Source organism: Rissa tridactyla, chromosome 7 (assembly GCF_028500815.1).
Source record: "Rissa tridactyla isolate bRisTri1 chromosome 7, bRisTri1.patW.cur.20221130, whole genome shotgun sequence".
Lineage (NCBI taxonomy): Eukaryota > Metazoa > Chordata > Aves > Charadriiformes > Laridae > Rissa > Rissa tridactyla.
The window spans coordinates 54695169-55674113 of NC_071472.1; the positions used below are offsets into that span (position 1 = coordinate 54695169).

Consider the following 978945-nt stretch of genomic DNA (forward strand, 5'->3'; position numbering starts at 1 on the left):
GCCGGACACGGGTGGGCTTTCCAGCGGGGTGGGCTCCCAAAGGCCCTGGGAGGAGGAGGAGGTGGCACTGGGTGTGTGTCAGCTTTCTGTCCCGGGGTGTTCTGGAAGGTGCTGGGTGCTGCTGCTGGCACGCGGCCACTTGTCCCCGAGGCTCAGCTGTCTCATGCTTCCCTAAATAGAACGGGAGGAGGGTCTGAGCACTGCGACGGGGGGCAGCTGTCCCAGCCGTGGGCTTTTTTGGCATGAAACCCCCCCTGTTCCTGCTCCCCACCCCCTGCGCAGCTCTGCGGGCGGAGGGAAGCTGGGGTTTGTCCCGCTGGGTGGGAGAGGAGCCCCTCTCGCTGCAGAGAGGTGCTGCCCATTGCATGTAGGTGTCCCCCCCCTGCCCTGAGCTGGGCTGGCTGCCGGGGGCCCTGGCTCCCAGCCCTCCCCAGGCACTATATAGCACAGGGAGGGACGAGGAGGGGGACAGGCTGCGGTGACAGGTGACGCTGACAGACAGCAGGAGCTGCCAGGTCCTGCCCAAACTTGGGGGTGGGAGGCGAGCTTTTTTCTGAGCCATACGGACCCTCCATGTTGCTGGCAAACTTCGTTAATTCCTCTTTTTTTGTTGTTGTTTTTCTTTCTTTTATTAATTGACTCCTTTGGATCTACAGCTGTGAGAAAAGCTTCTGAGGAGCCCCAGCCTTGAGGAGCAATTTAGGTCCTAATTTTCCCAACTCTTCAGCCGGGTAAGCTGCTTTTATTAACGTGTGTGTTAATTATGTGTCGGTCAGCTCAGCTTGGTGGGGTAAGCAGGCGACCCCAGTGACACAGGCAGCTGAAAATGCCACACAAATCGATGTTTTTCCTTAAAGCTCTCCAGATGGAGGATCCCATCCAGCTGAAAGAGGAGGGCAATAAATATTTTCAGGCCAGTGACTACGAGAAAGCTGCGCAAAGCTACACTCAAGCCATAAAGCTCAACAAGGACAAGGCGCTGCAGGCGGTGCTGTACAGGAACAGGGCAGCGTGTTTCCTCAAAAAGGTGAGAAAAGCTCCCAGTTTGCCTGGGCAGCGCTCAGGGAAGAGCCAAGGGCTCTCACCAGCTGTGGATTGTGTGGTTTGTCAATTTATCGAACAGGGTTTTTGCAGACCGGTCTGAGATTCTTTGTTCTGGGCTTATCCTGGAGCTGGAAAGCTGCCTCCCTGCTTCAATCCTGCTGGGGCTGAGCACGGTCCCACTCAATCACTTTGAAGCAGAAGGCTTTGGCCACCAGCTTAGCGAGCTCTAGCATTGGGGTGCGGAGGCATTGCTTTTGCTATTCTGTCCCAGCACAAGAGAAGCAGAGGTAGAGATTTAGCAAAAGAAGTTCTTAGTATCTGTACCAAAATTGCCTCGGCTCCCTGCAGTCAGCTCGTAACGACCTGCGGTGGGATTTTAGCGGGTTGCTTGCGCATTCCTGAATTTTCACTCATCCAGGAGAAATGACGCTAAGCACAAAACGCAGATGGGCTGTTGTGAGTATCCTGTCCCGAGCCCCGTGCGCTGTTGCTGCATCAGCAGCAGCGTGTATCGTCTCGCCTGTATCGCAGACCTTTTCCTATCTCCCATCAGCGATGAAAAGGTGCCTCGGCCCCCATTTTTCCTGCTGTAGGCTGCTGCTGGAGTCGCTGGGGGGTCCTGTTAGTGAGAACAGAGAGGTCACGCTGTGCGTTAGCTGTTCCGCTGCTAACAAACCTCTCCCTTCTGGTTTAACAGGAGGAATATGCCAAAGCAGCCTCGGATGCATCTAGAGGTGAGGAGGGGGCCAGTTTGAGAAAGCAGAGCTGCGCTGGTGGGTGTGTTTGCCCCAGCCTGCTCTCACGTCTGCTTTTGGGGCACTGTGGCCTTATTCCTTGATGCCCACTAACACCCAAGTGCTGAGGCCACGAGGGAATTAATGGAGAAGGCACAAAAGAAGGTGCACCGATGCGGTGCATTGGCGCAATTGATGCTGATTGGGCACCAATTCACTCACAAGGTTAACGACTATGTCTCGAGGAGCTGTAGTCACTGTAAAGCAAATCACAGTTTACACAGAGGGCTTCCAAGAAGCAAACGCTGACACCTGGTGTTTTGGATCCCTTTCCCAGCTATTGACATCAATGCTTCGGACATCAAAGCCTTGTACCGGCGCAGCCAAGCTCTGGAAAAACTGGGGAAATTGGACCAAGCATTCAAAGATGCTCAGAAATGTGCCACCATCGAACCCCGCAACAAAAACTTCCAGGAGACCCTGAGGCGACTGGGGGCCAACATCCAGGAGAAGGTAAATGCTGGGGGAGCCGTCCTGGGTTCACAGACCAGGTGTGGGAAGTCCTTGCTCCGGGTTCCACTGATGGATTGTTGGTCGTACTGGAAACTCATAACGATGGAGGGGGATAAATAGGCTCCATTAGCTGGAGGTTCATACTTGGTGCGTGTAAATTTGAGGATCAGATTGAATGGTTAAATTAAAAAGCGCGGCAGCTCACTCCCGAGGCTGGCCCAGTCCTGAATGTCTTCGTGTAAGGTCCTGGCAAGGAACTGGACCAGCTTTGGACTGGGGCTGGCAGTCACCACATTGACTTAGTTACCTTTACATGGGTGCTGTGAAGAAGTCCCTGCATCATTAGGTACCATGAGGTCTCAGATGATGGCTTAGGGCTGGCTCTGCCCATGCCGATGATTCTGAGATGGGTAATTGATGCTGCCTGAGAAGTGACACCTATTTTGTTATTCAGCTTAGATTGTCTGTGGTTTGAGGGTCTGTGGTGTCCTTGAAGTGATAAAGGAAAATTGGTCCTTGATTTTCTCTCTCTGATGCTCCATGCGCTCTGTTGGCACAGCTGCGCATTCAGTTCTCCACGGACATAAGGGTGCAGAAGATGTTTGAAATCCTGCTGGATGAGAACAGTGAGAAAGAAAAGCGAGAAAAGGTGAGAACTGTCCTGGACTTGACAGGACAAACTGCTGTTGTTTAATGTCAGAGGCCACAGCGAGGAGCAGGAGGCTGCGTTCCCTTCCCCACCTCCCCCGGATGGAGGACGAGGTAAGGAGCTGGGAGATGAGCTGGGCTCAGACAGTCGAGAGGGGAAATGCCCCAAAGAGGCATCACCCTTGTGCTGTGGGAAGGTGGACCAAACTCCTAAAATTCCGAAGGTGGGATCAGACTGGACTTCTGCTCAGGCCCGTCTCTGCTGCCTTCCCCATGTTTTCCTCCAAGCAGTGACTTTTCATGGGCAGAGCAAAGCCAATCCCCAGATGCACCTGGAGAAACCGCCTGGTGGGGTCAGAGCTGGTCCACCGCAACCATCAGGAGATGGCCACCCCACAGCTCCCACCGGCACATCCCAGAGCTGCAGAGGGATGTTTTGGGGGCTGCCGGCAGGGCCGTGCCGCTGACCCCCGATTCCGCTGTCTCCCACACAGGCTGCAAACAACCTCATCGTCCTGGGGCGGGAAGAAGCGGGTGCCGAGAGGATTTTCCAGAACAACGGGGTCAGCTTGCTGCTGCAGCTGATAGAAACCAAAAACGCTGAGCTGATCCTGGCAGCTGTGAGGACGCTTTCGGGCATGTGTACGGGACATAAGGCTCGGGTAAGAAATGGGGTTGCTCGAGACCTTCACTGCTATTGCCTCGCACCTGAGGGAGTGGAAAATTGCAATGGGTCATGAGGTTTGTGAGCAGTGGGGGAACATTAAATCCTACAAGTAAAACTTTTAATTCTGGGGGGAAAAAAAATGCAAATGAGCAAGTGAGGTTAACACAAACTATTGAAACCACCCCTGTTACTGTGCTCCTGATCTCTGGGGTCAAAGCTGTGTGTGTTCCCGATGGTGCCTTCGTGGGTGCTGGTGAAGTGAAACTCAGGATGAGTTGTTAGCACATAAGCTGGGGTGAGCATGGCTGGGTCCAATCCACGTCCTTCATTGCAGGTCTCAGAAAAGCAACAAATAACAACTAACTCTGGGAAAGTTTTGTCCAGGGCTTAGATGAAGGAAAGCAGGGAGGACCTACAGGGAAGTTAAGGTTCCTGGGAAGGGTCCCAAGGTCCAGGGGTCTCCGAGCCAGCTAATACCTTACTGTACACCAAGACAGTTGTTACTAGTGTAAAACGGCTCATAAGAACCCCTGTCTTGTTACGTGGCTGGAGGCAGGAGATGGACATGTCCAAAATGAATGCGCACGTCAGTGTAATGGGGCAAAGGGGTGGGAGGGAACTACAACACAACGAAAATAAAATCTACTGGATGAAAATCCAGTGGAGTCCTGTTTTCTTTTTCCTGAAACAGTAACTGTTGTCTTATGCAAAAAGGCTGTTCCGCAAAGCCCGCGAGGTCAGTGTGTCTCTGAACACATCTCCCCTGCGTTCCTGGTGTGCCACCATGCACGGGGACAGGCTGCGTGGTGACACTGGCTTTGCTCACCGCCAGGATGGGGTTTGTGCACCAAACGGGCTCTTTGTTAATAACCTTGCGTGAGGGCATCTTCCAAACCCAGCCACGCTCATCTCATGGCTGAGATGGAAACTAGACCGTTTCCTCATTGGAAATAGTCTGTTGCATTACTGGCAACTGTAGATTTTAGGAGTTACAGAATCACAGAGTGGTGGGGGTTGGAAGGGACCTCTGGAGATCACCCAGTCCAACCCCCTGCCAGAGCAGGGTCACCCAGAGCAGGTGGCACAGGAACGCGTCCAGGCGGGGTTGGAATGTCTCCAGAGACTCCCCCACCTCTCTGGGCAGCCTGTGCCAGGGCTCTGCCACCCTCAGGGTAAAGAAGTTCCTCCTCATGTTGAGATGGAACTTCCCATGGTCAAGTTTGTGCCCGTTACCCCTTGTCCTGTCCCGGGCACCACTGAGAAGAGCCTGGCCCCATCCTCCTGACACCCACCTTTTCGGTGTTTATAAGCGCTGAGTTATCTTATTATAAATGAAAATAAGGACGAAAAGCAAAACTCTACCTTGTACTGACTTGGGATTCACCCAGGAAAATGCTTTCTTTATAGAAGCTGAGCCTGGCCTTTCCAAGTCACGCAGGGAGGAAAGGCTTGTAGCCTTCGCTAACACCTGCCCTGCTCTCTCCTTTCTGGGGCCAGGCCACCGCCATTCTGCATTACCTGGGCATTGACAATATTTGCATGTGGATGTCGGTAGACAATGAAGAAATCTCCCTGGCTGTCTGCAACCTCCTGCAGACCATCACGGACTGCCTGCTGGGCCAGGGGACGGAGGAGCATCGCGGGAAGGAGGAGGCTGTAGTGCTCGGTAAGGGGGCATGACCTGGTGGTCCTTCAGTCTTGCTGGAGGAGAAGCTGGGCGAGCAGGGAGGGCTCTGCTCCTGGGATGTCCACCTTTATCCTTCAGCTGTCCAGAATGACAACCTGCACGCAGCTCTTATCCTGGTGGTGTTGAGTGAAATACCAATGTTCCAGCCACGCAATAGCTTTGAATGGTTTTCACTGGGTTCACCTGCTCTCACAACATCTTGCAACTGGCCACTACTGTCTTGCTTCTGTGTAGATACTAAAAAAGATTTGAGGATGATCACAATGCGTTTGCTGGACATGCTGGTCAGTAAGAAAGTCTCTGGGCAGGGACGAGACCGAGCTCTCAACCTCCTCAACAAGAATATACCGAGGAAGGACCTGAAAGACCATGACAACAGCAGGACCGTCTTTGTCATCGACAACGGTGAGTCCTTCTGCTCCACCCCTGTTCTGGTTCGGGAGCTGTGTATTCTTGCCTGAACACCTCTAGATCTGATCCTTGCTATAAAACCCGTCCTCTCTGGCTTTTTTTGGTGCGTGCAATCGTGGAGCAAAGTTAGACTTATTAGCAGGAAACAGTTTTAAGATTAAGGAGGGGGGGAAAAACCCGCTGTGTATGAGAGCAAGAATTTTTCTGGTTTCTACGGGCCTGACTTAATTTCTCTGGTTAGTTTATTCCAATGTATTTCCTAATGTTAGGAGGATTTGGCTTGGATAAATTGTCTGGCATAGGCAGGATGAGATGAGTTTGCTGGATCCTTAAACTACTGGTCATTTCTAAAACTGGGAGGGGCTGAGGAATTTCGGGGGGGGGTGTTGTTATACTAATTCCAATGCATACGTGTGTTACCGGTCTGGTGGAAGTTATCGAATAACACTTCAGCAAAAGGAGGGTTGAGACACCCGGTATCGCTCAAAAAGTCGCTGACTTTTCCTCAGTCAAAGCCTCCAGCCTTGGAGGTCAGTAGGTTTAATGCTTCCTGACAAAAATAACTGACTCAGCCGGGGACCAAATGCAGAGTTTTGCTTATCTCGCTCTCAGCTGGATAAAAGCCCGATGCTGCAAATCTGTAATCTCGCCACCAGAAGCTCCTCCACAGTAAATATTGGAGTACCTTTTTTTTTTTTGTCTAAGGCTTATGTGATTAGGCTGCAAAGTAATTGAAAACTGTCCAAGCTGGCTATTTCAGTGCAAGGAACCATTAAATCGTACATTGAATTTTGGACAGACCCCTCTAACAGCCCTATCACTCCATTGTTTCCAGGTTTAAAGAAGATACTGAAAGTGGTGGGCCAGATTCCCGAGATGCCTGACTGCCTGCCGCTGACAGAGAACACCCAGCTGACGGCCTCCGTCCTCCTGAATAAACTCTACGATGACCTGCGCTGTGACCCGGAGCGTGACAACTACCGGGTGATCTGCGAGGAGTACATCAAGTGAGCGGGGGCTGGCGTAGCGGGCCTGAGCTGGCCCAGGGGCACAGGAGGCCTTCAAGACGAGATGGGGCACTCGCAATCCACTTAAATGCCAAATTGAGTCCCTGGGAGATAATGACTTGCTTGAGATCCTGCTGGATCCTTCAGCTGGGATCCTCAGATCCTTCTGTTGATCCTTCCTTCTGTGATCCTCCTGGATCACAGCTTTTGTAGGAATTTGGGCTCAGCTGTTTCCCAGACACACGTATATTTCAGCAGTGGAGCTCAGTTCCTGACCTGAGGGAGGACATTCTCTGCCCAAGGGAATGAGAACTGTAAGCAACTGCTGTTCCACATGCTGATTCCTCCTATCCCATGCAGGAGCAAAATCGACCCACAGAACATGGATAAGACGCTCCATGCCATCCAGATGGTGTCTGGTGTTCTGCAAGGGCCCTTTGACTTAGGCAACAAGCTGCTTGGCATGAAGGGAGTCATGGAGATGATGGTTGCCCTGTGTGGGTCTGAGAGGGAGATTGACCAGCTGGTGGCTGTGGAAGCCCTCATCCATGCCTCCACCAAGCTGAGCCGGGCCACCTTCATCATCTCCAATGGGGTGACGCTCTTGAAGGAGATCTACAAGAAGACCAAGAATGAGAAGATCAAAATCCGAGCCCTGGTGGTAAGGATGGCAGCCCCTGCCTCTATCGTCTGCCACGCTCACCACCTTAACCCCAGACTTGGGAGAGGGGGGAGGTCCTGGGAACATGTTGGGTCCACTCAGCTGAGCCAGGGAATGGTCCACGGTGCTTCTCCTTACAAGGAAGGGGGAGATGGCGGACCAGGAGAGCACATGGCTTATTGGTAACTTTGAAGGCAAAGTTTGTTAATGTTCCATTAAAGACATCCGATAAGAGCACAAACCCCGCTTTGCTGTGCTACAAGCTGAACGATCTGCTGGGTATTAGGGTGCTTCCTCTTTGTCAGACCTGACTTCAGGCTTTAGATACGGCATTAGGCCGCTTTGGGGCAGCGATACTAGGGGATGCATGAACCTTTCTCACTGGTGTACCCTCTTCATCCTCCTCAGGGTCTCTGCAAGCTGGGCTCAGCAGGAGGTACAGATTATGGGCTGCGGCAGTTTGCTGAGGGGTCCACTGAGAAGTTAGCCAGGCAGTGCCGAAAGTGAGTGACTTTACCTTTTCCTTCTGTTGTTCCGTACTTCGCAAGATACAATATGTTCCTTTCCCAAGAGATCCTGCCCACACACTGTCGTCTTTTACTGCTGCTGCCGCCTGACAGCTGACAGTGCCCCCAGAGCCGTTGCACTGGGACCAGAGCTCTTCCATGCCTGAAGCAACCACGTGGTCCTCCTGCCTCAATATCCAGATGAGCCTTCTCTGTCTCTCACTTCCCATGGGAGACACCAGACATGGTGCCTCCCTCTCTGCCAGAATGGTACAGCCTCGTCAAGTGCTAGGTAGAATATGCGCAAGTATCTAGATGGACTAGATGACCTTTAAAGGTCCCTTCCAACCCAACACATTCTATGATTCTATTAGCAATAGGATGGGGGGCAATGGTTTAAACTAGAGCAGGGTGGGTTTAGATGAGACATTAGGAAGAAGTTCTGTACACTGAGGGTGGTGAGACACTGGCCCAGGTTGCCCAGAGAGGTGGTGGAGGCCCCATCCCTGGAGACATTCAAGGCCAGGCTGTATGAGGCTCTGAGCAACCTGATCTAGTTGAAGATGTCCCTGCTCACTGCAGGGGGGTTGGACTAGATGGCCTTTAAAGGTCCCTTCCAGCCCAACACATTCTATCATTCTACCTTTGAAGGTGAATTTACCAGGTGGACTAACCACGGAGGTGGGATGAAGTGAGGAAGTGACTGAATGGGTGATCATTGCTGCTGGCACTGGATAGCTGGGCATCATGTGGTTCATGTGATGGTGAAGGCAAAGCAGTGTTGAGTAGCTGTCCTGGTCTGTGTTTCCCTGCAGCATTTAGATCCCTCAAGTTGGGCCATGGGAGGAAGGTCACGTCTTAGGGAAAGCATCCACAGTCTTTAGGAGCTGCAGCAGAACCTGAGTACATGTTAAGCCTGAAACCACCTCAATGTCTGTTTTTACTCACTCTCCTCCCAGAGAAATTAGTCCTGGCTCCTGAGATAGAAATGTGGATGGTTTTCTTTCTTCCAGATGGTTGTGTAACACCAGCATTGATGCCCGCACCAGGAAATGGGCTGTGGAAGGGCTGGCATATCTAACCCTCGATGCAGATGTGAAAGATGACTTTGTTGAAGATGAGCCAGCCCTGCAAGCTATGTTTGAATTAGCCAAGGTCTGTCTCCTTACCTTGTTCCCTTATTCCTCTGGTAGCATCAAGTTCTCCCAGCTCTCCAGCCCAACATTGCCTTCCCAGGCAGGAGGAGCTTTGACCCCAACCCCTCACCTCTAGTTTAGCAAAATGTCTGTTTTTCCTGTGCCACGGGGACACCTCGAGGTGGTTGTCACCCTGCTCTTCTCCCAAGGCTGAGGAAGGTTGCTCTTACCTTTACTGTCAGCAACTGCATGAAAACCAAAGGCATCAAGGTGTTGACAGCATCTGATGATGTCAAACAGCCTGTTTGACCATAAAAACTTCTGGGTTTTCCTGCCCTGGGCTATAAAACTAGGCATAAGCCTAAGAAGAATTCAACTAGTGGAAACATCTCTGAACTAGTTAAAGATGTCCCTGCCTACTGCAGGGGGAGTGGGCTAGATGACCTTTAAAGATCCCTTCCAACCCAACACATTCTATGAAACCACCATGACGGCAGTCCTAAGGACTTGTTTCCTTGCTGTGTCCTCCTCACCCTCACGTGAGCTTTTGTTTTTCTGTGCAGACAAGCGACAAGACCATCTTGTATTCTGTGGCTTCTGCGCTGGTGAACTGTACCAACAGCTATGATACCAAGGAGCTGGTCCCAGAGCTGGTGCAACTGGCAAAATTCTCCAAGCAGCACGTGCCTGAGGAGCATCCGAAGGTAGGTTGTCTACCTGGCTGCGGAGCTGGGAGGGGATGCTAGGGTCTGAAGACTTTCTTTGGTGTATCCATTGTCGCAGACCTCAGGCCTCCTGTCTCCAAGGCTGAAATTGCTTTGCTGTTCAGCCAGGCTTGGCTGTAGTCAGCAGGGTGGCAGCTGCTACGGGGCTAATCCCTTTCCAATGTCCCTCTCAGGACAAGAAGGATTTTGTGGTGAAGCGAGTGAAACGGTTGCTTAAAGCCGGCGTCGTCTCTGCTTTGGCCTGCATGGTGAAGGCGGACAGTGCCATACTGACGGACCAGAGCAAGGAGCTCGTTGCCAGGTGCCTTCATCGCTGTCGTGGGAGCTGGGAACGCTGGCCAGCCCATGTGCCACCGGGATGGGTGCCTGGGCTGGCGCCTTGCTTCGTGGGGTGGTGCGTTCTGTCAAGGGGGGTGAGATAAAAGGGAGGCAGAGAAAAGATTTAAACCCAAAGGTTTTCTTAATGTCATAAAAATCCACGTTCTGACCTTGGAGCTGGCTTACAGGGCTGCCTTGCTAGGACGTATTTTGGATTTCTAGCCCTCTGTACTGGCTTTGGCTGGAACAGAGTTTGTCTTACGGGCCTGGGAACTTCTTACTGTGCCATTTGTTGCTTCCTCCTAGAGTGCCGTGGGCACTGGGTTAAACATCTGGAATTTACCTGGTGGATCTGGCACCCCTGCTAAGCCTTAGCCCCCTCCCATGAGGGATGTGGGTTATTGCCTTCCCGCGCGGCTGTTTCACTAAGCGACGCTGTGCTTCTGCAGGGTGTTTCTTGCCTTGTGTGAAGACCCCAAGGACCGTGGGACCATTGTCGCTCAAGGCGGTGGAAAGGTGATTACTCCTATGTTTGCAGCCCAACCTGCTGTGCAGTTAGTGTCTGTTGGGAGCCTACAACGTGTCTACAGTGAGAGAACGTGGCAGAAGAGCACGAGCTGTTGTGGTGGCCTCTGGGGCCCAGACTGATGCTCCAGTCCTGTCTCTGCAAGCCCCCAGTGAAGCAATCTTCTCGAAACAGCCATGTGTGAGCTACAAGCTCTGGTGTGGTGCCTATTTGGGAACAAAAGCAAGGCGTCACGGGGCGGGGGCTACAGTCCAGACCCACTTCTTCAACAGACACATCTTTAGGATATTTTTAACTTATTTTAGTGTGTTATGGCCATCCCGTAAATCTTCTCAGAGGCATTGAATGCTTTCCTGTGTGTCCCTAGGCCCTGATACCTCTGGCTGTAGAAGGCACAGAAGTTGGCAAGATAAAGGCTTCTCATGCTCTGGCGAAAATTGCTGCTATCTCCAATCCAGACATGGCATTCCCAGGGGAGAGGGTAAGCTTAGGAAAAAAAAAAAAAAAAAATCTTGATAATTCCTATAGCAAATGAAAATTGCCAAGATCTGAGAGCTGGAAAAGCAGTGACGTGCCTTCTCTTCTTAGGTGTACGAGGTGGTAAGGCCCCTCGTCAGCCTGCTGAACACTGAGAGAGATGGCCTCCAGAATTATGAGGCTCTGTTAGGTCTCACTAACTTCTCAGGACGAAGTGATAAACTTAGGTGAGTTTAACTGCTTTTCAACCCTCTTTCTTCCCTGTGAGTGAATCTGAATTTCAGTTCAACACGTTTCTTGTAGGACTATGAAGACTGGTCAGTTTGAGCTACCGTTGACAGAGTTACAAAGGTCTCTGAACTAAAAGGTTAATAAAATAGCCAGGAAGAGGAGAGCGGTGCATTTTGCTCTAGAAAGAGGAAAGACACAAACCTAATCTGCGTTAGCTAGGGAATGAACCACGTGTCATGAGCTCCAGTGCTGCGGACACTGATTTGTTCCAAGGCCTTCCCTGTCTGCAGTTAATATTTTATAAGTTGGTGATTGCTTGTCCTATTATGTTGTTTTATTTGACTGTTCACCACAGGATGAAGATAGTCAAAGAGAAGGCCCTGCCAGATATTGAAAACTATATGTTTGAGAATCATGACCAACTTCGACAGGCAGCCACAGAGTGCATGTGCAACCTGGTGGTCAACAAAGAGGTAACGCACTGGGCATCTCCGACTTGACTGTGGTCTGTGAGCCCCTGGGATGAGGCATTCCTAAATGTGTTGACTCTGCATATCGCGGGGTGGGGTGGTGTTTTTTTTAGGTTCAAGAGCGGTTTGTGGCTGATGGAAATGACCGGCTGAAGTTGGTGGTGTTACTGTGTGGTGAGGATGATGAGAAAGTCCAGGTCGCAGCAGCAGGAGCCCTGGCCATGCTCACAGCAGCACAAAAGAAACTCTGCTCCAAGATGACTGAAGTGGTAAGACCATAAGCGTGACTATTGGCGGTGTAGACATACCCTTGAAGGGGCCCGGCTCAGTCATGAGCCTCTCAAAAGGAAGACGTTAGACCAGTTTGATATTGAGGAGCTTAGTGGTGGAGCTGGGACCTGGGTGTGCATGCTCCTAGTCCATCCCTGTGCAAAGCAAACCAGCCTGCCTTCTACTAGACTTCACCTCAGAGCTGAAACATTTCTACATAGCCATTCCACAAGCTAAGTCCAGGATGTCAAGCAAGGGTAGGAATGCAGAATGTTATTTGGTAGGCCCTTAAAGCTTTTGATAAATAACCTGCTATCCAAACCTTGTTTCAGTCAGAAATGAGAAGAGCTTGGTAGATAACCTACTGAGCTTTCCAGATCCCAAAACCTCTCCATGCCCTGCACAGATCTGCTGGTGCTGAGAACTCAGACCCTGCGTAGCTGAGTGTCTGTGAAGAGCTGTGGTTGAGAACTCGTCAAGCCTGTTGTGTTGCACACACGCTGACGTTGGACACTGGGGCTTGTTGGAATAAAAGTGATGAATCAAGCCAAAGGAGGGACTGAGGAAAATCAGTGGGGGGAGTGGGTGGTCTGCTTCTGGTCACCTCAGCTGTGTCAATACTCTGATCAGATTCTTTGCACGGAGATTATGCAGGAGCCTAAACATGAAACGTGTTTCGTGTGGTGCTAGTGCCATGAAAGCTTCTGACTTTAGGGGAAGAAAAATTGGGTTCAAAAGTTTGGAGTCAGGTTTCCTTAGTTAAAGAACCAAATAACCAGACCTGGCATGAGTATGAAGAGGTGAGTCCTTGTCCTTCCTTCTGCTGAGAAGCACCTGGCCAAACTCAGGGTCTTGGTTGAGGCATCCTTCAGATCAGTACTGATGATTTCTCTCTCTCCCTTGAAGACCACCCAGTGGCTTGAAATCCTGCAGAGGCTCTGCTTGCATGATAACATGGAAGTACAGCACCGAGGACTGGTCATCGCTTTCAACTTAATCAGCGCTGATAAAGACCTAGCGAAGAAGCTGGTGGAGACAGAGCTCCTAGAGATCCTGACCTACATTGGCAAGCAAGAAGATGACCCCAAGAAGCAGCACATCATTAACGTAGCACGTGATTGTCTCACAAGGTGCATGGATTACGGGCTGATCAAACCTCTGTCTCGGGCATGAGGGAATGAAAAGCACCAAGAAAGGCTGAATGTAGGGGCGGGGGGGGAAAGCTAGTGAGAAATGTGGAGGAGAACTATGAGGAAGATCTCGTGCCACTGTGTGAAGGCACAGAATAGTTTGGGGGGATGACTTTGGAGGATCAGAAACTGTATTGAGGAAAAGGGGGATATTTGCCTGGGAAATTTGGGAAGTGTCCATCTGAGTAATTCCCAGATGGTGTAAATCCTTTCTTGGTCCCCATTCAGCTGGTAATGATGAAAGCTTCAAGGCCCAGCAGTAAAAGTCTCGGTTGTGTTAGAAATGTGCCAGGGGGCTGTTGGAAGGAAACTCAACTGTGCTGAAATCTGTTCTGCAACCATCTACAGTTCCTGATACTTCTGGAATTCCTAGCGATGGTGGAACAGGGAGGCTTAAATACCTTCTATCCTGTAGTCAGAAAATAGGCTGGGTTTTACTGTGTGCTTTTTTGTTCATTTATGGTATTTTTAAACAGCCTTCGGTGGTGTGTCAAAGTGTGAGGATGGTGGGATGAACTAATAAATCCACTACTTTTGTTTCATGTGGAATTGCTGTTCTGCTTTTATTAAGCAAACGGAGAATCTAAGGCACCTCCCGCTTGCATCATACCCAGGAAGCTGGAGGAATTGGTAGCACAGGATGAATTTTCACCACTCGCAAACTATCCAGTGCTGCTGAAATGGACGTGCGAAGCCACCATGAAAGGCTGTCCAAGGAGGCAGCAGGAATGGGTTAAGCTGAGGTTCACACCAGGGCACAGTGTTTGATTCAACAGGGAATGTCAAAAATATCTCAATTGTGGAAGAAGCAGAATGAGAAGCAAACACCAGTTTGTCATCACATTAAACTTTATTATATAAATGTTTATATTCTATCATAGATTCCTTACGCAAGCTATGGATGACACAAAAAAAAATCACAGACCCTTGCTTTAGTCCCTGAGGGGAAAGAAAATCTAAGCATAAAGTAAATATAATCTTATTCAGCAATGATTTAAATGCAAATTCAAGTGCATTAAAATATTTCTGATCATACTAAATGTCAGTGATCCTCCCATGATAGGCATGGCATGATTAAGCATTGAGGTTTGGGGTTTGTGAAAGGAACTGTGGGGATAGTCTTTCCTTGTATGTAGATTATGGAAAAAAAATAAAATATGAAGTGCCTCAACCTTCCTCAAGTTAGAAAAGTAAGAATTTTTAAGCCATAAGGCAAACTCACTTGGAGGGTGATTCCAGTGTCGTCTGCCTGTAACTGCATTCAGTTAAAGCACTGGTGCTTTATAATCCCACTAGGAGGGTATCAGACTGTTCTTCCAAAATAAATGAACCACAAGTCATTCTGTGGGGGAAGAACAATATGGGTTGGTTTTTTTTTTTTTTTTTCAACCTGCCTCCAGTTTTAGGAATTTTGGATCTGTCTTTCAAAAGTACTTGGCATCTTAACTCTGTAGAGGGTTTTATCTACCCAGCGTGTCTGAAACCAAGACAAAAGATGCCATTGGTATGTAAGGGGAGTTATGCAAAGTTTTCCCTCTCCCACTAGAGCTCCTCATTGAAGAAACTGCCTTCTAACCCATACTGACTGTTGCTGAAATTGAGTGGGGAAACTACTGTAAAAGCCATTTATTTGTATTTCTTAGCTAGAACGTGGACAGAAGGCCGCCTTTTCACTTTCCTAGATATCTGAATAGAGGCTGTCTTTTAAAAAATGGCTTCTAACACTGGATGCCTATGCTCTTTGTTTCTGAGCAGTACTATGAGTATGGGAGTGAGCTGGTGAAAGCCAGGAAGTCTTCCGCTTTCCTGTCTTGGCATAGTGGTTTTGACTTGGCAACGCACCTGCCGGCAGTCAAAGGCTGAGCATCAGATCTTGCAAGTCCTTGTAAGGAGCCATCAGGGAATTAAGTCATTCTACTGACATCCAAAGTATCTTTTATCTGCATTATTGAAACCTTACATTTGATTTAAAACAGACTGTGGAGGCTTCCCAACAATGTCTGGGCTTTTAGAGAGGACCATTACAAAGGAAATCCTTCTACTTCAGATACAGAGTAAAAAAATTTCAAATATACATTAACCATTCACCTACCAGGGCCTTGTTGGGATCCTGTGTGGCTACCTGTTCTCAGTTATAAAATAACAAATGTAGATTTAAATTGGCTCTGGATGCTACACAGACCAATATATTTTCAAAAATTTTTTCCTGAAATTGAAAGTGTTGAGGAATAATACCAAATACAATGCTTCTTTCTAAGCCAGAGAAACGACGGATGCTGTCAAGAATAGCGTGTTCCTGTAGCCCTTCCTCTGTATTTCTTAATAATATATTTGACTTCCTCATTTCTGACGCTAGTATTCTCCGGTGTGCTTTTACTTCATCATCTCTGTAGCACAGAACAGCAATATCTTTCTTAGAGTAACCCTTTTTAAGATACGTATGACAGTGTTCTGCCACATACTTTGCTATTTCATATATGTTTTGTTTGCTTTGTACTTCCGTAGAGCCTTGCACGGCAGGAGCACATGTGGCTCTGCATAATAACTCTCTCAAACGGTCTTTGGGAATATTTAGGGTAGAGTGCATTACAATCGTTTCCATATTTTTTTTTAGATAGCTATAGATGTTGCTAGCATTACGAACCACTTTGGTTAGTGACTCGATGGGATCATGCCATTCTGCTTCTGGAAGACCAGTTGGGAAGCAGTGACTTGTCTGCAAGTAGTCCAAGAAAATCCAGAAAAAGCCGGGCTTCGGGAGATCTGCTGAGGAAGTTAGAGCCAAGGCTTTCTTATACCAATCACCTCCTCCATCTTGGAAATTCTGTGCTTCATCAATTATTATGTGCTTCACATAATTAAAGCTGTCCTTCAAAAAGGCTACTCTTGTCACAGCTTGGCAAATGTTTTTCTGCCTGCAGAAGAGATACAAGTAGATGAAAACCAATCTCTGCATTGCAAACTACTGGTTATACTTGATCAGAACAAAGTGAATGCCCATGATACTAAAGTCATATTTATTAATAGAGGCTCAGGATGTTGAGAAAAGAATTTGAGCCTTACTAAAAATGCATCCCAACTACATACTTCAAACACTGCCATGATGGTGGACCAAATAGCATACCGAATGTATTAATCAGTACTCTGCTAGTTAAAAATGCTGGTGAAAGAAAAGGATATTGAACTGAATAGCTGGAGGAAATGCTTACCGCACAAAATCTCGCAGAGGCTTGTTCTCACATACATAAAGAACTTCTTCTTGTTTGCACTGCAGCATAGTTCTTATTTTCTCTATGATCTTCAGGGCGACTATAGTTTTTCCTGTTCCTGGTAGTCCATAAACATACAGCTTCTTAGTTTTGTGAAGATTTTCTGACAGCAGCTGGTATTGTTTGATGGTCAAGAGGTTCAAAAACTCAGAACCAACATGGTCACTTAAAAAGGACTTGAAACTCAGCAGAACTACTGTGAGAGCACGTAAGAGGGCCTTCAAGTTGTCACTCCTGATTAGGCTGTAGTTTTGGGGATACATTTCTTGAATATTCAGATCCCATTCTTTTCCACAGTTAATTTCGGGAAGCAAAATCAGTAGCTTTGGTATCACGCACAATTTATGAATATAGCCCCCAGTGTTGACTAACTTCTGCTTCAGCCTCCAGGCTATGCATCTTGAGTATTCCAACAAAGTTGGTGAGATATGATGCTTACAGATTGTATAGAGGATAGGTGGCCGATCCTCAGCTATTAGGAGAATGTCACAAATTATGTCTGGATTTTCTGGCAAGCCGACTTCAACAGCCCAACTTCTGGAAAATATCAGAACTCCCTCAGAAAGCTGCTTCAATTGTTTTTCCATTAGAATATCCAACCCTGGATGCTCTTGGAGGAGATCTTCACTGAGTTTTTCCGGAGTATATATAATTCTGTGGGATTCCACTAACAAAGCAAAGCAGAAGAAATGGCTAGTGTTAGTATAAGACATGGAAATCCAGCCCTCTAAACGATTCTGTGGGAATTAATGTTGCTGAAAGGCTACAAATACAGACTATAGCTGCCTGAAATACCTTTTTTGCGTCTTCAAAATTTTCATTAACTCCTCCACGTGTTTCCAGATTCTTTTGCAAAGACTACTTCCTCAGGGAACTCAATCCTCATCTACCCAGGTCTCAGTCCCTTTGCTAAAAACACCAGCACAGGACCAGCTGTTGCCAACCCTGTTTGGGAGGCCTTGTGAGTAAACAAAGAAAGACTAATGGCTCAAACGCAAAAGCCCCCGGATACCTGGCTGATCTTGCAGTGCCACAGAAATGTTGGACTGTAATCAGTAGCAGACTCTCTGCTCTGGGCCCAGCCCCAGTCACTTCACGTATTTACATTGGGCTGATTCCAAGTGACCTCCTCCTCCCGTCTTTAACATTTTTCCCTGGATTGTGAAAAGACGTTGGCATGGCTGTGACTGGTCCCCAGAGAGGCTCATCTGGCTAAGCTCCATCACTTACACGTATCAGTAGCTGGCAGAAGATCAGTCCTTGGGGAGGGTGGGTCATCAGGCATTTGAATGCAATGTTGCTGTCAGTTCTGCAGACGATTTCCATCTCTTTCACCAGTTTAAACAATGTCTTCAAACTCATCTTTGACCTTGACCCTGCCCTTGAGATTCACATTGTAAACCTACCAGACAGTGAAAGCAATGTGTAGACTTACCTGGAAACAGTTGCTTACAAAGGTCATCAATGTTGTCAAGGCCCTGGTGTGAATAAACTGGCTTGGCAAGAGGTGGCCGCTCTGTCAGACTGAGCTCTAGCCTAAATGTCTCAGAAAACTTTGAAAGATCTGGAAAAAAAGAAATAAAAACGTATGATACAGCATGAGCATTTGCTGTCCCTCAGTGCAAGAGCCACAAGCTGTCCTCATCCTGATTTGAAATCTTTTGCTGTTCTTTAAAATGATAAATGCAATACACAGACAGAAACCTTGCAACTCACGTGGACAGCAGCTGATTAGCAACAGAACAGGCTCAGGTCACGGACCATGGAGCTCCTCTTGGTTTCCTTATCTCATTAGCTGCTGTTGTGACCTCTAACTCTGTTAGTGATACCCTTTTCACTGCCCAAGAATTGGCCAACGAACAATTTATCTGTCCGTAGTGCTCAGCTTATTAGACTGGCGGTAGCAGTGGAGAATGCCCCTAAAAAAGCAGGAGGGAAAGTATAGATTAAGCCTGAAAGCAAATGGCAATTCCCATGGACTACGGCAATTATATAAAAAATCACTTGCACCGTGGGGTCTAACCTCAAAAGTGGTCAACTTGAGGCACGGAGAGCTCATGCTGCAAAAGCAGGCACGAGCATTGGCATTAATAAGCTGTTAGCCACCAGGACCTGCTGTGGCCTGAAGCAAGCATTAAGGAACACAAGCAGCAGAAAGACAGGTATTTAGCAAGGACCTGAAGCAGTCAAGCAGGCTGGTTTGGTCAGGCACTCAAAGAAAACAGAAAAGCAGGTAAGATTATCTAAAGCAATCAACACTGCCAGACCGGGAGCAAGAAAATAAAAGGAAATATCGAAAATGGCAAGGGATTGTCCTGGCTCTTTTGGACCTGGATCAGCAGTCGTCATCCACGTAGCCCACTCGCATGCGCTCAGTCTCTTCACGGTGCTTCCTTCCACTAGCCATGAGTCTGGGTCTTCAGAAAACGCAACACAAGTAAATGGCTGAATCTTCACAGCGCAGACATAGCCACAGTGATCTCCAGCCTCGTGGTATACTTTGAAAATTTTGTGTTCGTAGCTTATGTTGTGTTCACACCCACTCCCGCAGAAATGGAAAAGGGTTAATTTGTCTTTAATGGAATTGATTATGTAACTTAATTTTTTAAGGTCCTCCTCATCACTGCTGAATCCCTGCACTGTGCCTTTATCATCCACACCGATCCACAAATACCCACCACTTGTGTTTGCAAATCCAGCGATATACTGAGGTAATATCTCTTTGACACGAGTCAAGATTTTTTCAGTTGAATAGTGCTTAAATTCCACATTTCCTGACTCACTGAAAGTCAACGTCTCTCCATGTTGCAGTTGGTCCCTATTAAACAACTCGACAACAGCTTTATTTATAATGTCCGTGCCTCCTTCAACAGCCCTTGTCTTCCTGGTTTTAGCAGGTGGTCCTGGGCTAAGCTCTTTCTTGGCTTTATCTTGCTTTCTTTTAAGGAATGAAACAACTTGGATAAGATTCACACGGGAAAGAGAAGTACCACATTTTGTGTGCAACCCAGTAGTCAGGCTACAGAGACGTGGCTTTGCACTTGTAGAGGTTAACGATGTGTTTTCACTACTCCAAGTTTTAATAAAAATCAAAATGTAATTATCTCGCTGTTCAAAGTCCAGGTATTCTCTCCAGTCTGGAAACAAAAGAAGAGACCGAAAAGTCTCTTCTAAATCTAGTCCAATCGTATCTCCCTCTAACTTGTAGTTTTCATTTTCAATCTCTGCTTTTACGACACCTCCTCCAGAGTTCAGCAAGGCACACACTGCACAGACAAGGGTGTATTTTTGATCTTGTTTTGAATTTTTTGGCATCTTTTTTCTTGCCTTTTCACCAAAACATATTTTTCCAACACACAAAACTACTTCAGGATACTCGGTTACTAAATTAACACAGATGTTCGGCTGTTGTTGATGATATTCCAACGCCATTCTGGGCCTGCAACAATTGTAAAAAAATTGCTTACTATTTATGCTGCAACATCAGTCTTCCAAAGACGTCCAAAAACATTAGCTAAACAGTGGCTGTCCTTTGAACAATAAATACACTGAGTCACAGATCTGAGGGCAACAGGGATTTTCCTCCACTTACAAAATAGAGTGCTTGCTGAAAACTCAAGTTTGTGCCAGGTGCCCAGGTGTTTATTTTTCTACCCTTGAGCCTGAGGATATAGGGACCGTGCTGCCATCTGTCCCTTTGAACATAGAAACAGCCTCAAATAGTTTCTCTACAGCCAAGCTCGTTCCCTACACCACCATCCCCTTACATATTCCTGGACTGCATGCCCCCTCCTCTTCCCCCATAACGGCTCAGAAAAGGCTGTGCCAAGCCTCACCTTGATCTTAAGAATCCAATAATCTTACTGATTAATAACCAATAAATAATAACAACTGACCCTTCTACTTTCAGCTCTATTTGGCCACCCTTGTTAGTAAAGCGATTGAATCTCAGCTGATTGCCACTTGGCACTTGGAATGCAGGCAAATTCTTTAAAATGGTGCCAAACTGCATCTGCATCACATTTAAGCCAATTCCTCAAAATGAAATCCAGCCCCCTTGCTACAAAACATAACTGTGGTACAAAAGCACCTGGAAATAAATGAAAGTGTGCCTAGAAGAGATCTTGCCTGTAACAGGAGCACAGCTTATTTCCAGCAGCGCAGATTTGCCTTCTGCATGGCCAAATACCAAGCCAGAGAGCTGCAGGGCACAAAAACTCCAACGAGCATCTCCTCCAGATCTCACACAGGAGACAAGTTTCCTGCCTTGTCTGCCTCTCCTCTGAGTTAACTCTGCTGAGGAAAGGCGCTCTGCTCCTCGTAAGTTTGAGTTATGGTAGAACTAAAGCAGCAAGGACGTTTGTGTGGGCTAATTCCTCTACCAGGTAGAGGAATTTTCCCATCCAGTTCCATGAACTCCCCTCTAGCTTGCTGCAACAGGACAACCTGGCTGACTGCTGAGATCTCACGACTACCCCCATGTGACAGAGAAAAGGACTTGCCCTACCTCTTCTTCTTAGCTCTGGGCTAAAACGTCAACATTTGAAATATCAATTTTAAATCCTTAAATATTTAAGTCCCAGAATGATGAGCAGCAGAAATGGGGTACAAAGCATCCAGAGCGTGTTACCTGTTTTCTCCACTGCCCCCTCCTTCTAATAAAATTTAAGAGAAATTAAACATACTTTGTTGCTGGTTTCACTTCTTCTCTGCCAATTTTGTTCCTTCTCTTCCGTTTCCTGTGATGAAGCACCAGCGTCCACAGACTTCACTGGGTCTTTCTAGCTCTATCTGACGTTCAAAACCAGTTTTTGCTGGGAGCCCAGCCCTCCAGGGCAACTATTTCCCTCCTCTTGGCACCTTTGCAATGGCCAAAGTCTACAAGAGGAAACAGATCGTTAAAAAAATAGAAGAAACCCCCCCCAACTTACAGCACTTACATACGTCATTGCTTGTTTAGACTGAGAAGTTGGTGCTCCATTAAACTTTTACAGCTTCAAAGTCAGAGGTACAGTTCTGGAAGCTGGGAAGCAGGGAAGCAAGCTAGAGGGTCCTGCACAGAAGAAATGGTCTGTACATCTTCATTTGCAACATTTGCAATATGAGGCTTGATTTTTTTTACCTTTTTGTACTGACAAAGCACACTAAAGCTAACAATTTTACACTGAAATCACGCCCATATACAACTTTCAGCTGAAATAATTAAAGTTACCGGTTAAAACTGTCTCATAACTTTTCCCCATGCAAGTGATCCATGCAAGGGGCCACTTTGGAGCATCTTCAGTGTCGCCTCCCTCCTTGGGGCAAAATTCCATCAAAGGCACTGAGACTGGGGCAATGGTGAGGGGACTGAGAACAGGGAAGGATGCACCTCGTGCGGCGGTGGATGAGCATGTCCTGGGTATCTGCTCAACAAAGTTGTGTGGTTTTGAGGGGAGATGAGAGAAAATGAAATAATGTGGAAAAAGAGCAAGCTAGCACTAGACTGCGGAAACTTGCTTGCAGGCAGGACAGAAAAGAAACAGAAACATATTCTGTGGGCAGGATTACAGCCTCATGTACAAAGTAAACATGCCTTTTTGGCTTTTGATTCCATACCGTGTAAAAGAGTCTCCTGCTCAGCCTCCTTGGAAGGAGCCAGTATATTTTTCATTACAAAGCAGTTTTTCCCCATTGAATTTTTCACAGCGCCCACCACAGTTACCGAAGACTTCCCTACCTTCCCCACAGACGTCTCCTCGGGGCCGCGCAGAGTCAGAATGAAACTCAGAAGCAAGTGGGTGGGTTGAAAAGCTTCGATTTCTTGAATTCCGAGACTCCCTACGTACTTCATACGTCACAGGGCTGTCTTTCCCGCTCAGGCTGGATCCTCCTCTTGATCCCGCACAGAAAGGCCCCAGCAGGGGCAGGGACAGGAAAAGCCCTGTGGAATCCATCTCCCGAACAGGCCCGCGTGTAGCGCTGGAATGTCTTACAAACTGGTGGAGGAACCGACTTACTGCTTTAAAACCACAGGATGAATTTACCCATCTGTCCTCAAACAAGTGCTTCATTTTAACTTCTATGTTAAATCATGATTCTTTTCCTTCCAAAACACCTTCTGTTCAAGTGTTGGAATACTTTTATTTCTCTCACTTTTGTTTAGTTTCATTTCTTCCCTTTTTTTTTTCCTTAGTTGTTTTCACGGCGATACTACCCCTTTGTTGCCCAGCCGTCGCTACACAACGTGCAGCCGGCAGAGCCGGGCCCTCAGGACGGGACGGCGTTTAAGGTGGTGATTTCTCACCGCCTTCTGCCTCAGTGAGAGGCGGTGCCTTCTCACTGGCCTTCTTCCGTTTCTCTGGAAGCGGAAGGGAGAAAGCGAAACGAACGGCGGCGGACCCAGGGAAAGGCCAGGCCAGGCCAGCCGGGGCCGGGCCGGGCCGGGCCCTCCGGCCCCTCAGGCCTCCTCAGGGCGGGAAACGCTCGCACCGCCCCGTGTTCCGCTAACGCGTCTTCCTATTGGTTGTCATTGGCCGCGCCGGCAGCTTCGCGCGCTGCCATTGGCTCTTGTCCACCGTGGGGGTGGGAGAAAGGCGGACAGCTCCGCCTCGGCGTGGCTGGGCCTGCGTGAGCAGTGCGGGGAGTACGGTGGCGCGGGCGTAGAGGGGCCTGGACCCTCAGGAATGTGGGCCCTGAGAGGCTGAGGAGGCGCTGGGGCAGGCAGCTTGAGGGTCCGGGGGGACGGGGATAGAGAGGCTGAGGGGCTTACTGAGGGGGATGAACCTGGCCGAGTAGGGCATTTGGGGCTGAAGGGGTGCGGGGGTGATGAGCAGGAGGGTGTGGAATATTTGGGGGATGGGTTATCTGGGGGATGCAGGGGTCTGAGGCGGGCTGAGGTAAGGAATTGGGGGCTGAGGGTGGGTGGGGGTGGACAGGAGCGGAGGAACTGGGTGCTGAGGAGCTGCAAGGCGCCTGGGGGAGGGGGGAGTGCCGGGAAGGAGATGGTAAATAGGGCGCAAATGGGTGGCATGAGGGAAGGGCTAGCTCGAAGTAGGCCTCTGGACCCTTGGAGAGCCACTGACTTCAGCAACATTTATAGGTATGACGGTTTTTTCCCCTCTTGTTTTTGCCTGGTACTGGCTCTCCTTGACCTTGGAATCCCAACTTGTGACCTATCTTCCCTAGCTCCAGCTTGTTCTATCAGACATGTCACCCCCTCCCTTCCCTTGCTCTCCTGCTAAATGTGCTTCATCCCCGTGTTATCTGTAACAGTAGGAGGAGATAAGGGGAAAAAACCAAACCCCTAATTCATGGATGAGCATAAAACTTAAAAACAACTCGTTTTATCTGTTGCGTGCTTGCAGATCAGCCAAAGCTTTAATTGATGCCTGTTTGGAGCCTCTTCTGCTTTGTGGGGTGGCGGTGTGTCTATAGGTGTGTCAGGAGGAAGAAAAGGAGTTTTGCTGGCTTAACTAACGGTGTGGAAGAAGACACGGAAAGTTTTTGCCTGTGTTACTCTAATAACATGGCTTTGTCATGCACACAGCTGAACACAAGAGCTCTGTGTGAAGAGACCCCATCCGTGCTGATGGTGCAAAGTACCGTCTCCTCCGTGCTGCTGTCTGACAGAGGTGGGTACACAAAGTTAGAAACAGCAACCAGGGGCTCACTTTTTCAGGCTCCTAACAGCCGCTCCTGTCTCACCTCCCCTGGGTCAGTGTTAACTAACTGCAAACTGTCCTGTATAAAGCCATGTGATCCTGAAAAGAATTAACCCAGAACCCAAGTTAATCTGTGTTTGTTGGGGGTGGTGAGGAGGTGTGTGTTTGTTTTTTCCTCTAGAAAAAAAAGCTCTTTTCTGTTCTAGTTCCTGACCTGGGAGCGAGCTCCTTACTGAATGGAAATAGATTTGCCCAGAGCAATGATGAGCGAAGTAGACTCTGAACTGGTATTGCTGAGACTCTGTCTCTGCTCTGACCAGGGCATGATCACGTAATCTTCTCTCTGAGCTTATTTAGGCTAAGCTCATCCAGAGTAAACGACTTTGCTTCTTTTTGATGCATCCTAAAAAATATTGAAAAAATATTAGGAATTTTTAGCATTTTTTTAGCAGCAGAAAAACAAACCTTGATTTTAAAAGTGAGTTGTGCAAATACTTGTTTGGGTTTGCGTATCTTGCCGCAATGCTGCGTTTAGTACTGAGCTTGCAGTGAGTTTCTTGTTATTTCACTTGGTGCGACACACGGCATATGAAACTCCGGGTATTTTGTCAATGTATCTTCTCTGTTTGTAAATGTAATGCAGGCTCTGTAAAATGGAGTTTGAGCTGTCTGTCCTGTAGACACCTCATCAGCAGCTGGTTCAGCTGTATTCTCATCTAGTGACTGCCAGCACAGAGGCAGGAGGATTTCTGGAAGTGAGTTGTAGTGTGGGGTCTGGCTCCGGTGCTCTGCTCTGGATGAAGTGCGGCCCTTTCACGGGGGCAGGGAAAGGCTGGGCTAATCAAGCAAGTACAGGAAAAGATACAGAGCTATTCTCTAATCTAGATTTTATTCTCTTCCAGGTCTTGGTGACACCTTTACATTCATTTCTGTCTTCCTGTGGAGAACGAAGCTTCTATGGGGAATCTGTATGTAGGAGTATAGTTATGGTGGTTTTCTCTTAATAGGAGGTCATGTGGCTTCTGTTAAGGAAGTAGAGAAAGCAAATCAATTGCTAATTTTTTCAGAGTGTCTAGATGAGTTGCGAATGTGGCTTACGGTCACTAAACATTTTTTAAAAGATTTGCAAAGTCAAGTTCTGACAGTAACATACCGGGCAACTCCAGTGCTGCTGTTAATGTTGATGTAACTGTTTCAAGCGACAGAACAAAGCATACTGAATGCATGTACGATGCATACTAATTTGTGACTTCTCTACAGTCATGTAAGTCCAAAGGTTGGTTTAATAAAGTTGGTGTGCCTTGAAAAATCTCTTTTGTGTATCTTTAGACCACCATGGCTTTAATAACACTATTACAGTCAAAAAGCAGATAAATGGGAATGTTTATATAACACAAATCCGTTTCGTAACTTTGTTTTAGAGCAACAGACCTGATAAATAGGTATTTATTTGGCTACTAAAGACAGGAGGGCTAGAAGCCATCAAATCCAAGTTGGTATCCTGCAGCCATCTGCAGGAACACTAATGAAATCTGCCAGGTAACTGCTAAGCCTGTCACCATTGTGGGCTTAATGCCTGTTAGTTAGCTAGGCATTAAAGAGCAATTCTACATTCAAGAGTAATTACAGCTGTTCAGAATTGTGGGGCTTAGATGTGGGGGGTTCAGTGCAGGTCTTGGAGCTGCTGTGGAGTTGGCCAAGTCCAAGTTTGGCAGGGACAGGGTGTTGTGCAGCGTGGTGTGGGGAGAGGTGGAGTGGAAGGCAGCCAGGGCCTGACAGGCGGGCCGTTCTGGAGAGAGGAAGAGAGATTAACCCTGGGAGAAGGAGGTGTAGAGGCCCCGGAGCAGCATGTGCACAGGCAACTTGGTTGTGCTGTTCAGCAGTCAGTGAATCCTTCTGGATTAGGGGGGAGGAAGGTGCAGAACTCATCCAAGAGCTCCTGCAGCGCTGGTGGGTGAGTCAGCATTGGTCAGTCTTCTGTCTGAGGTCTGCCCAGCTCTTCACTGAGCAGCAGACGGTTAACCTGGAAAGTATAGGAGGGATCGAAGGAAAACAAACCTATCTTGAAAAAATTATCAGTCAAATCCTTCAGCCCTTATTTAAATGAGCAGTTGCACTGGAGTCAAGGGGACAATCAGGCCCACATCTGTTTATTCAGACAGGTTATTGTAAGACCGTGCAGCAGCAGCGGAGCATCTGGGGTACTGCCTTCTCACAGAGATAATGATCTCCATGTATGAAGCAAAACTGGTGTAGCAAATGATGTGAATTAATATCCAGCCCAAAGCCAGATATGTTAAAAGTGATTTGAAATCTCAGAAAATGTGATTTCTTTTCCAGTAAGATGTGTGTGCTCTTGCTGGCTTTCTAAAGGAAGAGACGTGTCTTTATGGAACCCGTAACTACTGGAAAAAGGAGAAATGAGACAGTTCTTATTATTATTCCATAGTGGCACAGGTAGAAGGGTCTGGAAGAAAGAGATAATAAGACAAGCACTGGGGACAAATCTCATTTGTTACAGTAGGTGTTTTTTTCCAGAGCATTTCTGGGAGGATGCAAATTACTCTATTTTCCCCCATTATTCAATAACCTTGCTATCTCGCGTACAGGTGAGGGAGGATATTAGAGATTTTTATCTTCTGAAGCAGAGCTAAAGTGGGGGGGAAAATAAGATGACCGGTTCAGTGGATTAAATGTTAGAACATATCTCTTAATCTGGAAAGACCTTGTACTTTGTGCAGCAAACTTTGCTCTTCATATTCTATAAACCAAGTCACCATGATGTCTAGAGTAGCTAACTGCTGCTCCCTAGAGCTGAGTCAGGAAAAAAACCTTCCACTGTGAGAAATCAGGTGTCAAGGAAGAACCAGCCACAATGTCACACACGTTTTCTTTTCTCTTCTGTTCGATGAAAGGATGCGTTGTTACGATATGAATGTGCTACATGGTTGGGACTGGAGTAATTGCAATGTAATACTTAGATCAAGCATAGGTGTTAAAATTCCCCGCCTACAAAATACTAGTCTTATATCCATTTTCATCATCTGCAAAGATGAAAGCAACTTTAGTCTAGTCTCTTTTATGTAAACAGAGCCCCTAGAGGAGCAAACTCTCTTTCTTCCAATACTCAACGAATATAAATTAGGTTCTCAATCAAGCAAGAATTTTGCTTTATAAAAGCAGATAATAACAGATTCAAAGACTTTTTTTAACAAAAAACAATTCCCATCATTTGGCATAGCTGCTGCTTTAATCTGGTTTGTTGTTTTTCTCCCTTGTGCAGAAAATGTAATCTCCCTCTTGTATCCTTGCTTGTACACATCACCTTTTGTTCTTTTAAAGAGTCAAAAGTCTTAATTTAGAACTGTTGATGGGAATTAGGGGTGTGATGTTCTCAGTTCAAAGGCGAGTAGCCTGAAAATGCAGGGAGACTCTTAAGAATAGCATGATGAGAGCCTGCCTCTACCTCTCTGCCAAGCTCTAGTGCCAGAGCTCGCCCCGGGCAGCACGAGCGCCTGGGAAGCTGCTAAAGGAGGAATAACTCGCCTAGAGAATTTTCCCTACCTCTTTAATTTGCTGGCTCATACCCTCGAGCAGGACTTTTACCAGTGATGCTCTTTGATCCTCCCATCTGCATTCTTTTTATCCAAATCAATATTTCTTCCCTTTGGTTGGTCTTTGAAGGCATTTCTGCACCAGCTGACAGATTGTGGCTGTCCGATCCCTCTGAAGCTGTCACAGGACATTTGAACAGCTAATAAACAAAGGGGAGAGCCTTACCAGCATTTGCACAGGCAGCAAAACTCTGACATACCACCAAGCTCAAAGGCGCTTTAGAGCTCACTGATGAGCTGTAGTGGTCGAAAGTCTTCTGTGGGATGTAAGGGGTGAATTTAGGCTCACTGCTAGCCAGCCGCTGCCCTCGGAGCTGTACCTCTGAAAGCACGGGGCAGGCCTTTCAGCTCTCAGGAGAGTAGAGTTTGACAAGGTGCTGCAGCTCTGTGGCGTAGCCTGTGATGGGGCAGCGCTGGTGAGTCTTCACGTAATTGTATGCACAGCGGTAGCAAAACACAAAGCCGGAGGTGGACAGGGCCGTGGCATTGACGCGGATTTTGCGGCACAGAGGGCACACGGTCTTCAGTTTGGGTAAGAGAGCTGTGCCGGACCCATAGTCGAGGTGCACGGGAGGTGGAGGAGTTGGGAGCGCTGTCAGAGATTTGATCGTCTCCTGGTTTTCTGAGGAGTACCACCAGTCCAGGAACTGGAGGAAGAACACACTGACCGACAGCCCAGTGGACAGGGAGAAGGCAATGCCACCTAACGCTTTCCTCACTGCTGACTGTACTTGCATTTTAATGCTGTAAAAGAAAGAAAATGTGGAGAAATCACTACTGCACATTTGTCCATCTGCAAACCAAAGTAAAAAGTCCTTGGGGAGTAAGTCATTGCTTTATATAGCTTCTTAATGCTAAGGAAGTTGGTCAACATACCCCATGTTTGCAATGAGGCATCTGCTAGGATGTTTCTCCCAGATTCTGTGTATTTTAAGAAAGTTTCAAGATCTTTTTTGTTCAGGTGTCTAAATTGGAAGAGTCTGGATTGAGGGGACCTGGACCATAGAGCATTTCACTCATGGATCATCATTTTACAGGACATTAAGCGTGGCCATGACTAGCTGCTGCTCAGAAAAATCAAAGAGCTAAGTTTCAGTCCTTTTAGCAATATTGTTGCAGTCTACTTCCCTTGTTAGAAAAGTGCAGGTGAAAACTGAACAGGATAAAGGCTGGAGTGCCAACTTCCCTGCCCCCCAAACGTTGCAATTTTATGATGACAAAATCTTGTGAAGCTAATCCCTGCTACTTGTTTCCTTATTTACGCTAATGATATACCCTTTTGGAGCACATTTTGCCAGAGGTAAACTTAATCTTGAAGAATTTCTGGAGAACAAGACAGTTTTACTTGCAGCATCACCTCCAAATTAACGTACTCACAGAACCTTCTAGAAAGCAGCTGCTGAGCCATGTTCTGACATACCTGTGTGTTTGACCTGAGGCGGCTCCAGCCGATTTCTTCTCCAGGGCCTGGATATCCTCTGCAGTCAGTCTGACCAGGTGAACGCCAGCCAGCCGCAGCAGGGGTGAATGATGCTGAGCTTTCCCAAGGATGTAGCACAGTTGCTGGATAAGAAACCAGCCCTCCCAGGTCATGTTTACAAAGGGGTAGGCAGCTAGAAAGGCTCTGTAAAAGCGCTTCCAGGATGACGATGGAGGGTGGATGGAGTACTCGTCCTCTTCCCTCAGGCTGGACACCAGTTTCTCCAGCTTTCCTTTCAGGTAAGGAACAAGAACCAGCAAGAGGAGAGACTTCCAGTGCTGCCTCTTTGGCAGGCCAGCTGTGGCCAGAGGTTGCTGCCTGCGCTCTCCTGTCGGTACCCTCTTTAAGCTGTAGAAGTTTTCAGAAAAGGAGGCGCTGCACCCCGCCAGATAGTGCTGCTGGAGCAGCAAATCCAGCAGGACGTAGATCTCGTCAAACCAGCGCCAGAGGAAGCCATATCGGCCAGGGTTCGACTCAGCCAGCACCTAGTGAAAGGGACACAAAACGGAACTGAAAGCAGAGCAATGTGCTAAATTACAGTAGCTATAAATGATGCCTCCAGGTCATAAAGCAAGCTGGGTGGGCCAAAACTCACGCTTAGCTGGTGAGCGTGGCCAGAGGCAAGCCCTGGCTCAGCACAGAGCTGTGCAGCCTCCCCGGGGTCCCTTTCCATAGCAGTTTCCTCACAGAATATTCACCCTCAAGACAATTTACCTCAGCGTCCTGCTCCCCTCTGCGCAGCGGCCTGCAAGGAGGACGCCGCCGGCCCCTCCTCTCCTTCCCCTCGCCCTTACCTTGACCAGGTGCTGCAGGGCGGGTTTCAGGGCGCCCATCAGGCTGTCCTGGGCCACCGCCTCGAAGATGGAGGGCCGGTCGTCGCCGGCCGAAGCGGCCGTGAGGTGGGCGCCGAGCTCCGCCATGGCCGCCGGCTGCGCTGCGCCGCGCCCCGCCCCGCCGCCAGGGGGCGCCCCCGCCCCGCCGGGCACCCGCCTGGCGCCGCGGAGCACCGCCGCCCCCCGCCCTCCCCGGGAAGAGCGACGCTCTGTCTCCTCCTCGCCCTTCTCTATGGTGGCGGGGGCGCGGCCGCTCTAGGCGGGGGAGGGGGGTTCAGTCTCGCTCCTCGCGAGTCCTCCCGGCCGCTCCGCTTCCGGTTCCGCCACCGCCCCCGTAGCGGTGTGTCCATCCCGCCGCCGTGAGTGGGGCCGGGGGGGCTGCTGCGGGGCTTGGGGGCGGGGGGGGGCCGGGAGCCGTCACTGGGCCGGAGGGGGGCCGGCACGGGTGGGTACTGGGAGGGGGGACTGGGATAGGGTGGAGAGGGGCGCTGGTGGGGAACTGGGAGGGGCTGGGGTGGTACTGGGAGGGGGTGAGGGGCACTGATGAGGCCCTGGGGGTAAACCGTGAGGGGGGGCCGGAATAGGGTGAGGAAGGTCGCTGGCTGGGCGCTGGGAGGGGCTGGTGGGGTACTGGGAGGGGGAACTGGGGTAGGGAGGGGCACTGGTGGGGGTACTGGGAGGGGGTGGAGAGTCGCTGGGGGGGCTGGGTGGCTGGGTGGGTGCAGAGGTACGGGGAGGGGCACTGGAGGGACGAGGGGTGGGACCTGGGAGTGGGGACTGCACTGTGGGGGCACTGGGCCCTGGGAGAAGGCACTGGTGGGAGGGTGGGATCTGGAGGTGGGGGTGCTGGGGGGTGGGATGGGAGTGAGCAGAGTGATCTACTGGGATGCTGGTGGGACTGGGCAGGGATGGAGGGGGCGCTGGAGCTGGGAAGGCTGTGAGGGGGAGCTGGCATTGGTGGGGGACACTCCTGCAACTGGAGGGTACTGGGGGATGCTGGTGAGGGGGGGAGGCTGGTCAGCAGGGGGTTTGAGGGGTCCGGGGTTGCATGGGGAAGGTTGGGGGGGTGCTGTGGGTGGTCGAGGGGCTGCAAGTCCTGCTGAGGTGAGGGGCTGGCAGGAAAGCTAGGAGGGGGTGTCCCAGGAGTGCGGGGGCCATAGGAACAACAGGACATTTGAGAGTGAGGTGGGGAGAACCACAGGGGTGTTTGCTCCCCGAGATGGAAGCGACTTACCTGCCTCTAGCACATGCTGTTAGGGCTGCGGGTTTCGGAAGCTGAGGTGCTGCTTTCCCTTTGCCATCCATGTTTGATTGCTCTGTTTAGTTTTCTGACGCTCCAGCAGCCCTGAGCCATGCTTGGGTTATCGTGTGGCTACTCACTGGCTTTGCAGGTGACATGGGTGCACATAAGAGGTGGTGGCACCAGCTGGAGTGTAGAGCCAGGTTAAACTGGGGATCACTTTAGAGATGTAAGGGTTCAGCACTGGTTTCTTTCAGTGTTAGGGAGCCTGGATCAATACTGAGGCCTTAAACCTGCCACCTCCCTATTCACACCAATGTGAAATCAGTGTGGGGAGCTGGTCAGGCTGTCATTGGAGTCATGCGCGGGACAAAGCAGTTGTTGGTCAGACGTAGGGTGCAGTTTTCTGTGTAGTTTTTGGGTTGAGGAGGCTTATCTTTCTGGTTATGATGGTTTCTTAGTCTTTTCGTTTCATCATATTTTTGATTCAGTCTACATTTAAATGTCAAGCCAATGCCTGTAGCATGAAGCATTGACAGAGCTTCTGGAGAAATTCCTCTATTTCATCTTTGTGTTTGCTGGGGTTGGAACAGGAGCCTTTTGCCATCAGCTTGACACCTCTTCCGTGTTTCCACCTTAGCAAGAGCTGGACACAGGACGATAGTAAGGAGGGAACAATCTGATGTAGATTTTCTTCTAAAAATACAAGGATGTTCATGGTATTGTCATAATTTATTTTGGCTCTCTTTGATTTAGATTTATGTTCAAGAAGCTGGCATTTTCTTGAGTTATTTAAAACATTGCTATTTGTATATCTGGGCTGGTTTGTTTTTGGCCTTCATCTGGGACTTGCTGTAAACCATGCTGAGTTTGCTTAGTGGATGAGGTAATACTCAGTTCTGATAGCAAGCTGTCTCTGAACAATGTGCAAAGCAAGCTCTGACATACACGAAGCAAAAAATCTGTGTGCTCATGAGAAAAAAGAGCTTTCTCCTGTGTTGCGCTTGGAATACGTTAGTTTGCTTTTTTTTGACCTAAGTCAGATCTTATTTACATCTATTAAAACAGGTTGTAAAGACATACGCTGTGCTTAGCCTTACCTGAGTGTTTCTAGGATTCTTCCATGTTTCCAAGTATGAAATCTGAAGTTAGAAAAACAGTGAAATGTCCTGCTTTGGGGTTTAAAGATCATTTCTGAAATTCAGCAAGGTTTCTCCCTCTGTGTAGCTTTATGCAACCGGGATGATGTGTATGGTATGGTGGCCTGGTTTGTTTTTTTTTTTTTTTGTCCTGGATTTTCTCTATCATCTGCTGTTCTGGCCACTGTAACAACAATATCAGACTAGCTCAGCTGGGAGGTGTGACCCTTGCTGACAAATCCACATATAATGCAAGCAAAGAACAGCAAGGCTATGTTCAATGCCTTTTGCATGGCCTCGTGCCAAGTACTCTCGTAGAGGAAAACATTTAAATCGTCTTCTAAGCTGGGCTGAAATCTGGAGGACTGTGTTAGCAATAACATCGCAGCTGAACAGGGGCTGTGTTTTTAATTACAAAACAAGACCCAGGACGGCTTTTTCTTCTGTGATGCTGTGATTTTGTTGCTGGAAAGATTGCAGTGTTGTGGCTCGTGTGGCTTTCCCAACCCAGCCTCTTGTTTTGGAAGGAGGGCAAACCTCTCCTTCAGGAGGCGGAACGCGCTTCCAGAGTTGTCCTCGGGCATAGTTTGCTCTCCAGCTTGGCAGGAGCAGAAAGGGAGAGAAATCAAACCAAACCCATGCTGCCTAACTGGGATGAGGTGGTAGCTGCACAGGCCAGGCAGGAGCTCTGGGGAACTGGGAGAAGCAACAGGTTGTTTCTCATCTGGCTGCTTGGCAGGATTACAGCTGCTCTGCGTTGCCATGCTGTATCTACAGCACGCTGAGGGGGGTAGAAATGGTGGCATTACCCCATAGCTGCTGCTGACGGGATTTTAACTGTTGAGGTATTAAATTGGTCAAAATGGATGGGGAGGTGGGGAAAGTAGTGGGACTGGGGTTGGTTAGGGGATGAGGAAGGAAAGTGTTAAGAAACAGGGAGCTGGTTGCTCTGCTGGGCAGTGTCTTGGAGTTCAAAGCTAAGCTCGGCCTTTTGCTGCTGAGCCAGCAAGACCTGCGAGGTTTAGAGAACAGCGTTCAGGGAGCAGATGACTTGCTGCTTTGCTGGTAGTGTTTAAGGTCATGGAAGTATGTACAAGAGAAGGGGAACTTGCAGGGGGAGAGGGAAACCAGAAAAACGAGGAAAGAGTTAGGAAACCCCTTTTTTGGGGGTGGTTTTAGGGTCATAGGTTCTTGGTGCTGATGCAGACTGTTTTTGCAAAAACAGTAAAACTGCCGACTCGCATGCTTGTTTTTCATCCAGTACTTAAAAACTGTTTGAGTCACGTTTGTCACAGAGCTGGCAATTGTAAGAATGAAACGATGGATATCCACATATGTTTGGGCAATACCTCTATTCTAAGGTACTAATAATTTGGTTCCACGGAGCGAGAAAAGTGCTGGTGAGACCATTCTCTCGGTTTTGCTAGGCACTTACTGGCCCAGCAGCATTTTTCGGTCCTGTCCATAAAAGTGCAGTGTAACGCTGAAATAATAAGCTTGTGTGTGTGTCGGAGGTGGGATGTCAGATCTTGGCAGAGAAAGATTTCAATTTCAAGCTTGAGAGAACTGAAAAGTAATGGCTTTTCTTTTCACAAAACTGCTTTGCATCTCCCGGGAACAAAAGAAGGGAAAGAAATGACAGGGCCTCGGGGTCGGTGTTGCAAGTTGGGTTAATTGTTGCTTCCATCAAGATGCAACACAGGAAAGTATCGTTAGGGGGAGTTGAGTTTCCTTTGTCTGAAGCATGGACTTCTCGCTTCCAGTGGATATATTAAATGTGCAGTGCTTTTTTTTTTTTTTTTTTTTTTTTTTTTTTTGGAAAACGGAATTGTGTACCCAGGGGAAAGACAGCTGCAGAGCATCTCAAGATTTGCTGATTATAAGGAGTTAAAAGCCGCCTTTTCCCTTCCATGATTGAGAGTTTAAAAAGCTGGGCTGAGCACGACTTGCTTCCCCAGCCTGTCCGCCTCGGGCTGTTGTGTTTTCATTCACATTGTTCTTTCGAGCCCTTTAAATCCCTGGGTTTGCCAAGTAATATCAGCAGCAGGTGCAGAATGAAGATTGTGAAAGTCGTGCCCGTGGATGTAAAGCATTTGCTTCTTCCCTTATGTTACGTGCTCACCAACCGTCCTTTCTCTGAGTTCCTGCCTTGCAAACTGGGTGTTGCCAGCTCCGAATGCTGTTTGACTGCCTGTTCTTTTTTTATTATTATTCTCAGGTGTTTTAAAGAACTGGAACCATGACGGACTCCAAATACTTCACGACCAATAAAAAAGGTTAGTGTTAAGCTGGTGCAGTGGATTGGAGGTGGTGGGTGGCTATTTTTACACAGCTTTTTTAACTGCATGCAGAAGAACTTGTGCTTTTCTCTTAGCTCTGTCCCTGTTTCTCATCTTAATCATCCAGGGAGAAACTTCCAAAGTAGGCCACATGGTGACAAAAGACAAAACTGATGTTTTATACGGTCTTGTGGTGCACAAAATGACCCAAATTGCTGCTTTTTCAAGGATCAGAGAAGAAAACGTTGGGACTTGAGCACAGGTCTGGTCAGAGACAAAGTTTTAGTTATGGACTAATAAGATCAAGACTGAGGATGGTTGTTCCGTTGAGCGTCACAGAATTAGGTTGATTGAGAGACATTTAATATTTAAGGTATAAGTGTATATCTCTACATCAAGGTGTTGCAAAGATGATGGGATTTCCTATTGCCGTTTTCTCCAAAGCTGCAGTGCTCCGTTTGACTTGCCCTTGGCTTTACTGTAGGTGTGGTGGTCACCTCACCTCAGGACAAACTGCTGCCATTAAAAATGGGAAGACGGGAAAGGATCTTCGGGGACGTTTTACCCATTCACCTGTTTCAGTGGATGACTTGTTCTGCTGAAACTGTCCCAGGCAGATGTTTTTTTTCTAACCTGTTCTTAAACAAAACAGTATATCCCGACTCTTGCTGGCTGCAATTTAAGCCTGATGTTGCTCATCTTTCTCCAGTAGATGTAGAAAATGGTTTCCATTAACCTCTCCTTTTCAGAATGGCTGAATGTTTCTGATGAACGCTTGCCAGTGAAAAAACTACAGCATTGATCTATTTATGTTTCATTAAGCTTCCGAATGATCTTGTCAATTAAGCAAATGCAGTTCACGTCTTTCTAAGGAACATCTCTAAGTTCAGTCCTAAGGCATCAGGCAGATTTTTCTGGGGTGGCTGCAAGAGGCCAGCCTGTGCTGTGGAAGCTGTAGTGAGTGTGCTGCTGGCTCAGCTCTGCTCCAGGGCAGCGTCTCCGTGTGAGTAATGCCAGCATCTCTGTCTCAGGCAGGAGCTATGATGAGTGGTCGCTGCACTTGCATTTGTCTGAACAGTAATTTCTCTTCTTCTTTTTGAAGTACCTGTTAGTCTGCCTGTGCCAGGCTCTTCAGTAATTAGTGCTGCTGATCTGACAAAGTGCCATTCGTGTGTAGGAATCGAAGGTTAGGGGCTAGCATGTGTTTTGTCAGAGATATTTTGATATTTGTAACGTGTCCTCAGCCTGTGGCTTCCCGTGGGAATGCTGCTTGTTGTCCTTCCTGGGGAAAGCTATCTGTTAGTTGGGAGCATTATCCTCACACCACTTGCTCTGTCTGGAAAGGCCTGATAAGCTCTCTTTTGCATGTGTTTCTTTATCTTGCAAACTTGCTTCGCCACTTCTGTGATCCAGCCTGAACTGCCTTTCTGTGCAGTAATATCTGGAAGAATTAGCGTTATGGAAAAGGCTGCTTTGGCAACCTCCGAATCCAGGCGAGCTGTGTTACTTGTTGCTTTTGTGAGTAGCAGCTCTGTCTTTCTAGCTCAGAAGGAATTTATTCCACTGGACTAAATTTGTGCTTTCCTGTTTCTGCCACTGTGTATCGCGGCATTTGGGCTACGCTGCAGTCTGCTTGTTTTCTCACGGCATTTGCAGGAAGAAGGCGACAATGAGCAAAAGTTAAGAAGTCTGGGCAAAATTCCTAGCTAAGTTAGGGGTTTTTTTTCGTGCTGGCACTGATCTGGTGTCTCCAAATACCGTTTCGTCCTGGTTATGTAATAGTTGCCTCTGAGAAACAGACAGGGATGTGATTTCATGTTCTAGAAGTGGGAGAGCTGCAACATGCAGCGTGGTTCTTGTTAACTGCTTTTTTGTTAGGTATAGCCCATGTCGTTCCCTGACTGTGGCGGCTTTGCTTCTCAGTGAGCCCCGTTCTCCATAAGGTCTGACAACTTCCACATGCTGCTCTACCGGTTTTATGGGAACAACAGGCTGGGAAAGTAAAAAGTCACCTCTGAGTTATCCCTAAAGCTTGACCCTTTTCTTCTCCCAAGAGGCTCAATCTGTTTTGTCTTCTGCCAGGAGAGATTTTTGAGCTGAAGGCTGAACTCAATAATGAAAAGAAGGAGAAGAGGAAAGAAGCTGTAAAGAAGGTTATTGCAGCCATGACGGTGGGGAAGGATGTCAGGTAAAAGCAACTCTGGTTCTCCTGGGACTCAGTGGGGTGTAGTGGCACGCATCTCCGTGGAACAGCTCTGAGTTAGTCATCTCGGCTGGGTAGCGAGGCTGGCTGTGCCCCTGAGGCTGGCTGTGCCGCACTCACAGGTTTCTCAAGCTCATTCCTGTTACTGAAAGCAAAAGAAACCAGCGTTTTCAGCGTGAGTTTATCTAGGTGCCTATTAGCCCTTTTTATTTAAAAAGCCATCCAGAATTCAACTATTTTATATGTTACTTTAGATGACGCTTTCTCACAGCTTTTACTGCCCTGGGTTGTAGTGTTACAAAGGTAATTCCAAGTGTTTTTCTTAGCCTTACTTGTCATAGCATAGATTTAAGCTACGCTTTGAAATGAGCGGTGGTTTGTAAACAGAACCTTTCCCTCATAGTGACTAAAGGACACGGGCATTTACCTTCGGCACCGTGGACCCCAATACTTTTTTCTGTCTTTGTGGCAACCAGAAAAACTTGCTTGAGTGAATGTTTTCTCCCTTCCAGCTTCTGCTGCTGGAGTCTACCATAAAGGCGCAGTAGTCCTGGATTCATGCTAGTGTGGTCCGTTGCCACGGAAATTAATATAAGGTTGCAAATTTAGCATCATGACTTCATTGGAGAATGAAGGAACAGACAAACTGGAAGGAGGAAAAAAGAATCTTTTTAGCCAACAGCACTTGCCCTTCACCTTTAGATCTCTACAGCTTAAACACCTGAGAGCTGCAGATATCCTGTGTTCTTTACAGATTGCCGCCTGATATTTGTGTTTAAGCTCCTAATTGCTCTACAGTTTACTAGTCTGAAATTTGACAGGTTCTTTGTAATTTCCTGCATTACCAAAACATTTTTAAGCAGTTTTTTTTTTTCTTGTGGGTTCATTTCCAGGCCTGGCGTGGTAGAGTTTTCTTGTTTGGTGAACTCCCCAGTTAAAACGCTTTTAGGAAATTGCATTAGCTTTCACATGTTCCAGAACTGACCGATGTTAAAGCCCTAGAAGAGTTTAAATGATAAAGCTATTATAAAAGCCCTTGCAAACTGTTTTGGGAGGGAAGCTGACCTCTCATTAGACGTCAGGATAGCTAGGGTGGAACATCAGTTTTCCTGGCTTCCTTGATATTGTTACTGTCCCTTTGTATATCATGTAATCTCACTGCTTTTTCTCTGTTCTTGCTTACTGTTGTCTGTCCAGCTCACTCTTTCCTGATGTTGTGAACTGCATGCAGACCGACAACTTGGAGTTGAAGAAGCTAGTCTACCTGTACCTGATGAACTACGCCAAAAGTCAGCCCGATATGGCCATTATGGCTGTCAACAGCTTTGTGAAGGTAATGTGCTCCTGTGGCTCATCAGAAAATGGTTCAGCGCAGTGGCTGTCACCGTGTCTCCTTTGTCTGTCAGCCTTTCTGAGCCATTGTTTATCTCTGCTTTTGTGCTCGAGTCTCTGGGCTGGGAAGCTTATAGAGGAGCAGAAAATAAGGAGTTGGCATGCTGAATCCAACACTTCTCCCTCTCACTCGCTGCTGCTAGTTATTGCAGAGATGACTTAAGCACCCCTGTAAGTGGTTATGAGAGAGCCTGCTCCAAGGAAAGCTGCTTCTGTCATTTTACTTATCATAGAATCATAGAATTGCTCAGGTTGGAAGGGACCTTTCAGATCATTGAGTCCAACCATCAACCTAACTCTGACAAAAACCATCACTAAACTGTATCTCTAAGCACTATGTCTACCCATCTTTTAAATACCTCCAGGGATGGTGGTACTATCATCATTAAAGACCAGCTTCTGGTATTGGATAACAGATTTTATATTGTTCATCATCCAGCCTTTATAGTATCTCTGTCATCTGGATATCTAATTATGGTTTGAAAGTTTCAGCTGTGCTCTGTGTGGAAAACCTTTATCTCTGGTGAAACTGAAAGACGGTTCACTGGAAAAAATAACAGCCTGATCACTGTATTGCCTTTAATTCTGTTGTCAAGTTGCCTCTCCTTATCTAGGAAATGTTTTTTTCAGTCCCACATTATGTAAGTTAAAAGCCAGTGCCTAGAAAAAGTTTGAGACTCCTAGAGCATTGAGACACTGGAGAATCTGATTGTGTTTTAAGTTTCTGTTACGATGCCTGGGGCTGAAAGAGGTGAGAAGACCTAGGCTGAGAGCATGTCTGCTCTGCTGGCCAGAGAAGATGTCCCACCTGCCTCTCCGGAAAGAATATTGTCTCTCATATCTTAAAAGTGTAATTCGGTTAGAATGAGCTAACAAACAAACGTCATATTTTCAATCTTCGTGCTTTTCCATGCAAGGAGGTGTCTGATGTCCCTTTTGGCAAGTTGAGGGACAAGTGTTAGTAAAGAGAAAGCGTTGACGCTAGTCTGCACTAGCTGAGCACTTCACACGCAGTTCGCAGTTCAAGGTGTTGAATGCACTGGTAAGACATGTCACTTCTCTTGGGTGGGTGAAAAGTGATACATTCAGGTGGTTTTTTTCGGCTGTAGGAAATTTAAACCACGAAAGGTAAATGTACCTTATGCTTTTGTGGGTTAGCCTGCATCCATCCTTTTATGGGCTGGTTTTGGAGGAGTATTTGTTGCTCAGAGACGTAGATGGATTGGATGCATGGAAAATCACATAGGCTTGAAGTATAAAGTGTTAGATTCCCTTCTCTTTGCGTTTGTTTTTTTTTCCTTGTCAGAAAAGCACCTCTAGAGTAGCCTTTGCCCAGTGCTTCATATGTTGCAAAGTTAAGGGATGCTTGTGTCTGCAACTGATGGCCTGTGAGAAATAGGCCGTGATGACTTTTGCATTGTGTTTAATTGTTGACTTTTCCCATTATATTCTCTTTCTCCTTTAAGCCAGTAAGGCTGGAAACCAGTATTTTATTCTGCCTGAAAGTTGCCTGTGGCTAGCTTTTGGGTGGCAAGGTCTGCCTTTCTAGCGTTAGCTGTACTTTGGATTTGGCCGCTAGATCATGTTGAAAGAAGCTTTGCCTGGGGAGAACCAAGGCACACCAAGATCACAGTCTTGCTATTTTACAAGCTGTCGTAGCCTGAAAACATCTTGAGATGATGTAGAATGTTTCTGTGAACCAGCGAGTTCCACCTTTTATCCCTGATCTGAAATAATTGCCCTTTTTTTTAGCACATAATCAGAGAAGGTGCTTTTTGTTTGAAATAAGAACAGCCTGAAGATATCAGTGGTTAGCGATGCAGATTTATTTACTGCATGTTCTGTCCCCTTGCAGGACTGTGAAGACCCAAACCCTCTCATCCGTGCTCTGGCCGTGCGTACAATGGGGTGCATCAGGGTGGACAAGATCACAGAGTATTTGTGTGAGCCTCTTCGCAAATGTCTGAAGGATGAAGACCCATATGTACGAAAGACCGCAGCCGTCTGTGTGGCGAAGCTGCATGACATCAATGCCCAGATGGTGGAGGACCAAGGATTTCTGGATTCCCTGCGTGACCTGATTGCGGACTCCAATCCCATGGTAATGTATATGTCCTTCCAGCGCATTGCTTGACTTTGTCATGGGCAGATAATCAGAGATGTAAGGGCTTTTTAATTGCAACCGATGCACCGTGATGAATGCATTGGTTAGAAAACATTTGTTGCCTTGGAAAATAGGGGATGCCTTCTATTCTTAGATGTGTTTGGGCTTTTGCCTGTCGAGCGCTGCAGCAGAAGTCTAACTTCCTGATCAGATGAGTCAGAAGAGCAAGAAATACTTGATGCTGCTACCTTGGTGACAGCTTGTAGCTCTTGCTTTCCTGCAGGCTTCATCTTTTCTTGGAGTGAGATTGGATGAATTCATTCACTAATGCAGATAAATCCACTGGCCTGTAATGAGTGGAGAAAATCAATGCTTACGTTTTTAATAAAGGTAAATGAGTCGTCAGAGCAGGGGTGGAGATCACGACCAAGAATTTCACAGGAGTAAATTACCTACTAAATCAGTGTTTCATAGGGTTGATGAAGGGTACATTTCCACGCCAGGCATCTTCCACTGTTATTTTATAACTAAAAGGTGGTGCATAATGGATTGAAGTGCCCCACTGCATAATCCTTTCATTCAGTATTTTCTCCTATGATTTACCAGAATCCAGTGAGCGTGCCGATACCGTAACTCCTAGCAGGGAAGAAAACTTCTGCAGCTGGGTTTAACTCAGAGTTTAAGGCTGTGACTGCTACTTTTTTAACTCTTCTAGAGCACAGATCTGATTTGACTCTGCTTAAAGACATAATTTCACATTATTAGAGCAGGTCTAACAGCTCTTTCTATGGTGCATGAATCAAACTACATAAAGCAAATTGCTGTTCTGTCCCAGCTGTCTTTGGGCAGGTTTGGGTAAGTCAGGTGCAGATGGTAAGGTACTGTCTCCTTTAGTGGGAGAGCAAAAGCTGTTGATTGCTTTTCTTTCAACTTTCTAGCGGCGGTAAGACTAAAGGCGTCAGACTTTCACAGGCACAAGTCTGTGAGCACTGGTGTTTATCGGAACATACAGGCACCTATTGCCTCTGATACCTGGCTCTTTTACAAGCTATTCTTTTTGTATGCCTCCCTGATTGTTTTTCTTTATGGCAGGTTTCTGCATGAATATTGATGACTACTCAAAGATGCTCTCTCTGTCTGGGCAATTTTGAGGCACGTAGGGGAACGCCTGCTTTTTTTAATTTGATATTAAGATTGTGCCTTGCAGCCTCTGAAAGTACTTGATTGGGCTGCGTTAGTCCCACTTAAATGCTGGCCCCTGGCACTCACTAGCTCCTGGCAGTGATGGAGCATGCTGTGGAAAGGGATGTAACCTATTTTCCTCCTAGCCTTGGTTCCAACTCTTTAATTTTCTTCTGCTGATTACAGAGACATGGATATGTGTTGAGGAGCTCAGGCTGAAAAGATGTGGTACTTCAGGAGAAATTAATAAGGTTTTCCTTGCCCTTTCTGCTCATTGATCTCTGTGGAACTAACTGTTTTGGTAAATGAACCATTGGCTGTTATGAGAGCACCGATATCTATTTCTAAAGCACATTAACTTAATACTGACTTAAATGAATGGAGAGAAGAGGAGAAATACCAAAGGGCAGCGTATGCTCCATTTGCTAAATAAACCACCAAAAGTAGCACAGGGATTCCTAATAAAACACCAGTACAACTAATGAGCTCCTTGGTGATAATGAGGATGGGCTGGGACAGCAAAACCTTTGCAGCTGCTGCAATTGATGGTGGCTCTGCAGCTCCTGAAGCTGCGCGGGATCACAGAACCCGCCTTGTGTCCTACTCGCCTGCTCCTCCTGAAGCTGGGGGTTCACGGCAGGAGAATGCAATTTGGAAGAGAGATAGTGGTGAAGAGGAGAGGCCTATGGCGTGTCTTCAGATCTGCAGCGTTGAGAGGATGACGTGGCTGGTGTTCAGTGTACTGTTTCCTAGGTTTTAACTGTAGACAGGGTGTTATATTCTTGCTTTTTAAGGGTGCATGGGGAGAGATTTTTATCAGGTTTGAGGCTTTTATAGCTGCTGACTTAATACAATATTTAATCCGGTTACAATTTTTAGTAGATACAGACATTCCTTCTAGTTAAGTTTATTGCTTAGGTCCACTTTGAAATTCATGCCTTTCTGGTACAGTTGTTCCCTCAAAAGCACAGGAGCTATCCTCCCCTAATTAAGGTTGATCTTCCTAGTCAAACCATCCAGCTCATTGCCGCCTTCTCCATGTGAAATTCCAGCAGGGGTTCCTGGTGACCAGGAGTCGTGTTTGCCAAATAAATCATATTTATGTGCAAGGTGATATTTATTGATGTATTTCTCTGTGATCAGGTGGAATGCAGCCCTGCCTGGAAGCCCTTTTTAAGTAAAACCCTATGTGTCAGTAACTGGTATCAAAAGAAAGATTACTGAAAAGAATGGTACGGATGGATCTATCCTTATGGCCTATTCCTCTGTAAATGGTGCATCTCAATCACGACAACCTCTTATCATTCATATTTATATTATATGAAACTCATTCATATTTATATTATTATAAATGTTTTTCCTCTTTTGATGACTTGTGGAAATAGGCAACGTTAGACACTTAATGAAGCAGAATTTTTTAGACGGGAAATCCACGCTTGTTCTCTCTTCTGAGAAATGAGGATTTTGAGCAGGAGCTAAAAAAATCCTGTTGAAAAACAGTCTTTAAGAAGGTTTTGTTATGGTTTTGTAATTGGCTGCCTCTAGCAGATGAGCAAGTACTAACCATTCTAGCTGTGTGCTGGGTAGAGTAACAACTCCCATCTGTGGCTTGCTAATTGCCTCGTAATTGTGCAGAGATCAGGGTGCATGTTTCTCTCGGCTCAAATCACCCTCCTCATAAAGATGACTAAGTTGGAGGTGACCTTGTCAGAAATGTTTTGGGTTTTTTTTTTTTTCCCCCTCGTATTTTTGGGCTCATAGTTTATTATCATAGAATCACGTGAACAGAGATTGGGGATGTTCTGCGCGTTGCTTTGAAATCCTGCTGAGGTGCTGTAGGCGTGCAGCCAAGCTGCTTTTCCCCTTTATCTGGGCTTTTTGTTATCAGGATCTGGCCTTGGTTCAAATACAGTAATAGAGTGATCTTTTGAAGAGGTGCAGGATTGCACCCTTCCAGATGAGCTGGCTCCAGGTGTGATTAAAGGACACCTGACTCTGGTAATTCACTAGCTTTTTCTGAAAAATCTCTGGTAGCTTTGCGGTTTCTCCTGGATGAATTAATTAAAACTTCGAATTGCATATGTATTGATATGGAGATACATATATATGTATGTATAGCAAGTTGCCAGATGGGTTGGTGGCTTACTGCGTTTCAGCTGAGTTATCTGAGATGTTTTACCTTGTGCGGGCAATGGGCCAATAACGCATACAAGGGCACAATTCAGTTACTGGGTGGTTACACTGCAGAATTTTGATTGTGGACAAAGTCTTTAATCTCATTTTACAGACGGACCTAAAGTGCTTGTGGCTGCCCTTTGCCACTTGGGATCCTGCCAAAGAGTTTCCCTCCGTAGAAAGAACCTTCATTTCTTCCCAGAGCTGTCTTAAGCCAACCGCTTCTCCTTTTTTGCTCTGCATTTCCCTGTGTAAAGCTCAGCAGAACCAGACCTAGATGAACATGAACCTGGGGCCTGGCTGCGTTGGGCTGTCAATGGTGCTGCTAGATCTATTCATTCCTGAGGGCCTTTCTTGCTGGTAACTTCGGTGTAGTGCAACTCAGAAAGTGTGTCCTCCCATAATCCTCATTTTCTAACAAAATACAGTTTCAGTATAACATCCCAGGATTTTTGTGGATTCCTGCTCATCTGGATTCCTGCTCAATCCTGGACGGCAGATCACTGCAGAGCGCAGCTCGCACCCAGCAACAGCAGTAAATAACAGTGAGGTGAGAGAGGTAGGTCTGTTATACACCTGCTGGTGGCCAGAGCCTCTCTGAAGTCTTGGACAAACTGGTTTTTTTTTCTTTTTCCTGATACTGGCTTGTTCTGTAATTTGTGAATTGGACCTAATGACCGATTGCTCATCGTTAGACTATTGCAAGTGTTGAGACCTGATGATGCAGAGCAAGACCACGAGATGGCAGCAGTTTAAAGCAGAACCAAAGCTGTTGATGTTCAGACACCTTGTTTTGTAACAAGTTGCCTCCTGGCGTTTATCACTGCACTTGGTTTTCTTCAGGAATGTAAATATTAACAGAAAAACATAAGATGAAATCCATCTTAAGCCTTACTGGTCTTTCGGTTTCTGAATGGAACAACCTCTCTCTCTCCAGATATTTTCAATGCTTGACCTTCTCGGGTAACTTTTAACCCATGGAATAGTTTTCTTGTCGGTCTACCTTTTGTCTATACGGCTTAAGTTAGGATGATGTCACCTTCTCCCCGTTCGTTTTGATGTGCTGTTGGGTTTTTAGTTCCTTCTTGTAGCATTTCTTCTTCCTCGTATTCTGCTTGATCACTGTGGTGCGCTGGATCAAAGCTTTCCAAGGTGTGGCTGTGTTTTTGGCCTCTACAGACATAGCACTTATGTACTGTCCAATAATATGTTGGTTTACACCATCTACACATCACAGTTTATCGGGAGAAACACTATTGTGAATCAATATGGAGTAAACTAAGATGGCATAAGAAGCTGGTTAGTAAACATACCAAGTGTGTGGAATAGAATTAAACTCTTTTGTTGTGCCTGGTTGTTTTTTTCCTTTAGCATTCAATAACCTGCCCTAAGAAGGGTATCTATTGAGATCTGACAATGAGAGGTGGCGAGGTCCATCTTGATCTAATCAGAATTCCCTCTAGCAGTATTGAATTTCTATATTTCGGAGACGGGACTAAAAACCTATTGATACAGATCACAGTGCTCTCTTGTCTCTCCTGCTGTGACTGCAAGCCATGTAGGTTCCTTCTCTGCCAGCCACAACTTAAGGGTGCATGTTTGGGCTTCCTGGATGACGTTATGGAGGAAGAAGGTCCTCATCTTGGTTTGTGTTTTTTTCCTACTAGCTGGTAAGCAGTATGTCTTTGAGATAGCGCCCTGAGGTATGAGCCTGTTTAGAAACAGAAGCATACTTTGCAGGAATTTTCTTCCTCTCTGGTTGTGTAATAAAGCTGAGAAATGGGCCCCTTGCTGAGAAACTGTTGGTGGTCCTTTGAGTCCCCAAAGGACTTTGTGGGAGGCAGCTGGGGACTTCTCTTGTACAAGAGGGAGTGGAACATCATCTTTTTCACGGGCACAGGAAAGCACTGGTTTCTCACGGGGAAACTTGGAACTTCTCACAGTTCTGTTTTCCCCCCCCACAGCTGATGTTTTATCTGGTACCAGGAGTGAAGCACCACTCCTGGATGGGTTCATGAGTCCTGCTCATGAAGGTTGGTAAGGCCTTGAAAGCTCACATCCTAGTCTGGAGCTGAATATTGCTGGGAGCTGTGGGCTGCGCCTCTGCAGCGTGTCATCACTGCCTCCGAGATACCCTGGCTGCCTCACTGCCCATAAAACGTTCTTTTTTTCAACCTAGGTGTTGCAGAATGAAGTCCTCCAACCAGGTCTGTATTGGTCCTATGTGTGGTTTGGGGTTTTTTTTAATCTGCTTGTGCTGCAGGTGGAGATAGTATTTCTTTCTGGGAGACACCTGATGGCATTTGTAGGCATCGGTAGGTGGAATTTGTTTACTCTGTGTCGGATATATTACAGTGAATGAGAGTGTTGCGCTGATGAAGAGTAGGGGCTTCACTTTGGGGCTTTCTATAGGGCATTCTTGCTGTTTACATGAGGCTGCCCAGGAGGGAGAGCAACACTTTTTACGAAGTAAGCAGCCAGCTAGCAGTAGCAAGCTGGCAATTAAATAGGTAGAAGTTGTGGAGGAGCCTGTATAAAACTGTGGCTATGCTAATGTTAATGTGTGTGGTGGGATGCGTAAAAGTGGCAATGTGGGAGATTGCCAGGGGAGTTCAGAAGCCGGTCTGTGCTGCAGCGGTGGGGCTGCAAGGATTTAAACTGGGGAGAAGGGATTGTTGCCATCTGTCGTGGATGGCATGGTTTCTGGTTAGCCACTCTGACCCTGCTTGCGCTGCCCGTGGAAACCCATTCTGGGCTTTGGGCTGAGTTCCTGCAACTGCTTCTACAGAGAAAGGCTGGAGCCTGACTTACCGAGTAGGTGGTTTTTTCCCAGGTTGTCATCCTAAACAGGTCTGAGGGAATTTCAAGCCCGTAAGCAGGACCTTATTTCTTTTGGTTTTTTTGTTTTTTTTTTTTCTTGTTTGGAAGGCTTGTGGATGAGGGATGCTGGTCTTGAATGCTTTCCATAGAAGCCACGTTTTCCCCTGCCTTTTGAATACTAGAAGAGATCTGCAATGAGTTTGTAAGATAATGCATGAATTCCCATGACTCCGCAGAGTCTGTGCTCCCAGACCCCTCATTTATAAAGCTTCATTGACAAATTCATCCATCAGAGACCTGTCTCCGTCCAGCTACTGCCACCAGCACGTGTCTAATTTCCAGAGTGTTAGTCTTGCTGAATAGATCATTCCAGGATCTCTAATATCAATCGGGGTGCTGGGGACGTTAGTTGACATGTGTCTAGATGTCACATTTTCAATTGGAACAGACACTTCTAGCTATTGACAAGCACCGTTTGTCACAAAAGGCTGTGGCGATGATGTTTCGTAACTCTGCACCCCCCTTTATAGGGCTACATAAAGTTTTTGTTGATGCTTATCTGGTGACTTTCTTCTAAATAGCTGCTTGGATCAGAGAGACGGCCGTTTACCACTGGATGGTGCCAGTGAGAACGTCTGCAAGGAAAATTGCAGAGGGCCTTACAAAAAAAAACCCCAAAAAATGCAAAAGAAGCCTTCCTGGTGTATGATAGGTGCCTGATCCAGGCTGGGATCAGGCCACGGTGCTTTCTGGAAGAAGCACAGTGGGTTGCAGACCCTTGGTCTCCTGCACTGGGGGGGACTCAGCTGTGCCAAGGAGAAACCCTTCATGTTGGAGCCACCCCTGAACGGCTTCTTGCCCACCTACCATAAGAGTTTCACCCATTGGGGGAAATATGGTTTCCTGTCTTACAACACATTCTGATTTTGCAAGGACATGAGAGCAGGAGCGGTGTTTTAATCTGCCACAAAGTGGCATTTTTTTGCAGTGCACAGTAAATGCAGGGAATTACAAAAACCAGTTAGGGCAAGCACGCTGTGGGAAGCACAACACTTAGACTTCCCTTTCATTGCCACCTCCAGAAAAATTCATCCCACTTGCAAAAAAAACCAAGCAGGGGGTCTTCCCCACTCCAGCAATTTTTGGGACGTGCTCAGGAACCGATCGTGTATCCAGCAGTGCAGTTCCAAACTTTTAGGTGCTAAAGTACAACCTCCTGCAATGGAATTAGCGGAAGATGAATGACTTACCCACAGCCCTGGAAATCCGTCACAATTAAGGCTGAGCAGGTGAGCTGTTACTTTCCAGGACTGTACATAGACTGGAGATGTGTTAGTTTCCCAGAGTTTTAATTTAAAGCAATACACGTTAACGTGCGTTAATGGTGCAAGAGGTTCATGCAGGCTCTCTGACTTGCCAGCTTGGGCCATTTTAATAGTTCATAGACCGTTTCTAGGGAAGGAAAGTAAAGGGGGGGCTTGTGGATGTAAGATATAATTAACGTGAACAGAAGGAGGGGTCGCGTACTCCAGAGAGAGAGCTGGTCTGTGTTGGTGACTTGTTAGGGACCTTTGAGGCACACAGCATCGTCTGTGGCCGTGAAAACAAGCGGCCCTGTGAAATAGGCATCCATGCGGATGCCCCTAATATCCCACCTGGGACTCTGTGCTTAATGACACGAACGTATCATGCAAGCTCAGCGTGCTCTTCGAAAATGTCAGCACCTCTCCATTCTGGAAAACATCACGTGGTGCCTGGCTCTCTTGAGGGTGGGAGCCTCCAGCTATGCGGGGAAGGCTGCCTTTCCTCAGCGTCTTTTCAGAGCCTCTTAATTTTTCCCTCCTTTTCTTCATTTTTCTCCTCATTTTAATGGGATGGAGAGCCAGAGGTTCCTGTTTTAAGCAGCAGAACGTTGTATTTCATTAACTCCATTACACACTTGGTTTAATTTCCAATTAGCCTGGGATGCTAGCAAAATAATCTGATTGCTTTGACCGTTTGGCGCTCTAGATCCGCCTAACTTCCCTCCTGTCCCCCCCACCCCCTGCGAAGCTTTTCCGTGTGGGTTGATAGGCAGACACTCAGGTTTTCGCCCACCCCCTTTCCTCCTTGTTAATGTATTTTATACCATTTGCTCTGAGCTAAAGGTTTGAGCTGCCAGAAGGAATAACTGGCAAATCAGCGTTCCTACCTCTGCAGCTCTCCCTGAGGTCGGATCTGGGCTCTCTGGCTGCAGAGGGGGGTTGTCTGTAGGTGGGTTTAAAAACGTTGGGTTCTTGTTAAATCTGTAATGTAGTTTTAAGTGCAGGGTTTATTTATTTATTTTTTAATAACAGCCTGTAAGATTTGGTTATCCTCCTCCCAATGACACTTCTCCGAGAGTCTTAAATTCCTTGGGAAATTCCAGCCAAAAAGCAGGTTTATTGTCATGCGGCTCAGTTGTGCTCTAAGGGGCTGTTGCTGTGACTGTGTTTGAATCATGTTGAAGGGTACCCAGGGCGAACTGATTGAAGTCAGCGAGCCAGGGGCCTGTTATTATTAAATCTTCAATCCGTGCTGCATTGGTACTTTCTAGGTGTGGTTTGGTTTTTAGGCTGATTCTCATTGGTTGGTAGCTGTTAGCTTAAAGACGGTATTCTTAATTGTGAGTCAGGTGAAGCATTCTGCCATGGAGTTAAACTTACAAGTTTTAAGGTTTTAAAAGCTTTTCCTGCTCATTAATTCTTTGGGCTCACACATCTTTGGCTAGTGGGTTGACCTCAGCTTCTTCAATGATATTTTTGAGAACTAAACGCTATACTAGATGTTAGTTTCTCCTGCTTTTAGTCTCCTTTCAATCTGTGAAATAAGTTATCCTCCTACTGGTTGGTCTCTCATCAAAATGAACTTGTTGCATCTTCTGAAAAGCAGAGAATACTCTTTTTGGTAAAGAAACTTATGGCTTTTTTTCCTTAGCCAAGGTCTGGCATTGGCTGTGATACTTCTCCGGTTTCCGCTCGTAAAGCTTTAGCTTTACTTTTAATGTGTCCCCCAGCAAGTACATGGTCAGCGCTATTTATTGTCAAGGTAAAAAACCCCATCCTGTTGTGTAACTTATTTTATCTCTTTGTACCTTGTACTTGCTGCTCAGTGTAGTTGGACTTCGCTATCGTGTGTTGCTCTGTTAAGGAAGAAGTATCAACCGAGTTGAAGGCTTAAGGTTCAGCTTTGAAGTTGTAGATTTTCTTTGGCCAAAACATCGTTCTAAATATTTCCACTGATGCTCATGTGGCTGCCGAAGCATATACTAGGTTACCAGGTGATGTAAGACATGAATTGATGTTGGCTGGTTCTTAATGGATCTTCTTTCCGTACCTGAGTGGTAACTGTTAGCTTCAGTCTTTGTTTACGTGTTGCCTGCGCCATCCCTCAGTGAGCGCTGTCAGCAAAGTAGGAGTCGTTGCGTACTAGAGTGAAACCGTGCGGTGCCGGCTTGTATTGCTCTGTGTTCCTCTCTCGTAGTGAAGCCAATGGCAGTGCCAATGAGGAGAGGTGAGCGTGCATACTTGAACCAGTGTTTATGTTGGACTGGTTCCTGAAATCTGTTTTCATTTCAACTGTGCTGCGGCTGTGTAAAAAGCCTTGAAGATGCTAATTATTTTTGTTGGCATACCGTAACATATCAATATGTTCAGTGCGAATCGCCAGCAAGGACTTTTTTTTTTTTTTTCAATAAATGTTGCTTAAAGTTTGAAGATATTCCTCATCCCTTCCCTTATCCCTTTTTGCTTCATTTGTTTTCTTGTCACTGAGTTGACAGCAGCACCGTTCTGCTAAGGTAGAAGGTGAGGGCCAGCTCTAACACTGCGGACTATGAGTTTGTATATCCCAGCCCATCTGGCAGAACTGAGCTGCCACCAAATGTTTCACAGTCTTTTTTTTTTTTTTTTTTTTTTTTGCAACGCCCAAGGAGACCACAGCCCTTACTCCTAAGTGCATCTTGCCATCTAACGCTCTTTCTGGTGGATGCTTTTAATGGAAGTCTGACGTCTGTTGGGTTGCCACGTAGTGTCCCATCCTCAGCTTTGATTTGGACGCTTGCATTTATGCTGTCGTGCTCGTTCCTGAAAAGAGCACAGAAAGCTCCTAAAAGCAAGACCTCGTTCACAGTCAGGTCTCTGGGTCGGAGCTACTGTGTGCCAGGCAGCCCCTGGTAACAGCATTTCGGAGCGTCCTTTGCCTGTGGCAAACTTAAAGTGGTAGAATGCACTGACTCTGCAAGGAAAGAAACTCAGGCGCAGCTGGTTTGACTCGTACTTGCCGCAGGGTTCGGTTATCCACGTGGCCCAATTACTGCAACGAAGGTCGTGCCTGGCGGTGTGAGCGCGTTTGCCAAAGCTCAGCCCTGCTCCTTACCACAACTGATGGGTACCTTTCTGCGATGCTTTGGCCCTGTCACTTTTTTTATTGCTTCAGATTTCTTTTCCAAAGTCCTCATTTCATTTTCTAGGTGCCTTTTCATAATGGTTTCGAACTTTTTGGTTGCATTTATGATTTGTCTTCGCTTGTAAACTTGCAAAATATAATGAAATTAAAATTGTATTTTACTTCAATTTTATGCTGTGTCACATTAACCATTCAAGAATTACACAAATTAAATAATGGGAAGAATAAGCAGCACGTCTTAATAAGATACTCATTAAAACAGTACAAGAAGACAGCAGTCCTGATTGCTAATGATTCTGGTGACAGAAGGCTCGTTCAGCTAATGAAATTCGTAAAATCTTGGATCAAAATCCTATCTCTGACCTCTAGGTGTGAAATGCAAAACAATCAACGTTGCTTGTGCAATGACTTTGGAATATATTGGTTTAATGACAAGCAGTGATGGGAACAATGCAGAGAATTTTCTGGTCGTGCTGTTCTTGTTTTCAGTGTACTGCATCAAAAGCATCTTTAGTCATCCCAAGAATCAGATGATTTTAGATAAGACATTTCTGTCTTAATCCCGTAGAAAATAATGCGATAAATCTTCATTTTAGTGGGTAGGAATTGTGAGTTGGGCTGGATATATGTTGTAAAATATCCTGAAAATGCCTTTTATAGGATAAATCAGTTTTGTGTGTGAAACTCAGGCTTAAATCCCTTTTCTGGTTAGTTAGAAAAATAAGACGTTTGTCTCGTCTGCAAGTTTTCTATTTTTGTCTATAAATTCTGCAACTCTTCTATTTTAAAAATCTTCACATGGCATCTGTTAGGTTGAACGGTTGAACTTGAGTATGGAGCTAAGAATTAGAAATTTGTCTTGCACTCCCACTTCTCGCTCTTGTCAGGCTGGACCCTGGACCTCCTCTCTGCTTCCTTCCATCCATGCTTAGGAAAGAGAAGACCTTATATAGTCTGAAATGTAGCAAGAATATTTTCAGCGATGAGTTGTGCTGGAGTGCTTGCTTTAAGGGGACTCCATAAAGCAGACAAGTGGATGCTATGGAGTCCAAGTTCAATTTGGAATTGAAATATGTGTTATTAAAAATTTAGTAGGAGTTGTCCATTTTAGGGAAACCGTGTTTGCTTTCAAACTGGGCGACCTGACAGCCTTGCTACAGAGCTGAAGGCTGCCTGGCACCAGATATCTTCTCTTCTAAGGAGACGGTTCTTCTCATTTCTCAGATCACGTTAAGCGACGTGTCACAGAACTGCCAGGGGGAACTTAGGCAAGGGACATCCGTTCCTGAATGAGTAGGACCATTAGAGGTTTTGAGACTTTGACTATATCGGTTGAGCATCTCCTGAAGCAGGGGTAGATGATGCCTGCTTGAAGCAAGCCAGGGTGGAAGTCTGGAGCGCGAAGGAAGGTGAGATGTCCTTGTTCCATGTGGACACTCTCTGATGCCACCTGAAGTTCCCTCAAGAGTAAAGTCTCTTGTGAGGTCCTGGTCCCAGGTCCCCATTCTGTCCAGAGATGACTTTAACTTTTGTTTATCTTCAACAAAAATACTTTCAAGTTGTGATTTCTCTAGCAAAATGCTCTTTGCAGCCATGCTGGCTTTTCACGTTTCCTGCGTGTGTCAGCAGCCCCCTCCTGCTGTGCTGCTGTCATTTCGCTTCCTCCCCAAGAAACTCTTCAAATTTTGGCAAAGAGCAAGGTTGCAGTCAAGCTTTGGGCTCTCCAGGTTGGTCGTGAGGTTGTACTGGGTCCCCGAAGGCTTGGATGACTGACATGGTGGCTGCTGCTGGGCAGCTGATAGCGCACACCAGGATCTCCGTGTTTGTTTCCCATGCATAACCCCTGCTAAGCCCAAGCTAATCCCTGCCAAGCTGCTGATGGCACGCTAGCAAAGAACGCTTCTCCTTGTCTCTTCTCCCAGGTGGTGGCGAACGCCGTGGCTGCCTTGTCGGAAATCAGTGAATCGCATCCCAACAGCAACCTGCTGGATTTGAACCCTCAGAACATTAACAAGCTGCTGACGGCTTTGAACGAGTGCACGGAGTGGGGCCAGATCTTCATCCTGGACTGTCTGTCCAACTACAACCCCAAGGATGACCGCGAAGCTCAGAGGTATGCTTGTTCCTGGTCTTCGCCCGGCCCACTGAAGGTTATTTGGGAGCAGGCTTCTGGCAGTGTTGCAACCCTGAAAAGGGCTTGTAATGTCAGGGGTCTCTGTTCCGGTCTGTAACAGCACAAATAACACTCAAAGTAAAGGTTGAAAGAGAGACAACTTTGGGTAGTTTGGGCTGATGCTGGAAACCTGCCCCTGCCCGTTGCAGAACCGCTTCCTCTGTTTATCATTAGCTTCCCCCTCCCTCCCTGCATTTTTCCATTTAAAAGGCTAGTTCTTATGGGAACTGGCGCTACTGAGAAGGGATCAGCCCAAGACCAAACCTGTAACAATGGCTGACCCATCTGGAAGCGTTGTTTGGAGGATTTTCTGGTTTAAAGCAGAGCTATCAAATCCGGGTTTGCTTTGAGAGGTTATAGGCTTGTGGGCTTCCAAAGTACTGCAGGTCTGAGACTGGAATATTTTTTCCAACTAAAAACTGTTCTGTGATATGATAGAACTGAAAATAAAGGTAGGAAATTATTTTTCTTATCACACCAAATTCACCTTTGTGATTTTACCTTTAGCTGCCACGACTAAACCTAAATACAAAGACCTTAGGGTTTAGGTAGTGGGGTGTTAATTCGTGCGCTTCAAGCCACCTCCTCATCTGTGTCCAGAATCACAAAAACTCACATTCTATACCCAAGAGAACAAAAAACCAGCAAGGAAAATTACTTGAACAGGGGAATTCTCAGACTTGATGTATTTCATGTAGATGATGTGGAGGGTAGATGGGGAGGAAGGGGCACAAGCCCACGCGCAAAATCCTGGCAGGCCTTTTTGAATTTGGTGGGTTTCTTCGTTGACTGTTTTCTGAGGCACAAGAGATAGTCCACTTTTTTAAAAAGCCTGCCAGTAGTCTTGCTGGTTTGTGGGGTTTTTTTTTTTCCCCCCTACCTCCTTCTCTCCTGTGCTGTGTTTCTGTGCCAGAAACAGCTATTAATGAGTGCTAAAACCTGCAGAGATCTCCAGGGGGTCAGGCCAGTATTACGCTAGCTTTGCCAGAAAGGGACAGCTAGTTTGAACAGCTATGAACATGTCCCAGTTCCTCGTCCGTAATTCCTCTGAAGAGCGGTGTTATAAAACTGGGTGGGCAGTAACTGCTTTTACTCCTTTGTGTGGAGTTTGACTCTGGCAGCCTGCCTTATTTCAGGTAGGAAAATGACAGCGCCTAGTTTTATATAGTGTTCCCCTTTACAGCAAGGCTGGTGTCAGCGTCCCTGTGCATGGAGAAACTGAGGCACGGAGAGATGAAGCAGCTTTGGCGCGCCAGGGGACCTCGGGCAGAGGCAGCTGGGGACTGCCCCCGACTCTGACTTCGACTCCTCTGCTCCTCACTTAGCCGTGTTGCTTCCCTTCCAGGGTGGCTGAACGCAAATCTTTCAGGGAAAGAAACTTCAAGAGGCACAGATGGGAAGAAGATTGTTCTGGGTTAGCAATATGCAGGAGCGGGTGGGAAGAAACTTGACAGATGCTCTAAGAAAGACCATATGAACCCAAACTTCCTTTCTGCTTGGGATGGGTTGTTTAGGATGCTGTTGATTATAGGATCCACTGAGGCAAGTGGTGAAGCTGAGACTTGGGAGGATATTTAGGTCACGCTTTCCCTATATCTTCAGAATAGCACAAATCTTTTTTTTTTTCTTGGCAGAAGCAAATGGTTGACATGGCAGCAACCCCCCCAAGCAAGCCAGAAGCAAATATAACCTTCGAATGATTATATGGGGGCTGAAGTGTTTTTCTGATAGCAGTTTTGTTAAAGTTGTGTTTGTAAGTGACAGACAAGATCACAGAAATAGAGAATACCACCAGGCAAAGGCAGAAAGCTCTAATAACTGAACGTGTGCTGGGACTGCAGTGCTGAGAGCTGGAAGAGTTCCTGAGCCAACTGTGGCAGGAGAGGAACTTGAAGCTGTGAGAGAAGTCGTTCTTGTTTGCTTCCTGCTGTGTCCAGTAAAGCAGGACTTTGCCTGTTCTTTGTGAACAAACCAAATCAAAGTAGTGTCTGAGAAGCTGTCTTCAGACATGTACAGCCTCCTAAATTCAGATCTGAAATATTTGACTGTCTAAAATACATGTGAACCTTTTCTTCCTCCCTTGTCTCTAGTATTTGTGAACGGGTGACCCCTCGGCTGTCTCACGCCAACTCGGCAGTGGTGCTGTCAGCAGTGAAGGTCTTGATGAAGTTCCTGGAACTTCTTCCCAAGGACTCTGACTATTACAACATGCTGCTGAAGAAACTTGCCCCTCCACTGGTGACCCTGCTGTCTGGAGAGCCTGAAGTTCAGTACGTTGCCCTGAGGAACATCAACTTGATTGTGCAGAAAAGGTGAAGCCTCACGGGGGTGTTATTCCTGGGTTGTTGAAGGGCATCAGATATTTCCACGTGCACAGCACTTTGTTTAATCCAGGGTCAGATCCCTTGAGGGACGAATTAAGCGGTCTCATGACTCTAGTAGCCTGAATTAATTTTCTTTACAGCACACTTGTGATGCCGGTATCATATTACCTGCCTCTCTCTTCGTCACCTTCTTAAGAGCATGAAGAACTGCCTCTCATTAGACTATAAATCATATTGCGAATAGGAAGGAGGGGGTGACTCTACAGTGCAGTGTGACCTGTAGAAATTCAATGTGCCCGTGCTGTTCTCTTCAGCACAGAAGAAGCAGACTGGTGACATATTGATGTACAGTGCGTTGGCTTTTTTCACCAGGTTACTCCCACGAGCATGTTTAAATACTTGCTGGAAAGGTGGAATAGGTTGGATAGCACTTTGTGATGGTATTCGGGGCAGAGTTACTGTGCACTGGCATCTTGCAAGTGAAAGCAGAAGATGAGTTTGTAGGTGGATTTTGCATGGAGATAAGGATGTTATTCTTGCACTGAAAACGCTGTCATCCTCGACTGACTGCAGCGGTTGGCTCAGCAGTTCAAACGGAGGAAGTAGAGATGTAGGTGTAGTTAGGGAGATTTGAATTCTGCATTTTCTAGCTAAACAATTTTTTCCCCCAGCCTTCTAACTTTCTTCAAATTGTTGTTCTCATATGTTTGTTCGCATGTCCGGGACACAGAGTGACTCCATTCTGTTTCTCAGTGAACATTTGGGTGGATTTCTAAGCAAAAGATACCTTTGGTTAGGATAGAGCCTGTTGTTTTCACCTGTCTTGAGTGAAACGATGTTATATTCCCTCCAGGCCCGAAATCCTGAAGCAGGAAATCAAGGTGTTCTTTGTGAAGTACAACGACCCCATCTATGTCAAACTGGAGAAACTGGACATCATGATCCGCCTAGCTTCTCAAGCAAACATTGCCCAGGTCAGCTGAGGAACTTCTGATGTGTTCTGGGGGTGGAAAACCCTCTCGTGGTCCTTGTGTGAGGATGTGTGCAACTACTGCTGGCGTTGTCCTGGCTTTTAGGGATCACTGTCCCTGGTATAGTTGCTCTTTGCAGCTGCTTAATGGGAGATGTTGGAGTTTCCTCCAGAATTTAAATGTTAATAGCGTGGTATGTCTTGCGTTGTGACCCGTTAGGTAGAACTTGTTTTACAGCTCCCAATTCTAGGAGGAGAGCTGATGTCTCCTGTCAGATGAGTCACCGCTAGTGCTGAGGTTGGAGTGAGCGCCTTGTTTCCAGCGAGAGGTGTGCCTGTAATGGAGGCATTCAGGAAGGCCAGAGATTACTGAAGTGTGAATTTCAAGTGTATTCGTTAAATTATTAAACCCTTGCACAGGCACTCTTCAGAGCTAAAATAATATTTATTTTGCTTAAGTTGCTTCCAGAGTGGAAACTGTACTAAGCTAAAGCCAAATTGCATTGAGACTGCCTAAAGTGTAGTTTCTCTGTGGATTTGATGTCGTTTTAATCCAAATTCCTTTCTTAAAGGAAGTGTTCTCAAGTGCCATCCTGGCCACAAGACCTAACACTAATGCAGAATGATTAATGCCTCTGGTTAGTGCTATTATTGTCCTATCCTAATTGTCACAAACCAGTTTCATTTAATGTGACATTTTTAAGTGGCTCTCTTCAGCTCTCTCCTCTGATGTTTTTATGGAACAGAGCAAGGTAATTCATACCCCTTTTGTACTAGGGACATGGAAAACATTTTAGAAATTGGTTTCCATGAGAATGTATTCAGAATTTTCTGTTTGCTCTTGGTAGGCTCCATACCAATTTTAATGCATAATGTTTGGATGGTGCAGGTTGTTTGGATGAAAGTCAGTGGTGTCTGGAGGGCAAAGTCTGGGACTGGGATCTGCGGACTAATATAACGAATGAATCTCTTCCTGGCTCTAAAGAGGTGTTCCTAAAACCAACCCAAGCTTCATCAGAAATACTCCCTGAAATGAGACCCAAGGAGAGCAGGTTTCTATCCGCATCCTCCCAGCCCGGCTTGTCGAGACTTCATCTCTGAGCCCGTTCTAGACCGAAGCAGCAGACTAGTTGAATCCGAGGCACTCAGACTTGAGCAGGATTTGCAAAGCATAAGCTACTAAACCAGGGTGCCCTAAGTAGTGTGCAGCATAGATCATCCAAGGAAATAATAAAACTTCAAAACACAGATGTCCTGTCTACTCCTTGCAGATTTATTTGTCTGCAGTCTGGCCCTTCAAGGCCTCTTTATCTTGCCATCGTTCTGAGCAATTGGCATCGGCTAGAGATTTTTCAAACAAGCGTCTCGCTTTATGCTGTTCACCTCTCCCTTGCAATCTATTTGTGACATCACGATGAAATCCCTGATGTCATGTTTGACATGAGAAACTGAAACAAATGAGATTTTGAGGGAATATAAATTGCATAGGGTCTTTTTTTTTCTTTTTAATCACTTTTTTCTAAGCTAAGTGATTTGTTTAAGACAAAGTAGCTTTTTAGCTAGTAGTCTGCAACATCCCGGCAGGTCCTGGTTTAAGCCCTTGTTCAGTGTCCATTAGCAAAAAGACTGAGACAAAATAGTAAATCTTACTCTTAAGAGGGGAAATATCTTCACGCTGTTATTAATCTCTGTATAGGTGTTCCAGGGTGTCCTCAGATCTCCTCTGTATCCTCCTTTTGGATCCAGACGTTCATCTCAGCACAGAAAAGGAGAGATCAAAAATGGTTGTTGCTGAGGGCTTTGCGTACAGCGAACATAGAACAATAAATACAATAAAGAATACATAAAATCTATGCGCATGGATGTGACCCCTATTTCACTGTATTTTCAGCGTAAGAAGGAACAGCAACGTTTTAAGTTTGGCAGGGCTGATTTTGTCCCTGCCTCTTGTTCAGGGGAATTTGAAAATAATCTAGACTGAGCCGTCTTTTGGCTTTGGCCAGCCTAAACCAAGCCAGTGGGTTTCAGAGATGGAGGCAGATTGCAGAGTTTGACTGTGATAGCTTTGAATGTGTGCAGCTAGCTGTGGAAGAATAAATCGTGCTCGTGTTCTGGTATTCAAGTAGCGTCGCTTGTCAGAGTGGGATGTTCTCTCGGCGTGACCCCAGGGACTGACGTTGGTGCGCTTTCTCTGCAGGTCCTGGCAGAGCTCAAGGAATACGCTACTGAGGTGGACGTTGACTTTGTGCGCAAGGCTGTCCGAGCAATTGGGCGCTGTGCCATCAAGGTTGAGGCAAGTATCTGAAACGGGCTTTTCTGTGGCTCTCTGTCCTCAAAAAGAGTGATGAGCTTTGCCGTCTCGTTCCCACACCACACAAATTTTCTTCACTCCCGTGTTGGCAGTCAAGGGACCCGGCTACGTCATGCTCACGGACAAAGCCCCAGCTGAACAGGAGGGCTGGTGAGCTCCAGTTGAGTACATCACAGGAGGGTGGTGTGCTCCCCTCAGACCTCAGCTTGTAGGCAGAGCGAGTCAGCTCCATCCTTGATGGAATATTTCACTGTACTGGCTTCAATGGAACAACGACAACTTACACAGGAAACAATGACAACTCCTTTAATAGCTGCGTCCCAGCCTTTTGAAAGGGGAAGGAGAAGAGATTGTGCGGAGGAGCTCAGTATTATGAAATATTTTGCGTCCCCCCTTTTCAGCTGAAGAGAACGCAAGCGTAGAATTCCAGAGATCTGGGGCACTTATGTGCAATTTGCGCAAACATAGAGTGACCCTATCTGCTTGTCTAGTGTTAGAGGTCCATGTAGCTTGTAGCTTCATTTGGAATGTGCTCTCTTCAGCCTAGATGCTTATGCAAATAAGTTCCCAAGAACCTCTGCAGTTATCCAAAACAGCAGTCTGAAATGTCCTCTGCAGGTTGAACATCCACCAAAACGCTCATAATAGAATATTATTTTTTTTTTAGTGTTAATTTCCCTGTAAATGAATCTGGTAGGCTTGACAGGAGCTCAGAAAGCCTGTGAAGAGAGGGAAGGCTTATGCTGGGGTGTTGGGACTTTTCAGTAAACTGATAACTGAGTGCAAAATGTCACATAAGTGGTCTAATTTCAGCTGAGCTCATTTAGCTTTTGCTAAAGTGTGTTCCCATGAGCATTGCCTGACAGCACATTTAAATAAAAACCTAATCATGCCTGGCTGAGTATCGTGCCAGTGCACAGGTTTCCCTTGTTGCAGCTAAACTACTGTAAGTCTGTTGCAAGAGGGCACAAACTTCTTTCGCGAGTCACCTGCCCATGCAGCCTTCTCTTCCTCCTTCAGCTCTTAAGGGCTTATCACTGCCATGGGCTTTCTTTTAAGCGGGGCCCAATAGAGCGGGTGATCGCTGTCTCTGTGTCATGTCTGCAGTTCAAAATACCATCATGCTCCTTCCGCGTTGGTGCAGGCAGGAGACTCTCTGGCTAGAGCCACAGCAGTGACGGTACAAAATGCTCTGGAGAACATAAGAGGGCTACTGAGAAGTAAAAAGGAGCTGGTGGCAGCCCTTTCTGTAGCAATGCTTGTGCTGGGGAGCGGGAGCTTGCTTTAGTTCTCGGTGGGGACTTTCTCACTGGGACTTGGCCATGTGTCTGTCCTAGTTTCTCATGAAAGGTGGTGTGTTCCTGCAGTATCAGGTTGTTTTTAGTTTTTATCCTTTCTTGCCCTCATCCCTTACATTCTTTCTTCCCATCCTTGATACCATGACAGTCATATTCAATATGCAAAGGACTAATAATAATGTCCCATCAAATTTGCAGTGACCCTCTAACTGTGTGATTGTGCGTCTCTCAGTAAGTAGTGTTAACCTTGATTTTTAGCAACCCTCCTTTGAAGGCGCTGCTGCTAAAGATGAGGTCTGTTTACTCCTCTGATAAGAGCTAGATTTAAAGAGGGTGAGTATAGAACAGCTCATTATGGTGTCCTCATCTCTAGGTTAATCCCTGTCCCCAGTGCATCTGTGCTTACTAGAGGCTGTTTGCACTGAGTTATGACTAATGGAAGAGCGTTCTTACAGCCATCAGTGTCCAAGTTCCCAAGGCTTAGAAATCTGCTTTTTGACATAGGGCACAGCCAGCAGGAGCTGTTGATGAATGAGTATTCATGGGGAACCGCAGCTCTGCCTTCAAGGATCCTACTCTTGTCTAATCGTCTCTCTTAGAAGAGTAAGACAGTAAATAAATTTGCCTGCTGTGACGGCGCCGTGGAGCAAGTGTAGCGTTGCCTTTGCTGCGCACAGTGCATGGTGCTAACAGCAGAGGTAGCGCTCATTTTGGAAATGTAAGCAATACGTATGCTGAATTGCAGGGCTGATGGATTTTGCCCAGGCTTTGCCAGTCGTGCTGGTTTGGGGGGTGTCAGAACGTTGTTTGGTGTGGGTAGACCAGCTGGGCTCAGAGGTGGCTTGGGTGTCTCTACAGCAAACTGTGTGGTGTAGCTAGACTTGGCAGCGTGAGGTGAGTGGGTTGTGCATTGGTTTGCTCCAGTGGCAGCACTAGACGAATCTGATGCTTTTGATTGTAAGGAAATAAAGTACCACTCCTATGGGAAAAGGAAATGAAGTGGATGCAGTAAGAATAGTGATTCCTCTGGAGCAAAGGAGAAACAGAAGGAACTGTATTAGAGGGGGATCTGTCTCAGTTCCAGGAGATTGTGCCAGCAGCCCAGTTCTTAGAAATCATTGAGGCTTATGGCTGCGAGCGTGGCCTGTACCGCTTCAGTCGTCTTGCGGGCTTTCATTTGATTTCTACAGAAAAACAAAGCAAGTCTGCTGTTGGTTGGTTGTCCTTCCTCACTCCAGCTTGAGAGCTGTTCTGGTTGGGGCACTCTTTCATGAGTTTGCAAAGCACTGCAGTCCCCAGGGATGTCCACCTTCAAATAGCAACGTGTTTACAAGGGATGGGGTGTGCTGAGATGTATTTTGCTACAGGGAAATTTTGTTAGAGGGACTGCTGTACTGTGCACGTGCCCACATAACTGCTCACCTTCCAAGGGACTCTTGGGCTGAAAAATCAATACTGCGTATTTCAAAGTGGATGTTTTGCTTTTCCTGGAAAAATCACGCTTTGAAGTGTCTAAAGAAAAATAAACCTTAATTTGCTTTTTCCTTGAATTCTTCAGCTCTTAAAGCTTTGCTAATTGTAGGCTCTGATAAGGCTGGACTGCTTGTCACAAAGAGTGATTGATGCTGTAGGTTCTGTAGAGTGGAGTTGGCTTAGGACAGATTTACCCCCAAATGCCCCTTAAGGCCACTTGTTAAAACATCGAGCCAAAGGTGTTGAGAAACTGATAAGAGATGAAGTTGCAAGCTCTGAAGCATCCGGCTTGCAAGGGCTTTGAGTGGGGTTCCCAGTGTGAGCAATGGCAGCCTGCGTTGAGCCAGGGCCGTGGTCGGTCTCCGTGAAATGCAAGAGTCCTCCAGGTCACAGGCCTCAAATCTCTTCTTGAGCAGGAGAAGTGATCAGAGCAGGACCCTGTCGGATTGCCATTTCACTGCCTCTGTCGTGGCATAGTACCCATAAAGCCGTGCTAAGGAGGGAGAGATATCATAAAAAAATATAAAACCAGTCATATAATTTTATATGATACCTCTCCTTACTCTGATACCAATTGTATTGGATTTTTTTTCTGTTTGGTGTGAATTTCAGGGGAGAGTCTTAGGGCCTTGAGTGCCACTTTGCAAGGACAGAGCAAATGCTGGTTTATAGCGTCCCCTCTCTTGGCTGATCCCCGTGCCCGCATTGCCCCTGTGGGCCGGGTTTGTGAGAGACCGCAGCTAGAGTCACGAGGGCAAGAAACCACCAAGAGGTTTTAGTCTCTGCTTGTCCCAAATTCAGCTCTACAAGTCTTGAGCTTTGTCCTTGACGTTTTTGCCCGTTCTCAAAAAACTGATTCCTGTGACTTAAATGCCACTTCATTCCTCCTCCTCCTCCTGCCCAGCCTTCAAGTGCTCTGAAAGCGAAGGGGACTATTAGCTCACTTGAACTGCAAAATCCACCTACGTTGCTATTGTTTGTGCCCTACGATGTTTGTCTCGATCCTGAATGCTTTATGAATGTTCTGATGGGGCTGCCTAGGCAGTGTCGTGAGCAGTCTGCTCCTCACATTAATCACCAGCTGCGTAATGAGGCTTCATGTGTGCTCTGCTAGTAGCCAAATTGCTGTCCTTATTTGAGACTCCCTGGTGCTGGAGTTGGTTGCTCCTGTGATGTCCTGCCTGACTGTGCTATTTGGGAATAGATCTCCCGGAACTGTTTGCCTCTAACTCCAGTTCTGGTTCCTGGAGTGTGCCAGTTTCCAGTCTTTGTTATCTTACAGTGCCTGTGGCTGGGAATTTTGAACTAATTAACGTGAAACTGCGTTGTCAACAGCTGGATTTCTATTTATAGCCGTATCTTCACATGTTACTAGTGACCTCACCCCCAAAATACTGAGCCTGTTGCTGGTGTGAGCTGCTTTTTGCTGCTGTTCTTGCAGTGTGATTGACAGCGTGTTTTTTTCCTGCCCTCTGGCTTCCCCAGACACCCTTCTGCAGTCCCTGTCAAAACTCTCCCAGCCATGATGGCCACAGCTTGGACAAGTCTGAGAGCTCATTCGGTGGCCTGTTTCAGCTGCTAGCTAGCAAGAGGGTGATGGAAGTAATGATGCAGGCAATGTTCTTAATGTCGCTTGTGTGGTGACCCAGCTCTCTACTGGCACAGTTACTTTTCGCAGGAGCTGGAGTCAGCTGGGATCTCCAGTGTAATACACTTGTCAGCCTGTAGGCTTTTTCTGGACGTACATACTGAGTTGGTAGCTGTCCTTTTGTTTTCCCCCTCTGGGCCTTTTCTCATATGCGTGCCTCCTTCCTCAGCACGTGCTGTGGGCTGGGAAGGAGTGTTTCTTCACCTTGTTTTAATTGAATTGTTCTGTTCTTCTCTCCAGCAATCTGCGGAGCGCTGTGTAAGCACGCTGCTAGACCTCATCCAGACCAAGGTCAACTATGTGGTCCAGGAGGCCATTGTTGTCATCAGGGACATCTTCCGCAAGTACCCCAACAAGTACGTGAAAGTAATATAAGGCTTTTGCAAGCCCTTGTCTCCTAGCATGAGAATAGAGCAACACAAAACTCACTCAACATAGATTACTAGGGCTCTGAAGCAAAGGTGGCCCTTTATTCTGCAAAGCAGTGTCCGTTCTGATTCTAGCTCCGAGTACGGTAGAATTCAGATGTTGGCTCTAGATGAGGTATCAGCCTGACACATTATTAGTTTGAATTGAAACCTTTTCCTTCCCTGCCGCTCCATCTTGAAGCCTTAATCAGAAGGTAGTAAAGCTCTTAGAGAATGCCAGAAGAAAAATTGGACCAAGTTTATCATGTCAGGCTCCTGGTTTTGCTGGTCTCCTCTAGAAGGCTTATATACAAAATTCACAGCTCTCATGGTCCAAGATCCCAGCCAGATTGTGCTGAACAAAACGCTGCTGGCTTTCTCCATCGAGCATTCTCTCTGGCTTGGGCAGTACGCAGCTGCTTTTAAGCTGTTTCTGCAACAAGGTTTTGTCTCTTCTACAGAGCAGCAGCAGTGTCTTTCAGCAGAGACTTCATGATCACCTAAAAAGTAATATGGGACATCTGCAAGCCTCTCTGGCAATTTCTGCTGTCAGTTACAAGATAGATTGCCTGCTTATGACAGGGGTGCCCACGCATGGGAGCAGGGGAAGCTAAATAATTAGCGTAGGGTATTGTCTGTTTTACAGCAAAGCCTTTGGGGAAGTGTAATATCCAGTTTAGAGTTACCAGTCTGAAGCCGCCAGCGGGGCTGCAGGATCTGATACAGACTCATGGTTTGAACTGTTGGATCAAATTTTCCCTTCAGCAAAACATGGAGGGAGGCAGCTTTATCTCGAATTCCACATCTGGGTGGTCTTGCTGATTAACGCAACTGCAAAGCTCTTGAGAGACCCGGTGAGATGTTAGTGCTCAGCTTGGAAAAACAAAAAGGCTAGGAATATCTTCTGTAGTTGAGTGAAAACGCTGCTCGTTGTGTAGAAATACAAGGCATTGTAATTCAGTACAGCATTCTCTGCAGAATGATGTGTGCAGAGATGGAGGAACACAAGTTGAATTCGCCCCAGTAATCCACCTGTGCTCTGACAAATCAGGTATGAAAGCATCATTGCCACTCTCTGCGAGAACCTAGATTCCCTGGATGAGCCGGATGCCAGAGCTGCCATGATCTGGATAGTGGGCGAATACGCAGAAAGAATTGACAATGCAGATGAGCTGTTGGAGAGCTTTTTGGAGGGCTTCCATGATGAAAGCACTCAGGTAAAATTGTGTTCTGCATCTTATCTGTAGCGTTTCATGCAGTGTATGTGTGGGAACGGATGGTAAATATTATTGCAGTGGTCAGAAAATACCTGCCAATGAAAACTCCAATATTTAGCTAAAATAAAGCTCTTGGGAGTCTGTAGACTTGCTCTGTTGTCTGTATCTTCCAAAGTTCTCTTCTTGGAAGGATAAGACAGAACATGAGGGGTTTCTAGATGTTGCATACTTCTTGGGGAATAGGGGCTAGGACGTACAGAAGAATAGTGATGAGATGCATAAAAGTATGACGTAAATCTCAGTGTGCTGGTCAGGGACTTGTCTGCGAAATTGTTTTGCAGCAGGCAAGAGTCTGAGTCTCATTGTACTGGGTTTCACTGGCAAAGAATAGTGCAATGCAGTTAGAAAGCATAGGACTTGAGTTTCGTAGCAGTAAAGGATGTTCAGACTTGGGAGACGCTGCTAAAGCATGGATGAATTTTCTAATCTCTACTGCGTCCCTCCCTTTCTCTTAGGTGCAGCTCACCCTACTGACTGCTATAGTGAAGCTGTTCTTAAAAAAGCCTTCTGAGACGCAGGAGCTGGTTCAGCAGGTCCTCAGCCTGGCCACACAGGTAAGCCAAGGTACCCCCAGACACTGTGCTGGCCTGCCGAGTGGTGTCTCCCATCTTCCAGGCCAGCCAGCTGTGCAGTAGATAGGATTCAAGCACGTTCCTCCTAAAGATGAGGGATTTGACTCCATTTAAGAGCTGCTCTGTGCCTGTTACCATGCCATTTGATATCTGCTTTCTCCTCCTTAGCTCTTGCTTCATCCTAATTCTGTTCTCCCACCAAATGAAACATTAAGAACAGGGTAGAGTTATGAAGAAACCAAAACATTTTCTCCTTGAAGGTGGCTTGCAGTTAAAACATCTGGAGCTATGACACAGGGAAAGGGCCTGGCAAAGGCTTTGTTTTGCGAACAGCAAAGCTTAAGCAGTGCTATGAAAAAGAAAGAACTGAGGTTTGGGTTTTTTTTTTTCCTTTGTACTTGGATACTGTCAACCAATGTCACAGCTTTGCTGGAGGCTGTAACAGTGGGTTAAGATCCCGGATTCATTATGCATGAGATGCTGAGTTATGAGCTCGGATCACTGCAGGCAGGGCTGGGCTTGAGCTGGCAGACAGAAGCGCTGTAGTTTGGGAGGGCAGAAGTGGAGATGTCCTGGTGGCAGGAGTGGGTGAGACCTCAGCTGATCCTCCTACACTCCCTGGCTGTAATGACTGGGTCATCTGTGTGGTGGCGTAGTCCAAAATGTGCAGCTCTTTTCCAGACCTGCTGTGTCAAGTGGTGACAATAGTCCCCCAGCTGTTCTGAATGGGCTGCGATTTGTTTCTGAGCAGAAAACCTGGAGTCAATCATCACCTGGCCTTTTTGGTTCTCTCTGCTGCAGAAAGTCGTGGCTGTGTACTTATTAGTTTTTAAAACTTTTGCTCATCCCTTTGTGGGTGTTGTATTGGTCAGTGGCAACAAATCTGTGGCTTGCTTTTCTTGCTTCAAAACCTGCTGTTAGGCAAGTGCTCAGCTCTTCTTTAGAGAGGGGTGGGCCAAGGGCAAGCTGTATCATTTGTTTAAGCCACCAGAAGAAAGGTACTAAGTGTTAAAACCCACTATGCTGAGTCACATAACGCTTAATGGCACCCTAGGAATATAATAGGCGTCTGTTTTTTTCTGTTTGTCACAAATGTTGATTCAGACTGGCTTCTTGTATTTTATATGAATAATAAGTCAATGTAGGATAACTGGCTGTAAAACACTAAAAAAACTTATACTTCAAGGTCTGATTTCTAGGTAGAGATACTGTTCTTCACTTGAGCGGGAGAGTAATTACACGTGTGTTTTTCTTTGCCCAGCTTAGGTATTGTTGCACTTTGAGTGTCTCTTAGGGTATGTTTGCACAGCAAACTGCAGGTGTGATTGTAGCAGGAGCCACCTTAACCCAGCCAACACTGGTAAAAATAGTAATGAAGCAGCTGGGGATGGGAGGGACACAGATGTGTAGCGGTGATCAAGGTCCCTGGCAAGCCTGTAATCTAATGGATGGCACAGAGCCTCTACATCTCCATTGCTGTTGTCTCTCTGGCCTGGTGGGTATCTAAGCTAGCATGGGTTCATTGGTATGCGCCGCGGGTGTGCGTGCAGACCCTGGAGAACGGAGAATTGGGAGAAATGTGGAAAGGGAAGATCTGAGCCTCTTGTTCCAGTAGATTTGCTAAAGTTTCAAGTCTGTTTATTTGGCTGTGGGAAGCAACAGTCAGTCTCGAATCTGTATGTGCCTGCCAGTAGGAGCATGTGGTCTTTCATGTCTGCCCTTGCAGAAGCCCCGCCTGGTCTCAAACTGTGCTGCAGGCAGGATGCGGAGATTCTTGTAGGAATTGTTAAGGGCGAAGGGTGTAAAGAGTCCGCAACTTCACCATTAAACTGAAAAACAGCACTGCAGAGAAATCTATCAGTTGACCCAGACATTGTATCTAGGTCCTTATGAGCAGAATGAGCGTAGCATGCTCAGGCTCATTACAAATAGGGGCTTTGCTGCATGCCTGAGAATGTCTTGAGACAGAGGGCAGAGAGGCAGGTCAGCAGCAGCGTGAATGAGATCACAGAAGAGGAAAAGAAATGCCAGGGAGGAAGGCTAATGAGGTGTACAATATGTTGCCAGAATTTTACGGGGAGGGGAAAAAACCTCAGAAACATTTACCCTGTTACTCTGCTGACGTGGGGGTTAAAAGTCCTGGCTCTTGTTTCCATGAACAGTTCAAACGTGCTGCACTATAACGTGAAGGCACACCCCCTCCCTATGCCTAGACCGTTAGCTGCAAACTATCAGCAAACTCACTTTGCTGCTCTGGGCAGAACTGTTCGGAAAGGAGAGAAATAATTAGTGCTTCATGCAGAGGCAGAAGTATCTGCAGTAAAACAAGGGTATTACTGACAGCTGGAGAACTGATGAAGTATCCCAACTGCGATCATTAGCATCTTTCCGTACTTCATTAGATAACTAAAAGGCAGGATAAATAAGATCTCTTTTGGTATGAAGAATACAGCTTATTAAGATCCATCCTGGAGCTCTGCAGGGTCTTTTTGTCCTGTAGTGCCCTTGGGTACCTCATATATTTCCAGGAATTTTGGGTCATTCTGTTTCAATATGCAGTATTGCGTGTCTGCTCTTAGTATGTGACAGTCATTTTGACTCACCTTCCTGTCTGCACCCCCTTGAAGTTCTCCTGACACTTACTGCTACGTGAAGTGGCAGGAGAGTTTGGAAAGCAGTTGATAGTTCTGTGGGATGGAGCAATTGTGGGATGTAAATCCTGGGCTTTTTGCTCCCTGACCAGCTGGGCAGGAAGCCAAGCATTAATACTTGGGTTCTTGCTTTTAATTTTGGGATGTTCATCACAACAAGCCGTTCATAACATCATTCTGAAATTGGTGACTGTCGCTACTAGACGGCTGGGTTTTTTAATCCAGCAGAATCGCTCCTAGAAAAATTAAGTGGTTACAGGTGTTAGTTCCCTCCGTCCTGTGACTGATGTGTTGCTTTGTCTCAGGATTCTGACAACCCAGACCTGCGGGATCGTGGCTACATCTACTGGCGCCTTCTTTCCACGGATCCAGTGACTGCCAAAGAAGTGGTCCTCTCGGAAAAGCCACTTATTTCTGAAGAGACCGATCTGATTGAACCGACTCTGCTGGATGAGCTGATCTGCCACATTGGATCTCTGGCTTCTGTGTACCACAAACCACCCAACGCTTTTGTGGAGGGGAGCCATGGGATCCACCGCAAACACTTGCCAATTCACCATGGAAGGTAAGCTGAGGCAACCGTGGTGATAATGGACAGTCCAAAAGAAGATGTAAGGACCTTTTATAACACACTAGTGTTTTTTATTGATTCCGTAGGGGCTCGCAGGTCATTCAAGGAGCCATTTCATTGTAGGATTTAATCCTGGGTATGTAGTTCCTGAGTTCCTGGGTCAGAAGATAAAGGAAGTATCAAAGCTCTTGTGTGAGAAGCTATACTGGTTTTTGGAAAGACACTGCCTATAAGCCTTCTTGACGTGAGAGTTTGAGTAAAAAAGTAGAAGCTTTGGGTAACTGGTGCAAGGGCATGCTTCCAGGATGTGTGATAAAAACAAGCATCTTACAGAAGGATACACTTTGATTTTGCAAGAGCTTTTGCTAGAGCAAGGGCACAGCTTTAAAAGCCTCATTTGTGTAGAATAATACCAGTTTCCTGAGCAGGGAGGTACAGGGATCCTTTGCAGTTGGAATAGGACATGGGGAAGGACTGGTAAAACTGTCTTTTCTCACTTGCAAGGGGAGTGTAAAAGCCATCGAAGCCCCATCACTGAAAACTATTTGGGCTTAAAAGAAGATGGCTGGACTGATGTGGTTCTGTTTGGCCTTTGGGGTGGAGTCGGGGCAAAATGCTTTGGCTTATTGTCTGGAGCTTTAATGCTTCCCCGCGATGGCAGTCCCGGAAGGGGGTCAGACCTGCAGGAGCAGGCAGTACAGTGGTCCTGAGCTGCGGCCGTGTTGCTGTTGAGCCTGTTCCCATGGTTCCTCATTCAGGTAAGCAGTGCTATTTGCACTAACGGTATTAATTACAAATGTAAGCGTGCTTTACAGCAGGAGGCAGAGTATCCAGGCTTACCTCTTAATAATATTCCCAAAGTGACATTTGGAGTGCTAATTTTTTGCTGTTGCACTGATAAATCAGTGTGCAATGCTGCTCCTTTTCTATTTTCTGACACCACTTCTCTGCTATTCTTAGCAACTAAAGCTATTTCTGTAATGACTAGCTTTGGGAAGCCACGTTGTTTTTCTCCCTGCCTGTGAAATTAAGTCTGGCTGCATTGACCCAGGACCAGTGAGCACAAGTCGACCAGTCGGATGAGAAAAGCAGTGGCTGGTTTCTGCAGCTACCTCTCCTAGTCAAAAATTTGCCTCAATAGCAGGAGGAGCTGGGGTAGGGGTAGCTTTGCTCTCCGGTGTTACCAGCCTTCCTGTACACTGTTGGTTTAGGTTACTACAGAAGCTAACGTTTTAGGGGGTTTTAGTCAGCTCAAGGAATTCAGCTTTTGCATGGAGTGGTCTTTTTTACTGTCATCTTGCATATACTGCGTACGTGGCTTGACTCTCGTAGCTAATGCTCAGACAGTCTGCTGTCCGCAGGTCTCTTCGGCCTGTAGCAGTATTGTACCTTGCCCTGGTGGTGTTTACTACTAAATTATCCGTTATTTCAACATAAAACCTTCAGGCCTCAATCAGCAGTGGCAAGCTGAGGAAGCCGGAGCTGGGGGAAGGTCTAAAGGGTGCTCAGCAGAGCATGCTGCCTACTGATGCAGTGCCCACTAGGTAAATCTAAAAAAAAAAAAAAAAAGAGTGATGTTACTTAACGGCACACCGGGATTCTCTGATGTGAGCTCACCTCATAAAGAGGCCCCATTATTGTGCTTTTCTGCTTTACTGTTAGCAAAAGGACAGCAAAACCTTACAAGCCGATGCCAAGGCCTCCTTGGGCCATGTCCCAGCATACCAGATTGCCGCTTTCAGCCATGGGAATTACAGTGAGCAGCTCCCCAGGAGCATGGGTGTGGGGAGCCTGAATTTGTGCATCCAGTATGATTTCACTGATTACGAAGAAATTGGTTTGCCAATGAAAAATTATATGAAAATCTGTCAGTTTAAGGCAAGTTAAAGGGTGTCCAGTGAAAGATAACCTCCTCCCCTCACTATTTGGAGTCGTCTTCATCACTTCTGCCCTCTGGTGATGACCATTCTAGCGGCTGACCCACCTGCTAGAGAGTGAGATAGAGGTGGAAGCATGGAGATGTCCACAATGAATGTGGCTTAAGCAAGTCAAGATAGCGTTGCCTTGAGCAGATGGGCAGAAGTAGCTAGTTGAGTGGTGCTTTTCTGGGTATAAACCTAGGAGGAGTTAGTTATGGTTGTCAGAATACACTCCATTGCATTTTGATTGATTTCATTTTCATTCAGAGCAGCGTAGGACAGGTTCCTTTCATCTGTCGGCTGATGGGGAGACCCATTGAAGAGCTCACAGATGGTGCGATGTTCCTGTCTCTTCAATGAGCCCAAGTGTCAGAGAGTTGCAAATGAATCCGAAAGGTGGGGGAGAAATCTCCTTATTGCTTGGCAGCGTTTCCTCATGTGGTGGCTTCCACCACCCCTGCTCAGCTATGATGCAGCTGGGAAATTTGGGGCGATGTTTACAGGGCTCCTGGGCGAGGAGGAGACTCAGGCAGGAGGCCCCGTTCCCACACAGGTGGCTGCAGGAAATTTTTGTTTCTGGTTCAAGCTGTGCATCCCTTGTGACACCCAACATTTGGGAGCTGCGGGAGGTTGAACTCATGGGAGGGCCACTTCCCCCACTCACGTGGGCAAGCCCAGCTGCTCACCACTGCTCAAGACTATGAGGGAGAAAGCTTATATCATGTCTTTTTGCCCTTTATAACCCATGTATTCTGTATTCATTTTTTTCTTTCAAAGAAAACGCGAAGTTGTTTATACAAATCTCTCTAGAGAGGCCCGTTCTGTACAGGAAATGGAAGGCTTGGTGTTTTGTTTTTCAATACAAACTGACTTAGCTTTGTCCTTTCCTAATTTCTGCTTGGGCTTTGGGGCAACTGCAGTTACACAAGACCTCGAAGGATTGCTTTATCTCCATCAGAAGAAGGATGAGTAAGTGTTGAAGAGGTGTAGTGTTAAAGGGATTATATGCTGGGAAGGAACCAAGTGTGTGCGCTACCGTCTTGTAATGTGTCTCTGCTCATACATGCTGTTCTTCCCCCTTCGCAGGGTGGGGGTGGATCGTGGTAACCACTTGCTCTTCAAAGATGTTTTAGTTAGCTCTTCAGCATACTCAGAAGTCTCCCGGCTGAAGGCAGAAGCAGAAAGGACAACTAATATTAGTGCTATTAGGGGTCTAAAGCTTTTAATGCTAAGAAGCTCTCAGCCCTTTCTGTCGCTGCCTGGTAACTAATTCATTCTGCAGTCCTTATGCTCCATCTTTTCCTCTTGGCACTGAAGTTGGGAGCAGCTTCTACTCTGTTGTTAAAGCTTTCCCCTCTGTAACTGAATAAGGATAAGGCAGAGAGTCGTGGCTACTCAGAATCAGGAGCTGCGATCTTTGCAGAAGAGCCCCAGTGTTAAACACCTCGTCAGGACGCTCGTTCTCATGGCGTTTGTGTGCAATTACCTGTTGGCTGCATCTGCAGTAATATGAGCTGGAGGTAATTTTGTCGGTTACTGCTGGCAACAGGATACAAAATGCATTTTAAGTTATCTAAAATATTAGTGTCTCTGGATTTAAAGAATAAATACATTGTCATGAGATCCCCAGGAGCTACAGTCAGTCTTACTTTCCCCCCCCCTTCTTGTTGTAAAATTCAGCGGCAAGTGGATATAAAAGAGAGGCAGACTGCATATGATGAGAAATTTGGGAGCTGTATAACGAGCATTTCTAGACTAGTAATTAGCGTGCCTGCTAACTCAGAAAAGGAACTTACTGATAGAAGGGAGGAATCAATTTTAGTTTGACGTCTTTAGTTAGAAAAGACCAGTGGAGCTTGGTGCTGGTCAGTGGAAGGCGAACTGTGGGGAATGGTTGAGTTTGCACTGGTTAGAGTGAGGGTTAGGTCTCTGAGGAAATCTGGATTTTTATTTTTTTTTCCCGTGTTTACACGTAGTTCTCTGGAACCAGTGGGCTGAAAATCATCTCTATAGGTTTCTTCTGACCTGGGAAATAATTATTTTCAGTGCTGTAGTCCATGTAGTACTCGTGGCTCACTGTTTTGGAGAGTCTGTGGTTCTCAAGGTGGGCAGATTTCACACCTTGAAGATTCCCTTTTCTGAGCTGAAAACCACGCACGATGCATGGGGGAAGTCTTTGTGCTCAAAGCATGTGTTGAAGAACCACTTGCCGTAACGCAGTGCCTCGTGCGTGGCAGTGGTCAGATCAGCTGCTAGGATCAGCTTTTAACTGGCTCCTGCTCGTGAGCCACCTCTTGCTGTGTTTCCCCATGCTGGGAATCTAAAGCTGGAGACCGCAGGTGACTAATGTTTCTCTCTTCTGCTTCTTGTTCCTCCCACCCGTAGCACTGATGCAGGTGATAGCCCCGTGGGCACAACAGCCACTACAAACCTGGAGCAGCCGCAGGTCATTCCATCGCAGGGTGACCTCCTGGGTGACCTTCTCAACCTGGACCTGGGACCCCCAGTGAATGTTCCCCAAGTGTCCTCCATGCAGATGGGTGCTGTGGACCTCCTGGGAGGAGGGCTGGACAGCTTGGTAAGTGGCATCTCTTTAGCTTCAGCTGATGTGAAATAACTGGAGCTGTGCTTATCTCTGCAAAGCCGTGGTCGTTTGTGCTTGTAATGTTTGGATCACTGAGCTCCCAGTGCTGAGTCCTAAAACTCCAAGAGGATTTAACCAGTGCTATTGTACCAACTTTCAGCAGGTTTTTCCTGCTATAAGACAAATATTGCTGCATGCTGTAGAATCCCCGTGGTCAGCGGATGTATTTGTTCTGTGCTTTTTCTGTGTCTGTAGAAGAAAACCAAAAATTGGCTTTAAGGCTGTACAGTGTCCCACTGCTTTGTAATCAGTTCTGGCTCCCTTTCAAGAAGGCGCTTGTTCCACCCGGTTCCCAGCCTATTGAATTTCAGTGCAAAACTCTCAGGGCTGCAGGCCGTAGCCCCGTGTCACCCTATTTGTATATTCTCCAGAGCGTGTCATGGTTTAATATGGGTGACATTTTAATTGCCGTTAGGTCAAGAGGGAAGCGCTCTGCGTAGTCCTGCCCATGCCGCAGCCGCTCAGGAGGAGGTGTTCTGGTACTGGCAGGGTCAGGCTCCGGAGTGTGAGTAATGACACACGGTATCTGCTCTGGGCTGTGAGCTGGGCACGAGCTGCAATGAGAAAATCACGTAGCAAGGAGACTGCAGAAGTGGTGAGGAGCTTGGGCTGTGGTCTTGTGCTGGTGGCAGCCAGGCATGGAGAAGTGGTGAATGTAATCGTCGGCGTGGGAGATGTTCCCATGGGGTGGAGCATGCAGATCCCTAACACCCTGGTGACTTACCTGCAGGGCTAAGAAGCAGTCTAGGTGTATTTGCACCATGTAACCTAGTAAGACTACTCCAGTGAACATAGTTGGGTGGTTTTCAGACCTCCAGTGGATTTGTCTTGCTTTGGTTTGAGGTTTGGCTTGTGGTGAGCTGGGTCAGGTTTCTGTGTGCCTGGTTTTAGGTGCGCTTTCAGTTCTGAGTCAAGCTCTGAATAATAGAGGTGGGAGGCAACTGGATGAACCCCAATGCAACAAATCCTTATTTGTCAAAGATATTTTTTTTTTTAAACCGTCATAATCTTATTAAAGCAGATGTTAAGCATGTATCCAGCTCCAGCACTGCATGAGCTAATGAACTGGAAACGATCTAACCCGTAATGGCATCGGTGTTCACGAAGGTCAGATGCGCTTTAGTCTCTGTGCCATTTAAACAGCGGTTTGCTTATTTAGCAGGGAGACTGCTATTACACTGGGGAGATGGGGGATTAGGGAAAGGGTTTAAGCTGGAGTTGCTGGGAAAGCAGACAGTGAGCCCAGAGCATCGACCTTTGCAGCCTTTGCCCTGCATTGCAAGGCGTGCCACTGAGAAACTGGGATTTTAATTGCATTAAGGCATCGCAGAAAATGGTGCTGTCTGTGGCGGCTCGGAATGGTTAGGAGTTAAATCCCTCTGTCTCTTCTGCCTTCCAGGCCACTTACAGTAACCCTTTGTTTCTCATTAGTGTCTGAGACAATAAATGGACACAGAGGAGGACTAAAACTTGTTTCTGGAAAAGGCTTGTCTCACAGTTGGCATTAATGGGCTTAATTTAGTGACCTGCTTTGGCAGTAGAGCTGTTAGGTGCTATGGTACTAGGCTTTTACTTAATATTTTTCTCGAGCCTTAAGTAAATTCGTGGGGCCGTGGAGTGTGATCTAACAAAGTGATCGTGTCTGACGGGGAGTGGCTGTCCCTGGGGCTGTGTGGGCCAGCACTGTCTCAGCTGAGTTACTAGATGGGAAGAGCACTAAAAAAATATCTGAATGGTGGTGTCGTCTTTTGTTTTTTTTTCCCCGAAATGCTGTTGCATCAATCGTCCTGTCTTCTCCTGATCCCTCACATGTATAAGTGAATCTATTCCTGGCAAATCTCTGTATTTCTCTGGCTTCTCCTTCCCTAATAAGCCTAATTAGTGTGTGAGTGAATGTGATCTGTGTCTTTGTTTGTTGTTGTGGGCATGTGTTTAACAACTATCAAGCTGAGTTAACCCTAACCTGGTATTAGCTAAATTGCTAGGCAGCGTCTCTTGGCTAGCTGAGGGGATTGGCATTTGGATCTTAGGCTAATATTAAGCCACGTTTGTGCTGTGGCGAAAACACAGTCTCGAACTGCGGGTACGCACACGCCGGACGTCTGTATGTGGTGAGGGGGTGAGATGTGTCCCAGGGTGCCCCTGTGAAGAAGGGCTGAGCCATTCACCCTTCACCAGGGATCAAAGCCAGCCAGGAGCCAGGGATGGCAGGCACTTGGGCTGCTCATGCAGTCAATTAGTGGGGCTGGAGACTGAAATAAAACCTTCTTCCTCTGTCCTTACCAGTGTTCTGCCTGTTGGTGTATCAGCAGGCATCCTGGCTGTTGGTGTAGCAGTCCCTTCCTCTTTCTCCTCCGAATACTTTATCCACACGCTTTTCTTTGTTATAGTGCTGCCTGATTCATTCCGCTTTGAAGTTTCCCTCTCCATTACTCCTAAAGTCTTTTTTTTTTTTTTTTTTTTTTAGTGGATTTTCTTTCCCTGCTTTGTTGGCAAGACTGAGGCCCCCATACCCTTGCATCAAGCATGGAGTGGGGTGAGCGGCCCCTCTCTCCTCCTCAAATCGGGCAGAGTTTACTTCACATTGGACCCTTGTGCTAGTAGAAAGTAACCCCATTTGGTTGTGGATGCCGAGGCAGCTGTCTTCCTCTGCGTGTGCTGCTCTGGTCTTTCTTTTCCCATCCCTCCTGTTGTCTTAGGGGTCTGAATAAGGGTACCGGAACCAAGCACGGCTGGGGGCTGATCTAAGAAAGGTTTATTGCATATACGCTTTCCCAGCAGGAATTTTAGTGTAATTTTTTTAAGGCTCCCGATGATGGAGTTTGTATCACCTCTGGTGCTGATCCCTGTTTTCTGCTCATCGCTAGCAGATCCCTTTCAGGTCTCAGGTGACCTGAGAGGAGACAAGGGATCACAAGATACTGGAACGTGGCATATCTCTGGATCATGCCTCTGGCGTTATCTCTCAGCCTGAGCAGGGACGTAAGTTCCTTTACTGTCAGAGCGGAGCAACCCTAAACCCCACTTCCATTTTCCAGGCAACTGTTTGATATGTAGAAAAGCCTAAAAACGCCTCTTGGTTCCAGTGGAAGAAAATGGTTTGAGTTGATGCATGAAATCATGGTCTGTGGCTGTGATGGCGAGATTGCGTCAGTGTCTCAAAGGCAGCTGAAGGTCTGGAAGAGGCTGCTGGCAGGATCTCAGCTGGTTTGTCACATTCACTCAGTGTCATGTGTTGATCCCCTCGGATACCTGTTGCAGCTCTCGTGTATTTGATAATGCCTCCTTTTCTTTGGAGGGGGTATCTGTCTTCGGAGGGGTGCTCTTGTAGTGAAAGCCCCAACAGGACTAACCCAGAAAGATCAGCAGAAGCATTAACTTCCACGGCAAATGTCATTCTGCATTTCCATTTCTTAAACTGTGGGGTTTTTTCCTCCAGGCATTTAAATAGAGACTGCATGGTGTAAAACGGGATAAACATCAAATTAATCTTGTTCACTTGAATTTTCCTTAGCATTGCTAGATATTTATTCCTATAATCAGTGAGACTCCAGTTGCTTGATTCACACTTTCTTTAGTGAAGAACTCTTATTTTATCTCCATAGTGAGGCCTGTAATTGGTATTAAATGTAACATGCATGTTGTGCATGCACAGATGCTGAGCATGTGTTAACAATTTAAAAAAAAAAAAAAAGGAGAAAAAGAGCCTTTAGAACAAGACATGCTTTGCTTACAACCCCAGCAGACTCGCTGTGTGACTTACGGAGAGCTGTTGTCTAGTGAACAGAGCCAGCACTGAGTCTGCCCCACGTTGTGCCCCCGTTTGCCACCCTGGGCAGATCTTGTTCTTCTCTGCTTTGCTTTCTGGTCTCTAAAATGCTGACCGATCCCACTGCTACAATGCTGTTTGAGATCTCCAGCTCCAAAATGTACAGTAATGACAGCAGACACTAATATGGAAGAAGGAAAACTTGCTTGGGCGGCAGATTGCCGGGTGCAGAGTTGTGCACGCTGAGAGCTGGCGTTTGATGCTTTTATCCCCTTAAAGCCGGCTCTAAGTGACTAAACTTCATGCAGATTATCGGCAGCCCTCCAACTCCTGGTTTACTGTTGATGCAGCACTTTGTAGGATATCTATCCGTGCTGTAACGAGACAGGGTCATTTTGCCTTTAAACTTGTTTGTATGTTTATTTGCCCTGAAAATGCGCGGGGCGTGAGAGCTCCGTGCTGCCCGGCACGCGGTGCGGCTCGCTGCGAGCCCGTGCGTTTAACGGGAGCCGGGCACTGTGGCCAGGAGCCAAGGAGGCTGGCTTTAAACCTGGAGGCAGAGCAGTAAATCTGTAGGAATGGACAGGCTTGGATTGTCTGTGCTGTAAGGATTTTATTTAATACTCTAGCTGCTCATCTACAAGAATATTATTGATTCAAGGCTGGCAGCTGGTCAGGCTGATTTATCTCTTGAATTGTAAAGCTGTTTGATAAACACTGGATATCCACAATTTTCTGTGTTACCTGGACTGGTTTGGGCTCTGCCAGGTGGAGATGTGCCCCCTCTACATAATCGGGTTGGATATGGGGGGGTCTGACCCCAGGGGTCTCTCCTGCATGGTTCAGTGCTGTGTCCCACCACTGCGCTTGCTGTGTGTGATGGGCTGGGAGCTGAGCGCTGGCTCACCCTCTCCCGTGGGCTGTCCTGGGCTCTGGGCACCTGTAGACTTGGCAGCCTGGGAAGAAATGCCTGCTCCGCACTCCTGCGTGCCTGATAAAGGCACTTCATTTACCTTTTGCTGGAACTACGGCGTGAGAGCGGCTATGGTAGGTCAGCCCCAACATCCATTTATGCAGTGGATGCGATGCTTCCCCAGGGTGTTCCTCCAGCCTCCGACGAGGAGCTGAGCATCTCCTTTCATCTAAGCTGTTCTGGTTTTGAGCTACAAAGGACATCTGTTAGGATTTCTGACAAAGAGCATGTGTCCGTTGCTGGAGCAGTGCTGATATGGAAATAGAGCTCTTCTGGTGGGTCACTCATTCGCGTCTGATTTAAGGCTGGTGTTGCTGTAACAGTAATGGGACCACTAGAGCTTTGTACAGCTGCTTTTGTACACTTTAGAAAATGAAAATGGTCAGTACTTAGTTTCATTCGCTGATGGAAATCGTTCAGGAAGGCAAAGCATTAGTAATAAGTGCTACTGAAACTGGTGGCCGTGGTATTGGCAGCATGACCTGTCCTCCACCACCTTGTGACACAGCTGTCCTTGGTTTGGACCGTCACCCTCCTGCTCTGCAAGCCCGGCTTGGCAGCATGAAAACAGACACATAAAATAGGCAGCAAAGGAGGTACTGAAAATGCCTGTGTGTGAGCCACAAGCGGAGTCTGCAAGGAGATATCTGCAGGGGGTCAGAAGATGCAGACCATGCGTGATCCGTCCTGCGGTTAAGATGTCTCTAACAGGATTAGCCCAGATCAAGTGGCCTGATAGCAGCTGTGCTCTCAGCGTTTCAGTCCGCCCCATCGCCTGATTCTTGTTCGGTAAATGCCTCGTGTTCCTTGCTGCTGTGTTACGGAGTGCATGCTCTCAGCTGGCTCCTTGAGCTGTGACCCTTAACTCCTGGTTCACTCCTGGTTTGGGGTGGGAGGGAGGGAGGAGGCAGCAATTATCTCCTGTTAACCCGTGAATTACAGCTCCATGAACTGCAGAGCTGCCATGAAAGCCGTGGCTATGCTATGGACGCGAGGCAAAGCGGCTGCCGAGCAGTGGTTGTTGCAGCTCCTGTCCCTGTCCCCACCCTCCCTGTTATTTTTTCGGAGCTCCAAATGCCTCACGTCATGTTGCAGAAGCGATTGTAACCCCTCTGGATCACATGAACACCTCAGCAGAGTCACTTCATTGCGAGCTGCTGTTAAGATGCAAATAAAGCCTCCTAATGCAGTAACTCCAGCACTGCTGCACTTCGTAAGTCAGCATAACTGCTTACACGGAGCTGAAATTACGGGGCAAATGCTCTTCAACTGCAGAGCAGCTGCAACGCCATCCGAGCCAACTAATACAAAGTAAAGATGCCGATGCAGTTTGAGAAGAGGTGCTAGTGCTGGTTTTGTTGATACAGGGTCAGGCTCAGCCTCTTATTAAACCCATGTGGCTGCTTGAGTGCGGTTATGGCAGGATGGCTTTGGAGGGAATGAAGAGAATTCCCGTTTGAAGAACTTGATGTGTTTGTTGGCCAAAGGCTCCCTGTTCATCCCATTCTCATCTCCTGCAGCTCTTCATACTGCACAGAAGCTTTGTGCTCTTCAGCAAGAGGCAAGCCTGCCAACTTTGGGCTCAGGATCAGAGCTTCGCAGTGCTGCAAGGACCTCTTGGCCATCAAGTGGCAGCCCCCCTCCGCCCCACCTTCATAGCGAGCTTTTTGGCCTGGGTAGGGCTGGCAGCTGTATCCGTGTGGTCCTCTGCTCCACGGGGCTGTTTCCTGCTCTCCTGTAAGGCAGGTTCACGTTGTCCTTCGTACAGGAGGCCCTGCCTGCCCGTGAGATGAATGGAAACAGTTAACTGGAGCTGCCAGCCCTGGGGAATTGGTTCAGCAGCACTTCACGCCTGACTAATATCTGCTTCTTTCCTTCTGCACTCTGCCTGTCACTCCAGATGGGAGAGGACACTCCGTGGGTAATTGGTTCCTGTTCCCTCTGTCTTCCTCCTTCTCTCTTACTCACACGCGTCGCTGTTACCGTCTCTACCATCGCTTTGAGTTCAGGATAAAGTTAGGTCTTGGGCATCTTGCAGGAGGATTGGGTAAACCAGAACTGTAGTTTCTGAATGGGGAAAGCGTTGGTGCTGTGGGAAGGTGACAGGCAAGAAAAATGGAAAAAGGGACTTCTGTGCTGCTGTAATGAGTATTGCACCCCAGATCTGATGTGGAGCTGATTAGTTATTAACTTTCCCCCCTTTAATTTCTGTTGGATGTGTTGTCACTTCTCTTTTCACTAGATAGGTGGAGCCAGCTCTGCCTGTAGGGACCTGGGGAAGCTGCCAGCTCTTTGGAGCTTGCTCTGCGGCTTTGGAGCACACATCTGCAGTGCTTGGTCCCAGGCACAGGAGCCAAGAGAGCGGCAGGCTGCTGTGTGCAGACCCCTCCTGGGAGTAGAGCCGGACTTCAGGAGGAGCAGGTCAGAGCTTCCCGGCATTGGAAAGAGACCTTTTGTACCACAAAGCAGAGATGCTGGGTGAAATCTAGAAATGTAAGCAGGCTCATGGTAAATTCTCTGCCTTGTAGGGGGTGAGAGCTGGAATCTCAACTCAAGACAAGCAATAAATCCAAATTCTACTTCCCCCCCGCCAAGGCCTGACAGCTAGAGAAAATGGAAGACTTGTGGATAGCTTGAAGAACCCCAATATGTCATTCCTTTCCTCCTGCACAGTGAGTGCATGCAGATACCAGTGTAGGGGTTTCTTCCTAGCCTGCAGCTTCTTATGATGAGTGTAGTAGGAAATGGTAGAATAGTTAACATCTGCCTTGATTATGCAGAATTATTCAGTCATTTCCATAATGTCCTTTGTAAAATGCTTGCTGCTTGATAAACTGGTCTTTCTCCTGCTTCAGACAACAGTACCAGAAGTTCTCTGTGCGTACAATAATATCTGGAAACAAACTGGATTCTTTACCTTTTTCTTCTTTTCCTCTGGACTTCAGTGCCTCTCGGTATAAAGCGTGAAGTTCATCTGCGTGCAAGACTATGAATAGGGATGAGGTGTAATAGTTGCATTTATAACTCCTCAGTGAGCCAGTAACAAGATGTAAATGATCTGATATATTAATCTAAAGCATGGCTTGGCTTAAAGAGCGGTCTGTAGAACAAAACTTCGCCAGGCTGTTTCAGCGGGAGAGACCTGACAGTGTAATAAGCCCTATTTTATAAGCTCAATATTAATTGGATTTGCATCCTCTGGCTGGCTTCCTTTGGTCTGTGACTGATCCTTCTTTAACTTTGGAATCGCTCACTCTTAAGCAAGCTAAGAAGACCTGGACTTGCGCAGTGCACTGCCGTGGGCAGCAAGAGGAATGGTTGCCGTATGAAGATGGAGCCATTGCAGAAAATCAGGGATGCCCTATACGTTTCTGCCATGACCTCAAGTAGGGATAAACCGGGTCTCACGCAGGAAAAAAGCTCTTAAGGCTTCTTAACAAAAGGCAAACTGTGTGTGATTTGTACTTCTCTAACACCTACTTATGGTAGCTAATATTGCATCAGGTGGCTCCTCGGGGCACTAGGGGAAGGAGAGATGCCAGGGGACAGGAGGGGGGTCCAGAACAGCACAGGGATTTGTCAAATTTTACTGGTTTTTTGGTGGCTAGTTATCATCTCGTAAGTCACTGCCTTGCAACTCTGCTGCTGTTCTCGAGGCATTTTATCCTTTTTGTCTGTGTTCTGAGGGAGAGAAGGGTGAAGCTTTATGGCGTCTCTTGACCAGTGTAAAACACATTTGCCGTGAGATCCCCTGGGGAGCAGGCTGGCGGGGGCCAGAACAAAGTTGAATTTCCAAGTCTTTTGTGCAGAGGCAAATGGTTGGAGCCTCCTTGGCTCTAAGCACATGCGCTCCTGGGACCTTCTGCTTTAGCTCTATGGGTGCATTTTTTTCAAGATCTTAACACATCAGTGTGTATCTGAGCAACATACCTAAAGGCTTTTTTGACCCAGTTTGTCAAATGCTTTTTTAAAACAAACAAACTCCGGAAACCCTAGTCAAATGGAAGAGCAAAGCCATCTACGAGGCGAGCTGTGTTGTTCTGGCCTCTTAGTCCAGCCTTTTCCCTGGCTCCTACCTCGCCCCTGCGCTTGCCCTGTGCTCTGTGCACGTTGTTGGGGCACGATCCTCGTCTGAGGGTGACCAAAAACCCCACCCTGTACTAGGCAAAAAACTACCACGGTCTTCTGAACAAAAGCCTGGGACACGGATAAGCCTGGGGAGGTCTCTGTAGTGAATAACGGCCGCAGATCTGTGCTTGTTTCCTCCTGGCTGTCAGTCATCTGTCGAGTGCGTTATAAATATTCACAGGAGTGATGTTGTGCTCGCAAACAGCGCTTGTAGCCAGCTTTGGAGTCCGTCCTGATCACTGAATTGTCTCAAGCATGTAGAATGGTGTGTATGTTTAAAATAAAATGGGCTGTATCCCTGAGGAAGTGGTCCGGGTGCTTTGTAAAGGGAGTTCGTGGTAGGACAGCTTCTAGGTGGGCTGCAGGGTGGTTTGGCAGGAGGGCTCCAGGGAGGATTCATTGTTTATGGAGGGTTGTGCGGGTGGTACCCAGTGGCTATTTCAGTCCCTTCAAGCTGTAGCTGTGTAGCTTGGCAGAGATCGTTCCTGAAATATCCTAGTGCACTGTAAGGTCTCTTTACTATTTGAGTGGCCCATTAGATCGTGAAGCTGGTTTTTTTTCCTGTCTAAGGGAGGGAGCATCTTCAAAGGGAAGAGAAAGCCCACCTATCTGAGCTGTTGTAAGAGCCGGCACGCATCCCGTTCTCTTTCTTCCCTGTTATTGAAAAGAGCCGCATGTCAGAGGAACGTAGCCAAGATGCATTGTGTTTTCCCGTAGCTCGTAGCTGTTCCCTAGAAAACTAAAGCTTTCGGGAAGTGAGCTTCCTGTCAGTTTTATTTTTACTCCGTTTCACAGTTACCCCACTGGGTTTTATGGAGCTGCTCAGGGCTGCTGGCAGCCGGCGCGGTGGGTTGAAGGGAAAGCACTGATGCATGAAACGTGAGGAATTGCGCAGGGTTTATGGTGCAGGTGACAGGGGGGGATGAGGTTTTGTTCTTATTAACCTGCGAAACGCTCCTGTCCGCAGTAGGTGCGTGAGGTTGTTCTCCAAATAGCTCTGCTCACACACCAGCAAAAAAACCAAACACCCCACTGAACCCTCTGTTCCCTGTGCTTTCCCATCATTGCGTTTCTATCTGTCCTGTACGCGGCAAGCGAGTGGGCCGTGCTCGCAGCAGTGCGGTCAACTGAGCTCCACTCCGGCCATCTGACACTTGGCTTAAATGAACTCGGTCTTTCTCTCCTCTCTCTCCTTCTCTCTTTCAGCTTGGCAGTGACCTTGGCGGGGGCATTGGAGGAAGCCCGGCAGTAAGTGCCATTCCATTTTTTTCCCCAATTTAAAAAGCTGCTCACAGCTCAGGGTTTTTTTAAATACAATTTCACCCATTATGTGCCGGAAGATGCTTAAATCCCTGAAGAAGTTTGACAATGGACAACTGTAACTGAAACACGCAGGTCCCAACCCATGTTGCTTTGAGTCCAGCTGCCACCTGGGCTTTCCTAAGAGCAGCCAGGGCCAGAGCTTTTGACTCCATCTGCTCAGCTCTTCTTTCTCAGAGCTTTTGGTTTGAGCACCAGTGTTAACGCTGGCAGTACCCCAGGCCTTGTGCAACCGCTTTGGTAGCTGAAAGGCGGAGGATGCTGACCTCTCTACTCGCAAAGCCTGTTCTGTTGTAACTCTAACCCAGCCTCACCCCAGGCTTGTCTGAACTCAGTGCTTTTCTCCTCCCAAACACCACGTAAGATTTTTTTTCCTGGACATCAGGATCAGGTGATTTGAGCTTTCCTGCTACGCGTGGTCAGTGCTGGGCTCTGCCTGCCACCGGCCGCCTTCTCTGTGCCTGTGACTTGTGAGTGTCCCAGTGCCTAGAGTGCTTGCCCAGGATATGGGAGACTTTCAGGCTGCTTCCAAAGCACCCTTGCCTTCAAATGCATACCGGCTTCTTCCAGGAAAGCATGGGGAAAGGATGCAAGATGACTTGGAGACGTGGTGGGCAGGAGGGAGTGTGCCTCCAACCCACAGCCAAAAGCAATCTCCTGGAGGAAGCTCCAGTCCCTCCTCCCAGGACTGCGTAGCCAGTAATTCAGTGAGGAAAGCATACTCAGTTCTGGAGTGAGGGCTTTTCAGAGACCCTTGTTACGGCTGCAGTCATTCTTTCTCCTTCTTTCCCTGTGAATCTTGCATTCCTTTCTAACTTCAGCAGGAGGGCAGAGGAGAGCCGGTGGTACAGGATACCTGTAGCCCCCAGGCAGCACGCACCAGGACACAGGAGATATTTACTCTGTGGAGATCGTACCTACAAAACCAGGTCTCTGCCTTCCTGGGCCAGCGTAAACCCACCAAACAGTTCTGTAAAACCACTGGTGTTCCCTGTCCAAAGGGTCAGTTGAAACACCACATCTCAGGTGCTTTCCTGAACACAGGACAGCACTGAGACTTCAGACCCGGACCAGTCACCAGGATTTCCTATTGCCTGCCTTAGTCGTTCTGCCTCTGAATCCTGTTCCTCGAGCACGTAATTCTTCCTGCTCACAGCAAAGAGAATTTGGGAGCCGAACTTGAGTGTGACTGTCCCACCTGCAGCTGGGCACCTAAAGGTTAATATTCCAGTTTGGTGCCCTCATTTTAAGTCCTGAGACAAAAGGATTGCCCTTTTTGCGGAAAGGTTGTCTTCTGACAGGCAGAGACAACTAGTTCTGCTTCAGATAATGAAGTTTTTGGACCACAGTGCTGAGAATGCAGAGCTCTGGCTTTGGGTGGGAGTACACAATACGGTCATGACTCCCTTGCTATCTCTGGGTATGCAAAATCTTGCAGATTCCTGAAGACTGACGTAGTTGGGGGAAGATTTGAAGCATTTTTTTCTTTTCCCTGGGTTTATGTAGTGTAGATCCACAAAACATATTGTCTTTACAAGGAGGAGAGGTGGAGAAGAAGGATTCCTCTACAGTGGGAATTGATAACTGGAGCTATAAAAATGATGTTAAAGCCACTGCATGGTTGAGGTGACAGCCGAGCGTAGGGATTAGTGCCAAGAGCTTTGGAATTCAAATGCATTATTTAGCACTATTGATAATTCAGCAGGGAAGCTGCAAACGGCTTTAAAATATTTAGGATATTGCCCGAGTTCATGCTTTATTTAATAAGTGGTGTTCTTCATATGCGATGTTAATCAGTGCCTCTTCTTTCTAACCCCTCCAGGTGGGGCAGACCTACATTCCTTCTTCTGTGCCAGCCACCTTTGCCCCTTCACCCACCCCAGCAGTGGTGAGCAGTGGACTCAATGATCTCTTCGAGCTCTCATCTGGTATAGGCATGGCTCCTGGAGGATATGTGGCTCCGAAGTCTGTACGTAAGGAAAAGGAATCATCCTCAGTACCTCGCCTTACCTTAGGCTACAGGAAGTCTGAGGTTGCTCGCTTGCCCCCTTTGCTGTGGGTCTCTGGTGCTATCGAGACACCTTAGTTCAACTCACCCCATTAGGGATGCCCTGGGTTTTTCCCAGGTGAAATAACAGTGTGTTGGAGAACGTGTTAGTTATTAGTTACAGACTTCTGGGTTGGTTTGGTTTTTTTTTTCAGCAGTTCCCTCATTTTGCCTGTAACAATATTACTTTAAAGAATGGCTTATATACAATATGAGAATTTCAGTTTTGTCAGAGCAGCTTTCCTGGAGACCTGCTTCTTAGCAAGTTTCCCCAAGAAACTGAGGGCAGGATACAATTTGCTACAACTTTCATAGAAGATTCATTTATTTGGAGGAATCCAGTGTGACAGTGAAGATAAAATCACATGCTTGGGATGAGCGTGCCGCAGTGTAATGCGGATAAACGCTCTGTTAGTGACAGCGATGGCAGATGCACTGACTGAAGCGTGCTTAGTCTGAAGGGTTCGTGAGATGCAGAACATAGTTCTGGTAACCGGGTGTGGAGCAGCCACAGGGACCTCAGGATTAGCCTTTCGTGCCTGAAAGGGAATAAACAAAAATTAGCATTCTTGTTAAATAGTCAATAGATGAATAAACTAAAGTCATCCTACGAAATCTAGGATCTCCAGGTACTGCAGAGCATGCTCAAAGCTTTTGGTCCTCAGCTGCTTGCAAGCATTACACCACATATAAAGACCCAAGTATGAAAGAACCCAGTCAATTTGCGCTAAGTGCTTCATTTTGCACTACTCAAATTTGAGTCTGAGGTTTTCCCACGAAGATGATTTGGGAATCCAGAACCCAAACAGCTAATCGTATGGGCCCTGTGATTTTATTTGGTTCAGACTTCAGTATTGTCCTGCCTCTAATAGCCCAACAGATCCTTGGAGAAGCCTGTCCATCAGCAGACCTGGTAAGTCTCGCGTTAGTCTGATGGACACAAGCCTTCACTCTTTCTTGTGCGCACTAATGTTGTAGTATATTTGAGTTCTTATGTGAGTGCTGTGAGCACGGATTAGGAGCAGCAAGCTTGTTTCTCAGTGGTGAGCTTGATCCTTTCAACACCCCATGTCGTGTCTTCCCTGTAGTCTTTCTTTAGCATTTGTGGGCTTAATGTGCCAATGTAGCTGGGTTTCCAAGCTCAAGGCTTTTCTGTTGTTTGGAAAACTCTGCTTGCTTGTTATCTTCAGATCAGACTTCTCATGCTGAATGACATCTCTTGTGCTCAAGGTTTGGTTGCCTGCAGTGAAGGCGAAAGGATTGGAGATCTCGGGCACGTTCAGTCACAGGCAGGGACACATCTACATGGAGATGAACTTCACCAATAAGGCTTTGCAGCACATGACCGACTTTGCCATTCAGTTCAATAAGAACAGGTAAGAAATCAACACGCTTTGTCCGCTATGTTAAAAAGTTTGTGTGCTCCTATGAAAGCAGTCTGTGTCTGCACTGCTAGGTATAGGGAGGGCTTTTATGTAGGTACCATAATGCAGTCATGGAGACAGCTGGATGACACAGCCCGAACTCCCCATCGCCCCACAGTTGTGTGAAAGGGCTGAAAGTACAGACTGATAAATCTGGGAGGAAACAGGCAGCCGACAGTCCCGTTTGTTCTCCTAGCTCTGAAACAGCATCTGCCCCATTTAATCTCTGCCGAGTTTTAAAGCAGCCTCATGAGTTGTTAGGCAGGTTAGTGGTTTTATAGCCAGTAAGTGCCCCGAGGAAAACAAGAGCGTAAACAGGCAAGCATTTGAGCTGCACAAGTATCAATCCTTAATGCCTCTACCTCCTGACTTAATTGCTGTGCTGCCCCTCAGACTGTCTGGAAGTATGGGTCTCGTTAATAAAGCTATTTGTCAGTGAAGAAATTGCAAGGCAAGAGCCTATGGCACATGTTTTGCCTGTAATTGGCAGCAGAACAATTTTGTCAGAAGGAGCAGCCACTCGAATGTTTAGAGCATACAGATTGTTCTCAGAAACCCGTCTCAGGCAAAAGGCATGACATGGCAGTACAGCCCCGGCATCTTCCCGCAAATACCTTCCCAGTCAGAGAGCGTATCGGCTGGTTTGCTCTGTGTTACCTTGAGCAAGGACCAGGCTGGTTCTTACCAAGACTGTAAATAATATCTTGTGTCTGAAATGTTCCCCATGTTTCTTAATATCCCTTCACTGGAAAAGGGTTCTCTACACTGAGGATCCAGTGAAACCATCTCTTTAATACCACTGTTAGCCTTGCAAATTTGGGATTTCTTGGGACGAATAATATTTACTTACAAAAGACATTATGCTAAGTAAGTCTCAGTAAATGTTCTCCCTGGACTGCTATATTTTCTGGAGAGTTTTGCTAAGCTGCTATATGCAAATGTTTCATGCAAATTGGCCTGAAAAAAAGCCGTTTTGCTTGTGATTTTTTTTTTCCCCCCCACACATCAGGCTGCGTTCTAGCCACACCTATGTGGTACTTCTGAAGGATGTAAGAAGTTTAAATACTGTACAGTAAAACAGAACATACAAAATTTCTTCTTTTGCAGCGTATGGGTGCATGCTCTGTATGCAATTTACTACTATTTACTCTTCTACAAATACTGTTCTTGTGTCACCTGTGCTTTCCACTGTGGCTGGTGCCTTGGAAAGAGCTGCAGTGGGCTGGCTCTTTGGGTTTAAATAGTAAGGTTTGTGACTGGGAATTTTCTACTGCTTTTCACCCTCTCCTGCCGCTGCTAATGGCATTCACTGCAGTCTTGGGATAAAACATTAAAAAAAAAAAAAAAAAAGATAGCTAAAGCTCTGGTGTGCTGAAATATCACAGCCACTTTGTAGCAAAATACAACTTTCTTTTCCCTCTGAGGCTAAGGGAAAACACTAGGGCTTATGTTCCCCAAGGTGAAATGGCTGCAGAAGGCAAATCACGCGGCTAGGCCCTTGCTGAGAATATTCTTTTTTCAGCTCCCTAGAGCTGAAAACTGAGGAGAACAAAGAACGGGGCATCTTCTGATTTCTGAAAGTGACGTACCCAATGCACATGCAGCTGACTGTGCAGAGACACTGTCGATTTTTTTAGTGCATAAAACAAAAATACACACCTCTGCATCTTTGTTCCTGTAAATGCTCTATCACCTCTGAGTTAACGTGAATTCCGCTAAAGGGAAATGCGGTCGCAAGTGGACACCAAAACTGTCTTGTGCATCTGCGCTTCCATCTGCTTTAGAAGAGAAGCCGGTACATAGTTCAGAAGCGTTATGTTAAATTCTAGCTGCTTTTCCTCTTCGCCACACTAACTAGAGGTGCCTGGGGAATTAAATGCCTCTTGGACTGAAGGAGCAAGTAAACATTCGCTTTGCTATGGTGGTATACGTCCTCAGCTGAAGGAGTCTCAAAGCAAGCAACAGAGGCAGATGCTGTCATTTGGGACCAGACAGCTGGCTGCATTGATTCTGTCACTCTGTGATTTCTTCTACCGTGCTCTCTCACAAACCCCGTACTCCTTCTTGGATATCTGTTTGTTCTGTGTTGGCTCCAGTTCCTTCTTCCGTAGCCCCCGACGACATAACAGCCATGCAGGGTGTGATACGCTCTGCTCGCAGAATTCCCCAGCTCTGTGAGGGCGAGCCGGCAGAGCTGAGTCTGAGTCCAGGTGCTGCTCCCTGCTGGGCCGGCTGCTGCCCAGCACGTAGACCAGTGCCGTGGGGGTAATGGAAGAGATCCCAGATGCTGGTCCCCTGGGCAGGGTGGTGCATGTTGTCAGGGAGACCAGCCTGATTGAGTTTCCTGTGCCTTGTCCTACTTTGAGCGTCTGCTGGTTTGAGCTGTGTTCCTCCTTTGGAGTAACAGCAGAGGCAGCTCAGGAGTAATGGGAAGACGAGCCAGCTCGTGTTTGGCAAGAAGGGAAGAGGTTTTGGGCAATGGAGTGCTGCTCTCATCACCTCTGTTTTTCTCTTGCCCAGCTTCGGTGTCATCCCGAGCACCCCGTTGGCCATTCACACGCCTCTGATGCCAAACCAAAGTATTGATGTCTCCCTGCCCCTCAACACCCTGGGACCAGTCATGAAGATGGAGCCTCTGAACAACCTCCAGGTAGGGATTGTCTCGTTTGGGGCAGGGGGGAGATCAGCAGGTGCTCAGCCCAGTTTGTTTGGCTCAACGCAATGTGGTAAGACTCTAGTAATGAAATACCATATGTATAGGGTAAGCAGACAGACCTCCTGGGTGTGGGCCATGAGTCTGGGCAAAACTTCTTCCTATTCCTTTTTCTAGTCTCCTCTGGGAGGACTGAAGCAGACATTTCTTGAATTTTGTGAGTTTGCCTCCTCAAACACCTCAAACCCACTGCGTGCATCTGTGTAGACTGAGGTCTTTGCGTGCTCCAGTAACACTTCTGTAAACTGGGCACAAGGTTTGGTTGGGCTTAGGAGCTGGTCTGAACGGAGAAAGTACATGCCTGTGGTGGGGCAGGCAGCGAGAGCTGTCGGCAAGAATTGAGGCAATTAAAGGAATTGCAGGAAAGGTGGCAACTGCTGAGTGATTAATATTTCTCTAGTGCTCTTAACTTCCAGGGTGCTTTACAAAGGCATTGGCACATCCCTGCCCCAGATAGCTTAATCCAAGGCAAACAAGATGTGTTCCAGGAAAGGCACAGGAGAAGTGATGTGATCAGATAATGTTTCATTAATGAGGCTGTTGATGCGTGTCGGGGACAGCATTCCCTAGAAGAGGCTTTTTGTCAGATTGGGCTGCCAATCTGATAAAGGCATGACAGATCCAGGGAGTTGGTCCCCTCTGGTTGGACCAGAGACTGTCTCCATCAGTCCTGGCATGCCTTGGGGTGTTGATCTTGAAGAACTCATCAGGAGCAGTTCTCCCTGGAGGAGGCTCTTCCCACTGCTGCCATGTGCAGCTGCCCTGGAGCGGAGCTCAGCGAGTGACTCCTGCCTCTGCTCTGGGTAGCTGGGTCCTACAGGATGATTTTCCCTGTATCCCAAAAGTGCGGTTAACTTGCTCTGTAGCACGTCTCGTTCGCATCAAGTCTCCAGGAGATGGAACTAGGTTGGGTTCCTGTAGCATAGCAGCCCATAGGGGGGAATATTTTGAAACCGCTCATTCTCTTTTTAGATTAAGAGAATGCAATGGAAGTTACTATTTATTCTGCCTGAGCAACTGTTTTTTCCCTTCTTTTGACTTCTATTCTGGGGCTTATGACTTATTGATGAGTCTTTGGGCAAACAGCTTGAAATAGCTTCTTTGGCGCTCAAACGAGCAGTCCTACACTCCGGCTCTGAGCTCAGTCATGCGACTGGGGGAGCATGCGGGCAGGGAGTGAATTACATGTGCTTGTCTTCCACAGAGGGCCCTTCCAGCTTGTGGGAAAGCTGGATTCCCTCTGCGTCCAGCTCTCGAGGATGTGGTTGCAGGCACTGCATTTGGGTCAGCTGTGGTCAGAGCCTTCTGCTGTGAAGCAAATTTGGAAGTCTGTAGGAAGCGACAGTCCGGATCTGCCTCCCTAACGCCGGGGACTCTCTCCACGAGGCATTCTCAAGTTGCTGCCTCCTTTGATCGGGAAGGAGGTGAAGTATTTGGGTTATTGAATCTCTGAAGGAATCAGAACGCGGTTTGTTTCTTGTAGCATCTTCTGCTAGAACAAAGCAAAGAGAAAAGATGCGAGGAAACCTCCAGCTACCTTATACTGAGACAGCGGAGCATTCATTAGTGCCAGACTTAGTTGCTAATTTGCTAGCGCGCTCATTGCCATAGAAGTTGGCTGCCCTTTTACAATTGGGGAAGCTGCCATATGGAGTAATAGTATATTTCTCTGCAAAGAGTTGAATCATGATAGCAGATGCCAAGTTAAAAAGAGCACTCCCCTTACTTTTTTGACAGCAGTGGGTTTGATGGAGATCTGTCATTGCCCTGACAGCCAAGGCTCTGGTTTTGTTTTGTGAGTTCACGTAGGAATTATCTGTCTTGAAACATTCAGAGAGCGTTTTGGTGACCTACTTAGGCAACAACTTATAGCATAATATAGGAGTAGAGAATACAAATGTTCCTGTATTCATTGAAGAACCAAAACACTCATCAAGTTGAATTTGCTTAATGTGTTTTTTCTGAGCTGGGGAACTTTGAAGTAGATGCGGGGCTGGTTCGAACCTGAGGACCTTATGTTCATCTCCTATTTCTGGTGGGGATTTTTTGTTTTAGTAACAAGAAAAATAAGTCCTGAAGTAACCAAACTGGTAGCTTTCAACTTTTTGTCATGTTAATTAGGAACTTCAAAGACTAGTTGTACCTTCCTTAGGCAACTATTTCAGAAGTAATGAATTCCAGTCTTGTTCAGGTTATTTTTACTACCGTCTCTAATCTTTCACCCAATACAGCTGGTTTAGTCTTAACATTTATAATCATGGAAAGAGACTAAAATATTTGACAAGTTAACAAAAAAGCCATTTTTACAAGAAGGTGAGGAAGACTGAAATATTGTCAGAGGCTTACTTGGGTAAAATATAACTATAATTCCCATCTGAAAAGTCTTCCCTGTTTGCCAGTCACCTTGCATCTGGTGATAATGAATAGCAGGCTTCTCCCTCCCGTCCCAAAGCAGCGACGATACCTTGATTGATAATCTGACCTGTTGGCTGGGGTTCAACCCCCGCTGAGACAAGCCGAAGTCAGGCTGGGCACAGCGCTGTAGTGCTGAGCAGACTCCGTCTCTGCTCTCTGCTTCATCTCTTTTACTTCTTGCAGATTAAAAAGCTGTTGTCAGAATGCCTTTGGGATACGCCTCTTGCTAAAGGGAGTCTGACGTAGTCATTTATGTGCTGCTAACTTACAGAATCACAGAATGGTTCGGGTTGGAAGGGACCTTAAAGATTGTCTAGCTCCAACCCCCTGCCCTGGGCAGGGACACCTCCCACCAGCCCAGGCTGCTCCGAGCCCCGTCCAACCTGGCCTTGAACCCCTCCAGGGATGGGGCAGCCACAGCTTCTCTGGGCAACCTGTTCCAGTGTCTCACCACCCTCACAGCAAAGAATTTCTTCCTGATATCCAATCTAAATCTCCCCTCCTTCAGTTTGAAGCCGTTACCCCTTGTCCTATCGCTACACTTCCCGATCAAGAGTCCCTCCCCATCCTTCCTGCAGGTCCCCTTCAGGGACTGGAAGGGGCTTTAAGGTCTCCCCGGAGCCTTCTCTTCTCCAGCCTGAACCCCCCCAACTCTCTCAGCCTGTTGAACTTCTGCTGGGGGACACTCTTGCTGTGCCTTGTCAGCATTTCAGAAGCTTCCTGGCACTTGTGGGTGCTGTGGTCCCCCTGCCCAGAGCTGCCTCTGCAGAGCACAGCACCCGTAAGCGATAACAAGCTCTTGCCCAAAGGTGTGTGAGAGGCTGTGTTGAGCTTCACAAGTATCTGGTAGCTGTGTCTCGTTTGCCAGCCAGGGGGGTGGCTCTGGTAGTTGTACAGGCTTGTTTGGGTCCTGCAGTTGCCTTTTCACAGTCAGAGCGGTGAAAGCCCTCTGATGACATGTACGCTGTCAGGCTGGTGGAAAACATGGGGTTGATGGGTTACCTTTGCCACCACGTGTATGAGACCTTGACCTCCTGAAGAGGACGACAGGTTCTGAAATACGGATTTTGCGTTGATGAGGAATCTTCTCTCCGGATACTTCTTCAGCTTCAAGTCAAATTTGGAGTAAGAGAATGCCTGGGTTGAAAGCCTTTCTATGCTAAAGAGAACCACTGTTCCTAATAAATGGCTGTGAAATGCCGTGAAATCAGAATACCCGATTTGTTCATTTGGGTACACATGAATTGCTCCCCTAACCCTGGAAGTGGGTGAAGTGGAGCCAGCCTGCTGCCAGAGTTTGGAGCTCTGTCCTGGCCTGTCAGGGCATGAATACGGCAATCTCTTCTCTGAGACGCCAACCGCTTGCAGGAGGTGATAAAATCGAAAACAAGCTGCAGGGACTCCCAGAGCAGTAGCGAGTCTGCCTGAGCCCGGAGCGTTGCCGTTCTCTTGGGACCCGCATTCAAAATTGACAATCAATGTGTTGCATTCCCCAGCGTTACCTGCTGTCAACTGCCAGGGCTGTTTGTTGCAGATACTGAGCATGCAACTGAGAGAAGCACGGCTTCAGTTTCCAAAAATGCCCGCAAAAGGACCTGGCGAGTACTGAAAGGGAAGGATCTGCCAGCTGCATTTCTTCCTGAAAAGTGACACTTGGAAACGCAGACCTCTCCCTTGCTGCTGAGCAGTGTGAGGTGCAGAACACTTTTCTTTCTTCCAGTGAGTTTGGCAACACATTTCTATAAAGGCAGATGAAGGTGCAGCTTCTTCATTGAGAAAAGATCGGTGTTGCTAATGCACTAGATCGTATTTGTCCTTCTACGCTCAGTTCTGCTGTAGCTCATCACCTGTGCTCCTCCACTCTCCAGTGTCGTGCAATGCAGAACCGCTGGAGCTCTCCTTCATCAGAAGTGTTAATGTATCCCGGGTCGCAAATGCAGAGCTCTCCGTGCTTGGAAACAGATTTCACACATTCAACTCTCCATAAAAACAAGGCTGAGAATCGGTGTGAGCGGCCAGTCCAGCCGGCACATGTTCTCCCTTCAGAGCCTGCTTGATAAATGGCCCAATATCTGCCTGGGTGGGAGCTCTGTCAAAATTACTGGACCAAGCACCACCGAACAGCCTTGGGTGGCTGGATGTGTAAGGTGCTTTCAAGGTTTGTTGCCTAGGTTATTTTTTTAACAGCCTCTACTAGTGAGAGTCTTATTCCAGCAGAGAAGCCTCCTGGGAGCTCCGGGAATTAAGGACTGGGATCACAGCTTGGCATCTGCGGCCGGTTCCTAGCTCAGCTGCGGAAAGCTGTTGGCTTGCCGATTAAGGGCAGGGCCGCCACATGGTACGGCGCGCCTGATAAAAATGTACGTTTTGAACTTCCAAGCACAGCCAGGCACACATTAGAGCGTAACCCTCCCGGTAACTGCCTGTTCCCTGACGGCTGACGTCGGTGACATGCCCGGAGATGACAGCTGCAGCCAGGGGCACAGACCCGGCCTCGCTGTCTGCACACAACGCCGCTGCCCGGGCTCCAGGCTTGTGCCTGTAGGTAGAGCATCCAAGTGGGATGCTCGTAGGATCCTGAGAACCCTACCTGTCAAACAAAATGAAGTGAAGGAGCTAACACTCCCTGGGGGCATCTGACAGCCAGAGCAGCAGACTGTCACAGAATAAACCATGACCTTGTGCTGGCAGAGGTAAAAAAGACCCTGCAGAGGAGACGACTTCTTGCCTTAACAGTTTGGCGGCTACCAGGCTCTAAAGCAAAACCCAACTTGAAGTAAATCCTTAATTTAGTGTAGGTGCTAATGGGATTCCAAGTGGGTATGTTGTGTACTTGCTGCTGATGGAAAGCATCTGCGTTGCTTTCAGACTTGACTTTGAAAGTCGGTTCTTATGCTCAAGTCTGGGATTTAAAGCATCAGAAACCTACACTGTTGAAGAAAATAACTTAGCGTTGTTCTTATGAGGTGCCTCTTCCCCCAAATACCATGTGTTGGCTATCAGAAGGTTACGCTGCAAGAAAGGACACTGCAAGAAGGGTGCTCGAGCTGCAAGGTGAGCAAAGGGGTTCCAGGGGTTATTTCTAGAGGTGCTGCTTCTCTAGTCAGATCATGAACAAGGTGTAAGTGATTGGGAACCCTGTTCCTATTTTTAGTGGGCTCACACCTTTTCAGCGGTGAAGCATCACATGAAAATCTGGCACCTTTTGACTTGTATCCCTCAGAAGCGTCGTAGTTTGCTTGACTAAATTCAAAAGGTAGTAATTTTATTTTTTTTTCCTCCTTTCAAAAAGAATCGCAGATGGAAAGCCATTTTTACTTAAAATGCTTCTGTTCCAACTTTCAAATGTCTGAAGCTGAAGGTCTTGCTGAAGATTTAATGGTTCATGTCCTGGTTGGCAGGTTCAAGCTGCAAAGCCACAGGCAAAGTTAGTCTGGACTGGAGGATTTATTGAATGCAAGTGGAGGTTCCTTTCAAGAATGCCAAACGTGGAGAGGCTTCACAGCTACTGCTATCGCTTTAGGTGTCATCGGTTGTCTCGGGTCCATGTTTCCACCTAAGGAGCACTGGACTTTCTTGGCAAGTGGCTATTTTTAGCTACTCGGTGTCTCACTCCTCCTGCTGTGGGTCTGCTTTCTGCCTGCATTTGCTTTTGTAGGCTGTCAGATGGCATTGGGTGCTCCTGATGTGGCAGGGCAAAGGTTGACGCATGACCTTGGAAAGCTGTTATCAATGGGTAGGGCCTCTTAGCCTCTTCTTGCTGCGAGTTTCCCCATCTGGGTATCTGCAGGTGCCTTTTCATGGACCAGATCTTGGAGACAGTGCATGCATGGCTGGCTGGGGCAATACGTGGTGTTGAGTGATGGAAGCAAGTCTTGAAGAGCTTACCAGTCTTGTCCCGGTGCTGTAGGTTTAAGGGGACACTGGCTTTTTCCTTTCCTGTTTGCAAAAATTATTTGTGACAGCTGGTTTCTGCATCATTACAGATACTTGCAAGGTGACACGTGATGACATTACCAAAGCCAGTGATGCAGGTTGGGAGGAAGGCTGGCGCGTGGCTTGCTTTCCTTTGCTGGGAAGAAATTACACTTCAGAGCATCTTAATTGGGTAGCTCTCCAGAGTATAGCCAAAGCAGCTTACTCAGTGTGTTTCTGCAGAGTTGAGAAGCAGGTCAGCAGATACCTTTTTATAGCATTCTTATAACTGCAGGGACAGGGTTAGCATATTAATTTGGAGTGTGTCTCTAGAACCGTGACTGGAGAGAAGGCGCTGCTTTCCAGCCCCTCTTGTAAGAAACTGCTGTTGTATGGCAACAACAATTAGCTACAAAAGCTAAGTGATCTCTGTTGTTTTAAGGCAAGGCAATTAATCATTAAATCGGAGTTGGAAGAGATCTTAGGTCATGCAGTGTAGTCCCTGCTATGCTTTGTTTTGCCACAGTTCCTCGTATTGAGAGCATTGTCAAGGCTGATTTTAAATACTCCGGGCGCTGGAGCTTCTCTCTTCCTCAGGAGGATTTTGTGCTGCTTAGTAATTCTCACTGTCAAGTTTTCCCAGCCGTTTAGCCTGGATTTTTCCTCTTCCTGCTCATCTCCATGACTTATATCCAAACATAGCATCCGGAATGGCTACACTGCTGTCCCTTCCCCAGCTCTCTCCTCCCAGATTGAGGTGTGTTTTTGGCTACTCCTCCGGTTGGGTCAGTCACATCTTGCAGAGGTGAATCACTTGGCTCCATCCACTGAACTGCTTTTGCCCCTCCAGCTTTGGTACCTCTAACTCAGACACCAGATGCTCCAACTTGTGAGTGTGACACCAGCAGTCGGAGCACGTGACACCTCCCCATTACAGAAAACCATTTCCTTTTTTCTTTTTTTTTTTTTTTTTCCTAGGTTGCACCATCATTTACATGGTTTTAGAGGGCTTTAAAATAATCCCTTCTTTAAGCTGGTTTGCACTGTGGGAATTAAATATAAGCTGCTACCTTTAGCGATGGCTGAAAGTCGAAAGCCCACAAGCTGTCACATCTACATTTCTGCTGCTCTTTGCGCTTCTGGGACTTTCCCAATTGCTACAAGGCTTCATTCGGGAGCTTCATCTCCTACCGCTTGTCCTCTGGCTTTCACGCATGTCTAATCAGCTGACTGGTGTTTGAATTATCTGCTTTATTCCCCTCCCTTGTCTATCCACAGCTGTTTTAACCGACATTTGGGGGTGTCATTCGAAACCTGCCACCCTGCGACAATAGATTTTCTCAGCAGAACACTAATGTATGTAATTATTAATGTGAATGGAGTTTGTCTTGGCATAAATCTTTGTAGCAGCAAATTAATTTCTTTGGCTCAGCATTTAGCACGGTCTGGTTTGTGTTTCAGCTGGGTGACAAATTGGAGGACTCCTTGGATTTTTCAAAGGAACTAGGCGCTCCAGCGGCTCCTGACGTTCAGGGCTCCCCACACGACCTCGATTTCAGGTCTCTTTCACAGGCTAAGTTCCCTTCGTCGCAAGCAGTGGCAGGTGTCTGCTGAACTGTACTCCCGTGACAGGCTATCTCTGCGCGGGATGATGTGAGGAGAGCGTGAGAGGCATAGAAATGAAGCCCAGAGCTACCTTTTCCTCTGCTATCGTATGACAGTGCACTTTCTCAGACCTCCAGTTTGCTCCTGCTGTACCGTCAGCTCTCAGCCTGGGGAAAACTGAAAGTGAGATGGCTCTCCGTGTTAGCAGAGATTAGTCGGTAATGTGGCAAGCACGTGTGATAAAAGGCAATCCAGTGCATCTCCCTGGCTGGCGGAGTTTAGTGACACTGAGAATTAAGTCTTTTGTCAAGTGATCTTTTTTTACCTGCCCTGATTGCTCTGTAGCAGGGCTTTCTTCTCCCAGGAATCAACACCCGGCACGTGTTCATGAAGGTAAAGGCAGGAGACTTGGGAGATGCTGCAAGGAAGGTGCAGGCTGTGGACCAGCTTCAGGCTTTCTAGAAAGTGTCCGACCTGAGATAACGACTAATCAAGGAGTCTACGTGCTCAGACATGACGGAGAGCTGGGGGTGAAAATAAAGAATACACAGGGCTTTGGAGCTGGGGAATTACAAGGGTGAGATGGCAAAGGCGGGGAGGGGATGGAGAAGCTCGTGTGCAATGTGACAGATGTGACAGTAGCTGTGTGCAGCCAGGGGATGTGAACGTACCTCGGAGGTGGAAGAAGTGAGTGGAGGGAGAGGCTGAACGAGAGCAGAAAAGAGCAAGGACGCTGGCTGTGGCCCCATCAGTGCAGCGTGGTGAAGTGCTCGGAGGAGAAAATGGAGCAGCTTTTAGTGAACATGGAGCGAGCGCAGAGGGGTGGGACTGATCCTTGTCTGAAACCACCCAGAAGCGCAGTAACATCTCTGCAGGTGGTCTCACGTTCAGAGCTGGCCTCTGCCCGGACAGAGCGTGCCAGGGTGCGCGGGCAGGCGATGAGATGGTGCAAAATCTCGGGATCCCTTTGGGCTTCCAGCTGATCGAGACGTTTTAACCCCCGCTGTTTCTTCTGTAACAGGTGGCTGTGAAAAACAACATTGATGTCTTTTACTTCAGCTGCCTAATTCCTCTCAACGTGCTTTTCGTAGAGGATGGCAAAATGGGTGAGTGCTTTTAGGTCTGTGGTCAGCCTCCCTCAGCCAGGCTCTGCTCGCAGCCCCCACCTGGGGGCACTTGTCCCATGGCTGAAGCTCGTGTGGGTTTGGCCACAATCTTCATGCCAGTGCATCTCAGCAGCCTGGATTGATCTGTGGTGGTTTGGTCGCCTGTCCCTGTTGTCCTGCAACCCTAATAGTTACCAGAACCCAAGTCTCTGCTCTGATTCCCTGCCAGACAAGGGATGGATCTGTTTTCTTTGAAGCTGATTTCTTGGGGGTGGGTCGTATTTAGAAGGTTTGGTTCACTCAGATGGGTGTAGGATTTGTCCCTATTCCACTTTCACTGTAATTCATGTATTCATGGTCACCTTCATTAAATTGTTGTTTGAATTGGCTGGGAAGTTGCTTGAAAAGCAGCTTTCACTAACGTGATCCTAAACGTGTGGATCTCCTTCCTTCCTCGTCAAATCCCGCCAGTTCTTGGTTTGTAAACAGCTCATGTGGTAGAAACAGTCTCTGGTTTGGGGGCTCCAGAATCCATCAAAGCTTTGCTGCTTTTACAGTGACACTGAAGTTGTTATCGAGCAAATCCTGGATCTGACCACAGCAGGGCAAAATTCGACCAAAAGATCTTTTCTTGTCTCTACTTTGTATCATTCTGCGGTGAATTAATTAATGCTTCGGTCCTGTGAGGATCCAGAAGTGCTGATTGTCTTTCTCGCTTCTAGAGCGCCAGGTCTTCCTTGCAACATGGAAAGATATTCCAAACGAAAACGAGCTTCAGTTCCAGATTAAAGACTGTCACCTGAATGCCGGTGAGTAGCCTGATTCTACCATGCTGAGAGCACTTTTGATGTGCGGTCACTGGACGTCACCTTGTTAATAGCATTGTCTGTGGCTAACGGGTAGGTGGGTATCGCGCTTACGAACAGAGCAGCCTTGGATCCTAGGGCTTGTTTCAGTAAAAACTTTAGCTGCGTCCCCATAAAAGCACATCTGAAATCCCAGATTTTAGATTTTACCTATGTGCTTCCTCCTTTCATTGTGGACTTTCTATTCTCGTTTCTCTTTTATACTTTGTTTCTCTGCAAAGCTGCTGTTTTAAGTCGAGCTGAGTAGGGTGCTGGGGCTGTTCAGCAATCCTGTTCTGCGACTGCGTGTTTCAGGCGAGGTGTTCCAGCCCCAACTTTAACCCACTGCGTAATCCTGGGCCAGTCGCTTTGCCTTTCAGCATGCTCTTTCTCCTTTGCGTTGTGAAAGAGTAACCCTACGTACCACTATGAAATGTTTTGACATCTGTGGAGGACAGGCCATGTGAGAAGAGTTCTGGTCTGCTGCCGTTAGCTGCTGTATTGATGCACTTTGATCATACCTTGTCCTGTTCAGCTGTCTGGTTGCCTCTGTGAGCATCCTACTTGTACGTATGACCTTACTGCTGCTGAAGGGTGAGGGACTGTTAAAAAAAAAAAAAAAAAAAAAAAAAAAAAGTGGAATGAGGCCAGCGTAGCAGCTTTGCTCCTGTTTAAGAGGTTCTGGACAGGAGCCAAGTGATTCTACCAAAAGCTGCTACGTTTCATAGAGGAAAAAAAGTGTCCCTATTGATTACAAACCCTGTAACCTTTTTATTCTCCCGTGTCTGCTCTTAGACAATGAGCACCCTCTTGCTTCAATTGCAGGCAGAAACCATGGGTCTCTTTGTACTCGTAATTATTACTATTTGGGAATATAAAAGATGGAGCTCACAAGAGGGGGAAAAAATGGCAGCTGTCGGACCTTATGACTTGATTTCACTGTGGGGTTTCAAATGAGAACAATCTCTGCGCCTCCCCCAGCCCTCCCTCTGCTCCCGGCCGAGCTTGGCATTGCCTCTCCCCCTGCACTGCAGGGCTGCCGCCGGTGGTGCCTCTGCCCCGGCTGTGCCCGAACCGCGCTGCCCACAGCTCTTTCCATCTCAAATCAGAAACGGTGGTGGCTTCTCGTGCTGGGGCGTTGTGGTGCCAGCTAGCGGAGGATGGAGTTAGGAGGGAGAGAAGGGGTGTGCGTGGCTGGGAAGATGAGCAGTGGCGATCCTGCAGACTGGCCCGTGCCCGCTACTCCCTCCAAAATAAAATGTTAGAAAATATGGAATGACGGGCTGTGGTCCCCATTCCAGGGAGGGTTTGCCAGCTCAGGACCAGACTGCTTGCCCAGGCCTGCCTGAACTGGTGGTATTCAGTAGAGAACATGTTACAAGCTCGCAGGGAGATCACGGGAACGCCAGGCGATTTCTCTGCAGCGGTACCTGCAGCCATTGCCAGGGCTGAGACGAGAAGAGGCTTCTCTCGGTGCTTTAGCAAGAGCCCTGGACACGGTGCCTCTCCCGAGCACGATCCGTCACTTGGGATGCTCGGGGGTGTGCAGGATCTGCCAGCCTCTTTGGCTTATGTACGGGAGAAAGTGGGTCACGTCTCATAAACAGATTTCAAACACTTCCATCCGCTGAAGCTTCTGTTTTTGTATTTCCGCTGCCGACACCTCCTCCCTCTTGCAACGGTACCGGCCGTTTCCTTCCTTGACCACCTGGGCTTCAGCACGGAGCAGGCCAACAGCTTGCAGGAGGGAAAACTAGGGAAATGTTGTGTGCTTGTCTTATTTTAACTACCAGTGCAACCCTGCCTGAGTCTGCTGCTCACCTTGATTTCATCTAAGCAGCAACCTCCGCTAGTACAGACCATCCTAAGAGCATCAAACCCATCTGTACAAGGATCAGCCGGGCACCAGACCCCACGGATGGCTGGGTTTCCAGCATCCTTGGGGATGGAGACTTCTCGTAGCGTGGCAAGTGGCTGGTGGTGCACGCCGGGGCAGAGGCGAAATAAACTGTGTGAGCTCTGATGACAGCTGAATCCATCTCGCTGCTAGTTTATACCAGAGGGAGGGTGCGTGTCTGGCCACGTGCCGCAGTAGGGCGACAGTCTTTCAAGATTCACAGTCTTGATCATTTAAATCCAGTGAAAAGAGCCTTGTTTTAAGACACCTCCTTTCTTCCAAGAATAGCAACTCTGGGTACAGAATCTTTAGGAACTTGATCCTTGTGGAGGAAAGACTGATTCGCATTCAAAAGCCTCTCTTGTAGGAGATGCCTAAGCAGCATAAAGCTCTCGACCTGGGCTGTCGGCGGTTCTATTGTTCACCCATGAAATACCACCGCGGGCAGCTCTCATATCGCTGCATAAAGTAAGGTAAGCAACGGCTGCCGTGGCAGAGCTGCGCAGAACAAAGTGTGCGGATTTCAACGCCTCCGAACTAAAACTTAGGAGGCGCTGGTTTTTTGCAACCCTTGGGCACAGATGAAAAGCTTCTAAGCGCCGCCGGCTCCGCAGAGGTGTGCAGCCACCCTGTGAATCCCTATCCCTCCTCCTGCAGCCGCTCCGATAAGTAATTCATGCCTCGCGTGAGCCCACCCACTTGGTGGCGAGTTGTCGTTGAGGCTCGGGGACGCATCGCACCATTCATGCTTCGGGTCTAACCGATTCCAGCCCAGTGACGCGGATTTAGCTGCGAACTAAAAATACCTCTGCTCCCAGCCGATGCGCCCTAATCGCGGCACCACCAGCCACTTTAAATCGAGCCGCGCAGCTGCAGCAGGCGCCGGACAGATGGAGCAGAGGCTGTGGAACGGCTGCTGCTGGGCAGAGGGCTGATGAGAAGCGTGGTCCTTGTACCCTTGTTGCCTGGCTTTTTCGTCTTCTAGCTGTAAAGAGCATTTTCTTTCCTCACTGCTCAGATCTGCGCTGTTCCTGCACCGTGTGAGAAGCGGGGCTGAAGTTAGGCGCAGGCGTGCGGGAGGCCCTACCGAGCAGCTAAACAGGGCACGGTGATTTTCTTCGACGGAGAAACTGAAATTTGGATTTCTTTTTCTTTAAACCAAAGGGCTTGGAACAGGGATTTTTAGAGGGCTGGGATTTTATCTGTCAGGAAAGCAGCTTGTGCATTTCTTGTACATCCAGGGCTGGCTGGCTGTTACTGTGCAACAGTCACCTTACAGCACCTCCGGTGTAAACTGCAGGCTTTTCCCCAGGTTATTTCTTTTCTTCCTTCAAAGAAAAGGGAGATAAACACAATCCGTCAGTGGAGATGCTTCTGTGCAAGTCTATGCTCCCAGACCTTTGTGGGGAAGAGATCCATCCTGTGCCCACGGGGCAAGCCAAATAGGGTTGACTCCAGCTTTGATGGTTTGCAACAGTGATGGCAGCAAAAGCTCCCGTTCCTGGCAACTCACCCTGTAACAGGGCGCAGAACAGCCAGAAAATCTTGGCTGCTGCAGGTAGCCCACGGCACCGCCAGCTGAAGCCTCGGGTAAGGTCCCAGGCTGCGGGGTGAGGAGCAGGTACCCTTAAGCGCCACTCTGATCCATGACTCCAGCGTCTTTGTTTCCAAAAAAAAAGCAAGTCCTGGACCCTTGAAGGTATTCCCACAGTTCCAAGTGACTCAGAGAGATGAGTGCTTAATTCTGGATGAGGGATCTGGGGCTCAGGTTCCCAGCGGTGAGAGCTGGCACCGGCCTGAGGCTGTTCTGTAGGGCTGGGGCCGTATGGCCGTGGAGGAGCGAGTCTCTCTGGACTGGGGTGGTGGGGCCAGCGTGTACTTGCGATGCACTGCACAGCTTGAGTTCATTAGTGCTCCCTTTCATGCATCTGCCTCTTAGGAAGAGGTTACGATAGCGCTATGGAGAAAACCATATTCGGAATTACAACTCATAATGAAAACCCAAGGTCATGGTTATATCCCAGTATTCTCATCTCTTATGAATCCAGTGCTAAATTAATTGATTTGGAGCTTTTTAATGAAAACATAAGAATCTAATGCATGAAGATAGATTCATAGACTCTTATGGCTCAAATAACCTGGGTGCTGCTGGTACAGCTATACCAGCCCCGGGTTTCCCTGCAACTGAACACGCGCTAAAGCTCAGTTTGCCTTGTTTACACTGTTTTTTTCAACACGCAAAGTTTGATTAAATTTTAAAGGACTGCTACGTTAGCTAAGATATGCAAATCAGATTAGCTAAGTGGTTTTCTTTTTTAAAATTCTGCTTACCCAAAGCCACGGAGGAGAGAGGACAAGCTGGCTCGCCCAGGGAGGTGGAATGCCATTGCACAGGAGGCAGTTGGTTGCTGTGTTGTTCAGCAGCTCGAGGAACTTTGGGTTTGCTTGCTTATTACTGTTCCACAATTTGGTGTGAAATGACAGCTTTACTGCTTGGAGTTGAATATGGCTTTATTGGTATGCAGTGGCCACTTTGCTGTGTTGGTTTTTTTTTTTCCCCTCAAGTAATTTGCTAATGCTAGAACAAAGAGAAATTGGATTTTCTTATTGGAATAACCTGGGACGCAGTCATGTGCAAGCTTCCCTGGTATGGGTTGTTTTTTTTTTTTCTGTATGTGCAATTCTAGTATCCTGATCATTTAATAAATTACAGAACCCGTACATATTACATATCTTGGAAATGAAGGTACTGTCATAATATTAACTAAAGTGCCTCCCCACTGGATCCCAGTCTGCAGATGCCTCTGGTATTTGAGTGCAGTTCTTGGCTGGATGCTCAGAACCATTCAGGTGTTACTAGAAACGGCTCAGGGATGTTTTCAGCTACTGCAGCACAAAATATAGGGAGTAAATTTTACTTGCCGATATCCAGTGCTCGTTGCAAAATGCCAGGAAGGTCCAAGCTCAAAAAAGGTGCGTTGTCGGTGTTGGTTCTGAGTCGGGCATGTCCTTTGTGAAAACTCCCGTTGTTGCCAGTTGGTTGTCTTGGCTGTTTGAGTTTGGAAGGGAAATTATTCAGCTGTATGGGGACGAGATTTAAGCATGTCCTTTGCTTTTTACCCAGAAGGAAAGTGCTGTTGAAAAGAATTTAATTATTTCAGTGCAAGGGAGGAGACCTTGTCTAGCTGTTCTGCCCTGCGTGCTTGTCTTTCCACGTGTGCTATTTAGTTGTTGGACTGAGGCAGGGTAAAGAATTCTGTTTAAAAAACAGAAGACGAGGGAACAAACCAACAAAATACCCCTGAAGGATGGACCGATGGCAGAAGCTTCCCTGGTGTTGGTGGTGGGGAAATCTTTCTGTATCCTTACATTGTGCTTCAAGAGGGTTTTGAGAATAAGCTCGGAGCCAAAAGAAAAAGCGCTGCAGAAAGTTGCTTTGCAAGGTCAGATGTAGCCTGTGCCATCTCGCAGAAGGACTTTGTGGCTCTGGTTTGCAGAGTCACCAGACCCCCTGTGTGCAGGGAGACGTGTCCCCAGGCGGCACTGCTCAGCCCTCTCCTGCCTGTGCCGGGCACTAACCGGGGCTTCGCTGGGTGCTGCGCTCTCGTTCCCATACCAGCAGCCCTGTCCGGAGCTGGGCTCAGCACGCTGCCCCCACCAAATACCTGCCTTGTGGAATTTTTAGTTTAATTTTTTAAAAAAAAAGGCTGTGCTGTCACATGGCATTAGCCGTCCTGCCTTCAGCCTGGCACTGTTGCTTAGCAACTCTGCCCGATCTCCAAAAATCCCCAAATCCTGACGCTGGGGAGCACAGGAGGGACGGGAGCTGCCACCTGGGGGGAGAGGGGAGTAGGTTCTTCCTAGTCCCCAAATCTGTGCTGAGGGAGGGGGCAGGAGGAGTTGGGCAAGCCGAGCATCACCACTCCAGCCTGCTCCCAATTGCCGCAGGTGTCTGGCTGAGACAGGGTATGTGTTGTAGGGTTCTTTGCACTCTTCAGACGGTAACTGACGTCAAACAGGGAGGCAGAAAACAAGCTTTCCTAGGAGTTTGCCCTGCCTCAGTTTCCCTCCCTGTATCCCCCTACAAGCCCATCCCTGCATGGAAATCTGCCTCCCAGCAGAGGCAGCGGCTGTTTAAATTGCAAGAGGTGCCATCACACGGTTGAAGGCTTTGGCGCAGGAGCAGCTGCTGTGCGGCCCCGTCTCGCCCGCTGTGTCCCCAGCGCGCAGCTCCCCGGGGGGCAGGAGCGCTCCCCTCCTCTGCCGTCACACCGCCTGGTGGGGCACCAGCCCCACAGCTGCCAAAATCACAGCCTCCCGCTTGCAGCCTTGCTTCCGACCCTGCACCCACGCTCCCTGGGGAATGCCTTGGCTCTGACAGCATCCCCCGGCGGAGGGGGAGACTGCTCCCGGCAGGAAGAAAGATTTGCTGGAGAAAGTCTTGGACCTTTGCCAGCAATTCCACTTCCAGGATGCATGTCCAGAGGGGGCTTCAGACCAGCGAGGCTTAACCACAGCCTGTTAAAATTGGGCAAACAAAATCACATTTAATACCCACATCCCTCGCAAACAATGATGCGCTCTCTGAGCCGGCGCTTGTGCTGAACGCTGTGCCTCTGCAGAGCCCCACAGGCTGCTCTCGCGGGCTGGAGGGGCATCGGGGATGGGAGTCTGGGCTTCAGCCCCAGCGGGTGATGTCCCTCCAGTGCGAGTTTCTCCCAACCGCGCTCCCTGCGAGCCGGGGACAGCTCTCCATTGCCCGTTTCCCTGATCTGGATGAGTTTGTTGTGTAGAGGAGGAGTGGAGGTGGGAGGAGGAGACAGAGGGGTTTTAAGCAAAGGATCTCATTAGTTACTTATATCTGCCAGTTTCCATAGTAACTAGGGAAGAGAGGAAAACCTAAATCTGAGTGTGTCTGGGTAGCTGGATGCCTGAACCCTCCTCAACCTGCACGCAGCCGCTCTGGGGAGTTGGGGAGCGAAGGGGTTCAGCCCAGCCGCAGGCGAAGGGTCCAGGCTGCCCGTGGAGCTGCTCCGCAGCCCTGGTTATCAGCGCTGCCCCGGGGAGAGGCAGCGGATCCGGGTCTCTGCGTCGGTGTGTGGATTTGTGGGGCCTTTGCTTTCCCGCTTCTGCCACTCCCTGGTGCATGAACAGCCTCTGCTGTCCCCTCTCTAATCCCTCCATGCGCCTGCTTGTGTCCGTTCTCAGATCCAGCACTGATGCCGGAGGATCTCTGTCTTTGTGGGTGCAGGGATGGATTAGAGCTACACGGTCGCTTTGTGCTGCTTCCCTGCTGCTGTCCTGCTCCTCACACTCCTTGAAATGGATCCCACGTCTCTTGGCTTTCAGTGCAAATTGGTATAAGGCCGCGTCTCTCCCCTGCTTTTTATCAAAAGTGCCCAGCCTGCTGATAATGGCCCAGCATAGACAGGGCATTCCACTCTGTCCTACCAGAGAGCTTGAACGAGTTAAATTGCTCCTGTTGGGCACCAGGAATGGGAATTTGCTAGTGATGGATATCGGGTGTGTGGAGTCCTCCTCCCGAGCCTTCCACCCAAAGGATGAATGTGCCCCTTGTATTGGCATCCAAAGGCTGAGGTTTGCCCAGCTCCGTGCTGGGCTGAGAAACCCCTTGGCATCCGAAGGCCGCTGGTTTGGGTCTGTGTGTCCTGCATATTTGCCTCTGGTCTTGTTTCTTTGTAAGGTCCCTTAGAAATAACGTGTGTCGTGGTTACATCCGTACAGGTCTCCGGGTGAAATCGCACATCTTCTGCGAGTGCTGGGGTCGTACAGTGTGTTAAAACTGTATTGCAGCACTATGATGTCTGTGGGTTTTTACCCTTTCAAGTGATTGCTTTTAAAAAAAAAAAAAAAAAAAAGAGGAAAGGATTTTTACTGCCTTGTAGGACATTGGTTTGGCCAGAAGTGTCTGTGCGAGAGGGGGCGAAGCGGGAGGGAGCTGTCGTGGTTGGGACGGGACCTCAGAACCAGGCACCGGAGCGAGCCTCGGGCAGGGATCTTTGTTCTTCTCCGCCTTCATTATCTGAGTTTTGGCTGGCGCCAGGTTAGCCTGCCTGGGGCTTGCTGGGAGGTACAGATACAGCAGAGACCTCTTCCCCGCTGAGCTGCAGACTTTCGCCTTGATAAAGGCGAGACCCAGAGCAGTGAGCAGTAAGTGAAAGCCCTGCAAGGCAGGCGAATGCTTCACAAGGGATCGTAGCCTGAGAGGAATGAGGTGGGTCCGTGGAAGGAAATTGGAACTTTTTCTCCTTCTGTCACGTCTGCTCCTGTCCCCAGAGAAAACTCTGGGCCAGAAGTCAGCGTTCCCTTGTGCGCGTGCATCCTGGGAATGCTCCTCTGGGCTCTCCCGTCTCTGCAGATGATGAATCTGAATTAACAGATGCGTTTTCCTTCCTTCTCTCTGAAGACACCGTCTCCAGCAAACTGCAGAACAACAACGTCTACACCATCGCCAAGAGGAACGTGGAGGGCCAGGACATGCTCTACCAGTCTCTGAAACTCACCAACGGCATCTGGATCTTGGCCGAGCTTCGCATTCAGCCGGGGAACCCGAACTACACGGTGAGGTGTCGGACTGCGGAGGGCACGTGGCGCGGGCTGGGATCCTTCCAACTCGCCTTGCCCACGGAGCCGTTTCTCCTTGCTTTGCCTAATGTGCTTGTGTTAGGGGAGATCCTGTTAATTTGACTGAGGGGTTAGGAACACCCACTGAACTGGAAAAAAGTGGGGAAACAATAGAATTACACTGTTCTGTCACCAGTGAGCTGGGAGAATGCCCACTCAGCAACGAGCAGTTACTTGCCAAGGTTACCCAGAGATAAAGCCAAGAGACATTAGCGAGAAAGCAGTGCCAGGATGCCCTTCCCCCTCTCATAAACAAGGAGAAATTTATGCCCTGCCGCGTTCCTGCGGCGGAGACCGGCTGTCTGGATGTCGGAGCCTCTTTGGCCTTGTGCTGGCGTCAGCCCGTGGCTGGTGGGAAGGTGCGGTCTGTCCTGCATCGTGCGCCTGTAGAGCTGTTCCCTTTGCTCCCCTTCTGAGGACCTGTGTGCCTGAGCATCCCGATTTATCGGGATTTTATTTAGAGGATTTATCTCCTGTTGGAAGCCGTTCCCGGAGTTTTAAGAGAAGTCCATGGGCTGGGGACCTGCGGGGTGAAAGTGAGCGTTGGGAGGTGACTTAAAATGTTTGCACAAGGATTGATGCCGTGAGGCTGGGCTCAGCCTGATCCTTGCTTTAGAAGGGAGTAACAGCCGAGTTTGTGTCCATCAGGACCGAGCAGCAAATCATTAGAAGCCCCCAGGCTTTGTGCTGTGATTTACAATATGTCCCTGTCTCAGGGTCTGGGGCAACGTCCCCTTCCTTCATGCCTGCAGAGGCACCTACATTTGTTGAGGAATTTGGGAACTCCATGGTGGGAGTTTGCTTTTTTTTTTTTTTTTTTTTAATACCTCCTCCTGCTTGTGGCAAGCTCTGAAAAGGCAGTTCGGTGTTGGTGACAACGAAAGCGCCACCCAGGAGAAGTACTCTGTGTGACTGTCGTCAGCCACATCCACGACCTGTCCAGCCCGTGCTGTAGGTCAGACGCTTCCAGTTGCCTTCGCGGAGATGGGAGAAAGCTCCCGCCTTCCTTGGCACCACCGCTAACCTCTCCTCTCCTCTCCGCAGCTCTCCCTGAAATGCCGAGCTCCCGAAGTGTCCCAGTACATCTACCAGGCCTACGATGCCATCTTGAAAAACTAACGGGAGATCAGCCTGTGCCTCACCCTGCGGAAGGAGGAGGGAGAAAGGGGTCCCCGGATCCTCCTTCGCCACTGGCACGGGGAAAAGCACTCTTAACTGGAAGCAGCTGTATTTCATGTGTAGGATTTCAGTCAAAGGCACTGATTAAACAAGGTAGCAATTAGTATCCACGTGCTAATGATGATAGGGAACAAACCCCTTTGATATTTTTAGCGTCCATGGAGTTTGTAACCACTGCTTCGACTACTCCCCCGTCCCCCTCGCCCCTCACTCGTTGTCCGTTCTTGTGGGCTTCTCCATTTTGTGCCAATGTTCAGTGTTTTCTAAATGGCTTTAGGCGTAGTAACGATTTTGTAAAATACCGCTCATTGGAAAGAAAAAAAAAAAAAAAACCAAAAAAAAAAACAACAAGCAAAAACCACACGTCGGCTCATTAAAACAAGGCAAAAGTGTCGAAAACATAACACTGCACTTTATTTTATATTTTTATACATTTTTTTTGAGTTTTTCTATTGTAATTGGCTTAAAGGGAAGGCGATTCCAAGGAAGTATTGGGAGCCCTGCAGGGACGTCGGGCTCTAGCAGGGTGAGCGCAGCCTCGGGGAACTAGGAACAGAGCCATCAGTTCGGTCCGTGGAGGCGGATGGAGCCCTAAAGAGGGGTTTTTTATTACACTTGTGCTGGCAGACTCAGCTCTGCTTTTGATGGCGTGTTTTCACTCCAACCATCTCCCTGGCTCATTAGCTGCTGATTTGAGAAGCAAGGCTGCTTTTGTGTGGGGAGGAGCTGCAGACCTAGATTGATAATGGGACAACGGTGGATGAAAATGAAGGAAACAAGCCCGCTCTTAGAGCCAAAGGCTCTTCCCAGAGCTCCAGGTATGGTCTCTGCATCCTCACCCACCCGCAGCGCTGCTTCTTCTTGTTCTTTCTGTGCCTGCTACGGCCAAACTGCCTTCTCGGCCATCCCCTGAGCTGTGCCACCTTCACCCAGCGCTGCGCTAACCCCAGCAATCCCCGAGGCTCGCAGTGGTAAATCCCGACGGGACAGTGCCGCTTCCCCGCCGGGGCTGCAGGCATGAGCCCTGCCCCTACGGCGAGGGGCCGCTGCTGGCAGTGTCCCGGGGTGCTGCGGGGAGCGGAGCGTCTCTCCCTGTTCCCATGCTGTCCCCCAAAACCCGGGCTGGGCTGTGATGGGAGATGGTTTGGGCTTGGCGGTGTTTGCACCCTGCCTGCCTGGGGGGGGCTTCGGGTCCCGGCTGGGCTGAGCGCCGAGCAGACTGCGGAAGCGTTTCTGCCATTTGCAGCTTGGCTCTGTGTGCCCAGAGGCACTCGGTAACAAGGGCCAGTCGCGTTCCTGCTCTCGCCCCATGGCCCGGCCCCGCTTTTCCGACCTGTCCTTAGGGCCAGGACTGCTTCCCTTTCCAGTCCACGGCTGTGGACTCGCCACATTGCAACCACTAAGTGCTGCAGCGACAGCAGTGAAAGCAAAGCCTCTTGCATGTCCTTGCTCCATCCATAGCTTGTCCTGCTTCACCCAAGCCGCTAACCAGAGCGGCTTTGCCCTCCCAAGCATGCTTTGACGCCATCTCCTCCCCAGCGAGCAAAGCTCTTACGCCTAGCAACCCCCATGTTGTCCTTTTAGATGCCACATTCAAAGTCAATAAATGTTTTACGGTGGGAGGTGGTTCATCAGGGCTTTGGCGCTGTCTGCAACCCAGAAGCCCGTGCTGGGAAAAGGTCACAATGCCCTGGAAGAGGCTCCAGCAGGGCCTGCCAGGGAGCTGCGGGACCCCGAGGAAGGTGGGGTCCCCTGTGTAGGAACCCCCTTTCCCCTGGCTGGGGAAAAAGGGGGGCAGAGCTGGAGCAATCCAGCCCTTGAGCCCTGCCAATGTGTGCTGGGAGGTGATTTGCTCCAAGCGCTGGGGGGGGCACTGCAAAAATCATTACGAGAGCAATTAAGGAAGCACCAGCGGCGCTGAGTGCAATGCTGTGTCGGGGCAGGGAGGAGGTGGTAGAGGGTCAGGAATAAACATCAGCCCTTCTCTGCTAAACAGCTGGTGTGGCTTCGATGCGAGGCGGCGGGGGGGGGTGGGATGCTGAGCACCCCCTTCTCTTACCAAATTTCTTCCCAGCTCTTTGGGCACGTGGGTGTCTCTGCGCTGCAGGGCAGAGCCTGGCCTCGCTCGCTGGCCTTTCCCCCTCCTCTCCCGCCGCGCCGCTCCTTCGAGTGTTGGCCGCGTAGTTGTGTTGCTCTTCAGGCTTTACCTGCCGTCCGTGTCAATAAATGCATTTCCACCACGCTCTGGCTGCGTGTGGCTCTGTGGGGCTGGGGAGAGGATCCGATTCCCCGGCTTTTAGCCTCGTCCCCCGGGAGCAAGCAAGGCTGAAGGCCTGGATTTGGTGGGAAGGAGGCAGTTTGCTCGCAGGGAGCTTTTTATCCCCTTTTCGCCAGCCACTTTTCTACAGCAGAGACCCTCCCCAAAATAGGGGGCTTGCACAGTGAAGAGGTGGCAAGCATCCTCGGTCCTCTGTCTCCGCCTGCCGCTCCATTCTCATCTCAAAGGGCAGCGGGAAAAGGCCCCTGGCTTGCCCGGGGCACCACCACCTCGGCACGGACAGCTGCTGATGAGTAGCGGGAGGAAGGTGGATGTACCCGTTTAGCCCTTTCTGGGCCCCAGGTGGGCTTTGTGGGACACGACCTGCTTTCCCTGCGAGGAAACGATAAAATGGTGTGAGTCAGTGATGCGTTCACGTTGCCCTGGACCAGTGCTGGGATCTTCCAGAGGGCTTTGCCCTGGCTGGTCCTGTCTTGGGCGGGATGGGCTGGGCTGCAAAACCTCGGTGGCAGGCCAGAGCCGAGCTGGGGCAGCCCCAAACTCAGCCCTCAAAGTGGCCAGAAACGCGACAACACCAGCAGCAGGTTTGGGAGGTGATGATCTCCAGCGGAGCAACTCCTTCCCGTGCCCCTGCCCAGCCTTGGCTTGGTGGCACGTGGAGATTAGGAAACTTCCACCCTCTGAGGACCTGAGGTGGCAGGTCCCACAGCAGCCTGCGGTGCCCTGCGCAGGGATGTTCTTGTGCTAGAAGCTGGGGTGTGTGTCTAGTAGCAGTGGTGACAGGCTGGTTTGGGGTCACTGATGCTGCTGTTTTGTCCCTTCATGCATCCCGGATGGGATGGGATGGGATGGGATGGGATGGTCGTTCCCGTGGTGGGTCTGCTCCTGCCGTGGTGCTGGGGCTGAGCCTGGGGCAGCATTTGTCCCAGCAGGAGCAAAAGCTGCTGCAGGATGCTCAGGGCTCGGCCGTGTCAGACGCTGTCCTTTTCCTATCCCATGGCAAAGGGAAAGGTTTCTCCCTCCCCATTCTGCCAGGGGCTCCTTGGGGAGAAGTTGGTCTTTCCTGCTGCTCTGGATTTGCAGCACACTGGTGCCCCGTAAACGGGGACACGCCAACCCCAGGCCATGCTGTACCTTACAAACTGGGTTTGCTTCATTAGCATCGTTGGCCTCTAGTGCCGGGAGCTCGGGGGACACAGGTGATGCTCCCGGGGGTGGGAGCTGCCACGAGGGTGGATGGTCCCCACAGCCTTCCTCCTTCCCGACACCCACGCTGTGGGCAGGGACCCCCTGGGCTGCTCCTTGCTGCCCTGGCTGGAGATGGGGCAGCCCCGGGGTGCTGGGTGGGCTCCCCAAAATCCCCGCTGCTCCTGCCGGCCTCGCACGCATCCTGCTCCACGCCAGCGTGTGCGCTAAGGGCCAGCAACGGGTGGCAGCGGGTCCCCGAGCCCACGACGCAGCACGGGGAGAGGCAGGGACTCGCCCAAGGATTTTGGAGGCTGTGGTGGAGGTGGGGGCGGACCGCGGCCCCCCGAGCCGTCAGCTCTGCCTGCGCCCCGCTGCCGCCCGCATGCCAGGACACGGGCGCTCTTTGACGGATGATTTTCGGTTCGTGTCAGTCGCCTGTCGCTGAGGCTGGGATAAGCCTCCCAGCCAGTGGGAACGTGCCAGGATCCAGCCCCGCTCCCCTCCCCCCTCCCTCGTATATTAAATTTCACAAATAAAACTGCAAGCGAAGAGCATCTCGGAGGGAAATGCTAAAAATAGCCCCGAGGCTGGAGCCTGAATTGTGCAGGCGAGTTCATGTGCAGCCGCGATCCCTGCCCTCTCCCAGAAAGATTTCAGGGCTCGGGGCTGCTTTATGGCGATGGGGGGAAGGGGAGCAGCGTCTGGGGCTGGTGATAACCCCCGGGGACACCTAAATATTTCCCTAGCTGCGAGCATCAGGCAGCTCTGCGGGAAAATAAGTCCCAAATCTCTGACAGCCTGGGTGTAGCGTGAGATGGAAAAGGGGCTCCGACTCCCTTCGCCAGGTGCTGATCTCAGCCCCAGCCTTGGGGCAGTGGCACAAAGGCTGTCCCGCATTTCGCTCCCCCAGGAGCTGTGGGGCTTGTCTGCCATCCCGTTTTCCCCCCAGGAAGGATATGGCAACGTGTTTCCATTTGTACCCCCCTCCTCACCCCGGAGAGGAGCCGCCGGAGACGCTGCTTTTCCCAGCCAAAGGTGCCGACGAGGCTGCGGGGAGCCCAGCCATGCTGTGGCCAGTGTTTGGGCTCAGCAAAGCCTTTATGATCACCGCCAGCCCCACGGGGACACCTCGGTGCTCGCTGGTGTCACGGTGAGCTGGAGCGGGGTTCGGGGTCTGCTTCGAGGAGCAGAGAGGCACAGGGAGTCCATCAGCAGCGTGTCACGGGGGCCTGGACCACGCTCCCTGGAGGTGCGACCGGTATCTTCCTCGCCATCCAGCACGCAGGTAAATGCTCGGTGTGGGGTGTCCCAAAAACCACAGGTGCTGCAACAGACACGTCCCTTCCTCGGTGGGGCCTGGCACCACCCCGAACTGCGAGCATCCCCCGGTGACAGCGGGCACAGAGAAACCCCCAGCCCTGCCAGCTGGGCCAGGGGCTCACACAGCGAGGGGGTGAAGGGATGTGCCCAAGAGCACACCGAGCAGCAGTGTCGGAGGAGGGAATGTGTCTCTGGGGGGGTCCTACCCTGCTCCCCCAAATGGGTCTGGCCCCAGGGGGCTCCCACAGGGTGGGCATGAGTGTACAGATGCTGCTGGGCGCCGGGGAGGGAAGGGGTGACGGTGTTGCACCCAGCACACTGCAGGGAGGATCTTTTCCCATCAGCACCTCCCCAGAGCCCCGGGAAAAGCCGGGGTCTCTCCTGGCTTCCTGCTACTCGGTCTTGGCATTCCCTGCCTCCTTTCCCAGGCGCTGCTTCTTTCCCTGCCTGGGCACTGCCTGCGTCCTTCCCCAGGCATCCCCTGCATCCCTGCTCGGCCACTGCCTGCATCCTTCCTCGGGCATTCCCTGCATCGCTCCCCGGGCACTGCCTGCATCCCTCCTCGAGCATTCCCTGCATCTCTCCCCGGGCACTGCCTGCATCCCTCCTCGAGCATTCCCTGCATCCCTCCTCGGGCATTCCCTGCACCCCCGCCTGGGCAGAGCCTCCTTCCCTCCCCGGGCACTGCCTGCATCTCTCCCCAGCCATCCCCTGCATCTTTCCCCGGGCACCTCCTGCATCCCCGCCTGGGCAGCGCCTCCTTCCCTCCCCTGGCACTGCCTGCATCATTCCCGGGCATCCCTGCCCGCATCCCTGCCCGAGCAGTGCCTGCCTCCCTCCCCAGGCACTGCCTGCCTCCCCGCCCGGGCATTCCCTGCATCCCTCCCCGGGCGCTGCCTCCATCCTCCCCCTCCCCGGGGCGCTGCCTTCCTCCCCGCCTGAGCACCGCCTGCCTGCCTCCCTCCCCGGCCGCCTCCTGTCCCCCTCCCCGTGCCCCGGCCGGGCTTTGCCACCCAGCGCCGGCCGCCGCCCCCCGCCCGGCGCCCCCCGCCGCCCCCCGGCCCCTCGGTAGCGCCGCGCCGGGCGGGGGCCGGGCCGGGCCGGGCCGGGGCTCTGCAGCGGGGCCGCCCGCCCCGCACCGGGCTCGCCGCATGGCTCCGCCGCCTGCCGGGGCGCCGCCGGCCCGGGCCGCCGCTGCAAGGTAGGGATCCCCCGCCGGGGAGCTGCGGGAGCGGGGGGAAACCGGGGGGGCAAAGTTGCCGCCGGGCAGGGCCGGCGGGGGACCGGGGTAGCGGGGCTGGGGGGGGTCCCCGGCGAAAGTTGAGCGCCGGTGCTCCCCGCTTCCCCCAAGCCGGCCTGAGGGGTGCGTGTGTCCCCCCACCCGGCACCCCCCGACCTCCCCCAGCCCCGGCACCCCCCGCGGGCCGGGGATGCTGCGCTGCCCGCCGCGGCGAGAGCATCCCCCCGGGAGGGTCGGGGCGGGATGCGGGATGCGGGATGCGGGATGCGGGATGGGGGGGTGCGCGATGCTGCCGCGGGGGTCAGGGCTCGCTCCTCCGGCTGCCCGCGGGGTGGCGAGTGCGGGTGGCGGCGGGGTGGCCAAGGTCGCGGCGGGGGCCGGGGCACCCTCCTCCCCGGGAGCGGCCCGTGAGCCTCCGCCCGGCCCTGCGACCCGCCGAGCTCGGCCTTGTGCTGAGCGCCTGACCCCCCCCCCGGGCTGCTCCCCGCTCGCCACCCCACCCTGGGGCCACCCTGGCTGCGACCCCGCTCTGCGCCTCAGTTTCCCACGGTGGCACGCTGGCGTGAGGTGCTCGTGGGGCCGGGAGCCGTCACGTTGGCCTCTGATGCTCTGGGGGGGGGAAGCCCGCTTTGTGGGGCCCGTGAGCCAGCTTTCCCCAGGCGTGGTACCTGCGTGCCAGCTCGGAGGGGGACAGGGTTTTGGGGGTGACACGGCAGGGCCCAGCCCGCTCTGCAGTTCAGGGCAGCCCCGCAGGTGCCGGGTCTCCGGCTGCGTCGCTCCATCCCCGCAGGGGAGCTGGGGTTGCTGCCGTGAGGAGGAAGGGTTTGTGGGGACAGGGTTGTCCCTGCAGCAGCGTGGCCCCTGGGACTCGGGATGACAGTGCTGGCTGCTGGAGGAGAAAGGCCCTGGCAGGGCTGGGTGCGGGGGCTCCTGCACCCCCCCCCGTTTCCCTGCATGTGGCACAGAAATGCTCCTGCTGCCGGGGCTGGAGCGAGCGGGTCCCCAAGGGCAGTCAGCACCCCTGGGGACGCTCCCGTGTCCCCCAGCCCTGGGCACAAACCTGCCCTGCTGCCCTCGGGGATGGATCAGGCCCTGCTGAAGGCCCCCTGCCCCGGTGTGAGGAGGATGAGGATGGTGAGGATGGCGTAAGCCACGGCCCAGGCCGGGAGACCGTGGGAAGCCTGGCCCCCCCCAGCACCCAGCAGCAGGGACCTCCATGGCCGAGCTCTCCTCGGGGCGAATAAACCCCCTTAAAGCAGGCAGGACGGGGTGGTTCGAACCTGCCGCTTCCTGCCAGCTCGGGGAGCGCTGCCCTGTGCTTTGGGGATGATTGTCAGGGAAAACAGGCCAGAGCATCACAAACTGGTAAAAGCATCCACACTTTGGGATAACGCACGAGCCAATTCCCAGCAATGGGATTGAGCAGAAGTGGGACTCTGCCTGTCGCCCTTGGCTGTTTCCATCGCAGCACCCAGGCAGGACCCCAGTGCCAGGGGGTGTTTGGGCTCCTCAGACTCGGCTCCCGTTTCCTCGTGCACGGATTATCACCCCGTGTCCCCTCCACACACACGGCCCTGCCCCGGGGCCCCTCTGGCTTCACCACGTGTGCCAGCGGCTTGTGGGCTCACCCCATCAGCTGGCTCGGAAATTAGCCTCCATCAAGTTAATTGCCAAACCGTTCAAAGCCTGAAATTAAACATTAAAGCTGTCGCTCACAGGCGCAGAGCAATCCCCCCGCCCTCCCCGGAAAAGGCAATTCTGGCTGTCCAAGTGGAGGGAAGATGGATTCCCTGGCTTGGGGCAGCACCGGGATGGAGCAGCCGGTGACAGTCCCTGTGGGTGCTATGGGACAAGTCCCCAGCACAGCCCGGGGCTGGGCAAACCCGGAGCTGCAGACAGTCCCTTTCCCGGAGGTTTCCTTGCTCTGGTACCAAAAGGGCTGAACGTGCCCGTGAGAACCTTCCTGGGATGAAGTTTGCCCAAATCCTTGGCTCTGCAGGGTGGGAGCCTCCGAGGGGGACCCTGGGGTCTCGCAGTGCCGAGGTCCCCACTGGGGACGTCTCCCAGCCCTGGGGGATGCTCCTCCTCCCCGCGGACGAACATAACTTTTTTCCCATGGGCTCCCGCTTGGAAAAATATTGCCTGAAGCGATAGTGGGGTCTGCCAGGGTGTCTCCGGAATCTGACCGGCTTTTCCTCGGCCTTGCAGTGACGGGCTGTCCCGGAGGGGAAATGCATCCTGAATGGGGCTGAGGCCCCCTGCACGGGAATATGCAGCCTCGGCGCCGCGGGGGCAGCAGCAGGGCAGCGGCCGGCGTGCGACGGCATGGTGGCAACGGTCAAGATCGCCGTGCTGGGAGCCCAGGGCGTGGGCAAGAGCGCCATAGTCCGGCAGTTCCTCTACAACGAGTTCAGCGAGGTCTGCGTGCCCACCACGGCCCGCCGCGTCTACCTGCCCGCCGTCGTCATGAACGGCCACGTCCACGACCTGCAGATCATGGACTTTCCCCCCATCACCGCCTTCCCCGTCAACACCCTGCAGGTAGGGGCTCGGTGGGATGGGACCCCCGCGTTTGGGGGGGTCTCCAGTGACGGCAGTTTCGCTGTATAACCCTGCGGGGTCCCAGTTCCTCCTCTTCCCAGGATGCTTCTCATTCCATGTTGGGCTTCGCTTGCTAAAAGCTGGGCGAGGGATCGCATCCTCACGGTACCGGCTGAGCGGGCCCAGGATACAGTATTTTTTAAAGCTTTTTCACCTAAAATGATGCCAAACACGGCAGGGACGGTGTCCCACTCTGAGGACCGCGGCTCCGGTGATGCCGGATCTCCCCCTCCAGCTGGGCGGTGGATCCCGGAGCACTGGGATCTGGTTCCATCGCTGCCAGAGCCGGGGCCAGCGAAGGGCTGGGGGAGCACGGCCAAAGCATTCGGGTGAAAAACAGGGGTTTCTAGAGAGGCAGACCCCGACGCACCCACTGCCCAAGCCAGGCGGAGCGGGGCTGCTCGTCCCCTCCCCGGGTGGCCGTTATTCCCCCGGCGTCACCTGGGTTTGTCCCTGGAGCCCTGAGCCCACCGGCTCCGCACCCCGCAGCACTCTCTGGTGCTTCCAAAACAGCCCCAAAAGGCAGCGTGGGGTTGGAAAGTCTTGCCATCGGTGCCGGCTGCTTCGGGGGGTTTTAATGGGGAAAAAGAGGATTTTAAGCTTGTGCCGTGGCTCCATCCCAGGGGCACAAGTTGTGTCACCCCTGCGGGGAAAGGAGCCGGAGGTGCCCAGCTGTGGCCACAGGAGGAAAATGCCACCAGCGGCATCACCTCCCTCGGGCTGGACTCTCTTACATTTTTAATCAATATAATTATATGACTCCCGTGCCCGACAGGGACAGGGTTACAGGGGCCTTGTAGTGCTCCAGGCGTCCCCTGCGCCGTCGGGCAGGAGGCGAAGTGAGCGCTCCGGGGGTGAGGAAGAGGTTTAAAAATTAATCGGCGTGTGCAGAGAACGAAAGGTCAGTGCGAGAGGCAGCCCGAAATAGCAAAGGGTAATTTATTGACACGGCAGCCGACGCTAACACACTCGATTAGCTCCCCGCCTCGCCGCGCTCAGGAGGAGGCGGCCGGTGGGAACGGATGGAGGTTTCCAGGGAAGAGGGGATGGACAGAGGGATGGCTCCAGGGGGAAAGGAGAGGACCGTGGTGGGGGATACGGCTCCGTCCGCTGGGAAGCATTGCTGGTCTTTGCTCCATGCCCGGGAGCAGCATCCTTGGAGCGATGTCCTGGGGGAGCAGCAGAGGCCGGTGGGTCCCTGATGTCCCGCTCCTGCACAGGACCAGGCATGATGCGCACTGTGACCTTCCTCCAGCCCCGAGCATCCCGGGAAACCTGCACCGTGCAGGGAAAACCGTCCCGACATCATGGCGCCGGAGCAAGCTGCACCCCAGCATGGTGAAATAGCAGCAATTTATTGATCTCCAGGTGTATCAGGACTCAGAGTAACCCGAGACGCTGCTGCTCCATCCGCCTGCAGCTCCGACACGGAGGAGCAGCACACCGTCCCTCCCCTCCGTGGATGGGCGAGGGGCTGTGTCATGCCGCTCGCTCCCAGCTCCTTCCCGCGCCGTGGTCTGCAATGGAGACCAGCCCGCACCCCAAAACTTTCCTTCTCCCAGTTTCCTTGGGTCCTAGGTCTTCCCGTTTTCCCCCATTCCGATGATAAACTCAGGAAGGGGTGGCTGACGGCGCTGAAGAGGTTTGCTCGGGGAGAAGTGGTGCCTTTCCTCCTGGGTGCATCCGTCTCCTCTCCGGTGGCACTCGGGAGGGTTTGGGTGGGCTGCCATTCCCCGGTGTCACTGCGGCCTCCGTAGCCCTGCTGGGCTGGGCTGGGGAAGTGGCTGGAAGCGGGGCAGATTCGCACTCCTATAGCACGGGGGGGAAAAAAACAACCCAACCCTGTCATTCCTGGAAACCCAAAGCTTTCCTAACCGCATGTATTTCTTACAGCTCCAAATTTTGGCTGTGGAGAGGCCACCCCCGACAGGTGAACCCTCCCGATCTCACTCTCGCAGACCCCCCTCCCGAGCAGCCACTGCTCCTCTCCCGTCCCCGTGTCCCCTCCGAAGAGCCCTGCCGTCACCTTCCCCCTCTGACCCGTGGAGCTGCTGGTCCATCACCCCCAGACCCATGGAGCCAGGGCCGGGCTGAGTCCCGCTCAACCCTCAGCATCCTCCTCACCCGCCCTGCCCAAAAACCAGGGCGCGTCACTAATTAACACACCTAATTAGCAGCTCTGGAGGCTGAAGCTTTTACATGCAGGGCAGGGGGTTGCATTCAGCCCCGTTCCCAGCTCTCCCCTGGGCTGCTGTGTATTAGGCAGGCTGTAATCCTCCCTCAAGAGAGAAACTGGGGCTGACAAATCCCGTTATCTCTCCTCTGGATTAACGAGGGGGATAAGGGATCTCCGGAGACAGGAGGGGGATGGCTGAAGGGCTGCAGGGGGCACTCAGAGCCGTCGCAGGGGTGGGTTGGGGCAGAGCAGAGGTGAGCTGGGCGCTGGGCGTCAGGGCTGGAGAGCCTGCAGACCCCTTGCTACCCGCCGGCGTAGCAGCATCCTCGGCGTGCCCGGCCCCGAATCAGCGCGGGGCATCCCCCGGGCACGGCGTCGCGGCTGAGCCGGGATTGATCCCTCTCTGCACCTTGCAGGAGTGGGCGGACGTATGTTGCAGGGGGCTCCGGAGCGTCCATGCCTACATCCTGGTCTATGACATCTGTTGCTTTGACAGCTTCGAGTACATCAAAACCATCCGCCAGCAGATCCTGGAAACGAGGTAGGGACCCCTTTGCTGCATCCCGTGGGGCTCCCAGCGGGGCGGTACAGCTCGCCCCAGTGCTCCCCTGCTCTTGGCATCAGAGCTGAGATATTAGAGATGGGGGGGAAACCCCTTTGCAGGGCTGGGAGCCCGAAAGCAAAAGCAAAACTGGACCCAAGGGCAGGAGAAGGAGCAGGACCCCAGGCAGATATTCCCTGTGGGCGAGGGCAGCCATCCCTGGGGAAGCAACTGGGCTGGCCACAAAGAGGGACAAGGGGACAGGCCAAGAGGAGGCACGTCCCTCTTGGCAAGCCAAAGCCAAGGGCCAGTTTGGGATGGGTTGTGGAGGTCCATCATCGCGCTGTGCCCCGTCCCCTTCTCTCCTCCTTCACCTCCCGTCCTCCCCAGGGTCATCGGCACTTCGGAGACGCCCATCATCATCGTGGGCAACAAGCGGGACCTGCAGCGGGGCCGGGTGATCCCGCGCTGGAACGTCTCCAACCTGGTGAAGAAGACGTGGAAGTGTGGCTACATCGAGTGCTCGGCCAAGTACAACTGGCACATCCTGCTGCTCTTCAGCGAGCTCCTGAAGAGCGTGGGCTGCGCCCGCTGCAAGCACGTCCACACCACCATCCGCTTCCAGGGCGCCCTGCGCAGGAACCGATGCACCATCATGTGAGCCCCCCCCCTGCCCTGATGGATCCCCCCCTGCCACGGCCGTGCCCGTCCTCGGGGACCGCAGCTGCCCATCCCTGGGGACCACGGCTCCCCGGCATCACGGCTCTCTGCGGGGGTGACGCCGCGGCAGGAGCTGTGCCGGAGGCACCTCGGGGTTTGCTCCCCCGCCAGCGCTGGCACCCTGCGGTGACATTTGGGGACGCTGCACCTTGGGCGGTGCTGGGCAGGGTGATGCGACGGCCATCGGTGGGTCGGAGCGGGTGTGCGGCTGCGCTGCCTGCAGGTAGCGAGGGGTGAGGGAGGACCTTGGCTAAACCCCCGAGCCCTCCCTGAGCCTCCGGCGCTCGGGGCCAAAGTCCCGGGGGGGGGTTTGTGTGTCCGCCGTGCCTGAAACGCTGCGTGGCATCGGGGGGTGGAGGAGCCACCTCGGGTGGTGGCCAGAGGTTGGCTGTTGGGTCTGTCCTCGCTGGCTCCTGCCCCGGCATTGCAGGGGCAACGCTTGCTGCTGCCTGCCATCGCCTGCCCCCCGAAAGAAAATTGCCTGGGTGCTGGTGTCCTGATGTGATGGAGGTGGCTCCATTCCCGGGGCACGGGCAGAGCCGGGAGTCCCATTTTCCTGCCGGCGGAGCTGGGGTTTGTCCCCTTGGAGGGCAGAGCAACCTTCGGCAAAGGTTACACGGGCTCCCTTTCGGCTCAGTTGGGTCAGATTTCCAGGCAGAATTTCTGGATGAAAACAAGAAAGGAGAAAAAAAAAATAAAAAAAAATAATCAAGCCCCCATCCTGCCCCTTACATCCCCCCCAGGGTGCTGGGTGCTGCTTCCCCAGGGCTCGGAGTCCCCGTTCAGCCAAGGAAGGCTTGTCCTCCCCCGCCAGCCTGTCGAACACCAAATAAATTCGGAAGCGCTCCTTGCCGGGCAGGTCACCCCTCCGCTACCTCGCGTCCCGGGCTCAGCGGGCGACGGGCTTTGCACAGCTCCCACCCAAGCCCCCGGCGTCCCCCCTGGGTGGGCAGGCGGTGTCCCCTGTGCCATCGCCCCCCGCCAGCGGTGCCACCGGGCGGGTCCGACCCGCGCCAGGCTTTCCCACGCCGTGCTCTCCTCCATGCACGCGGGCGGCGGTGCGAAGGCAGCCTCCGAAGCAATAGGGAGCTGGAGTTGCATTTCCAGTTGCATTGCTTTTTTTTTTTTTTTTTTTCTCTCTTGCACATCCCGAATAGGAGGGTGAGCCCTCCCATCTATTTTTTTTTTTTTTTTTTTTTGATTTTTCAGCTTGTTTTTACACCAGACTTGCAGCTCACCTGCACCTTGTCCTGCGGAGCGGGTGGCAAAGCGCAGCCTGCACTAGCAAAGGGCGTCAGGGCGCTGTGCCGGCGACGGGCGAGCGAGAGGCCGAGGGGGCCGTGGCTGCTCCTTCTTGGCTGTGTGAGACACGGGGAAACGCCACCCTTGCCCCCGCTGAGGCTGGCTCTGAGGCCGGTCCATCCTCTGGCCAAACCATCTCAGTGGTATCTGGTGTAACGAGGGGATGCCGGCGTTCAGCGCCGCGCGGGGCTGTGAAGCGAAGGGGGGCCAGCCCCATCTCTCCCCCCTCGGCCGGGTTTCCATCCGCCGGCAGCACCGTGCTGCTCTGGGTGACAATTTCTATTAAGGCTCGGTCCAGCCGGGCTCCGGCACGCTGCGTTTCACCGCCCCATCCCCGCCGCTGGGGCCGTGCGCTGCCCTGCAGCCCCAACGCCGGGGGCTTGGGGGGGGGTCACCCCACTCCTCCCTTCCCACCCCCAGCAGCCACTTGGGGCCCCAAACCCCATACCCCTAAAAGAAAAAAAAAAAAAAAAAAAAAAAAAAGGAGGAAAAAAGGCGCTGGGGGGACACGGTTCTGTCTCAGGTGGCTGCGAGAGCCCCGGCCGGGGAAGGGCAGTGGCACTTGTCACCATCCCTCGCCTTCACGCCACACGGCACCCCCCCACCCCGACCTCACCTCGTCAGGATTTATTAACACGTGTAAGCCCACGTTATTGGTCTCTGGCTAGCTTTATCCCTCCAAATTGTTTGAGAAGGAAATTCCTTGGTAAATGCTACTAATAAAGCATTTATAAAGTGCTCCGACGTACACATATCAACGACTAAGCCAATACATTGTTTGTTATAACCCTGTAGCCTGCAGTTTATAGCACAATTAGTTACAGGTTTTTATAGCACCTATTTAGTATTTTGAAAAAAAAAAAAAAGAAAAAAAAAGGTTATAAATACAATTGTTATATTCTATTGTACTTTATAGACAGAGAAAGTTATATTAGTAATAATAACTCCCGCCGCTTCGACAGCATTTCCCAGCTCCCGAGAAAACGAGGGCTACAAAGAGCTACTTTCCCCAGAGCCCAGGAGGGGGTAGGCGGTGGCACCAGCAGGGAAAATGGGACAGGGATGTCCGGTGTGTGGCCAGGCTGGCGGGGGCAGAGCAGGCGGGAGCACAGCAGCAGCCGCGGCCTTGCCCGCACCCTTAGTACGAAGCGTTACCGCTCGCCCGCCGCCGCCCTGGTCCTGCTAAAAACAACCTGCTTCCGAGCCTGGGAGAGGCTGAGGATGTCCCCACCGCTGTCCCCAGGGCAGTGCCGGGTTTCCGTCCCCCCCGCTCCGGTGCGTGTGGTGCCGCAGGAGGTGATGCCTGGGTTCGGTCCAGCCCCGGCAAGGATGCTTCCCTCTGCTCCTCCTCCTCCTCCTGCCCCGGTGAGCGTCCTGGTTGCCTGGACTTGGCTTTCCTTTCCCCCCCTGGACTTCTTGTCGGAGATTCCTGAGGTGTCTACACCGCCTGTAACGCCCTGCACCCCCTTCTCTGAAATCCAATTAAAAAAAATCAGGTCTGTCCCTCTTTGTTCCGTACCCGCCTCGCTGCTCTTTGCCCGTGGTGCCGGATCGCTCGCCGCCCCGCCGCCGCTCTCCCAGCCCCTCTGTGGTTCCGAGTGTGCAGGGCCGGGGGGGGGGAATTAGTTTCTCCCCTGCAAAAAGGAATATTTTTGCAAGCAGGTTTTGCATCCACAGGGGTGTGGGTCCGGCTCCATCCTCTCTTGGATGATGGGGCTCTTCTCACCCCCGTGGGGCTCTCGGAGGGACGCTTGCTGTGCACACCTGCAGCAGACCCGCGGCACGAATTCCCTGCCCCAGCCGTGACCCCCCCCGTCAGGATTATCCTCTCCTCCTCCCCACCCACACAGAAACGATGCCGAAACAGCAGAGCTTTGGTACATCTCTATTGCACAACCAACATTGCCGGGTCCGTGGCTGGGAGGGCAGCGGCGGCTGCAACAAGCCTTGGTGACAGCCAGCACCCCGACCATCACCGCCGAGGTGACCACCGACCCCCCCGGGGCTCCCACCTTCACCCATAAGGAAGCCCGTGGGGCTCAGCAAGGGTCACCTCCTGTGACAACCCCCCCCGACCTGAGTGACTCGAATGCTCGTTAAAGCTCTTGGTGCTGTAAGACACGAGCTGTGTTAGTCCCATTTTACAGATGGGGAAGGCTGAGGTACCAGATGGTTTGCACGCTTGGATGCCAGGTGCGGGGTGTCCCCGCTTTAGGGGGACACTGTAGGGGCCGGTTACACTCCTCCTCCCTGCAGAAGGTGCCCCATTCTCTTGATTTTTCTACCCAAACCAGTACAAGAGCAGCTGTTTAGGAGAAGAATTACCAGTCCAAAAAATAAAAACCCTCACTGGGAAGGAGGGGGTGCAGCTCCGAAGAGCAATTGAGGACTCCCAGAGCCCCCTGGGAGGAAATCCGGCACCAAAGCTCCATCTTCAGCATCGCTCCCACCTTCGGATGAGCGAGGGGGTCTGTCCCCTCCAAAACCTGGTCGGGGGGGAGGGATCAGACCCACGACTCCTCGTCATCCTCGGTCAGCCAGGCGCCGCTGTCGGCGGGCGAGGGCTTGGTGCCGGGGTGCGTGCCACCAGGCTGGGGGTGCCGGGAGGGTGCCGGGGGGCGATGCTGGCCCCGGGGAGGGAGTGGGCGCTGCCCCAGTGGGGTGGGGATGCGCGAGGGGCGCTTGCCCGGCCGGTGGTCCCGCCGGGGACGCACCTTGGGCCGCAGCTTCAGCTTGTAGATGGAGGGCACGCGTTCGGGTTTCTTCAGGCACCGCCGGGGCTTGGGGACGTTGCTGGCCCTGGGTCCCTGGCCCCCCACCCCCAGCTCCTCCGCCTCCCCACCAGTGGGGAGGGCGGTGGGCTGTGGGACGGCTTGTGGGGGTGTTCTGGGGACCCAGTTCCCCAACCCCACGGGGCGCAGCGGCTGCCGCCCGCGGGAGAGCTCTTCCACCACCCTGCCATAGCCGGGGGGCTGCGTGTGCCCCCAGCACCCCCGGGGACCCTCTCTCCCCCCGCCACGGCCGCAAGATCCCCCCAGCTCATCTGCTGTCACCCTGGGACCCTCATCACCCCCAGCCTGTGGGCTGGTGGCCGGGTGGCACTGCTGAGTCCCCTGGGGACCCCCCCCAGCAGCACAGCCCTTGCACCCATTTGCAAAATGGGCTGAAGGGGTGGGGGGCCGGCAGACGGCCGGGATGGCTTTGACGGAAGGTTTAATGCTGCCGTCCTGTTTTACAGGCTGGCTGGAGGAATTTCGGGGTGACAGCGGTTGGCCCTGGCCGAGGGCTCCCCGGCTCCCTTCCTGCAGGCTTTTCTGGCTCTGGGAGCCTCCCCGGGCATCCTGGTGTGGGGAGGGTGCACAGACCTTGATGGGGCTGGGGGCACGGGATGCCACTGTGGTGGGGACCCCCCTTTCCTGCGCCCTGGCAGCTGCCGCAGACAATTTGCCTCCTTGCCGGCTGCTTTTTGGAGGTGCAGGTGCCAGCCGGGTGCCGGGTGCCGCGGGCCTGCCCTGTGCCGGTGCCATGGGGGTTTTCCCCGGGATGCTCCCACACAGCACCTTGGGGACCCCCACGCTGTCCCGTGTGCTGGGGTTCAGCCGGGAAGGGGTGGGTGCCCGGCGTGTCGCCCCACCGGCACAGCCAGGGGAGCTGGGTCGAGCAGGTGACCTGGACGGTGGTGGCTGCATCCCTAAAGGGGTGGCTGCTGGCTCCTGTGTCCTGCAAGGAGAGAGAGCGGAGAGGGGACAGGGAGCCACCGCGCCCCCCCCCTCCATCTGGCCTAGCAGCTCCAGAAGGGAGGGAAAAAATTCAGGGATGGGGGAAAAACTGCTCTGAAACCAGGCGGTTTGGGGCACGGAGCATCTCTGCACCACTTACCTGCCCGAAGGGACCCTCTGGGGCTGCGCTGGCTCCTGGCGAGGGCTGGCACCCGGTGGGCGACCCGAGCCCTCTGGCGATGGGCTGGCAGGGGACCGGGGACCTTGGGGGATGCGGGACCCCCAGGCGATGGGGGGCAGGGGGCTCTGCGAGCGGCTGACCAGCAGCGTGGGCTGGGGCTGGCCACGGGGGGCTGCCTTCGAGGCCGGGCACAGCCGGACCTCGTGCTGCACTTGCTGCTGGGGGCTCCTGGTTTTCAAGGCTTGTTTATGAGCTGGGAGGAAAAGTGTGTGTGTGGGGGGGGGGGCTCAGCATCCCCGTCCATTGCACCCACCCCCCCGGTGCAGCCCAGCACGCCGTTGCTCACCATCCAGCCCCCTGGGGATGCTGGAGCAAACCTGCATTCCCTGCAAAGGAGCTTTTGGGGTCCGGCTCCATCCAAAAGGCTGCCGTGACCTCTAGTGGCCACCAAAGCCAAAGAGAGTCCCCAAAACCAGACATTCCCCACCAAGTAAGGAGGCATGGCGGTAACGAGGCCTCCCACTCCTGCAAACGGCCCCAGAAGCAGCAAGACCCAGGATGGACCCCCCACACACACACACCTCACCCCAGCCACGGGGCAGAGCCACGGGGTTTGGGGACGCGGGGACTCACAGAGCGAGGTGCAGCGACACGGGTCGTGCTTGTCCAGGTAGTGCTCCAGCGTGTCCCAGCCGCCCCCGACCCGCACCATGACGTGGTCCCGCAGGATCTGCACGGGATGCCGCACACCGTGAGGTCCAGAGAGGTGCGTGCGACGCATCCATGGAGACACCCCAACCCCCGCCTTTTTAAGCAGCCTGGGGGTGGCACACTCAGCCGGGCTTCATCCTATCCCTGGGCTTGCCCTACGTGCCACCAGGTCTCCCAAAGGACAGCTTCATCCCCAGCTCAGCGCCACCGAGGCAGGGAGGGTCCCAGCTCCTGCTGCGATCCCAACGTGTCTCATCAGCCCAAGGAGGGCAGGGAGCCTTTTGGGAAAAACCCTCTCCACCATCACGTGGTGAGTCCTTTGGGAAGGCCAGGCTTAGGGACGGATGCAGGCAGGGACGGAGCATCCCAGTGTTCCCATTGCTGGGTAAGACCTGGCTCTGGCTTGGCGTGGGACAGCAGGTTTTGTCCTGTGCATATGGATGGTTACATCCATGCAAACGTGTACCTCAGGGCCGAGCTTTCCCTGCTTTGGGCAGGTCAAAAACCTCACATTGGGGAATGGATTATGGAAGGGGTTTTGCGGGAGCACAGCAGGATTCCTGCTGCCTGTGCCCCAAAAGCACGGGGCAAAGCGGACTCACCCGGACAAAGATGAGGGTGTCGGAGTCACCCACACGGTATTTCCCTTCGGATATCTTGATCATGGGGAACTGGACGGGGCAGGTACAGCGGCTGACCAGGTGCTGGACCTGTGGGCAGCAGGGATGGGTCCTCACCAGGGGTCCTGGGAAGGGTCCTGGTGTGGCCATGCTCATCTTCATCCCCCTCCCCATCTTCATCCCCATCCCGCTCCATGCCCATCCGTACCATCTGGTCGAGGTTGTGGAGGTCCCGTGGTTTCCTGGGGGGCCGGGGCAGGGGGGTGTCTGCAGGCGGCAGGTCCAGCTCCTGGCGGAGCTCCTCCTCGATCTCCTCCTCCATCTGCACGAGGGTCGGGGCGCGCATGCCAAAGCGGGCGGCACGGCGCGCCAGCTCCAGCAGGCACAGCACGAAGTTCTTCTCGTTCTTCCTCAGCACCAGGTCCTCCGTCTCGAACATCAGGACGTCTGGGGCAGGGCAAGGGCGGACTGAGCCAGGGCAGGCAGGTGGGGACAGGGGGCATCGGTGGGATCAAAACCCACCCAAAGGGATGTTATTCCCTGGAGCCATCCCGCTAGGAATGTGGCTGGGTCTGACAAAGATTGGGGCAAATTCATGGAGGAAGAGCCTTCCCCTTGGACACCTACAAGGAAAGGCTCTATGGCTGGTCCATGGCATCCCAAATCACCAACCACAGCAGCCGGGTGCGCTGAGGATGTGTCACTCCATGCCCATGCCCTTCCTGGACATCCTCTCATGGTGGGGTCAGGGTGACAGACCCTTTGCTCAGAGCCAGGACCGCTCCTGATGTCCTTGCGGCCAGGATCATGCCGTGCATGGCTGCAGCATATGCCCTTTCCATTTCCACCCCTCGCCAGCGCACATTTGCACCCAAGCAAACATGCCCGCTGCGTGCCAGCTCTCTGCAAAGCTGCTGCCGAGCCCGGAGGAGCTTGTGCAAGAAATCCCAGCTCAGGGATGCATGGTATGGTGCCACCTGATGCCCAATGGCTTGGGGGACACTTGGGAAAACAGCCGGGGTGACGGCAGGAGCAGCTGGAGAGAAATGGCACTTGGGGACACGGGGCAGCAGGAGCCTGGCATCTTACCTTTAATATCCATCTCCTTCCTGCACCACTGGATGAAGTTGGAGACGTTGTCCCTGGCCTGGAAGGTGCCGGGCTGTGCCGCGAGGTTGCAGGCGACGCCGGCGGTGGGCAGGCGGAGGTGGCGGGCCACCCCGGGGCAGGTGCGGGCAAACTCCCCAGCCACGTGGGTGACGTTGTTGGCATGGGAACAGAGCACGGCCCCCGTCTCCAGCACCTCCACGAAGGTGCCCACCCCGATGTCCAGGTCGTACAGCTCCTTCAGCCACTCGGCCAAGTCCTCCTTCATGGCGTAGAGGTACTGCTCGCTGGAGCGGTAGGGACGGATGCTTCGCACCGCAGCGCCCGGCGTCCCCCACATTTTGCCATAAGACTGGGAGGAAACCGAGGGAAAGGTGCGATGGGGACACGGGTGATAGGGACATCAGGAGCTGCCCTGGGCTGTGTCCCCAGCCCGCCTCCCCAGCAGCCACACTCACCCGGTGCCAGTTGCTCTCTGCCACCCGGGACGGTGGCACTGTCCTCCCCGAGCCCTCCTTGAGGTCCGAGGGCTTCGGGGAAAGGAAATCACCCTCCTGGGCAGTGGGTGTTTTGTTTCCTTCCCAAGTGCTGTTCCCTTCTCCTTGGTGACAAGGGACCGGCTGCAAACACTCCCCATTAACCCTTCAGCTCCTGCTCCTCCGCCAGCAGCCCTGCTCCTTCTTCCCCACACCCCCCAGGGGTGGCTTTCCCCCCCGAGATCCCTGGCTCTGGGCCAGGAAGGGGTTAGGGAGCAGCGCTTCAGCATCCCAAGTTGCTCACAACCCCAAAAGAGGGGGGATTTGCCCCCTCCTCACCATCCCTGCGCCCACCTCCACCGCAGGTGGGGTGATCTGGGGGCCCTACAAGGTGCCCTTCGGGGCTCGGTACCCCTGAATTGATAGCCCCAAGGCAGCCACATTTTTGCAGCCACTTTTACAGACTCAGACACTCGGCTGAGATGCCACCGCATGCCATTGCAAGCCCAAACAGGCTGGGAGCCCCCTTCGCTCGAGGGCTCGTTCCACCCCTTACCGGGAGCTGGGAAGCCCTGCGACATGGGATGTGTCGCGGCTCAGCCCGAGTTCCAGGGAAATGCAGGAGCTGCAGCTGCAAATCACAGAGGAAATCCATCAATCCTCTCCCCCAAAGCTCTTTCTGAAAAAAAAAAAAAAAAACAAAATAAAATAAGGATGAGGGGTTTATTTGCATGCCCACCTTTGGGATTTCTCTGCACTGTGCTCCCCTGTAAATGTCTTCCCAAATTGCCCAATTGTCACTGAGGTCTTCGGCAGAAACCAAGCTCTCCCGTGGATGGCGTGACTCCAGGAGCTGGGGCTTTAAGAAAGTAACCAGCCGGGTGAGTGGGCACTGCTGGGAATGCTGGAGACTCTCTCCCTAACCCAGGGCTTGCAGAGCTGCCCCAGCACCCGGCGGCTCCTACAAAAACCAAATCTATCAGGGACGCGCCCACACCACGGGGCCGAAACGGAGCCTCTCCTGGGCCTGGGGGGCTTCCTGCTGCATCGGGAGACCCCCGTCCTCTCCCTGGAGCCAGCTGCCCATGCTCACTGCGAATCGAATCGTGGTCCAGCCAGTGTCATTTTGGGGGAGGAAATGCAAGAATCCCAGCTATTCCCCCGGGGCTGGGGAATGCTGGCCGGAGGAGTCTGCCCCTGGCATGCCCTGCCAGGGAGCCCAGGAGGAGAAAGCGATCCTTGTGACGCAGGAGTTTCAGCCAGGGCACCCAGCGGGGCCCATCGCATGGCTCGGGGTGTGAGTCCACCTCCCCCAGGTCCCCCCACACCTGTGGGGTGCAGGCGACGCAGCACAGTCACCCCCTCTTTGCCAGCAACGCCGTGCTCAGCCCCAGCCCTGGCAGCATCCTTCGTGACCCCAGGGCATCCCGACAGCACACAGCCCCGCAAAACACAGCTGGCAAACAAGGGAGGAAAAGGAAAACCCAAAAACGGGAAAGGATTCGAGGTTGCCCCATCCTCAGCCTCCAGTCCCACGGCAGAAGGGACGCCTGGCTCTCTCCTAAGGGGACACGACAGGCGACATGACCTGCTGCTTCTCTGCAGAGCTGCAGGTGTGGAGTACCCCTGGGGTACAGACGGACCCATAAATCCTCCCGACTCCAAAAAGCACTACACGGATTGTGTATCAGCCACCACACTGCTCTCCTGACCCTTCCCACTGCCCAGGGCAGGCGCCTTGCCACCATGACCGCGTCCAGCGCCAGCCTTTCCCATGGATCTCCCCATCAACGCCCCCCATCACCTCCATCAACCTCCCCATCGCCCCGCAGATCCCAGCCGAGAGGGCAGGAGCGATGCAGCTCCGGGTGGGAGACGTGAGCGGGGATGGAGGCAGGACCAACCCTGCGCCGGCCGGCCGGTCCTTCTCCCGGCATGGCAGAACGCTGCCCGCGCAGGGGGCAGCACCGGTAGGACGCCCCGGCGTGTCGCGGCATGAAGCAAAGCGAACAGGAGCCGCGGGGAAGGCTCCAGGGTGTTCTCCATCCCGCGGGAAGCAAGGACCTGCCTTCACGCACCGTGATGGGAGAAGGACCTGGAGGGGCCCCATCGGTGTGAATCCATCCTTCGTGCTGGAAGAAAAACCTATTAACACATCCCGAGGTGGGGAGACATCCACAGTAATTCGGGATGAAGCAGAAAAGAGAGTTTCCGTGTTTTCTTCATTGTCAGCACCACGTGTTTCATACGGTGATTTTTCAGTGGGATCCATCCCCCCCATCTGATCCAGCAAGCACGAACGCTGAGGCCAAATTCAGCAATACCCACACAACACACACACACAGCCCTTTCAGGAAACAGGAGATTGGCTTTAAAATAATAATAATACAAAAGTGTAACACGAAAACAAGCAGAAATCCCAACGCTGCATATCCAGAGGTTCGTTTTATTTGCCAACAGGTCTCCAAGCCCTTGGGACTCCCTGGAAGCGATGTCGCCTTATTATCATTCCGTTCAAAAATCAAAATGAGGTGGCCCTGTAACTCTTTGGTAACACTGAAAAGCCCCTGAGATTTGAAGCCACGAGCAGATGAAGTTCCCCGTGTCTGCGTGGGCGCAGGAAGGGCTCGTTCACAAATATTATGGAAAACGGACAGACCCGCTCGTGCCGGCTCTCGGCACGGGACCCCGGCACGGCAGGACCGGCCGCAGCCCAGTGCCAAAGCCACCGACCCGAAGCAGTCCTGGGTCTGAGTCCCGGGAGAACCACCAGCGAAGCAGCAGCCCACACGCGTACAGCCCCTCCAGCGTGGTGAAAAAATCCCCCAAATCTCTCAAACGTAAGGACATTTTAAGAAACCCGGGCCCTGTCCTGGTCGTCACCGAGAGCTGGTGTTTGCTGCCGCTGCCTTCAGGCCTCGGAGCCCCGGCGCTGCCCCACGGGCAGCGGGAGACGACGGCCCTTCGCAGACGCGACCGGTGACTCGGTGCACAGGAGCCAGCGGCGTTTCGAGGTGGGGAGCCGGCTTTGGGAAAGGAATGAGGAATATGCAGCCGAGCTGTCCTCGTGAGCCTGCATGCACGGACACGTCCATCTGTCCTGCGCACCCGCTCTTCAACCCCTCCTCCCCCAGTAATTCTTCAACCCAGTTCACCCAAGGGTGGCAGAGGGCCACAGGACTCAAAAATAGGTTGATCCTGCCACAGAGCAGAGGACAGACACTTTCTCTGTACACAAGGAAGCTGCCGGGTGAGCACAACCCTTATTAGACACCGGAGAAGCCACCCAGCCATCCCAAAGCCATCAGAAAGCCAAGCTGCCGTGCTCCTGCTGCCCTCGAGCTGCACAGCACCAACCCACGGCGACACGGTCGGCAGCTCAGCTGTTCTTCCCTCCTCCCTTCACCCCAAAGAGGCTCCTACACCCAAACCCTCTGCTTTCTCCCCCAAAATCCCACGGTGTTGGTGTCTCCAACCGGTGCCTCAGCAGAGAGCCGGGATGCGACCGCAGCCCAGCAAAGCACCCGCAGGGGATGGGCTCCTCCCCGAGGTGCCGACCCGCCATCCCCGGGAGGGGAGGAGGCAGGAGCGGGGGCAAAGCTCAACGCGGACCCCTGGTTTTGTCCAAACGTCTCTTTTTTTGTTTGTTTTAACCAGGAAACATTCTCAGTCTCTACTTTAAAACCACCCCAGCCCCAAACCAAGCCACGGTGCGGCACTTCTCCACCTGACCGTGGGAAAACAGCTAAAAAGTATCAACAAACCCCAGCCCCAGTTTGAAACAAAAAAAAGCGTTAAGGATATCCGGAACATTAACAGAAATGGGTGTGTTTGCAGTCTCCATGGCTTATACCGTTTTTTGTGGTCTTTTTTTTAAAAAAAATATTGTCTCCCAAAGCTTCCAGCCCACCTGGCCGCCGCAGATGGTGCCTGGGCTGATGGTTGCCCCATCCCGCATCCCTGCTGCGCCGGGGCATCGCTCCACCAAGCCACGGCTCCGGTCACCCGCGGGCAGCCCCGACCTGCTGGTCCCTGCTGAACTGTCCCCAGGCAGGAATCCAGAGTCAATTAAAAGTGGATCTGGGCAGCGGTGAGCGAGGTGGGGTTCAGCCCACCCCCATTTCGTCCCAGCCCGCTCTGCTAGAAGAGGACCTGCCCACCGTTTGCATCCCAGCAGCCCATCCAAGGCAGCTGGGTGGCCCATTTGCCGGTGGCCACCACTTGCAGCTTCGCCCGGTCGAATTTCCAGTACTGGTCATCCCGAAAGAAGTAGACGAAGCCGTCGCGGTGGGTGAGGGCGCCCGCCGTGCCGGGGGGCAAACCCTCCCAGTCCCGCAGGCTGCGCGGGTAGTAGGGCTCCACGCTGAGGGTCTCCTCGCTCACCACGAAGTACTTGGGCCCTTTGAAGAGGACCAGGCGCCGCAGCTGCTGGAAGTAGAGCGCGGTGTCGGGGTGCCGCGGGAGGCCGCGGGCGCTGCATTTCTGGGGGAAACCTGCCTCCAAGGTGGAGCCCGTGTAGCGCCAGCAGCGCCCACCTGGGAAGAGACGGGGAGAGGGGTTAGAGACCACCCCAACGGGGTCCATGGCAGGACCAGCGCCAGGAGATGTGGACTCAGCCACGGGGACAGCTTTGCAGCCTGAGACACGCGTGCTGTGACATCCATCCCACTGGTGACGCAACCAGCAGCACCACAGGGCCTGTCTATGGACGGGGCTGGGGGGAAACTGAGGCACAGTAGCTCAGGGGCTTGAAGGCATGGAAAGGGACCACCCGGCACACAGCAAGGCCACCACGCCATCCGCTAGCTCATGCTGCTTCCTTGCCAACCTCTCCCCTGTTCCTGCACGGCGAGAGGGACAGATGGACCCAGACCCCTCCAGGGCTGGGGCAACCGAGACCAGCGCTGCGCCAGCAGGAACTCGGCTGTCCCCGCAGAGCCCTGTCCCCGCGAAGCAGGCAGACAAAAGCCCCTTTCTCCTTGCAAGCCGCGGCCTGACCCAGCCGCGGGGAGGGAGGGAGCGGCCGAGGGCTGGGGAGGGAGAGGGGCTTTTGGCTCTCACCCAGCCGCAGCAACAAAGCCCCCTTTCTCACGAGCCGGCAACTGGTTTCCATTAAAAGCTGGGGCTGACCCTGGCAGCCGGGCTGCCTGGTTTGACCTTCCTCTGCCCATCTGGCCGCGGCGTGTCACCGGGCAGCTTGGGGGATGGCATTTCAGCTCCCTGTGGAAGCTCAACCCCCGGCACGGCGCGGGGAACCACGTGTACCATGAAACCACCGCACTCGTCCCAGCTCCCCCCCGGCCACGCGTCTTCGGGGACTGTTTTCTCCTCAAGACCCCAAAGAGTTTGACGCGTCTAGTTTTATTTTCAAATGCAGGTGAGCCCTGCTCCCCTGAACGGGGAAACTGAGGCACGAGGGGGTGACGGCAGGCTGCCGGGGCGATACGCCATACGGTTAGTCCATGGCAGCCCAGGGCTCCTGCGGGTTTCTGCACACCCGGGACCCAGCAATGCCCCAGCGGGGATGGCACCAGCGGCAGGGGACAGGAGAAGGTGCTCCAGCCGGACCCGGACACAGCCAGACCACAGGCAGGAGCGGCGGCAGCCCCGAGGGCAGCTCTCCTGCCCGTGCCCCACCTACCTTTGAAAAAGTAGAACTTGCCGCTGAGCTGGGACCAGGCGCAGGCGTCGATGCCGGGGGGAAGGCCGGGCCAGCGCGGCTGCAGGGGCTGCGGCTCGCTGGCGTTGCCGCTGGCTGGCACCAGCCAGTAGTGGTTGCCCTTGAAGATGTAGAGGTTGTGATCCGCGTCTGCGGGGCAGAGAGAAGCATGAGGGGGTCCCGGGTGAGAAACCTCATCCCACCTCCCAGCCACGGCTCCCCGGATCCCCTCTCCTCCCCCTGCAGGCCTGCGGTGCTTCGGGGATGCTCAGGTTTTGGACGCTCCCTTCTGCCTTCCAGCCACCCCCTCTGCTTTCATAATTCATTGCCTCCACTCCAGCCTGGAGAGGATAAAAGCTGACCACAGCTCCCTCTCAAGGCTTGTCTTTCATGGTTGAGCTCCTGCAGCGAATAAGCCTTGCCACAGCCCAAGTTTTAGGGTCTTTGCCAGTCTCCCAACACATCAAGCCCTCGCCGCGTCCTCAAGATGCTCCACTCCGCAGCACCGATGTGCGTCAGTGATGCCACCAGCCTCAGCAACAAGCACACATGGGGCTGTGGACCAGCCAAATCCACCTTTCCCACGGCTGAAGGTTATCAGAGCAGAGACAGGCTGCTGCAGCGGTGGGCAAGGGGTCAGGGTATGTGTTTTGGGAGAGGGTTACACCAGAAAACACCCACCAGCGGTTATGGCATCGAAGAAGGAGTGGCAGTAATAGGCGCTGAGGCTCCTCCGCTGCCGGTCCCCACCGTAAAGGTCCACGCTCCAGTCCTGGAAGTGAGTGAAGACCTTTCCTGGGAGTTGGATGGCCAAGCCCTTTGAGGGCTTCCCTGGGATGGAGCAAGGAGTGGTGAGTTGTGGAGAAGGGGCAGGGAAACAGCCTTCCCCAGAGCACTGTGCGAGCACGGGGCTGGGGATGTGTCCCAGGGCTCCAAACACTCCTTGTCCCACTGTCTGGTTCCTGTCCCCCTCTATAAGGTGGTGGCAAAGACCACTTGGCACCCCCAAAGCACATGCACCAGTATTTCCCTGGTTGCAAACAAGCGGGCAACTTTCCCTGCCCTGGAGGACCTGGTACCCAACCCACATGCCCTACTGCATCTTCCCCCCCAGCCACACAGGTATGGGGCCCATCCCCACCACGCCCCTTGCATGTAGCCCTCTCCATTGCAGGGACCTGCTCCCATCCCCGCTCCTCGCTCTCCATCCCAGGGAACAGCCCCGGAGGAACGCAGGGGTGCTCGGGGAAGCCAGGCTCACCGTACAAATTCTGGACGGCCAAGATGTCATCCCAGCTGAGGACGAAATCCTTGCTGAGCTTCTTGTAGTAGGGAGACATCAGGGCGCTCTTGACGGGGGAGTGCTCCAGCCCCAGTGTGTGGCCGACCTCGTGTGCCACCACGACGAAGAGGTTGCGCCCTTTGCCGCTGTGCAGGGACCAGCGCTCGGCGCTGTCGAAGTGGGCTTCTCCGCGCCGGGGGAAGAAGGCGTGAGCCAGGGCACCTCCTGGGGACACGAGAGCCATCATGGACTATGGGGCAGGAGAGGACCTCAGCTGCAAGCCGAGGGGTGAGGTGGGGGGCACACACAGCTCCGGTTTGCTTAAATATGCATCAATTTTAGCTCTTTAGGAGGTCTCCTGAGAAATAACAGCAGCTTCCCACAGCAGATAGGACCCAGACCGGTTCTGTCTTCTGCTCCCAAGCACGAGGGGGATTTATTTGCTCTGTGGTTTATGAGTTCGGTTTCTTGCCCCGGGCTCAAGGTGGGGGCTTGGTCCCACTGCAGTGACCCGTGCTGGGTAAAGGTTTAAGGAGAAGGCCCGAGCGTGTCTGATAGCAGTGTGCAGAAAGGCTCAGCTGGAAGGAAAGAGCTCAGGTTTGGAGGATGCCGTCAGGGTGCGGAGGGCTCCTCGAAGGCCATCAGCAAGATCCTACAACAAGCATCTCGCTGGCAGACCCCAGCTGCAGAATTGGGAGTGGGAAACCACAACCAGAAAGCAAACTGGTGCAAACTGGGAGGTGTCCTCAGTAAGGAGGACTGCTGGGACAGAGCCTCCATCACCCCCAGCCCATCGCCGCCCCAGCCCTCCTCCCTGCCAGGGAAGAGCCCACGTTGTAAAAGAGCAGCTTACGAGGGGGAAGCGACCAGCACCTGGTCCATCGAAGGCGTTGTTGAGTCCATCGTTGTGGTCCCCATGGAAGAAGGTCAGGCGGATGTCGGCCGGGCCATCCCGCGCCTCCCAAAACACCAGCGAGGACACGTTGCTCCAGAGCTGGAAGGCGGCTTTCACAGCCAGGCGCACCTCATGCTGCGGCAGGTAGGAGGGCCAGTTCACCACCCGGTAGGTCAGGTGCCGCTTGTACCACCTCCCGCCTGCAAAAGGGGCAAGCTCAGCATGACGATGGGGACCTGGACATCTTCTTCCACCTGGAGGCCGCTTGGGTGGAGGAAAGCTTCCTGGGGCTGGGAAAAGCCACAGCTTTCCCAAGCTGAAGCTGAAAGCCCACCTGGGTGTCCCATGAACAGCCTCAGCACCCTGCCTTGGCAGCAGGACCTGTGAAATCCCTCTGAAGGTGCCACCACCCGATCCCACCCCAGAGATTCTCAGTGCTGGAGCTGCAGCCAAACCCTAAGAGAGGGGCCAAAACCTGTTTGAGGAGAAGAGAAGCTGGGGCACCCAATTTGAACAACCCCCCCCTTGCCTTGTCATGCTTTCCAGGGCCAAATCCAGCACGGGTCCCTGACCTGCGGGTGTCCTGCCTGATGCCAGCTTCACGCCCAGAAGATGCAGCCTAAGGACTGGCTTTCAGGGAGTGAAAGCAAAGCCACCTCTGAGAACAAGTGGCCCAAAGGCAAAAGGAGTGGGAAGGGCTCTCAACAGCGCCTTGGGGGCATCGACGGGACTGCGGGGCTGGGGGTGTGGGATTGCAAGCTGGATAAGGCGGATTTGCCAAGAGCTGGGCATCAGCCAGAGGGGAAAAAAGAGCCGATCCTCAAGGGGTTTGAAACACATCACCAGGAAGGAATGGCACCGACCACCACGACACTGATCTCCATCACATGCCCAGAGACCCCACGGATGTCCAGGGCTCCATCCAGCTGGCCGGCGAGCACGGGAGGGAGGGGAAAGTGCCTGTTTCTACCAGGGGGAGCTTCAGCAGAGCCCCGCGGTCGGTCCCTGTGGTCGGTCCCTGCGGTCGGTCCCCGCAGTCAGTCCCCGCGGTGCCTCCGCACCCTCTGCACCGAGCCCAGAAGCTGCAGGGACACCGAAACCAGGGGGTGTGTGTGGGGCTGGGGTTCCCCAGCACCCAAAGCTCCCCTGGTGAGACGGGGGTCCTCCCTGCCTCCCCAGAACTCCCTCCCCGAGTCCCAGCCGCCTTTGGGATTTTTAGAGGATCTTTTCTTTTTCCCCCTGTACAGGTAATTTGAACTCGGCAAACACAAGGAAAAGGAGAGCAGCTCCCCAGTGGCCGGGGCTGTATTTTCACCATTTTTAAGGGCATCCTGACCATTTCTACCTGCAGGAGTTCTTGCCTGGAAGCCCAGACGGGGATATCCCAGTGGGGACAAACCACTGCTCACCATTCGTTTTAAAAGCCTCATTTTTCATTCACCACGGATCTTACTGCCCATGGCTTCCTTAAAAGCTCTGTCCTTTTGGGGGGGACACAGCCCCAGTGCCACCGGGGGAGATGGTGACAATGATGAGATCCCCCTAAGCACCCCACAAAGCAAAGATGCATGTTCCTGCATCCCCCGGGCAGCATCACAGCCCCCCCCCCGCCACCTCCTCCAGCGCCCTCGGCAGCTGCGGGGACCCCGGGGCCCGGCGATTACATCTGGATGGGGCAATCAAGACCGGGAGAGAAGCCACGGGGCCACAGTGGGAAGAAGCGGGTGCCAGAGCCGGTGCCGAGGCGTGGGAGCAGCCACAGACCTGCTCCAGATGTGCGGGGAAACAGGGGGAACGGAGCCGGCAGCACGCCGGGGCTCACGGCCATGGGTCTGAGCCAAGTCCCTCAGCAAAGCTGGCAGACATCCCATCCCATCCCATCCCATCCCATCCCACCAGCCATGGGGACAAGCCCCATCAGCTCTGCTTCCTTCCCCCCGGTTTCTGAGCAGCCCACGGCAGGGGAGGCTCTGGGCCAGCTGGGCACCCTCCTGGGGGAAGAACCGTCCCCCCCTGCTCTCAGTGCAACAACAGCCGCCAACTCCAATGGGACACGGCGCTGGTAAGCCCCAGCATCCAGCCCTTCCCTCCATGGAGGCAGAGCATCTCCCATAGAGGACAGATGGCACCAGCGGGCAGAGGGGTCCAGGCAGAGCATCTCCCAGTGGAGAAGGATGGATGGCACCAGCGGGCTGGGGCAGGAGGCTCCGGCCAGAGCATCCCCCACCAGAGGAGGATGGATGGCACCAGCGGGCAGGGCTGGGTGAGGCAAAGGCAACTGGCTTTTGGGAAGAGGAGAGCTGGGTGCCACACGCAGCCGTTGAGCCCAGGACAATTGCAGGCTGGAAGTTTCCTGAGGGGAAATCCAGGATACTGCTGCCCGACACGCTGTCTGGCCAAGGACCTGCTCGTCAGCAGAGCTCCCGGCCAGCTCTGGTGCCTGGTAAAGCCCAGCAAGGCAGCTAGAAAGGCCTCTTCCCGGCACCCTCCACTGCAGACCCTGATTTACAAACCCAGTCCCTTTCCAGAGGCAAATGGGACCTGTCTCCAAACCTTCCCAGAGAGCAGAAAGCCTCGGGTTTCGACTGCCGAGGGGAGGTTTTGTTTGAGGTGCAGAGTGGGGTGGACGCACCGGGCCCCATCCCGCGCAGGGACACAACCTCCACCGCTGGGCTGGGACCGAGCGCGGGAGCAGTGGGACAGACGGACGCCCTCCCCAGCCCCGCGCTGGCCACCGCTGCCGGGCTAACCCGCTCGGGAGCCAAAGCTCGACTGGGGTTGGCTTTTCCCATACACCAGGCTGCAAGCGTTGCCCGAAGCTGGTGGGACGACGGACACGGCGGCTGCCTCTCAAAGATCCTGCTGGGAGAAGGGTGGATAACAAAGCACTTTGCTGGCTCAGCTGCAGCGGCTTCCTGCTCCAAGGAGGACAAACAGCCAACTTAGCACAAAGCCTCCAGCCTTCCTGCCCGGTGCCGCCGGCCATGCGGGCACCCCCTCCCTCCCCTCCCGCCTGCCGGCACCGATACGGCATCGCTCCCATCCCCGCTGGCTGCCACGGGGGATCCGCTGGCACCAGACCACTGGGGCAATAACCATCACAGCACGGAGCCCTTCCCCACCTGGGCTCAAAGCTACTGGGTGTCTCTTGCCACCCACCCCTGGGCCACGGTCCCCAAAAAGGAGCCCCCATGAGCTGCAGGGCACAGGCTGCTTCTGTTCGCCCATCTCCGGCTGCATGCCCTTCCCGGCTCTGCCTCGTGGCCCGGCTGCCCGGGGCACAGCAGACCCTCTGCCCGGGATGGTGCCTGCAGGGACGTTGCTACACGTCAGGGTTTCGGAAGGAAAGCCAGAGGCTGGAGGAGGACGACGGGGCTGTCTCCTGGGGCCATCCATCGCCAGCCCTGCCAGATGCAGAGACAGCCTGACACGGCACAGAGCCCTTTCTTAATCTCCTCTTCATTTTTCCCATGTCCTAAGCGCAGCTGGTCCCAGCCCTCTTGCTCTCTAGGAATCCAGTTACTCATCCCCAAGCCCAGGAGGCAGCTCATGAGAGACGAGAGGCCCAATCCTGGATACACAAGAGCAAGAGAAGCTGCTGGGAGCTGACTTAAACCCTTTAATGTGGGTGAAACAACTCCCTGTGGTCAGGCAGCCCAGCACCAGCAGGTTTTGTGGTTCCTGCTGGGTGACTAACACACGTTAGACCCTCAAAACTCAGCAGAACCTCGCTGCGTGCCAGCCCCTGCCCTCTGGATGGTGCCACCGCGGCTGTGCCCGGGGCCACGGTGACCGGATTGCTCCTGGGGACATGTCCCAGCTCCCTCGACAGCAGTAAAACCACCCCGGAGAGCTGCATTTCCCCAGGAGTGGGAGTTGCATCTCTCTAATCGTTGCTGACATCAAGCCATACAGAACGACTAAAAATAAAGAGGTTTAAAAATAAAGCGATGCAAAGCCAGGGGGGGTCCTGGGATGGGTGCTGTGCCGGTGGGGCTGCACCTCCCATCCACGGCAGCATCTCCAGGAGCCAGGACGGAAGAGTGAGACTCCCAGCACCCCAGAAACCCAAACGTCATCGCTCACCGTGCTGCGTCGTGCGCCTGCGGCGCCGGGCGGCGGATTCCCGGTGTGCTCCGGCAGCGCGGCGCTCCCCGTCCCCCGTGCCGCACCGCGGCAGGGCCATCTGATGGAGCGTGGGGGCATCCAAGACCCCGCTGAGCGGGAGGTGGGTCACCCGCTGGAAATCCCTGGAAAAGGAAGGGAGATGTCAAGCACGCACACGCAGACGACCCCTCGCCGCAGGGATTTCGGTCACGTTTGTGCCGGGTGTTTGACCCGAGCCAGGGTTTTCACCCAGCAAGCATCACGTCCCGCCGTTGGGAATGCATCCCGGCGATAAAGCAAGGATTTACCTCTGCCACCACATCTGACCGGTGAGCCAGCTCCTCGCAGGCCAAAAGTAGACAGGGGAGCCAAAAAAAAAATAAACGCTTTTTCCAGTTTTTAACCCCAGATGTTTGACTTTGCACTTGACTTTGCCCAGGGTCAGGCCAGGGATGCTCCCGGAGCCAATGCGATCTCATCAGGAGAAATCTGAGGGGGGGCTGTCAGCTTGGCCCCCGGACGTCTCCCAGCCCTCCCCAACCTCGGCCTCGCCGCAGATATTATTGTAAGGGGAGCACCGGGCCATAAAAGGCAAATAAAGCAGCGCAGCGCGGCGCTGGGCTGCCAGCAGCCGGCATCCAGCTGCGGGAGCTGGGTACGGACCGGCGTTCCGAAAAGGACCGGTTGTGCTTTATCATCGGACCGTGCGAGAGAGAGAGAGCCCCCGGCTGCAAAAAGACACCCCCCCGCCCCGAGCACCGGCAGCTCCCACGCAGCCGGAGCTGCTGCATTTCTGCCGTGGTTTTAAATCGAAGGCTCGTACCTCACCGCCTCCGTGAACTCGGCGGGGCTGTGCGTGCCGGCCCCCCGCTCGCCGAAGTAGCCATATTTCTCCAGGAATAGCTGCAAGAAGAGACATGGGAGAGGCACAGCTCAGCAGGGGTTTGCGCACATGGTGCTTGGGAGACGGGGGGAAAAAGAAGGAGGTGCAACGGGAAACAGTACTGGAAACCCCGGGGCTGTGCAGAAATGCTCGGTTATTTTTTTCGCGAGATCTCTGCGCCCCAAGCAGCCGCACCTCCCGCGCTCACACGGGTTTGTGTGTGTCTCCTCCCCATCCTTTTTGATGGCTCTTGGGGTTTTGGCCATGACATGATGGAGGAAACGCTGCTATCAACAGATCAAAAAAACCCTGCTGCCAGGTCATCCGCAGCCAGAGGCTACCAAACCCGCAGCTCTAATCACCTCGGCTCCACGCAATGATTAAAATAAAAGCTAAAATGTGGCGGACAGGGGTAGGGAGGGGTGAGCCGGGGTCAGGCTGCAGCCTCTCCCCATCCCCACGCAGGATGTGCTGCCGCAAAGCGGAGACACTCCGGGGGCAATCTGCCCTGCCAAACCATTCTTCTTCTTATCGGCCATTTGCATGGACAGAGATTGTCGCTCTGAACTTGCTCCAATGCACAAAGTGCACGTTAAAGAAAATAAAGGGCTTCCCTCTGCGCAGCCTGCGCCCCGAGCTTTCGGAGAAGTTAATAGCCACGGTGGCAGGAATGCTCCACACCCGCCTTCCCCGCCGCCGGGGATGTCTGCAGGAGACAAACAAGCCGCCCAGCATCCTGTTAGCGCAGGAGACTCGGACTTCAAGTCACGAGGAATAAAAAGTGAAAGCGGCTGCTCCGTTTCCCGCATCCCAAAGGAGAGGTGGGCTGAGCCCCAGGAATGCCATGGACTGCCCCGGGAGAGCTGCCCGCTGGAAAAACTTGGGCTTTTAAAGCCTCTTCCCTCCTCGTTCGTCTCAGGGCAGGGAGAAGAAGGGGGCTGGTGTCAACCTGCACTCGATGCTACTCCTGAGCGTCTGCCTCCAGAGGGTGACTCGGTCGCCCAGCGCGTCCCACGGCAGCACCCAGCCGGCTGCGCTTTGCCGGTCACCTGGTGGGGAGCGGGGATGGTCTTTGGGTATGGCAGCCCCAGGGCGCGCCAGGGCCTCTCCCTCGCCTCCTCCTGCCCAAACCCTCCGCTTGCGGAGAACAGTCATCTTCACGTCATCCCCAAACACGTCACCCTCCGCGTCCGACGCCTCCCGCGGGCAGGGCAGGCACCTTCCCTGTGCTCTCTGCCTGTTGCTGGCCCCTTTGCAAGCCCTCCCTACCCCCTTCCCAGACCTCATCTCCTCCAGCCCCCGAGTGTGATCTCCTCCTTTACACCCCTTTTACCTGCAGCATCCCCCTGCGGCTGCAGCGCAGCAGGGAGGACCGGCACGGTTTCCTGCCGGGACACGCTCTCCACCCAGTCACAGCCAAAAAATTTGGCCGTGTTTCCCACCAAACACATTTACCAGCTGCCTACCTCGGCCGGAGGTAGCAGCGTCTTGTAGCATCATCAGGCTGCAGCCTCCGAGCGTGGCCAGGGTCACCCAGACACCGCACGGCCGGGACCGGTGAGTCAGGATAAATCAGGTGTGAGTAAGAGCCGCGCCGGCAGGAGAGAGCATCGGCTTGTCCTCTGCCCGGGGATGGACCGTAGAGCCTGGACATGCCACCTCCCCAGGCGTACGGGGATAACCCCCCCTTTACAGGGGTCCCAGGAGGCAAAATACAGCGGCGGCTCAGGGTGGTCACACAGGGAAGGAGGATACAGGGATGAAGGAGAGCAGGGAGGTTTGGTAGCCCAGAGAGAGCAGTCTGGAGAGGAGAAGGTGCCCGGCCCTCTTTCTCAGTTGTTTTGTTTTTATAATGTTCTCCTCCATAATCAGAAGATCACCAGCTACACACAGGGACGCGGGGTGATAATCCCCAGCGGTTACATCGCCGCAGATAAATGGCAGCCGCAAAGCACCCAGACACGCAGCCCCGCGTCTCGAAAGCATGGCACAGTCTAAACCTTTTCTACCGCAATTTTGCTCCTGCTTAGCACCAAAACCATAACCACTGTGAGCTGCTTCCTCTCCTGTAACCTAAAACAATCCCATTCTTCCAGCACAAAAATGTTTTTTCCCCCACCGTGACCTCATGAAATGCTTGAAACCCCATCTGGACAAGTCAGGGCGCATGGCAAAAAAGCAACCGTTATCAGGGCAGCTGCCCCGAAACGGCACCAAAACGTACACAGGCCGCTGTCTTTGTTATTCCCGTCCGCAGCTCCTTGAGCTCTGCAAGTCCAACCAAAGTGGCAGTTTCCCTGTAGTTTCTCTGTAGTTTCTGCCCCTCGTTGAGGTCCTTGCAGCTCTCAGGCTGCGAAACCACCAGGAGAAGTTGTATGACATTGTCTAGAAATAGTTATTGTGAGCTCCAGGTGATGCTAGTCCTGGAAACACGGAGCTAGGGGAAAGGGATGCGCTGAGCCTCCACTGTGCAAGGTATTTATCAGACAGTCCCCTGCACCAAGGGCTTTTCAGGGTGACAGGGGAACCCAAGAGCCCCGTGCCATGGTGTCCTGTGCCCAAACCCACGCCCCAGACCCCCCCCGCCCCGTCTCTTCACAACCCCCCGGAGACCAGCCAGGCTCTGGTGGGGCCGGGTGGAAGCTGGCATCAGCCCGTCAAACCTCTCCAGAGGCTGCGATGCAAAGCCTGGCCGTGCTGGGAAACCCCCCCTCCCTCCTGCCCCAGATGGGGAAATGCTCTTTTCCATACAATGGGAAAAGAAAAACAGCAGGAAACCAAGAGCTAAGCATAAAGATGAAATACGCCCGGCTCCCCCTCCGCAGGAGGGAGGGAGAAGAAGAAAGGTCTGGCTGCCAGCAGGGATAACGGCAGGATGGTCTGGGGGAGACCGAGGGGCCCTTCCCGTCTCTGGGCTCCGACGGGGAGCTGGGTACAACCCTGGAAATCATCTCTGCGGAGAGCTAAAGCCAAGGAAACACCTTGCCCTCGACCGCAGGCATCCCAGGTGGAAAACGGCCAACAGCAAGTACAATGAGACCTCCCTCCCTGGAAACCGGGATAACAAGAGCGCGGAGACAGCAGGCTGCCGTCCTGCCCGCCCTCCCCTCCCGGCACTCAGCTTCTGGCACCTTTCCACCGGTGAAGTATCAGAGACGCCTCGCGTCGGGCCTCCATCGACTGTGGTCCCTCCTGCTCCGCCTGGACACAAACCCCCATCCCTGCCCTCCACCCCCCGGCAGCGGAGGGAAGCGATCCCATCCTGCCAGAGGGCGGGCAGACATTCCGTGCTGCGGTTGCAGAGGATGCCAGCCGTGAGCTGCCCCTCCAAAGTCTTTTGCTTTTAAGCAGAAAACAGCAGCAGCCCAGGGAGCCAGCCCAGGCGGGTCCCCAGCCCTGTCCCGGCAGCCCCAGGCTCCATCCTGCATCATTCCCCTGCCGAGATGGACACGGGGAAAGCCACAGCTCTGGCTTTTCGGCCTCAGTTTCCCCCCCCCGGAGCACGTTTTGTTATGGCTGCAGAAGGAGCGGCGGCTCCCCCTGCCCATCGGGACACCTTCGGAAGGTGTCCAGGCCTTTACAAACGTTCATTTCTTTCCGCTCTCCCAAACCGCCTTCCTGCCGGCAGTTACAAACCCTTCGGCAGAGTCCTTGTGTCTCTTTTGTTTAAGTGTGTGTATAAGTATCTGTATAAATATTATATAGAGAGACACACAGAGGCGCACAAGAAGGGAGATGAGCAAGTACAGGGCTGGGTTGTCCTCCCGCTGAAAAGACAGTGAATCGTCAGCTAATTCTGTGTGTTAATGACGGGGGCCGATTAAAACCCCAAGCCCCGTCTCATTGCCGCGACGCTGCCCCGCTGTGCCTAATGCCGTCCTGAAGGAATCTCCTCTCCCACCCACCCCTCCTGAAAATCTGCTTTACCAGCAAATTACCTACTTGCCACTGAAGGTGTGGAGCTGGGGAAATACATCTTTTTAAGCTCCTTTAGTTTTCACACTTGATCTTCCGGAGCTGAGAAGCGGACCAGGACCTCAGCGGGTCTAATTAAAACCCCTCCTTGGTGTCGTAACCCAGATCTCTGGGGCGCTGAACCGGAGCCAGCTCCCTGCCTCCCCGTCTGCCCGGGGCAGGAGGGATGCTCCGGGACCGGAACAATAAATATTGCATCACTTACGGAAACAAACGTCATGAAATGCGCTGGGCTTGGTGTTAACCTGCCTGCGGGGCTGGCGGATCGCTCCGCTGCTGTGTTAAATACAGGAGTATCTCGTCGGCCAGGACGGCAATTCGCTCCTGCCTTTGAAACCAGCTTTGCCCCAGCATCCCAGCGATGGGTAGCGATGGGCTGCACCACCCAGCGGGACCCAAAGCACTGGGGGGAAAATAGGGAAAAACCCCGGGCTTGGCCCAAACCTTCCCCCTGTGGAATACCAGCGCAGCTGACAAACCAGTTTGGTCACACAGACTGGTCGTGCTCTCGTGTCTAGGGAGAGAAAGGAAACAAGACGCTCGGTCTTCGCCCTCTGCCGGGATGGGAGCCGCAGGAAGGCCGACGTGCCCGCTGCCCTGGGCGTTATTCCCGGTAACAAGGGGGGATTGTTCGGGGGGGAGTGCCGGGAAGAAAGCGGGGCCGTTCCCGCCGCGATGACTCATGGGGCTGTTCATCACACCGGGGAGCGCCGGGTGCCCTGGAACCGCCGTCACCTCCCCGCTATCGGCAGCGACGCAGAGCTGGGATCCGGGGGGTTTTACACCGGCACCTGAGCAATCCCTCCTCCTCTCCCCCACTCCTTGTGTTGCCCTGCTGAGGCCGAGCAGCAGGAATTTTTCCCAGGAAGAAGGTTTCCTTCCTGTTGTTTCCATCAGAGGGAAAATGTGGGGGTCCCAGCAGACCCCCAGCCCCACCACGTGCTGGGTGGTACCCAGAGACCCTCGCTCCGGCTGGGCTGGGCTCAGCATCCCGCATCCCAGCTGGCCGCCCGCTCCGTAAAGGAGCTCATCCGGGCGCTGGAGTGTTCCTCAGCACAAATGGAACTCAAAGCCTACGCTAAATGTGAGCCCTTTGGTTTCCAAGGGGGGAAAAGTCAGAGGCCGTGTGCTACTGTAAGAGAGGGAGAAAGGCAGCAGGATAAGAAAAAAAAAAAAAAATTAAAAAAAAAATCCAAAATGAGAATGTCTCGGTCCCTTAGTCTTGCTCTCCAGTTCCATTCCCTGCTTTTCTCACGTTTCTACCCAATTTTTCTTCCCATCGCAACAGACCTGCAACTTCTCACGCCAATCGCTCCAGGGACTTTATTGTCCTTTTCGTCCTTGGCACCGGCAGCACTGGGCCACGCTCTTCGCTCCCAGCACGGGGGGAGGTCTCCTGTGCCACGCGTTTGACACAATTCCCCCGGGATGAGGGAGACTCGGGCACGACCGTGCACCAGCCTGCAGCTGCCCGACTCCGTGCTTCCTACCATCCCACCTTCTCCTACCTGGAGCCTGCGGATAATAGGACAATTTAAGGTACAAACGTTTCGAATTAAATTCCAACCTTTTCTTCTTTTTTTTTTTTACGGAGCAGCGATTGACAGAAATGCAGCGAAAAGAAGGACACAAGCCAGGAAAATAACACAACTGGACGTTTTCTCAGACTTTTGCATCTAAGTTTACACAACCCATTGTTGTTAACTCTGGCTATTTTAAAAGCAATAAAATAAAAGCTTTTGAAGCAAAGCCTGGCAGCGGTCTGAAAGCCACAAGTAACTAGGACTATTTGATGTTGCGTGAGAATTTCGGCTTCCTCTTAAAAGCGGAATTAACTGCCCGGTTTATTTAGAGGAGCTTTCTTACCCCAGTCTCTGCAATTTCCATTGTATCGCCCCAAAGTCCCCGTGGCACAGCGCACTGGGGAAACTGAGGCAGGGCGACAGGAAAGTCCCTTGCCCGGCGCCCCTCGCCTGGGCTCTGCCACCATCCGGGACCTGCTCTGGGGCTTCGAGGGAAAAAGTCCTCAGAAGTCACCAGCGAGAAATAAAAAGCCAGATCGGCCCTTTTAAAGCTCTCGCCCCCAGTGGGGTGGTTTTCTTTCTAAAGCGAAGTTGAGGCTATTGATTTTCTGAGCGTTAAGAATTTTGCAGGTTTATTTTTCTCCAGCTGGCACGAGGGGCCGGGCTGAGGTTTGTGCGCACGGGGACAAGCACGTGTAGAAATCACCTCTTCGAAACAGCGTCTCCCAGCGTAAGAAGCCTCCACGTTAAAACAAGCCTCCGAGCACTTACGTGCACTTTTCATCTTAGAGCACGTGAAAAATCCCAATTAATCCACCAGGACTTGCTGGGGTTTTAAAACCAAGCATCTGTGCAAACGTACACTGGATCAACGCCTAAACAAGAAGAAGAAAAAAAAAAAAAATCCCCAACACGAACCTTTGTTCACCAGCCAAATCTCATACCTTGTCCTCCCAAAACAAACAGGAACGGATGGCAGCGTGGTGTGACAATGATACGGGGACAAACAGAAGAAATCCAAACAGAGGCGATGGGGACAGCCCTGGGGAGAGGCAGGGCAGGGGAAAGGCTGCCTTTTGTCCCATCCCGATTCGCTGGGACATGGGGAGGTTTCCTAGAGCAAGCTCTATTGCTGTCAGAGCTGTATGGAAGGGTGGATTTACAGACGTACATCACCTGTAGGGACACGTCTCCACATACAGCACGTGTAGGCATCCACCTTGGCATTCCAAGCACAAACTTAGCACAGAATCATGGAATGCTTTGAGTCGGAAAAGACCTTAAAGATCATCTCATTCCACCCCCCTGCCCTGGGCAGGGACACCTCCCACCAGCCCAGGTTGCTCCAAGCGCCGTCCAACCTGGCCTTGAACCCCTCCAGGGATGGGGCAGCCACAGCTTCTCCAGTGGGCACGGCCGTGCACGCACACAGCTCCGGCACACAGCACAGGGGCACAAAGCCGCGGCTGGCACGCGCACGCCTGTGGCACACAGGGCTCACCCTCGCTCTCCATCCACGGGCGCACACCCGCGCCACGCACACACCTCGGGCACCCACGGCACACAGCTATAGCGTGAGCGCACGTGTCAGGCACCCACGGGCACGCACCTACGGGGTGAACATACCTCGGGCATGCATGCACATACCTATAGCATGCACGCACCTATGGCATAGGCACACCTATGGCATGGGCATACACCTATGGCATGCACACACCTATGGCATAGACTCCTATAGCACACAGACACCCCCCCAGCATTAGGACCTATGGCACATGCATAGCTATGGCATGGGCACACACACAGCACACACACCTATGGCATACACCCACACCCCTATGACACGGGCACCTATAGCAATTGCATACCTATGGCATAGGCACACCTATGGCACAGACACACCTACAGCATGGGCACCCATATGCACACTTATGGTGCACACACACCTATGGCACAGGCACCCCTCTGGTATGGGCACCCCTATGGCACACACAGACACCCCTATAGCATGGGCACACCTATGGCATGCACACACACACACACACCCCCCCCTATGGCATGGGCACAACTATGGCACGGGCACCCACATGGCACATGCACACCTATGGCACGGGCACCCCTCTGCTATGGGCACCCCTATGGCACACACAGCCACCCCTATGGCATAGGCATCTATAGGACAAGCACACCTATGGCATGGGCGCACCTATGGCACACACACACCTATGGCATAGGTGCACCTATGGCACACACATACCTATGGCATGCGCACCCCTATGGCACACACAGCCACCGCTATGGCATAGGCACCTATATGATGAGCACACCTATGGCATGGGCACACCTATGGCACACACATACCTATGGCACGGGCACCCCTATGGCACATACAGCCACCCCTATGGCACAGGCACCTATATCACGAGCACCCCTATGGCACACACATACCTATGGCACACACAGCCACCCCTATGGCATAGGCACCTATATCACGAGCACACCTATGGCACACACAGCCACCCCTACGGCATAGGCACCTATATGACGAGCACACCTATGGCACGGGCACACCTATGACAAACCCCCCGCCATGGCACACCCACGCCTATGGCAGGGCCCCCCCCGGGGCGCTCACACGCCGCGACAGCCGGCGGCAGGAGGGCGGGTGGCAGCTCCCGGCCCCCCCCCCCCCCCCCCCCCCCGCCCCAGTCCCCCCGCGCCCGGTGCCGGTCCTACCTCCGCCTCCCGGCGCTGCCGAGCGGCCGGTGCGGGATGCGCCGCCGCCAGCAGCCCCAGCGCCAGGGCGGCCCGCAGCGCCCCGCCCGCCCGCGCTCCCATCGCCGGCCCCGCTCCGCACCGGCCGCCGCCGACCCGGCCGGGCTCGGCTCGACTCTCCCCGCCCCGGTCCCGGCCCCGCGGGGGCGGCCCCGGCCCGCCCCAGTCCCGGCCGAGGGCTGGGCTCCGCCGGCGGAGACGAGCGGCGGCGGCGGCGGCTCCCCCCGCGGCTCGCAGGGCCCCGGGGCCTCCCCCCGTGATGATTTTCCACGGGGGAAATCGCCCCCTGTGCCTTCTCCATCCCCCTTGCCCAGCCCCGTGATGATTTTCCACGGGGGAAATCGCCCCCTGTGCCTTCTCCATCCCCCTTGCCCAGCCCCGTGATGATTTTCCACGGGGGAAATCGCCCCCTGTGCCTTCTCCATCCCCCTTCCCCAGCAGGGCCATGCCCCTTCTTCCCTCCACATCCCTCTCCTGCACCCACACACACGGGTTGCGAATGAGGGGAAAGAGCTCAGGGCAATGTTTGTGCCATTGGGACAACTGTGACACTGAGACAAATTCCCCTTGGGATCTTCAGGCCCACCCCCAGCCTTAGGAAAAGGCTGGACAAGCTGCCCCATGGACTCACCCTGCACCCAGCTCACTCCAGCGCACCATGGAGGATGGATCCTTCTTGGTGTTCCCAGGGCTGCCGGCCATTACTAACTCGCCCCGCCTGTCGCAGATGGGGACAGGCATGGTGGCCGTGTCGGGCTGTGTCCCGCTGTGGGTGCCGTCTCTCCGGGCTGGACGGGGAGCAGGGCACGGGCAGGTCAGGCTGCGGGGACAACCCTCCTGCTGGCCATGGCAGCCAGGCTTGGGTTGCGCCCGGTTTGAAGCTGGGGGAAAGAGAAGGAGAAAGCAGGTCCAGTTTTTCCTAAACCTGGGTTCATCCGTGGTCCAGACCACGCGGATGCAGAGCCGATGAGGGCTCGGACTCAGGGCATCCCTCTCTGACAGCGGCCAGCACTAGCCACAGAGCACAGCAATGCAGGAGGCTGGGCAAGCAAAACCAACCCCAGCCATTATAGCAGCCTGCTCTCAAGCTTTACAAAATAACCCCCCACTCAGGTTGCTGTTTTGCACTGTTTATCCTTAAATTTCCCTGCTAGGCCTGGGACTCAGTCCCCCACGGGCCACGAGGGGCTCTTTCCCACCCAAGGCAGCACGACGCACGCGCGTCAGCGCCGCAGCTCTCCTGCAGCTCGCACACAGGCCCCGGTCGGGCGGTTTCCAGTGACAAGTTAACAGCTCTGTTTACTCCCCGCAGTATTTTGTTTGTCTATTTTGTTTTAATTTGACTAAAGCAAAAAGGATGTTTTGATTCTGCTTTGGTTCAGGGGGGGTGGGGGAAAAATAGGATGTGACTTATATCTGCTTTTGTTTTCATGCCAGCTTCAACCACACACCTATTTTAAAGCTCACAGGCCTCTTCCTCTTCTTTTGAATCATGCCAAAAATCTGAAGTTACAGGAGCATCTGTTGAGCGCAGCTTGAAGAGATCCATGGGGATCCTGTAACACATCGCTTTTCAGCTGGACAGGGATGAGCACGGAGGGAGGGCGAGAGCAAAGAACATGGCAAAGTAAGGAAGCCGCTGAGCCACGGGGAGAAAAATAGAGAGGGGAGAAACGAGGAAGGGATGGGAGAGTGTAGGAAGGTGGCGGCTGGGCCAGGGAGCGGTGACTGGGCGAGCACGGTGGGCGGCTGGCATGCCGCGAGGGGAACGCAGAGCGCCAAGGGCCGGCTGCTCCTCGCGCAGGTCAGCCCAACGCTTTTCCTTTCCAAACAAGAGCAGCCCCGTCTGCGAGCGCATCCGTGTTTGGTTCGTATCTAGGAAGCGACTGATCCATCTGCTCTTCCACTTAAGAATAGGGGCGACGAGAAAGTGGCTGGCCGGGTTCCAGCAGGAGCAGGAAACTCCCTCCTCTGCTCATTGTGGTGCGGGGAAGCGTCTGGGAGGGCACCTGCGTCCCCGGAGCAGCCAGCTTTCCGACCGGGCATTAGTCCTTAGTGTTTTCGGCATTCAGACAGAGAATTATTCAGCCCAGGAGATGCTAAATCACGGTTCTCAGCAGACTTCTGGCTCAGGGTACAAAGATGTTTTTCCAGCTGCTGTGATCAGAACGGTATCAGGAAGAGAAAAGCTGTCTGGTGGAAAGGTGAACAGATTTCCAGCTCTTTCAGCTCAGAAGCGGGGCAGAAGAAAGAGTTAGAAACCTTGTAACTTCTACCCCAAAAATGGAACTTGAGAAGTTAAGCCTAGGGCAAATAGCTGACAAATACTTAGTAAAAACATTCCCGGAAGAGCACGATAAATAGATTCATACAAGCTCTGGTTGCCTAAACACCCGTGATTTCTTGGGTTTCTAGGCAAAATCCCACCTCCCTCAAATTTAACGCAAAAGCTCACCATGCAGTCACCTGCCTTGGTTTCAAAACCCTTTCCTAAGATGCCTCCACAGCTGGAATTTGGGGACCCAGAGGGTTCCTAATTAAATACCATATTAACCTGAAAACATCACGGTGAACCAGACGCTATGACAGCCGGGGGGGGGGGTTGGGGACGGACAGGGGAACGGGCGGTGAATCCCCGTGAGCTCCAAGGGGAGTTTGGAAACCGGCGTTACGAAACAGCGCTTCAGCGACGTGAAATTCCTCGGAGCAGCTTTTAGTGTTTACCGCAACTGATAAGCAAATAGCAACACCATTACTCCTCCGGGGCGGGTTTCTAACCCTGGGATGGATGTGATGCACGAGAATCGCCAGTTAAAAGGGGGAAAAAAAAAAAAAAAAAAAAAAAAAAAAAAAGAAAGTCTTCAATGCTTTGCACTAAGAACACGTTCGAGTTGTTCCGTTTCACCCACTCGAGACAGCGCCTCGGGAGAAGAGTCATTCTTCAAATGTTTGCCGCTCAACAGCAGTTGCAGTGGGTGCAGGGGGGGACGGCGGGGCGGCAACACGTCGAGGTGTCGAAAACACCGACGCTGCTGCCCAGAGGCGGCGGCCGGGTCCGGGACCGCTGCAGTTCAGAGGGGCAGAGTCACGGGCCCAGCTCTCCCCCGCGGGCAGCCTGCGAGAGTCGAGTTCTGCACAAAGGCGCGAGGAGCTCACGTCGGCCCTGGCTTTAGCCGTCACAAGGTAAAGGTTTTCTGCTTGAAACCAGTTTTCTTGGGCACTTCATTTGCGAACGGTAAGTTTTAACAAGTCAAAGGAGTTCCCCTGCCTTTAACGCGCTGAACAAGTCTGTCTAGTCCAGTCTCCTGCCTTCAACGGAGCCAGGAACAGAGACTTACCACAAGGGCGTTTAGGAAAAAAAAAAAGAAAATGCAAAAATCCCTACGTGCTTCCCTTGGCTTTACCTTTTGTGTGCAGAGTTCCTGGGAAGTCGGTGAGGTCAAGAGAGGCTGCATCCAGCTTTTGAGCCCTCCTCGAAACGCATCGGCACGTTGTGCTTCGTTTGCTGGAGCAGTTTGACTGAATCTCACGGGTTATTTGCTCAGACGGCTGCTAAAACCGCTCATAACTCTTTTTAGGATCAGAGAGTCACCTGCGTTCCAGCACACAACATCATATTAGTACGTAAAGGGGACTTTTAAGCAACTTTGGGTGCATCCTGACAGCTGGGTTTTATTAAAACAGCTTCACAAGCAGTTTCTACAGCAGCATTAGCAACATCGTTTACTGGGGGCAACGTCACACGAGCTCTTTGTTACCCTGGAAATGGGAATTATCATTTCTAGATTAGGCAAAGCAGCACTGGCTGAACCCTGGCCTCAACCCCCCGAAGACCCGAGCTATTGGCTTCAGTCACAGCTTCCATCTCTCTCCCTAGGACGGCGGTATTTGAGCAACTTATTCAGCTGCGTGACTTCTTAGGGTGAGGTGGGTTTGGCTGCAGAGAGCCAGCACAGAAATTATTTGGCTGTCTCTTAAATCGTTTAGCTATTTTTGTTGCATTTCAGCTCTATAAGGATCACATGCCTCTTCTACATTGGCGTCCCCCTGTTAGGCTTTTCTCCATAAAGTCACTGTTGAGCTTGGCAAGTGCTAGATGTGTTTTTATAAATAAACCACCAGCATTCCATACAGGACCGATTTCCAAAGCTAAAACCTTGCTGCTTAGAAAATGTATTGGAGGATCGAGCATAAAAAGAGACGAAGGAAGCAGAGCACTGCCATTCCCAGCTCAGACAACTTGAACCCGTTCCCTCTGCTGGGATTGAGCCTCTTGGTTTTCCACCTCCCAGTACACCCGCAGTCCTGTCTCTCCTTAGTTTGCAGTTTTAATATATGAAGTCCCAGCAAATTCCGACAGAAGATAAATTCAAAGTAGGACTCATGAGATGCGCTTTTTATTTTTGATTCAGCTGGTTGGTCTGTTAAAAGTAACAGATAACTTGTCGGCAGACACCCTCCTCACCTGTTAGAAAGCAGCAACGCTAGTATCAGCAAAACCCCGTCTTCTTACGAAGAGCGCCAACCACACGTAAAGCATTTTATTTGCACAGCATCACAAATAAATCCCTAGAAACAGGAGCACTAGTCGCAGTGCCAGCCGTGCTGACCGAAATCCACAGCCTGCTCCGTCGGTCTCACTAAAAGCAAGAGTATTCCTAGCACAACCGAGGCCCCGTGTCCAGGAGAGCAGTCCGCCTAACAACGCTGCAAGAAGTTAACGACAAACGTTACCAGGCCAGGAAGAGCTAAAATTCGTTCAACTCTTAATATATTAGCTAACGGTTTTATTCTTTTTTTTCTTTCAAGCCTTTTATTTTTCTTTTAACCTCATTAAAGCTTACCCTTCGGACCTTTAGGCGGCAGCTGAGAAAAACTGCAGTGCTAAAGGACTTAGCAGAAACCATTGGAGGGCAACGGCAGCGAAACCATCATCTGGGCTGACATCTCTTACAAAAAACATCGCTTCCCAGGCCCCTCTAAAATAATTTAACTCTCTCTACACCAAAAAGCAACTGAAAACATGTGCCATCAAACCAGTCCCACCCTTTCCCTGACTTGTGAGTTTTCTGTACGACAAAACAGCTGGTGAAGATGATGTCTTCGCTGTCTTAAAAAACATGTCAGAACACAGGTTGTGTTCTGCCCCGCTGCGGAACAGAACAGAAACAAAAGCAGCGTTCAGCATCGTTGCTGGGCTGGAAAAGCCGTGAAGGTGGTGACAGCTCCAGCCGTTTTGTGGCTTGCTTGAATACTGCTCTACTTAGTTAATCCAGCTGGGTAGCGACTGTTTAAAGACATGAGTGCTCCTAGCCTCAGGGAGAAAGCGGGGTTGGAAGCTGAGGCGGCATTAAAAGGAGTTAGAACGGTTGACTCCCAATATTAAAAGTACCAACTTTTTCAAGCACCATTCCTTTCCCTGGGAGGGCAGCAGTGAGAGCCCCACCTGGGAACGCGCGGGACCAGACAGGCAGCCCCGAGGAAGTCTGTGCAGGGTGACAAGTGCCAGCGCAGCTGTGCTGGGGAAGAACCCTTAGGCAGCCACACACCCCCTTCTGCTCTCAGCTGCTTATCACCGCTTTCCTTTCACCCCATCCAGCAGCCACCACTCCCTCAGGTCTGCCAACGCAGCTTCACGCGAGAGCACCCTCTAGCCTGCTTCGCTCAAATCATCACGCTAGCTTAAAAATGAGAAATACTCAAAGCTTTTCTAGCCCGGCTCATTTTTGACAGCGCTAAGTTAGGAGCATCAGGCCCCAGATCTTAAATCTTAAGCAAAACAACAGATACCGAATTTGCCTACAATTTGCCTATCTAAAACCTCACCTGTACATGGAATTTTATGTCACTAATACACATATACCTCAAACTCCACTGTTTTAAGAGGAACAAGCCGTCCAGAATTTGTGACGAATGCCTTTTCTGACAGAGCAGCAACAGTACCCGTGCTTTCCATGAGAAACCTTAAAAAGGCACAGCACAGTCATGACATTTATAGCCACGGGTAATGGCTGATTGGAACTTATCGTTACCGTGACCATGAATGTACACCAAATCAGGGAGCTGGCTTACAAACATTAACAAAAGCTATTTTTGTTCACTTCGCTGTGAGAGGCCACGGCTATTGTGCAGCTGTGAGCCCAATTATCAGGGTTGTTAACTACAGACCTTGAGAACTTACATTGGCAGTATTTTGCTCACCAGAGTATTGCACGACCAGATGTTCTCTCTTAAAAGCTTGTGACAAAAAGGTGGCACTGGACACAAGCTGATGGCGGCAGTGACAGCTTCTCACAGACTCCCACCACCCCACCTCTGCAGCGTGCAGAGTGACCTAGTCCAAGAAGGGGTGATAATTAACCTCCCTCGTTTCTTCAAACCTTGGCTTCAGTGCTGGATCCCAAATGCTGACAATGCATCCACTGAACCTCGCCTGCTTCTTATCTGGAAGATGAAACAGCTGCATACAACACACGTTTGCAATCACCGCACTTCAAAAGCAGCAATTAAAAGGTACAGCAATACGTAGGAAATTACTTTTTTTTTTTTTTTTTTGAAGCCATCCCACCTTGCTTTTGGGAGTTATCCTGGCCGGGACACAGCATGCTCTCCCTGGCAGCACAAGAACACACTGCCATCTGCCTGCTCCTCACGAAGGCTGCAGGGCATGCCAAAGCACGCAGGAAATGCAGGCAGCGCAGGACTTCAGTCTCAGAGGGAAGTAAGAAAGGAGCAGGGGACAAGACTGCAAGTGTGGGACAGAGGGCACGGATAGCAAGTAGGCTCGCACACCGGCTTAACCACAGATTTTTGCGAACAGCGCTGAGCCAGGATCAAAGCAGCAATGCCATTTCAAACACTACTATTTACTGCTCAGGTCATACCACAGGAAGACAGGGAATACGTAAGGAAACATATGCAACTGAAGTAATTGTGAAACAGTAAGATTTCACAAATAAAACAATCAGCATTTATTGTTGTATTACAAAACACTTCATATTTTGGCAATATTTTACAGTTTATCCTTTTCCTTCTTAGGGCCTGTTGAAAAGGTATGGGGGAGAAGAAAAGAGGAGAATGTTGAAATCAAGATTAAATTTCAATGTCTTGCTTAAAAAAAATTCTCCCAAACCGCCCCAGTCCCTCCCACCAAAATAAAAATCTAGTTTCACTCAATTCCACTATCCAAAGAGGCCATGGGTGAAGCGGCAGGCAAAACTCTGGCAAATTCACTATCAAACGCATCAAGAAGACAAACAAAACATTCACAGTGGTCTTCAGTATGGTCTGTTGCGTTGATCATTTCTGAAATCATTTCTGAAAAGGAAATAAGATGTTATAAGGAATGCCTTAAGCAAATAACAAATAGTCCCTTCAGCCAAACAATCTCTAAGCCAACTTCTGCGTATTCTTCTATGTTTACATAGCCTTATCCAAAAATGCTCACAAAACACACTCAACAGGCAAACTAACTTATTTTCTCCAGAAGCTCCTATCTGCAGTTAAGTGTTTTGATAGCACAGTTATGTATGCACACATAAACAACACTTTTCCCACAGTCCCTATCAATTCCACAGTCCGTATGCTACGCAACGAAGCGAGGGCTTACCTTCCTCCCATTTTACCACCATAGCCGCCTCCTCGATCGCCGCCTCTGCCACCACGACCTCGATATCCTCTTTCTCCTCCATAGCCACCTCTCCCACGAAAATCTGGAGGAAAATGCAAAACGACACATCAGCCAGGTTTTTCAAAAAGCTGCAGATGTCATTAACACTTCTAACACTTCAGAAGAGATGCAGTTGTTTTCACACACCTCCTGATGGACGTGAGTCTTCTGGTCTGGGTTCACCACACTGGTTGCAGGAATTCCTGCGAGCGAAGTTCATATTACCACAGGCCCTAGAAAAGACAAGTATTCCCCAGACTTAGCTGCTAAGAAACTCAGACAGCATACATGAAACAACACTGCCCAATTAAAATGACACTTACGGGTTAGGACAAACCCAATCACCATTTTTGGGTTCCCCACTTCTACCCTGGAAGCCCCCACCTCTTCCATAGCCACCTCGTGAACCTGCAGACAAAATTATAATCAGAATAAAGGAGGGGAAGTGTCTATGACCCACACATGAGAAACATTTATTAAGGACTGTCACTGCCTTCAGAACCCAAGTGACAGACTTTTCAGGTGGAAGAAAGAGTAAGTTTTTAATGCAAATATATCCCCACTAGGCAAGCCCCTGAAACCATATTAGGAACTCTGAAAGAAGCAGGTTGTACCAATGACAAGAAATTGTACCACCACAGAATTCAGCATCTATCAGCTGACTTACTGCTAGCTACAAGATAGCTAGAGGACTTGGGCAAATGACAACAGAAGTTTCAGCCACTACCAAATCTCAACAGCATTCAATGTCCTGAAGTTAATGTATCTGCATAGCTTAAATACACATGTTCGCATGGGCAGGTTTATAACTTAGGCAGATGGGGAAAAATAAGAAGCAAGGATAGCATATGGTGGCCAGAAAAGTCTGCTCCACCACATTTTTTATAAATTCTTTTTCTGCAGTAAAAGGAAATTTGATCCACTTGAATTGCCAATGGGTAAATATAAAACCACTACGTGCATTGATAAAACTTCATAAAGATTTAACAATGTATAATATCACATATGGCCAGACTTAGTCACAGAACAAAAATTTAGGGGAAAAAAAAAATCTGTCTGGATTAGTGCCAAGATGCATCTGACAAAAACACAGGGACAACACAGTTCTTGCTTTCTGCATCAAAAAGATTAAGAACTTTTATACCAATTGAAGTTCTTGAAGAATCATTTTTTACCAGCCTACAAAACCGCCCAATTTCAGAACTAAAATTTGTTGACAGCCACCACACAAAGCATGCTTCCTGCAAAATGGCAATTAATATCCAGTGGACTACTGACAAGACTGTATTACGCAGAGAATCAGGGAGATTGACACCTGTCTAATTAAAGGAGTCAGACATCCAACTGCTGCTCTAAGTCAGTAGGAGCTAAATAATTTACCCTGCTTAATACCATCTGGAAACACCAGAGTATCTCAAGGCTTTGCTGTAATAAGCAAATACTCATTGGGAATTCACACCTATATGTGTGGAACCTGTACAGCCTCAACACCGTTGTTATATTATCTCTTTAAAAGCAACGCTGAGACATGATCTGGAGACTTTCCAGTTCAGAAGATCATAAATTCTGTGCTGTGTAAAAGAGATTACAGATTTCAGTTTTCTTAACTTGGTTCAATCCTTATTACTCCCTTTCATGGCAGAATCCCAAAGGCCCGTATACTTTGATGAATCACTGCTTCAAGTCAATTTCTCTTTCATAAACCATTAATAGCTAAAAAGCATTTAATTATGCAAAAAAAGGATTCTACGGATTTTAGTCCCACCTCGACGTCCACCACCTCCACCTCCTCTCATGAACTCGGGCCGTCTAGTTGCAAAAGAAACTTTGATAACATTGCCATTGAATTCTTTTCCTGTGGAAAGACAGAAAGTGAGAGAAAGATCAATACAGCTCCCAACAACACAGCAGCAAGTTCAGAAGAACAGAAGTGATTTGCAAATACAGACTGAATACGAAGCTTTAAGATGCAGGGAGCCTGGAGTACATCTCTTACTTTTAAACACACCGGTCGAGATGTGAGATGGCAAACACCGAGGTACTCGCTAGGTCCTCCACAAACCCATAGATATTTCTTGTGATTTAAATGTGACCTTAAGTTGCAATTTAACTAGACGCATAAGAACATTTAAAAAATTTTTGGCCACGTTCATGGATAAGTAGTTCAGATGTTTGTTCTTGCCCCAAGTCCAGGCAACAAGGCTTTTGTACAATGCAACAGCCAGCAAAAAAAGATTAAATACTCCCAAGTAAGTGAAAAACATGAACTTTTTAAATATGAAGTCTCACTTCTTCATATATACAAGGTTTATCACAGAACACACTGGACTGGATGTGTGCCTAATAGAGTCATATTTGTTTTACCCTCCTAAACAAAAGTCAATTTGCATTTTATTAGCAAAGTATAAACCATCAAATAGCATGCCATGTCAGATTTTTTAGGCACTGGCATTTCACAACAAGTACAGAGTATGTCCTTTTGTTTCTGCCCCATGTTATTTAAATTCTGTGGACACAGGTCATAGGAGCAGGCATTCCTCCCCCCATGTTTACTACTACAAAAGAGTATCACTGTATTTCCTGCATGAAGTCTGAAAAGTTTTACATCAAGGTATTTCTGGGATCTGCTCTCTTCCTCCACTGAACCCGGAATTTAAAAAAACCTCGTTCTTCACTGTGCATATACAAAGCACTTGGCACAAGATTGCCATAACCATTGCCAAACTCTAAAAATGCTACCACAACACTAATATCAATACTAACACTGTAGGAAATTCCTCCAGCTGCTAACACAGATTACAGCTCTATCGGTCTGAACAAGTTACACTCTCCTGAGTGACACGAACACCGTCTCTCATTCTCTGTGCGTGGATGACTGAGGTACAGCAGCAAACCCTAGCAGTTTCATTACACATTTTTGGTTTTAATCACTAGCTGCTGTCCCACTGAATGAGAGAAAAGCCAGCACACACAAAATACCAATGAAATAGAGGTCTTTGTTAAAAAAAAGAAACCAAACAATAAAAAAACCACCAAAAAAAAAGGACAAACAAGAAGTAACATGGGGTCCCCAATGAGGTTACTGATTTGCTTCTTCCACTGCTTGTTAGATTCATAAATAACTAAAGGAACAGGTACTCTCACCCACCATCAAACCAGTCAATTGCTGCTTTAGCAGAAGGAGGGTCATCAAAAGATACCGTTGCTTCTCCCTTTGGTTTGCCAGTATCCTTATCTGTATAAAGATTTATCATAGGTTTGCCAGTCTTTTTGTTGGTCTGAAAAGAAAGGTTGTACACTTGGCATAAGAGAAATACTGGTAAAAGCCAGTTCATAGCAATAAATTGTAACAGCTAAGTATCATTAGAAAGAAGAGTCTCTTGGAGCTAGCCTGCAGAAACAGATGCTTTTGACTGACAGACACTGACTGGCTGTTCTCCATGAAGTAATGACAGGCCCAGTTTTTACAAAAATTGAGGTCAAGTGCAGGAAGTCCTAATTTAGAATTGCAGAAACAGAAGAAACAGCCACAGAACACAGAAGCGTACTTGCTGCAGTATGAGGGTAGTACAACAGACAGCGTCAGTGTTATGGGTTATGAAGACTAAAGAAGAGATACGAAGCAATCTAAATGACGCTAGAAAAAAAGTTGCTAGTGCTGCCAGCTTACAAATGAGCTGTCATCTGGGAACCCAGATAAAAATATTATCTACAACTGCTGGGGAGTCAGAGCGAGCATTTGCCTTGAACGGTATCAGTACATTTCCAATACACTAGCTCCACAAGTTCTCTTCCTTCTTACCACTGATTTCTCATTTCACATACCTTTATAATACCAATTTGTTTGAAATAGTCTGCCACTTGATCTGTTGAAACATCCTCTCCAAGTCCTTGCACGAAGATAGTGTTGTTATCAGAGTTGTCAGACTCTGAATCTATGAAAAAATAAGCTACATTTACCATGCATTTTTGTGGTAGCAACAGAAGCAACATTTTAAGCTCAGGTCTATACTGCCCAGTAGCAGATCCTTAAATCCCAAAGGCATCTTGTGTGAAATAAAAGATGAGCAGAAGCATAATTTTGAAGTTAACACCATCTACTTCAAAAATGCATGCACAGCACCTCCACATGCTGCAGTACAGCAGAGACTGCACACATTCAACAGCTGACCAGCTGTCTGCCACACACTCACCTCACCCATGCAGTTAGGACATCCAAACCCTAATATCCAAGTAGTATATATTCTAAATAACACAAGTTTAGCAGAAGTGTTATAGCAGTGAAAGCAGCTGCTTGGCTCAAGCAGATTCCAAGTTCATCTGCAAATTCTTACTTGCTGTATGAAAAGACATCCAAAAATTCACATGCAATTTAATAAAATACATTTCTTTCAAGGAAGACAAGCTTTAGCTACATTTCTTTTGAGCCACGGGAACTGCAGCAACATCCATCTTTCTAGACGTACATTTAAAAAGCAATGACTTAAGAGAGCTGTAATCCACTCCCACCCACTGCTTGTTTTCTTACCAGCATCTGATCTTGGTCCATAATCCCTTTGACCTACGAAACAGGTTTTTTTAAAAAAAAAAAAAGAAAAAGACTATTTTTAGCAAAACATTTTCAAGTGACTTTTTTAGAGACAAGAAAATATTTACAGTATGTATGCAATGCATCTAAGATCTAAAACATTAACCAGAGATTTAGAGAGTATTTAGATTAAAACGTTCAACAGAAGGTGTCTGTAGGACGTTAACGTGTTCTTTAACTTGCAGCATGTGGCAGTTGCCACACTGATGCTATGCTGGTGTTATCTTGCCAATGCTGGTTTGTCAGATCACCAAGCAGTTTACCGCTTTATTTTTTTTTAACCTCTAATACCTTTCTAAGAAGCATTTGTAACAAAAATTTTTAAAAGAAAAGAAAAAAATAATCCGGTGAACGTCACTGTCTCCACAAATTCTTTCATGCAATTTGACAATGTAGAAATCCAGTTTACTGCTAAAAGTTTGGCTATTAAAACTCATGAACACACCAGCCTCACCAAAACGCTTTAATGCTTCTACTAGATAGTAACAAGATATTGGTGGCTTTTAGATTTATAAAGAATTTCCACTGAAACATTTTCGGATACTCGGCACTTACCACCGTAATTTTTGAAGCCACCACGGTCACCACCACTGCAGAGGAAAAATTGAAGAAATGATTTCTTCCTTAAGTCTCTATGAGCTGAGCCCAAGGCTCAATCTACAGTTAACTGATCACAAGTTGAGAGTTACTCTCTAGCAGCTAAAGCACCATCTCTATGTTCTCCTCACTACTCATTCACGTTCAAAGATTATATTACATGAAAGTGAATAACCTCACAGGGTGCTGCACTGGAGAAGAGACGCCCTAAAGAGTATTTTAAACTAACCCACACGCATGTCGTTGTTTCAATACTTTCTCCCATCCCATAAGCCAAAATGACTGCTATTAAAAACTGGGTTTTAAAACAGAAACATTATTATCATGAAGGTTAACGGGCTTTTAATTGTAGATGTAATTGCTACTTTGGAATAATTAGTACTTTAGTACTTTCCTAGAAGTAAGAAGAGCTGAAGTTAATTAACCTCCATTGTTATGCATTTATATACGGGCGACAAATTAGCAGTATCAGCCACTCTCTGAGGAAGGGTCTGTGGGGACCTACTGTACTATTAGCACTTGGCACAACAGAGAAGGTGTGTGTATGTGAGCTTCAAAAGCAGAGGCCGTCAAGTTTTATTTCATTCATTCTGAAACCTGTGGCACAAAATGTAGACCAAGTTAAGAGATTAAACATTATCAATTTTCAAAGGTTAGAAGGGGATTTTAAACAGGACGTTACGCCTGCAATTATGTGCATGAAAATAAACCCTCACTCTTTTCAATGGAAATGGTTCGTACTAGCAGGATTTTTCACAACAGCATTTTTAATTGCATCCATGTTATGAACACAGTATAATCAATATTCAAAACCTTCAGGAAAAATACAACCACTGCATTTTTTAGAAAGTCAATAACCAAGAGTCAGAAAGACTATCTCATACTGCCATGTGCAACTGCCTGCTCATCCTACTTTGCACGAGAGACACAGCCACCACCTCAAAATTAGGCAGGTTCACCTAATCCTGATAGTTTTCACTCTCAGGAGCTAAGACAAAGCCAGTGGAAGTTCAACCCCTGATGCAGACAGCTGTCTCCAGGCTCTGGAACTACTGTGCCAGGACGAGCAGCTTCTTCACCAATGCCCTTCACAACTGGAAGTCAGTCCAGATTTTAATTCAATCTATCTGCCAGCACATTGGAGTCCGAAGATGGGACACAAGCATTCCAGCAAAAGGCAATGAAATAAAATTAGGGAGTAACTTCTTTGGCATTCTGTGTATCTGTTTTCTGTTACAGCAAATGCAAAGTCGTGAATGGGAGGTACTGCTTAACATTTCTCAGATAAAATCTGTCCAAAGTGAAGGACAAGAGAAGAACAAGGTTTCAACAGGTATTATCAAAACTGGCTCAATAGAGACATTTTGTGAGAGTACATATAAGGAGTATTAGATGTTTGTCATGACAGACTATCACTTTTACTGGGACTTTTCTTAAAATAAATGTCTGCTGCAGATTTTAAATTGCTTCTCCACAGAAAAAAATCTGAATGCTAAACTGCAGCATCATTTACTCATAAGTAATTCATTCTGCTCATTAAAGAGTAAAATGAATTAATTTTATATGCAGTATCAGAACTGGTCTTTATTCAAGGCTGGCTATTTTCAAGGACTGATGACAAAAACACAATGGTGATCATAAAATTTAAGTATCTTTCTGCCACCTCCAATTCACTTCAGGTAAAAAAAACAAAACAGAAAACACTTCATTATGAGACAACAATTTTCAGTAGGATGCCTGCTCTTCCAGGATTTTAGCTCAGAAATAACAAGAGTGAATACATCAACCATGAAAATGTTATCAAAGTTTTCCAACCCTAGATTATGGTTCCAGTTCATTAGGACAGCATTATCCACAACAAGTACGTTTTCTGATTTGAAAGTATACAGCAACAGAGACAGAAATTCAAAAAACCCAACAACCTAAAAATATACAGAAAATATGTTTATGATTAACACAGCCAGGATTTTACAGGACGCAAAAATTTTGCTAAGATGCTGGGGTAAAATGTGCGTACCATGATTCCAAGAAGCAATAAAGTTGGATATATAAAATGTAAGGGAAGTCATAGTCAAATGCCTAATTTCTAACTTTGTGATACAGTAATTCTGCACCCTGCACTAACAAGTGCAATTCACAATTTTTCATTAGTTTTTTAATTAATGGGTGTAGAAATACGTTTTTGCCCAAATATGCTTCAGCGTGTTATCTTCTGCTTAGTCTCACACGACTAAGCCAACCAAAACCTGCATCAATTCATTGACATATACTTTTGATAATAAACTGATGTCTTCCTTCATTTTTAAGTCCCATTTCCTATGTGACTGATAAAGCAGCAGCGTGTTACCTTCTTGAGATTGCTGGGCAAAGCTACCCAAGACCCCCAGGAGGCATGTGGAAACACTGCAGTAAGTGAAGTCAAACACAGAAACTGGCTGCAAGCAGCTGATGCCAGTCTGAGATTTACCCCTCATTGAGACCTGAACTCTACATGTCTATCTCAGCAACTGAATTAGTTCCCACACTATTATCATAGAACACGTGGAAAATATAATGGCAGTGCTTCACAGTCTATTGCTTTACCAGTCTTGCACGCAGACCAAATAGATGGGTATCCAAATGGACTTTGGGGTTTTAACATCCTATGTTAGAATTGTGAACCGGTAGCTAAAATTCAGCAATGCCACCAAAGATAATAAAATAAAAGAGACTGAACTGCAAGCAGCCAGAATGTGTACGTGGCATCATTCATAGTGACAAAAATGTACTGCTATGAAAGAAACGTCATGAGACGTTCTTTTCTCCCTATGCTCAGTCATACATTTAAACATCACCTACTTGCGTGTAAATGGAATTCATCTGAACATTGCTTACTTCAGCTGGGAGTAACTCCTTAAATTAAAGGCACAGTTACATGGAGAACCGAACATTACAGAAATAAGAAATATACTCTAAAATGTGATCAGATATTGGCAGAGGTAGCACTAAGAACTCAGGAACGAAAATCCAGCCTCCAACATGCATCTATGTCTTGCCAAGGATGTGGGAGTTACACATAAGAACGTATTTTTACAAACGAGAAAGGAATGCTTAGTGTACCAATAAAGTCACCGACAGATGGGGTTTTTTTTTTGCTGCCTATTTATTGCCTCTGTTCATGTTTTTCCAGAGTCTATATAAGGCTAAGCTCAAGCATACACATTACATGTCAAAATATTAATTCTGAACACAAACTGCACCGTTGTAAAAAACATTTGCACTAAGTAGTTTCTTTATATCACAATAAGCTAATTCCCACTCATAATAGCTAATACAATAAACAAGGTGCATAGGTAACTTCTGTTTACAGGAAATCAACATCAAATCTGCACAAGCGGAAAACAACAACAACCTATGCTGAGCAAAGTTAGGATTTCTGTGACAAATCCTAACGCAATGGCAAATCCTTTTCTAAACTGCATCTACATAGTTCCACCAACAAAGACTGCGTGAGCAGATTCAAAGGCAAGGCTGCTCCCATTTATTCCCCAGACTCTAAAGGAAGGGCAGTGTCACAGGTATGGCCTGAATGGCTTTTCCAAGATGAAAGAAAACAAACCAGCTTTGTGTTGCCACCGTACTTCCCACTTACGTGCTTAACCAAAATAACTTGTTCCCACAATCACAACAAGCAATTAATTCCTTACCTTTCGGATGAGGACTCTAACAAAAAGGTGACTTATTCTACAATGAAACTTGGAAGAATAACCTATAATAAAGCTGCATTCTCAAGACCTGGTGCACCTGCTTTCTAACCGAAAGAGCTCAAAGATGAGACTCTTCTACTATGGGTTTGAAAAAAAGAAGATATTTTGCTTCTTAGCCAAACTACAAATCAGTGAGATCATCAATTTTTCAAGCTTCAAAATGAAAGGGTAGAAAAATTCTACTGAAATCCCCAAAGACGTAATTCATTAAAAAAAAATCTGCAAGAATAATTTTGAAACCCAAAGCTACTAAGATTAAAAAGTGAACATCTGATGCATAAGAAAGTGATTGTTCTCTATCATAATAATATCTGCTAGGGAATCTGAACAGTAATTTTTCAAAAGATATTTTCTTCTCAGTGCTGCATGACTTTGCCCAGGGACAAAAGAAAAATGAGGGCTGAAAGCATTTATTACAGTACATATTCAAGTCATTCCACTTTTCAGAATAACGATTCATACCTTAACATTACTGACTATGTTTGGTAACATTACCGACTTTTGTAAAGGTTATTCGAAGAAATGAAAGCTCTCCAAAACTTAAAAATGCCGATTTGATTTTGCCCCAGGTATTCCACTGGCAGACTGCTCTGAGGGGCCCTGCATGCAGGGTAAGGTTCTGCAGGCCAATGCCACCCGCAAGAATCTTGGCGAGAGTGGCTGTTGCAGCCAAAGTCACTGTATCACAAATACAGGACAGCAGCAAGTCAGTGATGGTGCTGATGAACAGGATGCGTTAACAGCCCAGCACTACGTATATATTGGGAAATACATCTCTAAGAACACTGGAGACTGGGTAAAGCTCTCGCTGATGAACAACAAGCTGCAACAAGCTCTCCCTGCATTTAAATGCCAGTCAAGACAAAATTTTTTATTACTAGCTAACACAGGAGAGATTCATTTGCTATGATCTCAAGCTAGCTATTAATTTTTCTGTAATGTCAAGGAAGAATATTTTTTTTCATATTGATGGAACTCATTTACACGTTATTTTCTAACCACCATAAAAATCAAAAATACTGCTGTTATTACAGCAGTACAAGTATCTGCGTAGACAAGATTTTTAGGTAAGATTATTTCCTGATGGCTATGGAATTTCCACAATTTAATGTTAAGCATTAAAATGTGATCGAAGTAAAAAACTGAAAGTGGTAACTAGTTACTGGAGATAAGACTTGACATTCCTACCAAAGCTGCTTTTAGGGAAAAAAAAGCCAAACAAAAAAAACACCACCAAAACACAAAACCACCCAAAGAAACAAACACAAAAAACTATCCTGAAATCCCACATTTTCACAGGACTAAACATGATTTCTTACCTTATTAGAAGTTATTTTCCCCTTGATTATACAGTTTGTTACTTAATTTAACCTTTTACACTTTTCTAATAAGCATGACTGGTAAAATACAGGTGAGAGGCAGAATCCTCCATCATAATTACGCAGAAAGACTGAATAAACATATATGACACTGTAGTTTCAGAAAAATTTCACTGCAAACGGCATTAAAGATTGCATGGCTTAACAGAAGCAGCCAGACTACCTAATAAGTCTTCCCACTTTGCTGCATTTTCCCCCACTTCTCCATTCACTTCCACTTTCTTCCTTCTTTCGGCTTTCAAGTCTACTGAAGTACTACTATCTACATGGATATGTGAACAAAATTTTTCTTACATTTTGGAAAAATATGGGAAGAGGCTTTATTTTCACAGACATCAGTTTGTCTTACTTTATCTTGCAAAGACAGAAATTTGTTTCAAAGTGATAAAATCTACCGAAAATGTGTTTTTTGAAGCTCACATTCATTCCTCTTATTGGAGAGGGCTCAGCTATAGACAGTTTCTTAAAAACTCAAATTTTATCATACAAATATAGAAAACCCTCATTCATGTAGAAAAGCTGATTTTAAAAAATGGTTCCATTTTAACTGAAAATGAACTTAGAAATTACTTTGCTAGTTAAGTTTATATTACATAAAACCCCAGCAAATTATAACATAAAATAACCATTAATACGCTTTTGTAATTGTGCTACCACACCTAATTAGGAGAGGTAAGGTCCACCTACATCAAAACGGCAGGCCATGAAGTACAATTTAGGACCACCTTAGGAGCAGGCAAATTTTAAATATGGTTCAAAAATAAATACTTTTTAAAAAGTCACCAAGTCTTAACGCACTGGTGGATTATTTCATTTAAATTAGATCAGTTCAAACAAATAGCACTGTATAATTAGAGTTCTTCATCTGGAGCTCTAGGAATAACCCAGAATTGTGCAGCCTGTTAAAGGATAAGTGGTGGGGACAAGCAACACTTCAAAGCTCACTGGAAGCTTCAACGTTCTTATTTTGCATCAATGAGCACTCTACACCCCCAACCAGTTCACAGACGTACATAAAGATAATCCAATCATGATAGTTTATGAAGAAATAATAATGTCATCTGGCCTAATTCAATAGGATTTAAAGCAAAGGTCCCCATATCTCAGCCCTATGCATGAAATCATCTGCAAGCACAAAATTAAACATGTGCATAAATTTTCTTGACAGGAACAGGGCCTAAGGCAATGGCAGAAGGGGCAACAGTATTGTCAGTATTTAAAAATCTACCTAAAATAAATGTGTTTAGGCTGACAGCTAAACCAATAACAAAAACTGTATTTTAATGGAAGATTAAAGTTTCAAAATACGGTAAAGAACAAGTAATGTTCTTTACTAAATTACTCCTAAATTATTTAGAAAGCAGAAAGATGATTAGCCAACCTTAGTCTAATGATTTGTCACTGTAAAGTCAAAATAATTCCCTGTAAATTGTTAGCTGCCTTGGCTATGAATTTTATAAAACTTTATCAATCCCTGGCTCTTGGTTTTCTTGTCATCGAAAACATATTTTTACAGGTTTTAAAATATCTCATTTCAAGGGATGGACTCAGTCAGTTTTTGTATTGCAATTCATGTAAATAAAATGCAGCTATTTGTCCTAACAATCAAATGCTTGGTCTCAATCTGTCTGAACCTAGAAGCTTTTCCTAGGCAAAATGCATGTCTGTGCAGCACAGAAAGGTTTAATTTTAGAAATCTTCCATTTTTGGAAATCTAAATCTGAACCACATTAGGAACAGACATGTAGTAAACGAAACTTAAAAACAGCTAAATAATAAGAAACAAAGGTAAGGAACTGCAGGCACTGGAATGAGATCACTTACCCATATCCAGACATATGACCTCTTCCATCCATGTCATATCCCCCTCTACCTCCTCCCTGTGACCCGCCATATCCTCTATTATCTTCTCCATACCTACTCTTTTCACGACGATCATCTGGAGGAACGAGTAAAACAAAACAAAACATGAGGAAATTGTCGTGCAAACTGCAGTGCAGTGAAAATTCCCAACCTACAATTATTTTTCGCCTCAAGTCTACCATTTAAATCTGGAAAGCATCAACTCCTAAATCTCTCTTACATTATTGACGCCACAAGTAGTGGAGCAAGGTTTGATTTTGTTCCAGTTATCTCCCTTGGCTTCCAGGGCCACAAGGTATGTCAGAACGTAAACACTCTGTACTTTAATTACACTCCATTTTCCAATCATTAAACACATATTGTCTAAAATACACTCTTCATTCTACTCCCATGTAGCCTTCCCAGTTTGTAAAAGACATCACTGAAGACAGAACAAGGATAAAAAGCATGGGTTGTGCTGCTTGTGTGACATTACTGGAAAAAAAAAAAGGGTTAATTTTAAACTTCTTATTTCCTTCTATCTCAAAATTCACCTACACAGCATAAAGCTGGAACGTGAAGTGCAAAAGCTCTTCATGACTGATCAAGACATGTCACTCTCACACAGGAAGAAGGTTCAAAATAGCTTAGGAAGAAAATTCCATCTAGAATTTGCAGAACTTGGGGCACGGACTTTGCAAGGCTGCCTCTAACAAATGCAAATGCAACAATTTTGGGGCCCCAACAGTTTTTCATCTCTGCATGATGTTTCAAAAGTCATAACAAATAAAACATTCCAACATTCCCCAAGAACATCACATGGAAAAAGAGCTTTAACTATTCATCAAATCAACTGTCTGTGGAAGGAAATCCAACTATTTCACAGTGTCTCTGCTCAATGTTATTAGCCAATATTGAATTTAACCTGTGAATTTTACCTTGGCTGTTGTGGCTATAGCTTCCCTTCTGAGACTGGTAGGACTGCTGAGAATGGCCATATGAGCTTTGGTGCTGGTTATAGCCTGACTTTTGGTCATATGAGCTCTGGTGGCCATAGCCCGACTGTTGGTCATATGAGCCCTGGTGGCCATAGCCCGACTGCTGGTCATATGAGCTTGACTGCTGGTCATAAGAGTCTTGGTTTTGTCCATAGCTTGACTGCTGGTCATAAGAGCTTTGGTGCTGACCATAGTTTGACTTTTGTTCATAAGAGCCTCTTCCACTTAAAATAAACAGAATTTGTATTAATAGCTAAACGTTCACAGAATAGAGAGCAAAATAATGGCTGAAAATTCATGACATTGATAAAATTTCCTAGTCACAGTCACCTCACAGTCATTACTGGTATATGGATATGAAAATACTCTATGTTTCATCTTTGTTGAAATATATCTTGCTTCCAATAAAAGCAAGGCAGAAAACTGTATGTTATCATGGCTTTCAAGACATCCTCAGTTTCCACTGTACATGTAACTTAAGAGCATCACTCCCCTTACATATCCCAGTACAACGCTTGCTTTCTACCCTCTCCCCAGTAGCATGACAACAGCTGATGGATAGCCCATGACCTGCTAAGCGCCAGATCTTTCCCTACAGAACTGCAGGGAAGACACCTGCTGCTCGTGTTTTATTGTGCAGCTGATACTGCTGCCTATGAAAAAAAGAATCCCCAAATTTTGCTTTCACCGAATTGCAATCTATCTTTTTCTGGGCATTCTACCATTTGGCCAGGAACTTTTCTAACTCTTGTGATATCCTCTAATATACTTGCAGTTCTTCCCACTACAGTGCCATCTACATATACTATTCCACCAACTTTCATCAGAAACATTGACTAATATCACATCTAGGATACTCCAACACAATGTGGCTATACATACTAAGAGGGAGTTGTAACTACCCTCTGACTAACAACTTTATAGCAACCACAAGGATATCTTACCCACACCTTATTTCCCTAGGCTACTTCAGCATCCAACATAGAAACTAAAGTATTTTGAAACTCTAGATATATGAGAGAATTGTTCCACTTGGGTTACCCTTTCACAGCAAAGCATTATATAGATTTATGAGAGAGAAATTGCATCCAGGAAACACTGTCTCTTACTCATACCTTTGTTTTCCCGCGGGTACGTAGTTGCGGCTCAATTGTATTATTTTTTTCAGTAATTGAAATTAATCACTGACCTCTGCCACTCTTCCCTCTCTTCCTCCTCACTGCTTACACCCTTTTTCAAAAGATGAGGCACTACATTTGCCACTCTCCAGTCTCTGGCAATCTAGCCAAAATGTCTCAGAAAAACAAACAAACAAAAAAACCTAAGACCCAACAGAAAGTTTCTACCAGCTTTTCAAAGCACTCTAAGAAGTCGTCCTTTGGATGCAACCAATCTCAAAATAGCCCATCTGTGTAAATACTGTCTAATCTGATCACTCCCAGTTCTAGCCTAGATCTTAGCTTTAACACAACTAATCCCAGTGGCAAAGAAACTGCGAAGATTTTTGTTCACCACTTCAAAAAAAAGTCAGCTCCACTTTAGCCTTTGCACCATCACCAACGAAGGAAGCACCGTTGACAGCATCCTAGACTATTTGCTAGTTTTCCTTCCTTCCCTCCTTAGGATGTGAGAGCTACAATTTTGTGATCATCCTCTTCAAAGTTGCTATCATTTAATTCCTCAGTTTCTCCTTACTTGTTAGAACCATACATTGAAAAGTTTCCCTCCAATGCCTTTTTTATTATTTTCTTGATAAAAAAACAACTTGTTGGAGAATATACACTACCGCATTTTTTTTCCCCACTGGATGTCTACAGAGTTAAAAGCTACATTATTGCCTAGTCTTGTACCTTTGTACAGCTCTAATAAATGCTCGAAAAACAAAGCAAAACAGAATCACATTCCTGCCTGCCTTAGAAATGCAAAAAAGACACTCTGAAGGACAGCACCTACTGCTGACAGATAAGGACCTTGCTTGTTTATATTATGTTTTGTAATAGTAACTACAAAACTAGAAACCAAGTACAGGTTTACTGAAGTCCAGATTGTCTTACCAGCTTGCAAAAAAATATAAAAAAAATATTTGGACCTTGGACACAAGAAGTTTAGTGCATGACTGTATATTTTAAAGAGGTCACATGATTCTCAATAAAGATCTACTGCAAGCAATAACCTTGGGGTGTATGCATGAAACTTGTAAACTAGATAATGAAGTGGCCTTGTGAGCTGTTACGGGAAGTTGGGTTCTATTTTCCAACATACTTTAAAAGTTGCATCATTAATCCTCCTGAAACTGATTTGAGTACAATATTACTTAACAAGTAAAATACACTTGTAATAGCACGAAGTACCGAGTGCGGTATGAAATGCACGTTTAAGTTATTGATAAGGATATAAAACCATGATGTTTTGAGAATTCTACTTAGTTGGAAAAAGAAAAGGTATTTCTTAAATGATATTTCTGAATTCTTTCCTGTTGTTTCACCACAAAAAGGCATTCTAAGGCAGATACGAAGTCTGCAAACCTAAGAAAAGCTAAGAATTTCCTTGATAACAGCCTATTTGAAGTTAATAAAGAGCACTGTGAGCTTATACAAAATAATGTGTCTGGAGAGGTACTCGATCTGTCTTTTTCTTAATCAAAATAGTCTCTACCAAGTCCATTCTTCATTGTAGTCACTATCCAAAGACTTTCTAAAGTGTACCTCCCCGGACAGCTTGACTTCAAAACAACTGCACCCATCCTTCTTACATAAAATATTCTTCCCTTACCTCCTGTTCTTTCAAGCATTAAAAGTGTCCTAAGAATGTGGACTTTCAGATGTTTATCCTTTTTTTTTAGCAATGATAGCAGGAAATCTGTTACAGCTCTAGTTAAGAATGTACAACTACTAGACAGTACTTTAAATAGATGCTGTTAATCTCAGCTTCCTTACCCTCTAGACGACCCTTTCTGCTGCCCCTGACTGCCGTAAGACTGCTGGTTGTACGAGCTCTGATTCTGATTTTCATAACTGGATTCATCATCATATCCCTGGGAATCTTGTCCATAACCTGGAAATTGAGGAAGATATTTTTTAGTAAATATTCACCTTTTAATTACTGCCAATGAATGTAACAAGCTAGCCAAACCTGTTTGATTTTGTCCATAGTTCCCATGATAGCTTCCATAGTTCTGTCCATAGGAGGAATTGTCTCCACTCTGCCCATAACCAGAATATCCCTGTAATTTAAAGAATGTACTCAAATAAGTGTAACTTCCACAGAAGGTAATTACAGTTCTCCTTCACTAGACACGACTGCAAACACCAAGCACAGCTGAGAATGGGCTTCTTCCCGGCCCAGATATGGTCACCCAGGAACAAGTACTTTTACTCAAGGAACATCTGCTTTGAAAGAGAATGTTGTTTTCAACTTACCTGTGTTTGTCCGTAATTTTGACTGCTCTGATTGCCATAGGACGAATAGCTGTAACAGAAAAATGCATTTAGTAAACGCTTACAGTGCCCTCCACATGGGTTGGAAACTAAAGGTATTTTTTGTGTTATTTTCTTTTCATTCCAAAATAGGTGTTTAATCCCTAGGCATATTAGGGATAAACAGGCATATTGGAACCGCATCAATAAACTAATGGTTACTACAGCTGACTGTCAGAAACCAGAAGAGCTTATTTTAATTTCTGCTCTTTTTCAAGTGTAAACTTAAAGTACATGGGCTTACTGTAATTTGGCAGATTCTTCACAATCACAGAAAACTTTATCATATATAAGCAAAGCTTTTTAGTTTATTCAGGACATCCTTACAAAACTAATTTATTTTCATCAATTACAGTCAATTTGGTATTTGTTGGACTATTCAACAATAACATCATGATCAAAAACCACACTAACTTTAGATTATACTTACTCCTTATCCTGCCACTTTAAAACTTCGTGAACTGATAGAAGAACCATGTGCTGAAACTCATATCATACTCACATATAAATTTAAACTCAGGCAGTGCTACATGCATCTTGTGCTTTCATTAGCACAATCAATATTAGCCACAATTTTCACGCTTCCATAAGAACACTTTTGTTTCACTGAGTAAAACAGCCCCCCCAAAACCTGCAGCTATTTTATGAACTGGCTTTTAAATGTCACAAATGCGAACAGTTAGTTAACAAAAAAGTTCCCTCCAATGGGAAAATAAAATGGAAAAATAAAATTTTACATCTATATGGCCCATCATCTTCACACATGTATAGCCTATGACTAAAACCTTAGTGAACAGCTTAAGGCAGTCATATAGAAAAATTCTCGATATTCATAACATTTTAGAAGTTCTTGCTATTAAAAGATGTCATTCCAATTTAAACCTTCTTATTGTCTTCCCTTCAGGAATGTAAATTTTCTTCCTGTTTTTGCAAACATCTTAATAAAGGCCCAGGGCAGCAAGCTTTCTGCACCTGTAACTCCAAAGCCACATCAACACTGTAACATGCACAAAGATTCAAACATCATGCTGGGAATACGAAATGGCCTTTTATTTTGCAGATTTAATTGCTAACAGCAAAAAACCCCACACATACCTCTGCTGGCCCCCAGACTGACTGTAACTTCCAGAATCTAGAAAAATAAATAAGTCATATTGAGAAATTCCAATTAACATTTTATTCCTCAACTTACTATCAGAGGAAGAAATCTGGGGAGAGGGAGAAAGGGTCAAGTACACTGGATAACGTAGCTACTTCCCCTGCAGAATGAGACAGGTTCCTCTTTATTAACAGAACAGAAAATGCTAAGACCAGGAGAAGAGGAGCACAGAAGCACAGGGTGTGGGGAACACGATACAGGTGTTGAACTTTCCTTTTGAAGGATGTGAATTCCATTTTCAAGGCATCTCTTCAAGTATTCCGGACTCTAATGGCTATGATCATTCAACAGAATGCAGCAGCTTAATTACTCAAGCGAAGCTAAGCACATGAGTCCTACTGAACCCCTTTTTAAGATGCCCTAAGAAAGTTCTTTCTAGCAAAGGGCACAGACACAGGCAGAATATGGAGATGTAAAATCAGGGGTGGAGGAACCATGACATTTCCTTTCTTCACCCATATTGCAAAAGGAGAAACATTACCACTAGCTCAAACCACGCAGGAATTAATTCATTTACACACAACACAAGTCATCTAGGCAGGTATTATAAATATTATTTCCAATTAAAGTAAACAAAATGTTGTGACGGAAATTGATTCTTGAAACATATTAGAAGAATGTGAATTTCAAAATATGACCTCAAGTTAAAAAAATATATAAACAAATTCATTGAAATGGTTTGACTTGTATTTAGAGTATCTAATTTGTAAAAGCTATCAACATTACAAAAAACTCTACTACCTGCTAGCTGGAATTCAGTTCTCAAATAAAGTGCTTTGTCTTTACTGATTTAGCTCATCACATTATTTTATCTTGTTAATTGCATGATGATGGATTTCCTTATCTTCTGCAAAACTGCAAATTTTTATGTGCTAAAAGCTCTTACTCTACAGGGGAAAACACACATTCTTACCAATTTAGTTTCCCAATTCAGCTGCATGTAACAGATGCAGATGCACAAAACACACATGCATTGCTCCATCAACCCTTCAGAATTCAGATGGTCCTGAGCAGCCTTCACCTCCTCAGAGACATGCACATGAGCTCAGAGACAAACACAGAGACACCCAAGCTACTCTACACCCTACCAACTTCTTACCCACATGGACTCTCTCGATCTCACTTTCTATGCAGGAGCCTCAATTCCTCTTGACATTTTTGCTTGAAATTCCCACCTTCTTGTCAAAACCCAAACATCATCCTCCTTTCTCTGCCAGTCTCACCAGTGCTGTCACTCTGGATAACAGACCTGCAATTTTCCTGTTCCTTTCAAATCTCTTCAAGAATTTGTACAAATATTGTGGTGCCGCAGTCTAATAAAAACTATCAAGAGCTTCTCTGTTTTCATCCCTAATTTCAGCCTTTCCCCCACTCACTCTCTCCAACCTCTACACCTATAACTGACTAAGAAGCTGAAACCAGAGGCTGAGTTCCAATGCCGTAAGCGTCATAAACGATTATAACCATTTTCCAATCAAAACACACATCAAATTGCTCAAAGTCTGTTCATTATACTTTTCTCATCTGGTTGTAAATCCAACCCTGCCAGTACTTACACATATACTTAAACACGTGCATATATACTTCCAAGATGAGGATTATTACCTAAGCTATTCAGACATGAAGCAGCGTTTTTAATGGTAAAGTACCTCCTCAAGGCAATAAAAAAGCATCAAATTTCACATTCTATAATAGTAACATTTACAAAAAGCTGAGATGAAATAGTTCATTTCACACATCCTATGAAGCAGTTTCACTCAGATGTGAAACATTCTCCTCCTTTTGCTCTGCTACACAATTATTTCCTTGCCTTTTCGTAACAACAAGCATTTAAAAAAAGTGCAACTCAAACATGTTTGTTTTTAATAAGAAGGTAAATTTTTTACATTATTTCAATTTTAATGACCATAAAGATTACTATTAAATAGGCAATGGCATTTTAAAATTATGATTTCACTCTAAAATTTCTATGCCATTAGTGCTGCTAATTAAAACAAAGAATATTAATGGTTGTACCAGAAAGAATTCTTGAGTAAGGATGTAATTAGCTATAAAATAAAGGACTACACTTAATTCTCCTTAGCTTCTCCCTCAAACTTCTGCCAAACCACTAAATTTTGGGAAGAGTTTGAAAGCAACCAGATAAGGAGCCTGTAAAAAATGAATACGTAGAATCTGAGGAATTTCCTTTATTTATATACTTTTCTACATCCTTTGTTGGGCTGCTTAGTCTACAGGCTTCTGATCAATTTATTTTGGTGAGCTCAATAGGGACAAGAGTCTAAATACTTTTGGAAACGACAAATAGTTTATTCTGGAAATTCCTGGATACGCAGAATTTTTTTCTGAATGTTTAAAAAGCTCATGGAAAAGTTTCCTGTGAATGAAGTGGGGCACAGCAGGCTAGACACCTTGCGCTGCTCAGGAAGTGTATTCCTCTTAGGATAGAAACATCTGCTGTGAACATTTGAAAACTGAGGTTCTCATACAAAGTAATTCATGTAAAAAAGCAGCATTGCTTCTATAGTCTTCTCAACTGAAAAAAATTCTCATGTTTGAGCATCACCACAGAGTAAGAACAGAGGAGACACTCTCAGATGCTTGACTGGTAAGTACCTGAGATCTGGGAAGAAAGTGTTTTTAGTTTACTGCACAACTTTACTCATTTAGTAAAAGTCTTCATGGTTTGAACTCATTATACAGTAGCTTCCGACATGTTTTCTTCTCATGACAACTGTCTGTTCTTGCACTAAAGGATTCCTTTAACATATCGTGCTTTGTTTTGTTTTTATTCTCTATTATTCATATATGTAACATGAGACAACACTAAAATGGCTCAACTCTAACAAAACATGGTTCACTCCACAAAGCACTTACAGCCCTGGCATTCCTTCTCCCATTCTGGGATACACTACCTATCCATGGCTTCACAGGGCCATCACTGCTGGTGGGACAGAAACATTTCTGCCTCAAATGGGATGAAGAAACAGCCACACAACATGCTCCAGCCACACAACGTGCTCACAGAAGCCCCAGGAGAAGCTGGGCTGCGTCACGTCATCTGGGGCAGCAGACATACTGTCTCCACACTCAACTAAAGGCCTCCACTGGGAAAAGAATTACAGCCAGAGCATTTTTAAGCCCACACCAGGGGGGCTGTGAAGTTACCCGCTTCGCTATGCTGGCACCCTCGGGGCGGGGGGCGTTGCTGATAGAGCAGAAGCAGAGCAAATGCAGCAGATACTGGGACACAAAGGTGGGTACCATGCTGGGGGGTGAGGAGGGCATGTCCCATGGGTGGGGGGGTGCACTACCAAAGGGAAGAGGTGTTCCCATTCCATGGGGGGTGTTGACCCAAAGGAAGAGCAGATAAACCATGCTGTGGGTAGTGGCACGACTGAAAGGCAGGTCCACATCTCACACTGGGGGGACGGGACATAACCTAAAGTGGGGGCCCACCGTGGGAAAGGACCATGACCCAAAAGGGTGGTGGTGGGGCAGAGGTTTAGACGACCCAACAGAGTGCACACATACACCAAAAGGGGGTCCACACCTCACACTGGGGCGGGTACACAGTGACACGACACAACCCAAAGGGGCAGCCCACAGGGAGTAAGGGCCATGACCTAGAAGGGGTGTCAGGCGGCCTTACATTGCACAGCAGCGGGGGGGTGTGGGTGTGTACAGGACCCAAAAGAGGGGAGGCCTACACCAAAAGGGGGTCCACATCTCACAGCGGTGGGGGGGCGGGGATGAGGGTGGTGGTGACACAACCCAAAGGGGTCCCACAGAGGAAAGGGCCATGACTCAAAAGGGGGTGGCCTACACCAAAAGGGGGTCCACATCTCACACCGGGGAGGCAAAGGGGGGGTGGCACAACCCAAAGCGGGGCAGGGCCAGACCCAGAAAGAGGTGCCTACATCCCAAGCAGCACCCGAGCGGGTGGCCCCGATGGGATCCTGCCCCCATGCCCCGCACTCCATTGTAAAACGGGGTGTGTGTGGGGGGGCATTTGGCCGGACTGCCCACGCCCCCCTGGATAAAGGGGCGGGGCTCCCCGGGAGGGGGGGGCGGCCTCAACGGAAAGGGGGCGTGGTCAGAGGGGGCGTGGCTCCCCTCCCCCTCTCCGTCGGCCGGGAGCGGGCGCTAAACGGGGGTGTGAGGAGGGGAAAGGGCCGCGTCTCCCCCTCTCCACCCGCCCCCCCCCCAACATGGCCGCGGCCTTTTCCACCTGCGCCACATGGCGCTCGCCCACCCTCCCACGCCCACCACACCCGTACGGGAAACAAGAGCCACCGCCGCCACCACCGCCGCCGCCCCCTTCAGCCCGCCGGGCTTGGAAGCACCTACCCGAAGCCATGGCGGCGGCAGCCGTTAACCGGGACTGAGGGAAACGGGGGGGGTAGCGGGGGGGGAAAGAGAGCGCGAACGTGAGGGAGACCAAGCGCCGCGCCGGCCGCGCGCACACTGAAGAACCCGCAGCTCGCGCGGACTGCGGGGCCGGGCAGCCAATCAGAGCGGGCGGCGCCTACCACGTGGCGGGGGGGGAGTAGGGCCGTACCAAGTCACGGCGGGATGGGGGGGTGTGTGGGAAGGGGTGTGGGGGGAATGGGTGCTCGGCGCTGTACGGGTGTCGTTGGGTTGGATGGGGCTGTGCAGGGAGGCCGGGAATCGTTTAAAAGATTAAATTAGTTTAATTAATAAGCACGCAGGGCACGGTCGGGGTGCTGAGAGGGAACTGGGGGGGCTGCTGGTGCGGAACGCCCGGCTTTCCACACCAGCAGCGCCCCCAGTTCCCTCTCAGCACCCTGCTTGTGCATCGCCAGAGAGTGTTTAAAGCTCTCCAAAAGAGAATTTATCACCCCAAACTTCACAGCAGCCAAGGGGGAAAGTCCTCGTCACGCTATGAGCAGGTGGTGCCAGGAAAAGAAGCGAGATGCTAAGATAAAGAAAACATCCCAAATCTGGGTCCGAAAGAGGAAAAAAAAAAAAAAACCAAGGTGCGCCCGGGTGTCTGACACTTAAAAAGCCAAATGTTGGCTCAGAGAATGGCTTTCTAAGAAAAGGGATGGTGATCTTGGGAGCCACTTCTACGAAACAAGAGACATTGCTGCAGAAAGGAAGGTTAATGAGGATGGAACTGAAGCGACGGCAAAAGCAACTTTGATTATTTCACCTGATTGGTTTTTTAGCAGTCGTATTTTGTGTTTCAGATCAAGCTACCTTCTTGCGAGAGCTAGAGAGGGAAAGTTAACAGTTGCACACTTTCTGTCTAGTCACACTCTCCGTGTCCATCAGCAGAGGAAACAGTGAGTGCTGTAAAACCTTGAGCGCTGCAAGGTTTTACCCTTGGTTTTGTTTTTTTGGTTTGTTTTTTGTTTTTTTTTTAAAGGCAGTGAAGAGCGTTCTCTGATTTCAGCTGAATGTATTGAGCAGATTTGCAAACAAGTTGTGCTGTTTCTTTCCCCGCCTCGGGCGGGAGGCAAATCCCCACTGCCACAACCTAAAATAAGTTTCTGCAGAACAAGCAGTGACTAGAATGATTAATTTAAAAAAGGGGTTGAGCTCCCTGCCTGTCTTTCGGTTTCTCCTTGAAAACCTTCATCTCCTCCAGCTGCAACATCTTCTCCCATGCTGTGAGCCTCCCCATGCCTGTGACAACCTGGGACCTCTCACAAAGACTGCCTTCGCCATCGGGATTAGGGCAGATCCCAAACAATGCTCCGTAGCCAGGGCAGGGCAGGGGAAGTGGAGGGATCATAGAGCCTCTCAGTGCCTTTACATTCCTCAAGAGATCGAAGGATTCTCTCAAACGGCATTAATTGAGACAGAGACAAGCTGAAGTGTCTGCCTGCTGACAGATCTGTGCTCTGCTCTCCCGTTGCTCCCAATCAAAACCTTTGAAGCTGGAGTGGGGAAAAGATGTCGGACTCACAACCCTCTGCTCATCTCCCTTGGCTGAAAGAGATCCCAGCTGCCTCAAACGCTTTCTCTGCTTTGCAAAATCCGAGAGGGTGTGGGAAGGTGTGTGTCTTCTGATCCTTCCTGTATAGACGAGACCTCACGAGTCTCTCGTTAGACCTGAGCCAACAGCCTGCGACTGGGGTCTTGACTGGGAGAGGAGCTGGTGGCAGGGGAGCATTTCTGCCACATAACTGCTCATGGCAAGCGTGTGTGGGTCCAAGCACCAGGAACTGTGCAATGGGAGCCACATCCTCCGCTCACTGCTGGGGGCCTCCCACCACCCTTGGAGCAGAGCCTCTATTTCTCCCTGCTTCTCACTTTTTTCCTGCTCATCTCTCTCCTCAGGCAGGGGCTTCTCAGGGTGAGGGGTTCCCGTGCCGGAGCACCCCTCCATCTGCCGCTTCCCTTCAGGCTGTGGAGTGTTTGGCTGGTGCATGCACAACACTGTAGACAATCAGCAAAACTGATGCCGTTCAGCAGGTTTAGCCTGGTTTATAACGCACTGCCGTGGAGGAGGCCTCTCTTTGGGCAGCCCCTCCATTTGCGCCAACGTGGGTGGGCAGATGCGGCTCTGGTGCAGGGAAGCCTCTCCACCTCCATCTGTCACACCTGAAGGGAAATGCGTGGCCCTTCCAAGCAGCCTAACCCTGCCACATGGCAGCGGAAAGCGGCCGGGGGTCGACGGGGCCTTCCCAGCTCGGCGCGGCCAGCCAGGCCTCGCCTGATGTGTCCCATGGGAAGGCCGGCAGTAACCCAGCCTGGGGGGGGCTTCCAGCCATAGCTCACACCTCTCCCGCGGATATTTTTTCCTTCTGGAAAGGTAAATAATAATAATAATAATTAAAAATTTTAAACAGGATGGAGGAAAAAAAACCACGAAACACCGCCCGCCCGTCTCCATGGTAACGGGGGGCGCCGCAGCGCCTCGCGTTGCCACCGCAACGGTCCAGGCCTTCCGGCGGCGGCCGGAAGCGGGGCGGTGCGAGGCGGCAGCATGGCGGCGGAGTGGGAGCGCCAGCCAGCCGCCGCCGTCCTCACGCTGCTGCTGTCGCTCGGTGCTTCCGCCCTCGGGCTGCTGCGGGTAGCCCCCGCCGCCTCCCTGCGGCCCGCCGCCCTGAGTGCGGGGGAAGGTGAGCGGGGGCCGCCGGGGCGGAGCAGCAGTTGGCCCCGTGTCCCCCCTCGCCCTATTCCGGGCCTTCCCCTTTGCTTCCCTCCTCTCCCGGCCTTCCCCATGTCCTGTCCTGAACCCCATGGTCGTGTCCCGTCCCCCTCTCCCCATCTGAGCCCCCGTTTCTGGGTGCTTCTCAAGTCTTTCACCGAGCCTGCTGCTGCCTCCGTGGCCAGCCAGTCTGGGCCTTCCCCATGACCCGCACTGTGCGCCTTGCTCCCCCCTCTCTAGGTGCTTCCCCTGGCCTGCACCGAGCCTGTGGGCCATCCATCTCAGCCCCCCTATATCAAGCTGCTCCCCCCTCGACCGGCATCTGAAAGAGGGTAGATTTAGGTTAGGTATTGGGAAGAAATTCTTTACTCTGAGGGTGGTGAGATACTGGCCCAGGTTGCCCAGAGAAGTTGTGGATGCCCCATCCTTGAACCCTGGAGGTGTTCAAGGACAAGTTGGATGGGACTTTGAGCAACCTGGTGTAGTGGGAGGTGTCCCTGCCCAGTGCAGGGGGGTTGGAACTGGATGGTCTTTAAGGTCCCTTCCAACTGAAACCATTCTATGATCTCTGGCCCTTGACACTATGCAGAGTGGGGGTATGCCGCTAGGCGCTTGGGGGATTTGCTTTCCTCAATCCCTGTGGTGTTCCCAGAATGATTTTTATCACACTTTTAATTCCCATGCTCCTGCTCACCCCCATGCAGTGATTTCTTTTAACAGCACAGTGCTGTGATCTGATGGGTGAATTCCACCATCTCCTCGCATGTCTCCAGGCAGGCAGGCAGGTTGCGCGGTTGTACTCTCTGGCTATTTTGCTGACTATGGGACTGAGGTTGATGGGAGGGAGGTGGAGAACTCTTTGCCTCAGTCCTCACTGAGTGCCCAGGAGAACGGCCAACCAGAGGGCCTGGGAGCACTTCTGAGGGCTGATAACCTCCGGGCATTTTTTTGTGAGAAAAATCAGCCTTCTAGCAATTTAAGAAGTGTTTATCTTTTGAGCAAAATCGTAGTTACCGTAAAAGTCATTTTTAGGTCTCTTGCCTTCTCTTTTAACAAGACTGAAATTTACTACAGATACTGTTGCTTTTTTCCAGGCAGCTTCCCAGGAAGCAGCCAGAGTCAGTCCATATGTCTGCGATACCCAAGATAGCACTTGTTTCAACTCAATTTGGTTATTTACGCCTGGTTTTAAAGGCCTCAAGTTTCTTCTCTTCTACACCAGGATAGAAATGAAAACTATTAATTAATCCTGTAGGCTCACTCTCCTTCTGCTCAAGCATGTTAAGCATGTTGTTGTAGTGGTTTAAAACGAATCTATTGCTGCCTCTGCCTTTCTGACATGCTGGTGTGCTCAGTTCACAGGTTGGTTACCTACATCTTTGTCTACGAAGACCTGATATCCTTGACCTGCGGTGCCATTATCATTTGGTATTTTGCTGGCAGCTTTGAGAAGAACGTTGGCACTGCGAAGTACTGCTTTCTCACCATCACGTTTGCCATCCTCTCTGCCTTCCTGTACCTCTTGCTCAGGCCCGTTGTCTCAAGGGTGTCGGCAGTGGAAGATGCCAAAGGATTCATGCCTGTAGCTTTTGCTACGCTGGGTGTCTCCACCACCCGCTCACAGATGAAGAGTACTCTGTTTTTTGGTGTTAGAGTTCCAGTGGTGCTGGTGCCGTGGTTTATGCTCTGCATAGCATGGGTTATCCCCCACTCTTCTCTCTTGAGTAACCTGTGTGGGCTCCTAGTTGGGGAAGCCTGTATCCTTTCCGGGTGCAAAGCCCTGAACCAGAGTGGGATTGCTGGTTCACGAGGGGGATGGTGTGCGGCGGTTCTCACTGCCAAGACGCACCAACTTTACGGTGTCTCCTGGGCTCTTCCTCTGCATTAAACTCTCAGTGGCTTTGCTGATCCTCATCACATTCAGTTCTCCATTTGTTTTTCACCTCGCGTTTCCGCTTCCCCTGTGGCTTTAGCGCAGGTGGAGGACATGCAGCTGAGAAGGGTGATGGTCTGTGAAGATGGCGCTGGGTAGAACTGGGAGAATTCTCCAGGGAAAGTGGTTTGTGGCCAGCGGGGGATTGTGTGTGGCTGTGTTAGAAATGAGCGAGTTTTGTCCGCATTCCTCCTTAACATGCTGCTGACTTCAGATGGTCTTGGCTACTGTTTCTGCTTGGATTTTCCGGAGTCGGTGGGCTCTAAGCTGGATCGAGTGTTCCCTTTCAGTCTGCTAAAGAGGATACCAGGGCTGAAATATATCCCAGGGTCTTTAGCAGAGAGAAGGGCCTTCGAAAGCAGCAAGTAAGTACAGGAGTTCCTGTGAAAGATCTTATGATACAGGGAAATTTGGAGACATTAAGTTGCCTTTAAAAGCTGTATTTTGCTTGTCATGTTCATATCCTGGGTGTTAAGGGGAACATACTGACCCATTAATGTTACACTGGTGACATTACTGTGACTAATACGTTGTCACACATTAACTCAACCAGGTCTTTCAGTGAAAGCTAAATTGAGGAGGAAGACCTCTCATTTGCTGCAAGGGCAGTGAGTACACACGCGAAGGTATTGCAGCTGGGCTGCCATGAAGGCTAAGTTGTGAAGTTCTCCTGTAACATGAAGACTTCTGGTGTTTGTTCCTGGCTGTATTGCTCCCTGGGGCGTGATCTTTATCTTTCTTTGCCCCACCTTGCCTCCCAGGAATGCTGTGAAGTGAGTCATGGCCTAATCTATGTAGGAGCGAAGCATTATAAATTAAAGATGTCACTTATGAAGTTCAATATAGACCTTTCAGTGCATGATTTCGGTGTCAAGACAAGATTGCTTTACTGAAAAGAAACCTTGGAGCCTGTGGCTGACATTCAGGAATGGTTTTGGGTTTGTGTGTATTACAAGCCATGAGAACTCACTTGTATTCTAAAAAACTTGGAAATGTAAGTCAAATTTTCCCCTGTTCTAAAATGTTGTTTCAGTTTCACAGATGGTTTTCTATTAAGGGTTAAATTCTATGTATTTTTTAAGCCATCAGCTCACTTAAAAGCGTTCTTTGAAGTGGAAGCATTCCCAAGTGTTTGCATCTGCCATCATCCATGGGGAAACCATAAAAGAAACCCTTGCCTGCAGCAGGAGCGTACCCCAGATCTATTAGGGCACTCAAACGTGTAAGGGCTTGCAGGGGAGGCCAGGCAGATCCAGCAGCATTTGTGTTTTTACTCTCTTCCTTCTGTGCAAGTGCTGCTTTTGGGAGGAGGGACTGTCTTGCTGCGTGCTGAGCCTTATGTCTGCATCAGTCTAATGCTTCTGCGAATAACTGTTGTGCACAGCCTCTCAGCTCTGTGTCTAAACCTGCTTTCTTTAGGTGAGATGACATAAATAGACTGTTCTGGCTCAAAGATATTTACATAAACATTTGACTATCAATCTGGGCGTGGGAAGGTGTTTCTAGGATGTTTCCATTTTTGCTGCTAAATTTGCATGTCTCTGTGTCTTGTTCTATATGTGCTCGTGGGACTTAATTTTTATTATTTTGATTCTTATTCCCAAGTAAGAGTTCCTGATGGTTTGGGTTTTTTTTTTTTCAAATTTTCATAAGACTTCAGGCATCCACTTGCCACCAGACAGAAGACATTTCTAGGAGGTCCAGGCTTTGACATCATGTTTGTGTCCACAAATGAAAAAAACCCCCAAAACCAAAACCAAACCCACACCGCACATAAAAAAAAAAAATAAATAAAAAAATCCAAGCCTGAAAATCCCAATATGAGCCTATTATTGCTGGGAATCTGCTGGTCATGGTCTTCATTAATATTGTCTTGATTCTCAGCACTCGTCTTAGCGTTGTGCGTGGGCTGAGCAGTACTCCTGAAGTCCCAGAGGCTTTGGCTTCTAGGCAGATTGCCACTCTCTTGATACGTTTCAGGGGGATGAGTCATGCCTTCTGTTGGCAAAGGCTGTTTCTAGACCTTGCTTCTGAATGATTAATTTTATTTGTAACTCTCTCCTCCTTCCCTTTTTGCTCTATACCCCGGGCTCTTACTCACACCAAAGGCCTTTATGGTTTCTTGATAAATAACACTTGGCAGCTGTGACTTCTCCTGATTAATAACTTAGCAGATGTGTCATTCAGTGGAAGGCAGGGAGGATGCGTATGGAAATCTTAAAGCACATTGCAGTTTGGCTTGCATATTCCTTGCACAAAGAGACTCAGGGCCAAGAGCCACGCTCGTTCAGTGGGTGTGGAACTGGCGTGGGTTGGGAGTGGGAACATCTATCCTGGGAAGCCAGTAAACCTATTTTACTCAACTGCTGCTTATAATGAGAGCTGCTTTTGTTGTAGCGCATCTCTCTGATGGATTGCAGTGACCTTTCTGAGCACTGGTCAGGAGGAAAATACCCCCAGGGCACTTCCAGCACTAATTAGGCAATGCCAGTTCTGAACATAGTGTAACCTTCTGTTTTCTTCCTGCCCAGGATTAACACTGTGCCTGGCGCCTACCCCACCCAAAGCTACTACCGCGCTTCGCCTCCGGCTCTTCCTGCTTTCCAGATGCAGCACCCCAGTGCTCAGAGCCAGGGGTTTCAACACAGCTGCGCTGCGGGATGCGGCCATGGTCTGGGACACGAGGGATGTCAGCACAGCCATGCTGCGGGACACAGCCTCCCTTCTTCCCCCTGCCAAGCCAGAGGTCCCTTCGGAGAGTGTTACGTGCAAGCCCACGCTGGAGCCTCGCCTGGACAGTGCTGCCAGCTGGGCAAGTTCTCTCCCCCGCAGCGCGTCTGCCCGACTGATCCACAGACACCTGCAGACGTGGGCCCCCTGGCTGGGGTTCAGCAAGCATCGGGGTATCCAGCAGCCACAGTGGCTCCTGTTTCAGCTGAATTTTCAAGAATCCAGGTGTACTGATCCTCCAGAAAGCAGCAGAACTCTCATACTGTGGCAGGACCATTGGGTGACGCTCACGCAGCAGTGCATTGCTGGTGTCTTCGCTGTCTCTGGGGTGACGACTAGCAGAATGGGTTGTTAACTCCAGCGTGGGCCGTTTCCCTGCTCCCTGGCACAGGCTACTTGAATTATATTTCCTTTATTATTTTTTTTTTAACTTTTTGATATTGCTGGGGGCAGGGGACTGAATCACATCTGTGCGCTTCACATCCTTTTGGAGTCTTTTTTCGTTGCTGTATTTAGCAGATGCTTTTCCACACTACCCCTGGAGTTACAGTGCATCAGCTCCCTGACTCAAGCTAGGAACCTAATTGTCAAAACACTGGACTAATCTGGGTTTTAATTAAGCTGCAGCAATAAGGACATGTCCCATCTACGCTGAGGCTCTTAGCCTCCTATCGTGTTTAGAGGGGTGATGTAGCTAGGACCCAAAAGAGGTTGAAATCATGGAAGCCTTAGTTTATAACTTAATATTTGAGTGGAAAAGGACAGATGTCTGTTCTATTACTGACTTCTCCACTAAGAGTGCGCCTTGAAGTGGACTTGTTAAACCAGGGCTGGGGCAAGAGGACAGAATACAGAACACCCTTTTCTGCCCCCCAAAACACAGCTCTAAAATGCTGAAGGTCCTTCTTAGCTGTAGTCTGTGTGTGCAGCAACATGTTGCCTTCATTTTCCGATAGCGCTGCACGCGCTTAGCCTGTGTTGCCAGCACTTGTCGATAAGGCAGCCTCAAATGCACGCAAAGGAGTGAAAGACTCTTCAATAAGGGATTTTGGCCATTTGTGGAGCAAATGTATATAAATCCAAGGAGCTGGGAGGGACCATAATGGTGGGTTGGAAGAATTAACTGGAATGTAGCAATTCCATTGGGGGTGTTCACACTGCTCAGCTTTAGATGTCTCACCCACCGATATTAGCACAATCTCTCTCTTTTCTTCAGAGCTGGTGGAAAGGTGTGTGGGAGAGGGGCATTTTCAGCAAGGGCTTTGGAGCAGGATGCAGTGTTTGGTGCCTGTGGCAGTAACGAAGGAGTTTGGTTGAGTTGGAGGGACTCAAGCTTTATTTCCAGCTGTGTAGCTGCTTTAGTGTTCCATGCCCAGGAGGAATCTGCTGTCTCTGTGTCTGTAAATCAGCCAGGATCTCAACTATTGCCCTTGATTCTTTGCTTAGAGTTTTGTTGTGCTCCAAAAAAAAAAAAAAAAAAAAAAAAGTGCTACATGAAGCACGAAGTGCCATCACTGCTCTTGGAAGTGTTCTTGCAGTGCCTAGCGTGTCCCCCAGAAACCGTGATGGCCTCGGGGCCCTTCCATGCTATCAGCGAGCTGGGGTCATAGGCAGCACTGGCAGCCGCATGCTCCAAGGCATGTACGTGCCCCTCTTTTTTCCCCTCTTCAGTGTCTGAAGAAGCCCCGTGTTGCTGTACAGCCGCTTTCTTCTCCTGCAGCCCTTCTGGGATGATGGCCACAGTTAGGTGTGGCCTCGCAGGGGCTTGCTTTGGGGGATCGCCGAAGCCAATGCTGAGGACTTAGACCTCAGATGCACATTAGTAAGAAGCTCTGCTCGCAAAGGTGGGCACCCCTGGGCAGGGGCTTTCTGCAGGAGGATGCAGCAATTTGGGAACCAGCCTGGAGCTGGTGGCCGGCTCTGTCTCATCCCTGATCGTTTCACTCCTCCATGGGATCACAAATGGACTTGACTTCATGGTTCTGTTTTTCCTCCTGACAGCAATTGCATTGTTACATGTTTCGTGGGGAGCAATAATGGGATAAGGTGCTTGTTTGGAACTTGAAAAGCATGCTTTTAATACCAGGAAAGAAATGCTAGAGATAACATTGAAATGTGAATACTCCACTCTCGTTAGTGCCTTGATTTTCGTCCTTGTGAGATCCTCGCCTGTAAACCTAGGAATTTTATAACTATTTTTTCCAGAAATGTGCAGCAGGGTGATGAGGACTGGTAGCAATCGCAGATGTCGTATATCTTCAAATTGTAAGCTTGAAATACAGTCTGAAAGACAAACTACTACGTCTCCAGCTTTGCTTTCAAGTGGGGAGCTGGAGCGTGCCCCTCCAGGCGCTGGCGACTGCTGGGCAGGCTGCGGGTGTCTGATGGGTGCTCGCTGCCTGTCTGCCTGGTGACAAGGGACGCGCACCGGGGATGAGCAGTACTGCACGTTGGAAAGCGCTCTTGGGGCTGGAAACCGGTTATTTCTCCTTTCCAATTCTTATCAGTTGATCTGGTAAGAGATTCACTCTCCCTGCAGAGCTGTCAAAGGAGTGGCGTGTTTCCAGTGAGTAGTTTCACGACTTTATGGTGGTAAAGGAAGCCCTGGCTTGTCAGAGTCACCGTAGCATCACTGCCGGCAGCGAGAAGAGCCCCAAGCCTGGCTGGTGCGGGGAACAGACAACAAAGCTCCTTCCAGGAGGGAAGGTGGGTCCCTTGGTCCTGGCAGCGGGGAGACATGTCCATGTGCGAGGGACCAGGACCAGCCATTAACGTCTCCGTGCTTGGACAAGGCAACTGCCACAGCCTTGCAGGTGAGCCCCGGGGGATGGGATGTGATGGGATGGGCACAAACCCACAGTTTGGGGCTTTTTTCCTTCTGCTCGCAGCTCTGTCGTGAGCTTCCTGGTGAACCTGGCAGATCACTTGTCTCTGTGATCTCTATGGCTCCCACCACGTCCCTGGGGCTGCTCCAAGTCCAGCTGCGCGACTGCCCTGGTGCCTGCCTGTCACTTGAAATGTGTCGTTCTTGTGTTCAGCGGCCTTCAGATGGATGTTTGGAAAGATCAAGATGATTTCTAGCAAGGTCTGTTTCCTGCCTTTCCCGAGGGCAGCCATTTCGCAGTGAAATGCTGTTGTATAAATCAGCCGAGGACTTTCTGCTTCTCCAGCAGCGGGGTCTAAGCAAGTGCCAGTTCCCCAGGGCTGGTGCCAAACTTTGGAAGTCTTCACCTGGGGAAGGGAAATTGCTGGGAGAGAGGAAAGGGGTCGGGGTGAGAGATTTGCAAACGTGTCTAAGGCTGAAAAGAGGAATGAAATTCGTAAGAGAGGGAGGTAAAAATCATCAGCTCATTGGGCTTTGGCATTTGCCTAAGCTCACAGGCACTGATCGCACGTTGCAGTACCAGGTCATCTCCTTGGAGGGGAGACAGAGAATTACAGTTTCTAAAGCAAAAAGGGGAGAAGAAAAAAAAAAATGAAAAAAAAAATAATCAATAAACCCCTAGTTCAGCCTGGGATGGCTGCCCATGGGGAGCCTGCCGTCCCTGAAGGTTTGTTATTTTGTGTTTTTTGGCACATTCCCAGTAAAGCTGCCGCTTCTTTGAAGGTCAGGATTGCTTCTGCTCTGGAGGCAGAGTGGATGCTCAGTGACGCCAGAAAGCCCTTTTTTTTTCCCAGGGGTGGTCACTGCGGAGTGATGAGATTCTGTGGAGAAGCGCTGGGAGCTGAGCTGGCCGTTCCCCTGTGCTCAGGGCAGGGGTCCTGCTGGGACACCCCAGTCCTGCTGCGGGATGGATGCTCCAGGAGCGTCCAGCTCCTTCCCCTCCCCTCTTCCACCGCCACCGTGCTGTGAGATAACAGGAGTCAGGGGTACACGGGGACGCAGAACCAACGCTGAGCTACATCACCACCGCAGCTGGGGACAAGGGGGGGTCTCACGGCATGGGGAGCCCCGGCAGGAGACACTGATGTCGGAAGAAAAATGGGTCTGTATTCACTTTCCTGTTCCTCGTTCGTTTGTGGTAAATCACACGCATACAGACGGTTATCCGGCATTGGGGGCCAGGTTAGCTGGGCCAGGACACTGCAGAAGGCAGCCACCGTGGCTGTCCCACTGTGTCCCGGCGTGTTTGCCAGCACCGTGGAGGCTCCACGGCCAGAAGTTCAGGGGGATGGAGAACTGGAGAGGGGTGAGCTCCTGCCCGTGCTGGGGATGGAGGAGAGCCCGAGAGGGGTGAGCTCCTGCCCGTGCTGGGGATGGAGGAGAGCTGGAGAGGGGTGAGCTCCTGCCCGTGCTGGGGATGGAGGAGAGCTGGAGAGGGGTGAGCTCCTGCCCGTGCTGGGGATGGAGGAGAGCTGGAGAGGGGTGAGCTTGCACACGCCCTGTGGCGAGTGGGAGAAATACGTGTGGAGGCAAATCCCCAACTCAACAGGTCCCTCTGGGCTGGCCAGGCTCGGCTTCCCAGTCCTCTGGGGGCGTTTGGGCTGGGTGTGATGAAAGCCCAGCCCTATCCCTGCCAGGAACAGAATGGGATGGGCTGTGCTGTAGTGCCTGTCCCCGCTCCAGGCACACGAGGGGCCCCGTGACCCCAAACCACGGACCAGCTCTGTCCTGCTGTCCCCTCAGGGCCGGTGCGGGTGCATCCCCAACGCTGCCATCTTTAACCCGCGGCCATTCACCCCGCGGGGGATGGTCACGGACCAGAGTCACCCTGGGGAGCTCCAGCTGGGTCAATCCCGGAGCTGATGCAGGTGGCAGCCATGTCCGGATGGCCCCGCATCCCCGAGCCCTCTGCTGGAATGCCATCATGAGAGGGGGTGTCCCTGCAGCCCCAGGCATCGCTGCCCCAGAGCCGGTGCTTTTTGGGTCCGTGCCCCCTCCTCGCACCCCTCCTGTCCCCGCAGGTGCCGACCAGCTCTGCCAGGGCAGACTTTGCCCCTTCCCCCGGGGTTTTATTGACTCTGGGTGAGCATCGACACAGCGATAGCGGCTGGACCGTGACCTGCCATGTGCCAGCGCCTGGCCAGGGGTGACCCCACACCAGGGGGTGGCTGCGGGCTGCTGTGCGGGGGTCGGGGCAGGCTGTGCTCCGGGCCGGGCTTAGCGGGGGCGGGATGTGGCTCCACCAAATAAAAAGGAGAGGGGAAAGCACCTAAAATAAGAGGCGAGGGGAAAGCATTGATCCCCCTGCCAGTGGGAGTAGGGTCTGGGGGTCCGGCTTGCAAAACCTCTCCTGCTGGGATGGCAGGGGACGGTTCCGGAGCTGCTCGTGCAACTCTCACCTGGGAGAAAGGCCTCCCCAAAACACCCCAAAATCGCCCCATTTTTGGTTAAGTCAGGAGTGTTGGCTTGCTGTGCTGTGAGCCAGCCGGGCGGGGCAGCCCCTCGTTCCCCGGCGGGGTGGCGGTGACCGGCTGCGGGGTGCCAGCCCCCACCCCGCGGTCGCCCCGCGGGCCCTGACCCCCACCGTGACCTTTGACCCCAGCCCCTTCCCAGTGCCGCCTGTCCCTTTAAGACACCGGGCGCGGTGGGGCTGTACCAACTGCGCCGCCGCGGGGGGGGGGGAGGGAGGAGCTCCTCCAGCGGGCGCGCTCGCAGCCCATTGGCGGGCGGCGGGGGCGGAGCGTGCCTGTGTCCTTCCTCTCCCCCGCGCGTGTGCCCGCGTGGTGCGACCCGCTCTACGTGCCGGCCTCGCCGGGGCTGCGGGGCGCCAGCGGCGGACGGGCCCGGGCGGTGGGTGCCGGGACGGCCGCGCCCTCGTGCTGCGGCCTGGGGGGCCGGGGACCGCGGGGGGGTTCCGGGTCCCTGCGTGGGTCCCTTGTGGCTGAGGGGGGTCGGGGGTCCCCTGTGGCTGCGGGGAGGCCGGGCCTGGGTGTCCCCTGTGGCTGAGGAGATGTCGGGCCTGGGTGTCCCCTGTGGCTGAGGAGATGTCGGGCCTGGGGTTCCCCTGTGGCTGAGGGGAGGCCGGGCCTGGAGTTCCCCTGTGGCTGAGGGAGGTCCGGGTGTCCCCTGTGGCTGAGGGGAGGCCGGGCCTGGGGCTCCCTTGTGGCTGAGGGGGGTTGGGGGTCCCGTGGTGTTGAGGGGAGGCCGGGCCTGGGGGTTCTTCGTGGCTGAGAGGGTGGGAGGGGGCTGTGGCTTAGGGGAGGTTGGGCCTGCGGGTCTCCTGGGGCTGAGGTGAGTCCCTGTGGCTGAGGGCAGGCCGGGCCTGGAGTTCCCCTGTGGCTGAGGGGGTCCGGGGGTCTCCTGCGGCAGAGGGCGACTGGGCTCTGACACCCGGGTCCTCTGTGATGGAGAGGGGAGGGCTTTTATCCCCTGATGGGGGCGGTGGAGGGAATGGGATGAGTGGCCCCCGTGTTATGTGGGGGCGACTGCTGTGACTGGGCCACCTGTTATTGGGGGGACTGGGATGACTAGGGTCCCCTGTATAGGGGGGGACTGATATGAGTGGTCCGTTTGTTATTTAGGGGAAGGCTGATGTGACTGGACCCCCTGTTATTTGGCAGGAACTGGGATGACCAGAGCCCCCTGTTATTGGGGTGTGTGATGTGACTGGGCCCCTTGTTATCTGAGTGGTGAGGGGGTGCCCCTACCATGGCTGGCATGGGGGCAGGGGGCTTGCCGGCACCCAGGTGCCGGGATCCCTGCCGTGGGGCTGAGGGAGGGGGCAGGAGCCAGCGTTTGGGGCCTCCTGGCAGGTCCTGGGCTGGCAGCCTGGGAGAGGGGTGCTCGGGGTGATGTCCGCCCTGCCTCGCTTCTGCAGCAGGCTGAAGGGTTGCTGGTGTTTATCTCGTCCCAGGCTGTTGCTGGTTAAAAGCCTTCAACGAACTTCTTTTTCTGACCCTTCTCTGCAGAAAGTTATTCCCAGCATCTCACTGACACCTCTGCTGCCCTCGGGACTGGCTTGCTCTTGTTCTGCCTATTTCTCTTTATAAACTCTTGTATTATTGGAAGACTGTCTTTTCCTGATGGAATTGCTTTGGAGAGTGAAGTTATCCCCTTAGGGAATGTGCTTGTTGAAGGAAATAGTGGAAAACCCCGTGTTTGGGAATATTAAAGCTGGAGGGGATGAAGACACCTAGATCGCAGTATTGGGAGTTAGTCATCAATGTGGAATTGATTCTTAGGAAGTCATCGTATTTACAGGAGTAAGCACAGCTGGTGCAGCTTGGAGTATGATCTGCAAGTGTTAGACCATGGGTTAGCTTGTGTTAGCTTTCAGAGCGTGAAAAGAAATAGTAATGTTTGGTGGAATGCATATAGAGAAGAGGGATCACTGAGGTTTTCTGCCTAATCTCAATGAGTTTGGAAAACTGAAATGGGTTTGTACTTCTACAGCTCTTTTTAAAAAGCAGAAATGTATATCCAATTGAGAAGCTGCAAAAGTACAAGGAAAGATTAGGTCTCAGACTCTAAATTCTGAAAGTGTTGGTGGGGACATCCCTTCTTCCCTAGGGCTTTTTATTTTGTGTGGACCGTAGTGAGGAGCTGAGGGCTTTAATTTTGTGGTGGTGTTGTTATTCAGCAGAGCTGTGCTTAGTGGGGTGCACTGATACACGCATCCTTTTGCTAGGTAGAAGGGAATGTGATTTCTTCCAGGATTTCTGTAGTTCTCCAAGAAATCCTGATGGGCTGTTGTGCACATGCAAAGCAAACTTGCAGATTAATCTGCTGCAGGTGAGGAGATTGGTGTTTTGTTGGGAAAGGGCTGGTGAGCCAGGCCACTCCTGGAGAACCTGATGTTGTCCTGGTACAGCTCTTGGTTTTCTTTCAGATGCACCTTGTGCTGGTTGATTGCTCTGAAACGGGGTGTTGCATGGCACAAAGCATCTGGATTTGGAGAGTCCTTTGTGTTGTATGTGGACGTGATGGTGTACAAGAACTATATTTGCAAAACACTGTCCCATAAAGCAGGGAGGATACCAGTGCCACAGGGGAAAAAACCACCTGACACAACTGAGCATTGTCTCTTAATCTTCTAGTGTAAAAGCCTTGGAGAGTAAGGTGAAGAGTGGGCAGGAAGGAGGCGGTAGTGTCACACAGCTGGCTTAACCGTCTGTTAATTAGTCCTGTTCTAATTGTGACAGAGTAAACCTTTTACTTTGTCATCACTTTGGAGTTGCCTCCTGTTCAGTCAATAATCTCTGGGGTGGTGCCCTCTGGGTAGCCAGGGTTGAGCAAGTAAGTGCATTCTGCAACTTTTATTTTGTTTCTTCCAAAGCAGCTGGAGGAGCTCAACGGGGACATACGACCAAAACCTCTTGTCTTGAGGGAGGCTTTCCCCGCTGCTCGCTGCCCTTCGTGCTGGAGCTCACAGACCCCGTCACCGTTTGCTTGCCGAGCCATTGGTGCAAGGTAATCTCTTTCTTTTAAGCATTGCAGGTTGTGGAGCATCTGTGGGTGCAGCTGGGTTTGGGGAGGGCGACTGGCAGCAAGAGCTGGGAACGATGGTTTCTTTACCCCGTTCATCCACAGCAAAAATGGCATATGGAACCTTGTCCAAACTGAAATCTCATTTGATCTTTACTCTCTCCTTTGGCTGTTGCCATGCATCCAAGATAATGTGTTTACTCAGTCCTGAAGGACTGGGGAAAAGGCTTCCCTGCTCAGGTCTGTGCTCCTGCCATCACCTCCCCATCCCTTTCCTCTGCTATAACAGAAAGCCACCCGACAGTTACCTCTGCTGACACTGAACTTTGTTCTGTTTCCTGACGTGGGCTCTTCTACCTCTAAAAACACAATTCGTAGAACTTGCATAAATTGCTTTCCCAATGTGATCATTTGATCCGAGCGGTGAGACTGCTTTATACACGCTATTGTTGAGAGTGAGTCATGAGCCCTGTAGTGACAGGTGTGCCTCTGCCAAGATTGTTTTTTATGGAGTTTGAAATTTCATATATCAGAACAAATAATTACAGGCTGCTCATAATCTCTTGCTGCTTCTCCCCAAGTAAACATTCAAGTCAGTTGCGTGCTGCTGATGGCTCATGAAATCCATAAAGAGTGAAAGAGGAGAGCTTGTATCTCTGGTGGCTTCTCTAGGTCCACAAGTCCAAACAGTGACTGTTTGACCTATGGTGGCAGATTATTGTAGTATTATTGCTTTTAGTTATCAGCCACTTCTGGGCCTCCAGTTACTCCTTCGCAAGGAGTAAAGTAGAATTATTGGCGAATTTTCCTTTCTGTTCTTGCTGTGTGGAGTAGGAGATGGGGAGGTTCGGAGTTAAAGATGGGGTTGGATTTTTCTCCTTGGAAAATCTGTCTCTGGCAGTGCATGTGGAAGTCTTCTGGGAAGGTTTAGTAACCAGCTTAGGGAGTTGGTAGGTCTTTGTGGCACTGCCAAGTACTCTGGATCTTGCTGCGTGGTTGCTTGTGAAATGCATCTATTGACTTGCTTTCACGGGTCATCGCTAGCATCTCTGGGTTCTAGCTAACTCCAAGCTTTGGAGGAGCAAGCTGATAAAATGCCTGCAAGGATTGTGCAAGCCCTGGTTGTGTAACAGGGCTGTATGCATAACTGCTTGAAGCAAGAGGAGCAGCTTATGTTACAAAGGGAAACAAAAATCCTGTGTCAAGTATCTTCTGTTTGTGTTGCCCATACTGGTGTGGAGTTGGAGAGCTGCAGTTTTTGCAACTCAGGGTCAGCCTTTCTGCCTGCGACCCCACTTACTCCCTGCCTCATTTGTCTGTTGTCCTGTGGCCCTTCTCGGCACGGGGGCATCTGCTTTGGGTACGGAGCTGATATTCTGTGATCTGTGAGTGCGAGTGGTTGTGTGTGATTGCAGAGGACTGGTCTGGATAGCTGCCTGTATTTCACAAGTGTTCAAAAAAAGTGAAATACAGCTCAGATTGCCTTACCCATAGCGGGCAGGGAGGTTCATAGGGTGACTGCACACACTTCTAAAAGGGGAGCCAGATGGGAAGCCTGGGTCTGGGACCTGGAGGACAGTTCTCTTGCTGTGATGTAACGACTCTGCAGTAACACCTCCGTCCCTTACAGCTATGTAGGAGACGGGCAAGTAATGACTGAAATGGTTCCACATCTTCAGAGGAAAACTACCTTATAATACAAAATGTCCCCGTTCCACATAAATAGTGCTTTTTTTAAACAAATAAATCCCCAAAATATACTGTTCTGATCTGAGGTCTTTACCATTTTTAAACCTTTGCATCCCTGTGATGTTCTTCCAGTTGTTAGTTTCAAAGGAAATCTCCCAAACGAGAACAACGTTAGAGGATCTTGCTGTCCAAAATCTTCCTGGTGGAAGAGGTCAAAGTCTGTGGCTACCAACCCTGTTTGTAGTGTTCATCTCCCTGTAATGGCTGCAGGCAAAATCACAGTTTGTCACCCAAACCCTTGACAAACAGGGTGAGCATATGGCCAATTTGGAGGAGGACAATTTTCACTGAACTTTCAGCTGTGGCAGCATTGGGTACAACACTTGCAGAAGAGGCTGCTGAAAAAAAAATAATACCATATTCCCCTCTTGATCTTAAAAAAACATCTTCAGCAGGACCTGAACCATGCAAAATACATGCCTGAATGGGTTGTTCCTGAGATTTTTCAGCATAGCCCTCTGAGCAGTTGGTTTAACTGAGCAGTGCCCATAGTAGTTGGCAAAAGGATGGTCTAAAACTCCTTCAGTCTTGTTCCAACTCCCAAATGTCAGTGGTGTTGAGCCTCCTGTTCTTGTTTCGAACGATGCCTGATGCACGATTTTGTCCCTCGCTGGGAAGGAAGGCTGGGGAACAGTATTAATTAGCAGGGGCTTCAGTTTACCTGCTGTTCTCGGGTTTTGTTTATCCTGTAATCCTCAACAATTGTTTTTCTGAGCTGGCTTGTGTTAATCTGCGTGAAGGAAGGTGTTCAGGTGCCTAAGCCAGTGAGGTGCCCCACATCCTTGTTCAATAGCTGAGAGACGGGCTTTTACCTGGTGAAAGGAAGTGTGTGAATTCAGTTAATTCTGGGTTGCTTTCTTTTAAGGCAGCTTGGCAAGTATGAATTCATTTTTGTGTTGGATAACGTCTTAAGCCCTTTGGTTCATTGTACTGGGCTTATTGCATAGCCCCACCTTGGCCTATCTGTAGGGTAGAGTTGCTTTCTGCTTCAGTAAAACTTCTCTTCTTATTCTCTTCCTTGCTTTTACAGCTGCTCTGCTGTCCTTGAATAAGACCTATTGCCCAGAAAAAAATATCCAAGTGTGACAGTGAAAGCTCAAATATGCAGTATTTCAAGCTCCAGACTGACTGATGCACGCTCCGCATCTGTCTCGTGCCTAAAATAGAAGTTCTGCTGATGCCTGAGCCGGTGTGTCAAGGTCTGGTTAGAAGAGACCTTGCACAGCGAGAGTAATTTGTTCTGTTCTGCAAAAAACACCCAGCTTTTGTGTTTCTTAACCTTGCTCGAAGTGCTGCTGCAGCCAAGTCCTCTGTATAGGTTGGGGTTTCTGAGTTGGTGAAGTGCTGAGAGGACTGTGGAGAGGCGTTTTCCCAGTATTGTGTGTGAGAGACTCTGCTGCTTTCCACCCTTCGTTATGGGGCTGCTGGTGGTTAATGGGAAGTTGTGGGCTATGCTGGGATTATTTTTTTTAAATATGTGGGAAGAAAGTGGTACGGAAGCGCTAGGCATAGCGAGCCTTCGGGTGTAGTGAAAGCCAAACCCCGCTGACGCAGCAGTGAATGTCAGCCCTGGATCACTTCCCACCGTGCCTTCATTCCTCAGCGCTGCCCCCAGGACCGCAGCTGTAGGGTGAGCCCACCCAAAGCAGGGAGCCCACGCAGACCAGACCAAGCACGGCCTCTCATCTGGCCAGACCAAAGGCCTCTCATTCAGGGGAAATGTGATCTCTGCGTGGCAGAGCTATGGAGAAAAGGCTAATTCAAGGGCTGTTGAAGGCAATGTTAAATAATCTGCGTCTGAGCGCCAACTTCAATGGTCTGCTTTTGTTTTGGAAAGGACCACTTTTCTTGCCAGGTCTCCTTTTACTAAAAAGGAAGGGAAAAAGAGCTAATTTGAGACTTGCCTTGGCCAGTAACTGGCACAGGCTGATGTAAACAGAATTGTTTGTTTTTTTTTTTTTTTAGTTCTAATAGGTTGTATTCGTACCTGAAGGGGAATGAGAGAAGATGTGGTTTTGCCCCAAAGGTCTCCTGGCCTAATACCACACACTAGCATGCAGGAAAGGCTTCACTGCGGTGGGATTCAGAGGAGTCTGGGCAGAAATGCCATCTCCACCGCAGCCCTGCTCTTTCTGCTGCTGCTGAGCCTCCTCCTTCCTCATGGGCTCATGTCTGTGGGGCTCCTTGGCCTGACACACGTCAGTAACCCACTAGTCTTGTATCTTTAGTGGGTGAAAGAAGAAAAACCCTTTGTCAGTCACAAGACTGTATTCCTGTTTGTAAGAAAGTCTCTTCCTTCGCCACTGCTGTGTGGAGCTCTCTTTCTGTGCCGCCGTCTGTGCGAGCTCTCGACAAGCTTTGCAGATGCCATGGGAATAGGGACCTGTGAGAGGGCTGCTGTGTGGTTTTTCTTTTTTTCCTCCCAGGTGTTTTAGTTGCTTTTTAGGTTAATTTCTATTTACAGGCTTCCCGTTTTGCCGTTGCTTCTAAACTCGGGCTGCGGGTTGGTGCTGTGTGAAGAGGTGTTTCCATTTGCTTTGGCTGCTTGTTTCCACAGTGTGTCTCCCCTCTGTCCTGAAGCTGTCTTTTGGGACTGTGCTGTGATGTCAGTGGAAGGAACTGATCTCTAATTTAAAACTGTGTGGATTTTTTAAAGCTTCTTCTCAAGGCTGATGATATCCCTGATCCGTGCCGTGCCATGGTCCTGTGCAAGGATGGTCAGCACGAGAGGAGGGGTGATCCCTGGGGCAGGCCAGGCACATGGTGGGGTCTGGTTATGCACACCCACCTGCACCTAGGGAATTCAAGTTGGTCCTTTGCTGGCAGAAAAGTGGCTCTCGCAGATCTTGTGGCAATGCTGACATCCCCAGCCACGCAGAGCTTACAGTGCTAGAAATCGTGACAGCTGTGTTTCCACTTTGTTCGCTAACGCAATGCATGTGCTGAGTCAGTGACACGAGGGTCATCATGTGGCTGCAGGGAGCGAGAGGAGTGCTCTGCCAAGTCATCTCTGCCAGACTGCCCCTTTGTCCCCTTCTCTGGTGCGGCTGTGCGGGGCTTTTCCTGGGAGTCTGGACTGGAGAAAGCTAGTCTGAAAGAACCAGTGGCTTTCTGTGTGTGTGCACTGCTGTTAGAGGTGGTGGTGACTTGCATGAATTCCCCTTTACAAGAAACCAGAGAGCAGTCCTTTGGTAAGTCTCCTTGCTGGATGTGAACAGGGTGGCTAGCATGGAGGAACTGGGCACTCCAGGGCTTGTGTTGGCGGTGTGATGGTATTGCTGTGAGATGTGTGGTGAGCTCGTTCCTGCAGGTGTGGTTTGACTTCAAACTGACTACCTGTTGTCCCCACTAGCAATTAGCTGAGACAGCCTGGACCTTGCTGCGGGCTGCAGAAGGCTTGGCTGCCTGCTGAGCTCCCTGTGAACGGTGCCTGGCACTGGTGCGAGTGTTGGGCAGAGGGTGATTAATGGCATTGCATGCGTTTGTCGCTCAATTCCTCCTTTGACTCAGTCATCACGGATTTTTGTGTGTACATGTTACAAAATAGAACTTCTGCCTGCAGCTCCTGCATTTATCGGCAGGTGTCCAAAGGGTGCTGATGCTGCTCAGTTCCCATTGGGAAAACTCTGGCTGTCTCAATAAGCACAGGGGCATGGGAGATGGGGATGCAGCCTCTGTGCTGCCCTTTGCCAGGGCAGGCAGAGTCCATAGGGCACGTTGCGACTCATGCCTATCGCTCCATGGGTGTGGGGGGATCGGGAGCGTGCTGTGTTGACCTCAACTTGGGAGATTCTTGCTGCTGCAGGCTGCGATCAGATGGAGCCCGGGGATCGGGTTATTGGAGGTGGGAGCAGTGAGCAGCCCGGGGCTGTGCTTGGTCAGCAATCTTCCTTCTCCTTTGCCTCTCACATGAGCAGGGCTGACGCTGCGGGTCGCAGTGTGCTTATGGTGGCACAGGGCAAAGGAGAGTCAAGCACAGAGCCTGGCCACCCATTTTTGGAGCAAGAGTCACAGCCTGCAGCCCTGGTCTGGGACTGGGAAGTCGAATTATCCTGAGATACTTGGAACATCACGGACATTACATTAAAAAAGGCTACTTGAAGCTCACAAAGAGCCAACTTACTGCCCAAGTCACTTTAGAGCCAAGGCATTTTGGTCACTAGATGATACTACAATGTGACTGTAGAAAGGGAGACCTCCCAGCCGGGCTTTGTGACCGTGATGTTGTGCTGCAGCGTGGTTTTTGGGGCATCTGTTGCACCGTTTTCTAATGCTGCTGTCAGCTGTATGCAAGAGAGGGGGGGGAAGAACAGATCTCATCAGGTTGCTGACAGCTTGGTTGTTCAGGCGCTCCCCATACTATTCTATTTAATAATAGTAATACTATTTCTATTTATCTTCTAGTATTGTTAACCCTGTGATGTGATAGCACCTTCGGTCCACATGGAAATAGTGGGGGATTTGAGGATGCCTGTCACTGACAATGCTTCCAGTCCTTTGCTGCAGAGATAGGTGTGAGAATTAGGAATACGTTTTTTTGAACGAGAAGGAAGTGCATCTGTTTGGCAGCATGGAGGTGTGCCGAGAGGGTCCCTGGTGATTGGAGTGATTGCGAGCTGCTGCATATCAAGCAAATTCCCAGGTTGAGGAGCTACGCTTAGATGCTGAAATGCTGTGCTAAAATACAGCATTGCTTGATTGCGATGTTTCAAAATGTTGTGACTTTCCTGTGTGACAGAGATGCCTCACATCTTGTCTGAGACTGATTGCTTTACACCAGATACTGTTGCATAAACAAGGATCCAGGAACTGGAGCCATAATTTAAAGGAAAAAAAAAAAAGAAACGAAAAACCAACATACCAAGACCGACTTCCATTTCCCCTTTTTTCTTTTTTATCTTGATTGAAGGTACAATAAACATTGGGGATAAAATAACTACCCTTGAAACTGGTATCAGGGGAACTTTTACTTCTGATTCATAAATTTACTGCTTTTTTTTTTTTCTCTTGAAAAAAACCCCAATCTGATTCTATTGGGGTCCTTCCAGAGACTGCAGAATTTCCAGGATAGCTCAATTCCAAGTAAGAGTCAGGTTTTCTTTTCACTTAGAGTTAGAAAAGGACATGTATTTGAAAATTAATTGCTGTGAATGCCCAGAAAATAATTGTTAGAACCAACTAGGTAAGACTGCAATAAATTGAGGAGTAATCTTCTTGTGCTAGGTGAAGTGAGTTAAATAAATAGTTCCTAAGTTATGACAACCCTTTAAAAAAGAAGTGTGAGGTCTAATTCCACGTCCTTTGCCTTTCTCTTGATACATCTCAGCAAATCTTTTCCTGAGGGTGGGGAGCAAAAAGGAAAACCTGTAGCTAAGATGTGGGACTTGAATAATTGAATGTCCAGAACCAGATGGAGCCCATCATCAAAATGAAATCAGTTCTAGTGTCTTTGGTTCCATCACTAGAGAATGACTGTGTCTCCTTCTAGGGTTAGAGGTCAGTATATAACCTTTATGCAGCGGAGGCTTGTGAATGAGGAGACCAAATGAAGACTTTGGTCCGTGCACCAGAGCCATAAGCCTCCAGAAATGGTGCTCTTCCTTCTGGCTGTGGGTGTGGGGAGTGAGCGGGTGGTCCAGCTGCAGCTGGAGGGTTCCCCTTTGAAGCGCTGGAGAGCTGCAGTGTAGTGAAGGCCAGGAGATAGTATGTCTTCCTCCCCTGTGTCTGTCCACGCTACATTCCCAGGAGCTTCCCTCCCGAGGATGCCTCCTTCGCTACTTGGGAGATCAGACCACCTCTGGAGGCTTAAAAGAGCAAAACCACTCCTGGGAGCTCTGCTGCTTTGGGCATGGCAATGAATTGCTGCTGGAGGTGTAGCCCTTGCCTTGCTGATTAGCCCAGGAGCTCATTCTCTTGCTCTGTGTAAGGGCAACTGGCAAATATCCACGTCTGAGCTAACTGGAGCTGGGAGGGGAACTGCTGTGGAGTCAGGTGTATGCAGCCTGTGTGCGTTCCACCCTGGGCTGGCTGCTGCTCACCAAAGACGTGTCTAGCTTGAAACTCTCCTCCACGTGCCGTGTGTTACAAGGGATGCTGCTGTCCTCTGTGCAGGGAGCCTTTCCTAGGGCTTGGCTGCTGCGGGTGCTGGATTTGGTTCTCAGAAAGGAAAGGGGTGCAGCCCAAAACCAGCTTAGTGTGGTCCCCATCAGCCTTGGGGTTTTTTTCATGGCTTCCTTTGAGCAAAGGTTTGTCATTGCCTTATGTGCCATGGGAAAGGACTTGTGAAGGCAATAAACCAGCAACATTTTTCTCCCCCGGTGTGTTCCGTCAATGTCAGTTGCTGGACCTGCGCCTCACTGATTTACTGGAACCCAACACGGAGGAGGAGGGGGACCCTGCTGGGAGCTGTGCATTGTTGGCAACTAAGCTCCAGTTGTGGAGGCTTTAATTTAACAGTTTAGTCTACAGTTGTACAGAAATAACACCCAGTTCTTGCTTGGCTCTGAGATGGAAAAGCCTGTCAGCAAGGGAGGGAGGACAGGGTGACCTGTCTGATAGAGAGGAATGGGCAATTTGCTTGTCGGCAGTTGCATCGCCAACATTTTTCTTCCACCCCCCTGCTTAGTGTCATCACTGGGAACCTAATGGCAAGCTTTGCAGTGGTGTTTTAGTGCCCTTTGTAGTACAATCGCTTGCCAAGTTCTCCGCTAAATTAAACTTCTTGTGGGGCTGGGAGCTGGTTGGGCTGCAAAAATACCCGGTTGTCCTCCCATGATTACTGACAGGTGGCTGTGGACTTTTCCCTGCACTCTGCAGGGCTGACTTTTATAGCTGGTGGCCCATGGCAGAGTACTTGGTGTTCTCTGGAGCTTTTCCTTGGTGGAGTAACAGCAAGGGCTTCTTATTTGCTGAAGACCTTACCTGGTCTGCCTTGTTAGTGCTCCCTAAGCATCACCCTTTTTTTTCCCAGCTCCTGAATGCATTAGCGTAATTTTAAACTTTAGTCAGTTTTATTTCTCAGTCCAGGCACAACTTGGAGTTTGCTGCTTCTCTTTCAGCCCCCCCAGGAGAAAGCTGTGTGGGAGCTTTTCTCCAGCAGGCACAGGTTTGCTAAACCCTCCCCTCATGGCCCAGTCAGGGGACATGTCCTTTCTCTCTGGTGGCACCCCCACAGCTCTGAGTCACTCTTCTGTGTGCAAGTTCAAATGTCCATGGTCTCCTGGGTTGGCAGGATGCCCAAGTACAAGAAGAGAGTCACTTTGCCCTTACAAATCAAGTTTTGAGTTAATTATCTGTTTGCTTGGACAGAGCGTGTCCTTGAGTGTTGGGAAGATAATCTTGCGATCGGGACTAGGGTCAGAGGAGTTCAGAGTTTTGGCAGAGCAGCGGGAGGGAGGGAGCGATGGGTGGCTCCCCAGGGGAAGGACAGGGGCCATAGGGTTAGTTGGGGACTTGAGGGCTGGGTGCTTATCCTTGTGCTACTGCGAACTCAGGGTATGGCCGTGGACAAGCCACAAGTCACTTAAACTCTGCCTCGGCAAGTAGAAAAGAGTAATTCAAGGAGATGGAAGTTAAACTGGGGAAGATAGTGGAGGGAACTGGGAAGCCAGAGGCCTAAAAAGAAGTTGATAGTAAATCCAATCCGCATGCAGAGGCGGATAGTAAATCAGAAGTATTCATCAGTTGTGTTGTAATGACCTAATGTGTGGATGCTCACAGAAGTACCATGTCACAGTCCTGCTCTGTGTTTTATAAACACAGCAGTAGGGGCATCGTATCACCTTTGGAAAGGAGGGAGGAAGCCTAAGATCTGTGGGGTGACTGGAAGAGTGCGGTCTTCCCCCACTAACACCCCATGGGCTCCGTGGTGAGTAAGGGCTTTAGTAAAGGTTGGCCATGAGTCCCTCTTGAGTCTTGCTGGGGTGTTAGTAGGAGCCAGGTCAGGCTCCCTGCCTGGAATGTGGGGCTGCTCTGATGGTGCTGGCAGAGGGGAAGCAGAAATCACTTCTGGTAGATCAGCATGGATGCAATGGGAAAGGAAAAGCTTGGGAGGACAGTGAGATACCTTGGGATGCAAAAGGATCTCACAGTATTGTGGTGCAAAGCCTTTCTCCAAAGAGTTGTTGGGCTGCCTTGTGCTCCTAAGAGTAAATGTATAGTGGAAAAGCGTGCTCTGAATGTCCCTTAATGCTCTTCTGTGGCCCTGCGTGACTACTGGTGTTCACTTTTTTTCCTTGCCTACAGTGCCTCTGACCATCATGGGGGATGCCAGCATGGAACTGAATATTTCCCCTCCTGACAACACTTCACAGCAAGACTCCTTCTTCAGCATGACGGACGTGTTTCTCATCTCGCTCATCACCGGCCTTTTTACTTACTGGTTCTTCTTCCGCAAGAAAAAGGAGGAAGTCCCAGACCTCCCCAAAATGCAATCAGTGTAAGTAATAACTCTCAGGCAGCACGGAGTGAGTGTAGCTTTCTGTCTTGCTTGTGGTGGGTCCTTGGAGGCTGTGTGGGAAATTCGGTTGGATTCTGGGAGGTCCTCAGGTGATGCGACTTAGTTCCAAAGTGCATTTCTCTCCCCTCCTGTTTCTTCTGAGCTGTTCACTTTGCAATGCAGAAATCCCTGCGGAAGGGCCAGGCTGCAGTTCTGCTTTGCCCCACCGTGTGGCCCATATCAGTAATTTGCCTTTCCCAAGCAAGGCAAGAAAAGCCAAGCCAGAAAAGCTGTTGGCTGTACTTCAAAACTCGTAAGGATTGCCTTGGCTATTCCCTGTGCTTTCGGATAAAAGTCATATTTAGATAAATGTGGGGAAAGGTGGGCTTGCTCTTAAGCAGGTTTCCTATTGAAAATCTTATCTACCCTCAGCTATGAAGAGAAGAAATAGTCGTGGGGAGCTGTGAGAGAGTTCCTGGGCATGAGTTGCTTGGCAGCTCTTGTGAAACTTGCTTTGATGCCAGGTTACTGCAGCAGCAGGAGACTGGATTTGGAGAAGTCCTTGTTCCACCCTGTCTTCTGCAAAGGGCTTAGAGGCAGGAGTGAGCCACGTTGGTGCGATCTGGGTGCATTGGCTCATTGTCGCAGTCACATACCAAACTTAACATCAATTTTCTGCTGGGCTCTTTAGCTCATTCCTTCCATTTCCTCAGGGAGCATTGGTGAGAGCAGTAAACAAGTTTGAAACCCGCTGCAGCGCTATAGGAGCTGGTGTTGTGGAATACCTTTCCCTTCAGTCTCCTGGGATCTGTTCCCTGCAAGGGTGCAGTTTGCCCCAGAGAGAAGGCCAGCCTCAACCTTAGCCCAGCTCTGCGCTTTCCAGTATTAGGCCTTTGCAGAAGATAGCCACACAACAAAGGTGAATCCTCTGGGTTTGTAAGGCTGGCTGCAAATTCACTGCAGGCCCCCCCAGTCCTGAGTCATTGGTTGTGGGGCCATGCCACGAGGAGGGGAAAAGTGATGGCCGACTGCTTGCAGTAGGTTCAAGATTTAACGCATGCAGTCGCACCAGCGAGGCGTCCTGCATTGAGTGGGTTTCTCCCCATGGCACTTAGTGAGTGCTGCTTTGGTAAGAAATACCTGTCAGTCCTTCATTTCGAAGTGTTACAGCCTGGTGTGGAAAGAAGCTGTGGCAGGACCTGTCTGCAGGCTGCTCAGACCAGGGTGTTTGGTGATAAAAGAAGGCATTTCAGCAGGGGATTGGTGCTCCTGTTACCCTCTTTGTAAAAGCTACATCAAACACGGCAAGCGGTTGTGGGTCTTATCTCAGACCTGTCCATCTACCTTATGCTGTTCTCAGTTTTCAGGGCTCATTGTCCAGTGTTTGTGTTGTAATTCAGGTCATAATTGAAAAGGAGCAGGTTTGGTCGCATTATTTCCGCTTTGTGCAGATCTGGTGGCAGAGGTGGCCCTCTCCTCTGCTTGCAGAGCCCTCTGCTTGAAGGAAAGCCTGGGATGGATACCAGGTCTGTTGTGAATCCCCTGGGTAATGGGAAGAGTAGCGTGCAGCTCAGAGCCAACCCTCAGGTGGGCTGAACGCACTGCTGTTGCAGGTGGATGGAAAGTAAGTTTTCTGTCTGAGAGGGGTTTATAAAGGAGAAATATCCCTGGCTGAGGACCTTTGGCAAAGCTCGTGCATGCAGACAGGTGCCTGCAAGGCTAGTAGCAACCCGTCTCTCTATGCCTGCTTGGCTTTATCTTGGGAATTTGTTTTGTTGGATTGGTCAAATACTTTCTCTCTCGTGCCTGCAAGAGCAGGAGGCTCCAGTGCACTGTGTGTATTGGTGTGTGCGGTTGCCTCTGGAGATCGTAACAAGAACGGCTGTGTTGCGATGAGAACTAAGCTAGCGGGAGAAATGGCACTATCAATCTGAAATTAGATCTTGACACGACGCAGATCAACTCAGAGAGCTCCCGTGCTCACTGTCCTTGTGACTGTTTCCACTTAGCACATGCAGCTCTTCCAGAGGCTGTCGTGACCTTGCAGAGAAGTCACGCTGCAGAGGGGCTCGCGAACCCCCCCGGGTGTGTGTTACCACCTTCTGCCGCTGCGGGACCTCAGCGCGTGGGCTTCTGTCTGAGGCTGGCTGGAGGTTTTGGCTTTGAGCTGACTCACGGTGATTTTGCCTGTGTTTCCTGCGTGGGGTCCGTGCTGCCTTCTCCGTCTGCGTGGGAGGTGGCTGGCAGGGAGCACTGTGCAACTGCTCCTTGGAAGAGCAGCACCTCCCATCACCAATAACCAGTGGGGAGAGGCAAGATTGTTCCAGACCTTGTCTGATACGATTGCATTTTGGAAAAGTGACAGCCAGGCAGGTGAAGAACAAGAGGAAGCTTTGAAGTAGTTTTTCCCCGTACATTAAGGCTCTGCCATTGTCTGCTCCAGCCCTGCTGTGGTCGTTCTAGCAAGGTGGCCTGAGGGCAGCGTGGGACCCCTAGGCCAAGGCTGTGGCTGGTGGCACATCCATCCTCTGGGACGGAGACAGCAACTTCCTGCAGCTTTTGCAGCATTATTTTATGGGACACTTGGAACTGGGTGGGGAATGAGTGAGGAAAACAATCTTATTCGGCCCCGGGTTTCCTTCCCTCCTGTCATCCTTGAGTCTGGGGTGGAGTTTCCTTTCCGGTGAACAAACAAATCTGCAAGATACAGGATCACACTGTCAGCTATTGCCCGTGGGTAGCAAGCTGGTCCATAGGCAGACAGGGAAGCTGTCCCGGACCCATGAAGGCAGAGGGCCCGCAGCAGGGCTGTCTCTGGCTGAAGTGGAGAGCCTTTACCTTAAGAGGTGTTGCTTTTCTTCAGTACGTTCTCTGCAGCTCTGCTTTGGCTCGTCAAACTGTCCTGAACTGCTTTATCTGATGGTATTGGTGATGGTGTCTTGTTCTGTCACTTTGGCCTCACACTTCGTCTTCAGCCTCGGAAGACTGGAGGATGAAAGTGCTGAACAGCAATTCAGATGCATCACGATGGCTGTGGCTTTAATGGGTTTGTTTGCAACCTGGGAGAGTACAAACAGAGTCTCCGACCTGAACATAGCATCCAGCACCTTGGTGCCCTCCTAGGGTTTTTGGGAGCCACCGCTGAGCAGCACGCCTTGATCAAGCCACGTCAGCTCAGCAGGGTCTCCAAAGGCAATGCCACTGCTGCAGCTGCCCTTGATTGTGGAAGAACAGATGCATGGTCAAAATACCCTGTTTTGGATGACGTCTGTGCTGGGTTCGCTCCATGTGGCTCTGCCAGCCTGCATGGCCTGGGAATGGTCACCATCTTGCCCCGACGATGCGTCTCTGGGTTCACCTACTGCTCAGGTGCTTGCTGATTCCTTACCCTCGCAGCCAAGTGCAGCTGTTCTCCTGCCTGAAGCCCCCAGCGGAGGGGCAGAGCCCAGCATATGCAGAGGCTTGCTGCATACAAGAGGTCTTGTACCTGTGTTGTGTACCGCACATGCGTGGGGCAGGCCGGGATACTGCCGACTGAGGATTGCTTGCATTTTGACCGTTTTCAGGCTTAATTGAAACCACCGGAGCAGCCTTCCCCACAGCCTGCTCTGCAGATGTCATTAGGGAGAACAGCTCTCGATCGCCACACAGCCGTGGCCACCATGCTTCCTTATGGTGGCATTGCTGGGAAATGCACTAATTTGTTTTTATTCTTTGGCTGCGCCGCCTCTGCATGTTTCTCAATCACAGATTTCTTTCCTTTCTTGTGTCCCTGCTCCAGAGTTGTGCAGACTGTTGCCCTGGGGAAACGCAGGCAAGACATCGATTGGTACGCTGTGTGTCACCCCCTCCTTTCTCCCCTCTGTCTTTACCATTGTTTGGGGCAGAAACTGGCTTATCTCTATTCTGCAGCTATAGAGAAATCCATTCCCTGGTGCTTGTAGGGCTTCCTGTGGCAGGAATTGCTCCAACTCCTTAGCCTGATTAGCTCTCTTTGCTGCCTGCATGTGTGGGTGGGTGAGAGAGAGACCATCTCTAATTTAATTTAATAGGATCCTGAAGAGAACAAACTCCTTTGAGCTGCCTCTGTAATGGCACTGCCATAGTTACCCGTAGCGCTGCTCACGTAGTGTCTGGAATAGTTTCATTCAGCTACAGCGTCGACTTTTTTTTTTTAAAAAAAGAATATATATAAAAGCAGCTGTGATATAAACAGTTTCCAAGGTAACAAGGCTGGGGGAGGGTTTTGTGTCCCGTCCCCCTGCTCCACGCGGATGGGAGAGGGACGTGTGCTGCGGAGGATCCTGGGAGGCTTCATTCTCCACTCCTAATTCCTTTCTGCCACTGCTGCCAGATGTTGCAGTTTCTCAGGACTGCGCGGATCCACTTGGTAACTTCCAAAGCCCCGCCACGAGGATCTGAGCGGACAGGACCACTCCTGCTATGACCCGTGCCGGGACCTTTTGTGCCGGCTCTCTTCTCCTTAACAAAAGGCTGACGCTTGGCTTTAATGCCCAGGAGGAGCAGAATGGAAAGGCCTGCGTGCGTGTTGCTCCAGAGTTAAGTTAGATCCGTCCCCCCACACCTCCCCTTGCAGACAGACACGGCTGCCCTGCGACTCTTTGTCTGCCTTTTCCCTGCCCCGACCATGGGCTGCATGTACTCGGCCCCGCAAGAAGAGGCGGCTGTGGCAAGGTGAGTTAATCTGCCCGGCAGGATCGCTCTGACTCGGAGCATCGTTCCTGCCACCCCAAGGCTGGGCGGAGTGGGGTGCCTCTCCCTGCTGGGGCAGGAGGAGAAGGAAGGGGAGAGGCTCTGCTGCTCCAGAGGAGACCTTGCTGTCAGCGCTCGGTTTCTGTGAGACATCCAGGCAGCGTTCTTACTTCTGGATGTACGTGTGCTTTTGGGAGGAAAGCCACAGGCATGGGAGCTTTCTGAAGGAGAGGAGTTTGGCTGAGACGGAGACTTTGATATCGTTGCTGAGCTGTCGGTAACTTCCTCCCCCTTCCTTTTTTTCCTCCTGAAATCAAAGTGACAGAGAGCCCTGGGAGTCTCTTGCGCTGTGTGCTCTCACCAAGGGTGGTCAATCTGTACAAGCTAAAGACTTGCTCCAACAATGGAGTTAATCCCCTTTCCCCACCCGTCACTTCTTCTAACTCTCTTAGTCGCTACCCTGAGCTATCTAAGCTGTGAGAGCAGTCGTTGCTGAAAACACGCTTTCTCTTCTAAGTATTCCTGGCTGAGTAGTGAAAATGAGTGTCATGTCTGTCTTCAGTGTCCGTGTTTTTCTGCAGCTCAGATTTTTAAGCCACCCCGATGAACCAGTTTCAGGGACTTGTGTAGCCTTTTTTTCAAAAGCCAGACTCATTATTTCTCCTGTGTCTGAGCCACAGACTGTTCTGAGCCACAGTGCTTCAGTGCAGGGTTGCCTCCTTTGAACATGGACGAGCTCCATGTGCTGCACCCTTTTCTCTTCCAAAGGGAGCTTGCTGAAAGGATCTAAAACTTTTTTTTTCCCCCTCCTTTAGAAGCATTTTGTTTAGCAGTTGACCCAACAACTATTTTAATTGGATCTTATTTGCAGAGGGCAGTAAACCGGAGAGGTTGACCAGGGAGCCAAAAGCTCAGTGAGAGCTGAGTCTGGTGAGCGGGCTGGGGGCAGGTCTCCTGAGCCCCTGTCCCGACGGTAGCACGGGCTGGGTTTTGGGGCTGCTCTCAAAGGGACTTGTGATATCCCTGTCCCCAACAGGGAACAAATGACATCACGGGGAGACGGTGAACTGTGAGAGAGCGAAGCGGGGGGTGTGAAGCAGCTCTCTCCTGGGAGCACAGCTGCCTTGGGTAGCTTTTTGGGGTAGGTTTGCTTGTTTTCCGTGCATGCTGTATGAGACTGCGTCGGTGCACAGCACCGTCAGCCCCAGTTATGGAGCTCCTTGATACCTTTGGGTAGAAAGGGGTGCTTGAAGTTGTGCTTTACTGAATGTCCCCCACCCTGCTGCGCTGTGTGTGTGTGTGCTCTCCGCAAATGTCTCAGCACATCCGCAGAGATCCCTCCCTCTGGGCTGCAGAGCTTAGGAAACTGTTAGTGAGCTCTGCACATTCTCACATGGGCTGGAGCCAAAACCATTTGTTTTTTGCCTGGAGGCTTCTCTCTTCCCACAAGAGACCCAGCCTTGCATTCTTCCATTGTGAAAGAGAAACGGGAATGGGTCCCACGTTCCTCCTTCCTGCTACTGAAGCTCCAGCAGGCAAGACAGCAAGTGAGCTCCTGGCACTTCTCCTCCTGCCTTGAGGAGACCCCAGTGACTCATCTGACTGTAGCTAGAGCCACCTCTGCTTGTGGGACTCCCAGGGTCCCCAGGGCTGGGTTGCTTTCACCCTGTGACACTGAAAACCCATGGGTGTGCTTAGGATGGCAAAGCTCTTCTGGCTCCCCGCCTAGTAGGGTAGCCATAGCCCTGTGAGTCTCTGCCTCAACATTTCTGATGCTGCTGTGGTTTGTCCCTCTTTTGAGACAGACAACTGCCTCCCTGTGATAATTCCAACTCCCTCTGTGCTGGAGATCCGTGCTGGGGATGGAATGAGCACGGGAATGAGCCCTGTGGGACCTCAGGCAGAGGTTGCCTTGCTGGAGGCTCTGTGGGTCTGATCAGCTGCATCTGTCTGCCCTGCGGGGCTCTCCGGTTCTGGGACTCATGTCCGGCATGCTGTTTTGAGGTCGGAACAGCTGGTGTTTAGCCCTGTCTGACTTCGAGATATGGTTTAGTGATGGTTTTTGTCAGAGTTGGGTTGATGCTTGGAGTAGATGATCTGAAAGGTCCCTTCCAACCTAGGCGATTCTATGATTCAAGCTTGGGGAATATGCCCCGGGGGCATGGCTCAGGACCCATTCCCTGCCTGTCCGCTGTGGTGGTGGGGAAGCAGGGAGCTCTCTGTTCCCTTCTCTCCCACTAAAGCTCGGCCCCTGAGATTTAGCTGGAGACCTGCTCTTGCATCGTGGCTCTACGAGATCCTTGTAACCTGCTCAGCTGTGAAACCTCTCAGGGTGGTTGATAAAGGTTTCCTGACACCTAGGGCTGAGTGCCTGGTTTCTGCCTGCGGGGGGATTTACCAGTGGAGGTAAGGCAGGGTGTCAGCTATTCCCCTGTGCTCTGAGAGTCTCTGGTCCGGGGCTGTGTGCAGAGGAGAAGCCCCACAGCAGAGTGACGGGCATCCCTGGGACAGGGTAAGTAAGAGTGGTCGGTGGGGACTTGCACCCCTTTGGACAGCCTTCTGAGATCTGGGACGGTTTGGGGGCTGCTTTTTCCCCACTTGCTTATTCCTGACCTTAAATAATGAACATGCTCATCTGAAAGGCGGTTCCTCCTGTCTTTCAGAGCAGCTCCAGCGAGAGATAGCAGCTTCATTGAGAAGATGAAGAAGACGGTAAGCTGCTTGCTCTGGCTACATGGGGTGCTGGGAAGGTGGGGGAGCTCTTGTCCTTCCTGGTTTCCTCTGGAGACTGCCTAGCTGTCAGCAGGGGGACTGGTTTGGATGGAGACATGTCTGCTGCAAAGAGCATCCAGAGGAAGGCTGTGTGGGCAGGCAGGAATAGCTCTTTCAGTCTGTGCCTGAGAGTCGTTCTTAGAGAAGAAGTTAAAGTGAAAATTTGGTGCAAAAAAATAAGTGTAATGTGAGGTCAAAGTCAGGAGGGAAATGGCAGAAACTTTAAAGTCATTGGCTGGCGGTTGTTTATCTGCGTGGTTTGTTCCCAAACTGTTGCTCTGGAATGGGAATTGTACACAAAGCTAGCAGCTTTTGACTCTGCTGGACTGGACGCAAGAGGAAGCAGAGGAAGAAGCAGGGGCTGGATATATTTTCCGTTTTACTTCCAAGTAGCTGGCTGGCAGCAGAGCAGGAGCTCCAGTGCTTAGGCGCTTTCCCAAAGCTTAAGCAAGTCTGCTTTCTCATCCAGGGAGTTCCCTGTTTCCAGGAGTCCTGCTGCAGCCTTGGGGCTGAGAATAAATCCTGAGGGTTTATTCTTTGCTTTGGGTTTTAGTCTGACCTGAGTCACCTCTCCGAGATTGACAAGTTATGTTCTTATTAACAGTTTAGCCTTGAGTTTTCTGCCGCAAACCCAGCGTGGAGTCCCATACGAGTGCAGGCTCTGAGTTGCCTTTAGGTTGCAGTTCAGCATTTCTGTTCCCAGGCGTTTCCTTTGTCTCTGACAAGATGCGTTTCCTCCATGCATTTGCCAAACGAGTAATCGCCATTTAACAGAGTTTTCTTTTTCTCTCCAGGGGCGAAACATAGTGGTTTTCTATGGTTCCCAGACGGGTACAGCGGAGGAGTTTGCCAATCGCCTTTCCAAAGATGCTCATCGCTATGGCCTCCGGGGCATGGCAGCGGATCCAGAGGAGTATGACTTGGTAATTTAGCTGTGAGCAGTCTCAGGATAGCTAACATCCTTTCAGTGTCCCCTAAAAAACCACAAAGGACCTAGCCAAGGGACAGTTGCCCTATTAGTAGTGTCATTTAGGGGAGAAAAGGAAATTGGATTGCCCTGAGAGATGCAGGTGTTGGGCTTGATCCTTGCCAGTCAATGGATTTGGGGTGAACACTGCAACACGATTGAAAGAGGAAGGTAGCCTGGAGTGTTTGGGATTGGGAGTCATCTGTTGGCAGCATGAAACTTGCTCTGTGTTCCTTGTGTAGTTAGCATTAAACCCATACTGCCGCAGTCTTGCACAGAGGCATCGGCAGGTTGCGCTCCAGAGTGACCAGCAATCCTGGGCCCTTAAGACCTTGTGTTGAAAATCCCATCGCTTTTCTGGTGGGGCAGAAGTATTGACTTGCAGTCCAGTGAGAGTGGTTAGCTCTATTTCCCCTGACATTTTGGGTGGATTTGGCCTTTTTCAACCCCTTTTGTAATCCGCTCTTTGACATTACGTGGTGCTGTCCTGCACAGCAGGGGTAGCTGCATTGTAGGAACAGGCTTGCCCAGTAACCACGTTGTGGGATTCTTGAGGGTTTATTCTTTCCTTTGGTTGTAGTCGGACCTGAGTCGCCTCTCTGAGATCGACAAGTCTTTAGCTGTGTTCTGCATGGCCACTTACGGCGAGGGTGATCCCACGGACAATGCCCAAGACTTCTACGACTGGCTGCAGGAGGCTGACGCTGACTTGTCAGGTCTCCGATATGCAGTAAGTGGCTCAATTCCAGTTTATGTTGCATTTGGTCAGGAAAGTTGGAAGGCCTCCACTGTGCCTGCATGTGGCTTGGGTAAAGGCACAACATGATGTCTGTGCCTTGTACGCCTGTGTTGGATGCGGTCCCCGTTGTCTTCCTCTACAAGCTTTGTGGACACTTGCAAACATAGATCTGGGGGCTTTAAATGCAGATGTCGGAGTACTCTCTCCACTCCCTAAATCACAAGGGTTTGCTGGTGATGTCTTGCCACAAACAGCCCAGCAGGCATTGAATACAAGGTCTGTAAATGAGTTACAGGCTGATGCTGCTGTTCAGAAGCTAATTGAGCAGCCCTGGGCCAGATCTTCTCCCGCAAATTAAATCACTTGGAGGAGCGTGTAGCTCTTTTCCTGTGTTGAGCTGAATAATTGGCTGAGATACAACCACCTCACCTAAACCCCGGCCAAATTCCTTAGGCAGCATAATAATTGCAAATGAGGAGAAAATCCAGTGCTGGAGATGTTAAGCTGCTCTGTATAAAGCAGTGAGCAAAGATTTGCCAAGCAGTTTGTGGGAGGCAAGGGACAGCAATTAGTCTTCAGGCAGTCCAAGCTCTTACTGGTCCCTTGAGGAGATGGTGCAGGCAGCTCTTGTACGTGCGTCCTCTTGACGTGCCGGGGACCTGGCTCCAGGGAGGTGGTGGTGCCTTCTGACCACACTCTCCAGTGGTAGCCTCTTACTCAGAGGGTCCACAAACAGCTGATGGGGAGCTGTGAAAGGTCTTGCTGTCTGGCTTCCATGTTCTTTCTTCAGCATCCTTTGCTGGGTGCTACTACCAGAGGATGCTGGTTGAATTGGAAAAATCCAGCCCCTGCTTCTCCATGCTTAATCAGCGTTCCCTTCCAGGTCTTTGGGCTGGGCAACAAGACTTACGAGCACTTCAATGCCATGGGAAAGTATGTGGACAAGAGACTGGAGGAGCTTGGAGCCCAGCGTATCTTTGAACTTGGGCTAGGAGACGATGATGGCAAGTGAGTAGCGTGGCTTGAGAGGCTGGTCAGAGCTGGCTAAAGCATCGTGGAAGGGACTTTGGCAGGGAGTGAGCTCTACTACTAAGGCAGAAGTAAACTCCAGAGGGCTGTCTGCTCTCTCTCCTACGAGCAGATCCCTGTACACTTAGAACATCCTAGGGGATCCTGCGCCTGGTGAAATCCCACATCAGCTTTAAATGGCCATAGTTGTGTACCTGGGGAGGGTTAGCCGCCTCTGCTTCTGCTGCTAACCCAGCCTGTCTGGATAGGCTCAGTCATCCCTGTGCAGGAGACAAGCTCCATCTTGTGAACTGTTTGTTTCATGGAGGAAGGCAGCAATTTTCCTACTTAGACAATGATGTGATTTTTTGGGGGGAGTTCTTTGGTTTTTGTTGTTTTACCTCTCTGTGCTCACCTGAGCATCCTGCTGGTAGCAGCTTAATCTGGGAAATTACATCAACCAGTGGCTTTGCCTCTAAGGGCTGCAAGGTGTGATGAGATGGATGTGCTGTGTGCGGGAGGCTCTGAGCCCAGAAAAATAAGCATTGCCATGGTAGAATCTGCCTTTTAGGAAGGTGACCTAATGCCAGGAGTGGGCAAGGGGGAGCTGAGTTGGGTAAAGACCAAGCCTGAAAAACAAAGCCTTCCTTGGCAGACCTGGTGAAGGGAGGGGTGGCTGGTATAGCAACAGTTCCCTCCCACCCACTTAATGATCTGAAGATGTTCTCCTGATCTGTGGGAGGTACCAAAACTGCCTGGGTCCAAGCGCAAATGCCTTTTCCCATGGTGTAGGGAGGAAGTCCGTAGGGATCTCAAATGGCTCCTCTGGGAATGCCCCTTTGCTCCCCCTTGGGAAGGTTATCGAATCTTTCTTTTGCCCTGGCTAGCTTGGAAGAAGACTTCATCACCTGGAGAGAGCAGTTCTGGCCAGCGGTGTGTGAGCATTTTGGGGTGGAGGCGACAGGAGAGGAGTCCAGGTGGGTATGGGAGCTGGTTCTTTTGGGTGCCAGAGAACGTGGCCACCTTTGGCTGGTGGCTGTGCTGTCAGCCCTGAGCTGCTGTCCCTTTTCTTGTGCGCTTCCTCCCCTTCCAGACTTCAGAGGGGTATGTGGAGTAGAACAGTGAGTGGGGCTCTCTGTACTGAGCCTGTCCCAGTGTGAATCTGACCCCAGCTCTGGATTTCTGTTCTGGATGGGTGACGAGATGGGTTCGATTCCTTTGTGGTTGGCTTTCCTGGGTGTGATGCTCCCAGCAGAGTTGATGTTTCCTCTTGGTTTGGGCTTTCTGCATGGTCTGCCTGTCCCCTGTTCTCTTGAGAGGGGTGGAAGTTGCACTTGTTTTTGGGCTGCAGTAAATCCAGCAAAGCAGATGATGGTTCCAACTGTACCTTGTGATTTCCGGTTTGACTCTTTTCTCTCCCCCTTCCTCCTCTAGCATCCGCCAGTATGAGCTGGTGGTGCACACAGATGTGAACATGAACAAAGTCTACACTGGTGAGATGGGTCGTCTCAAGAGCTACGAGAACCAGAAGCCGTAAGTGCCAAACCACCCTGGGCAGAGTGTACGTGGGCCAGGCTTTGGCTGATGGATCCTTGATGTTTCTAACAACACCCACTATGCGGGCAGTGTCATTTCTGTAATGCAGCCATATGGCAGGTCTCTGCCCAAGAAAAATGGGCTCAGGTCTCCTCTGGGACTCTCAGGCGTTCCCCAGTTAATGAATCATTAGTGTTTGAGAAGGTGGCAGCGCTCACGTGTGCTGCTTGGCTTGTGCATTTGCAGTATCTATCTTGAGGTCACTCAGAGCCTTTCCTTGCCCAGGGTAGCTAATGCCTGGTGGTTGCTTGTAGTATTGTTAGCTGTGTAATTTAATTCCAGCCTGAAATATTTCTTTGAGATGGGACAGTCCCTCCGATCTGTTTTTGCAGCACGTGTTCTTAATGGTACAAAAGCTGTTGACTGCTGGGCTGTGCTCAGAAGGAAAATTACCTGTTTTCTGTGCCAGTGTGAGTAGCAGCAGGATCATAATTTAGTTTGTGCTGTGGTGTGTTTTGAAACACGAACAGGACAGCCTTGTGCTCCAAGCGTGGGAGCCTGCTCTGTAGGCAGAGGGAACATGCCTGGATACCAGCAGCACTGTGAGCCTGCAGGAGAGTAACCCAGAGGGTCCTTTTCTTTCCTTCCAGACCATTCGATGCCAAGAACCCCTTCCTGGCGCAGGTTACAGAGAACCGCAAGCTGAACAAGGGTGGAGAGCGACACCTTATGCACCTGGAGCTGGATATCTCCAATTCCAAAATCAGGTAGTTCCCCATGGGCAAACTGGTCCTCTGTTTTGGCAGGAGCAGTCTGCTTCAGGAGCAAAGAACAAGGATGTGGCACTGGCCTCATCCAGCACTTCAGAAGGGGACCTTGTTCTCGTAATTACTTAACGCTGCCCCTCGGGGCTTCTATACCGCGTATCAGGTACCCCGTATCAGGACTTTCTCTCAGCTCTTGCACTGCGCCTGGCTGTGGCCCCTGGTGGCCCTGTGCCCCTCCAGAGCTGGCCACACATACCCATCCTACCTGAGCAGTCCCAGCTGCAAGAATTCTCTAGAGTCATTCAAAAAATGAGAGAGTGGATGAGCTGCAAGAGAGGGGCGAGCTGGGGATGGCTCGTGCCAGGGTTTGCCTGGCTTAGGTGTACAAGCACAGGGGAAATAAAGCCCTGTTCTTAAAAACCTTCTTGCTGTCTTAAATTTCTCTTGTGTGTGTTTGTGAGAAAGCTACGAATCCAGGTGGCTTAACGTAAGAAAATACAGCAGAGGTTTTGAGCAGCTTTGCTCCTTGCCTGTCAGGGAGTTGGCCTGTCTTTGCTGGAAGACTGGCCTCGTTGAAGTCTCAGGCAAAACTGGTGATATCTTGGAGGTCCCTTGTAAAGAACCTGGTTCTTAAAACCGTTATTCCACAATGGTCCTTTCTGCTATGACTGCCAGCTCTTAGAGGTCCCTGATTGTGCAGGGATTGTGTAGCAGCTCAGATCTCAGTGTTGTCGTACTGCCCCTTGCACCAGCCCGCTTGTCTTGTAGCTGAGCAGCTCAGGCTTGGGGTGGACGAGAAGCCATGCTGGTGTTTGATCTGCTCTCCTCCTGCTCTCTTGCCAGGTACGAGTCTGGGGACCACGTGGCGGTGTACCCAGCCAACGACTCCTCTCTGGTGAATCAGATTGGTGAGATCCTGGGCACGGATCTGGACACGATCATGTCCCTAAACAATTTGGATGGTGAGTATGGATCCCCCCCTGAGCATCCGCAGTTCTTCAGCTGTGGCGTCTGTCCTTCCCACCAGGGCAGGAGCCAGGTCACCTTCAGGTCCCGTAGGGCACCTCTGGGCAAACAGATATGTCCCGTGGCCACTCTGAATGCAGTGCATTTTTAGCAGCGGTGGCACGGAGCCTGCTTGCTGAGAGCCAGCTGAAGTGGGTCAGTTGTGAAACGTACTTGGTGTGCCCGTTCGACAACGAATTATGTAACGGCACGCTCCTAATTACGGAGCGTCAGCCTGCCAGAGCATCCCTCTGCCGCAGCAGCCCCAGAGCTCAACAGGGGCCTTCGTGTCTCAGATGCTGTTATTCAGTCCTTGGAGGAGGCGCAGGCTTAGGGACTGAACTGCCAGGAGGGAGCACTTGTGCTGATACAAAGAGCGTTTCCTGGGCGGTGTTCCCAGCAGAGCTGGCTTCTGGCAGGAGGGAGACGGCAGCTGCTGCCCATCTCACTCCGGAAGCAGCGCAGCCTGACCTGAGGCATCAGAGCTGCTGGCCCAGAAGCCCAAGAGCTGGCTCCTGGTTTCCAGAGAGCGAGTGGCTTCAAGGCAGTGCTGGAGCCTGTGGCCCGCTGTGCAGTGTCCCAGGCTGTCTGGCCTCACGCTGTCATTCCTGTCCCTTATGTGGCACTTAGTTTGCTAAACTGAACAGCTCCGGCCTCGACTGCTGGTGCTTACCTTTCCCAAGGGGGCTGTGAGCACAAGTGTCCATGTCTGAAGGAGACTAAGAACACTTTTGAAGCCAGATCTGAAAGAGACATAAGTGTGGGAGGCCAAATTAGCCATGCAGAACAGGAGTTGGCCCGGGAGTTTGCTGGGTGCCTCCGTGCGTTGGTGTCTTGGGGCAGGGAGCCCCATTGGGGAGCACAGGGTTTGGGTTTTTTAGCTGATAAGCTGGCAGGCAGCATCTGGGAAACACAAAATGGGCTACTGGGAGACGGAGCTGCCCTGTGCTGGAGCTGCTGCAGCGGGGGATCGTGGCTTTTGCCAACAGACTGATTCAGCCCTAGCGCTGCTCTCTCCTCCCTGATGCCGTTTCCCCTGCTCTGTCCCCAGCTCTCATACGCTGCATTTTGCTGCTGGCATGAAATCTCTAACGTAACAGCATGTGGTTGCTGTTTTTAATTTTTTTTTTTTTCCTCTCCCTCTCCTCTCCTCTAGAGGAATCCAATAAGAAACATCCCTTCCCCTGCCCCACGTCCTACCGCACAGCCCTGACGTACTACCTGGACATCACCAACCCGCCCCGCACCAATGTCCTCTACGAGCTGGCCCAGTACGCCACGGATGCCGGCGAGCAGGAGCGCCTCCGCAAAATGGCATCCTCTGCGGCCGAGGGAAAGGTGGGAGCTGTGGCCTTCTCAGCAAAGCTGCTGGGTTGAACTGGGTGCTGGGGGATCCCCAAAAGGGATCCGGGGCTGGTGGGCACCTCATGCAGAGAGCTGAGGGAGTGTTTGCCAGGCGTGTAGAGAAGTCATCATGCATGTGTCCTCCTTGCCCGCAGGCTCTCTACCTCAGCTGGGTGGTGGAGGCCCGGAGGAACATCCTGGCCATCCTGCAGGACATGCCCTCGCTGCGTCCCCCCATCGACCACTTGTGTGAGCTCCTGCCCCGCCTGCAGGCCCGCTACTACTCCATCGCCTCCTCCTCCAAGGTGAGCGTGCTTCCAGCAGGGACTGAGGCTGCTGAGTGACCGCTTCCGCTGCAGCTCCGCAGTGCCACTGTCCCCCTTCTTGCCTGGGGACAGGGCAATGGGGGATTTGCCCTGGTGACACTTTCTGTGAGGGGGGAGGCTTTAGTTATCCCTGCAGGAGAAGAGGGGGTTATCCCAACTTCCATAGGGTTTGCAGGGGGTCCCACGCTGCAGCTAGCTGTGCCACCCTCCCCGCAGCCCTGCTCCTCTTCGCCCATAGGCCTTGCTTTCAGGGCTTGGGAGCAGAGTGGCATTTTAGGGGTTGGTCAAAATTCACTCTTTATTTTGTGCTCTGAAGCCCTGAGGTTGTTGGCCATATGGAGGGAAGCTCAGCAGTCCTGTGACGAGCTGGGCACAAGACAGAAGCCCCATGTTGGGCCATGCTGGGGGAGGAACAGCTGTCCCAACACTAACGTTAGGTTAAACTTCTTCCCCTCCCTGAGCACAAGGCACTGAGCTGTGGGGTTGCCCAGGACCTCATGTGGGGCTCCCTCTCTGCCTGACACTGACGACCCTTCCCTGCAGGTTCACCCCAACGCCATCCACATCTGTGCTGTGACGGTGGAGTACGAGACCAAGACAGGACGCCTGAACAAAGGGGTGGCCACCAACTGGCTGAAGGACAAGGTGCCCGACGAGAACAGGAGCAACTCCCTGGTGCCCATGTATGTCAGGAAGTCCCAGTTTCGCCTGCCCTTCAAACCTAGCACGCCTGTCATCATGATCGGGCCAGGGACTGGCATAGCCCCCTTCATCGGCTTCATTCAGGAGCGGGCCTGGCTGAAGCAGCAAGGTGGGTGCCCAGAAACTTCCCTGGGGACCAGAGCTCCTGCAGGACGGTGCTCTGCAGGGCTAGTTCATGCCTCCAGGGAGCCTCTTGTGCTGCTCACATCACTGACAGGTCTAGCCGAAAGCAGAGGCGGTGGAGCAGGGTGAACAGCAGCTAAGTGGTTTTTGCCCAGCACAAAGATGCTTTGTCCTCTGCTCTTGGCCACTGAGAAGGTTTGGGAGGGGCAGACAGACACGAGCCAGTTCTCCGACCTCTGCCACCACATCTCCAAATAACCACAGTCGCGTCACTCACTCCTAAAGCATATGGGTACCTCTGGGAATCAGAGTCTCGAGCTTCCTCCTACAAACAGAAGCAGTCACACAGCTCTGCATTGGCAGGACAAGGGGAGGGCAGGGTTGGGGGCTGCGGGGACCCAGCTGACGGTGCTGTGTGACTCTGCAGGCAAAGAGGTGGGCGATACGGTGCTTTACTATGGCTGCCGCCATGAGCGTGAGGACTACCTGTACCGTGAGGAGCTGGCCCGCTTCCATCAGGAGGGAGTCCTCACCCAGCTGAACGTCGCCTTCTCAAGGGACCAGGCTGAGAAGGTACCGCTCTGTTCCCCCAGCCGCCTGCTCGTGCTGCCCGGCATCGCTCCCAGCCACAGCAGCGGGGGAAGAAAAGGCCCTGAGAGCTGGAGATTCCCAGCCTGGGGCCTTGACCCAGCTCCTGCGCTGTGTCGTGGAGCCGCGTGTGTGAGCTCGGCTTCCCCTCCCTGGCCACGGGCTGTGACCCAGCTCAGTGGCGCGGGGGCTCTGCCCCTCTCAGCTCACCTCCACCTTGCTTCTTGCCAGGTTTATGTGCAGCACTTATTGAAGAAGAACAAGGAAAACATCTGGAAGCTGGTTAATGAGGAGAACGCTCATATCTACGTGTGCGGGTAAGTCCAGGCAGGGAAGAGACTTTGTGAAAACATTCCTATATTTGGGAAAACGAGCGTGACTCAGTTTATCCACTCGTCTGTTATGAGCCCTGGGAGGGTTACGCTGTCCTTGTTCTGGAGGAGGGTGAGCGCCCAGGTAGATGGGCTGGGGTGAGTGAACCGTCTGCGTTCGGGCGTTCAGAGGCGACCAGGCTCTGATGTGTTACCTCTTGCTTCCAGCGATGCTCGCAACATGGCTCGGGATGTGCAGAACACCTTCTACGAGATCGTGGCTGAGTTTGGGAACATGAGCCAGCCCCAGGCCGTGGACTATGTAAAGAAACTGATGACGAAGGGCCGGTACTCTCTGGATGTCTGGAGCTAAGAGCAGGGCTGGCGGGGCTGGGGAGAGAACGGGTCCCCAAGTATGGGCCCGCAGCAGGTGGAAAGTGCCTGCTCACCCACTGCTGCTGTGGGTGACAGTGTCGTCCCCAGCCTGCAGCTACCCCAGTGTCACTCCCAACCCCTCTTTGGCTACAGCAGCCCCCTGGGGCAGGCTGTGTACGCTGCGGGGTGGAAAGGGTTGAGAGGGGCAGGGCGGGTAGCTGAGGCTTGTCGTCCAGGAGCCATGGTGCCCCCGGTATCCCGGTGAGGACCTCATGGCACCAGCGTTTGCCTTGAGGTCAGGGACACAACTGATGTGGCACAGGAGGGACAGATGGTGCTGGAGGAGCTCTGGGGTCCTTCCCTGAACACGAGGTGTTGCCTTATCCCCTGGGGCTGGAGACCGCCCTGGCCTGCCGGCGTGTACAGCCTGCCGGCAGCAGAGGGGTGGAGGAGCCGGCAGGCCCCTGCCAGGGCACGGCACAGGGCAGCGAGCTGTCCTTGCTGCCCTCCCACCATCTTTGCCCATCTCTAGGATGTGGGGCTGGCAGCCGGCTCTGGGCACAGAGCTGCCCCACGCCACCAGGACCCTGCAGGCACCCCGCTCCCCTCCCCAGCTGCCCGCCTTCGCTCCAGCTCACAGCGGGGAGGGGACGGTTCCTCTCCCTCCAGAACCGACCTGGTCTTGGGGGGGTGTCTCGGTCCGCAGGGGCCCTGCTCACTCCCTGGGGTCCTGCAGCTGGCAGCTCCCTTGTGCCCAGCCCCTCCCTCATGCTGTGTACGGTCTTTTTTTAAATACTGTTTTTATTTTAACATCTTTGTGATTTAATCATGGGAAAAAAATCCCCAAACTTTCAGGCTTTCCAATGACTGTAAATTATTTAAATACATTTGCCCTTGCAATAAAAATACTGTTTCTGTAGTTTTCTTCCTGCCCTCCCTCTGCTCGGGAAGAGGGAGGCAGGAGGAGTGTGATGGCTGCTAACCAGGAGGAAACTCTGGGTTTAGGCTGAGCTGGAGCTGGGGGCGGGGGCAGCCCCTACCCTGGGGTGCTGAGCCCTGGCAGGGCGGGTGGACGGCTCTGGACTGAAGCGCAGCTGTGCTAGACACGCTCTTGGGTTCCCAACACTTCAGGAGTTCTGGCTTCTCCTCCCCTGGGCTCCAGTGACACGGATGCCCTGCCTCGGGCAGCCAAAGCTCGAAGCTCTGGCCGCGGCCCAGAGCATGGGGCTGTGTGGGCTGGGGGCTGCTGCAGGAGGGAGCTGGAGAGGGTTTTATTTCCCTCCCTGTGACACATTGTCGGGTGCCCACTGCCAGATGAGCTAAACCCGCAGAGCACACAAGCTGTTCCGAGACCACCCCAGCGACCCGAGGCAGCACCTTCCCTTTATTTTCACATGTGCATCCTCCAGAGATGCAAGACCAGGGTGCTGTTCGCACAGCTCCAGCGTGAAGCCTGATTCAGGCTCGTGGTGCTCCCACCCCTCCGCCCCGTGGCTCGAAGGCGCGGGAGGAAGCGGGGTATGACACAGCCTGGAGCCAGGCCTGTGCACGGCCTCCAGCCGTCCCTGAAAGCAAAGGGGGCAGCCAGGGGAGCGACTGCTTGTAGCCGATGAGGTGTGAGGGCCTCCGTACTTCTGCCTTCAACACCCAGGGGCTGCCCTGGCTGCAGGGCTGGGGAGAGATGGAGGAGAGCCTTGTCCCAAGGGAGCTGATGCAAGCCAGGTGCTCCGGGCTGCCCCGTGCCTGCAGCATGGTGGGGAGCGCGCGCAGAGCTGGGCTCAACCCAGGAGAACCATCCCAGTAAGTGTCCTCGGGGCAAGGGGAAGGGGAGCGGCTGTCCCAGGCAGCCAGGAGAGGGGGTTGCAGGGTGCTCGGGCCTCAGGTGAGTGATTCAGATCCAGCACCGCAGCGAATACGCGGTCTATTGGCGAGCAGGTCCCAAGCTCCGTCCCACACCCAGGCTTCCAAGGAACGGGGCGAGACACCAGAGTCTGGACGGCTTCAAGGGGCTGGGGATGGGAGATGGAGCTGGTGGGGAGAAACAGTCCTGGCCCCCACGCTGCTCCCCTTCAATTCTGCTTCGTGTCTTTGTTCTTGTTCTGTAACTTCTGGTGGACAACACGGAGGGTGGTGAAGAAGTTCCCGAGGAAGAGGATGAGGAAGGGGAGGCCGCACATGAGGACCTGTGGGAGCCCGCAGAGGTGTGAATCAGCAGGAGGGACCCGCCTGGGGCATCCCCCTCTCCAGGGCAGCTGCCCGGGAGCCCCCTTACCTGCCACTCCTTGCATTCCGGGTGCTGGATCATACGGAAGAGGGTGATGGCGTTGTAGAGCTGCCAGAACTGCAGGAGAGAGATTTAGGAGAGGTTTCTGCTTTCAGAGGCTTGACCCCATGCTGATGTTTATCCAGCCGCTCCCTCTGGGCACAAACCCCACGCAGACCTCACGTGAGGCCAGTCTGCCCCAGCATCCAGTGAAACCCCATCCAGGCTCAGGGCCAGAGGACCCCAGGTGGGACATCTCCCCCTTTCTTGCCACCTTCTAGAGCCCAACAGCCAAGAGGAAGCCTCAGACCAGCCTATTGCCTTTGGCCAGCGGCCTAAATGATCTGACCAAGGAAGATGGGACCTCCAGCAGCCAGGAATACGGCACCATCTGCTCCCACCTGAGGCTCTGGCCTCTTGCAGGTCCCCACGAGGATCCGTGGATACTCACGTGCCCAAAGAAGAGGAAGGGAAGGAGAAAGGTGAGGCCTCTCCACATCCAGGACTGGAAGCCCTCTGCAAAGGAGGAGGGTTTGCGTGAGAACACGCCGGCTGGGGGACGGGACGGAGCCCAGCTCCTGGGCCGTGGGCAGGGAGGTTTAGTGGCCACCTCGTGCCTGGCTGAGGAGGTCCTGCCAGGCTAACGCAGCCTTGCCCTGGGCGCTTGTGCTCGCAGGGAGGACTGCGGCTGGGATTCCTGGTGCTAATCTAAGGTGGGCCTCTGGAGGAAGCGGCTCTGGTAGAGCTGCCCTCGTCTGTAGCTGCTGTCCCTCAGCCCAAGCATGCGTTGCCGCAGGGGCCGGGGAGGTGGCAGCCTGCAATTGTGTGGGGTGCTGGAGGGACATTTCATGCCCGAAGCAGCTTCCTGGGGGAAGCTCGGATGCCAGGAGCTGCATCCCCTGCTACCTCACATCCCGAGGGAGCCAGCCGTGGGCCGGTGGCCCCAGGAGAGCAGAGGAAGAGGGGCATCCAGCCTACGGGACGCTGCTCTGAGCTTTGCCTTTAGTTGTAGCTTTTACCATTTCTGCCACTGATAAGCCGCCATCAAACTAATCTTGAAACAAAAATAAGCATCACCGTTGCCTTTAACAGAAACCACAGCTCCCAGTTAGCCGAGCACCAGTCTGGTGCTGGGAGGGAGGCTGTTTGCAGCCACGGGCCCTGCAGCAGCGGCAACAGCAGGTCCAGTTGGGCTGGGACAACTAATAAGGGAAGATCCCGGCTTACCCACAGTCAGATCCATGTTGTGCCTCTCGCCCAGCGCTCGGAGCCGGTACAAGCACCCGCTCTGGTAGTAGTACTGGAGGAACTGTACGAAGCCTGCAAGGAGAGCATGGCTGCGGTGAGCAGGCACCGGCTCTGAGCCCCAGCATCAGCCTGGCTCCGAGATGATGCTGCGCACAAAGACTGCCCCGGTGCCAGGGGGATGGAAAGAGGCCCAGGTGAGGTGAGAGCTGTGAGCAGCTACAGCCGGGTCTCCACGTGTCGCAGAGCCAGGCCGGCACGCTCAGACCCGAGGCCAGCCCCAGCCCCATCGCAGCATGGGTGGCAGCACTTACTCTGGTACATGGAGAAGGAGAGGAACTGGTTCCTGAACATCTGGTACATGAGCCCGTCTGGCCTGTGGAGAGACAACGCTGGCTGGGGGACGTGGGGCTGGGAGGGGACGCAGCCAGCCCTGCCAGCCCCGGAGCTGGGGCGATGGCACTCTGCCTCGCCCCGCCTCCCACCAAGGCAGGGGGACACCCCAGCTCAACACCTCCCATTTCCCAGCCCAGGGGCGCTGCCTGCCGCCCAGGGGCGCTGCCGGCTGCTTTCATTTACGGTGCTTGGGACTGAAGAGGAACGCGTGGAGTTGACTGTTAGACCCCAACGCCCACAGAGCAGGACTACGGCTATGGGCTAGGGCAGAGAAGCTTCATCTGAGCCGGCCACAGCCCAAGCAGGCCAGGGTCTCTATAGCAAAGAGATGGGGGGATGCAGACTTACCATGTCAGCATGACACCTGAGAGGAAGGTGGAGACGTAGTGATGGAAAACCCACCAGCCTTTGATTCTGGAAGGCAGACACAGGCAAGGGGCGTCAGGTCTCGAGCGCGAATCAAGACCCAAACACAAACCAGGCGAGCGCAGCCAGCCCAGCGCCAGCCACCTCCAGCTCCCGGGGCAAGGCGAGGAGCAGGGCTGGTTACGAAAGGGCCACGCACGGAGCAGGACCCAGTGCCTCCAGTCCAGGCAGCACCCAGGGGGCTGGGGCCCTTCCAACCGCTGCTCCACCTTCCCGCACCACCTCTGCACGGGGAGTTCCTCCCGCCCCGCTCGCACACCTCATCACCGGGGTTTGCTACACGCCCTGAGTAGGAGGCAGCTGCTCCCTTGGGAAATGCGGAGCTACCGCGACAGCTCCCAACTCCCCAGCCTTGCAGAGAAGGGCCAACCCACTGCGTGCCCCCCTCCCCGAGCCCAGGGGACTCACTTGGATCCGTTGTTGATCAAGATGCTCTCCCGGATGGTGAGGGTGCAGTAGTACCACACCAGGAGGAAGTTAAAGACGGCATCTGTCACCCTGGTGTCAAACAAAGCAGGGTGTAAAGGCAGCAGCAGAGGCACCAAGACAGCCATCGCTGCAGGATGCCCAGCCACCCTGCGGGTAGGGAGACCTGCTTCTCCGCCATCCAACATGGCCACAGAGAGACCAAAGTAGCCCCAAAAGCCACCCTGCCTCCAGGGCAGTGGCCAGATCCTTTGTCAGGATCTCCCTCTTCAGCTCTGGCCCTTTCAGGATGGGAGAGGAGCACACAGGGGCCCTGGGAGGAGATCTCTGCCCAGTATCCAAGCCAGACTCACCTGGAGTTGAGGAGGAACCGACAAGAGAAGGACACGATGAGTAAGATGATGGTGAGGTAGAGCTTGAACTTCTCGTACTCATCTTTATACGCAAACCTGCAGGGAAGCACAAGGACAGGCTTGGAGCAAGGTGGCTGCTGGAAGTCTCTCTCCCTCCATCCCACCTGGCTGGACAAAAGTGATGCTCTGTTGGGAGCCTGTGGGACATGCTTGGGAACAACCTCATCCCCTGGGTATTTCTGAGGAGAGCATGTCAGGCGGTGACACGAAGAACTTCAAGTCACCCCCGACCACGCCAGCCTCAGGGAAGCTGGGCAGGCTGGCGTCTGCTCGGCTCTCCAGGGGGAGGCCTGGGGAACTGGGCGAGGGGGACACGGGCTCCTGGCTGGGCACCTCTGGCATTAGTGGCCCAGCGTGCGGGGGGCTCTCATGGGCCAAACCCAGCCGTTGGTGTTTTCCAAGGGAAGAGGGAGGGGGCTCGCCAGTGGCTGCACAAGTCTGTCTCTCCTGGAAGTCCCTAATAGGGAGGAAACCCAGACACGGCTTTGGCGGAGGGTCCCATTTAGCTTGTCAGAGCTAACGGTCTGTCCCACTCCCACGGCAGGAGCGTGAGGGGGTGTCGAGGACTCAGCTGATTCCTGGAAGGGAAGCAGGGGACAGCCCGGGAAGGGAATCTGCACCAGACGGGCCAAGCCAGCCACGTGTCTGCACGGGCGGCAACTCAGCCGGGGAGAAGTCATCGTTTCCTGGTGACAAGGGGATCCCAAGCCAGGCAAAGCGCACGGCAGCAGTGACGAGAGGGCCGTACTTGGCCTGCTTGCTGAGCAGCGTGACGTTCACGTTCCCGAGCACCAGACTCAGGTACAACCTGGGGAGAGAGCAGAGGCGTTAGGTCAGGCGCCCGCCTGGGAGCTGGCAGCGCTGCCGCAGAGCCGAGGCAGAGCTGTCCCCTCTCGTGCCACCGCTGAGGCCGCGGGGCTGGGAATGAGTCCCCAGCTGTTTTCCACTCGGAGCTGCCAGGCGGCGTGACTGGCACAAACACTCTGGCATCTCCTCCCAAGGGCAGGGGGACAGGCGGCCGAGCACACACCCCACCTCCTACGGGCACCGGCGTGTTCATCGGGGCTACCCCCAACGCACGGCCGCCGTTCAAGGGCAGGTGAAGGCCAGGAGCAGGCAGAGGAGCGAGGGGGGACGAGGGCAGTGCTGCAGAGGCTCAGCCTGGCTCCTGCCCAGGCGTCCTCTGGGGAGCAGCACAGCCGTGACGCTTTCGCGAGCAGGGTGACAGCAGGTTTGCGCCCTGCAGCGTTACAGCCGGAGGGAGGGTGTGGTGTTTCACCCAGAGACGGAGGCGCCTCTTACCCGTTCTTCTTTGGCAGATAGGCCTCCATCTCAAAGAAAACGTTCTGCCTCTCTTTTATCAGGTTCTGGGTCTCTTGGATGGACTCCTCCTGTTCGGGATTCACGTGGGTTTTGCATCTGGGGGGAAAAAGACAGGTGCTGACATCGGGATAGCCTCCGTAACACAAACAGCACGTGCTGGCACTCCATACAGGACTGTCTCAGACAGGGACACCTCAAGGACAGGGAAGATGGACCGGAGGCAAGGCCACGACTCCATCTGCAGGGTGAGCTCCTCTGTGTCAGGCTGGGATGTTGCTCAAGAAAAGGACGCGGGAATGGGAGGGAGGTGAGGCCAGGCGGGTCGTCTCCTCAAGGAAGGATGGAGAGGGGTTTGTGCAGGACAGGGCAGTTCAAGTTACCTGCAAAGCCCTCGCAAGCTCTAAACTGCCTCAAATCAGGGCAGAGGAAAGGGAAGCCGAGGAAGATCTGGAAGGCCTGGGTGAGTCCAGACCCCCACCGCACTGTGCTGTCGGTGAGGCCGCAGCAGCGTTTGTATTGGAGGTGGAGCTGCGAGATAAGTTCAATAGCCTGGTCCTTACTGCTTTCCCCTCCTGTCCCACCCCGCGCCGTCGCAAGACATCAACTTACTTTTTGAGGGACAATGACAGCTCCTTCAGCCGCTTCTTCTGCCGTGCGATGGAGCTGGAGATCCCGTCCTGGAGCTTGGTTAGCTCCTCAAGCTTCTGCTTGTACAGCTTGTGATTATCCTGGGAAGGAGAGACCAGGATGCATTACAGCTGCCTGTCCCAGCCGTCCCTGTCCTTGGGTCCCCTGTGGGGGCATCTGTTGATGCCTCTGTTAAAAATTGTCTCTAACTTCACCTGCACAGCAGGCTGGGTAGGACAAGAGGTGGCTGCAGGCGGCCAGGCGTGTTTGGGGACAGCCTGCAGCCATCCCTGCTTCCGTGGGGGCAGAAGCAGCCGCTGGGGATGTCCATCCCCAATCCCAAGGAAGTCACCTACAGGTGCAGGCACATCCCGACGGCACAGCCTGGTCCTGCCCTCACACATGGCTTGTGTCTGCCCCCTCTCCAGCTGCGGGCTGCAAAAGTCCAGCCGGCAACACAGTCTTGCTCAGGGGACACTCCCATGGTTGGGAAACCATTGACGGTGGCACAGGTAATAGGAAAGACTCGGAGAAAAAACACTGCCGGGGTTTGGGCTGCAACTGAGGGCCGCAGCCACCAAGGAGAGGTGGCTTTGACTGCTGGGACGGGAGGAGCGGCTCGCTCCGCCTGCACCAACTCCTGGCTCTGGGGCTCCATCCCGAGCACCCCCGTGGAAGCTGGAAGGAGCCCATCAATGAGCCAGACAAAGGGGACGGACTTGCAGCAGGGCTGTGGCCGACTGCCCAGCTCCTCGTGCGGCGGTAACCCAACCGCACCTGGGTAAGGCTAGATGCCATTCTTCCGCTATATTTAGAAAGGAAAGGAGAGAGCGCGCTGGATCAATGCTCCTTCTTGTCCAGGTCAGCTGGAAAACAGCCTCACCCCGACCATGGGCAGCCTGAACGCCACCTCCAGCAGCGAATTAAACACTGCTCACAACAACCCTTGGACTAGACCTTGACGTTCATGCATTTTAGCCTCTGTAGTTCTTATCGAGCACTTTATCAGCAGATCTCAAAGCTCTTCCCAAAGGAGAAAGGTGAACCCAAGACGCAGAGGAGGGAAACAACTCGTTCTCCCTTTGGTGACAAGGGGTGGAAGGGTGGGAATAATCCCAGACAGCCCTGGCTCCCTCCGCAGTGATTTATGGCCCCGATCTCTCCGGGGACACTCCCTGCTCCACCACCAGGCTTTCCTGCTCCCGTACGGAGTCACCTTCTCCTCCTGCTTTGGAGTTAACTGACAGCAAGTGGCTGTTGTCACAGCTCCTTCAGCAGCGCCAGCCTGGGTCCCACTGCTCCGTACACCATCTGAGCACCACGCTCGGACACAGTCCGGATCAGGAGCCACCCCAGGAGAAAGTTTCCGAAGGAAAGGGCCAGCGCTGCGTGGTTGCACGCAGGGTTCAAAGTGCGCGACCCAGGCCATCCACGCAAGCCCTATGGAGCAAGAGGAGGTTTCTCAAAGCCTCCCTTGCCCCAGATCTGGGCACAGCTGTGGCGTGTCCGCAACAACATCCGCTTCGCCCCGCTCCTGTGGGGGAAGGAGGGGGAAAGGGAACTGGTGCAGATGCAGCTGATTGATCTGAACCGCAGCAGAAGGCGGTTAGCCAACCTTTTCCTTGGGTGACCCCTGCCTGAGCTGAATCCTGCCCACTCCCTGGGGATTACACAAAGCAGGTGGAAACACCTCCAATACCAGTCACCTTCCTGGCACAGAGCCCTGGGCCAGCCCCAGTGGGTGACGGGGCACCGGAGGGAGGGTGCCCAGGGTCGAGCGAAGTGTTGGGACAAGGCGTCCGGATTCCTGGCTGCCTCCTCTCTGTGGGCCGGCTCTCCTGTGAGGCTGGCTTTGGGCTTGCTGGAGCTGGGCTGAGAGGAGTGATAAGGAGTGCGAAACACCATCTGCACCCTTCATTCCTGGCCATGCCGTGACAAGCAGCGTGGCTCCTAGCCTTGAAAAACCTGGAGATCTCGCGTTTCCACACCACGTCCCTCACAGGCTGGGTAATTACACCGACCAGCCCTGGAAAGCCCCTGCTCTCGCCAAACCCCCTCGTCCAGGCGAGGCTTTAAGCATCTCCTTGGCGGTGGCCCGGCACAGCCTGGCACCCTGCTCCGAAACCCTTTTCCCAGAAGCACAAGGGCTCGTTGACGAGTCGCGACGGAGGGCTGGGGCAGGGACGCAGGGGGAAAAGCGACCGGGATCCCAGCAGGGAGACCCCGGCTGCCCCCGGTACCCGTTGGGGATGCTGCCGGGACACGCGGTGACAGTAACCCGGGCGCGCCCCGGCTCCGCGCCCCATCGCCCAGCCGTTAACCATTGGGGGGTGAAGCGGACCCGTCCCTCCGCGCTCGGCCCCGACGGGCGGCTGAGCGCCCCGAGCCCGGGCCGAGGTCTCCCGGCGGCGGTACCTGGATGCGCTGGTAGCCGTCCTGCAGCTCCTCCCACTCCCGCAGGCACTCGGCGACCGAGGCCATGGCGGCGATGGCGGCGGGCGAGCGGCCCCGGCCCGCGGCGATGGGCGGCCGCCGCCTCCCGCCCCGCTTCCGGACACGCCCCGCGCGGGGGCGTGGTCAGAGGGGGCGTGGCCGGGGAGGGGCGTGGCCGGCTTTATCCTGGTTTCCCTCGTCAATAGCAGCCTGGGATAAAGAGGGACAGGAAAAAAAAAATCACAGCCCTTTCCCGGGCGCTGTTTGAAGCCCAGAGGGCCGGTCCGCTGTCAGCGCGGGCGGGTTTTGGTGTAAATTCATAGAATTATAGAATGGTTCGGGTTGGGAAGGACCTTAAAGATCACAGAATCAATCACAGAATGGTTCGGGTTGGGAAGGACCTTAAAGATCACAGAATCAATCACAGAATGGTTTGGGTTGGGAAGGGCCTTAAAGATCACAGAATCAATCACAGAATGGTTCGGGTTGGAAGGGACCTTAAAGATCATCTAGTTCCAACCCCCTGCCCTGGGCAGGGACACCTCCCACCAGCCCAGGCTGCTCAAAGCCTCAAATTCACCAACATAAGAGTAAAAGCTCCGTCCCTGAACGCGCCTACTTGAATTACAAACCAAAGGGGATGATGTAAAATCAAAATCCCCGCTAAATCCTTAGCACCAAGTGCAAGGAAAGCCCAGGAGCGTTTTCCATAATGTTTTATTTCGCGATATCAATGCAAAGAATTCGCAGTGCGGCGAGAGAGAGGACGGTACCGCGTTTAGGTTTCACGTAAAAGGATCGATGCTTCAAAATTCGCCAAGGGGTTCAGTTGTTGTATTAGAAGGTGGCAAGTGAGAAGCGTGGTCCTGCTCGACAATCCAGCCCGTGCACCTGTGAGAGGCCATGTCCACGTCTGCGGGGAGCTGAGAAGGCACAGAGCGGAGGGACTTGGGGAAATCCTGTCCTCACCTCTCCGGGTTGGACGTGGGCACAGTCAAACTCTAAATTTACTCAGGCTATGGATTGACAAACCTTTTCAGAGATACCCCTAATGACTTCCCCATACCTGGAGTGAGGAACATTCCCAGTAATGTGGTTATAATCCCCTTTGCTTACAAAAAAGACGAGCAGTCCGTAATGGGCCACATCCTGCAGGACTTGCTTTCCCCCAAACTGCCACCTTCTACAGCACAGGTGAGTTCCCCTAAAGGCTCCAAAACTTGACCCAAAATAACATGGAGCTAAAGAGGAAAGCCGTTCCTTTACGTTAAGACCTTTTTTCAAACAGCGTTCATGTAACTTTCTGCCAACACGGTGGCAGGGACAGGGAAGCGCCTTTCCCCGCCAGGGGTTCTCTTTGCTACCTGTCAGTAATTTGGTTCAGAGACGTCTGTGATCGTGGTCCCGTAGATTTTGGTCTCCCAGTCTGAGAGCTGCTTCACAAAGCCCCGGTGTGGTCTCATGTTTGTTTTGCATTTCAGAACGTAGTCCCAAGCTCTCTGCAAACAGAGGGAAAACAAAGAAGTGCTGGGAGTTTCTACTGCAAGTGAATCTTGGGTATGTACACGAAGCAGCTGCGCTTGTAACGACACAGCTTTGTATTTACTCCCTGTGTTGGACAGCAAGAACCTGCAGGTAAGACTTTGGCTACCAAGGCAGGGACAGATTAGATCCAGGTGATAGACTGTCACCTCCATACTCTGGTGTCCTGGATACAGGGACAGCTCAGGCTGCTTTCACTACCTGGCAGGTACCTTGTGTTATTTTACACAGATGGAGCGACGCAGCCCTGGATTTTTACCCTAAGATGGTGTTTCTTCCATGGATGATAAGCAGAGCAGTGAAGTGTCAGCTATTCACAGGTAAGCAGCAAAGGTTATCGTGTTTCTGGATTGGTGTGACCTGATACGGCAAAGCTAGGAAGCTGCGGTTATCTCACTGCATTAATTACAGCCATCTTAATTATTTGTTAGTTCCACGTAATCAGCTAGGAACTCTGCTGCGCACAGGGCCGATCCACCATCGTTACTCCACGTTACTCCAGCTGCATCCTTGGGTTTACCCAGCAGCGCTCATCTTCCCACTTTTAAAATAGATTTTTCCCCCCACACTCGGAGGATTGCTTAAGTGTAATGAGACCAAAGGTTAGAAAATAGTGCTCCATTGGTTTGCTTTTCTAATCTCAGTGATTCTGCAGGCTCCCAGCCTGATCTTTCAATATTTACTCTTCCGGGCCCACAGTGTGGATGTCTCTCGTTCCTCTGAACTCAATAGATCTACTCACATGTCTATTACTAATAGAATCAGGGGCCACACATCCCAAATCTGCCTTTCTTTTGCAATATCCGCGTCTTTCGAAGCTTTCAAAGATCTTTGCCTACATTGGGTGAAGGATCACGTGGGAATCTGTTGCATTGCTTTTGGCTGCAAGAAACAAACTCGTCTGCCAGGATAATCCCCTAGGAAAGCTTTGCCTGGACAACAGTGGGCAAGCACCGCCCAGGCCAGCCGCAACATGGCACTGCCCTGTCAACCTTTTCTTCTTCTTTTTTATTGGCACTGAGCAAAATGCTGAGACCAACCTGTTGATACCGACTGAGAGAAATTGCAAGGATCAGCCTTTGACTTTTGCACGGCCGTCGCAAGCACCTCCAGTAATTCAGCGTGCAAGGGAATGGTTATCAGTGTGCAGGAGCAATCGCGCCCAGCATTACTAGCAGAGACGAAGTAGTGTCTGTAGCCCTGTTGGCACGCTCAACCTGAAATTACCCTTTGGCACACAGCGATGGGAAGAGATTTCCCCGTATGTCGCAAATATTTGCACAAAATCAATTGGATGATTAGATACAGGCCCAGCTTCAGTGAAGCTGGGATCAATCCTTTCAAGCTCCCAAAGGAGGAAACACTTTCCAAACAAGGATGAGACTTTTAAGGAGACGCCTTTCCGATCCCATGGGAACTAGCCTGCTCTGTGCTAAGCAGGCGCCACCGGGAGATGGTGGCTACGGCTGCACGATGCCCGTGCCCTGTATGCAGAGGGAAAAAGGGCCTGGCACCTGGGGAGAGGCCACCGGGCTATTGCACAGCCGGGTCGTTCTCAGCCACCCTTCATTATTTTTTCTTACGTTATTCAGAGCTATGGAACAAAGCGTACTGGCCATTTAACCTGTACACCCCTCCTGGGCTAGTGTTACCCCACTCCAGACTTCTCTACAGTACCGCCTGTGGGAGCGGATTGCGTCTGGAGAAATAAAACAGGATTTTGTAAGAAGCCAGTGCTGCTGAGCCCAGTGGTATATCAGAGCCCTGCAAGCACTGGGTTCTGAATTTCCCTGTAACCCCATGGTATTAAGAGATGGGATTAACTCCAGTAGCTTCCAGATACTCTCTTTCTGAGACCCAGGAGAGCAAAAATGCAAAGATCTGTAACCGCAGCTTTATTATTATAGCCCTGTAGCTAAGGAGGGAAATACAAGAATATCACAGGTGCCAGGGTAAGGACTCACAGATCCAACGTCACACCTAAGCCACCTCCTTAAGAGCGTAAAGAATCTGGAAGCTGATATAATAGAATCTATTACATTATCAGGTGGTTAGTCTGCATGAAAGCACAGATAATATCTTTCTCATTACTACAGTAATGAGGCTTCAGAAACAGAAATAAACTGCAGACCCAGCCAGTATCTGTGGGAAATATGACAGTGATGTACCTTCAGGGAAAACTGGCAGGAATGCATAAGATAGGCGATGGTTACTGTGCTGCTCCGGCTTATCCCCAGGCTGGAGAACACCAGCACCGCTCCGCGATCCAGCTGAGCGTCTGAGTAAAGAAATGCCAATCACAAATTAGTGATCCGGGAAATCAAGCTTCCAATTGTACGGTCAAGCGCGACTTTGGTGACAGCTGACAGGCTGGCAGCCCGAGCGACAGGAGCCCTCATGAACCCTGACAGCCGCAGATGGGCACTGCCAGCTCCCGTTTCTGTAAGCATTTGCCTTTCTTAAAAATGCACTGAGTCAAAATGTGGCTTTGAAGAGCAGAACCAAAGGACAATGACCAGTCAACGCTTCATTACAGATCAGTGTCACCTTTACATCAGATAACTGAAGAAAAGTGGCCCACCGTGACCAATCTGCTGCGGTCAGCATCACATCAGCTACTCAGGCTCCTCCCAGAGAGGTTTAAAGGTATTGAAATTTCTGATGAACACAAGCCTAACTGTTTGCAACTGAAGCGGGAGAAATCTGCTCTCGAACTGGAGGGGACTTAGACTTCAAGTCCCTTACCCCTCTGTGGGGATCACCAGCAGGACGCATGTACGGGCCAGCTGTGGTGCTGATTTTATGATGTTTTTATGATGGATACTTTGCAGTGAAAATTGCTACGATCAGCAAACTCTGATCCGCTTGGCTTTCAGAGGATGCTGTCACTCACTCCTAACCACACCGACTCTGCTATCTGTGCCTGAAAGGTTGCATATTTTATTAATAACGTTTTGAATTCTTTCCCTCCCTCTCCAGAGCAGACAGCATGACATGTTTTTGGAATATCAGCAACTGAACTCTAGAATTCATAGGGCAAACCCTCTTCTTTTATTGTTGTCAAGTGATTGTGGGGGTTTTGCATTTCTTTTTTTCTTCAAGCTCTAAAACAGATTTTACTGACTTATTTCTATCATGAGATACTAGTTCTGTTCTAAGACCTGAGTAGAAATGGTTTCACTCCAACATGCACTTGGCATGAGGACACCCTGAGAGTATGTGGAGAGCTTTAGTCTACTGTTCACCCGTAACCGTTCCAGTTTAAGTAATCTACTCTGGACTATCAAGTAAACAGTATACACTTCCACAAGAGCTACGGCTAATAAACTCTTATAGTCTGTTTTGGAAATTTCCACGAGCTGACGTGAGAAAGACACTTTCTTCTGAAATACTAGTGGGGAAAAAACCTGTGTCAAAATGAAAGGCAAGTAAGTGGATTTTGGGTTTCAGTGCATGCAAATCATGGCCTTCAGTTCAGGACTACAAAATTATATCCTCAAATATTGTTTCCTTGTTTCTTTGTTGGTGTCTAGTTGTCATTTCTTATTTCGTACATAGATCATAAGATCCGTGGGGATGGGGTGGTCTTTTGCTTCTGGGCCTGTACAACACTCAGCTCAGCAGGGCCGCCGTCAGTGGCAGGTGTTATTTCATGAGTGTGGTAACAGCAGCAGGGTTGGACACCATCACAGCATGGAGCTGCAGGAGCTACGTCTGCTGTGCTGCTGCAGGCACTCAGCTGGAGACTATGGTTTTTTCTTGCCTGCTCTGATGTAATCAGCTGAAGGCAGGTTTATGCCGCCCAACCTGAAAGTCTTCCTAGGCCCTACGGTGGGTCTGCACTGCAAATCACAAAGATTAGCAGCGTCTTCTGCTAAGCTCCCCAATGCGTGTCACGCTCTTCTTCAAATAAAGCTCTGGCGGTTGAAGATTTCGGCTGGTAAGAGTCAAAGGGCTTTTAATTTAAGAACGTTTATTTATAAATAAATAAAGTAAATATATAAATCAAGAAAATTAAAGAAAAAAGGAATAGGAGGAAATCCTGTGAAGCCCTAACCGACATCCTACAGCAAAGCCTTCTCAGATCTAGTGGAGAGCTCACTATTATCAGAGTGAGGTATGCTTCAAAGCGAGCAGGAACCTCAGAGTCAGATGCCGTGCAAAATCTCCTCTCTGTCCATCAGGCCGGTTACTAAGGCAGCTCTGGTACCCATTAGGGTGTGGGCTTGCCTGGGAGTACACTGATCCCCAAAGATTACGACCCTCCTGTCTGAGCTTCCTGTTCGAGTGAACTGGAGTCACTCCCATCTAATATCCCAGCGTGAGCAAGGTCTCTGGAATTCCAGATTAGGAAAAACTCACCTATGAAATGACAAATGGTGCCAAAGGTAGAAAAAAGATCTGCTTCAAGCGAATCTGGAACAGGTACATGGAGGTATTTGCTGCCTTCTGCAAACCTGGAAGAAGAGCACACAGCGTGACATAGACCAGAGAAGCAGCTTTGAAAAAAATGTCTTTGTTGGAGGCAAGCTGATAATTTTGTTTGCTGTTACATGTGTGGGTTTTTCATCATCATCGTCACCATCATTAACATTACGATAAGGGATTTGTTATGGTAAGACACTGAGGTGCTTGTAATACAGAACCACTTTAATTACTGATTTTCCATTCCACATGATATCAGCATTGATGTCTTAACCTACAGCTTCCTTCGTCTGAGAGCTAAATGAAAACAGATGGACTGAAAGCAAGAGTGCCTTCACAGCATGCACGGTGGCACTTTAGTGAACACAGCCCCCCAGTTTACTTTGTGTCGTTTTCTGTGACAGCGTCCTCCTTCCACAAGCTCAGCAAACTTAACCTGGAGAACTAATGGAACAAAACGTTGGCGAGGAATTTCTGAAATGTGAAAGCACATCACGCACAGAGGGCATGGGAAGATTACCCACGGTGCAGAGACCTTTGAATATTTTCCTCCAGAGCCAAAGGCATGAGAAATGTCTGCTGCTACACATGCACTGGGGTAGGTGACTGGATTTCTTACTTCCTTTGTTTTGGCCACCACCTTGAGAAATGCCACTGGATTTTTCACTGTGTGAAATGGCATTTCCAGCATGGCCTACAGACTGAGCACAACGGTCATGGACAGCTGCAGGTAAGGAAGGAAGACCAACAATGTGAAACATCAGTGATTTAGCTTTTGCACTGATGCGTTTGTAAGATTTTGCTCTGAAAGCCATTCAGAGATGTAGGTTCTTCCCAAAGGATGATGGTATGCGACAGACTCAAAATGCCAAGGGCCTCCTAGTCCTCCTCTCACCCAGTACACCCATGTCATGGTAGAGGGCTGCAGAACTGCATTGCTGTTGTGCTAACTCTGGAGTGGAGATCAGAAAAATGAGCATGAAATAGCACTTGAATCTGCAGGGTCTTCCTCCAGCCAGGGGTTTATTTGGAAGTCCACTGGCACTGAGTTCTCTGCGAGTGGGTTCTGGTGCTACGCCACCTCACTTTTTTCACAGGCACAGATATTGGTGAGGATACGCCTTGAACTATTTAACTTACAGCGTAGCATGCTGTTCAGAGATGTTGACTTGTGCTTTGATCTTCAGATCTTTCTGAATTTGTGCGTCACAGGCCTGCTTGAAATTGCCCATATATAACTTTGCAGGCAGTATTTCTACAGGGTATGGCTGGAAGTTCTCTAGTTCCTGCCAGAGAAAAAACATAGACTGAGTTTAGAGAGTGTGCTCGCTCCTATTAGCTTGGTAAGTTCTTAAACAGAAGTCATGTGAAGAATTGACCACAGGCTTAGTGAACAGCCCATGACACATTCTAGTGTCATGATTCATTTAATCACCTGGAATTTCCATATATTGAAATCTTTGCTAGATTTAGTGATAATAATTAACAGCAGTGCTGTCATTGTGGTATTACTTGAAACAAATCCTAACTAGACAGGAGGCGGCATATATTTTTTACATTGTCTGGAGGGACTGCAGCATAACAGATTAATTTGATGTTCTCCCCGGTTACTGTTTGCAAGCCTAAATGAAATCATCTGCCACCTGCAGAGATGCAGGTGCCCTGTAGTGGCACAACACAAGTCTGCAGCTGCTTCTGCTGTCTGCAGCGTAAAGGCTGAGAATAAAAATAGACGAGTAGTCGACAGTGCCTCTACCTCCCTAACTGATACTCGGCTAACGCTACAGCAGAACAAAGCAGCAGCCTAACAATTTAAAGCAACAGAGAACAACAGCTTAAACCGAGAGGCAAGCAGGTACTCTGTGTCCAATTGAATCTGATGGGGAAGTTCAGCAGTTTGTTACCCTTCACGAAGCAGCACAAAGTGAATTGATTTTCTCTCCTGCGCTGTAGCATCCCACAGGTTAGCACCGTGTCATGGGCTATTTCATGGGAAGCAGAAGTGAGGAGATACAACGGGAGCTAAAGGTATGTTGCGATGAGATGCTCTCTGCTGTCCAGTACTCTCTAAGTCTGCCCTGCCTCAGGTCCTGTCCTAGATGTGAAAAAAGGGTAATTGTTTCTCATAAGCTAAATAGATCATTGTTTGTAGGTGAAACCAAACAATTAGGATACCAATGTTCCAGTGGATGGCTGTTTTCTTTCCGGGCCTGTTGAAACAATGCAGCAGCACTTGCTTTGTGATCCTTCCCGATGGAAAGCTTTATAGACAGGGAACACAGTGCTTGATAGGAATTGTACTTCTGTCTGAAAACATTCACTGTGTAACATCCTAGATAACCACGTGTCAGAGAGGAACCTGCTTCTTTTCATCATTTGCTACTGTTTGTTTAGTTATCTGTACTCTCCAGTAGGCCAGTTTTGGGGTTATCAGAGAAACCTTCCCAGGTTGTTTTCATGAGCTTTCTTTCACGCAATAGAAAAAGGATAAAAAAGGCAAAGTGTGGCTGTAAAAGAATTAGTGGTGAGATGCAGGGAAAGCACAGTAACTCAAATCACATTTTAATTCCTTTGTTTGAAAATAGTCTGATAGCAGGTTTACACCACCATTTAACTTGAATTCATTGGCCATCATCAGTTGGATATGAATGTTAATGTCTTCTACTTACAAATTAGTCTCATCTCACCTGAGGCATCCACAATATCTTCTGAGTCCTCAGAAAATGATAGCAAGCTGAAAAACACTTGTATCCTCCCCTCAGGACCAGGACGGGATGGCGGGTGAACTGCTCTAAGCTTCTGGCATATCGGACGGCAGTTCCTTCCTCAGCATCTAATGAGATCAAAAAGCTATTTGCCAGGGCAGGTTTAGAGTGTCTCCAGCAGCACTGGGCGTTATATCTGGCCCCTGACACCGACAGCAAACGCCTTGTCATTTCATCTAGTGGTCTGCAGAAAGCTCTACTAAAAGCTAGACGTATTCTTTAACTGTTGCTGCAGATCAATAACAAGGCTCTCACGGTTTTCACCTCTTGTCCTGATCTTTTCTTCATCTCCTGGTTTCTTTTGTAGGTCAAGATGAAGGGTTTTTTTCCTCCCCATTATTCTTTGGGAATAGGGAAGTATTATTAATTTAAACCTAATAATCTTAAGTTTTATGGACGCCCTTTTTTTTAGTCTGCTTTAGGCAAAGGGGGAAAGAAGGAGGTCTCTGGAATAAATTTTTCACAAGTGTTTTAAACACTCCCTTCAGTGAAGCAAATTATGTGAGATGGCTGCTCCCCCTCCTTCTCCCAAGGGACCCATCCCACTTGCCTCTAGCTATGTCTGCTTTAGAAATAGATCAGCACAATAGAAACCCACTTCTGATCCTTCACACTTTCCCTTGCTGCATTCTCACGACTGAGCATTTATGAATGTGCTTGCTTTATTCATTCCCCTTGCACTCACAGATTTTTGTCTTTAAAAAATGATGTAAATCTTTGCTAGAACTATAGGAGCCTTTATAAAGCTCATAGGAGCCCAACAAATGTACAGAAGTGGCTCTGCATATGGCAGAACTCCTTGCCAAAGGATGCGTGAAAGCTAAACATTTCCATGGTTCAAGGAAGACTGAACAATTACATGGAAAAGTTTCCAGCTCTTCACATTTCTTGGTGAACTCCATCGAATCATCACCCCCGTTAAAGCTAAGTCTTTTTAAATATGATAATGTGAAAGCCTTTTGTAACTCAAAGAAGGAAGTACTCACTCTGTGAACATACGGAACTTGAGTCACTGTTTTCAACCTCTGAAGAAGCACTGCTCCCTAAAAGGCAATCATTGAACAAGCCCAATCTCAGTGAAATGTGAAAAAAAAAAAAAAAAAGAACCCATTCCTCACACGCAACAAGGAGCTTCAGAGGACTTATTCCACAGATAGGAAACCAGGCCTGCCAGAATGCTTTGAAATAAAATCTGGATTTTTGAAGCCTAAGAACATAGGCAACACAGGGGAAAAAAACAGAGGCACAGCACAGATGTTTGAGATGTTCATTTGTCAAAGAAAACTGGGCAAATTTGGATCTCTTCCAATAAGCTCATAAAATTAAACGAGAAATGGGAAGAATATCTATCCGGCAGTGAGGTCTTGACTGACATGGGTCACGGGTACCTTTTTCTTTCTCCTCTTCCTCATAGTCACAGCAATCCAAAGAGCTGGTCTCGCAGTCATACACCACACAGTATCTGACGCACCCCAACTCCTCTGAATCCGGTACCAGATACTCCCCCGTAGGACTCTACCAAAATCACAGAAGAATTCTATCAGGAGCACAGCTCCACACTTTTCTCGTGACATCAATGCTACCGACATCTTGCAAGTTATTAATGTATAGCTACCGGATGGGTTTGGGACTACGTCTGTACTTGACGCTGAAAGAGCCGGTTAGAATTCAGAAATGACGCAAACTACACCAGATTGCTTCATCAGCCGCAGCAGTAAAGATGCCAGCGCTAGCCTTTGTGAGACAAGGCTACAACATGTTCGTTCTTGTGCAATATTTTTCCTGATACACAGCTCCTACGTGTCAATCCTTCGGGCTACTGAAGCCACCTTTGCTTTGTGACAGAATACATCCCCCCAGTGGCAGAAATGGAACACGGCTGGAACAGGGAGGGGAGGCTGGGACAATTCCCGTGGGTTTTAAGCCAATTTTAGCTTACTGCTAATTGCTAAATCCAGGGCTTGTTTCCATAAACGGTAATCCCCTCACCTGTTCAATCCTGCGTGCTGTAATAATATGGCTCTCATCATATTCACGCTGAGTACGGACATCTGAAAAAAACAACCAAGGCAGAGCAATTGGCTTATTTGATGCTTTAAAGGTAGAATCCTGTTCGTAATTCAGTCATTGGGAATTCAAGCACTGGCACCAACCAGAGTGAGAGATTTGGGTTTTTTTAGAAACTGAGACTTTCTGATGTGGATATAACAAACACCAATACTGATGTGAGTCTAGGTGTACCACCAAGGGATGCCAGCAGCTTTAGTCCTGACCCAAGTGTGGTACCGCAGCGTCCATGGTGCCAGTCCCGCGCTCAGTTCTGCTCTGCCCCGTGGCATAGCCTGGCTCCACTCGCTGGGATGTTCTGACCCCGCAGCGTCCAGCACCTCTGCCTCTGTGCTGCCTCAGAGACGGGGAAAGGGGCACTGGAGAGACCCCAACCCCACTCCCAAACTGGCTGACTCCTTGTCATGGTTTAACCCCAGCTGGCAGCCAGGACCACACAGCCGCCCATGAAGTTCTGCCCCTTCCCCCTAAAAAGGGCAGGGAGAAGAGGGAGAAAAGGAGGGGAAAGAGAAAAACTCGTGGGTTGAGATGAAGATAGTTTAATAGAACAATAACAGAAACGGAAAATAACAACAACAACAACAATAATAATAATAATAATGATACAAATCACTCTCACCACCTGGTGAATTGGTACTTTCCCGAGCAGCGATCAAGGATTCCACCCCCTGGCCAGCCGCCATTTATATAATGAGCATGACATCTATGGTATGGAATATTCCATTGGCCATTCCGTTGTTCTGTCTACGCTCATTCTCAGCTTCTGTGGGAAGCTGAAGAGTTCTTGAAAAGTATAAACATTGCCTAAGCAACAACTAAACCAACATGCATTATTGGCATTCCTTTCAGAGCGATCACTGGAAAGAACATTAACTCTTTCCCACCTGAAACCAGGATACTCCCTCACCAAAACATTTAGTAATATCATACTATCTTTCCCATCTGAAACCAGGACACTCCCTCAGCAAAACATTAAATAATAGCACAATATCAGGCACCCTATTTTTGGTAGTGCCACTATGCAAGATGCAAAGGCTTATCAGCAAGCTGCCCAATGGTCAAGAAATCGTGTCCGCCTCTGACACTCGGGAAGCAGGTCAGAGGAGGAGGCTGGATGCCAAATGCGAGTGAAAGGACAGCAATAAGCAGAAAACTTCCTGATTCACCCTCTGCTGTCGAGCTAAGTGCCAAGAGAGGCTAATGGCCATTCATATTTAGCACCACTGCTTTTTGCTGAGCGTACAGGATGGAAGATGGAGCGGTACCGGGTCATGGCACCTGAAATGGGATAGGAGAAACGCCCCAACAGCAGGGCCCCAGCAATTATAAGAAGTAACGTGTGCTCTTCCCCGCAGGCCGGAGACCCCAGGCCCCATTTCTCCAGGCCGCCGGCCCCTGCCCGCGGGCTCACCCAGCAGGCACAGGTAGTGGGGCTCCGCCAGCCGGGGACACCGCCGGTGCTGGTTGAGAATGTTGTAGAGGTGTCGGGGCTCGCAGAGCTCCAGCCCCGCCATGCCGCCGCCACGGCCCGCCCGCCTGGTTGCTAGGGAGGGACGCCGGGCGGTCGTCAGGGGGGGGGGAACGTCAGCGCGAGATCTCGCGAGATTTCTCCAGGGCGGGGATGGGGGAACGGGGAGGAGCCAAGTCTCGCGAGAGGCGGTGGTGGTCCCGCGCAGGCGCCGCGCCCTGGAGGTCGTTGGAGTCACCGCCGCCGCCGCGCCATGCTGTCCCGCCTGGCCCGTCCCGCTGCCGCCCTCCGCCGCGGCCTCGCCACCACCGCCCAGGTACGCCACACCGCCGGCACGCTGGGCCCCCGCACACCCCTCCCGCGGCGGGCCGGGGTGCAGCCCGGGCCCTCCGCGGTGAGGGGGCGGACGGGCCCCGCCGGCGGCCTAAGGCGGGGTGTGGGCCGTGAGGGAGATGAGGAGCAGAGCTTGTGAGGGGGTGTCGGGTCTGGAGCGGTGCAGTGTCTCCGCCCGGTGAAACATCCCGGCTGCTGCTGGGCGGCTCTGGGCACAGAGCCCCTCTCCAGGCAGGGGTAACCTGGGTGTCCGTGTTAATTCGCTCTAGATGAACTTCTCTTTCTGGTGGTATGTCGTGGATGATGCGCAGTGTTGGCGTGCTGCTTCCTTCCTCGACTGAAATATGCTCCTCCTTTCAAAATGTATTGAGAACTAAAGGCTGGCGGTTGGGGGGTTTAACAGTAATCCTTAATATGCTGAAATGCCTCCTCTTGGTACCAGGAGAGGACGGCTGCTGCGTGGTGGGTAGATAGAGACCGACCTCTGTCTTCTAACGTAAATAGTTCCCAGTGGCATATGACAGAATGGTTATAGTAGCTATAAAAATAGGCTTTACAAGAGAGGTTTGTGTGATTATTTTTATAGCAATTAAATTTATTAGCAATAAGGTTTTGACCGCATGATATCAGCTCAGTCATATATATATATAGGGCATAGCAGTGACTAATGCTAGCCTTTGCTTCCCCTTGACGGGTCCTGTGCTGAATTACCTTTGTTGCAATAGCAAGACAACTGAGCTGAGGTTAGGCTGATCTAGCTCCTGGATAGTTTGTTTCTTGTCATAGCATAATAATTAAGTTGTTCATGCAGGGACTTGGAGCTATTATGGCTTTATCTGGTAAGACAGTGTGATGGATAACGTCCTTATCAGTGGTAAGTGTATTATTACATGTTACATCTCTGCAGTAGCCTCTGGTTCTCCATCACGTCAGCAGAGTGTTGCATTTTAAGATTGCTCTGGTCTTTTAAAGTAGCTTCGCTCTCATCTAGCGGCACTTTTTCTGCAAACAGGAGCACAGGCTTTTTCAAGAAAAATAACTTTCTTCCAATGAGCACATTAGAGTAAAATAAGTTCACCATGGCAACAAAGGAGAGTTGATTTTACTTACTTCTCAGCCCCACTTGATCAAAGCTGGAAATTATAGTCACTTAATGTTCACAGAGCTCAATCTTGGGGCAGCTGCAGGTACTATTTTGAATTCACTTCAGGCATACACGTTTTCTTTACGTGTATGCGGTGGTTATTATGTTTATTGTAGTCCATTAAATGTATTGATTTTCCAAATGAGAATGCATATATTTTTGATCCTGGCAATGAAAACTAGAAAAACTGTGTAACAGATCTTGCCCTACGTCAGACCTAGGCCCACAGGATAGCAGGTATTACTTTCAGGCAGATATTGCCATCTGAAGAAAGATGATCCTTCTCGTTTCTTTGCCTGTCCTTGCTTCCCTTTTGAGCTTGAGATCGCAAAAGAACGTTTTCCTCTAACTTGTCCTACCAGTGAACTTCAAAGATCTTTGGGAGGCTGTTGTGATGGTTGCTTTCTGTGAGCTGAGGCAATCGCGTTTGGATAGTGCTTGATAAAAAAATTGAGAAATAGAACTAAAAGTAAAGAAAGTGTGGTGAAATCACCAAGGTCACTGCTGCGGTAATTACTAAAACATCTCTAAAATGTGTTTGTCCTCTTTTTTTCCTCAGAACAATGCCAAGGTAGCAGTGCTGGGGGCCTCGGGAGGCATTGGCCAGCCTCTCTCTCTTCTCCTGAAGAACAGCCCGCTGGTGAGCAGGCTCAGCCTTTACGATATCGCTCACACTCCAGGCGTCGCAGCTGACCTCAGCCACATCGAGACAAGAGCAAATGTTAAAGGTACTGTGAGCCGCTGGAAACCATCTGTGCTCCGAAGGAGTCCTCTCTCCGGTGTCTCTGACAAGTGGAGATGCCTGTTGTTGTGCATGTGAAGGGGAATCTTCACATGATTCTGAAGCCTAGTATCAATTTAAGTAGCTTTTTCTCAAGCAGTGCATGAGTGATTAAGGTTTAGCTGATTAAATTTGAAGGTATGGAGATGAGAATGGTTTGTCGTTGCACTATTGAAGGGGAAGTTCGTAATAACTGGCAGGAAACATTGAGTAAAGTCATCTTGGAAAAAAGCTTGATCGTTGAATCTAAAAGTTTGACTACAAATAGACTTAACACTCTCTGAGTGTTTATGTGAATGCTACATGCTTTTCTGAAGGGACAGCTGTCAAGTTCTGATGAAATCAAAGAAAACTTAATCTGCTGATCTTCATTTTGCTTGAATGTGTCTTCATGTGATTTTTTTTTGGGGGGCACTGACTGTAGTGTCAAGCTAGGGTTTTTGGAGAGTAAATACACATAACAGGAGGAACTGAGGATTTTTGAAACAGTTGAATGTGAGGTTTCCGCCACTCTTAAGTTTTGAAACAAGGGAAAAGTATTAAATAGGGTCTGTCCATAATTGTATTTCTTTGCTTTTCAGCATAAGTCTGAATTGAAGGCTAAATTTTAAAAAGGAATTTGGTGCCTCTAGGCATAATTTTGTACTTTGAAGTGTCGAATATTTAATAACTAGCAAAAACATGATGCCTGAATGTCTTCCGTTTCAGGCTTCCTGGGACCTGAGCAGTTGCCAGAATGTCTGAAGGGCTGTGATGTTGTAGTTATTCCTGCGGGAGTTCCTAGAAAACCAGGTATGCTCCTTGTTAAAAAACCCCAGGGCTTCATTGAAGCGTGTTTCTGCAGTACTGTTGTTCAAATAGAGCTGTATCTTGTGCTTTATGGTAGTGTTGGCTTGGGATGTAAGTGTTGTTGATGACACTGACCAGAGCTGCTTGTGGGCACCTCCTTTAGCCTCTGTCTTAGATTGTCCATTGTAAAATGGGCAGAATTGATTTCTGGAGTTCCTGTGTAGGGGGGAGGTGCAAAGACTTTTCGTGCAAGTGATCCCAAATCTCCCATAGTGTTTCTTGCCCAGAGCAATGCTCTACTAAAACAACTGTTTCTTTGTTTCATTTCTCAGCAGAATACAAATAATCCATTTGTTTTGCATTAATTGTATGGTAACTTCTCAGAGAATCTCTGAATGAATGCTGTTAATCCTTCCTGGAATGTCTCTGACCTCCTCCGTTTCTACTGTTTTTCAATATCCTATTGGGAACGTAACAAAATTCTAGACTTTAATGGCTACCTCTTCCCAATTCTTCATTTTTCGTGGTTAAAGTAGTTGCTGCAACAGAAGCGAGGGGTGGCACTTACGCAACGAGTGATATTTTGCACAGAGCAGTTGGCATTCAAACTGTAGCTGGGGAGGAGACTTTGGAGGGGGAGGAGGATTCACTTTAGGAGCCGTTTATGCTGCTCTGAGCGCCACTGGTACACTGGTGTGGGTCAGCATGGTCACACCATACTTCAGGCTGCCTAGGTGAAATACACTCAGGCAGTTGCCAGCTGGGCTGGTCGCCTCTGAAAAGCACTGATCTATCTGAAAGGGCAGTAATCTTTTATTAGCGAGAGGAGTTACCTTTGGAGCTGATTCATTACTGCAGCTGGAGAGTTTTCTCTTGCTATATGAAACCAGAAGTGAAAGTTGACGTATCTCTATCCAGACCAGGATATTGGTTTTTTTGATTGAGTTGCTTGCCCGTTCTGAGTGAGACTATGGCTAATTTAAAATACTGTACTGGATTTGTTTAGGTATGACCCGTGATGACCTGTTCAACACCAATGCTAGCATTGTTGCTACTCTGACGTCTGCCTGTGCAAAGCACTGTCCAGAAGCCATGATCTGTATTATTTCTAACCCGGTAAGCATTTTCTGGAGACCTTGAAAATGTATTCTCAGTCTGCATTTTTTTCCTCTGCTAGAGTAATCTGTTGAGTTGCTGTTAGTTTTGACCAGTATCTTTTAAGGTCTGCAGGGTATTTGCAGAAAAGAACTAAAAGCCTGGTTCTACTAACCCATTTTTCTTGAGCTATATTTAAGTCAGAGGAAACTTGGATATAAAAGTGCTTAATATCTCAATCTCTTGTGTGACTATGGTTATAACACATGCTGGTGTATTAGCTGGAATAGAAGTCTTAGCTTGTTAAGGAAGGAGCCTTTGTAATGTGAATGAACAAATTTGTTGTCTTAATGGTTACTTAAGATGGAAGATTTTTATTCCAGCCTGACTGTAAATTGCTCTTCAATTAAGGAATTAAAGTAATTGGCTACAGTTGGCTTCAAGTTGGAAATATACTTCAGGTTGTTTACTGACCTGTTCAGTTCATGTGTTAGCTTCCTTATTATACTAGCTTTAATGAATGCTTGCCTATTCTTGCTTGTAGGTAAATTCAACCATCCCAATAACTTCAGAAGTCTTCAAGAAGCATGGTGTGTATAATCCCAACAGAATCTTTGGCGTTACAACACTGGACATTGTCAGAGCGAATACTTTTGTGGCTGAACTAAAGGTAGGTCATAGTAACAGATGCTGGGGGAGGGATATGGTGTGCTTTGATCATCAGAACTATCAAAAATGCTTTTAAAATCACTGCACAGAGCCAAAAGAGCTTGGATTTCTTGGAGCTAAAGGCAAAGATTCCCTGTTTCCATTCTCTAGAGGAGCCTGGGTATAGGGTTTCTTGCAAAATGTGGTTCAAGAGACTTTGACCTTTCCTTTTCATAGCTGTCACCTGTGAGTGAGCTACATGTTCCTTTAATTCTGTTGCCATTTCCAGCCCTGCTGTTGCAACCGGAGGAGAGGGTTGAATTGTAGTATGTATTTGCAAGTCAAACTATCTGTACCGCGTGTTACAGGATATTCTGCAAAGTATCAGGAGGTATAACAGGTTACTACTCTTAATAGCCCTGGTGGAGTTTGTGCTTGTGCTTCTATTTATCTGAACTTGCATTACTAATATCCTGTAACTGTCTAAAGTTATCAGAGTAACCTGGAGTTCAACTCTGTAGATCTGACTTTGTCCCTGGAGTGTAACTGCCTCTGAAACTCCTGCCCCGTGTAGCACTTAGGTTATAGATGTGTCCAAAAAACCTGGGCAGAAAATGAAGCGTGGCGTTTTTAAATGTTTTTCTTGTCCATATGCTTCAGAAGCTGGAAAATTTCATGTTTCTCTTAGGGCTTAGATCCAGCTCGAGTAAGTGTTCCGGTTATTGGTGGCCATGCCGGGAAGACTATCATCCCTCTGATCTCTCAGGTAAGTCATAGTAACTGCCATGTGTGGCATCACACTGTATGGTATTCCTCATGGATATGTTAGAGTTGATGTAAAGTGCCTTTGTGATGGCATGGAAGGTGCCATACAGCAGAGACAGTCTTCCCTGCTCTTAGGGCTGCTTTCATTCTGAGATGAGGTACAAGATACTGGAAGGCAATGAGCTAAATCTGAACTCTGGGTGGTTTAAATCGTTCCAGCCTTTCTCCTCTAAAGGACGTTGAGATAAGAACTGAGGTGTGATGTGGGTGTTCAGATGTCTTGCCACTGTTTGTTTTGGGTTTTATTTTTATGACAGGTATTTCATCATGTGAATACCTTGCTTCAGCAGGAAAATGAAATTGATTTTGCTGTGGCGGACTAGAAACACCACTTCAATGCCATTGAAATGAGGAGGCATAGCTCAAGCTGTGTGGGGAGGCCTGCTTCAGTAATGACTGCTAGGCAGGGAGAGGGTCCCTTCATGCATCTGAGCCAGAATGAAATGCAGTTCTAAAGCAGGCTGCAGTTTCATGAGGAGATGGCTAGGATGCGGCCAAGGAGCAGGAGATGGCTAGGATGCGGCCAAGGAGCAGTCTGTGAGAAAGGGGAAAAAGCTTTGCTCTAAGTGGGGAATAAAGGGTCCTTCACTGAAGGATATTTGTAGGGAATAAGAGCAAGGGCTTTGGAGCAGCTGAATGCTGAGAGGGTGCTTTTGTTAGACAGTCAATCGGGACAGCAACAGCTGTGCTTAACATACTTGCGTAGCTGTATCTGAAGGTTCAGTAACTTAGTAAATGCTGCTGGCAGACTGGATCCTTCCTAAAGCTCTTGACTTCCATAATGCCACAGTGACCCAAATACTTACAAGGTGGCCTTTGGAAATTCCTAAGGCCTGTTACATGCTTGGAGGGCATTGGTCTAGTGCAAAGCACTACACAGAAGCAAGTAACCATGGCAAGCCCTGGTTTTGCTGTCAAGTTGTGGTTTATCCTTGAGTAAGCTAGGCGTGGATGGGTTCCTGTTACAGCCCATGTAATACCCAGCTGCCTCGGTGGACGCTTGCAGCTGGTCAGTGTCACACAATCTGTGAGCTGGGGTAACTGATTGTCCCAGTTGAGAACTGTTGGTAACAACTTTAATGTTACAAAAAGCATCATGTGGGTGGCCTCATGCTGAATCTGGAGGGGTCTTGGTATTTGATAGTAACTTCTTTTTTCCAATCTAGTGCACACCAAAAGTGGACTTCCCTCAGGATCAGCTGGAAAAGCTTACAGGGAGAATTCAAGAAGCTGGCACTGAAGTTGTCAAAGCTAAAGCGGGAGCAGGTTGGTTCTTGACTGCAGCTTACAAGTATTTCTTGTTGGCCAGCTAAATGGATGCAGTCCTCTTCAGTTTAATCTTATTGACAACTGCGGTGCAGAATTGTGAAGTGCTGATTACAAATCTAGCTGCTCTGCCATGTCAGCGACTGCCTGAACTGTGGTGCTGGAAGCAGCTCAGTATGTAGGTAAAACTAAACATTAACTGGTCCTATGCCATGTGTACGGCTTTAAAAAGAATCTTCTCTGTCAAATTACGCTGTTCCTTCCTGTAAATCTGGTCAACTAAATAGTGTGTAGGTGGCCAAAAGTGGCTGCTTTATCCAACTGGCTGTGAACTGGAAGCCAGTGATGCTGCAGCTCTGTAAACCTATCAGTGTGGAAGCCTTTGATGCTAAAGAAAGTATCAGATTTCAAAGTGATCTGTTCTAAAAGTGATTTAACTCTTACAGGATCTGCCACCTTGTCTATGGCCTATGCTGGTGCTCGGTTTGTGTTCTCCCTGGTGGATGCAATGAATGGAAAGGAAGGGGTTATTGAATGTGCCTTTGTTCGATCGGAAGAGACGGAGAGCCCATACTTCTCTACACCTCTGCTGCTGGGAGTACGTACTTTAAATGATGGAGCTTATAAACAGCAGCTACTCATCTAGTCTTGTGGTTTTACCGAGTGATTTCAGTTGAGTCTAATGCTAGCTGTCGCTGAAGTTAACAGCTGAGCGTGCCTTTAAGAGTTCTTGAATGTTTGGGTATTGTATTTGGGCATATACCTCATGCTTGACAGGGATGATAGTGCTTTTATCCGCTCTTAGACTGCGGGTCGCTGAGTAACCAGAGATTCAGACGTGTCTTAAGAGGTCACGCTTGCCTCAAGTCAGTGCCTGTTTATGAAGGGCTTTCAGATGATTAACCAGAGTCAGCAATCCTGTCTCCTCGGCTTGATCTGCTACAAGCAAATCCCTCAGAAATTGAGGCACATGGGGAACTGCAGCATGGATGAGGATTAATAGATTGCTTTTGGGACCTCTGCTGAACTCTGAAAGAAGTGTTCCTTTCGTCACCCTTACCGTGTGGGTGGAGTGGAAAACAAGGATGCTGCAGCCTTGTCGTGGCTGCTGGGATGCAAAGGATGGTGTATGCTGTCTGAGGTGCTACTGGTGAGGAAATGGAAGCAGAGGGGTATTAAGGGGGAAGGGTTTGGATGTAGGCACGAGATCTCGAAAGCCTAGAGTGAAACTGGAGCAGTTTCAGACTGCAAACCATTGGCAAGTGAAGGGCGTACACCAAAGGAGAGAAATTCTCATGCCAAACGGTGGGGTTGAAGATAGGAAGAGGCACGAAGGAGCAGGTTGGTATCAGTCTCCTCTTGAAGGAGCCTATGGGCTAGCTTCAAGTTTCACGCGTGTGAACAGTGAATGAGAACTTTGTGAGGGCTGCAGAAGTTGCTACAGATAATAAGAGGCTTCCAAGCTGAGCCAGGAAGCATGGGGCTGGCAGACTAGACATGAGAGGTCCCAGGCCGGGTCTCCATCTCAGCTGGATAATACTCAATCAGAGCTGTTAAGTTACTCTCTAGGTCATTCAATGAATGGTTAATCCTTAAATCCTCTTTCCCTCAGAAAAATGGAATTGAGAAGAACCTAGGTATTGGCAAGATCTCCCCCTTTGAAGAGAAGATGGTTGCTGAGGCCATGTCTGAGCTGAAGGCTTCTATTAAGAAAGGAGAGGATTTTGCGAAGAACTTCAAGTGAAGAGTTGATGACGACAGGCATTAACAACTTCCTTAATTTATTAAGGCATCATGTCACTTTACGACTTCTGATTCAAAGCTCGTGCTTTGATTGAAGTCTGTCTGTACTAGCTTAATGATTGTTGCCAGTGCTGAGTCTAATCATCAATAAAACAGCCTCATTTTTTCAGTGTACCATCTGGAGTTGTCCTGATGTGCTTGTCTTTTGAAGGCGGAAGCTGTAGGTCTCTGAAAGGTTATCGGTCTCGGTAGCGATGAAATAGTCTCTTAAGGTGGATGAACTGATCACTCCAAATTCTGCTGCTTGGGTTTTGGCTTGGGCTGCTTGTTCGGTGCAGCAGCTGGGAAACCGGGCACGGTGAAGTAAGGTCGAGAAGGGGTGAAGAGGCTTGTGAGAGGGATCACTGAGTGAAGTGATCCAAGAAGTGGGTTTTTTTTCGGGAGGTGACGTTACCTCTGTTACCTTGCGTTGCCTTAATCGCTTATGTAATTTGATTTTTAAAAGAGTAAGTAAAAGCGCACGGTGGTTGAAATGTCAGTCCTGCTCTAAGAAAATAATTAAAATGCTGCGAGTGACTTCTTTCTAGTTAGGAACAAAAGCCTTGATTTAGCATCTACATAAATTTCTTTTACATTCATTCTCTTGTGAATATAAAAATAAATGTCTGCAAGAAAATGGTGATGACGAGTTCTGTTGCTGACTTCTTTGAAGGTAAGCTTTAATGAAGGAAGCTATTAATCCGCTCTTCCTCCGTGCTCTGTGGGCTGCTTACCCTATTGCTTTGAATTGCTTTAATCCACGTAGGTTGGATTCTGGGTTGAACAGACTTTATTTTGATTAGATGAAGGAAACGCCAAAGCCCAGCGCCGCTGGAGGAACTGAGGGGAGCGTTGGCTTGAGCGAGAGAACCTGGTGTAGAAGCTTCTCTTAAGGAGGAGATCTAAAGGTAGTAGATGCTGTTTGGGCCCTGGTTGTTTTCTCCCACTGCTTGTGTTCTAGCTGTCTTTTGAGCTATTTTTATTTTAAACTAGTTCATTCTGAATTGGATCAAACAGTTGTGACGCTGAAGATGCCTCGAGAATGAAGTGCTCGGGCTCTTTCCCTGCCCTGTGGAACACGTAGGCAGAGAGGACAGCCAGCGCAGTCCTTGTCACTCCGCTCTGCAGAAATTCAATGTATTACAGCTTGGTTTCTTCACAGAAATAGTAATGAAGCGTCGGCAGTCATTACTCAGCAGGCTTGGAACAAAGTAATTATTAGGTGGTATTAATAGAATTAAAGACTAACGAATTAAAAGATGATGTTGGAGAGAGGCAGGGGAGGATGTCGGAGCTGGAGGATGCCGAGAGGAGGAGTGACTGGCCAGGCCTGGTCAGCGCAGCTGGAAATTGTGTTCAAAACAAGAAATGGGAAGCGTGGGGCAGGCTGCGCTGAGGCAGGTTGCTGGATGCAGGGGTCCTGCCAGTGGTTTGTAGCAGAACTAGGCAGCAGGGGTTATTTAAAACCACAGTGTGTATCCGTCTGCCAGAGCTAGTGGTCTGCAGCCCCGGCGTGTGTGCCCGGCTAGTCCCGGGCAACTACCACAGGAAGCCGCCGAGCTAAGGGCTGCAGGGAAAGCCTCGCCTTGCAGCTGGCAGGGAAATAACGTACGCTTGTTCTAGTCCTGCTATTTTAAATACGGCAGATAGAGCAGATTTCTGAGGGTTGGAGACTTTTAGAACTTGGGGTTCATAGTGTGGCTTGGGTTATTCTATCTTTTTCCTGTGTCAGCAGTCCAAAGCCGGCCAAGTCTGGGGGGATTGCATGGACAAGCAGAAAGCTTTGCTTAGACCAGTAGAGGCTCGGGGACAGGATGGGTAAGTGGAGCTGAGGTGGAAGAGGATTATTTCCCAGCACCTGCTGACTCGTAAATTCTTCAGGGTCTCCTTCAAACCCCCTTAATGATAACAACGTCCCTTCCCGTTCTGCACTGTTTAGTTTTTGGGTTTCTTCCCCCACGCCCTCAATCCCGTGCCTCATGCTTGGAGTGGCAGCCGTTCCCCGTGCCTTGAAATCCGCTCTCATTTTGGGAAGGGAACTGAGACACCCTTCTTGGGGCTTTCTGCAGTGAAGGACCGGGAGGATATTAGATGAAGGTCAGAAATGAACTTGTGTAGGTGTCCTCTGCTTGGCCAAATGTGCTGTGCCCCTGGCCAAGCCCTGCTGTGCTGGGTAACTTAGTCACCATGAAGACTGACGATGGTTTGCCGAGGTAAGCGTGGGACATCCCACCCCTTCCCATCTCTCTGAACAGATTCCCTAGAGGAGGAAAAGCGCCAGGACATACCCTCCTTGTGAGAAGCAGGAATTAGCTGGGTGTACCTAGATAAGCCAAGGCTTTGCCCTGGATATTGTTTCCTGGTGCTGCCTCTCAAACGAGAGACACGACCTTCATCCTCTGTCCTGTGAGCTGCTGCGGCGTGGCCACCTTGCTGACTCACGGCGCAGCCTTTGGTTTCTCCCTCCCGTGGCGGTGAGTAGCCAGGCTGCTGTGACCTGCTCTGAGAAGAGGCGGAAAACCTGCTCGGAGCTCTTGGGTTTCATCCTATTCACTTGCGCAGACTTTTGTCTTGATGGTCTTTAAGCGCCTGACGTCTTCCATGGTAGCATCGTTTATGTGCATGGAGCTGCCTCCTCCTTGGGCAGCTCGGCTCCGCGCAGGAGTCCAGTGTCAAGATAGAGAGATGCGTATTAAGAGTAATAAATAGAGATGCTTCAGATGGCCAGATGTCCGGTCACTTGATCCCACCTGACACTCCTGTGCTGCCGGGCCAGTGCGATAAAGTGCAGGAGAGGGGAAAATGAGGAGGAAAACAAACGGTGAGCGTTACGGCTCGAGCCTTTCATCCTGATCAACCTCGGTGTCCCAGGGGGGCTTCAGGTGGGACAACCGCAGGAGCAGGCTGCAGGCTGGCAGCCGCAGGTCCCTCATTCCTGGGAAAACTCTTTTCCCTTCCTGGCGCTGTTTAAGGGCCAGCCCTTTGGGGTGGGGGTACAGACCTGCCACCCTCACCCCTGTCTTGCCATGGGAGGGGTCTGGGCGGTGGGAACCGGGAGATGGCAGCAGCAGCTTGCCTTTGGGTAGGGCTGGTACCCCCGCAGCCCGGGGACAACGGCTGGCATTTCGGTGATATTTAGGAGGAGAAGCAGAGGAAACAACACCAGGAAGACAGTTGGGTGCAGCCTCTGCCTTCCCGGCTCTGGGAAAGGAATGAAACCAGTGGGGCTGGAGGTACCTCGTGGGGATGCTGGTGTCCCCCTGTCACTGCTGCTCAACCTCGGTTTACTGGGGCTGGCGGTTCACAGCAGGCTTTGTGTGGCTGGTCCTCTTTCGGAGGCTTCATGCTTTGCTCAGCCGGCGTAACGAGCTCCTGGCCGGCTGGCAGAGCTGGATCCCACTCGGCTTCACCGCCGCAGATCCGGCATCCTGCCGTGTGCGGCCAAAAGCCACTCTGGTGTCCTGGGCAGGGTCAGCCGTGGCAGGGGTGTGAAACCCCGCTGCAATGAAGCGAGCTGGGCTCTGTGTTTCACACTGAGCATCCTCTGCCCAGGGGGATGGTGGGTGAATAAAGGAGAGGGGGAGATGCCCTCCGAGGTGGGTCAGGCATGGACAGGTCTCCCTGCAGCCCACTCAGCCTCCCCCTTCCCTCGCAGGGCCATGGCGAGGGGCTTTAATGGGAGCAAGAGGATCAGAAACCATCTGATCTGCGGTTCTGGCTTTGCAGGGGCCTCTCCTCTCCCCCCGGCTCCCCGCTGCTCCCCTGGCCACAGGCTGGGTGAAATCACCACCTTTGCGCTTGCCGCTCTCGGTTCACTCAAACACCCGTGACCTCTCTTCCCTCCCGGGTGCCTCAAAGCAGAGCTGGAGCCCGGCGCCGAGGCGGAGGATTTGTTTGCATTTACAGGGAAACCTGTTAATAAAGGAGACCAAAGGGACTGCTCTTTTCCTGGCTGTGGGAACAGATGGCTGGATAACGCAGTGCAATTAATATGCAGGGACTCCTGCCGGGGCCGGGGGGGGGGATTGCCTGTTAGGAGAGGTTGGTGCGCTCGAGCTGAGCTCTGCCCGGCCCTGGCACCTGCTGCCCGCGGGGGTCCTTGGGGACAGATCGCACGGTGTCACGGAGGAGGCTGTGGGAGCTGGGGAAGGAGGCGGCGGGGGCCTTGTGACCAGCGGCGGGTCTCTGCTTCTCTCCCGCGCTGGGTGATGCTCCTTTGTAAAAGCAAAGGCTGGCTCCGGTGACGAACAACTGCTCAGAGGCTCTTTCAGGCTGGAAGGGGGCTGGTGGCTCATTTCTTGTCCTCCTGTAGTGGTTTCTCCTCCGAGACAGGGAAGCAGCAGGCGCCAGCTCCTGAGTGAGGTGAGGGAGGCGGGTGCTGGGACATGGGGGTCTCCTCCCCGTGGCACAGCTCGGGTGCAAGATATTTCCCAGGGCTTCAAAGAGTGACTGGACAAATCCACAGGGAAGAAAAATCCCTGCCGAGGGCTGGGAGGCTTTGGGAGACCCTGGGACAGCTGGAGAAGACTCGGCAACCCCCCACCCCTGCCGCAGCACCAAGCACAGCCATGTGGCCACGGGGTCAAGCCCAAATCGATGGGAGCCTCCAGCCGCTGGCCCACGATCAAATGGCCCAAGGTCACCCCGGGCGCACACGGGGCTGTTTGGGTGCCCAGTCCCCATCGCATCCCGGGCTCTTACAGCACAGTGGTGTCCCCCAGCCCCTTCCCCTCCGCTCCTTTGCTTTGCTCCTCCATATTTGCTGGCGTTTCCTTCCTCCCCGCTCCCTCGCCGGCTCAGGCGGGGTTTTGCTGAGCATCAGGAAAGTCAGGGCCGGGCTTTGATGGGGGGCTATGGCCTGTGCCGTGCCAACAGCACGTCCCCCCACGGCAGAGCCGCTCCCAGCCGCCCTTTCTTCTGCGTCAGGAGGCGGCTGGCGGAGATGTCGAACCTCGGTACGAATCCTTGCAATTAGGCCTGTTCTGCTGCCTGCCTCGTTTGATCTCCTTTAATTATTTATTGCCTTTTTTTTTTTCTTTTCTTCCCAAATCCTCAGTTTCTTTCAAGTGATGATTATTTTCTTTCTCTTCCCCCCCACGCCGCGGCTGGCTCTGTCTGTTTGCTTGCAATTACCGTCCTTTCTCCCCTCTCCTTCCATCTCTCCCCTTTTGTTCTCCACCGGCTCATCCCTTCCCGCCGCTCTCCCGGCTGCACCCCCCAGCTCTCTGCCTGCCTGCCAGCTTTTTCTTGCTGTTTTTCTCCATTTTCCCTCGCCCGGCTGGCTATTGCCTTTCTCCATCCCGTTCCAGGCGTGGTTCTGGCTGTGTTCACCCCCGGCGCCAGCTCTCGGGCTGGGATCCTGCACCCTGGGCTGTACTAGATCTCCCATTCCCCTTCTCCCAGATTATTGCCCAAAGCCCGACGTAGCCCCGCGGCAAAGCCCTGGCTCCCAGCAGCGCCCAGCCCGAGCCTGGGGAGCCCCGTGGAGCTGCTGCCCCCTCTCATACCAGGGTCTCCCTACACTGCTCTTGCTGCTGGGGTGGGGGGGGGCCGGCTGCATCCCTCCCATCCTCTTTGTTTCCCAGGGCCTGATGCATTATTCAGCGCTGCGGGTGTTGGAAAGATAACGGTGGTGCGAAGGGCATGGGATATGCTGGATTTTCCCCATCACCGGCTGTTTTCCCCCTCCAGCGTTAAACCGGGAGAGGCCCTGACCACGTAAGGAGGCTTCTCCTAGGAGGTGGCATCTGCTCTCAGCCTGGGGGGACATGGCAGGGACAAAGGCAGGAGTCGGGGGGAGACAACAGCAGCCCTGGGGTCAGTCTGGGACCCAGCCCCGCCGCCTGGCCAGGGCTTAATGGAACCAGCCCAACCCACGGCCAAGCCCCTTGTTTATGTAGTTCCTACCATGACAGCCTGGAGAGGCTGTTATTGCCCCTCTCCCACCCCGAACGACCCTCTCCCGGCTCCTGTAGCTGTTTTAGGCAGGGACAGGCCACCCTGGAGCTGGGGGGGAGCAGTGTGGGGGGGGCACGGACATCTCACACCCCGGGGGTTGCTGGCGTTGGCATGGAGCAGCTCTTGGGGAAGTCCCCGTGTCCCCGGGGCTGCTGGTGGGTGTCCCTGCTCACCAGTGGCTTTGAGCGACCTGTGGCTTCCATCTGCGACCCCCCTGGCCACCCCGGGCAGGCTGCTTGGTGCAGGGGCTCTGGGCATTTGTACCCCCACCTTGTCCCCCCAAGGTGTTTGGGGGGGTTTGGCCCAGCCCCTCCTCATGCAGTGGACGGGGAGTTTTAGCCCGGCCTTGTCACGCCGCCGAGTTTAACTATGGAGAGGGTGACGGATAACAAACATGGGGCGTGGGTTTTGTAGAGCAGCCGGTAGGAAACAACCCCAAATGTGTGTTTAATCCTTGCAGAAAGAGTGCTCGCACCCTCCACCCTGGCAGGACCCGTCCCCGTGGCCTGCTGCCACCTCGACCCATGGGGACCCCTGTCCCTGTGCGTGGGGATGAGGAGGAAGGTGATGGATGGCAGCTTTGGATGTGGTGAGTGATTTGGGGCTGGCACCAGTAAGCAGTTGGTCCCTAATCCGGTCCTCCCCAGAGCATCTCTGGGAGCAGAGCATCACCCAGCTGCCACCCGCTGGGGCGACATCCCCACCAGGCCAGGTCTCTCCAGCCTGAGCTGCCCCCCAAAACCCCCCCTTAAACCCCAGCTCTGGCTCCCCACCCCTGTCCCCACTGTAGCTCCCTCCTCAAATCCCCCTCCAAGGCCAAATCCACCCTGGAGCAACACCCGGGTGCCTTTGTTAGGTCTCTGCTTGGGAACGAGCAGCTCAGTTAAGGAGGGAGCTGCAGCCAGTGCAGTGTGGGGGAAACTGAGGCATGGCGTGGGGGGGCACCAGGCGTGGTGTCCCTGGCTGGGGCCCTGGCGGAGCAGCCGGGGTGCTTCCAGGGTAGTTTGGGCAGCCGGGAGCTGGGAGGGGGTGGGCAGGGCTGGGCTGGCACTGGGTGAGGTGGGACACCATGACGAGGAGGTAAGGTGTGGGATGGGATATGGGATGAGATGGGATATAAGGTGGGATACGGGATAGGGTGGGGTGGGATGGGATACAGGGTAGGATACAGGATGAGATGGGATATGGAATGGGATGGGCTATGGGATAAGATGGGATGGGCTATGTGTTAGGATGGGATACGGGGTGGGATACAGGATGGCATACAGGGTGGGATGCAGGGTGGGCTGGGATGCAGGCTGGGATGCAGGATAGGATGTGTTGGGATACAGAGTGGGATACAGGATGGGATGGGACACAGGGAGGGGTGCAGGGTGAGGGTTTTTCTGACAATTGCATCCCCCAGCTGTGAGCGGCTTTGCCGGGACAGGGGCTGGTGTTTGGTGCTGTACCCCAAGGTGGGTGGGCTGCTGGGAGGACTGGGGGGCTTGGGGGTGCAGGGGGATGGTGAGATGTGGGGAGGAAGGGGCGGGGGGGCGCTGGGGAGAGTTAGGAGGTGCTGGGGGATGGGGGGCAGAGGGCTGTGTGAGAAGATGGTGGGGCGTAGGTGGTTACCGCGGGTGCCCCAAGGCGGTGCAGGGGGCTCTGTAGAAGGTGGGGGCTCTGTGGAAGGAAGGTGGACTGCTGGGCAGTGTGGGGGTCTGTTGGGTTATGGGGGGGCTCTGTGAAAGGGAGGGCTCTGTGGAAGGAAAGGGCAGCGCTGGGGCTTGCGGGGCCTGTGGGGTGCAGGGGGGTCTGTGGAAGGGGGGGCTCGGTGGAAGGAAGGGGGTCTCTGAGGGTTGTGGGGGGTTATGTGGGAGGAAGGGCTCTGTGGAAGGAAGGCGGTCTCTGTGTAAGGAAGGGAGGGCTCTGAGGGGTGCGGGGGGCTGCGGGGTGCAGGGGTCTGTGGGAGGAAGGGGGGGTCTCTGTGGGGTGCGGGCGGCTCAGCGGGTGCGGGCGCGCCCTCCGGCCGGCAGGCGGCGCTGTGCGGCGGCAGCGGCGGCGCGCTGTCGCGGCGGGCGGCTCTGTGTCGCGGAGCTGTCCAGCACTTCAGGAGGGGCCGCGCTCGCCGCGCCGGGAGCCGCGCCGGGAGGGGCCGGGCCGGGCCGAGCGGAGCCCAGCGCGGCCGAACCGGGACGAACGGGGCCAAACGGGGCCGACCGGGGCCGGACCCGGCGGGACGGCGCAGGCAGCGGTCGGCGACGGCGGCTCCGGGCCCGGTGGGGCGGCGGGGCGAGGTGAGGCGCGGCGCGGCCGGGCCCGGGCCTGGCTGACGGGCCGGCACCGGGCGCGGGGGGGGAGACGGTGTCTGGGGGGGCAACGGGACCCCGGGTGGCCGGGTCGGGGGGGGTGAGAGGTGCAGGGGACTGGGGACCCCCGGGGGACAGGGGGGGACAGGGGTGTGTGTGTGGGGGTGATGCTCCCTCGGGGAAAGGGGGCTGTGGACCCCAAAGAGATGGGGGTCATGGTGCTCCTCAGGGGGCAGAAATTGGGGTCCCCAAAGGGACGCAGGTGACAGGGCTGAGAGAGGGGTGCAGCGCTTCGTGGGTGCTGGGGGTGGCCGGGGACGGGGCAATGGCTGGCAGGTCATCCCCGGGGTGTGATGCTCCTGGGGGTGCGGATGGGGGAGGTGATATGCTTTTTGGGGCGCAGGGCGTCCCCTTTGGGGACGTGGGTCTGCTGGGTGCTCGCTGAGGATGGCTGGGGGACACGCCACATCCCTCTCCCCTATGCTGTGGGGAGACAGGCCGGGATGGGGGCAGTGAGCCACCCCTTTTGGGCTCCCACCAGCCTGGCAAGGATGGGATGGCGATGAGCCCCCAGCAGATGCCGGCACCTTGTGGGGTGTGGGTGGGAGACGAGGGTGAGGTAACGGCCCCAAAGCCCCTCTTCTGCTGTGCCGACCCCCGGGCCGTGCCGCGGAGCGGGGCTCTGCGGCTCCCGCTTTGTCTGCTGAGATTTCAAACCCTGCGGGTGTTGCGTGGGGGAAGGAGAGGGGCAAGGCTTGGCAGTCGGGCGGGCTGCCTTGTCTTTCGGGAGCGTTTTCTGCTTCTCCTTCCCATCTTTCGGAGGTTTGTCCCCAGGGGTGGCCGGGCTGTTCTGCACAGGGGGCTGGTGGCGAGGGGTTGAACCGTGGCTGATGGGGACCAGGTGGATTTCAGGATTTCAGGGGTCCTGTCATTCATTCACCCCCTCCGGAGCAGAGGAGATTTCAGACTGTGGATGTTTCTTGGCTTGCCTGCGCTCCTGCTGCTGCAGGGGGACACTTGGGGGCTGCCAGAGTTTGAGGGTGTCTCGGGTTGATGGCAAACATCGAGGACCATCTTATGGGGTGGAGACGCTCGTGCCCCAGCTGATCTCCCTGCCCTGGCATGTGGGTTCGTCTCTGGCAGGAGCACTGGGACACCCCAACAGGGGGGATTTTGGGGACCGGAGCGCGTGGTGCTTGTGTCCAAACACACACCATCCTTGCTCTGTCCCCCTCTGCCAGCGTGGCATCAAATGATGCCACCCCTGCATCCCGCCTGCCTCCCCCTGCCCCAGGGACTCATCCTGGAGACATGTGCAGGGAGAGACGGGGGCTTTTGGAGCCAGAAGTTGGGCAGCTTTTAGGGGAGCCATCGGTCCTTGGTTGCCGGTGGCGATGGGGAGTGGGGGCTATGCCAGCCAAGCGGAGGGGTGCAGGGCTCTTGCTTGGTTTTCAGGTGGTGCTTCCCCCCCAGGCAAAGGGTGTCCTGCCCTGGGGTCAGATCCAGCTGTGGGTGGACACATGGCAGTGGGTCCTGGGAGCTGCTGGAGAGGGGGCACGGAGGGCGCCCACCCCACGCCTCTGGGCAAGGGGGTGCCTGTGGGGTGCAGGTCACCCCATGGGTTTAGTCCTGGCTGCTGGGGATCTCCTGGCTGGGGGGGTCCCCGATGCCAAAAGCCCTTCCTCCTCCTCTTCTTCGTCCTCCTCCTCCTCCCCAGATCCCGTTTTCCCGGCCAGGTGGCCCGTGGCTTATATAATGTGCTCAAACCCCGGAATAGCTCCTCCCGTTACACAACCGCCCGGCCAGCCGCCTGGGGGGGGGGGATCCCCGGCTGGACGCTCCCCCTGCGCCGGCCATCACCCCCCCTACCAGCAGCTCTCGGCCCCGGGGGTCATTTGCTGGGGTTGTGTCCCCATGGGGGAAGGTGACCCCATTATGACAGTCATCCCCCCCCACCAGCTCCTCTGTGTGCTCAAAAATTGCTTTTATTGTTATTATTATTAGTATTATTCCATCCCCCCGCCTCAGAAGTTGTGCTGGGCCACAGGGATGCCTGTGCCTCCTCCCGACTCCTTGCCCAGCAAAACAAATGGCCCCAAGGATGCAAAACATTGGGCGGGGAGGGTGGGGGGCTTGCTCTTCCCCTCCCCATCCTTGCCCGTTATTTAAGCGCCTCCGGGTTGGGAAGGTCTGGCAGGGCAGGGAGTGCACAAGCCCTGGCTGCTGGGGCTGCCTGCAGGTCCCTTGGCTGTCAGCGAGCAGCTGCTGGTGGCCACGGTGGCCCTAAGGGGCTGGGGAGAGCATGGCTGGGGTTGCAGAGCTGGGGGGTCCCGTAGGGATACCCATCACCTGGACCCGCTGGCCGTCCTCTCAGCACGGGGGGGGTTTGCTGCCATCACTTGGACCTGTTTGTCCTCCTTTCCCTCATCCCTGGCTTGGGAATGGGATCGCCGCAGAGGTCCCAGGGTCCTCTGGGGATGGTCCCCATCATGGCGTGACCCTCTTCCCGTCAGCTCTCCTCCAGCTGGGACTGGGAATGGGGCTTGCTCGGCCTCCCCCAGCAGCCCAAGGGGGTCGGGCTGGGGGCCTTCGGCCACGGTGTTTTGGGGACAGAAGAAAGCCCATCTCCTCACCCTCCTTCGGGCCCTTTTCTCCGGAGCATCTCCCAGGGGAGCTGGTGGATCCCCACTGCCTGCACCTCTGTGTGGTGCCCGGCCGGCGGGGGAAGGGGAAGGGGGACACGGGTTCCCACCCCTGGCTCCCCCATCCCTACATCCCCAAGCTGGGAAGGAGCCTGGTTGCTTAGCAACTGTTTAGCTTCTCCACCAGCCTCCTCATCTATTTAAAAAAAAAAATAAAATATATATATGCAGAGACGTAGGTACGCACAAGCAGCAGCGAGCCCTCGCCCAGCTCACGACCCACCCCCCGGCCCCCCCCCCCCGCCAGCCAGCATCCATATATTCTTTATTAATCGCTTTAAAGTCTGCAAGGCATCAGATTTTGGTCAGGCAGCGAGAGCAAAGGATGCTCCAGGCTTGGGGTAGGGAAAATATGGATGGAGGGGCTGGGATGGGTGTAACCAAGCCCTTCCTGCTGCCCCTTTCTGCGGGCAGGATCCCTGCCGGCTCGGGCTGGGAGGCAGCACTAATGAGCCCCAGACCAGCTAGGCTTTTAAAGCCAATTTTGCCTTTTTTTTTTTTTTCCCCTCCTTCTCGGAGGTCTGACTCATGGTTTTTGGCACCCGGGGGCTGGTGGAAGGCAGCTCCGGAGAAGGTCGGCCCAATTAACGGCAGCAACCCCGGACTTTTCCTCCTTGTAATTCTGGCCAGGTGTTCAGAGGAGGCCGGCTGCCTCTTGCTGTGATGTTCTGGCGGTTTTTGTGTCAGGGAAAAAAAAAGCCCTTCTCCCAGCTGTCCCCTCGGCACGGGCAGGGAGCAGCCCGGCACGGGGCTGTAAATGCTTCGGGGACAGGGTTATGATTTCCGTAGGTGGTGGTGTGCCCTGATGAGACCCCGATGGGCAGGGGAACCATGGAGGCCACCCCTCTTAACCCTCTCCGGTGGAGCTGGAGGGTCCTCTCCTCGGCTGGGTTGTCCCCTGTTTGTTGGGACTGAGCTCTGGCACGCTCAGTGCACGAGTGGTCCAGAGAGATGCTGTCCCAGGCTCGCCGCCTGCATCCCGTGCCCACATCCCCGGCACACGGATGCTCACCGTTGCCCTGGCTGGTGCAGCTGGATGTGGTGAGAATTAATTGAGCACCGGCCGGAGGCGGCTTTAATTAGCGCTGAGGTGGAGGGGGGGAGGATGCCCAGGCACCACTGCCGCCTTCCTCCGCCGAGGGGGGAGATGCCGGGAGAGCATCCAGGCACCGCCAGCCCCCCGCCGCTGTCCCAGCTCCCACCGGGCAAACGGCTTCATCCGCATTACGGCGCGGCGGGGCCCTGCGGCGGTGGCGGGCAGGAGCGACGGGCAGCTGCCTCCAGCACAGCCCCATGCCCGGGGTGCCGCGGGCACGGCCGGGGAATGAGGATTTGAGCGGAGTCAGCTGGGAAGGGGTTTGTTTCTGGGCTGGAAAATCAAAGGGTAAAAGCGGTTTGGTGAAATAACACTTCTTTTGCTCGTTTTCCTTCTTCTTTCCCATTGGGATGGAGCTCCCGAATGCCTGAGCTTCCCTTCAGTGCCCGGGCTGGGCAGCCCTGGGGCTGGGACGTGGGGATGGCTGCGTCCCAGGGCCACCCCACCAAGTGTCCCGGGGTCCCAGCCCACAGGGAGGGAGCACGGTGCAAAGTTTGGCTGGAAACCAGCAGCCCCAAAGCCCAGCAGGATGGCGATGCTGGTCCTCGCACCCCAAGCTGGTGGGGCCTGTCCTGGCTGTGTGTCAGGGGCACGGCACGGTGTGTCTGTCCTTCTGTCTCTCCTGGCTTCCACCAGGATGGCAAAGGAGGTGCCCGGGTCCTCTCTTCTGCTTGGGGTGAGGTGTGGGATGGGGATGGAGGATGAGGATGGAGGATGTGGATGATGATGGAGGATGGAGATGAAGGATGGGGATGAGGAGGAAGATGGAGAATAAGGATGAGGATGGAGATGGTGGATGGGGGTGAGGATGGAGGATAAAGATGGAGGATGGGGACGAAGATGGAGGTTGGAGATGGAGGATGGGGATGAGGAGGAAGATGGAGAATAAGGATGAGGATGGAGATGAAGGATGGGGGTGATGATGGAGGATAAAGATGGAGGATGGGGACGAAGATGGAGGTTGGAGATGGAGAATGAGGAGGAGGAGGAAAATGGAGAATAAGGATGAGGATGGGGATGACGATGGGGGATGAGGATGGAGATGGAGGATGGGTATATGTATGAAGGATGGATATGGAGGATGAGTGTGAAGATGAAGGATGGGCATGGGGCAGCTCTGAACATTTCCAAAAGCTTTAATCTAGGCAGCAGAAAGCACCTCTGAGCTGAAAAGCTGTTTTGACCTCCCCAAGCCCCAAGGTGGCCTGTGGAGCGTCAGCGGGGAAGATCAGGATCCCAAAACATGGGGTTGAATGGCTCGGCAAAATGGGAAGAGAGGGGTTTGCTTGGGAGTTTCCCCAGCAGCATCAGCCCCTGGTGCCGGGGGGGGGCTGAGCCCTCCTGGGTGGCACTGCGGGGATTTGGGTGGTGGGGACGGATGCCAGCGACTGTCCCCAGGCGCATCCTGCAGCCTTTAGGAGCCTGTGGGGACACGGCGCGGCGCTCGCCCCAAGACGCCTCCTCTCCCTCTCGGCCGGGCAGCGGGCTGCCAGTGCTTGATGATTTCTGGGTAATTACTGCAGATAATGAAATATTTAACCATCGTCTTTATTATCGGGGGTAGCGCTGAGCCAGGCAGGAAGCCGCTGCCGGTCGGGCAGGGCCCTGCTGCCTTCGCCGACGGGTTTGGTGCCGGTTTTGGTGCTGGCACGAGCTGGCAGAGCCGGGCGGTCCCCACATGGTGGCCGATGGACGGAGGTTGTGGGGGTGACGGCCACTCTGCGTCCCCGAGCTGTCCCTTGCGGCTGCAGGGCTGCCTCCGTGCAGGGCGTCACTGGGGGTCTCCTTTGGGGACAGGGAGGGCACAGACCCAGCTGGGCGTCAGTGACTCCGTCTGCCCCCGGTGCCTTGTCCCCGTTGTCACCAGAGATGTAGGACTGGCTCCGTTTTCCACCCAGGGCTTGGCTACTGATAGCCGGAGGTGGGGGGGTTACGGGTGGTTTTTCTCTTCCTTTGTTTTCCTGCCCGAGCCGTGGCTGAGGCAGGGTGGCCGGTGTCAGCTCTCGCCGTGGATATCGCTCACGGCCGAGGGGACACCGGGACACAGTGCCGTGTCCATCCCCGCGTCAGCTCCACCCGCTTGGCCCCGGGTACAAGAGGGATACCTCCAACTGCATCGTTTTGACCGAGACGGGGAGCATTTCCCGGTGGGATCTGCTTGCCTCCCCCACCATGCAGCCCTTACCCGCAGGTACCCATTTATCTCACGCGCTCCTCCGTCTACCCGCCCAGCTCTGTATCCCGCACCCTCTCAAGGTTTCACAGCAAGGAATTTACCCGCTGCCAGGCTCAGGATAAAATTAATTCCCGCTTGGGGAAAAGCAAGCAGAGGCTGCTGTGGAAAGCATCCTCTCCCTCCCCCTCTCCTTTCCCCGGTGGGTGCAGGTTTCCCAGCGGGGAGCTTCCCCCATTCCCTAATTTCCTATCCCAGTTTTTGCCTTCATGCCCTGCTGGGAGAAAGAGGAAGAGGAGCCCCCCCCCACCACCACGACCACGCCAGGTTTTGCTGCAGCATCTCCACCCTGGGACATGGAGGGGGCTGGGGTCAGGGGTCCCCCCCCGGGTAGGGAGGGCTGAGCGGGGCAGATCCTTGCTGCGGGGTGTCCTGGGGCTCAAAATGTGGGTGCTGCCCTGCCTGCTGCAGGCAAGGGGGTGCGGAGGGACCCCTCCGGTCGCTCTAATAGGACCGAGCATCCAGGGGGTGCAGACCCCCGGCCGGCTCCTGCTCCACCGGCAGCGTCTCCTGCTGCCCGACCCCCGTGCCCCTGCGGAAATAAAGGCTGCTGGCTCCTCTCCGCATGGTAATAATTAGGGGGGGAGAAAAAAGGGAAAAAAAAAAAAAAAAAAAAAAAAAAAGCCTTGTAATTAAGCAGTCAGCTGCCGTCCTCCCTGGGCAGGCTCGTCAGGAGATAAATGAGCGCGTGCGGTAGCCAGTGGCAGTGGGAAAGCCGGGAATGTCCCCTGGGGATGCCGCGGGGTGTGAGGTGCCTTCCCGCCGGGCTGGGACCCCCGCCGCCGCGGGGAGGGCTCAAACAGCAGAGAAACGTCCTCGAAGCCCCTCGTGGGTGATCTGCCTTCCCACCCTTGGCTCTGTCCCAACTCGCACGGCCGTGGAAAGCTCTGAACTGCCTGGCGTCCCCCTGGAATGGCACAACGGGAGCGGTGAGCCCTCCCTGGGCTCGAAACGGTGCGGATCAGTCCGTGGTCCGTCTGTCCTGCCTGCACTCCCACGCTGGGCTGAGGGATCCCTCCTTCCCTGCGCCAGCATCCCCTGTCCTTGTCAGCCCCTGTCAGCCACCCCAGGCATCCTGGGCAAGGGTTGGCGGCTTCCAACGTGGGCAACGATGCGCGGGCAACACCCGTCCTTGGAAAAGCCTCTCCGTCAGGGTCCCTGGGATGGGAACACCTCAGGGAAGCGTCTGCTGATAAAAAAGATGTCTCTGAGCCCGAAGGCAGCTTGGAGAGCCTTCGCCCCCATTGTTTCTCTTTGTGTAGGACTTCGCAGGAGAAGCCGGTAAAGCCCAGGCGGTGCCTCCGCAGCCCGGCTGCCGCTGGTAATTAAGGCAGTGGATCTCCAGTGGGAGCATCCTGTGCTGGGGAGAGGGCCGGTGCTTTGGGCAGGGGAGCTGGGGCATCGCAGGACGGGGAGACCGAGGAATGGGTGCTCAGCCATGCGCCGATGGCCCGAGGTCACCGAGACAGCATTGTGTCTGTCTGGGTGATCTGGGAGATTCGGGAGCATCTCTTCCCCCAGGCTTAGGGAGCATCAGCCGGAGCTTCAGCGTGCCAGTGCCGCTCGGGAACACTCGTCCTCTTCCGAGGGGTTATTTTTGGAGCCAAGTGAGGACACGTTGGCTGTGGTGGCGGAGGAAGGAGGCAGGGACACGTGAAGGTGAAAGAGCAGGGAGAAGGCGGGCGGGCAGCACCTCTCCTCCCCTTGCAGCCGGCACCGGGCCGTTGCCGGCGGGTGCCAGAGGGCATCGGCAGGATTTGCTGGCTGGACCAGACATCAGGATGTCCCATCCCACGGCTGCATCCTCACCGGCCGGTGTGGCTGGGGGGGATGCGAGGGGCTATCTGAGGTGTTTGGGTCCATCCCCTCGTTGGATGGGGACAGTGCCCGGGGGTGTCCCCAGACAGCGCTGAGGACGGGTGCCTGTCCCTCCTCCACCAGCGGGGTCCGTGGGGCTCGGGGGGAGCCCTGCCCACTGATCCCGCTGCTACCGTACAGCTCCGGATGCCACGGACCCATATTTTAATGGGCTTTCCCTGGTATAAGGCTGGCTCAGAGCATCCTCCTCTCCTTCCCAGGAGCCAGCCCTGGCGCCATGGTGACGGGGATAGCCCCAGCCTTGCTTTGCAGATGGGGAAACTGAGGCAAGAGGCAGGAAGGGCACTGGCAGAGGACCCAGATCTCTCAGCCGCCGTCCCCATCGACCTGCTGTGCCTGCGTCTCTTTTCGGCCAGCCTTCAGGTCCTCTCGCCGTCGTGGGGTGAGAGGGAAACCGGGGCAGGGACTGACCCCCGACTCTTTCTCTCCCTCCCAGGCGCTGCTGGTGGGGAGGCCGCCCACGCCAGCATGGCTCTCTACAACAACGGGGCCGACGTGCCTTCGCCCCAGGAGGCCTCCAATGGCTTCTCGCAGCCCAGCGCCTCGGGTACGTGGCACAAGGGCGAGGAGGAGGTGCGTCTGGTGGAGCCCAGCCTGGTGAAGAAGGCTCACCGGGAAATCCTGGACCACGAGCGCAAGCGGCGGGTGGAGCTGAAGTGCATGGAGCTGCAGGAGATGATGGAGGAGCAGGGGTGAGCGGTGGGGGATCGGGGCTGGGCTGGAGATGGACCCCATGGCTCAGGATCCTTTTGTCCCGCTTGCACCTTGTTTTTTCCCTTTTTTTCTCTGTAAAAAAAAAAAAGTACCTTGATGCGGCAAAGGTCCCCGGTTGGAGGCAGAGCCACTCTGGGGTGAATTGGGCAGCTTTGAGGTAGACTGGTGGGTTGATTTGTGAAGCTAAGTGCCTCCAAGAAACACAGACCTAGGAGTGCATCCACACACACGTTGGGGGCTCACTCCGGCCCCTCCGCTTGGAAATTGTGGCTCCCAGCTCGTCATGCCGGGAAAGCGGAGGCAGGAAGGAGGCAGCCACCAGCGTGTCCTGCAAGGCTGGGATGGGAGATGGTCCTTCTCTGTCTCTCATGCTGGGGAGATGAAGGAGAGCTGGGGTTTAGTTGCAGGCGAGGCTGTTTCGGTGCTTCAGCTTGTCCTGCCTTCCTTCTCTCCCCCCAGTTTTGGGGTGAGAGGATCCCCTCCGTCTTGCCGTGCCCCTGGCTGTGCACCATGAGCTGCTCCGCAGCCTTTGCTCCGCTCCGGGGAAGCAAAGGGCTGGGGGAAAACCCGAGGGGAGCTGGAGAGCATCCCCACCTGGGTGGGCAGGAGGGGCTGGGGGGCCAGCCAGGAGACCCCCATCCCCACCGGACCCGTGGCTGCCCCACAGCACCAGCCAAACGACCTGATCCCCCCATCCGCCCGACAGCTGGCTAAAACCTGATGGATGGAGCAAATTCTTCGGCACACGCGGGTGGACGGGGACTGGTATCAGCTGGGGAGAAGGAAAATGGATTGAGGGAAGGCTTCGCCAAGGCTTTCATTAAGAGCACAAGCGTGACCTAGAATTAAATTGTCTCACACAGACTGGAATAATGATTGTGCCTAATTTGTCGTTATGGAAATAAATAAGGCTGACCCGGTGCCTTGGGGAGCCCAGAGCCTCCTGTCGGGTTCCCGCACCCTACCAGGGATCTTACTACTGGTAGTATCGTTACTGCGCTGGGTAATAGCAATATTGCAATCGGTATTGTTGTTATGGCTGTAATTGCCTTTGCTATTATTAAGGCTATTAATAACGGTGATGACGGTGATACACCGAAACGATAATATAATTACAGTAATAATCTTGGTCAACCTGGTTAATCCTCCGCCTGCTCTTCCCCTCGGCGCAGGGCTCTCCGGGGAGGGAGGGGGGTGTTGCACGGGAAGAGCTTTGCACCCCCGAGGTTTCCGCCTGGGCCGGGGGCCACATCCCGGCCATGGCCTGGGGGGAGATGTCACCAAGGGCAGGACCCCCCCGGATGATCGGGTGTGACAGCAGAGGAGGTTTTGTGGGGATTTAAACGCTCCCTTGTTTCCTTAAATGCGGATGGCTCCTGCTGCTCGCTCCGGGCTGCCTGGGCCCTTATTCCCTGCCTGCAGGCTGGGTTTCTTCTCGGGAAAAGAAGTGTCAGCATTTTTTAAATTTTTTTTTTTTTTAATTTTTTTTTTTCCTTTCCCCAACCCATTCTATGTGTTAAATGCAAATCCCAAATGCCTCCGAGGGGGTTATAAGCAGCACCGGGGGGTTGCAGGAGGGACGGGGCTGGCGGGGTGCTCCTGCCCCCGTCACAGGATCGCTGGGTGCAGGTTGGGGGGTTCCTCTCCTTAGCCTTGGCCCCCCCGCAGATTTGCCAACAGCCCAGCCGCGGTGGCCCATCTGTCGCCTCGTGTTTGGCCTCGCGTCCCCTCTCCCGCGGCATCGGCCGTAACATGCTGCAGCAAACGCTCGTCTTGCCGGGCGGACACCTTCCTGCTGCCGCTGGCTGGCCCATGTCCATGGGACGGCCGGTGCCGGTGGCTCCATCCTTGTGGGATGGCTGCCCCGCCATCGAGGGGACGGTGCAGAGATGCATTTAGGGGTGCTGCCCTGTTTTCGGGCCCCCCCTGTGCCCAGGCAGGGTGCAAGGAGAGGGGAGGCAGCCGGGATGCCTCCGTGCCCCGTGAACCCCCCTCCTCCTGGGTTGGGAGTCCTGGCCGGCTGGGAATTAATGAGAGCCTTCCAGTGCAAATGAGCTCGTTAATATTAATTCCCCTCTCCTCGCTGGCCCCCTTCATGGGCACTGCAGGGTGATGGGGGTGCTGCCATGTGTCCCTCTGCTCCCAGGGACACCCAGGGACACCCATGGGCTGCGAGGGGTGTCATCGTCCCCAGCGCGGGCTGCGAGAGGTGCCGCAGGGCTCAGCCGGGCTGTGACACCCAGTTTTCTGGGCTCGTTAGTGGCGATGCTGATGGGATGTGATGGTGAGAAAGGGCCGTGAGCAGCCCCTGTAGATGGTGTGGGTGAGGACAGGGACGCACACAGAGCCTGACCCCTCCCCTCCCAGGGTGGCAGCATGGTGGTGACATGGGGTCCCTCTCCCTTTGTCCCCAGGGATGATGCCGAGAGCACCGTGGGTTCTTCCACCGCATCCCTCCGTTTGGATGCTTTCGGTCCAGGGGGATGCTCGGGTGCCCTTGTGCAGCCCTGGGATGCGGCACAGGACCGCCTGCCCAGGGCTGCCACCCGTCCCTCCCTGGGGACACCTCGGGGACGGCTGGAGTGCCGTGGTTTGCCGCGGCCGTTCTCAGATGCCAGGGACAAAGTGATTAGAGTCTCTCGTTAATAACCCTGCAGCGGCCTGAGTCAGCGTTCGGCGTTAGCGCAGAGCTGGCTCGGCTGCCGGCGCCCCGGCGCAGCGCGGGGACGAGCGAGGGAGGCTCGCGATGGGACGGAGGCACCAGGCGCCAACCCCAGCATCACCAGCTGCGATGCTGGCACTGCCAGGGGGTTTGGCAACCCCAAACCTGAGGCGGTGGCAGGGGGGATGGCAACATCATGGTCGTCCTCTTTTACCCCTTCCTGATGTCCGTTCCTCTGCCAAGCGCTGCTGAGAGGGGCAGGCAGGAGAGAGGGGGGCGTGGAGGGTGGTGGCAGGGGACCAAGCGGAGGGACCTGCTCTCCTCCAGGCCGTGATGACTGTCACCACGCCACCCCTCCTTCTGACTGGCCCCTCTGGCTACATGTCGCTCCTGAAGGTACGAAGGTCCCCAGCAGGTCCTGGGGGAGCCCACGCTCCGGCCATGGCAGCCCTGACCCTGTCTTTGCCCATCCAGGTACTCCGAAGAGGAGATTCGGCAGAAAGTGGGGACCTTTCGGCAAATGCTGATGGAGAAGGAAGGCGTGCTCACCAGGGAGGACCAGCATGGGCGCCAAATGTAAGTGAGGCAGCTCCGAGGCGGCCTGTCTGTGTGTCCTGCCCATCTCTCATCCCAGAGAGGCACTTCCCTGATTGCCTCCGAGTATCAATGGGTGGGTGGGTGGATGGGTTCATATGGAGAGGGTATGGATGGTTGGATAGACGGATGGACATAGACAAGGTATATAGGGAGGGAGGGAGGGATGGATGGATGGATGGATGGATGGATGGATGGATGGATGGATGATTGGTTGGTTGGTTGGTTGGTTGGTTGATTGGTTGGTTGGTCGGTTGGAGGCAGGGTTTGTGTCTCTGAGGCAGTATCCTACCTCTGGAGAGGTTGGAGGTTATCTTGTAGTGGTCTTTAGGAGACCTCAGGGTGCTGTACAGAGGGGCCAGCATTGCAATGCTCCTGTCCCAGATGATGAAACCCAAGTGCGGAAGGTGTCAGTGCTCGGCTCACCCCACCAGCTGGTGGCAGAGCCCAAGCTGCAGGTTTGCTGTGCCTCACCTCTGCCTGCTCCTGCCTCTTTGGGTCACCTCTTCTGCTCTCTGGGGGGCTGAAATCGCAGCTTCTGCTGCCAGCCAGGTGAGGGCACGGGTTCCAGTCCTTGTTCTTTATGCCGTAATGCAGAATAGTCCTCCTGTCTCCAGGTGTGAAGCTGGGGTAACTCACCTCGGCTGGTGATGGATCGTTCTGTAATGCTAGAAATATTTGTGTTGGCAATAATAATCATTAATAATAGTAATGATAATTTCTGTTGCAAGGGGCCCAGGCTGGATAGGCAGGGCTCGAACCTGCTTCTCACCCGGGTAGACCCAGAGCCTGTGTCTCCATCGGGCTGGTGTGACACCGAGGAGCCCCATGGAAGAAACTTCTCCAAGGAGCTCCTTCCCCGTGCCTCTGCCTCCTAATCGCTCCTCACGCTGCTTCGTCCCTGGGGGCTGCTCCAGCCCGGGGTGGAGGCTTGGGGCTCAGGTTAGGTGTCCAAAGCAGCCCAGCTCCTGCTGGGAACGTGCCGCTCGCTCCTCCTGCCCCACGCAGGACTGTCCCCAGCCTCGCGAGGGTCCACCCTGGCTCGATGATGATTTATCTGCACGATGCTTAATGGCCCGGGCAGCATGGCTGGCCTGGCGCGCACCATCCGTCAGCCTGGAAACCAGGTCACTGGGGACAGGAATAGCTGCTGCAGGTTCACTGAATATTAATGCTTCATTAGGGTCAGGAAATAGGGCGAGGGGGGAGGCAGGGAAGCCGCGGCGGCGGGGAGAGCCTTCCTCCCACTGCACCATGGGCACGCCGGGCAGGGAGGGACACAGCTCGGCTGTGGCCAGCCCAGGATGGGGCTCATGGCCCTGGGGACCAACAAAGCATCCAGGGTCCTCCTCCAGAAAGGAAAAACCAGGGCATGGGGAAAACCAACCTGCCCAGGTCACCCTGGTGCGGGGCATCGGGCCCAAGTGTTAACAAGTGGCCTTTGCCCGTGGGGGCATGAGTCATCTCCAGGGCATCTTCCCAGGCAGGCTCGTTAGGGCTGGTGCTGTAACGAGCACACAGGGGAGCCGAAGGTGCTTTAAGGTTACCCAGGCAGCCCTAGCTGTCACCTTTGCGGGCTTGGTTTTGAAAAAACGAAGCGTAATCATTAAAGATTAGCCCAGGGGCTATAAATAATAATGCTGAGCTGGAAGGGGCAGTCTCAAAGTGAAGGATTGCTCGGGGGAGAGCAAAGCCGGAGCCGGTTGGAGGAGGCTGGTAGGAGACAGGTCCAAAGGAGGTGGCTCTTCAAGCAGCGGGGACCTGAGCTGCCAAAGTCCCTGCCAGAGGATGTCCTGCGCGTAGAAAGGTCTGCGCTGGTTGAAGGGGCTGGACAAGGGATTTAAATAAACTTTAATTAAAGAGCCACAGCCCTTGCAGTGGCTGGGAGAGCGCCCAGCAAAACATCTCATGGGCTGGTCCTGCTCCAGCACCTCTCTGGATTTTTACAGCTCGGTCTTTGGCTGCCGGGACTATGACCCTGAACCAGCTGGTCTCATTTCAAAGCAGATGCGAAAGCTCAGCATCGTCTGCAAAACTCCCCAGGGGAAACTGAGGCACCGAGCAGAGCCGTGACCACCTGAGTCCCTGGCTTGCTCTCTGCGCTCTTTCAGCTCCCGTCTCTGTGCGTGCACAGCCCGGTCCCCAAGGAGTAACTGCTTGATGGACAGGCTGGTGGGATTGCAGACAAACGCATGCTGGGCGGGGAGGGATAATTGGGGCAGCACAAGCCCGTCTTGAGCCGCTGAGCACAGCTAATGGGTGAGATGCTGGCAGCCGGTGCTGGCATGGAGCACAGAGAGCCCAACAGGGAATTATCCCTGCTCACTCCTCTCTTTTCCTCTTTTCTCCCCCTTCCCACGGTTGGGTGGGTGGTTGAAAGGCTGTTCTTGCCCTTGGGGCACGGCCAAGGCAGGAGTCGCTTGGAGAGGACGCAGAAAGCCATGGCTGCAGCACAGAAGGGAGCCCAAGATCTGCTTGAGTGCTCGTCTGCGGTCAGGAGGAGGATGCCTCGCTTGTAGTTTTGGTCCAAACCATTTTTAATTGGGTTAAACAGCCCAGGGCCTGCCTGTGGCCGGGGATGCCAACACGTGCCGCTCTCGGATCTGCTGTCTGGGGCAGGGAGCATCCCTTTGCTCGGCCGGAGGCGCTGGCAGGGCTGCCAAGGGACCGGTCGCACAGGGGCTGCCCTTCACCAGCATCCCCGGCCACGCACCTCTGGGCTGGGAAGGGTGGAGGAGCCCACATCGGGTGTCTGAGGGCAAATCTCCCTTGGGAAGCAGCGCCCGGCTGGGTTGGTGTGATGCTGGGTGCCCTTCGTTATGGTTCCCTCCAGAACACCTGGATGGCCGCATCCTCCCGGGGTGAGATGTCCTACATCCCCCAAGAACAAACGAGAAGCTCCCGGGGTTGGGGTTGATGCTGCTCCTGGGGCGGATGGCAGAGGAGGTGCGGGGCGGTGGGGGGACAGCAGGGAGAGGCAGGGCAGGGACTCCCGGGCCCCTCCTGCCTGCCCGGTCCAGCTGCCAGGCCTTTGCTCGCAGCCCTGGTAGTCAATGGCAACCTTCAACTGGTTTCCATGGCAGCGGGAAAAATTAATGCTGATGAAGTCACTCAGGAGGGATAGGAGGCACTGATGGCTCCAGGCCCGATGTCCCCCCAGCCCATCTCATCTGGCCCAGGGGGGACATCACCCATCACCTACCTGAAGCTCCGGTGCCGAGCCGGCGGCACGCCGGGGCTGCTGGCTTCAAAGCCCGGATCATCCCAGGTAGCTCCCACCAGCGATCGGATAATCCCCTGAATCCCCCGAGCCTCCTGCCAGCTCCCCTCGCCCTAATCTGGCCCCACCGCCTACCTGGGGTGACCCCAGCCCCCTGCCCAGCCCCGTCACTTAGGCATTGCCAAGAGGGGCTCCGAATGATGCTGAGCCTGGACCCTGTGGGGGCATGGTGGCCTGACCCCCGGGGTGTCCCTGTGCCAGCCTGGCAGGGCTTTACCCCAGGAAGACCCCCACCATGAGGCTTTGCTGCGTGTGGATCTCAAGTGATGTGACCAAGGTCCCCTGGGGTTGCTGTGGCGGAGGAGGATGTTCCCCAGCTCCTGCAGCCACACTGGGGTTACCCCAGGCTTCCCCCCCCGGCTGCTCCCGTGGGAGACGGGGAATGGGGAGCCCCGAATTAATCCTGCGCTTCCTCCTTCGGCAGCGTGATAGAAAACCACCACGAGGCAGATGGGGAGGAGTACGCGGCGGAGTACCCCGACTACGGCGAGGGCTGCCTGCTGCAGTGCGACTGCTCGGCCGAGTGCTACCGTGAGGACAGCGGCCACCGCGAGTATAGGTCTGGCTGGATCCATAGAGGGGATTTTGGGGAGCGGGTGTGCATGGAGGGGAGGTCTCCCCACCTGCCAGTCCCTGTTGGGGGAAACAGAGGCCAGGAGGCCCCCGGGTGGGTGTTCCTTCTCCCCCCAACCCTGTCTGCTTTCTCCTCCCAGGCTGAAAAGACGCTCGAGCAGCTCCACCTCTCCTCCGCCCAAGAAGAAAAAGAAAAAGAAATCAGGTCACCGCCGGAGCCGGTGAGTCCCCGGCTGTCCCTGTGCTGTCCCCTCTCCCGGGAGGGCAGCTCTCCTCCCGACTCAACCCCTTCCCCAGGCTCCGGTGGGGCAAGTCCACCCACTTTGGGGCTCAGCACACCCCAAATCATGCACCTTCAAGAAGTGCAATGCATCTGCGTGCACCGATGGTGCGACACGCACACGTGTGTGCACACACGCACAGCGCCGTGGGACGCACCACCAGCCCCCCCCCAACTGCATGCACTGGTGGGACATCGCCCGGTCCGTGCTGGGAAGGAGCCGGCTGCCGCAGGGCAGGATTTGGCTCCCCAGGGGGTCTGGCTCTGTCTACCTGCTGGTCCCCTCCCTGGTTAGCGCTGGCCACCTGGGCATGATGCTGTCCCTAAAGTCCCTTTCTTCTCTGCCTTCCCCACGGCAGCAAAAAGAGGAAACCCGGCTCGGAGCGCAGGTGAGTGCCCGCTGGGCTGGGTGGGCTTGCGGGGTCCCCGCCGGGCGTGCAGGGCCACCGGGCACACGGGATGGCCTCCACCACCCACTGTCCCCCTCCGAAATCCCAGCGGGAATTGGCCACCCCGTCTCCTGCTGGAGGCTGCGGAGTCCACGAGGTGGCAATGGGACACAGTGGGATTTGGGAGCTCCGGCACTGAAGGCAGCCAGAGCCCTTCTGCCAAAAGCCCCTTTTTGTCCCCCACCCCAAATCCCCCCCCAGGAAATAACTTCCATCCAACGTTCATGCATCCCATGGGTGGTCCAGGGGAAGTGGGGTGCCGGGGGGTGGTGGGATGGGGCTCCCCTGGGCCGTGCGATGGGGCTGGGGGGGTCCCTTGCTCCCCCCTCAAGGGCACCCACTTTCCCCCCCCCCCAAGCTGTGACAGCTCTTCACCCATCCGCAAGGAGAAGAAAAAGAAGACTGGAAAGAAACACAGACGCGACAGGTAGGATGGACACCACGTCGAGTTGGGGACAGCAGGGCTGGTTGGGGACAGTGGGGGCCAGTTGGGGACAGTGGGGGTCGGTTGGGGACAGTGGGGGCCGGTTGGGGACAGTAGGACTGGCTGGGGACAGTGGGGCGGGTTGGGGACAGTGGGGCAGGTTGGCGGCTGCCCAGGCCCTCGGGCTGGGGTGGGATGGAGGCATGGATCGGGATGGATGCCGATGGCTCTTCATGGGGTCGTCAGCTCCTCACAGCAGCTGTCGCCTGCCCCATCCAGCAGCCCGTCTGAGGGCCACCCCCCTGCCCTTGTCCCCGTCCCCGGGGGCTGCCCGCGCAGCATGTCTCCTTCAGCTCTGCCTCCTCTTCATCCCTCAGGTCTGAGTCGGGGTCACGGAAGAAGAGAAGACACAGGTGAGAGTGACGGCTGCTGGGAGCCACCCCACTGCCACCAGCACTGCCAGCTTCCCCCATTGGGGACCCCTTGTCCCCTGCCCTCCCGCTGTCCCCATCCCCTCTGCCCACGGGGGTGGACCCATTGGGTCTGAGCCCCCACCAGGTGCTGCCCCCGCTCCCGTCTCTGCAGCCTGTGGCTCTTCCCGCAGGTCCCGAAGCCCCAAGAACAAACGGAAAGAGAAAAACAAAGAGCGCAAGAGGTGAGGGGCTGGGATGGCGGGGGGAGCGGGGCGGCGTGCCCCCCTGCCTGCCCCCCCGCGGCGGCTCAGCCTGCCCCTCGGCCCCCCCGGCCGCCCTCTCCGCAGGTCCCGCAGCGAGTCCCCGGCCTGGCGCTCGCACCGGCGCAGCTCCTGCAGTTCCCACAGCGTCTCGCTCTCCTCCGACGACAGCGGCTCCAAATCCCCCGGCAGGTAGGAGCAGCCCGGGACCCCCAGCCCCGCCACCACCAGTGGGCCCCCAGCCTCTCTTTTGGGGGACAGGGAGGCAGGTGGCAGAGGTGTGCCCATATGGGGGACACTTATGGGACGGAGGGCAAGGAGGCAGGTGGCAGAGGTGTCACAAGGATGGGGACCCTTGTGGTATGGAAGGTCGAGAGATGGGTGGCAGAGGTGTCCCCATGATGGGGACCCTTATGGGATGCAGGGTTGAGAGATGGGTCCTCATGATGGGGACCTTTGGGGATGGAGGGCTGAGAGATGGGTGGCAGAGATGTCCCCGTGATGGGGACCCTTATGAGATGGAGGGTTAAGAGACGGGTCCTCATGATGGGGACCTTTGGGGATGGAGGGCTGAGAGATGGGTGGCAGAGGTGTCCCCATGATGGGAACCCTTATGGGATGGAGGGCAGGGAGGTGGGTGGCAGAGATGTCCCCATGATGGAGACCCTTGGGGGTGGAGGGCAAGGAGGCAGGTGACAGAGATGTCTGCGGGATGGGGACCCTCGGGGGGATGAAGGGGAGCAGGACGGTACTGTAGCATCTTGGGGGGGAGCTGGGAACATGGCGCCCGGCCAGGCTTTCAATATTCAACCAGAGAAAGCAGAAAATGCCAATTTTCACCCCGTTTCTTGCATCGGCAAAACCTGCCCCGCCATCTCAGCCCGGGTTTGCGGCCGAGAAGGGTGATGCGGTGCCGGGCTCGGGGCAGGGGGGATGCCGGCGTCTCTCACGGTGCGGTGCCCCGCAGGCTAAGCCCCAAGCGCCGGCAGGATGTCCCCAAGGGCAGCAGCGCCCGCTCCAGCCGCAGCCCGTCCTCCCCCTCGCCGCGCCGCTCGGCCTCGCCGCACACCAACGGGCACAAGGGCAGCGCCCAGAACGGCCGCCACAGCCACGGCGCCCCGCTCCCGGAGCCCTCGGATGTACGTAGGCTTTTCTTGGATCACCGTTCGCTTCCCTCTTCTCCTCCCTCCGCAGGATTTCCCCCCCCACGCACCCCAACCCCGGCTCTCCTCTCCCTTCCTTCCCCCCCTCGCTCGGCTCCCCCCCTCGCCCAGCCGGGGCATACTGGGGGAGAAGCGGGGTGCACCCCCCCAGCACCCATCAACTGGGTGCCCGCTCTCCCTGGGGGAGCCAGCCCATCACCTCGGGGCAGGTATCGGGGCAGCCAACAGGTCATCCCCCCCCCAAAAAAGCCACACGTCGCTCTGCAGATGTCACCTCCCACCCCAGGGATGACGGCTTGGCAGGCCAGCGTCACCTGCCAGGGGCACCATCGGGCTCAGCACCTCCCTGGGAGAGGATTGAGCCCAGAGAGTTAAAAAAAAAATGGGTAAAGCTGGAAAATTCTCGTTTCCCCGCCAGCCCCAACCCTCCCCAGCACCAAGATGCCAACACCGGTGCTCAGGACCCCAGCATGTTTGGGGACCGGGGTTTGGCCAGGGTGGGGTTTGGAGGGGGTTTGGTGCTGGGTGCTCAGAATTTAGGAACTCAGGGTCCCCCGTGACGGGTGATGTTGGGACCAAGTGTCCCCAGCCCTTCCTTGGCACCCTGGGGGTCCTGGGGGGCTGCTCCCACACTGAACGGGGCAAAGCCCTAACCCAGCGAGACCATTCCCGGTTTAACCAGTGCCGGGGTGGCGAGGAGCCCACTTCGGCTAGCAGGGGGCTGGAGGCAGGGCTGAGCCGAGGCAACGTGCCGGGGGGACCCCAATAACGGGGGGGCACACATGTCCCCGCTCGCCCTGGGGGGCTTTATTCCCACAGGCGAGGCGCTGCAGGGATGCTCCCGGGCTGGCGGCACCCAACACCGACACCCCAACACCGGCGGGGCTGGGGCCACCCCGGAAAACTGGGCCAGGAGCCCCCCCTCCCCCCCCCCTCCATATTCCCACCCCCTTCTCCCACCCCAGCCCAGCGCCCCCCAGCACCCTGCCCACCTCTCGGGGCACCTCTCTGCTTTCTTCTTTCCTGTGCTCTCAGCTGGGGCACGGTGCGGGGGGGTTTCGGGTGCCGAGGAGCCGCCTGTCACCCACCCAGGCGCCCGGCTCGCCACCCCCCCCCACTTTCCCACCCCCCCCACCCACCCCCCCCAGCATCGCCCAGGCCGCCGAGCCCCCTCGGCTCCCCGGCACCAGCGGGACTTTTCTCCGACAACTTTCTCTCTCTTTTTCTCTCTCTCTCTCTCTCTCTCTTTTCTTTCTCTCTCTGGTTTCTATTTTTTTTTTTTTCTTTTTAATCCCATCTGTGTTTTTCTTTAGCCTCCCATTTGAAAAAAACCCAAACGGTAATATACACTTCCATTTCTTGCTCAGCAGAAGCAGGGACGAGGGGGAGGGAAGGGCAATGAAACGTGCTTTTTTTTTTTTCCCCTACCCCTTGTTTTAGTTTCCTTTCTCATGATTTCTTTTCTTTTCCCTTGTGATGTACAGAAATGCAAAACAATATATATCTCTCATATTTTTCCCCCCCTCCCCGTCGTCGTCGTGTTGTTCTAGAATTTTTTGCTTTTGTGTGTGTTAATGTGGAGAAGGAAAAAAAAAAAAAAAAAGGCAGATGTGTTTCCTAAATATTTACGACCGCTGAACGTTGTATTTCCATATTTTCTATATTTTGAACAAGGAATTTAAAAGGGAAGAGAACCGAGCAGCTCTACACCCCAAAGGTCGCGCGGGCTCGCTTCGCGGGGTGAATGGCCCTTTGCCTCCTTGAATTGGCTACTGCCTCGGCGCCCGGGCTAGCGGCTGCCTCCTGCCGTTGTGGGGGTGCTTTTCCTCCACAGCTGCAGGATGAGGCCCGTGGGTGCTGGGTTACCTGCCCCCCACCTCCTCCCCCCCTCCAAAAGCCGAGCACCCCGTACCCGGGCGAACGCGTCCTGCATCCCGGCAGGATGGATGCTGAGCATCCCTGGTACCCGGCACCCCCCTCCCCAGCCTCCTGCAGACCCCCCCAAAACTCCGGACTCAGCCCATCCCCCGGGTGAGCCGTGACCCCCCCCAGCACCCCCAGAACCACCAGGAGGGCCCCGGGGCGCTGCGTGGTGTTGCCTTCCCTTTTAAATACCCGGTCCCGTCTCCATCCATCCCTGCTGCCTTCCCCAGCCTTCCTCCCGCGTCTCTCCTCCTCCTCCTCGCCCACACGCACCCTCTGGCCCCTCTTTCTCTCCGGTTTTCTTTGGGGTAACGCACCCCGACAGCCCTCACCGTGTCCCACCTCCATCCATCGCCTTCCCTGCATGTTATCCGGGATTTTGCCATGTTATAGAGCGACTTTTTAAGACCGAAAAACGCAGCCGGGTTTTACAGGCACCAGCCAGCAAATTCCCCCCCCCGCCCCGCGGCCACAACTTGGCCGCCGGCCACAACTTTTCCATTAAAAAAAAAGAAAGAAAAATTTAAAAAAAAAAAAAAAAGCTAACGAGACCAATTTTTAAAATAATTTTAAAAAGAAATTAAAAATCTAAGCAAAGCAAACGGGATTAGCCGAGGGGTCTGGATCGCCGTACTAAAGAGTCCTTGTCTTTTTCCCATTCTGCCCTCCAAATGTGGAGATTATTGTTTTCTTTTTTTTATTATCGCATTCCTGTCACTGCCAATTGCGAAGGTAGGTATTTTGTCCACCTCTGCACGTTCACTTCTGCAGATGAGCCTGTTGAAAAGCACCGTAGCTTGACTTAATGTTATTTTCTCTTTCTTTCTGACTTTCTTTCTCTTTCTTTCTCGCTCTTCTTCTCTGTCTCTTTTTCATTTTGTCTCTTTTTGGTGGCTATTTATATATATATATTTTTTTATTTTTTTTTTTTTTTTACTTGTATGGTTTTCCCCAGTTAGCTGCAAAGCCATGCTCTTCTCTTACGTTCTTTATTTCTATTTTTTTTGCCCTGTCCACGTAATATTTTTTTCTTTCTTCCCCCCTTTTCTCTCCCCCGTCTCCTCGTGCCGTCGGTAGAATGCATTTCTGTGTCTTTCCGCCCTCCGACTTTGTGTTCGTTTCCATCCAGGGGCCGAGCACGGCTGCTCCCTTTCAGTCCCCCGTTAGGGGCCGGGTAACGAAGGAGAAGATAATTAGCAAGAAATAGGGGCAGCGGCCAGAGCTCACGGTGGGGGGGAGCAGCAGACCCGAGGCACAGGGAGGGTTTCGGGGTGGATGGATGGGGCAAGGAATGAGAAATTGGGGGAGAAGTGCAGGTTTAGCCCCTCCTCGGGCCACGATGGGAAAAAGAAAGCCCAATCCAGGGAAAATACTGGGGGGCTGCAACGGGGAAAGGTTGAAATCTTCCTGCCTGGGGAGAGGCAGCTCCGGGGCACCATGGTCCCCGAGGGGCAGGGGACGGTGTCCCAGCTCCGGCCGTCCCATCCCCGCAACCCCCCAGGGTGTTTTCCCTTTTGGGCTGGGATGTTGCCCATTTGGATTTATTTGGGATGCTTTTCCTTTTGTTGCCTTCCTGCACGCCTGGGCAGGAGACCCCTCCGCCCCCCCCACCCTGGCCCCAGGGGTTGGGTGGGAATCCCGTATCCCGTATCCCGCATCCCGCATCCCGAGCCCGCGGCGTGGCCAGCCAGCACCAACCTGCCGCCCTGGGAAAGAGGAACCCCCCCTCTCTTTCTCTCTTCTTCTTCCTCTTCTTCATCTTCATCTTCTTTGCTTCTATTTTTCCCTGCCTGGACGTTGGCTCAGCTGAACCCCCCCCTTCCAGGGATTCTGCGTCCCCTTGGAGGGGTCCGTGTCCCCCGGCGCTTGTGCCATGGGCAGAGCTGGCCACTGCCACCAGCCTCCCCCCTCGCTGGAGCCATGGCAACAGCAGCAAATTGTTAAAAAAACCACCCCAAAATCCCCCGGTTGTGGCTCCAGCAGGCCGGCGTGCGGCCGGAGGGGTTGGCTCATCCCTGGGGACAAGGAGGGGACGGGGGACGTGCCACCAGCGGGGTGTGGAGCAGTTTTTGCGCCCCCCCCCCCTCGCCTGGGGACACTTGGGGACACGGTGGCTTTGTGTCCCTTTTGCAGCATCTTCCTGGTGGCCCCCAGGCTCCCACCCCGGCGCCTCTTTTGGGGCAGAAAAGCGGCGTTTAGGAGGTGGTGGGGTGGGCAGGGAGAACTTTGTCCTCCAGGATTAACCGATGGGGCGTGTTTGGGGCAAGGGACCGGTGGGCAATCGGGGTCGCCGGCCCCCAGCTTAGCCCCGGTGCCACCACCCCAACACCCCGGCGTCCCGCCAGATGCCCTCGGCCGGGCTCAGCGCTGCCCCGCGCAGGATTTACCCTTCCAGGGATACTCAGAGACCCCGCACCCGGCTGTGGTCGGGAGAAGGAGACCCCCCAAACCCGCCCCCCCCCGCCCCCCGACAAGCCAGGGTCTGCCGGCTCAGCGGGGGCCGCCGATGCAGGAGCCGTTTCCCCCCATCTCTTTTGGTCTAGTGGTTTTTGCACAGATGGGAGGGGAAAAAAAACCACCCCAACACCCAGGTAGCGGCCGCAGCTCGGAGGAGCTCAAGATATTTGGGATCTGCTGGATGAGCACCCCCGGGGCCAGGCAAAATCCACCCCCCCAGCTCTCAGCAAGAGCCTGGCACGGGGGCTTGGCCGCGGCGGTGGCCCAGGGTTTCATCCCCCCTTCCTTCCCCGTAGGAGAAGTGAGTTGGTTTGTTTTATTTCTCCTCTCTCTGGCTCTCTGTCTCTGTCTCTCCTCCTCCTCTCGCTCTTTTTCTTTCTCTCTTGCATTTTTGTGAATCTAATGATGCACTTATATTGCCCCGCTTTTCCCTTCTCTTCATACCTTACCTACTAAAGGAGGAAATGCCACTTTTTTGGTAAGTGGATGTTAACCAAGAGGGACTTAAAAAAAAAAAAAAAAAAAGCATATAATGGAAAAAAAAAAAAAAAAGGAAGCAGAAAGCAAAGTCTGTGTTGAGTGCTGATGAGGACTTAGCAGTTCCCTGCAGAGTCGCAGCTCAATGCGTGTCCCAGGAAGAGCTCAGAGACATTCGTTTATCTCAGTAACGAGGACATGTGTGAAGTCCTGCTTTTTTTGGTTTTAGTTTGTTTTTTTTTGTTTGGTTTTGGTTTTGGTTTAAATTTGATTTGATTCGGATGGTGTTGGTTTTTTTTTTTCCTTCTTTTTTTTTTTTTTTTTTTTTTGGTTTCTTTATCGCCTTCTCGCCCCTGGCTCCCCCCTCCCCTCCCCTCCCCGGCCTTGCCCTCCGTTGTCGCTCTGTGCCGTCCTCCTCGTTTCTCGATTTGTTTTAAGCCGAAAGCCGTCCTATCTATAAAAACTATGCATAGCTGAACATATATCTCTCTATATATGTGCATGCCTCTGTGTGAGCAGACCCCCCCCATCACCTCCAGCCCTCTTCGGTTTGACCCCTTCCCCTCGGCTCAGTCTGATTTACTCTCCCCCCCCTTCCCTTCCCTTCCCTCCTCTCATCTTTTCTTTTATCCCCCCATTTTTCTCCCTTCGTTTGGGTTTTACCCCCTGCCTTTTCCCTTCCCTTTTCTCGGTTGGGATGGGGGGGCGCCGGGGTTTTGCTTTATCCCCGCTCCAGGTGTTGGTTTTTTTGGTTTTTTTTTTGGGCGGGGGGGGTTGTTTCTCCCTCCCCGATGACTTGGGGGTTTTCTTGGATTCATTTTTTTGGTTTAGTTTGGCTCCTATCCCACCCCTTCCTTTGGGTTTGGTTTTTTTTGGGTTTTTTTTGTTGGTTTTTTTTTTGTCTTTGGTTTTTGTTTAATTTCAAAAATTTTATTCGAATTATATATTTATTTTTTTTTTGGCGTTTTTTTGCATGCGGAGGTTTGCATGACCCACGTTGTGGAGGGCGAGAGGAAGGTGCAGGGTAGCGTCTGTGTAGCCTGCCTTATGCGATGTGCGTTGACGTTGTGAACCGCGCCCCCGGCCCGGTGCCCCCCGTTAAAATCCCCTTTCTCCTTCTTTCTTCTTTTTCCCCCCCCCCACCCCAACCTTTCCCCCCCCTTCTCTCTCTTTCTCTCTCTCCCCCCTTGCCAGAGGCCAGCCTCGGCGTCCCCCTCTCCGTGGGCTCACGGCAGGACGGACCCTCCGTCCCCCCGCACCCGGGGGGGCCGACATGGTGCCCGCAGCCCCCGGTCGCCCACGCCGGAGCGGGGCAAGCACGGCCACCGGCATCGCTCCCGCAGCTCCTCGCTGCCACCTCGTCACCGTGGCCAGAGCAAGGGACGGCCACCGGCCACCCGGGAGCCCCCGCCGCCGCCCCTCAGCCCCCCCGGCTACAGCAGCGACTCGGAGGGCTCGGCAGGCTCCCACCCCTACCACCCACCGCTCGGCCCCGACAGGAACCACGGCGCCCACGCCAAGAAGTAAGGGGGTCCCCGGGACGGGGTCATGCCGTCCCTGCCAGGACGTGGGAGCTGGTCTCTGATATTTGGGGGTCACCAAAATTTGGGGACCCCGATTCCATCCAGGCAAACCTCTGGGGGCCAGGCTGGGGACAGGGATGACGAAGGGATGGGGACAGGGATGGGGAAGGGGTTTGGGACAGCGATAGGGATGGGGTTGGGGATGAGGATGGGGTTGGGGACAGGGATGGGAACGGGGTTGGGGACAAAGATGGGGACAAAGATGATGATGGAGATAGGGACGGGGTTGGGGACAGGGATGGGAATGGGGTTCGAGACAGAGATAGGGGTGGGCTTGGGGACAGGGATGGGGTTGGGGACAGGAATGGGGATGGGGTTGGGGACAGGGATGGGGTTGGGGACAAGGGTAGGGATGAGGTTGGGGACAAAGATGGATGGGGATGGGGAGAAGGAAGAGCCACAGTGGGTCAGTGCCAGCACACTGTAGGAAGGGTCATCCCTGCAAGGGATTATCCCAGCGCGAAGAGCAGTGCCTGCGTGGGATTACGGGATGCAGGATCCCAAGCGGGCACGCACCCCATGCTTTAGAATCAGGGATGCAGTCCAGCCAAAAATTGGAGTCGTGTAGGTGTGTCCGCTGCTCCCCCATGGCAACCTGGGGTCCCCTGGGGACACCCTGCTGGCCTCGGCGGGCGAGATGCGAGGAGGTGCTGGGGTCTGCCTTTGCAGGGTGAAGGAGAGGCACCACCGGGGCCGGCCCAACAGCAGCTCGGAGTCGTCGGCCAAGCACTCCCGGCACGCCTCGGAGCGGAGGAAGAGCCCGTCGCCCAGCCCCGGCCAGCGCAGCAGCTCCTGGAGCTCCAGCGGCTCCCTCTCCAAATCCCGCTCCCGCTCCCGGGAGAAGAGAGCAGGACGCAGCCGCTCCCGCTCGCCCTCGCCGAAAAAACCCGCCAGCAGGTCAGCACCCAGGGGCACTTCGGCATGGGGGGCACCAGCACCAGCAATGGGCTCAGAGAGCATCCATGGCTCAGGGTGGTCCTGGCTCCCCTGGGGCGCGGGGAGGGGGTTGCAGGTCATTGCTGGCCCTGCTGGCACTGGAAGCACCAGCCCCAGGTCGGGGTGTCACCTCCGTGGGGAGCTGCTGTGCATGGCCTGTCCCTGCGTCCCACCCGGGACCCCAGCCCGCACCCCTGACCCTCCTCCTCCTCCTTGGGGTGTAGAGAGAAGGACAATGAGCCCCGAACACGCCATGGTGACCCTGATCCCGCCCGCGCCCGGCGCCGCTCCAGGAGCTACTCCCCCATCAGGAAGAGGAGACGTGACTCCCCCAGCTTCATGGAGCCCAGGAGGATCACGAGGTGGGTCCTGGCACATGGCGAAGCCTCTGCCGTGGCTGCTGGATGAATGGAAGGTTGGATGGATGGGTGGGTGGGTGGGTGGATGGATGGATGGATGGATGGATGGATGGATGGATGCAAGGTTGGATGGATGGGTGGGTGGATGGATGGATGGATGGATGGATGGATGGATGGACGGATGGACGGACAGACAGACGGATGGAAGGTTGGATGGATGGGTGGATGGATGGACGGACAGATGGATGGATGGATGGATGGATGGATGGATGGATGGACGGACGGACAGACAGACGGATGGAAGGTTGGATGGATGGGTGGGTGGATGGGTGGATGGACGGATGGACGGATGGATGGGTGGATGGATGGGTGGATGGATGGGTGGATGGGTGGATGGATGGGTGGATGGGTGGGTGGATGGATGGATGAACAGACGGATGGACGGATGGATGAATGGATGGATGGATGGATGGATGGACAGATGGATGGATGGATGGATGGATGGATGGACGGATGGACGGACGGACAGACAGACCTACAGATGGATGTACGGATGAATGGATGGCCAAATGGATGAGCAGCTCTGTGGACGGATAGATAACCTTGAGGATGACCAGCTGGGCGAATCAGCTGGCCCAGACAGACGGATAACCTGACTGCCTCCAATATTACAACCATCTGATCTCATCCCATTTCGAGGCATGAAAATAGGAATTCATTTTAATCTGTGTGCGCACATTCCAGCAAGACGTACAGCCGCAAGCGTGCCTCTCCCCTGCCCTCCAAAAGCCGGTTGCTCCTCCTTGAGATCCTATTGACTCAGGATCTCGGGCTGTAAGGCAGGCAATATTTAGTGCCAGACGAAACCCTGTGTGCATATATAGTACCTCGTTAGCATGCAGCGCTGGCAGCGGTACCGGTGGCAAGCTGAGATTACCTCGTTCCTGACCTATTTGTCTCTCCTGCTATCAGCCGGGAGATCGGGGCCGTGGGGCGGAGGGGATGGATTTTCAGAAATCAGCTCCAGCTCGCTGTGTGTGCGGGTCTGGAGTTGTAGGGAGGGAGGACAAGAGAAGTACTGCTCAGCCGGGGGGTCGGAGCTCCCTGCAGCCCTCCCCGATGGATGCCCTGGAAAGAATATGGGCTGGGAAAATGGCTCCCAGCCCCGAGGAAGGTTTTCCAGCCTGGGTAGCACTGGCTAATTTCGCATCCCTCCTGCTCCATCCCCGAGCTGGGTTTTGCCAGGATGTCCCCAGGAAGGTGGCAGGGCTCGGCTGGAGGACACAACCCATGGGCCCTGCCGGGGCTGTCCCCCCGATCCCTGTCACCCATCCCTGGGATGGATGGCGACGGCAGACACAGCTCTGCTGGGGGTGCAGGAGGAGCAGAGCCGTTTCTGCCAGGCTTAGAGGACGCTGTGGGGAGGGGGCAGCCAGGGGAACACCCCCAGCCCCCCTCGCCTGCCCCGTAGCCCAGACAGAAGCCCCAGGGCTTTTCCTTGCCCTCCTGCCCTCTCCCCGGTCCCCGTCACCCTCTGCCACCCCTGTATCCGGCACCGCGTGGTCCTGCCTCAGTGATGCCAACTTCTCCTTTTCCATTTCATCCCAAGGTCCCTCTCGGAGAGCATCGCCGCCAGCCTGGCTCCCAGGGTAACCTTCCCCCTTCCTCCTCCTCTTCTTCCTCCCGGACCCCTCTGTGTTGCCTCCGGGCCGTGCCTCTGTCTCTCTTCAGTCCCACTAACACCGGGCCGGCAGAAGGGCGCAAGGGGCCGGCTCCTGCACCGGCTCCAGATGTCCCCCGTGTCCCCCTCCATCCCCACGTCCCCATGCTCCCCACGTCCCTCCTCATCCTCAGGCGCCGGCGGGCCGCAGCTCGCCTCCCGCTAATCCTGAACGTCTCTTTTTCAGCAGCTTTCAATCTTTGGTGTCTGGGAAACACAAAAGCCACATTAACCTGCTCACTTTCTGCCCTCGCCGCTGCCTAATCCAGGACTAACACCCCGGGGGGGGGCGTGGGGGGGGGGGTGGGGGGGTGTGGAGGAGGAAGGGGATGGAGGCGAGGTGGCGGGGGGTGGTGATGCTGAGCGGCTGCATCCTGACACCCTGCAGCCGGTCAGGGATGACACCCCGCATCCCGACGCCCTGCATCCCTACCAGGGTGACACCCCGCATCCCTGCCAGGGATGCTTGGCCGTCTTGGGGAGCCAGTACCGGACCCACCCCCCCCACCCCTCTCCCTGAGCTCCCGCCGGGGGGGGGGGGCCTGACTCAGTTTCCCTTTTCCGTTTGCAGCGCTCGCAAGCGTCCCATCCCCTACTACCGCCCCAGCCCCTCGTCCTCCAGCTCGCTGAGCACCTACTCCTACAGCCGCAGCCGCAGCCGCAGCTACGACAGCTACAGCACCAGCCGCAGCCGCAGCCGGACTCGCAGCCCCCCCAGCCGCTCCCGCAGCCCCAGCCGCAGCCCCAGCTACAACAGCCGCAGCAGCTCGGAGAGCGCCGGCTTCTGATTCCCCCCCCCACCCAGGTGCCACCTGCACCCCCAGGAGGGACGGGGAGGTGGAAAACAGCCGGGACCTGCTAAGGATGGACCTGGCGGCGGGGGAAAGCGGGGGCCAAAAACTCAAATGGGTCCTTGCATCGCCCTAGGAGGGGGTGATTCCGCTCCCCGCCCCCCCCCCCCCACCACCGTTTTGGGGGTCGGGATGGGGTAAGGGGGAGGATTCTTCTTATTTCTGGGAGCAGCAGGGTGGGGTGGGGTGGGGTGGGATGGGGCGGGCGAGCGCGGAGCGAGGGAACAAATTGCTCAGCAGAGACCTTGGGGTGAGCGGGTGGGGGCGGCTGGGGACCCCCCCAGGAGCCTCCCCTGTGCTTTTTTGGGTTGGTTTGACTTTTTTAGCACAAGTGTATCCTTGGGGGGGGGGGGGGGGGTGTGTTTGGGGCAGGAGGGGGCATCTTCAGCCCAGGCCGGGCTGGAAAGTGTGATCCCAGTCAGCCGTGAGCCCCGGCTTTCCCCCGGCAGGGGAGTCACGGCGTCCCCATGGTGTCCTGGGGGACAGGGGCACCGTGAACCATTTTGGTCGTGTCCCCCCCGCCCCGCCAAGGCCCAAGCACAGGCTGAGCCATGGATGAACAAAACCTGGCACCCAGCGGCGCCCCACAAATCTCCTCCTGAGCGGGGATGCCCGGGGCCGGGGCGGGGGGGGACACCTCTGCGGGTTAATGCTGCTCGTCCCAGCTCATCCCTGGCACCCGTCCATCCCACCCAGTTTTGGGGGGGGGGACCAAACCGTCACCCCCAGGAGGAGGAAGCTGCTGGGCTGAGGGATGGGCTGGGGATTTTCCACCCGCCCCGGGGGGCTGCATCCAGCCATCCTCCGGCTTCGGCATGTCCTACCCCCCCCGCCCCCTCCAGCCTTTGGGCTCGCAGCCCCCAGCCACCTCCTGTTCTGGGGCCGAGCGGCAGCTTTTTAAACTTAATTACAGAAAGAGAGAGGAAAGGGGCTCCCAGGCTTTGCCGGCAGCCCCACTTTTGCGGGACTTTGCTGATTTTCCAAAAAAAAAAAAAAAAGCCCCCCCAATGGGTGCCGAGGACAGTCCTGACCCGACCCCCCCCCCCCGGGGCTGTTGGTGTTTAATCCTTGCTGGCCCCGTGTTTTCCGGGCGGCTGGAGCAGGACGATGGGGATGAGTCTCCCTGGGTGGGAGAGCAGCTGCCCGGATTAACCCGCTGCCCCCGGATGAAAAGCCGGGCTTTGGCAGTCCCGCTTGACGCTGGTTTCCAGCCAGCTGGGACTGGTGGTGGGGAGGGGGGGGGACACCCTTTGGTCTCCAGCTTGGCTGGTAATGCGACGGCCTCGTTAGCCAGCGGCCTGATGAACCGGAGGTCCCGGGAGAGCAGAGACGTGAGCGGAGGGACACCCCAGGGTCGTCTCCCAAACCCGGCACGTCGAGGAACCAGGATTCACCAGCCCTTGGAGAAACATCTCCAGGAGCTGGGCCGTGGCGGGTGCCAGCCCCTGGGTATCCCACCCACCCCCCGCTCCGCTGGCAAAGCCGCCGGTCACCCACTGCGGTGCCCGGACAAGCAGAGTCACTAGAAAAGGGGTGAACAGGTAAGGAGGGGACACGCTCGTGGCTCAGCTTGTCCCCATGTGCCAGCCCCGGGCAGGGCGGCAGCTCTGGATGTGACCGTGGCAGGAGGAGGAGACGAAGGGCCCTGCTCCCCCCAAGCCCGGGGAGATGAAGGGCGTGAGTGCCCAGCATCCCTATGAAACCCTGAGCCACGCGCTCCAAAAACCATCCCACCCCTCTCCGGCCGCTGCCGCAGCAGCCCATGGACACCACCCCGCAGCCCCCGTCCCCCCCATCACCCCCCGGGGAAGCTCAGACTGGCCGCGGGAGCCCCAAAACCTTGCTGGGGGAGGGAGGGAGGGCTGTCCCCTGAAAACATCCCAATTCGAGCCACTGGCGGGTGGTTATTTTGCCAGTGGCCGCAGCCCCCAGCCCTGCAGCCCCCCCCGCCGGGGCCACGGCTCCCAAAAGCCCAAGACTCGACTGCAGCGCCGGCGCGGACAAGCCAGCACATCAGGGAAAATTTCCAGTCTTCCTCTTTTACAGTCTCTGTCTCCTGCCGCGGAGGGAGCTAACTGGAACAAATACTCTGTAGAAATATTTCAGTATTTTCCTCTCGCGCGTGCGCTCTCTCTCTCTCTTTCTCTCTCTCTCTCTTTTTTTTTTTTTTTTCTTTTTTTTTCTGGGTTGTGAGTACAGCTGTAGATTCAGTGAGCTGGTTCAATTATAATAAAATATACAGTATATATTGTAAATGACTCGGCCGGGCATGGAGCGGTTTCTTCACAGGGGGGCAGCACGGTGGGGTTAACCTGCTCCCTCCGTGCAGGCTCGGTCTTGTCCAGCTCCCCGCGGATTTATCCTCCTCTCCCCCCCGCCTTGCGTCTCCAGCCACCCATGGATCCCTCTTCCCTGGTTCCTCGGCCTCAGCTGTGTGTCTGATCCCCCCCAGCATCCTGCTCGGGGCGGGGGGAAACCCTCTGAGGAGGCCCTGCTGCTGGGGCAGAGGTCTCCCCTTGCACCCTTCCCGTCTTCCTGCAGCTCTCCCGCCTCCCTGCATCCTTCCCTGCGTCCCTTCTATTTGCCTGCAACCCTCCCATCCATCCCATCTCTCCCTGTATCCTTCCCTGTATCCCTCCCTGCATCCCTCCCATCATCCCTCCCTGCATCCTTCTCCCTCCCATCATCCCTCCCTGCATCCTTCTCTGCGTCCCTCCCCACCTCCCTCCCAGCATCCCTCCCTGCATCCTTCCCATTCCTCCCTGCATCCCTCCCTGCATCCTTCTCTATATCCCTCTCTGCATCCCTCCCTTCCCTCCCACCATCCCTCCCTGCATCCCTCCCATCCCTCCCTGCATCACTGCCTGTATCCCTCCCTGCATTACTACCTGCATCCCTCCCTGCATCCCTCCTGTCCCTCCCACCATCCCTCCCGCCATCCCTCCCATCCCTCCCTGCATCCCTCCCTGCATCCTTCTCTGCATCCCTCCCTGCATCCCTCCCATCCCTCTCTGCATCACTACCTCCCATCCCTCCCTGCATCACTGCCTGCATCCCTCCCTGCATCCTTCTCTGCATCCCTCCCGTCCCTCCCACCATCCCTCCCTGCATCCCTCCCATCCTTCTCTGCATCCCTCCCTGCATCCCTCCCTGCATCCTTCTCTGCATCCCTCCCTGCATCCCTCCCTGCATCCCTCCCTGCATCCTTCTCTGCGTCCCTCCCTGCATCCCTCCCATTCCTCCCTGCATCCTTCTCTGCATTCCTCCCATCCCCCTGCATCCCCGCCTACATCCCTCCCCTCCTCCCCGCATCCATCCCCTCACCTCCGCACTCCCTGCAGCGCCTTGGCCCCTGCCGCGTCTCCCCCAGCCCCCCCAGCAGGATGCAGCCCCGGCCTCCAGCCCCTCACGGCTCAGCTTGCCTTCAGCCCTTTCCCCCCACGCCATTGCAGAGACAACGCTGGGCTCTGTCCCAGACAAAGGGGTTCGGTGGGGGCCGGCCCCCATATCCCCTGTTGCAGCATCCCCCCTGCTCCCTCTGTCCCCTTCTGTGCCCTGTGCCCCGTGGGGAGGGCTCCCCAGGGTCACACATCCCTGCAGTGAGTGGCTCAGGTCTCAGCTCCCCCCCATCTCCTGGCTCCACTCACGCGTTTCCTCAAAGCAAAGCAGCCAGAGCTCAGCCCCGGGGGCACATCCCACCACCGTGCCTCCGTCCCCCCCAAACTGGCCAGTCCCAGTCCCCAGGGCTGGGGGACAGAGGGGGATGGGGCAGAAGTGGTGGGGTCCCGGGGGCTGCCAGGCTCGATGGGCTGGGAAAACAGCCCTTCCCTGGGACCGGGGGCCCTGGAGTCTGGCCCCAGATGGGAATCCATTCCCGGGTACCAGGAGGGCGTCACTGGAGGGACTTGTTTGGCCGTGAGGGCAAAGGACAAAGGGAAGGAGCCACCTCCCCTGCCCCAAGAGGGTGCTGCCCCCTCCGGCCCCCCTGACCCCACCAGCTCCATCAGCCCCCGGGCCCCCATCAGCCTCCATTGCCCCCATCACCCCCTACCTGTCCCCACCAACCCCTACTGGTCCCCTTGGCCCCCATCAGCCCCACGGGCCCCAGGGACACCCACCCCCAGGGGCTGGGGCAGCTTCATCCCAACTTTTTGCTGGGGGTTCCCCACCATGGTGTCGAGCCCGGGGGCCACAGAGGTGCCGGGGGACTGGGGGGCTCCAGAAGCTTCTGGCTGGTAGGTGACGCAGCAGCACGGGGCCACGCACGGGCTCCTCCACTGACTCATCCCCCCCTTCCGCCCCCACCCCCCCGAGGCGCTGGCCCGGCCCCAGCCCCCTCCCCACGCCGTCCCGCATCCCTGGGATGGTTTTACGGGCAAGAAATGCAGGCAGGCGGGGGTGAGGCCGGGAGCAGCTCCAAGGGCCATCCATCACTCCCAACCAGCCCAGCCTCCCGCGGCGAGAGGCAGATGGACATTTCCCTGGCGGCTGGGGGGGGGGAAGAACACGACATGGAGGTGCTGCCAGCCCCATCCCCGTGCCGCCGGCCCCAGTGCGGCTGCGTGCGGCCGCCCCAACCCCGGCAAAGTTTCTCGTCCCTTCCCTGGGCCCTGCCGCAATTTCCATTAATAGCCAGCTGCGCCGCCCGGCTAAAAATAACCACCCGCCCTCTTCATAAGTGGCCGGTGGCCACCCCCCCCGGCAGCCCCGTCCACCATGGCCGAGCGCCGCGTCCCCTTCACCTTCCTGCGCAGCCCCAGCTGGGACCCCTTCCGCGACTGGTACCATGGCAGCCGCCTCTTCGACCAGTCCTTCGGGATGCCCCACATCCCCGAGGACTGGTACAAGTGGCCGAGCGGCAGCACTTGGCCGGGGTATTTCCGCCTGCTGCCCCGGGAGAGCGCGCTGGTGCCGGCCCCCGGCTCGCCCTACGGGCAGGCGCTGAGCCGGCAGCTCAGCAGCGGCATCTCCGAGATCCGCCAGACCGCCGACAGCTGGAAGGTCACCTTGGACGTCAACCACTTCGCGCCCGAGGAGCTGGTGGTCAAGACCAAGGATAACATCGTGGAGATCACCGGTGGGTGACGGGGACGGGGGGTCTGTGCGTGGTGGGCTGGGGCAGCTGCCCCCCGGAGTTTGCTGGGGAGAAAAAAGGGGTGGAAAGGCAAAGGAGAGTGGAATAAGTGATGGGAAGCAAGGGAAGAGCAGAAGGAGATGGAGGGGAGGGAAGGAGAGGAAAGGAGAAGAAGGGAGGAGAGGAGAGGAGGGGAGAGGAGAGGAGAGGAGAGGAGAGGAGAGGAGAGGAGAAGGAGAGGAGAGGAGAGGAGAGGAGAAGGAGAGGAGAGGAGAGGAGAGGAGAAGGAGAGGAGAGGAGAGGAGAAGGAGAGGAGAGGAGAGGAGAAGGAGAGGAGAGGAGAGGAGAAGGAGAGGAGAGGAGAGGAGAGGAGAGGAGAGGAGAGGAGAGGAGAGGAGAGGAGAAGGAGAGGAGAGGAGAAGGAGAGGAGAGGAGAGGAAAAAGGGAAGGGGGAAACCAAGGCAAAGAGGACGGCCCAGCATTACGAGCTCAGTCTCGGGGTACATTCACGCTGCAGGCGTTGCACAGGGCGCAGAGAACCCCCAGCCCCATATATTGACCCCTCGCTGCTCTCCCAGCCCGGACATGGGGAGGGCTGTGAGCCGTCGAGGGACTTTGGGGGTGACAGTGGGGCGTCCTGAGCCCCGCGGCCCCCGCGCTGCCCCGCAGCGCCCTGGGCAGCTCAGCCAGGGACGCCGTGACGAAGCCCAGACCCCGTGGCACAAGGCCCGCGGGTGCTTCGTGCCCGGTGAGGCGGGGGGGGTCCGCACGGGGTGGGGGCAATTCCCAGCCGGCGGGATGCGGGGGGCAGCCTCAGGCTGGCGACCCGAAACAAGGGCTGCGGGTCCCCTTGGCCACCGCCGGCTGCTGGCACCGCACTTTGCTCCCCTGGAATTTGGGGGATGCTCTCGGACGGGCCCCGGGTTCCTCCAGGCTGATATTAAGGCAAAGAAAACCAGGAGAGGCAGGATCAGCCCCTCTCCGGCGCCAGGCAATGATGGGATCGGGTGGGCTGGGACAAGGGAGGGGACACCCCGGGCACAGGGACATTCCCAGTTCACGGCCACTTCCAACCAGCCCGGGCTCTGGGTTTTTTTTTTCCCCTTCCAGGCAAACACGAGGAGAAGCAGGACGAACACGGCTTCATCTCCAGGTGCTTCACCCGAAAATACACGTAAGTACCAGGGAGGTGGGGAGACGGCAGCCCCCCGATGTCTTTCGGGACATCTACCCCCCCCACCCCACCCCTCCAGTGCCCACTGGCCAAACTGGGGATGCCTCTCGCCCAAACTGGGGATGCCTCTCCCCCAAACCGGGAGCAATGTGGGGCTGAGCGTGAGTCACCGGGCACAGCGTGGCACCCGCCGGGGTGCAGGTGGGTGCTGCAGCCCTGACACTCCCCCCTTCTCCCCCCCCACCCCCGCAGCCTCCCCCCCGGCGTCGAGGCCACGGCCGTGCGGTCCTCGCTGTCCCCCGACGGCATGCTCACGGTGGAGGCCCCCCTGCCCAAGCCGGCCATCCAGTCCGCCGAAATCACCATCCCCGTCACCGTCGAGAGCCAAGCCAAGGAGCCGGCCAAGAAGTAGGCGGCAGCGAGGAGGAGGAAGAGGAAGAAGAGAAGCCGCTGACGCCCCCCCCCGACTGCGTCCTCACACCCGCCCCTGCTCACAGCCCCCTTTTTATCGTCTATTTTGTACTCGCCCGGTCACCGTGCCTTGAATAAATGTGAAGGAACCGATAGAATCAGCTGGAATTAAAAGTGGTGAAAAAAACACGTCCCCGTGACCTGTGTCTGTCCCCCCGAGACCCCCCGGCGGCACCGGAGCACCGTGGCTGTGCTGCGCCAGGGGGGCACCGCACCGCGGGCACCGGGTCCCTGCTCAGGCAGGGCTGGACCAGAGCATCAGGATGGGGCTCCCTGGGGCCAGCGTGGCCAGCGGGAGGGCCACCGAGCCCTGCTCAACAGCCCCGGGTCAGCTCCACATCCCAGCTCTTCCCAACCTGGGCTCAGCGTCCCGGGTGTCCGCATCCCGAGTCTGCCTATCCTGGGTATCCCACGTCTCCTGCATCTCAGCTACCCACATCCCAGCCTCCAGCATCTCAGGTCTTTACATCCCAGGTCTCCAGAATCTCTGGTCTCCACATCCCAGGTCTCCAAAATCTCTGGTCTCCACATCCCAGGTGTCCAACATTACAGGCTCAGCATCCCAGTTTTCCACATCCTGGGGCTCTGTCATCCCAGGTCTCCAAATTTCTGGGTCTCAATCTCAATTCTCCACACACCCCAGGTCTCCTACATCCCCTGTGTCCGCCATCCTGATCTCTGACATGCCTGGTCTCCAAAATTCTGTGTCTCCCACATCCCGGGTCTCTGAAGTCCCAGATCGCAGCCCCCTGGGGCTCCCCATCCCCGGGCTCCAACACTCTGGGTCTCAACATTCCAGATCTCAACGTTTTGGGTCTCAACCCCCCCCAGTGTCACCATCCCGGGTCTCTACATCCCTGAAAAACAAGAACACACACACACCCCCCCTGCCCCGGGGTCGCAGGGGAGCCCGAGGGCAAACAGGGGCTTCATGGGCAGAAGCTCCGGCTGGGAACCCCCCCGTCCCCCGCAGTGTGGCCCCTCCAGCCCCAATCCTGTCCATTCCACCCCCCCCACCCCAGCATCCCCCCTTCCCTTCACGCCGTTGCGATGGGCCGGGCAGGTTCAGCTCAGGGGCTGCAGCCATGCTGGGGGGGCTGGACGCAGCGGGGTGGGGGGGGGTCATGGTCCCATTGCTTTTTGGCCCCAGCTGGCCCTGTGCCCGCCCGCGTCCCCGTGCCCCTGGGCAGGACCGGCCGTACATGGCCGAGGCCGGGCCTGTGGCTGCGATGTTCCCGCTCCGACAAATCCCACTAATCCCCCCTGAGTCATCCCAGAGGCAGACGGTGACCTGGGAGGAATCCCGCGGCCGCGAGGCCCCTCTCCGAGCCCGGGGGGGCTCTGTGTGCCCCCGAGTCCCTTCTCCCAGAGCCCCAACCCCTCTGCCCCAGCGGTTTTAGGTGCAATGAGTTTGGCAGGCCTCAGGCACAGCGCCCAGGGTGGGCTCCTGCTGCCGGGGGGGTCACGCGTGGGCCTGGGGACCCCCCCAACTCTGCGTGTGTCATTTTGGGGCTGGGTGGCCATGGCAACCAGAATGATGGAGATGGTTGCCATAGCGAGCAACAGCTAATGGCAGCCCAGCCTCGGGGAGGGGGGGGATTAACACCAACTCCCCCCTCCCTGGCCCTGCAGCACCTGGAGCGGGGGTCAGTGCGATGAGTTGGGCAGGTCTCATGCCTCCCGGGGGCATCCAGCTGTCGGGCTCCAGCACTGGGGCGAGCGGGAGGTCCCTGCAGCCCCCAGCCCCCAGTGCAGGGAGAAGGGCCGGGGGTACTGGGGGGGGGGGGTGTGTCTGTCCCCCCTCCCTCTGCCCATGTCTGTGCTGCACTGCAGCACCCAGCCCCGGGCGCACCTAACACGCCATTTTAAGGCTAAATCCCACCCGGCGAGCAGTGGGGACACCCCTGCCCCTTTCCTTCTCCCTCTGCCCCTCCGGTGCATCTCTGGGGGGGCACCGACACCCCCCCCCACCACCACCACCCCCCACAGGGGCACTGCTGATGGTTTGGCAGCCCAAACGTGTCCCCAAGGGAAACCCCACCCCCACCCCGAGGGGTATCCCTGGCCCCCTCCCCTCTCCCGTGGCCATGCTGGAGCAGGTGGGTGGCCATGGGGGCCACGGGGGGTGGCCCCACCTCCCAAAAAGCCACCCCGGCTTTATCAAGAGGGAGGCTGTCAGCGTGCAGCGATGCTGGGACGGGACGCTGTGTCCCGCCCTTGCATGGAGGGGGCTCGGAGAAACCCCGGCCCCTCTTTGCCATCCCCCGGGGTGTGTGTGTGTGGGGGGGGGCTGTTCCCAGCCCCTTCCCCCCAGGGGTGGGTGTCCCGCACCCCCCCGGGCTCCCTCGCAGGGCGCATGAGTCAAGGCGCATTTTCAGTTTACGGTTTCCAAGGGAGGGGAGTATTTTTACAGCGTGAGTCACTGCGCGCGGCTTCGAGTGGAAAAACCATCAGGGAGAGAGGGAGGGAGAGAAACACCCACCCCCCCCCCCCCCACTCCCACAGGAGCACCCCGCGTCCATCCCGAGGGCTCGCCCAGGCCGGGAGAGGCTGGGAGCCTGGCCAACCACTAACCCACAGGGATGTGGAGCATCCCAGCTTCCCTCTGCGCTGGCGGAAGAAAATAAGGCCGTTGACTCCCGAGCCACGACGGCAAGGAGACCCCCCACCCCCCCATCCCACGGAGCTCCCCCCCCAGAAATTCGACACAGGCGATAACAATTAAGCAGCGCTGACGTCAGATCTGTAAGTTTATTTTGCTCAATGTACGACGGCTACATAATGACTCACATTCATGATATTCCATCACTGAGGAAAAACTGCTAAGAATGGTCCGTGTGTGAAATAATTCCTTACAGAAACACGGAGTTGGAAAAATAATCACTGATTAGACCTTAAAAATAGTTCACTGCATAACATGACAAAAAGCACAAACAAAGGCTCATTCAAAGAACACAGTCATTGTTCTCCTACACTGTAATAGTTATAATTTCACCATGACAAACACCAGACATTAAGATTAAGCTAACACTGGTGTTTTCTTTTGCTTTTTTTTCCTTTTTAAAAACAAAATCATATATAATTGCATGTCACTATAGCAACATCCATAACAGATCAGTTTGTTACGATCACTATTTGGTAGAGCAAACTTTACCCCCGAAAGAAAAAAAAAAAAATAAATTAAAAAACTTTAAAAAATTTTTGAAGACTATTTTGTCATAGGAATACATAACATCTACAGTATAAGTTAATAAATTTCAAGCTACTGTATAGAAATACGACACTAGCATGCACAATATTGTATCAATAGAGTAATGGAGCAGTAATCATTTCACTGGAGAGACAGTATCATAGGCAAGTGCATCTCTTAAAAAACAAAAGAAACCATTCAAGCTGCTTAAAAATCAAGTCCCTGACCCCCACTCCGTTTGTAGCCCTCTTGTGCCATCTCTCCTGCATAAGTTTCCTAAAGCAGCCAGAGCAAAAGCTGAAAAGAAGAAGGAAAAAAAAAAAAAGATAGGTTTTGTAATTCCAGTAAATCACTTCCAAATTATACAGCTGGGACAACACTGCTCACGGGACACGAGGGTCGATCAAAGGAAGGTTAAGAAGCCTAAAGCGATCTTCCAGTCCACGGCACGTACCGGCACGGCGAGCGTCTCGCCGCGGGATGCTGCATGCCGTACACCCGGGGGATGCGCTCACGGGGCTGGGCGAGACTCTGCGGGCGAAGGCATCCCGGTCAGGAAACAAAAAAACCAAAAACCAACCAACCCGAAAGCTTTGCCGGCACAGGTGGCTGTTGGCCACAATGGCTGGTGGCCAAGCGGCGGCCTCAGCCCCACTCGCCCCCCCAGGAGTCGGGGCAGCGGCTTCGTTTGACCGCAGGGAGGGAGCTGGAGCCACGTCTCCCCGTGCAACCCGACAGCAGGAGCGGCTCGTACCGTGTGTGCAACACCACGACACGCTGTTTGCGGACTGACTCTCGAAAGGGACAATGAAAGCCTGTTTCCAAAATAAAATAAAGAAAAGGAAAAATAAGAATGCAGGAGTGCGATGTTTTTTTCCTTACTGCGCAGCTTTAGGTGAAGAGCCACGTGGCACAGCACTCCGCGAGCCAGAGAACAGCAGTGAACTTCCAACAACGATGTAAAAGTAAGAATTAAAAAGAAAGTTACTCAAAATGGGGTAAATATTACCTGCTAAGCAACTCAGATGCCCCGTCTCCCACCCCCAGCCGGATCGGACAGACTCGGAAAAGATTTTGCTAAGAAGAGAACTAAGTTCCTGGGCTCCCGATGGTTGATAGAAATGTCTATGATTGTAGCTCTTCCCTTGAGGATTTCTCTACCAAATTAGTTTCTAGGCTCCTGAAGTTCACTCATTACACCACAAGCTTCCCCAGGAGAAAGGAGAAGGCAGCCGGCTTCCCTGGTGACAAACAAGGGAGCCTGGGTGCCGGAGATCTGCTGACAAACCTCATGGTACAGTGGGAGAAAGTCAGGCAGAGTGAAATGGCAGTGCAATCCCTGAGGAAGCAGCTGTGGCACCTTAAATCAGGATGGTCTTTTGAAATACCAAACACAGTACATGACATACAGACCTGAATGCTCTTTTTTTTTATTTTTTTTTATTATTATTTTTTTTTTTATTATTTAAGTGGCATTTTAAGTTTAAACACTTCCCCCTTGTCTAATTAAGTTCTTAAACCTTTTGCTGTGGACTTAAAATAGTTGAAACAGCCGCTAGCCAAGCACCTGTTAAGCTGTTGACCAAAAAACTAGAGCAGCTTTGATGTTCCTCGGGCGGGCGGTCGGTCGGTCTTCTTGCCTTGGGCGACACAGAATAGCTAAAGCCAGTCCACAGGCGAGGACTGATCAGGAAGGCAAGCCAAAAGAACTAGCAAAAGAAAAAAAAAACAAAACCAAAACAAAACCAACGACAACAACAAAACAAACAGACAATCAAAGGCTTGATGTCATATGGCTGTAATGTAGAAATACTGTAAACTGCAATTTAGTGTTAATACTGTAAGCTACCCTAATAAATATCTTCAACAAACAAAGGGAAAAGATTGGATGGCCTAAATCCTGGGGCTTTGCAAGCCCCGAATTCTTTAGTTTTATTAATTTTCATTTTATTTTATTTTTTTTTTTAAATTCCTTCTCAATTTGGGGATTTTAAGCTACGCCCTGCCGAGCAGAGCGCTGCAGAGAGACGCCCCGCGACGTGGTACGGACACACGGCACTTGGACTGAAGAAACAAACGCACAAAGCCTTACTGGAACCACAGAACTCCTTTTTTTTTTTTTTGCGTTGCTTTCCTTAAAAACGAGGGCCATTCCATCCGCGCGAATTCGTCTTAAAACCCTTTTTATTTCTAGCGATAAAGTTAAATTAAAGACAGCTCCACTTGTATTAATAATCTACAGAACAGTCCATATGCCAGTGAGGCTGCTATTCCATACCAGCACAGCCAGCCTGACTTCCACTAGTGGTGTTTTGGCAAAAATGTCAACGAGGCAATCAAAGACAGGTTGTGGGGGGCCTCCCTGGGAAGGTGTCCCCTCCCTTTCCCTCCCCCACCCCTGACCCCCCCCCCCACTCGTGGGAAAAAAATAAAGACTGCAGTAGTTAGCATCAGCGTGCGGCTGCCAGTCCATCGGGGGGGTCTAGTTGTTGCCTTCTCCACCGTCGTCGTCTTGCTGATCGCTCGTCCAGAGCGTTAGGTTGTCGCGGAGGAGCTGCATGATGAGCGTTGAGTCCTTGTAGGAGTCCTCGTTGAGGGTGTCCAGCTCGGCAATGGCGTCGTCGAAGGCCGTCTTGGCCAGGTGGCAGGCCTGCTCCGGCGCGTTTTGGATCTCGTAGTAGAAAACCGAGTAGTTAAGAGCCAGACCCAGCCGGATGGGATGGGTGGGCTGCATGTGCTCCTTGCTGATCTCATGGGCTTCGCTATAGGCTTTCTCCGAAGACTCCACCACGGTCGCCCTCTTCTCACCGGTGGCCACTTCGGCCAGGTAGCGGTAATAGTCCCCTTTCATCTTCAGGTAGAAGACTTTGCTCTCGTACTGCGTCTCGCTGCAGTTCTTGATCAGGTAGTTGTCCAGCAGGCTCAGCACATCCTGGCACACCGCCTCCAACTCCTTCTCGATCTTCTCGCGGTAGGCCCGCACCATTTCTATCTTCTTCTCATTTCCATCGGCAGAGGTCTTCTGCTCGATGCTGCTAATTACTCGCCAAGAGGAACGCCGCGCCCCCACCACGTTTTTGTAGGCGACGGACAGCAGGTTCCTCTCTTCGTTGGACAGAGGCTCGTTCAGCTCCGTCACCTGCATCGAGAGAGGGAGAGAGAAGAGAGACACTTGGGTTAAGCCCCAGTCACTTGATGTTCCCATCACGCGTTCGGGTGTTCCCGTGCATCTCCAGCGAGACGCAGGAGAAGGCAGACAGCCAGCTCATAAATCATCTGGAATCCGCTCCCATCCCAGAGGGAGCTGGCTGGGAAATCACGCTGCGGTCCGGTACCTCGGCAAAAAGGGCGGGTTGGGTTTTATCTGAGATATTCTCCGTCTTTTAGCAGATCAGTGTTTTCCAGAATGAGAAAAATTCTCCAGGGAAGAGACGCCTTTCACCTGTGGGGTGAGAGTTGGACTTTGTGATGCAGGCGAGAGGGGACGGTCAAAGCAAGAGGGTGGAGATGGTCTAGGGTTACAAGCTAGCCGCATGGATTAACAATACCATAGCTACGGGGTGTCCATCTTTTCTGTTTCCCATAAGCACAGGGCACGCTTCCGAGATGCCTAAAGAATACGTTAGATGTTAAAATTACAGCTGCCTAAGGCATCTGCACAGATAAGCACTTAAAAGCTCACATGGTAAGAGTATGTTCTTCCCACACGGGATTTTCTTCATTGAGGATAACGGCGTTAATGCACAGCACCACTTCCACCTGCCTCTGACGCCGCGGCAACAGAGGGATTAAGGAGACACCGGAGCACAGAGCCGTTTCACCAGCAGGCTGCCAAACGCCACCTTGGCCGGTTTCAGTTACTGGGAAGCGTCACACTTGATATTGCAATAATCTCATTTCCAGCTCCCGCAACCCCGCAGCTGGCTGAAGCCACTCGGACAGCACCTGCGGCAACGGCCAGGCAGCCGGCCAACTGCTGCACCAGCTGCCCTGCCCTGGGGACCGCAGGCCAGCTCGGGAAGGGCTCGCACCCCTCCTTGACTCCATGCTGTGCCCCCTACGCAGGTCTCTGCGCCCTTGGAGCGGGTGCAGCAGCCCAGGACGCTGCGTCAGCCAGGCTGCTCCGCACAGCCGCCCGGCTTGGGGGTTACAGCTGCCAAGCGGCACGTTGAGCCTGGGTATTGCTGTTGTCCCCTCCCCGCAGGGTCTCACTGCCCCACTGCATACACACCCTGGGTTCGGCCGCGTGGCAAGCGGGCCAGCAGAGGAGGAACCTGCCAGCCTCCTCTCGGCAGCCACTTCTCACAAGGATTAGGTAATGATTTGGATGTGAAAGGCTTCTGCAAATACTGAGTCATTTTCACAAGCGTTTGCAAGGACAAGGTTTGGTCTGGGCCTAGATAACCACATTTATGGTGGTGATCAGGTGACCAAGGGCTCATGCTGGAAGGTGGAAGATGGTCCAGCCCAGGATCTCATTTGAGTGGCCTGGAATGACTCACCTTCGCTTATACCATATTGACCTGCTCATTCCAGCAACATCCACTCCTGCCTGCAGATCTCAACCACAGCCCGGCTAATCCTAAAACCAAGCCACAGCTAAGCCTTGGATTCCCACACAGCAAGCGGAGTACTCTGGTCTCTGATCCAGACCTCTGCTCCTTTCCTTGAGGCAGAGGCAGCAAGAAGAGCCTCCGCTCCCACCTCCCAATGTCGTGTAGCCCCACAAGATGCTCTACAGCCCAGCGGGGGAAGCAGCAAACAGCGACCAACCCACCTCCATACAAAAGCAGGTCTCACTGCGCAAACCAGGCACAACTGCCTTCTGTGTCATGGGCAAGAGACAGCTGAGGGACCAGGGAAACGGGTGCCACGCTAAAGAGGGCAGAATCTCCCGTGATTCTACCAGCAGTTGCCACTGATGCAGGACAAGGTGCACGGGGCAGCGTGCCGAGGCAGCTCGCAGCTTTCCTGCCCCAAGGTAAGCAGGGTGCGCGATGCCCGGGCCATCCAGCAGCTCCCAGTTGTCAGACTAACCCACATCCAGTAGCTCCCAGTGCTAGGAGACTAACCCACATCCCCCCGCTCCCAGCCAGGCTAGCGGCGGCTGTTTAACCACACAGCCCTGGGTTTCATGTGATATGCTGCTTCCCGCAGAGGGGCTGGGGCAGAGGCTCAGCCCTGCACGCAGCCCGACTACGATGTGCTAGAATACCCCTGGCAAATCATTTATATGCTGCCTGCGCAGCGCTTTAAGTTCAGGGGTCTCCAGTTGTCTGTATTTTTACAGGACTTAACAACCTTGAGATGACTCCATTCATTCTTCCCTCCGAGTGACACCTGCACACACATAAATTAAAGATACTGCGAGCTAAAAGCCATCTTTGAAAGACCCTGGAGCACAATGAAGGTGTCCCCTTGCCCTGGAGCCTGTGGATTGCCTATTCTTGGAGATACTGGAAACTTGAATAGGTTACTCAGGGGCTTCTCCCATCTAAGTTGCCCTGCTTTGAGTACAGGATTTGGGACTAGAAACATCCAGAAATCCCAACCTGACTTATTTTCTTACCTTCCAGCTGTAAACAGAGTGTCCAGCATCGACAGCTGCGCTACAAGAGACTCGTCGACTCCAACAGTTTTCTGTCCTGACATTGGTTGTGAAGGTTGATAACCACATGAGGTCTTGTTTTTAGCAAGACGCTCTCTGAGCGCAGACACCAGTTTTAAGTGTGGGCCAAGCAGGTGACTTTAAAGCTGCCCCCCAGCCAAGTCTGCAGATATTTGTCGCTGCAGAAAGAAGTAGATTTACCTCCTCTCACCAGAAGAGTCTTGCTGGAGGACAGATTTATTAAAACTACAGGGAGTTTCGTAGGATTAGCTTTGCCATAAACATTTTAAATTCGAAGCTATTAAGGATTACAGAAGAAAGTTGCCTGTCAAAATCCTTCCAACAAACCCGCTGACAGATGGAAGGTACACCTGTGGAGAAAGCAGATTCCTCTGGGGAGCTGGTGGGGAACTTATCAAAGCAGAAAGGGAGCCTCATTAACCATGTAACTCCTTTCTAGCGGTACCCAGGCTCCCAGTAAGGTAGAGCGCCGCAGAGATGCACTGCAGAGAAATGCAGAGGTGTAACACGGCTGGAGACAGACAGGGACCCTCAGCACTAGCGCAGGGAAGGGAAGGGGCTGCAATCCGCAAATATTTCAGTTTGTGACTGAACTGAGAGAAGAGGAAAAGAAAACCACTTGCATTCCCAGCAGGAAGAAAATGCGAGGTGCCCAGGACACTAGGTATTGGACATAGTAAGGTTAGGCTTAGCTGCCTTAATTAGTCTCTGGAAGGGGGAAAATACGTACCCCAGGTTAAGCTGCCTTTGAGAACTGCCATCATCCCTGCCCCTTAGTCTGCCCAGAACCTGCCCCGCTACATCTCAGCGCGACAGCTAAGCCGCTGCTGCCCGCCAGCCTGCCCCACTGCATCGCCGAAGGGGGAGCTTTGTCTCTGCGTGATCTGCCACAGTACATGTGGCACTCCAGCACGGGACTGCACATCACCATCACGCTGCTTTTGCCAGCAGCGCTGTACGGGTGAACGTCTCCAGCAGAAGGCCATCCAGAAACCACTGCTGCAACCTGTCAAGGGGATGCGGGTCTGTGCCTTCGCTGTAAGCCTCGTCTGGCCAACCAAATGCTGCATTGGATTTTTCCTTACACTGCAGGATACCAACACAAAGTGAGCTCAATCAAGCCAGAGGCTAAACAGCAAGCTCTGATATACTTAATTTATAGCATTGTATTGAACACCTCTGATGTAACATCAATATCCTGCATCCGGCATGGATTAGATCGTGGCAGTCACGTTATAAGCCCTTTCAGAGAATTTTTGCTAATGTTTGTTTCCATCATCCAGATTAATATTGTCAGAACCTCCCCCTTCTTAACTCAGACCCTGGAGGGGTCTCACCTCCCTTAAGAAGAGCAGCACCCTCATGTATAGACCAACGCTATGCGCATTAGGTCACCTAACGCCATTCCCAGCACTATCACATGGAATTAGAGACTTCGAATATCCAAAGAAATCTCAGTCTGACCTTGAAAGGGCTTGCCAGGAACACAAAGCCACCACCCTCTGCCTGGAAGTCTACCTACTCTCTGGGAAACTTAGGCATTTTGGGGTTTTACTTCCCTGATTGACAGCAGAGAAAAGCAGAACTTGCACTGCAAATCTCAGTAACTGTCAAGCCTCTCATTTCACCCTTCTGACCCTGCAGATCAGCGGGTGGGGGGTCAGGAGACACACGCAGCCGAAACAGAGTCAAGCCTTGCATGTAGCATAAGAAACCAAGTGCAAAGAGCTAGTCCACATGCTCACATAGCTAGAAACCTGACAGATGCAAGTCTTCTAGCTATTTTAGGGGGAAAAAAAAAAAAAGCGCCTTTTTCACTTTCCTTTCTGCTTCTTCCCCCCAGACAAGCCCAGCCTGCAAGCCCAGCCGCAAGACTGGCTCGCTCTTTATGCGGAGCAGCAGAAGACCTCAGCTGCGGTGCCTCTCATTTCCCAATTAGTCTGCAGGCAATGGTCATACGTGCAAGAGCTTCCCCCATGCCTGTCACAGCACGTGGCACATGGGCCTGGAGCCAGACCCTTCACACACTGCAGGCAGCCCTGTGCTCGGCAGAAGCAGAGGAGAAGACACCTAGCCAGAGAGTGCAGGTCCACACTGGGCTCGGCATGGAGCAGCCTACACCGGCAGGCTTTGGCTTGGAGGCACGCTCCATCACCAAGCTTGAGGACGCTGCCAAGTTCCAGTCTCACCAGTTCCTGCAGCCTTTGAGGGCGCAGCGTCAGCACCACCAAGACTCAAGTACCCTAAAGCCACAGGGATAGTCCAACAGTTCCCGTTGGACAAAAACTACTGGAAGTTTAGGGTTTCTACTGCTTGAGAGTCCAGAGTTCTGTACAAATCAAAGCCCTCTGATTTGCAATGAAGCTCTTTGGAGGCAGCATGATCTCAGAGAAGGTTCTCCCGATTTCTGTCCTACAGCTGTGAGCTCTGACTCAGCGCTCTGCCCAAAACCTGGCCGGCTCCCAGCGTGCCCAAGTATCACATTGCAGCCAGTTCAGCCTCACACAGAGAAGCCAGGCAGCACGCACAACTTTACCTGCCCCTGATGTCAAGGTCCATGCTCTCCAAAAGCCCAAGGGTTGGTCCTACTGCACCTTCTTTCCAGAAGTATCCTAATTATCAGTCTTTTTTGAGACCTACAGGGGCAGCCAGCAGGTTAGTTTGCTTACAGGGCTTACTCCAGGACTCTTATTCTCCACTTCTCACCTTGTATCAGTAGGTCTGAAGTAATCGTTTCTCAGTACATCATGAAATAACAACTTTTGAGGACGCTTCAGCAGCTGCAATGGAGATCCATCACAGGATTTAGTTTTACCTCTTTATCCTTACACACATGGATTTTCACTTCTTTTTGTAACTAAATGCCCACCCGTTTATGACTCCTACCAAGCTTTGATGTCTTATCTTAAAGCATACAGTAGAGGAAGCTGAGCAGACCCCGACATTCTTCCTTGGGGAATACCATCAACATCTGAGAGTTTAATCCATGTTATAAGCCTCAACACTCTTGCTTTTCTGATTGCTTCGAAGAGACCCCAAGTCCCTGAAGACATTACACATCTACAAAGGAGCCAAGCTTTCCTGGAGAGAGAGAGGCAACCATGAGAACCTCAAACTGTCCACTGAGAACAGCTTTTGAACACCACCAGATCTCCTTTTGCACCAGGATACAAAAGAGCCATCTCCTCCTCAGCACTTGTGTTTCCTCTGTTCTATCTACAGCTTCTGCACCGTGTAATTAAGTATGTTATCTCTCAACAGAAACCCTCACAATTGCCTTGTTTTCCTTCACATGCAGCTTGTTAGTCACACTGAGGTCTGGCCTGAAGGTCCCCTTTTCTGTTTCGTTGTTTTAAAAGGCAAATGTGCTTTTGAAACAATGTTCTGGCCAGAAGTCCCACCACTGAAATTCTTACTTGGTCTGAAGCCACCAGCAAGGGGAGCAACCAGCACATAACCACTTCAGGCTCAAGCAGCCGATAAATGTTCAGGACTACCTGCAGCCACGCTACTTTCCCCCTCCATCTCTAGCCACCGTCTCATGGTGGGACCCCATCACGCGTTTTCCAAGCGCCAGAACAGCTTCAGCAGCCCAAGTGCTGTCATTTTGTAAGTGACAGGCCAGACAGACCACCTGGTTTTTCTGTCCCCATCTCACTCTACATCAAGCTTCTGAAGAAATGGCTGCTCTCGAGCACATTAAATTGTCACCATTACCTGTTGGCTTGATTACGGCCATGACTAGATGTTGCACAACCTCGTCAAGAACAGCTTCTCCTTGCGTGCTCCAGAGCAAGCTGTCCTATGACACCATCGGAGCAGGTGGAAAGATGCTTTTCTTAAGCACTGGCCTACTTCAACGCAAAGTAGGCGTGTGTTAAACCAGACCTAAATCTAAAATCTTACCAGATTTCACTGGTTTGGGTGTTTTTCCCCCGTACTTTAGTCTTCTCTCCCATGTCACACTTCCAAAATGGAAGTCCTACCATAACGCTATCTCTCCGTGCCAAGCCCCTCCGCCACCCTCTCTGCTCATGTTTTATCCCTGCGTGGCTAGGGGGATTTTCAGCTGCAGGTCCAGCCCTTCCTCTCCTCTCAGGCAAGACCAGAAAAGCACAGGCAGGCTGCGGGCAGAAGTTAGTTCCCCACCGCTGTCTCCTTTGCCTGTTTCAGTATGAATAATGGTATTCTAGTTCCCATTTTTAAGCTGGAGCGGCTGGCTCTCATCGCAGGACAGCAGCTAAAAGCACATGGGACTGTTCTGCCATTACGTTTCAAATTGCTCCAAGTCCATCAAGGACCAGTGTCTGCAAAGGAAGATTGTTTATGGCTTGTAGCATAACTGGATCTCAGAGGCTACTTAGGCACTCTAGACACCGATTAGGATTTCTGCATGCTCCTACAGCCAGCAGCGGCTTTCATCCCACCATGCAGCCTTCATTATTTAAGGCGACTTTGAACCACCCGAGACAAAGTCTTCAAATTGGAAGGGAGACGTGAAAATCAAGACTTAATTTATTTCATTGGCCTCTGTAGCTTAACAACTACTTAAGCCAAAGTGAATTTCATCACGCTACACACAGGTTTGATCAGTCCTTGGAGCCTGCAGATCTACTCTGGTTTCAGTCTGGCTCTGATGGATTTTAGTTCGAGAAAAAGCAAGTTTCAACTACTTGGGTCATTCCTGCATGTAAAAGGCCATAAGGGAGCCAAAGCATGAAAGCCAGTGGTACAGCAGGGCTCTAAGCTGTTCCTGTTCTGCACTTGGTAGCAGCATTTCATGTACCGCCCCTTATCTGCAGCACTGCAGTCCCAGCATTGGGTCTAACGGCTCAAGTTTTCCCTGCTGCAGAACACCTGAGTGCCACCGATTTGCTTCGCCAGCTTCTTCTGCAGCTTTTGAGATAAGGCCAACACAAGGAAACATCCGCTTGCCTTCCCGGCATGTTATTGGACCTTGCAATCTGCCGTGGCTATGGAGTTAACTGAGGGCAGCCCAGACACATCGCAACAACCAGCATGGACATCGTGAATGCTCTTCGAATGCACCAGCGTAGGTCTACAAAGTGTTTCTGAATTAGATTGCAGAGCCTTGTAGCACAGAGCTGCTCCTATAGCCAGTATCTGCTTTTTGAGCCATTAAGGAATTAAAGGCAAAGTTCTTCTTGTCTTACTTATTAACACCCTGATTCTTGTTAGCCTTACCGAAAGACAGGCTATTAAAGATGAAGAAAACGGGTCATAGGACAACTTGTGTCACTGTCTTGCTGCCATTAGCTGCCTCGTACCTATTAAAAACTCTTGGGAGAAATAATCAACCTCTGTTGGGCTGGTGCCTTCCGGCCACCAGATGGAGAAAGCAGCAAGTCGAACCACATCAGTCCCAGCATTTAAGAGGACTGTCACTCAGGGCTCATCACACCGTCTCTGGCAGATGGGATACCAGCACCTTTTGCCTGCTAACTACAACGCAACAGAAGGGATGTCAAGCTATCTGTTCCCCAAGATATGGCAGGCTGGCAAGCATCATCTGTCCAATTTTGCGTTTCTGCAAGCACCTTAGCAGCAGCCCAGGATCACCACCCTGCTCCATCACCCAACAGCCCAGGGAGCTCTCCTGCCTTGGATTATCCAGTCTGTTCCTTGCCGATATGCCCTTTCTCCAAACTTTTTGCAAAGCATGTGGAAGACCAGTGTCACAGCATGCCACTGCCGTGGGAGCTCAGACGTGCTCCTGGAGCGTGCCAAAAGTTTTAGGAGCTCTGAGTAGATCCTTTTGAAAGAAGAATGACAATTCAGTGATTTCTGTAGGCTCTTCTGGGCTTCATTAAACTTCTCTGGATGCAAGCTGAGAAGCTCTTGAAGAGTAACTGCAGCTCTTTCCTCAACAGCTTTTCTATACAAGTTTAAAAACTTGATTTCCCCCCCCCTCCCATTCAAGCATTAGTATTCTTCAGAAAAGTCCATCCACTCACAGGCTTTTGAGCTGAAGCAGCCATCCATGGGATGACCACTGGTCATTTCCAGAGCCTTGAGACTTGGTCAACGTGGGGGAAGACTGACTTTCCCCCCCTCCCTCCAATTTATGAAAAAACAAAACCAAGCTAGACAGACTTCAGGGACTCCAGCACGTGAGCAGGGATACACTAGAAAATGAATCAAGTTTCATGTGGAGAGGGTGTTTAGTGATGCTGGGAGCGTTAGCTGCTTAAAGACTTACCTCACGGCTTCTAAGAGTACTAATCTGGCTCAGACATTAGTGCTTCCCTGCTCACCTCCAGCCCCACTGCCAGGCACCCTGCCACCAGATCATCAAATCCTCCCTGGAGCTTCAAATGCCAGGCCAACACGAGGTGCTTGTCCTTAATCAGGGGCTCAAAAAATGACAGCATTATGGTGTACCCATGACCTCTATTTGAGTTGAACAAAGCAGAGAGAGGAGAGATCACATGCCATGGGCAGGACACCCTGAGAAAGGTTGACAACAAGTTCTGGCTGCTGAGGGAGCCTGCTCCTGGGTCTGCTGGAACAGGATGAACTGGGCAGCTCTTGGCTGCTTGCATGGCTTCCTCCTGCATGGAAGAACCATCGCTATCTCAGCGGCTGGCCAGCAGGATGAAATAGGAGAAGCTGCAACCATGCAAAGAGACCCTGCAGCTAGCGCAGAAGGTTTTAACCGCTTCATGTCAATACCCCAAAGGCTTTGGGAAAGTCTGCTTGTCACACATCAAGGCATGGTTCTGGAAATATTAAAAAACAAAACAAAAAAAACCCCACAACACCAAGATTTTTGCTCTAGGTCTTTTGGTCTGCAGAACCAGCAGTTCCTTGCAGCATCTGAAACATGTTTTGCCAGATTAAGCAAGAGATTTTCCAGAACACCCAGGTGGACTCCAGCATGCCAGCTCCACCATAGGTTTAATTTCCGCACCAGCGAGTAAGGTGATTATCCCTCCAGGTGTACTTTACCCTCCCACTGCTTCAGGGATTTCAGGCTTGATCTTACACACCTCTAGCAAAGACAATTTTATTTAATTCCTTAAATTAACTTGCAGAAGAGAAATTCAAGTTTTTGCTCTGGCAGCTTTCTGGAGCACTGCAACCAATTTTAAATTACGAGGAGGGTCACTTTACTGTTCTAGCTCTGACTGTGGATTTAAGTACCCTCGCCTGGCTCCAGCTATCTCCTCCCAGTCCTCTTTTAAAGCCCAGGGGACTACTACCACAGATTTGATCTCAGTTCATCACAGGTGACAGAGCCCCTCAGGCGCCGACGTCTTGACACCACCAAATGCAAGAAGCCAAGCTCCCAACGTCAAGGTAATGAAATATTCATCCCACGTTAACAAAGCCCAACCGCATAAACAGGCAAAGCTCCGACGCCTTCCTCAGCTGGGTGTAAATCAAAGGCTGTTAATCTTCCCCCAGTTCTCATTCACTGCTGAATACTAAGCATTAGTCTTTTACAAGTGCAGATCTCCTACAGCAGTTCTCAAGTGTATCTGTTAGCAAGAAGCACAGCAACAGCTTCTCCAACTACTATTAATAAACTTTATGCTGCAGAACACAACTGTCCAAACAACGTGTCCATCAGCAGCCTCGTTAACGCTGAAGCTGAGACTTCTCGCTGGTATTTTTCTAGAGCCTTGCTGAAACCATCTTAGAGAGGAATCAGAAGCACACTGACATGCCAAGTAGCTTTGCCTGGTACGTAAGCAAAGATACATCCCAAGCAAGCCAACGCATCCAGTAAGATCAGAGGGAATTTGCAAACAATTAAGGAATGTTTTGTACTTTGAGTCCCTGCAGACTTGCGTTTGTCCAAGTGCAGCTGCCTCAAACACCCGCAGACTGACTCAATTCTAACATCTCCTTTACAGAAGAAAAACATTAAGTACTCTAATCCCTAATCTGGGGATCACTTTAAGGGAATCTCATGGCCATCATCACTGACGTGTTCTCTGGTAACTCTCCTACTGCTATTAACTAATGCACTGCCCTTGGTGACTAGATTACCAGTTTGAGGCCAAAAATCAGGTTTGTTTAATACCTAACTGAGCATGTGCTGGGTCATTCCAGAGATGTGACTAAATCCGGGTTAGTGCAGAAAAACCGGAGATTGAGGGAAGTTTGTACTTAAATAGGCAGAGACAAAGGCTTTTGTTTCACCAGCTACACGAAGGCATTGCTTTTGCGCGACAGTCTCATCAGTGTTTCCTGCAGCCTGAGGACTGCTGCCTCATCACTTCAGCTCATTTTTCCAGAATTTACCATTTCTGAGCGTTTCCAGATCCCACCAAGCAAACCGGCACTGCAACCAGGGTGAGACTCCTGGGTGAACATCAAGCCCAGCACTCCACCAGCCCCAGCAGCTCCCGCCTACCGGAGGGGCTGGAGAGACACGGCAGCTTGGGCTCGCCATCATTGTGCACTCAGAGAAGCCGGACAAAGCCATCCTGCTGCCAAGCTCCTCCCCAGGGAGGCTCCCCATCCAGACCCACGGGTAGGAATCCAACATCTTGACATCCGGCCTCTGGAGAGAGGAATCAGGCCTCTTACTTAAAAAAATATAATAATATAAAAATGAAGAGCAGAATGACAGTCCTTTTGTCACCATTTTTTCCTTCATTTTCGGATGGGAGGAGGGACTTTGCTCATTAGACCAAGCAGCCAAGGGAATGAGCAAGATCAAGCTGGCTGTGACAGCACTGGCCGTGCCCAGCCGAGCAGATGACACACCACCAAGTTAGACAAACCCCACAGCCAGCTGGTCGCAGGTCCACATCCTTCCCCTTTCCCCACTTGCTCCAGAACAAGCACAAATTTGTGAAATCCCCCACAGCTGCTCAAAGCTTGCTCTGCTTTGGAAGGGGGAAGGTGGGAGGAGGCAGAAGCAGAGACCAGGAGGGACCTCAGCAATGCCACTGCACCCCCTGCATCCTGCACAGGAGAGCACGGCCGTGCTCCCGCGCAGCCTCACTCATCTTGCAGGGTCCTCCACCACCCACGTGGAAACACACAGTGCATTCAGACAGCACCGTGCAAGCCGTGGGCTGGATTCCCACAAAGCCATTTTGTCTCCACAGGGGAAGAAGAGTTTCCCCGTCTGCAAAGACCAAAAAACTGCACAGGCAGAGCCTGGCAGCCAGCAGCCATGGCAGAGCATTTCATCTAACTACCACCAGCATGAAACCGGCCGTGGCTATTTATCTGAACAGCATCCTGAAGTCAAGCCGAAGGTTTCAAAGGTCAAAAGACAAAACCACTGTATCTTCAGCAGTACAGCGACTAATTCACAGCTATCTCCACTTCATTTTAGCAGGTGCTAAAACGGGTTGCCAAGCTATCGCTTTCCAGCGGCGACCATCGCTTGCAGAACCGAATCAAGTAAACACTTGCTACTGTTTTCATTAAATTTTTGCTTTCCAGACATCAGGTTGCCATTCATCCGCAGTCACATGAATCTAATAGGAGGGAGGGAGACTTCAACCAAGGTCAAGTTTGGTTAGTTACCTTTGCAGTAAAGAACAGAAGTTGGTTAAAGCTTTCGGCCTTACAGAAAGGAATAACAAAGGCTTGGACAGCAAAGGAAAGAAGGTCTAAGCTGGCTCCAAACCAGTTAGCACAAAAATACTTGTAACAGCATTAACTTTGGAAAAAGCTATCTTCAGCTGCAGAGCACTGGAGCGTAGAAGAGTGCCTGGAGGTATCAAGGGTGCATCAGCTATCCAGAGACAACCAAAGCCCTGCATCACAGCTTTGCCACAGTGAAGCGGAAGATGATGCCTGTATGCTATCAAGACTGTCAATGGAGAAATGCTTGGGAAGCCAGGCAAATCCTGTTTCACTCTGCTTTGTACCGCAGTCATTCCAGTACGTGTTCACATTTCACTGTCAGTCACAGGTGAAGAGGTAGAACTGGGCAGAAACACAGTAGGCAGCTTCAGATCCACAGAGTCCTAAATGCCCCAGACACCGACCCTACCTCGGGTCAGACCGTTGGCATTTTCCAACCCCCTCTTCCTCTGTACCTGCCTCTGAACAGCCTGGTGTCTGGCTGGGACACAGGGAGCAGCTAGCCCTGGTCTGAACCAGTCTGACAGTCCTTTTTCCCTTCCCTGACAGACTGGTATTGAGCTCCCAAGATGCTACTCACCTGTGCCAAGGGAGAGAAGCAGCACCGAGTCCGGCAGTGCTCTGCATCCAAGAGCATGTCCGAGCTCAGACAAAGCCACCTCCTAAGAAGCAGCTAGTTACTCAAGCTTTGGCAGTTGGACACACAAAAGCTTGGACTGTTTCTTTTTCCTAAATATGTACCCTTGCACATGGTTTACTTGGCATGAAGCTGCTCATAACAGAAGCTGAAGAGTTGTAGAGTTCATGCATTATACCCTGCCAGATACCTCACCGTCCATGGAGGTTTCTCCAGATGCAAAGCCATGGCTACCACTCTCCTCTCCCAGCCCCTGCTCCATCAGCTGCACCCTGAGACATGTTTCTTCTTGTATCCTCAACAGTCACGGCTACTACATCAATTCCTAACTACGGGTATGCATCAATCAAATGGTAAATGTGACAAGCACATCTCTTCTCTGATGCCTCGTGGCATGAAGACCTGCACACTCAGTGCCTCACCCCACCCAAATCTGCAGTTCCACAACACCCAGCCAGGCTGCTCACCCCTCTCAGAGCACTTACTGAACCCAAGGGAGCACAAATTCTTTAGAGATCTAAGACAGAAGACTGTATCCAAGGTTAAGTGACAGCTCACCAGGACAATGATACCAGAGGCCCCTGAGCACGCCAGCTGACAAAGCTCCCACCGTGTGCATTTTGCCCTTGCAGAGTCCTTTCTTTGGCACAGCTTCAGCCCACCCCAAATGGCACAAACCATTCCATCCTGGCATTTCAGCAGGAGGCAGAAGAGCAGCTTGCTGGTACAGCTGGAGTCCTCCATCCGTGCACCATCCTGCACATGCTGACATCTTTCTCCATCTCCATCCTAGCTGTGCTTCTTCCAAGCACGTAACACCCCAGTATGGAGTGGTGCAGTGAAATATCAGCCTCTGAAAATCCTTGTACTTATGATTGCGAAGGGGCTTGGGGGCACCCATCAGCCTGGGAACAAAACCCTGGTCCAGCCCAGGCCTCCTCATGGGCTACTGAGGACCATCAGGTCACTTTTACTCCACCTCCCTGATCTTAAGCTCTGCAAGGCTGAGACTTTTCATTCCTACCCAGAAAGGCAAGCTGACCACGCTCCTGACCAGCTCTAATGCTGTTGGACCAGACACAAGAATGGTAACAGCTTAAAATGAAGCAGTCCAGTAACACCCAGTGAAGAAGAGATGGGGAAGAGGAAAAAAATATAACGGGGATCCTCAGATAATGGAAAATCTTCCTTCTACCAGTAGCAGAAGGCGAGGAAGAAGCACATTCCTCATCTCCCCTCATCACAATCCAGATACCAGAGAACGGCCATGGGTAGTGCCAGCCATAACGAAGCAGAGGAGGCAGAAGGATACAACACAATTATCTGGATTGCCATCACTTCTCTTGCAAGCACCATCCAGCACACTCATGAGAACTGCTAAGAGGATGCCAAACAACATCATCCAGTTCAGAGGAGACAAGCCAAGAACAGAGCGTATATGTTCCAGAGGGGCAGGAGTTTTCAATTCAGAAAACACTTTTGGAGATGAAGTTCTGTGGTTGCCCTCGAAATGCTGCTCCTGCAGCTTCTAGCAAGCACAAGTTCACATCAGCAATGCCCAAAGAGTCTATTTCAGAGAGCAATGTTGGGATCAGATGGTTAACAAAGCTCGGGCAGGTAGGGCTTGTCCATATTATATTATGTATATTATTATTGTATATTATGAAGCTTATTTGGAGTTCCCCCCCCCAAAAAGTCTCCTGTGAGCCAGTCATCTTTAACCAAAAGCAGCAGCGCAAGAAAGAAGAGGGGGGGGGGGGAAATATCAAGACAACTCGACCAACCCTTTTGCTCTTTCAGGGTTAGCCATCATCCAGAAGACCTACTGGCTAAGCCCAAAATATCTAAGGGTTCTTGGAGAGCCCTCGCCCAAGAGCTTCACTGCTTCCATGTACTCCAGAGATCTGCAGAGGATTCAACAGCTATATTCTCCATCACAGCCTCAGTATCACTTTTGTTTAGCTCAAAAAGAGCAATTTTTAATCAAACCCATACCTGGCTGTTAACACTTGGCCAACTGAGAGAAACCCACCATGGTCTCACAAGTCAGGGGCTTTTCCTAAAGCTCATAGATAAAGATTTACCAGGATCTTAAAGGGGAATTTCTAAGAGCTTGAGCTGCTGAAGCCTCACCAGTTAATACAGCTAATGTGTGCAGTGCCCACCGCGCTTCCATACAGGGCATGTTGCTACCTGTCTGTGGCTTGAGTGCGACTCAGCCTACCACTAGAAGGTCCTGAGGCTGATTTATGCAGAGACAACACACGCTGTGAACCGTTACAAGGTCGGGAAGCGCGGCAGGATGGCAGCTCCTGAGAGCAGCCATTCTGCCCTGACCCCGCGAACCTCCGGGAAGGAAGCCCTGCTCATGAGTCACACTGTCTCAGAGCCCCACCACCATCACTCAGGTCTGAGCAAGCCCTCGCTGCTAAAGGGCGAGAGGAATGCTCCTCGATGTGCAAGAGCAGGTTGGGAAGCACACAGCCATGCAGCCCCATGCTGCAGTGGTCCAGGAGGCACCACGAGGCTGAGCAGCATTCAAGACACCTGCAACAAGAGGCAGAGGCAAGAGCATCGATACAGTCATTAGATGCCAACACACCCTCTCTCCACTGGAAATGATTTCTCCAAAGCCTTCCCAGGCCCCCCGGGAAGTGCTACTATAGCAGCTCACCACACTCCTTGCTCCCTTCCTACCATCACAGATGGTTTGCCCAGCACTACTCCTGGAGAAGCCTTTCCACCTCACCCTTTTGTCTCATCTACACTGCAAAGCGGAAAACAGCTAATCATCCTTGCTCCATTCCCCTGGGACTCTCCAGATAGGAGGGATTTGTGTTACTCCCCCTCTTTCCAAAGGCGAGCCTGCTATCTGCATGAAGCCCCGCTATCTGCGCCAACCTGGTCACTGGGTGTGGAGGACGATAGCCTGCCAGGCTGGTGAACAACATGGCAGAAGCCCCATACCCTGTGTGCCAGAGAAGGCCCGCGGTTCCCCACGCTTGCTCTCTTCCTCCACCCACAACGGCCATTTACTGCACCAAGACCCAGTTGTGTCTAAAGCTTGGGCAGCAGCCATCTGCTTTTCAGCATCTCCAGCGTTCACTCCTCCACACCCACCACCATCGCAGCTGATGGTCCTCACATACAGCACAGCCACAGCCCTGCTGAAAAGGCTGGGTCCCCCAAAGTCAAGTAGCCAGGTGTTCCCCTCACAGGGGACCTTCAGGTGGGCTCACGGACTCTGCCATATGATCCCATACCTACATGGTACGTAGGTGCAATATAGTAATCCTTCTCCATCCTTTTTAGGTGACTTATTTCCTATAAACGTTATTGCAATCGTCTCGGTTGTTCACTTGTGTATCGCCCAACCCTAAAGGTCTTTGGGAAGACACACGCTCTGCTCCCCAGGCAGCACCTGCCGGGGGCTTGGCAGGGCTCCACCACTGAAAAGCCTCCAGCAGCATCACCGTTCCCCAGCTAATGGGTATCGATCCACAGCCCTGGCACTGGGTCGGGCAATAAACCCTTTTTGGAGCTGAACCAGACAAAAAGGCAGCTCGCTTCAGCCACAGGCACTGCGGGCAGCAAAAACCCAGCGGGCTGGGAAGGGAACGACTGGTGCTGCTTGGGCACAGGCTCGGTTGGGATAGCAAGCCCAAGGCCAATGCCTGCCTACTGATCAGTGGACACAGCCACTGTCCTAGGGACCAGCAGGGAGCTTTCCTGCTCTCCAACACATTATAGAGCTGACTGTGCCCCCAGACAGCGCTGAGGTGACAAGGGATATGACCAAGGTCATGCAGCCCAGCCCCATCATCCTTCCTGGGTGCAGCATCACCTTCTGCTCCCTCTGGCAGGAGAGGGGACCATCTGCTGTGTTTTAACGAGACTCCCCAGTAAACCTGTCACATTCGTAGACCGAAGAAGCCGTCCTGCTCCTGCTGCAGCAATGTGACTGCACATACCAATTAGGGGCACTGACGGCTGGCAGTTGCAGCAAGGAAGGAGCTAGAACTTCTTATTTATTTTTATATATATATATATATATAAAAATAAGTATTTGGAAGAAACTATTGTGATCCAGTACATCACTGTGGCAAGCAGCACTGGGTGAATCAGCAGACAGCAAGAGCCCTAGTAAGTCATTTCCATTTTAAACTATTAAAATAGCACAGAATCAAAGAATCACACAGAATCACAGAATGGCAGGGGTTGGAAGGGACCTCTGGAGATCATCTAGTCCAACCCCCCTGCCAGAGCAGGGTCACCTACAGCCCTTCAGCACAGGCTGCAGGCAGGGCTGAGGTTTCCTGAACAACATGCCCGGCTGCCATGTCACCACCCATGGGGGGACCACCAGAATGCAACAGTGAGATCACGCTGCAGGAAAATGAAGCCCTTTTATGCACATCATCATCATGCCAGGCTTTAAAGGAAAGCCGTCCAGCATTTCTCAGCAGGGCGTCAAGGAAGCAAAGAGGACAATTAGCTTTAGAGGGCAGGAGAAAAAACGACGACGACCACGGGAATGCTTCTGCATCACCTTCGCTAGACGCAGCCTGCATGCTCTCTGCTACCACCTGGGTGCATTGCAGCTTGGACCATCGCATATGACATCACTAGGCGTTGCTACGGAAATGAGTGCGAGGTCATCAGCCTCCCGCACAACTGGAGCTGGGGGATGGGCGGCACACAGGAGGGTGACAGGGATAACCGAGTGTGACATGCCCATCACCGCCAGACCGACCGCGCCAGAGTTTGGGCAGTGTCGTGCAGAAATGAAGAACAAAGCTCTGCCTTTTGTTTGCTGTCACGGGAGGTGTCAGCACTCCCACTGTGAATCATTTTCTTACGGCCAAACTACACGGCAACTGATAAGCGGCATTAGCCCGGGTTACTGTTTCATCAGGGCCAATAAGGACTAAAAGGGAAAAAAACGTATATATAATCTCTAATAACACCTTTGGTTTAAACACCGACACCGGGTAAGCAGGCTAGGGAAATTCGCCTGACGGGAATACTGCAACACGGCTGTGCGTCCCAGGCATATCCCTGTTGGCTTTGTCATAGCGGCTGTATTATCCGTAGGAAGTGAGCTGTAGGATCTGCTCACACAGCAGGCTTTGCTTTAAAATGAATAGATGCCATTATCAGAAAACGGTATAAAAGCCACAGTGCAGCAGAGGAATAGCCCGGTTGGTTTAATATGATAATATCTTGTTCTGATTATCCGTATTTCATTTCTTGATAAGACATCTCCTCCCTCCCCGTTCTTAGGCTGTGACAGTTTTGTCTGTTTGATAAATGCAAGGTTATTGACAAAATGGTGCAATATGGGCAAACAGAGCTGCACCCACGGCAGACTGCGACATTCCTAGATCAGCATTCACTTTTCATCAGCCAGGGAGGACACCCCAGCTCCTCGCAAAGGTTCAGACCTGACTAAGAAGACAAACATAAAGAACAGTTTTCCCCTTTAAAGCACCCCCTCCCTCCCTCCACCCAGTCTAGCCTCTCTGCAATATGACAAATGCAGAATCTTCTGGAATGACTTGATCCTGCCTCCCACGATTGCTTTGTTTGCAAGATCAGATCAGAGATATGGCTTTTTTCCCCTTCTTATATTGTCAAAATGTCAGTATTGAAGGGGAGCGTTCAGTGTCACAAATCAGATCAGCCTGCTATATGCAGAGTCTTTATTTTAAGAGCATGAAATGAATACAACATGACTCAATTCATAAATCTCCAACCAAGTGCAGTAAAAATAAGAGCTTTGGCAGCGAAGGGGCTCCCGATCTTTGGGGTCACGAGCACACACCAGCCTCACCGACTGCGCGCGGGAAGGGATGCACGGGAGCGATGGCGGGGGGGTATTTCAGCAGCAGGGAGAGGTGTGCACGCCAACCCCCCCCCCCCCCCCCCGCCTTCCCTCCGCAGGGTTCCCTGCAGCCTCGCCCCGCAGTGGGGGGGCAGAGAGATGGGGGCACGGCAGAAAATATGTGGGGCAGGACAGGGGGGCTGGTACGAGGGGAGAGAAGGTGAGGCAGGGAGGTGATGTGTGGGGCAGGGTGAGGGCTCTAGGACAGGGGAGAGTGTGTGTGGGGCAGAGCAGGGGGCAGCAGGACAGAGGAGGCAATGCGTGAGGGCTCTAGGGCAGGGGAGAAGTTGTTGGGGGGCAGAGTAGGGGGCAAGAGGACAGGGGGGAGGGTGCATGGGCAGAGCAGGGGGCAGCAAGGCAGGGGAAAGGATGTGTGGGGGTCTCTAGGGCAAGAGAGAGAACGTGTGGGGCTGGGTGGGGGCTCCAGAACAGTGGAGAGGATGCATAGGGGGTCTCTAGGGCAGGGCAGAGGGCATGTGGGGCAGAGTAGGAGGCAGCAGGACAAGGGAGAGGATGTGTGGGGAGCTCTAGGGCAGCGGAGAGGATGCGTGGGGCAGAGTAGAGGACAGCACGACAGAGGAGAGGATGCGGGGCAGGCTCTAGGGCAGGAGAGAGGATGCGGGGGGCAGAATGGGGGGCAACAGGACAGGGGAGACAATGCGTGGGGGGCTCCGGGGCAGGGGAAAGGGTGCGTGGGGGCTCCAGAATAGGGAAGAAGATGCGGGGGGGGGCTCTAGGTCGGGGAATGGGAGTCAGGAGAGAGCAGGGTGTCCCTGGGCGGGGAAAGGCGAAAGCAGCAGGAGCCGGCGCGGGGGTGCCGAGGGCAGCACAAGGGCCGGAGCCGGACGGAGGGACGGCGAGGGTCCGGGGCCCGCACACCCCCACGCCCCCCCCGCCCCGCGCCCCATCCCAGGCCCACCACCCACCGGGAGCGGGCAGCACGGGAAAGGCGAGGGGAGCGCGGAGCCGGGGTGGGGGGGGCTGTGGGGAGGGGGTGAAAGAGAAAGGCCGACGGCCACGGGCCGAGACTCACGTTCTTCATGGCGGCCGCCATGTCGTCGTATCGCTCGGCTTGCTCGGCCAGCCGGGCCTTCTGCACCAGCTGCTCGCGGTCCACCATCTTCGCGGGGCCGGGGGAAAAGGGTGAAGAGGCTGCGGGCTCCGGGAAGAAGGAGGAGGAGGAGAAGGAAGGAGGAGGATGAGGAGAAAGGGCGGCGACGGGAGGAGGAGGGCGAGCGGGCGGCTCCCGGCGCTGCTGAGGCGACGGCGACGGCTGCACCCGGTGCTGTGCGCGCGCCGCGGGCCACCACAACCCCCCTGCGCCCCGCCCCGCCCCGCCCCGCCCCGCCGCACGACGCTCCTGCGCGGGGCACGACGGGAGATGGAGTCCTCGGGGGGGCGCGGCGGGACCGCCGCGCCCCCCCGAGGACTCCATCTCCCGTCGTGCCCCGCGCCGGAGCGCTCCCCCCACCCACCCCACCCCTCCCACCTCTCGGCTCCGCCCACCCCGCGTCCCGCCGGCGGCCTGTGCTGATTCACCGGGAGCGGCCCCCCGGGTGGGCCCGGCTCGGCACCCCAGTGGGGACACGGGGCCGTCGCGCCACCCACGGGGCGATACCGGCGGGCTGGGCACGGTCGTTGGGGTGGGCAGCGTCGTGGGATGGGCGCACGCGTGGCCTAGGCCTGCTCGGGGCCTGGGCCCACGCACAGACCTGACCCACGTGTGGCCTAGGCCCACTCGTGGCCTGGACCCACTCGTGGCCTGGACCCACTCACAGACCAGAGCCACACACAGCCTGGGCCCACTTGCAGCCTGGACCCACTCAGCCCAGGCCAACCCAGCCCAGAGTCACTCACAAACCAGCCCCACTCATGGCCTAGGCCCACTCACAACCCAGACCCGCTCACAGCCCGGACCCACCCACAATTTGGACCCGCATACAGGCCAGACCCACTCTCAAACCAGGCCCACTCAGGGCCGAGGCCCACTCGAAGCCCAGACCCACTCACAACACGGACCCACTCACAGCTTGGGCCCACTCGCGGCCTGGACCCACTGACAAACAAGACCCACTCACAACCCGCACCTGCTCACAGCCAGGACTCACTCACAATTTGGACCTGCGTACAGCCCAGACCCACTCACAAATCAGGCCCACTCATGGCCTGGGACCACTCACGGCCTGGGCCCACTCACAGCCCGGACCCACACACAGCCTGGGCCCACTCACAAACCAGACCCACACGCAGCCTGGGCCCACTCATGGCCTGGGCCCACTCACAATTTGGACTCGCACACAGCCCAGATCCACTCAGAGCCTGGACCAACACACAACCCACACCCACTCAGCCTAGGCCAGCCCAGCCCAGCCCCACTCACGGCCTAGGCCCACGCACAGCCCAGACCCACTCACAACCCAGACCCACTCACAGCCTGGACCTGGACCCACTCACAACCCAGACCCACACCCAGCTCAGACCCACACGCAAGCCCGGACCCACTCACAACGCAGACCCACTCACAGCCTGGACCCACTCACGGTCTGGACCCACTCATAAACGAGCCCCACTCACAACTCGGACCCACACCCAACCCAGACCCCCTCACAGCCCAGACTCACACAATCCAGGCCCACTCAGCCCAGGCCCACTCACAGCCAGGTCCCACCCCCAGCCCAAGCCCACCCAGGGCCACCATCCACCCTGGCCAACACAGGCCCGCAGCCCCATTGGCGTGGCCTTTGCCACGCTGCCGGGCGGCTGGGGGCTGCCCTGGCGCTGGGGCGCTCCCCCAGGTTACCCTCCACACCCACAGAGGGCCGTGGGGTCTGTGACACCGTGACGGTGCTGGGCCAGCCTGCGGTGACACAGCTCGGGGCAAACAAGTGCCCCTTGTCCCCTTTCCCATGCCGTGGGATGTGGTCCTCCCCGCTGAGCTGCGGAGGAGAGCAGCCCCGCCGAAGAGCCACGCTGGATAATTTATGAGTGGGCAGCTTGGGAGCGCGGTGCGCTCCCTCATCAATAACGCATGAAATAAAAGCGCACGTCCGCTCCGGCCTAGCAGAGCTTCTGCTGTGCATTAGGAACTCCATTAGGAGCCATCAGAGATCCCGTTTTCCTAAAAAGCCGATGGATAAAGTGATGCTGGGAGGACGCTGCAGCACTGGGGGAAAGGAGAGGGGTCTGATGAACGGAGCCATGGCCTCGGCCACGTGGCTGGGGACAAATTGGTTTGGAAATGCTGACAGTGCTTTGTGACGGCAAGTAACACCGTTTTGGCATGAGATCTCCATCTTTATTGTGGTTTTAGCACTGCTTTAAGAATAACCAAGGATTGTATCGAATGGATTTGTTTTACACAAAATACTTCTTTGTTTACAGCTTCTGAGAGCAGGAGGAATCACGCCTTCTGAGAAATAAAACTAGAAATACGCCCAGATCCTCTCTATTTCCTCCCTAAAATAAACCGCTGTCTCCTTGCTCGCCTCCCCGGCCTCACACCCCGCGGCACACGTGGTTCTGGAGAGAGAACAGCCTTTGTGCCCGGCCTTTGTTTACCACCACGGCTATCCCAAGGAGAGCGCCCGTAGACAAGGGCAGTTTATTCCTCTTTCCTGAGAATGGGGCATTCATCCTTCTGAGGAGGCTCGCCATCGTCTCTGGAGAGCTCAGCAGCGGGTTTTTGCGTTGTTTTCTACATGACGCCAGCTTTGGGGAGAGCATTTGAGTAAAAAAATGGAGAATCCAAGAGAATATTAAAGTAGGTCGTGGATCCCAAACTGGTTTTTCAGCTATTGCTGCCATCAATAGTCTGGAGGTATCTAGGAATGCCATGGGGCATCACCCAAGCCGAGCAGGACTATCACATCTCCGGGTACGGACCAGAGCGGAGGTGCCTGCTCATCCTGGACACCTCTTAAGTGATGCTGCCACGTTTGGGTTGGATGTATGGTGCCTCTCCCTTGGAAAAAAATAATATTGGCCCTTGGGTACAATTCCTGGATTCTCACGGACAATATCGAACACAAGCCTGGACCTGAAGAAACACTTGTGCGCCTGGAAGCTCTTCTGGTTTCTCCAAATATATCAACAGGCCTAATAAAAGATATCACCTCTCCGTACAAACCTTTTGACGCTTATCTAGTAATTTACATAAATACGGCAGGTTCTCAGCTCATCCAAACCACCGCAGCTCTGCCGATTTATGGTGCGGCGTGTTTGCCCCAGACCAAACAAATACTGATTTATTCCTGTCGAAGCACCGTAGCAATAAATACATTTCTCAAGGCAGATGATTTCCTTCCCCATCCCAGGTCAGAACATGATATTCATAATGCTGTAAATTCTTCAGAATAGTGCGCTGGCCGTAATATTTATCTGCAGTGTATCCAGCCCCCTTTTTGGGCTCCGATGCATAAATCAGCCTGCCTCGCACCGCTTAATTCTTCTGTTTTACAGACCGGGCAGCGGTGGGATGAAGGTTACACAGTGAATGGCCAGAGTTAGAAGCCGAACTTGGTGCTTCTGGTGGGCAGCCCAGGCAGCCGGAGGTGGCATCTGGCTGCCCGTCACCAAATGTCACTAAACGTCCCCCTCCCACCTCTGCCGGGTACCTACAGACACCCCTCAGCAAGAGCCCAGGCGGCTGCTGGGTTGGGAAATCACAAAGACCCGAAGGATGCGGGTCCGTTCTGCAGATGTCCCAGAAAAACCTAATAACCCCAATTCCGCCTACGGTATTAAAAATACTCCGTCGCGTTCAAGTGTGCCACTTTGTTAATTCCTGCGGCCTGGAAGACGAGTCCTTCTCTTCACATTTCCTTGCCTTCCCCGCTATGTCTTGTCAATGCCTCGTGACACTGCAAGGGAAGAAATTCTCTTTGACTCGGAGGTCTGCTTGGGTTAGCTGCCGAGTGCTCCAAAGATGGATCCAGAAATCCTCACCCCTCGCTTGCTGCGGGAGAGCCATGCTTGTGTGTGTCCCTTCCCTCCGTGTTTGCTTGTTTGGAGAGAGGGGGATGCGTGGCGAGGGGATGCGTGGCGAGGGGATGCGTAGCGAGGGGATGTGTGGCGAGGGGATGTATGGCGAGGGGGATGTATGGTGGAGGTGGGTGTATGGCGAGGGGATGTATGGCGAGGAGGATGCATGGTGGAGGTGCCCCAGCCTGTCCCCATGCCGAGGGCAAGGGCGGTCACCCGTTGGTGACTCAGGCAAACCTGCAACACCTTACTTCAACAGCAAGCAGTGACCCGGTGCCTTCAGTCCGTGGGTGGCAAAGCCGGGCAGAGCAGGGGACACAGGGTGGCATCCCCTGGGGACAGTGCGTGGAGCTGGGCTGGGTCCCGTCCCTGGGATGCTGCCCTGGCCCCTGCACAGCCCCGGGGCTCCCGGACTGGGTGCTCACCCTCCAGCCCTGCTGCCCGGGCGGCTGCTGCTCAGGTTGCCCCGAGGAAGGTGTTGCTTGCCCCAGGGAGGCAGTTTTCTGGGTCTTGCAGTTGGGCTAGTGAAAAACAAGCTGGGGAAACCTCTGGCTTTGGTCTCCCCTTCCCCACAGGCTGCAGGACAACCATGCTTTCCCATGCGGTGCCATGCTGCCTGGCCCCAGCACCCCAGCACCTCGACACCCTGGCACCCTGGCCCCTTTTCCACCTCGTTGCCCTGAGCCCGGCTGTGCAATGTGGCAAGGGAAGAATCCCAGGAGCAGGCCAAGGGCATCCCTTCTCCCACCACACCCACCGTCAGCGCTCCCCGACCTGCCAGGGTGCAGGCTTGGTCCCGGCCCAGCACCCCTCCACCCCGCCAGGCACCAAAGCTGGGGGGTCCCGCCAGCCCCGAGGAAGGACCCTGCACCCAACACCTGAGCGAGCTCGGGGGTGCACCAACCATCCCCAAAACGCCCCAGAGCCAGGGCTGGGGGCAGGAGGCGATGGAGGGGCCGTGGCTGATGGTGCGGCCGGCGACGAGCCCACCAGACCAGCGGAGCTTTGAAGGGGAGCTTCCTTCCCCCCGTCTGCAGAGCCGCAGCGCTTTGTAACTCAGCCCCGGCCTTTCCTCTCAGGGTTTCAAAACACTTTCCAAGCCCAAATTAATTCTGGCAGCAGCTGCCCCCCTGCGCTGTTTAGCATCAGTCCTGCCACAAAGCGGGGCTGCCCCTACCCCTCGGGGTGCACAGCCGGGCTCCCGGGGATGAATTTCCCCTGGGACCACCTCAAGCCACTGAGACGGGATGGGGACGGTGCCTCCCACCCCTCTCCTTATCCCTAACACCTGCACAAGTCCCCCGGCGCTGAGAACTCCAGCGATGCCCATGCCACCACGGCACACTCCGCTCAGAAAATCCCCCCCGCCAGCCTTTCTCCCAGCCCCAGGGAAGATGCTCCCATGCGGGATGCATGGCCGGGGGGTGGCTGGGATGTCAGCCCTCGCCCTGGGTGCGGCCGGGGAGCCGGGGGGAGCCAGGGTGAGGGACCCCACAATGGACCCAGCGGGAGGGTGCGCACCGCCTCCCCGCAGGACATTAATAATTAAGCAGGCGCATCGGGCTCAGATGGCAGGTCTTATTTAAGGAGCCGATATAAATACCGCCCAGACAGCACTCATGGAGCACCTAAAAAAAGCCCTGGCTGTCTCCGTCCCTCCAGAAGCGGCTTGGAGCTCTGCGGGGCCGGTGGGCAGCACAGGGCAGGGTGGTCACCAGCGTCCCATGGGGACGGGGCTGTGCCAGGCTCTGAGCCTCAGAGGTGGCAGCATGCGGGGCCAATCCTCTGGGCACCCCCTGTGCCTCAGTTTCCCTCTGCAGCGGGGACCTGCCTCAGCCCTTTGTCCCATGTGGTGGCAGGGGTGTTGGGGACCCGGCGCAGGGCTGGATGCTCAGCCTCGTGCCCTGGGTTGGTGGCGTGGGGTAGGAGCTGGGGGGGGGGGGGTCTCTGCCAACCAACCCCCTCATCCTCCCGGTGCCAGGGCAAAGCCACCCCATGTTTCAGCAGCTGCCAAGTGCATTTCTGCGTTTGTGCTGTCAGTGAGTGGCCCCTAGACCCTGCTGCCCCCCTGGTCATGGCTACTTGGGGACACCCTTCCGCACTGGGGCTGGGGACACTCATCCTCCAAGGACAGCTCAGTCCTCCCCCTCCCTGCCTGGGGTCCCCGGGACCCCCATCCCAGAGCTGCCCCATCCCTATTGAAGTGGAGGCGTAAGAAGGGCCGGGAGCACCGAGACAGCCGTGACCTGGGGTACAGCCGGGATCCCCCAGCCTGGGCATCACCCCCCCCATCAGCCTCCTGGACCCCCAGGAGCGGGCAAGGAGCCGGAGCGTGCTGCGGGTGGGAGGGACGGGGCTGTCACATTGTCCCCATTGCAGGCGGGCGGCAGCGAGCCGCTTGCTGCAGTCCTGCTCGCCGGCTCTGCAGCGTGACTCAGCACAGCCTCACTCAGCTCCCAGCCCCTTCCTCCAGCCCTGGGGGGGGACACACACGCTCCCCACCTCGCCACTGCCCTCCCATGGTCCCTGTCACCCCCAGAGCCACCAACCAGACCCCTATTCCCACCCAGCACCCTCCATCCCCACCCACGGGCTGCTACTCCAGCCCCAGCGCAGGCAGGGACCCCCCCTCCAGGGCTGAACTGGGGGTCCCAGCGATGGGGAACAGTGGGTGTCATCCTGCCTGCACCCAAACGTCTCTGCCGTGCCCTTGGGCAGGGGATGGGCAGCGTGCCGGATCCGGCCCCGGGGGGCTCCCTGCCCAAAGTGGGGCTCAGGGTTTGGGGAGCAGAGCACCGGCTCCTGCTATGGCACCTCCCAAGGCGCTGGGAGAAAGGATTTGGGTATTTTTCCTGTGGGATGGGACGGAGAGAGGTGCCGGGGTCACATGGGGAAGTCTTGGGCTTTTTGAAGGGATTTTTTGAGCCCCAATTTTGGGGTGTTTGGAGCCTGCTGGGATCAGCTTCTCACAGCATCTCTGTGCACATCCCCGCTGGCCGTGACCTGGAGGTCACCGGGAGGGGGGGAGGGTGGCCAGAGAAAGCAACCGGCACCGGGGGAGGAGGGCTGAGCGCCCCAACTGTCCCCTCTAACTGTCCCCGTGTCCCCAGGCACGAAGCCACTTGCAGGGCAGGACCGCGCTGTCTGCTTGTGCTGTTCCCTCGGGGACGGGCGTCCCTCTGCTGTGACAGCAGCACGTGGCACGTCCCCATCCCTGGGATGGGGCACAACAGGGCTGTGCAGCCGGGAGCACCCATCCTGCACCCCGACAGCTGCATCCGAGAAGATGCTGGATTAAACCAAAGGCATAGCCGGAGGCAGGGAGCCCAGGGACCCCCGCTCCCCCCCCGGGCAGCCCCTCGCCCGCGGCATTGCCATGGGAAGCACGTTGCCGGCATCGCTGCCAGCTAATTGCTTTCCTGCCTCTCCTCTAAATGCAAGCGACGGCAGTGAGGCGGCAGCGAGCTGGCTTTTGCCAGCATCCAGCAGCCCACGTGGGGTGGCTCCTGCCAGGGGAACGAAATAAAATTAAAAAAAAAAAAAAAAATAGGGGAAAAAGAAAAAGAAGGCAGAGAGGAGGAGATGATGGATGGGGAGGATTTGCAGCCGTTTACCCTGGCGGAGGGAGCCCTTGAGCCTGCAGGCGCAAGGAGAGGCGCAGATCTGGTGGTGCCCGTGGGCCGTGGCCACGCAGCCCCCCGGCACGGCACGGCACGGCACGGCATGGCGTGGAGAGCCAGCCATCCCCGCGGTCCCCCCCGCCGCCCCGCTCCCTTTGCCAGCGGACTAATTGCGCCAGTGACTTTGCAGTTCCCAAAATAGCTCCTGGCTCCGGCAGGGTGACGTCAGCGGGAGCCGCGGCGGCAGGCCCGGCAGGAGCCGGGAAGGAGGACGCTGGGCGGCACGGGGGGCGGTGAACGGCTCCTGCGCCCCACGACGGTCCCACTGGGTGACCTTGGCACCCTGAGCCCCGCTCGCGAGGGAGCAGGACGTGCCGTGCCGCAGGGATGCTGCAGGGAGACCTGGTCCTCATCCATCCCATCGGAGGAGGAGGTGGTCCAAGGCTGTCCCTGCCCTGCATCCCTGCCAACGTGGGTGCTCACATCCCTGGGACCCCCCACCGCTAGGGATGGGGCAGGCTGCTCCGGCGGGGGTAAATCTGTCCCGCGGTGCCCCCCGTGGGGAAAGCCGTGCCCCCTGCTCCCAGCTGGTCCCCTGCAGCTCCCCGAGGGTGCCAAGGGGTGACCAGGACCCGCATCCTGTGTGCCTCCGGGGAAACTGAGGCATGCAAGGGGGATGCGGAGGCAGCAGGGAGAGCCGGGGGTGGGGCACAGCGAGCCGGGGAGTGGAGCACAGCCCAAGGTCACCCAGGTGGTGCTGGGCGCAGCGGAGCCAGGGATGCTCTCCGAGCCAGGGCTGCCTCCGGCAGTGACTCACCCCCGCTCCTCCGGTTACAGGCGCAGACAGGATTGCCTTAACGGGGCACGGCGGAGGTGGCCAGCCGGGGAAAGGCACCCCTGGGACCGGCCACCAACCCACGCACCCCTCCAGCCATCCCCGCGCTCTGCAGCCTCCCCCCGCAAGCAGCGCATCCCCCATCCCATGTCCCAGCCGGCAACGCTGCTTGTACTGGTCTCATACTGGTCCCAGAATGGGACTCCCCATCCCTCCCAGCACTGCTCATCCAGCTGGAGGGGATTTAACTGTGAGTGCCCCCTCGCCCGCCCCAACTTCCAGGGAGCAGAGCTCCCGAGCCCCACGCCAGTGCTCGGCTGGAGAGCCGGCTTATTATTCTGGAACACAGCGAAATAATTAAAGCCTCCTCCATTTCCCCTTGCTCATTTGTGCTCCTTCAGCCTGGATTAATGGGTCTCCTCTCCCCAGCACAGACTCATTCCTTATTCCTAATAGCCCATAAATCCCAGCCCCAAAATAACCCCAGCTTTTGCCTGAGCCTGCTGAAATATTTATTCTCTCCCCTCACTGCCGCCCCCAGCACCATCCCCTCTCCAGGGATGGGGAGAGGAACTAATCGATGGCATCGACCAGTGTGGAGCTACAGCTGCTCCAGGCGCGGTGAAACAGCTGACGTCGGCAGGAGGAGAAGAGCCGGGCGGGCACCGCGGCTTCTCCTGGCTCCCACGCAGCCACCGCGGCCTGGCTGCGGTCCCGCAGCAGGGTGCTCTCGCGCCATCGGCAACCCCCCGTGCTGGTTCCCTGCTCCAGGGCCAGAGCATCCCCTGTACTGGTACTCCCGTGCTGGTTCCCTGCTCCAGGGCCAGAGCATCCCCCGTGCTGGTACCCAACTCCAGGGCCAGGGGATTCCCTTGTGCTGGTACCCGGCTCCAGGGCCAGAGCATCCCCCATGCTGGTTCCCGGCTCCAGGGCCAGAGCATCCCCCGTGCTGGTTCCCTGCTCCAGGGCCAGAGCATCCCCCGTGCTGGTACCCGGCTCCAGGGCCAGAGCATCCCCTTGTGCTGGTTCCCGGCTCCAGGGCCAGAGCATCCCCCATGCTGGTTCCCGGCTCCAGGGCCAGAGCATCCCCCGTGCTGGTACCCGACTCCAGGGCCAGAGCATCCCCCGTGCTGGTACCCAACTCCAGGGCCAGGGGATCCCCTTGTGCTGGTTCCCTGCTCCAGGGCCAGAGCATCCCCCGTGCTGGTACCCTGCTCCAGGACCAGAGCATCCCCCACTCTGGCATCCTGCTCCCGCCCTGCCATGTCACTCCCATGGAGACGATGCCCAGTTTGGATATGGGATGTCTGGGGGGGATCCCTGTGGATCCCAGCGCATCCTGAGCCCTGTCTGCGGGAGAAATGGCTGGAAGACAAGGGAGGAGGCTGCTGTCTCTCCTGCCTGGAAACCCTTTCCTTGCCGGACTGCAGGTCGTGGGAGGGAGAAGCCCAGGGCGAGCGGGACCTGCTCTTCCCAGCCCAAAGCGAGGAGGAGCAGGGTGCGGGGTGACACCAAACACCAGCCCAGTTTTGCCGGCTCAGGGCGCAGTCCCCAGGGAAAACAGGGAAAAGCCAGCCCAGCCTTTCTCATCATCTCTCACCCCAGGAGGCAGCAGCCCCCAGAGCAGCCCCTCGCCACCAGCCCCCTTCCCACCTCCCGTAGCCATGGGGAGGGGGAGCCCACAGCACCTTCTGACCCATCCCCAGCTGGCATGGGCTGGGGAGGGGGGCTGCTGGGGACAGCCCTGTACCCCCCTCTGCTCCCAGCAGGACCCAGGATCGCCCAGCTGTCCCGGAGGCAGGAGGCGAGGCGGAGGCGGTGGTGGCAGCAGGGGGGGCGAGGAGGGGGCGAGGAGGGGCAAGGAGGCAGCGGGGTGGGCAGCCGAGCGTGCAGGACCTGGGAACCCGGTAAAAGGGGAGGTTTCATTCATACACCACCTCCCTGCCCTCTCCCAGGGTCCCAGCAAGCCCAAGTCCGACTGTGCTGCCTGGAAGATGCTCCCGTGCCTCAGTTTCCCCACTGATGGAAATCTGAACTGGGAGAAAAGTGCTGGGAAAGCCCTGCCTACGAAAGCGGTGGGAGAGGTGGCAACCATCATCCTGATGCTGGCTGCCGGGGCACAGGGCCAAGGACACCCGAGGGGACCCGCAGCAGGCTGGGAGCTGCTCGGGGACATCAATGTCCACAGCGGTCCGGTGGCTGGGACGTGCCATCTCCCAGCAAGCTGCGGCTCAGGCCACCGCCACTGGCCATTGGGGTGCAGAAAAGCCTTCCCGAACTGGGGAACCCTCTCTCCTGGTCCCCATCCCCACGGTCACAGCCTGTCCCTGCAGGCAGCAGCAGGCAGCAGCAGGCAGCAGCAGGCAGCAGCTCCCAGGACAGTCTCTCTTCCCGTCTGCTCGTTGGCGAACAGCACCGAATTTACCGCTGTCAGCACTGCAGAGCCCGTACAGCCGCACAACGGCAACGCGCCCGCTTCGGCAGCCTCCCCGCAGCCCACGGGGCTGCCAAATCCCACCAGGAACAAACCCCGAGCCGGACACAACCTCACCCCTGCCTCCCGAACTTGGGGTTCAGGGCTGTACCCCTGGAGCCGGGATGGGGAAGGGTCCAAGCTCGGCTCCCAGCTGGGTGGGAATCAAGGGCCAGCAAGGGATTCGCATCGATTTTTGGCAGCCTCTGGGCTCGGGGCATCACGGGTCCCCCAGCTGTTTGCGCCTGTCTGGGCTTGGAGGGGGTGGCAGGGAAGCAAGTCAGGTCTCAGCACACTTTCAAAGGGCTTTTATTTATTCACAAAACAAACCGAGACACGGATAAGACAAACGAAGGGGGCGGGTGGGTGGAGGGAACCCCAGGAATAGGCACAATTAACAAGAGAATTGCACGAATGGAGGAGCGAGTGCGGCGGGGGGAGCGGCCGGGACCCGCTCTGCGCCTTCCCCACCCCGGCGCCCCGTCGAGGAAAACCCAAGGATGGTTGTGCCGGTGTCCCGTCTGGCACCGCAGAGGGCTGACGGCGCGGGCGGCAGGTGCTGCGGGCTGCGTCCTTCCACCCGAGCTGGGAGGGAAACAGCTTTCACCCCGGGGAGGGTTTGGGTTCAGCCCCACCGCGCTCCCCGCGCCCTGGGCAGGGATTTGGGATCTTCCCTAGGGTTTTCCATCTGCTCCTGCACTGTCTGCCAGCTCCCGGCCTGCCCCGGACACCTCGGAGCATCCCGGAGCTCCTGGGAAGGAGCAGCCAGAGCTGGTCTGGACCGCGCAGGACGGAGGAAGGATGGGGAGGGTGCGGGGAGCCCCGTCCTTCCCTGCTCCCCAGGGGATTTTTTGGGCAGGGACTGGCAGTGCCAAAGACCCCCCCAGGGAAAGGAAATCCCAGCTGAGCTCCCCACAAGCCCAGCAGCTTTTGGAAAAGAAACAGGAGGTGAAATGGGCGCCAGGAATAAACACTGGGCAGCCGAGAAGCGGGATGGGGTTGGAGAGGGTGTGAGATCCAATGCCTGCACTCCTGCTGCATGGAAATTGGTATTTCTTCCGCCAAAACGAGAAGAAAAGCCTGATATTCCGATTGCTGGGAGGTTTGCAAAGCAAGTTGCAGAGCCGCAGCGACTCGCTGCAGAGCCACTGGAACATCCTGGTTTGATTTCAGCCCCTTTTTACATTTTTCCGAGTATAACCTAATGTGATTTTCACAGCAGAAAATCCATTTTTCTCTCCTCATCTCTTAAACGAAATGGCCGAAACCAACCAGGTTTCACACCAAAAGCGGGTTTGTTTTTCCAAGGGGCATTTTCGAGGTGTGGGGGGGGAAAGCTTCAGCCAGTATTTTCAGTGCTGAGAAAAATCCATCCTCCACCCAGCTCTTCCCACCCTGAGCCCAAACACCCACGGGGGGGCCCAGCCAGTGTGGGGCGAGTGGGGAAACTGAGGCAGAGAGTGCGTGTCCCCGGCCGGCAGCCGGGGTTCAGCCCCTCTCCGTGGGCATTGCCACCACCTCCCTCCAACCTCCCCGTCCCCCCCCCTCCCCAGTACCTGCGTGGGGGTCCCGGCGGATGGGCGGTCACAGGATGCCGCAGGCGGCACCAGCATCCTCGGAGTGGTCGCAGTTGTGGACGTCCCAGCGGATGTGGGAGCAGCGCAGCAGCGAGGGCTCGTGGCCCTTGCACTTGAGGTTGTCGAGGAAGATGTAGCCGGTGCCCTGGCCGTAGCGTGCCTCCCCCCAGGCCCCCACGGCGTGCCCGCAGCCCAGCTGCCTGCACACCACCTTGGCGTCCCGCAGGTCCCAGGCGTCGTCGCACACCGTCCCCCACTGGGACAGGTAGAACATCTCCACGCGCCCCTCGCACCGGTGGCTGCCGTTCACCAGGCGCAGGGACCCTGGGAAGGGGATGGGGTGAGGTGCCCACCCCAGCACTGCGTCCCCCTCTCCCTGCCTGCCACAACCCTGGGAGAGTGGCACCCACCAGGCTGGCTCCCCGGGGCTGGCAGAAAGGGGGCCAGGCTTCCTGGCCAGGTGGCCCCCAGGCAAGAAGAGCACTGGTCTCTCCAAGGCTGGGCAGATGTTTGCTGCTGCCCACAGCTCCACCACGGCCTCTGTGCAGGCAGGAGCACGAGGGGGTGACCACTTGCCAGCACCAGAGCTGGGGCTGATCCCCAAAGCATCACGGTGGATGTTCAGGTTGAAGGAACAGACGATAATCTCTGTTCCCAGCTCAGCACCGCTGGTCCATCACCTCCTGTCCCCAGCGAGGTCCATCCCCTCTCCCCACTGAGGTCCATCGCCTCCTGTCCCCACCGAGGTCCATCACCTCCTCTCCCCACTGAGGTCCATCACCTCCTGTCCCCACTGAGGTCCATCCCCTCCTCTTCCCACCGAAGTCCATCACCTCCTGTCCCCACTGAGGTCCATCAGCTAATGGTCCATCACCCGAGGTCCATCACCTCCTCTGCCTGGACCAGCCTTGGGGGCACCAGGAGAGGCCATGGCTTAACGGCGCCACCAGCACGGCTTTTCCCCCTCCCGTGGGCTGCTCCACGTTGGTGCGTCAGGCACTGCTGAAGCCTCCATCCCACGCCACCTCCATTTCCACCCTGTGCCAGTGCAGAGCATCCCCAGGGCTGGCACTGTGTCCCCGGTGATACCTCGGTACCTACCATCCTTGGGACGAGTCGGGGCTGACGTGGTGGTTGTAGCGGTGGCTTCTTGGAAATGGTCTCCAGAGTCGTCAGCGCCTGGTGCAGCAGGGAAGGGGTGGGAAAAGTGACTCAGGGGACACCTGTGCCCCCCAGGGCTGGGTCAGAGCCCCCCCCCCCCGAAATGGTGTGGGGCTGGCTGGGGATGGACACAGGGATGTTTGGGGTGGGATGTGCAGCCACTGCGCTTCCAGGAAAGTGCACAAAGAGCGACTGGAGGTGGAACCCATGCTCCAGCCATCACCCAACTGCCACTGCTGTCCCCCCGCAGGCAGGAGGAACCCCAGGGTCTGGGGGCTCACGTTCACCTGCCACCCCATTTCGGGGACCCCATTTCCCGCAGCCAGTCTGAGCGTGGCTGAAATCCTCCCCATGCCTGTTATCTCATCGGATTTCCACGCCACCGAGCCAGATTTCAGCGGAGACCTGGAGAACGCTGGGTGGTCGCATCCATTTCCCTTCTCCCACCCAGCTGGCGAGGGAAGACCCTCAGGTGGGACCAGGTGGCCACCGGGCTCTCTCCCGCTCTCACCTCGGCAAATGACCCCGGCATCCTCGTGGTGGCCGCAGTTGTGCTGCCCCCAGCCCAGGTGGAAGCAGTCGGCCAGCCGAGCCTCGCCGCCGCCACAGCCCACGTTATCCAGCAGGATGGGCCCGCTGCCGTAGCCGAAGGAGCCGAGGACGGTGGCGGCGAGGGCGGTGCCGCAGCCCAGCTGCCGACACACCACCTGGGCGTCGGGGAAGTCCCAGTCATCGTCGCAGACGGTGCCCCAGGTGCCACGGTGCCGCACCTCCACCCGCCCGCGGCAGCTCCCGTTCCCGTTCGCCAGCCGCACGCCGCCACCTGCGTGGGGGGCCCTGGCACAGGTATGCCGCCGGGGGGACCGGGGCTCCGCGGGGAGTCCGATGTCCCCCACTGACCCTCCAGGGGCATGGGGTGAGTGCTCGGGGAGCATGGGGTGAGCCCTGGGGATGTGGGGTGAGACCCTGGGGGCATGGGGTGAGACCCTGGGAACATGGAGTGATCCCTGGGGATGCAGGGTGAGCCCTGGGGACATGGGAGCACCCCCGTGGGGGCATGGGGTGAGACCCTGGGAACATGGGGTGAGCTCTGGGGAATTGGGGTGAGACCCTGGGGCCATGGGAGCACCCCCCTGGGGGCATGGGGTGAGCCCGGGGGACACAGGATGAGGCCTGTGGATGTGGGATGAGCACTGGGGGCATGGGGTGAGACCTGGGGATGTGGGGTAAGACTCTGGGGATATGGGGTGAGCCCTGGGGGTATGGGGTAAAACTCTTGGGAACAAGGGGTGAGCCCTGGGGGCATGGTCTGAGCCCCTGGGGATATACGGGTGAACCCTGAGGATGTGGGGTAAGACTCTGGGGATATGGGGTGAACCCTTGGGAACATGCGCTGAGCCCTGGGGATGTGGGGTGAAGCCCCTGGGGATGTGGGGTGGCCCTGGGGACATGGGATGACTCCCAAGCGGCACAAGCTATGCCTGTGAGCATGGGGTAATCCCTGGAGATGTGGGGTGAACCGCTGGGGGACATGGAGTGAGCCCTGGGGATATGGGGTAACCCCCCAGGGACGTGGGGCCCGGGGGGCCATGCCGGACTCTGTGCGGGACTAACAGTGGCCACTCACTTACTTTCCTGCTCGATGGTAAGGAGAGCGGTGGTGACCACCTCGGTGGCCTGGGAGGGCTGGTCCCTGCCATCTGTCACTGCTGGGACAAGCGTGGGGACACATGGACGTTGGGGGGGCGTCCAGCTCCAGCACTCGCTGCCCCCAATCCAGCTGGTGCCAGCTAGCACCACGGTGGCCCCATGGCAACCTCCTGCCGTGGGCAAGGTCACCCCCCGAGCCTCACCTACATGTGGCAGGAGCCCAGGGTGGCCGTGCTGGGGTCACGGGAGGACACGGAAGACTCGGTCCCCCCCAGTGCGCCCCCAGCCCTGGCTGTGGTGCAAGGGTGAGCTGGGTGGCTGCCGACCTCCTACCTGTGGCCGTGGCAGTGAGCGTCTCTTCGTAGTCCAGGGCCACCGAGGTGGTGAAGGACGTGATGGTGGACCTGTCCAGCCCTGTTGGTGACACAGAGGTGACACGTGGGGAGAAGCTGCAAAGCCGTGAACTTGCTGACTCCGGGAGGCAGACCCAGGGCGGTCTGGGTGCTCCAGGGGAGATGGACCCGTGCCCACCCTACTGCCCACGTGCTGGAGATGGTGATTCTCCACCCCCGGCTCGAGCGCCGAGGTCCCACCTGCAGCGCCGAGGGGTCCCTCGCTTCTCCGCATGCCTGGGAGGTTTATCGGGCAGGCTTCGTTAAGGCTCCGTTCCCCTGGGCAAGGTTCCGGAGGGGACGGGGATGTTTAGGGAGGAAAGGACCGGCCTGAGAAAATTGTCCCTTTTCTCCCGCATCAGCCCCTTTGTTCGCTAATAGCGGGAAAGGGAAAAGCGCTGGCACTTACTGCTCCCGTCATTAGCCGGGATAATGAGGGAATTCAGGGGGATTATTAACATTATAAATGGTAATCAACGGAGAATGGCAGAAATACATCATTTCGGGAGGCGAAAGGCGGGGGGACAGGCTGGGGCTGGCATCGTGCCCGGCCCCTGGCAGCCGCTCGCTCCTCCCGGCCGCGGGCAGCTCGTTTTCCAGCCGGCAGAGCCGGGAAATGGCAGGCGGGCAGGTGCATTTCCCTTGCAAATTGCCGCTCGGGTCGTGTCCCAGGCTCTCGGCGTGGTGTCACAGCCCGCTCCGGAGCGCCGGGATGACGGCAGATAAGGAGAAAGCGTGCGGAGTGCTGTGTCTGGTTCTGGGCTCCCCGGTTCAAGAAGGACGGGGAACTGCTGGAGAGGGGACAGCAAAGGGCTACCGAGATGCTGAGGGGACTGGAACACCTCTCTCATGAGGAAAGGCTGAGGGGTTTGGGTCTCTTCAGTCTGGAAAAAAGACGGCTGAGGGGGGACCTTATCAACACTTATAAATACTGAAAGGGGGGGTGTCAGGAGGATGGGGCCAGGCTCTTCTCAGTGGTGCCCGGGGACAGGACAAGGGGTAACGGGCACAAACTTGACCATGGGAAGTTCCATCTCAACATGAGGAGGAACTTCTTTACCCTGAGGGTGGCAGAGCCCTGGCACAGGCTGCCCAGAGAGATGGGGGAGTCTCCATCTCCGGAGACATTCCAACCCCGCCTGGACGCGTTCCTGTGCCACCTGCTCTGGGTGACCCTGCTCTGGCAGGGCGTTGGACTGGGTGATCTCCAGAGGTCCCTTCCAACCCCCACCATTCCATGGTTCTGTGAAAGGATGCTCCCGCAGCGCACAGCCCGGGTCCCTGCCTGACCTTGGGCACATCCGCGCCTCTCTGAGGCCATTTCTCCTTGGAGACCAGGATGTCCCAGGGTTTTTTCCCCCCAGGGGACAGCCCTGAAGGTGATGTTCTACCCTGGTACCTGTGCAGATGACCCCAGCATCCTCGTGGTGGCCGCAGTTATGGATGCCCCAGCCCAGGCTGTAGCAGGCGGAGAGGAAGGGCTCGCTGCCGTCACAGTTGACGTTGTCCAGGAGGATGCGCCCCGTGCCGTAGCCGAAATAGGCATTGCTCTTGTAATCCAGGGCTTGGCCGCAGCCCACCTGCTTGCACACCACGCTGGCGTCACTCAGGCCCCAGTCATCGTCACAGACGGTGCCCCAGTTCCCCCGGTAGAAGATCTCCACCCGGCCTTGGCAGGTGTCGGTCCCGCTCACCAGACGGATGCTGCCATCACCTGTGGGGTGGCAGCACGTGGTGAGAAGGGCATCACTGTCCCCAGGAGGCCACAGCACACACGGTGTCACCGAGCCTGGATCTGGCAGTGCCCATGAGGGCACAGAAACTGGCTGAGAAACAGCTGGGAAGGGGAGATGCTTTAGGGCAGCCCAGCTGGTGGGAGCCTTGGTGAACCTCTGGGACAGGGTTTGTCCATGGTTGGCGCAACGATGGGGTCCCCAGGGCTCTACCCCTCGGAGCCGGAGAGTCGGACTGCTACACAGAGTCATAGAATCACAGGATGCGTTGGGCTGGAAGGGACCTCTAAAGGCCATCTAGTCCCACCCCCCCGCAGTCAGCAGGGACATCTTTAACCAGATCAGGTTGCTCAGAGCCTCATCCAGCCTGGCCTTGAATGTCTCCAGGGATGGGGCCTCCACCACCTCTCTGGGCAACCTGGGCCAGTGTCTCACCACCCTCAGTGTACAGAACTTCTTCCTAATGTCTCATCTAAACCCACCCTGCTCTAGTTTAAACCATTGCCCCCCGTCCTATGGCTACGTGCCCTCACAAACAGCCCCTCCCCAGCTTTCCTGTAGCCCCTTCAGGGACTGGAAGGGGCTGGAAGGTCTCCCCGGAGCCTTCTCCAGGCTGAACCCCCCCAACTCTCTCAGCCTGTCCTCACAGCAGAGGGGCTCCAGCCCTCGGATCATCTTCGTGGCCTCCTCTGGACCTGCTCCAACAGGTCCATGTCCTTCTTGTGCTGAGGGCTCCAGAGCTGGACACAGGACATGGAGGGGCAGCGGGTGGGTGGGAGGGCAGGGGACCCTGCAAGCGACGGCCGAGCAGCTTACTTTCCCCATCCTGTACCGAGGATGTGAGGGTCCTGCTTGTCGGTCCTTCGCTGGCTTGCGTGGGCGAGAGCTCTGAAAAGGGAAGCAGAGGGATGGCATCTGCTTCTGCCCACAGCCATCCCTCCAAAAGCCGGCCGTGAGCAGTGCCCTGCACGCCGCCCACCCTGCGAGAGGGCTCGCACCCAACCAGCCCTGATGGGGACAGAAAGAGGGGGTTGTACCACCCTGCCCAGGGCGATCTGCCCGGTTGTGGGTGCAGGAAGGCGGATGGAGGTGCAGGAACATGGTGGGAAGTTGTGCCCGGCAGCACGGCGTGAGGACCTGGTGTAAGTCATGACTCTGCGCCAAGCTATCAGGAGTCAGGCTCCCACCTATCATGGGATTTGGATTCAAAGTCATGGCATACATATAGAAAGAACAGTAATATTTTGATCTTCCTGCTGCTTTTACCTACATTTCTTTTGCTAACAACGTTGTTTCAAGCTACCATATTGCCCGTCTTGTCCCAGCTCCTCAGCTGGGCTGGTGAAATTACCTGGGGGTGGTGTGGGGAGCTGGATGGGACCAGAGCCGAGCGGTTCGATAGCCAGCCACACACGTGCCCAAGGGCTGTGGGAAGCATGCCAGGAAACCCAGCCCACCAACATGGTGAAGAGGTGGCCGGCTCCACGCTTTCCTCCATAACCGCAACCGACAGAAAGCTGGCTCTCAAAAGCTTCCACGTGGCACAGGTGGGAGCACCTTCCCTAGGGTTCCAGCTCTCGGGCCAAACTCCTGCATCTCCTCTGAGGGCCACCCCAGAGCATCTCCTGGTCTCCTCCGCCAACCAAGCTACCAACACCTAACGGCTCAAGCCGCTCCTCTGCCGTCAGACCCATCTCCCCCACCTCCTTCACCAGTCCCTCCACCCCTCCTCTCCAGCAGCACCTTGATTCAGGATTCCAGCTCAGTCCGTGACCTCCTTTCTCTGGTTGCTGCTGGTCCAACCCACCAGCCACCCCAGCAACCCTCCCTTTCCAAGCCCCGCTTCTGCGGGACGCAGGGATTCACCCAGCAGTTGCAGATGTGGCCAAGCTCTGGGTCTGCAGATCCTCACATTTACCGGCCATTGACGCTTGGCTGATGAGCAAACCCCACGGAGCTGCGCAGGAGGAACGTGTAGGGTATATAGGGGTCGGCGTGGAGCCGTTCCACTTTCACACGCCAAGTTCAAACGCTTTCCACTGCTTTTCTCACCTTTAGGAACATTTCCTACCCACAAGCTCAGCAGTTTAAAGAAAGGCAAGTCAAAAGGGGAAAGAGCAGTTGGGCAGCGGCTGACTCAGGCAGGAGCGTGGGTGGGCTTGTGCTCTTTCCCCAGGGATTGTGCTGGAGAAGTTGCAAAGTCCCTGAGCTGGGAGTGACGGGGAACATAAAACAGGCCAGTCACTCCATGGAGCACCAGCATGTGGAGCGGGGAGATGACCTGGATTGAGGAAAGGGGTGGAGGAAGGAGGCGGAGGAGGTTTGGCTGATCCAGGCTCAGAGGAGCACGCTCTGAGATACGACTCTTGGGCTCCCCCAAGGTGTCTGCGGACACCAGGACTTGCAGTACCGCGGGCACCCCCCTGCTCTCCTTGTCCCCAAGGAACCCAGCCTTATTACCATTGCATACGACAGCCACGTCCTCGTAGTGGTAGCAGTTGTGGATGCCCCAGCCGTGGCTCCAGCACTCGCTCAAGGCTGCCTCCCGGCCCTTGCAGTCCACGTTGTCCAGGAAGATGGGTCCACTCCCTTGGCCGAAGGTCATGGCAGCCGGGAGGGTGATGGCGTGGCCGCAGCCCAACTGGCGACACACCACGTTGGCATCCACAATGTCCCAGTCGTCATCGCAGACCGTCCCCCAGGAGCCGTTGTAGAGGATCTCCACTCGCCCCTGGCACCGGCTGGGCCCGTTGGCAAGCCGTATCTCTGGAAGGACGGGCAGAGAGAGGTCCCTCAGCAGGCAACGAGCCTGCCCCGGGGCCAGGAGGTGGCAAACACTCGGTGGCTGTCATGGAGAGGCCGGGACCCTTCTCTGCCCCAAATCTCTGCTCCTTAAATAAAACTGTGACCCTTCACTGTAGCACAAGGCAGCTGTTGACTTGGTGCTACCACCACCATGGGCTTCTCTTCGTCTGCTGGAAGCAGCAGACATGAAGACTCGATGCATCTCAATACATTAATGAGATGCACCATCACCCCATCATCTTGCCTACTAATGGCCTGGGCAATGACCCGGCAGGAGAAGAGGAAAGCGGACACGTGACATCATGTAATGCCGTATGACTGGGGTGACAAGTGACGAGATGCAATTAGCAAATTCTTATTAGCCTCAACGAACGCATCTGGAGCTGGTCCCCCGTGGGAGCTGGTGGGCCGGAGAAGATCGCTCAAGCTGCTGGCGACGGGGAGCAGGCGTGGAAGCGCCCTGGCCTGCCACGTCAAGGGAATTATTCGCTCGGGCGTGATGAATGGCACAGGGACAGGGACCCAGCAGGAGGCGGCAAAATTCCCCTCTCGGGATAATAACCATAAAAGGGATAATAAGGAATCTCTATTCCTTTTCTGTAAAAGAAGTTTCACTTTTTGTTGCCGCTTTTTGTCCCAAACTGTTATGCTTCCCTTGGGAAATTCCCCAAACCCCATTTTTAACCAAAAAAAAAAATTGCGTTTTTCAACTACACAACTTCCCGGAGAAAAGCGACTTAAAGAGAAGAATCTCACCTGGGAATGGCATCAGCGCGGGCTCGGAGGTGGTGCCTGCAAGGGAAAAGAGACGGGATCAGAGCTCCCCAGCGCCCTGGCAGCGAGCAGGGGAGGGATGCAGCTCCGAGGATGACGGCAGCAGGGATGCGGGGGGGATGGCGGGGACCGGCAGGTCCCAGCAGCCCCCCCCCGGACCGTTTCCCCCTTTTTGTAGGGGGAAAAAATAAACACAGTAGCCCAGGGCATCATTTCGTCTGCTTCATGGGTGGGGAAACTGAGGCAGCAGCATGTGGCGTGAGCAACTGTGGTGGGACTGTGCTTTAAGCACCGGGTGACACGTGTGTGTGTGTGTCCCTGCCCCTGTTCACCCGGGTTTGTGCAGCTCCCGGAGAAGAAGCGTGGCCGAGAAGTGCCGAGGGCTGCCCTGACCAACTCCCCCAGAGCGAGCTGCTCCCCGGCTCGTCCTTTTCCTTCCCCCTCTCCTTCCTTTCCCTTCCCTCCTCTCGCTGCCAGCAGCAGCCCCCGGTGGGCTGTGCCTTGGGCTGGCTCTCGGGGACCTTCGTGCCTGTCCCTGGTGCCATCGCTGACTTGCTGTGGGTCCCCAGGCAGCTCCCGCACCCTCCTGCCCCTGCCCCATCTCCCCACGGAAAACTCGGGGGGTGGGATGGGAACAAGTAAAACCAATCCTGCCTGGCACGGGAAACCGTCTCCGGATGGAAGGCGCTCCACTGGGCATTCCTATCTGCATTTTAACGGATTTTTTCTTTTTTTTTTTTTTTCCCCCCAATGAAGTCTGCTTTTTGCAAGCTCTGTATTTATGCGCATTTATCCTGTCTCTTCCCATCTGTTTTCCAGCCAGCCTCAGCGATTCCAGGAACCTGGCTGAGGGGCCACATCCACCACCCAAGGGAACGTGGAGGGTGAGAACTTTGGGGACACAGGTGGACCTCTGGTGATTTCTGCCTCGGGGTTCGCCTGCCCGGCCACACAAGACACGGCGCTGCCACAGGGCTTTAATTCCCGTTTAATTCCCAGCGCTCTCCCACCAGCGGGAACAAGCAGCATCCGGAGGGAGCTGAATGCTCGTAGGATGAGTCCCCATCCCGGTCAGCTGGGTTTAAATAAGGGCTCTGAAAGCGCCCTGCCAGCAGCCCCACAGCTGGGAGGAGGATGCTCTGGGGGGACCACAGGCAGAACCAGCGGTCCCCCCAACAACCTGCTCCCCCCACCGGATCAGGCCCCTTTCCCACGGTTTGGGTGCTATTTGGGCGCAAAACCCCCTCTTGGCCCCGGTTCTGAGTGACATGGGGTCCCCCCTGGGATGCTGCCAGCACGGGGCACCAAGGTCGCCGGCTTGTCCAGGGGGTCATGGAGACGTGACCGTGATGCCCCTGCTGGGGCATGGGGACGTGTGGCTGGACCGTGCGGGTGTCCCCATCGCTGCCCCTGCGGGTGCCCCAGGAGCCTGCAAGCCGCCGGCAGATGCTTGTGGCCAGCTCGCGGTGAGGGCAGCACGGATCTCCTCGGCATCCAGGGCTCCTTGGGCTTCAGACTCCCATGGGTGACACCTTCCGAGCAAACAAAATCCCCCCCACGCTAATCGCAGCAGCCAAGGGCTGATCACCGCCCATGGTGGCTCTGTGGTCTCTCCTCCTACCCCTGGTTTGCACCAGCCCTGTCCTGCTTCATGCTCAGCCTACGAGCAATGACGTAAAGGTCAATTCCTGCCATTCCGGAGGCGGATGTCACCGCCGTGAGCCTGGAGGGGGCAGTTGAACGGATGAACCCACCTCCCATTTGTCTTGCTGGGACGTGGCCTGGGAGAGCATTAAGTCAGCCACAAAACAGGGCAGACCTTCTCCTTGAGCCAGGCCAAGGAAAGACCTAGAAGCCCCCCCCCAAAAAAATTACTGTAAAGCATCTGTCTGGCTGTAACTATGGCTTAGCACCCAGGAACAGGGGTCAGGAGCGAGATGTCACCCATAGTTGCGGTGAACAACGGCAGCCGGGGGGCTCCAGCCGTGGTCGGGCACTGCTGCCCTCTCCAGCCATCCCAGCGGGATCCAGCCAGGGGGGAAAGGGATGCTGCGATGCCAGCGAGAGCTGGGGATTAAACAGGCGAGACCAAGGGAAGAGGGAGGCTGGCTCGCCAAAGGAGAGGACGGGGAAGGACACGGCAGGCCCATGGGCTGGGTAACAGGAGAGATGTGATTCACATCCCCCCCGCGCCAAAAATATGGAGATGCAAAGCTTTTTAGGAAGAGCGTTTGTTTGATCCTGGTTTGTATTGATTTTTAACACCTAGGCCACTCCAGCCCCGAAAAAGCAGCGGATAAAAAGGACATTGTTAAATATTCAATATTCATCTCCCTTTAAGTCAAAATCAAAGCTCTGAAATATTCATTTGAGAGCATCCTCCAGCAAAGTCAAGAGAGACCTGAAAAAATACGGCTGGTATGTCTACGTTAATGAGGAACGAGAGGAAACTGGCGTTTTTGGAGACGAGAGAGAGGGCCCCTCACGTTTCTCTGATCTACCTTCAGAAAGCCAGAAAAAAAAAAGGGGGGAACCAGCTGAGAGTAAACACCATCCCTTTCGGGGCACGGGGATAAACAGAACCACTAAATGGGAGGACAAACCTCCCTTCGTTAGCCACCTAGCCATGCCCATTAACGAAGAGAAGCGGGAGAGCCCAGCGGTGCAGGGGACAGCGGCAGAGCCACTGGGGTCCCCCCGGGGGTCCCCACACCCCGGCTGCCACCAGCAGCTCGGGGGGGGGACAGGGACACACCAGCTGAGGGGGTGGGAGCTGTAAAAACTGATTAAACGCAATTACGGTGTCTGACTACACCTTAATTGCCTGCTTGCTGGCTGGCTTTGTCTTGGCGGGGCTTTGTTGAGGCAGGAAGGTGTTACCGACCGCCTGGCTGTAATTACACTGATAAAGTCACACCAGGCTAATTACGCTGCCGCGGCGCTCGTTGGGGACCCTCGGTCGAGAGCAGGAATGGCCTTTTCCAGTTTGATTTCAAGGCTTCCCAGCCTGGCCAGACGGTGCCTGCCGGGAGTGACCCGGGATCGGCATCCTCAGGGGACAGATGCTCATCCCACCCATCGCCTCGGCTGGAGCGCTCCCACAGCTCCCATCCCTTGGCCACCGGCACCCTCCCAGCAGCGCTGCCTGCGCCGGGGCTCGGATCTGCGCCATCCCCATCGCCAGCAGCTCCCTGCCCGGAATTCTTGAGCTTGCCATAGAATGATAGAATGGTTGGGGTTGGAAGGGACACCTTAAAGATCATCTAGTTCCAACCCATCACGCATAGGTCATGGTTTAGGAAGAAACTCTTTGGTGTGAGGGTGGTGAGACACTGGAACAGGTTGCCCGGAGAAGCTGTGGCTGCCCCATCCCTGGAGGGGTTCAAGGCCAGGTTGGACGGGGCTTGGAGCAACCTGGGCTGGTGGGGGGTGTCCCTGCCCAGGGCAGGGGGTTGGAATTAGATGATCCTTAAGGTCCCTTCCAACCCGAACCATTCTGTGATTCTATGGTTCTAACTTCCCTCCATCCCTCTGCGCGCTCAACGCCATTGGGGACATCGGGACATTCCCACTCATGGCTCTCCATGGAGAGAATCTCTTGCCCACAAAGCCAAGGCTGGGAGGGAGATTGTGGGTGCCTAAAATTACCCCCTCCCGCCGCACTACGCGGGAGCTCACCGGTGCGGCCGAGGAGGAGGAGGAGGAGGAGGGTGGCTGGCATCAGGGAGAGAGGCAGCACCCCGATGTCCGGCCTCCCCGTGCCGTGCCGGCTGGATGGATGGGGACCGAGTCTCATTGCTGCACCACGGTCCCCCCGCAGACGGGTGTCCAGAAGAGGGTGTCCCTGAAACATGCAGAGAGCAGCGTTAGCAGTGGTGGCCAGGAGAGCCTTTGCCCCAGCAAGGGCCACGCAGGACCTGCAAACAAGTCCCTCCTCGGCACTTGCTGGAGCAGTGACCAGGAGTCACAAGAAAAATAATTCAGGTTGGATTTATTGAGGACAAGAGATCTTTTTTTGAGTGGCAAGATGAAGCTGCAGGGCCACATCCCACCCACAAGTGGAAGCCCACTCCACCAAAAGTGGAAGTGGTGAGAGCCTCAGGGCTGGGCTCCTGCACAGGCAGAAGGATGGACCTCAGACCCACCAGCACAGCTGGGCGCTGAGCCTCAGAGCCCTCACCCAGGGTCTTCAGCCCCAGGGACGTTCAGGGTACCATCCTGTTTACATCCACATGGAGCTTGTCCTTCTCTTCTACATGAGGTTACAAGCAAACCCCATAGCACATGTGTACCACACACCCCATACCACACGTGGGTAAACTGAGTCACACATTAAATCCAGGCAGAATTGGGAAGGAGCTCCCCATCCACACAAGCCTGAAAGGCACTTCCCAAACCTAGTACTCCACCAAGTCGTGTCACACAACCCTCTTTGGAAAGGAACGGTGCTTCACTTCACCCCCAGCCAGGCTGCCCACCCCATGTCCCCCCTGGCAAGGCTGCTCCAGCTCTGCCAGTGACAAACACTCAGCTAAAGCCCAGCCTGGACACGGCCATGGCCAACCTTCTGCTTTGCCTTGGCTCCTCTCCCTCCGATGCCCTCCTCCACTGGGCTCCTGGAGACCATGCCCGGCTCCTCCTGCGTGAAGAGGGAATCTGCTCCATGGGGGACACAGCCTCCCAGCTCCCAAGAGTCCTTCCTGGTGCCCAGCCTGTGCTGGAGTCCCCATGGGGTCCCACCAGGCAGCACATGGTCATATATGGCACTTGAGCTACCAAAAAGCCCTGCCCAGTGCCTTGCACCCGTTTTTCTTCATCACCCCATGATGAATTAATGCACCCAAGAGCTCTCCTGGGCAGCTCTAACCCCTGGCCACCCATGTCCCCCGAGACCTCCGTACCAACCACCCAACAGGACACCTCCCCACCTCAGCTGGCGCGTTCCCAGGGACTTTACCCAGAGGTCCCCATTGTCCCCACTCTTCGCTACCCTGTGGGAAAAAGCAGGGAAAGGCATTTCTGTGGGAGGACAGAAATTTTTGGGGTCTGATAGGACAACCTCATTCACCTGGGGGCTGGAGATGCAAACTCCACGGGGACAAGACAGCAAGCAAGCAGGGGACTGTCAGGCAGAAAACGAGGAAGAGATTAAATACCGTAAGATGCAGCTTCCCCTTCATTTATTGCTCCCTTCAGAGACTGCTGCCGAAGTGGTGGGTTTCTAGCTCTGTTTCCCTCGCGCCCTGTTGGGGAGCGGGATGGGGGCCTGATCCTGCTCTCGCTGACACCTCTGGGAACCCGGAGGAAGGTCCCAGCGGTCCCAGCAGCCGGCCTGACAGCAGCACTGGGCTGGCAGCGTGCGCTGGGGGAGGAGTGCCATCGTGAGGATGCTTTCACACGCCGGCTGGAAAGCCAGGCTGGAAGTCTCGGCTGAGCAGAGCCCTAAAATTAGTCCCTCCAGCCCACACAAGGCGCAGCATCTCCTGAAGGGATGGGCACCGCCTGCTGCTGCTTTGAGGCATCTACTGATGGTCAGAAACTCGGGGAAGGGTGTTGGAAATCCGCCGTATCGGTGACCAGACACCCTCCCGGTGGAAACCCCTCATCCAGCCTTTCGCTGCTGCTGGTTTTCTGATGCGGAGGCACAGAGTGGGAAAAGCTTCCAGGTGGGACCATGTGCTGGTGCCGTGTCCAGCCAGCCAAGGTCCCTCAAGACCATGGGTTGGGTGGGCTCCCAAGCCTCCAGACCGCACCTTTGCCTTTGTTGCCCGCACCAGCAAGAGGTGATGGTGGACCAAGGTTTTTTTGTGTGCACCAGCGAGAGATGGTGGTAGCACAGCGCCAGAGGTGCAGGATGGAGCCACCACGGATGGGATACGGCCCCACTACACCTCCCTGCTCTCCGCGCTCGGCTCCTGCTGACCAAGCCTTGGGAGGAGACCCGCCAGCAGGCAGACGGCTCCGTGATGGGGGATGAAAATCAATCTACTCTCTAAGGTGGTGGTTTTCAATACTCCATTCATCCCTCCTGCAGCACCGAATAATGTCGCCTTTTGTCCCGCCAGCCCTCCCCGCTCCCCGGTGGGGCAGGGCTGACAGACGGCCCCTCTGCCGCCCTACCCCGGCCAAACCCCTGCATCGTGTCCTGCTCCCAGGGACATTGTCATCGTGGGCCACTTTTGTGCCGGAGCCAGCACGTTCCTGCTCCCTGGCAGGGCGGCAGCGGGCATTAACCACTGCGGTGCTGGGCCACGGCCGACCCCAAATAGGTAAAAACCGACTTTCCTTCTCTCTCTGGGCTTTTCCGCCTGCTTCTCCATCCTCACCCCAGCACTCGGGGTTCGGCTGCAAACCGACCCCCCTTTCCTTGCACCCAGGGGTGTTGGGGCCCTCTAAGGATGCCTATGGATTAAAAACTGCTTTTAAGCCACAATAAGCCGTCGTGGCACTGTAGCGAAGCACAGCATCCCTTTTAAAGAGTTGATCAATTTGTGTGTCTGCAAGTGTCGTCAAATGAAGGTCTTTCCAGCTGTCTTGTAAACCAAACCCCAACCACACACCCGGTGGCGGGAGCAGCGTCCCCCGCATCACCCCCATCCCGCACCAGCGCCGAGCACCGTGTCTGGTGCGTCGCTCTAACGCGGGGCACAGAAAATCCCTGCTTTCACCCCAAAGAACACGCACCACAGCAGACACGCTGCGCCCGACCAGCTCTTTGCCCTCGCTGAAAACTCTCCTCGCCTGGACATGAGACGCCAGGGGTCCTTCGGTCCCTTTGGTCCCCCCCTGACCGCGGCTGGACCGACCCCCCCTGCTCTCTGGCTGTCACTGCTCCCACTTTTCAATTATTCAAACAACTTCCCGAGAAATTACAGCCTTTCAGCCGCCACCGCCCCGTCAGATCATGATTTGCAATTACCACACTGACAAAAAAAAAGAAAAAAAAAAAAAAAGCATCATAAATCCACGTACCTGTTTGGTATTTTCTTCCCAGTATAACGATGGGTATATTTAATCCCAGAAATAAATATTGTCTTTTGAAGGAAAGAGCTGGCTAGTTAGTTAAAAAAAAATTTAAAAATAATTGTTGAGATGAATATTCCCGTGAGAGAGGTGATGGGGATAAGGCAGGAATTTTTTCTTTAGTTGAGATTTTGTTTAGTAAATTAAAAAAAAAATAAATAAAGGAGGAAGGGAAAAAGGATCTCATCCATCAACCGAAGAGCCTGGCATCTCCATGCACCGTTGGGGCCGGGAGGTGGCTGCTGTCAGCTGGGTCACAGCTCTAGCGCAGGACGGCAGCCCTGCATCCCATCCCGGGGCAGATCATCCCGAACGCACAGGGGAAAGAGAGGGAGGAGGAGGGGGAAGAAGAAGAGGAGGAAGAAGAAGGAGAGAAGAGAAGGAAGACCTCTAAGGAGACATGGCGGGGAGGGAATGGCTCGGGTTTCAGGAAGGCAGGCAGGGACGCATCCTTAAATTGGGTGCTGGCAGAGCCGGGGCTACGCCTCAGGGGAAGGGAGAAGCTGTTTCAGAGGATTTGGGCTTTTTGGCTCCTTCCCACCTCCCTCCTTGGCTTTCTGAGCGCCCACCTGGAGAGGAAGCCAGCAATAACCACCTGGCTGGAAATATTTCTCTCCATGCCTGAGCCAGCGCCGGGATGCGGCAGGAGGGGACGGTCCCGAGCCTCCCGCCCTGCCCAGGGGACCTGGGGACAGCTTGCTGGGGTACCAACTCCTCCTGCAAACCATGGTCCTCCCTGCCATGTTCCTGGGCGAGAAATTGCCTTCAGAGGTCCTTTTTTTCAGGATTTTTCCCACCTGGCCATCCAAGGCAGCTCTGCTGAGGACATTAGAGAGACCTCCATCACCTCCTGTGCTGCACATTCGTGTCATCTCCTTCAGCTCCCAGCCGGGGCATCTCTCTTTATTTTAAAAATAAGTGTGTGTTTAACCATTTTTAACCATTTTTAACCATTATAGCCTTTTAACCATTTTAACCATCGTTGCAGGTAAAGGCCTGACAATGCGAGACCCGGGTCTCAGGCAATGCAAAAAAAAACCCCTCTGGGTTTCCCAGCCTTGTGAATTCTCAAGCTCCCCAGCATTTTCAGGAGCCCGGCGTGATTTTGGCATCGAACAAGTCGATCTCACGATCAACAGGATTCTTGCCTTTGCTTTCAGGGAGGCAGCTCTTGCTGCTGGGTCGCTCGTTTGCTCCTCCACAAAGCCCAGACCTTTAAATGCCCTTAAACGCCTGGGCTCCGTGTTTTAACTCAGTACAAAGCAAGCTCTGGCTACGGCTGTGGCTAACTGCACCGCTACCCATCTGCCGTTACTTTCTTGTAGGGATCCAGTAATTAGCAATTAGGCATTTACTTTTTGTTTCCCAGCAAAGTCCTAATTAGCCGGGCTCGCGAATGCAAGTTTCAAAGGTGCCTTTTAAAGCGCGTTTTTGCCTAAACTTTGACAAACTCCCCGCCGTCCTGGCGAGCTGCCCGGGCCCGCGGGCTGGGAAACATCCACTTCAGCATCGCTCCGCACCCCGACTCGGAACACCAGGAGCATGAGCCTCCCTAAACGCCAACGCGCGGGGGTAAGGTCAGCAGCCCGAAGATGCTCTCCATCTTCTCCGGGATTTCTCTGGGGCCGTTTGGGCAGCGTCTCAGCCGTTTTCCGTGCCTACATCGTTCCTGCATGTGCTCTGAGTGGCTTGGCAGTATCAGGCTACGGGAAAGAGAAGACACAGCCAGCCCTTATTCAAGGAACAGCCACAACATAAGAAAGGCTAATTATAAAATTCCACAGGGCAGCACGGCTGTTCTCTTGTTCGCCAGGAAAGGAAAAAAAAAAAAAAAAAAAAGCTCTTTTTATCCTTCGTGATGGTCCTGCTGCCTGGTCACTCAGGGCCATGGGTGATGCTCACGGGAGAGCGGCTTCTGGAGGGGTCGGGGCTGAGCAGGGACGTGCCCATGTCCCCTCGGCATCCGCCAGGTGCCGTCAGCAGCGTCTGCCACAGCTTCGCACGGTGGCAGGGTGGATGGCATGGCACCAGATCAGCTCAGCTTTGGGTGGAAGCTGGGGGAAACAAGCGGCTCACAAATCTGCAGAAAACACAGAGCCTCCAGAAAAAAAAAAAAAAAGAAAAAAAAAAAAAAGGTTTCCCTTTTCAATTAGCTGGGAAAATACAAAGAGGAGAGAGAAACTCATTTGTACGTACTACGCTATTGCCAGGAAATATGTAGGCGATTTAGAAGAAGGGCCTCGTGTGATATAAAAGAGCCATAAGCTAAATCAAAAGGCTTCTTTTTTTTTGCTGGCGGGAGGAAAGGCCAGGGCTGAGCTGTTTCTCAAGACACCAGTTGCTGCCGTGCGCCGTCAGCTGGCTCATCATGAAGGACAGGTTTCCCCGGCTGATTGCTGAGCTAAATCACCGGGTATTTATGGGTTTCCTCCCCACTGCTGCTGGTGCTTTGGGGAGCGCTGGCACGAAGGATGCTGCACGTTCGGTGGGGTGGAGCATCCCCTCCTTCCATGCCTTCCTTGGCTCCTCCTGCTTCCCCAGGGCATGGGCTCCTCCTGCTGCTCCAGTGGATGGGATCCTGCGGTGTGGGGTCCCGGGAGAGGAGCTCTCAGACCTCAAATCAGCCGGTGTCCAGCAGCCTTAGGAGAAAGGAAAGACGTAAGCCCAGTACAAGAGTATTTTGGTTCCCCGGCCTTGGTGCAGCCGGAGCTGTGGCCCTAGCATACCTCTGTGCTATTTGGTAACACAAGCGCTAATTTTAACGTATTTTCTGGCAGTTGGTAGGTGCTGAAGGAAGGGCAGGGCTGGTGAAAGGGCAGCTGCACCTCCTGGAGAGGCTCAGCGTTGCCCTCAGCTCGGGGAGACGTACCCAGCCCCTCGCCAGACAAAATCACCTTTGTTCCTGCCTGTAATCTGCTTCCTGACCAACGTGCCGCAGGAACCACCCCGGCCAGGTGAGAAAGAGCGGCCCAAGGACACGGCGCTGACAGGCGGCTCTGCGCAGGGCAACCGGCCCGTGCCACCAGCTCCACCGGCATCCAGAGCCCGGAGGAGCAGGCACGGACCGTAGGGTGGAAGAGGGGATGGGAAACGGGGAGCTGAGGAGGGGGAAAGGGAGAGCTGGGTCCCCCCAGTCACCCAGGTCGGTCACAGCAAAGGCACTCGCCATGGACCACTAACTTGTGGGTACGCTGATATCTCCCTCCCTTTTCTGTGTCCCCTCTCATGACATTATCTCTCTGGGGTGAAACCTCACCCTACACTGGGATCCCGGGAGCGGGATCCTATGGGTAACAGCCCCTTATATACGACATATCCGCTGGGACTAGCGCTTGGTGGCTTCTCTGCCAGCACCGGGCAGCACAAGCAGCCTGCTTCTGCTGGGGTGTTACTGGTGTTAGACGGGACGGCTGCAGCCACAGCTTAAGTGCTTTTAAATAAAGGCCAGCTAGCTCGAACAGTGCCGAAGAGCGTGATTCACGGGGACGGACAGACTGAGGAGACAGACGGGGTGGACATCGCTGCCTGCGGATGCAGGAACCTGCGTGGGATGGAGATGCTGTGTCCGAGCCTGGCGCTTGGAATGACAGACTCATGGGACAGTTCGGGTTGGAAGGGACCTTTAAAGGTCCGTCTAGCCCAGGCTGATCCAGCAAACCTTCCGCAGGGACGGATGGCATTTCGGGCTGCCACACGGCCGAGTGTGCACTAGGTGGCACACATTTTCAGGAAGAAGCGCTGGGAAAGGGGCTGGGTTTGGGCAGAAGGCAAAGCTCCGCCGGTGCCAGCGCCGGGGACCTGCCCGCTCCGGGCGGGCAAAGCGGGCCTAAGGCAGAGCAGGGAGAGTGCTGTCCCTAATTAGCGCTAATGGCCGGGTGAGGACCGCCAGAGCAGGCTGGGGACACCACCCAGAGGACTCAGCATCCGTAGTTTCTTGGCTGGGTTTATGCAAAGGCAGGGACGGAGAGAGACTTTTCACCAGGATCTGCAGTGACAGGACAAGGGACAGGGATTTTAAGCTGAAATTTAAGTAAATTTAGATTGGGCATAAGGAAAATACGTTTTGCGATGAGGGTGGTGAGGCACGGGAACAGGTTTCCCAGAGAAGCTGTGGATGCCCCATCCCTGGAAGCGTTCAAGGTCAGGTTGGATGGGGCTTGGAGCAACCTGATCTGGTGGGAGATGTCCCTGGCCATGGCAGGGGGTTGGACTAGGTGGCCTTCAAAGGTCGTTTCCAACTCAACCCATTCATGATTCCGTGATTTCCCTGGAGAAGGCAGGCAGTGGGGCGCAGGGAGGTCAACGGAGCTCACAGAGCATCTCCCACCGCCAGCAGGGACCAGGGACATGTTCCCTTCATCAGCCAAATCCCAGGTGTTGGAGAGCAAGGTCACCTGGTAAGAGCGGGACGCCTTTAACGGATCCCGTCTCTGCTTTGTCTAATCGGTCCCTGGCAGGGACCAGCAGCAGCTGCTGCAGAGGAAAATGAAATGAAATTTCACCTATTATCCTCTGCCTGCAGAGGAATTTCTTCCTCATTCCTGTCACTTCGGGTTTGTCTGCGCAGGGAAATTAATGTGAAATCAAGTGGGCTGTGAATTCAGAGTGCCGCAGCAATCTCAGCACGGCTTGGACAGTTTTCTAAGTGGCCGGGCTATTCCCCAGAGCACGAGGCAAACCCCGGCAATTTAACAGCGCCTCAAGCATCAGGTTTTCTATACATTAGCGTAGGACCTTGAGTCAAAAACACAGGAGATGGAGCAGCCACAGGGAAATTAGTTCGACAGCCTTCCAGCCTGGCTGCAAGGAGAAAGAAAAGGAAGAAGGCAAATATTTAGCTAGTTATCCCGGCGTGCGGATGGCTCAGACAGAAGATGATCCCGTGTCGGAGGACTCGTGGCTGTGCATACTGATTTGGGGAGCACGCAGGGGCGGCTGTTTCAGTGTGTGAGTGCGGGAAATAAGGGCGCCGGCTGAAAAAAAAGCGTAAGGGATGCATTAAACTCTCCGGATCGTTAGGGTAAAAATCGTATCAAATATCATATCAAATATTTTTGCAGGCAGGGAGGACTATGAGGTCTGCATCCCCGTAAAGAGGGAACAGGGTCCGTAGGGAGAGCGGGACACTGAGGTTTATCTTTCAAGCCCCGAGAGCATCGAGCACCTTCGCAGCCACCCTCAGACAAACTATTTGAGGGAATTTGTGCAGTGAGGTCTGATGGTCTCGGCTGTTCCTCAGGTCCAGGATCCATGCTGTTCGTGGTGCCTTGGCTCTGCCGACCCCTTCCAGGGCGTTGGACCATCATGGACCACGCAGGTTGGACGAGTTGGGGAGAGGAATGAGAAAAGCGCGTCTGAGGTCCAGCAAAGCGCTCGCGTTGCTGAGATGAGATACCTCAGCCATCTACCGTGCCCTGCAGAGCCTTCCACCTGCCCTGGGTGCCAGACGTCCTACCAGATCAGCTCATGAATCCCTGCTCAAAAATAAATAATAAAATATGATAATAAGAAGCAAATAAATCCAACGCACTTCTAGCTCCTTCCCACAGCTCAGCCACCCCCCGGGGTGGTTTGTCCCCATTGTACAGCCCTCCCCCTCTCCCAGTAACTACGCCCAGTGCAGGTCTGCGCTTCCTCCACCCTGTAGACACCCTGCAGCCCTTATCTGTAACACCCTTCCGACCCTGGAGCATCATCCAAAGCCCTCACCCGTATTCCTTCATCAGCCAGAGCTTCTTCCTCCTCACTTGCAGCATCTCCTCACGTTCCAGCCGTGCTGCGTAGCTCTGCCAGGCTCCATATAATCTGTCCTTCACCACCCTCGATTCTCCCCGAAACCTTTCCCTGGTTAGGATCGGAGGAGGTTTAATGGCTGTCCACCTGGGCAACCACACGGATCAGAACCTGCTCCCAGCACGGCTTTAGAAAGCCTACCTATCTATTTTTCAGGCTTGTGTGTATCGAGGTAGAAAGGAAAAAAAAAAAAAAAAAAATCTGTTTCCTTATTGCGGCCACAGGAGACAGAAATTGTGAGCACCTGAGTTGTAAATGCAAAACGTATTGCTTAAAGAGACACATCGCAAGCAGGCTATCAATCACTTTTGGCAATTATTAGCACTTTGTGAGTATTTTGAACTCAAGTATGTGGCAGTCTCATCCATCCTGGACCAGAGAAATCCACGGGCATCTGCATACGAGGCTGAGCTGCGGGGAGACACAGCTCCGGAGGATTTTTGCCGCAGCTGCGATGGGTATGAGCTCGGCACTATACATTTTCTGTAAGCAGGAAACTGACCTCTGTAAAGATAAATCCCTTGTATTTAACCCAGGGAGCAGAGTTTTATGATGTCCCTCCACGCCTATGGCGTAAGGTGGTTCTATATGATATTTTTGCTACGTTATTGAGTCCAAGCATAATGTATTGTATTTTTATAATCTTTTTAAAGCGCCTCCGGAGAGGGTGTATCCCGGCACGTCGTGGGTGAATCGGTGCTGCCAGGTGTAAAGTCCGGGGTAGTTTAAAGCCATTTGATAAGGGCTGGTGAAGGCTTCCTGATTTTGAAATGTCTCAGGGGCGGTTTTGCCTTCTGGGCAAGGGAAAAACCCAGGTGGGGTCTGACCTACCCCTGAGACAGCACTGAGCTGTAATTCACCTGTCCGCAAGGTGTTGCAGGATTAATGCAATCTCTAAATAAACACCTACTTCTCGCAAAGGGCCTGAAAAAGGCGCAGCAGGCGGCGGGAGGAAGCAGTGCTCTGTCGTTGGAGAAATCTGCGGCGCACACGCGTTATATTTAACGATCCTCCTCCCCATGCTCAAAGAAGGAACGTGGCAGTAATCTCCAGGGGGGTGTTTCTGATTTACAGGAATGTAAATGAGACCGAGAATAACTCTCCTCAAGGCCGTAGCTGAGCAGATGATCAATCCCCGGCTGGATCCGGCGCCGGGTGATCACAGCCCCCGCCAGGATCCCAGGCCACCTTCAAGGGATGAGTCAGTGTCGGGAAAGCAGCTCCCACAGACGATATCCCGAAGCATTATGCTTCATTAGAGGCCGCACCTCTAACGAGACGTGGGTGTCATGGGCTCTGCTGAGCCATAGGGGTGGAGGTAGCGACACCGGGAGCATACGGATGTCGAAGGTTTCTCTAAAAGGAGCGAATTCTGTATCCTAGACCCAAGATATTGCAGAACCAGTGGCAGGAGGAGACCCCCAGTGCCACCTGGTCCCCACTCAACACTCCATCTGCCCCCCGTCGCTCCCCCCTCCCACCCCATATCACCCCCTCAGCCCCCCATCAGCCCCCCATCAGGCCCTTACCCCCCCATCCTACCTCCCTATCACCCCCCATCACACATGCACCCCCCCATCCCACCCTTCCATCGCCCCATCATACCCCTCATCACCTGCCCACCACACACACCCCCATCCCACCCCCCCATAACCCTCCCATCCCACCCTCAACCCCCATCCTACAACCCCCCATCATCCTCCCATCACACACATCCTTATCCCACCCCCCCAATCACACACACACCCCTTCCACCCTCACCCCCATCGCAACCACCATGACCCCCCCATCATCCCCCCCATCCCGCCCCTCATCACCCCCCATCACACACATCCCTATCCCACCCTCACTCCCCATCCCACGTCCCCATCCCACTCCCCCATCCCGCACACCCCCATCACCCCCCCATCACCCCCCCATCACACACACCCCCGTCCCACCCTCACCCCCCATCCCGCACAACCCCATCACCCCTCCATCCCACCCCCTCGTCACCCCCCCATCACACACCCCCATCCCACCCTCACCCCCCATCCCGCACACCCCCATCACCCCTCCATCCCACCCCCTCGTCACCCCCCCATCACACACCCCCATCCCACCCTCACCCCCCATCCCGCACAACCCCATCACCCCTCCATCCCACCCCCTCGTCACCCCCCCATCACACACACCCATCCCGCCCTCACCCCTCATCACACCCATCATGACCCCCCCAACCCTCTCCCACCTCCCCATCGCATCCCCCCCACAACCCACCCCCCGTTACCCCCAATTACCCCCCATCACGCCCCGCCCCTCCCTCACGCCCCGCCCCTCCGGCCCCGCCCCCCGCACTACATCCCCCAGCCGCCCGCGCGGGCGCACGCGCGCTGTCTCCCGCCGCCGCGGGCCGGGAAGCGGCCGCCGCCGGGACTCGGGGTGAGGGGCGCGGGGGGACGGCGGGGGGCAGCGTCGGGGACGGGGTGGGGGGTAGCGCCGACAGCCCCTTCCCGCGGGCGCGGTGGGCCCGGGCCGTCCGTCAGGGGCCTCGCCGGCGCCTTGGCGGCGGCCAGAGACCGGTTGGTACCGACGCGCGGGCCCGCTCGCCCTTTCTCGGGCCGCTTCGGCCCGGCCGGGAGCCGGGCCTTTCCCCTGCGGGCCCGGGGTGTAGGGGCCCGCGCCCCGGGGAGGGCGTTAACCCGCTAGGCCGGGGGGAGCAGGGCGGGGGGCCCCTCGCAGCAGGCCCCGGGCCCTCCTTCGCCCCTGGGGTGGGGACCGGTGCCGGCCGGACAAACCCTTGAGGCCAGGGGCCGGCCCGTGAGAGGGTCCTGCCCCGGGGTAGCCGGGTGTTCGAAGCCGGGGGGGGAGCGGTGGTCCGTGGCTGTGGGGGTCTCAGTGCTTCCAGGGTGGGCTTGAGCTCTGTGAGGGGCCTGGGCCAGGCTGGCCCCCGGGACCAGCTCCCCTGCGCACAACTCGCCCATGCTCTTCCCGGCAGTTGGGCTAGAAGCAGGGGAAGAGCCCTGCCAGTGCCTGTCAGAGCTCTCGGGAAGCTGGAGGAGCCCTACAGGTCTTGCCAGGTTTGTGGCCCCACAAGCAAGGGGTCTCCCCACAAGTAAATACTCTGTTTTAGTGCCCAGAAGGGCCCTAGAGCGAGCGAGCGGGGTGCCAGGGTTGATCCTGCGTTCAGGTGTACCTGCCCTCTTCTCCCCGCCTCGGCTTTCCCAGTCATTCCTGTCTGAAGTAAGCCCCCTGCCCAGCTGGTAGGCAAACGCCTTGTTCGGCTTCAGTTGCGGTCGTTATTTTCCCCTCTGAAGGCAAGTCGTTTTGCATGGAAGGAGTCCGGGTTTGGAGCGGTCGGGTTTTATTTCTTCTGCTCTTTTGGCTGTCAACCCCAGCCGCCTTGTGCCGCGGGGATCGGCAAAGGCTGGGGGAGGGCAGGACTGCCTGGAGGACACATCGATCTGCATGGCTGGAGTTATTGCTGCCACCTCCTCTCTAGTACCTTGCCCTGTGCTTACTGACGGGTTGCTGCTAGCTGCGTGCCAGCCGGTGCTGGGCGCTCGTGAAGGGAAAGAGGTGTTTAGATAGCAGTTACCTGGAAAGAGCTCCAAACCCTCTTTGATCTCTGCGTTCACAGCTCAGGTTGTGCTGGGCCCAGAAGTACAGATCAGATGCGGCGGGGGGGACCCTGCCTGCACGATTTGGGGTCGGGGCACAGGGCACCCGTAACACTGCTCCAGTCATGTGCCCTGCGCAGGGCCACGGGCTGGTTGCAGCCCCGCTGCCTCCCGCTGTGTTATGTGCTTTCCTAATCCCTGTGTAACCTTCTCCTGTGGGCTCCTTGTCCCTTCCAGTCCCATCTCTCGTGTGCTGTCAGTGGCACTTAACAAATCCAGCCTGGGCACCCTTTTTCTGAGCAACCTGCTGAATAGTTTCTGTTTTACCAATCGGGTGATTTTTATTTTTTCAACACAGCCCCGTTCAAGGGCTCCCGAGGCCCTTTCTTTTCCAGGTACAAGCTGGCATATCATTTAAACTTCTATCAGCGCTGGCAATCTCAGTTTGGAAACTTAAAAAGGGACTTGGCATTTTTAGAAATCATCTCAGAGCCGTGAATTTTAAGATGCCGCATTTAAAGCAAAAGAAAATTCTGCTTTATGGAAGTAGAACAGAATTAAACGTGTCTTTCAAATGCTTTAATTCCCACCTGCCCCTCCCCAGCTTTCTCACCACCGTTTGATGGAGCTTGAGGAGCAGGGAGTGAATCTAGTGGGAAACACAACTGAAATGCACCCGATTCTTTTCCCGTCCAAGTCCCTGATTAAAGCCATGTGGGCAGACGTTTCAGGGGTTCTGCTGGGGCATAAAGATCCAACCAAACAAATCCAAGATCTGAGCCCGCGTTACAAATTACCTCCGAAGTAGAGGGCAGTTAGCCGGAATATTTAAGTTTACACTTCGAGTAGTCAGGGTTTTGTTTTCATTTGGGGCAAGGTGGCCCGTAGGATTTCTAATTGGAGCCAGGACTAGCTTTTAGGGGTTGGCATGACTTTTGGCGTTTCAAGGCTTTTTTTAAAGCTCAAGGTGAAGTGTTATAATCCAGGGGATTTTAGCAAAGATGTGTAGCTACTCTCTGGGCTGCCCATCTTCCCAGGACAGAGCGAGTGTGGAGGAGCAGCATCTAAACCGCTGCTGCTAGCGTCCAAAACGCAGTGCTAGTAAAGTGGGATGTGTAACGCGTCCCCAGCCGCAGCCAGCCATCTCTGTGCAGCTCTGTACCCCAAATCCTTTCTGCTTTGGTGTAACACACACGGCAGCCCACGGAGGGTAGGCTGAAAACTGTACGAGCAGCTCTGGTATTGAATTTCTCAGCTTTCAGTATTTGCATGCTGCTGAATTCACAGAGAGGGGAAAGGAACTGCAACTTCAGGCCTTTTCTTTCTCTTGTTTGCCTTGAAATTTTGGCTTACTGAAGCTCTCCCGCATTCCTCGCTTCCCAATCCGTGCAAACAGCTGCTGGCTCAAGCAGTGTTCAGCTGCGAGAACTGGCAGGAGGCTGGAATACGCCTCTTGCTCCTCCTTTGGTCCAGCAGTCCCAGCGCAGGAAATATTTTTCCGTTCTGATGGGGAAGTGAATGTCGGAGCACGCGACGCTCACGTGCAGCTAGTCCGGGTACCTTTGCGTGTGGTCCAGGATTCAAAACATCCCTGCCACCCCAGGGGGTGAGCAATAGGCTTTTGTCACCCAGCTTTTCTCGGCCAGTGTCCCAGCGAGGGCAAGGTGGTGCATGAAGGGGACGGCTTTTCTCCTGGGATGCCCTCTAGTTTTCCATTTCCTGCTGCTGTGTTTCAAAAAGGAAGGAAGATGAACCGCTGACTCCCTCCAAACAGCCTCCCTGTGCTCTCCTGCTCTGCTTGTGGCTGTAGGATGTGCAGATAAATATTTGGTTATGACAGCTTGGTGTGGAAAAAAGGTGTTGGTTCTCTATTTGGGGTTCAGAGCACCTAATGTGGGTGGGCAGGAGAGAAAACCCTGCAGCCCTGCTTTGGTTCACGCTGGTCCAAGCTGAGCATGGACATGCTGGTGGTCCCTGAGGAGATGTGTTGGTGTGAAACCTGCCGTAAAAAGAGTTGACAGGTGTTGGGTTTGATAGCTCAAGTTTTAATTTGCTGTTTTGAGCAGTGAAATAACCATCCTTGGTACATTAGGGGAGAACAAATTACATCAACAAGATCGGTTGCAGAGACCGGGGTCTTCTCTTGGTGATCCAGAGTGGTTTGTCACCGGCACCAGTTGAGCTGGGGGTGGTCTGTAAAAATCTCAGAGCAGCTCATAAACTAATTTACACTGAATTCCTGGAGAAAGTGTTGCTTTCCTCTTATAAATGCAGACACGTGGGCGTGTCTGTTCTTCGCTCGCTTTTTTTCTGTTTCTTTTTTAAGTTAGCAAGCCACATGAGCGTGATGGATGGGACGCTCCATGGAGCGTGGGATCTTCCCCCATCCGGCAGGGATGTCATTCTCCGTGCAGATGGCATCCTCCAGTGGAAGCCACCCACTGCTGCTCTGCCTCTTGGTAGACGTGAACTTTTCCATTTGATGGGAAGGAAGCTCATAGCTCCCCGTTGACTGCTAGGAGTTAAGCGAGCAATTAATTATGCGAGACCTTAGGAGGGAGAAGGTGACTTTATTTTAAAACAATATGAGTTTTGCTCATTCGCAGTCACGCCCACCTGCTCCCGAGCACCAACACGGGGATCTCCAGGTGGTCTGTCTGGCCTTCAGACATCGACACACGTGTGTCCAGATGGTCTGGACAGGATTCCTTGCAATGACACAGCAGACAAGGAATGCCAAATATCAGACCTCTGGTGTCTCTTGGACAGCTTGGTGACCATGTGATGGCTTTGGGTCTGCCTTTTTACATTCCTTAGGGGCTAAGTGTGATGATCTTTTTTTGTTTCTGCATCCTGTCTCTGTGATTTAGGATTTATTCACTGGCCTTTGTATCTTTATCTAGATGTCTTGCGGGTCCTACCCCATTCTTTATTCTTCCCCAAATTGTTACCTAATGGCTTGAGTCTTTCTTGATGCAGATTGTCCCTTGTTTCGAGGTGTTCCTTATTTTCCAACCTGAGAAGCTGCAGCTTGGTGTGCTTCCATCTTGAGGACCTGCTAAATCACTGCCCTCAGCACAGGCTGGTTATTACACCCCGTGTTCTTCCTGGTGCTTCCGTACTCCTCCTCATCAGTTCTTCGTTCAGATCATGCTCAACATATGTATTGCTGTGATTTGCAGGCTGTGCGTAGAGAGTTGTCTCTGGCTTTGTGTTCATGTATAACACTGCGCAGAAGGAATCAAGGGATTGATCCTGGATCAAAACTGAGTGGTCAGAAGCCTGAACGGAGCTGATGTTGTATCCCTGGAGCTCAGATCAGTGAGAAGAGTTTGGGAACCACTTGCGTAACCAAGTCATTCCGGTGCACGAGTGCTTGGGGAACTCCTGCTCACAAGCTGACAGCTCATGTCGGGGTGGTCAGAGCATGACACTGCCAGGAGTGGTGCTGAGCACGGGCGAGGAGGGGTGTGGAGTGGCCGCTTGCCTTGGCACGTTCCTGGCTAGTGAGCATCTGAACTCAGGTCAGGGCTTGCAGATCAACAGTGGCTCTGGGCTGGTTTTGTACAGATCTGCGGTGACTCAGGTGGTGTTTGGTGCCACAAGTCATAGGAAGCAGAGCCTCCCCTAAGAGTTTTTGCTCTAAATTAGCAAGAAAAGTTGCTAGCATTGGCAGGGAGTGGGTGGTGGTACCTCATTTGCCCTTGACCAGAGGGTTTTGAGACCAATCCACTTCTCTGTGGTCTCCTAAATGCATAGCGAGCATCTTCTGTGAAAAGCTGAGCTTGTTTCCCTCTCTCGAATGGCTTGTGTGGTTGCAGGGTGGGGTGGATATGGGGCATCATTCTCAGCTCTGTGTGCTCTCTTTGTTTCTTGCTGCAGGTCCCCCAGAAGAAAATGGTGTAAGGCCAGCCAGTGCAGCTGCCACTTCCAACCGCGGCGTGCCCAGACCTCAGGGAGGAACATGGCAGCAGCTCAGGGAGCAGGAAGCAGTTCAGCCGGGCCATCCGGACTCCCCGGTTCTGCCCCGGGGCACAGCAGCAACTCCACAGCAGTGGCGGTGTGGGAATGGCAGGATGAATTTGGCAGGTGGAGGCCGTACCGAGGGAACGTCTGCAGCTATATTGAACAGGTTTTTCAGGCCTCTCAGCAGAAGGGCCAGCGTTCAGGGTCGGGGCCTGTCAGCAGCATCCCTTTGGGACACGCGGATCCTGTCTTGGCCCCCTATGTCATCGACATCCCAAGCTTGACGCAGTTCCGGCAGGATACAGGTAAGGGAGTTTCCCTGCCTGTGCTGGGGTTTTGATGAGGCTGCTTGTGTGCTTGGAGATAAGTGGGGCCTCGTCCTGTGTAGGAGAGCCCTACAAAGCTCTGCTGCCACTGCTGGGCAGTTCTTTGAGGGGTGGCGTGTCTGCTTCTCTCCTCGTGCTGTCTGCCACCCAGTGTATTAGCACGTGAGAAAATTGATGTTGGCTGGCGTGAACCTGCGGGGCTGGGCACAGGCAGGCGGCGGTGATCTCTTATGGGACCTCTGGAGCTCAGAGCTTGTGAGCCAGAAACCTCAGAGCTGGAAACTTTCTTCCTGCCCCCACCCACATCCATTCAAGACCACTCGCATAAAAAGGGCCTTTTTACAATTCAGACCCTCCCGTTTGAATCCCTTGTTCCCTCTGCAACTGGAGTGCCAGCTGCTTTACCTTGGCATGCGGCCCTGCGCAAGCTGCTTTGCGAAAGCCTGCAGCCCCCGCAGAACGCCGTAATGCTGCAGCAGAATATTCCCCACGCTTGTGCTATGAGACTGGTTTGCTTCCTCCCGGGGAGGAAGGGGCGGGCTGGGCTTAATAGCAGGATTGAGACCTAATTTTTCATTCGCATCTCATCTCTCTTGGGGTCACTGAGGCTAGCAGCTCAGAATCTGCTGAGATGACTCCTACCTTCTTTTGCTCCAGATGTGCTGGGCAGCTGTAGCTTAGAAAGGGAGCAGGGGTGGAATGCATGCTCTTAATCTCTGGAAAATCCAGGGAGATCCCAATTACGTACCCTGTATGAATGGCTGCTTTGGAAAATTCTCTGTGCATCAGTTTCCCCTTTGCCAACATCCCTCCCATCACCCCAGGATGCAGTCAAGCATCACCCCGAGCTTTAGAGATGGGCAGCGCACTGGTTTCTTGCCAACTGAAGCAATAAGTGAGCAATGTCTTGAATCTGCTGCAAAATCGGGCAAGTCCTACAGGAAAGGGAAGCGGTTGGAGCAAATGTGAGTGGTCATCACAGCTGCATCCGTGTTTTTATTCTGACTTGGTGACCTTAGGATTAGTTTTTCTAGCAGTGTCCTGGGTGAGGAGGTTTCTTAGCTGGATGCCTTGGCAGGTCTGCTTAGCATGGCCTGTTTGAGCACCTGGAAGCCCTACTGAGGCTGTGGCTTCAAGCAATACTGCGTAGACCACCAGAGCTGGCACCAGTGGCTGTTTCTTGTTTTCTTCTTGCCTAGCCTGTGAAGGCTTCCAGCCTTTTGCCCTTTCAGCCAGTCCTTCAACACATGGACAACAGTCCTGGGCTGTCAGGAAACGGCCTGGTTTGGTGAGGGTGAGCAAAGTGCCTGTGGAAGATGTGTCCCAGTGTGAGTGGGACATCCTCCTCCACGAGTAGAGCTGTCTCTCCGTGAGGGTCTTGTATCTCTTTAGACCCTTGTGAGAGATCTCAAAACACATGGCGAATATTGTTCATCACGGGATGGTTTGGAGTTGTTCCCAATCTTTGTGGGACAGCCCAGTGCAATTTTGGAAATGATGTTGGCTGACGTGATCTCATCTTCCATTGGAGGAGATCTGTGGCTGAGTCGTTAATAACAAAACGGCTGATTCCACTTTGTGGCTCTCCCGCAGAGTTTCCCACCGATTCGGAGGGATGCTGATCAGAGTGGCCAGATCTGTGAGCCTCCCTCCACAGGTACCTGTGTGCTCTGCAGCGTGACTATTGGAACACTCTCATATCCCCTTTCAGTGGCCCAGTTCTAAGCAAAACTTTTTGTCTCTGTGGGGCTCTGCCTTAAACGTGAACCTTTCTGAGCGAGGAGCCAGCTGACCTTTGTCATGTGCTGGAGAAAAGAATCTCTGCAGGAAACATCCCCATGAAAAAAATCTTTAAACAGAGCAAAAAATAGGCTGTTGTATTCTGCTCATTAGCTATTAGACAGACAAATAGGCTCTTCAAAGGAAGCCAGGGAGAATAACAGGAAGCCGGTGTTAATGGGACCAGCATCCTCACCAACGGGGAATGACAGCTGTGCAGGGGGATCTTGTGGGTAGGATTAGCCGTGGGCTTCAGCTGCTGGTCCAGGCAGATTAGCTGGAAGTGAATGCAAGGGAGCAGCAGGAGTTGTCCTCTCACCACAGCTGTTTGCCCACCCTGGAGAGGAATGCCAGTTTCCCTGCCAGCCTGGGGGAAGGGGGATGTTTTCCAAGTGCGTGGCTTTGGTCTTGCTGTTAACTCCTAAAAGCTCTTCTCCCTGCTGCTCTGTGTTAAAAACACAGGTTGCTTGCAAACTCCTCAAGTCCTCTCTGTGCTGCTTTTAGCTTCTGACCTGCCAATGGAGCAGGGGCAGGCTTGGTAATCTCCCCTGAGATGTGTCCCACTGGGCTTTCTGACACCTTGCTTTACCCGTGGTAATCCCCTTTCTCCTGGGAGCAGCTTCCCTGCACTCCTCTCTAACTGTAGTGCATTTCTCATCATCTCACTTCCAGCCCAGTCTCATCCCCAGCCCTCCTCCTGCTCAGGGGGTCATCCCTGCAGCTGCCCACCTGTTGAGGCCATATTTCTAGAACTTGGCAGGACTTGTTTGCTGGATAGGAGCAGTCATAGCTACAGTTTGCTTTTGGCTGTGTCGTCTGCTTTGCCACGTAAGACATTGATTCCCATCTGGGGAAGGTCGCCTTGGTTCTCCTGACCCCTTCTGCCCTGACTTCTGCCAGGGAAAGGCTTTATCCCACAGGAATCCCTGGGTTTCGTGGTTGAGCTATTTGGATTCAACCCCAGTTCTTAGTGGGGAGCTTGCTATGTTTCATGGGCTGCTAGTAGCTTTTTAGGTGTGCTGATGAGATGTTGTCTGTTGGATGGTGTCACCAGAGTCCTGCTCTGCAATAAGCAGGACGTTTGGTGCTGCTCTGGCTGCTGAAGCAACAGGTTGGAAGTGAGTGCTGGACCTTTTCTGGGTGCGCATGCCATGCATGGGCCGTTCCAGTCCCCAGTGCCTTCAGCTCCCCAGCAGAAACAGGAGTCCTGCCGTTCCTTGGTCTGGCACATTCTGTATTTGAGAGAGCCTCAGCCTTTATGTCAGCTCTGGAGCTCAGATCTGTCTTTCTTGGTACCGTTTCTGCAATGACATGTCGGGCATACCTGGTCTGACCACCACGGAGCTGTGCAGAAACCACCAGCACAATTTACAAAGAAGCCTGGGAGCGTGATAGGAGCAGAGATGTGACTTTCAGGCTGTCGAGCAGAATTTTTAGCAGCGAGGAGGTGCTTAATGCCCTTATGGTTTGAGTCAGGTTCTAGCAATTTCTGCAGTAGCCCAAGAGCATGGAGCAGAAATAACAGCAATGTGAGGCAGAGATACTTGAGCCAGCATTCAGTCAGCCGGAGCCTGAACGCAGGTAGCAATTGGGTTTTGGCGGCGTGGAGTCTTACATGGGCTATCCTCCCTCTTCCTTGGGGTGTGCTTGTGGGGTGTAAAGCTTGCTTGGATTGCCTGCCCCACACCGAGCCACGAGCAACATCCTGGGGCAGTTCTCCGCAGGCTTTAGGTGTGGATACTGCTTTTACCTGTGGCCCTGGAGCTTAGGGTCATAACTCTCATGACCTCTTAGGAGGCTTTATTTTAATTTTTTTTTTCCCTCTTGGTGCTGTTCTCTGAACTCCTCCTGTGTTGTAACGACTCGCTGCACCCCTCTTCACCCCCACTTGCTGCATCCCCAGACTTGCTTGCCCCGCGGCGTTTCCTGCTCCTCGTTCTCCGTGCAGAGCGCTGCTGAGGATTTTCCCAGCAGCAGCAGTTTTGACCCTGCTGCAGTAACCTGTTTTTGCAGAGGTTGCAGAGCTTCTGTCCTGTTGGTGGCTTTACCTTCCTCTCATTAGGCTTTTTCTTTTTTAAAGAAAGGAATAAAGTGACCAGGAGTGAAGTCACCCTGGAGAGCCAGGCTTCCAGGGGGTTTGAGCTCCTGCTGTTGCTGTCGAGCAGCCATGCAAGGGCAGCGTGTCTGCTTTCGTTTCTCACCCTTTGTCTGAACAGCTGCGCTCTCCAGTTTCCAAATGATTTCCCTGGCTTCTCCTCTCTAGTCTTGCTATATTGCCCAGCAGTCAAGAGCCTGGAGAAGCCGACCCTGTTCGTCCACTCTCCAAAGTCCTTGTGGGACTTCACCCACTCCCTCAAGAGCAAAATTGCCCAGACCCTTGTGTCGTGAAGTGGGTGTTCAGCCCCTTAAGTGCGCTCCTGCAAAGCACTTCCTGATGGTGTCATGTCTCTATAGTTACTCTGTTGTCAAGGCTGTGGGAGTTGTTTTTTTTTAAAACAGATCTGTGCCTCAGCCTGATTTGTTTGGTTTTTTTTTTTTTTTTACTTTTTTAAGTCAGGGAGGCATATGTGATCGCTGTGCCTTTGTGCTCGGGCGTGTCTGTCTCTGCATCCTCTCTCCTTCCCTCCTTTCCCACCCCTCCTCCCAGCAGCTTTTGAACCTGTTGCCAGCCTGCAATCAGATTTGGCAGGGGGACAGGGATCTCGGGGGTATTGCATTTCTCTAAGCTTCATGAGCAAACCCAGCCCTGTCGGGAAGGGAAGGTCTGTTAGCTGAGGGAGAGGTGAGGAAGGCCACCCTGATGTAGACGCTGCAGATCTGTGCAGAAATGAGTCCCTGAGCCAAGGTCCCCCTTACTTTTCTGCTCGCAAAATGATTTTGTTTATTTTCCCCCCTCTCCCCATGCAGGGACGATGCGGGCCGTCCGCAGGCACCTCTTCCCCGGGGACTCCGCTGCTGGGCAGGGCATTGTCTGGGAGTGGCAGAATGATGAAGGCGGGTGGTCCCCCTATGAGATGAACGTCTGCGTGTTCCTGGAGGAAGCCCGTGCCACGAACCACCAGCGAGTCGATCTTGGACCCTTGGGCTACAACTATGAAGTTGACTTTGTTGCTCAAGTCCAGACCAACAAGACCACGAGGTTCCGCCGCAGCGTTCAGAGGCGCTTGGACGCCCCGTACCCGGTGACGGCCTCCCCGGCACCTCTTCACACGGGGGTGGCTTGTTCTTGCCAGCAGTGCTGGCTAAACAGCGGGACTGGTCCCATCACCACACGCTACCGCCACTCCATGATAAACTTTCCCAACTCTTCCACTACTCATCAGGTTTCCGGTAGGACAGCATCAGTAAGTTCTTCCAGTGTCGGCTTCGTGCCCTATAACAAACCGACTTTGTCTGGAGCAAGGTCAACACCAAGACTCAATGCACAGAGCACCTGGGCTTTGTCTCAAGCTGGGGGCCCCAGCACAGGACTGTCTGCATCTAACGGAGTCAGGTACAGACCCTAATTCACCTTTAAATACTGTGCGTGTGTCTGAGAGACCTGCTGTGCTCAGGTCTTCGTTATCTAGGAGCCTTTCTATCCCAGAGGACTTTATAAGGGTCTTCTCCCTAGAAGGAGAGAGAGATTTGTGCCTTTGTGTCCAGTACAATGGATGAAAAGGCTTCTCCTCTGCTTTCCCCTTCTTTTCTCCCACTTGAAATGTAGTCCCTGTCTACTAGTCTCCCTGAACCACTGGAGAAAGCAGGCAGGTTGAGATTCTGCAGGTTTGAGAAAATTAATTGTGATTGATAGCAGTTCGGGTTACACTCAGAAACAACTTTGAGAGGGACTGAGTGAAATAAAAAGGGGACCTGCGAACACCCTTATTTAATTCAAAATATGCAGTAAACATAGAGTGGAAAACAGCTTTGTGTTCAAAGCCCTTCTGCTTCAAGGAAGGGCCACAGGACTCGCTGTGCGTGGCTGAGACCTTGTGAATTCTCTGACAAAATCAGGAAGTCCATGTCGGACACTTTTAAGGTGAACAAGCAGAAAAAAACCCCACAACCCTAAGACAGATTTGATCAAAGATTTTTTTTTTTTTAATTCATTGCGAAGATGTTTAGAAAACAAAATCAGTAATTTACTTTCCCCTTTCTTTGATGCCTTGAACTGTATTGATCCCTCTCTATCTGAGATCGATGGGATGACCCTAGCAATTTGAGTGGTGTCTGGGCTAATCGTCAGGCTAAATGCTGATGTAGAGCAGAGATGCCACTGGATAATCACGGCAGAGGTTCATTTTGCACGTGTTGAGGTGCTCTGGTGCTTTCCTGGTACGATGTTGGAGGACTGGAAGCACAAGCAGGACTGTAAGTGATTTAAAATCCATCTAAGCCTCACCTTGTGAGGGTTTTGCCATGTCCTTTCCCTTCGTCAATCTTCAGCAACCCTCTCCTGGCTGGATGCTCAGGGTGTGCTCTGGCTCTCCGGAGGGAGCTGGTTCCTTTGAAGGAAGGACTGGCAGTTGTGGTGCTAACTGAGGTCTAGCTTTCCTTGGTTCTTTGAGCTGTCACCCCTCAAACGCTTCAGCTCGTATGGATGGGTCACCCGTGCTGGGTGCGATCCACTTTCGCCATTTTCCATTTTCTGCTCTGGCAGGGCTGAAACTGGTGTGCATCTCACAGTGCAGAATTTCAGCTCCCATCGCTGAGCAGCGGGAGCCGAAGGAGGGCTGTGTTTGCACCTTACCGGTGTGGGAGGAAGGGCTTCACTTCTCTTCAGGCCTTTTGGCTGTTGCTGGTTAAATGAAAATCAGAGTCTCGTGGTCTGACAGCTCGGCTCCTCTCCATGGTGTGGGCTCCTGGGCCAAGCCGTGGTCAATTATCCCCTGTGGGATGGAGCGGGGATGCAGCACTGGGCTCCAGCGGGGATTTTGGGGCTGGGGGACAGCAGTGTCACCCTTGCAAAGCAGGGAACTTGCCTCTGTGTTCTTGTAGGATGTGAAGCCTGGACGCCCAAACCAAGCCAGATCACCCCTAATCGGCTTTCAGGGTCTTAGCTCTTTCTGTGCGCAAGCCTTTGCTAGCAGAGGTCTTTGTGGCCTGTCTGGGATAGCACTCGTACCGAGTATCTGCCAGCATTAAACTGAGGACCAAGCAAGGGCTATCTGACTGCTCCCTCTGTTTGTAGACAGCTGGAAGCGTACAGAGCAGTTTATGCATTTCACCATAAATAATCCAGGTGCTGAACCACTGCGTGAGCACCCCGGAAACTAAAGGGGAACTTGCCAGGGCTGATTTACCTGTCCATGCTACCCCAAGTGAATACAGAGATAAGACGTCTAGAAGGATGTTGAAAACACATTCTAATCACATGAGGCACAGGGATTTGAGGTTTATTTTGAATCTCGTTTGTATTTTAAGCAAAGTGGTGAACCTTGAGATATTTTCCTTAGTGGTGTAATCAGGACTTTCCCTCTTTGGGGTTATCTGAGTGAAATGACTTCCCGCATCCCGTTCTCTCTCACGGTCCTTTTCTGGTGCTTTACACGCAGTGATTTTTTGTGGCGTCTTAAGCATCCGCAGTACTTCTCTGTTCCAGTTATCTTCGAATAGGACTAAAAATCAGATCTCAGTACTGCCTGCAGGAGCCCCCAGCAAGGCTCTTGCTGTCTCCTGAAGAAGCTGCTAAAACCGCTCTCTCCCAGGAGTCACTGGTCAGTGCGTGGGGCTGCTGGGCTGCCTGGAGCCCCCGTCCTTCACCAGAGCCTCAGCGTGACTTGCAAAGTCATTCTCAGGGTGGGAAGATTAAAAACGAAGAGCCAAATGCTGCAGCAGCTGCCCTGCGAGCCTGTCTGGAGCTAATCAGGGTCTGGGTATGTTGTACGCTATCGATGCGGGGACAGGCTGTCCTGAAGGGAGGGGAGGATGGGAGAGACGGGTGGCATGGGCTCCTCACCATGAACTGGGTCCATGGCCCAGGCGATGTTAACTAGGAGAAGAGGGACAGCCAGGAGGAGACCTGGAGGTGCCCAGCCAGGGTGCTGGGGAGGACATTGTCGTGGCAGCCTGCTTGTCTGGGTCCCAGGAGCTGCTGGGGCAGCTCTCAGAGGCTGGTTAAACCCTCCAACAGGCGAGAGCTGGCAGAGCTTGTGCTGGGTTAATGCAACAGCCCGCCGGGGCTGGCATATGCCCCCACACTCCCCGCTCAGCTGATCCAGCTCGGTCCCTTCTCAAGCACTGCTGAAGATGGCTTTTGTGGCAGGAGCATCTGGTCCCCTCCATGTTGGCCAGCACAGAGCCCTCCTGCGGCACTGGGACTGCTGTGGTACCAGTGGTGGTGTTGGCTGTGGACGAGCAATGCCGTGGCTGGTCGGGGTCTGGCTGTTGCAGCCTGTTTTGCAGCTCAGCTCTTTGTGGTGTGCAAGGGGGCAGGTGGCTGGTGTCTTGGCAATAACCCCTGGCCAAGCCAGCCTTTCTGGGGGATGTGAAGGGATCGTAGAGTTAAATAAAGATTTAGCCTGGGGACAGCAGATGTGGGGATGCCACTGGGCTACAGGACTTCTCAGGGAGGTGGTTTTGCGGGCAGGACGTCAGGAGCTGTCTTTATCTCTACAACTCCCTTTCTGTTCATCAACACCGGTGTTTTCCACTGGACTTATCTGCAGAAGCCATACCCCACCACAGGAGCATGTGTGGATTGCAGATGGAGCCTGTGCCCTGAGCCTGGAGGGAGGCAGCAGCTGGGGGCTCACCCAAGCGGACCCCAGACAAGGGCAGAACAAAGATGTGTGTTGGTGGCTCTTCGTGGATGACGGACGATGTCTGGATCTCCAGCCCTTTGGGATTAGTTTTGCCAGGGGCCTCTCCCTCCTCCCTGCCAGCCAGCCAGATGCAGGCAGGGGGGCAATCTCTGTCTTGCAGTACAGTGCCATATGTGAAAGGGACTTTTTCAGCACCGGGGAACAGCTCGAGATGGCTTTTCCCCTGTCACCCCCGTGCTGGGTTTGAGTCGGAAATGCCGCTGGGTGGGCGTAATTGCTCCTGGCTGGGGTTACAGTCTCAGGCTCGTGAAACGCATGTTCCATCAGAAAATACTCTAATTTCTGTGAATTAGGGGAAACCTGAGTAGCAAACTCTTAACAATGTGTTTCATTTAATTCCTAAGCCCAGAACATTCCTGGGTTATTTTATCCCCTAAGTTCCCTGTCTTCCCCCCCTCGGCTGGACTTGACGTCGTGCTTAGTTCCCCTTCCCTCGCTGCCCCGTCTCCTCCTGCATCACCCAATAGTGCGGCCTTTGTGGCGGTGAAGATGAAGCACTAATTACCCTGTGCTAATTATCCTGCTAAGGGTTTCTGTCTGCATCCAGCATTGCTCATTCCTCTTAGCTGTGATGTGTAATTCCTGTGCTGGTCTGTGCTCAGAGACCGAAGGGAAGGGAGCAGTGGGCTGCAGTGGATTCTTTGGTGTCTAATAAAGGTTGTGTTGTGTTCATCCTGTAGCCTTTGGCTTCAAAGCCGCCCTAGCGGATTACTTGCTTTTACAAAACTACTTATCTTCACAAAGCTTGCAGGGATGACCCAGCTCCTGCCTCTCGGAGCTGAACTGTAACTGGCAGAAGGGCTCAAAAGCTATTAGTGAGAGACTGAAAGACGGTGCAGTTGCGTACACCCGGTTTCTTTAGGAAACACAGCTAAAAATGGCACCACTGAAGCAAACAGCTCTCCTGCAGGGCTGAGAAAGAGGTGTAGCTCATCCTGGAAAGCTGCCGAACTCCCTGTGTGGTTGTGACGGTTATTTCTAATAGGCAGGCAGGAATAGCCCCCAGTACGGGCTGTTAGGAGCATGCCTGGGCTTTTGTGGCATTGGCGGTGATTAAATATATTTCCTGCTTGCTGTGGATGCTGGTGTGGGAGAGGGTGGAGTTCAGGCACTTCAAAATGCAGGTTTAATTTCCCCGTGCTCTCAAGAGGGTGAAAGTCTCTGGAAAACCCAGAGAGGAGTGCCAAGGCTTAAATAGATGCTAATATCCTTGGCTCTGCTGCTAATGTATTAAATACATGTGGGCAAGTTATTTTGCTGCTTGGTGGATTAATTTCCTCCCGTGTATTATACACAGTTAATGAATCGGGCCTCTCACAGACGGCACTGAAGCCTGCAGATGGAGTGTGCCATGGCCAGGGTCCTGTCCTTATATCGGTGCCAGTGACTGGATCTGTGAAGCGGGGGTCGGCTCCCCGGGCTCCCAACCACCTCCTGGCATCATCCTTCCCACCCCGGGTGGCACAGCGTCCATCCCTGGGGCAAGAGCTGCCCCCTTCCCCCACTGTACTGCCTAATTACAGAGAAGGGCACTCCAGGAACACAGCGAGGAGTGCCCTGCTTGTAATATGAGCAAGTGAAGCTGCACGAAGCGATCTTCTGGGGGCTATATTAATTAGCGCCCCAGCCAGGCAAATCCCCACTGGAGCTCCGCTGGCCCCTCTGAGCTTATGCGGCTTTGGGTGCTGGTCTGGGTTGTGTCTACAAATAAGACAGGCAGCTGGGGGCAGGGGAGGATTTTGTTTAAAAGCCTGGGGAACAGAGGTCTTGAGGGCTGGGGAAGGATGTTTACAGTATCGTGGTGTTCCTAAGAAGCGTCTGGTGCTACAGCCCAAAATCTCCCATGGGGAACAACCCGCAGTCGGTGCTTTGAAGGATCAGGAGGTGTAACTGAGGGACCAGAACCTGGGCAGAGCCTTTCCTTTCCTCTCCCTTCCTTCACGTCTTTCAACATTGTCCGTAGGCACATCCATGGGTTCCAAGGGTGGTGAGGGGGGGTTCTGCTTGGTGCTGGGTCCATTGGGCCCATTGTGACTTATCCTGCAGCCCTCACTTAGCAACCGTGGTTCTGCTGCTGGGTGTTCTTCCCGCGTGGGAGCAGGGGAATCTCCTCTGCTTGGTGCCAGGAGCAAAACCACCCATCCACGTGGCTGTGAGCAGCCCACCAAAAGGTCCTCCTTTAGACAGATTCGGTCTGGGTTTTGGTATCTTCTTGATAAGAAAGGTAGGGGAGAAACTGCTGTGTGGTCATTAGGGTCATCATATGCTCGGTTAGCCCCGGGAGGGGATTAGACTCTTGGGTGTTGTGACAGCAGTTGGTGTTAACGTGAGGCAGGGCTGCACGCAGCCCTGATGTGGGAGGAGAAGTGTCGGCTGTTGTCCAGAGGGCCACAAAGATGCTGTGAAACAGGAATTTGTGGCCCACTGGCTGGTGTGCAGGGAGGGAGGAAGGAAGAGAGGGCTGTATTGGGTGAAGAGACAGACTTCCCCACTTCTACTCCCTTAGGATATTGTGTATGTGCGGCTTAGGTGATGTTCAGCTCAAACCTGGCCACCCAGAGTTTGAAATGGCAGCAGCCACGGGCACCACGCTTCCTCTCTGGTCTTGTGCTTAGCTGTCTCACTGGTCTTGCAGTATCTTGAAATTCCGGAGAAGCGAGTGCTTTTGTCATGCTGAAATATCAGTTTGCCTCGTCTGCCCCCTGTAGCAGATTTCCTGGGAACCGGTGATGGGAAATCTTATCAGGATCTTCTTGCTGAATCTTTGAGGACAGCGTCTTCTTTTGCATCCCTTTCTTCACAACCTGGTGACCCCCATTGCACTCAGTCACCTCCAGCATACAGAGCAGGAGCTGTGGGAATGGCAGGACAACAATTGGACCAAGGAGGAGGAATCGATACCAGGAAACGTTCAGAGAATTCAGGCATTGACTTTCATGTGTTGCACGCACAGCCTGAACGTTTCTCTAGGAGTCAAAGGCACTGGCTGGTTAGAAATCTCATCTGTGGGCAGCAGAGGCAGCAGGATTAGGTTTCTGGGTGGATCCCTCTCATCTCTCTGCACTGCAGAGATTGCTCTTGCACTGATGCTCTCCAGATCTCCCTTACCCGAGACCCCCACCAGCCTGCTTGCATCAGCTTTTCTCCTAACTGAGCCTGCCTTGAGTAAATCAGCAGGACCTCACCCCAGCCTGACTCCGGCGCTCTCCCAAGAAGCCAGCGCTGGCGTCACGATACCGGAGCTTGAGCTGACGGACTAAATATGTCTATTCGTGCTGCTTGCAAGCCTGCTCTCTAAGTCGAGGCACAGCCCGTGTTGTACTACAGTAGCAATATCACAGAACCACGGAGTGGTGGGGGTTGGAAGGGACCTCTGGAGATCACCCAGCCCAACCCCCTGCCAGAGCAGGGTCACCCAGAGCAGGTGGCACAGGAACGCGTCCAGGCGGGGTTGGGATGTCTCCAGAGACGGAGACTCCCCCACCTCTCTGGGCAGCCTGTGCCAGGGCTCTGCCACCCTCAGGGTAAAGAAGTTCCTCCTCATGTTGAGATGGAACTTCCCATGGTCAAGTTTGTGCCCGTTACCCCTTGTCCTGTCCCCGGGCACCACTGAGAAGAGCCTGGCCCCATCCTCCTGACACCCCCCCTTTCAGTGTTTATAAGCATTGATAAGATCCCCCCTCAGCCGTCTTTTTTCCAGACTAAAAAGACCCAAGTCCCTCAGCCTTTCTTCATGAGAGATGTTCCAGTCCCCTCAGCATCTTGGTAGCCCTTTGCTGCACCCTCTCCAGCAGTTCCCTGGCCTTCTTCAACCGGGGAGCCCAGAGCTGGATGCGGGACTCCTTCCTTGTTATCTCTTTCCCTTCCTTCTCCAAAAAAAAAACCACTTCAGACCTGGGGTAGGCTCTGAGTAAGCGTTTCTGCACCTTTTTTGGCGTGGCAACACTTCCTCCTACGCACTGCGGCTGCAAATCTACCCAGGCAGCGTGGTGGCAGCGGTACCTCAAAGCCGGGTGGATTTCCCTTGATTTCATCAGCGCTTAGGTCTGGGCTTTCTGCAGCTGTAAAAGAAATCACAGTGCGTGGCAGCCCCACCGGTACGTTCACACGGTGTCGAGCGGATGGGTCAGCACATCCTACAACATTGTTAGCTGAGATGCCACTAACTGAATGTTAGCCCCTGTGAAATAAGAAGTGTTTGGTTTCTCCATCATCACATCAGTTGGCTTAAAGCCTCCAGCAGTCAAAGCTGACACACTTTGCCTTTACACCAGGAGCGCAGCTGATCAGGGACTGTTTCCTGGCTGATGGGTAGTAATTTCTCTGCAGTGCACTCCCAGCTTCCAAAACTTGATTGCTTGCAAATGCATCGATTGATTGCTTATCCATTTCCCTCTGCAAATCTCAAGGGCTCTTCTCACTTCATACGAGCTCTGGCTCCTGGGTGACTTGGACTTGATCCTTGCAATGCAGGAAAGAAGAGCGAAGAATTTCTCTGCTGGTCTTTTCGAAGCGTGGTTACCAGTGCTCTCCTTCCCAGAGCAGCTCTGGGTGTGCTTTCTTCAACCTCAGGTGTAATGACCCTGTCCTCCATCCCTTTGGAAGGATCACCCGCTGCCCATCTGCTCTCCTAGCAGAGCAGAAGGTTCAGCTTTGTGCTCCGTTGTATTTCTACCTTCCACGGGGAAGTGAAAGCACCCAAGGTGGCTGTTGCGCTTCGTGGTGTGACGAAGCACAAGCTCTCCAGTATCAGTCATGTGCCGGGCCACAGGCTGGGGTGGAGGGGTGCCCAGGCACCGTGTTGTCTGCTTGGCTGCTCAGTAGGAGGGAAGGAGGCGGGGTCCAACACCTCTCTGATTTTTGGGAGCAGATCTCTCAAGTTCCTTTTCATTATCTGGTCCTCAAATACCCTCCTGTCTGCAGCTGGGGAGGGAGCAGCCCTGCTACTAGCTGTCATCTGAAGAGGATCACAGGAGCAGAAATGAAGCAAGGGGATGAGACAGAGAAGGAGGAGGGAAATACCTGAGAAAGAGCTGTGATGAAGAGGCTGAATCAGGAACGAAAAAAAAAGAAGTCGTAAAGAGGAGTGACGTGATGGCATCTGATTCAAAGCCCTTTGAAATTGAGGGAAGGATTTCCACTGTATCGCGTTTGAATTGGGCTGTAGCGAGAACAATCTGTTGCATCACTTGAAGACGGTTGCAAAATTCAGGGCAGCAGAGGGGAAAACACAGTCTTTGAAAGAGACAAAAAGGAAAGCTCTGTGGTCTGGAGAGCTTTTTAAGTGTCTGGAAGAGCTGGTCTCGCTTGGCCAGGCTGTCAGCGCCAGCGCCAAGCCCTGGGTCCTGCCTGGGGCTTTCTTCAGGGAGCTCAGCTATTTCTAACTGCGCAGGTAGGAGAGGAGGGAGGTGGGGATGCCTCCCTGTCCTGAGGGTGGAAGACAGCCATGTGTCACTCACAGATCTTCTCAGCTCTGGTCATTGTCATGGAAATGCAGACAAAGATTTTAGCAAAGCTGAAGAGAGGGACCGATGTCTGTGATTCTGTTGTGGGCACAGTGGCAGCTTTTGTGTCCCAGCTGGAGAGAATTACGTTTCTTCCTTAGATAGTGGACGGCATTTGGGCACTTGTCCACCTTTGTCTGCTCTGTGAATTCCTAAGAAGCTGGCCAGGTTTGGTATTATTTTGTGTGTTTTGGGGTGTCCTTCGAGATGGTTGCCCGAATGCACCCTGTATTCTGATCGAGTTAAAGATGTCCCTGCTCACTGCAGGGGGGTTGGACTAGGTGACTTTTAAAGGTCCCTTCCAACCCAACACATTCTATGATTCTAACTGCAGCTGCATTAACTGCACTGTATTAGTGCGTGAGCCTGCCTCTGTCACAGGCACACGTGCCACCTGACGCACAGCCCGTGGGTGACTTCTCTGTGCCAGCATGTTGGATTTCAAATGTTCCTGCGTTGCTTGCGTGGCTCCAGCTTGTTCTCCTCTAGTGACCCCCTCCTCAGCTTTCATGCTGCTGCTCACCCTTTCCTTCCTAACTCCTGCCATCAGCTGAATGCATGACCCTGGCTGGCCCTGTGTCCCAAACTAGCTTGAGGTGCAGCTGCCGGTGCTGGGAAACACTGCCAAAACAGCAGGTTAGGAACCTGAACAGGACGTTTGGTGTCCAAATTCTCTTGATTTCCAAAGGAAGGTGGGTACCAAACTCTTTTAAGTCACTTTCAACCTTTTCTCCCTTGTTCCCACATCCCGCAGTAACCCCATGGATGCACAGGGAGAGTCAAGACTTGATCCTCTTCAACCCAGGGCTGCAGCTGCATGTGCTCAAGTGCTTTTCTTGGCCTTTCTCTGCCTCAGTTTCCCTCTCTGGAAAGCAGTGGGGGGTGATAACACTTGCTTCCTTTGATCTGTACAGCTGCAGCTTCTTATACATCATGAGGGTTCGATGCTTTGGTGAGCAGCGTTTCTCCGGTTGGAGACCAAGTCGCCTGGAAGGTTTAAGATGAACTTTGTCTGCCGCATCCCAGCGGTTCCTGGCTGCGTTCTCATGCCATGGACCTGCTGGGGCAGCAATCTGTCGTAGCGCAGGTCGGCTGCTCACGGGAAGCTCTGTGGTGGAGCAGCAAGAGCAGGGATGCCCCATGGGATCAGAGCAGGGGGTTGGCAACGCAACGGGGCCCACCATCAGACCCCAGCAAGAGAACGGGATGAGTTGGACCCAGCATCCAGCCAGGGGAGACAGCAGCTACCTACAACGTAGGGCTGAGGTCCACCTTGGAGATAAGTAAACCTCCTAGAAAGCTCTGGTAAGGACTTGGCTCCTTAAGTGTATCTGCTGGATCAGTGGGTTCCTGGGTGAGGGTCCCAGATGGGGCTCATCTGAGCAGTTAATCCCAGTTAATGTATTGAGGCCCCTGGTGCTCAGGAGGGAACAGTGCACTGCTGAGTTGTCTCTCTTCTGTTTGTGATTGACCCGTGCCATTGAATTTGTCCCTTTTTCTTTTCTCTCTCCAGTGCCCCAAACCTGCCGGTGAAGATGCCCAAACCCAGCAAGGTGAACCAGGCCCTGGCAGGTAAGGATCGCGCTCTGCTCTACCCGCTCTATCCCTAGCGTTACGTGACAAGAGATTTACCTTTCTGTGGCACTTTGCTGTGTTAATTTTTAGGAAGTATGAAATGTCCCTGGTATTTTGGGCTTTTAGGTCCAAAGACTTTTCAGTAAGGCCAAGAGGACTAATTTGGGGGAGAATGGGGTGGTCAAACCTTAGTAACTCTTTTTCTCATCAGTGCAGGTCCTGAGGCTCTCAAAATGAGCAGGTTTATTTGAGGGTTGGGTATTTGTTTTCTCCTGTAGGTGTGGATGAGCAGGTAGCTGGGGAGAAGCACACAGCTGAAGCTCAGTGCTAGCTGTTACTTGCTCCCTTTTTTTAAAGTCAAGGAGGAAGAGCGGTGTGTGGTTTTTAATGTGATTTTTTTTTTTTTAAATATGGTTTTATTACAAAAGCTCAGGTGGTCTTTAGATTAAAAAAACGATTGTGACGTCTCATCTTGGGGAAAGGAAGGGACAGAAGTTGAATCACATGTTGTCTCCTGCGGCAGCAGAATGCAGGTTTGCTTGTTATCATCCAAACCTGCGAATACGATGCTAAATATACCTGAGGAGTGTGTCTGGGAGGGATGAAAGTGCCACTTTTCAGTGCTCCTTTTCAGAGTAGTTTTGCCAGTTAAACATGAAATGGCGTTGCCTTGAAAACGACAACTCGCGCTTGCAGCTTTCAGGGGAAGCGTTTCCATGCCAAAATCCGTCGGCGCATTTGCTCTGTTTTGACTCAGCCAGCGCCAAACCGCGGGACCTTGGTGTGGCGGTGCCTGGGGACATGGGTGCTCTGCCGAGAGCAGGTGTCTTCTCCATACCGACACCCACTGTGCACTCGAAATCATATTGCAACGTCGTAACCCGGGGTAGATGAGTGGAGAAGATCTGATGTATGGTGTTTTCTGAGGTTTTCTGTACCCATTTCAGACACCACAGAGTATCTATTAACCCTCTCCTTGCTCTAGCTCTTGTCCATGCATGGTCTGTGGAGGTTATTAGTTCCTTGGACACCAAACTTTGCTCCTGAGCAAGTGGAGACAGTTATGTTCTCTCTCTTAGAGAAAGGGTTACCACCTTATTCCAGGAAAGATGATGGTGCTTGGTCTCTTCCCGAGCATCAGGCTTTACCCTGCCTAAAAATGATCCCCAGGATTGAGGTTTCCAGTTGTCTGATGTTAGGACCATCATGAAAACTGTGCCTTGCATGTCTCTCTAGCCAAGCGGGCACTGTGTAACGACTAACGCTGAGCGTGCTCTGACAGCCTGTAGCCCGTCTGCCTCCCCGTTAGCAAATCAGTCTTTGTGGAAATGAGGTGTAAAGTCAAGCTCAGACCTCCTCTACGTGGACGACCTGAGCAGAAGAGCTCCCTTTGCTTATAAAAGCTCTGAATTTCATGCCCTGGCTGTTAGCACTGACTGTGTAATTAGGTACTTAGTCACATAAAGGTAAATACAGCAAAGAACTGAAGAGCCTGGTGAATTTAGGCTGTGTTAATGTTGTTAACTGTGATCTCCTTCTACATGTGCAAGTCATCCACTGTTAATTTGGAAGAGGTGAATACACGTGGTCTGTTTATGCCTTGTAGTGCCACGTTTAGGTATGAAAGGCCGCGGGAGAGCTCAGTAGAATAAGCCATTTACCACCATTTAATAAAATAAAATGAAAAGGTTACGCGTTGTAGTTGATACCTCTGTTGTTGGAGGCTGGGGGTGCAAAATGGGGAATAGTTAATTCATTTTAATAATCTTCAGCTCTTCAGAAGGCAGGCTGAGCTGCAGGGGAGGGCAGAGCTGCATGGGCTGGCCTGAGCGTGGTCAGGGCAGGAGCAACTCCCCGGGACCAGCATCTCCTTCAGATCCAGGTCTTCGTAGGACACAGCTTTGATCAGCCCTGTGCTGCCTTGTGCCAAGTGTAACAGACCTCAGAGGTGCAAGGGAGGAGGAAAAATGTGGATTTGAGTCTGTCTTTAAAATCACATAGAAGCAGAGGAAAGATCTGGACAAGTTAATTAGCAAGCGAAAGGAAAATAAATCTCAGGGAACGTTTCTGGTAAAAAGCAAGCAGCGGAGTTCTGGCAAAAAGGCCAAATTTTATCGAAACGTTAATTGGCTGGGTCTTCAGGGACACCTTCTTCCCCTCTATGCTTCGCTTTCTGTTTCTAGAACCTCTTCTGGGAAGTGGTATTTTGTTCATATTTAAAATCCTGCAGATGGTGTTTGGAGTTACTTATTATTCAGGTTATTCTCTAACGCACGGGCTGAGCCCCGTTTGTTCCTCCGGTCCCTGCTGCTCGACTGCTTCCTTCAGCATCACTGGTGGAAAGGCAGGAGACCCGATGGCTCTGTGGTGAGGTGTGGGGAGAGGGCACTTTCAGATGGGAACTGAAGGTGGCTTTATTCTGGGAAGCGTGTCCAGAAGTCTCGCAACCCTTGGCCTCCATCCCGAGGTGTCTCTCAGCAGGTTTGACTCTGGTTTGAAGCAGGAGGGATAAAACCCCTGAATCTTGCGGGTGATCTCAAGAAATGCTGCAGGTGCATCTCTCGGATGCAGAGGGAACTTCGGGTGGATAAACAGGGGACGGGGGGTTCTGCGGGTCTGAATGAGAAGCTGGGTTTCGTTTGTGTGATGAGCACCTGGGGATTAGAGTGAGGGGATTGGTAACACTCTCAACCCCACATCTTCTAAAAGCACCACTCGGGATCCCAGGAATCAAGAAGCTGACTTTAAAACCATGTTTTGTACAAAAAAAAATGCGTTTATTTTTCCTTGCTTTCTTTTAATACTATTTTAATACTTCAAGGTGCATGTGGAAACTTGTCTTTTAAGCTTTTTCTTTCCCTGTGAGTATTCGGTTAGTACGGTGAAATGCCAGAGCAGGAGTCTAAGCATAAACTGTTGAACCACAGTATTTAAGGATCAGCTGGACTAACATCTCTTGGGAATAGTGGAGTTTAGCTGGTGTGCCTTGGGGCTAGCGGGTGGACTAGGCCGTCGTATGAAGGCCCTTGTAATACCATTTTTAAGATGAAGGCTGGAAACGAGCTTTTTGTTAAATGAAACCAAGTGTTTCTCATTCGCACGATTCCTAGAGCTGGGGCGTTTGGGAAAATACTAGCCATAATAATTTTGCTGGTGGATATAATCATACAAACGAGCAATGGTTTTCTGAGATCTCAGGGTATTTGAAGGTAAGCTCTGCCCTTTCCCCTCTACCTGCTTAAATCCAGGACTGGAACCGAAGATGTACCAGTCTGAGGTCTGTGCAAACACAGAGCCGGTGGCCAGAGGGGCACGTTAGGCTGGGTATGTGAGCAAGAGTGTGGTCAAGGCGTTACATTATTATCTAAGGGTGTTTTTCCCGTGCTCAGCTTCTGCACAGGATATTGCAAAAGTCCCTTATTTACACGGCAGGCTGAGAAAAGCTGGTGGATGTTGTCATAGCTCCAGTGAAAATAATTTTACCCCAAAGAGTCAGTAACGTTGTACTTCTGGCCAAAGAGATGCTTCGAGCAAGAGAAAAGAGGCCGTTCTCTGAGCGTGGTTGTTGATCACATAGGATCGGATCAGATGCCAAAGGATGCTCTGCAAGGCTGTCTCTTCCCTCCTGCAGTCCTTGCAGGGAAGAAACCCAGTGGCCAATGGAAAGTGTGAACATATTAAATAATATTTTCCAAGCTCCTGGGATAGCTAGTGAGCAGCAGGAACTCTTGCAGGAATGCATGGGTGTCCAAAGCAGCCTTGGTCTGGGCAAGCTTATCTTGTTGCAGCTTGGCCCTTGCGTATTCAGGTGAGAATTTGTCCAGGGCCACACTTATTCCTGACATAACTCCAGGGATGCCTACAACAGATTCTGAATTTAAGTTGTTGTGTCCGTAGGTCAGAATTGGAAAATCGATCTGCAGATATGTCGTGTGTCTCTATTTTTTTTTTTTTTGGCACTTTGAATGAACACACACACTCCCACGTAAGGCTTGGATCAGAGGAGATCCCTCACTGGGGACTCTTGTCACCAGACTTGTGGGAGGATTGTTAGATGCTGAGATTTCCAGTATTGTATTAGACCAGTAAAGGAAGCATTGCTGCTGGGTTTTGAGATGAGCCAGAAGAGCAATGTAACACCAGAACATCCCCTTTTTGAATGCTCTCTTGATTTGAATCTGCAGAAGATGATGCACTGTGTGTTTCTCTGAAGGCAGCAGAAGGTAAAAGAGGAAAATTGTCTTCTCTTGGCCAATTTAAGATTGTCCATGGGAGACCATTTGGTTGGGGTAATTCTCCTGGTGTCCCGTGTTTCCCTGTGCTGTATATCTGTGTGGAGTTGTAGATGCATTTGCAGCTCATAAAATGAAAGAAAGTTCCTGGAATAAATGTTTATTTTCTTTGTGATGATTCATGATGCTGGCAGGCGTTTTTGAACGTGTTATTCCAGGTGTGAGAGGGGCTGTGTTAGAGGATAACTGAACTCAGCTGAGGTTCTGTGGCTCGTGCTCTTCACTTAAGTCTGATTTTTGAAGGCAGCATTTTGTCCTCCGCCATTAAGAGTCTGAAGTCGGTTGTTCAGCCTCTGCTTCTGTCGTGTTCTTTTATTATTTTTTTTAAATGAGCTCTGCATGTTCATGTTAACAAGACAGTATTGATCTCTTAAGAAGAAAGCATTAATTTCGCATTTGCCTATCAGTCAGCTGTGCGTAGGCGGTGATAATCCCTGTTAGTCTTTGGACTTGCTTCTCAAATGTCAGACTTTGCAATGAGTGCTATTGCCCTGCTTAAAGCAGGTTTTTTGGAGACAACTTTACCGATCCTGGGGAACTGCATTTTGCCACCTCGGTGGGGTCAGGCCATGGGGAGGTCCAGCATCTTGCCTGTTTCTCAGAACACTGTTCCTCTGGGCTCTCTAATAGCAGGATTTGGTACGGCTTTTCTGGGAATACCTCCTGCTGTCCTTTAACCCGCTGAAAGGGGAACGTACGTGCCTGGTGCCCATGCAGGCGGCAGCTTTGGTGCTGTTGCTGGGCTTCAGGCGTTCAGTTGTACTCACTCATTCAAAAAAATAGTAGCTTTTGCTACGGGAACATTTACGCTCTTCCTTAACGCTCCGTGGGAGTAGTGAAGGACTGCTGGCTTAGACCAGGGTTGAGAGCACGCAATAGTCTTGCGGTCTTTAGTTCAAGACTTAAAGGAAGTTATTCTGATTGTGAAATATCTGGATGTGATGTTCAGTTGGAGACCCACTGTTTGGTAGCGGGGTCAGGGGCTCTCCTTGGCTGTACCTGCCGGGAACAGCCTGGTGCTGTCAGCAGGGTGAGGGCTACTAACTCAACACTTGCATGCTTTGAAGATCTTCCTCTGGCCCTGCAGCTCCTGGGAACTGGGGGGGGCTGCACCTCGGATCTAGATCAACAACGGTGGTACCTAACAAGGGTGATCCACGGCTGCCTGGTTTGGTGTCACCTCTTTCCATTTGGAAGCATGTGGTTTCACCATGCGTTGGGCAGCATGGTCTTCTGGCCAGAGCAGCTCTGCCAAAGGTTCTTGGGTAACCCTGGGGAAATGACTTCATCCATCTGTGCCCCTCTCCCCGTCTTGTGAAACCCTTTCTGTCTGTCTTTGGTCCTTAGATGGGAAAGTTTTAGTAAAAGCATCCAACTTCATGTATCAAGAAAGGACCTGGCACAAAATGTGGTCGTTACTGCGTAGGGGTAGTTCTGCTTGTGGAGCACCAACACAGGCTTTGCGCAGGGGATTTCTCGTCACAAGCAGGTTCTTGACTGGTTGCATATTTGAGGCAGAAAATAGTCTTACCACTTGCCCGCAAAACCAGCTGATGCTTCTCATCATAACTCGATTTTCAGTCATCTGTGGGCAAGGTGCCTCTTTTTTGTCCTGGCGAATGTGCTCTCCTGTCTTCCTTTCCCAACCCAGAGGAGTAGAGGCTTGAAAAAAGAAAAAAAAAACAAACACCAAAACCTTAGAAATCTCAGCTTTGGCTGTGAACTACGGTCCAGGATGCTGGCAAGATTTTCCATAGCATTAGGATGCGGTTTTGCATGGTCTACTCTGAGGCAGCTTTTGGGGAAACACTGCCTTTTAGGTTGTTTGCTGTTGGTTTGTAACCAGAAGCATATATATTTTATTTTATTTTTTTAAGTTCTGGCAGTGGCTGTTGCAGGTGGGAAGTTGCTTCTTGGGAAAGCAAAGGCAGGTGTTTTCTTGAATGGAAGTTTAACAGCGACGTGCTACCTTAGAAATGTTATGACTTGTAACCGGCCCGTATTTCACAGGCAAACATCACATTAGATCAGCAGATCGGTCCTGTCGCTCTCTGGGTGCCAATTTTACCTTCAGGGAATGGCTGTCCTTTTTAATGATTCATTAGCTTTAACAAACTCCATCCCATGAATACAGCTGGCTGGGCTGGGCCGGGGGAGGGCGAGAATTGTACTGCAGCTGGGGGTGCTAGGAAAAAACAGAGTGCCAAGGAGGAGATGAGCCACCGTGGGGCCGCCACCGTGGGGCTTGCCTGGCAGGGGACTCAGTGGGGCAGCTCCAGCCCATGGTCTGCCCCATGGCCCCGTGCCGTGGTGGTTGAAGGTGGTTAAGCTGCCCTCTGGGCATCAGTTTGGTGCGATGCCTTTGAAACACATAGATTTAGGCGGGGAGTAGCCAAGCAGGACCTTTAGGGGTGATGCCCCTTGTCCTTCATGTCCCCAGGTCAGGGCTGCGGTGAGCACCACAGCAGAGTCAATGCCTGAGGAGCCCTATAGCCAAGGGAAGGAGGAAGGTCCCGCTCACACGCCGTCCCAGAGGGTCACAGGGAAGACTTATGCCCATGTTTCCCCGCTTTAATTTGTTTCCCTTGAAAAGCCTCTGGATCCTGTCCCTGTGCTGACTCCAACGCCGTTGCCTCTTGGATGTTTTACATCCTCTGAATGAAGGGCTTGGGTTTTTGTTTTATTTTGTCTTTTTTTAAGATTTCTTTGAAAGGTTAAAGTTTTTGGTTTGTTTTTTTTTTTTTTTTTTAATGAATGTGTTTCCCCGTTGTTTCCTTCCTGCATGTTGATCTCGTACCCGCTGTAGGCATGACGGCTATTCTGATGTCAGCCGCTGGACTCCCTGTGCACCTCACCTGTGTGCCGCAAGCTGCCACCACCCATAAAGCCACTAAAAAACACAGCTCAGTTAAGGAGGGGAGGAAAGTGTCCAAGAAAGGTAGTTCCTGCTCAAACTCTGATATTTGCTTCCATCTCCTTCTCTTTTATCTCTCTGCACTTGTTCTGCCTCCCTCCTTTCCTCTTGTCTCTCCCCTCGCCCTCTTGGCTCTTCTGATTTGACTAATGATGTTTGTCCCACCAAGGGGAGAGAAGCAGGGCACGTCTCCTCTGGCCTGCACCGTCTCTGACAGGCTGTAAAATGAGATGATAAAGTAGACCCTGTCCTGCGGTAGCTCTGCTCGTTTCCATCAGTCATTAAAGCTGGAGCAGCCCAGTTGTTCTCTGAGCATGTCAGAGACTTCTGCAGCCTCCCCCATGATCCTGCTACACCCTATGGGGGAGCCCTGGGCACCCATGTACCAGGACCTTCTCTCACTCATTGGTGGGACAAGTCTGGGAGCTGAGGGACTGTCAAGGAGAGTATTTAATCCATACAAGAGAAGGTCTGCTTGTGAGCCATGCTCCTATGGTTGAGTCATGAGATGAGAAGGATCTTCCAGACACGCAGGCTCCTGAGTCATACAGGGCTTTCAAGGTCGAATTGCAGAGGATTTGTTCTCTCCACCTCTGTCTGGGGTGGAAGGGAGTGGAGCGCTCTCAGGCGGATGTGCCCTGGCAGGAAGGACTGGGTTACCACAGCTCTCCTGCTGAGCTGAGCCACCTCCAAGGCAGCGCCTTCGTTTCTCCTCTTCATATCTCACTGGCATCCCACACCCTTGCCCTTGCAGAGTCTGTGGGCTCCCCGTTTAGAGCCTGGGTCCCATCCATGTGTAGCAGCCCTGGGGCTCTGTGGGGGTAGGTGTGAATCCAGCCCAGTGTAGCTGTGGAGGTTGTTTACCAAGCCTGGCACAGGTATCCTGGGGTGGTCAACCACCACCAAACCTCAGGTGCTTCCCCCTCCAGATAAATGAAAGGGGTTCTAGAGGTGGGGGGTGATTCAACATGGTGATGCTTGTGTTTAAGAAAGAGGGAAGAGCCCTGAGGTGGAGGGGAGGAGGCATCTGGCTGTCTCGGGGCAGGGGTGGGGGGTTGTTGGTGCCAATGTCTCTGTCCTTGGAACCTGTGCATGCAGTCAGGAGGCTTGGTTGGGAAGCGAGGTCCAAGCCTGTCCGAAGGAAGCAGGAAGGAAAATGGAAATTAAATGCAGAGGGAGGTGTCTTGCAGAAGTGCATTATGGAGGGATCTGGGAGGAGGAGATGCAAACGGTGAGAAGGAGGGAGAGAGCAAATGTGGAGTAGGATGTGTGATGGAGGGGGAGGAGAAAGCAGGGGGTGGCAGGAGTAGCAGCGAAGAACAGGAGGAGCAAAGGAAAATGGGTGGTGAAGGAGAGAACCGAGCGGAGGTGGGTGGCAGAGGGGCTGGATGAAGATCTAGCTCCGCAGGGCCACCTGCCAAGGCGGTGGGGTAACACAGCTCCTGGAGCTTCCCTCCCGGCGCAGGCAGCATCCATGCAGCCCTCCGCAGCCAGCAATGAGGGCTGGGTGGTGGGGACACCCTGGGAACAGTGCCGAAGTGGAGCTGTGGAGAGGCCGGATGCTCCTGGAGAGGGAATGCCTTACCCCTGTCACTGGAGGAGCCCAAAAAACAGAGGGCCAGGCCTGCTGTTGGTGTTGGTCGCCTGCTGCTGGTTGATGACGTGAAACTAGCTGTATTTAGAGCAAGGGGTGGCCACAAACACACAGCCTCTGCAGCCCCCCCACCCCGCAGTGTGGCTGGACACTGGCTTCTCTCGGCGGGGTCTGCCGGTGCCAGTGCCGGTGCCGGGCTCTGCACCACTCGCAGCGTCCAGCTCTGCCTGGTGCAGAGGAGATGCAGGCGCAGGCAACCAGGGCGCTTGCAAGAGCGCGATGTGAACAGGAGGGTACGTCTTGAGCGGGGTGGGGAGAGCAGCAACGCAGAGCATGAAATGGGGGGGACGGGAGGTGGGCTGGGGGGCACGTGCTGTGTTTGGTGTGTGCAGAGGGGTGGCTGTAGCCGTGCCGGGTGTCACACACCCTGTCAGCAACACCTCTTCCTCCATGAGATGCTGGTTCCTCAGCGCTTGCTGCAGCACCCGGGAGCACACACGTGTGCTGGGGCAGGGCTGGCTCCAGCCTCAGCCCCTGGGGGGTCCGGGCAAGTGGCTCAGCCCCAGGGCTGTGCCCGTTTGCCATCCCAGAGAGCCAGGCTGACACCTCCCTACCAGCTCACCAATGCCACCTGCAGGGGCCAGGACATCTCGGGAGCAGAGAGGGGATGCCAGCAGGAGAGACAGGACGGCATCCGTGCCAGGGGCACCAAGCGGCTCCTTGTCCTGTCTGGCATGGCAGGATTTAGCCCAGCCATCCTGCTGCAGAGGAGGAACTTGGCCAGTGCTGACCCGTGAGAAGGGGGTGCCTTTCTCTGATTTAGTTTGCTAAAATCTCCCCTTTTGTCTTAGAAAGCGAGATCCCCTTTGCTGGGGCAGGGAGGCTGTTCTTGCAGAGTGCACAACTCCTGGGGTGAAGAAGATGCTCAGTCCCCCCTCCAGGAGCAAGCTGTGTTTGTATAACACGCCTCCTGGCTTAAGAACACTGTTCTGCGGTGAAAACAGTGAGCCTGACTTTGGGTCAAACTGTTCTTTTTCCCTTTACAGACCCTGAAGCTGCCAACAGGCAGAGATGGGCCTGGTTTTTGCCATAAATTTCTGCGTTGTGTGCCCTTTCCCCTCCCACATTCCTCTAGGATTTTCCATTTCGGAGAGCTGTAGCGAGCACCGTGCCTCCAGGAGCGGGTTTGTCGGTGTGCTGACTACAACCAGCTGGTGCCAAAATAGCTGGCGGTGGGTGCAGCGAACCCCTGCCGAGCCCCTTCTTGCTCCCTCCTGCTGCTGCAAACCCCGGCCGCACGCAGGTCGAGGCAGCGTCCGTGGAATTGCAGCCAGCCTGGTGAATAGCTGGGTTATGTTAAACAAAGACGCTAATTAGCCAGGACTCGTTAATGTTGTTGTTCTGGCAGTGATGTCTCTGGCGCAGACGAGTGCTGCGCAGTGGGTGCTGCAGGTCTCCGGGCGGGCACTGCGCTATCGCTGCTGGCACAGAGCCTGCCAGCGTTTGCCATCCCGATGGATCAGCGCTGCCTTCCCGGCGGCTGGCATGGCCCTGCGCTTCCTCAGGTTGCTCCAGTTGGCTGTCCGGGAGGGAGGAGAGCGGCTCATCCGGATCTCCCCGAGCGCTACTGTGCTGCTCGGGCATGGACCCGGCTGCTGCGGAGGGGAACTGAGGGGAGAAGGTGGTGGTTTGGGTCTGGTGTGCCACTTGTTACCCTCTTGGCTGATGGGATCACCCTCCACTTTTCTCCTGGCTTGGAGGTTTCCTGGCATGTCCTCTCTGGGATGGGCAGTCACACTGCAGAGGGAGAGGAGATGAGCTCGTCCTTCCCTGCCGAGCAGGACCATGTCTGGTCCTGCTAATCCCTCCTGACTCTGCTCCCCATATGTCCGTCCATCTGCAGCTGGGACTGTGCCAGTGCCTATGGGATGGGTCGGACTGGAGAGCCCTGCGGATTTGGGGGAGCTTGCTGTTCCCAGAGGAGACCATCTGCTGAAGGAGACGGGCTGAGATAACAGGGATGCTCTGTGTCAGGACAAGAGCAGCCTGCTTGCTTGGTTATCCTGCTGGAACGCTAAATGTGGAGAAAACCTGTTTTAAACACCCAATCTCCTCTCACCTTCCTGATCTCTGGACAAGCACTCTTGGGGCTTGAGGCCAGTAGGTCCAGCCTTTGCACGTCCAGGGCGCAGAGGTGATCTTGGGAGCAGATTGGGCGCCTGTCCATGGCTATAACTAGACACAATCTGTGTCTGGCTTGTGTAGGGTATCAAAAAAAAAAAGGAGACTGATGCTAACCATATGGCTGGTTTAGGGATACAGAAAGAGCCATGTTACTGCCGCAAGCATTTGGTTGCTGAGGAAGGAGTCAAAACACATCTGTTAAATGTTGCCCATGGAAAGCCCTTGCTTCAGCAAGCAACTTATTATCTACAGGGAGGAAGAGGAAGCGTTAAAAAAAAAAATCGTTATTCCTCTCTTTGTAAATGAAAGAATGGTAAACATTCCTTCACATCCCAGATAAATCAATAGCACAGCGTTGGGCCAGCTGGTGATGAACAGCATCGGTCAATTCTGCTATTGCCTTTTCAATCTGCTATTGAATCTTGAAACTGTGGGGACTGAACAGGCTTTGATGATCCCAAGGGATGGCTAGAACAAAGATTTGGAGGCAAACGCTTTTATGGAGCAAATGGTCCCGTAAGGAAGTGATTCATGTGCTGAAGCACACGTGGCTCGTGCTGTGGCAGGTGCTGTGCCTGCTGTCCTGCTGCTGGGATGGGGCCTGCCAGGTGTCTGCCCAAGACAGAACCTTTCTTTGGAGGCAGGAAGGCTGCGTGGGCTTTGCTACCGCTGCTGAAACCAAATTCTCGGCATCAAAAGGCTTCCTTGGGACTGGACATTCAAGCACTTGCAGCTGGGGACAGATTTTCTAAAGCATCTGGGCTCTCCAGCCCTTTCTCTCTCCAGACAGCCTTGGTGGATCTAAATGCACCAGAGCATTATCACAACAAACTTACAGGAAGAGATCAGAGATGCCACAATGCAGATCCATCAGGCATGGATTTCCTAAGGGTGGCTGAGGGCTGCATCACCCCCTTCTGCCTGTCTGATTGCCCCCAGCTCCATCCTAATGCCAGCTGGTGAGGTGGTATAATGCCGTTTGCTTTGCCCAAAATCCCTGCTGTACCCCACAGACTTAGCAAAGAGCTTTCTTGTCCTCATTCTTACCCATCTCTGCACCAGGATTTTTGTCTCCTTTCATTGATTTCATTCAAATGAGCCTGGCCAGTTCTTGGGCAAGACATCTCTTGCCGCCTTCTCCGAGCTACTACAGAGGAAAGAGTCAACAGCAAGAGAAATGCAGAGCAGGGGCTGCAGGGAAAGAGCGTCCTCCACTGTTCAGAACAAGGTGAATTGCTCTGAAGCTGCTCAGATGTGCCGTGCAGGTGGGAGCAGGTGAGCTGGGGCTTCTGCCAAGTACTGGGCAGGCGTTGCTGCTGGTGTAACACACCCTCTCTCCTCGCTTCCCTCGCTGTCTTCACCACCTTGTCTGCGCATCTTTTTGGCATTGCTTGCTCCGGCCTGTAGCCAGAGGAGACAAGAAGGTCACTTGAACAAGAGCCACCTGGAAAACACAGTCCCAGATGGAGAAGGATGTGGTGGTCAGTCTGGTAGGTACACAGAATCCTCAGGAATGAGAACATGGTGGTCATCACAATCGGGTACTTGTGGAGGTGGATGGAGTTAACAGCGGGTAGTAGCTAGCCCTGCTCACATGGTCCTCTCCAAAACCTGCAGAGCAGAAGAAGCTGAAGCTTCTGTCTCCCATGTGACCGTGAAGGTCTGTTGTGGTTGCAGACCAGAGCCTGGTTCCAAGTGCCACACGTGGAAAGTGCCACCCTGTGCTTGCCAGCCTGGAGTGAGGGCTTCAGGCACAGTAAGCGCCAAGCTGAGCTCTGACCCTGAGCTGAGACGGTTCAGGCTGGTTGCATCCCCTGGCGACTCATTCCTGGCTGGCAGCTCTTGATCTGCTGTGTGCGAGCAAGGTCTCAGCAGAGAGGATTCCTGGACCTGTTTCTCTTCTTTTGGAAAAGACAAGACAAGGAGCCGCGTTGCCTGTGAGATCTGGTGATGAGGACTTGAAGCAGCTCCTGGCGCTGCTGAGCTCTTGGCCTGAGAGCTGGAAGGCTGGGGCTTGCCCAGGTTCCTCTGTCTCCTGCTCTTCTTGTGGCGGTTCTTGGAAATGCCAGGGGATTTTGGCATGCCTCTGAAGTGGAAAACAGTTACTTCCATGTTGCTTTTTGGCTTAATGCTTATTTTAGCCTGTTACCACCTTCCTGGCTAAGGCTCTCCAGAGGGTGATCCTCGCAGCCCTGCTCTGCCTGAGGTGTTGGGCATCTCTCTTGCCCGGCACCAGCAGTTGGAGGGAGCATCCCTTCACCTCCTGGGCTCCTTTTCTTTCTCGGTGTGCTCAGTCATACCTTCCTCCCGCAACCGCTGCCAGAAATCACATGTTTTAGGATGGCCAGGAATCCCCTTCTGAAAATAACTCACCTTAATGACTGTGTCTTCGCTTAGGAGAGTCCAACGCCCAGTCCATCAGTCTTCCTTAGCTAAACGATTTTTCCGCCCACGTTAACTCTCTGCCTCGCTCTCTTCTGTTGCCCCGAGCCAGCTTGTCTGCAGCGAGAAGGCGTCTCTTCCCTGGTTGCTGTCTGTGCCACAGGGCGACCTGGTGCTCTCCGTTGAGGTGCCCCCGTAGCACCAGCCGCTTGCAGAGCTGGCGTTCGCGGGAACAAGGGGCTCCTACGTGATACAAGATCTGTGCCATCCGGGTCTTTGCCTGTTTAACGCCACCCATGGCATCTGAGCAGTCCTTCCCTTCTGCTTCACCATGTTTGCCTCTACCGTGAAAAGTGGTTATCCGGAAAATAGCACCCACCCCTTCCTCCTGGTGACAGAATCTGCTTTTTTTGGGTGGCAGAACAGCTCAGTGCCAGCTCCAGTGGCTGTCTCTTGATGCACAGCTTTTTCAACCACAGAGGCAGTGCTTGTGAACCCTCCATCTTCCCTGAAAGCACTGAAGTGGATGGGGAGAGCTGAAGATGGATGTATTGCAGCTACACCCGCAGCTCTGGTGCCCGGCAGTTGCACGTAGTGATGCTCTGCATCCGCCTGGCAGTGTGGAGTTTGGAGTAGCAGTACTCTCTGTGCTAAAATACAGCTGATGTCCTGCTGTGGCTTAGGAATTAACTCAGGAGTGGAGCTCTTTGGGGTAGTGTTGGAGTACGGCTCCCTCATGAGGCCCTGGCATGTCGGGCATGGATGTTTGTAGCCTGTCTGGCTGCTGCTAGCATTTCCCTTGCTCCCCAAACTGCCACGGTGGCTCAGCCAGCCAGGATGGAGGAAAACAGGGAAGGAAGAGCTACGTCTTTGCCAGCCCATTTGTCACAGCGCTGCTTTGCCCCAGTGTCCCTCAGAAGAAGATTTGGGAAGGAAGGGTGAGGTTCCCCCCGAGCCAAGTAGCAGGTCTCTCCTTTGCATCCTGCCAGGTGGAGTCATAATGTCACTTGTGCAAATGTTTCCTTTCCTAGGCTGGTGGAAGAGCCTGGTAGCCTCCGTGACGGGCCTGATGACCGGTAAGGAGCTCATCTCCTCAAACCCGGGGCTGGGCACTGTGTGGAGGTAGCTTAAGCCAAGCCTTGCTAGGCAGCTCCAAAAGGATGGGCTGGGAGTTGAGGTGATGCTGATGCTCTCGGTGATAACTTGCTCCGGGTCTTGTGTGATATTTGTTGCTTAATCCCGTAATGCCTCCAATGGGACCAGGCTGCCGGTGCTGGTGGGCTGCTCAGGTGGCTGGGGAGCAGGGACTATAGGAAAATGCGAAGGTTTCAGTGTCACGTGCTGCAAATAGAGTACCTGTTTTGTTTTATGTACCCTTGTGCTGTGTCTTGCTGGATGTATGTGGAAGTTTGAGAGAAAAGCAGTGATTTCACACTAAGGATGCGAGGCTCGTGCTGCCATACTCAAAACAGGACCTGAGGCTTAGTGTATTGCTGGGTCTCTCCTTCTCAGGTGCCAGCTGCAGGGTGTGAGAAGGTCCCACGTCAGCTGGGGCCATGTGGGAATGCCTTTTCTCCTTTGACACCGCAGAAGATGCAATCCTCTATCCCAGCGAGACCACAGTGTCCTTGGGTTGAGTTTGATCCTAGCTGGCCTCTGGTGTGCACAAAGAAAGTCCAGCTGGGACCTGGCTGGCGTTGTTTGGGGTACGTGGGGAGAACTGGGGCACAGCAGTTACAGGCAGACCCCTGGGGGTACGGCACAGGGCACCAACATCTGCCAGCGCATTCTCCCATCTGCGGCGCTCGCAGTCCCAGTGGTAGCCATTTCTGATAGCAAAGCCTTTGTGGGGTTTGTAGGGATCAGTTAGAGCAGCCTCTTCTCCCCCTCTAACCCTAACCTTTCTCCTTGGCATCCTGGCCAGTGATTTGCTTGTCCCCCTTCTCTCTAGCTCACCCTGCACGTGCCCATCACATCTCACAGCATATCTGATTTCTTCTCTCTTTTTCTCCTCTTGCCTTGTGCAGCGATACCAACCGAGCCAGAAGCAGTGGTGAAGAAGTACCTGGAAGAGGTGAAGGGCTCTCCTGCTGATGAGGTGAGAGGACGGTGGCTTCACTCCAGCGTGCCCAGTGGCCTGTTCACTGGGGTGCTGTAAAAACCACAGCGATGCTTGAGGAGCATCCTCCCTTGGACATCCCGTGTGGTAGATACTGCTGCTTGCAATGGCACTGTTGACACTAGGTGGAGAGGCCTCAGCGCTGCCTGAAGTCCACATGTGGGCTGGTGATTTGTCCTCGTCAGAGGACTGTGATAGAGAAAGCACGGTGCAAGGTTGAGTAGCTAATCCTGGCGATGTCTCCCCATTCTCCTTGGAGCAGGTTGCAGGGCCTGGGGTGAAGGAGGGAGTTTGGCTTTGGTCTCCTCTCAGTGCTCATAGAGGTCAAAACTATGGAGATCCAAACCCTGCACTGGAGCTGCTCTGTAGAGGAGCAGGACATATCCATACTCAGTTCCCACTCTGACTGATGGCAGGTCTCTTCCTGTGCTGTCTAGGAGGTGGTGGGGTGGTGCGATACCAGCCAGACAAGGAAACCTGTCTCAGTGCCCTTAAACCTCAAAGGGAAGGATTAAAGTTGAGGGCAAATCTTCCTGAAGCGTCTCCTTGATCGCTTCCTTGCATCAGTCGTTACGGTCAGCCTGTGCTCGCACTACACAGTGGTTTTCTCCTTTTTGTCCTGGACTGTAGGACTGTATCATCTGCATGGAGAAGCTGTCCTCCCCCTCGGGTTACGGCGACGCATGCGAGGGCGGCACGATCAAGCCAGAGACGGTTGGTCGTCTGACGAACTGCCAGCACTCCTTCCACATGCTCTGCATGCTGGCCATGTACTCCAACGGGAACAAGGTACCGAGCCGGCCCGTCCCCACCAGGTCCCCTGCGCCCAGGTGAGTTGGCTGTGGAGCTCTGACGCCCGCCTCTCTCCCCGCAGGACGGGAGTTTGCAGTGCCCCTCTTGTAAAACCATCTACGGAGAGAAAACCGGTATTCAGCCCAAAGGGAAGATGGAGGTCTCCACTTTCCCCCAGTCCCTCCCTGGCCACAAGGACTGCGGGACAATCCAGATCGTGTATCACATCAGCAGAGGCATCCAGGTCAGTGCACAGCACACTCGCAGGAAGGACTGCTGACGGGTAGCACAAGCTGTGAGAGCCTCCCAGAAGAGTACTGGGATCCAGTACAGTACCTACTGGAAGCCCATCGCTGGGCAGCCTAAGGTGCCTGGAGCCAGCAGCTGCACTGGCTGTTCTTCAATGCATGGGTGACTTGAGTGTCCTCCATGAAAGATATTCTCCCACTTGGAGAGTGACCCCAGGGTCTGTGACAGCCTTTAACCTGCAGTAAAGACTAACGTCTGCATGAAGCAGCGAGGAGACTCGGCCTCTGCTCACAAGGTGGGAGAGATCGCAATATCTGGTTTCACAACCCACGTCTGAGGTTTCAGTGGTTGCAGTGAGCTTGCAAATGTTTGAGCTGGGTGGTCTTTCCAGGGTGTCATCAGACCACATGGAAGGAGCTGTGGTTTGAGGCTGTCTCCCACCAGAATTTAAGTAATCTGAAGAGCTGGCTTTGTATCCCGGCAGGAGGTGGTTCTTGGAGGACCCGTGATACTGCCATGTCCCATAAGAACAAGTCAAATTACCTCATACACGTGATCAGCAACACCTTGCTGCTTTTACGTGGAAGACCTGGTTTGAGATGGGTCTATGTCAAATCCTGCTGCTGAGGGATTGCCTAACTCATATGAAGGTGGACGCGTCCGTGACAAATATGTCTTATCTATTGCAGGGCCCTGAGCACCCCAACCCTGGGATGCCTTACACGGCAAGAGGCTTTCCTCGCTATTGTTATCTACCAGACAATGAGAAGGGCAGAAAGGTAAAGTATCACACCCTGATAACGTGACCCTTCTCAGGTTGTCTCTTGGCCCTGTGTCAGTGGATTGGGTGGCTTTTGGGACCTGTCCCCCTGATGCTAACCAGCTATTCTTGGTAGTTGCCCATGCTCTTTGTTCCTTGGGTGCATTTGTAGCCCCTCTGCCTGTGAAGATCTTTGCTGCTTCTCCACAGCTTTGGCTGTGAAGACTTGTTCTCCTTCATCCCTTTACTAAAAAAAAATCCCATCTGATTTTTTGGGAAGACGCTCCTGGCGTATCTTGAGCTATGCAGTTATAGGGCTTTGCACTGAGAACCTCTGAGCTTGGGAAATCCATCTGCTGGCTCCTCCCATCCCGGTTTCCTGTGGGTGGGGGTGGTGTTTGTCTCAACTTGTGCCAGTATTTTTCAAGTCCTGGAAGACCAGCGCGTACAGGGAATGGTCTCTTCCCATCAGGGTCACCACATAGCTAACTGGGAGGTGAGGGAGATCCCTTCTGATGCTGGTTTGGTTTCCTCCTGCTACGGCGGGGATTTAGGTTGTCGAGTTTCTGACGAGCTGCTTTCATGGCTCAAGTCTCCTAGGTCTTGAAGGCCAGCTTTGTTTTTTCTCCTTCCACCTCTAGGTCCTGGAGCTCCTGAGGGTGGCCTGGAAGAGACGCCTGATTTTCACAGTGGGCACCTCCAGCACCACCGGCGAGAGCAACACGGTGGTGTGGAACGAGATCCACCACAAGACAGAGATGGACACAAACCTGAGCGGCCATGGCTACCCTGACCCCAACTACCTGGACAATGTGCTGGCGGAACTGGCCGCGCAGGGTGTCACCGAGGACTGCCTGAGACAATGAGCTGGGCTGGGGACCCGGCTGTGCCGCGCGCGCGTCGGGGGGCCACCTGGTGCACTTATTCCTGTTGCCTTAAGTTCTTGTGTCCGACCGCCCGTCACACTGAGCAATAACACTGTACCGCCGGAGCCCTGCCTGCTCTCTACAGTCTTTTTTTTTTCGGGAGGGAAGGATATTTTTGTAGAAACTGCGCTTGTGTTCCCTGGGTGGGGTTGATGGCCACATCAGGGACGGGCTGGGAGGGCGGTCCTGAGGTGACAGACCCTCTTGCGAAGGCAGAACCTTGCCCTGGTAATGCCTGGGGACAGGACGGGGAGAGGGGGTTTGTCTTGCTCCCACTAAACCAACTGGAAAGCGAAGGAGGGCGTCCCTCCGGCACACCGCAGCTCCCCGTCTCCGAGGCACCTCTTACAGCGAAGCCTCCTCCCTCCTGCCCCTGTATCCCTGCTTGGTCGTTAATAAACACTTCATTTCCACAGCACGTCGCTGCTGCCTGATGGCTTGGGCCGCTTCCCCGCTCGGTGGCCCGCGCGGGAGGGCCGGCCTGCTCCACCGAGCCGGGGACTCTCGATCCAGCCGGGAAAAAGGAGGGACATAAATCTCTGCGATAGCACGACCCTGGTGCTGGTCCCAGGGCTCGGGGGTTGCAGCCTGGTGGTCTGTGGCCCCCGTGCCAGCAGAGGTGACCTGGCAGTGACCGTCCTGGGGGAAGTCGCAGCCCCCTGCTCTTGCTGTCAGCTGCCATCCCCGCTCCTATCCTCCTGAAACCCTTCTGGTAGGACCTGGCCCTCTTTTTTTTTTTTTTCCCCCCTCTCTCAGGTGAAATGGCAGCACTCTGGGGCCGTTTGTGTTAACCGCTCGCTGCTGCTGCTGCGGGGACCGCTGGTGCCACCAGGCGGTGACAGGCCACCTTCCTCCCCGGCTCCGCAGCGGCTGGGCGGCCGCGGAAGGCACGCTCCGGCACCCTGAGCTCTGCCTGCTGGGCAAGGGATATTGCCCCAGTCCTGGTGGCCTTGCTGCGTGTTGTCCCCAGCCTTGTTGTCACCTGCTAGCTGGTCTTTCTAACAGCTGTTTCTGTCTCTCTCCGTGGCCACCAGCCCCAGCCGCAAGTCCTCAGAGCTCTGCCCACGTTAAATCCCTTTGGCACAAAAGAGCCCCCGCTGCCATCTGCCATCTCACCTCCTTCCCGGGAGCTCCGGGACGTGGCTGTGCTTCATGGTGGCTGCTGGGACCGGGGGCTCCTGGACCAGCAGAGGGACAATATTCTTTCCATCAAGGACATACGAAACGTAAAGGTTTTTAAGAGCTGTCAAGGGCTGGAGCTTTGTCCTCACAGCCTCCTGGTTGCCTTCTGCTGCAGGCTCGAGGGAGAAAACCCTCAAAGACCCAGCGGAGTCAGGATGCTGCAAGAATGGGAGCTCCTTGGGAGCAGCAGGTATGTGTTTGTCTTGCTGAGCCCTGCGGAAACGCGCTGTCTCTGCTCCTCTCCCACCCTGCTGGCAAAAGGGAGAGGTTTCGAGTTTAAACTTCAGCTTTCTATCCCCGGATCATCTTCTCCCAGCAATCAAAACAGTGAATTGAAGCAAAAATTGAGCAGGGTTCACCCAGCCCTGTACAAAGCAAGAATTTCTTGTCCAGCGTCGCCCAAGGCAGCTTCAGCTGATGCTCCTGTGCCTGGATCAGGTGGAGCCTCCCGGCGTCTGGGCAGGGCCAGGGCACCCTGGTGCGAGCTGGCCAGGCTCGTCCCTGGCTGTCACCTCCTCCAGCGTGAGGACACGAGGCGTCTCTTAAAATCCTTGCCACATTGGGGCCGAGCTCTGAGACGGCTTAGCCCCTGTGGCGGGGGGGATGCAGGCGGCAAAGCCGGGGGAAAGCAGCGGAGCCGGGTGCTCGGGTACCACTGCACAGGGAGACGCTTCCAAGCGGGTCCCCTCGGTGCCCTGGGGCAGGGGGAGCAGCCGGCTGGGGGTGTGGGGGAGGCTCCATGGCTGGCATGGGACCAAAGCACGACCGCGACGCGAAGCTGGGAGGGGACGGAGCCCCACATAAGTGCTTCTAACGCCACCCCACAGGTCTGACCGACAGCCGTGTGTCCCCCTGGCCCTGGCTGCAGGCCCGCGGCGGGGGTTTCTCCCTTCCCCCTGCGGTGCCGGCTCGCTCTCAGCAGGGTGGTTATTATTAGCCGAGCCTTGACCCCGCAGGTATGCCGGCCCCGCGTCCCAGAGCGGGTACTGGCAGCTGAAAACTGTGACTCAGTGTCCCCCTGCGTCACCCTCACCCCACCGCTGGCACCCCGCCGGGCAGCGCCCATGAGGGCTCGGGGGTGGCAGAGGGGGGGCCGGTGCGTCCCCGAGGGCACCCGCCGACCCCAGGGCTGGTACTGCCGGGTCGGAGGAGAGGAATAAGGCAGGGATGGGAGGAGGGACGGAGGCTGCAGCTGCGCCTGTTTGTCCCCTCCGCAGCTGGACCGTGTAATCTTTGAATGCCCCATTTCCACTTAATCTGAAGTCACAGTCCCCGGACCTTCGGGAAGGGGGGGGTGCGGAAAATCCCCTCCCACGCAGGAGCGGGCGGCTGCGGCCCTTGGCAAACACCGGAGAAGGAGCGCTCGAACCCCTTTGCGTGGAGAGCAGCTGGGGGGGCTGGCGGTGGGGGCCGGGGCAGCTCCCCTTCCAAGGTCACTGTCATCCCTGGCCGCGTCCCAAGGGCTCGGGGACCCTTTCCCCAGGGAGGGGGGCTCTGATCTGTCCCCGCTGCCAGCGAGGGGGAAGGGTGGATGGGGAAATAGCATGGGTTGGCCCTGGAGCTTGAGTGCGTCCGCACCCCCGGCGCTGGGTGGGACGGTTCGCCTTGAACGGCTGGGGTTTTGGGTGAGTTTTGGGTGTGATGGCTCTGGAGTGCTTCCCCACCCCCGGGGCAAGGCTGGCTGCACCCAAAACCAGCCGGGCACGGGCCCACCCCTTGCCCTGGCTCTAATGCTGGGTGGGCACAGAGCACCCACAGGGGGTCAGGTCCTGGTGGGGTGAACGGGAGTGCGGGACCACTCACCCGGCTGCCCCCCTAGCCCCAAGAAAACCTCCGACTCCTGATGACCCATTCTTGAATGTGCCTCTGGTGCCTCCTCTGTGCCTCAGTTTCCCCTTGCACATGGCTGGCTTGTGCCCTGCATCCTCGCAGCCCACCCTGGCACCTCGGCTCCGGGGTGGCTCCCCGGGGAGCTTGGGACCAGTGGGTGACCCTGGAGGCACAGCCGGCCCCTTTGCCCACGGGGTCCTGCCGGGCCGGCAGAGCCGGTGCAGGAATGCGGGGCTGGGAGGGTCCGGTTCCCCGGGACAGGCGGTCCCCACGGCGGGGGCTCGCGGGGCGGACCGTCCCCTGGGCAGTGGGACGGGGCGAGCGGAGCCAGGCGGCAAGTCCAGCCCCGCTGGGACACCACCATGGAGCTGCCGTGGGTGCTGCTGGCGCTGGCTGGGACGGGCACAGCCGCGGGCCTGGGTGACTCCCCGGGGGGACGGGGCAGAGGGGCACGGGGGCTCGGGGGGGCAGGGAAGAGGTTATGGGGCTGGGCGTAGCTGGGGGAGTCCCCACGCTGGTACCAGCCCCCTGGTGCTGGTGCTGCCGGCGCGCCGTGAGCCCTGGCTGTGCTGGCCCCGGCGCTCGTGGACGCTGGCGCGGGTGCAAGCTGGGGGGTCAGGAGCTCGCCAGGCAGGGGGGGGCACAGGTTCCCCCCGCTCACTGCCCGCCCCCCAGCCCTGCTGCCTTACGTGCCCCGCGTGCCCCCCACGGCGCTGCCGGGGAAGGTGACGGCAACCACCTTCGCGCTGGAGATGCCATGCTGCGTCTTCGATGGACACGCCAACGCCTCCGACGCCGTCTGGCTGGTGGTGGCTTTCGCCAACGGTGAGCGCCCGCTTCTCCGGCACGTGCTCCCTGCCATGGCGGGGAGATGTGGGGGACCCTCGCCACAGCCACTCACCCCCCATCCGTGCCGCGCAGCCTCGGACGCCTTCAGAAACCCCCCGTCCCGCGATGATGTGCCCCCGTACGAGCGGCTGCCCACCGCCCACTCCTATATGACACTGGAGACGGCAGCGGCTGCCTACGCCTGCCCGGCACCGAGCCCGGCCGTCCTGCGTGTCGGGGGTGACACGGCGTGCGGGGGAGAGGGCGGCCGGGACCCCTGCAACGGACCCCTGCCCTCCCCGGGACCCTACAGGTGAGGCCGGTGGGACGGACACCCCCCCCCCCAGGTCCGGGGTGTTCTTGTCCCCCCTGGTGTCACCGCTGCACCCACCCCGCAGGGTGAAGTTCCTGGTGATGGGCTGCGACGGCCCCAAAGCGGAGACGAGGTGGTCGGACCCCATCCTCCTGCGGAGAGGTAGCGGGGACCCCCCCGGGCCCCCCCCTGCCCGGTCAGGGTGCCGGCATGCTGTGTGGCATCAGCCCTGTGCCGTCACCCCAACGTCTGGAGGGGAGAAGCGGCCCCCAATCGCCCCCATCCCTATCCCTCCCCTTTCCATCGCACCACCCCTGAGCCCCCCACGTCCCCCCCCACCGACACCCCTCATCCCGCCTCCCTCCAGCCGCCAGCCCGAGCACCATCGACCCTGCGCCCGTGCGTCGTGACAGCGCCCCGGTCGTCGTCGCCTCCATCCTGGCCAGCCTGGGGGCCGCGCTGGCCGCGGCGGTGCTCGGCGCCGTGGGGTACGGGGGCCACGCTCGGGGCCGGGGGGGCACATCCGTGAGGGAGCCCCGGGAGAACACCCCCTCCTCGGCCCCATCAGCAAAGAGATGGAGCAAAGGAGATGGTTTTAAGATTTAAAAACAAATTTTTTTTATTACACTGGGGGGGTTGGCAAGGAGAAAGGGCCCCTCGGGGGTGGTCGGCGCAGGGGGGGCCGGCAGAGCCCCCCGGACCCCACTTGACGCCTCTGCTCCTCTCTCCCTGCAGCGCCGAGGCGTGGGGGTCCCTGTGCCGCCGGGATCCGGGGAACGGCGCCTTCGCCCACAGGTCCTACAGGACCCACCACATCCCCCCGGCCCTGCCCCAGCCCCTGCCCCCCGGCTGCGGCTGCAGCCCCCCGGGTCTGGGCTGCTTCGACCCCCGGCGCCCCGGTCCCTGTCCTGCCGAGTAAACTCTCACTTTTCATCTGCGAACGCCTCGTCGTTTTGTCCGGCCGCGGGGCGGTGTGTCCCCCCCCCCGTCCGCCTGCCACCCCACTGGCGGCCGCGCAGGGCTGGGGCTGTGGAGGATGGGGACACTGGGACCCCCAAAAACCACCTGGGGCCTCAGCTTGGTGGCGCTTGGTGTCATGGGGGGCGCATGCCAGCACCGGTGGGGGCTGGGGGGGGGTAGCCCTCTCCCCGTGACCCCATGGCCTGGCTGAGGGCTGTTGCCCACCCGTGCCACGAGCGTGGCGGTTCTCAGCACGCCTCGCTGGCGGGCGCTCGGGTGTAGCAAATGCTCCCCCGGGGAAACGAGCCCGACCTGTTTGCCACCGGGGCCGTGGCTGGCGCAGGAATGTGGGCGGTTGGCAGCCGCAGGCGGGTCCCGTGGGGACGCGGAGCCCCGACGCCCGCACTCCTGCCCTCGGCACTCAGGCGCCCGCACGATGCTCCCGCTGCTCCTGCTGCTCCTGGCCACGGCCCACGGGCTGGGTGAGTCCATCAACGCCACCGGGCTGGGCTGGGGGGTCCCGCTGTCCCCAGCTTGCGGGGGTCCCCAGCACATGGCCACTGGGACCCCTCCTTGGAGCCTGGAGGTGCAGGGCAGTTGATGCCGCCCCCCCGTTCTGGGTGCCACCGCCAGCGTCCCTGCTGTCACCTTCCTGGGTCTGCTGGCACGGCGTGGGGTCCTCTGGGGTCTCGCAGGGGTGTCCCCCCCCGGGTGGTGGCATGGGGCATCTTTCCTTCCTCTTTTCATGGAATACGTTGTGTTTGAGCCCAAAGCAGGGGGTGGGAGGGGAGCGGGGAGCCCTGCAGGCAGCATCACAGGGGTCACCTCCCTCCTGTCCCTGTCCCCACGCCGAGCCCCCAGCACCGCTGCAGCCTGTCATAGCCGCTGCTCGGGGGCTACAGCGGGGAAGGTAAGGGGGGGGCAGGGGGGTTCCGCACCCTCCGCTGCACCCCCCTTGGCTTCTCACTGCAGATGGTATCCCGACCCTGGTGGCCCCAGTCCTGGCCAGCTCGTCCCTGGGGGGCCAGAAAACCACCTCCACCTTCGTGCTGGACCAGCCCCGCTGCGTCTTCACCAACGTATCGAAGGACACTGTCATCTGGCTGGTGGTGGCCGATCCCAGCGGTAGGTGGGGTGCTGCGAGGCCCCGGGCAGGGCTGTGTGCGGGGCTCCCACTGCCGCCAACCCCCCCCCCCGGGGTCCCTCCTTACCCCCGTCCCCGTCCCCACAGCCGTCCCCAACTTCAACAACAGCGTGGAGCCGGGGGGTCCTGGGCGGGAGTTCCAGCAGTTCCTCAACAGCACCTTCGCCTACATGACCCTCAACACCACCGTCCTCAACTACCCCTGCCCCAAAAACCCCGGGGACATCACCGTGCTGCGCGTCGGCAGCGAGACCCACTGCGCCAAGGATAAGAAGAGACCCACCTGCAACGGCCCCCTGCCCGGCCCCGGGCCATACCAGTGAGTCTGCCCACGGGGACGTGCCCCCCCCGGGGTCTGCTGGCAGCCCCCCGGCTCGGGAGAGCGTGGCCAACCTCCCTTCCCATCCCAGGGTGAAGTTCCTCGCCCTGAACGGCTCCAAGCCCGTGGCCCAGACAGCCTGGTCGGAACCCATCACCCTGAGAACAGGTACCGCTGCCGGGGTGCTCGTCCTGCGCCACCCCGCAGCCGTCGGGGTCTTGGGGGGGGATTCTGGGTGGTCCCGGGGGGCTACACGCCGAGCACCAGCATCTCGGGGTGCAGCGTCCCTGCGAACAGCCAGGGAAACTGAGGCAGGGTGGTGCTGCGGGTCCTGCTGGGGCGCGACGGCACCGTGTGATGGTGTCACACATTGGCCCGCGACCGCGCCGTGTTCCCCGCGCTGCCCTGAGGTCCACGTCCCACCGCCTCCCCTCCCGCTCTCTCCCCAGCCCAGCCATCCGGCAACATCCCCGTGCCGGGCAGCGGGCACAGCGCCGGCATGATCGCCCTCACCTCCATCCTCTCCATCCTCTTCGCCATCCTGCTGGCCGGCCTGGTGGCCATGCTGCTCTGGGGGTGAGTGCCACCCCCGCGTCCCACCACAGCCGCGATGGGTGCTGGGCACACGGGACCGGCGTCAGGGGGTGACACCGTCACCCCGTGGCCCCCACCCTCGTCGCTCACCCCCCCTTCCCTCCCCAGCTCGGACGCCAGCAGTGGCAGCAGCACCTTCAGCAAGCCGGAGGCGGTGACGGTGCGGCGGTACAACACCCACCATGTCTACGACCAGCCGGCCGCCCGGCTCTGAGCCCCCGCCACAGCCCCCCGCTGCCCCCCCAGCACCTCCCCACCTGCTCCTGCGCCGGCCGCCACCATGCTGCGCACCCGCGGGTGCCCTCGCGGCTGCCCCAGCGGTGTGGGTGGCACGATGGCCACCCCTGCGGGGGCACGGCCAGAGCTGCCCCGCGGGCCAGGGCCCCCGGGAGCTGTGATGGAGCGGGAGACTAAAGCCCTTTCCGCATGCTTTGCGCCCAGACTCTGCCTCCTGTTTGTGACCCCCTGGGAATGGCACCCGCCGGAACGTCGACGGCTCTGGGAAAAGCCCCATGGCCCCCACCCCGTGTCCCACGCAGGGCTCAGAGCCCCCATCCCTGGGGGCAGGGGGCAGCTGGGGGGTGCTCTGGGGTGGGAGAAGCGTTTTCACACCCGGCTCAGGGCGTGTGGCATCGCACGTGCCCAGTTTAGGTGGGGAACAAGGCAGCGGGGCGGGGGGGAACTGGCCCCCCAACAGCCCCGGTGCTGGGGTGAGGGGCACAGAAATGCCCCCGGGGGTGGTTGGGGGGCTATAGGAGGGTGTTTCTCCCCGTTCCCCTTCGCCCCACAGCAATTCACCCCAGAGGAGGGTCTCCCCCACCCAGAGCTGGCCCAATCCTGCCCGGGTGCTGCTGGTGTTGCCCCCCAGTAGCCATGAGGTGGCAGGAGGGGACCGGCAGTGCAGGGCCTGATCCTGAACTGGGGGATGTGGGGGCCTGATCCTGCACTGGGGGCGGTGTGGGGGTGTCTCACACAGCGATTCTGGTCCTGCACTGGGGTGGGGGTCCCTGGTCCTGCAATGGGGGCTGTGGGGGCCCGATCCTGTACCAGGGGCTGTGGGGGGCCTGATCCATCGATCCTGACCCTGTCCTGGGGTCCCTGATGCTGCAGCCTCGGCAGGATGAACCCCCCCGCCCCGGTGCTGAGGACAGGGAGGCTGGAGAACGCTGCAGGGTGGCTGTGCCCCCCCCTTTGAGTGGAGTCGGGGCAGGTACGTATTTATGTATTACATCATATACATATGTTAAAATCCCCATATTGTTTCCGTGCAAAGGGCAGCATCACATTTACACCCGATCCATGGTCACAGTGCCCTTACCGGGGTGTGCTTATGCTGCCCGGGGGGGTTGTTAACAACCTGGCCCCCTGCACGGCCGGAGCCGGCCTCCGTGGAGCCCAGCCAAGGAAAATCAAGCAATTCCAGCAATTAACCCCTGCTGAGATCGGCTTGGACGCAGCGAAGGGCCGGTTTCGTCTGGCAAACACGGGTCGCCGCCATCCTGCCCCCGCCCTGGCCCTGAAACACCCCTTTCACCCACAAAGTGGCGTCGAGCGGCACAGGAGGGGGGGATTTGTCCCCCGTCACACGGGCGCTGCTGGAGGTGGGACACGTGGCCCCGACCACGTGTGGGGCTGGAGCTGGCACACGGCGGGGCGCGAGCGGCGGTGGCAGGGGACTGCGCCCCGTCCCCCCATGCGGGGGAGGCAGAGGGGCAGAGCTGCAGGACGGAGCAGCGTGTCCCCAGCGTGTCCCCAACACGTCCCCGTGGCGGCCGGGTGCAAATGCCAAGGCCTGGCACTGTTTTCCTGCATGGCCCTGAGCCCCAGCTTTGGGTGCCGGGCGAGTCCTGGAGCGGAGGCAGGTGTCGCAGGAGGGGTCCCCTGTTGTGTGTGTGTCCCCCCCCGGTATTTATGGCACCCCCCAGAAATGCCACCCGTCCCTCCGGGCGTGCGGCAGCTGGGGGGTACAGCCCTTAAAAACTCCAAACAAAAGGTGGGGTTTTGGGGCGCAGGGGAGCGGCCGGACCGGGGGCTGCAGCCCCCAGGCTCGGGAGGGAGCAGGAGGTGGGGCGGGGGCTTAATTAGGGCCGGTCCTTAATTGCCAACCCAAGCGGGGCGCCGGGCTGAGCCTCCCCGGCCCCGCCCACACAGGGCTAGCCCCCGCCCACTCCCGCTAAGGCCCCGCCCACGCCCGTCTCAGCCACGCCCCTTGGCCGACAGCCGATATAATCACCCAATCGCCGCCGGGGAATGGCTTCCGGCCCCGCCTCTTTCCCCGCCCCCGTGGGCTGATTGGCAGCTGGCGGCGCCGCCGGCCCGCACATGGGCGCGGGGCCGGGGGAGCGCGGGTTCGAGTCTCGGCTCCGCGTCTCGGCTCCGCTGCCCGCCCGCCATGGCCCGGCGGAGCGCACTCTCCATCCGCATCGTGGAGGGCAGGAACCTGCCCGCCAAGGACATGTGAGTGTCCCCCGGGGGTCGGGACAGGTCTGGGAGGGGCGCCCCGGGAGGGAGCCCCCCTGGCCCAGGAGTGCTGTGGGGTGTCCCCCCCAACAGGTCCCTGTGCTTTAGGGACACTCCCCCAGGGTGGCTTTGGGGTGTCGCCCAGCTTTGGGGGCTCGTCCAGGACGGCTTGGGCTCTCCTCCAGCAGTGCTTGTGCTTTGGGAGTTCCTTCCAAGATGGCTTAGGGGTCCCCTTGCAATGGGGGTTCCCCCCAGGATGGCTTTGGGATTCCCCCCCAGCAGTGCCTGGGGGTGCTTTGGGGGTTCCCTCCAGGGTGGCTTTAGTGTCCCCTTGGCATTGTGAGCTCCTCCCAGGATGGCTTTGGGGTCCCCTTGCATTGGGGATTCCCTCTGGGATGGCTTTTGGATGTGCCCCCAGCAATTTCTGTGCTTTGGAGGTTCCCCCCGGGGTGCCTTTGGGACCCCTCTTGCTTCGAGGGTTCCCACCAGGGTGGCTTTGGGTGCCCCCGCCTGTTCTCAGTGCTCTGGGGGCTCCCTCAGTAGTGCGTTGGTGTCCCTCTGCTTGGGGACACCCCCTGGGATGGCTCCGAGGTTGCCTCCCAGGAGCACCCAGAACTGGGGGCGTCCCCAGCAGTGCTTTAGGGTACCCCACGCAGTGCTCCTGCCTTGTGGGGCTCCTCCTGTGCTGCCGTGGGGCAGGGCTGCCCCCGCCACACACCCCCCACCCCTGCAGCTGGCCCTGGAGCTGGCTCCTTTGGGGGGACCCCTGGACAAGCAGCAGGACACCCGGTACAACCGTCCCCCAAAAGGAGCAGGGAGGAGCCCCCGGTGCTCTGTCCCCTGTCACTGCTCTCTTCCCAGCCCTGGCTGGGATCCGGGGGCTCCGCTGGCAGCCCCTTGGGTCGGGCATTCCCTCCTTGGCAGCCCCCCAAGGGCTGCCCACGCGTCCCGGCGTTATCCTCATCGCTCTGATCCTTATGGGGTGGGATGTGGGTGGGATGTGGGGCGGCCGCCAGCCACCAAAGCAGCGGGAAGCTGTTGAGCAGTGCTCGGCAGCCGGGCAGGGTCAAGGCTGCCGGAAAACCAGCAAAACCCCCTTCAGCCGTCATGGAAAAAGAGGATAAACAAGGAAAGAAACATGACTTTTTTTTTTTTTTTCTTTTTTTAAATCCCGTGTGTCGGAGCCTGATTTTTAAATCCCTCGGCATAACTCCCTGCCGGCGGCTTGAGCCAGCGCAGGCGGGCTCCGGTTTTTCGGAGGCTCTGGTTTTTTAGGAGTGCGTTGCAGAAAGCCGCCGTGCAATAACGCCTGGAGCTGAGCTTTCCAGGCTTTGGGACGCGGCGTTGGGGAGGGAGAGCGGCCGCCCCGGGGCGGGGGGGAACCCGATTCACCCGCCGCTGGCTGACCTTGGCCGTGGCTGGCCGCCGTCCCCCTCCCCTGCCGACGGGGGCTTACGGGATCCAGCTCCTCTGCCCTGTCCTGGCACAGCCTTTGGGATCGCCGCCGATTTCCCCACGGGAAATCCATCTGCGGGGTGTCAGCGGCGTCCCCGGGGCGTATTTGCAGGTCTGACCCTGCTGGCAAGCACCCGTGGGTGATGGGGCGCCCCCGGACCCCCGTGGGGCTCCTGTAGGATCCAGCACAGGCAGCCGCAGGAGCAGGGTTTGGCCGATGTTACCGTGGTTTGTGACCCCCCCCCTCCCTCCCCAGTGCCACCCTGCTCCGAGGAGCTGTGCCACCGGCGACCCCCTCCCCTGCCCCAGCAGCAGCGGGGTGATTTCCCCGGGGTTTAGCCCAAACCGCTGCTGTCCCCGGGTCTCCCCCCTCCTCCTGCTGCAGAAGAGCCTCTGGGTTTTGCCTTCCACGCAAGCACCCGCCCAGCGCGGGGCTGGCACCGTACGGCCACCGAACCATGAAACTGCCCGTAAAGAGGCAGGGAACCATGAAACTGCCCATAAAGGGACAGGGAACCCGCTCCTGCTTTCACCCTCCGGCTCGTCCCTGCCTGACGCCGGGGCCAGGGCAGGCGGGATGAGCCGCAGCAGCTCGGGGTGGGCTCTGCCTCCGTCCCCCCCACCCCCCCCCCCCGCCGGGATACGCTGAGAGCGGGAGCCCCTTCCCAGCTGAGCAAAATCCTCTTCTGCATCTTCATTGCAGGAAAGCAAGGAACATAGTCTGCTTTATTGTTTTTTTGTTTTTTTTTTTATATATATATATTTTATTTTATTGCCCCTCCCTTCCAAGGGCTGGGCAAAAGTGGATGAATTTCTAATTTGTAAAACGCAGTGCCTCAGCCCCCCTCTCCCCCAGCACTGCCTGCCGGGAGGGATGGCTGTGGAGAGCACGTATATTTATTCCCCCTCCCCCTTCCCTGATTTATACTTTAAAGCTTCGTTCTCCGTTTCCTCTTTTGAAAGCCCATCCTTCCCCTTTCCTGGCTCCTTCCCCTGCACAGACAGCCTCCTGCCGCTGCCCGTGCCAGCCTGGGGGGGCCGGGGTGGGTGGCCGAAGCCAGCCGTGCTCTGCGTAGGCGTCAGCAGGATGCCCAGCGCCCGCGGAGAGCCTGCCAGCCTTATCAATCTCCTCCCCTGACATCTCCAGGGACGGCGATGCCGTGCAGACGGTGTCGCCCAGCGCACTGCCGGGTTGCCCACCTGCCTCTGCAGCGGGGATTTGTCCCCCACTGACGCGGATCACAGGCTCCCCGGCAGTCCGGGGGCCTCTGCAGCCTGCGGGGGACGAATTTTGGCTACCCTGTGGTTTAATCCCTGCAGGACGCGATGCCCCGGTACTACAAGGGCGGCTTCATGGCACCCCGGGGACGTGGAGCAGTCCATGTGCTCGAAACGTCCCCGTGTTGGGGACGAGCTTTTCCTGTTGCTGGCATTGAGGCAGCTCCCATCCAAAGCCTGCCCGGCGTTGCTGGGCATGGCTGGGGTGGGCAGATGTTCCCTTTCTGCCTGCCTGCTCCCTGCCCACTCCATGGTTTGCACAAGGCAGGAAATGTCAGCGGCGGGCGCTGGCTAATGGCGCTTCACCCACCGCGCTCATTAAAACCCTCTCAGGAGGGAGACGGCGGTGAGCCGGCAGAAGGCTGCTCTTAGCAACCTGCCTGCACTGCCACCACCACGCATGGCCCGAAGTGACGGGGGTGCCTGGGGAGGCCAGCACGGTGCCGGGATGCACAGCCCGGAGAAAACCCCTCACAGCCGTGATTTGCGCAGCAGGGAGCCCCCCAAACCCTTTTAATTCCCTCAAGCCCTTTAATTCCCCCAGCAGCTGGCTCTCAACCTCCCTGGTTTTAGGTTGGAGAAATCGCTCTGTGCTTGGGATTCCCCAAACCCCGACCTGGGCACTGCCCCCCTTCTTTGGGACACTCGCCGCTGGCTAACGAACGCTGCCAGGACCGGCGTTAATGAGTAACCATGCTCAGAGCAGGCTGCTCCGCTCTGGCTGTGTGCAACACGGGAGCCACAACTTTTCCACCCTCTTGGCCAGCACCCGGGTCCTGCCGGCTCGTCTGCCTCCGGCCAGAGCCCCCGCCCCTGCCTGCAACTGAGTCACCTCATTTCTGATGGGCAATAAGCTGTAAAATGGTGATTATTTTTTTTTAGCAGCGCATAAGCAGGTCGCCCCCGGAGAGGAAGCGGGTTCAGAGCATCATGGTGGCTGTCACCAGCCCGTGGGTGCCTTGGCATGCGCTGCCTGCCCTTCGCACCCTCTGCATCACTGCGGGGGGGTCCCCAGGGATGTCCCCATCCCTGTGACGGTATTGGGGCTGGAGGAGGCTGCCGTGGCCCGGCTCCCAGTGCGTGCAACGGGGCCGCGGGTGCCTGGAGCTGTTTCGGGGAAAGGGTGGGTTTTGTTTGTTCTTCGCCTTCCTATTTGGAAGAGGAAAGCCACGTTCAGCTGCCAGCGGGATACGGTGGCCGGACACAGTCAGGGATGTGTTTCCCCAGGCTGGGAGCGAAGCCAGGGTCAAATCCACCCGCTGATGCCCCTGCTGCCCAGCACCCCATAGCCCTGGGGTGTCCCTACAAGGGGCGCCTGCGAGGTCCCCGCTCTGTGGGGTGTTTTGCCGGGGCTGAAGGCTTTGGTCACCCGTGACCGTGAGAGCCCCGCGGGGTTGGGGCGGGGGGCCAGGGCCACGGCTGCTGGCGCTGACAGAGCTGTGGTGGCGTGTCCTTCTAGCACGGGGAGCAGCGACCCGTACTGCATCGTGAAGATCGACGATGAGACCATCATCAGGTGAGTGGCTCCATGTCCCTGGTTGGTCTCCAAACCTGCTGGCGTGTCCTTCTCCTGGCAGGTTCCTCCATCCACCCTGCTGCAGGCACAATATTATTAATATTACTATTACTATTATGCCCTGCTTTGGGCTGAGCCACCCCTCCAGATGCAGGCTGCGATGTCAAACAGCTCATGGCCACCCCATCACCCTGTAAGCCACCCCCCATGTCTTGCCAGCCCAGAGCCACAAGACAGGACAGGAACTGGGACCCACCCCCTGCCCCATCTGTGTGTTCAACACTGTGGGTGCCGGCCCCAGCCACGTGTCACCAAAAGCTGGGAAGCTCACAGGGCTGGAGAGGTGGGGAGTGCCCCGGCGAGGGAGTCCTGTTCCCCCCGTCACCGTCACCAGTGCTCTCTGCCCCGCAGGACTGCCACGGTGTGGAAGACGCTGTCCCCGTTCTGGGGGGAGGAATACGAGGTGCACCTCCAGCCCACCTTTCACAGCGTCTCCATCTACGTCATGGATGAGGATGCGCTCAGGTACGGGCAGGTCGGCTGTGGGGCGGCGGGTGCTCGGCATGGGGACTTGGACGTTGGTGGCTTTGGCTGCCTGCGTGCTCAACCCCATTGTAGACAGCAGAGAATCCACACCTGGAGTGGGCTTTGGGACACAAACAGGTGAAGTTATTTCCCAAGGTTATTTTGCAGCTGGCAGCAAAGGGTGGCTGACGCGCTCCATGGGGACAGACACACAGTGGTGGCCCCAGCCCAGAACACCTGGGTGCCTTTTCCCCCCCCCAAAACGTGCGGCGGGGGCTGTCCTGCCTGGGGCCAGGCGGAGCAGGCGGGCTCCGATCCCACACCCTGTCCTGCTCCTGGCTTTTGTTTTCCAGCCGCGATGATGTTATCGGGAAGGTCTGCATCACCCGGGACATGCTGGCAGAGCACCCCAAGGGTAGGGGAACGTGTGGCCAGGAGGGTCCCAGCGGGGACCCATCTCCCACCCCTGTGACAAGCCGGTCCCAAGGCTGTTGGGGCAATGACCCCCTCCATGAGGGTGTCCCGTTTTCCCACAGGCTACAGCGGCTGGATGAGCCTCAGCGAGGTGGACCCGGACGAGGAGGTGCAGGGGGAGATCCACCTGCGGGTGGAGGTCCAGGGGAGCCAGGGCGGCCGGCGGCTGCTGTGCTGCACCGTGCTGGAGGCCAGGTGAGGAGGGGACACGGGGGTGGCAGGGGCTGCGCGTGCAGCTGGGACGTGTACGGGGGGGTCCTGGCTGCTCCGTGACTCAGTTTCCCTCAGTAGCAGGGTCTTCTCGGTTGTCCTCCCTTGGGTGCAGAGCATCCTCCCCACCACCCGGCAGCTGACAGGGGTCCTGGGGCAGGGTCCACCTCATGTGCTGGTCTTTGGGGCATGCCTCTCAAGATGCTGGGAACTGAGGAGGGGAGTGGGTGCCATGGGTACCTGTAGGTATTTTGGGAGGATACTGGCAAATTCCCCCTCTTCTCGGCAGGGATTTGGCCAGGAAGGACCGGAACGGCGCCTCCGACCCCTTTGTCCGCTTGCGCTACAACGGGAAGACGCAGGAGAGCACCGTGAGTACGACTTCAGTTTATCACGATCCTCCAACCTGCTGGTGGTACAGGTGAAATCATCCCACTGGGGAGCCCGGATCTCGGCCAGGAGCCAGCCCTGTTCTCCAGCATCCCCAGCCTGGTGTCCCTGGGGGGGTGTCACATCCACCTGGCGTGGGGGGATGAAGCCGTTGCCTTTGCAGGTGGTCAAGAAATCCTGCTACCCCCGCTGGAACGAGACCTTCGAGTTCGAGCTGGCCCAGCCCGCCGGGGAGAAGCTGTGCGTGGAGGTGTGGGACTGGGACCTCGTCGGCAGGAATGACTTCCTGGGCAAGGTGAGTCCCCAAACCCTGTCGCCGCTGCCGGGGGTGGGGGGCCCTCCCGGCTGCCCGCCCGACCCCCTCCTGCCTTCCCCTCCCAGGTGGTGTTCAGCGTCCAGGGGCTGGAGGCGGCCGGGCAGGAGGAGGGCTGGTTCAGGCTGTGGCCGGACAAGTCCAAGCCAAGGGAGGAGGAGTGAGTGTCGGCATGGGGGTGTTGGGGTGTGCTGGGGCGGTCCCGGTGCCCGCAGGGCTGTTGGGGTTATTCCTGGGAAGCATCCTCCCTTTGGAGGGGCAGCTCCTGGAAACGCCCTTGTCGGGGAGAGGGGAAAGTGCCGGGCAGCCCCACCTGCCTGCCCAGGCTTTCCCGGGCTGTTGGGCCACCTCCTGCTTGGTGAAGTGCTTCTACCCCCCTTCCGTCCATCCCTACATCCCTCTCCCCACCCACCCTGTGCCCCCGCAGGCGCCGAGGCAGCCTGGGCTCGCTGCAGCTGCAGGTGAGGCTGCGGGACGAGACGGTGCTGCCGTCCCACTGCTACCAGCCCCTGGTCCAGCTCCTGTGCCAGGAGGTGACGTCAGGGCTCCAGGTGAGGGGTCCTTGCGAAGCCCTGCCAGGGCACCCACCTGCCTCCAGCTCTCTGCCGGGGCATGTGTCTCCCTTGGGCCATCACGTCGTGGTGCCTCTCCCCACCAGGATGGCCAAGTGCACCTGGTCACCCTCCTGGATGAAACCACCACGGCCGAGTGCCGGCAGGAGGTCGCCATCAACTTGGTCAAACTCTTCCTGGGCCAAGGGCTGGTCAAGGAGTTCCTGGACCTGCTCTTCGAGCTGGAGCTGGCCAAGCCCTGTAAGGCTGGAGCGGGGAGCGGAGCTGGAGGCTTCCAACCATCTCCTGGGGCTGCAAAACCTCCAGGACCTTCTGTGGTGATTTTTTTGGGGGGATGACGGTTGAGGTTCAGCCATCAGGCCGTGCTCTGGGTGGGAACCTGTTGGGTTCATCCCGAGCAACGTGGGGGCTGATGCTGGTGGAGGAGCAGGTGGGTTGAGGTTAGGAAATCCCCATAACTCCCATGGAAATGGCTGGGGGTGGAGGGCACAGCCCCTGTAAATGCCCCCTCCCATGATTGAAGCTGTCCGGTGGGTGACCCGTGGCCATCCCCCAGGCCACAGACTCTCTCCTGTTTTGCAGGTGAGCCCAACACTTTGTTCCGGAGCAATTCCCTGGCCTCAAAGTCGATGGAGTCCTTCCTCAAGGTGCCGCACTGCCTGAAACCTCCTCTTCCCATGTCACCCTGGCTCTGGGCTGTCCCCACTGGGGACGGTTCCCAGGGGGAGTACTGGGAGGGCTGGTGGGGCTGTGTCTTTCCCTGGGGCTGGGAGGTTGGAGAAGATCCCCTAGGTGACCCATATCGGGGAGTCTGGGGGTGTCGGGTGGCAAACCTGTGGCCCTGCCCCCATCACCATCCCCTGCATGGTCCCTCGGCAGGTGACGGGGATGCCGTACCTGCACGCCATCCTGGGACCCACCATCACCCGCGTGTTCGAGGAGAAGAAGTACGTGGAGCTGGACCCCGGCAAGGTGGAGGTCAAAGATGTTGGGTAAGAGGTGCAGGGGGTGGCGAGGCCGGGGGGTCCCTGGCCATGGGGCTGACGGTGCCAGTGCCCACAGGTGCTCGGGGCTGCACCGGGTGCAGACGGAGGGCGAGGTGATCGAGCAGGGACGCCAGCACCTCCAGTCCTACCTGAGCGAGCTGCTGGATGCCATCGGCAAGTCAGCCGCAGCATGTCCCCCCGTCATCCGCGCCACTTTCCGGCAGCTCTTCCGGCGTGTCGGGGAGCGCTTCCCCCAGCACCAGGTTGGTCCGCAGCAGGAGATGCACTGGGGGGTCAAACAGGGACATCCCTGGGGGACAGGGCGCACTGGGTGCAGTCCCCCAGCTTTGGTTGATGAGGTCCCTTCTCGGGCATGGGGGCAGCCCCCGGGGATGGAGCGCAGGGGGACAATGGGGCCATGCAGCACCCAAACAGCCACCCTGCTGCTGGCAGCCAGCCCCCGTGTCCCTGGAGCATCGATGTATGTGGTGCCTGGGGCTGTCCTGCGTTGGGACAGACACTCATGCCTCTCCTCTCCCTCGGCGGCTGCAGCACGCCAAGTTCGTGGCCGTCACCAGCTTCCTCTGCCTCCGCTTCTTCTCGCCGGCCATCATGACCCCCAAGCTCTTCCACCTGAGGGACACACATGCCGACGCGCGCACCAGCCGCACACTGCTGCTCCTGGCCAAGGTGGGACGGAGCGGGGACACCAGGGGGTCGGTGGTGTCACCTAGGTGGGGTTTTTGGGGAGCTCAGCTGCTTCCCATTGGGAAGGGCTGGGTCTGGTGCCAGTGACACCACCATCCCTGGGGGTCTCCAGGCTGTCCAGATGGTGGGCAACATGGAGCCGGCGGCCGGGCGGGCCAAGGAGGCCTGGCTGGCCCCGCTGCTGCCCGCCCTGCAGCAGGGCATCGCCCAGATGAAGGACTTCATCGCCCGGCTGGTGGGGATGGAGGAAGAGGAGGAGGAGGAAGGTGAGGGGCGGCCGCCGGGCCCCTCTGCTGCAGTGGTGAAGGAGGGGCCGCTTGTTGTCCACAAGACACGGGGCAAGGGGCCGCTGCTTGCAGCCACCGCTAAGAAACTCCATTTTTGCCTCACCGGGGAGGCCCTCAGCTTCAGCAAGAGCCCTGGCGCCGAGGTAGGGGGGTGCTGGGGTGTGGTGGGGGCTGGCAGCGAGGTGGCACTTGTGTCATGTGTCCCCCACACACACACCATCAGCGTATCGGCGCCATCGCCCTGGCCGACATCCTCGCTGCCGAGAAGGTGGAGGAGAAGAGCTTCGGGAGCTCCCACGTCATGCAGGTGGTCTACATGGATGCGGGCGGGCGGCAGGAGACAGCCTACCTCCAGTGCAAGGTGGGAGGGGGACGGGGGGTGGGACACCCCGAGGGGCGGCGCAGCCTGGGACGCCCCCGCCGCCACTGTGCCGTCCCTCGCAGTGCGTCAACGAGCTGAACCAGTGGCTGTCGGCCCTGCGCAAGGTGTGCGGCAACAACCCCCGCGTGCTCCGCGCCTACCACCCCGGCGTCTTCCGCGGGGACAAGTGGAGCTGCTGCCACCAGAAGGAGAGGACAGGTAGCGGGGAGGGGACCCCCCCCCCACAGGGGTGCTGGTGGGGTACGTGCGTCCCCCATCCGCTCTCTCGAGCCCCGTTCTCCCGCAGGGCCGGGCTGCGACCGGACCCGCCATGGCGTCACCCTGCAGGAGTGGAGCGACCCCCTGGACCCCGCGGCGGAGGCCCAGCGCCTCTTCCACCACCTCCAGGGACTCCGAGGGACGCTCAGGTGAGACCCCTGTCCCGGGATGGGGACACACACCCCCTTGCACCCCCCTGTGCCCCCTGCCAAGGGCCTGTCCCTCTCCCCAGGGAAAAGTACTGGGAGCTGCTGGAGCCGGAGGACGCCCAAAATGGCCCCCGGGGGGAAGGTAGGTGTGGGGGGATGCTGCGGTTGGGACACGGGGGACGGGCTGTGGTGGCTGTGGGAGGGTTCGGGGTCTCACTGTCTGTCCCCCCCCCCGCAGGTTCCCCCCTGCCCGAGGGGCTGAGCCGGCTCTTCGGGGTGCTGGGGGAGCTGGAGGGCTGCCACCGCCTGGCGCAGCCCCCCGACCCCCCGGCCCCCGCCCTGCTGCAGCTGCAGGTGTGAGGGGACCCCCGGGGTGGCCGTCCCCACACCTCGGGGACCGCCGCCGTGGCAATAAAGGCACTTTGTACCCTGCAGCCGGGTCCCGTCTGTCTCTGGTGGGGACGCTGCCGGCCACGGGGATGGGCACTGGTGGCGGCAGCACTGGGTGGGGACTGGCCAAAGCTCTGCTGGTGGCACTGGTGGCGCTACTGACGGTGGCACTGCTTGTGGTGGCATTGGTGACATTGCTGATGACCCTACTGCTGGCAGTGGTGCATCACTGGTGGTTCTGCTGGTGGCCTGGTGAAAGCACTGCTTGGTGGCTCCATTGCTAGTGGCTCCACTGGTGGTGCCACTGCTGGTGGCACTGGTAGCTCTGCTAGTGGCAGCACTGGTGGTGCTACTGGTGTTGGCACTAGCGTCATCGCTGATGACCCCGCCGCTGCCATTTCTTGTGGCCCTACTGGTGGCAGCGGTGGCATTACTGGTGGTTCTGCTGGCGGCCTGGTGAAAGCACTGCTGGTGGCTCCACTGGTGGCGCCACTGATGGTGGCACTGGTGGAAGTGCTGCGGGTGGCACTGGTCGTTTTACTGGTGGCTCCGCTGGTGGTGCCAGTGATGGTGGCACTGGTGACACCCTGGTGGCCGCGGTGGTGGCATCACTGGTGGGTCTGCTGCTGGGGGCATTGCTGATGGTGTCACTGGTGTTGGTGCTCCTTATGGCATCACTGATGACATCAGCAGGGGCCCTGCTAGTGACCTTTCTGGTGGCACCAATAGGGCACTGATGGTGGAACCACCGATGGTTTTGCTGATGATCCCAGCAATGGTGGCACACACGATGGAACTGGTGCCACCACTGCTCGTGGTGGCACTGGTGATGTCACTGACGGTTTTGCTCGTGGCCACGGTGGTGGCATCACTGGTGGTTTTGCTGGTGGCCTGGTGAAAGCACTGGGGGTGCTAGTGATGGTGGCGCTGGGGGGGAAGTACTGGTGGGAGCACTGGTGGGTGGCTCCACGGGTGACGGCACTGGTGGAAGTGCTTCCGGTGGCTCTAGCGGTGGCTCCGCTGGTGGTGGCACTGGCGACACCCTGATGGCCCTCCTGGTGGACTTCTGGTGGCCGCGGTGGTGGCATCACCGGTGGTTCTGCCGGCCCCATCGCTGCTGGTGGTGCCCCCCCCCTTCCCCGTCATCACCGATGACATCGCGGTTGGTGGTCCCCATTTTCGTGCCCACCGACGGTGACATTACCCCGGGGGGGGGGGGCGCCGCGCTGAGGCCTCCCGCCCGCCAGGGGGCGCCGTCACCGCCGGGAGCGGCCGGAAGTGAGGCGGGCTGGGCGGGCGAGCGGCGGCGGCGGGATGAACGCGCCTCCGGCCTTCGAGTCCTTCCTCCTCTTCGAGGGCGAGAAGAAGTGAGCTGCCAGCCGTGGGGGGCGACCTTGTCGGGCCGCAGACACCCTCTTCGAGCCGCGGGGGGCTGGGGGGGGGGGAGGCCCGGGCTCCCCGTACGGGGAGCCCGGGCCTCCCCCCCCCCCAGCCCCCCGCGGCCTATGTGGAGCTTGGCGGGGTGAGGGGGGATCCATTCCTTGAGGCGCTGAGGTAACGGCCTGTATCCACTCAGGATCACCATCAACAAGGACACGAAGGTGCCTAATGCCTGCCTGTTCACCATCAACAAGGAGGACCACACGCTGGGGAACATCATCAAATCGTGAGTTAAGGCGGGGGCGGGAAGGGAGTAAATTAATTTTTTTTGGGGGGGGGGGGGCAGTTAGGGGCTTTTTTACCTCAGGAAGTTGAGATAGGTGTTGTCAGGTCAGGGCAAAGGCTTTAAAAGTGAGGGAACAGCCTCCACAAACATGTTCGTATTTGAACGGGTGTTGGGAAAGCCCACCAGAAATACGGCTTTTTATTTTTTTTTTAATGTAAAAAGCATTTGTATTTGCGCTGTGTGGTTATTCACTGCAGCTTCTCCGTTCCAGGCAGTTACTGAAAGACCCCCAGGTGTTATTTGCAGGGTACAAGGTCCCGCACCCGCTGGAACACAAAATTATCATCCGCGTCCAAACCACCCCCGATTACAGCCCCCAGGAAGCGTTCACCAACGCCATCACGGATCTGATCAGCGAGCTCTCCCTCCTGGAGGAGAGGTTCAGGGTAAGCTTGTTGCTTTTTTCTTTAAAGTATTTCAGCTTCTTGCAATTAAAAATTAAAACAGAGGGGAGGAGTACTGTAGCTTAGAGCTGGTCAGTAAATTAATCAAAGCCAAGCAGCATACCTCAGCTCCTGTCAAGGCATGGTGGAGCTTGTCTGCTCTTAATTAAGGGTTATTGGCATGCCCATCAGGGGTTCAGTGGGTGCTCTGTAATTCCCTAGATGGCCGGCATTTGTTTTCTCACACTCTTATTAGTGTAGAAAACAATCTATCTTCTATTCTAAGTGTTGGTTTGGGTTTTTTTATTTCTCCTGCCAAAACTCTGGGACAGTATTTTTTTTTTTTTTGGACCACTTTTCATAACTTCTGCCCAACTGTGCAACTGTATTTATTTAGCCCCTGATTTTTGAGGCTTAATCTGCCCAAAAGGTTATTCAGAGAAAACCGGGAGGGCTATGAATAGGATGCTGTCTGTAGTGTTCTCTGATATGCTGGTAAAAGGTAACAGTGCACCAATTTTGTAAATATGTTTTGATATTAAGTATTATTTTTCTGGATGGTGTCAATTTCCACTGATGGTTTGTGGTTCTTCTTGTGTTGCACAGAACACTGTTACGAATGTTTAAAGTAACCTCGCCCAGCTCAGTAACACTTCTTGTCTTAGCGTATGTATTTTTCTTTGTGTTTTACAGGTTGCTATCAAAGACAAACAAGAAGGAATCGAGTAAAATCATCCCCTTTAGAGCGGAGTGTACTTGTGAGGCAGACTGATGTGTGTGTTAGTTGGATGTTATATTTAAACCTCCATTCATGGCAAATATTTTCTCCCTTGTCCCACTTACGTTTAATTTTTGACAGTAGCAGCGGTATTTTGTGTCTTTTTTTTTTTTTTTATACTAGACGGGCACTTTGCCAAGAGGATAAATGTCTTGTTTGATTTGATGGATAAGTCATTAAAATGGTTTCTACTTTTCTAATTGGAGCCTTCAGTCAAATATTTGTACTGGGCTGTTGGCGAGTTTATTGTGAGCGTACTCTCAGGATGAGAAACTGCTGTGCGAGAGGGGTAGATGAACCCTCTGCTTTTCCTTTTCAAAAAGTCTAGGCACTGCCAACCGAACTGGTATTTTGTTTTATTAAGTGTCGTTTCTATAAAACAAATGCACAAATTGTGAAAACGTACAGTAAAAGAAACCAGATGTTTACAATGACTTGATGAGTTTAACAAACTCTTACGGTTTGTTTTTTTTTTCCTCTTGCACATAATAGCTGGTCTAGAAAACTTCATGGTTATATGGGTAACAGTCACTAATACTGCACTATTTCAAAGCACGGGAATGAAACTCTGGTATAAGGAACTATGACTTCTTCCAAATTGCCGTTATGTTCACACTAGTTAGAACAACAAGGTAAGTGAAAGTAGGGTCTGATACCACATTGTTTATTAGGACTTCAGTCAGCTGCTCCCCATTGTCTCGAAGCTCTGGCCACTTGAGAATCTACGAGGAGAACAGAGTTGGGGTAGGAAAGGAATGGTGGTATTGTCTCTGAAAGTGGGAGGTTACTAGTGATTGAAAGGCCCGGCTTGATGATTTGGTTTCTGCGGAATCTGCTTCCCTGCTAACCTGGGGAAGCGGAATAAAAAGGTGGTTCTCCCTTCTGAGGGAGATGGTGCAGCTTTATGGTACTCCAAAGGACCAGGGTTTAAGGCAGAGGGACTTGATCAGAAAGAAAAAGGTGAAAGCAGCTGGAATTGACTGTTGACTTGGACAATATGCTTGCAAAAAGTTTATGGAGCATTAGGTCACATCACACCTATAGCTCAAGACCACACTCTGGAGTGAGAGCCTTTGAGTGCATGTGCCTTCATCATGCAAGGGAGCAGTAATTGCCCAAAAGAGGACTATCTCAAGTGAAAAAAAAAAGGTGGCATGAGCATAGGGAAGCAGTGAGCCCTTTCCCATGTGCAGTTCTGCCAGGGAACAGCTGCTCTGGCTTCCCCCTCCTCGCCCTGCCAGGGAAATGGTGTCTGCACGCTTGTATTGTCAGGCTCGCCAGTTTAACTCCTGATTTTTTTTTACCCAGGGCCCTTCTGCTAGGAAAAGTTGCCAAACTGCAGAACGCAGGAGCAGACAGACTTGCTTTACAGCTCTTAATTCCTGTCATAGTTCTGTTTGTGTGAGATTTGAAAGATGGCCTTGGTCACGCTCTGAAGATTGCTTTTAATTGCTTGTGAGGGCTAGGTAGAGGGAACAGTGGGCATGTTCTGGTGTAAGTCTGATAGCTCTGCCAGGGGGGAGATGGAGGGAGGCCCCACTCAGCCCCAAAGCGTAAACGAGACCTACCTGCGTGGGAGGGATCCTTCTGTCGGAGCGCTTTCCCTTTGCAGAGGTCCATGCTGTGGTGTAGTTTGAGAGGTTGTACATCCACACGCTTCCCTTCTCGTCACCACAGAACACGTAGTCTTTTGCTGTAAGACCAAAAGAAGCAGCTGGAAAATGAGCGTGGAACTGGGAGTCCACTCCTCTGTAAACCACAGGTGGAGGATTCCAGGGGAGGACGTCATACTTCAGCAAAATTCTATTTCTAGTACAAGTATATTAATCTATCTTGCTCTGAAAAATTAATTTAAAGATAAATTGGCTATCTGACTGTAGTACAGAAAAGCTAATGATAAGCGTTTTGGCATTTCTTCTGACTTTTTGGTTTTGGAAATTGGTGATCAAATCAGGTTTGTTTATTCCTTGTTAGTCTTAAAAGCCAGCTGCCCGCCCTGCGTGTGGCATTCCTACCCCTTGCTTCAGCAGCAGTAAGCATTTAAATGGCTCTAGAAAAGCTACAGGGGCAAGCCATCAGCTCTGTGTGCTTTGAAGACCTGTAAAGGAAGACTCTGTTGGCACTGTACAGTCGGTGTAACGCTGTAAGCCTGAGCTGTTCCCCCGTTGTAGGTACAGCCTTGCGGCTTGCCCCGGTGAAGGGTGCCGCCTACCTGGGCAGGTGCTGAGCGTCAGGTAGGACAGGTCTGTCGGGGACCACTCGAGCTCGGCTAGAATAACTGCAGATATCGTCCGCTGGCAGCCTTTCCCCTTTGTGTCAAAAGACCGACTCCAGCTCCATAAGTATATGCATCCCGGTTTAGAGCTCTTGGAAACTAGGGAAGAAAGAGAGGAGAGGCTGTGTCAGTTGCCGAGAAGTGAAATGCCTCAAAACAAAGACTGGCCTCTGGTGAAGGTGGTCCATCTAGAAGGTGGCTTTTAACATGTGGGACCTGATAGCAGCAGCAGCAACTGTTTCCACCTCCATTACCTTATTTCAGGATAATTGGAGGCTGCAGAAGGATTTTCAGTCCCATGCAGAACAAGCATCAGCTATTCAGAAAGACCCAGACCATGCTTTTAAGCACCCTCACACGCATGGGAACCCTCAGTTCCCCTGGAAAAAAAAACCAAACCGTTGCCCCCAGCCCTTGAGCAGAAAGGAGCTCTCTTCCCTCCCACTTCAGCACTGCTGAAGAGTCCATTTGGTTTCCAGTCCTGCTCAGACACGGGTTTGCACGTCTAGCCCACATTTTAGGGAAAGATAAGTGACTCTGGGAGACGACTCCATTTTCTGTATCCCCTAAAAACCTAAAGAAAAGGTAGTCACACCCCATTCGGTCCCTCTGCTCATGGTGCTGCCATCAGCCTGCCACACGCTGAGGTGCCTGACCGTTTTTCTGGATTGGGTTATTGTGTTTATACTCACCGATGACATCATCATTCAGAAAAGCCAAACCGTCAACCCTGTGAGATGTTGTCATGCCTCCGTCCTCGTCAGGAAACTGGAATATGGCTTCAAAAGGCCTAGAGTAGGGGGAAGGGTGAAATAAGTCAATGGGCAGCAGCGGAACAGAACCCAGGAGAAGGAAATGTGTGTTAGTGAGTCTCTTGCCAAACTCGGATCAATTCCCACTTGAACTTAGCACTACCGGCCACCTGGGTTTGTTAGTATAGCAGAAGCCTGTTTGCTGAAGAGACTGCTGTTTTACTTCCTCTGTTTTTGTAGCCATCGGGATTAGCCTATGTGAGCAGGGCCTGACTTCACGTGCTTCTTTCTTGCCATTTTTTTTTCTGTGCTCCCACAAGATGCCAGTTTCCCGGGTACCCTCACGTACCAGAAACAGGCCTTGCTGTGAGACTGGCGCTTGCTTCAAGAATTTACGCTCCCTTACACTACTTCAAGATGATACAGTCTTAAGTTTTAGGGTATTGTATTACGCTCCTGTCAGCCTTCCTTCAAAGTAGACTGCAGCATCAGTACAAGCTCACGGCTGCTACCTTTGGACACACCGTTAGCATCATGCTAATATTTTTTCTTGCCACTGTGGGAAGGGGAGTATGGTTTCAGGTTGGTAGGACGTGCTGCTTTTCTTGCTCAGACTTCCTCAGTGAGAAATACAGCCCTTGCTAGGACTACCTCTTCTTATTATTGAAAGCAAATGTATGCCCCTGACTTCTGGTTCTCACCTGCTTTTTTGTTCCTTATCCAGTTTTATATTCCAGGCAAAGCAGCCACCTTCACAGCCCGCCAGCAGGTACTGATCTGGGCAGGTGGGGACCAGGGCAATCCGTAAGGGAATGGAGAGTGCTTCTAGCACCAGCAGCTGGCTAAAAAATAAAAAAAAAAAAAAAAGAAAAGAGAGAACAAGCAGTTAAGTGGTGCTGCGACGTGATAGTTACAGGCTCCTGGACTGGCCACATCTGGTTTTTGAACCTTTACCTTGCTTTGAAATTGTAGTCACAGTCTGGAATCCCAATATCCCAGAGCGCAATTCGCTTGTCATAGGATGCAGCTGTGGGACACAGAAGAGAAGCAGGTAGTGACACCGCTGCTCATCTGGCTCTTCTCGTGCTAGCTGGCAATTCTACCCGTGTTACAGGCTGAAACACTCTAAGCCCGTGGCATCAGAGAGCTCATTAAAGCACGGCAGCAGTCACTGAGGCTCCTGGCTCAACACCGCTTCACAGACACTGTCACACATGCACAGTCAGTAATTTGCGTTCTTATCCTGTGCTCTGAGAGGAGCAGATAAAAGAAAGCTTGTTTCCTGGTGTCCATTACTAAGTTGTGGCTTCATAAGGTCATTAATTAGTGCCCCTTTGAGCTTATGGTTCTGGTCATGGGTTCTAGTGGAATCTATGAGCTCCAACCTCTACTCTCAGGCAGACACCACTTTATTCCACGTATCCATGGCTTACTGTGTTTGCATCCACGGCAGCTCCTATTGGGAAAGTTAGGCACTGACGTAAAGCGTCAAAAGACACTTAACGTCACCAAGCTGATACACTGATAGCAGAAACAACCCTAACAGATTACTCAAGAGTAATCTGGATCCTAACCAGATAGCATCCCTCAAATTCAGAGCAACCAGGTTAGTGCCCAGTCCCCAAACAGGCATGCAAAGACTCTCACTTCATTACTGTAAGTTTTTCTAAGCAACGTATTGAGCCTTGCTGTCCATGCCATTACATGGCTGTACCGTCAACTTCCTTACCCCTCTAGGCTTCTGCTTTTTGCGCTCTTGAGCTGCTTCTTGAAAAGTATCCACTACAGCCACCCATGCGTTAAAAAAATTCCACTTTTAATGGTTCATGTAGCACTGTAACCACTCCAGGATGTGGGTAACTGTAGGCAGGAGGAACAATGTGCTGTGGGGTGCAGGTGTGGTCTGAATGGCTCTGTAACAGCTTACTTTACAGGCCTGACAATGCAGCTGCAATTTGTAATACGATGGTTCATTTCCCACCAGCCTGTTAAGCCTCGGCCTCTGTGGGCCCTACGGTGGCAAAGCGCTCTCCTACACCAGGACCTGAATAAAAATTTCTGACTGGGCAAAGAACTCAAAAAGATTTTAATTTATCCAAAAGCAATTAAGCGCATAGTTTTGCTCATTGGAAAAACTGAAATCCAACAGCCCATTATACGCTGCATTGCCCCTGTTGCCGTGCTGATGAGAGCCCTGCCAGCTGACCGCTCGCTGCCTGGCCCCCAGCAGGCTGCTCTGGCTATCATTCTTCTTACTCATCCCTGCGGAACGGATCCGCTGCTCAGCTTGTTTGTGGCTAATGCCTGTGTGATAGCCACCCTGAGAGCTACCGAGACTGAAACACAAGCTGCTGCACCTCAGCTAAAGAGTCAGGCTCTGCGGCTGAAACGATTTGTACCTTCTGTGGATTACTGCCATATGAGACTAACAATACTCTCTCCGTAACGTCTGTCCGTGCTTTTTGTATGTGTGCATGGTCCCTACCTGAACCTGCTTGCACTGGTGACAATCTCCCTTAAGGAAGCCCAGCCTTTTCTACATTAGGTACTAAAGCTAAAGAGATTCTGAACCAGAGACTTACTGAAGAGGTGAGTTTCTCGAGTTGGGCTGAAGCAGACAGTGGCAATGGGCTTTTTATGAGCCTTTATCTCTCCGTAGCAGAAGTCAGCCGCCACATGAATCAGTTTGACGATCCCTCTCCTCCCAGCAGCCGCCAAGATATTATGAGATTTTTTCCGACTGTCGCTGATTACCATTGTGAGGGTTGTCCATGCAACACTGAAAAACTCCTAGGATAGGAAGAAACCAAAAATAGCATGAAAGAGAACAGCCAGCAGGATGGCTGTTAGCTCAGAGATAAGACAACTATCAGGAGAGCTATTCAGGTGAAATGACACGACTATTCAAGCCACAGCATCGAATCTCCAAACCAGCCTCAGAAGAACACAAACTACCAAACCAGGATGTTTACTCCTCTACGCTGTCGAGCAGCTTTGGCAGCCTGGATACACACACACATGCCTGTGTGAGGAGGAGAGAAGCAGACTGACCTTTTAAACTAGTAAAAAAAATAAAGCCAAACAACGCTAAAAGGACAAGAAAAAAACCTTTACTATCAAGCTTCATCCTTTTAAGACCTGTCCACACTAATGCTTGAAACCCTTTCAGAACTCTTTGTAATATACAGTACGTACACGTGTATATAATTATAAAGGATTATGGTATTTCCATGCAATGCTTACTCTTGCAACCTACCTCCGTAGCCACCTTATACTTTTTCAGCACTGTCCCCGTCTCACAATCAATCAGACAGACAGATTCCCCTCCACATGTTGCCACGGTTCTGGAGGAGCTCATGATGGGATCTGAAAGATGAAAAGAAGAGGTGAGAAGTCCCCAGGCTCACAGATAACACATGAAGACTGCAGCTTATCACTGCCTGGTGCTCTCCCAGTCTCCTGTTTTCAAAGTCAAAGAAATACGTAAGCAAGTCTCTTCCTGACGACGGAGACTACAGCTTGAAGGAGCAGGGGTCTAACGCATGGAGTCCACTGGGATTCCAGAGCCGGGTGGTTCTGGGAATCCTGCAAACCTCTTTAAGAGCTCACCTTTCCTGGCTCCACAGTCTAGCAATGGCTCGAAGACACAGGACCAGAGCTGCGTTTTAAAATCCTCGCGGCTGTTGCCTTTACTGTGACACTGAAGAAAATGCAATGGCTCTGCACTGACATCCTCCTACAATAAACCATCCACATTTAGAAAATTCATTCCCCTGACAGTGGTTTGCCTGTGATTGCCTTGACAGAACCCTCTACTGAACAGAGCAATCTGAGTTAAACTGAAGTATTTTTCAGCCCTTCTGTGTTACAGAGAACAGGAGAGACTGAGGTGCCACCAATGCTCAAGACTCCTAAACCAGCAGGCAACTGTTTAGAAAAGATGTGCCCAGCAGACCCCAGCAGTGAACCCCATTTCCTGCTGTAAAGAAATGTGAAAAACCCTTTAGATCCCCACTGGTCTGAGCTGAGGGGGAAACACCTTTCCCCATGCAGCCATCAATTTGACCTGAGAGCAAGTCATGCCAGTCCCGTTTCTAAGAACAGGCTTTCACAGTGCACCACCTCAGAGCGCTGGTCCATCCATCCCCTGCAGGGGATTCACTGTCTCCAGGGGCGGGCCTTCCCTGACGCCTCTGAGAGATTTAAAACAACAAGAAAAAAAAACAAAACAAAAACCGTAACTCACAATATATCTGGCCAATTATGAGCTCCAAGCTGTGTAGAGCTCTGATGAAATCTGAATGCGGCTCCTCCCACTAAACCAAGAGGCCGAAAGCCAGTCCCAAGGGGGCTGATGGACATACCTTGCCCTTGGAGTTCCTCACTGGGGTCAAGCTAACAACTCCGTTGTCCTGCTCCTGGCTTTTCTGTTCCCCTGACAGCTGTCTGGATCTTCTGTTGTTCTGCCCCTTGGGAAACTGCTCTCCATTCTTCTGTGTCTCTTCAGGTCCCTGCTCAGGGGTTGCCTCTTTGGCTGGCTGGTTCGATGTTCTTGGTTTATCAGGAGCTGAGTCATCCTGCACACGACTGGATTTTCTGGGATTTACTACAGCCTCCTCCTTGGTGTTTGCCTGGGTCTTGGACCTCTTGTTTCCAGAGCCTGGTTTTGAATGATTTCTTTTCCTCTTGCTGGGCGTTACCGTGACCTATAAGGCATGTTGTCAGTTTCTGCAGAAGGTTTCTAGCTTTCCTGAGATGTGCAGATGATTTGTAAGTCGGAGATATTAATTATTCAAATGCAAGTACCCTCCCATGGTTACACACTGGATTCCAAGAATCAGACAGCCCACAGCTGCAGAGTTCCTGGAGGCAGAAGCTAATGAAAATCACGCAGCCAGCCTCATGTTCATCTCCCTCCCTTGTCCCAGTTACTTGCGATTTACATAGGATGTGGAAAAACAAATCTGGCCTACGCACCGAGGGGGTTCAGTCTGCAGCCATTTCAAAGAAGGCAAGTACCCTCAAAGTCTGGCCATGCATCAGCCCAGTTCTCTCATTAAAAATATCCCTTCCTTAAAGGAGAGGTGGAGTCAGTAGGACTACATTCATGAAACCTTTGGGGTTTCATATAAAAATGGAAGCTCCTTCCTCCTGGGGAGCAACTCAACCTTCACATTGCTGGGAAAGCTTCAATCTGGCCATAAAGAACAAGGCTCAGCTCTTGAATACAGGCTGGAGACCAAAGGGTCATAAATGTAAACTGACAAGTGTGACTGAATTCATAAGAAATAAAAAGGACACTGTTAACGTAACTGGAAAAATCACCTACCTGATCCACATCCCCTGCAGCTTCCCTGGGGCTTTCTGTACTTTCTTCCTCATTCTCATCCATCATTTCCTCTGATTCAGGATCTGTGCCTAAGTCCAGACCCAGTGAGCATGCCAGCAACTCTTCTGCAATCATTTTCACCTTAGAAGCAAAAAAAAAAGACAAAAAGCAACAGCAGTCAAACTCTGATGTGTAACAACAAGAACTGCTTTGCTGAGTTTTTAATATCTGTTCCCACTATTCTACATGAATTTCACAAGTGATGGAGGAGTCCCCAGCTGACAACCTGGCAGGACAAGTCCTCTGCTGACATTACACGACCCAAGAACTTCACTTTGTTGTGGGCACCCAGGGTACACATTTGCGAAAACAACAGCACAGCAATGAAACAAGACAAAGGAGAGATGGAACCTCAATTGTACGTACGCATACACAATTAAAACATATGTTACAAACTAAATGGTATCTTTCCCCACTGGCAGTAACTACAGTTCGTCATTATCTTTTCTCCTTTCATACAGCTTCCATCACGACTAAAGGTTACCATTAGAGTTATTTGCAAATAGTTAAGTACTGAGGATACTGCAGTCTTGTTAATTAGTACAAGTATCGTTATTGCTTATGAATTAAAAAATGATGTTTAATGACAGTGATTGCAACTTGGTGCGCATTTAGTCCTAGTGCTTCTGTAATTGCTTAACAAAGCAGTGAAGAAAACCAGAAAAAGTGCTACCATCTGTCTGCAAGAGCCCTGACACCCTGAACCCAAATCCATAGAGCATTTTGATCAAATCCATTCAGAATCAGGCTGCAGAGTCCTTGCCTGAAGAACAGAAGGGTACGTGGAATGTAACCTACCCGCCAGCGGGTGAATTCACTGAGTGAGCTGGGTCCATACACTACATTGGTCTGTACTGACTTCAGGAACTTTTTCTTGATGGATTTCACTTGCTCAGCTGTGTATTTCTCAGGAAGTTGGTCACGGAAGAATTTTTCCCAGTGAGCAGTAACCTAGGCAGAAAGACTGAGTTTGTTCAACAGAATACTAGAGAAAACCAGAGCAGAAAAGCACAAGAGTACTTGTAAAAGCATTTAAGAAGTTGCCATCCTCAAGGCTCCGCTAGCTAAAGGATGGCACTGCTTCCCTTTGTTTTATTAGTGTTCAAACCACGACTTCAGCTAACAAGAAACCCAGTTCCTCTGAACGAAGCCTAAGTGAGTGTGGCTAAGCAGATACTGTCAACATAGACCCAGGGCAATGCCTGATTTCATGCCTCTGGATCCATAGCAAACGGTCTTAAGGAGTCTTAGACTGTGCCCTACTAACAGAGAGTACCTGACAGGCAACTGATTTATTATAACAGGCACAGGATAACGAGGATGCTGGAGTTTTCTTGTAGTTCAAAGTGTCTGCGTGAGCAGGACTGGTGCACATGTCATCCCTATATATATAAAAATACCTCGATTCCCAAAAGGCTTCTGAACTACGGGCACAATCACGCAGATGCTCACCTATCAGCACAGTTTCCCAACTGAGAGTTTCTGGCGGGTAGTGACACATCCATGAGCATTTGGACCCAAGAGACCTTGTACATTTAGACACAGCAGCAAGAACTGGGCAGCCAGGTACAACGCAATACCATCAGGGAAAGGTATCTGGGGCACAGCTACCAGCACAAAACGAACAGCACGGGGGAGCATTTGGTGTCTCATTAAACAGCCAACCAGACCCAGCCGCCTGCAGATGAGAGGCTGCGCAGCTCTCGCCAAGACCCTTTGAGGTACAAGGTATTACACAGATAACAGCACAATAAGCCACCCCAGTCTTCAGTATCTGATCTCTTCCCCACTGTGACACAGAAGGAATTAACAAGATCAGCTAACTAAAATACAAATGGTAAGAGCAGTACTGCACAAAAAAAAACCCAAAAACTTTTCATAGTACAACAATAATTTTGCTCAAGATCACAACATGCTTTGTGGGGACAATCTGCCAGAAGCTAAACTGTGAACACAAATGAGTGAAAATACAGTTCCAAACATGCACAGCTACAGAAGAAAGACCAAATCCTTGTTCCTGGTGTATGCTGGAAAAAGCAAGATTGTCCTGAGCTTGGTTTTGTGCTCCCCATTCCTGGGGACAGGACAGTGATGTAAATTAGATGGGGAGGTGTATGCAGCTGTTACGTCAGCACCAGGCTTCTCCCATTTTTGAATGATGATAGGAGTGACCTGAAAAACCAGAGGGTCAGACACAGACCTTGCTGGCCCGGCTCCTGCGATTTAAACTGAAGGCAGAAGTCGGCTACGTAGAACAGGTAGAGCCAATGCAAGCAGTGACCACAGAAAGCAGCAATAAGACATTTACTAGGTAGCCCATACTGTGGACTGTGCTCAGATCAAACCAGAATTATTGTCAACCACTTGATGTTTGTTTGCGACTCTGTCATTAAACTGAGCACAGTATTTAGTTATTCTCAGGTGTTTAGAGATTAAGAAAATATCACACATCTTACCTTGCTGGTGAGTTTACGACTATTGACACGCCTCACATGATTAGCCAGTTTGGTTATGTCTTTGCCATTGAGTAGCCGCAGATTTTGCAAAAGAAACATTACTTTATAGTCATCGTTGAGCTAGAAAAAGAAGATTGGAGTTACAAAAATTGTACACATGGTACTTGCTTTAGCTTTAGCCCTTTATTAAAATACACCCAAGGATGAGAAGAATGTGTTTAGTCAGGAAAAGTCATTTCATAAAGTCTTCTCAGCATTTTCGACTTGAATATCACCTCTTAGTTATAAATTAACGTTTACAATGTTTAGTTATAAATTAACCCCTGTGAGTTGGGATCGTGAACTGCAGACAAAAGCCCTGCCTCACGCTTGTGCAGTACTAACATCCAACACGAGGTGGTGGCGGTGTAACCGGGCTCATCTGCTCCGGCCCGAGCGCGAAGCAGGGTACTCTGTCCACATCCTTCAGCTCGGAGTGAGCATCTCAGACAGAGGAAGGCCTGCCCTGCTACAGTAAACGAGTACCAGCAGGGTTTCTTTGGTTCAGGTGCGTTTTAGGTCAGACCAGTTCCCCAATCCAGTTTACCATACAGCCACACATCTACTTCTGCCAGCACGAAACAGCAAATAAGCATCTGGGGACAGCAATGGTGGCTGACGCCAGTTTAAAGCACAAGTAAGATTACAGTTTCGGAGGCTTAAACTGTACAGTCAGCAGAGTCCCTTGGGAGAAGTCAGAAAACCTAAACTAGACGAACCACCAAGTTTAACCCCTCATCCGAGGACCAAGGCTGCTCTTCCAGAGCACAAGGGGCACTAAAACTAACATACGAGAAGGATGTGTCTACACAGTCATTACTCTATTTTACACAAGCGTGAGCATAAGATACCTTGCCGGATAAGCTACCTAAGATGGGACTCTGTTCTGGAGAATCAGGAGTTCAAGTTACCCAGATTTTAATCTGAGTGGTTTTGGGCAAGTCACTTCTGCAGACTGGGAAACAGTGGCACAAACTGCTGAAAGGGAACAAGACGACGGGCTGCTTTCTCAGATGCCCTAGCACTTGCTGCATAAGAACAATTTATAAGAACTAGGCATAACTGTTGTTTGTTTCCCCCTCTATTTAATGCTTAGCTTGTAAGGATGGGAGGTAACTCACTGTCAAGTACACATTGTTCTCGTAGGTTAGCTCCTCGAGCAGAGGGAACTGTTTCAGAGCAGTTACATCTTCCAGTTTGTTGTTGTTGCAGTTTAGGACGCGCAGATCAGGCAGGGTTAGACTGTTCGGAAATTTGTCCAGTAAATTATCAGAGAGATCTAGTTTCTGCAGATGCCTCAGACGGGAAAACAAACGTGGGTCTAAGTCTCCAGTCTTCAGTTGCAGCTTGGACAGGCTGAAAACAAAAGAGAACATGAACTGTCTGCAGTTCATCGGGATAAAACACGGGATACAAGGTCCCACCTGGTGGCACCTCAGTCTAGCACAACTCACTGGGTAAATCTGACCAAACCTGCTTTTTCTCGTCTGCAGCATTCTGCACCACAAGCACACATACGTGGCAAAGATGCTGTGTCTGAGTTAATATCAGAGACTGGAGTGTACCAAGGTATTTGCAGTACTACTAACCTGCAATGCAGATATTGGATCAGTTTGCTGACCTGGCTCAAAACTTTTCTCCTCTTCATTAGAAGTTAAGTTCAGGCCACGTGCAGAGCAGGTCCCCAAATAATTTGGCTGTTTTCAAAGGAACTAACTTCACAAAAAAAGTGATTTTTACCTTTCTTTTACAGTGAATTTTGCTGCAAAAACTTCCAACAGCAGATATGGAAATCTATCAAACAAAATCCCAAGGGTGCCACCAAAACAGAAGTATTCTGTCTGGAAAGATAAAGAGGTACAATATTTGAGGGGAAAAAAAAAATACCCCTTCTCTGTAAGAGAGTGAAAACTGCATATTATAAGAAGGGTCATTTAGATTGGACTAGACCATTTAGTTGAGCTCCAAAGGGACCTTCTAGTCCTGACAGTCCTCTTGAGGACACAAGCCTGAGTTCCTTTAACAAACAGAATCTCTATCTCCAATGATTATTAAAAAAAGGCCTTCTAAATAGAAATGAAGCGTGAACAAATGAGGTAAATAAAATTAGGAAGCAAGACCACTTGTCACCTTCACTTGTCACCTTGGAAGCCTAACCAGCCAGTCAAAGCATATAAGGCCGAACAGAATTCAGCTGGCCGTAAAGCTGAGTGTGACCGCTACGTCATTTTGGGGAGAAACTCAACACAGCGTTCCCCAAATAGATTTCTGAAATCTAACCCTTGAAAACCATGGTATGAAGCTGCACGGGAAAAGCCACACTCTAGAAATTCACTACTTCAAACAACTCAACATCACTTTGTTACCCAGATTACTGCAGCCTATACTCTACAGATAAAACTTTTGAGTTTCTCTCTCAAAAAAATTTTTTTAGCACAAGACAAACTAAAAGAAGTAACTTTAAAGAGTACATATGAAACCCAAAACTCTTACATCAGCATCAAAAACAACAAAGGCGCCAGCCAGAAATTGGCTCACTGAGTCACTTGGATTCACCAGTTCTGGAATAGTGAAATTCCACTGTATTAATCATTTGGAAAGACACGTATGTCCCATGACCTCTGTTAAGGATCTGAGCAACAAAACTGTTTTTAGTGGTTTCTAAGCATGTCAGAGTTTAGTCTCCCCTTCTGCAATGTCTGAGCTACTAACATAATTGGATTTAGAGGAGATGGAAAGTGACAGAGGGAGAGGAAAAAACCCTCTAAAATCCAGGCCAGAAGACGTTGTCTTATTCGCATTAAGCAAAGACAGAAGTGTGCTGGGGGTAGGGGAGTATGTCTTAGGGTTAGGAAATCAGGATCCAGCCTTAGGCAGTTTTACAGAATGACGGTGGCAGCATATACACAAAACAAATGGTGAAAAGAAGTGGTAAACTGCTGATAACCTATCTAGCGAATGCAGTTCCAGTAGTGCTCACTGATCCCGCATCAAGAATGCCATCTCCCATTCTCTGCTTTGTAACCACCTCTCTTTTTTCAGTAAAAATGCTTAGGGAAAGAAAGACAAAAAAGGATCACCCAGGCTGAATTCAGCTGGAATTTTCCATGGGCCTGTCTGCACTTACTTCAGCGTCTCGATCTTTCGCAGCCTCGTAGATCTTGGAACCGCTCTTTCCAAAAGAAGTTCTGTAGTAATTTTTGACATTTTTAATCTCCACCCCTCTGCTGGTATCACTACTCAGTCAGCTGCAAGATCTCTTTTTGTGACCTTCCTGGTAAAACAAACAGGAATAAGAGGAAGTCGTTTCAACTGACTCCAAAAGCAGGGGGAAAAAAGAAAAGGTTACAAGGTTAGCTACTGATTTTTCTGCTGTGTTTGAAGTTGCCTTTTTTATACGTTTGAAATGAAAATACCAGAGACTTGTTGTTACACTGGGCACACACTCCCAACACACCGACCCAACCCATCTCCGAAACAACAGCGATACCTCCCTTGGCTATTAAAGCGACAGACCTGCTGTCAATGAAAGCTGTCCGCGTGGTGACAGCACTCGGGACTAGGACAGTCTCGCAGTTACCTCTTTGTACCTCTCCTGAGCAGCAAGGCTCTGCTCCAAGAACTCCAACACGCTTTCAAATAAACAGCAAGAGTAAATACACCTGTTGTGAATGCCTTCCTCCCAAGGAAATGACACGGTGCGCTTACTAGTCTGACCAGATGGATAGACTCTTGGCTGACAACTTCTAAATTCCCTAAAATTTTTGAAAACTGAATTACCAGAAATGTAAAGACCCACCAATCAAGAACATAATTTCCTCACCAAGGGGAAAAAAAAAACAACAGCATTCTGTGTGTTACTGGGAATCGACAAGTGTTTTCATGTATTGTTGTGGATAGGATAGTACGTGCACACACACGGATACGCTGATATTTAGAATACTAACACCGTTAGGGCCAAAGTAGCTTCATGAAATTACTGGTTCGTGGCTTAGTGCTCTGTCTGACACAGATTCCAAGAGATGGAAATAAAAGAGCTCCAAGGCCAGGCTCGCTACTGTCTTTTTGTGTTAGTCTCAGCGCTGCCTAAACGCCACTCCAGCAAATGACGAGGAACATCGAGGCACTAAGCTGTCCTCAGGCTCCACTTCAGCGCCAGAACACGCCTACAGCACCTGGTCCATTGGGTTTGACGGGCAAGGGAGCATTGCTTTGTTAACACTTGTAAGTAAGGACAATCCTTCGTGCAAGGAATATTTTATGCCAGCATAAAGAGCGCTGAGCCTGAAGAACAGTTTGAACCGCAGCTGTTGTGGATTTCATCCTTCAAGCAACAGAGCCATCACTGAAAGCCCAACCAGAGGATCAGGCCCGTACCTGATGAACCTATTAAAACTCCCAAAGCTCCAGTATCTATAAGAAAAATTTGACACCAATGACCACGGACGTTCCCATCACCCTCTTTTGACCACACCGACAGCACGGACACAGCTGTGTCACCCATGACACCCCGGGGAGCCACAGGGAAGACACCCCAAGGCCCCACTGCCACAAGAGGACGGGAGACACTGCAGAAGGCACATGCGATTATTTACCCTGACCAACCCCATCACCAGGCCTAACCAGGAACCGCCACCGACCCCTCCTGCCGGGGCCGCCAGCCCTAGGGCAGGCTGTGGATTCGGGCCAGGCTAGCGCAGCGCAGATAAAAACGAGTTTGATTTCGACTACCCCACACCAGCTGGGCCACCGCCTCGCCTCAGCCCAGGCAGGCCTGGCGCTGCCACCGCCACGCTGGGGACAACCCAGCTGTCAGCCCGGCCTCTCAGCGCCTTCCCGGCGGCCCCTCGGACGGCGCGCCGGCTCGGCGGCGCTGCCTTCGCGCCGAGGCTGCCGGGTGGGGCCGCGGTGTCCTCCTCACGCCGCCCCGAGCGCTCGGACGGCGGTGAGGGCCGGCGCCGGGCCGCGGCCTGAGGCGCCCCCACGCGGGGTCTGCGCGGCTTGGGTGGCGGGACTACAACTCCCAGCAGCCCCCGCGGCGCGGCCGGGCCCCGCACCGCTGCTCAGCGCCGCGGGGGATGCTGGGAGTGCGAGTCCGTGTGCCCCCCCTCCCATCCCCGCTCACCGACCGACCGGCGTGTGCCCAGCCCGGCCGCCCCGCCGCCACCCCGCCGCACCACCCCCTCCGCCCCCCCCCCCCTCACCTGGAAGCGGGCCGGGCGGCGGGAGGGGAGGAGGAAGAGGAGACGGGGAGGAAGGAGGTGTGTGGTGGAGCGTAGGGGGGGGGCCGTTTTCCTCAGCGCAGCCGGCGGGGATGGAGGCGGCGGCGGGTGGCGGCGAAGGGCAGGGCTGCGGCTGCAAGGGGATCCGCTCCTGCCTGCTCTGCGAGGGGCCCGCGCAGGCCGCTCCGCCCCCGCAGGTACCGGGGAGGGGGCGGCGAGGCGGGGCCGGGCCGGCAGCGGGGCGGAGCCGGGGGTGGCGGGGGGTGCCCGCCATGTTCCCCTCAGGGCGGGCCCGGAGGGCCCAGGTGGGGAAGGAGCGGGCTGGCCCGGCGCCGAGGGGGATCGGGGGGACTCCAAGGGGATGGAGGGACCCCCCCGCATGGCTCCCCAGGGGGCTGCGGGGCCCGTCGAGGCCCTGAGCCCCGGGGGAGAGCCCGGGCTGGGGACAAAGCAGCGTTGCCCGGGGCCTCCCCTGGGGTATTTCATGGAATCACAGAATGGTTTGGGTTGGAAAGGACCTTACAGATCATCCAGTGCCACCCCCTGCCCTGGGCAGGGACGCCTCCCACCAGCCCAGGTTGCTCAAAGCCCCGTCCAACCTGGCCTTGAACCCCTCCAGGGATGGGGCAAAGATTTGTGATTTCACAAAGATTTGGGAAAAATCCCAAGTGGCTTCGGCCGAATAATGTTACCGATCACGCAGTGACCTTGAAAGCCAAGACAGACCTTACCTGAGTTTCATACATTAAGAAAAATAACAGCTTAGCCTTTTGGCCTCAGCGGTATCTATCAACTTCCCTCATTCAACATTTATTGATATGAAAAAACGTATCTCTACGGCCAGCCCAAGGAATACCGACCATTAATCTCCTTATACATTTGGCACTGAAGATCATCTCTTCTTCCCCATCTTTGCAGGATAAAGACATTACTAGGAAAGAAAAGCGGCTTCAAGCAAGCGGCACAGTAATGCTGGAGCTGTAAAAAAAAAAAAGCAGGGAAAAGTTGTTCCCCAAAAGCAGCTGTAAAATTTCTCATGTCTACAAGAATCCTGTACAGACAGTTCTCATGCTGCAGGATCAAGGCTGCAAGGGTAAACCATGGAAATGTATTATCTTGAGAAGTCTTCCCCCCACTGCTTTTTTTCTTCTCCATTGTTATTTCCACAGGGAGAAGATAATTTCACTTACTGTCCAGAAACAGGCCTAGCTAAAGGAAATGAGCACTCGGCATTTGCTGGCTGGGCATTTCCATTTCCAGGGGTGTTTCTGAAGGAGGAGTTCATTAGCAAAGATGAAGAATCTGAGATAGTTGAACTGATGGATCGAGATGACTGGAAACCATCACAGTCTGGCCGAAAGAAACAGGTTTGACTTGAGAAGACCATTTGTTCTTAGATCCCTCTGGAAAAGGAAAGCTGTTTTCAGTTAAAACCCCAAATACTTCGATGTTTCATTAAATGTTTTCCCTTGAAAGCTTTTCCTGAAATCAATTGCAAGAATTGCTTGTAATTAAAGTCAACGTCTTGCAAAAATACATGATAGTTACAACGAACAGTATTTGATGGTGCACGTTCAGGCATTAAAGTTCCCACAATCTCCAAGTGAAAGAAGCGGGTGTTTCAGTTTGTTTTTACTTTACTGGTGAGAAATCTAATTCCAGAGAGATTAATGTAGCATCACTGACTCCTTTTGCAACCTGGTGACCAGGTCACTGGCAGAGATGAGAACTCAAAAGTTTTGACCACGAGCCCTGCAGGGATCACAGCCTCTCCAAAAAGACTTGTCCTAGATTTTTCTTTAATACTAGCTTTTTTCCCCCCTCTTTTTTTTCCAACAGGACTATGGACCCAAAGTGAACTTCAAGAAACAAAGGCTGAAAGCTGGCAGCTTTACCGGTTTGCCAAGTTTCAGTAAAAAGATTGTGGCACAAATGAAGGCCTGCCCTGTGCTAGGCGGTTTCTTACCTGTCGAACAATGTAATCTGGACTACATGCCCGAAAGAGGTTCTGCCATCGACCCCCATTTTGATGACTGGTGGCTTTGGGGAGAGCGTCTTGTTAGCTTAAACTTGCTTTCAAAAACCGTGCTATCCATGTCTTGTGATTCAGAGGACAGTATCCAATTATTTCCCTCTTTCAGTAAAGAAAACGGGGAATTAAGTCCCCCTGGATCTTTTACACAGACGTCAGCGTGCAAGAATTCAGGCGAAGAGGGAATCAACTGCGTTTTATCCCCAAGGCTTGTTCCAAGTAAAGAGGTGACTGTTGCCATTCACTTACCCCAGAGGTCTCTGGTGGTGCTGTATGGTGACGCACGGTACAAGTGGAAACACGCGATTTACCGCAAGCATATAGAGCACCGCCGAATCTGTGTCACGTTCAGGGAGCTGTCTGCAGAGTTCAGCGCCGGCGGAAGGCAAGAGAAACTGGGTAAAGAACTGCTAGAAATAGCTCTTTCATTTCGAGGAAGACCAGTGTGATCAGCAAGAGGAAGCCAGAATTGCATTTTGTTAGGAAATTTGAAAAATAAAGCACAGAATTTGTACAACTCAGTTTATTTCTGACGCGTGCGTAAGGAACCGGGTGTGTACGGAGATCAGCTCAAATCAAATGGAAATTTAACAAACAGAAATGAGAGAGTGCAAGGAAGGGGGGGGGGGGAGGGGCTGCTTGTTTGTTTGAAGACTGTCCTGGGCAATGGGAGCTTTTAGGCGAAAGTCAGAGGTGAGCTGTTGTATTCATTAGCTTGTTGTAACAAAATACAAAAAGCAAGTAGCCAGTTCTTAAACACTCAAATTAAACCAAGAAAGAAACTTAGAATCATTGAACTGAGCTGCATATCAAATGGCCCTTGGCATACATTCAGCCCAAGCCCTGCAGCAGATTTTTAACCTTCCCTGGCCCGTTCTCGGTTCCCTCATACCGCTTTTGGCGCTGCACTGTGCCGTAGGGACACAACTACCTTCTCACCCGCTTCAGACAGGTCCTTTAGAGAGCAGCTCTCCAGGGGAGGAGGGTAAGCAAGCATCCCTCCACAGATAATACAACACACTGAGAACTAATTAAAGTAATTATCCTTTGCTGAAGAGTCACGCTCTAACAGTGAGGATTAATCGTAAATGCTGTGTGTGACCTATATCTTCTGGGACCCAAGAGCAGCATTTGCAGAGGGGCGATGCCGGCTCTGGTGCAGAGACAGCTTGGGCAGAGTTCAGCCCAAAGACCTGCACAGACTGTGTTATTTCCTGATCGTTTGTCATCTCTGAACCCCGCTGTCAACTCTCAGTAGCAGGAGGCTGATTTTTGGGAATAAGCCGGGCAACAGACTGCAACACTGGCGGCTCTCATTTTTTTTCTTGGCACCTCCAGCAGTCAGGTTTGAATCATGCCTTGTACCTACGATTCAAGTAGTCATTTGTAGCAGAAGCTGATTTGAGGCCATCTGTCTGCTCCCAACAAACTTCTGTGCTCTTGAAAATGAAGTTGTGCCGTGGAAGAAGTGTGATCCTTTAATAAACACAGTTGTGTCACCAAAACCGTTCAGCGCGGTCACACCTACAGCAGTAAAACAACACTTTACAACGCTGCCGGGTTTTAGTTGGTAAGGAAAGGGGAACATTTATCCATGGGATCTCAGCGTCCCAGCACAGGTGGATTCTGCCATAGTAGTTCTTCCTCGGCACAACGCACAGGTTTTACTGTACGGCGATGCGCTGGTGCCACAGACGCTGCCCTCTGCGGCAGGCACTGCGAGGGAGGGAGCTCGTCACCCAACAAAACACTGAGTAGAAATCAGTTGGGTGAATCAGGATATTTTTTTAGCTGTTTCAGCTAACAGATAAAACTACAGTCCTTTGTAATTGCAATGAACCAGTTTCAGTTTAGCCCAGTATTTAAAGAGTTGTGGAGATCTACGTGCTAATTCCAACAGGGATTCGTGAGAGGGGCTCCCACGGACAGCGCTAAACCCCAAGCCTCCATCCAGACCGGCTGGCGAGCGTCACCGCCGTCCTCCAGCGGCGGTTTGGGCAGTCACGGCATGCCCTCTCTGACTGAAACCCGTCACTGCAAACGCGGCCAGCCAACGTGCAACAGGCCGGCCACGCTTCTCACAGCGAGCTTTATCCCAGGAAATTTCTCATAGTCTGCAACCACTCCAGCTCGCTCCCAAAGTCAGCCTCATACTCTCAAAATAGCGGTTTCTAACCTTTTTTCCGGTAGACTGGTGTGATCAGCACCGCTCCGCCGGTGTCCACGGGGCTCAGCAGCCGTAGGGAGCGTGGTGTCCCCAGGCCAGCGCCTGGAGCTGCCGTCGGAGCAGAGGACCTTTGGCCAAGCAGGAGGAGACGGCTGGCAGCCCACCGGAGCTCAGCACAAAGCCACGCGACGGGAGGAAACCCTTTCCTAGGTAAGGGAAGTGGCTGAGGCACCATCCCTGGAGGTATTTAAAAGATGGGTAGACAGTGCTTAGAGATACGGTCTAGTGATGGTTTTTGTCAGAGTTAGGTTGATGGTGGGACTCAATGATCTGAAAGGTCCCTTCCAGCCTGGGCAATTCTGTGATTCTATAAAGCAAGCCTTGAGCCCATACCCTCATCATCCTCCCAGTGCTGAGCCTCTCCAGCAATCTGCTCTTTGCCCAGCAAACCGCCGCAATCGAGTATTTCCATTAACGTTTGGCCTTTACTTCCAACGCTCCCTTTCAGATTTATATTGTGCTCTCAGCCTGTTAAAATGCTTTCTGTGCGCATACCTGCTGTTCCCTGCTCTCCCCAGTGGAAGCAGATGATGGCTTCTCATGAATCAGTGCCACAACAACAAGATACACAATATTAGTTCATTTTGTGCTCTGCATTCGTTAGCTGAATTTTTCTGCCTCGATCAAACTACACGGGAATATGCTGTTCTTGCCAGAAAATTCCAGCTCTTCCTAGTTGATGTCTTCAATGTGAAAAAATGCAGATAATGAAATACTGGGCCAAAAACTGAGGGCTTTGTCTAGATGGTTTTTTAAGTCCAAAAACATAACCTAGTCACTACACAGTCAGACACAGACTACTATGTCTATCTTTTGACACTTTTCATCTGCAAAACAGCCTCTTGGGCGTCATCTTAGATCAAAATGCAATTACACACCCATCAGTTCTGTATTACTTTCTAAAACTGTATGTACTTCTCTCCTAAAAAGCCAGAATCGCAGAACATTTAACAATTGGTTTGGACTGTCAAGTACCACAGAAATCTGAGAAAAGTATAAAGAGGTCTTAATCTTAAATAATTAGCTCTCAAATGTAATTTCGGCCACTAGACTAGTATTATTAACATAAGACAAACTTCAATGGTCTTCGTGTTAGAGGAATTCCTACCACAGCTGTTTATCTCCTTAACCAAAATTAGCACTTGTAAAACACATGCCAAGAACCAGGCCCTCATTAAAAGGAAGCACATCTAATTGTTATCTACTTGGGTACTTTGAAAGGAGAAGGATAACATCTGAAGGATAATATCAGTACTTTCAAAGCAGAAGGATAATATCTGACCAAGCTTTTTTTAAAAAAGGCAAAACCCGAGTTAACCCATAGAGGATGCTGGAGGACTTGAGCTGCCTTTCAAAAAAGCAGTTTGAAATCAGCAAGAAGCGTAAAACTTAGCAAGTTTATCCAGTTTCTCTCACACAGCTGGACAGTAACTGAGATACATACGTTGTTCTACGTTAAATATTGTTCATGCAGAGATAAAACAGAGATAGGCAAAGCTAAAATACAGAGATTTTTTTTTTTTCCCTCCTAGCACTTAGCACTCATCATAGTTACAGCCCTGGGTGGGAGGCAAGCTCCCAGGCGGGCACGCAGGTATTCAGGGGAATGCTTCCCAAATTCAGCCAGGCAGTAATTACTGAAACCGCTTTGTTTGAAATGGGCACAGAGGAGACAGCCTGCGAGAAGGTAATCAGAAAATAACCACGCTGACCCAGTTGTGCCGGGACCTGAATTTGAGGTTATGGCGCAAAGGGGGTTATTGAGGCAGCTGTCTTAAAAGTAGACGCGACGAGATTTAGAAGATAACGAAGCTACAGCAGAAGGGGAAACTCCAAGTTTTTTGTTTGTTTTAAGGCAGGGAAAGAAGAGAAAGGACATTACGAAATCCCACGGAAAGGCAAGAGGAGAATGTGGAGGGTGAGCGACCAGTCCCGCAGCTCGCCGGGCACCCTGTGCCTCCGTCCCCGAGCCGTCCCCGTGGCAAGCTGGGATGGCCCGTCCCTGAGTCCCGGCGTCAGGGAACCGAAGGATGTTGGCTCCGCGGCTGCACCCACCCCACCAGCTCTCTATAAACACTTCCACATATTTGAGCGCTTACCGCAGAGCACGCTCCACCCCGGGCTCTCGCACAGTATCGCTTTCATCCGTCACGTGGGTCAGGCCCAAATGGTCAAATCCAACATCCCCTCCATCTCCCCCGGTCAGAAAGCCTCCCCGAGAGTCACATATCCACTGAAACAACGGGGCGGCAGCTACCGGAGCCAGGGCTGCCCCAGGGCAATGTTAAAAATAGGGAGCTCGCAGAGTAAGAGCTGCCGCTAACTACAGCAAAGGAGAACCCGATACTGCTCCCTCCGGCTCGCATTCATGCCCGGTCTTGACTCCTGCTAACGAGGGAAGGAGAGAGAAGAGTCACCTCCTAAAACAAGGCAGGTGCCCCGGAACGATACAAAGCAGCCCTTTCCCTGCTTTAGGAAGGGTCTTTCCAGTGCTGGAGCCTGCAGAGGCATTTTTCTGGCCGGCAAAACTCTCCAAAAAAAAACCTGAAAGAGGACTCAAGACTCTGGAGCGAGATTGTGGCTGTCCCCTGCAGCAAGCCAAGGCAAGCCCCGCTGCAGAAACTGGAGAAATGGCCCAAACAAGGCAAGACCTGGTCCAGAGAGTCACAGCCCAAGGGAGCTGAGAACTGGGGCAAGAGCCATCCCAACCTGCGGCACCCAAGGGCCCACGCCTGGGACAGAAAGCTAACGCACATGAGGGGAAGTCCTCAACACACGTCCCAGCCTGAGGGTAGGACCCCTGGGAGAAGGATCCCCGTGCAGGCACCGAGCCACACAAAACTCGGGAGATCCCAGGAACGACAGACACCCCAGGAACGACAGAGAGGTGACAGCACAGGACTGATGTGGCCAGGCAAACCCAGACGTGACACAGCACGCTGCCAGCCCCGCTGGGACACCGGCGACGGTGCGGAAAGGCAGGCATCTCCCCGCTTGACTGATGGGGATTCTGCTGACAGCCACAGCGGCAGCAGCAGAAGCAAGGAGGATTTTCTGGCGTCGTAACACAGAAACACCCATCTGGACAAGTGCAACGTCCCCGCTCCTTTACGGATGAACTACCATGGCCGATACCACAGGCAATCCTTCCGCTGGACTGACAGCGGTGAAAATGCCAACAAGTTGGAGGAAGAGAGGCAGGAGTAAGAAAAGCAAATGCTGTTGTTGGGAAAGAAGGAGGAGAGGAGTCACAGCACGAAGGTGATGGGTAACCTGGAGAGATCCCAGACGCCAGAGTCAAAGAGCAAAAATACTCCCATGGGCTTCTCATGGAAAGGAAAACTCGGTGCCCAGAGAGACGCAAAAAACAAAGCTGAAAGCAAGGATGGGAAAGCACATTATTATTCTGTTTTAAGTGCAGTTGCCCTTGGGACACCATCTCAACCCGTACCTCAGACTACCTGCTAGAGTAAGGTGATCCCACTCCAGTCGCCGATCCGCTGCCTCGAGACTTATCTGGAACCCAATCCCACCAGAGCCTCACCAAGTTATTCTACAAAATCAAAGCACAGTTTCTACAGCATTTCTCCATTTGCTGAAATTTATTGTATTTGCAAAGAATTAAATGAACGATCTGGCTGTTTCCAAACGAGCTGCACTGCTTTCACAGCACTGTACACACACTGTGAAACTTGATTTTTATTTTTAAATTACAAAAATGGCTCAACACTTTCCTCAACCTCTTCAGCTCCACAGCACAGAAAGTCCTATTATTACTGATGTTAAAGGAGACTGCAAAGTACAGAGGCAAGTCATCTTATCTGGCCTGACTCTGGCCTCACAATAGAAATTTTGTTGGTAGAAGAGCCTACGCGTGTAATAATTGGCAGAAAACTCAACTCTGATTTTGTCGTATAAACAGCAAGTTTCATTTTTATTATGGTAAAAGGAGGAGGGCGAGAGGGCAGACTCCTGGGGAGATCGTAGGAATTCCACGACCACCCACTTCCTGGAGGACACTCCTTATTTCTTGCATACGTGCATAAGTACAGACTAGTCTTTTAGCACACAAAGACTATTTTCTTTGCTGCACATCAGCCAATATGGTACATGCCAACTGCGGCAAGAACAACAGATGAAAGCCACAGACACAGTGCTAAGCAACTTGTTCAGCAATGCTCAAACGCGCGTGTAAACAAGAGAGACGAGAGCTGGGTTCCCAAGGCCCTCGCCAGGGAGCAATAGAGGGACAGTCTCACCCTGCTGCGCTGGGATTCGCGTGTACTCCCCACTCTGGGAAGCTGACATGTAATACGCTGCCACTAGATTTCTCAAATCCCAGTGGAATAAGAGACCAGGGTTAAACAGAACATTACAAACATCCGTAATGATTTCAGAGACCCGTAAGGCCTGGGACACCCTGCAACTGCAGCGCTGGAGCGCAGAGCAGGAAATCAGCACAGGATCAGGGCCAAGAAAACGTGCTTATGCTTCTTTCAGCCCTGGGTGGCAGAAAGCCTTACTTTCCCTTAAAAAAGCCGACGATGGCAAAACACTCTTTTCCCTCCACAAAGTTACCATAAATCATAAAAATCCTTTTTTCCAGAAGTTTTCACCCACAAGGATGCTCTGGACTTTACAGGCTTCCCTTGCTATACAGACGGGCAAGTGTCATTTTCTCTGCTGCTGGGGAAAAAAAGAAAGCCAGCTCAAATGAAAGGTGATAGCTCTTTAATGGCGCACAGCTCTCCCGCTGGATCCAGCTCCGTCAGACTCGCCAGTACAGCTCCAGGTTCCACCAGAGGAGTTGCCTGCTTTGGTGGAGGGGGGAGGAAGCGTTCTTTTTTGACAGACAAATGCTACACCTAACAAAAAAACCCAAACAGCTGATGAAATAGGCAGGACTGGGGCTTGTTCTCTCCAGCAAACCAGGCAAAGACATTGCAACGATACATGAACTAAGACAATATAGCGAGAGATTTCTACAATATGCTACACGCCGTCACTCCTTACCTCCTTGAAACTTGCTTTTCTAGTCCTTCAAAGTTTTGTCTCATTAAATTCCCTGTCACTGTTCTGTTTTAAGAATGTCCTTGTTAAAACTGAAACACCTGTAAGCCTTCCCTGGGCACTTTTGCCTCTTATTGGGAAAAAACACATGATCTTGGCATTCACTCAATCTAAAGTGACAGATGCTGCTGAGGAAAGTACGACAGAACTTCCCAGCCTCCTCCAAGTTGAAATTCTACCTCCCTAGCTGTAAAAATATAGTAAGGAATAGCAAGAAAAAACAAACATAAAAGCTAAGGCTGATTTCTTTCTGGTTATGTATTTACGGAACACTTGCTTTGGAACAAAGGTGGTCAACACTCACAGTTTCTATTGTGCGTTCCTGGATGTCCTCAAGTCAGCTGCAGATACCCTCATTAACCAGCTCAGCTCTAGAGACGAGCTGCCAGTTAATTGCTGCTGCACCGACAGCCAGGGAGTTCTGGCACATAAGACAGATCCTACACACACACACGCGGGTGTTTTGGACAGCCGATGCAGCGTTACTTTTGGCAATGGAATATTGCATTTGTAAAAAATACACATTTTTGGCTACCAGTGTTAAGGTAGATAAAGTTTTGACCTTGAACTCCACGGCAGCGTTGACGTAAGTACGCGAGTGTGTAGGACCAGAAACAGGCCAGAGACCCCAGCGTCTGAATCAGCACTAGAACCCACAGCTATATATGGCAGGCAATTAGCATTTATATATTTAAGCCTCAAGACAATCCATCGCTGGTGCATCTCACCAACTAGCAAAACAGGTATTTTGCTCGCAGCCTTAGCTGAGCGGATTTGCTGGAAGCAGCCTCTGCCTCCCCCTCACACTACCTGCATGCCTCTGTCATGCCCGTCTAACTGCACTTTCAGTTTGTGAAGCTCTTCGATCTCTCGGTTGTGGCGCTCCGTTTTGTGCCGCACCAAAGAGCGGTAGAAGTGAATGGTGAAGACGACAAAAATCAGACCCACTGGGACCATGATGATGGTGGAGACCAGCGCCGACTGCCAACCCGCGTGGCCGCTGGGCTTCTCGACGTTGGTGGTCTCATTTTTCAGGATGGAGCCCACAGGCAGAAATTTTATCCAGCACAGAAGCACGACTTCTGCAAGGAAAAGGAGGATCCCCAAGACGGTGGAGAAGCCCCACGCCAGCTCGATGTAGGGGTGCATGCGCTCGTGGGGGGACTCGCTGATGGAGTTCAGGTTGTGGATGTTGCTCACTGCTTCCACGTTAGGCAGGATGCAGGTGCTGATGAGAAGGGCAAAGAGATGGACTGCCACGAGCACCGTTGTGCAGGCACTGAAAGCGATCAGCAGCATCTGGGGGTACTTGTACTGCACCTCCAGCTGCACCTCCACCATGGCAACCTGGGGGGAAAGGAACAAAAAGCTCGTCAACAGCTGCGAGTTGTCCTCTTTTCGAGGCTTTCAGCCAGGAATGCATCTTTATTCAGGAAGCGCACCTAAGGTCAAGTACACACTCAAGTGCTTTTTAGAACGGCAGCCCAGATGGATCATTTCTGTTTCCCATGAAGATGTACCCGAGTCTGCAGCTTGGCCTTTCTGAAGGCTCAGGCGCGCGTTTCTGCGCTGAATTTTCTGAAATAACGTACCTCCTCTCGCAGCCCTGAGCCATACGAACTGCATCAAACCAAACACACAACAGAAGGAACTCATTAGACAGCAAGCGGAGCTGGGAGGCAGCTGACAGCCTGCTAGCCCGCCCGCCCATCACACCTTCTCCTTCCGCTCATCACTTGCGGCTGCCGCGCAGGAAGTTTCGACTTCAGGCGCGTAAAGAAAAGCAAAAGCAAGCAGCTCCCCTGGCCAGCGGCCAGCAAGGTTTCACTACCCACCATGGGAAGCACGCAAGCTACTTCATAGTTCCACAGTTAAAATAGCCGCTTTCTATTCTCAGAACATTCTACGTTTGTTTTTATTACAAATATGCCCAGATACAAGTTATTTATATCCTCAAATTTCTCCCTTGAGAGCTAATAACCTGCTGATACACTCAGCAGAAGCAGACAGCTGTGGGCTTATGGGTGTGCTCAGCAGCTCAGACAGGACTCTGTTTTCTCAAAACAAGAGCTATCATATCGCAAGTCTCTAAAGTGTCTATTTCTTCTTTAGTCAAATAAAACTTAACAAGCAGAATAAGTGCAAGGAAGCAGGGGGCTCTTCTGAGATCAGACCTGGAGCCCTAGTACCGGCCTGTTAACTGGTTTAGCAGAAGAATTTGTAAAATTACTTAACCTACCTGCGAAGTAAAATAGTACTTCCGTGAGGTGGCATCCCTGGAAGGACTGCAGAAACCTTTTGGTAAGAGAAGCCACAAAAACAGTGGAGAAGACCATCAAACATTCCCCTCTAGGAACTCTTCTGATTATGAACGTGTGGCATTTTTACTTTTTTTTTTTTTCCTTTTTTTTTTTAAAGCTTCCTGTTTGCAGTTTACAGTCGTTCTTGTATAGAGGAAAAAATAACAACGCAGGATTGGCTTCAGCATCTATTGCAAGGTCAATTTAGTTAAAACACATTGCGCGTTGCCTTGCATATGTTCTCTTTGCAGTTCCCCTTGTACTGGCTGGAGGAGGAGGAGATCACACTCCATTCTCTGCCGCACTGTTCTGTACAATGAATTTGTACCGTGCGGTGATTGTCGGTCTCACCCCATCAGCCAGGACGAGCTGCAGGTATATTGTTCGCTATCGGGTGCTGTAATACCCAGAGACGTAGTATTCAGCAAGCTGAATAGGAATTGTACCTGCACGTTCAATTTATAGCTGTATATTAAAGCTGAAAGCCTGGCTGATGTCAACATATCAATTTCTACTTGTTATCCTTCGCATGAGCAGCACTTTTCAGCTAATTGGATGTTTCCTCCCAGACTAACCTACTCCCTAGGGCTAGCTTCAGCTGTGCAAAGCGATGAATTTTTAACACTGACTGATGGCTCAGTAAGAGGTATTTCAGGGAAAAACATCAACAATCCAGATAGGGCAGCAAGGCAGAAAACCAGTTCATTTAACCCGAACGAGTACCAGAAAGGTGAGCGAGCTCTTACCGCTTTACCCCGTACAGACTGTCATGTCACTCTCTGACCGGGATAAGAGAAAGAGGACAAGCTGACATAACCCATTTAAAAATCATTAAATACGCTGCTTGGTCTGTAAAACTATTAATATGTCATGTTTGATACAGTTTTACTCTTCTGCGATAGCAGCCCCCTTTATTTTAACCACTTCCCAGAAGCCGAGGTGTCACGGGCTTGACTTTGCAGGGCCCTGAGCGCTCTGCCGAGCCGCCGAGTATTTCAGCGTAGGCTTAATTTTAAGCTTGAGAATCACCCTGTTGAACTCCACCCTCACAGGAGCACATCTTAGAATTAAACTGCAATTAAATTACATGCAATTACGGATTGTTTGGGTTTTGGTTTTTTTTTTTTTAGACCAGTATAGCCCAGACCGTCCACAACAAAGATGATGGATGTGGAAGATTTCTGGAGAAATGTAGATGAAGATAGATAATATCAGGCAAAAGGATGACAAATGGCTCAACATAAACCATGTTACTTTCACACAGATGGTTTGGCAGCCTGTAAAAACAATCACGCCAGTAGATCTGTTAGGGGGTTTGGGTTGTTTGAAAATCAAATACATATCCTGTAGCAACTGGACCAGTATTGAGAAGACTGATTAGCAGTAATAGCTCTTATTTCCACCAGGAAAATTATGAAGGAGGTTTCCTAAGCTCCTTCTAAACCTCCTTTACCTGCAGTCTCCCCGGGGCAAACGCAGCAGCCCTCAGCCCACCTCCAAACAGACCCGGCACTGGGAAGGACCCACAGCCTCCCCATCGGCCCGACTATGCCAGAAATACCGGAGACAGCATGGAGTAACGAGGAAGGTTCGCATTATTCTGCAGCCTGTCCAGAAGGAGCTGGATGAAAGCCACCGCCTGTTGATTAAATATCCATCAGCTCGTAACAATTCTCAGCCAATGTGGAACCGGCTTGAATCAACCACACTGACAGGGAAGTAAATAAAGCCATAGCCAAGCCCCATATGACATTTGTTTACATAGTTAAATGCACACAGGGCTTCACGGAAACTCTTTAACTCTAAATAACTTCTCTGCTTTCATCAATAGCCAACGAGATGCTCTTATTGGAGAGTAAACGTCCACGTACCAAATTCCCGTGTGCCGAAAAAACAGCAGAGAAATAACCCGATAGGAATGGATACCTCAGCTTTCACTGGAAGGTCCAGTACGATCCGCTGGGAAAAAGCTCGCTAATAAAGAGAAATCCTTATTGCAAAAAAGTGTATTTCCGACAATTACTGATTTCAAGTGTACTTATTATGTTAAGCTGGTGATTATAATTAACACTACTTATACCTATGCCTGTATTTGACTTGCATTTTAAGCAGTTTAAAGAGAACAGAAGTCAAATGGTTAATTTTGCGTGTTTGCCACGGGCTTTCAGCAACTTTCTGTCGTTCGAGTCGAGAAGGCACGCTTTGTTTTCAGCTACGTGGCTCGGCCCTGCGGTGTGGGTGGGCTGCAATCCCCCTCCCGGTCCCAGTGATGCCAGCACACCCCAGCACCGGCACCTGCTCCTGTAAGCACGTAACTGAGATAAATCAGTTCACAACAACGAAAAACGTTCATTTAATCATCACGTTAAAGAGAACAGTCACAAGTGCGGAACACAGAACTCAAGGAGCCCAGAGGCACAAAGGGCAAGCACAGGAGTGGCTTTTGAGAGTAAGAAAGCTTCAGAGTGAAAGTCTCCAGGAGAGCACAATGAGGAGGTACTTTCTGCCATTTCCGCACACCAACACCGTTATTCCCACACCAATTTCCGTTACAAACCAACATACGCTGTGTGAAAAGTTGTGAGCATCGCTCGCACGCAGCCGGCGAGCGGAGAGGAATCGCAAAGCGCCCTCTCTCCCCTGCAGCCTGGTCCCACTCCGCTCGCCGCTCGCCTTTCTCCAGCTTCACTTTGGGTCACCAACTTTGTCATCCCAGACCGCTGTACTGTTACAGATGATTCACGTTCTGAGGGATTGGGGGAGGAAAAAGCATCGGAAGAAGCTAAAATAAAGCAAGGAAATCTATCCGGAAAGTTCCCGAGACCTGTCTTCCCCCAGCTTCTGAGCTGCAGGATGCACCATCTCCACACCACGTCCCGCTCGCCCAGGCGCTGCCCTCCGCCTCTCTGCGTTCGGCTGACTGAGCTCAGGAACAACCAGACCTGCCCATTTCCTGAGCAGAAAACCTCCCCTGAACAGGTTTCAATCTCACTCCCGACGAGCCAGATGAAGAGGCTCACACCGACACAGCACGGCCATGCTTTGCTAACACCACGGCTCGGGCAGGTCTGAGCACTGGACCGCTGACTGTCTCTGTCTTGTTTATTTGCTCGCTCCCTGACATGGCTTTGACCTACGCAGATAGCTTCCAGATAACACCCAAGTGCTGCACGGAGAAAAGCAAGTACCAGGGATTATTCCCAATAGGCAGCACTGACAAAAATATACCACGTTTGGCTCCCTTCAAGCTACAGAGTCCGAGGCCGCAGGGCCTCTTCTCACACCTCAGCGTATAACACGATCTCCCCGATCACGCCATGCAAACTTCGCTCTGGCAGACTGTGACCCAACCTCCACCTTATTTTAGACACCGTGACCTGAAAAAACACATACAGAAATTAAGATAATGTTCGGGACCACAGGAACCGCAGGGGCCCCGAGGAGCTCCACGCCCAAGCGCAGCCTCACGCGAAGGCAGCCAGCGAGGAATGGCCTGGGGGCCCAGGCCCTGTATTGTTTAGCAACAATTAAAAAAAGTGCTGGCAGAGCACTTAGGATCGCTGGCAGGTAGGGGACTGGTAATTTTAAAGGGCTGATTTGGGAGTGTGTGGGTTGACTGTTCGGCAGCTCGTGTACCCTCGAGAGAGCCAGCCTCAAACTTTTTGGCAGCAGGCAAGCAGAAGCCCGCAGGCAGATGCCTCCTGCCTCTTCAGAAAACAACAGCGTGTCCTGCTACTTCCCAGGAGGAAAACACTGATTAATAGATGATTTTAGAGAACCAAAACCTTCGTGATTCAGAAAGCGTTGCGACAAAGTACACATACCATTGCAAATCCAGAGAGCAGAGCAGAGGTTCTGCTGGAAGCTTTCAGTTTGGCTCGGCTCAGGTACAGTTTTCTCCACGAAAGGGCTTGAACGGAGTGGTGGTTTGATGTGACCAATTCCAGATAGCTGCGCCGCACCCAGTCCCGATAATCCATGCCTTTGGTGCCAGGTTCAGAGCAGCAAGCAGGAGTGGAAGGATCCACCGGCACGTTTAATTCAGCACTCATGATGAGAGAAACGCTGAGGGAACAAAACAGTCACATTCAAAAGGAGGTAGCAGACAGGACGACCATCAGCTACTGGAAAAGCTACGTTTAAACGAAGTCGCCCTCAGTCAGCAGAAAAATGATGGACCAAATACCATCGCCCTTGCAAGCACAGAACAAAGGACCATCCATAAGTGCTAAAAATGCCCATGAGAACTAGGAAAGATCACACAGGTAAACCCAGGAACTGCTCCAGCAGGAATGCAGGAAGGCTGCACAGCACCTGGCTGTTCATTTCAAAGCATCTCAACTTTCCCCTTTAATTCCTCCTTGCTAGTAACAACTTTGTTTTACATAGGGACACTTTGGAAATAGGGCCGCCATCTCATCATTTTGTTGTAAGCTGACAGTTAATTTCACAGCGCACCACGGGTTGGCTCCAAACGCATCTCCTTCGAGTACCAAAGCAATGCCAGCGAGCATGTTCAGGGAGTCACTTTTTGCTCTTTCTTCGGAAATCTTTTTTTTTTCCAGTTAAACCATTGCTCACCATAGCTCAGTTTAGACAGGCACAGTTCTTCCCTGAGACCCCCCCAGTAGTCACAGAGCCGAACGCTGTGCTGGATTAACAAATAAACTTCCCAGCCTTCTGCAGTGGGAAGTTAAATTTCCTGAACTGCTCACACGCCACTTATCAGCCACATCTGACCAAGGATCCTCTTCCTTTCCTTCCACCAGTGGCTCTTAGCACGGGGAAAGGAAAAGACGATTCCAAGGGAAAAAGTGAGCTGCCTTCCAGGTAGTTCCTGGAATCCAGCACCTTCGGATTCAAGAGATTATACTGAAAGATGTAAGAAAGCAGCAAGACTGTTCCAGGCGGTGACTGCCACTGCTGCGAGCAGAGACCAGTGCGGGATCCAAGCCACCCCCTCCGCACACCACACCATAGCCGGGCTGCTGCCGAACGGCTCCGGTGATCTCCATCCGGAGACGCAGAACAGAACAGAATTCCCTAAATGTTTTGAGCAAAAATTTCTGAAATCACTTACCAGCTCCTAGGAGGAGGAGATGCATGCCCAGAATCACGCACGGTGTGGTACTAATTAGTCCCAGCGCCGCACCTCAAGGCCACAGGCACCTCGCTGTTCGCTTGAGAGGAGCCCCAGCCCTGCCCACGTCCCCCCCCTCGCTCTCCCCATACACGGGCCACATGGTGACAGCTAATAAACCCACATTTGCTGTGAGATTTGAGGAAGTGGCAAAGATAAAAAGGACATCAACTGCCCACAACTCCGAATGCTGTTACTAAAAAGGAACAAAGCTGTTCCAGGCACAGTAAGAAAGATTTTGCAGCAGCAAATAAAGCACCGCAGGCTGTGAGATTTGTCTGTCCCTCCTGAGCACGGTGGGCTTTCAGGTTCCAGCCCCCTCAGACGTAATAAGGATGGCAGCAAGAGCACAAGATTTGTTTTTCTGGGCAGGTTTTGACAAGGCCACTGTTACAGCCCCGGGAGGACGCCAGGATGGCTCCTAACTGCTCAGCAGTTTTGAAGTTATTAAAAAGAAAAACAAACAAACCAAAAATAAAAGAACTTGCACACGACAATGAAAACCAGAACAGAATAAACAGGGACAAACCTCTTTGCTTGCTCTGTTTCCAGAAAAAAGGCAAGAATCACCTATTTTACAGAAGAAGGGGAAAAAAGCCTCCTGGGAGGATCAGAGCAGAGACATTCTGCGAGCAACAAAGCTATGAAGCTGTTTCCTGTGACAACATCCTGTGTGGATTCTGCAACGTATAGCGTGGGGTGAATTTATTAGCTTTGTCTGTAGTTGGGACACTGCTGGCCTCTACCCTGCCATTTATTTTCACAAAACGCATAGGAACTTTGTATGTAGGAAACTTCAACCCCTGGGACAAATTCCATTGAAAAGACAAATGAATTCAGAGGTTACAGAGGGAGAGCAAAAGTACCCAATCACATCTGCTTCTTCCCTTAGAAAAATAAGCTAAAAATACCACAAGGATGAATTTTCACTCTGGAGCAGCTCAAGAGATGTTCCCAAATAAGTAAACAACTTCAGAATAAAATCCATAAACACAAACGTAGCCCAAACGGGCAGTAACAGGACGGCAAACTCACCTTGCTGGCTACGGACATGGAGTGACTGGGTGGAGGGCTCTGAGGGCTGAAACACAAGACCAAAGAAGCATTTTACATGCACTGTATCTTACGCAATTTTACTCCCAAAATACTTTTCAGACAGTTATCCGCATCAGAAGAGAGTTATTCTGGAGACTGCATGGTCCTGCCTTGCAATGTTAAACGTTTAGGACACTTGCTCTTACAGAAATAAGTATCCCTCAGGGTTTTACTGCAAAGGGCTGTCGAGTTTTGGATGGAGAATCAGGATTTCCCTAGGAGACCTCTTCCTCATCCTAACATCCACCCCTGGCCAAGTCCACCCCAGCTGTGTCTTTACTCACTTCCGTTGCACCACTGATGCGTTTGACCCCGCTGCGTTTCATACCGCTGGAGACAGAAATCTCCCTGCGATTGCTACCTCATATCGATTATGTTAATCCGTCCAGCGCTGTCCTTCGGAGCAGCCAGCGTAGCGGGGAAAGCCTTCGCCACGCCTTATGTCTCAGCAAGTTGCAAGCGCACGTGTGGGGATTTCTTCACAGCAGGGGACGAAGCTGATGGGGCTGAGACACACGGACCCCCCTCCCGCTCTGAGCAATTCCCCACAGAATGCTGTCTCTGCGTGGCTTTGGGACACTGACCCCGCCTCGGACCCAGGTTTCTGCCCCACAGCCTGAGACAGATCAGCGTATTTGTACCAGCGCCTTTCTCCCCTCTTCAAGAGCCCGCAAACCGTGGCTAAGCCTAACCTCGCGCCCGCTACCCCCCCTCTGGGCCTCCCAAGCTCAGGCCCCCTTTGCTATGGGGAACCCCTTCCCATGTTCTCTTCAGGCTTGGGACCCCCCAGCAGCACCCCTGGGAAGTCACACTGCCCAGGCGGGGTGTGACCCCCCACAGCTGTGACCCCCCCTTATGGCAGCACACCTCAAGCAGGGGAAACCCCTCTCCCCGAGCAGGATGCAACCCCCTCAACCCACCGCCAGACCTGGGATCCTACTCACAGGGCACCACCTGAGCAGGGGGGCTCTCCTCCTCCTCCTCCCCAGCCACTCTCAGCACACCCCAGGCAGGATGCGACCCCACACAGTGAAGATCCCCCTTCAGACGGCGGATGCTCCAGGCCAAGATGAGACCCCACAAAGCGAGGATCCCCCCTCAGATGGGGGATACCCCAGGCCAGATGAGACCCCTCACAGGGAGGGTCCCCCCTCAGACGGGGGATCCCCCAGGCCGGGATGAGATCCCTCTCGGGGCGGATCCTCCACTGCAAGGCACCCTCAGCCCAGGGATCCTCCCCGGGCAGGACAGGGCCCGCTCCAACCCCACAGCTGGGGTCCCCCTTCCAGCAGCCCTGGCTCTGGGGCTTCCCCGCGGGCAGGCAGGAGGTGTCTCCCCTACAGCACCCCCAGCGAGAGGATCCCTTTGTCACGATAGGATCCCCCGACAGCCGGCCTGCCCTCTGCATCACGAGGGAGCTCCAAAGCACCGCCGGGCAGGACGGGTCCCGCCTCCCATACCCCCCACCACCCCGGGCAGGGGATTCCCTCCGCCTGGGAGGGATGAGGCGCGTCCCCCCCACCCCCGGGCAGGGTAAGCCCCATCCAGGCAGGATAAACCCAACTCTCCTCCCGCTCCCAGCACACCGGGCAGGATGAGCCCCGCTCCTCCCGGTGCAGGCCGGGCAGGGGATGCTCCCCTCCACGCAGGATGTGCCCCCCTCCCCTCCCAGGGGACGAAACTACCCCAGAGCATGGGACCACCCTCCCCGGGGCCGCGGGGGCGGGCCCTGGCTCACCGCACTGGCTGGCCGGGGGCCGGGCCGGGCCGGGCCGGGCGCGGCGCCCCGGGAGCCGCCGCCGCCGCCGAGAGCCGGAGCCGCCTCCGCCGCTGCCAAGGCAACGCCGGGCACCCGCCACGTGACCCGCAGGAAATGGGGGGGCGTGCAGACGCCCCGCCCGCATCACGTGACCAGCGTCTCATTGGACCGTGACGGCGGGGGTGGGAAGAAGGGCGGGGCTAAGAGGGCGATGGCTCCGCCCCCCGCCGCGTCCCGCTGTGCAGCGCCGAGCACCGCGGCGTGGGCTGGTCGCCCGCGGGCTGCGAGGAGCCGAGGCCTCCGCTCCCCGAGAGAGGTTTAGGGTGGTCTGGGGGCTTTATAAACAGAGTGGGGCCACCTCGGGCCATCCCCAGTGCCACCGGGGCCAGGCGGCCCTTCTAGCAGCGGGAGGGGTCCCGGGGGCTACAGCCCCCGGAGCTCCCCGTGCGAAGATGCATCCACAGGGAAAAACAGCTCTAGGGCTCCCTAAATTCACGGTCGGGGATAAAAATGTTACTGGGTCTGGCCCTCGGGTCTCCAGGTCTTTCCACAGAGAAGGTATTGGTGCAACGGGGTGTAAACGTGCTTTTATTACAATTATTAATTATACAAGCAAAAAGTCTCCACTTACATAAGCCAAAAGGCAGCGCCGAGTTCTGCCTGCGCCGAGCTGCAGCATCCTCTGGCTGAAGCAGAGCAGAGGCTCCCCGGGCCCAGGCTGCCATCTCCCTGTGTCCCTCCTCTACCCACTCAGTGGGAAATTCTGCACAAACCCATGGGAAGCGCAAGGGTAGGGACAGGAGTATGGGGAAGAGGAGGGAGTTCCTTCCCTGAAAAGGAGATAAAGAAAAGGAGCAGCACAATGGGTCAGCTTTAGGTAATCCCATCTTCCTGATTCACTGCTGCCCGGGGGAGGGAAAACACAAAGGAAAACAATTCCTAAAAACTTACTAAAGAGACAAATACGTTTGTTCTCCTGAGATTACAAATACCTCTGCTCGGTTACAGCACTAACGCCGCTGTCTCCCAGGGTCCCACGCTTGCAGGAACACGTGAGGAAACGGAACAGCAGCAAACCTTAGCCCCTGGAGATTAGTCTCCACCAGAGAAAGGAGAGGGGCTCCTCTAGAAAAGAATCCAGAGCATGAATTTAACATAAGCAGGTCAAAATCCTTGGCAGTTTAAAGCCTTTATGTTATTACTGCTTTTTTGGTGGCATATTTGGAACAGGAAGCGATTGTAGAATTGTTCCTTGTTTTACTACACATGGGACCACATCCCTTTTTTCTACTCCAGGGATGACGCTTTCTCCGTTCTGAGGTCACAGAGTACTTGCATTTTGTCTTAACAAAGAAACTTCCCTTCAAACGTTTGCTCTGAAGTGCCTTTGTATTTTGGAAGACACAGCACTGACAGGAACAACCACAACACGGCGTAGTATTTTTCCGAATTCATCGCAACACCTACCAAGTACAGCTCCTACTGCTACGTTCAGCCACCCCAGCAAGACAGACTGTAAGGCAGATACCACCTTCAGCGACACATCCCCTTTGCTTTTTATGGATTTCACCTACCAATTTAGCATTCCTAGAAAACATAGCGGATGAATAATTCAGCACGGGTAACGATGGCATCCTAGGGAGGGAGGATGAGGCCGCACAACCGGAAATCCTTTAGTTCACCGAGACCAACTCAAGTCCATCTTCTTCACAACTGAGAAGCGTGTCCTCATGCAGCAACATCTGCTCTACTTAATGCAAAACAGCACTTATTTATTCAGCTCAAAAGCCTGACAAGCTCAGAGGAAGAACAGTCTTTGTGTATTTGTGGGACTCCCACTTCTTCTCCGTCCCCGAAAGCTAAGAACCATCACAATGTTTTGATGGCTCATCCTACGACACAGCCCTATCAACAGGGTTTACCTGCCCCAAGGGGGATTCAAGCGAAGCGATTCTCATAACTCGTCCCTCTCCGCAGGGAAAATGCCAACAACCGCAGAACATCCGTTCTGCATCTTAAGTACTAGAGAATTGAAACACTGTCATGACTTACTCTGAAGCACCTGCCTCTATGGAGACAAGCAGAAAACAATTCCATGCAGACCTCTAGCCCGGGGTGGTGGTGGGGACATGGACCTTGCAGCTCAGAAGTTATCCAGCTTTAAAGTCTTTGTACAAGGGCGCTAAACACAAACATCACTTGCACTTGATCGCATCTGCTCCCTGCCACCACGGTAATACCACTGAGAAGCTGTTACATAAAGCCAGCTCAGGCAAAATGCAGGATTTCTGGCAGCACTGTTCAACAAAGGCTAAATCCGAAAAGGGATTCCCCCTTTTTATTGTTTTTGCGTTAAATAATTTGGCATTAACAAAGGCTTGAGAAGAAGTAGCACCACATTCTGGATGCCGAGGTCCTGGGATGAGCGTGTCTGGAAAGATAGCAGGCACTTCTAATTAAAGATACACTGAAAAGACAACAACCTAAATTACAAATAAAACCACCACTGCATATGCTTTTCATTTAAGCACCAATAAGTAAATATATATATATGGATGTTATGGTTCCCACCAGGGAACCCAAAGTTCAAAGCAGAGAGCTCAAGCAGAGAGAAAGGCAACTGTCATTACATGAAGCTGAACACAAGCAAAACCATTCCATTCCAAGCCTTTCTGCCACAGGATTTGGAAGCTTTACAGACATAATCTTTTGGAAAAGATATTGTTCCAATCCAAAAGCAAAAAGTAAATGAAATGCAGCTAAGACCTTTTTCCATATTTTCACATGCACCACATCTCTGGGTCTTTTTGTCCCTTCCTGCAGCACCTCCAAGCATCTCTTTTCTTTACTGAAATCCTCTTCAAAAAGAAAAAAAAAAAAAAAGACAGAACAATCCAACACATCCCCTTTATTCATTTAAAAAACATGGAAGAAAAGTAATAGGGAAAGTTTTAGCAATAAAAAAGGGATCCTGCTTAAAAATCTATAGAACTTGTCTAGCAACATAAACTGATTTCTTTGGGTTAGTGATGACCCCATACAAAACCCCAAATTCAGAACACTCACAGTGCAGGAGAGTCTGGCTACAGACCACTTTTCTACTTTAGGTTAAACTCTTCCCTTAGACTCATGTATCAGCTTCGACATAAGTAGAATACGTAGCCCTCACAGTAATATTTTCCTTAAATGGTAATGGATATGTTTTAGCTTTCAGACAGAAAAACACTCTGGGCCATGTTTGAAAGAACTCTAGGGTCACAGAGACTTATGGCTGACTCTTTAGAGCAAACTCAGAGCAGACTGCATAGCAGTTATACAAGCAATTAAGAAAAAAATCTCTTATTTGGCATTTCTCTATCAATATCTCTTGGGCCTGTGACGTGAAGGTCATTCACCGTTAAGCAGATAGAACGTACGCCAATGGGTTCTGCTTGGCTGAGATGAGACTTTCATGCTCCTGAATACAAAGCAATGAACAGTGTTTCCAGCTGTCCCTGAAAGGCCTCATCCTCTTCCCATCACAAAACTTGGCTCTTCAGCATCATCTTCCTTCTCTTCCTCCTCCTTGCTATCCTCTTCATCATCCTCGCTGCTGCCTCGCTCTTGAGATTGATCCGGTTCTAAAAACACAAACAGCAGGAATTGATAACATATTCCCATATGTCGCCCTTGTTAAGTATTTCACAACAAAATCGTCTCAGGTGCTAAGCAAACGTGTATTAGGTCACACTAATTAGTACGGACGGGTAACATATTCCCATGTGTCTTCCTTGTTAAGTATCTCACAACAAAGTAGTCCCAGATACTAAGGAAACACGTATCAGGTTATATTAATTCTACCGAGTGATGTGGAGCTCAGAATATCAAATTCTCCCTTGGAGAAGTATTCCCTTACCTCCAACGTTACCACTGTGCCAAGTCTGTCATTAAACAGCTTCACCTTCTGTGGAACATTATTTCAAACAGAGGCAGTCAAACACTAAAGTGAGAGATTATCTCACTCCCAATCTCACCTCTGCACGTCGGCATGAATTTTCAAGTATCTCACAGTACTGTTAAAGAATGCAGGCACTGGGAAGCCACGGGCAAAGCTCAGTGTATTTCTACACTTATCCAAGTTTACAGAAACTCCACAAGTTGCAATGAACAGGCAGCATTTACAGGCTGTTTGGTATACTGCAAGTACAGGAACTCATTAAGATATGCATAAGATTAATGAAGGTCACAGAAAACTTGTGAAGCCTGCTAAAAGACCAGAAAACACTTACTTTAAATTAAAGGATAATGAAAATTAGCTATGGCATAAAGTAGGACCTGAATCTAATAGCCATTCTTCTGCTTCCAGCAGCTCTCGCACTTTTACTGTTTCTCAGGCCAAGTCACACCCATACCCTGACCGGTTACATGTAGGATTTAGGCTTAGTGGTCTGATGCCACCGCGTGGTGAAGTTCTGTACTTTCATTTTTTATTAAGGGTCTGTACAATAATGCAACTTTAACAGCTGACCTTATTTACCGCCAACCTTTATTCTTAATGTTTTTTCCTACAACAAAGGTGAAAGATGACAACTCAGAGGTTTTATTTATTCATTCAAAAAGGAAGATAAATGCTTGCCTGCCACATCCAACAAATACGTTTCAATTAATTTAGGAAAAAACCCTCAGATCTCAACCCAGGGCGCACAAAAATAGAAAAATACAAGCCTGATCTCAGTAGACTAAAGATAGTTATTAGTGGCTTCTATCTCCACTGATTTGACTTTATTTTATTTTTAAAATAGAAAACCACAAACTGTGAAGAGCTAAGGACTGTTCTAAAGACAGGCGAGCTTGGATTCTGGCTTCCAGAAGATGATTTACTTGTGCAAAACAAAACCACTCCAGCCCAACAATCGGTACGTGGCAGTGCCTCAGCACGGTGCCAGTCCCTGATCCAGCTCTCGTCTCTCCCGGCCACTCCCTAAAGGGATGGGGATTCTGTTTTCTTCACTCAAAAGTGAGCGAAAGTATGTTGACTCATACCTAATTTCTCCTCCCAGTCACAATTCATAAACGATAGCTTTAAAAAAGAAACAGAGCCAAACCAAAACACCAAAAAACCCCGCTCTACTACATTCACTTGCTGTCACAAGTAAAATTAACCTAATGATTAATTTGTCCTCCCATGTTTATATGGGAGGCTGGCAATGGCTCAGTTGAAACAGATCCAATTTTGAAAAGCAAAGCAGAAATAAGGTGGAACTGTCAGACAAGTCACTGTTTTGGCAGAATTATCAGGAACTGTTGTAACTTTAAGACTGCAGAGTTAGCGTGCTTATCCACAAAGCTCTGTGCTAAGCTAAAATACACTTAGTGAAAAGAAGGAACAAGTATGCAAGAGTTTGAGCAAACAGTTACGCTGACATTGCTCAACATAAATTTTCAAGACTGCAGGAGAACAGAGGCAGTCAGGTTTTTCACGATTATTTCTATGTGGCATAAAATAGTCGTGTGGAACAGATGGCACCGTGGTGGCTCAATTTCTTACACACAAAATCATAACTCAGTTTCTTGCTGTCCAAGCTGTGCATTTTTTCCACCTGTTTTCCCATACGCATTCAAAATATACTTGGTAAAATAACACCCTTTAACAATATTGCCTTTTTTAGCAGAAGATGTTCTAAATCTGCAGTTTGTCAGAATCACTGGGGCAAAACATCCACAATCAACAAACTCTGATTCCAATGTTTGCTGTCCAAAATTTCCCCCAATTAAAGGCAAAATATTCACAAACAGCCAAGTTATTTGTAAGATTAAATCTCAACATAGATGGCTTTCAAAGAGGACTTTTGAAACATTAGCTAAAATAACAAGCTTAAGGCTCCTATCCATGTATCGAGAATGGTTGCGGTAGCAGGGTGGAACAAACCCTTCCAGGCTTCAATTACAGAAGAGAACTAAGTCTTGAGAAAAGAAAACTAAATCTCACTGACCTTTTTCCTGCTTCTTTTGTTCGAGTTTATTTTTCTTAGCTTGCAGTTTCTTCTCTTTTAACTTCTGGCTATAAAGCAAAGAAGAAAAGACTTATGCAAATCCAACATTGTAACGCTTCTGCACATTCATACACCGATAAAGGACATATTACAGACATCTTGGAAAAACAGACTTCAGCAGAGAAGTTCAATTTGAATTTGGCTTCAGCTGAAAATTCACGAGAGCAAACTTAGACTTATGATCAACAGAAACTTTTCTATGGTGGTTTTAGTCTAATGGACTTTTTTTTTTTTTAAAGTCTTGCATGACGCCATTGCAACCAAAACAATATGATATGCAAGAATCTCCAAGAACACAGAAGGAACAAAATGAAACTGCCCCTACATTTCAGCTACCTAGCCTAATAAACAAAAAGAGAAAATAGTGTCAAAACCCAGACTGCTGGAACTGAACATTGGAAAAAAAAAAAGAAAACTATGTCATCACCAGTAATACGTACTTTAATTGAAAAAAATAATGCAGTATGCTTTGACCTTCACCTTTGGCTGTACTTAATCAATATGTTGGGCCCTAGGAGTGACATTAGGGGTAAGAGGGAATTTGAGTTCGTATGACCCAGTTCGATTTGCCTGTCAAAGGTAACCAGGCAGTCTAATGGCAGACACAGGGCAGAGCAATCTGGGATTCATCTTCCTCTCTCAACACCATAAATGAATTCTCTTGAAACAGAGGGTGAAATACTGTGCCTGTTAGGTCAGGACAGAAAAGAAAGGGTGGTGAGGGATGTTAGAGGGGCTCCTATAGGGCAAAGCTGCTTGGGACCTACACCATTAGACTACAGAAGGGGGACAAGGCGGCGTTGGGAGTGTTTAGGCAGCATTTGCTGTTTGAACAGTTGTTCTTCATCTCAGCCAGGGAGAAGGCAGCTGGCCAGATCTAACTTGCTGGCCATCTGTTGGACCACACTAAATTAAAGTAAGATGGCAGCAGTGTTTGTGTTGTGCACTTTTGTGCTAATATGCCAGTGAGTCACTATGCACAGGCCTTTCAGCAGCGGCTCCCAGCTATAAGACACAAACCCCCATTCTCAAAGAAGCAAGAGAGAGGCTGCTCAGGGCCAGACCCTCCGAAAGAGCCGAGCCGTGATACCCTGCTATTTATGAAAGGTATGGCGGATACAGACCGTGGAATTTAAATTCTTGTATCGCTGCATTACAACGCTCACACTATTTATTGAAAGCATCAAACTTTTAACTGTTTCACTTTGTCTAAAACTTCAGAGAAGGATGGATTTAATATTTTTAAATTTTTCCATCTAACTTACTACACCTGCCAGACATTTCAATGAGGTAGGCAGAAGCGGCTACTGATTTTAACAATACTGCACTCATCAGTGGCCTCTTCAGTATTCACAGACTGAATTTGACTAGTCACACTGACCGTCACACGCAGGACAGCATGAGGCCCCACCACGCTCTGCTAGTCCAAATCCATACGTGCACCCATTAAGCAGTACCCATTTTTGCACTTAAGCTGCTTGGTGTCAGCTGTTCCAGATATTTATTTAAGCCAGATGTAAATAGAAACCTTTCCTGACATTGTTATAACAAATATACAGTAAGACACATTGCACTCAACACCACCATGTCAGCAAAAGCTGCTCAACCAGTCAAAAGTTATCCTGCTAGCGATGGCACGGAAAATAAACCACGCCAGCAAAGCCTGTCAAGTTTACAGCCACCTTTAGAAACCAAACAATGACATTAACAAAATTAATTTCCACAGCCAGACTTCTCAGCTGATAGATGTAGACACAGAACAATAGCATTTATCCAAAGCATGCAGCTACAGATGAGGCACAGGGTATGAGGGTTGCCACGTCAAGCCTCCTGGGAACAATCTGCCCTTACCGCTTCCTTCTGCGTTTTGCTGTTTGTTCTTCTGCAATCATCTTATTCCTCTCCAGTTTCTTCTGGAATTCCTCATCTAGTCTTTGCTGTAATTGATCACACGTCATACTTTGGTCACAATCTAAATTAAAATACTTCTTTTCAAAGTCATGTCCTTTTAGGGAGGAGTCTTTTAGCAAAATACAGAAGGGAGCTTTGCCAGATTTTGTCTGGCTACTTCTTTATACAAAAGCCATATTTCTAGGGATGACTTCTGTACAGACAGCATTTTTAACCTGCAGCCTGAGCCAAACACTGAAGTCTTTAGAGGGAGGAATCCTCACCAAAACAGATGAGGAAGGTTGGACTTCTGCCCTAAAGAATGTTTCAGTAAAGCAAGAGAATAATTTGAGACTCAAACATTAACATATGGATCAAAGGACTCTTCTTGGCCGAGAGACAGTATAACAATAATGCTCTCTGAAAGAGGTGCTATTCTACTCGACCAAGACTTAAAAGAGAGTGATCTGGACTCTGTGCACAGGGACTTGCTTTGATTCTGTCTCTGCAAGACAGTGGTATTAGGGATTTCCAGTTTTTAAAGCATTTTCAGTCCAACCTGAGAACACAAACATTCACGTGCAGTCGTACTGTGTGCTAGGACCTCAGTGAACAGAGAAGATGGAGCATGTCTGACACAAAGCACCAAATGTTTCAATATTGACAAAGACGCCACATATCACATATTCCTACATTTTTCCTCTGATAAGGGGTGATTTGGAACCGAATTATTTGTACATGACTTTAAAAGAAAAAAAGATTTGCAATGAACAACAAATAGTTGGGGGTGGGGGGGAATTACAAAAAGTCCTGCTGACCTTCTCAGCCATGGCATCCATGAAATCTTGCCTCTGGTACTCTCGCCGACGAAGATGCCGGTACACATGAAACTCCCCACTCCCAGCTCCAGCACTGGAACCTACAATAAAGAAGAGTTAGTCTGCTAGAAAATAATATTTACTACATGCTCACAAATGACTACAGCTAGATGCTGAGGGACAGGACATATGAAAGGGCACTGTAAGATGAAAATCTGCTAACAACACACAGTGTGTCACCATTTTATATAAGCTCAAATCACTCACAAGCGAAAGCCAAAGCGAGCTGCAAAACCATGCGCTTACGGTTCACTGGAGTTTCTACCGCTCAGTCACTCCCCTAGAGAGAATCCAGTCTTAGCTGGACATTGAGGCAGTAAAAGAACTAGAGATCAAATGCACACCCCATTCTTTTATAGGCAGAGATGATCTAAAACATCCTACTGAGGCTGCTTCTCACTAATTTTCAGCATGTCATACAAAAAATAAAGGTCAACAGAAAGGCGATAAATCCCATCATATTATACTTTCCCATGCAAGACAGATACCACTGACAGTTTTTGACCGTTTCTTCATAAACGAAATCCCTATAGCGCTCTCTTCCTGGCATCAGTCTGCACGTTGAAGTCTCACAGGAGCTTTCAACACCTCACTCCATTCTCTTCCTCTGTCTCCTGAGCCATTTCTGAACGCAAAGCATGCCTCAAAGATGACACCTAGTAATTAAAACATGGCAGCTGGGACTGCAGCAGGGGTGCTCTTGATACCAACAGAATCCCAGCACGTCAGGTGCTCCCAGAAAAACAAGACAGTTCAACTCAAGCACGCGGCAAAGCCATGACGGAATTACAACAAGCAACACAGTTTCTTCCGAAGGGTATAAAAGCTTTAGTCCAAGATCAATTATTCTGAAATAATAAGTCAGCCTCTAGAAAGGAGGATCATTAATAAGGATGAAGGTCCCAAAGAAAGACAAAACTTCTACATGCAGATAGAATTTATACCACAACTGCTAAATTCAATCCCTGCAGGTAGAAGTGAAGTGTAAGCAGAATACTTGTGTCAGGTTCCTTGCACAGCTGCCAGCTCCCTACCTGACCACGTACAATCAAACCCACTGAACGTGTTTGCTTCTCACTGACTGAGATTCAGACTCAAAACAGTCAGAAGAGGGACTTCATGTTTCTGAGCTTCCAGAGCGCTCTCAGATCCTTAGAAAGGGCAGATTTACTTATCATCATTTACTTGTCATTGCCAGAGCAGCAGCTTATTTCACTGCATGCAGTCCATGTGCTGGAGTGCCACAGGCATTGTTTACTTTGCGTTATGACAACGAGCGGAAAAGTGGAACCCAAGAACCAAATAAAACTTGGAAAAGCAACTCTTGAATCACATTTTATACCTCTTTTCTCCAGCAAAATGAGCAACAACAGAAAATCACCTTGGCCTTTTCTGTTAAACATTTTTCTAAGTTTAATGTAGCTGACCCTACAGTTATCTGAATAATAGTATCTTTACCCATGACATCTCTAACAAACTCCGGGGGAGGTCGTGGTGCCCATTCATTCAGTTTTTCAGGAATTGGTACAGTCTTTTCCTGCAAGAACAAACCAACCAGTCATCAGTATCTTCTAGGAGCAAAGTCTGCAATTTTAACACATTGTTGAAAGGTGGTGTATGTCTGACAACAGCCTCTTCCATCAGCTGACAGATTTCAGGAGCACAGCTTTAGTAATTTCTTCATGCATAGGGATCAGGAGCAGGCAGAAAACAAGAATCAGGAGGCATCCTCTCTTTCCCTCACATTCAGGCCTGCAGGTCAACAAACCCCAGGAGGACTGGGAATGTCTGTGCTTCTTTGCAGTATGGAAACTAGAAGGAAGCAAGCCAGCACCTCCAAGCACTCGCAGAAACTGAGTATACTCCCACTACCAGTGGTCTGGGAAGACATGAAAGGCATTTGTGCACCTTCCATGCCAGGTCTACAGAGGACAGGGAAGAGCAGGGAAGGGAGAACACATGGTGCAAGGTCAGAGGAAGAACGTGGTGCGGCGAAGTCTCAGCCTCCTCCAGCGCACACACACAGAGGGAGGGCAAGAGTCTCCACCTGGCAAACGCCTCCTCCTCAGGACAAGGATCAAAACACCCAGTTAGAGGAATCAGGGTCATTCTTCCGCCCCCCTCAAATTAAAAACAGTGTGCAGAGGAACAACCAGCTGGGAGAGCACTGGGGGGCCAGTCTTCCCCTCCGGATCCCCAGGGATGGGTTTCTCTCCTCAGGGCACCCTGGGGAAGATGGACCCCTCTCCCCTCACGGCACCCGGTTGTGTGTGTGCGGGGGGGGGTGTGTGTGTGTGGGGTTCAGCCCCTCTCCCCTGACAGAGCCCGGGGGTGGTGGGGATCGGTCCCTCCCCCCTCACGGACCCGGGAAGGAGAATAGGGGAATCAGTCCCTCTCCCCTCAGGGACCCGGGGAGGAGGAAGGCGGAAGGGGGTTCGGTCCGTCTCCCCTCACAGAACCGGGGAGGAGGAAGGCGGGGTGTGTGGGGGGTGGGGTGTTTCGGTCCGTCTCCCCTCACAGAACCGCGGAGGAGAAAGGGAGGGTTCGGTCCCTCTCCCCTTACGGACCCGGGAAGGAGGAAGGCGGGGGTCGGTCCCTCTCCCCTCACGGACCCCGGGGAAGTGGCGGTCTCGGTCTCCCTCTCCCCTGACAGACCCGCCGCCCGGGGCCAGGGCCCGGCGGGTGCCCTCACCGGGTTCCTCATGAGCCGCTCGAGGCGGAGGCGCTGCTCCTCGGCGGCGCTCCGCGGGATGACAAGCGGCTGCGGCTCCTTGCGGGGCCGGGGCGGCCGCGGGGCCGAGGGCGCCGCCATGTTGCAGCCGCCTACGCGCCCCGCCCCTACGTCACGGTACGTCACGCCGCGCGACGCGCCCGGCCTGCGTGGCCGCCACCGCCTGTCATGGCGGCGGGTGGGGAGAGTACACGGTGGATAAGGGAACCCCGCGGGGAAACTGGCGTCCGGCCGGCCCGGCGGGCACCTGCGGCATGGCGGGGGCTGGCAGGGGAAAGCAAGCAGCGGCCGAGGGTGGAAGGGCCCAGGCGCGGCCTTGCTGGGGCTGGAGTGGGGCCTTGCCACACCTCGCCCCAGTCCCAGCTCTGGCTGTGGGGGCCGCTTCCCCCGAAAGCTGCGTTCGCTGGAGCCCGGGTATCCCCCGTCCCCTCAAGCACGTTCTCCGGGCTGGAGCATGTGCAGCCTGTCCCCAACAGGACCCCTTAAGGGACCCCTTAGCAAGGGAGTGCTGGTGAGGGATCTGGAGCACAAGTCTTGTGAGGAGCGGCTGGGGGTGTTAAAGGACGCTGAGGGGAGACCTTCTCGCTCTCTACAGCTCCCTGAAAGGAGGGGGTAGCCACGGGGAGTTGGTCTTTTCTCCCAAGGAACGGGCGATAGGACAAGAGGAAATGGCCTCAAGTTGTGCCAGGGGAGGTTTAGATGGGATATTAGGAAAAATTTCTTCACTGAAAGGGTTGTTAAGCATTGGAACAGGCTGCCCAGGGAAGTGGTGGAATCGCTATCCCTGGAGATACTTAAAAGCTGGGCAGACATGGTGCTGGGGGACATGGTTTAGTGGTAGTTTTGGCAGTGTTGGGTTGATGGCTGGACTCGATCTGAAAGGTCCCTTCTGACCTAGACGATTCTATGATCCTATGATCTGCCAGGCTCCAGCCTCAGCCCTGATGGCAGAGCTCCGAGGAGGGTGAAAATTCAGTGCATTTCACACTGACACCCTCAGCCCTGCCAAATCCCTTCCCCGTGACAGTGTAAGCGATACGGGACTTCCTAGTGCCTCCCCGGCAGGCTGCCTGCGCCATCTGTTCGTGTCACTTTGGTAATTAAGCAGCGCTGCCCGCGGGCTTTGTCCGCTGACAGTGATGAACGGCAGCGTGATTCCCCACGGCGCGGCCTTGCCAGGCGCCGGAGGGGCAGGCAGGTAGCGGAGGGGGAAGCTGTGCCGTCTGCATTCATATTCACTCCTGGGTTTTGCAGGAACGGTGCCTGGACCAGCCGAGGGCTTGTATGCCCAGATCCACAGAGGGAGCTGTGAGTGGGGAAGAGGAGCCGGAGCTGGCTGCGATACAGGCTTCCTCTGCAAGCCAAATTTTTTGTCAAGCCACTGTTACCTTACAGAAATGGCATGGCATGTGCTTGGGCAGTGCGTGCGTCAGAGAATTAGCTAGTAAAGGTCATCTGCAATGGAAGAGGGGCATAAGCCTTTGTGTGGTTTATGGAGGTAAGCTGGAGAGGTGAAGCTGGACTCCGGGTTTCAGACAGCTTCGTGCTGTGCATGTGGAGAGAGTGGCAGAAAGGGGGACAGAGAGGCTGGGAATGGCTCCTTCTGAGATTTATGGGTCATTTGTATGACCTGAATTTATTAAGCCCCTATGCTTTTCCCCCTTCTGTGAAGAAAATCGGAGCTGATCCTCAGGTTCAGCCCTGTGTTTACAAAAGACTTTTCAACCTCTGCTGAGGTTGCTATGGAAATGGTGCTAGTTTATGCCTCGTGTTTGTCTTACCAACCTGATTTGTAAAAGAATGGTGTGAATTTAGTGTTGGCTGAGTTCCCAGCTGGCCGCGCTGGCCTTGGAAGGCATCCTTGCAGTTACAGCCCTGGCTGGAGCAATGCAAACAGCTTCCCTCGTGCTGTCTCCCAGCTCAGGAGCTCCTGTGCCCGCAGGTCTCCCAGCCTTGGGTCCTATTCAGCCCACTGGGACAGAAACCAGAGAGCGCCAGCCTGTACTCAGCCCCTGCCGGGGAGGCACTGTCTCTCTTTGCAGCCGCTGGGGCAACTACATGCCCCTGTCCCCTCTCAGTCACTGCAGAACAGGTTTTAGAAGCAGAGTTGCTGCAAACCTGTTGAGTTTCCTCTTCTCTCTGCTCTGCTGAGTCCCGAGCACAGCACAGGCCAGTTTAGCTCACTAGCCCATAAGGTGTCACCTCGTTTCTTCCTCCTTGCTGCCATGGCCACCAAAACACAGCTTCCAAAAGCGGGAACATGAGTGATGAGCTGTCAGGTCTCAGCGCTCTCGTGCCAGTCCCCATGAGAGGAAGGCAGCATGGCAGCCGTGCCCGCAGACATTGCGACAGCTCGAGGTCTGCGGGGAGCAGCTGGTCAGCTCAGTTCTCTTGCCTGAAGCGTGGCTTGTGCCAGCGACAGCTCACAGCCCTGAGGAATAGTGGGCAGTTGCCTGTCGTCCAGCAGAGCCCACGCAAAGAGCGCGGGGAAAGAGACCTGGGAGTATCTCGCTCTCAAACTACACATCTAGGGAATTAGTGCAGACTCTTGCTGTATTATGCACGTGTTACTTTTATGATGTATCTGGGGAGAGGGGACGAGACTGTTACCTGGGTCATAAAAAGATAGGAAGTATTTCATCATGCCATTAAAAAATACAAAGCCCACGGAATGACAGTGCTGGTCTGCCATCTGGATGTTACCAGGCTTATTGGGGACAGGGATTTGCATTAGAACAGCGCAAAACAAACATAAAACTCAGCTCCCTGATCTGTAGCAAAGCAGCTCCTTTGTGTTTCAGAGCAGAGGCATTCTGAGGGGGTTTCCTACCAAAAAGGATCCTTCTGGACACACCGTAAGCCTTTGCTAAGACCGACCCTGCACGTCAGGCAGGCGGGAGCAGCCGTGGCCAGCTCAAACCCCTGCATGAAACGTGGGAGGCTGTGCTGCTGAAATCCCAGCACATTTTTGCCCTCATTATAGTATTATGCAGGTACTATGAAGTACCTGCCAGGGTGCAGCTCAGCGTCCCCGCAGCCCAGTCCCGCTCTGTCCCCAGGCAGAGGACCTCGCTGGCACACAGTCCAGCCCAGCCCATGCGCTGAGGCTCCTTTTCCCTTGTTTCACTACTAGATTTCTGCGTTTGATGCAAAGGGCTTTTGCGTCCTGCCCCTGCCCTCCCAGGAACCCTGTGAAAGGAAGGGAAAGCATGTTTTCCAGCAAGATTAACATTGTAATTAGTCAATTTGCTAATATGCTGAGGTGTGAATGGCTTACGGGGAGGCAGGAGGAGCAGCTGTCCCGCAGGCACAGCCCTCAGAGCCTGCCTTGTGGGCAATGGAGGACTCCATACGGAGGGGCTGTCACCTCCCCAGCTCCTGATGGATGAGCTCTCCAGGAGCGGGGAAGAGGCTCTGGAGGCTTTTTGGAGAGGGAATGTTTTTGTGAATGGATCATGACACAACCACGGCCCGACTGCAGAGCTGAGCAGCTCCCTCCACACCCCCACCTCCCAAAAGCCATGTGTTAGCTGCGTCTGGAAGCCGTGTCTGTCACGCTGCTTAGCTGTGACAGTACTGTCTGGGACAACCTACCAGTTTTCCCGGGGGATCCTCAGCAGAAGAGAGCACACTAGAAAGGCATACAACAGTAGAGCGTGAGGCACTGCCTCCCAGGAGAGACAACGGCATGGGAGGGGGGGAATTACACGCTACGGGGAACTCGGCTGCGAGGAGCTGTTAGCACAGGCCTTTGGCTAGGGAGGTCCATCGTCACTCCCCAGGGCCGCTAATTCACCGTTCTCTGCGCTGCTTCAGGGATGGAGGCGTTCCGACTTGCACCGGTGACAAACCAGACAAAGAAAATAATGGACTGGGAGGAGAGGAAACCCTGCCTTGTGCAGCCTGGACCCGTCCTCCACCTCCCTCTGCTCAACAGGGAGAAAGATACCCCTCTCCTCCATCCCCAGAGCACTCCAGCGGGCAGAGGCAGGCTGAGCCCAGCCCCAGCTGCCTCCAGTTAGCATCGAGCTCTGCACACACGCGACGTGACAGCATCCTCCATCTCTCTCTCGTTTTTTTTTTTAAATGTAGCAAATCCAGCAAGGCCCCAAGCTCATGCTCATGTGCTGTCCTTTTTGCAAGTGATTTTATTTTAAAACTGGAACACAAGTTCTCCCTTTGTTTAACAAGTCCCTTCTTTTTTTTTTTTAAATAAAATTAATTTATTCTACAGAACAGTAAACTCTTCCAGACTCTTCCCTATTTACAAATTAACATTTTTGCTTGCAGATCATTGCTTTCCCCTCCTTTTCCTATCCTGTGACGCAGAAGGTGAAAAATCAGCCAACATTTGAAGGTCTGTAAGGCAGCACTCCCAGCCCCGACCACCTGGCCCGTGTGGGTCACGAACAAGAGTGCCGCAGCCGGAGGTCCCCCCTCATCCACCACGTGCGTGAAGGAAGCAGGTCCACGTTAAACCCATCAACCAAGAGCATCTGTCCTCTCCCTGCTGCGTGAGCTCCTCTGAGATGGGTTTTAGCTGTGCTGAGGAAGGAGAAATAGCCCCACCAAAGCAAACTGCTCCTGCTGCCCTCTGAAGGGCCACGCATTTGGGGAAAATGTGGCATTTGCTGCGGGAATGAGACCCACCAGCCCTTGTCTCACACACCCATGGGGCAGAAAGTCAGCTCCCACATTGCAGGAGGCAGCATGGAGCCCTGGAGACACCTTCCGTGCCTTCTTGAAGTGGGAGAGACAAGCGACTCCAGCGTGACTCCAGCACTGGGGACGTGCTTTGCTAGCTCAGGAAAGAAGGCACCTAAAAAAAAAAATAAATTTGACCCAACCCAAAACTCCAGGCAAATTCAAGAGGTTTTGAGCTAGGTTGTGGCTCGGCTCGTACCTCTCTTTGCACTAAGTGGTAACTTCTAGCTGGGTACAGTGGGGTCTGTTCTACCTGAAGACCTAGCCAGACACTTCAAAGCCACCCCGCTCAGGTCCTGCTAGCACTGTCACCCAGGCCTGGCAGCCACCCGAGGTGCCAGGAGTCCTGGTGATGGGGAAGACAAGCTGTGTGAGGCAAACCAAGAGGGACGTGCAAGCACTTTGTCTGCATGCAAAGCTGCCCTTTCGGAGGGTCTCCCACCCCACAGGAGGCAGACAATCCCAGTAAGCAGCCTGTAAAACCACCCTGCAGGCTTCAGTGACCAGTAGGAAAAGCATCGACAACGTAGCGCGTACCTGCCCACAGCGGGTTTCTGCTCTACGCTCTCTTCCAGGGCTCGCCTCTATCGGGAGACCTTTTTCTGCTATAGATGCATGTGGCTGCACTGGTCTATCAGAAAGCCACCAAGAAGCAGTGACCGCTGCGGTCCCTCGTCCTTCCCGGCAACACTGCTGCTACAGCCATCGCTGGCAGGGTTTTACATCTGCCAGGGAGGGACTTCAAGCCACCGGAGAGGGCAATCCTGCCTGTCACTGCAGCCAGCCTGGCCTGGCCCTGCCGTGTCGGCTGCCTGTTCACCCACCTGGCAGCAGCCCCGTTCCTTTTGCTCTTCCTGGGCATTTCTATTTCTCTAAGAAAAAAAACCAAATGATCAATCTTCAATAGCATCTACTGAGGACGTGTAGTGTTTTCACTCCCGGGAGCCCAGCCGAGCACCTGCAGGGTGAGGCTGTCCCTCACCTCCAGACACAGCCCCCGGCCTCTGTCTGACCCCCCCCGAGACATCCCGAATGACGAACAACTGAGGCAAAGCGGGGGCGTTGTCATATTTTTCAAGGTTTGCCTTAAGCAATGGAAAATATTGCCTAGCCGCAGTAGAGAGAAGGCAGGAGGCTGAGCCGATGCCCTTGCGGAGAATTTCAAAAAAGCAAGGAAGAGAGGGAGCAAGAAAGGGGTTATCCAGGGACTCTCCATCAGTACAGCAAGGAGGGAAAGGACAAAGGAACAGAAATGACAGGACAGCAGGAAAAACCTTCCTTGAATGTGATTCTCTAAGCTTTGGAAAAAACCCTTCTGTCAGAGGGTGGGAAATGCGTGCCCCAGCAGGAGCCTGGAAGCCAGCCTGGATAAACCCTCATGCCTCTCGGGCACATGGATCCGTGTGTGTGAGAAAAGCCTCCGCGTGGGGATCTGCCACTTCCACGGTCATCCTGAAACGCCAGAGCCCCTTGGCAGCTGGTTTGCGGGGCGATGGTGGCAGAATGGATGTTGGCCGCGCTTGGCTCTCACCCCAGAAGGAACGTGCCGAGGTGCTTTGGCTGGAGGAAGGAGCCTGTCACAGCTTCGTGCTGCCATCCCAGGAGGGACATCCCCGGGGAGGAGATGCAGGGAGCCCGGCTCGGCCCCGGGAGAGCTCTTGGTCCGAAGGGAAAGGGAAGAGGCTGCAAGCTCCAAAATGGCACTGATGCTTTCAGCCTCCCAAACCCCCAGCGCTGCCCCAACCTCAGGGCTGGCGCCGGGTCCAGCTGGGACATCGCCTGCTGCTCACACGGCTCCCAAAAGTGGCAGGGAGTGAGAGGGACATCCCGTCTGGGATGCTGGTGGTGGCAGGAGGAGGTGGCGAGGCTGGTGCAGCAGTGAGGGGCATGGGTGCCCCGCATCCCCCAACCATCCCAGCCCCCGGGCATGGGGGGCTCAGTAGAAGGAGTACTGGTTTTCCACCGCCCGGGTCCGGCTCCGGGCACCGTCAGCCTCGTGGTAGTCCTCGGCACTGGTGGCGGGAGGATCTGACCGGCGCTCGACGCTGTCGCTGCGGCTCCGGGGGCCCAGGGCACCCTCCAGGCGGTGGTAGGGTGCGGGGACGGTGACAGCGGGGACCACGGCCACCCCCTCGGTGGGTGGTGGGGCTGGCAGGCCAGTGGGTGCTGTGCTGCAGAAGTAGTGCGGAGGCGGCAGGTCGACCCGGCAGCCCGGTGGCTGTGATGCGAGGGCTGGCGGGGGGCCGGTGTCTGCAAGCGAGACAGGAACTTGACCCCCTCCAATGCTGCCTGGGGGCTCAGCCTCCCCTCTCTCCCTCGCTGGCACCTTCCCACACCCACCCTCTCCCTTGCTTGCCCTCTCCATCCTTCTCCAACCCTCCTTGCCCACCCTCTCCCAGCACAGCAGGACGCCCCAAGCCCCACAGACCCCTCTGCTCCTCTCCTGCCCGAGCCAGGGGACTGACACCCACAGCCGGGGGACACGTGGGTCACCCCAGCGCCGCCCTGCTGCTGCGTGGTCCCCCCGGCCTACCTTCAATGGGATAACGCCCACCTTGGGGCACCTCCAGAGCCACGCACAGCGGCACGGGTGCAGCTTTAGGGAGGGGGGGATCCCAGGGATGGTTCCCTTTAGGTCCACGCAAGATCCCAGCCACCAACCCAACCCTCCGTATGCACCTACCGGGCAGTGGGCTCTGGGCCACCACGTAGCTCCGGAGGGTGATGTCCGCCGCGCCGCCCGACTCGAGAGGGATGGGGTGCGTGTGGAAGTGACGCAGCATGTCGAAGATGGTCTGGAACCAGAGGTGCTGGACGTGGCACTGCCCGCTCTCGTTCAGCGACAGGCGGAGGTGCTGCAGGGGCAGGGGGCCAGTGGGTGAGGTGAGGATCACAGGGGTGAGATTCACCCTCGCAATCAGAAGGAGCCACCATCAGCCACGGGAGATTCGCCCGTAATATAGGACTTATTTTTTCCCTGCTTGGCTGGGAGGGTCTCCTGCTGCAGGGTGTTTCCTGCAAAACTCCACTCGCTGCAGCCCCAGGAGAAGTTTGTCCCCTCTTGGTGATGAACACCATAAAAGCAGCCAGAGAAGGGTGGCTGGGTACAGCCGGGGGGGGCTGCAGCTTCAGTCCTGGTGACACAGATGACCTAGGAAAGCCCCAAGCCCGCCCGCAATACCTCTTGCGGGACAGGTGACAAGGCCAGGCAGTTATAGCTCAACCCCTCGTGGCATGTGTCGTCTGGTAGAAAAGGGACCCAGCAGAAAACTACACATGGGTTGGTACTTTTATAGTGCATCCGCGTACTTCAGGACACGGAGCAGACAAGAAAAAGGCAGGGGATGGTGTGCCAGGCGACACTAGGCTTCCACGGGGTATTTAACCTTATGCCCATGCGGCAGGCACTGATCCAGCTGGGAAGGCGCCGATGTGGCTGGGGAGGGTGCAGAGGGCTCCTGGGGGACAGGGGCAGGTGGTCCCGAGGGATGCCCTGCTGGGGTGCAGCTCCCCGCAGAGCTGCCGTGTTTGGGGTCACCGCATGGCACCCACTTGCTCGCGGAGCCCCCGCAGGGTGGGAAGGAGCCCCGGGTGCTGGTCAGGGCTGGCACTGATAGTTAGGGAGAAGCACAGGACACCCACCTTTGCTTTCCCCTGGAAGTTGAAGGTCAGGACATACTCCCCCGGCCGTGTTTCGCTCTGCCGGATGACGAACAAGCCGTGGCTCCGGGCACCCCCGAAGAGCACCAGCTGAGCTGCCTTGATCCGCGAGAGAGTCCCGTGGAACCAGGGGAAGTCGGAGAGGTTGATCTCCGCCTCCGCCTCGCTGTCCTCCCCTGGCCGAAGGGATAGCAGGGTTTTAGGGAGCACATGGACATCGCCCTTTCCCACCCCTTCTTCCTCTCCCTCCGTGCACCCCCATGAGATGCTGGGGCCACATCCCACATCCTGGTACCTGCGAGATGTCCACCGGCAGTGGGGGAAGACTCCAGCGTCTGCAGGAAGCTCTCCAGCGGGACATGGGTGAGGAGCTCCCCCAGAGAGTCCCTGCCCCGGCCGTGGGGTGTGGGGACAGCAGTGGCTGTGTTGTGAGTGCCGGGCAGGGCACATCTGTCCGGTGGCCTGGGCACATCTGTAAGGGAATTTGCAGAGGGATGGATTCACGGCTTGGCATCCCTGGATAAGGCTGGGGGCTTTCCTGCTCTGAAAGAAGCCCCATTGGAGCACCCCTGGCTCTCGAAGACATCTCAGGGGTAGGTTACGGCTCTAGCCGCAGCTGGGGGGACTCCCTTTCAGCCTGTGTTGGGTGTCCTTCCCTTGGTGCGACCGGGATGGGAAGCACAGACCTGTCCTGGCTGGGCATAGAGATGAGGTGGGGCTGCGCAGGTGGAGGCTGCTCGCCGCGACCCAGAGACCCCAGTGCCCGCAGATGGGGATTTGATCTTCTGCACGTACGAGGACATACGCGAGCAATGTCAACGTCTTCAACAGGGGCAGACCACCGCCCCGGGGTGGGGGCAGGCATGAGGAAGAGGAAGGCAATTGACAGAGGAAGATCCCTCCCCACAGCACCTGCTTCAGGCTCCTTCACTTTATCACTGGCAGGATCTGACCCCCCCAAACCAGAGCTGGCACCCCCGGATGCCCACCCTCCCTGGCGGGTGTTTTTCCCGGCCGTAGGTCCTTACCGTCAGCCAGGAACTCGCAGCTGCAGGAGGACACCCTGCCTGGCAGACAGGCTCCCTGCGCGCAGGACGCCAGCTCGATGTCGTCCCCGCTGTCCCTGGGGGGAGAGCACAGAGCAGACGGTCACACGCCAGCTGCCACGCTGCAGAGACGTGCACGCGTGGCACCTCCGCTCACGGGCACACGATGGGGACTCGGCCAAATTAAAGTCCAGCTGTGATCCAGGAAGACATCCCAATGCTCCTCGCTTCCTCCTGGAGGGGCTGCCACGGACAGAAGCACCCCCAGCACCAAGCGGCAGAGCAGCCGGCAAAACAACGTGGCTTTTTAGGGGTGAGATACCAGTGTGAGGGGATGAAACCCCTGAAAGCCCTCACTACGTGGGTCACACTGGTCGGACCTAGCTGCAGTATTTTGCTGCAGCCTTGTTGGCCTGGATGGAAATTTTTTCCCTTGCCGTTCAGTGCCTGGCTTTGCAAGACATCCACACACGCACGCATACTCCCACCACCAACTTCCACCCAGGGCTGCTCTCGCTTTCACCCTCCGCAAAAGGGAATTACCAACCCACAGGAATTTCGTCCCCAAAAGACACCCAAAAACCGATCCGGGAGGCGCAGAGCGAGACAGCGAGCGGGAGCAGAGCGATGGGGGGGCAGCAGCGGTGCAGCCCCCGCAGAGCATCCCTGCTGCCTGACCCCCGCCCGTGCGCTTCGGCACCCTTCTTGCGCAAGCCCCCCGGCTTGCTCCACAGCCTATTTTTAATCCTGGCCGCCGGCGAGATGCCGGTGCTGCCGGAGCTGCCCACAGCACTCGGCGACTCTTGCTTAACGGCGGCCACGTGGGCACAGGCAGCGAGGAAGCGGCTGCGTTAGCGGTAACGGCTCACGAGGGAGCTGCTGAATTATTTCGCAGCCGGTAAGTGAATCAGCCATTGGGAGTCATTCAGCTGCAGCCCATCAAAAACAAGAAGGGAGGAAGGAAACCAAAACCAACAACGCTCTGCAGAAAAAGCTGTCGCCGGGCGCTCACACAGCGGCTCCGGCATGCAGCCCTTGGCAAAAGCATCGGGAGCTGACTGAAAATTCATTCTTGGCACCAAACGCGTGTGTCGGTGTATTAAACAGCTCATTATTATTTGCTCTGGAGTTCATTATTATTTGCCTTACGGTCACGTCCGGAGGCCAAAGCGGGACCGCGCTGGCTGCTAAGCAAACATAAAAGGCTGGGAGGCTGCCGGCGGCGGAGCGAGGGGCTGGCGCAGGGCTGCCGGCAGCTTCTGCTGCGGCTCGAGGTGAGCGCAGCCACGGCCCTGGATGGAAAACCAGCGCCAAAACGTGCGCTGGAAGGAAAAATAAAAAAAAAAAAAAAAAAAAGACCATGGTTTCCAGGCTTGTCACCAGCCCAGCCTCAGCGTCGCTTCTTGAATTATGTATTTTAAAAAAGGAACAAAAGGAGCACAGATGTGGAGTCCATCAGTGCATCCTCCCTGCGAGACGCAGCCTCGGCCGCGACCCACCTTCGGCAGAAGGGGGCAAAGGCAGCCCGGAGGCAACCGGAGCCTCTCCAAGCCCCTGTTCCAGGTTTGCTCGAGGTTTTCACCTCTGCAAGCTTGGGCACCTTGTTTTTTCCAAACCTGTGCCAAGAAGGGCAGTGCTGGGGTTTCCCCGGAGCCCGGGGAGCGCCTGGGCTGATCCTGTCTGAGCCAGCTGAAGGGCAGCAGCGCCGGGCACGCGAACATCCCAACGGCATCGACCTAAAGCCGATGAGAAGCGTTGGCAGAGTTCTTGTGACTCCAATGCCACCGTGATAGAAATGTAAATTAAATGATTTAGCCAGCAGCAAGTTAAATATACTATGGATGCTGGACTGGGAAAAAGCGTAGAAAATAGCTCAAATATAGTAGAAAAACTTTAGAGGGTGGGTGTTAAGCGCTTCCCGCGTTGAGGGCTGCGTTCCCCGGTAACCTGCCTCTGGCTGGCCGAGGCGATGTGGGGCAGGAAAGGGTGAGCAAGCGGCCAGCCCTCCGCAAGGCTGCACCTCTGACACACACGGGCTGCTAACTTTGCCTCCAGACTTCTGCTGACGTGAGTCAGGGACTTTCTGTAACACCCCGAGTAGCAAAAATTGCATCGGGGGAAACAACCCGTGCTCGGTGGTGAGGGCACGACAGCGAGCCTTACCCGGGGTCGATGCAGTCCTGGATATCCGCCACCCAGGAGTGCTTCTGCAGGGAGTCGATGGTCTCCAGGATGTACTCGGCCCCGTTCTCCACCTGCAGGCAATATGGGACAGTGTCAGGCTGCGACTGGGGTCCCCCAGGATAAAACACACCCTATAACCCAGCTGGACCCCCCCCAATTCACTTGCTGCTGTTGAATAGCACCTCGGTTGAACAGCAGGGGATAAGGGGCCCCCGTCATCCCAGCAAAGGGATGCCCCACAGAGATGCTTTGATGTGCCTGAGCGTGACCCCTGACCAAAGCCAGGGCTTGGAGGAAAATCCCCACCCCACCGTTACCAGCGAACGCGTCACAAGGCTTTTTTTTAGGGCCTCCGTGGCAAAACCCACACCTGGCCGGCAGCATCGGGGGTGCATGGCCCCACGCACTGGCACAGACAGCATCCCTCACTTCTGGGGTGCCTCAGCGTCCTCCCGAAAACCAGCTCTGCACAGGTAGAGCAGGAGCCATGCTGCCCTCTCATCGCCCAAAAGCCTGCCAGACCCTCAAACCCAGGGGTTTAAAGCCTCTCCTCGGTTATCTTTTCTGCCTGCTGGTCCATGAGGCTTCCGATTCCCGATCGCACCAGGGCGGGAGAGAAACTCGCTTTACCAGGAAAAAAATTAAAATGAAAAATCGGGATGCAAAAGAGCCTCCAAAATTGCAAGCCCAAAGGAGCCGGGTCTTTCCGGGGCCAGGGAGGACGCAGAAAAGCCAGCAGTGGGGCAGCGGGACTCAGAAGCCACCCCGTGCGATGCTGCGTGCCTCGGGCGGGTTTCCCCGCGTCCCTCACAGCTGGCGAGGCAGCCCTGACTCCGGGAGGGTATCGCGTTGCCAGCCGAGACGACCTCCCAGCGAATTAAATTCATCACAAACAACTGAATCACCCTCCTGAAAATCAGCAGGGCGCCCAGGGAGCCGTGCCCGGCGCCCGGGCTGGGGCCGAGCAGCGGCGATCGCACGGGTGATCCTGCCCCGAGCAGAGCTGGTGGGGAGCAGCAAAGATTTAACCCACCCCCTTTTTGTTATGTTTAAGCAGAGTAAAGGAGCCTCTCTGCTTTTCCGAGGGCAACGCATGAAGCCGGCGTGGGAGACGGGGCTGCTCTCTCATGCAGAGCATGACAGCAAGAATAAACACGTGCAGGGCTCGGGTATTTTGCAAGCGCCTGCTTGTGCAATGGAAAAAAAAAAAAAATAAAAAAAATATGCATGTGCTTGCTGTCCGACACACTGCCTGCTAACTTTTAGGCAATTTGGGAGAAACCATTCGCGCGTGGCCTCCCTGAACAAGGCAGGGGGTTTTCCACCCATCGTAACCTGCCAGAGCGCGGCATGTTACGTGTGAAGGTTGAGTTTGGGCTCGACATCAGCCCCGTAGGAAGGCAGCGGGGGAAGCCGTGGCACCCAGCTCCTTTGCTTACCCCTCTAAGCCCTACCCCGACATCGAGGGGTGCTTCACCCCCTCTGCCAGTCCAGCCAGCAAAGGGGGAATGCAAAGGAGCGCTGAGAAGATGGTGGAAAAAGATTAGGAAAAATTTCTGCGCGGAAAGGGCTGTCAAGCATTGGAAAGGCTGCCCAGGGCAGTGGTGGAGTCGCCATCCCTGGAGGGATTTAAAAGACGGGAGACATGGTGCTGAGGGACACGGGGTAGCGGTGGTTTTTGTCAGAGTTAGGTTGATGGTTGGACTCGATGATCTGAATGGTCCCTTCCATCCTAGACGATTCTACGATTCGAAGATGTCCCAGCAAGAAGGGCTGGGGCAGCAAATGAGCTCCAAATAATAAAGGATGTTGGAAACAAGGGAAAAGCATCCTGTGCTGAGAGCCGGGAGGGGAGGGCAAGGGCTGGCTGGAGCAGCAGGAGAGGGGCGGCAGATGGACTCCATGCTGCGCTCGCTGCCTCCGCTCGCTCAAAGGATCGATGGCAATCAATTAACCCCGCGGCAGGGCAAGCGCCCCGGCCAGAACGGGGCGGGAGCAGGAGGGTACCTGGTCAATCAGGCATTTTCAGACCGGTGGGGTTTGGAGCGTTCCCCGGGGTAATTAAAGAAATGGCTGAAGCAGTCGCAGGGCCATTAGCAGTGGGAGGGGAGAGTGCGCATCAGGCTCCGGAAGGTGGGAAGAGGGCAAGCCCAGAGTCCTCCGCCAGCAGCCAGAGAAACTAACCCTCCCTGGGCACCCAGGAGGCACCCTGGAGCTGAATCCCCTCATCAGGGATCTGCCATGACCAAACCCTGTCTAACTCATCTGCACTTGCTTGTGGCAGCCCCAGGGACGGGGAGAAGCAGTGCCACAGCCTTGGCATTGGCCACGCTTTGGGCACTGATGGACGCTCCAGCAAAGTGGGTAGCAAGGCATGGTTGAGACGAGACTTGTAGCAGATCTAGAAAACATGATCACAAATAGCTGATGAGCCATATTCCAAGAGCCGTTATCAATGGTTAATGGGTTATCGATGGCTAATGATCAAAGCTGAGGGATATGCTAGAAGCTCCTTCACATCAAGGACTCTCTGTGCATGCTGCTCTTCAGTAACAATTAAGACAAAAGCAAAGAGACAATGCCTAATCAATTCACAGATGACACCACGTTGCAAGTGTGTTGGAGGATGAGACGAGAATTCAAATGATCTCATCGAAGCTGAGAAATGCTCTGTGGAAGAAAAAGCCCAAGCCGGCCCCCAGCTGAAGGGCACGGGCGAGCTCTGGGCTCACGCTAATCGCTGTGGGCGTCTGGGCTGGGGAACCGTGACTCCGGAGCGGTTCTGCAAAAAGCACCGAGGGGTTACACCAGACCACAGGCTGCGTCTGAGTCAACATCGTCATCAGGGTACGAAGAAAGCAACTGGATCAACTTGGGCTGGGTAAAGAGGAAGAAGAAAGGAGAAGCAATCAAAGGAGAAGCAATCCTTCCCATCCACTCCTGGCCACGGCACCACACATACTTTGGGGCACACTCTCTCCAGAGCCCATGAGGAAAGCGGGGAGGACCTTGGGCTGGTCAGTCTGGAGAGAAGACAAGACACGAGGTCGGTCTGTGAGGCACAGAAGACAACAGCCGAATTAGCCTCCATGTCCATGGTGGACACCGACTGCAGCAGAGGTTGAGGCCGAACAGCAAGAAGTCCGTAGGGCAGGGAGGACGCTCTGGAGGAGGCTGCCAGGAGAAGGTGTGGGACCTTTACAAGGAGCCAGGTTTGGTGGAGAGTGATTTCCCACAGGAACGTGTGCTGGGGCCAGATGAGCTACCAGGCGCGGGGGCTTTCATGAAGCCAGGCTCCATTTTTTCCCTCCTCTCCTTCCACAGTTTTCTAAGCTTTTAAGCAGGTTCATTCAGCCAGGAAGTTTGGCCTCTCCACTCTGCCTTTGCTGCCTGCTTTTAGGGAGAAGCATCAGGGAGCGAGGTGGGTTTTTTAGCAGAGGTAGGACACAGAAATCCTCGAAATGCTGGTGTGCTACCTCCCAGCGGGGCATGTCAGGCTGAGAGAGCTGTGGGGGTTCACCCTGGAGAAGAGAAGGCTCTGGGGAGACCTTCCAGCCCCTTCCAGTCCCTGAAGGGGCTACAGGAAAGCTGGGGAGGGGCTGTTTGCGAGGGCACGTAGCCATAGGACGGGGGGCAATGGTTTTAAACTAGAGCAGGGTGGGTTTAGATTGGACATTAGGAAGAAGTTCTGTACACTGAGGGTGGTGAGACACTGGCCCAGGTTGCCCAGAGAGGTGGTGGAAGCCCCATCCCTGGAGACGTTCAAGGCCAGGCTGGATGAGGCTCTGAGCAACCTAATCTGGTTAAAGATGTCCCTACTGACTGCAGGGGGTTGGACTAGATGGCCTTTAGAGGTCCCTTCCAGCCCAACGCATCCTGTGATTCTATGTCCAACAGCTCTGATGGAGAACACGAGTCCATTAGCACGAGCTGGGAGGCACAGCCTCATTAGCTGGAGAGAAACCTCATCTCCAACGACACATCCATCATCACGGCAGCACATCACGCCCCGAGCCAGGACCCTGCGAAATTCAGCCCCACTCTGCCGTGGCAGGCTGCTGCCTTTCGGCAGAGCAGGCGGGAGCATTAAGCTAATTAATTGTACGATATGAGAGAGATTTCTGGAGAGAGAGAGAGGAAGACTTTCATCCTCTGCTCGTGCCCCCAGACTGGCGTGGGGTGGTTGATCCCCAGGGCTTTGGTGGCCCCGCACTGCCATGTCAATGAAACGGCCACCACATGCCACCCATCCAGGGCAGCGGCAGTCACAAAACCACAGGCAGCCGCACCAATTAGTGTCTCTGGACACTAATTTATATCAGTCTCCTGGTGACACGGAGAAGCAAAACCCCACGGTGAAAGCCAGGCAAACAGCTCGATCCCAAAATACCCAGGCATCAGGTGGCGGTTGCATCATTTTGGGGAGGGGGGAGACAACCCAGGGAGGGCAGGCAGGGATCCCATGGGGAGTGTTAGCACTATTGGCTCCGAAAACCAAGCAACGGGGGGCCGGATGGGGGCTGGATGGGGTCCCCATCGGGACCCACACCGCCGCCGCCCTGCTCTCACCTTTAGGACGAAGGTGTTGTCTTTGTCGGGCATCTCCAACGGCATGGTGGTGCGGACCTCGATGATGGCCGAGAGCGGGATGCTCACCTTGGGTTTGGAAGCCTGGGGGGGGGGGGAGTGGAATTAAAAGAAATCAATCAATCAATCAATCAATAAATAAAGTCACTCAATTGAATCAAACTCTCCCAGGGGATGACGCAGCGGGGCTCTCAGAGAGGCAAGATCACAGCACGGTTATTACAGGGAGGGGTGGGGGAAAGAATAGATTTCCCTCATGTGCCTGATAACTCCAAGCTCTTTTAATTAAAGCAAGGGGAGGCCCGGTGGAAGACAGGGAGGTTAGTGCATTTAACTGCCAAACCTCTGCCTTGCTCCAGCGCGGGCTGATACGCCAGCTCTGCCGAGACCACGTATTTCTCTCCTTTTTAAACCCTCTGCCGATGGAGATACGCCACGGGAGCGCTGTGCTGTCCGACGGCGGTGCTTCCCATGCAGAAAGCGGCCCAGGAAGACGTCCCATTTATCCAGCGCGAAAGTTGCATTTCAACCCATAAGCTACAACACAGCAGCCTTAGCCACCCAGGGAATTTTAATTACATTAAAATAAAGAAAAATTAATTTCCCCTGGGGCCCCCGGCACCCATCAGAGCCTCGGGGGCGGGGGGGGGGGCAGGACCCGGTGCCTCCCACTCAAAGTCTCTGCTGAGCAACAAATTCCCCAGGCATTTGTTTTAATTATAACAAATCCCCCCAAAGGAGCCCGCGGAGCTGCTCTCCGGGGCTGGTCCGCTCCAGGGCTCCGGGATTCGGAGCATCATGGCTGTGGGAAGCAGAGATGGGATTTAGTCACCGAAACCCGCACCCGGTGCCTTGGGTGCATGGGATGGGATGAGGCCGGTGATGAACCCCACGCTACAGGTTACCAACAACGCGTTCGGTTCCCATTTTTTGAGGGGGAAAAAAACAGATCCAAGACAGAGAACAGGAACTGCTTTTTCCCCTCCAGGACGTTTTGTTTCCACCGACCCCCGGCCCCAGTGAAGCCTCTGGGGCTGTGCGGGGCTCAGCCCTGCCCAGGGGGATTCTCCCCTCTTGGTCTTTGCATGGGAGAAGGTCAGGAAGGAGGAGGCAGCTGCTTCGAAAGGAAGGAAAATACGGTGTTAATTCACCGGTGAGCCGGAGAAGGGTCTTCTCCAGGAGGGCTCCTCCCTTTAAAGATTTAAAGGCATGACCATAGTTTCTGTAGGGCCTACACAAAAGCAAACCTGTGGGCTGCTGCAGCAGCAAAAAGCAGTTTTCCTCCAGCTGTGCCAGGCTGGTGCCGCTTTTACAGCCAAATCGTTTGCCAGATGGAAAGCAAGATGGGATGAGGGGAGAAAGACGTAAACCGAAGCGGGGTGTGATTGTAACAGGAGGGCAGACAATGTTCATAAAAGTTGCCATAAAATCATTTCAAAATTGATTTTTAGAGGCAAATCAAGATACGCTAAAAAATTCCCTCTCCGAGTACTCCCTTAAATGTTTTAAGAGCAGCAGTTGTTCCATTTTAACCTGAGTTTATTGTCCCTTTGGTGCGGCCGACTCTGCAGCGCTGCTCCGCGCAGCCCGCACCCCCCGGCGTCCCCGGATCCCCCGTCCATCGTGCCATGGAGGCGGTGGTTCCGTCCCAGGGGGGTCCCTGGGCTGAGGAAGCCCCCCCGAGCCAGCTGCCAGCGATGCACGCCATCCCTACCAGCGCCGACCCACTCGCTGGAGAGACGCGCTTGAGTTTAAAATTATATTTTATATTTTATCGGGAGAGATGTGACGGTTAGGCGAGAGGCACGGGCCAACACCAACAGAGCCAAGGTTCATTTTAGCCTCAGAAAAATAGAAAACGCTGTTTAAAATTGTGAACTATCGTGCTGTACCTATGTGTAATGAATGGATCCATCCCTCTACCAAAACCAAGGGCTAACGGGGGTTCGGGGCACACCGAGACCCAGGGAGCCGCAGCCCCGGGTGCAAGACCAGCAAGCCCAGCACGATGGCTCGTCACGGCATCGCTACCAGGGATTGAAATGCAAACAGGAAAGTCCTGGAGAAGATGAAGTAAATGAGATTTTTTTCTCTTCCCTCGGTATTTAAATAACCTGAGATTTCATTACCAACACATCCAGCTAGTAAAGCCCCAGGGAACGGCTTGTTATTTGCCCTGGGCTCTCCGAAGAGATGAACGCACAACACAGGCGAGGGTTTGGCAGCACAAATTATCCCTTTGCTCAGCCCAGGAGCAAAGGCAGTCCCGCGGCAAGGAGGAGACTGAAGGTCTCCTAATCCACATTTCTGGAGCAAAGGGCTCCACCGCCCAGCCTCCCCCCCCAGGAAAACAGGGACAGTGTTTCCCTGCATCGCGTGGAGGGGAAATGGGGGCGAGAGGGGGAGGGAGGACGCACGGAGGACACGCCGCAATGAAAAACGGCTCCTGCTTTTGAAGGTTTCATTGAAATTACAGCAGAACAGACGCAGGCAGGGAAAAGTGATACTGTGGGTAATAATAATAATAATAGTAGTGTTCCTCTGCCCAGGAGGGCACGTAGCTGGGGCTGTCTGGGAGGAGACCTGCAAAACCCATCCATGGTAGTGATGCTCCAGCCCCAGAGGGCATCGCTGTTGTCTTCTGCCACCATCACCAAAAGCTGCATTGGAGGTGGCCTTGCAGACGCAAAATTATTCCAAATGAATTAATATTTTTACATGAAAACAAACCACCTACTTTCAGAAAGTGGGCAAGCGTCCCTCTGAGATCTAAAGCGCAAAGGCCGGGCGCCAATCCCAGCCATACTGCTGCTGCGCGAGCCACCGGTCAACCACGTGTCTCTGCAACACGTTGGGAAGAGAAAAAACCCTCTGGATAGCCTGGACACCTCACATCTTGATGGGGGAATGAGCTTTTCCACCAAGACTGATGATATTTGGGGGCCAAAGGACCAGGCAAAGGCTTCAGCGTCTCTCCCAAGAGCCGTGTGGAAGGAGGGGGCCATGCCCTGGCGAACGGCAGCAATTGGGGTCTGCAGGTTGGATGGGTTCCAATGACACTGTCCCCTCCATTCTCACCTCAGCCACCCACCACCAAATCCCGCTCCAGACCAGAGATGGATCTCATCCCGGCTCAGCAGTGGACATAAGAAAAACCTCAAGCAAAGCTCAACTGCTGCTCGAAACGCTCAGAAAGACAACAGCGGAGAAAAGCCAGGACTTACCTTCGGAGGGACGTAAAACTCGAGGAGGAACCTCTCTCCTTCCACCTTCACCGCTTTCCGGAGCAGGAGGCGGCACTTCTGCCACTGCGAGCTCCCCACACAGTTCGTGTCGTCGGCCACCATGTAGCGCAGCGTCCCCTCCCTCTGGATGTCCACCAGCTCCACCTTGGAGGAGGGCACCTTGGACAGGCGCAGCTTGTGGGTCCATTTTTCCCGTGGGTCACCGGGCTCCTTGCCCCCGCCAGCCGGCCATGGCTCTCTCTCGGCTCTCCGGCCACCCGGGGCAGCCTCGGCACCCGGCTCCGGAGAGGACTTGCGATGCCACATCTCCTTCATACCGTCCACCACGCACAAGCTCATGTTCCTCAAGGAGAAGCCTTTCTTGAACTTGGGCTTGGTGGCAGCGTGGATGGAGACGTCCTCCGAGCTGCGGGACTGGCCGTAGGAGGACACCTTGCGTGCCTGCACCTGCTGCGCCGGGCTCAGGTACCGTCCGGTGGTGCCCAACGGGGTGTCCATGCTGTCCAGGGACTCAGTGGACGTCTCCTCCTTCCTCGGGGCGACCTCGCGTCCGTAGGGGACGTGGCAGTTCTGCAGCCCCACGAAGGGCACGATGTTGTACTTGGTGGGGGAGTCGGACACGAACACCCGGCTGACCTCCAGGCTGAAGATGTCCAAGAAGTTGGCGGCGAAATGGTGGGAGAAGGAGGTCTCTGCCCCGGGGGTGTCGTAGTGGGGGTTCTCCTTCAGGAACTGGCAGAACTTCTGGGCGAAGTCGACGGCGGCCGCCTGGGCGTGCAGCTCGCAGAACTCCCTCCAGTCGGGGAGCGGGGAGGAGGGCTCCTGGCACAGGGCATCACCGTTCATGGCTGCCCCATTCCACCTGCCGGCAGGCTGCGGGGGAACGGGGACAGCGTGAGTGCGGGCACAGACACGGGCAAGGACACAGACAACCCACCCTGTGTGGCCGTGCCCCCCTGCCAACGGGGGTCTCCCCCCACAATAACGTAGGAACGGGTTTGCATCCCCAGTGCAAAGGGAAACACCGTGAGAAAGTGCTTTTGTGCCGTTCCCTCTCCACCTCGTACGTCAGAAAGAATCTTGGCCCAGGCAGAAGCCATAAATTGTACTTATTTTACAATTATAACCATGCAAAAGCATTATTGATTTCTCATAAAACCACTAAGGAGTCCCCGACCGGAGGAGCCCAGGGGGATTCGCCTCCAGGATTTCTCCCGCCTGTGTGTCCTGCCGGGGCACAGCGGCAGCTCTCCCACAGCAGCACCCGCAGGGCAGCACCCTCCCCTCTGCACCCCGCGGCTGGTGCTTCTCCTTCTCCATCCGTATTTCTGCCCTGATCCTTCACCACATCAATTTTTAATTTTTTTTTTTTTTTTTTTTTTTTTTTTTTAAAAAAGAGATGTATTGGAAGAGACATGGATCGTGCTTTGGTTGGCAAGGACTGAGCCCGACGCGCTGCCAGAGTCGCTCCTTCCCAGGCTTTATAGCCCAGACCCTCCTCCGCCAGGTGACATCTCACCTGGGGCAGGCGCTGCCCTCGTGTCCCCCCCACCATGCCCCAGCCCTCCCTGTCCGGTCACATCTCCGTCAGAGCGAGCTGAGCTGCCGGAGCCACGCAGGGGCTCAGTCCCTGTGCTCACCCGCCCCGCTGAGCACCACGCACCGGGGGGTAATGGATAACCCTGGGACAGGTCCTCCACAGAAGCCGATGAGTAGGTAGGGTACAGAGGGAAAAAAAAACAAAACCAAGAAGCCAGACCCAGGAGCCCACAAGAAGTTGCAGGGAGCTGAAGACGAGACCCACACGCCCACGGGAGAAGCACCACTTCACCCGACCTCCACGCTGGTCCCTCTCCCAGCGGCCACAGGACTCGCAGGGGCATGGGTGCACCCCCGCCTTTGTGCTTAGGTTGCACTTCCCAAACCTCTCTGTAGCTTTGGGCGGCTTGAACCACCTCCCTGGGGAAACCCCAGCAGCAATTGCATCTCAAAAATCATCTCCCAGTGCCGAGACATCTTGTGCCTGCTGGTGACGGTGAGCCTTGCCCAGTGAGCCCCCAAACTCATGGTCCGTGTGTCCAGGCAACCCTCATTTTCCCGCTGGAGGGCAGCGTTTTGGCTAACCCACCTCTGCTGGCTCAAAGACAGAGCCCGGGGGTGGCCATGGCTGCCATGCTCCAGGCAGGGACCCTCCCCGGGGGACCAACGCCTGCTTTCTGGAAGGACAGGAGAGTTTCCCTGGATTTTGCTGTTCTCTGTTCACAGAGCAGCTCTTCTGCTGGCGAGGGATTACTCCTGCTAATAAATCGCGTGCAGTGACCCGCCAGCAGCTTACATGGCCAGTAATTAATTACCGCGCGGATGAACTGCACAAGGCACGGGATCGGGGTGAGCGCCGGGGACCGCACTAACCTGCTCCTCATCCTCCAGACCCCAGCCGTGTCGGTCACCAGACCCCAGGTGGGACCGAGCCCCCAGGGCTGTGATCCGGAGCAGTAGCAGCAGCCAGGAGCTGGTTGCCATTTCCCCAGCGCATCCCTACAGAGACGAGACGCTGCCTGACCCAACGGCACGAAACATCCGAGCAATCCGGGAGCATCTCCGTCCCTGGAGGAGACTCTCAAACCCCCTCAAACGGGGAGAAACTCACACAGGCAACAAAAGCATTGCTTCTGAGAGCCAGAACTTGGCTTCTCCGCTGTCTCGTAAGGACCACGCAGCTTTCCCCTCGGCAGCAGCTCTGCCCCACACACGTGGCATCTTCCCGCTTTCGAGACAGGGATGCTGCTCGGCGCCCCAGCTGTGCCAGGGAGGCAGCGAGGACATGGCACACACGTGGCCAACAGGGACCTGTGCTGGCCCCTCATGTCCCACAGCACCATCACTATTCCCAGCAGAGCTCCGGCCCCTGCAGAAATCCCTGGCGAGGATCTCCCCGGCATCGCGGGGCTTTCCCGAGAGCTGAGAAGGTCCCGCTCGCTGGGATCCATGCCAGCTGGGAAAAACCCCATCCCTGCAGTTTAGGAGCCGTGTCTGAATTTCCCCAAGAGACAACAGGAAAGCAGCAGAAAGCGCAAAGCTGTTTGTTACCCGCCCAGCAAATGCAATTCCTACTTATCCATCCATCACCCAGCAGAGAATTTAAAGGCTCGGCTTGTAGTGGCGGCTACTGCCCTTCGGCTTTAAAATTCCCAGCCCCAGCTCCCCGCCACCCCCCCAGGAACTGCCCCAGCACCAAGCCATGAGCATTTGGGCTGGGGGAGAAAAGGGAGATGAAAAGGATTCTCCTGCTGCCAATCCAAGCGTGCACGGCAAGAGCAAGGGAGGGGGAAAGGGTGCAAAGGGAAAAGAGTGGAAAGGGGCTTGGGGGTGGGAGGGAAAGCCCCACGGCGATGGGGTTAATTGCATGTGCTAGAAGGGAGCAGCTTGGCTTTGCCTCGGGTGTCAAGCCCTGGGGCTTTGCCTGTGTCCCCCCACATGGATGGGGGGACAACGCTTCTCCCCATCCATCTCTCCAGGAGGGAGCGGTGCTACAGAGCAGAGCCTGCCTGCCCGAAACCGAGGGATGGCAAGCCACGATGCAACAGACTCTGAGAGATTAAGGGGGGGGGGGACACGGAAAAGAAAAAAGAAAGAAGAAGAAAAACAAACAAACAAAAAAAAGACACTTCAGAAAAGATAAAGCCCCAAACAAAAAGCCTCGCCAGCCAGGCAGCGCAGCCAGGCTCAGGCTCGGAGACACGCACACAGAGGCATCACAGCATCTTCCTTTCATCTGCACGGGGATGACAGACTTTAAAAGGCCAATTTATAAAAATGAAGCCTAGAGGAGAGACATCTGGCAGGTCTGAGGAGGTGGCAGGGGCGGGGGGATTACTAACCCTGCGCTACTTCTCCAGCCCCCCTTGCCCGGAGCGGGTCTGCGAGTCCCCAGCCGGGACCCCCCGGGGGAGGCTGGGGGCAGCCCCCCGGGACGGCAGAGCCATCGCCACCCACCCCAGCACATCCACATTCACCTGATTTCCGTGGGAAGCAGGCTCCCAATTATCCACGTAGATTTACCTTTAATCTGGGTGCCTGCGCTCCCCGCCATACCGACAGCGCTGCCCCACTTCTCGAAATAACTTATCATGCCACAGACAGCATCCCCGGGCAGAGCGGTGGAAGCGAAGACGAAAATAAGCTCAAGATGAAAATAAGCAGCAAATCTGCAATTGCTTTTTTGGAAAGCGAGGGCCATCCGCTCCCAGCCCAGCTTACCGAGGGTTGGAGCCTGCTCCCGGGCACCTTTGGAAGGAGAGGGATCCCTTTGGAGGTGTTATCGGCCGGCTCCAGAACTGGCTCGGGGGGCACAGCCTCGGGTCCCCGGCCTGCGTTACAGGAGAAGACAGACATACCAATGCATAAAATGAGGAGGTTTGTCGTCAAAGGGAAGCCACAGAGTGGCAACCAAGACATCAAGCTGGCGATGGGCTCCTCACCCACCTGCACCGGCCCCCGGCCCCCTCCCAGGGCAGAGCTGTGCACCGCCACCGCTCGGGAGAGCGATTCAGAAGAAAGAGAGGGGGGGAAAGGATTTCTGGGGATCAGCCAAGTGGAAACCCAGGTTGCAATCGCAGGCGAGAGCCAGCCGCTGGCAGCGATGTTATGACAATCTCTCCCGATAAGCTGTGCTGATGCACCCCGCGCCGGGGACGTGTGTCGGACCACGCAAGGGGAAAGCTCTCAAAGTCGGAGTAAGCTACTGACCTCAAGAAGAAACGAAATTTAAACTGTCAGCAGAAGTGCAAGAGACCATAAAAAAAAAAAAAAAAAGTCTCCGGTGAAGCAGGAGTCCGGGAGTGACGACAAAGCTGCCGGGATTTGCTGAACCAGAGACGTGAGGAGGAACCAACATCTAATGAGGTGTTAATAACCCGAACACGCAATGCCGGTCATGGGATAGCCAGGACAGCCAGCCCAGCACTTGCTCCGAGGGCTTTATTTAAGGAAACAACCCTAATAAAGAGATGTTTCCCTTCCGCCCGGCGCAGCCAGGCTGGGCCAAAGCGATCCGAAATTCAACGGGGAAAAAAACTCCCGTCCGATGGAGGTTGTGAGACATGAACCTGTATCCCTCCATCCCTGCCTGCACGGGAGAGCTGCCGGGGCCAAGGGTGGGAGGGCAGGAGAGGGAAAGGTCTGCAGAAAAGCCCTGGCTGATGGGGAAGGAGGTCCCCAGAAGGAGGTCCCCAGCTGCCCTGGTCCAACAAGCCGCTCGGTTTCCAGCAAGATCGATGCCACTCAAAGCCCAGGTTCCTCACGCCGTGGGGATGGCGTGAGGAAACCCAGGCACCTGATCCCCCAGAAAAGCGCCTGACCTCAGCGCGTTGGGCCAGGGGAGATCCCCGAGTCACGAGCAGGTCCCAGAGCAAGGTGACACCTCCCCGGCGGCGAGGTGACACTCCTGGCAGGCAGGCGGCCCCTCTGGCAGCTCGCAAGGGAGCCTGGCGCCTGCCTGCACGGCCCCCAGGCACCGCCCGCCCCCAGCAGACGGGGAAAATAGCTAAAAATGGGCAGTCCCCAGCCCGCGGGGACGGTGGGGCAAAGCGAGCAGCATGTGGGGCTCAGACCTGATGGCAGAAAGGGGGGCAAGATGGCGAGCACATCATCTTCGCTCCTACTGTGCAAGCCCAAAGGGATGGGGGGACACATCAGCCACGGGGCTGACACCCCTCCTTCCACAGCAGACACCCAAAGCCTGCAAGGTGCCTGCAAGACACCTGCAGAGACCAAGTGTCCTCCTCTCGGTGGCTTCCTCTGCCACCCCGAGGAGCTGGCAAGGGTCCCAGCCCTCACAGCCCACCAGAGCTTTAAACAGCTACAGAGGCTGAGCCGAGGAAGAGAAAGCTGTGGGGCAAAAAAAAGCAAAAGTTATCTGCCCGTGTGCCTTACGCGTCCCTCCAGACCCACCTACCGTCCCCACTGCAGCCCCGGGGTGGGAGAAGCTGATTGCTCTCTGCACTCTTCATTGCTCCGTGTACTATTTATACCCTATAGATCTTAAATCAGACCGGCTGTCTGAATCGCAGAGAAATGGAAACAACCTTTGTTCCTCTCATTTACTGTCTACCCCGCTAAAATATTAATTGAACAGCATTTTGGCCTCAAATTTAGCGGTCATATCGCCTTCCTTGAACCAATCCCCCATTAAATGCACGCCTTGACTCCTTGCCCAGACACACTACGGGGTCCTCCTGTCATCTGGAGCCTAGAAAACATTTGTCCGGAGTGAAAAGGCTTCTTGGGTCTTTTTCCGCTGCTCGATGAGGGATTCCTCCAGCTGCAGTGTTAGCTGGAGCGACTGTCCAAACAGATGCCCCCAAAGCACCCAGCACCATGGGATGGACGTTTTCCAGGGCAGGCTGAAGGGAGACGTCTTCGAAACAGAAAATGGGCAAGAAATGACCCTTTTCCCCCCACTTCTCGCACATACAACGGTCTCCCCACAGCTCTGCCTGCAATCCCCGTGTTCCGTGTCCCAATGCCAACCCCGCAGCGCAGCCCGGAGGCGGCTCCAGCCCTGCCACTGATGTACTGAGCAAGTCCCCAGCCCGTGGCACTGCTCACCCCGTCCCGGGGGATCCACTCCCAGATGGGACCCCCAGGTGCCGGAGGGGACACACAGACACCCTTCTCCCCCACATGCAGCCGTTCTGCCAAGAGCAGCCAGGCAGAGCTCAGGCCCACGACAGCCCCCCAGCAAAAAAATGAGACTTTCCTCCATTTCCCGCTATTCTGACCAACTTCGTATCACCGAGTTGTTTCTCTCCATCCCCTCCAAAAATCCCCCCGCGGTGTCAATTTTACCCCCCGCGCTGACAGCTGCTGGATAGCAAAGACAAGTTAATAGACAAGATCCACTGGATCTTGGATAATCTCTTCCCCGAGTAATTCCATCCAGCTTGCAGGGAGCCACACTGCCAGCCCACGCGCGGGGCCGGAGCGTCACCTGGGCCACTTTAGCACGCCACTGATCCATGTACGCCGGCGTGGGACCCGAGAGGCACCAACCTCTCCCTTGGGGAGGGGGCCCCCGGGGTGCCGTGACGCGATGCTGGGCAAAACGTCACTACAGCTGGGAACCACGAACGCAGCCCGGGGCTTGGAGGCAGCGCGGTGTGTCGGGAAATAAAGCAAAGAAACCCCCTCACAGAACCACAGAGTGGTGGGGGTTGGAAGGGCCCTCTGGAGATCACCCAGTCCAACCCCCTGCCAGAGCAGGGTCACCCGGAGCAGGTGGCACAGGAACGCGTCCAGGCGGGTTTGGGATGTCTCCAGAGATGGAGACTCCCCCACCTCTCTGGGCAGCCTGTGCCAGGGCTCTGCCAACCTCAGGGTAAAGAAGTTCCTCCTCACGTTGAGATGGAACTTCCCATGGTCAAGTTTGTGCCCGTTACCCCTTGTCCTGTCCCCGGGCACCACTGAGAAGAGCCTGGCCCCATCCTCCTGACACCCTCCCCTTGAAGTATTTATAAGCATTGATAAGATCCCCCCTCAGCCGTCTTTTTTCCAGACTAAAAAGACCCAAGTCCCTCAGCCTTTCTTCATAAGAGAGATGTTCCAGTGCCCTCAGCATCTCGGTAGCCCTCAACCTCCTCAAAAGAAAAGCTGGTATTTCTTGAAATAATAAAGATAAAAGAAAATATATATAAAATTTAAAAAAAAAATAAAAATAGAGCTTTTGGTAAAGGAGGTCAGAGGCTGTTGTCCCCTCCCTCTCGCTCGGGTGCCACCTCACCTGCCTGTCTCCGTCCAGGGAGCTTCCCGCAGGAAAATGACCAGTCCAAAATCTATTTTTAACCACCACAATAGCAGAGCCTCCCAAGAGGAGCAGCCGAAGCCCTGTCCCCAACCAAGCAATCTCACATTTCCCTCGCTAAGCCTAGATTTCCTTCCGCCCCTCAGCCCACAACAAAACCCTCCTCCTCTTCCTCCTCCTCCTCCTCTCCGCTTCCCATCCTTGTAAAACTATTTGCACATCCACCTCCAGGCCGGACCGTTGTCGGTGTCACACGGCAACGGGGTGCACGGTGTCACGCACACGCGTTACTTATTAACCACTGACCTGGTACCTCGGGGCAGACCCTTCCCGGACTCAGACGTGCCAAATAACGGGTGATTTATCCCCTCGCCCGCCACCCCGGGATGTACCCAGAACTCGGGGGGTTTAAAGAAAAAGCCCCGCAACATAAAATCAACGGCAGTTCCCAAAACAAGTGCAAACTCCTTTAAAAAGAAGAGTCTTACGCGGTAGATTGCTGTGCCATTGAGGGGCTCCTGGGGTGTTTTTGGGGAGGGAGCCATGTGGGTCAGTGATGCGGGATGCCCAGCAGAGCGCATCCCGACGCGATACCCCACAGCCAGCGCCGTGCGCCTCCCTCCCAGCTCGCCGCCGGGGATCCCCCCTTCGTTAGGGCAGAGAAGCTCCCTAGATTGTCTTTCAATTACGGCACATAATAAAACATAGGATAAAGTAACATAGGCCTCTACAACATTTTCTTATTATGTTTGGTTTTTTTTTTTTTTTTTTTATTTTATTTTGCAGATCTAATTCCCCACACGCATCCCCGTCTCATCCCTGCCTGCAAACCGCCTTAAACTGCTGCCTAATGGTATCGGAGCTTGGGAAATTCAATTCTACCCAGCGCCTTCCCCAGGACTGCTACAATCGCTGCTAATTGCTTAAGTGGTATATTAAGCAAAACATCTCATAAAAATTCCAGTGGGCTTTGAAACCTCCTCCCCCCCCCCCCCAAGATGATGCCAAAACACGCTGTTATGGCTGCCATCCCTGGCTGGGGATTCAACCTCAAATATCTCTTTTCCCTTCGCTGCGCAGGGGAGCTCCCAGGCAGGCAGCGCTCCGTGACCAGCGTGGCAGCCATGACCATGCAGGAGGGATTTACGGTTTGTGTCCGACTTCTCCGCCAGCCCTCCTTCCCGGGGATCCCAGCCCCACTGCAGCCCCTTCTCCTGCCCGGGGGTCTTGCATCCAAATGGTGCCGGGACACGGCGTAGCAGGGCATAAACCTGCTCCCATCTTCCCGATGGGGACCCCGCAGTGCGCACACACCGGGTCCCTCTCCCGGCTCCCTCTCCGAAGCACAGCGAGCATCTGTGGGTGCCGATGGATGCAGGGCTCCAGTGGAATCCTGCCCCAAGCCCAGACCCTGAGCCCCACAGCGAGCGGGCGCTCCAAGCCCTTCCGCTTTCCCTTTATCAAAAATCAGGTCTGGGATGGCCTTTTTCCCTTTAGGGATAACCTCCTCTCCGCTGCGATGGAGCCAGCTGGGACTTAAATCTGTAATTCCCGGGATTCAGGGAGCACACCACGTGGTCCCTGCAGGAGCAGGGTCCCCAGTTTCCCTCTGCCAGCCCCTACCCTCTGTTTGCAGGAGGAAGCGGAGCACTGAGCCAGGCACAAGTCTCCAACCTTTACCCTGCCACCTCCCTGGCATCCACGGGCAGGGCAACCGGCCAAGGGCAAGCGAGGGCACCAACAGACGGGTGCGCCGGGGGCGGGGGAGCGCTGCCAGGGGCGGCTCCGCTGGCCTTGGGGCTGGAGAAGCGCAGGATGGCAGCACTGCCCCGGGGCATCCCAGGCAGCCTGATTCAGTAAGAGCAGCAGATGTGCAACCATCATCGGTTTCTCTGCCTGCCTCAGGAAGAAGAGGAAGAGGAAGGGCAGTAGCCAGCAACATCCTCATCTTGAAGAGATGGGTGATTTACCTCCAAGGAGGAAGGAGAAGAGGAGGGTGGACAAGACCACCCCGCCATGAGCATACACAAGATCATAGAATCACAGAATGGTTTGGGTTGACCTTAAAGATCATCTCGTTCCAACTCCCTGCCCTGGGCAGGGACACCTCCCGCCAGCCCAGGTTGCTCCAAGCCCCGTCCAACCTGGCCTTGAACCCCTCCAGGGATGGGGCAGCCACAGCTTCTCTGGGCAACCTGGGCCAGGGGCTCACCACCCTCACAGCAAAGAATTTCTTCCTAATATCTAAACTTCCCCTCGTTCTGTTTAAAACCATCACCCCTCATCCTATCACTCCACTCCCTGGTCAAGAGTCCCTCCCATCTCTCCTGTAGGCCCCCTTTAGGGACTGGAAGGTTGCTACAGGGTCTCCCCGGAGCCTTCTCTTCTCCAGGCTGAACAACAAGAATGCGGCCCCACAAGTCCGGGAGAGGAAGGGACAGACCTGATGGTCAAGAGGAGCAGCCAGAAGAGGTAACCTTGCAGTCTAGCAACCATGACACCCCAAGGGGCTCGTACTCAAGGAAGGTGTCAATTTTAACCCCAAAGCCTTGCCCAGAGAGGACAGGGGAGGCCCCATCCTGCAGCCCCCAGCACTGGCTTGTCCCACACGATGGCACAGGAATATTGGTTGCCTTCCATTAGGAGAGACACCAGGCACCGGCAGGCAAACCTGCATCCTTCTCAAAGGCCTGTCAACAGGCTGGAGCATTTCCACAAGAGTCATGCAACTTTTTTTAGGAAGAAACTATTCAATGGCCACCCTGGGCTGCACTGCAACATTACAGCCACGGAGAGGCAACTGTGAAGCAACACCGAGGAACGCAAGAGGGAGGTCCATGATCCCATCTAAGCACATCTCCTGGCAGCACACGACCACCTGTCTGTGCAAACGCGATGGCCAAGCGCCCCAGGGTAGGAGGGCTGAGTGTTCCAGAGCAGCCTGGGTGGTTTAGGAGCACAATCCCTATTTAGAAGCACGGCCCCAAATGCTCAGCATTACAACCATGGTCCTTTTCCACCCTTCTCCCAACGAACCAAACCAAAAAAATCCCCATGGAGGGGAGGCTTGAATAACCCACCCCAAGAAGCAGTGGCAGGGCCTCCCAGGGATTTTGGGCAGTGTGCTGGGTGGACAGAGCAGTTTTACCTCCTCTCCCGTTCCAGTTCACAGGGTCCCCAAGGTGCCAGCAGGGTGCTTCTTCCAGGTCAAGCGCATAACTTCAACCGATGGATTTCTGCAGTTGAATGAGGGACCAGACCGACTCAGAGGGGCCTGGAAAGCAAAGTTTGCCACAGTGGAGCCCTGGAGTGAGCTCGGTTGTCGCCAGAGCATCTCCCAAAGGCACGCCTCACCCCTCAGCCACAGCTCCCCTGAACCTCACCCTGACCGGCCGCTCCAGCAGAAACCAGAAATAAGCAGAAGGGCCACGGAGAAAGTCCCTCTGCTTCCCAAAAAGGGCTTCGCATGAAGACACCCAGCCCTACCAGAGCTGGGGCGGGGGGGGGGAAGCTCAGGAGCTGCGGCCACCCCACGGGTGTCCCCGGAGCCCCCCGGGGACCGGCGGCACCGGCTGCCCCGGCGGGTCCGGTGCTGCCCTGCCCTTGGCAGGACCGGGCTGGTGGCAGGAGGGGGAAACCCTCACCAACCCCCCCGCCCCCCCCCCCCCCCCCAAAAAAAAAAAACCAGCCTGCCGCCCTCACGGCAAAGCCCGAGCAAACAATAATGATTAAAAAAACAAGAGCATCCACGCGGGGCCATGCGCGCTGCCCGCCCCCCCCGCTGGAGCATCCCCCCCCCCCCACACACACCTCGCCCGCCCCCGGACGCTCCGGACCCACCGACTTTCGCCTCCCCCGGAGCTCTGCCTGCCCCGGGGCGGCCCCAGCACCTCCCCCGCCCAGCCGGGGCTCGGTGCCGGCCGGAGGAACGGCGATGCTCACCGGGAGGGGGGAGGAACCTAGCCGGGAGCGTGGGGGGGGGCGGAAGGCGGGGGTGAGGCGGCGGCAGCCCCCGGCCCGGCCGAGCGGAGCCCCATCCCGACGGCTCGGGGAGGGGGCAGCCCCCCCGCGGCTCCAGGGGGGCGGAGGGGAAGGGAGGGGGGGGGGCTCTGCGCTGCCGCTGCTAAGCAGGGACCCTCCCCCGGGGTTAACGGGGGAGGGGAATAACCGGGAAAACAAGGGAGCTTCCCCCCCCCCCCTTCACCTCACCTCACCCCCCCCCCTCGCCCCCATCCTTCCCCGGCCGCCATCCGGTACCGGGGGATGCGCTCACCCGGCCCCGCCGCTCGCTGCTCCCGGCGCGGCTCCCCGGGGCCGGCGCTGCCCGGCCGCCCCCCGCACCGCCGGCAACGCCGCCTCCCGCCCCTCCCACCGCGTTAAAGGGACCCGCCCGGCCCCGCCGCCCCCCCCCCCACCGGGAACAACCCGGCCCAAAGCGGGAGCAGCGCAGCGGAGCGGGGTCCCCCCGGGGGGTGGCTGCAGCCCCTCGGTGGGGTCATCCATCCCCGCCGGCACCATCGCCTGGGCGGGGGCGGCGTGTCTGCCAGGGGTCCCCAAACCCCCGAAAGGCACCCTATCCCCCGAGGGCACCCCAAATCCCCGCAGGGTACCCCACATCCCCGGGGGGCATCCCACATCCTCAGAGGGCACCCCGAAATCCTTCCCCCCCCCCCAAATCCTGCAAGGGCACCCCCATGCCCGAAGAAGCTTCACCGGCATTTTCTCGCCCCATCTACCAACCCCCAAAGCTCTTTTTTTGCGCTGGGTGTTTGGGGTGATACACCCCCCCCCATCCCCGGGGCTCACGGGGCAGCGCTGGGTGGCCAGAGTGGGCTCCGGGCGGAGGTTTTGTGGGCCAGCCCCAGCGCTTGCCTTCCCTGCCCTGCTGACATATTTACAAGGCCCATCTCCGAGCACCTTCCTCTGCCAAGGGGGTCAGGACAGATTTATAATCCGCATCTTACCGCAGGGGAACTGAAGCCCAGAGAGGTTTAAGTGATTTAGTCAGGGGTCACATTACCCCGGGCCTCCCTGCAGCATGTCCACGGGGCGGATAAGGATGACTCACCAAAAAAAAAAAACCCACACACACACACACACAAAAAAAAAAAAAACCCAAACCAAAAAGAAAAAGGATTTGCAGGAGGAACAAATCCTTTTTACTTGAGCGAAGCACCTGTAGGATTAAGACAATGCTGGTTACGTAAGGGGCGGAGAGGGGGGTGGGTTTTTATTACTATTATTATTTATTTATTATGCTTCCTCGCCATCCTCTTACCCCGCAAAGGAATAATCCAGCGAGATTTTGGGAGAGGCTGCTTTGGGGGCGCTCAGAGGGTGCAGAAACAAGGAGAGAGGTTGGTTGTAGGGCTGTCGCACACTGACGCACCGTTTGCTTTTTCTTCCCTCAAACCCTTAAAGCAGAAGAGCTTCAGCGCAGCTTCTTCCTAAACCTCTTTTTTCTTTTTTGTGTTTTAGGCAGCAGCGTGAAACACAGGGCAAGGGGGATTTGCAAAAGCGCTGTCTAGGAGGCACGACCGGGGCATGGACTCTTGACTGCTCTCCTTGGTTTCATCATCGCTGGTTTTGTGATGATTTTGGGTGGACGCCCACCCTCCTGCTCCTGGCTGGCCACATTTTCCCTTCCCAGGGGTCTTTTGAGGAGGAATTAATGCTCACCGAGAGGCTGGAGCCCACTGCTCAGCGCGGGTTACCCCGGACAAACCACGTTCGCCCATCTCCCGCCGCAGCTGATGGTGTGCTTCCACTCCCCCCGGCTTCCCCGGCCTCTCCTCCGAAAAGCCTCTCTCCCATTCATATACATTTTTAAAGAAAATACACAATCAATAGTCTCTTAGGCTGGAATTTCATTAAGGGTTTCATTGCGCTCGCTATCGATTGCCAGCAGGGCTGGGAGCCGCACGCCGTGGGTCCGGCGGCCGGGGATGCAGGCGATGCCCAGCCCTGCCCGCGCCGTGGGACCACCCGGACCACCCTCCGTGGGAAAGGGCAGCGATGGCAAGGACAACCCTGGCTTTTGTGTTGGCGTCGCCTCAGAGACCTGGCAGAAGTGGGAAGAGTTGGGAAACCCGTGGCTTTTTGAAAGCTGACGCAGAGACGTGAACCTGGGGTGTCTTCTCCTGGCACCTCGCAGCGGGACCCAGGCTCTCCACGTGCTCTCCCAGGGCTGGGATGGGAGCCCACCAGCCCCCGACCTGCTCCGTTACGGGCGCAGCAGTTTCCCCTATTCACCGCCAGTTTTCTTCCAGGACAAACACTTTGCAACTGCAAACGCTTTGGCACGTATCAGGCTCTCGTCTGCCTTCCCTCTGTGGGTTGCTGCTTGTTTCAGGACGTGTAAAACAAGGTTGGAAAGCCTGTCCTTGCTTGCGGTGCAACGCCGGGTAACCTTGGAGGGCTTGCAATTACAAAGGAAAGCAGGGCTCCGAGCGTGGAAGCCCAGTTTGCAAAGCTGCTGGCCAACCACTTGAAAAATCAAGTGAAAAAATCCAAACCTTCAAAAGGGTTTGAGGGCTAATTTTAGGTCTGTGCCTCGACCAAAGAGATTTACAATAATTGCCGGGGTGAAAGTTTAACTTCTCCCGCGACTTTTCTCAGCAATCCCCGAGGAACCGTGTTCCGCTGCACAAAGAGCATCCCCGGTCCATCTCCCCGAATTGTCTTTTTAAGGTTTTATTTTTAAACCGAAGCCACAGGCCGCATTCAACGGTCTGTAAATCCTTCACGAGTCCCACGCCGCAGCCGGCGGGAGCTCCCGTGGACGGGGATGGGCTTCGGCTCGGATCCTCGGCCCCAGTTTCTGCCCAGCTCATCCCTCTCCATCCCCGTCCCCATCCATCACCAAACCCTTCGAACAGGAGCCGCGACGCGAGCAAAGCAGAACACATTGCTTGTAGGAGCACGGCCTCTCTGCCGCGCTAAATGATTTAAAACTGGTGGTGAATAAACCTAATATCTGCTCGCTTCTGCCAATTCTCATTACGCCGGGACTCCCTCGGAGCTATTTAGCTGCCTTAAAAAAAAAAAAAAAAAAAAAAAATCGCTGGAAGGAGTGAAGAGAGCGGGGCAGCCAGCGCCGGGGAGGGCTGCTGGCAGCCGCCCGGCTGGAGCGTGACGTGCCCTTGAAATCCTGTGCCCGGAGGCATCCGGCGGCTGAGCTGTGCCAGCTCCGGCAGCATGCCCTCCGCCACCCGCGCCTGCCGGTGAAGCCCCGGTTATTTTTAATTCCACCACCTCCATCCTCCCGGCGTCCCGGGGCAGGCGCGGGGGGTTATCCAGGGAGCTGGGGTGGGGGGGGACGGACCGTAACGCTCTTGCAGGTTTTCTCGCAAAACCCTCATGCTGTGGGTTTGCAAAGCCACAAAACCACGGTGGGGAGAGAGGAGGGGGCGGAAAGCAGGGGTGGGAGGTGAAGCAGTTTGTCCAGCATCCCAGAAAAACCCTGGAAAGGGTGGCAGGGGACCTTCCTGGCCGTGGCACGGGGCAGGCCAGCCATGAACCTGCTTTCGAAGCCATTTCACGGCGCAGGCATGGCAAAAAGCCGGGTGCGTATGCGAGCTGTCAGCCGGGCAGATGGGCCCCGGGCTTCTCCCGGGTTGTCACAGCTGCAAATTGTCCAGGAACAGTCTCTAATGAGACGTAAGGGAAGGATTTACTGGAGAAAGATGTCACAGGGATGAAAGGGAGAAAGATGTCACAGGGAGAAGAAACCGGGAGAAACAGCAGTTTGGTTTTGTATTTATTTGCACAGGGGAAATTGCTTTAAAATGTCCTTTGGCGCGTTAGGGAAGGCAAACAGCCAGTGACAGCCCGCTGTGGGGGCCTTCCCCGGGGACCGCGCTGATGTGAAGACCTTGACGTGCAAATTCCCTTCTCCTCCTCAAGCCCCAGGGACTCAGGACTTACCTGCGAGAGGGAGAAAAGCCCTTTCCTTTCAGCACAAAGACCGTGCTGAAAATTTCCTCTGCAACCTGAGCTTTTCCTTGCCCCCGCTGCCCAGGGTGCCTGCGCAGCCCTGGTTGAGCAATGCTTTCCCAAGATGACCCTCAAAGACGGACAAGCCCAACCGCAGACCAGCACAAAGCCAGACCAGCTGAAATCCCCCAGGGAGGATATACGAACAGGACCAAACCCCATCCTCATCCTCTCCAGGGGTGACCGATGGAGTCTGGATAGAGTCGGAGACCATCAGCCGAGCTGGAGAGCATCTTGCAGCACCAACAACTCATCCCACATCCTTCTCGTGTGTGCACAGCCTGTCCCCTGCCGTGTCCCGGCTCTTCTGGGCTTCAAACATCTGTTTAGGATCGTGTTCAGCGGCCTCTTGATGTCCGACCCAGCTGGGAAAAGACTAATATTTGGGATTAATGAGTAGGGAAGGAGGGAAATCTCCTGAAAACACTGTCAGGCTGGGAGGGACTTCAGGGCTCGACCCTTCGGCATCCCTGGCAGTGCTGGGTGTGGTACAAGGAGCAAAAAGGGGGTGTCCAGCTCAGTGTCAGCAGACACGATTCAAGATTTCCCATCCTAAAGTGTTTTATTCTGCCTGATCTTGATGCCTCCAAGAAGTTTCTTCTGCTGGGATGGAGCTCACCGGCCCTCTCCAGCCATCCTGGCCCCGCACCAGCGGGATGGGATTTGTGCTCACGCCGTGTTTCCGGGGAGCGTGTTTTGGCGAGAGACGGTCGCCGTCAGGGACACACCATCTCCTCGGAGGACATGTCACTCGCCGGGGAGTCGGGCTTCCGTGGGGGAAGCCACAGGAGCCCAGCGCCGGTGCTGCCGCTGCTTTTCTTCCTCCTGCCCATGCAAATGAAAGGCGATGCTTTTTCTGTGCTAAAACTTCCCCCCTCGGTGCCCGCCGGCGGGGCGGCAGGTGGAGAGCTCGCCAAGCGTGCAAGCGATTGCCAGCAGCCGCAGAGCCCTGCGCTGGGACGAGCACCCAGCCCCTGCTCTCTGTGTCGAGGAAGGGGGACACACGCACACGAGTGTGTCCACACCTGGGGCCGCAGAGCTGAAATTCTAGCAAAAAAAAAAAAAACAACCCCAAAACCCCAGTGTGAATGCTCCTGCCTCCTCTCGCCCGAGGGCTCTGCTCCCCACGGCCGCGGCCGTCCCACTGGGGTGACCGGGACCGTGTCCCTCCTAGGGGGGCAGGCACCTTCTCTTCCAAACTGCCTCCCATTTCTGCTGGCGCAAGGTCAGGGGCGATGAGCTGCTCTTACATTGCCTCTGAAATAGCCCTTTTCGTTGTGCTGTTCTGCTCTGCTGGAGCCGTGCTTGAAAGATGGTGTCAGAGGCTTTGTTCTGCGCGGGCACAGCACCGTGGAGGACCCAGCCGTGGGAGGAACAGGCTTCAAAAAGCCTCCCCCACGCTTCCTCTGGGGCTGTGCTGTCCTGGCCAGGGTCTTTTTTCCAGAAGTAAAGCCCTCCTCACTGCAGCAGCCTTCAGTCACCTCCTGCAGCTGCATCTATTTGGTGGCCTCTGCTCGGGGATGGGTTTGGGACCCCCCAACTTTGCTGGGCCTGACCCACAGCCGTCACCCCGAGGACCGTGCCCCCTCCGGCACGGTCTGTCCCAGCTCAGATCCTTCCCCGCTTGCTCTCCCCGGGCACCACGCAGCCATGGGCTCCCTCGACGCCGCTGCTCCAGGTTCCCATTTATCCCGACGGTCCCCCCTGCTCCGTGCCCGCAGCCTCCAGCCGGCGGGAGCCAAACCCCTGGAGATTTCAGGCACACAGAAGGGGTTTTTGCCTTTCTTGCTCCTGCAGCAACAGCTCCTTGCGCCTGGCGATGGAGGGGAAACCGCGCTGCTCCTGCTGGCAAAGGGCTGATCTTTGCTGTGCGGGAACCTCTCCCCGGCATTTCCCGCTGTGCTGGTCCAAGCAGCTCTTTTCTTGTGGTTTTCCCAGGGTTTTGCCTTTCCTACAGGCTGGAGAACGTCCTTCTGGCAACCTTGGCTTTGGACCAGTCCCACGCTGCCGGGTCAGGCTGGCCCCGGCGTTTCCGCGGCGCAAAGCTCTCCCTGCAGCAGCTCTGAATGCACACTTGCACGTATATTAAAAAGAAAAAAAAAAAGAAGCATTAAATATTAAAGGCAAAACCATCTTTGCCTGAACCCAGAGCAGCTCTTAAAAAAATGATAGCGGCTCCCAAATCCCAACACTCCCTTGGCTTTGAAAGCTTCTTCCATCTTTCTACCACCCCGCGGGGAGGCGTTGCGAGGTGCGTGCGAGCAGCAAGGCTGGCGGGCAAAGCGTCCCCAGAGCGGTTCCCGAAGTGAAGCCACACGGCTCACAGCAGCGGCCGGGAAATTCCTAAACCCTGCAAGCCTGAAGGGACTGGTGTGCGGAGGGGAACTGAGGAAAAACCCTGGAAAATCCCAGTTCCCGGCCAAGGCACTGGTAGGTGGTCAGTGAGGGCAGCCCCCTCCCCACCCCCACCTCTGGGTGTCACCACCCTGAGGGGGGTGACACCACGCTGAGACAGGACGGGTCCTGCCCCCCATGTGCCCGGGAGACACACCGAGTGCTGTGCAGCCCCGGCAGCATCTGCTCGTGGGGGTGGTGTCAGGGTCCCCTCCATCGATGGGGACCCCGGGGGGCTTGGCACAGCCCCAGGTCCTGCTTTTCCTCTGCAGGGACACGGCCATGCCTTACCCGCTCCCGCACCGGCTGTCACCCCCAGCCCATGCACCTCCCCGGCGGTGGGATGCTCGATGGAAATGGGCTGCAGAGGGGACAGCGTTTGCAGGGCAAAGCACGTTGCTTTTACCCAAGCAGCCCTTTCCCGGCTGCGGAGGGGTGCAGCGCTGGCTGCCTGCACCCAGGGAAGGGTGAAGCCTTTTGGGGACATCAGCGGGACCACGTCTATGGGTCTGTGCCAGAGCCCTCCTCTGTGCTAAATATCTTCCCCAGGTCTCTAAAACCACCAAAAGGCTATTAAAAACCCCCGCTCTTCCCTGCGGAGCCCTTTCTTTCCCCGAGAGACCCTCGCGGGGGGACTGCAGTGATCCCTCTGTGGCAGGACCACGTCCCCGGGCATCGCCGTGCAGCATCGCCCTGGGGAAGGCAGCACAGCCAGGCGCAGCCTGGACCGGCACTGTGAGAAGGGGTTTCCATAGCGACGGACACCCGAAAGGCCCCAGATCCTGGATGTTCAGGGCAAGGATTTGGGGCGGGGGCCGGGGTGCCGAGGAGGTACCCCAGAGCTGCAGCCGCTTTGCTGCTGGGACGCAGCCATCCCCCAGCACGGGGGCCCCCATCGTCCCACATCTCATAAAATCACACCCCGAATCGCCTCCCTCCATCATCCTCGATGCGTTTTGCAGGATGCCAGGGGAGGACCTGTCCTGCCGGGGGGGTCCCAGCGGGGTGCTCAGCCCCCACAGGGGTCTCTGCCTCCCTCAGGGAGCGCGGCCAAGCCCCAGTGGGGCGTGCGGCTTCCCCTCCGCCCCCGCTCCCTCCACGGCTATTTTTGGCCACATACCCGGCAGGCCACGTGCTGGTCCCCCCCAGCTGCCGGTGGGGACAGTTATTCTGGGCAGGAGGAGACGTCAGAGGAGCCGTGCCAGGGCTGCGGTGCTGCCTTCGGCCCCGGCACCGCTCCGCTGCAGGCGGGAACGCCGGGCATCGCTGCTGCGGGGGCGCGTTGGGGGGTTTTTTCGCCCGTTTTTGTGTTACAGCGCCAAGCTCACGGGGGCAGCGTCTGTGCAACGGGGGTGAAGCAGCAGCGCAGGGGACAAAGCACTAATGCGGCGGGGACAAAGCACCGTGCGAGGGTGATCAGGCGCTAAAGCAAGAGAGGAAAAGCCCCATGCAATGGTGACGAAGCACTAATGCAATGGGGACAAAGCCCCCTGCAGTGGGGACAAAGCTCCATGCACTGGTGATGAAGCACCAATGCAACAGGGGCAAAGCCCCCCGCAATGGGGACAAAGACCTCTGCAATGGGGACAAAGCCCCCTGCAATGGCGACGAAGCACTAATGTAATGGGGACAAAGCACCGTGCCGTTGGGGACAAAGCCCCCTGCAACGGGGACACAGCCCCATGCACTGGTGATGAATGCAACAGGGGCAAAGCCCCCTGCGATGGGGACGAAGCCCCATGCAATGGTGATGAAGCACTAATACAATGGGGACAAAGCACCGTGCCGTTGGGGACAAAGCCCCCTGCAATGGGGACAAAGCACCGTGCCGTTGGGGACAAAGCCCCCTGCAATGGGGACAAAGCCCCCTGCACTGGTGATGAAGGACTAATGCAACAGGGGCAAAGCCCCCTGCAATGGTTTCTCCACGTCTGTCGATACAGTTCCCCACAGCCGCCTCCTGGAGAAACTGGTGGGTTACGGTCCAGACAGGTGGTCTGTGCATTGTGGGGGGCTGACAGGGGCACCCAGAGGGGGGGTGGTCAATAGCTCCTTTCCAAACTGGCAACCTGTCACGTCTTACCCGATGCCAGGCACGTCTTACCCGTGAGGCCGAAGGGAGACTCGCCACCAGTGAAACCGCATCGGCAGCACGTGTCCCCCCGTCCTTCCCTCCCCTTGTCTTAATTCCAACACCATCTCTCGCCCCTTTGGATCACCGGCCCGTGTTCAATAGCCAGCACAAGCTCCAACTCGCCCGGTGGCTCACCCCCAGCTGGCAGCTAGCCCTCGGCTGCCAGGACTGAGTGCGGGTCGCCGGCTGTCCGGGCTCTTTGATTTCCAGGGGAAACAGCCACCCTGGGAATGGGGAAAAAAAACCCGGCCGCCCTGCAATACGCAGGGCTGCGAGCCGGGGTTTTTCCAATTAAAAGGCCGCGCGCAGCTAACGGCTGAGCTTGCCCACCCGACGCTAATGGCCGGGCAGGAGAGTGCTGGTGGAGCCAGGAGCTGCTGGCTGCGCTGGCCGGGAGCCATCGGTGATCGATGGCTGGGGCATCGTTCGGGGAAACATGGCCAATTTCCATCCTTTTTTTTTTTTTTTCTTTTTTTTTTTTTTCTTTTCCACTGCAACACCAGCGCTGGGGGAGACCCTCACGCCGGGTTGGCAGCTCGTGGGCATCTGTCCTGTGCTTGTCAATGTTAAAAAAAAATAATTAAGGAATAAAAGAGCAACCAGGGCGATTTGGAAGCGCAGCCTTTCCGCGCCCACCCCGGCTTTGCAAACTGTCGCGCTGCCAAAGCAATGCCTGGAGGTGGGCACTGCCCCGGCCCCCCCATCCTGGGGCATCCCCGGGATGCAGCCACGCAGGGAAGGGCTTCGGAAGTCCCCGTGGGATGCGGGCATAACGGGGCGCAGTGGGACACCTAAATGTCCTCCTGCCACCCCCAGCTGGAAAATGAAGGGCTTGGGTCTGGCTGAGCCCCCGGCATGGGCTGGTGTCACCGCAGGGAGCGGGGACCCCCCCCGGGGAGGGTCCCTGCGCACGACCCTTCAGCATCCCCGTCCCCGGTGCTCTCCGCGGCCGCACAGCGATTCCGCCTTATGCGCCTCGTTTACGTTTTCCTGCCTTAATGAGAACAGACTTTTGGGGAGGGGGGAAGCGAGGTAAATATTTTTCCGCTTCCTCTCCGAGCTGGAAAAGCCTGCGAGGCCCATCTCCAGGGAGACTCTGTAAATAAGGCGGAGGGGGAGGACGGTGGGGGGGGGGTGGTGGTGGGGGAGCGCTCCATATGCTGCACCAGCTTTCGGCCCCGGCTTGCCATCAGATGTCTAACACAACAGGAAGCAATAAAACAGTTATTACCAGCCGGCACCTTCCAGCACGGCCGTGCGGAGGAGCCTGCCTTCGCTTTTGCCCCCCCCCAGCTCAAAACCCAGCTTAATAACAGGGCTCCCTATTAACAGGGTTATTGGGGCTCACTTATTATTAGGGCTTGTGGTAGGGATGGTCCACTGCAGGGCATGGTCCCACCCCACCGCTGCGATTTCGGCACAGAGACAACCCCGCTGTGATTCCCACGTGCCCTCCCATCCCTCCGCTGGCGGCTGTCACCTCTCAGGTGGGACCGGGTGTCCCAGCCGGGGACAGCCACACGGGAAGAGCACCACGGCTAAAGGGACCCCGGCCAAGGGAGCTCCCGGCGTTCAAACTGCCGTCGTTTTTAAAACAACCCATCGAAAACCAGCAGCCCCGGCTGCTCCATCTATTAGGAGAGAAATGGGAGGGCTGATGGTTGGTAGATGGTAGAGCCACGACGGCTCGCCATGCGCCCTTGGCCGGTAATTCCTGCCGTGTGGCCGTAACTCCCGGCTGAACCCGAGCATGTCCTGGAGACAGACGTCCAGCCTTGATTTAAAGGCATCGAGCAGTGGATATCCACCACCATTTCCCTGCCTGCTTACAGCAGATAATCAGAGCCACTCTTCCAAAAATGAATATCAATCTATCCCTATGGCCAGGCTGGTCAGGCTCCCGCCTCCAGATATCCAAATCCCTTATACCTTATCCCCTTTTTTTCCCTATGGGCCGTGTCCGTGCACCGACCCGTCGCGATGGCCCCGGTGACCCCCCAGCCCTGTGCGCTGTTTATCTGCCGCGTTTACTGGGTACACCCTGAACTCCAAATAACCTGCAGCACCGGGCGCGTTTCTCCTGGCGCTGGCTCCGCGTCTGTTTGTGTTTGCGAAGCTCCTTTCCGGCTGGCGGGGGAGTCTCGCTCGCATCCTGCACGCCAGGCGCTGGCTCCGCTTCATTCAGCTCTGCTCAAACCCCATCGATCTCCCTTTTCCATTTGCAGAACGGGGGCAAACACGTTTGCTGCCTTGCGCCGTTAGTGGCTCTGGAGACACGTTGCCAGCAGGAACCAGACCGGAGGGACGAGGCGCCTGGCCGGAGACCTTTAGAAAAATAATATATGTATATATTATTTTTTTTTATAGCGTTGCAACAATCGCTGCTGCGGCTTGCCCTGCAAACGGTGCAGCATCGCCCGGCTTGTCCTCAGCACGGACACGCACCGAGTGGGCGCTGGGCATCCCCTGCAGGGTGGCGATGGGGCTGGATCGGGCTCCCCGCCGCTCTCCCCTGCCCGGGGGGGGACAACTGGGTGTGCTGCAGCTGAAAATCAAGACAGATCGGCCGCATCCTGGCAGTGATTTCTGTCCTGTCTCCTCTGCCCCGGGCAAAAACTGAACTTGTGACCCAGATGTGAGCAGCCTGTTATCTCATTAACCATCCCGGCTTCCCCAGGAGCCTTTTATTACCATATGAACCTCCAACCATCCCCCAAAATTCAGCCTGGGTCTCTCAGATGGGACGGAAGATTTGCACGTTAAATGGATATAAAAAGCACAGGTTTTCCTGTAATTATTTCCCTGAATATCTGTCGATACTAATTAAAATTGTTTCCCATAATCAAATTTGAAACAGCGAGGGAGAGCAAGGGGTCGCTGAAATCCTTTCCTTTCCAGTCACTCAGGGATAAAAGGGGGCTTTCAAATCAAATTAGCAAAAAAAAAATCTCCTCCGATCTCCCCTCCCTGCCTCTTAAAAAAAGGCAAGGACCCAGCAAGGGCCAGACTGGGGGGGGTTTTGGGGGCTGCCCTCCCAAACCTGGCCAAAAATGGGGCTCGGGGGGTGCTGGGGCTCAGGGCTGAGCGTACCCCAAACCCCACGGGGACAGCCCCGCTCCCCGCCGGGCGCGGGGGCGTTCGTCCTGCCCGTGGCAAACCCCGCCGGGGTGAGCTGCCATCGCTCTTGCCAGGGGTTGGGGTTTTCTCCTGCCTTTGACTGACCCGCTGCTTTGTTTGTTGGAGGGAAGGGGCTTTGGGCACAGCGACGCCGCGCTGTGTCCTGCCTTGCCAAGCTTGGCCGGAGGGTGCCGGGGGGTCCTGGGGGGGTGGGGTGGGGGTGAAGGAGACATCTCCCAGTGTCCAGCCACCCGAGGGCAACCCCCCCATGCACGAGGCATCTTCCCAAGCACCAAAATTGCCGGTTTTTGTTTCACGAGCATCTCACCGGCTGGGTCCGACGCACGCTGCTCTGCCCGGAGGGACAAGGCTACCCCGCCTTGGAGCCCTGCGACCCCCCCGGCTCTGCCCGAGCCCTTCGCCTCCAGCATGTCTCTAAAAAGCAGCTCCGAAAACTTGGCGGAGGCGCCGGCAGCGCAGGCGGGCGGTGACCCCAGAGCCCTCCCCGGTGCTGGCTTTCCCCGCCGCTGGTCGGAGGGTTTTGGCAGCCAACGCCGGGCCCTGGGGAGCGGCAGTTCTGTGCTCTCCGGGGCACTCGGACATCCCCGGGACATTTGGACACCCCGTAGCTGCTGTAAGGTCGCCGGGGCTGAGATGAGCAAGCGGTGCGTGACCCCCCCCGAGCGCTGCCGGTGCTCGGCACCGTGCCCCGGGTGTGCACAGCCCTTCTCCGGTGGCCGTGGCCGGGGGAAGGCAGGAGATGCGAGTCCTTGTGCCATGCAGCGGCTGTAGGAATTGCTGGAAGACCAGAAACAGCGAGATTAGAAGAGAACACAATACCCTGCAGGGAACCCCTGCCCTCCCAAAGAGGGATTTGGGGGCAAATCGGTGAATTTGTTATTTTTATTTTGCGTGGAAGGAGGTGATGGTTCTGCCCGAGGGATGAAACCCATCAGCCAGGGGTCCAGTAAAACCTGGGAGTCCCAGGGACTGGGGGGGGGCTGCAAAACCTCCGGCCCAGCCCTTTGGCCCTTCGGGGTGGGGGGCACGGCTCTCCCCAGACACCCCCCGCCCCCCCACTCGCTGGGCTCAGCGGAGGGAAGCCGTGGCTAAAAGCCAAGGTGAGAGCCTGCAGAGCTGCCCGGCCCCACCAGGCTGGGGCTGCCGCGGTGCCCTGGGGCTGGGAAAGCAAGAAAAAAGGAGGATGAGGAAGGGGGGGATCATCACCGTACCCCCCCCCCCCCAAATTAGCCAGCCTAATTTACACCATTCAACCTCAGTGCCTTACACCCCCGGCGTGGGGATATACAGAATATCTCTGGTTTTGGAGGCTGTCCAGGCTCAAGCCCCTCTGCTCCCGTGGTCCTTCCCTCGCTGGGAGCCCTTCATCCCCTGGCCCGCGGGACTCCGGTGCTCCCGGCAGCCGGGACGATGGCTCCGGCGCGCGGGGACAGAGGTCCTGCCCTTCCCGGCGCTGCGAGACACCGCTGCCTTTAGCTGCTGTAATGGGTTTCTAAAATTAGCTGCACGCTCTGCCCTTGGACGCGAGCAGGACATTTCTCAGTTGTTTAATATCAAAAGTCAAAAAAAAAAAAAAAGAAAAAAAAAAAGAAAGGGAAGCAAAGGACAAAAGCCACCCAGTCAATGCATGTCTAAGTTTATTTTATCACTTGTCCCGCAGAACTCAACATCTATTTTAAATCATTTATGAAGAGTACAAGTGTGAATAGCTGCAGAAGTTTTGCAATTCCAAGACACCACACATAGCTTCTAAAAAAAGCAAATTTAACCTTCCCAACAAAGCCTCAACAAGCAGCCCACCCTTCCCCGGCTCGCGTTCCCGAGCTATTGATCCCAGGCGGCACAAAGCTCATCTCCTCCGTATCCGAAGTCGATGAGTTTACGAAGAGGTCCCCGCGTTACGGCAGCATCACGCACCGCCCCCCCCACCTCGCCCCTCGCCGGCATCTGGCCCCGCGGTGCCTCCCTCCCAGACGGGCTCGGTTTAGCCGGCACCGAGCGGGGCAGGTGCAGGTTGGTCCCTCGGGGTTCACCCCTCCCTTCAATTTATGAGTATTTTACATTTTGCCGCGGGCCGCGGCTCCTATAAATAAACCTGGGCTGCCTGTGGCAGATGTTGAAGCCGATGGCTGCCTCCACGCTCCGTTAGAGGCCCCGGCTCCCCAGCAGCGTGAATGTGAATAGATCTGAATGTGCAATGAAATATTAATTGGAAGCAACGCTATTCTGTCTTCGGAGGGGAATTTTAATTGAGGACCACGCTAACGAGCTAATATCGTCCTGCACCGTGTGGTCGCGGCCAACAGGGAGGAACAGGGGGTGCTGGGACCTGCTCCCTTAATCAGAGCCTCTCCTATCACCTCTTTCTCCCCAAATCAACCCAAATTAGCAGCCCAGCGTTAATCACCCAGCAAACCCACCACCAGCGATTGCCTGATTTGACTTGTGGTTTCCTAAAAGGATCAGGGGTTGAGCAGATCAACGACAAGGCAAGTCGAGCCCCGTACGAGGGATGTGCCTTGGATTAGGCGAAGCTCTCGCACCCAGAAGGGCAACCAACGCTCAGCAGAAACATCTCGGCAAGGAGAAGCATCCCAGTGAGATCAGTCCTGACCACCAGCACCTCCCTCCGTGCCCATTAAGTCCTAATTAGCCAGGCTGTTTTCAAGCTGAGGGCTCCGGTTCAAGAAAAGCATCTGCTGGTGCTCAGCGGGGTGACACGAGACACTGCAGAAGGTCCCGAGAAGCCCTTCAGATGGAGCACGGAGCTGAGCAACAGCTTCGTTGGGCTTGGGAGGCAGCGAGAAGGCAACAGGCTGAGCAACCTCCTCTTTGGGGGTGGCTAATTGTTATCTGCCGCTGTCTCGCTTGCTCCATCAGAGCCCCGGCAGGACTGCTTGCCTTCTGATAATTCAATAATCCAGAGCAAAATAGGAATTCTCAAATATCACGACACTTGAAAATGCAAGACTGGGAGGTTGGCTTCCCCCCCCACCTCCCCGCGCCCCATTTTCTGGCTAAATTTAGTCCGCCCAGTGTTGTGCTGGACTCGAAACAGGATGGAAAGAGATAGCGCATCTGAGAGGAGTACCTCTTATCTTGCATTTTCCATGTATTTTGGTAAAGACAGAGCTCTCTGGGACATCAGGAGGACACGGGCATCGCTGCAGCCCCCTCCGCGGAGGGAGGGAGGGCTGGAGACGCCGTGTCCTGCAAAACAACTCTCTGTTCACTGAAGGTTTTGGTTTCCAAGGGTGGGAGCCATGGAGGGCGGCGGGGGGGGATCATAGTCTCCATCCTACGAAGCAGAAAGCAAAGCACAGCGAAGCGGCTGGCAGGGCGTGAAGGGCCAGATCCTGCTGCGGGATGACAGGGCTGCCAGCGGGGTCGCATCCATCTGTCACTGCCACATGTCACCCGTGTCCCCATTCTCATGGAACTTGTGGACATGGTCGGCGTACCTGGGGAAAGGGCACGGTCAACGTTAACTCACAGCAAGAATTGCTCACGGGAAGGGTTTGGAAAACACCCAACTGCAGACAAGCGGTTGTCTTCCTCCATGCACCTTTTCTCCCCCCCCACCCCCATCCTCATTGAATTAAGGGTTTAAAACCCAATTAACCACCCTCGTTTCCAGGACAGAGGTGCACCGGGTGGTGCCTAAAAAATCTGCCACAAACAGACCTGGGCATGACCTGGACGGGCTGGAGAGCTGGGTGGAGAGGAACCTTATGAAATTCAACAGGGGCAAGTGTAGGGTGCTGCACCTGGGGAGGAATAACCCCCCACACCAGGACAGGTTGGGGGTGACCTGCTGGAGAGCAGCTCTGTGGAAAGAGACCTGGGAGTCCTGAGGGACAACGGGATGCCCATGAGCCAGCAATGGGACCACGTGGCCAAGAAGGCCAGTGGCATCCTGAGGGGCATCAAGAAGAGTGTGGCCAGCAGGTGGAGGGAGGTCATCCTCCCCCTCTGCTCTGCCCTGGGGAGGCCGCATCTGGAGTGCTGGGTCCAGTTCTGGGATCCCCGGTTCAAGAAGGCCAGGGAACTGCCGGAGAGGGGACAGCAAAGGGCTACCGAGATGCTGAGGGCACTGGAACATCTCTCTCATGAGGAAAGGCTGAGGGATTTGGGTCTCTTCAGTCTGGAAAAAAGACGGCTGAGGGGGGATCTTATCAATGCTTATAAATACTGAAAGGGGGGGTGTCAGGAGGATGGGGCCAGGCTCTTTTCAGTGGTGCCCGGGGACAGGACAAGGGGTAACGGGCACAAACTTGACCATGGGAAGTTCCATCTCAACACGAGGAGGAACTTCTTTACCCTGAGGGTGGCAGAGCCCTGGCACAGGCTGCCCAGAGAGGTGGGGGAGTCTCCGTCTCTGGAGACATTCCAACCCCGCCTGGACGCGTTCCTGTGCCACCTGCTCTGGGTGACCCTGCTCCGGCACTGAGTGATCCCCAGAGGTCCCTTCCAATCCCCACCACTCTGTGGTTCTCTGAAACCACCGTGCCCTGTCCACCAAACCCAGTCCCGAGCCCCGGGGCCGGGCTGTCCCAGCCTGTCCTCACACCCACTTCTTAGCGCAGTAGGCGGCACAGTCCCTGCCCACGCTCTCGCTCCAGGCCGTTTTGTAGAGCACCTGCAAAATAAAAAAAATGCCATCAGCTCTGCTTTCGCCTGCCCACCTCTGCCCGCCCTCGCAGCAGCCTGGGTCACCGCTGTGCCACCCTGCCCCTGACCTCCTGTCCCCGACCTCCTGTCCCCATGGCCACCAGCAAAATCTCTGCCACAGCGTTCTGCAGGCACCCGGGGGGGGCTTTTGTGCATCAGAGGGCTGGAGCCCCTCTGCTGTGGGGACAGGCTGAGAGAGCTGGGGGGGTTCAGCCTGGAGAAGAGAAGGCTCCGGGGAGACCTTCCAGCCCGTTCCAGTCCCTAAAGGGGCTCCAGGAAAGCTGGGGAGGGACTCTGGAGCAGGGAGGGGAGCCATGGGATGAGGGGGAACAATTTTACACTGGAAGAGGGGAGATTGAGATGAGATGTGAGGAAGGAATTCTTGGCTGTGAGGGTGGTGAGCCCCTGGCCCAGGCTGCCCAGAGAAGCTGTGGCTGCCCCATCCCTGGAGGGGTTCAAGGCCAGGTTGGACGGGGCTTGGAGCAACCTGGGCTGGTGGGAGGTGTCCCTGCCCAGGGCAGGGGGTGCCACTGGGTGGGCTTTAAGGTCCCTTCCCACCCAAACCATTCAATGATTCTGTGATTTTCTGAAGCAGAGACTTAAAACGATGCTCTGGATAAACTCGGTTTTGCAGCCTTGCGTTACCAGCGTGGAGAAACCCAGCGTGTGTTGCTGGGGGTTGCCCTCAGGACGGTCGGGATAACCTTCTCCAGCGGGTTACTTTGGCCGGGGCAGCGCTGCCGCGGCTGCGGTGCTTTGGGGCAAGGCTCGAGGCTGCACACAGATGGCGAGGACTTTGAAGATGTGTTTTTGGCACAGGTTTAAGGAAGGTCACTGCTCAGTTTGGCTCCTTTTTCCCTTCATGCCACTAAGTTTCCATCCTAAAGCTGTGGTCCGAGGAGGCGGGGAAGTTGGGGGGAGAGGGAGAAGCTCTCCAGTCCCAGGGGGATTTGTGAGCCATTGTTACCGTGGCACCAGGGAAATACTCTAATTCCACCACCACCCTTCGGTGGGCCTCCAAATTAGGGTTAATTGAAACCCCAACAGGCAGAAGGCAGTGGCTGGGAAGGGGTGAAGGCTGTGTTGTCTCCCGGGATTAGTGGCAAGGACATTGCTCCCACCGCAGGGATGGAGGAGCCGGGGGTTTGTCCGGTCCCCGTCGGGGACACGGTGCGTGCCCAGCCCAGGCAGCGCTTGGTGCTGGATTTCAGGCCTAGATTTTGTGTCTAGAAGAAGTAAGATCGTTCCAGCCATGTAATATTTATGAATTTTACTTTTTTTCTTTTTTTAGGTTAGAGCTTTAAAGTTTAATGATGTTTAACTTTTTCTTTTCTTTGCTCCTTTCCTCACCAAAATAACACAAAGTTGGTTTTTGCTTTGAGAAGAGCGGGATGGAAATATTGTTCTGATGTGTCTTTGATCTTGTTTCATTGTTTAATTATTAATCATTTTGGCCCCCCCCCACCCCGAAATGATAAATAAACTCCCAGAGACTGTGCGAGGATATAGGAGGAGTTTGCACCGCGACTGACTCCCGGGGGATTCGGGCTGGCTCAAGCCTCTATTCCTAAACCAACTCCTCTACTTCCAACCCTAAAGTACAGTTGGGGAAATTTGAAAACTAGAGAAAAACAGAGGCACGGGGCGAGCGGGAAGCGCGGGGAGGGCCAGAGCTCGCACAGCGTAACGCAGAGCCGGAGCTCGTCGCCTGGAGGGGCAGCGAGCGTAACCGAGCTCCTCCGCCCTGCAGGTTAAGGGATGTACCCAGAAACAGGAAGGTGGAATTGTCTAGAAACAGGCGACGTGAGGTCATGGGGCCATCTTTTATTCCTAAAATTTTTTACACTGTTAGCTTCGCAATAATTAACCAAAATTTTGCTGCCTGGCAAGGGGAAGGCTTGCTTGCCCGTGTGCCGGGAGGGCGAACCAGACCTGCAGGCACGTGTGCTAAACCCCCTGTGAACACCCGGCACGGTGGCACCGCGGCTGTTTCCAGGCACAACACGAAGACACAGGCGGCTTCCAGCTCCTGCCCTTGGGCAAGCCCATGCCCACCCTGGGTGGCCATTCCCACCCTGGGAAGCCGAGGGGAATATTTATTGGTGCGTACACGTCTCCGCTGAGCCGTGCTGCCCATGCTCCTGGCCACCGCGTGCCTCCGGAGCCGATGATATACCAGCTGGAACGCACTCACTTGGCATAATATCTTTAAAATGCAAAAATTCCCATGGATGGGATGCTTGCTGCCATTTTAATGTGGTGTCCCGTCCCCACCCCCCGCCATAGTCCCCCACACTTACCAGGAAGACGAGGCAGTGCAGGAACAGGGTGTAGAAGAAGGCAACGGTACGAGCTGTCTTGTTGGACAGGATGAGCCGTCCCTGCGGCAAGAGCAGAACGGAAAATCCCGTTTTAATGGAGGGGGTCAGTGGAAACCAGCCCTCCCCACGCACGGGCTCGGGGAGACCCCGGCCGAGATCGGGGCCCTGTTTGTGCGAGACCCTACGTAAACACGCAGGTGAGCCGGGACGCTTTGCCACCTGTCTCCAAACAGCCGCCCTCCTTCAAGGTGACTGCCGCGAGTGCCTGTGCCCTCAGCCCAAAATTGCCCAAATCAAGGTGCATTCCAGACTGAGAGCCGCGGGGTTTCCCCCGCTGAAAACTCTCTGAGGAGGTTGTTTGGAACCACCTTTATCCCAGCTTTCTCCACCGTCTCTGCCCGCTCCCCCCGCGCCAGCCCTGACTCAGCGCCTGCCTGCGGCTCAGCGCCGCTCCGGAGAGAAACCCCAGCAGTAATTAAGTCTCGCACATTTTTAATTCATGAGCTCAAAGAACTTGTGTGATTTGCAGCATCCCCTCGCCGCCTCCTCGGCAGGGCGGCCGAGCCAACGCCGGGGGGTGTTCCCGAAGGCTGGCCCTGCTGCCCACCCCCCTGCGCCCCACCGCGGGACCCCGGGAATGACGCGGAAGACGATTTTGTAGCCAGACCCATGGTGTCGGCGCAGCCCTCCAAGCACCCCGGCATGTTTCAGGGGTGACCACTCTGCACCCCGGGGCTTGCAGACCCCTGGCATCCTTCCCTGGAAACCACCAGCCAGCTCAGCCTAAAGCAACTGTGGCTCTGGACCCCCTGGCACGCACTTGTACCGGCAGCAAAGAGCCGGGAAAGTGGGATTAAAGGCTTGGTACGGCGCGGAGCCCCCAGCTTTGGCAGCAGCAAGGCCGTGTACACGCTGAGAGCCGCGTACGCCCTCTGCCAGGCTGCAGTGATGGCCGAGCACCCTGGAAAACGTAAGCTCTCCGGGATGCCAGCCGCTGCTGGGCTATTGATTTTAGGGATGCTGCGTGCTGGGCCCCAGCTGCTCTCCCCAGTAACGGCCCTTCTGTGGCACGGGGGAGGTTTGTGGCTGGACTTCATGGTCCGGGCAGGTCCCTGGGGTCCCACAGCTTGCCCCGCTGCCCTTTCTACTCGTCACAGATATCTGTATTTAAGGGAAGGTCTTCCCCTCTTCTCGCTCGCCCGGGAGCCCAGCTCTCAGCCACGTGCTGCCACCTCCCGCTGCCGGTCCCCAGCGCGGCTGGGTACCACTGCAGGAGAGGCCAGAGGTGGAGGAGCATCAGCGGCCCTTGGGAAGGCACCAAGAGCCCTCGGGAAGGCACCAAGAGCCCTCGGGAAGGCACGCAGCGCTGCTCGGGCTAAGGCAAAGCACCCCCAAAGTGGGGACTGACAGATGGACGTTGCCGCTGGGGATTTTGGAGAGCAACCACGAACAAAATTCCTTGGGCGCCTTCGAAACCTCACTAGCACCCTGGTCTGCAGGTTTACCCATTTCTCTGGCTCTGAAAGATTTACCCTCTGCTTTTGCTGGTCCCACGCCAGCCCACAGAGATGGCCGAGCTCGCTGGATACCAGAAACCCTGTGGGGCCGGGCTGTGTCGCGCTCCAACCCCTCATTTGGGAGAGGCCATGGAACAGCAGCCAGACCCTGACGATGCCCGAGCCCGTCTGGCCCAGGACACTGGGGTCCCAACGGGAAAAATCTTTGCGTCCATCCCTTCGAAAGAGCCAAAGTCAGGAGTAACCGCAGCCTAGAAAAGCAGCTTAGAAGCATGGATCCCACCTTCCTACATAGCAACTTTTTATTCCGGCTGTAAAAGCTAGGGATTCATTACGGACATAAGCACATTCCCAAACCACCGTGCGGGCTTTCCAAAGCTGGCATTAAAACCCACGGATCTCCCACCAAACCAATTCTGGGCTGAAATCTTCTTTGCTATTCACGGCCACGGCGGAGGCTGCTGTAACAAACAAGATTATGTTCTTAAATATTCCCAAGGAATAACTCCCCTAAGTCAGTTTTTTTTGTAAATGCCTTTCATTAATTCTCCGTGGTGCTGGCACGCCACCCAATCCATATTCATGTTGGCATTTGCTTGGTTTTTATGCAAATGACAACTTTGCCTTTATTACGAGATATTTCCGTATTCTGTGGCTGTTGCAGACCAGCGCTCCCGCATTAACCCCTGTTGCGCCGGATAGCCGGGGGGGTTAACTCAGCCAAAACCTGCTCCCGAGCCTGCTGCTCACATCACAGATTCAAATATAAGTCAAATCTTCTCAATAAGCACATTTTTAGCTCAGAAAGCAGCATTCATCTCTAAGGGATGGCAGCCAAAGCCCGCGGTGGCAGCATTCTGCGTGCCAAGAGGAATTGCCCCCCGGGCCAGCCCTGAGCCCCCCCATCCATGTCACAAACAGAGGAGAGGTTCTTTGTATCGCATCGCCCAGGGGAGCCGTGGACATGGCCCGGGGGGAGACAGCGGTTCACGGCGATCCTCTGAGACACACGCTGTCCCCGAGCTCCCGGGATGTGCCATGACATGCCCTGGGCTGTGGCATCGCCAGCTGGGTTGGGGATGTGTCACCTGCTCCGGCCAGGGCCCCCTGGGACACTCTGGGATGGAGAGGGGGAAAGGGGATGGAAAGGGGACAGAGGAAGGGGAAGGAAAGGGGAAGGGAGGAAAACAAGTTCTCCTAAACGGAGCCCCAACGTGGCCTGGGCATGGTCTGCACCCCTGTTCGGGGTATCGGGGACGGGGTCTGCCCCCCACCTGTGGCCAAGCCCAGCACCAGGGTGTCAGTGTGGGCACTGGGCTAAAAACCTCTCGCCAGCCGCCGTGTCCCGGCGGGCGCAGCCCACTCACCATGCTCAGCGTGGCTTTATCCCAGGGACTGAGGCTCAGGTACTTCCGCTGGCGTTCCTGCAAGCAGACGGTACAAGAAGCTGGTTTTGAGGCTCAAAGGGCTGATTTAGGGTTTGCAAATCATGGAAGGAGCTCTGTGCCCCGGGATGCTCCCATTTCCCCATGCACGCACATGGTGGGCACAATGATTTTTTTTTTTTTAAATATTTTTTTTTTAAGTGAACAGCATTTGAGTGTGTTTTATGGTTTCAGAGTGCATCCGGGCAATGAAGTGATTTCCCTGAGAGGGCGCAAGCAAACCCAGAATGAAGCAAAACCACCTGCCCATCGACTGCAGCACGTTGCGAAGCCTCTTCCCCTCCCTGCGCCGGGCAGAGCCATGCTCCGCGACGCTGAAATGTCCTACCCCGGCTGCGGGAGGACACAATCCCATGGGCAGAAGGAGGGTCTGATGCGGAGGGAGGGTGCCGGGGGCTTTTCATACCTTCTTGCTGAAGGAGGAGAAGGGGTCCAGGCGCTCTTCGTACTGGGAGGAGTAGCGCTGCTCGGTGTCATCCCTGCTGCCGCCCTGCAGGAGCAAAGGATGGGTGAGAGCCCGCGGGCACCGGTGCCGGCGTAGCTGCCTTTACCCATCCCCGCTGGTGCAAGTGGTGTACGGACACCCAGCACAGGGCCACAGCCCCCCACCCCCCGGCCCCCCTGAGCTGCTCAATTGGAAGAAATGACCCCCGAAGGACGGAGCAGCACAGCCCAGAGCTGACCCGTGGGGCCGACTGGATCCGTCCCCTTCAAAAAGGAGAAGCACAACAGGAGCTCTTTAACAAAACCCTTTCTTCTGTAGGGGCCCGTCCCGTGTCCCCCTGTTTTTTGCCCTTTCCACGAAATAACAGTCATCTGTGTCACCCCCGAGAGCTCACCTGGAACCGCCTGGGCTAGTGCAAATCCCACCCTGGATCCCTTTGCTGCCGGGCCAGGTAGGAGGGAGACAGTGGTTTAGCAGGAGGAAATCATTGTTTAAACATACAGCTGCTATTAGCTGGGCAAGGGGTAAGGAAAATTAAGGAAGGTCCTTGAAAGGAGTGACAGATTTGGGTCGGTTCAGACAGGCTGGGTTTTAAACTCCTCCTGGGCAGAGGCTCACAGGCGGCAGCAGCGAGCCCCGAGGATGCTCCCACAGCCTGCACTTCTGTGCTCCTCCTTCTCCAACGCTACCTCTGCAGGCCATGAGAACTGCAGATTCCACATCGTTCCTACCCAAAACCAGCCTGGAAACGGCACGTGCTGTCACCAGGCACAGTCACGGTCTGGCGTGAGCCCTGGCTCCCAGCTCCAGGGGCTGCACGTCCCTGCTCGAGGCCTCCGGTGCTAATCATAGAATGGTTTGGGTCGGAAGGGACCTTAAAGGCCACCCAGTGGCACCCCCTGGGCAGGGACACCTCCCACCAGCCCAGGTTGCTCCAAGCCCCGTCCAACCTGGCCTTGAACCCCTCCAGGGATGGGGCAGCCACAGCTTCTCTGGCCAACCTGGGCCAGGGGCTCACCACCCTCACAGCAAAGAATTTCTTCCTAATATCTCATCTCAATCTCCCCTCTTCCAGTTTGAAGCCATTACCCCTCATCCTATCGCTACATGCCCTTGTAAAAAGTCCCTCCCCAGCTTTCCTGGAGCCCCTTTAGGGACTGGAAGGGGCTCCAAGCTCTCCTCAGAGACCGTATAGGTCCATCTCCCCCCGGCACCGTGCCTTCTCCGGCTCTGCCCCGCCGATGCTGACATTTATCGAGGTCTTTCTGGACGTGTTACTACGTGCTGCCTGTTGTCCTGCCGGGCCACCCCAGCACGCTGGCCGGCGGCTCACTTTCACCGCGGGTAAACCCCGTTGCCAACAGACCTTTAGCAAATATGCCCTTACGCGCCGCAATACGATCCACAGGTCAGCGCGCAGTCAGAAGCCAGCGATGAGACCAGCTCCCGATTTAGGGGCGATGAATTCACTGCAGCCTGGCCTTATTGAATGATCTGGGATGAGTATTTTTAACGTGTCACATGCCCGATTAGGGGGTGAATTATGCAATCCCCCGTGCTGCCGCGTCGAAGGGGTTTGCTCTTTACAGCATGTGAATGGCATCCAGGGGTTGCCTTGTGGCTGCAGATAAACAGGGATATGATCTTCCGCGGGAGAAACGGGCAAAGATGTCAGAGGGGCTGACCCAGCGTCATCACTGAGACATAAATAAAAGAACCAAATAAGGTCCCTCACGGCTGTCGGAGTTTCCCATCGCCAAACGCTATTAAAACATCCATCAATAAAACGGACGGAGTCCAGCCAGGGCGCAAAAGCAGCAGCTTCGGGGGAGGACGGCAGGGCGAGGAGCTGGCGTTCCAACCGATGTCCCTTCCCCGGTTATTGTCCCTTTTGCAGTTATTAGGAAAGCCCGAGGTCGTGGTAGCCCAGCTGCGACCGAGGAAGGGGTTGCAATTGAAAGCTCCCCAGGCAGCAGCCTGACCTGCTTCCAAAAGCCTCAGGGATTTCCAGGGATGAAACCCCCAAGGGACGCGGCAGGAAGAGAGCAGGTTCCAGCAAGGTCTGAGTCTGCTCCCCAGCCACCTCCTGGCGTTACTGGGATGGGTTTGGGCTGGTTTCTGCTCTTTTGGGAATGGGTCCTGGCTGCCCGGGAGAGCGGGAAGCCGAGCAGCTCTCTCTGCTGGCCACAAGGAATTCAGGGTGGCAGGGAACGAGCACAGGTATGACAGGATGAATTATTTTTCGGTCTGTGACTGCAGGGATTTATGGCAGGAGGCTCTGGTTTAACCGCTTGCTGCCTGGTCGGGCAGGAGCATCCCCGACTTGCCTGCTGGAGCATCGCGCTGCCAGCAGTGAGCGTCAAAAGGCCTTGTAGCAGCTTTTTCAGGGAGGAAATTTGAGCTTCTGGCATCAAAGATACCAGAGAGCCTTCAGCATGGTTAAAAAGTACCTTCCCGGCAGAGGGGCTGGGTACCCGCTCCTCTGAGCAGAGCACCGCACCCTTGTCCACCCCAATTAGCTCCAGTTTTCTAACTTTCATGCAAAGTGCACGTGGGCGATGTGCAGTTCCCTCATTGCTCCTGTACACGCAGGGTAACGGTCTGCGTCTGGGGTCTGTCCGTCCGCGTGAACCCAGCCGGAGGACAGACAGACAGACAGACAGCCACTCACCCGGCCGGGGTAGCTCTGGAGGAACTTGATCTTTTCGTAGAGCTTGATGTTGTCGGCTCTCAGGTTGTCCAGCTCGCTCTGCAGGGCATGCACCGTGTGCTGCATCATGCGGTTCTCCTGCACGGGGGGAGCACGGGGGCCGTTAGCAGCGAGGTCGGGGGGAGGACAGGGTCTAACCGGGTGGGAGGCAGAAGGCGGGGGGGGGAGCTGATCTGGTGCATCCAGCCGGGATTCAGTCCCCTCTTAGGAATTAACATCCAACGTCTTTGAATTAAAATTGCTCCCCAATTAAAACTGCCCCAGTTCCCACCGAATGGGGCCCCCAGTCCATTAAGGAACCTGGTCCCTCCATGGATGAGCATGGGCTGCAGCAGCCTCCGCGCGGGTGGCTTTGGGCTGAGACCTGGCCCCTACGGGAGCTGCACAGCCAAACCTCTGCTTTGAAGAGGTCATTTTGAGCTGTACTTCAGTTTGTAGAGCTGTTGGGTTTTTACCCCAGACCACATTCCCTAAGTGCTTTTTATATGGCGCCCCCGAATGCTGTGCCCGATGGCCGCGCACACCTGGGAGGCGACAGGGGTTTGGACCTGTCCTTGAACTGGAGCAACCCCGACGCGCTGGGGGCGGCTTTGCCTCTCCTAACAGCAGAAGGTATTTTTCTCTTGCTCGCTGTGGCGCTGCCTGCGCTGCGCTGATAATAAATCCCCTGCAGGTCATAAAAGCATCCAGCTCCAGCCCGTGGGTCCCGCAGCCCCCGCCGGCCGCCCTCCCCACCCCACCTACCCCCTCCAGCTCCTGGTTCCTGGCCCGGAAGCGTTCCCTCTGGCTGGAGATGATGGAGAGGAGCGAGTCCACCTGCCCCTCGGGGAACGAGGTGCCAGGGGACGGCGGGTGACCTGCAGACAAGGCTTGGTATGAGAGACGACCCGGCAGATGTCCACCATCCACCCCACAGCATCGGGGCTTGCTCAATGTCCCCCCTCCAACACCGCGGGGCCTCGGGGCACCCAGGCAGACAAACTCCTTTGCATAGCTATTCCAGCATGGACTTGTTTTCATGATTTTTTTTCCATTTTTTGGGACTTATCCTGGGAATGGATAGGTTCACTCCCTAGGGACATTATTTGGGGCAACCCGTGGCCGACCCCAACCCTCCCAGTCCCTGCCAGACTCTGCCCCGTAGTTTCTGCAGCAGCCGTAGCCTTGAGAAAAGACCCAGTGCCACCACCAGCCCCTCCACAGAATCACAGAATGGTTGGAGTTGGAAGAGACCTTAAAGATCATCTAGTCCCACCCTCTGCCCTGGGCAGGGACATCCACATACTCTTCTCTCCCTTCCCCTCCTCGCACAAGGGTCACCCCCATTTTGTACTTTCTCCTCTCTCGGCCACCCCAGCAAAGCAGGGGCTGCTCGCCCACAGCCATCACCTCGCAATGCCCGGAAGACCCATTTTTTGGCTGCCCCACAGGGCTGTCCCCCGCAATCGGGGTCTGCAGGTGGCCAGGGCACTGCGGCCGTCCCTCCCCGCTCTGCCTTCCCGGCAGCGGGAGGCATCCACGGCCAAGGAGAAACACGTCCCCGAGGCCGTGACTCAACCGGCTGCACAGAGCAGCTATTCATAGCGCAGGATGGGTGGCTGCAGGTTGTTTGGTTTGGTGGGACTGTTGCTGTGATATTGTTTATCGCGTGTTTTCAAAACCTTTAGAAACAAAAAACAACAAAAAGAAAAAAAGAAAAAAAAAAAAAAAAGGAAAGGAAGTGGGTTTTCTTCCAGAGGAGCCAAGTGCCGTTATTTGTTTGATTCATTTTCTCCAGCAGACCTCGGCGCAGAAGCCAATGTACAGGAAATATTGAGCTCGTTGGCTCTGGAGGGGATTTGATGCGGAAAGAGCCGGGTGTTTGGTTCGGCCTGGGTTCACCGGCTCGGCACGGAGCCGGGCCTGGCACGTGCCCGCTGTACCGCCTTGGGAGCAGCCAGAGGACCATCAAACCACGCTGAGCACGGAAAACCCATCACTGCCCCAGTGAAGGACATGCAAAGCAGTGATGTCTGCGGCTGCTTAGGAGCATCCTCATGTCACTGTCCCTGGAGGGGTGACCACCCTGCCCATGGCACCAGGATGGCGCCCATCAGCACCTTGGCGTGTGGCCCCAGCTCTGCGCCCGCCTCTCACCGTAAAACAGCGCCGTGGCCTCCTTGATGGGCTCAGGTATCTTCTCCAGGCTGGGCACGGCTGCACCCTGGGCAGCAGAAGCAGAAGGGATTAAGCATCTCCCACCCACCAGAAGGTGCCTGGTCAAAACAAACCCCTCCCGGGTCCTGTGACCGCCCTTGCACCCGCAGCCTCCTGGGAAGCATCACTGCCAAACAGGCACTCTGCAAGGACCAAGGCTGAGACAAGATGGAGAGGCTGGTGTTCAACCCTCAGATCCCATCCTTTCCCTGGGAAGGAGAAGGGCTGGACGGTCCCTGGATGCCACCACCCCCCGCTCCCATGCCAGCACCATCCCATTACACGGGCGTGATTCAACCCTCTGCTAGGTGAGTGGAGAGAAAAAGAGAAGGAGGAGAAAAAATAGAAGACAAAAAGAAAGACGTGATAAAACAGCTCCCATGCCCACAGTTGGCCCCTCCATCAGTGACAGTCAACCCCGGGGACGTTTTGAGTGGTCCCTGCCTGCTGCCTGGTGGTGCCTGCCTGTTACAGCTTGCCTCCTCAAAAGTAATTTTAATGACCCGAGTGGTCAAAAAGTAATTTTAATGAGCCGAGCGCCGCGGGTCGGGGTTACCTCTGCATCCGGGCGATGCACGGTGGACAGGGCCTGGATGGTGCTGAGGTCGTGCTCCAGCTTGGTGATGAGCTCCTTCTGGCCAGCCATCGTGGACACGGCCTCCGTCAGCTGGATCTGCAGCTCCGCACAGCGCACTGGAAAACAGAGCCGGGGCCGTCACCCAGGGGTGGCCCAAAACCCCCCAGATTTTGCCGAGGGGACACCGAAAAGCTGAGAAACCCCCACCCGGAGCATCGAAGCCAACTCACAGGCAGCCGCCCCATTTTCTCCCTATTTTTTGGGGTCAGCAAGAGGGACCCCACCAGCGATCCCTGCTCTGCTCCAGGCAAAGTCGACCAGGGCTCCAGCCCACCTTGGTGGTGCCCCAGGGTGAGCGGACGTCCCCGGGCAGGACCAGTGCCACATCCCAGTGCCAGAGGAAGGCGAGCGGGCAGATCTTGTGCGGGCACAGCTGCTTCAAATGCATCAGCAAGACACTGTTGGTGCCCTGGGGGTACCTGGCAGCCCCCTGGCTGGGCAGGGGGGGGACCCGGAGAGGGATAAGGGGAGCTGAGCCCACGAACCGATCCCGGGTCTGGGCTGCACATGGAGGTGGGCTCCGGGCAGGACGTCCGCGTCTGCTGGGACAGGCACGCACAGGGCGGATGGTGCTTGGGGGGGTTGGAACAGGGTGGGGGACGTCTCCCAGGAGGGGCTCAGGTGGGACCGATCCTGCCCCGAGGCGCTGGGTGAGGCTGCGCAGCCCCCGGCATCCCCGCTCGGCCAATTTTCCACAAACGAGCCCCTCTTTCCACTTGCCCCCCCCGACTCCCCCCAGAGCAAAACCCACGCCCTAAACCACAACAGGCGTTCGCTGGAATGCTCCAGGAGCAAAACAAAAGCCTCTCGTTCCCCTCGTATAACCCCAGACCCAGATGTGAAGCAACCGAGAGGCGCGTCGGGGCCAAAACGCAGCTACAGCGAGGGGCGCAGGACCAGCACCGCGGGGCACGCTCCTCGCTCCGTTCGCAAATCCGTCCTGAAAAACAGAGCGTCAGCAAGTACAAATCTACCGTCCTGCAGCAGAAATCTACCCGGTTCACCTTTCTCCCTTGTTGCCAGCAACGTCTGGGCCTCGGCCTGGCCGAAAAAACCGCTCAGCTCAAGGTTCAGACCCTGCGTTTTGCACCGCCAGCCTCCCCGCAGCAGGGATGCAGGATACATCCCCTCTGAGCCTGGATTTCCAGGTGGGTGAAAGCTCAGGTCCCAGCTGTTCCAGTCCCTCCCTGATAATTCCCATTGTAATTATTTCCCTGAATTCCAGACTGGCTGGAAGGCAAAAAAAAAAAAAAAAAAAAAAATTAAAAAAATTCCTCATTTATCAACAGCCAGGGACCAAGAAAGGCGGAGGCTGCCCGGGAAGCAGCCGCGCCGGAGGAGAAGCGAGGGCAGCCTGCTGTGCCCGCGGGGGCTCCTGCCCTCTCTGAAGGCTTCAGACGAGAGGTGCAAAGCGTGTGCAGCTCAATTCCAGCTCACCCCGTCCTGCCGGGCTGGGAGCCGCTGGAAACCAGCTGCAGGGGGGAAGGGGTCCATGCCCAGGCTCGGTGCCCTGCGGAGCCTGGATGGGAGGGCTGGACTCGGAGCAGTGGCGATGGGGGCTCGAGCAAAGCCATGCCCGAAGCCAATCACAGAATGGTTCGGGTTGGAAAGGACCTTAAAGATCACCTCATTCCACCCCCCTGCCCTGGGCAGGGACACCTCCCACCAGCCCAGGTTGCTCCAAGCCCCGTCCAACCTGGCCTTGAACCCCTCCAGGGATGGGGCAGCCACAGCTTCTCTGGGCAACCTGGGCCAGGGGCTCACCACCCTCAGAGTCAATAATTTCTTCCTCTTTCATTTTAAAACCCTTCCCCCTCGTCCTATGGCTCCCCTCCCTGCTCCAGAGTCCCTCCCCAGCTTTCCTGGAGCCCCTTTAGGGACTGGAAGGGGCTGGAAGGTCTCCCCGGAGCCTTCTCTTCTCCAGGCTGAACCCCCCCAGCTCTCTCAGCCTGTCCCCACAGCAGAGGGGCTCCAGCCCTCCCAGCATCTTTAGTGCTGCGTTCTCACAAAGGAGGGGCTTTGCCGGTGCAAATTTCCCCCCTTTTTGTCCCGAAATGCAATTCCTATGTTACTCGTAAGGGACCAAGCCTGCCTGCAGGGAAAGGAAGGCGACTCACGCTTCAGACCCAGGGCACGGATTTATTTTTTCCCCTGCGTATCTGCATTTTATAGGCCCCAAATCAAAGGCTGAGGAAGGAGCCAGGAGCAGCTGCGGTAGAGGCACAGCCCCACTGGAGGTCAGTGTTTCTCAAGAAACGGCGAATCGCTGCCTGCTCCCGAAACATGGGTGGCCTGATGCAAAAATATTTGCATTAACAAGATTTGGAAAGAAGAAAACCTCTTCCCTACGGTTAATTATTTAATTGGCTGTCTCTTTAAATTGCATTAAAATGTAATTGGGAAGCTATTACTCGGCCAAACGTGGGCTGTGGGGCCCAATTCTGCACCAGGCAGCTCTCGTCACCGTGCAAAGGGCCTGATGCTGCCGCCGGCGCGTCCGGGCTGCGCCGTGCCAGGAGCAGGGCAGGGGGCTGGACACCCTCCCTGCCTCCCACCCCGCCAAAAAAACCCTCTGCAAAACCGAGCTTTGGTGTCCTGCCGAAGGAGATCCAAGCCCTGGATCCCAGCTCTCGCGTTTCTCTCTTATCTCTCTTAAATGATCATTTTTTTTGCTGAGGACTGATTTTTTCAGTTTGCTTAGGAGAAAAAAGGGGTCACCAGAGAAATACACCTCCCGGTTTCAAAGACAGGCGCATCCTTCCTTCCCTTGGGTTTCACTGCCCCAGCGATGGGCAGTCTTCTACAAACTGACCATGAAAATAAAAAAGCCTGGAACCGCGTCTAACGCTGAAAGCAACCCAACTGCATGGAGCTTCTCTCTCATCTCCCCTTCAGTGTCTCTTTTCACAGCTGTTTTTTGGCTTTTTTTTTTTTTTTAATCATAACTTTCTTTCTTCAAAGGGGCAGTGGCCGCCCGCGAGCTCGTCACTTCTCTGCCGGCAACCCTTCACCTGCCGCAGCGGGCGGACGGCCCCCCCAGGACGGCAGGTCAGCTCCAGCATTGAGACCCAGCACAAGAAAATCTGCCTTTGTCTCCTTGAAGCCGCTGTGCTGGAAAGCCCCGGCTCTGACCCCTCAGATGTGCGAATACCTCAAAAGCTGCGGAAGACGGAGAGGTACTGCAGAAGATAATGGGACAGAGAAGGTGAAGCCCTGGGGGACACTGGGATTTTTGAACCGCGTATCTTTAGCCTCAAACTCCGTTATCCCTGACTTCAGAGGCAAAGGAGAAACCAGGCCTGACATTGCCATCGCCTTCTGAAGGAAAGCGATGAACTGCAGCAACCGGGCAACCGAACGCCGGCAGAAGTCGCCCGCCCTGGCTGCTGCCACACCGCAGTGCCACTAAAAAATACCTTCTGCTCTCCTGGGAGTCTTTGGGAAGGTGGCAGAGCAGGTGGGAGCTGGACTGTAGAGTTTCACATGGAACACTTGTGACGTCCTTAGATAGCCGTTGGCTGGGTGAACCCTCCTTCTTGATCAAGGTTTTCTTAATTCAAATTCCCCATGGCACTGATCCTGAATCCCTGAGCGTTCGTCTGGCCTAGATGGCCAATAACACGTTGATCATTAAAACAAGTTTCGGTGAACAGGCTCGCAGGAGCTGGGCAGAAGCCACCTGCAACAAACACGAGCAAGTCCCCGGCACAACCACTGAACTTTGGCTGCCAACGGCTGTACTTGGCTACCACCCTAACACCACAGCCGCACCCTCCTAGGGAATCCTGGGCTCGAAGAGAAGCATCTTTCAGGACCATGATCCGGATTCAGGACAAGCCGCTCTCCACACACCCTATAGGACTGCCCAAATCTTGGAGTCTTTTCTGTATCACTGACCATCCAGCCTGATGAAATGCCCAGCATCGGTGGGGAGGGGGATCTGGCCCTTTGCAAGGAACCAACCACTTTGCAAAAGATTGGTCATCCAGCGGGAAGAATAATATTGGTAAGGCTCTTGAAAAGCATCATATCCTGCCCAAAAATGAATGAGTGACTAGAAAGAGCTTCTGCTCAGAGAGGATGCTGTAAAGCAGATATCTGTTCTGGGAAGTCTAAATGTACCTCCAACCACACCGAGAGGAAACAAAACGGTCCTAAACTCAGAATAAAAAATTTAGATGCATCTCACACTTCTTTCATTGTGGATAGCACCGTCACTCTCGCACTCCTCCAAAGCTGCGAGTTAAAATCCTTGCAGTGAAGATCGAGGAAAAAAGTCCACGGGCACGTGCGCGGGTAGCCCGGAGCCCAGCAGATGTAGGGGCTCATCGGGAGCGCCCGCGAGACAGCCAGCCCCGCGCCGCCACGCAGCAACAGCAACTTTGACTCCTGTAACAAGCCCCAGCAATTGGACTCCCTTGGCAAATCATCCAAAATAAACAGCATCTGTTTTCACAGATGGAGAAAATTAAGACATACTAGCAACTTAGTTTGAAGTTATAAGGCCAGACATAAATAAATGAGAGGCAATCTTTCCATAAGATGGTGGCTTGATTACTGAGGATACAGACAGATGAATAAATCACCTTGGGGTGAGATAGGCTGCAACTTGCTACACAGCCACGAGACTGGAGCAACTGCTCATGTGTATCCTCTGAGCCCGAAGGAAACGAGAGGTAAGTGGTATTGCTGAAGGGATCTGCAGGGCAGGAGCACACACACGGGCAGTTACTGCCAATTAGCTGATGCTCTGCAAGTTCACACCCTGATTTGCCTTATGGTAACTTTTTAATCTCCCTCCATTCCTGTCTGGCCTCCTTGGATTTACATAACCGTAAAAAAAAGAAGAAAACAAGCAGAGAGGTGATGTGGCACGCTAACAGCTTGCTTTGAAAAACTAACCTCTCAGAAGTCAACTGCAGTGCATTGAAACCCACTACTTCAAAGGTTTTAAGACTATTTTATTGACTGGAAGGAAGATGATGGTAAGATAACTAAACCTTGGAGCACCTTGACATGAAGGCTGAGAAACCCAGGCACAAAGCTGGAGACTCTCTCAACACAAACACTGGTGTTGGAGCATGCCAGCAGGAGGAGCGGGAGCCAAAGGAAGAAGCAGGAAAATGGGTCTGCCATGGGCCCTTTGGTTTTTCCACCTCGTTCACCTCTTCCCAGGTTGGGCCACTCCGTTTCACGACTGAGCTGCTGTGGACAGTTACTCAGAAGTTGAAATCGTCCTTCCCCATGCAGAAATAAACGCTACAGCTTTTTGGCATCTCTCTCCCATGAGCCTTTTCAAGCCAACAAAGTCCTGCCTCCGGTTCTGCCCGATGCCAGAGCTCCCAGGTTTATACACAAACTAAGGCGCAATTTCAGGCTCTTGAAATACTTGGCATTTAGCTTTTAAGGAAGTCTGAAAAAGACAGTGCAGTTATTGCCCAAAGTCCTGCTCTCCTTCCAGGAGAATCAAAGGGAGATGACTTGACTCTGCGCTTCGTGGCTGAAGGGATGAGGGGGACACTCTCCACACGCGGCAGACTGAGTCCTGGATGAACCAGGTGATTTTCTCTGTTCTCTTTTTGGTCTATGAAGATGCCAAGGAAGAAAGAACTGGGCCAGAATCCTTCCCGCAACAGGAAGGTTGTCAAAGGGCTTTCAGTGTTGTACACGTCAATGGTTCTAGTTCTGTCTTGACCTTTTCATAGCGTAGGACAGCATTTCTGCACGGTCCAGAGTTGCATGGGAGTCATTCCATCTGTCTTAACATTAGGCGAAGCGTTTTCCTTGGGGCCACCATTGCAGTGAGCTGTCACTAGGCTGAGAAACAGGACAAGAAGGGAGGGAATGACCCAACATTTCTTTTCGACAAGACATCAGAGCCCTGTCTCTCAAATCTAGCAGAGTCCTCTAGAGTTAAAGGCTGAAGAGCAGGTGGCAGCGCAAAGGCCCAGCTGAGCCATCTGCTGAGGCCCACCTCACCTCACGTAAGGCAATGAAAAATCACCATCGCCTGAAGGGTATATATTCTTCCAAGAACCTCCCCAGAGTGAATAAAGATATTGGAGATCAAGTGCTCCAGAGATCCCTCCAACATTACAGGAGTCACACAAGAAGTGGGCTTTTGAGACATTTTAAAGCAACTTCTCTAGAAATCTCCAGGGAAGGAGGAAAGGCTCGAGAGCATTCGATTAGCCAAAATGCCTCATTTATGTTAGTCTGTGAATCATCTTGGCCTGCAACTTTGCTTATGAGCAGCAATCAGGCTGTCCTTGTTCATCACCCCTGTACCTGCCATGAGATTATTCTCTGCTCAGAGCTCCTGCAAGCTTTCTAAAAGGGCGAAAAAAAGAAAGCAGATGATGAAAAGGAATGACGACATCTCTAAAATCCATCTGCAACTCCTAGCACAATCTACCTAGTCTTTAGCCGCAGTTACCAGTCCTGGAAAAGCTTCAAGAATGAAGTGATGAGGTTGCTCTAGAGACAGAGGCTGTAGAAGAAGACATCAAGAGCCTTCAGTGACATCCTTCAGGGATGTATGGAGATGCGCAGTCCTAGACGGCAAGGACTGGGACTGGTAACAGTGAAAACAGCAAGAACAACCCTTCTCTTTTTTACTTGCATGTGCTGTCAAAAAGACAAGAAAAAATAGGGACAGAAGAAACCAGATCACATCCAACGCCCTGAAAACAAAACTTGAGACTTCATCTGCCCAAGTGACAAAGGGTTGGGAGCACAAGGAAAAGACCTCTTCACCCCAGCTGCCACGCTCATTACGATACGTCCTTCTTGGAGTTCCCCGCAGCCCTTTTCATCAGTGCCCTTGGATACCTCTGTGAAAGCGGCCTTGGGGAAGCGCAAACCGAGCCACCAAACGGCAGCGAGATGAGCGCCCGCCCTGCAGCAGCTCACTACCCAGCTCCCCGGGTTTCTCTGCCGGCTGCCAGCAGAGGAGGAGGTGCAGGTTTCTGCTCCCTCCCCTGCTTTTCCCCCTTTCTTTTCACATTGTGAAGGCCTGCCGGGAAGGGAAGGTTTGAAGGATTTCTCCTTCCCTTTCCTCCTGGCCCAGCCACTCCAAAATAAACAGCCCCCAGCAAAGAAACACAGTACTGCTTAATAAATCCACCCTGCAAGGACAGAGATTTCATAGAAGAACGGATTATTTCCAAAGGTTCTAAGATAATTACATGAGTAACTAGGAAGAGTTCAAGAAAACAGTTTGAATTTTCTTATCAGTTTCCCATAGCTTGGAGCAAAAAGAAAATAAAATGCTCTACTGTAATCAAATCATGTTTTCTGAAGCCCTCTGTTGGCAAGTACACAATTTCTTCACCACTTCCATTAAAACAGAAATACTTAGAAGGAAACGACAGCACTTCGGAATGGAAAGAAGTGCGGCCCAAAAGCACCGCGCCAGCTGCTCACAGTGTGTTCCTACCTGGTGGGAACAAGACGCCATGTGAAAAAACACCCCCTTTCCCACTGAAAGACCAACTGCCTCCCGCTGCCTGCGGGGCAGGAGGGGGCCCACGGCCAGTACCTGTGGCACTGAGGTGCTCACCCCGTGCTAACTTATTCCTGCACCTAAGGATACAACAAACAAGACTTTCTCCCATTAACTCAGCAAATGCCCGTAGTATTTCCTATGTAAAACCTCACCCTTGCTACAGCATCTAACTCCAGAAGTAGCCATTTACCAGCAGGGACACTGGGGACACACAGGTACACCCAGTGCTGACCAGTAAGCGTCTATGGGAACACACAGCATACGCTTCTCCTTCTGAAAAGGAGATTTTCAACATCCTTTTGAAGGGCTACCAATAAAGCTATCATGGAAGATCCAGCTGCCTCCATGGAAGACCGTAAGTATCTGCTCCTGACTCCTGAGATGCACCCTTGTGCTTTGGGTTGCCTCCCTAGCTTCCCAAAACTAAGCTTTTGGAGATTTGGCTTGAGAGGACAGCCTGGTTTTATCCTCAATCCATGCTTCCGAGCTACAGTGAACCCTCTCCAGCTCCTTCTGTACCAGGTCTGTGCTTTCACAAGCAGAATGCGCCTTTTGCTCATGAGCATGTGTCTGGTTTGAGTAGTTCAGTGCCAATACCACCGTACCTAAAGAAAAGTGCAGGTTACAAATATACAAATTAAACCAACTCGAGCCAACACTTTAACCAACACTTTAAATGTGTAGATACTCAGTATCAAGCTTAAAATGATTAGGGTCAAATTATACAAGATAATGCCATTCATAGCAAGCAACAGTTTGACCGGTCATTAAATAGTAGGGGGAAAAAAGGTGTTAAACCCAGAACCTTAACACCACGTGGAACAACCTGTCACAGACGTTTCAAAAGCAGAAAACACACACTTATAAAGAAATGAAGGCATTAAATAGCATTTCCGATACATTTTGAAGAGGATCCCACCCACTCCTGGACAACTAATCAGAGCCAAAGATGGCAACGACACACATTGAACACAAGGACAGCAGGGTGCTGGAGCGTGACACCAGTGGGATGGATCCTGGCCCGGGCTGGGAGGGAGGGATCGCGCTGGGAAAGCCCAGCCTGACTCCCCGTTGTCTGGGACAGACCCACAGCAAATTTCCAGCCTGGCTCTCCCAAACCCCTCGTGCCACACTGAACACACCGTGATCGACCAGGAGGTCAGCCTACGAGGAGGCACACAACAGACGAGCTTACAGCCTGGTAGGAAAAAGATGGAAGATGCAGGAGACGATGTAAATAAATGGAGGTCCCTCGAAATAACCTGCAATTCACAGGTCAAAAATCAGACACGAGCACGCCAGGTAAAACAGCAGCGCACAGGCAAGCACACACACACACGCTCTACCTAAAACCAGAGCATTCAACCTAGAGATTTATTCTACTAGTTTTGAAAATACAATTCCACCGATGGATTACAACATCTGCTCCTTACCGAACTTCAAATTCTAGACTCTGTAGATACTGAGCACATTTATAGGAACAACATCTCATAAGGCACTAGAAGAGGAATTCGTGTGAAGTATCTGTAAGAATAAACAGCGCGCCAAATATCTGTGAAAATTCTTTTCCATTTTCATTGTTGAATCTAAAGCATTTCTGACCTCAGGCAATGTCTTTAATGAAATTTTTGAAAATCAGCTAATATATATCGTTATGGTGCTCAGAACAATCCCCCTCGCAGTCTCAGACCCAAAATACATCTTTTGTGCCCATGAAGCCAGGTGTCCACCGCCCATGGACTGCAGCAGGAACCATCACACTTCGGTTCCACTGAAAAAAATGATATAGTTTGGAAATCTGACACTTCGATATTCAAGGTATTGAGAACGCTTCCACCCCTTAGAAACTGATACAGAAAAAGTCAATTTTCTTCCCCTGGACAAGCACAAATCCCCCCCAGCCCCAGCCCCTTCACGCCCCCGGACGTGACCGACTGAACCACAATGTAAATGTTTGCTGCTGGGACTCAGGTCTCACCTTAATAAAGACAGCCCACGCGGAATTGTGTTTGTATAAAAGATATTTACTTCAATTATCACACCTAGGGTGCTAGTGAATAATAATAATAATAATACATCGTGTGAGTTTCATACAGTGATATTGCTTCTCCATATCATATAGGGACCGTTGTACAGTGCTGAGAACAAACATTATATGGCTAACCAAACAAAGACAGAAGAAACAATGCCATTCTGCTGACGGAGGGAGCGCTGCCCTGCTACTGCCAGCCATATAAACTCTTACTTTTATGTTTAAACAAATACCAAGAAATAAAATGTTACAAAAGATGAGTCACAGCAACACAATGTGGGCGTCTCAAAGCTACTTGTACAAAAAAAAATGACACTTTTTTTTTCTTTTTTGGTCAATTGGGTCTTTGTGAGGATCTTTTTTTTTTTTTCTTTTTTTAGATCTGTGATTGTGAATATAACAAACAAGCTCTAAAAACATCTAAGACTTAGTGCGTTACAGAAAAAATATAAAATACTGCTAAAAATGTAAGACACCACAATACACTGGGGTAAAAACTGAGCTTATTATTAAAAAAAAAAAAAAAAAAAAAAAAAGTTCTCAGGAAAAAGTACACCACTTTCTGTTTGAGTTCATCTTGTGCTGTGTTAGTAGTCGGGGCATTTCAAAGGTCTGCCCATTATCATGGCAAGTAGTTATTGCACAAATGCAAAGAGTTAATTTTTTAATAAAAAACAAAATAATGAAAAGGGACATGAGGGAAACAATTTAAAAAAAAAAAAAAAAAAAAAAAAAGAAAAGAACATCCCCCCCCCCCCCCCCCAGCCAGCCTCCATCTGCTCTGGAATTAACGTCCAAATTGGTACATGTGACACTCTCGCAGCATCTCCAGCGAGTGTGGGGCGCACGGTGCCCGCTCTCCGAAACGGAAGGGTAGAAAATGCTTTTCAACACAGAAATGCATAGAGTATTCTGACAGGAACAACCTTTTTGTTTTGCAGAGGTTATCCAATAGTTACCGTAGGGCTTTTTTTTTTGTTGTTTTTTGTTGTTGTTTTTTTTTTTTGTTGTTGTTGTTTTTTGTTTTTTTTTCTTTCAGACCACGCCAGAAGGAAAGAACCTCACGTGGGAAATTCATCTGATGGTTGGGTTTTTTTGATTTTTTTTTTTTTTTTTTTTTTTTTAGTGGGACACCCTCGAAAGGCAAAGTGCAAATTTGCTTCCAAAATCCACAGAAGTGGTGATGTGCCCTGCAACTAAGCTCAGCACCTTTCCATCTCTGCCCGCTGCTGAGGTTTTTCCTAGCGGGGCCGGCGCGGTGAGCGCTGACCGGAGGCCCTCGGCATCCATCCTCCCTCCTGCAGCACGCGCTCCCCTGCGCCGAGCCGGGGGAACTTCCATTTGGCCTACGCAGATTTTCTCTCCCTCGCCCCCACCCCAGGTGCTACCTAGCCAGGGAACGCCTGTCTGAACGTGTTTCCACACTGCAAGAAAACTGAACAACTCCTCCGTGACAAAGATCAATCCACAACGTGTATTTCCAGAGTTCACACCAGGAAAAGTTGCCGCTGCACAAGGTGATTTTTTTTTTTTTCTCATTTCCTTTTTTTTTTTTTCTTTTTTTTTTTTCCTTGACCAACTTTGAACGAGAAGAAAATCAGCTCTGAATTCAGAAATTCAAACATATGCCAACAAAGATGAACATCACAGGAAACCAGTCTCTCGTTTTAAATGAACACTCTTGAGTAAATCACAATGTACTTTGACAAAGGGGCACTGCATCTTCATGAAATTCTCAGTAGAGGCTCTAGGAGGCTAAGGGTATTTTCTCTCTCTGTATATTTTAAGTCTCTTCTCTCACAACTGAGGCTTCTTGTTCTCAGTCCTAAATTATTTTAAAACTATTTAAATAATATTATTTATTAGGCATTTAGATAAAATACTTTAAAAAAAAAAAAAATGATTGCTCTAGAAAACACAACAGGGGCACAATGATATGGACACTAGGACGAGGCGACACCACCCCGCTCCATCGCTAGGATAGCCCAAATGTTCTCCAACGTCCGCTCAGGGGATATGTATACTCCTGTTGTGTTTGTATCAAACAAAAACAAACCTCAAAAAAAGAAACTGTTAAAATTAATCTCATAAATAGGAAACACTAGAATGTTTTCCTAATTACAAACCACCTTTATATATTTCACCTTATGATGCTGTAGAGAGAGCAAGCTTGGAAAATAACACACAAGGGCTGGTAAGGGCTGAGGACGCCGGAGGGTGAAAGCCTGTTCTTTACAAAACCAAATTAAGACTGGAATGACTTTACAGTGCCTCGCCGCCCAGAGACGGTGCGGCTCTGGGCATGGAAATGAAGACAGCGTGTATTACCGATGGCACAAAGGGACACGGTCGCAGACAGCGATGGATGAAGTCCACGAGTGTTTCCTGAATGCTGAGACCTACGAGTACACGGGTGAGAGTGAGCCCTACGAGCACGAACGCCGACGGGTGGTGGTGGACCTTCCAACCCAAGATCCCACCGTGCTGCTGGAGCCAACCCAGGGGGATGTATTTTTTTTTTTTTTTCCCCAGGAACATGAATTCTCTTGAACTAGAGCTCGCGCTTGCCTGCGTTTGGCAGCTGGGACACGAACCTCCGAACGCAGAACGAAATTTCTATTGCACAAAGACTTGGCGCACAGTGTCTGACGTGCTCGTTAGCAAAGGGGCAACTCATGTCGGGCCACTGAAATGCTCCTCTATCGGTGTTTGCTTCCCCCCACCCCAAATGAAAAGCGGCTGCGAATGCTGCAATCTCGATCACTGTGCTTTAGATTATTCTCCATGAAGAGACTAGGAAATAAGGCACATAGCTTTCCAAGTATAGAAAGTTTGTTAAATAGTAAATTCTAGGAAAGTAGCAAAACCTAAAAACTTAACGGGAGATGCAGTAACATGCAGCATTTTGATGGCATGCCTACTGAATGAAAATAAAGCTAAACTAAAATCTTTCCCTCGCAGAAAAAAGGCGCTCCACGATCTCCATCTCTCTAGAGGAGGCGAGAAGGAAACAGAAGCCCTGATGAAGGAAAAGGAAAGTACAATGCAGATGAGACCTTGCTGATTCCCCACACACCTCCTTCACGAACCAGATGCTGCAGTACTCCCCGTACAGCCCGTACTAGCATCCAGAGGTAACTAGGTACTTTGGAAACACTTTTAAAGCTAGTAATAATTTACCCACATATAAACGATACATCAAAATAGCACTAAGGGTCTAGTGTAAGCTAACAAAAGCCAGAGATGTCTAATTGAAAGACTGATTGTAGAAAATATTTTTTGTAGTTGCTTGGAGAGAAGACTGTACTTCAGAGCAAGTCAAGTGCCAAGTTTTATTTCTTCTCTTGAAAACACAGGTGCTCACCTTCGAAGAGGAACTGCATAACAGAATTTCTATTTCATTCCCAAGAATACTTGAACTTTCAGCTTAGGGGGAGCAAGAATGAACTGCTCGCTCTAATTCAATACTTGGCTTAATTTACTGATTATCTGTTTTCGCAAATATTTTAAACATGTCCTTACTGTTCACCTTCCCGCCGTACATAGGTATAGGCGGGTACATTTTACCTGTGCAAATATCTGGCGTACTCACTTCCCGCAGGCTGTACCGAAGGAAAACCTACAGACCAACTGTTACGGGATGTGGCAGGCGAGGTTTGACCCTTCCTTTCAAATTGCTTGGCTTTTGCGCATCTCAGACCCTTCGAACTATTTTTATGTATTCTGAACGTGATCTTCCCCCTCCTCGTTAGCTAAACCCGCGTCTCTCCAACAAGCCCATCTCTCAGATGGCCCATCCCCTCTTTACAACAGGGAACTCATCAGACAAGTGGGAAAATGGCACCCTCCAAGCACTAAAATACATATTGGCTTGAAGCCCTCCCTCACATACGCCCCAAATGATTTCATGAATTTGGCTGTAGCAATTCTACTGCATCATTAAGACCAAGCACGCAAATACTACATATACAGAGGGGCTTTTCCATACTGGAATAATGTACATATACACATTGAACAACTCCTAAAAAACGCATATTAATTACCCGCATAGACAGAAGAGGATAACGCAACTTAACGCCGTTATTCTTGCTATCAATAGAGAGATTGTGCTGTTATGAACATTACCACAGAATTACACAGTAACTATGCAAAAAGCAGGTATGTCACCACAACAGCAGGGAATTCCTGGCACGACTCTCCATTTCCAAGGATCTTTGGATGAAGATTGTACTACGTAGTACGAAAATCTCTAAAATTCAAACAGAAACTCAAAGACACGACGTCATGGGGACCTTTAGGCATCTACTTTTGCTGTACTGTTTCCTGCACTATTTCGTTCTGGTTGAGAATTCAGTCATTCTCCACACTTGGATATTTCAAAATATGAAGGAACTGAAACGATACTATGAAACCAACAGTTTTAATAACAAGAAATCTACAGAACTGTGGCAAAAACCTAACATCGCTGTGAGTAACGCAAGCTTGAAAAATGGCAGCAATTGTCCTTCATAGAAGAGCTGGACAAGGAAAAATACAATAATCTTCTTAATCTTTTAAAAGGAGGCATTTCCTTTCAATGCACTTTAGTGCCAGAACATGTCTGTGAATAGCGATGAAAATCAAGCCCGGGAATCAGAGCAGGTTTTTGCCAGTCACAAAATAGTTGTAGAAACGCAGACTTCATAGACAGCCAAGGACTCTGGGTTTGACACGGAGTGCCCAGGTTTTGGGAAAAGCAGGTGTGATGCCTCCGTCGGTCCTCGGCTGTACCAGAGGACACCGGTGAGGGGGCTCACTAATAAAAGTTCAACTTTCTTCAACCGCAAAATGACCTTACAACTAATAATTTATATTAAATATGCCACAGTACCACTTGGCTGGGGGGGAAATCATCCCTGAGGAGAGAGATGGCACCACTTACACACCTATTTTTAAGGCTTTTTGAAATCTTAAGTGCACAGGCCTAATGCGAGCCTTCTCCAAAAGGATAAATTTCATCTTCAGAGCATAAAAACTTTTTATCCTTGCATATTAACAGGGTAGGGTATAGTACATGACCTGGTCATGTAGGACAAATCAGTCCCTAGGCATAGCATAAAGGGCTTTTCTTACGATAAAGTTCATTATTAACTACATTTTATATATGGCGTAGTCAATACATCCCATAGAAGGCTTGGGGAGGAAAGAACAAATCCATGAAATAATATTTCTACATTTTAGAGTTCAAATATATATGTGAAGGAGACAGAGACCAGTAAGTCACTTTTCAAACTAAGAAGGTTGAGCCAGAAAAGAAATTCAGGTCTTGTGCTTTCCATGCCAGCGGTTCTCCTGGCAATTTAAAGCTGTCTGGCAAAATTTAAACTGCTGGGGAAAAAAAAGATAGCTTTTTGTTTGTGCAGGATTTTAAAATTCCGTCTTTTTTCAAAAAAGAAGTTGATTGTATATGCAACACAAAGGAAGAAAATGTTGATGTTCAAACAGCGGGGCAACAGAAAGTGCAAGGGGAAAGTAGCAGGCTGACGTAGGAGCGAGCTGGATACTGCTTTGCAGCTCTTTTATCCGCGCGAGTTAAATTTAGGAATACGAGGCTATAAGCAGCTTGTCTCATCAGGGCCCAAACTGCCACTCAACTCACGGGAAAGACTGGATTTGATTTTAGTGAACGTTAAATCCCGCCGCCACCTAAGAACCAGCTTTTCTTCTGCTCCTCCTACGTTTCTGATAGTCTTCAAGAAAGGCTCAGCGCTCAGCCACGCGCAGTGGCTTGACGACCGAGAATATCCCAGGATACGTACACTGGGTGAGGAAGAAAGAAGAGAGAATTTAATAAATTCACTTGTTAGAAAGAGACACAACCAGAGCAACACCAGTGCCCTCCCTCTGCACGTCACCACTTTGCTCCCGGTTTGCAACAAATTGCTAGGATTTCTGATCTCTCTGCGACCTTGCTAAAGGCACTAGCCCAGATCACCACGGCATTTCCGTTTAAATAAACTATTTTGGATTCAAGTGCAAAGAAGTGTCCAAAACCAATTACTTTTTTTCATATATTCTCATAATTTATATACGGTCAAAATGTTTTTCTGTTTCTAACATGCCCTGTTTTTGCCAGGAGCATTGTTATTTCATGTAAGTTTTAAGAATGCTTGAAATTAATAATTTTAAGATGGAAAATGACAGACTTCTGATGGCAGCTGTGCTAGTGGGGGCTGCAATCACTGCGCGCATTTTCCATTATTTCATTACATTATTTTGTCTGATTTCCCCCAATCCTCTTCTATGCGAATTTATCGGCTTTGTAGTTTGAATTACCACCAGAACGATGCACTTCTCTAACTTACTCTTTCTCCCATTAAAGGACTGAAAAATAGCAACTTTTAAGTAATTGGATCAGAGAGTATTGCATAGAATTCTGTCGTGCTCATGAACGCCCTTCTCTACACCATTCCATACGAACAAGTTACATAAAAATAATGCAAAAATCTTTCACCTACAGAGAAAGGCACGTACATTTTTTTTCTTTTTAACTGTAAGATAGATCTTTCCTATTACTGCAAGGAGTTTATTACTAAAGCACTCGCTAATTCACGATATGGGCCGAGTGCACCGATACAGGTTCCTTTAAAGAGTGGCTCTATTTATAGGCGTTTTACAGATGAATAAATAAAATGGTCAAATTTTATGGCATCAACAGCAATTGTAATTAAATGCGTTTCTGCCGATAAACACGTGCAATTCTGTTGTCTGAAATCTGTATCCTCAAAAATGGAAGCGTATCAACAATCCCACTGTATGACGTCTCTGCCAAGAGATACTCTGCCCTTGCTTTTAGCAAACAAAGCACTACACTTTTTTCCTTCCCTAACCATCCAGAGAGAAAAATCGACAATTTTAACTGCGGTATAAAAGTATTTCTGTTAAAACAGCCTGGGCACTTCCTCCACAGCTTTAGTAAGAGCACGGAACTGGAAACAAGAGAGAGAAAATAAAAATGCTTTTAAAGAACCTCAGGAAAAAACAGACTCTGGCATTGCAGATTTTTTGAAAACTGCCTGTGCTTTTATCCGTCAGGAAAAGAAATGCCGTCAGCGAGGGCTCTGCCACGCTCCACACTCCACAAAACGGCTGCCCCGTGAGATGAGCCCCATGTCACACGCGCTGAATAACGCCGTCTGCCTTCCCGTGTCATCGGTGACCCAAGAGGGTAAAAAGCCACCGTGCTGCTCTTTGGCATTCCTTCTCCTCCAACTTTTTATCCTTTTCTTTGAATTAAGTAAAAACAAAGTTATTCTGATACACATTTTCCTAAAAGTGTCGCTTCCAAATGCCGCACTTGACCAGAAATCTAGCCAAAATCTTTCAGTGTTGCTCAAGTTCAGTCTCTAAACCGGGGAGAGGTCTCTGCCAGTTTGGAAAGCCAGTAGGTAACTCATCTCCAACAAGAGAATCTCAGCAGTAGTTCAAGCTAATCCGTTTTACTTTCCGCTGAAACAGAAAAGCAGCTGCGACCCTGCCTAAAAACCAGGAACAAACAGCTGGGAACATCACTTAACCTCTACGCGCTCGATCTGAGGGTGCTCGTCTGCCCGTGCCCTCAAATAAGGTGGTCACTAAGGAACCCAAAGGGACTCCCGGCAGGACGGCCCGGGTCACCCCAACAGCATCTCAGCAGGCTAATCCACATTCAACGCAGATCATTAAATATGAAACAACAAAAGGAGCTAAGCCATTAATAAAGTGCCAAAAATATAGGAAATACTGACAGCATTTTATTTGATTAATTTTATAATAGATACCAATGACAACCCTTGGCAGGATGGAGTGACTTCTGACTTACGAATGCTGTCTTTATCCAGCAAAATCACAAGACTCAAACGTAATAATGGAGCTTAGAATTAACAGTTAGTGTTATAAAAGAAAGATTTCCTCTAGGGCAAGCTACAGATATGCTTTTTAAAAATCATTACAGCATTAAAAACTGGGCAGACGCTAAGGAATCCTAAAGAACTGGTGGAAACCTGAAAAGCAAAACAAAAATAAACAGGGGAAAAAAAAAGATATAAGTTTCAAGGCACTTAACGTATTGCTTATTAAGAAGAGAGATTGACCTTAAGTGCTGCATTTGCGTTCGACCTGTGAATACAGTTCTGCTGTCGTATAATGCAGCAAGAGCTCTCAGTAAGCATCATGGAATGCAATCATATAGACACAGGCACAAGAACAGTTTGGGGAATATTAATTACAAAACGAATCGTCAAACAGAAAAAAACCCCTCACTATCGAGAAAGCCGAGAGTAACCACTTGACTGCATCAAGCACCTGGATCTCAAATCAGCAGACAAGGACAGTAGGAACAGACTGGCAAGTGTATTGCCTAGAATTAATTAAAAAAACCCAACCCGAACCAAACAACAACGAAGAAAAAATAAAGAACGTAAGAAAATATCGGCATCTTCTAGTCAGAAGTTTTGCTTCTTGGCTGAAGATGCACCTTGTTATGACTTGTATTAAGGTATGTGTACTTTTACCAGGACGTGCATTTATCGATGGAGCTGTGCTTTGTAAGTCAAACCAGGACACTGTACAGATACAGAGAGGTAACACTTTGCTTCACCACCTTATTTCCCTCGCTGGCCGTTCCCGCGGACTAACTGCACTCCAGATAAGAAGCCGTAACCGCTTCCAGCACGTGCTGTCACATACTGGTGTCTGTTATTACAAATTGTCTCCTCAGCTCGTAACAGAAAGGGGCAGTTGCTCTCTCTGTTTCTCAATTTTAGTTTTGCATCACAAGTCCCCAATTACCCAAGGAGGTATCCTGAAACAGCTAGCAGTAAAAATAGGAAATAAATCCCTGCCTTTCAGCCTCCTAGAGCCTTCTTTTCTTAATCATGAAAAGGATTGATTTTAGTGTACTGATTCTCAATTTGTGAAAACTTGCGCTAAGTGCTGCTGTTGCATGGTAAGAGACTGTAAATGAAATACATAAGTTCTAAAACATCATGCAAGAAATGTGGTTTCACATCTTACAGTCAAAAATCCTACTAATGAATTAATACAAGCACACTGAGGTGTAATATTGGGAACATACCTTTAAAGTCGGAACTCCTCTCCCCATCCCTCCCTCCCCCAAAATCAGAAAAGTAATATTAATTAAACTTAAGAAGTAATGAATGCACCATTAAAGTGTCATCAAAAAGATGCTGACCTAAGACAAAAGTTCAATGATACACAATACGGTCAAAAAGTCTTCAATCAATAATATACAGTATGACAACTACATCTTGTAAATTATACCCAATACTGCCGGCAGTCTATCCCTCTAAAGAATATTTGCCCCCTTTCATCCCTTCCTAACAATCAGATAATAAAATACAGCACCTATAAATAAGCAAAAAAAAATTATATATATATATATTTATATATATATATATATTCCGAAATCATCTATTGTTAGTTTTAAAGATATGGCAATAAAGGAGTCTAAATTAGCAAACTTGTAGAAGCCATAACTGATAAAACAGCTTATTGAAAAAAGGTGGCAGTAATGCACTCTATGTGTGCACAAGTACGTAAGAAAATACACAGACGTATAAAATTGCACGCACACACTCACGCACACACATCCTTCCACACACCTCTATGCTCACGCATATACATATAGACAACAGGAGGAGTTAGAGACAAGTTAGAATTTGATTTGTACTTTGATCAGCCCTAACCTGTGCATAAAATAATGGAAAAAGGCTGTATTTCTGCAGGGCAGAATGGTCTAGACTGGGACTCGAGAGCATGAATGTTTTGGTTTGGAGTTTGGGCTATTTCCGTCCCGGTAAGAGCCCGTCTGGTCATTGCCATGTACTCTTTATCCACGCAAAAATAAGCTTCCCACAACTAAAACGTATTTAAAATCAGTGCTTGCGGTGGGAAGAGAGTCAGTAAATGGCCACCAACAGCAGGAAAAGTTCTTGATCTGAGGCAGCTCCAGTCCCCTCTTAGTGGTGTGTGACAGCAATCGTACACGTGAACTACACTTTCATCGATTCCAGGTAAGCTGAATATTTCGGGTTACAGAGTATGTCCCCAAAGTAGCAGGCTGAAATGTTACTGGCCAACATTTTTTGAGCGATCTGTCTTTACAGAAAGGAAATTCTGTACACTACGAACCAAGTGAAATGATCAAGTACATGCTGTTTCTAAGTTGTCTCCTAAACCTCCTAGATATGAGGTCTGATCAGCGTGCTCTGTGGTTAGAGGTTAAAAAGCAGATTATAAAATACCTAGATTCAGATTTTTTTTTTTTGTCCTGATTTGGCCTAAAATGGAGTGTATTAAACAAATTCTGGTCTGCAAAAGACCAGAATCAGTTAAAGCTATGAAACAATGTGCACTACGTGTCAATATTCTATTTCACTTACAAGAAAACACTAAGTCAGCTACCACAAATTAAGATATTTTCCTGATGTGACTTTTTTTTTGTTTTGTTAAAAAATATGTGGAGTAAATGTGTTTTTTTTTTTTAATTCAAAGTTTCAAACAACAAGATTCTTTTCTTTTCTTGAAAATATGTAGGAATCCAAACTAGTGTGTTTAGAGTCGGTTGACTGTGCAATCTCTTAGTGGCAACTGAACAGCTACAAAAAACTTTCTTTTTTTTTTCTTTTTTTTTTGAAAAATCTCCCCTTTTTTCCTGGTTTAAGAAGATAATAGTGTATTATCGCTCTGTAGCCATTAGATGGCAGATAAAAAGCCCCCTTTTAATATGTGGGTATGATTTTTTTTTTCTTTTTTTTCTGTTTTTCTTTTTTTAAAGCCCACACCAAAGAGGAGGGCACAAGGCAAAGCTGTATGAGTTATTCCAGAAATTGTGGAAATCACTTAGGGCAATAATAAAAACACTTCAGGGTACAAAAAAGCTTGACTACACATTTCAGTTTTCTTCCTCGAAAACACAAACATAAATTGGGCTTAACGCTCCTTTTTGTTTTCTATATGCACCTTGGCCTATGGCGTTTTTGCCCTGTGGCCCGCAGGGCGGTTAAGTGCGCAACACAATAAAACCAGTAGAGGTCCAGTTTCACTTCCCAGCTCTCCAGAGTTGGGCGAGTTTAATCTCAAAACTCCCACTCGACGGCCTCTTCTCGACTCGCAGCCTTCTCCAAGCGGTGGATGATGTTGTTCAAGTTTGCCGCTTTCTTTTTCCTCAAGGAGCTGTCTCGCGTGTTCCTGGAGCTGGCCGCCTCGGAGAAGCCGAACAAGCTCTGAAGAGAGTTGGCTTTCTGCGAGCCTGCGGCTGGCGTCGAGCTCGTACTTGGCACACTGGAGATTTTCTCTGAACTTTCTTTTGACTTGTAGGAGCTCTCCCCTGTAAGGACTGAGGTGGAGGCAGCTGAGGTAGAGGCATCCCCTTCCGTGGCAGAGTTTGGCAGTGTCTCCAGAGCTTCTCCCGGGCGCTGCGATGCCGGCGGAGAGCTCTGGCGCGGTGCTCTGAGCCTGCCCTCGTCGTCGGTGTCCTCCAGGCTCTCCGCCTGGAACGGCTCCGCTTTCTCCGAAGACCTGGCGCCTTGCAGTGCCTCTTCCCCCGCTTCGAAAGCCGACTCCGCTGGCCCTCCCTGAGACTTTGTGGTTGCATTGCTGTACTCATCCGCCTCCGGGCCACTGGGCTTTCCTTCAGGTGGGCCTTCTGCGTCCACGCCATCGCAGCTGTCTCCCTCCGAGCTGTGAGCGGCCCTGCTGCTTCTGGCAGAAGGAGAGTCGCTCGACCCAGCCTGGCTCTGGCTCCCGGCTTGGATCTCCTCAATGAACAGCTCCCGGCGGATGCGAGACCTAGGAGACAAGGGGAGAGGGACGGTGAGTCCGCCGCAGGGTCACTTGGAGCCCCCCGGCCCTACCAGATCCGCCATTCCACACGCCCTTTCGTAAGATGCCATTTTGTCTCGGCTACGGGACAGCTGCACCAAGCTGGGTCAGTGGAAGCGCTCACACCCTCAAACCCAAAGGACTGACTGAAAAGCTGTTTGGAAGAACACAAAATACTGTCAAGATGCTCTTAATTTCACTTTCCCTGGCCACATGCCTGCTATGCTAGAAGGGATGTGGGTTGCAAAGCCCAGGCCGCCCCGGGACTCCTCCATGGCCTGGTGGGGGACAGGCAGTCGCAGACGAGGTTTTGAGCAGATAAACCATTTCTGGTAACTTCTGTGTGCTCAAGGTTGAGACTGACCCCTCTGACTTCAACCAGGATTTTACGTATTTATTGTAAATCTGATGTTGATGACTGCCCCTTCTAGTAACCACAGCAGGTGTTATGGAATAATGCAAAAATATTAACCTTATGCAGATAAACATTGGTGAAAGCCAATGACAGATCATTTTCCCTTCTTTTGCAAGTTTAAGTTAAGTAACATTCATAATTGTATGCTCAATTTTTACAGCACTGGACGTGGTTTAAGGGACAGAGATGAAAGGCTCTGCAGTCTCCCATTCCCACTAGAAGTCTGACATCAGGAAGGTGAAATTTTACAATATACTGGACCAGGAAAGGGATGATTTTAAAAATATGAATACATTTCCAGCAGATCCAGAAGATAAATGGCTTGTAAATAGAAAACAATTCAGGCTTCCACTAGAAATGAGCCACAATTCGCCTAAATGAAAAACAAACAAGGAAAAAATCTGGACAACCCCTTTGGTATTCTCCTGGACACCAAGGAGAAACAAAGATGAAACCAAGTCCATTGCTCTGAAACCACTCTGGGGAAGCACAGCCTTTTGACAGGTTGTCAGTCTGTGAGCCAGTCTGACTTCTGCCTCATTTTTTATTTAAAAAATCGATTTCAGAACAGGAATAGTGAGAAGGCAGGCAGTGCATTTCAAGGGAATTAATGCACCCCATGTGTGGTTAAAATTGCCTGGTGTGCCACCTTGCGCCTCCCAGTACTTGAAGTGTGCAATAACACCCCAAACACACTACCTTTGCCACTTAACTGGTTCCTTCCTCCCTCTTCCTTCTCTATTTAGGAGCTCCTAATATCCTCACAAGTACAGCACAGTAAGAAAAAATCTTAGGGTCTAGGCTAACTCTTTCTCTGCACTGCTCTGCCCGAAGGAGAGGTTGTGACCACTGTTCAGGTCCTAATCTGCAGCCAAGAGAGAGCCTCAATGACCTGTGGTCAGGCACTACAGGCACAGGCAGAGTTTGGCAAAAGTTTGTTTTTCAGAGTGAAGATAACACTTTTGGTTTTAGCCAGGGACAACTGCTAAGGGTCTTGCAAATCACAAGCGAAATGCAGTCCCAATGCTGATGGCTGGATGAATTTTTCATTTTTCCCTAAATGTGCTGTGGAAGACAGCACACAATGGAAAAAAATTTAGGATAAACGCAGAACACCATCTGAATACTGCTTTTGAAGCTAATGATATTATTGACTTACTTGAAATGCAACAGAGTATTTCAGCAGTATTTGCTGACTCTACACTTTTGAAGGATTTAGGGGGTCTGTAATTTTCCCTAGGAGAATATTATTCACCTAACAGAAGACCACAGGTACTAACATTAATTTTCTATTACTATTAATTGCACGCATCCTGCAACATCGATTATCAGGCTCTTTTTATGCCTACGATTTCCCTGCACGGACATTGATCCAGAACATGCTGCTTCTGTAACGTTCCCCAAGTCAGGAGAGGAAAAGGGTAAGAGCTTTGTGCCTGTATGGCATTTAAAATACCTCAGCTCCAGCAAGATGCCAAATGATGACGTGCTCACTGAGTATCTGACCACAACCCTACAGAATACAGGTTTGATGTCTGTGGAAATCCCTGGAATTCACACCCAATATATTGCTCCTGGAATCTAGCCTGGCTCCCTGATTAACATAGTAATTAAATCCCTACGGTAAAGAAGAACTGGTGACAGCAGCTAGGAAATTCCAGAGAGCATTCCTCTCAGTGGAAGGTGTTGGCCTCGACACCAACACATCCTGCTGGCATTCACCACTGCAACTCCAAGCATCAGAGATCTGCTGGGGTACGTGCTGAAGTTCCCTGCACAAGCCTTCACACAACATCTAAACAAGCACGATGCTACAGTTCATTGAAAAATACGCCCAGAGTAAGAGCAATGATATTTAGGATCCAAGAGCGCTCTTGTTGCTTATTTTTATGTTCTGAGAGCTATGGGATTGGTATGGATCTAACGCCATAGACTGGGTGAAGTTTGCAGACATGTCAAAATCCTTTATACCTATTTATATTCTGAAGTGAATTATTTCTTTGCCTGATGAGGATTTTTTTTTAAGTTTCTTTTGCTGCAGAAAATAAATGCCAGTGCTGACTTTACACCCAGTGGATGTAAGATTCTGCTGGAGCAACCACCTTTGGAAAGTGAGGTTTGGGCTGAATCCCAAAGGAGAAGCATCACTGCAACAGGATTCCCAAGAAACAGGAAGACAAATGTGTCCAAATCTGTACCCTGCCTTACCTGAAGTTACTTTAAAGGAAAATTTGTATTAAAGAATAACTACATGGCCTGAGATGTGGAACTGCTTCTTTACGATGACTCTTCAGTTTGGAAAAGAAACGGACAAGGGAGAGTATAAAAGAGATAAATAAAGTTAAGCGTGGCCTGGAGAAGATGAAGAGGGGAAAGACTACCCATTTCTTGTAATACATGAGCTGCAGAACAGTAGACCCTGTTCCCCTAGAACACGTAACTTGTATCTCTTCTGCAATGTTCTGCAAATGACTTAAGAGTACTTCATGCACAAAAGCTAAGAAAATTATTGTACAGAGGAAAAGAACAGGCACGTGTTTTGATTTTTCAGTGGTGGCAACTGCTCTGAGCACCCAGGGCCCCAGACAGGCTTGAAACATCTTTTTAAATTCCTGGAGACTCAGCAGCACATCTGGGAGCAGGTCCAGATCACTCGGTGCTGTGAGGCTTGTGCTACCCACTAGCCTATAGCACCTTGTTTATACATTTTTTATTTTGTATACAACTGTCAGCACCTAGTCTACATTAATGTATAGCTTGGTGTGGCTAAACACACTGATCAATCATGACTTGTCACGCTTTCTCGCAGCACGCCTAAACAGGAGATCTCATGATAATGAGGAAGCTGACACATGCCACCAGTGCTCCCGCGCTCGTCTGCGTAAGTGAGAACAGCACATTTTGCTGTCAGGCCGAAGGGAACATATTTTCATAGGCATTCCTCCAACTTGTGTATAATTGCCTAGAAGTGGGAATTGGAAGAGAGGCCTGCATTTGGAGAACTCTGAGCAGTGAAAGAGGCTGCATCTGTAGCGAATTCAAGTCAATGAAATTCAGTGTAAATATGATTACTTGTTGGTTATAATTTTTAAATTTTATATTCTTTACTATAAACATTAGCTATTGTGCATAATATTTCTGAGATATCTCATTAAACTGTGCTGCTTCTGCTTCAGCAACTTCTCTGTTAAAAGCTGAGAAGGGCCAAAGCAGAAAATACCCTTTAAATGTTAGCAGCTTCTAAAAACAAACAAGTTTAGCAGTCTGGACTAATTAGGAACATTACTGGCTCCGAGTGAAGCAGCAGAATAATACTAAATCTGGTATCTTAACTGTACCTGTTCAATATTCATTAGCACAAATTTCTTGGAGAAAAGTCTGCTGCACTAATTTAGATTCCCAATCCCAAGCACAGCTGATAATACGTTTATTCAAATCCTTGTAATTCCTATATGCCGTTCCAGCACTGTTTCTTTTTATCAGTGTCTCTAGGCCAAACCCTGCTTCAGTGGTTCAAGTGCAGAGGAGGTTCCTTCTAAGAGAGAGGAACCAGAGTTTAGCTCCTCTAGAGTTCCTTCCTAGAGAAAGGAACTGAACAGACCAACATCTTATCTCATTTCAGTGGGACTCGATGATTTAATCATAACAATAAAATAAACCTGCGGCCACATCTGACTTCAGGGTTATCGGTCTCTGTCCTTTATGACTGTCCAAGAGCTTCCCAGAAATACAGCACATGCTGTGCCTATTTTCAGAGCTCGGTGGCTCAAGACCTAAAAGAAAATCCTCTTTTTGCACTTACGTGGGAGAATTACACGATGAAAGCAGTGCAATTCTGATGCCATCCAGCAGAGGACACTTCCAAGCACCCCCCACCAACTGACCCAGGCATAAGACACAAACCGCACACCTCTCTGTGTGTACGGACGTGCGAGGATCCGTCTGTGTGAGCGTGCACATGCAAGTCAGAAAGACCAGCCTTGCTTACTGCAATGGGATTTATAAATATTCAATAGTGGACATCTCTAAATCCACGCCCACCCCAAAAGCGAGACTTTCTGTTTAAAAGCGTTACTTCCATCAATATGTGAATATTGCTGTTCCTCCGGGATGACTTAAAATCAGTCCGAAGCATTAGCATTACTGTTAGTTAGAACCTCCCTGCTGTCGAAACCGTTCATTTTGTACAACCGCTCAACGCTAGCGGAAGCAGACACAGCCTGCTGGAGCAGAGCAGCACCCTGCCAAAGCGAATAAAAGAAATCCTTTACGAGTAGGGCTCCCGGGAGATCTCATACCTGTAATTGTGGAACCAGTTGATCACGGTGCTGGTTTTCAAGTTGAGCTGCGTAGCGAGTTCCTCAATGGTTTTTGGTGATGGGTATGGCTTTTGCTGGTAGGCTCGTTTCAGAGCTTCCTTCTCTTCTGGTGCCAGCACCACCCGGGGCTTCTTCAGCTGGTGCTGCGGCTGCGGGCTGGCTCCCTGGCTGTAGTCGATTCCAGCGGACGAGGACTCACAAGACTGGCTGTCGCTAACAGAGCTGTGTCGCCGTTTCATGTAGGCTGAAAGAGAAGTGCATCAGATCAGCCCCAGCTGAATACAAATGCAAAATCAATGAATACATGAGCTGTGGAATAAATGTGAAGATGACAGGCTGTGGATGCACGGATGGGCTGTTCGGAGAGAACAGAAAGGAAGGGGCATCATCAGAGATCAGAGGAAAGCAAATGTGGGGAGGATGCAAGCGGCAGAAAAGGAAGAAAGAAGGGAAAGAAAAGAGAGTAAATCGACTGGAAACCTGCCAGAGTTTTATGCTTTTTCAATGAACATGGGACATGAATAACAGGGTTCAGTTAACACGACTTATTTCAAATTCACTCTTTCAAGAGTGGCCAACTTCCACGCAAGTACCTGATTAGGACAGTTGCACTTCATTTCAGCATAAATGGTTTTGGTTGTTAAACGTTTAAGGTGTACACTAAGGTCTCTCTAACACTTTAGGTCTCTGAATTAAAAATATGACTGTGGAAGCTGACAGCAGCCGCAGCCACGTCTCCAACACACGATGGCGCCCGGAGCCCAGAGATCCCAGCGATGGGCTGAATAAATCCATCAGGCCTTTGGTGCTTTTTCCTACAGATCTTCACTACAGCGGTGACAGGTTATGAAAGAAAAACAGCCCACAGCATCCTCCTCCCCTACACAAGGCTCTTTCAAAAATGCATATACTTTTAAGAAAGCTCTTGCTGCACTGATGGAGCTGGGCGAGGCTGATGGCAGAAGCCTGTGACACCACTGCTGACTCTCCTCCCCAACAGGGACTGAATTATCCTGGCAAATTCTGCACGGAAAGAGTCCCAGCAAACGCTGTCACTGACTTGATCGATTTACACTGGGCAAAGAGAGGTGGGATTTACTGCACCTGGCAGTACCATGCACAAGCATTGCTAATGAGGGGGCTGAAAACGGCAAATATAAATGAATCTTGTCAATAAAATATTTAATGGCCTGTTAAATACCTTCTAGATATTTCAGGGTTTAGGTATTCGAGAGCTGCAATTTGATAACCTTGGCTATTAAGTTCCAGACTACACCAGCCTGACATCGATCTAGCAGGCGCTAAATCTCCAACAGCCAGGAGCTCCCACCAGAGCCAGCGACCAACGCGGGGCACGTCACAATGGTCAGCAACCAAAGTCTTTGAAAAATAAATTTCTCTCTCCCCACAGCTCTGCCTTTAGGCTGAGAGCGCACAAAGAATAAAAATTCAATGCAATCAAATAAACGGAAATGTTCAAAGCCCTTCTCACAGAAGCCAACTTCTTCTGGCAGAGCTCCCGACAGGACTGGCTAGGTTTTCTGTCTCCAGCGGGTTTCAGCATCCTGTCCTCGACATGGTGGGACGTCCAGTGGGAGCCTTTTTATACTGTGTCTTACTATTGTCGAAGTGAATTTTGAACACACTCTGTAACCTTTGGGGGTACCTGCACGGCCCTCATTTTGTTTTTCCTGAATATGACAGATTACCTGTGGATTGCCTACTGTGTAAGATCACTGATATGGAACAGAACGCGAGTTGCTCATGATCCATCACTCTGCCATGATGCAGTGCTGCACGCGTTTGAAATAACCATACAAAGCAAAGTTGTTGGGTTTTTTTAATAAATAAACTTCATTAAAAAAATCACCTATTTAAGTTGTCGCAATCAGATGCAGAACCGCAAAGCGACCACTGATAAATGCATTATTTCAAGGTGACCCATTGCCCTTATTTTTGCAGCCTTCACGCAACTGTTACAACCTTCAACTACGGAATTAATCATTCTGGCAATATAATCTCACATTTATATAAGGTCTTTAATCTCAAAGACTCCTAGGTGTTATTTCAAACTTGCATTGACACGCAAACTCTATAAGCGGGTCCCTTGTCTCCTTTGATAGCGCAACCAAGAGGGCTGAAAGACAGCATCTATCACTTCAGCAACGTGCAGCAGCTTAAAGCAGGCCATGAGACAAAACAGAACCTCGCACGGAAGACGTAAAAGGTGTTTAGGCTATCTCTAACTGGAGTTTCTGGAATTTGGTGAGGCAACTGAGTTAACATGAGACACCCATGCATCGGGATGCCCTGAATCTCTGCCTTCTCTGCTCTCCAAAGGATGGCATTTCTGGCAGGTCAGAGCTCTCAGCTTCAGACTCCTAAGGACAGCACGGAGCTGTGACAGCTTGGGAAGAATTGCATGCCCTATGCCTACCTCTGCTTTTGTAACCTCACGCTGGGATGACAAAAATTGCAACAGCTTATTTGGGTCTCTTTCCTGTGAATGGAACAAATTACATAAATGCACATATTTCCTTAACAGAAAAATAAAAGGGATGTCCCGCTGTTCTGTCATAACCAATTGTTTTTCTGGAGGATAATATATTACCAGAATAAATTTCCATTGGGCCAACGGCACAATCTTGGCACTTCGCCATGTGCCGAACTAGCACCTAAGCTTTAGGCTTTCATGGTGCTCTCTGGAAACTTTAGATGACGTTTAGAAAAGCTTTTCCTTTATAATTCTTATTTTAAACATATGTGCGGTGTGTAGACAACATAAGGAGATCATTCAGCACATTTGCAGTGACAGAAAAGCTCCAACTGGAATCCAAGTTGCAAACACACTTGATTTTTGGAGAAGTTTGATTTTTGCCTGTGATCAGTCTCCACTTCTCAGGAGACCTATGAAAAAAACCCACCCCAAATGTAATTTGGGCAAAGGTCCAGTTATGGGTCATAAACCGACTTGTCATGGCCTATCTAACTATCCCCTGAGTTTTACTGCCTTTCTTTCCCCCTGCTGCTGCCAACGCAGCATCGCCGTGTCCCTCTGGGAAGACTCCCCAGCATGAGCCCAGCTATAGATGCAGCAGACACCGCTGCAGAACTAGTGGCTGCCCACTGAGGTAAAACAGAGCCCCTTTTAATATAATTTTTATCTTATGCGGTATTGAACAAGATTATTAAAAAGAGAAATAATAGGGAAATAAAGGGAATTAAATTTTCTCCTGACAGCAGGCTTCAGCACTGTTCAGTGAGGAGTGTGACGTTACCAGCGGCAGACACACCGGGAGGTTATAAAAGAGGAATGAACTCTTCCAAGGCAGGAAAGGTGGTGCAGAGTGTCTCAGCCTAGTGAGCGTGAACCCCCGGCTTCCTCCAAAGGGGTTCGTTAATGTACATTGCAAATTTTCAGAACCTCTTAAAATGGACATTTATAGCACAAACTTCAGACTGGCAGAACAGAAGAAAAAGATATATGCAGCTCACCTTTATCATAATTATTAATTTACTCCCTTAATAAAACGTGGCAGAGAAATAATTGATAATAATGTCTCACCGGTAGCAGATACAGTTGCATTGTTCTTTAACTGACATTAGCTGAAGGGAAAGTTAAATTCTTAATGTGGCTCTAGAGCAATTTAAAAGGTTAAATCACAGGATCCTCACCTGCATGAAAGGATTTTGCAGAAAATACAGGGTTGAATTCACTTTAGAGTGCTCTGCTCTGAGGACAGCACTTACGCAGTTCAGGAGCTCAGTACTGAGTCTCCGATGATTTAGAGCCTTATCTCTATTCAGGTGCCATCTATAGAGCATGTGTATTGCACAGTGTTTGATAAGAATCCAGTTTAGAAAACAGTTTTGAAAGGATATTGTCAGTACTACTTTTAAATTATTTCTATTTTATTTTTCTGCATTATGGGCGATATTCTCTTTGAGGCTATAAAAATCCAGCTAGTTGACAATTTTATTTCTGCCATATTTCTAATACAGCAAAAACCATCATGGCTCCCTTTGGTTTACAGTTTTAAGTGGGAAACCCAAGTGGATTTTACTCCCCGTGGAAGATCATACGCAATTTGCGGTAAGATACTGCGCTGCATTATATTATACTGGTTACTATGACAAGAATTGGAATTCCTTCTTAAAAGCATGCAAGACTAGAATTTTCCCAGAAGCTCCCTCACTGCAATTTTTAATATAATCACAAAGTTCTTGATCAAATGTGTTAATGCTTTCAGGACATCAGTCAAGAGCAGCGCTTTCAGTGCACACAATTAATGCCGTCTGTACTAATATCATTAAGGGATAGCTCGAGAGATGTATATATCATTAATTAGTTAACTGCTGATAATGGCAGCCTGTGAGTCTCTCTTGTAAAATCACACAAACACACTAAAAACAGGGCTCTGAATAACCACTGTTTATTAGTAATGAATTTAAAATATAGAGAGTAGGATAAATTGTCAAGATATATTCCCTACTAAGATATCCAGTAACAACTTAGATCTCTCACAGGTACCTACTCATGACCTAGCCATTTGATGCGAGCGTGTGTTAACACATTCACCTTCCCTCATCTCTATAAAAGGCTACAAATGTAATTATTCTCAAATACCCTTTTACAAAGACTGCGTTTTTGTTTCCTCCTAGCGACCATCAGTGCAGGAATGGCAAGAAGCTCTCTCAGGAATCAACGCACAGTTCTTCCAGCCCAACATCTGTGCCCAGCTGCAGCACTATTAACTAATAACCCAAAGCCAGCTCCCAAACTCGCATTTCTCATTTGGTAAGGCAAGTTATCAGTGATACACCAGGGCCTCAGTAATTAATATACAGGAGAACATAGCAAGGATTTCCCGACAGCTGGTGAATATTCAGGGTGTGGGGTAGGTTTTTTGTTTGGCGTTGTTTTGGGGTTTTTTTTTTTGGAGATGTATCTGCTTGAGTTAGCATCAAAAAAAGCTGTCATGAAGTCCTTTTGCATAACCTTCGTAATACTGGATCAATGCTGCCTCTATGCTATTTACGGAGAATTATAAAAGACACGGTTATCTTTGAAATAACGGAAAACATGAGTCAGCAGTCTGCTGCAAGTTACCTTTTTTCTCCATTCGTTTCATATCCATCAGCTTCTCCACGTTGTTGGGATCGTTCAGCCACAGCTGCATGCGGACAAAGGGTTCCCGTCCCTTCAAACTCAGCTTGTGCCAGGGCTTCGGGCGAGCCAGAAGGTCTGAGACAGAGCCTTGTGTTAGCCCTAGGATTGTCTCCCCAAACAAACGCTGACCTAATACGAAATTGAAAATTGCATGAATTCATTCAGCTAAGAGATGAGCCTAACTAAAAAGACACAACACGTCTACGAGATCATTTGTCAATTATTCTTACTTTAGAATTGCTTGAAAACCCAAAAGAAACATTTAGAAGAATAAAAGCTCTCCCCCCTACTAAAACTGGAAATATTGAGCTTTAATTTAATCCTTAGGATCTGACTGTGGCAGAGAGGGGAGCTCAACAACTTTGGGGACCGGGACCTTACAGTGAAACGGTGTGCAAAAAATAAAATTAATGAGATTAAAAATACACTGAGCTTTCAGCTAAGCAGGCACCTAGTGAGAGCAGTGAGGCTCCTTAGCTCTTATGCAGGAGGGCAGCGCGACAGCTTCGTTCTAACGGGGCAGTCCAAACATTTCAAGCAACCAATGAACCAAAATCAATGCAGCCCCCCATTCAGCAACGGTCACCTAAGTGTCCTCAAAGCAGGTGAGCACATCTTCTGTGCTGTCGTATCTGTGGCGTTCTGTGTGTTGCCAATTGCAGATAATCACATTTTACAATGTAATAGCTTTTCCAGTTTTTCTACAGCCTCTACAGTACTTCTAGTTAGGAATGCTTAATCTTAGTTCTCTTTCAAAATGCTATAGTCTAGCGGGGTAAAAACCGCATATGCTTTTCAATGTACAGCATGTTTATGTGTGTGAGTGCCACTAGTTTTACATGGTGAAGACCTAACTTAGCAAGAACTGTGGAAAATGCCTGTGCAGCTCAAACCCAACTATACAGCTGGTTTTCTAAAACCCTTCACTTCCATGTTCCTCCCGAGCTAAACGGCCTTGATATGCACCAGCTTTTGTTACAAGACAGAGCCTGAAGTCCTCTGAGTCACCGCCAGTGATTTCTGATAGCCGCGCAGCTATCATGTATTTTCAAGGTAACCCAAAGATCTTTCCATACCAATCGGGTTCAGGCCTCAGGGTCTTGTGTCTGATCCGTAGCTTTTGAACGCCCTCGCTAACACAAAGCGGAACGCTTTTCCCTCACTTCCCAGCAATGCCAGCAGTCGTAGCCAGTGGCAACAAACAGATCCCCAAGGGACAAGGCAGATGGACGGGGCTTGTGCTTCTACAGCTCTGCAGGACATGCCCGTGCTTGCAAAAGCACCCTCAGCTCTTGCCTTCACAGCCTCACCTGATCCTGTCACTAACAGGTTGTGGTAAATATCTACTCCGTAAGCCCTTCCTTAATTCCATTAATCTCCTCCTCCTCTTTAAAAACACCCCAAAACCTTTGGCCTGGCCCTTTTTTTTCACCTGTATGGGGAGAAGAGGGAAGGTGGAACTGGTTAAAAGCTGCAGAACGTCCCATTGAGATGCATGGGGCAGGTGGGTCTGCAAAGCTTTTGGAGGAAGCAGCCGAGATAATGAAAGGCAGGAAGGGGAAACGAGGACAGGGCTAACATGACACAGTCTGCTAATAAGCTCTAAAACTAACCCTGAAAATGGTTCTTACAGACTGAAGGGAAATTCAGAATTCACTTAAGTTCCTATGTAATAACTGATGTTCAACTACCCTCAATATGAGGAAAATCATACAAAAGAAGTAATTCAGAGCCAATTTTGGATCATGCGTATCGCAGACTTAACCTACTCCCTGTTTGTCTTTGTATTTAAAAACATCAGTAAGGCCTTATCCATTTACCTTTAAACCTGCCAGCTACTTGCAAGATAAGACAGCTACTTTAAAGATCTTTTAATTTGCCTTTGTAAATAACTTTCCTTTAACGTTCCCCACCGTTTCTAACCCCAGGCTGTGCTTGGGCTGCAATGTGATAAGCGGTTCCTCCAGCGGCTGCAAGAGCTCCGGCAGTCGCCGTGCAGGGCCAGTGTGGCCACTGCAACCGCTCGTGGGGCTGCACAGTGCATCCGAGCAGGGAACTGAGCTGAGCCAAACCAACCTACCAAGAATAAAACAGCCACTTTTGACTCAGACCAACCGGTCCAGTTAATTGTGTGGCCACGCGAAAAGGAATACTGGCACAAATCAGTAAAAGTGTCAGAAACAAGCAGCCCTGAGCAGGTACTAGCTACGCTGCTGAAGGAAACAAACTTCCAACAACAGCCTAAAAAATAAAAATGCAAATGTGAAAGGAGGTAACATCATGTTCTCTAGGTGTTAAGGACAAAGCTAAAGATGTTTGTGTCATTTATTTTATCCCAGGACATGGCAGGACAGAATAAAACACCTTAAAGACTCCCAAACTAATGGGGAATGTGTTAGAAATCATTCTCAGGAGGTAGCAGGAGTATCACACTCCATCTTCATCAGAGCGCTATTAATAACTGGGGTATTTTTAAGCACAGGTTTCCTAATACTGCTGCTAATTCTCCCCATCTTTTTCCCTAATATCCTTCATGCCGGTTCCCACCGACGTAGCTCCTCATGGACAAAACTTTCTGTAAATTATGCTGGTTTCATGGTCAGTCCTGGCCCTTTCTGCAAACCACCCCCCCACTGCTATCTTTCAGTAGCTCGCTGCATTTGCTTCCCTCTGTGTTTAAGTTATATGTTGCCCAACAGGGAATCACTGATAATACTATGACATCCGAGACTAGGAATACTAGCAACACCTCAGTGTTAACGCTGCCAGCATCGTTGGCTAAAATGGTGACTGTTGAACAAATGCTAAAAGGCATGGGAGGAGAGACCCGCCAAACACATTTGGAATGGTTTTACACAACCGCGGTCTTTACTGGCTGATGATACTGGAACAACTGAGCCACCACCAGTGGCCTAAGACAGGTTCACAAGGCCCTGTGGCCAAAGACAGAGACCCGTGCACCGAGTCAATCTGGTGCACTAGCACACTGAGGGCGCAAAAGGAGACATTGAAACTGGTTCCACACCTAATGCAGAGTTTGGGGCACATTTCCTGGCTCTTCTGCTGCTTTTTAGGCTTGTCAGCCACACTGTAGGAAAACAAAAATCATGGGAAATAAAAAAGACTAAGTAAAAATGGCATCAAAGCAAATGTAAACAAAAATACTTTTTCAAACCTCTCCGGAACACCAGAGCAGGTACAGCACTCAACAGTATTTTGCCCAAAAACTAGGGGCTTGAACCTGCAAACCCTTACCGCAACTTGTGGCTTTATCTCTACGTTATCTCCACTGAACAAGCAACCACAATCTGCCCATGCCAATGTGCAGGAGCAAGTAATTCTGCTGGGTTCAGTGGGACACAATCTCATGCAGGGTATGTCCACCATCAAGGCCATTTTCTTTCTTTCCCAAACTATGTTAAATAAGAACTTGCAATCTCCCCAATCCCAGCGCTTTCCCCCTTTAAAAAAAAAATAACCTAAGATAGTAACACGTTAGATTCTGTGTCTAGCTGAAAAAAGGCTTCCTTACATAAAATAAAGGGTTTTTTACTTATATGGTCATAATGTTCAGATGATATGGATGGAATTCTTCTCACTTAAGTATCATCAGCAGTCTAAATCTAAACTTATCTTTTCGGTCCCATCTGTAGTGACTGGAGAGAAACTGGTACTTTTGGAGAGTGATTCATCCCAACCACCTCAGACATCTATTTTGAACCTCTAAACGCAGGTAAGATGAATCCCATGCTAAGCCCCAGCAGCACGTGCAGGTAACGCTGGGGCAGCCTTACTGCCTGCCCGCTAGAGACTTCAAAGGACTCCTAAAGGTTCCCCAGCGCCTTGGGAGGGAAGCAAGTGTCAAACACGCATGAAGAACTAGTGATTTAGGGGCACAGTGGCAGTATTGAGCATGGATTTCCCACACTCAGATCAGGTTATTCCCTTTGACTGGTCCAAATATACAGCCATGTCAACGTGACACTTAATTCAACACCCAAAAACTCATCCGTAAGCAAAGGCACCCTTAGCTTTGCACATCTCTAAGTAAAATAACCGAATGGCCCCATACACTTATCTACAGGTTCATCTAAACCTCAGCTGAGTCTGAATTTACCCTCCTAGCTCTACCGGTACACTGTGCTAATGCTTGTGATGCACCTCCCTCTCTGATCCCACCGGACTCCTCTACTTCACCTATGCCTAAAATGCTGGGGCCTTGATGTGTAAACATGGGGAAAAGAGCATTTCTCAAGGAGAGATCTCACTGGCTTTGGGGTTTTGGTCTTCTTGACAGCCTGCTGGACTGTATCTGGGGAGGCGGGAGCAGTATCTGGCTGGTGAGCCAGGAGCAGAGCTTAAGAAGAGCAAGGGTACGATGACATTTTAAGTAGCGTGTGACAATCTGAAAGGATTTTTCTACTGGTTTAAAAAAAAGTGAATCTTTTTTTTAACAGATTAAAGCTTAGGCCAGAATCAAACCCAAGTATTCTTGTAAATGGCTACTGAAATACAGCTCAAAAAGAAAAGTATGAACGCTTTTACTTCAGTCAAGAAATGAGAATAAAGCGATTTACCGAGATTGTTGTCCGTTAGCACTTCTTTGACCCTTTTCGTAATGCCATATGTATCCAGCTCAGGGGACATAGCAACGAGTTCTTGAATGCTGAGTGCCGAGTGGCCTGACAGCGGCAAAGGTGTTGTAGATTGGGATTCAGAAGCAGACGGCTCGCTAGATTCTTGGGATTTGCCATCCTTACTCGTCTCTATAGCGGGACAGGGTTGCTGTACCAATTCAGTCAGGCTTTTCACCGATTCGCTGGAACTCATGGGAGATTCAGGAGCAGGACTGCAACTGGCAGAAGTCTTTGGAGTGCTTTCTGTAATTAAAAAAAGAAAAAAGCCCCCACTTTAGCATAATTGTAATGTTTTGATTGCACGATATTTAACTTTCCTTCTCATTTATATTCTACCTACTTAAAGAAATGCCTAAGTATGCAAAATGCTACTTGTTATGACTTGGTTACTAAAGAGCCTCTTTTTAAAAGCAGAATTATTTTCTAATTTTATCTTGAGTCATCTCTGCTTTTTTATCAAGACAAGACGTACAGATACAAATAAAAATCAGGAAAAAATGAAGCGCCATAGGCTGTAAGTTCGCAAGAAATTTCCTTGGTCAGGAAATCTCATAGTTTTGCTTTCCACAACAATTTTGTATAAGGATGCTTTTAAATCTACCATTTTGGACTGGTTTAAGCCTCCTTCTGTGGCTTGGAGGAAACTCACTCAGCCGCTATTTCGTAGTGGCAATGAGGGATTTTCTACAACTGATACAACTTTATATCTTGAGAGTATTATTGATTTCATTTTGTTTCTTATCACTCACATCACATTTTTGCACTTCTCTTTGCCCAGAAATAACTTAACAAGATTAAAATACAGTTTGTAATTATGTTGTATTAATTAACGCGTTTGAGAATCCAACATAAAGATAGCTAGTGGAGCAGGAGACACCCAAATCTGTTATTGTGACACTGTTTAAAAGAAAGCTTTCTGAATCTGTTAGTTTGCCAACAACGATAGGTTCAGTACAAAATGTTGTTTTCCCCTAATAAATTCACATTTATCTCTAACGGAATGTACCAACCGAGCTTATGCAGAAAATCCAGACATCTAAGGGCACAGTCTAAACATTTTTTAAAGCAACAACACGTAGACCACATGGTTTAGAAGAAAATTCCCTTCAAAAGATAGAGAGCAGGGTTCTTTCTCATTTTTGTGGGACTTGCTGTCTCACATCTCACTACTCGACACGGTTAATCGCATGTGGCTGAGATTCATACATCAGTGGATTCGTCTCGACATCTCTGGAGGAAGCTTACGACGCTCTCAATCGTACAAGGCTGAGGCCAGTCCACATCAAAAACTTAGTCCCTCTACCACAAGTGTCTTCTCCCGAGCGCTGCAACTCTACTACGAGCGTGGCTCACTCTGCAGCATCAAGTCCTGCCACTACCACGGCGACAGCTAATAGCAAATTCCACTATTTTTCAAGTTTGTTTGTTATCCAGAGTACTGTCAAATCATTACACAACAAGCAGCTCGTGTAGCACGGAAACATCCCCCAAAGGGAAATACTACCCAAGTAAAAGCAGGGTTCAGGTGAAGCAGGGGGCAGAGTACAACTGCGTTGTTCGGGGTAACAGAAGCTTTCACGACGCTGCATTTAGGAGAGGTTCCCTGACACACTTCGATAAAGTTGCCCCCTCAAACCAAGCGACTGGACTTTTTCCTTCGTGCTTTATGTGCGACGCAAGAGAGGCAGGTATAGAAGGAAAGGAGGGCGCACAGAAACCTTCAGGGGAACAGGGATCCCACAAATCTTATTTCTTGCCTCTGTTCACCCAGGGTCTTCATACAACTGAAGCTAAAGCCCAGCAAATGTTATTTTTGTATCAGGAGCTGCAGAGGAATTGTACTGTAAATTTGCCCTGATTCACCCATGCGAGGGACCAATTTGGCAGATCATCCATCTTGTTCACTGTACACTGTCAGGGATGGCATGAATTCCCTACATGATAAACAGATTTCTTCCCAGGTCTGTGTCCTTTAACCCACAGCAAGGTCAAAATTACGGCTGCCTAGCTAATAAACTGCACGGCACTCGTTCAAGTTCCCTCTAATTTCGTCCCTTGTGCCAGCTTATACAAATCTTACTGAATAACTAGAGCAGCTGCAAATTTCCTATACAATTCCTCAGCCGCGCACTGCAAACCACATGCACACACGGAGCGCAGAAACAATCCAAAATACCCCCCCCACACACACACACAGGACTAAACAAAAGCATTTACTAATGCTTTTTTCTCCCTCTCCTTTCCCTGCCCAGCCTAATTATGTAAACAACAGAGGTAATCTATATTATCATCTATCACTGAAATGCTCTGTGTTGCTCACATATTAGCTTATTTATTTTTTATATCACATATCACGAGCTTGCTTGAATTTCATTTTTAAGACCAATCTGCTGCTTATTTACTCAAAAAGGTAGGATTATCTGAATCTAATTTTGGAAGGCAGTACAGATGACAAACTGCCTTTTCTCCCCCCAGTGAAAGGCAAGTGTACAGTGATTTCAGATGAGGCATTACGCGCATTTACTACAAATAACTCAAAATATGTTCCCCATTCATTTTTAGCATTTTTCCCTTACAGAAAAACATTTTCAAGATCGCCTAAATATCTGAGGAAAAGATCCATTATTTGGAAAAGTCAGTTCAATAATCAAATAATGCAAACATTTCCTGTTAATCTACTTAAAAAATTAAATAGACATTTGGAGTACAAGTGACTGCTGACAGAACAAAGGGGAAAATTGAATGTATTCACTCTTACAGATTTAACTGTCAATCCACAGCCATTTCGTATGTTTTATGAAATAATTTGGCTGTATTCATTTCTCTCAAGTTCCTCACAGGACAAAGAAACAAATTCAGGACATCTGAAAAATACGTATTAAGATTTCAAAAGCAGCAATTGAACATTTCCAATGAAAATAATACACTGAAAGCTTATTTCCTTAAAATGTGTTTTGCTTTTTTAACCCCAGACTCCACTGAAGCATAGCACTAAATTAAGAGCGATCCAATTTCTTATGAGTGCAAAAGGGATGTTCACCAAATGTTTACGTGTTTTGGTGAGGAAGACGTCCTCTCGTCCATAGGAGCGTAAGACTGCATTACTGTGTGCATCCCACCACGCACAACCCGCAAACCCCACAGCTGCCACTGGTCCATGAAGTTACTTCAATAAATTCCAGGTAAACTTTGCTACACCAAAGGAGCGCTGCAATTTGCTTTCCAGCAGCCTGTCTCCAGTTTAAAACCTGAAGCAAAAACCCCAAAGCTTCAAAAATAAGGTGCTAGAAATACGAGAGATCAAGAGCACCATCAGTGATGAGGTCACTGCAGAACTTGGGAGTTTTTAAGTCTCAGGCAGCCGGAGAAGCGAGCCATGCCCTCTGCTGTGCAGAGGATGGGAGAAAGATCTCCAACCAACAGGATGTCCCCAAAGTAGCCTGGCGGAAAGATGGTGTCCATCAGGTCCGGAGCATGTTGATGAAGACACATCAATTTAACATGACAAATTTAAATGGTCAGGAAACTGTTGACAAACATAATTAAAGATTCAAATACAGCATAAGTGCGTGTAAATGAAATAAGTGATCCAAATCTTCTAAAGCTGCAGTATAACCGAGTCACGGAAGGGCAAAGGCTCTACCGTGCAATTTTATATTTTTCATTCAGAATATACATATTTGGGGCACAGGGAAGCTAGGCACTTCCAACCAATTTTTAAAAGCACATTCACATATGCAGCATCGAAAATAATAATCAAATGCAAATCAAGTACCAGGAAGTGATGTCTGCATAAATGGGCCAGCAATTTGAAATATTTGTCAAGTGCAACTGGCCTCCACTCATAGCTAAAACTACACCTTCCCCATAGCTTCCATCATGACAGTGTTTTGGAAAATGTGAGAAAGTCAGAAAACAGAGGTCCAGTCTCAATACCCATTGGTTACGGCGGTTTTCCTGAACTTAACATTAGATTTTCTTATTCTTCTCCAACTACAACATCTCCCACCCCCATGCTGGGGTCGAGTCCTCAGTACTGGATCCCGGCTCCTGAATTGCTTGAACACCGGCTGTAGAACATTTCGGACTGTGATTATCCCACCGCTGGCCTGCCAATTACCTGAACACACTCCCCCCAACACAGTATCAGCCTGACACATTCCTCTACGAGCTCTGATCAGGTTCTGCCATCGTAACGTGACAAAATGCCTATAGGGCGTAACGAACCACAGGCTGCACCAGGCCCCCCTCCTGCAGACCAGGACCCTCCTGAAGATCACCCGCCCAGCTGCAGGAACCCAGCAGTCAGAGACAGGGCCATTTTTGTGACTGTGGTGTACAGGAACTCTTCTGACCACAGGAAATAATCTAACACAGCCCTCCATCCCTCCCTACACGGGCAGCGGTGTAGCTCAGATCCACAGCACACTTCAGCCGGATGCTCCTTCCGAAGCTCAGGGCACCTCAGATGCAAAGACTTGCAGGCGACACCTCCTCCAACTCCCCAGCAAATCACAGACGTCTACACGACCTGACACCACTCCCGCATGTATCCCCCTCAACAGAGGTACCTCGATGATGGAGCAGTGTTGAGACGTGGATACGGTTCCACCGGTCCCTGAGGCATCACGCTGCTGTCTGCCAGCACGGGCAGATCCCCCCAGTGAAATTCCCTGCCCACAGTTTGAGAGCCGCAGGTTCGCCACTTTTGCTCGGACCCTGTCTCAACTCCTGCAGCAAACTGACTCTATGCCCGCTTGTAAATCTGAAGTTCAGAGCAAAGATTTGAACAAGAACAGCTGAATTTGCAAGCAGAAGACACAAGCTCAACGCTGCGAGCCTCTCCTCCCAGCACTCTCACCCATCCGTAAAGAGCACTCTCTACTTCCACAGCTCAGGAACCGCCGGGAGAGAACAAACTGCCCAACCTTTGCTGCTAACACGAGCTCAGCTAATAAGCTGCAAAGGGACTCGTGGGGAACGAGGTGCAGAGCATGGGGAAGTTGAGGAAGACCACGCAAAACACAGAAGGTATTCTGGGGCCTCTAAAAGGATTACGAAAAATATTATATGCTAAAGACAGCAGGCAGAAAACAGCTGCCTCAACTTTCAGAGCAAAGTGGATTGAAAAAGCAGATCCACTATAATTTTCAGAGACAAATCTCTGTAGTTTATCTGATCCACTATTTAAATTTCAGTACACAGTCCTCTATCTGCAGTAATAATAACCTAAATTCCATTTAGTGTTCATTTGAGCAGTCAGGATAAAGTCATTTCTTATTATCTCCCCACTGTGTAAAAAACAGCTTGAAGGTAGGAAGTCAGCAAGCATTTTCACCAAAAAGTAATTATTGTAAGTGACATTTTTACTGCTGGCATGCCATAAGGCGAACTGCGCATTTGGAAGGACAAGTTGCTAAAACAAAATGACAGGGTACTCTGTGACATTCCGACAAGAACCCAAACATGATTTAACTGGCGCTTGGTTTGACGCACCACTTCTCCTAATGTCCAAAGCTCCGGCTTCAGGTCCATGCCAAACTAGTCAAATTCCAAGTTCCTTATCGAGGAACAGCGAGAACCGCCACATCCTGCACCAAGCGGAACGGGGAGGCAATGGAGCATCCCGTCCTCCCCTCATTTCCGTTACGGCAAAGTAGGAGGGAAGATGAAAGCAGACAAATGTGGTCAGGAGATTTCTCAGCAACCTCTTGGAAGAGCACGTGCTACTTCAGGGCCTGCATCTACCTCTGCGTGCAGATGAGTTAATGGACAACAACCGACGTGGCAGGCTGCCCGAGATCAAAGTGTCTCACACTGGGACCGGGTTAGTTCCCGTTTGCCCCTGATGATTAGGCTGCCCATTCTCGCCAATTTGTAGACCAAAACCCGGGGCGTGCTGTCCTGAGAATCAGAACCTGATCACAGAGCTGATCAACGGCAGCATCCTCGGGAGCACCATGTTGCTCTCTCCCAGGGTCTGAAAATTTCAGGCAGAGATTTTTTTCCTCCAGCCTTCTACCCAACTTTACCTTTGGCGGTGGCTGCCTTTGAGGATCTCCTAAAGCACCACCCCAGCTCTCCTCGCTGACAGCCGTGCAGTGCAAGCCCCAACTACGTAATACAGCCCATCAGCACCGCAATACGCCCTGCTGCCGACTAATTAAAAGAAAATATGCGTGAAAGCTGAACGCTTTCTCTCAGGTAGTGCTTTTGGTGGATTTACTTGAAGTGAGTGAACCTTGCCTATCCACAATTTGCAAATTAATGCGGCTTATGAAAATATGATCCTCCCTACAGTTATAAACTCCCACAGTTATATGGAGGGAGTATACAAACCTCCCTACAGTGTGCATAGCTAATGATGTAAAGTATGTCGGTATGTGCAGTTAAGAGTTGCAAGCGCTTCGTATAGTTACGATTATAGATTTCCATTACCGCCGTTGAGATTTTGTTTGTTTGTTTGCTGCACAAATGTTATAACTTTGGGGAAAATGTTATTTTGGGTCTTGGCTCAGAGGGAAATTTGATGTGGACGGGGGGAGGGATCAAAAGAAAACCCCTTCAGGAAAGCGTGCAGATGTATGCATGGCCGTACTGAAAGGGGAGGAAACCGGCTTTGGCTAACTCTGAAATTACTGGGGCAATACTAAAATTAAAGGTCCCCATTCTGCACACGAGTATATGTTAAGCGACAGGAGCACATAAAACTCTCTGAATGATGAAGGTAAATCTTAGAAGTACTTGAAAAAACCTGCTTCTGAGCATTGTTAAAGGATTACAATATTTTGCTGCAATTTTATCTTGCACTTTCAATAATTATATTAGCTTTGCACTTGTATTAAAAAAGTATGTTTCAGCCATTCTAGAAACCAGAAGGAGCTGGAGAAACCAGATGTTCAGAAAAGAGCAAGTAAGACGGGAGCTGGCGATAGCCTCACAAAGAGAGATTTACAGCTGGACATTTAGAAGTACTTAAGAGAAGTCAGGCAACCAATTCTCCTTTCAATGAACGCGCAACCACAGATCCCTCGGACAGTCTTGGACATCCCACTATTGTGCCCAAACCTACATTAAGACTGCAACCTCTCATAGCCAAGAGCTGGCACCAATATCAGTTTAAAGCATTCCCGTCCTGGCTCCGTCCTTTACCTCCATTTGTGCCTGACACCAAACCACAGCCGTGCCGTCCCAAGCGCTTGGGGGAACCAGATCTGTGAACCAGCTCTGAAGAACAGCTACCCACCACCACACACCCACAACACAGTGCGGCGGAAGGGATTAAGGACAGGAATCTGGATCTCTTTCCTGATCTCACTTGCAGCACAAGCCCATCGGCAAAAGGATGGGCGTTTTTTATGCCAGGAAAGTCCTAGTGCAGCCTTGTGAGTTAAATGTCACTGGCGGAACGCAAATGAAGAACCCCCTGTGCCATCTACCCGACCTGATAACCAAGCAGAGGCATGTCTAGCTCCTCTGTGCCCTGGGCCTGCTCGCTCTGGGTAGTGAGCAATGAGGAACCAGGGCCGGGGGACTGTCCTCTCAGCTCACACGCGTCGATCAGGTCAGACTTTCCTCCCTGTGCCTGCCTCTTCAAGAGCCTTTGCCACATGCAGGACGCCTGTGCCACCGTTTGGGTCTCAGCCCTCTTCCTCTGGCCGCTGCATCACAGAAGGCCTGGGCAGCTTGCAGCTCCTTCCACACATCCCTCGAGCCCACACCTCCCATCAGCAAGTACCTTATTGCTCGCCAAGAGGCATGTTTTGCCGCACTGACGCAAAATGCCTCAAAAGGGGAAAAGTTTGGTTCTGTGCAATAGACACACTATGGTGTGCCTGGATGTGGGGAGGCAAATCCAGGTACTCGTATGGGAGGAACGGCAAAGCAACGTCGCAGAAAGCTGGACAACTGTAAGGCTGCGTAAACTCAAACCATCAGCCGTCTACTGAGCCAGGAGGACTCTGGTGCTTGGCTGCCCGCTGCGGCGTGGATGGGCTCGGATGGGGAGCACAGGTCACTACGAAGGGCAGCCGGAACATCCAGGATGTCCAGAATCTTGTGCAGAAAGATACAACTGGAGTTAATCAATTAAAATGAAAAGTTGCACTGAGATCTATCAGACTTTGGAACGGACACAGCAACCCCTGACACAACCGCGCCACTGGATAAAACTTCCAAACAAGAAGCATTAACGGACGCTTTTGAAATAGCCCACTGAGATTTCTACATAGCCAAGATTTTAAGTGCTATTTTACAACAAATGAAGGAAAAAACCCCAAAACAACTCGATAATTCTTTTAGCTGGATGCAGAGACGCAGTCGGAAACGTGAGAGCAAGGTCCCGGTCTTCCCGGCCAGAAGCGGATGTCCATGGAAGAGGTAAACACCACGGCAAGCACCGAGGGAGGATCTCCACAAACGGCCACCAGCGCACGCGGGGCTTCTTCAGCCAAAAGTAGGGTCTTTGTAGTGAAGAGTGCTGAGGGATCCTTTTTTGTTCTTACGTATCACCTTCAAACAATTAAAAAACCCTTTCTAACAGGAAATCAGACTCTAAATTAGGTGATTAATAGCAAAATCATGGCCGCTTTAAAAGACATTGCTCTACCCTGCTAATCTGTATTTAATATTCAGATTTTTCTGTGTTTCCATAACTTAGTCAGAAGTTAATATTTAGAAATAACTGCTGGAAAATGTTTTCAATAACCTTATTATGAAAACAGCTTGTGTGCAGAAACTTTATTAAGGATTTTCTGAATATTAAACCAAATATGTCAGAAAGCAATCAATCAAGATGCCACAACCCCACATAGTTATATTTTTAGTATAATCAAAATAAACGTATGCACAATACCTTTTGGAAAACAGAGTTAGAGCTTTTAGAGGTTCGGCTGTAGTTTATGGTGCCCTTTGTTGACTTGCTGACCTTGTGATGAGAGACTAACTTTAATGTGCCGCCATGTTTACGACTGTCTGCTGTCCTCCTCTGTCCTAAGCCTGACTGTGATGGTATTTCTACATCCTCCTTCGAGATTTTAACCTCTTCTCTGCTCCAGCCCGGAGCATGAAGCAGAACGTGCATGTGCGCTGCATTTAAACGTATCTCCCCGCTGAACAATGTGGACATTCATTTGCCGTGGGCACGATACACGCGGGATGGATCCAAGGCTAATGACCGCCCGCCTTCCCCAGCGGCGAAGTCCTGCCTACCATCCGCAACGCAGCGGGTTGTTCTTCAGCTTAGAAGAAAGCAGTCGAAGACGAGTGACCCTGAAGGTTGCTACACCCGACGCGCTCCTCTTCGGGAGGAGTACTGGCTAAAGTACTGAAACAAAATGACATTTACATTGTGCGCAACAATATTATAAAAGCTATTAAGGTACATTATTTTACACATCCTCGTAATCTCTCCATACTGCTTTACTTAATTTGTGATAAAATTGTTGAGAAAGGGTACTTAATGTAGGACAGTCAGTAAAAGTAATTTATCATCTTCCCGCTTCGGTGCTCACGTTATCAGCGAACTCATTTTCTGCATTCATCATGCAATCAGCCTATTATTTGCATATTAATCAGGCAGTGGACCATGAAAGAGCCGCATCCCAGCCAAATGCTGCACTATCTCAGGAGGAACACTCAGTAATTATCATACATCAGTGTTATGATGTGGTAATTGATTATAACATCTTTCTGTTGCCCCTGGGGAGTCCCACTGCTAACCCAGCTTCAGGCATTCTGTGCAGATTTTTCTCTGAAAATTAGAGAAACCATTGCTGTCCTTTTATTAGATTTTTTTTTTTTTTTTACCTTTACAATAGACAGCTCTCTGGGCATTTCCAAGTTACTTTTGCTTTTTAGAAAATAAAAAATAGAAAAAAATGAAACCTTCATTAGGAAAAAAACCACCTGCCTCAGATCAGAGAAAGTGAAAAAAAAACCAACCCCCCACCAAACCAAAACCCCCAAACAAAACAGTGGGGCTCGTTCTTGTTCATCCTCCCTCTTTCAAGGTCTGGTGGCTTTTTAGGTGCTGGTATCGCTTACATAATAGCCGTCCCCATCAAACACACCGAAATGTTGCAACTTCAATAGACAGTAATTGCAAAGTTCGCATAAAGGCAGTTAAGCTGCTTTATTTAGGTGCCAAATGAGAGGCTAATTTTGGTCCTCTCGTAAAGGACAAACGAAACATCTGCCAGTTCAAACTTGCACTATTTTTAGGACCCAAGTTCCAGAGGGGTAAAAGAGAGAAACAACGATAAACCACAAGCGCAGTTACGCTGCGGCGGATCTCACACCTCCTTGGTGTCCCCAAAACCGGGCAGGGAGGAGCCGGGGGGGCAGTGTCCCCAGTGTCCCACCCCCGTGTCCCCAACGGGGATGTCTCAGGAGGGGACACCGGAGGGGACCATCTCACGCCGCGTGATGGAGAGGGATGTTCTGGCCGGGCTACCTGCGAGGAGCTGGGGAGAGCTGGCAAGGGCAACGGTATTCTCCAAAGCAGCTTACTGTCCGGGGACGCTCTCATCGGGGACGCTCCAAGCGCTGACAGCCACAGGGGGATACTGTGTCCAGCTCAGGTTTTGCCAATAAATAGTATCAAACGGTCCTTGAGTTATTCTGGGGAACAACCGCTCTTTTCAACTCCACCATACGGCATTACAGCCGAAGAACTGTCTAAGCTGCTATCAGTAATATCTTTGATGAGCATAAATACGGGACAAATACTATCAAGACTATTTTACATTTCTCGCTGTCATTATATTTTCTCCTTTCATTGGGCTTATTAATTGGATACTTTTCTATTTTCATTTTTATTTAATTTTGATCTCAAATCCACTTTGCTTTGTTTTCAATGCAAGTTGTGTTTCTTAGCAGATTTAAAATAGTCACTGGATTTTTTTAATTTGCCGTTTCTCTGGACGGCTGGTGGCGAATTTAAAAACTTTCAATACCCATCAAATTAGATGAGACATTCATCACTTCTTCTCGCACCCTAATGCAAAGGACAGGCTAGAAGGTAGCTTTGAAGAGATTAATTTTCTAGTAATTTTCTGGTTTTTCTTCTTGGGAATGATTTGCTATAAAGTAATTTATCACTCCATAATCAGAAGAGGATTTCGTTGTTAGAGGCTAACAGGCTGTTTATTTCCCTGTTTCAGAGCTACCTGGTGGAGAAGACGGATCCCTCGCAGCTCCATCGCCATTATAAGACGGGAATAACAACCCGCCTCTTTGGTGCTAGCACACCTTTTCTCCAGTATTTTGGGAGGAAAATAGCCCATTATCTGTTCTTTGAATTGAAAGCAAGGTAATTTTCATCCAACGGAGGAACATTTTGCAATTTGCTGAGCAGCAGTCGGGCTGCTGCCCGGGGACGGCCGAGGGCGCGATGGCTATCTCCATCCCACCGCTGGCAGCCACGTGGCCACGGGGGCTGGACCTGCAGCCCCCTCCTTTTCCCACAAGCAACCAGAAGACCAACACGAGCTTCTGCCAGCTGCCAGAGCCTCCTATTACCAACAGAAAAATATCTGCTCCCTTCGGAGAAGAGCCTTTCCGACCTCTTCTGCAGCTGCCAGCCCACGGGGGACAGATCCTGGCCATCACCCTGGCTCCTGACCCCCCCTGCAGCCGCCTGGCCTTCCCGCGCCGCAGCACGACTGTGACGGCCTCGCTTGCCTTTCAGTGCTGCTCCAGTTATTTTTATATTTGGCTTTCTAACGTATCAGCTCATCATTTTCCACCCAGCTCCTCTGCGGTTGGCAGCTGGCAGGAGAATCCCCCCGCGCCTGGAAGCGGGGAGGGGAGGTAGTGGGGGCCCCCTCCCCAAAGGAGGCTGCTCATCTCCAAATGCACAAGCAGAGGGAAAAGAAAACGCTGGTAATTAATGAAATGAAGTAATAAGTAATGAAAACGACGAACAGTGGAATTTACAGAGAACTAATATTCAAGGGCCACGGCTTCTTTTAAACAAGGGCAGAAGAGAGCGCAAGGAAGTTGCACGCTGAGATTGGTGCGGAGGTTACAGTGGAAGCACGTCTGCCCAAACTACATCCACTTGTTATCCACTATTATGCTACCTGGTACTAATCCACCTGAGAAGTACAGCAGCAATAACGGTCTGGAAAGTTGTTTTTTTAAGTATAGTTTATTAACTATAGTCAATTATAGTTGATTAATTAATTCTATTTTTAAAAAATGAAGACTTTGCGAATGAGGCATTAGGGTGCCTGGAGAGACGCTACTGCAGAGCCGCGCGGGAACTCCTTGTGTGGAGATCCTCACACACACCAAAGGAGAGTGAGCGAAAGCACCCACATTCCCAAATTAACCACAGAAATAAAAGATAGCTGCAACCTGACTGGGTAACTTCTCCAAAATGAATGCTACGAACCCATAACCACATTTTACAGCAAATTAAATTTGTCTTCAGAATCCAGCAGGAGTCTCCTCTTTGCCGTATTAATATGAAAAGTGCGTTGGTGCTTTGTCATTATAATACAGCCGCAAGGAATATCTGCCTCGAAAATAGTGTTCGCTCTATGATTATATATTTTACTTTAGCACTTTTGTAACAGTAAAGCTATGACCACAATGAGCATGGAGTCATCTTCTGCACGTTTAATCCCTGGGTGGTTCAATGGACAGAAAAGAATACAACCAGGACAGGAATTGCCCTACAAATACTTATCTGCAAAGCATCGCTGGCGGACAAAGGGCTGTGACCATGCCAGGCAGCCTGGGGAGGACAGAGGCAGGCAAGAGGCAGCAGTGACCAGCTGATGGCTAGCAATGATAGCCAGTGTTGTATTAGGAGCCAACTTGAAACACTGACTTCACACTGCATTCCCAGGTCCCAGTAAGGTGCCTTGACGGCGGTTCTCCCAGCTTTATTGATACCAGAAAGGCTGCCAGGAAGGTTTTCGTGGTCCAAATGTCAGGAAAAAGGCACAGAATATGATCACAGGCATTACAGACAGACTACAACAGCTGCCCTTATGAGGAGCCAACTGATATCCTATGGTTTGAAATCCAGACAGCCACGGCCAACTGCTTCAGAGCCGCCATCCCAAGCCACACAGAAAGGACGGGGAAACTTCACCAGTATGGGCCAGTGTGTCTCAGGGTTAGCACGAAGACAACTGCTTGGCTGACTTAGTTGTTCAGCTCCAAACTTTAAAAATGCCTTTGCACCTAGCACAAAAGGAGACAACCTTCTCAACCAAATGGAAAGACTCAAAAACCAGTCCTCAAACAGAACCCACTTACGCAAGCAACTACCGCAGGCTGACCACCCAGCGACTGACAGCCACCTGGTCTCCCTTCTCTTCCATTTTATAGACCGCTTTAACCAGAACCATTTCATGTCATGTAATTTTATTAACCCGGAATGCCAGCAAATGACTGCAAAACAATTATTCTCTTTTTGATTCAATAATAGCTCAAATTTGGGTCAGCATCACTGGACTGGTCACTTGTGTGATCTCAAGGTACTATGGATTCAGGTCTCCACCGCCTCACCCCCGTTGCGCTCTGCAGCACCATCTCGGGCCCCTCTGCTCGTCCGAAACAGAACAGTACAATGAAGGAAATAATCATGAACTGCAGGGAAATGGGGGGTGGGAGCTTCTCCATTGCCACCATGTGGCCAGCGAGCTCTTCCCGTCTGAGGATGGTGATCCTGAATATGGATCGCAAGGTATGCTCCCTCCCCACTCTGCTTCCCTCGGAGCAGTCAGTGTGACAGCATCCTGCTGTTATCAGGTAAATGGGAAGATCTACCCAGTACGGAGTTAACTACCTGCCTGCTCAGCAGCTTCCACGTTGAAAAATATTACAGGAATACACCTGTAATATTGGATACCTGGGTTTGCCATCATTCCACAATATGGCTCTTAATTTGATAACTACGGTAAACCACAGATTGCATTCTGATTTTTTTTCAGATTTTCTTTCCCAAGGGATGATAAGAAGTAATCTCCCTGTTGTTACAAATGTTTTATTTTGAAAATAAAGCTTTTATGCATATTTCAGTTGATCTAAATACAGTAGATCTTGGGTTTTTAAATCACCAGATAATATGCAATTATCTCAAGCTAGATTCTGATTTTGAAACAAGCTCTAATTAGCTCCCCATTTTATGCTGCTATAATCCTTTCTTCAACTCCCATGAGTGTTACTATTGCTAAGCAGCATGAGGTTAGGAATGATGGATGATACCCAGAAAGGAAGACAAACAAAAGGGAAATTCAAAATCCCCTGAGATCACCCGCAGCTGTATCGGCAAATGAAGATTTCCACATTAGGTCATAGGACGACCCTTACAGCAACACATACCAAAAAGGCACGTCTTTTTCCCACTGAGTATTTGCAAGTCTTTAATGTAGTATATAGAGAGTGTACGTCCTTCACAGAGGATAAATACAAAAGTGAATAAAAATTCAGCTTTCCTGGGAGTAGCTACGGCACCAACAGCACCAAAAAAGAAACTCTGTCTTAACGTCATCTAGACACTCAGTAAAGAAATAAGACCCCCAAATAAAACAAACTAACAAGAGCTTTATACAGTACAAGCGTTTAGAAAAATATCCAAGCACATAAACCTTCCTCTGGCAGGTGGCCACTGGCCAAACCCAACCCAGCTCTGATCATCAGTGAAGCAACTAAATAAGGGCCAGATTCATCATGAAAAAATGCTGATGCAGTTGGGTGACACTAATTCAACTTTCTTCTTTTTTTTCATGTGATTTGGTCCGTGCTTTTGACACATAAATCATTAAAAAGGCAGATGTACCCAAGGGCATTAGAGCATTTAGGTGGAAAGAAATACACAGAAAAAATGTTAGAAAAGGCACGGTGATACTATTTTTGACCACCTCGGGTACAGACACCATTTTTGTATGAAACGTGTTCACTGAAACTTGCACAACATCACCGAAGCCTTGATGAGAGGTCAGAGGCAGAAAATACAGATCTATACGGTTGTAATTTTGGTATAGCCTGTGTTTTTTGAAAATTCACCCATTCAGCTTTCAGAGAAGAAAACCGAGCCTGGCTTCTCTTTGCTATTTCAAAATACATATATATATGTATGTTTATAATGCTTATCCATTCATCCCTACATATAAAAGACTGATGGGTCCATCTGTCCACGTGTGACAACGGAAAACTACTGGACAAAAGAACAGATTTTCATGAATGAGGTGTTAATCAAAACCTTATGATCTAGAAGCGTAACTAACTGGGTCAGAAATCCAGAAAATGTTGCTCGTTTGAGAGAACAGTGCCAAACGGTAATGAAAATACTCACAGCTAATAAAAGCTGGAGACGTTACTATGCATGTTGACACTCTGTACACTGAAGACCTTCTTGGCAAAGCACTCAGGAGCCACTGAATGTATTAGTTTAATTTCACTTCTTTCCCTTCATGCATTCAACAAGTTCCAAGCCAATTATATTACACGGAAAAGGCTCCAGACCTTTTCTCATTTTAAAATTGTTCTGATTAATTTCTGTTTTAAAATTACAAGTATGCAACCTGTTCTGCCTTGATTTTCCTGGGAAATGTCTCAGAAGACCAGAAAATTAGAGCCGGCTTTTTTTTTTTTTTTCTTCCCTGCCCTGGAGTGGAGGATCTTTCATAAATGCATAATTATTATTACCTTTTCCAAACTGTTTGCCGCACTTTTAAATACAGAACAGCTGCTAATAAAAGAAAATTACCAAACTGCCCTTCCTCATTCGAATAACTTGGTTGCGCTCTTTTGTTCTGTGTGGTGTCACAACCTTCCTTATTCCTTTATACAGAGAACGGCACCAAGAAAAGAACATCTAGTACAAAAATTTTATTTTTAATCATCGGAAAGGAGGAAGAAAAGGGCATGAGCCTGTTTTCTTATTTGTAAGTCTGCTTTAAGGGAAGAAGGAGGGCGATCATCAATAACGTGATTTTATTAGCTGACAGGAATGTGTCGCCTCACCAAATATTAGCTGAAGGGCAGGAACTGACAAGCGAGATCGGGAGTGTGGGAGGGAGCAAAATATCACGGCAGCAAAACTGAACTTCCTGAAGGAAATCACTTTTGGCGACCAGCCGTCCTCACGGGAATCCATAAGGTGGTCGGATTTTAATACCATGGGCTTGTCTTTCAATCTTTTATAATTACAGTTAGTCATAAATATGATGATTAGCAATAACAATGCAGCCTTTTCCCAGCTCCTCTGATTTCAAATTCCTCTTAAAATGGCTACAATTAATTACTCATATTTTCCATGCTGTCTTAGGCGTTTAACTGTGACAGTTACTCTTGCGTAGTACTGATGCTACAAAAAAGTAGTCAAAGGCAGGCTTTTAATGAACAGCAGCGTATAAAACGTCGCAGGAAATTTCCATGTTCGCTAAATGCTTGGCTATAAGTAACAATAGCCCTATGATTGCAAATAATTTTTTCCCATTTTGGTTTTGTCTTCATGGCTTGTTTCTACCAGGGGCATTTTTTTTTTGCTTTTATCTATTAATTTTCAACTGTTCTTAAGCAGAACGTGGACTGAATATCATGATGGATTTTCTTCTAGTAAAATCTTTTAGAATGCAGAACAGTTTCCCAGTAGAGAGGAAAAAGTTTGGTTGGGATGTTCAGAATACACCCAGAAAGCTCCAGAAAAGAAGAAAAAAACAAACAAACAAAACAAAAGAGTGTTTCGGTATGGCAGAAAGGTGGAAGAGGAGCACAACCCATCCTTCTCCGTACCCTGAAATGCAATAATTCTCCGACACAGAGCACTGGCTGTAAGTCGGGAGCAGGGCACGAGTATTTCTCTGGAGTACAGAACAGCCTGAGTGGTTTACGTCAGTTACGGACATCGTTGGTAAAAAGCCTGTGTGGGTAGAGTTTGGTATCTAACAGCAGGAACACAGCTGTTCTGTTCCAACTCCTTCCGATACTGTGGCCATCTTATAAAACCTTTGGCAACTCACTTCTCTTTGACACTCATCTTTGCTGCATCTGCTTTTTTTTGCAAACGGAAAGAGGAGGGAGGGGGGGAAAAAAAAAAAAAGTCGGCTTGGAATATTTAACGAAGCTTGAAAAAAGAAAGCCACAACGTGGTCTTTTCCCCCACCTTCAAATTAACAAAGCAGATTTTGTGCAAATGAAAGTGGTGGTGGTGGGGGGAAATGCCAGCGAGTAAGGCAGCTGGAGTATGTAGATCACATTACAAACGAAAGGCTTGTTTTACAGCCATTGTCACATGTCAAGTTGATAAGCTGAACTATGGTAAAAAAAACCCCAGCGAGCCAATGATCTCTAAGATGAGACAGAGTCTCTTTACCTAATATATGCAGCTAAATATGTGTACTCCCTACATCTGCCATAGCAACAGGGAGAGAACCAGGAATTAACTGCGTTAATAAAGAAATTGAAGGGTCTCCTGTATGATACAACAAAACGCGAGAAACCTCTCGGCATCAAAGCAAAAGAAACGTAACAAAAGCACAGAGAATTATTTCAGAGCAAATCATTGAAACCAGCTGATTACCTGAGCTTGCACATCCCTGCTGTAGGGAATCCTGTAATGATGTCACAGAGTGAAGGACTAGATAAGAGAGGAGAGGAAAATCAGGGAACAATAAAAGGAGATGCCAAACCACAAACTAAACATAAGCAGGCTCAACACATAGCAAACCGCCGCTCTCGGCAAGGGCACGCTGCTCGTTTGAGTCAGTGGCATTATAAGGGCACAACCGAGGCCAAACTCTAGTCCGGCCTGTCTGTATCAGCAGGTATTAGGATAAGAGAGAGCCACAATAAAAGCGTAATTGCAACACAGCGTTCCCCCTTTAAAGCTTAGTTCTTCTAGCTCACCTCCTGAGAAAGCAATCGATATTCTCCTAGGAACAATAAAAATCCCCTATGCAACCCTAGGAAACAGCGCACAAGTCTTCCCAGCTCTTTGGCCAAAATTTTTTGAGTTGCGCATCATATTCATGCCTCGATAATATCATCCTAATTAGGAACTTGATAACTGCTGCTTATCAATTACGCACAAACGAGCGCTTCGTTCGTAAACATTCCCAGCGCGTTCCCCTAGGGACCGGCTGGGCTGCGAGGGTGGACGCTGCCACTTCCAGTAACACCTGGACTAGCACTGGGTGCAAGTCTCGCTTACTGCAACTTTAACAAAAAAAAAAAAAAAAATTAAAAAAAAAAACAAACAACAAAAGACTTCCTCCTCCTCAACTCAAACAACATAGTGGAATTTTAATTACCTTGTCCTTGTTGCTGCCCTTGTGCAGGCAGGACACACTGTCCCAGCTCACCATTCAACCAGAGCTGCATACGAATAAATGGTTCTCGGCCTTTTTGGGTCAATTTACTCCATGGCTTTGGCCTGGAGAGCATGTCACTGACACTTCCTTGGGACAGCCCCAATACCTGAAGTGAAGCAACCAACAACGGCACGTTAACACATTTGATGTGGAAGGGGGGGTAATTTAAGTCACTTTGGTTTCCTTTAGTGCTATATCGCTCGAGTCACTTTTATATGGACAATTAGTAGAACTGCAAAATGACATCTGTAGGTAATGGGTGGAAATGCTTTTCTCCTGTCGTGGTTCCCTTCTGGAGCGTGGGTTTTTTCCTGCAGGAACGGAGCGGCAGCACAAACTGCAAAAGGATGGTGCGAGATTTGCATGCTTTTCATATTTTGTGTCAAATAGTTTCATCGGTTCTAACAGGAAAAACACAGAGTCCAGGCACACGCAGGCAGATAAAACAGGAAATGATTGGCACGTATTTTGTTCTCAAACAAAAATAATTGGGACTTTTGAGACTCGGCCTACATTTGGTTGAGGGTTTTTTTTGGTATGAATTATAACGATGTGTGTTTTCACCTGTAGCAGTGGCTGCGCCACGTAGGTAAATATTTAAGAATACAGCCGACTGCAGCAAAGGGGGAATTTCAGACAGGCGTAACGCAATTACTTGCCTGGAATTCAGCACAGGTACAGGGGTTAAAAATCATACTTAATGAAAGCTGCCACGGGATCTTTAATGACCCCAAGAGGTCAGGCTTTTCATTTTACATCTTCATGAAAAGGTAATAGCGCGATGCCAGCTCCTATTATACCATTGTATTGATTCAGTTCTTCATAGGAAGAAGAACCACCAGATGTCCACCACTTCTTACAGCCTGGGAGGTGTGTTCTGGTGGTCGGGGACCCCCCCCCGAAATCCCACGTGTTCAATGCTTAGGGCCCACAACGTGAGAACTCCAGAAAGCCTTATCGTGCATCGCGTATCTGTAATCAAACATTGCTTAAAACATCTCAACGCACACTAAGATACCAAGCACCAGGTGTAAGAAATGACTGAATTCTTGACTTAAGACTAAGGAGAGGTAGGGGATTTTCCATGTGTTTGTTTAAATACCCTTGTGTGCATTTCCAAATATTAAAAAAAAAGGAAAAATGCTCTTGTGTCCATTATCTTCACTTATAACAAATTTAAGACTCTCCAGTCACGACAATGGTATTACTCAAATATTCCATGAATTCATTACATTAAGCATGAAATAGTGAATCTCAATAATGTTTGCTTCAGCTTTCGATGTTTCTAAACTCGGAGGCCCCATTTCTAATTACACGTGGCTGAAGCCAGTCTTTGTATAAAACCTACGCAATTCACAAAACAGAGGGAAACTAATACTTTCCTTTGCGAGCTTATTTTTGAAATACTTAACATAACGAAGCAAAAACATTTTTCCGTAAGACATATGTGGCATATCCCCCTCCATTAAACTGAGCTCCGTGCCAACGCAAGGAGCACAACGCACATTGACAACACTGGTGTAAGAAGAGAGAACCGGTTCTTTACCTTTTCCCCAAAGATCCTTTGGCAGATGCCATTCTTTGCTAGCTTTTCTTTGACCTGCCGCGTTAGCTCTATCGTATCCACCTCCTGGTACATATAAATCTCATACTGCTCGGGTGTCAGTGGAGGAACTGAAGGTTTGGATGGCTTTGACAAAGACACGATAGGGGATGAAGGGAGGGGGCTATTTTGTGGTGTCTCACTGCGACTCGCCCCAGTCATGCTCAATTCAGAACTCTGGGAGTACGGAGATTCAGCGTTTGGCCACTCTTTCCAATACTCTGAAGAAGACGGTCCTTGGAGCTGGCTACGATCTGGCCTAGTCTGATTGCTGACCTTTTCTTTTCCACCACTGGCTTCCTCAACTTTTACATCTTCGGGAAGAGCTGTATTTCTTCTCTCATGCTGCACAGTATTCCACCAATGGTCCTTCCAAACACCACCACGTCCCAACTCATTTTTAACATGCCTCAACATACCCTGGGCAGAATCACTTACTCCGTGAAGCTCTAACACAGGTGCCTCCTGAGGCTCCTTTTTGAGCCCAGAGAGGTTCTGCAATGCAGAGATACTGGAATCAGTGACAGCTGAATGTTTCTTCAGGGATATGGCCAAAGGAGAATAGCTGGAAACCGAAGACATTGCAGGTGTAGATACTAGTTTGGGGGACAGGATAGAAATGTCAGCTTGAGATAAAGGTGGTGTTTTTAAGGCAGGTTCAAGGGCAGCCTGCTGTGCCTCCATTTCTCGTCGGGCTTGTTGCAGAATGGATCGAATAGCATCATCAGAATTGCCACTGCTAGATGCAGAAGGCGGCTGAGCCGGCTCAGCTATGAAAAACAACCAAAAGACTAAATGCAACAGAGGAATATGCTTTATATTCAACACGTGCTACTGCAAATATTTCCCTGTCAGAAAAAGGGCTGCAATACATTTCTGGATGGGAGGGAGGAGTTTTCACTAAGCAAAGGTTCGCACTTTTCAAAATAAAGTAAGATTTCCAAAGTTCTTCACTGGAAAATTTTTAGAGTTGACAAAGTGCCGGACATTTGCACGCACAGACCCAACTGCAGAAGTCTAGCACTACTTGCATGTTTTCCACCATTGTAAAGATTTTCAAATAAATGCCTTTGAAAATCAAGCCTTCACCTCTTCCTCCCCCACCCCAAGTGGTCAATAACATTTTACAGTTCTGTTTACGAAGTTATTTAACCTTTCGCTTCTCTCTGTCTCCACAAACGAATCGTAACACACACTCAATACTGAACACAGCTGCATTCACCTGGACAGACTATTAATACCCTCTTACAATATAAATAAGGTGAGTCCTTTTAACTCCAAAAATAAAACCCACAGATTACAACAAAGCGAAAGTTTAGTAAGAGACTTCATTGTTTCATTTGACAAGCTAAATATGCTCCTGCTTCCCGTTTTCTTGTTCTGTGGTCCCAACCACTGAAATAAACGGCTCTACAAACATGGGGCTGACGCCTGGCCATCACTCTCGGCCTTATCCGAAGCCCCAGAATGGAGCCACGGGCGCTTTCAGAAGAGATAACACCTAAACGCAGTATTTCAGTGGTGAACCAGGACTCGTGTGGCTGAGCTGCAGCAGTCAGGGATGAGCAGCGACTGGAACGTGGGTGCAGCATTATCTCTGCGGGGGTTTTTGCAATGGCGTCTGTTTCCATTTAAGTTAGTCTCCACTGAGGTCCCCAGTGCTTGAAAACCAGTTCCTCTGAAAGCTACGCTACAACGAATGGGGAAAGTGAAGCCCTGGACAGTAACAGGGAACCCCTACACTGCAAGAAGTGGCCTCAAAGTGAAATAAGATTTAAAACATGCTGTATTATTTTAGAAATTTTATGCCTCATCTGAATACATTTCCAAATTTGCCTCCCTACATTCCTTCCTGTCACACACTATAAAATACATGAAAAGCTAAGAAATGGGGAAAAAAGACAGTGGGACCATCTCTTCTGTTTTATCTACTGGTTTCATAGGGAGTTTTGAGGCTGAATTAGTATTTGAAAGGAACTCTGAGATTCTCAGATGACACACGCTACTGAACAACGTGCTTGCAGTTTCCTGCACACAGCCCACATTCTTCTCTATGTAACCATTGCTTGTATAAGCCATGTTAGTTAAATCATATATTAACTAGTCTTTTGTGTTTCGCCATGAGATTAGCTTAGTTTTCATTTAAAAGCAGCTATCCAGAACTGTAAATCAATATTTACTTTAAAAAACGCAACAGAAGTAACGCGCAGTGCTCTCTACTTCAGCATTAGCCCTTGGGCTGTACTGGAAACACTTTCGAAGTGGGAGGGCCATGGAGTAGACAGAAATGTTAACTACACGACAGCACACAATGAGAAATTAAACTTATCTCGGGCTAAGATGTTAAACTCATGATGCTTTGGGGAAAAGAAATGCTTTTTGGACTGGCCAATTCATTCACTGAATACATTCTGTAACCAAGAATAAAGTCATAGGAAGGTTAGAACTGGGTTTGCCTACATTACAGTTTCAGTACGTGATGTCCACAGCACAACAGGCCAGATCCTGACCTTCACCCCGACAAATCCATTCCGTTCCCTCTCCCATGGGGCCTGAGTTAGACAGAGGAGAAGAGAAAGCAGGAGCCGTTCCCTTTCCAAGGAGCAAACCGGTAGAAGAAAGGATGTTGCCGGTTTGTCCTGCGGGGCGACTGCCTGCGGGTCTGGCGTGGTGTAAAGGCGGCAGGGCGCTGCACTTGGGAAAAAGGAGTTTAGAAATCCCACAGCATCGCTCCCCCGGGAGCAGGGCAGAGCAGAGCGGGCAGAGCGCTGAGCAGAGACCCCGCCAAGCCGTGACATGTGTAGCCTTAACTTGGGCTGCCTTATAGATAGAAACAACTCCACTCAATAAATAAATAAATAAATAAATAATAAAAAAAAGCTCTTCAAACCTACATTCGAGGTTTTAAGAATATAATTAACTGACCAGAAAGCTCATGGTAATTGTTTTAATTAAATTCTGAACTAAAAGGAACAAGAGGCAAAATGAGACCGTACCTGTTTTCTGTACTTGCAGCTCCCTTTTGGCTTGTTCGAGAATGGATTTGATGGCTTCATCAGAGCCAGTCTCTGTGGTTCGGATTCTTGTGGTTATATTACCTGAAGGGGAAAACAACACTAATGACAACGGGAAAACTTCGATTTGTTTGGTTGTTTTTTAACACAAAGACAGCCAGTATACCGCGATGCGCCGCCAGCATGACCTGACGGCGGTTTACGTAGGGCCTTTACCAACATTCACAACACCAAGGTACTTAAACATAATAAAGGATAAATACCCTCATTGTGGGAAAGCCTGCCCGCTAGCTGCACTGCAACGACGAGAACACTGACAGCATCAGAGGAAGAACTAGGGGGTCATATATGCCTTTTCCAGGGTAACATATATAGGTCCATTTTTTCCCTTTCCTTTTTTTTGGAGGGGGAGAGGAAACAGGAGGGAAAAGAACCGGAGGGGAAAGGAAGAAAGCTAAAAACGTAAGATCAGGAATCACCTTAAAAATTGCATCAGCTGCTAGGCGAAGTAGGATGAGCATACATTCAGCCCAAAACAGAATTAAAAAGTAACTAGGCAAAAATAATTTTTAACTTTCTAGAGGTTAATACATTAAGAGAAACAGTCATTTAAACGCAGATACCATTTGAAGTACTCTCCAGCTAAGAGCTATGACTTGGTTGTTTGGTTTTGTTTTGGTTCTTTTTAACCACTAAGGGGAAGAAAAGGAGGGAAAACGACAACTGCGAATGCGACTGCACTTAGCTGCGTTCTTCATTACGAGATGATCAGTTGTAAGTGAGCTAGACGATTCCTGACTGGAGTCAAAAGAAGCACAGAGTTTCAGGGCACCTGCTTTTGTTTTTCCTTCTCCCTCTTGTATTGCTAAAGGAAAAATTCTGCAACTAATCTATAATGAAGAAAAACGTTTGTACTTCCTGTTCAGTGGTAATTTATCGATCTGATGTTCGCTTATCTTGTTATCTTTTTCTGACACCACACTGGAGTATCACGCTAATTTAACAGCGTATTAAAGCGTAGTTGTCAACATAAGCCCCATGAGAAGAAAGAAGTAAACCTAGAGCAGAAGCAGTATGCGACTGATGTTGGATTATACGTAATTGTGCAACTTTCTCCCTCCAAAACCACAAAAATAGCAAAGAGAGCATTTCAATAGGTCTGATGATTCAATAAAGCCACTTCTATCACTTCTCTCGTTTTTTCTGCGTAGGCAGTGAGGTTGGGAGTGGAAAAAGTACCCAAACAGCGTTACGTTAGTACAGCAGCAGCAGAATTAGAAAAAGCAAAGTGTTCATCTAACCCATGGTTTGTTTTATACTTACTGTCTGTTTTTCTATCAGATTCCAGGCCAGAATCAAACTGCACAGTTTTAAGGAAACACACAGCTAAAGCACACTCCACTCCCTAGGTATTGACTGCAAAGAAAAACACCTGCCTGTGACGTACCTTCAGACCCATTTCTTCGTTTCGGTACTTCCTGAAATAGTCTGTTCAGGTTCTGGCCTGGATTCTCTGTTGAAAAACAAGTTTGGTAAGAACAAAACAATCAGGGGATGGTTGCTCTGACATCACGGGCTGTGTGACATGAGAAGCCAGCAGCCTGTCTCCGGAGGCGAGGGTTCCAGCGGTCCTCGCCCCCTGGAGCCTTTGCCTGAGCGCTGGAGGAGCTGGCCGCTTGGGAAGAAGCAAGGCTGGCTGATTTGTTAATAAAGATTACAGCTACGTTCGGAAAGGAGATTAGACAGATATAAATAAATGTCTAGAGACACCAAAAATGAAGAGGTTAAAGATGGGCAGATAATCCCCTCAAGTACAACCATCAAAAGGAAGAACAGCTATAAATCTAACAGTGTGCGCTTTCAATTAAACAAAATCTAGGAAAATCCTGCCTGTCCTTTCCAATATTTCTTGACTGTAAACAACTTACTCTTCAGTTTCCCTAAATGTAAATCTCAGTCTTCGCTTAAGATGAATCACAATGAAATGCATGTTACTTCTTAAAATCACTGCCTTAAATATGCAAAGCTGCTTTAAATTAGGATTGTTTTTTAATTACTCATGCATCACCTATGAAGTTTTGTCAAAACACTTTGGAAAAAAAAGTCACACAAGACACAACAAAAGTCTGGCCTCAATAAACACCCCCAAATAAAAATTTTCAAGCATTTCTGAGGGCTGACACCCTCGGTAGCTACTGGCCCCTTTCAGCCGGTAGTCAGCTGTGACACAGAGCTATTGGGAAGCGCGGGGTGGAAGCGTCCCTGCTGCTCGCTCCTGCTGACAAACTCCAGTCAGCGGCTAAAAAAAGCAGAAGCAAAGATACTAACCTGCTCGGGTGCCGAAAAGCAGAGTTAGAAAGCTGCACTTTCTGTACCTGACATCTGATTGAGATGAAAACAGCAGCAACGCACAAGCAGCCCCATACGGGGGAGGCTTCCGATTTTTAACATTCGTCACTAACAGGAAAACAGGGCAAGACCCTCGGCCGGCGAGCGCTTACCTCTTTGTCTACCCTGGATGCTGCGAAGAGCCAAGATGTTCTGCTCGTCCGAGAGGAACTGCTTCATCTTATGAAATGGCTCCTTGCCTCTCACAGTCAGTTTATTCCATGGCTTTGGCCGGGCTAGTATCTCGCTCACAGACCCTTGCGACAGTCCCAACACATAATGTCCAAATATCCGCTGTCCGATATTGTGCTTGATCAACTGCTCTTTCACCTGACGTGCAATTTCGGCCGTGTCTATCTCCTCGCCTTCAGAGATGCTCCCAGCACTTTCTGACTGGCTGGGAGACGGGGCCATGCCATTTACGTCCGGACTTTGTTGTAACGGACTTTGGGAAGATATGGAGTTTGTGCTGTATGGACCTGTTGAAAAAATCATGCTTGTGCTTCCTGCTTCCTGCATTGCCTTGGAGTAGAAGGACTGCATTAGCTGTCGCTGGAGGAGAGAGTTTAGTGCAAATTTTCCTGTGGAGGCCAGGGGTAAGCTGGGGCTCGCCAGGGATGAGCTGAAAAAGTCTTGACTTAAACCCGTTGGTGAGAACTGGTGTGTACCATTAGTATTGGAAGCCTGCTCCCCCGCGTTGCGGAGCAACTGAGAAGGAGGGGAGGCCGGCAAGGTTGCAGGACGCTGACTCTCAGGCTGGTCTTTCCCTTTTCTCCTGGCTGACCCTACAAGGAAGGTCAAACATAATGCATTATGGGGGATCAAAGAGGGAAAAACCAAGATAAAAAAAAATGCAAAGTTTGCCCCGCAAAGGGAAAAAGTGCAGATTTCCAAGGGCCAATGAAGTGGCGGTGGGATTTTTTGTTTTCGTTTTGTTTTTGGTTTTGTTTTCTTTTTTTTTTTCATAATTGAAATTTTAATAAGCCAAACAAGGCCCCCAAAACAAACAACATGCATTTCATGTTTGCACCTTTCTTGTATGTTGCAGCCTGGAGAATCCCCCTTACAAACATTAAAACTAGAACAAATACATGAAGTGCAGTTACACATTTAAAATAAAGGCAGTTACAGACAGCAAGTCTCTTTGTTGTCTCTCATTCAAGACATTACTCATTGGACCTGACTGAACCCAAATGCAGCAAACATTTACATTTTGGAACAAACCAATTTGAATAAAGGAATCACCGTTAGGTGGATGCACCAAGATCACTCAGTTAAAGTCACAAAACGCTTCAGAATTCAGTAATCCCAGGGCCAGTGGCAACTTTTAACTTCCTTGCAGCTGCAAAAACCATAAGCATTCAAGGATCTGGAAATTCCATGACTTGCCATTTAAAAAATGTGCACACAAGATGTAAAAAGCCCACATTAGGAAAGCCAAATGGCACAAACACCTTGCTAAAAAGAAAGTATTTTGTTTTTCCAAGCTGACCTGCTGGTAGTATATCTAAGTGTATCAGACAGGAAGATTATTGTGTTCTACATGCAAACATTTTGCATAACATTGTGTGGGGGGAAAGAGACTTCTGGTGCCACGGATGAATTTGTTCCCAAAACACAAGACAGCCTCAAACGCTACCACTCGGTACATCTCGTAATGCCTCTCTTTCCTAGCCTTTAAAGACTCTCTGAGGTCTCCAAGTTTTCTTTTATTATCCAGCCTATAAAACTGCAGAAATCACACATTATTCGGTGTTCCTGTTGCCTGTTCATCTTTCCGCCATGCATTAGCTCAGCCATTCATCTCTCACTCAGCCCTCCCTCCCTTTACAAGACAGCAAACAAACCAGAAGAGCCGAAAATCGTGTCAACCTACCACTCAGGTCACTATTTGTGATACGCAGCGTGGCGTTCTCGGACTGCAAGGAGCGGTTCTTCTCCAGCAGCAGCACCTCCAGCGGTTTAGAGGCATCCTAAAGAAAATCAAAGTGGGAGGTTTGTTTCTCAAAGCATTGAGAGTCTCACTCAGGCACTAGAAAGGATTTCAGGAGAAGAAAACAAGTGCTCATCCCTGCTCTGAAGGCAGCTAGGGAATTCACCATGCATATATTTGCAGGAATCGCTCAGTGTTCCCGCCTGACCGCGGAAGAGATTCACTGTTTAATTTTCATTGTAAATCATTCAGCAATTCTGCGTTATTTCAAAATGTGTAACGGCACATTCTCTTAATCCTACTTATCTTAAAATGGTACCGGCACACTTCCAATTTAAAAGCTGTAGATTTCTTTTCATCTGATTAAAATACGAGTTAAGATTATATTATTATTTTAGGTCAACTGACCCAAGTTAAGCATTTCATTGAAATGCTGCGTTCCAGCACAAACAGTTTGTTCAAAAATAAAATCAGTCACAGAAACCTGACATTTACCTTCCACTAAGTACCTGACCCTTGATCATTAAAAAACACGTTGAAAATTAATCCCAGTATATTGATATTTAGTTGAGATTTCAGAAGCAGGAATTTAATTCATAACCTTTAAACTTAAGTAAGATTAATTTGCTGGAATAGCAGAGCTTTCTCCTGCTTTCTCAGTACAAAAAGGTTTCTTTTCTTTCACGAACATTATTTTCAAGGCTAACAAAGACTTAAAAATGCTAAAATCCTTGCTCAGCGCACTGCCAGTACGAGAAACATGCAAATCTCAGCGTGGCTGTACACTGACTCTAGTGTCTTTAAAAGACTCAACTTCACAACACTACGGTTATCCACTCCAGCACAGCTGAGACGTCATTCTTTGTCCTTGACCACTTAAAAGAAATTAACAGGCAAAACCTGTTCAGTTCGGCTTTTTACATAAAAAAAAATAATCAGGAAAACAATGATGAACCTCTATGTCGCAACATCAACAGGAAATTCTCCGTGCAACACCAACGAATTGCAAGACAAGATTTTTGCTCGTTAACTGAACTGCTGAAGGAATTAAGAAAACAAAAGTAGGTTCAGTACCTGCGCACCAGAGCTTTCAGATGGTGCAAACTCCATGGATTTCAATATACTGTGGAAGGCAGAAAAAAGATTATTTTCTATTTCTTCTTTTCATAACAACCCCACTAATGAGCATTAACATTATCATTTCCCACTCCGAAGCGACACTATAAGTGGTAACTACTTTCCTTGCAGTAACACAGCCTCATAATGAATATAGAATAACTATTCAAACTGGTTATTGGATAAGAAAATTTTCTCGAGCATCATCTAAATCATTGCGTATGCAATCCCACCAGGCCAGTTTACAGCGTAAATTTAAAGGTTAATAAGGATATAACATTTTAAGCTGTCAGAAGGGATATAAATTTTTCTGCGAAGCTTGAAGGGAATAAAGGTTGTAGCAAAGCAACAAAACGGGGGAATCACCAGCACAGTTCCAGTACTTTCTATAATATACACCAGCTCACATATCAAGGCAAATATGCACAAATAATCTGCCCGACCAAGACACTACAGGCTAAAAGGCAGTTTTTCATTTTAATAACCTCCCAGCTCTATGGCAGAGGGAAGACACAATGGCACAATATTTCTTAAGAAATATGAAAGATCCAAATATTTATAAGTACATGAAGAGAAGAATCTGATAGTCTCATTGTCAATATTTTATATAAATACTGAGCGGTCAAAGGACATCTCCCTTCAAAGTCTTGCAGTTAGAGCTGTATTGTCGGGCAAACGAGATCCTTACAGGAATACGAACTTATTACTGTACTTTGACTTATAATTTTTTTTAAATAGTCTTGCTGCAGGCAGGACGCTAAGTTCCTCAGACTGAAGCAATAAATGATTTCAGCTTCTCATTGCACAAGGATGACATTAATTTGTTGAAGAAAAATACATAAACAGATATAGATAGTGTTTATACAGCATTTTTCACGTATAAAGCACCAGGAACTTTGTGAGGCAAGTAGAATATGTTTAACCATATATATTAAATGTGGAAACTGAGTCAAAAAAGGCAGAAGGCCAGTATTAACACATAGGGACTAGTTCTGGATGCCCCCAGGAGTCAGCCGGGCACCCAGCACCCAGCAACTGCCGCAGACCACGTGGCGTCCAGCTCCTCTATAAATCTGTCCGTGCATTAATCCAGAATTAGATGCCCATTAAGTGGCGCTCTGGAAATCAACGGCCTCGGTGACTCATTCAAGATCACACAAAGTCATAGCAAGTCCAAGAAAAAAAAAATAATAAAAGTCGTTCTGAGGCAGAAACCTCGTGCATTTTCACTGCATACCTCATCGCATACAGTGTTAATTCTGACAGGCACGCCTACAAATATAAAAATAAATAAATTCTGGCCATCAGTTTCATCAGACAGCGTCATTGTATGACACCTCTCGCCAGCAGAAATCGCTGTAGATTACAGCCATCATCCAACACACAAGCACAGAAAGTAATGCTGTTAAGACTCTGTTTTACGTGGGCACAACAGCTCGCCCGCAGGCAAAAGTGCCTCTTTTCTGCCATTAATGGAGTCGTGCCAGTCAAGGAGAGAGGTTGTGCAGCAAGTAATGGTCCACGTTATCGAGATCCTGGCATTACATGGACATCACAGACATGTGTACTCAGGGATTTCTCGGGACACCTCTTCAGAGGCACAGTGTGTCCACCGGGACTGCAAGGTGCTGGGGGGGATAAAGGCACAGAGATCCATCAAGGGAAACCCCAGTCGCTGCTGGGAACTGTTTCCATCCTCCCATGGATTCTGCAGAGGATGGCCTCTGAAAGGATACCAAGTCGTAACGTAGGGCCTCATGATGGTTGAATAAGGAGAGTTATCTGAATTTTAAAAAAACAATTTGTAACAGCAAATGATCACACCGCAAACTTCCCACGGCACATCACAGGTGTTTCTCCCATTTCCGATCCGCAGCGCACTCGTGATGCCGCTCTCCCAGTAATCCCCACTTACCACACTTGGCTTTGCCATGCAGAGTGTTCCTGGAGGATACCAACCGCCTTCCTTCGGGACAGGACTAAACCAGAAGCAGCCGCACGCTCTCGCAGGAGCGGCCGCGACGTGCTCTGGCCGCCACCCGTGCTGCCTACAGAACCTGACTGAAATCCATCGGAAGGGCAAAGTAAGCCTGAAGGTATTTAATGTGTGCATCGGGCTCTCGGCACCAAAAGTCTGGCTTTAGAGCTCTGGTCCTGCTGTGCCCTGGCACTTGCAGAGGCTGCTCTACCAACGCATTTTGGTTCCCAGCAGCCGCTGCCAGCTGGGACCTTCCGAAAGGATCCTGAACCTGCATTTTTCAGCGAGCTCGGAGCAGGCACATGTATTCAAACCCTGCCTGGAAACTTACTGACCTCTGCCTACATCAAAGTGGATTCTATGCTACACGAAACAGCCTTCTGGCAATTTCACAGGCAATTTCCTATATACTTCAAACCCAAAATACACTAAAAACCAGGCTGATGGTATCTTGAATTGCCCTTAGAGGAGTATTCACTAGAGCGGGTTCATTTTTTCAAAAAATGTGAAAGTTAAACATGTCAAAACCGGCCCTCCAAATGTGTCACAGAAGAGACATTTTCCTCAGGAATATGAGGAAGCAAAATGTTTCCCTTTGGATTCCAGGAATATCTTCGCCCATGAGATCTGCCCGACTCAATCTGCTGCTCCAGATCAAGTTCGCTGCTTTTTAAAGGAATGATCTCGTGACTTGAATCTGCACATCTAAGACGACTTGAAAGATCTTACTCTAAAGCAAAGTGTGCATTGGGACAGTCTGACTGCCTGTTCCTATGATCCCAGCTGCAAAGGCAGGAGGGTTAGCACTGTCGTAATACTCGAGAGGGAGCTGAAAGGACACACAGAGCTCTCAGATCTCAAAAATAGGTTTAAAAGCCATTTGGCACAAAAGCCAATGCAGAAAGCAAGGAATTCTCCCATCTCGGATCCCGACGTGGACCCAGTTAAGCTCCTCCAAGGTTAGAAGTTGGCTGATAAAGATCCCCCAGCCTAGAATGCCTCTAACATCCTTGGGAGGATTCCGGAAAACACGCCAGTGCCAAAACAACTGAGAGTTTATACTCTTTCTTCCTTACTGACAAGATATCTCTTTTCTTGGTGCGTATGTGCGCTATGAGCAGCTCATTTCCCTCAGTGTTTCAGGGCACAAAGTAGGCATCGTAGGATTCAGGCTAAGGGCCGCCAGATGTACAGCAATAGACTTTTCGTAGCTTCACTTCCAATCGGACCGTCACTCTCAGGCGATGTACATCTGGATTCTGGCACATCTTTTGGACCAGATGGGAGCAGAGAGGGTGGCGTGAAGGAGCTGCTGAGACGCCGCCGCGCCGCCAACATCGACAGTGCTCTCACAGAGGGTCTTAGCCCCCCGCCCCCTCCAGCAGGACACGGATGAACCCCAGGTCCACCTACAAGCTAGCTGGCTGTCCCTTCAAAGTCACCTGCCCAGATGAAAAACGTCACCCACAAATCAGGGGATATAAAGGCTGTAGCAGCCCCGAGAAAGAGATTTGATTAACTGGCACCCCACAAGGGCCGCTTCCAGGAGATTCTCCCATCTCTTTCACTGCAGGCTCATCTTGTAACAACAGGAACAGGCAGAAGCACCAGATGAACACTCCCGTGTTTTCTCCCGGACCTTTTATCTGCCTTCCCATCCCTGCCCTCATGTTGTAAAAAAGAAAAGGAAAAGAAAAAAGGCACTGCCACCAGGAACACAGGGATCTAAATGAGTTTTGTATCTAAAGTAAAGGCATTAAACCAGGTAGGATTTAAAACTCATTTGCTGTTTTGCCACATTCACATTCTAGTAACTCATGTAGCAAATCGGAAGGTTGCGGCTTAATTCCCATACACTGCTTTGCATACGAGGGTATAAACCAGCTGAAATCTGAAGCTGCTTTTCCTTAATGCAGAACAGAACGTGGACGTACCTACCCGTACCACTAAAACGATGAAGCTTTTTTGAGACCGGTTAATATTCAGGTATAATGACCAAAGAAACGGATAACTCATTTCACTGGACAGAAACTCTATACCCACAGCAGGGTGTGCTGCAGCGAACCAGAACCGCGGCTTGGCTACAAGAGCACCAGGGGCTGGGCTGTCCTCCGGCTCCCCAAACCAAACCTGCTTTCCATATTCTCCGGGGACACGTAAACAAAAGCACATGACTCCCAGCCTCACCTGAAATACCTCATTAAACAAGGTTAACATTTTTTCAGTCTTCTTAAAATACACACCAAAATGCCAGAATGATGAAAGAAGGGATGGAGCTTCTTGCAGTTATTTAAACCGTGACACTAAACATATTTCTAGTCAAAAAACTTCTCCTCTGAACCTGACAGCTTATCTTGTTATAGTTTAAAATGAGGCTCTCTTAAGTCTCTTAAAAAACCCCTTGAAATAGGAAGAGGCTGTTTGTGGCTTCAGTTTAAAACCACAATATATTAGCAAAAATATACAGTGAAACAAGCACAGCATTAAAATGCTAAGTGCTGAACACTTGGGCTGGCAAAAGCAGAGAAAAGGTATTATGGCCAAAGGCTCCACATTAAATTCTTGGTCCGCGTTACATTCAGCTATTGGCCGAGAATTTTTAAAGAGCGGCCCACCTAAACCACCATGGATTTTCAAGCTTTTTACCCTTGGGGGATGACAGTTTTAGAGCCTTTTCTTCAGGGACGCCTGTATTATTTGCCATTGCGATACTCTGCAGCAACAAAAAGGAGAACTCTCAGATACAGCAGTTGCACTGGCTCTGGATGCGATTTCTGCCAATATTCCCGATTTCCCCGTCTTTGTGGTTTTGACTGAATTCTTTATTGTTCCAAGAACACAGATTTGTGGCTTCATTCAACAATTGTTAAACTAGAGTTTGTGAAAAAATTATGTAGGCATTTAACACTTACTTTAATTCTTTCTTAACCTCTTCATAATCAGCCTGTCCTTTCAGTTTTTCTTCCAGTTGCTTTAAAAGAAAGAACATGGATTTAATTACTTAGATTGTTTTTTTCTGCAGGCTTTCAAAATCATCCTTAAATTATTCCATATATACAGCAGCGCACAAGTGAGGGTTAATGACTCATACCTAATTTACATATATTAGAAAACAAACTATAACCAATTCAACGTAAACACAATTATACCTCACTCTCCCTTTGTTTACAGAGTGCCAAGCATTACAGAATTCAGTAGGGCCCAATTCGGCTGTTCGCAATGTCGCTGTCGTGTGTTCAATAAAGGGATCGGGGAAGACGGTATTAAAAGTGGGGCAGCTGAAATTTTTAGGAAACTGATAAATTGAGTAAACAAGCAGGACGCTTTGGCACATCCTGTATTCTTAACAGGACGGTTCTCGATAACCTTATCTACATGAGGAAAGACTGAAGAAGCTGTTGTTGACTGGAACGCCTTAGGCTTGTAAGACTTCTACAATGCCTCATGCCCAGATAAAACAGCTGTACCAAGTCGTTTTACAAGCATTACTTATTGCAGTAACTAACAGGATTACACACCAGAGATGAAGCATTGAGACCGGCTCAGAAGGCCTTTTTGCTCAGGTCTGCCTGACCTGGGGCAGCCTCAGTGGCTTCTCTTCAGTGTGAGGATGGCACAAACGTTGAAACAAACCTCCTAACACAATCCATAATGCAATGCCACACATTTGGACCTTACCCAAGAGCCCCTGCTCCCAACAACAGTGCTCATCACTACAGGATAAATGCTTCAGGAGGCCTAAAACATAGTGATACATAATTGATGCTGTTACGTTGCTTGCGGAAGCCACATTAATTTCCCACTAATCATTTCTTTGCTTAGTACAGGCATGCCTGACCTAAGCAAAGAAAGAACAGAACTTACTGGCTTACAACTCCCATGGATAAGTTCAGGCTAGCTCTGCTTCACTGAATTTTTAGTGTTAAAATTGGCACAGAATCCCAAAGGTCACAAGAAACAGAAATAACACAAGGACGTACCACCCTCAAAGACAAAGCATCCACTTTGAAAAGGAAAGGAATATACGACATGAAAAAGAAAAATAGGGCTTTGTGTCCAGGGGAGGCTGCCTTCAGTGGAGAAGTGAATTCAAGAAGATCCTACACCCAACTCCTGGGCTGCTCGTTGAATGCAGGAGGAAGGCAGGGGAGGGATAATTTTAGCAAACCCGTTTACAATGCAGCCCCATAAAGTTGTGCACCAGCACAATTAGGGGTGCACGAACGGCCGGGCTGGGACAGACGAATAATCAGAAGTGGGAAGAACAATCAGAAGTGGGAAACTCTTAACCATGCTGTCTTCCCCAAGTAAGCCAGTGCGTAGGCATCGCCCATCTCAAAGCTATCCGGTGGGTACAAGCAGCAAACCTGAACACCATGTAATAATACAGCACCCACAGGATCAGTGAGTCCATCATCTGAGCCATCTTCATAATTTAAATGAGGCTTCTTCAGATGTCAACAGCAGCATCATGGGGCTTTGCTGGACTTCCAGCTATTTCGCCATCTTTAAAGGACCAGAGGGCCAGCTACAACATGGCCCAAGTTCAAGCAGCTTTTCAAGCTGCAGCTCAACACTGAGTAAAATGCAGTTACTGGAACGAGGAATCCAGCCAGGCTTTTTAGTGCACCGGACCAGGCTCAGGAAGACTGGAGAGGGATCTTCACATGAAACCAGCGAGCCAGAGAGCCCTCGGTACCGGCGAGGGGGCTCAGCCTCGCGACTGACAGCTCTAAAACTGGATGCAGGCGATGGGAGGACCCTGCGGAACCACCTGGCATCGCTCAGCTCTCCTTGGCCGTGTCACTCTGCGGCTGCCTCTCGCTGCTCTGTGCTGCTCTACAGCTTGAAGCAAAGCTACACCACAGGTCAGCTCTGCCTTAACTCTGCCACTTGGAACAGCTTAGCTTTTCCAGTAGGGATAACTGGCTATTTACATTAGCCCTCAGTATAAAAAGTACTGGAAGCGATTTAAATCAAACTATTATCCTGGATTAATATTTTAGTTACTTACACAAGGATATGCGGAGAAAAAAAGCTTTTTGTAGAAAAAAAAGATCTAAAATGCAGAAAAAAATCCAATTTCCATTTAAAATATATCTATATTAAATCGAATTCTGTAAAGGTATATGCTATACCCTGAAAGTATTTCTGGAAATTCTAGGTACACAGCACAGTTTAAAAAAAAAAGAAAAAAGATGTTGACAGAATGAAGCTCTCTTGGACCCTCAGGTACTTGTGTGCTGTTAGAGCAGTATGGCAACCAGCAATATTTTACTTTGAATTGTATAAAAAACACATCCATCCATCATTCCCAAGTACCTAATACAGAGATTGTTGCCATGGAAAATCTGCACCTAAATGTATACTTTACTAAACAATGTAAACTAACAACTGAGAATGCAACGCCTGTGTATACGCAGACCATTTAGGCACTTGGCATCTTCCCAGTCAACGACTGTTTTGAAATGTATTAGTATGGTAATTGTCTCAAAGAACCCTGAAAAAATGCACAGAACATGGTATAACAAAGGTTCAAGCTGTGAGACAATCTGGAGGAACTAATATCTTGCACTAAATATCAACCTGGTTAATTCAGACAAAATATATTCTAACGTGCTCCAACATACACGAATGCAGGGAGCCAGAGGACAGACAGAATGGACGGGCGGCATTGCTGCACGCTAAATTTGCAGATATTCCATGTTAAGGAATCATCTCGCATCGGTTGTGCGAGTGACCCCATGTTAGAGGACGCACAGGTAAGTTCCCCTCTTACGTTATTTAAAAAGACCAAACCGTCGCTGTATTATTAACTGAAGTGTCTCAGGTAAAACAGCACGGGCTGTATTCTGGGGCTTAAAACCTTTTAAAAACCCCATTAGGCTCATGTCGTGGTTTAGTTTCCAGTGATATACTAAAAGGCCCATATTAATTAGCCTAGGTTATTTGCTGTATCTCTCTGCTAACTAGCACCGCTGCATTTTAACTGGGTAGCTGGGAAGCTCTAACTCCCAGCAACAAAGGGTTAATATCATTACAGTTAGAAAAGTCTTGTTACTAGAGGACATGTTTTGATTATTAGATTAGATGAAGATAAAGAAGTAATAATTTTGAAAGTATTTCTGTATTGTTTCATTAAGTCATAGAGTATTAAAGAATTCCCCCAAGATATGGTCTGAGAACATTGCTTTAATTTGTGAAACTGATTCATTTTTTGTGGAGGCAACCATTACAATAACAGTTATTTTAGAAGCAATTCCTCTATAATCAAACATGAGATCAACACATCACCACTGAGATTTGGGTCTCTGTACGACACGTCTCAGACACAGGGTTTCCCACCACTTTGGGGTAAAAGTATGTATTTTGAAATATTTTTATAGTGCAACAAATAAGGTTAAAGAGGGTTGAAATGACCAAAACTTTATCAGTAGAGTCACTGCATCAGACACGATCAACAGGAACCTAAACACAGAGCATTAGGCGGGCCAGACTATGAGAAAATGGAAGGAGATTACTGCAATGAAAATCAAAGACTTGCTCTGTCATTTCTGTGATCCTACTCCCTTTGAAGTTAATGGCTAACTAATACTGACCTCACCAGGAACATGCTTTATTCCGAGAAAATCTGTCAAGTGCAAGGACTCAAGGTATTTTCTATCAGGCTTTATGAAAAAATAAAAAAACCCTGTGACATGGGTGTAGCCAGCAAAATGCGTCCCTCCGAACCGTCCTCCCTCATTACGACAGGTGCCCCCAGAGACCGATACCATCAATACAGGAACCCAGTAAGTTTCCTTTGCTCTACTCAATTTTCATGAAAATTCTGCCAGGCTCTCTTGAAACATGCAGAAAGCATACTGAATGCAACACTTCAGCTTTCATCCTTAACAGACACTTGTCCACATAAATTTTGCTATGCCAGAGCAAAACTAGTAACCTCTAAAAAATGTCAGAATTAGAACAATTTGTAAGAGTTGCAATTGAGCATTAAATCATTCTGATAGAGGAAAGCCTGCCCACGCCACCGTCAGAGCTAAGTGGGTACCATCAGCCTCCTGCTTTCAAAAACCTCTCAGACTATAAAACCTGCAAAACTATGAAGTTTTTAATGGAATAGATAAATTTATCTTGTTTACACTTTGAAGCTCATAGATGGCAGAACAATGAAAGAGACGGGAGGTACAGGAAACTGATTCATAACACATGTCAGGAAACATTTCTCATGCTTACTGATAGATCAAAACTGTGTGGGCTAGCGCACGAAGAAAGTAAAGCTGCTGAAAAGGTAAAGGTAAAAGGGTCACTCACAAAATTGCTAGGTGTTTCTTCTGGGTTTGGTGCAGTGCTACTGGTGTGCAAACGAGCATAGGACTAGACTGCTAATTATAAATGGGATTACCGTGCAGCAAATATACAGTTTAAAAAAAACCAAAAAAGCTTATTAAGGCCAAAAAGCCTTCTCTTTGTGTCTTGGCTTTCCTTGGTGTTATGCTCTAAATGACACACTTCCCTTTTCCAGTGGAGAGAACTGGAGCGGGTAGCAGGTAAACTCAAAGATAGACCATAGCACGATAAACATTCCTGGCAAAGCTGCAATACCCATCGCTGGAATGGGAATGATAAATTTTAAAACCTAAGAAGGATTTTCTGTGCCTTTTCAGTTCAGCCACTTCACTATATATCCATGGTAAATATGTGTTGGCTTTAATCCTAAAGGTAGCCACGTTCTGCAAAAACAAATTTCAAACCAATGGGAACTAGGTAAATTAAATTTCAACAAAACTGTGCTCACTTTGAAGAAAACACCACAGAAACTGGAATTCAACAGCATCCTGAAGAAGTCAATGGCTTTTCCGGTGCCTCTCAGAACCACAGAAAACTTACATCAGTAAAACCCAACATTGGCACGTCAGTTATAGCCTTGGAAAGCTGCTGAGCACAGAACCGAGCCTTACTTTGAGTGTGCTGTTTTTGGCGGTCAGCTGCTGCTCCAGCTGTGAGATTTGGCTGCTGGAGTTCTCCCGCAGCTTGGTGAGGCTGCCCTGGAGTCTCTGGACATCTTCTACCAGCTGGGCGATTTCCCGCTCCTTCGCAGCCAGTTCTACTTCCAAGCTGGACCGTGTTAGCACCTCGATGGCCTGTTCCTAAGGTGAAAAAGATATTAGAGCACATAAATAAAAAAATGCAGCAAGCTTGAAGTCAGGGCAGTTAGGTAAGGACCAAGCATGGCATGGGGTAGCATGAGAGACAGAAATAATCTCTAAATCCTGTGGTGACTGCGTGAATCTGGAAGATGAACCTTTCTGCTCCCCAGGACAGCTCTTTGGTGAAATAAGGATAATGGAGAGAATAAATGTCCCTATTTCGTAAGTGTTCTGGAAAGAGGCAGCCGTGAAAGTCAAGGGATTCTATTTAGATCTATTTATTATTAATAGTCCAAATGCTTTGACAACTATGAAAATCTGTGCTTACAAAATACTAATCAGATAAAATATTCTGAAGTAATGGAGCAGAATTTCTTAATCAGGAACGGCAGAGTCATGTGCCTTTGGCTCTTCATATGCACGCCATGTTCCAGGCAAAATTGTCAAAAATTGCCCCAAAGTGCTACTTCCAATGAACTTGCTCCTCGCATGAAAATTGTTCACTGTTAACATTACTGCTAGCAACTAAAGCCTGTCCTCCATGGGGATGAAGATAGATGTGACAGCTGTTAAGACAAGGCCGTTCTCCCTACGGTCTCCACTTTCAGAAATTCCCTTTCCTGAACCAGGATCTTTCTTCTTCCAGTTTCCCACAGCTGCAAAATCTGTCCTCAAGCCTGAAACTTCCTCACTAGACTGACATTGCAATAGGACAAGAAATAAGAGAGGACAGAGAAGTTAGGAAGAAGGTAGGATCTATTCAGAAAAGATAATACAGACTAATTGTACCATCTCTTTTGTCTCCTTTTGTGTTAAGAGATCAACAGCTATAATGCTTCGGAAAGCTCTGAACCTCTTTCCATGAAGAACATAAGGAAATCCTTGCGGGGATCTGGGGAGCACAGGGCAACCCAGTGATGAACACACGTTCCATTAAAAAGCCTAAAACGCGTCTTACAAACGTTAATGGCTGTTCCTCAGAAAACACCAGTGAAGTAGGAAAAAATCCATTTACCGAGAGAGACAATGATCGTAAGCACTAATACCAAAGACCCTACAGTGAAAGAGCTGAAAATTCAACCCACCGACGCTGTCACCCAAGCACTTTCCTTACAATTCACGATGACATTGCAGCAGATTGCAGTATACTCCATACCCTCTTCTCTGGAAAATACAGGCACAACAAAATACCTTTTCCGTATCTTCTAAACACTTAGCTTGATTCTCCCTGACTACATGGCATTGCATCTCACAGAATGCTACATGTATGAACAGCAGTTAACAACGCTCTCCTATTACACTGAATTATACTTTTAACTTGAAAAAAACCTCTAATTTGCTTGCATGAAACATCACAAGTTGTATAATCATCTGCTGCTTGTGCCTATTGAGACTAGAACGTAGAGTCTGAAATAAGATAGATAATGATCATTTTCATCCTGCAGTAGTTGTCATATTAAATATAAATGAAGTGCAGAAGTACTATTAAATACAAGAAAGACCTAATGTTAAAATAATGATAAGACTAGGACACGAGATAGGAAGAGGCAGGTAATTCAGAGTTACAAGTGATATTCGGGCTTTTTATTCTTTTTTTATTTTTTGTTTTGCAGCCTGCGTGTCTATCTTTCGATTTCCCTGAGAAAATACTGGGTCGTATTAATAGACGACCAAACAGATCTGGAGGACTTACGGTTTGTTACTCATTCTCTGCAAATGTATTTTAAAGGCAACCATGTGTTTCTCCACTGTCAGTGTCAAGCATGTATATGGCTCGCAAGAAAAAAAGCAATACAAGGAGCATGATTTCTTTTGTTTGTTAAATCTGCTGCTTAGAAGTAGACTAAATTTCACTTAATTGCATATTTACATTTAAGTACTCCTATTTCTCCAAAATCAAAATAATCTGTCTGCTCATTTGCGGTACCTGTTAACCCAGGACCAACTGGAGTCCTGCAATAGCGCCCTGTGCCTGCACGGTCCGACGGCCTCCCCAGCCAGCGGTGTTTGCTTGATTTAGAAACACGCAGAGAAGGCAACAACCAGCCAGACCTTTAGGAGCGCAGGGTATCTCCTCAATTTTCTAAGCTGCTTTTATTGAATTTGTAAGCGTAATTCTCAGCTGAGATATATTCACAGTGAAAACCGGAATGATACCGAATTTGTGTGTGGCTCCTCTGACAGCCCGTACACTAAGAACAACAAGCCGCAGCCACGGGCAGGCAGCAGGTCCCGCTAACGCGACCAGCTCTGGGCAAAGCTGGTGCCCTGGGTCTGAAGCTCCACGTGCCCTCCAGCCAGGCTGACGGCCCACCCCGGCACTCTTTGTCATACCGCATTCCTGCCTTTATTTTCCCTCTGCTGACGCTCCTGCCAACAGGAAATAATTTCCGAGCGTTGCTGCCGTCCGCCCGGACTGGCCGCCGCGGAGATCTATGGATCACCGTACCAGTCACCACGGAGCAGAGTGACCTCTGTCCTTCCTGTGGTCTTCTGCAGACACCAGCCCCCTTAGAAGTTTAACCAAACTGCAATCCCAAAGGAACACCATTCCATTCCAGTTAAAATACTGCTCCAAACAGATATTTTTATAGCTGCGAGCATAAATTGAAAGAGCTGTGCTGCAGGAATGTCAGAAACCTGTAAGAGTCAGTAAATATTTTCTCTCACCACATCAGGTGCCTTCTGGATCTGCGTAGCAAGTTGGAGAGATTTGTTGGCTGACGAGAGCTGCTCCCTTAAGGTCTCTGCTTCTCTCTGAGCCACCTCTGCCCTCTGAAGGAAATGAAAAGGGGCGAAAAGAGAAAGTACATTCAGTTTAACAACTGACAATTATTACAAGAACATTCATCAATTCATGCCTGACTGAATATAATTGATTTTCCTAAACACTCAACCTAATAAATGTTAGAAAAAAACATAGAATGTGATGGATTTTTATTTTAAACAGTACAAGGAAGAAATAATTGAGCGATTATGACAGTAATTTAACGCTAGGAGCAAGGAATCCCCTGCTGATACTAATGCTGCGGCCCACTGAATTTCCCAGACTGAATAAATACAAGTGGAAATGGAGTCTTTTTATTCAATTTCTTTCTATTCTCATAGACCAAGCAGATTTTATTGCGAGGTTCCTCATGGGAATAATTCTCCCGGGTAAATGCTGAATTAAAAGATATTCTGACCATTCTCTCTAACACACATACAATGTTGTGGGCTGTCTTTCTTCAGTAATTATTTCCCAAAACATGAATTGTTAGAGCCCATTCTTTCAGCAGGTCTATTTATTCAACAATATTTAACCCTAAACTGACAATTTTGCACAGATCGGTTACCAACTGCGGAGGATTTACAGAATATCTGATAAGCCTGTGACTTGGCTACCAGACAAAATTCCCATACAAATATTCAATATTAACAGAATGGAGAAAGGCAGAGTTATGAGGGAAGATCGTCTGTACAAGACTTAGGGGAGAGACAGATGGATCACTAACTTCAGGCAATAAATAGCAGCAAAGTCCTTTCCATAACCATGTATAAGCTTCTGTTCAGAAAAGCAGAACAAAACCTGGCTGTTTTTACAGCATAGACTCCTCCTGGTCAGACTTTCTTCTCTCTTTTTCTAAAAAAATGCATTTTATTATTATAAAACTACACTGCTTACCTCCTTGAGTAACCAGTTTTTCACCTGGGCTGCTCCATGCAAATCACACTGCACTTCCAGCAGAAAATAGCTAAAATCATCTCCTATCTCCACTTTCGAGACGTATCACCAACGCTTCCAAATCCATGAACTGCCACCAACCAAGGCCAAAACTTTTCTTGACCAACTTTCACCCTTTACACCAATGGGTCCCTTGCCTTATTGAATAACAAATTCATTTTTAACCAACGAAAGCTGCTGTATTTTTTTGTACCAGATTCTCCACTTTTTCAGCTAATCCTTTTGAAAACCTAAGTCTTCTAAAATAGTGACTATAAAACTTACATCCCCGTGGGCGTGCATGGTCTTTGACTTCCTAGTCAAAGCGGAGACTCTGCCTGCGTGTTTAATCAATCAGTAAACTAACGGCAATCAAATACTAAATGCATCATCTGCGCTATTTGCTCACAACATTCTATTAAATGATTTTGCATAGGTTCTACAGCGGTAATTAAAATGTAATTGTAAAAGTACAGTAACATGGCTCTAATAATCAGAGCAAGGGACACAAGCTATTGTCTGCCTGAAAAAAAGGCAGCAGAATTAAAAAGGCACAAACAGAGAAAGTTTACGTTGTTTGTGCAGCTGGATAGTATTAGGATTAAAAACTGAGCTAACGATACGGATGGAGATACATTATTTTCTCGCACTTTATTAGCTGTAGATGTACCTATATTGATCTAATAGCTGCTAAACAACTCCAGCAAAGCAGGACAAGTCACTACACTGTGGCACTTGCTCTTGCGTCTACTGCTGTATAAGTAATGGGTTTTGCAGCCTTAAGCAATTCTGCTGATGGCTTCCATTCACAGCAGCATTGTTTTGAGAATCTATTCAGCTTGCATGCAAGCAAACCACAGAGGATATTTCTAATAGATGTTACATCTGCATATACAGTAAGCTGTCAGCTGCCCTTTCTGCACAGCCTCCCCAGCCAATTCAGAACACCTGTTGTAATCCTGTGAATAATATCAGACAAGACTTCATACTACGCATTGTTAAAAATACATCAACAGAAACTTTGGGCAATTCCGTTTGGGAAATACTGGTCAATTATTCTTTTTTTTTTTCCCCCAGAATGGAAGCTTTTTAGAGCCAGCTTATAGATGGGTTCAGCGTCTGGAAAGCACTTTTGGGTGCCATTGCAATATAAATTATAAATTACACACAAAAACCTGTTAAAAGAACAGCGGTTTCAAAACTGAGCACTTAAAAGTTTTGAAAGGCCAACCCCACGGCCGCAGGTGTGCTGGGCCACCCCGTGCGCGGGGCTTTGGGAGGCAGGATGGATCCGCGCAGCAACATGCCATTGCTTTTTCCCACCGAGACCCCTACTTTGTTCAGCTCGCGGGATGAATCTTGCTCGGTGAATGAATATTTTGCTTTGTCCTGCTTGGTCTGTGTGCGACCTCTGCGGCTTATTTACTGCAAACTAATCCCACCCTCCTCTGCAGATAGGATTAATCGCTTCCTCATGGGCTGTGATCTGGTTTCCACCACCAGAGGATCCAAGAGCTTCAGAAACGTTAATGAATGCGCTGTCAGAACCCCCGTTTTGAGCTCCCTGGGTTCCCCAAGCTCCCAGCATGTTGCCATTTGGGTGGCTCGGGCTCACCAGCACCCAAGACCTCGCACAGCGGCTGGGGTGCTGCTTCCCTCCAAAGTCCTCTGCCTTTGCCTCTCTGGCTCCTACCCCTCTTTGCTTTGTCCCCTTCCTAATTCATTTTGGCCACTGGAAGCACCCTTTGCACCTTCTCTTGAGCTTCCCGGTGCCTTTAGCTTCAGGCAGGAAAAAGCAAGCTCGTATCTCACACAACTTAACAAATACACACGAACTTCCACGATTGGTCTTACCCCCACGATCTCCTCCTTCCTCTTTTCCTCGTTGCCTCTTCTCCAAAGGTCCTGGTGTCTACCCTGTCCCGCTCCTTCTCCTCCCTCCCTCCCCGCCACCAATTCCCCCTCTCCGCTTCCCGCTCTCTGCGCTCTCACGCCGGCGGTGCCCGTCTCCCCGCCGCAGCCCGGAGAAGCATCTCCCCTCCCGCTGCTCCCCCTCGAAGTGGCGCTGAACCTTATTGCCACCAAGAGAAGAAAAACCTGGCTGGTTAATGTTCACCCAGCTGGGTGACTGCAGCACGACTACAGCGTGCTTGGGACAGGCACGGACATCAAAGCCGACAAATTCAAACCAGATTCTGTTGAATTTGTGTGAACTCATATTTTTTTTCAGACGCTTATAGGCTGGCCAAACTTGGGGCTTTATTTTTTTTAATTTTCCTTTTGCTACTTGAAGCAACAGAAGATACAAGCCTGAGAAAAAGGCAAACCCTCCCTCATCAAGTGCCAAGCCCCTTCTCTTAAATATGGGCACAGCAGGCTCCTCACCAAAACAGCAAGAACAACTCGTAACATGTGGGGAGAAGTGGATTTTTTTTCCTAATCTTGTTCTTAGAAATGGTTGAACAATTTTTCCTGAAATAAGAAAAGAGAGCGCGGCCAGAGACAGACGCCCAGTATGGAAAACGGCTAAAACCTACCAATCTTGCACAACTTGGAGCCACTGGAAAGTTCACGCAACCTTCTCTTTGTGTGAAACTCTCCCACTTTGGCTAAGAAATACGTATTCCATGGTACAGTTGCTTTTCATCAGTCAGAGCTGAAACTCTTGGTTTCTTACTTCCAAATCTACTGTGCACAGCCCAGAAAAACCACGATGACCAGTGACAGTCACACTGCTGGCCTTGCTAGAGACCATGCAAATCCAGCATTGCCTAAAAATGACGTTTTTCTGGATACCTCAGTCATACAATTCCTCTTAATTTCCATATCGCTGTTTTTCTAGCAGAGAGCTACTCCCTAGTAACGAAACACCTCAAAATACTTTCATTCTCCTTAATACAGTGTGTAAATATTGTAGTGTTCACAGTGAAGCCAGTAGGTCATGATGGTGGTGCTGCCGTGTGCTTTCCAATTAGAAAAAAAACAAAAAAGCCTTACACGATATATCCAGTTTAAATTATTCTCATTGTTTCCTGACAAGATAATGAATAGCATTAACTGAGTGCTCTTCTACTTACAGTAAAATGTTAATTTGATCAAAGACCAGTGGTGTGAATAGCAAAATGAGATACTTACAAGCAAAAAAGTATAACCTTTCCCTTAAAGTTCCACCGGCCAAACTATATTTCCTTATTACGTGCTAAATTCGGTGCTATACACGGCAAAATCTTCCTACGGGCTAGGAGTGTATATTACCACAAGTAATTCTGCTGAAGTTAATGAGCCCGGTTATGGCAGTAATCACCATGCTTGGTTTTAAATGCTTGAAGCTGAGATTCTTACTTGCAAGCTGCTGCAAAAAGCTAGGTTTCTCGAAGTACGAGATCAATTAAAGCACTCTGGTTCAATGTGCTTTGATTTTCTAACTTTTGAGATATAAAAATTTATTTTACAACCTTTAAGCGACCCCAGCTTTCACAGAACAACAGCAAGTTGATCAGAAATTCTGTGACATGAAAGACTCTTCAAGGCTCTGGCACCTATTTTTTCCAGCAATGGAGAATTACTTAAAAATAAAAAAAAATAAAACAACTCCAAACAGAAGAGGTTGGGTTGTCTTCATTCTTGTCTTCAGGCTATTGCACTTTCCTTCGTGCACTAAAAGGCTGCCAGATAAATGTATTCCCAACTGAAAGCCAAGCATTTACAGGAAACTCCTGTGTTTGTATGAAAATAATATTAACCATATTTTGCCTTCATACAGCACTTCTCCATGCAAGGAGCTCAATGCACTTTGTAAAGTAAATGTTATTCCCATTTCCCAGATAGTGAAACCACGGGACTGAGCGAATAACCTCATCTGTTACAAAATGGCACGACTCTGCTGAATTCGGCGGGGCCACGGCACACCACGACAGCAGAGGAGCTGCTCCACGGCAAAGGGAGGCGGACTGAAAAGCGGGTATTTGGGAAGGGTCAGAGCAAACCCCTCCCGCCCAGCACCTGCGCTACCTATACTGGGTTGCATTTGTGTTGCTAAGTGAAAGGGGAGAATTTATTCCATCCGCTGCTGAAAACCATACATATTTTATAGCAATCTCTCTTCGTGGGAATTTGTTTTCAAACCATTTTCCAATGTGATTTGTTAGGGCCAGGAAGGCACCATACCCAATGAAATAAAAAAATAATCTCGAGAACAGCATTTCTCCTAAAATGCCCTGGTAAGGTTTTCTTTCTACTTCTATAGCAGGCGCTGTTTTATGTATTTTGGTGGAAGTTCGGTTACAAAAAATGCTTAAACTCCCTAACCCTTCCTCTACAAATCTTAAAATCTAACACTACGTTTCTGTGGAATAAATAGTACTGATCCAGTCCAGATTCTTTAATAAATGGTTATGAAAGAACAGTTGTTTAGGTCCTATAGAAACGGAAGTTTCTATATTTGACTTTCTTTCCCCAGAAAAAAACAAGAAGTAGAAATCTGGGAGCACTATCGGCGCTGTGAAGATGGAAAGAAAACCAATGGAAACGTTTTGCTTTTCCAAAGGCATAAACATGGCACAGACACAGCAGGAAAAAAAATAAATTCATTCTTTTCCTATAGCTTTCACAATGCAATCCACAAAAAAATTGTCCCATGTTCCCTGACTATTCTAACTCCCAAAATCTAAGGATACTTATATCTGATTCTGCTTTTCAAATTGATTTCCTCCTCAGGATTAAAATACAATAACCCAGGATCAAGCAACCCTAACCGAAGTTCTACTTTTTTTCTTTTCAAAGTGAAAAAGCACTTTTTTTCCAAGAAGCCCAAATTACAAAGCCCATTAGACTTTTTTTTCTTTCTCTTAGAACAATGTGAACTGAATGTATAAAGGCAGTAAACAGACTAGATACATGAACGACGTGAAACCACAAACTTTGACTCAATAATAAAACCTTAAACTGAGCCTCCCCTCTCTCTTTTTTAAAAAGAATTAACACTCCGAAGTATTTCTGTTGTCACAACACAGGAATTATTCTTTTCAACAGAAACGCCAGTTTTTCTCACACACAGCTGGGTGATTCCAGGTTGCGAGATGAAGGATAGAAACAGAAGGATAATTCGTTTGAATAAATTTGCCGTCCAAAAGACTCGTGACTTACTGCCATGAACGCTTAAGAGAAAGGGATAAACTTGAAAAGGTACTGAAACGCGCTAACCATAACTATTTGTGTAAAATATACATTCACACAACTGTAACTGTTGCAAATGCAGAAAAGTACACTGGAGCTTCATTAACTTCACTGATTGGAAATTATAATATTCTGGGAATCAAACAATAAAAAATTCAAAGATGCTATATCCCGAACTATGATAAATCATTTATTTTGACAAGTAAGGGTAGTTTAGTTTTAATTATTTATTATTATACTTCGTAGCATATCAGAAAATATGCAGTGATTTATTGTGCAAAATGAAATCTTAATAAAACGAGTCCCTTCCCCAAACTACAGGATTATTAAATCTTCATGGAAATGTGAGGGTGAACTCTTGGCTTACTTTCGTTATCGAGCTGGTGAGTTAGCAAAGTGAAAATAAGCCATTCCTATTGCGTTTAGTTATATTTTGGCTTCAGCGCTTTACACACCCAAGCCATACAAGTCACACCACCCCGGGGACAAGGAGAGGATCCGAGAGCATTTGGGGCCAGACTCTTTTCGGTGGTGCCTGGCGATGGGACAAGTGGCAACAGGCACAAACTTGACCATGGGAAGTTCCATCTCAACGTGAGGAGGAACTTCTTTACCCTGAGGGTGGCAGAGCCCTGGCACAGGCTGCCCAGAGAGGTGGGGGAGTCTCCGTCTCCGGAGACATTCCAACCCCGCCTGGACGCGTTCCTGTGCCACCTGCTCTGGGTGACCCTGCTCTGGCAGGGGGTTGGACTGGGTGATCCCCAGAGGTCCCTTCCAACCCTACTATTTTGTGGTTCTGTGAGGGCAGAGCCCAGCTGCCGACAGCTCCTCTGCCGCCTCCCAGAAGACGCAGTTGCCTCTTTACTGCTAAAGCGAGTGGGGGCTACTGGCTTTGGACCTTACACCCCCCCCCTAAACCTACACGTCATGGAGCTAACGGCTCCTCTTGAGGCAGGCGTAGGTAGACCAGCCGTTTTAATGCACCATTCTTGTCCTTTTTGTACTGGTTTATAGCCCTCAGGACTTTAAAGTGGCCGCCACTGACACCCACCTCCCAAGCAGGCCCCCCCTCACGCAGCAGTGGGTGTAAATTGATGTGATTAAACTACTCTGTGGGAGCTTTGTCAGTGTGAAGGGGACTAGTCCTGCTGCAAAACCCCACTCAAGCTCTTGGATTAACCGCACCGAGTGCCTGGATTAGCAGCTGAGGAATGGCTGGCATCCCAGCAGCCACCACATCGTCACCTCCAGCACCCGCCTCCAAACCCCTCCATCCCACCTCACGCCACTCAAGTGAGGGACTTACTTCTCTTGTTGGTTAGGGTTACGGTTTGTGGGAAAATTCAGTTTATACCTTGTGATAATAATATAATAGAGAGAAACTGAGTTTTGCAGTCACTACCCCTTTTTCTTTCTGAGCAGAAAACTGCAAAGCTCACTGGTATTTAAAGGTAATTATTTCTATGAGCCAGTGAGTTCTTCTGGGGATGATAGCACACAAACGAGCCCAGAAGGCTCCTGCACGAAACAATGTGAGGATCTAAATGAGGAGAAAACAGTGGGAGAAGAGAGGTGACGGAGTCTGCAGACTAGGAAGAATGGTCCATGCTTCACCCAACAGGACACAACGGCGGGAGTGACAACATCAACTCTGTCCCCATGGCTTTCATCACCTGGACCAACGTCAATGAGTGCAGCCACCCCCTCATTACTGCAGAACCGGAGAGGGCAACAGCACTCCCCACCTCTTCAGGTCAGAGAGGCGTCCTCACGTACAGAAGGGAAGTTCGGAAACGCCAGCTCTGGATTTTAAAAGGCCAATGACTAAGGAAGGTGTTTTCAAGAAATATCAGATATTTAAAAATTTACAGCAAATAATATTTTTCACATTTTCAGAGCAAACATTTTGCTGTTCTGTAAATTTCTGCTCCGAATCCCAGTCGTCTGGGTCAGTGTTAATTCCAGAGCAGCAAAACAGCACATCAAAATCAGCAAGGCAGTCTATCCTCAAAGTAGGAGCCATGCTGAGTATTACTCTTTAAAGGTAGCCTTAATAATGGGGAATAAGTACTTACTGAAATGGTAAAAGGAAATGTTAATTTAACTATTAAACACATAATTATGATAAGTACTTGTTTCTGCAATTGTAACACTTCAGCCTGATGCAAACTCACTTTCTGGCCTGTGCAATGGATTTAATTTCTTTCCATTATTTTTTCAACCATAAAGAGGTAAAACACAGGAATTGCTGCTACGAAGATTACTTAGTTATAATTTACAGAAGTGTTTTACAAAGGTGAAGCATCGCACAAGACAAGGACCACGGGCACGTTTCAGCAAATCAGCTGAGCTCCCCCAGCAGCTCGCTGCCCCCCACCCGTGAATCTCCCCAGCCCTGTCTCCTCCGAGGCCACACGCTCCCCTCACATCCCTCATCTCGGCGCTGCCACGTCTCATTGAAAACAAACCTGGCCCCTTCGCCCCAAATTCAGGCTTTTCTGCAGTCCCTGAGCCCAATGGACTCAATAAAGGGTCCCCCCGGCTGCAAAAGCTGCTGCTGGGGAGGGGACGGGACCACAGCAGCCGGGAGGGAGATGGGAAAAGGGGAGGGAGAATCACCTCTTCTGGCTTTACTAGGAAGATGAACTGCAAACTGATGTTTACAGGCAGATTCAGAGTTTGCTGAATCACAACCAAACTAAGGGTTATGCACATAAGCAGTAATAAATTTTGACTAATTAAAAAAAAACCCAATAAAGTAAAAAAAAACCCCAAGTTGCAGGTTTGTTCCAGTTAGGTATGAAAATACCTTTAGCATTTCTGTACAAACAGATATGTTCTGTTTTAGTAGGGCAATGAGGAAATGAGAAATACCTGTTCTTTAACTACAACCACCTACAACCTACTCTGAGAAAAGAAAAAACCTACTGGGTAAATCATTGCTACAACTTTGCAAAATGTACTGCCTTTGCAAAAATCACCAAATAATTCTACCAAAACATCTTTAACACCTACATCATTTCTAAAAAGCCTACAGATTTTCAAATAATTACTAGCACTCTCATAAATATTTAATGCTGTCTACAAAAATTCTTTTGACAGAACTAAAAACCTACTGTGCAAACCCCAATTTTCTTTTACTGACTAAATAATCAACCCAACAACTTACAAATCTGCCTTCTGCTTCGTTAGTATTTTTCCAATTTATAAAGAACTAACGTAAAGTTCATTGCTGTTAAGCCTGGAGAAGAGAAGGCTCCGGGGAGACCTCAGAGCCCCTTCCAGTCCCTAAAGGGGCTCCAGGAAAGCTGGGGAGGGACTCTGGAGCAGGGAGGGGAGCCATGGGACGAGGGGGAACAATTTTACACTGGAAGAGGGGAGATTGAGATGAGATCTGAGGAAGGAATTCTTGGCTGTGAGGGTGGTGAGCCCCTGGCCCAGGCTGCCCAGAGAAGCTGTGGCTGCCCCATCCCTGGAGGGGTTCAAGGCCAGGTTGGACGGGGCTTGGAGCAACCTGGGCTGGTGGGAGGTGTCCCTGCCCAGGGCAGGGGGTGCCACTGGGTGGGCTTTAGGGTCCCTTCCCACCCAAACCATTCTGTGATTCTGTGATAAAGGACAATATATGTGCTCTACTGGTCAGCTGCACCAGCGGACCGTGGGGGCTGAAAGCTGATCTAGCAAAAGGAAAAAGACAAACCAAAGCAGCAGCTGGAGGGGATTAGTTTTCAAGAGGATCAGTGCCCTGGTCGGGCTCACGGTGCAGCTCCACAACTGCTACTGACAGCCCGAGGCGTGCAGCGGGACTGCGGAGGGGAAGGAGGTGCAAGTGCTCTCCCTGGAAGCAAGCTGCTCTTAGGTACGCTTCAACTGGATTATAGAACCATAACCTGAGAGAATTCCGTAATCTCTGATCTTACCTGACAGAGGGATTAATGAAGCTCACTGATAAGCAAATACCTGGTTGAGGTTTCCCTCTGTAAAACCATCACTTGTTGCATTTATCACCTGGGAATCCTGTATGTCCACACGCATCTACTTCATCCCCTCTAACACAGTCACTCAAAGTACAGACTGGACCAGATGGCTCTTTGCCTGGGTGTTGGGTTTGGTTTTTTAGAAACTTTTTAATTTAAAAAGTTCCACAGGATTGTGCCACTTTCTCGGGAGTGTGTGCACTGTAAGGGAACGTGGAGGAGACATCTCACAGCCTACCAAATTAGCATCCACAGGAACAAATTACAATGTCTTTGTTCTCCTGCACGGCACAGTCTGATCCAACCCTTGCTAAAAATTAATAAGGTCAATAAAACATATCAGAAAAGGAAGGAAAAGTCCGAAGAAGCCCACAAAAGCTGGAGCTGCGGCAGAAGGCCTGGCCTCCACAGGTTGGGCTGCTGGCAGCCCTGCCACTGCTGCAGGGCAGAAGCCCTTTAATTTGGGTAAACCAGCAGATAGGGGCCAGCATGATGGATTTAGAAACATAAACCCAAGAATACCTATAGTAGGAACTTAAGTTTAAATTATTAGAAGGTAAATATACGGCAAGCACTACTTTACTGTGCATACAATTCTTACAGAGTATCCCTAAAGAGCTGTATTTTTCTCTAAATTTGCATATTTTCTTACTCTACACAGTTATGACTGCTAAGTGCATATAAAAGAACTGTCATAAAGTCCAAAAGAGAAGGGAAAAAAAAAAAATAAATCAAAGTCAGACTTGAAATTTTATGAGGGACTCATTTAAAATCCTACCTGATTTGCTCTTTCAAGGTCTGTCATGATCATCTCGATTTCATCAGCCCTGGGAGAACAAGAGAGCAGAAGCAGTGTTATCACATGAAGAATGCCCGCTATATGAGTTCATGCACTGTACAATTGCAACATTCATACAAACAATACCAATTTTCGTTATTTTTTTTTAAAAGGACACAGTAAGACTGATCAGCCAGTCTTTTGACTGGTGAAATCCTCTTGGGTTTCCGCTCTGCGGACTGGTTAAAGTCTCCAATTCCTTTGCCTGTTCCCTTTTTGCAACAAAATAAGCGTATCAGTATCTGAGCATATCCACTAGATCTTAGAAGATCTTACTCCCCAACCTTCTGCAGAAGGGCAGTGTCGTCTTTCCTACATGTAAAGGTGCTTCACAGGTGCTAATTATGGGCAAGTCAAAGACTACAGTTCTTCAGTCAACTACTTGTACACACACGCACAAGATTAGCCTGTTCCTCTGCTGTTTCAGTGTGCCCAGAAGTCTGGATCTAAATTTGGCTAAAAAACCCCACATCACGAGGTCAAAGAGACCAAGAAATTTAATTTTACATTATGCAGAGAAGAGTTTTTTGACACAAATTTATGAAACTTTAAGTTTAGCCTTAGGCTCTTAATGTGTTCCACAAAGCTGAACAGGAAAGTCCAAGGGCTGAAAACTCCACAAATACTCGAGGAAAACCAGATCCTTCACATACATGGGTTAGGTGGCAGTTACCAGCCCTGACCCTTTAAAAACTCCAGCATTTCTAAGACTTCGCTCACACAAAGGATCCAATCCTTAAGCAATCTTTTTTTATCATCATGGTGAATCCTGGGCAAATATTTCACACGCACGCTCTCACCTGTGAAAGGCACCAGGAAAAGGGCCTACAGACCTAAAAGTATGTTCTGTGTCAATATAATAAGACATATTACTTCTCCCCAGACATTTTGCCTGTCTTGTATCTCTGGACCATATGGAAGCAATAAACACGATCCTCATCTCCTACGAACGGCAGCTTTAACCAGCAAGTCCTTTTGCAATCTGCCAACACCATAATGTCTGTTTTTGGTTTTTAATCTGTAGCAGATCATTATCCATAAAAGCTGTGAAATACTGGAATTCCCTTCCCCTGCCGATGCGGAAAAGTCAGGGTTTGTTTTCCTGCTGATCCCATAGAAGATCCATTTTTCTATGCAGGTGTTCGCCGGGAAAGATGGTTAATTGAAGTACAGCAGGGTACTGGCACGCTCCACACCGGATCATTACACTGAATATTGACTTACTCTTCAGCAGCATTTTAGGTTTCTGTGTGCACACTTAGGGAAATGCAGTAAAAAATCATAATAAGTAAATGTGTATGTATAGAAATTAATGGAAAATTATTTTTAATTACAGCCTTTAACGTTGTCGGGGCAACATGAATTGCCTTTCGAAAAAATCTTTTGGACAATAATGGAAAACAGATTAACATGTGTTTTCTTGTGCAGCAGAAGCTAATGTGCTCTTACATTGGGAAGAAATCATGCACACGATGTTTTGAATTAATAATAAATAACAGACATTAGTTACTGAATTGAACGATCACTCTTTGGGCAAATAAGGATTCTGGGAGTAGCCAGAAGACTAACCCAGACAGGTTAACAAAAGCCTACAGTAGCACTTCCGATCTCTTTAGACTCTGTAGTTGTGAAAAATCCCTTTTGTTTTAGAGTCCAGACCCCAAATCCATCCTGTTAATCCACAGAGGGAAATTACAGTATTTCACAGGGAAAAGGTGTCCCTGAGACCATGCAAAGTGACCCCATTTTGTGTCTCTAACAGAGATAAGAGGGAAGAGAGCATCCTAATGCACCAAAAAAACCCCACGTTTCCAAGCATTTTACAAATATTTTTAGCCGGAATAGTTTAAGGATCCTCTTTATATAAGCTTATGTATTCAGGTTGAATTTATGTGCGAATGCCTCAGGTTACACGGAGCCAGTACATGATGTCTGGACTATGTCACAAGCCTCCCAGATCAGAGCTGGGAATGTCCCATCCCGACACGTCGGCTACAGCTTAAGCGAATCCAGTTTCCGCTTGCTTCTCTGTAGGGGTTGGAGAACAATAAAATCATGGCCTTTCCTCCCAAACAGGAGGTGCCAGGTATCAGTCAAAGGTCTGAAAAACTGCAGAACCTGAAAAGAGCGAAGGACTCAGAAGCAGAAAACCCTCGGAGCTGGGACAGGAAGAGCTCCCTGCTTTGGGAGCAGAAGGGTTGTTTTTCAGTTCAGCCAAGGGAACGTTTTTTGTTGGAAAAAAGATGACGAGACTGATGCAGAAGAGATAAGCGGGAAGGGGTAGAGGTGTGAGGGGGTCTGGACCCACCAAAGGACCCTCAGCCACCTTTAAAGATCACAGAGACAAGTGAAGGCAGCCAAAGGCAGGGAAAGAGATGAGGACAGAAGAGCAGGAGAAGGCACAGAGGGATGTCCGAGGCCAAAGGACCAAGGGGACATAGGACAGTCAGTGACGCAGAGGAGCACCCCGGGCCAGCGGCACGGTGCCTGGCTGCCAGCAGAACAGGCTGAAACACGGGATGGTGCCTGAAAAACAAGGTGGAAGGACTCAGGACAATCCCGTATTTAAAATGGACAGAAGTATTAATACCGGTATTTGTATGCCATTTCGGCTGGGGTCAGCATTTAAGAGCTCTCTTACAGCGTTGCTATTCGCAGCCAATTACAAAAAAAAAGCGACCGAGGATATAGAACGCCATAAAAATGACATTTCTGCCCTTCAGCATGTACAGATAATTCTGACTGAATCCAGTAGAAGTGTCAAACTGTAGCCAAGGGCAAAACTGTCCCTTTGTCCTTGTACGCAGACACACCAGCTGACTGATCCCGAACTCCCCTTCCCCTCACACATTTTTCTTACCTGGTGTTTCCGCACACAATCTGTCTCCACACACCTAATAAAAGGATGCAACATCTCCGAAAAAATTCAAGCAAAACACCTCCAGCCTAGCAGCCTGCACACCAATGGAGGTTAATGCTGCAACCATAAACGTTATCTTTAAGTAAAGTAATGAATTAAATTACTCTATATTCTTTCCTAGCACAAGTGTCAACAGCAGTCAGAAGAATCTTCAAAAGAAATTCAGTCTTTTCATTTTAAAAGCTCAACTACCACATCAGTAGCTGGCACTCAGCAGTCTAAAATCACTTATTTGAGAAAGTCTCTAATAGCTACATTCACTGTTTGCTCAGCAGAAGTATTTATTATAAAATAAATTACAGTTCTCACACCTTTTATGCACTCACAGAAACAACTTGCATTGATTTATTGTTTACAAAGCACTGTGTCGAATTCAAACCTGCAAGGTACGAGGAAACTCCACTTTGGCTCACGGAGTTAGTCCCACACAGGTAATTTTTGATGCATTCACCATCCGCCACATTTGCTCATTTTCAGCCCTTCCTATTTTAATATTTCTCTTTATTTCAACAGAACTACTGGACAGGCAAAATACCATCCAGCTCAAGGCCGCCAGCATCTTGTCCTGTGGGTTTTCATCGAACCTTGGGAACCTTGAAGGGAACAATGGCCAAGTTTAGCAAATCTGTGGTTTACTGACCCTAAATTTCCGACCAGAGTCAGCCTGCGTGAACTGAACTCACTTATAAGAGACACAGATCTGATGATTTTACTTTTAACTTTCTTTGTTCCTGAAGCAACTTTGTTCACGCGACTCGTCCTCTTGTGAGTGCCTGGATTCCCCCATCACCCCAGGAGCTGAAGGCAAGGAAGGAGAAAAAACCCAAAGTTCCACCTTTCTTCACACTCATCCAGAGAAGGCGGGTAATTAGTAATGAAAAGACCTTTTCCTAAAATACGCTGATATTTTACAGCAGATTTCTGCGTTGCAACCCAACGTTATTCAGGGTTTGTCGAGAGCAATACTTTTTTAATGTTAAAACAGATAATGAGAAAAAGAGTGGTTAAAAGCTTTTTTCAGGAACAAATATTACCTATCCTATATTTTCTCATTCCATAGACAGTATAATCATTTATCTGATCTAATTCCTTATAATCTCCATGTTAGAGGAAAAGTAATGTAAGCAAGAAAGTTCTTCAGTCTGCGTTACAGATAGCTCATTCCAAATTTCAACACTTTCAAGGCTAAGGATTTTAGGAAATCAAATTTTAAGCCCAAGCGTTTGGAGCTACAGAATAAGCATCACCACGTAAAAAGAATCTGAACTGTTGAAACTGGATCGCCATGAAATATTCTATTATTTCTTCTCCCGCTACTGTGTTTGAAGTGAAAAACAAAATGCATTAAAAGCTATAGATTTTACAAGGTGTAAGCTTTTACCACTCATGAAAGAGCCCTCAAAGCTAGCATGCCATCTATAAAAAAACAACTTAAGGAGTTAAAAAAAAACCAAAACCACCCCACTTTTCAATTCAATTGCTTATGGGAAATAAAAACCGCAGAAAGGCTCAATTTTCTTTTTAAGATCAAGATAACCGATTAGGTTTGAACAGCATAACAAGCAAGCAAATTTAAGAATTGGTAACACGGAAGAAGCTCAGTTCTTTTTCTAAATAAAATTAAATCGGATGAAAACCCTGAACACCGTGAAGCTATTCACTTGCAAGCAAGAAGAATTTGGACTTTATGATTAAAATCCAGTTGATCCAACTCCTTCATTTAGATACTAGCTTAAAGAGGCAGAAACAATTCCCTTTTTATTAACATGACAAGCGAATGGTTTGCCAAATCTTGTGGCTACAGCCCCCTAAACATTCAAACTTAGTGAACCTTGAAGGAAACTGCTGTTGGATTCTTTATACATGGAAGAGCTGAAAAATACAGATGACACTTTTGAAATTGCAGTCAGTGGCGTGGCCAAGAAACTTCACTAGCAGGGCAGATTAATATTTTGGTTTGGCAAAAAACAAACAACATTTTTTCCCACACATTTGTTTTCTTTCAAAACATGTATAAGTTTACTGGTCAGAGCAAACGGTATATGGAGCCACTGGGGCTTGTTAAAATGTTCTAATTATTAAAACATTTATGCAGGCAATTTCAAACTAAAAGCATACATTATCAACTAATGCGCATTTATGTTTAATTAAGAAAAAAAGAAAAATCCTATTTGTAACATATATTTATGATCATCACAGAGCAGATTTTGGCCAAATTAGGTAAACATCTTAGCCTCGTAAATGTAGAGGCAGTATAACCTGGTACTTTGCTAGCACAAGACGAAATGTGAAGACTTATTTGGGAGGGGAAGAAAAGAAGGAAAAGGGCCAGAGCATTAAAAAAAGGGGGGGGGGGAGCAGTGCATTAAGTTTTTTCAAGTTTCAATAAAATTTTTATCAGGGAAAGTTCCTGGGTCTAGGAAGTAATTTCGGATCACTAAACAACATCAAAATTGCCTGCAGCCCAATGATGACGGCATTCACTCAGGGCACAAGAGCATTCCAGCATTTGAATATTCAATTTTCTTTTTTCTTTAAGCAAAAAAGAAGGATGACAAATTTCCTACCCAAATTCAAGACTCTTTCTAAGCTCTGCTGGTAGATGCCCTCATCTAATCCCTGCACCTCAGTGGCCATGGCAAGTTGCCCACGGTGCTGGCTTGCTTAATTTTTAAGACCTACATATGAAGAACCAAACACTTGCAAGCTCTTAGAAAGTTTCCAGTAGAAGATAATATAAAAACCCCACTAATTATATTTTTCTTGCACCTTATGAGTATCACTGTACACATAGTTTAGGCATTTTTAGAATTCATAATGATTCTAATCCAACAAACATCCATATTTGATAAACCCACCTTTACTGCTAATACAACCTCCAAAAGCAACAGACATAAGGGTCATACAAAGAAAGAAAGAAAAAAATGTTATTTCAGCATAGCCAGTACAGCACGTCGAAGGGCAAGAACTCACACACTTTTTACTACTAAGTTCTCAAATCTACTTTTCAAATTGCAAGAGCTATAGGTTAATATTTTCTTTCACAGCAACCCTCTAAGGATCTTCAGATCAGATAATCCTTTTTCCAATGTCATATAAATCCAGGCCTCTCGTAAAAGAATTTCTCTGTTCGGGGATTCATAAATCCACCAACTTTGGTAATGAATTGGGTGTTTCCTTCCCTAGGAACTCAATTGAAGAAAAAATCCTCTCTCTGCTAAGCAGTGAAACACTGGAGGCTTTAAATTGAGAGATCAAAGAAAGGCTGGTTTCAGGTGCTCCAGCGATCACACAGTACGTCATCTGGATTAATCTGGGGACTGGCTAAATGTCCGCCGTACATGGTCCAGACCCCTCTTTGCAGTTATCCTGTACTAAATCAAGTTTCTCCCCTAGAAAAAAGGAGAGAGACTCAATGCACGCTTTTTCAGGGTTTTTTTTTGTTTTATTAAAATTAATTCCTGTTCCCTCTCATTGCTAGCCTTCTATCCAGGCAGTGCACCGCACAGAGATTCAAGCTGAAAAAATAAACTCAATCTCACGCAAAGATTTCTCATTAACACACCAGGCTGGTATCGTAAGTACCAGGATCAAGCAGTCGCACCAGCTGCAGGTACGATCTTCAAATAAACGATGTCGTAGGCGCTTGAAAGATGTCAAGTGATCATCAAATATTGATAAAGGTTAAAAAATCTGCTTATAAAGCCCAAGATATCGAGCAATACCTGGATAATACAAGACAAGAATCGTCTCAATCGTTAGAAGGAAAAGACCCTATAGAATAAATTATCTTTCAGCCCACAGAAAAACTGCTTTCCAAGAAAACCTGCACAGCACTTTGTTTTCTCTTTCGTGGCTTAAGTCAGGATTTCAAGGATAACAAAATCATGTTTGCAATTATAAAGTTTTAAACACAATAGAAATCAGCTTTATTATTCCAGTGATACACTAGGGAGCAGAGTTTCTGAAGATCATCAATGTTTTCTTAATCATTTCTACAAAAAGAAATTGATATGAGTGACACTAATTGATGTGCTCAATATAATAGAAAGAGAAAAAACAAGAATTATATATAACAAACAGATAACACCAACTCATAGAACCCCAGAGCTGCAACTCCCAGAGTGTTACACACACACATGACCTCGGCACACTCTGCAGACCAAAGGACGCTTACTGTGAGCAGCTGGGAGAAAGAAAGGGCATATTGGTTGTATTTCAAAGTAGCCCGATATATAAATAGGTGGTACATATTTTTTATTTGATGACAATACTATTTTCTTATGTGGCACATATTTATATATATTGCACCACAGCCAACATGTATCTTAGCTCCCCATCATGCTCAACCTTCCATGTAAACTCTTACTCAACTTTCATTGTTTTTCTCTCCACAAGAACAGGTCTCTTGTGAATTCTGTGTCCAGCCATCAACCTGCCCATTACCGAAAGGAAAAGAAATGCAATAAATCCTTTTTCTCCTGGTCTCATGATCCAACACGTCCTCTTTCACAATGTATTTTTGCTTTACCCTGCAAAGCCCTATGAGTAGTGTTAAAATGAGTAATTAGGAGTGCCCAGGTTTGGATCATTCTGGGTTTCCTCCCACCTCAGACCACTGCTGACAACCCTTTGGGCCACAGAGTTCAAAGGAGGCTGTTGAAACATGAGATAATTTTTGCACCTGAAATTTGCAGAGACAAATAACCTTGTTTAGACGGACCTAAAAATCATTTTCCACTAAGTTCTAAGGGAGCTGGTGAGAAGTCTGCACCCTCACGAGCTGCGGGCTCACGCTCCTGCAAGTTCTAGTACTGGCAGGCAGAGAGGAATCCCCGCAGTTCGGTTCTGGTGTAATTATTTTGACCTGCTTTTGGAGACTACGCAGAAAAGGAGAAAGAACCTGCTGATGTTTAATTTTTGGTGTATTTATGCCTGGATCCCAGGCTATCCTCAGGTAATGTCCCGAGATTGAGATACTGCACCAGTATCGGTACAAACCCTCCAGGTTTGCAGGATCAGCTCCTCAGGGCGAGGAACACAATCTCCAGGTTCAGGTAATGCCGGATATTCATGCTCAGAGGAGACGATTTAGACAAACAAACATTTCCAGCTGCCTTCCTGGCCACTGCCAATCTGCACTGCGCCATGCCCTGGGTAGCAGGAGTCCCTGCCTGATCCAATACTACAGCTCTGAGGATTTTCTAACAATGCAAGATGACACAGACGCGGCAAACTCTCTATTTCCTAGTGCCTCCTGTTACAAATTGAAAGAGCTTGCTGCAATTCCCCTCTCCTGACTCCAGTTGATTCAATAACGCACCAGAATTTAAACACAGACACCCTTCCCTCTCCCTCACTTGCACACAAAGCATATCAAAAGCATGGAATTGCTCCTGACTTGGCCTTGAGCAGCCAACATGATGTCAATTTTACATGTTTTATAAAGCAACAGCATGTAGAAAGCAACTCAAATGCAGGTCATATCAAGCATGTGACCCACAGAGCAATCAAAGACTGCCTGAAACTGTCATTCAAGGTTCAATCATCTTCTTGCAGGAAAAATGAAACATCTGTGGCCCAGAGAATTAAGTTATGTATTGCATAATTCATCTGGTGTCTGCCACAGCAGCCATTTTAATGCTCTAGTGATAAACATGTTTGATTATTTTTGTTTTGTTTCCTGTTGCCTCCATGGTATTTCTATTTATCTACCCGTACTGCAGCGCATAATGGAGATAACAAATATACAAAACAGCGTTACAGTCGTCTGATAAGGCATGGGAAATCAGCAGTCTTATTAATCACATCAAGGCAGCATCATTATTAAACCCTACGTTCCCTGTAATTGCACTCATTTTGGTTCTTTTGGGTACACTCTGTAGTTAGATTTGATGATGAAATCATTGTTTCCCAAGGATCCAAACATGAGCTTTGGACGTCTTTCTATCAGAAAGCTGCTCTCTTCATACACAAAGCGAGTTTCTCACTGTGTCCTAGCTTTTCCATTCCCTCATTTCTTTCTGATCCCGACATAAGCCGGAGGAACGTGCACCTCATACCAGACAACGCAGAGGAACCCCCTCGCGTTCACTGATTCCACCTGCGGGTTTGTGGTCTGCACCGAGAGAAACCCTAATCTAATGTATCTTCTGCAAGTCATTTTGGGAAGTTGTTGTTTCATTAATGGTAGCTTAGTTCATTTTGCTCTTAAACTCATAAACCTTAACATTTTCCACCTGCCATGAACTCCACTGACTTTCAGAACACGTCCCTGCGGAGCAGGTGGGAGCTTTAAAGCTCCAGGACCGTGCCCTGCTGTCTGGGTGTTTATTCCTCTTGCCAGGAGTTGACCGTTTCTGCAGGCGACTCACAGAGCTTTAGATGCCTGATAACTTGTAACACAATTAAACACAGCAGCTATTATTTGTGCAAAATTTAATAGACTTGGTCAAAACTGGCTTGCTCCAACAAGGTGCTTTGTACTGGCCTGACGGAAGAAAACAAGCGACAGCCTCTGAAGTGGTGGAGCTGGGTGTATTGTATCGTATTTTGTATATTGTTATTGTATTTCCAACCCATTTTCATGATTTGGAATCTATCGGATGCCCACAGTGAGCAAAATTCTCACTGTAAAGCAACAAGTCAGGACTATTGCAAAACCTGATTTGGTAGGACCAGAGTTTTACCTAATCCCCTGAAAGCTCGCACGCGGCTTCCTGTGATGCTCTACATGGAGGTGAGTCAGTGGATAAAATAACACGTTCTCCCGTAAGCCCAAATACAAATAAAGCACTGTTTCCTATCGATTGTTCCTATGAAGTTGTTTAGACAGTACCTATTGTAATAATATCAGCTGTCCCATCTGTGCTCTGTAGCAGCCCCCCATTGCTGCTTCCTCCTGCAATATTTCTAGGTCACTCCCTTATCCCCTAAATGTCACCTCTCCCCCTCCCAGCCCACAAATGGAAATACAGATTAGGGATACTTTCCAGCAACACACACACGGCTGACCCACCACCAAGTGGGGAGGCAACTGCTGCTCTCGCAACCTGCGGCCCTGCACTCGAACGGATGATCTGGCCGTCTGTCCTACCCACTCCCCATTCCTACAAGATCCAGCCCAAGAGCTCCTTCAGACAGGGATTTCCAATGCCAGTCATTTCTGATTGAAGTCAATCATCAGCTTCCATGTTAATTTAGGAGGGGAACTGCCCAACTACAAACCAACCCCAGGCTCATGGAAGCTTCACGTCCCTGGGACGCCAGGCTGAAGGCTGTGGTCACGCAGTGCCACCGCTGCATCTGCACGGGCACTGCTCTGCTCCCGCTGCACAAGGGCACAAATTGCCATTTTTGCTTTTCTTGAAAAAAAAAAAAAAAAAAAATGTGTAGCAAGTATAAAATAAGAACTTCCTTAAAGACCAAGCCTTAACTGAGTAACTCTGCCGCTCTACAACTCCCACAAGCTGTTTTATAATTGTTTCTCTAAATAAATAATAATAATAGATAGTTTGGCATTTTGGAGATCCAGCACCTGCAATAATTTTCTGATTTTTTACTGATGGAGTTAAAATAGATCATTTATCCAAAATTAGATACCTTAATTGGAGGCATCTTAGGTGTCGTTCCTTTTTATTGGAACGGCACACTTTAAACTGTGAAGAATCAGCAGGAAGAATTGTCTATGCTTTGATTAAAGATCCTCTAAAAATACACACAAATATTTTAACTTAATAATGTCACTGGAGTTACAAGGTGTAAAATCAGTACATGTATGTTGGCAAGGTCACGGGGGGGTTTTGGTGGTTTTGGTTTTTTGTTTTTTTTTTTTAGAATCACCATATCATGCCTGAAAAATTACTCTAGGTTTTGAGCAGTTACAATCACAAAACGAACAATCTTCCCTCATTCTACAGCAATGTTAAAATCACACATTTGTATATGTTTGTTTTCTTTAAAACAAAAATAACCTCAAAAATTGGAGACTGTTCACAATTTTTACTACAGCAACACATATATTCCAGATTCATCTTTAGGCGTTTCCTGCCAGAGACACTCAGCACCTCTCCTTCTCCTTAACTACAGAAAAAGCTGGGGAGCTCCGTAACTTGGAAAGTCGAGGTATCTATTAGTTTCCCCACGTACTTATTGTGTATCTTTGTCCATCATTGTAAGAACCCATAAAATGCTTTTCTTTAACTTACCTCAGTCTGTGTTGAGTGAAACGGATTTAAGTCAGTTTGAAAATAAAGCAGTACAGTAAGCAATTTTATGTACAGGTGTCACTCCCCAGGAATACATCAAGGGAAAATTACTGTTTACCACCACAGCAATGACAGACCATCAGCTCCTACCTTGTGGAGAACAGTAATTTTCCAGTGGCCTGAACACGTGTTAGGGTAAATATAACAGACTAAAGATGATAAATCCACACCTGTTTCAACCTTAGCTGAATAGCTCAAGTTCTCTAAATTATCTGGTCCCTTCTACCCACTCTGACGTTGGTAACTGGTACTACGGAGTATAAGACAACATCCCACGTGGACTTTTGAAAGATTTACTGGCATGAAACAAGAGAAATATGTCCACCAGGCCAATCATCTCCAACTTACTACTTCTTACCAAGTTGCTTGTGTATCCCTCCAAGCACGTCAACTAACAGACACCCAAATACGATGATACCCTGCGTCCCTACATTGCCAAACGTACCTGTAGCATCTGGTCAGTGCTTTATGATGGATAACAAAAAGGCATTATTTAGTGATAGAATCTGGAAAAAAATGCAACTTATTTTTACCTTTACCTATGTAAAGGACATGCACACTGTGCAAGAGAAAAGCTAAACGTTGACTCCGCAGTAACACAGCATTCAACTGGGAGACGGATTTGGGGAATGCTTTGGATGCTTTCGGTTTTAGAAGCGACTATAGGCGATGTGCCTATTCTCTGCTAGCTACTCAAGCAAGTATTCCCTTCTGGCTATCGAAGAAAATAGCATTACATGGTCTCTGATAAAGGCGACTGATGTCCTTCTATCCAATAAACGGACTGAAAATAACATAAAGCATGATGGGAGATGCGTTTACTGCACATTTTGAGCAGGCTTTACCTTTCCCATGAGCTATGCTGAAGACCAACAACCAGGATGATTGCTATCTTTATAATAATGTATCCAATTACCAATACGGTTTTCTCTCTTCCCAATTTGTTCCAGCTTTGCCCTGAACGGAAACACTACTTCTGTCAAATTGCAACCACGTCACCATTTTGCAGTTTCAGTTTACAGCTATCAATAGCATGAATCTTGCTGACCTGAATGACAAAGCTGCAAAAAAGCTGGCAGAAAGAAACAAAGGAGGGAACGGGAGACCCCAAAATAGAGAAAACAAACCGGAGGAAGGCGAAAAGGCGGGTATTGTCTAAATCTGCACAACAAGCACCGGTTCATTATTCCTTAATGGAGACCAATGCCTGAGACAGAGAACAACCTCCTGGTCTTCAGATGAGAGCGCTGCCTTCCTCTCTTTCCCTTCCCTCCTCTGGATGTGCTCTCACACCAGCGGGGCATCCCGAGCAGCAGACTCAGCCTCCAGTGGCCCTCAGGAGTTTTGCCGGGTGGAGGAGCTGGATGGAGGGTTGGCACCAATTAGACGCTGTGCTGGTGTGAATCAGCCCAACTTCACTCGAGTCGCTCGCACCAGCAGAATATCCAGCATATTTTATTTTTACATCTTTGCTGAATATATAAAGATCCTCAATTCTTTTCTAACTTTAGTCTCCGGTTGTACGGCTCTATGAGAGATGTTCGCTAATATGACTGACAGATTGCCTGTCTACACAGAATCTAAACTAGATATATATTAGACAGCGAAATTACTTTAAATAATCCTTCATGGCAAAACCCAACAACACTAGGTACTACTGCAAGCCCTTGGAGGACAACAGTGCAGTATTTTCTAATTTAACCTTTTACAATTTTATTTGCAGAAACACTTTTCAAATTCTCCGCTTCCCTTTCAACGGTTGTTTAGCCTTTAAAATACTGCTAAAGTAAAACAGCTTCGGGCTTGACTAATATTGTAGTCTGTGGTATGGAACTATTTGATTATTCTGTTTCAACAGTTAATGTAACAGGTTTAGTATTTCTACAGATGGGGAGTTTGAACTGGAAATAATAGTTTTCTGTTGCTAATGACAATTCCTCAACATTTCTGCTATATCCAAAAGATACGCTGATGTCAGAAGCCTCTTCGGTGGATGAAAACCACCCTTCCTAAACATAAAAAACGGCTGTAGCACAGAAAGGAGGTAAGACAATACCAATCTTGCCTTTTGGATCTGCCTATCTTTTAATGCATTTCTAACTCCATTAACCAATTAACAGCCACAAGACCAGCATTTGCTTAATGAGCAAGTTCACACTGTTGTGACCTTCAATGGCCGAACACCCTTCCTTGGTTGTTCCCTGACCGCGGGGGGTGTGAAGGGAAGCCTAGAACCAAACCCAGTGTCACTCCTCCACCCCACTCCCCTCTCCTTCCTGCTGCAGCACCCACATTCCTCCAGGCGTTACATCCTTGGCCCAGCTCTGTCGTCTCCTGGAGAGCGGGGATGAGCCTTATGCTGCCGAGCTGGAGACCCGGGCTGGGAGTGAGCGAGGAGCGGACCTACACAGCGGGCTTTGTGCTTGATGGGCCACCCCAGGAGGGCACACCTTTTCCAAAGATGCAGCTTCTCTGTCCTCAGTTACCGGGTTCTGTTGGCTACTGATCTGGAGCACGAACTTGTACACGAGCACAGAGCAGAGGAGTTTCCCCTTCTTTTACCCTAAGTGGACATTTTGTGCCATCAGTTCCTGCACCGTCTGTGTAAAAGTTTTAAACTTTCCAAATACAGCATATATCTAGCCTTCCTGTATTTTCTCTAGGCTCAGCTCCTTTTACGGCATGAAGTAGTAAATCAGTGATTCAGGGAACCTTGCTTTGCTTCTGAAGTGTTATACAAACAGAGAGGATGGGGCCAGACTTGCTGGCCCCTCGGCGGCACACGGCTCTGCCTCCATCCCCACCACCTCGCCTCCGCCCGCAGGTTGCTGGAGCTGCGTCGTCTCCCCAGGCCGCGGGCTGAAGCTGCAACAAAAGTTTATTTGATGTTGTATCAGCATTAAGACCACCCTGCCATCATACACCAAAAAAAGGAGTTGGGAGGAGAGGGCCTATATGGGCAGGATGCACTAATACATTGTAAAGCTCACAAATTTCATCCAGGGACTTTTTTTTCTTAAGAAGTCTTTTTCTTGTTCCCAGAAATGGTCAATAATTAAGACTTCCACCCTGGCCATGTAGCTTCTTTTAGGGTTGCAACGTCTTCAGTGCAGCTAACTTTATTGAGATATCAATACTATGTACATAGAAAATAAAAGGGAACAGGAATTAACTAGAAAAAAAAGTGTGTGTGGGAAAAACGTTAAATCAAAAATGCAGTTAACACAGATACCAGGCAATATACTCACTGAAAAATAGTAACAAACAGTGTTAGAGAAAGAGCAGGGCTTATCTATCATATATGACACAGAAAGACTGCTAAATCCTGACCCGGGCGGCAACGGGCATGTGCCCGGCATGTCTCACTGCTGCCTGGCTCCGCGCCGGGCAAACCGGGCGCCACAGCATCGCTAACGGCCAGGCGGTGACAAAAATCAATCCAACAGGCAGCAAGACAAATAAGTCATCTGTATCACAGCTAAAATATGTTTTTGATCAATAATAGAAAATTAACTCGTACTCCTTTGCCAAGAAAATAGATTATTTAATCAGAGCACAGACAGATAGAGACGTTACATAATCAAAAATAGCCCGCTCTGCTATATTTAGTGGCCACTGCCTTTCAGTGAAGAGGGCAAAAGTACAGCCGTTATCAGTTACAAGCCCTGCACTGAAATGGTTTGCTGATGAGTTAAGCTGGTCCGACGTACTTAACATCGAGATATCGTATATTTAAAAATACAACAACAACTATGAGAGTATGAAGGCAATGAAGACGGAAAAGACAAGAAAAGTCATTGCTGTCCTACCGACAGTTAGCCAACAGGGTTAGAAGGATCAAGTTCGAATTAAAATTTACACACCAAGGGATCTACAGTAGTGATTTCTAACCTTTCTAACTTTCAGACTACCTGGAGTTTTCCATCGAAGGATGAAACGTTAGCGTAGCACATTCACAGCTTATGACTGGTTGCCTTTCACAGTTATTTCTACGATCTCTTAGCAATAACCAGTGGAATTGCAGGAATTTGCAGAACACACAGAAAATCACTGATCTGGACCATCAACACAGAGCTCGCTTAATAGTACTGCAGCCCGTCTGGCCACAGTGTGCGTAGCTAAGAGCCTTCCACCATTCCGAGATCCACGGTATCTTAATTAGAAGCTCAAAGAAATGTCTGTCCATGGATAGTCCCCAGATGTGAACAACAGTATCATCAATGTGATCGTCCGTCCTTCCCTCCAGCACCCCCCCCAACCAATAAAGACTAGAAAAAAGTGCCATTAATGCTGAAGGCAAGCACCTCTAGCTCTTATGGTTTCAGATATGGAAAATTCAAGTAAAGCATCAGAAAAAACAACAGTTAAACTAAGGGCTGATTTACAGGCCTTCCACGCTTTTCAAGAGAAGTGGCAGAAACCCCCTTGTTCCTAACTGGAACATGGATAAAAAGAATGTTTAGTAGAATAGCCAGTGATTAACATCGGTAACTACCATTTCTCATATTGTTTTAGGTATCAAAAACAACAAGCAACTATATCAACTGCTATTTGCATCAGGTTTCTGGAGCGTGGGTGTCCAGCCACAGCAGCTCCCCGAGACACTGAACGCAAAAGAAGTCATGAAGACGGTGATTCTGCAGGGCCATGCCTTTAAGGTATATTTTTCCCTGGGATGTCCATTTTAGACACTCAAGAGAAACAAAAACTCAATACAGACAAAAAATTCTTAGCAATCGCAGTATTTTAGAAAGGTAAGCAAACAAACAGTATAAACAGAAATCAAAGACCGCTGCTTCAGTGTAACAGATACCTTAAAGAGCCCTCAAATGTTTCAGAAAGCTGGAGAGGAAAGAAAGCACTATGCCCATTAAAAATAATAATAATAAAAGATAATTATAGCTGGCTCCAAATGTTAACAATTGAATAGTTACAGGATCTAAGTACTGTAAATGACTAATGCATGCAGCAAATGTATTGGCAATGGCGTACAAAATAAAGCCCTTAAAAGCAGATAGCTCTGGAAAAAAAAGGATAAACTGTTTTATAACATCAGCTCTGAAGCGCATGACATTGACAAAGTCTCTGTATTATCTTCCTTTTGTGACTGGCAACAAGAACATCTCCTTGATTTGCCAAGATGACAAAAGACCAATAATGCACAATTTGGGAGCTCCAGATACCAGCATGATTAGAGCAACATTGTTGTATCTTTACAATTCTTAAAAGAATGAGACATGACGGATGAATTTTTTCTATCTCCACAAAAAGTTACAACGTGTTTTAAGACAGTCTTCAACACATAAAGCCAAGGAAAGACTGCAGATAAATTTAAGTGACTACAAACTGTAATAACTAATAAAACTCTGCTGTTTATTTACTATGTGCCACTTTGTGTGCATATTTTTTGCCAGTGATATTCAAAAATACAACTTTAATCCCTACCCCCTCGCTGTGACTACAGTTCTAGTTTTAATAAACCATCAGCATTTCCCCCAAATAATTAATGAAACAGGAGCAGAGAAATCAATCCATTCACCCATGTCTTGTAAACAATTACTAAATTGCTGTTTATTTTATTCGACTAAAAGAAGGTTACGTACACATAACTGAGTAGCCACCAGTTATGGGTTCAAGTTGCTTGTTAAAAAAGGAGTTTTCTGCCTCAATCTGTGCACGATACGGTGAAGCCCGGCGTGCAGCAGGGTGGGCCCCGCCGGCAGGACAGCTCAGCGTCCAGCCCCAGACTGGAGCGGGCGAGAACACGGAAACATTTCCTTCTGCAAACAAGCCCACATGGAGACCATCACTTATCTTCCTAAACAAACAGCAGCACAGGTCACTCCTTCCTGCCTCCGGGTAAGCACTTCCCACTGCTCCGGGCTAATGAACAATGTCCTTAAGGCTCTGCAGCAGGGGCTCCGGACACCTATTTATCAAGCAGGGAATGGAAGCAGAAGTCACGGATAGCAGCAGCCTGCTGGCCCTCATTTCCTTCGTGGATGATCTGCTATTGAGCTAAAACCAGCAGCTCTGCTAGCTAAAACTTACAGCATGTTTTGTGTTATCAAAGCCAGAAATTCTGTTGAGTAATGCTTTCATTCAATTTGCTCACAATGTTCTCTGTTGATGAATATATCTGATTTCATGTAAATGTGATTAAATAAATCAGACAACGCTACGCTGTATCAGTCTCAAGAGGTTCTAGTTCAAGATGTGAAATACTTGCCCCAATAAGCACAACCTGAACTAAACCTTGTGCATTCTGGATTTTTATTACCTTCTTAACCTCCAAAAACCTCTGGCTGCCTCCGTATTTCTGTTAACATGGGTGTAATATCAGAATTACAGATTTTGCATAAACTGCCACACTGATTCAAAGGCTTTCATAGTAGCTGAGGACTGAAGAGGAAGAGAAGGGAAACGAGAAGGAAAAAGAAAGAAGATGGCAAAATTCCTGCAAAGTATTTTGACCTATTTGGAGCTCCTGGCTCCTGGCACGCTGAGGGATCAGGTAACAGGGAAACGAGCGCTGTGGCTGACATTTTCAGATAACAGAAATCAAAAGGAACAACTCCGAAATCCAGGCCATTTATAATCAGTTGTCTACACGTGATGTTACAGGCCTAATCTTAAGTAGTCTAAGTGTTAAATCTTCATCTGCTGTGCAGAAGTTCACTTTACAGCACTCTCTTTGAGAAAGAAAGGAACATCAGCCAAAGAATACAGCGATCCCACGCCACGTACTCCTTGTAAAATAAAAAAACTTTTTAAAAAGATATCAGTTGAAAAGCAGCGTGATTACAAAAAGGAACTGTGCCTGCAAGTAGCAATGCCACCTTCCTCTGTCGTTCCCCACCAAACTCTCATTCTGGATCTAGTAAAATGACTCCTGAAGATGACGCTGTTATCACCACCAGCACGACAATGCACCAAAAGCTGGCTTCTAGCTTCCAGGTACTAGGGAACGATGTGCAAAGGACGCAACTGTTTTTCCTGACAGTCACTTACCCTCTACGAAATGAATTTCAGATAGACCGCAAGAAACCCCACTCCTACAACAGATTATCAGTCGCCCTGTCCTCATGGTGGGTGCACCTTCTGACAGGAGGCACGTATTTTCCCCCTTTATCACTAAGCTCCCAGTCCTCGACTCCTGGAGCCCTTGGTAAAGGGGTGAAGGATCTCCCAGCCTGCATGCTTCTGTGATGAAACAAACCTGGAGCTGCAGCCCATGGGTGGAGCTCCTTCTGCCCAAGGAACGACTGCTGCTGCCAAGGCAATGCTGAGTGAGGACTTAACTAATGGATTAAGTCTCATCCATACCCCTAAAGGGGCTTCGCTGCAAACACATTTTGCATACGAAGCAGCAGACAATGCACCAGCTGAATGCAGAAACACAGAAGCTGCTGGTATCTTCAGCAAGTTGGGGACAACACTGAACAACTCAGCTTTAAGTAGAACATTATTTTCTCTGATATCATACACAGAAGCTGCTGTTTAATTAAAACTAAGCTGCTTAAGCCATTAAACTGGCAAATGGCTACACCAAATGAGTCGTCAGTTGTTCGCATTCAAATCGCAGGAGTTGTTTGCTGTCACACTCAGAAGGCAAGCTGCAATGCTAACGCACGTGTCCCTGTTGGCTCCACAAACTCAAACCAACCCAGGACTGTGAAGTTATTAAAAGGGCTACTGTATATTACTGAGGAATACTTTCTTACCACGATCTTCAAAGACACCAATATCATGCACTCTGCTGCAATTTAATTATTTCAACTTCTGCCCTAAAAGCATAAGCCATTCCAGTCATTTACTTGCATTTTCAAAAGTAGAACTTATTAATTCTGGCTTTGAGCCCCACGTCTAAGCAAGTTCAGATACAGCCTCCTGATTGACACCCTGCATATCTCAACATCAAAATCTGTAATTAAAAAGCATAACTTACTACAGTAGCTACTTTCTGATCACATGCAATTAAAAAAAGATTTTAAAAAAATCAACGTTTTATCTTGGGTCAGCAACAGGAAGAAATCATTCCAGCCATGCAGGCAAACTTCAAAGCCACATAAAGTGAGCATCAGCGCAAGCGCCCGAGTTGAGACTCTCTTGAAGAGCCCCTGGTTGTTCGCCATGAGGATCTGGGTCAAGGCAGGGAGCATCGGGCAGAGGCGTCTCTGGAATTCAGGTTGGGAGACTCTGCCCCTCGCTCCTCTGCCATCTTCGTTCCCTTCCCCCAGGCGGGAAGGACTGTGGCGAGGACCTTGAAACAGTTAAAGGACTCAATGTGTTGATCTTTCTGCTTCCTGTGAGTCACGCTCCCCAACTCTACCACTATGCATATAAAAATCTGCTACAACTCATTAAATAAATATTTTCACTTTGGCTCAGTAAAAGCAGAAATCTCCCACATTAAAGCACCACACAGGTAAAACAATGAAAAATGCTAGAATGATTAAAGTTGCCCATTCCGGTGAGTTATAATGCCCATGCTATGGGGCAATCAGTGGTAATACAGCATTATTATTATTCTGACAGAAGCCGTATGCATCTTTTTTCCTTTGGTGTGGTCTCTAGGAAAGAAGAATATTTCCATTCATCACAGCGTGACCTAATGGACGGCACTGTTCAAATGAATGGTCAGCAAATGCATTTTATGGGCTTCTATTTATGTACATTTATTTTTACAGGCTACAATGCAAGCATCAGAACAGCACTTCCACTTTTCTATCCAAGGACTGAAAGACTATCCACATTAATAAAGTCTTGCCTTACCCCATGTGCCCTTTTTACATATGGCAAAACTGAGTCATCAGCCTGGTTTTAGGTAGAGTGCTTGACACAACAAAAATAAGATGTAGAGCTAATTACCAGTGCCGCACATGAAAACAGGAGTGTCCTTTCCATACGACAAGGTCTTAAACTATATTTTCTATCAAAATACTCGTGATTTTTTATAGAAGTAAAGTTAATAGATGCCTAGAACTACTGAATGAAGTGATGGGATCTCTCTGCATCTAGCAACAAGCCTCGAAAACCTTCATCTCATGAGTCAATAATAACAGTGGAGGAAGTAAAGACAATCTTGGGTCTATAATCAATAAGACAAGCTGCTCAAAAGACCTCATCTGAAACAAATGTGTAAATGTCTCACCAAAGCAGAGATGCTGATTTATGATTAAAAAGTGTAAATGTACTTCCGTGGTATCAGTTAAGAACAACTTGTGTGTCTCTTCGCAAGGGCTTAAGGCAAATGGTTTAACATCACCAGTGTACAAACTCCTCGCTAAGTCTGTCTCCCGAATGCCATTAACACCTCTGCATGTTCGGTGTCCTGTCTAATTCTCTCTGGCTTACACCAGTTATATCACAATTTAAATACATCAGACTCCTTCTCCATTATCAAAGTTAAGCCTACAAATGCTGCATTTTTTCTCTTGACAAAATCCCGCCAGGATCCCCGACAAGGCCAGTCCTGGCTGTGACACGCTCTACTGCCAAAAAGGGCCAGCTACGAAAAACCCAAAACCTACACAGACAGACTCTAAAGGATTTCCAGAGCAATATTCCTCCAGATAACACATCAGGACTGGTATTGCTAATAAGTAAAGGGATGATTTAGAAAAGTCAATGAACAGCACAGGGACACTAACTGCAGTAAAGCAGAATTATTATCAAGACTGCAGAAGAGTAAAAAAGTCCAGACACTAAAACAAGGCAGGTGAACAGGCAGCTTTACGACAGTGGAAACACTGACAAACATGTGCTACAGCCCCAAAGAGTAATAATTTGGACTACTTATCTATGCTGCTGGGCTCTACACTCCTCGCTAGGTAAACAAGAAGATGGACTAGTAAGAACATCCACACCTAGTTAAGATCATATTCCAAACAGAGCAAAATCCCCTCAGATAAACTACAGTGATTCACAGCGTAAACAACTAAACGATACGATCTGGAAGAACGTTCCTACGGCAAATTAATCTACAATGATGCATTACAGGGCTAATTTAATTTTTTCCCCTTTTTGGATATCTAGCATACCAGCATGGGTCGTTATTAGAGATCAGACAGTGGGCAAGGCAGTGTTGGCTTATGCAGCACAGAAGGACTGCATCATTGGTAAGCCCTGAAGTAGATAGCTTTAAAAATTCCCATTATTAGGAAAAGAGGGAAAATACACCACAGATAATTTTGTGAGTCAAATTCCAAGTTATTCTGATACTTTCCCAATGCGGGAGGGAGTATCTGGACTCTTTCCCCCCGTGTCTGTATTAATCTACAGGGAAATTAAGCGCTACACACTCAGTAATGTAGGGGTTAATTCCGACTGCTGTCGAATGCCCCAAGTCTGTGCTCTGTTCATCAGAGCATTAAATCTGAAAGCTCAAGAGAGTAGTGCAGCCGTGCTGCAAGGGCTATGTTATAAAGTTCTGCATTAAAAATTCATATCGTAGGCTTGCCACAGTACTCTGCTCTGGCTGAAAGGAGAGCTGGCGGGGAAATATTAGACACCCCACTGTCTTTCTGGCAATTGGAGACATTCCTCAACAAACAGCACCTCAGGAAGGGAATGAAAGGGCAAACAAACCGTGAAACAAATCAATGAGTTCAATTATCTCTCTCTCTCTCTGAGAGGAAACTTTTCATTTTTAAGGCTGTTTCATGAAATCTTTTAATGATGGCCCTGAACGAGGATGCTGGGCACTCTGGCTGCAAAACCGGCTGCTTGGCAGTGCTTTTTATTTGTTTTACACGAGACAGAGATTCCCAAACATAGAGGGCAAAACACAGAGCAGGGTATAGGAATCTCTCCGCAGAACAACTCTACTTACCCTTTACATTACCGTGACCACGTGGGTAACAGGCTGTAGAAATTGTTCCCACTCTCCCCGAAGTGTCTCAGCAAAGAGGGAATTTATATTTATTAAGATGGTTAGTTATTCCATGGTTAAGTTATGCGCTCCTCACTACTGGTTAAGGCTGTGTGCATTTCACAGCAATTTATGGCCACCCAATTGGTAGATGACATGGTTCACAGGGATGGAAATGGGGGTGATATTTTTATGAAAGCCACATGTGCCCCTCAGGTTATCTGTCTGTGTAACCACTGTATACAGGCAGGTTAATAATCCACATACCATAAACGGGGAAGTACACAGGAAATGAAACATCAGTAAATACAACTTCTTGAGGAAACCGTGCAAAGAAAGTTACCCGTTTCACAACCCCCCCTGCAACTCTGCCTAGCACCAACCATACTAGACAGATTCACTTTTCCCCGTGCTGAATTTTTAATCAAAGGAAGGAAAAGGAAGAAAATGCAAGCCATTGGACAAAAGCTGCTGTGGCACTCTCTCTGTATATTTTTTCATACACATATATATGAATATACATGACTGTTAGTGTAGTTGGAAACCAGACTGACTTCAACCCAGCAATTGTGGTTCAACCACAGAAGTTCATCCCGAAGGAGATGCAGGAGGGCAGGCTTATCACCTAGCAGGTGCAGTCCACAGGGAACTGAAGAGATGCATGCCTGGTAGCCAGCACACAAACCAAATCAAGTCCAGACTAGCCTAAAACCCCTCACAAATAAATCAAAAACTGTACTGGGGGGAGGAAAAAAATACACTATTCAGTTGAAAGTTCGTTAGTTTGCGGGAAGGAAGGGAGACACGTTGTACAGTTGGTGATCACAAGTAACCAAAGATCATCTATTACAAGCCACTGAAAAACTGCTACAGAAGACGAGTAACCCTAAGGCAGTGCTTCAGTTAAATTTATCTTTTGTTCAAAACTCGTTACCAACAGGCATTTAAAACTTGCAAGCGAGACTCAATCAGCTAGGGTTTATTCTAGGGCATCAAGAAGCTGTTATCTAAGCAAAATAAGGGAAGAAGTAGTCTTATCTTATATCCAGTCATTTTATTTCTTAGTTTTGATCCTTGCTGCAACACTGATTCCCCTCCGCACCCCCACCAACCTCCCTCTGACTCAGTTTCTCCACGTTACAAAAATGGGGAGGAAAGGCCGTCACCGCTACAAAATCATTGCCTTTGCTACGATCTGCCCTTGCAGAAACACACTAGATAAATGTTAAGGGTTAATAATATCAGGCTTACAGGATTGTAAATGCATTTGTTTATTTAATGCTTTACGTGAATGCTAATGAAGTTATTAACAGGCCTGCAGGTTGTCTGTTGTTTTTCTTGGTTTTAGTGTCTGCACCACCCTGCCTTATCCCTTCTGCTCCGCGGGCTGGCCAACATCCTTCTCTTGCCAATCCCTGAATTAGTGCCCTAGCCTGGTTCCTAACTCCTTAGGTTTGGGATTCTTAATTTCTTATTCAAAGATGTTATTTTTAAAAAACTTATTCATTGAAACATTTTAAAAAAATTTCATCAAGATAATGAGATTCAATTTCATCACCCCCAGTATTTTCTGTGGCATACAAAACTGCAATCCCACATGGCATTACTGCCTTTTAATTGAGATCGGAGGATATGTAAATGAGACGTTATTTCTTAGGTCCCACTAAGCGACGTCTCCAGGATGATTAGAAGGGGCTGAGCCAGACAGGACATGCTCCTCTGACACCTGCACGCAGCACGGCCAACCTGCACGCTGACCCCCTCCAAGCTGCAGCTGCTTCTCAGAGAAGTCTCCAATTTATGGGAAATGCCACCATTTCTGGGACACTTCACCAGATGGTTCCTGTAAGCATCCTGTGCTCTGTAACTGCCCAAACTGCCACAAGTCTGCAGACCCAAATCCCTTTTTCTCCTGCGAGCAGGGCACGGGGCAGATGCAGAGGGGCAGGCGCCGAGGGCGACTCCTGCACTTGATGCCAACACAGAGGCTTCTCCCCCAGCTCTGCTTCCACCACCGGCATCCAGGGTACGGGATACAATGGAAGTCAAACATTAACACCGGGGTGGGCAGGAGAAATATTTGACAGGAGTTTTAAAGCCCTCACCATGACCTCTATAGCAGTGCACTCACAGGGCTTCATTCTGCAGCCTTTACCCCAAGTAACGTGAGCACTCTGATGTCAACAGTACTAACATAGATAATATAAAACAGAAATAATTTTTATTTTTAAAGCAACCGTGAAGAGGATATCGTCCCTGTTTCTGTTGTAAGCTGTGGCGCCATAGTAATAGTTTAATTCAGGGATGGGACTGGACACATTTAGGTATAGATTCAATGAGGCGCTGACAAACCTGTCTAATGAGGAAAGAGCACTGGGATGCTTTCGCCAAGGTTGTGCCAGATAGAGCCACTGCCAGTGACAGCACACGCCTTCCCCTTTTGGAAGGGGCAAACAGAAAATCAAGTGAAAGCACTGGATGAATATGAAAGCTGTCTGTATGAAACAAGGAGGTACATAGGAGAGCAGGTCCGCCAGCTCTCGCAGCAAATGCGTGGCTTTCCAAAGGGAGAGAAATAAAGGCAGAGGAAAGAGACAGTTTTTTCAGGATGCAGAGTTTTGGTGCTTGGGATCTTACAAAGTTTCCTGAGCTTCCACTCTCGTTCAGGACAGCCGTCTCTTTCCATTACATGTGGGAGCACAGCGCACACTACATGACTCATTTTTTTTGCCTGCACTGTCATCACGTGGGAGTGGGAAAGGCAGCTGGAATCCATCTATAGAGCACAAGGAGAGTTTCAGGTGAAGGCCAGTAAAGCATGGCTAGGCAGGGACAACTCCTGCAGTAACTGCCGGCTTAACTTAGAGCCTGATGGAGAGCTTTGCTTTGTGGCTGGCAATAGGTAACCCTGCATACTGTACGGGGCAGGTCCCGATTGAAAACAGATGAACCATTTGTTTCTGATGATTCAAGGATTTATCCTGATTGCCTTCCCCACCATCCCAGCCCAGCAGAAGCTGTGCTGAAGGAGCCGCGGCAGAATCACGTGCCCTCCTTGCTTTCACAGACAGGACCTCACAAGGAAGTGGTACTGTACCAAAATAACTGTGTCTCTTTGCTACTTTGCATTGAAAAAAACCCGAGACTATTCTAATTTATAGACATACATGAAAGAGCTGCATGAAAACCAAGCTCAGCTGACTGGGACTTGGGGGCACACGGACCTTGTCCGTGCTCGGGGGCAGATGTGCCTTTACAAGAAGGGTGCTCCTTCCCCGTAACTCGCTCCTCCTCTTCCTCACAAAGCCCTCCCAGGCGCCTTACAGGTTCGGCTGTCACAGATAAAATGAGCTACCACGGCAAGATGGCTCAAAAAATTGGATTGCCCTTTTGTTGGACTCACAGGGAAGGCCAGTTCCTGCGGGCAGGCTGGGACCGCAGAAATGTGCTCGTGGTCCCTCTGCTCAGCAGACTAAGGCAGCTCGCAACAGCCTGAAGAGGTTTGGCTCCAGCAGGAGTAATCACAGAATCATGGAATGGTTGGAAGGGACCTTAAAGATCATCTAGTGCCAAACCCCCTGCCCTGGGCAGGGACACCTCCCACCAGACCAGGTTGCCCCAAGCCCCGTCCAACCTGGCCTTGAACAAGTGAGAGCAGAGAGGGCCGGGACGCTCCTGCCCCTTGTGATTTCGTACAGACCATGCGCCAAGGATGCTGCAGCCTCTCCCATGCGGTTTCATGCCCAGTAAGGAGCCGCGGTGCAGACAGGGTCAGGGTGACCAAGAGCATGGCTGGCACAGTAGCCTAAGCCCCGCTGATGCAGTACTTTGCATTTATTTAAAGATTTCCATCTAAGGATCTCATGTCAACCCAAGGTTACAGATAACAGGGTGATGACTAGAATATGCTGGAATACCCTAAGGCTATTTTTTTCTACTTTGGGTTGTTAAATAACACCAGCTTTTAGGCTATACTAGAAAAAGGAACTCAACAGTCTCACTTGAGGTTAAAAAACAAACAAAAAAAACTCTGAAAGGACCTAGGGCACTTCTGTGCTGTCAAAAAGTTACATTAACTAATTGCAAGCATTACACATCTAACAAAAGAGACAAGACGGCCCGGTTCCAGCACTAACTCCTACAAACTCTAAATGCTCCGTTTATATGGAGTCCTCAGAAATGCACTCTTAGAAATTAAATACAAAAATAAAAATAAAAATCTTTTTGCCAGTTTATGGTTTACGATTCTTGTGTCTGCTTATTTCCAGACTCCAGCCAAGACCAGACTTGTTGGCTTTGAGCATTATACTCACTCCTCGTGCCTCAGTCTCCCTACCCAAAAGCCAAGGCTAATGACAACATTTCAAAGCACACACTCAGTGTTTCACAAAGGCGAGTGTTTTACGGTAACACCGTAGTTCACTCCCCACAGCATACTGTCTTGCAACTTTTCTGGTTTGACTGTAGGCTGAACCAGAAAATTGACAAAAAAGGCTGGTTTGCACATGGGCTTTCAAGTCCTACTTCACACAAGAGCTTTAGATCAAAATAAGAAGCAGATCTCCCAAGTGTTTTCATTCATCTTCATTTCTAGGTTTTTAAGCAAAATATTAATGTTACATAGTGACTTTCAGCCTGTTGAGTTTTGCATAAGGCACAGTTAAAACTTTTAACAAATATGCCAAATTGTAAAATGCAGTCAGAGATTTCTGTAAGATTTAAGACATTCAAGTTTTCTTCCCCTTTTTTTTTTTTCTTAAAAAAACCCCTAGTTCTCGGTAACATCTTCCCTGATTTCTCATCCCCCCATTACCACTACTCCTGGGGTTTCACTGATGGCAGCATGACTAGGAAAATTTAATAACAGAGAAAACTGTAAGAGACATGGCCTATGAAGTTCTCCATCTCCTGTTTTTAGGGAAATAATTTTAAATACAGCAATAATTCCAGAGACGAGCAGTTAATGACTCATCAGAAGAACAGGAAATAGGAAACTTTAAGACCTTAAAGGCACAGCAAATAGAAGCTATTTCATGTCATGTACAACACAACCACCCTAACTACAGTATTTCATGCTCAATGGGGGGAAGCAGCATTTGGGACCATCTATCACAGTAATTATGTGATGCTGGAGGGAGCACGACTTTATTTTTTATTCAGTTTGACCCTGAGCACCGTCAAAATGGGAGGCTACAAACATTTGAGAAGTGATATATTGGTACCAGCCAGCACTTAAACAAGAAAGATTTGTTAAAAAAAATTAAAGTAAATAATTCATAGGCCAAATTCAATTCTCACCATATATTGGAAATTATTCCCCTGAAGTCCAAGTTAACTGAGATTTGCCCCAACGTAACAGAAGATTTCACATGAATACTTGAACTCCAATTCCATCACATAACTTTAGGCAGAAATAATTCTTCATGAATTCTCTAAAACTCCTGGATCCTCTGTTTTCAAGCCCAGTCCTACACTCCCTTCCATGCAGAAAGCCACATCTTCAGAACTTTACTCTGCACTGATGCCTGAAGAACAGGCCTGTTCAATAATGAGTAGGAAGAGGAGCACCCTTCACTCCAAAAACCGCAGGCATCCCCTTCTGTTACTGTATTTTTAGTGTATAATCCATGAAACCTCTTCCTTTCCCCACAAGCCTGGAGCGCCTGCGTTCAGGTACCAAGAGGAGCCGTTTCCCTCCCCGCATCCCTCCTGCCTGACACCATCGTCGCCTCTGCCCCAGCACTCCCCATCTGTCACCCACCTCTGACTGCGGGCAGATTACTTGAGGATTTATTTTCAAGCAGGATACAGGGATGAAAATAGGCATTACTTTGTCCTCCCACTCTTCAGCTTCTACCTATTTGTTTCATTACCTTCTTTGACGTTGTCATGATACCGTGCTGTAAGCTCGTTAGGGCAGAGACGGCCTTTGGAAGAGTGCACGGAGCCCACCCCGGGTATCCCCAGCCTCCCTGACTGAGGGTCTATGCAAAAAAAGGAGCATTAAACACTGATATTGAAATCCTGTGAGTCAAGTTTTTGGATTCAGGCCCTAAAACAATGAAAAATTCTCCTTTATTGTAAAGGAGGGACTGCCAGCTCACAGATCGCACTTTCATCAACCGCGCTCTGTTCATTTCCAGATTTAGTCTTCATTAAAATGCAGTCCAGGATTAAAATAAGTCAGCTGGATCTATACAGTGGGGTTAATTTGCAATATTGCACCAGTGTACAGTCTTAATGATGCTACACCAATATGCCCTCCTGTGTCATCCTTAGCTGTGTTGCCAAAAAAATAATAATCAGTCTAATCTATGAAAGGACAACAATTCTCTGCCTTGCATACTGGAAGGCAAACTATTTTTCTGAAAGTTGTAGAAAGTAGTTGTTTTAGGGTGAGCTTCAGTAAATATGGAAACCTCCTTCTCCATTGCATTTTCTACGCATACGCTACTTTTAGAAGAACAAAGAGGCTGCATCTTTCAGAAAGTTGCGTAAGCAAGAGAACTGGCAGCAGAGCTGCTTTAACTGACAACCTTAACCTAAACATTTTTTGCTTTGTGTTGTTTATGAAGGCTTTTTATTGCAGAAGGGGGGGCAGTACCTAAAATCCTCACAAGGCTACTTAACATTTACTGGTGAAAACGTAGCATTTCAGTGAAATTCGATATTTTCTTTCATCAAAGGCAGGGAGCCTCAACCCACATGTTAACAGTAATGTAACAAGCCTACTGTATGTGCTACAACCGAAGATCCTTTTCCAATTAGAATTCATTTAGGTTGGGGGAGAGGAGAGGTCGGAGCAAAGAGGTGGCTCTGGAATTGATCTAAAACTGGAATTCAACCGCTCCGGCCGGGAGCATTAACCGCTCAGCTGGGAATCCCAAACACTTGCTCGGACTCTGCAGCAAACCAGAAGTGAAAGAGCAACGTTAGCAGGGAGAACAGTCTGTCCCCAGAAAACGGAGGAAACGCATACAAGAATGTTTCTTTTTGTACAGAGGAGGAAGAAAAAAAAAAAATGTCTGTTGCACTAGGAAAAGAAAAACTCGACATTGTTTAATTTTCCTGAAACTCCAGTCTGAGTTTGCTTTTCAGTTCTAGCTCTGATAGAATCTCCAGATCAAACTCATTAGTGCTGGTTAAATCCAGGTTTGCTGACAGAAACGTGTGGGACAGCAAACAAAATCGGTATCAGGCCTCAAGAGAGAGGATGTGCCTCTTTAATTGAAAAAGGCAGAGTAATCATTCATTTATTTAACCCAGAGATGATTATAATCTGAAAACCTTGAAATCCTCTTACACAACAACTGTTTTGGCAAGCCCCTCTGTGTTCCAACAAATATTAAACTGTGCTTGCCATTTGTCTAAGGAATCTTGTATTAATAAACATGAAGAAGAACACTTTTACCTCCCACACTCAATGACAGAAGAAAACAAAGACCAGCTGTATTCATCAATGGATCCTTGTTCTGCACATAAAGGCTAATTACATTTTACTTCAAGCCTACACATGGAAAACTTTGCTGCTGCCATCTTGTCAAATTCAGCTTCTGATATTCCAGCTGACAGACTGCAATGACTGCACATAATAAACTTCTTTTTTGTCATTAACACCTTCAGTGCCCGGCACGTGGGGTGTCTGCGGGCCGCAGGGGCCGGGGAAGGGCCAGGGCAGCACCTCCGCGCGTTACCTGCTCCCTGGCCGAGGGAACGGTGGATTTTGATAGACTGGGGCCACCCCAGCTGATCTGACTGAAGGTTTTAATTTCAGCCACTGCTCTCATTTGAGGATGCCTTGCTAGCATCACGTTCGGACTGCACCTCTGAACCTCACTTTGCAAGTAGTACTTTGAGCAGGAACCTTTTGAAAAGATAAACAAACAAGCTGACACACTGATTTCCAACTTTAAGATCACAACAACCAGTCGCTAGGACAAAACCCAGACCCTTAATGCTGATACTGGAGACTTCTTACTGTGTATTTCTTTTGCTTTTTTTTGTTGTTGTTTGAAAGATTTTCAAAGTTACAAACAGTTGAAAGACAGCTTTATTCCAAAAATGAAAATCTTAAAAGTACTGTTAGCTTTAAAAAATTGACAATTATCTCTTTTTTCCTGAAGGCACTCCAATTCATCTGCATCAAATAAGCGTCTGTAAAACTAACAATTCTGGCCTAAGATAAAAATCACATGTTTTTAAAACATAAAATTAAAATTGGCAATACAAGTAGCTTTTCAGACTTAGATCAAAAGAGGGTTTCTTTTTAGAAAAGAATCAAACTGTCTTTCACCGTTTTTATTGGTGTTTTTTCAACATTTCTCCCAGCTTTTACAATTAAAATAGATGACTCAATTTCACTGTCTACATTCAGTTCCCTTTTCATGTTTTTCTAGATTTCCATATTGCAAAATTTGGGCTACAAATGCCACAGATGATTGTTGTTATGCAAGAACTATTCCTGCCATAAATATCCAAAACAATGATAAAATATTTCTGCTGTTATTAGGACCTACAAGTTTATTTTCACAGTACATTAGTTTGGGAGATAAAGTACACGCTTAATGTCTGCTCAGGATTCAGCTCTATGATCACTATATTCCAGACCCAGCCTTCGTAATCATTCTGCCACAGAACACAATAAACTTCTTGTTACTGCAGATGCTACTAATTTTATGTAATTCTATATATATTAGCTAAGAATCACATTCGAGATCATATGAAAATATTTCCACACGAATCTCTCTGAAAGAATGAAACCTGTTTGAAAGGCAAACAGTTCAGAGTACATCTTTTGCTCAGTACAAGATAAATTACAGTACTTAGGGAAATATTATTAAAAAAATGAAGCAAACATTCTTCAAATGAAAACATTAAAAAGGTTGAGGGGTTATTAGGTCCAGGGCCTACAACCACTGAGCCCTGATCTCTGACTGTTCCTGCAAAAGCCACTGCAAGACAAAGCAACAGCAACAGAGCTGCCGGCACCAGTTACATGCAGAAAAAAATAAATAAAGGCAATCTGCAGTAATTTAAGGCTCCATCAGAAACATCGTTAGTATGTATCTCTTAGAGAAGGGTGAAATCAATGAGGGAACAAATATACTTTTGATCACCTTATATGGAACTCAAAGGGAACTGGACTTACAGAGCAAACCCAAAATCTACCTAAAAGATTATCTTGAATGATGTAAAAGGTGTTTGAACTCCAAGTGCTGATTCTTAACTACTATGGCCTGAATTTTGTAAGCTCCAAGTTCCCCATGTACTCAGTGGGGAATCGGATCCTCAGCGCTCGTAGAACCGCATGCTAAGAAATTAAAACTTGGTTCCAATCTGACTGGTTTTGAAAAACCTGTATTATCCAGAGTGCTGTGAGCCATACCAGAAAGCACTTACCTACAGACAAAAATAAGACCACGTCATTCCTGCCATTGAGCCTAGGTTATAGTTTCTCTTGCCCCACCATGAAGACTGCCAGCAGCCTTCCCTTACGCTGCAAGGGTAGGCGCAAGGGTTTTCCTCTCTGTTTACCCCATCGCCTGCCTACCTGGAAGAGGAGGGGAAGCTGGGGCTCTGCGGGATGCGGGTGGTGGGCACAGGATGTCTTCCAACCCTTGCCCTTACAGCAGGCCAGGGACACCCATCTGAAATGGCTTCTTCTTTCCCATCCCATTTCCAGACACAGAAACGACTCTTTGGGCTTAATACTGCTGATCATGAGAATTCCTTCTCATTACTAACTTTCCTTAAACATGAAGGGTTCAAAGAAAAACAGCAGAAGTCTGTCTCTCTCTTGTTGTTTCCTGCACTGATTGTTAATAAAACCAGGGGATAATTGAAAACAGTAGCCATTGAGAAGACAAGGATACATATTTTTGAGACTACCTTCATGTTCTACTTGAAAATAAGAAAAATCTGCCAAAAACATTGCTCTCTGTAATTTGGGGCTGGATTTGACAATGACGACTGCTACCCCAAAAGCAGAAAGAACCAGGGTGCCTAACAGTGAGAGAGAAATCCTTTACTAAACTAAATTTTCACCAAGACCGGAAGATCACAGTAAACATCTTATTTCTGAAATTGCCCTATTTCTAAATAAAATATAAGAGACACATAGCGCAAGCAATACATAGTAGATGGCAGCACCTGAGAATGAAACCAGGAATACAGCAGCATGTGTGCCAGGAAAAGTGTTTTGTTGGGTGGAAGAAAATATGAAAACTAATAATCTCTCTATAGGAGGCCAAATTATGACCATGTTTTCCAACAAATTTGGACTCCTGCTCTTCCATCTCGTCTGTCTCCAACAGACAGATGCAAAACAAAAAAGCAGCGATACCCTGAAGGAAGACATAGAAAGAAAACAGTGAAATCTTACTTTGCAGTAGTTTCTTCATCGTATTTTGTTTTCAGATCAAATAGTTCTGTTCTGGTTTTTTCCAAGGCTAAAAGGCATAAACATGAAGCATTACAGCACTGTAACAACAGCGAAAAGCAAAAAAGATTACTCCTTTTTCTTTTATTCAGCCATAAATAAAGCTATACACCTCCTGATGAAAAATTCTTTGCTTTATCTTTCTACCTAGGAAAAGCATGATGACTTAGAAAAAACATAACTTTTGATTTTTCATGATTTCTTATTTCTTTTATATTGCAAAGATTTCCACTTTTTGCCTAATAAAGCTAGACATCATTAATTTCTTATTAAACTGGCTAAACTGCTTATTCATTTGAAATATTTACTGCAGTAATTCAGGGAATAAAATTTCTTGTGTTCTCATAGTGAACGAAACCAAATGTGTCCAGACCTGGAATCTGTAAGTATGCAGAGTTGAAAATTCACGGCAAGCAAGTCACAGCAACAGGCAAGACACACTGGTGGAAACTGGGTTCACGCTGAGCCCAGACCACTGCATGTATTTATCCTAGTTCAGAAACATGTGAAACCAGAGCAAAACGCAACGCGGATGAAAAGTTCTATGGCCTGCTGTAATTGCAGCGATGCTCTGATGCTGTACGTGCTTCACGCTCGGCTTTGCTCACTGTATTTACCAATAGACTGGCTGCAACACCAGCGCTGACACAAGGCGTGAAGCCCAAAAGCAGCTCCGATTCACAAAGCACATCCAAGCTCTGCTGGATCTCTCCGCGCTTGCAAGAGCTGGTTCACACACAGTCCTGATACACGGAATGATCTCTGTCCTCTCACCTCCAGCCCCATCATTGCTATAGGTCAGAATAGCGGTGCCAAACCTGTTTGCAAAGCTTGAACTTTGTGTTCGGCTTCTTCCAGCTTCGAGGCTGTCGACATCTGTGTCTCCTGCAATTTTCTGTAAAGGGAAGAGGTGAGAACAGAGCTTGTGTCACGTTAAACAACTTCTTTGTATTTTGCAAATTTGGAAGATAGAGTGATTAAATGTCTCAACTGTAACCAGACAAGTGACAACACCACACAGACTACAAGGTGCTTCAGTGGGACCCGTAAATCATGTCACATTGCCATACTGTTCATACTTTGCAGTCCCACTTATTAAAATTTTAACAGTGTAGCCACCTCATAACATAAGCTGTGAACATTATACAAGAGTTGACTGCTATATAAATGACAACTTTAGTGGAAGGTTTTCTTGAGCATAATTTGTTTTGGAAATGTCACACGCATTAAGAAAATTGTCACCAAGCACCCTCTGTTGTACAAAGTTAGTACAAGAAGAATGATACATTTCCATTTCACTGTCATAATGAAGAAATTTGTTGCCATAACTGATATACTGAATAGATGCGGCAGCTGTTTCATCATAGCTGTAATGGATGCCAAATGCAGCAATATTATTAGCTACTCTTTACAAAAACACGCGTATTTCAAAACAAATCTCACATTGGTATTTTCCATATAACATGAGCAAACCTTTAACATGCTCACATTTCTCTATGTCTGCAGGCAATATTTTCTTGTTTGTGTCAGTCATACACGTTTTAACATCATCTGGCCATGCAGTCGCTACACTCTTTGCTAAAGGCTACAGGAGTTATAAGACTCATCTTTGAAAGGGAGTTGCTCCAACATCTCCCAGGAGTTGCTGCTTTTTGCGACATTGCTTTTAAGATATTCTGCAGACTTCAGAATTGTGAAACAGCTTATGAAACTACCAGCATCCTACTTGCACCCCATAGGGTGCACTAATTCATTCTCCAACACTGCTGACCAGGTTAATAACTATTTATAGCAAGAAAGACGTGTCAGTTCCCTTCATACCACACTATATACTTTGAGAATTCAAAATCTCTCTTATACACGCTTTTATTTGCATTCCACGACCTGCCATTTTATTTTATTTTTAAGCATATCTAAATTGCACTTGTTAAAGCCACAGCTCACCTGCTACTTATCAAAAAGTAACCACGGATATAGACAAATTAAAAAAAGCTTTGCATTCACCGGTAGATTCCTCCTACTCAGACTTGAATTTAAACAACCAACCCACCAACTAAAAAGCTCATGTAAACTGAAGGGCTTCCACACTAAGCTGAACATATTATAGCTTCAGAGTCACTGCTCCATGGGAGAAATAAATTCTCAAGGCAGGGAAAGAACTCCCTCGGTCTTGTCCTGCCTGATTTGTCTGCCCACTAACCTACAGGATTCAGACATTCCCTGCTCATTCGCAAAAGATTAGAAACGCACCCAAGATGCTTCCAAAAATCAATAATAAATAATTAAATTCTTCTTAACGTTGATACGTGGGAATACGCAAACCTTTCCAGGACAGTTCAGGAACACATCCCCTCTCTCAGACGTTACCACGGGAGCAGGGGTGATGCATCTTTTACCCAGGCTCTCGAGTACAGTGTTTCATCTTAAACAGCTCAGGGTTGTACAGACTGTACAACGGTGCTGTGACACACAAAGCGGACACAGCAGACTGAATTACACTGTCAGCTAATGGAGAAAGATTAGTGTCACAAAGGACAATACAGCTAGTGAAGAATAAAAGCAGGTTTGCACCCTTCTGAACATGACACCTCCCCACACAACACTACCGCGAAGAAACAATCTGTCCTTGTTTTCCTTCCACACTTTCACGATTGTTTTTCTGTGCAAAGTTGAGTATCAAATGATTCCGTGTCAAACACATAAATCACCAGAATCGCTCAATATATGAGCTGTCTCAGCCCACTGCAGAGAGAGTCCTGGCTGGGAAGATTAAACAGAAAAACACATCTCTCCTCCTCTACAATACCTACAGACGCACACACTCACCTCTCCTTCTCCGCAAAATCATTTTGTAACTTTTGTTCTTTTTCAAGGGCTATATTCTCCGCTTGGTTCTTCAGGGTCTGTTCATATTCTCGGATTTTCTCTTTAAGTGCTTTTATTGTAACCTCTACAGAAAAAACAATAGGGGAAGAATGAGTTTACACAGCTCCACGTGGTTCCACAACACAAGGCTTTCTTTACCCTGTAGGCTCAGTGTGTTTTAAACTTTAGCTCTTCAACTCTGACACAAAATCAATGGATATGAGTCCCTTTGGAGACCTTTTACTCCCTAAATGTTAAATTGAACTTTAAGTGTTTAGGTTGAGAAGGATCAATGGAGTTTGCTGGAAAGCAGAGTGAAGAAGGTTCCTCTAACATGACTTTAAAAAGGAAGAAAAAAAAAAAATCAATTGTAAAATATAATATCACCTTGTTGACTAGTCTCAAATTAGCTCGCTGCGGAGTGGAGATTAATAAAGTCCCAGTGTAGGTTTAAGTGTGCATTTACACACAGGACAGATAATTCACGTAACTGTGCTCATGTAAAAAGAGGCAGTTTTACTATGGTTCATGCACAGATGCAATCTAACACTAATTGAACACATATCTGGGATACAGCTACGTTCTGCTTCACAACTGATGAAAAATACGGCAGTTAAGATTTAACTGCTGTATTAACAGTAGATCCGATTCAACAGACGCATATTCCAGTTGCTCTAACTGCCTTGTCATCCACACTGGGTTTTACGCACAAGCATTAACTATTAGAACTTTCTGAGCGCGCTTGTAGCCTTTCCAGGGAATTTGCAGAAATCCTTCTCTCCGATAAAGACGGCATCTTGCATTTACTGTGCCCGGTAATGGACGGGCGAAGATGCATAAACCCACCGAGCGACGGGGCAGCCTCTGACGGACAGCATCTTGCTACGTGTCCTGATCCCTTCCCACGTGAAAGTCCTTTGATCCCACCCCCAGGAAAGGACGGAATCCTTATAGGGCTCCAAAGAGGAAAAGCAGGACATTCACCAGAGTATGCTTTGTAACAATAATGGAATTTGGAAAAAGCGTGAGACTGCCAGAAGTCTCGCAGCTCCTAATACATTTCAACGTACTTACGCAGAGATGCGGTGGTTTAAAGACATAAGCTTATTAACAGATGTCATTAACAGTGCTTTTAGGAAAAAACACCTTTGGACATAAAAAGTTTCTCATTCTGCAGAAACGTTGTAGAAAGACAAACTCTACTATGAAAAGTAAAGCCTATGGATTTGGGGAAAAAATCCCAATAATATCACACAAAATCATGCACAATCCTTTTGAAGTCTAGACTTTCAGACTTCGAGAACTGTAAAGCCAGACAGCCGATAGCTGGTGACAAGCTCTGGGAATTACACCCGAGGCAGCCTGGGTCACTGCGACCACAAAAAAGCGGGGGGAAGAGGGGTAAAAATGACTGCCAGCAAACCAGCTACTTTTGAATGAAGGAGCGGGGTTTTGCTAGCCGTGCAAAAATCAGATGAGGCTCATCACTGAGTAATAGGCTGTGAAAAGGACATGTCACTTTCTTTTTTTCTTTTTTTTTTTTTTCTTTTTAAGCAAAGGAAAATTCTTCTTCCAGGTCCGGGAAGTAATAGAAATTCTGATCTTTTCCTGAATAAGCAAAGGATGCTCCTTCACACAGACAAAAGGATGCTTGTTCATACGTACAAAGGATGTACTCTTTGTACTGGAGACATCTTCTTTGCTCCAGGTATTTTCAGACATAAATCTGCAAAAGTGGTCAGGTATATGGAGAAAAATAATCTCATGGAAATGCATATAGCTGCATCTTGACAAAGTCTGAATGTTTCATTTTCAGAGGAGCCAAAACTACAGAAATGAATGCAAGAAGTGCATAAATATGGGAAAAAATTAGGACTTTGTAACAAAATCTGTTTTTACCTTTAGGCACCTAACAATAGATGTGTTGGACAAGCACACTTTACTCCTCCACATTGCTCGAAGAACTAAGTGCCTGACTGTTCAGGTCAGCTAAAGCTTGTTAGCTACTGCCATTTATACCAGTTTTGGAAGAAGTTCTTACAGGCACCGTGTAGCTCATACACAGCCCTCCAAACAAAGAGATTAACTGATCAAAGCACCCTCAGCTACCAACAGGCTTTTCCCTGGATATCTTATTAATCCTGGTTTGAAATAGAGTGAAAAACTATTGCACTGGAGTGAAAAACAAGGCAAAGACTACAGTGGCAAAACTGAAAGGAAGTTAGCGCACACCGGGGAAAATAAAAAACGCCAATTTATCAATGGTTGCAGCAAAAAAGCCTCTGGAAGTCGAGATCTCCTCCACTCTGGGATGAACCCCTGTATCATGGCTGGATGGACAGGACACACAGCCTCAGGAAAACTCTGCACAGTGAACTGCCATTATTCTACATTTCCAGCAAAAATCGTGTTGGGCACAGAGCACTACAGCTCCCACGTGACACCTTCTGTAGTCCAGCCTGAATCCTTGCACACTGCTACCTGTCCTCTCCATCGGTCACACCCTCTGTGCTAAAACAAAACATACAACTACATATATGCTCCTGCTGAAAATGAGATGTAACAACCAACTTAGTTGCTATTGTAGTTTTCTAATGTTACCCACTTGGGTGCAACAGTTCCATAGTATAAAAAAAAAAAAATAAAGCTCCCAAACACTCAGAAAATTTACCTTTCCACCAACCAGAACTGAGTATTAAACATGGAAATGAGAAGTCCCATGTATAGGCAAGGAGGTGTACAACTGAGGAAATTTTGTTTCCTGGTGCTGGAAACTTTCTTCTGAATCAAAAGAAAATTCAGACAGTCTTAAAGACAACAAGCTTTAAATCTCATTCAGATTTCCATGTATTTTCATGTACTTTGGTCTCATTAAAACTTACTTAAGTAATTAAATAGTATTAGTTTGCATTTACATTGCTCTATGGATAGTCGCTAGAGTAAATATAAAGTACGTATGCTGAACTTAGTCCAGTAACACATTTCAGATTTAGACAAGGGAAAACAGAGTACAGAAAAAGTTCCATTCTGTACAGATTTGTATGTGTGTAAAAAATACTGGATTTGTGTGTATGTCTGTGTAAAACATACATACTACACGCACTCACACATAGATTCAGCTTGATGTCAGCTGTAGCACCGTCTCTCATAAAACGTCTACATATAACTTCAGTCAGGGGGGCAATTTCCAGGTAGCGCTGAAAGCTACAACCGAATATGCAGAATAACAGCTCCAGTCTCTGACTTGGTGCTACAGAAGATGAAACTTTTAAAGAAACGCAAAGAGCCTACCCAAAGTCATGCCTATACATCTAAATACAGAAGTGGCTATAATAGACTATTATACTTTCTTTATTGAATTTCAGTACTACTACCAACCCCACCTGTAAGAAATAAAACAGAATTTAATCCCATTCTTGAAATTTCAGTACGCATTAAAAGCCGATAAACAAATACGTTTGCAACCTACCCTGATTTTTCACCTCAGCGAATTCTTTATTGTATTCCTCTAGAGTTTCCCTAAGTTTCTGGTTCTCTGTTTCAATATCGTGCATACGTTGAACCTTCAGCTGAAGCTGCTGTCCTAAATCCAAGGCTGGAACTGGATCTGAAAAAGAAACAGTGAAATAAAACGTAAGACAACAGGAACACTTCTGCGACTCACACAGTTCAGAGCACAAGTGTCCTTTTTTCTATATTAATACTCATTTGAAGTGCCAGTAGGGCCCTACTTTGAGTTATTATTCCTGTTATGTTCCTCACCTCGTATCCCGCAAACTTCAAAAAATAGAGATAGTTCACTGTATCTATGTCACCCGTTAGGCTGGGGTGTGCCGCCTTCATCCTGGCGTTGTTCCACAGGGCAGTGCCCCTGGCTGCAGTCAGTCACGACAGGAAGGCACGTGAGAGTCTTGAGTTTCAAATTTTTGCTTGTAAATTGAGAATTTGAGGGTAAAAAACAATCAAACTGCACATCTCCCTGACAGCTTGCATCCCTCACATACCTCTGCTTCTGCGGCAGTGAATTTCTGAAGCCAGCTGTGCCCTCCTGCAGAGCTGAGCTCAAAAGGTTACTGGAGATCTGAGCGATACTTTTTCTAATTGACAGATCAATAATAGTCAGAAATACTATGTGGATGTAATTAATTCTATGAACCTTGCTTTTTGTGGCTCTTGTTCCATCTTCTTACACTACTAATCAAATAGAAATGATTTTGAGTGTCCTCTCGGCACTAATTCTCTGACGTTGGTCCCCTTCTGCTAAAGAGAGTCCTCATCACGCACCTGACGCGTGCACGCGTGATTTATTCTGGGACTTCTTCCCAGTCAGAACAGGAAAACACTGGAGTCTGATGGACTTATAAAAGATTATTGAATACATTTCTGTTATGGGCGCCAGCATCTCTTGTGAAACGGCTGCAAAGATTTAGTCTCCTGTTGAGGAATGCTAAACACCAAACTCAGTGGATCAACAACAGTATATATTAGGGAGTTCACTTAATTTTCAACCACCAGAGCCATTAATTTTTCAGACCACCCTCAGTCTCTGGAAACACATAATAAGTCTATTGTACCTCTGTTAACACATTAAGCATGAGCCTGTGTGTTTTTTCAATATGCCAGCGTTGTTTCATAGTTTATAAAAGAATAGTACTGGGTTATGTTGAGCTCAGAGACATCGTAAGTAGCAGCCTGCTGCATTTTGTTACTTCGGTTCTTCAACAGCTTATGGCATTACCCTGTTCATAATACAAAATCTAGGTTGCTTGTCATTTGTTCTCTGCACATACATACTTTATGACTACATAGCTTTTTCATTTATGCTTTTTAGGCCAAATGCTTTTCGTTATTATTATCTGTATTAAAATATTTATAATAAATCAAACTTAAAATGTTATTGTGGCTGAGACAGGGGGTACAGGTAAGGAATTAAATATAAAGTTTAAGTCACAGCAGTAGCACAAGTTAAAGGCCCGGCAATATTTATGTATGGTCCAATTAAGGCACGGGCTGTCACAACATCACCCTTCTCCCATGTAGGTCTGACGACCTTTATGGGGAATGACCGTTTTGTCGCACTTTTGCAGCTCAGCATTTCTCCGAAAGAGGTAGCCCAGGACATTCATCTGCTGAACATAAAGAAAGGCTGGATTGTCTCAATCTATCTGTGTCTTAAATTGTTACAGGAACCGCAAAACGTATCAGGCAGGCATCTTAAGCTCCAGCTATGAGATTTCTATAAAAGTGTTAAAATGCCACAATGAAAGAAACTGAACTTTACAAAATTGTGGGTGCATTTTTAACATGCCCATTGTAAAAAGCCAGGACACCCACAAGAGGTATTTTCCTCCAAATACACAGGGCTTTTTATATTTAAATCAGCAAAGAATTAAAAGACAAAAATAACATGGGCATTACAAAGTGAATAATGACTAAACCTTTAGTCAAATTTGCGATCCCTGAGAAGCTCTATGTACAAAATGAAAATGCTTGCAATCTCATAATTATTCATCAGGACATGTATATTTAATTTAGCTCTATTAAAGGTTAATGTTCAAGTAGCAAAACAGTGGCAGAACAAACAAAATGTATAAACAGTCTCTATGCATTAAACTTCAAACTTCGCTAGAGCCTATTTGAAGGACTCATGGCCTGCAGCCACTAAATACTGCTTAAGGACACGTAAAAATACCCGTGGCTGAAGCACCTCTTGGACTTACATTTTATAAACTGCATTAAAGAAAACTAATCACTGCACGACAGTCAAATGACCAAGATGTTTTCGGCAGAGGGACAAACACTTCATTTCTCATGGCAAGCCCCAACATGTTCTTTAATCCCAAAAACCCTAAAACACTGTGATTTCTGAAGTATTTATGAACACCAATTTATCTGAAACAGGTATAAATTTTATATATATATATATATGACTTTATATAAAGTCAGAACCACTTTTTTCTTACCTGAGTGGAGTGGATTTAAAAATAAACAAAACCAGTCTCCTTTTCCCAACATGTGCATGCATGAAAAAGCATACCTTTTTATATTAACCAGACTTACAAAGTATGTTTCATGTCATTTAACAGGAGGTCACTGAATTTTTAAACAAGCAATGGACCAAAACTTTCGATTCATTACACAAACAACAGGCATACGCATTTCAAAAAAATCAAGTGGCACTAGTTTATGGAGAAAGCAAAGAAGGAAATGCCCTTTCTATAATCTGTAAAAGAGAAAAATCATCTCACTTAACAGTTAAACGTGGAAAACTCATCGCAAATTATTCTCTTGGCTTGAATCACCTCTACCTTCCAAACGTTCAAAATCCCTGCTAGGCACAAGATAAATAAGAAATGAGAAAACTGGTAAAAGGAATCTGATCATCCAGAGCTTGAAAAAGTGTTTCGCAAGATCATTATTGCCAAAGAGTAAACTGAAGTGTCTATTTTTATATTAAATTCAGTATACTTTTTTCTTCCTATTCTCTTCTGCTTTCCTAATCCACTTGTTGCATCCCGTGCCCATAAAGAAGCCCTTTGCATCACGTGTTTGTTCACAGCCCACCACGTCTAGATCCAATCCCTGATAAGGCTTCCTCCACACTCCCATGTGAGAAATAATAACTGCCGTGTTTTAAAATGAGTATCTGCAAAGCCTGCCCCTGCCCTTATTTCCCAATGAATTGCCCTTTTGGTACCGTTTCCCAAGCAGCTCCTTGAGCATGTCCCTGTGCTTGCTGCTGTGACACAACACAGCGGTCCCCTTGCAGACGAGCTTCTGTTTTAATAAAGGAGGTGGATGGACATGTCTCAATGAACACAGACGTGGAAAAAAATTAATGCTACAAACGTAACATAATTTTTATAGCAGCTAATGCTTCACGTCAAACAAGCTGGTGCACCGCAGCCGCAGTAACACCTCTCAGCCTGTCCTCACACCATATACATCCCCTGGTGATAAATCTTTTTTGAATAGCAGCACAAGCGAACCAGGATTTTGTTGTTGTTGCTGCTGCGCATGCACGTAAACTACATATTTTAAGAACAATTTTAAAAGGACCACAAAGATGGATCTCGCCAAAACAGGAAGTTCTGGCTGCCCCATCCCTGGAAGGGTTCAAGGCCAGGTTGGACGGGGCTTGGAGCAACCTGGGCTGGTAGGAGGTGTCCCTGCCCAGGGCAGGGGGTGGAACGAGATGGTCTTTAAGGTCCCTTCCAACCCGAACCATTCTGTGATTCTATGAAAACAGCACATTACGTGACTAGCCAGAGGCAGCACCTCACCACCCGCAACCCCACGCTGCTCACACCGGCCCCAGCCCAGCAGATGTAACCACCAGGACTATCGATGACCAGCTGAATTTCCAAAATTAGTTTCGTTTTTAAAAAAAAAAAAAAACAAAAACAAAAACCAAAAACCCAAACCACAACCCATTCCTCCCTCATGCTGCAAGCTGGAAAAAGACACAGATCTTAATAATTCAATCTAAGTGTTTACACAAAGAGCAGTGTGGGTCCCCTGTCATTAGGCGGGATGAATGCACCCCCTTGTGAGCGCGGCTCCGCCGATGACATCACGCTCCCGCCTGCGTTACTTTTCGCCAGGGCACTCTAGGCTAATGTAATCATACGATTACATAATTAACCCAGCTGTCTCATTAAGAAAATCAACTGGAATTCAGGGCATAATTAGTCATACAGCAATTAGCATGCTGATGAGCAACTGATGAAAAGCTGTCTCGATACAGAGTATGCTGGGACCACCCTCGTTATTTAAGAAGGAGGGGGGGAAAAAGCCCACCTCGGCTCCGGGAGAACGCGCCGGGGCTGGGAAGCGGCTCCGGAGCTGCCCCCCGAAGGGACCGGACCGGCGGACGGGGAATTTCGCATGAAGTGGAAAAACTCTGTCATTGTTTAAATGTAGAGCTTACAGAGCACCGCGGCCAACTGCCCTCTCTCTCCATCTATACATTATTCTTTAAGCACACCACCGCGGAGCCGTTTCTCGCCGCACGCCGGGCCCGGGGGCGAGCGGGGCGCCGGCCGTGGCGAGCGGGCACCGAGAGCGGCAATGCCCGGCCTGGATCGCGGGGGGCGGATCGGGACGCAGCCGCGGGGCTGCCCGGAGCCCGCGGCGGGCACCCAGCGGCCCCGGCTGCGCGGCCGGCGGGTGGGGGGGGGAGAGCGGCAATGCCCGGCCTGGATCGCGCGGGGCGGATCGGGAGGCAGCGGCCGGCGGAGCAGCAGCCGCGGCGGGATGCTGTTGCGGTGCCGGGGAGCTGGGGGATGCTGGTGCTGGGGGGATGCTCGCCCGGTCCAAGGCCATCACAGCCACCAAACCCTTTCCAAGCAGGCTGCGACGCTTCTGAACGCGTCAGGTGCTGCAAAAGCCCCCGGCGCCTGGCTCTTCTTTGCCGCCTTTTGCTTATTTGCAAAAGGGTATCTTAAAATGGAGCTCCTGAAATGACTTTTCCAAAACAAAGGACTTTTCCCAAATCCCCTCCTCCTTCTTCATTACAGGCCTGTAACACTGGAAACGTTAGGAAAGCAAGTTATGAAACAGTGCCAGAACTACAGGGGCAATTAATATTTTATATCGCTGGAAATGTGTTTCCTAAGGTTCGGATCTAAAAATAATTCATCGAAGGCAACGCGTTTCTTTCAACAAGGCTGTATTTCTGTTGCCTAAACCACACTGTAAGCAAAGCTTTCTTAGCGATTGCTCACAAGAAACGCCCACACAAAATGATAAGGGGGGGAAGAAAAAAAAAAAATTCCTCCTTAACACAACTTCATTAATGTGATTTCGCTTTTTAAAAAAGCCAGAAGTTTGGCTCTGCTGTCACAATACTTTCATCACGAAGTAAAAGAAGTTTTTGAGTTTCTAAATGCATCGCTGCTCAGCCCTGCGCCGCTCTTTGCAAGGCAGGTTTCCTTTGGAGAACGGCAGGAAGAGGAGGAAGAAGCTCTATCAGCTTTTGATGCAGTAAAGTGCTTTCTCGGGAGGCTGCGTATCTGAAAATAACCTGAAAATGTGTTTTAGAAAAAATAATAATTACATTGTAGCTTTTGAATATTCAAACACCTCACAGCATACTTAATTAATTCATTAATTATTCCCCAGAAATTTCAGGGGTAAATTGAAATAGCCTAGAGAGACTGAGACAAAGATTTCATGGAATAAATGATAGCTTTCCTCCTTTTCCCCTATGACTCCGGTAGCCCAGGGACAGAAGAGTTATAGCCGTAATTCCGTTTGAAACAAAGCTCATCATCTCTCCAACTCCTCACTTCATAAAAAACATGAAAAGGTTCTTCCTTGAATCAAGAATTATACGTATTTTCTTACTCCCTCATCCCACAGGACTGGGACCTCTCTTTTCCTTCTATTTTTTTCCACTTTTTTACAGCGTTCTCCTCACCCTCCTGCTGTCAGAGCATTTTGTAAGGCTGTACCAGGGAATTCAAAGTGCCCACGAGAGGGTGAGGGATTCTCGTTTTCCTTACCAGGAAAAAAAGCAGAATCCCAAGTTCTGCTGACCTCTGGATGCAGTAAAGCAGCACGGCAATCCTGATGCAACCCCTCGGAACGGGGACGGGGGGAAGTCGCAGCAAAGCGGCGCCTTTCCTCCCCATTAATCACCAGCAAAGTTCGGGGTGGCAGCACTCTCCAACGCTTGCAGGGTTAAGCGAAACGCTGCGAGGTGGTATATTGCCAGTCTGACCGCAGCCACACAGATCCCTTTGTCAGAATGTGTGGTTCTTAGATCTCGTGGGCTATTATTTAAAAACATCCTTTATTTATTTACCAATTCTAGAACGGCTACTGCCGGAAAGATGCTCTGGCCCTGCCCCGGGGTATGAGATGCATCTCTACCCTACTATCCAAAAAAGTCATATAAGGCAGAGGAAATGATGTGACTCCTTAATGAATTGCATTGCAGTTCCCTCCATTTTCAAAGGAGTTACCAAAATAAATCCTCAGCAAAGTTTTTAATAGTAAAGGTGGGGTACGCACAGTACGTGATACAATATTTTATGGCACTATGTCAGCTGAAAAAGGACCTAATGAGTTACAAGAGAAGCTGCTGCAACTGAAAATGCTCCAATTTGAGCGTTAATATTCTAATAATGGCTGAAGACCTTGGAATTTACTGCTCGCACACTGAGCTCGGTGCAAAGGACAGTTACAGAAAATCACTTGTACTCTTAAGTTTCATTTCTCCTACTTTGAGATTATAAAAATAAAAAAGAACCTTCCACTATGTTTGAAAGCATTTCTGCCACAATCATCCCTTCTTTCTCCTAAAAGCTTCTGAATAGACTTAGCACTAAACCCTCCGAAAGCTGGGGTTTATTTTAATTCCAGTTCACATTCCTGCAACTGAGAAAGTGCAATATTCCCCATCTCATCCACGATCCGCCTCTTTTGCTCCGAACACGTAGCTCGGCTCCAGTTCCCGGGGCCAGGGCAGCTCAAACTCCATTCCCTGAAGCTACAGCTTTCAGAGGGTGCTGCAGTTCCAGCCTCCAGGTGAACAAACCAGCGCCCGCAGGGATATCTCCGTTCTTATATGGCACATTCTTCCTGCTTCTGTTCATTGCATCCTTCCCCTTATCTGCACCTCCCCTCTCTTCCTTCCGTGCCTCCAGCCTACCAAGTAAAATAGGGCTTGACAACCACACAATAAATTTTTTAAAGTGCATGCTTTAGGGATATTTCTTCCTTCGAATATTTATTCCGGCTTTTACAAAGGAATTTATCCGATTATTAATTCAACGAGAAAAATGAAAGAAAAAAGTATGTGATCAGACAAGCCCAATTTCAAGCCACATATCCAGGTAGCAGAGCTATTTTTAGTTATTTTGACATCGGTTTCAAAACATAAAGTGAGTGAATACTAAAGATGGGAACTGGCCAGGACTTTGTACTTCATCTGAAAATAACTATGTAATGCCAACAGTATGCCCTACCAGCGTGCATTCATCCAGCACAGACCCAAAACTGTATTTTATGCTGCGTCTCTGAACTCAAACCCCAGAGGGAAGGAGGCTGAAGTGATTATGAGCTACTTCTACACTCCTCAGTGCTGGACTACCCGAAGGCTGGAGCAGCATCCCAGGCGATTCAGACCGGTCTGGAAAATAAAACTGTAGCAGCCGCTGATCCCACCACAACGCTGCTCAAATCCTCCCGTCTGCAGCCTGCGCTTTAAACTGTCCCTCTCACCCCCACCTTGGGCATTTCTCTATGCAGAGGTTTGCAGAACAATTTGGGGAAAATCACCAATGCCTACAGTCCCGAATGTTTTACTGTACTGACTTCTCTTCCAGACCCAGCTTCCAGAACTGGGGCATTTTTCATATGTTTATGCAACTCCGTTTTTTGACCTGGTCAAAACGCGCTGGTGAAGCAGCAAGGATTTTGTCTTCAGATGGGGTACAGTCACAAGCTAAATCGCTGCCTGCAGCCTCAGGGATTTACCGCTTTTCACTCCTTCAAGTATTAACTATGGTCAATTTTCTGCTTAATTTTATCAGATTTTCAAGTGTGTTTAGAAAGATACCCTACTGCTCCATTTGAGGGGGTGCCTGCACTACTTCTGTTGTCCATGAGCAAGTTCATTTTGCTCCCTTTCTTCCTGAGACTACTCACTGTAATATTGTTTTCCCTCTAAGGTTAAGAAAGGGCACGTTATGAACGTTCATTTCCCTTGTAAAGTTAGGGGCAGCAAAAATATAAGCCTTTTCATTTTACCTGTCTATCTTCAATTTTATTTAAATATATTTTATTTGGAAAGCGGCGACCATTTTGGCACATACTATTAACAAACCAGGAACTGCCTAAAATTTTTCACACAGTTTGTAATGACACCAAACTTTTCTCAAAAAATTGTTCTTGCTGATCAGTCTTGGTATACCACAAGCTCAGGGGACACTATAACCCGATCTCGCTCTTTAGACAGACTTTTGCCAAACAATTAACGATTAGCCTGATGAAGAGCGGTCTGAGGATTGACTTTTTCAAATGATGGTTTTAGTATTCTAGTTTGGGATATGCTTAACACAGTCCCTTGGAGTGAACCTCTTTTACCCTCTCCCCTCTTCACATCTCTGCTAAAATCCCCTTCCACCAGCTCTTCTCTACGGGCGCACGGGGCTGGGTGTGCTCCTGTTCCAACCTAAACCCCTCCTGCCCCCGCTGGGTCGTCTGGGTGTGTAAAGTCTGTACAGACCTTCTGCTACCGGGGCTGGCATTAACCTTTATGCGTTCTGCTTGACACGACGCTTTACAAAAAAAAATCCAAACAAGCCACGTAACATATAAATACAACTTCATACACATTTGTCACCTCCAACATAAGCAGCAGATTATTTTTTTGGGGGAAAAAAAATAAAATCAAACCTGTTTTTCTCTTGCATCACCTTTAACCTCAGAACACTGATCAAATACACTTTAAATGGAATTCTTCTCTTAGCCCAAACTGCAATACAAGTCTGCAGAGTCTTGCTAAATTGTAAATAATCACAAGCAAACAGAGCGATAGCAATAAACACTTCATCGCACACTGGCGTTAGCGTGGGCCCTGGGGTGAAGGAATGAAGCTCTCTTTATGGGTGAGAAACAACTTCTCATTTCTGCCTTTAGAAGTAACTCCTTTAGAAGTTTAGTTCAGAAGTTTAAAGTAACTTCTTTAGAAGTTCTTTAGAAATAACACTAACACGTATTTTGTGTTTTACTGATTACTTATTTTAAAAGAAGTTTGTGTTTCCTCAGCTAAATCATCCTTTGGAAAAAGAAAGCCCTATGCAGGGCAGTTTGAATTTGGGAGGCTCAACTGTGATTATACGTAAACAAAAATGCTACATGTAATGCCGGGTGCGTGGAAAACTCTGGGAACTAGCCTGCTTCTCCTTCAAACCCCTTAGTAAGATACAGCCCCCATGGCAGGGCGTGCAATTTATGATGGCAAGGAGTGAGGGAAAAATAAAATTTCCACTCCAGCCATTTTTCATTGTTATTGCTTTTAATTGTTTTGACAGGGCACACTAAAAAAAATTAAAATATTTCTTCTTTTTACCCTCTCTGTTATTTTATACTTTCCGTAGATAGCAGGTCCTCTGAGCTAAAAACCACATCACGCACATTATATAGCCCCAGACTTAGGGCAAATCTGATCACAACAACAGAGACCTGTGAAGAGTCTCCAAAAAACACACACACATACATCCCCCTTTTACGCTGTAAGAGTCATTTCGTTTCTTGACGAGAAAATTCCCATTAAGCAGAAGCGCATACCATTTATGGCTCAACCCTAGAAGGCTGCACAGTCCCCACCAAACCGAGAGCAAATAGTTTGCATTAACCTATCCCGATTCTCAAACACGTATATGCTGAAAAAGCGCAACTCTCTGTCCTATTCTATTTGCGGAGGGTGTAACGGAGATGCAATCCCGTGCCTCGAGCCAGGGCTGGGAGCAGGTTCAGCATGGCCCCGCTGCCGGCGGAGGAGCCGGGTGCCGGAGCACCCCAATGGGACCTCGCAGTAACGGGAGAAGCGGGAAGGAGACAAGCTTTGAGATTCTCTCCTCTTTGGTGGCAGGCTCTCAGCAGCGTTGCAAAAGATACGCAATTAGCTTTTATAGGAAAACACCCTCCGAGCACAAACTCGGTTTAGTTGTTGCCACATCGAGATAGCACGTTTTCTGTTTAAAGGCAGAATTCTTTCTTCTTTGCCTATACAGGGGCTACGCTGATAACAGGAGCAATACTGAAAACTGAGCAAATCCAACTGTGGCATTGTGCAGTAACCGCTCAGTACACAGACACAGCATAAAGGGGAACTCTATTTGACTGGTTTATCCAGATACCGTCATCTGCCATTTACTCTGGGTTCCCACATTTTAACTTTTACTTGAAAATTACAGTGAAGTTTTGTTAAAAAAAAAATCAAATAGTGAACACCATTTCTTCTTAAAATAAAAATATTTATTTTTTAGTATTTTTAATGTTTAATATTTTTCTTTCAAAGCTTTATAAAAACAGTATTATGAATATACTGTTTCTGCAAGGCAACCCTGCTCCTCCAAAGACTTACACAACAGGGCTCCAATTTCACTTGAAGTGTTTGCAAGATTAAGACCCTAAAAGCCAAGGATGCTAACATAATACACGTATTTTAAAAAAATAGAGAGAAAGAAATCCTGTAGAGATGGACGAAAGCTTCCTCGAAACACAGACCCAACCTCCCTTTACTTCAAAATAAATATATTCACATTATTTTTAAAGGTAAGTTGTGACAACCGGGTTGATTAGTGCAATTCACGTGGCAGCGTTCACTTTTCTCTAGCTCTGTACTGCATACTGAAAATAAGGCAATTAAATGAGAAAATTAATTCCATTAATTAAAAATGTTCAGTCTCAAGCAAGACAGAACGATCTGAGTGAGAATTATAGCTGTATAAATGTACATAAACCAAAAGGTTTTCCTTGACACCTACTTTCCTTTAGGAAGGATAAATTTTGCAGCACAAACCGATGACAATGCTATTTTAACAGTATCATGAAGCTGAAGAGAGATATGAAAAGGTCTGTTTTATCTTTTAAAGAGAAACCCCCTGACGTATATAGGAAAATTTACAAGTAAAATACCACCCTTCCCACAAATTCCTTACTGGTGAGCCGGAGTGAAAACTGTGGTCAAGTCAGGAAAGAAAATCATTAAACATAGCCAAATCCATAAAGCACCGTGGCTGGAGTTTCAATACAGATCATTTTATAGTAAAATTAAAATAGAAGCCCTTTTTAATTATATAAAGTGTGCACATTATTACTGAGGAGAGGAATACATGCTTTCCTCAAGAACCATAAAATTGGCTGCCGGGAATTAGACTTCAGCTGCAATTATTATATGGTCCTATAAAGGATATTGAAAGTCTGATAAAATTGCACCCTTGTCATGTAACAGTGATGCTTAATGCTAAATAACCACTCCGCAGCATTCCAGTCATAGCTTTCTCAAAACATCATAGCTCCCTCCTCACACCGAAAAGAAAACATAGCAGGATTTTGGAGCTAAAAGTATACCTAAATATTTGAAATACCAAATGGACAGGTCAAGAGATATGTAAAGCCACACAGAGGTACGCCACCACATGTGATAAATGAATACTGGCTGTCTTTTGTAAAGGAAAGCCCCCCATGGATACACACTCAACGTAAAGTCTACATACGACGAGAAGGAAATAAAACACCCCAATACACCGAAGCAAGCCCCTAACTGCATGGGCCTAACTCAGCCCCACCACGGCCTGACGAATGCCAGTGCCACACATTCCTAATGGCTGTTTTCCTTTTTGTCGCAGTACGTGTTGTAAACGGGGAGTATTTGTTCCGCCTGCACACAGCTACAGGAGACCGGCCGTCCTGCCGCTCCAGGACCTGGAATTTGCTTTTAGCAACACCAGTACGCGCCTCGTGTGCCTCAGGCCCGCAGACATAGCAGGGGACTAAAACCTCCAGATATTTCTAATCCCACAGACTCCATCTCACTCGCAACTCTGCCAGGCCGAAATTTTTACATGTAGTAAGAATATCAAAGAAATATTTCTCTGACATATAACATAAGGCATGCGCAGGGGAAGGCCGGATAAGAGAGAGATTGTGGAGTGTGGAAGAAGCGGTGTAAATTTTGCTCTTGCAAATGAAGAAAAAGAGAAGATTCTTTCTCCTACAAAGAAGCACTGACAAAGTCCCTCACCATTTAGATCCTACCACATGGGTGGGATATATGTCCAACCTTTTCCGTAAGGCTTCAGCCGGACTCTGCTGTTCCAATCCCAGCAACTGCGGTAATGCCAAGGCTTCAGAAAGAAGCCTCCACACAAGAGCATGAAAAGGATCCCACACAGCTTTTGTTTGACACGACTACTCAGTCGTGAAAAGAAACAGACCATGAGAAACCAAACCCACTCGCCTCCCAAATGGTGGCGGGGAAGGGGCACCCTGGGCTGCGTTAGCGTGGAGATGGAGGGGCTACGGCTTCTTCTCCTTAGAATGGCGGCCTTGCAGGCTGCAGGAATGTTGGGTAGCGTTTCACCGAGGGACCTCCCGTCCTGTGCCCAGGTGGCTTGTGACAGCCCAAACCACCCACACCCCGTGGGCAACCATCAGGAGCCTCCCCGCACCATCGGCCCCTTCCCACCGCACCAGCAGGAGCGCAAGGGAAGCCCTGCACCTCTGGAAAGGTACTAAGGCTATGAGCAGGTAACAAACGAAAACTCACAGACCATACTCGATTAACCTAAAAAACTGCATTTCTGAGGCACTTGTGGTCTAGGATGAGCATGGTGAGTCCCTGCGTCTCTACACAGGCTGCACTTAACACAGCAGGAACTGGCCACTGGGCACTACTCGACTATAAATGTGAAAGCATAAAAAAAGGTATATGTTAGCTCTGACTGAGCATCTGAAAAACAATGGCCTTTTAACCAGGTAAGCTGTAAACAAAACATTTAAAAATTAATTTTTATTTGAAGCGTGCATGAAATGTGCTCCTTAGAAGGTAAAGAAAGTAAAGACTACGGTGCACTTTGCAATGAGGCCTTAAAAGCCCTTAGAATTATTAATTGTATCTCAAAACCTCTCTTGAGGTAAGTATTTTGAATATTATACAGAATGTCAGCATTTATAAAAGTATAAAATCATACACATGCATTGTCATATGCCAACAGCTCAGTCAGGCCAAGATTTGGAAGTGGAGACTGGGACTCCTGACTCCCTCGTCTCCGGGTACAGTTGCAAAAAGAAATATCTGTTCAGCCAGTATTTCTCTCCTATTGGGGAAAACAACAAAATCAACTCCCAAAATGTAAAAAGAAATGAACTGGAAACTTCTGATGCCAAACATAAAGGAAAGTTGAAAACACACACATTAAAGGCCTTTGAATAAAATTTATGATCACACTTACACTGAACAGAATTCAAATTTCGTAGTGATTTACTTTTCAGTAAGGCTTTTTTTTTTTTAAGATACGAAATTTAAAAGTACAAACGCTGCTGTTTCTTGCTTCTTGAGGAAGCTTCAAGATCTCTTTTTTGTTACAAATGTCTGCATCCTCTAATAAACAAATTATTGAGAATCACACAATATTGTAATAACATAAAATGATTTATACAAACATTAAAACATAATTGCAATGAACAGTTATAGGAGAAGCCATGAAATGTGCCTCATAGTTCCTTCCACTAGGAGTAATAGTGGAGCATATCAGTTTCAGAATAAAGCCATCGCTCATATTTATCTTATCAAAGGTAGAAAAAATGGCCAGTAGCATTCACGTGAACACAAGCCATCAGTTTTGCAGAGTAAGGAAATAATTTGCTTACCTGGAACATCAATTAATCTCTTATAAACATTCAAGAAGGCTGCCTCTGCTTCTTTGCTTCTTTTGCCCAATGCGTCAATCTAAAAGGGGCGATGAGAAAAGAAGGCTTTTAGACTTGTTCCAATACAGCTCTTACACTCAGAGATATAAAAATAAATTAATATATTCCATATAAAACTAGTTAATACATAAAAAGGGAACTCGAGTCTCCTGTGTACAGCTCCTATGGAAGCAGCCTTGTAAGAATATTTCAGATACATTTGTATCAGAATATCATGAATATAATTTAAAGTCCTGTTTCAGCACAATAGCAAGCATCAATATTTTTACGAACACTAATATGTCTATTGTGATTCTTAACTTGAAGTCTTTATAAAAGGCATGGTATTTGCCAGACAGGTTCTCTCCTCAACAACCATTTTCCTTTGCCACTCGTTAAGATCCAACACAACAAACGGGGACCGCGTGCACTCCACTGTCGCGCTCGGCCCTTGTTGTCGCAAATATATTTTTCTGTTATTTCCACTAAGCCTACGAGAGGATGAAAAGATGTACTCGTTGGGTGCCCTGTGATACTTAACACTGAACAACTGTGAATCTTCTACGTGCAAATAAGTTTTCTGATAAAGCTCAGGCACAGAGCCAGGGAGGCTCTGCCCTCTGACTCCTCAGCACAGGCCAGGCTCCTCTGACCAGCTTCTCTTGGGTTTTGTGATACACCCCATACGAACGTAAGCAGCTGTCTGCCCAGGGGAGGGAAAATACTACCTCACACAACCTGTTCTTTTCCTCTACATCTGTATTTCCATCTAAAACTTCATTTCAGAAATAAATGCAGCGTTACGTCTCTGAGAATAAAATACTTATTCTACAACTTTTTTATTGTAAACATGTATTTTCCTCATGTACTAGGAAACAGATGATTTACAATTACTAAATATTGAAAAAAACCAACCAAGCCAACCCAAGACCAGCTCCATCGAATTAACTACTCCACAGCAGAAAGAGACAGAAAGGGAAAGAAGAAAGCCTGACACGGTTCTGCGGCTGCTTACGGAAATCAGGAAACTAAAAGTATGGAGATTATCGTTCCCATATTTTAATAAAAAGTACGGAAGGATCTGAAGAACTACAAAGACCTGACATAAATTCTTCTGTGTATTTGAAAAGCAGTTAATATTATGAAACCATTTAAAGGTGTGTACGTCAACACATACTAAAAAAGGAAGGTCCCGTCTGAAAAACGTCCTTGAATTCTTTCCCTACATTATTGATTTGGTAGATAAGGCAGAAACAATGGACAGCGTTTACTGCGTCCATATTTCAGGAAAGTATCTGATATTTTATTATAGGGGAGGGAGATTTGCCGGACTCGAAAGCGCGGCAGAAGTGGGGCGGGTGCCGCGCGCCCCGGCAGGGGAAGCGGAGGGTGCCAGGGAAAGGAAGCGGCACAGGGAGGAGGAGAGATAAGCAGGAGGGTCCTGCGGGGTCAGCTGTGGTGCCACTTCTGTTTACTTCGTAGGAAAATGACTTTGCGACGGGAAGGATTTGGGGAGGAAAAAAAAAAAGAAAAGAAAAGCCTACAATGTAGATGATTAAAATAATGGAGGGAGCCAGACGCAAAGTGCACAGAAGCAGAGCACAGGAGCGGCACGTGACGTGTATAGATTAGTCTTATGGCTGATAAGTGCCTTGTAGAGATCATTACGGAGGGGATTAAGGCCAGAAAACCAAAGGACAAGGACAATTGTAGAAATTACACGGAAGCACAATGCACGACGTATAAACTGAGAAAAGACTCGAGGGGAGGGGTCAAGGAGGAAAATAAGGACATCGAAAGCATCTGCACTGCATTTGGCAGCAGCCATGAAATCTTGAGAGATACGGCGAGACGCTGCAAAGAGGCAAGTTATTCTAATACAGCACAAGGCTGCATTTAGAGAAACAAACCAAATTCCTGGTTTGCTTACATACCCCCAAAATCTGGATTAATTTACGTAGGTTGGTGGAAGTGTAGCATAACTGAAACCTGACCTATTTGCAACTTATTCTTATCATTTTAAAAAGAAAAAAAGAGATATTGGAAAGATGATAAATAAGTAAAATGATGGAGGATGTGGAGAGCAGATATAAATTCTCAAGAAATGCTGTCCATACTTGTCTTTTAAAGTTTACCAAGAAAGGCTACGGAAAGGCACTGGAATCTCACAGGGCATGTGACATGCGGGAGAGCGAGGGATTGATGGTCGTGAATAACCCATTTATTAATTTGAATTCAAGCAATCACAGATGGACCGATGCTCATTAGGGAAAGAGAACATAAGTAATTCAGTTAGAACATTTTCACACAAAGAGTATTTGAAATTAGAATATGGAACAAACTGCCAAAGGCAGAGAGGCACCGGGTAGTGTAAATCAATGCTTGGGAGTATCAGCCACCGTTCGTGAACGGGCGCGAAAGGAGGGGGCAGCCATCAGAAAGACTTCTGCAGTTGAGATATTTCATGGGTACATAAAGACAGACTTTGAAGGCCAAAGCGCACCATATGTTAGACTTCTGGACTTTAACGTTCCCACATACAATTTTCTCTCGGTGCTGCTCGGCAGAGTACAGCCAAATTTAAATTACTGTTATTAAATGCAATTAGCATTACAGAACTGATTCTGCACTGTATTTTGAAAAATTCATTTGCCCCTTTTACGAGAACCAAAGCATTTAAAATGCTTGCATTTCTGTGAAATAACAGGATGGATCTGTTTTCCTATTACAGTTTTTTCACATTTTAATAAAGGGCATTTGTACTTATGTTCTCCCGAAGTATTACAAAAGGTATGATTTATTCACTCCTTACCAGTTATATAGTGATTGAAATATAAAACAGAATTGAAACAACGTCTTCCAAGCTGATCAGGGACTTTCTGTCGGAAGCAGTTTGTAAATCACTGGAATTTTCACACCTTACCCCCCCCCCCCAATTCAGCACCAGAATTCCTAACAATCCCACCAGGCAGAAAGATTTTTTTTTTTATGTTTTAGTTGTTAAAAAAACCAATCTGTCTGGTTTAAAGTTCTATTAAAAATAAGAACCACAACTATTTTATATCTTAAAATAAAATTTAGAAAAAGCACTATGACAACTTTAACTGGAATAAAAAAAATAATTAAGTATGCCAGCTTCCAGCTGCATAAGGAAATATGGGATGAAAAAGACATCAAAACCAGCAAAATATAAATGAAGTCCAGGAACAGAGGAAACAGAGCACTGAAATGACACGGAATAAAGTATTTGGAAGCTCACTGAAAATTTTTCAAATTAAAGTATAATTGGTTCGGGAGCCAACAAGGATGAGCTGCAATCAGCTCACTTTAAAACAGTTGAACTTCATTATAAAACTCTTGCTGAACATTTTTATTTGACTCTAAAAACTTCAGGGACCCCGAAAGAAGTCAATTTATAATTACACTAGCGTAGTCTTGACATGAGCTTAGCTCCAAATCTTAATTTATCCAAACCAGGCCCCATTATGTCTTCTCTGACTAGAAAGAAACAACAGTGACCTCTGTATTCCCCACCACCCCCATAAACATATGTTCACTTTTAAGTTTTGGCATACTATTTGTCTTGGTAATACCACTGGCACTATACTGAGATAACAGAAATGAGACACTAGGAATCCTCCCTCCTTAGCACACTCTTCATCTTTCAAATATCACCGGAGCTGTACGGAGGGAGCCGCAGCGAGAGACCGGTGTGAGAGCAGTCCTCCCTTTACCGACCTTACTTTTCCAGGTCAAGTGCTTTCAGGAGTTGTTGCTGAGGGTACCACGTTCAGACCAGAGGCTGAATGACACCCTTCCCCTCCAGAACCATCTCTCTCCAACTTGACGACGAAGACCTCCCTGGTCTGCTCCCATTCCCCATTGCCAGAATGACAGCTGGTTGCCCGATGCTGCCGGCATGGCACTCCCGTAGCACAGACAGCCTATTTTAGGAATGCTTGGTCACAGTCTAATATTGACTACACCTGGTTAAAAGCAAAATATCATCAATGGAATCTGCAGCTTTACCTCCACATTTAGGTAAGCACCATAAATCCGGCCGCCTGTGTCAGGGAGGATCCTGAATGTGGTTTTATCTGAACATCACCTTTTTCCTTCTCACCTATGTCCAGTCAAGTTCAAAAACAGAGAAGTAACGTTTGTGGCTTTATTTTGGAATCTGTCACTCTTGATGCACTAAGAAATTTCAGCGGTAATTAAAGTCTGATGTCTGCTGCCCCACAATCACCTGGATTCTGTATTCAGGCTTGCAGAAGTGGGATGCTTTTCAGTGCTGTACTGTACGTGGTATTGTCTCATCCGCTGCAGACAGACAGAAGGCTGTACAATTGTGTTTGTGAATTTAAAGATGAAATGAAGACGCAGCCCTTTGCAAGGAAGCTGGGACTGCCAGATGCTGGCGCATTCTGCATCGACACTTAAGTTCTCTCTGAACTTACAGATATCAGCACATTAACACATTTGCAGACCATGAGACCGGCACATGGCCGCGATGTGTTGCTCCTGACAGATCAGCTTGGATCATTCAGCACGGCTGTGTTTCTCTTTTGTTTTTAGACAACTCGGCATCCCAAAGACAGCTCCTCAGTGAAGGGATCTCATTGCTTTCTGCGTCTGTATGGCACCACCGAAGTATTGGTGATTTACTTGCAGTACAATTAACCGCATATCCAGTGTCTCAAACACAAGCATTCACACAACTATGCTAAACATGAATTCTGTAGTTCTAACTCTTCTGCTTATCCTCGTTGTTCTTCAGTTGCAATTCTCACTCTCATTAGCCACCTTAACATGAAAGATAGGTCTTTGTCCTGCACCAAATCTGGAACTAACTTAGCAAGTCAAAATAAATAACTTAAAACAGAAGTTCTTTTTCTGTTCTGATTTTTAAAAAATAGATGCCTTAATGAGACACCCAACCCCCTTCATTTGCAAAGCTCCCTTACGCATCTTTTTTGTCGTATTGTTTTGCATCACAAAGTTTTTTCATTTGTCTTCAATTACTTCGAGCTACCATAATGCCATTAAGAATTGTAAGAAACATATTAAACAAAGGGAAAAGCATGGTAACAACTCATTAACACACCATTATTTTAAGCCGTGCTATATTCTTGAATAGCTGCCTCGGAATCAAATGGCTGTTATAGCGAGCATTATTAATGCTGTGCAATGGCATCAGTCTTTCTTTGAAGCCATTACAATAGAGCTTAGCTGCTCTTTCATATAAAACAGCCCATCAGTTGCTAAGGTGGTGCAGCAACACCGCAACGGCTCCACAACACGCTCCGTGCCTGCGGATTAAGAAGCACTCAGGGTACGTGCACAGTTGGCTTGATTTCTCTAATACCAACAGGTATCGATATTAATAAATGAAATAACAAAAATAACATCCTAATTTTACAAACTAATAACAATATATAGTTCATCAGCCCACTTAATTATTTTTTTTTGCAGCTGACAGAAGAAAAACTACTATTTTTTCTGTTTCCTGCAATTAAAAGATTTTTGAAGCAAAATTAAAAAGAAATTAATCCTGTGCAGCTGCTTTAAGCATATGGTGTACATTTTAGCTGTGCTATAAATTCTTTAACAAAAATAAGGACTTGGCAGAGTGGATACAACACCAATCTGTTTAACAAAGCTGCCTGGGTGCAGTGCATAGATACGCTAGCAGGGACGGGCTGGGGAAGCGCACGCCTGCCTCACCAACTTGTTAGTTTAACTTCAAGAAGAGAGCTTTAAGAGGGACTCAAACCCTTCAGCTTTTCAATTCTGCTTCCCTCCACTGCGGAACAGCTGCAACCTTGAACCCTTGAAACCTTCTCTTTCTTTCATGCCCAGATAAATCCTGATTTTCCCAGACAAACAACGCTGCCATCCCCTGAGGAAAGCTCAGCTCCCTCGTTCTCACAGGACAGCTTCTTGTTGCTTTTCCAATCTTTGATCTTCCTTCCCAGTAAAACAGCCCAGCCCAACATGTGCCTCAAGATATTGACAGCAGAATGACAGCTTTGTTTAAATAAGCTTTTACTATTTGCCACCCTGCCTTCAGATCAGCGCGATGGTGGGTCTGGTATCGTTGCTGAACCTCTCCTGGATCCTTTGATAGCCCGCGTCTCTCCCTCCTCACACCTCTCCGCATTTCTGAGCAGCATTTTGCCGCTCCTGCCCCCCTCAGCTCCTAATCCATCCGTCAGGCAGGCACCAAACGGAGCAGCTCCACTCCCTCCTCCTGCCTCAGGCCATGGGCTCCCGCTTCTCTTGCATCAGATCTTGCCATCGCACGGCTGTAGCGTGATTCAGCTCACTGACTCCACGGAAAACTAAGCAACGAAGGAGAGGAAGAATTTATTTTCCATCATGCCGGCAAACTGAACTGACTCATCCTGTGCCTTTGATAGAGCCAGCGCGAGGGAGGAGGTGGGCACCCAGGAATGGGGCAAGGACACTTGCCAGTGTCAGCCCCGTGCTGGCATGGACTGGGTATGGCACGAAACCAGAGAGATAAAATACTGATGGCAAAAGGAGGGTCAAAGTGCCAAATGTTAGGCAAATTCCCTCCCCTAACTATTCTATCAGTCTTCATAGTACGAAAGTGTATTAACTTTGTTAATTAGTTCACATTATACACTGTAATGTAATGAGGTAGCAGATACTTCAGTATTGTTCATGCTGAAGTGAAACAAACTAAAGGTCAGCCTGGCCTCGGAAATAAGGACTTTGCTTCTTGGAAGCTTCGAGCTGTCCATGAAGGATAACGGATACCCCTGGACACCCATGATAATGCCAGCATCCTAGCCCCTCTAACACATTATTTAAACTCTCACAGTGTTTTCTGGTGTCATAGACAGTAACTCTAGCAAGATGGACTCCAGGGATCAATTGACAAGAAGCAAAAATGCTGCAGAAATAGAGTTGATTTGCAAAGTTTTACTCTGATTAGTAATCAGTTGCATGGGTGCTAGTGATTACTCAGATCGTGTGGTACCTGAACGTTTGAAGGGTGTAAAAACCCTGTGTGAAACATCTGGGGTGCCCCCATTTGGCTGGGGCACCTCATGCACATGAATAATTATTTACCCTTGTAATTCTATACTTTGCATCCTAGCCTCTCTCCTCGGTCGGCACGGGCCAGTCGCGAATTTTCTTAACACAAAAAAGGTAAACCATATGACAGGAAGCAAGAAAAACATGACGGGCGACACGCACTTCCCAAAAAATTGAAAGAACATCTCTCTAGGGAATAGATCAGCAAATTATTCGCTATGCCACTAACCAGGGAGATGTCAGAGCTTGCCACTTTTGATCCTCGGGGTTCTGGTAGGACACAAGGCGGGATGGAGAACATCTCCTGCCACGGCCAGCCCAGCCACGCTTGGTGACAGAGATGTGGTGCTCCTGCCAGGGCACAGCCGCCTGTGCTCATCACCTCCAGCTTCCCAGCAGCAGAAGGAGCTACACAGGGAAGCGAGGGGGTGCTTTCACCTGTCCGTCAGCCCCTCCTGCCTCCGTGAGCAGTGACCTAGAACGCACCACTGCTTCTCTCCCTTATGGATGATCCAAACTTTTGAGTATTTTAAAAATTAGGGCAGAGGAATCCTTGCAAGAAGGAGCTCATTAACTACCTTTGTGCAAAACCCACCAGCACATAAATATCCAAAATATAACCTTTCACTAATATTTTGCACTGAGCTTACTCTTTTGCTTCTCTATCACAGCAAACCAAGACCAGACACTGGCTTGTATAGAGCCTCATAGTAATTTTGTAATAAATACAGGAATAATTCTGTATTTGCAGAAACAGGGACTGTATTATAATGACACTCGGCAGAATCCCATGCCCGGCACAGCCCTCCCATCCCCATTCCTTCCAGCACACTTCAAGCTCTCTTTTTTTAAAAGGATGAGAAGATACTCCTGACACTGCGAACTGAAACAGTGCTGCCTGTCTGAATTTTGCATAAATAGTTTCCCACCACTGTTAGCATTTCACCCAAATGCGTGGCAGCGGCATAGCAGGCCTTAATATAGACAGCCCACCAGCTGCCAACAGAAATTTCAGCACTTTGTCAATTATATAAAAATAAGAGGATTTGGGCTGATCCTCCCCAAAGTTGCCCTAGTAGTAGCTGCTGTCTCTGTACGACTTGCCTGCACACTGGATGGGGTGGAGATGAACCTGCAAGAGCTTCAGAAGGGTGCATGGTGCCTACTGCTCGCTTCTGGTGGTATATGTTAGGTTTGGGACCTTGCCTGTTATCCCAATAGCTGAGGTTTGTTCCAGGAAGGTATCAATACGGGGAGGAGAAAGAAGCACATATAGGAGACGCTCCAGGAAGATAGCTGTGACTCTAGAGTGTTTCTACAGTCCTGTCCATCTTTTCTAGAGAAGTGGACCTGCAAGGTAACAGCTGGGACTAGTAACCATCAACACTGGAGAGAGCAGATCAGGGGAGCGATAAGGATCTGACATACCTGCTCTAGTGGGAGGTGTCCCTGCCCATGGCATGGGGGTTGGAACTAGATGATCTTTAAGGTCCCTTCCAACCTGAACCATTCCACGAGTCTATGATTCTCTCGGGGCTATTTTCGACCCAGCACCCCACAGCCCAGTGTCAGCAGCAGACTTCCTACACGCTCATCAGTGAGAGCGCATCTGCCTTTGAGATGCTGAAGCACATTTAAATCACCTTCCTCAGGAAAGATGTTGTTTAAACTGCAATCAAGCCAGCTAAAAATAAATAAATAATCATTTACACACTTGTGTAAACAAAGAAATGAAACGCTGCTGCTCTGCTGTTACCCCAAAAGCAGGCTGTGCGCCTCTCCCCCCTCCCTGCTCGCGTCAGGAAACAGCGCCGAGATGAAGCACAAAACCGTCCCCCTGCTCCTGTTATACAAAGGAAATTACCCACCACCCACGCCCTGTGGAGTGGACACTAAAAGAAAACAATTACCCGCCAAAAAATATTAGATTTTCTCCATTTTGTGACATGGAGTGGTTTAACGGGACTTCCATTGAAAAGCAGGAAAGCTCTGGGCCTAAATCAGCACGACGCAAGCTCTGAATTTTGATGTATGCTGTTGACTTCCCCAACACAGAGCAATTTGTAATAGCTTTGCCACGCTGTTGTTTTCAAAGCTCCTGCTACATCACAAGCATTTATTTCTGACCACAAAATTACATTTATTCAACAGAAAGCAGCTCAGGGTCTTTAAGAGGTTAACTTCTGGAGTGCTTGGCTGCTCTCCAGCCTCTGTACTAGAATCAGTGCTAACGCAACAGCACACAACAGCACCCAGGCTAGCCGTGATTAATAGAGTGCTGAATACGCTGCTTTCCACATACACACACTTTTCATTCCCTTGCTTCCATAGATCATGGACTTATCCTCAAAATATCTGACTGAAATTGAATTTGGCTTCTCTCTCAACCGTTCATTTCCTATGTTATGCAAGGTTATATCCTTTTCTGCATGAGCAGAACCAAACCAGCTGCAGCTTTTGAGAAGAAAATGTGTTTTCAATTATGAAGCTGGCCTGAATATTGAACCACAGTTCTACTGCTACTCTAATTGAGCCATCATGGAGTGAACCTACAGGAAAGAAATTGTATTAATTAGGTTTGTAAATTTAACATAAGGAAATTAAAGGGGGTAAAAAAAAAAAAAAAGAAAAAGATGACTATCAGCTCAGGAATACTCCTTCAAAATGCAGAAGGAAAGTAGGTCTGAAGTTGTTTAGGCACACACATTATTAGAGTACTCCTTCAAAGGCATGATTAGTAGTTCCAGCACACCAAACTGATTTTCAGCTTCTGTTGTCTGCATATGGAAAATTATTAAATTACTCTACTGACCAAATTAATAGTTTAAAGAGCAATTCAGCTAAGTGGGGAGCCAGAGTGGTCTCATCAGTATGGCAATACCCTTAGAAGTACTTGCTTTGTGAGAAGAATACAAGACATAGTTTTCACAGAAATAAAGTCCAGTGAGTTGCTTGAGTTGTTTTGGAGTATGTGCCTTAAAGGGTTCTCCAAATGAGGGATTACTGCATTACTGTTGGACAGTACTGTTATGCCACATGAAAAGAATGCTAATGACCTCAGGAAATCCTTTCCCAGCCTTAAAATATCTATTTGATGACTTCACAAATATGGATTCCAACATTAGATTTCCATACCACAACTTTAGCTCTGTAAATTAGCATAGCCCAAGAACATGGCTTTTTTTTTTTTGTTTTAAGATTTCATATACAAATATCCTTCCACTGATGGAAACACAGTAACGCACAATGACCTACTCGTAACACAGCTTATTGAGGTGGTTGGTTGAAGGAGTGCCTTGCCAACTTGCAAATGGTATATAATTATTTTATGATTGAATGATAAAGCTCTTCAGCCTTTTCTGATTCTGTCCTGTATTTAGCCCAGCATATGGTGAGCAAACCTCTAATAGGTTCCATCCTCAGGTTAATGGTAAGACAAAAAACCAAACCAAACCAAACAAAAAAAAAAGTTTTAAGATAGAAACAACAAGAATTTTACACCTCTTCTGTCTTGCTCACAATGGCCTATTTATACCATCCAGACCTGAAACGTTCCAGGAAAGCCAGAAAAGTTACCCACAAAACTCAAAAGAACATTACCATCAGCTTTGAATCAGACACAACATCCTGTTCATTTCAAAAGAAACTGCCTTCAGATTTCCATTAAAATCCTAAATAAGGAAAAAGTACTATAATAAAATTATACTACAGTGATGAATTAATAGGGTCTCACATTGAACTAGGAACGCATTTTAAAATTTGTGGCATGCTAAATTCCATTTCATAATGCTTTTACTTTAACTGTCATCATAAAAAATCTGGTTACTTAAAGCACTGAGATCTATACAAAAAAGTTATTTCCAACTACTAATGGAAACTGCATATTTGATAACTGGAACAGTTTTCATCTGAATGAACAAGATAAATATCCATGGAATACAGCATGTTCTAGTTTGGGGGGCTTTATCTATAACTTCATGTTATACAAAGGGAAAATACGGGGGGTGCAGGGAGGTAGGTGGGTAGTATCAATATGAAAGGAAAAATTGGCTAAATGACCTGTGGATTTATTTTAAAAAGCAAACTAACCACAGGTTTATAAGCAGATGTCCCGTAAAGCATGCTTGGGAGGATATTTAAATACGTGAGCTTAAGTTAACCTCTCTCCAAGTCACGTCAGGCTCGCCCAGGGTACAGTTCAAGGATAGTTTAAGTCAACCTAAGCTGGCACAGTTGTGCTCCTCCTGCCCTTGGCTTTGCTCTCCTGGCCTCTCCCCTGCCCGGCAGGAGCCTGCACTGAGCTGCTTCATGAGACCCAGCCTGGCAGAAAACTAAGCCAGCAAAAAAGGGGGAAAAAAAGAAAACTTTGTTCTCACCGTGGGATCGCGTTAGCAAAAGTGCTGAGGCAAGGCAGGAAGGTGGGGAGCCAGACCTGAGGTAGGCAGGAACACAGCAAGATCCACGTGAAGCTACTTAAATACTTTGCTCGTTAGGGAGCTGTCTGTCCCCTCTGATCTTCTGGCCCTCCCTAGTGCCCAGAGCCCCATGGAGCACAGTCATCCCACACGGGATTTGCAAAAACCAGCTTCCCTTCTGAGGTAGAATTGTAATTTAAGATGACTTGGACATGCAAAAAGCACCTACTTAGTTCTGTCACTAGAGATCAACAAAAGGATGGGGCAATAGCAGTAGGGGTGGAGACAGAAGTCAGAGGCAAAAATGTGGTGGAGACAGTACACGGAGAAGCAGCATCATTCAAGAATCTTTTTTCCTAGCTTCTGTATGAGAAACTGGTGAGAAGGTGGTGCTCCAAAGTTCAGTAATACCATCCCCAATGCCTGCAGAGGTGTGAAGAGCACTCCTACAGCATTCCCTACCTGCTGCTTGAGGACACTCTCCAGCAGAAGGACTCAAAAATGTTTATCTTCACTACTTCTCTGCTTACCTCTTTTTTATTTACATACTCCTGTTATTGTTTTTTAAATATCCTAGTTCGTTGCTGAAAACAAGTCTTTGTAGTAGAAGCAGGGAACCTCTTATGAGCAGATCACTCCCTTTTCCTCCTTCCTCCTCCCTGTTCATGTCCCAATGCACTTGTACTGTGTGACCAAAAGGTCCCTTCTGCTCTCTCCTCCCAGGACATCAGAGATCACCTAGCAGGTAACACTCACGCTAGTGCAAAGCAATCCTATGGAGCTGGTGGGGTGGGTGTCCTGCCCCAGCTCTGTTGCCTGCTGAGCCATCTCGGGGGCGAGTAAGACGAGGAACTTCCAGTGGATTTGAAATGCAGAAAAGCCTACACCTTTAACAGAGTTTGTCCTTGAGCTACCTGGAGCGTTCATCTCATGGTCATTCATAAAGTCAGTCTTAACAATAAACAGAGACCAAATTTATATATTGAACAAGAAAATATAACTTAACAGACTAGGCTAATACTCTTGGTATTTTGTCTCCAAAACAAGATACAATAATTACACCTATAATCAAATATCACAGTTCACAGTTTAATGTTCTGCATTTATGTAGTCAATCATGATTAGTTCAGGGTTTTTTTAGGTTTCTAAAACCCTGTCTAGATTAGGGAGACTGGAATCACCGGCTAAGAGATTCAGCAGCACAATCTTGTAACGTATTCGTGCTTCATTTACGTAAGAAGGGATTTCTACCAACAAATTTTACTCTTGTAATTTGTGAGGTTGAATTTATACCAACATAAACTCCACTTTTACATTAGTGAAGCAAAACTACAGAAGAGGAGTGTGTGTGAGCCATACCAAGGTAACAGTGAGCTGTCTCCAACAGGCAAGATCTAATGGGAGAATCTGCCTTCACTGTAGCCAAATATGGATTTATGATTCTTACTTGATCCTCAGACATTCCTTTCATTAAAGAACAGTGCTGAAAGCACACATGCACTTTTAAGTCAGTGCACTGCAAGCTTGAAACTAAAGTGAAAAGGTTTTAAGAGCACTGCAATCCACTCAGAGCAATTTTAAAGTGTAAATTTCCATTGGCAAACAGACTCACAAAAGTCATTCTTTGTTCTCACAAACTACTATTAGATATATCAAGGACAAAGTTGTCCTGTTTATTTATTTATTTCTAGCAATGCTTGGGAAATTGGGTTGTAAAATAAAAAATATACAGCTTTTAAGATGATGAATTACGGCACATTTGGGATACATATTTAGCAGGATGTACAAGTAATCACAAATGCAACCCTCATTACAGATAATAGGAGTTGTGTGCTTAACTCCCTATGCAGACTTGTAAAAACACGCTCCTGAATTTCTCTGTGCTCTGATGGGAACTGAAACAATATAAAACCAGCCAACAACTTGTAGACTGAGAAAGTAAATAATGTTGCTGCTTTAACACAGCTAACTTGAAAACCAGAGCTCTACAACGCGTAACAGAATGCGAGCTAAAACCCAAGTCTACCACCCCACGTAGGCACTGATCTTTATAAGGAGAAATATAATTTGCAAACTTCATACGCTACATTTTCCTAGAGGCAGTACAACAGCTCCCATCTGGCCTAAGCACTCACGTGAAGTGAGCGCTTCAGTGCTGTCCACAGCTAAAATGTAAAATTCTGTAATTGGCCCAGATGCCTTTTGCTATAGAAATTCTGCAAAATAACAACAGTTGGCTTTTAAACTTGTGATCGCTCTAATCACGTGTTTCTTAGCAGAGCAGTGTGAAGAGAAATCAAAGTAAGAGCCAGCACCAGAGCTGTTAACACTTTCTGTTGGTTTTCCAACAAAGACCTGCCAACTTTAGGTTTTCCATCAACCCCTCTAGAAAACAATGTTTTACAGCTGAAAAGGTATGCAGTGAAAACTATTTCTAGTATCTTCATATTTTTGTATATGTACATTACATTGCATTCATTAAGTGTTCAAACCATCGAGTCACTGAGGCATAGCGAGTTAGCATGTGCCACCTGAGTCACTGCTACGGTAAGCTTATGCTCAGGTATGCTGAACGCAAAGTGATTTGACCAGTTTAGCTTGTCCAGCACAAACCCAGCGTATCAGACATATAGCCTGCACACAGCAAAACGCAGAAGGGCTGAACCCCTGCAATGTTCTCTGCTCAAGGGCTCTCTACCCACCCGGCCATGCTGAAAGACTGACAGCACACCGGGCTCCTGTGAAGCAATAGCGAAAGCACCACGAGAAGCATTAAGCTCTTACCTCTCCCTGGAAACTCTTCAGTAATGGAGCTACCTGTTTGCGCAGGTCCTAGAAGACACAAGCAAGATATTTCATCAGAAAAATTTGAAAGGACAAGTCATCGTCAAGTTTCTCCTAACTCTATTTTCAGTTCTGAAATACTACTTAATTCCTGACCACATTTTATGGGAGCTTTGATTAAAATAAAAGTATACCTAGAATTTGTTTTGAACAAGTCTGCATTTCCAGTTTGACATATACCTGTATCTGTTGCAAACAGTATTAATTAACAGAACTGTAGTGATGCCGGGTAAGTACTGAATGCCTTCAATCTCATAATTCAGCTGAAACGCTAATGCGATTAGAAGTAAATGCCTCTATCTACCTAAACAGCAGCTACACCTCTGAACTTACGCCAAAGAAATTTTCACAAATGGAAGCTAGGCTTAAAGGGAGACGGCTTTGGACCATCATTTCAACTAAGAGCGTTTCCATTTTGTAAAAGGTCCATTTTATTTATTATTTTCTCAAGAGTGGTCTGACTTTAGCCATCAGAGAACTGGAGATAACCACATGGAAAAAGAATTATCTGTTGGTTTCTGTGTAACTCAAAACTTCTTCAGAATTACAACACACTTCGTGCTACAACTTTCATTAAAACACTGCCCATAGTATCACTCTAAAACTTTATAGCATATTTTTACTTAGCAAACAAGATAATTTAGGACAACAAAGGTATATCTATCTTGCATAGACTTCTCAGTGGCCCCACTTTTAAGCTGGTTTGGATCTAATTCACTTACAAATTCTCAGAATTCTCATTATGTGCATGCCTGAAGAATAAAATCCTGTAACTTTGCAGAGGACATTGTATTACGCATGCACGGCCAAGAAGCAGGACTCCTGTTTTTGCTGTGGTATTCCACTGACGAGGCACAAGCAGCAACTTTATAGTGCCCTGACAGCTAGAAATGAAGCTCTAAGAAGTATAAAGCAATGGCGTGATGCTGCATCATTTAGGAGGGCAGCACTGACTGGGGTTACCCAGGAAGAAGGTCCATTTCCCACCCTTGGAGATTTCCGAGGCACAGTTTACCAGAGCTAGTGTGGGTGCCAAAGACCCATTTTTAGGGCCAGGTGACATGTAGTCAGCCTCTGGACGTACCCTCCAACCAAGAGTCCTGTGAATCTCTGAGCTCACAACTGGGGCAGTCACAAACTGCCTAAGTAACCAGGAAATCTTCCTAGCTTCCCACAGGCCACAGTCCCTCAGCTACCCAGAACCTCATGAAAGAGGTCATAAAGAGGTCTTTGAAGTATTTTCTCTATATAACAAGGGGCCGTTGAAGCCTTGGGCCTTTCAGAAAAGAAGGTGGCTGTAAAAACCTGGGAAATTCTCTTTTCCAGTGCATTTAGTTTTACATCTAAAGTCATGCAACGTATTGGACATTAAACCACTCACCAAAACACCCTCAGCCCTGGATTTAATCTGATTTTCCTGAAGGAAAAGTAGGCTTTTGAGAGAAGTGATTTTTGTCATTTAAATGACAAGTCATGCAGAGAGCTGGAGTATCAGGAGTTCTCCCACTCCCTGAGAAATGGCTTAGGGGGCCAAACGCAAATGAAGCTATCAAAGACAAATGATCAGCCAAATTTCACTTCTTACATGGTTAATGCACTAACATACAGCTAATCCCTATCAAGTTAAGGATAATATTGCAGCTTTATAAGCTCCCTCTTCGGCACCAAACCAAACACCACTTCAGTTCTTAGACCAAGTCACGTAAATGTTTTCTGCTATTTTCTGCTGTCTATTTTAGGACACAAAAAGGGTAGATACTGTCCTTGTATATCGCAAACATCTACAAATTACACCTCTACCAAAGCAAACTGGCAGGTTGAGCAGCATTTCCCCACTTCCTGACTGCTCTGGGAGACCAGAGGGCTTTGCACGTTTTATAACATGTTTTCTTTGTAACCTGATGATGATGACATTGAAGAAAGTAACAATAACCATCCATAGCAAAATAAACGCTCACATTCAGGGCCAAAATCTGGCATGGTAGGTTTTAATGCACAGTGAAATTACAAACAGAGACATTAGATTTACAGTCAGGATACTGGCACCCTTTATAAAATCAGGAAAAAATTATACCATTCAAGCAAAGCAACATTTCTTGAAATAAAAATCTCAGCTGGTAGGAAATCATCGGGTTTAGGCCTTCTGTCCATGGTATTGCCTCTGAATTTACTGACTAGTTTGGCACCAGCCAGCAAACTGATGTCAAAACTGAAAGCAGAAATACAGGCGATCTAATTCCAGATCAGCCCCAAATCTCTTGCTTGCACGGCTCTCAAGAGCAGGGCATTATTCCCACTGCCTGAGCATCAGAAATCACCCCAGGTACATCGGGAGATGACAAAGCCCCGCAATGGCATTCAGCGAAATAAAGGACGGCAGGCTCTGGAGGCAGGAGAAGGTAAGCCCTGCTCCTCCCTGCGTGCGTGGCCAAGAGCCTGCTATTGAACTGCATCGTCTGACACGTACTAACTTTTGAAAGACAGGATTGGCAGCACTTTTTATTTCATGATATAAACTATGTCAGGACTTTGCCTTCATATTAGTCTTTAATAATGAGAGATGTTGTTGGTTGTTTATAGCAGAGAGAAGAGAGAGAGAAGCAAGGGAAAGAAAAGGAATAGAAGGGGCATCCCAAAGCCAAGAAAACAGTTGGTCAAGCTGTCAAAAGGGAGAAAAAAGCTTTCAAGTACAAAATCTGATTCCCACACATCTTTCATTTCACAAATTCAAGATGCTAAACACTCATCCCAGCAATCAAAACGTTACCAAGCAAAATTTGTGCCATAATGGGAAAACGTGTTGTGCTTGATTTAGACGGCAGCTTTTGTTGTTGGTAAAACTGTCTTTAAAACATTTCATGCTAGAGGAGAATGCAGCTCAAAGTGATTCAGTCCCACTGGCAAGCAATCGGTTATACCACAGTAATCAATCCGGGGCAATCCTGGGACACACTGATCATTAGAGCACACAGTTTAACAGGGTAAAATGCTTTGACGACTTGAAATCTTAGCAATAACTTGAAATCTGTTGCAGCTGAACAACAGAGACAGAGCATCCCGCTTCCATTATCTGCACAGAGCAAACAGGCTAAGAAAAGTAACTGCAAGGAATTTGCCCCGGTATTTTAAATGCAACCAAATACGCCACGCAGGTAAGTGGATAAATGGCAGACACCATAACAAAAGGCATAAACACCTTCTTCACACCGTTTTTTGTTTTCGCCCCTCTCTTTCTCTGCCTTGGAAAGAGTTTATAGGCTACTTTTATAATTCCTTCCTTGGCTAAACAGCATCAAAACTTTACACAGCTCACAACAAAAGGGAAGTAAAAATAAACACACAGAAGTCGGGAATACATATGCCTCGAGTCACCCGCTAAAACTCTGCTGGGGAGATTTATTTTTGGCAGTTTGGAAAAATTCCTCATCAGACTTTGTCTCAAAATATTACTCTAACATCAAACAGAATTTTACCTTCTTTGCACTAAACTGAACAGAAAGAAGGACGTTCAGTTGAGACACGGGGGAATCTGTAATGTTGGTTAGCAAGGACACCATATGATTTATTGTCTGTTTAAAGTGTAGTGGCCTTTACTGCCTGGGCTGTGATCAAAACAGGAAAAGCAACCAACTCCAGCACTCCCATACAGCTAGCAAATCATCGCCATCAAGGAGAACAGCTAAAAAGGGTACATGCAATTGAACATTAAAACAAATGATAATTTATCAACACAAATGCATTGAAATATTCGAGTACTCCTATACAATCACATTATTAGCCTACTTTTCCATGCCATCTAAACCTGCATGTTCTCTCTCTCGCTCTCTGGATGATTTATCAGGGCAGAGCAGTTTTCTGAAAAAGGCTCTATCACAGACAAAGTCGGTATCTGAAGTAGAGACTATGAATTAGGATGCTGTATCATTATCTGAATCAAATCTGATAGCTGAAAGCTAATATAGCATTTTCCCTTTACAAGAGTATAAACAACGAGTTTATATTTTGATCAAGTGGCTACACAATGAAATCTGAATCCAAATAATTTAACTCCCTTTCCAGTCTCATTAAAAATAACTCTATGGAAAATGAACCAAGAATAAATCTGCAATAAAAACCTGGGCAAAAAATGCATCTTTCTGACAACTAAACCACATTATTTATCTATCACTATCTTCATACACTGTGTACAGCACAGGGGATGTATCAATGGTCAGGCAACCAACACTCTGTTTGTAATTTACTTGAGGTCTGAAGCTACACAGCACCTTCTGATCTCCTCGCAGACTGCTCCATCTCATTTACCTCCCAAATGCTTATCTCTAAATGTCACAACAAGAGCCCTATGCCCCTGGTTTGATAAAGTGGTCCAGCAAGGCTAAGCTTGACCTACACACCTTTATCATCTACAGAAGTATTGTGCTCTTGTAACATAAAACAAGACAAAAACCTGGGCAAATGTTCTCTCGTATGCCTCCTGTGCCACATTTCCTATGATTTGTTCTATATACCGTCTACTCGAGACACGCATTGGCTGGTGGATGTCACTATGTCTGGCAGAGAAATCATAATGAGAAGCAGCCCACTTGTATCAGCATCGGTGACATCATTAGTTCAGCTGTCACAACCTATTTTTGAGCTGCCTTATCACCGGGGAGATGCTACGGCTTTCCTGCCATCTTACCCTTTTGCGTTTCCTTCCTTGTTAGCCCACACGTAATAAGGAACTAACAACTGGCCCTGCGCTCAAAACCGGCAGGGCTGAATATCGTGAGTCTAGATACTTTCTTATGAGAACTTACAAAAAGAAAAAAAAACCCAACCCAGAAGAAAACCCAATATATATTGACTGTGTGGGAAGGTATTTGTCAGGTCAATCAACATATGAAGAAGAAATAGCATGGCCTCAAGAGGAACTCTCGTGGTGAAAACCTCTTTCAAGAGGCAGGGTGCTGGTATGATGAATATTTGTTTCTTGCGATTGGGAGGATGTTTATCTCTGTACCCTCAGAGGCAGGGCTGCATGTGCTTTGTCCACACAGCTATTATCTCGATAATGCTGTTGAGCTTCTCTTTCATATAAATATAGCCGAAAGGGGGAGAGGTAAAAAGCAGCCAAGCATGAAGGATTTAGGAAGAACACTGGCATCAACTTCCGAGGTGTGTTTGATTATTGTATACTTCAAGGACACAACTTTGTCACTGTGAAACACAGAAATCATCAAGTTAACTATAATTAGTAGTAAGCAGTTCTGCTGGTTAATTAAGAGAGAGCCAGCAAGCGTATATGCTTCACCCTGCTATGAGTAAACTGGTGAACAAGTTGGGATCACTCTAGCAGATGCTCACCTACCAATATACAAATTTTAACTATTATTTCTTTGTACCCACAGCCATGAAAAAATCAAGAACATGCAGTTTTTCCACCAGAGATCCCAGGCACATGTGGTTGGAGGCATACTAAGGGAAACATTTAAGTCTTTATGTTTAATTAGTTCCAGAAAGCTCCACTTTGCTTTCTCTAAAAGATACGAAACTGAAATCCCCAATAGTTGTCTAAACAGGTATTACACAGTAGCTCAGATGACTTATTAATTCCTAAAATATAAGGCAAATTAAATCATATGAGCAAACAATTTATTGCTCAATTTACAGTACAATTTCATGAGACATAAAACCTCTTATTGCTTAAGGCTGCTGAAGTATTTACTTGGAATCCGATCATTAAAGAGTGAATCATGATGTTATCAATTTTCTATGATATTTTTAGTTATTTTAATACACTAACATGCCAGTATTTTCTCTGTACAAAAAAAATCTTTTTAAGTTACATTTATAGATATGTTTCAACCTAGCACAATGATAAATAAAAAATCTTGATTTATGGTAGCAAAATGTACACCACAGTACTTTCTGAAATATTTCAGCTCACAGATCTTGTGCAAATTCCATTAGCTTTAATTATTTATTAGCAGTAGATTTAGATTACTGTTCTTGACCTATTTTTCAGTGTATGGACCCACCCAGCAAGAAGTGAAAAAATATTCCATTTGTGAAAGGCTGATTTAGTGAGAGCAGACTTCAGCTTAAAGTAGAATATTAAGCAAAAACACATGCATTGTAATTCAGGGGGAGAAGCTTGCACTTCTGAAAGGTTACGAAGCGGGGCATAACCAGCCTACAGAATAAACACTAAAAGAGATTCCTTGAAAAGAGACGGAATTTTTGCTGTTCAGCCACCTCAGACCAGTTTTCAAAACTGCAGCCACACGACAATCCCACAAGGAAGTGAGCCTCAAGAGCAGGCAGAGAAGTTTCAAGACTCTCTTTGTGGAAATGCCCTTGTTTCTACCAAGCTCTGTAGACCACGTGGGCCCTAATAAGCCCTGGGGAGACGGGTCTAGGGTGAGGAAGCATTCTGGGGCTGCTCCTGTGGTCCCTTCCAGGGGCGAGGAGGCACATTCCGCGCTTCCCTGGCACGAGGGAAATGGAGCATCTCTGAAGGTGTCTACTTGCCACGTTGCCTTGGGTCTGGGACTTTACTTTCAATGGAGTTACTCACTTACGCGAGTCTTAATGGAATCCTCTTATAGCTTCTTCCAAGTTAAAATAAACAAAAAGCTAACAAGTTTACTCTGTGCCTATGCAGCAACGTATAAACAGACTGGTTACCTTCACAACTGTTTAAAAAAATCAACTGTGCGAAAGAGGAACTGTTGCACCCATATCATGTATGTATATACACACACATACTTATAGACAATAGAAAAAGAAATTTTTTAACTAACTTTACAAATCATTTAGTGAACTATGCTTTTTAGAATCATATTAAAACCTTGCCGTCATTTATAAAACAGATAGTTAACATTAGCTAGAAAAGACACTGAACAGAAACAATTCAGAACTTAAAAAACGAGAGTTGCTAGGAAACAAAAAAAATTAATTCAAACAAAAATGATTCAGGTAGAGCTTTGGAAAGAAGCTAATTCTAATGAAATGAAAGCCTGGTCACTAAAATTCCAGTAGTGGGGGAAAAAAAGGATGACTTATGTAACAGCTCACCAAGACACTCAGAAAAATCAAGCATCATTTTTAACAAACATATTCATTTAAAAGCCTACATACTGCCTAATGGCCCCATGGAGATTTTTTCCTCCCGCTAACAGTTTGTCCTGCTTTCTCGTTAAACCCTGTAGTCCCTGCTGAAGGCTGCAGGCAACACCAAACATGCCATGACAGACCCTTGTCATGGGAAAAACCACATGCCTGTATCATCCCAGGTCAGGAGAACTACTTCTTTATGTAATGAAAAACCATTTGATTAGCCAAATAAATATTTCAGAATCTTTGAAGTGCATTGTTCTTGCCAGTGGGATAACCACGTGCCAGCAAAACCCAGGAATCACCGTTCTTAGGGCTTAGGCCAGTATCTCTGCCTACAGAAAAGATAATTACTTGGTACCGAGCTTTGCTAAGTACCTGCACACTTTATTAGATGAGTACATCTGTCCAATAAAACTGAAAGCAAACTGACTGCTTAGTTGTACATCCCAATAAACAGCCAAACCTCCATTCATCAAGTTTTAACCAGAACCGCCGTGTCCCTCCATAAACTCCTTGCTGTTCCACAAGCTCTCTGCCCCTGCAGTGAGGTTTCCAGTGAAAAAGATCCTTAACCCTCCTCCCAAATCACATCCTGCAGGATCTTTCTCCATCCACTACAGCGCTCTCATTTTCCACTTTGAAAGTCTATAGGAAAAGAGTTCACAACACTTCCCTGATTATTCAGAATTACAGCCTGCAGAACAGTTTTCTCTTCAGTGTGGAACGGGGAACTTCTGAAAAAAGGTAATTATTATGAGTCTTAAAAAATTAACGTCTCTAATGAGAAGCTAATGACATAGGCCATGACTCTGCAGAAAATGCATCTAAGTACTGTGGTCCAATTAACAACACCAGTTCAAACACAGACTAATGCTTCACATGCTGGATTTAAAAAGAAGAATATTTAATGTGAAACCATAATTGCACCTGTAATTTTCCATATTGCCTCCACACAAGCAGAGCTGTGTCTGCATCAGTGTGAACCCTACTTCAGCGCTCAGTCTCGCCTTCTCGGGTGGTGAAATCAGAAACCTGGGTGCAGCACGGCACTCATGAGATTTGAATTTCTCCTCAGTCTCAAGAAAAAGGTGGGTAGGACCATTCAGAAATCATTAATTTCAAGGTGCAGTTTTATTCAGGAAAAGGGAGAGTACTAAAACACATTCATGTTCTAAAATCTGTTATTGATCTAGTGGAAAGATTTCCAAAATACAAGTATCTTGCTTTAAAGTCAGGTTAAGAAGAATAATTCTGTGTTAAATACAATAATAAGGAACCAGGCTTCACGCTCACAGATCCTTACACGCTATACGTAAATTGGGGGGGAGCAGTCCGTGCGTTGCCGAGACATCAGATATTGCAAAATTGTTTTCCCTACTTATCTTTTAACTACACGTTAAAAATATAGCTGTGAACAGACCGTGCATTAATCATACTCTGACATACCTGCATGTAAGAGCACAGGTGTATTTACTGATTTATATCATTATAGCCGGTCTTTTTCTATGAATCCAATGCAAGAAAATCCAGTACTAAGCAATCCTCTAATAATCTTTTTATAAGATTTGCTCGCTTAATCTTGATCGTGACCGTTCAGTTTTATTCAAAAGCCAGTTGCTCCTACAAAAAACAAGTTGTTTCATGAGGGTCAGAGAGAAAAGCCTGCTGTCCTGCAAATCCATGTCCTACATTTGCTAAAACTCTCGCGACCATCTTTCCTTTCTTTATGTTCTTCATGACCTCTTCTACGCAGGGAGTCACTGACTAGTTGCCTGCTGCGACTCACGGGTTACCATGCCTTTAGCAGGCATCGCCCTTTAAATGCAGCTGAAGTGATAACTTCAGATTCTTACAAAGATGAGAAATTCGAAGGAAAAAAAAAATTGACAACCTCAAAAACATCAGTATATAGACCCAAAGGGTTTACCACATCTAATTTAGCATACCTAGTAAAAACACCTCAAAATTAATATAACTGTCATCCTCCTGACCTAAATAAAAAAATACAACACGGATCTTTTCATGTTGCTTCAGTAAGTGAAGTGAAGCAATTCAGAGAAAACGAACTTTTGCTGCCTTTACGCTTCCTGGCAAAATTCCTACCAAAACACGCTCAGGCCTACAATGTATATGCTTTGGTAGCACACAGTAGATACAAATGAATCATCAAGATCAAAGAAAGCAAAATCTCGCTACAGACTTGTTCAATACGTTTACTGTTTGTTAGTGGAACTTAAGAAATAAAAAACCCACATAAAGCACTTTTGAGCAGCAGCATCTTCTCACAACTGTGATATATAGTCTCAGCTGGGACTAATTCCCAAATTCATGTGCTGAACCGTGAACTGTTCCAGTATTTGGGGTGGAGGGGGGGGGAGGAGAGGATAAAAAGACCAGGAAAAGAAACACAGAGGACTGAAGATTAAAAAAGGAGAGAAAGACAGACAGAGCGAGCTCACAGTCTGCTGTTCCTGTGCACTTATTTTTCCATCGTTGAAGGCTGCAAGCCTAGCACTGAATCACAATGAACTCAATAGCAGATTAAAATGAGACATACTTGTATAATAATAAATCAACAGAATTAATACAAGCTTATCTTCTACTAACTTAGAAGGGGGAGGTGACAAATTGCACTTAAGGAAAAATAGTTTTACTGTTGCTAGCATAAGCTGAGCATCTATAGGAAACTGCTAAATTTAGAATGCCAGCTTTTGATGATAGCAACGGAAATTAATTCAAGTTTTTTGTGTGTATGCTCGTTTGTTGGGTTTTTTTTAAAGAGCTCTAGAATGTTACTCATCTTCTTGAAACTCTTACCAAAAGCAGAGACTTCATAATGCACTGTCCTGCCTGCCTACTCCCTCCTACTCTTCCCCCTTAAAAAGGCAGAATTGCTCCTTTGGGCTACAGCAATTTAGGAACTTAATGCAGTTTAACGAATTCCCTATCTCTTGGCTGGAGCCGTTTGGCTCTGACAGATGAATCGGAGAAGTCCATAAACGTCTGGAGGATTTGTGCAGACTTTTTCTTGTATGACTATATATGGCAAGTACAGATCAAGTTATCTACAACCATTTTAACCTAACCTTCAAACTTTTTACCTTATTTCTATCTTTGTGGCAAACTTCCTTGATCTGCAATACCACTAAATTAGACATAAACTGTCAACTACTTTTCTCAAAAGCATTTTCCCCACTCTTTACAAGACGGCAAAAATACCTGAATTTAAGATACACTTAAGTAAAAATTAACTTTTGTTAACAACTTCTGCTCCTCATAAATACATTTCTATATATGAGTGAATCAGAACGAGATGCTGTGAAGCTCACATTTTCATTTACACTATTCTACTGTTATCGAAGACATGCACCTCGCCAGACACCAGATGTTTTCCATTACTGCTTACCTGAAATATCAATTAACACCAAGTGTCATGAGAAGTCTAGCACAAACTGGTAAAAGAAGTGAAATCTGCACTCAAAAAAGGAGGGGAGGTCAAAACTCACTGACTGATGTACACAGGGACTTACAAAGGAATTCCAACAATGCCTGCAACACCCTTTAATCCAGAAAAATAGTCTATTTGAACTTCTTGCAATCACCATTTTTCATACATATGATAATTTTTACATGGTGCTTAAATAAAAAACAATAGCATGTGATACAATATTGAAGGCTTCTTTTAGCTGGATCAAAAAAAAAAAACTCCTCTGTGCCTCTAAAGCAAAGGGTACACTAAGTTCAGGCAACTTCTTTAAGCTAAATATTCCTAACACACCTCAAAATGGACAACAAGTGCCACTGAGAGCTCAAAATGGATAAGATTACAGCTCCTCAAACCCAGGAGTGAAACCTGGGTAAACAAACTTGAAAGACTGAAAGTAAATATTGAGTTTTGTATGCACAGAGCAATAATAGGAGAGTATGACAGACAGAGGAGGCGGTACCATCTAGAAAAGCTGCAGTGAAGAGCCACATGAAGAAACATTTATGTAGAAACATCTTTATTAAACAATTTTCTTTGGAGTCTGTTGTAAAGAAAATACACAGGCACAAAAATATTTTCAGAAAAAAAATTCACCACTAGCCTCCAAAAAAGCAAACCGATAGACAACACCGCCAAAGTGCAACAGCATAGCACTCGGCAAGAAACCGAACAAAGAACCCTGACGGTTTTGGGGACGCGTCCACAAGAGCACAGAGCTGGTATCCACAGCTCTCCGCTCTCCCAGGAGTCGCATAAGGAAATAATATCACAAATGACAACTTAGCTTATAGGCACAGTTGTTATTTACCATACTTGCTTCAATTCATCTCTTTCTCTACATATATATATATATAAAACCATATTTGGTTGCTAAGATTCTACAGCATTTAAAACCCAGGAGGTGTTTCTCAGGGAAAGATACCATCCTGAGCGAGGAGATGGCATCCTCCTCTCTCAGAGATCCAAGATACTATTATTGTTTTATTTTACGATGCCTAGTGATCTATTGAGTCCCTGACCTCCATGTTCAGAGTCACAGGAATGCAACAGTGATGGGAAAAAAAAAATAAATCCAGACAAACTGCAAACTTTGGCGTTTTAGTGGTGTTTGTAGGTCCTCTGACAACACCTGAGTGAAGACTGCTCACAAGGCTTCCACAGAAAAGTTAGAACACTCCTACGGAGCTGTTAGGCTCGGTGATGTTTCTTGCACATTTTCAGTACCTTACAAATTTTGCTGAAAGTTCTGAAATTCTCCTGCTTCACCTCTGGCTGGCTTACAACTGCCTGAAAAATCATTAGTAAGAAATAATCCTGATGCATAGCCCCCTTCTGAAACACAAGGGCTCTCTTTTAAATGTTATTTAAAGCCAAGATCCACAGCCAGCCTCTTCCTGTGCAAGATACACACAACAGTTAATTGCCCTAACGACCCTGAGCTGCTTTGAAACCTCAGCAGATGATGAACAGCCACTGCCCCATCACTAAAAACCGTGGGCCAGATTCACAGAGGATGGAGAGCTGCAGGGGCGAAATGGGAGCACTCCGTCCTTGTGAAATGGTCTTGGGAAATGCGGCGATCACAAAAGTTAAAACTACTATTCAGAGATTATATCTCACCCAGCTGCTTATTGACACTGTGCAGTTAAAACATGTAATTTTAAATTTCTAAAGGAACACTATATTTGGAAATGCAGTATTTGAATAAACACTCTTAAGACCCAAAGCATATCAAGTTTTCCCAACTGATTACAGCCTTATAAACTGACATTTCTGAACCACTGATCTCTTTCTTAGCCAGGGCAGGACAAACACTGAAGACCCTCTTTCGTGGGGGAAGGAAAAAAAAAAAAGGCAAATCAGGCAAGTGACACCATGGACTCTCAGAATCGGTAGTGATTAAACAGCTTATTTGACTTCACAATTTCTACTTACTGGATACTGATCATCTATACTTATAAAAAGATCTACCAGTTCATTTTTCAAATTTATTTCGAATTTTCACCTTACTAAGACTTCAGAAAAACGCAAGTTTTAGTATATTTTCCCTCATTTTAAAAGAAGGCTTCTGATAACCTAACAAAGTTGTGTTTTTGTAGGTTACCTACTCATCCAGAGCAGACTCTTTTCCTACTAGAAAATGAAGACAGATACTGGACAACCTACAGAAGGGGCTGGGGGTGATCAAGCCTTTTGTAAACCACCTGCACAGGAAAAGATGGGAAAATTTAACTGATGCCACACTAGATGTAGCTGAGAGGAATGTAATTTTTCAGAAGATGCCAGGAATGGGAGCGCTGTTGTGGAACTGCCGGGGCTCTCCTTCCCGCCATGCAGGTCCCGGGTCAGGGACCTGTCAGGGAGGCTGCGAGCTCATGGCCTGGCCTTTCCCACCCTGGGCATGGCGACGGCCGCCCAGCTCACTCTGGGAGCTCCTGTTGCCATGCTATCATTGGCCATCTTTCGGGCTCTTCCAAGTTTTACACAAATCAAAATAACCATCTTCGATTTTTCTGTCACGCACGCAGCAGTGGCACGGGATCGCTCTCCAGGCCCAGTGCCATCCTCCGCCATTTTACCTCACCTCAGGTAAGGCTGAAGACAGAGCTGGGAGCGCGCCCTGCTCTGACACGTTCTTCATAACAGATGTGTATAAAACACCTTCACCACATCACATGTAAGTAGATGGCGAGAAACAATCAGCTAACTTTCAAATTAGAGAATGGTGCTATTTTATTCTAATGCTATTAACACAGTGACATTTCATCACTCTGGATGTAACTGCAAGTTAGGATAGTGAGTCCCGTCTGCGAAAAGAAATAAACTTCTTTGCACTATTATAACTTGCATACAGTAAACCAGTAAACAACCAAAAACCCACATCCCCTCCCACCGCTAACCGACGTTTATTTCCACATGACTTTCAAGTGTAAACCAGCCTCAGGCTTTTGCGATTTTCTGAAAGACAGGGTACCACCTCCCCTCCGCAGACCTCTCACCTCTCCTCAGAAACCCCCTCAGCGCCGGCCACCTCGAGAAGCTGTGCTACTTGACAGTGCCGGCGTGAAATTACCACCTGGGTGGCTGGAACGGCTCCTGCAGTGTTTGAACAGCCCATCGGATCTGAGGACTGAGATAATTCACTCATGACATGCATTCACCAGAGCAGACAGGGGTATCTGATGCATTATTTTTGATGCTGCTCTCAAAGTTGTTCTAACAATCAGGAAATGGAAGCACAGACTGTTAGCCCCTGTTGGAAAAGAAAAGGTATCATTCAGTTATCTTCCACATGTTTTTTTAATAGTGCGGAATGTAGGGAAAGGACTGCATGACATAAACTCTTTGTTGGTCAAGTTCTAGATGCACCAGAGGCAAGTGAGACAACTCCACAGACTGGCTCTCTGGATTGCAATCTGCTTTTTCCCAGCCATGTCAGACCTAGATCTAGTTTTTACCTCTCTTCTTCCTTCTCGTCTGCCCAATCCATTCCCGGCTCCGTGCAGTAGGCACCGCTTACTCCCTCCGGCTGGCTCGCCTTCCGACACGCTCCCTGCCAGCCTTCCAGCTGGAGCTGGGATTTCTCAGGCAAGCTTGGCAACTCAGCACAACCTTTCTGTTCCCTATCCCCAAAAATCCTCTTGTGTTAAGCACCCTCCTTTTGACCACAAGTTCACTTTTTGGATAAGTAAGCCATTAGTGTGATCCAAACCAGCCAGGGTTATTCCCCCATAAACAACTTGTCCAGTATTTCCTCAAGGACTTTGCTCTCTCCCATTTTTCTGCTCAGTTTTTTTGACAGTTCTAACTGACACTCTGGAGCGTTACCCATTAAAACCCAGCACACTGAAGTGTGTAATATGTTCGTAAAACATAAATATTTGCCAGATTGTCATACAGAAACAGTTCATTATCTTTTCCATAACTGGGTAAAATACAAAAACTTATGTTGCAACAGCATGAAACGCTCCTGAAAGTGTGAAAATTATTGCTCATTTTCATGTGAACTGGAGTATTACAATATAAATCATACTGTTTACATTAAGTAATCAGGAGAATTTCAGTTTATGCAAGTAGGAAGCTAGAATTATTAACAACTTTTTCTGAACTAGGCTTGTTAACGAATAGCTTTTTTGCCCCTTATCAGCTGCACAAACAACAATGGATTTTAAATCAGCCAAGTGACCTGTGAACTTCTCCTAAATGGGGGGCATATAATTTAAGACAGCCAAGAAAGTTTCACAGGAGTCAACAGGGCTCCTCACAAGGGGCACATGTGGAGAGAGTTAAAGCTTCAAACCACTATTTTTTTTCCCCTACTCAAGTGTCAGCTGTGATAAGCCAAAATTAACAACCCTACACTGTACCACTTCAAATGAAGGGGGAAAAAAAAAATCTCTTCTTGCAATTCTAGGTATTTTAAGTTGCATATGAGCATGGTAGCTAAATATAGACAGCGACAACAAGAGACAGCATTGTCCCTTTGGGCACATTGAATATTATCTCAGAATTCCCATCTTCCTGGGCTGAGCCTTGGTTTTATTTTTTTTATTATTTTTCTTACTTAGCAAAGTGTATATTAACCCCTACTTTGTTTCAGATGGATTAGTTAAACAAAAAGTGTAATTTTTTTTTTTAAAAAAAGGAAATCCTGATTCCACAAGAGCACCAGAAAGATTTCCAGTAATTTTCCCAGCTCTGTGTTATTGTCCAGTGCACAGAGAGCAGACGCCTTCTGCTTTCTCAGTGGATTGTCAAGATGTTTTCAAAATGTGGAGGGCACCAATATGGAGTTTTTACAGCTTAGTAAAACAGAAAGCTAAGTTAATATTTTTAGATGTAAAAAGTGTCTTTTTCTCCAGGAATCACACACTTCACCTTCACATTTCAATCAGAAGTGTAAGAAGTAAGATCAAGAATTACTATTTTCAAAACACTTCCTAGGAGCACAACTACATTATTTGGAATCCACCAGATTCATGAGAGCCTTTAATATTGAACATGACCAGACTTTCAAATGACATGGTTGCTCCTGACTTCTGAAGTATTTAAATACCGTTGAGTGAAGCACACATTTTCACTTAATGTACCTAATGCACTTAGAACATCGACAACACTTCATTCTTAAGCCGGCCTCTATATAAAGTTTAATTTTTAAAGCCATCTATAAATTATCAATGACATCTCTTCTGAAAAATGTCAATTCCTATCCTTAGGTTGGCAGAATCCATCTGTTTTGTGTAACATCCTCTTCATATTCAAGCAATTTTAAAGCCCTACTGACGTACGGTTTTCAAGTGAGATGCTGCTCTTCTAGGATTTCATTATTTAGACAAGTCCCATTCTCGTGTAATGACGACAGTAAGTAAACACAACTGTTTCTGGACTAAATCCCATGGCTCTAACTACAAATGATGAAATGGTTAGATAAGGGATGGGCCCAGATACCCCATAAATATCATTGTATATGGCATTCCTCCCGAGTCATACAAACTGATAGCCTATGATGTCAAGAGTAAGCAGCAGCTGGAGATACCGTCTTGCACAAGCCACTTAATCTTACGATCAATGAAGTATACTGGCACTCATCACCACTAATATTGCAATTCAGATCATCGTTTATTGTGACAATATACAAGCACGGGGTTGTCACCACACACCCATTCCATCAGCCAAAATCTCATTTTGGTTATTCTATTCTGTTCATCTAATTTTACCATACAGTCACAATTTAGCATGTCATTCTTTAACTTCTTCAGCTGTTGTGCAGTAACATTGTGGCTTGTTATAATGCAACTAGGATTGCTTTTTATGCCTTTATGATGTTACAGAATGAAGGATAAAAATAATTTTCAAATGTCCACAGCAATCTTCCAAACCCTGTACAACACACACTATTTTCACTTTTTAAAGACTATACAGATTAAAAACATTTCATCTTTGCTTTCAAGTCATACAGGTCTTCTCTGCCTCTTTTCATTCTCTAACCAGTAAGTTACCGAGCTCCTGTCTGTACAGAGGCATCCTCTAAATTCAAAGCTAGGTTTCAAGAAAGTTTAATCTTGCAGCAACAACTGCAACAAGTTGCTGCAGTTCTATATGAACTGCAGTTGCTCTGGTTCAAGATGAACATATCATAAACTGTCACCAAGCCTTCTGACACAATTTGTCATATAGCAGCAAAACAGACGCTGCCCGCCTCAGATTCTGTAATTGTGGAGCACTGTCTACTGCATGCTGAAATCCTGCTTTCTGGTCATGGCAAACATAAATCAAAGAAAAAAATCTGCTCTATTAAATCTATTTGCTCTGGGAGAACAAGGATTTATCATCCTCTAAAACAAGTGGTCAATAAGATTCAGAAGTGCTTAGCACAGATCTTGATGAATCGGGATGCCACAGGTGACGCTGTAATTGTATTTGAAAGAAATCCACAAACAGAAAGGTGAACGCTCTATTTATTTCAGCGTATAGACCGGCAGTGGATTAAATGCATCACAAACACAGTAGGATTTTCCCTCTGCATCCCCTCAGGGAGGATGCTTAAACAGATTGTCCCAAGAGGCAAAAGCAGTAAAACAGCAGATAGGGCTGTTTTAACAAGTAAACCTAAAATGGATATTTCCTATACAGCCATCACAGAAAGTATGGCTTCTAATAGTTTTTCCACACCGCACAAACCTTGAGCAAGTGAAAAAAATAAGTTGCAGCAGCTGGGAGCAGCAGCAAGAGCGGGTCAAGTCTAGGGGCCCTGCAGGGAACCCACGGAGCCTGAAGACAATCCACTGGCGAGTAGCATTTAATGACTCAGGAATGGCTGGGGCATAATCCTTGCCTCAAAATCACATGATGATTCCCCAACACAAAAGGGAGCTTGGTTTCTCACCCAGGACAAGAATTTGGTCCCGAAGGACAGAAAGGAGAGGCTTAAATAGCACAACCATGTAATTTATAAGGAAATGAATATAGGTATATTGCAATGACAACTTTGAGTTATTAAATTAACCACAAACTAATCCCTTTCTCCCCCGTTTTTGAACGGACAAATCTGATTCTGCTGCTTTACGTGTTTGAATTTTGTTCCAGCAACTTAAACATTGTGGGGAATCAACATCCTTCCATAATGCGATGGCCAGTTTTAGCACAGCACACAAAATACTTCCAAAATGATAAAAACGCCTATCTGCCATGGCTTTTGGCCAGCCAGAATCTGAACTTGGATGGCGAATCTGCATCTGGTTTCACTTTTCAATAACAAAACAAAAATCACAGGCATCATTCATTATCTACAAGGTCCAACACGAAGGCTTTCAAATACACTTTAAGAACTAATTAAATGCTTATTTAAAACTGAACTGAATGTAAATACTAAACTAAAACTGAACTGATTAACTCGCAACATATTGTGCCTGATTATCTTTCTGAAGAATGAGCTTTTGGCACTCTGGACGTTTGCGCTGGAGGATCAATTTCCTGTTCGCATCAAGACTGCTAAGGAAATCTTCCACACATTTGATTCAACTTATGTTTAAAGTGTCTGCTTAGCCTTGGACACAGGACTAGACAAAGATAATGTTTTCGACGGGGTAAGATAATGTTTTGAATTCAGGGGCTAAACTGTATCAGTTTTGCCATTAGACCAGAGGCCAAAATCCAAGGATACTCAAGGCAGTCTGGCCAAGCTGTTTATAATCAGACCTCTCCCTTTCAACCAAGGACTTAGATGCTACAGAAACTCCTCATACGAGTTCCATAACGCCTCATTTTGGTTTAAATTTTCTTAACACAGCAACACACGCTTGTGAGATATACTCATCTTCTGCGTTTGATATAGCTAAGGAGGGAAATGAGATTCATAAGCTACAGCCTTCATTCCGTTCCAAAATATTATCGTAGCAGCTAAAAAAAAAAAAGGACATAATTTGCTCCTACTATTGTTCCTTTTGATGGTTTCTTATTACAGCCAGCCTTTCTTGCCTCTTTGAAGTTAGGAATTTGGGTTTTTAAGTCATATAACAATCTTTATATATTGTTTATTTCTGTGCTTCTTTCACTCTAAGGTATAAAACACATTCCTAAATTTTATACCCTTGTATTACAGTAACACAAACAAAAATTCAGAAAAGACTCGAGCTCCTTCCATGCTGGCCTCTGCCCCAGTGAGGATGCAGCCTTGTATCAGACGGGATGTAAGAGAACAGACGAATGTAGTCTGAGGGAGAGGTATTAAACCAAAGAGCATTCAAAGAGAAAACAGGAGAGTCTGCTGCTTACAAGAGCAAGGAGACATTTTTACGCAGCGTACTTCACTAGGAACACCACAGGATTGAAAAAATGAGTCCGCTGTTTGCACTTCAATATCTATCCAATTTCAGTCTATAACAGAAGAGGCAGCACAACCAAAATTAAAAGCGTTCATAACAGAGACTGTTGCTCTTTTATTGTGATTGTTACAAGTCACATTAGTATAAATTTGTGAAGTGTTTTAACGCATTTTCATTTGAGCTTAATTAATTTTCATAGAAGTCTGAGCTTAATTAATTTTCATACAAGTTTGAGCTTAATTAATTTTCATAGAAGTTTGACAATTTTCTCATTTGTTGTTGAAATCACAACATGAGTTTTCCATATGCAAGGCAAATATAATAGTATCAGCTCACGAAGTCGTTTTTGGACTTGTTTTTGTATTTCACAACCAAAAATACTTCCAATGTAAACTGTTAACTGAAGCTCTGACAAGTTTTATTATAAATATTCCTAGCTTTAAAGAGAAATTTGAATAAATTCACTTAGTGTATGTTCAAGACACAGTTTAGGGCTGACAGCTTCAGATTATGCCTCATTTATATGGAGCAGTGATCAAACTCGTTAATATGTGAAAGAACTAAAGGAGCAGATTATTGTGAATCAAATAGCATGAGCAAAGTTGTCTAGTACCATGAATAGCTTATGAGGATTTACGTAAGGTGATAGTTTTCATGGTCCCTTGTGCCAAGGTTTCTAAAATAGATGAATAAACAGGGAGTCGCTTTGAGCAGCACTTCTTACAAGAGGCTGAGGTTGTGTCATTAGCAGTCACTGCAAAGCCAGCGAGACGTACAGCGCTGATATCGTCACCACGTCTGCAACTCGCTCTATAGGCACAGCGCCACTGCGTTAAGTCAAGGAGGAAGCATTTAATCTGCCCATAATTCATCCCATATGTTAAAAGCGATAGGGCCCTTTTTACTCAGTCAAGGTGAGCGATTTGACAAGACAGGTAAGCTGATGCAAAACTTTTCTCCTTTTGGTTTTTGGGCTGCCAAACGCTTGCCGTGCAAGTGCAATGGCTCAGTAATTTAAGAAGTGTTCTTGCAGAGGAAAATCAAATCTCACTATGAAGCAGAGTCTCCTTAAAATTCATTTAATCTTCTGCTAGCACAAGCCGTGCACACACAATCACGAAAGATGATAATCTGCTATATGTAACACTAAGTCTACTATTATTCCATTTATTGAAAAGTGCTATAATAATGTTTCATGCACACATGTACTAAAAAGACAAGTGGATTAGGAGATAGAAATTCAGGGTACTTCTTTCTTACAACGTATGGCTGCCTAATACCTCCAATTTATTATGTACAAACGTGTGGCTTAGCACGTTTTGTTCAGTCTCCCCTGTACGAGAGCTCTGCCAACAGCAGTTTCTCCAGCAAGAGCTGGAGGCCCCCACACCTCAGACTTTTCAGGGAAGGATAACCCCCAAATCAAAGACATGTTCACTTCTTACTAGTTGTACTTTTTCTTAAGTAAATAAATCATCAACAGATGTAACTATTAGGAGAAAAGGGAGCGCTGATTTATTTGGCATAAACTCTTATGTTTCTGAAATAAAAATAACTGGTTACTGCTGTCCAACACATGCCACACATGACTTCTCAAAGTATCCAAATTTAATCTTTAAGAGATACGGAGTTGTTTTGAACAAAAAGACAGAGGATTAAGAAATCTCTTATCAATATTCTTCATTCAACCAGTTCTTAAGAGCTGACACACCCATCGCTGTTCAAGTCACAAGGAAACACTAACTTAAAATGTTACTGTTCATCCAGAGACCTACAAAGCGATTATATGAATCAACGAAAATAACCATTACTAGGAACATTATATTTCTGTTTGCAATTTTCTGTTCACACGCATTGCTTGGGGCAGCTGCCAGGAGAGAAGCTGGACCTATTGCACACGCGCTGCACGCCCAGTTTGAGCACACGCCATGAGCCTCGCGTGTGAAAGAGCCCATCCCCGGCTCCTCTTCACACTAAAACTACTGCGCAGCTCATACACGGGGCTTCCGTCGGGGACACAACATTTTAGGCTCACGGGGCATGCGCTGTCAAGTTGATCCGCACATGCGCGGCTGGGCTTTGCCTGGGATTTCCTGTTCAGACCAGGGCACCAGACAGTCAGAAATCCTGGGCAGAGCGCCAACCTTCTCAAATTTTGCTTGGACAAAATTTCCAAGCCAAAAGGATCAAGAAAGAAAAAAATAAATTGGGGAAAAAAAAAAGAACACAGAAGAAAAAAAATAGTGGGAGAGTATGGTTGGAGAACATCAAGCTTATTTTAGACCTTCACATTACTGAAAATATCTGTTTAATTTTTCATGTCATTTCACGTCCAATTTCAAGGAACCGAAGCTGTAGTTAAAGACAATACACACACAAGTGCAGATTACTTTTTGTTTGTCTGCAGGTAGAGATCTGATCCTCCCTCTGCCTTCTCTCCCATTTTCCCCCTCATCTGGAAGCTAAACCTAGCTGCATTAGCACAATATTCCTCAGGGCAAGAGGTAGTAAATAAAGTTTAATAATGTCCCTCAGCACCGATTTCAAAATGCTACAGGCTCTTGCTCACTTGCGGGCTGATCCCACTTCTAGGGCTGCTTCTGTAAAAAACTTGACCGAACCATTCTTCTCTACCAGAAGAGTAATGACAACCACGTCTTGTATTTTTTAATCAAGCGATACTTAGAAACTACTGACAAAAAGACCACTTCTAAATTATTCTGACTGTAACTTTCTCGTTACACAAGCTTTATAAAGCTGGTCCCAGCAAGGTCTCTTTTAAATTATAACCCACACTACAGTCACTCGAGAGAGGGTTTCTGTTGAATTTTCCTGCTTAAGCTCCATACTGCAAACTGCTACAAACTGGTTCCAGGTAACTTATTAAACAAAGCTGATATATGTGAAATGGCTTTCCCAACCATCTTAACCTTTTCTGACCTTTGCTGTCCTTGTCAATGGCCGTACTTAGTTCCAGCGCTGGACTCCGGGTGTTCTTAGTGCTTTATCTCTGTTAGCAATAGTGCAGAGCCAGACAAATTGCAGTAATGTGCCATCTCCTGACATTAAGCCAAAAGGGGAAAACAGTAAAGGGCAGGATTCCTGATGCATTTCTTCACTATTTTGAATACAGGCCATTAGCAGAATAACCAGAAAAATGAGGGTAACACTTATTCTGATTATTAACATGGTATTTCACTCCAGCAACTTCATTGCTTTAAAAATTTATGGTTTACTACTGGTTTACAATCAAGGTACGCAATAACCATGTTCGGGGGCCAAATCTTGTAGGATATATAGAAGTCTTAGGACACTGAGATTTAGTAAGTAGTGAGCTCACATGCAGAAAAGGATTTTGAAAGCAGCTTCATCAATTCTTAGAATAAGAGTTCTTTTGAAAATTAGTACTAAAAATTTAATCCTATGAGCTACATAATTCAACTTTGAACAATTAATGTCTCTTACGCAACAGCTGCTGTTTTCGAGTTGAAGCCTGTGTATTTTAAACGCATGTCAATAACATGATTTATCATAGAAGTGTTTGCGAAAGGCAAAATACCCATTTTGCCAGTAGCAGCAGCAGTCCACAGTGGCACTTTGGAGTCCAACAACGGTGTCTCACACACAAGTTGTGGAGGAGCACGGACCTAGCCACGAGCCCTCCCGTTGCTTGTACCCTTCTACCCGGCTATTTTCTTCTTTCTGCCTTTACACGGAGCTTAAAGTGACTCTTAACCCAAACATTACACGTAAATCTTAGTAGAGGACATTTAAAAGTGATAATTACTAACCATTTCCCTAGATAATTAGCTTATAAAAAGTGTATTTTTAATGTGGATTGCCAAACTCTCCACTAATCATCTCGCGCCACTTCCCCACAGTAACAATTATTGAAGAACAGCTTAAAAATGCATAAACAAGAGCATTTAGTGCTCGTTTACTTTAGACCAAATGTCAATAAAACCTCAAGATCCCGTGAACTGGATGCATTCAGAATTCAGTATGAAGCTACCACAAAAAACCTCTGGGCCCGGACTCAAGTTGCCTGTTTAACTTCAAACTTACTTGTTCCTTTCCCCACTGCTACCACTCTTTTTCATTTTCCAAAACTTCCAACAGCATCATAAAAGGAAGCCCAGCCTGCCAGAGCACACTGCAACGCCCGAGACTCAGCGTGCATTTTCGACCCGGTGAATAGCCAAGAACTTTTGTGTTTATACTACTTAGCTGTTCATACCAAGTTTCAATGGAGCCGTTTCAGCGGCAGCTTTCGTATCTCTAGCGCACCTGAAAAAATAGGTCGTGTTTCCTACGGCATTCACTTTGTCTTGTGAAGAATCAGGAAGCCCTTTTGCAGAGGCTCTGCCGCGCTCGCCGCCTTTCGCTTTGGTCTGACGCAGTGACTGCGCGGCGCTGAAGGTGAAAGGATCTGAAAGCCGGCTCTATATACAGTATACACACAGCAATTTGTTACTGTGAAAAACCATCTGTTTCTCGGTATTACAATCCTCAGAGGGGAAATTATAGCTAGCGTTCAACATAAAACATCAATTTAAACCATCAACTATTCATAATTTCAATTCTTTATTGGAAACCAAGGACATAAATGTCAGGGAATAAAGCAATATTTCTTTTATTAACTGTTCCATTCATCTGGCTATTAAATAAAACCAGGACCTTAATAAATAGCATTAGCCTTTGTACTGACAGCCACCCCAACTAGCACCATAATTCTAAATAAAATGCATTATATTTCTAGTATCTTTTGGTTTAAAAATAAAAATCAGAATTAGAAGCATTTAAAAACATATGTATAGAATATTTTTGCAGTGTTGTTGCTCCTGTATAGTTAAATGTTTTAAGAAACAACACGACCAAATAACCCCCCTCTATTGATATGCCAAGTTTGCAGTCAACCAACTACCGCCTGATAATATTCTACCAACGTTAATATTACTGAAGGACAGAAAGGATTCCAGTACTGATGCTGCTTGCCTGTTGCCAAATGGAATTATTCTTTTAATCCCCTGCTCCCAGATACGATGCCTGCTACAAAAAAATAATAACAATAATAATAATATTAAAGGAGTGGGTGGATGGAGAGCGGGAGAAAGAAGAATGGCAGAGATGGGGAATGTGTTCTTTGCACAGCATGTCATCGCCCATTACTAATGGCAAAAGAGTCTGTATTTATGTTGACAGTTATGGAGTACTTCTGCAGTTTGGTATTTAGGAATTACACGCAAAAATACTGAAGTCCAGCTGCCTACGAATGCAGAGATCTGTTTGTAGTTCTTTTGTGTGACAAATCAAGGCAGATCTCCATTTGCTGTTAGCAAGGGCTTGACTGAGAACTGCAAAATTTAACTTTGTATGATTAGGTAAGACTATTTGGGAGTTTCCCCCATCTTCGAGGAAGAGAAAAAGCAGCATTCTCCAAGAGCTGAGAAGTCCTAAGAAGTCCATAGATCCACTATTAATGTTCACATAATTGTCCATTATTCCTCCTTAAGAATAGCTCCCCTGCTCTTAGTACTACCAGCATGGGGTACTCAAGAACACCATTACAGGGGAAAGGAAGCACAACTGTAATCAAAACAATGATTACTATCACATCATTTAAATGCAGAGTGAGAAATGAATACAAAAATATTCACTTGAAAGTGAAAGGTAAGAAATTAACTTTTTCCCCATGGACATCAGAAACCTAACCTCAAAACCAGGAATTACTTGTAAAATTTTTTACATCCCTTTGGAGCACACATTATTTTCTCCTTCTGCATTTAAATGAATGCGATGGTAATCATTGTTTTGATTACAACTGTGTTTCCTTCCACCCAAAATGGTGTTCTTAAGGACCCCATGCTGGCAATTCTAAGAGCAGGAGAGCTGTTCTTAAGAAGTAGTAATGGACAATTATGCAAGTGTTAGGAGTGAATCCACGACTCTACAGGGCTGCTCATCTACTTAATGCAACATTTCCGTACAATTTCGTACAACTCCACATACAATAAAAACCATCATGCCAACATTAAGGAAAAACCAGCATGATTAAAACACAGTTGCTGTTGTGGTTAACGTAAAAACGTCTTTCTCCTTCTTGTAAGTTTATTTATGAAGATGGAACCACGAGCATAAAGTCAAAATTGGAGCACAACAATGAAGGTTAGACACAGTTTCCATGTCTCCCGGTAAATGCTCAAATTCATCTTGGATGCTAACTTCAGCATATATTCTATTGTCCTCAGTCATTTCTACCAACCCTAAATTACCATCTGATCTCATCCTTTTTCTGCCTCCTGGCAAATGGCTACCATCTCCTTCTGCTTTCAGTTTTAACTACCCTCTCCTATAGCTAACTCCCTGGCCTGAAGTCTGTCCCAGTTTACTGTGCCTGGCCACCAGTAAATGGGAGCTAAGCCTTCCTTACATGGGGAAAACTGCCTTCCAAATACCCGCCCCTTGTTTTTCACTGCTCCCAAGCTGACAATAGCAGGGCTGAGCTCTAGCGAGGATGGATTTTCAGCAATACCCTGGTTTGCGGCCGATGGCCAGACCCACTCTTGTAGTCTGCTTTTTCCATCAACCCCGACACCATCTGCCTTCAAACAACTGCGTAGCACCAGTGGCAGCAGATAACCTGTTTGGCTGCTTCCCCGACTACATACAGAAATCGGGATATGGAGGGAAAGTAACAATTATGCTCAGGCTCATTGATCAATGTTAACCATGCGCATCAACCACAGGGTTAAAACAGAGTATTGTAATTCAAGAAATTGCTGCGGTACTGTCACCAGGAGAAATGCGCTGCTTGAGAGCTGGGATTTTCCTCCAGATAACTTATCCTGGCTTTGAGATACTTGATACCATTTATAAAATTTCTTATGAAGGTGCCTCCTATGTACTGTAAGCATTGAGCAGCAAATGATATTTCAGGAATTGTCAGCATGTCTAGTTAACCAAGTTTAATAAGATACTTAATTTCCTTACAGTATCTATTGCTAGCATCCCCCAGAAAGTTATCAATTCTGCCCTCCCACCCCTTGTCTTCATCAATTATGATCAACGAGCTTCTGAATAAATGCATATACATACATACTCCAACTAGGTCTCCGATACGTACAGTCAGTATATATTTACATCAGTGAATTCGGTAAATTCAATCACAGTGTCAGTAGAACCACCACAGACTTGACTCTGCACATTTTTAAGGAGTAAAAATCAGGGCAATCAACTTCTGTCACACCTTGTTACTGCTGCTTTCAGGTTTCACAGCGTGTACTTGAGCATAATGCTGAACGGAGCGCCCTGGGACTCTGCTCGAAGAGGAGGACGCCTTCTGCAAAATGCACAATGAGAGGGACGCAGGGAGAAAGGGGCCAAAGAAAGGGCAGGATTATCTCAAACATCAAGGATTCAATGCATTTATTCCAAGATTGAGATACCTGTAGGAGACAGATTGGCCAAAAAGCCTCTGGTCATGACCAAAAGCAGAAAACAAATTAAGAGCTTTTATGGTGGGAACCTATTCTTAACGCAAATGAGGAAGATTAGGTACAGGAGAGGGGTTTGTGAGACACGCACAATTCAAGACAACACAGTAACAAATTCACATAATTGGTAGATTAACTGAGAGAGGACACAAACCTAAGGGGAAAAGAATTTAAGAAGAGCTTGGCAGAATCTTAAATAATTGCAGTTAAGGGGACAGGTCCAAATCCCTCCCTGAAGAAGAGGAGTGTGAAAAGGGCCCAATGGCTAATGCACAAGCTCTTCACTGACCTCAAATGAAAGAAGAAAGCCCGAGGGATGACAGATTTGGGCGAGACTGCCAAAGACAAGTATAAACGTAGAGCATAAACATTTAGAAATAAAATCAGAAATGTTCCAACACAGAACAAGAGAAAACTAGCAAGAAATCCAATAAGCAGCAAGAAATACATTTTATAAATAAAGGAACAGCGGAATGACAACCAAAGGGAGTGCTGGCTTACCATACGGTGGAAAAAGGCCATCAACAAGAACACAAGGGATGTCTTTTTACATCAGCTTTTACTAGAAGACCTGCCAGCAGATGGCTAACATGAGGAGAAAAGAGGGGAGGTTTTAAAACTTTATCTGAAACAGATTAAAAAGATGTCAATTAAAGAGATTAGGTATTTTCAAACTGGCTTGGCTTCATAAACTTTGTGTTATGTATGCTAAAAAACTAGTAGTTCAAGATGTTAGCCGTTACCTTAACAAGGACCTAAAAAGGCCAGATATACAGCACATTTTTAAAGTGGCAGAAAAATCACAGAATGAAAAAGGAGCAGAAGAAAGGGAGGCTGGACACCTTAACAGCAATCGAGAAAAACACTAAAACAAGTAACTACCTGCTTGTAAGCACCTAGAAGAAAACTGCTAACTAGCTCCCTATCGTCACAAAAAAAACCTTGTTAAAGCAACCTGATGCTTTGAGATGCTAAGGAGCTAAGGACTGAGGAAAAAGCAGGAAATGCCACTATTTGAATTGAGGAAGGCTTCAACAGAATCTCGCTTAGCACACTCTTACGCTAAGGAAACCTGGTCCACCACCTAGGTCAGACATCAGATGGGCTGGGGAGCTCCAACCACAAAGTAGCATCCAGAGAGAAGTTACCAGTAGCTGCTTATTAAACCAAATCACGTTTACAGAGAGGTTCCTCCAGTGTCTGACCTGGATTCGGCTCTACTCAACTGTCACCAATAACCTTGTGACAGATATGAGGATAAATTTAATTTAATCTGCAAGGAAGAGGAACCTGGCATGGACAGAAACAATGGCAGATGACAGGACTGTAATTCAAAGTGAACTTTACAAACTGTAAAAATTAACTAGAAAAAAACCCCAAACCCCAAAATTTAAAAGAAATATGCTTCATGTAAAAGACTACATTTGAGCAGGAACAACTGGGGTCTCATCAGATCTGCAAAAAGTAAACAAACTAGAGATAATACCGGATCACAAGTTGAACATGACTCAACAGCGTCCTTCTGTTTCAAAGAAGGAAGATATCGTACTGAGAAGAGCAAACCCATACATAGAGCCAATAAGATGTGAAATAATTCTTCTGCTCTAGTGAGATTGGACAAAGTATTCCAGCTGAGGCCTTGCTGGCTTTGGGTACTGCATTTCAAAAATGATATCGCTCAATTTGAGAACGTCCAAAACAGTGGGAATGAAAAGCCCAGGAAACATCACCTGTAGGAAGAACAAGACATGAGTGCAGTCGAGCCCGTTCAGGAATCATTTCTCCAATGAAACCAGCGTCCCTGCTAAGGCACAAGCACAAGGCAGGCAAGGAAGAAGGAAGTGGAAAATGAAGCATGGAGCACTTGAAGATAATCTCTGCTTAAAACGAGTAAAAGAATCCCTGGGTTAGGAAAGAGAAGGTGATGGGGAAGACGGTATTTCAAAATGTAAAACACTGCTACAAGGAGGCAGATGGTTATCTGTTCTCTGCGTTGTGGACAGAATATGGAGAAATGAACTCAAAAGTACAGCATCATTACAGAACAGCCCTGATGTTTAGCCTTAATGGAAAAGACCTAAAAGCACCGTAAACAATTGTCTATGACCCTCCATCAACACAGGGAATTAAGAGGAGGTTAAACAAACATCCATCAGGTGCAGCTGAGCTTGACTTGGGGCAGCTGATGGACCACGTAACCAACCTCCTGAGCTTCTGTCCAGCCCAGCTTTTCTTTAAAAACAGAAAGCACTGGGTAAGTCTCCATTTAACACATACGGTTAATTCAGAGTGCCGATTCCCCCTCTGCTCCACAGCAAAGCCACATGTTCTGTATACACTTAGCTTCCCTAAGGAGATCATCTAACACTGAAACAAGCAGCCCAACACTTGTAGAGGAGACACTCATTTTTTTTATACAGTTTGCTAAGAAGCTTTGCAGAAAAGTCCAACAGAAGTATAAATCTAACTTTCCTCTTTCCACAGAAACTGTAATGCTTAAATATCTAGAAGTATGGAGTCATGTCCTGTTTTCTCTACTTGATTATTACTGACTCACTATATTGGTGTTTCCAATTTCCACCGCTAAAATGAAAGTTAATTCCTCAAGTGCAATATGAAGCTCATTTATTTTCTCCCAAAATGCTCCTTTTTAAAGCATATCGCACTGCTTGGAGGAAGGCTCGATACCCTAAAATTCATCACCATGATCACAGGGTTGCAATTTCTCATACCTTGCTCAAACAGGAATGTCTTCTTTCTTTAATTGGAAGAAAAATGCATTTATTTGTTTTGAAAGCATTAACGTTTCGAATCTGGCAGGAAAAACTCCCTGAACTTATTTGCTCTCAGCTAAGCAACAAATAATTTGAACTTGAACCTGCAGTCACATACAGGGAAGATGCAGTGGAAGAACACGCACTTTTGGCAGGAAGCAAGATCATTAAGGAGTGGGAAGCTTCACGCTTCTTTGATACTTTGTACCTTCTACATTTAATAAACCTGAATTAAAGTTGAAACAATTGCTTCAGTCACACCAGAAGAAAATCAAGACTAATAGCATAACTTATAGACAAGCACACTATCTAGAATATTCCATTCAGGGTAAAAAGTTGTTTTTAAAAAGACAAGGTCTATTTTAAAGGTAGCTTGGGGTTTTTTTTGTAAAATAGAAGTAAAAAATCTAATCTTATACACTACATAAAACATGATTTTCTGCTCTGGCATGGGTAATGCATGTCCTTGTAGAGTTTGTGGACATCCTAACAGCAAGAATCTCATTTTCCTTTGCTTCTAACCTAGAACTTTCCAGTAGGCGTTCATATCTCCTGGGACCAGCATTAGGAACAACAACATTTGCACAAAGGTCTCCTTTGGTCACTTTTGTTTTCATTAGCACAATCTGACCTTAAGCTGCATAGTCAGAATTTACCTTGTGTCGCGCTTGGGTGAATCTGGGTGCCAAGCTATAAACTCCTACTGGAGACAATTGTCATCATGTGGACGGAAAATTGAATAATTCTAGAGACAACTGAAGTGAAGCTTTTAGAGAAACAACATGTTTAGTACTAAAATGCATTTCAACATGATTTTATTGCATAACTGAAAGGGCTTTGAAAAACTAACAAGAAGCTGACTCATGCACCTGTATAATAAGAAGCAGAATCTCTTGTTTGATTTCTACATTTTGAGCCAAAGCATACGAAGCCATAAAAACAATGCAGTTCCTTGCAACAGTCTCATAATGAATCTGGGACCGTGTTTCTTTGAAAAGCTGCTTTCACAACGAAGCATTTAGGATTCTGGCACAGAACTTGCTCCAAACTATAAAATTCTGAGCATGATTTAACATGAAAATCTGAGGACATCATGCCTTTTGGAGGCTTCCTAGATGAAGTTTTAATTTCCTACTAGCTTCTTACTTGCAGGAGAACGAAACAAGAGGCTGTGTTATTTATTATCGCTCTAGTTAAGCTGCTCCCCGTGTAGCATCTCTTCTTAAAAAGAGGAATGGCCACATTACTGGTCTGTATATTAATTCTCTCCACTTCCCCTTCCTCTCTCCCCTGCTGCTGGCTATTGTCACGACTGACTAAGATAATACATGATGGCATTTCTAGGAACACAAAAATATTTATAAAATCTGCCCTAATTATGGTCTCCCAGAACTACCTGCTTTTCCTCCTTTCTCTCAAGACCTCTTGCTAATTGGGTTTTCTGCGTTTCCAGGACCCTCCGTAGCACCTCCAGTGGTACTGCTAATGCTGCTGCGGAGAAAACTCATTTACTGGCTTTTTCCTTCTAAAAAAGACATTCAAGATGCTTTTAAATGCCAACATATCAACAACTGCTTTGTGATCTTAAAATGAGCATTAGAGATATACGTAGCTCGTTGCCATTAAGCAGGGAAGAATACAGACCTACAAACTAAAGAGCAGGTTAAAAGCCATGAATTTCCTAACATGCTAGCTTTGATCCTCAAGAACAACAAATATTTTACAAAATATTAATATGTGCATTTTCCCCATGTGTAGAGAAACGCTTTACTTGCCAGTATAACACAACCACCCTTCCACAAAAACATGCTGAACTGCACATAGCAACCCAAACGGTTTTGGACCGTGTAAAATGCAACGTGTGAAACCTCTTTTAGCCAATGAAGTAGTTGCCAAGGAGAGACAGTGAAGACTCATTCGCTTGGAAGATTTAAAGCCAGACTCTAGAAAGCAAAAACTCAAAAAAATAACCCCACAACAAACCACGTGTAATACAGTACCCCTCCAACAGATGGTCTAGATCTAGATCTCAGCCAGCCCTAGCATCGTCTATTCAGCTGCTCTTTGCAGCAAGCACTGAAAACTTGCACGACTATGAGAGATCAGCACTTCTACTGTAGGTCTTTCACATAAAACAAACTCTAATAGCTCCGTAACTACTGCTGACATAATGAGTCTATCCCCAAAATCAGAAAAAAGGGCTTCCTTTGAATCGCACATATTTTTGTGGAGCTCCTTCAAAGCAATTAAACCTACCCTAATTTAGGAACCCCACGTGACGGGAGTGTAAAATGATGTTCCATTTGGTGCTTCAAAAGTAGAATATAGATACAATTTCTAAAAGGAGATAAGCTATTAATGAAATGAGTTGTGACTGCTTTTTAAACTTTCATTCTCTCATTAATCAGTTACAAGAATAAGCTAAATCAGAAGCGTGGTCACTGCTGCAGGGAAGCTCCTGCCCAGAAAGAAAATTATTCCAGTATACGCAGCCCAGAGAAAAACTTCAGCCGACAGCTCCAGGCAAATCCTACGATCCCCTCTGCCTCAGCCAGTCTTTTTATGGAAACAGTATTCCGTTAAAAGAAGAGCATACCTACTACTTCTGAGCCACTCCAAATTTCAAAATGAAAAATAATACACTAATCTCCTCAAACGCACGTGGTAGCACCTGGGAGACACTTAGGAATCTTCCATGAACAAAAGTGCTCTATAAATATAAAATATGTAATTGACATCTCAATGACCCCATCATGAGAAGCTATTGAGCAAAAGTCTGTTCTTCAGCTGCATGCCAGCAGTTCCCCATCACCCTTTCTGGTACAGAGCGGATAAGTTTTCATCATCTTGGAAAATAAAGTACTTTTTAGGTACATCAATTCAGAAGTCTGCTTGACAACCTTTAGATTTTGATTGTAATAGCCTTTTTGTAATTATATATACATTTATATTGGAGTATTTAAAATGCTACTGAAGATGAGATGAACAGCGGTTCAATACGGTTGTCTTACGCAGCTAATCAAACTTAACCTTTTTTCTTCTTTTTTTAACTTTTGGGGGGGTTTTTGTTTGTTTTTAACACTAGCACTAGATAAAGTCTCTGTTCTAAGCTATGTAATGTCACAAAGTGTCCCGAATGGCATATTTCAACATCAGATAACAGAAAAATACTTTCTAAAACAGAACTAAAGAAAAAAAAACAACCATGAAAATAATTAATCTCATTAAAAGACCTTAGAAATGAGAGCCCTTGCAAACTGAAGCCACAGAAGTGACGTTCAAACAGGTTAACTCAATAATAACAAACCAATATTCAAGTAATTAAGATTTTAGTGTTTATTGCTGCACGTCAGTATTTTAAGTACTGCAATTGTAAGTGATATGAAGATCACCGAAAGGACAGGTTTCCACAAGTGAAGCACGTTTTTAAGTGAGCCTCACAATCCCTGCTGGAAACAAATGAGTTGGTACAATGACTGGGATTATACGGGAACAGGAAAACTCCAAATTTTAACTGACAAAGAAACATGATTTTAATAAAAAGGGGATTCGCTTGATAAATTGTCCTTTATCGGTAGTAAAAGTATCTAGTGTGCTAATTTTAAGTTGTTGCTCAATTATTTTAAGATTTTAAACAACAACTGTTTGAAAGTACTCTCCAATAAAAATATAACTGATAATAGAAGGATGTTGTAGCAACTAAAAGGGTATTAAAACTGTGCTTTCGTTAGTTCTGAGTTAAGGAACAATGGCAGGATTAGCAGGAAACTATTACGAAATTAATCTGATTATTAATGCCTTATAAATAATGAAGCTATACTTAAAAGGGTCCACAAGCTCCACCATGTCAGAACATGGATCTAACATATGATGCAAGATTAAAAAGGAGGATATTTTCCCTACTAATTAAATAGCAAAGACCGAATCCTCCCAAAAATCAAGTAAGAACAAACAGGGAAGGGAAAAAAAAACAGTACAACTTACAAAAACACAATAAAATTAACTGCACCGAACTCCACCCTCTTTATAATCGGTTTCAGAGGAAAGAGCAACACTTTATTCCTGTCATGTTGCACACTATCACAATTTCTCCATAAGCAAATACCGCTTCCATATGCTTTTTTTGTTAGCTGGATGCAAAATCCTTCTCAATGGAGCCTTCAACCAGCCACAGCCAAGTGGATAAAAATCTATTTTACTTATTTAAGGCTCATTTCATGTACCATGGTCAAACCCAGTTACCCATCTCTTCCTTGCTGAAGTCAGTCTCCCATCAGTGATTACAGCAATCATTCAAACTCCAGATGAAAGGAGCTGGGATAAAGCTGACAGACCAGTATCTAAAAGCTTAATACCGGTCCCAATATTGAGTGAGTCTCGGTGGTGATATTCTGGCAGTTTGGCTTCGTCTGTGAAATATACGCTTTTGGTCTGCAAAAAAACCCTTTCGTTTTTTAAAAAGTAAAGCAAGATTTGTTGGGACAGTAAAATACACGCCTCCTGCTCACAGTGGGGACAAGCTACATTACATACTACCAAAAATATCTTTTGCAATGTAAACAGTTTTCACGATCCTGAAAAAATAAGACTGATTTTAATGATAGTCGTAATAAATCACAGCGACCCAAACTCGCTTGCTGAATAAACCACAATCAGGGAAGAGAAAACAACTTAAAAGTTCCCACCATCAAAGGGCTTTGTGAGCAGAAGCTGTATTACTAACGCCACTGAAATACCAACTGCAGCTTCTCGCCGTTTCCCACCACCACCCAGCCACGAGCTGACAACTCGCACTCCAGAAACGGCCCCACGGAGCCACCGTCCTCACGGGGACCCGACTGTCACACTCTTCAGTGCTAAAATAAGAAGATTAAATCAAGCCGTCCTCGCATACAGACGCAGCACACCTCCAAAGCAGTGGGTCCATGCATCGGAGTCAATATTAATGCCGTATTTCTAACTTCTGCTTGCTCACAGCTTATGGGCGTTCTGCAAACGCCCCTGGGCTCCGTTTCCCGCTGGCTCACTGGCAGTTTTTACCCTCGCATTACTTTTCTGGAGCTCTTCAGCCTCAGGACTGGTCCGCAGCTGGTGGGTGCTTCAACCAGGGCACGGGACAGAGAAACAAGTCACGTTGTCTAACCCACAAACGCCGTTTTAACAGCTCAAGGAGGAACCACGTCACACCTTGCAATCATCCAGCCCCCACGCAATGTCCCTCACATCTAACTGTGGCTTTTATTGTTTAAAACATCAAGTCAAAAATGGAAGGGAAACCAATTCCTGACCTGAACTGTCACCAAGCTACTGCCATGACCTCAGGCAGATCTTTTAACTTGCACATAAATATATTTTTTCCAACAGGATATAACCATGATGGAGTTCAAAAAGGATCTGGATGGAAGGTAGCGTGAAGTACTGAATACAATCACCAGTGTGCAAAAATTATTCAAGAGGTACCAAAATTGAAGAAAAATTATTCCTGCCCCCACTCAAATGTTATTTAACTACGGCACTGATTAATATATGAGATACCACCGCCTTCTATCTTAAAAGGATCTCTGTATTTTATGTATACTTCCTATTGTTTCTACAGTACGCTGCATTTCTACAAAAAATCCCCGTTCGAATAAAAGCCATCCATTCTCAAACATCATTAAAACGAGGTCAAAAAGAAAACAGTAGAAAGAACCAGCACTTTAGAAGTTATTTCACATTTTCAATCATGACCCTTTCAGCAGCCAGTCAGTATGAAATACTGCTCCTCTGTTTTACGAAGTGTGTGACATTCTTTGCTGTTCTCAGGACACGGCACAGCGGGGGAGCAGCGATACTCCGCCGCAGGAGTTCAATCACCGGTGTTCGAAGCTTTCAAACCAAATAAGCAAATGGCTTCCCCAACGGCAGCTGCCTGGGCAACGTTGAGTTGGGAAAAATCATCTTCTCTCCATAGGTCATCTGAGGACCTCCTACATTCACGAAGCTCAAAAGGCTGAAATATATATATAAAATTACATATATATCCTGGAAGTCTGATAATATTCTCCATATTCCTTGCCTTGAAATGGCAGTTATCAGCGAGACAGATGAATATGGTCAATGAGGACACAATTATGAAGATACTGGTAACTTATATTAGTAGCAAAAGAGACTGTTGGACAAAATACAGTTACTTACTCTATTAAAAAGGACAGAAGAATGTGGAAATACTACTTCAGAATACTTACTGTAGAATAAACTCTCCTGGTCATCTCTACAATACTTTTAATTATGTACTCCAAAAAACCACTTTGCTAACAAGGAAAATGCCAATAGATATACCATTGGCCATGGCCAGTTTGGGCTAACAAGTTACCTTTGTTGAAGCCAATCAGCCCTGGTACTGTAATCTTTTTTAAAAAGCAGATCTCGAAGAGCACTGGTCTCAATTTGCTTGAAAAGAACCGGCGCTTTACAGCAGAAGTTACCCTGAGTCACGCAAGGCAAAAACCCGAACTGCAGAACGCCACGTACTAGAAACACATCCTGGTTGCCACGCCACGCTACTGGCCATTTGGGCACGGGCCAAATGCACAAATGAAGGGGTGTAAAGGGGTTTGGTTTTGTTTGTTTTTAAAAAAAAAATAAATTACCATTTCTTTAGAAAGTATTGCTATTCCGCCAATCATGAAAAGCAAAAATATTCAAATGTGGAAAGTTTTGCCCAGTAACCATTTTGCATTTCCTGCCCACTCAATTCATGAACTCTGGCTAATGACGGAGTGAAAAAACATGGTAGTTAGAGTAGTTATGGTAGTTTCATTAATGGTAGTTAATGAAAGTTATAATCAAAACATAAAATTTATTTTTTGCCGTTGGAAGTAAACCTGAGTATTACTCCTAAGGACGTTACCTAGGAATTCAAAGTAAGCTACAACCGTAAAAAACCATCAGTGAATGTGTTTCAATGAACTACCAACACAACCAATCTTCTTGTCAAAACCACTATCTACTAAGGAACATGAAGCCACTGAATTAAAATACTTCCCACCCAATGATCAGCCCTTAAGCTAATGTTTAGAGAAATACAGAGGAACATATTAATTCAGTTCTCCGTATCAGATTTTAATAGGTGACAAACCAGGAACTCATTATGGGAGTGAAAGAAGCCAACAAAGAGATAATCGCATCTGTTGAATACCGAAGGACAAAAGCTGGATGAGGTCGGCCTGGCAGGATCTTCGAAGCACTGATCACAGCAGTAACTCCTCTGCCAGAGCCACCCTCCCACCCCGGGTGCGTCAGAGCCATCGAACAACCACTGACTCCGTCCTCCAGGTGAGAAAAATGCAGAGGCTGCAGAAGGTGATGCCTCTGCCACCTGCACCGCAAGCACTGAAATCCAAAGGATACTTTGAAATGCATTACTCTGTCATGTGGATTAAGTCAGTAATTTCTTGTCCGAACTCCCTGTAACGTTTCATTCTGGTTACGGAATGTTTGAGAAAAACCATTCGAGAGAAGCAAATGAAAAAAAAGAAATGAAAGATTTAAATAAGAAACTAGGTATCAACAGGACAGCAACTGCAACGCTCTGACAGACAGTATATGCAAAGTGATGAAAATGAAGAAAAAGTCAGGTTTCTGAATGTATTTTCAATTGCAGTACTGATCTAACTCCCCCAACAAGAATCTTAAGTGCAGAGTTTTGATCAATCCTAAATACCATCCTTTTTTTTTTTGCCCCCCTTTGGTCTGTGTTAAACTGTGTAACTCTGGATCTACTCTATTTATATCGTATCACGGCAATTATCCGATGAGAATTTTCTGAGATGATCTGTAACTCTCTTTACAACAGTAATTTAATGCAGTCAAAAGAACAGAATAAGAAGCAGAAAATAGAAGAACAGTGCAAAAATGGTAATTTTGCTATGGGAAGTTGGGACTTGCCATTTCAAATTAGTAGAAACTGTGAAGTGGGCATTACTGACAACGTGAATATAGTAATTGGGGTTGATTTCCTGGCACTTTGCCGAATCCTCTGACTAGCGCCTTGCGAGTTAATTATAGCTCTCTTAACAGAGTGGGGACACTCAGCAGTGACGCAGAGATACGATGAGCGCAGAGGCCTCCAGTGAAGCAACCTTGAAGCGTTATGTGAGAGAGGCAAAAGAACTTTCCTGCTCGGCCCATTAAGGGAAATCCATATGGAAATTCCGATTTAAAAGTGCAATAGAGGGGTCAAGAATAAATAACCTGTCAGGCTTCTACAAGGAAACAAAAAAGAATCCGTTCGACCAAAGGGTCATCGTTTCATCCATTAAAACAAGTATCCAAAATTCAACAAGATTCTTATCACTAACCTTTGATTTTAACTAGTGGTATTTAATTAATTTGGCAGAACTACATAACTCTTTCCTGAGCGATAACTAGCTACCCTCTTGGGTTCCTTCTGTAATCATTTCCTTTGATTAACTTTACTGTATTTACTCAAATTAACACATGTATTTCATACATGTTACAACAAATTAGAACAGAAGAATTAAAAAGCAGCCTGCCAATTTAAAACCTGAGCAAGTGGAACTTTTGAATTAAAGCAGACAGAGTTATTAGCTGATTATTATATGGAGAACGTTCAGAAGAAAGAACATGCCCTTTCCATTTTCATTTTGTATTACTAGTGATTACATGATATATCTTAAATTATAATTTGAGGTAAAACTATGATTAAAAATAATTTAAATATTGCACAAGAAGTTAATTGCTCTGGAATTTCTTCATCTTTGTTCCTGTTCTTTGATTCAAAGATTCTACGTGCAGGGTATCTGCTCCGCGAGTCTCGCCCAAGGTGCGGGGGCCAGGACTTCCTCAAGCACGTCGCTTCGTGGTCTTCACCAGGACAGACGGCGATGGGAAACCACCAGGTACCACTCTGATATATCCCACGTTTGTTGCAAAGCATTACTGCGTGCACTGAGACAGAGATACGTGGCAGTTCTCCCTTCCCACAAAACCCTTCAGTATTGAAAAGGAAAAACAGAACAAAGAAACCCACCAAGCCTCTCCCTGGCCACCCAAAATTGGGTAAAGTACAGGGAAGGAGAGCTGGCAGCTAATATTCAAGTGCCTGCTTTGTCACTGTCACAAACCAAAAGTGACTGCCAAGTCCTTGTGTTTTCAGGATTAGCATGTCCTTCCGAAAAAGTCTTTGCAACATAAATTACAACTCAGGAGAACAAACCGTTCACCTTAAAGCTTATAATCTCTCTTTGCACTGCAAGTAAGACGCTTTCACAATAGAAACTAATTCAGTAGATCAGTGGTAAATCATTCGTGCAGGGCACGGATGACTCGTGTTCAACTCCACTTCATCACGTAAGCAAAGGGATCCTGACCTGAATCCCCCTTGTTAGAGCCAAGCGTTCAGGTTATCAACCCAGCCCTCATCTCACATCATTTCCTTCACCGCTGCATGAGTTGTCTGGGAGCAATCATTCCTAGTTAAAACTTTATCAAAACATCTTCCCATGAAAAGTCTAGTTTGATCAACTGGCACTTCAAGACAATTCTTTTATGAGAAACATTCCCAAATACCTCTACTGGGGGAATATTGCACTTCCAGCTTTGAGGCCAATAACAGGCTTACACATGATAAGATGGAGCTAAACCAGAATAAGGCAGTTGGTGAAATTTAAGAGTCCTGTTTGGACCTGCTCGCTTCAGTCAATCAGAAAAGCAAGAACTTCAGGCAACTTTCTTTAGTTGGGGTCAAATTAGGGGAAGGGAGAAGCTGTGAGGTTGTCTGATTATTTTTTTTTTTTCATGCAACCCAAAGAATCAATCTCCTCCGATGAAAGAAAACTCAATAGAAGACAGCGACTATGCCCTTGCTGTAAGCGGAGAAATGATTACAGCGCTGCTACTCTACTTAATTTCGCTAAATTTTCATAGGGAGTTTTATCCCGCAAGATTCGAGTCTTGAGAAACATGTTACACAAGCACATGCAAATAATCCCACATCAGGATTTCTGATCAGTTTGTGAGTCTTTAAATAAATAACTAATTTTTAAGCACAAGGACAAATAAAATTGGATCAACGTAAAAATTATCCACCAGCAAAGGGATAAGAATACGTGGGCAGAGCAGGATGAGACCATCTCCTTTAGCAGCGCCGCTGTTGGATCTGCTTAAACCTACCCAGAGGTTTGTTTTTCCAGTTTTTCCTCTACTGTGCATTTCTACTTTCCTATTTTACATGGATTTCAGAGAACCAGCCAGAATAAGTACAAGCTGGAGTATATAAACTAACTTCTTGTATAAATAAGCCACCAAAATTACTCAGACTACCAACCTGACAAAAACAATACTAAAACTTTAAACTCTCCATGGAAAGAAAACACCACCATCAATCCTGCCAAGAAAATAAAAGCTTGACCTATTAAATCTCTGGTAAGAATGAAGAGATAACGCTGTAGGAGACTCCTGAAGATACTGGTCTGATCAGTCATAATCAGATACCAAAAGACAGAGGTTGAGGAAAGGGATGGCAAAATGAAGAGAGATGTCGCTGCAGCGCGTGCAGGCCAGGAGGAAGAGCTCCACTTCCCAGAAAACCAGATCATTTGTGACCATTTGGTACTCGGAGCACTCCTCAACCTCGCTCACGATTCCTAAGAGAGAAGGTATTATCTTGTCCTGCGAGCTATGGAAAATGACACATCTTCGTACGTGAAATCTCAGCCTTTTAAAACGTGGCTGTTACATATAGCAATCAACACTGTGACTTGATCGATAACGTACCCAGCTCCATTCTTTTTCAGGTTAAGGGTTAATTACCACTAAGAGATATCCTGATGGTCAGCAAATAAAAATGGAATTTTTATCCTAGAGGCATTTACAGTGTGTATTTTCAGTTGCAGTGCTACTTGTAGACAGGTACTTAGAAAGTTAGGTTTGACACTCGCTGCGACATGTTTTTCAAAGTGCCAGGTGCCAGAACTAAACATGTGAGATTTTAGTTTATAATAATTCTAATATGACAATAAACACAGAAAATACTTCCAAAATAACACGAAATATTTTGCTGCCAATCAATTCTTGTAGCCACACAAGCATCCTGGATGTGAAGGCCTCTGCGCCTCCTTCTCCCTGCTACGCCTCAGCTCCTGGTAAACATTTCTCTTTCACAGCTAAAGGGAAGTTTTTTCTGGGAATTCCTGCAGCCTCTGGCTTCGTTTCCTATATTGGCAGGTCCAACCTAAGGGCCAGAATAAACACATAGTGTTCGCAAAGTGTTAAGTAGTCCCAGGAGAAGAATCTGTCCTGAAAGTCTAAACAAGACTTTCATGATACAGATTCAGTGATTTCTTCCTACAAAAGAAGGTGCCAAAGGATACGGTAGAAAGCATTTTACTAGCATCACTAAGGACTGATGGGAAACAAATCAAGATAAGCACTAAGAATCTAACATCCAGTTTTAATGTAAAAAAATCTAACAGCAAATACAAAGCAAACAACAAACCAGCAGATTTTGTACAACAAAATACACCATTTATACAACTAGGAAGTTTCCTCAAAGTAATTAAGATGTTTTTCACAATCAAAAGGATTTCTACACCTAATGGTTTTTTGGTAAATTCCAAATTCTTTAAGTTTTCAATCCCTAGGATTTTATTTTGAATTAAGTACCTGATTTTGTGTGGAGAACAATCTCTGACTGTAAACGTTCTCACCAACCTACCATGAATTACCTCCTAATTAGCTCATGCACGAGAAATACAATAGAAAGGTGCAATTTTAAAAGCACAAAGATTTACTGATGGCAAGGGCACAGATTTCCAACAATCTCTTCTATCTGAAAAGTGTTTATCTACAAAGCATTTTACAAATGTTAAAGCAATACACACTGCTACTCCCCCTTCACGCAGACGTACTGTGTCACGCATCCACCCACCACTTCGGCAGAATGCGCAACATTCTACAGGAGCCATCAAGAGAAGTCAAGTGACTCATACTGAAAAATGTACGGGTTTGTTACCTGAATATGTCACAAAAATGCAATTTTACATAGTCCAGCAAGAAAAATATTAGAAAAATATACAATTTGCCCTGAAAATTTAAATGAAAGTTTTAGGTCCCACTTTGACCTTCGCAAGTCTTTCCTCACAGGTCAGGATTCTGTGTTATACTGCACCTCATTTAGTTTTCCATTTCTTTCACCTCTCATCTCCCTTTCTGCTCTTAAATACTAAAGAAATACTTAAAAGCATCCTACGGCACATCTACCATCACTGTACGAGCAGAACATACCTACCCCAACTAAAACAACTCCTACACTTAAGAATTCCAGGAAACTATTTAAGGTATTTTTAGAGTATCGATAAGTGAATAATCTTTGGATCACAGAATTCCAATTAAGGAGCAATTGTTTTCCTTTCTGGGAATTTGCTGGTACCAGTCTAGGAACTCCACCCAGCAGCTTTGGGAGTTGTCTTTTCTTACTTAGTCATCCTGCTTTGGAAAGCCTCCAACCAAAGATCCCAACCTGCAAGACCCTGTTTTCAAAAAGATAAGTGTCATTATTTTATCCACTAAGCATCTTTTTTTAATCCACCCACTGATATTAAGGTTAATATTTCCTTTTTATCTAATAAAAGTCACTACAATTCTCAGAAATAGCCCTTTCTCACAGATTTAAATACCTTTCTCTCATTTTGGCTCCACAACGTTAAAGCTTATAAAGTGAATGTACTGAGGACCAAAAACCGAGGTTCTTTTTACTCAATCTTTCATTGAACAAATACCATTCTGCTGCTGGCACCACTTCTGACTGTATATCATTATATAAAATCCATACCACAAACACAGGACTGTGGGACGGGGGGAAGGGGGAGCACCAGCGCAATAGCCACAAACATGATCTACTTGCCATTTGGAAGCCAATCTTTTAGCTTTTAGAAACTGTCAACCTAAGAGAAAAAGTGCAAGTTTTACTAATAGACACTTCAATTCTATTGTGTCCGAGGGTCTTAAGTAATTGAATTGAAGCCTAGTATGTTTCAAGCACAACATATTTGCTAGTTATGCCTTTATTATCTTCTAGAGACAACAAATGTAGCTGTTGAGTGTTCTGGACTTTAATTAACTCCATTAAATTCTGATTCCTGGCACAAATTTTAAAAGATCAGATTGAAGAATATAAAAGCTTGGAACACGGTAGGTTTTATATCATATATAAATTATAATGGATCTGACAACAGAAGAATCTTTCCAGAAGACTGGGTTATTGGAATACTAATTGCCAATCTTCCTACTCCGAGAGCAAGAAAAAGTTAATACATTGGTAAAACTAAATTATTAGTTTCAATAAAAATACTTTATTTCTTAACAGCACAGATTTGGCAATAAGGTTTTATATAACATCATTTACACCTGATTGTGTTTCTCTTCCAGTTTTTTTAATCCTGCAAGGTAAAAAGCAAATACTTACGAAAGGGGCGTACAACTAGTGCCAAAGTTTCAATTATACACTTTCCTATTTGGCAGCAACAAGTCCGGACTTGTGAGCCATTCCCTCCTTCGAATCATCACGCTAGAGGAAGACAGAAACCTAGAGATGCCATTAGCACTTCAGTATCTGTTTATTCTCAAACGCTGCAGATGATGCCGTATCTAAGCATTTTGCATTTCCTTGTACTGACAGGGAAAACCCCGCACTTTTTCACCCTCTTCTACAGAACTGAAAATCGTACAAACGATAACAGAACGATTAATTACCGAGAACAGTCAACTTGTGTTAAAATTTTAGCCTATATTTTTCCAAGTTCCTCTGCGTTGTACAGGGCGACATGTACGCGCGTAAAGTAGTGATGCATTTAAAAAGGCTACATTCTAAAAGGATTGTGCAATTTAAACGAGTAAGTGCAGAAAACAGACAACGATGCCCCTGAACCCCACAAAACAGCAATTTCCTCTCTTAACTATATTCTGAAGCATGCAGGCTTTTTTTTTTTTTTTTTTTTTAAATAAACTGAACATGTCTAAGAACTTAATATGTGATCATCATCATAACAATAAGGACTTCTGGAAAAGTTATGAAAGTTATGAAAGCTTTTCATCCCAGGTCTGTGACACTAGAATCCCTTTTCTAAGGTCACAAAACTGAATGTACGATCAGATAAAAAGACAACAAAACACTCATACTCACCAAAAGCCACTTTTGTTTCTGAACAGCAGTGCAACAACATGCACTTTGCCAACTGATCTATCGGCCAAAATGACTTCTAATATTTCAACAGCTCACACACAAAAACATGTTGCATCTCTTTTGTCTTTTATCAAAAGAAAAAAAAAAAGGAATGCAGAATTTTTCCCCCCTGCTCCAAAATTACACTGATTTGGAAAACAGAACAGCAATATTTAATTTTGGACAAGCAACAGGTTTTAAGAGTCAAATACCCAATTAAAACATACTATCTACACTTACCTATTTGACTCATGTAAAAATTCCGTATCAGATGCTATTTCCTTACTTTACCATGTAGTCACACATCTAAAAATACGCTAACGCTCTTGTCGAGACACAGAATTTACTGGAAAAGCATCTCCACTGGAGAGATACTGCAGTACACTTGCTCTAAGACACCGTTACGGGTTTCATCTATAAGTAGAACTACTTCTATGTGTGCACATATACACAAATATACACACACAAATATACACACACACGCAGAGCACCTGAAGGCTTTTTTGCTAACTCTCAGTTAAAGAATTTCAATGGAAATTTAAGTAAACAACATGAATTCATGGAGTACTTTCTGTAATAAGTAACCTTGAAGGCTGGGGGGTTTTTTGAGCAAACGATCGCTTATAGGAGATCAGCAAGTTGTGTCCTCCACGACAGACAGTGGTGAGCAACTTTGGGGTAGAAGCCTAAAAAAAGAGCTGCAGCTGAGCATCCAAGAGCTCTTAACCTGCACACGCGACTCCCCACACCTCGCTGCTGAGAAAGAACCAGGACCGCCCTAACACTAGCGAGCTGCAACTGGAAGTCTAAAAATGCTCCTTTTTTGGCAAAGACTCTCACTGTTCAGTAGAGCTTGTCTTTATGTGCCACCATCCAGGGGGGAAGGAGCCCTCAAAGCATTAAGCTTGCTAATCTCCTGAGCAGAGGGAATTGCTATTAAAAATGCTATTTAGACAGACAGGCTTCTATGAAAGTCTGCTACACAGGCTCATCAAACTCATTAAAACTAGCTTTAAGTCCCAGGCTCGGGAGTGTAATCCCTTTAAGAAACCTGCAGACTAGGCTAGGAGAATAAATATATGGTGGTTACTGAGCTGAAAGATGTATGAGCCCTGCGCACCCCGCCGTCAGCACGGGTAGAGTGTGCCGCAGTGCCGATCTTCTCGGGGATCGCCATTAACATGCCGTTGCACACCGGCTCCTTCCAACACTGAATTTAAACACGACAGTGGAATGATCTCTTTGGAAACTACAGGCAGACTTTGTGTCTTTGAGTTCAATAGCAGAAAGGATGCTGACCGGCAGCAGCGGCAACCCTTCAGCCTCTACCCGATGTGGAAACACCTCCCCTTGTCGTCTGTCTTAAGTCAAGGTGTAAGTTGTCTTCGAGCTGGCGTAGTATAAAATTAGTGACCATCCTTAATTACTAACAGAAGATGGCTCGAGTGTTCACCCCCCATCAGCGGGGTCAGCGTTCGGATGGGCAAGGCGAGCACTCACACAGTGCCACATTGCACAGCCTCGTATAAAACCTTCCCCAAGAGCTGTAAAATGCCGAGCCACTGCCGTGCATTTGGACAGCCCCAAAAACTGACCTTCAACTTACACGCATGTATGTAAAGCAACTGGTAGAGCTCGTTTCCAGGTTCCTTGCTGCCTGCAAAGCTGTTGTGGCCCACGGGGAGACTGGAAAAAAACCCACCAAGCGCTAAGGCTGCGAGGAGGCAACGGGCAATGTCATTTACAGAGATACAACAACAAAAGCCGTAACTTGAAGAGGCTGGAGGATGCAGGGTTGGAGAAAGAGGTCCTCTGCACAGGATGGTCCTCAGCAGCGCCTGCCCTATTTCAATCACTGACCCCAGTTTCAATCACTCCAGGTCCTGAGCAGGCTCCGGGACTGCGAACGGCTGTGCAAGCTGTCTCCTCTCAGCTGACCATCAACTCCAGGACTGAAGGAAAAACCTACGGCACGAAAATCTGATACCATTTTTTTTAGGTAAATGTAACGGCACATCTCTTCGAGATGCCACCAGGAGGCTGGATATGAAGATTCCCAGTACAGTGACTAGACAAAACGTAAAACCATGAAATTAGAAGGTTCCCTGTGGGGTCAAAGCAGTAAAACCGATTCTGATTAAGTTGTATTACCAGACAGAAGCAGGATCTCAATAATTTACAGCCAGAGACAGCGTAAGTGTCCATTAGCATTAGCATCTATGGATGTATGCTCCCTTCCCCCCCGCCCCCCCCCCCATTTTTAAGGCCTCTGAGACCACGTCTGGGTCTCCGTCTTTCCCTCTTCCTGGCTCTCAAGAACCATTGAAGTAAATCCCCTTCCCTTCACGCGGAAGAGGAGTTTTCCTCCTGGCATCCCCCACCCCCCCAAACAGTAGGAAAGGCAGAAGGCAAGATTATTCGATGTGAACCTGGACACAGTAAATGGTCTCTACTGGTATCTAGTACACAAAACTCTAGGCTAATTTTAAAAAGTTATGAGGTCAGACATGATTCAAATTGCAGATGAAGACATCACAGCGGGATGTTCTTCAGATGTGTCAGTGGCTCTTAAGTTTAGTAACAAAGGAGCTGGGGTTTTATGTTTTTTTTTAAATATAGTTGCCTCTCAGCATGAGCAATCTTGAAAAGGGCAAGCCTGAAGCCAAACAAAAATGTAACATGAAGTACTAACAGAAGGAAAAAAAAATAAGCTAGATCAATCATTACAGAAAACTCATGATATTAATGGCGTCTAAACCTCCACCAATGTGCTCTTGCCCTTTTTTCCTTCAGAAACCACTCCAGAGTGGCTCAACTCATTTGTGCCTCTTCCGCTAATGAGCGCTGCACATCCCACTTCAATACCTCTTTTCTCCCCGAAATGATTACCTTAAGAGTTAGAACTAATCTGACAAACATCTATTCTGCGTGAGCACCCCCAGCTTCTGGAGGTTTAAAGAAAAAACCATTGCAATGCGTTTACTGACAGGTTAGAACGAGCTGCCCATCCAGTCTCCACCAAAAACAGAGGAGTAAGAATATTCGGGTGGAGGCTTGGATTTTTCTTTTTTAAATAACTGCTCTACATTCAAGGCACCTGCATTTTCACATCTATGTTTCTGAAAGGAGTCAGGCAAAGTTACTCCTCTTGCTCCCCTGAACTCCAGAGACTGAGGTATTTTTCAGACTGTGAGTACACTAAACTAAAAAGAACTAATCACAAAAGAAAAGCAGCACTGGGGTTCCAAGACCGTAGTGACGGTTCTTCTTGACCATGTCACCAGTTTTGGGGTGGACAGACCACCCCTGCACTGGTCCCAGCTCCCAGTGCCAGGAGATGAAGGCGCCATCCCCTCGGGATGAACCGGGATCGTCTCCCTGTCTCTTTCTTTTCCCCCCGATGCCTCTTCCTTTGCCCCCGATGCTTTCAAGCGAGCGAGGAAGCCGAGGGTAACACGCTGCCAGCCACTTCTCCGCCTGACTAGCACCAGCCACCCAAGAGGTGGTTGCAAGATTTTGTACATATAAAGCTTGTAAAGCACTTTAGGAAGCTGCGGGATGAAAAGGACTATATAAACGTAAGATATTGTTATTATTAAACCAGTGATCTGACAAGAAGAGACAGCTTTTCAAATCTGTACAACAGCTTGAGCTGAAGAGATCAGGGAGTCCAATTTGAAAAAATAATAATTTGAAACGAATTTGAGGATTAGAAGTGGCAGCTCTTTTGTGGATTCTCCATGGCAGGTAAATTTAGTAGGCTACTTTAATTTTGCATCGTTTTAACTCCTGGCAATGTCCTGTGCATTGAATCTGACAGAGAGACAGAGCGTTTGAAGCTGTCGTGGCTACATTTTAGTCTCCCAATTTTACAATCAGTGTTTGAATCTGCTGCTACAACTCCAGGTACGGAGATCAGAGGCTTATCAAAGAGGCATCCATTTCAAAGACAAGCAGCAGCTTTGACTTCATTCCTTCAATGCTTAAAATTCCTGAAAAAGCAGAGGAGCACACCACAAAACAGGTCTGAAGGAAAACTCTCTATCGGCTGTAAACCTATTTCAGTATTAATTTTTTAAGGATCTATTTTGGTCTCATGTAAAACGAGTGTGTTTAGCAGAGATAATCCTCTCAACAGGTGAGCTTAATATATGCCTTTTCCTGTAACTGAAAGTACATTTTAAACTGGCTTATTGCTTTATCGAGCATTAATTGAAGAACCGCTACAACCAGTTACCTGATTTATTTATTTTTTTGGACTGTCTTCCCTCTCCTAACAAAGCAGCACTTTGTTTCTTTATTGCTGCCCTTATTTTACCTGCAGGGATGAACCAAGAGCGCTGTGGGCAGCGATGTGTGCCGTTCGCAGTGCGATGCCAGGGTTTGAGGCTGTATCAGGGCTGCAGGGGGCTGTTGCCCACATTCAGCTCTCGATTTTAAGCCGAGTTTCAGCATTCACATGATGGACACTGTTAGGGATCTCGGCAGCATCCCCTCCCGTCCAGCTTGGAGGGACCCTGCTCCCACGGGACACCCGCTGCTCCGCACTGGGAACGTCCCCACAGAGGGCACAGCTCGATGAGAGGAGCAGAACAGCGCGGACAGAAACCCTGCCAACACAGAATTCACTTTTACTGCTGTTAGTTCTTCCTTTTAAGCTAGAAATGTGTCTTGTCTGTATTCTCCAACAGCGATTATGGAAGAGAAACGCATTTCAAGAATCTGAGCATTTTTCTTCCTTCCCTTCTCAGTGACGCCGCACAAGAACTGCCCACACGCTGCCCGTCATCGAGACCTTCAGCCACTCACCAGAACCAACTGCTCAGGTGGGTTTTGCTAGAAAGCAAGAGCGGATTGCCGCAGAGTGCCAAAAGGATGTGCAAGCCTGATCCAAGATGCTCCAGCGGACGCTGCCCGGCCCGGGAAGGCTCTGCAAAGCCTGCGCAGGGAGCAACGGAGAGCATTTCAAGATAGCGAAGCGATTTTGGCATTCTGATGGGCACCGTGGTGATGTGGGGTAATCCTGCCCCTGCCAAGGGGTGCAGGTGATCACAGCTCCAAGCCTACCTCTAATTTCTGGTTTTCACCCCAAACCTGCTGCGTCTTATTTGCCCGCTCCAGTGCTCCAGTTGCGGGAGTTTGAGGCAAAGGGGATAATCAACAGGTTAATTTGTCTGATTAAGCCTTCAGAGACCTGGCATTCTGAACTTGGGATACAGCGCGGCGCCCGACGCCGTGCTGAGCCAGGCAGCCTGAATGGAAGCCACGCGCCTCCGAGCCAAGGCAGCAGCCGGGGAGCTCGCGGAGCCGTGCTGGAAAGCCACGGCCAGGCCAGGAAGAGCTGCACCGCGGGTGCAGACATGCCCTGAAGTGCACAGTAAGCACGGGGGAGTTCAGCTCTTCGGCACTCCAATCGCTTCTGACAAACAGGACTGAGAAGTCTTAACACATTCGGGCGTTTTTAAAAAGCACTCCCAGCACTATCTTGCACTAAATGAAAGCTTAGGTTTAAAATGAGCTTTTAAAACTCCAGAACGTTTACGAGCCCCTCTCCTCGCAGAACAGATCATTTATCAGCATTCAGGCTATACACAGGAATTTCTTTTGTGATATCCTGCCCATTAAAAGGTACCCGATGCCCCCCCACGCTCAAACTGATGAACCTGCCATACACTTCATAAGCCTGTAAAGCACTGTTATTTACCCAGTAGGAAACAAAACATAAAGAAAACCACAGCAGAAGTTTTTACAAGACGTGACGATGCTGTATCTACATGAGCAAATTCAACAAACCGGATCGCTTTTATTTATGAACTGCAGCAGGTGATACTTTTCCATCGCCTCCCGTATTTAGGCAGAAGGGCGTGTTCTCATGCTGGTCCTTAACTGCTCTAATCTTGAAGGGTAATAATCAAGGATACAGGACTGTAGCATCTGCTGCAGAAACGGGCACGCGTGCGCTCCTGCGCTGGGTAAGCATCTGAGACCAGCAAAGCACCGACATAAAGCTAATTTCCAACTTGGTGGACCAGTCACCCCATCTTTACTGCCCAGCACTGGCCTAGTGCTGCAGCTTCCGATAAAAACTTTCTTTTTAATAAGTCAATTTAAAAAAAAATAAATACAGAAATATAGGCATAAATAAGCATTAGTGCTTCAAAACCTGTGAAACCACAATTTTATGGTTTTAAACAGAGACAAGGTGGGATCATGAATGGTAGCAATGTATTTCAGATGAAAGCTTTCACGCAGATGAGAAATAGTTACAGCAGCTGGAACCTGAGTAGCTACAGTTGCATTAAATTATTCCATCTGCAAGTCCATTAAAAATTGTTAATGGTTTTGTATGGCTTTTATATTTATTGGGTGGGTTTATTCCTATGTGAGTCATACATATTTATTACCAGGGTCCAGATAATGGTTATTAATAAAACTTCTTTTATTTGCATACTGTCTTGATGCTGGCCTAAATATTTACAACTTGGCTATAAAATAAAAGAATGCTCCAAAATTACAAATGCTACTAGGGATGTATCACAACTTTACTTCTCGTACTTTATTACTTTTTTTTGGCGTTCTGTTTTTTCAAAAATGGAAAAAACCAACCTGGTAAACCTATTTCTTTTTTCAAGTCCGAAGAGCACTAATTCTTTCAAAGCTTTAAAGCACAATTTGTCTTGCGGAAGTAAGAGGAGATCCAAAGCTAAAGCAGGCTAGTTTTTATAATTAAGAAAATGCATGTATTTCTACACATAATTATGAACAGTAACAAAAGCTCAGTATTAAAATAGGTCCACTGAATCCCTGGAATAGTGCCTGCCAACTAAAACACCTACTATGAATTTAGTAATGGGTTATGCAAACATAAATTACGGGGCCAGACATTTTAAAAGGAAAAAAAGTTGATTTATTGTCACACTGGAGACACGGCAGGATAGAAGCACAATTTCATTTTTCCATATATTCATCAACACTGCAGATGTGTTAATGCAAAAAGAATTCTAAAATAAAAACGACTCTCAACTGCTCTAATCCTCATATGTCGTTTACTTTACTTAAAAGTGGTTACCAGGAAGCTTTCTCGTTTCATTTGGTTTGGTTTTGTTTTAAGCAAGCAAAACGTCCTAAACATTTTGGGAAGAAAACAGCTTTTAAGAGAGTTTTATAAACATTTCTCTCCCTAAACATTTACCTAGAGACGTCATCCAAAACTGACCCTAAAAGAGTGGTCCTGCAGAAAGTTGGGGTATTTATTTTGTTTGTTTGTTTTGGGGTTTTTTTTTGAATGGCAAAGCATACAATGACAATCCGTAACCCAGTCACTTTGTTTGTGAGCATTTTCACTCAACATATTAATTGTTTCTGCTCTTGTTTCAAGCAGATCCAACTTTTCACTTATCCACTGTCAGGGCAATGAAAGGAATCTCTCGTAACTGGCAACTATTATTAAAAGGGTTATTCATGACAACATAATAATTTTAATGAGAACAACATGTTCCTTTAATTACACCTGAGTGACTTTGAGGTAGTCCAGCGGATGAACTGAAGAAGGTTTGCAGCGTAATTGTTCACAAAGTAAAAAGGAAAACTACTAACTGAAGATGCTCAATTATTTCTTCTTTTGGTTAATACACTTAGGAAGGAAGGGCTGGTATCTTGCTGGCCCGTTAATTTTATAAGTTGAATCTTGAAAATAAGTCAAACTATTGTTCAAATGGCTCAAAGCAAATCTAGGAAGTGAACTCAGACTTGCTGTGAGAGCACTCAAAGTCTTTTTGCGTGATCTACATAAAAATTCCCAGTTTTACACTTACCTTTATAAGTACGGTAACACGAACGTAGGAATGGCTGCTAACTGTTGGTACCACAGCGAGTACGATCTCAGCTGTTTCAGCTACGAAATGGAAATACCTTCCCTTCAAAACCAGCCAAGGATGCATTCAGTAAGTCACGTTATTAGCCTTAACGCACAATTATTTAAACCACCGCCGTTCTTCAGGAGGAAGGATGACAAACGCCCTGTAAGACCCAGTTTTTCCCTTCCATTTCTGACCTTGAAATCGTTCTCCCTTTTTCGCGCTCCCTCCCCTGCCCCGGCCGCTCGCTCTGGCCACCTTCCAAATGGGTCAACGCTGGAAAGTTCAAGCAAAGGCAAGTACAACTTGAGAAAAACAAACTGTTTGCTTTGCATTGTTTCCTTCTTGGTGACAGGAGAAATTCATAGCAGCATCGAATGTTTAACAAGAGCGATTAATCTGTAAATATTTGCTTACAAGCGCGTCCCTTTTGTAAACCACGGTAATACCAAAAATATCCCCTATTCTCCTTTTCTGCAGTGGAAATGCAGCACCCTTGACATGACTGAAATCTAATCCCTGCAACTGATGTTGCTAGAAGAAAAATGCATTCTTCAACTGTCAAGCACGTTTAACCAGAAAAATGCTTAAACAGAATAAATCTAAATTACTAGGAGCATGTGACTTCCGAGTAATTAATTTCTTCAACTACTGTAACATGTTCTGTTGAATCGCATGTGTCTCCCTCTTGAATATTTTTGGAACTCCTGAATACAGTAATCACCCATATATTTTCAGCTTTATAAAAAGACTTCTGAGGTAAATGTGTTGTAGAAAATTGATTTAAGGATATTCTTAAAGAAAACAAGACAGAGACAGTAACACAAAAGCACCCTAGATTGTGTTGTTTCAGAAAAACGCTTCAAATTGAAGTTCTCTGCATATATAATATATATAATGCACGATCATTACTTCTGCAGGTCAAGGGCATTATTTTCCTAGATTTCAGACCTTTACAAATGCTGTTGTACAGCAACACGGTTGCCCGTGAAATCCTACATACTGATAACCCCCAAAATATGGCCTTGTTTTGTACAAGGACTTCTCAAGTCCCGTTCGCTCCTAATAAATTCTCCAGCCCAGCAGACGGCCGCCCAGCTCCAGCCTTTGCTGCCACCTCTTCCCTGCCGAGAAAAGCAAGAATTCCCTGGTTTTGGAAAACACACCAGAACCGAAGTTTTACTGAATTCGGGATGCCAGTTCAATCAACAAAGCGACCCAGTGCTTAGGGGAGGGGGGTAATATTCACAACTATACCGCACCAAAGGAAAATTGGGCAATTTAGGCCAGATAAAGGCTTACGTGTTGAAAAAGGTTTGTTCCTGGCTTGGATTTGCTGTTCCTCAACGCACGGAGCTCTCGCAAGAACCACTGGGAGCATCAGTAACGCGCGCACAGCAAACAGCAGGGGAGATGCCATCTGCCAGAGGGTCTGGCTTCGGTTTTGGGGGCGATAAAGATAATTCTTTTAAAAAAAATTAATAATGTCTAGTAATTATAGTGGTGAGGATGGCCAACGTGCAGAAAAATGGAGGTCAGTTTTATGAGAATCCTAGAAAAACGCAACTGTGAATTATAATTCTTTTAGCGTTCCCCTAGTTTCAATGAAGTGAAAAGGCAGCGAGAGGCGGTAATATAGAAAAGCATGTCAGAAACACTGATGTTTTTCCTATTAACAATTAGAATATGCTAAAGTCAAATGTGTATTAAATAATGACAATAAAATTATTGAGAACTCATGAATCAGGGACCTCCAGGATACGGTTTGATCTGATTTAACCTAAGCGACTCCAGAAGGCTAGTTTTGAGACTGCATTTTAAGACATGGAGCTAGATTATATTATTTCTCTGCAAAAAGTCACGGAATAATAATATACTACTACATTTAGCTTTTGAAAGAACGAGCCCATGTAGTACAAATTACCATAAACATCATTTACCTTGCAAACAGAACCTCTTCGGAAAACGGTAATATTCAACAAAAACAGTGAAAGGGAGGGCATGGCACCTACGTGTCGTTATCCTAAAGGAAAGGTATCCATCTTCATTTCAAACCTGCAAGGTTTTGTCGTCGTACTTCTCTGGTCTTAAAAATTATTTTTTTATGGAAGGAAATGGTGATGTTTTAGCTCAGTAAAGAGAGCATCCTATGTATTTAGTACTCTGCTAAGGTTTTAAATATATGAAGATTCTTAAAGACACAAAATAATTTTACAATAATATTAAATGAACATTGATAATTGCATTTGAGTTATACACATTAATAGAAAAGATTCTTTTTGAACAAACTGCTTAACTGCAAATTCATTTCTTCTTAACAGAAATATCTTAAAAATCTCCTTCTCAAAGTCACGGGAAGAGAGAAGGAAGGGAGAACTTCAGCAGCATTTCTCTTCCTCATCTTTTTCCTGAAATAACTTTTAAGTCAGGAAATACGTAGAAAGGTGGTATTTTTGTATTCCCTACCGTGCACGGAGACATTTACTAGTTACTAATTGTATCAACTGCATGTAGTTGTATTACGCTAACTAAATTTTACATAAATACATCAGGTATGTTCTTCCAGAGTCAGGACCCAAAATTAACAGGATTCCCACGTGCTCCTGGGAAGGAGAGGAAGGGGAGGAAGGAACAGCCACACACTACGCACCGTCAGGCACGCTGGGAAAATGAATTAAGAAAAAAAATAAATTAAAAAAGGGAGTAGAACAACCCAGCTCTAGATGGCAGCAAATCAATATCCACCCCTATGCACACAGACACCGAGAGCATCAACTATTTTCAAAGAGACTGTATATTTTCAGTAGTTTTTTCTAGGCATGTTATTATTTTCACTTTGTTACGCAGGCCAGACCAAAGTCGACTGTTAGGAACCAACCACAATTCACTACCAACCATTAGAAAAATACTCCTCTCATTTCAAGGACTAATTCAACCAGCAGAATTAATATTCATTTTTTTTAAGCTTGATTTGATTATCTTCTGCTGTAGAGACTGGATAATTCGATAGAATGATCCAGAAACACTGGAGACTAAGAACTTAAGATTTTTAAATTTAAAAAAATTGAGCCCTTGCATAATAACTGTGTTCATTTCCTTTAGTTAGTTATGACTGGCAATTACAGTGTTTTGCAGTTTTTTTGTTGTTTTTTTTTTTTTTTTAAAAAAACACAGATCTTAAAAACGCAGATCAACCTACTATGTGATGTCATGACTAGAACTATTACTTTTTTAAAAAAATTCTACAGACTCCTCTTTCTTTCTGTTTTGCAGCAGCGGCACTGCCGAAACGTACCCGAGCAGGCCTGGGACGATGGCGATAGCTGAGGCATCAAGGGCAGCAATGAAAGACAGTTCTACATCGGTGGGTACCGTCACTCGGTAGGGATCAACACAGCAGCAGAGCATTGCTCATGTAAAGTGATGCAGAGAGTGTAAATACATCGGAAGCGGCTGTTCCGACTCCCGGCAACGCACACACCGGAGCTCACGGGAATACACAGCCCAGCGCGGCGCCGGATGGTCCTCGGTGCCAACATCGCTGTCACACCGCAGAACTTGTATTTATTTATAAAAGTGCTCGGGGTCAGCAGGCAGCCACATCCTTTCAGTCAGCGTTAAGATACGCTTTTCATACCCTCATTTATTTTGTTTTCTGGCACCTTCCAATAATCCATTTTCCAGGACATTTTAGGACTATTGAAATGGAGAACATACTTCTGCTGTCTATGTTTAAAGGCTCTCCCACGTCCTTCCATAACTCTGCCGATCCCATCCAATCTTTAATCCGCTTTACAAAATACAGATGTCAATTTGAGCATTTCTGACTTTCTAAATCTCACCAACAGAGTACATCTGCAACCCAGAAACAGTAAAGGGCAACAACGGCGAGGAATCAGCAGCTCAACTCACCATCAGGAAAAAACCCCAACGGTGACCAAAGCACGAGCTCCCAGGGTGAGCTCCTATATCCAAATATATGTTTTACGCAGGCGCGTCGCATCTGCCTGATTTTTTAGAGCTCATTAGAACATTAGAAAACTAGTATCCCATTTTATTTGCCCAGGGCAGCCGGCCCAGGGCTCTCCGGCTGGGCTTTTGTCTTGTGCTCGGGTAACGACCCGTGTTTCAGGTGAGCCTGGTGCCACCCGACACAGCTCAGCCGTCACCCAGCTTACCTGGCTACATCATCAAGGAAAGCAACGGAGAGTTATCGGTTAAACGGGCTTAAGTATTATTGTCCTCCCTCTCCCTGAGTATTTAACAATTACATATTACGTATTTACAAAGTCTCAGTTATTAGTTTTCTGACAGTTTTCACCATTGCTGTTGACCAGCTTAAAAGTACGCACCGCTGACGGATAAGCTTTTCAATGTTTCAAGGTAAGTGAAAGTAGTTACTCAACTAGGAATCTGGATAGAAACAAAGGCAAAGTTATCAACATTAGCAAGTATCTTCACTTCGTGCCAAAAATTAACCTGTGAAACTTTTAGAGACTAAAAAAAAAAAAAAATAAAAATAAAAAATGAATTCTCCAAAGACGGTCATTCAAACGTTTGCTTATTCACCCTGGCACTGGCGTATGAGGACATGATGAATTAGACCAAGAATTTCACAGGGGTTAAAATACCCAAAAAGTATCACGGTTAGTCACAAGAGTTCAGGAATTATCACTGTAAGAGCATAATCATCTGGTGCAGGGTGGCAATTCCCATGATATATTTTGAGATGTTGTCCAAGTAACAGTCATGTAAAATTGATGTGCCAAGTGATCTCCTGACCAGTCTCAGCCTTCTGCCGTAGCTGCTCAGGACAAAACAAATTGAGACTGAAAATATCCCAAAGTATCTATGAGCAGCAGATCTGATGTGACCGCTTACAGGTGCGAAGAGGTAACGAGTATTTTTGCAATAACAGGAATTAAGAAGCCTTTGTAGAAGTTCCGGCATATAACAGCCACCACCGAATTTTCTGCTCTCGTAAGGCTCGCAGAGTTCTCCCTCAAAGTGCCAGGTCAGAAATAGTATTTTAACATTTTTAAATACCAAAAGCCCTAGAGTCACTCCTATAAACACAAAAATATTATATTTCTTTTGCAGCAATTCGATAATTTGCAAGGAAGGCAGAACTGACCCAAATAGATCTGCCACCTTTTTTAAAGTAAAAAGAAACAGAAGTGTAAATATCCTCAACTTCACTAGTAATTTTTTCGAACCCTTTTCTGCTACACAGGAGATGGCTTGCAGCAGACGTTATGGGAAGTCTAGAAAAAGTCAAGGCAATCGACACTTGTCTCCTGATTTATGGCGAGACTGGCTACGGCCGCCGAAAAGAGATGCTGGAACAGGCTAAACCACTTCTGCCCTGACAGGGACGCGTGCAGAACGGAAGAGAAAATGGAAAGTAGGATTCTGAAACAAATTGTTACATTTAACAATTCCATCTTCCTGGTTTGGGGATTTTATTTTTTTTTAATACTAAGAAAGTTGTTACTTCATCGTGGAAATTTAAATTAAGCTGTACACTGGGTTATTTAGCCGAAGAACAGTTCTGCATGCAAGCGACTTTTCTAATAAACTCTTTTTTTTTGTTATTAAAAAGAGCATGTTTGATGTTTTAGTAACAAAAATGCATCAGTTTGGAAATGTCCGTGGCTCACTGTGCATCTCCCGTCCACCTCAAGGATGTTTTCACCATATCGGGTAGGTTTTCAGACAAAGCTGCAGTTTTGGAAAAAATCAGGTCGAGTAATTAATAACCCCGCCTGCTAATTTCCAACTGCCTTCCAAAACTGTCGAAGCTTTGAGAAGTATTCACAGACTTCCCTTGTTTTTGGGGAGCGAAGGTGAACACAGAGCGCACGAGGTCAAGCTTTGGCGTGGAGAGGAACACGGGGGCGGCTTCCCAGGACGGCTGGACACTGCCCCGCTCCACTCCTGCCCCACGCACCCGCGTCCACCACGGGGAGAGGGAGAGGATGGTCCTCCCAGACCTTCCACACCTCAGCCCCTTCCTCCGCGCCCCTGGGAGCAGTAACTGCACGTCAGGTCTGTTACAGCCGGCTGTCAGTACGGTTCAGATACCTTCCTCTCATTCTTTGATCCCACTTTTAATTCCGTCAGAGAAAGGAGAGGAGTCAAGGCTGCGTTGCTGTCCAGAGACAACGCTGCAGAAAGAACATCACAGCAGAAAAGGCAGAGAAAGAAAGAATACTAAAAAATAAATAAAACCGTGCAACCTTATAAAGGAACGTGGTTTCACAGGAGTCCCAGGACACAAGATCAGGATGCAGAATCCAGCACAGACCCAAACTGCCCCCAACACTGGGGATGTTCAGAGCCGTTGTTTTAAACCTAGACCCTGGATGAATGAAACGCCTCGATTCTCTTCCAAAATATTATATGGAAGGCCACAGAACTATATTTTATAAAAAAGTATATTTAAAACCGTACCATCAAACGATTAAACAGGGGGGGCCGCTCACCTCCCCATCTTGCTTACTGGACAGAACTAATTGCATATCGTTTCCCCACTATATCTCTTGAAGTAACTCCACAGAGTATTTAATCGTCCTCTGCACATCAACTCCCACCGAGTTACCAGGGCCCTCTCACAATGCACTTAAAAGGGCAGTGCTCGGGTTGGGGCTTTTTTCCCTACAGTAACCTTCTGCTCCATAAAAATAAAATTGGCCAAAAGAAATCCTCCAGAAGCGAACCTGCGAACGCAGTATCAGCTCGGAGCTGGCAGCTACAGCCACATTCTGAAGAATCTGTTGTTTTCCTCATAGGAAAAAAAGGAAGGTAGCAGGAAACTCAAGTAAGTCTCGTAGAATGAGCTTAAGCTTCTAGCAAACAATTTAAAAATGTGGCCCCAGAAGTCTATTTTCTGGATTTTGTACAGTTTCCTATACCCTCTACATTCTTCCACTTCTCCCCTTCCTCCCCACAGTTTGCTCTCTTCTGCAAAGGGAATCAACTCACTCCCCACCCTCCCAGAGCTACTGCTTTCACTCACCGCGTTCTTTTGTTCCTTTTTAAAACTTCTGTTCTTTCAAAGCTGCAGTCCCCAATTTTTCCTCTTTTTCACACAAACAGAACCGATTTCTGCCCTGCAAAGCCTCCTCAGGGCACCAGTTAATCCTCCTCCCTTCCCCGTAAGTCACTCCTGCTCTGACATTCCCTCTCCGATCTCCGTGTCCGGCTCCTCCGGCATCTCTCCCCCTGTACCCACAGGAAGCGAAGCAGCAACTGCTGCCGGAGAAGCAGCGATAACGGTGAGAGGAGCCGCCTGCTGCTTCCCTCCCAGGGAGGTACTTGGAAGGAACCGATACTCGTGTGTCAGGTATCTGGAATGGGCTTGGAACCCCTAGAACATTCCTGGAGGAAGAGACTGCTGGCAATCATCAGGGGGGAACCCACCACAGATTAAACAAACAAACCAACACACACACAAAAAACACCCTACGTATTGCTAGGCATTCATTACAGTTAATAAAATCCCTTTATTCCAATCTAACCATTCTATATGTATTTTTTGTGCAGACACACAGGCTGCACACGTTAACATGAGCATGGAGGAGTTCAAATACTCCCAGTTCCCCACAGGCAATATTCACCTTCCTGGGGTGTGCCCGGCATCGGTCCCGACACCTTTCACACACCACCTGCTGCGTGCGACGCACGTCCTCTGAGTGCAGTTTTCTAAAGAGCTCAGCACTGACCTTGTTGCATTTCCAGCGAAATCAACGGCAAAATTTAATTTGATTTTTGATGGAAAAATGAGCATCTTTGAAGTTATGCCCTTGATATAGATTTATTTAGGCAGTGAAATGTCACTTTCTACCCAAGTGCTAAAAGAGTTTGGATTGGTGAAGAAGAATTTATTTTTTTGCAATTCTCCAGGTTTATACATTATTACAAACTTACAGAGCGAGCCTGTCTGAAGGCTGGTGTTCATACCTCCTCTACAAACATCAATTTGTATTTCATTATTTAGAGAATGCAAAAGCTGCCCGATGAGAAAGCCACCAAAGACAAACAGTCTTAGTTACGATGGTGGGCTTAGCAATACATACAAGAAAATCATGGAAACAAACCATTAAGAAAAAAGCCCACTGATGTAGGTCTAATACCACGTACTACTGCAAGAAACCCAACAGACTGGAACAGTGTTTCTCCTTACCTCTGGAGTGTTCTTCTTGAACTCGCGACTTTGCTCGATAAGTTTTTTCCTAGACTGCTCACTTTCATCTTGCCGGTTAGCCAATATCGTTGCTGTGGCATCGAGCTCTCTCTGTCAAGAAAGACAAAACAAGAACAACAAAAAAAAGAGGCCATCATTAGAGCTCTGTTTCTTACAGAAATAAAACCAAAAGCTCATACGTCTATCATGTCATTTGGCGTATGGTGACGGCTGGACTACAGAGCAGTACAGAACACAGCATCGAGCTTCCAGAAATCGGACCCCCCTGAATAACATCAGATGAAGTTCTACAACCTTTCTGATTCATTCTTGCAACCAAAATGTCACCGTTTTCCACAAAAGCACTCACGGCTTTACCACAACACTACACAGGATAGCAGATGTGGCACGCAATATACACCTCCTAATAACTTCCCAAATCCCGTGAAGATTACGCACCTCGGACATGTTCAAGCCAGGTTTATTTTCACCTGCCTGCTTTTCAAAGATACTGGATTTTCCCTCTTTGAGTTACTCTATGAAAAAATATTATGATAACCTCAAATATTGGTTAACTCTATACTTCAGCCTAAACCAGTTATGCTTCAGTCACTCTGAATTCCAAACTACATACTAGATATAATGCCATACTGCCACAGCAATGCTCTTTTTCCATTTAAGTCTTTCCTTATTTGAGTACAAAATTATCTTTTCCTACTATTGGAATCTATTCCTCTAAAATTATTACCAGGTATCTCCCCTTTCCTCCCCAAAGCCTATCTTTTTTAAAATCATCTGATGAACACCAGATTATGTCCCAACACCTTTACGCGGCTGAAGCTCCGGCTCAGCCGCAGACCGTTGCCCAGCTTCGTCCAAGTGCATTGTCCCCATCCCAGTTTCTTTACTCAGTGCTGCGCTTCCAAGTGCCACCATAACAAATTGAACGGGTCACTAATCAGCGCGTAAACCAACAGTACTCAATCTTCCGTGTCAGTTTACTCCTTTTCTGCAGTAATTCCACGTAACATGAAAAAAATAAAGGCTAAACCCTCCACTCAGCTATGCACATCATTCCCCAAGTCACTTGGAGCTGTAACCGAGAGCTCCTAAGAGGAGTTTGGCACTGTTTTTCCCCCTTATTAACTCAAAAGCAGAAAAACCTGGTTATAAAAAAGAAGTTAATGAAAAGTAAGAATAACATGCTAGAGCAAGACATAAAGCAGGTCTCCTCTGTGGCTACCTTCATCACATCACTCTACCAACGTGCCTCCCACCTGCATCCAAAAACCCCAATATTCTCCACCAGAAAACCTGCCACTGGCATTTGTTCGTAACTCAACGACCTGTAATGGACCAAAGTTGAGTCCGAAAACCCAAGCCTGGGACCTCCTGTCGGGTCTAATTCCAGGTCCCCAGTAGTCAGTCAAGTCACTGACCAGGTCATCTCTTGACACCACCACACCCAAAACCCACAGGAAAAGCAAAGCAGATTTGGTTACTACTAGATGGTTAGCGTAAAAACTCGACCGTGATTGGGTCATACGTACTTCCTCGTGGAACTGGGCACTCAGTATGGGGAAACAAAATGGGAAAACAAAAGATTTGCCTCTGCCTTTTTTTGCAGAGGTGTTAGAAATAGCAGCAGACAGCAGGTACCGCCAGGACACCTGCTAAAACCCCCTTCTGCAAGTTTTAATAAAAAAAGTTAAAAAACCAACGTACATGACTAGCAAATAAAAAGTAAAAGGTAATTCAGCTCCTGATTTTTTTTCTAAATATCCTGTGAAAAAGCCTAATTCCAAATTCTTTGTTGCATTTTTGTATGGGTAAATCCTGTAAGTTTGAAGGACTGGATGGATGTGCGTGTGTTTTATGTGCCTCCCCAGTTTGACCTCCGGAGGGGAAAAAAAAAAAGCCTTCTGCTGTTTCCAACTCAAAAGGATCAATACTTTTTTCCCCCCTTTAGGTTTATTACCATAAAAGTAAGAGACTTTTTTTTTTTTCCTAATATATGTATGGACCATAGTTATCTTAATCCTTGGAAATAAGCTAAACATGACAAATAGATTCGAAGCTAGGCAGCATGCTGGAGCCAGTGACCTAAATATTGTCACTGTAGTGCTTAAAAACCCCTCTATTTCTGACTTTGAGGAAAAAAACAGGGCAATATGTCCGCCAGATCTTGGTTTGGAATTCTGTAACATATGTGAAATCTATTGCAGAAAAGTGGGAAATACTTAACAGTTGGATAAACCACATTTGAAATTCATCCCAGCTAAGTTTATGCAAGAAAAAAGAGCAACAGAAACCAATGTGGTTAAGCAGTACTATAAAGAGCAATATAACGGCTAAGCAGAAGGCTTTTAAAAAATATAAACAATCTGGTACGGCCAGCAACTTGGAAAACTATATTTAAAAAGGAAGCACACATTTAAAGCAAAGCAAAGCAAACACAAATCATGAAGCAAGAGGGAATTTCAGCAGACCAAAGAATCAAATGCTTTGTTTTGGAATATAGAGTGCTAGAAAGCAACTTTACACACGGAAAAGTAGACTTTTAAAGACCTATACTTCCAAGTTGAGAGACAAGAAAGAGAGAGAACTGATTAAAAAATAAATCATATTTCATATTTTGTGCTATTATGAAGAGAAGAGTCAGGTAGCAAATGAAGAATAACCTTCTCGCCCTCACCGCGTGATTGATACCAGTGCCGCGATGGATTTACTACGGGCACCTTCCCATTACTTTCAGGATTCCTTCTGGAGCAGGCCTGATAATTTCTCACCGCAAAACATTTCCTTATGTGACATCTCAGGCACAGACATCGCCAAGGAGAAATGGCAGCACACCACTACACTGAACTGTTTAACGCCGTGGGCTGAAGCCCACAAGCTCCAGATCTTGCCCAGCATTTACACACAGATCTCAGAAGATGCGATTCCAGCTGAAGAACAACAGGTATCCATCCCCTTGTACAAGATCGGATATAAAACTAGATACTAAGTCTTCAAGGTTGGTCATAGTTAATAAGCCCCAAATCAAAACTATTCAAAAAAATTGCTCATTTTTAATTCCTTACTTGATCTTAACGAGGTACAATGCAAGTTTCACTTATTTAAACACAATAATACACATAGGATAACAACCCACAAGCATTAATGGCAGATTTTTCATACTTTTGTGACTTAATCCCATAAGATACGCCCATTTTGTAAAAATTCAATGTGGCCAGTGCATTATTTCTGCAAGCAAACTCGTGTTAAGGGGTAAGTAATATTAAACTCGAGATCTCAAACTTGACTAGTGTGTAACACATAAAGGTATACCCTCTTCCCAAGAACTGCAACCACCCTCTAAGTAGGTATTGAGTAAAAGGAGATGTAATAGTGTGCAGACAGAGTGTACTGGAGTGTCCTTTAGAGCATAACAAAAATCAGAGACCACGTCTCAGGATCATCCTCCACACCTTTGAAATCAAAAAGGTTCCAGTGAAAAGCAAACAGAAAGCAGGGCTCAAAGGTGACCTGGCTACAGAAAGGATTCAAAGCCCGGAAGCTTCAGTTCCACTGATTCAACACCGGCTAATCAACTTTCCAGCCAAAAATAGCCACCGTTCAATTGCCCCTGCAAAAAGCGAGTCGCTATCTGGAGCACATTTTGAGAGAGAAGACAGAAGACCATTATTGTCCCCCTTGCCCCAAAGTCCCATCGATTTTGGGCAGACACAGTTCACGCTGCCTAAGCCACTGACGACTGAAGAACTCTCCCCAGGGTTTCTACTTTGACCCATTTCAACAAATTTATTGGGGGTGGGAGGGAGGCAGTGGGAAGAGAGGACACAAGAAAGTCTTATGCTTTTAAGTGCAGGAGTCATTGAAAGCAACCTTCAGAAAACAAACATTAAAAGGTTTCTTTCACAGAGTATTAAAAAAAAAAAAAAAAATCTAAAACTAGGAGGGTCAATCTGCTACCCACTGTAACAACAATCGACTTGAAGTGCGTTTGTCTTCCTCTAATGCCGGGATTTCCAGGCTCCTTCAGGCTCCCCGGGAGACGTCCCTGTTCATTCTGCCTCTGCCAGCCCCGTGCCACCGGCCGTGGTGGCATGGCTGCGCGGGGAGCCACGAACGGAAAGCAGCCCTGCTAGAAACAGCCCCCGCGTGTCCCCTCCTAACTCGTGTTGCGCTGGCAGCTCCCCATTCAGGCCCCCTCCGCGGCCACAAGGTGTTGTACCATTGCAAAAGGGAGGTGGGAAAATGCAGCTGGAGGGAGGGGGGCTGGTGGAACCCCCCTTTCGACACCAACCTGCAATTAGGTTGACCCCAAGTAATTACAAGCCTCCAGCTTCATTGCAGGCAGTTTTCAAGGTTGTTTTCTTTTAGGGCTGACATGCCTTTCCCTGCAGGATGCAGACCTTGATAACCACAGAATCACGGAATGGTCTGGGCTGGAAGGGACCCCAAAGATCCTCTAGTCCCAGCCCCTGCCATGAGCAGCAACACCTCCCACCAGACCAGGTTGCTCAAAGCCCCATCCAGCCTGGCCTCCTAAAAAGAAGAATTTGTGCGAAAAGCAAAGCCAGGGCAAGACGAGCACCCTCCGCTTTATGGATGCTGTGGAAGAAAACAGGGGATGAGCAGAAAGGACACACAGGGAACGTGAATTTGGGAGCACCATGGTGGGAAAGATGCACGCGACTCTGCAACGCAGCTCCATCACCAGGAGGGAAGAGGGGTAGCAGCAGAATTAGACTCATCACCTCGGGTGTGAGAAGGTGGGACAGAGGCAGAGACAGCGCAGGTCCCTGTCCCCGTCCCCTCCCGGCGGCAAGAGACGGGCCCCGAGTGAAGCTGCCTGAACCCAGGGTGCTGAGGAGCGACGCTCACTCCGCTCCTCTACAGCCGTGCTTCCTCTCCGTTCAAAGCAGCGTGAATGGAATAAATAACACAAACCAGCGTTTCTCTGCGCTCTGGCCAACTCGGTTCACACGTCCAGCTCTCGCCCACACCCTCCCCTGCCCTAACGCTCACCAGGGCCCATCGCACGTCTCAGACACCCACTCCTAAGGGCCACGGCCACCGCCCCGACACGGGGATTTCAGGACACAAGAAACCAACACACGTCAGCATCCCACGATCACCCCAAAAGCTGCTCTAATGTAATCTATCATAGCTAGTATTCAGTCTCTGCTTAGAACCAGTATTCCTATATTTCACATGGAAGAAGTCACAAAAAGCTGTAATAATCATCCACAAGTACCGCGATGTAACTGTATCCCCAAATTTTGTTATCCTCCCATTTTAAAATGCTTAATCCCTGCTGTGTTTACCACAAAGCTCTCACACTGGAACAAGAAACGTGTATCACAACTTTAAGACAGACTGATTTTTTTCTGGTAGACTTCTAGTCACGGACACGATGCCTTGGCTATGCCTTCAAAAGCCTTAAGCGTAGCACATTTTCACCATAAACCTCATTTTACTTATTAGAAGGATAGACACATATCACAACTGCATGTAGATTAGGAATTTTCTACCAGTAAATGTAGTAGTAACCATTTCCTCTGAAATCTTGTTTCTGTGTATTTAAGGTATTTCCCTTTATCATCATTTCAATCAGTTACCCAGTCGACATGATAATCAGCTACTGAAAGGAGTTTTCAGTAGTCTCGTTTTTGTTTTCATCCCCTCTCAGGATTGCATTTGTCAGATCTATCACAGATCTCAATGTAGCTTTTTGCAATTTTTAATTTCCTATTAAAGGAAAATTTCTCGGTGCAACGATGACACCGATGTAGACGTCTCCGTAGGCACAGCCTACTTGTCTCGGGGAAATTTTACATTTCTCTAACTGATCTATTAGGCAATCTACCCTGCAATCTTAAAACCCCCATAGTTTTCACCTGTTCAGAAGCCTACGTACTGATTACCTAAGTATTGCAGAAATATTTCAGAAATGATAAACTGTTTTGCGAGCTTGATGTGTTCCTCTGGAAAAACAAGCAGGCACGCTCGCTTGATAAAGTGCTGGGATTATGACCAGGGAAGTAACCACAAAGCTGACATCGGGAATTTTGGTTAATATCTATTTTGGCTGCAAAAAGCAAGCACCAATTCCAGTCTGAAAGCGCTCAGAAAGGTAAAACATGTTGTAAGAATGCAACAATGGAAGAAGTTTCTTTTCTGTAAAACGAGTTCGTGTCTGCCTCGCTGCAAAGCCCCTTCTTAACCCAAGCAAAGGGAAAGATCAGGGAGTTCAGGGAGAGCACAGCACCAAGAACCACCCTTCCCCGGCCTTACAAACCAGCAGTGAATGATGAACATGCAACACAGCAAAGACCAGAATACCTGTGTTTTGCACTCCTGGAGGAGAGAAAAAAAAAAAAAATAATCAAAACCCATAAGCGTTAAACAAAACATGTTTCTTAAGAAGCATTTTGCCATTTGGCAAACTGACGCAACTACCTTTCACATGCAAAATTAGTTAGGAAATTTCAATAAACGTACTTTATTTCCGCGTACTGAAGTAATTTGACTCCGAGTAAGTTTTTAAACATGCTTTAACTGGAACAAATTTTCTGCTCTATGCAGTGCTTTTGGACGGTGAGTCAACCCAAGAGAGAACTAAAGCAAAGAGAGAACTAAACCAGAGGTGACGATGTAGCTATCAGTAAGATACCTTAACAGGCTATTAAAAAAAAGAAAATGTAAAAGAAGTTTGTTGTGGCTTTGTCTGTTCACAGTAACACCAGCCACTACCACAAACGTAGGGAAAGCCTATCAAAAAATCTTGCGAGAGGGGAAAGCCAGTACTGGCTTTTCCCAGGCAGCCGCTATCAGCATAAACCAGCTGCACAAATACCAACGCCAGCACCAAACGCACGGCTCGGGGAAAAGGCTGCCAGTGCCACAGCCAACACAATATCACGCCTGTCTTTTCTTCTACACCTTGAATTCAAAACTTTTTATAAAATGCAAAGAACAGCAGACTACCCAGAGCTATAAAGACCGTGATGCCAGAGATCTGTGAGACCTATTTTAACAAGCTTTTGCGCTCGCTCAGGAAAGGAATGAAACGTTGCCTTTTTGTTCCAAAAGGTAGCTTTCATCTTCCAGCATTGTTTGTTCCCTCTTTCCACCCTCCTCAAAACCCCGGGCGTTCAGGGCTGACGAATGCCTTCACCGGCCCCAGGTCCGAGGAGCAGCACCTGGGCAGGGTCCCCTCCGCCGGTGACAGTGGCACCGCTGGCGATGTGCTCCGACTTCTCTCCAGAAACGAAGTTCAGGTTTCACTCATAGAGTCCTCAACTCTAACCCCAAAGCTTCCCTCCTCCTCCTCATGCTCGTCAGCGTCTACACCGGACTGTTACTCATCTCTGCCTTCGTTCCCACCAGGTCCACTTTCACCTCATGGCTACCGCACCGCAGGAAGCATTGGCCTCAAGTGCTGGGCAAGCTAAAAACCAGCAGGAAGGTGTCACCCAGACCCATGGAGCACTCGCTGCTCTCCCCATCTCTAAGCCTGCTCCTCTCCAAGCCGCCTTTAAAGGTGCTCTCAGGCAGATGCTCTGCTACCCGCACCGCGGTTCCTACAGCGCTTCCATTCCCTTCCACCTTCCATTACCTCACCCAAAGACCTTGCAGTTTGGTTTCAATACTTGGCAAAAAAAACCTGTCAGCAAACCCACTCCATCAGTCACTTAACACTCCGCTAGGTTTTGCATTTCAGTTCACTACACGTTTGAAGGACATAAATTTCCTAAAAAGTGCAAGCGTTTGCCGGGGAGAGGGCTCCCTCGCTTTTGCAAACCCTCCCGCCCCGCTGGGGTGCTGCTCACAGCGTCACCGACTGCCCACACTGTCATTGTCACCCTCTTCCACTTAAAAGCAGGAGTTCAAACCAGTTGCTTCAAGAGCTACAACAGAAAAGGCCGGAAAGCAGCGTTTTGGTGAAGGTCACTGCAGTGGGGCTCCCCAGAGGGCAGGTTTCAGACAGACCGACCGCACGGCGCGGGGCAGCGAGCTTCCCTGCCCTGTGCAGCTGATGGCTTCCTACATGATAAAATTAAGTTAGCTAATCATGTACATGCCAGTTAATGTCTTTGAAAGAAACAAAAAAATGCTTCGGCTTAATATTTGTGACTGTCATAGCAGCTACAGGGTGGTGGGGAATCAAACTACATCATCTTCTGCCAAATAAAATAAGTTACGGGAAACCAAAGGAAACACACTGTGGCTCGCAAAGACTTTGCTGAGGCAAGACACAAAGTAAAATCCATCTGCCTGGCTTTGTCTCGCTCGTTGATGACCACGGCGTGGCACCAGCAGCCATAGTCACCGTGGTTCCCACCACAGCATGGCGAGGGGACCACCGCGGGGACCACGGCATCCCTCAGGTTTAGCTAGGGGGTGCACGGCAACCACGCCCCACAAAACACATTTTTAATAGGCAATTTTTAAAAGAGCTCTGGCCCTTAAAATTTTTTTTTTTAAAAAAGGCAATTAACTGATGAGTAATTACAAACTACTTCCGCGCTGTTCTTACCCTGTTTCGAGCCCCTGCCGCGGCAGCCCCTGCGTTCGGGTGGGATGGGATCACGCTGCCATTTTGTGATAAACCACAGTCACCAACTCCAGCTAACGGCTTACTTCCAAGGAAGACCAGATTCATGAGTTACGTTGAATAATTCTTTCGACCACAGATCAAAGCAAAACGTAGTCTTAAAAGAGTGGTTTAAATAACGAAAAGTTCAGCCCTTTAACTAAGCTCTGTTACATCATTTAAAGTATTTAGTTACTCCCCTTCTCGGCCTGAGCTTTGCTAGTAAATGAAGCGTGACCACGCTTTAAGCAAGACACATACTGTAACACAGACCAGGATTTATAACTTGCTATACAGGTTGCCACCAATAAATCAATAATATATATACACACGCACAGTCTTGTTTCAGTGAGAGTTCTGGGAACTTACTGTTTAAAAAAAATAAACAAACAAACTACAGCTTTTTTGGTTTGTTTTTATTCTAAATGAAAACAAACTCGTTGCGCACACTTCATTTAACTTCACCCAGATCCTAACTACACTAAGTGTCACTTAGAACAAAAACTCACAATTATTTTTCCTTTGACGACACACGTTACTAATTTTATTTTTAGAATTTTTTTTAACATGGTTAACCATTACAGACGGACCAACTGTCCGCCCTGGAGCCCATCACAACAACCACTGGATAATCTTTCAGTCTCCAAATGCAATCACCAACCTGAAAGCTACTTAAGCTCTTTCCTAACATTTGGACATAAAATATTTACCAACGAAAGTATAAATACACACTGAAAAAGCAACCTAAAAATACTTTTAAAACCACATTCCAACAAAGAAATTCCTTGAGGGATGGGAAAAAATTACCGTGGACTTGAACTAACACAACACCTCAACGTTTCACTCCCTTCTCGTGTTTTTGGACATTGCAGAAGTGGTATAATAGATCAATAGACTCTCCCACCATATATATGACAAACATGGTTTGGAAAGATGGGGTGCCTTAACTTGGGGTTTCTGGTTATTAGTTTAAAAACCTGAAAAACAGGCATGTGCAAAAGGGAAGACCTGCCGCTGGAGGGACAGCAGGCCGAGGAGAGGGACCGCAGCACCCCGCGGAGGAAGCGGGACGGGGAACTTGCATTAAGAAATAAGTAGTAACAAAATCAAGATCAGAAGAAACTTACTGGCAAATGAAATTGCTGTTTGATAAACAATTTAAGCAGGAAGAGTATTTGGCAGAGTGTTTTCAGGGAACGGTCCTTGACTCCTGACTAACGTGCTTCCTCCCTTGGTCTGGGTTTGTTGACTTTCTGGGCACGCCGTAAGGTTTACGCGTTTTCCCATGATGGGAAAAATATAGCTTTCTTGAGAAGTTGCCTGTGAATGCAATCGGTGGATGTTTTCTAAAAAATTATAGATATAAATAGGAAACAAGAAAGCAACATTTTCTTTATTTAGGTTTCTGCTGCTACTGAAGTCCCATTTAGGCCTCTCAATATTCCTTCAGATCTAAATCCCAAATAATGACTCAGCTTGGCATGACAACATGCGACGGCATAAACGTACGTCTGGCATTTAATACCGATAGCAAGCACTACACGTTTTGGACGATTAAACAGAATACCAGATTTTGAAGCCTTTCAGAAAATTATTATGGGTTTTCCTATTTTATCCGGACGATTACAGCTCAGCATAAGCATCGCACTTTGCACCGAAGTGAAATCACGAGGCAGAGGCGGTGGAACGCAGAATGCCTCTTCTAGCTAGGTGTTTCCCAACAACATATTGCAGTACTTAGTTAAGCTCATTTTCTGTGACATGAAAAGGAAAATAGCAGAATTGACTCACGAAGTAAAATTAGCTGATGTACAGTCACAGGGAGGCTGGCTTGGGGGTGACAGCACACATAACAGCACAGAACAAAAAATAACACGCTTCGTGTTAATGAAGTTGCAAGCCAGTTCAGACCCAGAAGTACTATTCTCTGTATCATATTTTTAACATGGACTGTCCATTTTTTCCAAAATCAGCATTTCTAGTAGCATACCCTAACCGTATATCAGGAATTACTACGAAGACCTTCCAGAAATCATGCATTAACAAAGGCTTACATAAAATATTTTATAAATACTGCGAATCTGGCATTTAGAATCAGTAAAAGGCATGCTACCAGGATGAGCACTGAACTACGGACGGCCGGTGCCTACTTGCTCCATGAACACAACTAAGGTAGACAGTACAGCTAAAATACTTTTTTAACCGTAAAAAACTTCTTTGGTGATAATTTATAGAATTCCCCCACTATCCACTGTGACAAATCGCACTATAATGAAAACAACAGATTTAGCTGCAGTGGCACTGTCAACCTTGCTACGATACACTGTCACTAAAAAGTCCTTAATTTTGGCTATCAAATATAATTTCAATTTCTTGCACTTTAGAGCAGTAAAAACAATCCTGCAAAGACTCTGTGTTTACAATCCCTCAGTAAAGAATGCAGCTGTCTCAATCAATGCTGATTGTCTGTTAATTAGTTCGGTTTTACAAGCTGATGGAACAGATTACTTCATTCCCTCCCCACGCACAGAAAGAAACTCTACAAATACAGTTATCTACAATACGGTAATTTCTGCTTCCCGGCAATTTGGGGAGGTAGATGATGCACTAGGGACACAAGTGATCGCTTTATCAAGAAATCATTTACATTTGTGTCTTTCCAAGGCACTCTGTCATACAGGGATTTTCAGTTCGTATATATACATGTGTATACCTCCTGTATGAAAACTGAGATAAAGAGCAACACTTTCCAATACAGTGGGACTACTCCTTTTCGCTGCGGCTGAAACCAAGCCCTGAGTTACCCAAAGTCCTTTAGGAACAAAAGTCAGGTTGTCATGAATAATTCCCTATCTATATTATGTATTTAATCACAATCACATTTCTGAACCAAAACCAGTATTTAAATTTGTAACCTATGGCACCAAGACAAAGGTTTTTAGCGAAGAGTTTGAAGCTGCTATCACCATTCTCCGTCCCCACGAGCTTTTTTCAGACAAACCACAACTAAATAGCTGGGTTAGCTCTGAGCTGCTCTCAGATTCACTGCCCCTAGTATCTCCATCCTTTAGCTTGACACTCTTGAAGAAAAGCCAAATTTTAGCTTTCGTATTTGCAGACGAGAGTGTCGGGCACCCCCCTACAAATGCCAGAAAGTGCTTCCGTTGAGAAAACCCATGAAACGCTCTAAAGCCCTAGTCCTGACAATGTGAAAGTTTGATCCAAAAACACCTCTTTTGAGATGACACAACGTGCTACACATTATATCAGACAACAAAAGTTTCACTTTGAGGCTGGCTTGCTTTCTCTCTCAGTTTAGATCCCTCATGATTAGGCAAAAGGAAAAAAAAAAAGAAAAAGAGTTCTATTTAATGAACATCTATGTATTTAAAAGAAAACGCATTTCTGGTATGAACTGAATATGTAACTACTAAGCTTATTGTAGAAGAAGCAAGGGGACAAATATGAAGCCCAACAAACCCATGGAATTATCAGACCATCAGAGCTGGGTTTTGGCAGCGTATCTGGCTGATAAGTACAAAGGATCATCTAAATTAAACAATAATTCTTCTACACAAAGACATCTATAGTCATCTGCTTCAACAGCAGCATCACAGAGAGCCTAAAATCTCTTAATGCTTTTCAGAGTTCAGTATTTCAGTACGCAAAAAAAAATACGGAAGTTTAATTTTTGCGTTATGAAGACAGTCATCCAAAGCAGCTCACTGAAAACGCCTTGCAGAAAATTCTCTGGATCCACAGAAACAGCACCGGGGGAGAAAAACTTTGAAATGCAGCGCTCACCTCATGTCAGAGACGTTAACCTGAGCACTAAGGGAACCAAGATCAACAGCCATTCAGCTGAAGCCTGATGATTTTTTCAGCTATTGTTTTTCACTTAAGTTTAGCTAAATCACATTTCTGCAATCCTATAAGCGAAGCACAGACTCTGCTTAAACCCACCACAGGTTTATTCTGCTTTCCCGCCTCTTCACTTCTTTCACATCACCCAGGAAAAAAACATTTAGAATATGATCCTGGCTTTCCAAACTTCTCATGCAGACCAGAATAAAAACGGAGCGGGTGAGGGAGCGGGCATTGTTTCATTTTGTTGTTTGTTAGGGGCTTCTTGGTTTTAAAAAAAACATGTTTTATCCTGATACTTTTTTGGGATTTTTTGTTGTCTGTCCCATGCTGCAAGCTGCCTTACCCACCCAGTCTCGGGGACAACTGGTTGGCTTCGTCGTTTAAACAAACGAGCCACCTTTGCTAAACACGCTGCATCAAACACGGCATTTACCAAGGCGGGTTTGACTGTTACTGCTACAACCCCTGGACACTTCCTCGGCTTCCATGTGCCAGGGCAGAGTTACAGCCCTGGGAAGTTTCACCCAAGTTCCTCCTTGAACTGGTGCCATTCCCTTGGCCGCCTGATGGGGACACATCCCAGCTGCATCTTTTCCCCGCAGGATGACGAAGCAGAGGGGTGGGAGCGCCTGCATCCCACCGCCGCGTCCCACGGCGGGCAGAGGCAGGGCTCCAGGCTCCACTGCCACCCAGCCAGGCCCTCACGGCAACACGAGACTCCTATGAGAAGAGACTAATTTGGAAAGGGATTGCTGGATGCCCTTCGACGTGCCACTGCAAATTAAGCATTATCAGTAAACCCTGAGAATTATTTCCCACAATGTCTCTGGTGGTATTAGTTACACAACTATAAATCAACCTGTAATTTTTGTGCTTCATGTGCAGTAATATACAGGATTCTGCAGTTGCAGATAAAAATCTCAAAAGGACGTGCCAATCTTTCCTCAGTCTCCATGGGTACACTGTGGGACACACGCTTCAGAGTTTAACTTGTGTGGGTTTGCTGTGGGATGAACTCTAAAAGAATGAGAAACGTTTGGGAAAAAGCAATGCACGCTACGTCGTTTACTTTTTCAGGGCACCACCATTAAAGAAGTTACAAGGCAAAACAACCACCTACACATACTTTCTTATTTCTGTGTAAAAACTCACTTGATTTGTTTCCATATCTTTCAGGCTTTGTATTTTACACTGTCTGTGAAAGAAGGGAATAGGGACCTACACTATGAGGTTAGGAATTACGCTTTGAAAGAAGTACAGTTTCTTGTGTGCCGCTGCCCAAACAGTAATAGGGACTGCAAAAATAACCAACCACTAAACTAGAAACAAACCCAGAGCCCAGATTCCTCTTTGCCCATCTACTCACGGGGGCTGCAGCAGTCCTGCACCGTTCCTTCTAATTACCACCTGCAGAAGCTGTTTAGAGAAAGGATGCAGAATGCCTTTTTTCTTCTGATACTCCTGCAGTGTACCCTGATCTTGTGCTATAATCCGGCCCTTTGAGGTTAAGCAATAAGCCTTCTGCCCCTCAATACTGACTACACACAAGTTCAGCTTCAAAAACCTTTATACAAACTGTCCTAAATATTCAGCCAAAACAGAATGACAAAATTGCACATTACTTCCGTCATTATATGCTCTCCTTTACCATATGTCTAAGGTAAGCAGAATGTTATCTACATAATGGATTCAGCCCTGGAGTAAGTCTGGACTGCCGAGGCTAGTGAACCTGAGGTAACACTCCATCACTTATTTACTGCATCTCTAAAGCATTTCAGATTCTAAACTGAATATATATTTCACACAGTACCAAAACTTTTAAATATCCACAGGAAGATTTCATTTTTATAGGCAATAAACATTAAATCTAAAGGACTGGAACATAAAAAGTGTTTTAATACCATATAAATCACCTTTCCCTAGACAGAATAAATCTCTGAAGGTTTTAAGGACTGCAATATAAATTTTTATGGCAAATTATCTCCATAGAAATTACTTGCATGAGATGCACTTTCACTTCTCCTTCTCATTTGCATAGTGCTGACAATCTTTTCAATCACAACGTTTAATCCAATTTGGGAAGTCCAGAACACAATGCAGGGAAACGCTGGGCTAAATGCTGGGTGGTTCCTCCTCCTCCTCGTCAAGACTGTTCTGGCTGCTGCTCTATATTAAATACAGAAGTTCGCTTTGCAGGGGTAACAACACCAATATATACAAATTAAGGCTCAGACGAATAGCTACGTCCTCTTTCAAAAGAATTTGTTGGTTTTCTAACACAGAAGCCCTCCTACTAGCCCCGCCGACGAAGAGGAGCTCATTTCGTGCTGGGATTAACAGTCCCCTAAAGCAAAGAGTAACAACAGTCGCAGTTTGGAGGGCTTGAATCGAGGAGCAACAGCCATAACTGTTCTCCGGGATGCTCAGGGGTGACATTTTCACTGTAAAGGTGCTACCGCACTGAGAGGTCATGCCGGTGGTGGTGGGGGGGAGCTCCATCCACGGGGATTCCCAATGCTCTGCTAGGGCAAAGCCACAGCAGAGCTGACCTAGTGTGGGTGACAGTCCCTTCTCCAGCAGGACATCAAACTGGAGATGTGCTGGAGCTCCCTCCCACCAGGATGTCTACGATGCCAGGATCTTTCCTTCGGGCGCCTCCAAAGCGAGCCGACGGTAACAGGATGACACCCTCCGTCAGATTTCTAAAAGCCTCCAACTTTCAACTAAACAGTTAATAACCGCAAGAGGTGAGAGGCTGATTATTACCCGGAGCGAAACAATAAGCGATCACCCTGAGAGCTTCTGTCCCAGCCTGTCGGCAGAAATACTTCCTCATAACTAAAGCAGAAACACGCACAAGATGTGTAATTCCCGAGTCTCCGAAGCACACACATCCTCAAAGGACAGGCACCGTAGAGGTGTGGTGTACCACTGTTACCAAAAATACTTTGGTTTATTCACCATTTCATTACAGCAAAAATGTGCTGACAAGGGTTCTCATAGAAAAGGCCAGAATTAGTTCCTGGAAAACCTCCTGTTGCCTTGGAGTCAGGTCTCAAACGCGCTCAGTACCTCACCGAATCCTCTCCGTGAGGGAAATTGGAGTAAATACAAAGGTAAAGCACCTGAAGAACAGCAAAGTCACAAGAAAAAAAAAAAAAAAAAAAAAAAAAAGGTAAAAAAAAAAAGTAGGAAGTTTGCAAAAAGAACTAAGAATAGCACTGCATTATTTCCAATGTATATTTCCCTTAGAAAATATTTTCAGGACTTCTGTACTACCAACAAAATTAAGATAACACAGCAGAGGAAGAAACACAAGTCGGTTCCCAGACGGTTTCCTACACTTCAAAGGTATTTACTTAATAAGTACCATGTATGGATAAAATGAGATCATCAACCGAGTCATAAGATGGTTCTCCAAATGTTTAATGAAATCTTGCGCTGTGTGATTTAAAGAGTGCTCACTGGTGCAGGCTGACTGCAGGCAGCACATGCAGCAAGCTCGACTGCCAGAACGCCCCGAGACGTTGGAGGGTTTCAGATGACTGTTCGAGAAGGGGAGGGAGAAGTCCATTGAAATACACGAAACTCGGTGACTTGCAACAGAAAAAATTACAGGGTCATTTCCAAGACACGGTTTTGGCCAATGAAATGAGGTATTTGCTTTCTATCTGATGAAGGAGTGAAGTGACATAAAGCTTTCTTCCATATGATTTCACAAGCTTTTATTACTTTCCTGAATTATCTTTGAATCTAGAGGATGGAATATTATTTTCTTTTGAAATACCAGGTTGTTGCTAGTCTTCCCACTTGTTCAATCCCCAAAACCTATTAACATTTTCAGTAATTAATGCTAATACTTGAGAAAAAAAAAGCCATTGTGTTAAGAAATGCTTTAACAAGATCAAGAAAGAAAACAAGTGCTTCTCAAACTGCACAGAATTTATTTTGCTACATGATCCCCCCCACCCCACCCTGAAAACCATGTAGGGACTACATCACTATGTTCCAGCACCCATCTTCATTATTCTCTTTGCCCTCTTTCCCCACAAGTAATACTGTGCAAATTTTACAAAAACATTTATTTCCTTCACCACAGAAAACTAAACACTTTCATAGACCATCTCCTCCCTGAATTTCCCTTTTGGGGAGGAAAAAAAAAGAGCGGCAGGGGGGAAGCTTTTGGGCTTTTCTCTGCCCACAGGCTTAAGCAGTTTGATAGACGTGAGCTGTCTTGGATTTTTCCTTTTAGTCCTTGCAATCTAGATTTCTTTTTAATGAGTTGGGCCCCTGCAAAAGATGAATTTCAAATGCTCCAGGATCACAACTGTTGACGGCGTAAGAGCACACAGATGAGTTCAATGCTCAGGAGCAAGAACCAGGACTTCCCTTTAAGTCAGGCTGATGAACTTCATAATACTGGAACAGAACTGGAAAGTTTGAGTCAAGTTGTGGCTGTTTTCCCAAACAGATCATGAAAGAATATTCAGCCCTAAACTCGGAGCAGCCCAACTATGCATTTTATAGGATACTTATCTATGAATCAGCAGATCACAGACTTGAAGGCCAGACATTCTTCCCACTCCAGCCTTTAGTCATTCGATCAGGAGAGCCAAGAAAGAACTCGCTGAAGAAGTTTTCACCAGTACTCATCAGAAAAAATTAAGGGTTAAAAAAAAAAAAAAAAAAAAAAAAAAAAAGAAGAAATAAGTAAGGAAACCAGCAACCCTGAAGCTAGCAAACAGAGAAATTCCACCAGGAATTTCAGGGACCTGAAATGCCGAGGCAAACCACGTCTGCTGCTTTGGGGTGGGGTGGAGGGCATCTTCAAAATAACTACCTTTTAAGTAGTTTGAGCTTCCAGTCATACCCCTGGCCTAATGCATCCAACCAAAAGGTAACTAAATTCCTTGGAAAACAAGTAATTTTGAAGATGAAAGTTGAAGAAAGGCTTGGCACATGGGTCCAAAGGGGCCCTTCAACCCCACAGAGTTAGGAAGAATTGCTGAGCACGAGCTGCACTTGACAGTCGTGACTCCCTTCCCCCAGCCCCTCTCCTCACGTAAACCCACGCTACGTTCCTTCAACGTAGCAAATCCACCTAGGGAAACCATCTAATTCAGGAAAAAGAATGAAAATCCACAGACCATCGTATATCCTGCTATAATTTGGTAACAGAATAAGGCATAGAGCGCTCAGCACTTCGGGAGATAAAATTGTTACTGTTTACCAAATTATGGTTTTGCTATTATAAGTTATAGTCATTTGAACTTAAATATTGCTGAAAAATAATGCAAACCTATGTCTGCCCACAGGCACCAACCAGTAGTTGGGAGTTGGCTCCTGAATTTGCTAGGACAGGCTGCATTCTGTGTGTGCCAAGCAGGGGACGGACGGGTCGGGTTTGAGGGACCAGGGCTTGGGTTGCTCCACAAGGTTTTGTGCAACAGCCACACTGAAGTGTCCCCAGCAAGTACCATTGCTGGAGCGTGGGCCCCAGACTGGGCAATACGGGCACAGAAGGATATAACAGAACTTTAACGTTGGCACCTTCTTCAATTACTTACCCTAAAATAATGTGGTTCTTTGTGGAAAACTGTAATCCAAAGCCTAAACCACAAGGCCTTTCTGGATGGTACTAACAAGACCGTAGTATCTGCTGTCAAGTTTAATGAGTTCCCCCAAAGCTACACACAAACCTCAGATAAATCTGTAAAACAAAATCTTTTCCTTCTGGGTATAGGTCAGTTCTAGAGTTAATTGACTTCTTTAGACTTTGCCCCTCAGGGATGCCTCAGCTACAAAGGAAGAAACGGAGATACATGGCATATATAGGAATGTGTTGTCAGAGGACTCTACTACTCAGAACTTCAAACATGTCTCCCCGCGGAAAAAATGAGATTTTTACTTCAAAACCCTCCTTGGCCCCCAACCCACCCCCCCCACCCTGAAAAAAAGGGGGTTTGCAGTGACATCAAGATGCAGATCCAGACAGGATCCCCATTTATTTCTGGGCAACTCGTCTGGCTCAGTTAGGTTTGCTCAACCGTAAGATCAAACTACCTTATCCCCTTCAAATATATGCAGCAACTTTTCCTCAAGCAGATGTTCTCCCGCATACGTACATCAGCCAGAAGGCAATGTCCTCTGGTTCTGAAGAGCAATCCAAATGCTTCACCACCTACACACCAGGAACTTCCCGTAACATCACAGACCCGGCAAAAATATCCTGCAATCTTCCTGGCACAGGTATTTTAATCAGGATTAGGGGTTCTTGGTAAGATTCAGGGCATACGGTTCAGTACTTCTAAAATATGCATCATCTAAAGAAAGACGTATTTCTGCAAGAGTAATAATACATTCTGCCTTGGGAAACCTTCCACCGCCGAGCCGCGGCCGACTGCGTAGACAGGGCTCATGGTGAAGATCTGAGGCCAGGCTCAACCCTAGATGGCACTGCTTATTGCTCGCTGGCACCCTCCTCGCTCGGCTACAGGAACCACGCCAACCAACGCACTCATCACATCACAGATCATCCATTCGAGGGTAGAGGTTGAAACCTCAGCCACCCTGCACGAGAGCAGAGGACCTAGAAGGCTGCTGTGCCCCCCTACAACCATCCCGGGCACAGCAGCAGCCCCCCTTTCAGGGACACCATCCCAGTGGTGCCATCACCTTCTGCCTGAGTAAGGGTATGACCAGGGGACAACCGTTCTTCAGCCCACCAGATCCGAGCATAGAGACCTGCTCCTGGGGAACAGGTTGATAATTGCATTTAGACATAAATATCACGGGGAGTGCCTTGCTCTACAAAGACAATGAATAAACTCCCGAACTCTTTTCTTAAATAATTTACTGAAAAAGATACCAGCAGACAAAAAAACCCCAAAAACTAGAAACCTGTAACATTAGAGAGACCACAACACCGCTCTGCTCTGTACAGCATTATTCACAAAATAAAAGCTAGAATTACGTATCTAAATCACTGACAAAGAATTCAAGAAGACACGTTCATGGCTATTTTCACAATACCCCATGGCTGGCTGGTGCTTTTCAGGTAACACAGTCATAGCCTCAATGCTAACACACCCCCCTCTTTTTTTTTTTTTTTTAGATAGTTGTTCACTTTCCTACAGAAGCAAAGGATGTTACAATTTCAGGACAGACTCTAGGGTTCTCATTATTTTCTGCATCTAACTGCGAAGTGGGAACAAACAAGCCCTCTCCTGTTGCTGTCTCGAAAGGCTCCGACACCCGCCGACAGCGCGATGCTCTGCCCTCCCATTTTAACAAGTCCCCTTGTATTTCTGGGTGTCCATGCGATGAAGGGCATCTCAGGGCACCATCTGAGAGCAGAGGGAACGTGCTGTTCCCCCCCATCACGTGCAAAAATTAAGAAAAGGAATTTATCGCTATGCTTTTTATAACCTGTGATGTTGTTAAACTGTCACAGATTATTATAATTTCAGATAGATTTGATAATAGTTTTGACATAAAAACACAGGTACTTTTTTTGTTTTCAGGATTTGAAATGACAAATCAACCCACTGTCAGCTCACCGTCTCGCCTATCTACCCTGCTTTATTTACTTATTTCTACCCTCAGTGAGCCAAAATGCGGGGAACAATGCCTGTAAAGGTGACCCAGTGAAGAGGAGGGACGGGCACCTCGCTGTGCGAAAGCCAGCCAGGAACGCTCTCTTCACATGTTCTCCACCGTCCTTCCCTCCGCACTTCAACATCACCCACCGTCAAGTTTCTTTTTATTGCTAGGAAAAGAAACTGGTAAGGAAAATGTGTCCGTTACTTCTCTGTTTCCACCCAAGGTGTAGCAACCAAGATGTCGACTGGTTTTAGATGCCAAATTTGAGAGAGAATTCCAAGTTTAATTTTGCACAAAGTAAACTGGTCCTTTTAAAGTTACCGTGTCTCCAGACATGCTAAAGGTGGGCATCAAATAGTTAGAACAGTAATCAAATTTGGCAGGGAGATACTATCAGAGTTGATAACTGACGTGCCATTTAAGAATTAAAGTTTGAGAATTATGGTAAAGTTTTAAGAAGCTGATTCTTGGTCTTCTCTGTAAGAACATGAAGTGGATGGAGTTAAAGTCCTTCCAGAGTGCCAGGGTGGGCTCACAACTAAGTCAATATTGCTATTCCTCAAAAAAATTAAATAAAAGACTAATTGGCACCACTGAACTCTGTGGAGAGGTTTAACGATCCAGCTTAAAATACCTGGTTAAAGGAGATATTTTGTTTACAGGAGTATCCCACAGTTTCTTGTTATTTATTTATTTTTTATTTGTAAGAGTCTCAAACTTACAGTAGCACACAACAGGATCTCCCTTCATAATTAACATTGGAGGGACTAAGTTAAAACTTACTTAATACAAAGCACGTGCTATTTTTTAAGCACTGTTTCCAAGAAAGGTCATCAGATTTATCTTGGTATAGGGTTGCCCAAGTGACCCATGCGCCCCCAATACTTAGGAACCCAGGCCCAAATATAAATGGAAGGTATGAAAGAACGCGGAGTATCTCCTACTACTTGTATCTGCATCGAGGAATACAGTAAAGCCAAGCAGCAAAGGACAAGTTTTAATTTTGAACAGAAGGAGCACAGACAAAACAGGTATCTTTAAAACAAAAGAAAGAAAAAAAAATACAGCAGTAGATACACATCACCTCGCAGGAAATCCTGCCAGATAGCATCTGCTATCTAAAACTGGGATTTTTCACTGCAATGACATAAATTGAACAGGTTGTCTTAAAAAAAAAAAAAAAAAAAGAAACTTTGAAAAAAAAAAATGCTATTCTACCTGTCTGGGTGCACATTCCAGGGCAAAGAAAAAAAAAAAAAAAAAAAAAAGGATTGCTATGACAATTAAAAAAAAAAAGTTTTTTTTATACCTAAATGCTTCGTATTCTAGTGCAAGAACGTATTCAGTTTAAACTACAGAAGATAAAGCGAAGTTGGGAAACCTGTTTACATTTTTGTCTTTGCACAATCTTGTGCATTAGCAGGCCAGCAATAGTAACGAAAGTAACTCGTCACAAACAGCTCAAGCCTGCCAGCAACGAAAATTAATGGGAAGGCAAGGATTTTCTTTTGATGTTGGAAAGACTCCAGTAAAAACTGGTTTGTACATGGGAACATGGTGTCAGACTAGAAGAGAATCAGCTTGTCTGACTTGTGGTTTTCTTGACAACATTCATCTTCTCTTGGCCTGATAGAGAGCAATTAGTGCTTGTCAGTTGAATCATGTGTTATTAAGATCATTCAGGCATTTTTTAATTATGATTACCTAAACAGACAGCAAAAGAAATTCTCAAGCAACTTTTAACAATCCACTTCCTTTTCAGATGCTTCCAAGTCTCTTCTTTAATGTTTTAAAACTAAGGTGTAATATTTTACCTGCAAAAACCTTAGTACCTTTTCCACTTTAAACACATGAAAAGGAAAAAAAAAAAAGGTAAAAAAAAAAAGTACTGTAGCCTGAAATCTACATACTATCACTTTATCAGATGCTGTCTAAGTAATGATTTTTTTTTTTTTTTCCAGTTAAAAAGTAGATCAGTCTTCCATAAACCCAGTAAGCTGCGCTATATGCCAAGACTTGTTTTAAAACATCTACAACAATGCCTAATAGGTTTATAATGATACAGCATTCCGAATACATACTTCTTTCTTTCACCATCGCAGATTTAGAATCAGGATATGAGCAGTGTCAGGAATGACATCATCCTTGGGTGGTGTTTAAAACTCCTCCCCAAAGAAAATGGTTCCTTATCACTGACTTGGACACTTTTTCCCACTGAAAAGAAAGCTAAAAGCAAGACAAGACTAGACATAAAAGTTTTAGTTATTTAAATTCCAGATATCAGAGTAATTGGATTTTATAGACCTTGCACAGATGAGATCAGGATAGTTTTATGTTTGGGCTTAGAATACCACTTTTAGAGCAACACCATTGTTTCTTCCCTTTGGCATTTCTCCCTTCTCTTTATCAGGGGATTTTTCGAGTTTCTATATTAACGTTTCCTTTTTCTTCTCCGTGTGCTATAAACCTTGGCCCGGGGAACTCGCAGGCTCTTTTTGCTATACCATCTGCGCCGGGAGGAGGCCAGCCAAAGGCCTGCACGGCATCTATCGGGAACTGGGAAATTAAAATCCCATTCCGTGAAAACACCAATATCCCTGGGAGCACATGAACCGCTCGCTCTCGAGCCGTGCGCCGGTGAGCCGTGCGTTTACAGCAAGAGAAGCTGTTTTTAAAAGGAATACACATTTCAAAACAAACAGAGTAAATATTTAGCATGCACATTGATTTTAATAGGCATCAAAATCTTGCTCCTAAAATGAATGATATTCAAGTATCTATTACCGATTCCCAGGAGTACATCTAATGAAGGATCCTTGAGGATTTTTCTTTTTGGAAAGATTCTTAATGTTTGTTTGCAGCAACAGCAGGAAAACAGAACAGCCGTCAGATGACTCTGCCTACCATCAATACCATATTTAATACCATATTTAAGGGGGTAAAGTCTCATACAGGGAAGAGCGAGTATTTTAGGAAGAAAACAGACGATAGCAGCCAATTTCCTGGAGTGGAACAGATGCAAGTTAATGGCACACTTTCTAATAAACACCTAAAAGCTTATTAAAATGGCAACCGAGCAGACGAAGGATGAAGGGACTACTTTGCGCAATAAAGCAAAAAAGCAATTCTTAGGATTATTTTAATTTAAATTTGGTTCTCTTCTGGGCTCTGGTTCCAGTATATTATGTGTCTCATTCTTCCATTGGGGAGAATCTCACAGACTAGTTCCGGAATACTGTGAAGAAAAAAGGAAATTACTCATTTTTGGCTGAGCTCTGAGCAGAACATTATTTGCAGGTTTATGAACTATTATGGAAATATAAAGGCTGAAAAGAGGTAACGCTGACCAAACGGTTAAATTTATGTACTATTGCTGATCCCTGAGAAAGCAGACGGAAGACTAAAGCGACATCCAAGTCTCAGCCATCTTCTTAGGAAACAGTTTGCTGTTCTCTGGCCAAGTTTATCAAAAATCAGCATTCTGCTTCCTAAATTAAAAATCTCACCGAATCCTTTTGCTGCAACAGCTGATCATTATCCAAAGCAACTACCATCATCAACATCAGATTGGGTATATTCAAGGCATAACTAAATAGGTCTGAAAAAAGTTTTATAAATTAGAAGAAACAGGAGTTCTTTTATCTTGGGTTCAGCATCCCTTAGTAACAGGCTATTCTAAGGAATCTGATGTTTCCATTTCAATGCTCAGTCTGTGCCTACCTTTAATAACTTTTCTTACTCATGGGTGATATAGTATTTTTATACAAGGCTTGTCTTTTGTAGAGGCTTGAAATATTTATCTAGTTTTTTTTAAAAAAAAGATCATAGGAATAGGAATTTCTTGCAAGATGCTGCCTTATGTTTTAAATAATTTAAGCCTATGATAAATACAGCTAGCAACACCGCACACCTGAAAGTTACAAAATTATTTTTTTTTATTTAGAAAGAAGCTACTCTTGGAATCACGCCTCCTACTAAAGCCATCAAAAACATGTATTCAGAATACTCAAGTCATTTAGATTCCTATTTCTAGACACCAAGGACAGTAGCAGATATGAACAGCAAGCCGACAATTTAGCTGCTGTAGGTAGTTTCTGGATCAGAACGACTTCTAATTTTGGTTCATATTCTTCTGCTTTCTACAAGGGGGCTAAATGACAAAGAAACACGCTACCACAGATTAAGTACCACCCTTGGCAGCCAAACACACTTTAAAATACAGACGAGGCTCTCATTCGCGCTGCCATACCTATTTGGAGTCAAAGCCTCAAGCTCACTGAAATGACATCCAGTAATGCCACCTTTTGAGCCGGCTGGTTTTTAATACAGTGCCAGTGCTGGATTTTGATTACAGGAATAAAATTACCCATCCCACCCACGTCCGCCTGTCCGTCCGCCCCCCCCCCTTTTTTTTTTTAAATAATCACTCCCTTTGGCTACCAGTAAAATACTCGAGCAAACCAGTTCTTGCTGAAACACATGTCGCTGTTCAGAAATTCTCCATCTGTAAGAAACAAACAGCTGGGCCTAATGTTACCCCCCCTCAACGGCAAACACAGCTCACCTTCTGTTAACCTAAAACCACCATACCAAATATTGCACCTCCCCGCTCAGGACAATTCCTGTTGTTCAGTGAATTGCCCGATATTGGCTGCCACCCCTCCATTAGATTTTTCCAACCTTTCTCACAGAAATTACCAGAAGGATGTCAAGGATAAAAACAACGGTATATCCTAGAGTCTGTAGTTCTGCTACCTTCCCATCCATTAGCCACTTTTAGCTAGTTGTTTAGTATATTATTCATTCTTGTTTCTAATACTCCTCCTCCTCCCGCAGATAATCCGCTGATGTTGATACAATCCACAAATACCATCAGTCACATCAGTTCGCAGCACTGCCCTGAACGCCGCTGCGGAAGACTCCCGCGTGCCACTTCGATTAGGCCACAACGTTCAGGCGATGACCTAAGGGCAGCCACCTTGCTGCTGCTCATTTCGGAGAGTAAAACGCGAGCCCCATTAGCAGGTTTCTCACCAATTGGTTCGACTTGCTCTCAGGGTACCTGAGTCCAGAAGCACTAGCAGCTCCCCCACTCCCGGAGCATCAACAGAGGCTAAGGCTCACTTCTGATTATTTTGACTACACAAAAGATAATCTGTCGTTTTAACAAAACTCTGTGAAGTCTGCAAAACCACACCCAAGTCAGAACACCTATAATAAGGAGCACTCTAAGAACAATGAAGTTCACTTGGTATTACCTGCTGATTTATTTGGAACCTTAGACTACAGCTAACTATTTTCATTTACCAGTGAAACAAATCGCCATGAAGCCTCAAGCACTGTTTCTATGACTTTCATTAGATTCGTTTTGCAGCAATGTGTTCTTAAGGTAGAAACCACCCCCCCACCCCCAAAAAAAAAAAAAAAAAAAAAATGAGGTAAGCAGAGATAACGGAAAAAGATAAGAGACATTTTTCTCTTCTCGGCTTACGCGTTCCGACCGTACACGAAGTGCTGCACATACACAGCTCCCTTCCTTAAAGCTCCTCTGCACCACAACAGTGAGAGAACTGCATTTAAGAAAATGTAATTACAAGACCACAAAGAACAAAAAAGACTGACTAGAAGGCAAAACTCTTAAAGCCAGTAACGTCTGTGTTCATTACGTAAAACAAAGGTTTCTGTTTGTCTCTTCGGTCAGTACGGACACTTGGCCAGAACTGAATGTAAAGTCAAAGCTTCATTGATAGAGCCACGAATGCCACCAGCACACATGGTCCCCTGCACAAACACACAAAACCATCTGATAGTTCCATGTTGATTACAAAAATACATTAAAATGACTCAAAATTGTGAGCAGCCGTTATTTAAAAAGTGTCTTCTACAAGTCCAGGAAGATTCTTCTCATTACTCATCGTAAAAGCAAAATTATTCTAGCAGTCCTCAATAATTTTGCTGATTTTAAAGTGCAGGTTCAGAGAAAAAAAAATAAATTTGTACAAGTAAACTTCTGAGAAAGTACTGAAATAGATTTGGGTTTTTTTTTTCCTTCCTTCCTCTTTGTAGAGGACAGAAAGAAGGAGAATTTGTGCGTTGTGTTTGTCTGAAAATTTGAAAACAAATTTGCGAAAGGTACGCCTGGTCAAATTCACCTGCCAACCAGCCACAGCAAAAGATGCAGGAACACATGTAGAAGTACCATCCCAATTTGAAAATTACTGCTTTCGAACTAGTTTTCTTCCATATACAGCTTATTTGCAGTGCCGTGGAGAGCAGCTACAGTTCAGGCAGGCACGGGCACCTCGCTCTGCAGCCTTCTCCTAGGTATAATTTAGCAGTTTGAAAGGAGCCCTCCAACTAATTTTGAAATGTTAAGCACCACCTCTCGAAATCTAAAAGAAAACAGGGATAATCAACCGAAGTATTTATTTCACAGCTGAGAATCATCCAACTCTAAATCATCCCCACAAGAAAACTCTACTGTATTCTAAGGAAAAAAAGTAGAAATTCAAGCAGTCTAGAACAAATGGATGGCCTTACTCTCTGAAATGAATGACACTTCAAGCATACCCACTAACTAAAAATACAGTAAGTCTTCTGAAAATACATGCCAGGCGTCTTCACAGTACCCTGCCCTCCACCCTAATCCTTCCCCTCCTCCCACATTACTGTAAAAATTTAGGCAGTTTTTAGGGGCTGAGAGTCTCACTGACTTCATTAGGATCCACAGATGTTCTTAAAATCTGTTAAAAAAAGAAAATCAAGCAATTAAATATCTGAGTCTGTGTTTTCTTTAATAACAAATGCTTTTACTGAAACCTGAATTAATTCTAAGGATGACTAAAAGCCCTAAAAATTAAGAGCCTGAAGCCTGTCACTTTACTGTATTTATACTAAAGACCGAATCATCAAAATTAAAAGATTACTGAGTTTATGGGAAGAAGCCATTACTTACTCTCACCTAGAAAATACCAACTAACAAAACCAAGCCTCCTGCTGTCAAAGAACCACCATCCATTGATTGGAAGCATCAGTTTTTTCACTATAAGTTGTTATCATTGGAAAACTTTTATTCCTGCATTACAAAACACAGAACTTAACTCACTCATCACTTGAAAAAGCCTTCTAAATCTTTTTCAAAGGGGACCTTTAACAAAAAAATCTAAGCGTGCAGCCAGATGAGCAGTAAGAACACACAAAGAGTTAGCAATTCTGTTCACCGGTACGGGAAAATTCATGAAGAGTTGGGCAAATATGCAACGGTTAGATCAGTTCTACGATTTATTTTAATGAAGATAAAAATTGCAAAGGCAGAGGAAGAATGGAAAAAAAAAAAAAAGTTTCAGGGATTTGCTTCAGAAACAGCAAAGAGCAAGACCAAAGAAGTGTAAAGTCTGGCAGGGAGACGAGGGCAGGCGGCAGAACATGCAATGCAGCAGACACACGGGCGCTAAAGGACCTCAGCAGCAAAACCAATGTTCCAGCAGATAGAGAGACAGCAGGAAAAACAATTGCGATTTCCAGCCCTAGGAATAACAGGTGAAAAATATGCTGCTGTGCTCTGAACAGGGTGAGCTTAAAATTAATGCACAGTTCCCAGGAAAACTACAGATTTTCAGAAGAACAGATTACTTTTATGTAAACAAGCGGCTAATGCAGAAGTCTAAATTGACCTGCATCACCATTACTCATTTCCACTGGAGGAAATGGTATTTTCCTTACTCAAAGAAAAAAAAAAAAAAAAGAAAAAAGACACTTAAGTTATTCTTTTTCTTTTCCCTGAGAAAAAAAGGAAAGGCCACCTCTTGTTCTAAGTATTATTAGAAAATAGATAAGCACTAAAGCGAATTACAGTTTGACTGGCTAAGCAAAGAACACCTTTAAAAGACTGCACAGCATCAGAATACTATAACCAAGTAATGACAAAGAAATAACTGATTTCTGGAAAATAGGCAGCAGCTCTCACTAGCGCACTCTTTTTTTCCCCCCCCCAGTTCCTTGGCATGGTTCTAATCACACAAAATCCCAGATCATTGAGTACTTCTTTCAAAAGTGGTTTGCTGTAAGAATCATTAGTCTTAATCCTTAACGCTACTCCTGTATTAACAGGAGGACAACAGCAAGATGCTTCAAAAGAAGGCAGATGGAAATGGCAATATTGGGTGGGAGAACAGGCCAGACACCTGTTGAACGTGATGCTGATTAGCCTTTTTTAGTGGAAAAAGAGCTGACGGTATTTCAGCAGCTGTAGCACTGCATGGCGTCTGCAGCTATATGCCATTTAGAAACTACCATATGATTGTGAAGGTATCCAAGAAGTCTCTCTTCTGCTTAGCGCTAATCGATTTGCAGGCATTAGTACAGCGATGGTGTCCATGTCGGTGCAGTGCAAACACATCATTATACACGATACAAAAATTTTATGGATCAAAGAAGAGGCAAGTAGAGCCCTCCTTTCCTAAGCCGACTCTCCGCATTTTATAAATGTCTTTTTGTGGTCAAGTTGAGGGTAAAAGCTCCACCATGTGGGAGAAGCTTAGCACTAGCCCAGGTGAACGCGGCGTTTGCTGGTGGTGGATCCACAAAGGATGGTCCTGGCAGGAGCCGCACAGAACCACCACCAAGACCTTCAAACCACCACCAAGCAGAGCCGGAGAAGGCTCCTGTGGCCCAAAAGCCATGAACACCCCGTGCCATTTCTTAGTTTAAAACACGTTGTTGCTGCAGTGTGTACCCACATATCATTAATACTTGTCAACTATGAAAAGGAGGGAGCTCGGAGTACTTCCTATGCTTTTGTTTTGTGAGAGAGTAACTTTTTCCAGGACCGTGAATAATACTTGGTGCTGTATGACTGAAAACAGTGAATAATCGCAAAAAAAGGAACTGTTCCATGTTACAGTGAAGAGACAGCCTGCCAAAACAAACATATTATGGCTGCAAAGGAAAGTAATGTGTCTGTAATTTTAAACTCTGTCCACTTTAGTAGTTCAACAAGTTTTTATCTCACGCAAACAACCGAGGCAGTAACATACAGCACGAAAACTGCACGAGCCCACCTATGACATGGATTTGTGTGGTGGTGGGGAGCAGCAGACAATTCAAACAAAACGATACCCGTGAAATTCCTTGATAAAATCTACCTTCAAAGCCCCACAGAGTTATGCTAAACAAGCAGCATATTATTCCTACGCAACTAAAAAAAAAAAAGTTAACAGGAATTAATATTACCAAGTCTTTTATTCTCACCAGTAGTCACAGAACTCATCAGTAAACCAAAAGAAAGGAAAGCACGTTGACTAAGAAAAAAAATATTAGAAAACACTGTCAATGTTTCAGAATTGCATTTACAGCGGCAAAAAGGAAGAAGCATTAAGTATTCTTCAGCATCAGAGGAAACAGTTTTAAAAGTGTATTTTAGAGGAAAATAACTGGGGAAAATATCTTCATTTCAGAATTTAAACATATTCACTAGAATTTTTTTTAAAACAAGAGCCTAATCAGCATACAGGGATGAGGGCTTCAGCAGTGACTACTGATTTTGCAGGTGCTTTTTAGTAGCCCCATCTCAGCAGCCACTATTTAGCCAGCTGATTAAACACGTGCGAGGAAAAAAGGCAGCGCTGTCTGTCAGGATGTGCGTTTCCAACACAAACTGAAGGCTGACCATCTTTCACCCACACTTCTCCAGCGCACACGTGGTACCATCAGGTAGGAGCCCAACATGGTGGGTACTGAGACAGCAAAATCATAGAATGCGTTGGGCTGGAAGGGACCTCTAAAGGCCATCAAGTCCAACCCCCTGCAGTAGCAGGGACATCTTTAACCAGATCAGGTTGCTCAGAGCCTCATCCAGCCTGGCCTTGAACGTCTCCAGGGATGGGGCTTCCACCACCTCTCTGGGCAACCTGGGCCAGTGTCTCACCACCCTCAGTGTACAGAACTTCTTCCTAAGAAATGGTAATTCCTAAGATGACAAACCTCCACTCTGCTGGTGACATCTCACACAGACATAGAGGTGCATTTTATCTCTTCTTTATTTTTAAGAATATGGGTAACAAAGAAGATCTGGTAACTGCATCCCAAAGGGGACGATGAGGAGGAAGGCATCCGGGGGCAAGTGGCAGGTCACCTCTTGCTCTGCAGCTGTGCCACAGCCAAGAAGCAGCCCCAGCCCCAGGGAAGCCCCTTCCCGGTGCTTCATGCCACCACCGTGCCAGCTCCCCGGCTGTGCCACCATTTCTCCCAGGCTGGGGCTGCAAACCGGGGTGCGCTCCCAAGCCAGAAGAGGCAGGTGGAGATCTACCATCCTGACCAGTATAAGATACAACCCCGAGACCTGCCTGGCCTGATCCAGATGCCGTCACTTGGACAGCATAGGGTGGCCACGTGTAGAGCTTCTCGCTCCTCCGCCACACCCTGGGTTTTCCAGGCTGCGGATGATCCGACCCAGCTACTAACCAGCCACAAAGAGTCCGTCAAACGTGGTCAAAAGGCTGTCAGCTGAAAAGTCCTGTTCCGCATGTGGAGCTTGCGGAGACACCGAGGTTACTGGGCAGATCAAGACAGGTTCAAAACGTTTGGAGAAGCGTAGGAGAGTTTTCAACGCTGACATGACAAGCTGGCTGGGCGCCACGAACAGCAACACTCCCCAGGGAATGGCACGACACGGGAGAGCTCAGGGTGCCGAGGAGAGACGTCCCAGCCACACGACGCAGACAACCATCTGCAGAGCCTCCAGCGGCGTCCCCTGGCTGCTGGACACCCCTGACACCCCGAGCACCTCTGCAGCAGTCCCTGGCAAGATACCGATGTACAAAACCACCCTGAAGAAGCTCCCCCTTTTAAAATCTCATCCCTAGAGCTTGATCCAGGCTGCTAAGTAGGTTGATTTTCAAGTATTTAACATCCACTCGGACATTCAGCAGTCTGGGTGGGAAGGCGGGGGGGGGGGGGGGGGGGGGATAAAATCAGCCTCTGTCATCGCTGCCGACAGCTGACTCTTATACCCATGTAGCCAGTTGGCACTAGCCAACCATATCTCCATTAATCTGAATTTATGCTAATTCTGTCACTCATCATTACCAGTCCGTCACTCCTAAACCAGCACTCTGGGAAACACCCCAATTAAGCTCTATCCTTACTAAGGAAGGATGAAGATAAATATTAAGAATTACTTTTTCTTAAGTAAGGCTGAAATAGAACTGGAGATCTTGAAGACTGTTTGAACAAACACAGCACACAAACACCTGTTTTTTCAAAGACAAGCTCTCTTCTCAGAGCTTAAACATTTCAAATGCCCATAAGCTAAGGCTAGTTTCACCACGCACATTGTTCCCAACCAATGTGTTAAAAGATGTGCCTCCTTTTAGCGTCAAACCACCTCACCTGATGCACCAGCATCAACATCAATTTTGAGCTGGACTGGACTCTATAGCCAGCTAATGGCACTGCATCACCCGCATATGGTTTAGGTGACTTTTCAAACTACAAACGATCCTTCGACTAAGGCTTTTACAAAGTCATGCTCAATTTTAGACTCATGTTTCCCTTTAATCCACACACACACCTCCAGCGAGCTCGTTCCCACGGCATGAGCACCCCACTGCATTCACTGTAAAACACTGCTCTCCGCAACACCCCACCTACCCTTAATGCTGTGATTTGGCCACCAAGGAACAGTTATGTACCACTTTCCTCTCGGATGGAAACACGGATAGTCAACATCTCTCTCCTCAACAACCGGGGTGGAACTACCCTACTCCAAAGCAGCCATCGAATGGGCCAGGCCCCTTGTGCCCAACAGAAAACACTTCTACTGCCTTGTTCCAGAGCTGGTGGGGATGGACCTGGCTGGCAGCTTCATCTCAAGGGTGCTCTTAAGGAAACTTTCCTCCCTGTTCAGTAAAATCTGAACTTCTCTGTACTAAAAATATTAATTGTATTAAGAATATTAACTGAAGCATTAAAGAAACTTATGGGGGAAAAAAGCCTGCAAAACATAAACCATTTACACACACAAAAACTACGTGCCTATTTGGATAAAATGCTAATTCCTCCGTGTAAATGGAATAGGAAGCATTCAGAGATGCATAAATCTACTTCACATCTCATCTCAGGAACTATCATTATATCAGTATCTGCGGTGGAACCAAAATGAACTCAAGAGACGTCCAACGTGTTGAAGTCACCAGCAGTACCTCCTATAGCAGTGAAATATTCATTACAGCTTGACATCTAAATACTGACTTGCACTGATCACGCTTCACTTGTCAGATGTCTGATGATCCCAGAACAAGGCAATATATCCATAATCATTCATTTCAGCGGTCCGTAAGTTTTGGATTCAAAATACCAAGTACTAGGGCATATTTTATTTATACGCTCAATGGCTATAGAGCATAATCTTGTCATTGTTCAGACTGCTTAATCTGTCTCAGCATTTAAAATTAAGTTGAAAAGAACCACTAGTGCTTTTAACTGTCCTTAAATTACATTAATTGCATTGTTAAGCACTTTAACAACCTTATGAAGGAAGCTAAGTAAATCACTGCTCCAAAGTAAGTCTATATAACCACCTCCAAGCCCAGAACAGAGTTGTCATACCCCCGAACCGTAGAACGAGGATCTCTCATACACTATGAGATCAGAAGCAAATCAAAGCAGAGGCTACTTTTACCATTTGCCCAGGCAATGAGCTACGCCAACATCAGCGACCGTAACATCAATACATTGCATGCACGGAGAAAGGCGGTGAGCACTGAAGTTCTGCTGTCATGATTCTATTTACGCCCTGTCCTGCTAGCAGGCAACTGATGTCATACGCCTGTATACAACAGAAACAAATTCACAGGCTGGAAATTTCTGCTGGCAAGAGATCAACAGGCTGTAATGAGTACTGAAAACAAACTGTCCAGCCTTTAGCCAGAGCTCACTGATCTCCGCTCGAACTACTACACCAGGCTAAAACTTCACTCTCTGACTGCAAAGATGTCATCGCCAGTGTCGGCAACAGCCCGAAGCAAAGCCACTGTCAGCGACCACAACCTTCGATTTTTAGATCGACAAAGTTACTTTATGGGATCTGCTTTCTATACCTTATGTCACTGAAGAATATATATAGGTGTGGTGGTCAAACAGCCTGACAGAAATGTTCTTGTGCGTTATAAATAAGCATGCCTGTACCGACACGCAGAACATTGGAACTTGCATGAAACGGCAGCCTTTTGCTGACAAATTCTTATGGCAACAAAGACAGAAGTTGAACCAAATACGGTTAGATCGTTTTAAGAATACCAATCACATATCCAGAGATACTTAATATACCGAGAAGAAACAATGGAAGGAAATAAAGAAATTCAAAAGTTTCAAGCCATCTGTATATATCTGTACTGAGTATCAAACCATCTGTATTATATTCTTAGATCAGCTAAAGCAAACCACTGGCACCAGTGCCAAGTTTGGCAGCAGAGACGATTTGGACCGCCACCAACGAGAATGAGCTACCATGCCTTTCAGAATAAATTTTGTAGCAAACACCAAAAGGGTTGATCAACACAGATTATCACAGCTACAACAAGCCAACTAGTTTAAAAAACAGTATTTGCCATCCCACAGTATTTGATTTTATACTTGTATGATACGCTCTGTGCCTAAAAAAGACATTAAACTTCTCGCTATCCCTGTCTCACAGGGAAATGGCTAAAACCACTCAAACAGGTTTCGTTCAACAGCACGAAGCACCTGCACGTGGTGTCACCCAACCCGGTGCCTCACATCAGCTAATGCGGAAGTTCACGGCCATATCCAAGCACAACAAAGCCCCGTAGCGGAGAGGTGACAGGGGAAACACACATCAAACTGAACCCTCAGCAGCATTTTCGGAGGCGCACGCACCCCCTGGGAAGGTCCCCCACTTCAGTGTGAGATAAGGCTTGGCTTCCTTCTTTGGAGACACCCGAGAGGCCAGCCGTACCGAGCGACCCGCGCTCATTCACTTTGTCCTCTCCAACTCCAGCCTCTACCACTCTACGGCAACCTGTTTCTCCTGGGAAATTCCATCTCCCCTTTGAAGTCTAGCCTAAATTTCAAAGGCAAAAATACCAAAATATCCTTGAGGATAAAGGTGCTGATGTAAAGAACATTGACTAACCCCAGTAATTTTAATTTTCATATTTTAAAAGGGACCAAAAATAACTATTCACCACCTTTTCCTCTGCTGAAGATTTTGAGAACAACCCGCCTACCAAAAAGTCTAATTCTCTTAGTGCTAGGAATTTTGCATGGGTGGAACTCTTTAGCTAAAAGTGATGATAAATAACACCTCCTCAATCCTGCAATCCCTAGAAACAGTTTACAAGAATTAATATACTAAGTCGATCCGCAATGTTAAACGAGAATTTCCCAACCCTCTGATGTCCACCTGAAGTACGCTGGGTGAGCCATCAAGATCAAGGCAGTACAATACGAAATTCAACTGTCGCGGTTATCTTCTGTCCTCTGTACCTTCACTGTCATGAGCATACACAACTCCTTGGTATGTTTCTTGCATGCGGAATTATCAGCTGTAACATATCACCACAAGCCAGCGTAGCAACAGCTCGCCCATCCCACCCTGCAGACAGCCTCGCAGGACCCTCCGCTCTACTGGGAAGTACAGGATCGGCCCCGAGTCGAAGGTACAAACCTCTGATGCCAGGTTGTGGGGGTTTTTTCCAGCATTCACACAGCACTTAGCTATTAAAACAGCAACGTTAAGCAGCATTTTTTTGGACCTTTTGTACAGTTTATACACAAACCATGCTAACTGATAAAAAAAACCCAGTGTCTTGAAGTTCAAGAACTGGCCTCCACGTTCTTCTCAGCTCTAAACCTGACACACGGGAAAAAAGCCCCAACATACCTCCCATCAATGACACGGGTAGAACATAATTTTTCTAAAACTTATGCATATGCTTAATGCAGAGCGCCTTCTGAAGTCTCAAATTAAAGGTATCGAAGAACAGCAGAATAATCTCCTTTCCCCAATAAAGCATATTTGCACTTTAAACTATGCATATTGTTTAACTCTGTTAGGAATCCTATTACGCGAAACTTATTTTATGAGTCTGCCAAAAAGGATGGTTACCAGAAGCGTAATCACAGTAAGCGACAAAGGCTGACATGGAGTATATTTCTAAGCGATTGTAGCAGGTGTTCTAAAGGCATAAAGCTACTGAGTTACACAAATCCATTTAGAGTCACAGACACGGAAAAAGTAAAAGGTGACCAGAAGGTTCAAACCCTCACAGCAGCTGAACATTGTTCCTCTTCCCCTGCAGACGGCAGCAGCTACGAGACCAACTCCACCATGACCTTCAGCAAGCCAAAATACAGTATTAAGCAGTGAAGTACAACGATCATTAAAAAAGAAAAAAAAAAATTAATGAAGAGCCTTCAAAGGAGGATGCAGCATATATATACATCCTACAAAGCTCAGAAAAATACCATCACTTAAGGATTGCTAGATCTGTTTTAAAATACTGTTTCTTTTCAATGTCATTAAGCAGGGTTGCACGTAATATCTTAGATTGTATGAAAACGTTTTAAGAAAAGAGGAGTCTAATGTGGGCTGGGGGTCTGTGAAAAGTACTCTATGAGAGTGAAGTACTGCGGAGGTGACAAGTCCTATTCAGACTTTACTAAAAGCTGTACATGAAATCTAAATACAGCCCAGAACTGGTGGAGGAAATTCAGGGAGAGCCGACTTGCCAATGTAACATGTAACTTTACGGAACGATTGCCAGTTATCAAAATTGCATAAGCCAAGAGACAACACTAACTATAAATATGACTACCAGCTATTCCACACAACCCAAAAGTGTCCTGCCAAGCCCTCCTTCATGTTCTCTCTCACACAGACAAAAGGCCTCAAAGCCATGGGACATCTGCCAGGGAAACAAATGAAGTTAAAAAACCAGAAGAACATGAACATGTACTAACCTAAACTTGTGTGTTCTTTCTTCCCAATTCCTCCCCCAACACCTCCCCCTACAAAGACGACGTCTCAGTTTACTGTACTCTTTTCCTTCTCCCAACCAGTCTTAACTCTTGGACCAATGTTTTCAAGTTTCCCTACCTTTGAAAAAATAATGTTCAGTTCTTAAATGTTTTGCCAGATCTGGACCACACCCTGCCCTCTCCCAAAATCTTGGTTGTTTGTCTCCTATTGCACATAATCAATTATAGCGCTTTCAGGTTTGTATTTTGCATGGTGGGAGCTGATCCAGAAAGGAGATTGTGCTTGTGTGAGCTTGCGTGTTTACACAAACATACACACACACACACACATACACACACACCTTTATAAAACTGTTTTGTTTCCAGAGAACTGCAGGGGATTTTCCTCAAACTGAGTTTTCCACCTGTAAGCAGATAGCACTTGGTACAAAGAAAGAGGCCGAAAATTCCACTTACCAGGTCACGCTAATCACTTAAAATACGAAGGGAAAAAGCAAGATCTCTGTCACTCTATCACCACAAGAACCGAGTATCTATCATAAGCAATAACCGCAGAAAAGTGCACCAAGACACCCAGCAGATATCTTCGGCTCCACTGTACATTTCGCTCTCCCCATTCTCATTCCCGGATTCAGTGTCAGACACCAACTCTGATGTTTGACAAAAAAGGGATATGGCAGATTGCCCACCAGCCGCATCGTGTGCTGCCAAGTGAGAAATACAAGCTTGGAAACAGTCTCGAGATTCCAGCCAGGACAGCAAGGCTGGAAGCATCACGCAAGTGACATAACGAAGCGTGGTGGGGAGAGGCTGGAGGGGACGTGGGAAGTTATTGCATGGAACAACTCTGCAGGGCACGCGAAGGAGCCGCTTTCGGTACCAAGCAAGACAACTTAATCGTTTAGGATTACCAAGAAATAACCGCGGTTTTCTTCCTTCTGACTTTTTTTAAGCCTAACTGCAAAATCCCCTTATCCGACATATTTTCACTTTCCTGTGAATGTTCTGTACCTATTTTTTCTATATTAGCTTCTGCAGAGCAACGCAGCAATCGGCTTTCAGACCATTCAGCAGAAGAAGGATCACCCCCGGTCTGGTTCACAACTTAGGACTCCTGCAACATTTAAAAAGAAAGTTTACATCCTACAAAAGACAAGAATCATCTTGTTAATTTGTTCGGTAGCTAGCACAACAACAGTGTGAACACCACACGCAGACAAATACTCCATTTGTCTTCAGACAGTTTTGAGAAGACAGACATTTTATCAGCGTATCTGTTAACACTTTCCTTCAGAAAATATGTTTTGCCTGCCAGCAAACAAACAACAAAATAACGTGTCATATCTGTAAAACGAGGGAGAGAAATAATCGGGATTAGCTTCAGAGTGCTGTAATAAAATAACAATAATCAAACGCTGGAACCTGTAGCTAACGTTTCAGCCCTGTGCTCGCAATCTCGCACTTACTTTTGCAACTTTGCAATACCCACGCACGCGGTCCCGTTACACGGAGATTCTCTCCGGTTCTGCTATTTAACGACAGCCAGAGAAACATGACGGTTGTGAACTCAGCTGGCAGTGGGGCAGCTGGTGGGAAGCAAGGCATCTTACACAGGCCGCGCTACAGCTCCGTGATCCGAAAAGGCATGTCAGGTACAAGCCGGGGATGGAAACCGGAGCGCAAAGCGGGGATGGTGCTACTTGTTCAAACCCTCCTCAAGTCAAGGAGCACCACTGCAACTGACCTACCCGCTAATTTGGATCACAAGGAAAAAAAATTGCAAAATTCCGTTAACTTTTTGTTTAACTTTATGTAGCAACTGCTAGGTTCCAATTCAGGAGCGCGGGAGAAACTTTAACCAGCAAACACTATATGGGATCACTTTTGAGTGAAGCTTCCAAGATTCTGGAAACATTTTCACTAAGTTCCATAAATTGTAGTTCTAATTAAGGATTAAATTTGGAGACTAAACACCTCTTTATTTGAGGGCAGGGAGGCTTAAATCTTTTTGTATTAATGCTGAGCTATATCATCTGATATTTTTGCTATGACCAACCTATAAAACCTGTCGGCTTCACTCAGTTTACACAGGGCTCTAATTATGTTTAACTAGAATCTGAATGATCTAATTACTTAACATCTTATAGCACAAACTACTGAGGACATCTGGTTGAGCAACTGGCAAAGGAGTCGGAGAAATGAAATGAGCCTTCCGTACCCTGCGCAGGACCCCTGCGAGCAGCTCTCCCACCAGACAGGATCATTTTTCCCCCCCACCTGAAATTTCTGCCGACTGAAAGCAGCCCTGCAAGAACAAATCATCCACGGGCTTCAAAGGGAGCAGCCAGGTGAAGAAAAACTCCGTGAGTGCCACAAGTAGGATGGCGGGACTTTGGAGAAGTTTTTCATTTTGCTTTGCTCTTCATCGGGTGAAAATCCAGATCATTCTCGTGCATCTCTGGGGCTCCTTCTCCCACCGTTCTTCAGAAATTGAGAAAGAGGAGATCGCCACGAGCGCTAAAACTGATGTCTGCTCAGCTACATCAGCGCCAGCAGGAAGCTCCCACACCTGCACACCTTGAGAAATTTTGAAGTTTTTAACCGTCACGATAGTGTAAGGGAGCACATTTCAGCAAAACCAGGGAAAAACTCCACTGGGGCACCGTGAAGTCATTCATACTGAGTGCACTAAGGTTAAACTGGAAATAACCAGCAACGTGAGCTGAAGGATCTCTCTTGGCCATGAAGCACTTCGCTTAAATGGTTCCCATAACGTCAGTCTTGGTCAGAGTCTTTCCCTGGGCCTGGCCATCCGCCAGCCTGATACCGTACCACGTACCTGAGGGCTCTTCAAAGAAAAGGGTGCCCAAAACACAGGAAACTGCTATCGTGACCCCATATTGTGCCAACACGCTCCCACTTTGATCTCTTTTCCTTGAAACCACAGAGCACCGTACCCAACAGATTAACCTGACGTGGTCAGAGAAGAAATAAAACCTAAAAGTTCTGGTTAAAAACCCAGTAAAAGCTGCAGTTTTCTGGTTTTTCCTTAACGAACAGATGGAAACCAGCAATAACCATCTGTGTAAAGCAGCAGTAACTGTAAGGCACAATAATTCCACAAAAATACACTAACAAGGTCAGTTAAGTGTTTCTCTAATTGTCTATTGCCCGTGACCTTTTTCAAAGATTTCAGATGAAAAAAACAAAACCAAAACAACTTGTGAAAGATCTTTTGGCACCTTCAACAGTAGCAGCACAGTTCGGTTCTGCATCCTGGGGAAATTCCAGTTTGGGAACAACGTTCTGCCTTCCCAGCCTCCCCCCCCACCTCACGCGGACGTGCTCCTCACTCCGCCCCCTGATCCGCCAGGTAGAACATCCAGCCTCCACGCTCCACCACAAAATCGATTATCCCCGAACGGGCAGTAAAACGAAGCCATTCCTGCACATGCAATGCAGCAAGTGTTTTGGAATCCTTCAAGATCAAAGCCAGTCTATTAATAAACTTGTATTTTTATATTCCTTGCAGCTGAAAAATCCAATTAAAACACTACAGTGACCTTTTACCAGAGAACTAACTGCTGTCACAGTGAGGATAAAGTATCAGAAGACACCCTAAGCAGGGTTCCAGCAAAAATGGGATAGATACTGAAAGATACTATTACGCTTGTTTTACTTCAGTCACTGGGGTGGTAAAGGATGGCCTAATTCAATAGGAAGATCTGAGAGGCTTTTATTAGGTCTCCGAACTAGCGTAACTGACAGTTAAACAAACAAAGCGTCAGGCCTTAAGTCAGCATTTAGAAAGTAAATTTATAATGAAAAGCTGACAATCAAGAAACCGTACAAAGAGGCTGCTGCCAACCGTCAACTTTAAAAAAAAAAAAAAACAACAAAAAACCAAACTTGTTATAGAATGAAGATTTCTTACCATTAAAATTAACTTTACAATTTGTTGGTAAAATGATTATAGCAAATAAATAGGGCGTAAAAACACTATGATATATGACTGCATTTTGCCATGACATCTAGAAGCAAACAAGATAAAAGAGCAACAAATGCCCCGGAACAATAGGAGTAGGTGGGTTTTCTCAAACCGGGCATGCCTGCTGGCTTACCAGCTTCCATTTCATCTACCTGTTCAAAACCAAAGTTCACTTTGAAAATGAAAAATAACAAATATATCCAACATTTCCTGATATCAGGAGCTTCCACGTTTGCTTACGTGCTCCAGAAGAAAGCCTTTACTACGGAAGGCTGCCTACCACCACCTTTCACCAGCAAGGGTCCTAGAGGGTACGAGAAGTCGCGGGACTGGAGACACAACAACCTTTGGCACAGCAGGCAGCTGCCGAGCACAGCAAGCACCTTCTACAGCACTGGGAGAGACGGCACTGAATGACCGAGTGCTGCGGTCCCCGGAGTAACTTTTTAGCCCTTGCAAGTCAAGGTATCGTCAAAAAGGTGGCACGCGCAACAGCGCTGGGGCAGAGCGACCACTTCCCAAGATCCTGAAAACAATCTGAACTACTACATTCTTCTCCTAATCCTGCTTAAAGTAGGTTTTCACAGTTCCAATTTTAGACTTCAAGTCCTATTTACAGGACAGAAAATCCCAGATAGTGACATTAATCAAGTTTTACTTAGCTTGGCACATTAAAGTACTAACCATTCTCAGGATATGCCAGGACATCTCAGACGCTAACGGGTTCTAATTTATTATCTAAAGCAAGCTGATCACAGCACAGTGTGTGTGCTCTTTTAATCGTTCGTGCTGTATTTAACATATCACCCCAAGGAAAAAAAACAACCCATACAGTTCTAGTTTCACGAGTCGATGGCGTGGAGCGCAGCAAAGGACTCGGACCGAACCAAATATCAGAAGCTGCACAAAAGAAAGCAGCTTTACAATACAACTTTCCAGCCATGGGACTGACCAAAGCTCTGCCTGCACACACATAAAAAGCCTGAAACCAGCTCCTCCTCGTGAGCACGGAAATAGCAAACAATATTTTATACATAAAACTGAGAGCGTGGCTTTGTAAAACGATTTAATTTGATTCAAATTCCAATCTGAACCAGGGAAATAACCCCCAGTCCTGCAGGGGTTAAGGACCACCAGTAACACAGACAAGACTCGCACTGGAAAAGCTTTCTTCCTTAGGGAAGTGGGCAAGATAAATTCTCACAGGCAGATTCTTCCCTCCTCACCGTCTGCTTCACCGCGCACCTGATGCGTCCTGCATCCTGCGAAGCAAGAGCTCGGCAGCCCCCCGGGTTTGCCCCCACAAAGCAGCAAGTGTTGACTCATTTCTGAAAGGAGTGAACGAAAGGCACTCCGAGTTCAGGCAGCGACTGTGAGGATAAAGTAAGTTTGCTTGAGAAGACGGGCAGGGTGTTGTGAAGAGCGGTGGAGATGAGCTGAAGACGCGATATTAGCAAGCTGCCGTTTTCCAACATCCGAAGAATTTCGATAGCAAGACTCCACGCCAAAGAAAATGTGCAGAAACCTATAAGCAAAAGAAAACTAGAGCTCCTGAAAGAGACAGGGCAGAGCTGGAAGAAGGGAAGGGAGCAGTAACCACTCTATTGACAACTTCTTCTTTTTTATTTTTTAAATATATCAAACACTTCTTGCACTCACATAAAAGAAACTAAGGTTACTGTTGTGTAATCAACTCTGTACAGAGGTCTCTCCACAGAAAATCAATTGCGAGACTACTGGCTCCTTGTTTTTAAATGTTTAATATTATCCCATCTCCACAATTAATATCAGCAAAGCAACTGTGCTCATACCAGACATAGCAAACCAAAGTTGAGTACTATCAATATTAACACACAAACACAAGAGTTGCAACAGAAAAATAGATACGTAGTTTGCTGACAAAAATTAACATTATCATATTTCAGATCATAGACAACGGGTACATGTTATTTATGCCTGAAAACGAAGCAAACGTCTTTAAGTGATAACACAATACAAATTTACTTTGACGTGCGCATGCAATAAAATGTGTAAACACCCAATAAAAATAAGCTGAAAAATAATTACAGGCAAAACACAAGTATAAATTTTATTGAGCTATTCTGACAACATTTGTATTTCACATCAGTGAAACAAGAAGAAGAATGAAGCTGAGATAAGGAAGAGACAGAGAAGCCCGTAGACACAGCAGCAGACTGGTAGGGAGAGATTCGTGTCTACTCACAACTTAACCGTGGCCTAGGTTAGAAAAGGCAGCTCCTTCCCACCCGACTATGACTACGCATGTGTTAAAAATTAAGCACATGCAATAATGCTTACTGGGTCAGGGCCTTTGTGTTGTGCTAAATAGGGATAAAGCTTATTCACCTTTGCAAAGTTCACCGAGCGGAGCAGGAGACCCCTGGCAGCAGCAGGAGCTCGGCTTTGGAGCGCGGCCCCTCTCCAGCCTCACAGCGATTCGGGAGGCGAATGCACACAAAATGAGTAGGCGATCAATATTTCTGATGGCACAAGCAGACATCTAAATCGTAACCCCCTAACCTTACTGACAGTCTTAGCAGACGGCTATCAATACTTAGACTACAAAACCTGAACAATTTGGATAAAAGATAGAAGTTGCTGTAGGAAAAAGTTTCAAGCTACCCCATCACATGTGTTTTGTGAATAAAGAATTCCAGCCTTCAGATGCAAGTCTAACATCTTACATGAAAGCCCCTCCCTGTCGCCATTCGGGGGGCTCACAGGCTGCCATCTGCAGTCCTTACAGCCACCAGAGCATGGCTTGGAGAAAAGCCCCGCCAGCGACGGACCACCCTCCTCCACCCGAGGCCAGCCGCCCTTCCCGAGACAGGGACCGGCTCCTAGCTGAGGACTGCAGTTTTAAATGATGCAACCACAAACCACTGAATATTAAACTCAACATTCACATCACCGGGTGCCTACAGTGTAAATTTTAAGCGGCCTTTAATGTACAGAGAAATCTGAAGGGAAACTTGGTAAATTGCATATCTTGCCTTCAAACAGTATACCAAAGAACACGGAGGTATGTTTTAAAGTAAGTGTGTATGTATGAATAACTCCAGATGATAACTTTATTTGCAGGAAACATTTTCTCCCAGTGATTTGGTACCAATCGCCAACAATATTTTTTTAGCAAACCCAACTACTCAGTTCTTTTTTCCCCATTCATTTCTATAGACATTGCTTCCAGCAACGAGCCTGAAAGTACCTACAAATCAACAGTAGTATATCCTCTCTTTAATTCCTTCAAAAAGAAAGCTAACAAAGGTGCAGAAAATATAACAACAAGTCTTATTTATCCACAAAAAGAGAATTAAGTGGACTAGTTAAGTGCTAACTCACAATCCTGTATCTCCAAGTGCTCCCAAAGAGGGTCAGAGCATTATCAGTGTTTCCCAGATGGAGTAAAGCAGCAGAGGCCCCAGCAGACCCAGAGCAGAGGCAAGCACAAGTCCAAGCACACATCCACTGCTGGCAGCACGGCCGAAGCTCCCAACGTACTTCGAAGTCCCTACTACCCAGTAACCATCACTCAAACTGAATCCAAAGCAATTCAGGGCTTGGTACATTAGTACCACTCCCCCTAAGCGTTACTGCCCAAAGTATTCGCAGTGATAGATTTTTGATGGGCTGATGCCTACCAGCCAAAGCTTACCATTCTGGTTAGAGAAATCTTTTGCTTTCCTTAAAGTAATGGAGCAGCAACGCCATGCCACCTCAAATACCCAGCAGAGGTACCAGGGAGAGCAGGAGGAGTAAGACTCCACCCATCAAACTTCTCTGCTTTTAGCTTTGCAGTTCAGTTTCTATAGGAATAAGCTGAGGAATTTCCATGCAAAACATACAACTATTTTGCATCTAAGATATATCTAGTCTGAGTCTTCACTAAAACAAAAAAGAGGTCAGAAGCTACTAAACTGGGGGAGAGGGCGGTGTTCTAGGTTTTTTCTTTCTTTTTTTTTCCTTTCTTCTTTTTTTTTTTTTTTATGTAAGGACAATGAGAATGCTTCTACTATTCATACCTTAAAAGACCATCCAATTGGTTAAAAAACTATTTAAGTCTAACAAGAACATAAGCCCTATTTGTCACAGGGCAACATTTAAAAATCTGCCAGCGTACTCTGAAGTCATACCATCACCCTGGTATCTCCTGTATGAATCTTCCCAGGATGTTTCCACAAGAACAGCTTGGTGGTAAACCCCAGGCTATCCTTTTATACGATCAGGGAGCGCAGGTGAGCTGGATGTGATTGCAACACTACAGCCAGGCGTTTGTTGGGAGACCCTCCATGCTCCCCAGCTGCACTGCCAAATATTTATATAAATTCTAAAATAAGCTCTCCTCCCAACTGCGCTGCAGTAAGAGTTTCATTTCCAAGTCCTAGGCTACAGCTCACTCCTTAACTCCTTCCTTTCTCCACCACTTCCCTCTGCCCCATCCAGTCCTTTAAACAGCGTCATTTCCCCCACTCTACTTGTTTTTATTTTTACTTCCCTGCTGCATTACTGTCCCCAGCTTGTCACACGTGAGCCACAGACTGAAGCCGACATTCCTCAGCAAGGGAAGACCTCTACCATGGAAGCATCAGAAGTGATTCAGGCTCCCTGGACATACACATAGCCCCACAAACCCATAAGAGCAATCCCACGGCCACACGGTACGACAGCAGCACAGGACCATCCACTCTCCACAGCTCAAGGGATACTACAAAATGTTCAGAGGAATTAGACCACAGCTCCGTCTCACCCGCGTACTCCTGTTCCAGGGCTCACCTGACCATTAGCCAAACACAAAATCACTGGAGTCAATGAAATGAGGGCTCTACCTCCACTGCAAAATTACTACAGCTGTTTACTTATAATTTGGCCTCAATTTTCGTATCCTTCACAGCAACCTTGCACTGGCACTTCCAGATGCTGTTATGCCCAAGCTTATTTATTCATTAAGGTACCTTGCCACACAACAAAGGTAGGAACAACAGGATCTGCTCAGCTCTGATGTATGAGCAACTCTGAAAAAGCTTCAGAGACAGCCATGGCCTACACCCTTACATACCTTAAATGCTTGCAGACAGAAACACAAAGATATGGGGGAATTTAAAGCATCTAAATACGGCAGCTTAAATATTTTTGTGCATCTTTACCTCTGTTTTCCCAGGGCAGATGACTGTGGGTCCATGAACCCGACCGGGAGACAGACAAGTGCCTCCCCTCCCTGAGCCAACAGCAGAACTCCAGCCCCCACTGAAACTTCCTTATTGCCCCAACTGTCGGCAAAGGCATTAAATTACTGCAAGGCAAGGAAGCAAGTGAATTGCCAGCGAGGCAAAAAGCTATGAGACAACACAAGTCTGAAAGGCTCCAACTCCAAACCCACATCTGCTGCAACACATCCGCACAGAGCTGTCGGGCCATCTCCTGGCTACAGAACTTTCAGCCTGAGAAATACATGTATTTGCGATAAGTACTTAACTCTGCTAAGTCACAGAAGCGAACGAGTAAGCAGCAGCATAGTTAGAACTGCTGTATCCCGCTAGAGTCAAAACACAAGCACCATCAGGGAACCGCAGCGGGTCTAGTACAAATTCTTTCCTGCCTACTGCTGTCCCAGAAATGCAAGTTGTGCTCGACAACAGGGGAGACCACTGCTACACCCAACAGCCTACAGCCAACATCTGAACGCTTTGTCTTTAGCCTTTTATAAAAACTTACCGCTGTTAACATACAGCGCTCTCTCTGGATTTCCATGCTCTTCGCAACCCAAGCAATGTGATATACCGTACTTTCTTCGTTATAACTAACAATAAAAGCAGAAAATACTAACTTATGTGCCTTGTCAAACCGGAGACAACAAAAGCAAGCCAAGAACATGTATGTCACAAAATGAGTAAGATTTATCTTATCGTTACTAATTTAAGGACGTTAACTATTCTGATCATGGGGTCCAAGTTTCTCTTATCTTTCCTGGAAAATTCACCTCCACACCTACCATCCCGTGTGCGAGCGCTCCTGTACAAACCTCTTCGCCCTAGACTCCTTGTCTTCCACTAACTACCCCATTTCAGCTTTCTCCCTCTCAGCCTCGCATCTTCCTCCCTACTCCTTTCACACAATGCTGGAACATCGTCACTGTCTTCTCAATCCAGAAAACATTGTATTTTCAACATCTTGCCCATAAAGCATATGGAAAACAACCAAGCACAGAGAATAAAGAATTCTTTGCACAGAGGGCAAAGAATAAAATGTAGGGAGCACGTGCAAGAGAAACCTGAATATACAAGATGGGATCTTACTAACCTGCTTACATAAAAAGGACCACCAGTCAATGAGCGCTGTCTGCTTGGTGTCTTAAAAAATACTAAGCATCCATATATATATATCTCTCTCTATATCTGTTCTCTAGCCAATAAATAAACTGCCTTTATTTTCAGCCTCAGTGTGATCAAACTGAAACTTTGGATTATGTATTTTTCTACATCCACTTTTTGCATTACAAATCAGCTTGCAAATAAAGAGTAATTGTTCATTGGAATTTCAGACTGCATGTAATTTCTTCTATCGCAAATGTTTCACCCATTACTTATTTGGTATTGTTATACACAGCCAAGTAGTGCAATTTTTTTTCAAAAAAAACCCAACCATTACCATATTCCAAATCCTCAGTACTGCATTTCTCAATACATTATCCAATTAACCACAAACTTGGCATAAGAGCAGAGCGACTGAAACACGCGCTAATTCTGCCATGTTTCAGATGGGCACTATTTCATTTGAGGAACAGGAAAGAGTGCTAGAAAAGCTTTCAGAAATTTCTTTCCAAGGAACGGGACTCAAGGAACAGGATTCAAGGAATCCTATGAAAGCCAAATTCTTGAGCCAGAAGTACACCGAAGGCCTTTCCTCCAGCATGCCATGCATGTACAAGCCCAGGGACACCACCCTGACCACCACAAAAAGCCACAGACAGCCTTCCTGCTGCAGGGAAGCAACGACAACTATCAAGAGTTCACTGTAAAAGCGGTGGCTTTTACATCCCTCTCAGTTCCCTGTATTGCTTGAAGAACTACCAAACTGCTTTCACTACACATCTCCGACCAGGTGGGGAGGAGCAGAAACATATTTACAGGAGCCAGAGACTCTCTTCTTCATACACATTTCACTACAATTTTAAATAGTAAAGCACTGCCTACTTTTAGGACAGAAACCACAAGTTTTACAGTGACCTGCACAGATAAACAAAATTAAAACCCTCAGATGTGACTGCTAATCCCACTTGTGATAAGTTCGTTAACTCCTTCACTTAAAGCAAATCAGCTTGTGCTCTGGTACAATCAGATCCAGCTAAAAGATGCCAAGACCTCCACCTGTTTCTAATTAAATAATAGAAGCCCTTCAGTATTTAAAAGCTACTCATTACTACTTAGTTTTCCCAGATTTTCTTACAAATGTTATAATGTTATAAGATCAATGGTTTACCTTAAACAATTAGTCACAGCATGCATAGAACTAATACTCCATCCTTAGTTTAAGCGTATATGATGCAACACCAGAATGAGATTTGAAGAACAGAAACACCCGAGCAAGATTTAGCTTTAGATTTTCATTTCCCTAGCTTGATAGGAACAAGTTACACCATTCTGCTCAAAAGCAGTAAGAAACTGTATTTTTTTCCCATTATGATGACATTGAGAGACTTGTGCTTAGTGTCAAAATACTTCCACACATAGTTTGTTTACTTTTCAAAGAGTAGCAAATTTTTCCATTCATCCTGCAGATTCAACTTAGCTCAAGCTAGACTTACTCATGCAACACGCTGGTCAAAAAGATACAGCAGGGCCAAATACACACACGCATCCAGAAATATTAAACAAAATCTTAAAGAGGACTGCCTGCCATACCCACAGGAACACGACGCTCATTTTCCTGTTCTCCAGCAAAGGGCTGTTTTTATGGTGAAGGTGATGGTGACACCACAAACTACAGCCTCGAAGAGGACCCGCAAGAGCGGGTAACCTTCACGCTGCTGTACGTCAACCTGATTCAGATCACACAATTGCTTCCAAACAGGAGATGCAGTTTTAACTCGAGGGCAACAGCGTTTCTCCGGCGATTTAATTTGCATTTATTGCCACAATATTCACTGTTTGCAAGGATCTGTTTTCTCTAGGCACTGCGATTCCCTTGCCATCAGGTATCAAACATGGGTCCATCCACAACCACACGGCAAACTGATGCAGAAACCCATGCCATGCTAACTCCACCATTTCTTTCGGAAACAAAACCAACCTTTACTAAAGAAAAGGGTTAAGCGTTGAGCTGCCTGCCTTTCAGGTACAGTCTCAAGTGAAGAGCCGCTTTTGATACCTGTAGGAAACTGCCATTTTTGCATCTCATATTCCATTTGTGAACAGACCTTTTTGTTCTTTAATCCAAGTTCTGAATTATTTAATTGTGCCTCCAACTCTTGAAATCTCTCTTCCTATAAACAAGAGGTTATTTAGGGAAGGGAAATAAATAATTAAAAGAGCGAGACCCTAAAGTGTTCCTGTCTCTGGTTTTAATTAACATTGATACAACCCCGAGAAAGCTGTCGCTTACTATTACAAGGCAGGTCGAAGCTCACCAACAGTTAAATGTCGCCTTCTAAGAGAAGGTAGAGGAGGAAGTTGTGAGCAGACAGGGCGCATGTCGCTCCGCTGCCAGCGACACGGGACAGCACGGCCTCAGCTCCTCACAACCACCTCGTGCAGGAAAACGGTAGGTTCAACGCCATCTAGACCCGGAGCTGCGAGAGCCAGAGTTTACGGGGCACAGGCGGAACTGTGTTCAGCGTAAATCCTTCAGGTTTTTTTTCTGGGATAGTGCAAGGGAAGTGCAGACGAAAGCATTTCTATTTTCTGTAATTCCACACTCGAAACACGTTAGTGCAAATGAATGACGGGGGAAGGAGGGAGGGAGGTATGGACAGTTCTGTAAGACTGAACTTCATACTCACTAACAATAGTTTTTACAGCATATTGCTTCATCTGCAAGTGGGAGTAAATATTACACTACCTCTTCGTGCAGATGGGTGGATTAAAAAAAAAAAAAAGCTAATTTGAAACAAGTTAACTATTCTGCATATGGACGAAGGTACTCTCTACCTCTCTGGTAACTTCAGGACTCTCCACAGACAGACTCCCTGCAAAGTTAATAAACTTTGCACTGCACACGGATTGCCCAGTGAACCTGCCAAAAGGTGAACAGCCTCCATCCGCAACACGTATAAATAATCACAAGTCCTCAAAAGCAGGTAATGAATATTGTTCAAACAACTTTAAGCTAGCATTACCAGAATGCTTCAAAGGAGAACCTACAAGCTGTTCAAGTCAGACTGTCACATTTCATCTGCAAAAACGAGATTAAGGTTTGTACAGTGATGCTCCACAACAGGTTTTACAGTATGCACAGGAATTAAATTATGATAAAAGTGAGCTATTTTTTACTAAAAACAGAATAGAACAATCTATCAAAATGCCATTTGGCTGCGTTCATTACATTTTAGAATTTAATTTACATGATAGATACTTTAGCATAATATGTTTTAATCAATAAGCGTTTCTGAAGGCTTTATTTTTATAGGAAATATTTAGACATCTTCAGCGTTAAACGCAACACCACGGCAGCGATGTTAGGAGCGTTTATTTTCCTATGCTAAGCAAGTACAACCGCACATACACAGAGGCAAAAGCAAAAGTCCACAATTAAAGATGTCAGACCTTGTTTAACTACATCTTAATTTAATCCATTTTATTTTATACAATTCTACATCTGGATCTCATTTTCTGTATTCCTGTAGGTATTCTGGGTCACTATTAAGAACCCTTTCAAGTTAGCAAAGTTCAGCCAAGACTACCTTAATCCAAAGCCTTTAAAAGAAACAATAAAACACGAAAGGGGGGGGGGGTAAAAAGAAAGAAAAGCCTGAGACAAAACGCTACGTTACCCCACCTCCTAATGCACCTGAAAGTCAGAAGGGACCAGCCTCCTGCTACAGCTCCTACGCAGCACTTCCCCTTTCGGGGGGTGCCGGGGTGTTCTCCTTAGCATCGCTCCCCCCGGCTCGCCCCCTGCCAGGGGAGGGGAGGGCGGCGGGTCCCGCCGTGCCCCCGGCGCCCCCTCCCCACCTCCCGCAGCATCCCCTCACCTCCTCCGGCGGGGCCGCGGCTCTGCCCGGCATGAACGCACCGCGCTGCCCGCCGCCGGCGGGGCTCCGGCCTGGGGCGGGCGGGTGGGGGGGGGCGGAGGGGGCAGGGTGGGCGGCCGGCGGCTTTTCGAGCCAATTTATTTAAACGGGAGGCAGCGGAGGGCTCGGAGAGGCAGGGCAGCGCCTTCCTGCGCCAATCAACTGGGAGAAACAGGCGTGTTGCAATCCCGTTCAGCGGCGGGAGCAGCACCAATTCATCCTTTGACAACCTGCCCCCCCCCCAGCTTCCCCCCCCCGCCCGACAACCCGCCCCGGCCTTATCTATGCCCCGGCAATTATACGGAATAGTGGATCCGCAGCTTCCTCGGGGCACGCACCCAAGGGGCGAAGGGAAGCTGGTTCGCGGGGACTTTCCCTCGGAGGGAGGCGGACTTGCCGGCTGCTCTGAGCCAGCACAGTAAAGCACCGATATCCCGCTCCTCTGTCAGATCCCGGGCAGCGGGGGAGGCCGGAGAGCCCGGGAATTATGTAAGCCGGCCCTCCCGCCGGGAGATGCCCCTCCGCCGCCGGCCGTGCCCCGCCGGGCCGGACGCCCCCGCCGGCCCCTCACCGGACCCCCCGCCGGCGGCGCTGCCCCTGCCCTCCCGCACGCCCCGCCGCGCACACCCCCTCCCCGGGCCAGGCAAGGCCGGGCGCTCGCCCCCTTCCCGCCCCGCGGGACCCCGCCGCGGCTCCATCCCTCACCCTCCCGCCCCCCCCCACCGGCGGCTCCCCCCCTTCGTTCCCCCCCCCCCCCCCCGGCGCGGTGCCAGCGGTGGCGCGGCGGGCCGGAGCCCCCTGCCCGCCAGCGGCGTAGGGGCGGGGGGCCGGCACCCCGCCGTGAGGCGAGGCAGCGGCGGCCGGGCAGCGGCGGGGGAGCGCCCGCCTGGCCGGCACCACAGCGCCCCCAGCCCCCGCCGCTCCGCGCCTGCACGCCGAGCCCGGCCGGCTCCCTGCGCCCCCACACAAAGTCCCAGCACTCGGTAAACTTTCCCCGGCTCCCGGGGAGAAAAGGCGGCGGGGAAGCAGCGGCGGGAAGCGGAGGGGAGCGGGGGGGGTGGGGGGTGGGAAGCAGACGGGCAGGCGCGGGGAGAGGAGCGGCACCGGCAGCCCCGCCGCCGCCCGCCGCCCTAGCCGCCCCGCACGGCCCCGGCCGCCGGAGGGGGGAAACGGGAAGCGGGGAAGCGAACAGCCCGGGACGGAGCGGGCGAAGCGGCGGCGGCCCCGGCAGCGCCGGCTCCGGCGCCATCTTGGGCTGATCGATGAATTGAACAAAGAGGATCAATTTCCGATGGGGCCGGTGATCAATGGCGGGGGGGGGGGGGGCGGAGGGAGCGGAGCGCCGCGGCCGGGCGGAGCGGGGGGTTCCCTTTAGGCGGCGCGGGCCGGCAGCGGGAGGAGGAGGGGGAGGCCGGGCCCGAGGGAAGGCGGAGAAGGGAAGGAGGGGAAGGGGGGGGGGGGGTCCGGCGGCGCGGCCCGGCCGGTGCGGCGAGCGGGGGAGCCTGACCTGCAGCTGCTGTAAATCAAAGCGCTTCCAATATTGAAACATCGATCCCACATTGGCCGCCATCTTGAGACATATTGAGACAGAGTGAGCGGCTGATAGAGAGAGAGGGGCTGGAGTTCAGGAGCCGGGAGGGAGGGGGAGGGAGGGAGGGAGGGAGGGAGCCGGGGGGAGGAGGGGCGGGGGGGCACGGGGGAGGGAGGCGGGCAGGGAGCGCCCAAATCCCGGCCTGGAGCCCGCGCCGCCCGGAACACGGACTCAGCCCGTGCGATCGCGGGGGGGGGGACACACCGCGCCCGCGCGCTCACAGGGCGCACACCCCCCCCCCCCCCGCCACCGTCCCCCGTGTGGGGGGGTGACACACGCACACGCACACACACACACACACACACCCCCACACACCGCGGCGGGGACGGCCGAGCCTGGCGGCGACAGGCGGCGCGGGGCGATGCGGGGTGCGACCGGGCCGTGCGGGGTGCGGTGCGGGGGGGGGGCTGGGGTGGAAGGAGGGGGGGGGGGGGGCACTGCGGAGCCTCCGCGGGCGCGGTGCGGGCGGGTTAATGGCAGAGCATCCTGCGCGGCAAATGGTTCCCAGCGGCGCCGGGAGGGTTGTGAGCCCTCTCGGGGAGGCTGCGGTCTAAAATTAGATAAGTGGAGAGAGTTTAGGGGAAACAACAATGAAAAAGTACATCGCAGGCAGCCTGATTCACTGTGTCCGGGGCGGTACAAACGCGTCTTTAAAAGGGATTTATTTAAACGTAGACAGGCACTTACTCACGGGGCTGGTGCCACTGACCACTGCCTCGGAGGGGATGGCTCGAGTGAAGGCTGGAAAATCAGATCATAGCTCCGTGCAGGATATCCATAGAAACGGAGATTAAAAGGATGAAATAACTTATTTTGTTCTAAACAATAATGTTACTATAAATACGAATGTTTTCCTTGTTGCCTTCCTGAAAAGCACAGGACATTTTACCAGGCTCATCTCTTAACAGCACAAACCTGTGCACGCAAGCAGCCTGCAGATACGTGACCCCCCAGGAAAACATTCCATATTTCCCGACTGGGAAACGGGCAAAACCGTCCGAAAAACTGTACCTGTCCCCTTTGAAACCAATAAGCTGCATGGTATTTTTCCAAATACAGCTACTTTCACTGTTTTGCATTTCATCTGTAGAAGGAAAATATATCTTCCTCTGGGTAAGTGAGTGATTGTAGATTTTTTTTCTCAAATTGTATTTGATCATCAAGTGAATTTAGTGCTCACTCAAGTCAGTGGGTTGACTACTTGAAAAGGGCTCTGTCTATCTTTTGAGAAGTTACGGCAGAGACAGCGGCAGAGCAATTGCTACAGATTATTTCCCAATCTGCCACCGTCCTCGTTTGGAGGAGCACCATTATTTCAGCCTCCATTTCCACTTTTTGCTGAGGCTGCTGCTTACAAAGATACTAATTGCGATGGCGGGTTTTATGTTAATGGGTTCCACGTAACGATCAGCCCAACAACTATAGACCTTCAAATTGTTAGTTGGCTGTACTGGGAATAAAACTAATGGCGTTCGGTTATGAAAACACCAGGCCTCCGCCTGGTGAACTAGATGGGGCGCTCAGCGAGATCAAGACCCCAGAGCCTCCGCACCCTGGCACGGGCGGCTGTCGTGGGGCTGGCCCCAGCCATGCCTTTTGAGGAGGAAACCCCTTCTCCTCCCCAAGTGCCACCCTTGGAGGGAAGGCGGCTCCTTGCTGGGAGGGTGGCTGCGTGCCTGCGGCTGGGATGTGGCGGGGAGGCGGGGGGATCCCGGCCGGGGTCCCCCCCGCTCCAGCGAGAGGGTGTCGGGTGCTGCTGAGCGACAGCCGTCTGCGGGGATGGAGCTGCGTGAGCCTCCACATTCTGACTAACAACGTAACCGGTTTGGTAGCTCTAAAATAGGATTTTAATCCTGGGAAGCATCATTTCACATTCCAGTGATCTAATCAAAATCCTTTCCTCTAATCTCTCCATGGTCCCCCCTTTCTAGATGAAAGAGGCTGGAGTTCCTGTCTTCACCCTTTCTCCGCTGCCTCCCTGTTCCACCAGTCTGTTCTGTGTCCAGGCAACTGCAAAGAGACATTTCAAAGACTCCTGCCGTGCCATGTAGATGTTTTCTCTTGTTAGTTTGGACTGCAGGTGTGTAAGCCTCAAGGATGAAGTATCATGGTGCTGTTTTAGGTTCGGGGCATGCAGTCACAGTACAATAAATCACATAGTAATGCTCCACTTTGAACGCGCACACACAGAAAAAGGAAAAGAAAAAAGCATCTGACCTGAATCATTTTCTGGAAACACATCTGGTTAAAATCCAAAGTTTTAAATTGAGTAATATTTTAAAATACATTTGGTAGGTATTAAATTACAGTGTTATATCTGGTAATATTTATGATACTAATGTGTTAAGCAGAGGTTTATATCTGTCAAGAAATATGAATGATTGTCATATGGGGTAACAAATGTATCCTGATATAAATAATATTTTATGATATTTTTAACATTACTGTAGTCTTTTTTTTCCGGAGTTACATCTTGTCACATTATTGCCAATTTGAAATAAAAGCTCTGTGGCTAGATACCAAAGCTTTTAGCTATATAATTTTGAATAAGTATAAACAGTACGGCTGATTTTAGGAAGTACTGAGAAACCTTAACTCCGCCGGAAGACAAATGCTGAGCACCTATAATTCCCATTGTCTTCCGTGCAGGATCAAGTCCCTTATTTGCCATTTTGTGTGGCAGCAAGCCCACGGAAATCTTGCTTGACAGCTCTGTTTTCTCAAAGTGCTGTATTTCTTCAGGCTGGATTCTGCAAAGATCCTGCAGGGTACAGAGCTCCTTGGAGCAAGCAATAATTTGCTTTGTGTTCCTGCCGACACGCACCTATGTAAGACGGAAGAAAGACCTTGGAAAATTTGGTGCAGCCTGGCAAGAGGACGGGTGGAATGAAGTTTCCTTGGATTATTTTGTTTTGAGAAATCAGTCTCGTCTGTTCGTTTGAGGAAGGTTTTCTTAAGGTTAGATTTGATCTGTGTAAATGCTAACTTCTTTCAACATGCGCTAATAGAGTACTGAAAAAGTAAGTACAGTGTATTTGAAGTTTAAATCTAAAATGATGGCAGCCACTAACAGTACTTCAGTAACGCTTGCTACGTCCAAAATATTTCTAACTATGTTGTACAGATTTCTTTTTCATTTTCTCCCAGGTATAGTCATATAGGCACTATTTTAGGAATTAGGCAAATATCTGATTAAAATTTGTTTCCTATTAGTGTCACCGTGTCCTAAAATGTCACTAATACAGATACTTAATTAACACATTTGCACATTGGGCCATCCGCGGCAATTGGTCTTGTTATGCTTCACGTGTCATCCTCCAGAATACTGAAGAAAATGGACCTTTATTCCAAGGGTCCCAAACTTGTCAGAAACAATTCATTGTCACAGCTGCTCCTCTGGGCAGCGATCTGCATTCGTTAAGATATTTTGGACCATGAGTCCAATTTTAATCACTGGATTTAGGCTTCTATTTGCCTTGGCAAATGTAGCTTATCTCCTTGGCCAGGACGCTGAACGATGAGGTGCTGCTTCTCCCAGCGAGGCTGTAACTTTGAGTCTCTTCTTCATGGATTCTTGTTTTTTTCTTTTCCTCTTTTTCACTTAAACTAACTCCCAAATTTCTATCGGTTCCCATAAAAGAGTTCCTCTAGAGCCTTCTCTGTAGCCCTGTCTGCTCCTTGTCCAGCCCATTCCCTCCTCACTTTCATGGCTCTCGTCTTCGCCTTTTCTTCAGCTGCTCCCTGTCCCAGCTGCCTGGCTCCCTGTGCCCGTGCCGGCTGAAGAGGAGCACCTCATTCCAAAACCCCATCCCTCTCCACTGTGAAAGTGTCATTCTGTTCACTCTTAAACTGCATTTGTGAGCAAAGTAAACTGTGCTCCATCTATCTGTCTTACGCCGTGCCATTGCACAGTGAGACTCCATAGGGATGGCAGAGAATAGAGACAGCCTAACAGACAGATAATTTATGTTGCTGGGAGATTTAGCCCAAATTAAGATCAAAACTCATACATGTCTTCCAAATCACAGCTATTTTTTTTCCCATTTATTGTCAGTGACTCCAATTCTACTTGATTTATATCTGTTGTAGTAGCCAGAGGTTTTGCAGCATATAAATTGCCAGAGGATTTGGCCAGTGATGTGGACACAGTGATGTGTACAAGCTCAGGAAAAGCCCTGAGCAGAAAATGGTTGGAAGCTGGGAGAGTAGCGGAGGAGAAGTATCCCATGTGCCTGCCCGCTTTTCCCTGTGTGGCCACCTACGGTCGCTGGCAGAGACCGGAGACTCAGCTGGATGGACCCTTGTTCTGAACCAACACGGCAATTCCCACATTCTTTGGTAATTTGTGAAAGTTGTAGCACAAATCATGTAGACGGTGGCACACATGGTCTAAGCGTGAAATCCTATGGCTACCGCGTAGCCACAGATACTCAACTGGTAGGTGGAAGAGAAGAAAGCAATTCTCATAGAGGGCAGGGAAAACAGCCACAATTAAAAGCAAAGTAAATTTGGGTGGTGTGGTTACTTGCTGTTTAACTCTGAAGACATTTATAAGTACCCAGCATAACCCACAACAGATCTTCTTTGAGGATTTGTGGATTAACCCATACCAACAAAAACATGTGATGACATTGTAGCGGTATTCTCTGCCATGTACAGTAGGAGTTATTGAAGACCCCAAAAGAACGAATATATCACTGTGCCTAATGAATTGAGTCAGTCTTCCCAGACTGAATGTGTTTGCAACATTTCTGTCAAATAGCTGCTTTTCTTAACAGTATATTCTATCCAGATGCATGGTCATGTTTTGGCCAACGTAAGTAATAACAATACCCATAGGCAATCAAGAGAATTAGAGAAGAAAAGGACCTATCAGATTATCCACTCCCTGTAGCTGGCAGTGAATAACAGTTTCATACTGAATTTATTTAAGTGTATGGTTCATACCAGTTTTAATTTGTAAGCGCTGTCCTTGCCTTATTGTGCTTTATCCCATGCGCAGGATGATTATCGGAGCCAGCGTTTTGCTGGACGGGAGGCACGCCGAGTCCTTTCTCGGCTGGCAGGGCTCGGCTCCCTCCAGCACTCTTCTCTCCCACTTACGCTGCTCTGTTGATTTGGGCATTTATCTTCTCTGTCCTTTAAAGGGGTTAGGAGACAAGTTATTAGGTTATGTTCCCAGGCAAAATTCCCACTTTTTTCTCACTTGGAACCTTTCACTTATTTTTTACCTCTTACTGGTTTCTCTTAGGATTTTGGTTTTTGAACATCCTTTTTTGAGGTATTTAACTCTTGCTATTCCGTTCACGAATCTCCTCACCCACCTCCTCACTTCAGGTTCTTGCTCTTCCCATCTCTCTCTCCCTGCGCCGTCGGGGATCCATTTGGGCTGTGCTTTCCCCTCCACTAGCTCTGCCCCAGCCAGATATTTCTCCCAGTTTCTGCAGAATCTTCAGGTCCAATATTTCACATATCACTTAAGAATAAGAAACTGAAAGCAGCATTAGTAGTTTAAATCCCTTTTTGTTTTCTGGACCTCAGCTGGGATGATTATATTCTGCTTTCTTTGTGCTGCTCCCCCTGTGGCAGGAGAGCTGGTTTAGTGACTGTAGCTGGGGCTGGGAGCTGTCACAGGGCTCTTCGTGACATGAAACAATTCACTGAACCTTCCCTCGGTTTCTCCATTCTGTAAAATACTAGTGGTCACTGGGAGATAAAAATCTCCTGGTGACTGAAGGGCACTTGCGTCTTGCAGGTTGCAGAACAGGGAAACTGCAGGAAGGAGATGAAGGGAAATACATAAATAAAGCAGCTCAAAGGCTGCTCCCTCACCTACCAGTTTCCTTTTCATTCGCTTCCAGATAGGGCCCGTAAAAGCGGGCGAGAGCAAAGCTGACGCTGGCTTGGAAAAAGGAAAGAGAGAAAAGGTTTTTCTTTCACTTTCCAATCACAAACACTTCGCGTGGGGAGTGAAGAAGGGAAACATCCCTCTGCTCCCTTCCTCCAGCTGGGCTCTTTGGTCCTCTTGTCCTGGCCCGTCACCACCCGACGGCGGTCGCACCCCTGGCGGTGGGTCCCCTGCGGGTGCCGGCCGTCCCCAGGGTGGCTCAGCCCCGCGTCGGCACAGCTCGGCACGCGGGTGCCAAGGGGAGAGGCGTCCGTGCCTGGGCCCTGTTGCAACACGCAGGGCCGGGAGAGGAGAGGCAGGAGAGACAGACGGGTGTACGGGGACGGAGAGACAGGTGTGTGCGGAGATGGGGAGATACCGAGACAGACTGACTCGCCTGCCTCTCGCACCGCCGTAAAAAGCCCTGAGCACGGGGCTGCAGCGCTTGTTGGAGCTATCAGCAACCGGGAAGCTGGCTTTATTGCAATATGGGATGTTTCGGATGTTGGAGGTGTTTTTTCTTCCAATAATGAGTGTGAGATTTCATTTGGGGAAGCACATCTTTTCTTAGAAACACAACTGTGACTGACTTAGCACAACCGTGATTTTTCTGCAAACACAACTGTGTTTGGGGTTGTTGCATCTGAATGCTGGGGTAGGAGAAACAGTAATTCTGGATTAATGCAGAAAGGGAGAAAATAGACACCCTTGGAGGAAGTCATAAGTTCACTGCAGCTGCCATATACTGGCAAAACCGATGCTGCGTCCCACAGGAAACGTTTTAGTGTGGAGAACCTCCTGTTTGAAGAGAGCGTACCGGGTGCCTGTCATGACACACACAAGTGAACCAAAGTGCGTGGGATAGCATATTAATCCAGTATTTCTTTAGTAACATGTATGAAATAAATTGATTTTTTTTCCCCCCTGGCGTTGCATCATTTCCTATTTGGTGTTTGGGTGGTGATGGATTACCAAATAGGGGGAATAAAATTCGTATAATTTTTTATATCTAAACATTACCTTCTCTTTTGGAATAAAGAGATCCAGTCTTATTCTGGCCATGATTCTCCACATTTATATGCTGGCCCTTGTTTGCATCTGCTTGGCATTATCCTGGATTGGGGCTTTAACCTGATATGAATCCAAAGAAATTACATGGGAATTGATGGGATCACTATGAATTTCCCAGGGTGTAGGCTAGCGCAGACCATAGCCTATTAATCTCGTTGTGTTCTTTCTGTAAATAACAAGCTGGATTTGGCCCAACAAGAGTAAAACAAATTGAAAGCATTCATAAAGAGACGTAAATGGGTTTAAGATGTAAGAATAACGTATTGGTGGGTTGTCTCCAAGTATCCAGTTTTTAAAAGTACCAAAGCACGCACAAAACTTTAGTTTAACATGTTCTTAAATGCCCTGCTGCGTGGGGCTGGCTGCTGAATCAGGGCCATATGCATAAGACCTGCTTTCATGAAAGGATTATATAAAAAAAATTAGAAACTGCAAGAAGGAGAAAAATGTTCAAGGGCAGCCAACCTGGAGGAAACAAATATAATTTAGTTACGTGAAGTGTTTATAAATGCAGTTTATGAACACATATGAAAGAGTAATTTTTTACTTTTCAGACTGCAACTGTCACGCAGAAAAGAAACAATTGCTTATTTGTCTTTCTCAAGGTTTTTTAGAGAATACCTTGCAGTTCAGGTATTTATTTTGACCCGATTTTTCCTTTTTAATGGCTTATTGTTTTGTTGATTATTTCAGATTAGCTTTTTTTTGTGTGCTCTCCTTCATTTGTGATTGATAGAGAAACATTTACCTGGTTTATTGGAAAGTGGGAATTTATTTTAACTTTTGTTTAAAATTTTGGACTTTCTTTTCACATACAGGGGTTACCAAATTCGATCCATAAACCTCACTTTTTATTTCTCTTACAGCATCAGAATAAATACAAAATGACACAGAATGCCTGGAATTGCAATAACGCAGTGGAACAGAACTGACTATCAAGCTTCATATATAGATTAGATTAATGCATAAATCTAATTTGATATTTTACATTACTGGGCTAATATTTTACAGATGTAATGCCAAGTTGTTAAGTAAATGAAAATCGCAGAGAGTCCAATTCTGAAAGGATTACTCAGGCAAAAATCCCTGAAGTCAAAGGGAGTATTGCCTGAACTAAGTCTGCAAAATTAGAACTAGAGCCATATTCCCAAAACAGACAAGCAGGTTTATCTTAGAGATCTGCCCATGAGTTGAATTCTTGTAACAATGAAAGATATATAGGGAAAACGAACAAGTAGGTAACCTGAAATATAAGGAGAGACTGATAAGATCACACCAACCCTGAGCAAGCACTTGTGTGGTTGGTGATGTCAACAGGAGCCCAAGCTGTTTTAATAAACTTGTTCATAGTTGTCCTATACTGTGTTTTATATACTGAAGTACATAGATCACGTAAGAGTTTAACAAGAGGAGGATTCATATTAAATTTGCACATAAAATACCTCCATGAAATATGTGAAATGCTTTCCTTTTTTATATGGTTCCAATAAAACATCGATCATAAAACTCTGCCCTCCTGCTTCTTTATATTCAATTTCAGCTGTTGCTTTGTGTTTAAAGTTTGAATTCATGACACTCGGCAGATATAATTGTGGGGCAGTTTTAATTGGTGAAGAAAGACCATTGCTCTGCTTGCTCGCTCAGGGAGTATAAATCAGGAGAAACCCCACCAGAATTGGTGAAATGTTGCGTCTGCATAAGAGGCTGTTGGGCCAAATGATATAAACGGTTGCAGCTCCTATGAAATACGTAGTATTGTGTCTGTTTATAGCGGCTCAGGATCTGGCCCACTGACTTGGATGGAGCTAAGCCAGGGATGATTTCTGCCCTTTATCGTGAATTTGCTCGGTGTTTTGCACTGTAAATTCTCCTGACTCTTGCTGCCAAACTCAGCTCCCTTCTTCACAGTTTCATAGTCTGAGTGTGAACTGATACTGGTGGAAATCCAAGGGTAAAAAAGTGGTGAGTATAAAGCACAAATCTGTAGCTTGGATCTGAGAGGAACAGCTTGACCACAGAGGAAGTTATTTGCACAAAAAGTATTCAAACAGATATGCACGGTTTACATGTGTTTAGTAAATCTTGTCTGAAAACTAGAACCAGCTGTATAGTATATGGAGGCCCCGATCCCCAGCTCCTTCTGAGAGTTTCATACGTTTGGATGCTACATTTCAAGTCACTTTTTCCATCTTTTAATTCAGGGACTGCCAGGGATTGCAATACAAGGAGCGTGGTTTCCGTTTCAGCGTGTGGTGGTTGTCAGCATCCTCAGGTAGCTGTTCACAGCGCTGGCATTCCTGCTCGCCAAGACATTCCTATCGCAAGCCCTTTCTCCTTACCTCCATCTGCAGCCTGGAAGCAGAGGTACGGCGTGAAGCCCCTAAAGTAGCTCAGGGGCATGAAAGGAGCCTTTCATGCCGGGCTCGTCCTTCCATGCTACGGTTAGGGCAACAAGCAGAGACTAGCTGAGCCCTTAAAGCACAACTATCCCACAGCGTTTGCCCTATGTGGCGACAGCAAAATCGATTGAGCCACTCTTGGTTCACTCCTAAACGAGAGCAGAACCAGGCCTGAAAGCTAAATTTGCATGCAAGATCAAGAAAGTTGTAGATGCAAGCAAGATCTTTTTTCTTTTTTTTTTTCTTCTTTTTGTGTGTGTGTGTGTGTGTCTAACTATGCAAAAAATTTTGTAGCTGAAATTTACATACTTCTTGATTCATGAAATTATGAGCAGCTGCTATTTTGCTACATTCTTAAATTGAAAAGGCAGCGAAGAAAAGAACAGACACATTAGGCAAACTCCATCTGCCCCTCATGTCTATCACTTTCCTTCACTCTCTCCTGTGCCAAACAGGATACAATGGCATAATCAGATGTCTTGGTTTGCCTGGGAGACTCCCCAAATTCATATAGCTGTCGTCTAAGACGGGATTTTTGTTTTTAAGACAACTTCTTAACATGGGCTCTTGTTCCCCCCGAAACCTGTATACATATTTTCAGAGGAAACCACAGAATACAAAAGATCTTCAGGAAGAGAATAACCTTCAAAATGGCTTACGGGCTTTTGGAGCCTCCTAGAAGTCTTCAGACATCTAGCCTTAGGGATCTTAGGATCACTTAGATTTAAGAAAGCTTTCCTATTTTTATTTTTTTGCTTCCGTCTTTTTACTCAGACCACAGAAGTTGAAAGATTTGGGGTGAGAGGGTAAAATACAGGATTGCGAATTAGGACAGATGGGTTTTATTTCTAGCTTTTGCCATGAATCTCTCAACAAATCCAATCTACAGGTAGTTCCATGCTTGGAGAAAAAGGTTATCTAAGCTCTTTGGAGAAGAGAACTTGTATCTCTGGCATAGTTGAAAACAGCCTGGCCCTTTCTTTGTACTAAACTCCACTATATAAACAATAATACAACATTTCATCATGATGGAAATGTTTTAATTTTCCATTTTTGAATTAAAAAATGGAAGCTCAGAATTTTAGACCTATTTAACACCTGGTTAAACCCTTAACAAACTAGTAACAGCTGAGTGCATCCCTGTTAAGTGGAGTTTTTTTCTTTTTGTTGCCCCACTTAAGAAACAGTCATTGTCACTCAGTCTCATTAACATAAATAGGTTCCCTAGGAGATGTCCCATTAAAGTGGCCATCCCTATTAAGCATGTCCCAATTAAGTAGTGTTTATTGTATGGCAGGTTCCAGACCTCAAAGCAGAATAATTTTCAGTTCCTAGAGGGAAAAAAAATAAGTCAAAGAAATTACATATTTTTAAAAGGCTTAAATTGATACAAACTGATAAGAGCCCAAAAATGAAAAATGAGGGCTGACACTTCATCCTTTTGTTTACCCTGTAATGCTGCTTTTCTGGTTTTGAGTTAAGAATGTAGCCTACACCCTAACTATGAATTTCTTGGCTTTGATTTGATTGTGTCATAACTTAATGTTTTATGACTTATAATCACATTAGTCATAGGAGTCACTCAAGTTTAGAGATGATGGAAAAGACATAGGGGATAGACAAATCCATACTCAGAAAGACTAATAGTCTTGTGATTGAAACGGTGGGCTGGGACCCAGGAGATCCAAGTTCAGTGTCCAGGCCTGTGCCAAATGTTTCTGCCTCACTTAGAGCAAAACATTGAGACCTTATTCACAATGTTATTTAGATACCTGAACAGACATTTAAATATATTTTTGTAAGCTTTTGTGCATACATAATCTATTTTGCTCTTTTCTCAATCAAGGTGGATTTAAGTCAGGGACTTATTCAAGGTGCTAACAGACAAGCTCTGAGAAATCTTCCTGTGTTGGCTGAAGATGATACAACTCCCAGTTGTCTGCTGCCAAAGGCTACCCCTTGTCCCCCAAATTATAGTAGTGTCAGCCACTTCCCCATAAAATCTGGGTCTTTAGCACAAAGCTTCCTTCAAAGAGCTGAAATTACTTGCCTTGATTTTGTCTCAGAGCAGTGGAGATGCAGGCAGGTGTCTCCTGCCTATTACGGTTCTGTGGGAGGTAACCTCCAGCGCAGAGACTGAGCGGAGGAGTAGCAGTAATGCCGTCTTCAACAACTGAGGGAGTTCAGCATGTTTACGCTTTCAGCCAGGGCATTTGCACCTCAGTGTTTAACATTCAGAACCAAGATATCCTTGTGTAGTCTTAAACAAATCAGACAATCTGTCTTTCCTGTGAAGGGGAAGCTTGTACCTGGGTGGAGTTCAATAAATATCTGAAAAATATTCATGTTCCAGGGCCACAAACTGAAATCTCTTTATGGTAGGACCTCCAGAAGTTTCCTCAGTACAGGTGAAAATGGAAATACAATGGATTCAAACCTTCTCGGTAAACAGAATTTTGATTCGTACACAGTGATGCCTTCTCTGTATCACTCTTTGGTGCTTCTGAGAAACTGATGGAGTTGTCCCAACTTATTTTCTTTATTTCATAGAATCACAGAATCATTTAGGTTGGAAAAGACCCTTAAGATTGAGTCCAACTGTAAACCTAACACTGCCAGGTCCACCACTAAACCACGTCCCTGAGCGCCATGTCTGGAAGCTTCTGTGCAGGCTTCCCTGAAAAGCAATGTACACATGTTAAGTACTTTTCCTGAGTCTCAATAATCACTTTTTTTTAGAAAAAAAAGGAATTATCCCTGGAGTACAGTTTCATATCAAAAGCTGTGATTTGTACAATGGTGCAGAAGCGGTTCACGCGTTTAAGAGATAGCCCATGCTCTGAAGAACCTTAAGACTCCTTGCTTTGACAGGAGGCATAGTACTTCAAACTGAGGCTTTGTGAGTAGGTGGTAAACTTTCTTCTGGGTCACAAAGTAGCAACCGGGTGCTTTGAAAGCATCTCCCAGGAGGCAGGTAATCTGTGGTTGAGCGATGCAGATGTTCTACTGTGGTCAAATCAGAAAGAAAGACTTCTGTCCTTAAGGCAGTAAAGTAATTACACCTGGTATCCTCATATCTTACTTCCAGTAAATAGGTGTAGAACAATGTGGCTTTGTAGTGCCCATTAATAATATTAGTAGTTGGCAGCAAGAGCCTCTGAGAGTCTTTATACAGTTTACTGAAACGCTACATCTCTATGTGCAGGAGAAATGGTTAATATTCAGAGTCATCAGGGGTTCCTCTCAGAACCAAAAGACCTGGCTTGACTGGGATGAGAATGTCAGCAGAGGAAGCTTGCTCTCCCTTCTTAGTGTCTCCAGTTTGAAGACAGAGGTGATGCTTACACCTATACCAGTCTGCACGTCTGTAGAAAGGGCAGACCCAAACCCTCAGCTCCAAAGAGCTGCTGTCCTTAAGAGAATTTCAAATCTGGATCCAGACGTGGGCATGATGTTTAAGATCTCCAATTAATCTGCTCTTTGTTAAATAGCAATACTGTAACAGCACTCGCTTAAGCTCTAAGTAGATGTTGTGTCAGCATTTCTGATGGGAAACCATTTGTCTCGGGTTTAGAATTTGTCCAGGGCTTCCAAAGCAAGTACCCGCAGTAGCATACAAAGGCTCAAACGGGTCTCCCAGTGCAGAAAGCAAAGCACAGCAATGCACCTGCACAGAGACTTTAGTATATTCTTTCAGCTCTGACACAAATCAACTGCAGGGCACTTTGACACATCCCAACCTTTCAGAGTGTATTTTTTGAGCTCTGCTCATTATCTGAGCCTCCATTCAGATGCTCTCAGCACAGATGCCTTCCTCATCAGCTCTGCACTAAAACATACAGTAAGTGAAATTCTGCCATATGTTAATACATATGTTTCAGTTTCAATAAGCATTTGATGCAGGGCTGTTTTTATTTTTTTTCCCAGGCAACAGAAAATACAGAGTTTATACTACTACCTTCACTCTCTTTTTAAATATTCTAGTGATCTTCAGTAATCTAATTAAATTAAGGTTAGCTACGTGCAGCAGAACCTGTCACAATGATGGAAACACGTATCGATTCTTAATGGTTCAGCATTTATCTGTTTGGTCCAAACCAGCTGGGGATGGCAGAGTCAAAACTGTCTGAGACTCCCTGTGATGTCGTAAAGCGATGGAGAGGCAGATAGCCTGGAGAAAAGGTGTAACCGGGATTTTCACTTCATCCCCACCTCAAATTTTCCCATCTGGCATATCACAACATAATGATGTGAATGATGTCATCAAACTGGGAACAAGGATCTGAATGGGGTAGTTTTCTCCTTTACTGAACTTTGTAAGCTGGCCACAAATTGTAATTAGCAAGTGTCTACATTTTATTTCTGGCAGAGGCTCAGTCCATTTTCCACAGGCTAGAATCAGTCTGTTCAGCCACGATGATTCTTTTTGTTTGTTTGTTTGCAAATAAACTCTTGGAAAGATACTGGGCACATTATGAGATTTACAGATGAGTTGCCATGCACAAGTATGCTGCTTTTACAGCAGCGCAATACCTCTGAGTAATGCTTTTGATTTAAATAGAGCTACCCTAGATCTGCACCGTTGTAGGAGCCAGATTAGGCCCCATAACTCTTGTACACAAGCTCGAAAGCATCCAAGCAGTTATGAATGAGAGCAGCATTTGAAAGCTAGAACAAAGGAAAACAAGCCAAAAAAATATCCAACTTACATCAGCTTTGCCTCCTGGATTCTTTGCTTTATAACTAGAGAAATACCTAGGCAGACCCTCAGCTAGCAGAAGCTGGCATAGCTTTGTTAAAAATCAGTGGAGCTTTGCTGATTTATATCAGCTGAGAATCACTATCTGCCCCAATGACAAAATGAGGCATTGAAACATAGTGGGAAGGCAATAGGGTTTATCTATGGTTACAGCATTAAAGAAGCATCGTAAGATAAACTAATTCTTGTCTAAAGCTTTCAAAAAAGAAGGTGTCTATGGGAATACAGTGCTGACTCTGCTTTCTCAGAGTTGGCTTCTGATCACCGTGCCAAGACTGGCATCTTCTCTTCCCTTAACAAATCAGCATGGCTCCTGCAAACTCTTCATTGACTGCCAATGCTGTGCTACCAATAATTTACTACTATTGAGAAACGTCTCTGCTTTCACTCTGCACAGGAGAGTTTGCTCCTACATGCCTGGATTTGTTCAGTTACATACTTTATGAACATTATTAAAAAGAATCAAAGGATTCTTTTGGGTTCATTTTTCATAAAATGTCTCAAGCATTTGATAAATAAATAATCTTCTACTTAAAATGGGCATGAATTCCCTAAAGACCCAGAGGTGCAAGCAGGTATGTGCCAAGCCCAGCTCTCCTCCAGGGGGATGTATATATCTATATACCTGTAATTATAGGCTGATAATTACATAATTCGCTGTATGTATATCATCATTTGTGAATAACTGGGTAAGCTGGCAACACAGAAGGGCGGGACTGTATCATAAGCTAATAAAAAAAAGCAATTATATTTCTTTCTGATCCAGTTCTCACCTTCCTAGTGAGATTGGGGCATTGTGCAATAAGTGAGAAATGAGGAACCTCGGAACACTTGGAAGCAAGATAAGCATCCAAACGCCTGACTGTGTCATTCAGAGCTCAGCTGAACTCTTTCAGTCAGGAAATTATGGGCTGCCACGGGAACAAAGGTCCCTTCCCAGATTACCAAAAGGAGTCTGAAGTGGGTCAGAAATGTTACAAGAATAGGCTTTCAAAGGGCATTTATATTATTTCCCAGGTTAATACAAGTTTGAATCTAAGCACTAAGGCTAATATGAGAAATTTCATTTCAGCTTTATGTAACACGTCCTTGCTATACATACAATCCACCCCCAAAAAGATCCCTAGAAGAAGGTATATCCACAGCCCTGCCTGCATCTCTCACAACTTGTTTTCTACTAACTTTGCAAACTGCTTAAATGGGGACCATTTGTAACCCGTGTTGATACAACATCCTGCAGAAGGTGCTTTTGGAGCTGACACATCAGAAATCAGAAAATTTTACATGAGCCTTAAAAATGTGATAAATTATGAACAGGTGCTTTTGTTTTCTAATTTACGGTGTTCGTACAAGTCTCAAATTCCTTCCAAGATGCACAGTAGAGTGTTCCAGTTGAACCAAAACGCTCCCCCACTATCTTAATTTTTAAATCCTTGGGACTGCTCATACTCTGAAAAGCCTAGAGACAGTGCCCAGTATCAGGGTAGGATTGAGTCTCCAGTATGTAATCCAGGACTGAACAAATCTGGGCACGCAGGAGATAATTCAGTTGTGCAGAATGAAAGCACAAAAGTTTCTCAATTCTGGTAAATTATTGGTAGCACAGCACTGGCAGTCAATGAAGTGCTTGCCGAAATTGTGATGATTTGTTAAGGGAGAAAGAGAAGCCAATCCTGGCAAAAGAATTCCAGGCCACGGAAAAGAGAAAAAGCCAGCATTGTACTTACACACACAATCTGTCCTTAGAGCTCTAAAAGAAACATATTTTTTTTCAGAAGTTTGAATGCTGGAAGCACAGATCAGCCGCATTCTCTCCACCATTTATTACAGCTTTCTGTCACTATGTCGCTGGCTGTAAAGCAGGCAAAACTGCTAAGCTGTTTTTTCTGTGTGAAATGAAAATGATTGGAGTGGGACAAATGTAGAGCCAAGCCCTCATTTGGAGCTGAGCTGGTTATCTCACTCTTAAGGTCCTACTCATCAGAAACCAAATCAGCATCATCAGATAGTTTATTTGTACTGGAGTCTCTGTGGCTATTGCAAAGTCCTAAGAGGTCTACAGGATGCTTTTCCTACTATGTCACTGTTAGCTGCTTTGCCCCGAAACCAGGAAAATCATAAAGGCATCATGGCTCAATTCTAACGATACTGCCCCTGAGTCAGCAAAGCACGGAAGCATATTCTGAATTGAAACATCAAGTTTCAGGAAAGCTCCTCATCAACTCAAAGCTAAGCATGTGCTTGTTACTTTGCTCAATCAGAAAAGGTGGTGATTCAAAGTTTGAACGAAGCTTGAGATAAAATTTCAGGTTTGGGTGACCTGTCCTCTACTTCAAGACAGGACTGGAAGAGAGAAGGCATGCTAGGAAGCAACAAAGGTGTCAGAGTTGGAAGTGCTGACTCCCTCACCTAGACCATAAAAAGCTGATAGGATTGACCACGGTTGGACCTGCAGACAGGTGCCATACATTTAACTCATTCACTTTTGAAAACGTCTCTCTTGCCGGCAAGCTGTCCATGTTCAGTTTATATCTGTATTTGTGTGTTCACACTTATGCACTCATGCATGTGAAATGGAATACTCTAGCCATTTTTGAGTTCTGCAAAAGTGAAATCAATACATTTTCCCTTTTTTTGATGAAAATTATTGCCATGCTTTTCTACACCACGCAGATAAGTAATGTATCAAAGAACTTTGAAACTTGATACTTGGCACATAAACAGTTCTCATTGAGCGGTATGTCCGCAGCCCCTATAGGAAAAAAATCTTGTCTGGATAATATTAAAGTCTGAATGACTGAAAGTTGGCTGTTACATGCAACAGAGTATTTCAGTGTCTTAGAAAAGGCTGTGTGATAACGTCTACAGAGAGTGGGGTACTGTCACTTCAGTACACACACACTGGGATAGTTAGTAAAGTACTTTTTATTGGAGGGGTTTTTTTCCCCTCTTTAGGGTCAGTAAGCCCAACTTGGCTAAAAGGACTTGAGATATCTTAAAATCTTTCGAAGGAGTATGGTAAATATATGCTTAGTATCCCCACAGAAGTCAGTACGATATTCACTTAGCAGTAATTATATACTGTGCTGAAACGGGGCTCAGATGTCTGTGCTTCTGTAAAACACTGGTTTACGCTCCCTTCCGTGCTCAGGGTAGTACAAAATTCCATGGCAGCTGAGAGCACTCTTAGATAATACTTGCACTTTTCTAACGCTCTATGGTCAAGGATCCTAAATGTCTTCACATGCAGTAATGAATTTAGGCAAAAAGATCTCTGTAAAACAGGTTGGGAATTAATATGACAACTTAATGCGTGGAAAAAAAATCAGCCTCAGTTGATTAAGAAAGCTTTTCAAGAGTGTCCCAAGTTTTATTTATTTATTTGTTCAAAGTAGATTAGATGTGTAGTAGTAGTTAGATTTTAAGAGATACTAAACAACCTAGAGCTCCTGTTGAGTTTATACCATTAATGATTCCTAGAAAAATGTATATAGCCACCAAAAAAATTGGAGCTTTAATGTGCAATTCTACTCTTGAAAAAAGGATAATACACATCCTACTCCACCGAACTTTTGGGTTTTGTCAGTATCATTACCAAACACACTAGAATTTAGTTGCAAAAATGAACTATCATAGAGCCAGTGCAGCGCTGGAAAAGGGAGGTGGCATCTGTGCATCTCCTGTCTCATGAGCAAAATTATTACTGTGTTCTACTCAGATCCATCTGTTGCTTTTTAGGTTTCAGCCGTCCACCAGACAGTTAACCAATTCCGTCTTCATTCACCCGTTTATTAAATCATGTACTCATCGTAGTCAATGAAACTGTTCAGAGAGGCCAAATGGACTTTGTTTGTCTAGCACTAACAATTCAGCATTTTCAGCAGCAAAAAGGAGTATGGAGTGAGTATTAGGAGGAGTAATTGTGTTTTCTACAAAACTTTCTCTGCAATTCCCTCCTGTGATGGCAGGAGAGAATGATAGAAATCTATCTCTTCCCAAGATGAATTGCTTTAGAATCTCATCTTAATAGGGTGGGGGCATTGTTAGATGGGGAAGGTAAGAAGCTTCTTAAATTTCTGAGGGCTAGTCTGGGCTAATTCCTTTGTGCTTGTCAGGAGGTATCAATTCCTGAAAAGGGAGTTTCCTTTCTCTTTCCTATGACTAGTCAGGATGGTGCCTACACACTTAACATATCTACATATGGGCTGACTTCCCCGCCTGCTTGGTGCCTACTGGCCCCACTCCCTTATCTAATCAAGGTTCAATCAAAGTTAATTAGGGATCTAGTTTTCTGTTCCTACATTAGGCGTAAAGCAAAAGAGGCTCCTGGGCATATCTGATCAAGAAGCTGATCTGTGTTATAACTATGTAATAACTGGCACAACTGTGTAATTACAATACAGCACTATCTAAGGTTACATCATTATCATTATGCTTAACACTAAAACAAAATGTGGTTATCATGATTGGTGTCAACACATTTGTGATATGCCACCCAGGAAGACGAGGCTATATACGTGTCACCCAAGCCCTGTTTGAACCTGGAGAAAAGTTTGTTCCTGCAGATAGGGCACAAGAAGAAAAAGAAATACACAGGACTTTGACTGTTTGGGGTTAAATTTACCCTTCCTTTTCACCCTTCCTCTTCTCATTGCTTCCTTAGCCAGACTTTCACTCGCCAGTGAGTACATTGACTCTGGATTCACTGACAATAAAAATGTAATCTACCTATGTAAGTCTACAGTCTATTTCCACAGGGAAGAGAACTGCAAAGTTCCAAGAACTGTGTTAACTCAAAGGCATTGCACAGAGAACATATTTTTTGGTTTCAATTTTCTGCTTAAATGGGTAGTTTAATGAACTAATATGTATCTATGAAAAGTAGATGCCATGAAACATATAAGAAGTGTGATTCAATTGAAAGAAGGACAATATCAAAAATACCATTTTTACATCTTCTGATTCTTGCTGGGTTTAGTTACAAAATATTAGGGAAATGATATTGCACAGCTTTAAGTGACTAATGCTTATGTGCAGTCTTAAATATCAACAGCTTCAGCCATTTTTTATTAATGATAGGTCTGGATATGATTTCTTAGCTAAAGACAGCTTCCTTAGCTTACCTCATATCACGGCATCTGGTATCTCTAATTGGAATCATTTTCATAATAACCATGAGCAATACACATTACCATCTAAATATGAAGGCTGACTATAATACAGACTTGTCTACAGCTCTTTAAGTATCCAGGATCCAGTCCAAAGCCCCTTAAACTTGAAGGAAAGACTCCTGCTGATGTTAGTCTTATCTAGCTTAGGCACAATGTATAAAAAACCCCCTCCTGAAACTCCACATAAGAAAGCAGAGATATCTTCAGTATTAATAAGTTTCAGTGCAACCCTGTCCAATCTGTCCAAAGGTGGTGCCCCATTCTGTTACTAAATAAGGCCTAATTCAGTCAGTATTTAGATACTTGCACAACTTGTAATGCCGGAGTAGTTCTGTGGATTTTTATGGAAGTTCAAGGCACTCAGTAGGTTAGTCTACTCAGTAGTTTACTACTTATGAGTGCTTAATTGTTCAAAATTTTACTGTTTCATTAGTCGTAATAGAAAATTGCCTAATTTATAGATAAACACATGCTCAATACTTATTTTTTATGCTGTTATGAGCTTGTCTTGAATTATTTCAGAAAAATCTTGCTTCTATGCGACACTCATAAATTCATAAGATATCCATGGGCAAAGTCTTCAGCTACTCATTTAGCAGTAGACATTTATGTTATGTTCAAAGTGTAACATTTTATATTCATCACAATCAGCAGTTCTCAATAAGATAAAAATACATGAATTCATCTCAATCTGGAGAGTTCCTCCAAAAGGGTCAAGAAATGCTACTGTCAAATTGAAGGGAAAAGAAGGGATTAAATAGAGTCCCCTACAACTGTACGCACAGGGCTTGTTTAAGCTGAAATTTTACATAAAAAGGTGCAAATGCTTTTAAAGAGAACGATCCCAGATTGCATTTTCTCCCTCTCTCATATAATTGTAAACAGCTTTGATTTCAAAGGGAAAAACAGACAATTATTTTATAATGAGAGGTGCGGTCTAGTGATTCGAGCATCAGACTGGCAGCCAAAAACCACTGGAGTTTTAATCCTGGCTCTGACACTGACACCATCTATTGCCTTAGGCTAATCAGTATGGGTTTGACTGGGATCTGCTCCTTGTGGGTGCAAGAGGCAGGGATAGCTGCAGAATTCCTGATTCAAAGCTACAGAGGTGAGCGAGAACCTTCCCCTCGCTGCACCCAGCTCGTGCCCAGCACGTCCCTGAACTGAAGGACACTATCCCTTACCAGAGGAAGAAATTAACCTACGCAATGCTGACCTTAGGCAAGCTGAGGTTCAAGAAAGCCGTAGCTGCCAAGTGCTGTCAATAAAAGCTTTAAAACCTCTTTGCATAAGCATATTCGAGTAGGTCTCTGCTTTGAAGAAAGCTTGCTGCTTAGGTCGAGGGGTGAGTAAAGCCAGTCTTGCCTTTAGAACACTCCCGGCACCTGGGGAGATTTTTATTTCCTTTAAGCCTTGTAGTTAAATTTTTAGTCATTGTTTTCTTTCTTCCTGCGTGTGCCCATCCCCCAGTGACCCCCAGCTTTTCCCTGTCCTTTGCTTCTCAGTACAATTCCTCCTGTCTCATTGAGTTGTCTGATTTCTTATCCTTGATTAATACAAACACAGACAAAATTCTCATCCTTGGGGATTTTAATTGGAAGGTTGATTGCCTTTTCTTCTTTGCTTGTACACTTTCCATCACTTTAGCTTCCTTGGGGTCGACAGACAGACTTTCAATCTCCCCCCTCACATTCACCATCATGTTCTTGATCTTTGTTTGCTTGGGGCTTGACTCCTTCTAATATAAATATTAGGCATCTTGCCATTTCAGATGACAGATCAGCTCTTTGATGTGTCTAATTATGATGGAGAGGGGGCAGAGAAAGCAGGACCTCCTGAAGCCAGGATAAATTTGCTGTCCATATAAACTCTAAGCAGCAATGTGTCCTTCTGCTTCTCCTCTTGTATGTGGCAGCATCCTAGACTCAAATCCTTCCCAATCTGAAACAGTTCCATGAATGCCCCATCCAAGGGAAGTTTTCACATTTGAACTTGTTTAATTTGAAAGAGGGAAGCTGACAAGCCTGGATGCCATTATGATAGGGAGGGGTAGCAGAATGGGGAGTTCTACCTCAACTTTGCATGGCAAAAGGGTAGGTGGCTGACTGGAAGCAATCTAGCGAGAGAACCTTGTTCCTCCACCTCACTTAACTCTCCCTCTCTTGCTACGACGGAGTGACACTCAGTATTCATGTTAGTGCTTTGCAAAAGTCATCAAATCCAACCTCACAACACCTTTCTACGCTGAATTTTCAGTTCAGTTTTATGGATGCTGTTCATCGAGAAGAGGCATGCTGCTCTAAGAGCAAGAAGCTTAGGAGCACACCAGGCTTCAGTCACTTCTCTTCCTCTTAAGTAATCTAGACATTTTCAGAGCATCCCAAACTGAGTTCTTTCTCTTTGGTTAAGAACCAAACTTGTGGCAAAGCAGGAACTGGACTCACTCTGGAGTTTGTGACAAGACCTGAACTCCTCACCACAGCTGTCCTCTGGGACTTTAATAAAACACCCCTCCCAGGCTATGTCTGGGGAGAAGCTGCCTTGCTTGGTAGGAAAAGGGAGAGAGAACAGCCAGATCATTTAGCACTGAGACCTGTTTAAGGGCTGTACTGTTGAACTTGTATTGTTCCTCTGTTGCACCTGTATACCCACAGGAGTGTTGTACAGTTCTTACCCGTACTGTAGTAAGATGGGGCTGCCCTGCTCAGGACCAGGGCTCTATTGAGTTGGATGCTTTATAAACACATGAAAGGCCATCGTCCCCGCCCTGAGGTACTTGAAGTCATTAGCAAATCTCACAGACACTTCTTAATATGAATTTATTGCTGATCTGTCTGCCCCAGAGCTTGAAATTCTTTATTTATCTGCCAAACAGGCACAGCAGGAGTTCCAGCATTGCTTCCCCTTATAATACCTGGCTAATATGCTTCAAGCCTGACCTACAATGATCATCTCCTGGGAAGAAAGGTTAGCTTAGTCTTCCTTCCATTCAGCATTCAGCCCTTGATCTTTCTACCAAAATGGGCAATCAGTGCTAGTGAAATGAACACTGATCAACACTGACAAAACCTTTCACCTCATTTCATGCAATAAGCTGGGGTTACATTTGTGATGTTGTCCTTGAGCAGAAAGTCTCAAGTGGAAAGCTTCCCACCATTTCTCTTACCTCTTCACTTCTCAGAGCAAGTGCAGAAACCTGCTTTAAATTAAACAGCCAGAAGGTGAAGGGAAGTAATGTTCTAGTCTACACAGTGACAGCGTGAAAGGCAGCGGTGAAGGGGATCACTGTGCAACAGAGGTAGAGGGAGTACAGGGAACATCTATCAATATTTACTGAGCAGCATTGCTTTTCCATTTCGTGTTTCTCAGCCCTTCATCTTTACAGAGGCCTGCCCTGTAATAGCTTTGTGCTTATTCCTGTACATCGCCAAACAAGAAACCTAGTTTCTGGCTCTGATCTTTGTTGACAGGGATGAGGAAGACTGTGGAAGCTATTCTCTCCATGGGTCCTCCCCATCCACCTCAGAGGAGAGATTAATAGTTTCTGAAAGCATTTCCACCCTGCAGAAAGGTCACCATAGTCCTGGGGAAGATATACAAACAGGGGTTCGTCAGGACTCTGTAGTAACATGGGACGGACCTCTTACAGCAAAAATATTGCCAAAAAATTCTTAACAGTGGTACTTTCAGAGTAGCTGGAGGTAGGCAGGTGGCGTCACAGGTTATCGTTTTTCACACAGTACAACACAATCCAATCACTTCCATGGGTGCATTTTTTTTAACAGTTTTTGTTTGCATCGAGTGTTTGTCAGTGTGTGGACTGTGATCTGTGGGGCATGCCGGTTAAGGCTGCAAGAGAATATATCCCTGTCATCTTATCTTCTATAAATAGTCATCTGTCCCTTGGATTCACTTGGAACTGTGACTCAGGGTGGGATTTTGCTTTAGTTATTTTATACCAACTCTATCATCTTAATATTTATTGCTTTGGCTTTGGACAGTAGAGTTAGCCTGAATCAACTTGTCATATACTCCTGCGTATCCTCTCAGTGCTTCACATGACTTTTGGGGCATCATATACTGAGTACCTTAATTCAACAGTATTTACTTCACTTTTAAAGCAGAAAAAATCTACAGAAAAACTAGCAGAAACTCAGCTAGAATGGCGGAAAAATCTTTCCTTTACGTTTTCCATTCACTAATTTAGGACGGGGTAGCTACAGTGCTATGTGTTTACTTTCTAAATAAATTCCATATATGTGATGTATACACACACATATACATAAACACACACACACACAATGTAGTTCATTATCCTAAACTGCAAAATCAAGCTACCTATGCCTAACGTTCTTTTAAAGACATAATGTTAAGTAGTCATATTGCTGAAAAGAGAGGAAAAAAATGTCTGAAATGGACTGATGCAATTTTGTCAGATTATCATAAACTACCAAACCTAACCTACAAGAACAGATGATCCTGACAGATGCTTGCAGTTGGAGTGCCCACATAGGGAGAAGTCTGCTTATGTATCTGGTGGGAGGCATAAAGACAGAAGAAAGTTGATTTGCTTTATCCTGTCAATCTAAGGATTTACTTTGCAGGTCATACTTTATCTACACACAATGTTTATTTAGACAATGAAACCATCAGTGTCATTGATAGAATCTAATACACCAGCAGAGACGTTTTTCATTCTCAGTATTTTCTGTCGTTGCTGGGGTATGTATTCCTGCCACAAAAGTCTTCTATGGAAATCATATTTTGTTATAAGCACTATCATCATGTATTGTAATTATTATTTTGTTTTACCCTGCCCACACAGAAAACTGTTTGCATTATACTCCATTGAAAGATACATTTTAAGTTAGCTCTGCTAGTCATGAATAATGTAAATTGACAAGAACTATTATGGAAGGAGGTAGACAAAGAAACAGAAAGTTAAGTGGTTTCCTTTCTTTTTATGGCAGAGTGACATTTACCTGTAAGTACGTTTGATTTTAACACAATAGGATGAGTCTCTGCTGTGCTGGATTAGGATTGAGGCATGTGGAGGAGTTCAGATAAAGAGTGGGCACTGAGAAATGCCCTCGCCAGACCTCTCTAGGGAGGGTACTTCAGCAGCAATAGCATGTCAGAATGTCTTTTTTTTAGCCCTTGTATCCAGCTGACAAAATCTTTCCTTGTTTCTGTATCTGTAATTCCAAGAGATCTCTCAGTGCTTCCCACAGCTGTCTAACAATCTTATACTTAGTGCTTGTCACATCACTTTCCAAAAAAGGGTCAATGTCACTTTCCCACCCTGACAGACAGGGAAACCAAGGCAAAGAGAAACTCTAGGTGAATGAGGGTCGCTTGGAAACCCAGGACCAGCTTTCCTGCTGTGCATACTCATGGCCCAGACTGGGATTGCCTCTCACATTCAACCTACAAATTTCACCAGTTCCCCTTTTCCTCGGACATGCCAGAACTGTGCTAGTTGGGTCTAGCTCTCCTGCAGTTACACTGAGTTTAAATCAGAAATAACTTCAGTGGGCTAGATTCTCACTTTTGTGAACAAGAGTGTTCCTGTGGCAGATCTACGAGCAGAGGCCTGCGTATGGCCCAGGACACAGTGAGCAGAGCACACAGGAACAGGAATGCAGATATTGATACGGATGGAATGAAGAGGAATTGCTTCAATATAAACATGGAACAAGAAAACAGCTTCACGTGCTTCTCTTGGTGGGAACTGAATAAGGGGACTGGGTCAGTGATCTGAAATATGTGTTTACTTGCCTAGCAGGTGCATGGAAAGTTTTAGAGCTCGGGTATAAAAGCTGAGGCTTTTAACAATTTCGTGCTCATCAAAGCCGGAGTCCATGCCTTCATACACCACGTGTTCCCCCTGAAACTAGTAGGGCTCATTTTTAGGTCTGAAATTGTATAACCACTCTCATGTCTAAAAACATGCCACTGGCTGCTTTGTTTCTCTGGTGTGGCACATTTACTAACCTCTCTGATATGGCTTTTCCCTGCAGTATAACTTTGCATGTCAGCAAGCTTACCCTGGGGAAGAGGGAAAAAAGCTAGTCAGTCCTTGTCTCCAGTAAAAAAACAACCAACCAACCAACCAACCAAAAAACCAAATAGGCATCGCATTGTGATCAAGAGATTGCCTTCCCCAGGGGAGTCACAAGTCTGCAGGGGAAGAGCTAACACCCTTCTCTTTCTACAGTGCCCTGGGTACCACGGTTTAAGCTGTGCCATTATCGATGCAGGAAAGCTTTGGAGAACATTGTCTGGACTGCCTCCCAGAGCTTTTCTACTTTTCTGATCTCTCCTTTAAGTTTCTCTGCAGAAGAAGGGCAGGATCCAGCTGATTATAAATGTGACCTGTCCCACCGAGTTATTGTCGCACACTATGGGAGATAAGATTTTGCAGTCCTCCGTTTTCTGGTGACGTAGTCCAGGGTGCATACAGACACCAGAATTGTGTCTTGGGGCTTCAAATGCCTTTATCTATGTCATGCATTGGTTTTTACAGTTTGCTATGAATCACTGATGCCTGCTGGGAACACATACCCGCTTCTGGTTATTTTTGTTACAATGTTATAATGGGCACAAGGACACTTAAAAGTGGAACAACTGAGCATCTCTTGGTAGCCAGTGCTGTGCAACTCTCCCGGGATGCCTGACAACATCAAAATCTGCTGCTGAACTGTCTTACTGTAGTGAAAATAAATTAATTCTGAGATCATGGCTTAGTCTGTGTCCTGTGTAGCAGCTCTACTCATGTGAATGATAGAAAAGTAGCTAGAACTCTATCTTAAATCCCAGAATATATGATCAGAGACCTCACTACGCTGCAGGTTTCCTAGGCGAGGGTGGATCGGTCATTTAGGCACTCCGATTACATTTCATCTGTGGGGCAGCCGCTCTCTGTTGCATGACCCTGTGTCCTGGGATGTCCAGGAACTAGGCTGGGAAGTTTCATGGCTCCCTCCTAGCCAACATCCTCCGGCAGGCATTTTCTGGTCTGCTGGCTTTCTTACCAGCAGAAAATCAGTGGGCAGAGGCATAGATGCATGCCAGGGTCTCCTTCTGACAAGGAACTGAGACATAGTTTGGACAAACACCTGGACGGCATGTGAGAAAAGGCATTAATGGCATGCTGATGTTATTATACCATGCTGATGCTGTGCGGTGAGGCAAGGAGGAATACATGAATGTCTGTAAGGAATTCAGTACTGTGGTAAAAGGGACCATATACAACCCATGCTAGTTAATAACTGCTTGGCAGGGCGGTGAGGGTTTCAGTTTTGAAGGTCATAGTATTTGAAGCACAAATATTTCTGTTCCCAGATAGAGAGACAGGGAACAAAGAAACTAACCTGAGAAATGCTGTGCAGTCATCTCGCTTGGTATGAGTGTTCAGTGATCAGTGATTTCTGAAATGTTTGCTGTGGATGGGGAGTAGGTTAGAAAAATATCAAGATACTTAGAGAAAGCAATAAAGACAATGGTAGAAACAAGCAACACTAGATATAAAATACTAATATTATCAGGAGTTCTATTAGCTCCAGAGGTCTCAGAGCGGCTGCCTTTGTCACCTCCGTTTTACAAAGAAGTCAAGACACCATGAGAGGAACTGATTTGCTCAAGGCATGCAGACAGCAAATGGTAGAATTGGGACTAGAATCCAAATCTTTTTACTTTTAACAGGAAGTGAGAAGATAGGTTTACTGTAGTTTCAAAAGACATGGCTACGAGAGGACTCAAAACTAGCTGAGGTCAATTTTCTAACTTTGTTGTGTGGGCTTTGGCCTGCTCCTTGGATTCTCCTTTGTGCTTTAATTCTCCTGTGCCACCACACAAAAAGTAACAGTCACTTTTACAGAAAAATATTATGACTAAACTCTGCCTTTGGGTACAGAAAGAAATGCCAGAGCAGAGAAGCCACCGAGTCCAGCTGATTGGGATAGTGGCCATGTGCCAGACATCATCTTTTGTGGTAATAACCCTTTCCAATGGCAGCCTGAGCTATTTGCCTGTCATGATTTGTCTTTTTGTGCTTGGGGAATGCTGTCTGACCTTTGTCTTTGATGTTGCTAGGCCCTTTCCTTGCAGTAGGGCAGTTCAGGAGGCCATGACCACATCTGCTTTGGCTGGTTCTGTTATCAATTAATTTGTCCTGCCACATCAAAGAACAGAGATAAAGCTGTAGCATTTCCTTACCACAGATTTTTATCTTCACTCCCCAGTTCACCTCACAACACATGCACCTTCCACCTCCACAGCAAGCAGAGAGAGAGACAGACAGAGAAAGAAACTGAAATGACATCCTAATAGCCTCCCTTGAGTGCTGATGGCACCTGGGTCTCTGTGTGCTGAGCCTTACACCCACTTCCAATCTGGCCTGGCCACAGCCACTCGGTTGCTTACTCCCCCAACAAGTTATTTGTTTTTCTCTCTAGACAAATCAGTGATGTTAGAATGACAAATAGCAGTTATAGCTTTGCACTTAGGCGAGTATAATTTCAGCCCATCAGTACCATCTGTCTCCCTTCTTGGGCTGCAGCTCCATTAAGCCAGAGCCAGAGATCCTCAAGGACAAAAAGCTGAACTCACATGGATAGATATTTTAGGGGTCAGAATTTGTGACTCTTTGCTGTTTGCAGTTAATTCCAATGGTGAGCTAGAAAAGACGAAGCTGGGACACAAAACCTAACCCAAATTAAAACTTCCCCAATGCTCTGCCATGCTGAGTCCTGACTCTGCTTGTTCAGGAGTTCTGCACTAAGGAACTAACCGCCATCCAAACGTATCCGAATACTTGCTGAGGTGATGCTATTTGTCTTCGTTTTGAGACAGCATTCAGCTTATTTATAGGAAATGTTGTGTTCATTTACTACAAATCATAGAAAACATGAGAAAATTCTTATGTGTAGTAGTGAACTTTAGTATGAATAAAATAACCTAACCTACTTATGATAATGTCATCTTGTTTTGTTGAACTCCCTTATTTTCCAGAGAGTGATTCCTTTTATCTCATGGCACTCACTAGGGGAAAAGATGCTTAAGGAAACTTCCAATCTCCACCCAAATTTCAGAACAAGATGGCTTCTATGCTGATTATGTCTTCCACTGTCTCATGTAACCTCCTCCTCTTTTCTGTCCATGACTTTTCCAAGTTCCTTGTTCTCATTCTGTATGAAGTTCAAACTCCTCTTCTTCATTTTGTCTATCATCTATACTGTCTATCAGTAATTTATTTATCGTCTCCTCCATCTTTGTCTCTTATTTACCATTTGCCCTGCTGAAACCTGTCCATCTGTGTCACCTCCTAAATGTATGGCTTAAATTCCACCCAGGTCCCTCTGCATAGAAAATATAGTAGTGAGGCATTTTAAAGAGTTTTTAGAGTTGCTGTAAGGTGACTCTTACCACATTAAAGTAAGAAGGCCACATTAAAGTGCTGGGCTGGGAGCCACAAGCCAAAAGGGAACACTAGTGACAAGGATTTGTCTGCATGAATATGAAACAATTTGTTCAAAGTCTTTGAGCACTTTCCTTTTAAGAGCTCAATTCATATTTAGCCACACAGAAAAATGATCAGATTTGCAAAACAGCTCAGTTTGCTGAGCAGAGTCAGAGTGCTACCCATGTTTGAAAATCTGATCCTCCTGTCACCAGCCATGCTGGAGACTGGGCTAGGACCAGCACCTAGGAATCCTCATTCCCAGCTTTGGCCTCATCTCCTCAACCTTTTCTGATTTAGTTTTTTCTCCACAGACTGTCTTCCTTCCTTCCTTCCTTCCTTCCTTCCTTCCTTCCTTCCTTCCTTCCTTCCTTCCTTCCTTCCTTCCTTCCTTCCTTCCTTCCTTCCTTCCTTCCTCTTTCTTTCTCTCTTTCTTTCTTTCTCTCTTTCTCTCTTTCTCTCTTTCTTTCTCTCTTTCCTTCTTTCTCCCTTCCTTCCTTCCTTCCTTCCTTCCTTCCTTCCTTCCTTCCTTCCTTCCTTCCTTCCTTCCTTCCTTCCTTCCTTCCTTCCTTCCTTCCTTCCTTCCTTCCTTCCTTCCTTCCTTCCTTCCTTCCTTCTTTCTTTCCTTCTTTCCTTCTTTTTCTTTTTTCATATGTTTTCTGAGGACTAATTTGATCACATCACAAAACATGGGGAGAAAAACATTTTGGAACCATTTTGCACATGCTATGAAAAAGCCCGGTCTTCTGCAGTGTGGTTGCGAATGTCCTTCTCTCTCATTGACTAAAGACCCTGTATACCTTGCAGGATCAGTTGCATTCAAAAACCTGTCCTTTCAAATTTGTTTAGGTAAAGTGCAGAGTGCAGATGATTCCCAGAATAACTCTTCTGGCTTCATTTGGAATGACAGCAAAAACAAATCTGGACCTAGCTTTTCATCTCAATGGAAGGGCATACGAGAAGCAGTGAGAATATGTCATTGTTCGTAAAGGACAACATTACATGAGAGAGAAAGCACAGAAGAGAGACAGAGAGAAAGAGAGATTTTTCCTATCTATCTGCTAAATAAGGGCCGTTTTGAGGTGTGTGAGGACAGCAGGGGTAAGCGAGTGCTGGAACTGACTCTGAACTTCTGGCAGAACAATCTCCTGGAACTAAAACCAAGAATACCTTTATCTTCAGCAACCTGCCGAGAGATGTTCCACAGCCAGCTTTCTCCACAAGAGCCAGGATACAGTGTCTGTACATGACAGCAACTGAAGCAAAAGCTTTTGTCTTTTAAAACAGACTAGCTCACATACAGCACAGTAGACTCCAGCCTGACACCATTTAATATCAGACACTAAGCAAGAATCCATTTGTAACAGAGAAGCCGTAAACCATATTATTTGCTGCATAACAGGGAGATGGTGGGTGCAGATGTCCGTACACCATGTCTAATTACAACAGGGACAGATATGTTACAGAAATTAGAATTCCTTCAGTAAGGATCTAGCTCTACACACCGGTCTGTTTAACTACCAGATACTTTATGTGTCTGAGCCAGTTTTCACCCATGAAACCAATCTGTTTGGCAGACACTCCTTAAACCTCATTGCTTCCCTGTCTTATGAGGGGAGTAAAGACGATTGTCCCCACTTGCCAGATAGGTGGTTTCACTGAACTTTCATCTTACTTGCCTACACGTGCAATCAGCATCAGAACTAGAAATAAAGCCCAGGATTTCTGATTCTTAGTCCTCTCCCATCAGCCATGTTCTTCTGAGCTTGCTTTACCTGCTTATCGGGAATTTTGTGGGTAACTACAGAGACAGAGAACAGATTGCCCCCAAATGGTGTCTTCAATCACTCAACCTTTACCGCTGAGAGACAGTAGCTTCCCTCCCTACCTCCTTGAAAAGCTTTTAAAATAAACACAGGTACATTAGAACAACAGCCCTTCAAAAGGGTCCCTTCCTCCCCCTCACCTTTCTTGCTCTCCTGTCATTAAGCAGAGCAGAGCCATCCTTACATGTGACATTTGGACAGATTGACTTAAGCTATTTACTTTAAGCTTTTCTTCCTCACATTCAGGATCACTTTCATTCATTTTTCAAGTCTCAAATTTTCTTTTGCTAAATCCATAGATCAGGTGATTCAGAATGAAGCAATGATATGATATGCCATTCTGATAAAACCAGAATCCTGAAGCCTCCCTACTCCTCCTGTAGCCCCTTTCTGCTTACTCTTTAATTCACTAATTCTGCTGACAAAGGGAAAAAGTACACCAGGAGTGGTACAGGAAATCTAACTTTTCAAATCCAATTTTATTTTCTTACCACAGAGGCTACCTCGCTGGTTAAACTATTCGGTAATTGTCTTCTGGGCTTAGAGTCAGTGGGTCAGATTCTGATAGGAATTATATCAATAAAAACAACCACTCCAGGGCAACCTTTCGTAAATACACTTGCTTTTAAACCAATGTGCTTGCCTGGTTGAGGATGCCTTCCTAAACCAAATCCTAACCCAGGATTACCACATTAATGTCAGTGGAACTGACAGGTGACAGAGTTCAGACTCTGAACTCCATCACAAGGGTTTTCTCTTTCTCCCAGCAGCAGCAGAACACCAAGCAGTTTTAGCACAATCCTCTCGACTTACATTCTCTGCTCAGCAGAAGCCCAGGAGCTTTGCTGGGTAGGTTGAAGGTGCAGTGGCATAGATGTATGTCTGAAGTGAGGATGTGACATGCTGCTGCGAACTAAATCTGTCTTGAAGCATTGCTGACCAGAGCACGGTATTAAATTCAGACCAGGACTTACGGAAAATTAAGGCCAAAGAGAGACAAAAAATTCCTTGACTCTGCTGAGTTCTTTCTGCTCAAATATTGCTGGATGTGGCCTTTAGAGTATGAGTGTTTGCAAAGGGTGAGGATGCTTTGTTGCAGGGGAAGCACAAGGAGGGGGAAAGGTGAACTGCTGAGAGGAGACAACTGGGCTTGTGTCTCTGGATTTGCTCTGCTATAATTTCTTTTCATTTTTGTTATGTTTGACAGTAAATATTCACATTCTGTCTAGGCTAAAAGACAGTGATGGCTGGTAGAGTTAAACTGGTGTTTCTGCTGGGAGAGTGGAAGGGATTTCCAGGTCTTCAAACTCCTAAGGCTATGTTAGTTTCCTGGAGAAACCAATCCAACATATTAAGCCCATTATTGTGTGTTTAGTGCTGGTTTCTTGGGATTCTGTCTCTACTTGTAACACAGAAGAAATCAAGTGGACGCAAGATGAACTCTCCCTGCAGAGTAGACGGATACAGGCAGACCTGCCATATGCCAATTGAAAGAAAATAACAGCAGCAAAATGTCTACCTCTGTCTTTTAAAAAAGAGACAAGGGCGCCCCTCAACCTGTCGTGTAACAGAAAACAAACCCACTGTTTTCAATTTAATTTGTTTTCATATTGTCTCTCCCTGGTTACTGTGATCTTTGGTAGCTGTTCCAGCTTCCCTTTTACCTGGGTAAAAATAGTGCTGCTCCCTTCTGCCAACACAGGACACAGAGGAGCCTGAGTTTTTTCATAACCTCAAACCATACCGAGTCTGCAGATGCCTAGCAGGTAACTTCAATACCTAATAAAACAAAGTATTAGCTATAGCTCTTAAACAACGTTCAGAGTGTCTAGTACTAGGGCCTGAGACTTCCCAGGATTTAGGGAAGGTTGCAGGAATTGGAAAGCCTGCTACAGTGACACATCAAATCCTGGGGCCGTTTCATGGGAAACCATCTTTGTCAGAGATGGGCAGGGCCTGAGAATATTTTTCATTTTTCCAGCTGAATACTTTTTTCCCATGTTCATATTGCTTTGATGCTTCCTTTTTGCACAAGTTCGCCAGCCTGCCTATTACCATGGCTTACACAAGTGATGGCAGCAGGCAGTGGTCCCAATAGAGACCAGGACCCTCTTGTGGCAAAGGCTGAACAAAAATCTGTGTACTACCCTGTCATCGGGGGCTTTGGCAAGCTATTCTCTCAGCCACTTTTTTTCTCTCATTTTTGTTCTTTCTTGCTTAATGGCAACTGGAAAGTCTTGGGTGCTTCCTCAAGTTTCTGTATTAATTCCTCCTAGGAAAAATGTGGTCTAAGTCACCTCTTTTCAGAACACACAAAAGAAGGGATAGAGGGAAAGAATTAGGGATGCAGGAGCAGTTGAGTGATGCTAAGTGATGTTCATATTGCAGAATGGTAACATCGGCACATGGTTGTTGGGTAACTGGAACTGCAGTTTGTGCTACTCCTGGGACAATAACTCACAGTAAAGTTAAGGCTTTTTGTGTGCATATAGAGTTTGAATTAGGGGAAATGCTCAAAACATATAAACAGGAAGTAGTCTTGCAGAGAAGATAAGCTTTGGAGTAGGGGAGCTGTCTCTTCCAACGTGTATTTAGTGTCTACCGCAGTGGGGACTAATCTCATTTTGGGCCTCTAGATGCTGGGCCTCTCTTAATGTGTATACTGCCGTAATACACATAACTACTTCCTTCCATTGACTGCCTTTTTGTTGCATTGTTTTGTGTAATTGACTCCCTTTTTCATCCAGAGGCCAAAGAATGATTATTGGAGATTGCCAGCTCCAGACCTGAATTGTTTCATTCAGGAAGTTAATTAAAATCAACCCACCTCTTTAGAAAACCCTTTTGAATATAGTGTGGATGCTCCTTTCATCTCAGCGTTACTTCTTTTTCTTTTTTTTTTTTTTTCTTTTTAATCAGTGCTCCTTAAATCATGGAAATAACTTGGCAAAGGAGCTGTATTACAAGAAAAATCAGTTAGGAACGTAGGTAAAGGCACATAATAGGTCTTTAGAGGAGAGGAATGAATTTAATTGAGTGAAAGCTCAGAAAACCCAAAAGTAAACTCAGGGTCATCAGCATGCTTCTTTCACTTATCCCTCAGTTGCACTTCATAGATCCAGGCTTCCTTTTGCTCTGCTGTTATCACACTTTCCTTTTGCTGTGATTTATTAACTGTGGAACTGTCAAATTATGAAACTGAGGTTCTAGAAATACTTATTAATGTTTGAGAAATTCATTTCACACTTGAATACTTTTTCTAACACTTACTAATGTCCCTCATTTTGGTCATGTGGGTCTACAGGGCAAGAAAACAAGGTATCTTATTATATATTTAGCATGTGGAGATGAAGGATGAAAAAATGTATTTTAAAACCCCCTCAAACATTGCAGCAACTTTATGCATTTTCTCCTTTTGCTGCTGTATGTGGTGACTGTGTGTGTGTATGTGCATAAGCAGGGCAATGTCTGTACGTTCAGTGACACCATTCCAGCTTCCTTTCAGTCACTATTAAGAAAGCACTTCTAATCCCCTCTGAGAAGCTTGAACATAAAATTCCTTTCATGCCAGTTTTGTCTTCCTCAATTTGGCAAACACTGACCTTCCCCCTGTGATTCCAATGGAACTTGTAATTCAAAAGGCATTTCTGTTTATTATTACCCTGTTAGTGTACAAGAATCATCAGGGATGCCAGTACTGCTAAGGCAACAAGGTTACTTTCTGAGCTCTCTGTTGCAGTTTTGTACTGCAAAACAAAAATACAGTAGGCTGTAGATAAATGATGATTTCTTTATTCACTATTTAATCAGAATAATGAACCTAAAAGAATTAATGAATAATTACTTGCCTTGAGATCCTTAAGAGTCAGTTTGCCACATTTGTTTCCCACACAAAGTTTTCTGATGGAAATTAATTTAAAAAGTAGAAAAAAACTCTGCCAATAATGTCAAAATTTATGAATTTGCTCTTATAGGACTGGAACATTTCTACTTCTTCTTTCAAAATGATACTCCATTTTGAAATGTGTTATGTTACAACAGTATCAGATTTAACAGTTCTAAACTGGTATACTCTTACTTAAAAGGAGGTTTACCTTCAAAACAGAATTTTGCACAGAATACTGAGCTCTGCTTCCATCAGTATTAATGAATCAGGTTTAGTATTTAACCTTATCTGCTCAAAAAGTCCTATTACCCCGAATACTTAGAGAGACATTGTCTGATAGGAAATGGCTGCAATACCTCTAGCTTTCCTAAAATACTGACAGTTTCAACCGTTTCTTAAGAAATACTTACTGACGACTGCAGCACCAAACAGATGCTTCTGCTTTAAAATACAGTCACCTTCTTTAGCTTAAATGGATGACTCCTTACAAATAAAGCAGTGGTACTGCTGGCATAACACTGAGGGACACCCAAAGAAATGAGTGACCACCAGACATTTTTCCTCAAGGTATCTATCTCTGCTTAGTGCTTTTCTCCCTCTGCTACCTTACTGTTACCATCTACAGTTTCTTAAGGACTGTGACATTTTTTCTTCAGGGAAATATTTCATGCCAGCATTGGGAACCTTGTTTTTTCAAAGGACAATTTCTAGTTTGAAACACTAGCAAACATTTGCAGTTTTCTATATTTGATAAGCTACTCCTGATGAAAACTAAGCAGAGCACAAGTATGCTTCTACAATGCACAGGTGTCTACTGCATGCTCAAAACATCCGACTTAATGCTAAGGGGAAAAAACAAACCTCTTTGCATCCTTCCAGGTCTGACAATACCGTTTACGTGACAATGAAAAGAAGAAAGCAGTGGATTGGCAGAAGTAACATGGAAGACATCATTTATTTTTCTTACCTCTCTACTATGAGAGGTCTGAATTCTGGTCTTCTTTAGTCCAGCACAGAAGCCAATGATGGGGTGGGATGGAGTCTTTGCTCTGCCTTCTCTTCTGTTTAGGCTGAGGACAAGACTAAAAGTTAATATAATAGTGAATCCTTGCTGAGACCCGATCTTATTACAGCTGTGCCCCACTTATCTATGTGCCACTCAATGCAGATATTTTTAAATCTGCCAGTTTGGGTATATGTAAGTGCTTAATTTTGGTATGTACAAAAATGCTCATGTGTGAATGTAAACCTCCCCTACATTCTGTACACACAAATTCAGCAGATTATTCCGATCAGCATGTGCCCATTTGAAAGTTTGTCTTTGAACATCTGCCCTGTTGCTTTTTCTCTGCTACTGCTCTTCAACTTTTGTGCCTGTAGACTTGAAAACATGTGCCATGTGAAAGTGCCCTAGTTACATTAGCTAACTACCGCTTCTTCCTTAAAACGGTACACGTTGGTTAGTATTCATTTTGCAAACTGTTCTGGATTTGACAAATGCAATTTACTTTTTGTGTGTGGAACAAATTCTGAAAGGTTATCTCCATGTACATTTTTAAACTTCACAGGTGAGTTCTGCAATTTATTTATTTGTTTTATTGTTACTTAGCATCCATGAATCTAAAAGCCTTTCATAGGTATCATTCACTGATCATTTCATTAATAATGATTTAGCTCGTTATTAACGTTTGAATTTCACAGAAGCAGAAACTGAGATGCAGGTATCTGAAAGAAGTGCTATCATTTTTAGAAGGGTTCAGCATGCATAAATGGCTTCTGATTTCTCGAAGGACTCACCTTGCTGAGGGCTCAGCTCTTCTAAAAAAATCTGTCTACAAGGGTCATAAAGAAACTATTAAAATGCCCGACACCTATTAATCTACTCCTCTTTTAGTTACGTAGCTGTGAACTGAGGTCTTTTGAAATAAAATCTCTCATACTTGGAGATCATGTATTAGTAAATCGGTCCTGGTGTGCCCAAAAATTTGGCCCCACTTTACATTTCTTTACACAAATAGTAATAAAATACTTTTTTTTTTTCCCAAAAAAAATTATTTTATTTTGGAGAAGTGCAACAGGAAAGAACAAAAGTAAAATTCCCATTTGAGAAAGCACAGCATGTGCAACTTCACTATAACAGGCAGCAAAAGGTCTAAGAACAAAAAGAGGACTACTGAGACCTGCACACAGAGAGAGTCTCATAAATTAGCTCAGAAAACCAAAGGTAGAGCACTGCATGCTATGGAAGGCTAGCATCATAAAATATTTTTGAAAGTCTTTTAACAATATTAAAATTCTGCTCAGAAACAACTATTGTAATACAATTTTTCCCTCTTCTTGCCTGAAAATCAATTGTGCAGCACTATTCTTTGTTAAATTTTTTCAAAACTAAAAAAATGGAATCAGTTCCCACCCTGGAAAAATGAACGAAAGTGCTTAATCCATTGGCGTTTGTGCACAAAGTGCATTTGTTGTGCTGCTGAATGTAACACGATCTGAACCAAGGAAGGAGAATGAACGCTTTGCGGCCCCTGATGGATTTCAGATTTATTAGACACTGGAATGTTTTTTTTCCCCCCCTGTCTATAAGAACATGGTGTGTAAGATGATAAAGGGCAGGAATAAAGGGAGCAGACACTGTAGCCCTTAAAATTAAAAGAACTGTTTCTAGATTTTGAAAGTGTCAATGTATGAAGAAACAACCTAAATGTAAGTGTTGCATTATTCAGTATGCTTTCCTCTTAGAAAGAAAAACATTTTGCAAACACTGACAAAGCTATGGACATGTGACTAATACTACTTTTATTTTCCTATATGAAGAAAAACATCATCACAAAACATAAATGGAATATTTATGCCGTAAGATAATACACACATACCTGTAAATTATGAGTGCAAGATGTAATAATTCATCTTCAGTTTCATTACTCATGCACTATGGAGCTTGCAAGATTAGGGATAGATTTGTTATGCCACTACATTCCAGTATAAGTTTTCCCTTTCTTAACCCTCTCTCTCTTCTCTGGCACACACATTCTATACAGTAGGAGCAATTTTCTTTGCACCAACACATACAGACCATATAACCTACACAGGACTGGCATCATCTTCAAAGGACATATTCATGATCCATTTTATGATGTTAACCAGGCTGAAAAAATTATCTCAGGGTATAGGGATATAATTTCAAATAATTTTGGGTGGGAAGTTTCCTACTCAGAGAAGAGCTCCAAGGTGTAACAATAAAAAGCTGCTTTATTCTAATGTCAGGAGATTGTTCTCTTGAGCTGCCTGGGTGGGAACCAGAGTGGTCTGCTTGTAGTAGTGGTAGTTTTGTTCCAGTATCTATATGTTCCTTTGTGAAAAGGAATACCAAAAGTCTGGAATGAATTGCTTCAATAATTAGAATTCCTATGAAAATGTAAACAACAAAACTATTCACTGAAAGCAAACTAATGTTTAATATATAAGCGGAGGAATAAACAAGCTCTGACCTTCTATTTTTGACTCTGTATGTATTCTACATGTCTGAAAGCTATGTACATCTGACGGAGGTGACATGACCAAGGAGACAATTTGGGCTAGTGTTCCAAGCACTGGGACTTCAGACTATGCTTGGGTCTGCTACTGAGTTATTGTGTAATCTTGGGTGAGTCATTTAAATTCTTTATGCACTGATTTCACCAGTCTGTAAAATAGGTGTAAGTAATCCTCCCCCATTTACCTCAGACAGCGAAAATATCTATAAAACATCTTAGATGACGTGTTTTGTTCAGGCCAATTTTTCTTCAGGAAGAAATTGTCTGTATGAGCTATATTTGTCCACAGATCTTTTTGTCCTGCAAATCTCTGCCCCCAGACACGCACATACACAGTCATGTTAGTTCTGCCTGAAAGATGAGATGAACATGCCTTTAGTGTGAAATCAAAAACATCATTCTGCTCCTATAACTGCAGAAGAGAAATTACATTAACTATCAAACTTTAAGTCTTTTCAAGGAGGCTGCATAGGCCCAAATCTTGCTTGTCGTAATCAAGTGAGAAGTCCCAGTAAAAATCAGTAGGATACTTCAAGCCATTAAGGAAAGCGGGATCTGGCCTCTCATAGAGCATTGAGGTAAAACAGACACACTACTGCAGTTTGCATTGGACAGTTCTCAATTAGAATGTCAAGATTTATAGTGTATTTTATCCGGTTTTCATTCTTTGCTGTTCAGTTTAACTTTTGACCTACGGTTATTGGCAGAAGGGGGCTTGTCTCAGAGGGCCATTAGTCCCTTCCAAAGAGGCCTTCTAAAGAAGTGCCAGAAAAAGAGGGTGGGAAACAGGTCTCTCTGTAACAGGACTCCTCCTCCTTCTCTGAAATGCTCACACAATCAACGCAACAGTCAGGATACAAGAAAACAGGAGATCCTGTGGATTTTTCTGCAATGAGTAGTTAAGGTCTTGCATTCTTCCTCTTCTGTCCTGTCCTGCACTGCCAAGAGGTCAGATGGAAACAAATCCTGTAGAAAGGATCAACACTAATTGTGTCCAAAAATCTGCATGGAGTTAAAGCAAAAGAAAATAGAGGTTATAAATATAAGGAACCTATGCTGAGACCCTAATAAGAGCCATGGTAAGGTGTGGCATCCAGGTGGATGAGGACTAGAGTTCACAAAGCTCTCAGCCAGTATGGGACATATCCTTAAAATATACGATAGAAGAACATGAGTTGCATATATATCCTTGAATTTGAAAAATCCTGTATGGGAATGGATAGATTAACCCAGGCTGGATAGAGCTGCCCAATGCATTCCCTTCAAAAAGGGAGATGATAGCTGTACTGAAGGGGATCCTGCTGGCATGTAACTGGCACAATTTCTCAAGGCAAAACCTTAAGATTGCTAAAAATATCAAAGATCAATGATTTTGCTGTAGGACTGTGCTGGTGACACAAATTAAGGGCAGCACTGTAAATGTGGAGGGCATTTTCGGGGGGGAGGGCATTTTCCAGGGGAAGACCTGTATTATCCTGGGCATTAGAGCATTAGGAACAAGATGAAATGTAATAGGATGAGATCTCAGGCTGTGCAGTTTGGGATTTATAAGAGCAATGCTCCGTGGTGAGCAAGATGCTCCTCAGATGGAGACATCCTTACAGCAGGGAGGTTCTCCAAGGGCCTTCCCATGGACACAGGGGGACAAAAATAACCTAGCCGGCTTTAGGATAGAGCTAGCTTCGTTTGCAAAAGGGATTATATAATGTAGTTGCCTCTAACAACAGAGGACTAGTTTGATGAACCAGAAGGCCCCTTCCAGTCCTATTGTTCTTGCTATTCCCAAAGTTAAATTAACACCAACCTTGCCTAGCAACATCATGTTCCCGTGGAGATGTGGAGATGGAGTTTGCCCTGGAGCTCCCGGGATGAGATACCTCTTTTTAAATGGGAACTGAAAAGCCTCATGACGAAACGAGTAACTAGGAGAGGTGCCAGGTTTGTTATTTTTTTTAAAAAATTAATGGATTCAAATCCTCCTGCATTTGGTGGCAGAAAGACCTGTAGCGATACAGTGTGCTATAGGAGACCAACCTTAAATTCCTCTCAGGAGTGGCTCACAGTAGGCTGCACAGCGTTCAGTCCCCTCACAGGGCACCTGCCATCCTCTGCCAACCTGAAGCAACTGAGGCAGAAACACTCAGTCTGGGAAAGCAACTTTTCTCTAGAAAGCAAGGACCAGCCAAGTGTCTCCCACCTCTTTCCTCCAAGCCTGGTTTCTCACAGCCTTCCCTGCCTGTCAGGATGACAGGGCCTCCGTACCCCACAGCCCTCATCCTATACAAATCCCAGGGAGCAATCTCTCCCACCTGTGTCTCTCATATATATATATATATATAAAAAATATATACATTTTAATATGGATATGAGGTGAAATTCAGCTCCTCTCTCCGCTGTGTACGGCTGCTGGGAGGCTGCGGGGCAGGCGTGGGCAGGCACCCTGACTGGGCCTGTCGGCCATGTTGGGTCCTGAGGGGAGGAGTCGGGCAGCCCCACAGCACGTGGCCTGTCCCTGTGGCAGGGTGCTGGCTATGGGCAGTGTGAGGAGCCGCTGTGACACTTCAGGGAAACAAAGCAGGGTTAGCAAGTGTTACTGAAATGAGGAAGCCCAGGTCTGGTGGTAGTGGCAGCACCCGCCTCTGTGTCTCTTCAGGGCATGATTTTAGGTGTAAAGCTGCTGCCGAGCCTCAAGCTGAGCAAGAGCCGTTTCCTGTGGCAGTAGACTGCCTGAAAGCAGACAGAGCCATCTTGGAGCACACATCCCAGTGCAAAGGAGGGTAAGTGAAGTAACAGTAACAATTTAAAATGTGTGGAAATAGAAATTCCCCATCCCTGGCTTCCCACCCCTTTGCAGGCAGGCCTCTGCGGGCCGGAGGAAAGAAGCAGGCACTTGGTGTGGCAGGACTTCTCTGGCCTGCTTTTGCCCTGTCTGGGGTTGGGCAGGTTGGATCCATCCCCACAGAGGTTGGGCACATTGGATCCATCCCCACGGAGGCTGGGCACATTGGATCCATCCCCACAGAGGCCCTGAAGGGAAGGGGGGTGCCTCCCCCCCACCATTCACACTCAGCCTTCCCTGAGCTCAGCTCAGCCCTGGGGAACCGGCACAGCCCTCCTGCTGCTCTGTCACTGTCACTCATGCTTCGGGAGGTGGGCCTCCAAGGTGGAGACGGTGTTTTAGCCTATGTGACCTCTTTTCTTGGAAAACCATGATTAGAGAACCCGTAGAAATTATTAGAGAACCTATAGAAACAACTGCAGCTGGCATCTTGGTTTCAGAGCAGCACCTTGCTGGCATTCATCGTCTGGGACAGGTTCAGATTGTGGGGCAGAAAGCATGATCAGGATGGGAATGGATGTGTTCCTCCAGCACCTCTCACCTCCAGAACAGCAGCAGTAGCAATTTGGGAGGGAAGCTGCTGCAAGGACGCAAGTGTCTACCAAGTGACATGTCCTTGGAAGGGAGCTGGTGGGGAGCAACCTGAGGACACGCTCCTCCTGTGAGGAGCTGCCCCAGCCACCAGAAGGTGCCAGGCCCTAATTTTCTGTTGAGATTCCCAGTGTGGTTTAGTAATGCAACAATTTGCTCACAGGACACAGAGCAGAGCCCACCTACTCATTCCTCTGAACAGCTATCAGATGATAATGGCTTTCAGTCAATGGCCTAGCTTTGAACAGATGCCTAGAGGTGAAAGGGTCTGTATTCCATTACTAGCCCCTTCAACTATCCAGGGTCCCCTAGGTTAAATATTTTTAGCAACAGCTTGTTTATATGTCAAACTTGTCAATGAGCTTCTGGGGCACTGCTGCCACAAAGCTGTGTTGGTGGCAGCCAGTGAGCTTTCTCTATGCACGAACTAAAGCCTTCTAAAGGCCTTGTCAGATATATTCTTCCTACTGTGTCACAAGAGCAAGACTAATTTCAAAGAAATGCTCTTTATTTCTACTTAAAACTGCTAAGGAAAATATCCAGCACTGTCTTTTTTCTTGTCATCTGTTCGACAAGTGTCTCATAAAACAAATTGAGAGGTTTAAATCTCCGAGACAAAAATCAATAAGAGGATAAGTAAAGAATAGGAGGAAGTCAGCAGGCTGAGATTTATTTCACTGGAAATGTTTTTTCAATGGATTTACTAATAAATCTAAAGTGGCTGGTGCAGCTGCCTTTGATATGCAGTATCCCCTTTACTTAGATGGAAGCTGCACATGAAAAGGAGCTTTGAATACTGATTTTTACAAGGGTGTAAATCAGCAAAGCCCCACACATTAAATATACCACCAGCATCTGCTTCAGGTAGAAGTTAAGAGAAAGGATTTGCTTATGTGCCAGAGTTTTTCTCTGTAGTTTTGCCATTTTTTGTTTAATATATTGCAATAGTTGTGATCAGCACACTTGCTGTGCTGGACGCTGGATTCTCCAATGTAACAAAATCCTCTCTTGTCCCAAAGAGTTTATGGAGTTTCAGGGGCAGGAAGCTCCACTGAAATATTAGATATGGGCTGACCAGCAGTGAAATCACAGAGAATGAAGTGTGTGGTGGTGGAACCAAGCTGTAGTATCTCTTGAAAATCTGCTCCAGTGAGTACTTCCCTTATGGTGATGGGAAACTGGGAAAATTCTAAATTAAATGGATGATTCGAAACAGACTTACAGATAGAGAAAATGAAATAAACTCTTGAAACAGTCCAGAGAAGGTCAGCATGGACTGGCTACCAGTCATTTTTAGGTTGATCCCACAGTTGGCCTATGTTCTAGGAAGAAGGGTTGTTATCCTCAGTGACAATAATAATAGTTGTTACCGAAATACATAGGCTTTGATGTGGACAGGTAGCAAAGGAAAAGACTGCACCCCAGTCCAGAATGCCTGTCCTCTCTGCTGCACATTCCCAAAGACTGTGATCATTTACAAAAGCCCGGTAGATGAAGAGGAAACTATAATGAGCTCCTTGTTGTGTAATATTAGTGGTTTGCTCCAATTGGCACACATGACAGATGGCTGTGGGTAGGGAGCTTGTTGCTGGGGTCTGTGTATGTGCATATGTGCTAGGAGGGGTTCCAGAATGGCACGGTTCACTATTCTATTTCAAATTAAACAAATACTCTTGGATGCTTTTACAATGTCAGATGGGAAATCAGCCAGAAACTAGCTGATATCTTATTGTTCCTTGTTCATCAATCGATTCTGCATTTTTCAAAAGATTTCTCTGCACCAAACACATATTGGAACATGGTTAAGTTCCATCGTTCCAGTTCACAAATTTGATGTTAGGAAGAAATGTCAAAAGTGAGAGTAAATCAACAGAAATGGTCATTTTCATCCCCTTATATGTTTTTGCTCAAGTCGACATGAGAAATATTTCACAGCTAAGTGTGAAAACTGTCACCTCCTTACCTACTTCATTATTTCTTATGACTTATTAAGGATTATTATCATTGTTCGTTGTCCTTCTTAATAGTGCATATCCTGGCTATTGTATCGTGGTATTACTGGATAGTAGTAGCAAAGTCTTACATTTAGGTCACTTAAACAGTTTGTATTTAAAAATTCCTATGGCTATTAGTCTGAAGGGTGCAACCAGTACTATGATTTGCACAAGGCTTTGCAAATGGAAAGAGGAAAAATGTGGAATGAACACTGTGTGTGATTATATGCTAAATGACTGTGTCATAAAGCTATATGCACACTGGGGCTGAACTGAAGTTGCATGGCCCACTTAAAGTCTGTAATTTCCTTCATTTTCAAGTACTTTGCTTTGGAATCAAAATAACATTGCATTAACACAGTGCTTTTTAATGCAATTATGTATATGTGCATTACACAAACTCAGACACATGTATACAAATATATTACTGTGCAAAGTCAGACAACATTCATAGCAGACAATGTTACCACTGTTTTCCATAACACAGACACATTTAAATTTTCATAATTGAAATAGGGATAATACATTCCCTATGTCACAGAGCTTTAAGGATATATATGTCTATATATGGATTTCACCATGAATTGTTAAATGTCATAAAGTGATGGCCATAATTTATACAACCCCCAACTCTATACCAGACATTCAGAGAGGTCAGTACAGTTCTGCAAAATGGGAAAGTATGATCTCCATCTCTTTGAGGAGGATGCGGAGGATTGACAAAATCCATATTGTGAGTCAGCACTACAGCTAAAATTAGAACCCAAGCTTTAAGTATCAGTTTTTGCCAAAAACTGTCCAGCAGTCTTCCATGACGAGGACTGGCCAGACCCTAGTTTGACTTCTAAGTCAAGAGCAGGACCCTTCACGTTTTGGCAATAACGCAGTATACATATACATATATACTTCTTAGATACTCCTTAATATCTGCAGAGGAAGAACACTGCATGCTGTGCTCCACACCTCACCACATCATCTCCACGTCACAATGCCCTGTCTGGGTTTTCATTCAAAATCTACCATCCATGTCCTGACCCTGTTTGATCTCTTACAAGATAAAAGTCTAAAGAAGTTGAAAGACACACAATGACATGATTTATCCTCAGGGGAGCATGATGGCTTCTGAAATTTCTTTCTCCCCTGGATGCCACATACTGCCCCCCTGCCCATAAGATGGAAATTCTGATTTTGTTTCTGGTCTGGCTTGTGTAAATATATGTGGGAGAATAGCAAATGTCATTGCACAGGGACATAGAACAAGAGGTTGCTGAGAAGAGGGGGATATTAACTCTACCGCTCTTTTAGATTTCCAGGCTGCAGTGTAATCCTACAAAATTAAATAATATGATCAGGATTTCCCCCTTTCCTCTTGACCTGACTTTCAAGCTAGGGCTAAGAATTGCAGCACATTTCTTTTCCCAAAGCAAAACACTATCCTGGTTAAAAGTCAGTTTAGTTGAGAGAAAAAAAGTAACACAAAAATAGATCTTTTCCATAAACAAAGCTGCTTTCCATTTTGCTAACGTAAACAACCAGATGCATTAAGAGATCATGCCACCCAGGCCCTGGAAAAAGAAGCAGGGAAACATATTTCTGAGTATTTTTCTGAAGGTGTAAGGATGACTGAGCCTAAGGCAGACTCAGCAGAAGGACAAGGCTTTATAGACAGGGCAGCTTTACAGTTTCACTTGCGACTTAGAAGAAATACACTTCCATAGTTTAAGTCAAATCCAGCATCCTCTCCTTCCCAAATGAAATCTCGGTTTATAGTAGGCACCTGTGCACTTCGTATGCTTTCAATTGCCCTATATTCTCACAGAAACATAGTTTTTTCCGGTAGTCTCTATGGCTGTGCAAACAGAATTCCAGGTCTCTGGTCATGGATGTAGATCTGTGGCAAAAAAAGCCTTTCAGAAATGTAACTGCTCACCATTGCAGACTGAGAGGCTACCAGGTACCCTCTATAGGATAGTGTTCAGTCTCCTGCTGTACCAGCTCTGCAGTGAATGAAAACACTGTTCCACAGGGGACCAGAAACCAAAAAAAAAAGGAGATGAAACAAGAGAAGTAAGAAATGAGCGGTGTCCTAATTATGGACTGGATTTCTGATAACCAAGCTGAAGTCAAGCAGCTAGGATAGAGCCTGTTCTGTTAGAGCCCAAACTTCTTTTACTCTTCTCTATCACTTGAATCATTCCCTTAGTGGGAAATTCATCCCTCTCTACTGCAAGACCCACATACTACTTAAGCCATCAAAATAGTCTTTCTGTAATTGTCTAGAGACGTTTGCAGTCTAGATATCTACAGTCTGTAGGCATCTGTAGTTAAATGATGCTTTGCAATAAATCACACACAGGAGATGCTGCAGTCTTCTGATATGGCTGGTTTGTGGTATATTTAAGTCATGCATTTAATTCATGTGCTGTAGCATGCAGCTGTTCCCAAGGCAGACCCCCTTTTGTTTTGGTTTGTTTTTTTTTTCTTTTAAACATCTCTGATTCTGTTACTCAGAGCAATCTGCTAATATTAATCTCCCAACTAGATACTGCAGGGCAAATTCTGCCTTCACGCATGTTGCATTTGATTAAAACCAGTGTGTGTATGCATATAAAGCTGGTAAGAGCAAAGTTCTTCCAGGGCTTGATACCATATCGGATTCAGATCAATTTAAAAGACAATGAATATACTCAGTGTAAAAATGGCTTCTTCCACTTTGGCTGATACGAGAAAGGAAGATTTGACAATTGGTTTCAATGTTTGGATTCAGCCTAAAGATACATCTAGTGACTCAAATGCTGCTTCTTCAGACTGTCTGTTTGGAAAACGGTCTTTAGAATCCCCATGGAACAGGATGATTTCTGCTTTTTCTTCCTTCCTTTTGGGCCATAAATGCAGCAGAAGGGCCTTTTGCAGAAGACATTGACCCTCTGCGCAGGAAGTTCAAGGCTATCTGCAAATGAAAAATATTTTAGCCAATATTCCACATCTATGGGGTTTTTGTTCCCCCACCCCTGTTCCGCCCATCACCCCAGTCTGAGAAGAAGATCTGGTTCAGGTTCTGATGGAGGTATATTTGGGGTGGTATTTTCTCTGATTTGGTTTTGATAATCTTTAAGTATGCCATCCCTCTATCACTTGTCTTAAAAAGAATAAGTGCATGGAAAGAACTAGTTTAGATTAATTTATCCTTTCTGATACTTTTTTCTCCTTTACTCCCCTTTTCCTTTTTCCTTCTGTCCCTCTGCAGCTCCCATTAAGAACAAGTCAGTGACTCATAAAGACACATTTTCACTCATTCACTACATCACAGCCCTACATGCTCATCCACTACAGGGTTCCGTGACGCTTGATCTTTGCCACCAGGAGCATCCAATTCTGTGGCCAGCTTTAAGGCCAAAGGGAACTCTACAAACCAGTTATTCTCTGTTTCCCCCAGGAACAAAACTGTGGCTATGTTACTGCCCTCTAAAGATGTGTGGATCAGCATTAAAGTGCTGACCTGTTCAACACTTCTAGGACCCTTTGAACTGTAGATCTTTGAAGCGAAGGCTGTAACAAACTAGTGTATAATAAGCTGCTGCCCCATGCCAGGAAAGGCAGAGGTATCAGGGACTGATGGAAGCTTTTGAAGGCACAAAATGCTATTAAAAACCGAGAGGGACTAGAGAAAAAGAGACAGTGAAAAACAAATCTCTTTTCCAAGCAGTGATACATCTAACTTCGGCAAGTTAGAACTAGGGTCACTAAACCGGATTTGATGCTTACAAGATTTTGGGGTGGCTGGCTTATGGTTTTGGCTTCGATACACTTTTGCTGAAATGGGTCTTTACCTGGAGAGACACTTAGTTCAGTTCAGGGCTTTCCTTACCTTTCTGCACCAATAAGTTGTCAGGGAGGGGAGAACCAGTCTGCGTAGCAATAATTATTATCAATTGTATTGTGCTTTTTATCTTCAAAGTGCTTTACAGACACAAACTAATTATTTCTCTGCAACACCCCTGTGAAGAAGATGGTAAGTATCATTATCTCTGTTTTACCAATGGGGAGACTGAGCCAGAGCATTTAAGCGATTAGCCTGGGGCCACAGGGGCAGTTAGTGTCAGGGCTGGGAATGCAGGAGTGTCTCCGCTCCCAGTCAGCACCAGGCAACATATCTCTTTAGTAGGAACAAAAGGAACCTTTCTCCAGACTTGGAACCTAGAAGAAGCTCATTTTTTTTGGCAAGGGATTATAAACTCTTTCTTTAAAATGTAATCATAATTGGAAAAAAGACTGTGGAGTAATGGCACCAGAGAGGATTGAAAGTCAACACGTCTGCTTGATGGGTAATCCTAGAATTTGGAAATTTGGGAAAATTCCTGGAAAATTTCTGCGGGGGATGAGGAGTTCTATTTCAGTGTAAAAAAGGTGACATATTTGAAATTTCCCATGGAAGGGAAATTAAATTATAATAATTTTTAAATATCAAAATGTTTCATTACAGACGTTTCAAAATGAAACTGAACCTGAAAGTCTGTGCTCTGAAGTTCCTGGTTCAGACATGGCTTCAGGGCTTTTAAATTCCTGCATGCCTATCGGCTCTCAGTGAGGTTCTCAGGGCTTCCACAGGTATGTTGGGTTGTCACCTCTCCACTAAGAACAATGCGAGCTGTGGAGTGCCTCCACTCTACCCCAGTGAAAAAATCAAACTCATTTAAAACCACCAATAGCTTGGCATAACTGTTTAACTTTGTGGTGGAACAGAAAAGGAGCAGTCATGCAAAGCGGTCCAGATGGGAATCAAGGAGTGCACAAAAGCAGGAGGTCGCTTGCTGGGCCAAATCTGCAATGGGAAGATTCCCACTAGAGCTGACATTGCCAGCTTCATAGCTCTCTGACCAGTCTGATGAGGAGAGGCCGTCCACAGACTGTACATCCCAGAAACCTGTGCTCCATAGTACCCGATTGGGCAGGCTATCCATAAGCTTGGCCAGGACTGGTCAGGACTCCTTCTGAGTCTAACAAGCCAATAAGTTTCTTGAATTTCAAGGATTCTGTCATTTTGGGAACACAAATCATTTTCAGTAGTGAATTCTCATCCAGCTGTGAGGGACATCTTCTCCAGCTGGGTTGTTCTTCCTGTGCACCAGAACTCCAATCTGCCAATTTCATAGACCAACATGGAGTTCTCCTCTTCTTCCTCTTCCTTCTCCTCCATCCCCTTTCCCTTTAGTCTGTAGTGCCAGCCCAACTCACAGGAGGTTGTGCTGTTAGGTATCAGCTCATAATTAAATGTCAGGAGTTGTGCCCTGCAAACATGCCAAAAAACATAGAACAGTTGCTGACAGCCTGTTGTACTTTCAAAGAGCCTTGATGGGCTTTGGTATGAGATGGGAGGTCCCCGTAGTCACCAGATTTTCCTTGGTGCTCTACTGTGAAGTGAAGCAGTGTTGGAAGGCATGGAGCTGGAGCAGATTGTCAGCAACCCAGTTACAGCTACTTGCTCTGTCCTATTCAAAGTGTAATCTGGAGCAGTGTCCCTGAGTGACAATCCATCACGTGGGATACTGTTTGCCTCCTTCACTTGAAAATGAGTTATGGATTAGGGACACTGGGAAGGAGCATATACAGCTAGTGCTCCCTTTTCCATGAGATTCCCTTTTGCCTGGCTATCACCCTTAGAGAACTGAAGGGCAATCACCAACCTCAGGCACCGCCTAAGGAGTGGATCTGGAGAGAAGTTCAGTTTTCAGGGCAGGAGAATAGGTAAAAAAGACATCGTTTTACTCTGAGCTTTGCATTTTTGTTTGGAACCAAGAGCTAATGGAGAAGACAGCACTTTTTTTTGCATGGGTCATATTACAGTACCTAAGAGGGGCTAGAACTCCTGAAAAAATAAGAATACCCAACACTGAGTCAAGGCGGCACTTCTCACATAGCTCTGGTTCCCTTTCAGCCTGCAAAGCTGAGACAGATCCTCAAATACTCAGAAGCTGCCATGAGGGCTGGATTTTCTAAAGAGTTCTGTAGCCCGCCAGTTTGGCACTTCTTAAAATCTAGATACTGATTTTAGTGCCTAAATGGGAGCTGAGCTCTTTTGCAAATCTGCTTCTGATTGTGCACGCTGAGCTGTTCTGCAAATTCTGGCTATCATTGCTCTGCATTCTTGTACTTCCTGGTTGTGAGCTGTGCTGGGAGCAAAACTATCAAAGCACCACGAGGAAACCACTCCTGCTATAATCAGGAAGCACAAAAAATCTCAGGAGCCAAACTGTTCAGCCTCCTATTAGTATTTGGGCAATGGTTGTGCTTCTGATACTGCTTTATCCTTATGTGCATCAGAGCTGTGCAATGGCAGGTGCTATAAAAACCTCTAAAATAGAGACAATCCCAGCACTGAATAGTTTATAATCAAAATAGAAGACGAGGCAGAAAGTGTGTGCAACAGATGGACAGATCTGGCATAAGGAAACCATGGGGTAAGTGTTCTAGTGAGTGTCTCCAGCATAGTTTGCAGAGCAGAAAGGAGCAGTCAAGGATAAGCTTAGCTGCTTACCTTACCTGACCTCCTAAACCTTTTGAGATTTGCCCACAACAATTAATTATTCCTTTGACTGGCCAAGATGACTCACAGCTGCTCATGCCATCCCAAAGCTCAAGATCTAAGTAAATTTATTGAAATTAGTGGTGGCTCCATTCCAGGAAACTTGCATTTAGTTTTGACTCAAAGAAGCTCCGCACCCTTCCCACCTCTTGTTTCTTCCCTCTTCTCTTCCAGCCCTCAGAAAATGCAAAGCTATACAGCTTCGACCTAATAGTGATTAAGACTCAGGAATGGGAGTCATGAGATCTGAGTCTTATTCTTGTCTCTAATACAGGGTGATTTTTGGTGAATCACTTCCCCTCTCTCTTCCTCAATATCCTTGTTTGTAAAATGGGGCTAACAGTACTGACCCATCTCACTGAATTGATTATTATTTGTGAGTATTTGAGTAGCTGACATTCTGGAGACTTTCCTGGCTTTAGTAGCTTTGTATCTGGGACTAATCATACACTTGGGTAGTGCAAAGGAAGTTCAGGGTGTTAATGAATGGGACTTACAGATGTTAGGGTTTTTACTTCTGAATTGACTTGTACCTCCTTAATAATTAATATTGCCAGGAAGGCAGACAAGAGGGAGAGCAAATAAATGAAGTTAACCCAGTTCTCATTTGGGAGAGAGTTTGCCATCTTCTTATGGAGTGAGTTTACTCACTTTGGTGTTCACCATTACAGTGCTGTCTGCAATTTCCTAGGCACCTTTCTTTTTAATATCACCCTTTGGTTTCAAGTGTAGGCACATACTTTGTCATGCCCAGACCTAGCTGTTGTCTCCATTTTGTAGATGCTGATGGAGAGGTGCAAATAGGTGAAGTCGCTTGCCTAGCTCACTCACTGAGTGTCAGCTGTCTGGGGAATCCTCCCTGTGATGACATTCATTCCTTTCACAAAGACCATTCATTGCTCTCTTTGATATTTTAGCCTTTTATGAGAAGTAGAAATTATCAATACCACACCCTAGTGAGTTGAAAATGGACTTTTCAGATATTCAGATAACACCAATCTTCATAGTTACTCCTTCGTAGGACACAAACCTGCAGCTTTAAGAACCCAGTTCAAACTTTTTCTACCTCCACCAAGGTCTGTCCCAGTAAAAGAAAGCTGACACTGTATCCATCTCTAACTCCCTTAATTAGGCTTTTCCATCTTCGGTCAGTCGGCTAGACAGCTTTGAAGTTCGTTTTACCTAATTGTACACAAGGCTGTTGAAGAGAGAGCCTGCAGTTGGTGGGCTGGGAGGGCTTGAGGATGGTTCAGTCAAGTGTCTGCCCAATTGCTCCGCCTGTAGGAAGGTGGAGGAAAATCCTCTGGGGTTCTCAAAAGACTGAACCCCCCCATTTTTTCCAGGAAGGGCTTGTGTCTATTGCACAGCTGGGCCGGCCTTTCTGTGTACTTCTCCTTTCCTCTGAATGATGCCACCCAGTAGCCATGACTGGCTGGTAGCTACAGCAGCTGCACCAACTGTCAGCTTGAGTGTCTTCTCTTGATGGAGAGCTTGATAGACTACAAGGGCAGGAAGGAGAAACCTGCAGAGTCATTGCCTTCTACAGCAGCTGAAGCCACAACTGCCTGCAAGACACAGAAGAGTGGAGTAGGGGGGGTTGACTTCCTGAAGCAACCCTGCTGAAAGTGTGGAGAGAAAGAAAAATCACAGGGAGGAAAGGCAGGCAGAGGAACTAGGACTGGTGGTTTGGGTCTCTCTCCCCAGCCCAAGAGAAACCATGGTCCTTTTCTTCTGACAGGGCCTCCCTGTGTAGAATTGTGGTCCTGGTCCTGAAACAGTAATAGCTGCAACCTGGGGTTTTGAAGCTGCAGGCAAGAAGAAATAGGAGGCACCCCCGGCATAGTACAGTATGTGTGTGGTCCTTGTTGAAAAAGTGTATGTGGCAAAAATAAGAAAGATAAGAAAATGAAACAGAACTTTTTCTTTGACTAGATCTTGCTGGTTTTATCTTCTTATTTCTAGACTTGCCGTATACTAAAAATTCTCATGTGTGTTTTGTTTGTACACTCAGGACTAGAGCTGCAGTACCACTTCATCAAGCAATAGAAGAGGGCTGTTCAAGGGGCTCCCCACGCATGGCTGATTTTTTTTTAGCTAGTGCAGTGAGACACACGGAGCCATGCTGCAGCAATGTGCATTTGGCACTGCTTCTCTCACCTGATTACACCATCCTTCCCCTCTAGTGTGACTGGCACTGCTCAGCTTTCATGCCTGAATTCTCGGCTCCCACAAACTGGGCAAGTTTCCAGCCCATTATTAGTTACCTTATGTCTATGTTCTTGAGATCAACTGCCCCACTCTTTCCTTATCTTTTTGCCTTTATCATATGTTATTTGGAAGGCAAACTTCACATGAAGGATCATGTTTATCTCACATTTGTTCATTGCATAGCACATAAGAAACATTAATAATAGCAATATTATAATCAATCATAGCATCACAGTAATACATGAGTTAATGTTCCTTAAGATCCTGTGTCAGCTTACTGAATTACAAGCAAACATATTTGGTACATGAACTAAAGGAGTCATGTACTTGCCAAAACTCAAAGCCAGATCACAGGTTCATAGTTCTCTTTCTAACACTGCTGTTCATTCTAGACCTCCCAACAGAAGTGTAGGGTGGCCATTCTCTCCCTACATCTGGAGCTAGATGTGGTAGCAATTAGTAGAAATGCAAACAAATGAAGAGAAGAGCTAGAACTTGGTTTAAAGGAGGCAGTGATTTTAAACAAGTTTTGAAATATTGTGCATATTTAATGTTTTAAAGTTTGGCTTTGGGTTGTCAGCATTTTGTGAATGTGGAAGGGGAGCATTTAGCTAATACTATACCCACTCAGAAATAGAAGGCTCTGTATTCTCAAGGAATCTCAAAAGAGTTTCTACTGGTATAAGTTGCTATAGCTCTGCTGATTTGAAAGAGAAAAGAGACAAGAAGGATGTCCTGGCTGGGGGCAAGTTAATCCCCCTGGGGTTACTAGGCTGATGTACTATTCCCTGTTTTGCTACAGATTTCTTTTGTGACCTTGGGCAAGTCACTCTCCCTCTCGGTATCACAGTTTCCCATCTGTAAACTGGTGAGAGCAACAACCGCCCTGCCCCAGAGGGGTGTTTGGAGGATAAATATGTTACAGGCTTGGAGCTGCCAGAGTACAATAGTGACAAGGTTCCGACAAATACTGAAGATAGATAGAAGCTGACAATCAGGCAGACTGCTATTTGCAGCTGATTCATTCTCCTGGTTAATGCATATTTTTAGCAGGCTGTTATTGACTAGACAGGCACACAAGTCTGTCAATTAACAAATGTTATAATGAACTGAATCTTTGCACCAGTAGCCTTTGCAGGGTGAATTCAGAACTCCCCAACCCTGTGGCACAACACCTGCACTACTAATAAAGGGTGAAGATTTTCCTATAAGTCAAGTGGAGATACCATGTGCTGTGTGAAGCAAGTGTCCAAGCGCAACTGGCATTTCCACTGTGGGGTTCTGAGCAGCTTCGGTGTGCAGTACACTGACAATTAAGAAGTCCTAGGCGGCCATGGATTTATTACAATGTGTTCGTAAAACCTTGTCAAGGCACCATTTCAGTACAACTCATGTCCAGACATTCCAGCGATTGGTGCTTAGAGCCCCTCTTGCAAGCTGCCCTGCAATATGACCAGGGAACACTGCTTAATTGTATTTCTTTTACAAAGTGATGAAATGTAAAACTCTGCTCTCGGCATGCTGGCTGGCACAGGAGTCTCAGCAAATATATGATTCTCGCACTGCAGCTGGACTCTAATGACATGAAAGGTGCTAATGCAATGCAACTGGAACCTTTAATTATCCTAGTGACTAATAGGAAATCTCTCAAAGGGTCCAGGAGAAAGAGCCTTATTCTTCACTGAGAGTTCCCTGAACTGTGCTTAGAAAAGGGGACAGACAAATGGCAAGCCTAAGAAGAGACCCGAGTCCCAAAGCTACAGTGTCTGGGAGCGCATTTCTCTTTCCTTTGACAATTAGCTTGTCAGACATAGCAAGTAGAGAGAGCGAGAATATCTCTGGGCCCATTACTGACTTACACTAGTTGGTACCTAAACTTGTTCTGCATCCTGCAGGTAACTGGATAAACCTGCTGATGAAACAAAAAGATTTGGATTTATTTTGAATGTGTTTGTCTTCAAGGAAGAGAAAGAGTGACAGACAGACAGCTGTCTCCCACTTGCTAATTGAATGGAGACTGTCAGATCTTAATGTACCTTGGGGATCATTTCTGTTTGATACAGTTTCAGACCTTGTTTCTTAATCTGTTTTTATCAAAACCCTTTTTTGCTGAACCATGCAGGCCACATTGCCTGGATTTTTTGGAGCAACATACAATGCATGTAGGATTGGGTAGTTCGTGACGTTACTCGGTGCTGTTGCTGCCTGGTTTTCAAACTGATGCAGATTCAGCCTTGTGTCACCATCAGCTACATCAGTTCTTCTTCACTAATTACGGCAACCAAGGGTAGAAAGGGAACAAAGACTAATATGACTTAACATGATACTACCTGGCAGCTCAGAGGTAGGAGTAGTTTACAGACATAAGAGAAAAACTTTATGTCTTTATTCACCCTTTCTCTCAAGCCCTTGACAAAACTTGGCAATGCTAGATAACACAACATCAGTTACAGGGATTTTAAGGACAAAGTAAATCACTTTCCTGAAGAAATGAAAAAATCAGTCATGATTCAAACCATGGAATTGAATCCAGTGATTTCTGCCCCAAATACCACAGAAGTTAGGAAGCTGCTGAGCTGCTGAAATAGCAGTGGTGGTGCTGAGAGCATTAGGGGTCAAGGCAGAGAGTCAGAAAATCAGACCAAGTCTTGCCTCTTATGTCATGTTCCTGTGGCACAGCACATATATTGCCTACAGCAATCCAGTGTGTGTGTGTGTGTGTGGATGAGAGTGTGTGAGAGCATGCAAGAGTGTGTGTGTGTGTGTGTGTGTGTGTGTGTGTGTGTGTGTGTGTATACTACTGCCCTCTATCAGTAGAATTATACCAGTTTCACAACTGTGCCATACAAGGCACGGCCCTGGATTTCTCAGGTGAAATGTTGGTGTGCTGGCCTTAAGCTAAACCAAATCAAAATAAGAAATTCCCTGCGAATTAGAAATCACCCATTATCAGCCAATTCTAATAATGAGTCCCCCAAAATGCAGAAGAAGCTGTATCAGTGCCTTTGAAGCACGTAAATGTATTTGTTGCTGCCACCATGCAAGCCCAGGCAGTCCCAAGTCTGTTACTTCTTTCTGTTCCTGCTTTTCTGGTTAAATGCACCTGGGAATATGTAATTGTTTGTGTCGTAAAACATTCATCATAAACAAACGGGATGGGCAAGCCAGCTGAGCAAATGCTGGGGAAATGAGTTAAAAAACCCTGTGATTGGTATAATTGGTAGTGCACTTCTTGTGAGCAGGATGAAAGATGCATGTTTTGTATGAAAGTATTAGGAGGGGACAGGCAGTGTGTGTACCTGGAGAGAGAAAGCATTCCATGTGTAACTGTGGCTTGGCAAAAGCATGGGTACTGTTGTTAGAAACACACAGAACAGATCACTGGCGGAGCAGAGGAGTGATGTGATAAGAAATTTAAAGGCCTATTTTAAATCTCTTACAGTGATCTCTGATTTACATCAGTGCAAACAAGGGCAGAGACATGGCCTAACTCAGAGCTGTAGGCATTGTTCAAATGTCTCGGTTGTTTTGTTTTTGTTTTGTTTCCTATATAGATAAAAGATAAAGAAAGCATATATTCTTTGTTAAATAATGCTCAGTGCTGAGGGACTTTCCAGGTCTTAAAGCTGGGGCTGAAAAAGTTAGCTTACAGCTTACATGTGGAATTGCAGCTGATCCACGAGCACAGAAAATAAACAGTACCTGTACCTCCATCCCTTGAACCCTGTGAGCTAGTTTTGTGGTTATTGTTCCCTTTGGTGTTGCCTTATCTCTTGCCATGTTTACAAGATTCACCTTGTCTGCTGCCCTGAGCCTCCCTGCCAATCACAAAGCCTCTGAGAGCACGTAGAGGTTGGTTAGAGTGCAGCACTTGGAGTGGCGGCATCACATTGATAGTGTCAAACAAAGTGGTGAGGAGACAACAAATTTAAATGTCAATGTGACTGTGTAGACTTAAGAATTAAACAGACTTGTATGCTGAGCGGGGAGGCCCTTAAACAGAGGGAGTATGTATATGGGAGAATCAGTAACGTATCTGATAGTCAATGTTGCTGGGTTTTTTTCAGCTGTAGTCAATTGCAGCATGATTAGATTTAGACCATTTCTTCTTTGTCGTTCCATTAGCAAGCAATAAAGCGCAATGAATGTGTATGAAAGAAAACAGATCTCAGATCTAAAGTGCCCAATCACCTCTGCAAAGCTAGACCCTTCCAGAGCAGATAAGAGACTTCAACCTCAGCTTTCCTTTTGCTTTACTTTTCTGACTGGATCAGAGACAACTATTATTATGGATGTTTTTGTGGAGTCTTTGCACTGTGGTAGAGTTACCCGCTGGTGGCAGCCTCTTCCAGACTGTTGGCCAATCTTAGTCTGTTATGATTCTGTCACACCTATCTTGGTTCCAAATGGATAGATGCACATACCAAGCTGTAAACACACTTCTCGGCAATTAAGTGTCCTGGCTAGGAAACAACCCAGTGGCAATATTACATGAACTTAAGTTGCCCAGGAGGTAATCCAATTTTCTTCTTTGGCTGCTTGTCATTTTTTAATTGAATAGCAAGAAGTTCGTGTCATTGCTGGATGTTACAGTTGTGTAACAATGAAGAGGCCGCCAAATGGCTGGAAGTCAAGAAGCACACTGAGCCTGATCCTAGGAACTACAAAGCCAGTCAATTCAAATGATATTTGGTAATCCTAAAATAACTCTAAAAAGCTAAAAGTGAGAAATGTCTGTTAAGATAGAAGTATGTTCCTTTACATTGTGTAATAAACAGCCAGAACCCTTAAACAGAAATCGCACTTATTTTATTATAGAGACAAAGTCAATAAAGCAAAAGCACAGCGCTGGGTGCATGACTCGAGTCAGAGGCACACCAGCTAGTACTTCACCCACGTCTTATATACATTCAATATTGCATACGTATTCACTATTTTAGGCAGAGTAATTGTTTATGATGATTGATTATCATTAGTCCCTTTTCTCTTCTATTTGTGCGTTTCCTTCTGGCAATTGTTTCTGAGGATCGATGATCTTCAGTTCCCTTTTCCCATGCATCTGTTTCCTTCTGGTAGGATCAGCTCCCTTTTCCCATGCATCTGTTTCCTTCTGGTAGGATCGATTATCATCAGCTCCCTTCTCCTATGCATCTGTTTCCTTCTGTTAATCATTTGTGGGGTCTTTTGGAGAAGTTCTCTTTTGTTTCTCTCGGATGTTTTTCTTCATAGCTGCTGTTAGTTGTTATCTTTGAGGTTTCTCATGTTTCCTAATTTACTAAAGGTTAGTTATCCTTATAAGTCAAATATTTATAGCCTTGTTATTATGGTGAAAGCCAACAATACCTTCACTATTTTTCACACATTGTAAACAAAAGTGAAAAAAATGCAACTTGCAAATATTTGCCTGCATATCTCTCTTCATGCTCCTGAGTATGCTTCATTTTGTGTTTCTAACAAAGAACATTGTAAAACTAGTCTGAATCACTGCAGTGTTGCTCTTGTACACCACAGTATTTTGTTTTCTTTTGGATTGCAACCTCTTGTGTTGTTTGGTAGGTTCCTTAAACACCTAGTTATTGGACACAAGTGATTAGCTGAAAGTCTCTGCTTTCCTGGGAAAAAAGTCCTTCAAAGGCTGCTTAAGTGCTTAAAACCATGGCCTCAATGCTCTCCCAAGGTTGCAAAACCCAGAGGCAAATAAGCCAAAAAACTTTAATTTGAAATGAAAATTATGATTTTTCCTCAGTCTCATGATTTTTAGTGAGCCTGACTCACGATTTTGAATGTTTAACATTTGCAGTACCCTGTGAGGTAGATACAACCACTGCAGGACAGGTCCAAACAGCCCCTTAAAAAATCATTTATTAGCTTTCCCTTCCTTTGTACTCTCTTTTGTTGGGTGCATTTAATTAATTAATTTTGCATGTTCTTTCTGCCTGTCATTTTTTAAAAAAATACTTGTGGATACAGGGCGCCAATAAAAAATTCTTTTATTGTAAAATTGAAAGATGAAAACCAGCATAATGAACTTGCCACTTCCTTAGAGTTCTGGTAACTTGGGTGTGATCTGATGGTACAGAATGATTCATGGGATAAAATTATAGACTTATGCAGGTGTGTACAAGAGCCTGGGTGGGGTGTAGGCAAACAGGGAATTTTATATGGCAATAAACATGGGCATGTGGTATAAAGAACTGTACTGCCTTAAAAAATCTTACTTTATTTTATTTTTATTTGATAAGAACAAATTGAATGACCTTTTTGGTCAAATATAAAGACATTGCTTTCCTCTTCTTCTGCAAGAGTCCAACAGAGAGCGCGCTGTATACCATCAAGCAGGTGGAACCCTTGTCTGATTCTTAGCACCACGCAAAAGCAATGTGCAGCTCATGCCTAGATTCTCCTTATGCCTGAAGTCTGCCTTTATTGGAATTGGACAACACGGCAATATTTAAGCTCAGGTAAACCTTCTTCTGAAGAGAATGTTTTTGGGGCTTTCTCCTTGCACAGCCTTTAACTCTGCATTCTGTCTCACAGAGATAGTCAGCCTTTTCCAGTTCTGTGACGGAAAGGGTAGGCCCCATCTAATCTCGCTGGTGGACTAAGTGAAAAGCTCTGCCCCTCCAAGCAGTGAGTTACAATCTCACACCTGATGATAGTGCCAGATACAGTGAAGGTCAGAAGGCCAAAGGTTGAGAAATCTGGCTTGCAAAGCAAACAAATGTTTGCAGACAGAAATGCTGACTGTACATAGAGCCACAGGAACTTCCAAACCACAAGAATTGCCTCTCACTGCTTCCCCCTTCATCTTCTGTTCCTCCACCACCAACCTTTTCTCTTTCTTGCCACTGTTGGCCTGAAATTCTTCTTGCCTGAAGCCCCTGCTGTCTGAGACAGCCTACACACGTCTGCCTGAACACCTCTGCTGATTTCAGAGCTCATCAGAAGAAAGATTTTAAAAAAACAGAGAGACCAGCTTCGAAGCTGGTATAAAGTTGTACACCTCTGCTGAAATCAGGGGAGTTAGGCAAATAAGAATTTTTGAAATGTCAGGGACAGATGTTTTGCTTTTTTTTTCTTATGTAGTTTCTCCCTCCCTCTGTGGTTTGTTATCATTCAGCTCTACAAGGCTTTGTTTAAGAAAGGCCATAGGAGTTGGAATTAGATCCAATTTTGTTTGCACAGGAGTGTGTGGCTAAGGCTGGGCCTTTGAAAAAGGGTGTATTATACACTCTGGAGGTTTTGGAAGATCATCATAACTATTGCTTGAGGGTCAGACTGTACCAGGCTCACTCTCCTAATATCTCCCTCTACAGACAAGTCCTGTTTCCCAGAGTAAAGGACACAGAAAGATACTTCTGAAAAATGATAACTGTCGCTTGTCTTAAGACAAGTGTGCTTTATGGGATGTATGGGGCTCTGGCCCACAGATGGTTCTTGCATAGGGACCGTTATACCCCTAAATGCCAACATTCCCGAGATCATGACTGGGGAGCTGCACGTTGGGCCTTTGGAGTTCATGGGCTCCTTAGCAAAGAGGTGACAAAAATTTTCTCCATTTTATACCAGCCAGGTGTTGTTTTTTTGGCTTTTGACAGAGTCAGCGTAGGTGGTAGGGTGTGTTGATCTACAGCAGCTGATCAGCTCTTCCTGATACCTGGGCACCTTCGGCCAGGAGGAGAGATGGGGTGCTGAAGGACACAAGTGGTAACATTTAGAAGTACAGATCTCTTGTCATCTTATTGCTACCAGCTCAGCATAAATCCAGTCTATTCAAGTGAGCACTAAAGCCCACCCCAGACTGTCCAGAAAACAAAATCAGAATGCAGTACTTTCTCTGCATAAGTAACTAGCAATTCCTGAGGAAATGGGTCCCAGATTTCCCTATGAATTGGGGCCTTAAGTTCTGACATAGGGAGCTATTCATGGAGGAAATTCTAATTGAGTCAGGTTGTGCTTTTTCCACAAATTGTTTACCCTCTGTCTGGGTCTTTACTGGATTCCTAAAGGAAACTGTGTTGCACCCAGGTGCTGTGGTGGTTAGTCAGATTTAGGTGAGCACTCTTTGCATGCAGAAGTCAAATACTAAGAATAAGAAACATGTCTATGGTCCATAAGAGGGACAGATCATATGGTCACCATCTGGGGCTGAGGGATGGCCCCGTGCACTGAAATAGAAGTTGCTGTGCCTTGCTGTGTTTCCACAACAGCAACCAAAGATGGTGACATGGAGGAAATTAATGCCAACTGCCCGCTCATTTCCTGATTCTTTGTTATATGTGCGCCAGTGTTTTTAAAAAGAGGGACTGCAACATAAGGAATGTGGAGTCTCATCTCTGACAGGTATGGGTTGAAGTGAGTGGAGTTATCGTGGTGTAATCCAGGTTAAAAGGGAGAAACAGGCCCTGTACTCTATGCCGAAATTCTCTCATGAAGCATTTCCCAGAAATATCAAAGAATATTAAAGTTCTTTGGGAGCAAGGACTGTCTCATACAGTGTGTGAACGGTGTCCAACACAATGGGGCTTGCTCTTGGCAGAGACCTCTAGGAGCTACAGCAATACATGTAATAACATCTAACTACACCTTCAAGACATGGTGTAGGGAAGTACATTGTGTTAACTCAGTTGAGTGCCTGCCTAACCTGTGATTTAGAAGGGCCCCTCCCTCAGCGTTCAAAGGAGGAAATGAAATCTTCCCCAGGGAAGAAGTATTCTGACCTTTCAGTGGCAGGGTCTATGTGTATCGGCTACAAAGGAGGAGCAGGAACTGGGACGCTTAAGATCAGTTCCCCAGTTTGGCTAACTGGCCTTTGGCAAGTCACTTAATTACTCTGTTTTACAATTGCCCAATTGTCATAATAATTTGTTTCTTTCCCATAGGAGGGTGGGGATGGACGGAAGGGGAGCAAATTCTTCCTACATTTATGATTACAGAGTGCTTTAAGGTGCTCTGGTGAAAGGGCAAAGGAACAGTAATAGATCCCATTCATCTCTGCTAACTGGTCCCTAAAAGCATTTACTCATGAGACTGAGGCTTGCTCACTGGCTTCAGTGGTAGCTCTTCAAGGAAATAGTTGCTTAAGGTAACATTTTCTAAAGCATCCAAGTGAGTGTCCCAAATCCCTTTGAAAGTGAAGGAATCTCAGACATTACATTTCAAAAATACACCTGAGCCCCCCTCCTCCCCCATTTGAAAGCTTCTGCATTGTTTTTTTCCCGTGTGAAGAGTATGAAATTATAGAGCCATCAACTGACCCAAGGAATTTAACACACATATTAGTAAAATCTAGAGAATGAATATCCCATAACTAGCATGTCACTAAGCTGAGAAGTTTTCCCTTTATTGTAAAGATCATATCGAAACCCTCAGCAGACTTGCCTGATTCACTAGCCATGAAATCTTGGTCTTATCCTTTGATCTTTCTTCAGATACTACTTCATGTAAGAATAAGGCAGAGTCCCTTGGCTTGCCTCCAGCAAGGAGAGACTGAGAGGGTTTCTCTGCTTCTCTAGGTTAATTAGCCACTTGCGGGACCCCAGAGAGGTATAATCCACAGTTTTCCTTCACTACATCCATTCCTGTAAAAACCTGGATCCTGGTCTTTACTTCAACACTGTGATTTGTGGGGCTGTCAGAGATTTCTAATCTCCAAGTTAAAATAAACTTCTAGCAAGGCCCAGTTCTAGTAAATGCGCTGTACTATTGAGATAGGTAAGCAGTGTCTGAGGTTTGTAGATACTGAGGTATTAGATGCTATGGAGGTACAAAGGGTTAACTTCTTTCTGCCTCTCTTAACTGCACAGTCACTCCACAGGCTGCACATGGATGTCTCTGGAATGGCAGAGGGAAAGGCAGAGAAACTGTGGGAAAAGCTGCATTCCATACCCTGAATCTCCACAAAGCAAAGTTTTTCCTGCCACCTTCTAAGTTATTTTGCTTTCTTGCTGTATATCTAACTCCCAAGGAAAAGACCTTGCTGACTCAGCCTGTATCCTTTTCTGTTGAGTCACCTCCGTCAGCTTTCAAATTAAAAGGCCAATAATTGCCTGTATATGAAGATTTAGACAATTGCTGCCTTATAACCTCAGCATGAGCTGTATGTGAAATTTCTGCTGTTACATGTGAAAAGGCAAGCTTAAGTGAGATTGTAGTTAGAGATTGGATGAGCTGTTCTGCCCTCCCCACGTGGAACAAGGGCTCCAGACATCCAGGTCCCCTAGTGCAAGATAAACCCTGCTGGAATGCTGCATTCTGAACCAAAGACTGCTCAGGAAAGCTAAGATCTGACGCCAGATCCCAGCTGCAGTTAAGAGCAGGAATGTATCTAATACCAGGCAAAGGATAACCTGGCCCTTCTGCCATGAGCTCTTTGTGTCTCACATCTTCCACCCAGTGAGCGCTGAAGCCATTTGCGTTTCTCGGCTCCAAGTGCTAGAGCTACCCTAGTGCTATGTTGTAGCCCAACACAGATCTGCTCCCCATTAGCAGCATCTGCATCCTCTGCTTTCTCTACTGGGTACTCTAGCAGTGCTTCCCCTTACCAGGTCTCTGCCGTTCCTTCCCGTGTTCTCGAGCCCTCTGCTGTGATCCCTTCCTCCTGCTAAAACCTGATTCCTGTTACTTCTACTCTTATCAGACAAGATTTATTATTTTCAAGGGACACTGATGCGGAACATGAACCTCTTCATATAACCCCTTGAATATCTTTTGCTGCTAGTTTGCACTGGGGCAGGCAATACTGACATGTCCAATATGAAGTAGGAGGAAGGACATGCTTAAGAAGAGTTCCAGTTTGAGTTTGTTCCTTAATTTTTTACTGCCTCTGTTCCCTGGTCATATCAAAATACCTGTGGCATTTCTCTTCCTGCCCTTGGTGCTATGGAAATAAGTAAGGGAGGCAGAGTGGTCTATTAGGATAATGTCAGGGTGCAGCAAGAACCAGCTGCTCCCAAAGAGATGAGGAACTGGAGGTGATAATGTGGCTGCCAAGTTAGGGTCCTCACCAGCCAGAGGCCATCAAGTGAGGCAAGCAGGGCAGGTCTGGGAGTGGTAGCCAGCTTCAACCAAGAGTCCAGATCATCAGGCAATTTTGTGGTGATGAGGCAGGTCTGACCTCAAGCCAAGAAGTCAATCCACAGGTCAGATCAGGTCTAGTGAGGCTAACCAGGGTCAGACACAGCCCAGTGATCACCAGACAGGTCCATAGTGATGAGGTAGGTCTGAGGTCAAACTAGGAAATCAGTCAATGGGTCAGGATCAACAAGGTTCATGGTCAGTTACAGGCATGGCTGTGCATGAGCCGGAGACAGGCACTCCTGACAGCTATGATCATACGGTGACTGAAGACCTGGAGTTGAGTCCTGGGCCCATGGGCAGAGGATGGAGGCTTCAGGTGGGACTGGTTAGGGCCATTAAGACTTATTAGTTCTCTGAGGGCCCTTATAGACAGATGTTATTTCTGGCTCTGCCACCAAATTCCAGGTGGTCTTGAAGAAATCCCCTCTCCTGTGTTTCTCCATCTTACCTGAGTTTCAATTGGAAGGAAGACCAGTACCATCTTCTTTGAAGCTTCGAATTAGTAGAAAGGAGCAGCGAAAGTAGCATTACTTTTCAGCATGCTTGTAATTGCAAGATGTGCACCTATTATGAGGATGGGACTCACAGTAGCTCCTCCACACAGGAATCTCTTATTGTTCACATGAGCAGATTGTCATATTTTCCTGTAAGAAGCTTCTGAGTATTTCTGGCAGAATTCTTGTGAGATTAAACATCATATAAAATGCATTTGTCTCACACAAGATCTGACTTGCTTTTGAACCATCAGCAATCATCCCAGCAATTGCTGGGATACAACTATATTTTTATATTGTTATTACTATTTTTCCGCTTTCTGTCCTGTATCTTGTAAGATACCACTCCTATCACTAATTATGCTAACAAGGTCCTGAGGTTGATTTAGAGGCTCTGTTATAACGCCAGCCTCTCAGTTTACGTCTCAAGTATCGGCATGTTTATTGTAGATGTCTGCTAAAAGAAGCTACTTTTTCCATGCTTGTATGGAGGGTGAGAGCAGGAGCCAGAGCTGGAGGGGAGCAGTACAAAATAACACACAGAAATGAGAAAAAGCAAATATCTTTGCTGTATCTGCATCTTTCCAACAAAAGGACTGACATTTCCATGGGACACAGAGGTTTGCCTGTAGCTTCTTATGGACACATAACATTTGATTCCATACAATCTTTCCCCAAATACGAAACAGAATCATGAAAGACCAGTTCATTCCTGAGGGCCAGCACCCTGTTCAGTGTGTTGATAACTTTCCAGAGCTGATGTGTGTATTAGTCACCCTTGCTGGTTCATTGCTGATCTGAAAGACAGAGGTTAAATAATTGCAAAAGCAGGGCTGATGTCATCATGGCGCCTGACTGAAGCTGGTACTTGGGAACTGTTGAGAGAGATGTATTTGCTTTGCTTTTGCCCAGGAAAGGGGTCACACTGAGCAGTGGTTCTCAACCTTTTTTCTCAGACGTGCTGCCCAACGCACAATGTCTGTGTGGCTGAGTCACTCCCACCTTACTGACCCGCTCACCGAGGAGCATCGTGAAGAGATGGACTGTAGACAACATGTCCTCCCTCTGCAGTTTTCTTTTTTGCTGCTTCTCCCTGTTCTTCCCAGTCTGAAGGGATCATGGAGACTTTTAAAAATCAGATGCATGCATGTACCATTTACAAGGGCCTCCTTTATATGCTGTACCATGTGTGTTCGCCCCAGCACACAAGTCAGGATCTGTTTTGTTGTGTGTGTAAGTAGAGAGGTTTCTTGTACAGGCCTGTTTTACTGACCATATCGTGTGTATATCATACATAAGCTAGGCATATATCATATAACCTTGTATATCTGTATGGGCCTTTTCTACTTACTGTTTAACATTGAGAATTTGACTTGGCTCTGCATGAGGCATAAAAAATAAAGACAGACTCTGCCCTAAAGAGTTTGTACTCTAAATGTCAGACAGAGAAAAGACAGGATGCGCTGTGGTGAGGAAGATTTCTGATGTGTTTGTAATTTAAATAGGAAAAAACCTAAACTTGCTTCACAGGAAAAGAGTGTGTGCCTGTTTGCTTCTAAGAGGACTTTAGAAAAGAAAAAGTAACAGTTTTATGACAGTTTGCTGGGGGAAAGGTTTCTCTTAACACCTGCACGGAGGCTCGGGAGAAGGAAATGGGCGGACATGCCTGTGTGGTCTACAGTGTCTATGCCTATTGTTCCGCTGTTCTCTGAGTGAAATGCAGTTCTGGCTTCTGAGGGCGCAACTCGTAGCTGACACTGGGACCAGCTTTATTGGCACATGTGCTAACCCTTTTACTCCTTGAGTTCTTCCCTATGGCTCTGTTGCGTTTGCCTGCCTATGTCTAATCCCTGTCTTGCATTGTGTTTTATGCTTTTAATGAGAAAGGATAGACAGCAAAGCAAAACTTCCATGCTGTGGTCATAGAAGAGGAGCTATTTATTTCTGTGTTTCGTGTGATGCCATGAAAACAGTCAGCAGTCTTACAGTAGAGCTCTGCAGTATTCACAACACCTTTGCTGATGCCAGCTGACGTTATGTAGCACATGCCCCTTGCAGTGTTGTTCTGCATCACCACAGTGATGGCCAGGCTGCAGAATCAGAAATTAGTGCAAGGGGCACATTTTATCCTTTTTTTTGGGTGCACAGGTTTTCAAGTCTAAAGCTTCTTAAACTTTGACTAGGACTTGTCAACGTTTTTATTATACATGTGCATGTTTGTATTTTAAGAAAATGAAGTGCTGGGTGTGGGTATGTGCTAATACTGATAAGGAAATGTAACCGTATGAAGCTTCCTAAAGCCTTATATTAAAATATTGGAAGCATTTGACTCCAAAGCATTGGGTTGAAGAGGTATGTGGCAAAGCTTTCGTCCACCTCACTGCTAAAGACAGAAACTTCTCACCGGTTTATTTCAAAGTGGTCAAGCCCACAGATGTAAGCAGGAAAGTTCTATGGGTCATGGCATCTAAATGAGAGACTGTCACAGCTGGAGAGCCCCTTGTGACATTGTGGGGGTATAATGCCACTCAGGGAACAGTTTCAAGGTACTGGAGCCTGTTAGATGTTTGAATTCCTTTAGCGATGTCTATCTTGTCAGCTCGAAACTTCAGGAGGCAGTTAAGGCTCAGATCCCAGCTTGTCCAAACTGTCTTCACACTGGCATTTTCTCTGGTTTTACTGCAGAGAGAGACTCCGTTTCCCTGGCTTAAATTTATACGACATCTCTAGAGGAAGTGTGAACACAACTAGGTCAGTTTCCGTGGCTCTGTGAACTCAGAATTCAGCACAGCGTCCAGAAGTGATGTGTGTATATAAGGTCTCCAGGCCAATCATAGTGCAAATTTAATAGTAATTACAGCAACAACATCCTTAGCACCTGAATGGAAGTAAAAAACAATTCAATGATAAGGCCAGAACACAAGGCAGGTCTCCTGACCCTTTGGTACTGGCCATTTCCAGCTGCCTGTAGCCAGTGTGCTGATTTGGTCTAGTTATGGCAGAGAACAGAGCAGCTGGTGGGAACAGTCTGAATTGCCTGAGGGAAGCTTATGGTTACAGTCCCTCTTCCAGCTGAGCTGTGATCTGCCCAGGACAGAGCAGAGGTTACGAAGGTGGAACTAAACTGTCCTTGTCTCCAGTTGTAACCTGGCAGTCGTACCTACTTTTTCACTCTCTGCTCATTCCTGAGAATAACCAAAGTAGGCTTTGCAGCTACAATTAGCTAGAAAACAATGCTGGTCTTACTGCTGCCTCTCTTCTGCATCCAAAGCAGGATGATCACCCGTCTTGGAAATAATCACATGATTAAGGGGAGAATGCCCTTTTTGAAGGGGCAGTTTAAAGAAATGTCATTTCCCTTAGCAAACCTTGTATTTTTTCTCCTTATGCTCACATCTACTACCCTTGAATATACAATCCAGTCCTGTAAATTTCAATTTGTTACTGAAAATAGTACTTAGGACCAGTTTTGATACTTTTTCAATACATTTTTAAAGCAATTCATAAGACTCTTTACATGAATAACTGAAATTAACCTTCATTTGTGCCTTAATTTGAAGTTCAAACTTAACATAATCAATATTTTGTGGTCTTCTGCAATCTGTTCAAGTCTGTTTATCCAAGGAAATTATTTGTTCCCCTTCTGTATTTGAGGTAGAAATGGACATAATTAATTCCACAAACTGTAAGAAATTGAAAGAACCGGGACTCTGAAGATAGAGAAATATACCATGTCCAAATTCAACACTTGTGAAGTACATGCACGCTCTGCTTAATCTTTTAGTGTATAATATATGCACTGTTTCTCAGCAAACTATCCCTATTCAGCTTTTTGTAAAATCTTAGCTCTTCAACAATGACTGTAAAGCCTGCTTTTCCCCCCCACTCACTGAAAGTGATTGTATAAGGTCAAAATAGTCATATTTGCTGAAATCAGATATGAGAGCAGACATATACTACTGAATAAAATGCATTGTTTTTGTCGTGATGTGTTTTTGGATGAGCTACATTTATAACCAAGTAATTTGCTATCAATGTTTCATTGTAATTTACTGTCTAAAGAATTCATCATGTCATAAACTTCAGTAGGTACAAGCTCAGTTCATTCTAATTTTAAGATTGTATCATAAGAAACATTTAGCACATTGTGAAATAAATTCAAGAAGCATTTAATCACTGGAAGTCTGTCATGCTCATCTTCGTCATCCTTAACAAACTTAAAAACTGCAACCGGGCAATTCTCAGCTAATGTAAAAAGTAACATCTAATGCTTTCAACTGCAAGTCAGACAGATAATCATCTTGTGGGGACATGCCTCAACATTTCCGTGCATTGAAGGTTGACAAAATGATACAGCTTCTGTAATTCTGAAACTCTTGGCAGCTAAAGAGAAGTGATTGAAAACTTTGGTTACACAACCCTCAAGATCAAATGATTATTTGATCAAACACTTATTTACAAAATAATTTTCTGTGTTTTACAGAAGATGAGGATGCTTATTTTGCTTCCAGCTAATTGCCCAGCTCATTTTCCTGTAATTTATGGACAGTGGTGCCTCCAAAAGCTAGCGTTAGTCTCATTAGCCGAATGTGAATAACAAAGCTCAGACTGTTCGGCTTTTTTAATACTTTTAACATTTTCAGATCTTCTCTTACGGTTTCACTGATGCCTTGCAATAACAATTAACCAGATTTGTCGTTACTGTATGTCTGAGGGGAAAATGACTGTCAAGAACACTTCCTTATTTCCATGGTTTGAAAGTTTGTAAGTGCAGAGTAATGCTAGTGCAAATCATCTAGAATTATTCAAACTTATTTTTACATGTTTAGTTGCTATTTTCTGTTTAAAATTTGTAATTAAATTTTTGAGAAAACAGTTGTTCTTGCTTATGAGTGAGTGGATGGAATTTGATCTTGTAGAAAGTGGGCAGAAGATATAAAACAGTCTGCTTCAAATCTAGTTCCAGTTAAGTCAGTCAGCAGCATCCCTGTGGGAGTGAATACCTACATTAAGTCTCCAGGTTGTTCTCGGTTCTCTGCCTCGCTGTGGCAGAATCTCCAAGCAGTAAGCTCAGTGTGGGAGTTTACTCCATTCTCCTTCAGTTCTGCTGTGAAATTATAATTAGATTTTTGTGCTAAACTCAAATGCAACCATTTCCCTTTTGGTTTCCACCATATACTTCTGATTCCACCTTCTATCATGCTTTTAGAAGCTCAGCGCACACCAGAAATGCAATATAGAAATTCTGTTTATTGAGTAACAGAGCAGCTGCTCTGCTCTAGAGCAAACTGTGTACTGATAAGCTTGGATAAAAATGTCTAAAAAGCTCTGGGAAGACCTTTACCTAGAAACTTCCCCACATGTGCTCACTTTGTTTCAAGGCCTTGTGCTCTATGTAGCACTGTAACTTAGCTTTGCTTTGAGCAGGAGTTTGAAGAAGGGTCTCTGAGGTCCCTTCTAACCCAAGTGCTATGATTCTTTTCACTGATCTTCTGCAATAGAAGTCATTAGTACCTGTACATGGCTTAACAAAATGTCTATCTCTATAGTGGCTTAACAGGGCTCTAGTTCAACGGAAAGTTGAGTCCTCTGCTTAGATTCCTCATTTACTTCCCAAGGGCTGAAGATAAAATTGAAGCTGCGTATGCAAGACCTACCACAGCTTTGAGTTGGCCCAACAGCATCCCCTCTGGTTATCTGTGGAGAAGCTGGAAATAGGATCCAGAGGGACCTTCATTTGTTCTTTGCCTACTGGTTTCGGTTGCTGGACTGGCTTGATTTTGCTCAGACTTCTGATTTTTTGAGAAGACTGAATCTGGGTAAACTCTGATGTACACTTAGGTGTAGCATTATGTGTCATGCACATTTAATCAGTTGCATTGTTTTGTGTATTTTTTTCTCTTGCAGCTGCTAAAAATCAAAGGATAGTAAAAAGAAACTGCAGGCAGGCAGCTGTGTGAACTCAAAGTGTTCGAAATGGGGCAAACTGGATGTGGGGAGAGATGTAAAATGGGGGCAAATGTGATCATTTCAAGAGCTGTGCAAGAGAGGCAGAGAAACCCCTTGGGGGCAGGGGTAAAGACATCATTGCATTGAGTAGTCTGTTGTGATTGTTCTCTGATGTGAAATAGAGTGAAAAATGATGGGGTTTTCTTCCTTTAATTTATTGGAAATGTGAATGATTCGGTCTTGCTTTAACTTATTTTGTATCTGCCTTATTTGGAGTGTGCTCTGAATAAACAGGGCTTTCTGTTTTCATACTCCTGTAGATTTTGCTTCTTGCCTCACTTTTTTTTTTTTTTTTTTCTTTTTTCTTTTTCTGAAAATAGAGGTTTGGGTGAAAATTAGCCGTAACACTTCTGGTATCAGAAACTTACTCAATTCATTCCTTTTAAGCCAGGGATAATGAAACTCTAAAACTCTTCCGAGTCACTCTAAAGGTTCTGCTGATGAGAATTGTACCCAAGCTTTTCTTCCCAGCCCCCTCCTGGATGTTCCCCAAAGGGCAAGACTTGAACCCAAGAACTCTTCCAGCAGCAAACCCACCGTTCCCTCTTGCTAGCCTTCTGTCCTCTTCCCCGTCAAAGGACATAGCTGTTTGCAAACTAACATCTGAAACGGCTTGATTTGTGAATAAGCAGCACATTGTGGTCAGCTGTGAGCCAGCCTACAGCATTCATGAAAGATGAGGAAGGTGGGTGACTCACGTGGTTCAAACAGATGGAAGGCGACCTCTGGGCCAGCCCTTGCTGACCAGTTAAATGTAATCTCAGAGCTGAACAAGCTGAACAACTCTAGCAAGTCTGTGTCCAGTTCTGATTTTTTGGGTAGAAATCAGATGACATGCAGCTTAAGGCTGAGTTTGTGTTTAATTAGGGGATTATCCCAAATCTGAAATGGAGCCGCTTTGAAGCGTGTGAACCAAAGCTAGATAGACTCCCACAAACCCCTGCAAACTGGGAATTTATAGGTTTCACCCTGTATTTATTTGCTGTGGCTCAGTTTGAGGTGAAAGGTACAGCTCAGCTGCCACAGCTGGACTGTTTTTCTGGTCCACGCTTCTTTCTGTAGGCTGCTCTAATTTGTTTGTCGAGCAGATCATCTGAAATCAGATTGGCTGGAGCTGGAATCGCTCTGCTCCGCTCCCTTAGCAAATACACGAGGTCTGAGAGGTGTCTGGCTGCGTGTAATGAAATGAGCTGACTGGCACTTTAGCATTCCCCTGTGTAGGGGCGTCTTAGGAGTAAGACACTTAATTATTATTAACATTCTAATTGGCCTGTGCGAGTGCGGATGTGTGTGCGTGGCTGCGCTGCCTGGCTCACTGTTGGTAGAGAAGCCACATCACATACTTCCCAAACTGGCTCCCTCCGAATCAAGCAGAGCCTGTACTTCTAAAATTCATATCTCAACCTTCAGCCGTTTCCAGTAGCAGAACCCTTAACAGACTAAGTGGGGGTGGGGAGGAAAAAAAAGTAACTATATTAAGGAAACATTAACAGGAAAAGAACATCTTGGTAAGGTCTGCAGATAAGAATGGTAAGAATTGTTCTCTCCAAGCAATGTCTGCAGTACAACCTGTCCTGTATGCTTTAGCCGCTGCTCTATGCCAGCATATAGGGAGGACATTAGCTCTTAATGGGAAACATTAGGTGCTTAAATCAAGAACATTTTTCCACAACGTGAAATTCTGTCAGGTGACTGCTGAAAGCCTTGGTTGAGGCTCTGCTCCCCGAAGTTACTTCTTGTTAGAGGCTTGCCACCTAGTGCTTTAATTCGGTACTGCTCTGCTCCTGCTTCTGCCCGGCCTTGCTGCTGGAAAAGCCGTTTTTTAAAAAAATATTTATTTAAAGTAAGTAGCAGTTACCAAATGCATTGACTGTTTGGCTCTTAGCTTTTGCAAAGAACAGTGTTTGCTCTGAGATGGCAGCAATACTTGCTGTTCCACTGAAACGTGCTGCTTACGCTGACGAACTACATCAGAATAATGTCCTTTCACCCTGCTTTGGCAGAGTGAAGCAGCCTAAAAACGAATGACAATAGTTTATAGCAGGGTGCTTGCCTTAGTGTGTAACTGCAAATGGTGATCAGTATTGCAGGGTACAAAGATTTTTTTGATGCATCCATGATTGTCTGGCAGAGAACAAACACTATTCTTATAAACTCATACTTTGGAAAAACATAAAAGAAACTGGCAATTTTAAATAACTTCCTTTGTGTTCTGACTGTCTCTTTGAAAGACAAAATCTGGCCATTCAACTGTATTTACAGCTCTCCCCTTCTGCTGAGTTATAATAAAACCAGAAGCAAGATCTTTAGCTTCCTGTATCTGCACTTAATTTAGCACTAACACTAAAATCATCTTACCCTTTCATACTACAGGAATGATTTCTACTACCTTTACCCTTGTTAAGAACAGCATCTCACACTGAGTTATTTTTACAGAAATCGGTGAGACTTAACTACCCTTGTAATCCAGTTTAGGTAGCCAGAGTCTGAGCTAAGGTTGTCTTGCTAATGGAGTTATCTCTGCTTTGGCAGTGCCAGTTTTCTCCCTTCGTATTGCAGAGAATACTTGAACTCAGACTCTGAAAGGTGCTGAACAGCTGCAGTTCCCACCAAAGCCGGTGACTGTTGAATATGCTCTGCATCGGTCCAGGCTCTGCTCATCATGTTTATTTGACAGGCAATAACCTTTTTATTGAACCCAGCACATTACACTGATGATCCACCCTTCAGCAAATATGATTGTAATAATCACTTGGTATTTATTTAACAGCCAATTGATGTCTTTTGGGAAAGAGTCAATTTACATAGTTCCAAATTAAAATTAATACATTTTGTAATGGTTATTTAATAAAGGCCAACGTAGAGGAGCTGCCTACTGGTGAGAGGTGAGGATGGGAGATCAGGCATCTGTGTGTAATGTTTGATTCTGCCACTGACTTGCTTAATGGCCTTGGGCAAATCACTTAGCCGCCACATCCTTTTATTTATTCCCTTGTAAAACTGGTATAATAGTACCCTGGTGTCACGAAGCTTAATTACTGTTTGTAAAGGATTTTGACCTTTCCAGCAAGGAACTGCCTGAATTATACTATAGCTAGCCTGTTGACCCTGCGTGAAGGAAATGTATGCAGTTGTTTATCTAGAGGAACGTCTAGTTAGAAATGTATTTTAGGCCAGTGAGGTATCTTTCATTTAAGATAAAAGAACACATTCTTCCTCCTACGCTCTCCACCAAACGTCAGAGCTTCCTATTGCTTTTAAGTACAAAGTCTAATTTTCTCTGAATATATGTATTCAGAAGCCTGGCCAACTCCCCTTGATATCGATTTCATTGGCCAACTGATGAGGCGTATAAGAATTTTTTTCTCATGCCTAGCTTGGGCTTTCCTCATGTCATAGACTCTGACTCCTTGTCCTGTTCCCTTCCTCTCCCTCTCCCACTCCTCCTTAGGAATATCAAGCACTTCAGAAATGGAACTAGGCTTGTAATAAGTTACTTTAATTGGATTTTTTTTTTTGTATTGGTATGCACAGGTTATCTTTAAATGATTTACTGATGTACTGCCAAGCACTGCTCATTTAACCTCCTTCCTTCTCTCTTTGTGTATGGATTCCTCTAGTGATACTGGCAAACAGTCTTTTAGAGAGCGTGCAAGGCATTTCTGCAATGAAAATCCCAAATGGAAAGCTAGAAGACATTGCCATTTCAGAGATGTCATGTCCCGGTCTTGTAGGTTTTGGCACTCAGTCTCCAATGGCCTTCACGGGCACCCAGCGCCTTGCAGGGTGAGTTGCTTACCCACCCCCAGTCCCAGGAAGGTAAAGGGGAGCTTTTTTTCATTCTGCCTTTTTTTCCCTTCTTTTTCTTTTCTTTTATTTTCTTTTTTCTTTTTTTTTTTCCTCCCTGTGATCGTTGAGCCACTCCGACGTGAATTTATGTGTGTAATCATCTGTGTTGTAATTGGCAGCCTGGCATATGAGTCACTAACCAAATTAACTGAAGTTTCCTTTGGGGAAAAATGTAATCAGTTACTACACTCAGATACATTGCAACAAATTAACTCTTACTGTTTGTATGGGTTTAGGCTGAGCTGGCTGATGGTTTCCTTCCCCAAAACAAATGGAGGAGGGGGCAATAACAGAAGGGTTAAAAGCCCTAGGGATGGAGGGAACCAGAAGCATCTTTCTCAATAGCTCCTGGAAAGTAATTTGCAATATTCTGTACCCTAAAAGTTCAAAAATCACAACTAATATCCATCCCATATTATGAGACTGACTTTAAAATTGGTAAGATGGAAAGCCTTTAATGCTCCACCATACGAGCTTTTGTTTGCGACACAAATTATCAGACCTCTACTTTCTGTGGGAAAGAAAGCTGAGATTTTTGTATAATCACATGATTCAAGAATCTAGGGCTTTAAGAAAAAAATCCACTATTGCAGAAGTAAGAATTAATTGGTTGGAGTTAGCAATACAGCACTTGATTGTTTTTCTTCTGTACTGAAATCTATTCAGAGCCCAAATCTAAGCAGCACTGTGGAAATAATTGAAAATAATTTTTTTGTTTTCTGGCTGAATTGAAAAATTAGTAAAAACTTTGTTTTAAGTAAAATGAAATATTTTATTTGAGCTGAAATGAAACTTTAATTTTCAAATCTTTTCCACTTAAAAAAAAATTCAGATGCTTTATTTTAAAATGTCTTCATCTCTGTAAGTGCTTCTTCCCCAAGTCTGGTAAATAGTTCCAGTTGAGCTTGATCTGCAATTGTCAGAAAATAAAACATTCTACTAAAGAGCTCACAATGACCTGAGAGGTCCTAGTCCTGTGGGTGGCTGAGCCATTGGAAGACTCATGCCTTTGAAGTAGTAATTGCTGGTAAATAGTCTCAGGGGCCCAGATATACAAACGTGCGGATGTCAGTCTCTTTAATTTTAATCTCTGAAGCTTTGGTATTTGGTATTTTTTGTCTTTTTTTCTACCTGAGCAGCATAGGACTTCTCCTTGCCGAAATGTTAGCTCTGTTAACCAGTATGAAGTGATACGCAGTAATGCAACAAGAAAGGAGATAAATGGTGACTGAGGGACCAAGACAGCTTTCAGGAGGGCCTTGCAGCTTGTGTCCTGGCAAGTCCAACCACAGCCTCCTGGACAATTAAGATTTTATAGTGTCTTCTGTGTAGGACTGAACTCAGTCAATTAAAGAAAAATGATGTATGGTCCCTAGTGGAAGAGAGAAGAGGAAGGCTGTTTGAAGAAGATAACCTTGATGGGCAAAGTCTGTAATTCAGGCATATAAAACCCCCATGCTGACAGAGAATGCACTCAAACTGCTGGAGGTATAACCAGAAGATTAAAAACTTTTGGCCCATTCTTGCTCCCACTGAAGTCAATCAGCTGGTGCATTGCAGGTTAAGTTATGATATCTGCTTTTATTTATACCTTAAACTGCCCCCAAAAGGTCTCTCTCTGAAAAGATGTGGAGTTTTTTTCCTTTTTTTTTTGTTTGTTTTGTTGGTTGGTTTTTTCCTTCTTCCTTGGTGCCCAGGCAAAGATATAGCAAAGCGTCTTAGTACCACTGTGATTCTTTGGCATGATTTTTTGACTTCTGACTACATTATTATTTCCTTTCTCTTTGATCTTTTCAATTTTTTTCTTCATATATTTATTTTAATAACTAGAACAATCTATTTTTGCAGTTGGAAGAATGCAAAATTCAATTTATCTCACAGAACACCTAAAATTAATTCATGCAGAAAGGGGGTGGTGGAAGATTTAGGTCCTGACTGTACGCTTTTGACTGGAGTCATTTGTCATTTTGCTTCACGGATTGGAGCAATGAAGGTTTTATAGTGCGAGCCCTTAGAGTGACAGAGCTGCGTGTGATTTCACACTGCTGTGTCAGGGTTTCCTTTTCCAGGCCTTCATAAGTGGCCTATACAAATTCAGATCTGCTTGAGGCTGGTGTAGAGGGGAGCTGGATTGGACACGGTCCTACTGTCGTCTTTTATACTCTGTGTGAAATTAGCGCCTCTGTGCTGAGGATGAGCACAAGGCATGTGGATCACTTATGGTCTGCCAGTGGTTGTATGTGGATACAGACATCGTGCGCATAGGATGTTCATGGGAACTTCTCAGTGGTCTAACTTGGTGCTACAAGATGGTCACTGAAATATTAGTGCTGCAGAAATCAGAGGAAATAGCTACCTGGAGGTGCGCTTGATGTGGGATTTTGATGAAGCCAAACTGGGGTTACATTCTGAACTTTGAAGGTACTGTCTGGGATCACATGGCTGAATAATCCTTTGAAGGAATTAGGTTACTCACTGCCTCCTGCTGCTCAGTTGCATTTTCAACTGGCGGGATCAGTTTGCTGTGGCAAAGTGGTACTGGGGCAAGAAACAATGGTAATGGAGTCTGTGGAGTCTGGCTTTAGTGATGAGGTGGAATCACAGGGCTGGGCATATCATGGTAGGTGCTACCAGAAATCCTCTTGGGCAGAAGCCTTGGAAGGACCACGTACCAAGGGGTAGTTGCCTATTTCAGCTGAAGCACAACTTCCCTGAAGTGGCTTTTCAGTGGAAAATGAAACACAGAGCACAGTGAAGGCTGTGATGTTTTGTGGCTGCTGAAAGAGTGGGGGGAGCTGGGTGTGCAGGTTCCTGATCCTTCCAGTCAGTTTCCACAAGTCCCTGCTTGTCAACACCCCCTTTCTCAAAGTTCTATATCTTCCTGTCTGTTGCTGAGAGCTCTTGGATCCAAATGAACTGAATTAGTTCACACCTGCCATATAAACCAGTAATACTGTAATAAGTGAGTGGGCTTCACTACCGAGAGCTGCGCGTTTCAGGTGGGATGCGAATCTGTGCTCTTCTCTGTCAGTGAAGGAGAAAGCAGGGTAGCAGGGCTGGGTCAGGCCTCCCTCCTGCCATGCTTTGTAGGTGGTGGGAGCTCCTGAGTGACTTCAGTGACACTCTTCTTCCTTGTCCCTTCACAAAAAGTGAGCGGTGACTGCAGGGGAGGCAGAACAGTCAGGTTTGCCTCCTAACATCCCACTAATGCACCTTCTTCCTCTAACAGTGACTGGTGGCCTGGCCCCCATCACGCCACTGTAAAACCAAGTAGCACCCAAACCTTCTCACTGCAAGTCAGTGCAGCGAAGGGAATGGAGGAAGAGCTTGGAAGCAACAAGAAGATGCTTGGGAAATGCTCCTTTACTAAGATAGCCTCTGTCGTGTTGCAACTTTCTGCCTGCTCTGGGTGTTTGATTATCAGGGTGTGTGTGATGCCTTGAAGTGTCGAGGGGAGAGGAATATGCCATTTGATCTTGCCCGAAGTGGCTGCCAGTAGCCCTGATTCCTCAGCCTTTCATTGTTGCTGCATTATTAGTATTATGCCAGAACTGCAGAAGGATCTTTGAAATGTGCATTATAATCAATGCAAGGCAAAATTTGCACTTGGAGTGGTATAAATAGTGCATAAATATCCTTCTTGCTGTCTGCACTGAGGTGAGTCTTGTCTCCAGAGCTTCCACTGTTTTTAGTGCTTTTTTTTTTCCCTTCACAGTACCGAATCGACTGACTTTATCTTGGCACTTTCTGTGTCTTGCCAAAAAAACAAACTCAAAATAGCTTTCTGGGGTGCATTTTGGATGGTTTTTCTGTGCCACTGAAAGAAGAGATGGTTCTTTTAAAGAATGCAATTTATTTTACCCACTTTCATCCTGAATTTATACATGGGCCATTAGCTGCCAGCTGAGTGGTAAACACATAAATGGTGGTGGTACTGCCTACATCTCAGATCCACTTTCTCCCCTCCAGAAGCTTTTCCCTTCTCCCTAGCTGTGGTTATGAGCTAGCAAAACTCACTTAACCCTTTTTCACCAGCGGAATTAACTTCCATTAATGTTTTGAGCGCTTCAGGCAAAAGAGCATTAGCCTGTTACACCTCCTCTGAGATGCCTCCTCTACAGCGTTGAATGACAAAGCAGTCATTTAAAAACCTGTTTGAAGATCATTTACCAAGAAAGGGGAGTTTTGTAGCTAGCTTGTTTGGGAAGTGGAAAGTCTCCATTCAGCTCCCAGCTCTTTAGAAGTCTCTTGGCATGAACCTGGAATATGCAATCCCTGGTTTTCCTGACCATCCTTTTGTAGCAACTTTTTTCTCTGGAAAAGGCTGTTGGTGAGCTATGCTGGGGCCACGGCAATGGAAAATGTAGTCCTTTATCTCCTTGAGCTCTAGCCCTTTGTGTATGAAGTGGGAGATGACACCGTTTCCTTGTTGTGCATTTTCTGCCCTTTATTTAGAGTGAGAGACCTGGTCTCAAACAGGAGCATGAAGTATAATACAAATATAAAATGTAAATGAACTTCAGTGTTTTATAATCCCTTGTCCACGTAATTTCAAGTTAACTAGTATTGGTGAAGTGACTATAATCACATACTCCACCTTTGCAGGTCGTGTTTATATGCAGGTCTCACTGAACTTCTGCATAGTTATGAGATCTTGAGGAATAGCCAGAGCCCATTTTACTTAGTAATGGAGTAGGTTGTGAATAAGTCTGTTGTTGAAGCATTTATTGTTTTTCAACTTAAGTTATGGTTTCATATAAATAATATATGTAGCTAGCCAATGCTTGGGAAATGCATTCTTTTCCTTGTGAAATATTTATGGACGTCAGTGCCTACTAAGTACCCAGTCAATTTTGAGAATAGAGCTCTAGTAAGAAGGCTTGGTTGCCTTTAAAGTCTTGGCCAGATTGGCAGGGTGGGACAGACCTGTTAGCTGAAACATACTGGAAATCTGCCATTTTATCTATTGATTTCCCCACCACCCTTTCCCCCTCTGTGTGTGGTCCGTCTCTCCCTCCCCCAACTCCCCCCGCCCCGAGTTTTTGAAAATGTATTTTATGTTGGCAAAAGTTTCTGTACTGACAGCAAAGACAATGAAATCCTCTGCATCACTAGGGGACAGGTGCAGTGTGAACTGGTACAAAAGATAATTCATCCTGCAATTGAAATCTGTTGGGATTTTCACTTGTCAATCAAATAATCAAAATTATCTGAATGCTTTCTGTAACAAATTATAACCTCCAAAATGCTGTCACTATTCATATGCGGTGCAATTTTGCCCAGCGTGGAATTCCCATATGTGGCTTCTGCATTTCTCAAGTCTTCAGGGTGGAAATGAGAATTAATCTAGATAGGGGTTTACTGGTAGGATAATCCTATGTGACATGCATACTGGGGGTCATCTGAGACCTTCTTTGACTTTTCTAGCCTGGTAAGAGGTGTTCCTTTGTAAGGTCTGCTGTGATTGAAGAGAAAGAAATGATATGCTCAGTCTTTCCCTCAGAATATATTTCAGTCTTCAGATTCACTGTTGGAGATCACATCCTTTTTGTCACAGGGCTCTGTCCTGCACCTTCTCTGGATGACAGGTCTTTGTAATGAATGAGACTTCAAAGAAGTGGACACCTGCAATTTTTTTTCAAGAAATCAGCATGCCAGTTCCTGAACTTGAAACAGGCACTTGGGGCATAGAGGTAGGTGAGCACTTTGAAGTATCAAGGTTTCATATAGGCAACCAGAAAGGAGCAGAGATGGCTGAAAATCTCCTGTGATGAAGTGCAGTCCTGAAAAACCCACCCTGAATTCAAGAATTTGCAAATCTGTTTGAACTGACTCAAGTCATCTTAATCATTTAAATAATAATTATTTTTTTCAACCCATTCTGACTCCTACAGGCTGCAAAGAGACAGCGCTTGCACAGACCAATGAAAAGCTGCCTTTGTAATGCTTACTGCAGTCTCCTGCTCTGCGGGCCCGTCAATGGAGGATTTTCTTTTTTTTTTCTTAATAAACAGCCCTCATGTATCTGTCTGAAACTCACACCATTAAAGCCTTAAGTCAGCAATCTAAAATGGTGTATTTTTTCCCCTTACCTACATGTCAAATCATAAACATCAGCTTTAGTAATAAATATTTCTATTTTATATGTATATTTTTATGCCTTTGTCCCAGTTGTATTTTCAAGGCTAAGGGCTTCAGTGTGAGATTCTTGCTGCATGTTTAACAAACAAATAGTGAAAAATAAGATATGCTGATGTGGAGATTATTATACATAAATCATTGAAAAATGTTCTTTTTTAGAGAAGGGAATCACAAAAGGAGTCATTGACCTGAATAAAAGAAGCTCAGCTGTACTCCAGAGAATTTGCCATTTTCGATACATGTTAGTGCTTGCTAACAATTGTAATTTATTAATCCTGTTCTCTCTTCTTTTCCTATCTACTTGCACATTTGCTTTTTATTGTAAGCCAGAACCGTATTTATTTTCTAAGAGTGTAAATTGATCTTATGGTCACTGATAACCACTAAAAGCTACTTGATAGTCAAAATAATCTCTCAAAAGACCCATAAGCAAAGTAGGTAGAAAAGGCCTCCTCACTAGATCATTCAATTTTAATATTTCTAAGAGAAAAAGCAGTATTTGCATCCTGAAACAGAGCCAAGGATATTCTGGCCTGATTTGCAGGTCATAACTCTCCTCATGGTCTGTTTGGAAACAGAAGCTCCCTGCCTAGTGCAAATTGATGTAGCTCTGCTGCTCCAAAGGAAATACAGTTAGCTATGCTGATAGGCTCCAGGATACAGAGCGGCGATAGGATTTTTCATAATCTCTGGAAAACCAGGATGTCTATTTGGCTATTGAAATGGGAGCTGAACTCTTAGAAATTGTGCTTCTCATGCAGAGAAGCTAGAAACAGAATTTAGAGAGCACAGGTAGATCACTATATGTTATCTTATTTTTATTTACATCTCAAGTATATCTTGTATAGAGCCTTTACTTGTTAAAGAGCTGTCAGACCCCTGCTTCCATCCTTGGCATCCCAAAGCTTCCATCTACATTCAGTATTTGCCAAACATATTTATATCCATGTACAGATACAGGTACATGCCCATCTGCACTAACAGATGCGATTTTCTTTTTCCTCATGTCTCTGTTTTCCAAACGAAGATGCAATAGTTCGGTATTTTGTACCCCCAGCAACCAAAACTAAATTCTGCAAAGGAAGAGGCAAGAGATTAAAAATAGTCCAGGGTCAGGTAATCTTATCTCAGTAAATACCCAGTTCTGATTTGTAATCACTAGATGTCTGTCTGAAGTGTGAGTTTTCTCTCTCACAATATTTCTTCCAGTTACCTGCAAAATTGCCTGGCTTCACTTTGAATTGAGCTGTAGTCTCAGCACCATGTTTTGTTTTATTTAGCAAATGCTAACTTTTTTTGTAAGATCTGTTTTCTTCTTTTGTCAATGTATTCCGAATTTGTCTAAGGAGTCTTTTGTGCGTCTTCCCAGTGGTATGTTGTAAACTTACTGACAGAAGCAATTGAGTACTTAACTAATTATTAGTGCTTGAATTTTCCCTTCAGCTGCGGCCATTCTGTTTCTGAGGGTAGACTGTGATGTGCCTGCTGTCTGTATTCAGGTTTCAAATCTTACTCAGATTCAGTAGGTGCTGTGCATAGCTTAGCTCTCCTCGTGTCTGGAAATTATTATTTTGCCCCCAGTTGTGTTGGTGCTTGCCTGCTAGGACACTTGTTTCCCCCCCCCCGCCTCTTCAGTGTCTTCAAAAAATATTATTGGGGGAAAAGAAGATATGAAGTAAGCCAGCACGCAAAGAGAAATAACCAAGAAATATGTGGTATATTTGGGTCATACATTTTAGTAAATTCTTAATGTGGGCACAAGAGTATCTGAGTTTGTAGATAAATTTCCGTGTTCTTAGCATTTATTGAATCAGCAATGTACCCATCCATTATGTAATACGAGCAGCTGGTCGGCCTTTCATGTGATGTACAGTTTCCTTTTCTTCTTGTAGTAGTGATAGAATAATACTATTATTCTTCAGCACCTTTCAGCTAATGTTCCTGTAGATTGTCATCCAGCTACCAATTACCTTTATGTAAATACAGATCCTAATTTAGAAGAAGAATTAGCTTTGGGCAAAGCATTAGTTTATGCTGATAGGGTTAGAAAAGAACTTCTTTCCAAATGGAAACTGTTGGACAGGTTAAAACAACAATTGTCCGTATCACTCCTCCTATGTGCCTGAGTGGTTTCGGAAAGAGGGTTCTAATTATTGGCCTCAGCCAACGAGAGTATTTCACAATCCTTCTCCTACATCATAGGTACCTCTCTGAGAAAGCCTGTCACTGCCTCCCTCAATACTAGGAGGTCACAGAATTCTGTAGCACTTTGCAGATTATGCCTTCCTCCTTTATCTCCCTTCTTTCACTTCTTCCTGAATTTATTTACTATCTGTGTTGGGGAAAATGAAACAAAACCAAAAATGGGGTGTTGGTGATTTGAAACCTTTCTTGATGACAGCTGCCTTATTTTCACTCACCTGATACACCCCACATTATTTCGCAATAATGAAGACCATAGTGAGGTCAGAAGCTGAAGGGAGTGGAAACGAGTTCTCCAGTAGCTACAGAGCTGCAGCAAAGAGATCATCTGATCTTAGCTATGCAAGGAGCTTGCGCAATTCCTGCCAGTTTCTCTCTGAGACTAGGAACAGAAAAATAAGACATTAAGAAACAGTAATGTACACAAGGCAAAACAGCAGACCACTGACCTTTCCAATGTGGTCTCCTGCCATGCTTCTCTAAATGATGGTTTATTGTAAAGAGCACATCTTTTATTTTCTGCTAAACAAACAAGCAAACAAATAAACAAAACCAACAATGCATTTTGGGGAATTGTCAAAGAATTCGGGGTCTGATGCACAGCCCACTAAGGTAATAGAAAATGCTTCTTATTATGTGTGTATCGGTCACTTTTTAGAAATGGCTGCATTGGAAAACCTTAAGTTGGGCAGATGTTAAATGTCTGGTATCAGACCAAGGGCTCCCTTCTACAAAATGCTGAGTAAAGCTGACTAGAAAGCAAAACATCTGTTCTAGGGAAAAATTAGGATGTTTTAGTATTTTTGTGTCATCAAAATAAAAATAAGACCTCTCGTTAAAGAGAGAGCAAGTGAACAGAAGAAGAGGTTCAGCTCACAGTATAGCCAAAGCATGGTTCTGATGGTATTCCTGCAAGATGTAGGAGACCAGGGCTCATGTTTATGATCGACAACACCTAGGATCAATCTGTTATACACAATTGGTCCTGCTGGATTGGTTCTCACTTCACAAAAATCCCATTCCTTGGGGCAGAGGAGAGACGATGACCCAGAGGTTGGGGTATTTACAGTGACTGTGGGAAGACTAGGTCAAATCCTTGCTCTGCTTTATTTGGAGCCAACTCAATTTTTCCTCTATCACATGGTATAAATCCACATCAGCAGGGAATGTGCTAACCACTGGGCTGCTGGCTATGCTGGGATCCTTTCCCAATCAAGTTTTCTCCATCAGTCTCAAGTTGGGCTGGAAGATTCTTCGCAGCAAGCATTTTGTTGAAGCTGGTGTGTTTCCCACAAAACATTTCAGTTCTGAGAGATCAGCATTTTCTGTCCCCCCCCCAAAAAAAATCTTGTTGGAAAATTCCTGACTAACACCAGCACTGAGCACTGATGAGGTCAATTGACCGCTTCCATCCTTCCAACGTTTATGTCTTTTTATTTCAAAACAGTTAGAGAGCTGCTCTTCTGGGCAGGAAATTGCAAAAAAGCCAAGGCTGCATTTAAATAGTGCATTCAACTGTAACTTGCACTGAGTGCAATTTTGAAATAATCTTTATATAGAAGATGTTGTCTCAACTACCTGTTGAACACATTGAACCTCCCACGTGCCTAATCTTCCTGCTTTGCACAAAACATAAAATGTATCCCTTAAATACCAGAGCCAATAGCATAAGAAAGAGGCCTGGGAAAAGAAACTTTAGTAATATAACCCATAAGTCCATCCCAAAGGGAATTTCCCTGTCAGATGAAGAATAACTGGGAATGTGTATGTTGAGAAGGCAGGGGAAGAAGAAAAGGGGATCGGAGAGGTCTAAACAATTCTTGCATGAGTTTGTCCTTAGCTGAAAGACAAAGAATGCTAAACAAACATTTTATCGGCATTAGAAATGTGACAACTATAGGCAGCATGTACATGGGGCAGCTTTCCTAGTCAGCAGATTACTGTTTGTATTCCTACCTCTGCTGTTGGTCTACTGAAGCGTTCTCAGACAAATAATTTTCCCCTTTCTGCTCCTGTTTCCCTAGCTGTAAAGTGGTGTCAATGACATTTGTTGCCTTTGTAAAGCACTTTGAGATCCATGGGCAAAAGGGACATGTTAGGGTCGTTATTAGTTCAGAAAGGGAAAAGACTGTAATACTGAAGTTTGAAGCCATCCTTATCTTCCTATTTTGCTTTCTTTTAGGGATTTTTTTTTTCTGTTGGGAAGAAACAGAATTGCAAACCAGTGAACTTAGTGATTGCAAACTAGTGAACTTAGAAGTGGCCAATAGTCTTGACCTCTGAGCCAAGAATCAAACCTTCCTGTAGCTTGGTTGTAGCATGCAGATTATGTGCGCTGAAGGTCTATGCAAGTATTTGGAAAGTAATTTACAGGCGGCAGATGGTGACAATTCTCTGGGTGTCCCATTGCAAAATGTGTTGAGCTAGATGGAAAGCTGGGTCAGAGGCAAGCCAGTGATGCTGACCTGAGTGAGCGTCTTTGCCCTTCTGGAATTCAGATCAGCCAGCAGCCCTGCGCCAGAATTGCCCTATTGCTGGTCATGCAATTTATCCTGGCATGAGGGCTGTCTTGAGCTACGTCTCAACTCCATGTATTTCAAAGCCCCAGGCTGGCCAACCATGGGCACGTACTTACATTACTCCCTCCTTCAGGTTATTGTTGCTTGTGCTTTTTTGCATGGCCATAACAATTAACTGTCCCAGTATGCAGTGACTGTCCTCGGAAGCTTCTAGTATGCATAGACAGGGCAGGCACAAACAAGTAGCGTGTTTTGCTCATGAATAAAACAAGACTGAAGCAAAGATAATGTGCATTAAATAGAAATCATATAATATTAAAAAAAACATTGCCATGTTGCTATTTTCTATACGTGAATTGCCTGCGTTTTGGTCACAACAAAAAAATGTTTTAATGCCTTTGAACCCTTATCACCTATGGCCATGGGCCTGACAAGCAGTCAGTAATACAGCCAAAGCAGCTGTATTTAGAGGCTTTGTTCTGCCATTTGATTCCTGAGCAGATTTTTCATGACCAAGGTAGAGAACGGAATAACTGACTATTCAAGAAAACTTGTTATGGAATGAGATACCGTACTCCAGTCCCACAGCTTATTGCCCACATGGAAACCCAGCTGAGAAATCCAGCGTTGCTTTATCAGCAGAGTTACAAATATTTACTGAGGAACAGAAGTCAAACGGGACGACTGTCTAATCCAAACTGTGTATGCTTATAACTGCCCTGAGCATGAAAACAACTGGTTTTTCTCAATTTTTCTTGCTATATGGGTGGTCTCCACTGTTATCCATAAATAATTTTTTTTTCTTTTTTACTTTGTACAGGATGAAGAGGATAATAACCGTACCAGCCTCACCAGCCCATGGAGAAAACAGCTGAAGAGAGCATGTGAAATTGCTGTGATGAATAGCAGAAGAGGGGGAGGCTTCTTGCAGTGAGAGAGATCTAAGCAGCACTTCAGACCAGGAGGCAAACTGAGAAAAAACTTTTTTGGATGTGGCCAGGTAGGTTGCTAGGATCGTGTTAGGATTGGTGTGTGGTATTATAGACAGAAAGCCAACAGGTTCTCCATGCAAAAGAAAACCAAAGAAAAATGAATGCAGTAAAATATGTGATTCAAACCTTATCTAAATTAAGGAAGGCAAACTGAAGTGCTATTCCAAAGAAAGGGCTTGAACTCAAAGAAAAGAGATTCTAGAAAAGTAATCTGCAGCTTAACATGGGGAAAGCAATGAGGAGTTTACCTTGAAAAATCAATTGCAATTGCTGGAATAGCTTCCTTCTAGGTATATCACAGTATCTAAGATTCCAACCAGTATTACAGCCTGCTGTGCTAGGCACTGTCCAGTACGCCAGCATTACCTGCTGCCACCATTGCTATATTCAGTCTACTCAAAGACTTATGAAAAAGACAGCTCAAAAGACGTCAGTCTTCTGACCAACATGCACCAGACAAGTGCTGCACAACTAAAACACAGCCTTCTTTCTTAAGTTCCTAGTGGCTCTGAATCTTTTCTCCTAGACACAGTATGAGGTTAGCTTCAATAGGAGCACAGGAGCTAGGCTATTGTGAAACTGTCTCAAAGGAGAAGAGAACCTTCCTCCTTTTTAGAGACACTGAAAGAGAATATAGCATGTATCATTCGATTAAAAATGTGTCTTGCCAAGGAGGAACAAGGCTTGAAACGAGTAAATTTCAAAGATGTTAACCCCACTGTGCTCATAGTTAACTGTTTCAGCTCAGTGTGCAGTCACGGGTAGCAATGGTGGTGGCAGAGTGCTTCTTGGGAGCTTGGAAAACAATGACCTAGAAGCCTCTGTTCCAGAGGCAAGATCAGGCTGTTCTGTCTGTCAAAGACATTGACCAAATTCATAACATATATGTAGGATAGATGCAAACCGCATCTATAGCATTCCAGCCTCCCACTGCCTTTAGTGGCTGGTAAAGAATCCAGATAGCTCAAACCAGAGAGATATAAGTTGGTTGACCCCTTTAGCTCCAGATGCCTTTGGATATTGGTATGAGGACTTGCTTAGCTTTAATCTGACCCTGGCCAGTCAAAACACTTACCTTGTGAAGGCCTCAGGTTGATCTGACTGTTTGCTACCAGCAGCAATCCAAATGTAAAAGATCAGCACATTAGATAAATATTAACAGAATTTCAGGCCAACAGTTCAGCAGTAAAATGCTGCCATGTGTTGAGATTTTTTTCCTGATCTATAGCTGTCACTGTTGTGAGTTTATGCTAGTGGTCCTCTTCTCCATTTCACTAATGACAGCTGTAAACCTCCTTTATTAACAAGCTGGCTTAAGCTGTGACATGATTGGCTTTGCCTGTCTCTCTGCACATTTAGCAATCTCTTCCTTCTTCCCAAAGTGTTTTGGAAGCTCACATACATCATGGTAGGACACCGAATCTACTGCTGGTTTAATGATGAACAGATGTCAGGAAAAAAATGATAACAGGAGAAGGTCTGAAAAAAAGTATTCTTCTGTAAGGGCCTTCCACCTAGCAGAGGCATTACTAAAGTGCAGGGGAGTCTTTTTTCAGGTTGTTCAAAGGCAATTATTCTGATGTTGTTTAGGTCATTCTTGAACTGGGTTTTCCTCAGGCAATAAATGTGGGAAGTTACTTTTTTGCTGGAGTGTTGGTGGCGCTTGTGTAGATGAGAGTGTGACCAACCTTGGACTAGCATTTAGGTACACTGAATCCACAATGTTGCCTCCCTCTCTGAGGCGGGCCTAAAACTTCTGGGTAAGTATGTTACCAGAAGAGATAGCTGTATGCAATTCAAAAAAATAATTATGCATTTCAGAAGACACTTGATTTTTAAAAAAAAATACTTTTGAAAGTATTATCCTCTGTTTGTGAGTTATGTACCTCTTCAAGCACTTAAGTGATTTTTAAAGGCGCTGATCACCCATAGATTGCTCTGAAGTTACTGACAGTTGTGAGTAGTCAGCACCTCTGGAGAAGCTGAGAAGTTTGGTGCCTCAGTTCATTTGCCTGTATTTTAAAACTGTGGCCTCTGCTTTTATTGACTTTTGAGACAGGTGAAGTTGATAAAGTGAATGAGTATAAAAAACTTAAGTGCAGCAGAAGATTAAAAAGCAGGGAAGATGATGAGAAGAGAGATTGTGGCCAAGATTAAAAGGCAGGATTTCATTGGGATGTTTTCCTTATGTCAAGATCTCCTTTTTATTGCCTTTTTTTCTTTATATGGAGTTGCACTGAAAAAGCTGCATCCTGACTCTCCCACATCCCTGTATTTTATCATGGTCAATGATGCACATCCTTGTAAAAAGCAGGTTAAATATTTTTGTGGTTAAATGTCACCTGGCTTGGTGGAAGCAGAAGGCTCACATATAGGCCTGTGAGGAACGAGTCATTTTATAAGTTACAGTCTCTTTTGCTCCTCCTTGTCTGGATCTGTTCTCATCCTAAACCTAGCAAGGTCCTGTCACTGAAGTCACTTAAAACCTGTTATGGAGAATTCATGCTACAGCATACTGCCCTTGTATCCTTCAAGCAGCAGTTTTGAGCTGGGACTGTGTTCCCTGGCTGCAGTTCCTTATTCTCAGACTCCTCTGAGGCTTTGTGGTATGTTTCATACTTAATTTTGGAGGTCTGGACAATTCTGCTGCTTGGATCTCCTAAGTTAAACAGGGTCAAACCTGGTAGGTTCTTGGATAGGGTGACCTCCAAGGAAAACACAGGTGTTGGCCTGCAGGAAGTGTGATGGTGATTCAGTAGGTGGCTCGGTTCCCTTAGAGTCAAGATTCAACTGTTAAGTCTCCCATGGCCAGAGAGTGCAGTACTGGCAGAGATGACATCTTCCAATGGTCAGGGCAGGATGGAAAACTGGTGTCTATTTATTTTGTTTGCAAAGGCATGAGGAAAAGTTCCTGCCCTCGAAATGAGGCACCTCTGATATGATTAAAGAAGTCAACAAAACTCTGCTTCTTTAAAACTGGGAAATGACCTCTTGAAAAGATCATACCTGTGGTATTCTAGGAGGCCCCAAACCACCATTCCTTAGTGTACAAAAGCCAATTCTCTTACAGCCCTGCTGTTAGTGGAGAGTCAGCCCTGCTGTCTGTGTGAAGAATGTTCCTCCTTTACATGCCAAAGACATCAGCTTGATCATCGTGGTGGGTCAGTACAGATTACACACAGAACAGGTTTACAGGTGTAACCCATCCAAAACGGTTAAAGTGTGCTGGCTACTAACAGCACCTCCATTTGTGTTCCTTCCTCCTTCAAGGGAAACAGCTTGAGCTAAACCAGTCCTTGGAATATTATGGGTCACAGGTAGCCTGAGACTTCCATGAATGAGCCTGTGGTTTTTGTTGGCACAGCATGAAAGCCTCGTCAGGGCAGAGCAAAGAAATGCTGTTTCTCTGGAGAAAACTTGCCTCAAGTCTTCTCATTTCTCTCCTCCACTATGGCCATGTAGTCACATCCTCTGCCCACATGATCATGGTGTACAGTGCTAAAACCAGGAAAATGCAAGAGGCTTCAAATGGATGGGACAACTTCTACCTGCCTTCCTCACTCTACTTATCTAGATATTGTTCTCTGCTGCATGCAAGGAAGAGAACAACTACTACAGCAACTGGATATTTCATCCCAACCAGGATTAAAGCGATTACTCCATGTGCATGGACAATGGTGTCCAAGTGTCTCTTACAAGAGGTCAAATTAAGTAGAAAAGTCCGTTGTAGACTTGATACAGTCCATGGCTTGTCTCAGATTTTCACATAGTAGGTTATGTTAGAATGAAGTTCTCATTCTTATTTTATTAAGATGAGTTTGTACTTTAATCATTTTGGGTCAAACTTCCTTTTTGCTTAGCACTTTTCCTAAGTTTCTGAGTAGTAGTGAACAAGAATTCTTCTTGTGACATAAATCTTTCTACCTCTCTGCTCTGGACCCAGTCATGTGTATTACAGCTGGTTCAAAACTTGAGCTCTCTAAATGAGAAACAATGCTGTGGTTCAGCCCACTAAAACTGGACAGTGATCTTACTGACATCAGATTTACTCATGTGAAATACTTTTCTCAAATTAGTGTAAATGACTATGCCTTGTTACAATAAAGTGCCTTAAAATGAAATCTACCTTTAGGATAGATTTTTGCCTCATGAAGAGGGAACTTTTTCAGGACAATTATTGTTATTCCTCACTTGTATTGTTAGTCTATTGATCATGAATTTATTGCATCTTTATTTGGGACAGTGCCGAATGCATGCTTTGTTATAAGGTATTGAGTCACTATTCATTACTGATTTATTGAAGCCTGTAGTGGGAACAGAGTGAAACAGCGCTAAACTTTTTTGAAAGTGAAGTCAAATGAATGTAAATCATATGCTTAAATGTGCCTGGTTAAATGTTGTCCCAAAAGAAGGATGGATTTCTCATCCTTAAGCATTTTGCATTAAATCATAGGGGTTGAAATTTAGGATTTTTTTAATTGAAACAGTCCACAGTATAAATGAGCTATTTTCCGATCAGGCACTGGTGGTGCTTTCTGTGCAGACATGCTCTTGGATGCTCTATCATCTCATCTGCTGCTTGTTTTGGTTAGTCCTGGAGTTCTTTATGTACATTTTTGCCAATTGCAGCTGGAATTGCCGCTTACTGTTAGAGAGGAGAAGGGGGGAGCAAGTAAAATTTCTAGATTTTTGTGGGTTTAGGCATCTTCATGACAGCTTTACTGAGCTTGCTCATATTATGCTCTTCCTGGCATTTCCTCCTTTTGAAGTCATTAAAACCAATTTCATATTTATAAATAAAATGTCCTAATGCATCTAATATTTGATGAGGTCTGGCTGCTGCCTGCTTTTCTTTTTAATGTTTACACCAGGTGCCTCTTGCTATCAAGGAACCAAGAAATGAATAAATTTAACAGATATTTCTTTTAATTAGCCCCCAAAGAGCTAGCAATGAAAAACAGTATCAGAAACATTTTACTGCTTTAGAAAATATAAGACTTCTTCACAAAGCCACTACACAGAATTACAGAACAGCAATAAAATCATCACTTGCATGCAGAAATAGATTGTTTACACAGGGATCTTGTATGAACTGTGCGTTTATTAGTACTAACTTCTAATCATGCAAACACTTCCACACATGCATCTGAGTAGAGCTATTGAATTCAGGGGGATGAATATGCTGCCTAACATTGAGTACATACATTACAGTTTGTAGGATTAGGGCTCCATTTGTGTATATCCCTAAGAGCTTGGCCTTCTCTCAGAAGGGGGGAGGAAAATTTATATTCCAGATTGGTGTAATTACTGTAGCACATACAGTATTGGCAAACTCGATTCTCTGGATGTCTGCAGTGTTTCAAAGCAGTTTAAGATACAGGCTAAAGGCTGACAGTTTCTTATTCTGACTTACATTCTGCCCCCTGTGCTTTTGATTCTGCATTCAGAGCTGCCACATGAATGTCAGCACTGCAATAAATATGCATTTATGTAGCACCTTTTTTTGAAGTTTTCTAAACACTTTACAGACAGCCCTTTATATTCACAGATCTCAAAGTATTTTAGAAATCTCTGTTAGTATTGTTATCCCTCTTTTATTGAGGGATAAATGAGTGTGTTTCAAGGGAAGTGACTGATCCAGGAACCATTGCTTTCAAATTAGATAAATCCAAATTCTCCTATGGAAAATTTTCTCCAGAAGATCTCGAGTGACTATGAGGGAAAACATAAAGTTTTTATTTCCATGTTGCAGTTAGCTGATGTAGGCTACACAAGGCTAATAACCCTCATGTGTGATGATAGTCAGCCTAGAAAACTCCTATCAACCAGACACACAGTAATTATCTCCACTCTATGGCTAGGATATTGTGAAGAAAATCCAAGAATCCTGACTCCAGAGTTGTTTGTTGTAGGCAGTAGATCATGAGGGTGTGGGGGTGTGGTAATTCTGTACTGCGTCCCTTCCACAGGTCAGTTTTCCATGGGGCTTTAAGGGAGACTGAAATTACATCCTGGAGTCTATTTTTTGTGTATGGTTTATCTGGCTTGCAATTGAATTGTCCCCAGGATGTACAGATAATACGGCTGACTATGTGCCCATGCAGCCCTGCACTTGAAATAATATACCCAAAACCTGGAGCAATGGGCAGTGGAAAGCAAACACGTCCACACAGACCTGAGAAAGCAGCCCGATCCGACGCAGGCAGAGTTAGCATATCCTTTGAGTGGCTGATGCATGGCTATCAAGTGTGTCTGTGCCACAGTCTCTCGCACATCCCATAGGATCTGTAATGTTTCATTGAGGAGTCATGATCCCTAGATAATGGAGTGTACAGGGTCATCCCATTGTATTGATCCAATCCCCGAAACAGCTAGTTGAGGAAAAAAAATACTCTCTTCTTTCTCCCAGCTATATAGAAGTTCCTTAATTAGAGAGCACTATAGAGCTACAGAAACATTCTCTGCCAGCAGAATATTTCCCATAATGTTGTTATGGGAAATGCCTTAAAAGTGGCAATCAATTCTTCTTTGAAGTCATTAACAAGCAAAAATGAATGCAGGAATTGGTGTGAGAGGGCTGGAAATATGAGAAGATTTAAAGTGTATCTCTTACATGTGCTCCAGCAGAGATCCAATGGCTTTTTTACCCTTGGAATTTCTCTGTTGGTTTTAATAGTGTGATGCCCTAATGACAAACTCCACATACACTCTGGGGTATGTTCTCAACTTAATCCGGGGGGATACATGTCTGTAATACTCATTAATGTCAAGGAGTGTTAGGACGAACATAAATCTTTGCTCACTAAGATGTGAATCTAGACTCTGATGTACACCATACAACATCAGCCGCTGACTGAAGAAAAAGAGGAATTCCAGCACCTAGAAAGTCTACTTGAGAGTTCCTAGACTAAACAATCGATCCAGCCAAAAAAATCAGGGATGAAGTTTCTACTCCACACTTCGCTTCAAAAACACCAGCTGCGATAGGGAAAGATGCATGCCCAATGGGCAGTCTCTGGCTCGCACAGGAAGTCCATAAAATCCCTACGAATCCCCAGTCGGCTAGACAAACTCTCTAGTTCCACCAGAAACCTTGAAAGATAGATAAGCGATGCCTTTCTCAGTCAATCTTCAGTGCCATGCAGCTAGGGAAAACATCACACTATGCATATACATAAAGAGAAATTTTGATGCCAAGAAGTTGGAACTACTCTGTAACAGACTTCTGATTTGTGATTTCTTTGGCACTGAGCCTAACAAAAAATCACTGTGATTTCCAACTACAAATATTTTTGGAACCACCAGACTTGCTCCCATGTGTATGTTAAATGAAATGAATGTTCAAAACCCATAATAAAACCCCAGAGGGAAGACTCCAATCAGAATATTAACATTAATCTTAGGAAGTCAGTAGGAACCATTCAAGCTATAATAATAAATTGCAATAAAGAAGGAATATAAGGGCTTTTTTCTGTCTGTCCAGTAAGCAGGTGTTACTGTGAACACTCTAATCTACACAGCACAGAAGTGAAGTGGTTGCCCTTAAATTTTCCAGTTGCGTAAAATAAATAAATGACATTACCATAATATATACAACAATCCCTCTTATACTAGCTTAAGTGTAGTTTAGGGAATAGTGCAGATACTGAGATAACGTAATGCAGCTATCCGAGGCAAAGCTGGAAAGTTTTCAAAAGCAATTCTTCTATCAACAGCTTCAGAGTCAAAAGCAGGAGTCTGAGTTCACTCCAGATTTATGGTAAGAGCCATTGCCAGGCCACTTGCTTGCGACTGGGTCCCTGGTCATTCGGCCCAGGAAGTCACAGATGTCAGGACACGATGCTATCACGGTGCTCCCGTACCAGAGCAAGTGCCTGGGCTGCGCTGTTCTGACCTGCCACCTATACTGAACTTTGCCTTTGATTTTATTTGGATCCAGACTGAAGTGCCTAAATTTAGGTAACTAAAATGGTAGCAAAGTACTGTATCAACAATGGCTCGATTTTCAAAACTAATGATCATTTTCAAAAACAACTTCCTTTGACTAGCAGCAGTTAATCAGGACTGCCCAGCGCTGTCATCTAGGTAACATGGATATATATGTTCAGTCTTAAACCATTGAGTTTAAATGCTTTGACCACAGTCTCTAACACTGAAATGAAATTGTGGTTCTCTGTGTATAATATTTGCCTGTAGAATTTAGCAAGAAGAATGATCAGGAGGTGCATCAAATGAAACCAAGCTTGCCCTTTTACTTTGGTTGGATTTTTTTGAAGTTTGGTGTTCTGAAATTTGAGTGGTGACAGAAAAAGTTTCTCGTTATCATTAGAAAGATAGACTCTACCACAACTAGCACAGGATTCTACTGGCAATGTCATAGTTTTTTCACAAATAGGTGGGGAATAAGGCGTACAGGAATTTCTTAATTCAGTAAAAGGTTGCTTTACAGTTCAGGCTCCCAATGGTGAACATATTTCTGTTGTCATGGAGAAGTCATTTTTCACACCTGGCTATTTTGTGGTGTTCACTGTATTTCTGGTGCAACTCAGATTCCAGGAAGTCTGGGAACTCCCACGGCAAAGCCTGCTCTGCAGAGATCTGTAGCTCAGTGGCAACAATAAGGAGCTGGAAGCTAATCCATGTTGAACTGTATCACTGAATCTTTTGGGATTCGCTCAGAGCTTGTTAGGAAACAGAGAGGTTATCTCTCAAATCCTGAAATGCAAAGCTTCAAGATGTACGATGCAAGTCACAAAGAAGTGCCTAAACATGAAGTGGCTTTAGTGTGTTTAATGTGTCCCTGTTATGAGTTTTCTGTGTGCAGCCTCACAGAATAGCAGAATTATCCTTCCAGGTATGAACAGTGCTCTATTAATAGTCTATTAAGTACCGGGAGCGAATGAAAGACACTTCAGATGACTCTTGAAAAATGAATCAGTATCTACTCTGAAATTGGACCCCAAGTATGGAAACATAAAATAGGATGTGGCTGTGAGAGATTATTTTGGGGCCATATGGTTTCTTACTCTGCTCCACCCTCCTTTTCAGGAAGCAAACATGTCCCAGCACCCTGTATTCATTTGAGATTAATACGGGCATGTTTTGTGAGAACACTTTGTTGGGCTACTAGGAATTTTGTTCTCTCGTTACAGCAAACTGCTCTGGTAATGCCTCCTGACCTGTCTTTGTGGAAAGCACTTATGCAGGGCGGAGCTCTTCTGCACCGATTCTTGTCTTCATCCTACAAATAAGTTGCTGGTTTTTCTCTTCACCACTCTGCTTTTATCTCTCATCTCTCCTATTTGACACATCTCTCCTGCTGACTGCTGGTGGGGCAAGCCTGTGATTTGTTCCAAGCAAACCCATGTGTGCCGTTTCCACCATTGTGTGGTCTCATGTTATGAACTTACCTGTGGGTGTTTACTTTGGTGGCATGACCTGGTATTTTGTAGTGCTGTATCTTTTTTTCTCCTTCCTTGATATTTTTTTCCCCTCAGCCACGATAACTCTTCGTCAGAAGCTGCTGCATTTCTGCTTTGATCATATAGAACGTACCGTATAGCCTCGGGTAACGCAGTGCTGCCTAATACAGATGAAATAGCTACAAACCCTCTTAGAAGTAGGGTTTAAAAAGGGATACCAGTGAAATCAGATCCCTCTAGCTGGACAGCAGTCTGATAGGAGAACAAGGGCTGTTGTGGTATTTGGCAGCCAGACAGTCTTTATTGTTATTAGATGAAACAAAGCTTGTGATCTTTAGTCCTTGACCTTAACTGCAGCAGCACACTCTTAATCAGACCTTAATTTAACACCTAACATGGTCACAAAAAGGATCGGACATGGGCTGCTGGTTTAATTACATATAGCTGATATCATCCGAACCAATTTAACCTCATTGCTGTGTGTTGGGCCCTGGGTGGGAATCGCCCTTTAGACAGAACAAAACTGTTTCCAACAGAAAAAAACAGCAACATACTGTTCAAAGTTTTGTGCGTTCACTTAAAAAAAAAAAGAAATAACTACTCTTTTGGATATTTTGCAGATGATGTTGCAACCTTTTCAGAGAGTGTTGGAATCAGCGTGATTTGCTAAATCTGTTTGCCCTTTATGCTTTCACTCTGGCATTTTAAGTATTTCTAATATTTAAAGATCAAGCACCTTTCTGATGGGATTCTCCAATCCACATTCATTGAATCAGTTGCTCTGTTGTAGCATCTGGTGACTGAACTGTGTAACTGGGTAAAAAGTAGTATTTATGTGTTTCATGATAAGAATTTCACATTTTCTACTGCTTACTTGGTGCTCAGTTCTTCACAAACTGACACAATATTTATTTTTGACATATAAATATGAACAGTCGTATTTTTCCATGTTTTGACACATAATTTGGTCTCTTTCTGAGTTAGTCTGGAAATACGAAAACACCCAAAGTCTTCCTTCAGAAACAGGATTGTTTTTGTTAATCAGATTTCACTCAAACAATTTTTTTTTCACCAAAACCACCATCAGCAAACCAAATCCACAACAAGCATTGTAAATATTCTGCAGTTTTTTAGTGAAATCACAATTTTTTTCATGAAATCCCAGTTAAATACAAAAAGATTGTTGTGAACATCATAGGTTTACTTGAAAGAGATAGCCAGAGCCCTTACATCAAAATACTAACGACTAAAAGTAACGTAAGATATGAGCAGGCAGCCAGAGCTTGGTCTCTGGGACTCAGAAGACAAAGATTCCACTGTCAGCGTGTGTCACTGCCTTTTGCTGGGACCTTGGGTGGGTCATGTTGCTTCTACAGCTGAACTCTGATTGCTCCAACTGAAGTGGTGTGAGCCATTACCGTTCTGCGCCGTCTGTCCTACCTGTCTGCAAGAGGTTATATGCAGGGATGGCAGAACAGGACACATGCCAGCACATTAGCCATTCCTGCTCACAGTATGGCATATTAGCCTGCGTTGCTGATGAAGGTGGATTTACGCTGGGACGCTGGGCAGTAACATGCAGGCACTGGGATATCCACCTTGTAGAATCATGGGGCTCATGTAAAGGTGAATGCAGATTACCCGCCACTCCCAGCGGGAAGCTTCTTACTTCCACTCTGCACAGACATAAATGACTTCACAAGCTGTAAGAATCAAGCCCAAAGATTCTAGGTTGAAACAAATTTGAAAGCAAAATGGATCCAAAACCTCCATGTGAAGCTCTGAATAAAATCTATATTTTTCAGACGAGAGACAAACCTTGTCCATGTAAATGCTTTTGCACTTTAAAAGCCAGATCACCAAAAATCTTATCTGGTGCTTTCAGTGCAGAGGCCACTTGAATGTCAAGTTAAACTGAACTGGTTAATAGGCATTGCTTCCCAAAGTGCAAGCTTTGGAAGTGGAGTAGGCTATTGTATGTTTAGTTCTCATTTTGAGCTTCTACATGATGACTGCTGTGTATTTATGCTGGTTTACTTTGCACAAACTCCATTGTAGACCCCTTACGCGGACTGAGCTTTGGCTGAGACAGAAGAAAGACGTGTAGTGGTCGAGCTAGAGTGGTGCAAGGTTTAATCTCTAGCTGACGCTGTACTTATGCAAAATCAATATGAACAGCAGGTTGTCACTGGAACTGGAAGGAGAATCTCTATGACAGGCTGATGCGTTTTTTTAGTATTTCAGTTTATCTTGTAGAGTTCTTTTGTATTGGTAATTCTTTCTGTTGGGGGTCTGCTGAAATTTTCCCAGGCCTGGCTAGAGGATCAGTGTTGCTTTAAAACCTGAATAAACAGTTATACGCCTTGGTAGCTTCAGATCCAGTAGCCAGAACAAATGACATTTTGCATTAATTCTTCCAAACGAATTGCTCTGTAACCACTGTAGACTTCTGAGTTTTTGAATCATGATAGTAGAATACTGTTAAGGCTTTTCGTGAAGAGCTCTGAAATACCCTTCTTTCACTACCCCTGATGGTTTCCACAGTTCCTGCAGTTAGCTCAAAGCCCAGTATGATTTCACATGCTCCTGTGAATTATGTTTTGACTCGGGGTTTGGACTTTTTTGTGATTGAATGTTTTTACATGGCTCTTTGTGACCTCACGCTAGGGCAATCACTGTGTTGATTTGAAGGAATGTAGATGGGTCTGCAGAAATGTCAGGGTCTCCCATTAAGATGTTTCTTTCACCTCAGCAGGAGTACTCAGCATTACTGTGAGTGTTGTTACTGAGATGCCCTGTAGTAACACAGCACTAGAGCACAATTGCTCTGATGTATTCCAGTAACATGGTGTTAATGTGCCATTGCTTCTCTGTGTTTCAGCACCAAGGCATCACTTCTCTGGATTACAGTAACGCGGGCCAGTGGACTTCTGCTTTAAGAAAACAGAGTAAGTCAGTCTATGCAGTAGTGTTATGCAGTGGGTTGGTGGGATGCAATCAGCACTTTTCACATTGTGCCTGAGTGCAAGACTTGCTCTCAAAAGGCTTCTGAGTCCTGCAAAGCCTTTTCCATATGCTTATCTTTACACTCCGTGGACTTGATCCAAGGTTCCGTGGAAGTCAGTGGCACACTGTTTCCTTGCTTCTGGGTAGCTTTGGATCAAGCTGGGTCAATACTCCATTTCAAAGATGCTTCTCTTTCACAATGTCTAAATGTAAGTATTTGCAGTACCAGAGTACAGTGTACATGGTAACTCATATAATATGTTTTGACTAAAGTTTTCTATTTATTATGCTGGCATTTGTCTGTACCGTCTAAGGAGTATTTGCTCTACAAAGGCACTCAGCACCTAAAAGTGCAAGTATGTTTTTCAGAAAGCTCTTGTCTTAGAAGTTCACTTTATGAGTAGGTATTTGTTATGCTGAGGATTGAACTCTTGCAAAGAAAGCAAAGTTTGAGCTTTCTTGATAAAGAAAAACAACACACCTTATTCATAGTTCTCCTGACTTTTTTCTTTTTTTGTGATTCTTATCGTGCTTAGTGTTCTTAAGTCTAGAGTCCCTGAAGCTAGATGATTAGAGAATCTTAGTCTGTGTGAAACTCAAAATAGGAATTTTTGGGCTTTCGGTATTGTAGAGAAGTCTGGAAATAAATGCACATGGAAAGCAAATACCAAAATGCTAAAAAAAGGAACCCAAAGTCATAAGCTAAATTGTTGCAATATTGTGGCATAGAGAATACTTTATTCTCATGCTCTCACTGAAAACTGCTGCTTATTAAGCAAAATAAATATATTATTAATTTTATTGCCTTAAGGATGTTTAATTGCACACCAAAATGCTTTTGTTTATAAGATTTATTTCGATGTCACAAATATCACATCCTATGTGAAAATATAATAGAGTAAATTTACATCAAGAGTGAATTTGATAGAACATTAAACATTAGCTTTATTCAGAGCTACCTGTGTATCCATGTGGGTATATGGGTGTGAGTTTGTGTTTATGTCTTCTTATTTTAAGTTAATATTGGTATTTTCATGCCTGCGTCATGATTTTTGAATGCCCGAGCTTGGCAGCACTGAACATCTGCCTTAGTTGTGGGTACTAAGCTTCTTTGAAATTCCAACCCAAATTTAAAATTTCTGCCATTAAAAAAATTAATCCTCGACCAGACAAGCCACTTGCCAAATGCTGGGCTATAAATTACAGCCATTTCTTTTTATTACACTGTTATACACTAAAAAAATAAACCCCAAACACCTAAACCCACAAATCTAATTACACCAAATGTGCTCTTCATCCAAAGCCGAGCTGCTGAGCTTAGCCTCAGCTCCAAGTAGACTGTATGGTTTAGCTGCAAACTAAACTTTTGGAAAAACAGGAGCTGAAATAGTAACACGACAGTAACTCTGTATTAGCCCTTTAGGGAAATATCTAAATAAGCAATAAAATTAATGAAATACTATTTATAGCCATTGTGTCACAAATGTATTATTTATAAATAAAAGCAAAGCAGGTTAGCTGTGGTAAACTGCCACAGCTCTGCTCACAGCTCGGCAAGGCCCTGCACCTGCGTCGGGGCAACCCCCGGTATCAATACAGGCTGGGGGATGAAGGGGTTGAGAGCAGCCCTGACAAGAACCACCTGGGGTCCTGGTGGGTGAAAAGCTGGACCTGAGCCAACAGTGTGCACTCACAGCCCAGAAGGCCGCCCACATCCTGGGCTGCATCCCCAGCAGCGTGGCCAGCGCGGCGAGGGAGGGGATTCTGCCCCTCTGCTCCGCTCTGGGGAGTCCCCACCTGGAGTACTGCATCCAGCTCTGGAGCCCTCAGCGGGAGGGAAAGACATGGACCTGTTGGAGAGGGTCCAGAGGAGGCCACAAAAATGATCAGAGGAATAGAACACCTCTCCTATGAGGACAGGCTGAGGGAGTTGGGGTTGTTCAGCCTGGAGAAGAGAAGGCTCTGGGGAGACCTTATAGCGGCCTTTCAGTATTTAAAGGGGGCTTACAAGAAAGATGGGGACAAACTTTTTAGCAGCGCCTGTTGCAATAGGACCAGGGGTAATGGCTTTAAACTAAAAGAGGGTAGATTCAGACAGGAATAAGGAAGAAACTTTTTACACTGAGGGTGGTGAAACACTAGCCTGGGCTGCCCAGAGAGGTGGGAGATGCCTCGTCCCTGGAAACATTCCAGGCCAGGTTGGACGGGGCTCTGAGCAACCTGATCTAGTTGAAGATGTCCCTGCTCATTGCAGGTGGGTTGGACTAGTTGACCTTTAAAGATCCCTTATAACCCAAACTATTCTATGATTCTACTGATTGTAAAAGTGACTTACACTAACAGTGGATCTGGCCCAGCCTTTTCCAGTATGGCTGTCACTGTTGTGTTGGAGGTGAATATGAGCAAAAGACATGCCTGTAAATTATTGCACTGGTTCTCTGACTTTCAGCCTGGAACATCCTCTCACCTCTGAGGCTTCAGGCTTGGTCAGCAATACCTGAGCGTTACAACCAAAGCAGAATCAGACTAGCTAACATTTAGCAAAACCCTTCAAATTCCACACCTTCTCTGCACAGTCTTCTGCTTGTCTATCCTTCCAGACAGAAATTGTTCCTGGTACCTAATTTAAAATCTCCCAGGCTGCAGTTTGAGCCTATTACTTCTTATCTGTCACCAATAATCCCCATGGAATAAGAGGTAACCATCTGTTCTCTATGTCACAGCCTTGTTACTGAGTTTTCTCCTGATTTCTTTTGATTTTTTTTTCTTGCTGGTTATGCTTCTAGACTTGCTCACTTCAGGGACATTACCCATTCCCAGTAGAACTGCGGATTGACTTGATAGCTCCCATTTATACCCTCTGAAACAGGGTACACTACTTGGGTATCATTAGGTGCAAATAAGTATTATTGGCCAGGACCATTGGACATAGATTTATGAACATAGAAAGGAAACATTCCTGTTCACATCAGGAGCACCCACAAACCTCAGAGCAGAGTTGTTCTATCAGATCCATGTCAGATTTTGAATAAAGCTGAACAGGACCTACTGACTATTTCTCCAGGACACCTCCTGATATCAAAACACCTTTTGATGTTGTTGCTAATACAGAATTCTGAGAAGGCAGCTCGTGACATCAAGTGGTAGGTAGTCTCCAGGACCTTTAGAGATGATCTCCTATATAAGCTTAGCTCGATTAAAGAGGAAAAACATTGTCAGAGCAGTGTTCTGGAGCAGGTTTTCTAAAATGTTGAGTAGAGGGTCTGTGTAAATATTTGAGGCCTTCTAGGCAATGTTGGACATTTCTGTTCAGGACTGCACCTGAAGATATGCTTTCACCAGAACAGCTGACCCTGAGTGACACACCGAGGGGCTTTGCAAAAAACCAAGGGCCAGCCACGAGAGCTGTGCCTCATGCTTTTATCACCCCTCGAGGACAGGGAGAAGGGAATTTGACTTTTCTAGCACAGGAAGATGAAGCTGTGCAGATTTGCATGTGCTTTTTCATTTTCCTGTTAAATGCCCCTACATTTTGAAAAGTTTAGCCCAGAAAGTTACATAAAAAAATCAATTGCTATTGAATTTATACTTAGTGGGTGAATCCTATTACAGAAGGCTTTTTAGAGATGGTCATTTCAACGCATTTGCTTGCTTTGGTTCATAGCATTAGGCAGGAATTGTGTCTTGTCTACTGACTGTTGACCTGGCATAGCCACAGGGTTAGTTTTTTAGGCAGAGAAAAAAAAGGTGGAGGCATTAATTGTTCATTACAAAGAGCAAAAAATTGTAACTAATCACGGCACAGTGCTGCTGCTAATGCATTTGAAACCTCCCTCTACCTCACCAAACCATATGGGGGTTTAAAATGTAAATACGATTTGTAATTGAGAGCAGCATTTTATTACTTGCTTTTAAGAGGCACAGGACGCCTGTAACCCTCAATATGAAATTTCCGTTGGCTAGAAATAAATTCAGCTCCATGTTTTGTTTTTATTCCCGCTGCGGCACCCGCACGAGAAAGGTAACGGCCAGTCTGCAAGCTTTCACTCTCTCACTCAACACTGAGGGGAGAAGTGGCTGGGAGCTGTGGTTTTCAGTCACACTGCTGGCTTCCTTACATTGCACACTGGAGGCAAAAGCAAACATGCTGCAGAATAAATCCTCAGAGATGCTGAGAGCTGCTGAGCTACCACAGCCTGGGCTGGAGTCAATGAGAACTGCAGGCACTCAGCCCTTCCCTGAATTCTGCTCTCATTTTCAGCAGTATGCTGCCTAAAAGCAGCTTTTACTGATGATTGCAGTTATTTATTTATCAACCTTGCAACAGCACCTAGAAATTGTGGTCATGGGCTCAGATTCCATTGTACTAGGTGCTGTACAACTACAGAACAGTTCCTGCCACACTGAGCTGCAAATGTACGTGTAAGACAAGTGACAAGAAAAATATACAGAAAAAAGAGTGTGGGACGTTTTTGCTTCTTCTGTGATATGGGAGATGTCACAAGTATGTATGATTTATAGTTAGATCCTTTAGGGAACGAAGTAGACTGTATTTGACTTAAAGAGTAACTCCTGAAAGTAACTGTAACAGGATTCAACTTCAAACTTTCAGGATTTTAGCTGATTTAGGGATGCAAAGTTCCTATACGGAGCTGGCAGCCTTAGAGTGCCACCACCAAAGAGGTTACTTGTGGGTACCTCTGTCAGCATGAAAATAATCCCCCTCACCCTTTCTGTCTTCCTTCTCTTCCTTTTCTGTCAGCTCTAGAGATGGGAAGCAGCGTGAAAAGAGATCCTCATAAACAGCAGAATAATCCTGCCCCGCAGTCCTTGCAGGATGTCAGTAAGGAAAGAAGAAAACGAAGTTATTCATATTTTGGCTGGAAAGACTAGTGACCCCCACCTGCGCAGAAGTCAGGAATGTCTAGAAAACTAAAGAACGGTGAAGATGCAGGGATTTAAAGAAAGACAGAGAAAGACCTCCAGATTTTAAGGTAAACCATTACAGCAGTCCTTGTGCTGGTCGCTCACCAGCAAAATGGACAGTTCAGGGCAAAGTGGACGGTTCCAGAACTGTAGGGGAAGGTTTAAGAAACTGTCCAGCCATGGGTGTTCCTGGGCTGAAGAGTTCACAGCTCTGCTAGAATTATTGGAGCTTATTTTTCAAGAAGTTAAATCCTGTCCCACAATTCTAGTAAAAATAAAGAAAATAATCAAAATAAAACTGAAAGTTAAATAAGTTCTGCTTTGAGTGGACCAGACTGAAATATTTGCCTCCAGTGCAAGTTTTGAGACCTTGCTAGGTACCCAGTGCCCCACAGGGTTTAACTCATCATATAATTCTTCAGTGAGGAATCAGGAAAGTATTAACTGTAAGACTTGAAATGAAGGCAACCGTGCCAGTGCCTGCCACTTTAGTGAATAGAAGCTCATTCTGCTACTTCAAGACTCCTCGGCTGAATTAATGTGTAGGACATAATAATAACCATGCTGAGAGTGAAATTTTCCCTCTCTCATTAGAAACCACTTCTGTTCTCGTTGAGCTGTATCCTCCTACCTTCATCTGCTCTGGGTTCTATCCAACATTATTTACAATAATTGTATCCACCTTCGCTGTTGGATTTCTCAAAGGAATTGTGGCTAAGAGGGATAAAAGACATCTACACACTCAGTGGCTTTTTCCTCAAACAAATCAGGAAGTCAAGCATGGTTTACAATGAGAAAGAGCTACTTGAAGAGCTCTGGGGTGTTTTTTTTTAGCCTCTTAACATTGCAGGACACCTAGACATCCTGTCTTATACATGAGAAACTTAAATTGTGCATTCTGTCAAGTAGATAAGTGAGTTGATTAAAAAGCCCTGAATATCCAAGAGCTCCTACTGAAATCTCAGGATACATAACACATCCTTGACCTAAAGGCTGGAGTAGGGTAACATCATAGGAATAATCTATCCATAGTTTGTCTTCAGGGAGTCCTTATCTTCCAAGGTCTGTCAGCTTACTGGTAAGAAGCAGGCAAACTGTCCAGGACTAAGCCTGAAGTCAGGGGTGATGACTGGAATCGCTGAAGTTACTCTATTAGCCTTGAATATTTGTGTGCTTCCTTATACAAAAAAATTCCAAATACTAAAGGCAAAACACAGAATGACGTGCAGCTGATGCCTCCTTGCACATTACCTGTTCACATGTCACACTGACAAATAGCAAAATGCAAATGACCTTCTTCACTAACCCGCATTTATCTACGTGAGTTTTTGCACAGTGCACAGCTACAATGGCTAAATGAGCGAAGAGGACTTGATCAAACATAAACACAGTAAACAGATGAAAATAGGGTTTAAACAGACTATACATTTACCTGCCTCACTGAAGTATGCACTCAGTAGACAAAAGAGTGTCTGGCTTAATGAGGTTAATGAAAATTGGATTTCCTTCTGCCTGGCATATTTGAGAGAAACCTTAGGCTGGGAGTTCGCAGCAGAATCTTCCCTGAGGGACTTTTTTTTCTCCTGCGCTCTCTCTGACTGATACACACTTGTGATCTATGAGTTCTGAATGGCATCCTTGTGTCTGAACACGAACACTGAGAATTTCCTGGGTTATTTTGCAATTTTCCTTCTAATACAGCATGAATTCAATGTCTGTCATTGGTGAGGGAGCATTACTTGCTCCCCATAAGAAAATTAAAAGTAGAAAATAAGTGGCTATGCCTTGCTTCTTCTGAAGAGCTTGTTAAGTTTTTGGCTTGCTGTAGAGTGTCATGGTAACCCTACCTCTGCAGTCACTACTACTACCTATTTGTGATTTGTTCTTGGAGGTTAGGCTGAAGGTTGGCTGGGAGCCACAGTCATCAACAATAAGTGTCCTCCAGTTTAGATTCTCCATGTTTTTTCCTTCTTCACTGCATTTTTCTGTACTTTTTCGATGAGGTGGTGTGTGATGAACACCCACAATTATGCTGAACAGTATCATGGAAGTGTCTCACCCAAGTTAATTTTGAGGATAGATTTCATGCTTAGTTTCACCCCTTTGTAGGAACCTGGCCTGAGCTGACAGCGCAGCTGCCGGAGTTTCAGTGGAAGGGATAAGCCAACAGCAATTCTCTCCTCCGTTTGTTTTCTTCACCAGGGAGCAGCTTTCATGCCTGCAGAGGGTACAACAGACAGTCTGTAGAGCAGTATCACGACACGCCTACTCTGACCTGCAACTAACATGAACAGTTTGCTGTTCTTCCTTTCAGGAGAGATTTTGGCTTCTAGAAGCCTTTATCTTGACTTCTACTGAAAGGCGTACTGTGGGTCAAATTTGTTTCTTACAGAAGTTCAACTCTGTGCATCCAGAGCATTTCACTTTTGTCTGTTCTCATGGTTTGACATCTGACTTTGTGCTTTTGTGAGTCTCTGTATGGTCAAGATGTTGGGTTCATGGCCCAGATTTCTTGGTTTAATATATTATTAAATCAAAAAGCTCAAGTTAAAGATATTTCCTTCACAGACAAGGGAGGAAGACTAGTACCTCAAGGAGTGATTCAGCCCACCTGAGATGCAATTCTTACAATTTATTATTATCTTTCAAATATGTGTCCTCTAAAACATGGCTTTTGGGATGTTGGCTCATAATTTTGTAGTACTTTTATGGAGTATATTGGAATATGACAATATTCCTGAATGTGGCATCTGCGTTTCCTCCTGTTTGAGTAACTGTAGTGTGTATTTTCAAACTACCATGGGATTTTGTGTTGCATTTCTGAGTACGTTGGGGTTGGCTCGCATGCATACATAACTAATGTCTGTGTTTTGAAGTGCCAGGAATGTAAAATGGGTTAGCTAGCTAACTGAGTCGAACGGCAGGTCGAGACATGTGACAACAGTATAATTCAGCCAACAGAATGAGGATAGCTTGGGGGGTCTTAAGTTAAAAGACCTCGATTAGTTTCAGCTCAGAGTAAAGATTACCACAGACTGGCAAAGACAGGAGCAAAGACATTCAGACGTGGCTTAGGCTCTGGTTCTGTAAGGTTGTATCCACAATCACCAAAATGTTTAGGAACTAAGTTTCAAGTGAGTCAATCTGAGGATTCAAGTTGCTTAACCATCATTGTGAACGTGTCACTTTGCTTGTTTTCAGAAGGTTGGTAGATGAGGTGCTCAGCTTGTCTCAGGTGTTCACTGGCCAGGCTGGCTCCCTCCCTGACTTCTTTGCGGGCAGGATGCGCTGTCACTCACTGTCAGTACAATCCACCCTCCTGCACGTTTCACTTGCAGCTCCTGGGCTACACTGGAACCACAGTTTCCACCATTCTGGACAAGATGATCTTCAAAGGATGTTTCCGACCCAAACCATTCTATGATTCTATGAATGCTACAAGGGAAAATTATATTGGGTCAGATTCTCTACTCAGCCACATGATGGTCAATCCCAGATAATCCCACTCATTCTAAGAGGTGCTGATGGATTTATGCTATTATATGTGAGGTCAGAATACGACATCTTGCTTATGTGCTGTCCTCCCTTTCATGATTTTAAGCCATGTTTATGAGCGTGGGTTGTTTCTTTAGCACAGGCAGGAGAGTTTGTTGCTATGCCATGTGATGATTCTCCCATTTTTTAGAAAAGTGCCAAAGGATTGAATTAGGAATTTGTGACATTTACGAAGAGTTGTTAAATCCCATGTGTGTGTTTGTGTTGTTGTAACCTGCAATGGAACATAAGTGACTCCAAATCTCAGTACTGATGTGATCCAACATATTCTGGGATTCACCTGCAATTACACCACAAATACCTGGCATGAATTTAGCCACTGGGTCAATATTTAGATATTATTTTCTGTAAACAAAATTGGCTTTTGATATGCTGGATTTTTGACAGAGGAGGTAGAACTTTATATTTTAGCACATCCTGATGGAGTTAGATTTTAGGTGAAGAGTTCCAACTGTTTGTCCTGAAATTTTAGGAAGCTCCATGCCATACATATTCCAAATATTTTCAGAAATTATGCATGTATGTGTGTTCAAACAGAAATTACAAATACATCAGATTGATTTAGAAAAGTAGATTTTAGCCTAGCAGAAAAAGGCATGTAGACCCCATGAAAAGCTAAATAAAAGATAGAAACATTCAGGCAAAATTTCTGACAGGGAGAACCATTTGTCAAGTGGTGGGCTGTTCCTCCATGCTTTGAAAATGTTAAGTGAATATAGCCTGTCCTTCTGCGAAGATACTTGGCCAAAATATTAGCAGATGTCTAAACCTCACCTGCTTTCCCAGAGCTCTTTAGCTTTTCTCCAGCCTCTCTCAATTCCTGACTTCTGGTTTGTTAATCCCTAACTTCTCAGCAGGGTATCTTGCTGCCAGAAAGAAGGGGCATTGTCAGCAGAAACTAATTACTTTCTCATCAAATCCTATCTTGCAGCAAAAATGTGATCTGTCCCACTGCTTCCAGTGCCTCCCAAATCATTCATGTACAGATGACACCTCTTGCGTGGCCAGCAGTCTAAGGTAGGTGTGGAGGGCAAGCTAAACTGCAGACGTGACAAAGTGTGGAACAGGGAGGACAAGTCCACTAACCAGAGTGGCTCGAAGTCAATGGGGTCTGAATTCTGTCACTGAGGATGCCATGGCTTGAGTTGGCTTGGCCAGCTACTATCAGCATAAGATGATGATGATGATGATGATAATAATAATAATAGCAACAACAACAATGCTTAAAAATATATTCTAGCTCAACCAAAAGACACGGGCCTGATACATAAACTGATATATAAAATGCTAAGGCCTGTGTTAGACAGGAGAAGAGGCTAGAGATGGTTCTTTGATTGTTTCATGTGTAAATCTCTAGTGAAGATTATGGTAGATTTCATTATAAACCATCAGCTCAATAATTCTGGTTACTGTTGGGCCTTCTGTTTTGGTTCTGCTGGATGGAGAACAAGGCAGAGCAGTTCCATAGGGATTCATACCATCACCAGAGCATTCCATATTCATTTATGATTATTGTTCGAGGTTTTCACAAGTAAGGCTCATGTCGGCTTTTTTCCACTGGGGAACTGGGCAGTATAAAGTAGCCAGGGAATGAAAAATAAAAGAATTAATGCAAAAGGCTGTGATTTTGCTGCCTTGCATTTTAGCCGTGCCTATGACGGACTTCCCATGGGGCCTTTAGTAGGATACAGTTTTGTGCTTCTGCTCTCCGCCTATGGAACAAGGAAAGAGTAACAGTGTGTTTCAACCTTGCGGGTGTGTTAAGAAGACACGTTCAGCCTTGGTTTTGAAATACACATATACTGCGGTAATTAGAACAATAGAAAAGCAAATAAAAACAGGAAGAAGAAAAGTACCTAACCCACAAAAGGATTTGGTTGATGTGCAGCAAATGAGATATGGGACCACAGACTGCGTGATGAAGTTAAGAGAAATATTGAACAGCTGCTTTGCTACACACTTTTACAAAATGAAATGACATCCTGCAGGAAAAATAGTACGGGCTCATTTACTACCCAAGAGGGCAGAGCTAAGGTTACAGGGACTAGAAGAGTGTTGTAATTTCCTTACTCCCAGGAGCTGCGTTTTCCAACTTGATGGCTTTCCTAATGTAATTGCATTTTATGTGATGATTTTTTAGAGCCTGATTCTTGCTAGAGTAAATCAGGAGGAATCCTGGCAAAGCCAACAAAGTGATCTCGGCAAAAAAATGATGGGAGCCACAGCAGAATCGGGCATGCTCAGTCTGTAACCTTCTCCAAATCCTGCAACAAATGCCCCATGCTGGCATAGCAAGTAAGTATCGGATGAAAACACAAAACAATTACAACAGTGCATCTTGCAGTAACCACATCATTTTATGTCATTGATGTCAGGTTGAGTTATATTACTCTGCTTTTCATTATGTTGTGTTATGCCTTTTGACATAAAGCACTACACTGTAAGTAACATAAAGTGACCTCCAAGTATAAAAGAGAGCACAGTTTTTGTCAGATTAGATAGTGGCTATGAATTCTCAGAGAGGGAGAGGTAAGTCAGAGAAGGAGATTTGGATTCAGTGTCCTGAACAACAAATGCACAGAACTTAATTAACAGTTACAGCAGCCCTGGCAGTTTCCAAATAGGTGTATGTGTCTCCACTCAACAGAGAGAGAAGATTCGCAGTGGGATTTGCACTGTTTAATTTACTTAAAATTATGCAGAGGTATCTGTATTTTTCTGCACCTGAACTGTAGGAGCTCAATAAACAGTGAACACAAGACTAACTTTCCTGAGACTCGCCTTGTTGCCAGGTTCCAAAATACAGTAGTCAGACCAAGCTTAGCAAATGGGCTTTCTAAGTAACCTGTCCTCTGGATCGAGAATTTAATCAGCTGCTAAGAAGACTACTGTAGGGAGAAAGGAAAAGAGAATCATGATGGCTCTGAAAAGAAGGGGAGCCCCTCATTAATTTAAGGTGATTCAGGAAAAGTGTGTGGTTAAGGGAAGTTGCTAATTTTCTCTGGAGCGCTTGAAATCTACCTCTACTTGGTAGTTCTTGCTGGTGGCTATGCTGGAATAAGCTGGTGTTCTCACTTTAGTGCCTACCTGAGAGGCACTTGGTCTACGCTCCTGGTTCACAGTTTGCACACTTGCCAGGACTTGCAAGACAGTGCTTCAGTTTGCTGCTTTGCTTTTAATTCCTATTTACATTTGGATAACACTGGGTATATCTGTTCCTTACCTGTAGAATCAATGAACATCTGTGACTTAGAGCACATAGCAAGGAGGAAACAGATGATGTGGCCAGAGAACAGTAGGTGTGGGCAATTCCACAAGGTACATTTTGCCAGAGTGCGGAGTGCCAGGATGGGCCTCACATGAGTCCTAGTTTTAGACAAGGACTGGCCTTGTCTTTACGCTCAGCACCAAATTAGATATCAGACATAGAGATCGAGCCTGGTCAGTGCGTAGAAAGTGGAGTCCTTTAGTATGAAGGCTGGGATACATCTCTTCTAAAGGTTTGGGGATTCTCCCTACACATTGGAAGGATATGGAAGGTTTCAGTTCCCAAATATGATTAACTGTCACATGTCTTCTTTTGAAGGCATGCCACTCAAAGACATGAAGGAAAACTACCTGTGTACAGAAGTGTAATGTCGTGGTATGAAGTTGGTCTCAAAACTCAGTCCATAATAGCCGGAATACTTACAAAGGTACTTACACATTTCCTAGGTAACATTTTCAGCATTAGTGGCTTTTTTTCTGTCCCCACTGAATTAGGAGAAGAGGCCGCGTTCCATTTGGCATCCCATCTCACTACAGTAGTTGTCACTAAAAGTCCTGTGCTCTGCATCTTTTCAGATAGTGAATGTTGTATGGATCAGAAACATGTTCACAATCAGTCTCAAAGATGGAAGTTGCAAAGGCACCTGAATACATTTGATTGATCTTCCTGAGCTTAAAAAGGTGTTTTAAGTTTAAAATTTAATATTGCTAACAGGAATAGAGTATAGCATTTTATGTGAAAATGGTGCACGGATGAACAGTTAGAACAGTAAATGACGCCAGAATCCAATGTGTCTCACATGCATTTTCTTTAGTATTTCTCCATCTATAAATGTAGTTTAAATTAGTACCTACTTCATTTCCAGGCATGCAGTATTCCTTTAAGATGTGTATGAGACACTGTCCTTGTTTATAAGGCTATGAAATATTAGAGAATTAGCAGTTACTTCTCCTGAACAGTGTGCAATGGACCAGCTCTGCTCTCCGTCCTGCAGAGAGAGCTGTGCAATCAGACCCCTGGGACAGTGACACCCACAGTGCTCTGCATGAGTGCAGAGACCTACCTTTAAGTATCTTTTGTAGCATCAGAGAGTCCAGAATTAAACATAAAACATTCCGGTAACTAGTGTTAAGTTCATAAAGCAAGTTGTTACCCTGTACTTGATAAGCTCATTAAGAGAGCTGTTACTCTTGGTAGGACATCAAACCTTGCTTATGGCCAGAGAGACACAGAGACTCAACACTGCAAAAGCTCACTGAGGTTTGCAGACAGGCTGGATCTCAGGAGACTTCCTATTATTATTTTCTTTACTAATAAATCATTATGTTGTCTCCTTCACAGCACAGAGAGTTCAAATAAACCTGTCCCTGTGACAATCTGATTCTCTGAAGGAGTGTCCTGTTCTGTTGAGTCATGTGAGAGGAAAATACAAAGAAGCAGAAAGACAGATCAAAAAGGGGTAGCAGAAAGGGCCCTGGAGGCAGACTTAAGTTTGGTATTTAATATTTCAGGTAAAATATTCACTTAGCATCAATTATCTTGTTGGATTCTTTTTTTTTTTTTTCCCCCCAAATGAAATTGCCTTCTGAATCAGCCAGCTCTCTAATTACCAGATTGAATGATTGAAATTTTTAGGGCAATTAAATTCAAGCCTTTCTTTTTCAGTCCTTATGTTATTCCCCCCTTCTCTCCCTCCCCTCTCCAGTCTGGAGCCTTTCTATAATTTGGAGGCAGTTGCAGAAGCAAGCAGACCTTTAAAGCAAAGATGTATGTCTCCCTGAATTCCTCTGTGGATTCGTTTTATAGACTAAGCAGAGAGGGTTCTGGTCTCTCAGGACATGTGCATTACAAACACACAGTATTGTGTGGGTTTTATCCTAACATGTCATGTCGTTTAAAAACAACTTGGAAGAATTCATTTAATATAGAAATTCTGTGAAAAGACAAAGATCAATGTAGAAAATACATGTAGTATTGGAAAATGCCTGCAGATCAAGCTAGAAAAGTAAGGAGCAAATTGATGATAATAATGATGATTGGTGATATACAAGGTAAGAGAAAACAAAACTCCTGAAGAAACAGTACAAGGCATCTGTTAAGAGAGCTGTTAGGACAAACTCGTGAAATGGCTGGATGAAAAGATAAGTATTCTTCCAAAAATGGACACAGAATTCACAGGATGGAATCCTGGGCCCGGTGACCTCAATGACAAAGCTGCTGCTCATTTGGCTGTCTTGTTAGGATTAGAGCACTCGCCCTGCAAAACAAGTAGCCATATTCTTAAATGTAAGTATGTGAGCTATTACACTGATTTCAATGGAAATATTCCTTCCTTAACGTTAAGTGGTTGCTCAACAGCTTTGCTGAATCAGGACCTAACCCAGTGAATGCGGTAAGTCTTTACCATAATGAACCTTTGAAATTATGTAGGATTTTCCCCAAAACCCTTGTTTTGAGTTTTTCATGTTACTAAACTCAGTCTAGTGTACAAACCTGGGTCTGCTGTCTGGCAGGCGGCTGCAGACGAATGGACCGAGGGATTTATTTTTATGCTGCGTTACACTAGGTATTGCTATAATGTCACTGAATTCAGAACGATGAACACTGGGCTAACTTCCAACTTGTAGCCACAACAATTTCGCTAAAGCCAGATGAATTGTATTGTGCTTATTTATTACTTAATTATCCCTGTAGGTGTTCGAGGTACTTCAGAACAGCTAAAACAGTCCTTGCCCTGAAGAGCATGCAGTCAAATCTAAGATTAGAGATGACAGCACTGCAAGGGGCTGGACCTGGAGAAAGAACAAGGTCCTTGTTCAACTAGATACTTAAATGTATGCCCGTCTCAAAGTTCGGCTGATTGATTAAGCACTTTTGTGACTCAAGGTTAGTGTGAGTGATGTAAAAAAGTATGTCAGATGCTAGTGTAAGTTCCTGAAAAACCTATTGTTTCTGCTATTTTTAATGCACTGATTGTCCTGTATAGATACTCTCACAGATACAGATTAGACCTTTAGGAAATAACGATTTCATGTCCGTGGAACGATGCCATTTTGTACTGGTTAATGTTTTGGCCCATTGTGATAATGCCAAACATGATTTATGAATCAAATGGAATGTGTATGCATTAATGTCCATGAGCATTCCCCAGGAGACGCAGCCCTTGTGGTTCCCATGCTGCCTTCTGTTTGCTCCTGTTCTTAACACCATATTCATTACTAACATCTCTTTTTTCATGTTTTGAAGTCCGTGAGTCTCCATCGATTTGCAGTAGCTTAAGGTCTGGCCCTTGGACTTCAGGCGTGTGTGATAGATTCAGGGAAAGCAGATCTGATCTGAGTCACTTTATTGCCACCTGCAGAGCAGTGCTTTTCCAGGATACCTCCCAGTCACAGATGCACCGATGCAGAACCTCAGTCCTTTTTCTGGAGCTCTGAATGCACCAGGCTCTGGAGCTACCGGACATCTCAGTGGCCTGGATTTATGGCTAGTTTCCGCTGCATTGTCTCAAGGAGCGTGTTTCTCTTTCTGCTTTTTCAGGATGCCATGTCCGTTTAAAATCTTTTTAGTGCGTGCCCTGTGTTCATTATTTAGAAGTACATGGGAAAGCCCCTTCAGCTCTGGCTTATTGTGAGTGCTGTACAATTGTATCCCAACTGCCTACTCTACTTATCTACTGCATTATTTCTGTGAAAGCAAAAGCCGTGCGTGGAACAGATGCTTGGAATGGTATTGGGATCCAATTACTGCACTTTTCCAACCTTACATCTATTGTCTAAACTTGGAGCAGGCATATTTTTATTCCTTGGTGACACTATATAAAGAGACAATTGGCATTGTGTTTGCTGTCTGAGTAGTTGGCAGACAAGGGGTAGAAGGAGCAGCAGCAGTATGGTAGGTTTTATTCTTTCCCATGTCTGTCTGTTTATCTCTGTCTGTATTTCTTTCTGACCCTAACAATTCAAATGGAGCTGTAATGATCACACTGGACCCCATGAAATCTCATACTTGGTATCGCATCCAGAATGAAAATATATCCCATAGAGCGAGCTGTGAACTTCCAGTGACTTTTCTGCATGTGTTCGACAAATGAGTAAGGTAGGAAACGTAGATGCACTTGCTGAAGGGACGAGCTTGTGCATCTCTTTCCAAGGCTAATACACTAGGGCAGCAATGACAGCACAGCTGGTGTTAATTAGTGCTAAGGTCCGCTATGGTGTGATGGGAAGTGAGGGAAATGGGTATCTCTATAATTGTAATTGTGTTGCTCTTGAGACTGTGGGGAGAAGTAGGAAGTATTGCAGAAATTTCTGTGTCTTGGCTTTGCCCTGTTCACTGGTGGCTTTTCACTTGAAGGGATTCCAAGGAGCAAAGAAGAACTCCTGCCTAAGGAGCAGTGGGCAGATGGGGCTTTTTCTTTGTTTTTTTCAAATTCAGAGGAATGACTACAACAATATTAAAAAAGAAAAGCTCGTGATCTTCTCTTTCCTTATTTTTCTCCTTTTTGCAGGTCCTTTTCAGGCTATCTTAAAGTAATGCTGCCCAGTGGCTCCGTAGGGCTATGGAATATTTGATTCTGGAGAGCACTGGAGAGGGAGTTGTATATGAAAAGCTTTCTCAAAGCTTAGTTCAAACCCGATCCCATTTAAGCAGGTGATGAATGTGCTCCAAGTGCTGTTCTGAGCAGGATAAAACCACATTCAAAGTAATTTCTAAAGTCCACGCACAAAACTAGTTTCCAGTTTCAGGCAGTGCAAGCCCAGTGTCAGTGGTTTCACACTGAGCACGCAACCCATTAATCATGTTCTTCACCACTCTTACAAGTGAGCAGTGCCTTGTGCTGATTGTGCCTCTTCAGCTGTGGATTTACAGGTTTCCCTTTCATCAGCTTCACTAAAGTCTAAGCCAACCCTTTTGTGGGGTGGGGGGCAAGTGCTGGGGCTTAGGTTTTCTTTTTCCCCTCTTTTTAAAAATTGTATTATTTACCAGTGTTCTTCCCTTATATTTAGATCAATGACACACCACACTGCTCGATGTCTGAAGATATTTCGGGACATTATGTGGTGAAATTGCTTAAGTTAGGAGATGTGAAAATATAGTGGGAGACTATTCTGTCTCCTCACTCCCAGCTCAACTGGCGATTCTCTGTGGTGGTTCTTTTCATTGTGCCTTTTGTTTTGGGAAAATATCTTCTGAGGTACCTTACTATACAGGGACACATGAAACAGATTTAAAATGGAAAGAAAAAAAATAGCCTTAATGAAAGAAAGCTGAAGAATATCTTTACATAAGGAAGTGATCATTTTTTATTAATCAGAGGGAAATGTATATGTAATTATGCTAGATGAACTCTGTGGGGAGGTTTTTTTCTCTCTTTATGATGTCTTAAGGGATTTATAAATATTACAGAGGTTTTATAGCATCATAATATTTCAGATGTGCAGTAAAGCTACTTTCAAAGGATTAGTGCAGACAAAGCAGCATAGTAAAAAATAATTACAAGTCAGCCAGTGCTACTAGGCTCTGACATACAGGGCTGATGAGAGTGAGAGAGGCAGGGTTCAGGGAGATAATTTTTCTAACAAGAGCAGACCACACAAGTGCTGTGGAATGGAGTTCTGAGAACTGTCTCCAGCCCTCCGTTAATTCCAGGGAATTTCAGTGAAGCTGGGGCTGTGATGTCTCCCCGCATGCTCTGTGCTGATGGAGAGAAGGGAAGAAGAAAGGTGGAAGGAAGGAGAGGGAAGCCTTTTTCTAATTCCCAAAACATTCCTGGTGTTTATTCAGTTCGAGTGACACCTTGTAGCAAATTCTGTATGCCGAAGGGAACTGCACTCCCCAAAATAGATTGCGTTCTGATCAAGTGTGTTTTGCAGCCTGCTTAACTGTCTGGAATGCACCACCTGTACTGAAACAAGTACTGACCCCAGCGGAGCAATGCTGATTTCACGAGCGGAAAACGCAGCCCGTTGTTTAACCAAGTTGACGTGTTTGTGTATGGCTCTGCGCACGCGTGCATACATACGTGCGTGTCTGTGAGCATGGAGGACTGTGCATGTCGAGAGGGACTGTTCGTCTGTTTACTTGAAGGAGGAGGACGCATATATGCCAGAGAACAAAATTTGTTGGGTGGGGAAAGCAGCTGGCGAATTTTGGGTCATAGAGGTTGAGCAGTCTGTGGTTGGAGAGGTTATCTGCTGTTGCAAGATAAGTTTTGGGAGATGATACATTCTCTCTGTATATCTGTGCAAGAGAGAAAAGGAGACTGATTGGGGAGGGATTTTATGTGAGGCAAAGTAGAATGCTTTAGTGTATGGGAGTGGGAAGCAGGGAGGATGCAGTCCAACAGATTTTTGTATCTAGCAGGGATCAAAGGTGTGTGTCTGTGTGGGCGTGTGGGAGGCTGGGACTACATGTAAAATGGAGTGAGGATGGGAAGGGAGGGATCTGTTTGTGAGTGAAGAGCAGGTAATAAAAGGATCTTCTGTTTCTCAGTTCTGATAAAGTGGGGTTTTATTTGAATGATCTGAGGCTGTTGCCTGTTTGAAATGCAAATCGTGCCCTTAGAGCAGTTTATGTTGCTTGCTCCTCTAGACTGTTCCCTCAAAGGCTTGCACTTGGCTTGGCCTTATGCAGCTCACCTGCCATGAAAAGGACCTAAGCCACACTAAAAAAGGGTGGCTTGTCCATAGCTGGGGCCTGGGGTGAAGGTGCAGAGTAAATTATCTCAGCAGAACTAACTTGTGAGACAATAATTAAGAAAAATCCTGTCCAGTGCTGCAACAATCCCTTGGATGGGCCTGAGATGTAACTTTTGATTCAGAAGCTGGATTCAATGATAACAAAAATTCAAAGATAGGAAATGTCAGCACTGAGATCCCAGAGTGGATGAAAAACAGGGTGAGAGTGTGATGGATGAAAAAGTAATAGTAACTCAGATTTAACTTCATACCGTGGATCACAGTAGGGGACAGAATCTGAGCGAGATGATGGATGATTCTGTCTTTTCTGTAGTCACAAACGTAGTTGCAGAGGAAGGAAGTACATAAAATGTGAAATAGTGCAATGCAAAGCTGTAGTATCTTATGTCTAGTTTGCCCGGGGCTAAATGAACACATAAGGGTACAAGACAACAGAATCAGGCTCTTAATAGTGTACACCCCTGTTTTTCTCTGAAGGACTCCCTCCCAGGAGACCTGCTTGTCCATTGATGTCTTCTCTAGTAAAAGAATTAAAGGAAGACACAGTAAGTTGCTGATTAGGGAAGCGTTTCTGCTTGTGTTTTAACTTTGGCTGTCAGGAATACCAAACTACATCATCTTTAGTTACTGAGAGTATTTTCTGAGTGTTTTAAGGCATGGTGGACCAAACAGGCAACTGACCTCCCCAGACCAAACCAAAAATGTGGCTTCTGGCAGTGCCGCCCACTTTTCCTGACTGCCTTTGGAGACTTTTTTGCTCTGCAGAAAATGCTAAGTAGAGGTTGGTTACTTCATACTTACTAAAGGGTAGAAGTGTGCGCCTGAGCAATCAGTGCAGGCGCCCGTTCTGGAGCGGTACCTCTGTTTATCTTGCAGCAACTTGTCAGTTTTACTGTCCTTTTCTGGGTTGTCTGCAAAATTCATCGAGGGCCTGAGATGATAAAGTTCTGCAATAATCCAGTGCCCTCTTCCTTTGTATCTCTGGTGTCATGAACCTGCTCTAGCACCAGCCTTTTGTGAATTTATCAGGTAAATAATGCCTCATGTTCTGAAATAAGAACCAAGTATTTTCAGCTCCTTCCTCCTTTGCGTGTAGAAATATAAACTGATTTCCTGTCTCCTTTTCTTTTAGATCGCCCTGAAATCAGACATTTCTTCACTCTGATTCACTTGAACATACACTCCCCCTCCGCAACATATGAAAAATGAATCCCATTCTTATATCCAGAGAGGCAAAGGCAGCGCACACTCATTGTTTCTGCCTGCCTGTGTCACTGCACTGTCCTTGTTCTCTCCGGCTCCCTGACACTGCCAGAGAGGAGAAATAGAAAGAACCTCAATGAGGAAAACTCAGATCAAAGCAATTGCCTGGTTCAACAGAGTTTTCAGTTTTCCTGGGACCAGATTTTGGTATGGTTCCATTTTTTCATTTAAAGCTTCTAAATCAAACCAAAACCAACACCAAAAAACCCCCAACAAACCCAACAGAAAAAAGACCCTTTAAAATCCAGGCTAATTGAGAGAGTGCTAACACTAGTAAGACAAATGAGTGATACGCGACAAGCCTGTGGTTTCTCTTCTAAAGTGAAGTGTTGTTTTCTTCACAATGGGATGATTAATACACTCAGGCAGGAATATTAATAGGCTTGTTCAGTTGTTGCAACATTCTTCCCACTGCTGTGCTATTGAGGCCTTGGAATCCAAGCCCAGGGGACCCTCAGCTCTTCAGTTTCTCATCTGGCACGTTTTGTATGTCAGTCTCAAAGCACATGTTGCAAAGATAGAGCAGCTATCTTTGCAAAGTGCAGCTCGGCACACTGCATTTTACAAATGGGGAAATTGAGGCAGACAAAAGTGATGTGTCAGTCACCCACTTGCTCCTCTGTAAGTCACCTACTGAATCCTTGGCAGTTTAGAAACCATACGTCTGCTCAGTTCTGTGTTGTTCTTTTACTATGCCATTCTTTCAGAGAGATACTCCAGAGTCAGAATCCTGATTCAATTCATTAAAAAATTCTGGAGTGTTTGGAGTTGTCAGACAGCAGCATAGACCTATTTCTGTTCTCCTAGAGCTGCCTTTTAGTTTGATTTACCCACCAGGAAGACAGTGACAATGTACTATATTCTCTTCCTGCTCCACGTACTTATCTCTCAGCCTTCCTCTTCATAGTGCCTGCCTACCCACCAGTCATGCAAAACCAAGGTGCAGTTTCTTTCTGTGATTATGAATTTCCCAGCTTTTCAGAGCAGATAAATGATGTTCACAACACTGTGTACACAAAAACCAAGAGACTGATAATCCAAGATGCTCTATCCATTTGATGCCAAAAGACTTAGCTTGAAACTGGTGACGGAAAGCCATTCCCATCCAACAGCTGTTCATAGGCCCCTGTGAAATGTATTGGTGGCCTTAGTCCCATTCCCCAAGCGAGCAGATCGTAAATAGGATCCACACCCAGAGCTTCCACAGAAAAACTAAAGATAGATTGAGCGACACGGGCACTGATGTCCTTTATCATCCCTGGAGATGACTAACCAGAGAGTAACACTGAACAAATATGCTAGGATGAATTTCTCCTAGTACAGTGGTTGCTCTCTGGATAACTAGTCTTCAGTCGTTTTTGCCTTGAATAGGACTTCACTAATGTAAAGAAACTTTTGGGTGTTTTTTGTGTTGCTGGTCTGTTTCTAATAGATACTGAGCCACAGCTTTTGGGTTTATCTGATCCTTTCTTATAGCTACAATCCTTGCTTAAAGCCTTACAGCACAGAGAACTAATTAAACTGAGGAATAATAGAGGTATTGCCAGTGTTTGGCATTTAAAGTTAATAAAACCTGGAGCTGAAGCCCACTGTTCTTCATTGTGGTGCTAGCTTAAAAAGATGTAGGTTGTTTGGTAGCGTGGTGGATATTTATCATGCTGAATATGGATACTGTATTTGGCCACAGCAGAGCAGAGCATGAGAATGGTTTTGTCTTCATAAAGACCAGCTACACAAGCACAGGAGAACCAGTTCTACAACCCATCCGAAAACACCGAGGCCAGCCTTGTGCCCTGTGGTCAGTTCCCCCAGATGGCTTGCAATACATTCTGCTGGGTAACATCTCCTTTCTTTTTACCTCGGGGAACAAATACGTATAAATACGTAGGATTGTTCTTAATATTTCCATTCGATCTGGAAGTGTTGAAAACCTCCACCAGACACCTCACGTTATATGGAAGATTGCCCATTACTGCTCAAAATAACACTTATTTCATGTGTAGGAGGAGGAGGGAATCTGTTTATTCCAAAATCAATATTTCTACATTCATTAAACATTCCAGTTATTCACTTTTTTTTCCATGCCCGTGGTAGCATTCTATCCTTATTTTTATCCTCACTACAAATACATTTTTCTTTTAATTTCCATTCCTATTTCCAGATTTTAGTGCTTTGCATTAGCTGATTGGAGCTTGACAGGTCTGGAGTGTGGTTGTGTGGATGGCTGTCTACCATAGCCCTAATTTTCACCCTGGGATCTAAACCAGGGTGGTTGAGTGCAGAAATCTCCCTGGCAAATTAAATTGATCAGACAATGTATACTTCAAACAGAGTCGAGTGGGAATATTTCCTTGAGCTGCTCTGCTCCTCAGGATATTTGAAATCAGTATTGAATTTGAACTTTCGCAGGCTTTTTTATTTTGATGAAAGGAGACAGTAGAAGTTGCCTTCCGTTTCATGCAGAATAGCCCAAACTAAGTAAGACTAATTTTCCATGACATGAGAACCAGGTGGGACTGTGGTGATGAAGTTTAAAAGTAAAAATGATAAAGAAAAAAATAATCTGTCTGGAAGGGAACTCAAAAGGAGATGTAGCTCATTATCCTGCCCCAAATAAGGATAATGCTGTGGTTAAAACATTTCTATAATCCTTAGGAATCACAGATTTTATTCTCTACTGCAGAACAAGAACTGTATTGTCTTAGGCAAGCTGGTTGGGCCCTTATTCAAAGATATATAATGAAGTCTAGTTCTGACTGATTTTTAGTGAGCATTAGATTCTTAGATATCATTGTAGTTCTTTCCCCGGTTTTTCTCTGCCTCAGTCTTTCAGACTACAGAATAGCGATGAAAGCAGGCCCACCCTTTTATTTAAGATGACTATCTTGAATATTAAAAATATATGGGCTAGTCAGGCAATGTAGCGTAGTGTCATAAGTTGGTGCAAGAATATGGATTGTCCTCCCTACATGGGAAGAATCTGTTCAGTCAGTTTTGGTTCAGACAGAGCAGACTTCTAACCATTTCTCTGTGAGCAGGAAATGGTGTAACTGTCCTTCGTAGCTCCTCAACTGAGTCTTCATGCAGGGCCTCATTTCGCGTCTGGCTGCCTGTCCCTGCGCGGGAACTGGGAAGGGGCCCCTGTACCCACTCACCTGAATTGCTTGTATTTCTTAATAGCAGGTTGGGAATTTTAGCTTACATCTCTGAGCAAGACTCCTCCTGTAATACAAAGCTCTGCAAAGCCAGTGCAGAACTCTCCTGCGTCAAATGGCCTGGCGTAGGTGACTCTACCCTAGGAACAGGCAGTTCCATGGGGAAACAAGCAGTGGACCAGCTGTGATGTTCAGAGTTACACTTTGGATCCCTCACCTTCTTTTAAGGCAGCACAGTGACAAGCTGTTCTTGTTTATCTGAGCTGTCAGGTTCCAGGCCAGAGCAAGGGAAGGGCAAAAAGCCTCAGTGAGAGATTCATCTGCTACTAAAGCAGCATTTTTTATCCCATTTATATATTTTTATATATATATATATGTATATATATGACTGAATTAAAAACTTTGTCATAACAATCCTCTTGTATTAGTTGACTGTATATATTTTACCTTCTGTTAAAGATGGAATTTGTGTTCATGATGCTTAACAGACAAAGTAACACATATTTGATCTTCTTATTTGTATTACAGGCTCCAAAAAAGGCAAAGAAGAAGATAGAAGGTGGTTCCAATGTATTCTCTATGTTTGAACAAACCCAGATCCAGGAGTTCAAAGAGGTTGGTCACTGTTCTGCTGTTCTCTGTAGTCTCCTGTCTTTGCTAATGAATAACATAGGTTTTGTTTGTAATCCTCATTCAATTCTCCATCTGCTTTAATAGAACACACAGTTGTTTTCTGAATCATCTCTGTGGTTTTGGCTGATATATCATTTTCCTTGTGTGTTTGTTTGTTCTTTCCTTCATTCTTTCTTTCATTCTTTCTTTCCTTCATTCTGTCCCTCCCTCACTCTCCTGTTTCAAGTTCTAGACTTATTTGAAAAGCCCTCAAGCCCCCACCCCAAAATAAAGGAAAATTATCATCCCATCCACTTTAGCCCTGATTCAGGAAAACACTTGAGCACATGTTTAAAGTTAAGTTTAAGTGGTATTTTAAATAAGAATAGTCTTACATGCTTGAGTTTCTGAATAGAGATGCCTTATTGAACCAGGGCTTTAATTAGTGGACTGTTCTACAATAGCAATAGAAAATATTCTTCTGTGCCCTTCTAATACTGCCCACAAACTAGAAATAAAAATACCGAGAAGCCCTCAGCCAACTTTCTCCATAAATGCAAATAAACCAAAACAACATGTTGAGATTAACTAAGTAAGCATCTTCTAGCTCCCAAAGGATTTGGTATTACCAGGCATTGTAGATTCTTTGACCAGTTACCTGTGAGGAGGCAAATCTATCCGTCTGGCGTAAAAGCTGAAGCATATTAAAGGCAGATAATTTGTTTGATGAGTTTATGCTCTTTTTCTGAGTGGACATTCTAGAATGTCTGTGAGGTCATCACATTTTGCACTGGTTTGTCATTTTAAGTTATTCATTTTTTCCCCATTTTTTGCTAACTCCCATCTTCGAGCAATTTCAAATGTGATAAATAGCTACAGTTTCATGTTGTGCGTTGGCTTTCAACTTTACTTTTCATGAGGATTCCTAGCAGTAAAGCTCAGTGGTGAATGCGACTGAAAACCCGTGCAAAGGATTGTGAATATGGCCCAGGTAAACCAATTGAAACCAGTAACTTTTTCCCCACAGTTAACGGGAACACGTTTAATACTCTTTTCCCAACTCTTCTCCGTATTATGTGAACCTCTAGTTTTATTTTCTCTGCAGACTACTGTTTGAAGACATACCATCAAAAAGAAGAAATGCTGTATTTGACCTGCTCTAAATAAGATAATACTAGCAGCTTTTCTGGGATGATGGTGGCAGAATAATGGCAAAAGCATGAGGCAGTGGAGAGGTCCAGTGAAAACCAAGACCATGCTGTATTTAAAGACTGCATACTTGGGACAAGTATTTCTGAAAAGCTGGTTTTGATCAGAGTATTTTTATCTAGATATTTCAACAGCTCACCAGAAAATGTTTCAGCATTGCTGTTATTACATTATTTTAAGTTCACCCATTACAACACATACCTAACGCTCTTCCTGTCTTCTGTGAGCTTGCTGGGCTCTGCTTTACTCTTCATATTTTCTTCTGTTTTGCTTCCAGATTGTGGGGATCAGTGTTTAAAGCAAGCCCCTCCAAAAGGAGGGAAGGCAGCTCTAAAAAGCTGGGCTTAATTTTTTATTAGGTGATGGTTTGGCAGGTAAATGAAGGGTTATGAACATGCATGCTGCAAGCAATCACATGGGCAAAAGGGAATGTGAGCAGTGGGGCTTTGTGGGAAACTGGAGGTAAAACTACGTGAAGATATGTTGATATAATACCATCATGGAAAGATGTGCACCCTGTAGAGCAGTAGACTTTAAAACTTTGCGAGTTACCGTATCTGCAATGGAGTAGCTGTGTTCTCAGGAGAATGCTATCTTTCATAATAATACTGAAGTAAGAATAATTCCTGGTCATTGTAAAGATACACTCTCATATGGATGTGCATGCCGGACAGATAACCAGCTTCAGAGACATGCCCAGTTCTACTAATATTCCTCATAGTATGACCAGGGGAATTTCAGGTCATTAAAATCTTTCAAAATCAAGAAAACATTAAAAGTGTGATGGCAGCAAATAGACAGACATGCAAATAGGTAAATAAATAGATAGGCCATTAGCTGGCTTGGTAAGTAATGGCTAGAGTACATAAATTCTGCGTTGGCTGAAAACAGAAAAAGAACTGGTTTTTTTTCTATCAAAAGTTAAATTTTGCCTGACAAGAAGTATTTAAGGTCAGCACATCAAGGTCAGTCAGAGCCCAGAGTACAGTCTGAAGGGTACAGTTTACTGGAAAGGGAAACAAGCTTTGAATAAATAATGCTATGAAACCTCCATTTCTCTGTACTTTTGAAAATTCAGCTGTCTCTGTGTGAAGGATCATTTTGAGGCCCAGAAGAAAATGACTTTAGCTTGATCTACAGTATTTAAATGTTTGACAGGATATGATAGCTGCACAAAGGAATGAGGTATGGGAAAGGTACAGAACACACAGAGTAACCACTGACTAAATCCCCCCTAACTAAAGCCTCCCTATTTCAAACTTTTATGGGTTAAGGCCTGAATGGCTGGAGCTGCCAGTGTTGGCTTCAGCCCAGCTACATGCTGCACTGAGCATTAATTTAGTAAGAAGAAGTTTGGGTGGGTTTAATTAAGCCCCTTGCCAAGATACAGTAATGTGTTGAAAGTGAGGGAAGTGCAATGATGTGGATGAATCAAAGGAAGTTAAATATTCCTCTTTACAGCGTGAATACAACAGCCCCCTGGACCGGCAGGAGTGATTGTAGCACTGTCCTGTGCAACGTGGCAATGGCAATAAATTTTCCTTTTTCTTCCAACAGGCTTTTACCATCATGGATCAGAACAGGGATGGCTTTATTGACAAAGCGGACTTGCGAGACACATTTGCTGCACTAGGTAAACTGGTAGTAATGGTTAAATACTTAAAAGAAATACAGTTTAAATTTCAAGCACATAAGAAAAGTTTGTACTAGAATTACAGTGGGATACACAGGCAGCAAAAGGAAGCCTGTTCAGCTTGATCTTCTTTATGGTAGTTGCTATCTTTCTACATAGCTCCAGCTGGGAAGTCTCCTGAGCAGCCTCTTTCAGAAGCGCAATGAAGGTCTCTCTGGGACTCACTGGCGGGTGCAACAGAGCTGCGCAGCTGGCAGCTCTCCAACGGCACTGATCCCTCCCCTGCAACTGTTCCATAAAAAGCCCACCCAAGCAGGGGTCCATGCCAGGCATTTCTGATTTGCCTCTGAATCCAGGCTTCACAGGCTGCACCTTTTTCATCTAGGAGCCATGCAATATCTACCAATTAATGTTGTTATCATGGACTCGCTGCCCCTCTGCCCACACAAAAGGAGGAGGACTTCATGTGAGGTTCTGTGCTGTTGTGCATTTATGTGGGGTGGAATGTACATGTCATGAGATTAGGTATTGTCCATTCCATGCACATCACAATCCTGATAATATCAAGCAGATTAAAGTAAGTCTTCCCAAGGAAAGGAAAAATTAAAATGCTCATGATCCCAAACCTGGAGTTGTATCCTTGTTGCAACATTTGAGGCTTGAACAGTGATGTAGGCATTTGGGCTTTTGCCATCTGGATCTTATTAAAAAGAGTTTGATAAGAATCTTTAGTGCTCCCTGGGGTGGAATCAGACGCCAGCAGAGTCAGTGCAAAGAGCAGAAGCTCCTGAACTCTTTGTTGTGACAATGAGGTTTGCAAATTTTGGCCTGTAGCTACTGTTACCCTGAAATATTTATTTCTTAAGGCCAAGTTCTGGTATCTTTCCTCTCCAGTGAAGCCCTTCAATGCCTATAAAGCACAGTCACAGCAAATTACTACTCAATGTGAGTAGGGTTGCCAGGGTCTAAATTCTCATCAATAGGACTGCACAAGGATGGGGAAGGGATATGACTACTCAACTCATCCATCTGCTCTCTACTCAGAAAGGCATCTCAATATAGAGGAGGACAAAGACTGAGACCTTGGATTCTCTTCAGTCACTTTGAACTCTGCTATATTAATATCAGTGGGCCTGTATTTCACCTGAGGTAAAAGAAACAAAAATGAAAAAGAAAAACAGTTTATTTGGAAGTGCCCCTTCTTTCGTCCACTGCTGGCCACGTCTGTATTATTTATCCTTCGTACTCCTTCAGTCACCCTTTGATCTTAGAGCCAGCTCTACCAATTTGTTTTACGCTGGGGTATTCTGGAGTTGCGTTCTACCATGTTATTAGCAAAGTTGCACAGAGCCCTGAGCTCCCCAGTGGGAGGAGATGAATGGGGATCGTTTTTTGAAACACAATTTGTGATTTATTATGAAAAATGATCTCTGCTGCAGGTCGTTTGAATGTCAAGAATGAAGAGCTTGAAGATATGGTGAAGGAGGCGCCAGGTCCTATTAACTTCACTGTCTTCCTGACTATGTTTGGGGAAAAGCTGAAAGGTAAGTACCTTTGGGGGGTTGGAGAGGTATCTGTCAAAGATCCTCAGCATTGAAATATCTCAGCACCTTGCAAATTATAATAATGTATCCACAGAACAATGCTTAAAGGCAAGGAGTGATCTCCATTTTTGCAGACAGAGCTGAAGTATGAAAAGGCTAAGGGACGGTCCAGAGGACAATTCAAAGGTGTGATTTCAGCTTACATAAGCTAACATGAAAGTGGTAAGTTGAGGTCCAGAAAGTAATGAAATCACAGCAGCCTGGAGCACAGTGCAGACGAGTTACTCACTGTCAGTAGGTTCCTAGGCTGAAGTTTGTTGCTCATGCTATAGTGGTATCACACCCAGTGTTAGCTGGTCTTAAAGTATTTTCAGTATTTCTACAAAAAAGCTTTCTGCGCTCCTTGGCTCATTATGCAAACATTACCTCTGCATCATCCTTGCAGTTATAGGGCATGAGGGAGCAACGTGGCCTTCCCTCTTTTTCTGTATTAGTTGTAACCCACTGGCACAGCCTTGGTTTCACTTGAGGTCAATAGTGATTTTGCCACTGGATGAAGATTTCACCGAATAACTCTTATTGGAGTGGATAAATTTAAATAATTCGATCTACAATGATAAGGGAGGGGGATTTTGCCCATTGCTACAGAATATATAGGGATCGCTGTAGGGAGTTCATAAAATGTGGGTACTAAATTTGTTGTGGGAGCTAGTAGTTTAATCATATGTCTTATACTGTTAGTGGCTAGAAAATAGCAAGAGAGGGAGCGTGAGGCCAAGAGAGACCTCTAGTCATTTTCCTATATGCATTAGAGATACGTGAAAGCTTTGACCTTCAAAGCAAAGTTGGTCTTAGCCAAGCACATTCCAGAAGTTTGCTATAATAACAAATGAACAAAAAAATCTGATCCCATCTTCTTAAAAACATTTATCATATTGCTGCTGGACTCTGGCTTTATATTGCTGAGCACAATTTCAGTGAACGGCTTGGAACAGAAAATAAAGGTCTGAAAGAAAGAATCAATGTAGCTAGTCCTCAAAGAAATACACTATTGCTAAGGAGCACAGCATGTCTGAGAAGCGTAAGAGGTGATGGAGAAGGCTGTAGACTGACACTGAGGAGGGGATTTTATTACCCAGACATTGATCTGTCTTGATCACAGTGGTACCTCCACTTTTACATTCCAGACGTCATCTCGCAGAGTAGGTAGTGCCCTTCTCTGTAATCTTCCTTCTGGGATACGTGACTATTTCTTGTGGGGTGCCCTGCAACCCATTCCCGTCCATTTGTGATGCTTATGATCACACAGAGCATGGAAATGAGCTCTTCTTCCTTTCCCCTCTTCCCTCTTCTCTCTTACGATTGCTGAAGCTGGCAAAGAGTCCGGCCCTACCAATTGTGTGGCCTAAAACCAGAGCCAGCACAGGAAGGTGAATGGTAAAGCGCACCCCTCTTGTCCGCAGGTTTCCTGTTGGCTACTAGCAGAGGAGGAGGGTTTTTTTAATTTCCATTTGGTGAAGGGAAAATCACAGCTGTGCTTGTCATGCCCTTCTGGTTGGGTTTGTCATGCAAAGGAAGCAGAGCCAAAAGACTGCACATTCCCAATCAAAACTAATTGGGATGAAGAGCCTTTGTAGTGCAATTAGAAAGGGAGAAAGGGCTAGAGGAAGTGGATATGGCAATTTTGCAACACTCTTTATTAGCTAAGTACCACTCAGAGAATTTGGTGAAAGGTGCTTTCTAAGTAAAATTTGTTGTGCTATAATTGATTTCTGTCATAAAAGGGAAGCTGGGATTTTTGGGACGAGCTTTAGCTTTGTATATTGAGATTATGATGCCAGATGAACAGCTAACAAAACTCGGTTTATGTTAATGCCAACCACATGGAGCTGTTTCTACAGGGAGTCAGAATAATACAATTTGTACAGAAAACAGAGATGCCGCACATCAAAGAAACCACTTTATTTACCAGCTAATCAATAAAGAATGCCTGCTGCATTGCTTCTCTTCAAAGCCAAAGTCCAAGGATATGACAGAGTAGAAAACGTAAAACAGTAAGGAAAAAAAAATCCCCCACACAGTGGTGACTACTTAAAATGCAGACCTTTCCTCGGAGCTGGAAGATGGTTCTCTTCATGAGACAATCAAAACACTCATTAAATACCAATGCTCTTTGTATTGATCATATATTAATTGCAGTTTGAATACATTGCCTTTGGCTTGGCAAAAAAATACACATGGCCAGTGTGTGACAAGAAGGAGGCCGTATAGCCTTAGGTTTATTCACTGTTATATCCACTAAGATACTACTACTGATCCTTGTGAAACCTTTTAAACAAACAAAACTAAGAAGGCATCAGGAGCGTGTGTAGTCATTAGAGCAGGGAACCTCGACTAGGTTCTATTCTGGTTCTATCTCTGCCAAACTTTGAAACGAACTCTGAAATTGCAATTGTTTGTGTTATTACCTTTTTTAATCACGCTTTCAACATTTCAACATCCCAAGTAGCTTCATTTGTCCATGGGTCAATCTACCTGCTTGTAAATTTGGTTTCCTACAGTTATAAATAATGATTTGTATGACATAGACTACGCTAATATTTTGAAATACTGGGGAATGGTCAGAAACAGAGTATGCAGCCTATCGTTTTTGGAAACTGACTGTAAGCAAGTATACTCAGAATCTGTGGTATTACAGAATAGTCAGAAATCCCAGCCAAGATTAAGGCACTGTGAAAGCTAGTCCCTGACCCACATTTTTTCCAGTGTAAATAGATGGGACAGATAAAGGATGGAAGAAAAGGAAGACTATTACTATCATTTTACTGCTGGGAACAGAGAAGCAAGGAAATTAAAGTCATACCAAAAGTCTGTGGCCCAGCTAAGAGCAGAAGTAAAATCTCAGAGCCATAGCCTAGCGCTTTAAACCATCCAGTTTCTATAAGTAACACTTAATGAAGAGATACTTAAGTGGAAGTGCACTACAGAATGTAAGTGCAAATCACCATTTTACATTGATCATCCTGTTTCCATTGCATTCCAGTGACATTCTGATTTTATGATGAGCTCCATTTCCTTTAGTGAGGGAAATAACCTCTTCTCTATATAGCGAGGAACAAGTAACATCAAAAAGTGTTTTTACAAGGAACGTACAGTACAAGATTAAAGGAAGCCAGTGATGGAAACAGTTTGTTATATTTTCATTTCTGAAAGCCACTAATCCTCTGGGTACTGATATTGGAGACCAGTTCCTGGAAGTTTTCTCTCCTGCAGACATAGAATAGATATGAGTTATTATTTTTAAGCTTCTGAGCATTGAACTATTCACCTCTATTGTTTATCTGACATGACAAATGCTGCCGACTTAAGGAACCTTTGTCTTCAAACCTACAACAGCAGAATTCTCCATTCTGCACTGTTCTCAAGTGAATGCAATTACTTAGCAAGTATTCGGCAGCTATAGAAATACATCCAGGCTTCTAAATTATATTTCATTAATTTTAGGCACGGACCCAGAAGAAACCATTCTGAATGCTTTTAAGATTTTCGACCCAGAAGGAAAAGGCCACATAAAGGCAGACTAGTAAGTTTATTTCAAATCCTTTTAAAAGAATAATAATAATAACAACAATAATAATAATAATAATAATAATAATTGCACAGGTTTAAAGAACTGCTTAAAAGCCATATTTTTCACAGGGTTTTAAGAGACAGAGGAACTGTCATGCGGAGAAACATTTAGCTTTGTAAGCCAGAGTTAAAAGTCTGGACTATTGTATGAATGTGTTTGTATACCAAAAAGAGATGTTATTGTCTTCAGACATTGCAAGAGGCAATGGAAATATAATCACATGTAGGCCATTAGATAGCCTTTTTTGAAGGTCTGGATATAAATCAACACATGACTCTTCGTAGATTAACTCCATATGTAAAATTAAAATGAATGTCTGGTGCCTAACTCTCAGAGTGCTTGACTAAAATGGGAAAGCTAGTCCCCTTTTTAAAAAAGTGATCAATTTAATTAACTCTGGGGCATGGATTTAGTGAGGACCTTTTCCTTGTTATGAGTTTACTGTTTGAGCCTTCTGCTTCTAGACAATAATTTGCTATAAATTTTCACTAGATGTGTTGGGAGCCAAATCAAAAAATACTATTAATAATATGGCAATTATTGCCAATATGGCTATTTTTTAAATAAGGAGGCAGGACTTAATTTGTATTTACAACCTGTTACGCCAACGAAGCAGTGTAAAAGGACTTTAAGTGCTAATTGCACAAATGTAAACCCTCATTGCGCTGCCAGAATGGTGTAAGGAGGCCTTCACGTAAATAAGATAAATGATATCAAATCAGGGCAGTAGATGAGGAGGGCTGACCTATGGCTCCAGTGAAATGCTTTATGTGCCTAGATTTATGCATATGCTTAAGTTCCTTGGTGAATTTGGGGTCTATACTTTTACTGCAACAGCCATTTCAGGTAGATTTTATAAAGCATAGTATGTATAGGAAGGTCATTAGGGAACCATGAGTTACAAAATTGTATTTGCATCAAGGAATTCTGCTAATGTTGTGGTATGGTAAATGAAAACTAAACCTATTGCTAGAACCCCTGAGGTGAAGTTTTCTGTGACACTATCTGCAATTATTGATGTTGTGTGAAAGTTAGTTGAAAATACAAAATTCATGTACAGTGTTTCCTTCCGTTACCAATATGCTTTTCTGTGACAGTGGCACTTAATTCCCAGTGGGTATGAGAGTCCTATTATGGTAAGCAATATGCAAAATAAAAACAGAGAGGCAGTCTTTTCACTAAGAACTTCTAAATTAATTAAAACACAAGTGGATGTAGCAAACAATCAGAAAGAACAGAGGGTTAGCAGTCATACTGATTTTTTGGGGGTTAACATTATCCAAACAGCTTGGGAAGAACAGTCAGAGAAATACATCAGAAGAGACTCAAACAATCAGAATAAAATGTAGCCTGTTGCCAAATAGGCCAGATCACACGGTAGTGAAATCACAACCATGAAATACAGCTTTCTGATAATACAAAACCCATGAAATGTTATATTTCCCACCACTATCTGTAACAATATACTGCATACAAAATCTGCAGCTTGCCACCCTGTGTCCAGTTCTACATTCCTTGGATGCTGGAAGCCAGTTGGAGTTTGGGGCAAATTAGGAATGCAGTATCACACTCCAAAATTAAGATGAGAGAGAAATACTTTTATTTTTCCTTGATGGAAAAGGTCAACCTTGTCCCCACCCCCACTGCACTGCTAACATTAGACAATTGTTTTAGTTCATCACCACAACAGAGCATAATGTTTACTTATTAGACCCGAGGGTAATGTTGATCATTACAGAACAAACCATTAAATCAATTCCGTGAATGTCTTTGAGGTTTAACTTCTATTCATATGCTTCCAAAATTTAGACATTTGAAGGTTTTGAAATAATTTTTATGTTGGCTCATACAGCCATTTCAATATGACAGTTAATGTTAATAAATAATATTTCTCCATATTAAAAAATCCTGGAATGTTTCTCTCCAAAACCATCCATGTTGACCTTTTAATCAGAACTTCTTTTTATGTTCATGGAGTTAACATCCTTCTGGGGATTTTTATGTCTCTTCCCTTTGCGTGTTTTCACCTCTAGTCTGGAAATGACTCACTTAGTCCATCTGATGGTAGCTGGGATGGAGTCTTCTAACCTTTCCAGAAGCTCCAGGAGTTTAAAACTTACTTCCAAATTCAATGACAGACTTTGTTTGCCTGCATCATTACACCACATAAAATCCTTCCTATAGCATGATGTCAAAAAGGGAAAATGCTTTAGGTCGGATTCTCAGCTGGTGTAAACTGGCATAGCTTTTGGAAAGGTTACATGATTCAGCCCTAAGTGCCATTCATTGGACAACGTGAGTCAGGCCAACATCAACTGTGTCTAATGCTGATGCCAACAAAACTTTTCATATTTGTACCAGATGAAAACGGACCCAGGGAGTTTACATGCATTCGGGACCTTTGGAGGTTAGTTTGGCTGAGCGAGGGATGTTTCTCATCATAGTTGTAGAGCGCTGCTCATTTCAACTCACCTGGCTTTCTCCAAGAGAGCACTGTAGAAAGGGCAAACCCAGTGGGAAACAAAAATGTCCCAGAGATTTCACAGATAATTTAAAAAAAAGGTTTTGAAAACACAGGAATGCAACAAAGTATTTGTAACTGTAGAAGGAACTGATGTCAGCCAGGACAAGAGATAACATTTAGACTCCTACGTCGAGGCAAATAGATACTCTCTTTTGCTGAGAAGACTTTGATTTTCTCTTTTTTGAGACGCAAATAGTCTTTAAAAAAGAAAACAACATACACAAAGAAAAAAGTGCATAATCTCTAGCTCTGGAAATTGTGAGTGTTAGTTTCCCTATAAAATAAATAATGGAAAATGTGCATAAATCCTTAACTCAGTCCTCCTTCCTTATAAGTGTGCCAGAGCCTACTGGGCTGTGCATCAGAAGATTATAATTAGATATTTGATCTTTTCCCCTAAATACTTTAAGCATGTGAATAGAAGACACATAGTGCCCAGATCTCTTCTTAATTCAGATCTGTTTGTGATGAAGTTTATTTGTGCCATCTGACAAAATCCCTGCAAGTGCTTCCTTCTATTCACCAAGCTCCTTCCTGTATCGCGCTTCCTATTTACATCTGCTAATGCCGTTTGCCCCAGTGCACGTATATCCAATAATCAATTTATGCTGATGAGAATGATCTCTCTACTCTTGCACCCACTGAGCATTTGAGAACTCCGCTTCAAAAAATACAGTCACAAAACAAATGGCCAGGATAAGAAAACAGAAACAGCAATATGAGAGGAAGAGACAAAGAAAGGCTTTGCTAAATAAACAGAACGGTAAAATAATGCAGGAAAAATATATACAATAGCTTCAGCTCTGTTTGTGACTTCAGAGTATTTCCCAAAACCTGCATGGATATCTTCACTGTTGTCCTTGTGGGTAAGATCCTTATTCATTACCCAGAAACTTCTTTTTTCAGTTTTTCCTTTCTGTCCTTCCAAACGAGCACTTGACATCAACAAGAAGAGTGTACATGCCTCTTAGGCAAATTGGGATGTGTCTTTGTTGTAGCCTTTTACTGGAAAAAAAATATGTGTGTCAGAGATATGAGAAAGTACAGTTGTAGCTTTGCCACCAAAACTACACTTCTATCTGCATTCTTCACTGGAGATGCATGGTGTGTGGGAGCAGAAAGGGAAGCTTTATTATTTTGCCTGAATACCTGCATCCACAGTAGGTGAATTTTGCTCATATAGAAGTGCTCCTGTGGAACACATTGCTATTATTTTCAATTGCTATCCTGTGGCACAATTGCTATTATAAATAGTTTTAAATATTCGCTTTAAAAAGAAGAAATAAATATTCACTTTAAAAAGGAGAAAGGGCTGTTTCTATAAGAGCTATTGCTCTCCCCACAACAAAGTCTTCAAAAAAGCAGTCTTTTTTAAAATCTACAAAATAAAACAGATTTCTATACTTGTTTCAGCTTTTGTTTTTGTACAACAGACTGCTCAGCTGTTATCACAGGTTCATAGTCTGTTTTACCAATCTAGAAAAAATCCTAATAATGTATAAATATATTTGGTAGTAACTAAAGGAGACAACTCTGCCTCTTCAGCGTGAATGGAAACTCTCTGAGATTACTATAGGAATTCTCCTACAGGAAGGGGACATTAGTAATGCAAGTGAAAGGGATGTTTATGTGATATAACGAGATCATACTGGTGGATGTTCTAGCACATTGTGCGTGTACTGCCCTCAGCACATGAGTAAGTGGGTGAAACATAAAGACATTTTATCGAAAGGGGTTAGACTAGAAACAGTAATCATTCTTCCTGGCAGCTCTATTCACCTAGAATCTTAGGTAAAAAAATTACACACTCAACTGACTTCCCACAATGGGTTTGAAAACAGAGGGTAAATCAGCTGAGAGTCTGTCCCCAAAATATTCTCTTTGATGTAATTGCATAGGATGCAGATTGTGTGTGGGATAAGCTCCTTGTTACAGTGCTGTAACTCCAGATCAAGACATTGTACCGTGAAATACAACAGGTCTCATGCAGTTTCACAGCCTCCTCTGGGAATGACTGCATGCAAATAAAGGGATTCTCAGATGATGATTCGGGATAGCTGTTGGAGTTCTCTTTCAAGTCCCCTTTCGCATTTCATGCTCTGTTCCTTTCATCCTCAGATTTTACAGAAAATATTCTCTCTTTTGGTTTTGTTAAGTGATCCAAACTTTAAACAGCAAGTGAGAAACCCTACCATTTTAGGTTAAGATAAGCATACAAAATTGCTGTATTTCCATTAGAGTAATAACCTTAAACAATTTGAAACCTCTATAAAATGTCACAAAAGCAAAATATGTTGGCAGAGCGAGGCATCGACACTGATGGGTGCCCACAGAAAATCTCTTACAATATCATGTAAGGATTAACAGCTCTAATTTATGCGGTCACACAGATTTTCTTTCATGCAGCTTCAGGAGGGATCTTGCCATCTGAATTGTCATGTGCCATTATCACCCTCTAATCAGGTTATTTCGTTTTATTTGAACAGCATCAAAGAAATGCTTATGACACAGGCAGACCGGTTCAGTCAAGAAGAGGTAAGGACCTTCTCCTTTACTCAAAATAGGAATCTATCTCCAGCTACTATTCAGCAATAAGTATTTGCCCCTCATTAAATGCATGAATTCAGCTGAAATCCAGACTGAGAGAAAGTCGATGCCAGCTCTCGCAATTAGCAACAATTCAAAGCATCTCTTCTGAATAGCTCCATGGCTAAATCAAAGTCAAACAGATTCTTTGGACTTCCATCCAAGTGTAAGCATGGCCTATCTCTTGCTGTTCTTTCCTATGGTGAGCTGGGCAACGGATTTACTAGAGTTCGAGTGGCTTTGGGTGGGGACTGTAATCTGGTTTCCATTTCTGTGGGAGTTATTTTGTTTGAAATCTGAAATGAGTTTTGAAATGAGGTACTGACTTTGTGGTTTGTGTGAGACTGAACATGGATTCTGCTGGCTGGGAGGAATTTAGAGGGACTTTATATTCAGAAGAGGAGAGTGAGTGGAAATGGTTCATAGCAAGAACAGAATGGAGTACAGACTGTAGTAGATTATTTGGCCAGGGCTTACCTGGATTTCAGGGAGAGCTCTTTTTGACAGGGAACTTGTTGGGATTCTAGCAGGACTGTATTAACTAGTTGTGTCCTAATTCCTGTCTCAGTTTTACTGAAGCTAAGGAAAGATTTTCCATAGTGGTTAACGGATCAAGGCAGAAGGGAGATGAACTGGGTTGAAAATGAAAAGCAGTACATGTTGCTGTCCCACAGTCCTATGTTTGTAACACTTATCTCCTGTTTGCCTGGCAGATCAACCAGATGTTTGCTGCTTTCCCTCCAGACGTCTCTGGTAATCTTGACTATAAGAACCTCTGTTACGTTATCACCCATGGTGAGGAGAAAGACTAAGAGGAAAGAGATGAGCTTCTCCTGTCATGATGCACCAAGTTATTTCATAATGGTTTTGTGTGCAAGACAAAGGGCTAAACATTCAGTATGTGAAGCCATGTGGTCATCAGAAGAGAACCAATAAAACAATTGAAATTAGATTAAAGTTATTTAATGCTCCTGTTTTTATAAAAGATGAAAATACCAATTTTGTGAGTTTTTTCCCATCCTTTTTTTTTTCTTTCTGTCAGTGGTTTGAAATGGAATTTTCTTGATGAACTGGTGCTTTCGTGATTTATTGACAATCCTAATGTTCACCAGATGGTCCATTGGGCACTGCAGCATTGCTTAACCTCTTGTCTTTTATACATAAGCTCCATGTGTTAATTGAGAAATCCTCTAACTTATTGCACCAGGAAGAGTATTTGGTAAATAGAATTCTGTTCCATTTCACAGCCCCCAGCAATGAAAGTGTAAATAAAACAATCTTAAGCTCTTGTGAATATGCAATATGCCCTCTCCGTCTCAGTGATGTGGCCAGTTTCACAAGCCACTTGACTCCTTTGCTTTGGTGCAAAAGCACAGAAATAGTGGAATAGGTGCTATTTTTCTCATAGTAAAATTTACCTAGGCACACTTAGAAATCATCAATAATGAATTTCCCCCTTCAGAAGTACCTTTATTATGTGTAGGAGGTTGTCCATGAAATAACGACACCTAGTATTTCACCCGGTGGCCATTAGCCTTGTTTTACAGGTGAGGAACGCACTGGAAGGATGTGTTTTGTCAAAGATCGTCGAAAGCCTAGGGACAAAGACAAGAAAAGAACTCAGGAACTGTAGCCCAGGGTTACACATGAAAGCAGACTGCCTCTCACTTTTATAATCCAAGAGCAGCATAGTTTCTAAAATGGGCTACAGTTTCTTGTATTTGGACTTCTAGGAATTGGACATATTCTCCCAATGTGGAATATTGCGTGAATACTTCCTGCGTGGGAGTCAGAAGGATGTTGCAGCCAAATTAAAACAAGCTTCTGCTGTTTTAACAACTAATGAAAATGGTTTCCTTTTGCATCAGTGTTGCTGGCACCACAGTCCCACAGACATTGAGAGGAAGTAACAAGCCACTTCTTTTCTGTTTCCATCTTAGTCTTTGTAGAAAGAGACCTTGAAAGCAAGGTGTCAAATCCTGCCCTCCTCAGGAGGGGCAGAAATTACACTAAAAAGCTTTAGCATCTGCATGATGCGGGGATGTGACATTCCTCCCCACCTGCATTTTTTGTTGTTCCAGCAAAACTTCACTCATATAGAGCAACTGGGATGAGAAGGCTCTTAGTAGACACAAAGTTGACATAATGAATCTCACCTATGTCCAGGCGCGCTGAGCATATTCCTTAACAGCAATGTTTTTCTAGTAAAAGTAGGAATTCCCAATTGTATCTACCAGTAATTAGCTCTCTTAAAAATATTAGTAGACACAGCTAGAAGCAAAATTCGGCCCTTTCTTGCATGAATCTTGCTGAAGATGTGGAGAGGGCTTTAACGCTTCTTGCCATATGCTCCTGTAACATTTGGAACAATTGCATGGTCACCCAGACCCGTCCCTCCCAACAAGGCGTGCAGCTTGACTGGGCTTCAGGGACTAGCAAAACCTCATGCAATGCAAGAGACTACATGATCTCATTTTCCACCTCATGGCTTGTACACCAGAAGCTGAGCTTTCCTGTACAAGCACAGTTCTTACCTCTTTCACATGATGGCTCTTTTTTCCCCAGAAAGTGTTTTTCTTCATAGGTGTATGATGACTGCTTATGGGATGGGGTTGTAGATAGGCGACGGGAGGTCATCGAGGTAGAGGATTTTTGGTGGCACAGTAGAAAAGATGATTTATGAGCTTCTGCTTTAGGCTCTTACACAGACCCAAACAAGTGACAGCACTTCCCAGCAAAAACCAGAGCTGCTTATGGGAGAGGGCAGCAAAATGGATGTTTCATTTACAGACTTCATTTGGAAATTGCTTGAGTGGTGGGTCTGGAAAATGCTCTTGTATGTTACAAACACATATGCAAAGTCTAATACTACCTTGTATGAGCTCCACAAAATCACATGCCCAGCCAAATGAGTCACTCGGGCATCAGATGTCAGAGGTTGCTTATGGTTTTTGCACCGTTTAAAGATTTCAGAATGAGACTGAAGACTAGATAAAATGGCATATACAGACTTACCTTTAACCTTCAATCTAGAGAGGTTTATTTTTCCTCATGCAAGCTGTTAGGCAAAAACTTGGGAAAGGTGAAAAACTTGAAAGGTGAGGTCACATTTTTCCAAAGCATGCACATTTTTTGATGGGTCCTTTTTCATCTGTAACTGCCTGGTTACATGACTTCTTCAAGGGCAGCTCTGTGGCTTCTTCGGCTGATGGAAGTCTAGTCTGAAAAGTTCCACATTCTCCCCTTCCCCTGGCTGCACCCCATCCCTTCTTCCCTCAGGTCAGCACTAGAGCTCATACACACGCACCAGGTACTGACTGAGAAGAAACCTCCCTGCTCTTCAGTCACATCAGGTCCCTAAATTTTCTTTCCTGTCTGCAACTGTGAGGGACCTAAGTGCACTAATAGGCCTTAATGGCCTTGACAAGTCTCACCAAGATCCTTTACCCACACCTGCTGCCTGTGGGCCCAAAAGCCCCATTTAAGCTCAGCCCAGGGTCTTCAAACCTTTCTTGAGCTACACTCCTGGACCTACACTACTCCTTGGGCCTTCCTTGTCAGTGTGGACCTGCCTGGCAATCACCGAACTGTGTATGACTCTGGGAACTGTCACTGGATGTAACCCTGACCTGCAGCTTGCATTTCATCTTGATTTTGGACCTGCCTCATTATCACAGACTTGCCTGGTGATCCGGACTCTTGAACCTGACTGCCGTCTTTGGCCTTGCCTTGCTTGGATATTGGTGAAGTCACTTTCCTGCTGGCCATGTTACCATGCCCTGCTGCAGGCTCCCTGTTCCTTAGGGAGCAGCCTCACTCTAATAGGTGCAGATGGGGCAGGAGCATGGAGCTGTGGGGAGGATGGAAAATAGGACCACCTTAGTGCAGATTAGGTTGAGCTAGGCTTTGTCTAGATGAGCGATTTGTTTTGGAGCAGTGCAGTTTAGAATCAAATCACTTGATTGCCCCTTACTTACCTTGAACAACCTGGGTAGCTTTTTTGGAGGAAGCTGAACCAGTAGCTCTGCTTGAAATTCGGTCCAAATTCCCTCTAATTCCTGATGGGGATCAAACCAGGATGCGGGCTGTGAGGTCCTCTAGCAGCTACCAACCATTCATGCACCACCAGAGTGCCCTCAACCACCCAGAGCTCTCATGACACTCTGAAGTGGTTTGTGTATGTAAAGCCCCAAGTTCCATGCGACCCTACCTATTTGCCTTCAGGTTTTTTGCAGTTCTGCTGCTCCTTCCTCATTGGTGCACTTTTCTCTTTGCTTAAGATCCATTTCTCCCTTTTTTTCCTGTCTGTTGCCCTAGAATTACTGCACTTCAAGGACATTGCAGCAGACATGTGCCTATTCAGACTGCTTGAAGAAATCTTTGGGTTGGGCTACACCACCAAGCTTGTTGGTCATTTGGGCTTCTGTATCTTGGGCTCTTGGACCATCATGCAAGAGAATATGGAGCTGTAACACTCCCCTTCTATAAGGGGGAAGGACAAATGTTCAGATAAATATAATGAAAATATTACAGGCTTGTTCTAAGAATCTTCATCAATCCCAGTTTTGTTTCAGTCTCCATTTTCATTTGGGGACGGAGAGCTGTGCTTATGGGCTTGGGATGCAGATTCAAATAACTAAAGGCAACAAAGAGCTAAGGTTAATTCCACAAAAACAGATTCTCACCAAGCATCATTAAAATGATCAGATGGGAATTGAACTTGCATGAACCCTGGCAGTTGCTCTTTAGTGTCAGCCCTTTCACAAACAATTACTATTTGGATGGGAAAAAACAAAGAAACAGTGTAGAATTGATAATGTGTGTTATTAACTCTTAAATGTTTAATCCTGTAAACCTTTCTGAAACCTTGAGAATGGGTAGAGCAGCCTTTGAAATACACTGTCATAAAAGGCAGGGAAAGGTTCTCATGAGTTTCCCCCAGCTTGTTGTTCCGCTTGGAGGCAGGATCGTCGTTAGAAATGTTTTTCTGACCTGTCTAAACTTTCTAGGTAGCCTCAAGTCCAAAGCTAGCCTTATATTTATGCATTTTTTCCCCCTACCATCTAACCTAAATCTTTCTGTCTGCAAATTAAGCCAATTTCATCCTTTGCATCCTCTTTGTAATGAAGGTTAGCACACTGGAGGACTGTTTAGTTTTCCTTTTTTCAACATTCTTTTTCCAACTTTTCCTCTCAGCAACCTTTTCTGCAGTTCTAATTCTTCTTCCTCTCTTTAGGATTACCTTAAATTTGTGCATGTTTTTCTTAAAACATGGTATGCCAACTTGGACACAAAATTCCAGCACCAGCCAGAATGGAATAATTATTTCAGGGGTTGGTTATCTGTAAAAAAACAAACAAAGCAAAAAAACCCCGTGATTCAGCAGCAGTGAAGGTTATGTATGTTTCTAGGCAATGTGGGTAAAAGTTTATTCCAGACATCTCTCTCTCAGTAAGTGCTTGCTTCTGGTCCCCCTGTAGACTGTTCTGTCTATCCCAGAGCCTTCCTTAGATCTGATTCCCCTCTGCCTCTGTTGCCTCTGTTGGTAATGTGCCAGCATGAGTTACCTAAGGTCATATATTGAATTTTCACAAATGGTAAAAAGGTGCAGATTGTCTGAAATACGAGTTTTCTGTGTGAACATACAATGCCAATACTGTTTAACATTTTGATTAATGACCTGGATGATGGGACTGAGTACAACAAATCCATACTCTTCCCAGTGGTGTCCATTGACAGGATGAAAGGCAATGGGCACAAACTGAAATGCAGGAAATTACATTGAAACATTTTCCACTATGATGGTGGTCAGATATTGGAATGGGTTGCCCAGATAGGTCGTGGAGTCTCCATCACTGGAGATATCCCAAACCCAACTGGATATGGCCCTGGGAAACTTGCTGTAGCTGATGCTGCTCTGAGTGGGAGGTTTGGTCTAGACTATCTCCAGAGGTGCCCTCCAGCTTCAATAAGTCTGTGATGCTGTGATGTTACATACGGCAGCGTTGTTAATACAGCCCCAACAACATGTGCCTTTTACTGGGTTGACATATGATCAATCTGTGCTGCACTTTGAACCTCAGATCTTTTCCTGAGGAACTACAGCCTAACCAATTACTCTCTGAATTTTACTCGTGCCTTTCTTCTAACATGTAACGATCTCCACTGATCTTTAATTCGTTCTTGTTGATTTTCTATCTCCCCTTCAGTTCAAGGCTAGTATGAATTCTATCCCTGTCCTCCAAACTCCACGTAAGTTGCCTTAGCTTGCTGTCCATCATCCACAAATTTTGTATGTGGTCTCTGTTTTGCCCTCCAAATTGTTAATATTGAACGGTATCTGACCCTAAGACAGTCTTTTCCTCCTCCTCTTTCTTCTCCCTTGTCATCCTTGAAATGCTTTCTGATTTTTAGCAGTGATAATCCACGCTGGATGTGTTTTTTAACTGTACTCTAGGTCGCTAGTCTTTAACCTGCCTGTAGGTAACTATACAGAAAAAGTTTCTCACCTGAGGGCCTTGGTTCATTTCCTCATCAGTGTTTAAGTTCAGGTGGTCATCAGCAAGATGTTATCTATGAACCACAGACAGCCATATCTCTCTAAGTCATCCTATGATAATGCTTATACTCAATAATGGATTTCCTACTATGAATGGGGGGAAACCAACTTCAGCAAAGTTGATTTATACACAAGAGCAAACCCACTTGGATTCCTAAAGGCAAGCCCATGGCTTGCACCAGAAAAGACTCCAACTCCCACAGCCCTGGTTACATGGCTGGCGCTGACGACTTGCGAAGGAACACTTCTGGGCATGCTGATGCCGTGCAGAACCCTGTGTACAGCTACAGAGTCTGATGTCCCTTGTCTTTCAACATGCTCTTATGCCCTTTTCCAAACTCAAGACTTCAAGACTTCAGAAAGCATAAGAGGGGTTTCACATTCAAGGAGCCAGACTTGGGATCCTTGAAGCACATGTGGGCGCAGTATTTGAAAGTATAGTTTTCTGACATGCAAACCTGGAAATTTTTGTTAGAGTTAGATAACTTGGGTGATTCTCATGCGTATTGACTTAACTTTGGCCGCTTAAATGTAGTGTATATTCAAGGAGGCTTATCTCTGCAGGACTTCTCTTCAGTGATTGAAGGGAGAGAGGTCCTTGAATAGGCATTTCAGGGCACTTAAGTTCATCTCTCCTCTCATGCAGCCTCTGCAAGCATCTGTCTGACTCGGCTAATTATAAAGCAGAGGCCTAGGAATGCTAACTCAGGTATTTAAGGTCAAGCATGGCAATACCTCCTTGAGCCCTTATCTGGGGAAATGTTGCCATTTGTTACTGTCCCTTTTGGTTTAAATAATTGCTTAACATTTCTTTTGACCTGAGGAACATCAATTTTTGTAAAATATACTAGTAAGCTCAGTGTTTGGTCAGTTGCTTCAGCAGGAATACAGAGCTCAGATGCTAGGACAGGCAGGAAATTTTTGTTACAATGATTAGAAGACAGTAGCTGCCCTTTGATAGGGTGAGACCTTACGTGAAGGGAGATCCAAACAGCCAGAGGACTGAAAGAAATAAGTAAGGTAAGAACCATCTTGGCTGAGGTCACATAGCAAGTAGGTAGAGTCAGGATCAGCCATGTCTTCTGTTGACCAGTAGCCATCGGCTACATCCCTGTTCCAGATGCTGATCCTGCAAGCTGACTCCCAACAAATCTCCTGATAGGCTTGACCAGGTATTTGCTAGAGGTGTTACAGCTTCTCTTTTTTATTGCCACAGGGAGCATAAAAAAAAGCCATGTCTGGAGACAAAGCGTGGTTATTTGGATAGCTGTGAATGCTGCTCACCAAGCTCAAGCAGCAGCCAATTTGCACATACCTGTACAGCACAGGGCTGAAGCTGCTTCTCCTTCAGCTGACTTGCAGCGTGTTGCTGACAGCCGTTTGATCCCTGCTTTGTATGGGCTTTGGCTCCTGCACGAACCTCCCCGCACTGCACTGAAAACTGGTGTTGCTCAGTGTGTCACAGGCTCACGTGGTTCGAAGAGAAGTTGCTTTACAGAAAGAAGACTGGAGAGGATGGGAGGTAAATTCACTTCTCCTATCTTGTCCCTTTAACTTTTGGAAGCTGCAGGTACCATCACACCGGTGACGAGTAGAAAGTTCATTACCAGAGGGAATGGGGTTGGGGGCTTCCAACAGGCCAGAAAAAGATAAATCTCCACAAATTTACTGGTAAGCTACTGCCTTTAAGCTATCACATGTAAAAAGGATGCAGTTTAAATAGCAGCCAGAAAGTTATTTGTAGAGCAGGAATTAGCCCGTTTCAGCAAGGATCCCTGCCCTCCCAACTGGGCTGAGGGTGTAAAGGCTGTGACAGAATTTAGTGCTTGGAAAAATAATATTGGTGTGAATCAAGTGCTGAAGCAATACAAGTATCCGTATTTTGTCTGGAATTGCGAAAAGCCTTAAGGAAATATTAGTGATTTCTTTTTAAATTGGTGTTACAGTTCACCCAAGTTTGTACAAACAGCAGCATGCAGGTAATGCTGAAACACCGCGTGCTGCCCTGCTTTTCCTGGAAAAGATGGAGAAGCTTAGTTTTGTTCCTGGGTTAAACATGCAAGTGTGGTAGCTGGAGAGGGAAAATGCCCGAGTCTCTCGTGGCATGGACGTGGCTGGTCTGGGCACGGTGAGCCGAGCTTCCCCTCAGCCACGGCCATGCTGGTGATAGGGGTGGCCCTGCTCCGCAAATGGCGGCGGGTTTTGCCTTCCCCCTGAGGGGAGGCCTGCCGTTCAGGGCACTTCCCCCAGCATGGCTGACACCTGGAACCTTCCCGCACCTGTGTGGGGCCGGGAGGGCGGCTCTGAGAGCTCCAGCCCCACAGGTGTGGGGGATTAACACTAACGGGCTCCGCTCTGCCCCCAGGAGCCACCTCCAGAGGAAGGGCGGGAGGAGAAGCTGCTGGGCGCAGTCGCGGGGGCTGCTCCGCATCCGCACACAGCCCGGCTCCCCCACAACCGGCACGCAGGAGAGGCCTCGGCATGCCAAGGTAAGCCGCTGGTTTCTTCCAAGCAGCATATTAATTAAGAGTGTGTTTGAGGCCTTGTATCAACCCAGGGTTTGTGCCTGGGGAACTGGTTCTTTGGGAGAGGTGGGATGGGGAGGTTGTGGGCCTTTTCTTGTTTTGTTTTGTCTTACCTTGGCTGTGAATGACTTTCAGTGCCCTGTTTAGTCAGCTGTGTCTGATTATATAAAGTAACCCCCTGGCTTTTCCTATAACATATAAAGCTTATCACCTTTTTCCAGCCACTACAACACAGCGTGCTCATTAAAGCACCCCTCAGTCACTGAAAAAACAATCACCTGCTTTTAGTATTAAAGATCTCCTGTGTTTTGTGCCTGCTGGTGTGGGTTAAGCCCTGGGGACCGAGGCGCTGGGCAGCGTGCTCCCACCGGCAGGGTCTGGCCGGCTTGTCTGTCCACATACCTGCCTGACAGAGCAAACTTTTAATCCTGTTTTTTCTATATGGCTCCCTCTAGTTATGTTTTAATAGCAAGGTAAAAACAGTGGAGAAAAACAGAGCAGAGTGCCTCGAAGCCCCTCTGTCAGTGATCCGCCATGTTAGAACTGGGAGGAAAATACGAGGCCTTGGCCAGCTTAAATGCTGTGGGTGTTTGTGGCATCTTGTTGAAGTGCTGAAATGAGGAGTAGGGGTTTTGGTGCTTTCTTTTCAGCCAGTCTAGTGAGGGATGGCCCAAAGGATGCTTCAGACCTCTGAAGTGAGGAACGAGGTCTGAACCGGCTCCTGAAGAAGACACCCCTCCTCTCGTGACCTCTATGTTAGCTGGTAGCTAAATTCACCAGCGGATTTGGGTGACTTGAATGAATCCAGCCATTCAAAACTCTTCTGATCTAACTCATTGCTCCTTCATGTACCAAGGCACATTTCTTCTGCTTTGGGTTAAAAAGAAAACCCCAGTGCTGTGGGGCAGCACGGGGCTCTCTGTGGGGGAGTGCCGGTCAGCCCTCCCTGTGCCCCCAGTGCAGGGTGGCCCACAACAGCCCTGTAGGCTCCTCTTGGGCTGGAAAGGTGCAGATAGGGGGAACACTTTGGGATTTGGGAGCAGCTAGTGGAGAAGTAGTTGAGGGTTGAAGCAGAGCTTCAGCTGCCTTTTGCAAAGGCAAGAGCAGATGTTCCCAATAAAACTTCAACTCCTTAGATGTGGGTGCTTGGCCGATAACAAACAGCATGAGCAGGCCCTGTGCTATTTGACAAGTAATGAAGGCTGGTGTGGATTCTCTTATGTCTAATAAGCACTTCGGTGGGGCTCTTGAGTGCATCTTCATCCTTTACCCAGCTGCCTCTACTGTGTGAAACCCACAGGAACTTCATATCTTTGAAACCTCTCCCACTCTGTCAGGCTTGGCTGAAGTTTGCATGTGGTTATTAGAGCAGAGGACAGGCAAGCGCATGTTTTATTATTCTATATCCCCCCCAGTGTGCTTTTTAATGTGTGTGCGTATATACTGCTGCTCCTGAATCAATTTCATGTTGAATCCTCAGTTTAGTTTAATTTAACTGGCAGAGATGGGAACTTGAAGGCTTTCTTTTCTTTTTCTTCTGAGTTGTTTCCATCTACTGTTTTATGAATATTCCATTGCTCAATAATGGGAGGTGGAAAATGAAATCACAAGATCGTCTTTTAAAGGATGTTAATGACCATGAATGTAACCAATATAGTTAATAACAGTGCCGGCAGAGATGGAAGACCGTTCTCTTCTTTTGAATAAGGGCCAACATAGCTTTCTGATTATCCCTTCTAGAGAGGGATCTGGATATTAAGGGATAAGTCATGCTAAGTATTTCCTCCTTAGACTCCTTATTCATTTATGCCTACTGTTTTTTGTCATCTTTAAAGGTGTTGTTTAGCCTGGTTTGAATTACTTTAAAACAAATGAGTCTTTTAAAAAACAGCTCTTGAATCCATGGAGATGTTTACTAAATCCTTTTGATTAAAGGGATGAGCTTTTTCCTTTGTAAGAAACATTCTGTAACAAAAGTAAGAATTATTCTTAATTTGAAGTGTGAAAGGGAGGAATAAGGACCCTCTAGACTTCAGAAAACTCTGCTTGGTGGTAGAAGTAGGGTGTGTTTGGTTTTCTTGGAGTTTTCTGAGTTAAACTTTGAAATTTGGAGGCTCAACAATGAAGCACTCAGCAATGAAGTCACAGATCCCAGCATGGAATTCCTAGGAAAAAAAAGTTTTGTTTCCATAAACCAAAAAGTAGCAGGGAAAAAAAAACCCAAACCAACCAACCACCCCAAACATTTTAACCCTGGAGTAATGAGAAGATAAGGAAGTATTGGGCAGAGAGAGAAACAAATCCCTTTAGGCTAATGAGCCTGTTGACTCTAGGTTTATCTCGGCTCCACCTCTCTCTTTTGTCACTGTATTTTTCAGTCTCCTCCTCCAGTCTAGCTGCCTCTTAACCTCATTAATACTTTGCTTTGATGGTCTTAAGTTCTTAACAATTTATTCCAGATGTTTGCTACTTTGAGTGAAATAGATTTCCCAAATTTCCTGTTTACTCTTAATGTCTTTTGTCTCTTTCTTCTTCTTTGAAAGTGTGACAATTTTTTTAACCTCTTAGCAATCCAAACATGTTAGTTCATTGTTCCACCTCCTAACGTCTCCTAAAGTCTGATGTGTTTTCCTTAGAATGGCCACTCCTTTTTGTTGTTGTCTTGTGAGGTGATCCTGACCTTTTTCACCTTCCTTAATTCTGTGCACATGAAATTCTGAGCTCTACAGTTTTTTAGGGGTATCTGTTTTTGTTGTGTGTCCCTCCCCCCCGCGTGGGTGCACACACACAGGATAGGAAGAAAATTGCAGGGGAGAGGGGATAATCCTACTTTTTGACACACTCCAGACCAAAATGTTCTTCAAACATGGGTTTGCCCATGTTGCTTGTTTCATTGTGTGTTTTCTGTGGATGAATTACCTGGAGAGCTTTGAGTAGACATAGTGGGCTGGCATTGCCTTGTTGAGCTGCCCAAGGTGCAAAAGCTGGGGCTGCTCTTACTGGCCTTGACACAACTCCCCATGGTGCGAGTGCAGTTGGAGCAGCGTAGCTAACCTGGGCATGGCTGTGCTGTTGGAAGTTCCCATTATAGTAATAAAAACGTGTCCACTTTAAAGTGGTTGTATGGCTTTAATTATTCTGTTGTTTTCTTTAAAAATAAAACCAAAAACAAAACAAACCTTTAAGTGAACCAGTTCTTCAAGTACAAAAGCTGTGCCTAGACCAGGCCTTAGGCCTCAATCTTGCAAACACTTTCACAGGTGCTTAACTTTACCACTATGAGTAATCCTATTGATTTTAAATGGCACTATTCAGGCAATAAAGAGTGGATTTGTATGATCTAGGGCTTACCATGGGGTATATCAGAAGTCACTCTTCTGAAATTAATAATTACGTGGGTGTAAGAGGAGTGTCCAGCCCAGGATTAAGTTAAAATTAATAGTACTTTTGCTTGTAGGCTTCCTTTGAAGTATTTAGCTGTCTTATCTGCTCTTTTGAGTGCGGTATCTTGAAGGCCATTCATTTTTTGGACTGGTGACTTTTGTTACAATGTCCTTCAAAATAAATATTCAGGTAGTACTTAGTGTACTGGGGCTTTCTATCTCTTGGCTGATTGTAACCTTCCATTGAGGCTACTCCACGTGTCAGTGCCTTTACGATGTCACTTTCTGGTGCCCGACATTGGGTGAACTCATGGTGCAGCTTTCAAGCCTCTAGATTTCTCTTTTTCTATCCAGTTGCCTATTGTCATGAAATTTGTGGCAATGTGACAGCTCTGAAACTCCTGTCTCTCTATTGAATTGAGCTGAAAGCAGCAACTCATTCAAAAGTTATTAAAGATGCATGCTCATGCACACCATGATCATATATGCATTATTTTTGAAGGAAGTCAGGCAGAAAAAATAAAAGTGATTTGATTAGAGATAGATGCATTATAATGTTTCATGAGCTTGAAAAAATGATTTTACTGTATGTCTGGTCTTACAAGTATGCTTTACCCTGACTCATCTCTCACCCCCCTTGACAAAAACAGGTATAAGGCTACTTTTTATGCAAAATATAGATGGAAAAAACTTTTTGTAAGTCTCGGAAGGAAAATTCCCCTCTCAGTATTTCAACAACATAGGTAGGCTTGGCACTAGGGCTGAGAGATCTGTGCCAGTTGCAGTCACGGTGGATGAGTCATTTCTGCTCAGGTGTTTGCTGGAGAAGGAAACCTTTGAGTTCTGCTTAGTTAGAGAAATACTTAAGGGAAACAGCCCTGTTGTGTTAAAGCACCAGGAATATGACATCATATCCAACTTTGTCCCAGCTGGCTGTGCAGCAGATCATTAAAGGGAAAGGGTATTTTACTCATTGCAGTCTCTTTTCCCCTTTAAAAGGGCAAACCCTTGCATTTTAATTTTAAGAATTTCAAAATAAAAAAAACACACCAAAAAACACAAAACAAACCCAGGTACTAGAGATCAAGAACAGAACATCCAACTTCAGCTGGAGCAAGTAGAGAAGGAATGTTCAACGTGAAGGCATTTATTCCAGACAGCTGGAGTACGTGCATGTTGCACAGCATTGTGTGTTACAACTCCGACTCTTGAAGAGTAAGGTGTTACTAATGCAGCTGTTGTGCTATGACACTTGTGTAGGAAATGCGACAGCTTTGGCTGGCAAGAACCTAAATGACAAGTTTTGCAGAAATTGTGGCAGAATTTCCACTGAGCTCTGTGGGAGCTGGTCAGTGCAGACTCTCTCAGTCGAATTGTGCTGTCTGGCAGCATGCCGTGGGATGCACTGAGGAATCAAAGGTGGGGATGTAGGATACCAGGTGAAGATTGAGAAAGCCCAAGTCTGTCACTGGCTTAAGGAACTCTTGAACAAGTCAAGTTGCTTTGCGCTTGCCCATCTCATTCTCTTTGGATTAGTCCTGGCACTTTGTTAGGATTCTTGGCACCATACAGGTGGGTACTTTGCAGAAGGACTTGTCAAGACCCGCAGGAATTACAAGGTAGATGATGATAACTTGCATATCCATTGTTGTTTCTTTGGCTGTGTGGAATCACCTCGTTCAAACCCGGTTTGCAGGTTAAGTTCACAAGACAGATGTCAAAAATCCAAGCTTTGGGAATGGGTGTAGGAAAGCAACATCTTCGCTGATGGTGTTCCTTTCCTGCTGTGAAACAGCATGTACTGCCAGACTCATTCTCCTGCCTCTGCTTTTAGGAGATCTGTGGTGCTTTGGAAAGGGATCGAGGTTACAGCTGGTTTTCCTCCCTCCTCCAGATTGCAAGGCCAGACTTCTGTGTGCACCCAGAAGTCTTGCCCTTTCCCCAGTGAAAGGCATGGGGATCCTAGCTGTTGGACAGCCCGAGGGGCTGCTGCCACCGGCCTTACTCCTTCTAAGCATTGTTCTTGAGGCACTGCTACTGCCAAAACTTGAGGCTCCAGCTCAGCTCCTGCTGATGCTATTTCTGGCTCCGATGCCTCTTTTGCAGCTTTCTGGTTAGACAGTTGCCAGCTGCAAACTTGGGGTGTGGATGGTTGGTTACTACTTGTCTTACTTTCTTTTCTGCTCTTTCTCCTCATTTGCTATTCACCATTTTGGACATGAGTATAAAGGGAGACACGCTGGGTAGAAATAATGTTAACTTTGGGAATGATCCAAAAGGCATTCGGTCGATCACAGTCTTTGATTAGATTAGGACTGAGTTGTGTGTTCACATGAGGCCGAACCAGTGAATTTGTGTTTGAAGGCACCAACATCCTGTGAAGAGAGCTAGTGAAACTGGAGCTTGGGATAGAAAAATGTCTTTGCAGGTTGTCAGAGCTATGCAGCTGTTCTAGGTTTTTGCTGTTAGCCTACAAAATAGTCCATCCCTTTTCCATCTCCAGGATGCCCCTCAGGTTCTGCCTGCAAGGAATAGCATCAGCCAACATCTTCTACACAGGACCTTCCTCTATCCTGTGTTGTTTGGCAAAGCAACAGAGTAGAATCTTTAATGAAAAAATGTTAGTTACAAAATACCCATAATGGGCATTTAAACACATTAAATTTGCTAATATTTTTCTTTATAGCTCTTGTGTCTAGAAGCCCCAGCTGTGATCAGGGCCTTGTTGTGCGAGATGTTATGCAAATGCATATTTTGTACAAACAGGATGATGCAAGCGCTTGGAAAACTTTATAATCAAAGCAGAAAGAGGGCAAGAGGGGAAAGAAAAACACATGGAGTGGTGTCTTCAGGGTCATGTGGTAGGTCACTGACGAAGGCAGGAATAGCAGCGGGTCTCCTGGGTCCCAGGCTGGTCCTTACCCGTCATGGCATTCTAAAACACCCATGTGCTTTCCCAGCGCTCCCCAGCCTCTCTTAAACCCTGTCACAGAGCTGGAACGCTAAGTGGGTTTAGCTAATTCAATTTAACCTTCATTTGTCGAGCTGCTTTCATATCCAGAGCCGTGTGGCTGCTCTGTGTTGCTGGGAACTGAGCTGGATTTGTTAGCTTTCCAGAGAGCACAGCAGAACTGCCCTTAGAGCCGAGCAGAGCTGGGACGCAGTACTGAACTGTGGACAGGCCATCTCAAGAACCACTTGTGGTCACAAACCAGGCTACCCGGTTTTAAATCGTGTCCAACTCTTTGAGACAAGCAACTAAATATTTCTGAAGCTTATTAAATCAACCAGTTAGACCAAGGCAATATACAAGGTATACAGGCCAAAGAAAGCATTGTGGGTGTAACTTTCTGAAGGAGAATTATAGTTGCTGCTGATCGTGCTGTTACAGTAAATGTTGTGTCAGTGTTTCCATTATTGGTCTCCCTTTTTTTTATTTTTTTCCCCCTCAATGAGTTGTTCTAGGACTGCATGAAAAGGTTTGCACGTCATTAAAAGGTTTTCATGTGCTGTAAAATGTAACGTGAAGACGCTGAATCTCTGTTACCCAAAGAATCTGCACTGTTTGTACACAAAGGAGCAACCTTCACAATTGCGATCTGAACCTGATACTGAGCACCCAAAATTTTGGGGGAGTTCGGCTCACACTTGATTTCTCCCTATTGTGAAAAGTATTACTTTGGTTCTTGTTTCGGACTGAACAGATGACAAATCTTTAAGTCGGGTACACTTCTGTGGTTCAACTCTGCTGATACAAACAGCTTTGCTGTATTTCTGATTTGTCTTGTTTTACAATTTGTGTTACGTTGCCGTGTAGAGACACTGTGATTGAGGGTAAGACGCTATACAAGATGCCAGCCTTCCCGCAAAGACCTTCTGTTACTGAGTAAACTCTGTGTCTCAGCCCACACAAACGTGCAAACATGCTGTACTTGATTAATCATCTTCATTATGGTTGAATTTTCAAGCAACCAAGAACAGGGCTCCCTTATGCTGGGCACTGTGCAGCTCCAGAGAACCAGCCTTTCTTTGTTTCCTGTGTAATGTGCCAACCTGTTTCTCCAGGCCAAACCTGCTTTCTAATTCAAGTGACAAAATTAGTGAAAAACTGGTTTGCGTCTTGTTCTTCCATCCGCCTGGGCATGTTTGGGAATCCCTTAGAATGACTGAATTCAGTGGTTTAAGCTTTTTTTTTTTTTATTGCTCACCTCCCACAATAACTCTGAAGTAGCTTCATAATGGAAATGCTGACACAACACTATCATCTCAGCCCCAGGAGTGTGTTCCACCTTCTATTGTTTGCCTTGGCCTCTGTATATTGTATACTGCCTCAGTTTAATTGGTTAATTTAATAAACTTCTGAAGTGCTGTATCAGTTGCCTGGCTTAGCTTTTATCCACTAGTCTGATGAAGAAAGTATAAGTTTCAAAAGCTTTCCTGTATGAAGTTAATGAAATAAAAGGTATCTCCTACTGTACTTTGCGTGTATGTCTTGGAAAGACTACTTGAACTGACACATTTTTACAATTAAAGCATTTAAAAAAAAAAAACCTCTAAAAATCTTTGTGTAGCTAATGTTCCAGGCCTGACCTGTCTAACTTCAGTTTAAAATTTCCCTTTTTTATTTTTTTTTTTTTAACTTCAGGCTTTGCAATGCTTCAGTAGCCACATCTGAATTATATGTTATGCCAAACTGTACTTTAGATGGACCCTTGGGGTTGGAAAGGAGGGAGAGAAGTGGGGAAAAACATAACAAAAATGATATGGAGGTATTATGGAAGGGGAAGTCTTGCAGTTCAGCCATGTGTGAGACTTGGGTGATCTGCACCAAATTTCTGGTTCTCGCTGAAGCCCTGCATAGCCATGAGCATATCCTTTAACACCTCTCTGCTTCATTCCCCATTTGGAGGTCTTTTTCACATTTTGTGTGTCTCATTAATTCTGATTTTGAGATTTGGGGATTGTATGCTACAATGGGGCTCTTTATTGCATGAGCTGTAATAATAATGAGTTGGAAAGATCAGTAGATCTTACAGCACGCTTCCACTGTGGGTGCAGTAAAGCCTCTTTCAGGCCAGTGAAGAGAGCACTGGAGAGGTCCATGTGCCACACATGAGGGAATATTTATCTGCATTCAGGAGAGCCAGAGAGTGCAACGTAGATGTAATATGAGTCCATCTTTATCTATTTTAATCCGCACATTGAGCATCCCAAGATTTAGGGGTATTCATCTATCACGAGTGATTTAGATATACTTGATCATGCCTCAGGGCAGGGGAACAGCCTAGGTTACTTCTTGATATCCCTTCCAGCCCTGTTTTTTTTAATGAGTCTATTAGATCTGACAACAACAGAATCGTATACTTTGTTCCAAAGGATTCTTCCATTAATTAGTGCTTTGTGGTGCATAGCTCCTCTTCCCTTGAGGAGTTCTAAGAGGTTGACAAGTGCTAATTAAGTCCTACAAGAACTGGTGTGTTGGGTAATTATTATTTTACAGGTAGAGAAACTGAGGTGCAAATGTAACCCACAGGAAGTTTTGGGACAGAATCTCACTTCGATGCTTAGCATTTTAGCTACTTAAAATTCTCACTGAGCTGTGCCTCTGGGCTGTTGTCACCAATGGAGAATAATGCTGGCGTTTTCCTTCTCCTGCCCACATCTGAGCTAGTCAAGGCTGTAACGGGCTCATCAGCCACGTCTGGGCTTCATCAGCATTAGAGGGGGTCTGCTAGCAAAATGAATCTCGCCTGTGTGCCAACAATAAGCTTATTTTTTCTTCATTACCTTGCTTCCTGGCTTGCAGAATTATATTGACTTTAAAGGGGAGCTGCCCCAGAGTCCTGAATCAGGCCTTTTGTATTGGGAGGGAGGTAACCTCTCGCAGTCTACATCATTTGAGTGTAATTTTCAGTCAAACATTTGCCAGTGTAATTAGTCTGCTTCAAAGTTCCTCGGTGTAGAGTGACATGGCCAAGTGGCATTTGAGAACACTTTAAGAGGAAATGGGTTAATTAGTTAAGCTCTGGGTCAACAGCACATCAGGAGCCGTTGAGCCAGATTGGCCTCTACATAGATGCTGGTGTTTAAATGTCTCTGTTTAGTCAGCAGTACCTTGCTAAAGGAGGGTCTCAGTGTGAACGATGAGCCGTGGCCAGAATAGACTTTGTCCTGTAGTAGGGCTCTTATCCTCCTGTGTATTTCTGGGTATTGTATTGTATCCCTATGAGAGAGACCACACGCTGGTCTTCCCATGTTGCTTTTCCTGTGTCTTCTGTGTCCCGCAACACCTGTTTGTAAGGTTAGACTTTATGTAGAATTCCAGGAAAACTTGCTGGTTCCAGAAATAATGCTATTTGTCAGCCTCAATCGAATTCTGTCATGAATCTTCAGTGATTCCACTGATTTCCCTGGGTCCATGCAGACTGTGCACAGGGGTCTGGATTTGATCACCTGCAGATTCTGATGAAATGAATTTCTTTCCACCGCCCCAGTCCTCAAATCTCCCATTTGCAAATTATCCAGGTGAATTACCACCTTAGGCCTATGCGTGCAGGCCAAGATCAATTTTACAAGAGCTTTTGCTGGCTCCACCTGAGGCACTCATTAAATGCTGGCAACCCAGGAACACAGACCTGAGAGCGTGGATTCCGGGGTGGTAGTAGATTTGTCCTTGATGTGATGTAGAGGGGCTGGTTAGACAAGTTGAACTCCTGATTTGCAGCTTTCGTGTGACGGAAATTGTTGTCTTGTTGCCACTGTCCAGCTCTGTCACGCTGCTGCACATCAATTCCAGGGTGTGGTCTCGATTAATGTTTGCACGCTGTAATTTGTGATGTTGCTCAGTTTAACAGGACAAAATTTGCCAGTCCAAACCATGTGTTGGTGAGAGGGTGAGGTACTTATTAAGATCAGGAAGTTTTTTTTTTTTTCCACGTTCACGTGTGGTCTCTTGTAATCCCGCAAGCGAGGGTGTAATTCAGCCTTGCATGGCAGCAGTGGCTGTGAGATAATGGGCTGGTTATAAGGAGGACTGGAGGAAGTGGTGAGAATGAGCCCCAGAGATACTTCTTGTATAAGAATTTCTGTCTGTCTTGCTTTTTCTCCCTGATGAAGCAGCTTTCTTGAGTAGGGCTATGCAGATGAGATTTGCAAGTCATCTTGTCCCAAACTGTGCCAGACATGCAAACGTTCCTCTGTGCTCCTGTTACTCTCCTGCCAGGCTGATTACACCATGGCTGGTCTGATCACATCTGCCATGCTGCGAAGTCCCTGTTGTAGGGTCTGTTTCTGGGGAATACTCCTGTAGGGTCACAAACCTTAAAGAAACCATTCATGCGGTTCTGAAATGGGGCTTGTTTTGTTTCAAAGACGGTCACTGCAGTATGCAGAAAGGGGACATGCATCTTCCAGCTCTTTCCAAGAAAGCAAACCCAACCTGTTCAGCTGGAGAGGCAGCAGCTAGGTGGAGAGGTACAGAGAAGCTGTACTGGGAGCAAATAATGTCCTGGTTTTTTTTCTCATGGGTTACAAGCTGAAAAGTCTTGTGAGTGGGCATTAGCAATCTGTCCTCTCCCTCCTTGACTCACTGTGGGCCAAACCTCCTCAAACACATGTCCCACTCTGTTGTGTATCCAAGTCTGGAGTCTGTGCCAACCAGGAGAGGCTGCATTTTATGGTGTGCAGGAGAATGGGGCTACTAAAGGAAGGCTCAATATTCAAGAGCTGCAGTTGTGAGGGGGCCCTGATTAAGCCAGAGAGCGCAGCTGACAGACTGACCAGTCCCTTGCTGCTAAGAGAGCAAATCGCTGAGCAGAAATGTCTCTGAGCATTGCATAAATGGCCAATGGATCCATGCCGCATCCTAGCTGAGAGCTGGCATCTTCAGCCTGAGCATTCATGTGAAATCAAAGGTAAAACACTGGCAGGGGACAGCAACTAATCAGTCTGGGATATTTGGGGAGGGTATGTTAAACACCCCCTCTCAATGCAGTAAGCCCCTCTGGGTGCGTTAGCGTCCATCTGGCAGGTAATTAGCTAGATCTCTGGTTGAAGAATCAGTGAATGGATCCCTCTTCCCATATCTCCTTTTAAAGTGCCTGCTCTAATTTTTGTGACATCCAGCTGGAGGGTCCCTGTATCTGTCATTACAGACCATTAAACTCCTTCAGATCCATCTATATATTTTAAGTCGATTCTGACCCTTGGGTAACAGTGGCCAAGGGGAATCTGCCTTTTTTTTTTTTCTTTTTTTAAAGTTAAGGAACATTTGCTTGGATGGAATGAGTCAAAATTTGGCCAAGGAGGGTGCGTGTGTGTTCACAGGCTCCTGTCCCAGCAGGCTGGGCACATGCAAAAACCGCCTTCCACAGCAGCGCTGTATTACCCAGACTTATAACCTGTTGGATTGTTCCTGATTTTACCAGCAAATGGGAAAGTTTTCTTGACAGCAAGAATCCCTTTGGTTTCTAAATAGCAGTAGTCTCGATACTGGTAGGCACAAATTGTCCTGGAAGAGGCAGGGAGGAGTTGAAATGCCACAGGGAACAAAACAAGTTGAACAGTCTCCTCCAAAAAGCTGCAAGGAAAAAGTTTCTTAAAAAAAACAAAAAAGCCCCCCAGATTCAGGAGAGGATGATGATACTAGTGAAAGGGCCAAAAAAGGGAATTGGTTCAGCTTGAATGAAAATTTTGTTTAAGTCAGTACATAATGCTTCCTTTCATTAAAGTGCCCATAATCTTTTCTTGTTAATTGAAATTAATTTATTAATTTCAGCTTGAAAATGTGTAAGCACTTTCAGGCTGATGACTTTTATTTTTTCAGCTGAAGTGACAAATCCAACATAAATTTGCAATGTTTTTATTGACCCAAATATGCCTGTTTTCTTTGGGCAGGGATAAAAGTTTCAGCTGACAAACTCCGCCTGCTTCTAATCTGGACAACACCTTCTGCCTGAGGATACTTTCATTCATAAATAAAAAGACAAATAACTGGATGGAAACAAAACCCAGGAAGCCAGTACCTGCACTGTAGGGGTTGAGGATTTCACACAGACCAACAAAAAGTGAAATTGAAAGAAACTGTAGAGTATAGTGTTGCTTAAAACCCTTTGGTGAGCCAAAGGTAGAGGGTTATTTTCATAGAAAGCATTAGTGTAGTGTGTGTTGAACAAAGCTAACTGTTTTGCTTAGCCGGTTGCTATGTAAGGTGTTATTATGACTTTTGTGGTGGCAATACATCTCCAAGGTGTCCGTAAGAGCGGGGAACTTCTGTAAGTTACCTCAGTGAGAAATTTGCATAAATAAAGTAGTGTGTATTTAGAAATGCATGGGGCAGCAGAGTATTTAGGAGACCTGACATCTCAAAGCCACTGTTTCCAGACCATCTTCAACCTTCATCTTCTAAGCAGCGGTGGGAATGGTGTCTCAGTTGCCCAGTAACCAGTCTTCAAACTCAGAACAGGAGAGTTTTGAGCCTCTCTTTTTTTTTTCTTTTTTTTTTTTCCCCCCTAAAATAAAGGGTCCTTTACTGCCTGTGAATAACCAGGGGATGAAAAGGTGACGTTTTCCTTAGTTGTCAATAACAACAGTATTTTCTTGTTGCAAAAGGACAATAGGAAAAGTTTACAACACTAATTGTCAGTGGAAGCAATTTCTAAGAAGGGGATCTGGTCTCAGCTGTTTAAATGTTTACTCGCTGGTGCTTGATTAATAGCTAATTACAGAAATATGATTTTATGTAGCTTCTAAATTGGTGAAATCTGGTGTTATTCAAGGATTGAGCCTGTAATTATTTACCATGTTGGGAAAACTGCTATTGATTGTCCTCACTGATGTCCAGAGAAAGAGCTGCATGAGTGTAAACATGGGACTCACTGGAAAGGATAACTCACTGGGGGACTGTAGAATTTTTCTCTCATATATATAAAAAATATTATATGATACGTATTAATATATTATTTTACAATGACATTCAAATATACATATTGCATGTAATAATATATATTAATGCAATTTCATAAAGGAAACTAATGATCTGCAACTTGCATTTCTTTTGTTAGAAAGCTGGACAGTTGGGGTCTCTTCTGAGAGAAGCTGAACCTTGTTTTGGAAGGAGTTCAGAAGTCAATTTAGATAGCTAAATAAAAGTTGGGTTATCAAAAGTGTGCATCATGTTAAGTAGCATTTAATAATGTTGAGACTTTTCTGCAAGCTGCAGTTGTGAGGTATCTGACTGCAAACAGAACTTGTGAGCAATCAGCTCTGGTGCCATCATGAGTACGTGAAGGGAAGCACCTTTCCCAAGGGCTCTCACTGGAAGACGTATTTTTGAGCTTCTCTCCACTGAAACAAATTGTGTCGTAAAGCTTCAGTAATGAGTAAATGTGCATTTCTGTTACCCTTTAAGACACTTCATTGTGTTTGGAAATCTTCCATTAAGCCCCTAAAGGCACAGAAAAAAAAAAAAAGGTAAAACTCAGTTCACACAGAGGAGGAAAGGGAAGGGCAGAGGAAATATTATTCTGTAGGAAATCAAAATACACCATCCTTCTACACATTCAGAGTAGATAAACTGTTTACTAGTGACTACCTAGTTTGGGAGAGTGATGGTATAATCACTGAAAACATTTTGAAATACATTTCTAAAGAAAAAGGCATTTTGTGCAGTTGCAGTAATTAATGGTTGCTCTCTTGCAATAGCCTGCAGAAAACTAACTCATGCGTTTGACAGCAAACATGAATATGCTTGTAAAACTGAAGGGAATCGTTAGGCTTGTGTGAGCTTGATCACTTAAAAACAAACGAAGAAGCTGAACATGGAAGCATGTTATGACTTAGGGGCTTGATTGAAGTCAAGGGGAGTATGTCAGTGTTAAGCCCCATGGAAAAGAGGGGAAGGCCCAGATCATTTGCAGCCTCGCCAGCTGGGGCATGGGGACTAATGTACACGTTAAACTGGCACACTAGAGGTCCCAAACTGCCCAAATGAGAGGAGCATTTTGAAAGACAAGGGCAATTATAACACCATTATATTCACGGTTGCTTTGGAAAACTGGACCTCGCTGTAGGCAGATGTGAGAAGATGGTGATGTTTTGAGATTGTTGTGCGTACTTCTCTTTCCTTTTTGCCTCTCACTTGCATGAGGGCAAATTCTGTCACATCCATATAGTTCCTGTAGGAGGAAACATGATGTATTTATGAGGGTAAAGAAGGAGAGGATTATGACAAATTGTGCAAATACTAAAAATCTCAAAAAAAAAGCAAACAAAAAAGTGATTCAGTTTGCCTCTCACTTTGCACATGCTTACCCTGATTATTCCATCTAGTGAATTTTCAGGAGTATTCATTGGAAGACCTTATAAGAAAATATGGCAAAGCTTGCATGAAGACCGAATTAAAAAAATCTGTGTTGTGGAGCTGCAACGGGTTCTCTTTTATATGTCTGAGCAAGGGACAGAGGCACCTCATGTGACCGCTCTTAGGCAATTTGAGTATTTTAGATTTGGTGTGTATATTAGGAAGTTACAAATGGCACGCATCAGTTTACAAATTTTTCTGAATGTGGAAAAATGAATAAAATGAAAAATGGGTAAAAAGTCCTACTGATTCACTGTAAGTCTGTTCACCCAAGTGTAAGATGACATAGTGACTTGTTCAAGATGAGGTGCATAACGTCTACAGAGAACGATAAATCACGCTATAGAAATTAAACGTCTAATCTTTACCTGTTCCTCATTTGCATTGTGGAGTGCAAAACACAGGATTCTTACAGCTCAAATGCATCCAAGTATCCAAAACTTACTAATTACTGGTAAATTTCAAATTTTCTACTTAAAGGGATGAGATTTTCCCTACAGTTCTGGAGTTGTGAGCAAATTTTTCTCTTGCTTACAGAGATGTTAATCAGGAAGACCTCTGCTGTCTGTCTGATCGACCCATTTGGATAGAGAAGAGACTGCATGAGCTGCAAATGAACGCTTTTTTCCATAGCAGGGTTTAACAAAAGCTGTTTGGAACAGGAGTCGTCTTCATTGTGTTTATGCTCTCTTATGTTATTTCTAGTTGCCTCTTGGACCATGTAGGATTGCTTAGTCCCTGGCATTCCCTCAGTTATGAATTTGACAGTTTCCTGATAGATTATTTATCAAAGAAAATATTATGTCAATAATGTCTAAAAGCTGAGCAATATTGCTCCCAGCCCAGAGATGTAAATACTGCGTTATCTCATGGCACAGCCTTAAATGACGCCACACATCTTGAAATAACATGTCCTAATGTGTCAGAGGAAGAGATTGTTAAAGCATTTGCCTTATATTACCTGCCTGCTAGCAAATGGGTGGTGAGAGACCTAGAGTTTAATTTTTTCTCTCTCTCTTTTTTTTTTTTTTAATGTCTATTAGGCAGATCATGCAACTATCTAAACACAGTTCTGGAAAACCTGTTTGCTAGCTTACTCACAGCCCCAAATGGCTTTGAGTTGCAATAGTGTGGTGCCTAACCCTTCGGGGGGAAAAGAAAAACACAGCAAACCCAACCCAGTGCACCTTCTAGAACAACATCTTCCGAATTTGTGAAGACTGGGGGGGAGAGGGAGGGGAAAAATGGCCTGTGTGTGAAACCACGAATTATATTATGTCTGCCAAACCCCTTTGAGAATTGGACCAACTGTCGGTTCAAATGATTTGTGCTTATCCAAACTTTACTCATCAAAGGGTTTTATGAGTTCACTTTGGCAATGGCTGTGTTTTTCCATGTGGTGAAATCATACACCTGGAAAACACGCAGCCAAAATGGTGTGGAGCTTGAATAACTCTCCTTGTTCTCCAAATGCTCTTGAGTTTTAAGCATCATGGTAGTTAAAGTGTTTGTGGTGCTATAAAATTTGTACAACTTTACTGTAAACCTGACTCTTGCATAACCCTCTTGGCCGGATGATTGGCAGCTTGGTTGTGATCTTATAGCACAAAAAGGAACAAATATTGGCCTTCAGTTTTTACTGTACAGAGGGAAGAAAGCTGAAAATCTTTGCCTTTGTACAAGCTGTGCATGGCAGCATGGAAAACATCCTGTAAAGCAGCAGCCTATGAATAATCCTATTTTATGGTTTGCTTCACAAACAGTGTACGGAGCCGTATCCAAAATGAGCCAGTTCTGGGATGGACAACAGCAATCAAGATGACTGTACTTCACAGAAGTGATGGGGAGAGGCTGACAGAAGATACTGGTAGAAAATTCAAGAGAAACGGTATGTCTACAGCAGTACTTGATGTTGACCTTGAAGTAACCTTAACCAGTCTGTCTGTGTTGTTTCTGGCAGCCTGCAGCAAAGCCAGTTATATTGCCCTCCTAATTTGCAAGTTGGGCCCTCCTAGGACTTGTTTTGAGGCCAGCTTGCCGTTCCCCGTGGGCAGTAGAGAGAAGCAGAGCTGGGGAGGAGTGGTGAGAAGTGGGAACGGTGGGATTGTTGTGGGTTGGCTTCTGTGCCTTGAGCTTGTACTGGCTCCAGACGTGGTTCAGGGCAGCACAGGGTTGGAGGACCAGTAGTGGTGGGAAATCTCAGATCTGTAATTGAGCAAAGGTCCCAGGATCATGGTGGGACCACCGGTAAATTGTGGCTCTGGCAATCTCAAGGTTAATCCCATTGGCATTCTGGGTATTGGGTGGGTCTCTGAGCATGGCTGAAAAAGGTGCAATTTTTTCTATTTAACTGAAGAGCATCCTTCCCCTGCATGGTGTATTGTTTTATTTTCTAACTGCAATTAAGCTGGAGTTGTCTAGGAAAAAGGGTACAGCACGATTCTCAAAACGATATGATGAAACGAAAGATACATAAAACTAGCGTAACAGAACTGGTGAACTGGTAAAGAATTTAGGCCACGGTGAATATCAGTTTCTTGACTGCATTGCCTAGTCACTTGTCTTTCTGTTTACACAACAAAATAGCCTGAAGAGAGTTAATATGTTTAGAAAACGGCACTTGCATGTATTTCTAATGGGAGAGGAAACTCAACAAATTGATGTGACTCAACAAATTGAGTATACAGAACAGATCACAGTTCTGATTAGGCCATTTGCAGATTGGTTTGAAGAGCACTGGCCTCTGGCCAGTGAGCTACTTCCTACTTGCGAGGAGCATAGACAAACATTGAGGACACTGAGCTAACGCTGCACTATGCTTTGTCTGAAGCAATGATGACCTTGTACTTAGAGCATACGCTCATGGCTGGCTGCTTAGCATAACGGGGCAGTCCTGCACCACACACGTCTGTGGCCACGCTACAGAGGCTTCACCACAACGTAACTGCAGACCTCTTCCACTAAGGCCTCGTAAATGGCATGGATTAAAAATAATATGGGTAACATAAAATGGAATTTAAAAGAATACGGATGGCTTAATATGAAAGTCATGAATAATGCTGCATAAAATGCCTTGGCTATTAGTTCACTTATAACCAGTGCACCTGTGCACAAATCTGTATGCCGAGTTTCCGTACTGTAATATAAATGGTCTTTGTTCTTGCTTTTATATAATAACACCCCACCTAATATCTAGATACCCTTGTTACATTTTATGCATACATCTAATTTAGTTGTTAAATATTGCTCCAAAACCCATACATACACCAAAAGAACCATATATTGTCAAACTGGTTTGAAATCTATAAAGAAGCAATGCTTGGGAAGGAAGGGAAGGGTTGAAAGCTGAAGAATTAAAGAGCATTCCTTTTAATTTAGTGGCCTTGTAATATGCTACCGAGTAGGAGGAGAAAAGAATGAGGCTGGTAGCTGGATTGGGTCTGCGTTTCCTGTGTTGACATGGGATGGGTGGAGCAGGATGGTAATGGTGTCCCCAGCCCTGGAAGAAAGAAACAACCATTTACTCTTGATGTGGAGTGACTCTCAGGGTTGAACTCTGGGACAAAGTTGTTAGATTTGCTACCCAGGCTGGTTTTCTCCCTTTCAAATAAATGTTAGTGCTCCTTCCCCTTAAGTTTTAATCTTGTACTTCTCAGGAAACCACTTCTTGGAGGGTCTCACTGCTATGAAGGCATGGGACCCCTCCTGGGTCTGTTATGTCCTGAAGCTGTGGTGAGGCAGTGAGTGCCTGGGATCCTGGGGGCAAGCCAGGGAGAGGGAAGAAGCAGCTGTGAATTACTGAGGAATCTCAACAAAGCCAAAATGCTTGGGTTGTCAGAAACCTGAGTGGTGTTCATGAATTTCAGTTTTGGACTGATGTTTTTTTATCAATATCATTCTTTTTTTCTTGGTGTCTGCTATTGTATGAGGGCAAGAATCTGCAAAAAACCAAAGGCCCAACCCCAAGGAGCCTGTAAACAAAGCTAAACAGTTAACACATGAGCCTGCCGCAAATGAGAAGGGAAGGGGAAGATGTTTTTCATTCTGTGATGAGTTGCAAACTGGGAGTCAGTTTGCCATCTGCTTGTGGGAAAGCCCTAGGAGGAGGCTTTGACGTACAGCCCATGGAGTTCCCCCCCTCCAAACCATTCTTCGGCATGGAAAGCTGATCCCGCTGTGAAAGCGCTACATGCTGGAAGTCTGCCACACTCATACTGGGGAAGTCTGAGGCAAGATGCTTAGTCTGTGCACCCCGTGTCCCTCTCTGCATGGCAGGGCCAGCCAGTGCTTCCCTACCACAGGTGTTTTGCAGGGGCAATACTCATTATTTACTAGGTGTCTGGGATGCTGGAGCGGTGGGAGAACATGACCAAATCTCAAGTGATGGATAAAGTGGGTGTGGGGAAGCTCTTCCTTGGTGAGAGGAGGTTCTTCTGCATGCTGTGTCAATGTTCAAAATTATAAACTCAGCAGTTGTGTGTAATTGTGACCACCCTTAGGTGGGTTTATCTACTGGCTGCAGTTGTGCCCTGTTACACTCCCCTGCATCCCCTCTCTGTCCAGCCAATTCCCCAAAGAGGTTTTCCCAGAGGCTGCAGAAAAGTTACTCTGCAGCTTCAGTTCTCAGGTGCCCATTACAGATATGTTAAATACATAAATTAGAAACATCCTCCTTCCTTGTGTCCTCCCCCACGTTGTCTGGAGCACCCATCACATGACCTCCTGCTTGGTAGAGCTGATGATGCAAGGATAGAGATTACTTCTGCTTGCAAGAATTGCATGGCAGTTCTAGCCATGTATTATAATTTTGTCCCGGTTGGCGCCAACTAAGTAATCTCTGCGATAGCCTTAGGAGCAGCTTTGCCATGAGATCTTAGAAATGATATGTTGTCTCCCTGTGAAAGTGCTGAATTAAACAAGTATTTGCAAATTTTCATGACAGTGAAATTCCGTTCCCTGAACAAACGTGGGTAATCTTCTTGAATCTGTGGAAATTAGATATATAGAGCAATTCTGTCGTTAAACAGTGACTCTGCCCTTTTAAAATACCCTGTACTCTGTTGTTCTTGTTTCTCTGGGAGTGAGCGTTGTTCTAAAAATTCCAGCATTATGGTTCAATATGTTCTGTATCACTGAGGGGAAAGAATTTGTAAATCTTTTATTATCAACCCAGGAATTCTACTCTGTAGCTTTCCAAAGGTGGTCACCTGCCCCTTGTTTTATTGAGTGAAGGAGGTGAAATTTATTAAGCCTGTCTTGTTGTTGACTTCATCACTTTGATATCCCCCAGATTATCAAATTCTCTTTGTATTAATGTATGATAATTTCTACCTGTATTGATAGACAATTATATATGCAACTCCCTATATCACATGATACTAAATAACTGAGTGATTCATCCTTTGTTCCTTGTGAATCTGAAAACTGGGTCTCCTGCCTTCCCAGGCTGTCTCTAATTTAGAGTCTACAAGCTTAAGGCATCAAAATCTGCTGTGCTGTATCTGTGGTTTGTTAGGAGGAAATTGATTCTTCACCCAGTTATGCTAGTGAGCGGATGAGATCCTTTCTCAAGGACTGGGGAGGCGCAAAGGCTGGGCCCTCCTGTACCTTTGGCTCTTCTGAGGAATAGTGGATATGTTCTTCCATTTAATGTATATTTAGAGGAGTGCTGCTTTAAGATCAAAAGAATTACTCTGGATTTATACCAGGGTAGCTAAACATGGAATCATACATAATTCCCAAGCACATTTGTCTTGCAGGAGCCACACCTGATCTGCCTCCCAGCTCTTATTTACATAAGACATCCTCATTGTGTTGAGAACATCTGGGGTGGGGTTGCTTGCTGCCAGGGTGGGCAGCCGTCACTGCCGTGCAAGCCTGAATCCTACCTCCTCTGTAACTGTAGATCCTGACCGCTTGCAGCCCTTCCTCAGACAGCAGGAACATCTCTCTCTGCTGGGTTTGTGCATTTCTGTGGTCTTAACACTAACCTATTTTATCCCTGAACACAATAGGATGAAATCCTACAGAAGAAAGACATATCTCAAATGTTTCCAGGATGCGTACATCAGTGATGCATGTGTAGTTTCTAGCACAGAGAGGATTAGAATAAATGCATTCTTTGTAGATGCTGTTTTAATCTTTCAAGCTAAACTTAGATCTCGGACACCTGTCTCTGCAGCAGTCTGTCTCTTGAGCTCATGAATTTTGTGCACAGCTGTCAGTGCTGTATGTGGGGTTCTCTCTTTTCAGCTGGCTCTATTCCCAGTTGGCTGAAAAGTAGGAGCCTGTCTTAGAGAATTTCCACTCCTGCATACTTTGATGGAAACAAGAAGATATAAAACAAGATTTAATGACCCAGTTTTTTTTGAACCATTTATTAGCTGTTCTGTACATACTCAGTCTCTGGGGAACTAAGTTACATATTATGATAAGTATAGAGTGCCTGTTCCCTATGGACTTTGTTTCATGATTTATGTGGCTAAAATAAAGCATATAAACCAAATAAATTACCTTGGATAGCTTACTTTGAAATAGGACTCCGGGAAGTGCCATGAGGTGGCCAGATGAAATGCTGACCCGAATTGGTGGTGCTAAAATGAGGATAGCATCTCCTGCCCCTGCCAAGCCCTTTCTTTAACTTGGAGATTGAAGATTACAAAAGGAGGAAAAGGACTGTTAGGAAAAACAACCACCTATGTCATCTTCATTCCTTTGGGACTGATTAGATGAGGGGGATGTGCCAGAAACTGAATGGCTTCACCGTGAGCTTAACGACAAGCGGTGCCTGCAGAGTTCTGCAGCATGGCCGACTGCCACCCTTTTTTGTCTGAGAAATGGCCGTCTGAGACTTTGGACCCCACGGTGCTCTACTCAGCCTCTTGGGATGGGAACAAAAGCAAAGCTGCTCAAAGTGAGGGGTTGCCTGCTGGGATCTGCGGTCTGTGTGGGCCCTGCTCCTGTATAACTTGGGTACCTTCAGCCTTCTAGTCTTGGTCGGTTCAGGTGTAGTTGTTCATCTCCAGACAAGTGGCCAATTCAGCCTTCTCGGGAAACAGTAGCAATTGTGTGTCCCTGCTGAGAGGGACATCTTGTCTCCAAATTGTCTGCAAAGAGTTTAAGCCGCCTGGTGTTATGGGAGAGAAGTGTAAAAGGGAGGTCATGTCCTTCGTGAGCGGTAACAGGGATTTATTTCCAGGAGAAAGCATGTCCTTTTGCCTAGGTCAGGGGGGAGGCTGCATGTGGAGCTCATGTTTGCAGAGGTGCAATAATTGAGATTTTTACCAACAGGTCATCCCATGAGTAGTAACAAGGAGGTGGAAAGGGAGCCCAAAAGTTCTAGTGCCGCTTTCTGCACACACGAGCTCAGCTTAGAGGAGATGGCAAAACTGGAGGGGTCAGCAGTTTTAGCTGTGCCTGGCTGTCTCTGGAAATGTAGATTGCTCTGCAATCTGTGCACTGAGAAAAGCTAACTTTTTTCTTTCTTGTTTTGCAAGTCTTTTATAACAACACTTTGGGCAAAGTAGTCCAAATCCTACTCTTCTGTAGTCGGAAATACTACTCTTCTGTAGTCGGAAAGCAAAACGCATAGCCTCCCTTGGGTGAACATGAGCCACTCTCTGTAAAATATGCTGCTGAAGCCATCAGTCGGGTACCGTGGGGGGAAGGAGCCTGCTGGAGCCTTGTATCCTCTCTAGAAAAGAGAAGAAGCAGCTGAAGGAATTTGGCTCATGTTAGATGATACACCTACGCTACCAGATAATGATTTGATCAATCGGCAAGCTTGTCAGATCGGACCCCAGATAGGATGGCGGCTTGCCAGGTGCTGGATCAGAGAGACTTTGTTTGATGTTATCAGAGTACAATTAGGTTACATGCATTGCTTCATGGCGCAGGCCAAGTGCGGGCAACCGGGAGGTGCATTCGCCTGCCATCGGAGGCCCTGGGCATACCTGGCACCTCTGGACACCCATTGCGGTGGCCGGAGGGGAGGTCTGGTGGGCAATGTGAGGGCACCCTGCAGTCCCTGCCTGGGTTTTGGTTCCCCTCAAACTCCTGTCAGCCAGCAGATGAGAGAACAAGTAGATTCAGTTTCGGGAGACCTCGGGGCTTAGTAAAAAAGAAAGCTCAAAGGAATTACTCTGTAGAAGAGTAAAATACCAGGTGTAACATGCAGCTAATTATGCCACTGGTTTACAGGAGGGATTTTAAATGTTTCTTTCTGAAAAGCCTGAAAGAAAAAAAAAATCAAAGGGGAAAGATTGAAAAACAAGTATGAGAAGATATAAAACAAGATTTATATCTAAATAATTTCCTCTAATTGCTGTTAGAAGACATTAATTTTCCTTTTGATGCTCCACTTTACCTTAGGCTTTGCTGTACCTGCCAGCATGGCAGGGAGTCAAAGAGGATTAGCTCAGCAGCTCTCTGCCTTAGTAGCCTCTGTAAAAGATTTAGCAATAGGAAGAATATACAGGTTTAAAAAAAAAAATCCTAATTTAAACAGGCCAACTTCAACCTTCGTTTATCCTGTGCAATCGCGATGACTTCACCAGCATCCCATGGGTACAAATGAGGTAGAATCTGGGTTCAGAGTGCCAGGTGTGTGTGTGTTGCTTTTTAAAGATACAGAAGTACCTGGTGTATCTGTGGCTGCATAGGTGTCGGCAGTGGTTTCAAAACTGTTTCAAGTGGAAAATATTTTGTCCATACAGAGAGCCAGCCTAAAGCCCATGCACCAATTAAGGTTTGCCTAAATCTTGGTCTGGAAAGGACTTGCGTAGCTCGCCCCTGAGCATTGTTTCTTTGCTAAGGGGGGACTCTGGCTGGGGAGAATCTAGACAGAAGCAATATGATAATGTTTACTTTGCCCGGATTTTTATAAGCTTCCGTTCTGGCTTGCATGTGCGTGTGACATCTCGCTGTGTCTGTGGTGGCATTTGGGCTGTGATTCCACTGTTGCCCGTTTTTCCGTCTACTCTTCTCCATCTGAAGATTGTGCAATTTTCTTGACTGAGACTGGGAGCGCAGAGATTGCAACTCAGTTGAGAGTTTGCTTGCTGAGACTGAGTCTGGCAGTGATGCCAGCTGGATAGGTCAAATGCTTTTTGTTTCACCTTTTTCTTTGTCAGAGTTTTTCAGTTTAAGGGTACTTCTTGATCTCTGATTGCACCTGAAATCCAGAATTGCTTTTGGTGGTTGTGGCAGCCACTTCCCAGCTTGACTCAGAGGTACAGATTCCCATTGAGTTCAACAGGAGTGGGAAAGTCCACATTCCTCAGGCTGCACTGAATATCTCAGCCTGGAAGTGTTGTTTATCAAAACTTCTTTTAGATGAACCTTGCGGTAATTCTCCATTAATTTATTTCCTCCAGTTATTACAATGAGTTCTGCTCAGGGGTATCCTAGAAAACCACTTGGAAGCATCAGTGGAGAAAAATGAAGTGCGGTTGGCTGGAAGGAGCACCCTACGCCACATCACAAGACTCGATCTCTTATTTTCCCACTGCTTTAATCTATTCTGTTCTCTGTGTAGGGCTTAAACAAAAGTAACCTAAGAAGATACTGTCTCTTTGTTTTTGTCCTGCATATCATTTTGTACTAGGCGGTGATTCTTAAACAGAGTTCATAGCTCAATAATCATGTAGACAGGCCTTTTGGGTGAACAATAAAACAGATGCAGAAATAATGAGAATCAAAAGCTCCTTTTAAATTGCAAGTTGAAGTTATGAATAAATCCCCTCCTTCAGATGGAAATATAGGAATGTATAGTGTGTATTAACTGTCCAGTTCACTAAGGTCATGGTTTTCATGAGAGTTGTTCTCATTTAAGCACTGTAATAAATACCCAGGCTGTCCAAAGAAGTTAATGTATTGAAGACATACACTGGTTGCTGAGCTCTTCTAAAAATCTGGTCCCACTAAATCAAGAGCAGACAGTCTCTCTTATTCATCTCCTTGTCTGGTGGTGGTTAAACAAATGCTTTTGAGTCTGAGGAACATTAAAATTCTGCAGCTTCCATAAATGACTTTGATTTTGAGATGAACAACGAGATGTTACAATCAAAACCAAAACCGCTGCAGAATGTAGCATTGAAGGAAGCTGTGCTAATTTCTTCAGAAACAAATGTAGAAGTTAGTAACATGAAACAGCTGACCACGAGCCAGATGCTTCAAAGCGATAACAAGTAGTTCAGGAAGCCCCCAATAGCTTTGGCTTTCCAGAGAACTTTAAGATCCATATGTATACCTTTAGGGGTAAAGCTACTTTGCTAAATGTAATAGTGCTCCAGATACAAAATATGAATAGGCGATGCTTGCAAACACCACTGCGTACTTCTTCAATGGTCAGGCTAGTAGATTTGTGCTTTCGAATATCAAGTCAGGAATTAAGTTATTTTGCACAAGAAGCAGCTACGGAGTAGAACTGATAATAACCAAAAGACTTTCATCTGCTTTAATATGTTTGGTGAGGTCCCATCATATTTATAAGCAGCTCAGAAAGCCATACCAACACTAGGAGTAGATTACAAAATAATGACTCAAGAAAACATGTATTTTTGATTCTTCATTCCTGCTGGAGAAAACTATTCAGTGGCCTCAAATGTGACTGCACCCTCTATTACATCTATTGCATCTTGCTTGTATTCCGATCTGCTATGCTTTCCTTAGTCACAATCTGACCAAATTTAGCACATTTACTCTGTTTTGTACTACATGCTGAGTAACGGTGCAGACTCTGAACCAAGTAACAGCGGTTTGAATCTTAAGCAATACCAGAGTTACTCTGACTTTCCAGTATCAGATATTCTTAAAAGGACGTCCTGTTCTGCTGTCAGGCTTTTAATTTTCAAAACAATAGATGAGTGTTTGGGAGTTGAGGGAAAGAAAACTAGTATCCTACAGCAGATAAGATCTGATATAGAGGCCTCGGAAAGAAAAATTCGGCTAAAGTTATGCTTGCTGGAGTGGCTGCTCTGTATCTTATATATCATTTTTTACATTCATCTGAATGTATATTTATTGCTTCTCAAACAACTTCATGTTGCTAAAAAAGTTCTTTCCAGTGAATTCAAGGAATAATTTAAAGAGTATAAGAAATGGACAAAATCTCATAGAGCCTCCTACCTGATGTTTCCTCTGCTAGGAGCAAATTTTTTAAGGGCAGCCAAACAAGTTAGTGATCTGTTATATTGAGGTTTACTTGTACTGAAGGGTGATGGGTACAAATCCTTCCCGAGAGGCCTCGTTCAGGAGCAGGGCCTTGCAGTGCTGGTTGCTGTACAAAACAAAGAAACTCATATCTACACACGCGTCAGCATTTTTTTCTGGTGTGTCTTATGGTCTTTTGTCATGCCTGGGATCACGTGCAAAGTCCTTGGAAAGGCAAAGGGCAGAAATATGCCACTTTCTAGTGCTGCTTCCGTGTTCTGTCCAGCAGGTTGGCGTATGAAGGGCATTGAAGGGACCTACAGTCATTGCCTTTACTGACATCGTGTCTGTGATCCCTGAGCTGAGGGAGGGAGGGATGCTGCACTGGGAGCACCGGAAGGAAGACCTCACATTCCAGCAGAAAGGAATTTGCTAATATCATATGTTCCTTCTTATCTTTTCTTTTTCTTTTTTTTTTGGGGGGGGGGGGGTGGGGTGGGAGGGAGGGGTGTACTACCACTCTTTCTGAAAGCAAAATTCCCTAGCTATCAGTCAGGAGACTGTAGGACTTTGTCTTGTTGTCTAGTTTTAAGCATTATAGCTCTCATTTATACTTGCAAAAAACACTAAGGCTGAAATTCCCAATCTCTGTTTCAGGATGCGGTGCTTTCCAGTCTTAATCATCCTGCAGTATGGGTGTTTTTTCATGGTTTTATACCACACCAAGTGCTGTGCTATCTAAATGCCTTTGAGTCCTTCTCTTTCCTAAATTTACCCCAGCTCCCCTCAACTAGTGACTCTGACCAGAGCCGTGAACACTCCTGACCTCTGAAAGTTAGTCCCGGGCTCTCTGAGTGACAAAAGCAAATTAGGGAATTATTTTATTTTATTTAAGTGAGGGGTTTATTTACTTGCCTGGGAGCCTGAGGCATAGCCAAAGAGAGACCTGACAGTGTTCACAGCCCCGGTTCATGCCAGCTGTGCTAGACAGTGCTGCTGCCTTATATTAGAAAAACTTGATGATTAAAAAGAAACAGCTAGATACATCTAATTTAATAAGATACAACCCATGTGGATCATAAAAGGGAGATCATAGCCGATTAAAACTGCATGAATTGTTTTAAGTGCATTCCTCAATTTTTAGACTAGAACAAAGGAGATGACCTGATTTATCCTGGAATATGGAGATAGATAAGAGCAACTACCTCGACTAGACTTTTCCTCTGCCAACTCAGGATTGTATATTTAAAAACTAGTCTGGACAAACACTAGCTGTGTGCCAAGCAGCAACGTTTCCATCACTTCCCTTGGAAGATTATTCCATACGCTAATAGATCTTGCTGTCAGGAGGCAGCTTCTTACAGCCTAAATCATTCACCTCAAAACATTAAGGAACTGAGGCAAGAGTCTAATGGGTTGGTTTTTTCCCCTGTGCCTTGCTCCTCTCCAGTGTCTCTAGGCTGTAGCCACGGTACGTGGAGCTGCTGCTGAGCCAGGTTATCAAGCGTTTGGGAAGACTTTGCATGAAACAGACTGCTCTGAAAAGCCAGGGCAGAGACTGGTTAAAAATTGGCATTTGGACAGAAAATAGAGGATGTCACAGCCAGGAAACCGTTCAGGATGGGGAGGTGTGGCAAAGGTCAATTTTGGCTATGCTTTTATAGATAAAAATGGTCTTTGCCCATTCTGGGCTTGAAATAAATTGCTGTTCAGGCGGAAGGAGAATGAACAGAGAAGTGTTTTTCACTAATATTAGAATAGTGCTTAACTGTAGTGGTGCAATGGTGAAGTGAGCTGACCTGTCTGTGTGTCTGTCCTTATCCCCAGTCAGTCAGCCTGTACTTTGTGGGCTTTGTGGTGCAGGACCATCATCCTTACATGCTGTGGGTTATCTGTAAATAAATAAAAAACAAAGCAGGAGCAGTTTAAATAAGCTGCCTTAATGTATTGGTCTGATAAGTGATTTATGGGACTCTTTCCACTCATGCGAATTGGCACAGCTCCACTGACCGAATTAGGGCTGTGCAGATTTACACCAGCTGAGGATGTGGCTCATTGCGTTTAATATACCAGGAACTCTCGGGCCAAAAATAGCCATAGCTACCTTGAAAGGAAATGCCATGTGAAACGCTGACCGAGAACACGACTGTTGGGAGGAGGAGGAGGGGAGTGTTGGTGGTGACTAACACACTACGGCCATCTGCACGAATTGGCAGCTGTAAAGTAAAAGCAACGAAGTTATTGCACTATATATATATTGAAGCATTAAGTGTAAAGCGTGTGGATATACTGTATGGAAGCATTCAGCACTAATCAGTGGGGAACGTGAAATAAAACACGTAGGCTATTGTGTGCAGTTTTAGTTGCCTTATTATGGGAAGCATGCCGCACGTTTGAGAATGCAGAAGGGGCAGTGTAGGGCAACCAAAGTTATTCAGGGATTTGGGGAATGAATTATAAAGAAAGATTAGCTAGGCCTGGCCTCTATAACTTTGAAGCAAGAATTGTTGAGCTGAGCAGCTTGCTTAGGCAGGGTGATACAGAATTGGAAGCTCAGGAAAATAATACCTTAGCCGAGCTCTTTGACAGACTTGCTGGAAAAAGCACCATGAAAAATCTGGAGGGTGCAGCGCCGTCTCAGTGTGCTGAGGCTGACCCTGAATCCATGTGTGGGATTTGACATTACATGAGAGCGCGGGGAGTTTAGACACCAGAATTTCATTCCACTTTGAAGTTGGAGGATGCTTTTTGGGTGAGGGAACAGAGAGAAGGTGAGACCATGACCCTGCTGAGGCATTGGTGGTGCTGGCATTCACCAAGGCATTCCACATTTCTGTTTTGTGTGCTGAAGGCTGTTATTGACTTCTCAGGATTTAAAAATGATGACCTGCAAGTCTGGGGTCAGGTGTGTTCTTATTTTCAGCACATCTTGGCCTTCGTTGTGATATTTCTAGCCAGGTTTTCTGGGAAGATTTTTGGAGAACCCATCCTGTTTTAGCCTTTCTGTATTGAGGACCTTTTTTCAACATACCCTTAGTATCACTGAGAATTAAATCCATGGCATCTCAGATCACCCATCTATACAACAAGAACAAAGATGAGTTTGCAATACTTTGGTGATCTGGGTATTTGTGACCATCTCCATGCGTGTGGAATTTGTGGCTTAATGAACGTCTGAAAAGAGATTTGAGGTCCTTGGGTTAAAGGCCCATATCCTGTAAAACACCACATTATGATTATTATATTCCTCCTCATTGATCAGCTGTCAGGGAGACAGACTCCAGTGCCACTTCACTGATGAAATGGCAGCAATACAAATACCAGCGCCACTCCACAGAGCAGCTTGCAGTAATACCGCCGAGTGCAGCTCCAGTAATTGCCTGGCAGCGATACAGGTGGTAGTGCTGCTCCATTGATCAGCCGCTCGTCACTGAGGCTCCGGTAATGCCCTGCCAATTGCTCGGCACCACTGTGGGCTCCAAAGCTGCTTTGCAGACCCAGCAGTGGGGGAGACTCCAGGAGATCTTCATCTACCTGGTGGAAGTCCTGCCCTGAGAGACGCGTTCAGGCTGTACAGATGGGGCCTTGATGATTTATTTGGTTTCCCAACTGATTTCCTTCTCAGCCATGATGGAAAATGCTACGCTAATGCAAAGTTGCTCCACTTGAAAGCCCAAGACTTGCAGCCTGTTATTCTGAGTAATTGCCACAGTCCCCAGCCCTCTTCTCCCCCATCCAGTCCACGTGCCTCCTAGCAAAGGTGTCTCCTGCCGAAGTGTGTGGGTGTCTTGGGGTGTGTGTGTACTTGCAGTAATTCCTGTACCGCTCTGCGGACAGGCAGGAATATGCATTTAATAATAATGAAAATACAACTGTGTCTGCAAGTGAATCATTCCTCAGCTTTTCAAAGGCTGGGGGTGAGAGGTGGAAAGGAAGTTGATCTGAAATGCAGCCAGAACATGCTGTTGGTATTTTAGCAGGGGACTCCCTAAAAAAATGTGCTCTGTTCACCTGGTGGATTGCTTCTGGGGAACGGGCAGCGTGCTGCCGAGGGAGGCAGGCAGGTGGAATAACTGAGCACATGAGATGAGATGGTGCAAGCTCATTTTCATGGTGTGCCACTGGAAAAGGAATGGATGAAGGTGCTGCTCTGCCGTACCCCACGGTGGCCAGTCCTGCCTGGCCCCTTTGGGTGTGTGTCTGTTGCTGTTTCGTACAGGAGGGGACGGCACCCCTTAAGCTTCTTACCTTTGTTCTTTTTTTTTTTTTTCCCTTCTCTTTACCTGGGGTGACTATTTTTGACTTCAGCAAAGCTTTTACATAATAAAGGGAAGCCCAGACTTCTACCAGGAGGGACATCCAGCAAAACCAGCCCTTTATCTTCTCCTGGGGTTAGCACCGATGAATGTACTTAATGGTTAACTTCAGGTGTCTGGTCTTTACCCGGTCTTGGGGTTTTTTTCTGTTTTGGTTTGGTTTTATGCTTTTTTTTTTTTTTTTTAACCCCAGGACAGTTCAAATGTGTTAATTACCCTGAGGTAAAGTAGACATCTTTTAATGTGAAGGCTACCCCTGCATATGTGAAATATTTAACACTTGGTATGCTAAGACTTGCTCTTCAAAGTATTTGTGTTAGCTTCAGGGGTAAATAATGTTTGGCAAGGATGATTTAGTAGGCACCAGAGAGAGGGTGCCTTTGCACGAGGAAATCACTAAAACACCCCTCCAGTTTGCAAACTAATTTCAATATACCCTGTGCATCTTGTTCTACCGCGCTGCTGAAGCACGGAGAGTGCAAAGTGGGGGCAGATACTGTGCTCCATGGGAAGGATCTCATTTTATCTTGTAAATTTTATTAGCAACCTTTAATATGTAGCAAATATTCTATTGGCGTTTTCAGAAAGAAAACCAGTTGATTAGATTGTAGATGCATGATTTGGGACATGCATGTGGTTAAATCCCTGATGTTTTCTTTATGAACTAATTCCTGGCCAATTTGGCTACGTGAGGCAAAGCCTTAGCTGATGGCTCCCCAGCACTGAAGCTTTGTGGAAAAGTTTAGTCTGCTTGATGAAAGTTTGTACCCACAACACTGAGGTCTTCTGAATCTCGGTACAACTGCAACGCTGAAGAGTTTGTTTCTTTAAAAAAAAAGAAAAAAGCTAGAATTAGTGCCATAATAAAGCAGACAATTTTAATGAAAACTAAAAGGAAATTCATTTCAGGGGGATTTTTTTTTTTTGATCTACAGTTCCCAAGAAAAGTTCTTTCTTTATGGTTCAGAAATTCAAATACTAAAAAACTCAGGGGTTTGGCCAAAATACTTTTGTTTTTAGGCATTTAGTTTTTCAGGAAAAATAGGGCAAAAATTTTCCACACAAACCAACACTTTTCACAGCCTCTCATGTTTCCTTGGAAATTTTCCTTTTGATTTGTTTCTGTTGGAGAACTTGGACTCCACCCCCCCACCCCACCCCCCCGCTTCCCCCAGGGGAAGGATCCACAGCCTACCTGATTCAAGTCCTCAGAAGCAGGCTAATACAAAGTTATTCTGCTTAACCGTGGCTCTGTGGGCAGAGAAGGGTTATCCCTAGTACAGGCATGTTAGGGATATTCCTGTGCACCCTTAACCCTTCTTTTCCTAAGCCTTTACTTCAGCCCATTCCTAGTTATCACTCCACAGCTACCAAATGATGGTGACTGTGGACACCTGGTGAGTGCCGTGCATGGCTTGCTCTGCATCAAACCATGAACAGAAGTACGTCGTGGTTTCTGCTAGAAAGCTGGCCCTTCAGTTAGCTGAGGCTTGCAGGTGAACCCTGGGGGGTCCCAGGTACCTCTCTCAGTCCTGTGCCACAAGGTAAGGCTGGCTCAGGCGATGAGGAATGATAGAGGACTCGTATTTTCCAAATGGTGGCTTTGCATTTCTGGAAGCTGGAGGGTAAGGGAGGAGCCAGGAAGAAGTATAAAGAAAAGAGAGAATTGCTCTTCTGCTAGGAAAAGGTATTTTGCAGGCAAAAATGGTGACAGTCCCCAAAGCTTTAATTCTGTGGTTTTCCTATAGGAGTTCAGGCTCCAAGGAGTTTCTGCTTTTAGTTGCAAGGCAAAAAAAAAAAAAAATTACATATGGAGATTTGCAGAAGACACAGTGTCCCCATGTGATTTCAGTTACTGAAGTGGGGCTGTGGGGATTCCCAGGTGTGGATTTATGGGGGAGCAGGGGGGGCAATGTGCCTCTCTGTCCTCTGCTGATGCAGAAGCGGCCATGGGCTTGCAAGTGCCCCTCTCCCCCTGCCACTGTCCTTGTTACAGCTACACCTGGCCCTGAGTGCTGAGGTTTTGTTGCCTGGATTCCCTCTATGCTCCTTTGGCTTTATCCTGTTAGGCTCCAATTTCTAACGTGTATTCGGATGTTTGTCAAAAGCACTGAGGTGCCCTGTTTTTACAGAAAATCAATGGGGTTTAGCTATTAAGTGCTTTCACGTGAGTCTTTTCAAAATGTCCCCCATAAATAACGAAACAAAAGCGAGCTAAGGGCTTGCAAACTGGCTTCATCCATAGCACTAGCACCAAGAAGTCAGAAGGTGCATAAGGACACGTCTCACAGCAATGAGCTGCATTAGTGGGTGTAAGGGATTATCTTTGAGCTGTAATTTCCACAGAGAAAAGTTCACACTGGTCTTAAAACGTTTATTCTCACCAAGTGAGTGTGCCGCAGAAGCAAAACACTCAGCCTTTTAATGTCTTGTATAATTAAGGACCACTTTATTTTCTCTTTTTATTAATGACTTACCTTTAATGTTAGCCCGATGACACAGTTGTGTAATTTAATGTGAAATGTATTATTCAGCTAGCTGCCGCCTTACAGAAAGGTTTTGACAGGCTGTAATGGTTTTGGTTTCAGGACAATAAACCATCTTTTTTATAAATGCTGGGAAGAAACTTGAAGGAAGTGAGGTGGCTCTTTTAGTAGTTTGATGGGATTATTTTTTTTAAAAGAAAGTGTAACTGAAAAAAAAGTACAGTAAAGGACCTATCATAGCAAAGGCAAATTGGTTGTTCAGTCCCCAATTCAGAGGAAGCATTTAGGCATATGCTTAACTCTCACTGGGGACTTGCCTCAATGAAGCTTATGCTCTCTTGACTAAAGACTGAGTTTAAGCAATTATTTACCCTTTGCATAGTGAAATTTGTAGAAAGAGATACAGCATCTTTTATTAAACCAGGATTTTGTAAGGCACATCAGCATGTCCTTAGTCTCATGAAATGCCAGTTGGAGTCAGATGAAAATTAGCAGTTGCTTTAAGTTTAACAAATTTACAAGTGTTCCCATGATTTTGTTGAACTGGGGGGCAGAAATATTAATAATTAAATGGGCTACATGAAGAGGTTTCCTGTGGGAGCAAACGATTTGATTCAGTGACCCAGAGCTAAATTCCATTTGCTGGAGCAAAAACATCTTATAGGGGAAAAAATGAGAGAAAGTTTGTTGCAGTCCTGTGCTTTATACTTTCTTCCAACTGATTGCAAACTTGGATTCTTTTTTTAGTGCCATTTTCTTAGGAAACAGGGCCAGTGCTGTCAGTCTGTGGTGCTCAGTGACTTTGGAGCTGATGGCTGATTTCTTCCAAACTGGGTGGAGGTTTTGGAAGAAAGCTGGTTCCTGTAAGTTCTGCGAGATGAGGTTCCTGGACAAAGGCAAATGCCCAGACCCAGGTCAAGGTCTCCCATGGGAACCTCAACAGCAAGGCACCAGAGCATCTGCAGGGGCACAAGCCAGAGGGATACCCGAACCATGGTAAAACCCTGGTGGGAACTAGTGCTCCAGCCAAGGCACACACCCGGAGGCCATAGGTGTCCTTCATGCAGGGGCATGAGGGCTTTTCTTCCCTTCCTCCCTGCAAAAAGCAAGTAATTTGGAGGCAAGCACGTAAAGGAGGGGAAGAGAGGTCTGCAGTGAAGACAGTGGTGTTTGCTCCCTGCCCTGCAGGTGATCCCAGCAGCCTTTCCAGGGTCTTCGGAGTCCTCCCATAGCTAGATACCAGGTACGGCGGGAAGCTGTGGAGAGGAGTTCGTCTCACGTCTTGTCTACATTAGGCAGCACTGATACGCTTAAATTATGATCTTGCAATTAAAAACTGTATTAAAATCTTCTGCTGGTTCTGGAGTGGGAAGCTGTAGTAAATCACATAGCTACATGGAGACTCTTAGACAAGTTACGAATTATTCATAACCAATTATGTAAATTCCTCTGGAGCTGTAATAGTAAAAAACATCCCAGAGCCCTGTACAAAAAGTGGGTTGGTTTGGTTACCCCCAGAGAAGGAGAAGCACTATTATTGTTTAAGTCTAGTCTGTAAATGTGTTAATGGATCCACTCTGAAGTATCTGAGGGGAGAAAGAACAGACGCAACCTATTAACTGCCCATGTCCTAGTAATCATCGACTAAATTGACTTTTATTGTATCCAAAAGTAAGAAATCTTCTGGGATAAAAAACCTTTTGCTACTTGGCTGCTGATAATTGGAATCAACAACTCAAGGAATTAAGGAGGCTAGATCAGCTCCATGCTTTTAAAATGATTTGTAGCTGACGTATTGCCAGTTATGCACTCTATGGGCTAATCTCTAATTGTATTTTCATGTATGGTTCTGGACTGAGTGGGTGATTTATTTGACACACGGTTTGATCTACTCATCGCCAGCCCTTAATATACAGGATTTGCCATTCTAAACTGAGCTCTTTGTCCAACAAGTCCAATCCTCTGCCTTCGGTAGTGGCTAAAAACATGCTTTCACGCAAGCACCCTTTGCTGAAGCAGACAAACGGGCAGCAGGGTCACTCGTGGCTGAAAATGGTGATTGCAGGCATGGTTCCTTGTGGAACCAGGGCTGTTCTCACTGTTGACCTTTGGGACACCCCTGCTTGCTGCCTGACCTCTCTGTGTAAGCAATAGAGACCGGAGGCGCTTCCAAAGGCCGCTTTGGAGCCACGAAGTTGTTGGCTTTGTCAACTGCTTGGGAGCCTCAAGGCAGAAGCCAACAGACAGTACGAAGACCCTCGTGTTTTGGGGAATCTGTGTGGTTTAGGCACTAGTTCAGAGGCCAGGAAACTGTTAGCTAGCTCTGCTTTGGGAGATATTGAATCAGTTACTCTATCTCTCTGAACTTGTTTCCACCCACTCCTCTTGCATAATTAGACTGCAAGCTCTTCAGGGCAGGGACCATCTTTTTATAATCTGTTTTGTGTAACACCTAGCACAATGGGGTGCCAGTCTCACCTGAGGCCTGCAGGCGCTGCTCTGTTAGAGATAATTAGTATTTTTTTTAGGCACCACTGCAGTACAAATAACCAGGGTGTTTTGTTGTTGTTGTTTATTCTTGGCCAAATAACGCTTGCAAGCTGAAGGCGCGCAGCAAGCAAAGGAATAGCAGATGCGCAGCGGACTTTGTGGCACAGGCAGCAGTGGCGCAGGCTGGGTTTAGAGAAAAGCAAATACCCACGTGACCTTGTGAAGGTGGAAGGACTCTGCAAACCTCTGCTTTATTCATAGCTCAGCCGCTGGTTCGCAAGTTACTTTTAGCCAGCCACTTCGTTACCTTGCACCAAAGTTTCCTTTCTGTGAAAAGTGTAATCAATGACCAGCCCCTTTATAAAAAGGGCTTTGAGAGCTTTGGCTACAGACAATGAGTTTCAGCAGAAATAGTAAGAAATTAGGTACGGCAAATTCTGTTTAATTCTTCCTTACACTTGCGTTGATGAGAGGATGTTCTTACAGCACTTCTGTAACGTGTCATGCTCTGGATGGGCAAAGCAGGGAGAAACAACAGAAATTCAAGTGCCAGAGTGTGTGTGCGTTCATCTGACCAGCCATGGGTGCATACGCTCATGTGCGTGAGAAATGACTTTTTTTTTTTTTTAAATTCACAGAACTGTTCTTTGTTTCCTTAATCTCACCGTAGATGGTTTCCTCTTTGCATGCCCGTTCTGTAATTCCCCCAGTAGACATCTGTCAGGAATACACAAAAACTAGCACAGCTTTGATGCAACAACAGAATCCTGGAAACTAATCAAGAAAAAAAAATTGCCCTTGTAAAACTGGGTCTGTAATTATTATGGGAGCCAAGATATCGAGATAATAAGGAGACAGCCCTAAATAACTTGGGGGAATTACAGAAGGTAATAATGTACTGCACCACTGCCAGACGGAGTTAGACAGACAGAGTGGCTATGGGTTTTGGCCTGGGTTCTGCATTGTGTTAGGGCTGCTCCGTGGCTGCCGACGGGAGGAAGGAGCGAGGAAGGGGCCGTGCAGCCCCCCTCCTCCGGCTGCGCCTCCCCGGGCGGCACTGGGGGCTCTGCCAGGCCTTTCTCCCCTCGCCCTGCAGCCTGGGGAGGCTTCAGCGCTGCTCTCACCTCAGAGCGAAAAGCGGCTGTGGCATAGTGGCCTGAAACTGCTGGGATTTTGGGGATCAGCTTCTCCTTCAGGTCTCTGCTTGGCCATGACATCTCGTACCCATGAGGTGATCTGCTCTGTGCCAACAAACCTGCCTTGAATGCAGAAATCTCGGCAGTGTGCCCCCCCGCAGCGCGATACCAGCATGGTACCCAGCCATGCAAAAGAGGCAAAGGGTTACCAAAAAAAAAAAGGCAAAACTGTTGCTGTCTCTGAGGGAGGGAGTGTCAGCTCGGCTTTGCTGGTTATGGTAAACTGTTGTACACAAGCTCGTATCCTCAAACAGGAATCTCTGTGCCAGAAAGTCCATGTAGCCTTGGAAAACAGATGGTGTGGGAGCAAGCTAATCAGGAGTGGTTGCCCTGTTGCATTTGTGTGTTGCCAGAAGAGTCAAGCCAAGATCATGTTGCTTTCTTTTGCAGCCACCTTCAGCCGGGGCAGGAGCACCGGGGTAAATTAGCCTGCAGAGGAAATCTGCTGGGTGCTGCTGCAGCTAGCCTGTTTCCAGTACCAGAGCGAGCTTGTTGAAAGCTGGCACGGGCATCTCAACGCTGCGGTGTAGACATATCCTTTGGGTGTAATAACAATAGAAAGATGAGATATGTAGTTTTCAGAGGTTTTGGAGCAATAGGGTGTTAAGATAATACAGGCAATCAAGCTCAAAATATATCTGGTGGTGGTTTCTAACCCTACTGGTATTTCTCCTCAGGGTTCAGTGTGTTATAAGAGACCAAGGGCATATTTTAAAGTACGCAGAACCCACAAGCAGGAGTAAAGATTTCCAAGGATCTTAGCACTCGTTTAGACAAACAAAAATCGGGCTGTGGTACAAAGCTGCTCTGCAAACGGGGCTGAACTCATTTGGAAATTCAGCTTTTAAGTGCCGTCCATTTACTATTCAGCAAGACAAGATCTTTGCGTCCTTTTCAGCAAAGCAAATGCTATTTAAAGACACAAATGCGCACTCACATTATTAAACTTAATGTTTCTATTTTGCAAGGGTGTTCTAACTCCAGGACGGGGACATAGAGCTGTTATCCCTACAGGCTGACTTCAGTCCTCAAAACTGAATCTTAACAGCAACCTCTTCACTCTTCCACTTAATCTTGGAGATGCACTAAAATACTCTGTGCCTTCCTTAAATAGAAGAAAAAACATGAGTTTCAGACGTGTGAGCCCTGGAAATCCCAGTAAAACTGAAGAGTCTCCCTGTATAGCAGCACTTTCCAGGGACACTTATTACCTCTCCTCTAATGTCCTAGTACTCAGTAATTGTAGGAGCATAGCATGCTACTGCTAAGTGTTTTTAAATTAGGATTTTAAAACTTCTCCTGTGGCTACCCCTGTTGATTACGAATCTGTTTTTTTCCCTACGAAGACCCAGCGTTTTGGCTCCAGCACCCTCATCAGTTGTAATTACTGTGCCCTTTTACATGGAAAATGTGATCAACTTCAGCTTGTCTGAGCTGCTTCATCCATCTGCACCTGTGGCTATGGAGGGAACGGCTCATGCTGGAAATTCTGACTCTATCAGAACAGCAATTATTAATCCTAGGAACTACATTAAAAATATCTCCCTCTTTTATTAGTATTATTAAGAGAAGACTAATTCTTGATGACCTGCTAATCACTTGTCATGTTAATTCCAATGTAAAGTATAAAACCCCTTCTTTAGTTTGAATCAAAATCACGTGCTTTAAAGACGTAGGAATATAGTTGACAAATGAATGTGGTTGACTGAGGGGAAGTATGGCCAGGGTAAGTCCTTTCACTCCCTGCTCTCTTTGAGCCCTGTTAAATTCACAAAGAAAAATCACAATATGATATCCTTAGGCATTTTTTTATTTTCGTGGGCCTTGTGATTGTGCTTATTACAAACGGCCTTTGCAGCTCAAGAGTTCAAGGGGAGCTTGATGGGATGTTGTGTGGTACACAACTGCCAAGAACATCACCTAGCTCTGATGATGTCCTGCGTCTTGCTGCAGCTCGCACTGGGGTTTGGATTCTACCGTGGCTTCAGTTTCAACAAAATCTTCTCTTGATTAGGCCAAGAGGAACAACTCTGAAGGTCTGCTCTTTTAAATGACTGTTTTGCCTGCTTATTTTGATACTTCAAATAAATTGAGGGTAAAAAGACAAAAGTTCACAGTCTCTATGCACAAACACAAGGAGGAAGAGAATAGGAACAGTTCCCAGGCAAGCCCTTGGAAGACACTATATGTCTCCTCCTCCTCTGCAGCACGTGTCTCCCTGGCCTAAGACCCATGCTTAGATTAAACCTGGCCAAGGCGCTAGGATGTCCATGCGCAGTGTCAGATCATGCACCAGCCTTGCTGGACCTTGTTTTGGTTCCCACTGCTCTGCCTGCATCTGTGCAGTTGTCCCAAAGCCCTGCAAAAACCCCGTGTTTACAAGCCTCAGAAATCCGCTTGCAGAGAGGAGAGGTGGGGCACAAATGCTCCTTTTGCAATAACAAGCTTGTCTTTCCACCGATGCTGCCTGGGTGGCACAGTAACCACAGGCTCTCATCATTAGCAACAATTGGTGGGTCCCAGATTTAGCTCTGTCACCACAAACCCTGTCTTTTGCTCGAGCGGTCTCCAGCTTTAGCAAGTGGCAACTCCCTTAATTATACATTTTTATCTCCTCCACCCCAGCTACTGTACTGAGGGCTGGGGGAAGGGAGGAATGAGCAAAAAGATGGAATCAAAGGGGGAAAGTTCATTTAAGTACCTGGGCTCAGGGAGCACTGCAGTCCATCTTACTGGCTACAGCATAACTCTGTTCTCTGAAGCAGGATTTTAGCATGAGCCCTGGCCAAACGATTTTTCCTTTCTGTTGTGGCTGCAGTTTAGGGCTGTATTTTGGGACTTCCCCCCCTCCTCCCCCCCCAGCCTTTTCTTTCAGCTCAGGAAAGCTTTTTGTGTGCCTCCCCTTCTCTGCCCTGGTTTGGGGTGAACCCAGCTTTGCCCTAAGCCCACCACCATCTCCTTGAGCATCCTCTTGCCTCGGTCGGGGGCTTTCCAGGTCCCTTGTTCTTCGCTGCTCCTCTTTCTTTTTCCTTTGCTGCCCCCTACCCCCAGCCTTGCTCTGCTGCCTAGCACGTAAACCTGTAATTTGCTGCATAGGCATAAAATACTGTGAACTGCTGCACCTTTTGCACATGGATAGGTCAAAAAGAAGTGTAGCAATTTGCTTGAACATGTGCACGGGCAGTATTAATGCAGATCAGTTGCAAGAAATAACGTAATACAGATTTGCCAACGTATGTATTGCATAAATGCTGACAGGTGCTGACAGAAGTGTGTGCGTAAACATTTAATAGCACTGTTAATTCATAGCACAACAGTTGCTGTTGGCATGGTTTGGAATTTATTATATTTTGCTATTTATTCCTAGTCAGCTTGTTGTCCATCATCCTCCCAGATGGCATGTCTACCGCGATTCCTTCCTCCTAAAATTTGCATTATGCTTTTCCTGGGAGCAAGGCAGGATGGCTGATAGCTCAAGTTGTGCATGCAGACTCCAAAGCCTCCTTTCTTGTTCAATACAAGCCCACTTCATGTCTGTGAAGATTTCCCCTAATCTCTTTATATCTTAATTGCTCTCTGTGAATAGAGGGAAATAAATATTTAATTCCCTTATAGATGTGTTTCCCTTTTCTGTTTTTCTTTTCTAATCTACTCAGATTGCCGTGGTGAAAACCTGGCCCCACTGAAGGCGAAACCACCACTGATTTCAGTTCAACAAAGATTCACCTTAACTGACTCTGCCTAAAAGTTGGGTGTCTAGTCCGAGATAATCATCTAGGCTCCTTTTTTAGTCCCTGTCGAAAGATACTGGCACCTCCAGCATCAATTCACCCTGCCCATCTCAGATAGCTATCTTGGGATGGGATGAATAGCCCTCTGTAGGTGCCAATTTCTCTCTCCATTGACTACAGTGGAGGCCGCGAGTTTGAACTTTAACTTTTTAGGTGCCTATTTTTCAGCTGAGAGTGACAGGGGTGACTTCTTGCAATGTGGTGTCACTCCCTGTCTCCCTGCCGGAGATGGGGGCTCCACTGGGATGTCGACATGCTGCAACATTGCAAATATTTATAATTGGATCAAAACTTGTGTGCGATTTCTGCCATGGCCTCAGGTGTTGCCCTGCAAACCACACTCAGGTGGCCTCGGATTGTGCCTTTCTCTGGCCACTTGCTGGCATCACTGCATTAATCCACGACAGATTTCAGAAGCAGCAAGAGGTGTATATATATACACTGAGCAGCATTTTGCTGGG

The 978945-nt window shown here is 48.4% G+C and overlaps 29 protein-coding genes and 1 non-coding gene across 104 annotated transcripts; 15 read left to right on the forward strand and 15 right to left on the reverse strand.

The window, feature by feature from the left end:
• The first annotated feature begins 251 nt into the window (after positions 1 to 251).
• UNC45B (unc-45 myosin chaperone B) lies at positions 252 to 13770 on the forward strand. 3 transcript variants are annotated; one of them, XM_054208295.1, is made up of 21 exons: positions 252 to 367; positions 657 to 731; positions 858 to 1027; positions 1742 to 1778; positions 2116 to 2291; positions 2851 to 2940; positions 3434 to 3601; positions 5104 to 5272; positions 5528 to 5698; positions 6540 to 6711; positions 7072 to 7372; positions 7781 to 7875; positions 8892 to 9033; positions 9578 to 9718; positions 9913 to 10040; positions 10507 to 10573; positions 10951 to 11064; positions 11172 to 11287; positions 11647 to 11764; positions 11875 to 12030; positions 12938 to 13770. In XM_054208295.1, exons 3-21 carry the CDS (start codon positions 866 to 868, stop codon positions 13202 to 13204), a joined length of 2790 nt encoding a protein of 929 aa, XP_054064270.1. In that variant the 5' UTR covers positions 252 to 367; positions 657 to 731; positions 858 to 865; the 3' UTR covers positions 13205 to 13770. The 3 variants fall into 3 exon arrangements, with proteins under 3 accessions (XP_054064270.1, XP_054064269.1, XP_054064268.1); XM_054208294.1 differs by lacking the exon at positions 252 to 367 and adding an exon at positions 440 to 515; XM_054208293.1 differs by lacking the exon at positions 252 to 367 and having other exon boundaries at positions 527 to 731.
• Positions 13771 to 13981: 211 nt separating this feature from the next.
• LOC128912435 (schlafen family member 13-like) lies at positions 13982 to 32580 on the reverse strand. 3 transcript variants are annotated; one of them, XM_054208299.1, is made up of 6 exons: positions 32401 to 32580; positions 21176 to 21368; positions 18821 to 19929; positions 17926 to 18054; positions 16431 to 17157; positions 13982 to 16136 (listed from the first exon to the last, which is right to left on the reverse strand). In XM_054208299.1, the coding sequence occupies exons 3-6, from the start codon at positions 19920 to 19922 to the stop codon at positions 15350 to 15352; spliced, it is 2745 nt and encodes a 914-aa protein (XP_054064274.1). In that variant the 5' UTR covers positions 19923 to 19929; positions 21176 to 21368; positions 32401 to 32580; the 3' UTR covers positions 13982 to 15349. The 3 variants fall into 3 exon arrangements, with proteins under 3 accessions (XP_054064274.1, XP_054064272.1, XP_054064273.1); XM_054208297.1 differs by lacking the exon at positions 32401 to 32580 and adding an exon at positions 22210 to 22856; XM_054208298.1 differs by lacking the exon at positions 32401 to 32580 and adding an exon at positions 22089 to 22202.
• LOC128913214 (Z30 small nucleolar RNA) lies at positions 24389 to 24484 on the forward strand. Its single transcript, XR_008467878.1, has one exon. It is a non-coding gene; the product is annotated as a Z30 small nucleolar RNA (small nucleolar RNA).
• Positions 24417 to 30172, reverse strand: PEX12 (peroxisomal biogenesis factor 12). Of its 5 annotated transcripts, none has more exons than XR_008467639.1 (4): positions 30022 to 30172; positions 29168 to 29712; positions 27914 to 28491; positions 24417 to 24536 (listed from the first exon to the last, which is right to left on the reverse strand). XR_008467639.1 is itself a non-coding variant. In XM_054208300.1 (3 exons), the coding sequence occupies exons 1-3, from the start codon at positions 30145 to 30147 to the stop codon at positions 28092 to 28094; spliced, it is 1071 nt and encodes a 356-aa protein (XP_054064275.1). In that variant the 5' UTR covers positions 30148 to 30172; the 3' UTR covers positions 26537 to 28091. The 5 variants fall into 5 exon arrangements, 1 of the variants encoding a protein (XP_054064275.1); XR_008467640.1 differs by lacking the exon at positions 24417 to 24536 and adding an exon at positions 25004 to 25155; XR_008467637.1 differs by lacking the exon at positions 24417 to 24536 and adding an exon at positions 25004 to 26156.
• On the forward strand, positions 30296 to 109596 carry AP2B1 (adaptor related protein complex 2 subunit beta 1). 15 transcript variants are annotated; one of them, XR_008467634.1, is made up of 22 exons: positions 30299 to 30419; positions 34658 to 34715; positions 36801 to 36906; positions 38119 to 38254; positions 40169 to 40414; positions 52942 to 53132; positions 55283 to 55504; positions 56370 to 56490; positions 58684 to 58779; positions 63457 to 63572; positions 64675 to 64840; positions 65356 to 65454; positions 68429 to 68688; positions 72999 to 73191; positions 83334 to 83375; positions 85270 to 85416; positions 86725 to 86870; positions 89439 to 89568; positions 98588 to 98672; positions 99395 to 99481; positions 107160 to 107649; positions 107842 to 107975. XR_008467634.1 is itself a non-coding variant. In XM_054208280.1 (22 exons), exons 2-22 carry the CDS (start codon positions 34679 to 34681, stop codon positions 109176 to 109178), a joined length of 2856 nt encoding a protein of 951 aa, XP_054064255.1. In that variant the 5' UTR covers positions 30300 to 30419; positions 34658 to 34678; the 3' UTR covers positions 109179 to 109596. The 15 variants fall into 15 exon arrangements, 12 of the variants coding, with proteins under 12 accessions (XP_054064264.1, XP_054064263.1, XP_054064265.1 ...); XM_054208280.1 differs by lacking the exon at positions 107160 to 107649 and adding an exon at positions 109104 to 109596 and having other exon boundaries at positions 30300 to 30419; positions 107842 to 107996; XM_054208281.1 differs by lacking the exons at positions 30299 to 30419; positions 107160 to 107649 and adding exons at positions 30488 to 30505; positions 109104 to 109596 and having other exon boundaries at positions 107842 to 107996.
• Positions 109597 to 113182: 3586 nt separating this feature from the next.
• On the forward strand, positions 113183 to 124100 carry RASL10B (RAS like family 10 member B). 3 transcript variants are annotated; one of them, XM_054208302.1, is made up of 4 exons: positions 113183 to 113989; positions 117473 to 117805; positions 120458 to 120582; positions 120973 to 124100. In XM_054208302.1, exons 2-4 carry the CDS (start codon positions 117590 to 117592, stop codon positions 121241 to 121243), a joined length of 612 nt encoding a protein of 203 aa, XP_054064277.1. In that variant the 5' UTR covers positions 113183 to 113989; positions 117473 to 117589; the 3' UTR covers positions 121244 to 124100. The 3 variants fall into 3 exon arrangements, with proteins under 3 accessions (XP_054064277.1, XP_054064278.1, XP_054064276.1); XM_054208303.1 differs by lacking the exon at positions 113183 to 113989 and adding an exon at positions 115129 to 115225; XM_054208301.1 differs by lacking the exons at positions 113183 to 113989; positions 117473 to 117805 and having other exon boundaries at positions 119878 to 120582.
• A 594-nt stretch (positions 124101 to 124694) lies between these two features.
• GAS2L2 (growth arrest specific 2 like 2) lies at positions 124695 to 135157 on the reverse strand. The gene is made up of 8 exons (XM_054208725.1): positions 135060 to 135157; positions 129975 to 130097; positions 128925 to 129294; positions 128044 to 128282; positions 127818 to 127925; positions 127138 to 127234; positions 126484 to 126757; positions 124695 to 126324 (listed from the first exon to the last, which is right to left on the reverse strand). Exons 2-8 carry the CDS (start codon positions 130071 to 130073, stop codon positions 125109 to 125111), a joined length of 2403 nt encoding a protein of 800 aa, XP_054064700.1. The 5' UTR covers positions 130074 to 130097; positions 135060 to 135157; the 3' UTR covers positions 124695 to 125108.
• On the reverse strand, positions 131789 to 151398 carry MMP28 (matrix metallopeptidase 28). 2 transcript variants are annotated; one of them, XM_054208728.1, is made up of 8 exons: positions 151149 to 151398; positions 142185 to 142264; positions 141341 to 141504; positions 137233 to 137454; positions 136339 to 136584; positions 135759 to 135908; positions 135060 to 135227; positions 131789 to 133953 (listed from the first exon to the last, which is right to left on the reverse strand). In XM_054208728.1, the coding sequence occupies exons 3-8, from the start codon at positions 141438 to 141440 to the stop codon at positions 133559 to 133561; spliced, it is 1281 nt and encodes a 426-aa protein (XP_054064703.1). In that variant the 5' UTR covers positions 141441 to 141504; positions 142185 to 142264; positions 151149 to 151398; the 3' UTR covers positions 131789 to 133558. The 2 variants fall into 2 exon arrangements, with proteins under 2 accessions (XP_054064703.1, XP_054064702.1); XM_054208727.1 differs by lacking the exon at positions 151149 to 151398 and adding an exon at positions 150479 to 150586.
• Positions 151399 to 157464: 6066 nt separating this feature from the next.
• Positions 157465 to 180463, reverse strand: TAF15 (TATA-box binding protein associated factor 15). 4 transcript variants are annotated; one of them, XM_054208730.1, is made up of 16 exons: positions 180322 to 180463; positions 175908 to 175944; positions 174756 to 174804; positions 174469 to 174559; positions 174273 to 174390; positions 171277 to 171560; positions 170321 to 170435; positions 163330 to 163364; positions 162715 to 162747; positions 162012 to 162121; positions 161335 to 161464; positions 159952 to 160041; positions 158510 to 158594; positions 158334 to 158419; positions 158127 to 158229; positions 157465 to 157834 (listed from the first exon to the last, which is right to left on the reverse strand). In XM_054208730.1, the coding sequence occupies exons 1-16, from the start codon at positions 180329 to 180331 to the stop codon at positions 157795 to 157797; spliced, it is 1416 nt and encodes a 471-aa protein (XP_054064705.1). In that variant the 5' UTR covers positions 180332 to 180463; the 3' UTR covers positions 157465 to 157794. The 4 variants fall into 4 exon arrangements, with proteins under 4 accessions (XP_054064705.1, XP_054064706.1, XP_054064707.1 ...); XM_054208731.1 differs by lacking the exon at positions 163330 to 163364 and having other exon boundaries at positions 180322 to 180447; XM_054208732.1 differs by lacking the exons at positions 171277 to 171560; positions 180322 to 180463 and adding an exon at positions 176885 to 177767.
• Positions 180464 to 182922: 2459 nt separating this feature from the next.
• Positions 182923 to 187662, forward strand: RHBDD2 (rhomboid domain containing 2). Its single transcript, XM_054209979.1, has 5 exons — positions 182923 to 183065; positions 184450 to 184851; positions 185242 to 185392; positions 185581 to 186021; positions 187559 to 187662. The coding sequence occupies exons 1-4, from the start codon at positions 182930 to 182932 to the stop codon at positions 185597 to 185599; spliced, it is 708 nt and encodes a 235-aa protein (XP_054065954.1). The 5' UTR covers positions 182923 to 182929; the 3' UTR covers positions 185600 to 186021; positions 187559 to 187662.
• A 5713-nt stretch (positions 187663 to 193375) lies between these two features.
• LOC128912517 (NADPH--cytochrome P450 reductase) lies at positions 193376 to 224493 on the forward strand. 4 transcript variants are annotated; one of them, XM_054208562.1, is made up of 17 exons: positions 193376 to 193491; positions 195980 to 196110; positions 206119 to 206311; positions 213688 to 213736; positions 214591 to 214719; positions 215344 to 215493; positions 216386 to 216510; positions 217398 to 217487; positions 217945 to 218043; positions 218697 to 218813; positions 219657 to 219775; positions 220975 to 221156; positions 221318 to 221467; positions 222032 to 222299; positions 222741 to 222886; positions 223133 to 223218; positions 223441 to 224493. In XM_054208562.1, the coding sequence occupies exons 3-17, from the start codon at positions 206133 to 206135 to the stop codon at positions 223583 to 223585; spliced, it is 2034 nt and encodes a 677-aa protein (XP_054064537.1). In that variant the 5' UTR covers positions 193376 to 193491; positions 195980 to 196110; positions 206119 to 206132; the 3' UTR covers positions 223586 to 224493. The 4 variants fall into 4 exon arrangements, with proteins under 4 accessions (XP_054064537.1, XP_054064538.1, XP_054064536.1 ...); XM_054208563.1 differs by having other exon boundaries at positions 193476 to 193491; positions 195977 to 196110; XM_054208561.1 differs by lacking the exons at positions 193376 to 193491; positions 195980 to 196110 and adding an exon at positions 200875 to 201065.
• Positions 224494 to 224931: 438 nt separating this feature from the next.
• TMEM120A (transmembrane protein 120A) lies at positions 224932 to 233279 on the reverse strand. The gene is made up of 12 exons (XM_054208571.1): positions 233122 to 233279; positions 230689 to 230807; positions 230059 to 230175; positions 229505 to 229564; positions 228697 to 228792; positions 228326 to 228415; positions 227840 to 227905; positions 227410 to 227471; positions 227078 to 227170; positions 226302 to 226366; positions 225860 to 225928; positions 224932 to 225770 (listed from the first exon to the last, which is right to left on the reverse strand). The coding sequence occupies exons 1-12, from the start codon at positions 233185 to 233187 to the stop codon at positions 225657 to 225659; spliced, it is 1017 nt and encodes a 338-aa protein (XP_054064546.1). The 5' UTR covers positions 233188 to 233279; the 3' UTR covers positions 224932 to 225656.
• Positions 233280 to 233303: 24 nt separating this feature from the next.
• Positions 233304 to 245463, reverse strand: STYXL1 (serine/threonine/tyrosine interacting like 1). 6 transcript variants are annotated; one of them, XM_054208566.1, is made up of 10 exons: positions 245182 to 245463; positions 243861 to 243922; positions 243260 to 243386; positions 242858 to 242914; positions 241794 to 241939; positions 240247 to 240392; positions 239044 to 239138; positions 236850 to 236959; positions 234504 to 234638; positions 233304 to 233349 (listed from the first exon to the last, which is right to left on the reverse strand). In XM_054208566.1, exons 1-9 carry the CDS (start codon positions 245450 to 245452, stop codon positions 234507 to 234509), a joined length of 1146 nt encoding a protein of 381 aa, XP_054064541.1. In that variant the 5' UTR covers positions 245453 to 245463; the 3' UTR covers positions 233304 to 233349; positions 234504 to 234506. The 6 variants fall into 6 exon arrangements, with proteins under 6 accessions (XP_054064541.1, XP_054064542.1, XP_054064543.1 ...); XM_054208568.1 differs by having other exon boundaries at positions 233313 to 233349; positions 233913 to 234638; positions 245350 to 245463; XM_054208570.1 differs by lacking the exon at positions 245182 to 245463 and adding an exon at positions 244561 to 245104 and having other exon boundaries at positions 233313 to 233349; positions 233913 to 234638.
• Positions 245464 to 245574: 111 nt separating this feature from the next.
• On the forward strand, positions 245575 to 254204 carry MDH2 (malate dehydrogenase 2). Its single transcript, XM_054209609.1, has 9 exons — positions 245575 to 245722; positions 247443 to 247611; positions 248373 to 248456; positions 249460 to 249569; positions 250093 to 250218; positions 250885 to 250962; positions 252188 to 252287; positions 252734 to 252885; positions 253900 to 254204. The coding sequence occupies exons 1-9, from the start codon at positions 245660 to 245662 to the stop codon at positions 254029 to 254031; spliced, it is 1014 nt and encodes a 337-aa protein (XP_054065584.1). The 5' UTR covers positions 245575 to 245659; the 3' UTR covers positions 254032 to 254204.
• Positions 254205 to 259720: 5516 nt separating this feature from the next.
• Positions 259721 to 291305, forward strand: SRRM3 (serine/arginine repetitive matrix 3). The gene is made up of 16 exons (XM_054209131.1): positions 259721 to 259787; positions 260488 to 260616; positions 270661 to 270916; positions 274075 to 274176; positions 277899 to 278033; positions 278188 to 278268; positions 278687 to 278716; positions 279135 to 279203; positions 279578 to 279613; positions 279805 to 279855; positions 279961 to 280065; positions 280841 to 281012; positions 287088 to 287416; positions 288146 to 288373; positions 288637 to 288774; positions 291063 to 291305. The coding sequence occupies exons 2-16, from the start codon at positions 260580 to 260582 to the stop codon at positions 291277 to 291279; spliced, it is 1986 nt and encodes a 661-aa protein (XP_054065106.1). The 5' UTR covers positions 259721 to 259787; positions 260488 to 260579; the 3' UTR covers positions 291280 to 291305.
• Positions 291306 to 296029: 4724 nt separating this feature from the next.
• On the forward strand, positions 296030 to 298173 carry HSPB1 (heat shock protein family B (small) member 1). Its single transcript, XM_054209197.1, has 3 exons — positions 296030 to 296419; positions 297527 to 297590; positions 297843 to 298173. Exons 1-3 carry the CDS (start codon positions 296059 to 296061, stop codon positions 298000 to 298002), a joined length of 585 nt encoding a protein of 194 aa, XP_054065172.1. The 5' UTR covers positions 296030 to 296058; the 3' UTR covers positions 298003 to 298173.
• Positions 298174 to 300798: 2625 nt separating this feature from the next.
• On the reverse strand, positions 300799 to 324290 carry YWHAG (tyrosine 3-monooxygenase/tryptophan 5-monooxygenase activation protein gamma). Of its 7 annotated transcripts, none has more exons than XR_008467762.1 (4): positions 324011 to 324290; positions 302819 to 304390; positions 302006 to 302066; positions 300799 to 301782 (listed from the first exon to the last, which is right to left on the reverse strand). XR_008467762.1 is itself a non-coding variant. In XM_054209235.1 (2 exons), the coding sequence occupies exons 1-2, from the start codon at positions 324095 to 324097 to the stop codon at positions 303734 to 303736; spliced, it is 744 nt and encodes a 247-aa protein (XP_054065210.1). In that variant the 5' UTR covers positions 324098 to 324290; the 3' UTR covers positions 300799 to 303733. The 7 variants fall into 7 exon arrangements, 1 of the variants encoding a protein (XP_054065210.1); XR_008467761.1 differs by having other exon boundaries at positions 300799 to 301548; positions 301706 to 301782; positions 302006 to 304390; XR_008467763.1 differs by lacking the exon at positions 302006 to 302066.
• Positions 324291 to 336469: 12179 nt separating this feature from the next.
• On the reverse strand, positions 336470 to 348773 carry SSC4D (scavenger receptor cysteine rich family member with 4 domains). The gene is made up of 10 exons (XM_054209742.1): positions 348656 to 348773; positions 344960 to 344995; positions 343859 to 344164; positions 342215 to 342286; positions 341065 to 341379; positions 339607 to 339687; positions 339255 to 339332; positions 338135 to 338446; positions 337564 to 337641; positions 336470 to 336786 (listed from the first exon to the last, which is right to left on the reverse strand). The coding sequence occupies exons 1-10, from the start codon at positions 348771 to 348773 to the stop codon at positions 336470 to 336472; spliced, it is 1713 nt and encodes a 570-aa protein (XP_054065717.1).
• Positions 348774 to 360143: 11370 nt separating this feature from the next.
• Positions 360144 to 399986, forward strand: DTX2 (deltex E3 ubiquitin ligase 2). 6 transcript variants are annotated; one of them, XM_054209143.1, is made up of 11 exons: positions 360144 to 360214; positions 365275 to 365663; positions 370371 to 370956; positions 381287 to 381345; positions 388447 to 388578; positions 395746 to 395790; positions 396742 to 396812; positions 397464 to 397622; positions 397708 to 397869; positions 398564 to 398653; positions 399276 to 399986. In XM_054209143.1, the coding sequence occupies exons 2-11, from the start codon at positions 365357 to 365359 to the stop codon at positions 399498 to 399500; spliced, it is 1836 nt and encodes a 611-aa protein (XP_054065118.1). In that variant the 5' UTR covers positions 360144 to 360214; positions 365275 to 365356; the 3' UTR covers positions 399501 to 399986. The 6 variants fall into 6 exon arrangements, with proteins under 6 accessions (XP_054065118.1, XP_054065115.1, XP_054065116.1 ...); XM_054209140.1 differs by lacking the exon at positions 360144 to 360214 and adding an exon at positions 364575 to 364713; XM_054209144.1 differs by lacking the exon at positions 360144 to 360214 and adding an exon at positions 364743 to 364916.
• LOC128912429 (uncharacterized) lies at positions 399713 to 406944 on the forward strand. The gene is made up of 10 exons (XM_054208273.1): positions 399713 to 399819; positions 400793 to 400932; positions 403248 to 403397; positions 403494 to 403713; positions 403799 to 403875; positions 405646 to 405798; positions 405905 to 406136; positions 406228 to 406304; positions 406586 to 406712; positions 406839 to 406944. Exons 1-10 carry the CDS (start codon positions 399713 to 399715, stop codon positions 406942 to 406944), a joined length of 1389 nt encoding a protein of 462 aa, XP_054064248.1.
• A 2098-nt stretch (positions 406945 to 409042) lies between these two features.
• Positions 409043 to 419115, forward strand: LOC128912608 (ras GTPase-activating protein 4-like). Of its 2 annotated transcripts, none has more exons than XM_054208852.1 (20): positions 409043 to 409187; positions 413383 to 413439; positions 413851 to 413964; positions 414318 to 414379; positions 414501 to 414633; positions 414938 to 415019; positions 415202 to 415333; positions 415420 to 415511; positions 415779 to 415902; positions 416010 to 416163; positions 416506 to 416570; positions 416803 to 416915; positions 416986 to 417172; positions 417462 to 417599; positions 417730 to 418047; positions 418128 to 418265; positions 418349 to 418484; positions 418573 to 418693; positions 418777 to 418835; positions 418932 to 419115. In XM_054208852.1, exons 1-20 carry the CDS (start codon positions 409123 to 409125, stop codon positions 419051 to 419053), a joined length of 2412 nt encoding a protein of 803 aa, XP_054064827.1. In that variant the 5' UTR covers positions 409043 to 409122; the 3' UTR covers positions 419054 to 419115. The 2 variants fall into 2 exon arrangements, with proteins under 2 accessions (XP_054064827.1, XP_054064828.1); XM_054208853.1 differs by lacking the exon at positions 409043 to 409187 and adding an exon at positions 412040 to 412787.
• Positions 419116 to 420355: 1240 nt separating this feature from the next.
• POLR2J (RNA polymerase II subunit J) lies at positions 420356 to 422404 on the forward strand. The gene is made up of 4 exons (XM_054207810.1): positions 420356 to 420450; positions 420660 to 420749; positions 421021 to 421195; positions 421886 to 422404. Exons 1-4 carry the CDS (start codon positions 420398 to 420400, stop codon positions 421919 to 421921), a joined length of 354 nt encoding a protein of 117 aa, XP_054063785.1. The 5' UTR covers positions 420356 to 420397; the 3' UTR covers positions 421922 to 422404.
• Positions 422023 to 438217, reverse strand: LRWD1 (leucine rich repeats and WD repeat domain containing 1). Of its 4 annotated transcripts, none has more exons than XM_054207791.1 (16): positions 438086 to 438217; positions 436009 to 436155; positions 434003 to 434237; positions 432843 to 432962; positions 431185 to 431337; positions 430327 to 430467; positions 429362 to 429703; positions 428607 to 428733; positions 428254 to 428363; positions 427580 to 427787; positions 425952 to 426024; positions 425699 to 425839; positions 424938 to 425035; positions 424183 to 424344; positions 423539 to 423663; positions 422023 to 422692 (listed from the first exon to the last, which is right to left on the reverse strand). In XM_054207791.1, exons 2-16 carry the CDS (start codon positions 436086 to 436088, stop codon positions 422552 to 422554), a joined length of 2256 nt encoding a protein of 751 aa, XP_054063766.1. In that variant the 5' UTR covers positions 436089 to 436155; positions 438086 to 438217; the 3' UTR covers positions 422023 to 422551. The 4 variants fall into 4 exon arrangements, with proteins under 4 accessions (XP_054063766.1, XP_054063768.1, XP_054063767.1 ...); XM_054207793.1 differs by lacking the exon at positions 438086 to 438217 and adding an exon at positions 437613 to 438001; XM_054207792.1 differs by lacking the exon at positions 438086 to 438217 and adding an exon at positions 437477 to 438001.
• Positions 438168 to 440652, forward strand: ALKBH4 (alkB homolog 4, lysine demethylase). Its single transcript, XM_054207796.1, has 3 exons — positions 438168 to 438300; positions 439273 to 439470; positions 439943 to 440652. Exons 1-3 carry the CDS (start codon positions 438196 to 438198, stop codon positions 440582 to 440584), a joined length of 945 nt encoding a protein of 314 aa, XP_054063771.1. The 5' UTR covers positions 438168 to 438195; the 3' UTR covers positions 440585 to 440652.
• An 88-nt stretch (positions 440653 to 440740) lies between these two features.
• On the reverse strand, positions 440741 to 445801 carry LOC128912279 (uncharacterized). Of its 2 annotated transcripts, none has more exons than XM_054207794.1 (2): positions 444462 to 445801; positions 440741 to 442539 (listed from the first exon to the last, which is right to left on the reverse strand). In XM_054207794.1, the coding sequence occupies exon 1, from the start codon at positions 445799 to 445801 to the stop codon at positions 444776 to 444778; it is 1026 nt and encodes a 341-aa protein (XP_054063769.1). In that variant the 3' UTR covers positions 440741 to 442539; positions 444462 to 444775. The 2 variants fall into 2 exon arrangements, with proteins under 2 accessions (XP_054063769.1, XP_054063770.1); XM_054207795.1 differs by having other exon boundaries at positions 440741 to 441659; positions 442312 to 445801.
• Positions 445802 to 445945: 144 nt separating this feature from the next.
• ORAI2 (ORAI calcium release-activated calcium modulator 2) lies at positions 445946 to 460575 on the reverse strand. 10 transcript variants are annotated; one of them, XM_054207801.1, is made up of 5 exons: positions 460493 to 460575; positions 458358 to 460157; positions 455908 to 455953; positions 453557 to 453797; positions 445946 to 448779 (listed from the first exon to the last, which is right to left on the reverse strand). In XM_054207801.1, exons 4-5 carry the CDS (start codon positions 453782 to 453784, stop codon positions 448234 to 448236), a joined length of 774 nt encoding a protein of 257 aa, XP_054063776.1. In that variant the 5' UTR covers positions 453785 to 453797; positions 455908 to 455953; positions 458358 to 460157; positions 460493 to 460575; the 3' UTR covers positions 445946 to 448233. The 10 variants fall into 10 exon arrangements, with proteins under 10 accessions (XP_054063776.1, XP_054063779.1, XP_054063775.1 ...); XM_054207804.1 differs by lacking the exon at positions 460493 to 460575 and having other exon boundaries at positions 458358 to 458556; positions 459301 to 460480; XM_054207800.1 differs by lacking the exon at positions 460493 to 460575 and having other exon boundaries at positions 458358 to 458851; positions 459301 to 460480.
• Positions 460576 to 460619: 44 nt separating this feature from the next.
• Positions 460620 to 469359, reverse strand: PRKRIP1 (PRKR interacting protein 1). Its single transcript, XM_054207809.1, has 6 exons — positions 469219 to 469359; positions 467985 to 468063; positions 466467 to 466567; positions 465610 to 465695; positions 463699 to 463766; positions 460620 to 461346 (listed from the first exon to the last, which is right to left on the reverse strand). Exons 1-6 carry the CDS (start codon positions 469336 to 469338, stop codon positions 461231 to 461233), a joined length of 570 nt encoding a protein of 189 aa, XP_054063784.1. The 5' UTR covers positions 469339 to 469359; the 3' UTR covers positions 460620 to 461230.
• A 3979-nt stretch (positions 469360 to 473338) lies between these two features.
• Positions 473339 to 500819, reverse strand: SH2B2 (SH2B adaptor protein 2). Of its 7 annotated transcripts, none has more exons than XR_008467844.1 (12): positions 500758 to 500819; positions 499633 to 499758; positions 492944 to 493053; positions 488663 to 489556; positions 485421 to 485522; positions 480831 to 480922; positions 478650 to 478744; positions 477917 to 478093; positions 477604 to 477797; positions 476645 to 476816; positions 474499 to 476211; positions 473339 to 474307 (listed from the first exon to the last, which is right to left on the reverse strand). XR_008467844.1 is itself a non-coding variant. In XM_054210164.1 (11 exons), exons 4-11 carry the CDS (start codon positions 489527 to 489529, stop codon positions 475898 to 475900), a joined length of 2013 nt encoding a protein of 670 aa, XP_054066139.1. In that variant the 5' UTR covers positions 489530 to 489556; positions 492944 to 493053; positions 499633 to 499758; positions 500758 to 500819; the 3' UTR covers positions 473341 to 475897. The 7 variants fall into 7 exon arrangements, 5 of the variants coding, with proteins under 5 accessions (XP_054066144.1, XP_054066143.1, XP_054066139.1 ...); XR_008467845.1 differs by having other exon boundaries at positions 473339 to 474076; positions 474161 to 476211; XM_054210164.1 differs by having other exon boundaries at positions 473341 to 476211.
• A 12946-nt stretch (positions 500820 to 513765) lies between these two features.
• Positions 513766 to 794747, reverse strand: CUX1 (cut like homeobox 1). Of its 7 annotated transcripts, none has more exons than XM_054209732.1 (24): positions 794609 to 794747; positions 742795 to 742905; positions 683291 to 683338; positions 668985 to 669063; positions 655066 to 655203; positions 651558 to 651681; positions 649550 to 649626; positions 648675 to 648741; positions 616174 to 616222; positions 605214 to 605318; positions 602355 to 602543; positions 597306 to 597364; positions 592374 to 592422; positions 591243 to 591339; positions 589480 to 589845; positions 588426 to 588491; positions 586961 to 587062; positions 583908 to 584734; positions 582302 to 582467; positions 581572 to 581628; positions 563970 to 564272; positions 559333 to 559521; positions 554202 to 554466; positions 538396 to 549455 (listed from the first exon to the last, which is right to left on the reverse strand). In XM_054209732.1, exons 1-24 carry the CDS (start codon positions 794669 to 794671, stop codon positions 548744 to 548746), a joined length of 4308 nt encoding a protein of 1435 aa, XP_054065707.1. In that variant the 5' UTR covers positions 794672 to 794747; the 3' UTR covers positions 538396 to 548743. The 7 variants fall into 7 exon arrangements, with proteins under 7 accessions (XP_054065709.1, XP_054065707.1, XP_054065703.1 ...); XM_054209728.1 differs by having other exon boundaries at positions 589480 to 590151; XM_054209734.1 differs by lacking the exons at positions 538396 to 549455; positions 554202 to 554466; positions 559333 to 559521; ... (5 more) ...; positions 588426 to 588491; positions 589480 to 589845 and adding exons at positions 513766 to 515606; positions 516720 to 516784; positions 519117 to 519197; ... (4 more) ...; positions 527391 to 527457; positions 528007 to 528143.
• A 112041-nt stretch (positions 794748 to 906788) lies between these two features.
• MYL10 (myosin light chain 10) lies at positions 906789 to 930513 on the forward strand. 2 transcript variants are annotated; one of them, XM_054210184.1, is made up of 7 exons: positions 906789 to 908264; positions 916018 to 916104; positions 918868 to 918943; positions 920383 to 920487; positions 923992 to 924070; positions 929129 to 929177; positions 929942 to 930513. In XM_054210184.1, exons 1-7 carry the CDS (start codon positions 908262 to 908264, stop codon positions 930038 to 930040), a joined length of 498 nt encoding a protein of 165 aa, XP_054066159.1. In that variant the 5' UTR covers positions 906789 to 908261; the 3' UTR covers positions 930041 to 930513. The 2 variants fall into 2 exon arrangements, with proteins under 2 accessions (XP_054066159.1, XP_054066157.1); XM_054210182.1 differs by lacking the exon at positions 906789 to 908264 and adding an exon at positions 908285 to 908468.
• Positions 930514 to 978945: the final 48432 nt, after the last annotated feature.

What these genes read in the sequence shown, in the direction of transcription:
- MMP28 (XM_054208727.1), bottom strand. Translation starts at nt 150,580, where the DNA reads ATGGGAGCGCGGGCGGGCGGGGCGCTGCGGGCCGCCCTGGCGCTGGGG. An exon ending in CAACGCCTTCGATGGACCAG is followed by an intron (nt 136,585 to 137,232) that starts GTGCTGGTCGCT and finishes TCGTGTCCCCAG; the next exon opens with GAGGTGCCCTGGCTCACGCC. An exon ending in CAAGTTCTACTTTTTCAAAG is followed by an intron (nt 133,954 to 135,059) that starts GTAGGTGGGGCA and finishes GTCTCTTCCCAG; the next exon opens with GTGGGCGCTGCTGGCGCTAC.
- TAF15 (XM_054208729.1), bottom strand. Translation starts at nt 176,953, where the DNA reads ATGGAGCAATGCATGTGTGTTTTGTGCATCTGCATCTGTTACATGCAG. An exon ending in CTATGGACAAAATCAAACAG is followed by an intron (nt 174,391 to 174,468) that starts GTTTGGCTAGCT and finishes CTCAATTTCCAG; the next exon opens with GTTATGGACAAGATTCCCAG. An exon ending in CAGAAAGGGTCGTCTAGAGG is followed by an intron (nt 171,561 to 174,272) that starts GTAAGGAAGCTG and finishes GTTTATTTTAAG; the next exon opens with TGGAAGAGGCTCTTATGAAC.
- PEX12 (XM_054208300.1), bottom strand. Translation starts at nt 30,147, where the DNA reads ATGGCGGAGCTCGGCGCCCACCTCACGGCCGCTTCGGCCGGCGACGAC. An exon ending in CCCTGCAGCACCTGGTCAAG is followed by an intron (nt 29,713 to 30,021) that starts GTAAGGGCGAGG and finishes CCCTTTCACTAG; the next exon opens with GTGCTGGCTGAGTCGAACCC. An exon ending in GCCTCAGGTCAAACACACAG is followed by an intron (nt 28,492 to 29,167) that starts GTATGTCAGAAC and finishes TTTCTTTTACAG; the next exon opens with CATTAAAATGCAAGTACAGT.
- ORAI2 (XM_054207801.1), bottom strand. Translation starts at nt 453,784, where the DNA reads ATGAGTGCTGAATTAAACGTGCCGGTGGATCCTTCCACTCCTGCTTGC. An exon ending in TGCTCTCTGGATTTGCAATG is followed by an intron (nt 448,780 to 453,556) that starts GTATGTGTACTT and finishes CTTTCCCCCCAG; the next exon opens with GTTGCCATGGTGGAGGTGCA.
- LOC128912279 (XM_054207794.1), bottom strand. Translation starts at nt 445,801, where the DNA reads ATGGTGTCCCAAGGGCAACTGCACTTAAAACAGAATAATAATGTGCTT.
- MDH2 (XM_054209609.1), top strand. Translation starts at nt 245,660, where the DNA reads ATGCTGTCCCGCCTGGCCCGTCCCGCTGCCGCCCTCCGCCGCGGCCTC. An exon ending in GACAAGAGCAAATGTTAAAG is followed by an intron (nt 247,612 to 248,372) that starts GTACTGTGAGCC and finishes CTTCCGTTTCAG; the next exon opens with GCTTCCTGGGACCTGAGCAG. An exon ending in TCTGTATTATTTCTAACCCG is followed by an intron (nt 249,570 to 250,092) that starts GTAAGCATTTTC and finishes TCTTGCTTGTAG; the next exon opens with GTAAATTCAACCATCCCAAT.
- LOC128912608 (XM_054208852.1), top strand. Translation starts at nt 409,123, where the DNA reads ATGGCCCGGCGGAGCGCACTCTCCATCCGCATCGTGGAGGGCAGGAAC. An exon ending in GGAAGACGCAGGAGAGCACC is followed by an intron (nt 415,020 to 415,201) that starts GTGAGTACGACT and finishes TTGCCTTTGCAG; the next exon opens with GTGGTCAAGAAATCCTGCTA. An exon ending in AGGTGACGTCAGGGCTCCAG is followed by an intron (nt 415,903 to 416,009) that starts GTGAGGGGTCCT and finishes TCTCCCCACCAG; the next exon opens with GATGGCCAAGTGCACCTGGT.
- LOC128912429 (XM_054208273.1), top strand. Translation starts at nt 399,713, where the DNA reads ATGGCCACATCAGGGACGGGCTGGGAGGGCGGTCCTGAGGTGACAGAC. An exon ending in GAGCTCCTTGGGAGCAGCAG is followed by an intron (nt 400,933 to 403,247) that starts GTATGTGTTTGT and finishes CCCGCCCCCCAG; the next exon opens with CCCTGCTGCCTTACGTGCCC. An exon ending in ACCCATCACCCTGAGAACAG is followed by an intron (nt 406,305 to 406,585) that starts GTACCGCTGCCG and finishes CTCTCTCCCCAG; the next exon opens with CCCAGCCATCCGGCAACATC.
- ALKBH4 (XM_054207796.1), top strand. Translation starts at nt 438,196, where the DNA reads ATGGAGGCGGCGGCGGGTGGCGGCGAAGGGCAGGGCTGCGGCTGCAAG. An exon ending in AGGCCGCTCCGCCCCCGCAG is followed by an intron (nt 438,301 to 439,272) that starts GTACCGGGGAGG and finishes TTATTTCCACAG; the next exon opens with GGAGAAGATAATTTCACTTA. An exon ending in AGTCTGGCCGAAAGAAACAG is followed by an intron (nt 439,471 to 439,942) that starts GTTTGACTTGAG and finishes TTTTTCCAACAG; the next exon opens with GACTATGGACCCAAAGTGAA.
- DTX2 (XM_054209140.1), top strand. Translation starts at nt 364,688, where the DNA reads ATGTTGTATCCCTGGAGCTCAGATCA. An exon ending in GCAGTTCCGGCAGGATACAG is followed by an intron (nt 365,664 to 370,370) that starts GTAAGGGAGTTT and finishes CTCCCCATGCAG; the next exon opens with GGACGATGCGGGCCGTCCGC. An exon ending in CGTGACGGGCCTGATGACCG is followed by an intron (nt 395,791 to 396,741) that starts GTAAGGAGCTCA and finishes TGCCTTGTGCAG; the next exon opens with CGATACCAACCGAGCCAGAA.
- PRKRIP1 (XM_054207809.1), bottom strand. Translation starts at nt 469,338, where the DNA reads ATGGCGGCGCCCTCGGCCCCGCGGCCGCCCCGGCCCCGCAAGGAGCCG. An exon ending in AGCGGCTCATGAGGAACCCG is followed by an intron (nt 468,064 to 469,218) that starts GTGAGGGCACCC and finishes TTGTTCTTGCAG; the next exon opens with GAAAAGACTGTACCAATTCC. An exon ending in ACAAAAGAAGCAGGAAAAAG is followed by an intron (nt 461,347 to 463,698) that starts GTCAGTGAGATT and finishes TTGTGTTTTTAG; the next exon opens with AACCGGATCAATCTCAAGAG.
- TMEM120A (XM_054208571.1), bottom strand. Translation starts at nt 233,187, where the DNA reads ATGGCCTCGGTCGCCGAGTGCCTGCGGGAGTGGGAGGAGCTGCAGGAC. An exon ending in TTGATCAACAACGGATCCAA is followed by an intron (nt 227,906 to 228,325) that starts GTGAGTCCCCTG and finishes TCTGCCTTCCAG; the next exon opens with AATCAAAGGCTGGTGGGTTT. An exon ending in CGGAATGCAAGGAGTGGCAG is followed by an intron (nt 225,771 to 225,859) that starts GTAAGGGGGCTC and finishes GGGCTCCCACAG; the next exon opens with GTCCTCATGTGCGGCCTCCC.
- SRRM3 (XM_054209131.1), top strand. Translation starts at nt 260,580, where the DNA reads ATGAGGAGGAAGGTGATGGATGGCAGCTTTGGATGTG. An exon ending in GACCAGCATGGGCGCCAAAT is followed by an intron (nt 274,177 to 277,898) that starts GTAAGTGAGGCA and finishes CTCCTTCGGCAG; the next exon opens with CGTGATAGAAAACCACCACG. An exon ending in GGCTCCAAATCCCCCGGCAG is followed by an intron (nt 280,066 to 280,840) that starts GTAGGAGCAGCC and finishes GGTGCCCCGCAG; the next exon opens with GCTAAGCCCCAAGCGCCGGC.
- SSC4D (XM_054209742.1), bottom strand. Translation starts at nt 348,773, where the DNA reads ATGAGACTCGGTCCCCATCCATCCAGCCGGCACGGCACGGGGAGGCCG. An exon ending in TGCTGGGGTCATCTGCACAG is followed by an intron (nt 339,688 to 341,064) that starts GTACCAGGGTAG and finishes TGTCACCAACAG; the next exon opens with GGCTGGACAGGTCCACCATC. An exon ending in TGCCGGGGTCATTTGCCGAG is followed by an intron (nt 337,642 to 338,134) that starts GTGAGAGCGGGA and finishes CTGCTGCACCAG; the next exon opens with GCGCTGACGACTCTGGAGAC.
- MYL10 (XM_054210182.1), top strand. An exon ending in AGACACATTTGCTGCACTAG is followed by an intron (nt 918,944 to 920,382) that starts GTAAACTGGTAG and finishes TCTCTGCTGCAG; the next exon opens with GTCGTTTGAATGTCAAGAAT. An exon ending in GGCCACATAAAGGCAGACTA is followed by an intron (nt 924,071 to 929,128) that starts GTAAGTTTATTT and finishes TTATTTGAACAG; the next exon opens with CATCAAAGAAATGCTTATGA.
- RASL10B (XM_054208301.1), top strand. Translation starts at nt 120,233, where the DNA reads ATGGCTGAAGGGCTGCAGGGGGCACTCAGAGCCGTCGCAGGGGTGGGT. An exon ending in CAGCAGATCCTGGAAACGAG is followed by an intron (nt 120,583 to 120,972) that starts GTAGGGACCCCT and finishes CGTCCTCCCCAG; the next exon opens with GGTCATCGGCACTTCGGAGA.
- LRWD1 (XM_054207791.1), bottom strand. Translation starts at nt 436,088, where the DNA reads ATGTCAAAAATTACTACAGAACTTCTTTTGGAAAGAGCGGTTCCAAGA. An exon ending in CGAAAGATCGAGACGCTGAA is followed by an intron (nt 434,238 to 436,008) that starts GTAAGTGCAGAC and finishes TTTTGTTTTCAG; the next exon opens with CCTGTCCAAGCTGCAACTGA. An exon ending in GACTACAATTTCAAAGCAAG is followed by an intron (nt 425,840 to 425,951) that starts GTAAAGGTTCAA and finishes TTTATTTTTTAG; the next exon opens with CCAGCTGCTGGTGCTAGAAG.
- CUX1 (XM_054209728.1), bottom strand. Translation starts at nt 794,671, where the DNA reads ATGGCGGCCAATGTGGGATCGATGTTTCAATATTGGAAGCGCTTTGAT. An exon ending in TTGATTTACAGCAGCTGCAG is followed by an intron (nt 742,906 to 794,608) that starts GTCAGGCTCCCC and finishes CTTTCTTGACAG; the next exon opens with AGAGAGCTCGATGCCACAGC. An exon ending in ACGAAGAAATGGGTCTGAAG is followed by an intron (nt 587,063 to 588,425) that starts GTACGTCACAGG and finishes TTTCCCCTTCAG; the next exon opens with GTAATATAACCACAAGAATC.
- RHBDD2 (XM_054209979.1), top strand. Translation starts at nt 182,930, where the DNA reads ATGGCGGCGGAGTGGGAGCGCCAGCCAGCCGCCGCCGTCCTCACGCTG. An exon ending in CGCCCTGAGTGCGGGGGAAG is followed by an intron (nt 183,066 to 184,449) that starts GTGAGCGGGGGC and finishes TGGTGTGCTCAG; the next exon opens with TTCACAGGTTGGTTACCTAC. An exon ending in GCTCCTAGTTGGGGAAGCCT is followed by an intron (nt 184,852 to 185,241) that starts GTATCCTTTCCG and finishes TGCTGACTTCAG; the next exon opens with ATGGTCTTGGCTACTGTTTC.
- SH2B2 (XM_054210168.1), bottom strand. Translation starts at nt 489,529, where the DNA reads ATGAACGGTGATGCCCTGTGCCAGGAGCCCTCCTCCCCGCTCCCCGAC. An exon ending in AGTTTTACGTCCCTCCGAAG is followed by an intron (nt 485,523 to 488,662) that starts GTAAGTCCTGGC and finishes CCCCCCCCCCAG; the next exon opens with GCTTCCAAACCCAAGGTGAG. An exon ending in ACTTCCAGGGGAAAGCAAAG is followed by an intron (nt 476,817 to 477,603) that starts GTGGGTGTCCTG and finishes CTGCCCCTGCAG; the next exon opens with CACCTCCGCCTGTCGCTGAA.
- AP2B1 (XM_054208280.1), top strand. Translation starts at nt 34,679, where the DNA reads ATGACGGACTCCAAATACTTCACGACCAATAAAAAAG. An exon ending in CTTCACGACCAATAAAAAAG is followed by an intron (nt 34,716 to 36,800) that starts GTTAGTGTTAAG and finishes GTCTTCTGCCAG; the next exon opens with GAGAGATTTTTGAGCTGAAG. An exon ending in AACTTGATTGTGCAGAAAAG is followed by an intron (nt 55,505 to 56,369) that starts GTGAAGCCTCAC and finishes TATTCCCTCCAG; the next exon opens with GCCCGAAATCCTGAAGCAGG.
- POLR2J (XM_054207810.1), top strand. Translation starts at nt 420,398, where the DNA reads ATGAACGCGCCTCCGGCCTTCGAGTCCTTCCTCCTCTTCGAGGGCGAG. An exon ending in CTGGGGAACATCATCAAATC is followed by an intron (nt 420,750 to 421,020) that starts GTGAGTTAAGGC and finishes TCTCCGTTCCAG; the next exon opens with GCAGTTACTGAAAGACCCCC. An exon ending in TCCTGGAGGAGAGGTTCAGG is followed by an intron (nt 421,196 to 421,885) that starts GTAAGCTTGTTG and finishes TGTGTTTTACAG; the next exon opens with GTTGCTATCAAAGACAAACA.
- YWHAG (XM_054209235.1), bottom strand. Translation starts at nt 324,097, where the DNA reads ATGGTGGACCGCGAGCAGCTGGTGCAGAAGGCCCGGCTGGCCGAGCAA. An exon ending in TGGCGGCCGCCATGAAGAAC is followed by an intron (nt 304,391 to 324,010) that starts GTGAGTCTCGGC and finishes CTCTCGATGCAG; the next exon opens with GTGACGGAGCTGAACGAGCC.
- STYXL1 (XM_054208566.1), bottom strand. Translation starts at nt 245,452, where the DNA reads ATGGCGGGGCTGGAGCTCTGCGAGCCCCGACACCTCTACAACATTCTC. An exon ending in AAGTTCCGTATGTTCACAGA is followed by an intron (nt 241,940 to 242,857) that starts GTGAGTACTTCC and finishes TGATCTCATTAG; the next exon opens with ATGCTGAGGAAGGAACTGCC. An exon ending in CACCATTTGTCATTTCATAG is followed by an intron (nt 236,960 to 239,043) that starts GTGAGTTTTTCC and finishes TTCTTTACTCAG; the next exon opens with ACGCTCAGCTGGATCGCGGA.
- GAS2L2 (XM_054208725.1), bottom strand. Translation starts at nt 130,073, where the DNA reads ATGGATTTCCTCTGTGATTTGCAGCTGCAGCTCCTGCATTTCCCTGGA. An exon ending in GCAGGGCTTCCCAGCTCCCG is followed by an intron (nt 129,295 to 129,974) that starts GTAAGGGGTGGA and finishes GTTTCCTCCCAG; the next exon opens with TCTTATGGCAAAATGTGGGG. An exon ending in TCCACAACCTCGACCAGATG is followed by an intron (nt 127,926 to 128,043) that starts GTACGGATGGGC and finishes TGCTGCCCACAG; the next exon opens with GTCCAGCACCTGGTCAGCCG.
- UNC45B (XM_054208295.1), top strand. Translation starts at nt 866, where the DNA reads ATGGAGGATCCCATCCAGCTGAAAGAGGAGGGCAATAAATATTTTCAG. An exon ending in CGTCTTTGTCATCGACAACG is followed by an intron (nt 5,699 to 6,539) that starts GTGAGTCCTTCT and finishes CATTGTTTCCAG; the next exon opens with GTTTAAAGAAGATACTGAAA. An exon ending in ATCTGCGAGGAGTACATCAA is followed by an intron (nt 6,712 to 7,071) that starts GTGAGCGGGGGC and finishes TATCCCATGCAG; the next exon opens with GAGCAAAATCGACCCACAGA.
- HSPB1 (XM_054209197.1), top strand. Translation starts at nt 296,059, where the DNA reads ATGGCCGAGCGCCGCGTCCCCTTCACCTTCCTGCGCAGCCCCAGCTGG. An exon ending in TAACATCGTGGAGATCACCG is followed by an intron (nt 296,420 to 297,526) that starts GTGGGTGACGGG and finishes TTCCCCTTCCAG; the next exon opens with GCAAACACGAGGAGAAGCAG. An exon ending in TGCTTCACCCGAAAATACAC is followed by an intron (nt 297,591 to 297,842) that starts GTAAGTACCAGG and finishes CCACCCCCGCAG; the next exon opens with CCTCCCCCCCGGCGTCGAGG.
- LOC128912435 (XM_054208299.1), bottom strand. Translation starts at nt 19,922, where the DNA reads ATGGCGTTGGAATATCATCAACAACAGCCGAACATCTGTGTTAATTTA. An exon ending in TTGTAAGCAACTGTTTCCAG is followed by an intron (nt 17,158 to 17,925) that starts GTAAGTCTACAC and finishes TTGCTTTGTTAG; the next exon opens with TGGAATCCCACAGAATTATA. An exon ending in CCTCTGCGAGATTTTGTGCG is followed by an intron (nt 16,137 to 16,430) that starts GTAAGCATTTCC and finishes TCTCTTCTGCAG; the next exon opens with GCAGAAAAACATTTGCCAAG.
- LOC128912517 (XM_054208561.1), top strand. Translation starts at nt 201,026, where the DNA reads ATGAATTCCCCTTTACAAGAAACCAGAGAGCAGTCCTTTG. An exon ending in CTAGGAGACGATGATGGCAA is followed by an intron (nt 216,511 to 217,397) that starts GTGAGTAGCGTG and finishes TGCCCTGGCTAG; the next exon opens with CTTGGAAGAAGACTTCATCA. An exon ending in AGCTACGAGAACCAGAAGCC is followed by an intron (nt 218,044 to 218,696) that starts GTAAGTGCCAAA and finishes CTTTCCTTCCAG; the next exon opens with ACCATTCGATGCCAAGAACC.